This window comes from Molossus molossus, unplaced genomic scaffold, assembly GCF_014108415.1.
Source record: "Molossus molossus isolate mMolMol1 unplaced genomic scaffold, mMolMol1.p scaffold_m16_p_20, whole genome shotgun sequence".
NCBI classification, from domain to species: domain Eukaryota; kingdom Metazoa; phylum Chordata; class Mammalia; order Chiroptera; family Molossidae; genus Molossus; species Molossus molossus.
This window is the reverse complement of record NW_023425356.1, coordinates 22725600-23801433: the sequence shown is the minus strand read 5'-3', so window position 1 is coordinate 23801433 and position 1075834 is coordinate 22725600. Positions and strand designations below refer to the sequence as shown.

General features: G+C 44.9%; 36 protein-coding genes, 8 non-coding genes and 6 pseudogenes across 101 annotated transcripts; 27 read left to right on the top strand and 23 right to left on the bottom strand.

Moving 5' to 3' along the window:
- Window positions 1-88238: 88238 nt before the first annotated feature.
- ADAR (adenosine deaminase RNA specific) lies at window positions 88239-116378 on the top strand. 3 transcript variants are annotated; one of them, XM_036272093.1, is made up of 15 exons: window positions 88239-88445; window positions 95181-96604; window positions 98376-98559; window positions 99041-99117; window positions 99762-99903; window positions 100337-100527; window positions 106498-106723; window positions 106975-107146; window positions 107716-107809; window positions 108632-108754; window positions 109029-109162; window positions 110681-110863; window positions 111364-111476; window positions 111813-111940; window positions 112083-116378. In XM_036272093.1, the coding sequence occupies exons 1-15, from the start codon at window positions 88431-88433 to the stop codon at window positions 112318-112320; spliced, it is 3444 nt and encodes a 1147-aa protein (XP_036127986.1). In that variant the 5' UTR covers window positions 88239-88430; the 3' UTR covers window positions 112321-116378. The 3 variants fall into 3 exon arrangements, with proteins under 3 accessions (XP_036127986.1, XP_036127984.1, XP_036127987.1); XM_036272091.1 differs by having other exon boundaries at window positions 99041-99189; XM_036272094.1 differs by having other exon boundaries at window positions 99041-99189; window positions 106498-106645; window positions 112083-112456.
- A 3242-nt stretch (window positions 116379-119620) lies between these two features.
- CHRNB2 (cholinergic receptor nicotinic beta 2 subunit) lies at window positions 119621-127392 on the bottom strand. Its single transcript, XM_036272978.1, has 6 exons — window positions 127033-127392; window positions 125802-125947; window positions 125581-125625; window positions 125049-125158; window positions 123254-124226; window positions 119621-119884 (listed from the first exon to the last, which is right to left on the bottom strand). Exons 1-6 carry the CDS (start codon window positions 127094-127096, stop codon window positions 119714-119716), a joined length of 1509 nt encoding a protein of 502 aa, XP_036128871.1. The 5' UTR covers window positions 127097-127392; the 3' UTR covers window positions 119621-119713.
- Window positions 127393-127708: 316 nt separating this feature from the next.
- On the top strand, window positions 127709-129225 carry LOC118637698 (annotated as a pseudogene).
- Window positions 129226-131643: 2418 nt separating this feature from the next.
- LOC118638073 lies at window positions 131644-131748 on the bottom strand. The gene has a single exon (XR_004961038.1). It is a non-coding gene; the product is annotated as a small nucleolar RNA U13 (small nucleolar RNA).
- An 8212-nt stretch (window positions 131749-139960) lies between these two features.
- On the top strand, window positions 139961-149702 carry UBE2Q1 (ubiquitin conjugating enzyme E2 Q1). Its single transcript, XM_036272995.1, has 13 exons — window positions 139961-140387; window positions 142480-142584; window positions 142901-143005; window positions 143615-143665; window positions 145225-145365; window positions 145590-145674; window positions 145910-145970; window positions 146171-146261; window positions 146380-146438; window positions 146526-146574; window positions 146841-146936; window positions 147332-147398; window positions 147866-149702. The coding sequence occupies exons 1-13, from the start codon at window positions 140061-140063 to the stop codon at window positions 147895-147897; spliced, it is 1269 nt and encodes a 422-aa protein (XP_036128888.1). The 5' UTR covers window positions 139961-140060; the 3' UTR covers window positions 147898-149702.
- A 474-nt stretch (window positions 149703-150176) lies between these two features.
- On the bottom strand, window positions 150177-191328 carry TDRD10 (tudor domain containing 10). Its single transcript, XM_036273257.1, has 14 exons — window positions 191110-191328; window positions 190790-190977; window positions 186018-186097; window positions 185081-185139; window positions 173425-173495; window positions 172665-172821; window positions 170024-170116; window positions 154792-154834; window positions 154409-154499; window positions 153382-153529; window positions 152978-153123; window positions 152570-152724; window positions 150750-150820; window positions 150177-150566 (listed from the first exon to the last, which is right to left on the bottom strand). Exons 1-14 carry the CDS (start codon window positions 191326-191328, stop codon window positions 150534-150536), a joined length of 1554 nt encoding a protein of 517 aa, XP_036129150.1. The 3' UTR covers window positions 150177-150533.
- A 460-nt stretch (window positions 191329-191788) lies between these two features.
- Window positions 191789-208131, top strand: SHE (Src homology 2 domain containing E). Its single transcript, XM_036273085.1, has 6 exons — window positions 191789-192421; window positions 194839-194965; window positions 203721-204026; window positions 205896-206052; window positions 206504-206623; window positions 207912-208131. The coding sequence occupies exons 1-6, from the start codon at window positions 191807-191809 to the stop codon at window positions 208096-208098; spliced, it is 1512 nt and encodes a 503-aa protein (XP_036128978.1). The 5' UTR covers window positions 191789-191806; the 3' UTR covers window positions 208099-208131.
- Window positions 208132-227212: 19081 nt separating this feature from the next.
- On the bottom strand, window positions 227213-279408 carry IL6R (interleukin 6 receptor). 3 transcript variants are annotated; one of them, XM_036272186.1, is made up of 11 exons: window positions 279310-279408; window positions 259710-259958; window positions 258665-258788; window positions 256382-256563; window positions 255956-256122; window positions 254998-255139; window positions 244322-244374; window positions 243202-243271; window positions 239712-239802; window positions 237457-237504; window positions 232074-232119 (listed from the first exon to the last, which is right to left on the bottom strand). In XM_036272186.1, the coding sequence occupies exons 1-10, from the start codon at window positions 279392-279394 to the stop codon at window positions 237501-237503; spliced, it is 1167 nt and encodes a 388-aa protein (XP_036128079.1). In that variant the 5' UTR covers window positions 279395-279408; the 3' UTR covers window positions 232074-232119; window positions 237457-237500. The 3 variants fall into 3 exon arrangements, with proteins under 3 accessions (XP_036128076.1, XP_036128077.1, XP_036128079.1); XM_036272183.1 differs by lacking the exon at window positions 237457-237504 and having other exon boundaries at window positions 227213-232119; XM_036272184.1 differs by lacking the exons at window positions 232074-232119; window positions 237457-237504 and adding an exon at window positions 227213-231985.
- Window positions 279409-325533: 46125 nt separating this feature from the next.
- Window positions 325534-326445, top strand: LOC118637235 (annotated as a pseudogene).
- Window positions 326446-330830: 4385 nt separating this feature from the next.
- Window positions 330831-356528, bottom strand: ATP8B2 (ATPase phospholipid transporting 8B2). Of its 6 annotated transcripts, none has more exons than XM_036273083.1 (28): window positions 356350-356528; window positions 353883-353950; window positions 351642-351700; window positions 351174-351287; window positions 350948-351046; window positions 350679-350740; window positions 350506-350578; window positions 350156-350226; window positions 349829-349908; window positions 348247-348405; window positions 347675-347763; window positions 342697-342893; window positions 338907-339115; window positions 337996-338039; window positions 337546-337711; window positions 337205-337393; window positions 336940-337055; window positions 336684-336848; window positions 336488-336599; window positions 336242-336347; window positions 335968-336112; window positions 335622-335805; window positions 335234-335457; window positions 334893-334976; window positions 334340-334585; window positions 334048-334186; window positions 331600-331730; window positions 330831-331395 (listed from the first exon to the last, which is right to left on the bottom strand). In XM_036273083.1, exons 2-28 carry the CDS (start codon window positions 353911-353913, stop codon window positions 331120-331122), a joined length of 3570 nt encoding a protein of 1189 aa, XP_036128976.1. In that variant the 5' UTR covers window positions 353914-353950; window positions 356350-356528; the 3' UTR covers window positions 330831-331119. The 6 variants fall into 6 exon arrangements, with proteins under 6 accessions (XP_036128976.1, XP_036128974.1, XP_036128977.1 ...); XM_036273081.1 differs by having other exon boundaries at window positions 351642-351716; window positions 356350-356408; XM_036273084.1 differs by lacking the exon at window positions 356350-356528 and adding an exon at window positions 356041-356093.
- LOC118638102 lies at window positions 341011-341118 on the bottom strand. The gene has a single exon (XR_004961059.1). It is a non-coding gene; the product is annotated as a U6 spliceosomal RNA (small nuclear RNA).
- Window positions 356529-357600: 1072 nt separating the features above from the next.
- On the bottom strand, window positions 357601-361112 carry AQP10 (aquaporin 10). The gene is made up of 6 exons (XM_036273477.1): window positions 360951-361112; window positions 360437-360563; window positions 359370-359507; window positions 359147-359265; window positions 358680-358897; window positions 357601-357751 (listed from the first exon to the last, which is right to left on the bottom strand). Exons 1-6 carry the CDS (start codon window positions 361053-361055, stop codon window positions 357601-357603), a joined length of 858 nt encoding a protein of 285 aa, XP_036129370.1. The 5' UTR covers window positions 361056-361112.
- A 16911-nt stretch (window positions 361113-378023) lies between these two features.
- Window positions 378024-381471, bottom strand: HAX1 (HCLS1 associated protein X-1). Of its 3 annotated transcripts, none has more exons than XM_036272677.1 (7): window positions 381257-381471; window positions 380258-380517; window positions 379887-380074; window positions 378885-378936; window positions 378637-378743; window positions 378424-378514; window positions 378024-378277 (listed from the first exon to the last, which is right to left on the bottom strand). In XM_036272677.1, the coding sequence occupies exons 1-7, from the start codon at window positions 381307-381309 to the stop codon at window positions 378192-378194; spliced, it is 837 nt and encodes a 278-aa protein (XP_036128570.1). In that variant the 5' UTR covers window positions 381310-381471; the 3' UTR covers window positions 378024-378191. The 3 variants fall into 3 exon arrangements, with proteins under 3 accessions (XP_036128570.1, XP_036128571.1, XP_036128572.1); XM_036272678.1 differs by having other exon boundaries at window positions 380258-380494; window positions 381257-381369; XM_036272679.1 differs by lacking the exon at window positions 378424-378514 and having other exon boundaries at window positions 378032-378277; window positions 381257-381389.
- Window positions 381472-382658: 1187 nt separating this feature from the next.
- On the bottom strand, window positions 382659-433645 carry UBAP2L (ubiquitin associated protein 2 like). Of its 19 annotated transcripts, none has more exons than XM_036273664.1 (29): window positions 433604-433645; window positions 429632-429761; window positions 427313-427390; window positions 426431-426541; window positions 421862-422063; window positions 421413-421508; window positions 420965-421010; window positions 420190-420302; window positions 417907-417966; window positions 415954-416006; window positions 414262-414347; window positions 408780-408951; window positions 403027-403237; window positions 401927-402204; window positions 401545-401717; window positions 400142-400331; window positions 398947-399001; window positions 397926-398100; window positions 396574-396646; window positions 395288-395483; window positions 395107-395195; window positions 392896-392949; window positions 392193-392274; window positions 391044-391261; window positions 390490-390595; window positions 385697-385764; window positions 384578-384775; window positions 384107-384157; window positions 382665-383296 (listed from the first exon to the last, which is right to left on the bottom strand). In XM_036273664.1, exons 2-29 carry the CDS (start codon window positions 429719-429721, stop codon window positions 383201-383203), a joined length of 3420 nt encoding a protein of 1139 aa, XP_036129557.1. In that variant the 5' UTR covers window positions 429722-429761; window positions 433604-433645; the 3' UTR covers window positions 382665-383200. The 19 variants fall into 19 exon arrangements, with proteins under 19 accessions (XP_036129565.1, XP_036129566.1, XP_036129557.1 ...); XM_036273665.1 differs by lacking the exon at window positions 433604-433645 and adding an exon at window positions 433539-433560; XM_036273666.1 differs by lacking the exon at window positions 433604-433645 and adding an exon at window positions 431637-432422 and having other exon boundaries at window positions 403039-403237.
- LOC118638055 lies at window positions 392356-392491 on the bottom strand. Its single transcript, XR_004961022.1, has one exon. It is a non-coding gene; the product is annotated as a small nucleolar RNA SNORA58 (small nucleolar RNA).
- Window positions 433646-433971: 326 nt separating the features above from the next.
- Window positions 433972-450980, top strand: CUNH1orf43 (chromosome unknown C1orf43 homolog). 4 transcript variants are annotated; one of them, XM_036273577.1, is made up of 7 exons: window positions 433972-434220; window positions 434599-434700; window positions 445262-445379; window positions 445592-445645; window positions 446266-446432; window positions 446519-446577; window positions 450527-450972. In XM_036273577.1, the coding sequence occupies exons 1-7, from the start codon at window positions 434155-434157 to the stop codon at window positions 450720-450722; spliced, it is 762 nt and encodes a 253-aa protein (XP_036129470.1). In that variant the 5' UTR covers window positions 433972-434154; the 3' UTR covers window positions 450723-450972. The 4 variants fall into 4 exon arrangements, with proteins under 4 accessions (XP_036129470.1, XP_036129472.1, XP_036129469.1 ...); XM_036273576.1 differs by having other exon boundaries at window positions 433995-434220; window positions 445262-445409; window positions 450527-450980; XM_036273579.1 differs by lacking the exon at window positions 434599-434700 and having other exon boundaries at window positions 450527-450968.
- Window positions 450981-451602: 622 nt separating this feature from the next.
- On the top strand, window positions 451603-459157 carry CUNH1orf189 (chromosome unknown C1orf189 homolog). The gene is made up of 4 exons (XM_036272860.1): window positions 451603-451874; window positions 452312-452352; window positions 456369-456498; window positions 458976-459157. Exons 1-4 carry the CDS (start codon window positions 451620-451622, stop codon window positions 459075-459077), a joined length of 528 nt encoding a protein of 175 aa, XP_036128753.1. The 5' UTR covers window positions 451603-451619; the 3' UTR covers window positions 459078-459157.
- Window positions 454559-455383, top strand: LOC118637591 (annotated as a pseudogene).
- A 10434-nt stretch (window positions 459158-469591) lies between the features above and the next one.
- On the top strand, window positions 469592-504895 carry TPM3 (tropomyosin 3). Of its 13 annotated transcripts, none has more exons than XM_036272028.1 (10): window positions 469592-469793; window positions 470405-470530; window positions 487761-487894; window positions 489566-489683; window positions 489798-489868; window positions 491113-491188; window positions 491864-491926; window positions 492090-492159; window positions 493169-493247; window positions 493994-494183. In XM_036272028.1, exons 1-10 carry the CDS (start codon window positions 469677-469679, stop codon window positions 493995-493997), a joined length of 858 nt encoding a protein of 285 aa, XP_036127921.1. In that variant the 5' UTR covers window positions 469592-469676; the 3' UTR covers window positions 493998-494183. The 13 variants fall into 13 exon arrangements, with proteins under 13 accessions (XP_036127921.1, XP_036127919.1, XP_036127916.1 ...); XM_036272026.1 differs by lacking the exon at window positions 493994-494183 and adding an exon at window positions 503516-504895 and having other exon boundaries at window positions 469603-469793; XM_036272023.1 differs by lacking the exons at window positions 491113-491188; window positions 493994-494183 and adding exons at window positions 490516-490591; window positions 503516-504894 and having other exon boundaries at window positions 469603-469793.
- A 193-nt stretch (window positions 504896-505088) lies between these two features.
- NUP210L (nucleoporin 210 like) lies at window positions 505089-608195 on the top strand. Its single transcript, XM_036272454.1, has 40 exons — window positions 505089-505783; window positions 507948-508084; window positions 516112-516243; window positions 517379-517472; window positions 518048-518198; window positions 524137-524269; window positions 525075-525230; window positions 526975-527043; window positions 527540-527646; window positions 528674-528814; window positions 538109-538246; window positions 539101-539256; window positions 546205-546403; window positions 549437-549582; window positions 554150-554371; window positions 556563-556736; window positions 558003-558195; window positions 560225-560313; window positions 561514-561618; window positions 562411-562512; window positions 566335-566463; window positions 567022-567149; window positions 568083-568215; window positions 569168-569230; window positions 569584-569763; window positions 570131-570211; window positions 570576-570707; window positions 578522-578680; window positions 579603-579694; window positions 582242-582416; window positions 585440-585615; window positions 586363-586580; window positions 588438-588574; window positions 595216-595342; window positions 597896-598045; window positions 599531-599781; window positions 600181-600382; window positions 607346-607447; window positions 607844-607918; window positions 608002-608195. Exons 1-40 carry the CDS (start codon window positions 505584-505586, stop codon window positions 608100-608102), a joined length of 5655 nt encoding a protein of 1884 aa, XP_036128347.1. The 5' UTR covers window positions 505089-505583; the 3' UTR covers window positions 608103-608195.
- LOC118637590 lies at window positions 577211-578506 on the bottom strand (annotated as a pseudogene).
- Window positions 608196-609394: 1199 nt separating the features above from the next.
- On the bottom strand, window positions 609395-611256 carry RPS27 (ribosomal protein S27). Its single transcript, XM_036272686.1, has 4 exons — window positions 611203-611256; window positions 610777-610885; window positions 609849-609959; window positions 609395-609478 (listed from the first exon to the last, which is right to left on the bottom strand). The coding sequence occupies exons 1-4, from the start codon at window positions 611206-611208 to the stop codon at window positions 609450-609452; spliced, it is 255 nt and encodes an 84-aa protein (XP_036128579.1). The 5' UTR covers window positions 611209-611256; the 3' UTR covers window positions 609395-609449.
- Window positions 611257-617193: 5937 nt separating this feature from the next.
- RAB13 (RAB13, member RAS oncogene family) lies at window positions 617194-622080 on the top strand. Its single transcript, XM_036273009.1, has 8 exons — window positions 617194-617425; window positions 618735-618795; window positions 619989-620049; window positions 620274-620351; window positions 620461-620550; window positions 620673-620738; window positions 620840-620893; window positions 621305-622080. Exons 1-8 carry the CDS (start codon window positions 617302-617304, stop codon window positions 621377-621379), a joined length of 609 nt encoding a protein of 202 aa, XP_036128902.1. The 5' UTR covers window positions 617194-617301; the 3' UTR covers window positions 621380-622080.
- Window positions 622081-630374: 8294 nt separating this feature from the next.
- On the top strand, window positions 630375-634917 carry JTB (jumping translocation breakpoint). The gene is made up of 6 exons (XM_036273010.1): window positions 630375-630472; window positions 630689-630790; window positions 630957-630994; window positions 631196-631278; window positions 634079-634158; window positions 634593-634917. Exons 2-6 carry the CDS (start codon window positions 630708-630710, stop codon window positions 634747-634749), a joined length of 441 nt encoding a protein of 146 aa, XP_036128903.1. The 5' UTR covers window positions 630375-630472; window positions 630689-630707; the 3' UTR covers window positions 634750-634917.
- CREB3L4 (cAMP responsive element binding protein 3 like 4) lies at window positions 631461-643196 on the bottom strand. Of its 2 annotated transcripts, XM_036273007.1 has the most exons (10): window positions 642988-643196; window positions 642367-642538; window positions 641607-641853; window positions 641149-641270; window positions 636548-636640; window positions 636320-636426; window positions 636126-636194; window positions 635936-636020; window positions 635665-635761; window positions 635093-635513 (listed from the first exon to the last, which is right to left on the bottom strand). In XM_036273007.1, exons 2-10 carry the CDS (start codon window positions 642535-642537, stop codon window positions 635323-635325), a joined length of 1182 nt encoding a protein of 393 aa, XP_036128900.1. In that variant the 5' UTR covers window position 642538; window positions 642988-643196; the 3' UTR covers window positions 635093-635322. The 2 variants fall into 2 exon arrangements, with proteins under 2 accessions (XP_036128901.1, XP_036128900.1); XM_036273008.1 differs by lacking the exon at window positions 635093-635513 and adding an exon at window positions 631461-631499 and having other exon boundaries at window positions 642367-643196.
- A 436-nt stretch (window positions 643197-643632) lies between these two features.
- On the bottom strand, window positions 643633-648080 carry LOC118637696 (annotated as a pseudogene).
- A 1984-nt stretch (window positions 648081-650064) lies between these two features.
- On the top strand, window positions 650065-654525 carry SLC39A1 (solute carrier family 39 member 1). The gene is made up of 4 exons (XM_036273385.1): window positions 650065-650142; window positions 650841-651059; window positions 651232-651362; window positions 652507-654525. The coding sequence occupies exons 2-4, from the start codon at window positions 650873-650875 to the stop codon at window positions 653161-653163; spliced, it is 975 nt and encodes a 324-aa protein (XP_036129278.1). The 5' UTR covers window positions 650065-650142; window positions 650841-650872; the 3' UTR covers window positions 653164-654525.
- Window positions 654526-654640: 115 nt separating this feature from the next.
- On the top strand, window positions 654641-665663 carry CRTC2 (CREB regulated transcription coactivator 2). 2 transcript variants are annotated; one of them, XM_036273312.1, is made up of 15 exons: window positions 654641-654866; window positions 657596-657697; window positions 657774-657890; window positions 658447-658508; window positions 660744-660812; window positions 660980-661083; window positions 661184-661213; window positions 661386-661450; window positions 661549-661598; window positions 661729-661973; window positions 662319-662725; window positions 664023-664292; window positions 664491-664571; window positions 664785-664971; window positions 665073-665663. In XM_036273312.1, exons 1-15 carry the CDS (start codon window positions 654714-654716, stop codon window positions 665285-665287), a joined length of 2157 nt encoding a protein of 718 aa, XP_036129205.1. In that variant the 5' UTR covers window positions 654641-654713; the 3' UTR covers window positions 665288-665663. The 2 variants fall into 2 exon arrangements, with proteins under 2 accessions (XP_036129205.1, XP_036129206.1); XM_036273313.1 differs by lacking the exon at window positions 664491-664571.
- Window positions 665664-667612: 1949 nt separating this feature from the next.
- On the top strand, window positions 667613-682474 carry DENND4B (DENN domain containing 4B). 2 transcript variants are annotated; one of them, XM_036272590.1, is made up of 28 exons: window positions 667613-668319; window positions 669075-669414; window positions 670019-670271; window positions 670508-670577; window positions 670773-670942; window positions 671014-671258; window positions 671689-671755; window positions 671851-671909; window positions 672085-672229; window positions 672485-672660; window positions 673063-673163; window positions 673544-673759; window positions 674251-674396; window positions 674721-674860; window positions 674950-675076; window positions 675490-675696; window positions 676011-676139; window positions 677401-677647; window positions 677890-678057; window positions 678418-678806; window positions 678974-679096; window positions 679288-679457; window positions 679542-679683; window positions 679874-680110; window positions 680598-680715; window positions 680807-680972; window positions 681070-681134; window positions 681234-682474. In XM_036272590.1, exons 1-28 carry the CDS (start codon window positions 668310-668312, stop codon window positions 681377-681379), a joined length of 4572 nt encoding a protein of 1523 aa, XP_036128483.1. In that variant the 5' UTR covers window positions 667613-668309; the 3' UTR covers window positions 681380-682474. The 2 variants fall into 2 exon arrangements, with proteins under 2 accessions (XP_036128483.1, XP_036128482.1); XM_036272589.1 differs by having other exon boundaries at window positions 669000-669414.
- Window positions 682475-687020: 4546 nt separating this feature from the next.
- Window positions 687021-791849, top strand: GATAD2B (GATA zinc finger domain containing 2B). Of its 3 annotated transcripts, none has more exons than XM_036272118.1 (11): window positions 687021-687264; window positions 772712-773047; window positions 779809-779938; window positions 782107-782238; window positions 782568-782699; window positions 783068-783238; window positions 784006-784321; window positions 785779-785981; window positions 786922-787032; window positions 787193-787310; window positions 787983-791849. In XM_036272118.1, exons 2-11 carry the CDS (start codon window positions 772713-772715, stop codon window positions 788114-788116), a joined length of 1782 nt encoding a protein of 593 aa, XP_036128011.1. In that variant the 5' UTR covers window positions 687021-687264; window position 772712; the 3' UTR covers window positions 788117-791849. The 3 variants fall into 3 exon arrangements, with proteins under 3 accessions (XP_036128011.1, XP_036128010.1, XP_036128012.1); XM_036272117.1 differs by lacking the exon at window positions 687021-687264 and adding an exon at window positions 768596-768695; XM_036272119.1 differs by lacking the exon at window positions 687021-687264 and adding an exon at window positions 772297-772374.
- Window positions 791850-797563: 5714 nt separating this feature from the next.
- On the top strand, window positions 797564-803421 carry LOC118637694 (annotated as a pseudogene).
- A 17794-nt stretch (window positions 803422-821215) lies between these two features.
- SLC27A3 (solute carrier family 27 member 3) lies at window positions 821216-825578 on the bottom strand. 2 transcript variants are annotated; one of them, XM_036272916.1, is made up of 10 exons: window positions 824897-825578; window positions 824324-824533; window positions 823854-824012; window positions 823225-823349; window positions 822766-822960; window positions 822572-822662; window positions 822265-822463; window positions 821979-822076; window positions 821745-821875; window positions 821216-821448 (listed from the first exon to the last, which is right to left on the bottom strand). In XM_036272916.1, exons 1-10 carry the CDS (start codon window positions 825504-825506, stop codon window positions 821272-821274), a joined length of 1995 nt encoding a protein of 664 aa, XP_036128809.1. In that variant the 5' UTR covers window positions 825507-825578; the 3' UTR covers window positions 821216-821271. The 2 variants fall into 2 exon arrangements, with proteins under 2 accessions (XP_036128809.1, XP_036128810.1); XM_036272917.1 differs by having other exon boundaries at window positions 821351-821448; window positions 822007-822076.
- Window positions 825579-827374: 1796 nt separating this feature from the next.
- INTS3 (integrator complex subunit 3) lies at window positions 827375-873351 on the bottom strand. Its single transcript, XM_036272422.1, has 30 exons — window positions 872632-873351; window positions 862555-862638; window positions 861664-861747; window positions 855667-855780; window positions 855416-855500; window positions 853746-853812; window positions 850549-850693; window positions 848244-848373; window positions 845331-845428; window positions 843589-843780; window positions 842581-842668; window positions 842000-842079; window positions 841415-841506; window positions 840962-841068; window positions 839452-839571; window positions 838967-839096; window positions 838464-838518; window positions 838142-838245; window positions 837006-837050; window positions 836683-836802; window positions 834703-834856; window positions 832025-832093; window positions 831101-831176; window positions 830435-830548; window positions 830042-830090; window positions 828826-828993; window positions 828395-828495; window positions 828149-828221; window positions 827806-827962; window positions 827375-827698 (listed from the first exon to the last, which is right to left on the bottom strand). The coding sequence occupies exons 1-30, from the start codon at window positions 872779-872781 to the stop codon at window positions 827621-827623; spliced, it is 3129 nt and encodes a 1042-aa protein (XP_036128315.1). The 5' UTR covers window positions 872782-873351; the 3' UTR covers window positions 827375-827620.
- Window positions 841564-841667, bottom strand: LOC118638116. The gene has a single exon (XR_004961071.1). It is a non-coding gene; the product is annotated as a U6 spliceosomal RNA (small nuclear RNA).
- Window positions 873352-887744: 14393 nt separating the features above from the next.
- Window positions 887745-887854, top strand: LOC118638111. The gene has a single exon (XR_004961067.1). It is a non-coding gene; the product is annotated as a U6 spliceosomal RNA (small nuclear RNA).
- A 1394-nt stretch (window positions 887855-889248) lies between these two features.
- LOC118638103 lies at window positions 889249-889352 on the bottom strand. The gene has a single exon (XR_004961060.1). It is a non-coding gene; the product is annotated as a U6 spliceosomal RNA (small nuclear RNA).
- An 11136-nt stretch (window positions 889353-900488) lies between these two features.
- Window positions 900489-914550, bottom strand: NPR1 (natriuretic peptide receptor 1). The gene is made up of 22 exons (XM_036272688.1): window positions 913803-914550; window positions 912869-913068; window positions 912381-912494; window positions 911819-911954; window positions 911374-911465; window positions 910486-910621; window positions 910179-910263; window positions 909009-909129; window positions 908533-908607; window positions 908312-908389; window positions 907789-907893; window positions 907460-907531; window positions 907201-907357; window positions 906771-906926; window positions 906332-906500; window positions 905311-905457; window positions 905110-905233; window positions 904890-904958; window positions 904432-904606; window positions 904135-904233; window positions 901283-901374; window positions 900489-901127 (listed from the first exon to the last, which is right to left on the bottom strand). The coding sequence occupies exons 1-22, from the start codon at window positions 914512-914514 to the stop codon at window positions 901071-901073; spliced, it is 3171 nt and encodes a 1056-aa protein (XP_036128581.1). The 5' UTR covers window positions 914515-914550; the 3' UTR covers window positions 900489-901070.
- A 6941-nt stretch (window positions 914551-921491) lies between these two features.
- On the bottom strand, window positions 921492-921563 carry TRNAM-CAU. The gene has a single exon. It is a non-coding gene; the product is annotated as a tRNA-Met (tRNA).
- A 281-nt stretch (window positions 921564-921844) lies between these two features.
- On the top strand, window positions 921845-930026 carry ILF2 (interleukin enhancer binding factor 2). The gene is made up of 14 exons (XM_036273063.1): window positions 921845-921916; window positions 922550-922609; window positions 922818-922860; window positions 923490-923594; window positions 924581-924658; window positions 925010-925112; window positions 926643-926708; window positions 927279-927395; window positions 928025-928103; window positions 928342-928429; window positions 928823-928884; window positions 928961-929075; window positions 929290-929380; window positions 929526-930026. Exons 1-14 carry the CDS (start codon window positions 921912-921914, stop codon window positions 929684-929686), a joined length of 1173 nt encoding a protein of 390 aa, XP_036128956.1. The 5' UTR covers window positions 921845-921911; the 3' UTR covers window positions 929687-930026.
- Window positions 930027-930572: 546 nt separating this feature from the next.
- Window positions 930573-932366, bottom strand: SNAPIN (SNAP associated protein). Its single transcript, XM_036272992.1, has 4 exons — window positions 932201-932366; window positions 931888-931934; window positions 931524-931642; window positions 930573-931191 (listed from the first exon to the last, which is right to left on the bottom strand). Exons 1-4 carry the CDS (start codon window positions 932344-932346, stop codon window positions 931090-931092), a joined length of 414 nt encoding a protein of 137 aa, XP_036128885.1. The 5' UTR covers window positions 932347-932366; the 3' UTR covers window positions 930573-931089.
- An 8151-nt stretch (window positions 932367-940517) lies between these two features.
- LOC118637251 (chromatin target of PRMT1) lies at window positions 940518-949425 on the bottom strand. Of its 3 annotated transcripts, none has more exons than XM_036272508.1 (6): window positions 949133-949425; window positions 948155-948236; window positions 946679-946832; window positions 943977-944160; window positions 943021-943158; window positions 940518-940932 (listed from the first exon to the last, which is right to left on the bottom strand). In XM_036272508.1, exons 2-6 carry the CDS (start codon window positions 948217-948219, stop codon window positions 940727-940729), a joined length of 747 nt encoding a protein of 248 aa, XP_036128401.1. In that variant the 5' UTR covers window positions 948220-948236; window positions 949133-949425; the 3' UTR covers window positions 940518-940726. The 3 variants fall into 3 exon arrangements, with proteins under 3 accessions (XP_036128401.1, XP_036128400.1, XP_036128402.1); XM_036272507.1 differs by having other exon boundaries at window positions 943977-944163; window positions 949133-949416; XM_036272509.1 differs by lacking the exons at window positions 940518-940932; window positions 943021-943158; window positions 943977-944160 and adding an exon at window positions 946084-946489 and having other exon boundaries at window positions 949133-949416.
- A 1186-nt stretch (window positions 949426-950611) lies between these two features.
- S100A1 (S100 calcium binding protein A1) lies at window positions 950612-954354 on the bottom strand. Its single transcript, XM_036273142.1, has 3 exons — window positions 954255-954354; window positions 952082-952234; window positions 950612-950941 (listed from the first exon to the last, which is right to left on the bottom strand). Exons 2-3 carry the CDS (start codon window positions 952220-952222, stop codon window positions 950798-950800), a joined length of 285 nt encoding a protein of 94 aa, XP_036129035.1. The 5' UTR covers window positions 952223-952234; window positions 954255-954354; the 3' UTR covers window positions 950612-950797.
- Window positions 954355-955055: 701 nt separating this feature from the next.
- Window positions 955056-971547, top strand: S100A13 (S100 calcium binding protein A13). 3 transcript variants are annotated; one of them, XM_036273106.1, is made up of 3 exons: window positions 955056-955236; window positions 956092-956288; window positions 971334-971547. In XM_036273106.1, the coding sequence occupies exons 2-3, from the start codon at window positions 956136-956138 to the stop codon at window positions 971475-971477; spliced, it is 297 nt and encodes a 98-aa protein (XP_036128999.1). In that variant the 5' UTR covers window positions 955056-955236; window positions 956092-956135; the 3' UTR covers window positions 971478-971547. The 3 variants fall into 3 exon arrangements, with proteins under 3 accessions (XP_036128999.1, XP_036128998.1, XP_036129000.1); XM_036273105.1 differs by having other exon boundaries at window positions 955057-955236; window positions 956095-956288; XM_036273107.1 differs by lacking the exon at window positions 955056-955236 and adding an exon at window positions 955780-955798 and having other exon boundaries at window positions 956095-956288.
- Window positions 971548-973609: 2062 nt separating this feature from the next.
- On the top strand, window positions 973610-973716 carry LOC118638095. The gene has a single exon (XR_004961052.1). It is a non-coding gene; the product is annotated as a U6 spliceosomal RNA (small nuclear RNA).
- Window positions 973717-974989: 1273 nt separating this feature from the next.
- On the top strand, window positions 974990-976538 carry S100A14 (S100 calcium binding protein A14). Its single transcript, XM_036273191.1, has 4 exons — window positions 974990-975036; window positions 975389-975493; window positions 975956-976102; window positions 976310-976538. Exons 2-4 carry the CDS (start codon window positions 975464-975466, stop codon window positions 976445-976447), a joined length of 315 nt encoding a protein of 104 aa, XP_036129084.1. The 5' UTR covers window positions 974990-975036; window positions 975389-975463; the 3' UTR covers window positions 976448-976538.
- Window positions 976539-978356: 1818 nt separating this feature from the next.
- S100A16 (S100 calcium binding protein A16) lies at window positions 978357-984610 on the top strand. 3 transcript variants are annotated; one of them, XM_036273070.1, is made up of 3 exons: window positions 978357-978539; window positions 983453-983630; window positions 983914-984610. In XM_036273070.1, exons 2-3 carry the CDS (start codon window positions 983478-983480, stop codon window positions 984070-984072), a joined length of 312 nt encoding a protein of 103 aa, XP_036128963.1. In that variant the 5' UTR covers window positions 978357-978539; window positions 983453-983477; the 3' UTR covers window positions 984073-984610. The 3 variants fall into 3 exon arrangements, with proteins under 3 accessions (XP_036128963.1, XP_036128965.1, XP_036128964.1); XM_036273072.1 differs by lacking the exon at window positions 978357-978539 and adding an exon at window positions 982614-982649; XM_036273071.1 differs by lacking the exon at window positions 978357-978539 and adding an exon at window positions 982684-982750.
- A 37776-nt stretch (window positions 984611-1022386) lies between these two features.
- Window positions 1022387-1025676, top strand: S100A2 (S100 calcium binding protein A2). Its single transcript, XM_036273006.1, has 3 exons — window positions 1022387-1022482; window positions 1023832-1023979; window positions 1025424-1025676. Exons 2-3 carry the CDS (start codon window positions 1023839-1023841, stop codon window positions 1025574-1025576), a joined length of 294 nt encoding a protein of 97 aa, XP_036128899.1. The 5' UTR covers window positions 1022387-1022482; window positions 1023832-1023838; the 3' UTR covers window positions 1025577-1025676.
- Window positions 1025677-1038275: 12599 nt separating this feature from the next.
- S100A3 (S100 calcium binding protein A3) lies at window positions 1038276-1038987 on the top strand. Its single transcript, XM_036273552.1, has 2 exons — window positions 1038276-1038421; window positions 1038811-1038987. Exons 1-2 carry the CDS (start codon window positions 1038281-1038283, stop codon window positions 1038973-1038975), a joined length of 306 nt encoding a protein of 101 aa, XP_036129445.1. The 5' UTR covers window positions 1038276-1038280; the 3' UTR covers window positions 1038976-1038987.
- A 1682-nt stretch (window positions 1038988-1040669) lies between these two features.
- S100A4 (S100 calcium binding protein A4) lies at window positions 1040670-1043115 on the top strand. Its single transcript, XM_036272775.1, has 3 exons — window positions 1040670-1040776; window positions 1041636-1041791; window positions 1042821-1043115. The coding sequence occupies exons 2-3, from the start codon at window positions 1041651-1041653 to the stop codon at window positions 1042983-1042985; spliced, it is 306 nt and encodes a 101-aa protein (XP_036128668.1). The 5' UTR covers window positions 1040670-1040776; window positions 1041636-1041650; the 3' UTR covers window positions 1042986-1043115.
- Window positions 1043116-1045243: 2128 nt separating this feature from the next.
- S100A5 (S100 calcium binding protein A5) lies at window positions 1045244-1069458 on the top strand. 2 transcript variants are annotated; one of them, XM_036272994.1, is made up of 3 exons: window positions 1045244-1045258; window positions 1046719-1046870; window positions 1048810-1048953. In XM_036272994.1, exons 2-3 carry the CDS (start codon window positions 1046733-1046735, stop codon window positions 1048951-1048953), a joined length of 282 nt encoding a protein of 93 aa, XP_036128887.1. In that variant the 5' UTR covers window positions 1045244-1045258; window positions 1046719-1046732. The 2 variants fall into 2 exon arrangements, 1 of the variants encoding a protein (XP_036128887.1); XR_004960947.1 differs by lacking the exons at window positions 1045244-1045258; window positions 1046719-1046870; window positions 1048810-1048953 and adding exons at window positions 1050196-1050815; window positions 1051191-1051250; window positions 1069426-1069458.
- Window positions 1069459-1075834: the final 6376 nt, after the last annotated feature.

Sequence of the window (1075834 nt, the reverse complement as noted above, 5' to 3'; positions counted from 1 at the left end):
TCAGGCGGTTTGCTGGTGTTGGCCACATTCTGAGCTTCCTGGAAGATGCTGGTCCCTTTGGACATAATGCAGGTTGCTACATCCTGGATGTGCACCAGGTTTGCTTGGTTTGAGAAGAGGCCAAACTAAAGTTGTTGGCATTCTGGAGGGATGAGCAGCCTTCCAAAACTAGCAGCTTTGCAGAGTTTTCTTCTTATTCCAAACAAGTAATGTTCCTGTAGAGCACATGACCAGGTGTGTGTGTGAGGGACAGGGGACAGGTGCGACCCGATGACACCTGAGTGAATAGACATTGTCTGGGGATTTGCTCAGCTAGATTTATCCAGCAACAGGTTTCCAGGTCCAGATGTTAGGAGTAACAAAGGGGTCAAGTGCCTCATGTGGTCCCTTGAACCTGACCTGACATCACCTCAAAATGAAATGTTACGAGAACAAAGGGAGCCCTTAGGGAACCTTGTGGGTCAAATAAGATGACATAGACTTGTCAGTAACCTGTTCCTACTGCGTCAGGTTAACCTTGGTGCAAACACTATTATAATATCTCTCAAACTCCAAGAGACTGCAGAAACATTAAGATACAGTCTAGTGACAGGCATTGTGAGGAGGGGGCCCATGGAAGCAAAACATTTTCATTGCTCTGTAACCTAACCAAACATAACCTTCATGATGAGAAAGCCATCGTGTTATTCATTACTTTCTCATTCTGAAGTCTTTGACCTCTGCTTGTGGGGAATGGAATAATACTGCATGGAATATTTTATCTGTTTAGGGTAAAACAAAAGGGTGTTATGTGTGCAGTTGCCCTGCTGGGTGTCACTTGTGCAGGACACCATTGTCATTCCGAAGGCACTGTCTAGCTATACGACTTTCTTCTGCAGAACTGGGCCTGGTCTTTTACCAATCAGTAAAAGGTAGATGACCCTAGAACTAAGGCCACTCTTTTTTTTTTTTTTTAAATCCTCACCTGAGGATATGTTTTCATTGATTTTTAGAGAGGAAAGGAAAGAGAGAGAGAGAGAAACATTGATAGCGAAGCATCAATTGGTTGCCTCCCATATGTGCCATGACTAGGGGTCGAACCCACAACCTAGGTTTGTGCCCTGACTGGGAATTAAACCTGCAACCTTTTTGGTGTATGGGACAGTGCTCCAACCAACTGAGCCACCAGGTCAGGGCAAACTAAGGCCACTGTTGCTAAACTTCTTCTTTTATCTTTTTATTGCTATTGCAGTTCCTTTAATGGTCTCATGTTTACTTTGATAATGCCTTTGAACATTTTCATTGGTTGTTTTGCATATCACAGATGCCACACTTGCTATTGGCTTTTTATTTTTTTAACATGTCCTTTTAACTATTGACTATCTGAGAGATCCCTCTCCTTTTTCTTGTCCCAAGAATGCTGCTCCTATTGTCAGTGACAGTTCAGCTGGACAGATAAACAAATGTGTAAATAGATGAAATAACCATGCAGTTTCTTTGAAGTATCAGTTCCATTTGACAAAGTGAAGACCACTGACAGGTCAAGATGAGTGTGCCAATTCTGATCATTTAACTACAGACCTCAACTCTTAATTCCTATTTGCCCTTTCCATTTGGCTGCAACCCTGTGATGTGTGTATGTGCACACATACAGCAATTTATTCTTCATTTCAAATAAATGACATGCAAATTCCACTGCCACTCCCCACTGCCCCACAGTGTGCACAGACTATTATTGATTCATCCCAGTCTGTGGATAATTCTTCTTTGATACACCATGAATGTTGTACACTTAGTTAAACCCGGAAGACCAAGCTAGCAGTACTAGTAAAGGGTGCAGTTGGAGCTATTTCCAGTAGCAGTAGCTAGAAACACATGGGCATTTGGAGCGTGACTTGACCTATTGGTAGTGCAATAGCTATGTATGGATTTTACTGTTGACAAAAGAATACTTAATCTTTCCCTCCAAAAAGTGATCAAATTTGCATGTTGTTCCTGCAAGTGGTAAATAGAAGGCTGCTTCTTTGTACTAGAAATTCAGCTTTATGTGGGAAGTTACCTATTCTCCTGAAAGTACAATCAACCCTTGATGACTTAGGTATCGATTTTCCAGGGTGTAGCTCACCCAGGTGTTCCTCCTACATTCAGTATTTTGGTTAATTCCACTGCACTTCAGCATCACAGTCAGATGGGGAAAGGGGGCAGGTGGATTCTCATACCATGCCTTCTTGTTCCTTATTTTCAAGTTTCATGGTGGAGGAGGTTTAATTATCTACTCAAGAACTGGCTATATGTAAAAACTGAATTACGATAACCTCACTCCAATACTGAAATGGTTGAGTTATGTCCACTCCTAGAAGGCTGACCCAGTGGCAGAGCCTCTACTAGAACCTTTCTGATAACTTGATGATAGGTTAAATTACCCCAATGTTCCCTAAAATATCTAGACACTTGAATTAAAAATACAGGGCCATGCCCTCATTGCTTAAGCCATATAATAGCTTCATGTACTGTAAAGTCAGGGATGTACTGTGATACTTTAAGACCACTAATCTCAGTGGAATTTCAGGACATAGCATCAGATGGTAAATCATACCAGACTAGGGGCTCATTTCTTTTTAGATTGAAGTCCAAATAAAAATTACCTTTGGCTCAAAGGCCGCCTATGTGTGATCATAATGAATAAATTGTCATCAAGTATCTATGGACTGCTCTTGCCATCATCATAACATGTAACATCATGAATTCAAAGCTCCAGAAATGCTTAATATAATCCAAATGAGCAAGAGGTGTAAGGGCCCGAGTCACCACTGCCTACTGACCTCAGCAGGAATCAGTGGTGTAACAATCTCATGACTTAGGAAGTGGAGGAAATGTATGTGCAAGTAATTCTAAAGTGCCGAGCAAGTGCAGGCTATTGTTTATTTAAGGATGAGGAGTAACAGCATGGAAGAAATAATCCCTTTCATATATTAGAGGATTTCCCCCTTAGATTTTTAATAATTTCCTTGTTAATGAGTAACCATGGAAAAGAGTAAAACTAGAAATTCAGAATCAGAATAAATAAAATTCTAACCCTGGATCCACATCTTTGGCCAATTAATATAACCACCTCATACCTCAGTTTACCTGTACTTAAAATGAAGATAATAGTTAATATTAAGTACAAAGTATTCAATATATTTTAAGACATGGAATCACTATTGTCATCAACTACAAGCCAGTCCGATTCTGTCTAGTCCACACTTTGATATTACCTCTGAAGACAATCAGTAGTTTCCAGAAAGTAATTATTATATAGCAGCTAAGTAATAAGATGAACAGTGAGAAATATAGGAGGAACACACAGTTCCAGGAACTGTCTCCTCTTCAGGGGTTATCTCAACAAACAGTGCACCCCAAATTAAGACTCAGTGTTTCAACCCAGAGCAAATGGTGTTACTGCCATCACAGTCCATAGTTGGGACACTATGAAAGCATTGCACTACCAGTAGGTTACTACCCTGGTTAAATCCTAAAACAGGTCCCCAGTTCTATACAGTCATTCTACTTCCCTGGAAGTTGATGAGAAGCAGATTAAGGATCCGTTAGTGGCCGCTTTGCTGTCCCTGTTAACTCCGCTGCGTTCAGTTTCAGCACCTTAGACAGCTATCTGGTGGTTTTCTGGTAGGCGCAGAACAGCCCCCTCCTGCAGTCAGCTGGATGACACTCTGGACAGTATCTCTTCCTTCTCTACTCCCACTAAACTAACCATTCTGGGAATGGGACTGTTGATACCACTAAGAAAGGAGTGTGACAGGGATAGCCATATTAACTGTCTGCCTCTGGCATAGAATATAGGTTAGTGCTCTTTATCCTGAAAGCTTGCGCCAGGCTGCACAAATAGAAATTAACATTAAACTCTGGTTAGACAAGTAATATGTAGATTTTTACTGAAATAGACTGAAGCTTATTAGAAAGTACTCAGTGCAATGGTATAAAATATATATAGACTAGGGAAAAAAATAACTGTGATCTTTTCTTTTCTTCCACCATTACTGGAAGCATCCAAATATGAACTGGAGTCCCCTCTGAACAAAACCATTATCAAATCTTCAACATATGACCTCCAACCAAGGTGCCAAGTGCCCTGCGACACTTACTTATACACCTGAGAAATGTATCCTGGAAGCTGTAATCTTGGACCTGGACCATGTGTTGAAACAAATAAAAGAGACGTTGTGACCAACCAAGCCGATGGAGGAAAAGCACAAAATTTAATATCAACCTGAAGTTAGGATCCCAAAGAGATGCTGAATTTATAGCCAAAAAAAAATCAATGACAAATCAAATATGAATCTGATTGGAACAGCTAACATCCAGATTCACAGAAGGACAGGGAATAAATGACATTCTCCAGCCGTGTCATGTTATTTCAGTTTCTGAATCTCAACCAGGACTGATCCACCTTCATCGGACACAGTTTTTAATGACACAGCAACTCAGTTTTGGTCCCAGACTCTCATTCTGCACTGACCAGAAGCAAACAACAAGAGAGAATGACAGGATGTTAATGGAGGAAACATTTTCATGGCAAACTCAGAAACCACAGTGTTTATATTCAGAATCAGATGAGCTTCAATATGAATTTGCATCTTGCCTCTGTACTGCTTGCTATTTTTTAATGATAGGAGAAAGCATATCAGTTTATTTTAAATATGAAATATATTGCTATATTACAAAATATATTGTAACTTTCCATTAACATTTTGTATCAAACTAGTCTTTTGCAGGTCAAGTGTCGGCCTGTACTCCCAATGACTGTTTCTGAGTACACATCACTGCTAGGGATTGCCTGACACCCCCGAACAAGGGTCCTCAGCCTATCGAACTGCCATATTCTAATTCTCCAAGATCTGACTATTAGAGACAAAAGAACATTATTCCAAGCTTAGAAGAATAATTCTACCCTAAATTCTATCAAGCCATTCCAGAAGAGATTTTTAAAAGCCATTACTCCTTTAGTAGCTGTGCAAAGCCAGTTTAATAAAAATGCAGGCTCTTTCTAAGTCGATTCAAAGGCCCCGTTCCATGAATTATATGTCTCAGACTCAGCCAACCAGTTTTTCCTTTGGCAGGGTCAGAATTGGGCATAAGGACGAGTTTTTGTTCTGTGACACAAAAGACTCAAAATTCTAGGTGTTATGAGTTGCTCTCTGTCAGAGTAAAAGCTGGGCTGGAATTCCACTTGCACTGGGCCCAATGTGAGCCCAGTGTGCAGATGTGCTTTTCTGAGTCGGCAGCACCTTGGAGGGGGCGAGCTTCCTACTGTTTATCCACAGCGTGGGGCACAGCTCCTAAGGGAATGAGGGCAGGGGCAGGACAGGCACAGCAAGATCCAGCAAAGAACCAGGCTTCCTTTTCCACCAGTTTAATCTAGCTGGGAGGAGAGAAAGAGTTCAATGCAGATATTTTCCTTTCTTGGCAAAATTGGGGGAAATTCTCTACTCAAGCATTGATGAAGCCCATCGCCCCACTTCTCCGAGATAGCAGTCGAGACACACAGAGAATCACTCCCTTCCTTCCTTCGAATGACAGAGGGACTCGATAACAAGAGGTGTTGGTTATAGAACAAAGGTCTCCTGGCAGCAATGGGCCTCCCCCCAAGGAGGACTCACTTGTTATCGTCACTTTGGGATAACATGGTAGAGGGACAAACCAAGTAGCATCAGGGCAGAATGGACTGAGTGTGCTTATCTCTTCCTTTCACAAATTCTGAAAATCCACACAGATATACTTATAGGGCACAGCAGCAGGTTTTCTCCTGGGAAAAAAGGCTGGAATCCTCTCAAACTTCCATTTATTTGAGCTTAAATGTAGTCACAGCTTGGGCCTCAATGATATAAGTTATTCATATCATCTGAAGGACGAACATCTAAATGCCCAGCTTCAACCTGCCTGTGCAGCTGAGCCCTAACTTGTACACACATTTTATTCTGATCGAACTGCGTTCTCTCCGTGTCTGTACTGCTTCTCGGTTACTCGTTGGGCTGAGCTCCATCAAAGCCATCAGAACTCCAGGGCACCTTTTTAGCAAGTTCCTCACTCCCTGGGTAATGAAAATTAGTTTATTCTCAGTTTTATAATTGACTGATGAATGTACTAGGGGTAATTGATTTGTCTCTTTATATTTTTCTGCTACTAAATAGAACTGAACTGTCTTTTTTGCTGTTCCTTTTAGTGCTTCTCAGACTAAGAGTTTTACATTTATAGAAAGTGAATATATTCTGATCTTTACCCTCAACATTATTATTCAGTCTAGATCAAGGAAACCAGAACAAATTTCTGATTTGGGGGAGGCAGACCTCTGGCAGTGATTCAAGTACACAGCTGTAACCATTGCCACTGAAAGTAGAACTTGTTAGTCCTGCAAGATCTCGGGCCTCACATCGGACCCATTTCATCAAATTCAGTATTTTAACAGGACCCCCAGCTGACCTCTATACACATTAAACGTCAAGAAGCACTGGCCTTACCACACCCCAGTGGTAACCAGCATCATTAATAATCAGAAAATTAAACCCTGTCTCCCTTTCGCAGAATGATTTGATGAAGTAACGGTCATGTGTGATCATAAGGCTAAAAACAAATGCACCTTAAAGTTTCACTTGAGGCCACACAGCTTGGGTGGAGTGCAAAAAGTAAGTCTTTCTCCGGTCTAATTTTTAAAACACTCACTCCAAAGCCTTGAGCCACCTCAAAGCCCCTTTTCAGGTTCTTCATTTTAGTCAGTGCTGGCAGGGCCATCGAAATACCAGGGGCCCCTCAGGACAGGTCTCCCAGAAGGTCTGCTCAGCATAGTGCAGAAATAGTGTTCCTTGCTTGGGAACCCAGCATCCCAGCAGCCGGGACTTTCCTCCCTGGGAGAAACCAGCAAGAGGAGATAGTCTAACCATCTAGAAACATTCCTAGTCTCTTCTTAAACCAATTATCTTACTCTTTACACCAACCAGAAACACTCTGAGGTGAGCAAGGAATGATGTGAATTGTGATATTGGCGCCATAAATTGATATGTACCCAGAAACAGTTATGTTATAAGTTAATGGCTTTAACCTGTTCATTGTAAAAAGTGCCTTGGACTTCAATCTAAAGAGGTCAGTATAAATATATGTGTGTGTGTGTGACGTATGTAGGCAAATATTTACATATGTGTACATACATAGGTGCACACACATATACCCGCACATTCATGTATAACATATACATACATATATAAACGCTTCATAATATATTATATTGCTATTCGCAGTACCATTTCTTTTGTCTGGTTCAATGTTATCTGTTTAGTGAGACCTTTACATAGAGGGGTTCTATTCAGGACATCGATGTATTTTTTTGTTTGTTTTTTACTTTTTATTAAAAAGGTAAAGGACATTAAAAAAAAAAAAAAAAAAAGTCAAGTGCCTGAAGGTTTTGAATGGAGTGTGGTAAACTTTCTCAGGTCACCAAAGAGGAAACTGTTTTTCCCTTTGGGAAACATTTTTCTGTTTTAGCAACTTTCTTTTCCCTTGGCGGGAGGGCGTAAATAAGAGTGGTTAAAGGGATTTGATCATTTCATTTTAATCCATTCTTGTGGTCCCCATAATGCAGCAGCAGAAACTTTGTTCAGTCTAGTGATGATTCTGTTCACACAGCATCAGAGGGGCCTTCCTTTTGCATGCATGGCAGACTACATTCGAGAGAATGGGTTTAGATTAGCTCTAAGTACTGCTTCCTTCCGGTGGTGAGCACAAAAGGCCAAGTGGGGAGTTCCTTCCCTGAACCAGGTGGGAACCAGTCTTAGCAGACTGGCAGGGGGCCCCCGGGCACTTTCTAGGGCTCCTGCACCCTGCCTTTCTACAGCAATACGACCACCTGTATCAGTCAGGCTCTCTGTTAGCCAGAGGTCCTCCTTTCCGTGGTGTGACAGCTTGTAAGGGACCAGCCTCTCCAGGTGGGAGCCCTCAGAACTCCAGGGAGTCACCAGGCTTTTATTGCCTTCTCATGAGCTCAAGGAGGCATGTTTTTCTTTAAACCAACTAGATCTTCTCTCTAGCTCCCTGCCCATGGGCGACAATGCCCATTCACAGTGTCAACCAGAAGAGACACCGCAACATGTCAGAGGGGACCTGTGACATGACAGGTCTCTCCAGCTGTCCCCACCGCTACAGTCACATTCCCAGACAGGGGAAGGGAAATCAAGTCCCCTGAATTAAAACCCCCATACCCTCGCTTTTCCCAAATAATTTTTCTATAGATCCAGACAAAATATAATATGAAGAAGAATGCAATAGATGCTTTCAGAAACAATGTCCAATATTTGGGACTTGTTTGAAGTTAGTAGACCCAAAAATATTTTCAAAAATATATCCAGTTATATTTCTGCTGCTGTTCATTCCTCAAAGGTCTCTTCCCAAAAGTCCTCCTGAATGGATACCTTACCAACGCAGTGACCGCTAACTAATAATACTTAGTATTTATAAACAATACCTTTCATCCAAGGACCTCAACTATCAGTAAGTTAGTTGTTGCCCTGGCCTGTGTGGCTCAGTGATTAGAGTGTTAGCCCGTGGACCTAAGAGTCTTGGGTTCAGTTCCTGGTCAAGGGCACGTACCTGGGTTGCAGGTTTCATCCCCGGCCTCAGTCAGGCATGAGCAGGAAGCAACCACATCAATGTCTCTCTCTCTTTCTGCTTCTCCCTCCCCCCCTCCCTCCCACTCTCTCTAAAAACAAACTAACAAATCAATGGAAAAAGTGTCCTCGGGTGAGGATTTAAAAAAAAAAATTAGTTGTCGCCCTGTGAGGTGAATGACAATATTATTCCCATTTTTCACATGGGAGAATTGCGCTAGAGAAAACCAGGCAGGAAATGTCACCTATGTCCTCAGCACATTTGGGGAGTGGACGGAAACTTGGTGGTTCGAATCCTCTTGCTGGCCCATTTGGATGAAGACTGAGACTGTGTGTTGACCACGTGTGGTCGAGACCCAGACTTGGGGTGTTTGGAATGTGGGTGGCGGGCTGGCTTTCGGGTTCTGCGTTCCGGGTGGGGGCCCGCATCTTCTCTGTGCCAAGTGTGGGAGCCGCCAGGGAGGGCAGGCTGAGCTAAGGCCTTCACCACTTCTTGAACTGCAGCTGGACAGAAAGGGCATTCAAACGTGTTCTAGCAAATGCTGATACGATGGCACTGAATGAAGACAAGAAGGGAACTGACTCAAACCAAAACCAAAAGTGCAAGCGGCTGATCTCCTTCAGTTTGATCTTTCTTCCCTGTGTTAAGCAATAGAAAATTTTAAAGGAGGAAATCTCAGTTGAGACTGGAAACAGTCACCTCTTTAGCAAGGCCAGGACTGCCCTGTGTGGACGGTCCCTGTCAACGGGCAGATGCATGAACAGCTAATACCGAACTTGTTTGTAACAACCTAGAGAGGAAGTGAGAACCGTTCCTAAGATGAGCAGCTGTTTATCAGCAAGAATATATAGACACGCAGGTGTGTGATAAGGCAAACTGGCAGCCGTTTCAAATAAAGGATCGGGCAGTTAAACATTAGTCGTTTCATTGATCTGAGCAGAGGTTCTCAACCTTTGCTTCACACTAGTATCATCTCAGAAGCTTCTGAAAACACCCCAGCCAGTGCCCTCAACCCCTGGAGGTTCGGAAAGCAGAGTCTGGGAGGCTCCTGGCATTTTCCTGAGCCCCCCCGGTAGTTCTAGGGGCAGCCAGAGCTGAGCACTGATCTAGAACTTGCTGAGGTGAGACCCCCCATCAGCTCCCAGCCTGGCACGCGCTCCCCAAAGTGTCTACCCTCCCCTGAGTTGGCAAGGAGTGGTGAGGGAGGAGGAATCAAGGTGAGGGGGGAGATTTGTATAATGATGGCAATTTGCTGAAGCTCCATTCCTTTTCATCCTCGTTTCTTTTCAATTCCGGACCCATGGACCTGTGCTAATTTGCATTCAGGCTCCACACTATTGGAAAACAATGCTGCCAGGTTATTATTCATTCATTATTTCTCTGCCTCGCGGCCGCAGTGTCCTGCTTTCTCCTGGCACAAAGCTGTCAGGGCGTAGTGTCTTGCTCTGGCCTCTGCTCTGGGCAAGGATCGGGAAGGGCCACCTGACTTTTTTCATCCGGTAAAAAAAGTTAAGATTAGAAATGTCCTTGCTAGCAGGTGTCTCACTGAAGCTAACACAAAAATAGTTAGGGTAACCTCCCAGGCTACAAGCATTGATTCTTCCCCACTGTATTTAACCATTGAATAAAATGTAGCCTTTAGTCTTAAAGAAAAGTCGATCTGTTACTGCATTATGCATGGCTGTGAAAGCTGGAAAAGCAGGATATGAGACCTCCAAGGCGCTTCCAGTCCTCTGAACTGAACAGTTCTGCTAAGTTCAGGGCCCTCTGAGTAAGACCACCCCCTGCGTTCGGCCACTCACGGCACCTGGAAATTCCTCCAGCATCTGGGGAAAAGCCCTTGTGTATGTCACGTCCCTTACCGTACACTAGGAGATGGAAGGCCAAGAGAAGTGATTTGCCCCAAACCAAACAGTGAATCAGGGCAGAAACGACGGAGCATTGCCGTGCTGAGTTAAGAAGCCTTCTGTGCTGGTGTGGAAGGGCTGAGGCCTGCCCAGGGCCGCGCCGTGTTCTTCCCGGAGTCATAGATTTTGCAAATGTTAGATCAAAATAAAAAGCCCCTACTTCCCCCCAACACACACATGTTTACATGCACACACACAGACACCCTCACACCACATGATCAGTCTCTCACTGAAAACACAGATACGCATATTGTACCAGCTAAATTAATTCATCGTGTATTTTATATTCCAGAGGCATTAATCATTTTCAAATTTATCTGCCTTTAGTTTAAAGAATTTAGAGCTAATACTTGAAAATCTACCAAAAAAACCAACAACACTGGTTAGGGAACATTAAATTAGATTATTAAAATAATGCAGTTTTACACCTAGCATTACAGTGGATTATGCTAATGGTGGTCAAGGTTATGAATCTTTATTTCAGTCATTACTGCAAATAGTACCTGAAGATTGCCAAAATTAGTTTAATCTTTTTTTTTTTTTTTTTTTTTTTTTTTTTTTTTTTAGGTAGCATTAATTTGAAGTGTTCATTTCATTTTTTTCTGGGGGCAAGTCACACTTAATAGCATCTCTTAAGATGAAATCCTGTCCCCTGGAAAACCAAAGGTAGAAAACACAAATGTTACCGCTGCCTACAGGCAATTTCCTCTTTACTTAGGTAAAGCTTCTTTCCAAATCTGTTCTGCCTCCTACTTCCAGCAGTGGGGTATCACTTAAAGCAATCAAGTATTTCTCCAGAAAGAACATGCACAGCAATGGGGCACCCACACCCCAGTCACTCATCAGGGGAAATGTCAGGTCTTCTGTGAGCTCCTGTGCACCGTGATTCAATTGCCCTTTCTTTGAACACTCTCTTCACCTCCTACCTCTTGGAATGAGAAGGTAGATGCATAGCTCAGTCAGAGCTTCAGAATTTAGGAGTCCTCATTATACTTAGGATTTCCTAAAGAATTTTTTCTAAGAATGACAATGCAATGTTTACTTGACTCACAAATTTGGGAACCTAGGACCCTGTTTAGTTCAGTTTCAGTGAGAAAGTGATCAGCTAGCTTTGTCTGAACATCAACAAGAGAAGCTGACATCCTTAGTTCTCGCTTCGAGAGGATAGTGAGAGAAAGCTGCAGAGGACCCTTTCTCATTACCTTCACGGCATCCATTCCTCCGATTCCCAGCCAACAGTACACGGATTCTAATTTGGTGAATTCCCACTCCCTCTATCTCCACTGTTTGGGTGGAATTAATCCTAGTTACAGATCCATGGTGGGCCGTGCAGACTTAAGCCAATTAGAGAACCTCATCACTCTCAACAAATGGTGGACACATGGCCCAAATCAGGCTAACATAAGCAAATGAACCCCAGAACCCAGAGTTTGGGCAGCAGCCACCAGAAAAGACGGTCTTTCCCAGGAAGGTATGGTGTAAGGATTTTGTCAGAAACTGATGTGACCCTTTTGTGGTCACAGAGGGTGGAGTTTGCAGGGGCCACCATGCAGAACATGAGGATGAAGCTAAGACCACAGAAAACAGAGGGGAGAGGAAGAAAGAATTGGGGACCTTGGTGACATCATTGCAGCCACTGAATCTTCTAATTACCTGAGCCAGTAACTTTGCTTTATAGTGGTTCTCAACCTTCCTAATGCCGCGACCCTTTAATACAGTTCCTCATATGGTGGTGACCCCCAACCATAAAATTATTTTTGTTGCTACTTCATAACTGTAATTTTGCTACTGTTATGTCTTAGGCGACCCCTGTGAAAGGGTCGTTCGACCCCAAAGGGGCCACAATCCACAGGGTGAGAACCGCTGTGCCATTTGGAGGAGGATTTTCTGCCACATTCAACAGTCCTGATGGAGAAGAACCACACTTCTGTGCGCACATGTGATTTCCTAGAGGAGCAGCCAGAGTGAAATTAAATACCTGTCCAGTAGTTCTCACATTTAAAAGTTTAAAACACAAAACATTTATGGAACTACAACAAAGCACAGACAAACCCACAATCATAGTAGGAAATTTTAACACATCTCTCTGATTCACATCAAGCAGACAATAAAAAATAAAAAAAGAAAGGACAAAAATTTGAATGACAATAATCATAAAATTTATAGTACACACTTTTTCCAAGTACACAGAACATTAATAAAAATCGACCACTTAATGGGCCATAAAGCCAGTTCAGCAAATTTTAAAGAACTAGTACCATACAAACAACAATCTCTGACAACAACGCAATATATACTAAAAAGCAATAAAACAAAAAATTCCTTTGGAAATTAAGAAACAAATAACTCATGAATAAAAGAATAAATACTAATGGAAAATTTTAAATATATAAAACAGAACTTGAATGAAAATACATTTCAAAATGAGTTGAATGCAATTTTAAGGAAAGCAGAAGGGACAAATGGAGATAAGAACAGAAATTAATTAAATAGAATATAAACATACTCTAGATAAGATTTTATAAAAAGTCAAAAGTTGAGCCTCTGAAAATATTAATAAAATTGATAAGCTTCTAGCAGTATTAAACACAAAGAGACAGAGAAAAAAAAGAGGGAGAGGGAGAGGCTGAGAAAACAAAATAATATTAGAAATGGTGTTTCAATCACTAAAAATATAATAGGAGAATGTTAGGAAATAAAAGAAAAAGGCAGATTCCTAGAAAAAGATTACTTACCAAAACGGACTGAAAAATGCATAAAAGTATATAACAGTCCTAAAATCGTTAAAAGTACATAAGTAAACAAACATTTTTCCACAAAGAAAATGCCTGGCCAAGATTTTACCAGCAAAGTGTAGCAAATATTCAAGAAGCAAAACAATTCCAACCTTACACATTTTTCCCCAAAGCATAAGAAAAACTGAGGGTAACTCTAAATTCATTTTATGAAGCAGAACCTGACAAGGACAGTACAAGAAAGGAAAATATAGATCAGTTTTACCTATGACTGTAGATGCAAACATCCTGAACAAACTATTATGAAACCAAATCTAGAAATAGATGGTGGAAAAAATACATCATAATTAAATTAGGTTTAGGCCACAAAATACATTTGTCTAATATTAGAAAAATAATGAAATTTATCATATTAACAGATCAAAGGAGAAAATCATTTAATAATAATCGATTTTTAAAAGATTAATTAATTCAACATTGGCTAATTTTTTTTTTTAAACTGAGCAATCTAGGCATAGAAGGTAGGACAGAATCACCCAAAGATGTAGCCTTTGTATACCTTGAGTGTGGGCAGGATCTGTGACTTGATTCTAGCCAATAGAATATGACAAAGGTGATGGGATGTTATTCCCATCATTAGGTTTTATTATAGAAGATTCTATCTTAGTGGACTAGAGAGCATCTTCTGCTGACTTTGAGGAAGCAAACAGATATGTTGTGAACTGCCTGTGGAGAGGGTCATGTGGTAGGGAATTGTGGGTGGCCTCTAGGAACTGAGGGCAGCCAGTAAGAAGTCAGAGCCCTCAGTCATATAGCTGTAAGGAAATGAATTCTGTCAACAATTGAATGAGCTTGGGGAAAAGATCTTTCCCTAGTTGAGCTTCCACATGAGACCACAGCCTGGCCGATACAATGATCACATCCTTGTAAGACTGAGCAAATGACTCAGCTAAGCTGTGCCCCCATTTCTGATCCATGGAAATCAAGATAACAGATGTGTGTTGTTTTGCACCATTAAATTTGTGGTAATTTGTTATGCAGTAATAGAAAATTAATGCAAAAGAGAATGTCCTTAACCTAATAAATGGTATCTACAAAATATCTTCCTAAGGCATACATCATACTTAATGGTGAATTCAAGACGCCTGCTATAACCACCTCTAGTAGTGGAGGTCCTAGCAGTGCAATATGGGTAGAAAAACAGGAAGAAAAGGATAAAAAAGGAAGAAAATTTTGTCATTATTTTCAACTGATATCATTGTTTGCTTGTTTACCCAAAACCATCTAAAAATAAATAATTAGAATTAATGAGACTATAGTTACTGGGTAGAAATTCAATAGATAAAAATTAATTGTATTTTTATACTCTATCAATAAAAGCTAGAAAATAAAAATGTTTTAATGAAACCATTTACAATAGCATACAAAAATATTAAAATCTAGTAATAAAATAACAAAAAACATATTAGACCTTTACAAACAAAATTATAAAATATTATTAAATGACAATAAATAAAACATAAATAAATGGGGAAATATTCATGTTCAGAATTGTAAATCTGTTTATTCTCCCTCAGATTAACCTATAAATTTAATGAATGCCAATCAAAATCCAAATAGGCTTTTTTGTGGAACATGACACACTGACTGTAAAATTGATAAAAAAGAAACAAAAGAGGCCTTGACATTTCTGAAGCAGAAAAAGGTGGAAGGACTTACCATAAATCAAAAATATTTGTCAGAAAACTAGTAATTAAGACAATGTGCTCTTGTGTAGGGAAAAGTAGAAAATGAACAATGGAACACAACAGAGAGTTGACAGATTCATACATTTATAGAAAATTGATTTATTATAGAGCTGGCCTTGCAAATCATTTGGAAAAAATGAACTATTCAATGAATAGATTAAAACAATGATTATTTAAATTAGTACACAAAATTAATTCTGATTGAATTCAAAACATAACTGTAAAGAAAAATTGTGACACTTTCAGAAGACAATAGCAAACATTTCCCTGGTTGGTGTTGCTCAGTGGTTAGAACATCAGCCCATGCACCAAAGGGTCATTGGTTTGATTCCCACTCAAGAATACATAGCTGGGTTGCAGGTTTGATTCCTAGGACCGGTCTAGGGTGCATGCAGGAGGCAACCAGTTGATGTCTCTCTTACATCGATGTTTCTCTCTCTCCTCCTCCTCCCTCCCTCCCTTCCATTCTCTCTAAAAATCAATTTTAAAAAATATCCTCAAGTGAGGATTAAGAACAACAACAACAAAGACTCCAAAAACTCCAACCATGATCGACAAATTTGACTATATTAAAATTAATATATTTTATTCTGTATTTTTTGAAAGTAGAAAGTGAGTTACAACTCTTATACTTACAAAGTCAAGCAAGCCATGGGAAGAGAGGAACAGGTAAAAAACAGGAACAGTAATTTTACAGAAAAAGAAGCACATGTGTGAGGAGATTCCAAGATGGTGGCAGATTAAGTGGACGCTACACTGACCTTCTCCCAGGACCAAACTGGAATTTCAACTAAAATATGTATAGGAAAACCATTCTGAATAACCAACTGAAGTCTAGCTGGAGAGAACCCTTGTAACCAAAGATGTAAAGAGGAGCCCACATTGAGACTGGTAGAAAGTGTGGAGGTGCAAGAGGGCTGGGCTCCCACAGGCAGCAGCTGACATGATAGGGGGATATTTCAGCTGAGGGCAGTTCCCCCTGAGAAGTCCGAGGTCTAAACTCTAAGCTGGGCTCCCCAGTCCAGAGTAACAGAACCAGGAAGGGTGCCCAGTTAACACCTGGTGGTGAAAAGCACCAGAGGTTCTGTCTGGCAGGAAGAGATGTCAAGAAACACAGGCACCCTCTTAAAGGGCCAATGCACTAAATTTCATTTGCAGCCACTCACTTTGGGCTCCAGCAGAGGGAGGGAAGAGTGGACTAGAGTTGCATAAGAGTCTGGGATTGGTGGCTCTGGGGAGAGAGCTGAGATGACAGCTGCCAGGATCCCTGTGCTGAGTCATTCTTCCATGCTGATGAAGCCATCTTTCTCAAGCAGACCTTTACCATCCAGGCAGCTTTAGCTTGGGATGGTGGACAGAAGCAATAGCCCCACCCATTGGAAACCCTCTCACCCCACCCTATGGAGTTTATGCCCTGCTAAGACTACAGCCTGAGGCTCGTTAAGTATCTGAGACTAATAATCAGTATGCAGGCAGAGATGGGTCTCTGAGTGCTTTGAGTCTTGGTCTGACCTGCTCCTGGGCCCAGGGCAGACCTTGGTGCACAACTTGGTCCTTTCTACACAATTCCAGCCCCAGTAGAGGGAGCCACAAGCTGTGGATTGCTGATAGCTCCAAACAGAGTACTCAGGGCCAGTTGCAAATAGCATCTAACATTGGCCTGTACCAGTGACCTTCTGAAGAGGCCCAAAATGAATAAACCCAGTGGCCAACTTCAGACAACAACAGAGCAAGATCCAATAAGCTTCACAAGCAGTATATCCAAAGGGAGATATTGGCAGGTTCCAAACCCTGCTGAGGCAAATTCTGCTTCGTGTAATAAGTATGTGCACAGCAGCCTGCATGCTATGTTAGAGGTTGAGCCTCATTGTCAGCCAGGCTGAGGGTTGAGCCCACACACAAATGGGCCAATAGCAATCAAGTCTCCATTACAACATGAGGACCCACACAATACATACAAGGGACATTATTAGAGTATCCAGGTCTGGTGATCAGGAAGACTGTGCCACTGGGTCCCACAGGTCACCTACTACATAAAGATACCCTACCAAGACTGGGAGTCAGAGCAGATTTACCTAATACATAGAAACAAATCCAAACAGGCAGCCAAAGTGGGGAAACAAAGAAACAAGCCCTACCCTGGCTGGCTTGGCTCAGTGTTTGGAGTGTTGGCCTGCTGACCAGAAAGTCCCGGGTTTGGTTCCCGCTAGGAGCACATACCAAAAAGAAAAGAAACAAGCCCCAAATGAAAGAACAAGAGAATTCTCCAGAAAAAAAAGGAGATAAATGAAATGGAGATAAGCAATTTATCAGATATAGAATTCAGAATGATTATAATAATGCTCAGAGCATGAAAAAAGATATGGAAACTATAAAACAACCAGTCAGAAATGAAGAATGACAAGACAAGGTAGAAAAAAAAAATCACTCAATCAGACAACCAAAAAGCAAAAACAAAAACAGAACAGCCCTGGCCAGTTTTGCTCAGTGGTTAGAGCATTGGCCTGCAGACCAAAGAGTAACAGGTTCAATTCCTGGTCAATGGCACATACCTCAGTTGTGAGTTCTATCCCTGGCCCCAGTGGGGGTTGTGCAGGAGGCAACCAATCAATATGTCTCTCTCAAATCAATGTTTCTCTCTCTCTTTCTTTCTCCCTCCCTCCCTCCCACTCTACCTAAGAAAATTAATAGAAAAATATCCTCAGGTGAGGATTAAAAAAAAAACAAAACAATAACAAAACAGAAGAATGGTTTAAGGGAGCTGTGGAACAATATAAAACCTAACAACATCCACATCATAAGAGTACCAGAAGGAGAAGAAAGCGAGCATGGGCTAGAGATCCTGTTTGGAAAAGTAATGGCAGAAAATTTCCCTAACTTGGTGAAGAAAACAGTCACACAAGTTCAGGAAACACAGAAAGTCCCAAGCAAAAAGAACCCAAAGAGGCCCACTCCAAGACACATCATAATTAACATGCCAAAATTTAAAGACAAAGATGGAATATTAAAGGCAGCAAGAGAAAAGCAATTTGTTACAAAGGAGATCTTATAAGGCTATGAGCTGAGATCTCGACAGAAGCACTACAGGCCAGAATGGAGTGGCATGAAGTATTCAGGTAATGAAAAGGAAGAATCTGAAACCAATGCTACTCTATCCAGCAAGGCTATCATTCATAATAGAAGGTGAAATAAAGAGCTTCCCAGACCCCCAAAAAAGGAGGCTAAAAAAATTTATTACCACCAAACCAGCATTGTAAGAAATGTTAAAGGGACTGCTGTCATAAGAAGAGAAAATATATAGAGAGAAACATAGGCATGAAAAATTACAATGGTGCCCTGGTCAGTTTTGGCTCAGAGGTTGGAGCGTCAGCCCATGGACCAGAGAGTACTGGGTCCAGTTCCTGATAAGGGCATGTACCTTGGTTGCAGTTTGTCCCTGGCCCTGGTTGGGGTCTTGTGGGTGGCAGCCATTAGATGTATCTCTCTCACATTGATGTTTCTCTCTCTCTCTTCCTCCCTCTCTCCCTTCTGCTCTATCTGAAGATAAATGCAAAAAAAAAAAAAAAAAAAGTCCTTGGGTGAGGATAAAAAAAAAAGAATTAAAATGGCAATAAATAAGTACCTAACAATAATAACCTTAAATGTAAATAGATTAAATGCTCCAATCAAAAGACATAGGGTAGCTGAATGGATAACAAAACGTGACCCATATATATGCTATCCACAAGAGACCCGCTTCAGAATAAAAGACTCACATAGGATGAAAGTGAAGGGATAGAAAATTTTTTTTCCATGCAAATGGAAACAAACAAAAAAAGGCTAGGGTAGCAATACTCATATCTGACAAAATAGACTTTAAAATGAAGGCCATAACAGGAGACAAAAAAAGTCACTACATAATACTAAAGGAATCAATCCAACAAGAGAAAATAACTCCATTAATATATATGTACCCAATATACGAGCACCAAAATATATTTTTAAACTTCTGGAGGACATTAAGGGAGAGATTGACAGCAGCAATACAATCATAGTAGGAGATTTTAACACTCCACTGACATCACTGAATTGATCTTCTAGACCAAAAAATTAACAAAGAAACAACAACCCTAAATAACACACTAGATCAGATGGATTTAATTGACATTTACAGAATATTTCACCCAAAGTTGCAGAATATAAATTCTTCTCAAGTGCACATGGGACATTCTCAAAGATAGACCACATGTTAGGACACAAACTAAGTTTCTACAAGTTCAAGAAGATGGAAATCATATCAAGCATCTTCTTAGATCACAATGGCATTAAAACAGAAATCAACTACAATAAAAACACTCAAAAACATTTAAACACATGGAAGCTAAACAGCATGTTATTAAACAATGAGTGGGTTAACAATGAGATCAAGGAAGAAATTTAAAACTTCCTTGAAATAAATGAAAATGAACACACAACAACCCCAAATCTATGGGACACAGCAAAAGCAGTCCTGAGAGGGAAGTTCATAGCACTGCAAGCCTACCTCAAGAAACAAGAAAAATCTCTAATAAACTATCTAACTCTAAAATTAAAAGAATTAGAAAAGTAACAACAATTGCCCTGGCTGGTTTGCTCATCAGTTAGCGCGTCAGCCTGCAGTCCAGAGAGACCCGGGTTTGGTTTCCGCTAAGGGTGCGTACCTTGGCTGCAGTTTGTCTCCGGCTCTCTTTGGTTGTGCAGGTGGCAGCCACTCAATGTGTCCCTTTTACGTCGATGTCTCTCTCTCTCTCTCTCTCTCTCCTTCTCTCTCTCTCTCCTTCCCTATCTCTCTCTCTCCCTCCCACTCTATCTGAACAAAAAATAGAAAAATGTCCTCGGGTGAGGATAAAAAAAAGAAAAGTAACAACAATAAAAATTCCAGAATAAGTAGAAGAAGGAAAATAATAAAGATCAGAGCAAAAATAAATGACATAGAGTCTTTTTTTTTTTTTTTTTTTATCCTCATCGGAGGACATTTTTCCATTTTTTGTTCAGACAGAGTGGGAGGGAGAGAGGGGAAGAGAGAGAGAGGGAAACATCGATGTGAAAGGGACACATCGAGTGGCTGCCACCCGCACAACCAACCAGGGCCGGGGACAAACTGCAACCGAGGTACACGCCCTTAGCGGGAACCGAACCCGGGTCTCTCAGGACCACAGGCCGAGGCTCTAACCGCTGAGCCAAACCAGCCAGGGCATGACATAGAGTCTTAAAAAATAATACAAAAGATCAACAAAACTAAGAACTGGTTTTTTGAAAAGATAAACAAGATCAATGAACCTCTGGCCAGACTCATCAAAGAGAGAGAGAGAGAAAGAGACAGAGAACCCAAACAAATGAAATCAGAAACAAAAGAGGTGAAGTGACAACTAACACCACAGAAATACAAAGGATTGTAAGAAAATGTTACAAACAACTATATGCCACCAAACTGGACAACCTGGAAGAAATGGACAAATTCCTAGAAACACACAATCTACATCAGGAAGAATCGGAAAACCTGAATAGACTAATAACAACTAATAAAATTGAGTAAGTAATAAAAATTTAAAAAACCTCCCAGCAAACAACAGTCCTGGACTGACCAATTTCACAAGGGAGTTTTACCAAACATTCAAAGAACTAACACCTATCATCCTCAAACTATTCCAAAAATTTCAAGAGGAAGGAAGACTTTCAAACTCTTTTTATGAGGCCAGAATTATCCTAATTCCAAAACCAGATAAAGACACTACTAAGAAAGAAAATTACAGCCCAATATCCATGATGAACATAGATGTCAAAATTCTCAACAAAATATTAGCAAATCAGATCCAGCAATATATTTAAAAGATTATTCACAGTGACCAAGTGGGATTTATCCCAGGGATGCAAGGCTGGTAAAATATTCACAAATCAATAAATGTGATACATCATATAAACAAAATGAGAGATAAAAGTCATATGATCATATTAACAGATGCAGAAAAAGCATTTGACAAAATCCAGCACCAATTTTTAAATAAAAACTCTCAGCAAAATGGGAACAGAAGGATCATACCTCAACATAATAAAGGTCATATATGACAAACCTACAGCCAACATCATAGTCCATGGGCAAAAACTAAAATTATTTCCCTTAAGAACAGGAGCAAAACAGGAATGTCTGCTTTCACCACTCTTATTCAACATAGTACTGGAAGTTTTAGCCACAACATCCAGACAAAATAAAAGAGAAGAAATAAAAGGCACCCAAATTGGAAAGGAGGAAGTAAAACTCATTATTTGCAGATGACATGATATTGTATGTAGAAAACCCTAAAGACTCCACCAAAAACTACTAGATTTAATAAATGAATTCAGCAAAATAGCAGGTTACAAAATTAACATCCAGAAATCAATAGGGTTTTTATACATGAATAATAAGCTCTCAGAAAAAGAAACTAAAAGACAATCTTATTTACCACTGCAAAAAAAAAATATGATACCTCGAAATAAACTTAACCAAGGAAGTAAAATATCAGTTCTCAGAAAACTACAAGACATTGAAAAAAGAGATATTGAAAGATATAAACAAGTGGAAACATATACCATGTTCATGGATTAGAAGAATTAACATCATTAAAATGTCCATACTACCCAAAGCAATCTATAGATTCAATGCAATTCCTATTAAAATACCAATGACATATTTCACAGTTCTAGAAAAAATACTCCAAAAATTTATATGGAACAAAAAAAGACTCCGAATAGCTGCAGTAATCTTGAGAAAGAAGAATAAAGTAGGAGGGATCACAATACAATATCAAATTATACTACAAAGCCATTGCAATCAAAACAACCTGGTACTGGCACAAGAACAGGCATATTAATCAATGGAACAGAACAGAGAACCCAGAAATTGACCCAAACCTATGCTCAATTAATATTTGACAAAGGAGACAAGAGCATACAATGGCGTAAAGACAATTTCTTCAATAAATGGTGTTGGGAAAATTGGACAGGTACATGCAAAAAAATTGAAACTAGACCACCACTTACACTATACACAAGAATAAACTCAAGTCCTGGCTGGTTTTGCTCAGTGGTTAGAGCGTTGGCCTGCAGACCGAAGGGTCACCGGTCTATTCCCAGTCAAGGGCATGTGCCTGGGTTGAAGGTTTGATCTTTGGGCCTGGTCGGGGTCATGTGGAAGGCAACCAATCAATATGTCTCTCTCACATCAATGTTTCTCTCCCCCCACCCCTTCCACTCTATCTAAAAATCAATGGAAAATATCCTCAGGTGAGGATTAACAAAAATAAATAAATAAATAAATTTTAAAAAAGAATAAAATCAAAATGGATATAAGACTTAAATGTAAGTCATGAAACTATAATAATCCTAGAAGACACCATAGGCAGCAAAATCTCAGACATCTCATGCAGCAGAATTTTCACTGATACACTGCCTAGGGCAAGAGAAACAAAGGAAAACATAAACAAATGGCGCTACATCAAAATAAAAGCCTTCTGCACAGCAAAGAAACCATCAACAAAATGAAAAGGGATCCCACTGCCTGGGAGAACATATTTGCCAATAATACATCTGATAAGGGTTAATTTCCAAAATATATAAAGAACTCATACAACTTAACAAAGGGAAGATAACCTATCCAATTAACAAATGAGCAAAGAACCTAAATAGACACTTCTTCAAAGAGGACATACAGATGGCCAAGAGACATAAAAAAAATGCTCAAAGTGATTAATCATCAGAGAGATGCAAATTAAAATGACAATGAGGTATCATCTCACACCTACCAGAATGGCTGCCATCAACAAATCAACATACAATTGTTGGCAAGGATCTGGACAAATGGGAACCCTAGTACACTGCTGGTGGGAATGCAGACTGGTGCACCCACTGTGAAAAACAGTGTGGAGTTTCCTCAAAAAATTAACAATTGAACTGCCATTTGACCCAGTGATCCCACTTTTAGGAATATATTCTAAGAAGCCTGAAACACCCATCAGAATGAATATACGCACCCCTATGTTCATAGCAGCACTATTTACAATAGCTAAGATCTGGAAATAGCCCAAGTGCCCATCAGTAGATGAGTGGATAAAAAAGCTGTGGCACATTTACACAATGGAGTACTATACAGCTGTAAAAGAGAAGGATCTCTTACCCTTGAGACAGCATGGAGGGACCTAGAGAGTATTATGATAAGCAAAATAAGCCAGCCAGAGAAAGACAAGTATCACATGATGTCACTTATATGTTGAATCTAATGAACAAAATAAACTGACGAACAAAATAGATCCAGAGACATGACACATGGAACAGACTGATGAATCTCGGAGGGAGGGGGGAAGGGGACAGGAAGAGATTAACCAAAGAATTTATATGCATATATGCACAACCCATGGATACAGACAATATTGTGGTGAAGGCATGGGGGTGTGGGAACAGGGTGGAGGGGGGTCAGTGGGGAAAAAGGGGGGACATCTGTAATACTTTCAACAGTAAAGATAAATTTTAAAAGCAAAGGAACCACAAATATCCATACACATGAAAAGGTGTTCAGCTTCATTAATGATCAAGGAAATGCAAACAAATCACAAATTACTATTTCACACCCACTAGAGTGACAGAAAAAATCTGAAAATCAAATAATACCAAGTATGGCGAGTATGTAGAACTATTGGAACTCTCACCCACTGCTAGGGGATGTGTAAATTAGTACAACCACTTTGGAAAACATTTGGCATTATTTAGAAAAGTTCAGCATGTGCATATCCAATGACCCATATCCAATATTATTTGTGAAACAAAGAAACAAACAAAATGCCACTAGAATCAACCCAAATCAAGAATAGAATGATTAGATAAATTATGGATAGTCACGTAATAAAATATATGTAGCAGTGAAAATGAAACCCATGAAGCCAGCCACGTGCATCAGCAGGAATGGCTCGAAGTCATATAACACTGAGGGAAGAAGCAAGTCAAGGAAGAATCTACATCATATGTGACTGTGATATGATGTTCAGAACCAGGCAGAACTAAATAATATCCTGCTTAAAGATACAGACATTTGTTCCAGCCAGTGCGGCTCCGTGGTTGAGCGTCGACCCCATGCATCAAGAGATCGCCGGTTCAATTTCCGGTCAGGGCCATGCTGGGCATGCAGGAGGCAGCCAATTGATGTTCTCTCTTATCAATGTTTCTATCTCTCTCTCAAAGATCAATAAAGAAAAATAAATAAATAAATAAATAAAAATATACAGACATTGGTGAGTCATGGGGAAGGAAGGGGGATGGGATTGATAGGGGTATTGGGACTTCTAAGCTCCTGAACATTTTCTATATTTCAATCTGGGTAGATAAGACACAGACATTTATTTTATTATTCTTCTTTAGCCTGTAGAAAGATGTATTTATACACTCTTTTGTATATCTGTTATACTTCATAGTTTTTAAAAAGTTGTTAAGAAAGCAGCACCCACATTGTGCAAAGTTGGCATAAAGAGCAGCAGGGGCACCCAAGGTGAGTAGGGGGGACGACCCGACATCCCGGAAAGCAGAGCGAAGCTGCAGGTGCACCACTGGAGGCCTTCTATGTGGTTTTGGACTTTAGAAAACAAAAGAGATGCCATAAATGACATCGATACATTTCGACTTTTTTTTATTGATTGATTTTAGAGAGAGAGGAAGGGAATGAGAGTGAAAGAGAGGGGAACATTGATTTGGTGTTCCCCTTATCGATGCATTCACTGGTTGCTTCTTGTATGTGCCCTGACTGGGGATTGAACCTGCAACCTTGGTGTCAGGACGATGTTCTAACCAACTGAGCTACCCAGCAACATCCGTACATCTTCAGTTAGGAGCAGAGCTTTTACTTCCACAGAACTTTCACCTCGAGCATCTGGCAGAACCTCCTGACAACGAGAAGGGAAAAGAAAAGAGAATCCTTGCAGGGGTTTTTTGTTATTATTAATCCTCACCTGAGGATATTTTTTTTCATTGATTTTCAGAGAGTGGAAGGGAGGGAGGGGGAGAGAGAGAGAGAGAGACATCACATCACGTGCCCCACAGCCCCCGCCCCGACCTGCAACCCAGGTATGTGCCCTTGACCATGAATCAAACCTGAAAGCCTTTGGTGCCCGGACTGATGTTCTAACCACTGAGCAACACTGGCCAGGGCCTTGCAGGTTTTCACAGAGGACAAGGAGCCCCACCAAGGATGTCTTATTTAATTAAGAACGACTTGAGTACCCAACACCTGGATTTAGTCAGTTAACCAGGGCTCTTATGCTGACTTAGGTTCTTACGAGCTGATTACCTTCTCTGAGAAAGAAGATCTCTGAGCCTCAGTTTCCCCATCTGTAAGATGGGAATACTAATAGTACTCCTGCTGAAGGATGCTGTGAATGCTAAATGCAGTGACACAGGAGGTCACCTCCCACAGAACTAGAGGTGGTGGCTCTGCTGCTGGTGCAGTGGCTTATTTCCAAGCTTTGTGTTTTACAGAGGGAGCTGACTCATTCAACCATTGCTTATTTTCATCTAATGACAGTGCTTTCTAGTCTCTGGCATGCCTAGCTTCAACTCACTCTGTCGGCATAAAATCAAGAGGGCTGGAAATCCCAACGTGGTGTCCCAGGGGCTGCAAATCAAGAATGCAGCTCACGTGGCTCATCTCACACCCGGGTCTAAAGCACATCATGCAATGTGATTAAAGAGAGGCTTTACTGCCTCAAAAGCACATTCGTGACAATCCTCCCAATCATCAAGAAATGAGAATTGACAAATATCTCCTCCTAATCTAATTTTACAGCGGTCTGCATTTCTTAAGAACATTCAAAGGGAGGCACAGAACATTCAGGAAAACCAGGGGTCCCCTGGGAGGCAGCAGCCCCTGGTTTCTGCTGCATCTCATTCCCCATCACCCTGTGGAGCCACCACACACTTGTGTCCCCAGGAGGCAGCACTGAGCTCCTGCTTCGCTGGGCTCTTGGGCTGTCCCCTTAGTTAGGGCCCCTTTGCCAACTTCTGCAGGGTTAGGCCAGGCACAGAAATTGATTCCCCCCACTTGTGCCTCCATATCCTGTGCTGTAAAAATACTCCCTCCTTCCTCCTTTTTCCTCCAGAAATCAGTGAAATAATAGCCTCTTCACAGCGCATTCAATTTTCAACAATCTACTCTCTTCTCTCACCAAAACACTATGATGCTTCTAGCTAAATGAATTATAAATCGCAATCTTCCTTTTCCTGCTTATGTTCACTTTCTTCAATATGTTGACATTCTTGGAATCAAAAAAACCAGCTTTCGCCCTGGCCAGTTTGGCTCAGCGGTTGGAGCGTCGGCTTGCGGTCCAGAGAGACCCGGGTTCAGTTCCCGCTAAGGGCATGTGCCTCGGTTGCAGTTTGTCCCCGGCCCTGGTCGGGCCGTGTGGGTGGTGACCACTCGATGTGTCCCTTTCACACCGATGTTTCTCTCCCTCTCTCTCCCTCCCACTCCATCTGAACAAAAAATGGAAAAATGTCCTCAGGTGAGGATTAAAAAAAAAAAAAAGACGAGTTTTGAAATAAAGACCATCTAGAGATCCAATTCGGGTTGTCCCTGCATGAAAATGCAGGCGTGCTCCCTGTACGTAGGATAAAGTCCATACCCCTCAGCACAACTTCTAACCCTGTCACAGCGTGGTCCCGACCCACCGTCCCAGCCTCCTCCTCCTCTCTAATAACTACCCTTCTTTCCTCAGCCCTCCCTCCCTTCCTCTTCAGCTCCCTGGCTCACACTCACACACACACCTGGGCTTCATGCACTTGTATTGCCCGTGGGTTTGCAGGTGCTCCTCCTCCTGCCTGGAGAACCCTCACCTACATTTCGAGCACATTCTTCAAGACCCACCTCTCTAAAGCCCTCTCCATCTCCCTTACTCTGCGGGTAATAGCTACCATTTATCTAAACATCACTGGCTCTCAACCTGCACCTCAGGATCACCGGAGAACTCTCTAAAAATACACATTCCTGGACGTCGTCCCAGACCCGCCGTGATGAAATCTCCCAGGGTAGGAACAAAACGCTCATCTGTTCCGAAGCCCCCCGGGCGGTGCCAGTGCACAGCCGTGGCTGAGAAGTGGGCCCAGCAGCAGTGGTCAAGGGCTCAACACCAAAGACTCTGCTGCTAACTGGCTGCCTGAACCTCCTCAACAAAGTAGCCCGATGATGCTTATAGCATCTACCTCATGGGGTTGTTGTGAGTTGTGAGTTAATGCAAGAGAAGTGCCTGGCGCAGAGGAAGTGTTCGATAAATATGAACTATTATCATGTCTCTCTGGCACACATTTCAAGTAATCTTCACAATGATCCTGAAAGATAGTTACTATTAGTCATGGTTTACAAAGAGGGATCTGAGCTCAGAGAGAGAAAGCACAGGTCCGGACAGTCAACCACATTGTGCTGTATGTGATGGATATTACATGGAGATGGCCTTTCCCCTTGGGTGGGCCACTTGACAGTGGATGTCAAGTTCCTTTTTAAGTAGGATCCATGGCCCAGCCGGGGTGACTCAGTGGTTGAGCATCGACCCATGCATTGAGAGGTCACTGGTTCAATTCCTGGTCAGGGCACATGCCCAGCTTGTGGGCCAAATCCCCAGTGGGGGGCATGCAGGAGGCGGCCAATCGATGTTCTCTCTCATTGATGTTTCTATATCTCTCTCCCTCTCAAATCAATAAAGGAAAAAAAATTAAGTAGGATCCATGTATTGGGCATCTTTGTACCCCAACACCTAGCACAATAAATGCCATCTAATAGGCCCTCAATAAATAGTGGTTGAAATATTAATTAATAAAGAAAAGAAGAAAGGGAGAGAATCACTGCAGCAACAGTGGTCTGAGTCCTTGAGCCGCCCTGAGGCTGGAATCGTGCCATGCATCACCCTTCCGAGAATGTCTCTGCAAATGTTATCTCCTTCACACCCCATTGGAATCCTGAGACAGAGACTGTATTACTCCTATTGTAAAGATAAGAAAATGGACGCAGCCCTGGCCAGGTGGTTCAGTTGGTTGGAGTGACGTCCCGTACAACGAAAGGTGGTGGGTTCGATTCCCAGTCAGAACACACACCTGAGTTTCAGTTTCAGTCCCCAGTCGGGGCCAGTGCAGAAGGCAACTCATCAAAGTTTCTCTCTCACACTGATCTTTCTTTCTTTCTTTCTTTCTTTCTTTCTTTCTTTCTTTCTTTCTTTCTTTCCTTTCTTTCTTTCTTTTCTTTCTTTCTTTCTTTCTTTCTTTCTTTCTTTCTTTCTTTCTTTCTTTCTCTCTCTCTAAAATTAATTTTTAAAAATAGCATATCTTTGGGTGAGGAGGACAAAAGAAAATGAAGACAGAATAGTTATGGTCCGTGAATCACTTTGATTTCTTTATATTATATATTTTATTACATGTATATTTTTTATTTTTGTGTTGAGGTATAACTGACATATAACATTGTATTAGTTTCAGCTGTACAACATAATAATTTGATATTTGTCTATATTGTGAAATGATCACCACAATAAGTCTAGTTCAACTTCATCACCGTATATAGCTACAAAATCTTTTTTCTTATGACGAGAACTTTTCAATACAGTATTATTAACTATAGTCACCGCTCTGTACATTATATCCCCAAGACTTATTTATTTTATAACTGAAAGTTTGTACTTTTTGACTCCCTTCATTCATTCTTCCCACTGTCCCAACCTCTGGCAACCACCAGTCTAGTCTGTTCTCTGTATCTATGAGCTTGTTTTTTGTTTTTGTATTTGTTTTAGATTCCACATGTAAGTGAGGTCACACAGTATTTGTCTGTCTCTGTCTGACTTATTTCACTTAACATAATGCCCTTGAGGTCCATTCATGTTGTTGAAAATAGCTTCTTTTTATGGCTGAATACTATTCCATTGTATATATGTACCACATTTTCCTTATCCACTTATCCATCAATGGACACTTAGGTTGTTTCCATATCTTGGCTATTATAAATAATGCTGCAATATACATGAGGGTACATATATCTTTTTAAGGTAGTGTTTTTTGTTTTCTTTGGATTAAATGCCCAGAGGTGGAATTGCTGAATTATATAATAGTTTAACTTTTTAAATTTTTTGAGGAACCTCCATACTGTTCTCTATAATGATTGCACTGATTTATGATCTCACCAGCAGTGAATGAGGGTTCCTTCCCCTCCACATCCTCACCAACACTTGTTATCTCTTACCTTTTTATAATAGCCATTAGAACAGGTGTGATGTGATATCTCATTGTGGTGTTCTATGTGTATTTTAATATAGTAAGCCACTTCCAAATCATCTTTGAAAACAGATAGTATATAAATCAATTAACAAAGTTTTGTTGTTGATGTTGTTTTTACCCAAATTTACCTCCTTGAGAAAAGAAGTGGAATTCTGACATTCCTATTTGTTAATTCTCTAATGAATAGAAATGCAAATATTTGTGCGGCTTTGGTCATGGGGGGGGGGGTCTATCTTTCAGGAGGCAAGCACATGTGTGAAATGGAGGAGGCCTGTGGGTGAGTTGTAGGGACTTCACTCACCCAGGGACCTGGAGGAGCAGCAGCAAAAACCGAATTGAATGAAGAGGAATCCTTCTCTGGCGGTGGAAGTCATGTGACTGCGGAGAGAGGCAGCGGCCCACAGCTGAACCTGGAAATAGCCCAGCCTCCGGGCAGGGCACCTCTCTGTGCCCCCGGAACCTGTCAGAGCTCAGCTGATAGAAATGAATGAGGACCAGGCACCAAAACCGCAGGAGTCAGAGCCCCACCAAGTAATATTTTTTTCTTTTTTTATCCTCGCCCGAGGATATGTTTATTGCTTTGAGAGAGAGAGAAACATCAATGTGGAGAAGCATCGATCAGTTGCCTCCTGTTCGCACCCTGACCAGGCATCAAGCCCACAACCTAGGTACGTGTCCTGACCGGGAATCAAACTCACAACCTTTTAGTATCAAGTAATATTTTTGCTTTGGTATAAGCGTTTCAGTTTATAGTCTTTCTTTGATAGCATTCTGTTCCTCTAAAGCTTCTACTTTCCCCTGTGAGCTCAGATTCCCGGGGAAGCGCTTTGTGTGAGGGCGAAGGGACTGAATCCCGGCCCTTGACCGGGACCCTGCGGGGGCAGCTGGCGCAGACTGGGAGGGTGAGCGGTGCCAGGGGGCACACTGGCTCTCTCCTCACTCCCTAGTCCCAGTGCCCTGCCAGGTGACCTCACTTCTCAGAGAACCACCCTGTCCCCAGAGGCATTTCTCTTTTTCAAGTGTTTGGTTAGTAGGAGGAAGCATTCAGGAACCCTCGAGTCTGGGGCAGGCTCCAGAAGTTCAGATCAAACAGGTTATAATGAACAAGCTTCTCTTGGGAGACAGCTACTCCAGGTAGCAGGTGATGCTCACCTGGAGGTGGCTGCAAGCGGGCAGCGTGGTGGTGTCCTAAGTATAAAGGCCCTCAGCTTGCCCACCTCTGCCCCTCCGCAAACTACTACTGCGTCCTCTTTGGCTGTATTTGAAAGCCCAGCGTGAGCGTACCTGGTCACTTTGGACCAGAAGGGTGAGACCTGACTACAGAGGAGAAACAGGAGCCATCAAAGGGAGGGGACCATTTTGTTCAGCCAGACTGGAAGTCTCAGCTTTAGCCGAAATCATCTTTCTTTATATCCACTTCCTCCGTGTCCCACCCCTTCTCCACAAATATTTAGAATAAAACCCATCCCTGCTTTTTTTAATCCTCACCCGAGGACATTTTTCCATTTTTTGTTCAGGTAGAGTGGGAAGGAGAGAGAGAACCAGAGAGAGAGAGAGAGAGAGAAACATCGATGTGAAAGGAACACATCGAGTGGCTGCCACCCGCACAACTGACCAGAGCCGGGGACAAACTGCAACCGAGGTACATGCCCTTAGCGGGAACCGAACCTGGGTCTCTCAGGACCGCAGGCCGATGCTTTAACCACTGAGCCAAACTGGCCAGGGCCCATCCCTGCTTCTGAGATATCAGATTTGATTTTTATATATAACATTGAGGGAAGACAGTTAGAGGCAAGTTGTGCCCAAGTAATAAATGCAGAACAGATTCTCAATACATCCTAGGCCGACACATCAGGGACTCAGCAACGGCTGGAACCTGTAGCCGACTCATTCATCTGCTGATTCGCTTCCAGAGAAAGCCCACCAGCTTTGCTTTCCTCATTTCTTCCATCGACAAACTGTGCTCTTCCTCTCCATGGGCAACTAATGGATTTTATAATTACTTACCTCTGCCTTAATTTCACATCCTATTCTAGTCTCAGAATTGGAGTCTGGTGATTAAAATACCTATAACATCAATATTTTGTTTCCAAATACATTTTAATTTTAAATGAATGGTGCAAAGCATCATGTCCCTTCATACACAAATGCACCTGTTTGTTCCAGTTTGGCAGTTTTCATCACTTTTATACCAGAGGAATGGAAAGATTGATTGTTATTGCTATACTCTCAAATGTGAAAAGCATCACACAGGCATTGGGCATTGTTTCATATTTTTTGGAGCATTATGATTTACAGAATACCCCAATAGTACAGATTCATTCCCTTTCTCTTATTAAATGATGCAGAAGAAAGAGCCATGGTTTGGAGTCAGACTGACCAGGGTTCACATTACAGTCTTCCACTTACTAGGTGCATCATTGGGCAAGTTATTTAAGCTTCTGAATCTCAGTTTTCTCATCTGCAAAATGTAGACAATACGTATGTGAAAGGGTTGCTGAGGATTCAGCCTGATTTTTGTTGTTGTTGTTGTTTTCCTTTATTGATTTTTTACACAGAGAGGAAGTGAGAGGGAGAGAGAGACATAAACATCAATTGGCCACCTCCTGCATGCCCCCCACTGGGGATCGGGCCCACAACCTGGACATTTGTCCTGACCGGGAATCGAACCGGTGACCTCTTGGTGCATGGGTCGATGCTCAACCACTGAGCCACACCAGCAGGACTCAGTGTGATTGTTTTAAAGCAGTGATTCCCTGGACCAGCATCAGTAGCACCTGGGAACTTGTTAAATACAAAACCTCAGGCCTGGTTCCTGGGCCCAGCACTCTGTTTTAACCAGTCCTCCAGGTGATTCTGATGCCCACTCACATATGACAGTGCCTGGTTTAGTGAACGTAGCATACAGCAAGTGCTCAATAATTTCGTTTTCCTCCTTTCTCTTTAAATAGCAACAACAGTTCTTTGCGCCTAATAACTCATAGGTGAAATGAGCTGGTGATTCCAGCCTCCCTGGTCGGTTTCAGCTAACACAAACTCTAACCCAAACTCTAACCTAGATAGTCCTTACGAGATGGATGCCCCCAGTCCCAAAACATCATGCAATTCACCTCAAGGAAGGCATCTTCCAGGCAGCACACTGAAGAGAGAGTGGGCAGATAACACGGTGCGTTATTTTATGTGGTTCCCTCATAAGAGGAGGTTTCATTTCAGGAAGAAACCAGGTACTTTCCAATTCCCAAACAACCGGGCCACTGGTGGGGCTGAAGCCTTGGCTAAATGCTGCCATCCTGTGGGCAGAAGCAAGACATAGTGCATGACCACCGGGTCATCCAACCAGCAGTGCTGGGCATCTGTCATATACCAGGCCCCAAGCTGGGTCCAGGCAGGTTCAGAGATTAGCCACTGAAGCCCCTGGCCTGAGGAGATTGTGGACAGACACGTATGTGCCCAGTGCAGGCCCGCAGAAGGAGAAACTCACTCTCAAGTGCCTGAAAAGACTATTTAAATAGACAATCTGTTCCCTACGGGCAGCAGAGAATTTGCAGAACCATTAATAACTTTTCACAGAACCCATAAATACACAGATTTTTAAAATGAGAACCTGAAAACTGAGTCACTAAAACAAATACTATTGAAAGGCTTTTCGAATTGTAGTCTCCTAATGGAGAAAACATGGACCAGATTCATTTCTCCCAATATAACAGACGCTCTGTGAGCTCTCACTGATAAATTGGGGGTCTCATTTGTATCTGTTCACACCACATGATTTAAAATTCTGGGAGGATATTTCATTTTACCTCAAAATGCTATTCTTTAAGCAGATGTAACTAACTTGAATTCTATGTATACCTAATTCAGTCTTTGAGAAGAATAAAAAATACTTATCTGTCTACCAGAACAAGAAATTGACTAAAAGAAGGGTGGAGCATGTCAAAAAGATTTGGAAGGCATGCCTGGCTGGTGTGGCTCAGTGGTTGAGCGGCGACCCATGCACCAAGAGGTTGCCGGTTCGATTCCCAGACAGGGCACATGCCCAGCTTGGGGGCCTGATCCCCAGTGGGGGGCATGTAGGAGGTGGCCCATTGATGTTCTCTCTCATTGATGTTTCTATCTCTTTCTCCCTCTCCCTTCTTCTCTCTCTAATAATCAATAAAGAAAAAAATATAAAAAAAAAAAAGATTTGGAAGGCAGCTTGAAGGCACTCCCAATGGCCAAATCTAAAAAAAATAAGGCACCACTTCCGGTCAAGATGGCGGCGTAGGTAAACGCGGTATCACGTCCTCCCACAACCACATCAAAGTTACAACTAAACTGCAGAACAACCATCATTCAAAACTGCCTGAAATCAAGCTGAATGGAAGTCCGACAACTACGGAATTAAAGCAGCAGCCACATCGAGACTGGTAGGAGGGGCGGAGGCGGACGGGCTGGTCCCACACCCACGTGTGGCGGATAAAAATCAGGAGGACACCTCGGCTGGGAAGGTCCTCCCTGAGGACTGAGGGGTCCCTGTCCCACACCAGGTGTCCCGCTCAGGGTTCCAGTGCCAGGAAGAGAATCCCCATAACTTCTGGCTGGAAAAACCAGCAGGAACTGAGGCTCAGGGAGGCTGAAGCGGCTGGAGCCCCAGGCAGCTCCTTAAAGGGCCCGTGCACGGACTTATCGGACTCTCTCCCTCTAAGCGTGGAGGGGAGGCAGCTCGAGGGGCGCCAGAGACTTACAGGGAAGAACTGAGATGTTTGACATTGGAGCGAGGGCTGGAAAGGGGGCTTTCTCCGGGACAAACGTGCTGTCAGATGCCTTTGTTCCTTTGATGAGCCCTTCCCTGGGGCGGCAGACAGCCACCATATCTGAGACTCTAGCAACTTGGCTCACACTGGTTGCCCCGCCCTGGTGACTCCCTGAGGCCCCACCCCACCCAACTTTCAGACCCACCCAAGCTGTTGCCAGTTGCTTAACCATAGGATTGGCCTGTCTTGGATCCTGCTTCAGGTTTTCCTAAATTCTTTCAAACAAGCAGCATCTGGTCTTAGCGAGCCCCATACCTCTCGTTAAGTAATACACAGAAACAAACACAGGGAGGCAGCCAAAATGAGGAGACAAAGAAACAGGTCCCAAATGAAAGAACAGAACAAAACCCCAGGAAAAGAACTAAGCGAAATGGAGATAAGCAACCTAACAGATGCTGAGTTCAAAATACTGCTTATAAGGATGCTCAATGAACATAGTGAGAACTTTGTGAACTTAGTGAAGGCCTCAAGAACATAAAAAAGGACCAGTCAGAAATGAAGGAGGCACAGTCAGAAATGAAGGAGGCATTAACTGAAATAAAGAAGAATTTACACAGATTCAATAGTAGAGTATGTAAATCCAAGAAGCAAACCATTGATTTGGAATATAAGGAAGCAAAAAACGTCCAATCAGAACAGCGAAAAGAAAAAAGAATCCAAAAAAAATGAGGATAGTGTAAGGAGCCTTTGGGACAATTTCAAGCATGCCAACATTCGCATCTTGGGGGTGCCAGAAGGAGAAGAGAGAGAACAAGAAATTGAAAACCTGTTTGATACAATAATGGCAGAAAACTTTCCTAACTTGGTGAAGGAAACAGACATACAAGTCCAGGAAGCACAGAGAGTCCCAAACAAGATGAACCCCAAGAGGCCCACACCAAGACACATCATCATCAAAATGCAAAAGGTTCAAGACAAAGAGAGAATCTTAAAAGCAGCAAGAGAAAAGCAGTTAGTTACCTACAAGGGAGTTCCCATAAGGCTGTCAGCTGATTTCTCAAAAGAAACTTTGCAGGCCAGAAAGGAGTGGCAAGAAATAGTCAGAGTGATGAAAAGCAAGAACCTACAACCAAGATTACTCTATCCTGCAAAGCTGTCATTTAGAATTGATGGCCATATAGTTTCCCAGACAAGAAAAAGTTAAAGGAGTTCATCACCATCAAACCATTATTATATGAAATGATGAAGTGTCTTTCTGAAGAAAAAGATAAAATATATGAACAAACAAAGTGGCAATGAATACATATCTATCGATAATGGAATCTACAAACAAAATGAACGGGCAGAACAGAAACATTCTCATAGATACAGAGAACATTTTGTTGGTTGCCAGTTGGGAGAGGGGTTGGGTGAATGGGTGAAAAAGGTGAAGGGATTAAGAAGTACAAATGGGTTGCTAGACTGACAAACCTCAAAGGGAAAGGGGTTGGGGGGTTGGAAGAAATAAACTAAAGAACTTATATGCATAACCAATGGACACAGACAATTGTGTGGGAAAAGGCGGGAGCAGGGCGGGAGTGGGGAGGAGGGGGTCAATGGGGGAAAAATGAGCAACATCTGTAATACATTCAACAATAAAGATTTTTTAAATAAATAAAATAAATAAGACACCAAAATAAGGATTACACTCATTGAATAAAACAGGAAATGTGAGTCTATATACTGATCTAAATAAATTAAATAAATAGAAAGTTTGATGAAAAATAGGATATTTTTAATGAATTTATTTTTATTGAGGTATAATTGACACACAACATTATATTAGTTTTGGGTGTACAAGATTATGATTTAGTACTTGTATGTACTGCCAAATGATCATCATACATACTTATAGAATTTTTTTTGTGATGAGAACTTTAAAGATTTACTCTCTTAGCAACCATCAAATATGCAACACAGTATTATTGACAATAGTTGCTATACTGTACATTACATCCCCATGGCTTATTTATTTTATAACTACAAGTTTGTACCTTTTGATTCCCTTAACCCATTTTGCCTCCCACCCCCACCCCACCTCTCACAATTACCAATCTGTTCTCTTTATCTATCAGCTTGGTATTTTGGTTTTGGATGTTTTATTTTAATTCCACATAAACAAAATTATATGGTATTTTTCTTCCTGTCTAACTTATTTCACTTAGCATAGTACCCTCAGGGTTCATCCCTATTGTCACAAATGCCAAGATTTCATTCTTTTTTGTGGTTGAATAATATTCCAATATATACACACCACATTTTTTTTTTTATCCGCTCATCAATTGGTCTGTGGACATTTAGGTTGTTTCCACATCTTGGCTATTGTAGATAGTGCTGCAGTTTTCATTTTCTTGTTAATCCTCACCTGAGATTATTTTTCTATTGATTTTTTTTTTTTTAATCCTCACCCCAGGATATTTTTCCATTTGTCTTCAGACAGAATGGGAGACACAAAGAGAGAGAGAAACATCGACGTGAGAGAGACATATTGACTGGTTGCCTCCTGAACGACCCTGACCAGGGCTGGGGACCTAACCGCAACCAAGGTACGTACCCTTGACCAGAATTGAACCTGTGGCTCTTTGGCTCACAGCCAATGCTCTAACCACTGAGCAAGACCCTCCAGGGCTTTTTCATTGATTTTTAGAGAGAGTGGAAAGGAGCAGAGAGAGAAAGACAGAGAGGGGGTTTGGAGAGAGAGAATCACATTAATTGGTTGCCTCTCACATGTGCCCCAGCTGGGGCCAGAGGGCCAAACCTGAAACTTAGGTTATGTGCCTTTAACCAGGAATTGAACCCACGAACCCTTCAGTGCATGGGTTGGTGCTCTAACCACTTAGCACACTGGCCAGGGCAGTGTTTTCTTTTTTTTTTTTTTTTGGTTAAATACCCCAAATTGGAATTGCTGGGTCATATGGTGGCTCTACTTTTAACTTTTGGGGGAAACTCCATACTGTTTTTCCACACAGTTTTGAAATACCACCACACAGAACATAAATTTGTACAGACATTACAGAAAATACAGGGTAGGGCAAAAGTAGGTCTACAGTTGTGAGTATGTGAAACAGTTTATTCTTGTATCATTTTGTTTCTTTATCGATGTGAGAGAGGGAGGAAGGGAGAGAGAGATAGAAACATCGATGAGATTAGCTGCCTCCTGCATAACCCCCACTGGGGATCGGGCCCACAACCTGGGCATGTCTCCTGACCAGGAATCGAATCAGTGACCTCTTGGTGCTTGGGTCGATGCTCAACCACTGAGCCACACTGGCCGGGCTATTATTATTTATTAATTGTCATATTATTTTTCACACAACTGTAAACCTACTTTTGCTATGCCCTATAGATGGGAGTTCCTAAATAATTAAACAGAACTACCATCTTATCCAGCAATCACACTTCTAGGTATACGCTATATCCAGACAAACTGAAATCAATATCTTGAAGAGATATCTGCACTCCCATGTTTATTACAGCATTACTTACAATAGTCAGGCTATGGAAATTACCTAAGTGTCTGCCGACAAATGAATGGATAAATAAAAGGTGATGCACAGACATTCACAAACACAACAGAATATTATTTAGCACTAAGAAAGAAGGAAATCCTGTCATTTGTGATAACATCAATGAACCTGGAGGACATTATGGTAAGTGAAATAAGCCAGACATAGAAAGACAAACACTTTATGATCTCACTTCTATGTGGAATCTAAAAAACAGAACTTGTAGAAGCAGAGAGTAGAATGGTGGTTGCCAGGGGCAGGGGTTGGGGACATGAGACACTCGAAGGGCATGAAGTTTCAGTTATGCAGGATGAATAAGTTCTAGAGAGGTAAGTGCAGCATGGTGGCCATTAGGAAGGGCAGGCAGCTCCTTGAGCCTTGGCAAATCAAGGAAAACTTCCCAGAGGAGCTTAGAGTCAAGTGAAGCTCATCAGGTGACAAAGGGAAGAGAGGGCGAGATGGGGGGCAGGAAGAAGTATGCCCAACAAAAGGAGCTGGGCCTCCTAGGGAAGCAGCAGCTCAGCCAGGAAAGCTGGAGTGGGAGGGGGAGGAACCCTGGGATGCCTGGCTATACAGAATGGGCTCTGTTCTTAGGGTAACGTCGAGTTCCTGAAGGGTGGTGAGCAGGAATGACATGCTTAGACAATCATTTTCTTTTTATTCTAGTTAAATAGAATACATATTCTATTTATTTGTTGACAGTATTACAGAAGTCCCCCATTTTTCCCCCTTTGCCCCCCTCCACCCAACACTGGCCTCACCCCAGGCCTTCACTTTTTTTTTTCTGTGTCCATGGGCAATGCATATATGCATATAAATTCTTTGGTTAATCTCTTCCTGCCCCCTCCCCTTTTCCCTCTAAGATCTGTCAGTCTGGTCCATGCATCCATGCCTCTGGACCTGTTTTCTTCATCAGTTTATTTTGTTCACTAGATTCCACATATAAGTGAGATCGTGGGATATTTGTCTTTCTCTAACTGGCTTGTTTCACTTACCGTAATAATCTCCAGGTCCATCCATGCTGTCACAAAAGATAAGATTCCTTCCTTTTCACACCTGCATAGTATTCCATTGTGTAAATGTGCCACAGCTTTTTTATCTACTCGTCTACTGCTGGGCACTTGGGCTGTTCCCAGATCTTAGCTATTGTAAATAATGCTGCTATGAACATAGGGGCATATATATTTTTTCTGATTGGTGTTTTGGGATTCTTAGGATATATTCCCAGAACTGGGATTGCTGGGTCAAATGGCAGTTCTATTTTTTGAGGGAACTCAATATTCTTTTCCACAGTGGCTGTACCAGTCTGCATTCCCACCAGCAGTGTACTAAGGTTCTCTTTTCTCTACATCCTCTCCAATACTTGTTGTTTGTTGAATTATTGATGGTACCCATTCTGGCAGGTAAAGTTTTAATTGGCATCTCTCTGATGATTAATGATATTGAGCATTGTTTCATATGTCTATTGGCCACCAAAGAGGTTTGGAGAAGTGTCTATTCAGGTCCTTTTGCCCACTTTTGTTGTTGTTGTTGTTGTTGTTGTTAATCTTCACCCGAGGATATTTTCCCATTGATTCTTAGAGAGAGTGGAATGGAGGGAGGGGAGGAGAGAGAGAGAAATGTCGATGTGAGAGAGGCATGTCAATTGGTTGCCTCCCACATGTGCCCCAACTGGTGCCAGGAATCAAACTGAAACGGAGGCATGTGCCCTTGACTAGGAATCAAGCCTGTGACCCTTCGGTGCTCAGGTCGACACTCTAACCACAGAGCCACACCGGACAGGGCTATTGATGGTTTCTTTTGCTGTGCCGAAGCTTTTTAGTTTAATGTAGTCCCATTTGTTGTTGTTGTTTCTTCCTTTCTTTCTCTTGACCTAGGAGGTGTGTTGGTGAAACTACTGTTGCGTGAGATGTCTGAGATTTTACTGCCTATGTTTTCTTCTAGGATTTTTATGGTTTCACGACTTACATTTAAATCTTTTATTCATTTTGAGTTTATTCTTACGTGTGGTGTAAGGTGGTAGTCTAGTTTCTAGTTTCTTTCTTTTTCTTTTTTTTACATGTACCTGTCCAATTTTCCCAACACCATTTATTGAAGAGAATGTCTTTACTCCATTGTATGCTCTGACCTCCTGTGTCAAATATTAATTAACCATGACGGCATGGGTTGATTTCTGGAGTTTCTGTTCTGATCTATATGCCTGTTCTTGTGCCAGTACCATTGATTACAATGGCTTTATAGTATAGGTTCATATCCAGTATTGTCATTCCCTCAAACTTTGTTCTTCTCTCTCAAGATTGCTGAGGCTATTCAGGGTCTCTTTTGGTTCCATATAAATTTTTGGAATATTTGTTCTAGATCTGTGAAATATGCCATTGGTATTGTAATAGGAATTGCACTGAATCTATAGTTTGTGTTGGGTAGTATGGACATTTTAATTATGTTAATTCCTCCAATCCATGAACACAGTATATGTTTCCACTTGTTTGTATCTCCCTCTGTTTCTATTTTCAGACAAGCATTTTAGAAAGTTAAACTTAGCTGCAGTTGTGGAAAGATGTTTTGAAAAGAAGCAACAGTTAAGAGGCTGTTTCAGTAATTTAGGAGAGAAATAACGAGAACTTGGAATAAATTAGAATCGGTGAGAGAAAGAGAGAAGTGGGCCCTGGCTGGTTTGCTAAGTGGTTAGAGCGTCAGCCCGCGGACCAGTGAATCACCGGTTCAATTCTGGTCAAGGGCATGTATCTTGGTTGCGGTGTCATGGGGGAGGCAGCAAGTAGATGTGCCTCTCTCACATCGATCTCCCCGCCCCCCATTCTATCTGAAGATAAATGGAAAAATATCCTCTGGTGAGGATTAAAAAAGAGAGAGAGCAAGAAGTGGGCAGATGGAAGAGAGAGAAGCAGAATCCACAGGACTCAGTGTTTTGAGTAGCCAAGGAGAGAGAAATTGATTGGAATTGCAATTGACATAATAGTGAGTCATCCTATCCATAAATGTTTTCTTTTTTCTTTTTAATTGTCAATCAGTAAATTTTATAATTTTCTTCATAGAGGGCTTACATTTCTTTCATTTATTCCTATATATAACTAATATTGTCTTGCTATTTTATTAAATATGTTTTTATTGATTTTTTAGAGCTAGGAAAGGAGAGAGAGAAAAACATCGATGTGAGAGAGAAATCTCCATCAGCGGCCTCCTGCATGCCCCCTACTGGGGACTGAGCCTGCAACCCAGGGGGGGAATTGAACTTGAACCTCTCAGTCCATGGAGGATGCTCAATCCACCGAGTTACATCAGCCGGGCGGGCTGTCTTCCTCTTTTAAATGGTATCTTAAAGCCTCAATTCTTTTTCCCAAGTTGATCGGCTAAAAGGCAGCTATTAGCAAAATGATCTTTTTTATCGTTGGACCAAATACTCAGCCACTTTGGGATGCTAGCATTTAAAGAAAGAACTGCATGCTAAGGGAGGTAGCTTAGGGGCCAAATAGCAAATGGAGTGGTTCCCTGGCTCCTGTCCTCAGAGACAGCCAGCCAGACCACAGCCACAGACCCTCAGTGGGTGCCAGAGCTGCAATCAACTGCAGGGGGAGCTCTGATCAAAACTTCCAAGGTGGGTGAGAAAAACTGCCAACACCTGGAAAGGAGCAGATTCCTGAAAGATTTCTCTCCAGGAAGGAGGGCTGTTTAACATGTAGCTTATTAGCATCAGACAATGAGGAAGGCCTTTGGTTTACAATTAGTTCCAAATGCATAAGAGAAACACATTGGCTGCCTAACACTGTGCGTTTTTACATCCCACGAACTAGGTTTGTTGTAGTGGTGGTTTACTTAGAAACTAAGGAAGTCGCTCTGTTGAATTTTTTTTTCTTCAGATAGAGCAGGAGGGGGAGAGGGAGGAAGAGAGAGAGAAACATCAACATGAGAGAGCCACATCGACTGGCTGCCACCCACACGACCCCAACGGGGGCCGGGGACAAACTGCAACCGAGGTACGTGCCCTTAGCGGGACTGAACCCAGGACTCTTCGGTCCGCGGGCCGACGCTCTAACCGCTGAGCCAAACCGGCCAGATGCTCTGTTGAATTTTAATAGAAGTGACAGCTTTGTGCAAATGGTACATACTTTGGTTATTAGGTGTGTAAGTTCTAACAAATGAAGGAATGTTTCAGAAACAGTTCATAATGTTATGTGGGTAAAGGGCAGCATTTTTATCTAGCCCCTTTTCATTTCCAAAGCCCTTTCCTATCCATTATTATATTGTTTTCCCAGTTTCATAGAGGTAAAAACGGAGGCTCTGGCCATTGCAGGACTGTCATAGCACTGGCACCCAGGACAGCAGGACTCAAAGGCCTGATCTTAGGCCACCAGACCCTTGAGAGCACCACACAGCCCTTTCGCTTTACCTGTCACCATATAGAAATCTATTAGCCAGCTGAAAACATGTATTTGCTAGGGTAGAGGACAAGGAATAAAGTCAAAGAGAGTTATAACTACAATTTTTGTGCTAACCGAATGAAGTGTTTTACCCCATGTATTATGAAGTCATGGGAAAGCTCACTGTAAAAAAGATTCTCAGAATAGCTAACTCCCACAAGAGATATGAGCATGAGAGAATTTTCCCTCACCTGGCATTGTTGATCAATAGCATTCACTGAGCTGGGACCCTCAGCTGGACACTCTAAACAGGTCAAGCCACATACACCTGCTCAGGCTGGGATTGATCCCTTCGAAGTTGATGGAACCATGAACAGGTCACACTTCTACTATAGAGCATCCTTCATTCTCCAGATGGGAAGACACTCATGTAAAGCATGTTTTACTTATATTAAATATGCTATCACACAAGGTAGGTTCTTCCTTCTGATAACCACATTACTTTCAGTTAGAATATAGACTACATGGTTCTTCTTGGAATAAAACGCACTGGAGAGTATTTGGTGCCAGCAGCCAAATTAGCTTAAATCTTTTCCCAACATTTCTGAAGCTTCTCTAAAAGAATTGTCTTCTTAACCCTTGGGACATTAAAAGAAATTGGTTGCCATGAACACAGTAACAATAGGCTTTAATCTACACGGGCTAAATGCAAGAGAGTGAGGAGGAGATCATTTGAATGATGCATTGGAACCATTTGGATTGAGTAAGTTCACCTCACAACTATTATAGGCAATAGCTATCATTACTTCTCCTCTTTGGGGGGTTTGTATTTTTCCTGGAAAGTGTTTTTTCACATAAAATAATATTTTTCTTATAGATCAGTCACTTCCTTATTATTTTCTTCTCCTACTACTTTAAAGAATGATCCTAAATGTAAGCTTAAGGCTTACATTTTATTTTATTTTTTAATTAATTTATTTATTTTTGTTACACATGTTTCTCCTTTTTCCCCCCGTGATTGTCCCCTTCTACTCCCTCCCCGCCCTGTCCCCAGCTTTGTTGTCCATTTCCATTGTTCATGCATATATGCATATAAGTTCTGTGGTTATCTCTCCTCTACCACCCCCTCTTCTGGGGATTGTCAGTCTGTACCCCACTTCCACGTCTCTGGGACTACCCCATTTCTCAGACTGTTATGTTCATTATATTCCACAAATAAGTGAGATCATATGATACTTGTCTTTCTCTGTTTGGCTTGTTTTGCTTAGGATAATATTTTCCAGGCCCCCCCATGTCGTCTCAAAGGATAAGAGATCTTTCTTTCTTTCTTACAGCTGCATAGTACTCCATTGTGTATATGTACCACAGCTTTTTTATCCATTCGTCTACTGATGGACATTTGGGCTGTTTCCAGATCTTAGCTATTGAAAATACTGCTGCTACGAACATGGGGGAACATATATTCTTTCTGATTGGCATTTCAGGCTTCTTAGGGTATATTTTTAGAAGTGGGATCACTTTGTCAAATGGTAGTTCAATTTTTAATTTTTTGAGGTAATACCATATTGTTTTCCATAGTGGCTGCACCAGTCTGCATTCCCAGCAGCAGTGTACTAGAGTCCCCTTTTCTCCACACCCTCACCAATACTTGTTGTTTGATGATTTGTTGATGGTGGCCATTTTGACAGGTGTGAGGTGATACCTTGTTGGTGGTTTAATTTGCATCTCTCTGATGATTAGTGATGTTGAGCATTTCTTCATATGTCTCTTAGCCATTTGTATGTCCTGTTTGGAGAGGTGTCTATTTAGTTCCTCTGCCCATTTTTTAATTGGATTATATGTCTTCCTTTTGTTGAGCTGTATGAGCACTCTCTATATATTGGAAATTAACCCCTTGTCTGATATATCATTGGCAGTTATGCTCTCCCATACAGTGGGTTGCCTTTCCATTTTGTTGTTTGTATTTTTTGCTGTGCAGAAGCTTTTGAGTTTGAAGTAGTCCCATGTGTTCATTTTCTCCTTTGTTTCTCCTTTGATGTATCAGTGAAAATTCTGCTGCGTATGATGTCTGAAATTTTGTTGCCTACATTTTCCTCTAGGATTTTTATGGATTCATGAGTCACATTTAAGTCTTTTAACCATTTTGAGTTTATTCTTGTGTATGGTGTAAGTTGATGGTCTAGTTTCATTTTTTTGCATGTAGCTGTCCAATTTTCCCAACACCATTTATTAAAGGGGCTGTCTTTACTCCATTGTATGCTCTTGCCTTCTTTGTTAAATATTAATTGAGCATATTGCCTTGGGTTCTCTGTTCTGTTCCACTGGTCTATATGCCTGTTCTTGTGCCAGTGCCAGGCTGTTTTGATTACAGTGGCTTTGTAGTATAACCTGAAACCTGGTAATGTGATCCCTCCAACTTTGTTCTTCTTTTTCAAGATTGCTGTGGCTATTCGAGGTCTTATTTGGTTCCATATGAACTTTTGAAGTATTTGTCCTAGTTCTGTGAAGTGTGTCGTTGGTATTTTGATGAGGATTGCATTGAATTTATAGATAGCTTTGGGTAGTATGGACAAGAAAGAAAACTACAAGCCAATATCCCTGATGAACATAGATGCCAAAATCCTGAACAAAATACTAGCAAATCGAATCCAGCAATACATCAAAAAAATTATTCACCATGACCAAGTGGGATTCATCCCAGGGATGCAAGGCTGGTACAATATTCGCAAATCAATAAATGTGATACACCACATAAACAAAATGAAAGATAAAAATCATATGATCATGCCCTGGCTGGTTTGGTTCAACGGTTAGAGCGTTGGCCTGCGGTCCTGAGAGACCCGGGTTCAGTTCCCGCTAAGGGCGCGTGCCTCGGTTGCAGTTTGTCCCCGGCCCTGGTCGGTTGTGCGGGTGGCAGCCACTCGATGTGTTCCTTTCACATCGATGTTTCTCTCTCTCTCTGTTCCTCTCTCTCCCTCCCACTCTACCTGAACAAAAAATGGAAAAATGTCCTCGGGTGAGGATAAGAAAAAAAAAAAAATCATATGATCATATCAATAGACGCTGAAAAAGCATTCTACAAAATCCAGCACCCATTTCTGATAAAAACGCTCAGCAATCTGGGAATAGAGGGATCATACCTCAACATACTAAAGGCCATATATGAAAGACCTACAGCCAACATCATACTCGATGGGCAAAAACTAAAAGCATTTCCCTTCAGAACAGGAACAAGACAAGGATGCCCACTAACGCCACTCTTATTTAACATAGTATGGGAAGTCTTAGCCACAGCAATCAGACAGGAAGAAAAAATAAAAGGGATCCAAATTGGAGAGGAGGAAGTGAAACTGTCATTATTCGCAGATGACATGATACTATACGTAGAAAATCCCAAAGACTCCATCAAAAATGTACTAGACTTAATAAATGAATTTGGCAAAGTAGCAGGATACAAAATTAACGTCAAGAAATCGACGGCATTCTTATATACCAATGATGAACTCACAGAAAGAGAAACTGAAAAAACAATCTCATTTACCATTGTGGCAAAAAAATTAAGATACCTAGGAATAAACTTAACCAAAGAAATAAAGGACCGATTCGCAGAAAACTATAGGTCATTGAAAAAAGAAATAGAGGAAGATATAAAAAAGTGGAAGCACATACCTTGTTCATGGATTGGAAGAATTAACATCATTAAAGGCTTACATTTTAAAATAGGTATGTTCTGCTTTAAAATAAAATATAAGGTTAAAGAGGTATGTTTGGTCAGTTGGTTGACTGGTTAGATATCAGAGGTGTCTTTTCATTTTTGAGACAATTGGCTAAGTTGTTCTAGAAACTTAAACTTATGTTTATTAAGAAACCTCAAGTTAAACTATAAAACACAATTACCTCAACCTTAAAACATTTTCATAATGTTTTGTTTAACTTTCAAACACCTTTTAGAAATTAACTGTTTCCCCAAAAAGTTTTATCTTTCACTTCATTTCATTTCAGTTTTGCTTTGTTGCTATTAAATTCAGATAAAAGTCAATATAATACTTGTATTCGATAAGGTTATTTTGGATATAGATGGCAGAAACTTAAGCAGTGAAAGGGAATTTGCTGACTCCCAAAATTGAAAAGGCCAAGGATACCTTTGTATGCTGATGGATCTAAGTGGGGATCAGAGACGTCCTTGGGGTTCTGCTCACTTCATCTTTCAGTTTTATTTATCCCTCTTTGACTTCATTATCCATACAGCCGTTCCCCAAATGGTGATGAGATTGCCTTCTCTCATACCATCCTAATTTAATAACCTGGAAGAAAAAGCTATCTTCCTCATTGGCTCTCCCTGCAAAACCTAGGAAAGACTCTGAGTGGTACCCTCTATGTGGAGTTGCAAGTCCAGCCATCAACTAATCTGTGTGGCAGAAGAATAGAAGAGGATTCTGATTGGCTAGACCTAGGTCGTTGGACCACCTCTGAAGAGGTGGGGGCAGCCCAAACGGACCAATCAGATAGGTTCTTCACAAGAAAGAGTGGGTTCTGCTACAAGAAGAACAGAAGGGACATGGGGCAAACCAAAGCAGGCATTCAGTTCCACGCTTCTAAACCTTATCTCTGGATGGTAAGGGTAGAAGCAAATTAATTTTTAATGTTTTTCTCTGTATGTTAAATTTTCAACTAAAACCATATTTGTTTTTATAAACAGAAGAAAGCAAAGAATATTATACATTTATAAAAGTGTTATAGATCTATGTGGAAAGATGGATTGTTAAGTCCAAAAAGATAGGTTGTAGGACAATATTTCTAGTATAATGCTATTTGTGTTAAAACACGTCTGAAGGGATTATAAATGGTAATGTCTACCCTAGAGGGTGACAGGAACAGGTTAAGGGAAGCCTTTTACTTTTCACTTTATACCATTTGTACTGTTTGAGGGTTTTTTCACCACACATACGTATGTCTTCTAAAATAAATAACAACAGTATGGATAATAAGTACTTTGAGTTCAAAGGAAGGAAAATCAATACATGTTTGTATATTAGTTATCTATTGCTATGTAACAAATTGTCTTACACTTAGTGGCTAAAAGCAATACATTTATTTTCTCATAGTTTCTATGGGTCAGGAAGTTAGGCATGGCTTAACTGGGTCTTCTGCTTCAGAGAAATTTAAGAAAAAACAGAATAAACATGAAGAAAGTAAAGGAAGAAAATAATAATGAGAAGTAGAGAAAATAATGAAATTTAAAAAGAGTATCAACAAAACTGAAGTTGGTAGTTTGAAAATTGACAAATCTCTGGCAAAATTAAGTTTAAGATAGACAGGGATAGACCTAGACTGGAGGGGAGGAGAGAGAGAGAGAGAAGAGAGAAGAGAGAACACAACATTGCCTTTTATGTCATAGCATGGGAAAAACACATTTGTTCTGCCAAATTTTATTTATTTTTATTTTTTATTTAATGTTTTTATTGATTCTTTTAGAAAGAGAGGAAGGGAGAGAGAGAGAAACATTGATGTGAGAGAGAAACATCAATTGGCTACCTCCTGCACGCCCCCCACCGGGGATCAAGCCTGCAACCTGGGCATGTGCCCTGACCAGGAATCGAACCAGGACAGCTCGGTCCATGGGAAGACGCTCAGTCCATTGAGTCACACCAGCTGGGCCAAATTTTATTTATTAGAAGCAAGTTACTATGACAACCCATATTCTCCCTTTTGTGGAAGAAGTGTCACAGAATTTTCAGACATGTTTTAAAACCACTACTTGCTATATTACAGTTTCTACCCAGAACAGTAGGACACCAAAAAAGTGAATGAATAAAATGTATACAGACTACAGAGGAATCTGTTATTATTCAGAGGACAAATTATTTAATGGAAAACACAAAAGACTAAGTAGACAAATTATTAGAATTAAAAAGAAGCTGAATGTAAGATAAATATACAAAAGTCATTTGTATTGTTACATGTAATTAATAAGTGGCTAGAAAATAAACTTTTAGAAAGATATCATTAAGAATTGCAGCAATGAATAGAAGATACAGTAAAACCTCACAAATACAGGCACCTCCTGCTAATGTCAGTAATCCAATCCTGCAAATCAGGCATTCTGCACATAAATACTAATTGGGGACTTATTTCCCATTATTTAAAAAAAAATTATAAAGCATTACATTTTGAACCAAACACCTTTATCCCTTATCAATTCCCTTAAACTAAACTAAACACAGTAAAATGACTATAAGTAGCAAATGATCATGTTAAGATATAAAATGCTAGGGAGAAAAACCTCTATAACCAATAGAATCATTAACAAACAGTTGCTTTGCATGCAGTAGCATAACTTCTTTTAAAACCAATAATATTCCCTATATGTATCCGCTTTGTTGACACTGGACTTACTTCTCAAAACATCTCAGCAATAAAAAGGTTGGGGCTATTGATGCATGTAACAACTTGAATAGATCTCAAAAGAATTGTGCTAAACGGGGCAGGGGGCGGGGCAGAAGCCAATCTCAGAGGCTTCCTACTGTATCATTTTATGTATTTAACTTCCTTTAAAAAACAGAATTATGGAGATAGAGGCTGCCAGGGGTTAGGGATGAAGCAAGAGATGAGCCTGTGTGGCTAAAAAGAAATAGCAGGAGGCACCCTGTGGTGATGGAACAACTGTATCATGACTGTGGTAGTGGTTACACAAATCTACACATGTGATAAAACTGCATAGAACTATACACACATGCACGTACTCAGGTGTGAGCATGTAAACATTGATAAAATCTAAATAAGCACTGTGGATTGTACCTGTGCAAATTTCCCGGTGTTGGTATTATACTATAGTTATGCAAGACGTTAGCATAAAGAAGTCAGAATAATTTCTTTAGACTCTAAAGAAAGGTTCTCAACCTTCCTAATGCCGCAACCCTTTAATACAGTTCCTCATGTTGTGGTGACCCCCAGCCATAAAATTATTTGTGTTGCTACTCATAACTGTAATTTTGCTACTGTTATGTCTTAGGCAACCCCTGTGAAAGGGTCGTTCAACCCTCAAAGAGGTCGCGACCCACAGGTTGAGAACCGCTGCTTTAGAGGGAACTGGGTGGAGGGTACACCAGGATCTCGTGTAAAAAATTTTAATTCCTATAAATCTAAAATTATTTTAAAATAAAAAGTGTTTTAAAAGAGTTAGTTATAAAATACAATGACATACTTCACAGAACTAGAACAAATCTTCAAAAGTTCATATGGAACCAAATAAGACCTCGAATAGCCACAGCAATCTTGAAAAAGAAGAACAAAGTTGGAGGGATCACATTACCAGGTTTCAGGTTATACTACAAAGCCACTGTAATCAAAACAGCCTGGCACTGGCACAAGAACAGGCATATAGACCAGTGGAACAGAACAGAGAACCCAGAAATGGACCCAAGGCAATATGCTCAATTAATATTTAACAAAGAAGGCAAGAGCATACAGTGGAGTAAAGACAGCCTCTTTAATAAATGGTGTTGGGAAAATTGGACAGCTACATGCAAAAAAATGAAACTAGACCATCAACTTACACCATACACAAGAATAAACTCAAAATGGATAAAAGACTTAAATGTGACTGATAAATCCATAAAAATCCTAGAGGAAAATGTAGGCAACAAAATTTCAGACATCATACGCAGCAGAATTTTCACTGATACATCAAAGGAGAAACAAAGGAGAAAATGAACACATGGGACTACATCAAACTCAAAAGCTTCTGTACAGCAAAAAATACAAACAACAAAATGGAAAGGCAACCCACTGTATGGGAGAGCATAACTGCCAATGATATATCAGACAAGGGGTTAATTTCCAATACATATACAGTGCTCATACAGCTCAACAAAAGGAAGACAAGGAACCCAATGAAAAAATGGGCAGAGGAACTAAATAGACACCTCTCCAAACAGGACATACGAATGGCTAAGAGACATATGAAGAAATGCTCAACATCACTAATCGTCAGAGAGATGCAAATTAAACCACCAATAAGGTATCACCTCACACCTGTCAAAATGGCCACCATCAACAAATCATCAAACAACAAGTGTTGGTGAGGGTGTGGAGAAAAGCGGACTCTAGTACACTGCTGGTGGGAATGCAGACTGGTGCAGCCACTATGGAAAACAATATGGTATTACCTCAAAAATTAAAAATTGAACTACCATTTGACCCAGTGATCCCACTTCTAAATATATACCCTAAGAAGCCTGAAACACCAATCAGAAAGAATATATGTACCCCCATGTTCGTAGCAGCACTATTTTTAATAGCTAAGATCTGGAAACAGCCCAAATGTCCATCAGTAGACGAATGGATAAAAAAGCTGTGGTACATATACACAATGGAGTACTATGCAGCTGTAAGAAAAAAAGATCGCTTATCTTTTGATACGACATGGAGGGACCTGGAAAGTATTATCCTAAGTGAAACAAGCCAAACAGAGAAAGACAAGTATCATATGATCTCACTTATTTGTGGAATATAATGAACATAACAGTCTGAGGAATGGGGTAGTCCCAGAGATGTGGAAGTGGGGTACAGACTGACAATCCCAAGAAGAGGAGGTGGTGGGGGAGAGATAACCACAGAACTTATATGCATATATGCATGAACAATGGACATGGACAATAACGCTGGAGACTGGGCGGGGAGGGAGGGAAAGGGAAGTATCAGTGGGGGGAAAAGGAGAAACATCTGTAACAAAAATAAATAAATTAATTAAAATAATTAATTAATTAATTTAAAAAAAGAGTTATAACTATTAAAAAATAGAAGGGCCCAGCCAGTGTGGCTCACTGGTTGAGCATTGACCCATGCACAAGAGGTCACCAGTTCGCTTGACCCATGAACCAAGAGGTCACTAGTTCGATTCCTGGTCAGGACACATGCCCAAGTTGTGGGTCCAGTTCCCAGCAGGGGCATACAGGAGGTGGCCAACTTGATGTTCTCTCTCACCAATGATTTTCTCTCTCTTTCTCCCCCTTTCTCTCCTTTCCTCTCTCTAAAATCAATGAAGAAAAAATATATTTTTTTAAATGGAACTGAGAGGATTAGAACAACCATATAGAATTAGAGGATTCTATAACAAGAATCAAGACACATTTTAAAGCTATAATATTTAAGATAAATTATGGTATTTCACTACAGGGTAAGATCCATGAGGGCAGAGATTTTTATCTGTTTGTCACTGATGTTGTCTAAGTGTTTAGTATAGTACCTGCACGTTGTAGGTGCTCAATAAATATTTAATGAATGAATACTGTTGGCTCAAGGATAAATATATAGACCAATGGAATGGATTTGAGAATCCAGAAACAGAACAATTCATACAGAAACTTGACATATAACAGAAGTAACATTGCAGTTCAAGGGGAAAATATTAGCCCTGAGACAAACATTCAGTCCATTGCAACATCTTCTAATAATAATTGCAAACATTTTTAATCCTTACCAAGTGCCATGTGTCTTGCTAAATGCTTTATGAGGATTGTTTAATATTTTGAGAGAGGTGCTATTATCATTTCCCTCAGTTTTACAGATTAGGAAACTGCATCTTAGGGTGCCTGAGTTTATGTAATTTAGCAAGTGATAGAGACAGGATTTGAACATAGGCAGTCTGAACCAGGCCCCTATGTTCCTCAATGGCAAGACTCACTGTTGTAAATCTATTGATTCTCCCCAAATTAATATATAAGATCAATGCATCCCAGCAATATTTGTTATGGAATTTGACAAGCTGATTCTAAAGTTCACATTAAATAAAAACAGCAATCGTACCAGAAATTCCTTGTTAAAAAAAACAAACAAACAAACAAATACTGGGGTAAGGGGGTTCTTGACAAGCCAAATATTGAAAAATATTATAAATAACCTTGGCCAGTGTGGCTCAGTTGGTTGAGCATCACTCCATGTACCATGAGGTCACAGGTTTGATTCCCATTCAGGGCATGTGCCGGGTTGTGGGCTTGATCCCCAGTCTGGGGTCATGCAGGAGGCAGATCAATGTTTCTCTCTCACGTGGATGTTTCTCTCTCTTTCCCTCTCCCTCTCCCTTCCTCTCTCTCTAAAATTAATAAAGACATAAAGAATATTATAAATATATAGTAGTGAAAACAGTATGGTATTTGCACAGAAATCTGCAAAAATTAATGGAATTTAATGGAGTCCAGAAAGAAAACCATGTATACATGGATATTTATTTTATGGTAGTCTATGACATGTGAATATGCCTATTCCAATCAGCGAGGAAAGGAACAAATTGCAATTGGAACACAACAAAAGGAAAAAGAAAAGGGAAGATTGACAGATCTGACCTCATTGTAATGAAAAACTTCTAAATAGTGAATGACTCTGTTGGCAAAGTCAAAAGATACTTGACAGCCCCGTGAGAAGGAACCTGACGTGCAGCAGAAGCCCTTAGAGCTCAGCAGTTCATGGCACCACAGGATTAGCAGTGAAGGTAAAAATGGGGCAAAATTTATGAAGGTTGAAAGTCTGTTTAAGAAACTGCTAACCCATCAGGCCTCCTCATTCACTGCCATGGGCCTGCCCCCTCCCACTCCGCGGAAGACTTGGGCCCATTCTGACGAGAGAAGAACTTAGGGCGTCTAGTTTGGAGTTACCAGATCCAGTTGACGATAAGGGCTACTGTTCTGGAAACAAGGGTACAAGGACAGCTTGGTTATTCCCTGTTGAGACCCCTCAGTCCTCTCCCTCTGCTCAATGTTCAGAAAGCTGTCAACCAGGCGTGCATCCTCCCGACAGGAAACGCGAGGATTCTCCACTAGCAGTTATGAAGAGCTTAGGGGGGAAAAAAAAGATACTGACACCGGGGCTTCTCCAGCAATGTCCCAGCCAGATCACCTCATAACCTAAGTTCTCACCCTTAGCAACACATTCGATCTCCAGGGACCTTTTGAAAATCTATAGCTAGGTTTCCTTTCCTGCCTGGCCATTTGTGTCTCCTCTATTTTATTCTTGATATCTTACCAAGGTGTTTTGGTTTTTCTATTTTATCAGTCATTTCAAAGAACTAGCTTGTGCCTGTATTGAGTCTCTTATATACCTGAGGTCTATTTCATTGGTTTCCACTCTTTTTTTTTTTCCCCCTCACCTGAGGACATTTTTTTTTTTTTTTTTTGCATTTATCTTCAGATAGAGTTGGAAGGAGAGAGGGAGGAAGAGAGAGAGAGAAACATCAATGTGTCTCTCACATAGAGTGGTTGCCACCCACACGACCCCAACCAGGGCCGGGGACAAACTGCAACGGAGGCACATGCCCTTAGTGGGAACTGAACCCAAGACTCTCTGGTCCACAGGCCGATGCTTTAACCGCTGAGCCAAACAGGCCAGGGCTGTTTCCACTCTTATCTTTACTATTTTCTTTCTTCTACTTTCTGTGTTTAATTTGTGTGTCTTTTTCTAACTTCTTGAAATAGATGCTTACATCATTGATTTTCAGCCTTTCTTTTTCTCTATATTATATACTGCTATTTCTCTATATATTCTATATTCTAATTGACATATTATAAATTTTAAGGTTGTAAATTTTCCTCTAAGCACAACTTTTTTTTATATCCTATAAGCTTAGATACTTTTAACATATTTTGTTCAAAATATCTTTTCCTTTCCACTGTGATTTCATTAATCCATTAGGTGTTTAGAATCCATTAGGTGCTTAATTTCAAAACATTTTGGGGATATTACAAGTATTTTTTTTTGTTATCCAGTTCTAAATTACTTTTACTGTGGCCAGAAAACATGTTTAATTTCAATCATTTTTAAATTGTTGAGTTGCTTTATTGCCTAATAAATAGTTAATTTTGGTAAATGTTCCATGTGCACTTGAAAAAATGTATATTCCATAATTGTTACAGAAAAACATATACCTAATTTTAGGTAAATTTTAATTCATTGTTCAAATATTTTACATTTCTACTGAATTTTTTTGTCTGCGTAGTCTTCTATGCAGATAAAAGAAAGGTATGTTGAAATCTATAACAATTGAGGATTTTTCTATTTATTTTAATTATACCATTTTCTTGTCCTCTATATTCTGAGGTTTTGTTATTTTATTATTATATCTTCTTGGTGAATTTACCCTATTGTCATTATGAAATATTCCTCTATCTTGCTTCTTACATTAAAGTCTTCTTTATGTAGTGTTAATATTACTATATCTGCTTTCTTTTGTTTTGTATTTGCTAATCAGCTGTTAAACCATCTACTGAGTTATTAATTTTAGTTATGGCATTTCTTAGTCCTAAAAAATCCATTTGGTTCCTATTTTATAGTCTCCTGTTCTCTCCTGAAATTGTTCATTTTGTAATTTAATTTCTGAAATACACTAGTCACAGTTATATAAAAAATTTTTTTGTAATTGTTGGAAAAGAGAGAGAGAAACACCGATTTTGTTGTTCCAGTTGTTCATGCACTCCTTGGTTGCTTCTTGTATGTGCCCTGACCAGAGATCGAACCCGCAACCTTGGTGAATCAGGACAATGCTCCAGGTCACTGAGCTACCCAACCAGGGCCTAATCATAGTTATCATTTTTTTTTTTTTACTTCATGTTTATTGTTGACACTATTACAGACCTTCCTATTTCCCCCCACATTGCCCACCTCTACCCAGCCCTGCCCCCACCTTCCCTCTGGCCATCATATTGTCTGTGTCTGTGGGCTATGCATACATGTCCTTTGGCTAATCCCTTCACTATTTTTCATCCAGCACCTCCCCCCTTCTACACTCACCTCTGACAGCTGTCAGTCTGTTCCATGTATCCATGCCTCTGTTTCTATTTTGTTCATCAGTTTATTTTGTTTATTAGATTCCATATAAGTGAGATCATGTGGCATTTGTCTTTGTCTGACTGGCTTGTTTCACTTAGCATAATACTCTCCAGGTCCGTTCATGCTGTCTCAAAGGATGATAGATCCTTCTCTTTTTTTAAAAAAAAATTGTCTTTATTGCTTTTAGAGAGAGAGAAGAAGTGAGAGGGAGAGAGAGAGAAACATCAATCAGAGAGAACATCGATTGGATGCCTCCTGCATGCCCCCACTGGGGATCAGGCCCACAACCTGGGCATATGTCCTGACAGGGAATCAAACCGGTAACCTCTTGGTGCATGAGTCAATGCTCAATCACTGAGCCACACCAGCTGGACAAACCTTCTCTTTTATAGCTGTATAGTAATATATTGTGTAAATATACTACTCATCTACTGCTGGGCACTTGGGCTATTTCTAGATCTTAGCTATTGTAAATAATGCTGCTATGAACATAGGGGGTGCATATATGCCTTCTGATTGGTGTTTTGGGATTCTTAGGATATATTCCCAGAACTGGGATCACTGGATCAAATGGCAGTTTCATTTTTAATTTTTTGAGGTAACTCCATACTTCTTTCCACAGTGGTTTCACCAGTCTGCATTCCCACCAGCAATGTATTAGGGTTCCCTTTTCTCCACATCCTCACCAGCACTTGTTGTTTGTTGAATTATTGATGGTACCCATTCTGGCAGGTGTGAGGAGATATCTCATTGTGGTTTTAATAGGCATCTCTCTGATGATTATTGATGTTGAGCATTTTTTCATGTCTATTGGCCATCTGTATGTCTCGTTTGGAGAAGTGTCTGCTTAGGTTCTTTGCCCACTCTTTAATTGAATTGTTTATCTTCCTAGGGTTGAGTTGTATAAGTTCTTTATACAACACCAGTCAGAAAGAATACATACACCCCTATGTTCATAGCAATATTATTTACAATAGCTAAGATCTGGAAACAGCCCAAGTGCCCATCAGTAGGTGAATGAATATAAAAGCTGTGGTACAGCCCTGGCTGGTTTGTCTCAGTGGTTAGAGCATCTGCCTGTGAACCAAAGGGTCATGGGTTCAATTCCAAGTCAAGGGCATGTATCTGGGTTGGAGGTTCGATACCCGACCCCAATTGGGGTTGTGCGGGAGGCAACCAATCAATGTGTCTCTCTCACACTAATGTGTCTCTCTCGCTCTTCTTCCTCCCCTTCCACTCTCTCTAAAAATCAACAGAAAGCCCTGGCTAGTTTGGCTCAGCAGTTAGAGCATCAGCCTGCGGTCCAGAGAGACCCGGGTTCGGTTCCCGCTAAGGGCGCGTACCTCGGTTGCAGCTTGCTCCTGGCCCTGGTTGGTCATGTGGGTGGCAGCCACTTGATGTGTCCCTTTCACGTCGATGTTTCTCTCTCTCTCTCTCTCTCTCTCTCTCTCTCTCTCTCTCTCTCTCTCTCTCTTCCTCTCTCTCCCTCCCACTCTATCGGAACAAAAAAATGGAAAAAAATGTCCACGGGTGAGGATAAAAAAAATAAATCAATGGAAAAATATCCTTGGTTGAGGATTAACAACAACAAAAAAGCTGTGGTACATTTGTACAATAGAATACTACACAGTCATAAAAAAAGAAGGAACAGCATGGATAAACCTGGAGATTATTATGCTAAGTGAAATAAGCCAGCCAGAGAAAAACAAATACCATATGACCTCACTTCTATGTGGAGTTTAACCCCTTATGAGATGTATCATTAGTGAATATGTTCTCCCATACAGTGCATTCTCTTTTCATTTTGTTGATGGTTTCTTTTGCTGTGCAGAAGCTTTTTAGTTTGATATAGTCCCATTCGTTCTTTTTTTCCCTTCGTTTCCCTTGCCCTAGGAGATTGGCAAAAATATTGCTCTGAGAGATGTCTAAGATTTTATTGCCTGTTTTCTTCTAGGGTTTTTATGTTTTCATGATTTAAATTTAAATATTTTATTCATTTTGAGTTTATTCTTGTGTGTGGTGTAAGTCTTTTTTGCATGTACCTGTCCAATTTTACAAACACTATTTACTGAAGAGATTGTCTTTACTCCACCATATGTTCTTGCCTCCTTTATCAAATATTAATTGATCATATAGGTGTGGGTTGATTTCTGGGTTCTCTTCTGTTCTATTGATCCATATACCTGTTTTTATGCCACTATTGGGCTATTTTGATTACGGTGGCCTTGTAGTATAGTTTGATATCAGGTACTGTGATCCCTCCAATTTTGTTCTTGCTTCTCAAAATTCCTGAGGTTATTTGGGGTATTTTTGGTTTTATATATATTTTGGAATATTTATTCTAGTTCTGTGAAATATGTCATTGGTATTTTAATAAGAATTGTGTTGAATCTATAGATTACTTTTGGTAGTATGGACATTTTAATGATGTTAATTCTTTTAATCCATGATCATGGTATATACTTCCACCTATTTGTATATTCCCCAATTTATTTCTTCAATGTCCTATAGGTTTCTGAGTACAGGTCTTTTACCTCCTTTGTTAAATTTATTACTAGGTACCTTATTTTTGTTGTTGTTGCAACAGTAAATGGGATTGTTTCTTAGTTTCTCTTTCTGATAGCTTGTTGTTAGTGTGTAAATTCTGATATCTTGTTTTTGGTGTGTAAAAATGCCACCAATTTGCCCTGGCCAGTTTGGGTCAGCGGTTAGAGCATCAGCCTGCGGACCAGAGAGTCCTGGGTTCAGTTCCCACTAAGGGCACGTACCTCGGTTGCAGTTTGTCCCTGGCCCCGGTTGGGGTTGTGTAGGTGGCAACCACTCGATGTGTCTCTCTCACATCGATGTTTCTCTCTCTCTCTCTCTCTCTCTCTCTCTCTCTCTCTCTCTCTTCCTCCCTCTCTCCCTCCTGCTCTAGCTGAAGATAAATGCAAAAAATGTCCTCAGGTGAGGATAATAAATAAATAAATAAAATAAATAAATAAAATGCCACCGATTTCTGGATATTAACATATCCTGCTACTTTGCTGAATTCATTTACTAGTTCTAGTTGCTTTTTGATGGCATCTTTAGAGTTTTCTATTTACAATATCATGTCATCTATGAATAATGACAGTTTTACTTCCTCCTTTCCAATTTGGATGCCTTTTATTTCTTCTTCTTGTCTATTGCTGTGGCTAGGATTTCCAGTACTATGTTGAATAAGAGTGGTGAAAGTAGACATTCCTGTCTTGTTTCTGATCTTAAGGGAAACACTTTTCATTTTTGCCCATTGAGGGCTATGCGTTTGTCATATATGGCTTTTATTGTGTTAAGGTATGTCCCCTCTATTCCCACTTTGCTGAAAGTTTTTTTTTTTATCATATTCACTGTTATCTTTATTTTTTTAATCCTCAAATGAGGACATTTTTCCATCTTTGTTCAGATAGAGTGGGAGGGAGGGAGGGAAGGAGGGAGGGAGAGAGAGAGAGAGAGAGAGAGAGAGAGAGAGAGAGAGAGAGAGAGATGAGAGGGACACATCCATTGGTTGCTTCGTGCACAACCCTGACCAGGGCTGGGGCAAACCACAACCGAGGTACATACCCTTGACTGGAATCAAACCCACGACTCATCAGTCTGCAGGCCGATGATCTAACTGCTGAGCCAAACCAGCCATGGCTCACTGTTATCTTAAAGTCTTTGCATGATAACTCTAACATCTAGATGTCCTGTAAGTCTCTTTCTACTATCTATCTTGCTTCTAAATTTTTGGTAAAGTCTTATCTTTTTGCATGCCTTATTTTTTATTAAATTCTAGACATGTGTATGAAAAAGTATACAGATAATTTAAGGTACTGGAAAATATTATCTTCACTCAGAGAGGATTTTTTTGTTTATAGAGGAGGCTAGTGTAGATGCAAACCGCCCAGAATAAATATAAGATTGAGTTGATTCGAGCTGGATTTCTGTCTTGGTGAGAACTGGGGTGTTTCGGTTCATCCTTATTCCTAGGACACAGCCCTCTTGGGATCCCAGCTGTAAGCCTGGAGTGTTTACCAGGACTCTTTTCATTGGTGACCCCTGAACTCCAGTTATTGTCTCCCCTGAGAAACTTCCAAAAGTTCTGCTCAGTTTCTCATCCTCCCACATTCAACTTTAGAACTGGCAAATACCTAAAGGCCAAGTGTTGTTTTTACCTCTGTGAGATTCCGTTTTCCCCAGTATCTTGACCCCTAAGTCCTTTCCTGTCTCATCAGTTCTCCGTGCTTTCAGACAACTTTTAAACATTTTATCCAGCTTTTCTAATTGTTTTTAATGGCAGGTTTGGTCTGATACAATCTTGTTTGAACTGTCTTCAGGTGATTATTATTTGTTCTGCCTTGCTTAGTCTGAAAAGGGAAGCCTTTCCTAGCACCCAGAGGTACTGCTCAAACTTTTTCTCAAATGTAAAATTCCGCCCATAATAACTTCCAGAACCTACCTGAACAAAGCAGGATACTCTGATCTGGCTCTCTTGGATATCCTCACACGGTCCAGCCCCATTCCTGGCAGGGATGCTGAGACAGACCATTCCAAAGATGTTTCTTTGCCTTGGCAAACTCTCACAGCAAAAGCATCTATACCCACAAACTTCCTTTTCCTCTTCCCACCAGCCTGTTCCCTCTATTGTTAATTACTCTCAATGTTAGGAATTCAAAATCATGTACATCCAACCTGAAATTCCTGAGATTACAGAAAAGGCTCATAGAAGTAAAAATACATTTATAAGAGTTCATATAGCCCTGGCCGGTTTGGCTCAGCGGTTAGAGCGTCGGCCTGCAGTACAGAAAGAGTTCATATAAAGGGAATCTTCAGTTCAAGAGAAAGTGCTATTCTTACATCTCCCTAAGGAATGATGCTTTCTTCCATATCTGTGCCTCTAACATGCAGTTTCTTCTTTTGAGAACACTCTCCAACTTTATTTCTCATCATATGCTCCACTTCAGATTCTCTGGGCCTCACCTGTCTCCAGGAACTTTAATTCCAGCTCTAGCCACCACTGTTGGGACCAACTCTGCATAGACTCCAACTACGTTCACGCAGGCCCACACTAACAGGCCTCCCCACCACTACAACACCACATCCCCTTTCCTCCTGTCCTGGGGTTACCCAGTTGATGCTTAGTCATCAGACACCAGAGGACACATATGCACAACACAGAAGGGCAGGGGAGTTAGCCCTCATAACAAAGGGAAAGCAAGAGTCAGAAGAGATGTTCCTCTCTTCTTTCCCCAAGACAATTTATTGAATGATTGAAGATATCTTTAAAATATTTCTCTAGGCAGGCTTTCCTGAGACACTTTATATGGCTTGTTGGAGACTAGTCCCATAATATTGAGTTATTCCATTTGCATTTAGCAGCAGCTAGTTTGCACATGCATTCTCATATTGGCTCTCCTTTTTTCTCTGTCTATGGACCCAAACAAACATTGTCTGTGCAAAATTAAATTACAATAACTAATTTATGGAGTTAAAAAGATAGGACTTAAAAATTAGATAACAGCCCAGCCAGTGTGGCCCAGTGGTTGAGTGTCAACCCATGCACCAAGAGGTCACCGGTTCAATTCCCGGTCAGGGCACATGCCCAGGTTGTGGGCCCAATCCCCAGTGGGGGGCATGCAGGAGAAAGCCAATCAATGTTCTCCCTCATCAATGTTTCTAACTATCTCGCTCTCCCCCTTCCTTTTTCTCTAAAATCAATAAAGAAAAAAAAAATGTTTAAATTAGACAACAGTAACTATTATAGTTAGAAAGGGTAAGAAAAGAGCTATAATATTCTAAAGCTCTTATACTGTCTAGAAGAGGATGTCAACATTGTATGTAAACTTTAGACCTTATTAAATTAAAATATCTGATAAATTTTGAGGGTAACCACTAAAAACAGAAAGCATAATTCCAAATCTTTAGAAAGAAAAATATGAATTAAAAAAAGGTTAAAAAATAACTCAGTTAATCTATCAAAAGAAAGAAAGAAAAGAAACTAAAAGGAAAGAATGTATGAAAGAAAAAAAGCAGAAACAGAAAATGGACCAAATAGAAATCAGAAAGTAATATAGAATCAAAGTCCAAATATATCAAGAATTATAATAAATATATGTGGACCCAAATTGACAGTTTCAAGACAGAAAATGTCAGGATTTTTTTTTAATCCAGCTATCTACATGAGTACATCTAAAGCAGAGAATTTTAAAAAACAAAAGAAAGGTTGAAAGTAAAAGGACTGAAAATTATATTTCAAGAAAATATTCATTAAAAGAAAGCTGATTTGGCTATATAAGTATCAGACAATAAAAAGCATTATAGGGATAGAAAGAGAAACTGTGTAATGATTTAAGATTTAATTCACCAAAAAATGACATAGTTCTAAAAATATAAGCACCTAGTGAAATATGCTCAAAATATATAAAGCATAACTTTATAAAAACTAAAGGGAGAAATTAACAAATATGTCATCATTGTGGAGATTTATGTCTGGTGATTCAAGCAGACAAAAAAAAATCAGCAAAGATATATGATATTTGAACAACAAAATCAAGAAGTTTGCACTAATGAATATATATCAAATTTGTACCCAACAGTGGGAGAATATAAATTCTTCTCAAATACATGTGGAACATTTACAAGATTAGATCATGAATTAGGCTATAAAGTAAATATCAACAAAATGTCAAAGGAAACTATCACAAACACTATGTTCTGATCACAATGCAAACCTGTTAGGAGTTAATTTAAAATATCCATAGATTTTGAAATGAAAGAACATGCTTTTTAAATAACTCAAGTCAAAGAATAAACCATAATAAAAATTTAAATACATTTTATAACTTAATGATAATGAAAACAGTATATACCAAAACTCGTGGGATATGACAAGTAGTACTTCATGGAAATTTATTACCTTAAATTATTATTTTTTTTTTTTATCCTCACCCGAGGACATTTTTTCTATTTTTTGTTCAGAGAGAGTGTGGGAGGGAGAGAGAGAGAGAGAGAAACATCGACGTGAAAGGGACACGTTGAGTGGTTGCCACCCACACAACCCAACCAGGGCTGGGGACAAACTACAACCGAGGTACGTGCCCTTAGCGGGAACCGAACCCGGGTCTCTCAGGACCACAGGCCGACGCTCTAACCGCTGAGCCAAACCGGCCAGGGCTTAAATGATTTTTTGTAGACGAGGAAAATTAATGAACCAGGCACACAACTTAGAAGTAGAAAACAAACAACATAAACTCAAAGTGGAGGGATGGAGATCATAATTATCATAAGGGTAGAAATAGAAATAGGAAATTAAATAGAATACAAAGATACAATAGAATCAATAAGGCCAAAAGTTGGTTCACTGAAAAGACCAACAAAATAAACAGACTGCTGCAATGATTTATCTAAGAAAAAAAAGAGAGAGAATGCATCAATAATTTATCAGTCAGTTTTCACTATAATATGCTATGGTAACTAACAAACTGCCAAATCTCAGTGTTTATTTTTTGTTTGCTATACATGTTGACTATAGGTTCAATGCTATGCCTTCCTCGACATGTCTTCTTCATTCTAGGATCTCCAATCGAAGACATGCCATTCTCATGGAAGAGAGAAAAAGAAAGAGGGCTAGTGGAAACATACAATATCTTTTAAAGTTCCTGCTCAGATATGATGTCATTGTGACCAAACCCACTGTCAGTTGGGTAGATATGTATATTCCTCACACAAGAGGCATTTCAAGTCACACAGCAATAGGTGGAATGTATAGTCCTCTTACAAGAAGGGAAACAAATATTTGGGAAACAATAATGCAGTCTACTATAAGATATATTAAAAATGAAAAAGGAGGAATAACAACAAACCCAGCAGAAATTAAGAAGATAAGATCCCTGGCTGGGTGGCTAAGTTGATTGGAGTGTCATCCCTTACACCCAAAGGTTGTGGGTTTGATTCCTGGTCAGGGCACATACATAGGTTGTGGGTTCAATCCCCTGTCAGGGCAGGTAAGAGGCAACCGATTGATGTTTCTCTTTCTCTTTCCCTTTCTCTCTCTCTAAAATCAATTTTAAAAACATATCTTCAGGTTAGGATTAACAAAAAATGATAGTCCTGGCCAGTGTGGCTCAGTTGGTTGGGCATTGTCCAGTGCACTGAAAGGTTGCCGGTTGGATTCGTTGCTGGTTTGATTGCCGGTCAGGGCACATGCCTACATTGTGGGCTTGATACCAGCCAGGGGCCATGTAGGAGGCAGACAATCAATGTTTTTCTCTCACATTGATGTTTCTCTCTCTCTCTCCCTCTCCCTACCTCTCTCTCTAAAAACCAATAAAATCTTTTTAAAAAGATAAGAGAATACTATCAACAACTTGATGCCAATAAATTTAAAATCTTAAATAAAATGGAAAAATTCATAGAAACATATTACTTCCTTAACTGATTCAAGGAGAAGTTACCTGAATAGACCCATAAATATTAAAGAAACAAAAGCAGTATTTAAAGATCTTCCCCCAAAGAAAATACCCAGTTTTATAGGTGAATCCTACTGCAACTTAAAGGGAAAGATCATTTCAATCTTATTTAAATTCTTCCAGAGGATATATAAATAGAGGGAATGTGCCTTATATCATTCTATGAGGTTTTAAATCCAAACAGATGGCCTGGCTGGTGTGGCTTAGTAGTTCAGTGTTGACCCATGCACTAAGAAGTTGCCGGTTCGATTCCCAGTCAGGGCACATGCCCAGGTTGTGGGCCCAGTCCCCAGTAGAGGCATGCAGAAGGTGGACAATCAATGTCCTCTCTCATCAATGTCTCTATCTCTCTCTCCCTCTCCCTTCCTCTCTCTTTAAAAATCAATAAAGAAAAAAAATTAACGCACTGGCCGGTCTGGCTCAGCGGTTGGAGCGTTGGCCTGCGGACCAGAGAGTCCCAGGTTAGGTTCCCACTAAGGGCACATACAAAAAAAAAAAAAACAACAACAGATGAAGACAGAATGAGAAAGGAAAATCACAAGCCCATGTTGCTCATTAATACAAATGTAAAAATCCCACACAAAATATAAGCTGGGTCCAATAGCATATACCAATAATACTTTATGGTCAAGTTGTTTACCTGAGAACACAAGGACAATTTAATATCAGAGAATCTATAAATGTCATTTATCATATTAACTATTAAAGGGAGAAAAAATATATGATCATCTCAATAGGTATAGAAAAACTCTGATTAAATTCAATACTCATTCAAGATTTCCAAATCTTCAGTAAACTAGGAATAAAAGGAATTATCTTTTAACTGACAAAGAGAATTTACAAAAAGCCTACCAACGTATCATTCTAAATTTATTTACCAAAAAATCTACAAAAATAATTCTAAATTTTCTTTTCAAAAAATCAGGATCAAGTCAAGAGTACCCAAGTCAAGAAAGTCAAGAATGTATCACATTTTTATTAACATTGTAGTAGAAGTCCTAACCAGTATAATACTTAAAAATAAAAAGCAATATTCGCCAGTGTTGCTCAGTGGTTGAAGCCCATGCACTGAAAGGTCTAGGGTTTGATTCCTGGGCAAGGGCATGTACCTAGGTTGCAGGTTTGATTCCCGGCTCTGCTCAGGGAGCATGCGGGAGGCAACCAATCGATGTGTCTCTCTCACATCAATGTTGCTCTCTCTCCTCCTCTTCCTCTTCCTCCTCCTCCCTTCCACATCTCTAAAGATCAATGGAAAAAATATCCGCTACTGAAAATTTTAAAATAAAGAAGAATAAAAAAGGCAATAGGGCTGGACAGAAGAGGAAAAAAAAAACTGGTATTATTTTCAGAGGATTGTTTACATAGAAAATTCAAAAGAATCAATAAACAAACTATTAGAAAGAATAGGTAATTTAATAGAATCAAAGACAAATCATTGTATCCAACAAGTTGGCTAGATAAAATATCAATATTCAGAAGTCCAACTCAGCCCTGGCTGGTTTGGCTTAGGGATTGGAGCATCGGCCCGCAGTCCAGAGAGACCCAGGTCCGGTTCCCGCTAAGGGCATGTACCTCGGTCACAGTTTGTCCCTGGCCCCTGTTGGGGTCATGTGGGTGGCAGCCACTCACTGTGTCTCTCTCACATTGATGTTTCTCTCTCTCTCTTCCTCCCTCTCTCCCTCCCGTTCTATATGAAGATAAATGAAAAAAAAAAAAATGTCCTTGGGTGAGGATAAAAAAAAAGTCCAATTTATTTCTACAGCAACAAATAACTACAAAGTATAATTTACATTAGCAACAAAAACAAAAAGTATCTAGGAATAAATTCAGCAAAAGATGTGTAAGATTCAGACACAGAAAGTAATAAGCCTTTACTGAAAGACATTAATAAAAACCTAACAAAAAGAGAGCTATCCTTTGTTCATGATTTGGAAGACTCAGAATCAGAAAAATGTTAATCCTCTTCAAATTGATCTATATAGTCATGCAAAGCCAATTAAAATCCCAACAAGTTGTGTGTGTGTGTGCATGCGCTCTCGCACACAACTTGAGAAGCTTGTTCTAAAACAGGTATGGAAAAACAAAGGACCCGGAATAGCCAAGACAGAAGATGAATTAGAAAAATAAGGAAGACTTGCCCTATTAAATAATCAAGACTTTTATAAAGCTATGGTAATTAAACAGTATGGTATTAACACTAAGCTAGACAAATTGTCCAGTGGAACAGATAGACAGCTCATAAATAGGCCAATACATAAATGAATGCTGATATATGACCAAGTTGGCATGATGGATTAGTTGGGAAAGGTGAGACTGGTCAACAAACAAATCTGGAAAAAAGTCATTTTTATGTAAAAAGTAAAATTGGATCCCTACCTCACCCATAAACAAAAGTAAATTCTAGAGAGAATAAGGATTTAAATGTCAAACGCAAAACTAAATATGTTTAGAAGCCTAAGTTAATATATATTATGGTAGAAAGAAAAAAACAGAATAAATATTTATAAATTCAAAGTTAAGAACTATTTATCAAAATAGAAAAGACAAGCTACATATGAGAGAAGAAATTTGCAACACATGTAAATGTTCAGAGTATGTAAAGAATTTGACAAGCCATTTAAAAAATGAGCAAAAGACATGAATTGACAATTATAAAAATAAGACAGGGACAGCCTCTATATATTGGCCCATAGGTTGTATATTTCTTCACAGCAGGCTGGGAGCTATAAGTTCAAAACCCTTCCGATTCCAAACTCAAATTTTTACACATCCAGTTGTTTTATTTATTTTTTATGTTTTCTTCCTTTATTATAAGTTTACAGTAGTAATATATCAAGGATATCAAGGAATTCACAAATATATTATCTGCTGCCTTGTCTATAAATATCTTATCCATTTGCAATATATATGTACATATATATAAAAGTTGTACTTAGAATATTCTAACTAAAAAGCTGCTCTAAAAGATACAGACATTGGCCCAGCTGATGTGGTTCAGTGGTTGAGTGTTGACTCATGCACCAAGAAGTCACAGGTTCGATTCCCAGCCAGGGCATATGTCCAGATTGTGGGCCAAATCCCCAGTGGGGGGCATGCAGGAGGTGGCGAATCTATGTTCTCTCTCATCGATGTTTCTATTTCTCTCTCCCTCTCCCTTCCTCTCTCTCTAAAATCAATAAAGAAAAAAAAATTTTTTAAAGATACAGACACTGTTTTCCCATTAAGCTAATTTGTTACTCCATTTCACCTCAACCTGTAACTGCAAGCCAAAGAAAATAAAAAGATTCACTCTTGTTTGATTCCATGAGAAAATACCACTTAAAATTAATTTGTTAATGTTAAATAAGTCTTATACTTCTCCAGTTCTTTTTTAGTAACTCCTGAAAAGTTATTGAGGATAAAGAGAAGTGCTGAGAGAGTCTGGAAGCTACCCAGGGAGGAAATCTCACTGTCACAGTGCTGCTTGGTGGTTCAGTGTAGGAGAGTTAGAGGTAGAAACATGCACACACATACATGTGCACATGCACAAGCACACATGTACAAACACACATACACAGATTATACCATCAAGAAGATTCCTCTAGTGTTATTTGGAATTTCTTTAGCAGATACCTTGCCACACCAAAATGTGGCCAAATCAGATGTGTTCAGAAAAAAAGCAAAAAGAAAGGCCGATGTCTTTCCTGAGGGAAATTAATTGTCTGAAGTCTGTTGCAGTTCTGGTATCAGATCAATGAAAGATCTCTTGCCCACTCCTCCCAAGAATGTATGTCCACTATTCCTTCTCAAAATGAGGCTAATAATAGTCCCAAGCTTTCACTTTAGTTTTACCCAGTACCTATTGTATTGTGACTAAATGCTTTAGAGTTGCCTGAGAAGGACGAAATAATATGGGCTATTATTAGTGGCATTAAAAGCTCAGAAAATCAGTGGACAGAGAACAGATCAGTCAGTAGCTTACTCAATGCAATCTTGATTTCTTGATCAATGCTATAAATATATGAAATGCTTAACCTCAGGGATATGCCAACAAGGCCAGGATGAAACACCATTTAGCTCCCATTTCATTGCCCCAAAAAATCAAGAAGTCTGTAGTGTTATAGAAGATGTGAATAATACCCGAGAAATTTTCATTCGGAAGCGCCAAAAGGCAATGCTGATGGAAATAGCAAAAAAACTAGAAATTGCATAAATATTCAGCTGCTGAAGAATAGATAAATAAATTACGGTACAATTACATAATAGATTGTTATGTAGCAGTGAAAATGAATGAAACTCAACTTCACTCAAAAAGAAAGATGAATCTTAGTGCTATGGTCTGAATGCTTATGTCCCCTCAGAATTCATATGTTGAAATCCCAGTGACCAATGTGATGGTCTTAAGAGTTGGGGCCTTTGGGAGGTGCTTAAGTCATGAGAGTGGAGCCATCATGAACCAGCTTGGTGTTCTCATAAGAGGTCCCCACAGAAATCCCTAGTTCTTTCTACCATACAAGGAGAAGTGGGCCATCTGGAGGAAGGCCATCACCCACCATTTTTTTATTATCCTCACCCAAGGATATTTTTCTATTTTTTTGTTTTCTATTTTTTTGTGGAAGGGAGAGAGAGAAACATCAATGTGAAAGGGACACATGGAGTGGCTGCCACCCACACGACCCAGCCAGGGCTGGGGACAAACTGCAACCGAGGTACATGCCCTTAGCGGGAACAGAACCTGGGTCCCTCTAGACCACAGGCCAACGCTCTAACCGCTGAGCCAAACCGACCAGGGCTCACCCACCATTTTTGCACTCTTTCAGCCTCCAGAAACAGCTAGTAAATTTCTGTTGTTTATAAATCTGGTTTTGTTGGAGGGCTTGGATGGACTAAGACAGTAACATGTTTGTGAAAATAAAAGTCCAGAACACTAAAGTTTCAAAACACACACAAAAAACGAATAAAAATATATTGCTTAATGCACATAAATGTGAAACGAAATTAAAGCCATGTAAGAGTTGTGTAAACACAAATCATGGAGGTTACTTCTGAGGGGGACGTAGTAAAGGATGGGGACCACTTATAGTAGATACGTAGATGAAGGTTATTGGTAATATTTTAGTTCTTGGGTAACAGAAGAGTTAAGTGGGTGTTCATTGCATACTTTTAAAAAATTAATTTAATTTAATATAAACGGGCTTCCAAGGACTGATTACGGTGCATTATTAACTAATTCGGTGTACTTGATATATATACATATATATGTATATATATGTGTGTATATATGTATATGTGTGTGTGTGTATAATGTTTATGGTACCCACATACCTCTCAGGCCTTCTGACCCAACTACGTTATAAATGACAGGAGTTTAATCAAGGCTGTAAAAGCATCCCACACCCAAATACCTACTCCGCATCGTGCCTGTCACAATGCCATTAACAGATCGTAAAAATCCAACGAAGACAGAGCAACAAAACCCTAGCTTAACTAGGACGCAAACAAAAGAGGGAGGCATCACGTGGTGCTCCCTCCCACGCGCGGCGCGCCAATGATGTCACCAAGCCGCGCCCGGGCCATTGATTCCCGTCTGAAGGTAGAGAGAGCTACGTGGTGGGGGCGGGCGGGGGGAGGGTCCGGCGTCAGTGGCAGCCTCCGCCGTGGGCTGCGTCCCCGAGAATTACAAGATCGGGTAAGAGGCTATTTTTCTTCTTCGCCATCACCTCCCCGGGCCGAGTGCCCGGCTCGCGCCGCCTCTCCAGGCTCGGACACTGATGGATGGGGTCGCGCGGAGGCTCCCGGGTGGGCTCCGAGAGCGGTCGCGTGGCCGGGTAGGGATGCGAAGTCTGAGCGGGCGGCTGGGCGCGCAGCCTGGCGGGGAGGCGGGCGCCTGGGCCCGGGTGCTGGTGTGCGTGTGTGCGCGCCCGTGTGTGTGCGCGGCTGTGGGCAGCGGAGGCTGCGCACGGATGCTCCGGCGCTTGTGCCAGCCAGAGACAAACAAGCAGCTGGGTACCAAAGGCCCTCGTTTCCTCTCGCCGCGGGGAGTGACTGGATTGCGAGGCGCCTGGGACTGGTCCTGGTGCGCGCCTTCCTGCGCCGTGCGTCCTAAACTGCAGAGGCCCGCGCCGCATCCCTGGGATAACATCCGCCGCCCTTGGCGTGCCTTGCACAGGGATGGCGTAGGCGGCCGCCGTGGAGAGCCCACTGCGGGGTCACGACTGCCGCGCTCGCCCCGGTCTGGCCCAGATGCAGGAGGCCTAGTTGCGTCACCTCCCATTCCTTCATCTGTTTGGCTTGATTCTTGCGTCCCATGAGAAGGTAAGCCTGCCTCAGGTGTGCCGTGTTGGTGTCAGAGTTTGGGAAACTTGCCTTTCAAAAAGAGACACCTGTCGTTGGATTTTAAATGCGGTGTCGGGGGAGTCCCAGCGTGTGGTTAGCTAAGGGAGCAGAGTCTAAGCAGCTAACGGAGGATACAGGCCTGCACAGTGGCTGTGGACTGCGAGGGAGGCCAGATTTGCTAGAACAGGTCAATGGGAGCAGAGAATACAGGAGCATTAAATTGTCAAACAGATATGAGTGGTGATGCCAACTTCTTTCTTTACCAAAGGCCTGTTCCCATCGTTTCAAAGGTCCTGAAATATCTTTTTCATTATTTGGCAAACTGTTGAATGCTTGCTGTGTGGGGGGCCGGGAAACAGTGGAAGGGGGCATGCACTTTGAGTCAGGTCTGCCGTTTACCAGCTGTGTGACATTGAGTGAGTTATTTAGCCTCTCTACTTCTACTTGGTCTTATCTACAAAATGAGGATAATTATATCTACCTTGCTGAGTTGTTGTCAGAATTTGAAGTGTCTAGCTATTATTAGTAAGGGCACAGCCCCCAGGCACTTGAACTTGCCCCCTCCCTCTTGAAGGTTTCCCATTGGTACAACTGCTTAAGAAACAGGGGAACTTTTTGCTATTTTTGACGTTTGCTCTTCTGCCAGATGATAAACCAGACTTGGAGAGTAAGGACGTAGGTGGGAGGGTGAATTTCAAAACCCATAATCTCTCTACTATAGACCTCAGCATTTTAGAACTGGAAAGAGGTTAAGGCCTCACTTTGTTCTTATTAATTATAGCTTCTTTTTATTGAGCACTTGTTAGGTGCCTTACACTGTACCAGGCACTTTACATATGCTAATGTATTTAATCCCAACAGCATTCCAAAGCAATAATTAAGTATTATCTCCAGTTTACAGATGCAGAAGGTGAGTCTTGACCAAGATCTTGATACTAGCTAATGGGAGAACTGGAACTTGAATCCAGGCCCTCAGTCTTGTAGTTTGGGTCTTGTTATTTCTCCGTGGCCAGAGTCCTGGAAATGTGAACCTGTATAGTGAGGGAAGGGAGGCGTAAGCAGAGTTGAGAGGGCCTGTATTTGCTGCAAGAATAACATCTCAGTTTGTCCAGTGATAGCCATGACCGGTGTGGGCAGTGGTTAGAGCGTCAGCCTGCACATCAAAAGGTCTGGTTCGATTCCCGGGTAAAGGCCTGTACCTGGGTTACAGGGTGTTTAGGAGGCAACTAATCTATGTGTCTCTTTGACATCACTGTTTCTCTCTCTCCCCCCACCCCCACCTCCCTTCCTCTCTTCCACTCTCTAAAAATCAATGGAAAAATATCCTCGGGTGAGGATTAACAACAACAAAAAATTGTCCGGTGATAAATTATTTTTTATTTTGCCCAGCATTGTCCAGATGTGAAACAAGATGTGGCCTTTTCACCCAGAGCAAAAGGAAAGGCTCATGGGCACACACTGCCGGGATCATGGGCACACAATAGGTATTTGGTAAATGACCGTGAAAAGAAGAAAAAATCCTAAAGTATTGTTATTTCTGCCAGGAGACCCATTGCTTATTAATATATGAAGGCTCCCTTAAGCCTAGCTATATGTAATGTGAGCATCTTTCTGATTCATGGATTTAAAGATCTGAAGCTGTGTTGCAGACCAAGATTGGTATTATTATCTGTGACCAACTGATTAGAGTTTGCAGATGTGTGAACAACAGGATCTAAGCTTTTGGACTTCTGTAGTGATCTCTTGAGATACAGCAGTTTATTTTTGCTATAACATCTGTTAGACTTGGATCATAATGGGTACAGCTGCTTGAGTTAAGTTTGCTGGAGAACACTGGATGATTGTTTGGTATCAGGGATAGAAAGTTCAAAATACTCATATGTTGCAAAGTTAAATATTTGGGAAAGATCTGTGCCTGAGGTGCGTTAATGTGGGAATAGCAAAGTGGGTTTAAACAGATTATATTCTTCGTGTTTTTGTTGAGTTCTTCTGAGTTGGCTCTGTTTGGAGATGACTGAGGGCTGTGTAGAGAGGTATATAGGAACTCACAAGGTTTATATAACCCATCCACATAGACTGTGACTCACACACACACCCTCACCCCGAGGAGCTTGTACTGCTGCTTCTATACCCTCCAGATACCGTGAAGGCACCGATTTCACCATCTTTATCAGACTTAATGGGAGAACCCTCTGACACGATCTATCCTCCTTGTTCCTCTGTACCCCACCACTACCACACACACAGCGAAGCTCTGTCCCCGAAAGGTGGTATATTAACCTAGTTGCAAATGGCAGAAACCCAATGTAAACTAACTTAAGCAAAAAAGGAGGTTTCCTCTCTTTGAGCATTTAACTAGGAAGTCCAAAGATGATCTTTGGGCATGGCTGGATCATGAGGCTGAAATGAAATCATGAGGACTCTCTTGGCCCTGCCTTTCTCTGTTTCTTTTAGGTTATTGGCCTCAGTCTCTCCTGCTGTTTTCTCTACACATACTGAAAAGGCTGACTGCTGGCAGCCCCAAGCCTATCACTGAGGTCAAGGGGAGAGGGATACCGTGATGGGACAGGTCTGTGTCACAGGCCCACTCCTGGGATGGAGGCGTAAACTGCCCCTCTATAACCACATGGGGTGGGAAGTACAGAGGTACTCAGCAGGCAAAAACAGTAGATGACTACACTAAGTGTATGTGTCTGCACCCACACGTGTTAGTGTGTGTGCTAATATCCCACTTCTCTGAGGCCCTTCCAGAGTTTTCCAACTGAAATGAATCCAGCCGGTTTTGTTTGTCCATCTATCACACACGAACTCTGTTGTGGCATCGATCATGTGTTCTCTGTCCCTTCCATGCTTTGCATCTGCCCTCTGGGTTCATCCCTGCTGCCTCATCTGCTGATTTCCTTGTGGAGTCAGGTCAGGCCTCTCCCCCCAGAAGCCTTCCTTGGCCTCCATCAATGAATTAGGCACCCCTTCTCTGTGCTCCCATAAACACCTCAGCACAACCCAATCACGGATTTGATTTCTGTTTAGTTGTCTCAGCTGCTTTGTTCTCTAGACTGGGAGCCCTTGAGAACAGAGGTGCTCTTTGCTTTGTCTTTCTCACCTCCCATGCTTGCTTCTTTTCTTCATAGCATGCACAGCCAATTGACATCATATATTTATTTGTTTATTGCCTGTCTTCTCACTAGAACATCAGCTTCATGAAAATAATAGGAAAATAATTTTTGTTTTGTTTACTGCTGTGTCTCTAGGGCCTAGGACAGTGCCAGGCACATAGTATGTGCTTAATAAATGTTTATTAAACAAATGAATGAAAATCTGCCCACAGGGAGAAAATGCCGGCATCGAGTTGATGAGGATTCCGATCTACATGATAGATACAGTTCTCACTGTAAATGTCTGTAAACTCGAGTACCACGAGGTCCATCCTGGAAGGGCAGAACCTCTCTTCCCAGGTGCGTCTGTCTGAACATGCAGAGGCCAAGGGTCAGGCCCCAAGGAGAAGCCACCTGGAGAGCCCACCCCGTGAGATACTGTACTCCCTCAACCCTTTTCAAACTATGATAGGATGTATATTAAGACTTTTTCTATAGTTTGAGTCTTTTTTCTTATTTATTATTAAAACATTTCCTTGAACACTCTACAATATGCCAGGCACTGTTCTAAACCCTTAATAAATAACTCATTCTTTGATCAGAGTTTTGGGAATCAAAACTTGTGAGCCTCAAAACATTTTTCTTTTTAAGTATCAGAACACTCAAGAAAGGCTAAAAAAAAAAAAAAAAAAATCCAGATTAGAAAGTTAGAAAAGAAATGAGACCTCTCTCTGTCTAGCATCTCACCCTCCAGAGGTGCAGCTCCTAATAATAGCTTGATGTGCATCTCCTTCCTGACCTTTTCTTAGGATTTTACAGCGATAGCTACTAACAAAATAAAACATACTATGTGGATCTTTTTGTTATTGCTTGGTTTCTAAGTGCAGCCATGTTCTATGTGCTGATCTGCACCTCACCTTCTCCATGGCTGTCTTCAAGGTGCTTCTGTTGCTCCCACCACCGCTTCCTGGGCAAAGCCTCCAGGCCTCGGCGTGTGGCAGAGCTGGATGGGGAACCAGTGGCCCCAAGTCAACTCTGTCCTTCAGCATTCTCCCGGGGAGAGCCCAGACCTTATCTCCCACCCACCCTCATCTTCCTGGTTATTGTGGTACCTTAGGGAATGTTATCCATGTCACACTCACTTCAACAACAACAAAAAAGGGATTTGTGGAATTCCCATTTGTTTCTTTGAACACAAAAGAATAGTTCTCATGAAAATACTGTAGAGACTTGAGGTGAGATGCTATTGTTTAACCCCAAACATTGGGCCCCACCCTCTTGTAAATGCTTAATCTGATTTGCTCCCTGAAAAAGTGGGTACCAGTTCACACTACAATGCCCAACCGTTCTGCTGTGTCTCTGTCTCACCCTGCCCTTTCCAGAACTGGGTATTTAACTAAAAAAGGAAAAATCTTAGCTACATTGAAAAATGGCATTTCATTTTAATTTGCATTTTTGTTATGATTCAGTTTGAACTCTTGGCATATGCCTATTAACTATTTTTATTATTTCTATGTTTAAAATTCTCAATTAATATTTTGTCTGGTCACTTGTTGTTATTTTTATAAATTATATAAATTTTCTAAAACATATGAGTATATTGTATACTCATTATAAAAAACAAACAGGAAACTTTATTTGCTGTGAATAGTTTTCCAATTTGGTGTTTGCCATATAATTTTGGCTTTATCATTAAACATACATATTTTTTATTTTTCTGTAGACAAATTTTGTGGGGTTTTCAAAATTTCTTCCTTTGCTTATAAGCTTTAAAGTGCTTTTTTCTTCATTCTGTATTCTAGTATTTTATGGTTTGCTTTTTGACATATTACTTTAAAAAGCTAATATTGTTTTATTTCAGATTATGACAAGGTATTTGATGAAAATATTGTGTAACATTTTAAATAAAATCTGTTTGAATTAGATAAAGGTCTGTGTTTCATTTTAAAGATTTTTGCATTAGTGTATATATTTTTTTCTTTTTAAAATAATTGATCAGAATATCAAAGCTTGCTCCATAAAACTGAGATTCAGATACATGTATACTTCTCGTGATTTTATTGTTCTTAGCATTTCCATAAATTGCTGCATGACAGTGTTGATCTGTGTGTGTTGATCTGATATAAAGAAGCAGGCTTGCCCAGCCAATGTGGCTCAGTGGTTGAGCGTCAACCCATGCACCAAGAGGTCGCTGTTCAATTCCCAGTCAGGGCACATGCGCAGGTTGTGGGCCCGATCCCCAGTGGAGGGCATGCAGGAGGTGACCAATCGATATTCTCTCTCATCAATGTTTCTATCTCTCTCTCTCTTTCCTCTTCTCTCTCTCTAAAATCAATAAAGGAAAAAAAAAACATTTAAAAAAAAAAATTTTTTTTTTTAATCCTCACCCGAGGACATGTTTCCATTTTTTGTTCAGATAGAGTGGGAGGAAGAGAGAGAGAGAGAAACATCAAGTGGCTGCCACCCACGCAACCCAACCAGGGCCGGGGACAAACTGTAACCAAGGCACGTGCCCTTAGTGGGAACCGAACCCGGGTCTCTCTGGACCGCAGGCCAATGCTCTAACCAATGAGCCAAACTGGCCAGGGCAAAAACTTTTTTTAATTAATAAAAAAGAAGCACTCTTATCCACTAACAGCTTCTGAGTGTGGAGCCAAAAATTTAGCCCCTGCCGGTGGGTGCCCTTTTTCCACTGTTTCTCTTTTTGCAATAAACAGCACATAATTTATGTGTACCATTCAGTGAATTTTGACAAATATATAGTATATCCATTTAATCACCATTCAATCAAGAGAATAAAACTTTATCACCCCAGAAAGTTTCCTTATGCTCCTTTCTAGTCACCGCCATCCCCAAAGGCCACCACTGTTCTAATGTCTTATCGTCGTAGATTAGTTTTGCCTGCTCTAAAGTTTTGTGTAAGTGGAATTGTACTTTTGTGCGTGGCTTCTTTCAGTGAGGTTAAACCATGATGCATGTGCCAGAATCTTCTGTATGATATACCTCGATTGTTCATTCAGTCATCAGTTAGTTGGTGAACATTTGGTTTGTTTCCAGTTTGAGGCTATTAAGAATGAAGCTCTGTTAACATTCTCTTTTATTATTGTGGTAAAACAATAACATGAAATTTACCATCTTCACTATTTTTAAGGGATAGTTCAGTAGTGTTACATATATTCACATTGGGAAACACCTCCAGAAGTTTTTCATCTTGCAGATCTGAGACTCTACCTATTAAACAGCAATTCCCCTTCCCCTTCTACCACTGGTTGGTTCTATGACCATTCTTGTATGTCTTTTATGGCCATTTCTTTTCATTTTTCTGTATCAGGTATACAGTTGCTGGGTCGTAGGGTAGTTACGTATTTAACTCAGAAGAAATTGCCAGTTTTCCAGATGGTTGTACCATTTTACATTCCCACCAGCGGTGTATGAGAGTTCTAGTTGCTCCATATCCTGATATTGTGAGTTTTTCCTTTTAGCCATTCTGATAGCTGTGAAGTGGTATCTCATGGTTTTATCACATCATATTTTAATTTATTTATGTGGCTATTTCTATTACTATACTGAGCTACTTAAGGGCAAGTTTCATGCAATATATATTTATCTTTTTGTTCTTATTAACTTTTTTCCTATTGAGGGGGTGAGAGATGCTTTATTATAGAAAACTTGAAAATTGCAGAAAACCATTAAAATGAATGAAATCACGGGTAACCCCACCTCTTAGGCATCACCATGAACAGTTCGATGTCTTTCATGCAATGGTGGGTTGGTCATGCCACAGATAAGACAGTTCCAGGGCTGGCTGATTGGGCAGCTCAACAGTGCCTCAGCCCTCCATGCTGTCATCCTCAGGCATCACTTATTCACAACTAGGAACGTTTGTTACAGAAAGCTCCTGACAGACTTGTTTTTGTGTTGTGTTGACCAGAGTTGTATCACCTGTATTATGGCAGAGACATGGACTTGCCATTATTGGACTAATCACATTCCTCCCTCTCCGTCTGGGGAGTGAGCCTGGCCTTCTCAGAGGAAGGGGGCAGAATTGGGGCTCTCGCAGAAAGGAAGGCAGAGTTCTAGGATAGGAGGCAGCACTCTCTGCCATTTAGGCATTGTTTTCCAAGCTAAAATTGTTCTTTTTACAGTTTTATGTTCTTTCCACTTACTATGAACTAAACATCTAAAATGGCTCACTCTGTAAATATCACTTTTATGTGTTGTATAATTTATGACTGTACCTGAATCTACTTGCTCATGTCTCCAGTTCTGGACATTAAAGCTGTTTTCTGTTTTTGCTAGTATAAGTTATACTGTAGCAAACATAAGTTTATGTGCTAGATTTCAAATCATCTATCTAAAGGTAGATTTTTTTTTTATGTGCCCCTAGCGGGAACCGAACCCAGGACTCTCTGGTCCGCGGGCCAACGCTCCAACCTCTGAGCCAAACCGGCCAGGGCTCAAGGTAGATTTTTATGATTATATTAATTACATTTATTAATAATAACTATTTAGTAATAGGATTACATTATTAATGATGATTGCTGGTTATTAACTAAGGTTATGAACATATTTAAGACTTTGATAAAAACTGTGCAATTGCTATGTAAAAAAGTTGAACTCATCAATTTAGTCTTACCACCAGTATAGTAGAGTGTTTGTTTTTCCTCATTTCTTCCTTTTCTGTCTTTCATTTAATTATGACATGTATATTTAATTTAATTAATTATATTCATTTAATTAATGTATATTCATCTGACAACTATATGTTGAGTTCTTCCTATAGCCAAAGCACTGTGCTGGGTCATGGGGTTACAAGACTTGTTCTGCTCAGGAAAGACGGACATTACAATTTAAATGATTATACAAATGTGTAACTACAACTAGTGATAAGGATTATGAAGAAAGCTTTCTTGGGTTATGCATACTGGAAACTTTATATGCCCTCTACCCTCTGACAAAGGGACAGGAGCAGAGGAGAAAACTGTGACTTGGCTTCTTTCAAGGCTGCAAGAGAGCTCTGTGGCTATTGGGCAAAAAGGGTGGAAACTGCCTTTTGTGAAGTCTGGTTAGGGGAGGCGTGGCCATGGAGGGGGCACCCTGCAGACCTTGTTATGGACTTAGGTCTTTATCCACAGAGCAGTGGGTAGCCACTAAAGGGTTTTAAGAAAGGAGATGGCGGTGACCTAATCATATGTGAGAACATTTTGGAGGGGGCCAGAGTGGATTCCGAGAGTGCAAGGTCAGATTGTGATGGTCGCCATGGAATCCCCAACCAGCACTGGGTCATCTCATTTTTTAATTGTTAATTTTTTAAAATAAAACATCATATCACATTTTCATGTCTTTAATTATTAGTGTGATGGATGGTTCACCAAATGTTTGATGGACATTTGTGCTTCCTTTTTTGTGGATTGCCTTTTATTGACAGCAGTTTTAGCAAGGGAGCTTAGTGCAACGGCCAAGAGCACCCACGTTGGAGCCAAAGCGGCGATTGTTGCCTTGAACAACCTCTATAGCTTTGTTCTGCCTCAGTTTCCTCTTCTGTAACATGGGGACAGTAATGGTGTGCATCTTTCATAAGGTGGTTATGAGGATTAGAAGATAAACTGCAGTGCTGACCTATATGAGCCCCGTTTGTGTGTGTGCTGTGTTGTCTAAGTATGTGGGCTTTATACATATTAACCCTGGCCTGCAGTATGTGTTTTAACTTGATTCAGTGTCTGTTTTCATTTTTTATTAATATGTTTTTTTAACTATTATGAACATATTCAAACACATAACTCTTTTGACGTACAAAAATTTTTAAATCTTTAATTAATTGATTTTAAAGAGAGAGGGAGAGACAGAAATTTTGTTGTTCCACTTATCTATGCATTCATTGGTTCCTTCTTGTATGTGCACTGACCAAGAATCGAACCCACAACCTTGGTGTATTGGGATGACGCCCTAATCAACTGAGCTTCCTGGCCGTTATCTTCAGTGAACAGATGTCAGTCTTCACTTTTGTGATGTCTCCCATTGCTGTGAAATAGGTCAAATTATATACACTGACTTTGTTTATTAGTGTTTTTTAGTTCAGGTACTTTGCAATAATTCTTCCATCCATTATAATTTATATAGGTTTATTAATATAAGGCAAGGCTCTATTTTATTTTCCCCTAAAAGCCAACCAATTAACTCTCTCTATTGACTAACCTTTCTTCCCCTGCTGCTGCTTTTGGCTCCTGTTAGGCATTGGATCCTTACACACTAGGGTCTGTTTTGGGGACTGTGTTTCTGCTCTGTTAGTCTATAGCTCCATTATTGTATTATGTCAGTACTGCCTTGACTTAATCAGTATAGCTGTCCTCTTTTTAAAAAATACTTTGGCCATTCTTGCCTGTTTGTTTTTGCTCTTGAACTTTAATCATTTTGTTAGGTATCCACTCCTTCCTTTACCCTTATTAGAATTTGCAACAAACTGTTATTTAATTTGGCACTAGTTGGCATTTATAAACTATTTGGTTGTCATATTTGGGGCTGCTGTATCCTATTTAAGACATATTCCTCAGCAGAGTTTCATACTTTTCCACATGTAGGCTCTTCACATTTCTTAAGATTATTCATAAATGTTTCTCTCTTTTTAAAATGTTTTATTTGCTATTAAGAATATGGTATTTTTCACCCTTGCCGGTTTGGCTCAGCAGTAGAGCGTCAACCTGCAGACCAATGAGTCGCAGGTTCGATTCCGGCCAAGGGCATGTAACTCGGTTGCAATTCATCCCCGGTCCTGATCCGGGTCATGCAGGAGACAATCAGTCGATGTGTCCCTCTCATGTTGATGGTCCTCTCTCTCTTCCTCCCACTCTATCTGAAGATAAAGAGAAAAATATCCTTGGGTGAGGATTTAAAAAAAAGAAGATATTTTTCATATAAGGAAGTTGTTTTGTATATTTCTCATATCCAGCCATATTCCTTAACTGATGTTGGTTCTAAGAGTTTTTTAGGTAATCTTGTATCAACTAGGGTTATGATATTATCTGCAAATAATTTGGATTTGGGTTTTGTTTTTTGGTGGTTTTTTTTGTTTGTTTTTTTAATAGTTTATCTTTTATTTTTTTACTGTTACAGAGTATACTATAATTTCCAAAACAGTGTTAAATACTATATTTCTTTGATTTTAAGACCATTGAGCATAAGAATAATCAATTTAATAATAGCTTTTGGGGGCTACTATATGAAATGTACACATATTATAATTCACATCCCATTATAAGAACTGTTTGGAGTACATCTCAGAATTAAGGAAATAATATAATAGTGGTAATGGTGGCCCTCTTTTTATTTCTTATTTTAGTGTAAATGCCTAACTATTCTATTTTAAATATGGCATTGGCTGTTGCTTTATGATAGTCTTTGTTGTAATAAAGAATATTCCGGTTTTTTTGTGTGTGTGTTTTTTTTTTTCAAATAAAAGCTCTGATTCTGCTGGACAGTGATAAGAAGGTGGTACTATTTGGCTTAACTAAAAAGTGGAGATGTAGCTGTGCTTACACCAGCTAGGACAGCTGGTCTGTTTCAGCTCTTTCCCTCTGATAGCCTCAAACGCAGAACTAACTCCCCGGCTGCAGAACAAGGTCTATGCTAGTCCTGCCCTCAGAGCTCCCTGGTTGCACTGCTCGGTGTATTAGTTTCATATAGCGGCAGTGACAAATTTGGTGGCTTAAAACAACAGAAAAAAAATATTTTTTTTTAATTCTCACCCGAGGACATTTTTCCACTTTTTGTTCAGATAGAGAGGGAGAGAGAGAGAGGAAGAAAGAGAGAGAAACATCGACGTGAAAGGGTCACATCAAGTGTCTGCCACCCGCACAACCCAACCAGGGCGGAGGACAAACTGCAACCGAGGTACATGCCCTTAGCAGGAACCGAACCCGGGTCTCTCTTGACCATAGACTGACACTCTAACCGCTGAGCCAAACTGGCCAGGGCAAAACAACAGAAATTTATTATCTCATGTTCTGAAGGGCAGAAGTCAGAAATCAATATTACTGGGCCGAAATTGAGGTGTCGCAGGGCTGCACTCCTTCCAGAGGCTCTGTCTAGGGCAGAACCCATTCCTTGCCTCTTCTAGCTTCTGGTGGCTGCCTGCATTACTTGGCTTGTGGCCACATCACTCCAGTCTTCAAGGCCAGCATCTTCAAATCTCTCTGTGCCGTCTTCACACACCTTCTCCTCTGTGTGTGTAGATGGACGTTTTTGTGAACCTGTCAAAGCTGAAGGTAATGCTTTTAAAGATCTGTGTTAGCAATAGCAAAGCCTTGTTCATTCCCGTTGGAAAGAAGACTGTAGACACCTGGAAGTGGCTCTAGATCAGTTCCCAGAAAATCAGTCTATTAAATATCAGTTCTACAAAAGGCCCTCAACCTCACCCCCTCCTGCTGTCCCCTGGTCTCTTCCCCAGTTTCCAGCTCTATAGAAACAGGGAGATGAGCAGAGTACATTTTCTCTAATACTATTAAAAAGACAAAATAAAAACTGGTCAATTAAGATGAGAGCTTAAAGAAAAAAGTCAATTCAGCATATTGATTGCTTAGTATTCAGAGAATTGGCTATTTGGCAAATTAGCTTTTAGCAGTTGGCTATTGATAAAATCAGCCTGCTTTCCTAGAAAACGCTGCAGAACTCAGGCAGAGGCTGCCTGTAAGCCTGCTACAATAGGACTACACTTGTCCCTTCTGCTTCCTACAAGCCATGGACATGGGAACATTGCCCTTGAGGAAGGTAGGACTCAGCCCAGCCACTCACAGTCTGGGTCATAGAGAAGAGGAGGAAAAGAAGGCAAGAGTAAGTGACAAGTCCCCCACTTTGAACCCTGACTCAGCAGAATCCAGATGTGGCCCAGTAGCTGAACCTCTTTGTGCTGGTCAAAGCCAAACTGGAGGGCAGTCAGGTGGTATGTGCCAGACCAACCGAGCATAAGGGGGCAGTTTAAGGGTGTCAGGACTTAATGCATAAAACTGTAAGTTGATTAGGGTCACTTTGTGGGGTTGTTATGAGACTAAATGTACATTAACTGTTTAAACTCACATGTAAAATACTCACCACAGGCCTGTTAGCCATTGTTAGTAGTATTGTTTTGACACTATTATTATTTTGTTGTTGTTGTTGTTAATCCTCACCCAATGATACTTTTTCCATTGATTTTTTTAGAGAGAGTGAGAGGGAGGGACAGAGGTGCAGAAAGAGAGAAACATCGATGTGAGAGAGACACATTGATTGATTGCCTCCCACATGGACCCCGACCAGGAGTAGGAATCGAACTTGCAACCCAAGTATATGCCCTTGATTGGGAATCAACCCCGAGACCCTTTGGTGTGTGGGCCAATGTTCCAACCACTGAACCATACTGGCTAGGGCTGTTCTGACATTATTATTAATATGATAGCCTTAATATATGATATACCTACTATCACAATGCCTGGTGCCTATAGATAGTTATAAATACCACTTTTCTTTTTTCATTTACTGGGTACTTAACCACTTTTGGAGACCTGTTTCTTCCTGGGATACCTAAGGCATCTTTTGTTTCTTGTAACTTCAAAAGCCAGTCTAGTCATTAACATCAACAGAATGTATACAGCAGCGTAAATATAGCTGTGGAGCACTACTCAGCCAATTGGGCAACTCACTATTCTGTCTACAGAAAGCCTGACCGATCAAAACAAATGGGGTTACTGTGACTGTGGGAAGACCCTGGGAATTTTGAAATTATGTTGATGTAGCAGTAACTGTTACAGTGGAATAAAAACCCAATGGTAAATGAAAGGAAACAACAACAACAAAAAAGGAGGACAATAAATGTGTGCCTAGCAACTCTACAAATTGCTTATTATGTATTTCCTAATACTAAAAATGACATGAGTTATGTGCATATCATTTCTAAAACAATGACCTAGTAATTAAAAGTAACTCAGTTATTTATTACTTTTTAGATAATATGTTGCAAATTTAGTAGCACACATTCACAGGCAACACATCTCTGTTGCAGTATCACTGTATGAGCAAATGTTGAAGGAATTTGCAGACATCTGCTTTACCATAGGGAGATAGATGATCCAATTGGATGCAGCCCATATGTGCAGTAGTCTGGTTGTAAGAAAGTGTAGACTAAAAAGATTTGTAAATCCACATCCCTGCATAGAGTGAGGTTAAACAGACGATCCACAACAAGCCAGACTAACAGTTATTTATAGTAAAAAAGCAAGAATAGCAGGGATTGGAAACGAAAACCAGCTCAGTAGCCAAATGATAACGTCCTTCTCCAAAACAGCGAAGTCCAGGTCCCTGAAGGCACCTACGGAGCCGGAGCTTGGCAGTGTTGTGTGAAAGCAGGCGGCTGAGTGAGGGGCTTTCTTATGCACACCTTGTTTTAGATGGTAACTCTTAATCATTTAGGTGGTTGTTAGTAAATAGCCCTCGGTTACTTCACAGTGGGGCAGTGGGTACTCATAGGATCCCTGCCCGCCCCCCCAGGTGAGCACCCTGCATCAGGAGAGGAGCACTCGCATGTTCCTGGTGCCTTTATGCACAGGGAAAACACAGGAAGGGAAGGCCCTGGGGACGAGACAAGGGAGGAATAGGGATCATTTTGACTGTTTGCTGGTCTATATTTTCTGAAATTTTCTCTAATCAACCTGTTACTTTTTATTAATTTTTTAAAGAGCTTCATCCAACTCATCAAGTTCCTACAGTAGAATAGCACAAAGATTTATGTCACCACATCACAACCCTGTGGGAGCTGAAACAATTACTGGGGGATGAAATGTTTATGAATAAGACTGGCTACAGTTACTTGAGCTGCTGAGATTAAATGACAGGAGTAGTTGTTCTTTCAAGGCACAGACTGACCCTCTGCTTAGGAAACAAATTTTCTTCTGCTTAAAAGGGATGAGGAAGGACAGCAGCAGTACTTTCCCCTGCACAATAGCTGTGATTAAGACTTCTGGAATATTCCCATAGAAGGATTAAGGGCTGTGGGATTGTTTCGCCTGAAAGCAAGAAAGCGGAGGTAAGACATAACTCATTTGACTTAAATGGAAAATAGAATGTGAGAATATAGGCTGGAATTGTTATAGCAAGAGTTCTTCTTTTTCGCCTTATAAAATTGTGACATATAGCATAAAGAGTAAATGTATAACTTTAATAAACTATTGGAAAGCAACCATATATGTAACCACCACCCAAGTCAAGGGCTAGAACATCACCAGCACCCAGAACATTCCTTTCCAGTCAAACCCCTTGCCCCCTTCCTCCCTAGAGGTAACCACCATCCTATCTTTTATACAGTGCAAACTATAGTTTAGTTTTACCTGATTTGGGACTTTATGTAAGTGGAACCATGTATTTGGTATCTCTCAATATCATATTTAGATAATTGCCCACCTTGTTGCATGTGGTTCTAGTTCTTCCATTTTTGTTGCTATATAATATTCCATCATGGGCATATGCCACCATTTATGCATTTTATTTTTAAAATATGTTTTTATTGATTTTAGGGAGAGAGAGAGAAACATCATCAGCTGCCTCCTGCACACTGCCTACTGGGGATTGAGCCCAAAACCTGGGCATGTGCCCTGACCAGGAATTGAACCGGGACCTCTCAGGCAATAAAACAACACTCAATCCACTGAGCCAAACCAGCCAGGCTGCATTTTATTTCTGATAGACATTTTGGTTGTTTGTCAGTGGTAAAATGGCACCAGAATGTTACCATACCTCAGTTCAGCAACTGAGTACTTGATTTCTTGGGGGGGGGGGGGGGGGGGCGGGGAAGGATTCAGAGCCAAGGAACTCAAATTATAAGAGAAAGTTTATATTTAAGAAGTCACAGAGGTAGCCATTTGATCCCACTTCTAGGAATATACCCTAAGAAACCTGAAACACCAATCAGAAAGAATATGTGTACCCCTATGTTCATAGCAGCATTATTTACAATAGCTAAGATCTGGAAACAACCCAAGTGTTCATCGGTAAATGAGTGGATTAAAAAGCTGTGGTACATGTACACAATGGAATACTGTGCAGCTGTAAGAAAGAAAGATCTCTTATCCTTTGAGATGGCATGGAAAGACCTGAAAAGTATGATGCTAAGCGAAACAAGCCAAGCAGAGAAAGACAAATATCACATGATCTCACTTAATTTGTGGAATATAATGAAATAAACTGCTGAACAAAATTAACCCAGAGACAAGGAGGTGGGGTACAGGTGACAAGCCTCAGAGGAGAGGGGTGTTTGCGGGGAAAGAGATAAACCACAGAACTTACATGCATGTATGCATGACCAATGAACATAGACAACAAAGTTGGGGATGGGGCAAGGGGGACGGGGAGGAGGGTGTCAATGGGGGAAAAATGAGAAACATCTGTAACAAAAACAAATTAATAAATAAAAAAATTTTCAAAAATTAAAGACATTAAAGGAATACCTTAAAAAAAAAAAAAAAAAAAGAGTCACAGAGGTAGTGCCTGGCTGGTGTGGTTCAGTGGATTGAGCATCGTCTCATGGACTGAGAAGTCCGGGTTCAATTCCTGGTCAGGGCACATGCCCAGGTTACGGGCTCAATCCCCAGTGAGGTGCATGCAGGAAGCAGCCAGTCGATGTCTCTATCACACATCAATGTTTCTTTCTGTCTCTCTCTAAAAAATCATTAAAAAAAAAAACAAAAAAAAAACGTCACAGAGGTAGAAAAGGTGAGCCAGCTGGTATGTTTGGGCTCAGGAACCAATTACAGAGGCAAAAGAAGGGCCCTTGGAGCTTAGGAAAAAGAAAGGCAGAAAGAACAGACCTGGGGGAAGGAGTGCGGGAAAGGTTTGGGGAGCTCCAAAGAGAGAGCGTGAGCCCCTGGGAAAGAACTGGATGAGGAAAGGCATGAGCGTTCAAAAGAGAGAAAGAGGGGACTGGGTCTTTCATCTTGAGAGTTTTTGTCTGGAGGTCTCAGGAGGATCTCAGTAGAATACTCATCAGCTTTCCAGGTGCGTCTCCTCAGGGTCATGGTCTCCACTGATTGATTGGTCAGCACCAGATCATAAGTCATCAAAACTGGTCAACCATGGCATTGGCCGGCCTGCCCTTGCTGCTTTTCTGGGCCTTGAGCTTCTGAAACACAACTAAGGCTTAGATGTTATCTCAAGTTTGACCAAAACACTATCTCTGTGGTCAACAGACCCTAGACTTTGGTCTTAAGATTATTTGACGTGGGCCAGAATTGCATTGTCCTGATTTAATACTTAAGGGAGTGATCTTGCAAGCGCTTGAATGGAAATCCTATGAGGCTATTTTCCAGCCCCCTTTTTCCTCCTCTAAGGGGGTCTACCACCTGACTAGGGACATGTCAGGAAGGAAAGGTCAGCGGAGGGTCTGAACTGCATGACCAGCAATGTGAAAGGTTAGGGGGTCTAAACTGCATGACGAGTGCATGATGTGCTAAGGGAGGAAAAGTCACCCTGTGGGGAGGTCCCATATTACAATTACCCATTGCTAGGCCCTGGGGCTTTCTGTCCTGGTGACCTTCCACGCCTGGCCTATTGTTCCTACTCTGCTTATGTCTATCTAACTGCCTACTATATCAGTTTCCAGTTTGGGAGCCAGTTTGACTAAAGCAACAATGAACTTCTTGTGCACTATCCAGGTCTAGGAGTGGAGTTGCTGAATTGTAGGGTGTGAATATTCACACCTTTCCTAAATAATGGTAAACTGGTTTCCTTTGATGATTAGAAGCTGCTCTTCATCCTTGCTCCTAGCCGACCTGATCAGACAGTTAATGTTGCCTCTCCGGTGGGTGGGCAGGGACTCTCTGTGGCTTTGTGCACGCCCTGCTCAGGATGAGACTGAACACTGTTTCATATGCTTATTGATATTTTTAATTGAATTTATTGGGGTGACATTGGTTAATAAAAGTATATAGGCTTCAGCTGTACAATTCTATAATACATCATCTTTGTATTGTGTTCACCACCCCAAGTCAAGTCTCCTTTCTTCACCATTTATCCCTCCATACCCTCATCTACCTCCCCCACTTATTGATATTTTTAATTTCCTTGTGTGAAGTTTCTGTGCCACTGTTTTGCCTCGTTTTTCCTACTGTGGTGTATTATCCACTCAACTAACCAACCCTCTGAAGGTCATCATGCAGGGGATATAGGGATGTATAACACACGTTCCCTGCCCGGAGGAGAAGACTTTACAGCTCTAAAGGCAGATATGTAAACAAGTAATTCATAAGATTGTGATGAATGTTAAAGATCAGTCTTCCCCATCAGACTGACTGTTAGCTGGAGGATGGGGGCTGTTATACATGACATGTCCTCAGTATTTAACAGATATCTGGCACATGTTAGGTGCTTAGTAAAGTGTCAAATGATTGAATGGCACATTTTCTGAGGATGGTGAAAGTGTTCCAGTTGGGTAAGTGCAGAGTGACAGAGAAACACAAAATGAGGAACCACAAATTGCACCCATTCCTCCAACCCAGAGTAGGGAAAGGCTCCCTAGGAGGCAATATTTGAAGCAGATCTTGAAATACCCACCGGAAGCAGTGAAGGAAGTACATTCTAAGCCAAGGAATAGAATGTGTAAAGACACAGAAGTGAGAACACAGCCTATGCAAAATGTGAAATCTGGGGTGACTGACAGTGGAGAAAGGGCATATGTAGAGGAACTGCCTTGTAAATCTCAAACGCAGAGGGAATAAAATTAAACACAGAAAAAGAAAATTTTCACAGGTGAGGGTTTGTTGAGCACTAGAATTGATCTATAGAATCTTGAACAAAATAGAGCAGATACATAAGCATGATGGTGAAATCAACTGAATTTTTTTCCCTCCAGATAACACAAGTGATCTTTTGGAAAGTCATGATGTAACTTGAGCAAGTGTAATGATGATGAGTTTTCCACAGTCAGACCTGGAAAGCCTCATTTTCCACCTCTGTCATTTGGGAATCATGCCTACCTGGTAAAGCTGTTGTGAAGATTAAGGGGATTTGCATATAGAGGACTCTGGCTTGGATAAATAAATAAATAAATGGTGGCTGCTGGAAGGTATTATGATGTAGAACCTAAATTGTTCAGTTGTCCAGCATTTTAGTGGCCATTATGGGTTCATGTCTGTTTATAATATTAAAGGAATGTTAGTAAATAGTGCAGAGTGGGGACGTGAACCATTTCAAGAGACACCCCCACCCCCACCGCTTTCCACATTAGAGACTCGAGGTCGTTAGTGCCGTTAGTGCCGAACCTGGGTGACCGAGGTTAGAGCTAAGGCCATTTCTCCAGTGCTGGGCTTCCTGGTGTGTCTTAGTTTTCCTTTGCTTTATCCCTTGTATTCCTGAGAGGGCTGGTTAGGGGCATTATGAGCTCAGTATTTACAGCTGTTTTCCTAAAGAAAGAGCATCCTGCCCAGCTCTCCTGCAAAGAGATACTAGAGCTGTAATTAGCATGAAGCCAGGAAGCTCTTGTAAGCTGTGCTCAAGCCCCACCCCTCGACCAAACTTTCCAAAGGGGCCGTCCTTCCTGAGAAACGAAAGTGAAATTGAACGGAGCCTTCACAGCCCCGCAAGCGCAGCCTGGGCCTGGAGTGTTTCCTGTGGGGACTCCACCGACGCCCCCTGTGTCTGCGAAGCCGGGAGCAGCGGCCTGGCCCCTGGAAGTCAACAGCCACCTCGGGGAGGGTCTCACCAGGGAGAGGGTAATGTGAATGTCGAGCTGCCTGGACATGCCTTCGGGGGCGTGATGGACCCGAGGCAGGTAAGCGTAGGCCACCGGAACTCGCGTGCCTCGACCCACCTCACATGCGCTCCTGTTTCAGTCCGTGACATGGTGCGCTTGTGTGTGTGTGTGTGTGTGTGTGTTTCCTTAACAAGCAGAGTTGCTGTTCTAGTACTTCGTATTATACTAATTCTGTAGCCTTGAACAATACCGGTAAGGGCTTGTGGAGGGAATGGACCCCCATGTGAGGAGCAAGGCCTGAGCCCAGGTTAAGGCAAAGCCCTCTCTCCCTTTATGCTTGGACTCCGATACTCGCCCCCACCCCTCCTTTAGCCCCACTTGGACAACGTGCATTGTGTCCCCTCTGTGCACCCTATGCACTTCCTGAGGGCATTTGGGAAATGAAAAATCACCCTTCTCAACCCGTAGGAGAATGTTTATCGCAGCTTTATTCATGATAGCTAAAAACTGGAAAAACCCAAATGTTCTTACACAGGTGACGAGATAAACAAAAGGAGACATCCGTGTGATGGACTGCTGTTTGGTGGAACAGTATGGGTGAATCTCCAGTGGATTATGCTAAGCAAAAGACTGCATACTCCGCGTCCCTTTAGCTTTATTCTGAAAAAACAATAAAGATAAAAGGACAGAAAAAAGAGGTGGTTGCCAGGGCTGGATGTGGGTGGAAAGAGTTGACTGCAAAGTACATGAAAATGTTTTTGGGAAATGGAAATATTCTATATCTTGATCGTAGTTGTAGTTTTAAGGTTATATGTGCTTTGACTCTACGTAGTCAAAACTCAGAATTATACACCAAAAACGGTAAGTTTTACTGAATGTAAATTTACCTCCATTTAAAAATATATGTGTGTGTGTGTGTATGTATTATATATATATACACATATATATACACATGTATATACATTCTTTTAAAGAAGGGAGAGAGATATACAGGGGTGGGCAAAAGTAGGTTTGTACAGTTGTGAGTATATGAAACAGTTTATTTTTTTTCCCTTTCAGAGTTTATTCTTGTATTACTATTTATTAATTATATTATGTATTTGTACTATAACTGTAAACCTATTTTTGCCCACCTCGTAGTATGTATGTGTTTATATACATTCACATACAGGCATATATATCTCCTTTAAAAGAATATATATGTACATGTACATATATATTTATGTATTTTATAGAGAAAGTCAAAGCACATAGCCTTATAACTACAACCATGATCATGTATATACACACATACACATATATTTTTCCTTCTCTTTTTTTTGTTTTTGTTTTATTGTTTGTTTATATCTCTCTTCTTTAAAAGAATTAGGGGGCCCTGGCCAGTTTGGCTCAGTGGTTGGAGCATCGGCCTGCGGACCAGAGAGTCCCTGGTTCGGTTCCCCCTAGGGACAAGTACCAAAAATAAAATAAAATAAAATAAAATAAAATAAAATAAAATAAAATAAAATAATTCGGGGCACCTGACTTAAAGGGAAAGCAATTTTTCACCTATGTCAATATATTACTCTTTGGAGCCTATGTGGTAAAAGTGGGGGCTCATCTCTTGATCCTAATATATTGAGACTAGATTGAAGTGCAGTTTTGTAGGGCAGTGAATGTCCAATGGCTTGTTACAGAGTTTTCATCATAAATAAACATGAGTTGGGCGAGTGGAGATGTGGAGGGATTTAGGAATGATTGCCATGAGTTGGTTTCCCACTTTCTTGCTCTCACGTCCATTCATTGGTTCTTCAAATTGCTATTTTCAAGTGGTGTTTTGGCTTTGGCTTTCAGGGGACTTTGGCGGTGGGGGGGGTGGGGGGGTAATAGTTTCTTTCTAATCTTTTCCTAAAATAACAATTGTTAACAAATTTATGTATCCTTTCCTTCTTTCCTCTGTGTTCATTCTAGTGTGTATACACACACACACACACACACACACACATTCATGGGGTTTTTCTTTTGTTTACAAAAAGGGGAATTATCACATACATGTGCCTCTACAGCTTTCTTTTTTGTTTAATAATTGGTTTTCTTTTTATCGATTTTAGAGAGAGCGGAAGTGAGAAGGGGAGAGAGAGATGGAAACATCGATGAGAGAGATCATCGATTGGCTGCCTCTTGCATGCTCTCCACTGGGGATCAGGCCCACACCTGGGCATGTGTTCTGACCAGGAATCGTATCGGTGACCTCTTGGGGCATGGGTTGACGCTCAACCAGGAGTCACACCTGCCAGACTGCAGCTTTCTTTTTTAAAAATAATTTTTCCTTATTGATTTTAGAGAGGAAGGAAGAGGGAGAGAGATAGAGACATCAATTGGCCACCTCTTGTGTGCCCCCCTCTGGAGATTGGACCCACAACCTGGGCATGTATCCCAACAGGGAATCGAACTGGCGATCTCTTGGTGCGTGGGTTGCTGTTCAACCACTAAGCCACACTGGCCAGGCTGCAACTTGCTTTTTGTTTTGTTTTTTTTCTCTTTTTATTTTTTATTCATTTATTTTTGTTACAGATGTTTCTCCTTTTTCCCCCATTGACACCCTCCTCCCAATCCCCCACCCCCACCCATGGCATTATTGTCTATGTCCATTGATTATGCATACATGCATATAAGTTCTTTGGTTTATGTCCTCTGAGGTTTGTCAGTCTGTACCCCACTTCCATATCTCTGGGTTTATTTTGTTCATCAGCTTATTTTGTTCATTATATTCCGTAAATAAGTGAGATCATGTGGTATTTGTCTTTCTCTGATTGGCTTATTTCGCTTAGCATAATACTCTCCAGGTCCCTCCATGTCATCTCAAAGGACAAGAGATCTTTCTTACAGTGCAACTAGCTTTTTGTGTTGTTTAATTTAACATTATGTCATTCCTAAATTTTCTCCAGGTGAATACAGATTGTTCACAACACTTTTTTTTTTAACTGTTAGTACTCTTCCATAGCATGAATGTGTCGTGATTTATTCTACTCTTCTTATGTAGATGGACATTCAAATGTTTTGTGGGTTTTGGCCAAGTAGAAGCTTTTTTTTATATATACAGTGATACCTCGGTTCTCGAACATAATTCGTTCCAGGAGGACGGTCGAGAACCGAATTGTTCGAGAACCGAAGCAATGAAACCAATAGGAAAGCATGACTCCACAAAGCGTGACTCTCTCTCTGCACTCACACTGATGACGCAAGCAAGGCGTGCTGGGCCGAATGAACGCCATTCGGCTCAACTCGGCTCATCTCGGAAGTTCGAGTTCCAAATATTTGTTCGGATTCCGAGACAAAAGTTTCTCGAATCCCGATTTGGTCGAAAACCGAGGCGTTCGAGAACCGAGGTATCACTGTATATATTTGTTTATTGATTTTTAGACAGAGAGGAAGGGAGAGGGAGAGACAGAAATATTGATGAGAGAGACACATCAGTTGGCTCCCTCCTGCACACCCCCAATGGGGATTGATCCCACAAACCAGACATGTGCCCTGACTGAGAATCAAACCAGCAACCTCTTGGTCCATGAGTCCACGCTCAACCACTGAGCCACACCGGCTGGACCAAGGAGAAGCAGTTTAAATCTGGAAAGCATTTAGCTGGGAACTGACTTTAGCCACTTTGAAACAATTCTTTACCAAGGTCACTCGAACTAAACAGAAAAGCGCTGAAATTCCCATAATTCAGCTTCATGAGCCAAACTCCCACTCTGTACGCACAGCGCGGCCCCCAGCAGTGTGGTGGGGGAAGGGGTTAGGTGCAGCAGGAGGAGTAGAAGGGATTGTGTGTCTAGGGATGTCTTGTTTATGCAGTCATTTGTTCCACAAGTGTTTCGGAATCAACTTTGTGCCAGGTGTTGTCTTAGACACAGAGATCAGAAATAACAGAAGCACAGTTCTTGTCCCCCAGGAGCTTACCATGGAGTCGACTGCAGACCCCCAGCAGTACTAATGGGCAATATCGGAAGTGGAGAGTTAAGTATAATTTCTAGGATACCTCATATTGTTACTCACCTTTCAGATACCCTACAATCTGTGTGTGCCATTACAAAAACCACTAGCTATGATCAAAGGTAAAGCAAGTAGTGTAACAGGTGCCGAGAGGGAATTCAAAGACTAGGGAGGTGGGAGTTGGAAGAAGACTCCTGGAGAATGGCATTTAAGGAGCTCTGTAAGGAGCCCCGGCCGGTTTTCCCAGTGGTTAGAGTGTCCGCCCAAGAACTGGAGAGTCCCAGGTGCGGTTTCCCCTGAGGGCACATACCTTGGTTGCAGTTTGTCTGGGGCCCCGGTTGGGGTTATGTGGTTGGCAACCAGTCAATGTATCTCTCTCACATCGATGTTTCTCTCTCTGTCTTCCCCCCCCCTCCTTCCTGCTCTATCTGAAGATAAATGCAAAATGTCCTTGGGTGAGGATAAAAATAATAATAATAATAAGGAGATCTGTAAGGAAAGGTTGGACTTGTAATAGGTGGCACTAGAGGGAGAAGCAGGCCCATTGGATTGGGATGTAGAGGGATGGAAAGATTAGAGGCTCTTGTCTTATGTAGCCCAGGTAAGAGGTAAGGGGCTGAAACCGTAAATGACATGTTTCTGTTGAGGGAGTGGATGAAATCAACCTGGGAAAGGAAGAAAAGACCCTTAAACAAAACCTTGGGGACTAATTCTGTGTAAGGGATAGAAGAAAGGGACAGGAACAGACAGACGGAAAGAGGTGAGAGGAGACCTTTGGTGCTGTGTCACCAAACCGTGGGAGGAGACTTTTTAAAGAACAGCACTCAGTCCACAGTGAACCAATGTCGAACTGAACTGATAACCAGACAGCAGTGAAAACCCAACTGAAGTTTGAGAGGAGGAATGTATATGGCCCCATTAATTAGCAAGAGTCATACCCTTCTCCAGTACGATGCGGAGCCTTTGGAACAGAAAAAGGGGACAGGGGCCTTGGGTGGAGAAGGGAACAGACCGTGACATCCAGGCTGAATGAGGAGGTGTGTGAAACCAGAATGGCTGACTCACTACAGTGGGGTCAGATAAGGAGGTAGAGGAAGTTGTACAAACAAGGAAGTTGCTGTCAGGAAAAAGCAGGGTTCAGCAAGTGTAGCCTATTTTGTAAATGTTTTGTTCCCCAACTCAAGGGGTTGACTGTTTGAAGCAGTCTCTTTAGAAGTGGTTGTCACAAGGTAGTTACTTGCAGCAGGTAGAGGAGACCAGATTCGTATCCAAAGCTCTGCCTCCCCAAAGGGAGACTTAGCCATTGCTGATAGACACTGTTTGGTCAATTACATGTTAAGTTTTTCTTTGCAGTTGGCTGCTTTCATCCCAGTTGAGTTCCTGTCAACTCCTCCTGTTTACAGTTGTAGCTGAAAAATACTATCCTACATTTTAACATTTAGCAAGAAATAACTTTGAGAACTTCCTGGACCTTGAGACCCTTGTTCTACCTAACAGTTTTCATATTGTGTGTGGCTGCCTTTGTGCTACAATTGAAGACTCGTCTGGCCCTTTCCAGAAAAAGTCTCCTGTCCTCTGGAAAAGAGTTTCCGGGTTTGAGGTTTGGTGGTGGCCCCAGCCACAGTAACAGTGAAAATGAGTGGGAAGCTAGACAACCCACTCATGTGGCTGACAGGTCGAAGTGGTGGTGGTCATTCAGGAACTCCGCAGCCAGTGTACCATGAGCAGGATTAGCAAGAGTGCCAAATCCCCTAATTGTATCAGGAGATGTGGGGAGGTAGAAGGCTGAAGTCATTGAAAATGGGTGCAGCTGCCTGCAGGTCCCTGGAGCCTTCAGGAGCATCAGACAAGGGGGACAAGCATGAGGAAACTGATCCTAGCTGTTGCGCGCGCATGCGTACGTCTGCAAGCCCCAGAAGACGGTAGCAGAGTATTTTCTGGCAGCCCCACCCTGAGTCTCCTAAGTACCTCCTGCCTCTACCCCCACCAGGGAGAGTGGATGAGCACTGGCCTGTTGGGTGTTCTGATAAATGTATGGCACTTTCTGAGGACATGGTGTAGCTGTGCCCTGTAGGACTGGGTTCTGAAGGACCCAGGAGGGAAGCATCTGTGGGAACGGAGCTAAGGGAGTGTGGGTAGGTTGGGCTGAAGTGTTCAGGAATAGATCCACTCATCCAGGTGAGCCCGAGTGGTTTGTCAGAAGTGCCCAGTGACCCTTCCAACCCTGACCACCACACTGAGTAGGAGAACAATGTGTCTTTTTTCTAAGGAATCTTCCAGCTGCCCTGAAACCAAATTCTGGCAGTGACAAGCAGATAAACCTGTGTGTTTCCTGCTGCCACTGGTGGATGGGGAGCTTCCGCAGTCACAGCCTCGGAGCACTGGGCCTTCACTTATTTTTTGTAATATTCCAGTGAATAGATTTTAGTGACAAGGGGTCTGTGCTGCAGTCCATTCCCTGGGCCCCTGGCTCCCTTTGCATATTGTCTGTTTTAGTTTCTTTTTAAAAGAAAATACTTGTTTGTTTTTATTTTAAAAGATTAATTGTTTTTGCTGAGTGGGAAGATTCATTCTCAGCTCCCTAAAATTCTGCCAAAGGGTAGAGAATGCGTTAGGTTGCTGGAGAGGCCCTGCTGCTCCTGGGAGTTGGTGTGTTTCACCTCCTGCTCCTCTCTCACCTTTGGTGGGTCAACAGGCAGTGCTTACAAGGTGGGCAAGCCACCCTCGCTGGGTCCCCTTAGGTATCCGGTGCAGCACCCCCGCCCCCTCCCCCCAGCAGGGGGAAGGGCCAGGCTCAGCACTGCAGTCCTAATTTACATCCTTTTCCTTCTTGTTCCACAGGGGTGTTCCCTCAGCAGATACTACCCCAGTCCGTTCCGAGGCTATGAGCAGAGCAAGGTCAGACACCAGCAGCCAAGGCCAGCATCTTATCCTAATAGTTTCCAGCTTCAGCAAATCGAGTTTCTCAAGGGACAGCTCTCAGAAATACCCCTAATTGGAAAGCAGATACCATCACTGCCACCTGGATTCCTCCCTGGATTCTGGCCAAGGTTTCCCGGCCCACCTGTCAGAGACAGGCAACAGGAGATCTGGAGTTTCCCGAGGGGTGTGCCTCTCAGAAGTCAGGTGCTCCCGAGAAGGTTCCAGCCTCCGTCCCCACGTGGCAGGGTCCTGCCATGGAAAGGTGTGGATAGGCTTTCCTCGAGTTTCCAGGAACTGAGTATCAGCCAGGATCGGGAGCACAGGCAAAGGATCTTAGAGTTCTTGCAGGAGCTTGGCGAAGGGAAGGCCACCACAGCACATGATCTGGCTGGGAAGCTCCGCGCCCCAAAGAAGGAAATCAATCGCATTTTATACTCTCTGGAAAAGGAGGGTACGCTGCAGCGGGAGGCAGGGACGCCCCCTTGGTGGAGACTTGCAGTCTCAGCTCAGGCTTCGTACCAGCACAGCCAAGTAGCAGGGGCAGACAGCTGCAACCAGGACGCTCCAGACTCAGACCCCCGATTTGAAGCTGAAGGCAGAAACCCCACATCTGACTTGGAACATCCTCCTGAGCCTCTTGACATGGCTGAGATCAAGGAGGAAATCTGCAACTACCTGTTCAATGTGCCCAAGTCCTCGGCCCTGAATTTGGCTAAAAATATTGGACTCACGAGAGCCCGGGATGTCAATGCAGTGCTGATTGACTTGGAAAGGCAGGGGGACGTCTGCAAGCAAGGGCCAGCCCCTTCCGTGTGGTGTTTGACAGAGAAGAAGCGGGAGAGGATGCAGCTCAAGAACAGTGCCCTGGACACCACGCGAGCTGCTACCCCGGAGGCCAGAAGAAACGAGCTGCCCACCTGCGACTTACCCATGCCAGACGCCTCGAACAGCGTGACCACGGGGAAAGTGGAGAATGGGCAGGAACCGGTCATAAAATTAGAAAGTGGGCAAGACGTAACACCCAAACCAGTAAAACCAAAACCACCTGTTCTTGACAATGGCCCCTCAAAAACAGGGTATGTTGACTTTGAAAATGGCCAGTGGGCCACGGATGACATCCCAGATGACTTGAATAGTATCCATGCAGCCCCAGGTGAGTTTCGAGCCATCATGGAGATGCCCTCCTTCTACAGTCATGGCTTGCCACGGTGTTCACCCTACAAGAAACTGACCGAGTGCCAGCTGAAGAACCCCATCAGCGGGCTGTTAGAATACGCTCAGTTCGCTAGTCAGACCTGTGAGTTCAACCTCGTAGAGCAGAGTGGACCACCCCATGAACCTCGGTAAGAGACCCCAGGAACTGCACCTAGGGTTGGGGTCAGGCGCTCTCGCTCCTGACAGTCTCTGCTGACTCGTGAGCAGTGTGGTGTGGTGGCCCCTGTCTTTTCCCTCTTCCTTTCTGCCTTCTGGCTAAAGCACCCTTGTTGGCCCTTCCTCTGGCTCTTGAGCAGGGAATGTAGACCTCAGACCAGCCAGAATCTTGGCTGAGCAAGGGGGAGGTTGACTCTGTTGGCTAAAATGAAGCTTCTTTGGAGATGATTGGCTTTCATGCCAATGTCATGTCCACCTCCTAAGGCCAGAGGTCATGGAGACTTGACTCTCTTCCCACCCCTCTCACGTGCCGTTCCCCCTTTCCCTACACAGAGTTCCCCGGAGGGCACAGGAACAGGGGGTGGGGCAGGCCGCACCCACGGCCAGGGCCAGGGCGGGTTGTGCTGCAGCAGCAGTGGGTTCGAACCCACCCCCAGCCCTGTAGGGAAAGGACAGTGCAGAGCATGCGCGGCTGCCTGCCTCCCCAAGGTGGTGGTGCTAATTTTACACACCTCCTCTGCACAGACGGGTGGGCTAGCACTTGCTGCTGCTCCTAAGCTGTGAGATCGGCAATTACCTCACTCAGACAGCTGGCCAGGCGCCTGCAGCCAGCGGACAGGTTGAGGAAGGCAGGTGGGCCCAGAAGGAGCTGCGGAAGGGCCTAGCAGAGAGCTGAACCCCTAAACCTGAGTGGCTGTACACCCCAGCTAGTGAGGGTGGGAGAGATTAGCCTAGGCTGTTTTCTGAGGGTGAGCATTCCCAGCTTGACCTTTCCCCTTACCGAGACCGTCTTAACGACACGGAGATGGCACTGTGGGAGAGCTGCAAAGTGCAGGGCGTGAGTCTGTCCGGAAGCCGGCGGCCTACACCGGTTTGTTTCTGTTTGGAGTGGAGACTGGGTGGCTGTCCTCTCTCCTCCTCCTCCCTCCCCAGCGTGGGGGAAGCAGTGGGTCTTGTGGCTAACCTTTCTTTGGACTCCAGCTATAAGAAACATTGATGCCATGTTCAAATATTTCAGAAGACCTAGGAAATAAGAAATATGACCTACTTTTCTAAATGAAATCCCAGATTGAACAAAGAGCTGAACAAATTTGAAAGCTTGAACAAAGGAAGTCTAAGCTCAGTCCAGAGGCCTAGAACAAATGCTTTTTGGTTTTCTACATAACGGGGAAATTTCTTCCATCACAGGCTTCAGACAAATAGAGCTTTAGAGTGACTTAAATAAAAGAAACCATAAGAGTGGTGTGTCTCTGTGGATAGACTGGGGACAAAAACAGGCCCCGAGGAGTGACAGGTGTTCTGATCCCTGTAGGTGTCTGGGGAGTGGGAGACGGCACGAAGAGCCCTCACTTGCTCTAGAAACTGCCCCTGAGGTGGCCAGTCTAGCACAGTTGCTTTAGGGTGAAGGCTTTTTGGTTGCTAACAAGACTGTAATGGTGATATTTTTATACGGACTTTATCTCAGTTCATTGCTGGGAGATAGTGGGTTTCCCCTGAGCTAGTTTCATATCACCTGTGGCTATGTTTGCTCTAATGAGCTGCTTTAGAGTCATTGGCTGCTTTGTTTCCAAAAAGCAGGGACAGGCTGAGCCTCCAAGGGGACAAGAGTCCCCTACCCTCCATTTCCTCCGCAAGTCAAAAAGCTCCTTTAGTGTAGCAGGAATTCCAGGGTGAAGATCTCTTTGGAGAGGGCAGAAGGGAGGCCTAGACTAGTGTTCACACATCTAATCACTTTCCATCAAGATTTAAATTCCAAGTTGTCATCAGTGGCCGAGAGTTTCCCCCAGCTGAAGCTGGCAGCAAGAAAGTGGCCAAGCAGGATGCAGCTATGAAAGCCATGACAATTCTGCTTGAGGAAGCTAAAGCCAAGGACAGTGGAAGACCAGAAGAAGCATACTACTGTTCCCTAGAGAAAGAATCCGAGAAGGTAGGTGCCCTGCCCTCTGGGAGGGTCTCGGCTACTTTCCATGTCAGTGAAGGATCAGGACTCGAACTGGCCCTCTAGAAATACTCTCGGCCTAACAGCTGATTCTGTGTCTCAGAGTCAGCTGCCTGCCGTTCCCCCCACCCCCTCACCCCACCACCACCACCACCTACCTTACTTTCTCATACCCAGCTCCCCTTCGAGCCCCTCCCACCAAGTAGGATTACGGATTTCAGAGTTGAAAGAGACATTAAAGATGATCAAATCCAGAACATTTGAATAACTCACCCTTTCCTGTAATGCTTAGGAAATCCCCACAACCCTCTTCTTTTGGAAAGCCGCCAGCCTTTACTGTGTAGTTGACCAAAAGAAGTTCCCCAGCCCCGTTTCCTCTGCTACGATGGACTAGCCAATGTTTTCTTACTATTTTTGGTGTGTGTGTTTTTTTTGTTTTTTGTTTTGCCTTGTCTCTCATTTTCTGCAGACTGCAGAGTCCCAGTCCACCACCCCTTCAGCAACTTCCTTCTTTTCTGGAAAGAACCCCGTCACTACATTGCTTGAGTGTGTGCACAAGTTGGGGAGCTCCTGTGAATTCCGCCTCCTATCCAGAGAAGGCCCTGCCCATGACCCCAAGTACATCTCTTGTATCATGTATCTCTGCTGAGGTTTTCTCAAAAAAGAGAGAGATACAGTTCCTCCTTGCCTCCTCAGAGATGGCAGATTATTTCACAGAGCAATCACTCCTGTTTTCAGTGTGGAAGATGGGGGGCCTTGAGGGCATGGTTGCTGCTTGTGGAGCAGAGAATCTGGGACTAGGAATTCAAAGGGCGAAGCAGGGACCAAGCACTAGGGAGCTACACGGCTAGGAGGTTACTGGTGGTGGGACAAAACGGTACAAGACCTGGGCGTACCCGGCAAGCTCTGCTCTGAGACTCTGCAGACTTACCTGTCAAGAGAGGGTCCCTGGAGGAGGTGAAACTAGGCTGATGCTTAAATGTTGAGCAGGGGCAGCCAGGCCGAGAGAGCCCAGGGGCAGGAGGAGGGAGAAAGGCACCAGCTCTTCAAGGCAGAAGTGACTGCAGGGTCCGAGGCGCAGAGGTGATGTGTGCCAGGAAAGCCCGAGCCCTAAGGGGTGACGACCTGACAAAGGCTAGGTAAGTCTCTCCAGTCAGAACCAGTTTAATTCTCCTTTCATCTCCTGCCAGGTTCCAGTACTGTGTTGCAATGGGACCCCATACTTTCCCCACTGTAAGTGCCCCCAGCAAGAAAGTGGCAAAGCAGATGGCAGCCGAGGAAGCCATGAAGGCCCTGCACGGGGAGGCGACTAACTCGACACCCGATAACCAGGTGGGGTCATTTCCTACTCAGAAGATACAGGTCAGGCCTGGCCAGTGTGGCTCAGTGGATGGAGCATCGGCCCGCACACTGAAGGGTCAGGGGTTCAGTTACTAGTCAGGAGCACATACCTGGGCTGTAGGTTCAATCCCAGCCCCAGTCTGGGCATGTGGAGGAGGACACCAACCAATGTGTCTCACATTGATGTCTGTCCCCGCCTCCCCCATCTTTCCCTCACCCTCCCATCCTCTTCCTCCCTCTCTCCCTCCCTCGCTCTCCCTCCCTTCCTCCTTCCCTCCCTCACACTCTCCCTCAGGTGAAGATTAACAACAACAAAAAAAGATACAGATCATTTCTAGCAGCAGGATGGCTGAGGACTGCCCGTGAGTCCCTCAGAGTTTCCTTAAGTGTTTATGGTTCCCCTTTGTGGCTACTTCTCTTTCAGCCTGGAAGTACCCACACAGAATCATTCGATACCTTGGAATCTGTGATGCCCAACAAGGTCAGGAGGATTGGCGAGCTCGTCAGATATCTGAACACCAACCCGGTGGGCGGCCTGTTAGAGTACGCCCGCTCCCACGGCTTTGCTGCGGAGTTCAAGCTGGTTGACCAGTCCGGACCTCCTCACGAGCCCAAGTGAGTGTTCCCGGCCTGACCGCAGCTGTTGTCACAGTTGGGGACAGCCTCTAACCCAGGGGGAATAGGGGTGTGCATTGGCCGTGAAGGACAGGACGGGGGGCGAGTTGAAGGAAACAAGTCCAGCCCTGTCCCTTTGGCCCCCTAAAAGATAGCCATCTTGAGAACATAGTCACCTTTTCAGTGAGCATGACCCTTCTTAACTCTTTAACTAGTTTTAATTTTAAGGAAAGTCATTCAAGCTGATTCAAAAGTATGCAATGAAATGTCTCATTTCTATCTCAGACTTCTAGTTTCCCTCCCCAGACGCTCCTTACACTATTACCAATTTCAAGTCCTTCTAGAAATTTCCATGCATATATTATTAGCACATTTTCCTTTTTGTTTTAAACAAAAGTAAGTATTAACATATTCTGTGCCATGCCTTGACTCCTTTACCTACCAGCATGGCTTAGAGATCAGTACAAATCGACATGTGTAGGTCTGTCAAACTCTTGCACAGCTACATATTTCACTGGGTGGATGCTGTTATTAAACCAGATATGAAAGGTCTCTTCTAAAACAGGTACCCATGTGCCCTGGCCAGTTTGGCTCAGCGGTTGGAGCATTGGCCTGCGGTCCAGAGAGACCCAGGTTCGGTTCCCACTAAGGGCATGTACCTTGGTTGCAGTTTGTCCCCGGCCTTGGTTGGGTCGTGTGGGTGGCAACCACTCGATGTGTCCCTTTCACGTTGATGTTTCTCTCTCTCTCTCTCTTCCTCCCATTCTATCTGAACAAAGTATCAAAAAATGTCCTTGGGTGAGGATAAAAACAAATAAAAAAAAATTTAAATAAATAAATAAAACAGGTACCCATGTGTCTACCTAGTTTAAGAAAGAGAGTGTTGTTACTGTTGAAGCTCTCACCCTTACATAATGTATTTAACCAACTTTCAATGACATTTAGGTTGGTTTTGGTCTTACTGTTAAAAACACTTCTGCAGTAACTGCCCTGGTACTGTCTGTCTGTTTCTGTGTGCAGACATGTCTGTGGTATACATTTTCAGGAGTGGAATTTCTGGGCCATGGGTCATGTACCTTTTTTTTTTTCATCCTCACCCGAGGACATTTTTCTAATTTTTGTTCAGATAGAGTAGGAGGGGGAGAGAGAGAGACAAACATCGACGTGAAGGGGACACATGGAGTGGTCACCACCCGCACGACCCAACCAGGGCCGGGGACAAACTGCAACCGAGGTACGTGCCCTTAGCGGGAACCGAACCCGGGTCTCTCTGGACTGCAGGCCGACGCTCTAACCGCTGAGCCAAACCGGCCCAGGGCTCATGTACCTTTTTTTATATATGTAAGTAATAGACAATCCAAAATAAAATTATTCAAAAATAAAAAATATAAAAATGCACTTTCACACATTCTCCCTTTGGCCCAGCTCTCACCTCCACGCATACACACACCCCAGCACACCAACATGTAACTTTGTTATTATGTATCCTTTCATAGTATCTTTATGTAAATACAAGGAAGTATATTTCTTTTTTGTTACACAGAAGTGTGTATATATGCGCACACACACACACACACACACTGATCTCCAGTTGGCTTTTTACACCTAACAGTATTATCTTGGAGAGTTTCCATGTTACTTTGTATTCTTTGTATATAACTACAAAGTCCAGTGTTCCCGTGTAGCAGGTTTATCATGATTTTATTTAACCAGCCCCTATTGATAACTACTTGGATTGTTTCTAGACTTTTGCTATTATAAACAATGCTGCAATGAATAACATGTTTATGTACATTTAAAATGTTGAGAATATTGTCAAACTTTCCTTTATTGAGAATTATACCAGTTTATGCTTCCACCAATAATACAGAGTGGGGCAAAGTAGGTTTACAGTTGTGAGTACACAAAACAGAGTTTATTCTTGTATTATTACTTATTAATGAGTGTATTATTTCCATATGAACAACTGTAAATCTACTCTTGCTACACCCTATATAGAAGAATGGCTTTTCCCCTACACCATGACCAATGTGGTATTATTAACATTTTTATCTTTGCCATTTTAAAATGTGAAAAATGGCATGTCAGTGCAGTAAGAAGATTAGCTTACATTCAGATATTTATTATAATTTACCATATTAATAGATCATAGAAGAAAACCACATGTTCATCTCTAGAGATTCCAAAAAGGCATTTAGTAAAATTCAACATTTATGTAGATTTTCTTTAAAAATCTGTTAATAAACTAGGAATTATTGATTCCCTCCTTAACATAATAAAAATGCATGTTTGAAATCAAAAGCCAGCAGCTTACTTAATGTCGAACCTGGAACTGTTCCCTCTAAGGTCAGAAGGAGATGTGGATGCCAGTGTCATCATTATTTACTATTCTGCAATTACTAGCTGATGCAATTATTAGAGAAAATTAAGTATAAAGAGAGGAAAGGGGATGTAAAGTTTACATTGTGTAGAGATGATAGGATTGTGTCCTGACGGGAAATCGAACTGGTGACCTCTTGGTGCATGGGTTGATGCTCAGCCACTGAGCCACACCGGCCGGGCTGCATACCCCAGTTTATAACAGTTAACCTGGAGGGGCCAGAGGAGGCCCCTGGTCCTGTGTGACAGGATGCACTCAGCATGTGTTAGACCAGGGGGATGCTGCCCTTCATTTAGAACCGTCTCAGAGAGGAGAGGTGCACCGTCCCTCCAGCTGCTGGTTCACACCCTCCCCACTCCGTCTTTAACCTCACTCTTCGCGTGATAGGTTTAGTCCATTTTCTCTTTCTGTTCTGTAAAATCTATAAAGTCCTTTCTAGGACTTCAAATCAGTCGCTCATTCAGAACTTAAGAACCTACTGAGAACTAGAGTGAAGGCAGGAAGAGCGCCTGCCCCCGAGTGGACCGCAGGCACGGAATCGCGGCCAGTTGTGATGCAGGGAACGCAGGTGCTGTGGGGACACTGCACGCGTGACCAGTGTCTCCGGGGGTCGAGGAAGGCTGCGCAAGACGAAGGGAAATACTAACTTAGAAGCTGCATTTATTGAACATCTAATACAAAAACACACATTACTTTTTTCTTAATGTGAATCATGCTGAGTCCTCTTTTTTTTTCTTTCTCTCTACTCTTCTTGGCAACCTTCACTAATTATATGACTTTTAATATCAGAATGCTGGAGACCTTCTCAGAGCTCCAGACTCCTCTGTCCAGCTGCTTACTTACCACTTCCTGGATGGACATCTCTAATAGGACATGTCAGAAACAGAACTCTTGATTTTTGGTCCCTTAACCTCTTCTGCCCTGGGTCTTTCCTATCTCAGTAAATGACACCACTGTCCACCCTTAAATTCTGTTTATTATATTTGCAATTTCTACCCCAAAAGCCTCCCCTCTCTCCACCTCCTCTGTTACCCTCTAGGCTAAGCCAGTGTGTTCTCTCACATACCCATGGCAGTAGTCACCTGATCGCCCCACTTTATTTATTCATTCAACAAATACTTACCGAGCACATTTTATTTGTTAGTACAGGAGCCAGATAGTAATCAGTCACATAAAGAAATGTAAGAGCTCATGTGTGACATGTATTACAGAAGGCTCGCGTTGCATGATGCAGTGAGAATCTCCATGGCATGACTTGACTCCGCACGGAGAGGGGGGAGGGCTTCCCCGAGGTCTGAGGAAGATGAAGAGAGGGAGGTGGAGGGTTCTGGCTAAGGAGATGGTCACCTCCGGTGCTGTGGAGGAGAGCAGGCTGCTCGGGCTGCAGAAGGCCGTGTGGGTGGCACCAGGTGAGACCGGAGGGGTGGGGAGGCCCACAGGACCGTGGAAGCCCGTTATGTTTTTACCCGACAAGCAACGGAAAGCCAGAGAGGTTTGCAGGGAGGGACTGCCACTTGCCTCCACCCCCACTTTTGCTCTCTTCCCAGCATTTCTCCTACTATATTTTTGTACTAAATTTTCTTTCCTACTCTGAGAAAACCATTTCAGACCTTTGCCTCTCTCTTCAGATGTCCACCAAACTCCCTCTTTCTCACTCTACCCTGGTGACCTTCATTCACACTTAATTGAGAAAATAGCAATAATCACATGCCAGATACTTGACCTTGCCATCAGCAGATGCACCTCCCAGCCTGCCCTGTCCTCTGCGTCGCGTGCAGGAGGCCCCTCCCTCGCCCTGTACCTGGGCCCCCTCTCATCACCAGGCACTCCCTCTGTTGGGTCATTGCTGTCCTCCTGTAGACATGCCCATGCCCTCTTAGGGACCTTTTCTTGACCCCAGCATCTCTCTGCTGTCCTCACAGCCAAACCTTTCAAAAGAATTTATAGTCTTTGTCTTCACTTCCCTAATTCATTCCAGTGGAGCTTTTGTCTCCAGAATTCCACTGAAGAGGCTAACCACCAGCCATACGTGTTACTGAGTGTTTGAAATATGACTAGCGTGACTGAGGCACTGAATTATTCGTTGTATTGAATTTTAATTAAAATTAATAGCCTCTTGTGGCTAGTGGCCACTATATTGGACAGTGCAGCTCTAAAGGGTTCTAATTACATAGTCCACAAATTTTATCATAGATACATATATGATATATGTTCAAACACATGGAACAGTCATGAAATTCTCCAGGATCCATCTGTCAGACCCTACATGGTTAGCCCCACCCCCTCTCCAGTGTCTTTCAGTCCACTGTCCCTGTCCTTCACTGAACTTCAGCCCACTGCCCTGCACCCACCTGCCGGCATCAGCAAAATAAGGAGTGACAGAGGCATTCAGCGCTTAGGGTAAGCAAGGAGTAGCGACAGCTCCTTGTGGTTGCACGAGATCGATTCCTGTTACCACCTGCAGCTGGATGAGCCAAAGCAGGGTCCCCAACCAGAAGATTAGGATTGCCCCACTGGTGTGGCTCAGTGGATTGAGCATGGTCCCGTGCACTGAGAGGTCCCAGTTCGACTCCTAGTCGGGGCACATGCCTGTGCTGTGGGCTCGATCCCCACTAGGCAGTGTGCAGGAGGAAGCCAGTCGATGTTTCTCTCATCCGATGTTTCTCTCATCCGATGTTTCTCTCACATCAATGTTTCTCTCTCTCTGTCCCTTCCTCCCTCTGTCTAAAAAAATCAATAAAAAATATATTTAAAAAAAAATTAGAATCTGGTTGAAAGCTAGGATTCTTGAACCCTGATCTGGGAGATGCCCCGACCGTTTTGCTCCATCCTGCTCTTCCCTGTGTGTGTGTGAGATCCCCACCAGGAAGGGAGGGGCCCCCAGGCCCCCTGCAGTGCTGCCCACTCCCTGCTCTACTCAAGCCCCTTACAGTCAGCAGAGCTCACGTGCCCAAGTTACTCCCCAGTCCCCCATAGCCCTCCCAAGGTTTCCAGGAATCAAAAAATAACTCCTCATAGAAGTTTGGTTCTCTGGTCTAAGGCAGACCTTGACTTTCTGACGTCTCCAGGTTAAGTCCTCTTGAACTAATAAGGAAATGGTATCAGGTACTGAAAAAAATCAAGGCATTGTCTGGCCAATGTAGCTCAGTGGTTGAGCATCAACCCATGCACCAAGAGGTCACCTGTTCGATTCCCTGTAAGACACATGCCCAGGTTGTGGGCCCAGTCCCCAGTGGGGCCATGCAGGAGGCCACCAGTCGATGTTCTCTCTTATCAATGTTTCTCTCTCTCTCTCCCTCTCTCTCTAAAGTCAATACAGAAAAAATTTTTTTAAACAAATGTGTTTACATTTTAAATTAGTCCATTTAAAGAAAGATGTTACATAAGTAATAGTCCAGGTGATATCTGAGTCTAGCAAAACTCACGCCGTGGTCCGAGCACATCCGAGTCTGGGCATGCTACCCCAGGAGAGCTGTGAGAGCGACGGCTTATGCTGGCAGGACGGGCTGCTTCGCAGCAAAACTTGCCCTTTTCTGCAACTGCCACCAAGCTCAGGTGCTTGTCTTCATCCCCTGCTTTTCATCCCAAAGGTTTGTTTATCAAGCAAAAGTTGGGGGTCGCTGGTTCCCAGCCGTCTGCGCGCACAGCAAGAAGCAAGGCAAACAGGAGGCAGCGGACGCCGCTCTCCGCGTCCTGATTGGGGAGAACGAGAAGGCAGAGCGCATGGGTTTCACAGAGGTAACCCCAGTGACAGGGGCCAGTCTCAGAAGAACTATGCTCCTCCTCTCAAGGTCCCCAGAAGCACAGCCAAAGACAGTTAAGACGTCTACTTTTGTGCTATCTTTTTTTGGGGTCCAGCTAGCTCCTTTCTGGGTGGAGTTAGCTTTTAAGTTGCTATCATGTGAATTATTCCTGGGCTTTAATATTAGCCTCATAGAACATGGAACGGGGACACTAGGAGTGAGGGGAGAGGACAGTTCACAGCCGCGTGAACGCAGTCTCCCCGCCCACTCGGCACGGTGCCGCAGCCCAGCGCTGTGGCCCTGACACGGCCGCCTGTCCCGCAGCTCCCTCTCACCGGCAGCACCTTCCACGACCAGATAGCCATGCTGAGCCACCGGTGCTTCAACGCGCTCACCAACAGCTTCCAGCCCTCCTTGCTTGGCCGCAAGATCCTGGCTGCCATCATCATGAAGAAAGACTCTGATGACCTGGGGGTCGTGGTCAGCTTGGGGACAGGTCAGTGAGGTTCTGAGGCATGCTCCCCCACTCTTCCCCCACCACAGTGCCGGGAAGCATGTCCTTATCATTCTCTTCTGGAATTCCATGCGGGCGAGTTGAAGGTGGGGAAAAAAGATGCTGCTTGTATTTCAATCTAGCTAGTGAATTCAGAGTGGGGAGTGAAGTCTCATTTGCTAGGGAGGAGAGGAGGGAGTCAGGATCTGACCAACTGAGGCCATTTCTGCCTTCAAGCCTTAAGAACAAACAGCCTCGCCCTGGCCGGTTGCTCAGCGGTTAGCGTGTCAGCCTGAGGTTCAGAGAGACCTGGGTTCGGTTCCCGCTAAGGGCATGTACCTCGGTTGCAGTTTGTCCCCGGCCCTGGTTGGGTCGTGCGGGTGGCAACCACTCGATGTGTCCCTTTCACGTTAATGTTTCTGTCTCTCTCTCTCCCTCCCACTCTATCTGAACAAAATATGGAAAAATGTCTTCGGGTGAGGATTAAAAAAAAGAAAAGAACAAACAGCCTCTACCCTCTTCATCGTCACTTTCCTCTGGAAATTTCACATCGACTTTCGATGCCCTCCTAGGGAACCGCTGTGTGAAAGGAGACTCTCTGAGCCTAAAGGGAGAGACGGTCAATGACTGCCACGCGGAGATCATCTCCCGCAGGGGCTTCATCAGGTGAGCGGGGTCTGCGGGGGACAGCCGCCTCCACCCCACCAACCCCACCCGGCCCCCACCAGACTGCGGCTTGCTCACCGCAGCGTCAGCCGTTTAACCTCCGTGACCCAGGCTGCACCCACTTCTCAGCCTGCTGTTCGCTGCTCTCCCTTCTCTGCTAACTGCTTCGTGCCTTTTTAAAAAGCACAAATGACCTCTTGGTCCTCAGGGCTTTAGGGATGAGGAAGCCTTCCATCTGCCTTTGAGGATCCTTTTTTTTTTTTTTTCTTTATTGATTTTAGAGAGGAAGAGAGAGATCGAAACATCGATGAGAGAGAATATCGATTGGTTGCCTCCTGCACGCCCCCCACTGGGGATCGGGTCCACAACCTGGGCATGTGCCCTGACTGGGAATTCAGTTGGCGACCTCTTGGTGCAGGGTCGACGCTCACCCACTGAGCCACACCAGCCAGGCTGCCTTTGAGGATCTTTAAACAAGCCCCCTGGCCTGCCAGCTTTCTCTTCCAGTTCCTTACCTTAAACTGATGGAGAGACCCAGGGTGAAGCCACAGCCTCCTGTAGTCCCCGAATCCGTTTACCCTGCCCTAGAACTCCTGTAGCTGCCAGAGCAGGGAGCTCTTGGCAGAAATGAAATGGGCCCGAAAGGCTGACTTGGCTTGAAGAAATGCCGAGGCCCCCCATGGAGTTTCCCAGCGCCTCTCACCTGAGAAACCAGGAAAGGTCTGCAACATCAAGGCTTTTCCTTACCTGAGGTCCAATTGCAGAAGCCGCTGCTCTTCCCGGAATCAAAGCTGTCGTCTTAACCAGACTTTCGTCTTGTAGATTTCTCTACAGTGAGTTAATGAAGTACAACCCCCAGACTGCAAAGGATAGTATATTTGAGCCTGCTAAGGGAGGAGAAAAGCTCCAAATAAAGAAGACTGTGTCTTTCCACCTTTACATCAGGTCTGTACGGCCTCAGTTGCCACCTCGCTGGCCCTGCCAGGCTTCCCGGGCGGGTGTCTAATTGCTCTCCTAGTCCATAAATGAGCTTATTCGATGGGCCCCACTCAGCTCTGTACGCACCTGGCACGAGGCGACTCCCACGTACTCCTCTGCCCACCCCATGACAGGCTTGAAAGAAGTCCCTTGTTTTCCCCACATGGGACAGTGCCTGGGTCCAGGGAATGGGAGAGAAACATCTGCACAGGCGAGTTTAACAGCTGCCCCTGTTCTGCAGCACGGCCCCGTGTGGGGACGGGGCTCTCTTTGACAAGTCCTGCAGCGACCGTGCAGTGGAGAGCACAGACTCCCGCCACTACCCTGTGTTTGAGAATCCCAAACAAGGCAAGCTCCGCACCAAAGTAGAAAACGGTGAGTGACCCGGCCTCCCTCCCCCACAGGGCCAGGTTCCTCACAGGGACAAGGCACAGCTGCCAGGGTTTGCCGTTAGTTGCTGGGGTACAGGGGTCTTGTTTACAGGGAGAGGGAAAGTCTGGGTAGGGGAAATGTCTCTAGGAAGATCAAGATCGAATAGGAGGCAGAGGTAACCATCTAGAGCCCAGAGGCGAGAGCCTGGCTGGAAACAACAATGTGGGAGCCATCCTCCTATAGGTAATCCTTATAGCCATGGGAGTGGGCAGGGTCGCCTCGGGGAGGGTGGAGAAAATTAAGTGGTACAGAACCCAGCCCTGCGGAAGAGGCAGGAGGATGCCAAATGCCCTGTCCCTGTCGTCGGCTGCTGGTCCCACACGGTGTCTGCCAGCTCCCACCTCTGCTGGCCTCTGATGTCCTCACTGTCTCCCCACGACCACTCCTGTTCCCTCAGACACGACTCAGATCGTGTCACTTCCCAGCTCCAAACCCTCAGGTGGGAACCAGAGCTGCTCTTAGGTCGTTCTCGCCAAGAGCCTGGAGAACCGATGTCCACACACAACGTGCACAGAATTCACAGCGGCATTATGTGTTAGCGAAAAGTGGGACCAACCCAAATGCCCATCACCTGATAAATGGATAAACAAAAGGAGATAGATCCACATGATGGAATATTATTTGGCCATGAAAAGAAATGAAGTCCCGGTACATGCTACAACATGGGTGGGCCTTGAAAACGTATATAAATAAAAGAAACCAGTCATAAAAGATTACGTATGATACGATTCCATTATATGAAATGTCCAGAATAGGTAAATCTGTATAAATAGGAAGTAAAGTAATGGCTGCCTGGGGGCGGGAGGGTTGGGTGGGAAGGGGCAGGACTGCCAGGGTGGGAAGTTTCCTTTGAGGAGATGAAAGGCTTTCGAGTGGATCGGGATGACGTTCGCACAACTGTGGATACACTTTAAAAGTCATTGGGTTGTATGCTTTAAGTGGGCGAGTTCTCTCGGTAAAGCTGTTATTCAGAAAAAGGAAGAGCCGCCGCCCTGTGATGGTTTTCCGACACACCACAGAAAAGCCAAGCTCACATGCTTCATCGGCTCCCCGGACAGCCGGCCTGTCGCTGCGCCAGGGCCTCTGCTTCCACTGTTCTGTGTGAAATGCTCTTACAGCTGTTCCCTCTCCTTCCTGCCTCAGCTGCCCTGGCGGTTCTGTCTCAGAGGTTCCCTTCAGAGCCCTGTTACCACTGAGAACCCTTCGTGTGTGTTGCTTGATTGGTGCCCGTCCCGTTCCCCTTCTAGCCTCGCGCCTTCATAAATGTTCTAGGAGGATAAGGATCGTATTTGGTTTTGCTCCCCATGATTTCCCAGCACAAGCGTAGTGCCCAGCACATAGTAGATGGTGTGAAATACACGAAGAACAAGAGTGAGTAGCCAGTGGCCCAAGTCTGAGGTACAAACACCATGCCAGGGAGTGCTTGGCCCAGGGTGGGTCTGATGTGAGTCTCTCACACAGGGGAAGGCACAATCCCGGTGGAGTCCAGTGACATTGTGCCCACGTGGGATGGCATTCGGCTCGGGGAGAGACTCCGTACCATGTCCTGTAGTGACAAAATCCTACGCTGGAATGTGCTCGGCCTGCAAGGAGCGCTGTTGACCCACTTCCTGCAGCCCGTGTACCTCAAATCCGTCACGCTGGGTAAGGGACCTGTCTTGGGAGCCGAACCAGTCTGTCATTCTAGTGCCCAAATCTCAGCAAACTGCATGCTTCGTTGCCAGGTGTGAGCATGATGTCTCCACCTCGCAAAGAGTGTTTGGTTCAGTCAGTAATTGACTCTGAGCATCCAGTCTGTCATGACGGGAAGACGGTTTAGGCAGCAAGCCCAAGTAAAGGGCACGCCAGGCAGGTCTCCTCAAGATGAGTTAACGAAACACAGCAGCTTCAAACTGCAGTGTCTGCGTTTCCCCATCTCCACGGCCCTTCGCCTTATCTGGAACCTTAGACATTCTGCCTAAATGTTTGATGATCCCGTGTACATCCTAGGTAGCCGCAGTCAGAATGTTTCCTAATAAGGGAGCTGCTTCTCTGTCTTGAAAACTGTTTTGTATCCTGAGACATCCCTTCCCACCCACATGCCTCTGCCTCTTAACAGCATTTGGTGCAAACACAGGTGTGTACTTTTTTTTTTTCATACTCAGGTTACCTTTTCAGCCAAGGGCATCTGACTCGTGCCATTTGCTGCCGTGTGACAAGAGATGGGAGTGCATTTGAGGATGGACTACGACATCCCTTTATTGTCAACCACCCCAAGGTGCTATAACCCACCCATGTTTCCCTTGACATTTTTCTCCCTTTCAAGCAATCTGTTCACAGAGCAGAAAAGTACAGTGTGGTCAAGGGGAGCCTTAGTTGGGTCCCAAGAACTTACCCTTTTCTCCTTTTGGATGCCAACATCTTTTCTCCTTTTAGTCTGGAATTAATCTCGATGGAAGTGGGGTTGGTATGCCTAGTCTCCGCCAGACAGAACCCTGCCTGTGGGGGAGGTCACGAGCCCTCGCTTCCCTTTCCCTGTGACAGTCGAGTCCCTGCTTCAGAACCTTTTACCTGAGAAGTTTCCATTGTCTCCTGGTGCTCCTGGGACTCCTAGGTTGGCCGAGTCAGCGTATATGATTCCAAAAGGCAGTCCGGGAAGACGAAGGAGACGAGCGTCAACTGGTGTTTGGCCGACGGCTATGACCTGGAGATCCTGGATGGGACCAGGGGCACCGTGGACGGGTAAGGGGGAGACAGCAAGGACTCACCGACATCATGTTTGCCCATCTCCAGAACCTAAGGGCTACCCCCCTGCTGGTGTCCTCACCAGGGGCTCCCACCTTCTCTGGTCCTGGGTGAGTAATGAGTTCTTTTGTTTCTCCAGGCCACGGAATGAATTGTCCAGGGTCTCCAAAAAGAACATTTTTCTTCTGTTTAAGAAGCTGTGTTCCTTCCGGTACCGCAGGGATCTACTTAAACTCTCCTATGGTGAGGCCAAGAAAGCTGCCCGCGACTACGAGATAGCCAAGAACTACTTCAAAAAAAGCCTGAAAGACATGGGCTATGGGAACTGGATAAGCAAACCTCAGGAGGAAAAGAATTTTTACCTCTGCCCAGTATAGTGTGATCCAGTGGCTGGGGGTTGGGGTGTTTTACACTGGGGTGAGAGAGGGGTAGTCATAGCATTCCTCCGGTCCCGGGCTCTTTTTTCCCTTTTCTTTTCTTCTCTCTTCTTTTTAACGGAACCACAGTTGGTGACACTGAGACCTTGGGGTTCCTGTTTATCCTGCTCTCTGGGAATACCCGACCTCACCAGGCCCCTTCTCTCTTCTCAAGCAAAGAGGTCGAGACAGGGGAGTGGAGGGTTCTGCTCTCCACCAGTGCGGAGCCGCACCTGCACACCCGCCGTCCATCTCGAGATCTCTCTGCTCGGGGTGTCCGTTCCCTTCCCCTGTCGGCCACTCTGGCCTCCTGTGGTCGTGATTAGGTTCTAATCAACTCTGTGAATCATGTCAGGGACCGATGAAGATTTCATGTGTGGATTCTGCAAGCCCTTCTGCTTACCCTCTGCCCCTTCTGAGAGTCCTTCCTATAATCAAGTTTCTCATTTTCCTCCAAGAGGGTAAAGAGGTGAACGTAGAGAATTTGGAGAGAGACTTATAAGAGCAGGAGTTTGAAATGCAGTCAGTTGATGACTGGCGCCCAGTGTGATTGGAATCTGCAGATAGTGCTCAGTGATCTCAGATCTTGCACTTCAGCCAACTCAGGAGGAGCCAAGAGGCCCGGAAAGCTGCCTCCCTTCCCCAAGTGGCAGGGAAGGAGACAACCAGCCAGACACGGAGGGAATTGCAGCTGTGGTGCCCCCTGCAGGGGTGACGCGAGCCGTTCCTGGGGAGCACAGACATGCCCTGGACGGTGGCCAGCTCCCAGCTGCCCCCTCCTGACGCAGTCCTAGGAATGTGTCCTCCCAGTAGGGGTTAGGGCCTGGAGGGTGAAACGCCTCTGCTTAGATAAACAGGACTTAGCAGGAATCAGGCAAAAAGTGATGTTGGGTCAGATCACTGTTCTACCGGCATGTTTCTGACAGTTGATCAAGACATGGGTAAATTAGGAGTATTTGAAAGAATGCCATAAATGTTGAGTCTTAAATGCTCCAGATAACCTGTAATTGCCCAGATTTAAATTCAGACATAATTTTTCATTTACCCAAGTGCTTCTGCTTTGTCAGGTGACTTCTGAAGGTCATTCTTGGGTGGGTCACAGACCTGAGCTCTGCCTGCCTGTATGGAATCCACAGGGCTGATGTATGACAGCAGTTATAGGTGAAAGGGCAGGTTGTCCTCAAAGTCTATGAGGTGGAGCCCTTGGTCTGCACCTCAAGCTCACGAAGCTCGCGGTGAGAGCCATCAGCCTCTCTGAGGAGTCTGGCTCTGGGCCAACATCAGGCAGCCATGCTCCAGAGAAGCACAGAGGCCCCGCCACCCTGAGACCGGAGCTGGCCTCTCTAGAGAATCCCTCTATCTTGATCTGTTAACACGCTGAGCCGGCACCTCAAATGATTCCCCGCCTCTCCCAGCCTCGCACACAACTGACCCGTAAACTCTCATCTGTCCCACCTCTTCAACAATAGATACCCACAGTCACACTTTTATTCTTGTGGCTACTATTCCCCAAAATTGGCCAAATGAGAAAACCGAAGTTTTATTAATACACCAAGGATGTCGGCGGAACACCAGTGTCCCAAGGAGCTGCTGGGAAACCGCGCTGTCTTCCAGAGGGAGGTGCGTGCCTCACCCCGCCCTGTGAACCTCGGAGGCGGCTGACCTCCTGGTCCTTCAGGCTGGAGGTGTCATCCCTGGTTCCTCAGGACATCAGCCCCTCTGGTTCATCGCGGGCGCTGGAACCTCCTGCAGAGCTCAGACTTAGCGCTCGAACCAGGAGGACGGGGCTCTCAAAAGACCAGAGCCCCTGCTCACCCCAATCTTGTCTAGCAACCTGGTAGTGTTTGGTTTCTGCTGTAGGAAGAGGGCAAGGCACCCCTGAACCCCGCGTCTGCTGGAAACGAGCCTGTGTCAGGCCCTGTACGGCCGCACCCCCCATACCCCTGGGAGTCACACAGGACAGAGGAGGCAGAGCCCCCGCCTAGAGTATTCTCTTCACTTTCTTGTCCGATCTTTGTTTTTAATAAGCAGGACCCCCCCCCCTTTTTTTAAACAATCTTTGTAGTTGATTTGTCTGAACTGTGGCTATTGTGCATTCTTTGAATAATCACTTGTAAAAATTGTCGCCGCTTGAAGCTATTTCCTTTACTCACTTTGAAGGGACTGTGTTGGTTTTGGGGTCTTGGCAGTGACTCCAAGAGCAGAGTGAGGAAGAGCCCAAGCACGGACTTGGTGCCATGATGGCTGCAGTCAGTCTTTGATTCCGCTTTTATGTGTCGCTTGGTAACAGTGACTAACCTTATACATTCCTCCTAAATAAAAAAAGAAAGAAAGAGAGAGAATCTGAATTGGTAGAAAGCTTCAAGTCTTGGTTCTTGGTGGGGGAGAAGTGGGGACAGTTTCCGGCAGCAGCACCAGCTGCATCTGACACCTGGGGACAGGCCACCCCACCTGCAGAAAGGCGCCATTTCAATGCGCCTGCCCGGGAGGTGAGCTTGCGTCGGGCAGAGAGGTACATCAGGTACCCCCATCAGAGCTCGGCCTTAAATGTCTCGTTCCTAGGACTTGATAGGCAAGATTGCAAGGCCCAGGGTAGGAAAAGATTCCATGAGACAGTACCAGAGGACGCACAGAATTCCACCTCTCCTTGAGAGTGGTTTTACAGCTCCCTCCGCTCAACATCCCCCCCCCCCCCCAGGTGCTTTGCCTGCAGGGACGTGCATGTTTGGAGTCAAGTCGCCGACTGAATAGGACTGGCTCAGCTGCAGTCTCAGGAGACAGGACATTTGCTTTTTACTTTCTAGATGGCATCCAGAATATTTCTTCGTCTTGAATTTCAAAGAGAACGCACCACTTTGCACGTTGTAATTTAGTCCAGAATTTCTATAAAATTCATCCTTGACCTTTTAAAAATTATATACCAGAGGACACAAGGGCAAGGCTGTAAATCACAACGAAGCTGCCTTCCTCACCCATTGTGCAGACGCAAGAGCTGGGCCAGGAGGGCCGGTGACATGCCTGGGGCACGCTAAGGGCCAGAAGAACTGAGTCATTCAGCCTGTTGAAATGGTGCTGCTGGGTGAGCTGGACAGTTTTAAAGACAGGAAAGGACGGTGTGTCTGTTGCCATGATGTACCGGGAACCTGGAGCGCCTCTGTCCTGTCTGCAGGCAGCTCCTGTTCCACCGGGAGGGAGACGTACCCAGGTCTTTGAGGAAGTGGGTAGTTTCTTTCATGACTAAGGCTGGTGCCAGATGTGTCTGCAGAGGGAACAGGCTGTCCTCCCCCCCACCCCTGACGGGGCCAGGGGTACACTGCGTGCAGGACCACAGGAGTGTCTTCGTTGCTGTTCACCCTGCGTTTCACCTAGGAGGCCCACAACTGAATGCCATTCCCTGGATTTGGGCCCGTTTCACACCAGTGTCTGGGAGAAGCTCGCCTCCGCGCAGGCCACAGCTTCGGCTTCCCAGAGCTGAGCTGTGAGGGGCCCGCCACCCCTGCCTCCAGGAGATGGGTCCTCCCCGGAGTTGTTTCTGGGCTCTGTCTACTGCAGGCCCAGCCATTTGGTCATTTCATTTCCATCTAATGAAGGGACTTGTAACACATCACAATAATTGAACTGTTACCACTGACCTTTTCTCTTCAGGTTCTTCTAATGTCTTCGATGTCTAGTTTTCCCAGCATTCTGTGTTTCCCATATTTGCCAACCCGGCCCATGAGGGTCCTCCCCACCCCCCAGTATGAGACAAGACATATTTGGAAACAACTTGTCTTTACAAGCGTCTTGAGTTCCTAATGAGTCTGGCCTGGAGTGGGCTAGACCAGTGCAAATAGTCCAGGAACACAGACAAGGGAGGCCAACCAGGCCAGTGTAGGGGAGATGGACCCCAAGGGTGGATGAGTGAGGTGCCCTAACGGTCCCTAGACCTGCAGTCCCTTAGGGCCCATGTGGCTGTCACACTGACCTCTTGGACCTGTTGGGATGAATGATGGGGGGAAAGGAGGGACATCTATAATACTTCCAACAATAAAGATAAATATTTTTTAAAAGTTAAAAATAAAAAGGTGGCTGCTTGTCCTCTGTCTAGTCCGGTGGGTGAGCGGGAGGCTGGCCGGCAGCAGCTGGGCTGGGAGGGAGGCTGTGACGACCTCACTGCCTAGAAGCAGAGGGAGCCGCCGGACCCAGCCCACCTGGCCCGGGGAATGAGTTCCGACAAGGGCCGGAATGCCCCTCGCCTCCCTTCCCCCGGCTCCAGGCCCAGCACTGCTCGCCAGCCGCCACCTGGCCTCCCTGGGCCTGGTGTCTGTCAGCGGGCCCGTCCCGCAGGGTGGTTGTGAGGAATAGACGGTGAATGAAGCCCCCGACACAGAGCAGGCCCCCAGTAAACAGTAGCCAACACTGGAATCCGGAGGAGACCATGGGAGCCAGAGCTCCCCAAACCCCACAGAGCATCCCTGTCTCCTTGGAGGGAACCGGCTGCCTTCCCGGCCCCACAGACAGCCTTCCTCTGCAGAGAATGCCGGCTGGGGCTGCCCATGTCTTGTTTGCTCTCAAAGATTTCAGTAACTTGGTACCAGCTGTTCCGGAATCAGCTCCCTGGGGCCGGGAAGCCGCCTCCCTCCTGCTGCAGTGCCAGCTCTCCAAGGCAAGCGTCTCGCAGACGCTCTTTTCAGACGAAATGGCCATCCTGTCGCCTGTGGTCTTGCGGAGACCGTCCCAACTCATTTCCTCACTGCCCCTCCCAAGCCCCTCCCGCAGGTGCATCCAGTGTCTCCGCTTCCCTCTTCAGATCTGGGGCCTCCGGTCCTTGCCCAGTGCTGAGCTGGGTACCCAGTTCTTCCCAGAAACAGTCTCACCAAGGAAGGTGCAAGGTGCTGCCCAGACAACACCAAGGGGAGGACAGAGGACCTGAGAATGGAACATGCTGGTTCTCCAAAGCTTCCCAGGGCCCTGGAGGTTTCAAGCCCTGTACTGACATGTAGACCTGGCCCGTGCAGCGGTGCCCTTCTCCCTCCAGCTCCGCCCTCCCCTCCCTATGGGGGTGGTCCCCAAAGGGCTGAAGCCAGAGACGGAAGGAATGGCACTGCCCCAGGCACCCTGCCCTGTTCCCTTCATGTACATCGATGTGCAGCCCCCAGCCCACTCTGTCACCCCCATTTACAGGTGAGGATGAACAAATGCAGAGGAAGTTCTTGTGCAAGGACAGGCAGCACACAATCTCCAGGCCTCGGTTTTCTATGTGTCAGGTTGCGGAGAGGATTCAGAGAAGCCGCTCTCTAGGTCCCTGATCGCCCTCTGCTGACTGACTTGGACAACAGCCCCTGGGGACGTACTCAAAGCAAGTACAGCCAACAATAGTAGCTGATGGGGCCAGGAGCCCGGGAGAGCCAGCAGGGTGGGCCCCGGGCCAGCACCCTACCCTTCAGAGGGAGACACCAACTCTCCAGAGAGAGAGTTCCTTTCCAATTGCTGTTTCAGGTTCCAGAATGTTTCCTAAGAGATATGAGTCTGAGGTGGATCCAGGCATAATACTGGCAACTCTCAATTTGCTGTTCTGGGAAAAGGGAGTTTCCACGGAGCTAAGACACTACCCCCTCAGAAGAGAGGTCCGGAGCCCATTCCGGCGGGTGGGAGAAAGCGGGGACATCGCGCAGCTCCAGCACAGGCCTCCGTCAGCTTGAGGGCCTGAGCACACACCTACATCCGGTGGGGGGGGGGGGCTGGCCCAGAAGGGAGGTCAGGGCCAAGGCCAGTTTCATCCCAGGAATGAGACGAGACTCTGCTGAAGATGCTCCCGAGAGACCTGCCCCCTAGACTCACCAAGCACTCCCTCCACCTCTCAATTCCCCCAGGTCCAGGAGCTGTTCGGAGGGACTGGGTTTGTTCAAGAAAGAGAAGGGGAAACTGACATGACAGGTGACCCCATTCCCAGCAGCTCTTACTGCTCTGACTCCACGTTAACAGAGCATCTACTCTGTGCCAGTGAGGGCCCTTGGCTTTTTCACAAATATCACTTCATCCTCATAGCAACCCCACAAAGAGGGCATCACTGTCCCCATTTTATAGATAAGGAAGCAGAGACCCAGCAAGGCAGAGACTTGTTCAAGGTGGTTAAGTGGTAGAGCTGGGACTAGAATCCAGGATGTGGTCCCTGTCCAGTCTGCACATGCCCCGTCTCTCCTCTCTCCCATCAGTACCCCACCCCCACCTCAACCTGTACTGCGCCTGGAGAAGCAGGAGTCCAGCTGGGCTTGAGACCAGCACGATCTGTGTGGGGCAGGCCCCTCAATGCACTTGGCCCCTCTGCGACTGGCCACCTGCTGGCCCAGCACTGAGCACAGGCTGGGACCATAAATCAGGGCCAGGCACGTGGCAGAGATGGGGACAAAAGATCCCATAAGAGGTCTGTTTTCTACGCTAACAGGACAGGTGGCCTCCAGCTGTCCCCTCCAGGAGCTCACAGGATGGGATGCTTCCTGGCAGCCTGCTCTGCTGTAGGCAAAGGCTGGGTCTGCTTACAGCTAACATCCTTCATCTACTTCAACTGGAGTTAAAACAGCCTGTGAACTTGCCCTTCTCACAAAGTCTGTGTACTCAGACCTCAGGCTCCAAGCAGGTCATGCAAAGACTCAAATCTCAGAGGTTCCCCAATACCCAACCTTGCCCTCCACATCCTGGCAGAGCAAGAAAGGACGGAGAGGAAAGTCCAGGGGGTGCAGAGAATTCTTCACGGGGATCAGGGGAACTGGGGCTAGGCTCTGGACCCTAGGAGCTGTGGGACGGGACTGGAAGCTTCCCCCAGGAGTCTAACCTCAGCACCAGACTAACCCTCTGGGCAGGAACCTCTGCCCATGGTGAGGCCCACGCAGCCCAACCGCTGTTCACTGGAGCAGAGACAAGCGTCAGGTCACACCCAGGCCTCTCTCCTCTTGCTCCTCTCTTCTGAGCTGCCATTGTATCTGGCCAGCCCAGCACAGTTAGCGCCCCTGTCCCTCCCCCTGCCTCCACACCCCTCCCCATGACTTGAAGGCAATGGATGATTCTGTCCCCTTCTCGGCCCCTTCCCCTTCACACTTTCCTCAGGCTGGAAGTCTGCGGCATCTTCGTCCTCCTTTTCTCAGCCTTCATCCTCGAGCAGCAACACTGTTGCCTGGGTGATGCAAGCAGAGAAGGAGAGCGGCTGGTCCAGCCTCCAGTGGACCTGACTGTGTGGGGAGAGGGGCTCCAGGTGAAGTGAAAGGATGGCTCTTTGTGGGCAGCGCCCCTCTTCCTGGTAGCTCATCCTCCTCCACCCAAAAGTATTGTACAACAAAGGATAAAGGGGTGAAGGAGCGTGGAGCCAGAGGGTGGGAGCTCACTTGGAGCTGGGAGCCGAATGGTCTGCATGGAGGAAGGTGGTAGAGGTGTAGTTTTGGAAGAGAGGCTGTAGGAACATCCCGATGGTACCAAAGACACACACGAAGACAAAGATCCAGAGGAACAGGCGATCGATCACCATGGCCACATACTTCCAGTCCTCACTCACCTAGACAGAGGAGAAAAACGATGCCCAGGTATATCAGTCACATGATGCAGGATAGGAGTGGAATGAGTATAAGCATGTCCCACCTTACACACGCACGCACACACACACACACTGCTCCTCTCCCTCCATGTCCCAGAGTGACCTTTCCAAAGCACGGTTTTAATCCTGCCTGTTTAAAAGCCTCCAGTAGCCCCACTGCCTTCAGGACCTATTCAAACCCCCAAATCTGGAATCTCCCACGAATGACAATAGGAGCCTACCCCCTATCCTCTTCCATGCTATAACTCAGATTTACCAAACCCCACATGTCCTTTCAGTTCTCTGTGCCTTTGGGCTTTCTTTCTGTCTAGAATTCCAGTCCTCCCTGGTGAACTCCTATACATCCTTCAAAGCCCAAATCAAATGTCACCTATTCTATGAAGGCTTTCCTGATCCCCTGATCAGAATGAACCATATCTTCTGGGTTCCTTCAACACTGCATACACATTTCTAGCACAGTATTTTTACTGAACTGTGTTATCACTCTAATTTGCATATCTGCCCCCCAACCCCCTTCCTTCAGCTCCTAAACTATAGCAACACATCAAATTCATCTTCGTAATGCTAGCACCTGGAACACAGAGTGCTGGTAAGCGGATGTTGAATTAGTGAATGAACAGTTTCTACTGCTCCTTCTATGACTACATGGAGAGCCCCGTCCAACAGCACCATCTTGAGCATGTAGGCCCCAGACGGTGAGGACTAGGTCCCAGATGTGAACAAATTAGTCAAAAAGACAATGAGCTATGGGGATCTGAGGGGAAGCACTAGCTGCTCCACTCCAGCCTGAGTCCGGGTCCTAGTACACATGTTCACCTGAAGCCCAGCCAGCTGGGGGGATGAGAAGGAGGCAACCTCGCACCTTCATTTAGTCAGCAGCTGCATAATGACTCATTTGTGTCATGTGTGCCTACTATGTACCTGGCCCTATGCCGGCACTGAGGACATAATGAGAGCAAGACAAACACATCTTACGGTTTACAGTCTACTGAGGGAGATGGACACAAAATAAGTAAAAATGAAAGAATTACAGCCTGGCCGGGTAGCTCAGTTGACTGGAGCATTGTCCCGCACACCAAAAGGTCGTGTGTTCAATTCCCAGTCAAGGGCACATACTTAGGTTGCAGGTTCAATCCCCGGCAGTCCGGGCGCATGAGGGAGGCAACCAATAGATGTGCCTCTCTCACATCAATGTCTCTCTCTCTCTCTCTCCCCCCCCTCTCTCTCTCTCTTCCCCTCCCCCTTCCACTCTCTCTAAAAATCAATGGAAAAAATATCCTCCAGTGAGGATTAACAGAAAAGAAAATGTTTATACCATGAAAGACAAAGCTGAGGAACTGGTCCAGATTGCAAAAAACTAAAGAAGCAGGATAATTAAATCAATTCAAGATCATGAATTGGGGTGGGGTGGGGGTCATGCTACAAAGAACATCACTGAGAAAATTGAAAAAAAAAATGTAATATGGACTTTAGATATTACATTAATGCTAAATTTCCTGAATTTGATCATTGAACCTGGGCTATGCAAAGCAATATCCCTATTCTCAGGAGAGATACACTGAAGTATTTGGGATAAAGTATCACAATGTCTACAACTGACTCTCAAACAGTATATCAAAAATTATTACTACTACTAATAATAATTTTTCAAAGGAAAAAAGGGCATTCCAGGCAGAGAGGTCAATACATGCAAAAGTCCTGAGGCAGGAAAGAGCTTAGCTTGCTTAAAACAGTCAACCAGATAAGCCAGTGAGCTGAGCAAGGGGCAGAAGGCACAGGTGAGGGGGGGACACTGTCTATTTGGCTGGAGGAGCACAGGAGCTGAATCAGGGAGACCATTTGGAGTCTCTGCCCTGGTTTGGGCAAGAGCTGATGGAGGCCTACAGCCAGGAGCATAGCATGGAGATGGTGAAGAAAGGGTGAAGCTGAGGATTATGTTGGAGGTTGTGTTCATAGGTCAGGACTTCTGAAGATTTGGATGGTGGGGAGGTAAGAGAGAACGTGAGAAGTTAAGAATCACTCCCAGTTTTTAGTCTAAACCATCAGATAGAAGGTGATGCCATTTACTACAAGATAGGAGATCAGAAAGAGGAGTGGATGGGGATGTAGATCAAGCACTCAATTTGGGGCATGTTAAGTTTGAGATGCTTGTGAAGCATCCAAGTAGGTCACTGCATCCTCAGCACCCAGCTCAGGAGATGCACGTGACAGGAGTGGACTGCACTGCAGCAGGGGAGGCGGAGGCTGTGAGGAAGCTAGCTGAGTCCCTGCGCCTCCACCCCCACCCATGCACCCGCCCCCCTCCTTGGCCTCTGCTGGCTCTCAGGCTTCCACCCCATCACCTCCAGCCTGGGCAACACTTCTTCCTCCATCAGGACCTGCTCAAATGCCAGGCTCTTAAATCCCCCCCCCCCCCCCGCCCAAACAGTAGTGCAGGAGCTCACCCTTCTTCACCCTCAAACCTGAATGGCACCGACCCAGCAGAAACCTTGCTAGTCACCATGGCAACAGCTGAGCAGTAGCCTGGAACTAGCCAGCCACAGCCCAAAGTGGGGACATGTCAACTCTTCATACTTGGGTCTCAGATTCAGAAACCATGGGAGTCCCCTTTCTGGGAAGCTGCTCTAGAAAAAGCCAGTTGTGCAGACAGCCGGGTTGGGGGGGAGGGAAGAAGGGGTGTCCCCGAAGCCCGAGCTTCCACCTGCCCCCACCTTCATAAATATTTCACGAGGCCATTACCCTGGACACAGGAGAGCAGAAACAATATATTGATTTGGGACTGTCCTCTTCTCCACCAGCAGGCTCTTGGAACCTCTTAACACCCACACACACACACACACACACACACGCATGCACACACACTTCTTCCACTGCCTTCAATTTTGCCCCCCACTCCCACCCCACCCCACCCCACACACACAAAGGAACCAGTCTCAGTTTGTGCTAAGAGCTGAAAATTAATAACTTGAACTTGGGAATGCAAGCGGCGGGTAGGGACTCTCAAGGACACGGCCACAGCCAACTACAAACCTTTCCTGGCCACCCTCCTGACACTAATGATGCCCCAGATGGGGCATTTTCGCCCCGGATGCTGGTCCTCAGGAAGCCGCAAGATCATCCTGTACGACCCCAACTTAGGCGGCGCCTCCTCCCGAAAGCCCGCCAAGAACCCTGTTAGCGCCCAGCACACAGCCTCAAGTGGACTCACATTTCCCGCATCCAGCCCCATTAGTGTTGCTTGTTTACACCGTGCAGCTTGTTTCCAGATACTGCAGCGCTCACGTCGCGAGTCCCCACACCCCTTAGTGCCCGCCCCCGGGTCGCACTCACGCTCTGGTCGTCGTCCTCGCTGCGCATGTGGTCCGCGATGAAGCGCACGCCATCCACTGCTTCCCGGAGGCCACAGCCACAGGGCTCCCCCGAGCGCCCCGGGACGGCTGCAGGCGCGGGCTCCTCCCCGAAGGCCCCAGCCAAGCCCTGGACGGACGCGCGGTTGACGAAGCATGTGCAGGAGTTGGACCCCAAGGTTTCGCGGAAAAAAAGTGCTCCAGCGCCCTCTCGCTCGCGCTGCCGTCGCCTGTGGCGCAGGCGTTGGCGGGCGCAGTGGTGGCGTGGCTGCTGCATGAAGAGGAGCGTGGGCAGCTTCTCCAGAAAGACGACCTTGACCCAGGGCGCCATGGTGTGCGTGGTGGGCGAGCGGTGGTGCACGTTGAGCACACACACGCTGGTGACGATGGAGAAGGTGACGAGAACCATGGTGAACATGAGGTACTTGCCAACAAGCGGCACATCGAGGGACGTGGGTGGCACGATCTTAGAGATGAGCAGCAGGAAGACGGTGAGCGCCAGCAGCACGGAGATGCACAGCGTCATCTTCTCACCGCAGTCGGACGGCAGGTAGAAGACAAGGATGGCTAGTGAGGTGATGAGCACACAGGGGATGATGAGATTGATGGTGTAGAAGAGTGGCTTGCGGCGGATGATGAAATCATAGGTGATGTCCACGTAAGTGGAGTCCTCGGGGTTCTCGTTGCGCCGCCCCGGCAGCGCGACGATGTCCCACTCGCCACTGGGTGTGAAGTCGTCCAGGCTGGCCACGTCACTCTTGAGCACCAGGTCGATCTCCGTGCGGTCGTAGGTCCACGAGCGGAACTTCATGGTACAGTTCTGCTGGTCAAATGGGAAGTGCTTTACTTCGATCTTGCAAGCACTCTTGTAGATGGCAGGCGGCAGCCAGAAGATGCTGCCATCATAGGAGACCACAGCATTGGAATAGAAGGACACCTCGTACATTCCGTCAGCACTGCCAAGGGATGAGAACAGTCAGCCCTACTTCAGCATTCCTCCACCCCCACCCATCAATCCAGCCCAGTACAAGACGAGAGGAAAGTCAAAGGAAGATGTCAGAGGGGAAACCCAATCTGCGAGTGACCAGCCAGAGTTTAGGGAGGTGGAGCAGGAATTGAGCAAGAATGGTATCTGGGTGGGTTTGTGAGGAGAAGAGGTGTTCTCTCAGGAGACCTGTGAGGTCCCTCGGAGATGAAGAACTGGATGAAGGGGGTGAGGGACACATCTGCTACTTGTCATGCATTGTGTACATTGTTTGCTTCATATGAGGGTAGAGAAGTCGGGAGAACCAAGGAGGCCAGAGTGAGGCACCCCAGGCAATGGAAGAGGACAGAGGCAGGTGGGAGCAGGAGATCATCCCACTAGTGGTTTTGGATCTTGGAGGTAAGAGGGATTAATTCAGGAGAGAGAATGGGACCAGGAGGAGAAACTGAGACCTCCAGGTTCTCTGATCCTGCCCAAGACCCCAGGACAGCCTATCTTGAATCAGTTTAGGCATTGGGGGCTGTCGATCCTTATTTGTAACTCACTGCAGCTCCAAACACTGGGACTTCTAATTGGCTGAGAGGGGGCTGACCATGGGCCAAGTCACCTTGGTTGTCCATATTATACCTCACTGGTCTGAGTCTATCTATCTGGGTATTGACTGCATCTATACCAAAGAAAAATTTTCTTCTCTATACCTAGGGGGAACTGATTTACGTTCCCCAAGACCCCTTCCTTCCCTGAGCACTCCCATGATCTCCCCCAGCCTTCCCATTGCTCCGAGGTCACCTACTTGTTGTATAGGACCACATCTGGGAGCCATATGTGTTTGGAAGGGAGTCGAACTTTCTTCATATTGTCAAACTCCTCGGGCTTCCAAGTGAGGCGATAATCCTCCCATTCCTGGGAAAGGGAGAGAAGGAAGCAGCAACAACCTCTGCCCTAGGAAGGGCTCAAGGTTAATGACAGGGGCCAGAGGGTGCCCATCTGGCTTGAGGAAGCTTTTCAAGCAATCACCTTCTCACAATGACTTCTCAGCCCAGCAAATGTTACTCATAAAATACGTTCTCATCTTGCACAGCTAAGCCAAGATATTAGAATCTACAGTCTACAAACAAGAAAATGAATCTTGCAGAGTTTAACGTGTTCAAGTCACAGAGCTGGTGAGTGGAAGAACCAAGACTCAAATCCAGTTATTTAAGACTCCAAAGTTGATACCTTTCTGCCTGTCTTCAGGAGATTAAGAGAAGGGAAAGCACATTTTTTAAAAAGAAAAGAAAAAGGAGGAAAAGAAGACCAGGGGTATGAGTGACAAGAACACTAACCTGGGTCAGCCAGACATTGGTGGTCATGATCTGCTCCCGCTCATGCTGCAGGAAAAAAGAGATGCTGCTGAGAATCCAGCCAGTGGGCCCACTACAACCATCCATGGTCCCTCCCACCCCTTGCAAGCCTTGGGAACTCCAGAGAAGTAAGCACAAACATGAACACACTCTGGCTATGTTGACTTCAGCAGCTGGGCAGAGAGTTTGGAACCCACACTCACCACACTGATGAGCTGGGCCAGTGATACCATGAGCTGTACTGTCACTAGCTCAGAGCCATTGGTGGCTGGGCGAATAAGCTTGTTGTAGCGGGAAGGATCCAGGAGATGCTCCACCAGCCGCTCCTCTGTGTCCGTACCCCAGACTCCTGGGCAGGGTGTTGAGGGGCAGAAGGTAAGTAAGTAGGCAAGAAAGGCCCACCCAGGATCCCACTCACTCTAGGCAAATGAGGCAACCCAGGCCCAAACAGGAGGCTGTAGCTTCCCAATGCTCCATCCCTAAGGATACATCAAACTGTTTAGGTTACCCCATGGAGGCCCCCGTTGAGAAACTCCTCCCTGAGATCACTGACCAAGTTTCCCAGACAGCCCTACACAGATGCCTCTAGACTAAGAAAGCATTCTGCAGGGATTAGTGAAGACCTGCTCTTCCTGCAAGGTCTCAGAGGATGGTTTAAAGAAAAATCCATGTTTCCATGGCTTCCCCTAGAAGATACCTTCAAGTCAGGAAAGGTTTTGGAGGATGGTAAAAGGAGAACGGTTACTCATGTCCCACCACACATCCCTTCCCCTCAGTCAGTGCTCAACTATGTGTGTAAGTCACATGATGTGCCTCCACACGTGGAAGTCTCATTAGGTTGTGCATACCCTTTGCACCTGCCCTTCATACACTCTATCACCTTCTGTACCTCTGCACAAACACACCCCACCCCCTCAGAGTGCTCCTCCCTGGCCCCCAGCCCGGCAGAGTTTATTCCCTTCCAAAGTCGTCTGTCCCACCCTACGAGACAGTTGAAGTCAGTTCTCTCTCCCTCCTGCCTTGCCCCTGTGGAGTGACCAAAATCAGGAGCCCGATGTGGTGGACAGGAAATGATGGAGAGCCAAAGAAGGTTGCTGAACCAGGTAGACTTCTTGATATAATGTTTCACAAGAAGGCAAATGGCATCTCAGTTGCAGAGATTACCCTCCTGCTACCCTAGAAAGCCAGGGGAGATTCCCTCCCTCCTTCCTTTGTGTGTCTACACCCTCCCCACCACCACTGCCCAGGTTTCTATCTCTTCCTTGCATCACTTCCTCCTTAGGGTATGTCCTCCCACCAGTTCAGTCTCCCACACTCCCTGCAGGCCCGAAGGTCCCTCCCGTGACCCCCAGCAGACTCCCCACCTCTAGGAATCTCTTCCTTCCACCTTTGAGCTTGACTGGGGTGAGACAGAGCGCAGGGACCTGTGATTACCTGAGCACAGCCGGAGGAGGCCAAAGCCGAGGAGCAGCGCCATGGGCCCCGAGCGCCAGGCCATGCTGCGGGCATAGCTCGCGCCTCACTCACACCCTCCGGAACGCGCTGCGAGCGGGCGGGCCGCTGGCGGGTGCTGTCCGTGGTGCTGAAGCCGCGTCCGCGCCCGCGCCGCCCGCGCCCGGCCCGGAGCTGGGCCCAGGTGGTGCTCGTGGCCTTCGGCCGGATGCCGTGACGATCCTGGGGCGCAAGGAGTGGGCTGCGAGAAGGAACCGGCTTCTCGCTTCCCCCGGCGTCAGCGGCGGAGGCTTTTCCTGCTGCTCTTCCTGGGAATACAACTGGGACGGGGAGGGGGAGGAGTCTGCGCCTCAGGCGGAAGCGCCAGAACCCAGAAAAGAAAAGGGTCTCCGGGTGGGATATTCTTTTGTTGGTCCTGCTTATTTAGGGTGTGCGTCAAGCAAAAGAAGAGAAGCTCACGGGACAGGGGAGGAGTTGTGAAGCCCCGAAGTTGGGGCAGGACGTGGAGGTTGACTAAGAAGGGGCGAGAGAAACAGTGCGAGCCACACAAATAGGTCAGGACCCGCTTAGTACAGGGGTACGGAGGGCCAGAATGAGGGGGCAGAAGTCAGGAGGAGGTTCTGGGGCCCGACCTCCTTTTTTCTCTTACCAAACCCAGATGATCCTGCTCCAGGTAAGGCTGAGAATGCAGCAGAGAAAGTGCCCTAAGGGGAAGAGACGAGGGGCTGTGGGTTTGCTATTTTTAAAAAACAAACAGCTTTGGAGTCTAGGAACAGAGTCCTCTCACCTGTCCCATTCCTACCTCCTTCCATAAATTCTCTAAAAGACCAAGCTTTCTGTCCTCCCCCAAGGGGTCTAAGGTGGGGGCTTCTGGACATAGCCTGAAGAGAAGGTAACCTTGAAGGCCTTGAAGAGTGAAAGAAAGATCAGTGGTTCTTATCAATTAGCCTTTCTCACCCCCATTCCCTTCCATTCCAGTCTGTGGCTTTTGTGTGACCAGGAGGATCAGAAGACCATTTCACAGAGGCCAGCCCAAGAATGAAGCTAACACAAAGGAAAGCAAAGATGAGACAGAGAGAGAGGTGTCAAAATTCAATCACATCTTTGATCTTGAAAGCCCTGAACTTTTAGCTTCTGAGCCAATGAAAGCTTCCCTTTTTCCTTAGGTAGAGTTTTATCACTTTCAACCAAAAGATTCTTGACTAAAGCAGCCTTATCATACATCAAGGCCCTGTCTTATTCCATCTTTGCCTACTTCTTCAACCTCATCTAGACTCCTACCCCTAGCTCTACACTTCAAATATTAGCAATGTCTTTAAGATCCTTGAACATTCTGTCCCTTCCATCCTCCACACTCAGGGTTCTTTAAACATGTAGCTCTCTTGGCTCCTTTGCTACCCATTTCCCTTCAACCACCATGTACTTAACTTTGAACATCTGGCAGAAATGTCAGTTCCTTAAGGAAACTATGCCTGACCAAGGACTAGATCAGGTGACTTGCTATGTTTTCAGCAGTGTCCAATGAATAAATGAATCAGTCTAAGGTTGTGGCTGTCTCTCCTGCTAGATCATGAATCGGCACAGTGCCTGGCATATTGTGATGGCTCAACAAATAAGGAAAAGGCCTAGTACAGGACTGACACCTTTTAACGTGTAGAGTTATATCCCTCTCTGAAAGCTCAGTTCCTGCGCTCCGGCTCCGGCACAGCTGCCGGGCCAGCCCGCTTCTGGACCACGGCCAACACAGAGCACACCTTCATCACTATCAAGCCTGACGGCAGTGTGCAGATGGTGGGCGACATCATCCAGTGCTTTGAGCAGAAGGGGTTCTGCCTCCTGGCCATGAAGTACCTTCAGGCCTCTGAGGAACTCCTGAAGCAGCACTACATTGACCTGAAAGAACACTGATTCTGCCCTGGGCTGGTAAAGTACATGAATTCAAGGCCTGTGGTGGCCATGGTCTGGGAAGGGCTAAATGTGGTGAAGACAGGGAGACCCTGTTCAGCAGATTCTAAGCTTGGCACTGTTCAAAGAGACTTTTTCATTCAAGTTGGGAGGAACATCATTCACAGCAGTGATTCAGTAAAAAAGTGCTGAGAGAGAAATCAGCCTATGGTTTAAGCTGAAGAATTGATTGACTGCAAGTCTTGTGCTTTTGACTGGATTCATGAATAAGAGGTGGGCAAAGCATCAGTCCCGTTGGCTCCTTGGATGTGTCCCTGGACACAGCTCTTCATTCCATTGACTTGGAAGCAATAGGATCTATCTTTCTTTTCTAAAGCATATTTACCAATAAAGCCTTTGGAAACTGGAAAAATAAATAAATAAAAGCTCAGTTCCTGGAATTGTGAAGGAAGAGCAAGACAAGTACCAGAGAGAGAAGGATTAGAGAGAAGTGGGATGGCTACAGGCCTTGTACTGCACATGGAAATGAGCCATAAATCTGCACCACAAGCTTCAAGGTAAGGGCATATGTAAACATGTAATAATATCTGAAGAATTAAAGAAATCTTGGAACCAAGGAAAGGACTGAAGAATAAAAGCCTATGGAAAAGGGAAGGAATGTATGCTGTCACACCACTTGGGGAAAGGGTCAAGGGCAGGAAGAAGACCCACCTTCAACAATCAGATCAACATTTATTGAGTATCTGCTGCACAGGTTTTGAGGATGCAGTGATCAAAAAGACCTAGTCCCAGCTATTAAGGAGATCACAGTTTGGCAACAAAGACTTATTACACTATATGGTGGCTGCTTGGTAAAGATATAAACGAGTTGCTATGGAAGGACAGAGGAAGGAGAGGTTAATAGTGCCTGAGTGCCTAGAGGGAATGAAGATAAAAATTGAGATTTGAAAGATGAGAAAGCCAGTAAGACAAGATGAGAAAGCCAGTAAGACTTAAAGGCATTTCAAATTCTTGAAATAGTTTGACAGGGAGCTCTACATGTAGATAGTACTTAGTGCTTTCCTTTTTTGGTGAATGCTGGGTGATTGAAGAAGGCTTCCTTTATGCAAATCTCTTTCTGGAGTGCTTGCTTGTCTCTGGTTTGACAGACTAGCGGGTTATTTGCTTTCTTGAAGCCTTTGGTTGCTACCTGATTTTCCTTCAGTCTTCTCACCTTGGCCTCTACCCTCTCTTTTCAAATTCCCCAGCTTTTACATCAAGATTAATTCCAGCCCAGCAGGGAGTAAGTCCTCTCAGCACAACCACCCAGAGGCCAAGGAGAGCTGGAGCATGCTCTCTCCCTCACATCTGCCACACGCACTCCTTCCATACCCACCAGGAAGAAAGGCAGCCAGAGAGAGAGGCCAGGCCCAGGACCATGCAGGGTGATGGACAGATACAGACGTATCAGCCCTGAGGCAAAACAGAAACCAGGCAAAGTTTGGTGAGTCACTCCCTTTGCCTCTAATGGTAAGGAACAGTTTCTTTGGAAAGGCATTGCAATCCATTTATCCACATATTTATGTGTACTTAGATATTACATACAAAAAGCATATAAATTATGTGTACAGCTAGATAAATTTTCACAACATGAACCCAGCCATATAATTCCCACCCAGATTTTAAAAAATAGAACATTAGTAATATCTAGAAGACACCCCCGCCCCCTCCCAGTCATTATTCTCTCCTCTTCAAAAGTAACCTCATGGGGGCAAGGAGGAATGGGGAGTGAGCGTTCAAGGGGCACTGCTTAAAGTTCTGGAACGAGATAGAGGAAATGGTTACACAACACTGTGACTATAATGAATGCCACTGAATTGTACACTTTAAAATGGTTAAAATGGTAACTTTTATGTTATGTATATTTTCCCACAATTAAAAAAAAAAGACTAAAAAAAGTAACCACTATTCTGATTTCAAAGAGCACAGATCGACTTTGCCTGCCGAATTTCATATAAATGGTATTAAGAGTTACACAGGCAATATAATTCCTAATGACCACTTTGCAAGCCTCCCCACCCCAGGAGAACAAAGACCAAACTTCCCGTCACAGGAGAACTGGCCAGACAAGAAATGCAACTGGATATCAGGAAGCAAAGAAGCATCTAATCGCACATCCGCATTCCTGTAGATCCAACTCCACTGCCCAAACCCACCAACCAAGACCCCAAAACCCACTGACTGACGAAAGCTTCCCACCAGTGGATGCATATAAGGATGAAACTCCAGCTCCTAGGGGCTACCATCATCCACCCAATACCCCATGGCTTGGTGATGTGTAGCCCTTCCCATTGGATATCCCTATCCCCCATCTCCTTTTCTTTTCTTTTTGAAAATTTTATTTTATTTCTTAAACCCTTACCCGAGGATATTTTTTCACTTATTTTCAGATAGAGTGGGAGGGAAAGAGAGGGAGGTGGTCGGGGCGGGGAGGGGGGGGGAACATCGATGTGAAAGAGACACATAGACTGGTACGAACGGCAACGAGGTACCCTTGACTGGAATCGAACTCACAACTCATTGGTCTGCAAGCCGACGCTCTAACTGCTGAGCCAAACTGGCCAAGGCCCCCATCCCCTTTTCTTTAAATAAACCCAATTTTTTTTATTTACCATCTGAGATTGCTATTTGTTCATTTCTTTATTTATACATCAGATGGATAATGTGCCAAAGTTGTGACAAGGTTTAGTGGGAGGCACATCTCATACAAAAGTATGAAAACCCAATCATCATACTTATGGACTACAAACGGATCTGAGATTGCTATTTAGTATGCCTGCACATCTCGAACTACTGACTTTCACCTTTCAAACAGAATCATGATCTTTCATATATTTTTAACATTATGCTAATGAGAATTATTGACATTGTTTAATGTAGTTGTAGTTTATTTATCTTAATTGCTGTAGAATATCCCATTGTATGACTATAACATCATTTATTAAGGCTATTTACTATTTTGTTTTGTTTTTTATTTTTTATTGATTGATTTTTAGAGAGAGAGAGAGACACACACACACACACACACATTCATTTGTTTTTCCACTTATTAATGCATTCATTGGTTGATTCTTGTATGTGCCCTGACTGCGTATTAAACCCACAACCTTGGCATATCGGGACAATGCGCTAACCAACTGAGAACCCAGCCAGGTCAGTTGTTTCCTATTATGGATGATTAAAAATATTTCTATCGCCCTGGCCGGTTTGGCTCAGCGGTTAGAGCGTCAGCCTGCGGTCCTGAGAGACCCGGGTTCGGTTCCCGCTAAGGGCACGTACCTTGGTTGCAGTTTGTCCCCGGCCCTGGTCGGTTGTGCGGGTGGCAGCCACTCGATGTGTCCCTTTCACATCGATGTTTCTCTCTCTCTCTCTCTTCCTCTCTCTCCCTCCCACTCTACCTGAACAAAAAATGTCCTCGGGTGAGGATAAAAAACAAAATAAAATAAAATAAAATAAAATAAAAATAAAAATATTTCTATGAACATTCTTGTTCATGTTCTTGGTGTACAAATATATGCATTTCTGCTAGGCACATAGCTAAATTGTGTACTTTTTTAAAAGTACACTATAATATAATTTTATAACCTTTTTTCATTTACTATTTCTCAAACATCTCTTTAGACAAATAAGTATTTTTGATAACTTTTTAAACAGTTGTATAGTATTCCACTGTGGGTACATTTTTTAACATATCTTTAATAATTTCCAAGTTAAATTTCTGGGTCAAAGGTTTTCAAGTTTTTTTATTATTTATTTATTGCTAAATAATTATTTTATTCTACCTCCAGAAGAATCAATACTATCAGGTTTACACTTGAGGCCTCAGGCTAAAGCACCAATGACCAACATCTCCACAATCTTGCGTATGCTGACCCTCTTCCTCGTCTTCCTCCTCTTTTCTCCCAAGTTATTCCTACTTTGTCTTAGGGCCTTTCTTCCCAACCTCCTTCTACTTTAAGGCCCAGTTCTTTTAGAATGTCTCTCCATTTCCACCTAAGTAATTTCTACTGTCCTATTCTTTCTTAGGAGATAATCCCAAATAATATCACCCTTCAAGGCCCTTACCTTTCTTGATCCCTATTATTGTGTTTGCCACATTGAATTATAGATGGTTATATCTGGCCCCAGTTCATCCATCACCATGTGCTCCTGAGGGCAGGAGTAAGAAATACAACAAAATTGATGAGAAGCAGCTGTCACGTAAGGAGCCCCTCCTCTGTGCCAGGAATGAAGCCAAGCACTACCCGCAGGGACTGTATCTTATTTGTCTCTGCATCCCCAGCGCCCACTATAGTTCCTGGAAAAGCACAAATGCTCAGGACACATTTGTTGAGCCAGTGACAGAGTGCTATGCTTCTAGAGCAAGTCAAAGGAGAAGATGCTCACTCTGCCCCCAATAAGAGCATCTGCTTATTCTGATAACACATGACCTTTGGGAGGAAAAAAAAAATCTCTACCATCCATTTTACATACAGCAGCCAGAATGACCTTTTAATTTTTTAAATCTGATCATGTCACTCACAGCTTAAAATCTTCTGATGGTTTCCCACCGTACTTTGACTAAATCCCAAACAATGAACTGTGGTCTCTACAACTGAGCCCTCGTTTTTTTCACTGGCCTCATTTCTTACCACCACCCCTTCTTCCACTAGATCCAAGGTGTGCTGCACCCTCTCTCTTTCTGAAAAACCGAGCTCTTACTTTGTGCACTATTCTAAGCACTTTTCATGTATCTCTCTTAATCTTCCCACCAGCCTCATGAGGTAGGTACTATGATGATCTCCACGTTACGGATGTGGAAACTGAAGTACATATAGGCTAAGTCACACCATTAACAGCTGACGCAGCTGGGGTTCAAAGCCCATGCTCTCGGCCAGTATATCATTAGTTCCTACTTCTAGACCATGCCATCTTTGTTCTCACTCAGGGTCTCTGAGACTGTTGTTCTCCTTGCTGGAATGCTCTTCCCCATCCCTGCCCTGCCTGCCCTCTCTTCTTCAGATCTCAGCTCAAATACTGCCTCCCTAGGGAGACCACCCCTGAGTACTGGACTTAAAGTGACCCCAGCCATTTTCTCCTACATGACCCTGCTCTAATTCCTTGCATCTGCATACCAGTCAGTCTTCTGGTCATTCATTCGTCTGGTTTCTGATTCTTTGCACTAGAAAATAAGCACCATGAGATCAGGGATCTTGTCTGTCTACTGCTGTATGTTCATACCTAGACCAGTGTTTGACCCATGGCAAAGCCCCATAAATGTTTACTGAATGGCGAGTACCTTTTGACTTTGTAGCAGTAACAATAATCTTAGTAACAGTAGTCTTTAACATTTGCTGAGCAATGTACAATGTGCTCATCAGTGTTAATCATTTTACATATCTCATTTAATCTAAACTGACACAATGATCCACCCTGCAAGGCAGAAAGAGTATAATGCCCACTTTACAGATAAGGAAACTGACTTTCACAGAAATTAAATAACTCGCCCAAGGTCACACAGCTAGCAAAGCAGATGAACTCAATCCAAACCCAGTTCTGTCTGACTCCCCAGTCCATACTCCTTTCACTCAGCTGTGGAAGGGGCATGGACTCCTTTGTGGTCTAATTCAAAAGACAGCTGTAGCCAACTCTCTAATTAACACCTATGGCTCTGCCTCTCTCCTGAGCTCAGAACACACATCCTACTGGATGTCTCCAGGAGAATATCCTACATCACTCCCTCCCTCCACAAACTCAGTATATTTATAACCCAACTCTCCACCCTCCCCACAAAACTCAGCTCTCATTCTCTATTAGTGCTACTACCTTTCTTTTCCCAGGCTTGCAGAGCTTCTCAAAATTCTAGTGATCCTTTTTTTTTTTTTTTTTTTTTTTGGTACGTGCCCCTAATGGGAACCAAACCCTGGACACTCTGGTCCGCAGGCCGATGCTCCAACTGCTGAGCCAAACTGGTCAGGGCTCTAGTGATCTTTTAATCTTCCTTGATTTTAAAATAAAGCCGCACTTCCCAAACATGGTTTTGAATGTCTGCCATGATTTGGCCCTTGCCTGCCTTACCTGTATCTCACTCCCTTGTTGTAGACACAGGCCTTCTTTCCATTCCTCCAACTTGCCATGGTCCTACATCAAAACTATTGTGTATGGCCCTGGCCGGTTTGGCTCAGCGGTTAGAGCGTCGGCCTGCGGTCCGGAGAGACCCGGGTTCGGTTTCCGCTAAGGGCACGTACCTCGGTTGTGGTTTGTCCCTGGCCCTGGTTGGGTAGTGCAGGTGGCAGCCACTCGGTGTGTCCTTTTCACGTTGATGTTTCTCCCTCTCTTCCTCTCTCTCTCTCCCACTCTATCTGAACAAGAAAATGGAAAAATGTCCTCAGGTGAGGATAAAAACAAAACTATTGTGTATGCTGTCCCTTCTGCCTACGTCAGTGTCCAGCCCTTCCTCCCCTCATAGGTAATTGCACTTATCCTTCAGAATTTAGCATGTCACTTGTTCAAGGACACCTTCCCAGATCGCCAGTCTTGTTCTTCTTTGAGGCACCTACTATAACTCCAATTAAGTGACTGGATGTGTAACAATTCAAGAAGTGTCTTTCTACCAGGCTGAATGCACAGAAAAGGTGAGGACTGGTTCTGTCTCTCTTTTTTTTTATCCTCACCCGAGGACATTTTTTGATATTTTGTTCAGATAGAGTGGGAGGGAGAGAGAGAGAAACATCGACGTAAAAGAGACACATCGAGTGGTTGCCACCCACACGACACAACCAGGGCCGGGGACAAACTGCAACCGAGGTATGTGCCCTTAGTGGGAACTGAACCTGGGTCTCTCCGGACCGCAGGCCGACGCTCTAACTGCTGAGCCAAACCGGCCAGGGCTGGTTCTGTCTCATTTAATGCTGCATCCCCAGTGCCTCACATGTAGTAGGTGCTCAGTAAATACTTCCTCATCTTCTCTTACATCTAGGGAGTCAGCTGGCTTTGTAGACTCCACCTTTATCATGTGTTTCTCCCTGCAGAATGTAAGCTCCATGAGGGCAGTCATTTTTGTTTTATTCACTCCTGTTTCCCTAGCACCTGAGAATTCATTAAATGAATATATTCACCACTTCCATTCCATTTATAATGCTAATTCACATTTTAGCAGAACACCAGCTATGACTCCATGCTAGGCTTCTGTCAGAGGAATCTCTCAGCGAGAGAGCTGAGATACTGAACAGATTAGCAGAGAGGAAGAGACAGACCTCATCCCAGTAACCATGACTTTTGAGATTCTTCACTGGGGGACTTGGAGTCTATGCAACATTGTGGGACTACCTCATCACCTTGTTTTATTCTAATTAAAGTCCTTTATAAATATATAGAATTCAGGATCTTCCAAATGGCTACATTTGTGGGTTCTTTGGGTAAGGGCTGGAGTCAGGTGGCATATGAAGACCTCTTAAGAAAGCATCAGAGAGAGAGAGAAACGCTGTAGCTTGACCACTTCTGCTAAGAAATGCCATCAGCTTTAAACACCTCTTTGGCAGAGGGAGGTTTCCAGATGTCTTGGGCTCTTATTTATTAATTGGCTCCCACCATGAGTCAGGCACTGTGATAGGAAGTCTAAGGAATACAAATATGGGTGATGCACAGATGTCAAGTCCTGCAGATAACTGGATGATTAAGAGACTATAAATAAAAGAAAAGCCTATCAAAAAATGACTACAATATCCCCTTTCTGAGTGGGAGAACCAGCCATATTTTCACTTTTCACAGTCTGCATAAGCCTGGAAAAACATAGCTGCCTGAAGTTCAGGAAAAAGTTAAACGCAGAGAGAGCTGTGCTTTCGGAAGGCCAATTTAGAGTGGGGATAAAAAGGAAGGGCAGACAGAAATGAGCCAGCACAGTTCATGCCCCTAAGAAGTTCACAGGTTGGTGGGAACAACAGACAAGTATATAAGGACTCCAGTATAGTGTGACAAATACTTTGATAGGGTAGGGCCATAGGACCACTCTGGAAGCAGTGTTTGTAATGAACTCTATGTAGGAAAATTAGGAAACTTTCACTGAGGGGTTGACAAGGAATTAGGTCCTTGTTTCCAAGAATCCCACGTTTGTGAAATTTTTGGCCAAAAGATGAATGAGTAACCAGCCAAATTTAACATGAGGTTCTCGCCCTGGCCGGTTTGGCTCAGCGGTTGGAGCGTCGGCCTGCGGTACAGAGAGACCCGGGTTTGGTTCCCGCTAAGGGCACGTACCTTGGTTGCAGTTTGTCTCCGGCCCTGGTTGGTCGTGCAGGTGGCAGCCACTTGATGTGTCCCTTCACATCGATGTTTCTCTCTCTCTCTCTCTCTCTCTCTCTCTCCCCCTCCCGCTCTATCTGAACAAAAAAAAAAAAAAAAAAAAGGAAAAATGTCCTCGGGTCAGGATAAAAAAATAATAATAATAAAATTAACATGAGGTTCTCCTTTAGGGAAAAGTGAAGATTGGGATGATAAATCACTCTGGGCCCTTTCTGGGAATGGCACAGGGTTGAAGTAAAAGCCATCACTGTGTGTGTGGTGGTGGTGAGGTTATCCAATCCTTTTCTCCAGTGGTGAGACCATCAACAACAATGACAGCAATCACAATAGTAGTGATGACTAACAACTTCATAGACCTTATTATGTGCCAGGCTCTGTTTTAAGTGCTTTTCATGGGTAAACTCTCATAGACAAAAAATAGGTGGTGGTGAGATGGGGCCCAGATGAGGGTTCATGCATTCAGGCAGGTGCATATCTGGCTGCATCTCCCATTGATGCCAAAGAAAGAAGGCACCCAGATTTTATTCTCCACTTGCCCAGGTGTGGGGCACAGGAATAAAGGTAAGAAAGCATCAGAGGCCCCAGCCAGGTGGCTCAGTCCATTGGAGCATCCAGCACACCAAAAAGGTTGCAGGTTCGATTCTGGGTCAGGGCACATACCTTGGTTGCAGTTCAATCCCCAGTGGGAGTGTGGGCGGGACATGCCCCAATCATCTTTACCCAGAGCCCAACTTAATGTTTTTCTCTCACATCCATGTTTATCTCTCTCCATTCCTCTCTCTCTAAAATCAATAAACAGATTCTAGAATGATAATTTTGTTTTAAGCATCAGAGGCCCTGGTCAGTTTGGCTCAGCAGTTACAGCGTCAGCCTGCAGAGCAAAGAGTCGCAGGTTCGATTCCGGTCTAGGGCACGTACCTCAGTGGTGGTTTGGTCCCCAGCCCTGATCAGGGTTGTGCAGGAGGCAACCAGTCTATGTGTCTCTCACATAGCTCTTTTTTTTCTCTCTCTCCCTCCCTCCCATTTACCTTCTATTGGGTGAGGATTTAAAAAAAAAAAAAAAAAGCATCAGAGGAAGGCAGAGCAGTCAAGGATTTTGGAGACACGCCCAGAAACTCTGCTTATCAGCTGCATATCCTTGGGCAGTCATTCCTTAACCCCGCTTGTAAAACAGGGATAGAAAATGTTTACTTTGTGATGGGGGGGGGGGGTAGTATTTGCAAGATACCCTGGTTTAGGAAGTGCTCAATAAATGGGAATTTTTACCACAGCTAATTGTTCAGGCTCCCCAAAGGAGGCATGTTCCTGGCCTACCAGGAACATGCCCCAATCATCTTTAAATACCCAGAGCCCAACTTAACCCAAGAAGACCCTTATTAACACCCACTGACTAGATAAATGAGTAGCCCAGCACCAAACACCAAGGTGCTCAGTCAACTTCCAACAAAGGCTAACTAATTTGGGCCATATGGGAGGGAGGAAGGTGGCAATGTGCCAGTGGCCCAAACGCTAAGTTAGCCCAGCAGAATTCACCCGGTCCTATGACACGGCAGGCTAACCACCTGCCTTTGGCAGAGGAACGCCGGCTCCGGGTCTAATGGAACCTCAGCCCGCTTTGTCCTTTGTGACAGTGCCACCTAGCGAGAGCCTGGAGGCACTGCCGCCTACTCCAGGCAACTGCCAGGGCCACTGCGACAAGGTGTTCGTGGTTTAGGCTTGGGACCGAGAATGTGGTCCGCCAGGCCCTGCTCCTTCCATTCTACTTCCAAGCTAATGGTTTGGAATACTGATGCACTCCTTCCATGACGCTGCAGAGGAAGCCCATGCTATCCCTCCCCCAACCTCGTCCAGTCCCCTGGATCTGATAAGCGCGACGGGTCAGCTATCCACTAGCCCTCATACATAATTGACAAGCGATCTATCTATCCCACACTTCACGGTCTCCTGGCATCGAATCTTTGGCGGTAGCCAGAGCAGGCGTTACCCTCCTCAGAGTCATTGTACAGATGAGAAAACTGTGGGCAGGTGGTTAACCCAAGGTCACACAACAAACTAGCGGCAGGGCTGGGTCGGGAATCCACGGCTCTTGTTCCTGGGTCCCTGGCTCCTTCCCCAACCACAGGCCCCTCATTCGGTGTGGCGACAGAGCATGCCCACGTGGCCCCACGAGGGCAGGGGCTCGGGAGCCTGCGCCGAGGACCAGCGTGGAGGGGTGGGATTCAAGCGGCAGAGCGGCAACCGCAGCCCCCACGCTCTCTTCTCTGCCCACGGAGTGCCTGGCACGCCGGCCGCAAAGCGGCGAGGCTGGGAAAGGGGCCCAAAGCAGGAAACAGGGTCCCGCGCGGGCAGCCCCTGGGAGCACGCGGCGCCAGGTCATGTGAGAGGGGAGAGCAGACCAGGGTCGTCGCACGCACGCACGCACGCACGCCGTACGTCAGCACGCACTGAGGCGCTGAAATCGTCAAGCCCAAAGTCCGGGTCACATGTGTAGGGTGGCAGTCGAGAACAAGGGGGCGGGAAAGAAAGAGAGGTCACGTGAGGGAGGCCGGAGGCGGGGCTGCCGAAGAGGAGGAGGAGGGGCGCGCGGCTTCCGGCGGCCTGTGGTGGGGGGGAGCGGCGAGCGGAGGTGGGGGGGCCCCTGTCCCGGAGGTGGCGGCGGCGCCATCTTGGCGAAGGGGGGATCAGGAAGTGCGGACCGCGGCGGCGGCGGCGGCGGCGGCGGCGGCGGAGCCCGGAGCGGAGGCCGGAGGCTCCCGGCCCGCCGGCCCCGGAACGGAGCGGAGCGGAGGATGCAGCAGCCGCAGCCGCAGGGGCAGCAGCAGCCGGGGCCGGGGCAGCAGCTGGGGGGCCAGGGGGCGGCGCCGGGGGCCGGGGGCGGCCCAGGGGGGGGCCCGGGGCCGGGGCCCTGCCTGAGGCGGGAGCTGAAGCTGCTCGAGTCCATCTTCCACCGCGGCCACGAGCGCTTCCGCATTGCCAGCGCCTGCCTGGACGAGCTGAGCTGCGAGTTCCTGCTGGCTGGGGCTGGAGGGGCCGGGGCGGGGGCCGCGCCCGGACCGCATCTCCCCGCACGGGGGTCGGTGCCTGGGGATCCCGTCCGCATCCACTGCAACATCACGGTGAGGACCCCCTTGCGTGCGCCTCTCTGGGAGCCTTTTCTGAGGGACTCTGGACCACCCCACACAGCTTTTTTTTTTATCTCGAAAGACCTGGGAGGCCGAATCCCCTCTTGGGGCTCGCCCCTTCTCTCCAGGTTGCACTTGGTTCTGGTGAGCACCCGGAATCTCTACCATTGACCCTTCATAGTGAGGGACGCCCCGACATATGGCGCCTCCACTACCCTTTTCCACTAACCCACTCACATTCCAAGGTTCATGATTTTGGGTGCTCCACGACTTTACCTTACCACCTAGGAATGTCCCCCCCTCCCCACTCGCATCTCAAGGCTCCAGGCCTTGCACTGACCTCAGCTGGAAGGACTTGGCTGGGAACTGTGCACATTTCAGTGATGCCCCCGTCTCAGTAGTACCTTTAACTTAGGACGTGGCCACCTGTGAGATCCCTGCCCAGGCATCTGTCATGCAGCCCCTTTTGCTCTCTGAATTTTACCAAGTGATAGTTTGCTGTACCCTGACTCTTCTTTCTCTTTCTTGGATTCCCTTTTATTCTGGTGTAACCTCTAACTCTCCTTTTGCCCCAGCTGATAGCAGATCTGCCACTCCCCCCCCTTCCCCGTGGATCTCTCCAATTGTCGTGGGTTGTTTGTTGCCTTTCCTGGTAATGGTGGTAATGTTTGAGGGCTATCCCATTCTGAACAGTAACAGTTCCTTTTCTCCCCAGTGAACTTCATTCCATCCTAGTCATACTGGACTCCTGCCTAGTCCACCTCACATATCCCTTGAAGAGGGTTGGCCTCTGGGAATGCCTGACACTGTATGGTATAGCACGTACAGTGGTTGATACTATCTGCTCTGGTAATGTTCTCCCAGCCCCAGCATTAGTTAAGGAATCAGGGACAGTACTTTATCCAGGCAGGCAGACTGCAAATGGGAGTAGTCTGGGGAAAGACAGACTTGTGAATTGTGTAGTACTTTGGGGCCTGATTCAATTTACATGGTTCCTGTTTTCTGACCCTTTCCTCCAAACCAGGTCAGGGTTTGGTGAGGCAAGCCTCAGCTCAGATTGGATGGTGCCCCACCAAAACTCGTGTGTACCACATCTTTCTTCTTCCATCCTCACCACCTTTTTTTTTTCCTACCAAAGTAGAAAGTTAAGATTGAAGGACTAGGTGTGGCTTAGGTGAACACCTGAGCATCTTTAATAATTTGTTTCCCCCTGGCATTGAGGATTGGAGGCATAGCAGAGCTAAAACCCCCAGTAAACGCGGATATGGTTTCCTTGGCATGTATGGAAACCTCAGGAGTTAATTTTGTTCCTGTAATTGCTTAAGGGTAGGTTTGCCCCCTCCTAGCTGTCCTTCCAGTTGCCAGAGGCCATCTACTATCTTTGTTCCTGAAAGGAAGTTAGTTTAGAAGGTTCTCAGACTCTCTGGCCCATGTAAAGGAGACTTGGCCTGAACTCGCCCCTTGGTTTAGGCAGAGGGGGAGTCTGGTCAGGCTGCATTTGGCCCTGTGGCTCAGGAATGCTGGGAATGTTAGCAGCGTAGGCCTCTTTCTTCCAGCCTGCCATGTGGAGCCCTACATCCTATGCCTGGATGAAGAGGGTGGCAGGTTCCCAAGGGAGAGGTGGAGAGAATTGGCTTTTGGGATGTCCTGTTGGGAGTGGGGTATGGAAATTCTTCTGCTACCCTTTCACTTTCAGGTTCCCAAGATACAATCTAGTTTTTAATCCCTCCTTCCCCAGCTAAAACAAAAGTCTGCTTTTTTCACATCTGTGTGATTGTGGTGAGGGATCCATTTCTCAGCTGAATATGGAGTTTGAAAATCAAAAGAGGTCTTGGTGCTAGGTGTGGGAGAACTTCAAGTCCGGAACTTGGATAGGAAGCCTTCCTCCCTGTTCGCAGAGTTTGACTGTGCTGCTTTCTCTTCTCATGATCTAGGATCTGTGGGAAAGCTCTTGGTTAGATAGTGACCTGCTGAGCTGGGGGAAGAGCAAAGGGACTAGAAGTTTTGGGGAGCGGAGAACAGGCAACATCTAGCTTTTCCCAGAGCTGCCCATCTTGACTGTTCTCCCTGCTCTTTTTCCTCCCAGGAGTCATACCCTGCTGTGCCCCCCATCTGGTCGGTGGAGTCTGATGACCCAAACTTGGCTGCTGTCTTGGAGAGGCTGGTGGACATAAAGAAAGGGAATACTCTGGTGAGGGGGCCAGGGTGTTGAGGTGGGGCCGATGTCTTGAAGATGAACTGAGAAAAGGAGATATATCTGGAAAATGGATGGTACAGTAGGCTGAACTTTGGGGCAAACTTCTTAGGGGAATTGCTTACTGAAGACTGGTGCAATCCTGCACCACCCTCAGGATTAGTCCAGTAAACTCTTTTGAACAACTACATGGACCATAAGGTTTAGGGAATTAGGTATCAATTTGGGGTCTGAACTAAGAGCTCATCCACATACCTGTCCAGATTGGGGTGGGGAAGAAGTATTTGACGTCACTCTGGTACCCTATCCCCAGCTATTGCAGCATCTGAAGAGGATCATCTCCGACCTGTGTAAACTCTACAACCTCCCTCAGCATCCAGATGTGGAGATGCTGGATCAGCCCTTGCCAGCAGAGCAGGTGAGCAGCTGAGGAGCTTTGAGCCTTGTGCAGAGTTTAGCCCCCAGACAGCACTTACATGGATTGAGACAAATCTGCAGTAGTTTCTGTCCACCCCTACACACTCAAAACACATACATATATTGTGACCCTTGACCTCCTCTTTTCCCAGATGGGAATCTAGCTAAATGGGACACTAATAGCTTCACCATAAGAGTTCCTATCAAAACTCACTCTCGTGGGCAGTATCCCTCATGTTGGGGGCAGGGGGATTTTTACCAGTAGCCACTGGTATCCATTGGGGGTCTCAGGGCCCTTGTTAAGAACCAGCCAAGCAATATAAGTCTGAAGACGGTTGAGTAAAGAAGGAATTCTTAGGGAAAATAAACTGGGATTTGTGAGGTGGGTTGTTTCTCTTTCATTCTGTGGCATATAGTAAGAGAGTAATGGGATGGTAGTGAAGTCATTCCCTAGGCTGTTGCTTCCTCTCAGATCTGGCTGGTGGAGAGGCTAGCAGCATTATGGACAGGCACACAGCTCCCAGACCTGGAGGCTTGGGAGTAGGTGAGACGTTGCATTCTAGGAAGCCACTGGGGCTCTGATCTCCCACCTTGCCTCTCCCCACTGCAGTGCACACAGGAAGACGTGTCCTCGGAAGATGAAGATGAGGAGATGCCTGAGGTAGGTTTGCCACCCGAGGCAGCACTGGCAGGAAACTCTTTCAGTCAGTAGCTTTGAGCAAGCACAACACACAGATCTCCAATCTAGAACTGGGGAGAGAAAAATGCCAAAGAAGTAAAGACAGATTTACTGACCTGGAGGAATGGCCAGTGTAATAGAGGAGACAGGGCACCCACATCCAGCCACTGAAGACAGTTAAGTGCAAATCTGTTTACACCAAATAGTGACAAGTTAATTTCAGATGGCTTTGGAGTCTGACCTGGAGTTTGCTTCCTGATCTCCGAGCTTATCTTAACTAGGGAATTTTACCTAATTTCACTAAGCTGCAGTTTCCTTATTTATAAAAGAGGATTATGGTATCTACTACTATGACCATCTTGAAGATTAAATGAGACATTGCACGTAAAATGCTTCATGCAGTACATGATAAGTGCTAAACAGCTTACCTGATGTATTCTCTAAAAACAGATACTTTTGCAGAATATTACAGTTAAGAACTTGAGCTTCAGAGACAGAATTTGATTCACATTTTAGCTCTGCTAAGAGCTGTATGACTTTGGACATGAGAATTAACCTCAACTAGACCTCAGCTTTCTCATCTGTAAAATGGGGGATAATGATAATATAATGGCATGGTGGTTGTAAAAACTGAACTAGTGTGTATAGCATCTGGTACAGTACTTGACATAATAAACATTCAGTGGATGTCGGCAGCTAATGTAATAATTAGGAGGTCAGTATTGCCATGTCCTGGTAGAGTCAGACCACTTTGATCTCTTTGTTTCCAAGCATTGCATTAATGTCCAAGGTTCTGTAACTCTGTTAGGGTCTTAAGACACACAAAAGACTGGTGATACATGAAACTTCCTCGTATCACACAGTAGAGAGCCTTCTGTGCCATCCCTCTAGCATCTAACAGGGTTCGAATCATGGGTATGGGCACAGTGAACTGCTTGCTCACTTAGAGCAGAATGAACGTGGGGCTAATTTTATTCTTGACCTCTACCATCTCACTCTCTGGACCTCGTTCCTCATTTCCCTCTTGTCAGTGGGTGACTGCATACCTTGAATCAGGTCGTGCACCTGGGAGGGCCTGAGATTTCTGATCCAGGTTTCTCCTTTAGGCCTGGAGTCCTCAGAACTCCTGGATACAATAGTCACCTGGTAGAAACATGATCTTTGAGTCAGTGTCAGGCCAAAGTCATTCTAGGAACTAAGAGCTTCTGTTGCCAAGGGAGAGTTTTAGGGACAGTTGGAGCAGGGTCAGTCTGGGAAACGAGGACTGAGTCTCTGCTTGCTTTCCCTAGGTCCTTAGCATAGTTCTGCTGGAGCACTGAATGGGAGGGGAGATTTGCCTTGTCCTTTAGATTGTGGAGGTAATGGGGCTGGGAATTGTTGCAGAAACAGAAGGGGTGCTGTGTTCCTTAGCCTGCTAGAGAGACCACTGTTCCTTAACTTTCAGCTCTAGATCAAATAGGACTGGGAATGCAATGGCCCCTCTCCACAAGCTGTGTTGTTTCTTTTGTCCTGTATCCCACTCCTACCCACACCTCCCCCAGGACACAGAAGACCTAGATCATTATGAAATGAAAGAGGAAGAGCCAGCTGAGGGCAAGAAATCTGAAGATGATGGCATTGGAAAAGAAAACTTGGCTATACTAGAGAAAATTAAAAAGAACCAGAGGCAAGATTACTTAAATGTACGTACCTTCTAGGGAGAGGCTGGGCCAAGTGGTTGGTGGGTACTAGCTAGAAGGTGGTAACATTGTATATCAGTCTGGACAGTGGATTCTTTTTCGGGGGTGAGTTGTGTGCCTAATCCTTGCCTAAATCCTGAGCAAGCTGCCAGACTGCCTTTATGATCTACTTTGTGTGTTTGCAAAGCACATGACTGTAAGATGTTTCTTTCTTCCCTTCCTTACAGGGGGCAGTGTCTGGCTCGGTGCAGGCCACTGACCGGCTGATGAAGGAGCTCAGGGATATATACCGATCACAGAGTTTCAAAGGTGGTGAGTTTGCCTCAGGGAGCAGCCTGAACAGGAGCTTCTCATAAAGGATATGAGGTTTGGGATACACGAATGCTTATGAACTTCTCAGGCCAGAATGGAGCTCCTCAAGCCAGTGGCTTCGATTGGCTGCATGTCCATGGGATGAACCTGGAGCTTTTGATATTTTTCCTCTCAGCCTGGACAGATCTGCAACCTGGACCATCCTAGTAACACCTGTCTTCTTCCCACCTTCCAGGAAACTATGCAGTCGAACTCGTGAATGACAGTCTGTATGATTGGAATGTCAAACTCCTCAAGTGAGTTGGGGACTCTGGGATTGGAAAGGAAGTTAAGGCATAGTATGTGTGGAGCCACTGTGCTGGGAGTCTCTAGGGCAGTCCCAGGAGCAGGTGTGGGCATTGGTTTTTCCCTCCGCTGCTAGCCTGGGGAAGTGGGAGCTATCATGAGGCTCCTGAGCTGGGACAAGGAGTCTGAGCCCAGACTCATTGCTTCATAGGGTTGACCAGGACAGCGCTTTGCACAACGATCTCCAGATCCTCAAAGAGAAAGAAGGCGCAGACTTCATCCTACTTAACTTTTCCTTTAAAGTAAGACTGTTTCCCTTCCAGCCCCTCCCTCCTTGGCCTGCGCCTCCTCCTTTACCTTACAGTCCCATGGCAGATACTGGCCTCTCCTCTCTGATCATTGCCTTTGTCTCTCTCACAGGATAATTTTCCATTTGACCCACCGTTTGTCAGGGTTGTGTCTCCAGTCCTCTCCGGAGGGTGAGTGGCTGAGAGCAGCTCCTGTTACAGGTGAGAAAGGGGTGTGGAGCTTTTGCCAGGCCCGACTGACTAACCTTTCTTCCACAGGTATGTCCTGGGAGGAGGTGCCATCTGCATGGAACTTCTCACCAAACAGGTGAGCCTGTCCCTTGCTCTTGGTCAAGCTGGCCAGAGCAGGGCTCAGCTGAACTTTATCACACACCCCTGTGGGTTGGGTGATGGGCTTAATGTGGCCCTTTCATTCTGCCAGGCAGAGCCTGAACCCACTGACCTAGGCAAACAGGCGAAGGCTGCTGCAGGAGTGAAGGACAGGGGCCCATGCATAGGCACAGCTCCTTGCTGGAGAAAAGTGTAAGGTTTCTGGAACTCTCTTGACTTGTTGGCTTTGTCTCCGTTTCCCAGGGCTGGAGCAGTGCCTACTCAATAGAGTCCGTGATCATGCAGATCAGTGCCACACTGGTGAAGGGAAAAGCTCGTGTGCAGTTTGGAGCCAACAAAGTAAGGAGCTGGGGCCTGGGGCTGCTGCGACTGTTTAGAGCCAGGTACAGTTTGAGCCACTAGCAAGCCAAGGCTGCCTTCTCTGAGGGGCCAAGAGGATAAAGCCCTCTGGAGGGGTGGGCTTGGATGAGTGGGCCTGGAACACCCACAGTGGGAACAGGAGCAGGGCCTTGGCCGGAGGGGCTTCCTAAGACTTGGGGGAGGATGCAGTTCTGGACAGGGAAGGCTGGAGGATTACACTCCAAAGGGACCTCTGGGTGGTGGGTATTTAGTATGTTAACAGAGCACAAGTTTGGGAGCTGGGACTCCTAGGTCTCTGGGTGGCAGCCTATGGAAGGTGGTGGCAGTAAAGCCACAGCTGGCCATGGCCTGATTTGGTGACTTCCTCTCCTCAGTCTCAATACAGTCTGACAAGAGCACAGCAGTCCTACAAGTCCTTGGTGCAGATCCACGAAAAAAATGGTGAGGCTGGATCCAGGACTCGAGATTCGGACACTTGGAAGGCCTGAGGTTTTCACTTCCGGCCAAATAGCAAGAACCCCTTCTTTTGGTTTCTGAGCCTTACCACCTATTAACACAGCACCTGCCCCTGTTCTCCAGAGAAGGGCTGGAGGTGGCTACCTCCACAACCTCTTCTCCCAGAAAAGCACCAATGGTCACACCACCTGTGGACTTGGTGCTGCCCCTCTTCCTGAGCACCCTTTGAGAAAGCTCATCTCACTCTTCTGTCATCTCAGGTTGGGCACATCCTTCTCCCCTTCCTTATGAGCTCCAGGTAGGCAGTGCCTCAGTTTCCCAGACCTCTCCCCCTGCACTGGAAGCCCTTCCTGGGATCTGTTCACCTATAATCCTGGAGGTGTCTTCAGTGATCAGGGCTGGGAGCAAGGACTTTGGCCTCCACCTCACTGTTTTGTTGGGTTTCTTTTCAGGCTGGTACACACCCCCAAAGGAAGATGGCTAACCCCGGAGTGTCGTCCCCTTCCTCCTTCCCCAGGCACCACTGGACCAATTACCTTTGAATGCTGTATTTGGATCTTACGCTGCCTCTGTGGTTCCCTCCCTCATTTTTCCTGGACGTGATAGCTCTGCCTATTGCAGGACAATGATGGCTATTCTAAACGCTAAGGAAAAAAACCAAACACTGAACTGTTTCAAGTACTCAAGACTGACTTACAGACCAACCAACCACCTGGCCGGAACCCTTGCTAGCAGGCATTCTTATAAAAGAAACTTTCGAGCCTCCTTATATTGCTGGAAACTCAGCTGTGCTCCAGACTAGAGTCTCCTTACCTATGCTATGGATTTTTAATTTATTTTCTCTTATTTCATGTACACTGCTTTTTTTGGTTACAGTGTATGATGGATGTGTATGAAAAAATGTATCTTTGGGAAAACAATTACAGTTTGTTAATTTGAAGATGCTGGTCTTGACTCATCTTTATTTTTATTCCCACATCCCACCCCACCCCCATCCCCTGAACTACTTGGGTAGTGGGGGAGGGGTGGAGATGAGAGGCCACACTTCACTGCTAAAGCCAGAGAGCAGTGGAGCTGAAGCATTTGCCTGGCCCTCAGGTTTCTTCTGAAGGCCTCTGGAGTGACCAGCACTCGCCCCCTTGGCACGCAGAGCCTGGTCAGCTGAACCACGGTGTAGCAGGCTGAAATGATCACCTTAATTTGTAGGACTTTTCTAGTCACATGTTTTCAAATTTCCACGAAAAAGAAAAATGGGAAAGGAGGCATAAGAGGCTTTTTCCAATTCAGAATTGCTTTTGAATGAATTGATTGGGGATGGGGGCCCAGTCTCAAGTGTGTACGTGGTCTCTGGTCTCAACAGTACACTATGTATGCTACAATTCCACTGCTTGTTGATCCCTCCCTGAAAATGGCTTCTAGCTAGCACTGAAGGGTGTTCACTGGTGGCTTCTTTGCTCACCCTCCCCATCTCTTCACTTGGTCTCATGAGAGAAAACAGGCATAGCTCTGAAGTTGTTGGACTTGAAGAACTGTGGATTCTTTCAAGCTACCCCCACAAGATGGGTCCTCTGGGAAGGTTAGCTTTAAGGGGTATTTGTGTACACCTGTGTCCTCACCCCAGGCTCTGGGAACTGCTGGGGAGGGGAGAGTGAGGCAGGAGGTCTGCTGAGCTAGAACTGTCAGTGTTGTCTGTACATGCTGTTTAGAAGTATGAGCACGATGTCTGCGTGTGACACGTGCTGCCAGCCACCCCGGTCAGTGAGCTTGCTCTGGGGTTGAGACAGGCTCTTAGGGACAGACTGCCTACAGACTGGATGATGGCTGCAGTGACAAGCCAGGGATGGCTAAGTGAAGACACTAGTCTTAGAAAGCCCAGAACAGACAGCTGCCTGGAAACCTGTAGGATGTCAGTTCTGTAATTCTTTGTTTTGACATTGGCCGTTTCCCCACCATTTTCCTTCAAGGGATTAATGCCTTGCTGCTTCAGGTGGATGAAGAGTTCAACAGTCCCCCTCAGTGCTGCTCTAACTACCCACACCCACCTGATAGGGGTGCTAAAAAAGGCTGAAGTTTAGATAAAGTGGGGGCCCCAGGGGAAAACTCATTCCATAGAGCTGAAATCCGGTTTTCAAGGCTAATCTGGCTTTCTTCTGAACTTATCACCAGCCCTGGCTGAAATGTAGATTGTGTTTTTAGTATTGTGTACTGTGAGCTGTCCTCTGTATAATGTATTTTGTAATGTATTTTTCTCATCTACCAAAGGATGAAACAAATAAAATTATTTAAATAGTTTGGCTCTAATCAAATTTTTTAAAGAAATAATGGGGTCCCCTGCCATAAGGGTTAAGTGCCAGCTCCTGTGAGTTGTACACCAACTCAGAGAACCCTCCACTTTTCTTGTCAAACCTAGCATTCCCTTTTATGACCTTAAGTTTAGGGTTCTAATGAAGTTACAAATTGTAAAAGAATCAAAGCCATATCATCCTCAGTCAATTTCCTTCTAAGAAGGCAAGGAGAAATGAAAAGCCCTTTCAGGTCTGGTACCCTACACCTCAAGTGTGACCGAGTCTATGTCCCGGGCAGGGTTTGCTCAGTGAGCCCACGCGGGCGCTGAGGCCGAGGCACATGGCAGCTTCTCGCTGCCTCGGTAGGAGAGGGCAGGCTGGGGAGGGGCGGCTAGATAGAAATCAATCACCCCAAACTCGTGAAGCATGCCAACATTTATTCACCATGGTGATGGCTCACTGGTTAAATGCTCCCCACCTGATTCTACAACGGAATGCCAAGAAAATTCTCCAGAATCTGTTAGGGCAATTTATATCATGTTCTGGGGGCACAAAAAAGAGACAGGAAAAAATACATGGCCACCTGAAGCTTTCAATGTAAGCTTCCTATGCTTGGGTCAAATGTCCATGCTGAGTGGGGAACTGAAGACACATGACAAATTGAGACTTCACTTTTCTGAGAGGCAAGCTGAGGGTAAAGGCAAATGGGAATCAAATCCATCCTGGGCACCAGTGTGGCCTTTTTCACCCACAAAGCCTCTAGAATGGAAGGGGGACGACAGGTCAGGGCAGGCAGAATCTGAACAGGAGAGGGAACGAACTGATGCTAGCCACGTTATTTACACTCATCAAACTTCAGGATGTGTGACTGCAAGAGAAAGACAAAGTCTCAGTGGGAAGGACCACCCCTAGCCAGTCCACCCAACCCCTGGGATAACCAGTTTATTTTGTGAGGGAATGGCCAGATCCAGGTCTCAGCAGTGGCCTGCAGCTGAGACCCCTAGGGTGGTAGGGGAGGGAGAAGGGCTGAGTTAGATTCAGGGGCAGTTACCTCCAAGTTCAAAGCACCAGTGATTTTCCCTTTGAGGATGTGATGGATCACCTGATATGAACTCAGAATGCCTATAAAACAAAACACAACAACAAAACCTTGGTGGCACTGGGTCAGGCAGGAGGAGCGAGGGAGGGAAGGGAGAGGCAGGGGCTGCAGGAAACAGCTCGGCTGCAGAGCAGCTCCTCCAAGTCTCTACCGGTTAGTGCTGACTCTCTGCTGCCAGGATAAAATGAGACAGACGCTTGAAAGGCGGGCGTGGGGAGGGTGCACTGAGAACATACAAAAGGAGGGGACAGTATTATTGTTACTAGAATAATTACATGAATCTGGGATTTTACATTCTCTAATGGGAAAGTCTGGGGACAGAAAACCTATCCACTCTGCTCTGAGCACCTGGGCTGGAGAGAGAGGTGAGAAGCAGATGCTTTCACTGTGATGAGTGGCATTCTTACACGCTGCAACAAGGCAGGGCAGGCCGCTGGTCAGAATGTCTTGCCTTACTCAGCTCCTGCCGTCCTGCCAACCTCCAAATTCTGGGACGGTGTGTATGCATGAAACTGGCCATATTAAAAGTCAGGCTTCAGTCTGGCCAGTGTGGCTCAGTGGTTGAGCATTGACTCATGCACCAAGAGGTTGCCAGTTCAATTCCCGGTCAGGACACATGCCCAGATTGTGGGCCCGATCCCCAGTGGGGGGATGCAGGAGGCAGCCAATCGATGTTCTCTCTCATCAATATTTCTCTCTCTCTCTCTCACTTCCTCTCTCTCTAAAATAAAAAAAAGGCTGAAAGGCCTGACTTTTAAAAAATAATAGTAATCATAAAAGTCAGACTTCACTGCCATCCCCAGCTATGCCATTTTCTTGCTATGAGAGATAAGGAAGTTCCTTTCACTTTTCTGAGCCTTACTTTCCTCATCCATATAGGGAGGGTTGTACACCCAGCCTGCCTGACCTCTCAGGGACACTCTAAGTCTACAAGGAAGCTCAGCACACCCCCGTGTCTGGGTTGGGCACTCTGGCCCCTGTGACAGGCTGGGAGCTGCTCTTTGGAGCAGGTGGAGCCTCTACTCTACGCCACCCCCTAACACCTAAGCAGTCAGGTGTAGCCTGCCTCAAACTCCAGAGCCCTGGACATGGATCTGTCACCCTCCAGGCTGGGCAGCAAGGGCCTTCTTCATGCAATGACCCAAGACAACCTGTGGGTGGTGTCCCTGACCACTGGACACCATGCCCATCAGCATCCCAGGGAGCCTTGGGCCTGCACTTTAAGGGGTGTGTTTGTGTGTCTGTCTGTCTTCACCTCTGCTTCTCTTCCTGATTCCCCAAAGCATTCCTTCATTCTTCGTCCTTCCACAGAGCCCCTCAGCTTTCATCTGTTTTACGTACCCTGAGTTTGGCTTAAGATTTCATTGGGAAAGAATTCTCTTATAGAAGAAAACTAGAATTTGAAACCAAATGGTAGGGTTTAGAGCACTGGACTCGGGTTCCTTTACATGCGCTGTTCCTTTAGACACCAAGCAGCTCTGGCAGAAGCAGGGGTGCAAAGCCTGCCCTCCCTTTCCCGGCACCCAGAGAGCTCAGTCTTTGGACAGTCAGTACCTGTTGGGGCCAACAGAGCCCAGGTGTGAAAACGAATACTCAAGAGGCAGCTTTGTAAGAGGTGGATGCCAAAAACTGGGGTGAGATCAAATGACTAGAGGCTTAAGGGTATCCTGAGGGCCTTAGCTGTCCCCACGCCATCCCCCACTGAGATCCTGAAGTCGGGCACAGCATGGCTCATCCCTGACCCTCAGGAGGCAGGTCGGATGACATCTTACCTTTCTCCAGCATGAATGGCTGAGTCAGAGGGGGGATGGTCCAGAAGTCATCACTATCCAGGCTGCGCAGGGACTGTACCGGGATGGTGGCCGACTGGCCAAAATCGATGAACATGACCACAGCCCAGGTATCCACCCTGTCCACTACCCAGCACCTGGCCGGAGGGAGAGAGAGTGGTTCCACCTGGTGTCATGCACAGTGGTCCTCGACAAAGGGGGCTTAAAGGTCAAAGCTAACAGGAGCAGAGTTTCCTTTGCTTTTCCCCTTCCTTGGGCATGGAAGTGATAATAATCAGAGATCCCAAGAGAGGAAGCAGCAGGAAAGAAACCAGAGTCCAAAGGAGAGAGAAAGGAAGGAGTGGCTCTGTCTGTGGCCTCTTATTCCATCCAGCCTGACCCCGAACACACCTGTTCCAGGCCTTCCCGTACTCGCCCAGGTGGTACTGTGCCAGACAGCGAGTCCCACGCCGCACGGCCGAGTCCTGCAGGTAGGGCTGCTGCTCCTCAGCCTCGGCCAGGGAGCTGAACAGCAGCTGCATGTTCTGGTGCAGAGTCTGAAAGGGGCACACACGCAACGGGCCTCACTGCCTGCATCACCTCACACATCTGTCCCTGCAGATGTCACCTGTTACACCAGCACCACTAATCTGCCCCGAGGACCAGCGGCATGAAGCACAACAAAGAAAGACACAGAACCTAGGGATCAGACTGCAGTCGTCTGGATCCCACCCGACTGGCCCATCACCACGTGCACCCCAGGAAGGCTCTGTGAGAAGGCATCAAGCCCAAGAGGCCCACCAACAAGCCCATACCTCCGTGATGTGCATGGCCCAGAAGAAGGGCGTCTGGGGGACAATACTGGTCACCAGCAGCCCCACCTCCCCGCCAGCGTTGCAGATGGTGGCCAGCCAGCTCAGGTCTCGGAAGCATTCCCTCAGAAGCAGCACCAGAAAGGATCCTCTGGGGAAGAGCAGTGGGAAGAAAGTGAATGAGTGAACAATTATTTTTTTATTTTTTTGTGGTACGTGCCCCTAGCAGGAACCAAACCAGGGACTCTGGTCCGCAGGCCAACACTCAACCGCTGAGCCAAACTGGCCAGGGCATGAGTGAACAACGTGACTGACACTTGTGCTAGATGATGCTGGGCAGGTTCAGGCAAGAGTCACCCTGAGCAGGAGGATTAGGCCCACCTCCTCCAGGGAGGGGATGGGAACATAATGCAGAGCAAAGGCAGCACCATGCCAGGGGGCGGGCCGGGAGTTTGGGAAGGGGATCCTAGAGGGACACAAAAACACACTAGGACTCCACAGACCGAGAGGGCCAGAGCCCTCACTGGACTGACTCTGAGGCCACCAGCCACTTCAGGAACCTCTACATGATGCAAGCGTGAGCTGTCCAAAACCCAGGACACAGTTTCAATCCCCAAATCACTCCTCCATGTTTAATATATGCCAAACTTTCTCCTCCCACTCCACTCACTTGATCACCTAAGTCACACATGCTCAGCAAGTCACACGTGCTCAGCAACCCAAACCACCATCCTATAGCATTTCCAGTCAGAAAGATTATTTGGCATCTTTGACACTAAGAATAATGCCCTCTATTAAAGCAGAAGGTGTGGTAGACACAATGATCTCATGGTATCCAGGGTGGGGGAGAGTCACAGGCCTTCAATGTCTAAAAATGGAAACAGATTTTCTTAGGTCACTGTGGGTCTGGTGCAGGAGTTCCTGAGAACTTTTTGCCCACTCTGGTACCACCCCTACCTGCACCCTCCAGGGAATGAATGATATTCGCAGTCGCCATTGGCTCTGGTGGGCCCTGTACACCTCCACTAACCTCATTTCCATGGGAACTGCAAAGAAGGTTGTCCTCGGTTTCTCTGTCTCTTGGGAGTCACCAGCAGCTTTAGGAATGAGCTGTGTACAAGCTGGGAAGCAGAAGATTGAGTCTTGGAGGCACCAGAGCTACCCCTGCTCCCCCAGATGCCCTGGCCCCACCCTCAGAGGCAGGACAGGATGGGCCATCCTTCCATGTCTCAGCCTCTAGATCTTCAGCTGGGTGGGGAGGGTGTGCTGCCCGATATAATCAAGAAAGCATCCTAGGGGAATAAAAAGGGTATTTCCTACACTGAGAGGTCAACAGGGGACAAAGCTGAAAGGAAGGCTGGAAGAATTAAGTCAGGAGTCGCGAAGACACGTCCTGGGAATGCAGGATCTCACCAGTGATTTTGGCAAATCCTTGACGAGAAGGCCTCTCCAAAACCTAGGGAGAAAAAGAAACGTTATCACTCAGGCATGGCAAGTATTTACTGTACTGATTTATATGTTGAGAGGACTTGGAGACAGTGTCAACAGCCCCTGCACTGCCACAGGCTTTAGCTGAGTTTTGAGACACCCGCTCACTGTCTCCTTTCACGCTGGGATCCTGAGGGAACCATGAAAAGACCTTCAGAAACAGGAGAGGGAGGGAGGGAGGTGCTCCAGCAGGACTTACAGTCCCAGAAGTCCAGACTGCATAGCCTGGGAGGTCCCTGCTGACCTTCTTGGGGGGAGGAAGAAATGAGGTAGAGATGGTTATGCTGGAAGCCGGGTTATGTGGAGGCAGAAAGGTCTGGGTGCCCTGAGCCTCACTACAACCCTGCAGCTCCCCAACTCATGCTGCTCCCCTCACCACTGTTCTCACCTGGAAAACACTCAACCCTGGTTAAAGCCATGTCTCTGCCTGCCCAGCTTCTGGCCACTGACTGCTGCCAGAGTACACCTATAGCCATTACCTACCTAGTGGCTCAGGCCAAATTCATCTCTCTCCCTAGCTCCCTACATCAAACTCATTAGCAAGCCAAGCCAGCTCTACCTCCAAAACACGCCAGAACCATGTACTGCTCCCTATATAAATCTGCCACCCGATGCAAGCTGTCGCCACCTCTTACCAGGACCATAGCAACAGTGTCCAAAGACTTCCTGTTGCTACACTGGCCCCCATAATCCAATTGCCGCACAGCAGATATGATTTTACAAATATCTAATCACATTACTCCTCTGATTAAAACCTTCCAACATCTTCCCATTGTTCCTGAAAATAAAATCCAGTCTCTACTTTGGCTCACAGAGGCTCCCATGATATGAGCTGCAGGTTTGTCCCCCCCCCCCCCACCCGGTCGGGGTCATGCAGGGGGCAGCCAATCAACGTGTCTCTCTCACATCAATATTTTTCTCTCTCCCTCTTTCCCTCCCTCCCTTCCACTTTACCTAAAATCAATGGGAAAATATCCTCAGGTAAGGATTAACAACAACAAAAATGGGCAAAAGATCTCAATAGATACTTCTCCAAAGAGGACATACAGATAGCTAATAGACATATGAAAAGATGCTCATCATCACTAATCATCAGAGAAATGCAAATTAAAACCACAAAGAAAATGAGATAAACCAAAGAACTTATATGCATGTATGTGTAACCAATGGACAGAGACAACAATGCTTGGTGAGGGGCATGATAGGGAGGAAGGTGTCTGGGGGAGGGGGAAAGGAGAAACATCTGTAACAAAAATAAATTACTAAAAAAAATAAGATAAAATGAAGGGAGTAGACCAAAAAAACAAAAACAAAAACCACAAAGAGAGCCCTGGCCGGTTTGGCTCAGCGGTTGGAGCGTCAGCCCGCGGTCCAGAGAGTCACGGGTTCTGTTTCTGCTAAGGGTACGTATATCGGTTGCAGTTTGTCCCCGGCCCTGGTTGGGGTCATGTGGGTGGCAACCACTCGATGTGTCTCTCTCACAATGATATTTCTCTCTCTCTATTTCTCCCTCTCTCCCTCTTGCTGTGTCTGAAGATGAAGGCAAAAATGTCCTCAATTGAGGGGAACACACACACACACACACACACACGGAGCTATCACCTCACACCTGCCAGAAAGACTATCATCAATAAATCAACAAACAAGTGTTGGCAAGGACATGGAGAAAAGGGAACCGTCTTTTATTGGTGAGAATGCAGACTGGTACAGCCACTGGGGGAAACAGTATGGAGTTTACTCAAAAAATGAAAAATGAAAGTGCCTTATGACCCAGCGATTCCACTTCTGGGAATATATCCAAAGAAACCCAAAACACTGATTCGAAAGAATATATGCACCCCTATGTTCATTGCAGCATTATTTATAATAGCCAAGATTTGGAAGCAACCCAAGTGCCCATCAGTAGATGAGTGGATAAAAAAGCTGTGGAACATTTATACAATGGAATACTACTCGGCCATAATAAATAAGGAAATCTTACCATATGAGACAGCGTGAATGGACCTGGACAGTATTATGCTAAGTGAAATAAGCCAGTCAAGAAAGACAAATACCATATGATTTCACATACACATGGGAACTATAGAACAAAATAAGTGAACAAACGAAACAGAAACAGACTCATAGATACAGAGAACAGACTGATGGTTGCCAGAGAGGAGGGGTATTGAGGGCTGGGTGAAATCGGTGAAGGGATTAAGCAATAAAACAAACCATAGACACAACAACAATATGGTGATTATGAGAGTGAAAGGGGGGTGGGGTAAGTAGAAGAGGGTAATGGGATAAATGGTGACTGAAGGAGACATACTTGACTTTGGGTGATGAATACACAATACAGTATAAAGATGACGTAGTCTAGACTTGTACACTTGAAACCTATATAATTTTACTAACCAATGTTAACCCAATATACTCAATAAAAATTTCTTTAAAAAAGAGAAAGAATGGATTTGTGGTTGGACATCATCTTCCTGCAGAATTCAATGACACTACCCTATTCCATACCCTTCAACGTGGATTCTTATTCTGGAGCTTTACCCCAGAATTCTAAAATAATTCTATAATATCCTTGGTGTCAGTTTTCATTTTTCCATTCAATATTGTGGGCACTCGTTGGCTGCTTTCAATCTGAAAATTCATATCCTTTCCTCCTGGGAGAGTTTGTTACACCATTTGATACCTTCTCCTGCATGTTGACCTGAACTCTTCATGGATGTATATGTTGCACCACTGAAGCTGATTCTCTAATTTTACCTTTTCTCCTCTTGAAAAAAAACTTACAACAAAATATTCCAAATGATAAATCCTCTCCCCAAAAAGCAATGATAAAACTTGACACAATTGTGAAAAACAACCTTTCAGGCCCTGGCCAGGTGGCTCAGTTCATTAGAGCATCATCCCGTACACAGAAAGGTTGTGTGTTCGATTCCTGGTCTGGGCACATACCTAGGCTGTGGGAATTTCTGAACTGAAAAATGCAGTAACTGAAGTAAAAAGCCCCTTAGATAAATTCAACAACAGAATTGAAGGAGAAAAGAAATAATCAATGACTGGAAGAGAGAACAATAGAAATTAGACAATTTGAAAAACAGAAAATAGATTTTAAAAAAAACCAACAGATTATAAAAGCTGAGTGAACCCAGAACAGAATAAATTCAAAGAAATCCCTGGCAAGACACTTCATAATTAAACTACTGAAAACTAAGGACCAAGAAGAAGTTTCTAAAACAGCCAGAGAAAAGCAACACCTTTTACCTATAAAGGAAAATTTGAATGACAGGATTTCTCATCAGAAACTATAAAGGGCAGAAAGAAATGGCACAATTATTTTTCAATTACTAAAAGAAAATAACCTTATTGCTAATGAAAATATCCTTTGGGAATGAAGGGAAAATAAGATATTTTCAAATGAAGGAAGGCTAAGAATTTGTCACCAGCAGACCTACCCTAAAAAAAAAAAAAAAAAAAAAATAGCCAAAGGAAGTTCTCTAAATAAAAAGAAAATGATTAAAAAACAAAAACCCTGAAACATCAAGGAGAACACAGTAAGAAAAAGTATGGGTAAATACAATAGGCTTTCCTCCTCCTCTTGAGTTTTCTAAATTATGTTTGACAGTTGAAACAAAAATTCTAACACCATCTGATGTGGTTCCAAATGAACACAGAGGAAATATTTAATTTTTTTTCCTTATTGATTTTAGAGATGGGAAAGAAGAGGGACACAGTAATATTGATGAGCGAGAACATCAACTGGCCGCCTCCTGCAGGCCCCTCACTGGGGATTTGGCCCACAACCTGGGAATGTGCCCTGACTGGGAATTGAACTGGCAACCTCTTGGTGCATGGGTCAACACTCAACCACTGAGCCACACCAGCCGGGCATCACAGAGGAAATATTTAAGACAATTACATTATAAACAGGAAAGGGTAAAAGGAGGAAAGATTTCTATACTTCACTCAAACTAGTAAAATTGACAGGTGTAGATTATATATATACAACATAACATCTAGAGCAACCACTTAAAAAGGTATACAAAGAGAGACACTTAAAATATTACAGAAAAACTGAAGTAAACTATAGGAAAACAGAGGAACAAAAAAACAGAACGGAAAACAAAAAATAAGATGGCAAACTTGAGCCCTAACAAACCAATAATTATATTAAATATAAACATGCCAAATTAAAGACACAGATTTGTCATTAAAAAACATGACCATGGTGGGGGGGCAGAGATTAACCAAAGAACTTATATGCATATATGCATAACCCATGGACACAGACAATAATAGTGCAGTGAAGGCCTGAGGCAGGGAGAGGGGAGGCAGGAGAGGGGTAGAGGTAGGTTACTGTGGGGGTGGGGGTGGGGGGGACATCTGTAATGGTTTCAACAATAAAGATAAATTTAAAAAAAAAAAAAGAATTGATCACGTACCAAAACAAAAAAGTGATCACGAACCAAAGAACAAAAACAAAAACATGACCCGCCCTCACTAGTTTAGCTCAGCAATTAGAGCATAGGCCTGCAGACCAAAGAGTTGCAGGTTCGGTTCTGGTCAAGGGCACATACTTCTGTTGCAGTTTGGTCCCCAGCCCTGACTGGGTTGTGTGAGAAGCAACCAGTTGATGTGTCTCTCTCACATCAATGTTTCTCTCTCTCTCTCTCTCTCTCTCTCTCTCTCTCTCTCTCTCCCTCCCTCCCTCCCTCCCTCCCTTCCTCCCTCCTTCCCTCCCTTCCTTCCACTCTATCTGAAGACAAATGAAAAAACATCCTTGGGTGAGGATTAAAAAGGAAACATGACCCAACTATATATGCTGTCTACAAAAAGCTCACTTCAAATATAATGATATAGGCAGGTTTAAAGTAGAAAGATATATCATGGAAACATTAATAAAAGGAAAGCAGAAGTGACTACATTAATATCAGATAAAACAGACCTCAGACCAAAGAAAAAAGGGATATTATATAATTATAAAAGTCACTCCACCAAGAATACATAGCAATCCTAAATGGGTATGTACCAAACAACACTGAAAAATATGTAACACAAACACTAGTTGATCTGAAAGGAGAAATCCATAATTATAACTGGATACTTCAACAGCCCTCTCTCAACTATTCAAAGAATAACTAGAAAGAAACTCAGCAAGGATATAGAATATTCAACATTATCAACCAACCAGATGTAATCAACATGTATAAGGACTCTCCACCAAACATTAGCAGAATACAAATCTTTTCAAGTACCCTGGAATATACACCAAGATAGACTATATCTTGGGCCATGAAATAAGTCTCAATGGAAAAGGATTCAAGTCATATTAGGCATGCTCTCTAACCACAATAGAATTAAATCAGAAATCACTAATAGAAAATATGTGGAAATTTCGAAATACTTTGAAATTAAATAGCACAATTCAAAATAACCCACAGGATGAAGAAATCAAAAGGAAAGTTAGAAAATATTTTTAACTGAATGAAAATGAAAAACAATATCAAAACTGGTAAAATGCAAGCAAAGAATCGCCTAAGGAGAAATGTATAGTACTAAAAGCTTATATTAAAAAATAAGAAAGATCACAAATTAATGACCCCAGCTTTGACATTAAAGAAAAACAGAAGAAAATTAAATCCAAAGAAAATAGAACAAAACAAGTAATAAAGATTAGAGCAGAAATCAATGAAAGTGAAAAACACTTTTAAAAATCAATAAAACTAATGTCTGATTCTCTGAAAGGATCAATAAAACTGACAAACATCCTGCATGACTGACAAAGAAAAAGAAAGAAAAGACAAAAATTACCGGTATCAGGAATAAAATGGGATATCACTACTGACCCTGAAGACAGCAAAAAGATAATAAGGGAATATTAAGAACAACTCTAGCCTGGTCAGTGTGGCTCAGTGGATTGAGCATCGCCCCATGGACTGAGAGGTCCCAGTTCGATTCTCAGTCAGGGCACATGCCCGGGTTGCAAGTAGGGGGCATGTAGGAGGCAGCTGATTGATGTTTCTCTCTCACACTGATGTTTCTCTCTCTCTCTCCCCCTTCCTCTCTCTAAAAAATCAATTAAAATTTTTTTAAAAGAACTCTACACATTTATATACAAATACAATACATAGAAAAAAATTCCTCAAAAAAAAATACAAACTATCACAACTCACCCAATCTGAAATAGCTCATTTGAATAGCCCCACAACTATTGTAGAAATTGAATTAATAAGTAAAAGCCTTCCAAAAGAGAAATATCCAAGCCTAGATGGTTTCATTGTAAAATTCTACCAAACATTTAAGGGAGAATTAACATCAATTCTACCCAGTCTCTTCCATGAGGAGGGAACACTTCCCAATTCATTTTATATAGCTAGTCTATTATCACGTTACTAAAACCAGACAAAGTACAAAACAAGAAAACCACAAACCAATGTCCTTCATGAAAATAGATGCAAAACCCTTAAAAAAGTATTAGCAAATAGAATTTAGTAATACATAAAAATAATTATACACCATGAACAAGGGGGGTTTATTCCAGGAATGCAAAACTAGTTCAATATTTGTAAAGTCCATCAATGTGATCTACCACATTAACAGGCTAAAGAAGAAAAATCTCATGATTATATCATTCAATACCAAAAAAAAAAACCATTTGACAAAATTTAACATGTGTTATATAGGCTGCATTATATCCCCCTAAGAAGGATATGATGAAGTCCTAACCCCAGTACCTCAGAATGTGACCTTGTTGGGAAATAAAGTTTTTATAGAGGTAATCAAGTTAAAATGAGGTCACTAAGGTGTATCTTAAGCCAGTATGAATGACTTCCCTTATGAAAAGAGGAAATTTGAACACAAAGACAGCCACAGAAGGAAGACAATGTGAAGACACACAAGGAGAATGCCATGTGCAGACAGAACACTGGAGCGATGCATCTATAAGCCAAAGGATGCCAAAGATTGCTGGCAAACCATCAGAAGCTAGGAAGAGGGAAAAAATGACCCCCCACCACCACCCAGTTTTCAGAAGAAGCTTTGTCCTATGGACACCTTGATTTTTGGACTTCCAGCCTCCAGAACTGTGAGACAATAAAATTCCGTTGTTCTAAGTCACCCAGTTGGTGGTATTTGTTACAGAAGTCCTAGAAAATTAGTACAACACCCATTCATGACAAAAACTCTCAGAAATATAGAAATAGAAGAGAACTTCCTCAACTTGATAAAGAGCATCTACAAAAAAACCCCTACAGATGACATTATACTTTATAGTGAAAGACTAAATGCTTTCCACCATAAAAGAATAAGGCAAGCCTGGCCCGTGTGGCTCAGTGATTGAGCGTCGACCCATGCACCAAGAGGTCACCAGTTCAATTCCTGGTCTGGGCACATGCCCAGGTTGTGGGCCAAATCCCCAGGGTGGGGCATGCAGGAGGCGGCCAACTGATGTTCTCTCTCATCGATGTTTCTCTCTCTCTCTCCCTCTCCCTTCCTCTCTCTCTAAAATCAATAAAATTAAAAAAAAAAATTTTAAGAATAAGGCAAGATGTCCATTCTCACTACTCTAATTCAACATAGTAGTGGAAATTCTAGCCAGTGCTAAGGCAAGAAAAAGAAACAGAAGGCTTATAGATCAGAAAGGAAAAAATAAAAATGGCCCTATTTACAAATGACATGATTGTCTACATAGAAAATTCCAAGGAATCTACCAAAAAAAAAAAACTAATAGGTGAACTCAACAAAGTCACAGGACATAAGATAAACATACAAAGATCAATTATATTTTTATATACTACCAATGAACAAGTGAACACAGAAATAAAAAAATATTACGCCATTTATAATCACTCAAATAAAATGAAATAAGTGTAAATCTAACAGAACATGCTAGGACTTATATGCTGAAAACTACACAATGCTGAAGAAAGAAATCAAAAAAGATCTGAATAAATGGAAATACATACTGTGTTCATAGACTGGAATACTCAACATATAATAAAGATGTCAATTCTCCTTAAACTAACATATAGGTTTAACACATGTCCTATCAAAATCCCAGCACATTTTTTTGCAGGTATAGACAAGATTATTCTAAAACCTATATACAAAGTCAAAGGTAGTAGAACAGCTAAAACAATCTGGAAAAGAATAATAAAGTAGGAGGAATCAGTCTACTCAATTTCAAAACTTCTTATAGCTACAGTAACTAAGACTATGGTATTGGCAAAGACACATAAATCAATGGAAAAAACTGAGAACCCAGAAATAAATTCACACAAATATGATCAACTGATTTTTGATAAAGCTGAAAAAGCAATATAATGGTGGAAATATAGCCTTCTCAAAAAGTGTGTTGGGCCCTGGCCGGTTTGGCTCAGCGGTTAGAGCGTCGGCCTGCAGTCCTGAGAGACCCGGGTTCGGTTCCCGCTAAGGGCATGTACCTCGGTTGCAGTTTGTCCCCGGCCCTGGTTGGTTGTGCGGGTGGCAGCCACTCGATGTGTTCCTTTCACGTCGATGTTTCTCTCTCTCTCTGTTCCTCTCTCTCCCTCCCACTCTACCTGAACAAAACAAACAAAAAAAAAAGTGTGCTGGAACAACTGGACATCTACAGGCAAATAAAAAAATGAAACTCAAGTTTCACAGCTTTTACAAAAATTAACTCAGAACAGATTACAAACTTAAAAATAAAACATTTTTAATAAAAAGATAGGAGAAAATCTGCGGGATCTAGGGCTGGCTAAAAATTTCTTAGACTTGGCAAAGAAAAAAAAAGCACCATTCATAAAAGAAAAAATAGGATAAATTAGACTCCATCAAAATGTAAAACTTTCGCTCTGCAACCCAAAAAAAACCTGATAAAAGGATGAAAAATGAGTTATACAGTAGGAGAAAATATCTGCAAACCATATATCCAACAAAAGACTAGTATCTATAATTTATAAAGAACTCTCAAAACTCGGCAGCAAGAAAACAATCCAATTGGAACGTGGGCAAAAGAAATGAAGAGACAGTTCATCAAAGAGGTTATACAGATGGCACAGTACATGAAAAGATGCTCAACATCATTAGCATTAGGAAAATGCAAATTAAAACCACAATAAGACATCACTACAGTAACCTGTCAGAATGGCTAAAATAGAAAAACAGTGACATCAAATGCTGGAGCGGAGGCAGAGAACCCCTCAGACATTCCTAGCAGGAATATAAAATTGTACAGCTGCTCTGAAAATAGTTTGGTTGTTTCTTTAAAAAGTAAATATGTAACAAATATACCACTCAGCAAGTAAAATTTTGGGCATTTATCCCAAAGAAACATGCCAATTGTATATACATGAATGTTTAGTAACTTTATTTATAATTGGCCAAAAACTGAAAACAATCTAGATGTCCTTCAGCAGGTGAATGGTTAAGCAAATTGGTACATCCATACCATGGACTACTACTCAGCCTTAAAAAGGAGTAAACTATTGATATATATGTAACAACCTGGGTGAATCTCCAAAAAATCATGCTGAGTGAAAAGAGCCATTCCCAAAAGGTTCCATACTGTATATTTCTATTTATATAACATTCTTAAAATTATAGAAATGGAGAACAGATTAGTTGTAGGCAGGGGTTGAGTTGGGGATGGGGTTGGTTATAAAAAGGCAACATAAGGAATCCTTGTAGCAACGGAAATGCTTTGTATCTTGACTGTATCAGTGTCAATATCCTGGTGGTGATATTGTTTGCAAGGTGTTACCAATGGCAGGGGAAGTGGGAAAAGAGTACAAGGGATCTCTCTGTATTGTTTCTTACAACTGCATGTGAATCAACAATAATCTCAAAACATAATGTTTAATTGGGGAGGGAGGAGCATTCTTAGCTTGCCAGCAGCATAAAAACAGGCAGTGGACAGGATTTGAACCACTGGCCAAAGTTTGCCAATCCCTTTCCTGACCCTTTGGTTGGTTGTATTGGTGCAAATATTTTCTCCCAGTTTTTGGCTTGAATTTATCTTCCTTTATATTATCTTTCAAAAAAGAGAAAGTCTTAATTTTAATTTTTTTTTTATCCTCACCCGAGGACATTTTTTTTCCCATTTTTTGTTCAGATAGAGTGGGAGGGAGAGAGAGGAAGAGAGAGAGAGAGAGAGAGAGAGAGAGAGAGAGAGAGAGAAACATCGACGTGAAAGGGACACATCTAGTGGCTGCCACCCTCACGACCAACCAGGGCCGGGGACAAACTGCAACCGAGGTACATGCTCCTAGTGGGAACCGAACCCGGGTCTCTCTGGACCTCAGGTCGACGCTCTAACCGCTGAGCCAAACTGGCCAGGGAGAGAAAGTCTTCATTTTAAATCATCCATTAATCCAAATGCAAATGATTTTGGTATACCTGATCTTATATATTCAGCTACCTTGTTAAACTGCCATTTCTAATAATTTATATATTAAAGTTTTTCTACATATAGCAACATAATCTGTAAATAATGACATTTTTGTTTCTCCTGTTCCAAAATGTATGCCTTTAATTAATTTTTCTTTTCTTCCTGGACAAACTAGAACCTTAACTATATGCTGAACAGAAGGGGTGATCACGGTGGGCATCCTTGTCTTGTTCTGGGTTTGTTTTTAATCCTCACCCAAGGATATTTTTCTATTTATCTTCAGACAGAATGGGAGGGAGGAGGGGAGAGAGAGAAAGAAACATCAACATCAACAGGTTGCTTCCAACACAATCCTGACCAGGGTCTGGGACAAACCACAACCAAGGTACGCGCCCTTGGCCAGAATCAAACCTGCTACTCAATGGTCCATGGGCCGATGCTCTAACCAATGACAAAAATCAGCCAGGGCTATTCTGGGTTTTAAAGAGAATGCTGATGGTGTTTCCCCATTAAAATATTTTTTTTCTGTAGGATTTTGGTAAGTCTTTATCATATTAAGAATATTAAGAATCATATTAAGAAATAAGCTATTTCTCTAGCTGCTAAGAATCTTTATTTTTTAAATCATAAATTAGTGGAGAGTTTTATTGAATGCTTTTGCTGTGTCTATTCAAGATTATCATATGGTTTTCATTCTTTACTCTGTTAACATAGTGAAAGACATTTATAGTTTTTCTGGTATTCAACTACTTTTGGCCCTGGCCAGTTTGGCTCAGCAGTTGGAGCATCAGCCCAGGGACCAGAGAGTCCCAGGTTTGGTTCCTGCAAAGGGCACGTACCTTGGTTGCAGTTTGTCCCTGGCCCTGGTTGGAGTCATGTGGGCAGCAACCATTCAATGTGTCTCTCTCATATTGATGTTTCTCTCTCTCTTCCTCCTTCTCTCCCTCCCACTCTATCTGAAGATAAATGCAAAAATGTCCTTGGGTGAGGATTAAAAATAATAATAATAATAATAATAATAAACTACTTTTGTATTTTGTGTAAAAAACTGTCATCATATACTACCTTCATTAGCCAATATTGACTTCATTTTCACAATATTTTATTTAGAAATGTCGCAGGTATATTCACGACTAAAATCGGCTTGTAATTTTTCTTTCTTATGCTATCCTGTCTGGTTTGATATCAAGGTTATACTGGCCTCACAGAATGAACTCTTTGGAAGAATTTATGTAATGTTAGGATTTTTCTGTTCCATGAAAATTTGGTAAAACCTACCTAAAAAACAATCTGGGCTGGTGTTTTGTTTGTGAGATTATAAAGTATGATTCAACTACTTTGTGGTCATAGGACAATCAGGGTTATTGGTTGTTTTTTTTAATGTTTTTTTTCTTTATTAATTTGAGAGAAAGAAAGAAATGGAGTGGGAGAGAGAGATACAAACATCGATGAGAGAGAACATCGAGTGGCTGCCTCCTGCATGCCCCACACTGGGGATTTGGTCCACAACCTGGTCAGGGCACATGCCCAGGTTGTGGGGCCGATTCCAGGAGGTGGCCAATTGATGTTTCTATCTCTCCTTCTCCCTTCTCCTCTGTCTAATCAATAAACAATTTAATAAATAAATTATATACTTTAAGAAATGTCAACTTCTTCAAATTTTATATTTCCATATTATAGTTATGATATCCTTTTCACTACTAATTTAATTTATGCCCGATTTTCCTTTTTTCTTGATTAATCTTGCTAAAGATTTTTATATTTCACTAATCTCTTTAAAGAATAAAATTTTGGCCTTATTGATACTTTCTATTGTAGCTTTGTTTTTTATGTTTCCCCTCCCCCGGCATTAACATAAAATTGACATATAACTGTAGCTTTGTGTATACATTTTACATTTTAAAAAACCTTCATTTTTAAAGTTTTCTGTCTGCTCTCTATTTGGGTTTATTTTTACTCTTTTTTTTTTTTAATCTTTATTGTTGAATGTAGACTGTATTACAGATGTTCCTCATTTTTCCCCCATTGACCCCACTCCCCACCCCCACCCCCTTCCCGCCTTTCCCCACACTGTCTGTGTCCATTGGCTATGCATATAAGTTCTTTGGTTTATTTCTTCCCACCCCCCAACCCCTTTTCCTTTGAGATTTTTCAGTCTAGCAACCAATTTGTACTTCTTAATCCCTTCACCCTTTTCACCCATTCCCCCAACCCCCCTCCCATCTGGCAATCAACAAAATGTTCTCTGTATCTATGAGAATGTTTCTGTTCTACCTGTTCATTTTGTTTGTAGATTCCATTGTCGATAGATATGTATTCATTGCCATTTTGTTTGTTCATATATTTTATCTTTTTCTTCAAAAAGACCCTTCATCATTTCATATAATAATGGTTTGGTGGTGATGAACTCCTTTAACTTTTTCTTGTCTGGGAAAGTCTTTATATGGCCATTGATTCTAAATGACAGCTTTGCAGGATAGAGTAATTTGGCTGTAGGTTCTTGCTTTTCATTACTGTGAATATTTCTTGCCACTCCCTTCTAGCCTGCAAAGTTTCTTTTGAGAAATCAGCTGACAGTCTTATGGGAACTCCCTTGTAGGTAACTAACTGCTTTCCTCTTGCTGCTTGTTAGATTGTCTCGGTCTTGAACCTTTTGCATTCTGATGATGATGTGTCTTGGTGTGGGCCTCTTGGGGTTCATCTTATTTGGGACTCTTTGTGCTTCCTGGACTTGTATGTCTGTTTCCTTCACCAAGTTAGGAAAGTTTTCTGCCATTATTGTTTCAAACAGGTTTTCAATTTCTTGTTCTCGCTCTTCCCCTTCTGGCACCCCCAACATGCGAATGTTGGCACTCCTGAAGTTGTCCCAGAGGCTCCTTACACTATCCTCATTTTTTTGGATTCTCTTTTATTTATGCTGTTCTGAAGCGTTTTTTGCTTCCTTATATTCCAAATTGAATTTTTTGCTTCTTGGATTTACGTACTCTACTACTGAATCTGTGTAAAATATTCTTTATTTCAATTAATGCCTCCTTCATTTCTGATTGTGCATTCATCATTTCTGACTGGTTCTTTTTTATGCTCTTGAGGCCCTCACTAAGTTCACTGAGGTTCTCACTGAGTTCATTGAGTATCCTTATAAGCAGTATTTTGAACTCAGCATCTGTTAGGTTGCTTATCTCCATTTCGCTTAGTTCTTTTCTTGGGGTTTTGTTCTGTTCTTTCATTTGGCTCCTGTTTCTTTGTCTCCTCATTTTGGCTGCCTCCCTGTGTTTGTTTCAGTGTATTACTTAACGAGCGGTATGGGGCTAGCTCAGACCAGATGCTGCTTGTTTGAAAGAATTTAGGAAAACCTGAAGCAGGATCCAAGACAGGCCAATCCTATGGATAAACAACTGGCATCAGCTTGGGTGGGCCTGAAAGTTGGATGGGGCGGGGTCTCAGGGAGTCACCAGGGCGGGGCTACCAGTGTGAGCCAGGTTGCTGGAGTCCCAGATATGGCCGCTGTCTGCCGCCCAGGGAAGGGCTCACCGAAGGAACAAAGGCCTCCGACAACACGTTTGTCCCAGAGAAAACCCCCGCTCCAGCCTTTGCTCCAGTGCCAAACAGCTCAGTTCTTCCCTGTATGTCTCTGGTGCCCCTCGAGCTGCCTCCCCTCCATGCTTAGAGGGAGAGAGTCCGATAAGTCTGTGCGCGGGCCCTTTAAGGAGCTGCCTGGGGCTCCAGCCGCTTCAGCTTCCCTGAGCCTCAGTTCCCGCTGGTTTTTCCAGGCAGAAGTTATGGGGACTTCTCTTCCTGGCACTGGAACCCTGAGCGGGGCACCTGGTGTGGGAAGGGGACCCCCTCAGTCCTCAAGAAGGACCTTCCCAGCTGAGGTGTCCCTCCTGATTTTTATCTGCCACATGTGGGTGTGGGACCAGCCCGTCTGCCTCCGCCCCTCCTACCAGTCTCTATGTGGCTGCTTCTTTAATTCTGTAGTTGTAGGACTTCCATTCAGCTTGGTTTCAGGCAGTTTTTAATGATGGTTGTTCAGTAGTTTAGCTGTAACTTTGATGTGGTTGTGGGAGGACACAATACCGCTTTACCTACCCCGCCATCTTGACCGGAAGTCTATTTTTACTTAGTTCTTTGATCAACTCCTAGCTCACTAGTCTTGCACCTGTCTTCCCTGCTCATTCAAGCATTCAACACCATCCACGTCCCCGAGAGCACTGTTTGCACTGCATCCCACACCTTTCGATGGGAAGTTATTTTCCGTATTGCTCAGTTCTATGTATTTTTACATTTCTGTTATGATTTCTTTTTTGACCTACATGTTGCTTGCTTTGAAATGTGTTTTTAAATTTTCAAATGTATGGAGACTTGTGTTCATCTTTTGGTAACTTATTCCTAATGTAAAAGTATTGGAAATGTTCCCAGGAAAACGTGTCCATCAGAAAAGCAAGGCAAGCCCCATCATACCCTTTTCTAGTATCGGGTTCTGCCATGACAGAACTTAATTCTCCCACCCCCCAAACAACTCTAAAACTGGACACAATACATGAACTACCCGTTTCAGGCACAGGGCCATTTGCCTGAGGAGAAGGAAGGCACAGGAGGTGAGTGGCGCACTCTCTCTGGCCTTTTCCTGGAGCACTTTACCAACCACAGCACAAGGAAGCAGACCTGAAGCAGTCGCTGGCAGTCTCTCTGGCCAGAAGAAATACAGATAAATGTTTGGGTGACAGGAATTTGTGGGACAGGGTACCAGAGAAGAAGGAGCCACAGAAAAGTTCCAAAACACTAGGGGCTCACCTGGGGTCCTTGGCTGAATCCTAACCGCCCGTGTGCAGGGTAAGTTCTGGGAAGCCTTGGAAAGAAGACCTCTGTAGGGGTGAGGGACAGGAGCTGAGAGAAGAACACAGATACCCGAGGTCTCACAGTGCTGGGTAGACAATGGAGTCCCCCACCCAGCCTGAGTGGTGAGACCTTGGTAAGGTGCACCCTGAGACCCTCACCTGAGACCCTGGAAAGCCAAGCCTTAGGGAAAGGGCTATGCCCAAGAACTAAGGCTCAAACTGACATAGAACAATCCCAAAAAAGAAAATCAACTTAAATAAGATTAAAAAATCGGCCAATAATTTGATTTTTGCTAGAAAAAAAATTAACACTATTTAAATACCATAATATAAAAAGTCTCTACAATATAACATTCACGCTATCCAACATACAATAAAAATTACTGTATTTGTAAAGAAGCCTTGACCCATAATCAAGGAGGTAAATGTCAATAGAAGCAGAGCCACAAATAACCCAGATGTTGAAATTAGCAGAAAATTATTTTATAACTATCATAAATATTTTAAAGAACCTAGAAGAAAAGACAGGCACAATGTGTGAAAAGAAGAAAGATTTTAGCAGAGAACTGGGAAAAAAGAACTACATGGAACTTGAAAAATACACTAAAATGAAAAATACATTCAATGGGCTTAATAACAGATTGAGCAGAGATGAAAAGACTAGAGAATTCCAAAACAGGTCAGTTTGGGAGAGTGGAAACACTATGACTGAACACACACTGAGACCAGTTAACACGGTGGCGTGGGTGTCTCCAGTGGCTCAGGGGACACCTGCAGATCAGGTAGAGGGCTGGGTTCAAGTGGAAGGTGAATTTTGCAAGATATGACCTATATAGTGGGTTAAGGGAGTTACGGGTGTTTGAACTAAGGTAGTTATAACTGTGGAATCTAAGATAAGAAGGGAAGTTAGGAGTAAAGAGAGTGTTGAATAGTGAAGAAATGGTGGGGGCAGTGAATTTATGGTCCCGATGTGTCTAATCATCGGACTGGGGGCTTTAGTACCTTGCTACTCAAAATATGGTCCTAGGACCTGTAGTTCCAGCACCTGGTAACTGTGCAAACTCTCGGGCCCCAGCCTAGATGCAGTCTATCAGCATCTCTGTGGGCAGGCCTCAAGCTGTTAACAAGGTGGTCAAGTCTATGCTGCTAAAATGTGAGAACCACTCTTTTAGAGTAAGAGAGCTGCACAGATGGGTGGAGGGGCAGAGCAAGATGCTTGAAATGGGTATTTTAGAGCCATTATGAGCAATGACAAGGTCTGAAATATAGCTAGGAGACTGAGAAACTGACCAAATTTTAGAAAAGATCATTAAAAATACAATGGTCTAGAAAATAAGGGGCCGGACTCTCAGACGAATCATCCGCACGGACACCGAATTTGAGGAGAGAAAGGCAGTGAGCCAGAAGCTGAAGTTATCCAGGAGTCAGGGGGCATGACAGAGAGGATGGTAGATGGCTGCTCCAGGAAGGTCAGTAAGCAGCATAAGCTGGCAGTCTGCCCTCCCAAAGAGCTAGGGTTTACAGAGAAAGGAAGAAAATAGTATGGAACTAGCAAGGGGGCCACCTCTGTCAACCTACTGTGGTGATTCCAATCCACCTCTCAACTCTCATCTCCCACTTCTCCAGCTTGGCCGACCTTGTTAACGGCCTATCAACGGCCTGTCAGTATGCCTTCTCTCCTTCCTCACTGACAAGTTTAACAACAATGTGCCGTTTTCAAAAACTACATTTTCCACCCTCCTTTGCATTTAAGGCCACAAGCTGCAGTTTTCTACAAGAAAACCTAAGCAGGACTGTGGTCAGGCATCTGAGAATGTGCCTTTTATGAGGACATAGGCCCTCGACCCTTTGCCTCTCCCCTTCTTCCTGCCTGGAAACTTGATAACATCATGGAGTTTCCATACAACCTTGGACTCCCTACCTCCTGAATTCCTCTACAGGAAAGAAAAAAAAACAGCTAACTTGTTTAAGTCACCATGGTTCAGATTTCCTCATGTATGCCGCCAAGTCCGTCTCTAACAAGTCAGGCTCCAAAGTGGAGTCCTTTGTTCCTGGTTCACCTCTGCCTGCCTAGAACGGGCCTGCCTCACCTGAGGGAAGCTCTGGGGGTGAGTTAGGGGCCTTCCCTTCTCTGTCCATAAAGGCAGCCCCCACCATGCACCAGCAGCATTAACTGCCTCCTTCCCCTACCTCACATCTTGACATTGAGTCTTCCTGCCAAGAAGGACCAGATTTTGTTCCCTTTTGTCTTAACCTCACAGCCGCAGCCAGAACAAGGCTGTGCAAGCAACAGATACTCAATATTTGCTACATTGAATGATTAAACATCTCAAATCAATATCCAAGGTCAAAAAAGCCCTGACTGAATTGCCTAGTATCCATTTTTGTCCTTGCCCAGAACACAGCCTCCCCTTTATTTAAAGATTCCAACTACTTTTCTGTACCTGACCTTGCCTCTGACTGTTAAAGGTCATGAAGTTTCTCTAATTTCATCCAAGCCCCCGCCTTCTCCACAGTAAGACAGGCTGAAGGAGGAGGTCTGCAGCCCCCTGCAGAGTGAGTGCAAAGCCACCAGAGCGTGGACCTGGAGCAGGTACCTGCAGCTCCTGAGGCCTCGCGGCCACACCAGGGGTCCTCTTGGGAGAGCTTCTGTTGGAATTCACGTACAGTTTTTTATTGTGGAAAGGCTTTCCATTCAGCTCCTGGATCACAAGCGCCACTTTCTGCACAGAGCCCAGATCCACAAATGCAAAGCTGCAAAGGAAGGAGACAGGGCAGCTCTGAGCACGTCACAGGCCAGAGCTGCAGGAGGGTGCCAAGCCTGAACGCAGGTATTCTCTTCTCCCCTTCCACAGACACACAGACACACACTTGTTTGTGTCCAGATACACAAACAAGTCACTGAGGCCCAGACTTGGGCTGGGCTGGGTGGCAGGGATCAGAAGACATGGGATCATTCTAACGCTAAACACCATCTGGCTACATAGGGCTTTGGGCTTCTTTTATACTACTCCCCCCAAAAGTTCAAAGCACGTTTACTGCCTTGAAAATATGAGTTGGTCCACTTTCCCAGGGCAACCAAGGCTAAGGAAGGTTCGGTCACTTACCTCAAGTCACAATACAGAGCAAAGACGTTACCAAAAATAGACTCAGGTCTCCGGACTTCTAAACCAGGTTGTGTGGACAAGACAGCATTAGCTGCCAAGTCAAAGGGGACTTCCAAATGTCACTTTGCCAAGTCAAGTGGGTGTGGATTTGGGAGCTCAACAGCTAGTCTGCAATGTCAGTGCATCAGCAAAATGGACCAAAAGGAAAGGAGTTGCTTCCCAAAGAAAACAAAGGAAGTACAGTCATTACCATTTGCAGCCACTCTGGACTTTGTGGACATGGAGCGGGCTGAAGTCCTTCAGAAGGTACCGAATTTCTTCCTACAGTGGCAGGGTTTGAAAGAGAGAGAGACCTGGAGAGAAAACTTACAACTAGTTCTCAAGGTTTTAAATATTTTTTTAATATGTTTTTATTGATTTTTTAGAAAGAGAGAGATAGAAACATCAATGTCAGAGAGAAGTACTTACAGATCAGCTGCCTCCTACACGCCCCTTACTAAGGATTAAGCCCTCAACCTGGACACATGCCCTGACTGGAAATTGAACCAGGACCTCTCAATCCATGGGATGATGCTCAATCCACTGAACCACACTGGCAGAGAATGTTCTGGAGGTTTTGGATCCCCAACCAGCCAATTTGTAATCAACTGAACACATACTTAATGAGAGTCCATTATCTGTTAAGTGATGCAAATACAGAGACAAGAAAGATATCAGCCCTGCCTCCAACTGAAGCTCAGCAGTCCAAGGGGGATAGAGACAAGACAATCAAGTAAAAAGACCATCTCACCCACGGTGATCAATTCCATGATGAGGAAGGGCAGACAGCTGAGAGAGCACACACATGAGTAATGCAAATGTGGAAAAAGAGGTAGGCTCCCAGGAGGGAGTGGCTTTCAATTTATTAGGAATCTAGGCTCTCTCACTTTCATCCCTACCTAGGCAGGAGGCTTGTTTTACCTAACCCTACTGTGCAAGGTCAGCTCAGTCTCGTGTTCACAGAAACCTTCCCTCATTTCTTTCTTCGTGCATCCAGCAGGCATGCAGCAACCATGTGCTCTGTGCAAGCCTGATGCTGAGTGTTCCAGCAGATATCAATGTGAATTCGACATAAGCCTTGCACTCAGGGAGCTTCTAGTTTAGCAGGAACACAGGTGCTCGCCTGTCCAATCCCTGGGCAGGGTGCAGTCTGAGTAAGAGAGGGGGAGAAAAGGGGGAGGCAGTGTGCTGAGGGAGAGTACATATCTCTGGTCAGCCTCCCATTAAGCTGCTCAGACCCACCACACCTTCTTTACAAGTCTCCCTGCCCACTTTTCTCCCTGGAGCCTGACCTCCACTGCCCAGGGCTAGGGTCACCTTCCCCCTCCCTGGACATTTCTCCACACCCACTCTCAACTTGTCCTCCTCATCTGCCCTCAGGCTGTCTCCCTCCCCTGTGGCTCCTGGTCCTACTCCTTCCCACTGGGCTAGCTAGGGCCCCTCAGTCTCCATAAACAGCCCCCCTTTCTTTGAGCTAACAACTTCAGGACCCTGAGACCCTTTTGAGCTACACCCTATTTTTTCTCTCTTCTGCCAAACCTGTAGAAAGAGCCCATCTACTTCTAAAGCCTCTGTTTCCTCTGTCCACTCGCTCCTAACGGCCTACAGTCCAGCCTCCCTGTCCCTGCCCCACTGAAAATGCTTTAAGGTCACAGGGCCCCCCTGCATTTCTGCAGGCCTCCACCCGACTTCTACCCTGACCTCTCCACATAGCTCCTTCCTGCGTCCTCTCCAACGTCCTGCACTTGTCAATTCCGACCGCGATAAAAACCAATTTTTACCTAGAAAATTTTTGTACCTAGAATATTTTGGAAAAAATATGTACCATTTATACAATCTTCTTTTAAAAGCAGCTTTTACCAATCTAAAGTCACTTTGTTGGGTGAGAAAATTAGAAATGCATTATATATAATTCATTTTTCTCAGTCTTCATGTTTATATTACATTTAAATTCAAATTTCCTAATTTGCTTTACTTTTAAATATTTAATATTTATTACACATGAATCTACAAGATGCTGAGCAACAAGCAATTTATAAGTACAAGCAATATATGTTTAGCATTTCCAGTTTATAAAGCACTTTCACCTACCTTATTCCATTTGATCTTTAAAATCACCCTGTGAAGTGCACATTATTATTGTCCTCATTCTCAGAAGGACAAAATAATATTGGATCAAAAGGACTAAGTGACTTCCCTAAGACTATACAGCCAATGTAGAGCCAGGATTTGAACACAGGGATTCTAATGTCAAATCCTAAACTCTTTTCATAATATCATGCAAAACCTCAGCTGTCTTCTCTTCAGGTTTTACCATTATTAAAATAAAACAGGAAACTATTTAATATTTTTGTATCTGCTATAGGAGGTGTTGGGAAACCACAGTCTCGAGCCAAATCTAACCCACCACCATTTTATCAATAAAGTTTTATTGGAACACAACCACACACATTTGTTTACTTATTATCTAGGCTGCTTTCAGGCTACAATCCCAGAGTAGAGTATTTGCGACAGAGGCATATGATCTGCAAAGCATAAAATATTTACTATCTAACCCTTTGCGGGAAAAGTTCGCCAACCCTTGTTCCATAGCAATGGTTCTCAATGTTAACTGCAAATGAGATTCTGCTGGACAGTTACTTTTTCTCTGGGATTGGGATTAAACATTTTTTAAAAGATCCCCAGATGATTTTAATATGCAGCCAAGGTCAAAAACTACTGCAATGTATTGAGCAGATTCAGGAAGTACTCATTTTCAGAAAATGTGGCTTGGAGGTGAGAGGAGAGAAAAACCACCACCACCACCCACAAATACAAAAACAAATAAAATCCTGCCAACGTCTTTACATCTATGGGATTTCAATGTTATCAGTGAGGTCATCCCATCAGCAAATGCTGTTACTACTAACAGTTATCATCAGGAACTCCTAAAATCTGAAGACATGCCCTAACTACGACTTTTCTTCCTGCCCCTTCATACAGTAGTTGTCCCCCCTTATCCATGAGATATACATTCCAAGACCCCCGGGGGATGCCTGAAACTGTGGACAGTACCAAACCCTACATATTTTTTCTATTCATATGTATCTATAATAAAATTTAATTTATAATTAGGCACAATAGAGATGAACAAATATAATGATAAAATAGGACAATTATAACAATATACTGTAATAAAAGTTATGTGAATGTGGTCTCTCTCAAAATATCTTATTGTACTGTACGTACAACATGGATACAATGGACAAAGGGATGATTCCTGTCCCAAGTGGGATAGCACAAAATTTCATCATGCTACTCAGATCAGTGCATAATTTGAAACTTGTTTTTCAAGACTTAATTTTTTTTTATTACTTTATTTTTGTTACAGATGTTTCTCCTTTTCCCCTCATTGTCACCCTCCTCCTGAACCCAACCCTCAAACACACTCAATTTAAAACATATTAATTGTCTATTTCTGGAATTTTTTTTTATTTCTGGAATTTTCTATTTAGTATTTTCAGACTGCAGTTGACTACAGGTAAATGAAACTGTGGAAAGCAAACCTGCAGATAAGCGGAGGCTACTGTAATTTAATATATTTATTCAAAAGTTTTTTGATCCCACATATGAGTGAAATCATATGATACGACACTTGTCTTTCTCTGACTGGCTTATTTCACTTAGAATAATATTCTCCAGGTCCATCCATGCTGTCAAAGGGTAAAATTTCCTTCTTTTTTACAGCCGAGTAGTATTCACTGTGTAAATGTACCACAGCTTTGTTATCCACGCACCTACCGATGGACACCTGGGCTGCTTCCAAATCTTGGCTACGGAATCCAATGAACAAAATGAACTAACAAGAAAAACAGAGACAGACTCAGAGAGAGCAGGCTGGCAGCTCTAGCGGGGAGCACTCAGTGGGGGAGGTGGAGGGACTGAGCAAAAACAGAAAAAAGAGAGGAAGAACTCAAGGTGATGGCGGGGCGTGGGAAGGATAAATGGTGATGGATGGAGACCTGATGGGGTGGTGAACACACAGTACAGTGCACAGATAATGTGCTGCACCTGAAACCTGTAAAATTTTGCTAACCACTGTCACCCCAATAAGTATAATAAATATAATAAAAAGGAAAAAATATAAACAAAATTCATTGCTATGAGATTCTTCTAAAATAAAAAAAAAAATTTTTTAATAAAAGTTTTTGATTGACTATAGATTTAACAGGAGGCTTGGTACATTAAGCTAAAATTGCCTCATGCCCTTTAGGGAATCTTTTACATCTGATTTTAAATAATGAAATTAACTTATTAGAATTTTTTAATTACAAAAGCATTAAATGTTTATTATAGAAAAGTTTTAAAATATGGATAGAGCCCTGGCCAGTTTGCTCAGTGGTTAGAGCGTCAGCCTGCAGTTCAGAGAGACGCGGGTTCGGTTCCCGCTAAGGGCATATACCGCAGTTGCAGTTTGTCCCCAACCCTGGTTGGGTCGTGCGAGTGGCAGCCACTCGATGTGTCCCTTTCACATCGATGTTTCTCTCTCTCTCTCTTCCTCTCTCTCCCTCCCGCTCTATCTGAGTAAAAAATGGAAAAATGGCCCTGGTCAGTTTGACTCAGTGGTTAGAGCATCAGCCTGCAGTCCAGAGAGACCCAGGTTCAGTTCCCGCTAAGGGCGCGTAACTCAGTTGCAGTTGTGCGGGTGGCAGCCACTCGATGTGTCCCTTTCACGTCGATGTTTCTGTCTCTCTCTCTCTCTCTCTCTCTCTCTCTCTTCCTCCCTCCCTCCCTCCCTCCCACTCTATCTGAACAAAAAATGGAAAAATGTCCTCAGGTGAGGATAAAAAAAAAATGTAAAATATGGATAGAGCCCTGGCTGGTGTGCTCAGTGGTTAGAGCATCGGTTGTACACTGAAGGGTCATGGGTTCGATTCCCAGTCAAGGGCATGTACCTGGTTTCCAGTCAAGTGATGTATCTGGTTGCTCCCCAGCCCAGGTTGGGGTTGTGCGGAAAGCAACCAATCCATGTGTCTCTCTTACATAGATGTCTCTCTCTCTTTTTCTCTCTCCACCTCCCTCCTTTCCACTCTCTCTCAATGAAAAAAAATATCCTCAGGTGAAGATTAACAAAAAAATAATAACAAAATAAAATATGGATAGGAAAATAGAAGTAATGCCTATAACCCTACCACCAAAACTGAGCACTGCACATCTATGAAAAGATTATGGGATCAGCCTGGCCAGTGTGGCTCAGTGGAATGAGCATCATCCCATGGACTGAGAGGTCCAGGTTTGATTCCCGGACAGGGCACATGCCTGGGGTGTGGTCAGGAGGAAGCCGATCGATGTTTCTCCCTCACATCGATGTTTCTATCTCTCTCTCCCTTCCTCTTTCTCTAAAAAAAAAATCAATAAAAACATACTTTAAAAAAAGGTTATGGGTCATGCTGTACCTTATACTTTGTAACCTATTTCCCTTAACTGTATATCCCTTTCAACCAATCATTACCTGTACATCTATAGCCTAACAATTATGGCACCAGCACTTATGGACTGCTGACTTTGTGCTAGACAGGTAGTTTATGTGGTTAACTACATGCTAAATAATGCCACACCCATCAGACTGGCAGCAATTTAGCAGCTGGACAACACCAAGCTTTGGCGAGGATGGAGGAGTCCGGGCCACTGCTGGTGTGGGTACGGTCTGTCTCTCCTCCTAGTCAAGCTGTGTGTGTCTCCTGATCCCACACCCAGGTACAGGTCCTAGACACACTCACACATGTGCACACAGACATGCATACAAACTCCTTCACTGAAGCTCTGTTTAAAGTAGCAAAAACTGGGAAGATATTAGTTTGAACCACATGAAACTGACATTTTTGCAGATAAAAACTGGTTGAACAGCAATTTTATATGACACAACCGAAGCATCTGAATGTTGATCGGTTTACATGTGCCAACACGAATACATTTTTTAAAAATATACAAAATGATAAAAGTAGGTCACAAACACAGAGAGAAGAGAAAGGATCCAACAGCTGCCTCTCCATCACCTGAGCTCCCTTCTTCCTAAGGTAACCCGGGGGACTCGGTCATCACCAATCATTGTGACTACCTCCAAGTGGCACATTCAAGCCCTGCGTTCTCTAACCATCGCTCCCACTCTAGTTCTCCAGCTCCACTCTCTGGTAGTGTGATCCTTCAAACCTGCCACTTTCCCACCATCCTGCAAACTACACTCTATCCTGACTCTCCTGGTATCTGTTCTGCCCCACCCCCATCGCACCATGTTCTTGTTTTCCTCTTAGCCAGCTTAGACACCCTGGTTCCTCACTGCATCATGCTCCTTGGGTATACTTCCTGTGTAGAGCACTTCATGACATTCTTACTACATATTGTGTGTGTGTGTGTGTGTGTGTGTGTTAATCTCACTTGAGGATATTTTTCCATTGATTTCTTTTTTAGAGAGGAAGGAAGGGAGGGAGGGAGAGAGAAACATTGATATGAGAGAGACACATTGACTGGTTGCCTCCCACATGACCCTGGCCGGGGCCAGGAATCAAACCTGCAACCCAGGTATGTACCCTTGACTGGGAATCGAACCCGAGACCCTTTGGTCTGAGGACCAATGCTCTAACTATTGAGCCAAAGCAGCCAGGGCCCTACTACATATTCTTAATCCTCAGATTCCCATGCAAAACTACGGCATGTCTGTTTCTCTACTCAAACCTTTCAGACCCTCTATTCAGCTGATAACACTGAGAAGCAATCAAAAGGGGACATCCACACCTTGCATCCCTGTGTGCACCCCTCTATTTGAAAGACCTGTCCTTGCTCTAGATCCTCCACCTCCTGCCTTCTTGAGGCCTCTAAGGCTAAATTACCTCCCTCTCTGCTGCATCAATCCCCCTCTCCACCACACAAGCATACAAGTGAGCTCTCATATTTGCTATCTTAATACAACACATAACACCTTTGACCCCACATCCTCTTCCAGCTACCACCCCATTTTCCCTACTTTTATTACAAAAATCCTTGAAAATTTTGTCCATACTCACTGTCTTCATGCCTCTCATACATTCAATAAATATTTATTTTGTGCCTACTCTGTGTTACAAAATGTTTCAGGTGCAGTGAACAGAGTAAGCAAAAACCTCCTTCCCTCCTGGGGCCTATCTTCTTTGAAGAAGACGGATCATCAGTAAGGTGAATAGGTCCATGGTAAGTTTGACAGCAATAACCGTTAAGAGACATATAAAGTAAGAGAGGGGATAGGAGTGAGGGGCTGCAGTCTAGGGAGAACGGACAGGGAGGGTCCTCTGAGAAGGTGATATCGAGCAAAGGGGCTGACACCTGGGAGAAGAGCATGTGAAGTAGAGGGAACAGCAAGTGCAAAGGCCCTAGAGTGGGGTCAAAGTCTAGAGGGAAGTCCAGTGAGGCTGATGTGGAATAAGCAAGAGAAAGAACATAGGAGATACGGCATAGGCCTGCAGGTTGATCCCCAGCCCCGGTATGGGCACTAATCAATGTGTCTCTCTCACACCCATGTCTGTCTGTCTCTCTCCTCCCCTCCCTCTCTCTCTTCCACCTTCTCTTGAAAACACACACACATACACACCTTTTCAGATTTGTACTGTCCAAATTAGGATCAAAAACAATGTCAACTCATTATATATGGTTTTCATTTCTCTTAAGTCTCTTTTAAATCTCTTTAAATCTGTATCAGATCCCCTACTTTAATTTCTCCCTGACTTTGACTTGTTCCAGAAACCAGGTCAACTGTCCTACAAGAGTACCTCTTCTTTTTTTTTTTTAATCCTCACCCAAGGATATTTTTCTATTTATCTTCAGATAGAGTGGGAGAGAAGGAGAAAGAGGGAGAGAGAGAGAAACATCGACATGAGAGGGACACATGGACTGGTTGCCTCCCACAAGACCCCAACCAGGGCCAGGGACAAACCACAATCTAGGTGCATGCCCTTGACCAGAATCGAACCCAAGACTCTTTGGTCCACGGGCCAATGCTCTAACCACTAAGCCAAACCGGCCAGGGCAAAGAGTACCTCTTCTTTATGGTAGCATTTAACTTAACCTTCTATCCCCATGTTCTTCAAACTAGAAATTCACCATTGAGCTTTTAGATATGTTATTACTTACAATTTTTGGCTAGAATACTTTATAGATGGTGTGCTCTCCTTCAATAACATTGTGTCATTTTAGGGGGCTTCTATCTGGTTATCTCACTTTTAGTGATAAATTAGCAAGTTCCAACAGTGACAGCCTGATCCCACCACTGTAAAACTACCCATCAATACTTGACCTAATGAAGTTACCATGTTCTAATTAACTACCATCTAAAACGGGTTTTTTTTTTACTATGGTTTGCCTAATGATGATTTTATAATTCTATTTCTTCTGTATTAATGAGTTGGAGTTCCTTTGTAAAGAAAAACTTTCCCTCATCCACTAAGGGCCATTTGCCCTGAAATAGCATTTATGTGGAAAAGCAAGATTAACACTTATTCTTTCCCTTTAATTATCAAGTTTTATGTTAACAAACTATTGTCTTTCTACTTTCAATTGTGCCCAGTGAGACATTCACTCATCACACCTCAATGAAGACCCTACTTACAGGATACAGGACCAAGGCAAGACGGTCTTTGGGGTCCTTATACTCAATGGAATCTGTCAGGCCTTCCTTTAAATTATTCAGAATTTTATAGTAAATTTTATCTTGTTATTCCAACAGAGTCAATTCATAACCATAAAAAAATGTGTCCAGTTTTGTTTTCTTTTTTCCATTAGGTATCATTATAAATTATTGCTTTTTTATCATTGAGGAATTTTAATCAAACGTAGTCATTAGTATATTTTATGCACAAATTGTCCCATCTTTGGCTGTGGGACCTCCTTTTCGCTCGTTCTTGTCTTTTTATTTTTCACTGAGCACAGCACCCACACCAGGAAAATGTATAGGAGAGCATTTGCTCTCCTCCTGTCCCGCTTACTCTTCTTTAGAACAGTAAAGTTATTCATGGACTTTTCTGCTTCAAATAAATTCTAAAATGAGCTTGTCAAGTTCTTTCTAAAAATCTTTGTGTGTTTTGATCAAAATGACATTCAATCAGTACATCATCAATTTAAGAATCATAGCCCTGGCCGGTTTGGCTCAACGGTTAGCACGTTGGCCTGCGGTCCAGAGAGACCCGGGTTTGGTTCCTGCTAAGGGCACGTACCTTGGTTGCAGTTTGTCCCCGGCCCTGGTTGGGTCGTGCGGGTGGCAACCACTCGATGTGTCCCTTTCACGTCGATGTTTCTCTCTCTCTCTCCCCCTCCCACTCTATCTGAACAAAATATCGAAAAATGTCCTCGGGTGAGGATTAAAAAAAAAAGAATCATAAAACTGAGTCTTCTTATCCATAACATGTTATTTCTGTTTACTTAGGTCTTCTTTAATGTCTTTCCATAAAGTCTTATAATTTTCTGTACATACATCTTACAGACCTTTTATTACAATTATTTCTACTTCTTTATATTTTGGTTTCTGTTGTATAGAAATAAAGTTGACGTCTGTATATTTATCTTTTATTCAACCACGCTGCTAAATCTCAATAATTCTAGCATCTAAGATTTTTTTAGGCTTTCAACTTAGGTAATGACCTACAAATAATGACAGTTTTGTATTTTCCTCTCTCTCATACCATTCATTTTTTATTTCCTCACTGTTCTAAGACCTCCCATAAAATATTAAACAGAGCCCTAGCCAGTTTGGCTCAGCGGTTAGAGCGTCAGCCTGTGGTCCGGAGAGACCCGGGTTCGGTTCCTGCTAAGGGCACGTACTTCGGTTGCAGTTTGTCCCCGGCCCTGGTTGGTCGTGCGGGTGGCAGCCACTCGATGTGTCCCTTCACATCGATGTTTCTCTCTCTCTCTCCCTTCCTCTCTCTCCCTCCCACTCTATCTGTACAAAAAATGGAAAAATATCCTCTGGTGAGGATAAAAAAATATATATATATATTAAACAGAAAAGGTGATACAGGTATTCATGTCTTGTTCTTGAGTTTTAAATATTTCTGTTCCCCAAATAATAATAATGTTTTCTGTATATTTTTTCTTGATACACTTAATCAGACTTAGGAAGTTTCCTTGCATTCACAGTTTAAGTGTTTCCTCATGAATTTGGTTTTTAACTTTAAAAAGGCTAGTTTTTGGCTTAAGGTTCCCAGACCACGCAGGTAATATGAATTTAAACCCTAATTCACATAAAACCAGGCCTACTGTTAGGAGACTGCTAGCCCCATGAGCCTCAGACCCAGGCCAAGACAGAACAGCTGCCTCAACACCATTCTGGGCCAGCGAGCAAAGGTTCTGTGGTACACCCTTTCACTGACAGTCCAGCCCTTTAAGGATCCTACTTTTGCAGAGGCATCAGTTAACACTCCCTTCCTTACGGAGGCCCAAGGTGTCATCTCCTATCCTGACATGGCCATTATAATCCAAGTCTTTTGTTTTTTGAGGCAGGTACAGACCCTGGGGCATCAACCAGACTCTTCTGGTTTTCAGTTACCTGCTTATTTGGGGCCCTCTAATTTTTCTTACTTTCTTAGGTCTTGGACATGCATTTAAAAGTGGTGTTTCTTAAAACAGATTGCCAGAGGAGGTTAGGGGAGTGGGGGGATTAAGAAGTACAAATTTAGCCCAGCCGGTGTTGCTCAGTGGATTGAGCTCCTGCCATGGACTGAGAGGTCCCAGTTCAATTCCAGGTCAAGGCACATGCCCAGGTTGTGGGCTCAATCCCCAGTAGGGGGCGTGCAGGAGGCAGCTGATTGATGTTTCTGTCTCACATGGATGTTTCTATCTCTCCCTTCCACTCTCTCTAAAAAATCAATAAAAATATATTTTTTAATAAAAGTACAAATTTATAGTTACAGAATAGTTATGGTAAAGTACATGACAGGGAATATAGTCAATAATATTGTAATAACTATGTATGGTGCCGGATGGCTACTGGAAATATTGGGGGAAACACTTTGTAAAGTATATGATTGTCTAGCCAATCATGCTGCACACCTGAAACTAATACAAAATAATATTGAATGTAAGCTGTAATTGAAAATAAAATTTTAAAATAAATAAATAAAAGTGGTGTTTCTTATATTTTAACCTCTATTTCAAGTATTTTATTGTGAGAGGGTTTTCAGGTTATCCATTCTATCATAATTATGGAAACAGAAGGCATTTGAAAGTTTTTAATCCATCTGGCATTGTGTAATTACTAGTATATTCAGCAAAAACAGTTTTAGAAGACTGTTGAACTAGTAGGTTTAAGAGTAAATGGATGGCAGCCCCGGCTGCTTTGGCTCAGCAGTAGAGTGTCAGCCCCTGGATCAAAGTTGGCCTCCCCAAACAGACACTAAAATTCCTGGGGTCAAAAATACTGCTGTTTACATTCTACTCTCTAATACACAGCCACAGGCTCAACTGGTTCATGTCAAAGTGTAAGGGGTGCAGTTTTTTGGCTGATACCCAAAGCTCCCTGTGACCAAAAGATGTGCAGTTGAACCCTAGTAAGGCTCCTTCCTAAAAACAAGCTGCCTCGCTACAGCCCCTCCATCTATCCAAAGCAGTAAGCAGGGTGCCCAACCATCCAGGTCTACATGAGAGGAGAGGGGACTAACCGTGCCAGAGGCTAAAACCAGAAAAGTCCAAGGCAAACTGTGATGAGTTGGTCAGTCTAGTCACCAATTGTGACCGCTTGCACACTCATAGCTCTAAAGTATCTTTAAAAACTGGTAAAATTCCATTATTGGCAAATTAATGTCATATGGGGGAGACCAAAAAAAAAAAAAAAAGGAAGCAGCTGCTCACACACAAAGAGTGAAGAATACCTCAGAGATGCCCAGAGGAAGATTGCCCACAAACACCTCGGTCTCCCTCTTCTTGAGTCCTAAGAAGAAAAATCACATTAAAAAGGCAGACGTAAGGTTAGAAGATTCAAAGGTGGTAAGTGACACATTTTCTTCAATGTGGAAACACACACATCCCTACAAGCATTCCTTGTGAACAATGATTGGCTACACCGCACTCAATCATTCAGGAAGTACTTGTCAATGTTATGGAGGAGGTCCAGTGATAAGTGCTGGCCTTGGACATCACTACCTTCAAGGCAGGAGCTCACTCTCTGGGGGACAGAGAGGCAGTCACCAGCATATCAGGAATCCAGTGGTGTTGATGAGACATTATAAAGTGTCTGGACCAACAGGGTTGTGTTTCAGAGTTAGCATTAGGCTGGAGGAGGGAAGGAAGGAGTGTGCACAGTGCAGGAGGGAAGTGGAATGGAACCCAGGCAGAGGGACCAGCACGTGCAAAGGCAGGGAGATGAAAAGGCTTGGCACATGGAGGAAGCTGCACGCAGTCGGGAATAGCTACAGTGCACGTGGCATGAGGGTGAGTGGTGAGAGGAGAAGAGGCCACCTGATGAAATCCACTGCCTGTGAGAAGAGGGTAGAAGGTTTTAACCAGAAAGGTGATATCAACACAGCTGGGTTTTAGAAAGGTCACTTTGGAGATAGTGGAGGGTGAAATGAAAGAAGGTAAGAATTAAAGAGAAGCATGGCATTAGAAGCAACAAATGCAACAGGAACTGAGGGCCTGCACTGTGGCAGTGGCAGGGGGATGCATCTGCCAGGTGTATGGAAATGTGGTGGCTGACTGAACCAAGGACAGAATCTGGGTGGACAAAAGTTTCATGCAGAAACTGAGTGGATTAAGATCCACATATAAATGGCAGGTCCCAGCACCAACCAACGCGCCAGGCTAACTCACTCAGAGACCTCTGCTCCTCCAACACTCCATTCTTCCCCAGCAGCTCGGCAGAGGGTCGGAAGTCACTGCTGGTCCAGGACCTGTGAAACACAGGTCTCAGAATCTTTCCACCCAAGCCCAAACTCCAACAAAAGGAGTTTGGGCATAAGAAGCTCCCATCCCCTTTTCTGACAAATGGTTTCCCTTCCTCCTCCCAGATTCAGGTTCCAAACCAGGAAGCCCTCCACCGGACCTTTGTCATTGTTAATCAACAGGCAAGAAATCCTGGAGGTGACTCTTAAGCTCTGAGCCCCGTGAGGCAGGAAGAGAAGGAAGAGAAGGCTCCTTGGTGGAGGGAGGCTTATCACAAAAGGAAGTGACTTACATGCTGCAGTTTCTTCCCAACAGGATCTCCTGAAAGCCAACCAGCCACAGTTAGAGGAGTGCCAGGATACCTCACCAGCACGTAACTACTGAGCAGGTACTGTGGCAGGCAGAATAATGAATGGCCCCCAAAGTGGTCCACATCCTAATCCCCAGAACCTATTAAGGATTCTAGCCACCAATTCCAATGTGGAGTTTCCACACCACCTAGCAATGCTCTGGACATCAGCTGATGTCCAACAATTCTACTCAACTCTAACACTATCTACCTGGAGAGAGTGTCAGATTCCATAGGTTAAGAGCCCAGTCCTACAGGACTGCCCCCCACTTCAGAGGTCAGTCACTTGCAAGCCCAGGTTACCACATGTGCTTCTGACTGGAGGTTCCATAGACCTCCTCTTGGGTTCAATCAATTTGCTAGAGTGGCTCACAGATTTGAGTAGCCAAATGGAAGAGATGCATAAGGCAAGATCTAGAGAAAGGGTACAGAGCTTCCAGGCCCTGCAGGTGAAACACTCTCTCCAAATCTCCACATGTTCACCCACTGAGAAGCCCTCCAAACCCCATCCTTTGGGTTTTTATGGAGGCCTCATTACATAGGCAAGATTGATTAAATTGTTGGCCATTGGCAATTGATTCAACTTCCAGCCTCTCCCCAGAAAGAGGGATGGACCAAGGGAAAATGTCAACCCTCTAATTATCTGGTTGGGTCCCCTGCCAAACAGCCCCTTCCTTAGGGGCTTTCCAAAGTCAGCTCATTAACAAAGTCAGCTCTCCTCACTTAGGCAATTCCAAAGGTTTTAGAAGCCTTGTGTCAGGAACTGGACAAAGCCCAAATACTGTACCTATTTCTTATTATAATTCACAATATCACACCCATGAATATGTTAGTTTCATGGTAAGGAGGAATTAAGGTTGCAGATGGAATTAAGGTTGCTAATGAGCTGACCTTAAAATAGATTATCCAGCCCTGGTCGGTTGTTCAGTGGTTAGAGTGACAGCCCGTGGACCGAAGAGTTTTGAGTTTTATTCCTGGTCAAGGGCACATACCTGGGCTACAGGCTCAATCCCTGGCCCCAATCAGGGTATGTGTGAGAGACAACCAACTGGTGTGTCTCTCTCACATCAATGTTTCTCTCTCTCTCTCTCTCTCTCTTTTCCCCTACCTCCCTCTCTTCCATGCTCTAAAAATCAAAGCAAAAAATATCCTTGGATAAGGATTAACAACAACAAAATAAATATATTATCCAGCCCTGGCCAGGTGGCTCAGTTGGTTGGAGCATCATCCCATACACAAAAGGTTGAGGGTTCGATTCCCAGTTGAGGCACCAATGAATGATTTTCTCTTTCTCTCAAATCAATAAACATATATCCTCAAGTGAGGATTAAAAATAAATAGATTATCCAGATGGGCCTGATGTAGTAATCATAGGAGTCCTTCAAAGTGAAAAGGGGAAACAGAGAGGGTCGATAAAGAGATGTGCAACCGAAGCAAGATTAAATCAATGCGATATGACAAGAACTCCACCACTGTTGCTGGCCTGAGCACAGAGGAAGGAGGCCACAAACCAGGGGATGCAGGCAGTCTCTACAGGCTGGAAAAGGCAAGGAAACAGTTCTCCCCTTAAGCCTCCAGAAGGAACAAAGCCCTGCTGACACCTGGATTTTAGCCCAGTGAGACATGTCAGACTTCTGACCTATAGAACTGGAGGTTTGTTTTGTTAAACCACTAAACAAGTGGTAATTTGTCATAACAGCAAATAGAAAATAGTTGCCATGAGCAGCTTTAAAACCACAGCCGCCTCTGCACAGTGGCCAGCCTGGAGTTGGAGAGATGTGGTTTGGAGTCCAGCACAGAGACCTTGGACACATTTTACCTGTCGAATGAGAAACAAAACATCTATGCCCTAGATTATGAGAGTGAAGTGCAGTACTGTGCTTAAAGCACTTGTCCCGTATTAAGAGCTCAATAAATGGTGGCCACTGGATTTCATTTTACGCATTTCACCAGTCCTCTCCTACAATCCTGTGGAGTATATCTTCTCAATTTACAGATGGGAAAGGCAAAGATCAAGGACACCAGATGATTTGCTTAAGATTATAAAAGGTAGTGAGGTAACACAGGTTTGTGACTCCAAAGCCTTGGTTCTTTCCCTACAGATACGAGGGCTGTCAAAGTCACTTTAAAGGGTTGGGTTTGTTTTTTGTTTTTCCTTACTTAAAACATTTAATTAAAACATTAAATTTTAAAAGAAAATGGTAACTCTTCGCCTAAATTGTTCCCAGCTGCAGGGGGAAACAACAACTTTAGCTACAACTAAATTTAAATAGAACTAAAAGTGGTTAAGATGATTTAAAGACTTAGATATGGATAAATACAAACAGAGAGGTTTATAGGCAGAATCTGGGTTGTGGGTGTTTGTCTCAATTTCCTGGTAACCCCCAGAAAAGTCTATGGGCTTCTGGAACAGGGCAGGCACCAACCACCTCCCAAGCAAAGGCCCAGTACAAATCTTTCCAAGATGCCTTTAAGGGCCTGCCAGGTGCTAACAGCTAATGTACATTGTCTCATTTAATCCTCACTAGAAACCCTAAGAGCTAGACCCCATTGTACAGATAAAGTCCTGGAGGTGCACAGATAATAATCTGGTCATTTGTCCCAAGACAACAATCTATGCTCATTAATGGAAAAGCCTGTTTTTAGAATCCAGACCACACCATTCCAAAGTCAGAAATTTTCACTCTACTGCTCGGTCTGGAGAACTATCTTATTTATGTTTTTAAAAGACAAAGAATATACAAAGAACCAGTAAAACTCAATAACAATATAAAGTAACCAATTAGAGTTCTGGCCAGTATGGGTCAGTGGTTAGAGCTGCTGGCCTAGCACCAAAGGGTCTCAAGTTCAATTCCTGGTCAAGGGCACGTAACTTGGTTACAGGCACGTGCAGCAGGCAACTAGTTAATGTGTCTCTCTCACACTGATGTTTCTCCCCTCACCCTCCCCTTCCACCCTCTCTAAAAAAAAAAAATCAATGGAAAAAATATCCTCTGGTGGTGATTTTAAAAAAGAAAGAAAGAAACCAATTAGAAAGTGGATAAATGATCTGATAAACATTTCTCCAAAGATATACAAACAGCCAGTAAGCACATGAAAAAGATGCTCAACATCATTAGTCATTAGGGAAATGCAAATCAAAACCACAATGACACCACCTCACACCCACTATGATGGTTGTAATATCAAGGACAGACAATAATAATGTGTTGAGGATGTGGAGAAACAGGAATCCTCATATCGCTGGTGGGAATGTAAAATGGTGCAGCCAGTTTGGAAAACAGTTTGGCAGTTTCTCAAAAAGTTCAACACAGAATTCCATATGACCCAGCAATTCCACTCTTGGGTATCTACTTAAGGGGAATTAAAACCTATGTCCATACAAAGACTTGTTCACAAATATTCATAACAGCATTGGTGGGAACATAGCCACAAAGTGAAAACAACCCAAATGTCCAACAACTGATGTACAAATGGATAAAGTGAGGTATATCCATACAGTGGAATCTAATTTGGCAATATAAGAGGAATGAAGTATTGCTAAATGCTACAACATAAATGAATCTCAAAAACATGATGTTAAAGGAAAGAAACCAGACACAAAGACCACATATTGTATGATTCCATTTACATGAAAAGTCCAAAACAGACAAATCTGTAGAGACAGAAAGTAAATTAGTGGCTGCGTGGGGTGGCAAGGAGGAGATGGGAATGAGTTGTAATAGCTAAGGGGCACGTTTCCTTCTGAGGTGATGGAAATGTTCTAAAATTAGGTTGTGGTGGTGGTGCTACTGTAAATATAATAACTAATTTTTAATTGCACACTTAAAACCTGAACTTTATGGTGTGCAAATTATATCTCAATAAAGCTTTTTTTTTTAAGTTGGTGTAAGAAAGCGTTTCTTTTGCCATTCCAGCTCACAAAGCACCACTCACAAATGAAGCCGATGGGCAAGATCACTCAGCCCCAGTGGCTTGTAGAGAAGATTTAGAACGTATTATGTGAGCCTCTGTGGCACGTTTAGTTTTTTTAAGCTATAAGGTTTTAATATTGCTTCAGAAAGGAGGAGGATGGCAGACGCTTCTTTTAACGTAGAGTGGCCCACAGTTCCCCACAAAATGCTCCCCACCTGCACAGCGCCAGTCACCGCTGTCGGTTCCCACTCACCACCCCCACCATCCCACCACCCCCACCAAACAATTCTGCAGACGCCTCTGGCGCAAGCAAGCGACCAGCTCCTCCATAACAGCGCGCCCTGCCAACCTGGAGTGGTAACGGGGTGCGAGTTCCACACCTGCGTCCCCCCGCCCCTGTCCCCACCACTCCTCACCCTGCAGCCCAGGGCCGTACCTCTCCCGAACCAGGTGCGTCCACCCCGCAGCCCCAACGCCAGTCTGGCCGCCTTTTCGCTCCGCACCCCGCCTCCTCTGAGACCCGCGAGGCGCGGGGCGGGCCGCTCCCCGCAACCAATCCCGGAGCCGCGGCGGCTGGGCGGCGGGAAGATCCTCGAGGCGCCGGGCGGCGCTCCAGGAGAGTGACTGCGTTGTCCCCGGGGCCGGAGCGAGCGAGGGCTGACTCCGCGCCCACTCTTATTAGACACCCCCCTCCCTCCACACACCCCCCCCCAAAATAACGTTTACAGAGAGGGTGCAGGGGGCGGGCCGGCTCGCCTGGCTCTCTGGGGAGGTGGGGCTGCTTCCGGGGTGGGGGAGAAGCACGTGGCGCACGCTGGGCGCATTTGAAGGCAGCTCCCGGCGGAGACGCGCTCCGTGCAGAAGTGGGGGGACTCTGAACACCGAGGCGCGGACGGCCAGCACGTGCAGCTGCTGCCACTTTCTCCGGAACGTACACGCCTGGATCTGCTCCTGCAGAAGCTTCGACCCCACCATCCTCGGATCTGGGTTGGAGGTGGCGGGGCTGGGAGGCGCCACCGCCGAGGGGTGGGGCGCGCGGAGGGGGTGGGCGGCCCGCCGTCGGTCCCCCGTCTGTCGCGACGCCCGGACACTCCCGCCACCTCCTCCCGTGCCCTCTCGTCCCTGGGAGTGTGGGCAGGGCTGTCCCGGGGCTTCCGTGGGCCGGACCTCTCCCACTCCGGGAGGAAAACTCAGGGGAAGCCCCCGGCGCCCGCCGCCTCCGGAGAGCCGCGGAGTCCCCGGGCCGTGCAGGCGCTAAAGACGAGCCCGGGCGGGGCCCCCGTGCGTCGTGCCTGTCGCCGTCCGTGTCCGGAGCAGCGGCCCGCGCCCGCCCGCTCGGCGCCCGGGGCCGGAGGGGCCCCACCCTGCCGGGCGTGGGCGAACGCCCGCTGGGGACGCGCGGAGCAGCTGTCGCAGGGCCTCGCCGCGGCCTCCAGCGCCTCAGCCCCGGGGAATGCAGTGGCCCCCGGCCCCTGGAGCCTCTCCGTGTCTGCGCTGGGCCTCCTCGCTCACCTGCTCCGCGGCCACGACGCTCCTGAGCCGCGCCGGCCGGGCCCCCCTCATGGCGGCCAAGTGGTTCAAGGAGTTCCCCCTGAACCTGAAGACCGTGTCGGAGCGGGCCAAGCCCGGCGGCGGTGGAAGCGGCAAACTGCGCAAGAACTCAGAGGCGGGCGGTGCGGTTCCCACCCCGGGCAAGGGCCGCAAGAACTCGGTGGCCGAGCTAGGGGGTGGCAGGGCCGGCATCGCCCCCACCAAGGACAGCCGGCTGTCTCGCGACAGCCTGCAGGGACTCATTCAGGCCGCCGCGGGCAAGAGCCGCAAGAACTCCAGGGCCACTGAAGAGGAGCCCCACCGGGCCGCGGCCAAGAGCTCAGGCTGCAGCACCTACATCAACAGGCTCATCAAGGTGGACACTCAGGAGAAGAATGGGAAGAGCAGCTACCCTAGCAGCAGTAGCAGCAGCAGCAGCAGCAGCAGCAGTAGCAGCAGCTCTTCCTCCGCGTCCTCTTCCCCTTCCTCCCTGGGGCCAGAACTGGACAAGGGCAAGATTATTAAGCAGCAGGACACGGTAAGAATAAAGCCTCCCCTGGACCACCTGTCCCCTACTGAAGTGAAACAGTGGGAAAGAGCATAGCGAACCTGCTAACCCCCTCTAACATTTGGTGACTCCTAAGTGACCATTCAAAATCTTTAGTTTTTTTGTGTGTTTTTTAATCTTGAAAAATCCTCATTCCAGGAGTGAACTTTGCAGAAATGTAACATCCATTTAATTTTGTTAGCAGTTTAGAAGAGTAATTGAATGAAACGTTCCATCTTTGTTCAATTTGGCCCCCTTATAGATGGGGGTTTATTTTAATTTTTTTTTCTTTATTGATTTTAGAGACAGAGGAAGGGAGAGGGGGAGAGAGAGAAATATCAATGAGAGAGAACATGGGTTGGCCACCTCCTGCACTCCCCCCACTGGGGATTTGTCCCACAACCTGGGCATGTGCCCTGACTGGGAATCGAACTTGCGACCTCTTGGTGCATGGGTGGATGCTCAACCACTGAGCCATACCGGGCAGATGGGAGTTTATTTTAATTTCGACATCCAATGGTGTGCAAAGCTAGACTTTGTATCAATTTAATTCTTCTTGAGCATAAGGAATTGTAACCTCCAAACTGTGTGAGTGTGGGTTTCAAAGCTCCAGAGAATGGGTTGGCCAGTCCACCCCACCCCACCCCTAGTTCAGAAACTCCACCTAGTAAAGGGCTTCTCGAAGCTTCACTAGCACCCCAAGGTTACAACCCTTTCATTCATCCCATAACCATTTGCTGTGCAGCAGCCAAAGAGAATAAGGGGCACAGGGCTCTGCAGGGGGTTACAGATGGAACAAAGAAACACTCTCAAGGAAATTACAGATGGGGAGAGAACTGCTTTGGGCACATCAGAGGTTTTCTGGGTGCTGTGAGCATGTGAAGAGACTCTAATTTACAGAGATGAGTTGGATGTTTGTTTTAAATCCACTCTTCTATGTGAAAAGAGGAGAGAGAAGAGCTCAACTGAGCTTTCAGACTCCAACCCGAATGATCACTTTCTATTTCTCTTACCCAAACTTAAAGCATTCCGGCTACCTGAATGGAGTCAGGAGCCAGTAGCACAGACCACGTGTGTCTGTATTGGGCACTTTTGTTCATTCCTCCATTCATTCTTTCCACAAATATTTACAGCATACCTACCTTGTGCCCAGGCACTGGGGGAGAGCTGTGGAGAGATTGCCAAGGTCCCAGCTGGTCCAAATATCAGTGGTCTACCTGACTGACTAGATCATAAGCCAGGGCTGCATATCACACTTTCCATTCCTCACTACGTTGGGAATGTAGTACACGTGGTGGACAGTCAGAAGAAAGGAGTGAGGGAGTGAGTGGTTAATCACAGACCTCAGCAGTGGTTGCCTGCTTATTTTCATGGTCACCTCTGGATGTCTGAGTTTTTTAAGCCATCTCCTCACAAGCGGAGGGCTCTTACCCAGGTGTTCCCTCTTCCTCACTTCTTGTTTATCTAAATTCTTCCTGCCAGCTCCAGTGGTCCTTCTCCATGAACTCTTCTGAGAATGTAATCAGAGACTATAGAGCAGGCTTCTTTCCAGAGAAGGGGCTTCTTACCTGACACCACGTTGTCACACAGCTGCTGCAGAACAGCACTCCTGCCTACACACCACCTTTCCAGGCCTCTGTGTATTTTTGGAAGAATAGGTGCTTTCTGACACAAATACTAATCAAAACTCTATCTGATTATAGCCTATGAGAATAAGTCTGCCTATGAATTATTGAACCTAGAATTCCCACAATACTGTTTAGTACTGACCTATTTCTTATTAGGAAGCCTGTTTCCTTAAGCTGTTAAAAATTCCTTGAGGACAAGAAGCAGGTCTTGGTCTTATTTTGATTCCCTAGTCAGTGCTAGTAGACGTTCAGCAGCGCCTGGATGATTGACTGACTTACCATGACTTGCTCATCTAGCTGGTATTAAAAAGACCAAGATCATGGGGAAGGTGGTAGACCAGTTCATTTTTTTATGCTATATAGCTATAGACATCCCCCACTCCTCATCACCACCCCTGCCATAACCCAGCAAATGCTTTATTGTTTAGGGAAAGAAAAGGTGAAAATAGCCTTAGGGATCAGCAGAGTTTAGATGAACTACTGACAATCAATTATACTACAAAAAAAAATCAGATGGTCCTGGCCGGTATGGCTCAGCGGAGTGTCGGCCTGCGGACCAGAGTCCCAGGTTCAGTTCCACTAGGGGCACATACCAAAAAAAAAAAAATCAGATGTTTGTGCACCTGGGTGAATAACATGGTCAAGTGCAAAAGCTATCCAGAACTGGTTGGAGATTTTGATGTCTTTTCAGATCAGCAGATTGTCAGTAGCCATTTTGCGACCACTGCCATTCGGGCATATGATCATCCTTATCAACTCTTCTCTCTGGTTCTTTTACAGGTCATCATTTTAGAAGACTATGCTGACCCGTATGATGCCAAACGGACAAAAGGTCAAAGGGATGCAGAGAGAGTAGGAGAGAATGATGGCTACATGGAACCCTATGATGCACAGCAAATGATAACAGGTTTGTAACCAGGAGCTGCTTAATAGGGGCAGAAATCTCACGCTCACTTAGAGTGTGTAAAATAGTAACCACTGTACGTTTAGGGAAGGGGGATCAAGCAATTTAACCAGATCCTGCTGTCTAGAAGAAAGAGAAATTTGACCCAAAACCGAAGTCAAGTATCTAGCTAACTTTCTGTATCTTTCAGTTTTAGAATTTACAGGGGTCTTTAAAGTGTTTCTAATCCTGAATAAAATGGCACTCTTTCATAATGAGTTTGCAGATCTGCTCAGAATGTAATCTTCAGTTTTAAGATACTTATATACATTTCTTGGCCACTTTCAATGCTTTGACATCCATCATGGAAGTCATAAATCTGTACTAATACAAGGGACTAATACATACTTAAAGGATTTTAAGTTGTTAAAAGATGCAAAATGACATAGTCCTCAGTATTCTAGTAGAAGATTGATTTCTCAACAAGCTCTACAACATTGGAGCAAAATATTTAATAACTAAGGAATGATTACTAATCACTGGCATGAGCCAAGCCGTTCAAGGCAAACCTCCTAAAACAATTTGACAGTCTTGTAACTTTTCAAGTTGGGATAATTCCATCTTGTGAGCTAAGCAATCACCCTGTCATTTTTGGTATCAAACTTTTCCCTTTTACTCATAATTCTCTTAAGTTGATGTCAACAATACTTTAAAATGATATATTTAGTAGTTATTTAGTTTTATTTGTCAATTTTAGGGTAAGTTATTTATTTGCCTAATTTCCCTTAAACATTCTTTAATTCACAATGAGAAATAAAGTATCCGAGTGCTAATGCAAAGGAGCCTTGTTTGAGCGCCATGGATTTCGTACCTGGGAAAGGAATAATCGGTTACACATTGAAGACTGTCTCTTCTGTTTAAAACCAGATTGAAAAGCTGTCAAGCTTAGGCTCCATAAGCAGTCTCAGAAGAGTTGAGCCGAAGGGTAACGGCAGCACCCTGGAAGGGTCAAGACAGGCTTCCAAATGAAAACGAACTGCCACAGGAAAGCCCTGCTCCGTTTCCTGCGCTCTGCTTGCAGAGATAAGGCTGGGGTTTGGGGAGGGTGTACCCTGGCCAGGCTGTGACCCTGAAGGTCACTGGACTGTGACCTCTAATGAAGTCTGTGAATGAAAGGAAGTGAAAATGAAGTTAGAATTTTAAAAAATATCGGAGGCTTGAAAAAAATAGGGGAAAAGATTTCTTTTCACATAAAATTGAGGAAAAAGATATTCTAAATAAGTGCTTCCTTTTGATTCACCTTTCTTTGTCTTGGTTTTTATTCCTCTTTCTCTTTGGCTGGAATAAGTAGTTTATCTATACTAGCCCAGCTGTTTATTTGTGGAGCCACACTGATAATAGGGAAAGTGCTGTGCTTTTCAAAAATGAATATATCTTTTCCCCCACTTATAATCCCCACAAAACTCTGTAAACTAGGGGACTCCAATACTGTCCCCTTGTTATAGAATCACAGAAATTCTGACTTACCGATGCTCACAAGACTTTGTAAGAGCAGCAATTAGAACCCAGATCTTCCCACTCCAGATGGGGTGGTATGCGTCCTACACCAAGTTGCCCCAAAACATATGAAATGATGCATGCAATAGCACTTTAAACTTTACTCATAAGTAAGGTATCTTTCTACTCAGACTCACAAAGAGGGTTATAGTCAGAGTTACCCACCATGAAGTAACTGTAATAATAATAATAATAGCTAGCATCTAATATTCAAGCATTTATTAAGTTCCAGGCTCTGTTTTAAGTTGTTTACATGAATAAATTTATTTAGGAATACAAAATTAATATATTCAATTGGAGAATAAATTCAAATTTATTAAAAATTTAAATTGCTTTTTAAAATTACTAGATTTTTACATTTTTTAAAATATTGGTGCATTTTACAATATATATCAAAAAGCACTTTCTCAATCAATGTAGAGAATATACTTCTTATTCTACCCATAGGTTACACAGCTGGACAGAATAACAGGAAGTGAGTTTATCGGAAGCTGGGAATAAAAGATTTGCTGCTGGGTTTTGTTTTTTTTATAAAACCTTTTACCCTTTTTGTCCAGTTTACTCCTTGTGTGATTTGTTGTCAAGTCCAACTTCAGAAATGTCCCATATTTCTTGAGAAATGTTAGGGATTTCTTTTTAGTTTTTTTCAGCATTTCTGTAGGAGGAAGAGATAGCACTAATGAATGATTTAACTGTGGAGCACCCAATCTCTGTCCTCCCTTTTTAATACCTGTGAAGTGGGAACAACATATCTGATTTTAACAGTATCTTGGGTATATAGAAAACTGTTCATGATGTTATATTATAACATCCAACAAATATTTCTTTACCATGTACCAGGCCCTGTGCTGGGATCTGAGCATACAGGGAACAAGACCCACATGACCTATGTCCTTATGGACCTCACAGTCAAAGAGGCTAACAGACTAACAGCAATACAGAAGAAAATATGTCATTGAAAAGTGTGGTAAGTGCCATGAGGTAGAGAACAGAATAATCATCTGCCTCAAGAGACAGAGGAAGAAATAGAAATTAAGAGTCATTTAGTACTTTCCTGTGGCCAGATAACTTGGACTCAGGCTTCCTGGATGTCTTCTAAGACTTTGCTCTTAACTTTTAAAAGCGAAGAATGTATAAATTAATGAATAAATTCTTGCTTAGATTTATTCAGAGGATTGTTCGTAAAAAGATATGACTATGGATATAAGGCACTAATATTAGATACTGTTGTTCTGCTAAATTAGCAGGATCACTGTAGCTAAGTAATTAGTAGAAATATTTTATATAGTTTAGCATTATGGGTTTTAGCCACCAGATTAAAACTTAAGCATTAAAGGGGTCTTTAGAAGCTCCCTAAAACAGCCATCATTCAACATCAAAATTCCTGCCCTGGTCAGTTTTGCTTCATGGTTAGAGCATTGGCCTGTGGACCCAAGAGTCCCAGGTTTGGTTCCCACTAAGGGCATGTACCTCGGTTGCAGTTTGCCCCCAGCTCCGGTTGGGGCCGTGTGGGTGGCAGCCAGTCGATGTGTCTCTCTCACATTGATGTTTCTCTCTCTCTCTCTCTCTCCCTCCCTCACTCCCACTCTACTAGAAGATAAATGCAAAAATATCCTCAGGTGAGGATAAAAAATAAATCCTTCCATAGCTGGTATCTCACAAGTTGAGCACTTGCTAGGTGCCAAGCTTGACAAATTGCCTCACTAACTTCTACAACCCTGAGAAGTAGGTGTTAGAAGTCTCTGTGTTATAGTTGAGGAAACCAAGGTTCAGAAAGATTTAATAACTTGTCCAAATTATGCAGCATCAGAGTCGAGATACCAGGTCATTTTACAACCTTTGATTTTAGTTACGGAGCTCCATCGCAGGTGGTTTTAAATTTTTTATTTTTTTGCCCTGGCTGGTTTGGCTCAGCGGTTAGAGCGTTGGCACATGGACCAGAGAGTCCTGGGTTCGGTTCCCACTAAAGGCACATACCTCAGTTGCAGTTTATCCCCGGCCCTCGTTGGAGTCATGTATGTGGCAACCACTCAATGTGTCTGTCTCACATCGATGTTTCTCTCTCTCTCTTCCTCCCTCTCTCCCGCCCACTCTATCTAAAGATAAAAGCAAAAATGTCCTCAAGTGAGGATTAAAAAAAATTTTTTTTTGGCCTCCAAATTTTTTTTGTTGGTTTAAATGGTGATCTCTAGCCCTGGTCAGTTTTGCTCAGTGGTTAGAGCATCAGCCCGGAGACCAAAGAGTCCCAGGTTTGATTCCAGCCAAGGGCACATACCTTGGTTACGGTTTGTCCCTGGCCCTGGTTGGGGTCGTGCAGGAGGCAACCAGTCGGTGTGTGTCTCTCACATTGATGTTTCTCTCTCTCTGTCTTCCTGCCTTACTCATTTATCTGAAGATAAATGAAAAAATATCCTTGGGTGAGGATTAAAAAGTAATAATAATAAAAATGGTGAAGTCTAAAGGAGCATCTCATTGTTCAGGTCTCCATTTAAAAATTTAACCATAATGAAATATATATAAATAGAAGTCTATTTTTTATTTAATTTGTTAATAAAAAATTCCCTTGTTAGGATTAAATTTCAGGGCTTCTGAATTATATCTCCTTTGGCTCAGAAAATATTAAAGTAATTTTAAATTAAAAGCTTGAGCACTGATAAAAGACGTGAGTAAAAAGTTACCTAACAGCCTTGGCCCACGTAGTTCAGTTGGTCAGAGCATCGTTCAGTGCACCAAAAGGTGGCAGGTTGGGTTCTGGGCAAGAGGCAACCCTTTTTCTGATTCTATGAAGATAAAAGACCCTATGAGGTTCTAAGTTTTAAGTTGGGCATAGACTAAATTATGAAATGAATCAGGGGAAAAGGTGCATTATAGAAATTGTAATTAACGTTTTACCTGAGGTCTTTGGGGCATAAAGTAAGGAATGATAGAGAAAGCCCTAGAGTCAGTGTTAAACAGCCCCCCCACTGATTGCTGCACAGCCTCAGTTTATTCACCTGTGAAAATGGGATAACACTACTCTCGCCCCATTATGAGGCCTCACTGAAAAACTGGGTATAACACACTAGTCCATGCCTCCCAATGCATACAGCCATTATTTAGACACTCCAGAGAGGGAATTCCATTTTCAAAGAGAATTCTGGACAGGTAGAGGATTAACAAGTGCTAACTGCAATTAATTTAGTAAAAGGAAGTCTTAGTTTTCTGCTATGTTTTTTGGTATAAGTGGCATAACTATGTACAGCCAGAGCTGGGAATTGGGAAGGGAAGATTTCAGCCCATATTCTGTTTCACACCACCATGTCAGCTGGTGCAGGTCAGGCCTGGGTTTTAGCTGCAGATGGGTGTTTATCTGCAGACTGTTGGCCGCATTCTGTTGTCTGCCATGTAAATGGCCTCTATCGGCAAAGCCAGGGCGTAGCTTCCTCTCGCCATTTCCTCCTTCTCAGGCCCGTTTCCTCTCAGAGCCAGCTCTGCACGTCAGGGGCTATTCTCCCTGCAGGAAGGGTCGGCTTGCAGCCCCATGATTGTTTCTGTTTCTATGGCGCCTCTGATTGGGGGCAGCCAGGTGTTGGAATGGACTGAAAGGTTACTCCCCTTGAAGGGGCAGAAGGGCCCTGTGCTTAAGCCCTTTTTTTCCCCTAATTAAACATTGTTTGAAAAGATGATAATACTTTGCAGATTTTGCCCAATCCCAGGATCATCTCAGGAAGGAAAATTCTCAGTTATATGCTTTCCAGTGTTTTTCCCAGAGCTCTGTGTGCAGACTGCCTAAAATAGAAGTGCAAGGACCTCATCTCAAAAGTAAAAACTCAAACATACGTGTAATAAGAACTCTGGATTCTAATCACTGTGCATCATTTTAACACAAATTTATTGAAATTTTCTTGTATGACTTCTATCTTAAGGTTGGAATCAACTCTTTTTCTTAGTTCAACTGGGACAGAATTGAGACAAAGACCTTGCGAAAGGTTTCCCCAACCCATGCTAGACTAAACTGAGGGCAAACTTGGGTTTCGATCAGAAACTTAAAAATTCTAAATCCATCCTATGAATTCCTTTGTGTTTTCTTTTTCCTTTTAAAAAACTCCAGCCTTATCTTAATTGAACCAAGAGCAGAGTATGTTTTTGTTTCTTATTTTCCATAACTCAGTCTGGAATAAGCAATGAAGAAAAAAAAACAACTTGCATTGAAAGTCAAGAGGCTTGGACCAGAGATGCAGGAGACCTCAGACAACCCCAAGTACCTTTTCTGGCCTGGGGGAGGGGACAGTCTTTCTAGCGCTCCCACTCCCATTCTGATGTGGAAGCTCTAGATACAGGAGAACCCTTCTCTTCGGGTTGGAGCTAGCAATGACAGGATGAGCTCTAGGGAGCAGGAAGAACTGGGAGGGGAACCATGGAGACCCAGGAGGTGTGGAAGTGCTTCTCATTAGAATCACCTGGGGGAGCTTTTGCAACTAACTCCCAGGTCATACCCCAGACCGATTAAATTAGGACCTCTGGTGATAGGACCCAGACATCAGTGGGTGTCAAAGCTCCCCAGGTGATTCCAATGAACTGCAGTCAGGGACCCCTATCCAGCAGAATTAAACCTCACTCTATCAATACATTTTGTTCTTTCTAATTTAGTGTCCTGATTTTAATAACTTTTCCCTGAATCTTTCATGTGTTGTCCTTTCCTTGTTTAAGAGGTCTTTCCTTGCTATAGAAGAATCTGATCCTTCTCCACAGAGTGTCACCCTGCCTGTTTTACCTACAGAAAGTCTCACTTTCTTTTGTTTCTATGGCACGGCAATCTTGTGATCCTCTTCCTCCTTACCTGACTACTCCTTCTCAGTCTTCTTTGCTAGCACCTCTTCCATTCACCCTTAACAGAAGTCCCAGATTCCACCTTTGATCCACTTTTCAATCAGTCTCCTTTCCTCTGGTGATTGCTTTCATTCTCACAGTACTAACAACCCATTTGTGAATAACTCCTTGGTGCATAACTCTGACCTTCATCTCTCCAGATCCATATTGTCACATGCCTGAAGTTCTAAAGCTCCTTCCTCTCTCTCTCTCCTCCCATCCATCCAGTTATTATTTAGCACAACTGTGTGTCCTACAAAGGTAAACAAGAACTGGCAGTCCCCACCAAATTGGAAATACAGACACAGAAACAAGTTCCTACAGTGGGAGAAGTGCAAGGTGAGAGTGGGTTGGCAGAGTGGTGGCACTAGGAGAGGTGGGGAGTTGGAAGGGGAGATGCCAGGTTAGATTTCAAAGGATGGAAGATCACTCGGACACTAGTAGGCATAAGGCAGTGTAGTACTCAGGGAATTTCTTTGTACCATTTGGTTGGAACAAAGAATTAGATTGCGGAGGGACGGGGCAGGATTGTATTGAGAAGAAATTGGAGAAGGAGACGGTGAACTGGTCATAGAAGGTTTCCCATGCCATGCTGAGCAGTTTGTACCTTATAAGTAGACAGGTGTGACCTTATGGGGTGATAAATGATGTGATGTTTGTGTTTAGAAAGGTCCTCCTTTCCCTGGCCGGTTTGGCTCAGCGGTTGGAGTGTCAGCCTGCGGTACAGAGAGACCCGGGTCCGGTTCCCGCTAAGGGCACGTGCCTCGGTTGCAGTTTGTCCCCGGCCCTGGTTGGTCATGTGGGTGGCAGCTACTTGATGTGTCCCTTTCATATCGATGTTTCTCTCTCTCTCTCTCTCTTCCTCTCTCTCCCTCCCACTCCATCTGAACAAAAAATGGAAAAATGTCCTCGGGTGAGGATAAAAAAAAAAATAGAAAGGTCCTCCTTGACCGTGACCAAGTGAACAGATTAAAGGCTTCCTGATGGGCATCCAGAAGAACCACATAATGTTTCTGCTGGTCTAAATCACCAGCTCTGGTTGTCCTGACTCTAGACATCTTTAACTCTACCTGCCAAGGCCTCTGGGCTCCAAGCTGGTCAGTCCCATAGATACTGCTGATTTTTTTCCCACTGTGGCTGGCTGGTTAGCTAGCAGTTGGTTGATTTGCATCAGGTTTTCTGCATCCATTTCTTACCTGATCACTTCTTCTCAGTCTTCTTTGTCCAAGTCCAGACCATACCATTCCGGTTTATTCCATTCTGTACACTGTCGGAATTATCTCCCAACAAAACACAAATGTAACTGTTATTACTCGTTTAAAAAATATAATCATTTTTCATTGCATCCTTGCCTTTACAGCTTCTGCACTCTGGTGCCCTGGCCTCCTACTCTTCTGGCTTCTTCTCCCACTACCTCTCTCCTCTCCTGGCTTCTGTCCTTTGAACTTATCTCTCAATTCCCCCTTCTGGGAACAAGCCCTTTATGGTTCCCACCTCCATATCTTCACTGATGCAGCTTCCTCCACTGGAAATGACCTTCTCTATCAAAGTCAACTCATCTTCCATTTCTCTTCCACTTGGAGTCAATCCAAATGTAGTGGTGAAGAGTATGGCTTCTGGAGCCCAACTTCCTGCTTCAGAATCCAGGCTTTGCCACTTAATGGATTGGGCAATTTCCTTATTAAACTCTGTGCTTCTCTTCTGTGATATTGGGGAACTAATAGTATCCATCTCATTGGGTGGCTATGAAAATTACAATGCACTTTGAATAGTGCTTAATGCATAGTACACCATTGATAAATGTCAGCTGTTGTTATCATTAGTGTCTTTGTTTTCCCCATGACACCTCTTTTAGTTTTATTTATCCTGGAATTATTAGTCTGTTGTTATGTGTTATTTGTGAATGTGTTTGGCTTCCCCCACTATATTGAAACGACCTAGAAGTCAAGAAGACTCTGTCTGGTGCCCGTGCTTCAAATATAATAAACACTCCATCGATTTTTATTAAAATACTTTGATCTCAGCTTCCTAACAAGTAATAACTCTGCAGGTAAACCATACTCAGAGCCAACACAGGACCAGGAACCGTGGAACAGGTGGCCCCAAGGCCACTTCTCACAAACTGCAGGTGGCCCAGGCGCACACCTGTCTCCAGATGCGATCCCAATCCTGGGCTGGGATCCGCTGTCTGGCTGGAGGGAGGTTGTAGGCTCCCTCCTACAGCTGGGAAGCAAGCAGCCCTTACGGATCAATGTTGGCGGTCTCTGCCACCACCTGCCGCACAGACAGACCGAGGGGAAAGGTAACTCCGTTCACTGCCAGGCTTCCCTGGCACTTTTCTTTCAAGGTGTTCTGTGTGGTGCGTGTTTTTCAGAAATTAGACGCCGAGGTTCCAAAGATCCCCTGGTGAAGGCCCTGCAGCTGCTCGACAGCCCCGGGGAGCCGGGGGAGCCAGGCGCGAAGCCCGAGGCGCCGGCCCGGAGGCGCAGCTCCAAGGACCTGCTGGGGAAGCCGCCGCAGCTGTACGACACGCCCTACGAGCCGGCCGACGCGGGCCCCGAGCGCAAGGCGCGGCCCCCCGACGCCCACGGTCGGCTGCCGCAGGACGACGAGAGGCCGGCGGCCGAGTACGAGCAGCCCTGGGAATGGAAGAAGGAGCAGATCGTGCGGGCGCTGTCAGGTGAGGGGCGCTGCCGGGTGAGGGGCGCTGTCAGGTGAGGGGCTCTGCCGGGTGAGGGGCGGTGTCACGTGGGGGCGCTGTCGGGTGAGGGGCGCTGTCAGGTGAGGGGCGGTGTCAGGTGGGGGCGCTGCCAGGTGAGGGGCGGTGTCGGGTGGGGGCGGTGTCAGGTGAGGGGCTCAGGTGAGGGGCGCTGCCAGGTGAGGGGCGGTGTCACGTAGGGGCGGTGTCAGGTGAGGGCGGCGTCGGGTGGGGGCGGTGTCAGGTGAGGGGCGCTGCCAGGTGAGGGGCGGCACCAGGTGAGAGGCGCTGCCAGGTGAGGGGCGGCGTCACGTGGGGGCGCTGTCAGGTGAGAGGCGCTGCCAGGTGAGGGGCGGTGTCACGTAGGGGCGGTGTCAGGTGAGGGCGGCGTCGGGTGGGGGCGCTGCCAGGTGAGGGGCGCTGCCAGGTGAGGGGCGGCACCAGGTGAGAGGCGCTGCCAGGTGAGGGGCGGCGTCACGTGGGGGCGCTGTCAGGTGAGAGGCGCTGCCAGGTGGGGGCGGTGTCAGATGAGGGGCGCTGCCAGGTGAGGGGCGCTGCCAGGTGGGGGCGCTGCCCGGTGGGGCGGCCTCAGGTGGGGGTGCTGGGTTCCTGAGCCCTCTGCTGCCCTGCTGGGAAAGCTGCCCCCTCCCTTTTGCTTCCTCAACTGCAAATCTCTTCCCTAGGAACTGGGTAGGGAAACAGGAATTGGGCCTGGTAGGAAGAGCCCTTAATACTGCATTTCTCTCTTATCCTTCTGGGCATTTAGTTTTCTCTCTTTTCCCCGTGCATGACCGTTTGGGAAGTGCCTTAAATGGTTATTGAAAAACTATCTCATCACCACTGAAGCTTTCTAATTGGGAGCAGCTTTCTAACTCTTGTTAAAATCTAACTCAAACCTGTTAAAATCCCTGTTTATAAAATGGCAGTACCGGATGGATCCAATGGGTTACAGACAGAGGTGGTCAGAAAGCTGGGTGAGGCTAGCTTTATTTGTTCATTTGTTTTGTCGGAATTCCTCCTAAAGGAATCAGTTCTTTAAATACGACTTTTAAAACCAGCTTACGAGGAAAGGGATAGGTTGTCAGTAGTTATTAAAGGTGATTTGCCCTCCTGCTTCTCTCAGGACATAGTTTTTCTACTTGGCTGACAACATAATTTCTTTTGCCTTTGATTTTTAAAGTTAGGGATGTCTTTCCCTCCAGTAGTAAGGCCAAGTTTGCAACTAAAAGTATAGTTAATGTAAAGGGTGAACAGAGAAGGATAGCAAACACCCAAGTCAGTTTGAGTTTTCCTTTAGTCTTTCCACAAATCTCTGTTGGGCACCTGCTATTGTGCTAGGTGCTGCTCATTTTCTCTCTCTCTCTTCTATCCAGCCTACATGGCGTGGTATCTGTGAGGCACTACGCAGTAGTTACTTTCTGTTTCACAGTTGATTTTTCTTTTTGTTTTATTATTTCATAGTAAAATCTGTTCACTTTATTTCATAGGATGATACACACGCTTGCAAGGAATCATCACCTTATAACTATGTTTAGTCTTTTAATCTAAATATACTACAGTTTGGAGTTTTTTAAAAGTATGTGCTGAAATATATTAAATTGGTTTCCTTTCATATTCTAAAACTGTTTTACACTGATGAATATCTTAGAGAAAAAGTAGCTGTCTGTGGATGCTCAGTGTGATCAGATATCAAAGCTAGCGGGAGCTCAGCTATCCCAGGGTATTTGCAGAATATCTTAGCTCACATTGAAGGAAGGGGAACCGCTTCTTTCCTAAGCTGAGGCAGACAAGGAGGTTTTCTTCTTTGACGTTTACATGGGTCACCTCAGTTAAATGGAGCCTTCCTTCCAGTTCAGTTTGAAGGCTCTGAGAGACCTTCCGTGAAGGAGGAAACAGTGAGGCAACACCACCGACAGAAGAGCTGGACCCAGAAGATCTTGAAGCCAGCCCTCTCTGACCACAGTGAGGGGGAAAGAGTGGACCCAGCCCTGCCACTGGAGAAGCAGCCGTGAGTCTCCTGCACAGCCATGTAACAAACAGTAGCTGGTAGCTCATCTGTAGCCTGGGGGTGGAGGGAGCACACTGGCCCATTTTACATGATTATTATTGCTCATGAATACTTTTCTGGGTGGGGCTTATTAATGAAAACCCACTTTCAAAGCCCAGTGCACTTGTACAGACTGGAAAGTGTACTGCATCCCAAGAGCCTGATACAAAATTTTATTCTCCTGTATAGAGTGATAACACTAGCCCCGGTCGCTCCCTCTTGTATGATTGATGGGTTTTGTGATCCAGGATTACCCAAAGCTGCATTCTGTCTGTTCTAAATGTGAAGCAGGATCTAGTTTGGGCTGTTGAGCTCCTGCCAGAAATGCATTTCAAATAATGCTTTATGGAATGAGGCCCTGTCTAGATTTCTGTTTTGATGTTCATGGTGTCTCCCCCAACCCATTTTTCAGTTGGTATCATGGTGCCATCACCCGTGCTGAGGCTGAGAGTCGACTACAATCCTGCAAAGAAGCGGGTTACCTGGTTCGAAATAGCGAGTCAGGGACCAGTAGGTACTCCATTGCACTAAAGTGAGTGTGGCAGCCGGTGCCCAGCGGGGGGGGATGGAGGGGGGGGCATGACAGTCTTTTCTATCATGGGTAGATGACCAGTCAAAAAAAGATACCATTTCAAGGTAGATCACAGAAGCATATATTGCCAGAAAGTAAGATTTGCTTGGACAATGAAATATGAAATGCTCTAATTAGGATGGAAAAGTGGTTTTGGGTGAATGCCCCAGTCTCTCTTATGATAATGAGGATCCTATGTCATTGTCATTGTACATTAGTCAATTTCTACCTTACATTATCCAATCTAAAGTAGGTCCTCTCACCAGAGAAATAACTCCTGGTAAAAAGAATAATTTCTGACAGGATAATTCAGTCGTTCTTCTTTTCGTTCTCTAGTGTTTTGGGATTTTAATAAATCAGATCCCTTGATTGTTCAAATGCCAAGTGCAATTTTGATACCAGCTTCTTCTAGTGGAGAAGGAAATGCTGACTTGCTATTACTCCCCTGTCTGACTATACATGGAACATTCGTTTTTGCCTGGTAGGCCTGGTGGAGCTTGAATCATGGAAATTCTCATTGCTCCGAGAGTTCAGTGGTGCTATATTGGAGGATCATTGTCAAGCGCCCTAACAGCATTTCCTTCCTGAGGAAGCTGAGCCCCTGCAGCTGAAACAATCAGACTGGAGGGGAAAAGAGGTTGGGGCGGGAGGGTGTTTGAGCAATATGGCTCAGAAAATGGGATAGGCCACCAGATATACAATACCAGGAATAGCTTTGCTGGGTTCCTGAAACTGGTGCTCATGGATTAGATCTTTGAGCCTTCAGTGCCAGCTGTCATTATATACAACCAGGAACAGTCTTTCCAGATTGAGAGGGACAGGCAGGGGGAGGAGGAAGAAACATTATTATTATTATTATTATTATTATTATTATTATTAATGTATTCTTTGAGGAGGAAAGCTTATGTATGTCCTTTTAGCCATAATGAAGAACATGAGTTTAAACTTCACCTTAGTGATCTCTCATACTTGGGCTTAAGCACTAGTTTGGCAATTTGAAGGCCAGGAGGTACTGGACTATTTGGGGGGGGTGTTGGTTTGTTTGGGGTTTTTTCAGTCTGGTACCTGATAACTTGTGTGTACTAACGATGAACAGCTGAAGGACACACATTTGTTGGGGTCTGCGTTTGTTTATAACAATTCCAGGAATGAACCTGTCCACCCGTGAGTCTGACTGGGGTTGTTTTCAGTGAGGAAGGATCCCCGTGCTTGCTCATTTGTGTCTCCTCTTTGATTTGTTTTGTTACAGGACTAGTCAAGGATGTGTCCACATCATAGTGGCTCAGACCAAAGACAACAAGTACACACTGAACCAAACAAGTGCAGTCTTTGACAGCATCCCCGAAGTGGTACACTATTATTCCAATGAGAAGTTGCCTTTCAAGGGGGCAGAACACATGACTTTACTCTACCCTGTGCACAACAAGCTGCACTAAAGTTCAGCCACCAAAAGCCCTGGCTGCGCCTCTCACCTAAGAGGGCATCAGCACCCAACCAGCACCTCAGGGGACAAGGCTGGACTGCACCATAATAATTGGTAGGACGTGGGGGTCTTCACTGAGAAGTCAAAAAGTCTTTTGGCTTGAATTCATTCCGTGACACTTGGTTACTAACCTGTCCCCTTTCTCCCTAAGTAGTTCTATAATAGGAAATGATAATCTATCAGTTGCCTTCATTCTCTGGAGTAGGGTGTTCTATTTGGGGTGTGACCTTTAGCAAAGGTAAGTCAGGAGTCCAGAAATATTAAAGTTCTCCAGAAGTGTGCTCATTGTTACCTGGAATACCTGGTCTTCAAACAAACCAACAAAAATGCACTTGGCTTTGACAGAGGACAGCAAAAAATGATCAGGTGGACCAGAAGAGCACATAATGTCAGACTGTTTGGGGGCAAAAGGCTGAACAAAAAGAATAAGTGAATAGTGGACCTTAAAGAAAGCTATCTTTCTCAAGTGTCCTAGTTCAGCTTTGAAGTTCATGAAAATTCACAACTTTAGGGTGTGGCAAAAGGATTATTTTGTTGATCAACATTCTAAGAAAGTTTGTGTTTTCTCAATTTCTGAACTTTTTAGTCATTTCAGCAAATTAGTAATATAAGCATAAGTAGGAAGAATGATTTAAGAATCACCAGGACAGGCATCTGGTCAAGGTGGTGGCATAGGTAAACGTGGTACTTGCGTCCTCCCACATCAAAATTACAGCTAAACTACAGAACAACAGACCTGCTTGAAATCTAGCTGAATGGAAGTTTTACAACTAAGGATATATAGAAGATGCCACATTGAGACTGGTAGGAGGCACAGAGATGGAACAGGTTGCTCCCACACCCACATGTGACAGATAAAAATTGGGAGGGATATCTTGACTGCGGAAGTCCCCTTTGAAAAGCAAGGGGTCTTGGCCCCACACCAGGTCCCCAGCCCAGGGTTCCAGTGCCAGGAAAAGAAGTGCCCATAACTTCTGGCTGTAAAAACCAGTAGGGATTTCAGCTGAGTGAGATGAAGGGCTTCTAGAGTCCCAGGAAGTTCCCTTAAAGGGACTGTGCACAGACTTACTCAAACTACTCCCTCTGAGCTCCAACTCTGGGGCAGCAGCTCAAAGGGTACTAGGAACATACAGGGAGGAACTGAATGATCTGGCATCAGGGCAAGGTCTGAAGGGGCAGCTTTCTCCCAGACAGAGTGCTGACAGAGGCCACTGCTCCTTTGCTGAGAGTCTTCCCCACACAGAGCCAGCAGGCAGTACCATAGCTGAATCTCCATCAACCTGTCTATCACTTTTTGCCCCACCCTAGTGTTTCCCTAAGACCCCACCCCACCCAACTTGCAGACCCACCCAAGTTGTTTCCAGTGGCTTTTCCATACAAACAGCCTGTGTTGGCTCATGCTTCAGACTTTCCTAAAATCTCTCAAACAAGCAGCATTTAGCCTCTGCATACCCTGTACCTTTCACTAAATGGCCCCAGGCCTGACACTAGCAGCAGCTGGCCTTGGTTCACAGCTTGGCCTCTCCTGGGCCCTCTAAGCCCAGCACAAGTAGCAGTCATCTGGAGATTGATTTGTAACTCATGCCCATGCCAGGGGGCCCCAGGCAGAACATAGGTAGCAGCTGACCTTGGCCTGTACCTCCCTGGAGGCCCCAGAGCCATTGCACATGGTAGACGGCTTCACACCATGTCAAAGTACCACCCAACGACATCCACAAGCAACACACTCAAGAAGTGAACTCAGTGGGCACCAGAGCTTTGCTGAAGTAAGTCGTACTTTGTGGGGTGGGTTCCTGCACAGCTTATCCTCTACCATGGTCACAGCCAGTCTTTGTAGCTGATTGGCCTAGGGATAAATTCCTCCCCTTGACATATGAACAGCAATACAGGCTCAACTACAACAGGAGAGTGTACACCGCCCACAGTTGGAGTGGAGTGTACCTGGAGTGCCCAGCTTGGGTGAATAGGGAGACTGTACCACTGAACCCTACAGGACACCTACATTAGGCCACTCTACCAAGCTCAGGATATGTAGCAGCTCTACCTAATACACAGAAACAAACATACGGAGGGTGCCAAAATCAGGAGACAAAGAAGCATGGCTGAAATGAAAGAATAAAACAAAACTCCAGAAAAAGAAAAAATGGAGATAAGCAATCTACTAGTTGCATAGTTCAAAACAGTAATTATAAGGATACTTAATGAACTTAGTGAGAACTTCAGCAGCATAAAAAAGGACATGGAAACCATAAAAAAGAACCAATCACAAATGAAGGGTACACTAACTGAAATGAAGACTACAGGGAATCAAGAGTAGAGTAGATGAAGCCAAGAAGCAGGTCAGCAATTTGGAATATAAGGAAGTAAAAAACACTCAATTAGAACAACAATAAGAAAAAAGAATCCAAAATAATGAGGACAATATAAAGAGCCTCTGGGACAAATAATTAAAGTGTACCAACATTTGCATCATGGGGGTGCCAGAAGAAGAGAGAGAGGAAGAAATTGAAAACCTGTTTTTAAATAATGACAGAATACTCCCCTAACCTGGTAAAGAAAATAGAAATACAAATCCAGGAAGCACAGAGTGCCCCAAACAAGATGAACCCAAAGAGGCCCACACCGAAACACGTTATAATTAAAATGAAAAAGGTTAAAGACAGAATCTTAAAAGCAGCAAGAAAAAAGCAGTTAGTTACCTACAAAGAAGCTCCCATAAGACTGTCAGCTGATTTCTCAACAGAAACTTTGCAGACCAGAAGGGACTGGCAAGAAATATTCAAAGTGATTAAAAGCAAGGACCTACAACCAAGATTACTCTACCTAGCAAAGCTATCACTTAAAATTGAAGGACATATATAGATCTTCCCAGACAAGAAAAAGCTAAAGGAGTTCATCACCACCAAAATAATATTACATGAAATGTTAAAGTATCTTCTTCAAGAAGAAGAAAAGGATAAAAAATATAAACAATAGCAATAAATACATATCTACCAAGAATTTAATCTAAAAAACAAAATGAACAAGCAGAACAGAAAGACTCATAGATAAAGAGAACATTTTAATGGTTGCCAGATGGGAGGGCTTTTGGGGGAATGGGTGAAAATGGTGAAAGGATTAAGAAATACAAATTGGTTGCTACAGAATAGTCATAAGGATGTGAAGTACAGCATAGGGAATATAATCAATATTCTAATAACTATGGTGTTAGATGGGTACGAGATATATCAGGATGATCACTTAGTAAGTTATATAATGTCTAATCACTGGGGTATACACCTGAAACTAATATATGTATATATATATATTTTATAACTGTAGTTGCAAAATAAATGATTTTTTAAAATAAAGAATCACCAGAATAATTAAGCATTGGCATTATTATTATTCTGAATTATAAACTAAAACATGACAAAGATTTTATTTGATTTTTTTTAATCTGAAAATTTACAAAGCTTTACAACTTTTTTTATCGGATAATTATACAGAACTTAAGATACCTTTGGTTTCATCTTTGTGCATTATGGTTGTTATGAAACTTTTTAATTTTTGTCCCTAAAATTAGATTTGCTTTGTATTTTTGAGTAAATTAAAAATATATGTATAACTAGGATCTGTTGTATGAACTGGGTCTCTAAAGCAAAGTCTCTCTCATGCTGTACAAAGCAGACTGGTTCACACTGTATAAAAATATTTTAAAAGACAGATTTTTCTCTAACTGCTTAAATTAACACTCATAGTATTATCTTTATGATTTATTGTAAACTTATATCACCAATTTACTTACTGTGAATAAAACCACAAACATGGCAGTGGTGTACTGTGAGAGGACAGCTGCGGTGAGTGGCTCTATAATTCCAACTGAGCACATGTTTCTGTGTTCCAGGACTTATAACTGGGTTCTCAAAACTGGTCCAGATGCAAAGGTGTTTACTGTCACCAATGAAAAGTTAACTTTTGTCGTGTCTTTGAAATACACAAAAAATATTGATTTGGTAAATTTTTGGGAAATCTATCTTTCTAGTTATTAGTCATCATTTTACAATTATGATTTAGAAGTTAGTAAATATTTGCTTCCTTGTTTCGTTAAGCTTGTAACCCAAGGGTTTTGTGCTCTTTGATTTAAAAAATTTGAAAGGAGCTTTTTCTCTCTGGATCCCAATGATTTTATTAATAAAGAGTGTTCTGTGTTTTAACTACTGATAGAATTTTTTAAATATGTATTGGTTCATGTACTCTATATTTAGTACAAGATTTTGTTTAATTTTTAGCAATCATAGTTCCAGTTCCATTCAACAAATATTTATTGTCTTGCATATACAAATAATTCATTGTGTTAAACTTATTTTTAGTTCAGTATTCTAGAAATGAAACCTTTTTACTTAAATTTATTCTACAAAGCAAATACAGCAGTTATCCTAATTTTAATAAATACTAAAATATTTGCAAAATTTTTTCTTTGTGTCCTAAATGATTTTTGGCCCATACCCAGCAACTGTGATGAATATATAATGAAATAACATTTTGAAAGTTGACCTGATACATTAAGTATTTATTTAGCTTCTAGCAAATGCTCAGTATTGTGCTTTTTCTATATTGTTTTTCTGTGACAGTCATACTGTTTTCTTTATATAATTAAGAGTGGAGATGTGGAGTTTATTTATAGACCAGTTCCTTCACAATTGTACAGGAGGTTATAAGAAGAAGAAATATAGTAAATTAGTAGCAGGGGGGTTAAGCTACTATTTTCTTCAGGTTATGACATTAGTCGACAAAGCCAGGGAATTCACAGCTGGGTGGTGGCACAAAGTACCATTCCTTCTCAAAACAATTAGGCCCAGCAGGGTGTCTCTAATGGCTTCCTTGTTAAGCCTCCCAGACCAGCTGATCTGAAGCCCTCTGACTTGTTTCCCCTCTGAACGCTGAATGCTAGGGCTCTTTGTCAGTTTGTCTTGATACAGGTGTTTTCCTGTACTCTTTATTCTTTTGAGTTAATTCTGTCTCCCAGACAGATTTTTTCTGGAGAGACTAATGTCTTTGAACAAGTTTGTGGTCATTTGCCTTGAATTTTGCATCCATAGGGCTTCCTGCATCTGTGTTCTTTCTCCTCTATCACACCTCTGTTTTAAAAAATTATCTGGTCCAGGTTAATGGAGCTTATTTAGTTGGTTTGTTTCAGGCCTATAAGAACAGAGGGTAAAAGGACTTTTCTGTTTACATTGCTACTATAGCTATTTCCATCAGGTTGGATTTCAGCCTTTGGAGTTGTGTGTATTTAAATAAGCAGGAATAAAATAAGAGAAATGTTCATATGTGTACAAAAAGGTAAATATTGATATGCCTACACTCTATTGGGGAGAGATGTGCCCTTTGAAGTTATCCAAAGTGCTTTCTTTTTTTTTTTTTTATTATCCTCACCCGAGGACATTTTTCCATTTTTTGTTCAGATGGAGCGGGAGGGAGAGAGAGGAAGAGAGAGAGGGAGAAACATCGACGTGAAGGGACACATCGAGTGGCTGCCACCCGCACGACCAACCAGGGCCGGGGACAAACTGCAACCGAGGTACGTGCCCTTAGCGGGAACCGAACCCGGGTCTCTCTGTACCGCAGGCCGACGCTCCAACCACTGAGCCAAACCCGCCAGGGCCCAAAGTGCTTTCTTAATAAGCATATATAAAAAGAGCCTTTATTTTTTTGCTGTTTAAAGTCTCCATACTTGGCTGAATAGTTATTCATTTATTGGCCTGCGCCACAGAATGGGGAGGTGGGCAGATAATCTCGGGACAGCCAGAAATTTTGGGCACAGGTGAGAAAATAGTCCTAACCAGTTGCTTTTTAAATCAGGGTGGCCTTTCTGTTCTATTAAAATGCACTTTTTATAGTCAAAGGTTAAAGCCTCACTTCTTCAGTCTGGATGGGGTGGGACTAAGATGTCTAGATTTCATTTCCCTTCTCATCTTTTTAATATTTAGAATTTCTTTAATACCTTTCTCATAGATGTCTTTTATTCATTAGATGTCTCTCTTATTTTCCATAACCAGCCCTATTTTGGCCTTATGAACTCTTTAGAATCACTCTTCTCCATTCTCCTCTCCAATTTTTACAACCCCATTAACTTGTACTTAGAGAAACTTGGCCCTTAGTCACCTTCTCCTACCTCCTTAATTTCTGAGCCTATAGAAAGAAAGCAATGGTGTGTTGCTGCCATCTGATGGAAAGAGAGCAAACTGCAGTCAGAAAACAAGCAGCACATTTAGGGTGTTTTCTAAAGGATTTCTAATACTGTCCATGGCATGAAAAATGATGACACAGCAGTTGCCATCTTGAAATCCGTTTTTTCCTGTGGAAAGGGTGATTTACATCCTAATACAACTCTCATCACGAGGCCCCTGGACTATGGCTGGATCGTGTCGTTTAGAATCTTACACTGTATTTTAGTGAACATGCTGGCAACAGATAATTGAGACAGCCACCTCATTTGTCAGGTTCTGAACCATTTAGTTATTTACCAGTGAGCTTTAACATTTAAAAAATCAACTAATACAGTGTTAACTTTTGAAAATATTTGAAAATTATATGTAAAATAAGTTCCTATCTGTAGAACTTTAGTAATGTATATTATATCAGAAATATTTTATAAAATTTCTGGATGTATTGCAGTAGCCAGTATAGGCTGCGTGCCCTCCTGAAAATGGTTTACTATGAAATGTAACTTTAAATAAACATTATTCCAAGAAAACCACGTTTTTGCCTGATTTAATTAGTTTTGAGAATCACCACCCTTCATAAAACAAAACACAAAAACTTCCTGGGGTAACAGCTATAGCAGAAAGGGTCAAAAACATCATTTGTGCCCAGCTGGTGTGGCTCAGTGGTTGAGCATTGTCCCATTCACCAAGAGGTTGTCATGGGTTCGATTCCCATGCCTGGGTTGTGGGCTCAATCCCCAGTAGGGGCTTGCAGGAGGTGGCCAATTGATATTTTCCTCTCATTGACGTTTTTCTCCCTCTCCCTTTCTCTCTCTTCTAAAAATCAATAAAAACATTTAAAATATTTCATTTGTAATCATTGTTCATGAAATGTATAAACAAACCATGATTGAACATAAACAGACTTGATATTAATTTTTTCTGTTCATTTTTAGAACCCTCCTATTATGTTTTAATTCCCAAATAAAACAGAAACAGTGAAGTTGTACTCTGTCTCCTTGGCCATCTTCTTCCCAAGTAGACAGTTGTTGCATTTGCCACCATCCCTGATGAGGCAGTAGAGTTGTGGCTTTGTTTTTGTTTTTATTGTTGTTCATATAGATGCCCTCATCGCATGCATGGGATTTGACGCTGTAGTCAGTTGTGAAGCTTGAAATCTATATATTTTGTTGTTGAAATCTATTTTCTTTAACCTCCTCTACATGATTTTGATGGTTATGGCTAAAAATCACCATTGGAAACTACTATTTAGAAACTCACAAAGTCCTGGCCGGTTTAGCTCAGCAATTAGAGCATTGGCCCTTGGACCCAAAAGTCTTGGGTTCGATTTTGATCAATGACCTTGGTTGCGGTTCAGTCCCCGGCCCTGCCTGGTCAGGGTTATGCAGGAGGCAGCCAATCAACATGTCCCTCTCATGTCAATGTTTCTCTCGCTCTCTCCACACCCCCTTTCCACTCTATCTTTTTTTAAATTATTTTTGTTACAGATGTTTCTCCTTTTTCCCCCATTGATTCCCCCTTTCACACACTGTCCCCAGCTTTGTTGTCCATGTCCATTGTTCATGCATACATGCATATACGTTCTGTGGTTTATCTCTCCCCCATCATTCCCTCTTTTGGGGATTGTCAGTCTGTACCCCACTTCCACATCTCTGGGACTACCCCATTCCTCAGACTGTTATGTTCATTATATTCCACAAATAAGTGAGATCATATGATACTTGTCTTTCTCTGTTTGGCTTGTTTCACTTAGGATAATACTTTCAAGGTCCCCCATGTCGTCTCAAAGGATAAAAGATCTTTCTTTCTTACAGCTACATAGTACTCTGTTGTGTATATGTACCACAGCTTTTTTATCTATTCATCTACTGATGGACAATTGGGCTGTTTCCAGATCTTAGCTATTGTAAATAGTGCTGCTACAAACATAGGGGTACATATATTCTTTCTGATTGGTGTTTCAGGCTTCTTAGAGTATATTCCTAGAAGTGGGATCACTGGGTCAAATGGCAGTTCAATTGTTAGTTTTTTGAGGTAACACCATATTGTTTTCCATAGTGGCTGCATCAGTCTGCATTCCCAGCAGCAGTGTACTAGAGTCCCCTTTTCTCCACACCCTCACCAACACTTGTGGTTTGATGATTTGTTGATGGTGGCCATTCTGACAGATGTGAGGTGATACCTCATTGTTGTTTTAATTTGCATCTCTCTGATGATTAGTGATGTTGAGCATTTCTTTATATGTCTCTTAGCCATTTGTATGTCCTGTTTGGAGAGGTGTCTATTTAGTTCCTCTGCCCATTTTTTAATTGGGTTCTTTGTCTTCCTTTTGTTGAGTTGTATGAGCACTCTGTGTATATTGGAAATTAACCCCTTATCTGATATATCATTGGCAATTATGCTCTTCCATACAGTGTGTTGCCTTTCCATTTTGATGATTGTATCTTTTGCTGTGTAGAAGCTTTTGAGTTTGATGTAGTCCCATGTGTTCATTTTCTTTTTTGTTTCTGTTGCCTTAGATGATGTATCAGTGAAAATTCTGCTGCGTATGATGTCTGAAATTTTGTTCCCTACATTTTCTTCTAGGATTTTTATGGATTCATGAGTCACATTTAAGTCTTTTATCCATTTTGAGTTTATTCTTGTGTATGGTGTAAGTTGATCGTCTTGTTTCATTTTTTAGCTGTCCAATTTTCCCAACACCATTTATTGAAGAGGCTGTCTTTACTCCACTGTATGCTCTTGCCTCGTTTGTCAAATATTAATTGAGCATATTGCCTTGGGTCCATTTCTGGGTTCTCTATTCTGTTCCATTGATCTATCTGCCTGTTCTTGTGCCAGTACCAGGATATTTTGATTACAGTAGCTTTGTAGTATAACCTAAAATCTTGTAAAACTTTGTTCTTCTTTTTCAAGATTGCTGTGGCTATTCGAGGTCTTTTTTGGTTGGTTCCATATGAACTTTTTTTTTTATCCTCACCCAAAGACAATTTTTGATATTTTGTTCAGATAGAGTGGGAGGGAGAAAGAGAGAAAAACATCGACGTAAAAGGGACACATTGAGTGGTTGCCACCCACACAACCCAACCAGGGCGGGGACAAACTGCAACCAAGGTACATGCCCTTAGCGGGAACCGAACCTGGCTCTCTGGACTGGAGGCTGATGCTCTAACGGCGGCACCAAACTGGCCAAGGCCCTTTTATTTTTTTCTTACTGTTTGATTGCTGTGGCTAAGACTTCCAGTACTGTGTTAAATAAGAGTGGTGAAAGTGGGCATCCCTGTCTTGTTCCTGTTCTTAAGGGAAATGCATTTAGCTTTTGCCCATTGAGTATGATGTTGGCTGTAGGTCTTTCATATATGGCCTTTATTATGTTGAGATATGATCCCTCTATTCCCAGATACTGAGCTTTTTTATCAGAAATGGGTGCTGGATTTTGTCGAATGCTTTTTTAGCATCTATTGATATGATCATGTGGTTTTTATTCTTCATTTTGTTTATGTAGTGTATCACATTTATTGATTTGCGAATATTGTACCAGCCTTGCATCCCTGGGATGAATCCACCTTGGTCATGGTGAATAGTTTTTTTGATGTATTGCTGAATTCAATTTACTAGTATTTTGTTCAGGATTTTGGCGTCTATGTTCATCAGGGATATTGGTCTGTAGTTTTCTTTCTTTGTAGTGTCTTTTTCTGGTTTTGGAATTAGAATTATGCTGGCCTCATAAGATGAGTTTGGAAGTCTTCCTTCTTCTTGAATTTTTTGAAATAGATTGAGGAGAATGGGTATTAGTTCTTCTTTGAATGTTCAGTAAAATTCCCCTGTGAAACCATCTGGGCCTGGGCTTTTGTTTGCTGGGAGAGTCTTGATTACATCTTCAATTTCTTTTGTCGTTATTGGTCTGTACAAGTTTTCTATCTCTTCCCAGTCCACTTTTGGGAGACTGTGTTTCTAGAAATTTTTCCATTTCGCTTAGATTGTTGAATTTGTTGCCGTACAATTGTTCATAATATTTAACAATTTTTTGTATTTCTGTGATGTCAGTTATTATTTCTCCTCTTTCATTTCTGATTTTGTGTATTTGGGTTCTCTCTCTTTGTTTCTTGGTGAGTCTAGCTAAGGGTCCATCAATCTTGTTTATCTTTACAAAGAACCAGCTCTTTGTTTCATTGATCCTTTGAATTGTTTTTTTTGTTATTGTTTTTGTTTTTGTTTTTAATCTCCATGTAATTTATTTCTGCTCTGATCTTTACTATTTCCTTCCTTCTAGTTGCTCTGGGGTTTTCTTTTTGTTCACTTTCTAGTTCTTTAAGTTGTGAGGTTAGATAGCCTATTAGAAATTTGTTTTGCTTCTTGAGGTAGGCCTGTAGTGCTATGAACTTCCCTCTCAGAACTGCTTTTGCTGCATCCCAAAGATTTTGTGTTGTTGTGTGTTCATTTTCATTGGTTTCCAAAAATTTTTTAATTTCTTCCTTGATCTCCATGGTAACCCATTCATTGTTCAATAACATGATATTTTGTCTCCATGTTTTCAAATGTCTTTGCATGTTCTTGTTGCAATTGATTTCCAGTTTTATGCCATTGTGATCTGAGAAGATGCTTGAGATGATTTCAATGTTCTTGAGCTTGTAGAGACTTAGTTGGTGCCCTAACATGTGGTCTATCTTTGAGAATGTCCCATGTGCACTTGAGAAGAATGTGAATTCTGCAGTATTGGGGTGTAATTCTCTGTAGATATCTATTAAATCCATTTGATCTAGCGTTTCATTTAGAGTCTGTGTTTCCTTGTTAATTTTTTTGTCCAGATGTCAAATTTTTTGTCAGTGATGTCAGTGGGGTGTTGAAGTCCCCTGCTATAATTGTATTGCTATTGATTTCTCCTTTAAAGTCCTCCAGAGGATTTTTAATATATGTTGGTGCTCCTTTATTGGGTACATATATGTTTACCAAGGTTATATCTTCCTGTTGGATAGATGCTTTCAATATTATGTAGTGGCCTTCTTTGTCTCTGGTTATGGCCTTCATTTTGAAATCTACTTTATCAGATGTGAGTATTGCTACTCCAGCTTTTTTTCTTTCTGTTTGCTTGAAAGATTTTTTTCCATCCCTTCACTTTCAACCTATGTGAGTCTTTTGTTGTGAGGTGGGTCTCTTGTAAAAACATATATGTGAGTCATACTTTCTTATCCAGTCAGCTACTCTGTTTCTTTTAATCAGAGCATTCAAACCAATCACATTTAAGGTGATAATTGATATGTACTTATTTATTGCCATTTTTATTTAGTGTGGTTCTATTTTTCTTCCTATTTCTTCTACTAATTACAGCAGTCCTTTTAGCATATCTTGCAGTGCTGGTTTGGTGTTAATATATTCCCTTAGCTTTTTTTTTTTTTTTTTGGTCTGGAAAGCTCTTTATTCGACCTTCTATTTTGAATGATAGCCTTGCTGGATAGAGTAGTCTTGGATTCAGATCATTGTTTTTCATGACCTTGATTACTTCATGCCACTCCCTTCTGGCCTGTACTGTTTCTGTTGAGAAGTCAGCTGAGAGCCTTATGGGATCTCCTTTGTAGGTAACCTGTTGCTTATCTCTTGCTGCCTTTAGGATTCTGTCTTTGTCTTTAATTTTTGGCATTTTAATTACTATGTGTCTTGGTGTGGGCTTATTGGGGTTCTTCTTACTTGGGGCTCTCTGTGCTTCCTGAACTTGAATGCCTTCTTCCTTCACCAAGTTAGGAAAGTTTTCTGTCACTATTTCTTCAAATATATTCTCTAACCCTTGCCCATTTTCTTCCTCTTCGGGAACTACTATGATGCTAATATTATTACATTTCCAGTTGTCCCACAGTTCTCTTAGCTGTCTTCCTGTTTTTTAATTGTTTTTTCCTTTTGGTTTTCTCATTGGTTGATTTTTCTCTACCCTGTCTTCTAATTCACTGATCCAGTCCTTAGCTTCCTCTACTCTGCTGGTTAGTCCTTCCAATGTGTTCTTAATTTCTGCTATGTCATTCTTCATTTCCACCTGGTTGGTTTTCAATGTTTCTATATCTTTACTCATGGTGCTGATGTCCTTACTCATGTTGTTGAGCTTCCTCAAGATCATGGCTCTGAACTCTACCTCTGATAATTTGCTTAGCTGCATTTCATTTATCACATCTTCGATAGAGTTCTCTTGTTCTTTCATTTATGATTTGTTTCTTTGTTTCACCATTTTGGCTATCTCAGTGGGTTTTGGAGCCTGCCAAATTGTCCCTGTGGGTGTTGGTGTTCTGCTGTTTGAGGCTCCCTCTACAAGGTTTGGATAAGCCTGGGTGGGCCCATGTTAAACACCACTGTCAAGTCTTACTTTCCTGGGTAGATTTGTAAGCCCAGGAAAGGTTCCATTATCCTCTATCTTTTTTCTGGTGGCTAGTAGTCTCTGTTACTCAGTGCTTTGAAATGTAGCCCTGGTGTTCTGCATAAGAGGATTTCCAGAGGGTGGGATAGATGCTGGTTGTTAATAAGCCTCAATTTGCATTTCTTGGCCTCACCTGGGAAAAGCTGAATCTTGGGGGGGGGGGGGATGCTGCTGCTTTTCCCCACAGCTCTGGGAAGGAGCACACTGGCCACCGTCCTTTGTGGACACAACTCAGCAAAAACTCTGAGTGCCCTCCAAATCCCAGATGTCCCCACAGAGTTCCAGCCCAGTCTATCCTCCCTCTGCCATAGCCCCAGGTGAGTGGCTGTGGCTATTTTAGCACTCTGTCCCTGCTCTGTGTGCTGTGGACCAGGCTTGGTCTTTATTTCCCAAGTGTGCTGCTCACAGCTGCTGTCCTTGGGCTTCCAGCCTGCCACCCTCTTGCGCCTCCACAAATCCTACCAGTGTCCCTGGTTATATGGTCTGTCCTGCTGCTTTTCTGTTGTTTTTTTCCCAAGGATTTGTCTTTATTTTAGTTGTAATTCCCATTTGGTCCTGGGAAATCGTCTGTGTAGCTTCCATTCACTCTGCCTCCATTTTCAGATCTTCTATGCCTATCTTGTGCGCAGCTGGGTCGCACAGGCCTTTCTGATGCCCCTGCAACCTGCAGGTCCTGCAGGTAACTGGATCGCACAGTCCCTTTGGGGACCTGGCTCTATGCCTATGTTATGGGCTGCTGGGTGGCACAGGCCTCTCTGGTGCCCCTGCACCCTGCAGTTCCCGTGGGCGGGTAGCTGGATCGCACCAGTCTCTCTGGGGCTCAGGCTTCCCACTGCACTTGTGAGCTGCTGGACCCCACAGGCCTCTGTGGAGCCCCAGGTCCCGCTGCTGGTGGCTGGGGAGTGCTGCTGCCCCGTGGGGCTCAACTCCTGCTCCGCTTTTACTGTAGTTTTTGGGGATGGGTCTCAGCTGCTGGTCTGTGCTGCTGTTGCCTGGGGATGGATGTCTGCTCCCCAGCCTTTGTTGCTGGGGGTATATCTCGACTCTGATGGAGCTGCTACTGTGGGGGATGGTGCTGGGCTCCTGGCTGTCCTCGGCTTCCGAGACCCGCACCTTGGGAGCTCCACTGCTGTGCACTGGTCTGTGTTGACACAGGGTATTCACTGGTCCGATGGTGCCAGGTGCCCTGGTGGCTCAGGTTGCTGGGCCCTAGCCGCTCCCACTGCTTCCTCCCAGGGAAGACCCGGGATCTTCCAAAATGGTGGGACCTCCCCACGGTGCAGGGAGAAGCGCCCTGAAGGGCCGCTCACCGCGGTAGCCGGCTGCTCCGTCCACAGCACAGGCACCTTCTGCTCCGCGGCTCTGCACTGCAGGGGTTTGGTCGTCCACCTTCACGTCCACTCACACTCTCACACACTCACTCTCCCTCCGGTCCTGCCCCCCACCATCTTCCTCTTTCCTTCTCCCCACTCTGTCTTAAGATAAATGGAAAAATATCCTCGGGTGAGGATTTTTTTTAAAAAAAGAAAGAAACTCACAAATAAATTATTTGAGATTCTAGAAGAAGGCTATAGTGCTGAGTCTTTTGGTATCAAATTTTAAATTTCCTTTGAACACTTATATAAATTGCCACCAGGTGGTACAAGTGCCTATTGTTTTACCCTGTCTGTGTTAACAGAAGAGGAAGTTTGCATTGAGAAATGTTCCCCTCACCACCCCCATGTAATTGATAATGGTTTGCCGAATTCAAGTTGAATACATGTTTTTAAGAACCCGGGGTTTGGGGTGTTGAGTGTTGGATTCAGACCTTGTGACAGGCCAAGATGTAAGTAATGGACTAGGTTCATGTTGCATACCAGGTGTGTTGTTAAACAATGCCTTTCATACTGTATTATCTAGTTTTATCTTCCACCACTTGGTGAGCCAGGAGGCAGCCTCATTTTTTTTAGGTAAGGACACTGGTACCAGGAGCAATCAAATAACTTGTCCTGGGTCAGTCGCACGGTAAGTGGTAGAGCCCAGATAGCAGCCTGGTCTAATTCTAGAGTAACTCTAAATTTCCTATACCTATACTTTCCCTTTGAGAGCATGTGACTGGCCTGTGGAATTCTTCATTTCAAATGTGAATAGGCCAACTTGGGTGAGGAGTAATAAACTAGCCACCTTGTTTTAGCTAGCAAGTGAAAAATAGTTTAAAAAAGAAAGCATTCACAATAGCCAAGAAGTTCAAGCAACCCACATGACGGGTGAATAGATAAAACAAAATGTATATATAGGGGTGGGCAAAAACAGATTATTCTCCATATGAACTATAAACCTACTTTTGCCCATCCCTGTACATACAATGGAATATTATTCAGCCTTAAAAAGGAATGAATCCCTGGCCAGTTTGGCTCAGTAGTTAGGCATGGGCCTGCTGACTGAAGAGTTGCATGTTTGATTCCTGGTCAAGGGCATGTACCTCGTTGCAGGTTCAGTCCCTGGCCCTGGGTGAGGTGGTGTGGGAGGCAACCAATCAATGTGTCTCTCTTCACATCGATGTTTCTCTCTTTCCCTCCTTCCTTCCAACTCTATCTAAAAATCAATGAGAAAATATCCTCAGGTGAAGATTTAAAAAAAGGAATGAAATTCTGACACATGCTGCAACATGAATGAATCTTGAGGATATTTTGCCAAGTGAAATGACTCAGTTCCAAAATGACAAATACTGTACAATTCCACTTATAGGAGGTACCTAGATACTCAGATTCATAGACACGGAATGGAGGATGGTGGTTGCCATCCTGGGAGGAGAGGGAAATAGAGAATGTAGCAGAGGTTCAGCTTTGCAAGATGAAAATGTTTTTGATGTTGTTTACACAACAATGTGAATATACGTAACACTATTGAACTGTGTACTTAGAAATCATTAAGATGGTAAATATTATGTTATGTGTCTTTTACCATAGTTAAGAAACAAAACAAGCCCTGGCCGGTTTGGCTCAGCGGTTAGAGCGTCGGCCTGCGGTCCAGAGAGACCTGGGTTCGGTTCCTGCTAAAGGCACATACCTCAGTTGCAGTTTGTCCCCGGCCCTGGTTGGTTCGTGCGGGTGGCAACCACTCGATGTGTTCCTTTCATGTCGATGTTTCTCTCTCTCTCTCCCTCCCACTCTATCTGAACAAAAAATGGAAAAATGTCCTCGGGTGAGGATAAAAAAAAAGAAAGAAAACAAGACAGAATGCCAATCTGTTCTCTTCCAGTGAGAAGGTACCTAGCAGACTGCACACCCAGGTTGCCGAGCATGACCAGTGTGCTCTCGCCCGAAGATAAGCCTTGCAGACTCGAGGCAGGGGATAGGAATTGGGTTTAGGGATCCATGTCCACTGCCAGGACGCCCCTGTGCGAGGTCTGGCAGGTCATGTCCGTGGGCCTAGGTACACTTTCTCCTGCTTGGGAGAGGATCCTCCTATGGATCTGGGAAGTCTGAAGTCCTATGAGACAAGTTAAGCTCTGATCATCGACATGGGATTATATATTAAGGAGATTCACTTTGAGACATGCAGATTATCATTTCCAAAGTCTGCACGTAGTACCAGAATTATTTCTCCCACCTTGTGAATCATATAGTACGAATCACTGTATCATCTTGATTCAAATGTAAACTACGTGACATTTTTTAATGATTCAGACTGCCTTCTGATTTATGTGCATAAAAAAATAGGACTACTAGTTTGTAATAGCTGAGAAGATATATTACTTGTACACATAAAAGCCAATTTGTTCACCAAGGTATCAGTTTGTTGTTGATAAGGGGGAATCATGGTTTACATTAAAGGATAGTTAAGAAAGGTGTGTTTATATTAATTTTTTATTTTGTTTTGATTTGTTTGGGTTTTTTTTTGCATTTTGGATTATTTTAAACAGTATGTGCGCAAGTAAAACATTCCCCTAAAATCCTTGCACTTTTTAAACTGGAGAATGTCAAGGATTTTAAAGATCAGTATAATTCTGTACCCAGCTTCAACGATTACTGTCTCATAGCCAGTTTCATCTATGATCCCCACCTACTTCTTACACTTTTTAATAAAAAAAATTGTATAGGCCAAACAACAAGGTTGAACTATTTCAAAATAGGATTATAATTGTTTAATAAAAGCTAGCCTGGCCAGTGTGGCTCACTGGTTAAGTATCAACCTGTGCACCAAGAGGTCACTGGTTCGATTCCCGGTCAGGGCACATGCCCAGGTTGTGGGCCCGATCCCCAGTGGTGGGCATGCAGGAAGCCGCCAATCTATGTTCTCTCTCATCGATGTTTCTATCTCTCTCTCCCTCTCCCTTCCTCTCTCTCTCAAATTAATAAAGAAAAAATATTTTTAAAAGCTTTAATTGTAAAAACATACATGCTCATAGAAAATATAAATATGTGTAAAAGAAAAAAAAGCAAATCTGGTTTTCAGTGACTTCCTAATGCTCTTATCTTAGAATACTGGAAAAATGCTCAACATGGTCCATGTCCAAGGCAAGCCTCCCAGTGGCGGAGGGGCCACAGGGCAGGGCAAAGCACACTGGCTTTGGAGTCAGGCAGACCCAGGGTTAGGGTCCAGTTCAGCCTCGTAAGTAGCTCAGGCTTCTCGCACCACTGTCTTTACCAATGTGAGCCTCATCTGCAAACAGGTGAAAACATCTTGCGCATCATTAGGATGAAAAAGAGTATCCTGTTTGTAAAGCACCTGGTGGAGGGACCACAAATGGTAGCCATTATTCTTAGCTAATTTTCCAGGACCACTTCTACCAAAAAGGGTTCTGTGGACTTCTGGGTAACCAGCCGCACCAGTGGTGTAGCTCTTCGCTGCCCACCGATTTGGTTTTCCAGTTCATCTTCACAGTCACATGTTGCTGTAGACTCTTACCTCCAGCCCTTGGGTCCAGCACAGACAGCAGGATAACCTGTGAAACCTACACCCCTGCAGACAGACACCCCACTTGTGATTCGGAGGGACCTGTCCACAGAAATGATCCACTGAAGTACACCAAGACCTGAAGGAAGAGGTCCTCCCTGCACCCACCTCATCATAGAAACCGGCATGGTTCTCAGAAGCATCTGGGAGCTTATTTAATTTTCTGGGGTCCACATTGAACTGAACTGGAATCCCTGCTGATGTGATGGTTGCATTGTACACTAGTGTGCGTTGTATCTGTGCCCTGCCGGGTACATGTGCTGCCCACGTGAAGACGGTCTCCCACTCTGGCACGTCCCACTTACATAGCTCATCACTTAAAAACCCTTACTGTGCAGTACATACATTTAAAAACCAGGATTGGGTGGGCGAAATGGGTGAAGAGATCAAAAGGTACACATTTCCAGTTATAAAATAATAAATCACAGGGTGTAGTGGACAGCATGGCAACTATAATAAATGATGCTGTGTTGCACATCTGTAAGCAGCCCTGGGAGGGCAGTCTGAAAGTTCTCATCACAAGGAAAACTTATCTACCTATGAGGTACGGTGACGGATGTTAACCGGACTTCCTGTGGTGATCACCAGTATACACAAATATAGAACCATTATGTTGTACACCTGAAACTAATATAATGTCTCTTATACCTCAATAAAATAAAAACCTAAGTAAAACACGATTGTCCTCTAAATAAATTCCATTCTTTAAAAAAATCGTGATGAGCCCTAGCCAGTTTGGCTCAGCGGTTAGAGTGTCAGCCTGTGCACTGAGGGGTCATGGGTTTGGTTCCCGGTCACGGGCACATGCCTGGGTTGCATGTTTGGTCCCCAGTCCTGGTCGGGATCATACAGGAGGCAGCCAATCAATGTGTCTCTCTCACATCAATGTTTCTCTCTCTCTCCCTCCACTCTATCTAAAAATCAACGGAAAAACATTCTAAGGTAAGGATTAACAATAAAAAAAAAATCACAATAAAATATGAAAATGCATCATCCCATTCCTCAATATACTTTTTTCCTATGGACATTGGGTAGTTATACTAAGCAATTTAAAGTTATCTTGGATGAAACACTCTTGATTAAACATTACATACACCTATAGTAGGAGTATTCCATGATTTTACTGAAAAACTGGATTTTATTCATGTTTTGGATTGTCACCTAAAACTGTTGGTATGAAATAGGACAAGACAGGTTGCTGTTCTTTTGTTTTTTTAAGTGACATACATCTGCAAAAGACAGGAACTTTCATAAAGAATCTAGGTATTGGTCAGTATTTGAAGGTTGGTGCAGGGCTCGCTGTCACTGTCCATGATTCTTTGAGCAACAGGTCGCAGCCAGCCCACCTGGCCACCTGAGAGGCTGCGAGTCCCAGCCCAGCCCCTGCACGCAGCAGCTTAAAGCCTTTCCGCAGCACACATCTGCGCCGCAGAATGGCATTTTCCTGCCTCTAGTCCGTCCTTCTCACAGATCCGGAAAAAGGTTTGGTCTCCTGTGCCTCAATGAATAAGGAGAATGCTTTCCTAAGCGGCTCCAATAACTGAGTGTTCCTTACCATCCTCTACAATAATCACCATCTGCTCTCCCAAATTCCTCTGGAAACAGCACTGTAACCATGTCACCCTGACAGTGATGCTGTAGGGAAGAGGGAGGCTCCTCCTTCCATTTCCTGCTCCCTGTGCCCACTCCTGCAACCCGGTGCATGGCCCACGCAGCCTGGCCACCACGGGGGACATCTGTTTCCTGTTCCCTTTCTGCAAGACAGAGACCAACCTCAAAAAAGATCCCCAAAGAGACAGCATGTAGGTTCAGCCCTACAGCTTTCCTCTCCCCGAGATGGGGTTGGGAGGCGCACAGTGGGGCCTCACACTTCAACTTTCAGTCTGAGTTACACAATTTCCAGGCTTCCCTGCAGTGTCCTCCTCCTGAGCCCCGAGCTGTTTACACAGTTACTCTTATCCACAGAGCAGCCTCACGATGGCTTTCCTCTGTCTAGAACATGTAGGATGGCTGTGGTCCAAGTTTGTGCTACCAAGACCCTTCACCACAGGGGGCTGATATAGGCTATCTGATGATCAAGAGTGCAGGGTTGCCTTTGTGATCTGTTAACACCCCCCAGTCCAATAAACAGTCTCCTGGTGAATAACGGCCCTTCCTTTTCCTTCCCCACAGGTCCGTCAGCCGGTGGTGCTGGTAAACATGGCAGAGACACCCACACCCCTTCCAGAAACCCCAGGGCTCACTTTGGGAAATACTTTCATAACTAGTGTCTTTTGAGAAACTGCTACTTATTTCTTAAACTAATCTGATTTTATCCAAAGGTAATAGCATCCTGCATTAAGGGGAGGTCCACTCCAAAATGGTCCCACTTAACTTTAAACCCATCTTTCCTCCCTCTTTTCCCCTCACTAATCAGGCAAATATTTCCTTTAAATGACCCAGGTGCCCAAAGCATAATTACATCTCAAGCGTAGTTTTAGAAATTATTTATTTCACTTACAAATTTCACTTTAAATGCAAAATAGCTGATAAAAAGAAAGAAAGAAAAAAACATTGAACAACACATTATACTGACCCTTTGCCCCATATACAGACATCAGCATTTGGTATTTGCTTATAGGTAATTAGGTAAAAAAATAAAAACAAACTTAAAGCTATTATTTCTCTCCAAAAGAAAAAGTTGAGGTATTTATTTAACAGATGTGTGCTCTCCACCTAAAAATGGTTTCTCTCTGAATTAACACTCTTGCTGTATGCTGTCCCAAGCCTTTCCTTTAAAGCAGACCTTCGTTTGAGCCTACATTCATAAAACTGACAATGTTCCTTAATAATTATTAAGGTGGCAAAATAATATTGAATGTCAACCATAATGGAAAAAAATAAAATAAAAATTAGCAAATTAAAAAAAATCAGTAAGGATGCCATAGAAATGCACCGGGCCACACAGAGGCTATGATGCTGGAAGGACCTTTAGGGGGCGCTCAGGAGTGCCCGGCGCAGAACCCGAGCCAGCTGGCCTCCCAGCCACAGCCCCACCGCCCACATGGGAAAGCCGAGTCCCGTGCTCGTGGTCTGAAGACCAACAGTTGCCCCTGCTTCTCCAGATTAAGATAAATTTCTCACCAGCTCCACCTGGAGCTGGATGCCAGACTCCTCCCCAGCTGAGTCAACCTTAGAGGAGGCACTATAGCTCAGCACCAAAGCAGCAGGGCAAGACATTCCTGAACATTCTACAGGAAACCCACAAACCATGACCACTCTTCCATGCTCCACTGGGCTCTGCTCACCACCAGGTGAGCTCCCAGCCCCGTCCCAGCAGCAGATTCCACGTCTTGGAATGGTGCTTTCTCCCCACAACCCCTCTCCCCAGGAGAGCAGGAAATGAAGAGGACAGAGTGACCCAGTGCCTGGCAGAAACCACAGGGGGGCTCAGGCTCCATCGGAGCAAAGGGCTCTCTTGAGTTACCAGTGGCTTCGTAGACACAGCCACTGCTACCCCCTTGACATTTGAAAACATAGTTTATTAATGCTACAAGAATTAATGACCACTTTAGTTTAGACCTTTAACCAGCATATTTTTTTAACTTCTCCAACCCAGCAGGATAGGTTGTCATGTTAAATATAAACTGTCACCATCCCAACATTTCACATCTGGCTCTGTGGCAGACTGATACACGTATGAGGTGAGTACATCATTGTTGAGGATAAAAGGCAGCATGAGCTGCAGAAACACAGGTAAGAATGACCTGTGGGTAGAAACACAGGTAAGAATGACCTGTGGGTTGAAACACAGGGTCACTGACCATAGATTCAAGGACAGAGAAAGCTTAGGGTGTATACCTGTGTACAACGAGCAAAGCCCACTACCCAGAGAAGACAAATATTTTCCTTCATTTACACTAGCTTATAAAAATGTAAAGGGGAAAAAAAACCCTCTTCAATACAAAAAAAAAAAAAAAAGCAGTTCCGTTACAATAATAATGAAAGCAATAACAATTTGGAGATCAAAGCTGCCTAGCTGTCAGGGATCATGAGCTATCTGGATTTCACATCTTCCACTAGCACGTCTCCTCCGGGCGCTGGTAATACCACATGTGGTTAAAACCTCATAAAGAGTTAAGAACCGTGGGCAGAATCACCCTTTCTCATGCAGAGTCTCATTTTTTATATTTCCCTGTCACAGCATTTTTGCTGTTCTCAAAGAAACTATAGAAGAAGAAGAAGAAGAAAAAAAAAAAAAAAATACCACCACCTGCCTGGCTTCTGTCAACTTAAGAGAGTTGCCTAAAGCAGCAACAGGGCCTGAAACTTGACAAAGCCAGCAATGAAAATCACTACTTGCCCAAGATAGTAACAGTGTGAACCCAGCAAAGAGTAAGTAAAACACGGTCATCTTCATTCACCCTTTGCCACCTGTCTGGTGCTAGTGGTTGTTTTTCTAAAAGGTAGACTACTAGAAAAGCTTGTGGTCTGGTAAATTTCTAGACCATGGTTACACAACTGATTTTAATCACAGCTTCATTTTGGGACACCCCATGATAACTTGAGAGTACTTGTCTGGCTAACCACTCTCATCACTGAATTTTCAAAGCCCAGACAGAAAAGTGAGCTGAAGTGGGTTCATCTCCAAGTCACAGCTAGAGGGTTATCTGGAGCTTCAATACTAGCTGAACTGAATCAAATTCAAGGAACTAAATAAAAAGAGGAAGGCACTAAGGGGATTTTTTTTCTGAATCTCCCTCCCTCTGATAACCGGGCTTCATGGCTATCAGGGGTGGCATTTTCACCTGACCCTGCTTGGTAGTCTTGGGAGGCCAGCTTCCCAGCATCACCACCAAAAGCAGGACACTGTCCTTCACAGCCGCTAGGGGGAGCAGTAACAAGCTGTTTTTTCCCCTAAATTAGAGAAGCAGGCTTTTTTTTTTTTTTTCACTTTTTAAGACAAAAACAAAATTTAGAATGAAACCAGAGTGTCTTCTCTAATCGGGGAAAATAATGTTTTCTCCTCCTCCTTTTTCACTTGACTCAGTTTTGTGCCAAACAAAATGATTGTGCTTCTCCCCCAAGTTCTTTATATACTGAACCTCAGCTAATACGGGCTCTTCCCCCCTCTCAAGAAAAAAGTCAGCAGTTCTTTAAAAAACAAATTAAAATACATTCTTGCCGTCTTTTCTTCTGTCTTTTCACATAAATGTTGTCTTCCCTCCTTATTCAGGCTCAGGTGAAAACAAAGTAAACAAGGCTGGAGTCAAACATTTCGATCTCACCAATGACAGGAGCCCTCCCCCATGCCAGTTCTCCTTTTGGGGGGGCGGGGGACAGGAGGAAGGAGAAGATGGGTTTCCAGAGGCTCCGTGTCACTCGGCTCCGTTATTATGAGTAGAGAGCCTGTCCCCACATTCCTACTTCTTCTGCTTCTCTCCTCCCGAGTCCTGGGATCCAGAGAGGGAAACTAAGTCCCAGCAGGTGCTTCTGGATTCAGCAGGTGCCTAGGGTTAAGCTTTCACATTTAGCAAAATGCTAATGAGGAACTAATTGCAACTCCGCTTCAAAGCACCTGGTCCTGAGACAGCATCTACCTTCGCCGTCAGTCAGCTGTCTTCCCAGCGTGGGGAGAAAGGCAGTGGACAGCCTCCCCAGCCTGGGAGACTGAGGACAAGCCTTCCTCACGCCTAGGAAAATTGAATTTTGAAGGCACTTGGGTTTCAAGAGCTTGAGCTAGAAGATGAAACGGTGCAGTGGGCCAGGAGACAGGCGGCGGGGCGGGCTCTTTGGCTGGAAATCCACCCCACGTCCTGAGGGTGCAGCTTGCGGAGCTGTGTCAGGTGTGCAAGCAGCCGGCAGCTTGTCCACACGAAGTCCAGGGTCCGAGGCCTCTGCAGCACCCGGCTTTGCCCACCTGAGTGTCCAGTGGACTCTTGACACCGCTCTCTGCCCAGGGCCGTTAAGCAAGGCTTCAGGGAAGAGTGGTTCAAAAACGCGCCCACCTCCTCCTTCTGAGCAGGCGCAGCAAACCCGTGTGCACCCAGACTGGCCTCCTGAGAGGCCCCTCTGTAACAGTGAAGCCCGAGGCCCCACGTACCTGAGATGAGCTGAGATGATGGCCAGAAGCCAGCTGTGCTTTGTCATCCACACAGGGCGGCAGGTCTGCCACTCCAGCCTGCCAGGACCACCAGCCAGCTACTGGGGGAAGAAGTAGTCTCTGTTGCTGATGTCATAAGGGCTCTGTGGTCCTCCGGCATCTGGTCGGCTGTGCCTCGAGGTATTGTCCGATCCAAAGCTGCTGGGGGACGCTGGTGGGGAGATGAGGGGAACAAGCACGGGGGTGGGCTTGGGCCTCTCAGGGACAAGCTGTCCCAAAGAATAGGGTGGGTGCATGCTCGCCTTGCCTTCTTTCAGAGCCTGCAGCTTCCACGTTTTCTTTAACCTTCACAGACACACAAAGACAAACCACACAGATGCTTAGTTCCCTCTGTGATGCACCAGAGTGAAAAACACCCACAGCTGACCACGCTGAGGGCCTGGCAGTCCCGCCTTTCAGCTCAAAAGAGTAATAACTATTTATTCCATCACCTGTTGTTTTTGTTTTGTTTGTTTGTCCTCACCCAAGGACATTTTTGCATTTATCTTCAGATAGAGCAGGAGGGAGAGAGGGAGGTAGAGAGAGAGAAACATCGATGTGAGAGAGACACATCGACTGGCTGCCACCCACACTACCCTGGCTGGGGCCGGGGATGGGGACAAACTGCAACTGAGGTACGTGCCCTTAGCAGGAACCAAACCCGGGACTCTCCAGTCCGCGGGTTGACGCTCTAACCGCTGAGCCAAACCTGCCAGGGCCCATCGCCTGTTTTTTATCACCAGGAATTACACAATAATCTGAGAAGTTGGGAGTGTAAAAAACATCCCAAGAGAATACATATGTATTGTTTACAAATTTACAAATGGAGAGCCTGAGGCACACATGGCCGTGAGTGTCCCGTTATAGCACTGAGAACTTTGTTCTCTTACAGAGGCTGGCCATAGGTACACATCATCAGCCCCAAATCCATTTACTTAAATGAGACATAGTATGGCTGGTGTGGCTCTGTGGATTGAACGTCGTCCCAAGCACCAAGAGGTCGCTGGTTCGATTTCTAGTCAGGGCACATGCCTGGGTTGCAGACTCAATTCCCAGTAGCAGGCATGCGGGAGGCAGCCAATCGATGTTTCTCTCTCTCTCCCTCTCCCTTCCTCTCTCTCTAAAAGCAATAAAAACATTTTTGAGAGGGAAGGATGGAGGGGGAGAGAAAGAGGGAGAGGGATAGAGCCCTGGCCTGTTTTGCTCAGTGGTTAGAGCATTAGCCCTCAGACCAAAGGGTCTCAGGATCAATTCCTGGTCAAGGGCACATACCTGAGTTACAGGTTTGATCCCTAGCCCAGGTCAGGGCCATGCAGGGGGCAACCAATCAATCTGTCTCTCTCACATCAATGTTTTTCTCTCTCACTCTATCTTCCTTCCACACTATCTAAAAATCAATGGAAAAAAATATCCTCCGATGAAGGTTAATAAAGACAGAGTATTCTTTCAGTGGGGAAGGAAAATGGGCCTCTCGGGAAATTAAGGCTGGCAGGAGGCAAATCATTTGCAACTGCCATTTAACAGCAGGAAAAGGGCCACACTGCTCCCTGAACAGCCTTCTGTTCCTCCTGCTTCCGACATCCCCATCCTCCTCAATTGTCCCTACGCCTCTCGGTCCACGCCCACCACTCTGGTGAGTTCTCAGAGCCTCAGCCGTGGGCACCACTTGGGCACAAGTGACTCATCTGACAGGAAAGTGGATGTTAAACAGGAAGGAGAGATAGACATCTCTCTGATCACAGCTTCGTTCACCCTGCACTGCTCTGGGCCCAGGGCCATGGCTCAGTAACTGAGAAAAGTCACCTGACAGCCCAAGAAAGATGAAGTGGTGATAGCAATCTTCAAAGGCGCAGCCAGGTCTCCTTCCTGCAGGGGCTCTTTGACTGTGAGACTGTGCAGGGCAACTCTCCTCCCTCCTGCTCCCACGGTGTCAGCTACTGACATACTGCTGACCAGCCCAGTGGGAGCGAGGGGGTCTCCCTTAGTCCCACCATGTCAGCCACTCCGGGAAGGGCTGGGAGGCAGGAGGGGAAATCAAATCAAAAACAAGGCTTGGGGATTTTCCTTAGGTTTCTTTTATATCGACAGGCTATTCCTGTCCTTCTTACGATCAATAATTGATAGTTGGCTCCAAATCTTCTACTGGCACTTAGCGTGTCACCCAAAGGGGATAAACAACCTATAGAATATTGCCGAGGACTTCACCAGGCAGGCGGGAGACAGGAAGGGCGCACAGCTAGATCTCACTGGAGCTATGCTGGGTCCTTGGCTGGAATTATCTGCCTGCCTGAGAAGACGGAAGACAAAGTCATTACACTCTGGATTCCAAAATATTCAGTCGCTCTGGCCCAGGAATTCCATTTCTGGGAATATGCCCTAAGGAAAAAACCTAGCTGTGAAAAAAACTTTATGCACAAAGATGTTTAACACTGTTTTTGTTTTGTTTTTCAATCCTCACCCGAGGACATTTTTGCATTTATCTTCGGATAGAGCGGGAGGGAGAAAAGGAGGAAGAGAGAGAGAGAGAAACATGGATGTGAGAGAGACACATTGAGTGGCTGCCACCCACATGACCCCAAGGCCAGGGACAAACTGCAACCAAGGTGCATGCCCTTAGCAGGGACGGAACCTGGGACTCTCCGGTCCCCGGGCCGACGCTCTGATTGCTGAGCAAAACCGGCCAGGGCAACACTGCTTTTAATAGAAGCAAAACAACAACCCAAATGCCCAATAATAGGCTGGTTCAGTGAACTTGCGGACATTTGCCTAATGAAAGAATCCTCAGCTAAAGAAAGCGAGGCTTACAAAGAATTTGTGATAATGTGGAAAATGCTTATGTTATAATTAATACTAAAAAGGCAGGAACCAGAGTTATAGATACACAATGATCATGGCTACATAAAAGCAAACAAGAAACTATGCAGAGGAAAGAGACTCAGGAAATTCATTAACTATAAAGTGTTCTTGATCTGGGTACTGACTGCATGGGTGTGTTCACCTTGTGAAAATTCATGTACACTTACAACGCGTAAACTTTTCTGTATGTTTCTTAGACTTCAATCACATTTATATTTTAAAAATTAATAGTGGCAAATGGATAAACACATTGTATTTCTATATGAGTATGTTTCCAATAAAAAGGAAGGAACTAAAAAAAATTAACAGTGGTTGTCTTTGCATAATGTAGATTTTTCTTCTTTCGGGTTGTGTGTTAACATTTAGCAAATTGCCAGTATTTAGCAAATAATTATTTATCACAATTTTTCAAAGTCTCTATTGATAGTCCTGGCCGGTTTGGCTCAGCGGTTGGAGCATCGACCTGCGGACCGGAGAGTCCCGGGTTTGATTCCCGCTAAGGGCACGTGACTCGGTTGCAGTTTGTCCCTGGCCCCGATTGGGGTTGTGTGGGAGGCAACCACTCAATGTGTCTCTCTCACATCGATGTTTCTCTCTCTTCTCCCCTCTCTTCCTCCTGCTCTATCTGAAGCTAAATGCAAAAAAAAAATGTCCTCAGGTGAGGATAAAAATTGATGTTATTTAACCAAAATGGAAAGCAATATCTATATTCAGCTTTTTTTAAAGCAACGGCATAGGTAACTGAGAAAAATAGGCTTTCCTTCTTTTGAAATATTTTGAGAAGTAAGTGAAACACTTTCTAAAAATCACTAAGCTCAAGGAAGCTCTGAGGGCGTGGGGCAGACAGACAAGGGCTGTACTGTCAGACCTCACGCATCGCAGCCTCTCCTTTTATCTAGTTTACATATTTGGGCTTCAGAATATTTGTTTAAAGAAAAGGTTGTAGCCTGGCCAGTGTGGCTCAGTGTCTGAGGACCGTCTCATGGACTGAGAGGTCCCAGTTCAATTCCTTGTCAGGGTACATGCCCAGGTTGCAGGCTCGATCCCCAGTAGGGGGAATGCAGGAAGCAGCCGATCAATGTTTCTCTCTCTCCCTTCCTCTCTCTCAAAAATCAATAAAAACATATATTTTTTAAGTTGTTTAAATAGCCCTGGCCAGTTTGGCTCAGCGGTTAGAGTGTCAGCCTGCGGTCCGGAGAGACCTGGGTTCAGTTCCCGCTAAGGGCACGTACCTCGGTTGCAGTTTGTCCCCAGTCCTGGTTGGTCGTGCGGGTGGCAGCCACTCGATGTGTCCCTTTCACGTCAATGTCTGTCTGTCTCTCTCTCTCTCTCTCCCTCCCTCCCTCCCTCCCTCCCGCTCTGTCTGAACCAAAAATGGAAAAATGTCCTCGGGTGAGGATATAAAAAAAAAGTTGTTTAAATAAAGAAAAGGTTATATAGCTGAAAAAAAGTTGTTTTTGTTTTGTTTTCTTTTTATTGGTTTTAAAGAGAGAGGAAGGGAGAGGGAGAGAGAGAAACATTGATGAGAGAGAACATCGATTGGTGGCCTCCTGCATGTCCCCCACTGGGGATTTGGCCCACAACCTGGGCATGTGCCCTGACTGGGAATCGAACTGGTGACCTCTTGGTGCATGGGTCGATGCTCAACCACTGAGCCACACTGCCTGGGCTGAAAGAAAGTTTTGAAAACATTCATCATAACTCTCACTTTTTAGAAAATAAGATATAAAACCTAGGTAGAGGAAGTGACCCCACCCCAAGGCCACAGGGTCACCCACTGCACCCGGCCCCTTCCATGGCCCAGGGTGCCACGAGGGTTCCTCTGGCCCCACCATGAAGGTGGGAGAGTCTGCAATTTTTAAATATTGAAATGAGACAACATTCAATACCAAAGCCTCTAAATCACAGGCATGTACACATAGGAAGTCCTCACCTAATAGTGTCAGTCCATTCTAATAAATGCACAGAAAATAATTCTCTGCTCTGAGAATCCTATTTTCCCAGTTCAGCATAATATGAAGAGAGAAAAGTGGTGGGACCAGGGGAGTGGGGTGGGAGAACCAGCTCCTGGAAGTCATAACATCCACTTAAGGAGATGGCCCACCTTTCTGAACGGCACACTTACACTTTCATAAATTATCACTGATATTAGTGGAAAATACTACACTTTACTTGAAACACCAAATAATGTATTAAAAAGAAAAGTATGGTATCATGGACTGTGAGGATGGACTTTAACCGCCTCTCACATTCTGCCTATTGTAACATGGCCATCCAAACAGTCACTGTGGTTCAACCATTTTGGAACCTCGGACTCTTGACATAGGGACTTCAGGAATAGAGGGGATTTTTATCACTTAAAATAAATTTGCCTTATGGCCCTAGCTGGTATGGCTCAGTGGGTTGGGTGTCATATGGTACACCAAAAGGTTGCCTGTTCAATTCCCAGTCAGGGCACATGCCCAGGTTGCAAGTTCAATCCCCAGTAGGGGGTGTGATTAACCGCCCACCAGGAAGGTGTTACTTGTAAATGGTGCCATTGGCCCATGGTGGGCTGATAGGACCAACCGCGTCCACCTCTTAGCTGACAGCAGGCTAGCGTGATTGGCTGAGACTCTCAGGACGTGGGTTCTAGTCCTGGCTCTGCTAATAACAAACTGTGTCCTTAGGCAAGTCACCTTACCTCTTGCGGCTGTTTCCTCATTTGTAAAATTAAAGAATTTGACTAAATGACTTCAAATGCCCTATCCAAAGAGCATGAATTTTGGATTTCAATCTTGGCCTTACCATTACTAGCTGTAATCACTCCACCTCTTTCAGCTTTAGCCTCTTCATCTGTCAAGTGAAAATCATGATATTTACTCTACGGGGTCTGTGGCAGGTTATGAAAAAGGCCTGTTGAAGCCCTAATAAGGTAAAAATATAAATAGAATACAAAAGTGTGTGCCTGGGGCAAGGAATCCCTTAGAAGGCAGCAGCAGAAGATCCCTGAATGCTGGCATTGCCCCTCTCTGGCCCCAAGGCATAAAAGACAGTGTGCCCTGGCCAGTTTGGCTCAATGGTTAGGGGGTCAGCCCATGGACCAAAGGGTCGTGGGTTTGATTCCCAATCAAGGGCACATACCTGAGTTGCAGGTTCGATCCCCGGCCTCGGTCAAGATCATTTGGGAGGCAACCAATCAATGTGTCTCTCTCATATCGATGTTTCTCTCTCTCCCTTTCCCCCTCCTTCCCTTCCATTCTATCTAAAAATCAATGGAAAAATATCTTCAGGTGAGGATTAACAAAAAAATAATAATATAACTTAAAAAAAAAAAAAGACAGTGAATTCTCAGCTTCTCCAAGGAGCTACCTCCACTCATCAGGAACTTTATCTTCTGCACACCCTTTGGACAATTTGCTCACCACTTCATTGTGAATCAAAGTGAAAACACTGAGTTGTCATCTTGTTCATCTTTTAGCTCAGACCACCTTGTGGTCAAGCAATTTCAGGATCACTGTGAGGACCCAATGAGCTAACATGTGGAAATCTCTCTGCCAAGGCTTTACCCTTTCTTCCCTTTAAACACCTTCCAACACCACCTCCCAAAATCACCAACTAAAGTCTTCTGAAAGTTACACACGAGGTAAGAGAAAGGAAGGACACAGAAGTTTCTCCTCCATTCCACTATCATTATAATTAACCACCACCCAAAGTCAGGGCACAGCCTGACTTCTTGTAGGGCTTAAGCATGTGCAAAAGAGCAACTTGCTGCAGTAAAATCATGCACATTGGAAGTTTTCTTCATTGCCCGTTCATTGGGAGCACTGTTAGTTGATTTCTGCAAGCTTGAAAGTGAATGACAAAACCACACAGAGGGAGATTGGGATGAAATGGGTATGGTGCCATAGCGGCCAGGGTGCCAGCTCAGCCTGTTTCCTAACCATGGCCAGAGCATTCAAAGGTGACCCTCCAGCCCGGCCGGTTTTGGCTTAGTGTCGGCCCGCGGTCCCGAGAGACCCAGGTTCGGTTCCCGCTAAGGGCACGTACCTCGGTTGCAGTTTGTCCCTGGCCCTGGTTGAGTCGTGCGGGTGGCAGGCACTCGATGTGTCCCTTTCATGTCGATGTTTCTCTCTCTCTCTCTCTCCCTCCCACTCTATCTGAACAAAAAAATGGGAAAATGTCCTCGAGTGAGAATAAAAAAAAAAGGTGACCCTCTAGGTTTGCTTGTTTTGAGACATGGAATATTCCCAAGGAGGTCTGAGCAGGCACCTGAGATTTATTTACCTGTGTATATACTGGTGTTTCTCACATGGTACTTTAATTATTTTCGTATGTGGCTTTTGGAAAAGAAAGGTCATATTCATCTTGCTATCCCAGAACCTAGGTTTTTCTTCAGTGCCTAACACTCTCCTGCTGGTTTCCACAACCAGGTGTTCCTGGCGCTTCTCCTACTAGCCCCTCCTCAGCCCCTCCCAGCCCCTCCTCAGCCCCTCCTCCCAGCCCCTCCTCCGCCCCTCCTAGCCCCTCCTCAGCCCCTCCTCCACCCCTCCCAGCCCCTCCTCAGCCCCTCCCAGCTCCTCCTCCCAGCCCCTCCTCCTCTCCATAGCCGTCAATGTCAGACCCCTGGAATTCCACAGGGTACTGTCACTGGCCTTGTTCCATCCTCTGCCATGGCTCCAACTACCATCTGCAAGCAGCAATGACCAGAACTGTCTTCCAAATATGTCCACCTGGGATTTCCACAGGCACCTCAAACTCAGTGGTCCCAAACTAGAATCATCATTTTTCACTCAAATGTCCTTCCTCCAGTATTTCCTAATGTAGTGCATGACCCCACCATCTGCCCAATCGCCAAAGCCAGACACTTGAGGGTCAGACTGGACTCCTCCCTCTCCTTCCTTCTCCTCATCTAAGGTCACCTAACCTTGTCAGTCCGACCTCTGAAATACATCTTGAATTATTCGGGGCTCTCCAATTCATTGCCACCATGCCAGCACGGGCAGCGCTAGCTAGATAAGAAATATGAGAACACCCGAGGGCCACCCCAGGACCCATCTCACCTCAGGACAATGCAAATGCAGAGGAGCGATGCGAAGGCCAGGCTTCCTCCAGCCACCAGGAAGGTGTACAGAGGTACTGGAGAAACTTGATCTAGAGGGGAAAAAAGAAGAGGAACAGACGGAAGAGAAAAAAATAAACCACTCAGTGGGTGCTATCAAAAGTCTCAAAGGAACCTCACCCTGGAGGAGGAACCAGCTCTGCTAACCAGCAGGCCACCTGCCAACTTTCTGGCCAAAGCCAGTCTAGAAGAATCACTCCCAGCAGAGTGTGACAGACCAGGATTCTGCCACTTGGCAGAACATGATAGAGATACACCCCAAACTCAGAGCTTCCGAGCACTGTGGCCAGCCACAGACTCCCACTCCCTTTCAGAGTGGCTTTTCTAGTGGTATGCAGCCTGCCCCCATAGGCACAGGTGGGGGCAAGAAACAGAAAGTTTTGGGGACCTCAATGATGACAGCTCCATTGAGGATGATGCCAGGAAGACTTAGGTGCTTTAAATCAAGTATTTGGGTGCAGTGTTCTCCATGGGGCATCGTCTCTTGCCTGTCTCCCCACTTGGTACTCAAGCCCCAGCCATAGGGTCTTGATTCGCTCTTCCACATGCCAAGTTCTCTCCCATCCCAGGGCTCTCTGCATGTTCTCACATCTCTCCCAGAAAGCTCTTCCCCCCTCCGCTGCACCCCTTTTCTGTCCAGTCCCTACTTGGCCTTTGAGACCCAGATGAGATGAGGACATGTCCTCTGAGCCATGACCCCACTCCAAGCTGGGTAAGTGCCCCCCCTGGTTACTTCTCCAGCTCCACCTTCCGTCTGAGCCCCCTGAAAGTGGGGACCACGTGTCCTTTTCACTGTTCCTCCCAGCTGCTCACACGGTGCCTGGCACAGAGCACGCTTACCAGAATATTTCTTTAAATGAATGAAAGAACAAGCTTCACAGGCAACCATGTTCTGCCAGAGAGAGACCTGGTCTGGACAACAGTACCTCTGAGGAAAACCATCCTTCTCTCCCACTGAGCATCCAGACACTGGCAGCTGTGTGGACTCAGAATTAGGGCTTTTCTGCCCCAAATGGCACCCACTGCTGAAGAAAATGTTGCCTGCCAGTCATCACTTCAAGTGCCCACTGGATGCAAGCTTTTCTATGAGTGGTAGTGGGCACTGACTATAAAGACAGGTCTCTCCAAGTATGTCCTGCATCTCTGGGCAGAGACATGTTTAATGGAAGCAGTACGCTTGGCTTACTCACTTACTAGTCAGCTCATCACCTTTTGCATTTGTTCCTGCCTTCGTTCAACAAATACAGGATGTGGCAAAAGGAGGTTTGCAGTTCAAGTATGCACAACACAGAATTTATTCTTGTATTATTATTAATGGTGGTATTATTTGCATTACAACTGTAAACCTACTGTTTTTTGAGTGCCTATCATGTGCCGGGCTTTGTTCTAGGCCGCAGGGAGACACAGAAAGGGATGACAGAAAAGCTCCTGCCTTCCCAGATCTCACCTGCTAATCAAGGGAAACAGACAAACAAATAAGTATGTAATATGGGCAATGATGAAAAATAAAGCACAGAAAGGGGAGAGAGTGTCAGTGGGGTTGCGGGGGGGGGGGGGGCGCTCGGTCAGACGAGTGGTCAGAAAAGGCCTCCCTGAGAAGGCAGGCTTTGAACAGACACCTGGATGTATAAAGGAGCTGTCCAAGTGGAGGTCGGGGAAAGAGTATCCAGGCAGAGTAAGTAGCAGATGCAAACATCCTGAGGTAGATCGTGTATGGAAGAGCAAGGAGGGTGGAGTAAGTGAGAGGAAGAATGGAAGAGGCAAGGTCTAAAGATGAGGCCTGACCCCATAGAGACTTGGGCCTTCGATAAGACTTTGGCTTTTACTCTAGGGGAGGTGCTATGAGCCAGGGAGAGCTTGGGTTTTTGTTGTAAGAGTTGTTCTGGTTGCTGGTTGGAAGAGTCTGTTGCAGACCAACAGGCAGCTCCTAAGGTCCTGCAGGATGAAGGACAGCAGGGGCTGGACCAGGTGCTGGCAGTGGAGATAGTGAGAAGTGGTCAGCCTCTGGACATCTCTCATGGGTCAACTGACAGGACTTGCTGGGAGACTGGACATGGGATAAGGGGTAGAAGAGGCCTGATCCCCAGAGCCCAAGCAACCCAAAGAATGTAGTGCCCATTACTGAGATGAGGAGGTTGGAGAAGAAAAGATTTGGGTTGGAGAAGTAGAGAGGCATCGAGCATTTCGGACATGAGTGTGCAGTTTCTAGTAGGTATCCAAGTAGACATGTCAGCTAGGCAATGGACACGTGAACCTGAGTCGTGGTGGAAAGGTAAGGGATGGAGATATAAATTTGGGAGTCATCAGCTCATAGATAGTCTTTAGAGACATGGGGCTAAATGAGATCACTGGTAAGAGTAGATAGAGGGTCCCTTCTCCACAGTAACCCTTGAACTGCTGCCCCAACCTCCTGCCATCCCACCTATATTATTCAAGGTTCCTTAAAAATGGCACCTCCTCCTTCAACTTTCTGTGATTCCCCCAATGGCACATGTTCTCTCGAGTCTCTAAATTCCACTTACTTTACCTATGCTTCCCTTCTGCCCGGCATCACACTCTGCTCTGTTACAGTTACTACTTGACTTCGTCAGAGCCTGGCCAGTGGACCGCAGACTCCTGGAGAGCAGGGGTGAGTTCCGTTCCCTCTGTGTCCCAAGCCAGGCTGAGCTTAGCCCCAGGTCCGCCCTAGATGCACCGCATGGGGTAGGGCTTTGCAACCAAGATGACACAGCTCAGGCAGCCAGCATCAGGTGCGGGCAGGACAGTGAAGCCAAGGGCTTCTTCAGAAAGCCTGACGGCCATCAGATGGACTTGTTCAACTACTGAATCTTCAGAGTCCAGACTCCAAGAGTCCCATACAAATAGTAAAACAAACATAGTGCCTGTGACCTATACAAATATAATAAGCCTTTTTTTTTTTTTTTTTTTTTTTTTAGAGGGAGAGAGAGAGAAATATCTGAAACCTAGGTATGTGCCCTGACTGGGAATCAAACCCAAGCCCGTCCAGTGCACTGGACACGCTCCAGCTAACTGAGCCACACCAGCCACACTATGCCAATGTTGTAAGTTCCTGGTCTTATGGGTGTAGGAAAACAAGAAACACTGAAATCAAGGGCTCTCCAAAGATTTCCCTCCCCATGTGTTCCATTTCAGACTCGTCATTTTGTTTGTAACACATTCATTTGTATTCCGGGCCAATTGTGAAATAGTTCGCTGATTTGTCTCATTCTTCTTGTAGTCCCCTCATAATATCTTAGCTAACAATATCTAACTTGGACAGATAAGGTAATAAAAGAATATTTCTGCCATTGGTCCTTTTCATTAAGCAGGTTGATCCCCTGTCAACATTTCCAAATAAGAAAGGATTTTCTGTAGAGATAAGCCTTTTTTGCCCCTTAGACCATAAGAATACAAAAGTATCCAGTGCTTACCTGGGAAGCTTGTTGTATTTGCAGAATAATCGGGGAGAGTATATTCATTGTCTTCATTAGTAGTATGTGCCTAAAAAAGACATTCCTCACTAAGCCTGTTTCTGCAAATTCCGTCATCATTCAGGACCCAGATCAAGCACCACATCCTCAACCCCCTGCCTGCCCCCCACCAAGCCATTCCTTTCTCTATCTCATGAACCTCTCCAATTCTGCATTATTTGCATCCACACCATGCCTGTTCAAAGTGAGGATTTCTTCCCATCTGTCTCTCCACCAAGAGCTCAAGTTGCCCTTTGGGTCTGGTGCCAGGGCATAGGTACTACCACTTACTAGGAAAATCACAGGCTGGAATCCTGGATCCACCACTTACTAGCTATGTGACCTTGGGCAGATTTCTTAACGCCATGTGGGCGTCAGTTGTCCTTCCTGAATCTCAGTTAATGTAAGGATCAAATGAGATAGCAAATGCAAAGCTCTGAGCCTGGTGCCTTGGCAGGTTCTGAGTGTCAGTTCCCCTACACCTTGTGTTGGGAGCTCTCTGGCCCCAAGGGCCTGGACTTCACCCTGGAGTTGTTTCTGCTGGTCCTGGACAGTCCAGCATTGATGATGGGTAAGGTGCAGGACCCCGGGCTCCTCCTCTGTGCTGCCGGGCTCCAGAGGCACTGAGCCTCCCAGCTTTGCATGTAGGAATTGAGGACCATGGAAGAGAGACAGCTGGGTGGGAAATTGGATTACTCAGGATTTATTTAAGCAGCTCCAGAGGTAATCCTCTTTCCAAATCATTATGACACCAGGAGTCCACAGGGAAGAGCTCGGAGGAACTGAATCAGAGTCTCTGCTAAGCCATTAGGGGTGTCCAAAAGCAGCACCCACTAGACAGAGCAGTTTTGCGAGCCAAGGCCCACACTTCTCCACGCTCCACAGGGCCACAAAAGCCCCAGGAAGAGAGAACCCCTATTATGTCATCTTACAGAGGCTTCAAAACAACACAGAACTTGCCCATGGCCACATTGCTAGTAAGTGGAAGAGCTGGGATTTAAACCAAATTCTGTCTGGTGCCAGACACAATGCTAACCAATAGGCGCTCTTGCCCTGACCCTTTTACAGAACATGAGCTCACCTGCACGGAGGGGGACACCTCCCCCTTGGTCTCAGTTGAAACACTCATGGATTCTGTGGATAGAAGAAGTATCATTACTAATGATTCATGGACCCTGAAGTCCTCTGTCTCATGGGCTGCAGAAGCAGAATCAGGTTCATCACAATGTTATTTAAGAGCATAATGTTGGGCCCTGGCCGGTTTGGCTCAGCGGTTAGAGCATTGGCCTGTGGTCCGGAGAGACCCGGGTTTGGTTCCCACTAAGGGTATGTATCTTGGTTGCAGTTTGTCCCCGGCCCTGGTTGGTCGTGCGGGTGGCAGCTACTCGATGTGTCCCTTTCACGTCGATGTTTCTCTCTCTCTCTCTTCCTCTCCCTCCCACTCTATCTGTACAAAAAATGGAAAAGTGTCCTCGGGTGAGGATAAAATAAATAAATAAATAAAAATAACCAAATATCTAACCATAGCTACCTAAATTATGATATCGCCATATATTGCAATAGTTTCTTTTTTTTAATTGATCTTAGATAGAGGAAGGGAGGGAGAAAGAGAGAGAGAGAGAGAGAAACATTGATGTGAGAGAGAAACATCAATCAGTTGCCTCCCACATGTGCCCTGACTGGGGATTGAACCCCTCAACCTGAGTATGTGCCCTGACTGAGAATGGAGCCCATCACCTTCTGGTGCAGGGGACGACACTCCAACCAACTGAGCCACTCCAGCCAGGGCTACTACAATAGCTTCTTAAACTATTTTAGAAAAATATTGAGGACATGCTATAATGTCATATGAAAAATGCAAGGCAAGAAAAAAATCATATAGTTTGATCCAAAATTCCTAAAGAAACATATTTATATCATTATTCATTGTATATCACATTATATACCATAATATATATTCACACACAGGAAGTAAAAAATTGAAAGGATACACATCATCACGTGTAAACACTATTAACACTTTAATTATGATGACGATAACACTACTGTTAAGAAATTAAATCCTAAGAGTTCTTATCACAAGGGGAAATGTTTTCCTATTTTCTTTTCTCCTTTCTTTTTGTTGTATCTGCATAGGAAGAAGGATGTTAGCTAAACCTATTTCACAAAGTGTGTAAGTCAAACCATTATGCTGTATTCCTTAAACATATATAGTGATGGATGTTCATTATTTCGCAGTTAAACTGGAAAAAATAAATAAAAAATAAGTCTGACCAGTGTGGCTCCGTGGTTGACCATCGACCCATGCACCAAGAGGTTGCTGGTTCGATTCCTGGTCAGGACACATGCCCAGGTTGTGGGCCAAATCCCCAGTGGGGGCATGCAGGAGGCAGCCAATCGGTGTTCTTTCTCATTGATGTTTCTATCTCTCTCTCCCTCTCCCTTTCTCTCTCTAAACTCAATAAAGAAAAAAAAAGTTTAATTTCCTTTTATGCACCTTTTGCAATAGAAAATATTTAACATAAACAACAAGTTCTCATCTGCCTAGGTGGATTTAGTACACTTAGCTCAAGAAGGGACAGGGACCCAGGCACCTCACAAGCTCCCTCCCCCTCCCTGGGAACAGTGTTTCTGCAGAAACCTCCAAGGCAGCACAAGGCCAGGAATCAAAGCAAGAGTGTGACCTGAGGCCAGACTCAGCAGCAAACATGGGCCCAAGGGACCAGGAACTGGCAGTGGGTAGGATGTTCTGAAATTTAAAGTATTTTCTTTCTTTCTTTTTTTTTGAATCCTCACTCGAGGGTATTTTTCCCATTGATTTTTAGAGAGTGGAGGAGGGGGAGAGGAGAGAGGAAAACATCGGTGTGAGAGTGACACATGGATTGGTTGCCTCCCGAACAAGCACCGACCAGGGTCGGGGATCAACCTGCAACCCAGGTGCGTGCCCTTGACTGGGAATCAAACCCGAGACCCTTCAGTCTGCAGGGTGACACTCTAACCACTGAGCCACATCGGCCAGAGTTTAAAGTATTTTCTTTTTGGTTTATCATTTCTGTCAAGAAGTTTAAAATACCACAGAAATGGTTTACACAAAGATGTCAAGCCTCCCTGCACCAGGAGTAAAATAACTAGCAAGGGGGTGGAGGAGAGGGTGACCCTGCTTTCTGCTTGGGAGAGAATTTCCAGCAGTCATGTGACCACACGTTACATGACAGGAAACAAACGGAGGCCCAGGGAGGAACAGCAACTGGTCCAAGGCCACACAAGTGAGCCCCAAATCAACCGAGAATAAATGGGAGGGACCTTATTCTTATTCCTTTGTGTCTCCTCCGGCTGAGCCCAGCAGAACATAGTTAGACTCAGAGCAGAGAGTGACTGAAGAATGAATGGAGGGTATGGGGGTGCCAGAATGAAAGCTAAACCCAGGAGATGGGGCAGCGCTACATAGAAAGTATGGCTGACCATGGATGCTCATTCAGTCCACTGGTTCCCAAACCCAGCCATGCTCAGCATCATCTGTAGCCTTTTAGGCTCTACCCTTGACCTATGGCCTCAGGATCTTGGGGATGGGATTCAAATATCAGTATTTTTTAAATGCTCCCCAAACCCAGAGAGATGTTTTAGGAAGAAAGGGAGACTTGTATAGTTTCTGCCCTCAGCTCTGACCCACCCGCAACATGGTCCAGAGAAGGATGTTTTACCTTTGGTGACTCGGTTTTTCAGGGGTAAAGTGGGAATTTTATTTTGGTATTATTTCAAATAACCCAGGAATGTTACCAGAACAAATACAAGTTTTCTAATGCAGAATAAAATTAAGTCTTACATAACAAGACTTTAAAAAATCTCCCTAGATGACCACGGGGAACCCTAATTCAGATCATTCTGTCCCCTGAGATGGAAAGTGGAACAACTTTTACATCATTATCAGTAATGATTTTCATTTTCCAGATGGAGAAACTGGGGCTCAATGGAAATAAGATTAATAACGCTAATAGCATACCAATTCATATATTACCAGTATTTCTAACACCAACATTTTGAGGCTTACTATACACCAGATCCAAATGGTTTGTCTGCCTGTATTGTCATCTCATTCACCCTCACAGCATCATACAAGGCAGGCACTGTTACCCCAGTTTTACGGACACCGAGACTCACAAAGGCTGTGGGAAGGTATTAACATTGAGAGGTACATTCTTTTTCTGTTTAGGCAGAAGTATTTTATATTTCTCCTCGTGTATTTTATATTTCCTAATGCCTCACTTCACTAGCATGTTGTGTGAGGGGAAGGAACTGCCATTCACTGTCCCCTGTGTGCTACTTTTATATTTATAATAAAATGAATGACCACACTCTAATAAATGAGATTAGTAGAAGACCAGATGTGAGTTGAGGGGAGTTTTCATACAAGATTCTAAAACAAGAAACTTATCTCCATTAATTTGCTCATTGGTTTGGGTTTGCTTGCTTGAGTTTTGTAATACGGAAATCCTTTGCAGAAGATGGCACAGGCCTTCTTCATACCAGATGTCTAACCTTGGTCAAGGCATGTAGCCTCTTTTTAGACCGTGTTTCTTCATTTCTAAGCAAGGGGGTGACTTCCTCTTACACAGATTACCCGAGATCACACACTAAAAAGACCTAACACTGGCCTGGTACACAATAATGTTTACAAACTGAGCCAACTTGCCCTGGCCTGTTTGGCTCAGCAGTTAGAGCGCCAGCCTGCAGACCAAGGGTCACGGATTCAATTCACAGTCAGAGGTACCGTGCCTGGGTTGCAAGTTTGATCCCCAACCCCAGTAGGGATCATGCGGGAGGCAACCATCAATGTGTCTCTCCCACATCAATGTTTCTCTCTCTCTTCCCCTCCCTCCCTTCTACTCTATCTAAAAATAATAATACTAATAAATGTTTAAATAATGACATCAATATTCTTTTTAAAAAATGGACCCATCTTTCCAAATTAGGAACGAAGAACACAGTAACTTCTGGGATGTAATGTACAGCATGGTGACTATAGTTAATAATACTGTATTTATATTTGAGAGTTGCTAAGAAAAAAAATTTGTAACCACTTGTGGTGATGGATTAAGTTGAGTAAATTTATTGTGCTGATCATTTCACAATATATACATATATCAAATCATCATGTTGTACACCCCAAACTACTACAATATTATAGGTCAATTATATTTCAATAACACTAGTGGGGAAAGAACAGAGAACATAAAACATTTTTAAAAAATTTTTTTTCTTTATTGATTTTTGGGGTTTTGGGGGTTTTTTGTTTTTTTTTTTTATCTTCACCCAAGGACATTTTTCCATTTTTTGTTCAGATAGAGTGGGAGGGGGAGAGAGAGAGAGAGAGAGAGAAACATCAATGTGAAAGAGATACATCGAGTGGCTGCCACCTACATGACGCAACCAAGGCTGGGGACAAATTGCAACCAAGGTACGTGCCCTTAGTGGGAACCAAACCCAGGTCTCTCTGGACCACAGGCCGATACTCTAACTGCTGAGCCAGGCCGATCTATGGCAGGCCAAACATGTTTAAATAGTATATTATAAAAACTAAAAATATGGGAGGAAAAAAAATGGTGGCAGATTGAATGGCAGCTACACAGACCGTCTCCCAGAACCAAATTGGAATTACAATTAAAATAAAGACAAATTATCAGGAAAATGTGATACACCACATAAACAAAGTAAAAGATATAAACCATATGATCATATCAACAGATGCTGAAAAAGCATTCAACAAAATCCAGCACCCATTTCTGATTTAAAAAAAACAACACTTAGCAATGTGGGAATAGAGGGATCATATTTTGACATAATGAAGGCCATATATGAAAGACCTACAGCCAACATCATACTCAATGGGCAAAAACTAAAAGCATTTCCCTTAAGAACAGGAACAAGTCAGGGATGCCCACTTTTGCCACTCTTATTTAACATAGTACTGGAAGTCTTAGCCACAGCAATTAGACAAGAAGGAAAAATAAAAGGGATACAAATTGTAAAGGGGGAAGTGAAACTGTCATTATTTGCAGATGACATGATATTGTACATAGAAAACTCTGAAGACTCCATCAAAAATCACTAGATTTAATTAACGAATTTGGCAAAGTAGAAGGATACTAAATTAACATCAAGAAATCGACGGCATTCTCATATACCACTAATGAACTCACAGAAAAAGAAACTAAAAAAAAATCCTATTTACCACTGCAGCAAAAAAATTAAGATACCTAGGAATAAACTTAACGAAAGAAGTAAAGGACCTGTTCACAGAAAACTACAGGACATTGAAAAAAGAAATAGAAGGAAATATAAAAAAAGTGGAAGCATATACCTTGTTCATGGATTGGAAGAATTAACATCATTAAAATGTCCATACTACCCAAAGCAATCTATAGATTCAATGCAATCCTCATTAAAATACCAATGACATATTTCACAGAACTAGAACAAATACTCCAAAAGTCTATAATAACCAAAAAAAGACCCAAATAGCCCTGGCTCGTTTGGTTCAGCGGTTAGAGCATCAGCCTGTGGACAAAAGAGTCACGGGTTCTGTTCTGGTCAAGGGCATGTAACTCAGTTGCGGTTTGTCCCTCATGCAGGAGGCAACCAGTCAATGTGGCTCTATCACATGGATGTTTCTCTCTGTCTCTCTCCCTCCCTCGCACTCTATCTGATAATAAGTAGAAAAATATCCTCAGGTGAGGAATTAAAAAAAAATTTTTTAAAGACCCCCAAATAGCCAAGCAATCTTGAAAAAGAAGAACCAAGTAGGAGGGATCACAGTACCAGATATCAGGTTATATTACAAAGCCATTGTAATCAAAACAGCCTGGTACTGGCACAAGAACAGGCATATAGACCAGTGGAACAGAACAGAGAACCTAGAAATTGACCTAAGACATTATGCTCAATTAATATTTGACAAAGGTCGCAAGAGCATACAATGGAGTAAAGACAGCCTCTTTAATAAATGGTACTGGGAAAATTGGACAGCTACATGCAAAAAAATGAAACTAGACCACCAACTGACACCATACACAAGGATAAACTCAAAATGTATAAAAGACTTAAATGTAACTAGTGAATCCATAAAAATCCTAGAAGAAAATGTAGGCAATATCAGACATCACACACAGCAGAATTTTCACTGATAGAATGCCTAAGGCAAGAGAAACAAAGGAAAATATTAATAAATGGGACTACATCAAACTAAAAAGCTTCTGCAAAGCAAAAGAAACAAGCATCAAAATGAAAAGGGAACCCACTATATTGGACAGCAGAACTGCCAATGATACATCAGATAAGGGGTTAATTTTCAAAATATATAGAGTACTCATACAACTCAACAAAACAAAGACAAAGAACCCAATTAAAAAATAGGCAGACGATCTAAATAGACACCTCTCCAAACAGGACATACAAATGGCCAAGAGACACATGAAAAAATGCTCGATGTCACTAATCATCAGAGAGATGTAAATTAAAACACCTCACACCTATCAGAATGGCTGCCATCAACAAATCATCCAATAACAAGTGCTGGGGAGGGTGTGGAGAAAAGGGGACTCTAGTACATTGTTGGTGGAATGCAGACTGGTGCAGCCACTATGGAAAACAATATGGTGTTTCCTTGAAAAACTGAAAATTGAACTGCCATTTGACCTAGTGATCCCACTTCTAGGAATATACCCTAAGAAGCCTGAAACACCAATCAGAAAGAATACATGTATCCCCATGTTCATAGCAGCACTATTTACAATAGCTAAGATCTGGAAACAGCCCCAGTGTCCATCAATAGATGAGTGGATAAAAAAGCTGTGGTACATATACACAATGGAGTACTATGCAGCTGTAAGAGAGATCTCTTATCCTTTGAGATGACATGGAGGGACCTGGAGAGCATCATGCTAAGCAAAATAATTCAATCAGAGAAAGACAAATATCACATGATCTCACTTATTTGTGGAATATAATGAACAAAATAAACGGAAGAATAAAATAGACCCAGAGACATATAAGTAGAGTTCAGACTGACAAACCTCAGAGGAGGTGGGGGAGTGGGGGAGGAGTAGAATAAACCAAAGAACTTATATGCATAACCAATGGACACAGACAACAATGCTGTGAGGTAGGGGCGGGATCGGGAGGAGGGTGTCAATGGGGGCAGAGAAACATCTGTAACAAAAAAAAGGAGGCCATAAGGTGGCAGAGAGATGAGGGAATAGGAGAGAGGGATGAACCACAAAGCCAGACACTCACAGGAGAGGCAGGGTGAGGGCGAGACAAGGACACAGCCTGAGCACCAGGCAACACCTTCCACTCTGCACACGCTCACTCCCTCCCTCCCTCCGCCTCACACCTCCTTCACAACCTGCAAACCACCAACCAGAAAGTTAATCATTGCTCCAGCATTTGAGGAAAAAAAAAAAAAAAGACTCACCAGGGCCCTGATCTGTTTGCCTCAGCAGTTAGAGCGCTGGCCTGCACACTGAAGGGTCAAGGGTTCGATTCCCAGTCAAGGGCACATACCTGGATTGCAGGTTCAAACCCCCACCCAAGTTTGGGGCTCGTTCGGGAGGCAATTAATGGATGTGTCTCTCTCACATCAGTGTTTCTCTCTCTCTCTCCCTCCCTCCCTCTTTTCCTGTCCCTCCCTTCCACTCTACCTAAAAAAAAAAAAAAAATCAATGGAAAAATATCCTTGGGTGAAGATTAACAAAAATAAAAAATGAAGAAGAAAAGTGTCCAGTAGAAAGCTGCCTCCACTCTTGATGGTCAGGAGATGGGGAAGGCACCAAAGATATGAGCTGCACTTGACATTATGTGTACATCCAATAAGGAGGACATCCTAAGCCCCAAACCCACTCCTCTGGCTCTCCCAGGACAAGAAAGACAAGGACACCTGAACTGTGAAGCCATGTCCGAGGAAACACCATCACCTCACAGCGTCCATCCTGGGGGAAGAATGTGCAGCCTCTACATAGGTCTCCCTGGGGCCTGGGCCAGGGGTGGGAAAAGTGGCAGGGGTAGGGATAGGCTTGGGCAATGGCTATCATTTCTATCTTTTCCTTTTTATCCATACACACTCAATAAATGAGTATTTTTTTTCTTTTAAAATTACCTAGTATTTAAGAACGACTAATTTGGTTCAATTACACTAATAGGCTAAAGAGATCTGACACCGAAACAAGCCTGGAAGTCACTCTGCAATAAGAACACTGGGAACAGTGGAATGAACTGCTACAAGGGGTAGTAAGCTCTCCATCTCTGGAAGCATTTAAGCAGAAGCGAGGTGACCACTCTCCGGGTTATAGTTAGATTCCTGCACTGGGTCTAGGTCTACTAAACCTTAAGCTTTCATAGGAAAAAGTCAAAAGATAATGTCTCAGATTGTTTTCTCAGAATATAAAAAGTTATATTAGATTGTTGTTCAGAGTTAAGGAGGGTACCTACAGAAGAAATAGAAACCGAAAGTCAAGCAGCTCCTTCTAAAAAGCAGGACTGGAAATGGGAAGGGGCGGGGCAAGGGACACTGGTTGTTATAAGCCCTTCTTTGCTTCTTTGCCTTGGGCATGTATTAATCTGACGAAAAAAAATTTGTTTTTGTAAATCCTCACCTGAGGATTTTTTTTTAAGAACATTTTATTTATTTATTTATTTTTCTTTATTGACTTTAGAGAGAGAGGAAGGGAGAAGGAGAGATAGAAACATTGATGAGAGAGAACATCAATTGGCCGCCTCCTGCATGTCCCCTACTGGGGACTGGGCCCACAACCTGGGCATGTGCCCTGACCAGGAATCGAACCAGCAACCTCTTGGTGCATGGGTTGACGCTCAACCACTGAGCCACACCGGCCGGGCCTGAGGATATTTTTTTCATTGACTTTTAGATAGAGTGAAAGGAAGGAAGGGAGAGAGAAACATCGATGTGAGAGAGACACATTCATTGGTTGCCTCCTGCACAACCAGGACCAGGGCCAGGGATTGAACCCGCAACCCAGGTACGTGACCTTGCCAGGAATCAAACCTGCCACCCTTCAATCCACAGGCTGACGCTCTAACTGCAGAGCCAAACCAGCCGAGGCTGATGAAAATTTTAACGTTAAAAAAAATTTCTATGGGTGCCCTGGCCAGGTGGCTCAGTTAATTAGAGCATGGTCCTGTACACCAAAAGGTTGCGGGTTTGACTCCTGGCCAGGGCACATACCTAGATTTCAGTTCAATCCCCAGTTGGGGCACGTAGGAGAGGCAACTGATCAATGTTTCTCTTTCATTGATGTTTCTTTCCCTCTCTCTCTAAAATCAATAAAAACATTTTAAAAATTCCAATGGGTTAAAAAGAAAATATTAATTTGCCCTGGACAGTTTGGCTCAGCAGTTAGAGTGTCGGCCCGCAGACCAGAAAGACCCCGGTTTGGTTCCCACTAAGGGCACGTACCTCGGTTGCAGTTTGTCCCCAGCCCCGGTTGGGGTCGTGTGGGTGGCAGCCAGTCAATGTGTCTCTTTCACATCGATGTTTCTCTCTCTCTTCCTCCCTCTCTCCCTCCTGCTCTATCTGAAGATAAATGCAAAAATGTCCTAGGGCGAGGATGAAAAAATAAAAAAAATTAATTCTGCAATTAGTAAACAATACATTTCCAAAAATATTTAGTAACATTTAATAACATGGAAATGCTGATAATATATATATTAAATATATATATTATATGTATATGTGTATAACATATAAAAATACACAAACACAAATACACCTAGAAAAAAATAAAGATATATACTAAAATGTTCTCACTGATTTTCTCTAGCTGGTAAAGAATACCACTGATAATTATTCTTCATATTTTTGTGGAATTTTTCATGTTCTATAACAAACATACTTATTTCAATAATTCCTCAAAGGCAATTATTACTAATTTTAACATCTGGTTTTTTTTTATATATTTTTATTGACTTCTAGAGAAAGAGGGAGGGAAAGGAAGAGAGAGAGAGAAACATTGATGTGAGAACAGGGATCGAGCCTGCAACCCAGGCATGTGCCCTGACCTGTAATCAAACCAGCAACCTTTTTGGTGCATGGGATGAAGCCCAACCAACTAAGCCACACTGACCAGGGCCTTTAACATATATATATATATATTTTTTTTATCCTCACCTGAGACACATTGAGTGGCTGCCACCCACACGACCCCACCCGGGGCTGGGGACAAACTGCAACCGAGGTACATGCCCCCAGCAGGAAATGAACCCAGGACTTTCTGGTCCGTGGGCCGACGCTCTAACCGCTGAGCCAAATCAGCCAGGGCTAACATATTTTTTAAAATAAAAAGCATTAGTAACCATGGTTGATTAAATATAGCTACAAATTCTTTGCAGCTCCTGCCAGCAAGTTGTAAAATAATTTTTACCCCTTGAGTCTGGACTGGCCTTCTGGAAGGCGACAGGCTTGGGGGAGCACCAAGGGCCCCAGCCACCTGCCAGCACCTACTGTCAGACATTTAATAACATGGAAATGCTGATATGTGAGTACACCTTGGATTATGCAGGCCTGATGCAACTGCATTTACTGTCTCAGGCAAGACCAGCCCAGAGCTGCCTAGCTGACTCATTTTCAGTATTGTGAGCAGATAAATGGTTTCTGTCTCACCCTGAGTTTGGGGGTAACTTGTTACATAGCAATAAGTAACTGATACAGTAGCAAAGTTGAAACATCCCTTCTGTGCCCACCAGTACCTGTCCAAGGGGTGCCCATGACCTCCTGGCTCCACTCGCTCCACAGGCCATTCCCAAACTCCTCCTGGGCTCGCAGCTGCACCACGTGCTTCATGCCACTCCAGGCATCACGAATGATGCAGTGATGCTGGGGCTCCTTGACCTGAGAACAGAGGCACAGTTACTTGGGCAGAGCCTGGGTGGCTCTGGTTAGGCAGCTCCACAAAGACATGGATGCCCTTGGCTGCCCCTGCCCTTCAGCTGCTCCCTCCCTGAGGTATAGTGGGTGACTCAGCTGGGCAGAGATTCTCCATAAGGCTGACATCACCTAGCAGCTCAGAAATATGGATGCCCTCTGGGCCAACACAGGCGGAAGCTGGAAGTCATTGCCCAGGTCCCGCCCCTCCCCGGCCAGGTACTGTGGAGTCCTGTAGGCCACATCCTTGGCATGCTCATAGCCCTACTCACTCCCAGCTCATTCTCACTCACAAATAGACCTATAAAGGGGAGATTAGCCTGGCATTAGTATTTCCATTCTATAAATGATGACACCAAGGTTCAGAAAGGCTGAGACTTATCCAGAGCCATTCAGGTAGTGAGTGCAGAACAGGACTCAGAGCCCATCTTTTTTTTTCCTCGTATCCTTTCTACTACCCCTGAGTATCTAGGGGCACTTCTCTATCTATAAGTGAAAGAAGAGCCCTGGCTGGTTTGGCTCAGCAGCTAGAGCATCAGCCCATGGACCAAAAGGTCCAAGTTCGATTCCGGGTTAAGGGCACGTACCTGGGTTGCAGGTTCGATCCCCAGCCCTGGTCAGGGTTGTAAGGGAGGCAACCAATCGATATGTCTCTCTTGCATCAATGTTTCTCTCTCTCTCCCTCCCTCCTTCCCTCCCTGCCTCTCTTCCACTAGATCTAAAATCAATGGAAAAATATCCCCAGATGAGGATTAACAACAACAACAAAGAACAAGAAGTTACCATCCACGTTGTGAATGTCTCTGACCGTTCAGCCCGGTATCGGAGCTCAAACTGGAGTCTATAGAAATATGAATTCCAGGAGGGGGGGTCTTGCCAGGTGACACTGAGCCAGCGGGGATTTCTGTCTACAGCGGTGACTGTGATGTTGACAGGTGGGTCAGGCTGCACTGTGGGAAAAGGGTGCATGGCTCTTATGTGGTGGCAATTGTGGTGCCGAAGAAAGACCACGGAGGCTGTGAAAATCCCCCACAACAGGATGCCACCCAGCCCGAGCACTTCCTCTGCGCTTTTTGCCGGGGCCCTGGTCAGCCAGTCAGACCTCTGTCAAGGAAAGCCCCAAAGGCCCCAGCTCCCCAGCCTCCCCCGCCCCCCAAGCCCATGAGGAAAACAGGCGGAAGGTGCAGAGGGAGTCCTGGAGGAGCTTACAGATTCCGTAGCCGTTAAACGTTTGGGTCCTGCTGGACTTGCTCCCAGCACTGCTGGCGACGCACAGGGCCACTGCGTAGAAAGAGCTGTCTCCCTCTGGGACTGCCAGCTGGCAGGAGAACTTCTGGGACTCCTGAGAATACTGGCACGGCTCCTGGGAGTCTTCCATGGGGCCGTGCTGACTGCCGGACACAAAACAAGAGCGCCCGCTCAGTCTCCGCACTTCGGGGCGGGCAGAGGACTCTGCAGTCCGCCCCGGGTCTGCATCCCGGCTACACATTTGGTAGTTCTGGTGACTTGGAGTACATTATCCTCCCCAAGCCTTTGTTTGCTCATTTGAAAATGGGAATATTAACAGTACCTGCCTCATAGGGAGTTGTTAGGGTTCATTGAAAAATGAGTGTCAAACATCTAGCTTGGCACCTGGTGAGTCAAAGGTGCTGAAGGAGAGACGCTGAACTCGGTCACCAAGGCACTGGAGTGGTGGTTCCTTGGCTTCCTGCCAGGGCCTGTGCTCTTGGCAAGGAGGGGGCAGCAGAAATGAATGGAGAGGCCCCACCCTGACCTCAAGGCCTGCTAGCAGAGAGCCACTAGAAATGCCATTCCAGACGCACAAAGTGCTAGGGATTTGCAAGGAAGTGGGAGCATTTCTGGTAGGTGAGCCCAGAAAAGAAGTCTGGGTGGCTGGAGATACTCGAGGTGAGTCAGGCACCGCCCTACCTGGCCTGGAAGCCTGAGACTTCACCACTTATGACATGCGTGGGCATATGAGGCCACGGCAGCCACTCACCCTGCCGCTGGGGTGATGAATCACCACCCACCAACCTCCTGCTATGGGTTTGAACCCCAGGCCTAGAACAAACTTCTAGGAAACCTACCCCAATCTTTCCAGTCTGAGTTAGAGCCTCCCTCCCTTCCCCCTCCCATCCCACCTAACCCTGGGAAGGTGGGATCCTCAACCAGCTTCCAGATCTGTTCCCCTGTGGGGCTGGATGGCAGGACCACAGACTTGTTTGCCTAGTGTCTCCCTCAGCCTAGTACCGCACCTGGCCCACCGCAGATGCTGAACTCACTGAACACAGACATTCCTGGAACGAATGGGTGAGTAAGCACAGTTGGGCAAGGGCGTAAATGCGTATACAAAGTAGAATACACAAAATTTCCCAGGGGCCGTTCACCTCCAGCAGTCTCAGGGTCCGAGTAGAGTTGGGGTGGGTTCTAGCATCCCCAAGGCCCTCACAGTTGCTCCCTACCCTCCGTCCTCATTCAAGGCAGAGACTCCCAGACAAGCAGTTGCATGGAAGTGCCTGAGGTTGCTGACAGGAGGAGGGTGTGAACTAACATGCCCCTCTCTCTCTCTCTCTCTCTCTCTCTCTCTCTTTCTCACTGTCAAAATGCCGAAAACAAACGCACCAAGTATTCCACTTAAAGTATCAGTTGAATAAACTTGCTATGGGCTGGTCTAGGCAGCTGTCGCTGGCAAGCAAACCACCCTGTTGAACTCACTGTTCAGATTTTTGGATGCTGATGACTGATAGCCCAAACTCAAACAGAAACACCTGGACTGAGGGGCCCTTGGCTGCGGGATGGAGACTGACCAAACTGCAGAGAGGTCAGTGTCAGCTTCGCACCCTCCTCTGCATCCCCGCCTGAACTCACCCCAGGTCCCACACCCTACACCATCTCCTGGTGCAAAGGGACCCCCAGGCGGGTGTGACTGTCACCCACCACCTCCGCTCCCTCTCTGCCCAGTCACCGCTTCCTCTCTGCCATTAAAATGGAAAGAGCTGGATAAGCTCACTGGGTGGGTCAGGACACCTGGACACAACAATGAGCGGGCTCCCCTTCCCCTCCCAGACATTTGCATCTTTTTCAGAACAACGCCCAAAACCTTTGTTTTTTTGAATAAAATCAGATAGACTGGGTTTGATTTCCTAGCAGAGCTACAAGCAAGATGACCTTAAACAGTTAATCAGTTTCTAACCCTAACCGAAACTTCAGTTCTCTGTTAAAGGAGAAAAATAACACCCACTTCCCATGCCTACGTAACAGTCACTAGGACAAATATCCCAGCACAGTGGCCAGCACAGGTGAGCCCTTGAATCTGTCCTAGTTTCATCTGTCATTCCCTCCTCTTCATCCCAAAGGAATGATTTTCTAATGATAAAATTTTGGACTCACTGGCTGGCCAGTCCTACGTGGCTCCTTCGAGAGCACCCACTCGCCAGGGCCTCAGCTGAGGACAAATAGACACAAACATACAGCCCAGCCCAGGATACTTACAACTTCTTCACCAACAGCGTAGCCTTGGTCCTGGCCGAGGTGAGGCTCTGAGGGCTCCACTCACAGCAGACGGTGCTGATGGGGCTCTTCCGGAAGCAGGAGAGCTGAGGCTCCTCCGGAGGAACTGAAAGGCAGCACCCGGGGCCTGGGCTGAGCTCACCTCACCTCCCACCCCAGGTGAGCACCTGGCCCTCCTCACCTCTCCATCCCCTGCTCTGGAGCCAGCTGTGACCCGGACACCATGCCAAACAGCCACACACACAGTTGTAGCTGGGAAATTACAGGGCCTTACGACAGTAATGGGAGACACCCAGGGGCTAACTTGTCTAAAGGGGAGAGAGAACAATAAAAAAACATAGAGGCTTTGGAGTCACACGGGCCTGCTGTGTGGCCTTGGGCAAGGCCCAACCTGTTTTCGGTTTTCGATTATAAAATTAAATGATGACAAATAAGCATAATGCTGCTTGCCCTCACAGGGTCACTGGACCCAGAGAAGAAAGTGCCTCAGCACAGGGCCTGGCACACAGGGCATCCGGCTCAGGACGTCTTTATCTAGATGTGAGGGAGCTCAGAACCTGCTCGTTCTAAAAATAAAAATAGTTCATTTGAGACTATGCCGAGAGTTCAACATCATATGTACATGTGTGAGTAGCCACACATTAACCCATTTAATCTTTGCACTAACTCTGAGGTAAGTGCAAATAAAATTAACTTATTGTACCAAAGAGTAGACTGAGGAGCAGAGAAGTTAAGCTGTGAAGGAGGAGGATTTGAACCCAGGCCACCTTGCTCCCAGCCCCATGCTATTAACCAGTCCACCTCAAGCCCTAACTGTGCAGCAAGGCCAGCTGATGGTGTCCCCAGCAGCCAGTTGCACCCACCCAACAGGAATTTCTGCGAGTTTCACTGGCAGACATCAGTGGGCCTTTCCCCAGAACCACGGGCCGAGGACACAGTGGGATGTAAAGGATCAGGCAGGGACTCGGGGGAGCACAGAGCTGCTGCACAGGGAGCCGTCTTCAAGAGCGCTGCGGACACAACTCACCGTCCACCAACAGGCGCACAGTTCCGACGAGGTGGCCATCCTGGTAGCACGAATAGTTTCCAGAGTCACTGAGCTGCACGGACCTCAGGAGCAGCCGCCTTCCCAAACCAGCCCGCCTGGCGTGGTTGGAGCCTGCAGCCTGGTTCCAGAGCACCCAGTGAACCGTAGCATTGTCTCCCGGTTCCGCACCTGGACAGGTCAGGGTAACACTGGCTCCAGGCTGGCTGGTCAGCACATCGCTCTCCACCTCTGGGGAGAGAGCAGACACTCAGCAGTCCACCACAAACTGCAGAAGGGACTTCATTTCTCATTTGGGGAAGCCACAAGAGGCTGCAGTACTAAACATCTCCCAAGTCCATCCGGAGGTCCAGGCCTCTGCCTGATTGGCAATAGCCTTCCAGTCGTCCTCATGCCCCAGCCTTGGTCCTCTCCACCCAGCTGCCCAAGTGAGCCTTTGGAAGCCTCAATCTGGCCACCCCACTCCTTTGATTAGAAAACTCTTTAAGGGCCTGTCACTGTTTACAGCATGGAGTCCAAAATTCAAGGAACAAGTAAACTTTTCTTTTAGTGTCGGTTTTATATTCATAGACTCTAAGATATAAATTCGTCCAATCTATTAAAGTAGTCTCACCAGTTGAGGGCACTGAGGCCAGGGAATATGGCCAGTTCCACATTAAGCACACTTGGTCCTTCAAACCAAACGTATAATCACTTCTTAGCAAGCAGCAGCAATACGTCTGGCCCAGGATTTTGTAGCGGCCCAGCAGCTGCCTGAGCACCTGACCTCACCTTCCACCCCTGCTCCTGGGCCTGGAGGACGAGCACCAGTATCCTTGACCTGCAAAGCCTTCTTGCTTGGGATGAGAGTTTTTATCTCACACTTGGCAGACTGTCCTTCCTCCCACCCATCTGAGGTGCCCGTCAGAGAGGAGGGGCTAAGGATCGTGACTTCCAGGAGGTTAACACGCTCAAAGCCAGAAGCTGGTTATGAAAACTGACCACAGCCACAGTCCAGGGACCAGGGACAAGGGCATCAAAGGGCAGAGATGGCTTCTGCCTGGCATTGGGCCCTGCCTGGTAACACAGACTGCCTTTAAGCTTCCTCCTCTGCCCTGAGGCTGCAAGTAAGGAACAGATGCCAGGCTAGCAGCAGGTTTTCCTGTTCACTGTTGGAGCCTCGGACTTTGGGTGAGAGAACGGACTGTGTAGCGGGTGAGTTTGGGCAGGTTCTTTAGGCCTTACTTTCGCCCACTGTGGGACAGAAAGGCCCTCCCTCCTATCCCACATTCAACGAACACTCAAGGAGGCCCCAGAGTCAGGCACCGGTGAGGAGGACACAGTGAGGCAGCAGGGAGACCCTGCCCTCAAAGACAGGAGAAGGACACATTCACTGCCACAGAGGTGGGGCACCAGACACAGGGCTCCCTGGACATCAGAAAAATCTACTCTAGAAGACGGAGTCCGCTGAGAATGCATCCATGCCCAGAGGGCATAAAAGAGTTCTCAAAAGCCCTAATCATCTTCCCTCCCCCACCCCCGTTTTATTGATATATGATTGACATATAGTGTAAGTTTAATGTGTGCAGCATAAACTTGACTTGACTTACATATATTGTGAAATGATCACCACAATAAGTTTAGTTATCCATCATCTCATATAGTTATAAAAAAGAGGAAAAAAAGTTTTCTTTTTTTCTTGTGATGAGAACACTTAGGATCTACTCTCAACTTTCAAATACACAACAAAGTACTGTTAACTATAGTCATGTACATTACATGCCTAGTATTCATTTATCTTATACCTGGAAACACGTTCCTCTAACCCCTTTCATGGCATTCTCTACAAACACACCTCTGGTAACCACAAATCTCCTCTTTTTCTATGGGTTTGGTTTTGTTGTTGTTGTTTTTTATTTATTAATTTATTTTAGATTCTACATATCAGCCCTGGCCAGTTTTGCGCAGTGGTTAGAGCATCAGCCTGCGGACCAGTGAGTCGTGGGCGCGATTCCAGCCAAGGGCACATACCTCGGTTGCGGTTCATCCATAGCCCTGGTCGGGGCTGTGAGGGAGGCGACAAGTCAATGTGTCTCTCTCATATTGATATTTCTCTCTCCCTTTTTTGCCTTCTCTCTCCCTCCCACTCTGTCTAAAGATAAATAGAAAAATATCCTCAGGTGAGGGTTAAAAAAAAAAAGATTCCTCATATCAGTGAGATCATACAGTGTTTGTCTTTCTCTGTCTGACTTATTTCACTTAGCATAATGCCCTCGAGGTCCATCTATGTTGTCACAAATGACAGGATTTCTTTTTTTTATGGCTAAATATCCGAGTGTGAATGTGTGTGTGTGTGTGTGTGTGTGTGCATATGTGTGCTACAACTTTTTTATTTATTTATTTTTAATTTTTCTTTATTGATTTTAGAGAGAGAAGGGAGAGGGCGAGAGATAGAAACATCGATGAGAGAGAACATTGATTGGTTGCCTCCTGCATGCCCCCCACTGGGGATAGGGCCCACAACCTGGGCATGTGCCCTGACCAGGAATCGAACCAGCAACCTCTTGGTGCATGGGTCAATGCTCAACCACTGAGCCACACCAACCGGGCAACCACAACTTCTTTATCCATTCACCAGGCAAGAGACACTTAAGTTGTTTCCATATTTTGGCTATTGTAGATAATACAGCACACCTTTCATACATAATCTTCAATAATATATTTCAAGCATTTCAAACATTGTTTTTAAATATATTATATTGAATGCATGCAAATTAATATATGTAATGTACATGAAAATAACAAAACATAAAACATCCTGAGCTCCTACCAATCTAACTACTAGCACAATCATTGTCTCTGAAGCTCCCTTTCTGCTTCTGCATCCTCCAGCCTCCCCACCGACACACTGTTACGTATGGGGTAATAACTCCCTTACTTTTCAAAACAGGTTCACTACTCATCTACTCATAGATCCTTAAATTTGTCTTAATTTTGCTTGATTTTTAAGCTTTATATAAGTGGTTTGTATATAGTCTTCTATGGCCTATTTTTGTCATTCCGTATGTTTCTATTATTTATTTACATGTAGCTATAGTTTGTTCATTTTTGCCGCTGTGTAATATTCCATTGTGCAACTACAGTAGATCATCTCCCACTAAGGGAGATTTGAGTCATACATCAAAGAGTGTGAAGAGTGTGGCTATCAACTTTCTCACATGTGGCTTTTGGTGCATTTTCCCAAGAGTGTCCCTGAGTAGAACTGCTGGTCCCAGTGTGTATGTATGTCACACATGTCCTTTTCCTTCATAACTGAATACACGGTCCAATGAATTTAAGTCCCAAGAGCACCTGGTGCAGGCTACAGCTTGCGACTATCAGTCCACATATTGATTTCCATCTGGCCTGATGAGGTTAAGTTTAGAAGACATACTGACATACTTTTAATCACTATATCGATATTTTCACTTTTTAATTTTCCACTTGATAAAGTTGCTGTAAGGATAAAACCCAACAGGGACATCAAGCTCATGCACAAATTACCACCACTGTAGGAACAAAGATGGAGACACTGCCAAAATAGGGGTGGCCCCGCGACGCAGTGCTTATATCGTCCCTCTACCACCAATGAGCAGACGTCAGAGTTCACAAGGCAGTTTAGGAGTACCAGTACGAAACAGACACAAGGCAGGTGCATGAAGGTCCCGAGTCCGGCCCAAGGACCATGAATGGCTCATCCTTTCGCTGGCACTTTCCACATGGCTCTGTCTTGGACTATATAGAGCTCCCTATCCCCAACCATGACTATGAGACTGTGAGCTCCTGCTAGCACTCATCAAAGAGTTCAGTAGGTGTTTAATAAGTGTTTGTTTAATGTAGGGCACCTAAATGGTGTCCACAGGGACAGGGCTTCCACACTGAAAACTCCCAGAAGCACCACTCACAGCTGACACAGTTGTCTAAAGAGGTGCCCCTTCCTGTTATACAAAGGACAAGCCCAATACTGAGACCAGAGCAGCCAGCTTGTCCCAACCAGGAGATCTGGGGAAAGAACTCCTGCCTATGAGTCCGGAGCCAAGGGAGGTCTCTTTTCTGCTTCTGCTTTTGCCAGTTCCAGGAAATATGTCTCTCTGGTCACTTCCCTTACCCCAATTCAGATGGAAGCTCTTGCCATGTTTAGTGACCGGCCTGAACAATGGCAGGGGCTGTTCTGTTCCTGCTCTCACTAACAATGGCCAAACTATTTGGGCAACTCAGAGAAATAGCAAATAAAAAGACTATTTTTCTCTTCCACAAAAGCAGAGCTGCGGGAGAAACATAATGGCCACTTCCTCTGCCAAGAAACTTGAGTAATGGTTTTCTTTAAAACTGAGTCACTATTTTTTTTTTTTTTTAATGAGGGATGATTAATTATAAACCAGCCATTGGCAAGTGTGGGCTGTCCTGGCCCTTCTTCCTGATATATTTCTTCTAGAGCTTGAACAGCACGGTGTTGACTATGCTTTTTAAAGCACCGTATACAGGATGATCACAAATACTCAGAGGAAAGACCACAGGAAAACAAACTTGCTGAAGTCAGAGTGGGCAGTGCTGCCCCCTCCTCACTCACCTACTCACCCTCTGCCCCCTGACCTGAATCTCTGAGTCAGATCCCTGCCACCGGTGGCCATGTGGGAAGCCCCATGGGCATTGCTGTGAGGAGAACGAAGTGATGTTCACAGAACGCCCTCCTGGTATCTCTGCCCACATCTCCAAATGATGAGACTGGAGGTGATTTCTTTCTCTTCATCTTTCAGTAGTTTTTGGATTTTCTACAAGTTGCTGTATTACTCTTATAATGAAGAGATATATTTAAAACATAAAAGCTACGTAGCCAGGGCTGCCCAGGTCCGCCCCAGTAATTCTGTCTAGGGCGGAGGGTCGGGGTGGGGCAAAGCACCACAGGCACCAGGGAATAGGGGTGGGGTGAGGGTAGAGTTTTCAAGACAAACAGCTTCTGAGAGCACCTTCTGGGCCAGAAAGTGTCACACACACACCCTTTGCAGCTCTGTGTTCTGTCACTGTCTCTGCACTCTACACCCTTAGCTCTCAGCTCTGCTGGCCTGGTCCTCCGGTGGACATAAGGTCACCATTTCTCCCCATCTGCTGCTGTTTGTTCCCTGAAATCTCCCAAAATAGGCCCTACGAACAGAGTAAAACAGGTGGGAACAGGCGAGGAGAGTGCTCCCGACAGCACCCCTTCAGGCTCCTCGCAGAGGTGCGCCCCAGCCCGGCTCACCCCACCCTCCCTGCTGGGGTGATGGGGTGCGGCAAGGAGTGGCTGGTCCTGCCACACTGACGTTTAGCAGAGCACATAATTTAGCATTTGTGCTTGAGCAATTGCTCAGCCATTTAAGGCCAGGGTTGCAAGCCTGTGCCTGTCTCCTCCAGAATTCAAGCATTTTTTTGCACACCATTATGTGCGAGGCCAAAAATTCCTAATCCAGGAGAGAGAACTGATAGTTATTGAACATCTACTATGCACCGACACACCTCTCCACCGTTTCCATATCACAGTCTTGTTTAACCCCCACAAAACTCCATGGAGAACTTAAAACTACCTGTAATAAAGGCCACCCTGAGATAAATGCCCCCGACATGTTGAGGGAGTCATAAGGGTGAAATCATTCAAAAGGGGCATGGGGGGTGCGGTCAGGATCCAAGGGAAGAGAGTTGAACGAGTGGGCGTTTGATGAATGGAGCCACGCGGAATGGCCACGGAAAGGAAACAGTAGACAGTGGGAACGCCAGGGAGGCAGGTACCTGGTATTCTCCACGGGATAATATTCTCCACCAGTGCACAGCCTCGTGCTATTTAATATAAAGTACATCTCTGAGAGTGGGAGGCAGACTGGCATAGAGGAAACAGCTCTGCGTTGTCAGAAGACTTGAGTTCTATTCCTGGTCTTGTCAATGACGGGCAGCCCTGGGCACGTCACAGTCCCTGGCACAGCCCCATTCGCCTGCTCTGGAAGACAGTGATCGGAGCTCCCAGCTGCCTCCCTTCCTGCAGTCTAGTGTCTTACCGCACACATCATTAGCTCTCAGAGGGCAGGAAGCACATGTGTGTCTGTTTATCTCAGACAATATAATATCCCTGCCTGAAAACACATAATTAGTCTATGGATTTACCATCCTAATAGTTGATTACTTTTGGAGAGGAATGACAGCCAGGTCACCCCAGTGCCCTCAGACAACTGCTTCTCCTATCCCTGGAGAGCTCTAGGAGAGAGAAATTCCCACAACCTCCCTTGTCTCCCATTCTTTTTCGTCGTTGTTAATCCTTACAAATTCCCCATTTACTTTTAGATAAAGTGGGAGGGAGGGAGGGAGAGAGAGAGAGAGAGAGAGAGAGAGAGAGAGAGAGAGAGAAACATCGATTGGATGCCTCCTAAAGGACCCCTACTGGGGCCTCCAGGCAGGGGATCAAACCTGAAACCCAGGTACGTGCCCTTGACCAGGAATCAAACCCTTGACCCTTGGGTCCATGGGCTGCTGAGCCAAACCAGCCAGGGCTCTCTCCCATTATTTAAGGGGAAGAGAGTTTAGGTCCTCATCACCCCTGACAACCTATCCCACACCCCAGCCTAATGCTCATATAATTCCACTCCCTGGGGCACGGGGCCCCCACCACTGACACCTCCCAAGCAGGACTTTGCACCCAGCCTTGAGATGGGATTTTTCCCCATTCTGGACCTAAGTAAGGTTGGGTGCCAGAAACCCAAGCAGCTTTGTTGTTTTTCTACTTTTTCCCTCTTCAAGTAAACTTGCAATGTCAATAACCAGGGAAAAACATGCACACAGAGACATATTTCTCAACTCTCTCGCAGCTTGCTGTTGCTCCTGCCAGCAAAAACAAGTCCAGCTACCCGGCCCAATTATGCAAGCAGTGAACCAGCTGCCCAGCACACCACTGGGGACTCAGGCTTAGCACAGGCCTGCTAATCCCACCGCCCTGGTTTCTGAGCAGAGACACAAGTCCTGCTGGCCAGCTGGCAGCACAGAGGGCCTCCTGCCTCTCGGGTTGCAGGGACACAGGTTTGCAGACGACGTCACAAGGAATTAAAGGTCCCGTCTCAGTGATAAAGGAGACGGATGGCTGTTGAGAAGGCTCCGGGAAACATGCAGAATTTGGTCCTACAGGGCAAGTCCATGTCCTGTCTCTGCCTTCTCCACCTAAGGGCTAACACCAGCCTCCTGGCTTGCCATGTAATAATAATCAAAGCAATCATTACCACTCATTAGCACTTGTTACCAGGTGCCCGTGCTTTACCTAAGAGCTCCCCATCCCTTACAACAACCCTGCTTAGGGGGGCTTGGACCCATTTCACTGTTGAGTCGAGGAAGTTCAGAGCAGTTAAGAACTCGCCCACAATCACACCCCTAGTGAGGGAGGGAGTCTAGGGAGTCTACAAGGGCTCCAGGTGAGCCTGGCCCAAGCCTCTCTCTCTAGGGGCCAGGTGTCCCGCTATGCTCCACCCTCGGGTACCCCCATGCTCTATTTTCAGGTCCCCCTTTCTGGCCCGCCCACATCCCTGCATCTCTCCCTGTCTCTTCATCCCCTCTCCTGTGCCCTGCTCTTCTCACGCCTGTCCACCCTCCACAGAGGCCTGGGGAAGGAGTCTGGGTTGAGGGCTATGTGTACAGGGCAGGGGTGGGGAATCGGACCTCAGAGGGGCCTCTTCCTAGCACCCTTGACTGTGCCCCCCCGACCCTACAGCAGGGGCACTAAGATGACTAGTTATAGTTTCCAAGTCCCCCACCTCTGACTCTCACCGGGACACCCATGCACTTCCCCCACATCCCCAGAATGCCCTTCTTTGCCTTTAGGGAGAGGCCAAGCATCAGGCTCCAAGCCATGGCCCCTGCCATGTTCAATAACTGTGCTCCCAGCCCCGCCCCTTCCACTTCTCAGACCCGCTCCCGCTGGCAGCCCTGCCCTCTGCCTCCGGTGTGTTCGTGCTGCTGTGCTGCTTGTATTTGCCTTGAATCTGGAGGTGTCAGTGTTTACCTTGGTTGCAGCCTTCCTCTCCTTCCACACCACGGCCTGTGAGCTCCTTGGAGAGAAGGGCGCCTTGGAGGTGCTTTTGGACCCATAAAAAGGTAATGCTGGCTGCTGACTCAGACCAGCGTGTGACCAACTCCTCAAAAGAAAAACATTGAATCCACCTCAGGCAATGTCAGAGATAATCAGCTGGCCCGGGCCCAGAAAGTCTGGCCTGGATCACCTCTCAGAGATTATAAACTAATTAGAGGAAAAGAAATCTAAGGAGGGTAAACAATCTAACTCCACCACCACCACCAAACACCAGGAAGCACATTGAGAAATGAAAACATTAAGGCAGGAGTGAGCAGGGTGGGCAGAAGGGCACAGGTGGCACTGGCTGGGTGGCTCGGTTTGTCTGGGCATCGTCCCATGCACCAAAATGCTGTGGTTTGATTCCCCAGTCAGAGCACACACCTGGGTTCCGGGTTTGATCCATGGTCCTCGTAGGGGAGGCAACTGATTGATGTTCCTCTCTCACACTGATGTTTCTCCCCCACCCCCTTCTCTCTCTAAAATCAATAAAAATTAAAAAAGAAGAAGGGCACAGATGCCCACACACAACACACACAGGACAGGGGCTGAGTTGGGGCTGAAGTCACAGAGTGGGAGCTGAGCTAAGGGTCACTCTTCTAAGGCTGTAAGGGGACTTCAGAATGATTCAAGGCCCTGGTTGGGTGGCTCAGTTGGTTAGAGAATTGTCCAGATATACCAAGGGTTGTGGGTTCAACCCCAGTCAAGGCACATACAAGAATCAACCAATGGCCCTGGCCCATTTGGCTCAGCAGTTAGAGTATCGGCCTGCAGACCAGAGAGTCCTGGGTTTGGTTCCCACTAAGGGCACGTACCTCAGTTGCTTTTTGTCCCTGACACCCCTGTTGGGGTCATGTGGGTGGCAACCAGTCGATGTGTCTCTCTCACATCAATGTTTCTCTCTCTTTCTTCCTCCTTCTCTCCCTCCTGCTCTATCTGAAGATAAATGCAAAAATGTCCTCGGGTAAGAATTAAAAAATAGAATCAGCCCTGGCCGGTTTTGCTCAGTGGTTAGAGCATAGGTCTGCGGTCCCGAGAGACCCGGGTTCGGTTCCCGCTAAGGGCGCGTACCTCGGTTGCAATTTGTCCCCAGCCCTGGTTGGGCTGTGCGGGTGGCAGCTACTCGATGTGTTCCTTTCACATTGATGTTTCTCTCTCTCTCTCTCTCTCTCTCCCCCTCCCACTCTATCTGAACAAAATATAAAAAAAAAAAGAAAAGAAAAGAAAAAATAGAATCAATCAATCAATGCATAAATAAATAGAACAACAAATCAGTGTTTCTCTCTCTCTTCCTCTGGCTCTAAAAATCAATCAATAAGGCCTGGCTGGTTTGGTTCAGCGGTTAGAGCATCGGCCCATGGTCCAGAGAGACCCAGGTTTGGTTCCCACTAAGGGCATGTACCTCGGTTGCAGTTTGTCCCTGGCCCCACTTGGGGTTGTGCAGGTGGCAGCCACTTGATGTGTCCCTTTCACGTCAATGTTTCTCTCTCTCTCTCCCCCCCTTCTTCTCTAAAATCAATAAAAATTTAAAAAAGGAGAAGGGCACAGCACAACACACACAGGACAGGGGCTAAGTTGGGGCTGAAGTCACAGAGTGGGAGCTGAGCTAAGGGTCACTCTTCTAAGGCTGTAAGGGGCCTTCAGAATGATTCAAGGCCCTGGTTGGGTGGCTCAGTTGGTTAGAGACTTGTCCAGATATACCAAGGGTTATGGGTTCAACCCCAGTCAAGGCACATACAAGAATCAACCAATGGCCCTGGCCCATTTGGCTCAGTGGTTAGAGCGTCGGCCTGCGGTCCAGAGAGACCTGGGTTTGGTTCCCACTAAGGGGCACGTACCTCGGTTGCAGTTTGTCCCTGGCCCCACTTGGGGTTGTGCAGGTGGCAGCCACTTGATGTGTCCCTTTCACGTCAATGTTTCTCTCTCTCTCCCCCCCTTCTTCTCTAAAATCAATAAAAATTTAAAAAAGGAGAAGGGCACAGCACAACACACACAGGACAGGGGCTAAGTTGGGGCTGAAGTCACAGAGTGGGAGCTGAGCTAAGGGTCACTCTTCTAAGGCTGTAAGGGGCCTTCAGAATGATTCAAGGCCCTGGTTGGGTGGCTCAGTTGGTTAGAGACTTGTCCAGATATACCAAGGGTTATGGGTTCAACCCCAGTCAAGGCACATACAAGAACCAACCAATGGCCCTGGCCCATTTGGCTCAGTGGTTAGAGCGTCGGCCTGCGGTCCAGAGAGACCTGGGTTTGGTTCCCACTAAGGGGCATGTACCTCGGTTGCAGTTTGTCCCCGGCCCTGGTTGGGTTGTGCAGGTGGCAGCCACTCGATGTGTCCCTTTCACGTCAATCTCTCTCTCTCTCTCTCTCTCACTTCCTCTCTCTTCCTCCCACTCAATCTGAACAAAAATGAAAAAAAAAATGTCCTCGGGTGAGCTTAAAAAAAAAATCAATCTATATATATATATAATATATATATATATAATATATATATATTATATATATATATATATTATAAAGTCCTTAAAGAAAAGAATGATTCAGGTCAACCTGCCCATTTTTATAGATGAGAAGAACCAGGGCTCAGTCACACAGCCAGTGTGTCCTGTACTGGGACTGAAACCTTGGGCCCTGGGACTCAGTCATGTCTGTCCCATGGCGCAGGACCTTCGCAGGAGAAGGGCACAATGGAACCTGTCTTCCAATCTCTGAATTCGGCCTCAAAGTCTAAGCAGGAGCCTGACCCACATCAGGTTTTTTTTATGTGTTTATGGAGGGAGGTTAGCAAGGAGGGGCAGGAAGAAGGGACCTGATCTATGCCCCCCCATCCCATCCTCTCCCAAAGCTCATCCACCATCTTCTCCCGTGCCTTTCATATGAAGAAGCAAAGCTAAAGACTTAGGCACAAAGTGGAGGTGTGGGAGAGAGCGACTGGAGAACACAGGGGAGGCTCTGGGGCTGGTCACGTTCTGTTCTGTTCTCTGTTCTTTATCTCAGTGGTGTTTACATGGGTGTGCTCAGTTTGCAACATTTCATCAAGCTGTCAGAATTATGCTGAGTGCACTCCTCTCTACGGATGTTGCACCGCAATACACATCTTCACAAAGGACCCGAAGTCCCCGTCATGCATTCTCACAACTGCCTGAGCTCAAGCCTATGTGCCTCTGCCCACCCCACCCCCCACCCCCGCGCCATGAGCTCTGTACAAGCTTCACCTTGAAGGAAACAGTTCAGGGACAGGCACATCTGCCCTCAGTGAAGCTGTGAACCTCAGCTTTCCCTGTAGGTTTTTTTTTTTTTCTTTATTGATTTGAGAGAGAGATAGGAAGGAAGAGGGAGGGAGAGATAGAAACATCGATGACACAGAACATCGATTGGCTGCCTCCTGCATGCCCCCCACTGGGAATCCAGCCCACAGCCTAGGCATGTGCCCTGACCGGGAATCAAACTGGCGACCTTTTGGTGCATAGGTCAACACTCAACCACTGAGCCACTCTGGCCAGGCTTCCCTGCAGGTTTATAATATGCTTTAAAGATTGGTAGAGCTAATTCCCCTCTCATTTCTCCGCTCTTTCAGAACTCTCCTGGCTATCACTGCTTATTTCCTTTTCCATTTGAACTTTAGAATCAGCTTGCCTAGTTTTTAAAAAGTCCTGTTGGGCCCTGGCCAGTTTGGCTCAGCAGTTGGAGCATCGGCCTGCGGACCAGAGAGTCCCGGGTGCGGTTCCCACTAGGGGCGCATACAAAAATAAATCAATAAAACTAAGCGACATTTTTATTAAAAAAATTATTTAAAAATAAATAAATAAATAAAAAGTCCTGTTGGTATTTTTATTAGGATCAAGAAAATGTAGAGAGACTACCTTAGGGAGCATGAGCATATTTATAACGCTGAGTCTTCCTACCTCCAGAACGTGGTAGGCCAGTGCAGGGAATTATTACAACAGTGTGCAACTAGCCCACACAGAGACAAACAATGCTATGGAAGACACTAGAACTAATAGCAACCAAAAATAGCCTAGTCTGCACTATTGAACTATGCACTTTAAAATGGCTAAGATGACAAATTGTATGCTCTGTGTATTTTACCACAGGCTTCAGAATGTGTGCCTTTAACTACTCGCTATGCTGAGAAGCAGTATAAAATCAAGTAAATGCAGTAATTTGGTAGATTTTTAAACTGACTTATATTCCATAAACTTTAAAGGGACATCAGGTTATAACTGGGGGGAAAGAGCCATACCTCATACCTCACTTTTGATAAATCAAAATGGATCAAACATTTAAATGTAAAAAACTTTTAAAGGTACCAGAAAAAGTAGAATCTTTTAAAATAATACTGGCATAAGGAAGATTTTAAGTGTGATACAAAACCTAGAAGTCATTAAAAAAAAAAAAAAGACTGATAAATCCAACTACTTTTTTTATATATGGAAAGAGAGGAAGGGAGAGAGAGATAGAAGCATCAATGTGAGAGAGAGAAACATGATCGGCGGCCTCCTGCACGCCCCCTACTTGGGATCAAGCCTGCAACCTGGGCATGTGCCTTGACCAGAAATTGAACCAAGACTTCTCAATCCATGGGATGACGCTCAATCCAGTGAGCCACACCAGCCTGGCCAACTACTTTTTTCTTTTTTTTTAATCCTCATCTGAGGACATGCTTAGAGAGAGGAAGGGAGAGAAAGAGAGAGAGAAACATGGATCAGTTGCCTTCGGACACGCCTCGACCGAGATCAAACCTGAAACCCAGGTATGTGCCCTGACAGGAGTCAAACTGGCAACCCTTCGGTGCATAGAATGATGCTCCAAACAACTGAGCCCCTCCAGCCGGGCTAAATTGAACTACCTTTTTTTAAAAAAAAAAAAAAAAAACCTGCATGGCAAAAACCATCCCCTACCCCCAAAAAAAGTCAAAAGACAAATGACAAACTGGAGAAAAATATTCACAACTCGTATCATAGATGAAGGACTAAGTTCTTTAATATATTAAGAGCTCCTGTAAACAATAAGAAAGACCAACAACCTAATTTTTTTAAATGAGCAATGAATATAAATTAGAGGTTCATAGAAGTGAACTATGCAAATGTCTCTTAAAAATGGAAAAATCGTTGCCCTGGCCAGTGTTGCTCAGTGGTTAGGTGTCGACCTTCACACTGAAGATGTCATGGGTTCAATTCCCAGTCAAGGGCATGTACCTGGGTTGCAGATTTGATCCCAGCCCAGGTCCAGGAGCCTGCAGGAGGCAACCAACAGATATCTCTCTCTCCCTCTTCCCTTCCACTCTCTCTAAAAAAAAAAAAAAAGAAATCAATGGCAAAATACCCTGAGGTGAGGATTAACAAAATGAAAACACTTATACAATCTCACTCAGATAAGATAAATGCAAATTAATTCCACACAGATACCATTTTCTGTACAGACAGCAGTTTAATGACACTTTTGGCAAAGATGTGGGACACAGGCATTCCCCCATTACTGCTGGGAGTACGAATTGGTACAATTTCTATCCGCTGTCAAAATTACAAATGCACATCGCCTTCAACCCTTGGATTCCCCTTGGAGGAATTTATCCGAAGATGTTCTCACACTCATGCAACATGAGGAATATGCAAAGTTATTCCCCAAGCACTGTCTGTAATGGCAAGACAGGAAACAACCAGATGTCCATCAAAAGGAGACTGGATAAACAAAACTAGGTGTGTTCATACATGAGATATCCAAAAAAATGAAACAGGAAGTTCTTTATTTAATAGAAATAAATGAACTCTTTCCTTAGTCCATTGAGTGCAGTGGTCAAGAGTTCAAGCCCAGGATTCAGACATACCAAATTCCAACCCTAGATGAGTCACTTACTGGCTGTGTGACCTTGGGCTAGTTTCTCAGCTCTTTAGACCTCATTTTTCCCATCCATAAAATGGAACTAATACTAATACCTACTTCAAAATGTTGTTGTGAGATTTACATTAGAAAATTAATGTTAAAACCTCACCACTATTTTTAGGACATACTTAATCTCTCAAAAGGTATGAGCAAACTGTAATTATTCCCACCGCGTTAACACATCTTTCCCCTTTTCTGTGAGAAAGTCTTCATTCCATAGCCTCCCCTTCCCCACATCAAAACAGGCTCTTAGGATCAATTACAACTATCAAGCACCCACTTTTGTTTGTTACAGTCTCAAGAACCATTGTTCTTGCCTAGGCTTGAAGTGATTCACCCCAAGCCCAGCTGGCCCATGAAGTGGGCAGGCCTGGGTGCTCTGACCTCTGAGCTGTTTTCACTCTGCTACACCAGCTGCCTCTCTCAGAGAGAGAGAAAACTCACTTATAGTGACATGTGTTTGCAGAATATTCTCCTGACCCAAAGTGATGTGAAAGGGTATGGGGGGTTACAGTGCATTGGCTGAAACATACACTGTGGAGTCAGTACTCTTCAATTCTTTTTTTTATCCTCACCCAAGGATACTTTTTTGCATTTATCTTCAGATAGAGTGGGAGGGAGAGAAGAAGGAAGAGAGAGAGAAACATTGACGTGAGAGAGACACATCGAGTGGTTGTCACCCGCACGACCCCAACCAGGGCCGGGGACAAACTGCAACCGAGGTACGCTTGCCCTTAGCAGGAACTAAACCCGGAACTCTCTGGTCCGCGGGCCAACGCTCTAACCGCTGAGCCAAACCGGCCAGGGCAGTACTCTTCAATTCTTAAGAGAGGGCAGTGGACACTTCCTGGGGCAAGAGCAAGTCTGTCTCTGCCACACCAATAGGCATGGTGTCGGAGAGGGTTACCCTGCAGAGAGGATGACCTTGATGTCCCTGTGCTTCGGGAAGGGTGGGAGTTGTTAGTGACACAGTGATATAGTGGAACTGAATTGACTTTCAGGTGGCTGTTTCCACCATTATCTCAAGAAAACAGCCCGGCACCACTGACCACCAGGCGACTCTCTTCTTGCTTTTGCATGAACTTTCCAGATTGTTGCCTACCACCAATCCAAAGGAGCAGACACTTCCTAAGAACTCTGCACCCATCTCAGAACCAGCCCTGCTTCACCCTCCCCGACCCACTTTATCTATAGCCAGTGTAAATTCTTTCAAAACGACTTACATCTTTTTCTTTCTTCCCCACCAACATAACCAATGGAAGTGCCGTGGACTCCGGGACAGCAGACACTGCTCCACCCAGCCCCGCTGCGGGTGCGCTGGGCTCCGCGCCCAGGACCTGGTCCTTTTCTGGTTAGCATTTGGCTCAATAAACACTTTCTTTCCGAAAAGATTTTGGCTATGAAAGATTTTTGTTTGACAAGAATATAAGGATTCACTAATTTTTTTCTTTTTTAGAGAGAAAAGAAGGGAGGAAGGAAGGGAGAGGAAGAGAGAAACATTGATGTGAGAGAGACACATCGATTGGTTGCCTTCCGCATGTGCCCCAACCAGGACCAGGTACTAGCCCTTGACCAATAATCGAAACAGCGACCCTTTGCTGCACTGGCTGCGGCTCTAACCACTAAGCTACACTGGCCAGGGCATCCCTAAAATTTTTTTTATCCTTACCCGAGGACATTTTTGCATTTATCTTCAGATAGAGCGGGAGGGGGGGGGAGAGAGAAACATTGATGTGAGAGAGACACATCGACTGGTTGCCTCCCACACAACCCCAACAGGGGCTGGGGATGAACTACAACCGAGGTTATGTGCCCTTAGCGGCACTGAACCCAGGACTCTCTGGTCCGTGGGCTGACGCTCTAACCACTGAGCAAAACCAGCCAGGGCCTAAATATTTTTATATTTCCTTCAGGTCTTTATTCAAATATCACCTTGGTGAGAACTTCCCTGGCCTCCCCTCAAAGAGATCAATTCAACATGCCCCCTTCTCAACATACGCACACAGTTCCTGTCTCTCTCCCCTGCTTTACTTCTCTTCCTTAGCACTAGTCACAATCATTCTACATATTTAACTTACATTCCCACCAAAGTGAAGCTCCAATGAGCCAGGAATGTTTGTTTGTTTTGCTTGTTGCTGTATCTATAGCTCTTAGAATAATACCTGGAACACATGAGGAGCTGAAACTATTTTTTTCAAATGAATGAATTATTAGCTACACTTACTTAAGCACTTGCTCTACACTAAGGACTTGTTTATCAATCTAACTCATTTATATCTTCATAACCACCCTGTAAGGCAGTGTAATTATGCATGTTTTCTAGATGAGGACAGGGAGTCTCTGAGCAGTAAGATCACTCACCCAAGCTCATATCACTTGTACCTGGCAGGGCTGGGCAGAGATCTGTCGAGCTCCAAAGCCTTAGCATTACCTATACAAGATGAGCTGTGTTCAGGTGGAGAAGGACCAGAAAGGGATAAAGGAAGAAGCAACAGAAAATCTCTGGGAGTTCCACTGGACCAGTGCTGCCCAATAGAACTTCCTGCAGTAATAAAAGTGCTCTCCATCTGTTCTGCCCAGTTTGGAGGCCACTAGTCACATGTGCTATTGAGCACTTGAAATGTGGCTAACGCAGCTAAGGAACTGCACTTTTAGTAGGATTTCATTTTAATTCATTTAAATGTACACGGGCACTCTTAGTAAGTGGCTACCGTATTAGAGAGCGGAGTTGTAGCCTTTAAGACTGACCTGGAAAAGCCCAGATTTGTGACAGGAATGCTCTCACTCATGGGGTTGGTGGCCTGCAGGCCTAGTGAGACAGGGGAGGGGAGAGGGGCACATATTTACAGCTGTGAGAACCCAGGCCACTTTGTGTAATCCTTACAAACACGCTGTGAGGGGAGGATTTGTTTGCCGAGTTCCAGGATGAGGTAACACTGTGAGGGTCAATGTGCCTGCTGCCCTGGGGTTTAGTCCTCAATCAGAGGAGCCTCCCCACCCCCCAGACAATTTGTCTTTGGGTAGTTGGTACTGAGCAGGATGGGTCAAAGAACTGGGTTTCCTCAGTCCCTTTCAGGGATTTATACCTAACCATTTTCAAGCTCCTTTAGGGTGGCGTCTGGGTGGCTAACCTCACACAGGCCCAATAAGGCTTTACATGGACTCAATAAATGTTTGCTGCAATGAATAAACAAGGTCAGAGCCAAAGCAGGAAAAGATTTCTGGCAACTAGAAGCCCATTGGGGGAGGGCCTCAGTTCAGTTCTTCAATCACACTATGTGTCCAGCATTCCTCAAACTTACCAATCACAAGAGACATTTGTTGACAAGGACATTTCCCAAGACTCACTCCCAGATATTCATCTTGGGTAAATCTGAAGCCAAGAACCAGCATTTTTGTCAAGCCCCCACCCCTACCCTTCACACACACACACACACACACACACACACCCCAATTCTGTTGCAACTAGGCCCAGAATGACCCTTTTGTAAGGCTAGGAAAGTAGGCATTTGGGGCAGGAAGAAATTGCCCTAAAGGAAAGTTCAGAAGTTGAGACAAGATTTTCATTGACAAAGGAGTATGTGCTTGTTTTGGGTGCTATCAAACTGCAGAAGACCAAAGGAGTCACCTGTGTCCAGGTCTTCCACACCCAACACTTCAGTCCCAGCTGGCCCCGGCCCCAACAAGGCAAGTCTACCTGAGCTCCAGGACATGCGGGCAGCTGCTAATCCCAAGGAAAACAGGCCTCCTGGTTATAAAAACCCACAGCCCAGAGAGCCAGTGGAGTTCCCCTCTAAACCAATTCCAGCCACTGCTACCCCTCGGCCCCTCACTTCTCCAAAGTGAGACATCTCACAGTCATTTGCTCCATGCTTCCTGTACAATGTCTTTATTTTTACTCTGAGTCTGTGTGGGTGTAGGAGGGGAACTGGGTATTTTCTACATCTCTGTATTTTCCTTCTGAACTGGGAGGGCTTTCACTTCCTCCCCAAACTCTCGGTTCTGCCTTGAATTCACAAGCTGTCCAGGCCTTGAGACCACCTTACCCGTCCCTCCTGAGGGAACGGAGCACAGACGGCAGCTGCCGGGCTCCCAGTGCCTTGCAATCACGTAGTGGTGAAAGGAAGCCACAGCTGCAGCAGTAAACTCCCTGGGGCAGGTGCCCTGGTTATGGTGTGAGTAGCAACAGAGGCAGGCAGAAGAGCCTTGTTCCTTCCTGACACCTGCCTCAACCCTGCTCTATATCCCTGATACCATGGTGGGCAAGCCCAGGCCTCCACTTCCCTTCCCAAGGCTGCTTCTGCCCCAGCGCTGCCAACTGGGATTTACTCTCAGCCCTCCCAGCACACCTCCCAGCTCTTCCTGCTGGGCTAGTTCTACGTTTGGGAGGCTTGGGGATCTACCACACTGGAGCTCAGGGACATGGAGGGTGGGGACCACCAACAAGGCCTGACAACCTCCCATCCCAACCTCTCTGAACCTCAGTCTCCTCTTTGGATCCAAGTGTATTTAGATCCAGTGGAGGATTCGAGAACATGACTAAAGCACAGGAAGCCTCAATAAACAGTGACCACCTGTGCTGTAGGGATGAGATGTAAATGTGTGCTGAGCAAAGGAATCCTTTTACTTTGCACCTCCAAGCATGAGGAACACAACCATCCAGAACACAGAGCTGCAAGCACACTAGTCTCCAGCTCCAGGGCATTATCTCCCAGCAGGAGAGATCAGCCTGCCCCCTTGGTTTTCCACTGTGTCTTCGAAGAAGACCTCAGACCCTAAAATAAACCTCTGGAGGAGCAGTTGCCTATTTGCACTAGAGAGATTAGACACGTAGTTGGGCACACTGCCAGGGGCAGATTACGGTCAATAGGAGCAAAAGTGCGCCCTGCCCTCTGCCTCACCCTCCTTCTCCCCTCTGGAAGTGGAGTCCAGTGTGTGCCAGCGCCAAGATATCCCAATCCCTGGCCATCCTCCCCACTTAGATCAAAAGCCCAGGGCTGGGCACACAGCTTGTAGAGCTGGTGTTGGCTGAGCCTGTACAAGCATCTAGACGGTTGTGACTCAGCTCCCATGAAGTCAGTCCCTTTATAGTCAGGGCACTGTCATCCACACATACAGCCTGGGGCTGAGAGGAGAACCAGAGGGGGTGCCCCCCACAACTATCTCAAAGCTGAGCCTAGAGAGGCGCCTTAGGTGGGAATTCCACCAGGCTGGTGTATCTGCCCTCAGAGCCACCTGGACGCAGTTGTGTGAAGTCTCCTGGGGATACTGTAAGGAGACCCGAGAATCAGATTTCTGAAAACACACCAAGTCCTGTGCTCACACAGCGAAGAGCTTCCCGGCCACAGAGCAATGACTAGGAGAGTGCACCTCCCAAGGCGCAGGACGCAGCGAGGAGCACATGAGCCTCCGCCCGCGACGAAACAGCCGGATCACCCGGAGCCCGCACCTTATGCTCGCGGGGACCTAAGCTAGCCACGGAAACGGGAGCCGTCACCCCTCCGTTTCCCCCCCCCCCCCGCCCGCCAACCCCCATCTGCGGTGGCCACAGTGGTTTCCACCACCTGCCAGCTGGCTCAGCCCTCCAGGTGTGCGAGAAGCCCTTACCCAGCGTGGGGCAGCCCCCTAGGGCCAGTGCAGCGCCAGGCGCGGCCAGCAAGGCGGTGAGCAGCGCACAGCGGACGGCCAGCATGCTTCCTCCTCCACTAGTGGCCCATCGTCCCAAAGAAGCGGGCGGGTCGGAACCGGGCGGGCGGGGCGGCGGCGGCGGCGGGGCGGCGGGCGGGCTCAGGCCCCGAGGGCAGCCCCCATCCTCGGGGGGCCTGCGCTCTGCACTCTAGGCGAGTCCACGAGCCCCGCGCCGTGCTGGGCTTAGCTCCTACTTGCCCGGCTCCGTGTCACTGCGACTTCCCACTTGCACGTGACTCAGAGCCGCTGACAGTCCTGGCAACGCAGGAAAACATTTGAGGAACTCGCGCTCGGGCGTCTCTGGGCCGCCCCAGGGTGCTGTTACGAAAGCCGGAGCGGATGGTGCAACAGCCCCACGCACCGGCTGACCGCAGGCTTCCTGCCCGGGCGCCACACCTGAGCCCCGGGGCAAGAGACCCCGAGCTCGGCAGGGACGATCCCCGCCCCCCTCGTTCTATTGACTAAGTCACCACTCCTCGGTTTTGATTTTTGGTTTCGTGAACTGGATTACGCAGTGAAGGCAGCACCTGGAGAGCCCTGGAACAGGCGATGTGCCTCTCCCCGTTACTGTCAAGCAGCGCTCCAGCCCAGGTTGCCCCTGGAATCATCTGGATAGCCCCAACAGCCACCAGTGTCTGGGTCCCAACCCCAGAGTTTCTGGTTTAATCGATCTGGCTTGAGGCATGGACACCAAAAGACTCACTGCTGGAAAGGCGCATTTATTCTCTGGGCCTGCCTGTGCCCCAAAGGCTGCAGCGCCAGCAAGGAGAGGTCGGGGCTCTGGAGGCAGGCAGAGACCTTGCTCCTTCCAGACCTCCACCTACTGTCTGTGACTGCTCTTCAAAGTCTCTGAGTTTTAGTTTCTTCATCTGTCAGAAAGAAATGTTATGCTCAGGAGATGGCATGGATACACCTGACATAGGGTCTGGGTCACAGATGCCCAATAAATGTCAAAATCTGCATATTCCACCTTCCTGATTTTATAGATAGAAACTGGTACTTGGCTTTCAGAAGTGACCATGAAGACCTCTTGAAAGGGCCCACAAAGGTTCCCCAGGGACCCTGAATCTGATAGAGTGGCCTCAGAGCTCAATTTGAAGGGAAATAAAAGTACTGAAATAAGGTCTAGGCTGAGAAGCTTCTGGACCAGCAACTGCTCATTAGAATGTGCTTTTTCCACTTTGGACTTCAAGCTGACCCTAACCAGGATCAAAGTTCCTGGGGCAGCTGGAATGGGCATGGCCTGGAGGAGCCCCCAAGTGGATAGGACCTAGCATAAAGGGACAGAGCTCCTGAAATGCAGCTCTCATACCCTGTGCATCTGGGGCTCTCTGTGGGAACCACCCATCAGCAGTGCCAGGCAGAACCAGGTACATGCCCTGACCCACCCTTGATGGAGTCTGGTTGGGGTGGATTTACATCAGCCACACCTGCAGAGAGGGAAAGAAAGGCATGTTGGAGGGCAGATCTTTCGGCCACTAGCCCTCTGCGCTGGAAGGTGGTTCCCACTATGGTAGCCCCTGAACTTTGTGGAAGATGCAGACCTAAAAATAATCGAAGGGGGACTACAAGCTGCCTGCCTGAAACCAGAAGGCTGCAGAAAGCCTTGTGCTCAGATAGGAGCGTTCGAAAGAGGGATGCTGAAGCTCAAGAACAAGTGTCTTAGACCCCACCTGGCTGACCCCACAAAAGTGGGCCTCCCCCTCTAAAACCCGCAGGTGGAGTAACTGTTCTGGAGTCAAACAGACCAAGTTCCCATCCCAGCTCTGCCACTTGCTGGCTATGTGACTTGGGCAAGTTACTTAAACTCTCTGAGCCTCTGTTGCCCGATTTTTTAATATAAGAGCAACAATATGCAAATTATTAATACTATAGTTCCAATTAAAAGCTCTGGTCCATCTTTTTTTCTCATATTCTGCATCTCCATGCTTTGAATATAATTATGTTTCTACAGTATTATTTATGACTTCTCACCTGAGCAAGGTCTCCTTGTCCTGGGTCATAGCCCACTTGAACTCTGCGCTAAATGGAATTTCAAAATTCATGAGGCAACATTCCAGTGTTTTATTATGGAAAACACTAATAAAGAAGAGAAGAAAACATACCTGTACAGTGCAGCCTGATCTGACTACATCCATGGGGTCACCAGGTCTCTTGCCTGGCTTCTCAACCCAGGACGGGGAGAAGATTCAGGCCTATCTAGATTTGCCTAGAGTGGTAACGGGGATATTGAATCACCAGCGAACAGCTGAGAACCAGACAGGGTAGGGGTAGGGATTTTAGTCAAGCAGCAGAAGGAACAATGAGGGCTTCCATCGGGGCACCTCTCTCGGGAACTGTGCTGCTTGCAAAGCGCTTTCAGACACAATCTCCTTTAAACATCTTAACCTTGAGGACTAGGAGATATCGATGAGTGCACTGGAGTTCAGAGAAGTAAAGTGACTTGTTCCAGATTGCACAACTGGTCAGTGGTAGCGAGTAAGGTCTGGCTCCTGGCCCAGAACTTGCACTGAGGGAGGGTGCAGCGGAACAGGACCAAGGACACTGCATGACAGCTGTCTGCCCCATTACAACAGACACTCGTGGGTGGGTTGGGGGGAATAGGTATGCCAGGAGGGGAGAGTAGAGAGGAGCAGAACCTGGCATTTGAGAGGCCCCCTTCCTGGGCCTCTTCTCAAACCCGGGTGTGTTCCTGCAGTTGCCCTCGGTCGCCCCTAGAGGGGGAAGTTCTGGGTGGCTCAGCTCCTTTCAGACTCCTTGGCAAGCAAGTCCTCTCTCACCTTTGACCTGAAGAGATTAAGCTTCTTAAAGTTTGCCACAGTCAGGGGTCTACTGGAGGCCCCACAGAATAAATTCATAGATTGTTTGAATCCAAAAGGCACTTATTTATCATCTGCTCCTCCTCTCTCCAGCCTCAAAAGGTGAAGTGATTTGGCAAAGGTGACATCGGCAATTAACGAAAGCAGGTCAAGATCCAGATATCCTGACTCAAAAGAGTAATTTCTTTTTAATTCCCTTCCTTCCCCCAACCCTTGGGCTTGGGTTGATGTATTAGGGCTATTCTCAACTGGGAGATTTTAAAACAATACCCTTTGTTCTCTATTCACCTTTTAAGGGCAATGATAATCCTAAAAGTGCAAGGGATGGGTCGGCCATGCAGACCCCACCCCTGGCCTCTGGCCCAGACTAATCAATAATTACTGGAAGGTGCTCTTTATTTCCTGAAACCTTCCCCTCTCCTTTCTCACCAGCCCAAGAAGAGGTTGAAAGTCTGTGGCCCAGCTGAGGTATAAGGAGGCCCCTTTGATTAATAGAAATCAGTGTCCTAGGTCACTGACACCCCCACCTTCAAGACCCAGCCAGCACCTCCACCTGCCTGGAAAGACTTCTCCACTGTCACGGGGAGGGTGCAGCACGACCAGCTCACCCCATTCACCAGCTGCAGTGGGGTTCAGTGTGCTTTCTGCTCCTTTTCCCCATCACATCACTAGCAGAGTTTACCCCCAGAGAAGAGATTTTAGCACCATTCTCAGGAAGGGGTTATAAAATATCTCCCCTTCTTGTAATATTTAGAGTGTTATGATTTCATAACTGTTTAAAAGCACAATTAAAATTAAATATAGAGGCCTGGCCAGTTTGACTCAGTGGTTAGAGCATCGGCCCACAGACCAGAAAGTCCGGAGTTTGGTTCCCACTAAGGGCATGTACCTCAGTTGCAGTTCTTCCTGGCCCTAGTTGGGGTCCTGCAGGTGGCAACCAGTCGATGTGTCTCTCTCACAGCGATGTTTCTTTCTCTCTCTCCCTCCCACTCTATCTGAAGATAATTGAAAAAAAAAAAAGTCCTCGGGTGAGGATAAAAAATAAATTTAAAAAAATTAAGTTAAATTAAATATAGAAATACCATATGATCTAACAATTCCTTTTCTGGGTATATATACAAAAGAATTGAAAGCAGAAACTCAAACCAATATTTGTACACCCTATATTTGTGCACCCATGCTTATAGCGTATTATACATAATAGCCAAAAGGTGGAAGCAACCCAAGTTTCCATCTCTGGATGAATGAATAAACATAACATGGTGTGTGTGTGTGTGTGTGTGTGAAACCAGACACAATGGGTCCGAGGCCGCCTGTTACTACTTGAGCCAAATTAAGCAGACAGGGTTGATTTATATATATGAGCATTTATTCCAATAATGCTGGCAGTATGGGAAGAGCAATTGGTCATCCTATAAATTCTGCTCTAACATCTCCTATTAGTTGGTTGATTATATAGAGATAAGTAAGAAAGGGGCTGCGTGCAAGGCAGGGGTTAGGGGGGCAGGGTAAGGGTTGTAGGGTTGGTGGTTCTTGTGTCTCTTTCTAGGATCTTGAAGTCTAGGATCTTGAAGGTAGTTAATGTTCTATGATGTTAAAACAGCTCCACCCACTCCGGAGCTGACCAGAGAATGGTCAGCATTCCTGAATCAAACTCCTGAGAGGGGTCAGAGTCCAGGCAACCAAGACAGTGTGTCCTGTCCTTTGTTCTCAAAATGTATTTTCTTTTCTGAGTAATGGACCCATCCGGGCTTTGAGGCATCTTATCTTCTCACAGCCCTGTTTTCCTTCTTGCAGCACATCCTCCAGTGCCCCAGGGTCTGTAAGAAAACCTCTTATCTATAGTCAGTAAGGTGAATAATCATTAAACAACGGGGGTTCTATTCCTATTACCTACCTTTCCCCCTATCATATACAGTGGAATATGATTCAGCCTTAAAAAGGGAGGCAATTCTGACTCATGCTACAACATGAATGAACCTTGAAGACATTATGCTAAGTGAGATAGCCAGATACAAAAGGTCAAATATTGTATGATTCCACTTATATGAAAAACCTGGAGTAGACAAAACTCATAGAGACAGATAGTAGAATAGTGGTTGCCAGAGGCTAGGGAAAGACCAAAATGGGTGTTGTTGTGTAATGAGTATGAGGTTTCAGTTTTGCAAGATGAAAAGAGTTCAGGAGATGGATACAGTGTGATGGTTGCAATGGAGCACAACAATGTGAAAAGTTGAATATACTTCTCACTGCTGAACTGTACACTCATAAATGGTTACAGTGGTAAATTTTATTATATTTTTTCTTTATTGATTTGAGAGAGAGAGGACCGGAGAGGGAGAGATAGAAACATCGATGAGAGAGAACATCGACTGGCTGCCTCCTGCATGCCCCACACTGGGGGTTGGGCCCACAATGTGGGCATGTGCCCAGACCAGGAATCTAACCAGTGACCTCTGGGTGCATGGGTCAACATTCAACCACTGAGCCACAAGGGCCGGGCTCTTTTACCACTTTTTTATTTTTTATTTTTTTGCATTTATCTTCAGATAGAGCGGGAGAGAGTGAGGGAAGAAGAGAGAGAGAGACACATCGGTGTGAGAGAGACACATCGAGTGGCTGCCACTATTGGGGGCCGGGGACACTATTAGGGCCGGGGACAAACTGCAACCAAGGTATGTGCCCCTAGTGGGAACTGAACCCAGGACTCTCTGGTCCGCGTGCCGTCACTCTAACCTCTGAGCCAAACCGGCCAGGGCACCACTTTTTTTAAAAAGCATCACAATTATATGATTAAACAAGCTAAGAGCATGAAAATTATGATACGCAAAATAGATGCATTATTGAGTAGGTGGGGACAGGGAGACAACTCGTATTATTAAAAGGTATAACATGAAATTCTTTTAGAGAGTGGACTTTTTAAAATGCAATATATAATATAATTCTATGTGCACAGACTCTGGTCAGACTGCCTGGGTTCAAGTTGCAGCTCTATCACTTATTTAACATCACTGTACTTCATCTGGAAAATAGTGAAAATAAAAGTCCTTTCATGGAATTCTTATGAGAATTAAATTTGTTAACATATGTAAATATTTATAACAATACCCAACACACGGCAAGTCCTATATGGGGGTTTGTTAAACAAATATAAGTAAGTAAAATTTCCCAAAACACCTCCTTTCCAGACAGAGGAGTCCATCTGAATATGTTGTTTAATTATAGCTCATTATATCACCCGTGAAATGAATAAGTTGAAGTAGAATTTGGTATTAGCTACTCTTTGAGGTCCCTTCTAGCTCTCTGGTTTGACTATGTTCTGATTAAAGAACAATTTGCCAGCTGACTTAACAGTTTCAGCCAGGTTTGCTTCTGCTGTCAACAGTAATCTCCTTTTTATTTATTTATTTTATCCTCACCCAAGGACATTTTTTCATTTTTTGTTCAGATAGAGTGAGATAGAGTGGGAGGGAGGGAAGGACAGAGAGAGAGAGAGAGAGAGAGAGAGAGAGAGAGAAACATCGACGTGAAAGGGACACATCGAATGGTTGCCACCCGCCCAACCCATCCAAGGCCAGGGACAAACTGTAACCCAGGTAATGCCCTTAGCAGGAACCGAACTCAGTCTCTCCAGACCGCAGGATAACGCTCCAGCTGCTGAGCCAAACCAGCCAGGGATTTCAACAGTAATCTCTTGTCCCATCTGGGACCTCTGCAACTACTACCCCGATTTATCTTTCCTGGAAAATAGTCTAACCTTGGACTTAATGAGTTTGTCATTGCACTTCCCAGCAGAGGCTGCATTACACCCTGAATGTTCGCAGAATGAGGATTGGGTAGTAATTACCCTTCATACCGCTGATTACTTGCTCCATTTGTATCCATTAGCTGGCTCTTTAGCAAGCATTCCTGTGTGTATATCTATATAAGGACAGACATACATGTAAAAGCAAATTGCTGAGCCAAACTGCCTGAGTCCAAATCCAATTCTGTCGTTGATAAGCTGGGGACCTTGGACAATTTCTAAACCCTGTTTCTTTGAACATTATTTTCCTTATCTGTAAAATGGGAATAGTAAGCATTTCTACTGCACACGGTTATTGTGAGGATCACCTGAGAAAACTATCTGAAGTACTGAGCGTCATCCTGGCACCCAGTACGTGCTCAGTAAACGTCAGCTAGATAATGATAATAATCTGTGTATGTGGGAACCTCACTCAATCCATGGAGTAGAGAAGATAGATGTTACTGATCATCTTTTGTTTCTGTTAACCAACATTTTACTCTAAGGAAAAAAACTTATTTATGTTGACCATTTTCATGAGTCTCTTTCCTAAATATAATATACACATTTCTGGCCCATAAAATGGATCATGTTAAACATAATTTTATTAAATTTGAAGCCATATAGCATAGAGTTTTAAAGCTTTTGAGTGTGCTATAATTTAAAAGTCAGATAATAAGTATTGGCAAGGATGTGAGGAAATCAAAACCCTCATATACTGCTGGTGATCACACAGATGTGTGTAGCCACTTTGGAAAATATTCTGGAAGTTTCTCAAACTATTTAACATAGTTACCATATGACCCAGCAATTTCACTCCCAAACATATACTCAAGAGAAAGAAAATATATGTCCACACAGACACTTGTACACAAATGTTTAAAGCAGTATCATTCACAATAGCCAAAAGGCAGAAATAGCCCAAAGGTCCATCAACAGATGAATGGATAAACAAAATGTGATCTCCATACAATAGAATATAATTGAGATATGAAAAGGAATAAAGGAGTGATACATACTACAACATCGATGAACCACAAAACATTGTGCTCATGAAAGAAGCCAGTTACAAAAATCAGCATATCATAGGATTCCATTCATGTGCAAGTCCAGAAGAGGGAAATCTACAGAAATAGAAAGTAGATTCACGGTTGTCTAGGTCTAGGGGTGTGGGGATGGATGAGGGAGCAGGGGTGAAAGTTAAAGATTATGGTGTTTCTTTCTGAGGTGTTGAAAATGTTCTAAAACTGACTGGTGATGGCTGCACATATTTATGAACGTACTAAAAACCATTGAATCACCCAGCCATTGTGGTCAGTGGTTGAGCGTCGACTCATGCACCAGGAGGTCGCTGGTTCTATTCCCCATCAGGGCACATGCCCAGGTTGTGGGCCCAATCCCCAGTGGGGGGCATGCAGGAGGCAACCAATCGATGTTCTCTCTCATGGATGTTTCTCTCTCTCCCTCTCCCTTCCTCTATCTCTAAAATCAATAAAGAAAATAAATTTTTTTTAATATATAAAAAAAAATAGCCCTGGCCGGTTTGGCTCAGCCGTTAGAGCATCGGCCTGCAGACCAGAGAGTCCCGGGTTCGGTTCCCGCTAAGGGCACCTACCTCAGATGCAGTTTGTCCCTGGCCCCGGTTGGGGTCGTGCAGGTGGCAGCCACTCAATGTGTCTCTCTCATATCGATGTTTCTCTCTCTCTCTCTCCCCCCTCCCACTCTATCTGAAGATGAATGAAAAAAAAAAAAAGTAAAAACCATTGAATCATACAGTTTAAATAGGAGGATTATGTTATGTGAATTATATCTCAATAATGCTCTTTAAAAGAAAAAATATCCCTAGCCAGTTTGGCTCAGCAGTTAGAGCGTCAGTCTGCGAACTAAAGGGTCACTTGGTCTATCCTGATCCCTGGCCCGGGTCAGGACCCTGCGGGAAGCAACCAATCGATGTTCTCTTTCACATCAATGTTTCTCTCTCTCCATCCCCCTCTTCCACTCTATCTAAAATAATCAATGGAAAAATATCCAGGGGTGAAGATTAACAAAAAAATTAAAATGTTAAGCTTCAGGAAGGCTCAGATTGAAATCCTTGTATTAGTTAATTAATCTTTCCCAGATTTGATTTCCTTATCAATAAAGTAGGACCAATATTAGGCCTCAAATCATAGGGTGAGCATGAGGCTTACATGAGATAATGTAAATGAGCACAGTGCCAGACACGTATCAACTCAGCATATTGCTAGGAAATATCATTATATTTTTAACAAATATTTATTGGACGTCAGCCACGTTTCTAACTCTGAACTTGGCAGCACAATAAATCCAAAGATAAATAAGACACAGATTGTGCTTCTCTCATCTTAGGCAACTATCTCCAAGGATCCCACCCCTCCTGGCCTCTCTTCTCCTATGTGGTCAACCTCTCCCTCCCCCATGGATCCTTCCCCAGTGGATCCTTCCCATGGGTATTTAACATGCTCTAGTCTCTCCCAGCTTGAGAAACAACTTTCCCCATGCTCCACGCTTTTTTCCAGCTACTTCCCTGTCTCTTATCTACTCACAGCCAAGCTTCTCCCCCCAGTAATTGAAAGTGTGGACTTCACTCACTGTCTCTGCTTCCTTACCTCCATTCCCTTCTCACCCAGCCCCTCCCTTGAACTTGTCCTCTCTAAAGGCACCGTTCACTCTACAGCCCTGTCTATCCTAGGTGCAAGTGACCAAGACCAAGCCCTGCCCTCATGGAGATGGTATTTGAATGAGATAATTAACACTCACAAAAGAACAAAGAAAAAAGATCATCACAGATGGTGACAAGAGCTATGAAAAGTAACCTCCAAGCCACTTAATTCAATGGACACCTTATTTTCTTTCAAATATTTAAATATTTATTTTTAACCCTCCTTTTTGATGTTTCTAGGGCTTTTTAATCCTGATTTTCTTTTTTTATTTTCAGTTCTTAAAATATGAAAATTAATATATCAACTCTACATATTATTATATTAGTATTGATATATTTATAATTATTAATATTAATTATATCTATAACCATTGATTTTATATAATTCTTAATGTATTAACTTTTATATATGCATATGTGTGTATATATACATAAAGGTTTAAAGAATTATACAATGAGCCCTAGCCGGTTTGGCTCAGCAGTTAGAGTGTCAGCCCGCAGACCAAAGAGTCCCAGGTTCGATTCCGACCAAGGGCATGTACCTCAGTTCCGGTTCATCCATTTTTTGTTCAGATAGAGCAGGAGGGAGAGAGAGAGAGAAAGAAAAACAGAAACATCGACATGAAAGGGACACATAGAGTGGCTGCCACCCGCATGACCAACCAGGGCCGGGGACAAACTGCAACCGAGGTACGTGCCCTTAGCAGGAACTGAACCCGGGTTTCTCTGGACCACAGGCCGACGCTCTAACCAGCCAGGGCCCTTCCCGATCTCTTTAATATATATTTTCCTTTCAACCTGATGTTTTAATGTTGTAATTGCTCCCTAGGCCACCTTCTCCTCCAAAACATTCTTAGTGAATTTTATCACTTCCACTGACTCTCAAATATTTATCTTCAGCCCAAATATTTCTTTTGCATTTGTGACCAGCACATACAACTGCCTACTTGACATCTCCAAGTTCAGGTCTCATGTGCATCTCACACTAGATATGTCCACAACTGAATCATCACTTTCCTTTCACTACATGATCTGCCTCCTTTGTCCTCTCTCTCAGGGACTTGCTCCACCATTTACCCATGTCAGAAATCTAGAGGTCATCTTTAATGATTCCTTCTCCCCTCCTTTGACATTCAGTTCATTACAGTGTCACTTCAGCCTCAGAATAGATCTCAGATCCATCTGCCTATTCACATTTACTGCTACCACACTAGCTCAATTCTCTCGTCTCTCTCTTGGACTTATAAAATCGTATCTAGCCCTGGCCAGTTTGCTCAGTGGTTAGAGCATTGACCTGCGGTCCGGAGAGACCTGGGTTCGGTTCACACTAAGGGCACGTACCTCGGTTGCAGTTTGTCCCCGGCCCTGGTTGGTCGTGCGGGTGGCAGCCACTCGATGTGTCCCTTTCACGTCAATGTTTCTGTCTCTCTCTCTTCCTCTCTCTTTCTCCCACTCTATCTGAACAAAAAATGGGAAAAAAATGTCCTTGGGTGAGGATTAAAATATAATAATAATAAAAATAAAATAGTGTCTAAATTGATTCCCCTCATCCACTATTGCCCCTTCAATCTATTATCCACACATATGCCAGAATGCTTTTTTTAAATGCAAATTAAGCCCAAAGGGTCGTGGGTTTGATTCCCAGTCCAGGGCACAATTCCCAGTCAAGGGCTCAAAACCTCAGTCAGATTTGATCCCTGACCCTGGTGGAGGTCATGTGGGAGACAGCCAGTCGATGTGTCTCTCTCACATCGATGTTTCTCTCTCTAAAAATCAATGAGAAAATATCAGGTGAGGATTAACAACAACAACAAAAAAAGCAAATTAAATCAGTTATATCATATTTCTGCCTAAAATCCCTAATGCCTTCTTGTAGGCACAGTGTCTATCCAGTTATCACTGCATCTTCAGTGCATAAAACAAGTTCCTGGCACAGAGTAGACACTCAATAAATATTTATGCATGAATAAACAAATGAATGTTCATGACCTTGTTCAAGGAATCTTTGTTTTAATCAAAGTGGAAGAGGGAATGAAGGCCATAAATGAAAAGTCCAAAGCTAACATACTTAATGGTGAAAGTATTTACCCCTAAGATCAAGAACAAAACAAGGGTGCTCACTTTTGCCACTTCTATTTAATACAGTACCACAAGTTTTAGCCAGAGCAATTAGGCAAGGAAAAGAGGTTAAATCTCTGTTCACAGATTGCATGATCAGATTTTTTAGAAAATTTAAAAAATTTTACCAAAAACCTTTCAGAGCTAATAAATTAATGCAGCAAGCCTGGCTGGTGTGGTTCAGTGGTTGAGTGTCAACCCATGCACCAAGAGGTCACCGGTTCGATTCCCAGTTAGGGTACATGCCCAGGTTGTGGGCCAAATCCCCAGTGGGGGGCATGCAGGAAGTGGCCAATTGATGTTCTCTCTCATCGATGTTTCTATTTCTCCCTCTCTTTTCCTTTCTCTCTCTAAAATCAATAAAGAAAAAAACATATTTAAGTTAAAAAAAATTAATGCAGCAAAATTGCAAGATACAAAATCAACACACAAAAATCTGTTGCATTTCTATAGTCTAGCAATGAACAATCAGAAAAAGAAATTAAGAAAAAAATCTCATTTATAATAACATCAAAAAAGTAAAATTCTTAAAAAAATAAATTTAACCAACAAAGCAAAATACTGAAAACTACAAAACATTGCTGAAAAAAAATATTAGACCTAAATAAATTAAAAGACATCCTATGTTCATGAATTGGAAGACAATATTGTTAAAATGATAATACTACCCAAAGTGATCTTTAAAGTCAATGTAATCCCTATTAAAATCCCAAGGTCATTTTTGGAAAAAATAGAAAAACCCATTCTAATATTCATATAAAATCTCAAAGGATCCTAAATACTCAAAGCAATCTTGAAAAAATAAAACAAAGTTGGAGGACTTTCACATTTTTATTTCAAAACTTGCCACACTGCCCTGGCCGGTTTGGCTCAGCGGATGAGCATTGGCCTGTGGACCAGAGAGTCTCGGGTTCGGTTCCCTCTAGGGGCATATACAAAAAAAAAAAAAAAAAAAAAAAAAATTGCCACAAAGCTACAATTTTTTTTAAAAGTGTGGTATCAACATAAGAATAGACATATAGACCAATTGTATAGACCAGAGAGCCCAGAAATAAATCCTTATATATATGGCCAATTGATTTTTTTCTTACTTTATTGAGGTATAATTGACATTACTAATTGATTTTTTAAATCCTCACCAGAGGATATGCTTATTGATTTTAGAGAGATGGAAAGGGAAAGAGAGAGAGAGAAACATCGATGTGAGAGAGAACAATGATTGGTTGCCTTCTGTATGTGCCCTGACTGGGGATTGAACCCTCAGCCTAGGTATGTGTCCTGACTGGGAATTGAACCCACAACATTTTTGGTGTACTGGACGACACTCCAACCAACTGAACCACACTGGCCAGGGCCATCACTAATTGATTTTTCATAAGGATAGTCATTTCAACAAATGGTGCTGGATAAACTGTATATTGGCATACAAATGAAAGAAGTCAGGTCTTACACCATATACAAAAATTAACTGAAAATGGATTAAAGGCCTAAACGTATGAGATAAAACTATAAAATTCTTTGCAGAAACATATGCAAAAATCTCCATGACATTAGGATTGGCAGTGATATCTTGGACTTGACACAAAAGTATAAGCCAACAAAAGAAAAAAATAGATAAATTGGATTTCATCACAGTAAAGAGTTTTGTGCATCAAAGGGCATTATCAAAAGAATAAAAGGACAGCCCATACAATGGGAAAAAAATATTTGTAAATCATATATCTGATATTCTGAATATTCAGAATATACTATATGAAGAATTCCTACAACCCAACTGATGTGGCTCAGAGGTTGCTGGTTTGATTCCTGGTCAGGGCACATGCCCAGATTTCAGGCTTGATCCCCAATAATGGGGTGTGCAGGAGGCAGCCGGTCAATGTTTCTCTCTCATTGATGTTTTTATCTCTCTCTCCTCTCCCTTCCTCTCTGTCTAAAAAAATCAATAAAAATATATTTTAAAAAAATTCTACAACTCAACAACAAAAAGAAAGAACCCAATTAAAAAACTCAAAAAGGACTTGAATAGACATTTCTCCAAAAAATATGTACAAATGGCCAACAAGCACATGAAAAGATGTTCAGCATCATTAGTCATTAGGTAAATGCAAATCAAAACCACTTTACACCCATTGGGGTGGCTGTTAATAAAAAATAGAAAATAAGTGTTGGTGATGATATGGAGAAATTGAAACCTGCATGCATTGCTGATGGGAATGTAAAATGGTACAGCCTCTGTGGATTACTGAGGGGGTTCCTCAAAAATTAAACATAGAGCCCTGGCCAGTTTGGCTCAGCAGTTGAGCATCAGCCTGCAGACCAGAGAGTCCAGGGTTTGGTTCCTGGTAGGGGCACGTACCACAAAAAAAAAAAAAAATTAAACATAGAGAATTGAAAGATGGCAGTGGGCAGGACCAGAGGGAGGTGTGTGAGAGAGTGTGAGTGGACGTGAAGGTGGACGACCAAACCCCTGCAGTGCAGAGCCGTGGAGCAGAAGGTTCCTGTGCTGTGGACGGAGCAGCCGGCTACCGTGGTGAGTGGCCCTTCAGGGCACTTCTCCCTGCACCGTGGGGAGGTCCCACCATTTTGGAAGATCCCGGGTCTTCCCTGGGAGGAAGCAGTGGGAGCGGCTAGGGCCCAGCAACCTGAGCCCACCAGCGCACCTGGCACCATCGGACCAGTGGACACTCTGTGTCAACACAGACCAGTGCACAGTAGTGGAGCTGCCAAGGTGCTGGTCACAGAAGCCGCGGACAGCCAGGAGCCCAGCACCATTTCCCACAATAGCAACCCTATCAGAGTCGAGATATACCCTCAGCCACAGAGGCTGGGGAGCAGACATCCATCCCTAGGCAACAGCAGCACAGACCAGCAGCTGAAACCCATCCCCAAAAATTACAGCAAAAGCTGAGCAGGAGTTGAGCCCCACAGGGCAGCAGCACTCCCTAGCCACCAGCAGCGAGACCTGTGGCTCCACAGAGGCCTGTTCCATTCAGTAGCTCACAAGTGCAGAGGGAAGCCAGAGCCTGAGAGAGACTAGTGCAATCCACCTGCCCACCCACGGGAACTGCAGGGTGCGGGGGCACCAGAGAGGCCTGTGCCACCCAGTTACCAGTGGGACCTGCGGGGTACTGAAGCACCAGAGAGGCCCCTGCGATCCAGCAGGGACTGTGCCATCCAGTTACCCATGAAACCTGTGGGGTGCTGAAGCACTAAAGAGGCCTGTGCGACCCAGCAAAGACTGTGCCATCCAGTTACCTATGGGACCTGAGGGGTGCTGAAGCACCAGAGAGGCCGGTGCGACCCAGCAGGGACTGTGGCATCCAATTACCCGCAGGACCTGCCGGGTACTGCAGCACCAGAGAGGCCTGTGCAACCCAGTAGTGACTGCACGATCCAGTTACCCACGGGGCCTGTGGGGTGCTGAAGCACCAGAGAGGCTGGTGCGACCCAACAGCCCATAGCATAGGCATAGAGCCAGGTCCCCAAAGGGACTGTGCGAAGGAGTTACCCGCGGGACCTGCAAGGTGTGGGGGCACCAGAAAGGCCTGTGTGACCCAGCTGCACACAAGATATGCTTAGAGGATCTGAAAATGGAGGTGGAGTGAATAGAAGCTACACAGACTATCTCCCAGGACCAAACGGGAATTACAACTAAAATAAAGACAAATCCTTGGAAAAAAGCAACAGAAAAGCAGCAGGACAGGACCATATAACTAGAGACACTGGTAGGATCTGTGGAGGCACAAGACGGTGGCGAGCTGGGAGCCCAAGGACAGCAGCAGTCTTAGCTGTGAGCAGCGCCCTTGGGGAATAAAGACCAAGCCCGCTCAACAGCGCAGAGAGCCGGGACAGAGCACTAAAATAGCCACAGCCACTCACCTGGAGGCTACAGCAGAGGGAGGGCAGACTGGGCTGGAACTCTGTGGGGAAACCTGGGATTTGGAGGGCACTCGGTTTTTGCTGAGTTGGAGCCACAAAGAACGGTGGCCAGTGTGCTCCTTCCCCGAGCTGTGGGGAAAAGCAGTAGGCTCAGAGATTCAGCCTTTCCCAGATGAGGCAAACTAATGAATTGAGGCTCATTAACAACTAGCATCTATCCCACCCTCTGGAAATCCTCTTAGGCAGAACACCAAGGCACTGAGTAACTGAGACTACTAGCCACCAGGAAAAAGCTAGAGGATAACTGAACCTTTCCTGGGCTTGAAAATCTACCCAGGAAAGTAAGACTTGACAATGGTGTTTAACATGGGCCCACCCAGGTTCGTCCAAACCCAGTAGAGGGAGCCACAAACAGCAGAACACCAACACCCACAGGGACAATTTGGCAGGCTCCAAAAACCACTGAGATAGCCAAAATGGTGAGACAAAGAAACAAATCACAAATGAAAGAACAAGAGAACTCTATCGAAGATGAGATCAATGAAATGCAGCTAAGCAAATTATCAGAGGTAGAGGTCAGAGCCATGATCTTGAGGAAGCTCAACAGCATATGTAAGGACATCAGCACCATGAGTAAAGATATAGAAACATTGAAAACCAACCAGGTGGAAATGAAGAATGACATAGCAGAAATTAAGAACACATTGGAAGGACTAACCAGCAGAGTAGAGGAAGCCGAGGACCGGATCAGTGAATTAGAAGACAGGGTAGAGAAAAATCAACCAATGAGAAAACCAAAAGGAAAAAACAATTAAAAAACAGGAAGATAGCTAAGAGAACTGTGGGACAACTGGAAACTACTATTAGCATCATAGTAGTCCCCGAAGAGGAAGAAAATGGGCAAGGGTTAGAGAATATATTTGAAGAAATAGTGACAGAAAACTTTCCTAACTTGGTGAAGGAAGAAGGCATTCAAGTTCAGGAAGCACAGAGAGCCCCAAGTAAGAAGAACCCCAACAAGCCCACACCAAGACACATACTAATTAAAACGCCAAAAATTAAAGACAAAGACAGAATCCTAAAGGCAGCAAGAGATAAGCAACAGGCTACCTACAAAGGAAATCCCATAAGGCTCTCAGCTGACTTCTCAACAGAAACAGTACAGGCCAGAAGGGAGTGGCAAGAAGTAATCAAGGTCATGAAAAACAAGAATCTGAATCCAAGACTACTCTATCCAGCAAGGCTATCATTCAAAATAGAAGGTCAAATAAAGAGTTTTCCAGACCAAAAAAAAAAAAGCTAAGGGAATATATTAACACCAAACCAGCACTGCAAGATATGCTAAAAGGACTGCTGTAATTAGCAGAAGAAATAGGAAGAAAAATAGAACCACACTAAACAAAAAATGGCAATAATTAAGTACATATCAATTATCACCTTAAGTGTGAATGGTTTGAATGCTCCAATAAAAAGACACAGAGTAGCTGACTGGATAAGAAAGCATGACTCACATATATGTTATTTACAAGTGACCCACCTCACAACAAAAGATTCACATAGGTTGAAAGAGAAGGGATAGAAAAAAATCTTTCAAGCAAACAGTAAGGAAAAAAAAGCTGGGGTAGCAATACTCATATCTGATATAGTAGATTTCAAAATGAAGACCATAACTAGAGACAAAGAAAGCCACTACATAATATTGAAAGGATCTATCCAACAGGAAGATATAACCTTGGTAAACATATATGTACCCAATATAGGAGCACCAACATATATTAAAAATCCTCTGGAGGACTTTAAAGGTGAAATCAACAGCAATACAGTCATAGCAGGGGACCTTAACACCCTGCTGACATCACTGGATTGATCTTCCAGACAAAAAATTAATGAGGAAACACAGACTCTAAATGAAGCGCTAGATCAAATGGATTTAATAGATATCTACAGAGAATTACACCCCAATACTGCAGAATTCACATTCTTTTCTGATGCACATGGGACATTCTCAAAGATAGACCACATGTTAGGACACAAACTAAGTCTCTGCAAGTTCAAGAAGATTGAAATCATCTCAAGCATCTTCTCAGATCACAATGGCATGAAACTAGAAATCAATTGCAACAAGAACATACAAAGACATTTGAAAACATGGAGGCTAAATAGTATGTTATTGAACAATGAATGGGTTACCATGGAGGTCAAGGAAGAAATTAAAACTTCCTGAAAACCAATGAAAATGAATACAAAACAACACAAAATCTATGGGATGCAGCAAAAGCAGTTCTGAGAGGGGAGTTCATAGCACTACAGGCATACCTCAAGAAGCAAGAAAAATTTCTAATAGATTATCTAATCTCACACCTTAAGGAACTAGAAAGCAAACAAAAAGAAAACCCCAGAGCAAGTAGAAGGAAGGAAATAGTAAAGATCAGAGCAGAAATAAATGACATGGAGACCAAAAAAACAATTCAAAGGATCAATGAAATAAAGAGCTGGTTTTTTAAAAAGGTAATCAAGATTGATGGACCCTTAGCGAGACTCACCAAGAAACAAAGAGAGAGAACCCAAATACACAAAATCAGAAATGAAAAAGGAGAAATAATAACTGACACCACAGAAATACAAAGGATTGTTAACACATATTATGAACGGCAACAAATTCGACAATCTAAGCGAAATGGACAAATTTCTAGAAACAAACAGTCTCCAAAACTGAACCAGGAAGAGATAGAAAATTGAACAGACCAATAACAACAAAAGAAATTGAAGATGTAATCAAGACTCTCCCAGCAAACAAAAGCCCAGGCCCGATGGCTTCATGGGGGAATTTTACCAAACATTCAAAGAAGAACTAATTCCCATTCTCCTCAAACTATTTTTTTAAATTGAAGAAGAAGGAAGATTTCCAAACTCATTTTATGAGGCCAGCATAATTCTAATTCCAAAACCAGAAAAAGACACTACAAAGAAAGAAAACTACAGACCAGTATCCCTGATGAACATACATGCCAAAATCCTGAACAAAATACTAGCAAATCGAATCCAGCAATACATCAAAAAAATTATTCACCATGACCAAGGTGGATTCATCCCAGGGATGCAAGGCTGGTACAATATTCGCAAATCAATAAATGTGATACACCACATAAACAAAACGAAAGATAAAAATTATATGATTATATCAATAGATGCTGAAAAAGCATTCGACAAAATCCAGCACCCATTTCTGATAAAAAAAAGTTCAGCAATCTGGGAATAGAGGGATCATATCTCAACATAATAAAGGCCATATATGAAAGACCTACAGCCAACATCATACTCAATAGGCAAAAATTAAAAGCATTTCCCTTAAGAACAGGAACAAGACAAGGATGCCCACTTTCGCTACTCTTATTTAAGATAGCATTGGAAGTCTTAGCCACAGCAATCAGACGGAAAGAATAAATAAAAGGGACCTAAATTGGAAAGGAGGAAGTGAAACTGTCATTATTCTCATATGACATGATACTATACATAGAAAACCCCAAAGACTCCATAAAAAATTTACTAGACTTAATAAATGAATTTGGCAAAGTAGCAGGATATAAAATTAATGTCAAGAAATTGATGGCATTCTTATACACCAATGATGAACTCACAGAAAGAGAAACTAAAAAAAACAATCCGATTTACCATTGCGGCAAAAAAAATTAGGATACCTTGGAATAAACTTAACCAAAGAAATAAAGGACCTACTCGCAGAAAACTACAGGTCATTGAAAAAAGAAATAGAGAAAGATATAAAAAAGTGGAAGCACATACCTTGTTCATGGATTGGAAGAATTAACATCATTAAAATGTCCATACTACCCAAAGCAATCTATAGATTCAATGCAATCCCCATCAAAATACCAATGACACACTTCACAGACCTAGAAAAAATAATTCAAAAGTTCATATGGAACCAAAAAAGACCGAGAATAACCACAGCAATCTTGAAAAAGAAGAACAAAGTTGGAGGGATCACATTACCAGATTTCAGGTTATACTACAAAGCCACTGTCATCAAAACAGCCTGGCACTGGCACAAGAACAGGCATATAGACCAGTGGAACAGAACAGAGACCCCAGAAATGGACCCAAGGCAATATATGACAAAGGTGGCAAGAGCATACAGTGGAGTAAATACAGCCTCTTTAATAAATGGTGTTGGGAAAATTGGACAGCTACATGCAAAAAAATGAAAGTAGACCATCAACTTACACCATACACAAGAATAAGCTCAAAATGGATTAAAGACTTAAATGTGAATCCATAAAAATCTTAGAAGAAAATATAGGCAACAAAATTTCAGACATCATACACAGCAGAATTTTCACTGAGACATCACCTAAGGCAACAGAAACAAAGGAGAAAATGAACACATGGGACTACATCAAACTCAAAAGCTTCTACACAGCAAAAGATACAATCATCAAAATGGATAGGCAACCCACTGTATGGGTGAGCATAATTGCCAATGATATATCAGATAAGGGGTTATTTTCCAATATATATAGAGTGCTCATACAACTCAATAAAAGGAAGACAAAGAACCCAATTAAAAAATGGACAGAGGAACTAAATATACACCTCTCCAAACAGGACATACAAATGGCTAAGAGGCATATGAAGAAATGCTCAACATCACTAATCATCAGAGAGATGAAAATTAAAACAACAATGAGATATCACCTCACACCTGTCAGAATGGCCACCATCAACAAATAATCAAACAATTGTTGGCGAGGGTGTGGAGAAAAGGGGACTCTAGTACTCTGCTGGTGGGAATGCAGACTGGTGCAGCCACTATGGAAAACAATATGGTGTTACCTCAAAAAATTAAAAATTGAACTTCCATTTGACCCAGTGATCCCACTTCTAGGAATATACCTTAAGAAACCTGAAACACCAATCAGAAAGAATATATGTACCCCCATGTTCATAGCAGCACTATTTACAGTAGCTAAGATCTGGAAACAGCCCAAGTGTCCATCAGTAGTCGAATGGATAAAAAAGCAGTGGTACATATACACAATGGAGTACTATGCAGCTGTAAGAAAGAAAGATCTCTTATCCTTTGAGACTACATGGAGGGACCTGAAAAGTATTATCCTAAGCGAAACAAGCCAAACAGAGAAAGACAAGTATTATATGATCTCACTTATTTGTGGAATATAATGAACATAACAGTCTGAGGAATGGGGTAGTCCCACAGATGTGGAAGTGGGGTACAGACTGACAATCCCCACAAGAGGGGGTGGTGGGGGAGAGATAAACCACAGAATTTATATGCAGGTATGCATGAACAATGGACATGGACAACAAAGCTGGGGACAGGTTGGGGAGGAAGAGGGAGGGGGGAAAAGGAGAAACATCTGTTACAAAAATAAATTAATTAAAAAAAATTAAACATAGAATGATTCAGCCATTTCACTCCTACTATATACCCAAAAGAATTGAAAGTAAGCCCTGGCTGGTGTGGCTCAGTTGGTTGGGCATCAGCCTGTGCACAGAAATATTGCTCGTTTGATTTCAGGTAGGGGCCATGCAGGAGGCAGCCAATTAATGTTCTGCTCTCACAGGAATGTTTCTCTCTCTCTCCCTCTCCCTTCTTCTCTCTCTAAAAATCAATTTTTAAAAATTGAAAGCAGGGACTGACAGATATTTATATACCCATGTTCATAGCCACATTATTAATAATACTAAGTGAGTTGCCTGATGGCCTTCTAAGTGGACTTTTTCCTGCCTTTCGACTTGAACTGAAACATCAGTTCTTCCTGTGTCTCCAGTCTGCTGGTCTTCAGACTGGAACTCTACCATTGGTTCTGCTGGTTCTCAAGACTTCAGATTTGGGCAGAATTATACCATTAACTCTGCTGGATCTCCAGCTTGCCAACTCACCCTGCAGATCTTGGAATTTGACAGCCTCCATTATCACATGAGACAATTCCTTCTAATGAGTCTCTAATATATATTATAATAAATATATATAAAGAGATTTATTATATACATGTATAGGATATATACATCCATTCATATAAATAGACCTATTTGGGATATATATTTATCCTATTGGTTCTGTTTCTCTAGAGAACCTTGACTAATACAGGCAGGAGATGAGAAAAAAATGACCATCCTTAAGGGTTTGAGAGTTTGGGAATTCCTATTCAGTTTGAGGGCAGCAGGTTAGAGTGGAGTTGACACTGAGTTGGGCCTTAAAGGTACCATTTCTGTAGGTAGGAATGGAAGGGTTGGAGCAGTGAGGGAGAAGATAGAAAAAAGTCCAAGCAGAAGCAACAGCATGAGCAAAGACATAAAAACGGGAACATTCTGGCTGCATTTGAAAAATACCACATCACAGCATAACACTTTACAGCTTATGGCTTGCTTCCACACACTCTATCGAGCCACCATATAGGAAGCAAGAGAAAACTGGGACCCAAATGGATAATAAACTTGCCAAACATCCCATACAGCTAGACCTGAGTTGTTAGCTCCCACCCCAAAGCCATGGCCTCTAGGGCTAAGTATAATCCATTCAAGACACTTCACAGCCTGGCCAGAATGCCTTTCCTTTGTCTTTCCCATAAGCCCTCTCCAAATATTCCTAAAGAACAGAGCCCAGGGACCTGGGTGTAGGTGGCAACTGATTTAGCCAACTCGAAAAGGCCTAATCCTAACCTGCCAGCAGGAAAAGCTGAGAAGCAACCCAATTTAGTCCACAAAATCCTCACAAATTGGCAGTTCCAAGGACCTCTGGAACTGAAGGGTGTGTGTGTGTGTGTGTGTGTGTGTGTGTAAATAAGGAGGGGGAGTTGAAAGCTATCTGAGAAGATCTCCAGAACTCTTCACTCCACTCTCTATTACTGGGTAACTGTCTGTCCCTCATCCCCACACATATCCGCAGGTTTATCCTCCGGAAAGGGCAAAACAGAGGGTCTGCGAACTGGAGGACACCCTGCCCATTTGAGAGCATAGGTGTGGTTTCTTAAATAAAGGACTGGCTGTGTGCGTGCTTAGTGATACCCACTGAGGCCCACAGCCAGAACACCAGCGGCCAGATCTCTTTCCTCCTGGAAGGAGATTGGTAGATTCTTTGTTGTTGTTGTTGTTGTTAATCCTCACCCGAGGACATTTTTCCCATTTATTTATTTTTAGATAGAGTGGAAGAGAGGGAAGGAGAGAGGGAGGGAGGGAGAGAGAGAAACATCAATGTGAGAGAGACACATAGATTGGTTGCCTCCCACATGACCCTGACCGGGGCCAGAGATCAAATACAAGACCCTTCCGCCCACAGGCTGATGCTCTAACCACTGAGAAAAGCAGCCAGGGCAGAGATTGATAGATTTTTCTCTGGGAAATCTGACTAGCCCAAGAGGAGAAACCTAAAGATCCAGACATATGGGAATTCTCCCAGCAAATGGCCCCATCCAAAGACAAAACTTCCAGTTAGCATGTTGGTTCCCATGTCAGATATTTCCCCTCTGCTCCTCCATAGCCCCTCTCCACCTTGCCCTCTGCCCTGAGAAGTCCCCAGGTATGGATGGCAGGAGCCAGATGTGGAAACCAGGAAGAAGACAGGAGGAAGGGAGGAAGGTGGGCTGAGGCATTTGTTTTTCTGTTCCTCTATGAAGGATCACCTCAGGCTGCCTGTGTGTCTCAGCCAAAGTTTCAGATCTCCTCCCTGTACTCAGTCATTCGTAAAATAAATTCTCTTGAAATTCTTTTTTTGTTGTGGTTAATTCTCACCTAGGGACATTTTTTTCCATTGATTTTTTTTTTTTTTTTAGAGAGAGTGGAAAGGAGGGAGGGATGGAGAGATAGAGAGAAAGATCCATGTGAGAGAGACACATCAGTTGGTTGCCTCCCGCACGCATCCCAACCAGGGCCAGGGATCGAACCTGCAACCCAGGTATGCGCCCTTTGGTGCATGGACCGATTCTCTAACCACTGAGCCACACCGGCCAGGGTTTAAAATTATCTTAACTCAAATGAACCATAGGTTTGTTTACTGTTGGGACATAACTGACATTGTACCCCTCTCATAAATGGTCAGATAGTCAAGGTCTACCAGACAGCTGAGAAAAGCCTCAAGCACAGAAGAGAAACAAACACAAAGAATTGAAAGTGACTGGCAAAGCCCTGGCTGGTTTGGTTCAGTGGTTACAGTGTCGGCCTGTGGACCAAAGAGTTATAGGTTCAATTCCAGTCAAGGAATTGAACCTCAGTTGTGGTTTGTCCCCAGCCCTGGTCGGGGTTGTGCAGAAGGTAACCAGTTGATGTGTCCCTCTCACATGGATGTTTCTCTCTCTCTCCTTTCTCTCTCCCTCCCACTCTATCAGAAGATAAATAGAAAAATATCCTCTGGTGAGGATTAAAAAAAAACCCAACTTGAAGAAACAGTCTGTGTAGGAAGAAAACTTAAAATAAGGATCACTGCCCAGGCGGAGTGGCTCAGTTGGTTGAGCATTGCCCTATGCACTGAAAGGTTGGCACCAAAAGGTTGCGGGTTCAATTCCCAGTCAGCACAGACTTGGGTTTCAAGTTTGATCCTCAGTCAGGGCACATACAGAAGGCACCCGAATGATGTTTCTCTTTTATCTATGTTCTCTCTCTCTCCCTTCCTCTCTCTAAGCATGTCCTTGAGTGAGGATTTGAAAAAAAGTATCACTAATATCTTCAGAGAGACACTAAAAGAAATTGCATTCATGAAACAAAAATTGATGTTATTCAAAAAGAGGAAGAACATTTAGAGACCACTAAAGAGCTCTTGGAAATTAAAAACATGACACCAGAAATTAAACACTCAGTGGAAGAGTTAAAAGATAAAATTAAATGTCCCAAAAGGTAGAGCAAAATAACGAAGAAATAGAATACAAAAGGAAAAGATAAGAAAATTAGAGACAGTCCAAGAAGTACACTATGTGCATAATAAGAGAGAAAATAGAGAGGAAGAAATAATTAAAATAACTTAAGTTTTCTCAGAACCAAAGAATATGAGTTTCTGGACTGAAAGAGCTAGCTGAGTGCCTAACATAGGGATGGAACTAGGTCCACTGAAGACAAAGAATGACCTCACAGACTTGCAAAGAGAGACAAAAATAATAATCAATTTATTGCTTCCCGGCTCCAAATTCACCTTTTAATACCCTCTCAGTGATGCTGGATGTGATTCTTTTAAGCATTTCTCTTTTGCAGTGAGCACACGTTAAGCTTTCTATGTAGAAGGTGCTGAAAGGCCATTGCAGAAGGAAGGGACTTATCCTGCCAGTTCCAGCAGCGGCTCTACAGATCAGAGATGTATGCGGAAGGACATTTTGGGGTGCTTTGCCCCAGGAATGCCACCTCCCAATGTCCTCACACCGCTGCAACCCTTCAGACAAGAACACTGTGCCTTCTGGGCCTACTCCGCCAGTGCCCCCACCTGCTCTGCGTGCCCAACCACCAGCTGTGGCTCACCTGTGCCCACAGGTGAGGGCTGCTTCCTGCTCTGGCCCAGCAAACCAGCGAACTTCTCTGCCTTCCACTGGGCTACAACGACACCTTCTACAGTGAGGTCTGAACCCGTCTTGGGCATGGATCCCTCTCAAAGTTATTCTTCCTTGGATATCTCTCTCAGCTCCCAGCTACCAGAGTTCTCTTACATTTTGTAATGACTCTTTTGTCATAGTTTAATACTTCTTTAGAATAAACTTCCCTGTTTACTTAAATTTTTTTTTCTTTATTGATTTGAGAGAGAGAGGAAGAGAGAGGGAGAGAGAGATAGAAACATCGATGAGAGAGAACATCGATTGGTCGCCTCCTGCATGCCCCTCACTGGGGATCAGACCCACAATCTGGACATGTGCCCTGACTAGGAATTGAACCCATGACCTCTTGGTGCATGGGTTGATGATCAACCACTGAGCTACACTGGCCAGGTGAACTTCCTTGTTTTGTTTAGTTTTTTTTGCAATTTTTATTAATTTATTTTTGTTACAGACATTTCTCCTTTTTCCTCCCTAGACACCCTCCTCCCAACCCCAGCATTGTTGTCTATGTCCATTGTTACACATACATACATATAAGTTCTTTGGTTCATCTCAACCGTCCCCCTGCCCCTCCTCTGAGGTTTGTCAGTCTGATCCATACTCCTTTCTATGTCTCTGGGCCTATTTTGTTCATCAGCTTATTTTGTTCATTATATTTCACGATAAGCGAGATCATGTGGTACTGTATTTGTCTTTCTCTGATTGACTTATTTCGTTTAGGATAAACTCTCAGGTCCCTCCATGTAATCTCAAAGGATAAGAGACCTTTCTTTCGCCCTGGCCGGTTTGGCTCAGCGGTTAGAGCGTTGGCCTGCGGTCCTGAGAGACCCGGGTTCGGTTCCCGCTAAGGGCATGTACCTCGGTTGCAGTTTGTCCCCGGCCCTGGTTGGGTCGTGTGGGTGGCAACCACTCGACGTGTCCCTTTCACGTCGATGTTTCTCTCTCTCTCTCTCCCTCCCACACTCTATCTGAACAAAAAATAGAAAAAATGTCCTCGGGAGAGGATAAAAAAAAAAAAAAAAAAAGAGACCTTTCTTTCTTACAGTTGCATAGTGTTCCACTGTGTATATGTACCACAGATATTTTATCCACTCATCTATTGGGCTGTTTCTAGATCTTAGCAATTGTAGATAGTGCTGCTATGAACATAGGGGTACATATATTCTTTCTGATTGATGGTTCAGGCTTCTTAGGATATATTCCTAGAAGTGGGGTCACTGGGTCAAATGGCAGTTCAATTTTTAATTTTTTGAGGTAACACCATATTGTTTTCCATAGTGGCTGCACCAGTCTACATTCCCACCAACGGTGTACTAGAGTCCCCTTTTCTCCACACCTTCTCCAGCATTTGTTGTTTGATGATTTGTTGATGGTGGCCATTTTGGAAGGTGTGAGATGATACCTCATAGTTGTTTTAATTTTCATCTCTCTGATGATTAGTGACGTTGAGCATTTCTTTATATGTCTCTTGGCCATTTGTATGTCCTTTTTGGAGAGGTGTCTATTTAGGTCCTCTGCCTATTTTTTAATTGGGTTCTTTGTCTTCCTTTTGTTGAGTTGTATGAGTACTCTATATATTTTGGAAATTAACCCCTTATCTGATGTATCATTGGCAATTATGCTGTCCAATATAGTGGGTTCCCTTTCCATTTTGATGCTTGTTTCTTTTGCTGTGTAGAAAATTTTGAGTTTGATGTAGTCTCATGTGTTCATTTTTTCCTTTCAAACTTCCCTGTTTAAATCACTCTGTAGTTCTGTTTCCTGATTGAACCCAGAGAGATAGAACCAGGAATCAAAATGGTTTCGTCTCAATAGCAAAACTAGAAGAAAGAAGGCAATGGAACATGCTTTCAAAATTGTGATGGGAAAGTATTTGCAACCTAGAATTCTATACCCAGTCAAAATATGAATCATATATGAAGGTAGAATAAGGACATTTGAAATCAACCCCTGAGAGTTTGGAGCTCCACACAAAAATGTGGCCAGTAACAGAACAGGCCCGTGGATCTGAATGAGGGAGAAACCCTCAGCAGAGATGCTCAGGCCTACTCGGGCATGGGGCGGTGACGAACTCAGTCAGGAAGAAGCAGCGTGCGCCTTCCTGTGTAAAGATGTGCCTGCAGGTCTGTAGCTACAGACAACCTGCTGTGGAGCAGCCAACCTTCTCCTCCTTGCTTTCCAAACCAGGCTCTGTCCTCCAGGCACATTTAGGTGTGGTTTATGAGCGGACAGGTTCATGGGGATTTTCCAGTGCCCATACCCTCTGCTCTCAGGGTCCCCAAGTTAAACAATCAAGATGGCCCTGGCCAGTTTGCTCAGTGTCGGCACACGGACCAAAGAGACCTGGGTTCAGTTCCCGCTAGGGGCACGTGTTTCGGTTGTGGTTTGTCTCCAGCCCCAGTTGGGGTCATGTGGGTGGCAACTACTCGATGTGTCTCTCTCACATCGATGTTTCTCTCTCTCTTCCTCCCTCTCTCCCTCCCACTCTACCTGAAGATGAAGGCAGGGATGTCTGTCTTCGGGTGAGAATACCAAAAATAAATAAATAAATAAATAAATAAATAAATAAATAAATAAATAAACAATCAAGATGCACACTTTCACTTCCAGGCATCATACCCTGTTTCCTTCCTGCATCTGACTGAGGAGAGGGGAGTAGAAGGGAAAAACTCTAGATTCACTGAATAACTTGAGAGATGAATACAATCATTCACCACTTCTATCATATATAACAGTGGTCCCATAAGATTACAATGGATTATAAATAAAAGTTGGTCTGCAATGTTGAGAGAAAGGCTGGACCAACTAGATGTTGAATTTACTGCTGGCATGGGGTGGTTTAAACAGACGATGCCATGCACCTTCCCGCAGCTGGGGCCCAAAGTTATGGAGGGAGCTAGGGGAGTGGGCCACGGAGGAGAGGAGCCTAGGGACCCCTCCACCTACCACCACCCACCTTTACACACACACAGCACACACATGCACACACACGCACACACAGGACACACATGTGCGTGCACACACACACAGGACACAGCACTTCCCTGGTCAAAGTGCTTGGTAAGGGGGAGGGCACGTGGTTCAGTCTGAGGATAGACATGATGGATGGCACAGCAGACACCTCTCTTTTGCTCTGGATCATGCTGAGGAGGGGCATGAGGCCTGGAAATGATATAGCCATGTTGCTGGTCTGGGAGGAGCCGGCCTTGGAACATTGCCCCCTGGCACCCTATCACCCACAGGACAACTGGAGAAAGCTGAGTTAAAGCCCACTCACCGCCGTGCAGACTTGTCTGATCCTTCAATTCAGGGCCAACAAACCCTGGCCCTCATGCCACATCGGGCCCACTGACGTTTTGTTCCACACATTGTGGATGAACCTCGCGAATATGAAAGATGCCGGACACAAAATCATGCAGATTACATGATTCAATTGATATAAAGTGCAAAACTGATCCGTGGTGGGTGGTCAGGACAGAGGTCATCTTTGGGGACGTAGGGGATAGATAGTGTCTGGAGCAGGGCACGTGGGAGGTCTCCTGTGCTGGTTAATGGATAGTTCATGAAAGCACAGAAAACGGGCCTCTTCTTTTCTTTGTTGTGGCTGTTCCACAATTTATGAGAAGCACCTGGTAATTAAACCCTGAGACTGCTGGCTCCGCTGATTCAAACAGCTCCTCTATTCAAACAGCCGGATGAGATAAGGCTGCCCTCAAGGCTATACTCTTCCTCCCCCTCCTCCCAGCTGTTTTATCAGCTTCAGGATGATTTGTACTGAGTAGTCTCTAGTTATCAAGAGGATTCCCCCTCCTTGTCTCCCCTCCATTCCCCTCCCCTTCAAACAGGCCTCCCCTTTGAACTCTTTTTTTTTAAGCTTTTATTTATTTTTTATTCTCATCCGAGGATATTTTTCCATTTATTTTTAGACAGAGTAGGAGGGAGGGAGAGAGGAGAGAGACAGAGAAACATTGATGCGAGAGAGACACATCAACTGGTTGCTTCCTGCACAACCCCGACCTGGGCCAGGGATGAATCGCAACTGAGGTACGTGCCCTTGGCCGCAATCAAACCCGGGTCTCATTGGTCCAGGGGCCAATGCTCCAACCGCTGAGCCAAATCGGCCAGGGCCCCTTTGAACTCTTTATAACGTTTGTTCTAAGCCTGTTTTACAGGCTTGGGAAAATGCTGGTACTGCATGTCCTCAGTACATGCCTCATCACCTCCTCAAAAGCAAACAAACTGTAACTTTTTTTTTTATCCTCACCCAAGGACATTTTTAAATTTTTTGTTCAGATAGAGAGGCAGGGAGAGAGAGGAAGAAACATTGGCGTGAAAGGTACACATCGAGTGGCTGCCACCCACACAACCCAACCAGGGCCGGGGACAAACTGCAACCGAGGTACATGCCCTTAGTGGGAACTGAACCCGGGTCTCTCAGGACCACAGGCCGACGCTCTAACCGCTGAGCCAAACCAGCCAGGGCCAAACTATAACTTTTCAAGATAACTCCCAGCATCTGGTCACAGCTGAACTGCTAACTTAACACCCCCTTCCTTCCTGGTCAATTAGCAACAGCAACTGCTTGCTCTTTAAAAGCCAAGCCACTCTTTCTTGGGGCAGTATTGCTCTATCAGTGCCTGGCCTTTCCTCCTAGGAAAGTAAAATAAATTTCCTCACTGCATTTCTTCTTTGTGAATTCTTTCTCAACCTGTGTCACCGACTACCCTAACAGTTCACTAAATGGAGTTATAGCTAGATATTTGTTTTTTAAACTTGTCATAAATAGTATTTTTCTTTATTTCTTGTTTCTTTATTGATTTTTAGAGAGAGAGGAAGGAAGAGAGAGAGAGAAAAATCAATGAGAGAGAACACTGACTGACCACCTCCTGCATGCCCCTCACTGGGAATTGGGCCCACAACCTGGGCATGTGCCCTGACCAGGAATCGAACTGATGACTTCTTGGTGCATGGGTTGATGCTCAGCCACTGAACCACACTGGCCAGGCTTTTATTTCTTTTTGTTTGAAGTATTTTTCTTTTTAATATATTTTTATTGAAATATATTACTTATGGCCATGAATTGTATTAACCTTAAATGTTTAAATTATTCTTTGCATAGGTATACATCCATGAAAACTCCACCCAGATCAAGATATAGAATATTTCTAGCATCCCAGAAGGTTCTTCCCCATCTCCACCCCACAAAAGAGTGACCACTACTCTGAGAATGGCTATTGTTGGTTCTGCCTCTTTCTTTTTTCTTTTTTAAATGTTTTTATTGGTTTTAGAGAGAGGGGAAGGGCGCGCGAGAGAGAAACACCAATGTGAGAAAGAAACATCGACCGGTTGCCTCCTGCATGCACCCTGACTGGAACTGGAACCCACAACCTGGGCATGTGCCCTAACTAGGAATAGAACCAGCAACCTTTTGGTGCACGGGATGATGCCCAACCAACTGAGCCACATTGGCCAGGGCAGTTCTACCTGTTCTTAATTTGGGCAGAAATTAAGTCATACAGAATATTGCCTTTTGTGTATGGCTTATTTTGTTCAACATAATGTCTGTGAGATTAATCCATATTATTGTGTAGATCCATGGTCTATTCTTTCTAGGGCCATATAGTCTCTCATTGTATGAATGCACAATTTGTGTTTCTATTCTGTTGGAAGACACTTGGACTATTTTGACTTTTTGGCTTTTGTGAATAAAGTTGCTGTGAATGTTCTTATACATGTCTTTTGGAGATATGCACATATTTATCTCGCCTGGAAATCAATATTCTGATCATAAGATAGGCATACTTTTAACTTTAGTAGCTAGCTAGTGGTAGATACCGCCAGTCAGTTTTCCAGAATACATAAACCAATTTATAATCCTACCAGCAAGAGTTACAGTTGCTTCACATCATTGCTGACACGTGGTATTGCCAGTCTATTTTATTCTAGCTTTTAATTCTAACTTGTAAGTATGCAGTAGTATTGAGTTGTAGTGGGGTTTTTTGTTCTGTTTTGTTTTAAGATATATATATATATTTTTTAACCCTCTCCCGAGCATATTTTTTCATTTATCTTCAGATAGAGTGAGGGAGAGAAAGAGATAGACGTCTATTGGTTGCCTCCTACACAAACTCAACTAGGGCCCAGGACCAAGCTGCAACCAAGGTATGTGCCCTTGACCGGAACCAAACCCGTGACTCTTTGCTCTAACCACTGAGCAAACTGGTCAGGGCTGTTTTAAGATATTTTTTTTAATTCCTCACCTGAGGATATTTTTCTATTTACCATTTGATAGGACGGGAGGGAGGGAGGGTGAAAGAGAGAGAGAAAGACATCGACCTGATAGAACAACGTCAGCTGGTTGCCTCCTGCACGACCTACCCAGTGCCGGGGACAAACTGCAACCCAGGTACATGCCCTTGACTGGAATTGAGCCTGCAACTCATTGGTCTGTGAGCCAACACTCTAACTGCTGAGCCAAACCGGCCAGGGCTGTTTTAAGATATTTTAAATTGATATTTAGAGAGAGTGAGGAAGGGAGAGAGAGAGAGAAACATCAATGTGAGAGTGAAACATCAATCTGCCTCTTCCTGCGTGTTCCCTACTGGGGATAGAGCCCGAAACCCAGGCATGTGCCCTTGACCGGGAATGGAACCAGCAACCTTCCAGTGCACAGGAGGAAGCTCCAAACAATTGAGCTACACCAATCAGGGCTTGAGTGGCAGCTTTAATTAACATTTCTCTATTGTTAAACATCTTTCACAGGTTTACTGATCTTTTTTGAAATGTCCACTCAAGTCTTGTGCTCATTATTTAATTGAATTGTTTGTTTTCTTATTTACTTGTAGTTCTTTATTTTTGTTTATTTATTTTTCATCTTTATTGTTGACTGTATTACAGATGTTCGTCATTTTTCCCCCATGACCCCCTCCTCCCCACTTCTTCCTCCCTCCCCTGCCCCCTCCTACCTTTTCCCACACTGTTGTCTGTGTCCATTGGTTATGCATATAAATTCTTTGGTTTATTACTTCCCACCCCCAACCACCCTTCCCTTTGAGATTTGTCAGTCTAGCAACCAATTTGTGCTTCTTAATCCCTTCACCTTTTTCACCCATTCCCCCAACCCCCCTCCCATCTGGCAACCAACAAAATGTTCTCTATATCTATGAGAATGTTTCTGTTCTGCTTGTTCATTTTGTTTGTAGATTCAATTGTTGATAGATATGTATTCATTGCCATTTTGTTTGTTCATATTTTTTATCTTTTTCTTCAAAAAGATCCTTCAGCCCTGGCCAGTTTGGTTCAGCGGTTAGAGCGTCGGCCTGCTGTCCAGAGAGACCCAGGTTCGGTTCCCACTAAGGGCACGTACCTCGGTTGCAGTTTGCCCCCAGCCCTGGTTGGGTCATGCGGGTGGCAACCACTCGATGTGTCCCTTTCATGTCGATGTTTCTCTCTCTGTCTCTTCCTCTCTCTCCCTCCCACTCTATCTGAACAAAAAATGGAAAAATGTCCTTGGGTGAGGATAAAAAAAATAAACAAATAAAAAATAAATAAAAGATCATTTAATTATAGATTGTATATAGAAATACAATATTTTTCTTATTTGACCTTGTATTCATTACCTTACCATTTCGTTTATTAATACTAATAGTTTATCTTTAGATTCCTTTGAGTTTTCTATGTATATAATCATGTTGTCTGCAACACAATTGCTTTATTTCGTTCTTTCCAATACTTAGAACTGTTATTTCTTTTTCTTGCCTTTATTGCATTGGCTAGAGCCTCCAAAACAATAATATTGATGAGAAGTTATGATAATGGACAACCTTGTCTTATTTTCAATCTCAGAAAGAAAGCTATCAATATTTTCCTGTTAAGTAATGATGTATGATGTAGGGGTTTTTGTTTGGTTGGTTGGTTTTTATTTATTTATTTATTTATTTACCTCACCTGAGGACATTTTTGCATTTATCTTCAGATAGAGTGGGAGGGAGAGAGGGAGGAAGAGAGAGAGAAACATCTGTGTGAGAGAGAGACATCAACTGGCTGCCACCCACACGACCCCAACTGGAGCCAGAGACAAACTGCAACCAAGGTACATGCCCTTAGCGGGAATCGAACCCGGACTCTGGTCTGCAGGCCAATGCTCTAACCACTGAGCAACCAGTCAGGGCTAGGGTTTCTTTTTTTAAATCATACTCTTTATGAGAAAAAGAAAGTTTCCTTCTATTCCTAGTTTTCTAAGAGATTTTACTATAAATGTTCTTGTCAGTTTTTGTTATCAAGGTTAAGCTGGTCTCAAAATGAATTAGAATAATTTAAGTAAAAATGATTTTCCTGCCCTGGCCAGTTTGGCTCAACGGTTAGAGCGTCAGCCTGAGGTCCCAAGAGACCTGGGTTCGGTTCCCACTAAGGGCAAGTACCTCGGTTGCTGTTTGTCCCCAGCCCTGGTTGGGTTGTGCAGGTGGCAGCCACTCAATGTGTCCCTTTTACATCGATGTTTCTCTCTCTCTCTCTCTCTCCCTCCCACTCTATCTTAACAAAAAATAGAGAAATGTCCTCAGGTGAGGATAAAAAAAACCTGTTTTCCTCTTTCTTTTTCTCCTTTTAATTTTATTTATTTTTTATGGGACATATTTTCTTTCTTATTTTGTGTTAATCCTTACTGGAAGATATTTTTCCATTGAGTTTTAAATAGAGTGGAAAGGAGCGAGGGAGAGAGAGAGAGAAAAACATCGACGTGAGAGAGACACATCGATCTGATCAGTTGCCTCCTGCACCACCCCAACTGAGGCTGGGGATCCAACCTGCAACCCAGACATGTGCCTTTGACTGAGAATCGAACCCAAGACCCTTTGGTTCACAGTCATATGTTCTAACTGCTGAGCCAAACCAGCCAGGACTTTTTATCTTTTTTTAATTATTATTGTTTTTTTTTTTCGAGAGAGGAACATAGATGTGAGAGAGAAACATGGATTGGTTGCCTCCCATATGCACCCTAAATGGGGATCAAACCAGCAACCTGCAGTCCAGAGAGACCCAGGTTCGGTTCCCGCTAAGGGTGTGTACTTAGGTTGCAGTTTCAACCCGGCCCTGGTTGGTTATGTGGGTGGCAGCCACTCAATGTGTCCCTTTCACGTGGATCTTTCTCTCTCTCTCTCTTCCTCTCTCTCCCTCCTACTCTATCTGAACAAAAAAATGGAAAAATGTCCTCGAGTGAGGATAAAAAAAACCCTAGCAGATTCGTGGTTGCCAAGGGCTGGGGAGTGGGGGAAATGGGAGAGACTGCTGAATGGTACAAGGTTTCCATTTGGGGTAATGAATAGGTTCTGGAACGAGATCTCAGAATGTTTGAACAACAATGAATGTACTCAATGCCACTGAATTGCACATTTTGTTGTTGTTGTTAATCTTCACCTGAGGATATTTTTCCATTGATTTTTAGATAGAGTGGAAGAGAGAGAAAAATGTGAGAGAGACACATTGATTGGTTGCCTCCCACACAACCTTGACTGGGGCTGGGGATTGAACCTGCAACCCAGGTACGCGTCCTTGACCGGAAATCGAACCTGTAACCCTTCAGATCTCGGGCTGATGCTCTAACAGCTGAGCCAAACCAGCCATGGCTGCATTGTACATTTTTTAATGGTTACAATGGTAAATTTTTAAAAATATATTTTTATTGATTTTTTTTTGAGAGAGAGAGAAACACTGATGTGAGAGAAACATCAATCGGCTGCCTCCTGCATGCCCCCTCCCCTACTGGGGATCGAACTCGAAACCTGGGCATGTGCCCTGGTCAGGAGTGGAACTGGGACCTCTCAGTCCATGGGACAGTGCTCAATCCACACTAGCCTGGCAATTGTAACTTTTATGTTAGTCTATTTTAGTACAATTTAAAAAGCGTTTCTTTGTGTGGATTATATTTAACAATATTTGCCATATTAAAAATTAAAAACGAGCCCTGGCCGGTTTGGCTCAGCGGTTAGAGCGTCGGCCTGCGGTCCGGAGAGACCCGGGTTCGGTTCCCGCTAAGGGCATGTACCTCGGTTGCAGTTTGTCCCCGGCCCTGGTTGGTCGTGCGGGTGGCAGCCACTCGATGTGTCCCTTTCACATCGATGTTTCTCTCTCTCTCTCTCCCTCCTGCTCTATCTGAACAAAGAATGAAAAAGTGTCCTCGGGTGAGGATAAAAAAAAAAAAAAAAATTAAAAACGAGAATTTAAAAATATGTGTGATTTCAAGCAAGTTTCTTAATTCTTTTGTGCTTCATTCCCCTACCTATAAAGTGGGGATAACAATACTCTCACCTACCTACTTCACAGGTACGTTGTGAGGATTCACGGGATCCCACTTGGTACTTTAAACCTCTTGGAAGAGGTGTGGCATAAACACAACATTTTATTCTTTACTGTGCTTCATGCATTTGCACATTTGAGGGCAAAGGAATTCCACATCCAGACAACAGCCACCACAGTCCCGCGAAAAAGCCGAGCAAATGAAACACAAAAAGGCACAGTCAGGACTCTGTCATCATTCCTCTTTGTGACCTTGCTTGAATTGAAATCTTTTGTTGAAAAATCCTTGGAAGTATTTTTACAAATAAAAAAAATTATATATATATGTGTATATATATATACACACACACACACACATATATTTATATATGTATGTATGTATACATACACACACACATACAAACATACATTAATTCATTCTAAAGTAATAATAAATAGACCATTATAAATAACATATGTTGGGGGGAGTTGTTTATTTAAAAATAACATAAATAAGAGAGGCATTGTTTTACATATTTTACTTTAATGTCTGGCTTATAAAAGACAGCTTGAATTTCATATAAACTGCTATATTTAACCTATTGAGATATGATGTTTTAGTTGAAGTATATGAAGAAAGTTTTGCATTTACAGATATGTAATTGGAAAATGGAAGAGTTTTATAATAGCTTTTTCAGATCATTGTGGATATTCTTTTTATATAAAACTTTAACAAGTGAATAGTTTCATCAAGGCAATGTCAAATCTGATACCATATAATAAAATGTTCATTATTTTTTACATTAAAGTACATTAGTCTATCTTGCACTTTATATGGACTTTGTATCATGCAAAATTTTATAACATTGTCCGTTGGTCATGATGTATGACCTTTTTAATGTGCTATTGAATTCAAAGAATTGAATTGAATTCACAACTCAATGAGAATTTTTGCATCTGTATTCTCAGGGATATTGGCCTATAGATTTTTTTGTGGTGTCCTTATCTGGCTTTGGTATCAGGGTAATGCTGACCTCAAAAATGAATGTGAGTGTTTCCTTCTCTTCAATTTTTTGGAAGTTTGAGAAGAATTGGCATTAATTTCTCTTTAAATGGTTGGTAGAATTTGTCAGTGAAACCAATGTGGGCTTTTCTTTGTTGGGAGGTTATTTTACAACTGACTCAATGTCCTTTTTTATTATTGGTCTGTTTAGATTTTCTGTTCCTCCATGATTCAGTCTTGGTAGCTTGTATATTTCTAGGAATTTATCCATTGCTTTTATGTGTCCAATTTGTTGGCATATAATTATTCATAGTAGTCTCTTATGATCCTTTGTAATTCTGTAGTATCAGTATTGTAATGTATCTTCTTTCATTTATAATTTTATTTATTTCAGTCCTCTCTTTTTTTATGTGCTAACCTGACATCAGATAGGGATACAGATTGAAATAGGATTAGGATTAGTTTGAATTTTTCACTTCTAATCTTGTAATCTAGCATCCAGCCATTCGTTTAATTCAAGGCTAAACATTTAATTCAAACCTTTAGCAAATGACTAAAATTTTCTTAAAGGGTAAGAACATTAAAAACAATTTATTTCTACTCTAGGAATTCTTGAGCGCCATTATTTTCTGATTTATAGAAATGCTTACTAGTTGCTATAGGACAGACATAATAGAGGCTTCTCTCTCTTTTTTTAATCCTCGTCTGAGGATATGTTTTTCACTGATTCTAGAGAGAGAGAGATGGAGAGAAATATCAAGTCCCGACCACAGGATTGAACCCACAACCCAGGTATGTGCCCTGACTAGAAACTGAACTGGAGACCCTTTTGGTGCACAGGATGACACTCTGACCACTGAGTCACACCGGCCAGGGCTAGAAGCTTTTCTTAATTTGAGAAACGTATATTTTCCTCATGTGCGAGGCTGTAAGAATGGCTGTTTGCTCCAAAAGAAAATAACCCATGTGTCTGCAAGCCAATCTCCATCTTCTTGCAATGCCTTTTCTTCCCAGTGGGCATGTCTACTAATGAATCTTGATCTGCCCACGGTGAAGGTATTTTTATCCCTTTCACTCTGCAATGCACACAATAGCTGCTTTAGCTGGGTGATCCCACTGGTAACAATGCAGACTCTTGTGGGCAGGGAAAAGCTGCAGTTACGGGAAACTTCTTCTCAGCTTTCCTCTTACTGTCTCTCTGGAAGCCCTGCATGCGTCAATCATGGCTCTGGCTAGTCCATGGGGAAGTCTCAGTCATTCATGATGGTGGCCATTTCACCTCACAGCTCATCCCACCAGCCTTTGCTGCCCTCCCCTCTTCACTCTGGTTCTCTTTATGTCATTGTGCTATGATTTCAGTAGATCAAAGTAAAAATTTTATTACACAAAAAGTAAAGCTAGGAAGAAAGAAGGAAGAAAATCAGCACATGGTAATTAGAGCCCACACTCACACAACCAAAGCATCAAGAGATGATGGATACAGTCCGGCCAGTGTGGCTCAGTGGTTGAGCGTCGACCCATGCACCAAGAGGTCACTGGTTCGATTCCCAGTCAGCACACATGTCCAGGTTGTGGGCCTGATCCCCAGTGGGGGGAGGGGGGCATGCAGGAGGCAGGCAATCGATGTTGTCTCTCATCGAAGTTTCTATCTCTTCCTCTCACTTCCTCTCTCTAAAATCAATAAAGGGGGGGAAAAAGAGAGATGATGGATACAGAATGAGTAGTCAGCTGCAGCTGTCATGTGACCCCACGGCAACTCCAGCTGGGACAAGGCAAAAAACATCAGCAAACCCTTCATAGGAGCTGGGTGTCTTACATTCTAGAGAACCCATACTTCATTGTATAAATAACTATTTAACAGTCCATCTCTTCTGTTATATATAGACTTTCTCATTTATGAATATGTATTCTGTCTTTTATTCACTTGTCTGTCCTTGGCCACTGGCCCAGTGGAGGTCTAGTGCCATGATAATGCATAAGCAACTTTGGACTTCCTGATAAATTATGCTAGAATTCCACACAGTTTGAGGGTTTATATCCCAAAGTCTTTTACCACTCTTAGATTCAGGCAAGAAACACTACTGTTCTGGGCCCATCTAGAGTATCCACATCACCACCACCACTATGGGCCCTCTTCCGGCCTCTGTTCCCAGAAACGACAAGTTAGAGGAGCCTAGGGACTTACCAACCGGGAGACCACAGAGCTTCCTTCTAGACTAGTGCTACTCCAAGTGTGGTCCTGTACTGCTGCCAGTCAGCAAACTGCTTGTTACTGGTCCACAACTCACAGAGTATAGAAATTGAAAGCAAGCGCCCTGGCCAGTTTGGCTCAGCGGTTAGAGCATCGGCCCATGGACTGGAGAGTCCAGGGTTCAGTTCCCACTAAGGGCACGTACCTCGGTTGCAGTTTGTCCCCATTCAGTTGGGGATCATGTGGATGGCAACCACTCCATGTGTCACTCTCATGTGGATGTTTCTCTCTCTCTCTCTCCCCCTCCCTCTCCCCCTCCCGCTCTATCTGAAGATAAATGCAAAAAAAAAGGAAAGAAATTGAAAGCAAGCATTGAGACACTTTATCACAATTGGACTTTGCTGCAACCATCCAAGCTCCTGATCATACTCCACTTTCCAGTAATGCTAGCGTACTAGATTGTATTGTTAGTGCTAATGCTACTAAAATACATTGTATTTTACAGAAGTATCAGTCTATGCTAGTTGGAAACTTAAAAAGCTGGTCATTCATCAGAAGCACTGTTTTATACTCTGGCATTTTCTGCCCAGATAGCCCCAAGCCCACTTCCAGGGTCTTTGCAGCCTCTGCCTCAGGTGTCCTCAGGTGAGCAGACCCCTCTGCAACTGTGCATACATGGTCCCAATAGGTGGCCAGGAACTACCATTCACAGTGGTGTGGATGGAGCTTGGACTTGTGAGCTGTGTGTCCACTCGCGTTGCACGCCTGGCCCCTCACAGTGCCGAATAAGGAGAGGGGAGAAAATGGGGAGAAGAAGAGGGCAAGCTGAGGGTTGGGGAGCCATGGGTGGCAAGTTCTAAATCCAAATTTGGCCTTCCAAGTTATGCAGATATATCCGTCAGGTATGGGGACAGAATATACTTTCACAGTGTTAACCTGATCTAGGGCGCCTGCCTCAGTACTAGACAAGTGGCATGCTCACCTCCACTGTTTGCGGACTTGCGCTGGGACCCACCCGGAGGCATCCCTGCGTGCACAGCTGAAGCACCCTTTAAACTGCCTGCACTTTGTCAGTGCACATGACATTTTACTGCAGAGCTTTCAAGGGGACCTTGAGCCAACATGGCTAAGAACCATTAGCTGAGATTTTGCAGAAAATCTGATGACACAAGTTGGCCTGTTCCACCACGCTAGTTCCAGAGGCAGGCGCAAGGGCTGTCCCTCTTCTTGGTGTGGGGTTAGACCTGGAGAGGGCCGTCAACAGTGGCTGAGGTCTCCCATGTTCTTTCCATATCCTGTCTGTCTCCACAGAATAGACTTTCTGCGTTTGGAGAAGCCCTCCTTTCCCCTCCAGTAATGCCCGTCCCCCACCTCTGCATTTGCCCGCACCCCTGTCCTAAGGTTCTAGAAGCTGCTTCCCTGCGTGGGCAGCCACCCGCCTTCATCCCAGCGGGGCGGAGCGGTAGGGAGCCTGGGCCCGCGTTGGCTGCCCTCCCGGAGGGCACTCCAGCGCTGGGCATGGGCGGCAGGCGATGCGGAAATCAGAGCCTTGGGATCTCTACGTGCCAGGTTGCCTAACCCTAACCCTGGCACGACAGCCCTGAGCCCCGGGGCTCCCTGCAGAAACGCCATAGCCCAGGCAGCGTGGAACCAGAAGATGGGGCACCGGGGGCACTGGGGGCACGGGGAGCTGCCAAGGAGGAAGAGAGTGGGATAGAAAGGGAGTGGGGAGAGGGACATGGTTCTTCCCTTCCACCTGTGCTCACCCGTCCTCCCGGCCTTCAGGTAACCTGGCGTCGTCCTCTCTGCATCCTGCCCACACGCTCCTGCTTGGCCCTGGGAGACAGGAGAGGGCCCTTCCCACGGTGGCTTGAGCCTCAGTCTTGCAGTCACAGCAAAGGGGAAGACTTCTGCAGACCCCCAGGCTGTCTTACCTAGGGGAACTCTCATGTTCTCTGTCCAGAAACATTAGCTTCTTAAAGAGAAACACCCCATTACTGGGTTTTTGTTTTTGTTTTTGTTTTTAATCCTCATCCAAGGACATTTTTCCATTTTTTGTACAGACAGAGTGGGAGGGAGAGAGAGGAAGAGAGAGAGGGAAACATCGACATGAAGGGACATATCGAGTGGCTGCCATCCGCACGACCAACCAGGGCCGGGGACAAACTGCAACCGAGGTACGTGCCCTTAGCGGGAACCGAACCCGGGTCTCTCCGGACTGCAGGCGGACGCTCTAACCGCTGAGCCAAACCGGCCAGGGCGTATTACTGGGTTTTTGTTTGTGAGGTGTGTGTGTGTGTGTGTGTGTGTGTGTGTGTGTGTTTTATTTGTTTTTATAGGCTCTAGGCTCAAGAAATGTTTTGGAAAGATGTCCTTTTCTCACCCCAAGATGAAGGCCCTGGCCTGGTAGCTCAGTTGGTTAGAGCGCCGTCCAGATACACTAAGGTTTCTAGTTCCATCTCCAGTCAGGGCACACATAGGAAACAACCAATGAATGCATAAATAAGTAGAACAACAAATTGATCTCTCTCTCAAAAGTCAAGAAATAAAAAAAAATTTAAAGATGAAGGCTACACCACACCCTCCCCAGCTGTCTACCAAATGTTCTGCAGGGCGGCTGCCAACAGCTCACTGAGCATGAAATCTTCCCATGGAGTGTTGGGAGAGTCGGACAGGAGGTCATTGTCTCCCACTAGGGTCAAAACACAGTCCTTCAAGACAAGACACTGAAGCCCCAGAGAAGAATCTGCTGGAGCCTAGAACAGGCAGCCTTTTCTTTCACTGGACATAGAGCTACCCTGCCTCCACCATCCCTTACCTTGGGCTGTATCTCTCCAAACCCAAATTCTCCCCCACACAATGGGAAAAACATGGGTGCCGCCTTCCCGACTTTGTTCTGAGAACAAAGATAAGAGAGAATTCAGCTCCTCCCTTCAGCTGTTACTGCAGGGAACCTCATAGTAGCTGATCCCTCCAAGTGCAGACCACAGTCCATAGTCCTGAGTTCTAGCAGGTGATGACTGCATGAGGCTGCGGCTACCTGTCTGTCTGACTGAGTACCTTGGTCTCTCCCATTTTCTCCTGCAGGGCCAGGGAATGTGGTATTATCGAGCCTTTCTGGCAGAAGAACTTCTTTGTGTCTTGAGTTCCAATCTAAATGGCTCCTCCTCAGGGCAGAAATATGTCTATTATGACACTGCCTGGGTCACAATCACTGAAAAATAGTTGTTCAGGACATTGCCATTTAATTCATTTCATGTTCAACATCAAGGAGGATGAAGTATATGCTATGGAGCGTGGTAGCACCAGAGCGCGTCTGGCTTTGGTGACTGGGAAGACAGTGTGACATCACTGAAATAGAGGATGCAGGCAGAGGAGCAGGTGTTGGGAAAATAATGTTCAATTTTGGGCACATCGAATGTGAGGTGCTGGGAGATAATGCAAGTGGAGAGGTCCAGTGGATAGTTGAATACAAGGGTCTAGAGTTTGGGGGTTAGGCGGCAGTATTCCAACTAGGGGGTGAACAATGGTGACTGTCCCAAAACTCACTTAAACCTTGGGTTTGTATGGGGCCATTCAAGGGCCTTGCACAGACCAGAAGAGCCCGACAGAAAAGCAGAGGAAGGTACTCCAGGAAAGAAGGCTGAGGAGAACAGCCAGAGAGGCAGTGTTGATACCAAAAGAAGGGCTTTTTAAAAAGCCAGCAGAGGAGACTGTGGTCAAGATGGCAAAGTAGTAAATGTAGTGCTTGGCTCTTCTCATGACATCAAAATTACAAGTAGGACCTCCTGAAGTCTAGCTGAATAGAAGTTGTATAACAAAGAATATAAACAGAAGCCAGGCCCAGCCTGTATGGTTCAGTGGATTAAGCATTGTCCCATGGAGTGAGAGGTTCTGGTTCGATTCTCAGTCAGGGCACACACCCGGGTTTGGGGCTCAATCCCCAATGTGGGACTTGCAGGAGGCAGCCGATCGATATTTCTCTCTCACATCGATGTTTCTCTCTCTTCCTCCCTCCCTCCCACCCATTCTATCTGAAAATAAATGAAAAAAATATTCTCAGATGAGGATTTAAAAAAAAAAAAGAATCAGGAGGGAGCCCTTCCTTGCCTGTGTGGCTCAGTTGGTTGAGCGTCATCCTGTGCACCAAAGGTTCACCAATTTGATTTCCTGTCAGGGCACATACCCAGGTTCGGGTTCATTCCCCAGTCAGGACCTGAGAGGCAGCTGATCAATGTTTCTCTCTCACATTGATGTCTCTCTGTCTCTGTCTTTCTCTCTCTTTCCCTTTAAAATCAATAAAAACATCCCTGATCTGTTTGACTCAGCAGTTAGAGCGTTGGCCTGCGGACCGGAAAGTCCCTGGTTCGGTTCCTGCTAAGGGCATGTACCTCGGTTGCAGTTTGTCCCTGGCCCCAGTTGGAGTCGTGTGGGTGGCAACTGGTCGATGCGTCTCTCTTTTATTTTTTCGTACATGCCCTAGCAGGAACCGAACCCGGGACTCTCTGGTCCGCAGTCTAATGCTCCAACCACTGAGCCAAACCAGCCAGGACAACGATGTGTCTCTCTTACATTGATGTTTCTCTCTCTCTCTTCCCCCTCTCTCCCTCCCACTCTATCTGAAGATAAACGCAAAAATGTCCTCAGGTGAGGATAAAAAATGAATGAATGAATGAATGAATGAATGAATGAATGAATAAAACATATTAAAAAAAACGAATTGGGAGGGATACCTCAGCTGTGTAGGTTCCCCCTGAGGAGTGAGGGTCTTAGCTCCACAGCCTAAAGCACCAGTGCCAGGAAGAGGAGTCCTCACAACATCTGATTGAAAATCAGCAGGGACCCAGTCTGGGTGAGATAGATGACTGCTGTAGATCCAAGCATCCTCTTTTTTTTTTTTTTTTTCTAATAGTTTTAATTTTTTTTCTTCATTAATTGTTAGAGAGAAAGGAAGGGAGAGGGAGAGAGAGATAGAAACATCAATGAGAGGGAACATCGACTGGCTGCCTCCTGCATGCCCCTCACTGGGGATTGGACCCACAACCTGGGCATGTGCCCTGACCGGGAATTGAACTGGTGACCTCTTGGTGCATGGGTCGATGCTCAACCACTGAGCCACAACGGCCGGACTCCCAGGCATCCTCTTAAAGGACCCAAGTACAGACTCACTCGCTCACACTCACCCTAAGCTCCAACAGCTTGAAAAGCACCAGGGTCATACAGGAGGAACTGAATTGTTTGGCTTCAGAGAGAGGGCCAGAGGGGCAGCTCTCTCTTTGACTAAAATGCCAGCAGGTGCCATTGTTCCTTTGTTAAGTCCTCCACCAACTAGCAGGTGCAGGTAGGCACCAAATCTGAGTCTCCATCAACCTGGCTAACAAGGTTCTTATGTCTGGTGATTCTTGAGACCTCTGCCCCACCCAATTTGCAGAATCTCTTTCAGAGGCTAATCCATACAAGAGGCCTGGACCTGTGCTATGGACTTTCCTAAAATCTCTCAAAGGTCCACAAACACCAAACAAGTAGTGGCTGGCCTCCGAGTGCCCTGTACCTCTTGCTAAGTGGCCCCAAACCCAGCTCTAGTGGCAGTCAGCCTCAGTTCACAACATAACCACTCCCAGGTGCCTCCAAGCCCAGCACAGGCAGCTGCCAACCAAACATCACCCCCAAGAAACCCTTCCCAAGAAGTCCAGCACCAATATGGCTGATGGCTGGCTTCAGACCCTACCAGATCACCAGCCAATTAGCCGCACAAATGATACACCCGAAAGGGGGACTTGGCCCCACTAAAGTAAATCCCGCTCTGTGGGGTCAGCCCTTGCAAAATAGCTGGTCTGCTGTGGTCAGAGCCAGTCTTCACAGCCAGTCAGCCTGAGGGCCAATCCCACCCACTGATCTGCCAACAGCAATCAACACTCAACTACAACAGAGGGACACACACAACCCACACAAAGTACACCTTTGGAGCACCATTGGACCCCACAGGACACTGGGTGAACAGGGACACTGCACCATTGGACCCCACAGGACACCTATGACATAAGGCCATTCCACCAAGATTGGAAAACATAGCAGATCTACCTAACACATAGAAGCAAACACAGGGAGGCAGCCAACAAGAGGAGATAAGGAAACATGTCCCAAATAAAAGCAAAGAACAAAACTCCAGAAGAAGAACTAAAAATTATGGAGGCAAGCAATCTACCAGATGCAGAATTGGAACACTGGTTCTAAGGATGCTCAACGTACTTAGGGGATAATAGATGATCTCAGTGAGAACTTCAACAAAGAGATAGGAAACATAAAAAAGGAAATAGAGCCCTGGCCAGTTTGGCTCAGCCATTACAGCATCGGCCTGCAGACCAATGAGTTGCGGATTTGATTCCAGTCCAGGGCACGTACCTCGGTTGTGGTTCATCCCAACCTTGGTCAGGTCATGAGGGAGGCAACCAGTCGATGTGTCTCTCTCACATCAATGTTTTTTCTCTCTCCTTCCCTTCCACTCTGTCTGATAATAAATGGGAAAATGTCCTTGGGTGAGGTCAGCTGGAAGTACCAGGCAGTCACATCCACTCTGGAGGAGAAGAGGAAGGAGAAGGCCAAGATCCACTACCGGAAGAAAAAGCAGCTCACGAGGCTACGGAAACAGGCTGAAAAGAATGTGGAGAAGACTGGCACATATACAGAGGTCCTCAAGACTCATGGACTCCTGGTCTGAGCCAATAAAATTGACTGTTAATTCCTCAAAAAAAAAAAAAAAAAAAAACTACAATCAAAAAACAATTTTTATTTTTGTTGTTGTTGTTGTTTTCTTGTTTTCCTCACCCAGGGACATTTTTCCATTCTTTGTTCAGATAGAGTGGGAGGGGGAGAGAGAGAGACACACACACATTGACGTGAAAGGGACACATCGAGTGGTTGCCACCCGCACGACCCAACCAGGGCCGGGGACAAACTGCAACCGAGGCACGTGCCCTTAGCGGGAACCGAACCCGGTCTCTCTGTTCCATAGGCCGATGCTCCAACCGCTGAGCCAAACCGGCCAGGGCCAGAAAACAATTTTTAAAATGGCAACAATTACATATCTATGAAATGTAAATGAATTAAATGCTCCAATCAAGACACAAATGGATAAAGAGGACATGTACATATATGTGATGAAATATTAGTAGGCAATTAAATAAGATTGAAATCTTAGCATTTGCAACAGCATGAATGGACCTAGAGGGTATTATGTCGAGTGAAATAAGTCAGAGAAAAAGACGTACTATATGATTTCACTTATTTTTGGAATCGAAAAAAACAAAATAAACTAAGAGAGAGAAACTCATAGATAAAGAGAACAAACTAATGGTTGCCAGATGGGAGGTAGGTGCTGAGTGAAAAAAGTAAAGGAACTCAGAATTACAAATTGGCCTGGCTGGTGTGGCTAAGTGGTTGGGCTTCCACCTGTGCACCGAGAGGTCACTGGTTCGATTCCCAGTCAGGGCACATGTCCAGGTTGCAGGCTCCAGTGGGGGGTGTGCAGGAGGCAGCCTCACGTTGATGTTTCTCTCTCCCTTCCTCACTCTCTAAAAAATCAATACAAATGTATTGTTTAAAAAATACAAACTGGCAGTTACAACACAGTCACAGGATGTAAAGTACAGCATAGGGAATGTAGTCAATAATATTATAATAATTGTATCATGCTAGGTGGGTGCAAGACTTATGGGAGGGACCACTTCGTAAATTATGTAAATGTCTAACATCATGCTGTTCACCTGAAACTAATATAATATTGAATGCTAACTGTAATTGAAAAAAATGTTTAATTAAAAAAAAAATGCCAGCTTCTTTCCCGAGGAGACACCAAATGGTGAATGACGCCAGTGCTGCGGGAGGGCCCGGGGGCCCCGGGGGCCCTGGAATGGGAGGCCGCGGAGGCTTCCGTGGAGGATTTGGCAGCGGCATCCGGGGCCGAGGTCGTGGCCGGGGTTGGGGCCGGGGTCGCGGCCGCGGAGCTCCCGGAGTCAAGGCAGAGGACAAGGAGTGGATCCCCATCACCAAACTGGGCCGCCTGGTCAAGGACATGAAGATCAAGTCCCTGGAGAATATCTATCTTTTCTCCCTGCCAATCAAGGAATCCGAGATCATTGACTTTTTCTTGGGGGTATCCCTCAAGGATGAGGTTTTGAAGATTATGCCCGTGCAAAAGCAGACGCGTGCTGGCCAGAGGACCCGGTTCAAGGCATTTGTCGCCATTGGGGACTACAATGCACATGTTGGTCTGGGTGTTAAGTGCTCGAAGGAAGTAGCCACTGCCATCCGTGGGGCCACCATCCTAGCCAAGCTCTCTATTGTCCCTGTGCGGCGAGGCTACTGGGGGAACAAGACTGGCAAGCCCCATACTGTCCCTTGCAAGGTGACTGGCCGCTGTGGCCCTGTACTGGTGTGCCTCATCCCCGCCCCAGGGGCACTGGCATAGTCTCAGCCCCTGTACCAAGAAGTTGCTGATGATGGCTGGTATTGACCACTGCTACACCTCAGCCAGGGGCTGCACTGCCACCCTGGGCAACTTTGCCAAGGCCACCTTTGATGCCATCTCTAAGACCTACAGTTATCTCACCCCCGATCTCTGGAAAGAGACTGTGTTCACCAAGTCTCCCTATCAGGAATTCACCAACCATCTTGTAAAGACCCACACCAGTTTCTGTGCAGAGGACCCAGGCTCCAGCTGTGGCCACCACATAATTTTATACAAGAAAAAGTGAATAAAGCCTGTTAAATTAAAAAATAATAATAAATAAGTAAATAAAAAATGCCAGCCGGAAGTACAGCGTTTCTAGGAAAAAGTGGTCAACAAAGTCAAATGACTAAGGGATTGCAAGATCAGACCTGCATGTCTGCTGGGCATGGCCACATAGAGATAAAGGGTGATTTCAGTGAAAGCATTTCTGGGGTGGGTAAAGGAGAAGCCAGACTACGGGAGTGGAATGCGGAAGAGGGTGAGGACGTGGACACAGATCAAAAAGCAGTTTATAGGGTTGAGGAAGGGGCTAGGGAAGAAGACACCTGAGCTTACTTATTTCATGAAGGGAAGAATCGGCAGAGGGAGATGACGGGAGGAGAGGACAGTGGATGGAGGCTGGCGGAAAGCACTGAGGTGGAGGGAATAGAGGAGCCAGAGCACAAACAGCAGGGGCCCAGGCTTTGCTCTGCCCAGTGAAACTTGTGACCGGAAGCTAAAGAAGCGATTTTCCTATGTGACCTAAGAGACAGAACTAGCCGCTGAGGGCAGGGTAGGAGGTGGTGGGAGGAGCTGAGGAAAGGTGAACGTTAGGAGTCAAGTCAGTGAGGGACAGAGAATGGAAGTGCTGGGCTGCTCCTGGGCAGTGGGTAATGTCAGACCTCAGGCTCTGCTGGGAAGCAAGTGAGGGCCCACGTGAAGGAGCTGGGTGACCAGAAGGCAAGGCAGGAGGTCGTAATGTGTTGGGCACACAGGTGAAAGGTGGAAGGACTAAAGGACAGCCCTGGCCAGTTTGGCTCAGCGGTTAGAGCGTAGTCCCACAGACCAGAGACCTGGGTTTGATTCCAGCCAAGGGCACGTACCTCAGTTGCAGTTCATCCTCAGTCCTGGTCGGGGTCACATGGGAGGCAACCAGTCCATGTGTGTCTTTCACATCGATGTTTCTCTCTCTCTTTCTCTCTCTCTCCCTCCCTTCTTCCCTCCCTCCTACTATGTCTAAAGATAAATTTTTTTTAAATCCTCTGGTGAGGGTTAAAAAAAAGGACTAAAGTATGTGGAGGGCCAAATACTGGATTGTGGCATTTCGGAGGTGGAGCTGCCCCCGGGGACAGTGAATGTCCGTGGGAGTGTGCTGCTTTGGGTGGGGAGGAAGAGCAAAGCCAGGGCATCCGCCAGACTTTTCACCCACACTGTCAGAGAAGGCACTGGGGTGATGGTGCAGTGGGGACCAAAAGACAGGCAAGTGCCCAAGTCCTCAGTGAAGGAAGTAGGAGATCAAGAGAAGAAAACGGGGAATCTGAGTGGCAGGAAACTCAGAGGAAGCATTTATACAGATAGAAGAAAAAATATCCAGAAGTGACAATGGGCATAAAAGTAATGCTGGCCCTGCCCCCAGATCTGTGTAATGGGATCTTGGGTAAAGGCAGAGCCTCAGCTCATTTGAGGGGCAAGGGAGAATGTTCTCTTCTTGGTTGAATATAACATTTCATCTGTTCTCCAAAACCTCTCTTGCAGGTCGGCACTGAGGGCAAAGTGGGGACAAAGGCATAGGCAGTGTTGAATGACAGCACTGAGGGTCTGCCATGGGATGAGGTGGGTGTCAGCCTTTTGGTCGGGGAGGAAGATGGCAAGGACAAAAATGTCGGAAGCCTTATCTACCTCAAGGGATTAAGGCCTATTTCTGTGTCCTGGGGGTGAGGGGACTGATGCCAGGTGCCACTTGCTGCCTGAAGTCAGGCTTCCAGAAAGACCCAGGCAAGAGGCTAGTTTGTCCCAGGGGTCTATGTTGTCCCTGCCCTGGATTATTTCTCCTTAAGGAAAACTGGTCTTGCCCTGGCTGGTTTGGCTCAGCGGTTGGAGTGTCGGCCCTTGGACCAAAGGGTCTTGGGTTCGATTCCCAGTCAAGAGCATGTACTCCAGTTGCAGGTTTGATCCTCAGCCCCAGTTAGGGTCTCGCATCCATGTTTCTCCTTCTCTCTCTCTCAGCCCCCACTTCCTCCCTTCCATTCTATCTAAAAAAAAAAAAAAAAAAACAATGGGAAATTTCCTCCCGGTGAGGATTAACAACAAAAAATGGTCTTATCTCCATGTCTTCCATCCAAGCTTAACACCTACTTGAAACTATATATTCCTGAGAAAGAAGAGAAAGGGGTGTCACTGTGACAGAAGAGACTGGTTAAGTCTGAGTAGGCCCTGGCCGGTTTGGCTCAGCGGTTGGAGCATCAGCCTGCGGTACAGAGAGACCCGGGTTCGGTTCCCGCTAAGGGCACGTACCTCGGTTGCAGTTTGTCCCCGGCCCTGGCTGGTCATGCGGGTGGCAGCCACTCGATGTGTCCCTTCACATCGATGTTTCTCTCTCTCTCTCTTCCTCTCTCTCCCTCCTGCTCTATCTGAACAAAAAATGGAAAAATGTCCTCGGGTGAGGATAAAAAAAAAAAAAAGTCTGAGTAGGAAACCAGATGGAGGGGGGAGGTGGATGGACATCAGAAGGAGCCCCTAGTCCCAGGCTCTCCTGTGACACAGGTCCTCACCCTACTCTCCCTTCCCTAGAGGGGAGCTCACCTTATTTACTAACCTTAAATTCCTGCAGTCTTGTCTGTAACATTTAGTCCTTTTGATATTTACTTCTATGAAAAACCAGGAAGATGTGAGTCTGTGAGGTTGGTACCAATGGAAAAGATGTGGGGTGAAAGCAAAAAACAACAAAAATGTAAAATATTTACCTGGTGCTTCCCCTGCACTTACCCACCCATTTGGCATGTGTTACAAAGGAAAAGTTAGCTTGTTTGGAAAGGGGACCAGTTCGAGGTCCTAAGCACCCATCAGCTGAACACAAAGTCCCTCTCCGTCCCACCCACTCCCCCACCTTCCCGTTGAAACTGGGTCTGGGGGGTGTGCAGAGGGGCTGCACCCCACCAGTCAGACCATCTTCTCCACTCGGCCCAGATCTACCCTCCCATTCTATTCAAGAAAGAGGTTCTCTTTACTTTGACCACCAGTCTTGGTTAAACATCAGAAAAGAAACAAATTACACACTTCTCAGAAACTGAAATTTTATAAAAAGGTATTTTTCTCTTATATTCATAAAATGATATAATTTTTGCAAGTATAGAAATGTGTCATAAATTATACAGAATGTTCCTTAATTACAGCTCAATGCAACTTGGTACTTTCTTCCCTCCCTAAAAAACGAGAGAGAACCAAAAAAATAATATATAACTGTATATATATATATATATATATTTATATTTATATAATAGACAAACCAAATATGAAAAAAATCATTTCCTCTTTGGTATAAAAATCAGACTCTCACCTTAAGAGACACACAAACAGACATGATGTTGGGTTTGTAAACTGTGTGGCCAAAAGGGATTTCCCTGTCAAGCGTTCCCCTCCCCCTATCTGAGGAAAGACCTAAATTGGGGCGGATCTCCCTAAGTGTAGACAATGGAGAAGGATAGGAGTGCCAAAGCTCCAAGAGTCCTGCCCAGACCACGCCAGGCAGCGAGAAACACCTCAACCACCCCATACGTGGGCTCTACCACCTCTAACCGATGCGGGGCCCAGAGGGGTAGGACCGCTTGTCTACCAGAAGGGAGAAGCAGAGGCCAGCTTCCCCTCTCAGGCCCCCTCAGGGTGCTCAGTTTTCCCTCCAGGCCCACCTCAGGCCCTGGGGTATAGGTGCAAGAAAATACCAGAGGAGGGAGAAGGGAAATCAGAAGGGACTCTGCTAAAGGACTCGAGTCTAAATTTAAAATTAAAACAAAATCTGTCTTTAGGACTAAACTTCACACCCAGCTTTTGGCCAGACAATGACAGGGCCACTTTCCCAGGCTCCAGCCCAATACCAGCAGGACTTACGGAATCCAGAAGTTGATATGTGTGTGTTGGGGGAAGGGGTAACTCTTCACTCTCAAGGTGAGGAAGGAGACAGGACCAAACCCTCCTTTATACTCTCCCAACACCCTCTGGCTGACAGGCACCTCCTCTCTGGTCAGCCTCACTGTCCCTCAGGGGCACCAGCCAATGGCGGGCCAATTATGAACTGTGGTTCCTCCCAACCCACTCCACATACAGCCAGGTGTAAGCACTCCACTCGTGTGCCAGCCTCCTCTTCCCCAGGAGAGTTAAGACACCAATCATAATATGAAAGTCACTTAGAAGCCTCCTCCACTTGCCAAATAAAAAAAGACAAAACCAAACTAGACACAAACACGAATCAAGGAGAGACATATACGATGAGAGGGGCCCAGAGGCCCCAACAGGTCTCTGGCTTCCCGGCATGATACATTCTTATGTAATTCAGGAACAGGGGCTCCAGGGCCCCTCTGGGGAACGGGAGTAAAAAAATAGAGACTATAGTCTCCCTGTGGGTTCCCAGGCAAGGCAGGGGCAGACCCAATCTCTCACAGTTTTTTCTTGTTTTTGGTTCCACATCTGGTCCCACACTGGGGCTGGTTCCAGATGGCCCAGCCCCCACTCTGCCCTGAGGCCTGCCCCCTCCACCCTCCTAGCTGGTGGGAGCGTCCTGGGCTGGGAAGGCCCCGGCGCTTCTGGTGGGACCAGCAGGACAGAGTCTGCCAGGGTAGATATCTGGGAGAGGCGAGGAAGGAGGACCAGCAGCTCTCAGACATGGTCCTCCCGGTGGCCGGCCTGCCCTGTGTGCTCTGGTCACGGGCACAGGCACAGAGGTCCTAGCCGTCAGCCCTTGAGGGGCTTGTCAGCAGAGCTGGGGCTGCTGGCGCTGTCGCTCTTCTTCCTTCGCAGGCTCTCAATCCAGCTGGAGCTGGAGCGGGTGGTAAAGCTGGAGAGCGCCAGGGAGCTGAGCCGCATGTTTTTGCCAGACATTATGAGCTCCCCAAAGCCTTCCTGGTGGGAGAAGGCATAGCCAGAGCGCCGGGATCCTGTGCGACCCACCCGCCGCATGCAGCGGTGCTGGGCCTTCTGTTTCTTCCTCACCAGCTGGGTGTAGCGGACCTGGAGGGGGCACAAGGAAGCAGCAGCATCAGTGTGGCTGTGTCAGATACCACCAACAAGAAGGGACCCAGGGCCCCCGGGACAGGACAGCTTGGGGTGTCTGTCCTGAGGAGCACCACCAACACATAAGAGTCATGAAGCCCAAAAACTGCAGCCACGTGAGTATTTAAACCAGAGGGCTTTCAGACACACCCGGCTTCTCACCGTGTCAGAGAGGTCGGGCTTCAGGTTCAGCTTGAGGAATCGAAAAGCGACCACAGGCATGATGCAGATGACCGTGGTAAGCATGATGGTCAGCCACACCGTGGGCTGGGCCAGGGTGTTCTGTGCATTACCTGAGAACGCAGAGGAGTCAGACAGCTTGGGAGTCACAAAGTGGACAATCCCCATTTCTCTGCTGGCAGCCCCACTTCCCCAGTCTCACCATCTAAGTCATTCAGGCTTCCAGCTCCTCCCTGCTCCCCTAAGAGAGCTCCAAATTTGACTCTAACTCCAAACTCTCCTCAAAACTTCAGACCTATTTCTTTTTCTTTTGGTTAATCCTCACTGGAGGATTTTTTTTTTTCCATTGATTTTTTAGAGACAGTGGAAGGGAGTAGGGAGGAAAGAGAGAGAGAGAGAGAGATACATTGATTGGTTGCGTCCTACCCGGGGCTGGTATCAAACCTGCAACCCAAATACATGCCCTTGACTGGGATCAAACCCATCAATGCATGGGTTGATGCTCTAACTACTGAGCAACGATGGCTAAGGCCAAACCTATTTCTTTTCTTTTCTTTTTAAAATTTTTGTTCTTTATTGATTTTATTTATTTTTTTTAAACATATTTTACATATTTTTTTTCCTTTATTGATTTTAGAGAGAGAAGTGAGAGGGAGAGAGAGAGAAACGTCGAGGAGAGAGAACATTGATTGGCTGCCTCCTGCATGTCCCCCCACTGGGGATTGGGCCCACAACCTGGGCATGTGCCCTGAATCAAACCGGTGACCTCTTGGTGCATGGGTCAACACTCAACCACTGAGCCACACCCACCTATTTCTTTAACTGCCTTATTTGACACCTCTGTTGAACATCTAACAGGCATCTCAATTTCAAATGGCCAAAAGTGAACTGTTTCTTCCACCACAACCTGCTATCTTCCCAAGCTCCAGAAATGCACCTCACACTTGGTTGCTACCACTAAAAGCAACTTTGACTTCTAACTCTCATCCAGTCTGCTGGCTCCACTTCCAAACTTCCTATGGGATCCCACCGCTCTTCACTGTACTGCAAGCCACCAGTGTGCCCACCTGGACTACTACTATCACCTCCTTTCCCTCTATACTTCATTATCCACAAAACAGGAAGAGTGATCTTTTAAAAACAAATCAGTTTGTGATGTTTCCCTGCTCAAAGCCCTCATGGCTTCCTCTCACATTTAGGTTAAAATTCAGTTTTTACTCTGACCTATATGGGCTTAAATGATCTGGACCAATTCTCATCTCCCCCCAACCCACACACACATGCACACACACACACACGCTCCTCCACTGCCGAAGACCTCCCTGCAAGCCCCCACCTATGGCTTCTGTATCCTTGTTTCTTCCTGAATCATTCCTTCCATTTATTTAGATTTCTCTGTGCTAATGGTCCCTCCTCAAGAGGTCTTTATTAACTACTCTTATCTCTCTCTACCCTATTTGATGTATTTTATAGGATTTATTAGTTCCAGACATTATATGGATTAACTTATTGAAATATGAAACCCAGGAGGACAAGGATTTTGCCTATTGCTGCATCCCCAGAAACCAGAATAGTGGGTGACCTATAGTAGGAGCTGACTGAAGGCACACTGGATAAATAAATGAAAAGATCCAAAGAAAATGCCAAAACTACAAATGCATCTTTCATCTCATGTCTCCCAACCAGCCCCTCTTTGCCATCCACCACGGCCACCCTGTCACCAGTTCTGAACAGCCTTGTGTTCAGTCACCACAGTAGTTTCCTCACTGGCCATCAATGCCAGATTCATCTTTCTAAAGTAGTCCTTTGATGCCATTCCCCACTCTCTCCTCTTGGCAAACCTGACAGCCTGGCACCCTGATACTTTAAATGTCCTACCTTCCGTGACCTCTCTCCCACTGCTTGTGGGTATTCCTGCCCCACCCTGGGTAGTTCTCTCCGTGCCCTAGAAACAAGTGGACCGTTCACACTTTCAGCTCTCCAACTTGGAACCTAACTCTCCAGTCCTGGCACCGCTCACAGCAGCCTCCTGTGTGGAACCATCCCTGACCACCCCAAATGCAATCACTTTGCTGACCATGACACCTGCCACCCCTATATGGGCTTAAATGACCTGGACCAATTCTCATCTCCCCCTAACCATCCCCCCCCACACACACACACACTATTTTCCCAAGCTCCAGAAATCCACCTCCTTTGGGCCCTGACCTCGTACAGCAGGGCTATTCTTCGCTTTCATGGGTATGGAAGCTCTTTGAGGGTAGCGCCTGGGTTAGATACACCCAGCTATCCCCTCAACACCTTGCAGAACACCCAGCACATAAAGAGTATCGAATAAATGCTCAGGGAGTACAGACTGGCTACCTACCCTGTTAGTCCCAGAACAGGAGTGATTCCTCAGTGATTCAAGAGGAAGCCACAGAGACTCACCCACAAACCGGAACTGGTTGGGAAACATGTCGAAGAGGCCATTGCTATGCATGGCAAAGAGAATGGCAAAGTAAACAGCCAGGCTGCCCCAGATGAAGAAGTGGTTGATGGCTGTCCAGTAGCCTGTATCCAGCCCTATCTGCAAAAAGGAGAAGTTGTCACAGGCAAAAGGAGCCATCACCCCAAAACACTGTCCCCTTCCCAGAAACAGAACTGTAGTGCCCAGGGCAGCCCCAGGGACAGGAGGCTCACTCCTTCCAGAGGTGAGGGCAGTTCTCAAACTGCCTCATACCTGCACACTGACTACAATAACCAGTGAAGTAGCCACAGTGACCGCAAAGGACTGGTAGTCAGCCAGCTGGGTGCCATCATCCCGGGTGGCCTCGGCGAACACCCCGTAGGGGATGAAGAACATGAGAACAGAGGTATAGATGCCCTGGGCAATACAGATGAAGAATTCCCGCTTGTTGAAAAGGAGGTTCAGCTGGCCTGGCTCATACAGCTTAGGATACTCCATGCTCCGCTGCTCGGGGACGTCCTGTGTGAGGAGGATCAGGTCACACAGGAGGCTTTAGAAGCTGCCATTCTGACTTGGGCAGACGCTCCTCCTCTCTAAACTCTTTGACAGCTAGATCCAACCTCCAGCCAATTGCCCCTAATCAGTCTTTGCTCAGCAACCCAGTGGAGTTACAGGTCAGCTGTGGCTGAGAGGTAGAACTAGCCACATCATGCCCAGCTAGGAAACTGCCTTCCCAGGGACCAGAGGCAGCAGACATGCCCACCACTATCAGTGTGACTCCTTCACAGCAATGATCCCCATACCTGATCATCAAACTCCCCCATACCTGATCGAAGACCCCCATAGCCAGAACTGGGAGGGAGGTATATACAATGTTATAAAGGGTGATGAAATACTGGTCATAGACGGTCTGGAAAGAAAATGGGGAGAGAGAGGAATAAATATGTAGTCTTCACTACAAATCAGGTGGAGGAAGACAGCAATGTAGCAAATATGGAGCCCCAAGGAATTTTCTGGCACTGTCTCTCTACTCCTTCAACAAGCATTTTTTAAATGCATGAATCGGACAAAAGCTAGGCCCTAAGGGACTGAGTACTGAACACAGACACAATCTCTGCCCTTAAGAAACTTTCTGACAGGCAAGCCAGTGGACTATGAGCTCACTACCTGGGCTGAGAAGCCGCAGAAGAAGCCAAACCAGAAGTGGACCATGGTGAAAGCAAAATTCTTGTAGAAAAAATAGCAGAGGAACTTGCACATGCGCAGGTAGGACCAGCGCCCATGCACCAGCAGGAGGCGCTGCAGAAACTTGAACTGGGAGAAGGAGTAATCTGAGGCCAGGACAGCCTGGATCCCTTCTTGCCCGCTGATGCCCACACCAATGTGAGCCGCTGCAGAGACAATAGGGGACAAGAGGGTGAAGATGGCCACACACCTGAGAATCCCACCAACTTACAGCCTCCCTTCCCCATTAGTCTTCCCTGGTCCCAAGACCTCATGGGCCCCTCTCTCTGTCCTCCCACCTAGTCTACACACCTACACAGACCACACTCACTTTTGATCATGCTGACATCATTGGCTCCATCCCCAATGGCAAGTGTCACAGCCTTCTTGTACTTCTTAACCAGTTCCACCACCTGTGCCTTCTGCAAGGGGGTCACCCGGCAGCAGATGACAGCTTTGCAGGCACAGGCCGTCTCCAGAAACTCCAGCTCCATGTCTGCCTCTAAAGCATGGGCCTGCAACAGAAAGCCCTAAGACAGGCCCAGTCTTCCCCTTAAAGACCACAGCCCCTCTCCTCTGAAGTCGAGGGAAATGAGAACAAGGTAAGACATAAAAGCCATACGAAGAAAAGTGTTCTCTGGAAAGATACTGCCCAAGCTAAGGATGGCAACACTTACCAGGCTGTGTCCATTGATGACCAGGGCATACTCCCCAGCTACAGCTTCAAGGACAGAAGTAAGCTTGGAAGAAGAAAGTTTCTCATGGTAAGTAAATCCATTGCCTACAGTGCGGGATGGGTCCATCATCTTCTCCCGGGCCTTCCTGTGAAGCAGAAATGAAACTGTGGTCTCCTAGGCCAGGAGCTGGGACTCAAGCCCAATCAGGTCCCAGGAAGTCCTGTCTGACCCAGGTTCACAATGTAGAGCGCCTGCTGGCCTCGGGCCTAGTTACCTGAGCTCCTCCCGCACTTCCAGGACGGTGTGGCCAGTCACCACAAACACCTCTGACATGTCATCCGTCAGCATCTTGCAGGAATAGCCAATGTTTACAGCCGTCTCTACCAAGAGAGAACGCAGGAGCTACGAGCAGGCCCCCAACAAAGTCAGCGCACTCTCCTGCCTGACATCCAAGACTCATGCAAGGACCCAACGGGGATGCTGTCTAAATGCAATTTCCTCTGCCCTGCTGGACTCTCACCTTGTTTGTCTCCAGTTAGCACCCAAATCTTGATGTTGGCCAGTGTCAGGAGTGCTATGGTCTCTGGAACCCCTTGCTGAAGCTTGTCCTCGATGGCCGTTGCACCCAGCAGCTGAAATACCACAAGTGTCCCTGGCACAAGAGTCCCAGACACAAACCTTCCTTGCTCACTCTTGGCACATTCTGCAGCCCATACCATCATGTCACTTTCGATCTCCTCGTAGACGCTGGCCAGCCTGTCGTCCCGGCTGTCCTGGGCCAGGCTGGCTTGGAGTCGTCTATCAGCCCACTCCTCATAGTACTCTTCATCCAGATCCTTGTAGGCCAGTACCAGGGTCCTCAGCCCCTCCCCAGCATATTCCTAGAGGCAGAGTCAAGAAAGTCACTCCTCACCCCGTCCCACAACACTGAGAACAACAGAACCACAAGGTCCCTTCTCTCCTCACACCTACATTCAGGTGGTCAGTGGTGGTATTGAGCAGCTCTTGGGTGGAGTGGTGGAGTCTGTCCAGCAGGATAGTGTCAGCCCCTTTGCAATAGAGTCGGATCTTCCCCTCTGGATTTCGCACTGAGTGAGGCAGGGGAGAAAGTCCCAGAAAAATTCAGGCAGATGAAGACCCCAATGTCAACATATCAACAGGGGTCACCCAGTGCACCACACCCAATCCTAGGCCTATATGCTGCCCTGAATCCTCCAGCTCCTGGTCCTGGCCTCACCTATAACTGACATCCGCTTTCGGATATTGTTGAAATCGAGGATGGCCAGCAGCTGGTAGGTGACGGCTGTGCCCATCTCATGGACAGTGATGGTCTTGGGGGTACGAGAGCGAAACACAAAACCAAAGTTCCTGGCTGCAGTGACCAGGGCCCCCTCGTCCGGGGACTGGGCTTTGTAGTACAGCTCCCCTGGGTAAGAGGAAGAACACGCGTGACATAAGTGTCCACCCTCTCAGCCACTTGTCCCACCCAGGAAGCCCCAGGCCAGCCACAGTGCAGAGCAGTACCCAAGCTTGAAGGCAGAGTCAGGTCAGAGAATGCAAACCAGCTCTGCATCTCACCTTCATTCTTTTCTTCCGACATAACAGTGTGACACAGGGAGAGGAGGCGAAAGAACTCATGCATGTGGGGGTCCCCCATCTTAACAGCCTCCAAGAGGGTGGAGTCCCAAAATAAGAACTTCTTGTCAGCCAGAGGATTGAAGGAGAAGTCAACAGGTTCAGGCCTCTGTGGCAGATAAAGGACAGTCAGGAAAGCGTGGGTTGCCAGGTGGTGCTGTCCCCCACCCTACTGTTCCTTGCTCTTCCAACTCTCAGTAGGAGAACCTAAGATCCTGTCCACTGTGGACCTCAAAACTACCACTCTACCAATTCTTCCTTAAAATACCTATTTCTCCAAATGGTTTCCACTTCTTGACCAGATATACGTCACTCCTAACTATCCCAACTGTCACTGGTCAGGTATACTATGTTCAACAGGCATACAGAATAACTGTAGGGGCTGGACCTTACCTCTCCCAATTCAGCTTTGTGTCCCAGGACATCAAACACATCACCTACACACCGCCAGGACAGAGGAGAAGCAATGTCAGACCTAGAGTTCCCTCAGAGCAAGGAGAGAAACCTGCAGCACAGAACCCCACAGGCACCTGAAACCAGAACCCTAATTGTTGAGCAAATGTCACACAGATTCACACTATTGACTCAAGGGACAGGCAGCAATAGGCACACTGGATCCTCAGAACCCCAGGACTAAAAGTTGTGGCACCCACTGCTCCCTATCCCTGTCCCTGTGAGCCCACCCCTACCTGCTTGCTTCCCAGGGCAGCTTCTATTTTACAGCCCTCCCCCAAGGGCTCCCAGGTCTCTTGGGGTGCCTTTTACCCTTCAGTCCTATACAACGAGGCCTCACATACTTGCTGTAAGGCCTGGGTTAGTAAAGAAAGCAGTTATGAAAACGACTACCTCTGCATAAAAGTCAGACATCACATACCCTGCCCCAAGCCATCCCAGCAGCTCAGCCACAAGGCCCCTGCCACAGGGCCACACTAGAAAGACCACAGTCACATTCCAGAGACTCACAGGGCCCCTGATCAGCAACAAAGGGTGAGTCTAGCACTCCACCGGGGCAGCCAAGATCCGATCTGGCCGGGACGCCCAGAGGCCAGTGTCTCAGGCTTCACTTCAAACGCCAAAGTGCTCCCCTACTGCCTGGAGCTGAGACCAGGGTGAGAGTCAGCAGAGAGGGAAGCACTGTCACTGTCTGCTTCCTGACATGGGACACAGAGTGGACCCTTTCAAGGCCCCACAGACTCCAGTAGGAAAGAAGTAAAATCCCAACACCAAGACAACTATAGGAGCCCCAGGACCACTCTCTTTCCAGGTAAGAGGCAAGCCCCCCCCAGCCCGATGGCACCACCTACCGTAGCTGCGGCCGTTGACAGAGCACTTGTTGAAGACCATGATGTTCTGGGTAAGGGTGCCCGTCTTGTCGGAGAAGATGTACTCCACCTGGCCCAGCTCCTCGTTCAGGGTGGTGGTGCGGGCCTCAGCAGGTGTCCGCTTCTTCATGCAGAACATCTTTTTGTCCCAGTTGATGAAGTAGCTGTGACCCAGGCGAATGACCTCCACACTGCACAGGAGACAGAAGGTAAGGCTGGGCGGGAAGGGAAGAAGGTGCCCCACCCACACGGGTCTTCACGCAGGTGCTCCGGCTGGGGAGAAATGAGAACAGAGTGACACCTGGGCACGGGAACCTGGGTGGGAAAGGGCAAGGAGAGCCTGAAGGTAGAGCCAGCCACAAACAGCGGCACAGGAACTCCCTAACCCCAACCCTCTGATGCACTCCAGATTAAAAGGTACAAAGGGTCTGGGCAGACGGGACAGACAGCAGGTAGAGGAGGAAGAGGGACTGGAGACAAGGCATTCAACCAGTTCTTACCTCAGGACTAATGATACAGAAACCATGCAGAGAAAATGTGAAAAGGAAGAGAGAAAAATAATGAGGGTGCTTCGCATGCCACAGCAACACAGGTGCCACCTCAGGGGGCCATGGAGGGGAAAGGAAACCAAGAAGGCTCTGCGCCCACTCCTCACTGCCCAAATAAGCTGACGCTCCCTGCCACCCGGCCAGGGCTGCACGAGCCCGACTCTCTTTCAGAAAGAACATGAGGTCAACTAAGGAACTGACTGAAAGGGAGCAGGGCCCCAAAAATCTGGGAAATAATACCAATGTACAGTGGCATGGTGCTTTAAACATTCCCAGGTCTGTTCACGCCCTCTTCTTTTCTGGGTGTTTCCTTTGGGATATGGACTGTCAGTGTTTCAGAAAGGGCCTGGTGGTTAGATCCTATAGAGCCAAGCAATGGGGCCACATCTGGAACCCTGCTTCCGACCTGAGGCTACTATGAGGATCCAGTTAACTGGCAAAAACTGAGCTGGCTGGAAATGTCTTCAGGGCCTTTCCCCTACTCAGCTATTCAAGCACCACCCCTAGCCCTGTCTCCCCCAAACATACACACTGTTAACCTGATGAGACTTAGAAAAAACATTTCTTAGGTAGCTACTGCGGGTTTGAATACAAAACACGAACAGTAAAGCCCAAAGATGGAAAAAAAATTAGGTTGGAAGCCAGAAAACATTTATATAGTACTGAAGAATCAGAGTTACAATGATAATGGTGGATGCGCTACCACCCAATAGTAGTAGAGTAATTTAATTTTTAAGCTGTTTTCTAATCTAGTATCTTTTTTTTAATCCTCACCCGAGGATATTTTTCCATGGATTTTTAGATAGAGTGGAAGTAAGGGAGAAAAGGAGGGAGGGAGGGAGAGAGGGAGATGCGTCAATTGGTTGCCTCCCACATGACCCCAACCGGGGCTGGGGATCAAACCTGCAACCAAGGCACATGCCCTTGAACGAAAATCAAGTCAACAACCCTTCTGTCTGTGGGCCGACGCTCTAACTGCTGAGCCAAACTAGCCAGGGCCCAATCTAGTATCTTATATCGAGATGTCCCTATGAATAAAGTAGGCCAGATATTATTATCCCCATTTTACATGAAAAAACAGGCCTTGAGTGGCTGTGGATTTACCGAAGGTCCAGTAACTAATGAGAAGGCAAGAGCAAACCACAAACCTCTAAGCCTCCTCTTATTGTTCTAGGAAAGCCCTCAGCTCTATCTATCCCTGCCATGGGTACCAGGATGCGGGGACCAGTGGGGAGATTTGAGGACTATCTGGGGAATCTGTATAAACAAAGAAATGGCACATAGGAAGAGTTCTCAGACTCCATAAAGCATTTCCTTAAAAAGTTACAGGTTCACTTATCTCAAGTGCAAGACACTAAATACAAAAGAAAATGTCTTCAGCCACTCTTCCTCCTCTTGCATCCCTCTCTGCCTGTTCATTCTCATTGCTCCAGTCGGTTAGCATCTCTTTGCCTCAGGAACCTTGGATGTCTCCTTGATCTTATTTATGCACATTACTGCCTGCCAACACTTCTTAAAGTAGTCTTTAGATTTTTTTTTTTAATATGGAACGCTTCACAAATTTGCGTGTCATCCTTGCGCGGGGGGCCATGCTAATCTTCTCTGTAACGTTCCAATTTTAGTATATGTGCTGCCCAAGCGAGCACTAGATTTTTTTTAAAGAACCCCTCAATGGTTTACTAAGTACAAAGGCCAAAGGCAAAAATTCAAGATCCTGCCCTGGCCGGTTTGGCTCAGCGGTTAAAGCGTCGGCCTGCGGTACAGAGAGACCCGGGTTCAGTTCCCGCTAAGGGCACATACCTCGGTTGCAGTTTGTCCCCGGCCCTGGTTGGTCGTGCGGGTGGCAACCACTTGATGTGTCCCTTCACATCGGTGTTTCTCTCTCTCTCTCTTCCTCTCTCTCCCTCCCACTCTGTCTGAACAAAAAATGCAAAAATGTCCTCGGGTGAGGATAAAAAAAAAAAAAAAAAAAAAAATTCAAGATCCTCCAAAATCAGGAACAAACTTGTTTCCAGACTTCCCGCCCCACAGTCAAACTGTTCTGTAATCATCCCTAGGTTCCCATTTCTGAGCCTGTGTTTCTAGCCCTCTTCCCCAGGTTGTACTTTCACTCACCCCAGCCCCCACTCAAGGTCCAGTTCAACAACTACCTCTTCAGAAATGTCCTCCCTGATTAACTGCATGGGGAACAATGCTCTTCCATGTCTCGTGGCACTTGGTGCTTCCCACGTGGTGTCACAGTGTCTTATACTGTGTGTATCTCCCCTCCCCTACCAGTCTGCTGCTTTTGGAGGTAGAGGCCATGTTCCACATCTGTGTCCCCTTGCCGTACACATAAGACTGTAGGTAGGCCCTGGCCAGTTTGGTTCAGCGGTTAGATCGTCAGCCCGAGGACCAAAGGGTCACGGGTTCTATTCCCAGTCAAGGGCACATACCTGGGTTGCAGGTTTAATCCCTGCCCTGGTTAGGGTCATGCAGGAGGCAACCAATCAATGTGTCTCTCAAATCGATGTTCCTCTTTGTCCCTTCCCTCCCTTCCACTCTTTCTCTAAAAAAACTAATGGAAGCCTGGCCAGTGTGGCTTAGGGGATTGATCATCGTCCCATGGACTGAGAGTCCTGATAGAGTCCTGGTCAGGGCATGTGCCTGGGTTGCAGGCTCCATCCCCAGTAGAGGACGTGCAGGAGGCAGCCTCTCACATCAATGTTACTCTCTCTCTTTCCCTTCCTCTCTGTCTGGAAAAAAAAAAAATCAATAAAAACATTTTTAAAAAGTCAATGGAAAAAATATCCTCAGTTGAGGATTAACAACGACAAAAAGACTATAGGTAGAATGACTTCTAGAACACTTGTTTCCATTTTCTTTTATTACATGTTTAGATCTTTCTTCCTCTCTAGACTGAAGTGCCGAGAGGGAAGTAGATCCATTCCTAACACATTTTGTATGTGCCACGAACCTAACATGCTTCTTTGCACAAAGTCAACACGCAACAAACATGTGCCAAGTAAATCAGTACGGTTTTCATTCTATACAGTCCGAAGCGCCAGGAAACTATAATGACGTTAGCTCTGTACACAAAGATAAACAAATAACATAAAATGTTCACAGCACAGGAAGAAGACACCACATTGCCTTCTCAAGGATTTCACCTTCATAGACAAGAGAAGTCTGCCAAGGGACAACCCACGCTCCCTAGAAAGACCCCAGGCACAGAAAGCACATACCTGACGTAGAGTGATATGGGCACAACGGTGTTGAGGATGATGATATAGGACCAGAAGGAGAGGAAGCCAGAAAAAAAGGCACTGTCTACCGCCTCATCCCAGGGCAGGTAGACCTGGAAGCGCATCCCAACCTCATGCTCCCAAATGGAATTGCCAATGGCCAGGATCACCCCCATGCAGATCAGGAATCCAAAAATCTGGGGAGGAATGAGAAGCAGACATGAGGCTGCCACTAGGAAAACCCTCAAAACAAAGTGCATCCCTGAAGGTCATCACTCATACCTGAACCCTCAAAAGCTCAGGCATTTTTAAGAAATAAATTTTTAAAAATTTTTACTTTTTCCTTTTTTCGATTTTTAAAAAATCTTTATTGTTGAATGTGTTACAGATGTTCCTCATTTTTCCATTGACCCCCTCCTCCCAACTCCCACCCCCCCTTCTCCCACATTATTGTCTGTGTCCATTGGTTATGCACATATGCATGTAAGTTCTTTGGTTTATTTCTTCCCACCCCCCGACTCCCCTTCCCTTTCATGTTTGTCAGTCTAGCAACCAATTTGTACTTCTTGTCTTTTCTTTTTTTTTTAATCCTCACCCAAGGACATTTTTCCATTTTTTATTCAGATAGAGCAGGAGGAAGAGAGAGAAACATCAACGTGAAAGAGACACATTGAGTGGCCGCCACTTGCACGAGCGGTCGGGGACAAACTGCAACCGAGGTACATGCCCTTAGAGGGAACCAAACCCAGGTCTCTGTGGACCGCAGGTCAACGCTCTACCTGCTGACCCAAACCGGCCAGGGCCCAATTTGTACTTCTTAATCCGTTCACCTTTTTCACCCATTCCCCCAATCCCCCTCCCATCTGGCAACCAACAAAATGTTCTCTATATCTATGAGAATGTTTCTGTTCTTGTTCATTTGTAGATTCAACTGTTAATAGATATGATTTATTGCCATTTTGTTTGTTCATATTTTTTATCTTTTTCTTCAAGAAGACCCTTCAACATTTCATATAATAATGGTTTGGTGGTGATGAGCTCCTTTAGCTTTTCCTTGTCTGGGAAAGTCTTTATATGGCCACCGATTCTAAATGACAGCTTTGCAGGATAGAGTAATCTTCGTTGTAGGTTCTTGCTTTTTAACACTCTGAATATTTCTTGCCACTCCCTTCTGGCCTGCAAAGTTTCTTTTGAGAAATCAGCTGACAGTCTTATGGGAACTCCCTTGTAGGTAACTAACTGCTTTTCTCTTGCTGCTTGTAAGATTCTCTCTTTGTCTTGAACCTTTTGCATTTTGATGATGATGTGTCTTGGTGTGGGCCTCTTGGGGTTCATCTTATTTGGGACACTCTGTGCTTCCTGGATGAGTATGTCTGTTTCCTTCACCAAGTTAGGGAAGTTTTCTGCCATTATTGTTTCAAATAGGTTTTCGATTTCTTGTTCTCTCTCTTCTCCTTCTGGCACCCCCAAGATGCGAATGTTGGCACGCCTGAAGTTGTCCCAGAGGCTCCTTACACTATCTTCATTTTTTTGGATTCTTTTTTCTTTTTGCTGTCCTGATTGGGTGTTTTTTACTTCCTTATATTCCAAATTGACGGTTTGCTTCTTGGCTTTACCTACTCTGCTATTGAATCTGTGTAAATTATTCTTTATTTCAGTTAGTGCCTCCTTCATTTCTGACTGTGCATCCTTCATTTATGACTGGTCCTTTTTTATGCTCTTGAGGCCCTCACTGAGTTCGCGGAGGTTCTCACTAAGTCCATTGAGCATCCTTATAAGCAGTATTTTGAACTCAGCATCTGTTAGGTTGTTCATCACCATTTCGCTTAGTTCTTTTCCTGGGGTTTTGTTCTGTTCTTTCATTTGGGACCTGTTTCTTTGTCTCCTCATTTTGGCTGCCTCCCTGTGTTTGTTTCTATGTATTGCTTAACGAGAAGTATGAAGCTAGCTAAGACCAGATGCTGCTTGTTTGAAAGAATTTAGGAAAACCTGAAGCAGGATCCAAGACAGGCCAATCCTATGGTTAAGCAACTGGCAACATCTTGGGTGGGCCTGAAAGTTGGGTGGGGCAGGGCTTCAGGGAATCATCACAGTGGGGCAACCAGTGTGAGCCAGGTTGCTGGAGTCCCAGATATGGCGGCTGTCTGCTGCCCCAGGGAAGGGCTCACCAAAGGCACAAAGGCCTCTAATAGCATGTTTATCCTGGAGAAAGCCCCCTCTCCAGCCATCGCTCCAGTGCCACACAGCTCAGTTCTTCCCTGTATGTCTCTGGTGCCCCTCGAGCTGCTTCCCCTCCAAGCTTAGAGGGAGTGAGTCCGATAAGTCCGTGCACGGGCCCTTTAAGAGGAGCTGCCTGGGCCCTGGCCAGTTTGGCTCAGCAGTTAAAGCATCGGCCTGTGGTCCAGAGAGACCCGGGTTAGGTTCCCGCTAAGGGTGTGTACCTCGGTTGCAGTTTGTTCCCGGCCCTGGTTGGGGAGTGCGGGTGGTGACCACTTGATGTGTCCCTTTCACTTTGATGTTTCTCTCTCTCTCTCCCTCCCACTCTAACTGAACAAAAAATGGAAAAATGTCGTCGGGTGATGATAAAAAATAATAATAATAATAAGAGGAGCTGCCTGGGGCTCCAGCCACCTCAGCCTCCCTCAGCCTCAGTTCCCGCTGGTTTTTCCAGCCAGAAGTTATGGGGACTTTCTTCCTGGCACTGGAACCCTGAACGGGGCACCTGGTGTGGGACGGGGACCCCCTCAGTCCTCAGGGAGGACCTTCCCAGCCGAGGTGTCCTCCTGATTTTTATCCGCCACACGTGGGTGTGGGGCCAGCCCCTTCATCTCCGCCCCTCCTACCAGTCTCGATGAGGCTTCTTCTTTAATTTCGTAGTTGTAGGACTTCCATTCAGCTTGATTTCAGGCAGTTTTGAATGATGGTTGTTCTGTAGTTTAGTTGTAACTTTGATGTGGTTGTGGGAGGACACGATACCACGTTTACCTACGCCGCCATCTTGACCGGAAGTCCACTCAGGCATTTTTAAAGTGGTGGCATGCTCTAGTGGGAAGTGCCCAGAAGTGGTGATGGGGCTAGTCTGCCACCCGCCATCACATGGCCTTCTCTCTGAACATTTTTCCCATCTGTATGATGAGGAAGCTGAAATAGTTATGTAGCTCCCCTTCTGACATCCTAGAACCCTTACAAGGCCAAGGATGGTAAAAGTGGGGGAATTTTCAACATTTCAAAGAAGCTTACTGGAAATCACCCATTTTCTTGAGCTAAGCCTCCATAAGCCAACAATGCCAAATTTCTGTCATGTTCATTATCTCACACAGATTGCCCCCACATTTTTTTTTATCCTCACCCAAGGACATTTTTCCATTTTTTGTTCAGATAAAGTAGGAGGGAGAGAGAGGTAGAGAGAGAGAGAGAAAGAAACATCGACGTGAAAGGGACGCATCGAGTGTCTGCTATCCACACAACCCTACCAGGGCTGGGGACAAACTGCAACCGAGGTACATGCCCTTAGTGGGAACTGAACCCGGGTCTCTCTGGACAGCAGGTCGATGCTCTAACTGCTGAGCCAAACCGGCCAGGGCCACTTTTTGTTTTTTAATTCCTCACTCAAGAATATTTTTCGATTTATCATCATACAGAGTGGGAGAGACAGAGAGCAACACTGACATGATAGAGCCACATCGATTGGTTGCCTCCTGCACCACCCGACCAGGACCGGGGACAAACTGCAACCAAAGTACATGCCCTTGACCAGAATCAAACCCACGACTCATTGGTCTGCGGGCTGATGCTCTAACCGTTGAACCAAACTGGCCAGGGTGCCCCCACTTTTTTTTAAACCAGGAAACAAACTGCATTTTCATAAATTTCTTGATAGCCAAAAATCTTATAAAGCTTGTAGTCCTTGAAGAAGGATCCTAAGAAAAGTTCAGACTTTCAAAGAAAAAAACTGAGCCTCTGTCCAATTTCAGCCATCTATTTGCCAAGCTGCCTTCACTCTTGATACTTTGGAACAGGAACAATCCTGGGCCCAAGGACCACCAGGGGGCGATGCAAGCCTCTCTGTGTGATAAGATTTAACCACTCTTCCTCAGACTGGGTTTCTACAAGACCTTTAAGGCCAGAGCGGAGACTCTCTCATCAGAGGCTGGCCGCAGCCTTCTCAAGCTGGCATATGAGGGGCAGGCAGCAGGAAGTAGAGGCACAAGAAGGGGAGGAGAGAAGGGGAGAAGAACCTGACACGGAGCTCAAATTTCTAGTCAAACAAGAGAAGGATTCAGGAATCGCCAAAACTAAAACAGAAACGTTTCCTTTGGGATCCTTCACTCTCAGAAGTCAGGGGAAAAGACCCAGTCAGACCCCGTTCTCCATCTTCCAAATGGAAATTTTTCTTTTAATTTCTTCTCCATCCCCATGAAGGCCTCCTTGTCCCAAGCAAAAGCAAACAGGAGGTCACATGCTACACTAAGTCACCATCATAACTGGAATCTAGAGAAAGAAAGACTTGTTTAGCTTTAAGTTGTTGACACGTTCCAAAGGTTTTTTAAAAATAATATCTTCCAGCCCTGGCCAGTTTGGCTCAGTGGTTAGAGCATTGACCTGCGGTTCAGAGAGACCCGGGTTCGGTTCCCGCTAAGGGCATCTACCACAGTTGCAGTTTGTCCCAGGCCCTGGCTGGGTTATGTGGGTGGCAGCCACTCGATGTGTCCCTTTCACATCGATGTTTCTCTCTCTCTCTCTTCCTCTCTCCCTCCCGCTCTGTCTGAATAAAAAAATGGAAAAATGTCCTCAGGAGAGGATAGAAAAAATAATTATCTTCCAAGTCTAAAAGGAGTCTGAATTAAACACCTGCCAGTGGCTTTAAAGCCAAAACCTGAAACTTGGCTACTGATCACAAAGGAGAGATGGGAGCAAAGGGAACTGCCCAGGGAGAACCAGAAGGGAAGGGCAGGGAACCATATGTGGGAAGCCTTACCCAAAGCACCAGTGTATTCATTAGGCGATCAATACTTGTTCTCTTGAATTTTGTCCTGCCACTGTTCTGCATCAGCTTAGTGTCAGGACCTACAAAGGAAAAGGAAGGGCTAGGAAAGCCAAATAAGGAAACTGGCTCTGGGCTTCTGCCCCAATCCCCAGACTACAGGACATCAGAGTGGAAGAGAGACACAGGCTGGATGGACATGAGGCTGTATTCAGGGCTGGAGGATTTTTACCTTATATATAGTGCCAGTACACTCAGCCTCCTTCCACATCTCTGAGGAAGGGCTGAAGAAGCAACTCTTACCCTTCTTTTTTATATGTTATTTACTTATTTATTTTTAGAGAGAGAAGAAGCAAAAGGGAGACAGAAACATCAATGACTGAGAAACATTGATTGGCTGCCTCCTGCATGCCCCCTATTGGGGATCGAGCCCGAAACTGGGACATGTGCTCTGACCTGGGAATCAAACCCGGGACCTCTTGGTCCAGGGGTCAACACTCAACCACTGAGCCACACCAGCTGGGCTTAACTCTTCCCCTTTTTTCTTTGGATCCTAGGAGGCTCACCTGCAAATATAACCAGCCCGAAGCACCACTCGGTGTTTCGCAGCACGCAGCCCCGCAGCAGCATGTTCTGGTTGCTCAGGGGGAACTTGTTCTCTTTCCAGTAGAGCGTTCCACTGAATTTGTCCAGCTTGTTGTTGGGAGGTTCACAGATCACTTCACCTGAATGAAGACAATAGTGCCACTGCTCAAAGTGCAGTCTGTAGCTTGACCATAAGACAACAAAATAGAAAAGCAGCTAAGAGAAGATGTTAGAACATGAGCCCATCCAAACTCTGCTAGTGGGACTGTGAGCTGATGGGAAAGGAATATAACCAGCTACACATGCCACCCTGGCTGATGTGACTCAATGATTAGAGCGTTGGTCTACACACTAAAGGGTCACAGGTTCAATTCCTGGTCAAGGGCATGTACCTGGGTTACAGGTTGAATCCCCAGCATCAATTGGGGTGCCTGCAGGAGACAACCAATTGTGTCTCTCTCATATCAATGTCTCTCTCTCTCTCTCTTTCTGTACACCCCCTTTCCTTTCACTCTACCTAAAAATCAGTGGAAAAAATATCCTCAGGTGAGGATTAAAAAAAAAAGAGTACACATACCCTTGGACCCAGTAATCCCACTTTGGGGACTCTAGTCTACAGAAATAATAGCACAGGTCACAATTCACAATTTTTTTTTTATCCTCACCTGAGGACATCTTTTGATTTTTTGTTCAGATAGAGTAGGAGGGAGAGAGAGGGAGAGAGAGGAAAAGAGAGAGAGAGAGAGAGAAACATCGATGTGAAATGGACACATCGAGTGGCTGCTACCGGCACAACCCAACCAGGGCCAGGGACAAACTGCAACCATGGTACATGCCCTTAGCGAGAACCGAACCTGGGTCTGCAGGCCAACGCTCTAACCGCTGAGCCAAACTGGCCAGGGCCACAATTCACAATTTTTATTGAAGCATTATTTGACTTAGAAAGACTGGAAACAACTGAACAGTCAGGGAATAGTGGAATAAATTATGATAGATTAATTCTATGAAAGAGTATGCAATTATTAAAAAGAATGAGATAAATTTATATGGTGATATGATAAGATAGTGATGATAAATTTCATAAAGGTAGGTTGCACAGATTTTGGTACAGTATGAACCCACTTATTTATGTTTGTATAAACATAGAAAAAAATGTATGAATAAAAACACATTCAATTACCAGTTAACCTGACTACCTAAGTGGGGTAGTATTGGAGGACAGGAGAGCTTTTTCCTGTACATGCTGCAGTTTGTCTTGTTAAAAGGAGAATATATCACACTATTTTGAAGTGAATCAGAATAAGACATAAGAATAAGCTGAAATTCTCTCAATATGCACAGCAAGAAGTGAGTTATCACCCATGAAAATCTCTTGAAATGACCATTAATTCTAAAGTAAGTGGTAGAGACCAGGTATTCCTGACACCCCCACCCCCACCCCCACAAAAGAGTCCAGGAGCTGCTTAATCACAGCAATAAGAAGCCAAAAGGAGAAAGTACAATTTAAACCCCAAAACCCAACCATCTCACCTTCCTGAAAGTTCTTTTTCCAAAATTACTCACCATCAAACTTGGCAAGCTTACTGATGTCTCCCAATTCCGAGGTGACCGGAATCGCCTGACGTACTTTCATGTTGGTCTCTCTGAAAGGACAATGTCCCTGAGTCATGGCTCCCTTCCCTTTCCTTCCTCTAGATTCTAACTGGGAGCACTTGACCATGGAGCATCACTGCCCCAGGCATTACTGGGTTGGTAATACTTCTACACACCCAAAGTCTTGCTTAGCAAAGTTTCCCAAAAGGTACACATCCCAGACCTGAGAACTTTTCAAAAACAAGCTTTTTACCCCTACGGAAGCAGGAGAGGTGTGACACTAGGCATGCAACTCACCCATCGAGTTCTGCTGTCTCTATGTAACACAGCCCATGAGGCTCACTGCTAGAAAGGAGGAGGAGATCCGCCTAAAGAGAAAACCTAATGAGAATCCACAAAACCCAATCCTCCACCCCCAATGGACTCTGATGTTCGCTCCTTCCACCAAGCATTCTTGGCTTGCTTAGTCCCAAGCATGTGAATGGCCAGAAAGGAGCCAGACTCAATAATACTAATATGACATAGAAGTTTCTCATTCAAGAAAGTTTCCTTCCAAGGGCGTTTAAGAGGCAGCAGTAAGTCAGGAAAGACTCATCCTTTCTGCCAAAGGAGAGGAAACACACTGCAGGCCTAGAGGGGCACCTTACCGCCACAAACTGGTTATTTTCTAGCTTGATGATATCACCAACACAGACATTCATCCACTGCTCCTGCTGGAGGCTGAGACAATGAGAAGCCAGAGAAGAGGCTGTCAGTAAACAGAAAAGTTCCCAGGACACCCCTTTCCTCCCAAGGCCTTCAGTTTCCAACAGGCACTCACATTCCATTGATCAGCACCTGAGACTGACGGTTATTCACCTGGTTATCACTCTTGTGGCGGAACTGAAAAGAGGGAAACTAAGAAAGGTAAGACACTTTCTCCTGCTCCAAGGGATTCAGATGATCATGGAAAGCAGAGCATGCTAGGTACCACCTATACATACCTGTTCACAGATCTACTCTCTCTTTCTGCCTGCCCCTCCCTACTCTTGGCCAATATATCATGAATCTAGCTGGACCAGGTAAGGAATGGCAATAAAAACAACTCACATAGTCATCAGTGGCATCTTTAACAGCTGTGATGGTGAGGACAAGAACCAAAGGCACGATGGTGGTGAACCAGGACAAGGACGAGATCTGTGGGATCAACTGAAAAGAGGAAAGAGAAGGCATGCCTCTGAGACCCCATTCTATGCCTTCTTTTCCCTTTGATCTTTCTCTTCCTTGACTGTATTTGGCTTTGTGAGTTGCAAAGGGTCTCCCACAGGTCACTTACCTGCAAAATGAGAAGAAACAGGAAGTAGGTATTGGCGACTTCCTGGAATTGCTCAAAGAGGTTGACAGGCAGGAAGGTGAGAATATTGTACTTGGAGGTCTTGATGCAGTTACTCTATGGCAGTGGGAGAGAAGACAATGAGGCAGCCTCCAACCCCAACCTAGAATCAGACTGAGGCTGCCTCCTCCATCTACACTGCCCCAAACCTCAGCCCCAAAATGTCATCAATCATAGGTGTGGGAGGGGAAAAGAACAGGAGATAAGGGAGTCTGTGGGGGTCAATGTAATGGCATCTCTGACAGGGGAAGGCATGAAAAATTCAGCACAGTAGCAGACGGAGTGTGGTGAGGAGGCTGCCTTCCCCTCCCCCAGGCACTCTCCCTGTCAGCCCCAATCTAGGGTGTTCCTGCACCTTTCCCCTTTCCAGCTCAGGAGAAGGGTTTGAACAGGTGGTCTAGAACCACTCACCGCATACTGGAATTTCTCATTGTATTCTCGGTCATTGGCTCGCGCCCTCCTTTCTTCTTCTGCAACAGAATGGTACTGCAGTCAGGAGGAGCAGGCTAAGGCCTGGCCCAACAACTTGTCAGGCCCACCCCACTTTGTGGGGTTTCCACTGAGGACCCTTGATTCTTTCCACAGTATACAGTTTTAAGGAATTAGTGCCATACCTGAGGTGTCACTAAATTCTTCCCTCTAGTCTGTCCCCACTAACCTGACTGCTAGGCTCTGCAGGCATTACATTCACAAACAGGGTACCTTCTCCTTTCCTCACCAACAACCATCAGAGTCTTCCACTTGGGGGCACTCAATTCCTCTCCCCATTCCGTTAATTAATGCCTTAGGCATTAATGGTCTTGGGAATTCCCAGAGGAATAGCAACTGGAGACAAAGCTTCCTTCCTGTGGGAACCCCTACAGATCTAGCCATGGTACTGTCCTCTCCTAACCTGGGAGTAGCAAGATGGAGGGTCACAGTGCCCTGGAACTGCTCTGCGGCAGTATCCCAGCCCCACATGCAGTACCCCCTACAGGAGCCTCTGCTCGTCACATGTCACCAGCAGTGGTTTCTGACTGGCCCACAATGACATCACCTTATTTTAAAGCTCATCTTCAAGGGGGAGTCAGAGATATGGGTCATGCAGACTGAGACAGACATGAAAGAGAGAGGAATGGGATGTACTTGAAACAGTTGCTTTCTAACTATAATCTTTCTTGTGCCATCTGCACACATTTCCCCTAATAACACATTTACCACTGAGTGACAAATGACCTACACCTATCCTGAACCTCCACAGATCTGGGGCTGTAGGCACCAAGTTCAGGTACAGAACATGGGGTGTTTTATGAAGGGTGCTCCAGCCCATCTTCCAGGGTCACCACTACCACAGGCTGAAAAAGGGAGCATCCTGGTCTGGCAGTAAACATATGCCTACAACTACCCTGGAGCCAAAATCAGCATTCCAGAACTCCCCCCCCCGCCTCCCGCCCGCCCGCCCAAGACCCCTGCAGAGCACACTGCAGTAACAAAACCTCAGACCACAACATCCTCTGCCTACCCAGAGCGCTCCCTCCCTGTCATCACTTTACTCCAGAAACTTCCCCAGAGACCCTCCGGCTGGGACCTCTGCTAAATTACCAAAGGCCATGCAAAGGGAGAATTAGGGGCTGGGCCCTTCGGAGCCAGGACCTCTGGGTCTGGAAAGGAGAGGGGCGGGGGAAGGTTGGGGGAGGCTGAGGACAAGCGAATGTGAGGGTGGGAGAAGGAAAAAGTATGGGCTCGGGAGAGCTGCCAGTCGCTGCCTCCCGTTACCTGTGCCCCAAGAGGGCTTCTTTCGGCTCCAGGAGGGGGGCGCCCCGGCCCGGGCCCACTTCTCTGGCATCTCCTTGGGGACTGTCATGATCCCGGTTTGAGCGGGGGAGGGCAGCCTGGTTGTCGGTCGGTCCTTGGGCTCAGCGGCGCCGATGGGGCGGCCCCCCTGGGAGGCGCAGGAGCTGCGGCCGCTCAGAGGGGAGCCCGGGCCGCTGGGCGCGCGCCCCAACTGCAACCCCAGCCATTCTCTCGGCCTCTCTCACCCGGGGACGCCACGCGCTCAATTACGCCGGCCCGGATGCCCCGGCCGAAACCGAGAGCTGAGTGGTCCCCAGCCGGAGCGCACGTCCCGGGCTCCGCCCCCACCCGCTCCCACCCGCTCCCCACTGCAGGGCAGCTGTCTGCCAGTGCCGCGTCGGCGAAAGCCCGAGCCCAGCCCCGCCTCCCTGCCCGGCCAATGCGGGTGAGGGGACTACCAATGTTGTCGGGGGCAACCGCTTTCGTCCCACCCCCACCCCGCCCGCCCGCCCGCCCGCCGAGAAACTGGAAGGACCCGGTGGATGGAAAAAGGAGAGCGAGAGGTGTGAGGACGGAAGGGAGAAAATGGAAACAGCCCCCCAGGCTCTCCAGGCCAGAGAATAGGAGCTCCAGGTGCCCCAAGATAAGAGCGTAGGTGTTTAGGGGTGAGGGCCAGATACTCAACCCCCTCCCAGAGAACCCAGCTCAGGGATCAAGGGGAAGAATTTGGTTTCCTAGGCTCCCCCCAGGATGGGTAGGAGTTCCAATCTACCCTCCTTCAGACTCATTACCAGTTGTCCCTCTTCCCTTTGCTCCCTGAGCCATAACACCCACTCTTGATAGTCTGGGGGTCACCCCCCAAACTCCTGCCTGTCTTACCTGGGGGGCGCTTTTTTGCACACAGTGCCATCTCACCCAGCAAGGTCCCAGCAATCCCATGGGAGACCCTGCAGGAAGGTGATATGTGGGTGAGGTCAAGAACCTGAGGGTAACCCTTCATTATCCTCTTCAGACTCCTCCTGAAGGTTCTTTTCCCCAGTTCTAACCTTGCCCCTCTGTCCCTAGCTTTATCCACCAACTCCCCACCAACACTCTGCTCTTAACTGCCCTGATGGGTCCCTGAAAAAGGAGACTTCCCCACCCTCTCCCCATGCCTCTGCCTTGGATAACATGGTGGGACTGACAGTTCACAAAAACCAAGACCTGCAGGAAAAGGAAAGGGGCAGAGAGAGGAGGCCAGACATTGACTGGAGGGGCACAGCTCTCAAGGTACCCATCCCAGGGACAATGGATGCCCCCATGTACCTTCCTAGTGGCAATGAGTAGTGCCTGTGTTTACTGGAAAGCATAATTTCCACCAAAGGGTGGGGTTGAGGGAACACCAGCCAGGAAACACCTGGCAGAGCATCAGGAAATAGGGTGGGCAGGCTCTACCCTTCTCAAAAAGTTTATAACCCTCCAATCCCTGCACCACCACCACCACCACCACCACCACCATTACTGGGGCTTTCATTATCACCTCCCTCAGAGGAGTTCATATTAGAAGCATGGCCTTCACTTCCTGCACAGAGTACCCAAAACAATCCTTTAAGACTGGGTCAGCCACCTTTTTGGACAAGCAAAGGGATCTTCCCAACCTCAAAGGGAATTATCCCTCTCTCTCTCCCACCCCAAGCCTAGTCCAGTCAGTATGGCACTGGGTGCAGGCTCAGGGAGCATCAGTCAGATGGACCTCTGCTTCCTTCCATCTTCCCATGTCCTTTCTTTCACCTAAAAAGGTAAAAGTGCTGGTTTACAAGACAGGGTCACAGAGCCTCACCCCTATTCCCCAGCCTGGTCCAAAGGGAACTGCCAGCCAGGTCCTGGGTCCTCTTGTCACCTCCTCTTTCTTTGTCTGGGTGGAAAGCCTTCCTCCTCCTCAGTTCCCCTGTCTCCAGTCTACTGGGCACACCCCGCCAGCCTGTCAGCCTGTCTGCCCAACCTCTATAATTACAGACTGGCCACAGTCTTGTCACCCACACCAGTCCTCTCTTCATAAATTCAGACTCCCTTCCTGAACCCCAGATCAGGCAACACTGAAAGCCAGAAATCCTTTTCCACCCTGACCCTCCCCAACCCTGGCAGCCAAGGGTGCCTGGCTCAAGACAAAACCTCATCCACATTTTAGAGATGTGAAGCCCTCCCCTAGGGCCCCCAGCCAGGGTCTCCACCCTGTCTAGAGTGTGAGTCATGGGAGGGTGGGGTGTGGAGGAAAAAGTCAAAGGAGAGGATGCAAGGGTGGGCATCACTAATCCCATAGCCAGCACCACCCTTCCAAGGAGGCAAGCAAGAAACTATCAGGCCACAGATCTGGGTTTGAGTCCTATCAAAGAGTTAATGAAGGAGCTGCACAGCTTTTAGGAGTCAGGAATCTGGACATTGACCAGGAAAGTTGGTTTACCTCCAGGACCCTGGGGAGACTGAAAGCTGGCTTGGTGCCGGACCTCGTCCCCTCTGGGGGGGCTGTTCTAGGAAGGGAAAGGGAGGGGGAGACCTGGGAACAGGGACTCCTCTCACCGCTGCTTCTCAGTCTCACAGTCAGGGCCATTAGCCACGTAGCCCTGCCCCCCTCACCCTGCCCCAGTCCCAGCCCCCTCTGCAGCCACATTTGGAATAAAAATAGCCAGCTCTGGGAAGAAGGCACTGCTCCATAGAGGAAAACGGCTCTTCCTCTAGGCCTGGCCCCTGTTCCCTTCCAGCCCAAACTCGGGAAGACTGACCTTTTTCTTCAGAGGAAGCGGGCAGGGGTATTTGTGGGCAGTCAGGGAAACAGCAGGAAATGGGATCTAAGACCCCAGGCTCACTTGCCACCAACACCATTCCTGGCTACCTTTCATCTCCAAGGACAGAACCCAGAACTCACCCCCCAGCTTTGAGCCCTCACAGCTACCACTTCTCCCCGCACCCTTGCTTTTCCTCACGTACAGAGATAAAGACTACGAGTCCCCAAATCCCTTCTCTAGGCACCAAATCCTGGGACCCCAATTTCTCCTCTCACCCCCACAACTCTCAGGGAGGTGCTCCTCTCTCCAGTGCTCCATTAGCTTCTTCTTGGCACTCCAAGCCCCTTGCCTGGTCTCCACGCGCTTCTCAGCACCCCATCCTCCCGTCCTACAGACAGCCTTCCAGTCTCCCCATCCTCAGGCACCCGGCACCCTCTTCTCCCTAGTCATCCTCTCCTCGGTCTCACTGGTTCCCGACTCCCCGTCCCGTCCTCCCACACCCTCGCTGGCCCCGAGTCCGCAGCCTCCTCTGCCTCTGCCCTTCGCCCCGTGCTCTGGGGCTGCCCCGCCTCGCCCGGCCTCACCTCAGCGCTCAGCGCTCGGAGCCCGCCCCGGCGGCCCCGTCCTGCCCATGCCGGGGGCTGGGGCGGGGGGCGCTCGGCTCGGCTCCCCGCGAGCTCCCGCCCCCCAGCTGCAGCCCCGCTACCCCCCCGGGCCTCGGCCCGCTACTTTGTGTCAGTTTCGGCCACAGCGGGGCGGAAGTGACGGAGGTGGCGGGAGAGGGCGGGGGCGGGAGTGGGTTTTGGGGAGAGGGAGGAGAGGCGGGAGCCGCCATCATTGTGCAGGGCAGGGGGAGGGTCTTAACCCTTTAGAGGCCCAGCAAGAAGAGGCCGGGTCCCCGCCCACTGCCATCTCCGTCCGGCCTCTAAAGATCAATGAAACAGTCTGGAGGCGATACAGTTCTAAGATTTGTTTTATATGGAGGAAAGGGAACGGGAGAAAGCTCTCTTCTCTGCTAGAAGGCCTCTCCTTCGGGGAGGGGCACGAGGGCCGGGGAAGCAGTGGACAACCGAGTGTTTTCTTCAGCGCCAGTCTTCCCTTAACCTTACGTTCATTCCCCTCGCAGCCCTCTATGCCTTCGCCTTCTCTCCTCCCTCGCTCCAGCTCATCTCTTTGTATTGCACCCTGCCCTTGAATGACACAGCCCGGAATGTCTACGTATTGGATTGTGTCTCCGTTTCTCCCCCGAGCTCTCCCGGCCTCTAGGTGCTTGAATGGCGGTGTTGCACTCCCAGCCCTCTTCTCGTTCTTCCCCCTACAACCACACCCCCTTGGTAGAGGCTCTTTCCCCAAGGGGACCTACTATGGGGGTAGGGGCGGGCGCGGGTGGGGGAATGTTAGGGGAGTAGCTGAACCTAGGGGCAGAAGCGCTGAGGTTATGAGAATGGGGAGTCAAGCAGTGGAGATCAAGCTTTGGAGAAAGTCCCTTGACAGCAGGCCCCTACCACCCTCCAGATTCCTGCAGCTTTCCCAGTTCGGCTTCCAGGGAGCCTACCCCCTGGCGGCCACGTTGAGGAACTACGTTCCTGGAAGCCCGTAGGGTCCCCAAACCGGCTTAGGGGAGGAGAGGATGAAGACTGGACCTTATCCTCCTTTGGCATCCCTCTCCAGGAATCGCCAGTTTAGGAGGAAGTGATGTTTAGATGAGTAAACAGAGAAGCTGCTCCGGGCCTGGTGTCTTAATAAAGAGAAAGAATGTCTTGTCATCAGGTCTGGATGTCTGGCTCTCTTCCTCACTGTTGTGCCATCTAAGTTGAGGCAGGAATTTCCAAGTTTTAGGCTTTGCGTTGGGCAAACTCTAGATCCTGAGCTGGCTCTGAATCCTCAGGGTGGTGCAGAGCCACCAGAAGCTGGTATGTGGCTGTGCCAAGGGTGGCCCCCACCATCGGGGCCACCACAGGCACCCACCACCAGCCATTACCAGCGCTGCAAGAGAAGGACGAAAGGAAGATATCAGGGGTGACTCCCCTAGTTTTCCCCAGAAGAAATGGAGGCAGTTACAAGAGAACACCCTTAAGCCAGTGGTTCTCAACCTGTGGGTCGCGACCCCTTTGGGGTCGCTTAAGACATTACAGTAGCAAAATTACAGTTAAGAAGTAGCAACAAAAATAAATCTATGACCCTGGCCGGTTTGGCTCAGCAGTTAGAGCATCAGCCTGCAGTCCAGAGACCCGGGTTCGGTTCCCACTGAGGGCACGTACCTCGGTTGCATTTTGTCCCGGGCCCTGGTTGGGTCGTGTGGGTGGCAGCCTTTCACATCGATGTGTACCTTTCACGTCAATGTTTCTCTCTCTCTTCCTCTCTCTCCCTCCCACTCTATCTGAACAAAAAATGAAAAAATGTCCTCGGGTGAGGATAAATAAATAAATAAATAAAAATTAAAAAATAAATCTATGGTTGGGGGTCACCACAACATGAGGAACTGTATTAAAGGGTCGCGGCATTAGGAAGGTTGAGAACCACTGCCTTAAGCAGTTCCTGGGGTGATGGGCATCAGGAAAATGGTGTCTTGGCACCAAAGCATAGCACTTAGAGGGGAGGAATCCCCAGAAGAGCTTAGTCCAACCTCTTGCCTTAGGTAATTATCTGAATATACTCGTTTTGCTGATGAGGTCACTAATGCGAAAAGAGGTACTATATATCTATCCCAGAACACAACCTCTAAACCTTACTGTTTCAGTGAAAGGGGTTGTGGAGAAGGGCCAGAGAGAAAGGGAGAACTGGGACTTAGAGGAGGGACACTGTCCCAAGAGGCAAGAGAACTATTTAAGAGGAAAGAGCCGGGATCCAGGGACAGAGCCTTTAGCAGAGGGAAGTGAGTAGAGAGGCAGCACCAGAGGAGCCCTTCTTGCACCTGAAGACTTCAGGGCCCCAGCCAGCCACATAGGTGAAAAGCCGTGGGCCCAGGTCCCGGGCGGGGTTGAGTGGGAATCCACAGTTGACACCCATGGACAGCCCAATGGTCAGAATCAGCAGCCCCACTGCCACGGGCTCCAGACCTGCAGGCACTCCCTTATTCCGTGTGTCCAGGATGGCCAAGATCCCCACAATCAGCATCCAGGTGCCCAGAACCTTAGAGGGGACAGATGCAAAGGGGTTCACATCAGCTGCCAGATATTCCATTGGTCCTCTCTTGCACAAACAGTCCAGGCCACCCAACCTATGTCATCTGAGTTTGTCCAATATAGGCGGGGGGGGGGGGTAGTACAAAGATAGATTTATCCTCACATGCCATCCAACCCAGAGACTTAACAATAGGCTAGGGTCCCGGAGGGCAGAGGCAAAGGTCAGGGCTCTCCTAGGTCTTCCCCTCACACCAACCTGATCCAGGAAGCCATTATTCAGGGACAGATAAGGAGCAGGGTAGGTGGCAAAGATGGAAGCTGTCTCCTTGGGGCCCGTCACTGTCAGGTTCCCACCTGTATAGTTCTGTAGGGCATCTGTTGGGGAGGGGAACTTCTAGGATTTCCAACTTTCTCATTCAAAACCATTCCAAGGCACCCCTGCCCACACACAGTTGCCCCAATTCCATTCCCTCTGTTACCATAATAGAGAGCATAGGTAGTTCCGGAGGCACAGAAAGCAGACAGTATCTGCACAAAGGAGTAAATGGGGAGCTTGCTCCAGGGAAGGCGTCCCAGGAGGCACATGGCCAGGGAGAAGGCTGGATTCAGGTGAGCCCCTTCAAAGATCAAGAAAAGAAAACCAACAACCATCAAGTGTCACTGCCAGGCATTCACCAGGTAATATTGCTAGTCCTCCCCACAACTCTTAAGGCACTTGAGTGAGGATTAACAAAAAAAGAAAGGAAGCCCTGGCCAGTTTGGTTCAGTGGTTGGAGCATTGGCCTGCAGACCAGAGAGTCCCGGGTTTGGTTCCCGCTAGGGGCACCTACCAAAAAAAAAAAAAAAAAACAGAAAGAAAGAAATTGAGGCTCAAGGTTAAACAACTAGGTCACAGAGTGAAGTCAAGGTTTGAACCTGGGACTGTCTGCTCTTTCCCTATAGTGCCTGTGTCTCAAGGCTCCAACCAGGCACACTTATGTTGTGTGTTCTGGGGGACAGCAGATGAGGTCTTTTTTTTTTTTTAATCCTCACTCGAGGTCATTTTTTTCCATTTTTTGTTCAGATAGAGTGGGAGGGGGAGAGAGAGAGAGAGGAAGAAACATCAACATGAAAGGGACACACAGAGTGGTTGCCACCCGCACGACCAACCAGGGCCGGGACAAACTGCAACCAAGGTACGTGCCCTTAGCGGGAACCGAACCTGGGTCTCTCTGGACTGCAGGCCAACGCTCTAACCGCTGAGCGGAACTGGCCAGGGTGCAGGTGAGGTCTTGAGCAAGGATGAACCCCAGAGGGCTTCAGGTGGGGGACACAAAAGGATAGCACTTACCCTTAATACCTTGTCATGGATCTCTACCTAGGTGAGGAAAGGGGATGGAGATACAGAAAGGGGAGGGGCTGGACTGAAACAACAGCATATCTCAGTCCAGGGCACTGATTAAGCTCAAGAAGATAATATCCATGCGTCACCTCTTCACCATCACCATATACCCCCACTCACATGCATATCCTACCATGTCTAATGACCAGACTCCTCCCTCCTCACCTGAGACATTACCACCCACATAGATGGCTACTGTAACAGCCAAAGAGCCAGCCAGAAACATGGTGAAGAAGTTGCCTTTGGTTTCTCCACTGGTGACAGCCTGGGCCACAGCCCCCTGGGTGAGGAGCTGGTGGGGAGAGGGAAAATGAGGAGCAGGGTACCAGGAATAGGGAGCCACCTGGTGGACCTACAGAGGGGAGAGACTGGGAAGGTGAGAGGAGCAGCCAAGAGAGGTGAATGATGAACAAATGTGAGGAATCAGCAAGGAAGGAAGGGAAAAGAAATGGGAGAAGTGAAAAAATGTAAAGGGAAGGAGGGTGAGAGATGAAAAGGAACAGGAATAAAAATCGGAAAGTAGGAGAGGAATACAAGAGACGGGGCCGGGGGGACGCAGAAAGAGAAATGATGGATAGTTGAAAGGAAGCAGGACACCAGGAGAAAGAGGTAAGAACATCAGGGGATGCCAAAAGTTTCTGCCCACCTCCCATTACCTTCCCCGAATTACCCTGCTTACCATGAGCACAAACACACCCAGAAACTCTGCCAGGCACTGTCGGGCCAGGAGGCTTCGGATCCTAAGTCGGCCCTTGAGTTTTGCCAGGGGCCAAATATGGGCCATGGTGAGGACACCCTGTCTTTGGTCACTGCTGCCTCTGTCTGCATAAGCACACTGCTGCTTCACAGATATGCCTGCCAGGGCAAATGATAAAGAAAGGACTTTAAACCAATTAGTTCAGCTCAAGAACAGCTGCTAGTGTATATGTACGTGCATAGAGAGAATAGAGATAAGGAGAGAATATCCTCATGTGGGCAGGGTCGTGCATGACCAGAGCCTGGAGTTTGCCCAGGCGTCGTCTTCTCTGTCTTTCATCCCTTTTCTTCCCAGGAGTAGACTTTTGCTATGCTGACAGATTGGGGGGAAATACCGCTGCCCCCAGTATTATGGTGCCATGACTCAGATTGTGTGACAGGATTCCAGAGAAGCCCACCCAGGACCACCTTGTAGACCCAGACCCATACTGGGTACCAGCAGGGGTCCATTGTGCCCCACCAGCTTCTTGCTTTGCATCAGGTGGACTTGGGTGAGTTTCTTGGAATTCTGGACCTCCTTGTTTTAAGGTAAGAGGCTGAGCCCTGGCCTGTGTTGCTCAGTGGTTAGAGCATCAGCCTGCACATCAAAGGGTCATGGGTTCAATTCCCAGTCAAGGGCACGTACCTGGGTTGCAGGTTACATCCCCCAGCCCCAGTTGGGACACATGAGGGAGGCAACCAATCGATGTGTCTCTCTCACATCAGTGTTTCTCTCTCTTTCTCTGCTGCCCTTTCTTCCTCCCTTCCACTTTCTCTAAAATCAATGGGAAAATATCCTCAAGTGAAGATTAACAAAAAAAATTTAATGAAAAAAATTTATTAACTAAGGTAAGAGGCTGACTCTTTGAGCTGCTTTTTTGCCCCTCCAAGTGGAACTAAAGGTTAAGCATTGAGAAACCCTAGGGTAAAGATAAGATTTGAGATAACTAAGGACTGGAGGGAAAAAAAATGGATGGCTGCTTTTTTAACTTTGGCTTTTCAATTGGATTTGCGTTCTGAGGATCTGAACAAAACCTTTTGCTGGATAAATGAAAACCTAAACTTGTTTGGCTTTGAAGATAAGGGGCAGCTTCCCTCTCCCTACTTTGCCTCTTAAAGTACCACGGTACTTGCCTGGTTGGTGTGGCTCAGTGGTTGAACATCGACCCACCCACCAAGAGGTCGCTGGTTTGATTCCCAGTCAGGCCACATGCCCGGGTTGTGGGCCCGATCCCCAGTGGAGGCATGCAGGAGGTGGCCAATTGATGTTCTCTCTCAACAATGTTTCCATCTCTTTCTCCCTCTCCCTTCCTCTCTAAAATCTATTAATAAAGAAAAAAAATTTAAAAAAAAAAAAAGGACTAGGGCTCTTGGGAATATAAAAGTCAAGGCAACAGGTCACTAGCTCAACTGGAGACCAAAGTAGTAGGTCAAATTTTCCATCCAAGATGATGGAAATATATTAGGCACCCCTTGTACAGATAGACACGATAGAGAGGACCTCTGGTAAAGCTAGCTAAGTCCGGAGGCTGACAAGCAGGAACGCCTCACTTGGGATTGGCTTCGTGTAGATGGAGTCCACCTATCTGAGCGGAGTAAGTCTATCCTCCCCATGACTGGTCATCATTGAGGCTGTTAGTAAATCTGTCCTCAGAGCACAGTGTGTGTACTCCACACCCTGGGTATTTCTCAGGTGATAGGGAACCTGCCCTACTGTGGATCTCAGACCACAGGACAGCCCAAAGACTAGCAGGGATGCCTCTCTCAGCTCTGAATTTATCTGTCTCCACAGTACCTCGAGATACCTCTTTTGGGATGTATATTTGCTAACTGGGAGAAATTTGACCTTGAGTCCCTCAAGCTTCTTTTGCAACATAGCCTGGCCCCACTATAAAGTGGGCAATGGAGAGGTTTGGTCATTTAATGGCACCATTAAGTTTAATACTATCCTGCAGCTAGACCTGTTTTTGCTGTTCCCAAGGGAAGTGGGTGGAGGATGAGGCCTTCTTACATCAATGTGTCTTTTCCATACCACCAAGCCTTTATGGCTCTCTAAAATGACCCTCAGCTATGTACTACCAGTAAGCTAGATCTCTCTGTAATTGCTACAGAGCCTGAAAGAAAAATTTACCCAAATGGAAAGATATATTCCAAAAGTGGATGAATGAATTTGTCAGTTCTTTGCCAACATTTGCCAATCCTTATGGTATTAAAACTGACTGTCCTTGTTTTACAAATAAAATATTTACAGGGCCAGAGGTGTGGCTCCAGAACCTTCCAAAAACCTCCCCTATTCGGCTCAAAACGCTTACAGATAATTGGCTTTATAAAACTAATGTCCTTGCCCTGCCGGTTTGGCTCAGTGGTTAGAATGTTGGCCCAAAGAATCTAGGGTTCGATTCCGGTCGAGGGTACGTACCTTGGTTGCAATTCAGTCCCCAGCCCTGGTCAGGGTCATGAGGGAGGCAACCAATCGATGTGTCTCTCTCACATCTGTTTTTCTTTCTCTCTCTCTCTCCCATTCTACCTGAAGATAAATGGAAAAATACCCTCAGATGAGGATTAAAATAATAAATAAATAAAACAAAACCAATCTCCTTCTAGGGGAGCTTACATTTCTTTCCCTGTACCTTTGAGAGGCAAAAATAACAGGTCTTCTTCAAGAGATCTTATCTGAGCCATCTCTTAAAATGTAAGTTTCCGGGAGATAATCCCCATTGAAAGAAAAAAAAAACTAAGCCATCTGAGCAGATCAAATTAATTTGTTTCAGCCCTGGCTAGTTTGGCTAAGTGGTTAGAGCGTTGGCCTGCGGTCTGGAGAGACCTGGGTTCAGTTCCCGCTAAGGGCACATACCTCGGTTGCAGTTTGTCCCCGGCCCTCATTGGGTCGTGTGGGTGTCAGCCACTCGATATGTCCCTTTCACGTCGATGTTTCTCTCTCTCTCCCCCTCCCACTCTATCTGAACAAAAAATGGAAAAATGTCCTCGGGTGAGGATATAAAAAAAAAATTAACTTGTTTCAGCTGTTAAACACTGATTGCTAAACAGTATTAATTTCACCTACTTTTGTCTTTTTATTACAAAAAAGCTAGAAAATAGATTTGGAGCTGTTAATAAATCTTATACTTTATTAGAAATATGTTTTTTTCTTTTTTTTTAAATCCTCACCCAAGGATACTTTTCCATTTATCCTCAGATATTTATTTTTTTGGTACATGCCCCTAGCAGGAACCGAACCCAGGACTCTCTGGTCCGCAGGCCGATGCTCCAAACACTGAGCCAAACCGGCCAGGGCCAGATATTTATTATTTATTTATTTATTTATTTATTTATTTATTTATTTATTTTTTATCCGCACCCGAGGACATTTTTCTATTTTTTGTTCAGATAGAGCGGAAAGGAGAGAGAGGAAGAGAGAGAGAGAGAGAGAGAAACATCGATGTGAAGGGACACATCGAGTGGCTGCCACCCGCACGACCAACCAGGGCCGGGGACAAACTGCAACCAAGGTACGTGCCCTTAGCGGGAACCGAACCCAGGTCTCTCTGTACCACAGGCCGACGCTCCAACTGCTGAGCCAAACCGGCCAGGGCTATTTTTTATTTTTTTATCCTCATCCAAAGACATTTTTGCATTTATCTTCAGACAGAGCGGGAGAGAGAGAGGGAAAGAGAGTGAGAAAGAGAAAGAAACATCAATGTGAGAGAGACACATTGACTGATTGCCTCCTGCATGATCCCAACCAGGACGGGGGGACCAAACTGCAGTTGAGGTACGTGCCCTTGACTGGAATTGAACCCATGACTCATTGGTCCACGGACCATCGCTCCAACCACTGAGCCAAACCAGTAGGGCAAGTGCTCCCCCACACCCCCCCCCCTTTATTGATGTTAAAGAGAGAGAGAGACGCCCGGCTGGTGTGGCTCACCGGTTGAGCGTCGACCCATGCACTAAGAGGTCGTGGGTACAATTCCCAGTCAGGGCACACGCCCAGGTTGTAGGCCTGATCCCCAGTTGGGGGCATGCAGGAGGTGGCCAATTGATGTTCTCTCTCATCGATGTTTCTATCTCTCTCTCTTTTCCTCTCAAAGACCTAAAGTAACCATAAAAGGTGGTCTGAAATTAAACTAAAAGCAGTTTATGTTGGGTAGTAATGTCCTAGGCTAGAAATCTTTCCTGACAAAGGTCAATTTTCACCTTAACTAAGCTTGTCTGTTGTCTTTTTGCATTTATGACAACACACCTTTGAAATGTCAGAGTAAGCCCTGGCCAGTTTGGCTCAGCAGTAGAGCGTCGGCCTGTGGTCCAGAGAGACCTGGGTTTGGTTCCCACTAAGGGTACGTACCTCGGTTGCAGTTTGTCCCCGGCACTGGTTGGGTCGTGCGGGTGGCAACCACTCGATGTAGCCCTTTCACATCGATGTTTCTCTCTCTCTCTCTCCCTCCCTACTCTATCTGAATAAAAAATGGAAAAATGTCCTCGGGTGAGGATAGAAAAATAAAAAGAAACGTCAGAGTAATTTCCCTTTTTTGGACCCCTCAAAGCACAGGCACCGCACCAGAACAGAGATCCCAAATCCCCCCCATTGTTATTGAGTTAATTGTTGACTGTTAACTATCCTATACCCACCTGTGTAAAAGAAGTATGTGTCTATCACTTTACTTTTTACCCAATCTCAGAAGTTCCTCCCTTTGCTTTCTCCTGCTTCCCTCATCTATCACCAACAGATTTCATGTAACCCACTACGTCTTCTCTACTTTTTTTTAAATCCTCCCTGAGGATATTTTTTCTTTTTCTTTTTTTAAAACATATTTTTGTTGATATTTTAGAGAGAGAAGGGTGAGGGAGAGATAAAAACATCAATGGCTGCCCCCTGCATGTTCCCTACTGGAAATTGAGCCGGAAACCTGAAACCTGGCATGTGCCCTGACCAGGAATTGAACCAGTGACCTCTTGGTGCATGGGATGATACTCAATCCACTGAGTCACACTGGCTGGGTCAGAGGATATTCTTTCCATTGATTTTTAGAAGCAGAGTGGGGGTGGAAGAGAGAGATGCATCTATGGGTTGCCTCCCGCACCTCCCCCCACCCTTAACCAGGCCCAGGGATCAAACCTGCAACTCAGGTATGTGCCCTTGACCTTGACTAGGAATCAAGCCTGAGACCCTTTGGTCCTTGAGCTGATGCTCTAAACATTGAACCACAACATCCAGGGTATATATTCTCTTTTGATTGCAATATATAAAATAAGATGCAAAATTGCCATTCTCTGGAGCATTTTCTTAATCCATTGAGATTTTGCTTCCCAGCAATTGTCATCAGTTTGGCTCAAATAAACTCACAAAAATTGTCTACGAGTTTGAATGTTTCTTATGTTGACAGTGGACATGGATAGTCTTTAGCTTGCTGAAGTAATGCAGTTATTAAAATTGTCAGCAATGGTCAACTGGAAGGGGTTACTGGTTGAAAGGATATGCACTAGTGCAATATCTCTGGCACTTGAAAGGTGTGAGGGAGCCCTGGCTGGTTTGGCTCAGTGGTTAGAGCGTCTGCCTGCAGTCCGTAGAGACCCAGGTTCAGTTCCCGTTAAGGGCACATACCTCGGTTGCAGTTTGGCCCTGGCCCTGGTTGGGTCATGCAGGTGGCAACCACTCGATGTGTCCCTCTCATGTCGATGTTTCTCTCTCTCTCTATCTCCCTTCCACTCTGAGCAAAAAATGGAAAAATGTCCTTGGGTGAGGATTAAAAATAAAATAAAATAAAATAAAATAAAAAGAAAGGTGTGAGGGATATGGTAACTGTAATCTCCATAGAATAGATCATCAAGACAGATTTTGAAAGTCATCGGACCTCTAAAGCATTTAAGGAAAGTGTAATCTATGGCATTTAGTAGGTGTCAGAGTGAAGGACCAGCTCAAATCCTAATTGTATGAGTAGCAGGGCTTTAGAGAAGGTTGACTTGTTGGCACCAGTAGGTTTCCTATGCCCAGGTTAGCGTTCTTTAAAAAAAAGGGAGGTAGTCTGGCCAGTGTGGCTCAGTGGTTGAGCATCGACCCATGCACCAAGAGGTCATCAGTTCAATTCCCAGTCAAGGCAGGTTGTGGGCCAAATCCCCAGTGGGGGCATGCAGAAGGCGGCCAATCAATGTTTTCTCTCATCGATGTTTTTCTCTCTCTCTCTCTCTTCCCCTCTCTAAAATCAATAAAGAAAAAGGGGGGGTAATCCTGACACTTCAGATAGGGACATCTGGATAGATGCAACTGAAAATCTTGTACCTTCAGATTTCTCTGAGCCTACAGAATTGGCCCATTCCTGACTTACCACACTTAAAACCACGCAAAGTCTTCAAAGGAAGCAGGTGCTTTACAAGACAGTGTTCATCTCCTAAAGAATCTATTTCCACCTGCTTTCCTGGCAATAAGACCAAAAACAAGAATCAAGTTCTAGCAAAGCTCCAAAGAGGATGTCTGACCCACTAAGAAGGAATATACTCTAAAGGAGTTTCAAGATTTGGCTAATATGTATGTACCTGCAGAATTTGGTAACATTATACATGGCACTGGATACTCAGAGTGCTGAAACAAGCAAAGGAGGAGGGACATAAAGTTAGATATGGAAGAATTTATTGATATAGGAGCACTCTCCTGTGATGTAGGATTTAAACCCTGGCAAGATCCCTGCAAAACAGGGTGATTACACTTCTAGGATGGTCCTAGGAGGCTTAGAGAAAATGATGGCCCACACTTAAAAAGGTAAAAATGTCAGCACAAGTCATTGATATTGATGACCATATTGAAAATAGGGAGAATACTCAGACTTTTTGAGAATTTTTGGACAAAGGATCTGAATTAACATTGATAGTTGACAACTCAAAGTTATACCATGGGGTTCAGATAATAAATGGAGTCCCAGCTCAGTTCTGGTTCACATCAAGTGGCTGCCACCCACACGACCAACTGTTATACCACCAGTTTGGCTCCTACAAAAACTGAATAGATCATGGTAGGGGCAGTGATCCACCATAAACTTAAACAAACAGTATATCCAATTGCAGTTGCTGTGTCTTATATGGTAACTTTGTAGAGCAGTTGACTGTTTTTTTGAAAGAGTTTTTTTTTTTTTTTATCCTCACCCAAGGACATTTTTCCATTTTTTGTTCAGATAGAGTGGGAGGGAGAGAGGAGAGAGAGAGAAACATCGACATGAAAGGGATACATCAAGTGGCTGCCACCCACACAACCCAACCAGGTCTGGGGACAAACTGCAACCAAGGTACGTGCCCTTAGCAGGAACTGAACCTGGGTCTCTCTGGACTGCAGGCCAATGCTCTAACCACTGAGCAAACCAGCCAAGGCTTTTAAAAGAGTTTTTAATTGATTTTTTTAGAGAGAGGAGGGGGAGAGAAAAAAAGAGAGAAACATCCATCAGCTGCCTCTTGCACACCTCCTACCAGGGATAGAGCCCAAAACCCAAGGCATGCTCACTGCCCAGGGATCGAACTGGCAACAGGACCTATCAACAGTGTTAAAGTGTTAAGTGAGGACTTACTGTACAGTTACACCTTGGAGATATTGCAGGTTCAGTTCAAGACCACTGCAACAAAGTGAGTCATAATCTTTTTGTTAGTGGAGTCTTACCTTCAATTTGTAAAAAACTCAACATCTGTGAAGTGCAATACAGCGAGGTGCAATAAAACAAGTATGCCTGTATCGGTAGCACCATGTTAATCAGATCAGAAGAGCAAGAAGTGGTAAGTACTTTGGAGACCCTGGAAAAATACATGTATTCAGAGAGCAGAAAATAACCCTACAAAGATTCAGGAAACTGCTGCATTTGGTGAAGTTTGTTTTATATTTATTTTTATCCTCATCCAAGGACATTTTTCCATTTTTTGTTCAGGTAGAATGGGAGGGAGAGAAAGGAACAGAGAGAGGGAGAGAAACATCGACATGAAAGGGACACATCGAGTGGCTGCCACCCACACGACCAACCAGGGCCAGAGACAAACCGTAACTGAGGTACGTGCCCTTAGCGAGAACCAAACCCGGGTCTCACGGGACCACAGGCCAATGCTCTAACCGCTGAGCCAAACCAGCCAGGGCTGGTGAAGTTTTAAGAGGTCCAGTGGTCTGGAGCAGGCTAGGATATCCTCTTCAAGGTAAAGAATCAATTATTAGCTCTGGCTGGGTGGCTCAGTTGGTTGGAGCATTGTCCCATACACCAAAAAGGTTGCAGATTCAATCACCAGTTGAGGCATGTATGGGAGGCAAACCAATCAGTATTTCTCTCTCTCTAAAAATCAATAAAAACATGTCCTCGGGTGAGGATTAAAAAAAAAAATAGCCCAGTCAGTGTGGTTGAGCGTCAACCTATGCACCAAGAGGATGCCGGTTTGATTCCTGGTCAGGTCACATGCCCAGGTTGTGGGCCAAATCTCTAGTGGGGGATATGCAGGAGGCAGCCAATCGATGTTCTCTCATCGATGTTTCTATCTCTCTCTCTTCCTCTCCCTTCCTCTCTCTCTAAAAATCAATAAAGAAAAAAAAGTAAAAAAAAAAAAAGAACCAATTATTGTCTCTTACACCTTGCACAACTAAGAAGTACAATACCAATTTCTTACGATTCTGGCGCAATATAGTTCACACTTGAGAATACAACTCTGACCAATTTACTAGCTGGCACTAAAGGTTGTCAACTTTGAGTAGGACCAAAAGCAGAAAAGGCCTCTGCAGTCATATGGACCCAGCAGAACCTGAGACCATGATATCTGTGAAAGGAAAAGATGCTGTGTGTGGTTTGGCAAGCTGTAGTAGAAGACTCACAATGTAGACCCCTAGAGCTCTGGAGCAAAGCCATACCATCTATCGCAGGGGAACACATACCATTTGAAAAACAACTCTTGGAGTACTATTGGGCTCTAATAGTGACAGAACTGCCTACAGTTCATCACGTGGCCAAGTTGCCAGAATTGCCCATCCCAAACTGAACCTGGTCAGATCCTCTGTGTCATTAGGAGAACTAGGCCCAGAAAAAAACACATTCTGATAGGGAAGTGGCATCTTTGGGATCTGGCATAAGCAGGGTCAGAGGGCACAAGCTGTAAAGCAAGTGGCCCAGACTCTCACCTCTTACACTGGCAATTCTTCCTCTGCTCACACCTATGACCCTTTGGGGGACTGTCTTAGTCCATTCAGGCTGCTATACCAGAATACCATAAAAATAGAAATTGAGCCCTGGCTGGTTTGGTCGGCCTGTGGTCCAGAGACCTGGGTTTGGTTCCCACTAAGGGCACGTACCTCAGTTGCAGTTTGTCCCCAGGCCTGGTTGGTCGTGTGGGTGGCAGCCACTCGCTGTGTCCCTTTCACGCCGACGTTTCTCTCTCTCTCTTCCTCTCTCTCCCTCTCACTATATCTGAACAAAAAATGGAAAAATGTCCTCGGGTGAGGATAAGAAAAGAAGAAGAAACTGATCTTTCACAGCTCTACAGTCCAGGAAGTCCAAGGAGATTTAGGTGGCAGGAGATTTAATGACTAGTGAGGCCCCACTTCCTGGTTTTCAGCCAGCCATCTTCTCACTGTGTCCTCACATGGCAAAAGGGGCAAGAGAGCTCTCTTGGATCTCTCTTATCAGGGAACTAATCTGATTCACGAGTATTATATCCTCATGACCTAATCACCTCTCAGAGGCCCCATCTCAAAATACCATTCATATTGGGGACTAAGTTTGAACATATGAATTTGGGGGGGCAGACATTCAGTCTATGGCAAGGATCCCTTGTGAGGAGAAATCAGAGAAAGAAAAAGTCTATGCTTGGTTCACAGATGAATTGGCATGGTATGTGGGTAAAAGCCAAATATTACTGCCACATTGCGACCCCAGTCAGGAATGGCCCTGAAAGATAGCGGCAAAGGGAAATTCTCACAGTGAAGAGATTTGGACCTTACATTTGGTCATCCACTTTGTGTAGAAAGAGAAGGTGAGAATATATAGTCATGAGAGCAGTGACAAATGTCCTGGTTGGTTGGTCAGGAGCCTGAAAATACAGAGTGAGCCCTAACTGGTGTGCTCAGTGGATAGAGCATCGGCCAGCCCATCAAAGGGTCACAAGTTTGATTCCTGGTCAAGGGTACATACCTGGGTTGCAGGTTCGATCCCTGGCCCTGGGAGAGAGGCAACCAATGTGCGAGAGGCAACCAATCAATATGTCTCTCATATCGCTATTTTTCTCTATCTCTCACCCCTTCCCTCCCTTCCACTATTTCTAAAAATCAATGGAAAAATATCCTTGGGTGAGGATTAACAAACAAACAAAACAAAATTAAAAAAAAAAAAAAAAGCAGCTGTAGTAATAAAGGCTGTAGACTTTCCAACTGAAGCTTCTCTTGCAGTGGTTCTCAACCTTCCTAATGCCACAGCCCTTTAATACAGTTCCTCATGTTTTGGTGACCCCCCAACCATAAAATTATTTTCGTTGCTACTTTATAACTGTAATTTTGCTACTATTATGTCTTAGGTGACCCCTATGAAAGGGTTGCTTGACCCCCAAAAGGGCCGCAACCCACAGGTTGAGAATCGCTGTGACTTAATTTCCCCAAGAAATAAAAACCAAACAGAATCCTATAGAAGTTTTTCCCCGCCGGGTAAACCAACCAGCAGAAGTATGGATCTGAGCAGTGCAGTGGTGAACTGTAGTACACATCACAGTGCTTCACCCAGATCCTTTCTTTTGGGTCCTGAGCCTGTTTCCCAGCTGTTAGGAAGATCAGTTGCTGATGGCTCACAGCTGCCTTTCTAACTCAGTTACTCTGAACTGTCTTGCTTTCTCTCAGTAGGTTTCCCCTCAATGATTGACTGGTTCAGGGATACAATGTCCTGGCCCCTTTGTCTTAATTTGGGACAACTCAGAATTATCTCCTTTCCAGAACTCCTTGGAGAACTGTAGGATCAGCTGAGGACTTAGTCGCAACCACATTGTGTCAGCTACTCCCTCTATTCAATCCTGTTTCCTTGACTTCCCTATAGTTAGATCTCCCAAGCACTCCCAAATAAATCTGCACGAAACTTTCCAAATCAGAGTTGATTTCCTGGGGCACCCAACCCCACACACCTCCTCCCATTAGCCACCCTCCTTGAGCCTTTCAGGCTGAAGATAATAGTCACCATATCCCTCTTATCCCTAACCCTTCATTTTTATTTTTAAATGTTTTTATTTTTTAGTAGAGAGGGAGAGAGAAACATCAATTTGAGAGAGAAACATTGATCAGCTGCCTTCTGCACACTCCCCACTGGGGATTGAGCCGGAAACTCGGGCATGTACCCTGACAGGGAATCAAACTGGGATCCCTCAGTCCATGGGGCAATGCTCAGTCAACTGAGCTCACACTTTATTTATTTTTTATCCTCACCCGAGGACATTTTCTCATTTTTTGTTCAGATAGAGCAGGAGGGAGAGAGAGGAATAGAGAGAAACATCGACGTGAAAGGTACACATCAAGTGGCTGTCACCCACACGACCCAACCAGAGCTGGGGACAAACTGCAACCAAAGTACATGCCCCTACTGGGAACTGAACCCGGGTCTCTCTGGACCGCAAGCCAACGCTCTAACCACTGAGAAAAACCGGCCAGGGCTTGCTAACACTTTAAAGATTAGTTTTGCCTAGGCCAGGTGGCTCAGTTGGTTGGAGTGTCATCCTGTACAACAAGAGGTTGTGGGTTTGATCCCCAGTCAGGGCACATATATAGGTTGCAGGTTCGATCCCCAGTCGGGGTGTATATGGAAGACAACCGATTGATCGCTCTCTTACATGGGTATTTCTCTCCTTCTCCCCATTCCTCTCTCTCTAAAAATCAATGAAAACATATTCTCAGGTGAGGATTAAAAATAAATAAATAGCCTGGCTGGTTTGGCTCAGAGGTTAGAGCGTCAGTCCATGGACTACAGAGTCACAGGTTCGATTCCAGTCAAGGGCATGTACCTCGGTGGCGGTTCAGTCCCCAGCCCTGGTCGGGGTAGTGTGGGAGGCAACCAATCGATGTGTCTCTCTCACATCCATATTTCTCTCTCCTTCCCTCCCACTCTGGCTAAAAATAAATGGAAAAACACCTTCAAGTGAAGATTAAAATCAAACAAACAAATAATAAATTAGTTTTATTTCTGTAGTTTCTAAAGTAACATTGCTCATTATCTTTATACCACACACTCATATTTCCATGTGGAAGAACTTCTATTAGACCAGAGGTTCTCAATCAGGAATACTAGCCCCTAGCAAGAATTTTGAAAATTTGTGGGGGCAAGATTTTTGTTATTTTACAGTGATGGTGGGGGGAGTTCCTAATATTTAATGGTCAAAGGTAAGATATGCTAAACACCCTCAAGACATACAACAAAAACTTGTTCTATGTTCAACATAACTTTAGAATGTCCTACCAGACATACATACATATTGGTGACAAGCTTGTTTATAATGATAGGAGCTTAGACTTTGTTTTATATACAAACACAAAGGTTTTAAGGGGTTTTGGGGGCAGTTTTAATGTCTACTGAGTCTTTTAAGCATGCAAATGAAGACAGTTTGAAAATTTGTTTGAAACTTTAGCAAGGGCCAATCACCATTTCAGAAAAACATGTTGACTAAGACGACATTTTCATGGCATTTGGGTGGCTACGTGACATATCTATATTGGTCTGTATATTTCACTATGGATTCTAGTTGTGCCTGAGCATTTACATATTGAAAAATGTACTATTTTTCAAATAAATTACTTTCCTTTTAATTCTTTATAGAAAATTTAAGAGTATATAAACAACCCTTGCTGGTGTGGCTCAGTTAGTTACAGCATTGTCCTGTGTACTGAAAGGTGGCAGGCTCATTCCTGGTCCTGCCATACACCCAGGTTGTAGGCTTGATCCCTGGTTGGGACACGTGTGACATTTCTCTCTGCTTCCCTTTCTCTCTCTAAAAATCAATAAAATTTAAGAAATAAAAATTATAAGTATATACATATATATGTAATTATGTGTCTGAATAATATTATCTATAAATTTCATTTCAGGATACTAAATAGTGTTACAAGTTTTTTTGTGTAAAAAAAGGAAATGGGCCCTGGCCAGTTTTGCTCAGCAGTTAGAGCATCGGCCTGCAGTCCAGAGAGACCCGGGTTCGGTTCCCGCTAAGGGCATGTACCTCGGTTGCAGTTTGTCCCCGGCACTGACTGGGTCGTGCGGGTGGCAGCCACTTGATGTGTCCCTTTCACGTTGATGTTTCTCTCTCTCTCTTTTCCTCCCACTCTATCTGAACAAAAAATGAGAAAAATGTCCTTGGGTGAGGATAAAAAAAAAAAAAAAAAGAAGGAAATGGTACCCTGGCTAGTTTGGTTCAGCGGTTAGAGTATAGACCCACGGACCAAAGAGTCCTGGGTTCGATTCCAGCCAAGAGCACGTACCTTGGTTGCAGTTCGTCCCCAGCCCCGGTTGGGGTTGTGCGGGGTTGTGTGATGTGTCTCTCTCACATCGATGTCTCTCTCTCTTTCTCTCTCTCTTCCTCCCTTTCTCTTTCCTGTTCTATCTGAAGATAAATGTAAAAAAAAAAAATTCTCAGCTGAGAATTGAAAAAAAAAAAAAGGCAATGGTGGGAATCCTGGAAAGATAATAGGTGCAATGAAAACCTAGTTTTTGAGCCCTGGCCATGTGGTTTGGCTGGTTGAATGTGGTCCCATGTACCAAAAGGTTGCTGGTTCGATTCCTGGCCAGGGTATATGCCCAGGTTGCAGGCTCAATCCCCAATAGGGGATGTGCAGGAGGTAGCCAATTGATGTTTCTTTCTCTCTCCCTCTCTCGTCCTCTTTCTCTAAAAAAAAAAAAAAATCAATAAAACATTTAAAATTAAAAAAAGAAAACCTAGTGTTTGGATTTTCTTTAATCTGCACATAAAAAGATAGAACAAATAGCAAAATCAAAGACCAATTAAAAACATTTACAATGATACTAGGTGACAAAGTATACTTTTAAACCCTCTAGTACAAGTGGGTAGGGACAACATTACCAGCTATCAGACCTGTATGGTATGTGTCTGTGGGAGAAGCAAAGAAAAGCAACAGGGTATCTGATAGGCCCAAGAACAGGAGAACCCCAATATGTCCCTCAGTTATTCCCTGGAAAATTCTGCAGGTCAATTTCAGAACAGCTGAAATTGGCCTGGATTTTATTCCTCCACAGTGGGTGATTTCAAGAGGCCTACAGAAGATGGTCTGAAGGTGACATAGCAATCAGGTTCCTATGAACTTTTATTTATTTATTTTTAAACAGAAAAACATTTTATTTATCTTTTTGTTAATCCTTACCTGAAGATATTTTTCCATTGATTTTTTTTTATTTTATATATAGAGAGAGGAAGGGAGGGAAGGAGAGGAAGAGAAAGAGAGAGAAACATCAATGTGAGAGAGATACATTAATTGGTTGCCTCCTCCATAACCCCAACCGGGGCCAGGGATCAAACCTGCAACACAGGTACTTGCCCTTCACTGGGAATCGAACCCACTGGTCTGCAGGCCCATGCTCTAACCACTGAGTCAAATTGGCCAGGGCCCTATGAACTTTTAAAACCAACCCACCTGTCCTGACAGGTTGCTCAGTGGTTAGAGCGTCAGCCCGTGAATCAAGGGGTTGCTGGTTTGACTCCTGGTCAGGGCACATGCCCAGGTTGTGGGCCTGATCCCCAGTGGGGGGAATGCAAGAGGTGGCCAATCAATGTTTCTATCTCTCTGCCTCTCCCTTCCTTGCTCTAATATCAATAAAAAAAAAAAAAGAAAGTAGGAGCACTTGCCCTGGCCAGTTTGGCTCAGTGGTTGGAGTCCGTGGACCAATGAATCGCGGGTTTGATTTCAGTCAAGGGCATGTATTTTGGTTGCAGTTTGGTCCCCTGCCCTGGTTGGGGTCATGCAGGAGGCAAACAGTCGATGTGTCTATCTCTCTCTCCCTCCCTATCTAAAAAATCAATAAAAACATTAAAATAAAAAGCAAATAATAAAAGTGTGATATGGGGTCCTGGCCGAGTAGCTCAGCTGGTTAAGAGCATCATCCCAATATGCCAAGTTTACATGTTCTATCTCCGGTCAGGGCACATACAAGAATCAACCAATGAATGCATAAATAAGTGAAACAACAAATCAATGCTTCTCCCCCACTTTCTAAAAATCAATAAAATAAAAATAAATCAATGAATAAAATTAATCAATAAAACAGTGTTAAGCCCTGGCTGGTTTGGCTCAGCAGCTGGAGTATCGGCCTGCGGTTCAGTTCAGTTCCCACTAAGGGCGTATACCTCGGTTGCAGTTTGTCCCCGGCCCTGGTGGGTCATGGGGGTGGCAGCCACTTGATGTGTCCCTTTCATGTCAATGTTTCTCTCTCTCTCTCTCCCTCCCACTCTATCTGAACAAAAAGTGGAAAAGTGTCCTCAGGTGAGGATTAAAAAAAAAAAAAACATTGTTAAGTGTGATACAGCCCTGGCCAGTGTGCTCAGTGGTTAGGGCAGTGGCCCATGCATCAAAGGGTCATGGGTTCAATTCCTAATCAAGGGCACCTACCTGGGTTGCAGGTTCGATCCCCTGGCCCTACTTGGGGCATGAATAAGAGGCAACCAATCAATGTGTCTCTCTCACATCAATCTCTCTCTCTCTCTCTCTCCCCCTTCCCTCTCTCCCTTCCACTCTCTCTAAATATCAATGGAAAAATATCCTCAGGTGAGAATTTAAATAAATAAATAAATAAAAAGTGTGATATGGGCACAAAGATAGAAATAGATTAATAAAAGAGACTAGAAAAACCAGCACAAAAATATATATGTTACCTGTGTGTGTATTTGCAATATTTGTACATATATATGAATATATATTTTCCCAGGTGGTAATAAAATTGGTCCCTATATCCATACCATATAGGAAGATAAATTCCAAGTAGATTTAAAAAATCTAAAAGTAAAAGGCGCCCTGGCCGGTTTGGCTCAGCGGTTAGAGCGTCGGCCTGCGGTCCTGAGAGACCCGGGTTCGGTTCCCGCTAAGGGCGGGTACCTCGGTTGCAGTTTGTCCCCGGCCCTGGTCGGTTGTGTAGGTGGCAGCCACTCGATGTGTTCCTTTCACATCGATGTTTCTCTCTCTCTCTCTCTGTTCCTCTCTCTCCCTCCCACTCTACCTGAACAAAAAAAATGGAAAAATGTCCTCGGGTGAGGATAAAAAAAAATAAATAAATAAATAAAAGTAAAAGGCAAAACTGTAGAACTTGTAGAAGATAATAAAGGAGAGTATCCTTTTAACCTTTGGTTAAAATAGATTTCTAAAAAATACAGAATAGTAAACATAAGTGAAAAGATAAATTTGGTTACAGTAAATCAATTCCCCTTCACCAAAAGACAACAAGGAGAATGAAAAGACTCAATTCCATAACTCTATCTCCCCTCTTTTGTTCTTGTTATATACTTCTTTAGAAAAATCCTTTTATTTTCATTTTAATGGGATTTCCAGAGGAAACGGAGGTAAATAAATCCGGACGATCTGCTACTCTAAGCAATAGTGCTAAAAACTTTTTGAATGAGAAAAAGATCCAGTAATGTTTGTGCTTGGTTACAGTTTATCTAACATATATAAAAAATAAGAGCATAGTAAAGGAACAAATATTTGCCTATGTACTTCCTTAAATTATCTCATGGACTATTCAATCACAGTGATCCCACACAAAGGGAAGCAGTTAGCCCCTACACTTCCAAACACACTTCCTTTTTGGGGGAATCTGATGTGATACATTCCTGTGTAGAAATTCTCTTGGGATTATGTTTACTTATCCTAGCTCCTCCCCCAAAAAAATTATGTTCTACTGGTACCTGACCCTTACTTATCAAATCAGGTTTTGGAAGTAGAACAAAAACTTAAGAAACAAGGAGAAGATTTGGGGCCAAGACAACTTAGGAAACCCTGGATGGTACTAGGAAGTGGAACAGGCTTGACAAAACCAAGACCAAGAAATTAGCATAAATAAAGGTTTTTATTGGTCAGTTTGGGTGAATGACATACTGACATACTCCCAATTCACTGTTCCAAAGCCCTGAGGTGGCAGGAGGAGAAGCTAAGACCACTGATGATGAGAAGAGTGGGAGGTGGGAAGAACCTGAAAGCTTCTGAGGATTAACAAGGCTACCGGGATCGGGACCAACGGCCTAGGAATAAATCCAGGATGGAAAACGCATCATCCAGAGCTGGAGGTGTTGGTGATTCTTGATCTAAGGAAGAAAGTGATACACATAGACACACTAAATGAAAGAGACTGGGCAAAGTTTAGGAATAATATTAAAAGGTAGAAGAGTAATAATTTCCCTTTCCCAAGGAATTAAAAGATGGATCACTTTGTTTTACACTCTTCACTTACCATTTCTGGGACTACCATCTGCTTCTTGATGGGTCACTGTGGTCTCTGTTCGGCCCTCACTGTCCACCACTGTCCGGTGCTCCTCTACTGTCTATAAGAAGCCCCCACCATATCCTAACGTCACTAAAGGTGAGTTCACTGGTTCTTTACGAAGATCCCTCTGTCCAGGGCTTCTGCTGGCCACACTTCCCTTTAACCCTCTCCCCAACTCACCCCATCTGGCCTAGTAATCTTGGTCACAGAGATGCTCTTGAAATAGGATTTGGGCTGGGGCTGCAGAACTGGGCCAAGGCCCTCCTGGGAAACCTGGGAATCAAGATCTAGAAGGGCAGAGAGAGAAAACGGGAAAGAATGAGTCTAAGGGAACGAAGGGGACAAGTGTGTCAGGAAGAAACTTTAGGGAAGAACAGAGAACTTTTGAAGAACAATAGAGGGCTGGTAAAAGTTCTCTCCAGACTCACCCTTGTCCTCTTTGGCTCTAGAATGGGGGGTCACAGGCCACAAATCATCAAACTGCAGAAGAAGCCAAAGTTGATGAAATGACATCTTTCAATCTGAAACTTGAGGAGTCACAGAACCCAAACTATTCCCAAATTCCAAAACTACCTTTCCCCAGGAGAGATAATCCAATTCAAGTTAGCTTTATTTAGTCATTCCTCCTCCTTCCTAGCTGTTTTATGCATCCTTCTACAGAAAAAGCCTTCCTGCCCTGGCTGATGTGGCTCAGTTGGAGCACGATCCCATGCACCAAAGGGTTGCAGGTTCAATCCCCAGTTGGGGTGCGTAGAGGAGTCAACCGATCGGTGTTTCTCTTTCACATTAATGTTTCTCTCTCTCTCTCTCCCTTCTCTCTTTAAAATCAATAAAAACATATCCTTGGGTGAGGATTTTTTTTTATCCTCAAGTGAGGACATTTTTCCATTTTTGTTCAGATTGAATGAGAGGGAGAGAGAGTAAGAAAGAGAGAATATCGACGTGAAAGGGACACATCGAGTGGCTGCCTCCCGGTTGGGCCGGGGACAAACTGCAACCAAGGTACATGCTCTTAGTGGGGACCGAATCCAGGTCTCTCTGGACCGCGGGCTGATGGTCTAACCACTGAGCAAAACCGGCCAGGACTTGGGTGAGGATTTTTTAAAAATAAAGTAAAAATAGAAGTGGTGATAATGCTAAATTTAAAAAAATAATAAGATAAGCCTTCATGAACTGATACTTTTCTGTTCTCCCCCAATAATCCTGACTTGTCCAAAAATCAATATAGACCAGTTTTGTTTTTTGTTTTGAGAAAAAGTAGAACTCCCATTTCCCCCCAAAGAAAATCCTACAAGAAGTTTAATAGAAAAAACAGATAAATACACTAAGTGGAGGGCCCAGGATTTCAACCCAAGTCTGTTGGATTCCAGTATTTGCACTCTTATTAGTTGTCTCCCACAGGTTCTCATTTGAGGCTCAGATGTACTCACCCTATGAAAAGGTCTCTGGGAGCCCCAGTCTGGTGTTGATTTTGGAGAGTCAGTTCTTGAATCACTCTCCAAGATCCCCCCAAAGATCCTGGGTTGGTGACTATCTGGATACTTAAGCATTGAGTCTCGAAGCGTCTGTCCCTCCTGCAGTCTCTCACCAGGTGTCTCTGACTCAGGACCTGGAAGTTCTGCAGAAAGGGCAGGTGTATGGATGCTGGGGGGGTGGAAAAGGACTTGGGATCGTTTAGTCCCCCTTCAAATCATGTCTTCTCACACTTCCCACCCCCCAACTACTTTCTGCAGGTAGGCTCCTGATTTTACCCACCACCCCAGTAGAAACCATAGGTTCTCCCTCAGGGGCAGCCACACACCAGGAGGACGGGAAGGCAAGGTCCAGGCCCCCATCTCGCTGAAGATGTTATTAAAATCCCGTACTAGGTCATCAAAGCCGAAGTTATCATGGAAGTGCATCCCTCCTCCAGGGCTGAAGCTGAAGCCGAAGCCAAATTCCTCAGGGGGCTGGGCACCTTCAAACCTGGAGCTCCCATGGCCCCAGGTGGCTCCTTCGTCTTCTTCCTCATCATCCTCATCTTCATCTCGAGTCATCCCTCCAAAAAAGGGATCTCTGTGGCTGGGGTGGAGGCAGATTGGCCACCAAAATTTCAGCACTCACTACTTTAACCATAAAATCAACTTATGGGTGGCAAAGTAGTACAAGAATAGGTGTCTGGGAAGCTGAGGTGAGGGTTTGGTTGGCCATTGGTTTTTCTTTTTAATGTGTTTTTATTGATTTGAGAGAGAGAGGAAGGGAGGAGGAGAGACAGAAACATCAGTGAGAGCAACACATCAATGGGCTATCTCCTGCATGCCTCCCACTGGGGATTGAGCCTAATAAATACCCAGGCATGTGCCCTGACCAGGAATTCAAGGGGTGACCTCTTGGTGCGCCAGACCACGCTCAACCAACTGAGCCACAGCGGCCAGGCCAGAGTTTTGTTTTTAATCAGTCGGTCCTCACCTCTGGGCTCCCCCCAAACAGCTAGCCGCTTTCCTTCAGTGTCCTCCAGCCCCTCCCCTCTCTCAAGATCCTGCTCACTTGCTCATTGTCCTCTACCTCAGGGCCCCACTGTCTTCCCTGTCCCAGCCCTGTTGCATCACCCCAGATTGGAGAAAGGCTTGGGTGGTTGTTTTTCCTGCTCTTAACGACCACCTTGGTTACTGTCGCGGGGTGATTGCTCAATGTTGTGACTTTTGTCCTCTCCACGGGAGTTGAAGGAGTGAGGATAGAGGATGTTTTTCCAAAAATAGAGTGTCATAAGTCAAGCTCCCCTCAGAGGCTACCCCCCCGTCCGACCCGAACCCATTCTCACCTCCGAGGTCCAGGAAAGCCGAAAAAACCCCGGAAAAGGTCAAAGAGGCTCATTCCCGTATTGGGATTCGAACCTCCGAACCCCACCTGAGGCCCCCTCACTCCTAGGGTTAGCCTGCGCTACGCTGCCGGAAATTGAGCGAAGCGTCAGCAAACGCTGCCATAAAGCAAACCTGCAACCCCGACACTCTGTCGTAAAACGACCAAAAGCAGGACGTGGACACAGACGGGGGCGGTGCTTAGGGTCCTCTCAAATTCGACACTTTTACAACCCGTTTTTTTTTCTTCTGGCAGTGGGCGTTTTGAATTTTCATTTTCCGATCACCACCTGCCTTCTAAGCCGGTTCTCATTCTTGCCGAACAGTCGGGTCCAATATAGTATTTCGAAGGTTTTATGATAAATGGTGCTGCATAAAGCCGCCAGACGGCAGCCCATCCGCACAAATGAACCGGTCCCAGGCCCGTCCTCACCGCTGGCTCTCCACACCGTGGACTATCAGTCTTCCATCGGAAGCCTTCTCACCCACACTTCCTCGGCTGTTTGTTTGACTGACTTCAGTTAAGTCTAAGTAAGTGGGATGGGCAAAATATTTTATCAAGTTCCTTCTAGTACTGAATTCCCGAGTTGAGTCGAGTTAGATATGGGGACGCATGTTAAGATCATCTTTCCAGCTACTAAGGAGTTGGTCATAACCATAAACGATTCTTCTAATTCTTCTATGCAGGCTTTACAACCAGCAGAATAGAGACCAAAGGAAATCTAGTGAAGAGCCTTGGAAGGGAAGAAATAATTTGGGGCTCCAAGTATTCCTTTTCCTATCATTCATTGGCTTTCAAAGCCTCTCTCCCTGCACCCCTACTCCAACCCCAACCCTGACCTTCTTCTAGACTCCTTTTCAAGGGGTTGGGTATAGCTATGGGAAATTAAAGCACTCAAGCAGCAAGAACTACTGTAGTCTACTCCTAGGAGAATTGGGCCCCAAACTTCAGTTTGCCAGCACACGGTGGATGTTGCCCTCCTTTCCAGTTCACTTGCCTGGAACCAGCTAAATTATACTTGGACTTCTCAAAGCAGTATCTTTCAGCTCCTCCTTAATCCTCTCCTTTTCCACCCCATACCCACTCACTACCCTTTACTGCCTGAAACCTGCTGTAGATGTAGCAGTTTTTGAAGGAAATGAAGATTCGTGGTAGTTCTTTCTAGGCAACAGGCTGTGAAATTCTTAGGGGAGAAGGGAAGGGAATCTCTTCAAGGGCACAATACTAAATCATTAAGGTCAGAGGTGTTCTCAAAGGGCGAAGATTTCATTTTATTCCACTGCCTTCGGGGCCTGCTAGAGGAGGCCCAGCTGGTCATCCATGAGACTGAGGATGTCCTAGACGGAGCAAGAATGGGCAGAGGCTGAAGGTAGAGGTTTTCTTTTTATATATACAAGACACATTAATCCATTAAATTTGAAGACACAGTACAAAAAAAAAAAAAAAACACTTCAACTAATCCATCTGACAATGCTGTTCATATTCATGACGCCATTTTTTGTTGTTGTTTTGCTTCCTAATAATAAAGAAGGAGACATAGGGCTGTTGGGCTGATATATATTTGGGGGTCCTCCCTCCCCACCTCTCCCATACACCACCAGGGCGAACAGGAGAAGGAAGGGCAGGGCCCACAGCAAAGTTTCATAATCTTGAATGCAAGGGGGAAAGAGGTAAGGAAAGGAAGGAAAAAAAAAAGGAGAAAATACAAATCCTATAATACATACAACAAAGTGGGGATGGTATGGGAATGGACAGACATGAAGCTGAGGCATGGGGTGGGCCACTGGGGGTGGGGGAAGGCAGCAGAAACCCCCACACACATTCCTCTCTCTTTGATGCTGTTTCCATAGTTGCCAGGCTGAGAAGCCCTCTCAGAAGATGGGACCAGGAAGAGAGGGTCAGGGCCTCAGTTGGCCCCCCAGCTGTAGCTGTTGTAGGCAGACTTGTTGGTCTGGGGCTTCTGCGGGATGGAGCTGGTCTGGCTACGTTGCCCGCTGCCCGTCTGCAGGGGAATGGGAGGATGATGGGGAGGAAAAAGGTGTCTAGTTAGTGTAACAAATTTGTGACATCTTCAGGTGGAGATTTGGAAATCATCTTGCTCTCCCATTCCCCTTGCTTAGAAACTACTCTGAAGCTTCTCAACTACAGAAAATTTGGTTTATATAGCTGCTAGAGCACCTCTGACAAAAAAGCCTTTAAATAGGAGAAAGATGAAAAGAGGGCAAGATACCATTAGAAATGAGATAGTGAATCAGTTCTATGCATTTTCAATTCACCTTTTCCTCCCCCCATACTCCCTGCTCTGAGAAAAGGCACCTCTCTAGAGAGAATCATGGCCTCTTGGAGATGAGTGATCACAGGTAATTCATTTTCATTGATCCCCAGGAAGGTCTCAATTTGGAAAGCTGTCTTTAAGAGCAAAGCCCTTATTCCAGCTCCCCAGCCACCTATGGTGGAGAGGTCCCTTGTACCACCCCATGGCTCCCCACCCCTACCACGTATATACATCTGTGAGCCCATTTCAGGCAAGGTAGGGGAGGGAATCTGAGACCCCAGGCTCCAGATGCTGTCCCAAGAATCCTTTCCATTCCAGTAACCAAGTGTTTCCAGAGTCAGGGAAGGGCAGAAAGAAAGAGGGTATTGAGGAGGGGAGGACAAGAAAGGAATGGGAGGCCAGAGAGCTCAGCAAGGTGTTTGTGTTTGTGTATCCCGATTTGTGATCGTGCAATCTTTTCTCAAGTTCCCTAAGGCTGTGGAGGTGAAATGGGGACTGAAAAGGAGTGGGTTCAAGCATATCATTCAGTTTCATTACCTGCTCCTCCTGCTGGCGCTGGCAACAGAGAATCATCTGCAAATATGGTAGCTGAAGCAGAACCAGGATATATGGAAAATAAAGGGACAAACTTTGACAATAGAACTCCACCATTATTAGAAGGGAAAGCTATAATGTGAGGGAAAGGGGAGGGCTGGGAGAGGTAAGAGGGGAGGTGCGACCCAGGTCTGATGGGATGAGGACAACTGTGCTATGGTAGGAGGTGGAGGAGAAAGGCACCAAAGGAATTGGGCAAAATTAGGTTTCAATCTGGCCCCTTCTCTGACATGTCCTTTGCCGGCCACTCGTGTTATGTACGCTTGTGTCTGTAATGTGCTGTGTTGCCCATGGCTGGCGCTGGGGAGGATTGGGTGGAGGTGGTGGTGAGGAAGGGTAAGAAAAGGAAAAGGGGAGGCAGTTTTAAGGGATAGGAAGGAAGAGGAAGAGAAAGGAGAGAGGGAGGGCTATTACCTGGCCATCCTGCTGCAGGTGATGGTGGAGGATCTGGGAGTGTGGCTGTTGATGGGGGGTCAGAATGTGCATAAAGGGGGCAGGTGGGTAGGCAGCAGCTGTGGCCGGATTGATGGGCCCCCCACTTCCTAGGGCTGAAGGCAAGTTGAAGGAGGCAGCAGGAGTACCGGAATGAAAACCTTGTTTCTCAAAGGACTGCTATCCAGGAGGATGGGAGGAGAGAGAGTAAAAGGGGATCAGCAAATGAATCCTTGGGATTTGAGCCCAAGCTCTCCCACCCTCAAAAGTAGCATGGTATCACAGAGGGAACACTGCACCTGAAGTCAGATATTCAGGTCTCAGTCTCAGCTCTGTGTGATCCTAAGAAAAGTACTCTCTACTCAGTTTTCTCATATATATAACAGGGATGTTACTGACCTCTCAGTTGTAAGGACCAAATGAGAGGATGGATGTGAAAGCACTTTGTAAAATCTGTCATATGCAAACATAGTGAAATCTGCTGACTACTCATAGCACCCCACCTCTGAAGTTGAGTAGAAATAGGAACTCCTTGGATTTTTTCAAAAGAAATGAATACACACTTAAGTATCTTAAGTGTTAAGGGTCTTGGCCATGAAGCACTCCACTATATAACTCCTGAAATTGTATATTAAACTTTAATTTTTTATGATGGTAGGAGGAAAAAATAACAATACAAATCTGTGGATAATTCAAATGCTTCACTTCACTAAGTTGGGCTTTGCTCAGTCCTTTCCCACTGTTATAAATATACTTACAAAGAATGGAATGAACTAGTTTTCTTTCATTCCAAACTCATCCTCTTGTAAAGTTATGAAAAGGTTGGGAATGAGTAAGTAAAAGACCAAGAGAGTTACACAATAAATCATGAACATTACAATTTTCCAACCTTCCTATGACATTTTTCATTTGTTGCCCCATAACTCAGGGCTAAATTTAAGCTTCCTCAAGAAACTGAAGTCTAAGGACGAGTCATTTTCGAGTAGAATGGGTTTACTGACACCTCTCTTAAGGTTGTTCCTGCTCACTTCTATCATTGCAACTTCACCTTCTCTATGTCCATCTCTCTTTTTCCACTTCTATCCAGAGCCAGGTACCTACCTGGGTTTTGGAGTACACAGAACCCGAGATATCTGGCACGCCCGTGTTACTGGAAGTGACTGATACACCTGGGGGAGGAGGAAACAGATAGGAGGATTAGCTCAGCTAGCTGCCTGACCCCTCTACCTGGGAGGTGACATGTGCAGTCTTTTTACCTATAGCACTGCAAGGGAATTTTGGTCTGTTTTTCCAGCTTCAGGTCAGTCCTGAGGGATAAGAGCTCACAACACAAAGGCTACCTAAAGGTTCTCTTGTCCTTTCCAGGTGTGTACTGAGTATATGTGTGCGAGTGAGGTGAGTTGGGGGGGGGGGGGGGGAGGATATAGCCAAAACTCACTAGCATATAGTTTTCAAAACACCTCTGTGGCAAAGCCCAACAGGAATGTATTAAACTTTTAATGTCCATTTCAAATCAATCCACCCTAACTTCACTCAGTCCTGCCCCAGAAGACAGGTAATCTGGCTCTATCTGTTCACGAAGAGACACTCCTGGGCTCAAAATCCGTGCTTTCACAGCATAAAGTAAGTACTAGAGGAGCAGTCCAATTCTACCCTCAAGAACACTTTTATTCTCAGTTTCAGCTCACTTAGTCTAGCGTCTCCAGTCTTGGAGCTTCTAGGCTATATACTTATGATCTGGTATAAAGATGAATTCCCATTTACGCATTTTAAGGGAGTGGGGTAAGGAAGGTATATAGGAATAAGCTATCCTACAGTCTAGGTGGAACACAAAATCTAAATGTTGTTCTAGTTTACAACTTTAGCTTTTCCATGAGATAAAGGCTTTAATCCATACTCTAACAACTTGCATGTTTTCTTTTGAAAAACTTCCTATCACTACTACAACTTTAAAGAAACCAAAGTAATACAATTCCTCATTTTAATTTGTACTCCTTAATCTGCAATACACATACTACACCTCATGGGGTAAAAGGTCAAGAAGATAGGAAAAAGCTGTCAGGTAAACTAATCCATCATTTTTCTAGAGAAACTTTATGTAGAGATTTGAGGTAAAGTAACTAAAATTTAACTAGGAATTTAAAGCATGCTTTTAAAAGATTCATTAGTTCTCATGAAATGAGATAAAATGAAACTTAAGAAAAACTTTGTATTTTAGTCTATGTCTTTGGAGCCTTCTACTCTGCTGTTAGGAGCACTTTGACAGAAGTTTTTTAGACGCACTAAAGTAACCAAATCGCAAATGAGGAATCCTCTATTCACCCAGAATTCGGCAGCAATTCCCCTTCTAACTCCAGAACCCAAATCCTCCCAATTCCTAGGACAAAGGCAGCTGTCAAAAGTTAAGCCCACCTTAGACAGCCACTTTAGAATCTTCCCAATAGTAGTGGCATCTTAACCTGGAAACCCCTCCCACATCACAAGTCCAGATAGTTCCAGGAAGGAGCAAACACCAACTAGGAAAAAGAACAGAACTACAGAAAGCAAGCATGAGAAAATACTTCCCCATGTCCAAAGTATCAACTCTATACTTTCAATGCACTGAAGTAAAAGACAGGGACAATATACGGGCTGATAAAAGTATTTTTTCCCCTTCTTTTCAAACCCCAGGTGCCCATCTGGCAAATCACTGATAACAGGCCTAATTTGAAAAACAAGCTCATTTGTGGAAAAGGCTAAGCTGATGAGGTTTATATGGAAGGTTTGAGAATAGGGTAAATAGAACATTTTTTAGGGAAACTAGATCATGACTGATCTTTATGATACCCTTAGTCATCCCACACAAATAGGAGAAATGGCTAACTTGACTCTCAAGCTGGGTGGTAAGGAGCAATTTAGTTTCAACGTGCCCTACCTGGTCTAATTCTTTCAGAGGCTGGACTAGCTAAAAACCAGCTTATATCCAGAGGCCTTAACTTGGATATTGGCTAAAGGGACTGGAAATGCAGGGGAAAAAGAGAATTCTCTATGTAGTAGCCATAATAGCCTTAGTGTAAGCATTAGTCACTAAAAAATAATGGGTATTGGTTTCCCTACCTACCCATTACCAGTTATTAGAAAGCTCCTCAGACTAGTTTTCTTGCTTTCCTTCCAAGAGTCAAAATCCCCCCCCTCCCAAACAGTGATGATCATACTAACACCATGTGGACAGTAGGGAGGAGAAAGTTGGTCACACCCTCAGGACAAAATTACTCCAGAGGGCTAGGGAAAAAACAAAGTAGAATACCTGGGTTCCCAATTAACCAAAAATGGTGTTCTTGCTGTGCAAGTTAATTCTGTAAACAAAGGGCTGGTGGTGTAATAGTTGGATTGAGTGGGGATGAAAATTTCCAGTCAAGGAGATGTCTGACCAAACCTCTCCCACACATCCTTAGCTACACCAAGTGCAAAACGACTAATAATCCACAATCCCTGAAGGGACTAAGAACAATGTTCCAGGCTAGCAGTTTCCACGGTCGGAGTCATCAACTAGCTGGTCCTCAAGACTTTATCAGATCTCAACCAGCCACTTGGCCTTAGGGAACCAAATGTGGAATTAAGCCTTGAAGATACTTCCCCAACAACAGCTCTTAACACCATCTCTTCTACTTTTTCACCATGACATAACACTAAACTTTCTTTCCTTTCCCCCTTGCTTATGTCAGAGGCAAGGGGAAGATCTAAATGGAAAATGAAGAGCTACAATAAACACGGAGAATCAGGGATTTTCTACAAATAGCTTTCTTTACCAACCAATCAACAGGTTGGAAACTGAGACTATTTCCCCTCCCCACTTTCATAAAATCACCATACTGAAAAGTTACCAGTTCTTCAGCTATGCTGGAGTTTGATTGAAAAGGCCACCCTCCACCCGTCATCCACTGCACAACAATGGATCCTAGTGTCCAGAAAGACACGCATGGAAAGAACGCCAGAGTTAGCTAAAGAAATACCACAGTTTATTGAAGACTACAAATATTTTTGTTACAAGTTGGAACTACATGCCTTCCAGAAAACAAAAGCAACAGCAGGTGTGTGCATTGATGCTTCGGAGGTGCTGCACCGCTTGAACTCGAAATGGGTAAGACAGGGTCAGACACATGGGGGAGAGGGAAATGGGGGTAGGGCAAGTTCAAAAGCCCAGAAGGTATCCACCAACTCATTTCCCCAAGCCACGCAGGCCATGGCCTCAGCTCAGCAGGCTCTCCTCAGTGGTCTGGTTTCTGAAACAAGACTTCAGTGCAAATTTATACACACACACAAAACATAGCCCCCAGCCTTGGGCCAAATTAGCTCTCTGCCGTCCAGAAATGCTTGTAAGGGGGTGGATATTTTCTTCCTAAAAGGAATCAAATACATAAAAATAAATGAATTTAGAGGTTGATGAGGAATGGGATGACAAGAACCTTCTGTGGGATTGGGAACTGGGGCTTTTCAAAAGGGTAGTTACAGAAAATTCTGAAATCTTAAGGGAAGTAAAAAGCTAAGATTTCCAGAATCAGTTATGCTAGTCTCTTACCAGTCACCTACCTCTTAAAATTCTTGAACCTGGTCCAGCTAAGACTTAAATCTAATATTCCAGGAAAAGGGGCCACTCCAAATCAAAAGCTTATAATCATTCCCACCAAGGGTGGATCTTGTGGAGACTAGGTATTAAATCTTAATGGGTATCTCAGATTTCTTTAGTTTAAACCTTGACTTAAGTCATACAACACAGTTCAAAGCTCCACTTGGATGTTAGTTCCCAGACCAACTGCCCTCTGTGCTCAGTTCAGAGTTTCCCAATTATTAAAAACCTTGGGCAATTTATCCACTTGGGGCCCACATGAGGTTTAAGAACACAGATGCAGCTCCACCCAAATCATGAAACTATAACTGAGCAAAGATTTTTTTAAGTACAACCCTCAATCCCTTTCTCCTAACCGCCCCTCATATTCATCTACAAATCACTGAATAAAGTAGATGGAACTGTTTTATTCAAAGAATCCTTTTCTTTACTCTCTGTCCTCCAAAAGTGGAGTGTAGGTGTCAGGTATAGGAGCAAGGGGATGGGCTAAAAATCTTTCAGGTCAGTACCCATTCAGAAGATTCCAACATTTCCCTCCCTGCCATCAGATGTGCAAATGAATTTGGCAAAGAGACCAGCCATACAAATGAAGGAACCTAAAGGTCCAACTCTCCCAGTCCAACTCTCACCTTTACTAAGTATAGGCATACCTCATTTTATTGCACCTCACAGGTATTGTGTTTTTCTAGAAAGTGAAGGCAAGACCCTCCACCATCAAAGACCACATCTCATTTTATTACGGTGGTCTGGAAGCAAACTCACAATATCTGAGGCATGCCTATAATCATGCCCTAATCCTTTCCATATCTTCAGTCTCTTAGCTGGGGAATAAAAAGGGGGGCACATGAGAAAAGTAGTACTACAAACAAATTTAAGCTATACTATAGCATGCTAGCAAAGACCCCATTTAACCCTCCTATTCAGTAAATATATCCCCTTTTGTACTACCAATACTATACGTATTAACACTTGCCTCCACTGACATCTCAGTAAAATCTTTGGGCCCCTTGCCCTGCTTCCTACCCAAATATTAGGCTAGTCAGCATGCTAATAGCCAATATGTGCCCTGGGCATCCTATTATGAATAGTGAATATATGGTCTAGTATCAAGCTCCTCTGTTGGTGCTGCTCAGGCAGACACAGAAGCAGTCAAATATTAATAATCATATATAGAGCAGCAGCACACCCTCACCGACACTATTTTCTCAAGCAGTGAGTCCTCCTCCCAGAAACTAATTTAGTAACATCCCATAGACACCACTGACAGCTGGGGTCAAGGTAAGCTTACCAGTGTTGTATCCATGAGACCCATATCCACTTGGCTGTTGGAAAGGGGTGGCCGATGCATTCACACTGACATTCACACCATGCTGCTTGGAAGAGGTAGGAGCCACCTAAAGAGCAGAAAGGCCAGAACTGCAGTGAAATGGCAGCAGAATACCATTCATTCCACCTGTCTTCCTCCAGGGACTGATCATTCAGATAACTACCCATAGTGATGTAGGCTGACCAGTTTGCTTAGTGAAATGGGCTCCCTTGAGCTTACTAAAATCAAACAATGAAGTCAAGAAATGGTAGTTTGAAAGAAGGGAAAGGGGCAGTGGTAACAGGGAATGACAGTCTGTGGAAGCAAAGCTGTATACTATTACATTCCTCCTTTAGCTAATTAGAACAGGCAATCCCTATCCCAATACCCCCCAATTCCAGTCACACTTCCTCTCATAGGCCAGAAACAGAAACTGTTCCTCTTCACCCATTACTAAGAAGTCCTTGAAAGCAGCTAGGATAGTGTCCAGGACTAGGATGTTTTAACACAAGGAAAGACCAAAACCAGGTACTCACAGGGAACACAGCAGGCCCATACTGGAAGGTGCTGGGGAGGCCCGGAACCCCTGTGTAGTATGGCAGGCTGGTGTAACTGTAGCCAGGAGGCAGCGCCGGGTTCAGGAATGTCTGCTGCGTGGTGTGGTGAGTCTGCGTCTGGTTCTGTTGGGGTTGGGCCAAGGTAGTGGCCGGGGCTGGGGAGGAGGCATCCCCACGGCCGAATTTTGTGAGGTCACCTGTGACAGGAGAGGCTAAATGTACCTGCCTCTTTCACTCCCACACCAATGCAAAATCATGATTCCAGAAAATCCTGTTAAAGGACTGTTAAAGTTCAGTTCTTTGAATTACTTTTCTTTGCAGCTCCATTTAGCATTGCTCAGCACACAGCAAGCACAGCGCTAGTCAAGGACTAATTTGAATGACTGGGCAATGCTGTGGCAGACAGGCTACCAGAATAAAGTCCCTGCCTACAAGACTTCTTTCATCTCCCCCTCCATAGGGAACACTCCATGCTGGATTCAAAAAACAATGATTAGGTCAGGAAAATGATAGATCAGTGAGGACGGTAAATCAGGCAAAAAAAGGAAGGCCCATGGCCAAGAAAGGCAATGAGACTGTTACTGTGAGTGGGGAGAGTAGAGGGGCAGAGGTAAGTAGAGGAAGACCAGTTAACCCACTGCATTTCCTGGAAAAAGCTGGAGAATGGATGAAGAAAACCAAGTCAAAGTGTCACATGGGCCCTAGCTGGTTTGGCTCAGCGGTTGGACCATCGGCCTGCAGACCAGAGTCCAAGGATCGATTCCCGCTAGGGGCATGCACCTCGGCCCCAGCCCTGGTGGGCAATGCAGGTGGCAACCAATTGATCTCTCTCTCTCTCTTCCTCCCTCTCTCCTTCCCACTCTATCTAAAGATAAATGCAAGAATGTCCTTGGGTGATAAAAAAAAAAGTCAGCTGGAACCACAGGGAGAACAAAAAGTGAGATAAGGAAACAGCTGCCACATGAACATCTTTAGCAGGATTGTGAATCTATCAATACTGATTCATCACATCCATTCTATATTTCTGCCAAAGATCTTAACCAAACTCGGTCCCTTCCTCCTACTAATCAGATTTCTGCCACCAATCTCAACAAAATCTCCCTTTATTTAGCCCTATCCCAGTCCTACCAGAATAAGGGTTGCTGGCCAGGCTACCATCCCTCCCAGTCAGCGGCGTGGTGGGTGTGGGAAATGGGATGCTGTAGTAATCCTAGAAGAGAAAATTAAAAGAGCAGAGACTCAGTGTCACTCATTCTCTAGCATGAGTAACTCCACAGGCTGAGAGGCAGGAAAATGTTGAAGTAATGCAACTTATTCAGCCACCAAGTAAGCTGGCTAGAGCTGACACAAACTCCAAATTACTCTTGCATACACTGTCCCCCCTGCCTGACCACGAGCAGAGTCAGGCAAGGTCTACGGGTATGCCCACTGTAAAACATACCAAGTCTATTAGGGCCAGTAATATTGTCAAACCTCTAGAAAATTATCCCTAATAGTGTACTACTGTGAAAATACATCCTTCTAGAATTTGAAGTGTCTGAAACATACAGAAGGCATCCTGAGAGTTCCAGGGTACTCTGAGCTATACACATCATTAAAATTTATTTACTTCAAAAATGCCATAACTCTGATTTAAAAAAAAAAAAGTTACCTTCTGTTAGAACCATTCCCTGAGACCCCATATTCTCATATCATAAATCAAAGTGTGTGTATGAAGGTATAGTTTGGCAAAGAACTGTCTATGACTTATCAACTGAACATTTGAAAACAATACCCCCAATACTAATTTTAAGATTGTTTTCTTTTCCTAAGCTCTACACCACATACTCACCAATGGAAATCTTGTCTGAAGCATCTGCAAGTCATCATAACCATATACTTGTGGCTGAAAGATACAAGCATGTAACAATACTAATGTAAACTGCTCATGATGCTAGCTAATTAATCAAGGAGCTAAGAGACAAGCTAAAACAACAGAACTTTAATCCTCACTTTTAGGAAGAACAGGAGATAGTTATTTCCTTCAGTTTTCTTTAAGAGGAAGGAAGTGAAGTACAAAGAGATTAAGTGATTCATGAAAGATCTTGAGTCATGTACTAGTGATTCAACGAGACTGGCTCTGGGCAGCAGTAAGGTAAACACAAGTCATACTCAAATAGTGTGCTCTTACTTTCTGTTCCACCAATCTCTCTTTTACAGCCTTTAAAATAAGGCTTAGCCCTGGGCCGCTTAGGCCCAGTTGGTTGGGCGTCATCCTGTGCACCAAAAGGCCACCGGTTCGATTCCTGGTCTGGTACATGCCTGGGTTGTGGGCTCAATCCCCAGTAGGGGGGCAAGCAGGAGGCAGCCAACTGATATTTTGTTCTCACAGTGATGTTTCTCTCTCTCTCTCTAAAAATCAATAATTAAAAAAAAATCTAAAAAAACAAAACCCATGGCTTAAAATTAATCATCTTCAGAAAGGATTTGTATTTTACTCATTTGCTCTAATGCCTGGGTACTAAGGTAGTGTGCTGTTATTAAGAAACCTATAAATTATTTCTGAATGTTTCATCTGTATGATATTTAGACCAGTGGTTCTCAACCTTCCTAATGCCGCGACCCTTTAATACAGTTTCTCATATTGTATGTGGGTGTATCTGCATGTGGGCAGACCAGCCTGGAGACGGATAGAGGAACCGTGTCTTGGTTCCTAAGACCATCAGAAAAATATGTTTTCCGATGGTCTTAGGCGACCCCTGTGAAAGGGTTGTTCAACCCCCAAAGGGGTTGTGACCCACAGATTGAGAACCGCTGATTTTGACTCTCCTGAGACAAGAACAGTTGTCTTTATAAAAATCAATAAATACTCTTCATCTTAACAGGCATTGAATACATGAAGCTGACAGAAGATATACCAGGGTGAAAAGCTATTACTGTCACCCTGGCCAGTGTTTTCAGTGGTTAGATCATCAGCGCATGCACTAAAGGGTCTCATGTTTGATTTCCAGTCAAGGGCTTGGGCAAGAGGCAACCAATTGATGTGTCTATCTCACATTGACATTTCTCTCTCCCTCTTCCATTCTCTAAAAAGCAATGGAGTCCAGCCAGTGTGGCTCAGTAGTTGAACATCTACCCATGCACCAAGAAGTCACCAGTTCAATTCCTGGTCAGGGCACATACTCATGTTGTGGGCCAGATCCCGTGGGGGGGGGGGGGGGGGGCACACAGGAGGCAGCCAATCGATGTTCTCTCTCTCTCTTTTTATCCTCACCCGAGGACATTTTCCCATTTTTTTGTTCAGATAGAGTGGGAAGGAGGGAGGGGGGGGGGGAGAGAGAGAGAGAGAAACATCAATGTGAAAGGGACACATCGAGTGGCTGCTACCCACACAACCCAACCAGGGCCGGGGACAAACTGCAACCGAGGTATATGCCCTTAGCAGGAACCAAACCCGGATCTCTCTGGACCACAGGCCAACGCTCTAACTGCTGAGCCAAACTGGCCAGGGCCAATGTTCTCTTTCGTCGATGTTTCTGTCTTCCTCTCCCTTCCTCTCTTTCTGAGATCAATGAAGAAAAAATATTATTTTTTAAAAAAGCATTGGAAAAAATATCCTCGGATTAGGATTAATAAGAAACAAACACAAAAAAGCTACTACTGTCAGCCACCTATTCTCAGGTAGTCTCAAGAGTTAGGGAACTGCTCTGACTAGGTTAGAGCAAACAAAAACCCTGATAGGGAGATCAGCTCAACTACAGAAAATAATTCTCTAACAAACTGAAAGGGATACCAGGTGGACAGTCTCAGCCTCTGGCTTCTGAGGCCCAGACTACGTACGTGTTTCACAGAGGAAATACACAATAGAGGGCCTGGCCTCAGTTTAGTCCTTCCTCTCTAAAAACTTATTTCTCAACACTACAAAGAGTAAAGCCTTGTTTTCATATAACAACCACACATCTATTCTATATTTTAATTATAGTCTTCCACCTGAAGCCAGAGCTACATAAAGAATGGCCACACCATCTCCATCTTTTGGAGAAGATCCTTCAGTCTCACTTACCGGGTAGGCATGTAACAGCCCTGGAGCCATAATATACGGATTAGGCAACAATGGCGGGACCCCAGGAGGAAGATTAGGAGGAGCTTTTCCTAAAAGAGAAATTGTATTTTTATCTTGTCACACAATTAGTTTTCTCCTTCATCCCAAAGGAATGCCACCCACGTTCTCTTAGCAGGGCTACCTGAAGTTGTAGCAACTGAGCTTCGAGTCGAGGCTGTGACAGTGGAGTTGCTGCCTAGGCTAAGGCCCAGGCTACTGCCACTATTGAGACTGGAGGAGACATTGACCACTGGCGGAGGTGCAGAGACTGTGCTGGACGAGGTGGAGAAAGTGCTTGAGGAAGAATGAAGATTCACCTCACTCTCCACACTTGTGTGCTTCAAAAAGAGGGAACGGTAATAGAAGGAGGAAACAACAATTAGCATAATAGGTTAGAAAAGATAAATACTCTCTGCTGATTATATCATCACGTCAACTTCCCAATTAAAAAGGCTAATGGAGGGTACCAGTGTGCCCCCTGCCAAAGTAGTTAGAAATTACTGCCTAGCGGTGTGGCTCAGTGGTTGAGCACCTACCCATGCACCAAGAGATCGCCGGTTCGATTCCCAGACAGGGCATATGCCCAGGTTGTGGGCCAAATCCCCAGTGGGGAGCATGCAGGAGGCAGCTAATCGATGTTCTCTCTCATCAATGTTTCTCTCTCTCTCCCTCTCCCTTCCTCTCTCTCTAAAATCAATAAAGAAAATCAAATTTAAAAAAAGAAAAAGAAAGAAAGAAAGAAAAATAAATTACTGAATACAGGTACACATTCCCCAGGAGTCATCTGGCAAGAAGGGTAACAACAGACCCACTGCACACCATCACCCTGTTCAGAAAGGCAGCAGAGAGAGTAGGGACAAACTCCCCAGAAACCAATGATACTTGGCCAGCAAGAAGACAGAGAAACCTTTGCACTAAATGGGTCCTTTTTAAGTTAGCCGTCCTCCTTACCATCTCAGCTTAACTAAACAAATAGCTGTTATAAATCACAACAGTGAAATTAATTATTTGACACAAAGCTCTTTACTGGTCTCTACTTTCATTGGATGCTCAGACTCACGCTGATTATTTTCAGGACTCAGGTTCAGCATATCCCACACCAAGAAATAAAAATGGATGTACCGATTAGAAAGGATATCCTTACAAAATTTATTACAGGATATAAAATCACACTAAGTTTCAGTGTTTAAAAAAAAATTCGCATAAAGATTCAGGAAAGTCACTAATAAAGCTTTGAGAATTGGCCCAAAGCTCTACAATACTTCTGGATTTTTCTGCCCCTCTTGACTTCAAACATCCTTTTACTCCTTTCCTACAACCTCAGATCAATGATCATTTTGCCACCTCAGAATCCCTTCTTAGAAGAAACATATGATTGGACAGTTCTAGTGTAAAAAAACCACACTTCTTTTATAGCACCATGCTTACCAAAAGAGTGGATGTCGAAGTGCGCCCAGAAGATGTTGATGATGAGAGGGTATTCTGCTGAGTAGATAACGTGCTGTCAACAAAAAAGAGGTTGCCAAGAGTTAAAGTGCTATGGTCACCTGACCTGAAGCTTTAGTCAAGAATACAGCAAGAGCCCTGGGCAGTGTTGTTCAGTGGTTAGAGTTGGCTAGAGCAGCGAAAGGATCTCCGGTTTAATTCTCAGTCAAGGGCATGTACCTGGGTTGCAGGTTTGATCCTCGGCCCTAGTCCGAGCACATGCAGGAGGCAACCAATCCATATTTCTTTCCCTCTTTCTGATGCCCTGGCCCATGTGGCTCAATGGTTAGTGTGTCAGCCTGCACATCAAAGGGTCTCAGGTTCAATTTCTAGTCTAGAGCACGTACTTGGGTTGTAGTTTCAATCCCTGGCCCCAGTTAGGCCACATTCAGGAGGCAACTGACTGATGTGAGAGAGATACATCGATGTTTCTCTCTTTCTCCCTTTCCCCACCTCCCTCCCTCCCATTCTCTAAGGGAAAAAAAAAAATCAATGAAAAAAATATCCTTGGGAGATTAACAACAAAAACACACACACAATAAAAAATACAGCAGGATCCCAGCCAGTATGGCTCAGTGGATTGGGCATTGTCCTATGGACTGAGAGAGGTAAGGGCACATGCCTGGGTTGTGGGCCCAATCGCCAGTGGGGGGGCATACAGGAGGCAGCCAATCGATGTTTCTCTCACATCATCGATGTTTCCATCTCTCCCTAAAATATCAATAAAAACACACTTTAAAAAAAAGTACAGCAGGCCCTGGCCAGTTTGGTTCAGCGGTTGGAGCATTGGCCCATGGACTAGAGAGAACTGGGTTCAGTTCCCGCTAAGGGCACATTCCTTGGTTGCAGTTTGTCCCCGGCCCTGGTTGGGGTCATGTGGGTGGCAGCTGGCTGATGTGTCTCTCACATCGATGTTTCTCTCTCTCTCTCTCTCTCTCTCTTCCTCCCTTTCTCCCTCCCGCTCTACCTGAAGACAAGTGCAAAAAGAAAAAAAAAGTCCTCGGGTAAGGATAAAAAAAAAAAGTACAGCAAGAAAATAAGGCAGAATATAGGACCAAGAAAATCTGAGACAATATGGTCAGCACAATAGCCAGCCAGGGGCAGTGAGCAGTCAAAGGTAGAATGAATGCTGAAAAAAGAAAAGAATCTTCCCTTGTCTTCACTTCCCGTAATAACTTTTAGGTCATCTACTTAGCTAATGTGATCTTCACCAGTAGAGGGAATAAGATAGAATCAGAGAGCTCTCACCAACTGCTACATTACCACCCCAACTTCCAATCCTCACCCCAAATCACCTGCTGTGTTGTGTGGTAGTAGTATTTGGAATCTCCTCACTGTGGCTCAAGCCACCCAAGGAGGATGAGTGCTGATTGGTTGTAGTCAATAAAGAAGCTGCAGATACCGTTTCACTGAGAGGGGGGATACTAGAAGTGGAAGGTGAGTCAGATTTCACTGCAGAGCCTGTAGCACCTGGAAATGAAGAAAGGAAGGAAGGGGAGTGTCTATAAGAAATGAGAGGTGATGCTCTGGGCCAGGGTGGATCAGTTGGTAGAGCATCGTCCCATGCATCAAAAGGTCACCAGCTGGATTCCCAGTCAGGGTACATGCCCAGGTTGGGGGCTCGATCCCCAGTAACAGAAACGCAGGAGACAGCCAACGGATGTTTTGTTCTCACATTGATGTTTCTTTCTCTCTCAAATCAGTAAAAACATATTAAAAACAAACAAAAAAAGCCCAATACCCTCTGTTAAAAAGAAGAGGTGGCCCTAGCCGGTTTGGCTCAGCGGTTAGACCATCGGCCTGAGGTCCGGAGAGACCCGGGTTCGGTTCCCGCTAAGGGCATGTACCTCGGTTGCAGTTTGTCCCCGGCCCTGGTTGGTCGTGCGGGTGGCAGCCACTCGATGTGTCCCTTTCACGTCGATGTTTCTCTCTCTCTTCCTCCCACTCTATCTGTGCAAAAAATGGGAAAAAAATGTCCTCGGGTGAGGATAAAAAAAAAAAAAAGAAGAGGTGACTACAGTCCTAGGCTGCCCGAAGACAAGAGTGTCAGTTATTTAATAATGGATCATTTGTGTTTAGGTAGAATGCTATGCTGTTTTCAGTTTCAGGCAGTGAAGGGAACCAAGGGGATTATCACCATTTTAAGGCAGACAATCTAAAACTTAGGTTGGTTTGAAGTTAAATAATAAGATATAATCAAGCTAAGACTATAACCAGATGTTTTGACCATTTTACTACAATCTAGGAAATGCAAAAATATTGAAAAGGACAGGAATAACACTACAACTGGGAGGAAAAAGTCTGGAGAACACTCACCTTCAACAGATTGCGTGGTCTGTAACTGCGTGGCCTGCACAGAACTGAATCCATTCTGATACAAAAAACAGGAGAAACAGACAAACAAGTGAACAGATCAAGTTAGCACTGACTGATTCAGCTTAATTTCTAGGGAAACTGTGTTAAGTTAACCAAAGGATTAACATCATCTAGACTATCCCAACAAAATAAAAACAAAAATTAAAAATAAAACCAAAAAGGCTGGTGTGGCTCAGTTGACTGAGTATCATCCCATGGACTGAGCACGCCTGGATTGTAGGCTCCATCGTCCCCAGAGGGGGTGTGCAGGAAGCAGCTAATCAACGTTTCTCTCTCACATCGATGTATCCATCTCTCCCTTCCTCTCTTTATAAAACATCAATAAAAACTATTTTAAAAAAAGATATACCAACCCTGTGTGACCCAAAGCTACAGAAAGCAAACCCCACATTACTGAATAGATCCCAAACCCAAAATGGATATAGGAAAAGGCCCAAATCCAGTGATCTCTAAGGGATGATGTGGGAGTAAGGCAGTTCAGCCAAGTCACCTATTTTTCTGGCTGCATCTGACAATCACTCCAAATCACCTGGCATATGCTATCCCCCTCACCAAGTCAAGGCATAGCAAGGTGAGCTCTACTGATATGCACCCAGAACACTAACAATCAGATATTCTAAGAAAACAGGTACTTGAGACTGATCCTACTGAACAGAATGACTCTTTAGTGCAAAAAGAATTGTTTTCTGGTTCTGAGTCTCCAGACTTGCTAAAAAGATTTTTTATTTCACTGACCACAGAAATGTGCTTTTATCAGCTTCTTAATCAGCACTTCTGAGGTGTGTTAGCACTATCTGTTAAGAAACAAAACGCTAATATTAAAAGGCCTCGCCCTGGCCGGTTAGGCTCAGCGGTTGGAGCGTCGGCCTGCGGTCCAGAGATACCGGGTTTGGTTCCCGCTAAGGGCGCGTACCTCGGTTGCAGTCTGTCCCCAGCCCTGGTTGGTCGTGCGGGTGGCAGCTATTCGATGTGTCCCTTTCGCATTGATGTTTCTCTTTCTCTCTCTTTTCCTGTCTCTCCCTCCCACTCTACCTAAACAAAAAATGGAAAAATGTCCTCGGGATTGGGGGGGGAAATAAAAGGCCTCTTTCCACTATTCTCCTAACCAATGCCCAGGGGCTCATAAAGCCACTACCTTTGCCTGAGTCAGGTCCTTTTGGGGTGATGAAGAGATGGAGCTGGGGTACCGCCGAGTCTGTGTGGATCTCTGTTCATATAGAGGGCCCTGAGCATTGTTTTGGGAGGTATAGGTTGTCGACTGAATTGGGCCACTCTGATAACCGGACTCCTGACTCTGGTTAGATGAAATTGTGGATGAAGATTCACTGTGGGCATGAAGAAGGAAAATCTCAGAGAAATTAAATAAAGCAGATCAACTGATAATAAAGAAACGGTAGCAATCTACTACTAAAGTTGATTACAATCAAAACGAAAATTTCCAGCAACAAATAAAACCACGACCATTTTCTCCTGAAGACTGAAGGCATTTCCACATCCTACAGAGTCAGGCATTTGAATTAAGAATGGAGTTTAAAATTGTTCTTGTCCCCCCACACTCTGCTGTTGTAAGAGGCTAAAGGTCAACAGAAAGATATCTTGGTCCCTTCATCATAACATGAACTCTAAGCATGAGAAAGTCATCTTTTGCTCATATGCATTTTAAGGAATTTGGCTCTCTCAAAAAACCCATTAAATATAAGGTTATTGTAGTCTGGCCTGTGTGGCTCAGTGGTTGAGTGTCAAACCCTGCACAAGGAGGTCGCTGGTTCGATTCCTGGTCGGGATATATGCCCAGGTTGTGGGCCAGATCCCAAATGTGGAGCATGCAGGAGGCAGCCAATCGATGGTTCTCTCATTGATGTTTCTCTCTCTCTCTCCAAAATCAATAAAGGAAATAAAAATTAAAAAGAAAAATATATAAGGTTACTATAGAACTCTCTGAGTGGAACTTTTAAAATATTCTCATGCAATAATGGCGTAAGATTCAATAGATCTAGGCTAGGACCAAACATTCATTCATTCATTTTAATTCTAAGGATTGAGAGAAACAGCCCAGTCCCCTAAAATTCCTCCAGAATTTTCTATTGCTTAAGATGGCCCTCCCTGAAGCTATCAGAGGAGGTAGAAAAATTTCTACTAGAAAGGTTCCTTTTAATCTGTATAATATATCAAGGCTACCTCCTTCTTAGGAGTTCAAAGTTACACCCTTCATAGGCCTAAGTCCCAAACCAAAGGGCTCAAAGTGTCAAAAGCATTTCTACCTGTGGCAAAAGCCAAAGTATTACTTTCCATTAGAGGTGCTGCACACATCTGTAAGAACTGTGCTTGGCCATTCTAGAAGTACTCAAGGGGTATACGTGTATCTGTTTAGAGTTACAGGTAATCCTAGTAATGATATTTTTAGGTGCTACTTTTAAAGTGGCTACTTTTTTCTCAGTCAGAGACTTGGCATCCCCAGAGTTTGAAGAATCAGCAAGAGACTTAGAAAAAGTGGTAAAAACTTAATAAAAGAAGTCTTATGACTGAGGTTTCCTTTACCTGGCCGTGCTGGTATAGAGGCTACTGGGAGCCTGGCTTGAAGAGGCGCTCGTGGTGGGAGTGGACTCATAATCAGAAAGGACAGGCTCTGACCCAAACTGCAATGCCCCGAACTGTAGGTTTAGCCCTGAGATATCTGCTGAGCCAGGCATCTCCACAGCCAGAGCAGGAATCTGTAGAGGAGAGAAAATAATGATTTATTGCAACATTACTATAACAATAATAAAAAATTCTTGCTTCAATTTTCCAAACTATACCCTTATAATCTCAATTCCCAAATCATACATCCTCAAGACACTGGTGATATAGTAGTGAGCATAGTTTACTTCCAAATCACACAATCTCTTGCTCTAAGATAGTATCTATCTAAAAGTTCAAGTACCTTAGAAGTCAAGGAGGCTTTTTTCTTCTGCTGTTTCAGTTTTTGCTGAGCCGGCTGAGGGCTAGAGGATTGGTTGTCTGAAGACCCAGGAGACATTTGTGGAGCCGAGGTGGATTTGCTTGGTAGAGGAGAAGAGGGGGGTGGAGGTGCAGCTGTGGAGGTAGCCACTGCGGATGGCTTCTCCTGAAGGAACACCTCCATCATGGTTGAAGATGGGGTAAAAGCCTGGCGCTTTGTAAAGGGGCTGTGCACTGTTGAATCATTTGGGTTCTTCAAATCTGCATGAATAAACCCAGTATGTATAAGGCCAGAGATACTGATGAACCTTAAGAAAATGCTATTAGCCTGCTCTAGAGCCATGAAGTAGGCCCTCAGGATCAGAACCTCACATAAACAGGTCCTCTTTTAAGACATAATCTCGCACTGGCCAGTTTGGCTCAGCGGTAGAGCGTCAGCCTGTGGTCCAGAGAGACCCGGGTTTGGTCCCCGCTAAGGGAATGTACCTCAGTTGCAGTTTGTCCCTGGCCCTGGTTGGGTTGTGCAGGTGGCAACTACTTGATGTGTCCCTTTCACGTCAATGTTTCTCTCTTTCCCTCCCTCCACTCTATCTGAACAAAAAATGGAAAAATGTCCTCGGGTGAGGATTAAAAAAAAAAAAAAAAAAAAAAAAAGACAATCTCATTTCTGTAGGCGACAATCATTGGTTCATTTATGTTCTTAAGTAGAGCCTAGGAGCCTAAATGAATCAACACTAGTACCCTGCCTGTGTAAGACAGGAATCTAGGACCTATCCATATTTAGATTATAAAGCCCTAAAATGATGCTGTTTTCGAACACTAAAGATAAATCTAGGGAAATCCAAAAAATCCCCAGGTCAAGAGACTACAGGTATATATAGCTAAATTTAATTAAAGAATTTACAGCCTCAACTTTTTATTATTCCCCAGCTTTCTGAAGTCAGCCCAAGTGACTAGGGGTAATTAGTATAGAAAACCAGCCAGTTAGCAGTCCTTCTTACTTCAGGACATATTCTCCACCTCCTACTCCTGCCAGCCTCTTGACAGTAATGCTCCAATGCTTAAAGAATTCAATTCACTTTCCATTTTTCTCACCATACTGCACCAGCGATGGGGATTGTGTGGTGGAGCCCATGTCCCAAGAGGAGGTGGTGGTGGTTCCAGATTGAGAATGCTGAGCTGCCAACTGAGCCAGGGCCTGAGCAGTCTTGAATTGCTCCAAGAACTGGGAGCCTGTGGTGCTGCCACCTTTAGCTTCACTGACATCACCAAATCCTTTCCCTAACATGCTCACCTGTAAATCAACACAGAGATTAGAGAAATCTACAGTCAACAACCTTGCTAACTACTCAAAAAGACACTTATCCAGCCCAGCTGGTGTAGCTCAGTGGCTGAACTTCAACCCATGCACCAAAAGGTCACCAGTTCGACTCCCAGTTAGGGCACATGCCCAGGTTGCCAGGTTGTGGGTCAAATCCCCAGCCGGGGGGGGGGGGGCATGCTGGACGTGACCAACTGATGTTCTTTCTCGATGTTTCTCTCTCTCTCTCCCTTTCCCTTCCTTTCTCTCTAAAGAGCAATAAAACAAGAAGAAAAAAAGACACTTATCCACAGTGAGAGCCCGTATAAACGAGACAAGTAAAGATTGTCACCAGACTGAATACATACCATAGTCCGTTTAGAGTATAAGCTATGGAATCAGACTATCTAGATTCAAATCCCAGCTATGTAACCACAGAAAAGTAATTTTTTCTGTATCTCATTTTTACCTGAAAATAGAAATAAAGGTAGTACCTAATAAAATTGTAGGAGAATTAAACAAATAATGTTATGTAAATCATTTAAAATGTGCATGGAACACACAGACTCAGTAGAAATGAGAACTATTAAAATGCATTTATTTTTTATTTTGTTTTTCTTTATTGAGTTTAGAGAGAGGATGAGAGCGACAGAAACATCAGAGAGACAGAACATCGACTGCCCACCTCCTACGTGCCCCCTACTGGGGACTGGGCCCAAAACCTGGGCATGTGCCCTGACTGGGAATCGAACCTGCGACCTTTTGGTGCATGGGCCCAGCAATCAACCACTGAGCCACACCAATAACAAAAGCTATTTAAATTTATACTTGCGCCCTGCCCTGGCCGGTTTGGCTCAGCGATTTGAGCATCAGTTCCGGTTCCTGCTAAGGGCACACACCTCAGCTGCAATATGGCCCCGGCCCCACCTAGGGTCCTGTGGGAGGCAGCCACTCGATGTCTCTCTCTTACATCGATGTTTCTCTCTCTCTCTCTTCCTCCCTCTCTCCCTCTTGCTCTATCTCAAGATAAAAAAAAAAAAAAAAGCAAAAATGTCCCCAAGTGAGGATAAAAAAAAATTTATACCTGTATCAGCACTTCCTCCTCCCTCCACCTCAGGGATAAAGCTCTAGTGACTAGGGGATTTTCCCCCCTTTTAAAGTCTAAAATCAAGCAATACTTGATTATTAAATTAATGTGAAGTTAATATAACATTTTACTTCAGCCATCAAGGTCTTTGCCCGTTCCACTACACAGTTCAGAAGGAACAAAAACAACCTGGCTGGAGTGGCTCAGTTGGTTGAACATCATACTGTGCACTGAAAAAGCTTGCCAGTTTGATTCCGGGTCAGGGTACACACCTGGGTTTTGGGTTCAATCCCTAGTTGGGAAGTGTACAAATCCAACAGATATCTCTCTTTCTTTCTCCCTCCTTCTCTCCTCTCCCTAAGTATGTCCTAGGGTGAGGATTAGAAAAAAGGGAACAAACACAACTAACTGGGTGCCTCATCTCAACGATGCTAACAACTAGCATATAAGCGAACACAACTTTAGGGGCCATCCCACCTTCTACATTAGACAAACAAATGAGTCAGTACGATGTGATTCTTTTCTCTGTGTGTATCCAAGTTCTATAGGGTAATCATGGTAACAAAGCACAATTTATTCTTAATGCTGTTGGGAGATTCTCTCTATTGCCTGCTATCAAGTACAACTATCAGCCCAGCTCAGAAGATGAACCATGTGACCTTGACTACTCTAAGAAACCACCTAGATTTCATCTCCTTTTCCTTAAGTTCTTTTTTTAAATCCTCACCTGAGGACACTTTTTCCATTGATTTTTCAGAGATTGGAAGGAGGGGCAATGACAGAGGAAGAGGGGAAGGGGAGGGGTGGGAGGAGCAGGGGAGAGAGAGAGAGAGAGAGATGTGAGAGACACATCGAATGGCTGCCTCCCAAACCCACTGGGGATCGAACCTGCAACCCAGGTATGTGCCCTCAACTGGGAATCAAACCGACAAACCTTTCCACACTCCAACCACTGAGCTACACTGGTCAGGGCCTTAAGTTCTTTTTTTGTTTTAATTTTTTTTTAGAGGGTAAGGGAAAGGGAGAGAAAGACAGAAACATTGATGAGAACATCGACTGGCTGCCTCCTGCATGCCCCCACTGGGGATTTAGTCCACAACCTGGGCATGTGCCCTGACGGGAAATCGAACCGGTGACCTCTTGGTGCACGGAACGATCGATGCTCAACCACTGAGCCACACCAGCCAGGCTTAAGTTCTTATTTAACCGTACCATCATCATCATCATCATCATCATCATCATCATGATTGAGCAATGCAACCCGTCTGTCCAACTCACAGTAGGACATTTTCTCCCACTTCAGCCTATATCCCAAGATTATATAAAAACAAACAAACAAAAAAATCAGAAGTCTAGTTGAAAGTATGGGATTGTGGCAGAGATAATTTCACACAGCAATGATTAGCAAATATTCTGCAAGTGCAAAGCATTACATTAAAGGCATAAAAAAAATTACTTAACAATCCTGTCCAGTTTGGCTCAGCGGATAGAGCATCAAGCCTACGGTCCAGAGAGACCAGGGTTCAGTTCCCGCTAAGGGCATGTACCTTGGTTGCAGTTTGTCCCCGGACCTGGTTGGGTCATGCGGGTGGCAGCCACTCGATGTGTCCCTTTCACATCGATGTTTCTCTCTCTCTCTCTCCCTCCCTCCCACCCTCCCACTCTATCCGAACAAAAACTGGAAAAAATGTCCTTGGGTGAGGATTAAAAAAAAAAAATTACTTAACCATCACATATAATGATAATTATTAGGGAGCTCCTGTATTATTCACATCTATTAAATTTTAAGGAAAATCAATCCTCTAGCATTTATTCTCAATGGAAAGGAAACATTAAATAGCACAGCAATTAATACAGGTAATGAGAAGAAACAATAACATTTATACGTATTTTCACATATCATATGACACACATTAAATAAAATGTTGGGGTAAGTGAAAGTAATTTGAAAACTTTAAAAAGTCAATTTAAAGAGATATAAAGCCCTTAACGACATTTTCCAGTCATATCTCTTAGAGGCTATTTCCTGATCTCTGTTTCACCTTCTTACAACCTTTGTCCCATTTTGTTTCTCTCTTCTTTCTCTTTTTATTTTATTTTTTATTTCTTTATCCTCACCCGAGGACATTTTTCCATATTTTGTTCAGACAGAGTGGGAGGGAGGGAGAGAGAGAGAGAGAGAGAGAAACACGATGTGAAAGGGACACATCGAGTGGTTGCCACCCACATGACCCAACCAGGGCCGGGGACAAACTGCAACCAAGGTATGTGCTCGTAGCGGAAACCGAACCCGGGTCTCTCCAGACCGCAGGCCGACGCTCTAACCACTGAGCCCAACCGGCCAGGGCTTCTTTCTCTTTTTAATCCCTCATTCCTTTCCCTTTCAACCTCTTCTACTTTTTCTCACCTGTCACCTTTCATTTATGGCAGAACATCAACCACCAAATAATTAACACAAAAAAAATTTTAAGACAACAGTTAAAAACTGATAGAATTCTGGATTAAAGGCTACCTTAGTAGTTTTCTAGTTAAAATAATTACTATAACCCTACTCCTAGAAAAATTAAATTATATGCACACACATAGTCCTGTACCTCTTAAAACAAGAGTATCCCTCCACCAAAAAATAAAGAGAAAAGAAAGGAAAAAGCAAAGAGAAAAAGCAAAGAAAAAGAGAAAAAGCAGTACTTGTTAAGATTTACTGACTATAAGAAAATTGATCTTGCCCTGGCCGGTTTGGCTCAGCGGTTAGAGCGTCGGCCTGCGGTCCAGAGAGACCCGGGTTCGGTTCCCGCTAAGGGCATGTACCTCGGTTGCAGTTTGTCCCCGGCCCTGGTTGGTCGTGCGGGTGGCAGCCACTCGATGTGTCCCTTTCACATCGATGTTTCTCTCTCTCTCTCTCTCTCTCTCTCTCCCCCTCCTGCTTTACCTGAACAAAGAATGAAAAAGTGTCCTCGGGTGAGGATAAAAAAAAAAAAAGAAAAAAAAAGAAAATTGATCTTTGCATCATCTGTTTAGCTGAAATTATTCCTTTGCCACAACTAATAATCTTGAATTAAAAAAAAAAGAGAAATGTTCTGAATGAAGTCACATGACATAAGCGTTCTACGTTATTAATAAGTAACAGCACTACTGCCACCATATTTGTATTGCCCTTATCCATTATCTTCCTAAAGCCCTATAAGATAGGCACAGCAAGCACTTAAAAGAGGCAACCAATCCTTGTGAGACATGCATGTTTCTCTCTTCCACCCCTGCCCGCCCCTTTACTCTAAAAAGCAATGGAGCCTGGCTGGTGTGACTCAGTGGACTGAGCATTGTTCCATGGACTGAGAGGTCCTAGTTCGATTCCCGGTCAGGGCACATGCCTGGGTTGTGAGCTCAATCCCCAGAGGGGACCAGCCTGCAGGAGGCAGCCCATCAATATTTCTCTTTCATATTGATGTGTCTATTTCTTTCTCCCTTCCTCTAAAAAAATAAATAAAAACATATTTATAAAAAAAAATTAAGTGCTTTAAAAAATAAAAAGCAATGAAAAAATATCCTCAGGTGAGGATTAACAACAAAACAAAAAAAACTGGGGGGAGGGGGCGCGCAGGGTGAATGGGGGAAATGAGGACATCTGTAATAGCGTCAACAAGAAAAATAAAGTTAAAAAATTATTTTAATTAAATTTATTGGGGTGATATTGGTTAATAAAATTATATAGGTTTCAAGTATACAATTCTGTAATACATCATATGTACAGCAAGCATAATTATCACCACTTAAGAGAAAAAGGGAAAAACAACTAGTAAGAGGAAGTTTTAGGAAGACTCTAAGTTTCTGGAAACCTAGTCCAGAAATGTCTGGTTTAAATAAATATATATGGCAATTCTGCTCCTATCAATAAATAGAGAACAACTATAACTTCCTATTGTTAAAAGGATTGGAAATTGTTGATGCCATTGATTTTTCTCTCTTCAAGCCCTGGCCAGTTTGGTTCAGTGGGTAGAGTGTCGGCCTGCAGCCCCTGGGTTTGATTCTGCCCAAAGGCATGTACCTCAGTTGCAGTTCATCCCTGGCCCCAAGGGTCATGCAACTAGCAACCAATCAATGTGTCTCTCACATCGATGTTTCTCTCTTCCTCCCTCCCTCCCTCCCTCCCTCCCACTTTCTCTAAAGATAAATGTAAAAATCTCCTGGGGTGAGGACTTAAAGAAAAAAGAATAGCATACAAAGTTCAGCACAATGAGTATTCATTTTCATAAGATTCAGTATGTCTGAAGTTAAGTTCTCTTCAATAGCTATCCCTAACTATCCAACTCAACATCTCTACACCCTGGGCTGCTTAGGACAGAAAAGGATGCTTTACCCTGCCCCAAACTTATGATTCTCACTAGAATGAATTACTGTCTGTAAGAGTTTGGCAGGCAAGTTTGGTTAGGATACACCATGTTTCCTACTTACCATACTATGATGAGAAAATGTGTTCCCAGAAGCAGGCTGTGATATGGTACTCTGCTTCGAGTTACTGAACACCAGAGGCTGGGCAAGCGAAGGAGCCTGAGATGGATCCAGATTAGATGAATCATTCTCCATTGAAGATGGTGTCTTCCCCAACAGAACAGCAAGGTCAATTCTAATGGATAGGAAGAGGAGGATCTTATGAGTAATGCTTAACATTCCAGCATTCCCCAACACTCAACTCAAACATTTGTGTCACCCTCCAGAAACACAAAGTCCTGACTGAAATGCTTAATTTACCAAAAGTAACTGATATACAAGAGCCACTGTAGTTATCTAGCTATGTTCTAATAATGTTGTCAACCACGTTAAATATTTTATTTAGTAGTTAATTTAATGAAATATCAAATATTAGTTTTAATACAGCAGCTTGATAATTGGGCCCAAATGTACTAATTTTGTATTTATTATTTTTTAAATCCTCACCCAAGGGTATTTTTTCCATTTATCTTCAGATAAAGTAGGAGGAAGGGGGAGGGAGGGAGGGAGAAAGAGAGAGAGAGAGGGGGAGGGAGAGAGAGAGAGGGGGAGGGAGGGAGGGAGGGAGGTAAACATTAATGCGAGAGGGACACATTGACTGGTTGCCTCCCATATGACCCTGACCAGGGCAGGGAGGAATAGCAACGGAGATACACGCCATTGACCGGAATTGAATCTGCGACTCATTGGTCCTTGGGGTGATGCTCCAACCGCTGAGCCAAACTGGCCAGGGCTGTACTAATTTTTAAAAATAGACTTTTAGACAGCCGGTCAAGATGGCAGCGTAGGTAAACGTGGTATCGCATCCTCCCACAACCACATCAAAGTTACAACTAAACTACAGAACAACCATCATTCTTTTTTTTTTTTATCCTCACTCGAGGACATTTTTCCATTTTTTTTGCTCAGATAGAAGGGAGAGAGAGGAAGAGAGAATGAGAGAAACATTGATGGGAAAGGGACACATCAAGCGGCTGCCACCCGCACGACCAACCAGGGCCAGGAACAAACTGCAACCGAGTTACACGCCCTTAGCGGGAACCGAACCCAGGTCTCTCTAGACCGCAGGCCGATGCTCTAACCGCTGAGCCAAACTGGCCAGGGCCAGAACAACCATCATTCAAAACCGCCTGAAATCGAGCTGAATGGAAGTCCTACAACTACGAAATTAAAGCAACAGCCACATCCAGACTGGTAGCAGAGGCGGAGGTGTGAGGGGCGGCAGCGCAACAGGCTGGTCCCACACCCAAGTGTTGTGGATAAAACTCAGGAGGCTCCCGCGGCTGGGTAGGTCCTTCCTGAGGACTGAGGGGTCCCCGTCCCACACCAGGTGCCCCGCTCAGGGTTCCAGTGCCAGGAAGAGAAGTCCCCATAACTTCTGGCTGGAAAAACCAATGGGAACTGAGGCTCAGGGAAGCTGAAGCGGCTGGAGCCCAGGCAGCTCCTTAAAGGGCCCGCCCACAAACTTATCAGACTCTCTCCCTCTAAGCTTGGAGGGGAGGCAGTTCCAGGGACGCCAGAGACATACAGGGAAGAACTGAGCTGTTTGGCACTGGAGCGAGGGCTGGAGAGGGGGCTTTCTCGGGGACAAATGTGCTGTTAAGAGGCCTTTGTTCCTTTGGTGAGCCCTTCCCGGGGGGGCGGCAGACAGTCGCCATATCTGGGACTCCAGCAACCTGGCTCACACTGGTAGCCCCGCCCTGGTGACTCCCTGAGGCCCCGCCCCACCCAACTTTCAAGCCCACCCAAGCTGTTGCCACTTGCTTAACCATAGGATTGGCCTGTCTTGGATCCTGCTTCAGGTTTTTCCTAAATTCTTTCAAACAAGCAGCGAGCCCCATGCCTCTCATTAAGTAATACACTGAAACAAACACAGGGAGGCAGCCAAAATGAGGAGACAAAGAAACAGGTCCCAAATTAAAGAACAGAACAAAACCCCAATAAAATAACTAAGCAAAATGGAGATAAGCATCCTAACAGATACTGAGTTCAAAATACTGCTTATAAGTATGCTCAATGAACTTAGTGAGAACCTCAGTGAACTTGGGGAGGGCCTCAAGAGCATAAAAAAGGACCAGTTAGAAATCATGGATACACAGTTAGAATTGAAGGAGAAATTAACTGAAATAAAGAATAATTCACACAGCTTCAATAATAGAGTAGGTAAATCCAAGGAGCAAACCATCAATTTGGAATATAAGGAAGCAAAAAATGCCCAATCAGGACAGCAAAAAGAAAAAAGAATCCAAAAAAATGAGGATAGTGTAAGGAGCATCTGGGACAACTTCAGGAGTGCCAACATTCGCATCTTGGGTGTGCCAGAAGAAGAAGAGAGAGAACAAGAAATCTAAAATCTGTTTGAAACAATAATGGCAGAAAACTTTCCTAACTTGGTGAAGGAAACAGACATACAATTCCAGGAAGCACAGAGAGAGTCCCAAACAAGATGAACCCCAAGAGGCCCACACCAAGACGCATCATCATCAAAACGCAAAAGGTTCAAGACAAAGAGAGAATCTTAAAAGTAGCAAGAGAGAGCCCTGGCCGGTTTGGCTCAGCGGTTAGAGCGTCCGCCTGCGGTCCGGAGAGACCCGGGTTCGGTTCCCGCTAAGGGCACGTACTTCGGTTGCAGTTTGTCCCCGGCCCTGGTTGGTTGTGCGGGTGGCGACCACTCGATGTGTCCCTTTCACATCGATGTTTCCCTCTCTCTCCCTCCCACTCTGTCTGTACAAAAAATGGAAAAATGTCCTCGGATGAGGATTAAAAAAAAAAAAAAAAAAAAGTAGCAAGAGAAAGGCAGCTAGTTACCTATAAGGGAGTTCCCATTAGGCTGTCAGCTGATTTCTCAAAAGAAACTTTGCAGGCCAGAAGGGAGTGGCAAGAAATATTCAGAGTGATGAAAACCAAGAATCTACGACCAAGATTACTCTATCCTGCAAAGCTGTCATTTAGAATCGATGGACATATAAAAACTTTCCCAGACAAGAAAAAGTTAAAGGAGTTCATCACTACCAAACCATTATTATATGAAATGATGAAGGGTCTTTTTGAAGAAAAAGATAAAATGTATGAACAAACAAAATGGCAATGAATACATATCTATCGACAATGGAATCTACAAACAAAATGAACAAGTAGAACAGAAACATTCTCATAGATACAGAGAACATTTTGTTGGTTGCCAGTTGGGAGGGGGGTTGGGGGAGTGGGTGAAAAAGGTGAAGGGATTAAGAAGTACAAATTCATTGCTAGACTGACAAACCTCTAAGGGAAAGGGGTTAGGGGGGGTGGGAAGAAATAAACCAAAGAACCTATATGCATAACCAATGGACACAGACAGTAGTGTGGGAAAAGGTGGGAGGGGGGCGGGAGTGGGGAGGAGGGGGTCAATGGGGGAAAAATGTGGAACATCTGTAATACATTTTACACCCAACAATAAAGATTTAAAAAAATAAATAAATAAAATAAAATACAAATAAAAAAATAAAAATAAAAACAGACTTTTACAGAGAGAGGAAGAGATGTGAGAGTGAAACGTTAATTGGCTGCCTTCTATATGCAGCCTGACTGGGAATAAAACCAGTGACCTTTCGGTGCATGGGATCACTCTCAACCAACTGAGCCACACCAGCCAGGGCAAAATTTACCCGCAATTTTTTAATACCGAAAACCTGCCATTACCAATACATAAAACCATACACTATAATACTAGTTTCAAGTGGCTTTGGAACAAAAAAGATTTTGGAAAATTTCCCCCAACTTTTATAAAATTTCAAGTTATCTATGGCATAATAAAAATATGTATTTGTGCTTTGCCCCTAGTTTTTGTCACAGAACTACTAAAACCCTTCAAATGTCCTGATAGAGGGATCTTTTGTTACTAATGACCTCCTTCCAATCATGAGGTTACTTTGGGTGGGACCTCCCACAGACCTTCAAAATCAGATCTGGTGAACAGAAACCCCAATGTGATTAGAGTGTTAGAACTTTCAGCCCTACTATACTCCACCCATTTCTAGGGAGGGAGGATAGCTGTACATTAAACTCAATCACTAATGACTTAATCATTATAAAAAACTGATTAAAAAAAAAAACCTCTTGCCCTGGCTGGTTTGACTCAGTGGATAGAGCGTCAGCCTGTGGACGGATGAAACTCGGGTTCAATTCCCATCAATGGCACGTACCTCGATTGCAATTAATCCCCAGCCCTGGTTGGGGTCATGTGGGAGGCAGCCACTGGATGTGTCCCTTTCACGTCAATGTTTCTCTCTCTCTTCCTCTCCCTCCCACACTCTATCTGAAGAAAAGTAGAAAAATGTCCTCAGGTGAGGATAAAAAAACAAAATTTCTTGAACAATGAGATACAATGACCTCTAGGTAGGTGAACACCTCAATGTGCTGGTGGGAGGGCAACATAACCAGAGAGGACATGGAAGCTCTGTACCCCATCCCTCATACTTGACCCTATGCATCTCTTCCATTTGGCTGTTCCTGAGCACTAGTTGAAATAAACCAGTAACGGCAAGAAAACCCCTTTTCTAGCCCAGCTGGTGCGGCTCACTGGTTGAGCGTCAACCCACGCACCAAGAGGCTGCTGGTTCGATTTCCAGTCAGAGCACATGCCCAGGTTGTGGGACCCATCTCCAGTGGGGTGCATGCAGGAGACAGCTGTCTTTCATCTATGTCTACCTCTCTCTCCCTCTTCCTCTCTCTAAATCAATGAACAAAAAATATTTTTTAAAAAAATCTCTTTCCTGAGTACTGTGAGTCATTCTAGCAAATTAGTGAACCTGAAGAAAAAAATCCCCCCAAATTTGTAGTCAGCAGAGAAGGAGTGTGGTAGCCTGGGTACCCATTTGCTGCTGACCTCTGACACAACGGCCATCCTGTGGGACTAAGCTATTATGCTAAGTTTTAATCAACGCCTGTGAGGCTTACCTATGTAATTAAATGACTATTTGGGGGTGTGAATCAATTTTATTTTTATTTCTTTTTACTTTTTGAAAATTTATTTTTAATTTTTTTTCTTTGTTGATTTTAGAGAGAGAGGAAAAGAGAGGGAGAGAGAAACATCAATGATAGAGAACATCGACTAGCCGCCTCCTACATGCCCCCCACTGGGGATTTGGCCCACAACCTGGGCATGTGCCCTGACCGGGAATCGATCTGGCAACCTCTTGATGCATGGGTCCACGCTCAATCACCAGGCCACACCAATCAGGTGGAAGAATCAATTTTAAAACTGTAACATATAGAACTCACATCCAATAAATTAATTATTGCCAACTCTTATAAATCTACCAGTCAACTAAAGAGATCTAATCTGACTTGGTTATCATTACTACCAACACCTTGGGAGCTTGTAAAGGTCCAATGCCACTCTTCTTTATAGCTATCTCAGAAAATAACCTTTGAGAAAAGATACTGAATTTTACCACACACTTGCCTCTGACCAGCAGTGATTGTCACATTCTCTGCAGGCAGAGGAACTGAAGAGACATTGGAGGCAGTGAAGATCTTGGTCTCAGAAAGCTGGAAAACAGAGAAATTAGTCACTTCTGGTGTTAGGTACGTTATAGTCAGAATCCTGGCATAAGTAAGGGGAATTCATTTCATCAAGAAAAAAGGAAAACCCTTTGAAGAAGAAACTACTCTGAAGAATCTTGAATGGATAGGCTTTAAAACCCCTTCTATATATGCTCAATGATTTTATCAAAAGAGAAATCGAATCAAAAAACCCAAAAATATACAGTCGAGTCACATAATATGCACACTAAACTTACAGGAAGGCGAACCTACTTGCTAGACAGAAAAACAGAAAACCCCTTTATATTTTCTCATTATAGTTCCCCACTCCCAACCTCTACCAAACTATAATTTATCTTCTACTCCTCTCAAAGAAAGGAAAACGACAGCCAAGATGTAGACAGAAATAAAAAAGTTAATTCTTGGCTTTTGAGTAGTAAGGGCCCAAGTGCTGGTGAGTTAAAGTCTTTCCAGGAATAATTATAACCATATGCAATCGCTGCCTTAAGACTGACTTTATTACACCTAACTTCTCCACTATAAGACACTAAAATCAGGTCAGCAATTATTGGGAATAATTCTTCGTACTATTCAAACACTGATTTGGTTTTGTTTTGACATTTTGATTAAAATCTCTCCTCTACAAAGAGGGGATTCACTTCCCCAAATATATTATTCTCTGAAAGTTGCTTAAGCAGACAAGCCAAATCTTAGAAAATATTCACAACACAGTCTAACTCAATTATAATAGAAAACAATCACCCTGCTGCTGATGTACCTGAAAAATTTAAAACTCAGGCCTAGCTACCAAAACAGTTTGATATCACTTCCTCTTACCATAAAAGCTGTCTTGCCTGAACATATGAGTATAAGTAGATTAAAAATGTTAAAATGGAAATTCATCCATGATCACTGAAAACTGTAATTCACAGCAAAAGTTTGAGGTGACCAGGAACCAGCAAGATTCTTTTACTGGGGTACTATACTATTCCAGTGAATTCACAGAGCTTGTTTATGTGCCTTATGCCACCCATCTATGAGATTTCCAAGTTGAGTAAAGCTGGAAGATAGCCAATTCTACATATTTATCTCAATTACATTCATAAAGTTGGGCTTCAAGTAAATTAAAAGGGTTCCAGAGCCAACCAGATTATAGACTTGAGGACTTGGCACTTTAACTCTCCCTTTGTACCCACCTCCAAGCCAATTACAGGACCATACACCAATGCTTCAATTTGAACTAAATAGTGAATTGTTCCAAGTAGAGTCATGGGCCACCAGCAGCTGCTAATGCACTACCTGCCTAACTCCATTTCCAGTGCCCTACCCAACCACCATCTCTTCCTGGGATAAATCCGACAATCAGATATATGGACTTACACAAGTGCACTTGCCCTTTCCATAGTCTGGTTCCACAGAGTCCTGTTCATGCCCAGTCTCCTTCATATAACATATGTGAAATGTTCTGGCTCAGAACACTATTTTGGATGTAAAAGTTTTGGGTCAGAATCTTAAGGATGAATTTTGAGGGGTAGAAACATACCCATTTTCTATCCCTAAACACCACTTAGGGATAGAAGACACTAAAGAAAAATGACCTGGAAATACCTACATCTTCATTCCAATCTTCAGTTCCCCACTCCTCTGTTGCAGTCCTCCATGCACCTGAGAATAAAAGAAAAACAGTGATTTTAAGTGCCGGTATACAGTATGTGCAGAAAACACTAATGCAGTAACAATTTTGGCAGCCAAAAGTATAACCATATTTAGTAATCAGAAGGGATTCTTGGGCTTCAGAGGGAAGAAAAGACTACTTAGAAAGGCATACCTCAGGACACCAGGGTTTTATTAAGATTACGACTTCACAGCTACTTTCAGTTTTTGTTACATGGCTGTACAGCAAATAGCAAGAGTGAGAAAATGCAAGAGTGTGCAAGACCCCAATGAACCCAATGCTCCAGGCAATCTCTTAAGACACGCAATCTCTGACTTAGTGGTCAATTCAATGAAATCGCAACAGCCAATATAAACCAGAACAAAACTCCACATATTTATCTGATGTAAGACAGCACTGTGGCCAATCTGAAGAAAGACGGCAGCAGTGATAGAAGAACACAAATGGTTGCCCACATAACAGTGAAAGGGTAGTGAAGAAGGAAAGGTGAAATCCATACTGAGAACCCTGACAACTATCTGCTATTGGGAATGTATATAAAAATTAATTCTTAGCAAAGCAAAGTTCATAAATCTTACTGGCTTAACTATAAGAAATCACTACAAGATCTGCTCTTTTCACAAGATATTGGATGAGACCAAAAATCAAGTATGAGTGAGTTATTCTCCTAATCCTCATCATATGCAATGTGAAATCTGACCTGCCAAGGGCAAAGCACAGACAATGCACACTCCTCATGTTGTTAATAATTAAGTTTGGATAGATTTTACAGGAGAGATCCACAGCATTCAGACCACCTTCTACGTTTCCCTTATTTTGCTTCACGTGCACATATATCCTTAGTAAGGGGAACAGCACTTTCTTAAGGAATATGGGTGCAAGTTTCAATGAGAACCAGGATTCTTCCCTTCAAACAAAGGACTACGGTTAAGAAATAAAAATCTCAATGGGGGAAAAAGGAGAAACATCTGTAACAAAAAATAAAAATCTCTCTGTAGAAGGAACAAGAACACTTTCTATTTTCTGTTCTAGAATAGTATATATTGATATAAAATAACTTGAGAGATTTCTCTGCAAATGGAAAAAGATTCTTACAAGTATCACTCAGATATTTCATTGTCACTGAAGAGAAATATTCTAACACCTACAAAACGCATCTGAAGTTCTTCTAAACATTTAATAATGAAAAATGCTATTTCCTAGAGAAAAATATGTTCATCATAATGCCTTCCCCAGGACAATGTTAAAATTGTACCAGGGAAATCCCAAATCACTTACTAATGACAATGTTCTCCAAATCAAACTGAAGTCCAATCTGTATCAGGTTAGACAAGTTACAAACCACATTTTCCTCTTGCTCTCTACTGATACAACTCTTCCTGCCCATTGACATCCATCCCCCTTCACTAAATGGAACCCAAGATCTGGGTTAATGCATACACACAATCCTAGAGCTGAAATTGACCGGAGAACTTATCTACTATTGAGAGGCAATCTCTCAATGCAAGTATTTTATTTTCTGCCCTCTGGCAACTACATCTGGGATAGAAAATAATACAGATTTCTCATTATTTTCTTATATAGGATATATGAAAAAGACTGAGGAAGAGGACTAAATTGAGGAAGCATTAAAGAACAGAGAGAGTGCAAATGCTCTTAACAGTAGATTAGGGATTCCATTCCATCAGCAGAAAGCAAATCGATGTAAATGTTAAATAGTAATTAAATGAACCAAATTTTTAAAAAGCAAATATGGGTATAGAATATTGCAGAAAAAGGCAGAAAGAGAAAAAGCAGGAAGACAGAAAAATGACATATCCACAGATATTTCAGTTCATAAAAATCTATATAAAAATATCCGGGGCAGTTAGGCGCCTGGATGTATCATACCAGGAGCAGTCTCAAATTTTCGGGGATAATTTGACCCCTCAACCCCAATGAAATCAAGTCCTGAAACAAAAAAGAAAAGAAAAGAAAAAAACAACCAGTGAAATTTTGCTTGTGAATGAGAACATTTGCCCCCAATACACAATTCCCAGTGTACCTGTGGATATTTTATGGGTAGGTTTGAATTTCTTTTTAAATTAAAAAGGGAGTTTGGGTTTGCTATCATGAAAACACAAAAAGAGATCATGCATGAAGGTGAGCTTGTATTGTGAAATTAATGAGAATGCATGAAGCTATACCCAACACTTTCACATTAACAAGATAGCATCACGTAATTTTTCATTCAGACACAAACCACAGATTTCTGATTCTATCTTCTCAAATCTGCTATTCTTCACTCAGTAGAAATAAACATACACCTCAACCTTCTGTTTTTTTCCAACCAGAACCTTGCTGAAAATAGCTAAGGTTTGCAATCCAGGACTGGGACTCCATGCCTGATTTTCTACCCACAACTGAAAATAAATCCCTTCAGTTCTAGCTTTACTGCCAATGATAAAAATCCAAATACCCAAGAACAAATTCAAGCTCAAAAAACAGTAACTTTTGTTATTCAGACTATTACCACTGCCTCTACAAAGCCATCAAGAGATAAAAAGCAGTTCTAATGCTTACAAAGTTAAAACAAAAAAGGACATTTCCTAGTCAAACAGTCAAGGTAATTCAAAGATATCTATCCTGCCAATAACTCAACTTTAGTCTCCACCAATTGGAAAGTTGTATTCCAAATGAACTTATAAGACAACTTGGTAAACAAAACACAAGTAACATTCAGGACCTGAGGTATATGTAACATCTTATGGACAGTAGATGATAAACTGTGCCAAAGACCCTACTAAAGACACAGAGATAAAGATCACTTATCTTTAAAAAGGGGCAAGGTGCCCTGGCTGGTTTGGCTCAGCAGTTAGAGCATCAACCCGTGGACCAAAGAGTCTCGGGTTCAATTCCTGGTCAAGGGCATGTACCTAGATTTTGGGTTTGATCCTCAACCGCAGTCGGAGTTGCGCACAGGCAACCTGTCTCTCTCACATTGATGCCCCCTACCCCTTCTCTCTCTCTCTCTCCACTCCCTATCTGAAAATTGGTGGGAAAGTATCCTCAAGTGAGGATTAAACAAAATAATAAAAAATAAGGGCAGGAGGTGTGGCTCAGTGGTTGAGCATTGACCCATGGACCAAGAGGTTCAATTCCTGGTTGGGGCACATGCCCAGATTGTGGACTCCATCCCCAGTAGGGAATGTGCAGGAGGCAGCCAATCAATGTTTCTCTCTCATTGATGTATCTCTCTCTCTCTCTCTCTCTAAAAATCAATAAAAACATATTAAATAAAAATAAATAAAATAAAAAGGGAAAAGGCAAATTTAAATTGCTAAGGAGTCAAAAAGCCTATTTTGTGTTCTACTATTAACTCATTCCTCCCTTTATAAGAGGAAAACAGTCTCAGGTTCTGTATATGCTGGCTCAGCCAGGAGGTAGCTGATCTCATAAGAATAAAGTCCTCTGGAGCCCAGAGACTACACTTATTTAAAGCAGTAAAAGTATGTTACTCCCAAACATATCTTGGTGTATCCCACAAGCCTAACATATCCTTAAATATACACACCCTACCCAGACAGAGGAACCAAAGTCAGCTAACAAACAAAGCAATTTTATTAAAATCCCCTAACACTTGACTATCCAATAAAGAGAGCTAGAAAGTCTCAAGATTTCCTTCTTGCCCAGATATTGAGATTTACCAGATTTTCAGTACCAGAAAACTGACAGTGGTCTTTGATTCTAGATCCTCTTCATCTCTACAAGTAGTGGCTTAATTAATTCTGGTATCTTTTCAAAAAGCAAAGCTAGCTACCCTAACAGAAACACTAGAAAATATACTGGAGCTAACAGTAGCCACATGGTATAATGGAAAGAGCATGGGCTTACCGAGTCAAACAATCTGAGTTCAAATACTAGCCACTGCTCTTTCAGTTTAAGTTTTGTCATCTAAAAAATGATGATAAATGTCTAGGTCATAAAATAGTGATGATCAGGTGAAATAGTTCATATAATGTGCCCACAGACAAATAGTAAGTAAAGACAATACACAGTAATTCAATTGCAATTTTCTCCTTTTCTCTCCCATCTCTGCACCCAAAAACTATTCCTCCACTTTACATAACTGTAACCCAAAAAAATTATTTCTTTAGGTTCTTAAGAGACAAGAAAGAAATAATAGTCACTCACTCGTCCCATCATCTGGCTCAAAGTGGCCAGTGTTGTTCCACGTACTGCCGCTATTATTGCCATAGTTATCATCAGTATTGGCTGGCTCTGCGTAATCAGCTGGGTTAAAGGTTCTGGAAGTGGGATAAGGGGTGAACAACAACAAGAAAATCTTAGAAGAGTCTCTGACATCTAAGTAATACCAAGAAAAAACTAACTCAAAGAGGAGGGGAATCAGAATCTTCAGTCCCTTTTCCTAGTACAAATCAATCACGGCCCCTTTCTATAATCCATGATGTCAACTTTTCCTCACCTATCAGCCTACCTAAAATTTCATGGCATAATCTCAATTTATATCTACTATTCATTTTGGGTTAGGACACCAATAATAATCAAAATAGCCACATGAAGATTTTGGGAAGATAGTAGGTATATGCATTCAAATGAAGCTATGAGATAGAGATAATGACCCAGCTGATAAATGCTTATTCCTAAAAAATAAGCCCTAAGCACACACCTTTCTGATTAAATAGTCTAGATATTTTTTTAATTATCTTTATTTTTCAGAGTATTACAGATGTCCCCCTTTTTATCCCCTTCTGACCCCCTCTATCCTGCTCCCACCCCCCTCCCACCCAGGCCTTCACTGCACAGTCTAGACATCTTTTTGATTACATGTTAGTTAAAGCTGCCTACTATTATCCTCAGGATATCAGGATATTAGCCACTCTAAAATATTATGGTGATACTTAGGGGAAAAAATTAAAGACCTTGACATTGGATCAATGAAACTTACCCCATTCCTTGAGCAGAAAACCTTCCTCCTCGCCTACCAGAACCACCTAAGGAAAGAGAGAAAGAGAAATGTTTTAGAAGTTGATACAAAACTAATCTGCCAATGGAGGCAGCTCTGGAATGTTAAACGGTATTATCAGATGTTCTTTTTCTCACTCTGTAGTACATCAGTTAATGTAACGAAGTAGACAATCACTACTACTGACAGACTGTTCCTTTGCTGATCACACTGCTCGGTCCTCAAACAAATACAGTAATATCAACAATAAAGACTAGAGAAAATGACATCCATCTTCTCACTGCCCATTTAGCAATCTCCAAAATTTGCATGACACCTCAACAATTAAAGTAACTAGACTCCATGTGAATTTGCTTTTAAACAGTGTAGACCCCTACAAAACTAATAAGAATCCCTCAATATCCAGTCCCCACCACACCAAACTGATCACCTCTGCCTCGTCCACGACCTCTTCTGCCTCTTTCTGTACCTCTTCCAGAAGGCCCACCACTCTTGGTGCCATCTAATCCATTTTCCTGACCCCGAACTGGGGGAAACAAAACAAAAATGACCAGAGCAGAGTCAACAGAATATATATAAATGGTATGTATATATGCTGGTGGGAAGACAAAAATGAGAGAAAATGAGCTGAAAGGATGGAACATGACAGTTACTAGGGAAATGGTGAAGACCTACAACAGAGAGTTATAAGTCAAAACTTTACAAATGACTACATGATAATTTCACACCAAACTCGTGGTTGCTGCTAGACAAGGATAATGTAAGAGACACCAAGGTCTCAGAAGAGATAGTAACAAGAAAAACCAAAAAGGTAATATAGTGGTTACTAGCTTCAGCCTAGCAGGGCCTTGACACCCCTGAAATCTGGACATTACTGACCCACAGCTGGTTTTGTTAAAGCCCCATGCATACACTCTCGTCCACGGCTGGCACCACGTCCGCGTCTTGGTGGCCCACCACGTCGCCGACTATAATCTCTGTCCCGGTCTCGATTTTCTTTGCCTTCCTCGTTGGATTCCATTTGGCCACCATCCTTCTGTCCTGAGACTCCCTTCTTCTTCCCGACCATCTCCCAGGAATGCTAAAGAAGGACAGAGCATTCATGTCTAATCAACATATATTGCTACCAGAAAACTAGAGCTAAAAGCTGAGACAACTGTTAATCATTCTCTTCTCAGCATCCAAGTCTAAGATACTTCTAACTAATTTACTTCTATTTGAAACATATAGAAAGAATTGGAAAATACAAAAAGAATCTCAAGCCCTGGCAGTGGTTAGAGCATCAGCCCGCGAACCAGAGTCCTGGGTTCACTAAGGGCACGTACCTCGGTTGCAGTTTGTCCCTGGCCCCAGTTGGGGTCATGTGGGTGGCAATCACTCGATATGTCTCTCTCACATCATGTTTCTCTGTCTCTTCCTCCCTCTCTCCCTCCCACTCTATCTGAAGTCCTCAGGTGAGGATAAAAACAAAACAAAACACTGAAGTCCTTTTAGTAAGGGAGGTGCTAATGGATTTTAGGGATCATTTCCAAAAGGATCACCAAGATCAATCGCATGGCATATTAGTCAAAGGATCTAATTACTGGTGCCTTGCTTTCAAGTATGTTTCCTGAGCTGAAACTAATTTCCTGTGGATTCAGTGACTCTCAACTTTTAATAGTCATATTTATGTCAAATAAAGCAAAAAATGAAAAACTCAAAGTTTCTCTGAGTTAACTTTGAAATTCAGAATGAGTAAGTAGCATTCGACTCTTTGGGCACTCTCTCTAATCAAGCAATTCAGAATTTAGGAGGAAAACAACAACTATACCTACTTTCCCACCCAACACCCCAATTTCCTTTACTTTAAAGACTAAATAGAAGTCAGAAAAGCACAGCCCTGGCCCTGAGTGAGACATACTGACTACAGGAAGCCTTCCGTTCCAAGTTTTATGCACTGTGTTTTCTTTCCCCTATACTTTCTAAACTGATATAATCCAATTCTGCTTTCCCCAGAAGTAAATACTCTATGATTCATTCTAGAAAGAAAATATGTGGTAAGAAAAATAAGCTACAGACCTTTTTTTAAAAAAATTTAAATGTAATTCTTTAAAAAAAAATTTTTTTTCTTTATTCATTTTTAGAGAGAGGAAAGGAGAGGGACAGATAGAAACATCGATGAGAGAGAACATCGACTGGCCACCTCCTGCATGGCCCTCACTGGAGTTTTGGCCCACAACCTGGGCATGTGCCCTGACCGGGAATGAAATCAGCAACCTCTTGGTGCATGGGTCGATGTTCAGTGGTTAGAGCACTGGTCCCCTGAACAAAGAGTCATGGGATCGATTCCAGTCAAGGGCACGTCGTACCACAGTTGTGGTTTGGTCCCCAGCCCTGGTCGGGGTCATGCAGGAGGCAACCAATTGATGTCTCTCACAATGATGTTTCTCTCTCTCTCTCTCTCTCTCTCTCTCACTCTCCCTGCCAACCTCCCACTTTATCTGAAGATAAATGGAAAAGTATCCTCAGGTGAAGACTTAGAAAATAAATAAATCACTCATTCCTGCCCTGGCCTGTTTTGTCAGTGGTTAGATCATCAGCCTGCAGACCACTAAACCAAAGGTTGAGGGTTTGATTCCCAGTCAAGGCACACACCTGAGTTGCAGGTTCCATCCCTGACCCCAGCTGGGATCATGCAGGAGGCAACCAATTGATGTCTCTCTCTCACATCAATGTTTCTCTCTCTCCCTCCCTCCCACTGTATCTGAAGATAAAATAGAAAAATATCCTCAGGTGAGGATTAAAACATAATAATAATAATAAAAATGAAAATTAGCCCTGGCCGGTTTGGTTCAGCGGTTAGAGCATCAGCCTGTAGTCCAGAAAGACCTGGGTTCGGTTTCCGGTAAGGGCACGTACCTTGGTTGCAGTTTGTCCCCGGCCCTGGTTGGGTCATGTGGGTGGCAACCACTCAATGTGTCCCTTTGACATCGATGTCTGTCTCTCTCTCTCTCTCTCTCTCTCTCTCTCTCTCGCTCACTCGCTCCCACTCTATCTGAACAAAATGTCGAAAAATGTCCTCGGGTAAGAATTAAAATAAATTAATAAATAATTAAAATAAAGTTTTTAAATTTAAAATTATAGTAAAAATATATCTCCACATTTTAAATACTACAATTGAAAAAATATATATGTATCGCACCCTGGCCGGTTTGGCTCAGCATTTTGGGCGTCGGCCCACAGACCAATGAGTCTCGAGTTTGTTTCCGGCCAAGGGCATGTACCCAGGTTGTGCTTCAACTCCAGCCCTGGTCAGGGTTGTGGGGGAGGAAACCAATCGATGTGTCCCTCACATCATTGTTTCTCTGTCTCTCCTTCCCTCCCACTCTGTCTGCAGATAAATAGAGAAATATTCTCAGGTCAGGATTAAAATAATTTTTTAAATATATATATATATATATATATATATATATATATATCTCCCAGGTGGGGTATATATATATATATATATATATATATCTCCCAGGTGGTGTGGCTCAGTTGCTGAGCATCGACCCATGCACCAAGGGGTTGCCAGTTCGATTCCTAGTCGGGGCACATGCCCAGGTGTGGGCCCGATCCCAAGGGGGGGACATGCAGGAGGAGGTCAATCAATGATCTCTCTCATCAGTATTTCTCTCTCCCCCCCCCCTTCCTTCCTCTCTCTCCAAAAAATCAATAAAGAAAAAAAAATACATTATATATCAAGTGTCCACCTAGGACTCGGCAGCTCCTTGTTGCCTACTCTTCCAAACCAAGCTGATTCCACATTACAGCTGGTGGGTTATTTTACGCTCACAGTGCCTTCAATTCATAAGATATCCTAACCCTATAGCTAAATCTACGTCAGAAATTGTAGAAATCAGACTCAAGAGAATTACTATGATCTTCCCAAAGATACTGCCAGTTGTCTGATATGATCACATCCACCCAAACACATCCAACATTCCTGGCAGCTGACTGTGCTTCCATTGGTTTCACTAGTAACTGGTTTCTTTGTAGCATGAGCCCACATTTTCCAGTTTATTTTTCTTTTTTGATACTGTGGAAGGTCAAACTTGAAGATGCTAGAATGTGAAACATAATTTGACTTGTGCAAAACTAGACTTTAAAAGATTAAGTAGTTAGTCCTACCTCTTCCCCTCCAAAAAAATCTTGAGACAATTATTCTAGAGTAACCTTAAAATAATCAAAGGCAGTGTTATATGATTGTCCAGGCAATAATTTTCAAGTAAAGTCAATGTAAAATGTAACCTGTGACCACACTTTTAAAGAGAATAAGCCACAAATTTAAATTCAATGATTTAAAAAAGTTTTCCACTATGGTTTCCCATTGTCTCAAGGAAACTAACAAACCTCCAACATTCAGCTAAAGTGACATCATCAGTTAAGTTGATCACTCAAAGGATGAACTCTGGCTCTCTATCCCAACCAAAAGTCCCCAGTGTAAGACCAAGTAAATGAAAATGACTTTAAAATAATACACTGCTCGTTAAAAGAAAGCAAAAATAAAGTTCTCTACAAAAACAGTACAGAAACATCCCAAATCAGTAAGGCATCTCTCTGTTGTTGAAGAACTTATAATTTGGCACAATGATAAGACAAGCACAAAACCACAAAATTCTCATTAAGTAGGAAGGAGAGGAAGGGGTAAAAGCAATTCTAAATTCTAGACCAAGAGGTCCTACTGGAGGGGGAGGGGAGAGATATATGTAATACTTTCAAAAATTAAGAGAGAAAAAAAAGCCTTGGCCAGTGTGGGTCAGTGGTTAAAGCGTTGGTCAGCCCAAGGACCAAAGGGTCTTGGGTACGATTCCCAGCCAAAGCTACGTTGCAGAAGGCAACCAATCAACGTCTCTCTCACACCTTGATGTTTCTCTCTCCTCGACCTCTCTCCACCCCTTCCATGCTCTCTAAAATCCAAGATATCCCCTTAATCATCCCTAGGGATGGTCAGCAGGCTGTAACATTTATTTCCAATACCTCAACAGAAATAAGTTTACACGATGAAAAGGTATTAGAAAATGCGAAGCTGATATTGATGGGAGTGTGCTAAAACCAGAACCCAGTAGTTTATGACTTCACTCAATAGCAAAACAGGTGAGTAGAAATCTTCCATGATTAGCACCTAAGGCTATGAAATAGCACCTCTAATTCAGACTAATCCCGTCCTGAAAACAGTCACTAACCTAGAATGAATAATTTATTCTAGGTCAATGAGAAGAGCCTGATTTTATCTGTTTTCTCCTCTTTATTGTACATTAATTTTAAGTATCTGCAACCTGTAGCAAATAATCTCCAAGAAAGTTCCCAGTTCTATTTGGGGAATAAGGTACTTTGCTTTAAATTGTTACCCCATTTCTATTTTTAGAATATTACTAGCCTCTCAGCCAAGGACCCACTTTCTAGAACACTTTATTAGCACTGTACCGTATCTGGGTTTCCTTCCAGCAGTACATTGATGGCTCTGTTGACATCTCCATTGCAGTCATGTAAAGCAATGACACATTCATCCTGGTTCTTGCCTGTGATATCAATCAACTGAAAAAGAAAAATCAGCAGTGATCATGAACAAGCTTATACTCCCCCCACAACACACACAAAAAACTAGGTGAAGAAAAAACACCAGCTGAGTTCGAAAGAACCAGGCTTAAAAAAGCAAAGCAGAATTTTGGTGTTCTAGTTCCAAAAGCAAAAAATATCTGTGACCAAAAATGGGGTAAAAAGGATTTACATACAAAGCAATCAAACAATAAAGCATCTAATAGAGAATCAAACCCAGAAACGCATAGGCTTTAGCATACCATGTATTTCCACACTTCCTAGATGCTACAACTGTTCAAAGTTGCTATAAAAGGGCATCAACAAAGTCATTCATTAAACAAGAGGTTCAAATTAAGACAAAACCTCTAAATAAGGTATCCTGTCCAAAGGAGTATGATAAATTATATAATAAAAGTACTTACTTATTGGCTTTTCATATTTCAGGTCAAAACTCTTTTAATATCTATAATAGAAAGTACCCTGTGCCTAGCCAGTGTGGCTCTGGAATTGAGCATCGACTCATGCACCAAGAGGTTTGATTCCCAATCAGAGCACATGCCGAGGTTGTGGACCAAATCCCCAGTGCAGGGCATGCAGGAGGCAGCCAACCAAAGTTCTCTTTCGTCAGTGTTTCTCTCTCTCTCCCTCTCCTTTCCCTTCTCTCTAAAAATCAATCAATAAATAAAAGAAAGTACCCTGGTAGTCCTCTACGCATTAACCCTGATGTTTTTTTCCCCGTAGCTCACAGCAAATTAGTAATACACTCACTTGTTTCACCTTTTCCTCAAAGTCAGCATCATTATGGTCTGAAATCATCTGTGCAAGTCGAATTTGTTCCGCAGTGGCCTAAGAATTCAGACAAGTTTTTTAAAAGCATGATCAATAGACAACAGTTAAAAGAAGTAAGAATGACCTATGTAGTCAATATCCACAGTACCTCCCACCTCAACTTCCTTTCCCTTGTTACAAATGACCAAGTAATAGAACACTACAGCCCTGGCCAATGTAGCTCAGTTGGTTAGAGTGTCATTCAGTGCACTAAAAGTTGGTAGGTTTGATTCCCAGTCAGGGCATGTGTGGGAGGCAGACAATCGATGATTCTCTCTTAACATCGATGTTTCTTGCTCCCTCTTCTCCCTTCTTCTCTCTAAAATAATCCCCCCAACCCCCAAAACCACTAACAGCATTTAAGATGCTTAAATCAGCACAAGGACAAAAAAACAAAGAATAAAGTTGGTACTATTTCAATCTACAATTCCTAAAAAAGCAGGAAGTTTTTCCACAAATGTTCACCATTAAAAAGGCTTTCATATTGGGATCACAGCACCATTTTGAAACATCTGCACCTTAATTCACATTAATGTATTTGCAAAGTCATGTGTAAACAAACCCTGTTCCTGTTTCTGCAACAACCAATGCCACACTCCTAATTCCTAGGACTGACATAAGGTTTAGCTGAAAAATAGACTCAGCATATCATCTAAGTATCCAGTGAATGTTTATAAAATATCAGAAAGTTCCAATTGAGATATTAAACTATTTAAGTACTAAAATCCTGCTAGAAATTCACTTGGAAGGAAAAAGCACAGAAAAATGAGTAAGAGGAAAATTCTAGTCTTGCATATTTAATTTATCTGACCATAACCAAGTGAGAAGTTAATTCATTCATATTACATACCAACCAACACCAAACTGGTTACTATAGAAAAAGATCATACCTAAATCAAACTTTAAAAAAAACGGACAAAAACCCATAAACCTCAGTACCCAGGAGGATAATTTACTCCTTAAAACAGCGATCCTCACCCTGACCAGTTTGGCTCAGCAGTTAGAGTACCAGCCTTCAGACGAAAGGGTCTTAGGTTCGATTTCTGGTCAAGGGTACATACTGTGATGCAGGTTTGATCCCCTGCCCCAGTTGGGGCCATGCAGGAGGCAACCAATCAATGTGTCTCTCTCACATAGATGTTTCGTTCTCTCCCGATTGCCCCCTCCACTCTCTCTAAAAATCAATGAAAAAATATCCTCAGGTGAGTGCATTAACAACAACAACAACAACAACCAAAAACACCTCCAGTACTCTAGGGTGTCTCATTTGTTAATTTTAAAGGAACACAGCAAAGATGTTAACTCCTCATGGAAAAGGAAATATCAAATTAGGCCTCAATGAAAGCAGAAAGGAAAATAACAGATACTTTAGAAAAAAGAACAAAGGATAGCCCAGCTGATGTAGCTCAGCAGTTAAGCATTGACCCGTGCACCAAGAGGTCGCAGGTTCGATTCCCGGTCAGGGCACATGCCCACGTTGTAGACCAAATCCCCAGTGGGGGACATGCAGGAGGTGGCCAATCAATGTTCTCTCTCATTGATGTTTCTAGCTCCTTCTCCCTTCCGCTCCCTCTAAAATCAATAAAGAGAAAAAAAGAACAAAGAATAGGTGACAGATGGGAAGACAAATGTGAGCTAGAAAGGTATCAAGGTGGATGGTCCAGAAAATAAGAAATGTACTGCTAAAACAACCTAATGAAATAAAAGAAATGCGCCCTGGCTGGTTTGGCTCGGCGGTTGGAGCATTGGCCTGCGGACCAGAGAGTCTCAGGTTCGGTTCCTGCTAGGGGCACATATCAAAAAAAGAAATAAAAGAAATGCTATCTTAGAGATACAAAGTACAAGAGCCATTCTTTACAAGCCTCATAATTCAGTAATAAAGAACAAAAAGCAAGCATTTAACATCACAGCACATTAACAGTTATCAGGTCCCAAGTAAAAAGAAGTACGGACTTGAAAATAAGAATGAAGAACCCACCCTGGCTGGTGTGGCTCAGTTGGTTGAGCATCATCCCAGGTACCAAAGGGTCACTAGTTCAACTCCCAGTCAGGTCATATGCCCAGGTTTTGGGCTTGATCCCCAGTAGGAGGCATGCAAGAAGCAGCTGATTAATGTTTCTCTCTCCCCTTCTCCCTCTTTCTAAAAATCAATAAAAACATATTTTTAAAAATCCAAAGCACAGAATGATGCTGCACTGGACAGACACCAGAATCAACCAGCAAGGCTATCCATGGATCCATAACCCTTGAGTTCTTTACCTGTGGCCGCTGCTTGTGCTGTGTCTGGTTTTGGTTTTGAGGTTGTTCCCAGTTTCCCCGGGCTCGGTTAGTGCCCACCGATGTCATCATTTACAGTATATACAAATAACAGTATTTACAAGGTAGAATACTGGAAGATTAAAAAGAAAGTTTAGATGTTAGAAGTGGTCAAAATATGTTTTCAACCTATCTTTCATCAGCACCTTCACTAAACACTTGCATTTCTTCAAAGAAACAAACCAAGAGGATTCACCTGTTCTTCAGACATATTTAGTTCAATAAATTCCTTATGGAACTCTGGATGTTAACCAGATGTTTAACTCTGGATGTTTATTTTGTATAATAATAAACGTATAAGTATGTGTTAAATAATTTTTTTAAGTTACGGGTACAGTTTGGTTATTAGCAGGTTCCATGAAGTTTTGCTATCTTGACAGTGAGCAAAACAGTATCTAAAGTCCCTTTGACACAAGGAAAAATAATCAAAGCCTGAAAATGAAAGTCTCCCAGGAAGGGAATTAGTCTACACACCACATAAAAAAAATTTTAAATACTGTTCTCAATCCACCTATGAAAAAAGCCTTACCTGCCTTACAACACTTTAACTTGAGTTGCATGTGACTGCCATCATTTGAAAAAGCACAAGCTCAAGTCTAGCCTTTCTCCCTTAAGTTTCTCTCTCTCAGCATGTTGTGGGGGCTTCCACAGCCTTCAACAAGGCATTAACCCAAGTGACTCTGCCCAGAATCTGTTCCCTGGAGAATTCCAACTCATTGCTTTTGCAGCTGATTCTGTTGGTCCCTTAAAATCCACAGTCCAAGAAACCAGAATTATAATAACCCTCCACCACTCACCTTAATATACAGAGAATCTCAAATCTGTCCCAAACCCAAATCATCTAGCACAAAGTTTTATTTGGAAGAAAGGGCTTCTGGGAGATAATTTTAAACTTGAGACATTATTGGGGGGCAAGATGATTTAGTAAACAAAGAAAACATTCATCAGATGATGGAGTGCTCAAAATAAGAGGTTATTCTGCATTGCTTTATTCCCTTCCAAGGAGTACAAGTTTATACTTTTGTGCTTATTTATTGGTTAATACTTTATACAGGGTAATTCTAGACTACTCAGAAAACACTGTTTGGATTTGAAGGAGAGGTAGAGTGGGTTCCTAAAGAAATATGCAAGGATTAACTATTTGGGAAGTAAAATTCACCTGTTTCTTGGGTCACAAAGAAAGTTTACTTTCTTATGAATAAATTCTTCACCAAGTTGAGTCAATAGGTTGCATAGGTCTTTGTTTTGTAATGTAGTCATTAAGAATTAAGAATTCTACATCCTCTATCACTAACAAAGAGTTTTAAGGGACTAATTTTTAACCATTACCTCTCCCCACACACACCTGCAGGAAAAGCCTATAAATATTTCTAGTTAGTACAGGATTACAGCAGCCCAGTTTCTCAGGCTGGCATTATAGTCAAGTTTCAACAATTTACCAAAAAACAACAACAGTGTTGTTTAATCAAGTGCCCCTGGGTTTAAATCAATCAAATCAAAGCGAAAAAATAAAATGAGAAAAACCGTTAAGCTTAATTGCCTCTAAGATGTCATTTCTAATATAGGGGTAGCCATTCCTGTAACTTACAACTATTGACTGCTTTCTACTCCACATATGATTTTAATTTGTGAGCATAATTTATTCTACAGCTATGGATTGCATGACTAGCTAGCCTACGTGTTTGAGTGTATATGCCGTAACAATCAATGTAAATATATCAAAAGTCATCTTGGAAGCCACATAATCATTCAAAAAACGGGGGAAAAAAATCCTTCGGATCACTCTTGCTATTAATTTCTATTTTTCTCTTACAAGTGCTTTGGAAAGTGTGACTAAGAAAATTTTAACTCCTAGGTAGTAACAACACTGAGCAACAGGTAAGTGATCTGGGATGGATCACTGGAGGTCACAGAATTAGTAGCCTTTTAGTAGCAAGCAGACACGTACCCAGAGTTATCACAGTGGAGGCGAGGAATCTTGTTAAATACTCTTTCTTAAAAAATAAAAATGTTTAAGGGAAATAAGTGAGAAGTATTGGAGACCAAGGGACTAATATGGGAACAAATACAGGTTTCAACATAGGCCTGCCCTTGACCATTTTTGAAAACCAGCTACTTTAAAAAATAGCCAGAGAAATTTTACAGAAAAAAATAAATAACAAGTATTTATTGAGCATCTACTGTGTCCAGTACTTTAGAAATACAAAAGCAGTATGACTTGGTTGCTGCCCTCAGGGAGCTTACAATCTAATCTGAAAAACAATTCAGAAACTCTGAGGACGGATTGGTGTCAGTAAGGTTTACTACCTCCAACAGAGCAACTAATTCCCTGAGATGCTTTGTGGTAATGACCCCTTCATCCCCTTCCCATGAACCTGAATCTAATTTTTACAAAGAATACTTCTCAGTTAGAACATATTTAATAGGGAGGGGACTTTAAAAATTAAAAAAAAAAACAAAAAACACAGTACATTTCAAGGCCTTTCATCACTAGTTTACATGCCAGAAATACTTCCTGTTCATAACAGAAATATTCACTGACATACAGTCTAATCTTTAAAGACAATACTGTAGGATCTCAAAGCAGTTTTATAAGCCCATACACAACCAAAACGTTTCGGCTCTCTATTAATGCTGGTTGTCACTGACCCTCATCACCTCCCAGCAAGTTACATCAAATATCCCCAAAGCAAGATATGGGCAGTGGGAGATGGATGGGGAGAAACCAAAAAAAAAAAAAAAAAAAAAAGGATTTCTCCATCTAATAATCAGGGACAGTCAAAGGCAAAACGATAACAACAAAACAAAACAAAAAAAAACCCGCCTATTACTGTGATGTTTTTCTTTCCACAACATCCTACCACCAGAGGTGGCTACATTTCAAGAATGGTGGAAAAAGAGCAGTCTCCTGTTTGTGACATCAGTTTGCAAAGCAAATTTAGGGACTGCCCACACGGTGAAGGGTCTGAAGAAATTTGGAATTACTGTCTCATTATGAGAAGAGTGAACAAATACCCCAGTGCTCTAGTGATGTCCCTTAGGCGTAATGCACTCAATAGGGGCCTCTATGTCCAGCTTCCCAAATAACATCGTAATTTGGGGGGATACCCCAAACTACAGTATGAACAGAAAGCTAAAGACAGCAGCAAAAAATATATTCCAAGAGCTGGGGCGGTGAGAAAAAAGGAAGGGTAATAAGAGCTGACAAAGAAGCTGGAAACGGAGAGGGGACGCAAGCCCACGCGTTAAGGATGAAAGGCTCACCCCGCTCAGCGGCGCCACATCTCCTTACCTCCCACCCGGAACAATTTAATCCCCCGCACTCCTAACTGAGGACCACATGGGGGAGTTTGGGGCAGCTCCACCCCATCGCCCTCCCTCCCCTCCGCCACCCCCAAACCAGGCCGGATCCGGATCAGAAGAGGCCCACAGAGGGTTGGAAAGGGAGGAGGCCCCCTCGTCCTCTCCACAGGCACCGGCCGGGGTAGAGAAGATCGTACCTGAGGCGGGGCCCAGGCCTCGCTCGCTCGCGCTCTTTCTCGCTCTCCCCCACCTCAGCCTCTAGCCGCATGCCCCCCCTCCGGCTGCCCCAAGCCCCGCCCCGGCCACGCTCCCAAATCGAGGCCCCGGCTCTGGTGAGGCCCACTAGGCCGCGAACCCAACCATAAACAAAACCTGCAGCGGCCGACTTCAGGGGGGGTAGCCAGGGCTCGCACGACTGCGGGGGGTGTACACTGGGGGAACACACGGTGCGGGGGGGCTACCAAGAGAGGGGAACACGGCGGGGGTAGAAGAGAAAGAAGGGAGGGTAAAAGGGGGATCGCGGATTTAAAGGGGCCGCGGACAATACCCGGCCCCGCCGCGCTGCCGCTGCCGCCGCCGCCGCCGCCAACGCCGCTGCGCTCCCAACTTTACCTCAGTCTCCTCCACACTGACACCCCCGGGCCGCGCCGCCCCTGTCACGTGATATAAGGTTCCCTCCTCCCCGCCCCCATCCGTCCTTTTCCCTCTCGCGCTCGCTCTCGCGCCTTCCCCCTCCCACTTGCCTTCCTGCGTCCCCCAGCACGTGACGCGAAAGGGACGCGCACGCAAGCGTGCGCGTGCCGACTCGCCACGAGACACCTCGCCCTCATCTCTTCCACGGCGGCCACGCCCCCCGCCACGTGACGCAGGGGTGGCCTTCGCTTCCTCTTACTGGCGTAGTTCCGCGTCTCGGCATTCGCTGCTCCCGAGTGCCATTGCGTGCCTGAGTCACGTGTTGGGGGAAGCGGGAAGGTGTCGTTCTTCTTTCCCAGCCCCCCCCCCAGTCCGCCATGTTTTCTGTCCGGGTCAGCTTTGGTCTTTTCCCGTAAGGAAATGGCCGGGGGGCTTCAGAGAACCCAGGTGCCGTTGCTTCGGAGGAGCCCGGGCTGACGAGGCAAGGCAGCGGGATAAACCGGAGCACTTCTGCGCGGGGTATAGAGGCCATGGCATCCGGCAGTAACTGGCTGTCGGGGGTGAATGTGGTGCTGGTGATGGCCTACGGAAGCCTGGTGAGGAGATTCCCCGACCCCCTTCCTGCTGTTGTGTGTGACCCAGTAGAGCCCCTCCTAGAGAGCAGTTCCCTGTCCTCATTCTCCACCCACTCACCTGCACTTTTTCTGGGTTTTGATTCCTATCCCAGGAGTACCTGGGAGCGTGTCACCGACTCGTACTGCCCCGCCCCTGGCCGAGAACCCTCCCTCTGAACCATAAGACAGACCCCCGCCTCCGCTCTGCCGGCTTCCTTTCATCCACCCTATCTCTGATGGCCTTGCTGCGCCAAGTTATACCCCCCCCACAAAGTTTCCCTGAGAGTCTGAATCTGGGGATTTGAAATGAAGGCATGCCTTTTATTTTTATTGAAGTTTCTTCTCATATCTTTTGGACAGGTGTTTGTACTGCTATTTATTTTTGTGAAGAGGCAAATCATGCGCTTTGCAATGAAATCCCGAAGGGGACCTCACGTCCCTGTGGGACACAATGCCCCCAAGGTAGGTCCTTACGGTACTAGATAGACCTAGTTTTCCAGATCTGTTAGGGCCCAGAATGAGATTTCCTTTGCCTTTAGACACGACTTTAAGTCCCCCGTTTTCTTGTCCAGTTACCCACGTGCTTATCTTAATAGATTGAGCAATAACGGTCAGCATGAGGCCTGGTTACCTGCTCAGTGCTGTGGCATAATGGTATATAGCTCACCCAGGAACTTCAGTTTTTGTATCTGCGGAATGTGTGTTCTGTTTGTTTTTATTTTGTTTTAGGATGGAATTTAGGTGGTTAAAATTAGTCCCAACTCCGTGAGAACAGTTGGCTCTGCATAACATTAGATTTATAAGGGCTCCATAAATCTAGTTCCAACATTCACATTAGAAATTGCAATCTAAGAAAATGAAGACGTTTACCCGAAAGACATTTTGGAAAGTGAATAACCAAGTGGTCTCTGTCTACATTCTTTTCTCAGGTGATTGTCTTCCTTGGCCTAGTTATTTATCTACTGATGAAATTCAATCTCTATCCCAAACCTCTTTCCTGAGTTCCATACTTGTGTATCCAACTGCCCACCTTACACTTAGATGTCTTATAGACAGGTCACACTTAACATGTCTAATTCAGAAATCTTGATAAACTACCACCATCCCCATCCTGTTGTTTCTGTCTTCCACTTCTGGGTAAAAGGCACCTGTTGCCCTTACCTCCTTTTGTATGGTTCTCCCTTGATTAGTGGAACCCAGCTATAATGGTTGAATTTCCCACTTTTACATCCTGTAACTGTAATCTAGAATGATCTGGTCTTCACTTGACTAGCTCATTTGTTCTTTAGTTCTTAGATTAAATATTATTTCTCCCAAAGAGGAGTGCTTGTTACCTATTTAAAATAGGTCCTTCTCTTTGTTTTTTGTAGTACCCTGATTTTTTTCCTACGTAGGATTTTACCACAAATTTTCTTTTATGTTTAATTTTCTATTTGTTTAATGCCTATCTCTTCCACTAACCTGGATGCTTCGAGAATACGGACACCATACCAGTTTTGTTTACCACTGTAAAGCCAAGGCCTACACATAGTAGGTACTCAACTCGTTTTAAGTGAAAAATAGGTTAATGGGAAAGCTAGAGCTACCACACTACTTTCTCAACTCCTAGACCAATGTTCTTTCATTAACCAGTGCTATTAACCTTCCCCCTCCTTGTTCTTTGCTAATATATTTCATGGAAAACCTCTAGGACAGCGGTTCTCAACCTGTGGGTTGTGACGTCGTTGGGTCGAACGACCCTTTCACAGGGGTTGCCTAAGACCATCGGAAAACACATATTTCTGATGGTCTTAGGAACCCAGACACCGCTCCTCTATCCGTCTGCAAGCGGTCCGTCCACATGCAGATACGCCCACATACAACATGAGGAACTATATTAAAGGGTAGCAGCATTAGGAAGGTTGAGAACCACTGCTCTAGGAAGATGTCTTGGCCTGAAATATCAACAGTGCTCCTTTCACATTCCTTCAGTTCAAATGCCTGTTTTCCTCCATATGAGGGATATGGTGTTGGTTTCTAGTACATCATGAGCCAATCAAAACTTTGATTATCTAGAAGCACCCTGGATTAGAAGAGATCAAGTTAGAGCTTCAGCCCACACACCGAAGAGTCATGGGTTCAATTCCTGGCCATGGGCATGTACCTGGGTAGCAGGTTTAATCCCTGGCCCTGGTTGGGGTTCGTGCAGGAGGCAACCAGTCGATGTCTCTTTCTCTCTCTGTCTTTCTCTCCCCCTCTCCCTCCCTTCCACTCTCTAAAAATCAATGGATGCCTGGCTGGTGTGGCTCAGTGGTTGGGTGTCAACCCATGCATCAAGAGGTCGCCGGTTTGATTCCCGATCAGGTTATGGGCCTGATCCCCAGTGGGGGGCATGCAGGAAGTGGTCAGTTGATGTTCTCTCTCATTGGTGTTTCTGTCTTTCCCTCTCCCTTCCTCTCACTCTAAAAATCAATAAGGAAAAAAAAATTTTTTTTTTAATCAATGGAAAAAATATCCTCAGGTGAGCATTAAAAATAACAAAAATTGGCCCTGGCCGGTTTGGCTCAGCGGTTAGAGTGTCCGCCTGCGGTCCGGAGAGACCCGGGTTCAGTTCCCGCTAAGGGCACATACCTCGGTTGCAGTTTGTCCCCGGCCCTGGTTGGTAGTGCGGGTGGCAGCCACTCGATGTGTCCCTTTCGCATCGATGTTTCCCTCTCTCTCTCTCTTCCTCTCTCTCCCTCCCACTCTGTCTGTACAAAAAGTGGAAAAATGTCCTCGGGTGAGGATAAAAAAAATAAAAATAAAAATAATAACAAAAATTGGTTAATCAGCCCTGGCCGGTTTGGCTCAGCGGTTGGAGCGTCGGCCTGCGGTCTAGAGAGACCCGGGTTCAGTTCCCGCTAGGGGCGCGTGCCTCGGTTGCAGTTTGTCCCCGGCCCTGGTTGGTCGTGCGGGTGGCAGCCACTCGATGTGTCCCTTTCGCGTCGATGTTTCTCTCTCTCCCTTTCTCTTCCTCTCTCTCCCTCCCAGTCTATCTGTACAAAGGATGGAAAAGTGTCCTCGGGTGAGGATTTAAAAAAAAAAAAAAAAAAAAATTGGTTAATCAAAATGTCTACTTGAGAATGGCTATGTAATTACATATTTGTATTCTAGAATACTGTAAAAAATGAAAGTAAACTGAAGGTAAATATATGAACACAAATGAATCTACGAAGTATATGTAACTGTAAGTCACAAACAGAAATGAATCTTGAAAATATCCTGATTGAAAAAAAGCCATTCACAAAAGAATATGTACCATATGATTCCATTCCATTTATATAAAATTCTAAAACAGGCAAAGCTATATTGATAGAAAGCATATCAATGTCGGGCAGGGGAGGTTGTCTGCAGATGAGTATGAAGAACATTTTGGGGTGATGAAAATGTTCTGAGTTTTTTTTTAATCCTCATCTAAGGATATATTTTTTTTCATTGAGTCTAAATAGGAAGTTAGATGGAGAGAAACATCTATGTGAGAGAAAAATCGATTGGTTGCCTCCAATACACGCCCCAACCGGGGATTTAACTCACAACCTGGGTATTTGTCCTGACCCGGAATCTAACCCACAACCCTTCTGTGTACCAACTGAACCACACCACACCAGGCAGGGTATGTTTTGTATCTTGATTAGAATGGTAGTTGGGTATATTCATTTGTCAGATCTCATCAATCTACACACTGAACATGGTTGCATTTTACTGCACAAAAAGCACTCTCAATACAGGCTATTTAAAATGTTTAAAGAGCCCTGGCCGGTTTGGTTCAGCCGTTAGAACGTCGGCCTGCGGTCCTGAGAGACCCGGGTTCGGTTCCCGCTAGGGGCGCGTACCTCGGTTGCAGTTTATCCCCGGCCCTGGTCGGTTGTGCGGGTGGCAGCTGCTCGATGCGTTCCTTTTGCGTCAATGTTTCTCTCTCTCTCTCTGTTCCTCTCTCTCCCTCCCACTCTACCTGAACAAAAAATGGAAAAATGTCCTCGGGTGAGGATTAAAAAAAAAAAAAAACAATTAAAATGTTTAAAGATAGTTTGCAAAGGAATTCAAAAAGTGTTTTTCCATTTGTATAATGTTCAAAACCAGGCACAGCTAAACATCTTGCTTAGGGTGACATGATAAAACTGAAGAAAATTAAGACTGGACAAATTAAGATTGGGAGGTTTGTATTCAGTCAGGGAAGGGCACACAAGGCTTCAAAGTTATTGGTAATGTTCTAGTTCATAAACTAGCTGGTGGATGCAGGTGTTCAATTAATGATTTTACAGCTCAGGGCACTGTGGCTCAATTGATTAGATCATTGTCCTGTGTACCAAAGGGTTGCCAGTTCAATTCATAGCCACACCACATACCCAGGTTGCAGGTTCGATTCCCGGTCAGAGTACATATGGAAGGCAGCCGATCAATATTCTTCATTTTCTGTCTCTCCCTTTACCTTCCTCTCTCTCTGTAGAATCAATGAAAAACATATCCTCAGGTGAGGATTAAAAAAGAAAGTAATGCCCAGCTGGTGTGGCCAGTAGTTGAGCTTTGACCCATGCACCAAGAGGTCATCGGTTTGATTCCTGGTCAGGGCACATGCCCAGGTTGTGGGCCTGATCCCCAGTGGGGGCATGCAGGAGGTAGCCAGTTAATGTTTCTTTCTCTCCTTCTCCCTTCCTCTCTCAAAATCCATAAAGAAAAAAAAATTTGCCTTGGCCGATTTGGTTCAGCTGTTGGAGCGTCAGCCTGCGGAACAGAAAGTCCCGCGTTTGGTTCCCCCTAAGGGCACGTATCTTGGTTGCAGTTTGTCCTTGGCCCCAGTTGGGGTTGTGTGGGTGGTGACCGCTGGATGTGTTTCTCTCACATGGATGTTTCTCTCGCTTCCTCCCTCTCTCCCTTATGCTCTATCTGAAGATAAATGCAAAGGTGTCCTCGGGTGAGGATAAAAAAGAAAGAAAAAAGAAAAAACTTTTTTAAAGAAAATAGTTAAAATGTACATATATGGCCCTGGCTAGTTTGGCTCAGTGGTTAGAGCGTTGGCCTGCAGTCTGGAGAGACCCAGGTTCAGTTCCCACTAAGAGCACGTACCTCGGTTGTAGTTTATCCCCGGCCCTGGTTGGGTCGTGTTGGTTGGCAACCACTCGATGTGTCCCTTTCATATTGATGTTTCTCTCTCTCTCCCTCCCACTCTATCTGAACAAAATATCGAAAAAATGTCCTCGGGTGAGGATAAAAAAAAAAAGTACATAGCCCTGGCCAGTTTGGCTCAGCGGTTAGAGCGTCGGCCTGCGGTCCGGAGAGACCCGGATTCGGTTCCTGCTAAGGGCACGTACCTCGGTTGCAGTTTGTCCCCGGCCCTGGTTGGTCGTGCGGGTGGCAGCCACTCGATGTGTCCCTTTCACGTCAATGTTTCTCTCTCTCTCTCTCTCCCTCCCACTCTATCTATACAAAAAAAAAATTTGGAAAAATGTCCTCGGGTGAGGATAAAAAAAAAAGTACATATATGTAGTCTGTATGATATATTTCACAATGGAAATTTATAAAAAGTTACAAGGAAAAAACTTGCTGGGCCTCTGGCAACCCTCTTAAGAGAGATGAATATGAAACTTAACTTGTTGCTTCTGGATAAGTGAGGAGTGACACTTTTAGTACCTTTTTAAATGTTATGCTATATATATGAATTACCTAATTAAAAAATTAAGTATGCTCTAGAATAAGTCCTCTAGAAGTCCTGTGGTCCACCAGGTAGGATAGTCCTCAAATTATAAGCCATATAAGGCCTCCTTATAGATTTTTAGAATAGATTATGACTTCTAGTTGCTGCCAATTTTTTTTTTTTGAGAGAGAGAGAAAGAGGAAAAGAGAGAGAGGAAATCATCGATTTGTTGTTCCACTTATTCATGCATTCATGATATACCCTGACCAGGGATCAAACCCACAATCTTGGTGTATCAGGAAGACACTCCAACCAACATGAACTACAGTCGTCCCTCGTCGCTTTGTGCTTCTACTTGCATGGCTTCACTCTGTTGCAGTTTTTTCAAATATATTCATTAAAAAGTTGATCAAGACAGTGAAAATGATACAGCGTGCGATCAGTTGTCTGAGTCTATTATACACCACTGTATTACAATTAAAATTACATATGGACTGTAGGCCTATGTATTCAAGCACCCCTGCAAATCCTTCAGTGCTAGGTGCAACCACTCGACCATTCCTTGTGTGTGGGCAATAACTTTTTTCCAAAAAATCGGGTGTGGTGAAACCAAGCCAATCAGTGTGCTGTTCACTGATTGGCTATTCTATCCTCTTCTATTCTGGCCACTGATCGGCTCAGCCTCCTGCAAGTTCGTTTCTCTCAAATGTGCTTCTACATCGCTACGCATTGGAAGCATCTTTGCTCTTTTAAGTGTCTGTGGTTTTTGAGAACTTTTATCTAAGCACCACAATAGCTCCTAAATGGCTGCTTATTCTAAGCCTTCTGACAATGAAACTAAGTACTGGAGGAAGATGCTTACCATCCAGGAGAAGAAACTCTTGGATATGATCCAAGATGGCAAGAAAATCAAGGAGGTTACCCGCCATTACAACTTGAATGAGTCTACCATTCACTCCATCTGTAAAGATGAAAAGAACATCCGTGCAACGGCTACTGTCTCAACAAGGAAGCAAAGTACATTGTGACAAGTTGTAATAAGTTCATAGTGAAAACAGTCTTTCCTAGCCATTTGGATCAGTGACAGCCACAAGAAAAACATTCTGCTGGATTCGCTGGTCATCAAGGAGAAGGGAGGCAGCTCTGTCAGCGCTTTACGGCGGAGAAACCTCAACCAGGACCCTCTTCTGCAACATTCATGGATTTCATGGCGAGCAAGGGTTGATTAGAGAAGTTCCAGAAGAGGTATCATTTGAAGAGTGGAGTTCTCCATGGAGAAGCTGCCTCTGCTGACCAGCCTGCAGCAAAGAATGTGAACAATACATTCTAGAAGATTCTTGAGGAGGGTGAGTATCATCCAGAACAGGTGTTCAATATGGACGAAACAGGACTATTCTGGGAAAGAATGCCTTCCCGGACATTCATTTTCAAGGATGAGGCCAAGGTCCGTGTGAGTGAGGAGGAGGAAGAGCAGCCAGAGGTTCCTGGGGATCAGGAGGAGGAAGTTGGCCTTACACTTGAGCGTCTCTCGCAAGTCGTGACAACTATTAAGGTAGTTACAGGACATGATTGACAAATGGGACCCACAAATGATGCATGCATTGTGGTTCCGGAATGCACTTGATGGAGCGAGCAAGAGAACCCTATTAAAGCCTCCTCATGCATATGAAAAGACAGCACCAGCAACTGCCTATCATGACGTTCTTCAGCTGCGCACCCAGACACCCACTGCCTACTCCTAGTACTCCTTCAGTGGAAGAAGATGACGACGCACCTGCTGAAGATAATGCACCACCTGAAGACTCCTACTGTGTCATGCCTTCAAAGGAGCAATAACCTTGCTCTTCTTTGCTGTGCAGTATATCTTTTCATCTTCATTGCTTCATCATCAGACAAGTTGCACTATTTTCATAGGTTAGTTGTGTGTAAGAACTGTGTGTTTGTGTAATTAAATGTACAATAATGTAATTTGTAACATCTAATGTCTTATTTTCTCTAATATATTGGGTAATACGGATGTAATGGTGACTAAAGGGTGTTATTTCATGTCTAGAGGGCTATAATAATGTTAAAAAACGTATTTAGAATGTCGTAAACAGGTTTTCTATGCTCTGTGAAAATATTCAATTTATAAATAAAGAATCCTACTTCGCAGAAATTTATATATTGCGGTAGAGTCTGGAACTGATTAACCACGATAAACGAGGGCCGACTGTACCTGGCTGGGGCCAGGAAGTTCTTTAGAACACCTAACCAAGGGTCCTCTAAATCCAACTGAAAGTCAAATAATGTTGATGCTGTAGAGCTCAAAGGAATTCCAGCAGGTTAAAAGATCTACTTTAGAGACATGTTTTGGAGAGGTTCTTGGACAACCTAATCCCATTCTTAAATCGTTTTTTTCTCAGCAAAATAATTTTATTTCCTAATACATGGTAAACAATATATTTAAGATTTTGCATATTTATTCACAAATGACTTCAAATTTAAAAAAAAAAAAAAGTTTTTTTCTTTATTGATTTTAAAGAGAGAGATAGAAACATCGATGAGAGCGAACATCAATTGGCCACCTCCTTCATGCCCCGCACTGGGGATTTGGCCCACAACCTGGGCATGTGCCCTGACCAGGAATCGAACTGGTGACATCTTGGTGCATGGGTCAAGGCTCAACCACTGAGCCACACCGGCAGAGCTGACTTCCAAATTTTAATAACTGTTTTTGATGTTTAAGCATGTACTAAAAGTTACCTTAGCTGAGTTATGAAAAATGCTTCTATGGATAACACATTAAATATTTTAGATTGGTCATAGCAGAATTTGCTTTGTTAGTTAGATTAATTCTATAAATTTAAAGCTTTGAAAAGCCCTTACTGTTGATCTGGCTGGGTAGCTCAGTTGGTTGAACCATTATCATGATACGCCAAGGTTGCAGTTTCAATCCCTGTTCAGGGAACGTATCAGAGTCAACCAATGAATGCATGAATAAGTGGAGCAACAAATCAATGTTTCTCCTTTCTTTTCCTCTAAAATCAATAATTTTCTTTTTTTTTTAAAGAGAAGCCACTGCCTTTGCATTTGATACTTCTAGATGAATAAGATGCAGCAATATCAGCTTGCGTTCCAGAGAAATTTTCTTGTCTGGGAAACTCTTTACATAGCCATCGATTCTAATGACAGCTTTGTAGGATAGAATAATCTTGGTTGTAGGTTCTTGCTTTTCATTACTCTGAATATTTCTTGCCACTCCCTTCTGGCCTGCAAAGTTTCTTTTGAGAAATCAGCTGAAAGTCCTGTGGGAACTCCCTTGTAGGTAACTAACTGTTTTTCTCTTGCTGCTTGTAAGATTCTCTCTTAGTCTTGAAATTTTTGCATTTTGATGATGATGTGTCTTGGTGTGGGCCTCTTGGGGTTCATCTTATTTGGGACTCTCTGTGCTTCCTGGATGTGTATGTCTGTTTCCTTCACTAAGTTAGGAAAGTTTTCTGCCATTATTGTTTCAAATAGGTTTTCGATTTCTTGTTCTCTCTCTTCTCCTTCTGGCACCTCCAAGATGCAAATGTTGGCACGCCTGAAGTTGTCCCAGAGGCTCCTTACATTATACTCATTTTTTTGTATTCTTTTTTCTTTTTGCTGTTCTGATTGGGTGTTTTTTGCTTCCTTATATTCCAAATCGATTGTTTGATTCTTGGCTTTACCTACTCTACTATTGAGTCTGTGTAAATTATTCTTTACTTTAGTTAGTGTCTCCTTCATTTCTGACTGTGCATCCTTCATTTCTGACTGGTCCTTTTTTATGCTCTTGAGGCCCTCCCTAAGTTCACTGAGGTTCTCACTAAGTTCATTGAGCATCCTTATAAGCAGTATTTTGAACTCAGCATCTGTTAGTTTGCTTATCTCCATTTTGTTTAGTTCTTTTCCTGGGGTTTTGTTCTGTTCTTTCATTTGGGACCTGTTTCTTTGTCTCCTCATTTTGGCCGCCTCCCTGTGTTTGTTTCTATGTATTGCTTAACAAGAGGTATGGGGCTAGCTGAGATCAGATGCTGCTTGTTTGAAAGAATTTAGGAAAACCTGAAGCAGGATCTAAGACAGGCCAATCCTATGGTTAAGCAACTGGCAACAGCTTGGGTGGGCCTGAAAGTTGGGTGGGGTAGGGCCTCAGGGAATCACCAGGGCAGGGCAACCAGTGTGAGCCAGGTTGCTGAAGTCCTAGATATGGTGGCTGTCTGCCATCCCAGGGAAGGGCTCACCAAAGACACAAAGGCCTCTGACAGCATGTTTATCCTGAAGAAAGCCCCCTCTCCAGCCATTGCTCCAATGCTAAACAGCTCAGTTCTTCCCTGTATGTCTCTGGCACCCCTCAAGCTGCCTCCCCTTCAAGCTTAGAGGAAGTGAGTTTGATAAGTCCATGCACAGGCCCTTTAAGAGGAGCTGCCTGGGGCTCCAGCCGCCTCAGCCTCCCTCTGCCTCAGTTCCTGCTGGTTTTACGGCCAGAAGTTATGGGGACTTCTCTTTCTGGCATTGGAACCCTGAGCAGGGTGCCTAGTGTGGGACGGGGACCTCTCAGTCCTCAGGGAGGACCTTCCCAGCCAAGGTATCCTCCTGATTTTTATCCACCACACAGGGGTGTAGGACCAGCCCATTGCGCCTCTGCCTCTCCTACCAGTCTCAATGTGGCTGCTGCTTTAATTCTGTAGTTGTCGGACTTCCATTCAGCTTGATTTCAGGCGGTTTCGAATGATGGTCTGTACTTTAGTTGTAACTTTGATGTGGTTGTGGGTGGACGTGATACCACGTTTACCTATGCCGCTATCTTAACCGGAAGCCGATATGTTATTTTTAGAGAGAAAGGAATAGGGAGAGAGAGAGAAACATCAATGTGAAATAGCTATCAGTTGCCTCCCATATATGCCCTAACTGGAATATAACCCTTGACCTTTCAATGTATGGAACAATGCTCCAAACAACTAAGGCACAATGGCCAGGGCAAGGAGAAACCATTCTTAATTTTTTTTTTTAAATACGTTTTCATTGTTTTTTTTTAAAGGGAGAGAGAAAAACATCAAAGTGAGAGAGAAACATTGATCAGCTCCTTCCTGCATGCCCCCTACTGGGGATCAAGCCCGCAACCTGGGCATGTACCCTGACCAGGAATTGAACCAGGACCTCTCAGTCCATGGGATGATGCTCAGTCCACTGAGCCACACTGGCTGGGCCCATTCTTAAATTCTTAAGTATTGTTTTGCCATTTTGTTAGCCAAATGAACATTTTCTCAGCTTCTTTTGTCTTAGTTGCTCGTGTGCTCTGCTCCATTTCCAGATTGATGGAAAGCAGAGTACAGTGTTAGTGATTGTGTATTCTTTTCTCTTTGTGAACAGGACTTAAAAGAGGAGATTGATATTCGACTATCCAGGGTTCAGGATATCAAGTATGAGCCTCAGCTCCTTGGAGATGATGATGCAAGACTGCTACAGCTGGACACCCAAGGAAATCAGAGTGTGTGGCATGCTCTTGGAGAATACTTCAGTGAGGAGTCCCACAAGTTCAGAATTTCTTTGTTCTCAGAATTGTAACATGGCTGCTGTCAAAAACAGCAGCTCTGGTCCTCTGTTACTGGATATATGACATGTGGGAGGCAGTTTATTAGCTGGTTGGAATTTAGAGACCTTTTTGAGGGTTATGTCTGAGACCACTGTCTTTCTCAACAGATTGCTACAACTATTTATACAGGATGAAAGCTCTGGATGCCATCCGTGCCTCTGGTAAGAGATACGTGAAGGGCCATTCAGGATTGTGAAAGTTCATTTAGGGAAGAAAGGGAAGAACCTACTTTATGTAAAAATTTGTCCTTTCTGCACTATCCCTGGCTAGTAGAAATTTCCTAAAGTTTTGAGAGTACTGGGTGACTCTTTTGCATAAGAAAATGATGTAGACAAATTATTTCTCCTCCAAAGAGTCTAGATTTGTTTTGTTCTTTAGACCTTTAGTTTCATGAACTAGATGATGGTAATTTGCTTGTTTTCCGCAAAAGACAAGTCACGTATGCTTTTTTGCTAAGCCCGGATAGATAGTCTTGAATTTTTCATTTTCTGTAACCATTGTCATATACTCAGTCTCTACCAAAACATAGTTTATATCTTAAAGCCAGAGTGGGCTATAGGAGGGTAAATAGGACGATGACACTATTGTGTATCATTGGTATAACTTACAGTTGTGTTGCCACCACCAAATGACAACACAGACACAGCTCTATTCCTCTGGTCTTCTTAATTCTTTAGAATTTCCCTCCAACTCATTCATTGGATCTATTTCTAAGTTTAGGAAATTAACTAGAAAGTAACTGATGAGAGAAGGGGTATCATTGTGTTATTTATCTCCTTAGAGATTCCATTTCATGCTGAAGGCCGGCATCCCCATTCCTTAATGGGCAAGAATTTTCGCTCCTACCTGCTAGATCTTCGAAACACTAGTACTCCTTTCAAGGGTGTGCGCAAGGCCCTCATTGATACCCTGTTGGATGGCTATGAGACAGCCCGCTATGGGACAGGGGTAAGCAAGGTGGCCATGATTTTTTTTCAGGGGACTAAAGGGATCCCAAACTGAGAGATTCTCACTCTTCCTTCCTTTCTCATCAGGTCTTTGGCCAGAGAGAATACCTGCGCTATCAGGAGGCCCTGAGTGAGCTGGCCACAGTGTAAGTTAAAGGGACTGGTTAGAGAATATAGTAGAGCTCGACTGTTCCTCCAAGTGAGATGGCCTTCATAAAGCAATATGAACAAAATTCATGTTAACATGAGAGTTGTCAGTTCTAGAGTATTAGAACTGCCTCTCACTCACATTGGAAAGCAGATGCTCTGCTTTTGTACACCTCATTTTTTTGGGTTCAGCGCAGTAAAATGTCAGAATTGGTGCAAAAAGGAATAGAGTTTTTAGCACACAGAGATTTCTTCTCTTCCAGGGTCCCAGTGTCCTTCAGTGTCTTGTTCTGATAAAAAGAATTAAATGCCACCCATTTTTATTATCACTTTAAGCATTAGTAATGAAACAAAGGATATCACTATAGTCAGCCAATGAGTATTTGTATTAAAGGAGAGGAATCATGACTTGGAATGTTTTAAATATGTACTAACATAGCTTCATCATGTTGTTTATGCAAATGTTAAAATAAAAGTAAAGAAGGTAAGCCAATCTAGAATAAAAAGTTGAGCCCAGCCCAGCTGGTGTGGTTCAGTGGTTGAATGTCAACCCATGCACCAAGAGGTCGCAGGTTCAATTTCCCGTCAGGGCACATGCCCAGGTTGTGAGCCTGATCCCCAGAGGGAGCATGCAGGAGGCAGCCAATCGATGTTCTCTGTCATCGATGTCTCTCATCTCTCTCCCTCTCCCTTTCTCTCTAAAACCAATAAAAGAAATTTTAAAAGTTAAGCCCGGCCAGTGTGGTTCAATGGATTGAGTATCATCCTGTGGACTGAGAGGTCCCAGTTCAATTTCTGGTCAAGGCACATGCCCGGGTTTTGGGCTCGATCCCCCAGTAGAGTCATGCAGGAGGCAGCCAATTGATGTTTCTATCTCTCCCTATCTCTCTATAAAAATAATCAATTTAAAAAAAAAAGTTGTCCTGGCCGATTTGGCTCAGCGGTTAGAGCGTCAGTCCGTGGTCCAGAGAGACCTGGGTTCAGTTCCTGCTGGGGGCATGTACCTCGATTGCAGTTTGTCCCCGGCCCTGACTTGGTCGTGCGGGTGGCAACCACTCGATGTGTCCCTTTCACGTTGATGTTTCTCTCTTTCTCTCTCCCTCCCACTCTATCTGAACAAAAAATGGAGGAATGTCCTCAGGTGAGGATAAAAAAAAGTTAACAGCCATGAACAGAAAAAATACATGTTTTCTTCTGTGTTGAATATGGATCTTTCTGAAACGATAAGGGACATGGTCTGTCCTGTCTTTTCTCTATCCCTAAAAATAAACTACCTTGTTCCTAGTAAAAACTACTTACAATGGTAATGAAAATGAACATATGGAAAAGGACATTGGTCTAGAAGTCAGGCAGAAGGCCTGTTCAAAATTGTTTTTTGAAAAATAAATATTATATGGTTTCATTTATTTGAGATGCCTAGAGTAGTCAAATTCATAGAGCTAGAAAGTAGAGTAGTGGTTGCCAGGGCCTGGAGGGAAGGGGGAATAGGGAGTTCATAGGTAGAGGGTTTGTTTTGCAAGATGAAAATAATTCTGAAGATTGGTTGCACAACAGTGTAATGTACTTAACACTACTAACCTGGAAACATTTAAAAATGGTTAAGATGGGTATTGGCTGGTGTTGCTCAGTTGGTTGGAATAGTGACCCATGCACCAGAAGGTCTTGGAGAGGCAACCAATTAATTTTTCTCTCTCATATTGATGTTTCTCTCTCTCTTTCTCCCTCCCTACTTTTCTAAAAAAATCAATAAAGTTTTTTTTAAATAGTTAAGGTGATAAATTTTATGTTTATTTGACTACAATTTTTTAATTTTTTTTTTGTTTGTTTGTTTGTTTTATCCTCACCCGAGGATATTTTTCCATTTTTTTGTACAGATAGAATGGGAGGGAGAGAGAGGAAGAGAGAGAGAGTGAGAAACATCGATGTGAAGGGACACATCGAGTGGCTGCCACCCGCACGACCAACCAGGGCCGGGGACAAACTGCAACGAAGTACGTGCCCTTAGCGGGAACCGAACCCGGGTCTCTTGGGACCGCAGGCCGACGCTCTAACCGCTGAGCCAAACTGGCCAGGGCCAATTTTTTTATTTTTTAATCCTTACCCAAGAACATTTTTTCCATTTATCTTAAGATAGAGTGGGAGGGAGAGAGAGAAATATCAACACGAGAGAGCTGCGCCCCCCACATGACCCCAACCAGGGCCAGGGATGAACTGCAACCAAGGTATGTGCCCTTGACTGGAATCAAATCTGTGACCCATTGGTCCGCAGGCCAACGCTCTAACTACTGAGGCAAACAGGCCAGGCTACTACAATTAAAAAGAAATTTTTTGTCTCTTTGGCCCTGGCTGGTGTAGGTCATGATTAGAGCATCAGCCCCCACACTGAAGGGTCTCAGGTGTAATTCCTGGTCAAGGACACATATCTGGGATGCAGGTTCAGTCCCTGGCCCTAGTTGGGGCATGTGGAAGAGGCAACCAATTGATGTGTCTCTCTCCTGTCAGTGATTCTCTCTCCCTTTCTCTCTTGCACTCCCCTGTCCCCCACTTTCTCTAAAAACAAAACAAAACAGTGGAACCTGGCTGGTGTGTCTCAGTAGTTGAGCCGTCAACCCATGCACGAAGAGGTTGCTGGTTCGATTCCTGATCAGGGCACATGCCCCGGTGGTGGGCCCAATCCTCGGTGGGGGGCATGCAGGAGGCAACCAGTCGATGTTCTCTCTTGTTGGTGTTTCTTTCTCTCTCTCTCTCTTCCTCTTATCTCTAAAGTCAATGAAGAAAAAAAATGTTTTTTTATTTTTTAAATCAATGGAAAAAGTATCTTTAGTGAGGATTTTAAAATCAAATGTAGCCTTGGCCAGTTTGGCTCAGTGGTTAGAGCGTTGGCCCACAGACCAGAGAGTCCTGGGTTCAGTTCCACTAAGGGCACGTTCCTTGGTTGCATTTGTCCCCGGTCCTGGTCAGGGTCGTGTGGGAGGCAACCAGTCGTGTGTATGTGTGTGTGTCTCTCTCTCTTTCTCTTTCTCTTTCTCTCTCTCTCTCTCTCCATCCCTCTCTCCCTCCCTCATCCTTCCATTCTATCTGAAGATAATTGGAAAAATATCCTCAGGTAAGGGTTATTTTTTTTTAAAAATTTTTTAGACTCTCATTTCTAGTTTCTGGAAAGGTTCAGTGTATATAGTAAAAATAGTATAGGCTCTGAAATCTGACAAACTTAGGTTTGAATCCCAGCTCTCTGTCACTTACTAGCTTTGTGACCTCAAGCAAGTTACTTAATGGACCTTCAGTTTCCTAACCTGCAAAACAGGATGATACCACCACATAGAGATATTGGGATGTTGGTAAAGCACCAAGTTTAATGTCCTAACATGTGATAAGTATTCAATAGTTACTTACATTCTTATTACTCGATGTTCTGTTTTCAAGGGACTCTCTCTGGACTGGGAGTATATTTTTAATTTTTTTTCTTTATTGATTTTAGAGAGATGAAGGGAGAGGGAGAGAGATAGAAACATCGATGAGAAAGAACATAGATTGGCTACCTCCTGCATGCCCCCACCTGGAGATTTGGCCCACAACATGGGCTTGTGCCCTGACCAGAAATTGAACCAGCGACCTCTTGGTGCATGGGTTGAGGCTCAACCACTGAGCCACACCAGCCAGGTGCAGACTGAGAGTATATTGGTGACATACACACAGTGGGTGACTCAGCAGAATTAAAAGTTTTCTTTAAGCATAGTGAGATGAAAAGGTTGGGCCAGAAGCATGGACTCAGTGGGAAAATTGGTTTCTCTGCTATTTCTAAGCTACCAGGTAGGATTTTAGTAACTAGTTATAAGAGAGGGCAGAGATTATTTGTGCTATAGCTGCATTTATGGGATGGATAAGCCTTGACTTGTATTCTTCCATTAGTCCTCATTCTGTCCATGACCTGCCCTCTTTATTCTTCAGGGTCAAAGCACGAAGTGGGAGCTCCCAGCGACAACATCAGTCAGCAGCCAAAGACCTAACCCAGTCTCCTGAAGTTTCCCCAACAACCATCCAGGTGACATACCTCCCCTCCAGTCAGAAGAGTAAACGTGCCAAGCACTTCCTTGAATTGAAGAGCTTTAAGGACAACTATAACACACTAGAGAGTACTCTGTGATGGTGCTGAAGGACTTGCTGTTGATGGAACCAGAGAGACTGCATGTGCTTGCCAGGTGCCCCTCAGGTCATCTGAATCAGCAGGCCCAGACTGGATCAGCCGAAGCTCCTGGTCATGTCCAGAGCTCTTAGAGCTCATGCCCAGAGAATCATTCTCCAAACCTTTCTTATGGCCAGTTTCAAAACATCAGTTAAGACTTTATTTTCCTTTGGTAGCACTGTTGTTGTTGTTTTTTTGGAGTTGAATTCTGATGTTTTTCTTAATGTTTCTGTCAAAGCTTCCTTTTAAAATCCTCACTTGGGCCCTGGCTGGTTTGGCTCAGCAGTTAGAGCGTCAGCCTGCAGACCAAGGAGTCCCGGGTTTGATTCCGGCCAAGGCATGTACCTACATTGAGGTTTGTCCCCTGCCCCGGTTGGGGTTGTGCGGGTGGCAACCAGTCCTGTGTCTCTCTCACATCAATATTTCTCTCTCTCTCTCCTTCGCTCCCAATCTGTCTGAAGATAAATGTAAAAATATCCTTGGGTGAAGATTAAAAAATAAATAAAATAAATTTTTTAAAAAATCCTCACTTGGTATTGATCATAGTTTATCTTCCCTTTTCCAGACTATAAATAATCCCAAGAGTGAGAGAGTTGGGGTGACGGAGCAAGAATGGTCAGACCAATGCACTGGTCTGATTTTGTAAATTAATAAAATGAGCAATTAAACAATAAAGCATACGACTCATTTATTTACAGTTGCCTTTTAGTAAAACAGGCATATGGTATGTCCTCTGTACCTGCCTAACAGTATGGCATAAGGGTTTCCTTTCAAAATTGGTAGGACTGGGGACCCTGGATTTGGAACCATACAGATACTCCTTGGGCACCCAACAGAAGAAATTCTAGAGTCAGTACTATGGTCCTTGCTCATAAAATTGCCTGTGTCACTAATAGAATATTGGAGAATCAGGATTTCCTTTCAGGTCTCTGGGGCAACAGGCCAGATGACCAATCAACTAGGTGTAGGGTCATTGTTGGAGGTGGAAATGTTGCTATGACTACTGAAACCTTGGTGATTGTACCAAACAGAAAGAGCCTGTTCAGTCTCCCAGGACCATATCGAACCAAGTCTGTAGATATGTCTATGGAAAGCATGGCAAAGATAGAAGAGGTATGCAGAGTTAGAAGGAGCTGGGTTGGAGGGGATTTCTCTTGAGGTTTCCAGATAAGTTGACCAGAAGTGGACCTTCTGAGAGAGGCCCTTGATGTAACAGAAGGATAGTAACAAAAGTGGGAGACTATGGCACATAGTAGGTAGTATTCTAGTATATATGCCATACCAACTCCTACTTGTTCTCTTTGATCTATTCTAAAAGAAATAGACCTTCCCACCTCCCCTAGGAAATTGGCCCCTGTCAAAAGAGGAAGATCTATGTGTCTTCTATTAGAATAGGATACCAGGGGTGATAAGGCAGATCAACAGAACTCCCTTTTTTTTTTTTTGTGGTACGTGCCCTTGGCGGGAACCAAACCTAGGACTCTGGTCCACAGGCCGACGCTCAGCCGCTGAGCCAAACTGGCCATGGCATGAACTCCCTTTTCTTACAGAGTTTTCAAAGAGCCTTGGAACTTAAGAAGATGGTTGACAGGTAATCTCTGCTTCTATTTCTTCCCTTACCCTTCAGCTTGACCTTTTACCCTCCTGTACTCCCTGAGCCACCTCTCAGCTCCACTTCATCTTGCCTAGGGGCTCATCAAGAAGGAAAATGGGCCCTGGCCTGTTTGGCTCCGTGGTTAGAGCATCGGTCCGTGCACCAATGAGTCTGGATTTGATTCCTGTCAAGGGCACATACCTCAGTTGCAATTCATCCCTGGCCCTGGTTGGGGCCCTACCGGAGGCAGCTACTCAATGTGTCCCTTTCATGTGTGATGTTTTTCTCTTATTCTCTCTCCCTCCCACTCTATCTGAACAAAAATGGAAAAATGTCCTCGGTAAGGATAAAAAAAAAAAAAAGGAAGGAATATGGGTATGAAGAGGGCCAGAAGCAGATCTGTTCTCAGCAGAGGTCAGCCTCCCAATACCCACTAGGTTAGGCTATACAGACAATGGTGGTGGTTTTCGTTTTTGTTTTATTCCTCACCCAAGGATATTTTTCTATTTATCTTCAGATAGAGTGGGAGGGAGAGAGAGGAAGAGAGAGAGAAACATCAACATGAGAGGAACACATCGACTGGTTGCCTCCCACACAACCCCAACCAGGGCCGGGGACGAACCACAACCAAGGTATGTGCACTTGGCTATGATCAAACCCACGACTCATTGGTCCACAGGCTGACGCTCTACTGTTGAGCCAAACTGGTCAGGGCCAATAGTGGTTATTTTATAAACCGGTCTAGGATTGCTCGACTGGTGTGGCTCAGTGGTTGAGCAGCAACCCATGCACCAAGAGGTCACCAGTCCAATTCCCAGTCAGAGCACATGCCAGGTTGTGGGCCCAATCCCCGGTGGAGGGTATGCAGGAGGTGGCCAATTGATGTTTTCTCTCATTTATGTTTCTATCTCTCCCTCTCCCTTCCTCTCTCTCTAAAAGCAATAAAGAAAATAAATTAATAAAATTTTTTAAAAATCGGTCTGGGATTGAATAGGATAAGACTTTTTTTTTTAATCCTCACCCGAGGACACTTTTCCATTTATCTTCAGATAGAGTGAGAGGGGGAAAGAGAGAGAGAGAGGGAAACATTGAGGCAAGACAGACACATTGATTGGCTGTCTCTCGCACAACCCCAACTGAAGCCGGAACCAAGCAACAACCCAGGTACATGCCCTTGACCAGAATCAAAATCACGACTCTTCTGTCCTTGGGCTAAGGCTCTAACCACTGAGCAACTGGCCAGGGCTAGCATAAGACTTTTTTAAGATTTCACAGGTTATACCTAGAGCTAGCAAGGATTTGAGGCAACAAGGATGCATATAATTTTAGTGGGATACCAGCTTTTTTTAAGAGATTTTTTTAAAATTAATTTTTAGAGCCCTGGCTGGTTTGAATCAGCAGTTAGAGCATCAGCCTGCGGTCCAGAGAGACCCAGGTTCGGTTCCCTCTAAGGGCATGTACCTCGGTTGCAGTTTGTCCCCAGCCCTAGTTGAGTTGTGCGGGAGGCAGCCACTTGATGTGTCCCTTTCATGTCTATGTTTCTCTCTCTCTCTCTCTTCCTCTCTCTCCCTCCCACTCTATCTGAACAAAGAATGGAAAAATGTCCTCGGGTGAGGATAAAAAATAATAATTATTAATTTTTAGAGAGGAAGGGAAAGAATAACATTGATTTGAGAGCAAAACATCCATTGGCTGCATCCTGTACTAGGGGATCAATCCCACAACCTGGGCATGTGCCCTGACCGGGAATTCAACCAGAAACATTTCAGTGCATGGGGTGACATGCCCAACAAACTGAGCCACACCTGCCAGGGTGAAACTCCTAAGAATTTACTATATATATATATATATACCTTCAAAAGTACTAGAATGTACATACCGAAGAGCATTCATGACAGTATTGTTTATAAAAGAGAAAAGCTAGCCTGCACAGTGTGGCTCTGTGGATTGAGCATGTCCCATGGACTGAGAGGCCCTGTTTTGATTTCTGGTCAGGGCACATGCCCAGGTTGCGGGTTCAAGCCCCAGAAGGAGTCATGCAGGAAGCAGCTGATCGATGTATCTCACATCGAGATTTCTCTTTCTCCCTCTCTCTAAAAAAAAAATCAACAAAAACATATTTAAGCGTCTTTTCATGAGGAAACACCAAATGGTAGGTGACACAAGTGCTACAGGAGGGTCTAGAGGCCGCAGGGTCCCTGGAATGGGAGGCTGCAGAGGCTTCCGTGGAGGATTTGGCACCAGCATCCAGGGCCAAGGTCTGAGGTCTCGGCTGAGGTCGAGGTCAGGGCCTCGGAGCCTATGGAGTCAAGGCAGAGGACAAAGAGTGGATCCCTGTCACCAAGCTAGGCCGCCTGGTCAAGGACATGAAGATCAAGTCCCTGGAGAATATCTATCTTTTCTCCTTGCTCATCAAGGAATCTGAGATCATTGAATTTTTCTTGAGGGCATTTCTCAAGGATGAGGTTTTGAAGATTATGTCTGTGCAAAAGCAGACACACGCTGGCCAGAGGACTCAGTTCAAGGTATTTGTCCTCATTCGTGACTACAATGGACATGTTGGTCTGGGTGTTAAGTGCTCGAAGGAAGTAGCCAGTGTCATGTGTGGGGCCATCATCCTAGCCAAGCTCTCTATTGTCCCTGTGTGGTGAGGCTACTGGGGAACAAGATTGGCAAGCCCCATACCATCACTTGTAAGGTGACCAACTGCAGTGGCTCTACTGGTGCGCCTCCTCCCTGCCCACAGGAACATTGGCATAGTCTCAGCTCCTGTGCCCAAAAAGTTGCTGATGATGGCTGGTATCGACAACTGCTATACCTCGGCCAGGGGCTACACTGCCACCCTGGGCAACTTCGTCAAGGCCACTTTTGATGCCATCTCTAAGATCTACAGTTATCTCACCCCCATTTCTGGAAGGAGACTATGTTCACCAAGTCTCCCTATCAGGAATTCACTGACCATCTTGTACAGACACACACCAGGGTTTCCATGCATAGGACCCAGGCTCCAGCTGTGGCCACCATGTAATTTTATATAAGAAAAATAAAGTGAATAAAGCCTGTTAATGAAATTAATAAAAATTTTAAAATTTAATTAAATAAAAACATTTTTAAAAAATATCAGTGGGGTTATCTGGGGAATATACATATGTATATTCATTTTATGTATTAAAATCCCTTAACAAGTTATTCCAAAACCTATGTAGCTAGGGTTGAGAATCACTGGTATGATTAATCCTTAAATTAGATTTGATACCCAGGTCTGCCATTAAGTGACCTTGGGTAACTCCCTGAAATCTTAATTTCTTTGTATAATGCAAAAAGTATTATCTATGACACATGCTTATTATGATTAAGTGACATAATGAACTTTATACTAGGTTCTAAGTTAGTTCTAGTTACGCTTTCAAGGAGTTTGCAGTCTCTGACACGGAGATTTTGGTGAAGAAGCAGCTTCAGCCCTGGCCAGTTTGGCTCAGCTGTTAGAGTGTCAGCCTGAAGACCAAAGTGTTGCAGGTTTGACCTCCGTCAAGGTTCGGTCCAGAGCCCTGGTCTGGGTCGTGTGGGAGGCAACCAGTCAGTGTGTCTCTTACATCCATGTTTCTCTCTTTCTCCCCTCTCCCCTCTCCCCTCTCCTTCCCTCCCACTCTATCTGAAGATAAATGAAAAAATATCCTCAGGTGAGGATTTAAAAAAAAGAAGCAGCAGCCTCACTGATGAGGTTTTTGTCTTTACGCCTAACTCTAACCCAGCGGTTCTCAACCTGTGGGTCGCGACCCCTTTGGGGGTCGAATGACCCTTTCACAGGGGTCGCCTAAGAACATCGGAAAACACATATTTCCGATGGCGATTCATAACAGTAGCAAAATTACAGTTATGAAGTAGCAACAAAAATAATTTTATGGTTGGGAGGTCACCACAACATGAGGAACTGTATTAAAGGGTCGCGGCATTAGGAAGGTTGAGAACCACTGCTCTAACCCATTCAACCCATACCTCTATACCTGGGGCAGGTGGCGAAATTCACACATTCACTGTCTGTGGCAGATGACATTGAGCCAGAGGCGAAACCCTTATGCCACCCTAAGGATGCAGGATTTCATGGTACAGGAGTTGGCACTGGCCAATAAGCAACTACTGATGGTGAGTTCTAGCAAGGGTGACCTGAGGTCTCATCCACTACTGCTCTATGCCTATGCCCACTGGGATTCCCAAGCTCTTAATCTCTGTCATTACTCACCCATTTTATTTGCCTCTGAGGTTTTCACTCTTACACCAGAGCAATAACTTTTAACTCTAAATGCCTAAGCTCCTTTTCATTAAGTGATTCTTTGCATGCAGCTGCAGATAGAACATTACAAAGTTCCAAAGTACAGTCTAGCCCTTGCTCCTTTCATCTTGGTGATACTAAAACTGCTTTATTGCCCAGCACCCACCTTTCAAAACCTCTCTACCTAGAGTCCTCAATTGTTGTCATGTCACCATCTTTGTAAACCAGGTGCCTAGCAGAGTTCCTGGTTCATGGTATGTTCTCAGCAAATATTTGCTGAACATGGGGCTTCACCCTGGAGAAGAAATTGGGTAGGCTTCTCTTCCAATAGTTTAGCCTCTATGCTACTGCCTAGCTTTATGTCACAGCTAAGTCCAGATCCAAGAGAATATGATAAAATAATGAGAAAGCAACTTGGGAGAGAGAATGAAAAAGGGGAGTAAACAAAGAGCAAACATCATACTGTGAATGAAAAGGGGCCGCATATTGCCCTGGCCGGTTTGGCTCAGTGGTTAGAGCGTCGGCCTGTGGTTCAGAGAGACTCGGGTTCGGTTTTCCCTGAGGGCATGTATCTCAGTTGCAGTTTTTCCCCAGGTCTGGTTGGGTCATGTGGGAGGCAGCCACTTCAGGTGACCTTTCACATCTATGTTTCTCTCTCTCTCTCTCTTCCTCTCTCTCCTGCCCACTCTATCTGAACAAAAAAGTGGCCTAGGGTGAGGATAAAAAGGGGGGGGGGCACATACTAAACCTGACACGCTCAGGGAAGTCTTGCACGGTGGATATACAAACTCAGAGGTTGAGCGTCGACCCATACACCAAGAGGTCGCCAGTTCGATTCCCATTCAATTCCCGGCCAGGGCACATGCCCAGGTTGTGGGCCAATCTCCAGTGGGGGCATGCAGGAGGTGGTCAAACGATGTTTTCTTTCATCGGTGCTTCTATTTCTCTCTCCTTCCCTTCCTCTCTCTCTAAAAATTAATAAAGAAAAAAAATTAAAAACAAACTCAGAGACCTAAAATAACCACAAAGGATGATTTGAAATTAAATCTTTTTTAAATCTTCACTCGAGGATGTTCTTCTTTCTTTTTAATCCTCACCTGAGGATATTTTTCTATGTATGATCAGATAGAGTGGGAGAGAGGGAGAGAGAGAGAGAGAGAGAGAGAGAGAGAGAGAGAGAGAGACATGGATGTGAGAGAGACACATTGACTGGCTGCCTTCCACACAACCCAACCAGGGCCGGGTATGAACCACAACTGAAGTACGTGCCCTTGACTGGAATCGAACCCACGACTCATTGGTCCATGGGTCAACGCTCTAACTGCTGAGCCAAACCGGCCAGGGCAAGGATGTTTTTTATTGGTTTCTAGATAGATAGAATGAAAGGGAAGGAGGGAGGGGAAGAGAGAGAGAAACATCAATGTGAGAGAAACACATCAATTGGTTGCCTCCTGCACGACCCCATCTGGGGCGAGGGACATGTCCTTGACCAGGAATCAAACCCTCGACTCTTTGGTCCTCGAACTGATGCTCTAACTGCTGTGCCAAACCAGCCAGGGCTGAAATGACAACTTTTGAACTATCCCAGCTGGAGTGACTCAATTGGTTGAGTGTCTTACTGTACACTAAGAGGTTGCCAGTTCAATTCCTGGTCAGGGCACATACCTGGGTTTTGGGTTTGATCTAGGTTGAGGCACATATGGAAGGCAACTGATAGATATTTCTCACTCACATCAATGTTTCTCTCTCTCTAAGCATGTCCTCTAAGGTGAGAATTTAAAAAAAAATTTTTAATTTAAAGCAGTTGTGTTCTAGGCTAGAATCTTCCCTAACAAAGATCAATTTTCTCCTTAATTAAGCCCGTCTATTGTTTTTTGCATCTACAATAACACACCTTTGGAATATCAAAGTAATTTACATTTTCAGGACCCTTCAAAGCACAGGTACCAAACCAGAGCAGAGTCTACAAATCCCTTCATTGTTACTGAGTTAATTGTTGACTGTTAACTATCCTGTACCCACCTATATAAAAGAAATATGTCTATCATTTTACTTTTTATCCAATCTCAAAGGTTCCCCCACTCTGCACCCTGCCACCCCCACTCTGCTTTCTCCTGCTTCCCTAACCTATCACCAATGGATTGCATGTAACCCACTTATACATTCTCTTTTGATTGTAATGTATAAAGTAAGGTGCAAAACTGCCATTCTCTGGAGCATTTTCTCAGTCCATTGAGATTTCACTTCCTGGCAATTATTGACAGTTTGGCTCAAATGAACTCACAAAAAATTATCTACAGGTTTGAATGTTTCTTACATTGACAATATTCTATTCTGCCCTCCCCACCAGGTCCGTCAAGCTGCCCTGCACCAACTGTTTGAAAAGGAGCATCAGCAATACCAGCAGGAACTAAATCAGATGGGCAAAGCTTTTTATATAGAGAGACTCTGATGCCATAGGAAACACTGTTCTTCCATTTTCATCGTGCCCACTAACCTGGCCTTCTTTAGCCCCTACCACCTTCATCTTCCTTCCCAAAACACACCTAGATCTAGTCATCTGCCCAGGACTTAAGAAGATGCTTAAGTCTCACCTCTCAACCCCTTGGTGCTATTTGAGGAATAATCTATGAAACAGCTATTAAAACAAGAGTGACACCTTGTGGTGAGAATGAGATATGCAGTGTTGCTGTAAGGGGAGGAGGGGAGGTGGAAAGATGGACAAAGTAAGAGAATCCTGATTTGGTTTAAGAAATAAAGCTAGCTCTTAAAATTCAAATTTAGCCCTGGCTGGTGTGGCTCAGTTGGTTGGAGTGTTGTGCTGTACGCTGAAAGGTTGTGAGATCTATACCTGATCAGGGCACATACCCAGGTTGCAGGTTTGATAAGAGGCAACGGATCAATGTTTCTCTCTCTCTCTCCCTTTTTCTCTCTCTATAAAAATGTCATATTAGCCCTGGCCAGTTTGGCTCAGCAGTTAGAGTATCAGCCCGCAGACCAAGGAGTCACAGGTTCGATTCCGATCAAGGGCACGTACCTCGGATTTATTCGTTCCTGGCCCTGGTTGGGTTTATGCAGGAGGCAGCCACATGATGTGTCCCTTTCACGTCGATGTTTCTCTCTCTCTCTCCCCCTCCCACTCTATCTAAACAAAAATGGAAAATTGTCCTCGAGTGAGGATAAAAAAAAAAGTCAGTAAAAATAATAAAAATAAAAAATCAATTGCCCTGGCCGGTTTGGCTCAGCAATTAGAGCGACGGCCCAGGGACCAGAAAGACCCGGGTTCAGTTCCCGCTAAAGACACGTGCCTTGGTGGCAGTTTGTCCCCAGACCCAGTTGGGGTTGTGTGGGTGGCAACCACTCGATGTGTCTCTCTCACGTCGATGTTTCTCTCTCTCTTCCTCCCTCTCTCCCTCTCATTTTGTCTCAAGATTAAAAAATAAATAAATAAATAATGTTCTTGGGTGAGGACAAAAAAAAATCAATTAAAAAAAAAAAGTTCATGCCCGGCTGGTGTGGCTCAGTGGTTGAGCGTTGACCCATGCACCAAGAGGTCATCAGTTTGATTCCCAGTCAGGGCACATGCCCAGGTTGTGGGCCAAATCCCTAGTGAGGGGCATGCAGGAGGAAGCCAATTGATGTTCTCTCTCATCTATCTTCTCTCTCATCAATGTTTCTATCTCTGTCCCACTCTCCCTTCCTCTCTCTCTAAAAATCAATAAAGAAAAAACAATTTTAAAAAAAGTTCAAACTTAGACCATTTGACTCATTCTTTCAGCCCTAAATTTTGATTTATTTCAAAAGTGCTTATTCACAGCTGCCATAATCTTATTTTTTTCCTTTATTGATTTTAGAGAGAGAGAGAGAAACATGGATGAGGGAGAACATGGATTGGCCGCCTCCTGCATGCCCCTCACTGGGGATTGGGTCCACAACCTGGGCATGTGCGCGGACCAGGAATCGAACCAGCCACCGCTTGGTGCATGGGTCGATGCTCAACCACTGAGCCACACATGCTGGGCTACAATTGCCATAATCTTAATATAGCTTTCTGAATTTTGCTCATCACCTCTCAGATCTCACCTCCACTGATTTTTTCTGTACACTTGGACAAATAACTCTGAATGTAGCTATTAATCCACAGACACTGTGGTGCTTGAGTTTCAGGAGGCCTGGGTTTTAGGTTTGGAGTCAGCTAGTTATTGTGAGACCTTGGAAATAAGTCTCTTTTTTCTGGGTCTGAATTTCCACCTCTGTAAATGACAGGGTTCCCATCTCAAATGCTTTCACGGATGGGGCAGGTAATAGAACAGATGTAAGGAAATAAGTAGTTGTAGAATTTGTAGGGAACTAGAAAGAGCATTAAATCTAAAGACATTCAGAATTTGAAAAATACTGTAGAGTACTGTTTAATCTTATGCATCTATAGGCCACAAAAAAACATTACATACAAATGTATGTAAAGACCCACTTTACAATCAAATGACATCCCAAACCAGGGAGATCCCTGTTTAAGAAAAATTCTGCCCCCCAAATTCCCATCTCCCACTCTCTTCCCTTTGAGAACCATTAGTTCGTTCCTTATATTTATGGAGAGACCCCTATTTTGCAGGCAGTAACAGTTGCCAGAACACACCATCACTCTCTGATGTAATCATCATCATATACACTTTCTCCTCTTCTCTCACTTTGCCATCTGCATCCAAATTGGTCACTCATCCTTCTGTGTTGATTTTTTTCCTGCCTTCATCTTCATATGGCTATGTCTTCATTGCAAAACGCACATCTTTTTTGTTGGGGTGGAGGGTCAATCCTCTCCTGAGGCTATTTTTCCATTGCTTTTTTTTTAATCCTCATCCAAGGACATTTTGCATTTATCTTCAGATAGAGCGGGAGGGAGAGAGGGAGAGAGAGAGAAACATCCATGTGAGAGAGACACATCGAGTGGTTGCCACCCACACGACCCCAACCGGAGCCGAGGACAAACTGCAACCAAGGTATGTGCCCTTAGCAGGAACCGAACCCGGGTCTCTCTGGTCCACAGGCCGACGCTTTAACTGCGAGCCAAACTGGCCAAGGCTCCATTGCTTTTTTAGATAGAGTTGAAGGGAGGGAAGGGGAGAGAGAGAGAAAGAGAGAGAGAGAGAGAGAGAGAGAGAGAGAGAGAGAGAGAGCGCGCGCCAATCCGTCCAGAGACAACTCATACCTTTTTATTCCCCTTTCCTGCAAGTCTGTCTTATCCCCCAATATACATTTTTCATCTCAACCTCAGAGCTTCTCCTTCCTTCTCTTCCTACACACCCTACTGATAAGGAGCACAGAACAGCAGGATACAGAGAGAAGAGCACAGGCTTTGGAGATGGGTGTGGGTTCAATGTCTGGCTTCTAATTGCTGTCACTATGTAAGCTAATTATCTGAGCCCCTGAAATGGGGACAATAATACCCATCTCAGGGGATCATTAAGAGGATTAAATAAGCCCTGGTTGGTTTGGCTCAGTGGTTGAGAGTCGGCCTGCGGGCCAGAGAGACCGGGTTTGGTTCCCGCTAAGGGCATGTACCTCGGTTGCAGTTTGTCCCTGGCCCTGGTTGGGTCATGTAGGTGGCAACCACTCGATATGTCCCTTTCACGTCGATGTTTTTCTCTCTCCCTCCCACTCTATCTGAACGAAAAATGGAAAAATGTCCTTGGGTGAGGATAAAAAAAGGATTAAATATGATAAAGTATGTAGACAGCAAGCCCAGTGCAGTGAAGATTTTTGCCAGTTTATTTGAATCAAACTGTCGACAATTTCCAGGAAGCAAAATCTCAATTGATTGAGATAGTGCTCCAGAGAATGGCATTAAGTTACATGAAATCCATTGGTAATAGATTAGGGAGGTGGGAGAAAGCAAATGGGAAAACCTCTGGGGTTGGATGAAAAGTGAAATGATAGCTCGGCTGGTGTGGCTCAGTGGTTGAACGTTGACCCATGCACCAAGAGGTCACCAGTTTGATTCCAGGTCAGGGCACATGCCCAGGTTTCAGGCCAAATTCCCAGTAAGGGGCATGCAGGAGGTGGCCAATTGATGTTCTCTCTCATCCATGTTTCTATCTCTCTCTCCCTGTCTCTTCCTCTCTATCTAAAATCAATAATAATAAATAAAAAGTAAAGTAAAATGATAGACACATCCATCTTTTAGGTGGATACAGTATAGTTAACAGTCAACAATTAATAACAATGAGAGGATTTGTGGTCTCCCCAGAGTAGTGCCTGTGCTTTGAGGGGTCCGGTAAAAGGAAAATTACTTTGACATTACAAAGATATGTTATCATAGTTGCAAAAAAACGACAGGCTCAGTTAAGGTAAAGATTGACCTTTGTCAGGGAAGATGCTGTCCTTGGACATGGCTGCCTGCCATAAACTGCTTTTAGTTAAAAAGTTTTAATTTCATAGAAAAAAAACTAAATAGTAAAAACCAAAAACAAAAAAAAAGTTTTAATTTCAGACCATCCTTTGTGATTATTTTAGGTCTTTGAGTTTGCAAGGCCACCACGCAGGCCTCCCCTGTGAGCTTGTCAGGTTAGCACATGGCCCCTTTCCGTCCACGCACACGGTAGGTATGCTTCCTTTTCCCTCCCAGGAGATTTTCCTGTGACCCAGGCCTTTCACAGTTCCCATGTTGGCCGCCTTATGCCGCCCAAATGTCATTCTCCATCCTACACCTGTCCCCCTCTCTGTTTTATATATCCATTTGTTGATGGCAAACACAACACCAGGTGTGAGACCAGTGGAGTCAGACTGAACCTTGGTTCAGCAGCCTCAGCACTCAGTTCTAGCGAAGGAAGAATTCAGAGCAAAACTCAAACTATAAAAGAAAGTTTATTTAGAAAAGTCACAGAGGTAGAAGATGTGAGCAGTAGAAGAAATGGGCTCAGGAAACAAGTTACAGAGGCAAAAGAAGTGGCCCTTGGCGCTCAGGAGAGAGAAGGGTAAAGGTATCAGGCCTGGGAGAAGAAGACAGGGGCAGGAAGGGTGCTGGCAAACAGCACTAAGGGCTTTTAAGGGAGGAGATTTCAGGGGCCATCCCAGGGGAGGTTCTCAATAGAATATTCATCAACTTTCCAGGTGTCAACTTTCAGGGCATAATCTTCACTGATTGGTCGATGCCAAGGGCAGAGGGTCATTAGTCAATGCAGCTGGGCCTGATGTCAACCTGTCATCGCTTGTCTGGTTTTGGTGCTTTTCTAGGCCTGGAGCTGAAACACAGCTGAGGCCTAGGTGTTATCTCTAGAGGTTAATGCTTAAGGGAATGGTCATGCAAGAGCTTGTATGGGGGTCATCATATGAGACTATTCTCCTGCCCCTTGTTCCTCTTCTGAGGGGGTCTTCCACATGACTAGCAACAGGCCAGGGAAGGGTCTGAACTGCATGACCAGTGATATGCTAGGGGAGAAGAAGTTACCCTGGGGCAAGGTCCTTGTTATTCCAGTTTTGCCCACTGCTGGACACCCCAGGCTTTCCACCCTGGTGACCTTCTGTACCTGGTCTATTGTCCTTGCTCTGTTCATGTTTGTCTAACTGCCTACCACACATTCATCCTCCAGCCCCCATCAGTCTTGCTTCCCAAACCCTCTTTAGTCAATAACTGCTCATGAGTTCTTACACCAAACATGACATGGCCCTCACAGGCTGGTGGGGAGGCAGGTGTTGAACAGGTAATGATAGGTATGATGAGTTTTATAGGAGTGGAACCACATGCACGAGTCCTGGATTTGACCCACAAACCTAAGACCTGGCCTCCAATTTCTTCTGCCTGTTGCCTGGCTCTTGGTTCCCAGCAGGTCTATCTCGCCTTCACTTCTTTCATCTTCCCTGGTATCTGTCTCCCAGCCTCCCTCTGCCTCTTAAATATGTGCAATACAGCCTGGTGTTAGAAGAACAGGCTCTGCCTGGCCAATGTGGCTCAGTAGCTGAGTGCTGACCCATGAACCAAGAAGAGGCTGCCAGTTTGATTTCTGGTCAGGGCACATGCCCAGGCTGTGGGCCAAATCCCCAGTTGGGGGATGTGCTGGAGGCGACCAATCGATGTTCTCTCTCATCGATGTTTCTATTTCTCTCTCCCTCTCTGTTCCTCTATCTCTAAAAAAATTAATAAAGAAAAAAAGATAAATAAATAAAAATAGAAGAACAGGCTTTAACATGACAGATCTGGGTTTGAATCTTGGTTCTGTCACTTACTGCCTGTGTGGCCTTGAGCAAGTGGCTTTAACTTTCTGGGTCACAGTTTATTTGTAAAATGGACATGATGCCTACTTTGTTGGGTTGTTGTGGAGATTTTTTAAATTATTTAGCAGAAGAGTGGTACATACTGTCCAAAAAATGTTAACCCATAATGACATTTTCCTGTTGAAGGGGACCAAAGTTTTGCCACCCAAAATGAGACATTTGGGATATTGATTTTAAGCTGATTATTATAAAACAAAAGACTCAGAAAGAAACTTTGACCCTCCCTCTTTCCTGACTAAGATATTCAGATGGAAAGTCTGCTCCTAGAAGAAAATCTTAGTATATGCACCCTAGAATTAGGTAGGAATGATTCAAGCAGGGACCTGTTAACTAGATTCCTGTGTCCCATTGTTTCTGGTTGCCTAGCAGGTATTTGTTTGCCACATGTGTCCATGTGTTACACTCTTTTTTTAAAATTCTCACCTGAGGACATACTTAGAGAGGGGAAGAGAGAGACGGAGACACAGAGAGAGAGAGACATCGATGAGTTGCCTTCCATACATGTCCTGACCTCGGATCTGACCACAGTCTGGGCACATGCCCTGACCAGGAATCTGACTGGCAACATTTCAGTTCACAGGATGACACTCAACCAACTGAGCCATTCTGTCCGGGCTGTTCTCCTCTTTTCATCTACCTGTAAATTGCCTATTTTCCCAGAGGAAATCCCAGACCCCTGCTCCCTTTTCTACTTTGTGCATAATGACATATAAGCCTCAACTGCCCAATGTGTTTCTGGTCTCATTCTTATGGCAGTTCCCCCACCCCAATGAGTATTTATATAATAAACTTTGGATATTTTCTCCTGTTAACCTGTCTCTTTCAACTTAGCTTAGCTAGAAGAACTTAGAAGGTGGGAGGAAAGTTATTTTTTTAACTCCCAATCTACCCTATAATAGGTTTTCCTTTCTTGTTTTTTCTTTTTAAAAAAATATGTATTGATTTTTAGAGAGAGAGAGAGAGAGAGAAACATCAGTCTGTTGATTTGTTGTTTCATTTATTTATGCATTCATTGGTTGCTCCTTGTATGTGCCCTGACCGAGGATTAAACCTGCAATCTTGGTGTATTGAGACAATGCTCTAATTAACTGAGCTACCCAGCCAGGGCCTGTTTTCCTTTTTATTTCCTCTCCATTAATGACTGCCCCCCACCTCCCACCACACTTCCTCACCAACCCCTTGTATTTCTCTTTCCTCTGTTCATTTGGCCCCACGGAATACTCCACCCCCTCTGCTTTGATCCCTGACCTTGGCCTCTCTCCCCAGGGCTTGTCAGTGCCAGGCTGGCTCCAGTATTGGCAGGCTAGCCCCCTACACAGTCCATCACCTCTGATTCTCTCTGCCTACTCTGTCTGCTCTCATCACATCAGCTGAGTAGTTCACCCATCATACCCATCCAGTCCCTTTTTCCTCTGTGGCTGGTACCCCACTCAGCTCCTCTGGTTCAGAAGGGCTCAGTCTTGTTTGATATGACTGCACAGAATGTACTTCCAGGAGAGCTAGGAAGCGTTCATCAGAGGCCATCTGATGTTTCTGCCTGATTATACCATCCAGAGTCTCCTTTTAAGAGAACTGTTCCTCTCCTACATCAATATTCCTGTCTCTGCCTCTGTTCCCCTAATGTCCAAACGCTGGAGTCCTTTCAATTCCTGTTAGTCCCTTTCCCAGCCTCTCTCCCAGTCTCTGGTTCTCCAGGGTAGTCAACTTTCTCAAAGAAGAGAAGTATGACTTGAGGAGTAAGGGTAAAAAAAGGAAGGCCAAGAAAGTGAAAATTACAGACAACCCTTCACTGAGGGCCATAAAGGAACAAGGACATAAGGCAACAGCACAGGTGCCTAACTTGGGGCTTATATACCCATTTGTTAGTCTTCCCCTGAAAGGCAAGAGACACACAACAGGAGTGGATTGGGGCCTGGGACAAGCTATTGATCTAGATCAAGGGCACTGTGGGGTTGGTATATGTGTGTGTGAGTGTGTGTGGGGTGTCCAGACTAATGGGAACAAGGACACATGGAACAGGCCTGGGGGCTAAAGCAGAGCATCCTCCTCCCATCCCCAGACTCCACCCAAGACCCCTACTCCCCCCCCCCCTCGTATAGTTATAACTTGGGCTCCTTTCTGCACAGTAGAGAGAAGCATCTGCCTGCCACATGACATTCAACAGATCTGATTCTCTTCAGAAGAAAAATCTCCCAGAAAGTAAGCAGGCTGGATTCCAGTGAGGGAAGACCTTTCAAGAAGCCAGCCTAGGAATTGTAAAAAGGCTCAGAAGAGGAGGAGAGTCCTGAGGACTACAGGTTGCTTCCTGGCAGAGGGAGTTTCATCCCTTACCCTTGATCTCCTCAAGTCTTAGTTTCAATTAGCCAGGCAGGGAGACCATAAATCTTCTTTGGAGCCCAGGCTGAAGGCTAACAGTAAGATAGGTCACTTTTCTCTTCTGGACATCCCACGGTGACTATAAGAAGAATGCCTGGAGGACGTGGAGAGAAGGTGAGATGGGACAAGACAGTGGGAAGAAGCAGCCAAGCATTCTAGAAGTGTCTCACTCTCACAGCTACTCCCGTGTAGTACTTAGGAGCAGAAAGGTTCCAGGATGGTGTCTGCTCGAAGGCCCTCAGCTGTCTTGTGGAGGTGATATAGAAAGGTTAGGAGTTCTGTTGGAAGGGTAAAGCAGAATGTGCAAACCCCCACCCCCACAGCCTCAGGGCAGCTGGAAGGGAGTTGAGAGCAGGTGGCAAGGCTGACAAGGAGCTGCTGACATTACTGATCCTCTGGGCACTAGGGCCGTGACATCAGGGGGAAAAGCTCTGGGTGGGAGCTTCTGGGAAGGATGGGTGCCCGGATGTGGAGCCCTGCCAGATATCCTTTCTGGTTTAGGCCAACGTGATTCAGCAAAGACCAGGCGCTGGTTAAGACAGGAGCTGAGACAGGGATGTCACGAAGGGCTGATGAGTAAGAACTGGCTGTCTTGGGAGGCAAAGAGGCAGTAGTCAGTGCCCTTCCCCAAGGAGATGGCCCTCCATCTAGCCATGCTTGGTGACTGGTGTATCTGCTCTGTCCTTTCTTTGCAGTGGGGAAGAGGCAGATGACCACCAAAGCTCTTCTGCCTGCTTCTGTGTGATATGTTTGATATTGGGTTGCTTAATTAGGAACCAACTAAATGTCAAACATATTCTTACAGCAGTGGGCAATTTGGCATCACACCCTTTCCTACATCTGGGGCTCTGGGGCTCCTATCTTTGTTACTGAACCTCTTCCCTCCAGGACCCCTTTGGAAAAACTGCCTACACAGATTTCAGTTTTAAGTTGACGGGCTAGTATGAGAGCAGGAGAGAGCTGGCATTTATTTGAGAATCTAATCTTCCTATATCTTTCCCTTGTACCAAAAGCCATATATCTCTGATCTTCTCCTGTTCCTGTATTTTTTTCCTCCTCTTTATTCAATGTCCACCCCCCCACACTCTATTATCTACTGCTTCCTGACCCTGGTACTGTCTTGTTCCCTAGTCCCACAGTAGGAGTCTCTGGTTTTTCTTCTTTCCTTCAAGAGCCAGCTGATGGTCTATCTGCCTGTCTACCTCTAGTGACTGGAAGCTCTCAAGAGTGGACTCAGTTTTTGCCCTCTGTCTCAGTTTCCCCATTGCTGGGGCTTAGTATTAACATGACCCATCTATCCTTGATATAATGACTACTTAGAAAATTTATATTCTTCCCTGATTGCTCTGGTCACCTTGACCAGTGTCCCCCTCTCCCTTGGCATATTCTCAGATTGAATGGTGCAAGAGTACTGGGATCAATTGCCACCTGTTTATAACAAGGCTCAAAGTGGAAGAATGATCATGGCCTGGAACTAAGCTGGGGAGAATAAAGCTGGTAATGATGATTACCAGGGTGTGTGCAGGGTCGGGGTGAAGGATATTAAGGGAGCAGAGGATGAGAAGAGGAGAGAGCAAAATAGACCTTGGTCTGTGTGGGTATCAAAGTTCTATTTAAAGATCACTATGGGGAAACAGAGGGCATGATTCTATCTGGATTACTCTGACCCTGCCCTGATTCTCTCTCCCACTTGAAGCTCAGGGACAGCCTTCCAGATCTCCACCCTACCCTCTTACTCCATCCCTGTGACTCTTAAGGGGAGGAATATGTCTCCCTGCCAATTAAAGTCTCTCAAAATAACGCAGTAATTTGATCTGGGGATCGGGGGAATTGTCAGGATCATGAATGACCCCTCCTTTTCACTATTGCTCAAACTTCCTGAATACTAGGAATCAAAAGGTAAAACTCAACCAGTGGAGTTTGATCAGCATCCAACACAGTCCAGGTGAGAGTAAGGGGAAACTGAAGAGCAACTGGGACTCTCAAGTTCTACCACTCTAGAATTGCCAAAGTACCCTTCTCTATTTCACTGTTCCCCTCTCCCCTCTCCCTGCTCTTTAAAAAAACCCATACAGCTGCCCAGAGTGAGTGGAAAGTTTCAGGGTCAGGAAGAGCGTCTCCCCTCCCCAACTTTCCATTGTCTAAAATCAGCCTCAGCTGTTCCTAAATTTTTTCTTTGCCTGTGATGTCAGTCTACCAAAGTGTCTCACCCTGTGTTCTTCCAGGAGAACAATGATGGGCTGGAGGGAGCTGGAAGGACCATATTAGGAACAAGAGGTGGAGCCATAAACAGAGATAAGGGCTCAAGTCTGGGGGACTCTAGTCACTCCGCCAGCAGTACCTCCTTTCTTTCCCTAGTCTCCAGTTCTCCAGTGTTCACAGGTGAGCTCACCAACAGCCACTGCTCATGATGGAGGCCATCAAGAAAAAGATGCAGATGCTAAAGCTGGACAAGGAGAATGCTCTGGACAGGGCAGAACAAGCTGAAGCTGAGCAGAAGCAGGCAGAAGAAAGAAGTAAACAGGTAGGCACTGGCACTGGTGTCTCTCACCTACTAGTGAGCAAGACTGTGCAATGGAAGAGAGTTTTCATGAAAAAGGCAGTGACTACTGGTACCAACTCCTTCTTTGAGTAGGAGAAACTCGTCTGCTTCCCCAGCCTGACTGGATAGGCAAAGGACAAATAGGGTAACTGACCCAGACTGTCTGCATAACCTTGGGAAAGTCAGTGGTCCTTTCTGAGCTCATTGTGTCTCCTTGATTTAAGTAGGAGTAGGTCCCATTTTGGAAGAGCCCCTGATTTCTAGAGGAAAAGGTGGGAGCTTCGCATACAGCATCTCTTTTCCCTTAGATGGAGTTATAGGCACCTACACCCTAATATATTTACTATCCCAGAGTCTTAAATGAAAACTCAGCATGGCTTGATCATCTTAGGATCCAAGATCATAGGGTCACAGGCCAAGGCCAGTATAACTCCTGGGGCAGTTGGCTGGAAGCGATGGGAGAGAAAGTGTGTCATTCTGGTGATGATAAAATAGAGCTCAGCTCAGGGATCTGTCAGGGCTTAAGATCCCAGGATCTGAGCCTGCACTGCTGTGTATGTATGTCTTGTGTGTGACTCTTGGGGCTCCTACAGCTGGAAGATGAGCTGGCAGCAATGCAGAAGAAGCTGAAAGGGACAGAAGATGAGCTGGACAAGTATTCTGAAGCTTTGAAGGATGCCCAGGAGAAGCTGGAGCTGGCAGAGAAGAAGGCAGCTGATGTGAGTATTAGAGAGATGGGGGTGGGTTTCATCTACACATATAAGATCTTCATGTTAATAGGACTAAATTCCAAACACACTTGGACATATACCTACTTGTGGATTCACAGAACATAGACATAGATTCCCCATACGTTATAGCATATAACCACATGCTGGCATATCCTTGTAATGGCATATTCTTCCTTCCTTCCTTTCTTTATTTTTTTATTTAAGTCCTCAACCAAGGAACCAAGGATATTTTTCCATTTTTCATTTTCAGAAAGAGTGGGAGGGAGAGAGAGATAGAGAAGGGGACGGAGAGAGAGAGAAACATCGTCGTGAAAGAGACACCAATTGGTTGCCTCCCGCACAACCCTGATGAGGGCCGGGGACCAAACCGAACCACAACCAAGGTATGTGCCCTTGACCGGAATTGAACCTTTGACTCTTTGGTCTATGGGCCAATGCTCTAAACGCTGAGCCAAATCAGCCAGGGCAATTTATCCTTTCTTAAAGACACATAGAAGTCTTTAAGGTCTCACCTCAATCCAGGAATTTAATTATCTTTCCCAGGGCTTGGACAAAGGGTGGGGACTCTAAGTCCAGACTGCTATCACTTATCCCACCTCCTCCCCTATGCCACATTCTTAGCTTTTGTGTCCAAGATTTGGCATGTAGATATGTATATTAATAGGGAGACTCTCATCTCTTAACTGTCCAGCAAAGGCAGCTCATATTTCATAATGGGACAAAAGAGGTCACGTTGACCCTAGCCTTATCTGGGTTTGTTTATCTTGGCCATTGTAGATATCTGCCCTTATGCTAGAGATGCCATAGGAAACATTGTTCATGGGGCAGCAGAGAGGACCTTAGAATGATAGAAGAAACTGAAAGGGACAGAAGAAATAAGATGGAAATCTTAGATGCTGGATAATCTCAGAGGGGAAAGGTATCACCATCAGACCTTACTCTGTGAAGTTGACTAAATTACTCAGCTTCTCTAGGGCTAAATTTTCCCTAGAACATTTTTATATTTGAAAATAAAATGAATTATCTTTTCCACTTTATTTTATCCCATAACCACCTACTTTCCTTCACCTTCAACCTTGAAGCTTACCATGAAGATAAATGAGAGATTACATAGAAAAGTACCATAGGAGTCTTTTTCCCCCCTTTATTGCTTTTAGAGAGAGAGGAAGGGAAAGAGAGAGAGAGATAGAAACATCAATGAGAGAGAACATCGATTGGCTGCCTCCTACATGTTCCCATTGGGGATTGGGCCCACAACCTGGGCATGTACCCTGACTGAGAATGGAACCTGCGACCTCTTGGTGCATGGGCTGATGCTCTACAATGGACCACACCAGGTCCGTAGGAATCTTTTCTTTTAAAAAAATTTTTTTTTATCCTCACTGGGGGACATTTTTTCCATTTTTTGTTCAGATAGAGTGGGAGGGAGAGAGAGGAAGAGAGAGAGAAAAACATCGATGTGAAAGGGACACATCGAGTGGCTGCCACCCACACAACCCAACCAGGGCCGGGGACAAACTGCAATCGTGGTATGCGCCCTTAGCAGGAACCGAACCCGGGTCTCTCTGGACCGCAGGCCGACGCTCTAACCGCTGAGCCAAACCGGCCAGGGCCCATAGGAATCTTAATAGCAACAAAAGAATGTCCTCGTATTGATGGAAATAGTAAATTCTCAGCACTGAATTAATAGGAAATGACAAGCATGTGTTTTTAAAAATTACATTTGTTTTTGGAAAATAGCTAGAAAGAGAGTAGGCCATTCACAAATGATTTTGAGCCCGGCCAGTGTGGTTCAGTGGATTGAGCATTGTTCCATGCACCAAGAGGTCATTGGTTGGATTCCTGGTCAGGGCACATGTGTGTGTTGTGGGTTCCACCCCCACTAGGTAGTGTGCAGGAGGCAGCTGATTGATGTTCTGTTATCAGTGTTTCTCTCTCTCTCTCCCTTTCCCTTTATCTCTCTCTAAAATATCAATAAAAATATATTTAAAAAACAAAAGAAACAAAACAAGTGTTTTGTTTTTTAATTATGTTTATTTTTTTATACTCACCCAAGGACATTTTTACATTCACCTTCAGATAGAGTGGGAGGGATGGAGAGAGGGAGAAGCATCGATGTGAAAGAGACACATCGAGTGGTTGCCACCCAAACGACCCTAACCGGGTCCGGGGATGAACTGCAACCGAGGCACGTGCCCTCAGCAGGAACCAAACTCGGGACTCTCCGGCCCACGAGCTGACGCTCTAACCACTGAGCAAAGCCGGCCAGGGCAAAACAAATGTTTTTCTCTGTACCGCAGGCCGACTCTCCAACTGCTGAGCCAAACCGGCCAGGGCAAAACAAATGTTTCTGAATCTTCATATTTAGCTCTTTGCTCTTAGGTTTCTGATCTCCTTTGTGGCTCTCCACCACTTTCAGTGGCCTGGGAAAGTGATGAGTGTTGTTAAATATACCATGCCAGAGGTCAGAGACACAAAGTGGATCATATACATTATGTATATATTCATAGTTTCCAAAAGTTTATGCCACTGCAAACTATTAACTCACCCTTCTTGTAAGATTTCGAAACATGCAGGTTCCCCGTAGGGCTCTGGGCAAGTGCGTGATGGCCTGCTGGAATTGCTTAACCTTCGTTCCAGGTATAAATGGATAGATGTCTCTGGTTCTAATAAGCAGACATGGGGATAGTTTTTGCAAAGTGTCACAATGTCACATTGATAGCAGTTTTGTGAGATGTTGGGTAACAAATTTCGGGGTTAAATCTTTAGGCTGAAACAGTATGTGGGCTTGAGCAGATGTTTCCAGGAGCAATGAAGAGAACAAACAAGTTGAACCTGAGATCTTGGGAGAGTGTGATCTAGAGGCTCTAGACAATATATAAATATCACTGGAAAGATACAGGAATTTCGTGGGGATGAATTCTGTCCAGTTTTATATACCGTTGTCCCTCCCAACTTCGCGCTTCGACTTTCACAGCTTCATTCTATTGTGGTTTTTTCAAATAGATTCATTAAAAAGTTGATTGAGACAGTGAAAATGATATAGCGTGTGCTCGGTTGTCTGAGTCAATTATACACCTCTGTATTACAATTAAAATTACTGTACGTATGGACTGTTGGCCTATGTATTCGAGCACCTCAGAAATCCTTCAATGCCTGGTGCAACCGCTAGAGTCTGGAACGGATTAACTTGATAAACGAGGGACGACTGTACACACACACATACATCACCCCCCACCCAGGCATACTCAGTATATTCATTTGAAAACACTTCTCATATTTATATAGGAATCTACCAAAAACATCCAAATATATAAACCATGGATTAATAAAAACAAACTCACTGGCTGATTTGGCTCAGCAGTTAGAGCTTTGGCCCACGAACTGAAGGGTCAAGGGTTCAATTCCTGGTCAAGGGCAAGCACCTAGGTTGCAGGGGTTTTTTTTGTTTGTTTGTTTTATCCTCACCCGAGGACATTTTTCCATTTTTTGTACAAAGTGGGAGGGAGAGAGAGGAAGAGAGAGAGAGAGAAACATCGATGTGAAAGGGACACATCGAGTGGCTGCCACCCACACGACCAACCAGGGCCGGGGACAAACTGCAACCAAGGTACATGCCCTTAGCGGGAACCGAACCCGGGTCTCTCCAGACCGCAGGCGGGCGCTCTAACCGCTGAGCCAAACCGGCCAGGGCTAGGTTGCAGGTTTGATCCCAGGCCACAGCTGGGGTCGTGCAGGAGACAGGCAACCAATCTGTGTCTCTCTCACAACAATGTTTCTCTCTCTCTCTTCTTCCTTCCCTTCTACTCGCTCTAAAAATTGATGGAAAAATATCCTCAGGTAAGGATTAACAAAAACAAACAAATTTATTCAACTTCTCTCACCTTTGTTAGCTTTCCCCTTACAGTCAGTAAGTACCCTCAGAGATATGAGATATGAAAAGCAAGAAACAGAAGAGGAAGGCTGAGGGCAGGAGGCAAAAACCTGTTAGATCTGGTGAAGATACAGGAAGAAAGATTTCTCTTCTCAAAGCTGGGGTCAGCAAACTACCACCTGTAGGGTAAATCCTGCCCCAGCATGTGTGTGTGTGTGTGTGTGTGTGTTTCTTCTTCTTCTTTTTTTTTTTAAGCAATAATTGTGCTTCAGATAAACCTCATTGGCCACGATACTTCCACTGTGCAAAGCTAGCCCAGTCTGGTTTTTGTAGAGTTTTATTGGAACATTGTCATGCCCATTCACTTACATAGCGTCTATTGGCTTTCTCCCTATGATCTACAAAGCCAGAAATATTTACTATCAGGCCCTTTACAGAAAAATTGTCTGACTCCTACCTCAAAGGGTCAAAGAAGGAAAGTGAGGTGTTGATAAAAATTGGGAAAAGCTTTGAATAAGGAGGAGACAACAAGGTTTAAAGTAGACAGCAAGGGTCAATCATTAGCAACATAATATATGCATTTTTGTGGGGAGGGTGCTCTGTCCAATATAAAGGAAGTTCACAGATCACTTTCTGCCCTTGAGATTAATAAACAAGTAAACAGAGCATATTACTTTGATGTAGATAAGGGGAAGAAAGAGAGGAGAGAGTCAATAGCTGCATGTTTACACAGGGAATTCTGATTATCCAAGAAAATTTGCTGGAAAGTGTAGGATTTGCTAGGACTGCTTGAACAAAGAAAGGTCAAGGGTATGACAAGGTTAGTCCAAACTTTTTTTTTCCTCCCTGAGTTCATCTAAGATCTTTTTTTATTACTATTATTAATTTTACTTTATTGATTTTAGAGAGAGAGGAAGGGAGAGGGAGAGAGATAGAGACATCAATGAGAGAGAATAGAGACTGGCCCACCTCCTGCATGCCTCCCACTGAGGATCCAGCCCACAACCTGTGCATGTGCCCTGATCTGGAATAAAACTGGCAACCTCTTGGTGCATGGGTCAACACTTAACCACTGAGCCACACCTGCTGGGCTTCTTTTTTATTTTTAACTGTGGAAAAATATACAAAACATAAAATTGGCCATTTTAGCCCTGGCTGAGTAGCTCAGTTGATTAGAGCGTTGTCTTGATATGCTAAGGTTGCGAGTTCATTTCTCCGTCAGGGCATATACAAGAAGTAACCAACGAATGCATAAATAAGTGGAACAAATTGATGTTTCTTTCTCTCTCCCTTCCGCTCTCTCTCTCTCTAAAAATCAATAAATAAAAAAATTTAAAAATTGGCCATTTTAACCATCTAAAAATGTACAGTTCAGTAGTAGTAAGAACATTCACATTGTTTTGTTGTACAACCATGTCTAAGGTTCTTTCAATATGAGATGAAATCAGAAACCAATTAGGGTAAAACAAGGAAAGAGAGGAGTGCAATGGTTAGGACATAGAGTCATTACACCCTATTTTAAGTACAGGAGGTGGGAGAGATGGGAAGAGGAGGGACAGGGATAGAAAGACCTGTTGATATATTGTATTGTTGGTCACCAGGAAAACAATAGCACTGGACCTCATTCTGCCCATCCATCATACTTTTAAAGGCTATCAGAGTCAATCCACCTGTTTCCCTGGATCAAGAGAGGATTATCTGTTCAAATCTAACAGCTTCAGGAATGCATGGTGCTCTCAACACCCCTTTGTTTTGTCTAAGATGAGGTCTGCTTTTTCACTAGGGCAAAGGGAAGTACAACAGTGCCCCCTGCTGACCAGCACCCAGATGACAAAGTTTCATTTCTGCTTCTGTAGACTCTCTGATCAGACTTCTCCAGAGAGATGGAAAAATTCTTAGCCATCAGGGTAGAGTTTACTGAGGCTAAGAACTCTACTCTTTCTTCTCAATTCTTGGGGGGGGGGGAGGAGCAAAGTGTATAGGTTATTCTACCAAGCAAATTATTCTTTTTTTTCATAATTTTATATTTTGTTATTATATTATTATGTCTGAGTCATTTCCTCTGAATAGTCTCATTGCTCAGTATTTCTAAAAGGAAATAGGAAGATAAAGCTTCCAGGAGTTTCCTCAGAACCAGGCATCAAGGGTAGCAACTGTCTTACCTACCAATCCTTTCAGGGGGTAGGATTCTTAATTCTAAGTCCTGTTCTACACCTTAATTCTCTAGGGCAGAAGAGAGCTGCATCACAGGAGAGATTTATTACTATTAGTAAATGGGAAGGTGGGAGAAATACAAAGAAAAAAGAGGAAGATGATAACATTTTGAAGTCTTTACTATTGTGCTTCCAAAATTCCTGCATGGCAGTGCCTGTAGGGATAGTTTCTAACTCGATGTACATGGAAGCAGAAGTTGCAGTGAAATTGGTGAAGGTTATAATACAGAATGGAGGCTCAGTTCCTCAGTACAGTTTTCCAGGCACTCACATCTTGCTGTTGCACAAAAGATCTGTTAACAGTGTTACCGGAAAGGGGACTTGATCCTTGGTGGGTCTGCCTAGGGCCGGCCAATAGCGTGCAGGAAAAATTTCATAAGTCCAGGTGAATTTTAGAGGACATTTATTAAAGCTAGGGACAGTGAAACAACAACAGTCTGGGGAAATGAGCCTAGGCTGATCTGCTTTGGTTAAGAAGTCAGAGAAAAGGGGGCCTTGGGGACAGGTTCATGAGGTTTGCTGGGGATGAGCTGCCACTGCCCATTGCTGCCCTGGTTGCAAGCCTCATGGGATGCTTTAGAGTTTAGGAGATGAATGTTTGTAGGGAAAGAAGGTGGTGGTAGTGGTGGGAGGAAGGCACAAGTGTGTTTCTGGGAGGGAGAACAAAAGCTGGGACCTTTGGTTTGAGGGGTTTTAAAGGCTGGGCATTTACGGGAGTCTTAGGGGTGGATCGCAATAGAATATTCATTGAGATTTATTCTCTTAACTTTATGGGTTCTTGGGTGTGGTTGGCAAATGGCACAAATTGGATTTCTGCTATGTGTCTCCTTAAGTAAGGTGATTTGAGATATTTACCCTCTGGTTGGGGAGGAGAAATGCAAACCATTTACTCTTAAGTATCCCTGGTTTAGGGAAGGTAGGATTTACTAGATGGCTGCAAACTGCTTGGCACCTAGATTTTCTAGATGGCTGCAAATTGTTGTTTAATTATCTCTCTCAGTTTCCCTATTCACTTATCCTGGTTTACTGGCCTGTCTCAACAGTGATCCATAATAGAGGATCCCTTCCTGATGAAATAGTGGCATAAGACCTTCCTTGCCTACAAAAGGAATTGTAAGCAATGATTAATTACCAAGTCTTAAGGTATAGAGGGGCTGGTAAATTGCTGGTGCATATTGACTTTCTAAGGCAGCGGTTCTCAACCTGTGGGTCGTGACCCCTTTGGGGGTCGAACGAACCTTTCGCAGGGTTCGCCTAAGACCATCGGCAAACACATCTTTCCAATGGTGATTCATAACAGTAGCAAAATTACAGTTGTGAAGTAGCAACAAAAATAATTTTGTGGTTGGGGGTCACCACAACACGAGGTACTGTATTAAAAGGTCGTGGCATTAGGAAGGTTCAGAACCACTGCAAAGGAACAGGGGAAAGACTAGTATTCTAAATAGGACATGTTAGTTCATAACTGATGCCAAACAGAATAAATTTACCATCCTGCCTGTCCCTTCCATACCCATACTTTCCTTCATTGACTTTCAGGAGATGGGAGAGAACCTACCTGAGCCAGGTTTGAAAGGAGGTTGCAGAGTGGGTTTTTTTTTTTTTTTTCCATTTTTTTGTTCAGATAGAGTGGGATGGAGAGAGAGGAAGAGAGAGAGAAACATCGATGTAAAAGGGACACATCGAGTGGTCGTCACCCGCACAACCAACCAGGGCCGGGGACAAACTGCAACCGAGGTACGCACACTTAGCAGGAACCAAACCCGGGTCTCTCTGGACCGCAGGCGACGCTCCAACCGCTGAGCCAAACTGACCAGGGCTGCAATTTTTATTAATTTATTTTTGTTACAGTTGTTTCTCCTTTTTCCCTCATTGACAATCCTCCTGATCCCGCTCCCCCCCTTGTTATCTAAGTTCTGTGGTTTATACCCCCCTTCCTGTCCTCTGAGGTTTGTCAGTCTGCACCCTACTTCCATGTCCTGGGTCTATTATGTTCATCAGCTTGTATTGTTCATTATATTCCACAAATAAGTGAGATCATGCAATACCTGTCCTTCTCTGATTGGCTTAGTTTGCTTAGCATAATACTCTCCGGGTCCCTCCATGTCATCTCAAAGGATAAGAGATCGCTCTTTCTTACAGCTGCATAGCATTCCATCGTGTATATGTACCACAGCTTTTTTATCCACTCATCCATTGATGGACACTTGGGCTGTTTCCAGATCTTAGCAATTGTAAATAGTGCTGCTATGAACATAGGGGTACAGCTATTCTTTCTGATTGGTGTCAGAGTGGGGTTCTTTTGAAGATGAGACTCAAAAAGTCTAAGCTTTTCCTAGCACCTGGTTCTGAAGCCAGTGTGGGATGGGGAGAAGAGGCTTGTAGGATATTTATATTATAGAGCTACAGGATGCTCTCGTGGGTAGATGGTGGTGGGTCAGCATTGGGGGAGTGAGGGGCCAATGGTGGGAGCGTAAGGACAGCCCACTAGTAGGCCAACCACGGGGGGCAGCCTGCCTGGGCAGAGGGGCTAGACCCCCACACGCCTTCACGTTACCATGGTAGCCTTCCTTCTTCCCAACCCTGCCCCTCTTTACAGGCCCAAGGGCCAGACCGGGAGCAGTCGGGAAGGCACCGCCCCTCGCTCCCCGCCTCGGGGCTCCTCCAGCAGCCAGCCTTCCCGCCTGCCTGGCGGTGGGAGGGCACAGCGGCTGTGGCGTCACATCCGCGCGGGCGGGGGAGTTCCGGTATTTCAGGGCGGAGCAGGCGGAACTAGGGTGAGAAGCGGTTGCAGCGCGGAGCGGAGGAGGCAGGAAACCGAACGCGAGCCGCAGCTGGGTGGGCACCATGGCCGGGATCACCACCATTGAGGCGGTGAAACGCAAGATCCAAGTTCTGCAGCAGCAGGCGGATGATGCAGAAGAGAGGGCCGAGCGCCTCCAGCGGGAAGTGGAGGGAGAAAGGCGGGCCCGGGAACAGGTACCGAGAGGGCGAGGCGCGTGAGGGAGGGGCAGGCCCGGGAACAGCTGGGACCCGGAACTGGGTCCCTTTATTTGTGGTGGAGCACGGCCCTCCGGGGGCTGGTAGATTCGGAGATGAAGTTGGAGTCTGCAGGATGGGTGGGGCTTGGCTTCAGTTGGACCTCAGGTGGGTGGGTGGGGGCTGGGTGCTCCAGCGAGCAGGCTTGACTTCCAAAGGAATTGAGCCTCCCGGGGCCTGGGAAGTGGTTTCCCTCCTACTTTTCCAGCTCATTCATTCAGTTCCTCGAAGTCGGGTGCGGCCGGGGGGAGGGGCTCAGCGGCCTCTCCCTCCCCCACTCCCCGTGAAGGGGCGTCACTTGGCTCTTGTTTGAGGTTTCCGGCCCACAGGGTGAGAGATGGGTGCTTCTCCGGTCGTGGGATGGGCAGGGTCTAACATACTGTTAAAGGGTGGGGCTCGGGAGTAGGAACCACCGGAAAGCCCCCGGCTTGGCCTGCTGGCAGCTTTTCCGTTCCCTCCTCCTGCTCAGGAAATGAGGCAGCAGTCGGCCGAGAGGAAGCGCGGTGCCCTCCCTGGAGGAGGTTGAGGCCACAGCACCGCCTCCCATCCTCCCGCCTGGGGCCCTTTCCCCTTACGGGGAGCCCTTGCATCTGCTAAATCCACTCTCTAAGTCGACAAGAAACGAGAGGGGAGGAAGTGGTACTTCACTCCCTACGTCTTAGTGCAAATGTAGGAACCGAAAAAAATGTGTCTGGCCCTACCCAAGAGGACCTGGAAGACAGGAACAGCAGCCACATTCAGGTCTTTATTGCTGAAGTGTGATTGATCAGTGCAAGCTGAACCGGAACTTCTTCCAAGCAGAGCTGATAAGGCGAGTGTATGTGGCAGAGAATCAGATGGAGTGCCAACTTCTGTCAAAGTTTCTGAATGACCAAGCACTGTGGTTGATGGAGACAGTGTACTGAGTTCTAGGTTCTAGTAATATTACTGTGTTACTATCCCAATTATCCACCGGTGTCTTTTTTTTTTTTTTTAATTCAGTAATATTTGTTCAATGGAAAGTTGGAACATAAAATGTTGATGGAATGAATGGTGATTCTTGAAACCGCTTTCTGTTTAGAAGTGGTAAAGTAGTTTTAATGAGCCATAAAAATTTCCAAGTTCTAGGGTGCAGTCTAGTGGGTGGAGCTGATCCCCTGAGTTGAGGCTTTGGTTTGGGAGGATTGTGAGGCTAGAGAGGAAAGTAACTTGCTAAAATTTGAAGAACCAGTGAAAGAACTCATAGGGTTTTATTGATAGATTTTCCCCCTTGGTAAGTTTTTCTTTTTGGCTGCTCCTCTGGGGAGTGACTGAGAATTAACATTTTGAGGGGTAAAGGGGGTGGGGGCAGCTGCCCTCCAGATTAACACTTGAAGATTGTTAGAATATTCATATCTTTTTATAACTGGGCATGAAAATGCTGGGAACTTGTCTTAGTCACTTTTTTCTCAGTGGATTTTTCCTCTGTACATTATGCCAGTAACTTCTAATTATCAATTCAAGTGAGATGGACTGGCTGGGTAACTCTTTATGTCTAGCTACACTATTTCGTCTCCTTTGTTCTGGAGACCATATCCCCTTAAAGGGGAAGCGAAAGGGTGGCGGAAGGAGCTAGCCACATGTTGAGTTGCAGAGCCTTAGGCTCAACATTTTAAGATTAGGCATTCTAGGAATAGTCTAGGATGGATTGATGTCACACACCCCACCCTCACCCATGCCTCCCAGGGTTTGGTAATTTTCCTTGTAGGAAAATCTGGCTCCCTTTTTTCCACTCTTGGTGACTTTGGGGTGATAGGCAGGCAGAGTGAGCAGCTTCAGATATTTCTTCAGCTGCTCCCTTGCTCAGAGCCTGCCACATTTGCTTACTGAGCTGAGGTCTAGGGAGGAAGTCCTCAGATGGGGAAGTAGGGTGATAGTTAAATATTGATGGAAACTAATATCTTCTCCCCAACTTGAGGAAGCCTAATCTTTTGGTTTTCTACACTAGTGAACTTTGAACCCCTCCTGAGGAGGAGACACCTGTGGGAAGGGGGTGGTGGTGGTGGTGGTGCTTGGGCTACCTGTTATCCTCTTAGGGCATTCTGGGATGTGGGTTTTGCAGGCACCTCCCTCAGGCACTGGAAGCTCAGCACTTCCTGATGGTGAGATTGTCACTTAGTGATTTTTCTGGTTGCTTTGTGTGAACATCCAACCCTTGTTGAGAAGCTGGCTGGCTCCAGAGCTGAGACTCTGGAGTTTGTGGAATCCATTTTTCCTTCCTGCTTTGGCCTGGAGAGTGATCTTTTATAATGTAGCACCTTGTCAAATCCACTTTTGATTTTGAGTCTCCTTTGCACTTCTTGCTGAATTTAAACAGTTGGCAACATAATACTTAAATGTAGGGTTTTTTTTAATCCTCACTTGAGGATATTTTTGTATTTTTTTTAAGATAGAGAAGGGGAGAGAGAGTGAGAGAGAAACAAACATCAATGTGAGAGACACACAAAGATTGGTTGCCTCCTACATGACCCGGACCGGGGCCTGGAACCAGACTGGAACTGAACCTGTGACTCATTGGTCCTGGAACTGACACTCTAACCACTGAGCAAAACCAGCCTGGGTCTTAAATGTAGTCTTTATCCTTATCCTTTTTTTGCTGTGATGGTGGTGGTAAAAATATACATAACAAAATTTATCATTTTAACTACTTTTATTTATTTTTTAAATCCTCACCTGAGATTTTTTTCATTGATTTTTAGAGAGAGGAAAAGAGAGAGAGAAGCATCGATCAGTTGCCCCCCGAATGCACCCCAACCAGGGACTGAACCTGCAACCTGGGTATGTGCCCTGACTCGGAATCGAACCCACCACTTTTCGGTGTATGGGATGATGCTCCGACCAACTGAGCCACACTGGCCAGGGCTATTTTTATTTTAAACGTGGTGTGTGTGTGTGTGTGTGTGTGTGTGTTTAAGAGAGAGAGCATCAATTGGTCACCTCCCATACCTGCCCCAACTGGGAATTGAACCCACCACCTTTTGGTGTACAGACGACGCTCCAACCAACTGAGCCACACTGGCCAGGACACCATTTTAACCACTTTTAATTGTATAGTTCACCTTACTTCTTTTCTAACTTCTGGTACTTGTCTCTTCTTTTTGTGGTCTAAAAATTTTTTAGGAATACTGTTGAGGGAGTCAGTGGGTTCGGACAGAAGTTTCAATTCTGACCTTATTCCCAAATTCCTACTCTCTGGAGGGGGTTAGAATGTCTGACTATTGTGTGTCTCTCTCCTATATCAATCTGGAGGACTAAGCAACAGGCTTTATCACCTTTCTTTGGTTCAGATTTGCTTTCCTGCTGATTACCTCACTTTCCCTTAACACTAGAGCACGCACTCATAGGGGAGAGGCAAATAGCCCTTTGCTCTGAGTGCCTCCCTTTAGACTCCACCTTTGTTTACTCTGGGGCTGATAGCTCTACTCCCTTCCAACTTGCCTTCCCCTTGGTGAAATTGAAGTCCCCAAGGACACAGTATCTCCCAGGGTAGATACATTTGTGAACACAGTGAACTGGAGCAGTCCTTTACTCTCAGGGCTTAAGCTTAACTTCCATTACTCATTTCCTTTTAATTTCATCTGTGGCTTTTGTCTAAAAACAGAAACCCCAGAGTGGCAGAATGCTAGATTTAGGCTAATCCCCTTCTGTCCTTGGCCCTGATCTACCTCCCAGCACCAGTGCCCTGTCAGTTTCTTGCCTTGAGGTGGTTGGTGTGCTTGGGGAACCTCTTTAGCATGGAGGATGGTAATATTCAAACCAAACTCATTTCACAACTGAAGCTGTTGCAGCCATCTTCTCATGTGTCAGAATTGCTGCTGTTTTCCCTCCCTTTCTCCTTGGGATCTTTGCTTCCTGGACAGTGGAGAATTCTGTTATTAATTGAAGGAAGGATTTCAAAGAGTGTATCCTCCAAGCTGGGCAGAGGTGGGTGGGCTGAAAGATCAGAGCCACATCTGGGCATGTTACACCTAGGATGATTAGAATACCGCAAAACAGTGATTCTCAACCTTCCTAATGCCGTGACCTTTTAATACAGTTCCTCATGTTGTGGTGACCCCCAACCATAAAATTATTTTCGTTGCTACTTCATAACTGTAATTTTGCTACTGCTATGAATTGCCATCGGAAATATGTGCTTTCCGATGGTCTTAGGTGACCCCTGTGAAAGGGTTGTTCAACCCCCAAAAGGGTGTCAACTCACAGTTTAAGAACTGCTGGCATAAAGCAGTGTTTCCCAGGGCCATGTTTCCCATTCTGGTTTGTAGAAGCTAGATCCACTCAATCTCTTGGCAGGACTGATTGACAGGCATTTTGCATAGGTTCTGATTTGAAGGAAAGTCAGGTGTGTTTCCTTTTCCCTGTAAATGTAACAGCTTGATTCAGCAAAGCTTTTGTTTCATTTTAAAGAGAGCTGATCCTCTGAGGGGAGGAGGGAAAAAAACCCCAACAGAACAGCCACTGCACCCCAGTGCGGGGTGGGAGGGGGGTGGTCCTGAAAGCTTTTGCTGGAACTCCTATCTGGGGTTCTGCTTTTGTTTTGTTGTGTTTTTTTGTTTGTTTGTTTTTTAATTTTTTTATCTTCACCCGAGGACATTTTTGCATGTTTCTTCAGATAGAGCGGGAGGGAGAGAGGGAGGAAGAGAGAGAAACATTGATGTGAGAGACACATCGTGTGGTTGCCACCCACACGACCCCAACTGGGGCCGGGGACAAACTGCAACCGATGTACATACCCTTAGCGGGAACCGAACCCAGGACTCTCTGGTGCGCGGCCGACACTCTAACAGCTGAGCCAAACCGGCAGGGGCTGGGGTTCTGCTTTTGATACAGCCTTGTTTAATGTGGGAATGTTCTTATGAGGGCAACAGAGATGTGTTTTCTCCTCCTCCCTTTTCAGCCTTGGGGAAAGTTCTGTTGTAAATGCTGATGTGTGGGAGAAACTGCCCGATCCAGCTTGTTGTCATGGAAACAGTGCACCCCACCCCCATAGCCTGTTATCTTCTCCTTTGGGGTAACTACTGGTGAGCTGGAAGGGGACTGAGATTAAATGAGTGTTCTCCAAATCTGGTTCCATTCTTGTGGGGTTTTTTTAGTTCTAGGCATCTGGTGTGAGATAAATTATACTGGCAATGTTTCATAGTTCTTGCCTGATAGCCTGACTTGTTCTTGTAGTCTTGACTTTCTGAATTTGTGGGGGAAATGTATGTTGTCCTAGGAGACATCTGTTTTCCTGGAAGAGACAAAACCAGAGAGAATACTTGTCTTTATGGTATTTTGAATAGTATAGTTAGAGACCCAAGTGGTTTCTTAGTAAATTCAGCTAATGTAGATTTCTAAGTTTTCTTTTCCTGTGGGTTGGTGGTTATATACCACCCCCCAAACTCAGTCCTGTTCCTTGAATACCTCCAATGTTTGTATTTGGAAATTTTTGTGTCTTTAAAAAACAAATTTGTTTATTGATTATACCCTGGCTGGTTTGGCTCAGTGGTAGAGCATCAGCCCATAGACCGAAGAGCTGCAGGTTCGATTCTGGATTCTGGTCAAGGGCACTTACCTCCCTTTCGGTTCAATCCCCAGCCCTGGTTGGCATCATGGGTCGTGTGGGAGGCAACCAATCGATGTCTCTGTCCCTCTCTCTCCCTCCTACTCTATCTGAAAATCAATGGAAAAATATCCTCGGGTGAGGATTAAAAGAAAATTTATCACCCGGCCGGTGTGGGTCAGTGGTTGAGCATTCACCCATGCACCAAGAGGTCACTGGTTCGATTCCTGGTCAGGGTATGTGCCCAGGTTGTGGGCCTGATCCCCAGTGGGGGGCATGCAGGAGGCAGCCAATCGATGTTCTCTCTCATCAATATTTCTATCTCTCTTCTTTCCTCTCCAAAATCAATAAAGAAAACATTTTTTAAAAAATGTATTGATTTTAGAAAGAGAGGAAGAGAGAAACATCAATTTGTACTACTTATTTATGCATTCATTGGTTGTTTCTTGTATGTGCCCTGATTGGGGATCGAATCGACAACCTTGGTGTATCAGGATGATGCTCTAACCAGCTGAACTACCTGGCCAGGGCTCAAATAATCTGATTCTTAACAGGAGTCTTTGGGTTATATCCCTCCCCATAGGCGCTAATGGCACAGATTATTTCTATAGCTACCCCCACCCCAGACTGCCAGGAGGAAATCAGGGTAATTGAATTCAGGTACAATCTGGGCTGTAGAAGAGAGATCGTGTTTACCAAGCACTTGGATAAGCATCTAAACTGGGTAGCATGCAGGGCAGATTAAATTCTTCTATGGTTGTGGTAGTCAGCATACTTGGGGAAGGGAAAAGCAGTCATAGGAAGAAGGCTTTTCTACCAATAGAATTTATCCACATGCAGCTGCCTCTTTTCCTTGTTTCTCATTCCATTACCGAGGAGGCATGGGATTTCTTGGACTCTAGCCTTGCTTGATTATGGGGTGGAAGTCAGGGAGAGGATTGTCCTAAACTGCACTTGGAGGATGAGGCCATGGGACTAAGGGGAATAGAAGAGAGTCACAATTCAGAAGTTTAGAGGAGTGGTATGGAGAAGACATTTTCTTCTGCCCCCAGTTCTTTTTGTAATGTCATAAAAGCAGGTAATTTTAGCTAGAAGAAGCTCCTTGTTAACTTTGAAAAGGTTGGGGGGTGGGTATCCCAGTGGACCAATCTTTCACTTTCTGATTTGGAAATCTTTCACTTTCTGATTTGGAAGGTTATTCAGGTGTGTCAAGGTAGGATAATCAGAGGGTTAACAACTTGACTTAAACAGCAAATTAATTTAGAATCTGTCTGGCTGGGTGGCTCAGTTTATTGGAATGCCAACCTATACACCAAAAGGTCATGGGTTTGATCCCTAGTTGGGGCATGTATGGGATGCAACCAATTGATGTTTCTCTCTCTTTCTCTTTCCCTTCCTCGCTAAAAAAAATTGAATAAAAACATCCTCAGGTGAGGATGAAAAAAAAAAAAAAGTAATCCGCCCTGACCAGTTTCGCTCAGTGGTTAGAGCGTCAGCCACAGACCAAAGGGGCTTGGGTTTGATTCCAGTCAATTACATGTACCTGGGTTGTAGGTTGTGCAGGAGGCAACCAATAGATGTGTCTATCTCACATCGGTGTTTCTCTCTCTCTTTCCCCCCTCCCTCCCTCCCTCCCTTCCTTCCCACTCTCTAAAAATCAATGGAAAATATCCTCGGGTGAAGGTTAACAAAAATAAAATAAAAAATAAGTAACCCAAGGTTCTCTGTTAGAGAAGCCTTGCTTATTTATTCCCCTTTACTTATAAGAGTAAGAACACCTCTAAGCCAGAGCTCAGGCAGAAGGAACCGTTCACTGGCTACCTTTTCTGACACTCAGGAGTTTGAACTGAGTCCAGAAAGGGGGTGATACTAACTGACGCTGGGCTGGGCTGTGCTGGTCAAGGAACCCAGTTTTAAAACACTTTTCTTGCCCTGGCTGGTTTGGCTCAACAGTTGGAGTGTCAGCCTGCAGACTAAAGAGTCCCAGGTTCGATTCCGGCCAAGGGCACGTACCTCGATTGCGGTTAGTCCCCGGCCCCAGTTGGGGTTGTGCGAGTGGCAACCAATCAATGTGTCTTTCTCACATCTATGTTTCTCTCTCTCTCTCTCTCTCTCTCTCTCCCTCCCACTCTATCTGAAAATAAATGTAAAAATATCCTTGGGTGAGGATTAAAAATAAATAAAACACTCTTCTTATGGAACATACAGTAGTTCATTAATGGAAAAAGATAGGAAACATGTATATTATATATATATATATATATATATACACACACACACAAATACATTCATACACATATATTTTTTATTTATATATGTGTGTGGTGTGTGTGTGTGTGTGTATACATATATACATATACATAAAATCCCAGTGATCTCCACCTAGATCTTACATGTATCTGAGCTAAGGCAGGTTCTACTCTGCTAGATTTTAGCTTCTTTTATGGTAGTCAACCCAAATCTTACTATTATAGTTGTATTCCTTTTCACCAAGCCTCTGCTTCCTTTTTCCATTCTTGTATTCAAACGCAGGCTGAGGCTGAGGTGGCCTCCTTGAATCGTAGGATCCAGCTGGTTGAAGAGGAGCTGGACCGTGCTCAGGAGCGCCTGGCCACTGCCCTGCAAAAGCTGGAGGAAGCTGAGAAAGCTGCCGATGAGAGCGAGAGGTGTGTAGAGGGGCCCGATGACGCGTGTATTTCAAAAGAAATCTGTAATGGCTAGTCTCTAATCAAGATTTCCTTATAGACCTGTTTTTTAAAATAATTGTCTTACAGGATCCTCATTCCTTCTGTTCTGCATATTCTCTCCACTTGAAGACAGAGTAAAGGTTACCTGAACCCTGTAACCCTTTTGTAATTGGTTTCTTTATAAATTGATCCTTAAGTGAGTAACAAACTTATTTGTGAGATTAGTTCCTCTAAAGCAGTGGTACTCAAAGTGAAATTCCAGACCAGCAGCACCTGGGAACTTGGTAGAAATTCAGATTCTCAGTCCCTACCGTGATCTATGAATCAGAAACCCTGAAGGTAGAGCCCAGCAATCAGTGTTTTAAAAATCTCTCTCAGCCCTGGCTTCACTGTTAGAATCATGGGAGTAAGGGGTGGGGATCATTGGGAAGTTTTAAAATATCAGAATGCCTAGATCCCACCCCACTTCAATTAGAATCCATTGCAAGAGAGACTTGGACATTGATGTTTTTAAAGTTCCTCTGATAATTTTCATGTGTGCTCTAAGTTGAGAACTGTAGTCCTTGAACCAAATCACAACTCATTTTTGTTGAAAACAGCCAGCTGACTCCTTGCCATATGTAAGTTAAACTAGAACAGAAGTGTGTGATGATTTGCATGGGATCAAACTGAGGCTTTTCAGAATTAGAAATGCCCTTATTGGGAATGCATTAACAGTGTAGCTGTGAAAATGAATAAGACAGGCAGCTGTGTGTATACTACTATAGAGTAGTGTCCAGATTATTGAAAGTGAGGATAACAAGTTGCAGAACAGCATAGTATGTGATTTCTTTAGGATGTGAGAAAGTGGAGATGAGATTTTTTGCGTTTTATCTATAGAAAACATTCTGGAAGGATTATGAAGTAAGCAACTACCTCTGACTAGCAGGACTAGAAGTAGAGAGTTATTTTTCACTTTATGCTCTTAGACTGTACACTTAAATATTTAATTTCTTTTTTAAATATTAATTTCTTAATAAGTATTGTTTTTATAAAACAAAATGAACTAAAGTTGGAGGTGCTATGTAAATTCTGTTTTTTTTTCCTTCGTTGATTTTTTTTTTTTTTTTATCCTCACCCGAGGATATTTTTCCATTTTTTGTACAGATAGAATGGGAGGGAGAGAGAGGAAGGGAGAAAAAGAGAGAAACATCGACATGAAGGGACACATCGAGTGGCTGCCACCCGCACGACCAACCAGGGCCGGGGACAAACTGCAACCGAAGTACGTGCCCTTAGCGGGAACCGAACCCGGGTCTCTCCGGACCGCAGGCCGACACTCTAACCGCTGAGCCAAACTGGCCAGGGCTCCTTTGTTGATTCTAAAAAGAGGGAGAGAGAGATAGAAACATCAATGAGAGAGAACATTGACTGGCCGCCTCCTGCATGTTCCCCATTGGAGATTGGGCCCACGGCCTGGGCATGTGTCCTGACCGGGAATTGAACTGATGACCTCTTGGTGCATGGGTTGACGCTCAACCACTGAGCCACATTGGCTAGACTATGTGAATTCTTTTTGAGTGGCAAGCACAGAGGAATGGTCTTTTAATATGTGCAATTCTGGGTCCCTTGGAATGGCAATGCCACATTTGTCCTTATTTTTTCTGACAGAGGTATGAAGGTTATTGAAAACCGAGCTTTAAAAGATGAAGAAAAGATGGAACTCCAGGAAATCCAACTCAAAGAAGCTAAGCACATTGCAGAAGAGGCAGATAGGAAGTATGAAGAGGTAAGGCGCCTTTTGTTTGTCCCTTTCATCAGTGGCACTGAGGTTCTGAAAAGAACCATGAGAGGGAAATAGCTCCTTGTTTGCTTCACTGAGCTATACTCTGGTCTTCTGTAGGTGGCTCGTAAGTTGGTGATTATTGAGGGAGACTTGGAACGCACAGAGGAACGAGCTGAGCTGGCAGAGTCGTGAGTGTCTTGCTTCCCAAATCTTTGCCCTACATTCTGTTCCTTCTCCCTTGGCTTGGGCACTAATGTGAATAAACTAGCATTCATTCAACCTTGTTAAACAGGGCCTAGAGAGGCCATTATCTATAGTGCTTTTTTAGACCCTATGAATGACTTTGGATTTTCTTCCTCTTTTGACTAGTGACAGGTGACAAATTGAGGCTTTCTTATTTTTTGTAGGGAGGGTTTATAAGTAGGGGTAAGATAAAGACTAATGGTGGACTGTTAACTGGAAGGGTTCTTCCACCTGGTCTGTTTCTCCATGAGGCCTTGAAGTGGCTATACTGACTTCAGGTCTGTCTCTGTTTTTACCACTTTGCCAATTGGCTGGGGAACTTTAGGGCAAGGGCAGGCATGAATGGCCTTCCTGTTGGCACCTTCTGGGCCTTGCATAACAAAGTTATTGCTGGTGCATATATGTATTTGTGCTTCCCTTGCATTCCCCTCTCCCTATACATGACATATCATGAGTTTGGTGGTGTTTTCTTCCCATTTTTTGAAAAATTTTTTTTTTCCATTTTGCTGCTTGTTTTCTTGCTGTGTTTCCTTTTGACCTTTCTCCCTCCCCACAACCTGGCTTGTGCGACCCCCGTGACTATCACTAACAGCCGTTGCCGAGAGATGGATGAGCAGATCAGACTGATGGACCAGAACCTGAAGTGTCTGAGTGCTGCTGAAGAAAAGGTACTAACCATTAAACCCACAGAGAGGTTATATGTATGGTGTGGTTTTGTTTTTGTTTTGCAGCTGCCTTCCCTCCACTGGTTGATTTGTTGAGTGCTTTCTCATCTCTTCATGGAATGCTCCATTCTTTTCTATTTCTTGTCATCTTTCATCTTTTCTTTCCTAGTTGCTTCACTGCCTCCACAGGGTCTTTCCTTCCCTTGGGCGATTTAGGGGACTGTTGGGTTGGGCATCTGTTCCCACCTCCACCCCAGGTAGCAGTTATGACTTGTTTCCTGGTGTTTTCTTTATTGGTATCCAAACATTCTGAGTCCTAGCCCATGAGGGTCTAGCTCCTGACGGTCTATGGTAGAGGGAGGAGGGTTGTTGCTTGCTCAGATTACCTGGGACCTTCTCTTTTTCCTGGTATGCCTTCCAACTCTCTACATATAGGTTCAATTCATGTCTATGTCTCTCTCTCCCTTTTTTTTTTTATTCTCTTCTTCCCCTTTCTTTTCCTGCGGTATGTAAAATATTCACAGTAAGTGTTCTGAGCTGGAGGAGGAGCTGAAGAATGTCACCAACAACCTCAAGTCTCTTGAGGCTCAGGCGGAGAAGGTAGGGGCTGGTTTGTGAAAGTGACAGGCTTTGGGGGCCTGGGCCCAGCCCTACCCTTAATGACTCATTCCTTATATAATTCAGTGAGAAGTATCCTCTTTCTACCCACCTACCCTCTATCTGGATTCTGGGTTTAATGCTAATTTTTGTGCACTTTGATTGTTTTAGTTAAAATAACTTCATGGTTTCGGGTGCCTGGGGTCATGTTCTTAAGCTGATACTGCTATGCTAAATGACAGTGATCGTGGGTCCTAACAGGTTTTCTAGCAGACACATGGGGGCAACAGATAGGATCAGATTGAGACCTACTAAGCAATCAAAACAGAAGACTTATCTTTATTGTCATGTGAGACTGTTTCAGCCATGTGGGCTTGGGGTGTCACTGTACCTACTCATTAGGTAGGAGAAAGGAAAAGTACCCCCTGGGTTGATCTGAATAAGGTCAAAGCTTAGGTCCTTTAAAAAAATAAGGGTGTCATGGCTCTTATGACATTGATTTATGGATTTTAAGGTTTTATTGTCCAGAAACAGAACTTGCTCTTTGTTACGGACCAACCATTGAGCATATTATATCCAAGATGATATTTAATGTAAGAGTAAATGTGGAGCCAGGGGTGAGGTGTTATCTGTGTAAGTAATTTCTACTCTGAAATTTTTATTCTATTTCTCTTACAGTACTCTCAAAAAGAAGACAAATATGAGGAAGAGATAAAGATTCTTACTGATAAACTCAAGGAGGTGAGCTGAGGGAAAGGACCCAAATATTTAGAGGTATAAGGCATAATGTAGACTGGCTGGTTTTGGTGCTAAAGGGTGTAGAAGTAGAAGGTGAAGATATAGAGATTCTTCTTTTATTTGTCTTGTTCATCTCTGATTCTGATGGGTTTCATATTTCCCCTAGGCAGAGACCCGTGCTGAATTTGCTGAGAGATCGGTAGCCAAGCTGGAAAAGACAATTGACGACTTGGAAGGTATGGAGCCCAGGAGAGGAATTAAAATACAGAAATATAGAGGAAGACCTTGCCCATTGACCATTATCCCCTTTCCCTGGATACCAAAGGGAATTAGTAGTGACTTGACAAGCATCCTGTGCCCTACCACAACTAGAATAGAATTGGCTGTCTACATTTAATCTTTGCCTTTAGTAAGACTTTACCTAATATTCTGGAATTTGCATCCTTCCCTTGGAGACTGGTAATGGCTGCATTTATTACCAATTTAGTAGTCTTAAATCTTTAGTTTCTGGATTGAAATGGTAGCCATACTTTGAGAAGGCAACAAGAACATGTGTCACTCCATGGCTACTTTTGGCAATCCTGTTCACTGCTCAAGTGGTGGGGAACCTCTGCAAGAGACACAGCTGTGGAATAACCACGTCTGAGAGCTGACCAATGCCATGGGCTTTCTAAATACTTCCTGTCTCCACAATTTGGCAACAGGGTCCACTATAACAAGGATAAATGTACTTTGCTCTGAGAGCTCTGAAATATGCTCCTTTGGTATACTATGGGTAGCAGGATATTCTTATTTTGGGAGAGTTTGGGGCAACAAACCTGTAGAGCAAAGGGGACAAGAATATTGGTTATGTGTGGCAGCTAGTGAAGTGTCTGATATTAATGTGTACTTTCTCTATTATTTTTGTTAAATTAACCGTTATCACTGCTAGAAATTGGGTTAACGATAACGGCATTGGGAACCTTCTTGAGTGCCTTTAGTAATAGGAACTTCTGGTCATGACTGTGCCCAGCTTCTCAACCCTTGCAGCAGTTCATTAGAGGTATCAACAAGTCCAGTTTGTCCTGGGGGACAGTGGATCTGAAAATGGCCAGTTATGACTGCCAGTATAGAAGTGCTCTTAACTGTGGTATTAGACCCATGGTCACACTTTCCCTAATTTCTAATGATTCCCTCTCTTCATCTGCTTTTGATACCTTTCACTCTGTCCCCTTGTTCCTCCCTGTGGTTCCTGTGCCTGTCCAGATGAGCTCTATGCCCAGAAACTGAAGTACAAGGCCATTAGCGAGGAGCTGGACCACGCCCTCAATGACATGACCTCTATGTAACTATCTGACAGCAGATGGGGGTGGGACCTTGGCTTGTGGGTGAGCGGGGGTTATAGACTGCATAATATGCTTTGGTTTTATCCTCTGGACATGAGAATCTCCACCCTTATCTCTAAAACATTGGTGCTGGTTACTTGTTGGCAAGAGCTGGGGAGGCATTTAATCTTGGATCAGTGGTAGAACCCTGATCTACATGTAATTTTATTCATAGTCCCTTCATTACAATATTATTTTTCTATTTGTTTCTCAAATTTAGTTTTTTCAGAAGGGATACTGCTGAAGGTAGAATATGTCATCATACGACTAAGGAAATAGGTCCCAGAGATCCAGTGACTGGGGCTCTAACATTACATAACAAAACTCACATCTCCTGGGTATATTTGATTTGTGCCTTGATAATTAAAATTCAGGGGAAACACCCATAATTGGAAAAAATTAAGTTTACCGCAAATTGAATTTGATTCCCAAATTTTAGTCCCAGAGCAAGCCAGGTAGTAAAAAGCACCAAAAGAGTTGTTGGGGACTTCACCTGTTTGCTGTGGATCCCAGGTCCTGATGCTAATCTGCCTCTTAATATCTTGCCCACTAACCTTGAAAAGAAGCCAAATGACTCAGCCTATAGTGTCTGGCTGTCTTTTATCATTCCACTGCCACCTGTTCCTTTTTCTCTGCTTCCTTTCTCCCAAGTTGTTGTGTAGATTGATGATAGTCCTTCTCACCTAGAGTCTCCTTTTTCATACAGATAACTTACCACCGTTTCTGCTCTGTTCTGGATCTGCCCCCTTTTCTTGGGGACCCAACGCCCCACTCTCACTCTGGATTCCATTTGGGTCGGCCTGGCTGGTCCCCAAGGCATTAGGATGGGTGGAGGGGCCACAAAGCAACTTATGTATTCTCTTCCACCCCCACCCCAAATTAAAATGTTAAGATGCTGGAAGCCTCATGCCACCCTGCATTTGTGTCGTTGACAAAGCTGCTGCTGTCCCTAAGAAGGAGCCAACTATTGTAGGCTCTCCCTCCTCTGACTTATATAATCAAAGCCACTTTTGTGTGTGTCTTTTTTTTCCTTGACATTTAAACTCTACTGATCTCTGAGTCTATCAGAATGGTGGACTAGTTAGTAGAGGAGCTCTAGTCTTGTTCAAGCTGAATGAGATTATCTAAGTCCTTTACTTCCTGTTCTTAAGTCATCCTGTATCCATCCTCTCTTCAGGTTCTCCTTTAATAGAGTAAGGTCGAAAGACCATTGAAGTGCCAACAAATACACATTTTCTACCCTTTTGCCAGTGGTTCAAATGGTGTGTCCTCAGAACATCCAGTGGACTGAAATATATTACCATTAACACTGATCATCCCAAATCACAGAAAAATACATGATGGATAGAATTTTCAACAGTTTTATGTTTTCTTCTTGAAACCTTTATTGCATATTTGAGGCCTACTACCATTTGCCTCCTACTATGTGTTAGTGGAATGTGAGACAAGTGATAAATGATTACTGGAAAAACTAAAACAACCAAGCATGCCTGTTTCAAATAATGTTCACGGGGTGGTAATAGTTTATTACATGCATTAATATGATAAATTTCTGCTAGTAAAACTTTTCCTGGTTTATATTATGGAATCAAATATCAGCATTTTGGAAACTCCTGTTCCAGTTCACACAGCAGAGGTGATTCAATCTGGATGGCATATTGTTCAGTTGTGCTTATCTAAGCACCTAAGTGTTGTTCACTTAGTACTTTAGTTTCTCAGCAGGGTATATATTTAAATTTTTCTTTTTTTTTAATTTTTAAAGAGAGGAAGGGGGAAAAAGAGAGAAAAAAAAAAAACATTTATGTGAGAGGGAAACCGATTGGTTGCCTCTCTCGCATGCCCCTCAACTGGGGATTGAACCCACAATCTGGGTATGTGCCTGGACTGGGAATCAAACCCCCCACCTTTTGGTATATGGGACGTTGTTCCAACCAACTGAGCTACACCAGCCACGGCAAATTTTGCTTTTCTTTTAAACAGATACAGGCAGGTAGAGAGGTTTTCTCTGATATAAAACTTGAATTCAGGTTTGTTCGTTTTTTTTTCTGTCCATACCATTTCTTCCTGCCACACAGCCTTTGAGATTAAGATACAGATCATTTATTCAGCTGACACTTTGCTGGTATTTTCTAGGCACCGGGTATTAAAATAGGGACAGAAATAATCAAAGACAGAGACAGCATTCCTACTTGCAGGTTGCTCAGAATCTATTAGGAGAGAGTATACCTATGTCTATATCTAGAGATGATGTGTGAAAAGTGCCACAAATAATAAAGTGCTTCAGTGGGGGGATGATTCCTGTGGGTATGTTTAGGAAAGATGGAGGGAGGCATGTAATAGGTACTTAATAAACATATTAAAACTCGCCTCTTTGTTTTTATTAGGTTTGAAAAGATTGGATTTTTGACAAGCAGACCTTGGTTAAGGCGTAGTGGACATTGAACATTTCAGTCAAAAAGATGCGAAAGAATAAAGGCATAGATAAAGATGGGAAGGACACAATATCTATAAAGGTAGATTTAGACAGTATAGGGACAGGTGTGTGCTGAAATCAGGCTGGAGGGGTTTAATTTTGTAGGTGATGGGGATGCCACTGGAGATTTTGAAAAAGGATGTGTTTTGGTCTGCATAGCATATGAGAAGAGTTAATTTGCCAGCTGAGTTAATATATTGGAAGAGAAGCCCTGGCCAGTTTGGCTCAGCAGTTAGAGTGTCGGCCTGTGGTCCAGAGAGACCTGGGTTTCGTTCCCCCTAAGGGCGTGTACTTCAGTTGCAGTTTGTCCCCGGCCCTGGTTGGTCGTGCAGGTGGCAGCCACTCGATGTGTCCCTTTCACACCGATCTTTCTTTCTCTCTCTTCCTCTCTCTCCCTCCCACTCTATCTGAACAAAAAATGGAAAAATGTCCTTGGGTGAGGATAAAAAAAATGTGTGTGTATATATATATATGAAGAAAAGCAGGTAATCAGAGTGATCCATTAAGACAGTGATTCCCAAATTTCAGTCGTTTGCATACCACCTGGGGACACTTGCTGCCTACATCATTGTTTCCTTCAAATTTACTCTTGTTTTCAAATTTGTTTTATTCTTATTCTACACAGTTATAATTTGAAATTAAAGGTTTGGTGTGTGCTAGTGTTTTTCCTAATGCACATTAAAGTAATACAGATAATAAATTTTTTTTTAATTTACAAATGCATACTGCTTGACATCTCACCTGCCACTAGCAGTGACTATGCCATACTTTAGGAAATGCTGGGTTAGTTTATTGCCATTTTCCCAGGGATATTCTGAACTAGAGTAATGGTGATAAAGAGATGGCATGAGGATGGGTATTTTGAAGGAACTAGTCACTAAATGTGAGGAGGAAAAGTCAAGGAGGACAGGTTTTGAGCCTAGGAAAATGGTGATGTTAAAGGTGTAGGGAGGCCCAGCCAGTGTGGCTCAGTTGACCTCTGCACCAAGAGGTCGCCAGTTCGGTTTCTAGTCAGGGCACATGCCCAGGTTGTGGGCCCGATCCCCAGTGGGGGGCATGCAAGAGACGGCCAATCAATGTTCTCTCTCATTGATCTTTCTATCTCTCCCTTTTTCTCTCTAAAATCAATAAAGAAAACAAATTTTAAAGATAAAGGTGTAGGGAGGTCATGTGGTCCTAGTTTGGGGATACAGGGAAAGGTAGAAAAGAATATCTGAAAAACTGGAAAGTATCCAGGTGAAAAAAACCGGGGGCTTGGCATTGGCCTGTTAGTTCAGTGGTTAGAGCGTAGGCCCACGGACCAAAGAATCCTGGGTTCAATTCCAGCCAAGGTCACGTACCTCGGTTGCAGTCCGTACCTGGCCCTGGGTGGGGTCTTGCGGGTGGCGGGTGGTAGCCAGTCGATGTGTCTCACATCGATGTTTCTCTCTCCTTCCCACTCTGTCTGAAAATACTTGTAAAAATATCCTCGGGTGGAGATTTTTAAAAATGAAAAACCTGGGGCTTGAGGCAGGGAGAGGTTCATGGAAGATTTGAGAATTCGTAAGGGTCGTAGGCAGTTTAGGCCATGGAAGTAAATTAGAGCCCTAATGTAAAAAGAATTAAGCTAAGAGAAAAATCGCTAGAGGAAGAAGCCAAATGGAATTGGTTGGAGGGATAGAGGATAATGAGTAGCTTTGATACTTGAAGTTCAGGGCTAATGATTTCCAGTGATTCTCAACTTCGATACGTTAGGACGGAAGATAACTGAAGATGGGATGTTGTCATTGATACTTTATTCATTTGAAGGTTATCTTTTGAGCCATAAGATCAAGGGGAAGAGCCATATTTCACAGAGCAAAAAAAAGTGACTCGGTGGAAAGTATAGTAGACATTAGCTACATATGGCTGTTGAGCCCTCAAAATATGGCTAATATTACTGAGGGGCTAGATTTCAAATCCTATCACTTTTAGTTCATCTAAATTTTCTAAGCCATATGTGGCTAGTGGCTACTGCATTATATAGTACAATCCTAGATGTTTTGGTATTTGAGCAGGAGTTGACTTTGGCACAGAGAAAGGCTTCTTAGAAAGGAAAGAAGAGAGAATGGAGATAAGGCAAAAAGTGGAGTGTTATTCTGGTAGCTGCCATCTTTCTCCATGGCCATGACTGATGTGAGCAAAGATCGAGATACCAGCAGGCCAGGGGAGCTGAGTAAATTTGAAATTCTGTGTCATGTTAAATTCATTCTTTTCTTTCCTTTATTGGTTTTTAGAGGAAGAGGAAGAGATAGAAACATCAATGAGAGAGAACATGGATTGGCTGCCTCCTGCACACCCCCATTGGGGATTGGGCCCACAACCTGGGCATGTGTCCTGACTGGGAATTGAACCAGCGATCTCTTGATGCATGAGTTGATGCTCAACCACTGAGCCACACTGACTGGGCATCATTCTTTCATTTAATACTCTGTATCCTTGCAGAAACCATCCTATAATACTTAAGTCTGGACCATCTATGGGAATGGGGTCAGGCATCACTGGTAATCTCAGGGTAAAGTGCTTGACCTCTTAAGAAAGAACCATAGCCCTGGCCGGTTTGGCTCAGCGGTTAGAGTGTCGGCCGTGGTTCAGAGAGACCCAGGTTCAGTTCCCACTAAGGGCACATACCTCAGTTGCAGTTTGTCCCCGGCCCTGATTGGGGTGGTGTGGGTGGCAGCCAGTCAATGTGTCTCTCTCGCATTGATGTTTCTCTCCTTCCCTCTCTCCCTCTCGCTCTATCTGAAGATGAATGCAAAAAAAAAAAGTCCTTGGATGAGGATTAAAAAAACAAAAACAAAACACAGTTTGATAATGTGTATTTTTTACTTCTTCATTACCATTGTTGGAATAAAGAACAAAACATGGCCCCAAATTACCTGATGGGTGAAACTGACTTGTTATTTTAGGCAGTCTTATCTTAGCTTCTCTTCCTTTTTGGGTAGCATTGTTTGAATACTCCCCGGCTTTAACTTTGGCGGGGGGGGGCAGAGGGACAGAAGCAAAATCTGTTTGTTCTTCCTCGTTCCTTGAACTTTGAAGCTTTAAAGTTGATATAGTTCCCTTTACTCTGAGCCCCTGGTCCCTTTCCTGTTACAGAATGAAACGGACCTAATTCAGACTTTGAATCCTAAGGATGTCCAGCATACATGAGATTGTTCTCTAATTAATTAGGCACAGCAGACCAAATGGATTCTCTGAGTTGCCCTTTTTGTTTTATTTTGTGTTATCAGGGAACCAAGAACTTTGATAAGCTGATATCTAATCCTGAGTTTTCAGTCACCAGAGATAGCAGAGTTAGAAACTTGACTTATTCATTTCACTGTGAGAGAACAACCACATTTATCTTTCTGACCTCATGCAATTATTAGAGAACTGTGTGTTCTGGGAATTAATCAGGCAATAAAATGCTCCCACTTCTCTGTCACTATTTCTCTTCTAAATGGAACAAAACCGTCATTGACTAGACTGTTTTGAGGGATAAGATTCTGATTACACCTTCTTTCCAAGACAGGAGTGGGGGTCACACTAACTAACTTGGATATGGTTGCTTCAGAGGGGTCAGGCTGCACATGAAATCTATGTAAGGGGTGTCCAAGTGAATAGGACAGGTCCAATCCCAGGCCTCATGGAGTTCATAAACTAGTATAGTGTTTCTCAATGGTGGACTTTTGTTATTTAGTCCAGTGTAATCCTGGTGTGTACAGAACAATTCTTATTGCTGTCCCCTGCCCAGTAAATATCTGTATGGCCCTCTAGTTAAAAGTTCACTCTAGCCTGGCCTGTGTGGTTCAGTGGATTGAGCATCATCCCATGCACAGAGGTCCCAGTTCAATTCCTGGTCAGAGTACATGCCCAGGCTGCAGGCTCGATCCACAGTAGGGGCCATGCAGGAGGCAGTCGATCCATGTTTCTTTCTCACATCGCTGTTTCTTTCTCCCTCTCTAAAAATCCAATGAAAACATTTTTTTAAAAGTTCACTATAATTTCTGCTCCTTAAAATGCAGCTATTAATTTTTGGGTATTTTCTCCCAGGATCTTTTCATACACATATGCTTTCTTTTTTAAAAAAAAAAAACCCTCATCTAGCCCTGGCCGGTTTGGCTCAGCGGTTGGAGCGTTGGCCTGTGGTCCATAGAGACCCAGGTTCAGTTCCCACTAAGGGCACGTACCTCGGTTGCAGTTTGTCCCTGGCCCTGGTTGGGTTGTGCGGGTGGCAGCCACTCGATGTGTCCTTTCACATCGATGTTTCTCTCTCTTCCTCTCTCTCCCTCCCACTCTATCTGAACAAAAAATGGAAAAAATGTCCTCAGGTGAGGATTAAAAAAAAGGGGGAAAGGAAAAATGTCCTCCGGTGAGAATAAAAAATAATAATAATAAAAACTCTTATCCAAGGATATGTTTTTATTGATTTTAGAGAGAGAGGAAGAGTTGGGGGATGGGGGGAAGAAACATCAATTGGTTGCCTGCCTCCCTTATGCACTTTGACTGGGAATTAAATCTGCAATTTTTTGGTTTACAGGATGATGCTCCAACCAGCTGAGCCACTTGGCCAGGGTTAGGCTTTCTGTTTTGATAGTGTATATAAAGTGGAAAGCATTATTGGGACCATACTACCTCAGCTTCCAGGTGAAGCTGGGGAAAACCTCAGCCCAGAAGGCAAGGTGCCTGAACAAAGCCTACAGTCAGCCTCCAAATCCAATTGATTTTTCTGGCAGAAAACTATCTTTTTTCATATTGACATCTTGAGACAATTTTGAAACAGGAAGAAACTTGTTTGTGAACTAAAGAGGCTGATACAAATTTCCATTACCCCTGTGCTGGTCAGATGGATTTGGGTTTTCTGTACCCTCTCTTTTAGGTGTGCTCCAAGTAGAAAACCCAGACAAAGCCAAGAGACTTGAGCACTTAACTACTTATATTAGGAATGCTTTGGTTGTAAGAAACAGCTTAACAGTAGCTAAAATAAGTATGGGATTTATTTTTATTGCCTAATAAAAGTTTGGACTTGAGCAACTATGGCCTGATGTAGCTGAATCTTCTGTGATTCTTTTGGTCTTTTAAGGTTGAAATACATAACTAGTCGTCACATCCATCCATGTTCAAAGGCAAGAAGGAAGGCTAAAATTTTCCCAGAAACTCCCAGCAGGTTATTCCCTATATCTCATTGGCCGGAACTGGATCACATGACCACCCCTAGCTGCAAGGGAGTCTGAAAAAAACAGTAGGATGGGGTTTTTTGTTTTTATTTTTTTTATCCTCACCTGAGGACATTTTTCCATTTTTTGTTCAGATAGAGTGGGAGGGAGGAAGAGAGAGAAACATCGACGTGAAAAGGACACAGGGATAAACTGCAACCAAGGTATATGCCCCTAGTGGGAACCAAACTCGGGTCTCTCTGGACCGCAGGCCAACCAACGCTCTAACCGCTGAGCCAAACTGGCCAGGGCAGAATAGGATGGTTTTGATTGGCTTGTACCAGTAACTCACCTTCCATGGGGTTGGGCACACTGTTAACCCTAACAGATTTTTTTTTTTTTTTTAAGAAAAGGGGAAGTTGGGCCCTGGCCAGTTTGGCTCAGCGGTTAGAGCGTTGGCCTGCGGTCTAGAGAGACCCGGGTTCGGTTCCCACTAAGGGCACGTACCTCGGTTGCAGTTTGTTCCCGGTCCTGGTTGATCGTGCAGGTGGCAGCCACTCGTGTCCCTTTCACGTCGATGTTTCTCTCTCTCTCTCTCTCTTCCTCTCTCTCCTTCCCATTCTATCTGTACAAAGAATGGTAAAATGTCCTCGAGTGAGGAAAAAAAAAAAAGAAAAGAAAAGGGGAAGTTGGGTTTAATTGAATAAACCACTATGAGAGGTCTATTCCATAGCCTACAAGAAGAAGTATTAGAAAGTGTAGGATTGAGTGGGTATAGGGATGTTTGTCCCAGTCTGCCATTCATAATGCTGTTTTAAATACTTCTACAGGAAAATGTTCAACTGTTCACTTTGGTCCTTTCAAATCCTTATTATAAATATATTTCTTATACTTCAGCTGTATTCCTTTCTTTGCCCTTGTTTTTTTTCAGCCCAGGAAGTATAATATTGTGTATGTGTTTTTTCTCCCTCAGTGTTGTCCTTTCAATTTGTCAGTCTGAGTTTTTTATTTTAGTCCTCTGTTGGTCTTTTCATCAACTAACTTGACTCTTATTGCCCTCTGTCTGAATCGTTTTTGTAATCATTCTACCTTATAGATGCATGTTACCTATGCCAGCTAGTTGAAAGTCTCAAATTTACATTTGGTACTCTACTAACCTTCCCCTTTTCTCTTTCTCCTCCTCTTTGTTCTCTCTTGTTTTCTCTCCTTCCTGTTGCTGCTGCAGAGCGTCTCTACAGCCAACTTGAACGAAACCACCTGCTTTCTAATGAACTGAAGCTAACGCTGCATGATCTGTGTGACTGATGTCAGGGCTCCCTGGTGCCCATTAATACGAGCTTATTGCTCACATCACTGACCTGGACCCCAGAAAAAACCTGATTGTCATTTTTAAAGTTACTAAGTTGCCCTAAGCAAATTGCTTTTTAATAGGAGCAGTTAGAATATTGTTGACTTCCTAAGAATACTGTAAAGTAGGAATGTTTAATATTTCATTTCTACCCTTTTTCAAGAGATTGTGGGTGATGAAGGGATGGGCCTGAGAGATTATAGTGAGAAAACCTGGGAGAGTTTTCTGCTTTATACCTTTATTTGCTGCTCTTTCACTTGTGCACTGGCTGTAGGATACATTCCCTTGCTTGCATGGATGTTTTCTAACAATAAAAGGAATGATTTGACAAGATGTTGTAACTGCTTCATCTGCAGGCCCAGTGATGGGCCCTTCTGACAGTGCAAAAGAGGAAGGAAAAGAAAAGGGCATTGGGATATTAATAGGTCTGTGTTCCATCACCTTCTCTGTGTTGAAGATTTGAGTTTTTCCCCCCACCCTAGAGCTGTCAAAGAGGTTTACTTTCTGAGTAGATTAGATTCTCTTTGATGTCCCGCTGCTGGTTTTCTTCCTGCCATTTTCCCTCTTGCTTTTTCTAGTTTTATGGGGGTTTTTTGTTTGTTTTATGTTTAATTTTAAATAACTGTGTCACAGGCTAGTTCTGGATAAAAACTGCAAAAATCTCAAGGTTTTGCTTACACATATATGTTTGGTAGTATTCTTGGCTTTGTTTTCTTTAAAAGAGATTCTTTAACTATATGGGTTCTTCTATTTATCCCACCAATTATTCCTTTCCTGTTTACTTTTTGGGGAAAGCTTATAGTTCATGAGAATCCCCCTGTATTCTTTTCAAGTTGAGATCCTGATGTTTCTACTAGTAGAAATATACATACACATTCTTATTCTCTATGGTCAAACCCCAGTGAGCCATTTCAAGTAGGTATTGTTCTCTGGGCAAAATCTAAAGGAGTGGATGGCTATTTAAGGCTGCCTCCTTTGGGGAGTGAAAGCTATAAGGCTTGGCTGGGTATGGGAGGTAGAGGAAATGACTGATAAGGCTCTCAACTCCCCCAGAAGTACAGCAGCGCTTGCAACTTCAATAGGCAAGCCAGAGGCCCTGCAAAACCAAGTGATGCAATAGCTCACTTGTGTGGCTGAGAAAGCAACTGCTTTATTGGTCTGCAGCTTCCCTGCAACAGGAGCAATTCTCAAAGTGGGTAGACCTTGAAATTTACTTCTGGTTTTGTAATGTCTCTCCTTTGCCCCCATCAGATAAACTGAAATGCACCAAAGAGGAACACCTCTGTACACAAAGGATGCTGGACCAGACTCTGCTTGACCTGAATGAGATGTAGAGCCACCCCAGTCCCGCCCTGCCGCTGCTCCTCCCTCTGACCCTGACTCCGCCTGAGGCCAGCCTGCTTGAAGCTGACCTTTAAACTGAGGGCTGATCTTTAAACTGGAAGGCTGCTTTCTCCTTTCACTGCCTCCCATCCCCCACCCATGTCTTTTTCGCCAAATTGTCTCTGCCTCTCCTCAGATTCTGGTTGGGCTAGAGGCTGAGCACCTTTGGGAACAACATTTAAGGGAATGTGAGCACAATGCCAAGTGTCTTTAAAAGCATGTTGTGATTTACACACTTTGTAATTACCTTTTTTGTTGTTGATGTGGCAAACATTTGTAAAACATTCCAAACAATTCAGCAGTTGTCAAGAAGTGGTCTAATCTCTTTCTCACTTTTAGGAGGTAATTTCATCTTAATCCATGTTGTCTTCTCCATAGAGGAGGAAAAGAAGTATGGGCCTGCCTTACTGAGAGCCAAACAGGGCCCAGAGAAAGACTCTACTATGGGGAATCATTGCTTTGTGCAGAGTACCAGCCAAATCAAAGGTGATTCCAGGAGAAGTTAGCACCCCCCCTTCACCCCCCTGAAAAAAACAGAGATGTTCAGGTTTCAGCTTTTAAGGTATCTTTGGGCAGTCCCCGTCCCCCCCGTCAGAAGTGACCAAATACATTAAAATGATGAGACCTCTGTCTGAGACCAAATCCTTGTCCCATTTCTACACTTTTCCCAGTGGTTCACAGAATGGATCATGTGCCCCTTATGTTGAAGTGACCAATTATTTGCTCTCCTGCCTCCTTGAAAGAAAGAAAATTATGTTTTTGCCACTGATTTAGCCATATGAAACTCATCTCATCACCCTTCTCTGGGTCTGAAGCTGCTGTCTCTAAAAGTGCCATCTCATTGTGCTTTGTATCAGTTAGTGCTGGAGAAATCTTGAATAGTTTATGTACAAAACTTTTTAAATTTTGTATTATTTTGAAACTTTGCTTCTTTGGGGTTGGGGTACACTGGCCACCCCATCTGGCTGTGAAGTTCGCTACAGTCTGGGCTGGCAGTGTGCTGATCTTTAAAAGTTTCTTTCCCTGCCCAATAACCCATTTTTGGTGAGGTTTCCATGAGGTCTGTTAGGTGCGCATCCTGCAGCTTATTGACTTAAAATGTACTCTCCTTTGGTGTGGTCTCTTTGGGGGCCAGTTGGGAGAAAGAAAACCAATAGTGCAACTGTTTTGATACTGAAAATTGATAAGTATCTTTTTAAAATAAAGAACCAGTCCCTCCAACCCTCAGCTCTACTTGACTTTTTATTTACTAATCCAAGTGTGCTTTCTCCACAGGAACTGAGGTTTGGGTTAAAAATCAGATTTTTGTAGGTGGTAGTGACAGGACTTTCGAGTACAGCAGACCAAAACTGATTTCAAAACTTGGCTCTGAGATTCCTAGTTTTGTCCTGATAACACTGAGTTTCATCTTCTGTAAAATAAAGGTAACATGTATTATCAGGTGAATGTGAAGATTTGAAATAATAATCATCTACCAGCCCTTTTTAGAGACACCAAGTGGCTGGCAGGTCCTGCACCCTGGCCATGAGGCTGGACATGAATCTGACAACGACCAGCTAGCTGTTCATACTCAAAACTGGAAATTTTTACGTTAACAGGCAAGGACCAGTGCTGAACGGAAATTACTGCCTCCCAATAATTGGGGTGGGGTGGGGCTAGGTGAAAAATAAGGCAGGCAACAGAAGAAATTAAACTGGGAGAAAAAATTTTTTAGACTTTTCTAATTGATTTTGACTTTTCTAAAAGATCTGCCATACAATATTTAAGTGATTCGTGCCCAAAGTTTCCACGTTTTGCTGGAGCTTTTAATAAAGGTATTCCCACAATTCTGAGGCAGGAGGAAGCCCCACCTCCTGCTGGCGTTACGCCTGAGGATTGGCTAATGAGGCGGAGGGCGTGGCTGTAGTGGAGCGGGAACCTGAACCCAGTAGTCGCCATGACTGGCCCTGGGGCACCAGGGTCCCGAGGCTTGGGACTGTTTTACTGCTTGCCTCTACATCGCCTCCTGTTACTGCTTTTGGTTTTGCTTGAGACCCCGGCCAACAAGCTTAATGTGCCGCAGGTGTTGCTACCTTTCGGTCGGGAGTCCAGCCGAGTGCCCTTCCTGCTGGTGGCGCAGCGGGGCTGCTACACTTGGTGAGGGGTTGTGGGTCACAAGAGGATACATCCCCACACCACCCAATAAGGATAGGAGGGGCCACCGGACTGCTGTGTTCATTTGGCGACTTTTCTTCAGGGAGGAGGGTGGGGTGTTGGTGGGGTGGAATGGCCAGATTCTGGATATGGCCTGCCCTTGTGTGGGAGATCTTAAGGTCATGTGTGAGACCTTAAGAGAAATGCCGAGGCTGGCCTCTCTGTGTGGCTTCGCTGTGGGAGTGGTTCCAGGGGTCAGGGAAGCCCCTGTAGGAGGCCTCTGGTATTGGGACTACCCAATGTGAATAACTTCCAATGTAAACAACTAGAGTGAGGACTTGGGGTGTAAGGGTCCCAAATAACTCAATAAGGTGGGATTTTCAGTGTGAAGACGTCTCAAAACTATTGTGTACTTGACTAAGCATTTTACATGTATAAACTCACTCAATTTTTGTAGTCTTGTGAAGTAAGTACTATTACTCCTATTTTACGGAGGAGGGAACTGAGGCCCAGAGATCATGAAGTATAAACTTCTTGTAATATGAAAAGATTCATTTTGGGTGAAGTTGAGATCTGCCTGTAATATATTTACCTCCTTAAACAAGAGTAAAATCTTAAAAAAAATATTTTTTTTTTTTCTTTATTGATGTTAGAGAGAGAGACAGGAAGGGAGAGGGAGAGATGGAAACATCCATGAGAGAGAACATTGATTGGCTGCCTCCTGCATGCCCCCCACTGGGAATCGGGCCCACAACCTGGGCATGTGCCCTGACTGGGAATCAAACCAGAAACCTCTTGGTACATGGGTTGACGCTCAATCACTGAGCCACAATGGCCAGGGGAGTACCCTCTTGAACTGTGAGGACAAGGGGGACTCAACTCCAGGGGGCTGACTGTCTGACGGAGGATGGAAAGACATGATTTTGTGTGGGAGGACCCAATGATAAGTTGTGTGGTTACTTAAGATGTGAGGCAGCCTAACTGAATTGGGCTCCAAGGTATCAGAGGGTTAACCCTAAAAGAAGTAAATTTCCTTTTACCATCTCCTAAGAGAAGCACCAGGGTTTGTTCAGAGGGTAGGAAGTTCACATCCCATTTTTTGAGGGAGTATAAGGGAAGTATAATTGTAAGATGACCCAGTGTGATGTATTTCCTTATTGAGAGGATGATGCAAGGAATCTTTCCAGGATGAAAATCATTCCATCCATCCAAAAATATTAGTGAGCCCTGGCTGGTTTGGCTCAGCGGTTAGTGCGTTGGCCTGCGGTCCAGAGAGCCCCCAGTTCAGTTCCCGCTAAGGGCATGTACCTTGGTTGCAGTTTGTCCGCGGCCCTGGTTGGGTCGTGCGGGTGGCAGCCACTCGATGTGTCCCTTTCACATGGATGTTTCTCTCTTCCTCTCTCTCCCTCCCACTCTGTCTGAACAAAAAAATGTAAAGATGTCCTCGGGTAAGGATAAAAAAATATATATTAGTGATTTTTTTAGGTGGATGCACCTCATAATTTCTCCAACTTTTCCATTTTAGATATCAGCAGCCATTTCTAGAATTGAAGGAAATTCATTCGTCAGAGTGTGAGAAACCCACTTCTCTCATTATTGGAAACACATCAATCCTATTTTTACATATGGAGGGAAGAATGTAGTAATCTAATTTTAAACATTGAGGAAGGAATGTAATTTTGCACTTGGGATCATTGGGGAAAGGTTCTATCAGTCTGTCCCACTTAAATATTTTTTTAATGTACTTTTTAAAAATCTTCTCCCGAGGATTTTTTTTTTTTCCATTTATCTTCAGACAGAGTGGGAGGAAAGGAGAGAGAGAGAGACACACACACATGGATGCAAGAGAGACACATCTACTTGCTGCCTCCCACATGACCTGGACCAAGGCTGGGGACTGAACTGCAATCCAGGTATGTGCCCTTGAGTGGAATCAAACCCGTGACTCTTTGGTCTGCGGGCCGATGCTCTAACTGCTAAGCCAAACCAGCTAGGGCACCCACACTTAAATCTTGCTTCCTAAGATATGTTTCTATTTTGAAGAGTGTCATTTAAATACACCTGGTAGTGTGTAATATAGACAAACTAAAAGAATCTGTGTTCCACCAAAAGTTCATTTTAACCCACTTATTCTTATTTCATACTCTTAAGCATTTTGTTCTGGCAGGCATTCCACCCATCATGATGCAGTAACTGTTGAGCCTTTATATGAAAAAGGTACATTATGTTCCCAGAAAGCTGTACTCGTTGCCGAAGCTACCCAACCAATACGCCTCAGCAGTATCATTCTTGCTCGAGAGATAGGTATGTTGAGAGAAAACACTCTATGTAATAGTAAAATAATTGTAGCATCCTATTCTGCATACACCACATCCCCCTGTATATTCAGCACCTGGTATGGAGCCTGATACAAAGTGGAAACTGGTTGTTTGAATTGGTGAAGAGGAGAAGGAATTATCTGAACTATCTTAGGTGTTAAGGTCTGAGACTGATCTTGAGTGAGACAAAAGGCAATAGTAGAAAGACGAGTATGTTCGTGAAGTGTGGTCAGTGAACCTATATCATTAGTATCACCTGGGAGCTTGTCAGAGATGTAAATTATTTTTTAGTGAGTTTTTTTGTTTTGTTTTTAAGAGAGGGAGTAAGGGAGAGAGAGAGATGAGAAACAGAGGGACATCAACTGGTTGCCACACGCCCATGCCCCTACTGGGGATAAAACCAGCAACCTAGGTATGTGCCCTGACCAGGAATGGAACCTGTGACCTTCTGGCCAACCAACCTAGCCACACTGGCCAGGGCAGAAATGTAAATTCTTAGGCCCCATATCAGTTCTGCTATGTCAGAATCTCTGGGGTGGGTCCAAAACAAACTTTCTGAGTGATTCTCATACATACTCAAGTTTGGCAAGTACTGCACTAGTCTGTTGTGGACCAGATCAGTTAAAAAAATACTATTTGTATCCAAAATCAGAGCAGGGCTCTTTGTATAGCTGAGTTTCTGGTACTTCATTACCATATTGATAGGCTAGAGATGTCTGTATGGCTTTTAAATGTTTTGATAAATGACATATCTATACTGTGTTATTAAAGAGAAGTTTAAGATGCTTGGTATATCATATTTCATGTAATTGAAGATGCCATCTATTTTATTTTTATTTTTATTTTTTAATCCTCACCCGAGGACTTTTTTCCATATTTTGTTCAGATAGAGTCAGAGGGAAAGAGAGAGAGAGAAACATCGACGTGAAAGGGACACATCGAGTGGTTGCCACCCACATGACCCAACCAGGGCCAGGGACAAACTGCAACTGAGGTACATGCCCTTAGCGGGAACCGAACCCGGGTCTCTCTGGACCGCAGGCCGACACTCTAACCGCGGAGCCAAACCGGCCAGGGCACCATCTATTTTAAAGCTATTTTTATGTACCACTGTTATTTTATGTACCACTAAGAAAGAAAAATACTGACAAACTATGATTTTCTTCATTTGGAATTTATACTTTATACCTATTGAAGAACTCTTTGACTTAATTAGATAGTTTTTTTTATTATATATCACTCTCATGGCTAATAAAAAGGAAAGTATAAATAAAATAAACTGGTTAAGAGATTCCTAAAACTAACTTAACATTTTTACCTTATCTAAATTATGCCCTGGCCAGTTTGGCTCAGCAGTTGGAACATCGGCCTGCAGACCAGAGAGTCCTGGGATCGGTTCCCGCTAGGAACATGTACCAAAAAAATAAATAAATAAATTACTTTTTGACTAGGAATCATCAATATCTATGTTCATTCCCACAACATCTTCCTTGCCACCAAGACTGTTCATGATGTGGCATTTCTTAAAATAATTAATTAAAAAAAAAAAACACACCTGAAAGCTCTAAGTATTGGACTCTTAACTTGCCTTTGCAAATTATATAGAGCTAATCTGTTTTTGTCTCCAGCCTTGGAAAGGCTCCTAGCACATGAGTCACCACCTTTCTCACTCCATCTCCTTAACCATTTGGTTTCTAGGGGATAAAATAGTGTTCCGCTATTTATTTATTTATTTATTTTAATTTTTTTTTCTTTATTGATTTTTAGGGAGAGAGAAATAGAAACATCCATGAGAAAGAACATCGATTGGCCACCTCCTGCATTCCCCCCACTGGGGATCAGGCCCACAACCTGTGCATGTGCCCTGACTGGGAATCAAACTGGCAACGTCTTAGTGCATGGGTTGATGCTCAACCAGAGAGCCACACCGACCAGGCTGTTCCGCTATTTTTTTTTATCCTCACTCGAGGACATTTTTCCATTTTTTATTCAGATAGAGTGGGAGGGAGAGAGAAGAAGAGAGAGAGAAACATCAACGTGAAAGGGACACATCGAGTGGCTGCCACCCGCACAACCCAACAGAGCCGGGGACAAACTGCAACCGAAGTACATGCCCTTAGCGGGAACCGAACCCGGGTCTTTCTGATCCGCAGGCTGACGCTCTAACCGCTGAGCCAAACAGGCCAGGACTGTTCTGCTATTTTTTAAAAATATGTTTTTATTGATTTTTTAGAGAGAGAAGAAGAGAGAAAGAGAGAGTAACATCGATGTAAGAGAGAAACATTGATTAGCTGCCTCCTGCATGCCTCCTACTGGGGATCAAACCCCCATCCAGGGCATGTGCCCTGACCGGGAATCAAACCAGGACCTCCCAATCCATAGGAGGACTCTCAATCCACTGAGCCACACCGGCCAGGCAATAGTGTTCTACTATTATCCACCAAATTTTCTTCCAGCTAATAATACCCATTCCACACATCTGATGCTGGCCCTTTTAATGTTCAGTCAATTACAACTATGTCATGACTACTGCCTGGCTGACAACAATTGTGAGATGTCATCAGTTATAAGATAAAATCTCAGTTTCAGAGGTAGTAAAATGTCTAAAAAATGAGTGTCTTGGAATCAATGAAATATTATATGAAATTCTCAAAGATGAGACTCTTTGAGGACCATGTCATGCAGGGCAGCTATGAAGGCTAGAGGAGAATACCAAGGTCAGAAAAGAAGCATTGCTTTGGTCACGTGTGCTATTTTTAATGTAATTACTCTTAACTATATGAATTCATTCTGATATCAAAAGATTCATTCACACAATTGCTAGGAAAAATGTCAAATCAGGCTCTCAGCCTAATTCCATTTGACTTACAAATATTCCAAAGTTAAGTATTTTTTAAATCAACTTTCCCAAAATTAATATATATTTTTAAAATTATGTTTTTATTGATTTTAGAGAGAGAGGAAGGTAGAGCGAGAGAGAGAGGAAGGTAGAGGGAGAGAAAGAGAAACATGGATCAGCAGCCTCCTGCACACCCCCTACTGGGATCAAACCCAAAACCTGGGCATGTGCCCTGAGCTGGGATCAAACCAGTGACCTCTTGGTGCATGAGATGTCGCTCAACCAATTGAGCCAGGGCCCAAATTAATATTTTTCTCTAAATACAATTGTATACATAGATGATGGAAACTCCCAAAGATCAGTGCCAGTCTCAGTGTCCTACCAGGTGCATTTTCACCTGACTAGAAACTGGCACTCTGAAGTAGGAAAGGGTGGAGGTGGAGAGGGAGGGGACATTTTGAAAGCGAAGAAAATGCCTAAAAAAAATTGTTCAGCCCAGCCAGTGTGTCTCAGTGGATTGAGCATCATCCCATGGACTGAGAGATCCTGGTTCCATTCCCAGTCAGGGCACCTGCCTGGGTTGTGGGCTCCATCCCCTGTAGGGAGTGTGCAGGAGGCAGCTGATCAATGTATCTCTCTCACATCAATGTTTCTATCTCCCTTCCTCTCTTTCTACAAAGTCAATAAAAACGTGTTTTTAGAAATAATTGTCCATTCATTTGGCAAATATTTTTTGAATTGTCTATTAATTATAAGGCATCTGTAAAGGTAAAAAGGTTGAAGCACTTTATTGGTCTTGAGGTACTTAGAATTTTGGTTACATTTTTAGTGATAGTGTAGTAAAGAAAATTAGTGGCTATGACAGAGATGATGGGTAGAGGTGAGAGACAAGGTGGGCATACTCAATTTGGTAAGATGCTGGATCTTTTGATTTTCTTTTTTTATCTTTATTGTTGAAAGTATTACAGATGCCCCCCCCCCCCCCCATTGACCCTCTCTTCCCTCTTTTGATTTTTTTTGTTTTGTTTTGTTTTGTTTTGTTTTGACTGGCCATTACCTTGATTTGGATAAAACCTTCAAAGAATATAAAAGGTTATATAGCCCTGGCCGGTTTGGCTCAGCGGTTAGAGCGTCCGCCTGCGGTCCGGAGAGGCCCGGGTTCAGTTCCCGCTAAGGGCATGTACCTGGGTTGCAGTTTGTCCCCGGCCCTGGTTGGTCGTGTGGATAGCAGCCACTCGATGTGTCTCTTTCACATCGATGTTTCCCTCTCTCTCTCTTCCTCTCTCTCCCTCCCACTCTGTCTGTACAAAAAATGGAAAAATGTCCTCAGATGAGGATTAAAAAAAAAAAAAAAAAAGGTTATATAGTGAAAAGTCAGTTTTTCTCTAATTTCATATCTCTAAGAGGCAACCACTTCTCTGTATCCATCCAGATGTAGTCAGTAAATATATTAATATGCCTTTTTGCAGTAGAAAATCTAGACTTTTAACTTTAGATTCAGGATAGTAGAGGAGTTTGGAGATAACCTTAGGCGAAAAAGCTCACATCGAGGATGAAGAAAGGGTTTGGACAACTGGATGTCTGTACTTTAAAAAAAATTATTTTTCTTGATTGAGTTTAGAGAGAGAGGAAGGGAGAGGGAGAGATATAAACATCGATGAGAGAGAACGTAGATTGGCTGCCTCCTGCATGCCCCCCACTGGGGATTTGGCCCGCAACCTGGGCACCTGTGCCCTGACCGGGAATCGAACTGGTGACCTCTTGGTGCATGAGTCAACCACGAAGCCACATTGGCCCGGCTGGATGTCAGTACTTTTTGCACTGTGCTCAGCAAGTGATTGATGTTTAATAAGTACTTATTGATTGATTAGTTACTGCACTGGATTATAATCATATTATCCAAAGGAGTTTATTGGGCCCTGGCCAGTTTGGCTCAGTGGTTAGAGTGTTGGCCCGAGGACCAAAGAGTTGCGGGTTTAATTCCAGTCAAGGGCATGTACCTTGGTTGCAGTTTGGTCCCTGGTTGGGGTCCTGGGGGAGACAACCAGTCCATGTGTCTCTCACACATCGATGTTTCTCTCTCTCTCTCTCCCTCCTACTCTATCTGAAAACAAATTGAAAGGTATTCTCCAGTGAGGATTTTTTTATCCTCACCCGAGGACATTTTTGCATTCATCTTCAGATAGAGGGGGAGGGAGAGAGGGAGAAAGAGAGGGAGAGAAACATTGATGTGAGAGAGACAATCGACTGGTTGCCACCCACACGACCCCAACCGGGGCCAGGGACAAACTGCAAGCAAGGTACACGCCCTTAGTGGGAACTGAACCCCGGTCTCTCTGGTCCACAGGCCGATGCTCTAACTGCTGAGCCAAACAGCCCAGGGTTCCAGTGAGGATTTAAAAAAAGAAAAAAAAAAGAGTAGTCTATTGGAAGCTAGAATAAATGAGAGGGCAGCAGGAAATACAGTATCTGTCATTTCTGCTCCCTCTGTTTTGTCTTGGCTCTGCATTTCTATGGTTCTCTCATCCTGGCTTCATTATATTTTTTTTCTTTCTCATAATAAATTTTGTTACTCCAGTTTTTCTAGCTTTGGCTATTGGAAGCTCTTTCAGGTTGGCCCCTGTGCCCTTTGGTCTTGCCACCATCTTAACTAACAGATTAATTCATTCATTTTAGTACTTTCTTTTTAGCACTACAAAATGAGCTGGGACCATCTTGTATTTCCCTGCCCATTCTTTTCCTCAAGGAGTCCTGGTTCTTTTTGTTAGAGAACTATATTTAGAAACCAAGATCTGTGTGGTAGTGTGCTTGTTGCAACTGGAGTGTCATTGCTTCAAGGCCCTCTCAGCAGAGAGTGCTAGGAAATATATGTATGTATACTAACCCATGTATATACATACATATTTATATTTCTGTATCTATCTATCTACATATATATTAAAATAAACATGAGCTCATACTGATTTATTTCGTTCTTATCCTTTGGTGACTTCTTTCTCTGACAATGAGAAACTTGACATTCATTTCCTGCAATATATTTGTTGAACCCTAGTGTAAATACAAAGTAGTTTCAGGATTATTAATTCAATGTTTATGTTTCTTGTGAAACAAAGTATAGCTTTTACTGAAATAACATTTAAGCCCTGGCCAGAAGACCAAAGGGTCGCGGGTTCGATTCCTGGTCAAGGGCGAGTACCTGGCTTGACTCCCCTGGTTCATCACCCCCTCAGTTGGGGTCGTGCAGGGTGGGGCATCCAATTGGTGTTTCTCTCTCACATTGATGTTTCTCTCTCTCTCCCTCCCTTCCACTCTATCTAAAAAATCAATGGAAATATATCCTCCAGTGAGGATTGACCAAAAAAAAGGAAATAACATTTCTATGCTTTTTAGCCTTTTTTGAGGAATATTTACTTGTATTACAGCGAGGAACAGAGTTTACCCCTGATGTCCATTAGTAATTTGAGGTATTGCAATGGTAGTTACTTTGCTTTTTGTTTCTTGAAGATGAAGCTAAACCTAAAAATGTGTAGTTACAACAGCAGAATGGGTTGACTTTGTAGATCTCTAACACATGGTAAATGTGATAGAAGGGAGTATTGTTCTTTTTTTTTTAAATCCTCACCCAAGGATACTTTTTTTTCTATTTATCTTCAGATAAAGAGAGAGAGAAATCGACATCTGTGTGAGAGAGACACGTTGATTGGTTGCCTTCCGCATGACCCCAACCAGGGCTGGGGACCTAACCACAACTGAGGTACATGCCCTTGACCGGAATTGAACCTGAGACCCTTTGACCCACGGACTAATGCTCTAACCGCTGAGCCAAACCAGCCAGGACTAGGAGGGCGTATTGTTAAAAGATAGTACCAAACAATTTTTATTTCATCTTGTTTCAACTTGTGTTTATGAATTTCATTATGGCTATCTGGACTGGAACTCTGGTTAGACTGGAACTCTGGTTGTATCTAACTCATGGTTCCCAGGCTTTTTAATCTCATGGTCCAGAAAGGGGGAAATACTTGAAAAAATAAAGAGAGAAATATTTTGGTAGGATTGACATATGGTTGCTACCATTTCAATTAACTAAATACATTTTTAAAAATCTATTACCATAATTTCATGAAAGGAAAAACATTTTAACACTTCAAAGGTAAGATAGAATGTAAGAATAAAGTATGGTCCTTTAAAGTGAACACATTTAATTATTTGCTATTTTAAAATTACTTTTCTCTGCCTGGCTGGTGTGGCTCAGTGGATTGAGCATCCTCCCATAGACTGAGAGGTCCTGGTTTGATTCCCGGTCAGGGCACATGCCTGGGTTGCAGCTCGATCCCTAGTAGGGGGTGTGCAGGAGGTAGCTGATCGATGTTTCTTTTCTTTTTATTTTAATATTAATTTCTTTATTAATTTGAGAGAGACAGAAAGGGAGAGGGAGAGAGAGATAGAAACATCGATGAGAGAGAACATCGATTGTCTGCCTCCTGCATGCCCCCCACTGGGGATCTGGCCCACAACCTGGGCATGTGCCCTGACTGGGAATTGAACCAGCGATCTCTTGGTGCACTGGTCAACCCTCAGCCACTGAGCCACACTGGCTGGGCCTGATCGATATTTCTATCTCTCCCTTCCCATCTCTCTAAAAAATAAATAAATAGAAAGCATATTAAAATTACTTTTCTCCTTTTTCCATGGATAATTAAAAACATCATTGTTTGGGAGTCACTGGTCTAGTGTCTCTTATTATAAACAGAAGTTTTCTGTTTTGTTTTTTATCCTCACCCCAGGACATTTTTTTGCATTTATCTTCAGATAGAGCGGGAGGGAGGAAGAGAGAGAGAAAAACATCAACGTGAGAGAGACACATCGACTGGTTGCCATCCACACAACCCCAACTGGGGCCAGGGACAAACTGCAACCGAGGTTTGTGCCCTTAGCAGGAACCGAACCTGGGTCTCTTTAGACCACAGGCTGACGCTCTAACCGCTGAACCAAACCAGCCAGGGCTAAACAGAAGTTTTTATATTTTGTCATTATGCTGTTTTCTTCCTCAGGTTGAAAGCAACTGTTACAGCCTTTCTTTTTTATAATATTTAGAATAAGCTTCTGAGCGTTTAAGACATTTAATAGATTCATGACCTGTTGAATTAAATTCTCAGTTTTTGGGTTCATTGTAGTGACTGACCATGAGCTGCGCTGTGATGTCAAGGTTGATGTGATAAATAGAATTGAAATTATATCTCGAACTCGGGAACTTTATGTAGATGATTCACCACTGGAACTGATGGTGAGGGCATTGGATGCTGAAGGTAAAGAAATTAGAAAATTCAACAAAATTACTTTAATAGTCCTTTGTGTTTAGTAGTTGGAAACAGAAACTTGAGAGATAAAAGTAGATTGGAAATAATATTTATTTTCTCTTATGAAGCTCATGTACATGAGGAATTAATAATTCTTAGTATGGTTCAGTGCATTAGCTAACACTTTCATAAAATTTCCTTGCTATATTGAATGGTTGGTTATATCAGAAGCTTTCCATATTCTGCTTCTTACCTTCTGTTGATTGTTGATTCCTAGATCAGCAATGAAGAACATTTTTTTTAGAATTTATTGGTAGCTGTTTTGATCTATCCACTTTCTATAGGCTAGGAAAAGTCAATGTAAACCTGTGAAAAAGTTTTATAATTTTAAATTTGTCTTTCTTGAACCTGATTTTATATTGTTTTTAGTGTACTATGCTAATGTAATATGATATTTAAAGTTATTGCCTCTTTCTAAACTATTCAGTAAATAATACTTTTTTAAATTTGAAGAATGAATATATTAAAATATTCTAGAATCTTATTTTTATAAAATTTTTGTTGAAGGGACCAGGATTTAGGGATTCCTGTCAAGACTGAAGTAGATTATAAGGTGGCCTTTATGTGAGGAGAAACAGAAAAAGTGGCATAATTTTTGTCAACCAGAAATTAATCATCTTGAGTCTTTTTTTGTTGTGGTTAATCCTCACCTGAGGTCATTTTTCCATTGATTTCTAAATAGAGTGGAAGGGAAGAAGAGAGAGAAACATTGATGTTACCTCCCACAGGAGCCCCACCAGGGCCAGGGATCAAACTCTCATCCGAGGTATGTGCCCCTGACTGGGAATCGAACCTGACACGCCCTGGTCTGCAGGCCGACGCTCTAACTGCTGAGCCAAACTGGCCAGGGCATCTTGAGGTTTTTTTTTACATTTAGAAAGCTTATGCAGCAATAGCACTTACACTGTTTATGTGGGAATCTTCCTGGTATATGTGCTTTAATTCATTAACGCTAAGTGTTTCTGTTTGTTAATGAAAGAGGCCTAAAAATAATTTTTTAGTTAAGTTTCCCTTTTTAGTTAAAGATACCTGAATGTTTTTGAGTATGTGATTCTGTCTTGTCTGCTTTTGACTTGCTCTACAGGAAATACTTTTAGTAGTTTGGCAGGGATGATGTTTGAATGGAGTATTGCCCAGGATAATGAATCATCAAGAGAAGAACTGTCTAGCAAAATTAGGTAACCTTGAAACCTAACACAAACCATCTGATTCTGAAGGAGACATCTGCCCTTGTGAAACACTGAACATCAACCATTTGTGAGGGCTTTAATCCTGCTGTCTGGACTTTTTTGGGACAGATAAATTTACCAGGGAGGGAATAGCTTTGATATAGTAGGATATAGTATAGTATAGACATAGGTATCATTATGATAGTTTCATTTGAAGTACTGCAAAGGAGTCCATGCACTCAGGACTATACACTTATTTGAATCAGGTATCTCTTCTGGCCATTTTGTTATTCAAGCTATCTGCACACGCTGGAATACAGTACTGTAGGTGGAAAACAGTATGAAATTTTGTCTTCAGTACCAAGAAATAGCTCTCAGACCATCCAGGTTTTAGTCCAACAACAGTTTAATTAGCCACTGGCACATTAAATACTTTTCTTCTGTCTAGTCTTTGTTGAAAACATATTTTAAAACTTTTTATACTATATAGATATTGAAAAGACTATGTTTAAAGTTACTTAGTGCCTTTTGGAAGGAGACTGTTTGGTTGTATTAGAAACAACCCCTATTTTAAATCTCTTTAGGATTCTAAAATACTCTGAAGCAGAATATTCTCCCCCAGTGTATATAGCTGAGATGGAAAAAGAAGAGAAACAAGGAGATATAATTTTGGTGTCTGGGATTAGAACTGGTGCTGCTGTTGTAAAAGTTCGAATTTATGAACCATTTTATAAGGTAAAAAGTTCATGCTATATACTTTTATTTACTAGTCCTGCCTACATAATATATAGTTTCTTATGTTTATCTGTAATAGAAGCTTTCTAACCTGATATAATTTGTACCAATAGTTGTTTAGTTGAAAAAGCCATTTGAAGTGGGTGAATATAAAAAATAGACAAACACTTGTCTTTCTTTTTATTACCTAATTACCTAGTTAAAACATATAACTGCATTTTATTCACCAATCATTTGGTGTAGGTCCAATCTTTCTTTGACCATGAGTTCACTGGTTAGTAATATACATACTCTTTCTTGCATAAATTACAGTTTCTAGTTTCTCACTCTTTTCATTATAGTCAAGTGAAAAGTTAGACATGTATGAAGCAATTTGAGTACATAATTCCATATTTTTTAAGTATTTTTACATTTCTAACCTACACCTAATTTGATAACTGCACATTTTAGCAGCTTGCTTTTACTTTTCAAAATGTTTAAATTTTTTGCCCTGGCCTGGTAGTTTGGTTGGTTAGAGTGTCGTCCTGATTCACCAAGGTTGTGGATTTGATCCCCCATCAGGACACAAATAAGAAACAACCAATGAATGCATAAATGAGTAGAACAAAGAATCGATGTTTCTCTCTCTCTTTAAAATGATTTTTTTTTTTTTTTTTTTTTTTGCCCGGCTGGTGTGGCTCAGTGGATTGAGCATCATCCCATGGACTGAGAGTCCCTGTTTAATTCCTGGTCAGGGCACATGCCTGGGTTGTGGGCTCAGTCCCCAGTGAGGGGTGTGTAGGAGGCAGCCAATTGATGTTTCTCTCTCACATCGATGTTTCTGTCTCCCTCTCCCTTCCTCTCTCGCTAAAAAATCAATAAAACCATATTTATTTATTTATTTTTGCCTGTGTTTATTTATTTTTTATTTTTTAAACTCATCTTTATTGTTGAATGTATTACAAATATCCCCCCATTTTTTCCCCATTGACCCCCTTCTCCCCAATCCCGTCCCCCTCCCGCCTTCCCCACACTATTGTCAATGTCCATTGGTTATGCATATGTGCATAGAAGTTCTTTGGTTTATCTCAACCCGCCCTACCTGCCCCCTTCCCTTTGAGGTTCATCAGTCTAACAGCCAATTTGTACTTTTTTTTTTATCCTCACCGAGGACATTTTTTGTTCAGATACAGTGGGAGGGAGACAGAGGGAGAGAGAGAAACATCGACATGAAAGGGACACATTGAGTGGCCGCCACCCGCACGACCAACCAGGGCCGGAGACAAACTGCAACCCAGGTACGCGCCCTTGGTGGGAACTGAACCCTGGTCTCTCTGTACTGCAGGCTGACGCTCTAACCGCTGAACCAAACCAGCCAGGGCCAATTTGTACTTCTTAATTCCTTCATCTTTTTCACCAATTCCCCCATCTCCCACCCCACCCCCCATCTGGCAAGCAACAAAAAGTTCTCTGTATCTATGAGTCTGTTTCTGTTCTGCTTGCTCATTTTGTTTGTAGATTCAATTGTTGATAGATATGTATTAATTGCCATTTTATTGTTCATATTTTTGTTCTTCTCCTTTAAGAAGACCCTTCAACATTTCATATAATACTGATTTGGTGGTGATGAACCCCTTTAGCTTTTTCTTGTCTGGGAAACTCTTGATATGTCCATCGATTCTAAATGATAGCTTTGCAGGAAAAAGTAATCTTTGTTTTAGGTTGTTGCTTTTCATCACCTTGAATATCTCTTGCCACTCCTTTCTGGCCTGCAAAGTTTCTCTTTTTATAATTAATTAATTAATTGATTGATTCCTCACCCGAGGACATTTTTGCATTTATCTTCAGATACAGCGGGAAGGAGAGAGGGAGGAAGAAAGAGAGAGAAACATCAACGTAAGAGAGACACATCGACTGGTTGCCACCCATACGACCCCAACTGGGGCAGGGGACGAACTGCAACCGAGGTACCCTTAGCGGGAACCGAAACTGGGACTCTCTGGTCTGCGGGCCAACACTCTAATCGCTGAGCCAAACCAGCCAGGGCTGCAAAGTTTTTTTGTTTTTTTTGGTTTTTTATCCTCACCCGAGGACATTTTTCCATTTTTTTGTTCAGATAGAGTGGGAGGGAGAGAGAGGAAGAGAGAGAGAGAGAAACATCGACGTGAAAGGGACACATCGAGTGGCTGCCACCCGCACGACCAACCAGGGCCGGGGACAAACTGCAACCGAGGTACGTGCCCTTAGCGGGAACCGAACCCGGGTCTCTCTGGACCGCAGGCCGACGCTCTAACCGCTGAACCAAACCAGCCAGGGCTGCAAAGTTTCTTTTGAGAAATCATCTGACAGTCTTATGGGAGCTCCTTTGTAGGTTATAAACTGCTTTTCTCTTACTGCTTTTAAGATTCTCTCTTTGGCCCTGGCCAGTTTGGCTCAGCGGTTAGAGCGTCGGCCTGCGGTCCGGAGAGACCCGGGTTCGGTTCCGGCTAAGGGCACGTACTTCGGTTGCAGTTTGTCCCCGGCCCTGGTTGGTCGTGCGGGTGGCAGCCACTCGATGTGTCCCTTCACGTCGATGTTTCTCTCTCTCTCTCCCTTCCTCCCACTCTATCTGTACAAAAAATGGAAAAATATCCTCGGGTGAGGATAAAAAAAAAAAAAGATTCTCTCTTTGTATTTAACCTTTGGCATTTTGATGATGATGTATCTTGGTGTGGACTTCTTTGGGTTCATCTTGTTTGGGACTCTCTCTGCTTCCTGGACTTGTATGTCTGTTTCCTTCACCAAGTTAAATGTTTCAAATAGGTTTGAAACATCCACGTGAGAGAGACACATTGAGTGGCTGCCACCTACACGACCCCAGCTGGGGCCAGGCATAAACTGCAACCTAGGTACATGCCCTTAGCAGGAACCGAACCCAGAACTCTCCGGTCTCTGGGCCAATGCTCTAACTGCTGAGAAAAACTGGCCAGGGGGGTGGGTGACTGGTCTTTTTTTATGTTGTTGATGTTCTCACTAAGTTCCTTGGAGGTCTCCTTAAGTTCCCTGAATGTCTTACAAAGTTCCTTGAGCACCTGTGTTTTGAACTCTGCATCTGATTGGTTGCTTATCTCCATTTTGTTTAATTTTTTTCCTGGAGTTTTGTTATTTTTTTTCATTTGGGACATGTTTCTTTCTCTCCTCATTTTGGCTGCTTCCCTAAGATTGTTTCTATATATTAGGTAGAGTTGCTATGTCTCCTAGGCTTCGCAGGGTGGGACAGGGACCCCTCACACCTTAGGGAGGACCTTCCCAGCTGAGGTGTCCCTCCTGATTTTTATCCACCACAGGTGGGTGTGGGACCAGCCTGTCTGCGCCTCTGCCCCTCCTACCAGTCTTGATGTGGCTGCTTCTTTAATTTCATTATTGTAGGTGTCCTGTAGGATCCAGTGGCACAGCCTCCCTGATCACCTCAGCTGGGCCCTCGAGGTGCACCCCTAGCATGAACTGTACACCCTTCTGTTGTAATTGAGTCTTGATTGCTGTTGGCACGACAATGGGAGGGATTTACTCAGGCTGATCAGCTGCAAGGACTGGCTGTGCCCTCTGACCACTGGCCTCTGAGTACCTTGGAGGATCAGCTCTATAGGGGCCCACCACACAGAGCAAGACTTCATCAGGGCTCTGATACCCACTGAGTCTACTCATTGAGTGTGTCACTTGTGGAGGTGGTTGGGTCGTGGTGTTTCGATGTGGTCTGAAGCTGTCCACTGGGTGTGCTGGCTCTGGGCAAGGTCAGCCACTGCCTGTGTTCTATCCAGGGCCACCCACCATAAGCTACAAAATAATCTGCAGATAGTTGCTTCTTGTGCTGGGCTTGGGGGTGCCCAGGAAAAGTCAAGTTGTGATCCAAGGCTGGCTGCTTCTAATGCCAGGCCTGGGGCCACTTAACGAGAGATATGGGGCTCACTGAGACCAGATGCTGCTTGTTTGAGAGATTTTAGGAAACTCTGAAGCAGGATCCAAGACAGGCCAATCCTATGGTAAAGCCATTGGAAACAGCTTGGGTGGGCCCGAAAGTTGGGTGGGGCAGGGCCTCAGGGAATCACCAGGGCAGGGCAAACAGTGTGAGCCAGGTTGCTAGAATCCCAGATATGGCAGCTGTCTGCCGCCCCAGGGAAGGGTTCACCAAAGGAACATCAGCCTCCACCAGCACCTCTGTCCAGGAGAAAGCTGCATCTCTAGCCCTTGTCCCAAGGCCAAACAGCTCAGTTCTTCCCTGTATGTCTCTGGCGTCCCTTAAGCTACCTCCCCTCCAAGCTGAGAGGGAGCAAGTCTGAGTAAGTCTGTGCGCGGGCCTTTTAAGAGGAACTGCGTGGGGCTCCAGCAGCGGCAGCCTCCCTCAGCCTCAGTTCCCGCTGGTTTTTCCAGCCAGAAGTTATGGGTACTTCTCTTCCTGGCACTGGAACCCTGAGCTGGGCTCCTGGTGTGGGACAGGGACCCCTCACGCCTTAGGGAGGACCTTCCCAGCTGAGGTGTCCTCCTGATTTTTATCCACCACAGGTGGGTGTGGGACCAGCCTGTCTGCGCCTCCGCCCCTCCTACAAGTCTCGATGTGGCTGCTTCTTTAATTTCATAGTTGTAAGACTTCCATTCAGCTTGATTTCAGGTGGTTGTGAATGATGGTTGTGTTGTAGTTTAGTTGTAATTTTGATGTGGTTGTGGGAGGAGGCTAGTGCCATGTTTACCTTACACTACCATCTTGACCAGATTGCCAATAAAAACATATTTAAAAAATAATGATAAGCCCTGGCCGGTTTGGCTCAGCGGTTGGAGTGTCGGCCTGCGGTACAGAGAGACCCGGGTTCGGTTCCCGCTAAGGGCATGTACCTCGGTTGCAGTTTGTCCCCAGCCCTGGGTGGTCGTGCGGGTGGCAGCCACTCGATGTGTCCCTTTCATGTCGATGTTTCTCTCTCTCTCTCTTCCTCTCTCTCCCTCCCACTCTACCTGAACAAAAAATGGAAAAATGTCCTCGCGTGAGGATAAAAAAAAAAAATAATAATGATAAAATAAATTATTTATGTATGTATGTATGTATGTATTTTTTATCCTCACCTGAGGACATTTTTGCATTTATCTTCAGATAGAGCAGGAGGGAAAGAAGGGGGAAGAGAGAGAGAGAAACATCAATGTGAGAAACACATTGACTGGTTGCCACCCACATGACCCCAACCAGGGTGGGGACAAGCGGGGACAAATTGCAACCTAGGTATGTGCCCTTAGCGGAAACCGAACCCGGGACTCTCTGGTCAGCGAGCCGAAGCTCTAACCGCTGAGCCAAACCGGCCAGGGCAAAAATCAGTTTTTAAAAGTTTAAATTTTTTTGTGGAAACAACTGCTCTATTTTTGCATTCATAATTTATTTTTTAAGTGTAATTATAATTAAAAGTGCAACTGGCATAAATCGGTTTGGGGAAAAACAAATGTCTTGTGGTTAGCATTTAATGCAAGTGGCAGGAACACAAGTGTGTAGATATCTTAGAAAGCAGCCTACTAACCTTGTGTTGGGAAAGACTTCCAAGAACCAATATGTTCAACAGGGGACAGAGAGTAACTTAATCTGGAAAGTCAGTTGGAGGTTGGTTGAAAGGATTTCCTTGGCATAACAGTCAAGTCTTACCTTTTCTCATTTCAGCACACTTGCCTTTTTATTTACCTACTCTTTTCTTTTAGAAGGCTCATCATTTTTTTTTTCTTAGTTTGAGTGATTTAGAAAGTAAGTGACTTAGAAAGTTAATATAGTATTAAGATTCATGATCTCATTTTAAAGCTAACTGAACTTTTGATTTCTGATTAGGAAAGCATTTTTTAAGTCTTTACAAAATATTTTAAAAGAAACTTATAAGAAGTAAACTTTTAACAAGGAAGATGGCCTAGAGGATTTTGCTTCAAGTTTGGAAATTTTTATTTTTTCCTGTTTTAGAAAGTGGCAGCAGCATTGATACGTCTGCTGGTTTTGGAGAATGTATTTCTTGTACCATCCCATGATATTTATCTCTTAGTAGGAGCATATATCAAATACCAAGTTGCAAAAATGATTCGGGGAAGAGTGACAGGTAAGGTGATTTATCTTTTCCTAAGACTAACATATCCCAAATCCTTACTCTGACAGCAAGAGAAGCAACTCCACCTTATTGTATACAAATGTTTGTAGATTTTGTGATAAATATTCCTTAATTGCTATACTAGAGCTTATATTGGACAGAGATAGTCCTCATATCTTAAACAGATTAAATACTATAATCTGTTGGCTACTTAGTTTCAGTGACCATATGAATTATCTATTAAAACAACAACCAAAAACTTAACTAGCTGCGCCCTGGCAGGTTTGGCTCAGCTGTTGGAGCATCGGTGTGTGGACCAGAGTCCCGGGTTCGGTTCCCGCTAAGGGCACGTACCAAAAAACAAAACAAACAAACAAAAAACTTACTAACTGCTGTAGGGCAAATGAAGAAACTTTACCAAAAGGGACTTGAATAATCTTTGCAAAAGGTTCTTGAGAAACTCACTTTATTAACCAAAAACAATACTCTGCTGACCCCAAAAGTCCCATTGTGTTTATAAAGTATGCATTGACTCCATTAACATTAATCCTTTCCTAACTTACCTAGTGGGAATTCCTTCTGCAATTCTCAGTTCACTGGTTTGTAAGAATACAAGCAATACCAACAATAAACTAATATATTACCCTCCCCAAATGGCTACATGTGGAAATTCATCATAGTGGGAAGGAAATTAGAAGCAGATCATATGTACTCTTATGTATGCCTGTTTCCTGATTTTCCTTTTATAATACAACAATATATTGTCTGTTGGAATAGCTGCTCTTATTATATTTATGTATCTTTTAATGTCTTACAGAGATGGAATTTCCCCTGGAACATTATATGCTGGAATTGCAAGACCATAGAGTTGTATGTAATGAGTCTTCTGAGAAAGTGGCTTTACTGGATGAGAAAACAGCTATGGTGACTGCCATCCAACTGGGCCAAACTAATCTTATCTTTGTCCATAAAAGTATCCTTTTGTTCAAGTTTTAGCTGCCAATCTACCTTTTCCTGAGCATGTTAGACTTAACATGTTCATTTGTTAAGTGACTGTAATACTACTACACTTATTTTCTGTAGGTTTTAGTTTTCATTTAAAAAAAAATTTTTTTTTAATCCTTACCCAAGGACACTTTTCCATTTTTTGTTCCGGTAGAGTGGGAGGAAGAGAGAGGAACAGAGAGAGAGAGAGAAACATTGACATGAAAGGGACACATTGAGTGGCTGCCACCCACATGACCAACCAGGGCTGGGGACAAACTGCAAACGAGGTACATGCCCTTAGCAGGAACCGAACCCAGATCTCTCTGGACCGCAGGCCAATGCTCTAACCACTGAGCAAAACCAGCCAGCGCTTTTCTTTATTGATTTTAGAGAGAGAGGAAGGGAGGGAGGGGGAGAGAGAGAGAGAGAGAGAACTATCGATGAGAGAGAACATCAGTTGGCTGCCTCCTGCATGCCCCCCACTGGGGATTTGGCCCACAACCTGGGTATGTGCCTTGACCGGGAATTGAACCAGCCACCTGTTGGTGCATGGGTCAGTGCTCCACCACTGAGTCACACCAGCTGGGCTGTAAGTTTTATTTTTAACAAAGAACTATAAATTATTATTATTATAATTTATAACAACAGGTAGGTAGAGAAAAAGTACTTGGAACTTAGGAACTGTTGACTGTAGTGCTTATTTGCAACCTCAATCAAATTATGAGACTGTGGAAAACAAGAGTTTAGAGGAACTTGAGTGAATTTTATTAATTTGTTCTTTACTATTTCCACATGAATAATTGAGAAAAGATGATTCATTATTATTTGTTGAGTTGAGCCTGGCCGGTGTGGCTCAGTGGATTGAGCATTGGTCCCATGGACTGAGGTCCCGGTTTGATTCCTGGTCAGGGCACATGCCCAGGTTGTGGGCTCGATCTCCAGTGGGGGCCATGCAGGAGGTAGCCAATTGATGTTTCTCTCTTTCTCTCTGAAAAATTCAATAAAAACATACATTTAAATTATCAGAAAATAGCCCGGCCGTTGTGGCTCACTGGTTGAGCATCAACTCATGCACCAAGAGGTCGCCGGTCCGATTCTTGGTCAGGGCATATGCCCAGGTTGTGGGCCCAATCCCCAGTGGGGGGCATGTAGGAGGCAGCTAGTCGATGTTCTCTCATCAATGTTTCTGTCTCTCCCTCTTCCTCTCTCTCTAAAATCAATAAAGGAAAGAAAAAAAGGAATTTAGGAGGTACATGTCTGAGAGAGAAAAAAGGCATAGGTGTGCTCCCAAGATGGAAAGTGCCTCAATTAGTGATTTTAAAAACATTCTGCAGAGCCCAAGGCTGAATGGCAAGTCATGCCTCTTCCTATTGCTCCATCACCACTATTTATTCCTTCAACCAGAGCCACACCCCTTTGTGCTGCTTTCCATAATGGGCTCCTATGTAAGAATTTACTTGGAGAATGGGTTCTGCAGCTAAATTAATATTAAAAGCATGGAGCATTCTTTCATTCTATCTTCCTCAGATTTGAAATTCAAGAATACCTGATTCCTGTGATTACTGAGTCCCTCAGACTTCTCTCAGAAGTATACACATATAAGTTTTTGCTTTTCAAAGGATGGTAAAAGATAGAATTTTTGTTTGTGGGTTCATTTTTTTTCTTTGATAGCTGACCTTTCGGTTTTCACCCAACTCTGGCTCATATGATTTCCTTAAGCAAATATTAAGATGTCCATATGCGCTCTGTGTCTGGACTTCCAAACTGCACCATATGTGTTGTGGAGCCTGGATATTTAGGTATTTTTAGAAAATGATTTTCTGAAAGCTAAAATGAATGCATTAAACACTACAGCACTTCTTTGACCTTCATTCTGAGACCTAATTAACTTCAAATTCAACCTTACTTTGACATGTTTTCACACATTGTTCTGGTTATATACTGTCTATAAGAGTGAAGCATCTTGAAACAGATTGTGGAAAAATATATAGATACAGGTAATATAGTGTTGGGTTAGGAAAATAGACTTTATGCAAGAAAAAAGAATCCGACCTTTAGACTATTTGAAACAATGATGAATCTACTGAAAAAAACTAAAATCTTGCCTGACTTTATGAATGAGCATAATTGTGGTATGTTTTTAAGTATAGACATAACAGAGTATTTCTTTATACCTGAACTCAGTTAAGCCAGGATCTTTGGAACCCAATATTATTATACAAGTTGATAGAGTGGATTATAGGATCTACTTGGGAAACTCTCCTAATATTTTTGTTTCTTGACTTGTATATATAGGTTTTACAGTCCAACCTGGAGGCCGATGGAGTCTAGAGGTGGGACAGGTGTATGTCATTACAGTAGAAGTGTTTGATAAAAGCAGCACAAAGGTCTTTGTTTCAGATGTGAGTCTTTCTTGTATTTTTCTAGCCCTGTGTATGGATAACTCTTTCAGTGATCTTTTTGTTTGGCTAAGACGCTTTTCTTTTTTTTTGCTTCTAGATTTTACTTTTGGAAATGCAAGTTTCTACTTTATTATTATTTTTTTTATTATTAAATAGTTCTATCCTTGAGAAATGATAAGTCAGAAGTAAAAGGTATAATTTGATCAGAATTATAGAATAGAACTGAAGAGAGAGCACCAGTGATAATACTTTGGAGGGGAGCCTGGTTCTACAGCTTCACTTTGGAGATAGTTATCAGTTTTATAGTGGTGAGAGCAGTAGTATGAACATCGGATGTGAAGTGGTCTACCCACTCTCCAGTATCCTTTTTCCCCCCCACTGAGAACTGTCAATTTATGGAATGGCACAAATCACACTAAAATTTACCTGAGCTTGGCCCTGGCTGGTTTAACTCAACGGTTGGAGCATCGGCCTGCAGACCAGAGAGTCCTGGGTTCGGTTCCTGCTAGGGGCACATACCAAAAAAAAAAAAAAATTTACCTGAGCTTGGAATCTCTATTTCTGATTACTTGCCATTAATGGATGTTTCAAAAATTCGCACCATTTTATTTTTATTTTATTTATTTAAATATTTGTATTGGTTTTTTTTTTTTTGGAGGGGGGGAGAGAGAAAGAGAGAAACATCATCGATCAGCTGCCTCCTGCACGACCCTACTGGGGATAGAGCCTGCAACCTGGGCATGTGCCCTGATCAGGAATTCGAACCCATGCCCTCTTGATGCATGGGATGATGCTCAATCCACTGAGCCACACTGGCCAGGCAAAAAAACTAATACCACTTTAAAATTACATCTTTCCAACTTAGAATTTTCATGAGGGAGAGCAGAAATTTTGTTTTTATTTCTTTATCCCCAGAATACATAGCCACACTCCCCCCCCCCCCCGCCCCTTTAATGCTTTGGGATTAAGATGGCTTTAGGGAAAAAACATTTCTTCAGATTTGTGTTGCTGTTGGGCTGATTTTCAGAATATCAGGATTATGTACCAGTTCCAAAGGGAGTACTTTGAAGAGCAGCTAACTACTGTGAATGGATCTTACCACGTAGTGAAAGCCCTGAAAGATGGAGTCGTGGTGATAAATGCATCCTTGACTTCCATCATTCACCAGGTAGGAACTAAAAGGACAGTCTTTGAATTCTGAGAACACTGACGAGGCTTGGTAACTTCTTGGTTTGCAAGCAGATATATGGCATATTCCCACCTTTATCTTTCACAAAAATAAAAGCTGCTAAACATCCCTGGCCGAGTGACTCAGTTGATTGGAGTGTGTTTCTATACACCAAAAGGTGCGGGTTGGATTTTCGGTCAGGGCATATACCTAGGTTTTGGATTGATCCCTGGTTGGGGCACATGCAGGAGGCAACCATGGATGTTTCTCTCCCACACCGATGTTTCTCTCTCTCCCTCTCCCTTCTTAAAATCAATAAACATATCTTCAGGTGAGGATAAAAAACAAAACAAAAAAACCTGATTAAAATACACTCAGTAATTTATATCTCTATAAATTTTCTGTTCTGCCCAGTTGGTGTGGCTCAATGGATTGAGCATCATCCCATGCACCAAGAGGTCACTTGTTCGATTCCCAGTCAGGGCACTTGCCCAGGTTTTGGGCACAATCCCTGGTAGGGGGTATGTAGGAGGCAGTTGATTGATGTTTCGCTCTTTCTCTCCCTCTCCCTTCTTCTCTTTCTAAAAATCAATAAAAATGTATTTTTTAAATATGTTTTTATTGATTTCAGAGAGAGGCAGGGAGAGGAAGAGAGAGAGATGGAAACATTAATGAGAGAAACATTGATCGGCTGCCTCCCACAGGCCCCCCCCCCACCAGGAATTGAGCCCCAAATCTGGGCATGTGCCCCAACCTGAAATTGACCTGGCAACTTCCTGTTGCATGGAATGATGCTCAACCAACTGAGCCACATAGGCCAGACCATAAGTTTCTTTTTAATTGGTCACTGGTTCGATTCCCAGTTAGGGGATTTCAAATAAAACCCAAGATTTCTGATTCTCTAGAGTGTATGAAAATCTGACAGTGATGATCTGGAATAGATAGTGGCTATGCCATTTAGACTACACTTTTCAGCCTTCTGCATTTCCTGCCATTTCCTGTTATTTTATATTTAGCTTAATAAATCTATTTATGTTATCCACTTGGTACCTATAGGCATTTCAGTTTGTGACTATACCTAAATGATTGGCTCCTGACACTTCTCCAGCCTCAAGTCTGGCACTTTTCCTTTCTTAAGTTTTAGCCATACTGAACTTTCAGTTTCCAGAAAGTTTTTTGTTTCTTTTTACCTCTAAGTTTTAGTTTCATTTTTATAAACAAATATAATTCCTTTTGTCTACAGCACTTTCTCCCTACTTGTTCTACAAGTTCAGCTTAAACATCAGGCATGTTTTCCCCTTTCATATGTTTGCAGAGCTCCCTGAACTTCCAAAATTATAATTACACTTTATTGTTATTATTTCCTTCTTTTATCTAATTATAAACTTTGAGGGCAATGATTATGCCTATTTTGTTCGCAACTGTTGCCCTTACATCCAACAGAGTGACTGACATAGAGTTGTTACAAATAACTATTTGTTAAATGAATGAATGAATGGTGTTTGGGTTAGTTATGGTCTGGTGTGGGTCTACATTCATTATTGAAATATCCCATTTTTTCGACACTATTTATGTATTTATTTTTTAATTTAATTTAATTTTTTATTTATTAATTTGTTTTTGTTACAGATGTTTCTCATTTTTCCCCCATTGACACCCTCCTCCCCTTCCCCCCAACCCCATCCCCAGCTTTGTTGCCTATGTTCATTGGTCATGCATACATGCATGTAAGTTCTGTGGTTTATCTCTTCCCCCATGAACCCCCCCTCCTCTGAGGCTTGTCAGTCTGTACCCCATCTCTGTGTCTCTGGGTTAATTTTGTTCAGCAGTTTGTTTACTTCATTATATTCCACAAATAAGTGAGATCATGTGATATTTGTCTTTCTCTGCTTGGCTTGTTTCACTTAGCATAATACTCTCCAGGTCCTTCCATGCCATCTCAAAGGATAAGAGATCTTTCTTTCTTACAGCTGCATAGTATTCCATTGTGTACATGTACCACCGCTTTTTAAACCATTCATCTACTGATGGACAATTAATATTTGACAAAGGTAGCAAGAGCATACAGTGGAGTCAAGACAGTCTCTTCAATAAATGGTGTTGGGAAAATTGGACAGCTACTTGCAAAAAAATGAAGCTAGAATACCAACTTACACCATACACGAGAATAAACTCAAAATGGATAAAAGACTTAAATGTAACTCGTGAATCCATAAAAATTCTAGAAGAAAATGTAGGCAACAAAATCTCAGACATAATACACAGCAGAATTTTCACTGATACATCACTTAAGGCAACAGAAACAAAGGAAAAAATGAACTCATGGGACTACATCAGACTTAAAAGTTTCTGCACAGCAAAAGAAACAACCATCAAAACGGAAAGGAATCCCACTATATGAGAGAACATAATCGCCAATGATGCATCAGATAAGGGGTTAATTTCCAAAATATATAGTGTTCATACAACTCAACAAAAGGAAGAAAATGAACCCAATTTAAAAATGGGCAGAGAAGCCCTGGCCAGTTTGGCTCAGCGGTTAGAGCGTCGGTCTGCGGTCCGGAGAGACCCGGGTTCGGTTCCCGCTAAGGGCACATACTTCGGTTGCAGTTTGTCCCCGGCCCTGGTTGGTCGTGCGGGTGGCAGCCACTCGATGTGGCCCTTCACGTCGATGTTTCTCTCTCTCTCTCCCTTCCTCTCTCTCCCTCCCACTCTATCTGTACAAAAAATGGAAAAATATCCTCGGGTGAGGATAAAAAAAATTAAAAAAAAAAAAAAAAATGGGCAGAGAAGCCCTGGCTGGTTTGGCTCAGCAGTTAGAGCATCGGCCTGCAGTCCAGAGAGACCCAGGTTTGGTTCCCACTAAAGGCATATACTTTGGTTGCAGTTTGTCCTCGGCCCTGGTTGGGTCGTGCGGGTGGCAACCACTCGATGTCTCCCTTTCACATCGATGTTTCTCTCTCTTTCTCTCTCTCCCTCCCACTCTATCTGAACAACAACAAAAAAATGGGCAAAGGACCTAAATAGACACCTCTCCAAAAAGGACATAGAGATGGCCAAGAAACATATGAAGAAATGCTCAACATCAGTAATCATCAGAGAGATGCAAATTAAAACAACAATGAGGTATCACCTCACACCTGTCAGATTGGCCACTGTCAATAAATCATCAAACAACAAGTGTTGGCGAGGGTGTGGAGAAAAGGGGACTCTAGTACACTGCTAGTGGGAATGCAGATTGGTGCAGCCACTGTGGAAAACACTATGGTGTTACCTCAAAAAGTTAAAAATTGAACTGCTATTTGACCCAGTGAGCCCACTTTTAGGAATACACCCTAAGAAACCTGAAACACCAATCAGAAAGAATATATGTACCCCTATGTTCATAACAGCACTATTTACAATAGCTAAGATCTGGAGACGGTATTTATTTTATAGTGATTTTTTTATTCATTGTTATATTTCTGGCAGTTTGACCCTATTCTGGAATTACCCTTAAATCCCACAAATCTTGCTTTTTTTTTTTTTTTTTAATTTTTAAAAAATCCACACCTGAGCCCTGGCCAGCTTGGCTAGCGGTTAGAGCATTGGCATGTCGACCAGAGAGACACGGGTTCAGTTCCTGCTAAGGGCACATACCTCGGTTGCAGTTTGTCCCTGACCCTGGTTGGGGTCATGTGGGTGGCAGCACTCGATGTGTCTCTCTCACATAGATGTTTTTCTCTCTCTCTTCCCCCTCTGTCCCTCCCGCTCTATCTGAAGATAAAATGCAAAAATGTCCTCGGGTGAGGATTTAGAAAAAAAAGAAAAATCCTCACTTGAAGATAAACTTTTACATTTATCTTCAGACAGAGTGGAAGGGAGGGAAGAGAGAGAGAGAGAAACATTGATGCGAGAGAGCCACATCAATTGGTTGCCACCCACACGATCCCAACCAGGGCTGGGGACAAACCAAAACTGAAGTCTGTGCCCTTGACCAGAATCGAACCCGGGACTCCCTGGTTCGCAGGCCAACACTCTAACTGCTGATCCAAACTGACCAGGGCAGCACCAACATTCTTTTGTTTGTTTGTTTTTAATTAATTAATTTATTTTTTAATTTTATTTTTGTTATAGATGTTTCTCCTTTTTTACCCCATTGACACCCTCCTCTCCATCCCCCCCACCCCATCCCCGGCTTTGTTGTCCATGTCCATTGGTTATACGTACATGCATATAAGTGCTGTGGTTTATCTCTTCTCTCCCCCCACCACCCCCTCTTCTGGGGGTTGTCAGTCTGTACACTACTTCCAAGTCTCTGGGTCTACCCAATTCCTCAGACTGTTATGTTCATTATATTCCACAAATAAGTGAGATCATGTGGTATTTGTCCTTTTCTGCTTGGCTTGTTTTGCTTAGGATAATACTTTTCAGGTCCCTCCATGTTGTCTCAAAGGATAAGAGATGTTTCTTTCTTACAGCTGCATAGTACTCCATTGTGTATATGTACCACTGCTTTTTTATCCATTCGTCAGCTGATGGATACTTGGGCTGTTTCCAGATCTTAGCCGAGCCAAACCAGCCAGGGCTCTTATTTATTTATTTATTTATTTATTTATTTATTTATTTATTTATTGTTGAATGTATTACAGATGTTCCTCATTTTTCCCCTATTGACCCCCTCCTCTTCACTCTCGCCCCCCTCCTACCTATTCCCACACTGTTGTCTGTGTCCATTGGTTATGCATATAAGTTCTTTGGTTTATTTCTTCCCACCCCCAACCACCTTCCCTTTGAGGTTTGTCAGTCTAGCAACCAGTTTGTTCTTAATCCCTTTACTTTTTTCACCCATTTCCCCAACCCTCCTCCCATCTGGCAACCAACAAAATGTTCTCTGTATCTATGAGAATGTTTCTGTTCTGCCTGTTCATTTTGTTTGTAGATTTCATTGTCAATAGATATATATTCATTGCCATTTTGTTTGTTTACATATTTTATCTTTTTCTTCAAAAAGACCCTTCAACATTTTATATAATAATGGTTTGGTGGTGATGAATGCCTTTTTTTTTTTTTTTTGTACGTGCTCCTAGTGGGAACCGAACCCAGGACTCTCTGGTCTGCAGGCCAACGCACCAACCACTGAGCCAAACTGGCCAGGGTGAACTCCTTTAACTTTTTCTTCTCTGGGAATCTCTTTATATGGCCATCGATTCTAAATGACAGCTTTGCAGGATAGAATAATCTTGGTTGTAGGTTCTTGCTTTTTATCACTCTGAATATTTCTTGCCACTCCCTTCTGGTCTGCAAAGTTTCTTTTGAGAAATCAGCTGACAGTCTTATGGGAACTCCCTTGTAGGTAACTATCTGCTTTTCTCTTGCTGCTTTTAAGATTCTCTCTTTGTCTTGAACCTTTTGCATTTTGATGATGATGTGTCTTGGTGTGGGCCTCTTGGGGTTCATCTTGTTTGGGACTCTTTGTGCTTCCTGGACTTGTATGTCTGTTTCCTTCACCAAGTTAGGGAAGTTTTCTCCCATTATTGTTTCAAATAGGTTTTCGATTTCTTGTTCTCTCTCTTCTCCTTCTGGCACCCCTAAGATGCGAATGTTGGCATGCTTGAAGTTGTCCCAGAGGCTCCTTACATTATCCTCATTTTTTTGGATTCTTTTTCTTTTGCTGTTCTGATTGGGTGTTTTTTGCTTTCTTATATTCCAAATTGATGGTTTGATTCTTGGCTTTACCTACTCTACTATTGAGTCTGTGTAAATTATTCTTTATTTTAGTTAGTGTTTCCTTCATTTCTGGCTGTGCATCCTTCATTTCTGACTGGTCCTTTTTTATGCTCTTGAGGCCCTCACTAAGTTCACTGAAGTTCTCAGAGCATTGTTATAAGCAGTATTTTGAACTCAGCATCTGTTAGTTTGCTTATCTCCATTTCACTTAGTTCTTTTCCTGGGGTTTTGTTCTGTTCTTTCATTTGGGACCTGTTTATTTGTCTCCTCATTTTGGCCGCCTCCCTGTGTTTGTTTCTATGTATTGCTTAACGAGAGGTATGGGGCTAGCTGAGATCAGATGCTGCTTGTTTGAGAGATTTTAGGAAACTCTGAAGCAGGATCCAAGACAGGCCAATCCTATGGTTAAGCAACTGGCAACAGCTTGGGTGGGCCTGAAAGTTGGGTGGGGTGGGGCCTCAGGGAATCACCAGGGTGGGGCAACCAGTGTGAGCCAGGTTGCTGGAGTCCTAGATATGGCTGTCTGCCATCCCAGGGAAGGGCTCACCAAAGGCACAAAGGCCTCTGACAGCATGTTTGTCCTGGAGAAAGCCCCCTCTCCAGCCCTCGCTCCAATGCAAACAGCTCAGCTCTTCATTGTATGTCTCTGGCACCCCTTGAGCTGCCTCCCCTCCAAGCTTAGAGGGAGTGAGTCTGATAAGTCTGTGCGCAGGCCCTTTAAGGAGCTGCCTGGGGCTCCAGCTGCCTCAGCCTCCCTGAGCCTCAGTTCCCGCTAGTTTTACAGCCAGAAGTTATGGGGACTTCTCTTCCTGACACTGGAACCCTGAGCGGAGCACCTGGTGTGGGACGGGGACCCCTCAGTCCTCAAGGAGGACCTTCCCAGCCGAGGTGTCCTCCTGATTTTTATCTGCCACATGTAGGTGTGGGGCCAGCCTGTCGAGCTTCTGCCCTCCTACCAGTCTCAATGCAGCTGCTTCTTTAATTCCGTAGTTGTCAGACTTCCATTCAGTTTGATTTCAGGTAGTTTTGAATGATGGTTGATCTGTAGTTTAGTTGTAACTTTGATGTGGTTGTGGGAGGATACGATATGCATTTACCTACGCCACCATCTTGACCAGAAGTCCATTTTTTCTTATTTTTTAAAAATTTATCTTTATTGTTGCAAGTATTACAGGTGTCCTCCCTTCTCTCCTGTCCCCTATTTTTTTCTTATTTTGTCTAGCTCAATTTAAGTTTCATTCTGCATTCAGCCATGTCCCTCTTTATTCCAGTTTGTTGTCTTAGCTCTGCTTTTACCTCTTATTTCATGTGCATATTTTCTAATGTATCAGAGCAGACACTGTTGAAAATTTATGTTCCCTGCAGTAAAAAATTTTCAAGAGCATATCATACTATGTTCTGTCTTCTTTTCTATATGTTATAAAATGTCTTCCGAGGATCAACCCGGTTTGTACCATTACCTTCTTCTTAAATTATGTGTTCTGTCCAAGCCTAGCATATGCTTCCTACTCCAAATAGATTTCTTCTTGTTTTTCTCAGTGGTCACCTAAATATCATCAGAATAATTCCCTCTTCCTCCCTCCCTCTCTTTTTTTCATCTTAAGACAACACAAATTTATTATAGTTTTGAAAGTCAGAAGTCCAAAATCAGCCCTGGATGGTGTGGTTCAGTGTTTAGAGAGTCAGCCCTTGCACTGAAGGGTCTCAGGTATGGTTCTGGTCAAGAGCATGTACCCACATTTCAGGTTTGATCCCTGCCCCAGTTGGGGCACTTGTGGGAGGCAACCAATGTGTCTCTCTCACATGGATATCTCTCTCTCTCTCTCTCTCTCTCTCTCTCTCTCTCTCTCTCTCTCTCTCTCTCTCTTCTACTGTCTAAAAATCAATGGAGAAAATATCCTTAGGTGAGAATTAACAACAACAAAACTTCTTTTTAAAGCCCGTAATCAGCCGGGGCTGATCTGGCTCAGCAGTTAGAGCCTCAGCCCACTAAGGGCACGTACCTTGGTTGCAGTTTGTCCGGAGCCCCGGTTGGGGTCGTGTGAGTGGCATCCAGTAGATGTGTCTCTCTCACATCGATGTTTCTCTGTCTCTCTTCACCCCTCTCTCTCTCCTGCTCCATCTGAAGATAAATGAAAAAAAAAAAAATGTCCTCGGGTGAGGATAAAAAAAAAAAGCCCACAATCAGTTTCAGTAGACTAAGATAGAATAATGTTCTTTTAAATGGGAAGACTTATTTTCAGTTTATGACTCAGCTACCTTAAGAGAGTGAGGAGAGCGCCCTGGGCATTTTGGTTCAGTGGTTAGAGCACTGGCCCTCAGACCAAAGAGTCTCAGGTTTGATTTCGGTTAAGGGCAGGTACCTCGATTGCAGTTTGAGCCCTGGCCCTGATTGGGGTCGTGTGGGGGGCAACCAATCGATGTGTCTCTCTCGTATCAGTGTTTCTCTCTCTTTCTCCCTCCCTCTCTCCAATTCTGTCTGAAAATAAATGGAAAAAAAATACCCTTGGGTGAAGTTTAGAAAAAAAAAAAAGAAACTAAGGAGAAAATCAGAGCCATTATTGCACAGGTGAGACTAGTGATAAATATTTTAGAGGTTCTGTGTACTGAAAGGTTGCCAGTACGCTTCCTGGTCAGGGCACATATCAGGGTTGTAGGTTCAATCTCCAGTTGGAACACATTCGGGAAGCAACCATTCAACGTTTCTCTCTCACATCGATGTCTCTCTCTCTCTCTACCCTCCCTTCCTCTCTCTCTTAAATTAATAAAAACAAAAACAATTATAAAGAAATAGATAGCGCCCTGGCCAGTTTGGCTCAGCGGTTAGAGCGTCGGCCTGTGGTCCGGAGAGACCCGGGTTCGGTTCCCACTAAGGGCACGTACTTCGGTTGCAGTTTGTCCCCGGCCCTGGTTGGTCGTGCGGGTGGCAGCCACTCGATGTGTCCCTTCACGTCGATGTTTCTCTCTCTCTCCCTTCCTCTCTCTTCCTCCCACTCTATCTGTACAAAAAAGAAAAAATTTCCTCGGGTGAGGATAAAAAAAAAAAAAAAAAGAAATAGATAGCAGTTTTGCCTTCAAAGAGAAAATACCCACATAGTTGAGTGTGAGAATTCCATTTTACCTGTATAGATTCTCCTCCTCCCCAAACCTTGCTTTGTTTTTAAGCAAGAGGGGAATGTCTTACCCCAGCATCTTTAGATATTCTCTTTCTTTTCTTATGAATAGCTTGTAATATCCGTTTGCCTTTACAGTTATGTACTTAACTGATAGATGTCCAAGGGTCTTTCTGAAACTATGATTCCCTTCCCTATGTTGATAAAACTCTTTTATTGCAGGAAATTTTAACTGCTTTCCCTGAATGTAATACTTATTTTGGGTCTAGCAAAATTCCTTTCATTATTAATGAACCATAGTAATTATGCTTCTTTAATGAATAGGAACCCTTATTTCTTTATTTCTTTTACAGCTAGAAATTGGTTGAGTAATTCATTAGCACATGATTTTGCTGGTGATTTGAATATGAAAATGTATTGTAAGAAGAGTCCTCATAAAATCTATTTTGCCCCCTTTTTTCTGCTCTTCTAGAATAAAGATATTCAGCCTATAAAATTTCCAGTTATACATCAGCAAGAAGTGAAGATTTATTTTCCCATCAAACTTACACCCAACTTTCTGGCATTTCCTTATCATCCTATGAGAATGTTATATCGTTATAAAGTACAGGTATGTTGTCTTATAATATGAGGTTTCACAAATAGATAAGTCAGTTTCTCTGATAGCTTAATTTATTGAAATTTAGCTAATGTTAACTTTTATCTCCCCCTAATCCTAATAGTATAACTCAGTTTTTGGTGACAACCAAATCATATTCTTGAATACTGTCATCCTAACAAGACTCAGTATACTTTCTGTCTGTCTTCCATTTATCCTTTCCTTGTGAGTTTCATAACGTTTTGTCAAACTTCCTGTGCCCCTTTGTGATACTTTGTGACAATGCCATTAATAACCTCCTTTTAGCCTTTCCCTTCCCCTTTTTACTCTAACATCACAGTTTCTTCATGTGTCCAGATATAATTTATTATATTTTTAGTATTTCTTAAACTTTATTTTATCAGATTTTATATCTACATTTATATTACATTTTTCTTCTACAGTAATTAAATCTAAAGTTGTAGCCTGGCTGGTGTGGCTCAGTGGTTGAGCACCCACCCATGCACCAAGAGGTCGCTGGTTTGATTCCCGGTCAGGGCACATGCCCAGGTTGTGGGCCAAATCCCCAGTGGAGGGCATGCAGGAGGCGGCCAATCGACGTTCTCTTGATGCAAGAGAGAGACACATTGAGTGTTTGCCACCCACACGACCCCAACCGGGATCGTGGACAAACTGCAACCGAGGTATGTGCCCTTAGCGAGAACTGAACCCGGGTCTCTGGTCCGCAGGCCAACACTCCATGCGCTGAGCCAAACCGGCCAGGGCTCTCATCGATGATTTATCTCTCTCTCCTTCTCCCTTCCTCTCGCTCTAAAATCAATAAAGGAAAAACAATTAAATAAATATAAGGTTGTATTTTTTCACAGGTGGAAGGTGGCAGTGGCAACTTCACCTGGACCTCTTCTAATGAAACAGTGGCCATGGTAACCACTAAAGGGGTGGTGACTGCTGGTCAGGCCAGGGGCAACAGTACTGTTTTGGCCCGAGATGTGCAAAATCCTTTTCGATATGGAGAAATGAAGGTAAACAACTATCCGAAGAACCTTATCACTCCTGAGACTCTCTTTCTTCCTTCCTTCCTTCCTTCCTTCCTTCCTTCCTTCCTTCCTTCCTTCCTTCCTTCCTTCCTTCCTTCCTTCCTTCCTTTCTTTCTTTCCTTTTACTGCTGTCTAAATTTAAGTACAGTAACAGGTTTAAAATTTATTCTAGGCTAAATTGGCTATTTAAAAAATGATGCTCTGCCCTGGCCGGTTTGGCTCAGCGGTTGGAGCGTCGGCCTGCGGTACAGAGAGACCCGGGTTCGGTTCCCGCTAAGGGTACGTACCTCGGTTGCAGTTTGTCCCCGGCCCTGGTTGGTTGTGTGGGTGGCAACCACTCGATGTGTCCCGTCACATCGATGTTTCTCTCTCTCTCTCTTCCTCTCTCTCCCTCCCGCTCTATCTGAACAAAAAATGGAAAAATGTCCTCGGGTGAGGATAAAAAAAAAAAATGATGCTCAAATTCAATCTGGAAGTACATATTCCCTAAATATTCCTAGACCTGGGTTGAATCCTACTTTACTTAATAGCCAGTTATTTAGTGTCTATATTTGTTTTCTCATCTCTAAAAGAGGGATAATGACAGTATCACATCAAAAGATTATTTTCAGAATTGAGTGAGATGATGTTTACCCCAAGGCTTGGAATATACTCAATGCTTAATTATCTATTTTTATTGTTGTATTTTGTTATTATTTTCATATATTGAGTTTTACAATAACTTTATTTCTAGTTTCATATTTTTATTTGTCAGTCTTGTTTCTAAAAGATTGAAAACTCTTTTTTACTATGATATATAAACATTTTCCTGGTTTTCTCCCACATTTATTTTTTATTTTAAAAATGATTGATTAGCCCGGGCCGGTTTGGCTCAGCGGTTAGAGCGTTGGCCTGCGGTCTGGAGAGACCCGGGTTCGGTTCCCGCTAAGGGCATGTACCTCGGTTGCAGTTTGTCCCCGGCCCTGGTTGGGTCGTGTGGGTGGCGACCACTTGATGTGTCCCTTTCACATCGATGTTTCTCTCTTCTCTCTCTCTCCCTCCCACTCTATCTGAACAAAATATTGAAAAATGTCCTTGGGTGAGGATAAAAAAAAAAAAAAAGATTGATTGATTGATTTGAGAGAGAGAGAGAGAAACATAGATTGTTGTTCCACTTATTTATGCACTCATTGGTTGCTTCTTGTATGTGCCCTGATCAGGGATCGAACCCCAACCCTGGCATTTTGAAATGATGCTTTAACCAACTGAGCTACCCAACCAGGATTCTCCTACTTTTTTCTTTTGTAATTCTCACCCAAGGATATGTTTTTATTGATTTGAGAGAAAAAGGAGGGGAGAGAGACACACACACACATTATTGTGAGAGAGAAACTGATCGGTTGCCTCCTATACTTGCCCCAACTGAGGTATGTGCTCTGACCAGGAATTGAACCCACAGCCTTTTGGTGTATGAGACAATGCTCAACCAACTGAGCCACCTGTCCAGGGCAAGGGCTTTCCCACTTTTATATATGTTAGTGTATGTTGTTCTGTATAGGACTTAGCATTTTGGTATCATTCAGTGAATATTTATTGAATATTCCCAGGCACTTAACACCATTCTAAAAATCATAGGACCTTCAAAGAAACATAGTATCCCTACTTCAAAGAATCTAAAGTCTAGCCCAGCCAGTGTGGCTCAGTGGTAGAGCATCAACTCATACACCAAGAGGTCGCTGGTTCGATTCCCAATCAGGGCACATGCCCAGGCTGTGGGCCAAACCCCCAGTGGGGGGCATGCAGGAGGTGGCTAATTGATGTTTTCTCTCATTGATGTTTCAATCTCTCCCTCTTCCTTCCTCTCTCTCTAAATGCAATAAAGAAAAAAATTTTTTAAAGAAAGAATTTAAAGTCTAACTAAGAAGATATATTTACATGGAAAGTTAAATAACATTTTAAGGAAATTTTATTTGAGGTATTTTATTTTTTTAAATTTATTTTTATTTTTATTTTTATTTTCTAATCCTCACCCGAGGACATTTTTTTCCATTTTTTGTTCAGATAGAGTGGGAGGGAGAGAGAGGAAGAGAGAAACATCAATGTGAAAGGGACACATCGAGTGGCTGCCACCCACATGACCAACCAGGGCTGGAGACAAACTGCAACTGAGGTATGCACCCTTAGTAGGAACCGAACCTGGGTCTCTCTGAACCACAGGTTGACGCTCTAACTGCTGAGCCAGACCGGCCAGGGCTATTTGAGGTATTTTTAAAGCAGTATATGATTGCTAGGTAGTTAACTTGAATTGTAAAGTAAAAGTATTATTAGTTTATAAAAGAAAAATCCTTGCCCTGGCCAGTTTGAAGCGTCAGCCCGTGGACCAAAGAGTCGTGGGTTTGATTCCAGTCAAGGACACGTACCTCGGTTGTGGTTTGGTCCCTGGACCTGATTGGGGTCCTGCAGGAGGCAACCAATCAATGTGTATCTCTCACATGGATGTTTCTTTCTCTCTCTCTCTCTCTCTCTCTCTCTCTCTCTCTCTCTCTCTCTCTCCCTCCTTCCTTCCCTCCCTCAAACTCTGTTTGAAAATAAATGGAAAAATATCCTCGGGTGAGAATTTCAAAAGAAAATCCTTGTAGCCCTGGCCAGTTTTGCTCAGTGGTTAGAGTGTTAGCCCTCAGACCAAATGGTCTCCGGTTTGATTCCTGGTCAAGGGCACGTACATGGATTGTAGATTCGATCCCCGGCCCAGGTCAGGGCGCATATAGGAGGCAACCAATTGATGTGTCTCACACTGATGTTTCTCTCTCTCTCTCTCTCTCTCTCTCTCTCTCTCTCTCTCTCTCCCCCTCCCTCCCTCCCAACTTTCTCTAAAAAATGCAATGGAAAAAATATCCTCAGGTGAGGATTAACAAAAAGAAAAAAATTCTTATAGATGTGACTAGAGACTATCATGAAGAGGTGGGAACTTGAAGAAGACTTTGATCAATGGATCTAAAAACTAAGGCCTAATGGTCAAACTCAACCTGCTGCCTTTTGGTAAATAAAGTTTGATCAGAACACAGCCACTTTCATTCATTTACATGTTGCCTATAGCTGCTTTCAGGCCACAACTACAGAGTGGGTAGTTGCCACAGAGACCGTGTGGCCCACAGAGTCTAAAATATTTGCTGTCTAGCCCTTTGCAAAAAAACATTTGCTGATCCCTGATATAGACAGTGGGAAGCCAACACAGGTTTTTGATAAGGCCAATAGTATGGTAAAGCCTATGTTTAGAAAGATACCTAATTATTTTTATAGTCAGACAATAACAGATATATATATATATATATGTGTGTATATATAGTAAATATATATATATATATACTTTTTTTTTTATCCTCATCCGAGGACATTTTGCCATGTTTTGTTCAGATAGAGTGGGAAGGAGAGAGAGGAAGAGAGAGAGAAACATTGATGTGAAAGGGACACATCGAGTGGTCACCACCCACACGACCCAACCAGGGCCGGGGACAAACCGCAACCGAGGTAGGTGCCCTTAGCGGGAACCGAACCCGAGTCTCTCTGGACTGCAGGCTGATGCTCTAACCGCTGAGCAAAACCGGCCAGGGCAACAACTATATTTTTAAAAGGAACAAAAAATAAGTGCTGGTGCTATATACTAGTAGAGTAGAATGGACTGAAGGGAGAAAGTGAAGGCAAAGTGTCCAGTTAAGCCCAAGCTAGTGAAATGGAATTGAGAATACTGGGAAGGGGACAAATGGAGGATTATTTTAGATGTAGCTTTAGTCAGATTTGATGCCCAGTGTGGTGAGGAAAAGTGAAAGATTTAAAGACATAGAAGTTTTGCCTGGCCGGTGTGGCTCAGTGGTTGAGTGTCAACCCATGCACCAAGAGGTCGCCAGTTCCATTCCCGGTCAGGGCACATGCCCAGGTTGTGGGCCTGATCCCCAGTGGGCGGCATGCAGGAGGCAGCCAATCGATGTTTTCTCTCATTGATGTATCTATCTCTCTCTCCCTCTCCCTTCCTCTCTCTCTCAAATCAATAAAGAAAAAAAAATAAAAATAATAAAGACACAGAGGTTTCTAGCTTTGGCAACTGAGTGGATAAAAACACAAGAAAAGGGAAAAAAATAAGAGGAAAGTGATGAATTCAGTTTTGGATACATTAGTGTGATTCTATGGAGCATCCGGGTCAACGTTTATCATTGAAAATAGGGGACTAAAGTACAACTGAAAGATTAGGGCTAAAGATAAATATTTGGAGTTTTCAGCATTCGGTTGGTTACTGAAGCTCAGGCACTGGGTAAGAGTTCCCAGGAAAGAGTCAGAATGTGTGTTACTTTAAGGGGCATAGGCAGAATAAAAGGAACTAGCAGAAGAAACAGAGAAAGTGTTGACAAAAAAACAAGATTGTCTTAATCTGTTTGGGCTGCTATGACAAAATACAATAAGCTGGTTAGCTTGTAACCAACAGAAATTTATTTCTCACAGTTTTGGAGTCTGAAAAGTCCAATATCAAGGCACCAGTGGATATAGTGTCTGGTGAGGGAAAGCTTTTTGGTTCAGAGAAGGCTATCTTAGCTGTAGACTCACATGATGGAAGGGACTAGGGAGTTCTGTGGGGTATCTTAATATAAGGGTACCAGTCCCATTTATAAGGGCTACACCCCTCTAACCTAATCACCTCCCAAAGGCTTCATTCCTAATACCATCACTTAAGGTTGGGATTTCAACATATGAAATGCAGGGGGTGCAATCTATAGCAAAGACAAAATAAAAGATAAAGCCCTGGCCAGGTAGCTCAGTTGGTTAGAGCATCATCCCAATAAGCCAAGGTTATGAGTTTAATCCCTAGTCAGGGCACATGTAAGAATCAACCAGAGAATGCATAAATAAGAGGAACAGCAAATCGATGTTTTTGTCCCTCTCTCTCCCCCTTCCTCTCTCTCTCAAAATCAATAAATAAAAAAAAATTAAAAACAAAAGATATAAAGAAAGAGGAATTGCCTGGCCAGTGTGGCTCAATGGTTGAGGGTCGACCTGTGCATCAAGAGGTAGCAGGTTCGATTCCCACTCAGGGCATATGCCTAGGTTGTGGGCCCAATCCCCAGTGGGCAGCATGTGGGAGGCGGCCAATCAATGTTTCTATAGCTCCCTCTCCCTTCCTCTCTCTAAAATCATTAAAGAAAAAAAAATTTTTTTAAAGAAAAAGGAATTGATCTATATCAGAAGTCAGCAAACTTTTTCTGTAAAGGGCCATATATAGTAAATATGTTACTGTTTGTAGGCCACCTACAGACTCTTATCTTATATTCTTCTTTGTTGTTGTTGTTGTTTACAGTGCTTTAAAATGTAAAAACTCGCCCTGGCCGGTTTGGCTCAGCGGTTGGAGCGTCGCCTGCGGTCCTGAGAGACCCGGGTTCCCTTCCCGCTAAGGGCACGTACCTCGGTTGCAGTTTGTCCCCGGCCCTGGTCGGTTGTGCAGGTGGCAGCCACTCGATGTGTTCCTTTCACATCGATGTTTTTCTCTCTCTCTCTGTTCCTCTCTCTCCCTCCCACTCTACCTGAACAAAAAAAAAAAATGGAAAAATGTCCTCGGGTGAGGATAAAATAAAATAAAATAAAATAAATAAAATAAAATAAAATATAAAATAAAATAAAATAAAATAATAAAATAAAATAAAATAAAATAAAATAAAATATAAAATAAAATATAATAAAATAAAATAAAATAATAAAATAAAATAAAATAAAATAAAATAAAATATAAAATAAAATAAAATAAAATAAAATAAAATAAAATAAAAAAATAAAATAAATATAAAATAAAATAAAATAAAATATAAAATAAAATAAAATAATAAAATAAAATAAAATAAAATAAAATAAAATAAAAAATAAAATAAAATAAATAAAAATAAAATAAAATAAAATAAAATAAATAAAATAATAAAATAAAATAAAATAAAATAAAATAAAATAAAATAAAATAAAATAAAATAAAATAAATAAAATAAAATAAAATGTAAAAACTGCCCTGGCCAGTTTGGCTCAGCGGTTGAGCATCGGCCTGTAGACCAGAGAGTCCCAGGTTTGGTTTCTGCTAGGGGCACATACCACAACAAAAATAAATAAATAAAATAAAATGTAAAAACTGCCCAGCTGGTGTGGCTCAGTAGTTGAGCTTCAACCCATGCGCCAAGAGGTTGCCAGTTCTATTCCTGGTCAGGGCACATGCCTAGATTGTGGGCTCAGTCCCCATTGGGGAGCCTGCAGGAGGCATCTGATAGATGTTTCTCTTTCATCAATGTTTCTATTCTCTCCTTCTCCCTTCTTCGTTCTCGAAAAATCAAAGAAAACATATATAAATAGCCCTGGCTGGTTTGGCTCAGCAGTTAGAGAGTCGGCCTGCGGTCCAGAGAGACGTGGGTTTGGTTCCTGCTAAGTGTGTGGGCCTTGGTTGCAGTTTGTCCCCGGCCCTGGTTGGTTGTGCGGGTGGCAACCACTCGATGTGTCCCTTTCACATTAATGTTTCTTTCTCTCTCACTCTCTTCCTTTCTCTCCTTCCCACTCTGTATGAACAAAAAATGGAAAAATGTCCTCGGGTGAGGATAAAAAATATATATATGTAAATAAATAAAATGTAAAAAGCATTTTTAGCTTAAAAACCTAAGAAAATTGTACACTGGACATAATTTGTCAGAACCTGCTTGCTGTGTGGTGTTAGATGCTTTAGAGAGACCTAATCAACTGATCAAGGAATGAACTGAGTGACATGTTCAGTGCCTACTGCACACACACATACACACACACATGAATATATATATAGTATTTTTTGTATAGAAAACATACATATATGTTCATGTGTGTCTGTATTTAAATATTGAAGGAATACTTTGATCTAAGACTTTTCTAACATAACTTTATTGAAAGATGGATTTTTTCCTCTAGATATATGTCCTGAAACTGAACAAAATGGAACTGTTACCATTTCATGCTGATGTGGAGATTGGCCAGCTTATAGAAATCCCCATTGCTATGTATCACATAAATAAGGAGACCAAGGAGGCCATCGCGTTCACAGACTGCTCTCATTTATCTTTGAATCTAAACATGGATAAGCAAGGAGTCTTTACTCTTCTCAAAGAAGGTAAGAATAGACTTATTTTCTCTTTTCTTTCTTTGTCTTTGAATTAAAGGACAAATCATCGTTAAGAAACTACAAATTATATTGTAAATTCACATATTACCTTTTCTTTACAGTACTTTTATTTATGCTGTCAACTGCCTTGTAGTAAGTGTTATAATTAATATAGAAAGAACAGCCCAGCCGGTGTGGCTCAGTGGATTGAGCGTCGTCCCCTGGACTGAGAGGTCCTGGTTTGATTCTCAGTCAGGGCACATGCCTAGGTTTTGGGCTCAGCGTGCAGGAGGCAGCTGATGGATGTTTCTCTCTCACATTGATGTTTCTCTCTCTCCCTTCCTCTCTCTCTAAAAAATAAATAAATAAATAAAAACATATTTTTTAAAAAAAGAAACAAAGGCACAGAAATTGAATAACCTGTCCAGGGTTCATTGTGGCTAGACAATATTAGTTTTTAATTCATATTCAGGTCTTCTGTTTCTAGTCTCAAGCTCTTTTCCTCTTTCTTTCTTTAATATGTATACCATACTGCCCTGGTCAGTTTGGCTCAGTGGTAGAGCATCGGCTCAGGGACCAATGAGTCGTGGGTTCGATTCCCGGCAAGGATATGTACTTCAGTTGCGGTTTGTCCCCAGCCCTGGTTGGGTCGTGTGGAAGACAGCCAGTTGATGTGGCTCTATCACATTGATGTTTCTCTCTGTCTGTCTCTCTCCCTCCCTCCCAGTCTATCTAATGATAAATGGTAAATATCCTGAGGTGAGGAGGAAAAAAATATATAATATATGTGTGTGTGTATATATGTGTGTGTGTATACACACACATACACACATACATGTACACCATACCTCTTCTAAGAGAAATGTAGTACCATTTAATATGTATACAATTTATTTAAAAAAGAGAAAAAATATTTTTAATAAACAAAGAATATGAGTAAGTTATTTATGAAGATCAACATCATTTTCTGTTACTAAACGTAATGTTTAATCCTGATCACCATTGTTTTTTATCATTATTAATGACAGTAGTAGCATCTAGTATTTACTGTTTGCTAGGCTCTTTTCTGAATACTTTTTATATATTAACTCATTTTATTCTCACGGTACATCTATATGATTGCCATCAACTTGGCCTTCTCCCTTGCCCTTGCTAATTATACTATATGGTATCTCTCACATCTCTCTCCTGTCCTTTAATCTCAGGGTCTCTCTTCTAATTTTTAGGCCCTCATTATCTCTCACCTAGAATACAACAACATCCTCCTAACTGTTCTTGCCTTTTATAATTGTGGCTGTCAGATGGATCTTTGTGAAACTTAAATTTGATATTAGTTTTCTGCTCAAATATTTTGCCAGTGGAATAGAGCCAAAATCCTTTTAGTTTCGTATTCAAGGTCCTCTTCAATATAAACCAATCTACTTTTCTTAACTTTATACATTGGCTTCATATATAGCTCTAGCTAAACCAACCACTTTAGTTTAAATTTCCCATATACCACCCTGGCCAGTTTGGCTCAGCGGTTAGAGCATCTACCCACGGACCAAAAGAGTCGCGGGTTCGATTCAGGTCAAGGGCTCATGCTTCGGTTGAGGTTTGATCCCCGGCCCTGGTCGGGGTTGTGCAGGAGGTAGCCAGTCAGTGTGTCTCTCTCACATTGATGTTTTTTTCTCTCTCTCTCTCTCCCCCTCCCTCCCACTCTATCTGAAGATAAATAGAAAAATATCCTCAGGTGAGGATAAAAAAATAAATAAATTTTCCATATACTGTACCTCCCTCATGTATTCATTTTTATCACATTTATATTTCTATCTTTGTTTATTCATTTGTAAGCTTGAGAAACTCTCTTCTACATATCTTCCTTGAGTTCTCCAGCTAGAAGTAATCTTTCTGTTTTCTAAACTTCTATAATGCTTATAATTTTCTACTAATATATATATATATTTTTTTATCCTCACCCGAGGACATTTTTCCATTTTTTGTTCAGATAGAGCGGGAGGGAGAGAGAGGAAGAGAGAGAGAGAGAAAAACATCGACGTGAAGGGACACATCGAGTGGCCGCCACCCGCACGACCAACCAGGGCCGGGGACAAACTGCAACCGAGGCACGCGCCCCCAGCGGGAACCGAACCCGGGTCTCTCTGTACCGCAGACCGACGCTCCAACCGCTGAGCCAAACCGGCCAGGGCTCTACTAATATTTTAATTTATGCAAATGTTCATTTTATTCTAAACTATATATGCCTTGAGGTTAGGATCTTTGTTCAAATTTGTATTCTCACTATACACAGAATTGTGGCTTACATGATATATATCTGTTAACAGAAGGAACAGATTTTTATATCAACTTGGTATAAACAATTGGGGCCTAGTAGTTAATATGGGATATCAATATTTTTTAAATGTATTAAGATTCTTTTATTTTGCCCTGGCCAGTTTGGCTCAGCGGTTAGAACGTTGGCCTGCGTACCAGAGAGTCCCGAGTTCGGTTCCTGCTAGGGACATGTACCAAAAAAAAAAAAAAAGATTCTTTTATTTCTTAAAATTCTTTTTTAAAAATATGTTTTCATTGATTTTTTAGAGAGAGAGGAAGGGAGAGAGATAGAAACATCGATGTTACAGAGAAACATCAACTGGCTGCCTCCTGCACGCCCCCTACTGGGCACTGAGCCAGTAACCCAGGCATGTGCCCTGACTGGGAATTGAACTGGGACCTCTCAGTAGATGGAACAATGTTCAATTCACTTAGCCACCCAGCCTGGCTAAAATTCTTTTTTTTAAATATGTTTTTATTGATTCTAGAGAGAGAGGAAGGGAGAGGAAGAAAGAGAAAAACATCCATCGGCTGCTTCCTACACACACCCTGCTGGGGATTGAGCCCACAACTTGGGCATGTGCCCTGACGGGCAACCCTTTGGTGCATAGGACAGCTCTCAACCAACTGAGCCACACTGACCAGGGTGATCCTTTTATTTCTATAGACTAATTTCCTTGAGAACTGACTGCTTATTTCCCTACTGAAGTCATGCTATTTGATTTGCAGGTATTCAAAGACCAGGACCAAAGCACTGTTCCAGTACACATATAGCAGCCAGATCTCTGGGGCATACTGTGTTAACAGTGAGTATAAATGAATATGAAGAATACTTGGAAAGCAGTGCCACATTTGCTGCTTATGAACCCCTAAAGGTGAGATGTTTCATGGTAAGGAACTGGCATATCTTTTCATGGACCCCACTATGTCAACTTAGGGGCTTCCTAGTTACTTGTGATTTCTATTCAAGATCAGTGATATTTGTATTCTCTTTACTTACCACTGTCTTGTTTTTAGAGCTACAGCTCTCTCATCACACCTGAGTATCTGGGAGTTTGCTCCCTCATTTTCTGCCACAGGAATATCTTTAAGTTGTATCAGCAAATTTTAGATGTTCCCCTTTCTTCTTTTTTATGAGATATAAAATATGTATAATAAAGTACATAAAGCGCACTAATAAGGTACTATTTAAAATTTTACATATGCACATATCTCTATAATCACCACCCTGAATAAGATATAAAATGTTAGCATACTCTCTTTTGAAGAATTCTGAAAGAGCCTGGCCAGTGTGGCTCAGTGGATTGAGCATCATCTCATGGACTGAGAGATCCTGGTTCTATCCCTGGTCAGGACATGTGCCAGGGTTATAGGCTCAGTCCCCAGGATGGGGCATGCAGGAGGCAGCCAGTTGATGTTTCTCTGTCACATTGATGTTTGTATCTCTCTCTCTAAAAAAATCAATAAAAACATATTTTTTAAAAAAGAATTCTGAAAGAAAACATTTTATCCTAGTGAGGGAAGTCAATCATCTTTTACCCTTTGTACTTATGGATTTTAATACAACAGTTTTTATTTTGGGCCCTTAGGATTGGTCCCTTATAATTGGGACATTATGACAGGTGGTGGTTCAGAATAAAAGTAGATAGAGCCTGGTATACTTTCTACACACTTCAGTAGCTAAAATTGATGTCTATAAGTTCATGCTGATAGATAATGACAAACCCTAACTTAATGCTCTTGGCATAAGGAGACACCCATAAGGGAAAAGTTAACTCTAATGAAAGAAGCAAGATAAGTTAGTAATTCTTTTTATTTAAGAGTATATTTATTAAAGCTGGGGACAGTGATACAAGGAAGGGCCTAGGATAGAAGAAACAATAGGAGAGAGCCTAGGCAGGGCTGCTGTCGGCTCACTGGAAAGTCATAGAAAAGGGGGCCTCAGAGACAGCTCCAAAGGTTAAGCCCAGGATAAGCTGCTGCTGCCCATTGCTTCCTAGTTGCAAGTCTCATGGGGACCCTTAGAGTTTAGGAAATGCACACCTGAGAGGGAAGAAAGGCATAGGTGTGCTCCCAGGAAGTAGAGCACCTAAGTTATCAATTTTAAAAAGATAACATCATTAAAATTAACATTTTAAGTTGGCCTCATTATACACTGTGCATAAGTATTAAACATATGATTTGGGCATATTTCATTCATTTTCTTAATTGCCTAATTAAGCGAAAGTGCTTAGCTGTGACTCACTGTCATTTCATTAGGTTTTTTTTCTTGCGTTTATTATTATCCATAGCCTTATTTTATATTTATTGAGTGTCTACAAATTGGATTTCCCCTGAATAAAAACTAACTTTAAAGGAAAGGAAGTTGCCAGTTCGATTCCCGGTCAGGGCACATGCCCAGGTTGTGGGCCCAATCCCCAGTGGGGGGCATGCAGGAGGCAGCCAATCGATGTTGTCTCTCATCAGTGTTTCCATCTCTCTCTCTCTCTCTCTAATATCAATAAAGAAGAAAAATAAAATAAATAAATAAATACAAAGGAAAGGAAGTAAGATGATTTTCTTTTTCTACCCAGTGCTTTGTTTACACATACTTCCCTTTACTTGCTGAAAAAAATAAGTGTTCTACCTTTCTTATCAATATTATGTTTCAGTACATGATATAGTTTCTAATTTGTCCAATTCAGTCAATCTGATTAGTTTTGGACTATATTAGGAAAAAAGGAATACTTTTTGTTTTGCTTTCTCAGGGAGGCCTTTAGTGAAGTCTATCAGAGGCTTGTATGGCACTCTGTATTTTGCTTTTTGTAACACTTTTTACCTACTTCAAATCTGTCTTTACCAGACTATGAGTTTGGCTGTGAGACAGGACCTAATTTTTTAAATTTATTTTTAAATTATAGCCCTGGCCGGTTTGGTTCAGCGGTTAGAGCGTCGGCCTGCGGTCCTGAGAGACCCGGGTTCAGTTCCCGCTATGGGAGCGTACCTCGGTTGCAGTTCGTCCCCGGCCCTGGTCGGTTGTGTGGGTGGCAGCCACTTGATGTGTTCCTTTCACATCGATGTTTCTCTCTCTCTCTCTGTTCCTCTCTCTCCCTCCCACTCTACCTGAACAAAAAATGGAAAAATGTCCTCAGGTGAGGATAAAAATAAATAAATAAATAAAAATAAATTATCGTTAACATACAATATTATATTGGTTTCAGGTGTGCAACGTAGTGATTAGACACTTACATGCAGGACCTTATTTGGGTTTCTGTTACTATATTCTAGTGGGCCATCAATAAATACATGGTGAATTGAATTTTATCTACATTATTTAAGAGAATATTTCCATTAGACATAGGAATGTTTAATTTTAGTAGTATTTGATAATAAATATGACTGACTAGTTCAGGAAAGAAATACAACAGCATGGTTTGCTTACATTTTTATTTTTTTAAATATTTTTTCTTTATTGATTTTAGAGAGAAGAAGGGAGAGGGAGAGAGATAGAAACACCAGTGAGAGAGAACATCGATTGGCCGTCTCCTGCATGACCCCCACTGGGGCTCGGGCCCACAACCTGGGCATCTGCCCTGACTGGTAATTGAACCAGTGACCACCTGGGCCGATGCTCAACCACTGAGCCACACCAGCTGGGCACATTTTTAGAGTGATTGCTTCAACTCTGTACTTTATTTTGTGACTTAGTCACTCTTGTAGACACTGTGTCATACAAAAATAACCTACACTTTGAGAATACTTTATTCTCCTAAAACTCGTTTCCTCAACTGTAAATGGGATATAATTCCTCTGTATACTTGAATGAGGTGAGAAGTCTTTGAGAAATAAGATGAATGTATAGATGTATTATTTTTATACTTTAGGGAATAATTTCTTTGATACTCTAGTAAAATATCAATTTTAAATGCTTATTCAGTATTTATGCAATACCTTTTATGTGCACAACATTATACTAAATATCAGTGAGGAATAGAAATTCTTTATTTTTTATTTTATTTTTTAAAATATGTTTTTATTGATTTTTTAGAGAGAGAGGAAGGGAGAGATAAATAGAAAGATCAATGGGAGAGAGAAACTAATTAGCTGCCTCCTGCACACCTCCTACTGGGCATGTGCCCTGACTGGAAATCCAACAGGGACCTCTCAGTCCATAGGATGATACTCAATCCACTGAACCACACCAGCTGGGTATAGAAATTCTTTTTTTTAATTTGGACATAAGATATTTTTTCTCTGAAGAAGTTTACATAATTAGAGAACATAACTAAAATTATTAGACTTATACATATGAAGCACTTGGCACGTTTAAATAGCATTAGGAGATGAGTAAGTATAAAAATGAATGGTAGCCCAGCTGGTATGGCTCAATGGATTGAGCATCGTCCCATGGACTGAGAGGTCCCAGTTTGATTCCTGGCCAGGGCGCATGCCCAGGTTGCCGGCTCAATCCCCAGTAGGGAGTGTGCAGGACGCAGCCGATCGATTTCTCTCTCACATTGATCTTTCTATTTCTCTCTTCCTCTCTCTCTAAAAAAAAAATCAATAAAAACATATATATATATTTTAAATAAATGGTAGAGATAAATACTATAAGAGCTTAAAGGATGCAGAAATGGGCGTGGTCTGGAATAAGTAAACAAATTAATGGATAAGGTGACATGATTTAGGCTTGAGTGACAAGTAGGATCAAAATTAATACAGAGAAAAAAGAAAGAAAGAAAAATTTAAATAAAAATAAATTAGGCCCTGGCCGATTTGGCTCAGCGGTTAGAGTGTCAGCCTGCGGTCCACAGAGACCCGGGTTTGGTTCCCGCTAAGGGCATGTACCTTGGCTGCAGTTTGTCCCCGGCCCTGGTTGGGTTGTGTGGGTGGCAGCCACTCGATGTGTCCCTTTCACATCGATGTTTCTCTCTCTCTCTCTCTCCCCCTTCCACTCTATCTGAATAAAAAATGGAAAAATGTCCTCTGGTGAGGATAAAAAAATAAATAAAATAAAATAAATTGGTACAGCCCTGGCCGGTTTTGCTCAGTGGTTAGAGCGTCGGCCTGAGGACCAGAGAGTCCCGAGTTTGGTTCCTGCTAAGGGCATGTACTTCCGTTGCAGTTTGTCCCCGGCTCTGGGTGGGGTTGTGTGGGTGGCAACCAGTTGATGAGTTCCTCTCATATCGATGTTTCTCTCTCTCTCTTCCCTCCTCTTTCCCTCCTGCTCTATCTGAAGATAAATGCAAAAATGTCCTCAGGTGAGGATAAAATAGATAAAAAATAAATAAATAAATTAGTACAGAGGTTGAGAAGCATCCCAAATGAGAGGTATTATGTATCTTTTTCTTAGTTTGGGAATGAAGTCTAATGTCATTTTCAGCAGAGTAAGATAACCAGTTTTTTACTTTAGAAAACTGTTGAATTCCCTAATCAAGGATTAATTTCTTTAAATGTCATCAGGCTGTAAACCCTGTGGAAGTGGCATTGGTGACATGGAAGTCTGTGAAAGAAATGGTATTTGAAGGGGGCCCTTGTCCATGGATCTTGGAGCCTTCCCAGTTCTTTTTGGAGTTGAGCATGGAGAAGACAGAGAAAATTGGAATAACACAAGTCTGGCTACCAGCTAAGAGAAAACAGAACCAGTATATCTACCGGGTCCTGTGCCTGGATTTAGGAGAACAGGTAGGAAAATCATCTTTTACTAACATTTCTTTTAGCAATATTACTCCAAATCTTTTGTACGTCTAGCCATTCTTTTTCAGATTCTAATGAATTTAGTTTATAAACCAGATAGGAAAATTCTAATTATTGATTAAAAGATCTTTTTTTTTTTTTAAACCTTACTGTCCTTTAAATATACCCAAAGGTTTTGGTTTGCTCATCTGAGAATTCTAACAGTTCACTAACTAAAAGGTTAAAGATCTTTTTGTAGTAGTAAGCTTATTTCAACTACTTTATCGCTGTAATTTATTTCCTTGTTGTCTAGAGTAGAGAACATATGGTTTTCCACCTCCAAAGAATGTGAGGAAGGAAAATTTAGTGTCATCTGTGGTTAGCAATTTTGAAGAAACAGATCTGTGCTGATAAGTACGTTGCATTAGTTTAATTAGTTTTGATTATTTTTAGAGGTAGTGATGGATCCATCCACAGCTGTGCCCTGCTTCTATCAAAATCATTAATAAGCCGGGCCAGTGTGTGGGCCTGATTCCCAGTGGGGGGCATGCAGGAGGCAACCAATTGATGTTCTCTCTTATCTATGTTTCAATCTCTCTCTCCCTTTCTCTCCAAAAACCAATAAAGAAAAAAAAAAAAAATCAGTAACAAAGGTTTGCAGTTTGACTAGTGTTGAGAATGCAGTATTTGGCTATGAAACACAGCCAGACTAGCCAGGCTAACAGGTCTATCAATGTAGGAGTTTAACTTCAAAACTGTGCTATGATCAGTTGAGCTTCTTTTTAGTATCTCTAGTGAATGCTATTGTATATGTGGCCAGCTGTTAGTAATTTCAGGCCTAATTACCCCCTTTTGAAGCTCTCTAACTTCTTTTTATTTCCACATTCTGTTATTCATTAGTACTGCTACCAAAGACAAGTTGAAACAAAAATTAAATTTTTTCACTGTTTACCAACTGGTAACAAAAGATTTGGTGGGCCCTGGCCAGTTTGGCTCAGCGGTTAGAGCGTTGGTCTGCAGACTAGAGTCCTGGGTTCAGTTCCCGCTAAGGGCTCGTACCTCAGTTGCAGTTTGTCCCCGGCCCCGGTTGGGGTCGTGTGGGTGGCAGCCAGTCAATGTGTCTCTCATGTCGATGTTTCTCTCTCTTTCTTCCTCCCTCTCTCCCTCCTGATCTATCTGAAGATAAATGCAAAAATGTCCTTGGGTGAGGATAAAAAATAAAAAAGATTTGGTGGAAGAAAAAACTGAATTGTTCAGTTATATGTACATATATATATATATATATATATATTTTTTTTTTTAATCCTCATCCGAGGACATTTTTCTATTTTTTGTACAGACAGAGTGGGAAGGAGAGAGAGGAAGAGAGAGAGAGGGAAACATCGATGTGAAAGGGACACATCGAGTGGCTGCCACCCGCACGACCAACCAGGGCTGGGGACAAACTGCAACCGAGGTACGTGCCCTTAGCGGGAACCGAACCCGGGCCTCTCCGGACCGCAGGCGGACACTCTAACCGCTGAGCCAAACCGGCCAGGGCCATATATATTTTTAAATATGTTTTTATTGATTTTTTAGAGAGAGAAAAGGAGAGAGATAGAAACATTGATGTGAGAGAGAAACATCAATCGGCTGCCTCCTGCATGACCCCTATTGGGGATCAAGCCTGCAACCCGGGCATGTGTCCTGACTGGAACTGAACCGGGACCTCTCAGTTCATGAGATGACGCTCAGTCCACTGTGTTACACAAGCTGGGAATCAGTTATATTTTCTTTTAAAAAAATGTTTTTCCCTTTATTGATTTTGGAGAGAGAGAAAGGGAGAGGGAGAGAGAAACATCAACTGGCTACCTCCTGCATGCACTTCACAGGGATTGGGCCCACAACCTGGGCATGTGTCCTGACCAGGATTTGAATCAGCGACCTCTTGGTGCATGGTTCGATGCTCAACCACTGAGCCACACCGGACAGACCAGTTATATTTTCTTAATGCTCTTTTTCTCTCTTCAAATTTCCGTAAGTCGCTTGTTTCTCTTAGCACTGATAATTAAGAACTATCATGTCTTTAGGGAATTTGCTTGATTGTAATGTCCAAAGGGACTCTATACCAGAATTTGAATAATTCTAACACATTAAGAGTGACACAACTGACATCAAATGTGTACACACAATTATCTCTTGCTCTGGTGTTTCCTTAAAGGTTCTGACATTTCGCATTGGAAATCACCCAGGTATCCTGAACCCTAGTCCAGCTGTAGAGGTTGTGCAGGTACGCTTCATATGTGCCCACCCTGTCAGCATGTCAGTAACCCCAGTATATAAGGTGCCAGCTGGTGCCCAGCCATGTCCTCTGCCACAGCACAACAAACAACTGGTAAGTACAGTGTTTCAAACTAACTTGGCACTTTTGGCACTTTTGTCTTACGTGCTATAGAGATTAAATGGTCTGAAATAATCTTTTCTCATATTAAAGTCAAGGAAATTGGTCTGGCTAGTGTCGCTCAGTGGTTGAGCATTGACCCATGCACCAAGACGTCACCAGTTCGATTCCCGGTCAGGGCACATGCCCAGGTTGTGGGCCCGATCCCCAGTGGGGGGCATGCAGGAGGCAGCCAATTGATGTTCTCTCTCATGGATGTTTCTTGCTCTCTTTCTCCCTTCCTCTCTGTCAAAAATTCATAAAGAAAAAGTTTTTTAAATAATTTAAAAATAAATAAAACCAAGGAAACTTTTATTTTGTTATTCATTTTCTGATAGTGTCTGCGAAGTTATTGAACTAGGTTAGAATTGGCTACACTGAGTGACACCTAGGGCCTTAGTGACTTTGCTTACAGTACCTAGCTGGCTTTTAATTATTGGCAATAGATAATTGAGATCTCTAAATAACTTCCAAATAGTTTTGCTAATTTTCTTCCCTACAAATCTTTTATTAGCATTATCAGTAAGTAATAGAATTTACCTCTACTCCAAACCCATCATGAAGAATAATGATAAGCAATAACATAGTTGGTAGTGGAAATATTTAGGAATAAAGTGCAATGATGCCTATGTAATTTCACCAAAAAAAGGAGGGTATAGGGGGTATAAATGGTGATGGAAATAAATAAATAAATAAATAAATAAATAAATAAATAAATAAATAAATAAATTGCTATTTAAAAAAAGATACCCAGAGGGTGAGAAAGTAGAGGGAAAGAGAGAAAGAAAATAGTGACTCCCACATGAAGTATGTATAGGTATTCATTATACTATTCTTTTTTTTTTTTATCCTCACCTGAGGACATTTTCTGATATTTTGTTCAGATAGAGTGGGAGGGGGAGAGAGAGAGCGAGAGAGAAACATCTCGATGTGAAAGGGACACATCGAGTGGTTGCCACCCACAGGACCCAACCAGGGCCGGGGACAAACTGCAACCGAGATACGTGCCCTTAGCCGGAACCGAACCCGGGTCTCTCCAGACTGCAGGCCAATGCTCCAACCTCTGAGCCAAACTGGCCAGGGCTCATTATACTATTCTTTCAACGTATCTGGGGGTTTGAAAATTGTCAAAGAATAAAATTGGAAGAAAACATGATCCCTAGCTTCAGGGTTATCTTACCAAGCCTCTTAAGATTTTTTTTTCTGTTTATTTTAATGCAGATTCCTGTATCAAGCCTAAGGGACACAGTCCTGGAACTGGCAGTGTTTGATGAACACAGGAGAAAGTTTGATAATTTCAGTTCACTAATGCTAGAATGGAAATCCTCAAATGCAACACTAGCTCATTTCGAAAATTATAATTCAGTGGAGATGGTAGCAAAGGATGATGGCAGTGGGCAGACCCGATTACATGGTATTGTGAAAATTTATTAATGCTTTCATATATCTGCTAAATGGTTCTTCATTCAGTTTCTCCTTATGGGTAATGGTTTATTTCAAATTTTATCATATCTCAACTTTCATCCTTGACTTTTTGCATTTTTTAAAAAACCTAAAGGGCCCTGGCCGGTTTGGCTCAGCGGTTAGAGCGTCGGCCTGCGGTCCGGAGAGACCCGGGTTCGGTTCCCGCTAAGGGCGCGTACCTCGGTTGCAGTTTGTCCCCGGCCCTGGTTGGGTTGTGCGGGTGGCAGCCACTCGATGTGTCCCTTTCACGTCGGTGTTTCTCTCTCTCTCTCTCCCCCTCTCTTTCCCTCCCACTCTATCTGAACAACAACAACAACAAAAAAATGGAAACATGTCCTCGGGTGAGGATTAAAAAAAAATAAAAATAAAAAACCTAAAGGTAGTCCGGCCGATGTGGCTCAGTGGCTGAACATCGACCCATGCACCAAGAGGTATGTGCCCTTGACTGGGAATTGAACCCGTGACCCTGTGGTGCATCAGCTGACACTCTAACCACTGAGCCATGTATAGGCTCACCCTCGCACCGGCCAGAGCGAGCCTATGCTCTTGACCACCGACTATACTGTCACCACTCTGTCTTCAGGGACTTTCACGTCTTTCAGGATAAAATTCATATGTTGCTGCTTAACATACTGACTCCTGCCTACTTTGGCTTCACCTCTTATTACCACCCACATATACCCTACATTTTTCTTTTTTTAATCCTCACCCGAAGACATTTTTCTCTTTTTCTTCAGATAGAGTGGGAGGGAGGGAGGGAGGAATGGAGAGAGAGGGAAAGAGAGAAAGAGAGAAACATCAATGTGAGAGAGACACATTGACTGGTTGCCTCTCGCACGACCCCAACCAAGGCCGGGGATGAACTGCAACCGAGGTGCATGTGCCTTTGGCCAGAATCAAACCCGCAACTCTTTGATCCACAGGCCAATGCTCTAACCACTGAGCCAAAATAGTCAGGGCTACATTTTTCTCATATTCAATAACTTTAGATTCTTAACCATGACAAGGCTTTCCTTTGCATATGTTGTATGTTCTCTTTTCTTGCATCTTCACTAGACTAAAACTTCCTCAAGTGACCTAGGAGTTTTCTGTCCCTCTATATTCCTAACCTAAAGAAAATAGTCCTTTTTTGTGCTGTTATATACTCTATATATGTGCTCTGTTCATACTTCTACAATAGCACTTACCACACTGGATTGCGGTGGTTGGTTTCCCCCTTAGATGCCCAACTAAGTTGTGAGTTTCTTTAAAGGCAAGGATTGTGTTGTTTTCTTCTTCATCTCTGTATCCTAATTACCTCTCAGTTAGCAGGCCCTCAGTAAATCTTTGTTGAATAAATGAATGATTGAATGGATGTAGCATCATGAGAAAGGGCTTTACAGATTTAAGCATGATTATCATGCATTGAGGATAAAATAAATGACCTACATAAAGTAGCAGATTCATATTAGTGAAATTTTTTAAAAAAGAAAAACAAAGTAAAGCAGGGTCAGATTATGGAAGGCTTCAAAACTAGTTTAAGGAGTTTGAATTGTTCTAATAAGAAATAGCCATTTAAAATTTTTGAGTAAGGAATTGACATGACATTTACATTTATAAAAACTGTTTAGAAGAGTAAAAGGTCCCACTTTATTTTTCACTTTCATTTTTAAATCAAAAGTGACCTCATACATCATTGTCAGCCTAGTTACAGACTATTAGAGCTGGAAAGAATTTTAGATTTTGCTTGGCCTAATTCCTCATTTGATAAAGGAACTGAGAAATTAAGTGGCTTCCCAGGGTCACATAGGAATATAGTAGCAGAGTCAACAGAAACACCCAGTTTTCTGATTCTTGTGTGTTTCCCTGTTCAGTGTTTTTATTTTCTCCCTGCAACAAAACACTGTTTGAAATAAATTAGGGTAGAATTTGGTTTTCTGGAGACACTTTTGTATTCTACATGTTACTGTTTCATGGGGTATTTTTCTGTGTGTCTCCAGGTCATCAGGTCCTTAAAGTACATCAGATAAAAGGGACTGTACTCATTGGAGTCAATTTTGTGGGCTATTCAGAGAAGAAAAGTCCAAAGGTAAGTGGAGATTTTTATATAAGAAATATAAATTAAATAACTAAAATTTCACGATCTTTATTTTGGTTTCTTTTTTCCTATTTTATTTATTTTTTGTTAATCCTTATCTGAGGATATTTTTCCATCGATTTTTAGAGAGAGTGGGAGGGAGAGAGAGAGAGAGAGAGGAAAAATCATCAATGTGAAAGAGATACATTGATTAGTTGCCTCCTGCATGCTCAGGTTCTTCTTTAAAAGTTGTTTATGACTGCCCTGACTGGTTTGGCTCAGCGGTTAGAGCATTGGCCTTCAGACTGAAGGGTCTCAGGCTCAATTCTGTGTCAAGGACACTTACCTGTGTTGCAGGTTTGATCCCTGGTCCTGGTCGGGGTTGTTTGGGAGGCAACCCAATCGATGTGTCTCTCTCACATCAATGTCTCTCTCTCTCTCCCTTCCTCCCTCCTTCTCTCTCACCCTCCCTTTCTCCCTCCCTTTCACTCTATCTAAAAATCAATGGAGCCCTGGCCGGTTTGGCTCAGCGGTTAGAGCGTCAGCCTGTGGTCCAGAGAGACCCAGGTTTGGTTCCTGCTAAGGGCACGTATCTCGGTTGCAGTTTGTCCCGGCCCTGGTTGGTCATGCGGGTGGCAACCACTCAATGTGTCCCTTTCACGTCGAAGTCCCTCTCTCTCTCCCCCTCCCACTCTATCTGAACAAAATACCGAAAAATGTCCTTGGGTGAGGATAAAAAAAAAGTAATAAAAAAATAAAAATAAAAATAAATGGAAAAATATCCTCAGGTGAGGATTAACCAAATGAAATAAAAATGTTAAAAAATTGTTTATAGCCCTAGCTTGTTTGGCTCAGCGGTTAGAGCGTTGGCCTGTGGTCCAGAGAGACCCACGTTCGGTTTCCTCTAAGGGTTGCAGTTTGTCCCCTGCCCTGGTTGGGTCATGCAGGTGGCAACCACTCGATGTGTCTCTTTCACGTTGATGTTTCTCTCTCTCTCTTCCTCTCTCTCCCTCCCACTCTATCTGAACAAAAAACAAAAAAATGTCCTCGGGTAAGGATAAAAAAAAAAGTTGTTTATAGATGTAAATCTGGGAACTGTGCATCTCTATCTTCTGTTATCTTTGGCACTGGAAAGAGTACTGGAATCTTCTTTCACTGAGTTCAAGAATTAAAAGTTAATATTCACCTTTGTGGTTCTTATTACGTTTCTAGAAACTTTCCAGCTTGCCCACATCTGCAGCTGTGGAGCTGCTCCTGGTGGATGATGTAACTGTGCTGCCCAAGAATGCCACTATCTATAACCACCCTGATGTGAAGGTAGAAGCTGTATGGGTGTAGTTAAATAGAATTATTTTGATCCTGGCCAGTTTGGCTCAGCAGTTGGAGTGTTGGCCTGCAGACCAGAGAGTCCTGAGTTCAGTTCCTGCTAAGGGCACACGTACCTTGGTTGTGGTTGGTCCCTGGCCTCAGTTGGGATCGTGCGAGTGCAACCAATCAATGTGTCTCTCTCACACTGATGTTTCTCTCTGTCTCTGTCTCTTCTCTCTCCCACTCTGTCTGAAAATAAATGTGAAAATATCCTTGAGTGAGCATTAAAATGAATAAATAAATAGAATCATATTGGATGGGAGAGTACTAGGTTATTAAGATTAACAGTATAAAAATTTTAAAAGCTCACTTAGGCCCGGCCAGTGTAGCTTAGTAGTTGAGCGTTAACCCATGCACCAAGAGGTCACTGGTTCGATTCCTGGTCAGGGCACATGCCCAGGTTGTGGGCCCAATCCCCAATGGGGGGCATGCAGGAGGTAGCTAATCGATATTCTCTCTCGTCAATGTTTCTCTCTGTCTCTCCCTAAAATCAATAAAGAAAAATAAAAAATTTTTTTAAAAAAGCTCATTTAGGTGTTTAAAATCATGATATATAGATGCATATATTGTAATTAGCTACAATATCCTTAGGAGTTATACTTTAATAATCATATTTTGGTTTTGGTCCATTGACCTTAATCTTTAAATCACATACTCTTTCTTAGGTAGATAGAAGTTATTTTCTTTGAATTATTTATAAACAGAAAGGAATGGAATATTGTTTGTCTGGTTTTTCCATAGGAAATATTTAACCTCGTGGAAGGGTCTGGTTATTTTTTAGTCAACAGTAGTGAGCAGGACATTGTCACCATCACTTACATGGAAGCAGAAAGCTCTGTGCAGGTGAGTGCTAGAGACATTCCCAGATTGGTGCCCTTAGATCAAAGCCACTCTTAGGAGAATGATTGGAAAAATTCCATTGTGTATTCCAAAATAGTTACAAAAGTAACATTTCTTTCTTTTTCTTTTTCTAACCTATATAGATTCTTCAAAAATGAGGGGTGTTTGTTTGTTTGTTTTAATAGCTGTATTTCTGGGCAATTGTTGGTTCTGCTTGAGCTGAGACATTATAGAGACATCTAATTATAAGATTTACAATAAAAGAAGGTTCATTTGGCCCTGGCTTTATTACTTTAGTCATAATGTTTATTGTTAAAGGGGAGATTGAGGCAAAATGTACAAGCAGAGGATGTGAAAACATGCTGTTGTGCAGAAGCTATAGTAAAGACCGAAAATCAAAGTATCAGTCTGCCCTGTGCTTTCTCCCTCATTGGCAACTGCAACATAAATGGACTTGACCTTCATGAAGTCCTTTTCCTGTTTATAATTAAGAAGCTGGACATGGCCCTGGCCGGTTTGGCTCAGAAGTTACAGCGTCGGCCTGCGGTCCAGAGAGACCCAGGTTCGGTTCCCACTAAGGGCACATACTTCGGTTGCAGTTTGTCCCCGGCCCTGGTTGGGTCATGTGGGTGGCAACTACTCGATGTGTCCCTTTCACGTCAATGTTTCTCTCTTTCTCTCTCTCTCTCTCCCTCCCACTCTATCTGAACAAAATATGGAAAAATATCCCCGGGTGAGGATAAAAAAAAAAAAAGCTAGACATGTATGCTAGAGTCTGCTTGAATTCAAATAATTTAAATTCTGCTTTTTGGCTCAGCCAGTGTGGCTCAGTGGTTGAGTGTCGACCCATGTACCAAGAGGTTGCCAGTTCAATTCCCAGTCAGAGCACATGCCCAGGATGTGGGCCTGATCCCCAGTGGGAGGCATGCAGGAGGCGACCAATCAATGTTCTCTCTCACTGATGTTTGTATCTCTCTCTCCCTCTTCCTTCCTCTCTCTCTAAAATCAATAAAGAAAAAATATTTTTAAAAAAATTCTGCTCGTTATCAGTTAATAATTGTTACAGTTAATAATAAGAGTACACATTTTGCCATTAACTGAAATAATCACATTAAGTGTATATGTTGTACTATGCCTGAGACATGTAATGTGACCTCTCAAAGTTCCCATCACAAAGGAAGTAAGATATTATATTTTCTGCTTTGAATGGAAATAGTTTCCATGACTTCTTGATAAATTTATGGATCATTTGAGATGTTGAGTTACTGTAGTTTTTTTTGTTTTTTTTTTATTCTCATCCGAGGACATTTTTTTTGCATTTATCTTCAGATAGAGCAGGAGGGAGAGAAGAGGAAAGAGAGAGAGAGAAACATCGATGTGAGAGAGACACATCGAGTGGTTGCCACCCACACGACCCAACCGGGGCCGGGGACAAACTACAACCAAGGTACATGCCCTTAGCAGGAACCAAACCCGGGACTCTCTGGTCTGTGGGCCGATGCTCTAACCGCTGAGCCAAACTGGCCAGGGCTGTAGTTTTTCTTTTTAAATAAGTAAATAATATTCATGTAAAAAACTGGAGAAAGGAAGAAAAATGAAATGTGCTTTTTGATAGCGATAGTTTTGTTTTGTTTTGTTTTTAAAGATTTTAAGCCCTGGCCGGTTTGGCTCAGCAGTTAGAGTGTCAGCCCACAGACCAGAGAGGCCCGGGTACGGTTCCCGCTAAGGGCATGTACCTCGGTTGTAGTTTGTCCCCAGCCCCAATTGGGGTCGTGAGGGTCGTGAGGGTGGAAACCAGTTGATGTTTCTCTCTCTCTTCCTCCCTCCCATCTATCTGAAGATAGATGCAGGAATGTCCTCGGGTGAGGATAAAAAAAATAAAAAGATTTTAAAAGGTCTGTGACCTGTAGCATTAATTATTAGAGTGCCCTCTCTTCCCTTCTCTCCTCCCTGTCTCTTCTTCCTGACTCCTTTGTCTTTTTTGTTTGTTTGTTTGGCATTTGAATGCAGTATTGTCCCTTCCGGCATGCCAAGAGCCACATAAAAGAGAAAAATCTATGGTTTGGTTCTGGAACATGTGAATGTTCCCACCATTCTCCTACTTAACTTCATACCTACTTGCCATCCTGTAATAGTACAAGTCATAAATAAAAACCATTTTCATGTTTTGGAGTACATTAGGGGGAACTAATATAGTTTTATTTCCTATTATTCCTATCATGTGTATAAGATATAGGTATAAAGATAGAAATGGCTGATTTTTAATCAATAACACAGGAAGGTTTTCACAAAAGTGATAAAATAGTTCATGAAACTTATCTAGAGCACTTAATGTTCTCTGTTTTGATTTGATTCTTGATTTCATGTTTCTCTGAATTATATTGGCCTTCTATAGCTATTACTAAATTACAGAAACAAGCCGGTTTACTTCTGGTGGAAAGCTACATTGCTTCTTTGAACTCCAAATTTGAACATTTTTTGTAAATAGTCTGGATGGATTATGATAAAGAAGATGCTACCAGTGAAAACCAACTAGGTGATCAGACTATAATCATCATGACCACTCTAGACGGCACTTCCATATATGTCATAAAGACCATATTCATTGAATACAGTGCCAATGCCCCATTTTTATATGACTCAACAAAGGTCTTTCCCCTTTATAGAAGCAGTTTGGGATTTGTATTTACAACTTTTGATGGTTACCTGCATGTCCATTGCTGGCAACGGACTTTGTCGTTAAAACCTGACTCCTAGGTTAAGGGAGCTACACTGTAGTTTATTTTTTACTTACTTGGATAAACTAACTTGGAATAGAAATATACTTTGGTAATTCTGAAATGTGTCATTTTTAAACAAAATAATCTTAAAAGCAATACAGAATTATGATTGATTAGTTAATTTTAAATTAAAATGTTTAGATCTTGTTGAAAGAAAAATTATATCTGAATCAAGATTCATGTTTTCTAAAAACCTGCCTTTTGTATTCACCCTTTTTGTCATCACTTTAGAATGAAAATTCCTATTGAAATCTAAAAAAAAAAAAAAAAAATAGTTGTCATGATGCCCTGACCAGTGTGACTCAGTGGGTTGGGCATTGTCCCATGCTCCAAAAGCTTGTCAGTTCGATTCCTAGTCAAGGCACATTCCCAGGTTGCAGGCGTGATCTCTGGTAGGGGGTGTGCAGGAGGCAGCCAATCAATGTTTTGCTATGACATCAATGTTTCTTATTTTTTTTTATGTTTATTTTTGTTGCAGATGTTTCTCCTTTTTCCCCCATTGACACCCTCTTCCCAATCCTGCCCCACCCCCACCCCCCCCTTGCTGGCATTGTTGTCTGTGTCCATTGGTTATGCATTTATGTATAAGTTCTTTGGTTTATCTCTTCCCTCCGCCCTGCCCCCCTCTTCTGAGGTTTATCAGTCTGTACCCTACATCTATGTCTCTGGGTCTATTTTGTTCATCAACTTCTTTTGTTCATTATACTCCACAAATAAGTGAGATCATGTGATATTTGTCTTTCTCTGATTCGCTTGTTTCACTTAGCGTCGTAATACTCTCCAGGTCCCTCCATGTCATCTCAAAGGGTAAGAGATCTTTCTTTCTTATAGCTGCATAGTATTCCATTGTGTAAATGTTCCACAACTTTTTTATCCACTGATCTATTGAGGCACACTTGGGCTGTTTCCAACATCAATGTTGCTCTTTCTCTCCCTTCTTCTCTCTCTAAAATTCAGTTTAAAAATCTTAAAAAGAAAATAATTTCCATGATTATGCTTGGACCATATTTGCTTCTTTACTCAGCTACTATCTTCTTCCTTCTAGTTAATTCCAGTACATCCTGGATTTCTCACCTTGGAGGTTTATGATCTGTGCTTGGCTTTCTTGGGTCCAGCAATGGCCCACCTCAGCGTGTCAGACATACAAGACCTAGAGCTTGATCTGATTGATAAGGTGAGAAATATGTACTTTATCTCATAAATGAAACAGATCTCATTTTCACTCTCTAGCATCACTTAATATAGTCTCTGCTCAACTGCTGTGTGTGTATACCAGGAACTTTGGTAAATGTTATTGGAAATACCTGCCCTTAAAGAACACATTCCAACATTAAACATGGTGAAGATAGGCCTTGGGCAGGTGGCTCAGTTAGTTGGAGCATTGTCCTGTACACCAAAAGGTTGAAAGTTTGACTCCCAGTCAGGGCACATACCCTTGGGTTCGATCCCTGGTCTGGGTGCATATGAGAGGCAGCCAATCTCACATCAGTGTTTCTTTCTCTCTCACCCTTTTTCTCTCTCTAAAAATCATTAAAAAAACAACAACAACATATCCTCTGGTGAGGATTACAAAATAAACATGGTGAAGATACAATACATATAGATTAGTCTTGTTTGAACAAAGGCTGACCAGGAACATTTAGCATGAAAAGTGTGCCACCCTCTAAAAGTTGGACTATCTTTGGTAAATGAGACACCTCTACTAAAATTACCTTTCATTTTTAACTACTAGGTTGAAATAGGTAAAACTGTGTTAGTAACTGTGAGGGTTCTTGGTTCTTCCAAACGCCCGTTCCAAAATAAATACTTCAGAAATATGGAGCTCAAACTGCAGTTGGCTTCTGCCATTGTTACCCTGACGTGAGTACCATTTCAATACTTCTTTCTCCCTGTGCTTAATATCATGAGATTCTCTCTCCTGGTAACCTGGTCAGCTTTCCCTTGGGTTATTTTAGATTTTCCTTCCTTTTTTTTTAAACCTCATCCAAGGATATTTTCCCATTGAGATAGATAGATAGATAGATAGATAGATAGATAGATAGATAGATAGATAGATTTAGATAGAGTTGGAGGGAGGGAGGGGGGGAGGGAGGGAGGGAGGGAAAGAGGGAGAGAGAAACATCGATGTGAGAGAGACACATCAGTTGGTTGCTTCCTGCTGGACCCTGACCGGTGCTGGGGATCAAACCTGAAACTGAGGTACGTGCCCTTAACTGGGAAACCCGAAGCTCTTTGGTCCATGTGCTGATGCTCTAACCACTCAGACAAACTGGCCAGGGCCCTCTGTCCTTTTTTGTTACAGTACCTTTTGGCCCTTACTCTATTTCCATATTCAGCTCTCTACAAAATACCCCTTCCAAATCATCATATGTCTTGTTTTGGAGCTAAAATCATGAGTCTTCTTAATTTTTCCATTTTATGAAACTTCTCCCTGGATTATATTCTTTGGAGGGTACATCTAGCTAGAGGACCTTCAAAACTCTATTTACAAGCAGAGGCACTGCTTGTGAAAGGAGAATTACAGGGATTCTAAGGCAGTTTAGTATTGGCAGTTTTGCCAGTCTGTTTATATTGCCCTTATTCCTTTGGTGCCTTAGAAAAAGTTATTTTGCCCTTCAGGAGATTTCTGCCATTGCTATGAACTGTGTCTTGACTTTAGAAATTTATTTTTTGGCAGTTCTCTCTAACCAAAGTTAAAATTAGCAGAAAATGTTAAGTATCTTTAGAAAGATGTATTACTGACCACTCTTAAAATCAAATTATTCTCACCCCAAAATACCTGGGTCTTTGCAGGCGAATCGAGGAACAGGACAAATACTCTGAAAATTATATCCTTCGAGCTGTCACAGTTGGGCAAACCACACTTGTAGCTATTGCTAGGGACAAGATGGGAAGAAAATTCACATCAGCTCCTCGGCAAATTGAAGTAAGAAAATGATCTCATCCAGAGTTGATACTTCATCTTATGTAGCATTATTTATCTTTCTGTTTAGTTTGTACAAGTTGAAAATCATTTGACTAAAAAAAAATTATAGTTGTCTAAATTTTGCAACAATATGTGGTTTGTTTGGGGTTTTGTTTTGTATAAAAATAATACATGTGTAGAAATTGGAAAGCACAAAAAGTATTAAGATGCAGAATGGAAATCACCTATATTTCACTACATAGAGTCTATCATTTTAAAGATTTCAGTGTATTTCCTTCACTTTTTTTTAAATACTTATTTTAGCATGGATGAATCATATACTTTTTTCATCTATTTTTTAAAATATGTTTTTATTGATTTTTTAGGGGGAGAGAGAGAGAGAGAGAGAAACATTGATGTGAGAGAGAAATGCCAGTTGGTTGCCTCCTGTACTCCCCTATCTGGGATCAAGCCCGCAATCCAGGCACATGCCCTGACTGGGAATTGAACCTCCTAGTCCATGGGATGACACTCAATCCACTGATCCACACTGGCCTGGCTGCTTTTTTCGTCTTAATCTATCATCAAAAGTATTTTTTTATGTGCTTAAAAGTTAATTGTTGGCCATGTGTTGATAATTGTTGAAGCTGGGATTTAGATACCTGAGAATTATACTATTCTCTCTACTTTTATATATGTTTTTAAAAAAAGAAAGATAATTGTAAACATAATTTTAATGATCACTTTTTTCCAATGAGTGGATATGTTAATAACGTATTTAGCAATCTCATTTAAGTAATTTATAACTTTTGTTATTATAAATAAAAGTTGTATTTATAAATAAAATACATGTCTTTGTATATAACTTTATTATACATAATTAGGATTTTCCCCTTAGAATAAGCTGCATGATCATTTATTATGAAATTAATTCTAGTTAGTCACTATAATTCTTTTGGTTTTCTCCTTCAAGGTGTTTACTCCATTCAAACTTGTTCCAGAGAAAATGACACTGATTCCAACTAACATGATGCAGGTAATTTTAAAGACAGAAAAATAAGATTTACCTTTTCTCATCATCCCACCTCTGCCATCCCAACACGCGTGCGCACACACACACACACCTCTCTTCCTATTGAACTTCTCTTGTCTACTCCCAGCCAAATACAATAAAGAAGAGCATTAGTATTTTTCCTGTTCCATAATGAACTACCTCTTAGAATCCCATGGATCATTTGTAGCACTTCCATTTATTCTGCATTTGAGTTGATGTGGGATATTGGGCAGTGGGAGAAGATGAGGCGGTCCAGTTGTTTGGACAAAATGTTGAGAACAGAGATGTGACTTCCCCCTATGCTTCAGGCATTCACTGCTGTGTTTAAATTCCAGGTAATGTCTGAAGGTGGCCCCCAGCCCCAATCTATCATTCACTTCTCCATCAGTAATCAGACTGTGGCTGTTGTTAATAGGAGGGGGCAAGTTACAGGGAAGGTGGTTGGCACAGCTGTGGTCCATGGCACCATCCAGACAGTGAATGAAGATACTGGCAAAGTCATTGTGTTTTCCCAGGTATTGGTTCTTTGTTCTGTTCTGCTTCTACTCTTCCATCTGGAAATCATATTGGGAGATGAGGGAGGGAGTAATGATGAGGAGGGTGTCATCAGCCCAAGAAAACATTTTGAATCCCCTCATCTAGCATGCTTTTAGTCAGGCATGGGAAATATGTGATCTTTAGTGAAAAACCCAGAGTACATGACATTGTTATAAGATGTAGTCTCTATCCTTAAGGTATTGTATAAAGAGCAAACACAAACACACTATGGCATGTTTTCTTTTGCCGTTGAATGCTCCAAACAACTAGTTATCATAAGCAATTTCTGTCCAACCCACAGACATGCTCTCTTAGCCTAAACTTGTTGTCCACCCTGTTGAGCAGGATGAAGTACAAATTGAAGTTGTTCAGCTAAGGTCTGTTAGGATCCTTGCAGCTGCAACTCGACTCATCACAGCTACTGAGGTCAGTATGATGACTCTGTACTGAATTCATTATTATTATTTTTTTTTATCCTCACCAGAGGACATTTTTTTTTTTTTCCATTTTTTGTTCAGGTAGAGTGGGAGGGAGAGAGAGGAACAGAGAGAGAGAGAGAGAAACATCGACGTGAAAGGGACACATCGAGTGGCTGCCACCCGCACAACCAACCAGGGCTGGGGACAAACTGCAACCGAGGTACATGCCCTTAGCAGGAACCGAACCCGGGTCTCTCAGGACCGCAGGCCGACGCTCTAACCACTGAGCCAAACCGGCCAGGGCTGAATTCATTATTTTGATAATGCCAGCTGGGCAGGATATATGACACAAAACCACTTTTTCTTTTCAGATGCCAGTTTATGTCATGGGAGTGACCAGTACCCAGACCCCTTTCTCCTTTAGCAATGCCAACCCTGGGCTCACATTCCACTGGTCCATGAGCAAAAGGGAGGTATTGGATCTAGTGCCCAGGCATTCAGAGGTATGAATATATCTGTTAATTATATTACCTTAGGGATCTTGATATTAAGTTTATTTCATCATAAGTTTTAGACTGACTCTCTTCCTAAACTACATACTATTATTACTTATCTCCTTTTCCTACTGTTCCATGAATGCTGTAAACCTGCAACTCATATGAAAAATACAAATTTGAGTGCATATATAATGGTTGTTGTTTTTTTGTCTTTAACTTTTTTTTAAATTAATTTATTTTTGTTACAGATGTTTCTTCTTTTTCCCCCATTACATAATGATTTTTTTTTTTTTTTGGTACGTGCCCCTAGCAGGAACCAAACCCCAGACTCTCTGGTCCTCAGGCCGACACTCCAATTGCTGAGCCAAACCGGCCAGGGCTACATAATGATTTTTACATATTTTGCTGGGAAGGGCTCTTGAAAGCAGTGTTTCCTTTAATATTGTATTTGTTGTAGCATTTGTAAGCAGATGACTATGAGTAACACATGAATATAAAGAATATATATACATAGAGTCTAAATATTAATATAATCTTTTAACATGTTCAGACACAATTATATTAATAATTATGTTTGTGCTATATTATGGGCAGTTAACATTAACAGTACACTAAGTGGGTGCTGAGCACATTCCTGGGTACATGCTACTGGGAACAGTGGATTCCCACTGTGAACATGTGGAGTGCTAGGGTACCATGAGGCTGGTGTGGACCACTAACTGGCAGCTGATTCCAGAGTGAATGCTTTAGATCAATAGCAAATGTAAGAAGGACGATTAATTAAACCACTCTTCGGTGGTTCCATTTGGTGGTGCCAGCTCCTCCCAGTTCTGTGCCTCCTGCATTGGAATGGCTGAAGCCCTCAAGATGGACATGGAGGAAATCCACAATGCAACCTAAGTCTGTATGTTTTAATATTCAGCATTAAACCTATTCTGATACCTGAAAAAGAAAAGAAAGGTGGATGCTGCAGACAAACTTTACAACATTGTTACCTAATCATCAGTTTGATGGAACCCACCCAAGGTGGTCTTGGAACACTGGTAGCCACCTAGGTCTGGGCTTTACCTTAGCAAGAAGGAACCTGGGGCCAAAGTACCCAGAAGGTCACAATTCAGTGCCCGTTAGTACAAAGAAGTAGACTTAGACCTGGGAAGAGAATGGAGCAGTTACAGGAGCTAGAATTAGGGTGTTTCTGGAGCCAGCTAAAAGGAAAAGAGGTTCTAGAAAAAGTAAAAAATGTATCTGCAATCTTTCTAAAAATATCCTAGATCTATATAATTTAGGGAAGTTTTGGTGGTTGGGTCTATCTGTCATGGGCTTCCCAGAGACTGGTTATACTTGAAATTGAGGAGAGATGGAATTATACTTGGTTTGGTAGAGTTCTGCAAAGGGATTTGCTTTTTTCTTTTTCTTTTATTTTTTTTATCCTCACCTGAGGAAATTTTTTCATTTTTTTGGTTCAGATAGAGTGAGGAGGAAGAGACAGAGAGAGAAACATCGATGTGAAGGGGACCATCAAGTGGTTGCCACCCACACGACCCAAACAGGGCCGGGGACAAACCGCAACCAAGGTATGTGCCCTTAGCGGGAACCGAACCCGGGTCTCTCCAGACTGCAGGCCAATGCTCTAACCACTGAGCAAATCCGGCCAGGGCCTCTGCCCATTTTTTAGTTGGATTCTTTGTGTTTGTTTTGTTGAGTTGTCTGAGTACTCTATATATTTTGGAAATTAACCCCTTATCTGATGTATCATTGGCAGTTATACTGTCCAAAATAGTGGGTTCCCTTTTCATTTTGATGGTTATTTCTTTTGCTGTGCAGAAGCTTTTTAGTTTGATGTAGTCCCATGTGTTCATTTTTTCTTTGTTTCTCTTGCCTTAGGCATTGTATCAATGAAAATTCTGCTGTGTGTGATATCTGAAATTTTGTTGCCTACATTTTTTTCTAGGATTTTTATGGATTCACGAGTCACATTTAAGTCTTTTATCCATTTTGAGTTTATTCTTGTGTATGGTGTAAGTTGGTGGTCTAGCTTCATTTTTTTGCATGTAGCTGTCCAATTTTCCCAACACCATTTATTGAAGAGGCTGTCTTTACTCTACCATATGCTTCTGCCATCTTTGTCAAATATTAATTGAGCATAATGACTTGGGTCATTTTCTGGGATCTCTGTTCTGTTCCACTGATCTATATGCCTGTTCTTGTGCCAGTACCAGGCTGTTTTGATTACAGTGGCTTTGTTGTATAACTTGATATCCGGTATTGTGATCCCTCTTACTTTGTTCTTCTTTTTCAAGATTGCTGTGGCTATTCAGGGTCTTTTTTGGTTCCATATAAACTTTTGGAGTATTTGTTCTAGTTCTGTGAAATATGTTGTTGGTATTTTGATGGGGATTGCATTAAATCTATAGATTGCTTTGGGTAGTATGGACATTTTAATGATGTTAATTCTTCTAATCCATGAACAAGGTATATGCTTCCACTTTTTTTTTTTTTTTTTTTATCCTCACCCGAGGACATTTTTCCATTTTTTGTACAGACAGAGTGGGAGGGAGAGAGAGGAAGAGAGAGAGAGAGAAACATCGATGTGAAGGGACACATCCAGTGGCTGCCACCCGCACGACCAACCAGGGCCGGGGACAAACTGCAACCAAGGTACATGCCCTTAGCGGGAACCGAACCCGGGTCTCTCCGGACCGCAGGCCGACGCTCTAACCGCTGAGCCAAACCGGCCAGGGCTATGCTTCCACTTTTTTTATTTCTTCCTCTATTTCTTATTTCAGTGACCTGTAGTTTTCTGAGAAGAGGTCTTTTACTTCTTTGGTTAAGTTTATTCCTAGGTATCTTAATTTTGCCACAATGTTAAATGAGATTGTTTTTTCAGTTTCTCTTTCTGTGAGTTCATTGTTGGTGTATAAGAATGTCATTGAGCCCTGGCCAGTTTGGCTCAGTGGTTAGAGCGTTGGCCTGCGGTCCAGAGAGACCCGGGTTCGGTTCCCGCTAAGGGCACGTACCTCAGTTGCAGTTTGTCCCCGGCCCTGGTTGGGTTGTGTGGGTGGCAACCACTCGATGTGTCCCTTTCATGTCGATGTTTCTTTCTCTCTCTCTCCCTCCCACTCTATCTGAACAAAATATCAAAAAATGTCCTCGGGTGAGGACTAAAAAACAAAACAAAACAAAACAAAACAAAAATGCCCAAAAATGCCATTGAGCCTGGCTGGTGTGGCTCAGTGGTTGATCATTGACCCATGCATCAAGAGGTTGCCAGTTCGATTCCCGGTCAGGGCACATGCCCAGGTTGTGGGCCCAATCCCCAGTGGGGGGCATGCAGGAGGCAGCCATTCGATGTTTTCACTCATCAATGTTTCTATCTCTCTCTCCCCCTCTCCCTTCCTCTCTCACTAAGAGCAATAAAGGAAGATAAAAAACAAACAAACAAAAAGAATACCATCAATTTGTTGACATTAATTTTGTATCCTGCTACTTTGCCAAATTCGTTTATTAAATCTAGTAGATTTTTGATGAAGTCTTTAGGGTTTTTAATGTACAATGTCATATCATCTGCAAAAATGACAGTTTTAGTTTCTCCTTTCCAATTTGGATCCCTTTTATTCTTTCTTCATGTCTAATTGCTATGGCTAAGACTTCCAGTACTATGTTAAATAAGAGTGGCGAAAGTGGGCATCCCTGTCTTGTTCCTGCTCTTTTTTTTTTTTTAATCTTTATTGTTGAATGTATTACAGATGTTCCTCATTTTTCCCCCATTGACCCTCTCCTCCCCACTCCCACTCCCTTCCTGCCTTTTCCCACACTGTTGTCTGTGTCCATTGGTTATGCATATATGCATATAAGTTCTTTGGTTTATTTTTTCCCACCCCCCAGAACCCTTTCCCTTTGAGGTTTGTCAGTCTATCAACCAATTTGTACTTCTTTTTTTGTTTGTTTTTTCCTGTACGTGCCCCTAGTGGGAACCAAACCTGGGATTCTCTGGTCCACAGGCCGATGCTCCAACTGCTGAGCCAAACTGGCCAGGGCCTAATTTGTACTTCTTAATCCCTTCACCTTTCTCACCCATCCCCCCTCCCATCTATGTTTCTGCTCATGAGGGAAATGCTTTTAGTTTTTGCCCATTGAGTATGATGTTGGCTGTAGGTTTTTCATATATGGCCTTTATTATGTCAAGATATGATCCCTGTATTCCCACATTGCTGAGTGTTTTTGTGAGAAATGGGTGCGGATTTTGTCAGATACTTTTTCAGCATCTATTGATAAGATCATATGATTTTTATCTTTCATGTTGTTTATGCGGTGTATCACATTTATTGATTTGCGAATATTGTACCATCCTTGCATCCCTGTGGTGAATCCCACTTGGTCATGATGAATAATTTTTATTTTTTATCTTCACCCGAAGACACTTTTTCCATTTTATGTTCAGATAGAGTGGGAGGGAGAGAGAGGAAGAGAGAAAGAGAGAGAGAAACATTGATGTGAAAGGGACACATCGAGGTGGCTGCCACCTGCACGACCCAACCAGGGCCCTGGACAAACTGCAACCGAGGTACATGCCCTTAGCGGGAACTGAACCCGGGTCTCTCTGGACCGCAGGCCGACACGCTAACTGCTGAGCCAAACCGGTCAGGGTGATGAATAATTTTTTTTATGTAGAGAGCCATACAAAGATTTCTTCTGGCACTAGTCGTCATGGCTCAGCGGTAGAGCGTCGGCCCGCGAAGCAAAGAGTCCAGTGTTCAATTCCAGCTAAGGGCACATACCTAGGTTGTGGTTTGTCCTCAGCCCTGGTTGGAATTGTACAGGTGGCAACCAGTTGTTGTGTCTGTCTCACATTAATGTTTCTCTCTTTCTCTCTTCCTTCTTCTCTCCCTCCCGTTCTACCTGAAGATAAATATAAAAATATCCTTAGGTGAACATTATTAAAAAAACAACAAATCAAAACAAAACAAATTTTTTCTGCTTCAGACCTGTATAGGCAGACTATTTATGAAATAGGCAAGAGAAAGGTCTCCAATGCCCCATAAGGTTGATTTCCTGTGCTGTGGTATCACCATTTAGAGATTCACTTGAATTAAATAATTGTAAACCTCCTTCTTTATCATAGACTGTCTTTCAGACAACTAACTGAGATCTGTTGGGATTCCACAAAGGAAATGGGAATTTTGATGTAGGGGACAAGGGAAAGGTGATTTTGGAATTTAGGGCTCTATGTGAGTCAAGAGAGCTAAAAGGAAGATCTTGAAGGTTCTGTGCACCAAGAAGGCAGGGGAGGTAGGAAATAAAATGCACACCAAAATGGTAGGCAGGTGCCTATTTCAGCATTTGTGTTAGTGTTGGCCCTGCCTTCTCTATTCCAGAAATCTGTCAAGATCTAGTCTAGAATTTCTTCAGTCTAGTCTAGGATATCAGTGAAACAAATGGGGAGATGGTCAGACAGTTTTAACATAACCCTAAAATAGGAGCTTCCCTTTCTTGTCCTCTTTCTTTCTTGCTACCACTCTGAACTCCAGGAGCAGATTGCTTCACTTCTCTCTCAAGCTCTGTCTGAACCCATTTTACAAACCCCTTTCTTCATTTCCATTATTCTTCTGTTAGTGAACTGACTTTGAGATAATTTAATAATCTTACAGAAGTGTGCCAACAGAGGTTTTTTGGGGGGTGACTATGTTGCTAAGAATATGAAAGGAGCCCTGGCCAATTTGACTCTGTGGTTAGAGCGTTGGCCCAAGGGCCAAAGAGTCCTGGGTTTGATTCCGGTCAAGGGCACATACCTTGGTTGTAGTTCAGTCCCCTGTCCTGATCAGGAGGCAACCAATCTATGTGTCTTTCTCATATCAATATTTCTCTCTCTCCCTCCCTCCCACTCTGACTGAAGATAAATGGAAAAATATCCTCGAGTAAGGATTAAAAAAAAAAAAGAATATGAAAGGAAGTTAACTATGAAAATAAGCCCAATTACTCTAGTTCTTCTAAATAGCTACTTCCAATATACATTTTCCTTATTGTTATAACAAAGAGAGGAGCACAGTATTTAATTCATGAATAACTCTTTTTTTGTTGTTGTTATTAGCATAAACGGATTTATTTACTAACCAAAAGGTTGATCCTAATTAAGCCAACACTCAGAAATAGTTGCATGTAAAATGTTTGTGATAAAGATAATACAGTAATTAAACACACACACACACAACCAGATTCGCTCATTGAACTGAGTTTGTTTGTCCTCACAGCTAATTTCTGTCTGGAAAGATGATGGAATTTTTTTTAAATTGATTTTTAGAGAGAGAGGAACGGAGAGGGAGAGAGAGCATGAAACATCCACGTGAGAGTGACCCATCCATCGGCTGCCACCTGCACCCCCCACCTCAGCAGGGATAGAGCCCACAACCTGGGCATGTGCCCTGACTGGGAATCAAACCAGCCACCCTCTGGTACACAGGACGACACCCAACCAATTGAGCCACACCAGCCAGGGCAGGATGATGAAATTTTTACTCCACTTTTTCCTAGCTCCGAGCTTAGCTCACACTGTTCATGATGCATTCCACCACTAACTTCCTGCCTTGCGATCTTGTTATGGTGCTTTCATCCCTGTCCCATTCCTGATGTTGGACCAATGCACCATTTACAAAGTTGCAGACGGTCTGAGTTCTTCTGCCATCAGCTGTAGTCTCTTCAAACTTCTCTCCCAGGTTGCATGAGGACTATGTCGTCGACGAGGTGCTTTCAGTTTTTCGGTGAGGTTTTTGCTGTTAGAAGTGACCACGCGCCCTGGACAGTTTGGCCCAGTGGTTGGAGCATTCGCCCACAGTCTAGAGAGAACGGGGTTCCGTTCCCGCTAAGGGCACATACATCGGTTGCAGTTTGTCCCCGACCCAGTTGGGGTCGTGTGGATGGCAACTACTCGATGTGCCTTTCTCACGTCGATGTTGCTTTTTTTTTTTTTTTTTTTATCCTCACCCGAGGACATTTGTCCATTTTTTGTTCAGATAGAGGGGGAGGGAGGGAGAGAGAGAGAGAGAGAGAGAGAGAGAGAGGGAGAGAGAGAGAAATATCAATGTGAAAGGGACACATCGAGTGGCTGCCACCCGCACAACCAACCAGGGCCGGGGACAAGTGCAACCGAGGTATGTGCCCTTAGCGGGAACCAAACTTGGGTCTCTCTGGACTGCAGGCCGATGCTCCAACCGCTGAGCCAAACTGGCCAGGGCTCATGTTGATGTGTTGATCTCTCTCTCCCTCCCTCCCTCTCTCCCTCTCTCCCTCTCTCCCTCTTGCTGCATCTGAACATGAATGCAAAAGTGTCCTTGCGCCCTGGCCAGTTTGGCTCAGCGATTAGAGCGTCGGCCTGCGGTCCGGAGAGACCTGAATTCAGTTCCCGCTAAGGGCATGTACCTCGGTTGCAGTTTGTCCCCGGCCCTGGTTGGGTCATGTGGGTGGCAACCACTCAATGTGTCCCTTTCACACCTATGCTTCTCTCTCTCTCTCTTCCTCCCACTCTATCTGAACAAAATATCGAAAAGTGTCCTCTGGTGAGGATAAAAAAAAAGTCCTTGGGTGAGGGTAAAAAAAAAGTGATGATACAGTCCAGCCTGGCCCTGGCGCCGATTCTCCGCAGAGCCATTCTCACACCTAGTTCCTTCATGTACTTGTGAAACCTTTGCTTTCTACTAAGCACCATCTTCCTTCCAGCTGCTGAGTGGTGGGTGCGGGAGGCCTGCAGGCAACCTGAGCGGCGCTGAGTGCTGTGCTAATGCGTGGCAGCTCATGAATGTTTCTTTATCCATACCCTCACTGTCTAGGTTTTTCTACAACTCCCAGTAGAGAATAACTTTGCCATGGATGTCCACACAAAAGCAGCTGGTCGGACCAGTATCAAAGTCACTGTCCGCTGTATGAACAGTTCCTCTGGGCAGTTTGAGGGGAATTTGTTGGAACTGTCAGATGAAGTTCAGATCCTGGTAAGGGCCCAAACCTAAATCTTGTTTTGTATATTAAGAAGAAAAGGGTTATATTCGCTTTATCATCCATGAAGAGCTTAGTCTAAATAAAGGTAGAGAAATGATTAGAGGGATCCCCTAGGACAGGTTTATAGTTTCTAGATCTTTATCATTTCTGCCTCCTTATAAGTATTGACATTAGAAACAATAGTACATGTACTTCTTCCCAACTCCTCACACAATGAACAAAGGATATGAACACCATAATAACTAAAGAGGGGTTAATTTCTGAGCCATTCTGCCTAACATAGATTCTATGATACAGTCCACTTAGCTATATTCATAGGTAGAATTATATCGAATCCTAACGTTTGGTAAGGTGTAGAGTATGAATTGTTTCTACAGATGTTCTCAAGCTGAAAGCTAAATCACCCTGTTGTTTTTAGAATGCAAAAGAAAAAATTATCATTAGTGTGGGGCAAATAAATTCCTCTCCCTCTGAATATGGTACTGATTTTTTTTTTTTCTCTTTTATTTTGGCTTTTGTTCTCTGATTCAGTGAGACATAGAGGAAAGAGCATTTTATTAGGTGGAAGACTTGAATAATGTCACTTACTAATTTAATATTATAGATTCTTTGTTCTCAAATCTCTTTTCAGGTTATAGGAGCTAAAATTAGAAATTTCAAAATTATTTTATATCTTATATCTAAGTAATACAGACAACGTAATATGGGTAAACTTGAAGCAGGGTTAATATTAGGTTATATATTCTAGAATACCTAGATACATTTAAGTGCCTGACTCATTTTGGAAAGGAGTATTGTGGAACATTAGGCTAAATTGAATTTAGGCAGACCATTGATTTGTAGTTGTCTATACGTGAGTAAAGGTCATCATTTATCTTTTCCAGAAATGAGGAAAAAATTATTTTCTCATTATAGGTGTTTGAAAAACTCCAACTTTTCTATCCAGAGTGCCAACCTGAGCAAATTCTAATGCCCATGAATTCTCAACTCAAACTTCATACCAACAGGTAAGGATAATGGAGAAGGACAGGCCAGGTTCTAACTTCACCTTCAGTAAAACATTGCAGATGAAAAGAAGTACTGTCGCCCTGGCCGGTTTGGCTCAGCGGTTAGAGTGTCAGCCTGCGGTCCAGAGAGACCCGGGTTCGGTTCCCGCTGAGGGCATGTGCCTCAGTTGCAGTTTGTCCCCGGCCCTGGTTGGGTGGTGTGGGTGGCGACCACTCGATGTGTCCCTTTCACGTCGATGTTTCTCTCTCTCTCTCTCTCTCTTCCTCTCTCTCCCTCCTTCTCTATCTGAACAAAAAATGGAAAAATGTCCTCAGGTGAGGATTTAAAAGAAAAAAAAAAGAAGAAGAAGCATTGTCTTCTAGGTGATTTTTCTAACCCACAAATCTTTTTATTTATTTATTTTTCTTTATTGGTTTGAGAGAGAGAGGAAGGGAAAGAGAGACAGAAACATCAATTAAAGAGAACATCGATTGGCCGCCTCCTGCCTGCCCCCTCACTGGGGATTTGGCCTACAACCTGGGCATGTGCCCTGACCAGGAATCGAACCAGCCACCTCTTGGTGCATGGGTCAACGCTCAACCACTGAGCCACAGCAGCCTGGCTTTAACCCACAAATAAATTTTTTTTGGTTGAGGTGAAATTGACATAACATAAAATTAACCATTTTAAAGTGTACAATTCAGTGGCATTCAGTACATTCACAAAACTGTGTAGCCATCACCTCTGTCTAGTTCCAAAACATTTTATTACCACAAAAGGACACCATACCCATTACGTAGTCACTCCCCATTTTCCCTCATCTCAGCCCCTGGCAACCACTAATCAGTTGTCTCTATGAATTTAACTATTCTATGTATTTCATACAAATAGAATCATACAATATGTGACCTGTTTGTGTTGGCTGCTTTCAATTAACATAATGTTTTCAGGGTTCCTCCATGTTATAGCATGTATCAGTACTTCATTCTTTTTATGGAATAATATTATATCCATACAATGGAGTAAATAATATTCCATTGTATGGATATAATATTTTTTTTATCCATTCATCTATTGATAGACATTTTGGTTGTGTTCACCTTTTGGCTATTGTGAATAATGCTGCTATGAACATTCATGTACAAGTATTTGTTTGAATACCTGTTTCAATTCATTTTTTTTTTTACCCTCCCCCGAGGACATTTTTCCATTTTTTGTTCGATAGAGTGGGCGGAAGAGAGAGAGAGAGAAACATCCACGTGAAAGGGACACATTGAGTGGCTGCCTCCTGCACGACCCAACCAGGGCCGGGGACAAACTGAAACCAAGGTATGTGCCCTTAGCGGAAACCATACCCGGGTCTCTCTGGACCGCAGGCTCTAACCACTGAGCAAAACTGGCCAGAGCTGTTTCAATTCTTTTGGCTGAATAATTTTTTTTAAATAATTTTTCTTTATTGACTTTATTTTTATTTTTAATATATTTTTATTTATTATTTTTAGGCAGAGAGGAAGGCAGAGAGAGATAAAAACACTGATGTGAGAGAGATACATCGATCAGCTGCCTCCTGCATGCCCCCTACTGGGGGTCGAGTCCACAACCCGGGCATGTGCCCTGGCTGGGAATCAAACCAGGACCTCTCAGTCCATGGGATGATGTTCAGTCCAATGAGTCACACCAGCCGGGCTCTTTATTGATTTTAGAAAGAGAGGAAGGAAGAGGGAGAGAGATAGAGACATTGATGAGAGAGAACATTGATTGGCCGCCTCCTGCATGCTCCCCACTGGGGATTAGGCCCACAACCTGGGGATATGCCCTGACCAGGAATCAAACTGGCGACCTCTTAGTGCATGGGTCGACACTCCACCACTGAGCCACACCAGCCAGACTGGCCAAATAATTTTTAATGATAAACATATAATAAAATTTGATTTTTAAAAAGATAAGCATAGCCCTGGCCTGTATGCTTCAGTTGGTTGGAGCATCATCCCATGCACCAAAGGGTTGTGGGTTTGATTCCTACTCAGGGCACAAACCAAGTTGTGGACTTGATCCCCAGTCTGATGCCTACAGGAAGCAACTGATCTCCCGATTGATGTTTCTCATATTGATGTTTCTCTCTCTCTTAAAATCAATAAAAACACATCCTTGGGTGACGATTTTTTTTTAAAGCCCAGCTGGTATGGCTCAGTGGTTGAGCATCAACCCATGCACCAAGAGGTTGCCGGTTCGATTCCCAGTCAGAGCACGTGTCCAGGTTGTGGGCCAAATCCCCAGTAGGGAGGCATATAGGAGGTAGATGATCAATATTCTCTCTCATTGATGTTTCTCTCTCTCCCTCTCCCTTTCTCTCTCTCTAAAATCAATAAAGGAAAAAAAATTTTTTTAAAGATAAGCATAATCCAAAGGCAGATTTTTACCTGAGGAACAAATAAGCACACAATATGGAGAATGGCGAGCAGTTTCCTCAGAGTATAGCCTTTAACAGTGATCCTGGCAATCTCTACTTCTTTCTTGTGGTCAAGCAGAGTCCCCAAGAGATGCCACTTGCTCTGTTTGTTCCCTAGGGAAGGGGCCGCCTTTGTGAGTTCCCGTGTTCTCAAGTGTTTCCCTAATTCATCCATCATTGAGGAGAATGGTGAAGGGCTCCTGAAAGCTGGTTCCATTGCAGGTACTGCCGTGTTGGAAGTCACGTCTATAGAACCTTTTGGAGTCAACCAAACAACCATAACTACAGTTCAGGTGAGTTCAGGGACTTTAAATACATACATACATACATACATACATAAAAGGCCTTAAGAAGCAGATTTCTTTTTTTTTTTTTTCTCATATGTTTTTAGTGATATTTTTAGAGAGGAAGGAAGAGAGAGAGAGAAAAACATCGATGTGAAAGAGAAACATCAATTGGCTGCCCCCCACTAGGGATCAAGCCTGAAACCTGGGCATGTGTCCTGACCAGGAATCGAACCAGGACCTCTCAGTTCACTGAGCCACACCAGCTGGGCCAGATTTTCTTTTTTCTTTTTCTTTTTTTTTTTTGTGTGGTACATGCCCCTAGCAGGAACCGAACGCGGGACTCCCTGGTCCGCAGGCTGATGCTCAACCGCTGAGCTGGATTTTCTTTTTTTAAGAACTAGGAACTTCTCCGGAGGTCAGAAATGAACTATAAGACGAGACAATCTTGACATGATTCTAAACCATCAAATTAAAGTGAACTTTAGAGTCCTTGTTATAAAAGGGATTAGCCTCAAATTGGTATGATTGTCTTCTGAACAGCTTAGGAAAGAGGGTTTATGTGGGAGAAGTGTAGAACTGTTGCTATCAAAATTAGGCTTTGTTTTCAGAATTTAAAAATTAGAATTAGAAGATTCCTCAGAGGTAAGTTAGTCTGACACACACATGAGAACCACCACCATGACTGTGGACAAGAGCAGCAAGATGCTGCAGCACATCAACTACAGGATGAGGTCATCCTGCAAGATAGCCGTATCTTCATTGGCACCTGCAAGGCTTTCAACAAGCGTATGAATTTGATCCTATGTGATTGTGATGAAGTCAAGATCAAGCCAATAGTAGGCATACATGTTATTAAACTTCTCTTTGTTTTTCTCCTATTAAAAAAAAAGATCAAGCCATAAAACTCTAAACAAGCAGAAAGAGAAGAGAAGTGAGTCATCGGTCTGATGCCGTTTTGAGGGGAGAACTGGTCTCAATGACAGTAGAGGCATCTCCTCCTAAAGATACTGGCATTGCTTAAATGTCACTTGCTGGAGCTGCTGGGGGCCTAGGGATCGGCAAGGCTGCTGGCAGAGAAATCACGGCTGGTGTTTCCATGCCCCAAGCCCCCTGCAGGACTTGCTGGGCCAGGTCATAGGGTTGGTGGGCCATCTCGACAGGGCTCCCTCCTCTGGGCATGTGCCCACCAAGGCTCTAGACTCATCTTGGCCCTCCTCATCTCCCTATCTGTTTCCCAAAAGACTGTACATAGTCCTTTTATTTCCTTGTGGCCTGTGAAACAAATTTATAATAAACTCTTTTTTTTTTAATCCTCACCCAAGGACATTTTTTCCATTTTTTGTTCAGATAGAGTGGGAGAGAGAGAGAGAGAAACATCGATGTGAAAGGGACACATCGAGTGGCTGCCACCCGCACGACCAACCAGGGCCAGGAACAAACTGCAACCGAGGTACATGCCCTTAGCAGGAACCGAACCTGATCTCTCTGGACTGCAGACCGACGCTCTAACCGCTGAGCCAAACTGGCCAGGGCTATAATAAACTCTTAAAAGGATATTCTTTTTCAAAATTTTAGGCATTATACATCAATATTCCACCCACGATGTTGGTCCTTTTTTATATTATCTCTTTTAACTGCCACAGAAACCCTGTGAGGAGGGCATTATTATCTGTATTAAACTCCTAAGAAATCTGAGACCTAGAATAATTAATGAAGCTACGAAACGATGAAGTTAGGATTCAAAGCTGGACTTTTCTTACTGTTATCATGGCTTATCTCTTACAGTGTAAAAACAAAACCTATAATATTCTTGATAGATAATCAAGTTATTTAACAATATTGAGCACTCTGCACAAAATAGATGAATTGCACTTCTTTCCTCAAAAAGCTCCAGCTTCTTGCCCTGGCCGGTTTGACTCAACAGTTAGAGCTTCGGCCTGCAGACCAGAGAGTCCAGTGTCTGGTTCCTGCTAAGGGCACATACCTTGGTTGCGGTTTGTCCCTGGCCCCAGTTGGGGTCGCGTGGGTGGCAACCAGTTCATGTGTCTCTCTCACATTGATGTTTCTCTCTCTCTCTTCCTCCTGCTCTATCTGAAGATAAATGCAAAAAAAAAAAAGTGTCCTCAGGTGAGGATTAAAAAAAAAAGCTATAGCTTCTCTTTACATTTCCACAGCTTTAATAATTAAAAGCCGCCCGGCTGGTGTGGCTCAGTGGTTGAGCATCAACCCCATGCACCAAGAGGTCACCAGTTTGATTCCCGGTCAAGGTTGTGGGTCCAATCTCCAATGAGGAGCATGCAGGGGGCAGCCAATTGATGTTCTTTCTCATCGATACTTCTGTCTATCTCTCCCTTCCTTCCTCTCTAAAAATTAATAAGGAAAAATATAATAGTAATAATTAAAAGACATTTCCTGTACTGTCATATTTTATTTTCCTTTATTGATTGATTTTAGAGGAAGAGGAAGAGAGAGGAAGAGAGAGATAGAAACATTGATAAGAGAGAACATTGACTGGCCACCTCCTGCATGTCCCCCACTGGGGATCAGGCCCACAACCTAGGCATGTGTTCTGATCAGGAATCAAACCAGTGACCTCTTGGTACATGGGTTGATGCTCAACCACTGAGCCACACCGGCTAGACCCACAGTGATATTTTATTTTACTTAAAATTTTTTTTCTTTATTGATTTGAGAGAGGGAGGGAGAGAGAGATAGAAACATCGATGAGAGAGAACATTGATTGGCCACCTCCTGCATGCCCCCCACTGGGGATCTGGCCCACAACCCGGGCATGTGCCCTGACCAGGAATGGAATCAGCAACCTCCTAGTGCATGGGTCGTTGCTGAACCGCTGAGCCACACCAGCTGAACTGTCATATTTTCGCTCTGATTTAAGTAATCTCAAATCAAGAGCTATTTCATATGAAAGAGGAGCACCGATTTTTATTATTGATTATAAATTTCAGAATATGGTCACAGTTCCTCTTCAGTGTATGCTTCTTTGTACCAGTAGGTTTTGTCTCCCACAGGTGGCACCAGTAACATACCTGCGAATGAGCAGCCAACCCAAGCTATACACAGCCCAAGGAAGGACCCTGTCGGCCTTTCCCTTGGGCATGTCTCTCACCTTCATTGTTCAGTTTTATAATGGCATCGGAGAGAAATTTCACACACACAATACCCAGCTTTATCTGGCTCTGAACAGGTATGGAAGTTGATGATACTGTGGTAGAAATTCTTGCAGATTAGACTAGTATTATATATAGCAGTTCTAGTAAATTACTCTTATGTTCTGCACTTGGAATCTAATCTTTGTTTCTTTCATTAAGATGGCAAAATAGCCCTGGCCGGTTTGGCTCAGCGGTTAGAGCATCGGCCTGCGGTCCGGAGAGACCCGGGTTCGGTTCCCGCTAAGGGCACATACCTCAGTTGCAGTTTGTCCCCGGCCCTGGTTGGTCGTGCGGGTGGCAGCCACTCAATGTGTCCCTTTCACATCGATGTTTCTCTCTCTCTCTCTCTTCCTCTCTCTCCCTCCCACTGTATCTGTGCAAAAAATGGAAAAAAAAAATGTCCTCGGGTGAGGATAAAAAAAAAAAAAAGATGGCAAAATACCAGAATGGTATTAGTTGTTCAATGAAGAAAAAGTTCAGGATATTAAGAATCTGTCAAGTTCACAGAAAGTTTCCATAGGGAACTAATTGGAGTAATAGTATCAAAAAGTCATACTGAAAAAAAATTTTTTAATTAAAAAAAAAAAACAGCCTTACTGGGCCCTATATATATGAAGGTAAATAGACCACTCTGTGGCCCCTACTTGCATGCTCTCCTTTGTAGAACTCCTTCTGAACTTTTGATCTGTTGAATATAAAACTTTATAATAGTGTCTGCCCCAGAATTGTTTCCTAACTATTATCTCTTTTCAGAGATTTCTACCTTTCATGTCTGTTTTCAGAGATGACCTACTGCTTATTGGACCAGGGAATAAGAACTATACTTACGTGGCCCAGGCTGTGAACAGAGGGGTGACACTCGTGGGGCTCTGGGATCGGAGACATCCAGGCATAGCAGATTATATTCCTGTTGCCGTAGAGCATGCCATTGAGCCAGACATCAAGCTCACCTTTGTTGGAGATGTCATCTGCTTCAGTACTCACCTCCTCAACCAAAATGGTCTGAATACCTTCCTTTAAATAAATTTTTTTAAATTGATTTTTAGAGAGAGAAGAAGGGAGAGGGAGAGAGAGAGAAACATCAATGTGAGATTGAAACATCAATCAGCTGCCTCCTGCACATCCCCTTCTGGGGATGGAGCCCGCAACCTGGGCATGTGCCCTGACTGGGAATCAAACCTGCAACCTCTTGGTGCATGGGATGATGCTCAACCAACTGAGCCACACAGGCCAGGGCTACCTTCCCTTTTTTAACCTCATAGCTAACAGGGTTACAAAGCAACTCATTCCTTAGGGGACTTTTTTTTCCCCAAATTATCTAAAATCTGAGGGCCTCTCTTAAAAAGAAAATATTTTTATGTATTTCATTATTTTTTATGTTAACTGATAATTCTCAATTTAATGCCCATTTCTCTCAATAGCCAGCCATTAGAAGTCAGCCAGTCATATTTATCAAATGCCTATTGAATGCATAGCTTTATGTAATAATGTATTACATAGACAGTGTAGGGTACTATGCCTTCTCCTCCATTTCCAGCTTCTGAAGGAGGGTTCATGCTAAGTTGAAGAGCAGGAAAGGAAGAAATAAAAGGAAGAAAAGGACAATAAGGCTTTAGTTCTAAGAACTAATTTTGTGTATACTGTTTTGTGAGGTCCATTGAAGGCCTATATCCTACATATATCATCACTGAAGAAAGGTTTGGTCTTGCTATTCTCTTGATCAGCAAAGCATTTCTGTTCTAAGATGTACTATTGAGTTAAAGAAAATCAGTCTTTGATAAGCAAATGAGTATTAATTCTTTGGGTTTACAGATAGTATATTCCAAAGTGGTATACATTGACTGGGTATATGCATCCAAATAATCCATCCAAGTAAGACTGGCTTTGGGTAAAGTGATGTAATGTTGGACCTGACTTTAACATTAACTATATATTTTGGACCTTATACAAAAGTAGCTCTATTAAGACTAGGTTCAATCCTCCAATCCTGTAACAACTGACTTGCAAGCAATCACTTCTAACATGTAATCCAGGGCTGGTGAGCTAACGCTGCTTTAAGGTTGACAGAAATATAATGCCATGATTGTTAATCTCTTTTCAATGAAGCAGAGGCTCTTTTATTCTCTATTGCTAGGTTTTGTCAGGAATGTCCCTCTGTCTCCACTCTGCAACATTTTGGGCATCCCAAATCCATACCACTTTGGATGGGTAAACAAAAGGGCTACATGCCAAGGTCAGGAATCTAACCTAATCTTTGTCATTCCTCTACCACCTTGAGATTTAAGCCAGAACAAATCCTCTCTCCTGCCAGTTGTCACTTTCTTGCAGTCTTCCTGCTCTAAGCAAATTTGTCCTTAGCAGAATCTAGACAAAGTTTAATCAGAGAGTTATCCTTGTGTGTAAAATGAGTTTTTTCTTTCCTTTCTTTTTTTAATTGATTTTTTTTTTTTTTAGAGAGAGAGAGAAACATTGATGGGTTGCCTCCTGCACACCCTCCACCAGGATCGAGCCCTCAACCTGGGCATGTGCCCTGACCAGGAATCAAACCAAGACTTCAGTCCATGGGGCAACGCTCAGTCCACTGAGCCACACTGGCTGGGCTAAAATGAGTTTTTCTTTAAGGAGAACTTTAATGATTCTGAAGATCAGTAGTTCTTATTTTATTTCGCTGGCATGATATATGAAGGGGAACCTGCCATTGAGAAAACAAAGTTATCCTCAAAGCCGGGTGTTCCTCCTGGGGAGAGAGATCTCTGTGCTTGAATGGTCTACTGATCTGGAGTCTAAGTAAGGTTAAAATGACCATCAATTTATATCAAAAGGGTGCAGCCAAGTGCTTTCTCTTGTCTTTTCCTAGGTGAACCTGGGATTTGGATGATTTCCACTGACAGTATTCTACAAATAGACATTGTCACTGGGGTAGGAGTGGCCAGGAGTCCAGGAATAGCAACAATCTTTCATGACATCCCAGGACTGGTGAAAACATACCGAGAGGTAAACCTAACAGTACCAGGATTAAAGCAAGGCTCAGTGGTTAGAGCGTCAGCCTGTGGTCCAGAGAGACCCAGGGTTCAGGTTCTGCTAAGGGCACGTACCACGGCTGCAGTTTGTCCCCGGCCCCGATTGGGTTGTGCGGAAGGTAGCCGCTTAATATGTCCCTTTCACATCGATTATTTCTCTCTCTTTCTCTCTCTTCCTCTCTCTCCCTCCCACTCTATCTGAACAAAAGATGGAAATATATCCTCAGGATAAGGAAAAAAAGAGAGAGAGAGACAAGGGCAACTATTTCTGTATATAGTAATGTGCATATAGAAAAGAAATACACTCACATATCAAATATAAAAAAAGCCAAAAAGCTTTATTGAAACATAAAGGGAAACAGTACTGGAATTCTTTTTTTTTTTTTTTTCTTTTTTTTTTTTATCCTCACCCGAGGATATTTTTCCATTTTTTGTACAGATAGAGTGGGAGGGAGAGAGAGGAAGGGAGAGAGAGAGAAACATCGATGTGAAGGGACACACCGAGTGGCTGCCACCCGCACGACCAACCAGGGCCGGGGACAAACCGCAACCGAAGTACGTGCCCTTAGCGGGAACCGAACCCGGGTCTCTCCGGATCGCAGGCCGACGCTCTAACCGCTGAGCCAAACTGGCCAGGGCAGTACTGGAATTCTTAACCAGAAGAATGCCTAGTCTGACTTATATTTTAAAATATCACTATGGCCCAGCTGGTGTGACTCAGTGGTTGAGTGTCGACCCATGCACCAAGAGGTCAGGGCACATGCCCAGGTTGTGAGCCTGTTCCCCAGTGGGAGGCATACAGGAGGTGGCCAATCAATGTTCTCTCTCATCAATGTTTCTATCTCTCTCTCTCTCCCTCCCTCTCTCAAATCAATAAAGAAAAAAAAAAGTTAAATAAAATATCACTGTGGGTCTAGCCGGTGTGGCTCAGTGGTTGAGCATCAACCTATGCACCAAGAGGTCACTGGTTTGATTCCTGATCAGAACACATGCCTAGGTTGTGGGCCTGATCCCCAGTGGGGGGCATGCAGGAGGTGGCCAGTCGATGTTCTCTCTTATCAATGTTTCTATCTCTCCCTCTTACATCCTCTCTCTCGAAAATCAATAAAGGAAAGAAAAATTGTTTTTAATCCAAAAAAAACAAAATCACTGTGGCTCTGGCCAGTTTTGCTTAGTGGCTGGAGCTACTGGACCAGTGAACTGAGGGTTTGATTTCGGTCAAGGGCACATACCTCGGTTGTGGTTAGTCCATGGCCCTGGTTGGGGTCATGCGGGAGGCAACCAGTTGATGTATCTCTCTCGCATTGATGTTTCTCTCTCTCTCTTGCTCTCTCCTTCTCTCTCCCTCCTTCCCACTCTATCTGATGATAAATAGAAAAATGTCTTTAGGTGAGGATTTAAAAAATAATAAAGTTTTTTAAAAAAATCAAATATCACTGTGACTACTGGTTGGTACTAAACTGGAGGGGCTAGGGTAGAAGCTGAGAGACCAGTCGGGAGACTGTTATTGCAGTAACCCAGGTGAGAGATGATGGTGGATCAGGGTAGTAATAGAGGAGGTAATAAGAAGTTGATCAGATTCTAATTATATATTATAGATAGAGCCAATAGAATTTTCTGACAGATTGCATTTAGAGTGTGAGACTGTCAAGAATGACTTAAGGTCCTGGCTGGTATGGCTCAGTTGGTTGGAGCATGTTCCTGAACACCAAAACGTTGCTGGTTTGATTCCTGGTCTGGGCACATGCCTGGGTTGTGGGCTTGATCCCTGGTAGCCGGTATGCAGCAGGCAACCTATCAATGTTGGGCTTTCACATCAGTGTTTCTCTCTTCTCCCTTCCTTTCTCTCTAAAAATCAAACTATTCTTTAGGAAAAAAAGAATGACTTAAGCTTTTTGATTGAACAACTAAAAGGTCAAAGTTGCCATCAATTGAAATAGGGAAACTGTGAGTGGAATAACTCTGGAGAAAAGATCAGTCCGTTTTGGACATGTAAAGTTGGATATGAGGTAGCTGGATATAAAAGCCTGGGAGTCATTGGCTTAGAGATGATATTTAAAGCCATTAGATCACCAACAGAATGGGTATAAACAGCGTAAAGGTACAAGGACAAGCTCTGGGTATACTTCAATATTAAGAGCTCTGAGAGAAGAAGAGGAACCAATAAGAGACTTATAAGAAATAGCCCTGGCTGGTTTGGCTCAGCGGTTAGAGTGTTGGCCTGCGGTCCAGAGAGACTTGGGTTCGGTTCCCGCTAAGGGCATGTACCTCGGTTGTAGTTTGTCCCCGGCCCTGGTTGGGACATGCGGGTGGCAACCACTCAACGTGTCCCTTTCACATCGATGTTTTTCTCTCTCTCTTCCTCTCTCTCCCTCCCACTCTATCTGAACAAAAAACAAAACAAAAAAAATGTCCTTGGGTGAGGATAAAAAAAAGAAAAAAAGAAATGACAAGTGAAATGGGAAGAAAACCCAGAGATTTGGTGTCCTGGAAGTCAAGTGAAGAAAGTTATTTCAAGAGGGGAGGAGTGATCAATCATGTCAAATGCTATGAATAGGTTAAGTAAGCTGAAAACTGAGACATAACTGACGGTTTTTACAATATAAAAACTGGAGACTGATGAGCAGTTTCAGTGGAAGTGATGGGAGTAAAAGTTTGACTGGAGAATTGGAAAAGAGCCTGGCTAGTGTGGCTCAGTGGATTGAGCATTGTCCCATGGACCTAGAGGTCCAGGTTTGATTCCCAGTCAGGGCACACGCGGGTTGTGGGCTAGATCCCCAGTGGGGGGCATGCAGAAGGCAGCCACATTGATGTTTATCTCTCTCACATCGATGTTTCTGTCTTTCTCTCCCTTCCTCTCTCTCTAAAAAATCAATAAAACATATTTTTTAAAAAAAGAGAGAGAGAGATTGGAAAAGCGGCCTGAGAGCCTGGCCAGTGTGGCTCAGTGGTTGATGTCGACTCATGCACCAAGAGGTCGCCAGTTTGATTCCTGATCAGGGCACATGCCCAGGTTGTGGGCTAAATCCCCAATGGCAGGGCATGCAGGTGGCCATTCAATATTCTCTCTTACCAATGTTTTCATCTTTCTTTCCCTCTCCCTTCCTCTTTCTAAAAATCAATAAAGAAAAAAAAATTTTTTTAAGTTCTCTATATCTATGAGTCTGTTTCTGCTCTGCTTATTCATTTTGTTTATTGATTCAAATGTTGATAGATATGTACTGCCATTTTATTGATCATATTTTTTATCTTCTTCTTCAAGAAGACCCTTCAGCCTTTCATATAATACTGGTTCAATGGTGATTAACTCCTTTAGCTTTTTCTTGTCTGGGAAACTTTATATGGTCATCAATTCTAAATGATTGCTTTGCAGGATAGAGTAATCTTGGTTGTAGGTCCTTGCATTTCATCACTTTGAATATTTCTTGCCACTTTCTTCTGGTGTGCAAAGTTTCCTTTGAGATATCAGCTGACAGTCTTATGGGAGCACCCTTATAGGTAACTAACTGCTTTTCTCTTGCTGCTTTTAAGATTCCTTCTTTGACTTTAACTTTTTGCATTTTATTGTATTGTATTGTATTATTTTATTTTATTTATTTTTATTATTTTTTTATCCTCACCCGAGGACATTTTTCCATTTTTTGTTCAGATAGAGTGGGAGGGAGAGAGGGAGGAAGAGAGAGAGAGAAACATCAATGTGAAAGGAACTCATTGAGTGGCTGCCACCCACATGACCCAACCAGGGCCGGGAACAAGCTGCAACCAAGGTACGTGCCCTTCGCAGGAACCGAACCCGGGTCTCTCTGGACCATAGGCCGACACTCTAACTGCTAAGCCAAACTGGCCAGGGCTTTTGCATTTTATTTTATTAATTTATTTTTTATCCTCAGCTGAGGACATTTTTGCATTTATCTTCAGATAGAGCGGAGGGAGAGATGGAGGAAGAGAGTAAGAAACATCAATGTGAGAGACACATCAACTGGTTGCCACCCACATGACCCCAACAGGGGTCGGGGACAAACTGCAACTGAGGCGCATGCCGTTAGCGGGAACCAAACCCGGGTCTCTCTGGATCATGGGATGATGCTCTAACCGCTGAGCAAAACAAGCCAGGGCTAACTTTTTGCATTTTAATTATGATGTGTCTTGGTGTGGGCCTCTTTGGGTTCATCTTGTTTGGGACTTTCTGTGTTTCCTTCAACAAGTAGGGGAAGTTTGTCTTTTTTTTTTCAAATAGGTTTTCAGTTTCTTGCTCTCTCTCTTCTCCTTCCAGCACCCCCATGATGTGAATGTTGGCACGCTTGAAGTTGTCCCAGAGGCTCCTTACACTGTCCTCATTTTTTTGGATTCTTTTTTTTTTTTTTTGCTGTTCTGATTGGGTGTTTTTGCTACCTTATATTCCAAATCTATGGTTTCATTCTTGGCTTCACTTACTCTACCCTGTAAATTATTTCTTATTTATTTATTTATTTATTTATTTATTTATTTATTTATTTATTTTGTTGTTGTTGATCCTCACCTGAGGATATTTTTCCATTGATATTTTAGAGAGAGTGGAAGGAAGGGAGGGAGGGAGGAAGAGGGAGAAAGAGAAAAACATTGATGTGAGAGAGAGACACATCAATTGGTTGCCTCCCACATGACCCTGACCAGGGCCAGAGATCAAACCTGCAACCAAGGTAAGTACCCTGACTGGAATCGAACCCAAGACCCTTCAGTCCTCAGGTCAACCTTCAAACCACTGAGCCAAATTGGGCAGGGCCAATTATCATTTTTATTCTGCACAATACGCAAAGTATTGTCCAATTTTATAGATGAATAAATTGCCTAATAAGTGATTTCTTTTTTTTATATATATATATATTTATTGATTTTAGAGAGAGAGGAAGGGAGAAGGAGAGCTAGAAACATCGATGAGAGAACATTGATTGGCCACCTCCTGCATGCCCCCCACCAGGGACCGGGTCCACAACCTGGGCATGGGCCCTGATGGTGCATTGAACTGGCGACCTCCTAGTGCATGGGTCGACGCTCAATCATTGAGCCACATCAGCCGAGCTGGTGTGTTCTTTTAAGGAGTTCACAGTCTAGTGGTGACATAAATAATTACATATAGGTAGCATAAATAATTAAAACATAATTGATCATTGCTTTATTAGCAGTATGTCAGAAATTCTCTTAGAATAAAGAAGAAAGTCACTAATTCTGCCTAGATGTTAAGACTAAATTTTTCAGAGGTAACACTTAAACTGAGTCTTGAGAATGAGGAATTTGTTTGGCAGGAAAAAAGGGAGAAGGCATTGTAGACTAAGAGCATAGATTAGACTGAAAAGGCAAATAAAAGTATATGTTGTGTTTGAAGACCAACAAATAAATCAGGGTAAAGAGAGGAAAAGTGGATAACTTCCAAAAAGAGAACTTGTATCAAGAGCAGATAAGAGGGTTGAGGACAGAGATCACCTGAGAGGACAACTGGAAAAAGAGATTGAGAAGGGTCTAGGTACTAGGAGCAAGGAGAAATGAGTGTCACAAAATGCAAGAGCAGGAATGGTTATGGTGTCAGAAGCTACAGAGTAGTCAAAAGATCATTTATATTCCAGTTTGTGTACTTTGTAAAATCCTCACTTAATTATTCACTAACTAGCAGACACTCACTCGTTGAGGCCTGCTATATGCCAGCAATTGTGCTAGACTCTAGAAATACAAAGATAAGAAAGATAAAACTCCTTATCTTACTGAGCTCTTAATGTAACTATCTTGGTTTTAAGGTCCTTGAATATTAAAATAAAATAAAAAAACTGTGGTAGGACTGAGACTGGACAGTATATTGCATTTAAATTGAAGATATTTGGAGGGGGGAAAGAAGATCATTATCATCATCTTCTCTCTCTGTAACCATTAAGCACTAGCTTTATATACAAGGCATAGTACAGGATGCACAGGGATCAATTAGGGTTCTAAGCTAAAGAACTTAGAGCCTAACAGGAGGGATTTTAACAAGTGTAAAAATACCTACAATATAAAGCAGAACATTACAAGTGTATTGAGAAAAGTCAAAGTACTCTGAAATTTCAGAAAAGGTTGAGATTATGTGCAACTAAAGAGAGAGAAAACTTTCTAAAGTTACAGTTGTCTTCAAAGGCATTTTAATAGGGAGTCATACAAAAGGAAGATATATCAGAAAGAATAATGGACAAAGACCTCCTTTCAGAAAAAAAGTGTTTTAACCTGGCCAGTGTGGCTCAGTGGTTGAGCATTGACCCATGCACCAAGAGGTCGCTGGTTCGATTCCCTGTCAGGGCACATGCCCAAATTGTGACCCAAATCCCCTGTGGGGGGCATGCAGGAGGCAACCAGTCGATATCCTATCTCATCGATGTTTCTATCTCTCTCTCTCCCTCTCCCTTCCTCTCTCTCTAAAATCAATAAAGGAAAAAAAATTTTTAAATAAAAAAAATGTTTTATTCCCATAAGATTTTGTGAACTATATGATCACTAGAAGGGCAGTTTGTGTGAAACAGATGCTTTTGGTTAAATAAGTAATGAGAGGTGGAGAAGGAGGGAACCAGATTCTCTAAGAACTTAGGTACAGATTTTCCTTTGGTTTCTTGACAGGTGGTTGTCAATGCATCATCAAGATTAACACTCAGTTACGACCTCAAGACTTATCTCACCAATGCCCCCAATTCAACTGTGTTCAAGTTCTTCATCACCACTGGCAGAAATGGTGTCAATCTTAAAGGTCAGGAATCTCTTTTTAGGTTTGGGTGATTGTTCCCAACTTTCTCATCTTCCTGCAATTTATTTACCCCTTTGGATCAGCAATACAAATTTCCTTTAATTTCAAAATTGACTCCACCTTAACAAATAAATCATTGAGAGGTATGAGACCTCAGAAATTATGACTGGATTAGGGATTTTATATATGCTCAACCTAGTCCCTATTGTCTTTCTAGTTATATAACCCTGCCTGAGAACAGGAGGTGGCCTAGATAAGGGATCTCCAAACATGGCTGATTTTCTTTCTTTCTTTTTTTTTTTTCTAATTTTTTTTTCTTTATTGATTTTAGAGAGAGAGGAAAGGAGAGGGAGAGAGAGATAGAAACATCAATGAGAGAGAACATCAACTGGCCACCTCCTGCATGCACCCCACAGGGGATTAGGCCCACAACGTGGGCATTTGTCCTGACTGGGAATTGAACCGGCGACCTTTTGGTGCATGGGTTGATGCTCAACCACTGAGCCACACTGGCTGGGCTCTTTTTTTTAATTCTCACCCGAAGATATCTTTCAATTTATCTTTAGACAGAGTGGGAGGGAGAGAGAGAGAGAAACATCAATGTGAGATAGACACATCAATTGGTTGCCTCCCGCAAACCCCCGATCAGGGCCAGAAACCAAACCGCAACCAAGGTACATGCCCTTGACCAGAATCAAACCTAAGACTCTTTGGTCTGCAGGCCAACGCTCTAATCGCCTGGGACGCAACCAGTGTATGTGGCTCTATCACATCGATATTTCTCTCTGTCTTTCTCTTTCTCCTTCCCTCCCAGTCTATTTGATGATAAATAGAAAAATATCCTCAGGTGAGGAATAAGAAAATAAATAAAATAAAGATGAGAAAACTGAGTCTAAGAGCAAGTAACTTATACAACGTAACAACCAGTTAGTGGCAAAAGTGGTAGATAAGCCCTGGCCAGTGTAACTCAGTGGTTGAGCCTCTTCCCATGCACTGAGAGGTCACTGGTTTGATTCCTAATCAAGGCACATGCCTGGGTTGCAGGCTCAATTCCCAGTAGGGGGCATGCAGGAGGCAGCCAATAGATGTTGCTCTCTCTCATTGATGTTTCTCTCTCTCCCTCTCCCTTCTTCTCTCTCTAAAATCAATAAAAAACATTAAAAAAAAAAAAAAAAAGATGTGGTACAGCCCTGGCCAGTTTTGCTCAGCGGTTAGAGCGTCAGCCTGTGGACCAGAGACTTCTGGGTTCAGTTCCCACTAAAAGCACATACCTTGGTTGCAATTTGACCCTGGCCCTAGTTGGGGTCGTGTGGGTGGCAACCAGTCGATGTGTCTCTCTCACGTTGATGTCTCTCTCTCTCTCTTCCTCCCTCTCTCCCTCCCACTTCATCTTAAGATAAATGCAGAAATGTCCTCAGGTGAGGATAAAGAAAAAAAAAAAACAGGAAATTTGGAGCTCCAGTGAAAGAATGGCATATTCTGCATCCAATTTGTAATTAAATTGTAAAAAAAAAAAGATGTGCTACATATATACTATGGAATACTATTCAGCCATAAGAAAAGATGCAGTACTGCCATTTGTAACAACATGGATGGACCTTGAGAATATTATGCTAAGCGAAATAAGTCAGAAAAAAATAAGAACCATATGATTTCGCTCATATGTGGGATATAAAACTGAAACTCAAACACAGACAACAGTGCTTGCCAGAGGAAAGGGGGTGAGGAGTAGTAAAGGGTAAAGGGCCAAATATATGGTAAAGGAAGATGATTTGACTTTGGGTAGTGGGCACACAATATAATATACAGATCATGTATCATAGAAATGTACACTTGACACCTATATGATCTTACTAACCAATGCCATCCTAATACATTTTATAAAAAATAAATACATAAATAATTTTAAATAGGAAAAAAGAGACTCAGAGAAAGCATTTGGGATAAATAAATACATGCATACATACATACATACAAACACAGAACTGTGCAGGTGAAGAATCTTAACAGGACACCAGTTTCTATTTAGGTAGAATGCTATCCATTGCAGCTGACCCAACCATGGTGCCAGCCCGTTTCTTTCTGGGTTTGTGGCTCCTGTTTAAGTCATCACTTGTAATGAAGTTCTAGAGATTTTTGACTCGAGTTATATTTCAACAGTTGTGGAAAAGAAACCTTCCAGACTTAAAAAAGCTACTTCCCAGCTGCAGTGCTGTATTTCTAATAGCTGTTCAATTTCCCTGTAATCTGTCTTATTCCCACTGACAAATTCCAAACACCTTTGAAAGGGGACACCACCTGTCATATTGATAATGGAAGCCCTACTATAATCATTCACAGGCTAGCAGAGGCAAGGAACTTTTACTATTCTTCCACCTAATTGTAGCAGGAGCCAACAAAAGCTGCCAAGTAGACAGCTATAGCAACAGCAGAACTGATACACACCATCACCCCCCACTTTTTTTATATATATACCAAACTGCTTCTATATAATGGCCTCCCCTTTTACAAATTTGTATTTTTAATAAAACTATTTACCTGTTTTCTGCTTATTAGGATCCTGCACCCCAAGTCAAGCCTTGGCCATTACAACAATACTTCTTCCAGAAACCCTCATACTGTGCCATATACAGTTCAGTAATACTTTGCTAGACATTCTAGCAAGTAAAGTCTTTCATGTGCATTCAGATTTCAACATGAAGAAAGGTGGGTTCCACCAGTTGAATCCGGTTTCCCCCTTGTTTTCATATTTGTGCAATTGTCACTTTCTTATCGGATTACATTTATACTACCCAGTTTCATTTGTTATATAACTATGGACTCTTGCTCAATCAGCATTTTTGTTCAATCCATTCAAACTTGTTAAATGTATCTCTATAACACCTTTTTGTTGTTTATAACACAATAGAAAATGCTTTTATAATTTACTGTTTTCTTTGTTAGTCCCTGTTATCTCTGTGAGGGCTTGGTTTACATCTCATTCATCTTTTATCCCCAGTAAGTAGCATAGTGTTTGAATGTAAAATTCAAACATATTTCAAGCAGAATACCATTAACAAGCAGAAAGTAGAACTAGGCATAGCATTAGGATGACTTTATATAAATCAACTGATCTAAAAGGAGAAGATTCATGTCAAATGTAAATAAGATAGTGCTACATCATGGGAGAATTTCTACTCCAAGGCCAGGCAATATGAATGGTAATGAGCAACTAGTGAAGGAAGGTTCACTCAGCAAAATGTTGAGCACCTAATAGAATGCCTAGTACCAGGACACGCACTGGAGGTACAAAGAGGAGTAAGACAAGGATTTTCACTCTTACGAGTACTATCCAGGGTGATTAGTTATAGAATAAAGATACACATGGGGCACTAGGGCAGCAGAAAGGAGTATCTACATCAAACATGGGTGTTAAAGTCAGGTTTTACAGAGTAAATGACATTTTAAAAGATGACTAAGAGTGAGCTAGCTGTGATGAAAACAGGAAATTTCAGGCAATATAGAGAGCCCCGGAGAAGTTTACAAAAATAGGATGAAAGTAGTTTTAAAGTATTTACTGGAAGTATGTAGAATGGACAAGACATAATGAATAATGGGAGTCAAGGAGACAAGTAAGTGGGGCCATTGCAATTATCCAAACATCAACTGCTAAGTGTCTAAACTTGAGTAACAAAGAAATACTAACAGGAGAGACAGACGTCAGAGGCATTTCAAAGTATGAGTTAGCAAGATTTGAAGAATGATTGGATATAAGAATGAAATAAAGGTTGTCAAAAGACAGCTGAGGTTTTAGCATAGGTAACTAGAAAAATACTATTGACAGAAATAAAACCGTCAAGTGGTGGTTTGATAGAGAAGTGATTAAACCACACCCAAAGATTGCCTTTCTTTCACAAACCCTCTCCTCATCTTACCAACTGACTACTTCATTCGATATCCCTGTAATTTCTGTTTGCACTGTATTATTTAATACTCCCAGACATGTTAATGTACTATTTAAGCAGCAAGTTCAGTTGTGGATCCCCTGGAACTGTTTTCTTTGGGTGGCCCATAGTGTGATAGTACTGAATTCCAAAACTTAGTTCACTTTTTGTTTTTAATTTACATGTCACCATTTTTACTTCCTATCCTAATTCATTTGGTTCAGTGGAGCCTCTGAACATTCCTGCTCATGTTTCCTCTTTTCTTCAGGGGTTTATGTCTGCCTAATCAAGGTTCAACCCCAGTCAGAGGAGCTGCTCCAGGCCCTCAGCATGGCTGACACCTCAGTCTATGGGTGGGCCACACTCCGCAGTGAACAGAGCAAGAATGGAATGCAAAGAATCCTCATTCCTTTCATCCCAGCCTTTTACATCAATCAGTCAGAATTGGTTCTTAGCCACAAACAAGACATTGGGGAGCTAAGAATACTGGGAGTGGACAAAGTTCTTCAGAAGCTAGAGGTATGTTGAGAAGTGACCCAAAACAGAACAGATCAGAGTTTTGAAAAAGATTTTTGTGATTAGCTAAAACTCACCATAGGAAATTCTTAAACAGGATGAAGAAAATCGGTCCTTTTTTACCAGAGTCCAAAATCTAGGTCATTAGCTGGAAGATAACACCAATGCTATCTTAATTAAAAACAATCTTTAGAATTCTAGTTTAAAACTTTTTTGAAGCCTATTTTATTCTCATAGATCACGTTTTCCCCTTATTCAACACATCTAAGAGTGAAAAAATAAATGACTCATTGTCAGTTAGCTAGAACTAGAAATCCAGGTTTCTTAACTATGTATGTTTAAGTTTCGAATGTATGAAACTGACTATTCTTTGAAACAGTGACATTTTATCTTTTCTCCAAGGTTTTTCCCAGCTCCCCAGTTCTACTGGTCTCTGGCCATACTCACTCTTCCCTCACACCTGGCCTTGCTATCTACCTTATAAGAGTAGTCAACTTCACTTCCCTTCAGCAGATGACATCACCTGTTTTCGTCAATATTTCCTGTGTGCTCACCAGTCAAAGTGAGGCTGTGCTAGTGAGAGCTATTAAGAAGTCTGGTGCAGGTGAGCAATGAGGGCTCCTACTTTTCACCTAGACAAGGAAAGAAAACAATGTGTTACAATTTCGGTTAATGGAAAACATTCAGCCACTTGACCATGATTACTCAAATGTAGCTGGGGTGTGGATCAGTTTTCTAAGCCCACCAAAGACACAATCTTCAGATAGCTTTTTGTTGTTGTTGTTAATCCTCTCCCGAGGATATTTTTCCATTGATTTTTAGATAGAGTAGAAGAGGAGAGAGAGAAACATTGATGTGAGAGAGACACATCAATTGGTTGCCTCCTGAACGACTCCAGCTGTGGCTGGGGATGGAACTTGCAACCCTTCAGGTCTGAGGGCTGATGCTCTAACCGCTGAGTCATACCAGCCAGGGCCAGATAGCTTTTTTGTTACTAGCTAGATGTGATATGTAACATATAATTAAGAATAGTCATGTCAGTTTAACAAATCTGTCGGCTTCATAAGTGTACTACTTTCCTTTTTTTCTTTCTTTCTTTCTTTTTTTTTTTAATCCTCACCCAAGGATATTTTTTCATTGATTTTTAGAGAGGGAGATGGGTGGGGGGCATTGATGTGAGAGAGCCGTATCAGTTGGTTGCCCCCTACTCACACCCTGACCAGGGCTGTGGATCAAACCTGCAACCTGGGTACTACTTTCCATTTTAAACCTCTTGATAAATGTTTTCATTTTCCTCAAAAGTATTTAGCAGATCTTTTTGCATAAAGCAAAGGGCAAATAGCGAACCCTAGAAACAAGACTTAGCTTCCCCAAATCCTAGCCATCATCCAGTTTCATAATGATTCCAAGTTTGGGTGGGATGGGAACAGTTATGAAGATATGTTAAGAAAGCCAGAGAAACATCCTCCTTATAGGTTTCCACTTGCCCACTCCTCAAAGGAAACAGTACTTCTCTTAATATTGGGAATGAATTAGGCTGAACCCTAGTACATCTCCTAATGGGAGAAAGGTTTGTTTATATGAGCATTTGATAGGTACCGGTCAATAAATATCCTAAGTATATTTATATGCATTTTTTTTCTCATAACTCAAAAGGGCAGATGTTTTTTCCCTTTCAGAATTGAGGAATTGAAGTATTCAAGGTGCCACTACTAGAAAGTGCTCTACTCCAGTCTGTGCTCTATTAGAGCAGTTTTTAAATCTAGAATTGATTCTAATCAACTCATTGATTATGAATACAGACAACAAATCACAGCACTATCAACAGTATGTGACTTTATTACCAATGGAATCCAGACATTTTCACGTTCCAGTTGTTACATCTCAAAATATTTTTCAAAATTACAGTTACTTTTCAGACCTAAAGCTAGACTTTTGTTGTTACTAAAGCACACATGTATTACTATATCACAAATTAGGGCTTTTTTAAATTCCTTACCCGAGGATAGTTTTCTATTTATCTTCAGATAGAGTGGGAGGGAGAGAGAGACGGAGACAGAAACATCAATGTCATAGAGCCACATTGACTGGTTGCCTCCTGCACAACCAGACCAGGGCCGGGAACGAACTGTAACTGAGATACATGCCCTTGACTGGAATCAAACCTGTGACTCATTGGTCCGTGGGCCAACACTCCAACCACTGAGCCAAACCAGCCTGGGCACAAATTAGAGTTTTTAACATTTTGCGCCCTGGCTGGTTTGGCTCAGCAGTTGGAGCGTGGGCCTGCAAACTAGAGAGTCCCGGGTTTGGTTTCCGCTAGGGGCACGTACCAAAATAACAAAACAAAAACCTTTTGCTAACTGTATATTTGTCACAAATTAGGTTTTTTCTATTTTGGTTAACTTTTGATACAATTGGTTTCCTTTATTCTTATGTAATTTTTGCACTTAAAAACATTCCAAGAAGAGATCCATAGACTTCACCAGACTGCCAAAGTTGTCCATGGCAAAATTAAAAAATTTTAAAAATTGGTAAGAATTCATGCACTTCTAGATGAGGGACCAGCCCTGGCCGGTTTGGCTCAGCAGTTAAAGCGTCGACCTGCAGTCCGGAGAGACCCGGGTTCAGTTCCCGCTAAGGGCATGTACCTCGGTTGCAGTTTGTCCCCGGCCCTGGTTGCGTCGTGTGGGTGGCAACCACTTGATGTGTCCCTTTCATGTCGATGTCTCTCTCTCTCTCTCTCTCTCCCTCCCACTCTATCTGAACAAAATATCAAAAAATGTCCTCGGGAGAGGATTAAAAAAAAAAAATAGATGAGGGACCAGTAGGAACAGTACAACCATAGTGGGTGGGAGTGGTTAGCTACAAATATCTAATCCAACCTTCAGCTCATTCACACAAGTGTGTGAGTGCCTACTGGTATATACCAGACATGGCACCTGCAGAAATCATGTAAGACAAGCTGGGGACATAGGAATTAGAGTCAAACCTTGGTTCTCAAACATCTCCCATCTTGAACAATTCAGTTCTCGACCAAGTTGTTCATAGAAAAAATGTCTCTTTTGTCGAACAAATCTTCAGTTCTCAACCTCACAACTTTTTCATGCTAATACCTATAGGATCAGTCACAGGTCTCTCAGGTGACAAAGGAGAGAATGTGCGAGTCTGAGTCAGTTTACCACTAAACCTTGAGTTATTAACATCTCAGGAATTTGTGCTGTGAATATTTTCATGATTTTTTTGCTTTTGTTGCTGCTTATTATTGTTAAATAGTAAGTCACAATGGTTCCTATGGAGGTTGGTGTAAAGGCAAGTTGTGAGAACAGTGATAGAGCTTTATTTTATTTTTTATCCTCACCCAAGGACATTTTTCCATTTTTTGTTCAGATAGAGTGGGAGGGAGGGTGGGAGGGAGAGAGAGAGAGAAAGAGAAACATCGACGTGAAAGGGATACATCGAGTGGCTGCCACCCGCACAACCCAACCAACGCCAGGGACAAACTGCAACTGAGGTACGTGCCCTTAGTGGGAACTGAACCCGCGTCTCTCTGAACTGCAGGCCGACGCTCTAACTGCTGAGCCAAACTGGCCAGGGCAATGATAGAGCTTTAAAAAAGAAATTATTGCCAAGTATGATAGAGGTGTTCAGGTGTTTGATCTGGTTACCAAATGTGACGTGGCAAAATTGACAGTTAGCATGTGCAGGAGGCAAGCAATCAATCTGTTTCTCACACATTGATCTCTCTTTCTCTCTATCCCTTCTACTCTCTATTTAAAAAAGAGAGAGAGTGCTAAGGGCATTTAAGTGCTCATGAAACAACAATCACAGGCAATTGAGAAAGGTTAAAAGGGAATCATTTAGGGGTCTGGAACAGATTAATTCAATTTACATTATTTCTAATAGGAAAAAATGACTTGGTTTTCAAACAAATTGCTTCTTGAACAGTCTTCCAGAATGAATCAAGTTCAAGAACAGAGGTTCCACTGTAGTTCAGTGTAGACAGAACAGTGGGATGCTAGGAAAGTTCATAATACACCTCCTGCCCTGGCCAGTGTGGTTCAGTGGGGTTAGAGTGTTGCAGTGCACAGAAGGATCAGGGGTTTGATTCCTGGTCAAGTGTACCTGGGTTGCAGATTCAATCCCCAGCCCTAGTTGAGACATGTTCAGGAAGCAACAATCAGTATCTCTCTCCCACTCCTTCCCTCCCTCCCTACCACTCTCTCTAAAAAGCAATGAAAAAAATATCCTTGGGTGAGGATAATAATAAAATAATAATACACCTCCTGTTTTATTTGGACTTTCAGCAATGGGACCTGATCAGGGTTGCAGTTGGAGTGTTGGCCTGTGGACCAAAGGGTCGTGGGTTTGATTTCCAGTCAAGGGCATGTACCTGGGTTGCAGGTTTGATCCCTGGCGCTGGTCGGAGTCCTGCAGGAGGCAACTAGTCAATGTGTCTCTCTCACATCAATGTTTCTCTCTCTTTCTCTCCCTCCCTTCCTTTCTTCGACTCTATCTCTATCTAAAAATCAATGGAAAAATATTCTCTGGTGAGGATTAACAACAACAACAACAAGTCATTGGGAATCCAAAGAAATATTTCATATTAAAAAGAAAAAAATGGCCCTGGCTGGTTTAGCTCAGTGGTTGGAGCGTCAGCCTGCGGTACAGAGAGACCCGGGTTCGGTTCCCGCTAAGGGCACGTACCTCGGTTGCAGTTTGTCCCCAGCCCTGGTTGGTCGTGCGGGTGGCAGCCACTCGATGTGTCCCTTCACATCGATGTTTCTCTCTCTCTTCCTCTCTCTCCCTCCCTCCCGCTCTATCTGAACAAAAAAAAATGGAAAAATGTCCTCGGGTGAGGATTAAAAAAAATAATAATAATAAGTTTCACCCTGGCCGGTTTGGCTCAGCGGTAGAGCATCGGCCTGTGGTCCAGAAAGACCCGGGTTCGGTTTCCGCTAAGGGCATGTACCTCAGTTGCAGTTTGTCCCCGGCCCTGGTTGGGTCGTGTAGGTGGCAACCATTCAATGTGTCCCTTTCACGTCGATGTTTCTATCTCTCCCCACTCTATCTGAACAAAGAGTGGAAAAATGTCCTCGGGTGAGGATAAAAAAAAAAAAAAAAGCTTTATATTATAGGGATTAGAATTAGAAATCGAATCACACCCTGGCCAGGTAGCTCAGTTGGTTAGGTTTTGAGTTTGATATTCCGATCAGGAAACATACAAGAATCAAACAATGAATGTCTGAATAAGTGGACAACAAATCAATGTTTCTCCCTTCCTCTGTAAAATCAATTAAAAAAAATTGAATCACCATAGATTGCAACAAATTTAGTTTAAGTGCACAGGAAAGGTAACGGCCATTTTTTTAAAAAATGTTTTTTTCCTTTATTGATTTTATTTATTTAATATTTATTTATTTTTGGTATGTGCCCCTAGTGGGAACCAAACCCGGGACTCTCTGGTCCACAGGCCAATGCTCCAACCATTGAGCCAAACCAGCCAGGGCTCCTTTATTGATTTTAGAGAGAAAGGAAGAGGGAGAGAGAGAGAGAGAAACAGCGATGTGAGAGAGACACATCGAGTGGTTGCAATCCACACTACCCCAACTGGGGCCGGGGACAAACTGCAACCAATGTACGCAGGCACCGAACCTGGGTCTCTCTGGTCTGCAGGCCAACGCTCTAACCACTGAGAAAAACAGGCCAGGGCAGTAACAGCCATTTTCAAGTGATAGAAGTTTTAAACATTGTTTTGTAAGCTGAGAGGAAGAAATAAGAGGCTGAAGAACTGCAGTTTAGCCCTGGCCAGTTTGGCTCAGCGGTTGAGTGTCGGCCTGCAGACCATAGAGTCCTGGTTTGGTTCCTGCTAGTGGCCCGTACCACAAAAAAAGTTAAAATAAAAAAAGAATTGCAGTTTAGCCTGGCTGGTGTGGCTTAGTTGTTGAATGTCATCCTGTGCACCAAGAGGTCACAGTTTCAATTTCTGGTCAGGGCACATGCCTGGGCTGGCTGATTCAATCCCTAGTGGGTGTGTGGCATGCAGGAGGCAGCCAATCAATTATTCTCTCTCCCTTCCTCTCTCAGAATCAGTAAAAACATGTTTTAAAAAGAAATTGAAGTTTATTACTTTGGAAATAAGAAAAACCAAAAAGATGGAGCCAAGTCTAGTTCACCTCTTTACTCTAGTAAGAAGCAAAACAATATCCTAGAGCAGTGATTTTTAATCTTTTTCATTCTGTGACATACCAAAAAACATTTTTGCCTATCTGACAAGAAAAAAAAAGGGTATGATTTTGATTCATTCACACCAGAAGGCTATCGTTGTGTTGGCTCTTTTTAAAATCCTCACAGGAAGATGTGTTTACTGATTTTAAAGAGGGGCAGGTGGGGAGAGGAGAAACATTGATATGAAAGTGATCAGGCCTGGCCACTGTGGCTCAGTGACTGAACATCAACCCATGCACCAAGAAGTCTCCAGTTCAATTCCATCAGGGCACATGCCCAGGTTGTGGGCCAAATCCCCAATGGGGGGCATGCAGGAGGCAGCCAATTGATGTTCTCATTGATGTTTTTATCTCTCCCTCTCCCTTCCTCTCTCTAAAATCAATAAAGAAGCCCTGGCCAGTTTGGCTCAGCGGTTAGAGCATCGGCCTGCAGACCAGAGAGTCCCAGGTTTGGTGCCCGCTAAGGGCATGTACCTCGGTTGCAGTATGTCTCCAGCCCTGGTTGGGTTGTGGGGATGGCAGCCACTCGATGTGTCCCTTTCACGTCGATGTTTCTCTCTCTCTCCCTCTCTTCCTCTCTCTCCCTCCCACTCTATCTGAACAAAAAAATAATGTCCTCGGGTGAGGATAAAAAATTAAAAATAAATCAATAAAGAAAAAAATTCTTGCAGCACATCAGCTGAAAATCAGTGCTAGAGGGCTGGGGTTTTTTTGTTTTTGTTTTTTTAATCTTCACCCGAGGACATTTTTCCATTTTTTTTGTTCAGATAGAGTGGGAGGGAGAGAGAGGAAGAAAGAGAAACATCAAAGTGAAAGGAACACATCAAGTGGCTGCCTCCCGCAGGACACCAACCAGGGCGAGGGACAAACTGCAACCAAGGTACGTGCCCTTAGCTGGAACCAAACCCGGGTCTCTCTGGACCACAGGCCAAAGCTCTAACCGCTGAGCCAAATGGCCAAAGCGAGGGCTGGGTTTTTATTGCTTTTGCTAGATACTTATAACCACACAATGTTTTATTTTCTTATCCTCACCCAAGGACATGTTTCCATTTTTTGTTCAGATAGAGTGGGAGGGAAAGAGAGGAAGAGAGAGAAACATCAACATGAAAGGGACACATCAAGTGGCTGCCCCCCACAGGACCCAACCAGGGCCAGGGACAAACTGCACCGATGCATGTGCCCTTAGCGAGAACAAAACCCAGGTCTCTCTGGACTGCAGGCCGGCATTCCAACTGCTAAACCAGACCGGCCAGGGCTACGCACAAGGTTTTAAATGCAACATCTGCCCTGGATATGCTATTAAATAACTCCTCTCTTCTTTTGTTCTGGCCAATGCATAGATCAATGTGAAAATTCAGGTGTCCTCCAGAAGTTCATGGGTTCTTACCAGATCCTCTTTACCCTCTTTGCAGTGTTGGCATCAACAGCTTTCGTCTTTCTAGGTAAGGAGTCCTTATATATTTTATTTCAAAAACTGAATGATGAAAATTAGATGTTTTTGCAGTTGAAACCGATTTAGCCTCCTAACCCTAGTCACTTAGTGGATTAAAGGTCCTGCTTAGGTTACTACTAGCATGGACAAGGCAAATACCATTCAGAAGTGGTTATCACTGCTAAACCTTAAGATAATGGCTAGTTTTTTGCTAAAACTCGGCTAGAAATGTTTTGAGCAACACAACACACACTAGTTTGGCCAGAAGTTAAAAGAAAATACCTCTAAAAATAAAAATGTCCAAATTTCTATGAAGTTATTTAATTTGAAATAGTACTAAGGCCTTCCTCCAAGGAAGACAGGAATATCTGCCTCTTTACTGACATCTCCCTTGTTCTTATTCCAGCATACAATGCCTTCCTAAACAAAATGCAGACTGTTCCAGTTGTTTATGTACCAACTCTAGGAACACCACTGACAGGTAAAGAATCACAACCCTCATTTCTTCAAATCTCAGATACTTGTATTTTATTCACCTTTCATCTATTTTCCTTCTGTTTCTAGGTTCTTATATCTCCACACATTCTACCCCTCCCTTCATGAGTCCACAACCCCCACCAGCTCAGAGTCGGCTACAACACTGGCTATGGAGCATAAGGCACTAACCTGTACTTGGACAAGTCGCCTTAACTGTAGGAAACTGGATTTCTAACCCTCGGCCACCTGGAGCCACCTAGCAACAAACCTCTAAATTCAAAAGCCTCCAAATAAGGTTTCTGAGAACTGTAAATAAAGGATCCTGAGCTGTTTTGTGTTAAAGTGGTGTGCTGCACTGTGAAGATCTTAATTCTAAGAAAACAGTGAAGGTAAATATTTATATGGTATACAGTTGTCCCTCGTTTATCACGGTTAATCCATTTGAGACTCTAGTGGTTGCACCAGGCGTTGAAGGATTCCTGAGGTGCTCAAATACATAGGCCTACAGTCCATACGTACAGTAATTTTAATATAGGGGTGTATAATTGACTCAGACAACTGAGAGCATGCTGTATCATTTTCACTATCTCAACTTTTTTTAATCCTCACCCGAAGACATTCTCCCATTTTTTGTTCAGATAGAGTGGGAGGGAGACGAAGAGAGAAACAGAGTGACTGCCTCTCGCATAAACCAACCAGGGCCAAGGACAAACTGCAACTGAGGCACGTGCCCTCAGCGGGAACCAAACCCAGGTCTCTCTGGACTGCAGGCTGACGCTCTAACTGCTGAGCCAAACCGGCCAGGGCTGGATCAACTTTTTAATGAATATATTTGAAAAAACTGCAAGAGTGAAGCTGCAAAAGTCAGAGCAAAGTGGTGAGGAACGACTGTAGTACACTTTAAAATCAACCTGATTTACTCAGTGAGCCTAGGCAGATACAAATGTCTCAAATGAACTTAATCATTAATACTCACCTGAGGATAATTTACCATTGATTTGAGTGGACCAAGGGGGTTGTGGAGAGAAACACTGCTGTGAGACACATACATTGGTTGCCTCCGGCTCAACCCCCACCTGCAGGGCCAGAAATGGAACCTGAAACCCTTGACTGGGAATCAACCCTGAGACCCTTTGGTTCACAGGCTGACACTAACTGCTCAGCAAAACCAGCCAGGGCCCAAATGGGCACCCCACCCCCCTTCTTTTCATCCACTGGTTGCCTCCCACCCGACCCTGATTAGGGCCGAGGACCAAATCACAACTAAGGTACATGCCCTTGACCAGAATCGAACCTGCAACTCTTTGGTCCACAGGCCAACGATTTAACCACTGAGCAAAACCGGCCAGGGTCCAAATGGACTTTTTAAGTACTTGGCTGCATACCTGCCCAAATGACTCTAGCAGTCCATTCTTCTGGTTGCCCCTGAATCCTTGAGGTAAAAATATCCTACTAGTAAAACAAGACAATAAACAGGATGTATCCAAAATGTGTTTATTGGGATGGTTCCCCACTCATCTTGATTCGAGGTGTGTTTAGTGCTGCTTCCTTCTGAAGGAGCATCCTGGAAGGAAAATGTTCAAAAGTTAACTGACAGCATCCTACTTATCCTGCGCCACTCACACAACTGATGCCTGATGGTCCACCCACAGGAAAACTACATCTTTTCCTTAACCCCTTTAGCTAATACCTAGCCACTGACACTTAAGGACCTTCCTTATCAGCTTCAGTTCATATAAAGCCACTTTTACTATCTACCCACCCTAGCTTTAGACAATATGTTGATATTAAGAAACAAGTTGTTTCTGGTAATACTTTTGGGTAAAAGGCTATCAAACCCAACCCTCTTTACAAGTCTGATAATTTACATTACATATGATCCTTTCTCTCACTGTAAGATTCAAAGCCCGAATCCCATTTATTACACCATTTACCTTCTGTAAGCCTTGCTTTTCCTCCTGTTGGCTGACAGAGAACAGTGGAACAACCAACACACAAAACTACTGTTTGTGCATGGCTAAAGACGGTGGTGATTTTATAGCACCCTGGAAAAAAACATCAAGAAGGGGTTCTATTTTTTTCCCATGACTTTCTTCACTTACACAAATACCACGTATTAACTGCTAAGACATACAAGTTATGTAAACTTTTGAAAGTTACTATTCTATTGGAAACTTGATTTTTTTTAATTTTTATTTCTCATCGGAGGACATTTTCCCATTTTTTGTTCAGATAGTAGGAGGGAGAGAGAGAAACATAGACATGAAAGGTACACATGCAGGGGCTACCACCCGCACAACCCAACCAGGGCAGGGGACAAACTGGAACCGAGATAGTGCCCTTAGCGGAACCGAACCCGGGTGTCTCTGGACTACAGGCCACACTCTAACGGTTGAGCAAAACCGGCCAGGGCTGGAAAGATGAATACTTAACTCTAGGTTTACATTAAAGCCAACTCAGAAGCAATATGGACTATCCCCACCTATGAATTTTTGGTTAATGTGTGACTACCAACCTAGAGTTTGAAAGGGAAAGCAATGGAACCGACGATTATTCATTATCAAAAAATACACACTCCTCCAGCTGGGAGGAAAGGATGGGCAGCACCCACCAGATACAAGTACATAAGTGACCAAGGCAGATGCACAATACATCACCCCAGTTCCTTAACACAACGAAATGTTAGAGCTGGCGAATGGAGTTTTGATGGGAAGTCACTCCCACAGTACAAAAGTTTACCCATGTTGTATATTCGAATTTTAAGAAATAGGGGCTGCTTCAAGATTCCAGTACAGCTCACACTACACCTTTTCCCAATTCCTGATCCAGCGCTTTCCCGACTACTACAAGCTATCTCCTCACCTGGGCATTTTACATCCATGAAGTAGGAATTGGGGCTCTGCACCAGACGCTTCTTCTTGTGTTTCCTCTTCTCCTCTTCTGGAGAGGGATGAAGGAGATCCTTAGCGAGCTGAGAGAGGCACAAATGTAGAAATTTAGAAACCTACGGCGAAAATGGGATGACCGAAAACAGCCCCCACTGCCACACACCGGGGAGAGCTCGCCCCTCGCCGCCCCTGGTGCCTGCGCAGCTGGGCCGCCATCTTATCTCCTCTCCGCTCCCGTCTATGCAGGGGGCCCCGCGGGCCTCTGCGCTCCCTGTAGTTAATGTCCTAGCAGATGCGGAGGGCAAATGGGGGCCCTCTACGGTCCGAAACCAGCGCGCGGGGTGCGTGCGGACAGAAGAGCGAGCGAGATCTCCGCCGAAACCTGTACCAAGGAACTCACAGGCATATTGTCGTGGGGAGGTCGTCACCGCCGGAAAGGAGCGAAAGCGGAAATCCTGCGCCTTATATCCGGCATTCCGCAGGAAGTGACGTCTGGACATTCGGTCGCCATGTTGGGAAGGTCTGTCGCAGCCGTGTCTGCGGAGGGGCGAGAAGGGGGCTTCCATTTTCGGAGGTCTCGATAGGGTAGCCTGACATGGATGTGTCTCGGTGTGGAGATAGTTAGCTTGATGTCTTAGAAAGGTGAGCCTTTGCCCTGGTCGGTGTAGCTCAGTTGGTTGATTGTACGAAAAGGTCGCCAGTCCCATTCCTGGCCCTGGCACTTGCCTGGGTTGCGGGCTCAGATCCCCAGCGTGGGGTGAGCAGGAGGCAGACAATCCATGTCTCTCTCTCGCATCCATGTTCTCCCTCTCCAATATCAATATCAGTAAAATAAAGAATATCAATAAAAAGACATTTTTAAATATATATTTTTAAGGTGAGCGTTTGATCTGTATCAAGGGATAAGTGGACACTTAAAATTTTGCTACACTTTGACAGTTGGAGCCTAGTAAATAGGAACTTATGAGAAAAACCAGACTGAGCCATGTCTAGACTTCTTAAATTTCTTCTTGTTTTTTAAAATTCTAAGTTGCTTTTTTAAAATTTATTTTTATTTATTTATTTATTTTTAATTTATTTATTTTTGTTACAGATGTTTCTCCTTTTCCCCCCACTGATTCCCCTCTACCCATCCCTCCCCACCCTGTCCCCAGCTTTGTTGTCCATGTCCATTGTTCATGCATACATGCATTTAAGTTCTGTGGTTTATCTCTCCCCCACCATTTCCTCTTCTGGGGATTGTCAGTTTGTACCCTACTTCCATGTCTCTGGGATTACTCAGACTGTTATGTTCATTATATTCCACAAATAAGTGAGATCATATGATACTTGTCTTTCTCTGTTTGGCTTGTTTCACTTAGGATGATACTTTCCAGGTCCCTTCATGTAGTCTCAAAGGATAAGAGATCTTTCTTTCTTACCGCTGCATAGTACTCCATTGTGTATATGTACCACAGCTTTTTTATCTATTTGTCTACTGATGGACATTTGGGCTGTTTCCAGATCTTAGCTATTGTAAATAGTGCTGCTATGAACATGGGGGTACATATATTCTTTCTGATTGGTGTTTCAGGCTTCCTAGGGTATATTCCTAGAAGTGGGATCACTGGGTCAAATGGCAATTCAGATTTATTTATTTTATTTTTTATCCTCACCCGAGGACATTTTTCCACTTTTTATTCAGATAGAGTGGGAGGGAGAGAGAAGAAGAGAGAGAGGAACATCGACATGAAAGGGACACATCAAGTGGCTGCCATCCGCACAACCATCCAGGGCCGGTGACAAACCTCAACCGAGGCACACGCCCTTAGCGGGAACCGAACCTGGATCTCTCTGGAATGCAGGCCAACGTGCTAACCGCTGAGCCAAACCGGCCAGGGCCAATTTTTAATTTTTTGAGGTACCACCATATTGTTTTCCATAGTGGCTGCACCAGTCTGCAGTCTCACCAGCAGTGTACTAGAGTCCCCTTTTCTCCACACCTTCTCCAGCGTTTGTTGTTTGATGATTTGTTGATGGCGGCCATTCTAGCAGGTGTGAGATGATGCCTCATAGTTGTTTTAATTTTCATCTCTCTGATGATTAGTGATGTTGAGCATTTTTTCATATGTCTCTTGGCCATTTGTACGTCCTTTTTGGAGAGGTGTCTATTTAGGTCCTCTGCCTATTTTTTAATTGGGTTCTTTGTCTTCCTTTTGTTGAGTTGTATGAGTACTCTATATATTTTGGAAATTAACCCCTTATCTGATGTATCATTGGCAATTATGCTGTCCAATATAGTGGGTTCCCTTTCCATTTTGATGCTTGTTTCTTTTGCAACATTTTTTTTTTATCCTCACCCGAGGACATTTTTGCATTTATCTTCAGATAGAGCAGGAGGGAGAGAGGGAGGAAGAGAGAGAGAAACATTGATGTGTGTCTCTCACATCGACTGGTTGCCACCCACACAACCCCAGCTAGGGCCAGGGACAAACCACAACCGAGGTACGTGCCCTTAGTGGGAACCGAACCCGGGACTCTCTGGTCCATGGGCCGACGCTGTAACCGCTGAGCCAAACTGGCCAGGGCTTAAATTTCTTTTTTTTTCAATTGGTTTAGTTTGCCCATTTTAAACAATTCACAAATGTAAATATTAAAAATTAAAGCTATTTGACTCAGTGGTTAGAGTGTGGGCAGAGGACCAAGGAGTCTCTGGTTCAATTCTGATAAAAGACACATACCTTGGGTTCAATCCCCTGGCCTCTGTTTTGTCATGTGGGAGGCCACCAATAGATGTTTCTTTTTCTACTCCCCCCCCCCCCCAATCTAAAAATCAATGAAAAAATATCCTTTGGTGAGGATTTTTTTTTAAATCATGCCCTGGCCAGTTTGGCTCAGTGGGTAGAGCGTCGGCCCACAGGTTCAGTTCCCACTAAGGGCACGTACCTCAGTTATGGTTTGTCCCTGGCCCTGGTTGGGGTCGTGTGGGTGGCAACAAGTCGATGTGTCTCTCTCACATTGACACCCCCCCTCCCCCACCGCCCGCCGCTCTATCTGAAGATAAATGCAAAAAAATGTCCTCAGGTGAGGATTAAAAAAAATCATATTTCCCCCATCCCCAACCTACTCCTAGGGTTTTTAATTTTATTGTCAACTTCCCTTCCTTCCCTCTAGTAATAATTACATCAAACACATAGTGCTTACTAGGTGCATTGTTCTGACTGCTTTACATGTTAATCTTCACAACAACTATTATCAGCTTGATACTATTATTATCCACATTTTACAGATTAGGAAAGTGATGCACAGAGAAATTGTCCAAAGTACTACTCAGCTGCCTTCCAAAAAGGTTGTGCCAATTTGCAACCCTACATCCTTTTCCCCACATTTTCACCAGCAGTGCCTTTCCAAGGTTTCTAATCTTGGCATCACTGACACCCAAAATAGGAAAGGAGAAATAAGGAAAAATGAAGACTTGAAACATCATCTTCTACAATAATAATCAAAGGTTTAACATGTCCATTTGTCATAAAGGAGGAAGGAAGATGACACAAATGGCATTTAGGGATCTGGTTAACTCCAAAGGAAAGGAATAGAGCAAGGCATGTGAGTTTCAGTCAGAGGCAGATGGTAAAAGTTTCACAACCTGCTCTGTGGAGGAGAGCCCTGAGTTGTTGCCTTTGCTAATTTCAGTAGTGACATCATTAAACAGGGAGTTGATGGACATATGCACAGTCTGTTCTGGTGAGCCTGTAAGAACTGGTTCCAGTATGTCAACTGTAATTGAAAAAAATTTAAGTTATTAAAAAAAGAAAGAAATGTTTCTAGCACCTTACTAAGGCACCGGTAAAACCTCTAAGGCAGCTGAAATCTTAAGAACAAAGAGTCAACCATGCAACAATCTAGGAAGAAAGCATTCTAGGGCGAGGGAAGAGTTTGTGAATACAAAACCCAAGGCCAGAGTGAACATGCCACAAGTGAAGGGGGGAAGTGATTGTTACCAAAGCTTTGAGAGCTAGGGGGAGAATACTAGAGAGATGAGGTTCCAATGAAAGCAGGTATACACCAGGATAAGCACATTTTATTTTTTTATTATTTTTTTTATCCTCACCCGAGGACATTTTTTGATATTTTGTTCAGATAGAGTGGGAGGGAGAGAGAGAGAGAAAAACATCATCGACCTGAAAGGGATACATCAAGTGCTGCCTCCCTCACAATCCCAACCAGGCCCGGGGACAAACTGCAACTGAGGTACGTGCCCTTAGCCGGAACCGAACCTGGGTTTCTCTGGTCCACAGTCCAGTGCTCTAACCGCTGAGCCAAACCAGCCAGGGCAGGTTAAGCACATTTTAGAGAGGTGAGCAAGAATAATAAATTGCATGAGATGAACAGTCCAGATCCAGGCAAAGTAAGATGAAAAGAAAAGGAACTGGTGGGGTTTGATTCTGTCAAGGGCACGTACCTCAGTTAAGGTTCATTACCAGCCCTAGTCAGGGTCGTGTGGGAGGCAACCAATCAACATTTCTCTCTCTCTCTCTCTCTCACTCACACACACACACACACACACACACACACACACACTTTATCTGAAGATAAATGGAAAAAATATCCTCGGGTGAGGATTTAAAAAAAACAACAAACAAAAAGGAACTGATGGACTTTTATCAGAACAATCTAAGAAAATGGAACAGTAATTTAAAAGACTGGTGAGAGATGGTTTGGCCAGTGAGGAGACAGAAAGAAGACTCAAGATTTGTGACATACAGGAGGTAAGAGAAGGGACAAAAAGGGAACTGAATAGAGAAGGGACAAACAAGGGCACAGGTCCTGGCTGGTGTGGTTCAGTGGTTAGAGTGTCAGCCCTCCAAACGAAGGGTCAAGGGTTCAATCCCTGGTCAGGGGCATGTACCTGGGTTGTGGGTGCGATCCCCAGCCCCAGTTGTCTCTTTCACATGGATCCTTTTCTCTCTCTCTCCCCCTCCCCCTTCTTCCCTCCCTTCCACTCTCGAAAAATCAATGGAAAAAATATCCTCTCTGTTGCAGTTCAATCCCGGCCCTGGTTCGGGTCATTCAGGAGGCAACCAGTTGGTGTTTCTTTCTCTCTCTCTCCCTCCCTCCCACTGCAGCGGGGGGAAAAAAAACCAATGGAAAAATATCTTCAGGTGAGGATTAAAAAACAAAAACAGCCCTGGCCAGTTTGGCTCAGTGGTTGGAGCGTTGGCCTGCGGTCCAGAGAGACCCGAGTTCGGTTTCCGCTAAGGGTACGTACCTCTATTGCAGTTTGTCCTCGGCCCTGGTTGGGTCGTGTGGGTGGCAGCCACTCGATGTGTCCCTTTCACGTCGATGTTTCTCTCTCTCTCTCTCTCTCTCTCTCTCTCTCTTCTTCTCCCTCCCTCCTGCTCTATCTGAACAAAAAATGAAAAAATGTCCACGGGTGAGGATAAAAAAATCAACAACAACAACAAGGGGCACAGAAGGTAACCAAGATAAGTGAAATGACAAAAGATGCCTTCTCACAACCTGTACACTGTGTTTATAAAAGGACGATTCTACTGACCCATGGTTAGAAAAGCAGATATTCTGAATAATTTTTTTCCAAAGTCAAAGATAAACTTGTTTCTTTATAGCCATGTTCTCCATACTTAAGCTTCCTGGTTGCCAAGGCTACCCATTCACAGCTGTGGGGTATCTGCTTCAGGACTGTGTTAAAAGATCCATATCTTATCCGAAAAATGAGACCTGACACTTGTTCCAATCTCTGTCTTTCTAAACTGGGTTATCAGAGAAATCGCAGAGTGCCAGAAGGAAGACTTCCAACTGAAGCCTCAGAACCTGTCCAAATGAAGTGTTGGGGCCTGGTGGGGCTGATTTTGTGGTAAAATTAATGCTAATTTTCACTCTTCTCCACCAGGGGGCAGACTGACTCAACAAGTAACCTACTCCACGGTAATCCCGCTTTTTTCAAAGAAATTGGGATTCTAGAACTAAGGGCTTGTAACTATAACACCAGAATTCTAAAACTGCCCCAGAAGGATTCGACCTTCTTTGACCAGCCCTTCCAAAAATAAGCCTCCGATTTTTGTCAGCTCCCAGCACCATCCCTGCCTTCACCTTCATTTCCCCCAAATTTCTCCTAATTCCTCAAAAATTCCTCTGTCCCCTGGTCATCCCTTTTAAACTTCTCCTTCCCTTTACCCCAGCCTGTCTGGCCTCCTACTGGAAGAATGAGGTCCAGAGATAAAAAGGAGTCAGAGTAAGCCGTGAGAAATGGGGGAGACGGCTGGCCTGGGCCGTGCGGGGGAAGCCCAGGGAACAGAAGCCAGGCTCGCCTGGTCGAAGAGGGTGGGCGGGCAGGGGGTGGGGCCCGGAGGGGTGCCGCCTCTCTTTCCCGGAGCCTGGGCGGAGAGGGAGGAAAACTTCCTGGCCTGGGCTACCGGCGGCTGTGTCTACCAACTCTTCAGTCCCGCCTACCGGTGCCCAGCGCTTACCCTCCTCTCCCCCGGCTCCCTCCGGGTCCGCCATGGCCAAAGCCTACGACCACCTCTTCAAGTTGCTGCTGATCGGGGACTCGGGGGTGGGCAAGACTTGTCTGATCATTCGCTTTGCAGAGGACAACTTCAACAGCACTTACATCTCCACCATCGGTGAGCCCACTGGCCGTATCCCAGACCCCCGACTCCCCTGCCCTCATCCCCAGGCTCCCGCGTTACTAGTAGCCCCACCTTTCAGTCCCCTTAGAGTGAGGCTTCTAAACTCCGGTTCCTCAACCTCTGTTTCAGACCCATCCCCCATACATGGCTCTGGGTGGTACCCAAAATTCTAACTTCTCTGGAGCCTCCAGGTAACTCCTCCGTTGTGCCAGTCCCTCATTTTCTTGGTACCATTCTTCTTATCTCCCCAGATCCACATGAACCCTTCTCTGTTTCCCTCCTAGCTCCTCTTCACCCCTATCCACCTAGAACTCTTGATCCACTCTCCACATTTCCTGTATTCCCTCTCCCTGAACATCTGTCTCCCAACTCTGCTAGCCTCTTTCTGTCCCACTGAGTTTCAGACTCTCCATTGCATCTCCACCTTATCACCTACTTCTCAGTTTCCTTGCTTCTTAACTTAATAGGTGGTTGGGGAGAGGGAAACAGAGTGGCTGGGTGTGCTAGAGGGGGTGGCCCAAGGACTGTGATCCTGAAGATGCAGTCAGCCTGGTGAAGAAGGTGGGAATGAGGGGACTTTTGGGGTCTCTGAGTCAGCCTGGTGACTCAGCCTCCTCCCAAGTGTTCCCAACAGGCTTGGGGTAGGTGCCCAAGTTTCCACTAAGAACAGTGTTTCCCTTCCTCCCCTCTCATCTCTCTTAATCTACGCTGGTCTGGGAAATAAGACAAGGAGAGTCTCAAGACAATTCTGGTTAGAAAGGGGAAGGGAAAATGCCCCTTTTTCCTAGTTAAGTCTCAGGAGGAATCTTGTTTAGCCTCAAACTTTCTTGGTTCTAAGCCTGGCCTACTAATTAATTCACAAAATGGCATCAGCCACCTTTTTTCTCACTCTTTACCCTACAGGCCCAGGAGGGTGGGGGAGGGGTACAGAGAGTAGAGGATTCCGGGAAAACAGAAGGGAAAAGGAATCTGAAGATAATATTTTGGGTCAGACAGACTGAATGGAGAGAGTTGTCAGCTGGCATGGCTGAGTGGACCCAAGAAGTGCCTTCATGGCCTTAAGTCTCCCTACAGAATTTTCATCACCTTCTGTACCACAAAATTTATAAAATCTAAGTAAAAACAACGTGCTTGCTATACAAATACAGTTTAGAGGAAATTCTCCTAGTTTTACACTTCTGACAAGGCTGCTTTCCATGTGCCTCCCCTGCAGACTTGCTGGCACGGCCACTGTCTCTCCCCCAACACTTTTACCTGCACACACCTGTGTGTCTCAACTTCAATGTACTCTCTCCACTCCTAGGGATTGATTTCAAGATCCGCACTGTGGATATAGAGGGGAAGAAGATCAAACTGCAAGTCTGGTGAGTGAATGCCCTAGGACTCCTAACCCGCTCCTTCCAGCACTTCTAATCATTTATGTCACCTCACTCAGATGTACTTCCAGCTCTTCCATCTTGCTCATCTATTTTCAGCTTTTTCATAACTCTCTTGCCTCTCCTGGCTCCAGAGCTTGACAATAAATGTTTGTTGAGCTATAATGTAGAAACAGACTCTAAGCAGTTAAATAGCAAGTAGCAGAATTAAGACTTGACTCTAGCCCTGGCCAGCTTGGCTCAGCAGTTAGAGCATCGGCGTGTGGACCAAAGAGTCCCGGATTCAGTTCCAGTCAAGGGCACGTTCCTCAGTTGCATTTGGGTCCCTAGCCCTAGTCAGGGCTGTGCGGGAGGCAACTAGTCAATGTGCCTCTCTCACATCGATGTTTCTCTCTCTCTCCTCCTCCCACTCTGTCTGAAAATAAATGGGAACATATTCTTGGGTGAGGATTTAAAAGAAAAAAAGACTTGACTCTAAGTCTAGTGCTTTCTCTAAATTATGGAGAGCTCAGGCCCTGGCCAGATAGCTCAGTTGGTTAGAGCATAGTCCCGATATGCCGAGATTGCAGGTTAGATCCCTGGCTGGAGTACACCCAATGAATGCTTAAATAAGTGGAACAATATATAGATCTTTCTCTCTCTCTCTCTCTCTCTCAAAATAAATAAATAAATAAGTAAATAATGGAGAGCCCAGAAAGCCTAGTATAGAGGTTTGACATGACTGTCAACAAGGAAGCTGGAGACCTTGAGGGTACGAGGCTTAATGGAGGCATTATGATACAATAAATAAGAGCAAACTGGTTAAAATTCTAGATCTGTTACAGAATGACCTTCATTAATTGTTATTGTTTTTTGTATAATAAAGAACAATAAAACATGTCTCATAAGAATAAAATGAAGATTAGGCAAATGACACATGCATATAAAATGATACATACACAGTGCTTGGCACAGACTAAGTATCCAGTGAATAAACCAGAGAGATCTTGTTTCTTAGGCCTCTCCATCTTAATATCAGCCCAACTGCCTTTCATCCCTTCCCCCTTTTACTGTTTCCTGATTCTGTTCCTTTCAACCCCATCATGTGAAAGCTAAATTTTTAGCTGGTGGGGAATAGGGAGAGTCTCTCTTTGGAGAGCCCTTCCCTCTATCCTATCCAATGTAATATTCTACCTCCTCAGGGACACAGCTGGCCAAGAGCGATTCAAGACGATAACTACTGCCTATTACCGTGGAGCCATGGTACAAAGTGTGGGTCTGGACAAGGGATGAGGGCATGAGGCAATGAAATGTAGGTTTATGAGTACAGAGAAGCCAGGGAAAATGGGGGTTTACACAGAGTGGATTGCAGAGGGTCCCACATGGCTTAGTGATTTGACTCATGGATAAAACTTATAGGGTCAGTGGGAAGCCTAAACAGGGGAGTATGGTCCAAGCCTCCATTTTGAACTCTTGCCATCTTCCAGGGCATTATTCTAGTATACGACATCACTGATGAGAAATCCTTTGAGAATATTCAGAACTGGATGAAGAGCATCAAAGAGGTGAGCATCCTCCCAGAGAGACGGGGGAATTGGGTAGAACATAGAGGATGAAGGGGATTGTGAAGATGAGCAGAACCCAATTTTTCTTGTCTTACCCTTTTGCTCCCAGAATGCCTCAGCTGGGGTGGAGCGCCTCCTGCTGGGAAACAAGTGTGACATGGAGGCCAAGAGGAAGGTACAGAAGGAGCAGGCAGATAAGGTAAGGACCAGGTTGGGCAATGTTTTAGAATTGGGCTTGGAGGGCCAAGATGAGGTCGGATTGCGGAGGACTTGGCTGCTGCCCTTTATTCAACTCTTTTCTTCCCACTTCACCCCCTACAGTTGGCTCGGGAGCACGGAATCCGATTTTTTGAGACTAGTGCCAAGTCCAGTATGAATGTGGACGAGGTGAGACACACCCCATCCCCACCCCACAAAGAGATGGAGTGCTGGTAGATACACTTATCCTTTTCTCCACTCTGTACTGACCAATCTCTTTTCCCTGGTAGGCTTTCAGTTCCCTGGCCCGGGATATCTTGCTGAAGTCAAGAAGCCGGAGATCGGTGAGTTGTTTCTGCTGGGCTAAATACAACTGTGGGGGGTAGTAAAAACTGAGGAGGGGAGCCACGCTAAGACCTCTTATGAGGGTGGGTCCTCTGCAAACAGTTTATAGCCTTGCACGGCTGGTGTGGCTCAGTGGATTGAGCATCGTCCCATGGACTGAAAGGTCCCAGCTCAATGCCCAGTCAGGGCACATGCCTGGGTCTCGGGCTTGATCCCCAGTAGAAGGCATGCAGGAGGCAGCCAGTTGGGCTGTTTCTCTTTCACATTGATGTTTCTATTTCTCTCTCTCCCTTCCTCTCTCTCTCTCTAAAAAAAAAAAAAGTCAATAATAACATATTTAAAAAAAATTTTACGGCCTCAGACCCCAGCCAGCCATCCTCACCCTAACCTCTGTGCCTTTCTGCCTCTAGGAAAACAGCAGCAAGCCCTCCAACACTGACCTGAAAACTTGCGACAAAAAGAACACCAAGTGCTCCCTGGGCTGAGGACCCCTTTCTGCCTCCCTACCCTAAGCCTGGAGGTTGAACCTGAGGGAAGCAGGGCTCAGGGCTGAATGGGGGAGAGATAGCAGGTGGGGCTTGGAGAGATAAAGATGGGTGGATGGTGAAAGAATGGGGAGAAAATGGAGAAGAAAAAAAGGAAAGTGAGAGAGGAAAGAGGAAAAGAAGAAAAGGAGGTAGAATAGAGAGGGAAGAAGCAATAAGGGAAAGATTGAGGAAGTAAAAAAAGGTAAGAAGGAGTAGGAAAAGAGGGAGGAGAAAAGGAAGGATAGATAACCCTGGGCCTCAGACCTTCCCTGGGTTTCCAGGGCAAACATAAATGTAAATAAATAATTGATTTATTTTGTTACTGGATCAGGTTTTAGGGTCCTGTGAGAGACTGGCTCAGCACCATCCCCTGAAAGTGTGGCCCTATTCTGTCACTCTGCATGGTCTTTCTCACTATTAAAGACCTCCATTTGCACAAATGTCCCTAGTTTGGGTAACTCATCATTGTCGGAATTGCTTTTTACTCCTAAACCTAATTCCTACCTCTGAGGTAGTTCGGCTGCCTGAACCTGGCTGGGTTCCTGTGATGGCAGGACTACTCCTACCGCTTTCTCCCTTCTCCAGCTGTTTCACTGACTAGGAAAACAGCAAGGAGCAGAGGTTCTCTGAACTTGAATGTGTGGACGGACATAGTTTGGATGGGGAACCTTTTTTCTGACAAGGGCCATTTGGATATTTATAATATCTTTTGCGAACCATACAAAATTATCAATTTAAAAATTAGCCTGCTAGCCTGGCTTATGTGGCTTAGTAGATTAAGCATCGTGTCCAGTGGACTGAGAGGTCGCGGTTCCATTCCCATTCAGGGCACATGACCGGGTTTCAGGCTCGATCCCCAGTGGGGGTTGTGCAGGAGGCAGCCGATTGATGTATCTCTTACATCGATGTGTCTATCTTTCTCTCTAAAATCAATAAAGAAAAAAAAATTAGCCTGCTACATTTGGTCATCCTAATTTGGTGAGGTGTGGATGTTAGCTGGTATTGATTTCCCAGGGTTTATACAGCCTTCGGGCCGGATTTCCCCACCCCTGGTCACAGGATCCTTGTGGGCAGAACCTTCTCCTAGAGAGTGCAGGGTTTTTGTTTTTTGGGTTTTTTTTATCCTCACCCGAGGACATTTTTGCATTTATCTTTAGATAGAGTGGGAGGGAGAGAGGGAGGATGAGAGAGAGAAACATCAAGAGGTCGCCACCCACGCAACCCAACTGGGTCCGGGGACAAACTGCAACTGAGGTATGTGCCCTTAGTGGGAACCGAACCTGGATCTCTCTAGACTGTGGGCCGACACTCTAACCATTGAGCAAAACCGGCCAGGGCTTTTTTTTTTTCTTTTCTTTTTTTAATGAATTTTTTATTTATTTTTTTGTTACAGATATTTTATCTTTTTACCCCATTGGCACCCCCCACCCCACCCCACCTCCGCCCCATCCCCGGCTTAGTTGTCCATGTCCATTGGTCATGCATACATGCATATAAGTTCTGTGGTTTATCTCTTCCCACTCCCCCACCCCCTCTTCTGAGGGATGTCAGTCTGTGTCCTACTTCCATGTTTCTGGGTCTACTGTATTCCTCAGACTGTTATGTTCATTATATTCCGTATATAAGTGAGATCATGTGGTATTTGTCTTTTTCTGCTTGGCTTCTTTCACTTAGGATAATACTTTCCAGGTCCCTCCATGTTGTCTCAAAGGATAAGAGATCTTTCTTTCTTACCGCTGCATAGTACTCCATTGTATATATGTACCACTGCTTTTTTATCCATTCGTCTACTGATGGACACTTGGGCTGTTTCCAGATCTTAGCTATTGTAAATAGTGCTGCTATGAACATGGGGGTACATATATTCTTCCTGATTGATGTTTCAGGCTTCTTAGGGTATATTCCCAGCAGTGGGATCACTGGGTCAAATGGAAGTTCAATTTTTAATTTTTTGAGGTAGCACCATATTGTTTTCCATAGCGGCTTTTTTTTTTTTCTTAAGAAGGACTTTTTTGGGCCTCCCCAGGGATTGACAGCCCCACCCTCAGGGAAATAACAGGACCTAGTATTGTTATCCAAGCAAGTATCTGATTCTGCCAGCAATTCCTTTAGGTAGCTGGTAGGCATTTTATCTGCTCTTATAGATGAGGAAAATGAGACACAGAAGAGGTTCATTAAAAAAAATAAATAAATAAGAGCCCGGCTGGTGTGGCTTAGTGGTTGAGCATCAACCCTGCACCAAAAGGTCCCTAGTTTGATTCCCAGTCAGGGCACATGCCCAGGTTGTGTGGCCTGAATCCCCAGTGGGGGGCATTCAGGAGGCAGCCAATGGATGTTCTCTCTCTTCGATGTTTCTTTCTATCCCTCCCTTCCTCTCTATCTAAAATCAATAAAGAAAAAATAAATTAAGAAAAAGAAGAGCCCTGGCTGGTTGCACAATGGTTAGAGCGTCGGCCTGCGGTCCAGAGAGGCCCGGGTTCGGTTCCTGCTAAGGGCATGTACCTCGGTTACAGTTTATCTCGGTTACATGGTTGGGTTGTGCGGGAGACAGCCACTCAATGTGTCCCCCTTTCACGTCGATGTTTCTCTCTCTCTTCCTCTCTCTCCCACTCTGAACAAAAGTTGGAAAAATGTCCTTGGGTGAGGATAAAAGAAGGAAGGAGGGAAGGAAGGAAGAAGGGAGGGAGGGAAGATGGAAGGAAGGAAGGGAAGAAGAGATTCATTTATTTATAAATATTGAGCATCTACTATGAGCCAAATACAGTAGTAAAGTTAACATAACCTTTGGGTGTATAAGCAAATTTTAATAGAAACATCCCCTAACTACTGAATACAAAGGCCAAAAGTTTGTTCAGATAGAGTGGGAGGGAGAGAGAGAGAAACATCGATGTGAAAGGGACACATTGAGTGGCTGCCACCCGCATGACCAACCAGGGCCGGGGACAAACTGCAACCGAGGTATGTGCCCTTAGCGGGAACCGAACCCGGGTCTCTCCGGACCGCAGGCAGACACTCTAACCACTGAACCAAACCGGCCAGGGCTCTCTTCCTCTCTTTATAAAAATCAATAAAAACAGCCCTGGCCGGTTTGGCTCAGCGGTTAGAGCGTTGGTTTGCGGTCCAGAGAGACCTGGGTTCTGCTCCCGCTAGGGGCACATACTTCGGTTGCAGTTTGTCCCCGGCCCTGGTTGGATCGTGTGGGTGGCAACCTCTCGATGTGTCCCTTTCACATCGATGTTTCTCTCTCTCTCTCCCCCTCCCACTCTATCTGAATAAAATATCAAAAAAAAAAAATCAATAAAAACATATTTTTAAAAAAAGAGTCAACCAATGAATGCATAAACAAAGTGGAACAACAAATCAAAGTTTCTTTCTCTTTCATTCTCAAAAAAAACACAAAAACCGCAGGCTTGATACACAGCCTTCTTAGTATATATAACCCCCTTTTACTATTACACTATAGATTTATATATATATATATTTTTTTAATCCTCATCTGAGGATATCCTATTTATCTTCAGGTAGAGTGGGAGGGAGGGAGAGAGAGAGAGATAAACATTGATGTGATAGAGAGAGACTTCGAATGGCTGCCTCCCACACAACCCTGACCGGGGCCGGGGATTAAATGCAACCAAGTTATATGCCCTTGCCTGGAATCGAACCCACAACTCATTGGCCATGGGCCAATGCTCCAATCGCTGAGCCAAACTGGCCAGGGCACACAATATTTTTTTAAACAGTGAAATTATCTCACAGACTTGATTTTTTTTTTTTTTTAATCCTCACCCGAGGACTTTTTTGCATTTATCTTCCGATAGAGTGGGAGGGAGAGAGGGAGGAAGAGAGAGAAAGAAACATCAACGTGAGAGAGACACATCGAGTGGTTGCCACCCACATGATCCCAACGGGCTGGGGACAAACTGCAACCGAGGTACGTGCCCTTAGCAGAAACCAAACCTGGGACTCTCCGGTCTGCAGGCCGATGCTCTAACCGCGGAGCCAAACTGGCCAGGGCCAGACTTGATCTTTTATCAGGATAATGAAAATATCAGATTTGGTTTAGATAAAATACTGTTAGAAGTTTTTTTGTTGTTGTTTTTTTTTATTCATGATGTCCAAGGCATTTAAGAAGCCCCCAAGGCACGTGGGCTAGTGTGGCTCGGTTGAGCCACCAATGTCCCATGCACCAAGTGGTCCCTGGTTCAATTCCCAGTCAGGGCGCATGCCTGGGTTGTAGATGCCCAGTAGGAGTCGTGCAGGAGGCAGCTGATAGATGTTCTCTCTCTCCCTCTCTAAAATCAATAAAAACATTAAAAAAGAAAGAAAGAAAATCCCCAAGCCTTCAGTGTAGAAGTGAACACACAAACCTGGAGTCAGAGCAATTTTTTTTGTGCTGCTGTTTCTGTTGGTAAAAGACAACACTCAGAAAAAAGTCAAACAGTGCTGGGAGAAGAACTTGGAAATTAATTTGATAAATGTGGACAATAATTTGATAAATGTATTAAGTATGCAAACTTTGATGGGATAATGTCCTCTGAGTCTTATGTTTGAGCTCTGTAGTCAAGTGCCAGCTAGTTTAATTTGCCCAAAATGAGCCCTAGCCTGTTTGGCTCAGCAATTAGAGCATCAGCACTCAGGCTAAGGGGCCGCAGGTTTGATTTCTGGTCAAGAGTGGGTACCTGGGTTGCAGGTTAGATCCCCTGCCCCAGTGGGGGTTGTGCAGGAGGTAACCATGATGTGTCTCTCACACATAAATGTTTCTCTGTCTCTCTCTCCGTCTCACTCTATCTAAAAGAAACGTAATGGAAAAAATAATCCTTGGGTGAGAATATAATACTACCACTACTAATAATAATAATAATTATAATTTGCCCAAGATAAGGAAAGGCTTGGCATTTTGTGAACCCCAAGAAGATTGATATCGTCATACCCCAGAGCAGGTATTTTCTTTTTTTTGATACATGCCCCTAGCGGGAACTGAACCCGAGACTCTCTGGTCCATAGGTCGACACTCCAACCGCTGAGCCAAACCAGCCAGGGCTACAGCAGGAATTTTTAAAATTCAGTTTCAGTGTAGAGACCTTATTCAGTTGCTTAGTATGACTATTGGAAGTGAAATGTTACAAGATCTCACAGCTTGTCATGAGACATGGTAGAAGTGAGTAAGGAGTAACAGAATACTAGATTACAGCATAAACCCTTTTTTTTTTTTTTTAGCCTCACCCGAGGACATTTTCCCATTTTTTGTTCAGATAGAATGGGAGGGAGAGAGAGGAAGAGAAATATCGATGTGAAAGAGAAACATCGAGTGGTCACCACCCGCACGACCCAACCAGGGCCGGGGGCAACCGAGGTATGTGCTTTTAGCAGGAACTGAACCCGTGTCTCTCTGGACCGCAGGCTGACGCTCTAACCGCTGAGCCAAACCGGCCAGGGCTAAACTTTTATTTTAGCTAAAAACTACTGGAAAAAACCCACACTCTACTTTCTGTAACATACAACTATTGACACATACAAATAACTTAAAGGAAAAGTAGTCACAAGCAAATTGAAAGCTCAGCCCTCACCAGGTTTTATTTTAATTTTTTCCAACTCTCACCCAGTGATCTTTCCATAGTCTGATAGTTCCTGTTCCTGAGAATCCAGCTTTAAGTATGATAGAAAGACAGAGTTTATGGGATGTAGCATCAGATATACTGTTAATTCCAAAATAAAGTGTATTAGCCTTTAAGGCTGTGGGTAAGGGGAACAGCTATGGTCACTAGGCTAGAAAGACTTGTTGGGAGAAGAGAATATAGAGCAGAGTTAACAAGAAAAAAAAAAAGTGTGGTGACAAGCCTTCAAAAAAAATTTAAAGCAAGTTTTAGAGAGACGGGGAGGGGGAGAGAGAGAGACGTTGATGTGAGAGTGAAACATGCATCAAAAAACATCAACATTGGCTGCCTCCGAACGCCCCCTACCAGAGATGGAGCAGACTAGAACCTGCAACATTTTGGTGCACACGCCAATGCCCAACCAACCAACTGAGCAATACTGGCCAGGGCTGGGGACAAGCCTTTTAACAAGAAAAAAGTATGGAGACATAAGATCACAAGGCCTTTCCCCATACTTTATTCTTGTTAACTCTGTTCCACATTCTCCTCTCTCAACAAATCTTTCTAGCCAAGAGATTATAAAATTATTATTATTAACAGTGCATATAATCATATCAAGTTTAACTACCTCTTATCTTCTGAGGAATTTAAAAAACTCACACGGCCCCTGATCAGTTTGCTAAGTGGTTAGAGCGTCGGCCCTTGGACCAAAGAGTCACGGGTTCCATTCCCTGTCAAGGGCATGTACCTGGGTTGCAGGTTCGATCCCAAGCCCTGGTCAGGGTCTTGTGGGAGGCAACCAGTTGATATGTCTCTCTCGCATCAATGTTTCTGTTTCTCTCTCTCTCTCTACCTCCCTTCTTCCCATTAAAAAAAATTTTTTTTCCTTTATTGATTTCAGAAAGAGAGGAAGTGAGAGGGAGAGAGAGAGAGACAGAAATATTGATGAGAGAGAACATCGATTGGCCACCTCTTGCATGCCCCTCACTGGGGATCAGGCCCACTACCTGGGCATGTGTCCTGACTGGGAATTGAACCAGCAACCTCTTGGTGCGTGGATCGACACTCAACACTGAGCCATACTGGCTGGACTTTCCCATTCTATCTGAAAATCAATGGAAAAATATCCTCAGATTGCCCAGCTGGTGTGGCTCAGTGGACTGAGGGTCATTTCATGGACTGAGAGGTCCCGGTTGGATTCCCAGTCAGGGCACTTACCCAGGTTTCTTTGGGCTCTATCCCTGGAGGGGTGTGCAAGAGGCAGCCAATCCATGTTTCTCCCTCACATCAATGTTTCTCTCTCTCTCTCTCCCTTAAAATAAAAATCAATAAAATGTATTTTTTTTAAGGAAAATATCTTTGGGTGTGGATTAAAAAGAAAGGCAACTCACATTGTCCAGTTGTATGGGAGGCTGCAGACATACATATATGCAAAACTAGGGGGGAAATTCCAGCAGAATAAAAGAGTCACTATTACCAGACAGTAAAGGATGAACCCAGCCTCACCAGTGTGGCTCAGTGGTTGAGCGTCGACCCATGCTCCAAGAGGTGGCCAGTTCCATTCCCAGTCAGGGCACATACCCAGATAGTGGGCCTGATCTCCAGCGGGGGGCATGCAGGGGGTGGCCAATCAATGTTCTCCCTCATTGATGTTTCTATCTCTCCCTCTCCCTTCCTCTCTCTCTCAAATCGGTAAAGAAAAAGAAAAGGAAAAAAAAAAAGATGAGCCCTGGCTGGTTTGGCTCAGCGGTTAGAGCGTTGACCTGTGGTCCAGAGAGATCCGGGTTCGGTTCCTGCTAAGGGCACGTACCTCGGTTGCAGTTTGTCCCCGGCCCTGGTTGGGTCATGTGGGTGGCAACCACTAGATGTGTCCCTTTCACACTGATGTTTCTCTCTCTCTCTCCTTCCCACTCTATCTGAACAAAAAATGGAAAAATGTCCTTGGGTGAGGATTAAAAAAAAACAACACAAAACAAACAAAAGGATAAACCCAAAGTATGGATCAAGTCACAGCAGTCTGGAGTTCTCGATATGTATCAAGGTTAAACTCCATTGAGATGGATAGCAGGCGCCCTGGCCGGTTTGGCTCAGCGGTTAGAGCGTCAGCCTGCGGTCCTGAGAGACCCAGGTTCGGTTCCCGCTAAGGGCACGTACCTCGGTTGCAGTTTGTCCCCGGCCCTGGTTGGGTCATGCAGGTGGCAGCCACTCGATGTGTTCCTTTCACATGATGTTTCTCTCTCTCTCTGTTCCTCTCTCTCCCTCCCACTCTACCTGAACAAAAAATGGAAAAATGTCCTCGGATGAGGATAAAAAAAAAACATGAGATGGATAGCAGGCCAAAATCTTTGGCTTTGGCCTGGTGGTTGAAAGTCTGGGCTCAATCAAGCCTTAGCTCTCCCACCCCTAGCTGGGTGACCTTGGACAAGTCACTTATATACTTTGAGTTTACACACAATATAGGATTCTAACTCCTCTTGCTCATCAGATAAAGATAATACCTACTCTGACACCTCAGGATTATGGAGGAGGATCAAATGAACTAAATGTTGGATTTAAAAAGTATGACAGAAATGTGAGGCAATATAATTAGAAAATAAGTATTTGCACATTTAATTGGCATCTCGACATAAAAACCCTAAGAAAATGCACGTTAGCATTTCCATTTAACCCAGAACACTGAGGGCCAGATGCCATCTTAAAGTCATGTAGCTAATCTAGTTGGACTGAACACTTGTTGGAACTTCAAATCTCATGCTCTTCTTATTTCGCTAATGATTATTCCATTATGTAGGAGCAAGGGAGAGCTGAAAACATTTCAGGCGGTTATTCAAGGACCAGTTCTGGGGCTCAATCAAAATGAGAGAAGGTGTCATCTGAGGAGAGCTGAGTGGGAGCCCAGAGACAGGGCAAGGCTCCATGTTCACCGTGGGTTTTGGTAATTCCTGCTTCCGGAGGGAGAAGAAAGTTCCTGGACTGCCAACCCAGCTTCTCCCCTTGACCATTCAGGGCAGGAAGAAGGAGACGGGTAAGAGCGTAGGAAAGACTCAATCTTAATGGTAAATCCCAGGATTTTAAGGAAAGTGCAAAGTCCTGAGAGGGCGACGTATGGTTCTTTTTTACGTGTCGCAGCTCATCCAGCCCAGATGGGTAAACAAGCGACGGGTCAGGGAGCATCGAGAGCACAGTTTCGCCGCCATTTCCTCCATTCCCACAAAGGACTACCAGGACCACAATGCCACGGTGCGCCGAGCCAATGAGCCGCACTTCTTCCCCGGGAGCGGCGCCGGCGCCGGCGCCACCAACCCCGGGAGACTACAAGGCCCAGCAGGCACCGCGCGCGCCCCCGCCGACCCGCCTACCTCTGGAAAACCCAGCCCAGCAGTCAGGCCCCACGGTCGGGTTCCGCACTTAGGAGCCTTAGCAGGGCAAGATGGCAGCGCCGGGAGCCCAAGTGGAGGTGAGGGGGTCCTAGGGCCGTAGGGCCCTACCCAATAAGCGTATTGGCTTTTCTCGTCGTGGCCATGGGGACCTCCCATTAGAGCCTTTGACTTGAGGCAACCCCAGCATTTCGTAGTTTTGACCTGGACCCTTCCGGAGGGCTGTAGAGTAAGCGCCTCTTCTGCCCTCCGACGGAGACACGAGACCTGTCCAGGAGGCCCGTCTGTCCCGACAGGTGCGACACTGAGCACTCCATGCCTGCGGGCGCGGGGAGGCGTGGCCTCCCCCAGGGCCGCCACCTCTACTGGTTGCTCTGCGCGTTCACCTTAAAGCTCTGGTAAGGAGGGGCTGAGGGCAGGGGAAAAGGAGGGAGTGGACGGAAGATCGGAGAGTCCCTGACCCCGGAGATGGGGAAGGTCGTGTCCTTCCACCGTGGGGGTGCAGGGCTTCTCCGTTTTCTGGCTTCTGACTTTTGCCCCTCCCCCTCCCCCTCAACACTGCAGTCAAGCAGAGGCTCCGGTGCGGGAGGAGAAACTGTCAGGTGGGTGATGGTCTTGGAACCCGATGGCCCTATAGTTTTTGTTTTGACATATATCAGGAGCACAAGTGGAAAAGGGTGGCACCACGTGAAATGAGCGCATTGAAAGTTGCTGGGAATGTGCTGGGAAGTTGGATGGGCAGAACCTTTGGGAGAAATATTTTCTGAATGAGGTTTGGGGCTGGCATTTCTCTCCCCTTTTAGTGAGCACCTCAAATTTGCCATGCTGGCTGATGGAAGAGTTTGTGGTGGCAGAAGAGTGTGCTCCATGTTCTAATTTCCAGGCTGTGAGTATGTTTTCTCCCCATTTTTCTCCCCACATTTAATCAGTCCCTATGTCTTTTTGTTTCTTGACCAATACGAAAGGTTTATTTAACAAAAGTTCATTATGAAAATATACACTACTCAATTTTTATATTGTGGAAAACAGGTGCTGTGGAGAGGGTGAACACAGCCATTCTTCATACTTGTCCCAAGGCTGTTAATCTTCATCGGAGGATAATTTTTCCTTTGATTTTTAGAGAGTGGAAGGGAAAAAAATAGGGGGAGAGAGAGAAACATAGAAGTGAGAGAGACACACCAACTGGTTGCCTCCTGCACCAGCAGTTCCAACAAGATACTATTTCCTCCTATTACCACCACCGTTCCAATATTGTTTTGGTTGACATCTCCACACATTTATCTATTACAATCATAAAAGCATCAAATCCTCACAGTATTCCTTGGACATGTCTGTCACCATTTATTTTTGTATTTTTTAAGTTTCTTTTTTAAATTAATTTATTTTTGTTACAGATGTTTCTCCTTTTTTCCCCATTGACACCCTCCTCCCCATCCCCCCCACCCCATCCCCAGCTTTGTTGTCCATGTCCATGGGTTATGTGGACATGCATATAAGTTCTGTGATTTATCTCTTCCCTCCCCCCTCCCCCTCTTCTGAGGGTTGTCAGTCTGTACCCTACTTCCATGTCTCTGGATCTACCCTGTTCCTCAGACTGTTATGTTCATTATATTTCACAAATAAGTGAGATCATGTTATATTTGTCTTTCTTTGCTTGACTTGTTTCACTTAGGATAATACTCTCCAGTTCCCTTCATGTCGTCTCAAAGGATAAGAGATGTTTCTTTCTTACAGCTGCATAGTACTCCATTGTGTATATGTATCACAGCTTTTTTATCCATTCGTCTACTGATGGACACTTGGGCTGTTTCCAGATCTTAGCTATTGTAAATAGTGCTGCTATGAACATGGGGGTATATATATTCTTTCTGATTGGTGTTTCAGGCTTCTTAGGGTATATTCCTAGAAGTGGGATCACTGGGTCAAATGGCAATTCAATTTTTAAGTTTTTGAGATAACACCATAGTGTTTTCCATAGTGGCTGCACCAGTCTGCATTCCCACCAGTAGTGTACTAGAGTCCCCTTTCCTCTTTTAAATCCTCACCCAGGGACATGCTTTTATTGATTTCGGAGAGAGAAACATTTGATTGGAGCAAAGTATCAGTCAGTTGCCTTCCACATGTGCCCTGACTGGGCATCGAACCTGCAATCTGGGTCTGTGTCCTGACTGTAAATCAAACCTGTAACTTTTCACTGTATGGAATGACACTTCAGCCATCTGCGCTACACCAGCCAAGCAGCCACCATTTAATTTTAGTGATAACTTTTTGTTCATAAATTTTATTAACTCAGAGGGTGAACTTTGCTTCTGATGTCTACTGAGTCAGCTGAAAGATACCTCCAAATGAAACTTGTTGCCTCTTGCCTGGCTGATATGGCTCAGTGGATTGAATGTCGTCCCATAGACTGAGAGGTCCCAGTTTGATTCCCAGTCAGGGTACATGCCCAGTTTGCCAGCTCCATCCCTGGTGGGAGGCATGCAGGAGGCAGCCCATTGATGTTTCTTCTCACATTTATGATTCTATCTCTCTATCCCTAAAAAATATTAAAACAAATTTTTTTTAAAAAAAGAAAGAGCCCTGGCCAGTTTTGCTCAGTGGTTAGCGCGTTGGTCTGCGGTCCAGAGAGACCCGGGTTCGGTTCCCGCTAAAGGCGCGTACCTCGGTTGCAGTTTGTCCCCAGACCTGGTTGGTCATGTGGATAGCAGCCACTCAATGTGTCCCTTTCACGCCGATGTTTCTCTCTCTCTCCCTCCCACTCTATCTGAACAAAAACTGGAAAAAAATGTCCTCAGGTGAGGATAAAAAAAAAAAGAAAGAAACTTGGTTCCTCTCCTGCTCTCACCACAGTCCCTAAGCCTAACTATGCCTTGTCTTTGCATTGTCTTTTGTCTTTTTCCTTGTGTAGTCCAAATGAATTTGTCTTCCCTCTGAAAATGTGCCCCTTCTTTCCAAGTTAGTGGTAACATTCAGCTAATAACCATGTCTTGTTCATTTTATTATATTTTTTTGGTTAATCCTCACCTGAGAATATTTTTCATTGATTTTTTTAGTGAGAGTGGGAGGGAGCGGGAGAGACAGAGACAAACATCGATGTGAGAGAGACACATTGATTGTTGGCCTTCCACATGTGCCTTAATGAGGGCCAGGGATTGAACCTGCAACTCAAGTACATGCCGACCTATTCGTTTTTTTTGTTTTTTTTTTTTTAATCCTCCCCCAAGGATATTTTTCCATTTATCTTCAGACAGAGTGGGAGGGGGGGAGAGAGAGTAACACTGATGTCAGACACATCGACTGGTTGCCTCCTGCATAACCTCAACCAGGGCTGGGGACGAACTATAACCGAGGTACATGCCCTTGACTGAAATCAAACCCAATAATCTGGTCTGCAGACTGGCGCACTAACCACGGAGCAAAACCAGCTAGGCACTGACCTATTCATTTTTAATCCACTAGGCTCTGGAACCTGTCCCCACCTCTCCTAGAATATTGCCTTTGAAGTTTTCTAACACATTCCTAATCATGCAGCCACCACCTCTGCCATCTCCATTAGAACGCTTCATTAGTTCTCTGTTGCCTGCCAGCTGAGCCATAGCTCTTGGGCACTTGCCCATTCTGAATGGCAGCCTTTCTCCTTCTCTTGCCCCTTCCTAACATGTGCTTTGGTCCTTTTCTCCTGGCAGAAAACCACCCCTGAATGTGGTTCCACAGGGTATGTGGAGAAAATCACATGCAGCTCATCTAAGAGGAATGAGTTCAAAAGGCAAGTGCTGTTTCTCTTCTTGAAACCTCCTAGATCACCTCCTTTGCTCCTGTGACCTTAGATAGATAGTCCCACCTCTTCCTCTTGGTCTTAAGTAGTATGGCGTATTGGAAAGTGGAAGGGATTTGGAACCAAATTACTTCAACCCAAGTCCCACCTTTACTTCTCAGCAAGTCCCACCTCTACTTCTCAGCACTATATTAATGGCCATATTTTCTCATTAGTAAAATTGGTTAATACTTGCTCTGCTTATCTCACCAGAAAATAAGTTACATGATATATTTGAGTGGGATATATGCACTGTGAACATAATAGACTCTAGTTTTCTCTTTTTCTCTCAGGTGTGGTATCTTGGTTAGGCTGAAGTAGAAGGGAGATTAGAGGGAGAGACTGTTTGGCCTTCCCTGAGAATAACTGTTTCTTCCTACCCTCAGCTGCCGCTCAGCTCTGATGGAACAACACTTATTCTGGAAATTTGAAGGGGCTGTCGTGGGTGTGGCCTTGGTCTTCGCTTGCCTTGTCATAGTTCGTCAGCGACAGCTGGACAGAAAGGCTCTGGAAAAGGTCCGGAAGCAAATCGAATCCATATAGCTACCGTCTACCCTTTTATGTGGGTCTTAAAGACCCTGCCTCAGATAAAGAAAGTGGAATGGACTGACTTGTATCCCTGGTATACTGGAGAGTGGGGAAACAAACAAAAAAAACATTCTTCCATCTTGACTAGATCATTAATGAGCAGAATAAAAAGAGTAAAATAGTTTCCTTCTCTGTTGTGATTTGACTTGGGGCAGGAAGTCATGAAGGCAGAGAGGGAAAGAGGTAGCAACTTTAGGCCCCAGTTTATCAAGCATCTATCTCCCTCTCTTCTATTTATTTAAAACTCTAGAATAAAATTTCAGCAAAAAAAAGTTTATTTTTAATTTGTGTTTCCCCTCAACCCTATCTCCAAAGAAGAAATAAAATCACAGAACATAACAAAAGTATTTGAGGCACCACCTCACATAGGCAGACTGGACCTCAGGGTATAGACATCTAGGGCATCCTGATGTGATTCAGACCCCTGAGGCCAAAGAACCCTGAGTGGGAATCCCAGGGGGAGGCAGAGCCATAGGGGAGCCCTGGCTTCCTTATGTGATTGAGTGGTGGACTAGAAAGTATTCCAGCTCACATCTCATCTGCATGCAGCCCAGTTCTGACATGCCCACTGGGGCCTGTCTTCCCTCCTATATTCTCAAGTGGTGTCCTTGTTGAGTCATTTGCATTCTTGACCCCTGGCGGCTCCCCCAGTCTGGGCTTTACCTCTGGGGTCTCCCAATTTTGTATGTCCTTCTGAGTCAGGATATTTCTGGAAATCACTGGGGTGAAGGAAAAAGGGCATAGTTGAATGCTCCTTGGGTCAGAAATCCTAGACAGGACATGCCCTCCCTCCCACCTCTTGACTACCCAGGAGAACACCCCCACTTGCTCACCAGGTAAAAAGAGTCCTTCCCTGCCCTTGACTCTCACCTCCATGGGGCTGGTAATCCTCAGACCCAGCTTCTGGTAGACCTTGAAAGGGGCTGAAACTGGGCAGGATGATGAGAGCCAGGGAAAAAAGAAGGATCTGAAAGAAAGCAAAAAGATACTTGGGCTGTGGGGACAATAAAGGAAGGGGTAGAGAGCAGTTGGAATCATCAGGGATGGGAAGATTCATATGGCTTGGGAGTAGGGGTATCAAGATGGAAGTGTGGCAGAATTTGGTGGAAGTGGGAGGTGATGGGAAGTAGACTAATGGTACCAGAACACAAGTGCTGGTCTGGGCAGCTTTGTTGGAAGTTTGAGTAATGAGCATCTGCAGCTGGTGGAGTTGAGTCACCAGGGAGCTGGGAAAGGAGGAAGGATGAGTTAGATCTGGGAACCAGGGCCCAAGAATGGTGCCCTTGTGTGTAGCATACTTCCCCCAATGTGCACACTATGATATCACTCACGTGTTGTGCCTCTCCAGCTCCTGAATTTTTTTCAGTAGTTCCTGGTTCTGTGTAGAACAGGCAGCCACCCTGAGGAGTGTGGAAAGAAAGGACAAGGTTCTTGCATTATATGAGTCCCTGACCTTACCTGCCTTGGTAAGGAAGGGGACCCAGATCTGGCCCACAGGAAGCCAGAAATGAGAGTTCAAACATACTTGCTCTCTAGTCCCTCGATGTACTCTTTCTTCCGCCGCCGACTGTCCTGAGCTGACTGCTTGTTACAGATTTTCCTCCTGACCTTCTTGAGGACCCTCTCCTCTGTCTGAGGCCCCAAGGTGTTTCAGTCCTGGGCCCTTAACGCCCCAACTCTCCCCTGTGATCCTGGCTCTTCAGAGCTATGGCAGGGCTACTGGGTTGGGATACCCTTTGGGGAAGCATGTTACCTTGGTGAGGGGCAGGTGAGAGGGCAAGGAAATCCCTTCCTGCCCCAGCAGATGCTTCTCCTCATCTGTCAGGAACAAGGTTTGACAGGGGAGCTGGTGGGGAACAGAAGATGAGAATGGGAGAGTCATCCCATTTCTGGTGCCCAGGCCACTCCCCCTCCATGCTCTCTAGAGAGTTTCCCATTTGCACTGAGGAATAACTATGAAATGAAGGGAGGGGACCTTACTTCAGACAGGCTTCGGATCATACCCAAAGGGACCTCCTGAGACTGAGAAGGGAGAGGGGTGATTTTGTCATATCCTTTGACCACAGACTCTGGTCCACATCTCCCCAAACCTTAGAGATATTTGAAGAGAATGTGGACTAATTCACTGAGGTAGGGTTTCTCAATCTTCCAGCAGGCAAATGATTCACTTTAGCTATTAACTTCCCGTTTGGTAGTGTGTTATCCAGTCACCTGTCAATCATAGTGAGCTCCCTGAGGCAGTAGCCCATTCTCCCCTAGGGTCTGATCTCTACTTTTCAGACTAAAGCTCTGTCCCTCAGACAAAGAACTCCCTAAGGGCAACCAGACTGAACAACTTCTCATAACAAAGTAAGTGGGGAGGGGAAGCATTTTCTCAGTCTGTTGATAGCTTGCTTCCAGGCATATCTTCAATTTGGCTCAATAAATTACTATAACAGTTCTCAAAATAAGCCCTGGCCAGTTTGGCTCAGCGATTGAGCGTTGGCCTACAGACCAAGAGTCCTGGGTTTGGTTCCTGCTAGGGACATGTACCACAAAAAAAAAAAAAAGCCCTGGCCAGTTTTCTCAGTGGTTAGAACATCAGCCTGCAGACCAAAGGGTTGCAGGTTTGATCCCCATTCCCGGTTAGGGTTGTGCAGGAGGCAACTAATCAATGTCTCTCTCTCACATCAATGTTTCTTTTTCTCTCCCTCCCTTCCACTCTCTCTAAAAATCAATGGAAAAATATCCTCGATGAAGGTTGATAACAATTTTAAAAATTAATGTAAAAAAAATTCTCCAAAAAATGTATGTGGGGAGGGTAGTGTCTGCTTAATGTGAGCTCATTAACTGAGTGACTTGTCTAATTTCTTTTGATTTATGCTTCACTTCATGAATTAGGAATTTGATTTTGCTTTTGCTTCCTGATAGTCTTTGACTTTTTTTTTTATCCTCACCAGAGGATATTTTTTCTCCTTTATCTTCAGAATAGAATAGGAGGAAGAGAGAGAGAAACATCGATGTGAGACACACATTGACTGGCTGCCACCCACAGGACCCCAACCAACCGGGGCCAGGGACAAACTGCAACCGAGTTATGTGCCCTTAGTGGGAACCGAACCCAGAGACTCTCCGGTCCACGCGCTGATGCTCTAACTGGTAAGCCAAACTGGCCAGGGCACTTCCTGATAGTCTTTGGCTTTTAGCTAAGCCATTTCTTCTATCTCTGCCTTTTCCTTTTTTTTTTTGGTACGTGCTCCTAGCGGGAACCGAACCCAGGACTCTCTGGTCTGCAGGTCAATGCTCCAGCTGCTCCAGCCAGGGCTCTCTGCCTTTTTCTGATGCTCCCTTCTTGCTCCTTTGACTATTTGGTAGAACCATATTAGAGGGGTGTCCCTTGCTATGCACCTAATCAAAATCTGTGAGAATGATCTCTAGAAGGTTTTATTTATAAAACAAAACAAAACATGCCCTGGCCAGTTTGGCTCAACGGTTAGAGCGTTGGCCCTCGGACCAGAGAGTCCCAGGTTCGGTTCCCACTAAGAGCACCTACCTCGACGTTTCTCTCTCTCTTCCCCCTTCTCTCCCTCCCGCTCTACCTGAAGATAAATGCAAAAATGTCCTTGGGTGAGGATAAAAAAACAAACAAACAAAACACCACACTAAATCCATGGGGAGACACTCATCAGCAAGAGACAATAGGAAAGTTTGTATCTATTTGGCCTTGAGAGAAGAATTAAGGGACTGAGAATTCACCATCATAGCTTTAAAAAAAAGAAGGAAAAAAAAAAATGGCCCTGGCTGGTCTGGCTCAACGGTTAGAGCGTCGGTCTGTGGTCCAGAGAGACCAGGGTTCAGTTCCCGCTAAGGGCATGTATCTTGGTTGCAGTTTGTCCCTGGCCCTGGTTGGGTCGTGTGGGTGGCAGCCACTCGATGTGTCCCTTTCACGTCGATGTTTCTCTCTCTCTCTCTCCCCCTCCCTCCCTCCCACTCTAGCTGATCAAAAAATGGAAAAATGTCCTCAGGTGAGGATAAAAAAAATAAATTAATTAAAAAAAAAAAATTGCCCGGCGAGTGTGGCTCAGTGGTTGAGTGTCGACCCATGCACCAAGAGATTGCTGGTTTGATGTTGCTGGTTCGATTCCTGGTCAGGACACATGCCAGGTTATGGGCCCAATCCCTAGTGGGGGGCATGCAGGAGGCAGCCAATCGATGTTCTCTTTCATCGATGTTTCTCGCTCTCCCTCTACCTCTCCCTTTCTCTCTAAAATCAATAAAGAAAAAAAAAATTAACAAAAACATGGCCCTGGCTGGTTTGGCTCAGTGGTTAGAGTGTCAGCCCTCCAACTGAAGAGTCTCCAGTTCGTTTCCGGGTCAAAAGTGTTTACCTTGGTTGCAGTTTTGACTCCCAGCCCCAGGGGCCATGCAGGTGGAAGTTTCTCTCTCTCACTCCCTCCCCGCTTTCCTCCCTCTCTTTTACTCTCTCTAAAAATCAATGGAAAAATATTCTCAGGTGAGGATTAAAAAAAAAACAAACATGCCCTGGCCAGTGTTGCCTGGTATTGCTCAGTGGTTTCAGTGGTTAGACCATCGGCCCATGCACTGAAGGGTCTCTGGTTTGATCCCCAGCCCTAGTCAGGGCATGTGCAGGAGGCAACCAGTCACCGTGTCTCTGTCACATTGATGTTTCTCTCTCCCTCTCCCTCCCTCCCTTCCACTCTCTCTACACGTCAATGGAAAAAATATCCTTGGGAGAGGATTAACAACAATAACAAACACAAATTCCCCAGTGTTTTGATGCACAGTCAAATTTAGAAGTATCAAACTTTTTAAGGTCCCTCATCCCAAGATTTTAATATGCTTGGCTTGGCTACTGGTCCAGCTTCAACCATGGATTTGCAGGGAGGCTAGAACCTGTTCCCTGCCTTTTACACACAATAACTTGTTTCCAGGATAAAGGCAGGGTCTCCCTCCTCACGGTATTGGAGGAACCAGACCAGACAGCCCTGGGACGTTATCTGATGTGTTATTCTCCCCACCCCAGGTAGTTCCAAGCAGGGTGCCTGCTGGACAATGGTTCCAGTGGAAACATAGATGCAGTTGTTTCTCACCCTGTGCCCAGTAACCAGTTCAGTGTTCCCAGGTGGCCGGTCCCATTTCTGCATCCTGACCTAAGACTGAGACAATAGCTGAGCAAACAATGAACACAAGGTTTGGGCTTTCTCCTGAGCCCCATTCCTGGGTTCCTTATCCCATTCTTAATCGAGTCACCATCACCGTACCCCTAAATATGTCTTCTCCCTTATCCCTTCCTGCTTTTATTTTTCCTTTATTGATTTTAGAGCGAGAGGAAGAACAAGGGAGAGAGAGATAGAAATATCAATGAGAGAGAACATCAACTGGCCGCCTGCTGCATGCCCTCCACTGGGGATTGGCCCGTTGGGCATGTGTCCCAACCGGAAATCGAACCAGTGACCTCTTGGTTCATGAGTCGACACTCAACCACTGAGCCACACTGGCCAGACTCCCTGCTTTTATTTTTTTTTATCCTCACCTGAGGACATTTTTCCATTTTTTGTTCATGTAGAGTGGGAGGGAGAGAGAGGAACAGAGAGAGAGAGAGAAACATCGATGCGAAAGGAACACATCGAGTGGCTGCCACCCACACGACCGACCAGGGCCGGGGACAAACTGCAACCGAGGTATGTGCCCCTAGCGGAAACCGAACCCTGGTCTCTCTGGACCGCAGGCCGACACTCTAACCGCAGAGCCAAACCGGCCAGGGCCCTTCCTGCTTTTAAACTGCCCATGTCTGCCTCGCCGGGTAGCTCAGTTGGTTAGAGCTTCATCCCAATACACCAAGGTTGTGGGTTCAGTCCCTGGCCAGGGCACATTACATACAAGAATCAACCACCAGCCTGGTGTGTCTCAGTAGACTGACTGTCGTCCCATGTACCAAGAGGTTACAGGTTCAATTCCCCAGTCAGGGCATATGCCTGGGTGGTGGGCTTAATCTCCATTAGGGGATGTGCAGGAGGCAGCCGATTGATATTTCTCTCTCATTGCTGTTTCTATCTCTCCTTCTCTAAAATCAATAAAAACATATTTAAAAAGAAACAACAAATCAATGTTTCTTTCTCTTCCCCTCCTTTCTCTAAAATCAATAACAATAAATAATAAATAAATAAATAAATAAATAAATAAATAAATAAATAAAATAAATTGCCAATGTTTCCCTTGCCTTCAGGCCTGATGCCATAAAAATTAGGGCAAAGATAGAGTTCAGCATCAGTATCCCTCTCCCTACCCCTATCCATGTAGGTACATATGTGTGTGCATCAGGAAGGACCGAGTCAGGCCAACCCCAAGACTCACCAGGGTTGCAGGAAGCATTGGGTGTACAGTGCCTACTCTGGGCAGGATGTGGGCATTAGCATCAAGGGGCTGCTCGCTGACCATGCAGGTATCAGGCACCATAAAAGGTAGGCTCCACTGATCTGAGGGAAACATAGGTGGCTAGGAGAAAGGAGATGGAAGGTACACCCTGCTGGCAGCAGGGCCTGGGTCAGTGGCTCTCAACCTGTAGGTTGTGACCCCTTTTTCTGATGGTCTTAGAAACCGAGACACTGCTCCTCTATTTGTCTCCACGTGGGTCCACCCACATGCAGATACACCCACATACAATATGAGGAACTGTATTAAAGGGTCTTGGCATTAGGAAGGTTGAGAACCACTGGCCTGGGTAGTGGCACAGATTAGGGAAACCCTCTTAACCCCAGAGCTAGGGCTGAATCTGAAGGGCCATTATCCCCTTCCCACAGCACACTACTGACCTAGCTGAATGGAGATGAACCCTACAGCTGGCCCAGCTTCTTCCTGCATCTTCTCCAGGGCTCCTGCCTCATAAACAACCTCATAGAGGGCAGGGGAACTGGGTGTCTTGGGAACAGGGGGGCTGTCTGAACGACCAGGGTCCTCAGAGATTCCACTGTCACTGCCAGGAGATGCTTCTGAGCAGTACACTTCATTGGGATCAATGAAAAACTTCGGGAAATCTTCAGGTTCACTCTCTTGAAGGCCCTACATTAGAAGAGAGCATATATGTATACAGATAAGAATTCTGAAAGTCATTCCTGACATCAAACCTAGATACTTCAGTTTCAGTCCTTTCTGTCTTTGGACATGGGGATAATTACAGTTTATGTCTATTTTTTATCCTCACCCGAGGACATTTTTACATTTTTTTGTTCAGATAGAGCAGGAGGGAGAGAGAGGAAGAGAGAAAGAGAGAGAGAGAGAGAGAGAGAGAGAAACATCGACGTGAAAGGGACACATCGAGTGGCTGCCACCCCCATGACCCAACCAGGGCCCAGGGCAAACTGCAACCGGGGTATATGCCCTTAGCGGGAACCGAACCCGGGTCTCTCTGGACCACAGGTGGATGCTCTAACCGCTGAGCCAAACCGGCCAGGGCAGTTTATGTCTATTTTAGGGGTACTGTCTCAGACCACTTTCCAAGTGTAGGCTGAAGCCTTTGGGCTTCTTATCAGAGTTGTGTTTCAACCCACTCCCACTTCCATTCATCATACTTACACAGGCATGGGCCCTACTGGACTTCCAGCCTTGCAGCCCCTGTTCTTGTAGCATAGTCACTGAGACCTCGGGAGGTGGACAGTGCAGTCCCAGCTCCAGGAAGGACCCTGTTAAGACATCGTCTGGGGGCTCCAACCACACATCCAGCAGGTCAGGGGTTCTGAAATCCATCCTGCAGGGAGGCACGTGGGGTGGGAGAGTTGCAGGAGGGTGATGGCTGCCCCCCACTCACACACATAACACACACACACACACACACACACACACACACAGCTTCTGGATTCCTCTTGTTCCCTCTTCCATTATGCCCCTTCCTCACCTGTGCAGCCCCCTCACCCGGCACCTGGAGATCTCTCCTCGTCCTTATCTCTGTGGTTCGAACGAACAGGCCCGGGTTATTACCTGTTCTGAAGAGCCCTGCCCTGCCAAGCCAGCCTAGCCCGGTAAAGCCCTAAACAGTACACCTTTTCTTCCCTCCAGGATCTCGCATCCTGGACAAGCCCAGCCAAACCCCGCCCTCAGCGTTTACGAGGAAAGTGGGTTGCACCTAGTCGGGAGCCACGGTAGGAGCGCTGAATCTGGGAGCAGAGGGTGAAGAGGCTGAGCATCCACAAATCTGACCTGAGAAAAACATGGGCAGCCGCGCCCTTTCTGCCTCGGTGGTTTCTCAGGGCAAGGCAGAAACGGCTGTGACTGGAGCACAGGATGCTCGAGTCCCTGTTCTCCGGCCAAAAATTTCAGAATAAGGTGAACAAGGCAGGGTTGAAAACAAAGGAGTCGTCAACTGAATTGCCAAGATTTAAGGATGATCCCCTCCCCCACCCTGTGGCGCTCATCCCACACTTGAGTCTGATTGAAAGCGGAACACGCAGCTTTTGACAGGCAGAGCATTGAGCCAATGGAATTAACGTCTCAACGCCGGCTCCGCCGTAATTGGTCAGAATTGGTTGTCCGAGAGGAAGTAAGGCCAGTGGGGCCGGAGCATTTATTTGTCCCGCAGGGATTGGGTTCCGCAGGCCCGAAGGGAGAGCCAGAAGACGGACTGTAGGGAAGGGGAAAATTTACGAGAATGTGGGTAGCGGCTCAGTTTGGTTTCGCTTGTCACGTGACTCGTAAACCCAAGTTATTACCGAGGCAAGGAGAAAATATCCTGTTAGCCCAAGCTAAGTGACAGAGCTTTGACTCACTCAGCCGGCGGAAAGTCGCTCAATCGCGAGGTGTCAAAATCCATAATCCTTGCATTATGCTACTGATGAAGAACAGCAGTTATACATCCTCAGGACTGTTAACGAACGAAGGGACGAGAATCTGGAAAACAACAAAACGTTAAAAATCATTAGGGTTTGGTGAGGGAATCTGTCTTCCGGCTTGGGTATAATTACCAATAACAGTATGTGTCCTGCATTTGTATAGTTTACAGAATATTTTCACCTTGGCCGGGTTCTCAGTTGGTTAGAGCATCCTCCCATAAGACAAGGTTTCACGTTCCATCTCCAGTCAGGGCACATACAAGAATCAACCAGTAAATGCATAAATAAATGGAACAAATGGATGTCTCTCTCTAAAAAAAAAAAATCAATTAAAAAATATTTTCAGCCCTGGCTAGTTTGGCTCAGCAGTTAGAGCGTTGGCCTGCGGTCCGGAGAGACCCGGGTTCGGTTCCCGCTAAGGGCATGTACCTTGGTTGCAGTTTGTCCCCAGCCCTGGTTGGGTGGTGCGGGTGGCAGCCACTCGATGTGTCGCTTTCACGTCGATGTTTCTCTCTCTCTCTCTCTTCCTCCCACTCTATCTAAACAAAATATAAAAAAAAAAATAAATAAAATAAAGTAAAAAAATAAAAATAAATAAATAAAAAATATTTTCAGCCTGGCCAGTGTGGCTCAGTGGATTGAGCGCTATCCCATGGACTGAGAAGTCCTCATAGAATTCTTAGTCAGGGCACATGCCCTGGTTTTGGGTTTGATCCCCGGTGGGATGCAGCTGATCAATGTTTCTCTCTCACATCCTCTCTCTAAAAAAAAAAAATCAGTAAAAAATATTTCTTCATTATTTCATTCACATCTAATCCTCAACAGCTTTGAGGTAGACAGGCCAGGAAATATTTTACTAACTTTACAGATGAGGAGACAAAGGTTCATGACTAGAATGTAGAAATACCAAAACTCGGGATGACCTAGGAGTTCACTTTAATTAATGTTGTTGTTTTTTTTTAATCTTTACCAGAGGACATTTTTCCATTTTTTGTTCAGATAGAGTGGGAGGGAGAGAGGAAGCGAGAGAAACAAACATCGACGTGAAAGGGACACATCAAGTGGCTGCCACCTGCACGACCCAACCAGAGCCGGGGACAAACTGCAACCAAGGTACATGCCCTTAGTGGGAACCAAACCCAGGTCTCTCTGGACCACAGGCAAATGCTCTAACTGCTGAGCCAAACCGGCCAGGGCTAGGAGTTCACTTTACATTTATTTTTGTTAATTATTGATTTGAGAGAGAGAGGAAGGGGGAGAGAGAGAGAGAGAAATCGATTTGATGTTCCTCTTATTTATGCATTCATTGGTTGATTCTTTTTTTTTATTATGTCACTTATGAAACTGAGGGAAAAAGATGGAACATTCTGTTTTTACTTAAAAAGAGATTTAATTCAGTACTTTGATTCCTCCGTATTTGAAAACCACATTTTCTTTCTCAGAATGGACAGCACTAAGATGACTTCCCTTTTTAAAGGAAAGTATGATGGAATTTTAGCAGTGAGCATTATCCAGTTCCTACTCAAACCCCACTCAAAAAGAAAATGTGAGAGAAAAATGTAAGAAGTTTTGTTTGAGGCAAAAGGACTCCAATCTCATTGCAACAATATTTCATTCCAACAAACTGAGTTATGCCAGTTCTTCCATTAGTGACTAGTAAATGACCACTGAAAACAAATAGCAATACCCTCATCATATAATTTTACATAGATTGGCTTAAATCCAAATATATGCATATAGAACACGTATACAGATAAATCGGTGTTGAAAATTTTATTTACTTATTTATTTAAATCCTTACTCGAGGATATTTTTCCATTTATCTTCAGATAGAGTGGGAGGGAAGGAAGAGGGGGAGAGAGAGAGAGAAACACCGATGTGAGAGAGACACATTGATTGGTTGCCTCCTGCACAACCCCATCGGGGCCAAGGACGATTTGAAACCGAAGTATGTGCCCTTGGCCGGAATCGAACCCGTGACTTTTAGATCCAATGGCCGACGCTCTAACCACTGACCAAAATTGGCCAGGGCTGTGTTAAGAATTTTAATTTTAGCCCTGGCTGGTTTGGCTCAGCAGTTAGAGCATTGTCCCGCGAACTAGAGAGTCCCAGGTCCTGGGTTTGATTCCCGCTAAGGACACATATCTCAGTTGCAGTTTGTCCCTGGCGGTTGGGGTTGTGTGGGTGGCAACCAGTCGATGTCTCTCTCTCTCTCTCTCTCTTGCATCGATGTTTCTCTCCTTCTTCCTTCCTTTCTCCCTCCCGCTCTATCTGAAGATAAATGCAAAAATGTCTTCAAAAATGTCCTCAGGTGAGGATAAAAAAAAAAGAAACATGGATGAGAGGGAACATTGATTGGCCGCCTCCTGCATGCCTCCCACTGGGGATCAAGCCTGCAACCCAGGCATGTGCCCTGACCAGGAATTGAACTGGGACCTCTCAGTCCATGCGTCGACGCTCAGTCCACTGAGCCACACGAGCCACACAAGCCGGGCTAAACGTTATTTTTTAAATATGGTTTTATTGATTTCAGAGAGTGAAAGGGAGAAATAGAAACATTGATGAATCAATCGGCTGCCTCCTGAACACCCCCTACTGGGGATTGAGCCAGAAACCAGAGTATGTGTCCCTACCAGGAATCAAAACAGTGACCTCCTGGTGCATGGGACAATGTTCAACCAACTTAAATTTTTTTTTAAATCTTCACCCAAGGATTTCCATTGTTTTTTTTTTTAGTATTTATTTATTTATTTCCTCACGCAAGGACATTTTTCCATTTTTTATTCAGACAGAGTGGGAGGGAGAGAGAGGAAGAGAGAGAGAGAAGCATTGACGTGAGAGGGACACATCGAGTGGCTGCCACCCACACAACCAACCAGGGCCGGGAACAAACTGCAACCGAGGTATGCACCCTTAGCGGGAACCACACCCGAGTCTCTCTGGACCGCAGGCCAATGCTCTAACCGCTGAGCCAAACCAGCCAGGGCTTTAGTATTTTTTAAAATCCTCACTAGAGGATAATTTTCCATTTATTTTCAGACAGAGTGGGAGGGAGAGGGAGAGAGAGAAACATTTATGTGAGAGAAATAAATCAATTGGTTGCCTTCTGCAAGACCCTGGCCAGGGCTGGGGACCGAACCACAACTGAGGTTTGTGCCTTGACTGGAATCAAACCTGCAACTCTTTGGTTCATGGGCCAACACTCTAATTGCTCAGCCAAACCGGTCAGGGCAATTTTTTTTTTTTTTTAAATAGAGTGGGAGGGAGGGAGAGAGAGAGAAACATCGATGTGAGAAGACACATTGACTGTTTGCCTCCTACATGATCCCCACAGGGCCAGGGGTTGAACTGGCAACGGTGGTAAGTGCTTTGACCAGGAATCGAACCGGGGACTCTTTGGTCTTCAGGCCAATGCTCTAATCCAGGGTGGGCTGAAACATTTTCGGTTAACGCCTTCACTTTTCCTATAGACTTCAACATGTGTGGCCCAAACAACACTGTTTCTGAAGTGGCCTCTAATGCAGACTTTGAAATTCCTTTTTCAGCCTTACCTTGGCTGTCACTTTGATACCGGTAAACAAATTTCTTTTTCAGAGCCTCTGTTATGAGGGCAGGCAGGGTTAGTAGCATCCACAGGTTTAGGCTTTGCATCTTGTTTTGACCTTTTTACTGACTGACGTTTTACACTGGTCATATCTTTAAGGATCTCTAGCGTGTTGGGCATATCCAGTTTCTTTGGGCTGTGCTTATCCAACACCAGCCTGCCTGTCTCTCTCTCTCTCTCTCTCTCTCTCTCTCTCTCTCTCTCCTTCTCTTTCTCTCTCTCAGATCTCTGATCAAATCAGCAGCAGATGTATTTTGGTGAAGAGCTAATGGAGGGAGGGATGGAGAGGGGATGGGGGTGGGAGAGAGGGTAGTGCTGTGGTAGCTGAAGTGCTAAAATCTAAATCATCTGCAGTAAGATTTTGCTGTTCTTGCAGGGTCACACTTTTGGCAATCTGAGCTCTGAGAGCAGCAAGTTCATTTTCAAGAGCACAGATCTTCTGCAGTGCTTACTAATTCACCCATAGCATCTTCAGATGAGGTCCTTCTAGAGAAAGATTTGGTAAGGAAAACTGCCTGCTTAGAGGTTTCTCAAAGAAAGGGAGGTCATCCTGAAGTGTTTTCCTTGACCTGACCTCTCCTTCATCTTGTTGAGCATTTTCCTCCTTCTTTGGCTACCCATCCAACATCAGCAAAAGATGCCACTGCATCCTCTCCTGGGTGACTGGGGCTCCATTCGATTATAGGGCTGGTAAGCTCAAACTGAACGCTTGGACATTGGATCAGAGATAAATTGGTACCAATTTTCATTATGATACTTCGAGATGAACCATATGGCTTCCCAGATCAAAGTACCAATTACATGCTTACTCCAACCTGTTGAAAAACCATCTTAATTAGGCACTTAATCCAGCTAAGCATTTAGATGGCAAAGTCTCTCCAAATTCGCATTTCAAGCACTTCAAGCACATAAAGCAGTTCATGGTCCATAAAACTCACACTCAGTCGCAAGGCAGCAGTAAGGCGTCTTCCTCAGCTGTGTCTCGCTCAGCTACTCAAGCTTCCAGCTTGACGGTCCCAGGGCGATGATGCCAACCATCCAATCTCCTCCCCAAGCCTCAGCCAGACACAGTGGTTCTCAACCTTCCTTATGCCACGACCCTTTAATACAGTTCCTCGTGTTGTCTGTAGGCGTATCTGCATGTGGGCGGACCTGCCTGGAGACAAATAGAGGAACGGTGTCTCGGTTCCTAAGACCACCGGAAATATGTGTTTTCCAATGGTCTTAGGCTACCCCTGTGAAAGGGTCCTTCGACCCCCAAAGGGGTCGCGACCCAACGGTTGAGAACCTCTGCCTATTGGAGACTGAACCCACAACTTTGGCATGTGGGGACAATGCTCTAACCAACTGAGCTACCTGTCCAGAGCAGGAATACACTTTAAATAAAATAATGAGGCTATACTAATATAGGTATTTTCATCTGCCTGCCGCCCCAATAATACTTCAGATAAAGGGTAGCTGGGTGAATAAAGCAGAAAAGTTTGGGGTGTGGATCTGGGATTCAAACTGATATTCTTATGAAAATCTGAATGGGCTGAAGGGTAAAGACAGGAACAGGATCTAATATTTACTGGGCAACTATTATATGTTCAGGCATTTTCATGTTACTTATATAATTCTCATAGCTACTCACAGCTGTCAGAGAGAAGTTAGGTAACTTTCTCAAAATTACTCTATAAGTAGTTTAAACAAAATTTAGATGCCTGAGCCCATATTCTTTGCACTATACTAAGCTACCCTGCTAGGGCTTTCTCAAATTTCTCAGCTGTCTTTCCTTCTACATCCTGCATCTTGCTCAAGTAGTGAAAATACAAAGCATGTTCCTAGACTGATGCAGAGCTCTAAGGAAAACAAAAATGTCCTTGCTTAGATTTTTTCCCAGAGCAAGAAAGGTTTCAAAGGGCTTCCTTCTGGCTGCAGAGATGATTAAGTGGAAAATATAGCCCTGGCCAGTTTGGCTCAGCAGTTGAGCATCGGCCTGTAGACCAGAGAGTCCAGGTTTTGGTTCCCGCACGTACCATAAAAAAACAAAACAACAAAAAAAGAAAATATAGTCAGCTTCCATTAATGTTAGAACTGGAAGGAACCTCCGGCATCATCTGCTAGTCTACCTTCTCTCTTCCATCAGATTTATCAAGCTCCTGAGAGGGAAAATTACTTGCCTACAGTCACACGCCAAATTAAGGTAGAGCTGGGTGGGACTAGTACCCAGATGTCCTGACTCCCAGTCCATGGTTCCTTCTTAATGTTACTAATTATCAATAATCTTTTTAGAAAATAAGTTTTTGTTAGAGAGAGAAGGGAGAGAGAGAAACATGATGAGAGAGAACACTGATCAGCTATTTCCCGCATGCCCCGTACTTCGGATCAGGCCTGCAACCCAGGCATGTGCCCTGACTGGGAATCAAACCCGTGACCTCTTGGTGCAGGGGAGGATGCTCAACCACCTGAGCACCTCACCAACCCAGGCATGTGCCCTGACCAGAATCCAACTGGGGACCTCTTGGTGCATGGGTCCACGCTCAACCACTGAGCCACACCGGCCTCTCTCTAATATCAATTTAAAAAAAGAAAGAAAGAAGTGTCCAAAAGATCAGGGCCTCTGTTGAGCAGCCAGCTCCTGTCCACCAGAAGGGTGCCTCAGCAGCCTAGGCCCTCTTCCTAGGTCCTCTCTCTAGCCCCTTCCTTGGCTCTTGTGCATTTTCTCCTCGTCTCCGCATCCACCTAGCTCCTGCTTCCCATCTCTGATTGGCCCTAGGTCACGTCACTCCTAGTTTGGACCCGCCCACCAGGAGCTGTCATTGGCAGCGGAAGCGTACGCGACGGCTGTGGGGGAGGGGGTAGGAGGAGCTCTGGGAAGGAGGCGGGAATTCCCGACTGGAGGCCGGAACCGAGCGGGTCCCATGTAGAGACCGTCGCGAGGTGAGTGCGGGTTTCCTGGGAGTGGGGTTCAAGTTGTCCACCCAGTTCTCCCGGGGGGGCCTAGCCGGGGCCCAGGAGCTGGAGTTCCGGTTCCCACATTTTTTTGCTTCCTGGAGTGCTGGCGGCCTCGGACCCCGCCTCCTGAAGCCTGGACTTCCAGACACCACCCTCAGTTGTGTCAGCCTGTCCCGGGACCCCATGCCCCTAGGGCCTGTTGCCTGAAGTGGCCGCTTTCTGCTTTTTGGGGGATGGCGTTCGGGGAACGGAAGCAGGAGAGTGATCCAGCACCCAGACTCGCCCTGTTCAGGTGGCCCACGAAGCTACCCCGCGACATCTCAGCACAGCCCCAAACCCCGCTTAGACTCATCCATTCCTTTCAAGAAGGGGCCTGGCCTCCACCTTTCTTACAAGACCCCAGCTCCCTAGTTCTCTGGGAACTCCAGGTGACAGAGTAATGAGATATCTACACAGTCCTCGTGCCTCTGTTTCCCCCTTGCTGGGCCCCTGAACAAGTCACTTGGAAGGAATCAAGTCTGAGGGGAAAGAGGAATGTTCCTAGTACAGGAGTGGATGAGTCATATTAGGAAGGTCAAAAAGTGGCTGGGGTGAGGGAACTGCAGTCTGCTGACCAGTCTTTCCCTTTCCTGGGCCCTATCCTTCCTTACATGACCATTACCCCACTCACTCTCTCTTCCTAGGTCTGAGAGTTAGTGGAGCAATCACAGCCACCATGGGGCCCTGGGGAGAGCCAGAGCTCCTGGTGTGGCGCCCAGAGGCAGTAGCCTCAGAGCCCCCAGTGCCCGTGGGACTGGAGGTGAAGTTAGGGGCCCTGGTGCTGCTGCTGGTGCTCACTCTCATCTGCAGTCTGGTGCCCATCTGTGTGCTACGCCGGCCTGGAGCTAACCTGGAGGCTTCAGGTAAGGCTCTCCTTTTCCCTGCTGCCATGGATGCTTGGGGTAGGGAAGGCTCTGGGGCTGAGAAAGGTCACCTTGGTAGGAGGAGGCAAGAGTGACCATTGCTTGGGTTGGGGTAGTGGGACCTGGAGGGGGTTCATTTGCTCATTCTCCTCTGTGCTTCACTCCTGCCCAGCCTTCCGCCATAAAGCCCTGAGTCTAGTAAGCTGCTTTGCAGCGGGTGTCTTTCTGGCCACCTGTCTCCTGGACCTGCTCCCTGACTACCTGTCTGCCATAGATGAAGCCCTGGCAGCCCTGCACGTGACGGTGAGCACTGGCTGGCTGCATGTGACCCTGTGTATGTGAATATTCGGGTGCATAGCCCTAGGAGAGGTGGTTTGTATGGATCTGTTTCTGTGTCACTCCATGACTGTGTGGAAGGCTCTTGGATGTAAACCTATGAATTGTGATTTTTAATTATAGGGTACAACTTTTTGGGGGCCCCTCCCAGTCTCTATGTAACCCTTATGTACCCTTTGAGACAGTGTGAGGAACCTTATTACCAGGTGCATGATGTACTCTATGGGTTTCTCAGTTGCAGCCTCTAGGAAGTTAACAGCACTCCAAGCATCATCTTTACCCTCTCACCACTTTCCTGAAGGATTAGAGAAAGGCCTACAGGCCTGGGAAGGGTAGGAGACAATCCCAGAGGCTTGGTGTTGCTAACCAAAAGGGCCCAAATAAGTAGGATATGGGGAAGATTAAGTCCAAAGCATAGGAAAGTCTCATAGGAAAAGCTGAGACAATTGGGTAGTGGTGCAAGGACAGTACCCCAGGCTCTTCCTCTATTTACTGAGACTGAGGAAGTAACACTGGATATAACCTGTGTGTCTGTGACTGAATGACCTGTTTTTCTGTGTGACTGTATATCTAAATGTCCCTGCAGCAGTTTGTGGCTCTGTGTGTGAGCATTTGGGAAGATAGGCCAATGTGTGACTCCTTTGTGTGCCTACATGTGGCACTTTGTGTGCATCTACATCAGTGACTCTGAACTGGGGGTGTTTTTGTCCTTTCCCCAAAATATTTGGTAATGTCCAGAGACATTTTTGGTTGTTACAGCTTAGGGAGGGAGGGCATTTTGCTGCTACTGACATCTAATGTGTAGAGGCTATGGAGGCTGTGCAAAGGACTACCTTCCACAACAAAGAATTATCTAGCTCCAAATGTTAATAGTGCCAAAGTTGAGAAATCTTGGTCTACATATAACACTGTGACACCAGAATCTGTGTGATTGTGTTTCGCTCTGTGTCTGTGTGACCAAGTGACTGTGTATCTATGTGACCAAGCATGGTCCTGTTCTGTGTGGGACCCCATGTCTGTATAACTGGGACTCCATTGGACTCTGCATCTGACTCTTCTTCCCCATACTTGGTCTGTCTCTTGAACTTTTTGCTGCCTCCTCTGCCTACAGCTCCAGTTCCCCCTCCAAGAATTCATCCTGGCCATGGGCTTCTTCCTGGTCCTAGTGATGGAGCAGATCACACTGGCTTACAAGGAGCAGTCAGTGCCACCACCTCGAGAAGAGACAAGGGCACTGCTGGGAACAGTGAATGGTGGGCCGCAGCACTGGCATGATGGGCCAGGCGTCCCACAGGCAAGCGGAGCTCTAGCAGCCCCTTCAGCCCTGCGTGCCTGTGTACTGGTCTTCTCTCTGGCTCTGCACTCAGTGTTCGAGGGGCTCGCGGTGGGGCTGCAGCGAGACCGGGCTCGGGCCATGGAACTGTGCCTGGCTTTGCTGCTCCATAAGGGTATTCTGGCAGTCAGCTTGTCCCTGAGGCTGCTACAGAGCCACCTGCGAGCAAAGGTGGTAGCTGGCTGTGGCATTCTCTTCTCATGCATGACACCTCTGGGCATTGGGCTGGGTGCAGCTCTGGCAGAGTCAGCTGGTCCATTGCACCAGCTGGCCCAGTCTGTGCTGGAGGGCATGGCAGCTGGCACCTTTCTCTATATCACCTTCCTGGAAATCCTGCCCCAGGAGCTGGCCACTTCTGACCAGAGGATCCTCAAGGTCATTCTGCTCCTATCAGGCTTTGCCCTACTTACTGGCCTGCTCTTCATCCAAGTCTAGGGGCTCCAAAAAGGGCAGCGGAGATTGGGTACCAAGTGCTCTTGACCCACCTCCCCTCCTCAGGAATGGGGAAGGAAAGTATTGAGGACCAAAGAGTTCTCTGAGAGGTGGGGATGGAGCCTTTGGGACTGTCTGACCAATGAGAAAGAAATGGGTAGACAAGAGCCTGGCCCCCAGGCCCAATGGACAAGGCATGGTCAAGTCACTAGATACATGATCAAGAGACATTAGTATTAGGAAGACAATGAGTGCTGGAATCGGGCAGACACTACACAGGGACAAACTGACACTGAGGAGGCTGAAGAGTACCCAGATGCTATGGGATAGAAGTAGAGAGGACATAGCCCCAGTCAGCAGTTCTCTTGTTCTAGCCCATTTCAGTCCTCTGTCATTTGGAGTGGGCCTCTCCTACTTTTCTTAGATCCTACTCTCACATCTATCTCCCTCCTCCTTTCTCCCAAGACATTAGTGCCAAGTGGCCTCTCCCTGCCAGTTTTGGTACCTTCTCTGGCTTTTCTAGACCTGCTCACTCTATTTTTAAAGTGCCAAATAAAATGCCCTCCCTCTTTCTCAAAGCACAGTGATGCACTGAGCCCTGCCCAGCACCTCAGTGAAGGGAGCCCTCTTGCTCCTTATTTTAGTCCCAGATTCTGGGGTGGGGCAGAAATGTTTGCTAAGTTGGGGTGAAGGGAGGGTTGGCAGATTGGGCCCCTACATTTGCTGCACCCTGGGAATACTGAATGTTCATATGGTGCCCCATACCCAGATGATAAACATTGAGCTGCCAAACCTTTTTATACCATAGGAGCCCAAGGGGGAAGGGGAATGTTCACCCCCAGGGTTATTTTTAGGGGAGGGAGTAGGGCTGTGCACAGTGCCATATTCTCTAGAATCTATTTTACTTACTGATCTGTTTTGGTACATGTTACCCAAATAAAAGATGTTTCTCTACATCTGTACAGAATCTGATTCATTTGTCTTGGGAAAAGCAAGGGCATGTGGCCAGCCTTAGGGCCTGAATCTCAGATGTTTACAGTTGTTTTTTTAGTAGTCTCCTTGGTCTCACTGTTTTCATTCAGGCCCTTCTACCCTTCCCTGAAGATGACATTTTTCCTTCTTCTGTCTCTTCCTTCTTCCTTCCCTGTCTCCACCCCTTCCTTTTCCTCTCCTTTTCCTCCTCTTCGTACTCCCTCTCCTCTTCGCATTCCTAGACTCCGAACTAATTTAGAACTACTTTTCCCAGCTTGCTGCGCGCAGGGAGGAGCCGACTGGGAGGAGCAAAATCCCCAGTTACCCCAGTCAGCAGGGCTGCTGGGAATTGGTGTCCGTTTCCTTTCCGTCGTGCGTGGTTGAGACTGTGAGCGAGTCACGTAAACAAACTACAATTCCCGGAAGCCTCCGCGTGCCACAGGTCAGGGCTAGGCTGGGGCCGGGTTCGCGGTGCTCGCTGAGACGGCGGCTGCGGCTACGGCTGGAAGACCCGGGCGGGAGCCCGCGGCAGAGGCCGTGGCTTGTGCTGGGAGGGTGGCGGGGAGGGACGGAGGAGGAAGATGGCGACGTCGGGGGCGAACGGGCCCGGCTCGGCCACAGCCTCAGCTTCCAATCCACGCAAGTTTAGTGAGAAGATCGCGCTGCAGAAGCAGCGTCAGGCCGAAGAGACGGCGGCCTTCGAGGAGGTGATGATGGACATCGGCTCCACCCGGGTGAGGGGCCGCGCCGGGGAGCGGAACGAAGCAATTGCGGAGCGGGGAGCCGAGAGGCGGGGCGGGGGCGGGGGCGGGAGCCGCAGCGCAAGAGGCGGAACGGGACAGCGGACGCCGCTGTCTGGGATGCGCGGGTTGAGGGCCGAGGGGCAGGAAGACGGGTTTTGCCGGGGGAGGCCGAAACTTCAGAGAGGTTGGGAGTTTGGGAATGACTGAGGGCTAAGTGAGTAGGGAGTGGGCGGAAAGAGGAGATATTTCTCTGGAACCCGGCAGAGGTCGGAGGTGGGTGGTCATTTGCATCTCTGATTGAGTGCTCTCGGGGATTCGACTGAAGCATCCACGATGTTGGGTTATGGGTTTGCGGGTTTGGTCCGCTTGCCCTACTCTGTCTTCTTTGAGTTGGTCAACTTCAATCTAGTCCCTCTGCCCTCCTGGCCACTCGTGGCACTTCAGTTCCTCTGGGAAAGGGCCCCTTGAGTGGTTTAAACAGCAGCGCTGGGTATAGTGGGGCAGGAAGTCCCCTCCTGCGTCCCGTACCTTTGCTTCCTTTTTCAAACACTTCTTGTGGTTTCCTGACGTGAATGAAGGTGAGGTCCATAGCTCACAGACTGGTGCTTGGAGTTTTGCCGTGGTGGCCGCCTTGGAGTAGAGGTAGGGCTTTGAATCTTGAAAGCGGGAACCAGCGGCTATAGGTTGTGTGGAATCCGATGGTTTGCTGAGCTGTCTGGGAGATGGTTGCTGCTTTGTGGGTCAGTTGGGTTGGCTTGGAAGGTCTTCTACCTGTGGAGAATTATTAATTCCCAGGAAGCGTCAGAAAGAAGGCATCCTGGCAGAGTTGCCTCTGAAACCCCTCTGGCCTTGAGTTCTTGTTACCAGGACTGGATGTCCAAGGAAGTGAGGGGTGGGAGTTTGCCCAGCTGGTATGCAGTCCTAATTTAGGGAGGCATTGTTCTCAAAACAGCAGGTGAGGAGGATATTGCAGTATCCCTCATGGCAGTGAGCTAGAAGGAATTTAAGGGGAGATGGTAGAACATAAATACATTTCAGAGCTCTTTCTCCTGGTTTGACTGTGATTGCATCTGTCTATGACTGACTTTGGTTTTATTTTTGTGTGTGTCTCCCTTGACTTTGTTAGTTTTTTTTTTCATGTTTGTTTTCCCTTTGGGTCTCTAGAGACCATGTGCCCTAGTTTGTGGGAGACAGAACAGAGAGAATTAGGTGGGGAAGTAAATCTGTGAGGGGGTGGGGGGTGCACGCCTATACCCTGCTAACTGCCATGAGAATCATACTCTGTTGACTGCTCCCTGTTAGTAGCTTTTTGATCATGGTGGGGCAGAGGCAAGAAGGTGGGTGAGAGGCTGATCTCCAGCTGACTGCTTGAGGCCCTGCTCTCTGGACTGTGACTCCAGCAGAGGCATGATGGGTTCTTAGGGCTTGTGTGTGGAAACAAAGAAGGGCTGTGAGAAACTCAAAGCTGGGCCATCTATCTTTGTAGTGTGTTGGTCTGTCAAAAGGCCCCCTTAGCCCACCTTGCCCCTACTGGATCACTTCTCTGCTGCACATAAAATCTAAGGGGCATACTAGATTTTCTGGGGCTTAAGCCTGTTATTTGGCTAGTTGGGAGGGCTCTTTTGAGGCAGATATGGCCATGGGGGCCTATACTACTATGAGACTGGGGTTGTCATATATATTAGCAGCCCCGAAGTGGTCCACAGTTCAGCACAGTGCTCATTAAACTCGCTGGACCTCTTGGAACAGAACGTTAGTTCTGAGGTTAGCCTATGTACAGTAGTATGTCTCAGAAGTTTTTGGAAGTTACCCCTCATCAGTTGCCCTCGGTCTATTTATTTGGCTGGTGATAGTGGCTGAGTCTGAGAAGTAGGTAATCACCTCTCACAGAGGGACAGAACTGTAGACAGACTAAAACCATGCCAGGCTGAGGGATGTGCTGTCTCACTCCAGTGTCAGACTTACCGCCCCAAAGCAGGGATGAGACTAGGGAGATGGCTCTGGCCCAGACTGGAGTGGGCTACTTGTTCTCTCTCCTACTCCCATTCTTTAGGTTTTTCTGCCCATTAGGGGCCTTACAAGTAAGTAGAAGAATGTGCCTCAGTTTGGCCCTGTTTTTACAGTTATGAGAGCCATCATTTCTTAGATGTTCTAGTTTGGGAGGTGCAGGCTCTGTGTAGCCTTTTTGAGGCTGGGCAAGTAGCAGAGCCCAGAAGCCTATGCCCCTTTCCTTACCTGTGGAAGGAACAGGGCTGACAGTAGTGTCTCTGTGGCATCCACCTGTGACATTTCCCTCATTGTCCATTCACTCGGGGACACATCTGGAAGGGAAAGCAGAGGTGCCTAATAGGCACCTTTTCCCAGGAGTTAAATCATGTGACTAGCCTGGGGGCTCCTGGCAGCCCTTCAGGGACTCTGTTTAGACTGATGACAACTGAGCAGAGTGTCAGGCTCCATGCCTGGCAGGGTAATGCCAGGCATTAGTGATATCATTGATGAGGGTAGCCTGCAGAAGAGCTAGGGCAGATTGTTTGCATCAGGTCTCAGTGGAGCTTTCCTCCAGCACTGTTTTTTGTTTTTTGGTTTTTTTTCCTGGCAAATCTCTTAAAAGCCGTACCAATAGCAGCATCTGCTGGAGACAGAGATAGCAAGGGTAGCTAAAGAACAGGAACAGTACTCAGGCCCCTCCTTGACATTCCCATTTGCCCTTCATGTTTCAGTTACAGGCCCAAAAATTGCGACTGGCATACACAAGGAACTCCCATTACGGTGGTTCTCTGCCAAATGTGAACCAGATTGGCTGTGGCTTGGCTGAGTTCCAGGTGAGTGGACAGCAGCCTTGGGAGAGTGCAGGCTCTTTGGCAGCTCCCCCATTGACTCACCTGTGTGTTTTGGCAGAGCCCCCTCCACTCACCTTTGGATTCATCACGGAGTACTCGGCACCATGGACTGGTGGAACGGGTGCAGCGAGATCCCCGAAGAATGGTGTCCCCACTCCGCCGCTACCCTCGCCATATATCCTTCAATTCACAGAGGGTTTGGGGAGTTGGGAGGGTGGTGGGTTGGGGTCCCTTAGGAACTCATGGTGGGAAGGGACTTTAAGTGTCATCTAGTCCCATCCTTCTCCAGGAGCTCTCCTTTACCCAGCCTCCCAGAAAAGTGACCATTTGGCCCATGTGTCAGTGCTGGCTCCTGTGCAAGGGAGTGGCAGCTCCTGAGGTTGTGCCCTCCATCTCTTGCTGGCTTTGACTGTCCTTATTCAGCTTACTCTTTGCTCTCTCCTGCTAAACAGGGCTTGTTTCCCTTCTCACATTTCTGTCCGTAGCTTTCAATCTCAGAGACCTCCATAGATCTGCCTCCCCAAATCCTGTCTAGATATTCTCCTATATTTTTCCAACTTTGCTGGGTGTCACCCTTTTCTCTTCCATTCTCTGACCTGATTGTTGTTCCTTGTCCAGGAGGAGAAAGGTTGTTTCTTGAAACAATTCATCTGCTGCCTCTGTTATTCTCTCATCTGATCTCTAGCCCATCCAGCCTCTCCTCACTTTTTACCTTAACTGGTGCTGTTCACATTGACAGCTCTCCCTACAGTCCTGCCTACTTATCTCCTCCCCCGGAGTCCAGCTGGCGGAGGTCAGTGTCCAGGGCAGGCAGGATCTTCTGCCCACTCTCTGACATGTCTCTGGAGGGAGCTTGTGTTTGGGTTGGGCTTGCTGGGCTAGGCTTTCAACAGTACCTCCTCTCCTAGGGGCAGGGCTGGGAGGGGTGGGGGCAGGTGGAGTAGGTGGGTCAGAGTCCAGCCTTGGCCGTATTGACACGGGTGGCCAAGCCTCCCAGGCCAAGCAGGGCAGGACCAATGATAACTGGGGCTAGCTGGGGTGTGTATGTAAGGGGGAAGGGAGAACAGCTGCCTCCTGTTAAGAGTGGTTGCCAGATGTAGTGCTCTGGCACTCAGATTCCTGAACCCTTTCCTGTCCACCTCATTACTAATACTCATACATAGCAGAGTTGCTGGGCTCCATTTCAGCTTGTCGTGACAGATAGAAGCTGAGATTTTCCAGATCTCCTAGATCAGTGATTTTCAAGCTTTTTTCATCTGATGGCACACATAACCTAATTACTAAAGTAGTGTGACACACCAAAAATATATTAAATTTTTTGCTGCTCTGACAAAAAAAATCAGTATAATTTTTATTGATTTATAAAATAATAATAATAATATTAATTACCTATCCTTTTTGCTCCTGAGTGACTTTTTTATTTTGGTTAATCCTCAACCGAGGATATTTTTCCATTGATTTTTGGAGAGAGTGGAAGAGAGGGAGGGAGGGGGGAGGGAGAGAGAGAGAGAGAGAGAGAGAGAGAGAGAAATAAAAACTTCAATTTGTTGCCTCCATATGTGCCCCGACCAGCCGGGGATCAAACCTGCAACCCAGGTATGTGCCCATGACCAGAAATTGAACCTGCAACCCTTTGGTTTGGGGGCTGACACTGTAACCACTGAGCCACATCAGCCAGGGCACTCCTAAGTGACTTTTTAATGAATCAGTTATTGCCCAGACCGGGTAGCACAGTTGGTTAGAGCATCCTCCTGATACACCAAGGTTGTAGGTTCCATCCCTGGTCCGGGCACATGCAGAAGTCAACCAGTAAATGTATAAATAAATGGAACAACAAATTGATATTCCTCTCTCTCTCTCTCTCTCTCCTGCTCGCTTTGCCTCCCTTGCCCCCCTTCCTTTCTCTCTAAAAATCAATCAATAAAAATAGAAAATCAGCCCTGGCCGGTTTGGCTCAGCGGTTAGAGTGTCTGCCTGCGGTCTGGAGAGACCCAGGTTCGGTTCCCGCTAAGGGCATGTACCTCAGTTGCAGTTTGTCCCCGGCCCTGGTTGGTCGTGCGGGTGGCGGCCACTCGATGTGTCCCTTTCACATCGATGTTTCTCTCTCTCTCTCTCTCTCTCTCTCTCTTCCTCTCTCTCCCTCTCACTCTATCTGTACAAAAAATGGAAAAATGTCCTCAGGTGAGGATGAAAAAAAAAAAAAATAGAAAATCAGGTGCCAGTACTTATATTTAAGGATTTGGGGGGTGGTATGTGCCCCTAGTGGGAGCTGAACCCAGAACTCTCTGATCCGCAGGCTGACACTCCAACCGCTGAGCCAAACCGGCCAGGGCTTTTTTTTTTTTTTCAGATAGAGTGGGAGGGAGAGAGGGAGGAAGAGAGAGAGAGAAACATTGATGTGAGAGAGACACATCGAGTGGTTGCCACCCACACGACCCCAACCAGGGCCGGGGACAAACTGCAACCGAAGTATGTGCTCTTAGCGGGAACCGAACCCGGGTCTCTCTGGACCACAGGCGGATGCTCTAACCGCTGAGCCAAACCAGCCAGGGCTTATTTAAGGATTTTTGATACCAAGAATTAACCAATCAAACCCAACCTTACTATGCAATGTGACCAATAAGATGCAACTCTGTTATATGATCGATATATTTAGGGTTCAAGACAGGGCATTCACATCGGACAGCTATAGTGTTTTGACTATTATCATTTTTTTTATTTTTATTTGACAATCTAAGGGAAAAGAGGTCAGTGCCCCTGACTAAATAGTCAGGTATTGTATATTTTAAAAATTCTTGTGGCACACCAGCATGCCATGCTACACTGGTTGAAAATGGCTGTTTTGGATTGATTCGGGGAGAGGGTTCATGGGTCACAGATATTAGAAGAACCAGAAAGAAAAGAGGCATGGTCCTGGGTGCCTAGCCCTCTCTACCTTTACCTTGGCTGCCCCACATTTTTCATTCCCCCTACCTGCCTTCTTGACCATTGCTGACCTTCCTTCTTGTGACTTTGTTTTTTATCCCAGGACAATGCCCTGGGGCAATTTCCCTGCAGAGAAGGGGCAGTTGTTTCGACTACCATCTGCACTTAACAGGTGATGGCTCTTGCCTTCTTTAGTCCACATTTCCTCTGATTTAGTTTCTGGGCCCTACTCCCTCACACATACCCTGTTTCAGCCCAGCTAGTGTTTTCCCCTGCTCAGGATAGCATGGGGGCCAGGAAGACTGTCATTGGTGCCAGCTGATCTCTATTTCCCTGCAGGACAAGTTCTGATTCTGCCCTTCATACAAGTGTAATGAACCCCAGTCCTCAGGACACTTATCCAGGCCCTACACTTCCCAGTGTCCTGCCCAGCCGCCGTGGAGGTAAGTGGCGTATCCCAGGGTAGGGAGGTAACGATGGACCTTTGGTTTAAAGCAGGTAGGCAAGTGGGCACTGCAGCCAACTCCACTGCATCCTTTGCAGGTTATCTGGATGGTGAAATGGACTCCAAAGGTATATGTTTCTCACCACCTGTGGGTACCAAATACCTAAGAATTTCTGGGCTGGTGTTGAGGCTTTGCACAGAGCCAGGGAGTGGGACTCCCTCCTGTCTGTCTGTGTTTCCTATCCTGCCTTGCTAGCTCCTTCTGCAAGCTCCTCTTCTTACCAGTCTTTCTCTTTCAAGTCCCTGCTATTGAGGAGAATTTACTAGATGACAAGCATTTGCTAAAGCCCTGGGATGCTAAGAAGGTAGGTGTGGCCAACTATCCCTCTTTCCATGGGCAGGTCTTCCAGAGGTCTCCATTGAGCACTGTTCTCGTTCTTCACATTGTTCCTTCTCTCCTCAGCTGTCCTCATCCTCCTCCCGACCTCGGTCCTGTGAAGTCCCTGGAATTAAGTAAGTATCTCTGTGATGTTGGCTGAGGGGATGGAAAGGGAAATAAAGAAATGTGGGAGACTGGTCTCTGCTCTTCCCTGACTACTGCCCCCCCCCCCATTATGTCTTTCTTTTCTTCTCCTTCCCCCAGCATCTTTCCATCTCCTGACCAGCCTGCCAATGTGCCTGTCCTCCCACCTGCCATGAACACAGGAGGCTCCCTACCTGACCTCACCAATCTGCACTTTCCCCCCCCGCTGCCCACCCCCCTGGACCCAGAGGAGACAGCCTACCCCAGCCTGAGTGGGGGCAACAGTACCTCCAATTTGACTCATACCATGACCCACCTGGGCATCAGTGGGGGCCTGGCCCTAGGCCCAGGCTACGATGTGCCAGGTGAGTGGCTGTCCTCACTGTGTCCATGGGGTGCTGCCTGGCTGGAGGGCCTAAGGGGTGGGAGACTCGAGGACCAGTGATTGCCCACATCAACCCATCACCTGTCCATACCAGGTTTTCCTCACTGTGCTTTTCTGCCAGTGAGAACTGGTGGGTGTGATTTTTCCTAGAAAGAAGGAGAGCAGCCCACAAGTGGGCAAGGCCAACCTCACTGCCAGGGACAGTGTAGAGAGGACATTGTGTTGCCACTTCCATAGTCTGGTCACTGTTACCCATTCTGGGCATAAAGGGACCTAGTTCCCATCAGTAATGTTGGCATCTCTGGTTTTTTGTCTGTGCCTGCAGGATTTCATTCACCTCTCAGCCATCCATCTTTGCAGTCTTCCCTAAGCAATCCCAACCTCCAGGCTTCCCTGAGCAGTCCTCAGCCCCAGCTCCAGGGCTCCCACAGTCACCCCTCACTGCCCGCCTCCTCCTTGGCCCGCCATGCACTGCCCACCACCTCCCTGGGTCACCCCTCACTCAGTGCCCCAGCCCTTTCCTCCTCATCTTCCTCCTCCTCTGCTTCATCTCCTGTGCTGGGTGCCCCCCCTTACCCAGCTTCTACCCCTGGGGCCTCCCCACGCCATCGCCGTGTACCCCTCAGCCCCTTGAGTTTGCCTGCGGGCCCAGCCGACGCCAGAAGGTCCCAACAGCAGCTGCCCAAACAGTTTTCGCCAACAATGTCACCCACCTTGTCTTCCATCACTCAGGTATGCGTGGCTACCTTCCCTACATGTCTGTCTTCCTTCCCCTTCTCTTTTCCTCCTAAGTTCTTTCCCTCCCATCCTCGTTTCCTCTAATCCCTCTTCTCCTTACTTTCCGTACTCCTTGTCTCATCCATCCTCTTCAGTTCCTCTGTCTCCTTCCTGCCCCATCTGTTATCCATCTCGTCTCTTCTTGGCTTAAGAGTGCAAACCTTTGGGTTAAGCTTTCTGATTCAAAACCTGGTGCCACCTTTTACTAATAGTCTCCTTGGACAATTTAACTTCTGTGAGTCTCAGCATCGTCATCTAGAAAACGTAGATGGGAATGTAAGAATCAAAGGAAATCGTATATGTAAAGTGCATAGCACTACGCCTAGCCCAGGTGCAGGCTTGACACATGGTGGCATATCCTTTTCCTTTTCGGTTCCTGTCCTTTTCTTGTCTGTCTTTTTCCTCATGCCTTCATCCTGTCCTGTCCCTTCTCTCAACTCCCTTCCTTCTTTTCTAGATTCTATAGACTGAGAGATGTTCAGATCATGGAGCTTACTTCCCTCAATTTATGGATGTGGAGACTGGGGCCCAGAGGGACTTTCCCAAGTTTACACAGCATGTTAGAAAGAGTTGGGACCAGAACTAAAAACTTAGTTTAGGGCTTTTCCCAAATGCTAAAATTCTTAGCTCTTCCCTCCCTCCTTCTCTTTTTTTACTCTCTCTCTGTATCCCTTGTTCTTTCACCCTAATGCTCTTGTTTCCCTCTCCTCTGCCCTACTTTCTCCTCCTCCTCCATTACCCTTCCCTGGAATGTGTGTTCTGTGTTCCATCTGACGCAGGTCTCCTTTTCTGTAGGAAAGGCTGAGATCTAGGCCAGCAAGGGCTGTGTTCTCTTGGAGCCTAGAGTGAACCTAACTTTCTTGCCTCCTTTTCTCTTTTCTTCCTGTCTCATTCCCTCTGGCTTTTTCAGTACATTAGAATAGCAGTTCTCAAGTTCACTGTTGTGCTGTCAAGCACTGGTTAGGTGTGTCGCAAGTACTTGATTACTACTAATTGTTGTAACACCAAGGTTTAGGAATAGTTTACTTCTGGACTGGATTCAAAATTATTCTTATATTAGCCTCATTTAATGGCTTTCATTCCGATAAGCAATTTTGAGTAATTGCACCTAATCTCAGGGATATCCATGGGAACGTTGTCAGGTTTGTGTTCAGGATGGTTGCAGTGTCCAGGGGTGGGAAGCGCTGACTAAGTTCCTCTTGGGGACACACTGAAAGGTAAGCTTCCCACCCTTTTTCTTGCTTCTATTTAGGGCGTCCCCCTGGACACCAGTAAACTGCCCACTGACCAGCGGCTGCCTTCATACCCATACAGCCACCCAAGTCTGGTTCTGCCCACCCAGCCACCCACCCCAAAGCCTCTACAGCCAGGGCTGCCCTCTCAGGCCTGCTCCGTGCAGCCCTCAGGTGGGCAGTCCACAGGCAGGCAGCTGCACTATGGCACACTGTACCCACCCAGCTCCACTGGGCATGGGCAGCAGTCTTATCACCACCGGCCAGTGAGTGATTTCAGCCTGGGGAATGTGAGTACCCAGGTCCCTAGTTCTGAAGCAGGGGAGGGGCTGGGAGTGGGTCAGCGGGGCCTGAGTGTTATCATTGGTGTAGTCTGAGTTGGGAAATCGAGGTGGGGGAGATCTTTCTTTCCCCCAGGGAACATGGCACTCCAATTTGGGGCTCCTCCATCCTGCATTTGACCCCTTTTCCTGTCCCTCTCCCCCTAGCTATCTCTGCTCTGCTTGCTCTTTGATGACTACTGCTTTGACCCGTTCTCTTCCTGGCACGCACAAGCTGTGTCCCAGCAGGTACGGTGCCCATACCTACTTTGGGGCCCGTGCTCGTCTCTGTTGCTCTGCTTGCTGCCATTTCCTTCTGTCTCTGCTTTTGTTCTGGGGCTGGGGGTGGGGGTGGGGTGGGGATTGTTGGGCAAAGGGGATGTGTTAGCAGGGCTAGGCAGTGGCAGGCAGGCACCCCTGTTCTAAGGCCCACTTCCTCAAGGTTTGTCTGTGTGTCTATAGCTGGAGCAGTTCAGCATGGAGAGTTCATCAACCAGCCTGGCACTGGATCCCACTGGCTTTTCTGAAGGGTCTGGATTTTTAGCAGGTGAGGGATCAATGAGTGGCTTCCAGGACCCTCATGCCCTCAACCACCAGAACTTGACCCATTGTTCCCGCCATGGCTCAGGGCCTAACATCATCCTCACAGGTGAGAAGTGTGGGTGTCATAGAGGATGGAGGGAGGGGTTGGTACATTTGCTGCATAGTAGGATATTGAGGGGTCCTCACCCATTTCTTCTGCCCACACAGGAGATTCCTCCCCAGGTTTCTCTAAGGAGATTGCAGCGGCCCTTGCTGGAGTGCCTGGGTTTGAGGTTTCAGCAGCTGGGTTGGAGTTAGGGCTGGAGGAGGAGCTGCGCATGGAACCACTGGGCCTGGAAGGGCTCAACATGCTGAGCGACCCCTGTGCCCTGCTGCCTGATCCCGCTGTGGAGGATTCATTCCGCAGTGACAGGCTACAGTGAGGGGGCTCATCAACACCCCTCTTACTGACCCTGTTCCCCATCACTGTCCCTTTTCTCCCTTCCCCCTGGCCAGTAGAGACTCTACTTTCTGCCCCCAGATCCTCTTTCTAACATGAATAAGGGATCCCAAGAATGAGGAAAAGCAAGGGGTTTATCCAGGTGGCCCCTGAATTCTGCACAAGGTGTGGGCCTGGGGGAGCTCAAGGGAGGGTCTAAAGCACTTGTAACTTTGAACCGTCTGTCTGGAGGTCAGAGCCTGTTGGAAAGCAGGGGGTAGAGGGGAGCCCTGGAGGCAGGGCTAGTTCCAGATGCCCAGGGGTGGGCAGTGCCAGCCCCTCCTCACCACTCTTCCCCTTGCAATGGAGGAGAGAGCCAGAGTGGATATTATTTTTTATTAAATATATTATATGTTAATAAAAAAATATCAAACTCTTGATGTGTTTGACTACTGTTTGGGATGTGGCTGGGGAACTCTAGGGGGTCCTTGAGGTACAGGCCCTTTCATCTGTAATGCTTTTTGCATCTTCTGAGCACCATTGTTTGTGGAGCCCCCCACCTAGCCTCAGAATTTGTACCCAGCATTGGACATGGGGGTCCAGGCCAAATTTAGGCTCCCATGGCAACACAGGTGCCCTCCCATCTGTCCAGGGCCCTGCTGCAGCATCAGGGGACAGGCTCTTGACTGGCTAGGTGAGATACTGCTCTTCCTCAACCCTGTGGCCTGGCAGTGAGTTGAAGTGAGGAGGCAACTGCTGGCTGAACTCATAGGTCTGATGTTTCTGATTGAATGACCCCAGCTTTCTCCAGGGGTAGCTGGCCTCGCTGCTAAGGCTCCCTTGGAGAGAGGATTTAACAAATCCTGACACCATATAGGTTTTGGGTTGGCTACCCCTTCTTTATGGTACTTTAAGCCTGGAAGACCTAGAAATTAGACAAGTGGTACTTGGCCAGCCTCTGATCCCATGCTTCTAGGTCTCGGGGAAACTCTGAGGCCTCATTCCTAACCCCCTCACTAATCATGAATTCACCCTCTCCACTCTTCATTCATTCATTCACCCTGTAGATGCTTGAGTGCTAACCATGTTCCAAAGAGATTTTCTCTCTCTGGCTTGGGTTGCTGCTAGCCCTCTAACCATCCTAGCCTCTCCCCTCTTCTCTTCCATTCCCAGCATAGTCAGAAGGGTCATGTCCCTCCTCAGTTACCCACACCTCTACCACAATTTTCATACCCTAACAGTCCTGGCCTTTCCTCTTCCTCTTTCCAAAGCTTTTGTCATTTTCAGAAAAGAGAACTGAAGGTGCCCTAAATGTGAAAGTAGGGGCAGCCACCTGGGTGTTCACTGCCTAGGCCTTCAGGGCCTTCTCCCAGGCCTGCATGTCTGACTAGGAGCACGCCTTGGACTTCAGAGGCTGCCCTGGCAGTGTCCTGCAGTGTAAGAAGCTGCTTGGGTGCAAGGGGCCCTCCTAGCCTCCAGGGGTCGCGCTGCAGGCCGCTGGGCTCTGGCCGGGCGCTGGCCCGGCGCTGGGCAGGCGCCGCTAGGGTCACGGCCGCCGGCCCAGGAGGGCGTGGGGGGGAGCTTCTCTGCCCACAGTCCCTGAGTGGGGGTGGTGGGGGGAGCGGAGAAAGCGAGGCACGCGGAGGAGCACCCCACCTCCAGCCCAGCGGGAGCCCGAAGGAGCGGGAGCCGGGAGGAGCGCGCGCCCAAGTAGGCTGCACGGCAGCACAGTCCTCTGCGTGGCGCAGCGCGGGATCGCCGGGATCTCCCTCCACCGCGTCCCGGCGCCCTCGCCTGCCTCTCCTTCCTTCCCTGGCCGCCTGGGAAGGAGTGGTGCCCAAGTCGGGTGCGCCATGTCCGGGGCTGGGTAGCCCGCCGTCCGCCGCCCGTCGGCCGCCCGCCAGCCCACCCTCCGAGCCGCCCGCAGCGGGCAGGCCAGGGAGTCGCAGGGCAGGCAGGTAGGGGCTGGACAGGGCGGGGCGGCGGGCGGGGAAGGAAGGGAGAGGGTGCGGGCTGGGGGAGGTCCCCCAGCTGCTCTCCGGCGTGGCACATCTGGTTCCGGTTCCTCTCTCCTGGGGAAGTGAAAGTGGAGGGGAGTTCGCTAGCTGCGCCCGGCGCCTGTACCCTCTTGCTCCTGCGGGTCAGGAGCAAGAGCACTCCTCCCTCCTGCTCTGGTCACGAGGTGGCCGGGGCTGCTGCTGTCATCCCCTCCCCCCTCCCGCGTTGCCGCTCCTGTCCCCTGAGCTCTTGCCCCTTCCTCAGCAGTCTCCTGCTCCACGCGCCCTCTGCCCCAGCCTGAACTTCCCGTCGCCTAGCGTGTGGGCATTGGGACCCGGAGTGGCGCCCGTGCCCCTTGCCTTTACTTATGCAGGGTTTTCCCCGGGTTGGGTGAGGGAAGCTCTAGTGCGCAGGTCCTGCGGATCGGGGCCACCCACTTGCCCCTCAACTCGGCCCACCTAAGGGCTCCTGCCTGCTGCCTGGGGCATAGGGCGCCCATTCGCCTGCAGTGGGTGAGGGATATCCTTGTGTCCCAGAGCTAAATTAGGAGGCTGATGCTGACTCCTGGCTTTTCACCTTCCAGACCCAAGGCTAAATTTAGCTGGAGGTGGAGGGGTGTGTGTGTGTGTGTGTATCCAGAGGCCATGTTGAGGAGAAAGCCAACCTGACTCTATGAGATTCCCTTGCTCCCTGAAGTCCTCTGAGGTTAAGTAGGACTGTACATCCTGGAGCCATTCTGAACCTCCTCTGCTTTGCTGGGGATCCTTTAGTATGAGGTTCCACTTGACATGATGCTGTGTTGGCACCTTCAACAGTAAGCCCCCCCCACACACCCATAGGCTGACTTCCGCTGAGCTGAGCTGAGCTACAGCTTCCCCTCCACTGTTCCAGGAAGTCACCTCCCTTCCCCTCTGAAGCACCCCCTCTCCTTCTGCCCTCTGCTGCAAGCCACCCACCAAGCTCTTTCCTAGCTTCTGCACGTTGGGGCTCCCCAGGACCCTTGGGCTCCTACTCTCTGGGGTTGGGCCATGGAAGCAGGTGAGAACTCAGTTACTGACCTGTTGCGGGCGTTTCTGGGCATCATGGAGGAGGGCATGTGAATGGCCGGGGCTGTCTCCCACAGTGGCTTTTGTCCTCACTGGGGATAACCCAAGGATCCTGGAGGTGGGTGGGCACTTTTTTGGTGGGGGATGCCGGTTAGTGGAATTAAGTGAGGAAAAAGGACACTTTAGTCTGGTGAGAGGACACTAAAGCTTGGGTTTTGTGGGCTTTCTGGACACTTGTGGGGTCCTCACAAAAACCCAGATGTGGGTTCTTTAAGAACATTAACTGGCCGATGCATTTCTTAGGATGTCATAACCAGATTAAGATGGTCAGAAACCATTAAAAAGACTGTAAGATTGTCATGATGTCATGGCCAAAATTAATGATGTCATTGCTGGCCACTACAGAAAAGATTGATCTGTTATAACTCTGTATGGGTAGGGGGTGAGGAGGGGTGGGGGTCTTTGAAAGGGATACAGGAACAAAGTGATGTCAGAGCCTAGGTTAGCTGTGTGTAGTGGAGTAGAGTTTGGTTCCCTTTGGCAGAGGGCTAGTACCACTAAGAGAGGGTCCTGGTCTCTTTAAGGAGCTGTAGTGGGGCGCTGAGGGCCTGGTGATGTCATAGGCGGGAGAGTTCAGGATTGGCTGACCACTGATCCTGTCTTTCCTTAAAGGGACTAGGAAGAGGAGGGGAGCAACAGGGAGCACCCTAGTTGTCATAGCAACACCAGCCTTCTTGACCATTCCAGATGCAGTGAGTGAGGGGGGGGCCATGGCGGAGGAGCGGCCCCCCCGGCTGGTGGATTACTTCGTGATAGCTGGGCTTGCAGGAAACGGAGCACCCATCCCTGAAGAAACATGGGTTCCTGAACCCAGTGGGTCCCTGTGCCCTCCCCGGCCAGCTGAGCCCATCACAGATGTGGCAGTCATCGCTAGGGCGCTGGGCGAGGAGGTGCCCCAGGGCTATACATGCATCCTGACCTCTGCAGAGGGTCACCCCTTGGAACTCAGTGCTGGGCTTCTGGGTGGAACTCAACCTGTCATCTGCTACCGCAGGGGCCGTGACAAGCCCCCCCTCGTGGAGCTAGGGTGTGTGCCCCTACCCATGCTGGCACCAGGGGAGACTGGGAGGGACTGTGGGGTGAGGTACAGGTATGGGATGAGGGATGGGCAATGGGAATGGGAAAACAGTGGGCTGGCTAGCGGCCAAGGAGAAGGGATTGAAGTTGTATCCATTTAATCCTCATACTGATTTGGGTTCCTGTACTAGTGTTGCTACTTGCTAGCTGTGTGATCTTGAGTGGGGTTTGAGTCCCTCTGGATCTGTTTCCTCATCTATGAAGTGGGGAAAACTATACCTCCTCATAAGGTGATTGAGAAGATTAAATGAGATCATCCATGGAAGGGACTTAGCATGGACTCAGTAAATGGTTACTTTTTTCTTAACATTTATTAATGACTAAGCCATCGAAGGCCTGAGGGGTTGTTACTGATCAAGAAGTAGAGACAAAGGCAGAAGAGGGGCACAGGATTTTGGAGGGCAGAGTTCAGCAATAAGTGAGCTCTGGAGTCAGGGTTAGAAGAGGCTGAGGGTACAAGACTGGTAGGTAGGACTGAGTAGACAGATCTGGCAGGACTGGGGTCTTTCTCCTCTGCCCCGAATTCGACATCTCTCTCTGCTCTCTGTGCCAAGGGTGTTGTATGAGGGGAAGGAACGTCCCAAGCCTGGCTTCCAAGTATTAGACACGACACCCTACAGCCACTCTGCCAACCTGGCCCCTCCAGGACCTGGGCACCCCCGCACCTACCTCACTTACCGGCGGGCAGCAGAGGGGGCAGGGCTGCATGCCTTGGGCATCACTGACCTCTGCCTGGTGCTGCCCAGCAAGGGAGAGGGCACTCCTCATACTTACTGCCGACTGCCTCGCAACCTCAACCCTGGCATGGTGAGTGGGGCTGGGACCGAGAGCTGAGACCTTCACCATCTTGGCGTGAGGGTGTGGACACTGGATATCCTAGGCCCAAGGGCTCTAGTGACAGGTGTGGGCCCAGAGGGATGACTGCTCTTGGGGGACTGGAATTAGTGGGAATTCTACAGACCACTTAGGCGTGGTGGAGAAAGTGGGCCCCAGAAACCTTTGTTAGTTGTGTATTTGCTTGTCTCTTGCCATTTCTGCGGCAGTGGGGCCCAGCAGTGTACCTGTGCTACAAGGTGGGCCTGGCCAAGGCCAACACACTTGTGTATGAGGCAGGTGAGTTGCTCTTTTGTCCCTCTAACCCCTTGGCCCTCCATGTCCCTCTGCCCTGGTGCCTCTTGACTGGCACCTTCCTTGTCCCCAGAATTCCCCTTTGCCACTTGGCCCTTCTCTGGGATCCCCCAGTTCTTTCCCTTGGAGCCTGATGTGCCCTCCTCCTTTTGGGTGCCCCCCACTCTGCTGGGGGTGCAGAGCTGCTGGGTCGCTACCCAGAGGAGGACAATGAGACATTTCCGCTGCCTGAGTCAGTGCCCGTCTTCTGCCTACCCATGGGGGCCACTATTGAGTGCTGGCCTGCTCAGACCAAGTACCCGGTGCCTGTTTTCTCCACCTTTGTGCTGACGGGTGCAGCTGGTAATAAGGTGGGTATGTGGAGTGTGGGAAGGGGTCCGGGCTGTGCAGGCCCACCTGACTACCCCTCTGTCCCCAACAGGTGTATGGCGCTGCCCTGCAGTTCTACGAGGCGTTCCCAAGGGCCAGGCTTTCAGAGCGACAGTCACGAGCCCTGGGCCTGCTGAGCGCTGTGGAACGAGGCCGGGTGCTGGGGGGCCGAGCGGTGCGCAGCCGGCGTGCCATTGCTGTGCTGTCCCGCTGGCCTGCCTTCCCTGCCTTCCGTGCCTTCCTTACCTTCCTCTATCGCTACTCCGTCTCAGGCCCCCATCGCCTGCCCTTGGAAGCGTGAGCACTGCTCCCCTGACACTGGGACGGAGTCTGAGGGGATCAGGAGGCCAGGAGAGATGGAAGAGATTAGGATGGAGCAGATGGGGGTGTGTGTGGGGGAGGTGCGCAGAGGAGTGGGGGACAGGGCTGTAGTATGTGGTTGTACTACATTACAAAAGTGCCACTGACTGAGGGGGAGAGGGGCCTGAAATCCAGTCCACACTTGCTAGCTAAGTCCTGGCAAGGGCCTGTGCATGCTCAGAGGGGATCTCTTTTCTGTTTTGCATGAATTCTGTATGTAATGGTTGCTCTGATGGCTGATGCAGGCTCAAGGCAGAGGTCAGAGAGGAATAAAGTTCTTGGGGACAGGTGACTGAGAGTGAATGTGAAGGTAGGATAGAGATAGATTGGGGAATCTGCCCCTGACCGGTATACCTCTCTCCCCCAGGCATATCTCCCACTTCATTCACAACGTCCCCTTCCCTTCCCCACAGAGACCCCGCATCCTGGTGCAGGTGAGGGCTGAGGCCAGGCTGGGATTGGGTGGGAGGAGGGCAGTTGGTAGGGATTAGCCTCCATTATCCTGACCCATGCCTCTACTGCCTCCCAGATGTCTCCCTATGACAATCTGCTCCTCTGCCAGCCTGTATCCTCACCCTTGCCCCTCAGGTATGTGCCCAAGTTGGGAGGGGGTTGATGACCAAGGACATGGAAGGTGCCAGGCTGGTGGGCACAGCTGTGAGGTCTGTGCAGGCTGGCCCCAGGTGGTGTCTGTGCCCAGTGACCAGGAAAAGGTCTCCGGGGTCTCCTGGTAACTTTTCCTCTACCTTGGTGTTACCCACAGTGGTGCCAGCTTCTTGCAGCTGCTGCAGAGCCTAGGCCCTGAGCTGGCCATCACATTACTGCTGGCTGTGCTCACAGAGCACAAGCTGCTCGTCCATTCGCTGCGGCCAGACCTGCTCACCAGCGTCTGTGAGGCCCTCGTCTCTGTGAGTGCCCCCTTGCCCAGTCTGCCTTCCCCAGAATGTCCTTTCAGGTGACCCATCTCTCTTTATCAGGGAGGGTTCCTCAGCCTCCTCCTTGGGCACAGCCTACAGGGACATACAGCTTCCATCAGGGGCTCTTCATTGGAGCCCACCTCCAACAGTTTCTCTCAGCAGACACCACCCACTCAAAGCCAATGACCCCTTCTCTCGTGCTCCCCCAACCTTCTGCTCACTGCTCCTCACTCCCTGGTGCTTCAGATGATCTTCCCGCTGCAGTGGCAGTGCCCCTACATCCCCCTGTGCCCGCTGGTGCTGGCTGATGTGCTGAGCGCCCCCGTGCCCTTCATTGTGGGTATCCACTCCAGCTACTTCGATTTGCACGACCCACCTTCTGATGTCATCTGTGTTGATCTTGATACCAACACGCTCTTCCAGTAAGATGGCTGTTCTCATTCAAGGGGCTGCAGGGAGGAAGCATGAGGGCGGGTGTATGGGGTACTAGCTGTTTAAAAGGAGCCTTAGGCCCTGGCCAGTTTGGCTCAGCGGTTAGAGCATCGGCCTGCGGTCCAGAGAGACCCGGGTTGGTTCCCGCTAAGGGCATGTACCTCAGTTGCAGTTTGTCCCCGGCCCTGGTTGGTTGTGCCGGTGGCAGCCACTCGATGTGTCCCTTTCACGTCGATGTTTCTCCCCCCCCCCACTCTATCTGAACAAAAAATTGAAAAAATGTCCTCTGGTGAGGATAAAAAAATAAAATAAATAAAAGGAGCCTTAGGCAAAAAGTGGGGGAGGCTGGTGAGGAGCCCCATAGCCTTTTCTTCCTTCTGCTTCTCTCATAGGACAGAGGAAAAGAAGCCCCTCACTCCTCGGACATTGCCCCGCAGACCCTACAAGGTTCTGCTAGCTACACTGACAAACCTGTACCAGCAGCTGGATCAGAGTGAGAAGCTTGGGAGGGAGGCTGGACACTGTCATTGACCTTAAATCCCCAGTTTTGGGAGGCCTGTGGAGAGCTAGATCTTATTTGAGGAGGTTAGAGGAGTTAGGATTTCATTTGGTGGAAGTGAGGGAAATTCAAATTCCAATTTAAGCAAGAGGGAGGGACATACACTATTAATATTCCTTAATATATTGGGAAGAACAGACTTGACACTGGGGAGACTTGAAACTTACCTCAGGGTAGCTTTTCAGTCAATATTAGTGCAAAGTCAGTCAGCAGCTAGAGGTGGCCAGACAGTGGTGGAGACTCGTGTGCAGAGCAGGGTTGGGGCTAGCCCTTCAGTGGCTGGCTCTGAGTCTCAGGGCTGCCCTGGTCCCTAGCATACACTGGGCCTGAGGAGGAGGCATCCCTGGAGTTCCTACTGACAGACTACGAGGCAGTGTGTGGCCGCCGGACGAGGCTGGAGCGCGAAGTCCAGGGGGCCTTCCTTCGCTTCATGGCCTGCCTGCTCAAGGGTTACCGGGACTTTCTGCGTCCACTCACCAAGGCCCCCTTTGAAGGGGTTCGTGATGTTGACAACCTCTTCTTCCTGCAGGGTAAAGTGGGCCTGTCTCAGCTTGGGAAGGGTGTCTCGGGAAAGGTGGCCAGGAGGACTGGAGACCATTCAGTTGCTTATTCCTTCACTCAGCAGATTTTTAAGGGCACCCACTTTGAGCCATACACTCTTCTGGGCTTGGAGGGAATAAGGGTACAAAGAGGAACCAGCTGTGGTCCTGCTCTCTGGGGCGTCGGGGTGGGCACAGGAAGGCTTCTGGTGAGCCACCCGCATGAAGCTCTCTTCAGGGACTCTGGTTTTGGAGAAACCCCAGTTTGAGGGAGTAGGTACAGACAGACAAAAGGCATTCCATTGGAGCATGGTGCTGGGGGAGATGAACCAGTGGCTTGGAGTATGGGGCAGTTGTGCCAGAGGGGCCAAAGAAATGATAGCTTGGATGGGCAGGGGGCCAGGAAAAGGGTTCAGGACGGGTATGACTGTGGTAGGGAAGCCTGGTAACCTTCCTCCCCTGCCCCATTCTCATCCCCTCAGGCTTCCTTAAGTCCCGGGAACGCTCCAGCCACAAGTTGTACTCTCAGCTGCTGCGCACGCAGATGTTCTCGCAGTTCATCGAGGAATGCTCGTTTGGCTCTGCTCGGCATGCTGCCCTTGAATTCTTTGACTCTTGCGTTGATAAGGTTTTGAAAATTGTCCCTTCTTTTCATGCTCCTTGTTCTCTGCTCTCCTCTTGGCTGTCTCTGTTACCCCACCACCATTATAAACACGACTCTGTACGGGGATGGTGTCCCTGGAGTTATTCAGTACATAGCCTGTGTAGCCACACATGGCTGGCTTATATGTACCCCATCTTTCCATTCCTGACCTCCAGGACCTGGTGGAGTCTTAGTGCACTTGCTCCTTCCCCGTGGATGTGCTTTCTGGGGAGCTGCCACCTTCTGGACACCCTGACCATGCTCCACGCCCACAATCTTGATACTCACTCTCTTACTGTCCTGCCGCAGGTCCACCCAGAGCAGGAGAAGCCGGAGTCGACACCCTTGGTGGAGCTGGAGGAGCTGTCAGGAAGTGAGCTCACTGTTTTTATCACGCCTCCTGAGGAGCCTCCGGTGCCAGAGGGCAGTGAACCCATTCCCCAGTACTGGTGAGAGCCTCTTGTGCCCTTCTTTGTTTCAGAGCCACACAGGCTAGCTTAGCGCTGACTGCTCCTGACGTTGTTCTCTGCCCCTCCAGCTACGATGGGTTTCCAGAGCTACGGGCTGAGCTGTTTGAGTCTCCCCAAGAGCAAACTGGGGCTCTGCCTGTGCCAGGCCCGTCCCGTAGTGCCCCTAGCAGTCCTGCCCCTCGCCGAACCAAACAGGTAACCAGCAGGTGCCCCTCAGAGGCATCTGGCTCAGCCAAGGGCTGCTGCTTCAGCTTCTTCATCTGTGAAATGCCTATACTAGTATCTACCCCATAAGGTTGTTAGGAGGTTTACGTATGCCTGGCACAGAAAACATTTGCTGTTGTTACCATTGTCATCATCATCATCTTCATCTTCTGAGCACTCTGGGAATCCAGTGGTGTGCTACCTCTTCTAGGGCATCTGCCCATGCCCAGGGGCTTGGACTCTCTGCCTAGGGTTCTGGGGCTGAGGCTTGTGTGTGCAGCAACCCTCCTGCCTCCTCCAAGCACAGCCCTTTCTTCAGGAAGGGGGCTGCTTCTCCCACATCATTTCAAGACTGCCCTGCCCTGGCATTGTATTCACCCAGATGTGTCCCCTGCCCCACCTAGGAGATGAAGGTTGCTCAGCGGATGGCGCAGAAGTCTGCGGCAGTGCCTGAGCTGTGGGCCCGGTGCCTGCTGGGTCACTGCTATGGGCTGTGGTTCCTGTGTCTGCCTGCCTATGTGCGGTCATCACCCTCCCGGGTGCAAGCACTGCACACTGCTTACCACGTGCTGCGCCAGATGGAGAGCCACAAGGTGGTGCTGCCTGATGAGGTGGGTACCCACTGGGCTTGTGCAGTCATGGGTGCTGTGAAAAGGAGATTCACTGGAGACCTGGGAAGGCAGATGCCTTGGAGTTGCCAGATGCACCATAAGATTCACTGAATGAATGAGCATGACGGGCGGACAGCAGCAAGGACTGGAGGGTAGTGGGGTCAGCTGAAACTGTGGGGCTCTGAAGCAGCTCTAGGAGCTGCCAGGGGCCAATGAAGTCTGTGAGAACTGGAGAGGTAGGAAGAGGTGCTTGCTGAGACTTGAGGGTTTGGGTTGGGAGGGAGTCCCCTCATCCTGTACCTCTCCTGGCCCAGGTGTGTTACCGGGTGCTGATGCAGCTCTGCTCGCACTATGGGCAGCCTGTGCTGTCTGTGCGGGTCATGCTGGAGATGCGGCAGGCAGGCATCGTGCCCAACACCATCACCTATGGCTACTACAATAAGGTACCAAATTTGGGGCTAAGGTGGGACGGTAGCATGTGCCAGGTGTGTGTATGGGGAGGATGCTGCTCCCTGACACCTGGTGCTCTCCCCTCTCCTTGGAGATTGGGCCTGTACAATCCAACTAGGTCCCATAAGCATTTCCATCTATGTGCTTCTGTAGTGTCTTAGCACCTACTTTGGATTTTCTCATGCCTGGCTGCTTTGATATTCATAAGAGCCCTGACAAGGTGGGCAAGTACTGCTACCTCCCAGCCATAGCTAACAGTGCTAGCCAGTGTGCCAGGATACATTTGACATCATTTTATCTTCACTGTAGCCCCAAGAGGTGGAAGAATAATAATAATTATTATTATTATTGTTATTTTTAAATGTTTTTTTTGGTTTGTTTTTAACTTTTCTTTATTGATCTTAGAGAGAGAGGAAGGGAGAGGGATAGAAATAGAGACATTGATGAGAGAGAACATTGATTGGCCGCCTCCTGCATGCCCCCAGCTGGGGATCGGGCCCACAACCTGGGCAGGCATGTGCCCTGACTGGGAATTGAACTGGTGACCTCTCGGTGCATGGGTCGACACTCAACTATTGAGCACACCAGCTGGGCTTAAATATGTTTTTATTGATTTTTTTAGAGAGAGAGATAGAAACATCATTGTGAGTGAGAAACATCGATCAGCTGCTTTGTGCACGCCCCCTACTGGGGATCAAGCCCGCAACCTGGGTATGTGCCCTGACTGGGACTTCTCAGTCCCTGGGACTATGTTTAATCCATTAAGCCACACCAGCCAGGCTGGAAGCATTATTCTCCTCCTTTTACAGATGAAGCAATGAGGTTGTAGAGTTAGTATCTTGTCCAATGTCCCACAGCGAGTAAGTTAGGAAAGTAAGATAGGAACACAGGAATATTGATGTCTCCTGAATTTGGGCCCTTATCCATGACACCAAACTGCCTCCTGTTTTTCAAATGAGGAAACTAGTGACCAAAAAAGTGAAATGGTTTCTTCAAAGCCATATAGTTTATAAGTAGCAGAGTCTGGAAATAAATTGTCTCCCTGCTTCTAGCTTCCTCTGCACCCCTCCCAGTGGTGGCTGCTGCCAACTGCCTCTTCTGGGATTTTGTTTCTGACTGAGCCAATGGCAGGACAGTCCTAGGCAGCAGGTCTAGAGGGGAAGGTGGTCCCTGGGGCTCCAGGACAGACAATAAGTGTCAGGCTGGGGTCAGAGTGTGAAAGTAGGCCATCTTGATGGGTGTTGTGCTTGGCAGGCTGTGCTGGAAAGCAAATGGCCATCTGGTACACCGGGTGGGCGCCTGCGCTGGGCCAAGCTTCGGAACATTGTCCTGGGGGCTGCTCAGTTCCGCCAGCCCTTGAGAGAACGGTGGCAGCAGCAGCAGCAGCAGCAGCAGCAGCAGCAGCAGCAGCAGAAACAGCAGCAGCAGCAGCAGCAGCAGCCGCAGAAACAGCAGCAGCAGCAGCAGGCAGCAGCACAGGAGGCAGGCACCTCCCAGACAGGTAGGCAGGGATTGGTGACACAGGCTTGGGGCTCAGGCAGGGAGAGGCATGGAGAGCTGGGGCTGGCCTAGTGTTTGGCACTGGGTATTCTGGGGATGGGTAAACTACACTTGGCTGGTAACAAAATAGATGGAATTCTACAAGGAACCTTACAACGCCAGGTCCATGCAAGGAGTTCTGTTTTGGAACAGAGGGCTGGGTTTCCAGCCAGCTGCCTTTCAGCCCCTCCTTGTCTTTTACAGAGCCCTATCTGGAGTGCCCCTCCCCTTCCCGCCCCCTTCAGCGCCAGACTACTTGGGCTGGGCGAAGCCTTCGGGACCTGGCCTCACCCAAGGGGCGCCTGGTGAAGAGTGGCAGCCTGGGCAGTGCCCAAGGGGCACAACCCACTGTGGAGGCTGGCGTGGCCCACAGTGAGTGCCCTTGACTGACCAACACCCCAGCCAGCTTTCCTAACTACTTGCAAGTGAGAGAGGAAGACTCGAGGCAGGATGGAGGGGTGCCTCTCTGTGGTGGGGACTACAGGCTTTGAGGGAATCTTGCCCAGAATGCTGTCATGAGCCCTGGCCAGTTTGGCTCAGCGGTTGAGCATCAGCCTGCAGACCAGAGAGTCCCGGGTTTGGTTCCCACTAGGGGCATGTACCACACACACAAAAAAATGCTGTTATGATAGGGGTTGTGGTGCCTGAGTTTGTGCAGCCAGGAACTGTGTTTACTGAATCTTTGGAGGAAGGGCCAGGCTTCATTTTCCCTGATCCTTCTCTGTCCTGCAGTGATAGAGGCCTTGGGGGTACTGGAGCCCCGGGGATCACCTGTGCCCTGGCACGATGGAAGCCTCTCAGATCTGAGCCTGACTGGAGAGGAGCTGGTAGCTGGAGGCAGCCCAGGAGACTCAGGCTCAGCCCTGAGTACCCAGTCCACTGAAGCCATGGAAGGACTAAGTGAGCTTGTACCCAAGGCTATTGGGCATCAGGATGAGGCCAGCATCCCCAGACGAGGGCTGGGTGCCCGCCTCCAGCAGCTGCTCACTCCTTCCCGCCGCTCCTCTGCCTCTCGCATTCCCCCAATTGAGCTGCCCCCTGACCAGCCTCCCCCAGCCCGCCGCAGCCCTATGGATAGTCTTCTGCATCCCTGGGAGCGCCCTGGATCCACTGCCTCCGAGGTAGCCAGCAAGGGGGTGGTCCAGACACTTAAGTACTGGGAGGATTGGGTGGGGAGGGGCTGCTAACTGGAGAGTGCCAAAGAGGGCCCTGAGGGGTGGTTGAAATCACCATCCTGGGTGAAGAGAAGCATGGGTTTTGGCTGACCCTGCTTTCTCATGTATGGTAGAGCTCAGCTTCTCTGGGCAGTGAGTGGGACCTCTCAGAATCTTCTGTCAGCAGCCTGAGCCTTCGCCGTTCCTCAGAGCGCCTCACTGAAACCCCTGGATCCTTCCAGCCACCTTCCCTGGAAGTGAGGATAACCTCCTACACAGATGTGCTTGAACACATATACATACCACACCCATCCACTCTGTCAAAGGCGGGAGGAGGTGGAAGGGGGCTGGGCTGGGATTTGGAGGTGGGAGGGGCTGGGGAAGGAGCCTGGGCTCCTGAGCCTAGAGGCTAAGCAGGGCTTGCTTCCTGGGGTCTTCTTGCCTCCAGATTCTGCTGTCTAGCTGCTCCTTGTGCCGTGCCTGTGACTCGCTGGTATATGATGAGGAGATTATGGCTGGCTGGGCACCTGATGACTCCAACCTCAACACAACCTGCCCCTTCTGCGCCTGCCCCTTTGTGCCCCTTCTCAGTGTCCAGACTGTTGATTCTCGACCCAGGTGCCCAGAGCAGGGCGGGTGTTTTGGGTGGGACAAGGAGGTAGTAGAGGTCCAAGTGCTGAACTCTCCTGTATCCCCCTGCAGTGCCTCCAGCCCCAAGTCTGCCCCTGCTGGTGCCAGTGGCAGCAAAGACGCTCCTGTCCCTGGGGGCCCAGGCCCCGTGCTCAGTGACCGCAGGCTCTGTCTTGCCCTGGATGAGCCCCAGCTCTGCAATGGGCACATGGGGGTAAGGGTTGGGCCAGAGGGCCATGAGGAATGGTGTGTGTTGCCCTGTGGGGGGCCCTCAGTGGTGCTGGGCAAAGATGGGCGTTGAGAGCAAGGGGCATCTCAGAAGCTGCTGGACATGTGGAAGCATGGCTCTGAGGATGGGGCCATGGCACATGCCCTCCACTGCCCTCCCCATTTGTGCTCAACAGGGTGCCACGAGGCGGGTTGAGGGTGGGGCATGGGCATACCTGAGCCCCCTGGTGCTGCGGAAGGAGCTGGAGTCGCTGGTAGAGAATGAGGGCAGTGAAGTGCTGGCGTTGCCTGAGCTGCCTGCTGCTCACCCCATCATCTTCTGGAACCTTCTGTGGTATTTCCAACGGCTGCGCCTGCCCAGTATTCTGCCATGCCTGGTGCTGGCCTCTTGCAATGGGTCCCCAACCCCCCAGGTCAGTGCCCTCATGTGGTTCCCTGCTTGCTGAGTGCTTCCTTCCTCATCTCCTGCTCTCAGTCCTCTGTGTCCTCAGTACTGTAGAAGGAGCACACTTTGGAGTTGAGTGTACTTGGTCTTACTCCTCGCCCCTTCACTTCACTACTGAGCCTTGATTTTCTCATCTATAAAATGGCATGAGTGTTCTCCTCACAGGGCTATTGTTAGACACTGTGTAATAACTTACACAGAGATTTGTTAATGTTTGTCTACTCATTTTTAGCAACATTTATTGAGCACAGGCACAGTTTTTAGGCACTAGGAATGTAGCAGTTTACAGAACAAAGTCCTTGCTCTCGGAGCTTGCGTTCTCATGGTGGGTGACAGTTTCTTGTCCTCTTCTTTTTGGCTATGTCCTGTAATGTCCCTGTGTGTCTTGGAACATCATCTGTCCATGTCCTATTTTCCATGAGCCTCACTGTCTCTTTTTTCTTGGCCTCCCACAGGGCCCATCTCCTTGGCTAATGCCTGACCCAGCAACTGTGCAGGTGAGGCTGCTGTGGGATGTTCTGACTCCTGACCCCAACAGCTGCCCACCTCTCTATGTGCTCTGGAGGGTCCACAGTGAGTCTGGTACTTGGCCTTGGGTGGGAAGGGATGGGTCCCACATCCAGAGGGGTTAATAATCCTAGCTACCTGCCTTTCTTTCACCCAGGCCAGATCCCCCAGCGGGTGGCATGGCCAGGCCCAGTACCTGCATCCCTTAGCCTGGATTTGCTGGAGTCAGTGCTGCGTCATGTTGGTCTCAGTGAGGTGCACAAGGCTATAGGGCTCCTGCTAGAAACTCTAGGGCCCCCTCCCACAGGCCTGCACCTACAGAGGTATGGAGTGGGGGGGAGTCCCATCTGGGAGTTTGCTAGCCTGTACCGTACTCTGCGTCCTCTTTCTCTCACTCATACCCTTCTGTCTCCACTCCAGGGGTATCTACCGTGAGATCTTATTCCTGACAATGGCTGCTATGGGCAAGGACCACGTGAACATAGGTGAGGGTGCAGGCGGGGGTTGAGGAATTTAGGGATCTGGGGCCAGGTTTGGGAGATTGGAATCCTTATTTTTAACCTCCATTCCGCCTTCCTCCCTAGTGTCCTTCGACAAGAAGTACAAGTCTGCCTTTAACAAGCTGGCCGGCAGCATGGGCAAAGAAGAGCTGAGGCAGCGGCGGGCACAGATGCCCACCCCAAAGGCCATTGATTGCCGAAAATATTTTGGAGCACCTTTGGAATGCTAGGGACCCTTAAGCTCCCCCCTCCAGCCTGGAGTGGGGAGGTAAGGGAGAAAGGATTCTAGAAATAATATGCTTCCCCGTTCCTTTCATAGAGGAGTCGGGAGTGGGCTGGGAGATATGCCCAGCCATAGGCCCCAAGTGGGGGCAGCAGGAAGAGGGACCCACTATTACCAAAAGTCACAATTCCCTGTCTCCAGCCTGCCCAGTATACTCATGCTGACATTGGAGGAGGCCTGGGGGCAGTTGGCACAGCTCTGTTTCTCCCCATCCTATACTAGGAACTCCATTCCAGGGTACCCACAGATCTTCACTGCCCTGGTCATTCAGAAGTTTTTGTTTTAAAAAACAACTGGAAAGATACAGAGCTGAGCCTTTGCCTTGAAAGGGAGGGAGGGCTATCATTCCCCATCCAGGATGGTCCCTCTTTGCTAGAATTACTGAAGGAGTCCAAGGCTCTCCATGCCTTTCTACCTTAGAATTTGTATTTTATTTTAAGTTATTCTAGAGCCACAGCCCCCTTGCTTATGAAGTTATTATGGATGGTGAAAAAGAGAAGGGAAATGGGGCACCATGGTTCAATGGTTTGTAGCACCTTAAAAGTCAAGAGGTGGGAACTAGAGGAGTCCCAAACTCCTCTTAGAGAATTGGTGCCCCCTCTGAGTCCTAATCCTTCTTGTCCATTCCACCTGGGGAATACATCACCCACCCAGGGCCCTGACTGTGCAATAAGGACTGTTCCTTGCGAATTTTGTTGGATGTAAATATAGTAAAAGCTGCTTCTGTCTTTTTTCTTCTGCCTCCTGTTTCCTGGGTCTGGGATAATGGTGGGGGTACTTTTCTTTTCTCCCGTGGCTCTAAACCCTCCCTCTCACGTTTCTATCCCTTGCAGCCTTCAGGTACACCTTGCTTTCCCTCACCAGGTCTGCTACTGGTCCCTTGAGGCACAGGGAGTGCTCAGAGCAGGAGAAGGGTGAATCCGGTGCTGGCTATGGTGGTGCCAGTCTTTGCGGCACTTCCGGCCCTCCCACACAATCACCCCCTTGTCCCTCATCTGTACCCCACACAAAGGCTTCATTCTCTGGAGGCCCTGAGCTCATCTCTGCCTTCTTTCCTCTCCCCCAGCTTCCTTCCCCCTCCCAACTTCTCCAGTACTTCCACAGGGATGTCAATGCTCTCCCCAATAGTTGGTGTTGGTGGCCATTATTCATCCTGGGAGCCCTGGCAGTCATCCTAGATCTTCTTGGTTGCTCAGGCTGGAAGAAGTATTTTTCCAACCAGGGTCTCAGCCTGGGGACAGTGCCAGGAAGATAGAGACAATGATTAAGGGGCTCACTGCATCTGGGTATCAGGGAGACAGGTATCATTTTTCTAATCCTTTTGGCTTACTCAGAGTTCTCCTTTTCTAATAGATACAGAAACAACTCCAAACAGAGCTACAAAACCAACTACCAAAGGGGATTAGCCAATAAAATAGAAATGTCTTGGGGGAGGGGGAGGGTGTCAATGGAGAAAATAACTTACCTGAGCTTTTAGTGCAATTCCTGGGGGTAAGATCAGTGGATGAAAAGAAAATTACTACTTCTGAGTTCTGGGACCTTCAAACTAGAGGACTCTTCACCATCCTTACTTGAGCATAGTAAAGAAGCTGCACAGGAGGCAGGCAGGGGCTTAGGAAATGCCATTTGTTTTGCCAGGGACTAGGAGATGCTTTCTTCAGAGGGAACCCTCATGTCACCCCAGGTTCTGATCAGACCTCATTCCCCAGGGTCAACCTCTCCATGTATCGACCTCAAGGACCTTCTGCAAGGGAGCCACTGCCTTCCTGAAATCATAAGTTTCTGTTGCGTATAATGTACCCAGCAATATGCTAAACCATCTGGCATTGGAAAGAATTCTAGGGCTCAGTCTCTACCTTAATAGATCATATAGTCTTATGGGTCTAGAACAGCGGTTCTCAACCTATGGGTCGTGACCCCTATGGGTCGTGATGCCTAAGACCATCAGAAAACAAAATTACAGTTATGAAATAGCAACAAAAATGATTTTATGGTTGGGGGTCACCACAATGCGAGGAACTGTATTAAAGGGTCACGGTATTAGGAAGGTCGAAAACCACTGGTCTAGTGGGTCTTTTGGTTCACGGACAATAATGATAATCAACCCTGCCTTCAGCTTATGTTTCTCATTTTGGGGCTTTCTTCTAGAGGTCTACAGTCAGATGTGCAGAACTACAGAATTCTTTACCCACAAGAATATAGGAGAATTCCAGTAATGAAGTACTCACCATGGCATCTGATGTCTCTCTGTCTTGTGGCTTAGGGAGCTGTATGAGGGAAGGATATACACATACTACCTGGCCCAATTTCTCTTCCCAGACTTTAAAGTGTAGAGGCTTGAATACGGAAAATTTTAGTTAAATTTTGTTTCTTGCCACTTACTAATTGTTTTCATTAATTTTTTTTTTTTTTTTTTTAGAGAGAGAGGCAAGGGAGAGATAGAAACATTGATGAGAGAGAGAGAAACATTGTCAAGAGCGAAACATCAAATGACTGCGTCCTGCATGCCCCCAGTAGGGATCGAACCTGGAACCCGAGTATGTGTCCTGACTAGGAACTGAACCAGCGACCTTTTGGTGCATGGGTCAATGCTCAATTACTGAGCCACACCAGCCAGGCACTAGTTACTAATTTTATTATTATATCTGACAAATTACTTAACTGCTATGCCTCAGTTTTTCCTCATCTACAAACTGGGGTGGGAGGGGGTTGTTTAAAGATTAATTATGTGAGCCATATAAAATACTAAGCATACTTAATAAATGTTAGCTTCAAAAAGAAAATGAACAGAGACTGCATAGGGCAAGGGTCATGTCAACTACAACAGTGGCCTCATTTACTTGTCTTCCTTGGAACTTGATTACTCCAGATTGAAAGTCCCCCTCCATGGCCTGATTTTAATTTTGTTAGAAGGCATTTTCTCAGGCCTTACTAGTATCTTCTTTGGGCTGGTATCTTCCACCAAAATGTCTCCTCACAGCCCTTGAAGAGTGGTCCTTCAGACAGCAGAGAATGCATTGGACTGATCATGGGTAAAGCAGCAAGTTAGGGAAAGAGCACTATACTTTCCATGAGGACGATGACTGTCTCATTTACTGTTATAACCCCAGCACATAGAAGAGTGCCTGATGACATAATAGCTCTTCTATCTTGTATATTAAATAACAGTCAGTGAAAGCATTAAAATTAGGGGGCCAGAAGAGAAATAATTTTCAGTTAAGAACAAGACAACTACTACAACTAATTCTGTTGGTAGAATACCAACAGAAGCTGAATTTTGAACTAAGAGGGTGAAATTGTTGGAAAAGTGAGGAAACCCTTAACAATTACTATTTATTTTGTTTATCGAGCACTTATTGGCACCGTTCTGAGCATTTTAAATAGACTGGTTTTTGATCCTCACAATTACCCTATGAGCTAGATATTCTTATTAGTCACTCACATTTTACAGACAGGGAAACTAAGGCATAGAGAATAAAGATTAAGTAACTTGCACCCAAGTCACACAACTGCTAAGAGGTAGAGCAAAGATCCAAATCCAGGTAGTCTGACTCCAGAGACTGTGTTCTTTACCTGGACACTATGCTAGAGTGAAACAAGTTTTTTTTTTTTTTTTATCCTCACCCGAGGACATTTTTCCATTTTTTGTTCAGGTAGAGTGGGAGGGAGAGAGAGGAACAGAGAGAAAGAGAGAAACATCAATGTGAAAGGAACACATCGAGTGGCTGCCACCCGCACAACCGACCAGGGCCGGGGATAAACTGCAACCGAGGTACACGCCCTTAGCGGGAACCGAACCTGGGTCTCTCAGGACCGCAGGCTGACGCTCTAACCGCTGAGCCAAACCGGCCAGGAAGAAACAAGTTTTTTCATTTTTTTTTTTTTATCCTCACCCAAGGACATTTTTCCATATTTTGTTCAGATAGAGTGGGAGGGAGAGAAACATCGATGTGAAAGGGATACATCGAGTGGTTGCCACCTGCACGACCCAACGAGGGCAGCGGACAAACTGCAACCAAGGTACATGCCCTTAGTGGGAACCGAACCCGGGTCTCTCTGGACCACAGGCCGATGCTCTAACTGCTGAGCCAAACCAGCCAGGGCGAAACAAGTTTTTTTACCCACTTGAAATAAGAATTGGGGCATGCGTGTGTGTGTGTGTGTGCGCGCGCGCGCGCGCGTGTGTGTGTGTGTTCAGGGTCCTTTATTAGTGTGTGGCCATGTCCTTTATTAGTTTAATTTCCATTGCAGAGCCTAACTTCTAAATGAAAAACATGTCCTAGTGCTTTTGGAACCAGTAGTTTCAGGGTTCAAACCACTGCTTAGTCACTAATTAGCTGTCTGACCGTTGTAGGTTACTTAACCTCTCTGAGTCTGTTTCTTCTTTTATTTTTTTGGTTTGGTATGTGTCCTTAGTGGGAACCGAACCCGGTGTCTCTGGACCACAGACCGATGCTCTAACCGCTGAGCCAAACTGGCTAGGGCTGAATCTGTTTCTTGATCTACCTGAATTCAGATTTCAGCTCTGCCACTTAGCATGTGTAACTTTGGGCACGTCATTTGCTCTGTACCTCATTTTCCTCATCTGTAAAACGAGGATAACAGTAATTACTCCACAGTTATGAGAAATAAAATAATCCATGTAAAGTTCTTAAAAGAATAAATAAGGTAATGCATGTATATATAGCATGGTGCCTTGCTCAGTCTCTTTCCCCAAACATTAGCTATTAGAAGTCCTTCAACACACTCTGATACTTGTTCCCTATCCTAGAGGAGCTCAAGAAATGCTAAGAAAGTTTAGGCTGAACAGCTTCTGGGAAGTAGGGAGCCTAGCAAGAGGAGTGGGCCTTGAGTTAACTTGGTGGAGTGGCGTAGGAGGCTGTTTCCTTCACTGTGAACCTAACCAGACTAGATCCCGAGAGGAGCTAGGAGGGCTTTGCACACCATAATTTCTCAGCAATTTGGCTAAGCTGTCTTTTTTCTGCTGCCGTGGTATAGTCACGAGAGGACCGTGCAGAGGTTCGATGAAGACCAGGAAGCTCAAGGCCTTTGGCAGACGGAGACTGGCCAAGGCCCAAGCACCTAAAGCTACTTCTATAGTGAAATTCCTGGATTTTGTCGGGATGAAACACCACCTAACACAGAGCCCAACCCGATTCGCCAGTCTCCATCTTTAGAATTGTAAGAATGAGAACTGGCCAAAGGGGAATCCCGGTTTTGGAATACTGGGGTACGGCGGCTGTCTGGGGACCAAAACGTCTCCAAGGTAAAGTTGCAGCCTGAAGCGATTTTTTGACCCCCGACACTTAATCGACTGCTGAAGACCCGGATGTGTCTGGGACTGGCCGAGGTACCCATTAACGCGCCCCCGCTAGACCATCCCCCTCCTCCGTTTAGGATTGAGCCTCAGGGACGCCAATCATCACTTCGCCAGCCACTCACTCTTCAAGGGTGGGGTGTAGTCCCGTCATCTCCTCTCCTATTGGTAAGGCTTAGAAGAAGAGGGCGGGGAGGCCGGCTTAGGTCGCCCAATGGGCGTCGTGGCGTGCGGGGAAGGCGGAGCCCAGGCGCTTGGCAGCTGCCCAATCAGCGTCCTTGTTTGTGTGGTGCCGCCGCCGCCGGTGCAGCCGCCGCCGCCGCCGCTGCCCGCGTCTGTACCGCAGTGTCTGCTCCGCCCGCCCGCCCCGGTCCGGCCCGCCCCCCTCTCCCACCCCCGCCCCTGGTCCCGTCAGCGGGGTCCGGAACCCACTGTGCTGTCGCCTCTTCCTTTTTCGACGCCTCCGCCGCCGCCTGAGGAGGCGAGCTAGCCGGGAGTTACACCGCCACCGCCAGGTGAGGAGCTCTGGCCTAGGCCCGCCAGGCCGCCCGCCCGCCCGGGGGCGGTGAGGAGCGAGGAAGGGAGGGAGGCTGGGAGGAGGCGGTGGTGGCGGAGGTGGGGGAAGGGAAAGGTGGAGGGGCGGGGGAGGGGAAGCGCCCGCGAGCCGACGCCCGCCCGCGCGCCCCCGCCTTGCGTCCCCCTCCCCCCACTCCGGCACCGCGCGCCCCCGCATCACGCTCCCCCTTCACCTCATCCCCTCCCCCCCCGCTCCGTGCGCGCGCCCCGGTCTTTCACTTCGGCCTCGCGCGCCCCCAGCTCATGTCCCTTCATTCCTTCTCCTTTTACTCTTTCTCCCCGCCCTCGCGCCCCGTTTCCCTCGCCATCCCCGCTTTCACTCACTGCCTCATGCCCGCCATGCTCCCCTCCTTTTAACTCTCCACCCCCAGTAGTGCCCTCAGGGTGCGGGGGCCGCTCCCTGCTTTCAGTCTGGTGTTTGGCGGCGGTTGGGACGAATGGGGGATCCTAAAGGGTAAAGGAAGCACGAGATAATTATCTTTATTTAGGTAAAGGGATCAGGACCGCCGAACCTGACCCCTTTATTTCGTCGTCCGCGGTTCCCTTGCCCTCCCTTAGGAAAAGGGAATTGTCTTCGTCTGTGTGGATACTTATCTTCTGTAGCAACTAAACCACCCCTCTCCTCAGCTGAGCTGGGACACACAGAATCTGCATCCCAGTTCAGTGCCCGAGGGTTTGTGGAACCAGAATTTACCTTCCCTAACCAATCCGGGACGTAGTGTACTTTTTGCTTCCTTGCTCTTAGTTAAGCTAGGGAGGTAGCCACTCCTGTGAGTGCAGAGGTTTGGGTGCCATTCGCTGGCCCGGGACCTTTCCCCCTTCATAAAGGTATGGTAGCCTCTTTGCATTCTTTCTCAGCATCGACTTTCCTCCAAACATAAGATGTTAGCTCATAGGGCTGGCACTGAACTGGAGATGGAGGCATTGTGGTAGGTGGGTGGCAAACTATCAAGCTTGCTTCTACTTCTGTCCTCTGGAGGATCAAGTAGCCTCTCAAGAACCAGTTTTCTTATTTCTGATCAATGATTATTTGAATGCCTTTTGTGCGAAAGAGCTGGAAGATACTTAATAAATTTAAGCAAAGCAAGAGAGAGATTTGGACTTGCAGTGTTCAACACTGCAACAGAGAGATTTGGACTTGCAGCAGCTGGAGTAAAGGCAGAATTAACATCTGTGCTGGAGAAGAGCTGAAGTTTTTGAAACACGTTTCTCTCTAAAAATTTATTTTTTGAATAGATTGCATACATGTGATACAAAATGAAAAGAAATGGTCCTCCAGCCATCCAGTCCCCCTTTCAGTACAGATGACTTCTGATTGTTTTCTGGCAGCAACATGGTGTCGATATGTTGTCTATATGTTGGAGAGTGACCTATTTGGGAGTTTAGTGGTAACTTTATTGCCTTTTCTTAGATACACTGACTCTTCCTAAAAGCCTGATAACCACTTGGATTCATATTTTTGGTGCTGGAGCAGTCTTGATAAGAGTATTGTCCTAGAGTAGCATTTCTTTTGGTACTTGATTGGCAAGGAGGCTACTTCTGCAGCTGCTAAAGGTGGTACTAAGGAGGAGCTCAGTGTATTTTGAGGGAAGGTTCACACCTGTTGGAAATGGTGCTGCTTTTTTTGTGACTGATGTGCAATCTCTGATTGTTTTGGGATGGGCTGGGTTAAGGATAATTTTTCCTTGAGCTTCTTGAGCAAATAGGTTGTATGAATAATGAGTTAATTAATGGGAGTACTGATAAGTATCAGCAGGAATCAGAAGGCTGGACCTATGGGCTGAGTGACCCAGTTTGAGGAGAGATGAAGCTTATGGACTTTTGTCCTGCCTATTCCTTCCTTGAGAACACTTTCCATGAGGTGAGAGTGATTTGTAGCTGACAGCAGCATCCATCTTTGTTTTATGACACTGTGGTTTGCTTCTCCTGTGTGTGATGTCTGTTAACTTCCTGTTTAGAGGCCGTCTGAATAGGATCTGAATGAAGGCTGCATTGAAATAGTTATGTAGGAACAATGTTAACCAGGTTCCCTGATCAGCCTAAGTTCTGGTGGTAACTTTTATTGCTGTGTTTAGCATAAGGCCACAGGGAGATGGGGAAGGGAAATGTGAGAAATTTGTTCTGAACCTCATAGTCTTAAAGTATATTCAAAAGTTTTGATTAGAGAACTGTGTGGAAAGAAGGGTCAGTGTATCAACAATAGCATCCTAATCATATTCTGGGACCTCTAGATTCATACTAGCTTTGAACAGTATCTTGTATGTAAACCAGGCCTCTTGTTATAGTTTACTGATTTCTTTTTCTTCTTTGTATCCCACACCCACCAAACTAGAGGTTCACGTATAGGGGAACAGCATCTGTGTTTTCCGGGTTTCTAGACTCTGGAGCATATTCCATATTAGCCACCCCATTGGGAGTCATGCTGACAAGCAGCCCCTCTGCATTCAGCTCAGAATGCTCATTTTTGGCTTATTAAGAGGAACCAAACTAGCTTTGGTTAATTAAAACAGATGCTATAGAAATCATAAGATTTGAACCATAACTGGGACCGAGGGACTTTCTTTTCCAGATCCTTTGCAGTACTTAAAGCCCTGCATCATTACATATATCAAGGCACAATACCCAGGTATTTTCTGAGGCATTTTGGAGGGAAGGGAAAAAAAAAGATACACACCCAGATTGACTATAAATCTAGTCCTGGTTAAAGCTGTTTACCTCTTGCTCAGAAAAAAATGCAACCTGTGAGACAGTGCCACACAAAGTTGCAGTTCTCCTGCATTGGCTAAGCCTGGGAAAAGATAACATAAGGAAATTCAATCTCTGTTGAAAGGACTGACTTTGCAGGGGAAAGCTTGTGTTAGCCATATTATTTGGTTTATTCTTAGTAATCCCTGTGATGCTTTTTCTATAGGTTACCGGTTGGGGATTTTGGTTGCTCCAGGATCTATGGAGCAGAGAGACTCCTATATTTGTATAGTAATGATGAAAACCTCTGAAGATCTGATTTGAAATGCTCCCTTCTCATATTTCATCTTTTACCTTCTCTCTTGTGGATATGTGAAATATTCCTATTCAGTTTGAGTTCATCCAGTGGGAAAGGACTGACCCAGGGCCACTAAGGGCTTACCTAGTCTCATATACTTCATAGATGGTGTCTCCCTCAAAATCCTCTAATCTTTGCCAGTGCCTTAAATTGCCATCAACCAGCAAAAACTATCAAGAGTTTTGGGTTGTAGTACCAAAAGCAACAGATGAATAAGAGTTTATATTTTGTTACTTTTGAGGTATGAAGTGGTCAAATTCCAGACCTCAAAGAGTCATTAGTGATTGCAAAAGCTTCTTTGACAACATAATCGTTAATAATACTAACCAGTGAACTATTAAGGGAAATGACAGTACTTCCTGAGCCATTCACTGGTTGCTTTTCACATTTGGCTAGTATACATTTTTAAAATAATTCAGGTTACTGTTACTTGAACCTGCAGGTCATATGTTAAGCCTTTTTTTTTTTTTTTTTTTATCCTCGCCCGAGGACATTTTTCCATTTTTTGTTCAGGTAGAGTGGGAGGGAGAGAGAGGAACAGAGAGAGAGAGAAACATCGACGTGAAAAAAACACATCGAGTGGCTGCCACCCGCACGACTGACCAGGGCCGGGGACAAACTGCAACCGAGGTACATGCCCTTAGTGGGAACCAAACCCGGGTCTCTCTGGACCGCAGGCTGACGCTCTAACCGCTGAGCCAAACCGGCCAGGGCTTATTTTAAGCCTTTTGATCAAAGCTCTCTTGATTTTGTCACAGTTGGGGGGAGGTGGGATTTGTAATATCCTAAAATATAGGCTGTAATGTTAGTAGGATTTAGATTAGACATTAGGATTTATAAATTCCCATTATGGTTTTGAGGGACCAGAAATGTTAACTGGAGAGCTTGTGCATCACTTTCTTATCTAGAAAGTATTTATAAAATTAGCTTTTTGAGAGTATTTAAACTTAGACTTCCTGCGAGGGAGGTTGTGAGCTAATAAGTGGCAAATTGGAATAGTAGAACACAGGTGTAGAGAGTCTAGAAATCCTGCTTCAAATCCTAGCTGCTTTTCCATTTAATTAGCTATATGACTTTGAGAAGGCTCATACTTTTTGAATTCTCATTTCTCTTACAGTGGCCTGGTCTTACATGATCTGCCTGCCCCTCCCCACCCCTTCTCTTTTTGATTGCCTATCATCCTCCTTTGCTCACTCCTGCTCACTCCATTCCAGCCACATTGACTTGTTCATTAAATATTTATACCAGTCACACTTTTTATTTATTTACTTATTTAATCCTCATCCAAGGACATTTTTCCATTTTTTGTTCAGATAGAGTGGGAGGGAGATAGAGGAAGAGAGAGAGAGAAACAACGATGTGAACGGGACACATCGATCGAGTGGCTGCCTCTCGCACGATCCAGACTGCAACCGAGGTATGTGCCCTTAGTGGGAACCGAACCCCGGTCTCTCTGGACCACAGACGGACGCTCTAACCGCTGAGCCAAACTGGCCAGGGCTCAGCCATACTTTTTTTTTTTTTTTTTAATCCTCCCCCGAGGACATTTTTCCATTTTTTTGTTCAGATAGAGTGGGAGGGAGAGAGAGAGAGAAACATCGATGAACACATCGAGTGGCTGCCACCCGCTCGACCAACCAGGGCCGGGGACAAACTGCAACCGAGGTATATGCCCTTAGCGGGAAGCGAACCCGGGTCTCTCTGGACCGCAGGCTGACTCTCTAACCTCTGAGCCAAACCTGCCAGGGCTCAGCCATACTTTAAAAAAAATCCTCACCTGAGGATATGATTTTTTTTTTTTTTTTTTAATAGAGAGGAAGGGGGAGAGAGAGAGAAGCATCAATTGTTTGCCTCTTCTATGTGCCCTGACCAGGGACTGAATCCACAACCTGAGTATGTGCCCTGACTGGGAAGCACACCTGAGACCCTTTGGTTCATGGGATGATGCTCTAATTAACTGAGCCACACTGGCCAGAGGTCAGCCACATTCTTTATCTTAGGACCTTTGCCCTAGTTGCTCCCTCCAGTGGGAAATAGTTTTTCCCACAGAAGTAAAACAAATGAATAATTTTCTACCTTCCTTCATCTTTGCTTAAATGTCACCATTTCAATGAGACCTTATCCTACCCCTATTTAAAATTAAACCTTCAACTACTACCTCTCTCTCCTGATTTTTCCCTACTCTGTTTTCTTTTTCATAGCACTTATAACTTTATAACATACTGCTTTGTACATTTATTGCTTCTTGGTGCCTTTCCTACTATAAAGTCTATGAAGACAAGGATTTATTTTGTGTTGTGTTTAATGCCTAGTACAGTACCTGACATATTGTTAATACTCAAATATATGTTGATCAGATAGGAATAACTTTTCCTAACTTCATGGTTTTTTTTTTTTTGTTTGTTTGTTTTTTTTAATCCTCACCCGAGGATATTTTTTATTTTTTGTTCAGATAGAGTGGGAGGAAGAGAGAGAGAGAGAGAGAAAAACATTGACGTGAAAGGGACACATTGAGTGGTTGCCACCCGCACGACCCAACCAGGGTTGGGGACAAACCACAACTGAGGCACATGCCCCTAGCAGAACCGAACTCGGGTCTCTCTGGACTGCAGGCCGATGCTCTAACCGCTGAGCCAAACTAGCCAGGGCTCATGTTTGTTTTTAACGAAAGAATGAAATGTGAGAAGCATAATAACGAGATCTTAAAATGTTCGTGAACGTTGAAGCATCATACAAATAATGATTATAAAATAATTGCCTTCCCATTGTTGATTCCTGAAAAAAATCTTCATATATATAAATATTATGACATCTCTCCTAAACTTCAGTCCTTTGTTTCCAGATGTGTGCTGGACATATCTGCCTCTAGTCTATTGGTACCTCAAATTCAACATTTTTATCATCTGTTTCCCTTATGTGATTTATTGAGTCACCTAAGCCAAAAATATGAGCATTGTTGTCAGTTCTTTTTCTCTTTATCCATTACTTTGTAAATATTTCTGAATCTATTATCTTTTCCTGTATTCCCATTGTTAATTGAGGCCCACAACACCTATTTGGATTGTTGCCATAATCTCTTATATTTCTCTCTGCTTTTAGTCTGGTTCCCTTTTATTTAAAAAAATTTTTTTTTTTTAAATGTAAGCAATTTTATTTTATTTTTTTTAATCCTCACCTGAGGACATTTTTCCATTTTTTTGTTCGGATAGAGTGGGAGGGAGAGAAAGAGAGAGAAACATGGAGTGAAAGGGACACATGGAGTGGTTGCCACCTGCACGACCCAACCAGGGCTGGGGACAAACTGCAACCAAGGTACGTGCCCTTAGCGGGAACCGAACCTGGGTATCCTCTGCACCGCAGGCTGATGCTCTAACCACTGACCCAAACCGGCCAGGGCTAAAAAATTTTTTAATTCGCATTCGAGGGTATGTTTTTATTGATTTCAGAGAGAGAGAAAGTAACATCAATTTGAAAGAGAAACACCAATTGGTTGCCTCCTGTGCACACCCGGATCAGGACTGAACCTGCTATGTAGGTAGGTGCCCTGATGGGGAATCAAACCTGCAATCTTTGGTGTATGAGACCATGCTCCAATCAATTCAGCCACCTGGCCAGGACATTCTTGTTCGCTTTTAAACTCTCAATGGTATTGTTTTCAAAATGGTTTAACATAAAGATCTGATTATTCTACTTCCCCTTCTCAAAAGTATTCAATAGTTTCCAATAATTTAAAAGTAAAATTTAAACCTTACATAGTATTCAAGGCCATTTATAATTTTGGCCTTTGCCTTAGCCTTACTTTTCTCCCTTACAGTTTACACATTTGCAAATAACAGTTCTTTTAGTTCCCAGATCAGCTTCCAAATTTCATTTCAAATGCTGCTTTCTCTGGGAAACCTTCCATGAATTGCCCAAAGAGACTTAGAAATGCTTGCTTCTTTGATCTCACTTTAATTTATAAATATTGTTTGTCTCCCCTCAGTGGTCTATAAACATTTGGAAAGAAAAAGATAGCTTTTTTTTTTTTATGTCTCTAATGCCTAGCATGGTGCCTAACACCTAAAAGATACTTTAAAATATGAAAAATCCGCCCTGGCCTGTTTGGCTCAGCAGTTAGAGCGTCAGCCTGCGGACCAGTGAGTCGTGGGTTTGATTCCAGTCAAGGGCACGTACCTCGGTTGCGATTCGACCCTGGCCCTGGTTGGGGTCCTGCGGGAGGCAGCCACTTGATGTGTTCCTTTCACATCAATGTTTCTCTCTCTCTCTCTCTCTCCCCCCCCCCTCCCTCCCTCCCTCCTTCCCACTCCATCTGAACAAAAATGGGAAAATGTCCTTGGGTGAAGATAAAAATAAATAAAGTAATAAAATAAAATAAGAATAATCCACCCTGGTTGGTTTGGCTTAGCAGTTAGAACATTGGCCTGCAAACCAAAGGGGTTCGTGGGATCGATTCCAGTCAAGGGCCCATACTTGGCTTCCAGGTTTGATCCTCAGCCTGGTCAGGGTCATGTAGGAGGCAGCCAATTGATGTGTCTCTCTCATATCGCTCTTTCTCTCTCTTCCCCTCCCTTCCTTTCACTCTCTCTAAAAAAAAAAAAAAAAAAAAAAATCAATGGAGAAATATCCTCAAGTGAAGAATAAAAAAAAAAAGAGAAAAAATATGAATAATCCTATGGGTTGAAAAAGTGCTGCATATATTTAGAAGATGCTACTTTTGTTATGTTCTGGAGGCAAAAGAGCAAAGCTGGAGTTTTAGTTCTGCTATTTATCATCTGTGTGACCTTGGTTGAGTCGCTTTGAAGTCTCCAGGCCATGTTTTTTTTCAGATTAGAAGAGGATCAGTAGCTGCTTTATCTATTTCACTAGGTTTCTGTGTCAGTCAAAGGAGATTATACATTAAAAATTTTTTTTTCTTTATTGATATTAGAGGGAGAGAGAGAGACATTGATGAGAGAGAACATCCATTGGCCACTTCCTGCAGCCCCCCCACTGGGGATCAGGCCCACAACTTGGGGATGTGCCCTCACCTGGAATCGAACTGGCAACTTCTTGATGCATAGGTCGATGCTCAACCGCTGAGCCACTCCAGCTGGGCAGGAGCTTATACATTTAAGAGTGCTTTATAAACTAAAGCACTGTACAATTATTAATTATTATAAGCTGATAGAAGCTGAGCTTTTCTCACAACTCATTTTTCCTCATATTGATATGAGGCCCTTTCTATTATTGAAGCCATAAGTACTCTTCTACAACATGGTCTCTTCATGTTCATTTTCTTTTTAAAAATTTTTTATTATTGATTTTAGAGAGAAACATTGACTTGTTACTCCACTTATGCATTAATTTGTTGTTCCTTGTATGTGCCCTGACTGGGGTTCAAACCCACAACCTTGGAATATCAGGACAGTGCTCTAACCAACTGAGCTACCCAGCCAGGGCCTCTTCATATTCATTTTCATGAGTAGGTGTAGTATACTCCTCCTATATATCATCTTAAATGTGGCGAATTTAAAGGCTTTCCCAATATCCTAGGGGATAAAAAGGTTGCAAAATCCTGAGAAGTTACACTTCTCATGGAGCCTGTCATGAATTCTATATGTTTTTTCTCAGATTTAAAAGAAATCTGCATTTTTTCAACTTTTAGAACTTGAAAGGAATTTAAAAAATGTAAATGTAAACTCATTTGTTCAGCACTTTTTTGGTATAAGGCTTTTTACTATTTTAATTCTTACAGGAACTCTGTGAATGAGATCTTTTATAGATGAGAAATCTCAGTCCAGGGAAGTTGTCATTTTGCTGAAATCTCACTGATTAATAAAAGTGGTGAATCTAATATTTGTACAATTCTGACTCCAAAAGTTGTAATCCCACCATACTCCTTACAGAGTTTTGTTTTGCCTTTTTAAAAAAACAAGAACAAAACCCATGGTACTTCTCAGTATTAATAGGTTTTATGTGGAATAAAAAGTTATGTGATGAACCCTGGCCAGTTTGGCTTTAGCGGTTAGAGCGTTGGCCTGCAGTCTGGAGGACGACCCGGACCCGGGTTCCGTTCCCGCTAAGGGCACGTACCTCAGTTGCAGTTTGTCCCCGCCCCGGTTGGGTCGTGTGGGTGGCAACCACTTGATGTGTCCCTTTCATTCTCTCTCCCACTCTATCTGAACAAAAATATCAAGAAAAAAAATGTCCTCGGATGAGGATAAAAAAAAAAAAGTTATGTGATCAAATGGGATTTTGAAAATATTCTAGGTTAAGGCAGATTTTTTATTTCTTTATTTTTTTTGTTTGTTAATCCTCTCCTGAGGATATTTTTCCATAGATTTTTAGATAGAGCGGAAGGGAAGGATGGGGAGAGAGAGAAAAATCGATGCGAGAGAGACAAAGGAATTGGTTGCCTCCCAAATGACCCTGACCAAGGTTCGAACCTGCAACCCATGTACGTGCCCTTGACTGGGAACTGAACCCAAGACTCTTTGGTACATAGGCCGACGCTCTAACTGCTGAGCTAAACTGGCCAGGGCTCTTTTTTTATTTTTTCAATTTTTAAAAATTGATATTAGAGGGAGGGAGAAAGAGACATCCATTTGTTATTCCACTTATTTATGCATTTATTCATTGGTTCAATTTTTAAAAATTTATTTTTGTTACAGATGTTTCTCCTTTTTCTCCCACTGATTCCCCCCTCCCCCTTCTTCTCTGCCCTGTCCCCAGCTTTGTTGTCCATGTCCATTGTTCATGCATACATGCATATAAGTTCTGTGGTTTATCTCCCCTCCCCCACCCCCTCTTCTGGGGATTGTCAGTCTGTACTCCATTTCCATGTCTCTGGAACTACCCCATTCCTCAGACTGTTACGTTCATTATTCCACAAATAAATGAGATCATATGACACTTGTCTTTCTGTTTGGCTTGTTTCACTTAGGATAATACTTTTCAGGTCCCTCCATGTCATCTCAAAGGATAAGAGATCTTTTTTTCTTACAGCTGCATAGTACTCCATTGTGTAATATGTACCATAGCTTTTTTTATTCATTGGTTCATTTTTTAAAAAATTTATTTTATGCCCTGGCTGGTTTGGGTCAGTGGTTAGAGCGTCAGCCTGTGGTCCCGAGAGACCCAGGTTTGGTTCCCGCTAAGGGCATATACCTCAGTTGCAGTTTGTCCCCAACTCTATCTGAACAGAAAATGGAAGAATGTCCTCTGGTGAGGATTAAAAAAAAAAAAATTATTTTATTATTGAGAGTATTACAGATGTCCCCTATTTTTCTTCCTTTGCCCCCCTCCATCCTTCTCTCACCCCACCCCAGGCCTTCACCTATCTATTGTCTGTGACCATGAACTGTGCATATATGCATATAAGTTCTTTGATTAATCTCTTCCTGCCCTCCTTTCCACCTTTCCTCTGAGATTTGTCAGACTGTTTCATGTTTCCATGTCTGTGGTCCTATTTTGTTCATCAGTTTATTTTGTTCCTTAGATTCCATGTATAAGTGAAATCATGTGATACTTGTCTTTCTCTAACTGGCTTATTTTGCTTAGCATAATAATCTCCAGGTCCATACATGCTGTTTCAGATGATAAGAGCATCTTCTTTTTTACAGCCAAATAGTGTTTTATTGTATAAATGTACATCTTTTAAAAAATATGTTTTTATTGTTTTTTTGGGGGGGGAAGGGAGAGAGAGGGAAACATTGATGTGAGACAGAAGCATTCATCGGCTGCCTCCTGCAAGCCCCCCACTGGGGATTGAACCCGAAACTTGGGCATGTGACCGGACTGGTTATCAAACTGGGACCTCACAGTCCATGGGAAGACGTTCAGTCTAATGAGTCACACCGGCTGGGCTATACCACATCTTTTTTCTTTAATTAAAAAAATTTTTTTGTTATACCAGATCTTTTTATCCACTCATCTACTGATTCTGGTATATGCCCTAACCAGGGATTGAACCCAAAACCTTGGTATATCAAGACAACACTCTAACCTACCTGGCCAGGGCTCAGTTTTCTTTACTGCATGACTTCCCATAGCCTTTCATGTCTAAATGTACATTGTAGCCCGGCCTGTGTGTCTCAGTGGTTGAGTGTTGACCCATGCGCCAAGAGGTTACCAATTTGATTTCTGGTCAGGACACATGCCCAGGTTGTGGGCCCAATCCCCAGAGGGGGGCATATAGGAGGTGGCTAGTTGATGTTCTCTCTCATCGATGTTTCTGTTTTTTCCTCTCCCTTCTTCTCTCTCTCAAAATCAATAAAGACAATAAATATACATTGCACATTGGGAGTGGTAAGGAATGGCTAAAGGATACAGAGCTTCTCAAAATTACTTGATCATGAAATAGCATCTTAGAGTACCAGTGATCTCACTACATGCTTTGAGAGTACTGCACATTGCTATTCTGCTTCCTTCTAGTTCCTCTGTGGGTTGAATTAAAAGTTGTAACCCTGGAGTAAGGAAATTGACTGCTTTTGTGTGCTGGTTTTCCAGAGTACTAGTATGGTGGCATTAGGCCAGATATTTTTTAGAAACTTCACTCCTATGGAGGCTGCATTCCAGCCCTCCCCCCCCCCCCCCCATGAATCTTCTAAGGCAAGTGGCACAGTTCTTCTAACTTGGCCCTATTTTCATTGAGTTCCCAGGTGGATAACTGTAACTGAGCGCTGCCCCTACCTTCTTTCATCTAATGTGCTAGAAGCAGGAGGGTAAGATTTCAACTTTGTGAGTGAGCAGAAACCTTTGAACTAGGAGTAAGAAACCCTTTCTTTCTGTAAAAATGGTCGTATCGCAGTACAAAATCTGAAAAGCCCATCATTCTTTCTCTTCTGTGAAACATGCAGACAGACCTGGGGACCAGAGGAGAGAAAGTCAGTACCTTTAATTTTTCAGTTTTTTAAAGGCGATATGTTGGTCTTTAAATTAAAACAAAATAAAACTTTGAGAAATTTGTCCTGTATTATTTAAATGCATAAAAGTTAAATACTTTCACCCCTGCATTCCAAACTTTTATAGTTTGTGCTACCAGTGAAAAATATAGCAAATATTTTCTCAATAGGATAACATTGTTTGGAGGGAGGGGTAGTTTTCTAATCACTCTTTAACATTTATATGGCCAGATTGATGTGTTGCTATAAAAGAGATCAAAGCAACTGGTCATGTGTATTGCTACTGCACAGGACAGGTTGGCTAGAAGAGCCTATATTAAGTTCTATGGAAATTTGATGTGAATATTATCACATTCTTCCTGTGTACTACAGTTTGGCTTACAATAAATGTCCACGAACAAATTAATGTCACTCTGATGCTATTCTTCTCTCATTTTGTAATTCAGGTAGTAAAGAATGCTCAGTTTATGCCTGGCCGGTGTGGCTCAGTGGTTGAGTGTCTACCCATGCACCATGAGGTCACCAGTTCGATTACTGGTCAGGGCATATGCCCAGGTTGTAGGCCCAATCCCCAGTGTGGGGCATGCAGGAGGTGGCCAATCGATGATCTCTTTCATTGATGTTTCTGTCTGTCTCTCCCTCTTCCTCTCTCTTTCAAATCAATAATATATATATATATATATATATATGAAACCTTGAGAATTCAAAGGAATAAGATGTTTTAAACCTAAGTAATGGTGAAAAATTTCTTTCATATCTAATGGGTTACTATGTATACATAGATACCACCTTTTATGAGTTGCTTTGATTGTTGCATGACTGTTTTTTTTTTTTTTTTTAATTCTCACCTGAGGATATTTTTACATTTATTTCAGACAGAGTGGGCGGGGGAGGGGGAAGAGAAACATCGATGTGAGAGAGACACATTAATGGGTTGACCCCAACTGGGGCCGGGGACTAACCACAACCAAGGTACGTGCCCTTGGCCGGAATCGAACCTGGGACTCTCTGGTCCACAGGCTGATGCTCTAATTGCTGAGCCAAACCGGCCAGGGCATATTGTATGACTTTGTACTACTAAGGCCTTGATGTCTATCTGGTATTAAATTGGAGCTTCCCAGTTTTGTCAAATGCAGAGTGGTAGATGTATACAGAAGTATATAACTAAGGTTAGAATCTGGGCAGTCTTCATTTCCAAATAAAACCTCCTATTGTGGCTGGCTGAATACCTGATAATATTCACAGAGACAAACTACAATGTCATAAAGTTGTACCAAAAAAATAAAAACATAAAAGTGTCTAGTTATGGGTGACTTTTGTGCATTCAGTTGGGTTGAGGGTGTGAAAAGGGGGAACTGTTAGTGCAGAGAGTTAGAAGACAGTGAGATTTTTACTCATTGTTTTATAGCTTTATAAATTAACTGAAGAAACCTTTGGAAATTAGCATTTTAATTGTTGTTAATGGGGCTGTTTAGCACATCTTCCATGTGCTGCCTGGACTGCCACATTAGTTTTTGATATTCTTTTTTTAAAAGGATTCTGAAAGAATATACTTATTCTTTTTTTTTTTTTAGAGGGGGAGAGAGAGGGAGAGGGGAAGAGAGTGAAACATTGATGTGAGAAACATTGGTTGGTTGCCTCCCACAGGTGCCCTGACAGGGTCCAGGGATTGTATCTACAACCCAAGTATGTACCCTTGACCAGAAATCAAACCCACGACCCTTTGGTGCATGGGCCGATGACACTCTAACCACTGAGCAGTAGTGGCCAGGGCTTTAAAAAAAATTATTAAATTAATTAATTTTTTGTTGCAGGTGTGTCTTCTTTTTTCCCCATTGACACCCTCCTCCAGTTCCCACCCCACCCTCAGCATTGTTGTCTATGTCCATTGATTATGCTTATATGCATAAGTTCTTTGGTTTATCTCTTCCCTCCCTACCACCCCCTCCTCTGAAGTTTGTCAGTCTGAACCCTACTTCCATGTCTCCGGGTCTGTTTTGTTCATCACCTTATTTTTTTGTTATATTCCACAAATAGTGAGATCATGTGATACTTGTCTTTGACTGGCTTATTTCGCTTAGCATAATACTCTCTAGGTCCCTCCATGTCATCTCAAAGGATAAGAGCTCTTTCTTTCTTACAACTGTATAGTATTCCATCGTGTATATGTACCACAGCTTTTTTTATCCACTCATCCATTGATGGACACTTGGGCTGTTTCCAGATCTTAGCAATTGTAAATAGTGCTGCTATGAACATAGGGGTACATGTATTCTTTCTGATTGGTGTTTCAGGCTTCTTAGGATATATTCCTAGAAGTGGGATCACTGGGTCAAATGGCAATTCAATTTTAATTTTTTGAGGAAACACCATATTGTTTTCCATAGTGGTTGCATCAGTCTGCATTCCCACCAGCAGTGTACTAGAGTCTCCTTTTCTCCATATCCTCTCCAGCACTTGTTGTTTGATTTTGTTGTTGTTAATCATCACCTGAGGATATTTTTTCTTTTGGTCCCCCACCCCCCTTTTTTTTTGCCTGTAGGGGAAGGAGAGAGGGAAGGGGAAGAGGAAAGGAAGGGGATAGCACAGGTGTGCTCCTCAGAGGGCGAGCACTCCGTATTGATTTTTAGAGAGAGTGAAATGGAGGGAGCAGGGGGAGAGAGACAAAGAAGTATCTGAGAGAGACACATTGGCTGGTTGGCTCCCTCATGCACCACCACTGGGACCAGGGATCAAACCTGCTACCCAGGTACATGTCCTTGATGGGTAATCGAACCTGAGACCTCTGGTGTGCAGGCTGACACTCTATCCACGGAGCCACAGTGGCCAGAGTACTACTCTTAGTGGATATTTTTCATTTAATTACTTGAAAGCTTTCCTTTTTTGGTTAAACTAGAATAACTTCTGGTCACTGTAATTAAAAGTATAGCTCTTCATTCAGAAAGTCCTGGGTTCAAATTTCTCCACCAATTACTCGTAAGACTTTTTACTTCTCTATACCTGGCAGATAGTAACTATTCAGTAAATGTTAGACATTCTTATAAAGACAGTGGTAAATTTAGCACAGTTTGTGTGTGTGTGTGTGTGTGTGTTAAGATATACATAACTTAAATTTACCATTTTAACTTAAATTTTTTTTTTTTTTAATCCTCACCAGAGGACATTCTCCCATTTTTTTGTTCAGGTAGAGTGGGAGGGAGAGAGGAACAGAGAGAGAGAGAGAAACATCGACGTGAAAGGAACACATCGAGTGGCTGCCACCCTCACGACTGACCAGGGCCAGGGACAAACTGCAACCAAGGTACGCGCCCTTAGCGGGAACCGAACCCGGGTCTCTCAGGACCACAGGTCGACGCTCTAACTGCTGAGCCAAACCGGCCAGGGCTTAACTTAAAATTTTAAAAAAAAATTTTATTTTTTTATTCTCACCCAAGGATTCTTTTCCACTTTTTGTTCAGATAGAGTGGGAGGGAGAGAGAGGAAGAGAGAGAGAGAGAAACATTGGTGTGAAAGGGACACATCGAGTGGTTGCCACTCGCACGACCAGCCAAGGCCGGGGACAAACTGCAGCCGAGGTACGTGCCCTTAGCAGGAACTGAACCCGGGTCTCTCTGGACCGCAACCCGATGCTTTAACCGCTGAGCCAAACTGGCCAGGGCTTAACTTAAAATTTTTTACTTAAACAAAAATCTTGTTGAGAGTATTACAGATATCCCCATTCCCTCCCCCACCTTTTTTAAAATCTTCACTTGAGGATATGTTTTTTATTGATTTTTAGAGAGCGGAAAGGAGAAAGAGAGAAACATCAATATGAGAGAGAAACATTGATCGGTTGCTTCCCATACATGCCCTGGGGATCGAACCCGCAACCTAGTTATGTGCCCTGACTGGAAATTGAACATCCTACCTTTTGGTGTATGAGATGACGCTTCAACCAACTGAGCCACACTGTCCAGGGCCCATTTTAACCATTTTTAAATGTACAGTTTATTGGCATTAAGTACATGCACATTTTGTGCGATCATCACCTTATCAACTACAAAACTTTCTCATCTTCTCCAGTCTGAAACTGGACCGACTGAAAAAGAACTCCCCATTATCCCTCCTGCTAGCCCCTGGCAACCACCATTCTACTTTGTTTCTGTGCATTTGACTAGGAACCTCGTGTAAATGGAATATATAATAGTTGTCCTTTTGTGTCTGCCTCATTTCACTTAGCATAATGTTTTCAGGGTTCATCTGTGTTGTAGCATGAGTCAGAATTTCTTTTCTTTTTAAGGCTGAATAATATTCCATTTTATGGTTATACCACATTTGTTTATCTGTTTATCAGCCAATGGACACCTAGGTTGTCTACCTTTTGGCTATTGTGAATAATCCTGCTATGAACATGAGTATACAGATAATCTGTTTTGAGTCCCTGATTTCAACTCATTTGGGTAGATATCCAGAATTGGAATTGCTGGATTATATGGCGATTTTATGTTTAATTTTTTGAGCAGTTGCAATGTTGTTCCTACAGTGATTGTACCATTTACATTCCCATCAGCAATGTGCAAGTATTTCAGTTTCTCTACATTCTTATGCAACACTTGTTATTTTCTGTTTTTTATTTTTACTTTTTATTTTTTTTATTCCTGACCCGAGGATATTTTTTCATTTATCATTAGATAGAGTGAGAGGGAGGGAGGGAGGGAAGGAGCGGGGGACAGAGAGAGAGAGAGAGAGAGAGAGAGAGAGAGAGAGAAATATTGATGTGATAGAGCCACATCAACTGGTTGCCTCCCACACGACCTGATCAGGGCTGGGGATGAACTGCAACCAAGGATCGTGTCCTTGACAGGAATTGAACCCGCAACTCATGGGTCTGCTCTAACCGCTGAGCTAAACTGGCCAGGGCTATTTTTACTTTTTATTTAATTTTTTTTTTCAGTTGATCCTCACCTGAGGATTAATTTTCCATTGATTTTTATTTTTTAATTTTTTTTAGAGAGAGTGGGAGGGAGGGAGGGGAGATAGAAAGAAAGAAACAGTGTGAGAGAGACACATTGATCAGTTGCCTCCTACATGACCCCGATAGCGGCCAGGTATCGAACCTACAACCCAGATACATGCCCTTGCTGGAATTGAACCTGCGACTCTGTTCTGTGGGCTGATGCTGCAACTGCTGCGCCAAACTGGCCAGGGCAGGATTTTTGTTTTATAAAAGCCATCCTAATTGGTGTGAAGTGGTATCTCATTTTTGTTTTTATTTGTATTTCTCTAATGATTAGTGATGTTGAGCATCTTTTCATATACTTCTTGGTCATTTGTGTGTCTTCTTTGGAGAAATGTCTATTTAAGTCCTTGTCTATTTTTTAATTGGGTTGTTTTTGTTATTGAGTTCTTTATATTTATTGGGTATTAGTCCTTTATCACATATGGATTTGCAAATATTTCTCCCATTTTGTGGATTGCCTTTTTATTCCATCGAGAGTGTTCTTTGACGCACAAAAGTTTTTAATTTTGATAATATCGGGTTTAGTTTTTCTTTTGCTGCTTGTGTTTTTTAGTGTCATTCTAGAAATAGTTGTTAAATCCATTGTCATGAAGCTTTTATAGTTTAGTTACCATATTTAGGTCTTTGATCCATCTTGAGTTAATTTTGTATATGATATAAGGTAAGGGTCCATCTTCATTCCTTTATGTGTAGATATCCAGCTTTTTAAGCACCATTTATTGAAAAGACATTCCTGCCCTGGCCGGTTTGGCTCAGCGGTTATAGCGTTGGCCTGCAGTCTGGAGAGACCCAGGTTCGGTTCCGGTAAGGGCACGTACCTCAGTTGCAGTTTGTCCCCGCCCCTGGTTGGGTCGTGTGGGTGGCAACCACTCGATGTGTCCCTTTCATGTCAATGTTTTTCTCTCTCTCTCTCTTCCTCCCACTCTATCTGAACAAAATAATGAAAAAATGTCCTTGGGTGAGGATTTAAAAAAAAAGACATTCCTTTCTCCATTGAGTGGTCTTGGTGCCCTTGTCGAAAATCATTTGATCATATATGCAAGGGTCTATTTCTGGGCACTCTATTCTGCTTCTTTGACCGATATGTCTGTCTTTATGCTATTACCATATTGTTTTGATTACTGTAGCTTTTTTGTAAGTTTGGAAATCAGGAATTAGGAGTCCTCTGACTGTTCTTTTTTTAAGATTGTATTGGCTATTTGGATGCCGTATGAGTTTTAGGCTGAGTTTTTCAATACTTTTTAAATATTGGGTCAACAATATAAAAACTAAACTGAGTGTGATTACATTATTGCAGCTGACTCCTGTCAAGAGTTTTTATTTCACTTGGCTTCTTGGATCACAGTATTTTCTTTATAGCATTAGAGGGAAGGTTACACCAGATATCTTTGCTTTTATATTGTTAGGATTGGGAAGTTATTAAGTTGAAATTTGTTTATTATTTATTTATTTATTATCCTTACCTGAGGACATTTTTCCATTTATCCTTAGACAGATTAGGAGATTAGGAGGGAGGGAGGGAGGGAGAGGGGGAGAAGGGGAGAGAGAGAGAGAGAGAGAGAAAGAGAGAGAGAGGGAGACTTCGATGTGAGAGAGACACATCAACTGGTTGCCTCCCATCAATGCGACCCTGACCAGTGCCTGGAAAGAACTGCAACTGACGTACGTGCCCTTGGCCCGAATCAAACCCGGGTCTCATTGGTCCACGGGTTGATACTCTAACTGCTGAGCCAAACCAGATAGGGCAAGTTTGGTTCAAATTTAAATATGAAGCAAGGTATACATCAAAAAGTTCCTCATCATTGCCTGGCTGGTGTGGCTTAATGGATCTGTGCACCAAGAGGTCAGCGCACATGTCTGGATTCCAGGCTTGATTCCTGTTGAGAGGATTACAGGAGGTCACCAGTCGATGTTTCTGTCTCATCCATGTTTCTTTTTTTTTTTTCTTTTTTTATCCTCACCTGAGGACATTTTTCCATTTTTTGCTTAGATAGAGTGGGAGGGAAAGAGAGGGAGAGAGAGAGAGAAACATCGACGTGAAAGGGACACATCGAGTGGCCGCCTCCCACACAACCCAACCAGGGCCAGGGACAAACTATAACCAAGGCACATGCCCTTAGTGGGAACTGAACCCGGGTCTCTCTGGACCGCAGGCCGACGCTCTAACCGCTGAGCCAAACCGGCCAGAGCTCATCCATGTTTCTCTCTCTCTCCCTGTCCCTTTCTCTCTATCTAAAAATCAGTAAACATACATTTTATTTATTTTTTTATCCTCTCCCAAAGACATTTTTCCTTTTTTTGTTCAAACAGAGTGGGAGTAAGAGAGAGAGAGAAACATCGACATGAAAGGGACACATCGAGTGGCTGCCTCCCGCATGACCCAACCAGGGCTGGGTACAAACTGCAACTGAGGTATGTGCCCTCAGCGGGAACCGAACCCGGGCCTCTCTGGATCGCAGGCCGACGCTCTTACCACTGAGCCAAACCGGCCAGGGCCATATATTTTTTTTAAAGCTTCTCGTTTCTTACCTGCCTAGTTTTATTTATTAAAAATTTGTTTTCTTCATTGATTTTAGAGAGAGGGTGAGAGAGAGAAACATCGATGAGAGAGAACATCCATTGGCTGCCTCCTGCATGCCCCCCACTGGGAATTTGGCCCACAACCTAGGCATGTGCCCTGACTGGGAATCAAACCAGCAATCTCTTGGTGCATGGATTGATGCTCAAACACTGAACCACATCGGCCAGGCAACCTGCCTAGTTTTGAACATGGTCACTGTTTCTTTATTATTTGAATTTCTGTGTGTGTGTGTGTGTGTGTGTGTATGCAAATATGGATTATATTTAGTCTTATTTTTACACAAAAGCGAGCATAGTTTTCCACATCATGCTTTTTTCCACTTAATAATATAGGAGATTTTTTTTCAAATCTGTACATAGAGAATTTACTTGTCCTTTAAATGAAAATTTTAAGGGTAAAAATTTTTTATGGCCATAAGAATTTCATTGAGAAATACATATTTGGGTTTATGGCTGTGTACCTTTCCTATTGCCTACTAGTCTTGTTCTTTAATGACTTTCACATCTGTTATTCTCTTAGTCAACATTGAATAACATAATTTGAGTATTACTAGATTATTGAACTTAATTTAGGAATGCTGATTACCTAGTTCATCAAGTCTGTCTTGTAATTTTATCTGTAGTTCTAAATCCCAAATTATATCAGAAAACCCAAGACTCTGATCAGTGATATGGGGTTATTTTTCTAATTCCTGGAATAAAGAGCTCAGGTGGTTTTCTCTATCCTAGAAAGGTTCAGTCTAGGAAAATGATAATTAATTATTCTGACAATGAGAAAATTAGGGTCCCACCTGTCAGAGCTCTGTTTACTTTATAACCATTTAAGTCCACTAGCTTTGGGGAACTGAAAAGGCCTGACCATTCATATAGTCACAAAATGTTCGTTGTACACCTACTGTGTAAAAAAATGTATACATAGGGGCCTGGCATGTGTGGCTCAGTTGGTTGGGTGTAGTGCCATGCACCAAAAGGTTACTGGTTGGACTCTGGGTTGGGGCGCAAGCCCAGGTTGTGGCCTCGATCCCTAGTAGGGGGCATGCAGGAGGCAGCCAGTCAATGTTTTGCTCTCACATCGTTGTTTCTTTCTCACTCTCCCTCTCCTTTACTCTCTCTTTCTCTTAAAAATATACGTACATACACACACACGTGTTGTAGAGTATATGATGATAAATAACATTACCTCAGTCATCAAGGAGATACGTAGTTCAGAAGAGGAGAGAATACATACATGCTGCCCAGCCAGTGTGGCTCAGTGGTTGAGCATCGACACATGCACCAAGAGGTTGCTGGTTCGATTCCCAGTTAGGGCCCAATCCCCAGTGCAGGGCGTGCAGGAGGAGGCCAATGGATGTTCTCTCTCATCGATGTTTCTATCTATCTCTCCCTCTCCCTTCCTCTTTCTAAAATCAAGAAAGAAAAAAAAAAGAAAGATAACTATAATGCTAAATTCAGTGTGTTCATAAATTAAGTAGTCAGCATATTAGGAATAAGTGCCTGTTAAGTAGATACTGTACCTTTATTCATCACTTTTTGCAGCTTGGGTCCAAGTGTAAGACAGGCTTAACAGATTCTGAAAATTCTACTTTCAAAATTTCTCTCTATCCTATTTGTGTCTATCCTAATTTCTTTTGCTCTAATGTTAGCCATTGTGATTGCTTGCCCATATCTATTTAGTGCCTTGCATATATTTTTAATAACTAAAACTTAATTGGGCTTTTCTATGTGATAGGCACTGTTCTAAGCACTTCACATTAATTAGATTGTTTGATCCTCACAATACTCCACAGGTTCATCCTGCTTTCATTCCCATTTTACAAATGAAAAAAATTGAGGTGCAGAGAGTTGTTAAGTGATTTGCTTAAGGTTACATATCTAGTTAAGTAAGAGCTTGGATACAGAATCAGGAAGTCGGACTTTTTTTTTTTTTTTTTTTTTTTATGGTTAACAAGATTATGTGCTCTCTTTGGATTGGTTCTTTTTTTTTTTTTAATCTTTATTGTTGTATGTATTACAGATGTTCCTCATTTTTCCCCCAATCACCCCCTCCTCCCCTGTCCTGCCCCCCTCCCACCTTTTCTCATGCTATTGTCTGTGTCCATTGGTTATCCATGTAAGTTCTTTGGTTTATTTCTTTCCACCCCCCAACCCTTTTCTTTTTGAGGTTTGTCATTCTAGCAATGAATTTGTACTTCTTAATCCTTTCACCTTTTTCACCTATTCCCCCAACCCCTCTCCCTTCTGGCAACCAACAAAATGTTCTCTGTATCGATGAGAATGTTTCTGTTCTGCCTGTTCATTTTGTTTGTAGATTCCATTGTCGATAGATATGTATTCATTGCCATTTTGTTTGTTCATATATTTTATCTTTTTCTTCAAAAAGACCCTTCATCATTTCATATAATAACGGTTTAGTGGTGATGAACTCCTTTAACTTTTTCTTTTTGGGAAACTCTTTATATAGCCATCGATTCTAAATGGCAGCTTTGCAGGATAGAGTAATCTTGGTTATAGGTTCTTGCTTTTCATCACTCTGAATATTTCTTGCCACTCCTTTCTGGCCTGCAAAGTTTCTTTTGAGAAATCAGCTGACAGTCTTATGGGAACTCCCTTGTAGGTAACTAACTGCTTTTCTATTGCTGCTTTTAAGATTCTCTCATTGTCTTGAACCTTTTGCATTTTGATGATGATGTGTCTTGGTGTGGACATCTTGGGGTTCATCTTGTTTGGGACTCTCTGTGTTTCCTGGACTTGTATGTCTATTTCCTTCACCAAATTAGGAAAGTTTTCTGCCATTATTGTTTCAAACAGGTTTTCAATTTCTTGTTCTCTCTCTTCTACTTCCGGCACCCCCAAGATGCGAATGTTGGCACTCTTGGAGTTGTCCCAGAGGCTCCTTACACTATCCTCATTTTTTTGGATTCCTTTTTCTTTTTGCTGTTCTGATTGGGTGTTTTTTGCTTCCTTATATTCCCAATCAATGGTTTGCTTCTTGGATTTACGTACTCTACTATTGAATCTGTGTAAATTATTCTTTATTTCAGTTAAAGCCTCCTTCGTTTCTAACTGTGCATCCATCATTTCTGAGTGGTCCTTTTTTATGTTCTTGAGGCCCTCACTAAGTTCACTGAGAATCCTTATAAGCAGTATTTTGAACTCAGCATCTGTTAGGTTGCTTATCTCCATTTTGCTTAGTTCTTTTCCTGGGGTTTTGTTCTGTTCTTTCATTTGGGACCTGTTTCTTTGTCTCCTCATTTGGCTGCCTCTCTGTGTTTATTTCTGTGTATTACTTAACGAGAGGTATGGGGCTATCTGAGACCAGATGCTGCTTGTTTGAAAGAATTTAGGAAAAACCTGAAGCACCATCCAGGACAGGCCAATCCTATGGTGAAGCAACTGGCAACAGCTTGGGTGGGCCTGAAAGTTGGGTGGGGCTGGGCCTCAGGGAATCACCAGGGCAGAGCTACCAGTGTGAGCCAGGTTGCTAGAATCCCAGATATGGCAGCTGTCTGCCACCCCAGGGAAGGGCTCACCAAAGGAACATCAGCCTCCGCCAGCACCTCTGTCCAGGAGAAAGCTGCATCTCTAGCCCTTGTCCCAAGGTCAGACAGCTCAGTTCTTCCCTGTATGTCTCTGCATCCCTTAAGCTGCCTCCCCTCCAAGCTGAGAGGGAGCAAGTCTGAGTAAGTCCGTGCGCGGGCCTTTTAAGAGGAACTGCGTGGGGCTCCAGCAGCGGCAGCCTCCCTCAGCCTCAGTTCCCGCTGGTTTTTCTAGCCAGAAGTTATGGGGACTTCTCTTCCTGGCACTGGAACCCTGAGCAGGGTGCCTGGTGTGGGACGGGGACCCCTCAGTGCTCAGGGAGGACCTTCCCAGCTGAGGTGTCCTCCTGATTTTTATCCGCCACACGTGGGTGTAGGACCAGCCCATCTGCCTCTACCCCTCCTACCAGTCTCGATGTGGCTACTGCTTTAATTAATTCCGTAGTTGTAGGACTTCCATTCAGCTCGATTTCTGGCAGTTTTGAATAATGGTTGTTCTGTAGGTTAGTTGTAACTTTGATGTGGTTGTGGGAGGACGCAATACCGCGTTTACCTATGCCGCCATCTTGACAGGAAGTTTCAGGAAGTCGGACTTTTAATAAAAAAGAGAGAGAAACTTCGATGTGAGAGAGATACATCGATTGGCTGCCTCCTGCAAGCCCCCTACTGGGGATTGAGCCTACAACCTGGGCATGTGCCCTGACCAGGAACTGAACCAGGACCTCTAAGTACATAGAACGATGCTCAATCCATTGGGCCACACAATCTGGGAAGGGCGTCTAATTTTTTTTTGTTTAAGTATTTTTTCTTTATTGAGAGAGAGGAAGGGAGAAGGAGATGCCTCCTGCATGCCCCCCACTGGGTGGGGATTGGGTCCACAACCTGGGCATGTGCTCTGACCCGGAATTGAACCTGCGACCTCTTGGTGCATAGGTTGACATTCAACCACTGAGGCATACTGGCTGGGCAGGAAGTCTTACTCTTAGGCTCAAATTCTTGAGTATTATTCTGTACACTTATCTGTGTGTGTATCTGTGCTATATATGTATGAGACACATGTATGTCATTGTTTTGTTTTTTTTTATCCTCACCTGAGGACATTTTTCCATTTTTTGTTCAGATAGAGTGGGAGGGAGGGAGGGAGAGAGAGAGAGAGATAGAAACATTGACGTGAAAGGGACACATCGAGTGGCTGCCACCCGCACAACCCAACCAGGGCTGGGGACAAACTGCAACCGAGGTATGCGCCCTTAGCAGGAACGGAACCCGGGCCTCTCTGGACCATAGGCCGATGCTCTAACTGGTGAGCCTAACAGGCCAGGGCGTATGTCATTGTTGTAATAGCTGTGTAAGATTTTATTCTATGAATATAATTTAACTTGCTTAATATGTTCCCTCTGAGGAACATTTAGGATGTTCCCTGTGTGTGTGTGTGTATTTTCATAACCAGGGTTCCAATGAAATATCTCCCATCTTTTTGACATCAAAAACATCCAGATCTATAGACAATGAGACAATGTTTATAAGTTTATTTGAACCAAAACTGACAATTGCTAGGAAGCAAGATCTCTAATTCTCCTGAGAACAACAGTTTTACATTTTCTTTTATTCATTTGAAATTAGGGAATCTAAGGAAGATTACATGAAGGTAGGAGAAAGCAAGGCAGGGATTGGATTACAGGGCAGTTAACAAGATTATGTACTCTTGAGGGTGGTTATTTTAAAGGTGTGTTAACCATAATATACAAGTATAACGGACAGGGATTGTTTAAGGCAAAGATAAATCTTTGTTTTTTAAATCCTCACCTGAGGATATTTTTCTATTTATCTTTAGAACTTTGGATAGACTACGAGGGGAAGAGATACATGTGAGAGAGATACATCGATTCATTGCCTCCTGCACAAACCTGACCACGTCCAGTGACTGAACTGCAACTGACTGAACATACCCTTGACTGGAATCGAACCCGCGATTCTTTGGTCTGAGGGCCAATGTTCTAATGGTTGAGCCAAACCTGCCAGGACGCAAATGCAAATCTTTTACTAAAGAAGTTAACATTCCTCGGGGGTGACTACCCACAATGATCTGCCCAGTTAGGAATTTATGATCAGATAACCTTGTGAGGTTACTTTCCATAAAACCCCCTTTTCATCCAGTCTTAAAAAAAAAATCTGTATTGTTTTACGTATTACAGATTCCCCCCTCCCCCCATTAATCAACCTCCTCCCTGCTCCCATCCCCCTTACCTTCACCATACTGTTGTCTGTGACCATTGGTTATTCATATATGCTTATAAGTTCTTTGGTTTATCTCTTCCTCTTTCCCGCTGAGTTTGTGAGTCTGTTCCCTTCTTTCATGTCTCTGTCATCCACAGCCTTTACACATTTTAGTATATCTGTAGGTAAAATTAGAGAGAGAGGAGGGGAGAGAAACTTTGATGTGAGAGAGATACATCGATTACCTGCCTCCTGCAGTTATATTATAGAAATATAATTACTGGACCAAAAGGCTTGCACATTTAAAATGTTGTTAGGTAGTATTAAATTATCTTCCAACTTTGTACCCATTTACATTCATACCAGCAGGCTATGAGAGTTTCTAACACAACTCAATTTAAATCTAAATTTGAGGGAAGTAGTGTGGCTGGACAGTGATGAGAACTGTTTTCAAATGTCTCTAGGAACACTAATGTACCTTATCAGCATTTCCTCTTTTTTTTTTACCTTCCCCAGAGGAAAGTTTTGTATTTATCTTCAGATAGAGTAGGAGGGAGAGAGGCAGGGGGAAGAGAGAGAGAGAAACATCGATGTGAGAGAGACACTGAATGGTTGCCGCCCACACAACCCCAACCAGGGCCAGGGACAAACTGCAACCGAGGTACATGCCCTTAGTGGGAACTGATCCCGGGACTCTCTGGTCTGCAAGCCAATGCTCTAACCGCTGAGCCAAACTGGCCAGGGCAGCATTTTCTTTTTTAAAAGCAAATGTCTTTGGACTTTGATTATTGGCCATGTGACTGTCGCCAGTTGTTGAAAAGAGGAGTAGGCATTTTATTTATTTATTTAAAAAATTATTAATTGATTACTTTTATTTGTTTGTTTATTTGATAATCCTCATCTGAGGATATTTTTTTATTTTTTGATAAAGTAGGAGGGAGGGAGGGAGAGAGGGAGGAAGAGAAACATCAGTGTGAGAGAAGCACATTGATTGGTTGCCTCCTGCACAACCCTAACAGCGGCCAGGGATCAAACTTATAACCCAGGTACGTGCCCTTGACTGGGAATCGAACCCAAGACAATTTGATCTGTAGGCTGACACTCGAACCGCTGAGCCAGACTGGCTAGGGTTATTGATTAATTTTAGAGCGAGGAAGGGAAAGAGAGAGAAACATCGATTTGTTGTTCCACTTATTTATGCCTTTACTGATTGATTTCTTTTATGTGCCCTGAACAGGGAGTCAGCCTGAAACCTTGGTATACGTGGATGATGCTTTAACAACTGAGCTACCCGGCCAGGGCGAGGAGTAAGCATTTAAAAAGTGTTTTGTTCTGCCTGGCCGGTGTGGCTCAGTGGAGTGAGCATTGTTCCATGGACTGAGAGGTCCTGGTTCGATTCTCTGTCAGGGCCCATGCCTGGGTTGTGGGCTCGATTCCCAGTAGGGGGCATGCAGGAGGCAGCCGATCAATGTTTCTCTCTCTCCCTTCTCTTTCTAAAATAAAAGAAAAAAATTAAGAAACATATTTAAAAATTTTTTCTTCTTCTTTAAAACGTCCCTCAAACTTCTCAATTGTCGATCTAAATGTAAAAGTTTTGATACATTGATTTCTTGTCACCATAGTCTTTTTAAACCAGAACAACTTCAGTAGTAAGGAACATGTACAGTTCCCATGTGCCTGCTTACAGAGAAACTCCTTCCTAGAGTTCTTGTTGAACTCCCAATAGTCAGAGGCAGAGAGCCAACACAGCTATATCTGCAGGGTCATACCGTTTTCTGGGAATGGGGATGTTAAGATGAATAAATGTCTTATATAACTTAGATTTCCTTTCTGATTAGTTTTCCTTCTCAGTGGGTCACTTACTTGTCTTCCTCTTATCCTATTTCTCTACTTTTTTGGTGGAGGTGATTTGTTTTATTCAGTAGATTTAAATTTGGTTTAGTGAACTTAGAATTTACTTAGTAGGATTTTACCTGACCAGTGTGTGTGTGGGGGGTACTTTTGGTGGTACCAAGGCCCTGCATACATTCTTTTATCCCATATTAAGGGCCAACTGGCAGGAGTGAAATGAAACAGACTTAGTTTGTTATAAACATTCTTTTTTAAAAAATATGTTTTTATTGATTTTAAAGAGAAAGGGAGAGAAACATTCATAGACTGCCTCCTACACACCCTCTACTGGGGATGGAACCCTGACCAGCAATCAAACTGGCAACCTCTTGGTGCATGGGACAGTGCTCAACCAACTGAGCCACATTGGGCTCATAAGCATTCTTAAGGAGTGACAGGAAATTTGACTAATTAAAGGGCATGAAATGTATTACTATCTTCTTTGAGATTAAAAGAGTATTGGAGACTGTTTCATTAATTTATTATTCTTGGTGGCTTGATCAATTTTTATTTTGGAAGTCTCATTTTACTTCCAACAGCAAAGCTTATCTTCTGCGCCTGTTAATATCAGTTCTCTTAAGTTTTGGATTACCTAAGATATTTCCTTCTGTTGATTGATGAAAAGATTTAGATCCACTGCTGATCTTTATTTTTCTTACTGCTTGATGTTGGTTTTTGGAACTGAAGAGGAAAAAAAACTGTAAGCTTTAGTTGTCTTATCATCACTACTGACCTGTTTATAGTTTAAGCCTGAGTGAAGGCAACTGTGAAGGAGGTTCTAATTTTAAAATGTTGAAAGCTTATTGATTCTGATATTTGGGGTGAAAGTTAATCTTGGAATTTTCCTTTATATCTTGGCTTAAGAAATATCTTATTATTTTATTTTATTTTTTTTTTTGTTTGTTTGTTTTTATCCTCACCCGAGGCTATTTTTCCATTTTTTGTACAGATAGAGTGGGAGGGAGAGAGAGGAAGAGAGAGAGAGAGGGAAACATCAATGTGAAAGGGACACATCGAGTGGCTGCCACCCGCACGACCAACCAGGGCCGGGGACAAACTGCAACCGAGGTACGTGCCCTTAGCGGGAACCGAACCCGGGTCTCTCTGTACCGCAGGCCGACGCTCTAACCGCTGAGCCAAACCGGCCAGGGCTATTTTATTTTTTAAAATACGTTTTTATTGATTTTAGAGAGAGGAAAGGAGAGGGAGATAGAAAAATCCATGTGAGAGAGATATATCACTCTGCTGCTTCCTGCATGCCCCCTATTAGGGATGGAACCTGCAACCCAGGTTCCATCCTGATTGGGAATAGAACTGGGACCTCTCAGTTCATGGGGTGATGCTCACTCCATTGAGCCACACTGGCTGGGCAGAAATATCTTTTTTTTTTTTACCCCATCCCCCAGCCTATGGTCTGATTCAGCCTCATCTGTAACACAGAGCTGGGGCAGCCCCGATAGTCACTAGCATTCTTGGTGCATCGTCACAACTCCAAGAAATAGGCATTTTGTGACACCCTTTTTATAGATGAGGAAACAGATGTAGAGTCATAATATAACTAAGGTCACAAGGGAACAAATCCTAGTCACTCCACTGCTTGGTCCTACAGCCTGGATATTCTGAAGGACAAGATGATTCTCCCAGGAGAGAGGAGCAGGGAGCTCCAGATCCTAAGAGTCTGACTTGGTCCCAACCCTGAGTACTTCCAGTTCTAGGGTAACTACAAGGCAGAAACTTGTTAAAAGACCCCAAAAAACCCAGAATGTACTTTATATATTCATCACAGGGGTTCAACCAGAGACTTAATTTAAAAAACAAACAAAATAGCCCTGGCTGGCTCAGCTGTTAGAGGGTCAGCCTGTGGTCCAGAGAGACCCGGGTTCAGTTCCCGCTAAGGGCACATACCTCGGTTGCAGTTTGTCCCCGGCCCTGGTTTAGTTGTGCAGGTGGCAACCACTTGATGTGTCCCTTTCACATCGATGTTTCTCTTTCTCTCTCTTCCTCTCTCTCCCTCCCACTCTATCTGAACAAAATATTGAAAAATGTCCTCAGATGAGGATTAAAAACAAAACAAAACAAACAAAAAAATAAAACAAATATAACACCACAGCTGAAGATACAGAGTCCCATACAGAAATCAAGGTGAAGACAGACCATCTAAGGAAGAAATAAAGAGACATCACATGGAGAGAGGCTGGACAGCCTGGGTCAGGGCTCTTGGCCGGAGACCTGCTTTTCATAGGTTTTTTTGTATATACTTAAGGGTTGTAGAGTTTTTCCAGAGCTCCATAGCATGTGTGTTCAATGGGCTATCAATGGTGGGTTTTCCTAGCAGGCTCTGGATGGAGAGCAGGATGGTCCTGAATCATATAAGGCAGACCACTTGTCCTTTAGGATGTCCAGGCAGATGTTACTGTGGGTGTCTATGTTGGAGTGGTAAAAGGGTGTGAGGAATTTCACCATGGGTGCATTGTATGGGTAGCCACTGGGGAACTCGAAGGAGAGCTTATACTTCAGGTCTTTGTATACTGTGCCAACTGCTCCATGAATGGGTTGTGGTTCTGGGAGACCATCCGGGCTGCGCTTGCAGGGAAGGAATCAGAAATATCTTTTTTTAAATTTTATTATTTTTTTCTTTAGTGATTTTAGAGGGAGGAAAGGAGAGGGAGAGAGAGATAGAAACATCGATGAGAGAGAACACTGGCTGGGCAGAAATAATATCTTTAAGCTTCAATGAAGGGGAAAGGATTTCTCTTTAGTTTATTTAAGTTGATGGCTTTTTTCTCTTTACATTCTTCATTTTTTGGATAAAATTAGATTAGGGCCAGTTTTGAGACCTCATTAGGGAAGGAGGTAGTATCAATAAAAATAAGTTGCTAGTGTCCATCAGAGTAAACCATGGAGAGAAGAATTTTGCCTCATTCATTGTTGTAGCACTATACCTAGAAGAGCCCTGCCATATAATATGTGATTAATTTGTTGAGGAAACAGGAAATAGAAAACTTAATTGCAGTATACTCCTACTTGGCATTCTGTATAACATGTAAGATGAATGTATCAACATGGATAAAATTCAAAGGTGTAATGTTAAAGAAGTGAGTTGCAAAGGTATAATGTTAAAGAAGTGAGTCTGGGAGACCAGCCCAGATGGTCTCCCAGAACCACAACCCATTCATGGAGCAGTTGGCACAGTATACAAAGACCTGAGGTATAAGCTCTCCTTCGAGGCTATCCATATATACAATAAAAATAAATGAGACTTTAGATCACGGGTCAGTAAACTAAGGACTGGTAGGCCAAATTTTGCTTGCTGTATCCAGCTGATGAGCTGTGAATTATGAATGACTTTTACAGTTTTTTTTATCCTCACCTAAGGACATTTTTTTTTGTTTGTTTTTTGTTCAGATAGAGTGGGAGGAAGAGAGAGAGAGAAACATCCACATGAAAGGGACACATCCGGTGGTTGCCACCCGTGTGGCCCAACCAGGACAGGGACAAGCTGCAACTGAGGTACATGCCCTTATCAGGAACCAACCTGGGTCTATCTGGACCACAGGCTGACGTTCTAACCGCTGAGCCAAACCGGCCAGGGCACAATTTTATTTTTTTAATTAAAAAATTTTTTTCTTTATTGATTTTAGAGAGAAAGGGAGAGGAAGAGAGAGAGAAACATCTCCGAGAGGGAACATCGATTGGCTGCCTCCTACATGCCTCCCATTGGGGATTTGGCCCACACCGTGGGCATGTGCCCTGACCAGGAATCAAACCAGTGACCTCATGGTGCATTGGGTCAATGCACAACCACTGAGCCACACTGACCAGGCAACCACACTTATTCTTTACATATTATCTATAGCTGCTTTCCCACTGTTACAGTGTCAGAGTAGTTACAAAGGTAAGACCCACAAAGCCTGAAATATTTACTATCTGGTCCTTTACAGAAAAAGGCCAGTCTGTGGTGTAGATTAATTTTGATCCTAGAGTAATAGTGATATAACTGGGCAAATGAGCTGTTATTTGATGTATATTTGTAGTAAGTTAGAGGTAGTTATTCCCAGATTGTATTTTTTTAAAAATATATTTTTATTGATTTGTTTAGAGAGGAAGAGAGATAAGCATCAATCAGCTGCCTCCTGCACGCCCCCTACTGGGGATTGAGCCCACAACCCAGGCATGTGCCACAAGCTAGAATCAAAACTGACCTGGTGCGTGGGACAGTGCTCAACCAATGAGTCACACCAGCCAGGGCCCAGATTGTGTTTTCTGAAAGAATATTGTTTTAATCCTCACCCTAGGACATTTTTGCATTTATCTTCAGATAGAGTGGGAGGGAGAGAGGGAGGAAGAGAGAGAGAGAAACATCGATGTGAGAGAGACACATCAAGTGGTTGCCACCCACATGACCCCAACCGCGGCCAGGGACAAACTGCAAATGAGGTGCGTGCCCTTAGCGGGAACAGAACCCAGGAGACTCTGGTCTGGGGGCCGACACTCAAACCACTGAGCCAAACCAGCCAGGGCTTGAAAGAACATTTTAATCAGGAGGAAATCAGTCAGCCAGATACTGACTTCCATGGCAGTTTCAAAATGGTTTCCAGTTAGTCTCATCTTATTGAAGAAGTCTAAATCTTTAACTTGCTTGTTATTAAAGTTCCTGATTGTAATTTAACCTTGGGTATTTGACAGTTTTAAATACCTGCCAGAGCTGTGTAATTGGAGGTTGGTATTTTAGTAGCTTATTATTTCTCATTTCCAACAATTTTTAGCAAGACAGCAGCATTTTAGAAAACTAATATTTGTGCAAACATTCAAGTGACTGAGTAATAACATCTTTCTCAGCAATCTTCCTTTTAGTTTTAAGTTGTATTGAACTTTGGCCAAGTGTTTAGATTTGGGAACTTAATATATACAGCAGGAGTGGTAATTAGAATCCATTACAATACAGTTGGCTTTTTTTTTTTTAACCCTCATCCAAGGATATTTTTCCATTGATTTTTAGATAGAGTGGAAGGGAGGAAGAGGGAGGGAGGGAGAGTGAGAGAGAAAGAGAGAGACATCGAGACATCGATTGGTTGCCTCGCACACAACCCCGATAGGGGCCAGAGATACATGCCCTTGACCAGAATTGAACCCTCGACCTTTTTGGTCCATGGGCTGATGCTCTAACCACTGAGAAAACCAGCCAGGGCAATATAGAAGAAATTTTTCTTAAGCAGATACTTCCACTTCAGAGCAACATGATATAATTTTAATTATTTGTAGGAAAATACTGACTTACTTAGTAATTAGTATTTCCCTGAGAAGCACTAATCTTTTCCTTGCACTCTATTAGGTAGTCTGAGACTCTTGGCACCAAAAGTCAAGTAATCTTATTTGAGGTAGCTCTCTCTTACTCACATTCTCCCCAGTTTGCATAAGATTATTCTGTTCTCATCATATTAGAAGAAACAGAAGAGGCAAAAAATCAGATGATTTGAGTGTTCTTTATCTTATGAAGTGTTTTAAGAGATATTGATTTAGTTTTCAAAGCCATAGACACAGTATTTTTTAATTAACTGGAAGTGTTTGCTTAACTAGTTCTCTTTTTAAAAGACCCTTCAAAAAAGTATCTTAATGAAGTTGCCCTGGATATAAAAAGCAATGAAACATAAAATATCTAGTCTGATGACATTTTTTTTTCTCTCTCTAGAAATTTATGGATGTGTAAGAAGCATATAGGAAGATCTTCTAATATCCTCTACAGTTAATTTTTTTTATGTAAATCCTCAGCTGATATTTTTTCATGATCTTTAGATTGAATGGGAGTGAGTGAGGGAGGGAAGGGCAGAGAGAGAGGGGAAGGGGGGGAGAGAGAGAGAGAGAGAGGGAGGGAGGGACGGATGTGAGAAAGATACATTGATCGTCTCCCACATGACCCCAACCAGGGTTGGGGATCAAACCTGCAACCCAGGCATGTGCCCCTCACTGGGAATCGAAACCATGGCCCTTTGGTGCGAGGGCTGATGTTCTAATCACTGAGTCACACCGGCCAGGACCATTAGAGGGTTTTCGAAGGGCCTTTTTAAACTTCTGAAGTCAAAGGTATGAAAGTCTCAGTGAACAGGATACATCGACCCTGACCTTAGATATGATTATCAATCTTAGAAAGTTTTATAGGTAAAAGAATGGGTAGGTAATTGGAACTGCATGGCTAAAGGAAGCACCTGAATACTGTCACGTATCTTGAATTAAAGGGTAAATCATTGCATTATCCAGAAATATTTGGGGACTTGTCTTCCTGCCCCTCAGATGTCTGTGTTGTGTAGTTCTAGCAGCATTGAGGCAAGGAATACCATCTGTTGCTTATCAGTTTTTGTTGTATTTTTTGGTACACTTATTTTATTTTACTGAGGTATGATATACATACAGGAAAAGTGTTATAAGGGATCTAGATAGTCATATGGAAGATACCTCCACCCAGAAGCTTTTTCATGCTCCCTCCTAGTCATTATCCTTCCTCACCTTCCTAACCACTATTCTGACTTCCTCTGGTAGTGGTTGTTTGTGTTCTAGGGTTGAAATTGTTGGTGATAATAGCCAAAGATGACCTTGTTGGTAAAATTATAGTTTTTAAATATAAAGATTCTCACGTCGGAGAATTTTGTCCCCCTAAAGGACATTTGGCTGTATATGGGGAGATTTTTAGTATTCAAAACTGGGGGGATGAGGTGCTACTGGCATCTAGTGTGTAGAGGCCAGAGGTGCTGCTAAACAAACTGTATAGGACAGTTTCCTGCAACAAAAAGTTATCTGGCCCAAAGTATCTGAGGTTGAGAAACCCTGTTCTAATAACTAGGGCCTATTGAAGTAATTATGGCCATAAATGATATATTAAATTGTTGCAAACCTGTTCTGCTTTTGAAACTTTTTAGAGAAATCATCAAAAGTCATCTAAAAGTTCTTTAACATGGAACTTTTTTTTTTATCCTCACTCGAGGACATTTTTCCATTTTTTGTACAGATAGAGTGGGAGGGAGGGAGAGGAAGAGAGAGAGAGAAACATCGATGTGGAAGGGACACATCGAGTGGCTGCCACCCGCACGACCAACCAGGGCCGGGGACAAACTGCATCCAAGGTATACATGCCCTTAGCGGGAACTGAACCCAGGTCTCTCTAGACCGCAGGCCGACGCTCTAACCGCTGAGCCAAACCAGCCAGGGCTAACATGGAACTTTTAAGGGTTAACTTCTTAAGGTGAATATTTACTGCCTGGTTAAATGATAAACTTCTGGCTAGTATACTGGATCCTACCAACAGTCCCAGATCTTTGTTCCCAAATTGAGGAAAAGTGACATCTTTTGTCATATGGGCTCCATGTGCTTTTTAATGTTGATAGGCAGAAGCTCCCCCTAGGTGAAATCCAGACCAGGCAAGTTTTCCCCTTTTGAACTGTGTTTAGGTATAATTTCAGAGGACTTTCCCCACTTTTATATGAATATGTTCTCCCCTCATTTCAATAAGGAAGGTTCTTTGCAAGTTACTGGGTGAAATATACATCTAATCCTGGGCCTATTTTGATGCACAACTATACAAGAATGATAGATGTTTAAAATGCTCCATTGGAATGTTTCATCCATCAATTCTGATCTTAAACAACTTCTTTCTTCCTTTCTTTTTTTCTTTATTGATTTTATGGAGAGAGGAAGGGAGAGAGAGATATGGAAACATTGATTGGCTGCCTCCTGTGTGCCCCCCACTGGGGATTTGGCCCACAACCTGGGCATGTGCCCTGACCAGGAATTTAACCAGCAACCTCTTGGTGCATGGGTCAGTGCTCAACCACTGAGCTACACTGGCTGGGCTGATCTTATATTTCTTAACCATTTAGAAGTTAATTGTCTGAGCAGATATCTATTAGTGTAATCCTGTGCTGTATTGACAGTTCTAGGTGAATAGTGCTGCCTCTTTTTTTTTTGGTTAATCTTTACCATAGGGTACTTTTCCCATTGATTTTTAGGGTGAGTGGAAGGGAGGGAGGGAGGAAGAAAAGGAGGGAGAAAAAGAGAGAAAAATTGGTGTCTCACAAGGATTCATTGCCTCCTGCATATGCCCCAACAGGAGCTGGGGATCGAACCTGCAGCCTAGGTATGTGCCCTTGACTGAGAATCAGACTTGCAGCCCTTGGGTGCACGGGCCGATGCTCTAACCACTGAACCATACCAGCCAGGGCAGTAGTGCTGCTTTGACTTTGAAAAACCCCTGTAACTTATCAGTGTATTTAATATTTGATCAGCTAGATCTTTTCTCCTAGATCTCTGATCTTATTAAAGGTTAAAGATACCTCTCTTTACTATTGTTGCTCATACTGCTGTAATAGTCTTGTTACCTGTCTTGCTGTTGAGTTTTGCTAGTGGCTTATTCCCCTTGTTGCTAGGCCTGGGATCCCTGATCCTTCTTTTTGTTGTGCATATGTCTTTTAAAATTATGTTAAGTTCAACTGCTATTTTTATTTTAATCCTGTCCAGGTAGCTCAGTTGGTTAGAGTGTTGTCCTGATATGCCAATGTTGTGGGTTTGATTCCCCCATCAGGACACATACAGGAAGCAGCCAGTGGCCCTGGCCAGTATGGCTTAGTTGGTTGGAGTGTCGACCTGTGCATGGAAGGTTCACAGGTTTGATTTCCAGTCAGGTACCTACCCAGGTTGTGGGTTTGATCTTCAGTCGGGGTGCATGCAGCAGACCACAGATTGATGTTTCTCTCCTTCTCTCCCTCCCTTTCTCTCTCTAAAATCAGTAAGAACATGACCAACTGGTATGGTACAGTTGCTTGAGCATCGTTCCATGCACCAAAAGGCTACTGGTTTGGTTCCTGGTCAGCGTACATGCCCAGGTTGCAAGCTCGATCCCCAGTAGGGGACCTGCAGGAGGCAGCTGATAGATGTGTCACGCATCAGTGTTTTTATCTCTCCCTTCCTCTCTAAAATCATAAAAACATATCCTCTGGTGAGGATTAAAAAAAAAAAAGTGCACTGACTGGTTTTGCTCAGTGGTGAGAGCATCAACCTGTGGATCAAAGAGTCATGGATTCGATTCCTGTCAAGGACATGTACCTTGGTTACGGTTCGATCCCAGGCCCTGGTCAGGGTTTTACAATAGGCAACCAGTCGGTGTGTCTCTATAACATTGATGTTTTTTTCTCCCTCCCTCCCGTGCTATCTGAAGATTAATGGAAAAATATCCACAGGTGAGAATTGAAAAAAAAAAAGCAACCAATGAATGCATAAATAAGTGGAACAAGAAATTGATGTTTCTCTCCTTTCCTTTGTCTTTAAAATCAATCAATAAAAAAAGAACTTACCTGTCTTTTTTTTTTTAATCCTCACTGGAGGACATTTTTTGTTCAGATAGAGTGAGGGGGGGAGACAGAGAGAGAGAAAAAAAAACAAAACATCGACATGAAAGGGACACATCGAGTGGCTGCCACCCACACGACCAACCAGGGCCGGGGACAAACTGCAACCGAGATACGCGGCCTTAGCGGGAACCGAACCCGAGTCTCTCTGGACTGCAGGCCGACGCTCTAACCACTGAGCCAAACCGGCCAGGGTTCAAATGACTTCTTTTTAAAGGAAAGCATATTGGGAGGAATTTTAAAAAATGTTTCTATTGATTTTTAGAGAGAAGAGAAGAAGGGAGAGGGAGGGAGAAACATCGATGAGAGAGAAACACCAGTTGGCCTCCTCCTGCACACCCCATACAGGGGATTAGACCCACAGCCTGGCCATGGGCTCTGACTGGGAATAAAACTCATGACCTCTCAGTACATGGGACAGCATTCAACCAACTAAGCCACACCAGCCAGGGCGGGAGGAATGTGTTTTTTATTTGAGAGAGAGAGAGCGAGCGAGCGAGGAAGGGAGGGAGAGAGAGAAACATTGATTTGTTGTTCCACTTATTGATGCATTTGGTTGTTTCTTGTGTGTCCTGACTGGGAATCAAACCAGAAACCTTGGGGTATGGGGATGATGCTCTAACCAGCTGAACCATCTGGCCAGGGCTTCTTCCTTTTTTAAAGTTTTATTCTGAAGAATTTAAAATGCACACCAAATAGAGAGTATAGAATAATAAACTTTCATGTACTCACCACCAAACTTCAAAAATATCAACATATTGTCATTCTTTACAGTTAATTTTAATGTTGAAAATACAAAGAACATATTTTAAAGACACATAAAATTTAGTAGTATAAAAGTTTATTTTAAATTTTACAATCACACATGTACCACTTTTCCCTTTCCAGAACTTTCCTTTTATATTGGTCTTCATTTTTCTCAGTGTACTATGAGGAGAAAATGGTGGGGTTGTCCTGAAATTCTGGTAACTGGGTGTCTCACGAGTCTACCAAGATTGTCACACAAGTCTGAGTGAAGTGAATACTGAACTTGCCCAGTCAGAATAGTAGGCTAGATTCCAGAGTGATTTCTCCATCCGTAATCAGTAGATATATCTAGTTCTAGCATAGTTTGTTGATCATAACATCCAGTGTGATAATTATTAAAGTGGAGAATAGATGAAAAAATTTATGGAAGTCATTGACTGTGTAGGTGTGATAATTTTCTTTCTTTTCTATTTACTTATTTTAAATTTTTTTCCCGCCCTGGCTGGTTTGGCTCAGCAGTTAGAGCGTCAGCCCGCGGACTGGAGAGTCCTGGGTTCAGTTTCTGCTAGGGGCACATACCTCAGTTGCAGTTTGTCCCTGTCCCTGATTGGGGTCGTATGGATGGTGACCACTCGATGTGTCTCTTGCACGTTGATGTTTCTCTTCCTCCTGCTCTATCTGGGGAATAATGCAAAAATATCCTCGGGTGAGGATTAAAAAAAATTTTTTTTCTTTATTGATTTTTTTTTTAGAGAGAGAAGGAAGAGGGAGAGAGAGCTGGAAACATTGATGAGAGAGAACATCGATTGACCTCCTCTTGCATGCCCCGCACTGGGGATTTGGCCCACAACCTGGGCATGTGCACTGACCGGGAATTGAACCCTAGGCCCTTTGGTCTGAGGGCTGACACTCTGACCACTGAGCCAAATTGGCCAGGGCAAATGTGATAATTTTCTTATCTTAGATTCTCTCTTTCCTGGTTGGAGGCTCTTTTTAAAAGTCAGAGATTAAATGGGAACATTAGCATACACAGGGTAGCTGTACTTTTTTTTTGGCATTGTTTTTGACTTTAGAGAACTATGAAAATAAGAGCAGTCTTCACAACAGATGTCAGTTAAGCTTAATGTAAATATCTGAATCTCTGAGTGAAGCTGTTCATAGACTGGGAACTGTCATTGGGAAGCTAGAGAGTGAGAAACAGAAAAATAGCCAGGTCAAAAGTAGAATACAAGTGCTTAGAAAAGCTGTGACAGAACATTAATATGACTATGAAAACACAACTTTTCTCTTATTTCCTCTGTGCACATAGTTGATGACTGGTGTTAGTACATCGAGATGTTTGAGTTGAATTGTTTTCTTTTTTTAAGTTTTTTTATTTTTTAGAGAGAGAGAAAGGGCGGGAAAGATAGAAACATCTATGTGAGAGAGACACATCAATTGGTTGCCTCCCCAAGATGCCCTGACCAGGCCTGGGGATCGAACCTGCAACTCAGGCACATGCCCTTGACCAGGAATTGAACCCTGCACCCCCCCCTGGTGCGCAGGCCAGTGCTCTGAACATGGAGCTGCACCTGTCAGGGCATGACAGTAATTTTTTGTTTGTTTGTTTTTGTGGTATGTGCCCCTAGTGGGAACCGAACCCGGGACTCTCTGGTCCACAGGCCTATGCTCAACTTTTATTTTTTGTTCAGATAGAGCGGGAGGGGGAGAGAGGAAGAGAGAGAGAGAGAAACATCGATGTGAAGGGACACATCGAGTGGCTGCCACCCGCACGACCAACCAGGGCCGGGGACAAACTGCAACCGAGGTACGTGCCCTTAGCGGGAACCGAACCTGGGTCTATCTGGACCGCAGGCCGACGCTCCAACCACTGAGCCAAACCGGCCAGGGCATGACAGTAATTTTTAATGCTTATTTGCAGTACTTGAGTCAGTAGAGGTCTTTATGGCCTCTACAACAGTCTTACTTCCTGTAAACCCAGAAGTAGTGAACACATTAAGGAATGCTACTTTGAGAAAAACAGTACATACTCCCTAATTCAAATACTATCTCAAGACAGGGAAACTTGCTTTCATTTCCTTTTGTACCTTTGTAAAACCCAATTCATATTCTGCTTTATAAGGCAGTATACTTAGCTTTTATTTTGCCTTAACTAAAACTTTAGTAAAATTTACCAGTTAGTGATAGATGCTTTAGTATCAATCAATCGCAATAACTCCCAAGTACTTGAAGATTGACCCCCCCCATTAAAATAGAAATTATTCCCCCCCATTAAAATAGAAATTATTCTATTTTAGCTAATGAGCACATATTACTTACTTCTAGAAACTAAACCAGTGCATGATTTTGGAAGTAATTTCCAGCTTGTTTATTGTGCACTAGTAAAGCAAAATGGTTTTCTTTGTAGTACTGCTTGATTGCATGGTGTACCATTTGTAAATTTGTGGAGAGGAATGCCCATCCATCTCCTAAAATTAACTTCTCCTTTTAACTAGTTGAGCTTTTCTACACTTAATGAAAAAGTTGAAGCTTATTGATCATTTGAATGGGGTTCTGCTGTCGATGACCGGATTTGTTATTGTAATAATAGCAAATTTGAGATATAATGAGCTGATTTCTCCAAAACTATAGAGTTTTCAGGAGAGAACTAACAGCTAGATAAACTTGAGCTTGTTTTTTTTTTTTGAGAGGAGACACCAATAAATTGCTTGTTAATTGTATATGAAGTAATGTAAACATAGGTTAAAATTTTTAAGTTGTCTTTTAACAAAGTAGATTTTGGCCCTGGCTGGTTTGGCTCCACAGTTAGAGTGTCACCTGCGGACCAAAGAGTCATGGGTTCAATTCTGGTCAAGGGCATGTGTACCTCAGTTGCGGTTTGATCCCTGGCCCTGGTTAGGGTAATGCGAGAGGCAGCTAATCAATGTATCTCTCTCACATCGATGTCTCTCCCCCCGCCAATCTTAAAATCAATGGAAAAGTATGCTTGAGTGAGGATTAAAAAATAAAAATAAAAATAAGTGTTAGAGTTTATAAAGTTCAAGTTTTTTTTGTTAGAGTACCTTTAAGCTTTAATTACAATTAAATTGAACTCTGTTTCCTGAACCCAGCTAGATAATTACCTCATTCCTTATGGTTGTTACCCTTTATGATTTGACCTTCCCAGATATGTATCTTATTGGAGCATGTATTAGCCACTTCCTGCATACCCCCTACTAGGGATCAGGGACTGAACCCGAAACCTGGGCATGTGCCCTGACCACTAATCTAACCGGCAACCTCTTGGTGTACGGGATGACACCCAACCAAATCAGTCGCACTGGCCAGGCCAAATTTATTTCAATTGTATTTGGCACATCTTTTCTTTTCTTTTTTTTTTAACCTTTTTTTTTTTTAATCCTCACATTTTTTCATTTTTTTGTTCAGATAGAGTGTGAGGGAGAGAGAGAAGAGAGAGAGAGAGAAACATCGCCGTGAAAGGGACACATCGAGTGGCTGCCACCCGCACAATCCATCCAGGGCCAGGGACAAACTGCAACCGAGGCACGTGCCCTTAGTGGGAACCAAACCCGGGTCTCTCTGGACCGCAGGCCAACGCTCCAACCCGCTGAGCCAAACCGGCCAGGGTGGCACATATTTTTTTTAATTCAGTGGTTTTAAGTGGAGATTGGCAAGGCAAGCATGGTAAACTGGGCTCTTGAGTTTTGGCCAAGAAATGTTAAAGTCATTATGGTATAGTGGACCAAGTATGGCCTTTTCGATCAGCATCTATTGTTAGCTGACCATGTGACTAATTCAAATTTCTTTAAAAAAAAAAAAATTTTTTTTTTCTTAATTGGTTTTAGATAGAGAGGAAGGGAGAGGGAGAGATAGAAACATTGGTGAGAGAGAATATCGATTGGCTACCTCCTGCATGCCCCCCCACTGGGGATTTGGCCCATAACCTGGGCATGTGCCCTGACCAGTAATCGAAGCAGGGACCTCTTGGTGTATGGGTCGACGCTCAACCACTGAGCCGCACTGGCTGGGCTGATTTCAGATATCTTAATTTTACCAAGTTAATATCCATATCTGTAAAATAGGAAAAGGACCCTGCCTTTCTGGTTTATTGTGTGAATTAAATAAATATTTAGTGCATTAAATGCTCAGTGAATGTCAAGTATATTCTTTTCCTTAATGAATTTTATAGTTTTCAGAGCATCACAACTTGGATAACATTTACCAAGAAGTATTTTTAAGTTTATAGTTTTTGGTTCAAACAATTAAGTACCTTTGGTTTTGGGTGATTACGGTTTAGCTGAGCAAGGTTGCTGGCTACCCGTATAGCTTGTTTTTAAAAAAAAATTTTCCCTTTATTGATTTTAGAGAGAGAGGAAAGGAAAGTGAGAGAGAGAGAGAGAGAGAGAGAGAGAAACACCAGTGAGAGAGAACATTGATTGGCCGCCTCCTGCATGTCTCTCACTGGGTATTTGGCTCACAACCTGGACATGTGCTCTGACCGGGAATCAAACTGGTGACCTCTTGGTGCATGGGTCGTTGCTCAATCATTGAGCCATATAATGGCCAGGCTATTATATAATTCTTAATTTTATAGGATTCTGAAGAAAAATACCTGTTGGTTTGAGAACATCTCTGTTCCTCTGGACTACTAATCAATTTAATATATGGAAGCAGATATTGTAGTAAATACAGTGTACTGCTGTAACCTATGTAATTGTTGGAGAATTAACTCAGAACTAATGGTAATCACTACTGACAACATAATTATATCTAAGCCTTTTATATTATCTTAAAGACTGATAAAAATTGACCACTGTTTTAATACAGTCAAGTTAAATGGGCATGATATGTGAATGATTGTTAAAAGATAAATGGTCTTGCTCTGGCCAGTTTGACTCAGCAGTTGGAGCATCGGCCTGTGGAACCAGAGCGTCACAGGTTCAATTCTGGTCAAGGGCACGTACCTTGGTTGTGTTTCGGTCCCTGGCCCTGGTCAGGGACATGCGGGAGGCAGCCAATCGATGTGTCTCTCTCACGTTGATGTTTCTCTCTCTCTCCCTCCCTCCTACTCTATGTGAAGATAAATGGAAAAATATCTTTGGGTAAGGATTTTTTTTTTAATGCTCACCCGAGGACATTTTTTCTATTTTTTTTTTTTTTTTTTAATCCTCACCCGAGGACATTTTTCCATTTTTTGTTCAGGTAGAGTGGGAGGGAGAGAGAGGAACAGAGAGAGAGAAACATCGATGTGAAAGGGACACATCGAGTGGCTGCCACCCGCACGACCAACCAGGGCCAGGGCCGGGGACAAACTGCAACCGAGGTACATGCCCTTAGCGGGAACCGAACCCGGGTCTCTCCAGACCGCAGGCCGACGCTCTAACCGCTGAGCCAAACCGGCCAGGGCCGAGGACATTTTTTCTATATTTTGTTCAAATAGAGTGGGAGGGGGAGAGAGAGAAACATCGATGTGAAAGGGACACATTGAGTGGCTGGCACCCACACAACCCAACCAGGGCTGGGGACAAACTGCAACCGAGGTACGTGCCCTTAGCGAGAACCGAACCCGGGTCTCTCAGGACGGCAGGCTGACGCTCTAACTGCTGAGCCAAACCAGCCAGGGCTTTGGGTGAGGATTTAAAAAAAAAGATAAACAGTGTTGCCCTGGATTTTTTTGGCTCAGCGGTTAGAGTGTTGGCCCATGGACTGAAGGATCTTGGGTTTGATTTTCAGCCAAGGGCTTGTACCTGGGTTGTAAGTTCGATCCCTGGCCCAGTCGGGATTGTGCGGGAGGCAACAAGTTGATGTCTGTCTCTCTCATGGATGTTTCTCACTCCCTTCCTTACACTTCATCTAAATATTAATGGGAAAATATCCTCAGATGAGGGTTAACAACAACAAAAAAGATAAACAGTCTTCTCTACCTGATCAAACATAGAACCTAGTGAGCTTCAGTGTGAAATTTAGTTTGTCTCTTGTGGAAATGTTTTGAGTAAGAGGAAAATGAATTTTCTTTTTCCCATTTATCATAGACATAATTTTTTCCTTTATCTCCTAAAATGAGAATAGTACCTAGATCTAAAGACCTCTGATTGGCTCCTATTAGGTACACCTTACTGTGACTGAGATGGTACATCAACAATTTGAAGCTTAGCTTGGTATAGGAATAGGGTTTTCCATTGTAGTTTGTAAATTATTGAATGCCTTATGCCAGTGGTCAATACCATCTATTTCAGATTTAGCTCAGTATTTGTTTTCTGAAAATTGAAGTTAATATTAAATTGTTTAAGAAAACTTTTATTTACAAATTAATATCTTTGGATAGGCTGTTGACCCCCTCCCCCCCCCCCCCCCCCCCCCATATCCTGTAGACTCTAGAAGATTTACTATTTGGGGAAAGCAAAGGTTTCTGAGAGATTCTGATGTAGTCAGTACAATTATGATTTGAATTTCGGAGGCCCAAATGAGGCAGGCATTTGGGTGGTATGTTGATAGGAGATACCAATTGATAGGTAAGGAAATCTCCCCTGCCCCCTTATTATTCCTCGTTACTATTTAGAAATAACTTATTACCTCAAACAAAGATCCTAGAGTTAAAAGTCCTCAGCCAGTAGATCTCCAAAACAATTACTACTGCCTTGTCTTTGGTTTGCTTGAATTTTCTCCCCACCAGTTTCAGACCCCATAGAAGTTTACCTTTGGAAAAGGAAAATATCTTATAAAGTGTTTGGAGACAGTTGCTTTAAAACAGAAAAAGGAAAGTTTGCCCAGCCATTGTGGCTCAGTGTTTGACTGTCGACCTGTGGACCAAGAGGTCACTGGTTTGGTTCCCGGTCAGAGCATATGCCCGGGTTGAGAGCTTGATCCCCATTGGGGGGTGTGCAAGAGGCAGCCCGATGTTTCTCTCATGGACGTTTCTCTCTCTCACCCCCTCTCCCTTCCTATCTCTCTAAAAATCAATAAAAACATATTTTAGTTTAAACCGAAGAACTTAATATGCATGTATGTGTAACCAGTGGACATAGACAACAATGCTGGAGGGGGGGGTAGGGAGGAGGGTGTGTGTGGGGGGAGAAACATCTGTAACAAAAATAAATTAATTATCCCTGGCCAGTTTGGCTCAGCAGTTGGAGCATTGGCCTGCGGACCAGAGAGTCCTGGGTTCGGTTCCTGCTAGGGGCACATACCAAAATAAATAACTAAATAATTAATTTAAAAAATGTTTGAAGGAAAGTTAAGAGACTAGGCTCAGCTATGTCTAGACTCTTGATCTGTCTATAGATTGACATAGGATGTGTGTGGTAAATGGTACAGTGGTGGGTAAGGAGTTTGCAGGACAATGAAGAGGAAAGCGGTTCTAGATGGGACACAGAAAAATAAAATAATATTGTAACCATGTTATGGCTGGGCCTAAGCCATTTAAAATTTATTATTGTTTTTTAAGTTATGGTAAATACATAATAGGAACCTAAGCCATTTTTATGGTGTGCATATATTGTCATGACTACTTTTCTGTGAAAGCTTGCTATAATTTGTATTAGATGTGGATTCAACTGCCCTGAGCAGTGTGTGACTTGATCGGGCTAAATCAGATATCTACCTGTGGGACAACTTCAGGAAAAAAATCTTTAATGAACACATCTACTGTCATATCAGTGTCTATTCTCTAGCACTAGCAATAAGGGATAAAGAAAAGGAGATTGGTTGGCAACATGCCCTTTTTTATTTTTTTAATTTGAGGTATGTTTTGGTATTGATGCAGTGATTTCCTGTCTTGGATGTTGGCTTTGGAAACTAAATAGTTAAAGCATCATGATTTGAGAGGAAACTAGCTCTCATGAATGAAGGCAAAGTTTGGCACTAGGCCAGAATAATTGGGGGTGGGTAGTTAGGGAGGGGAGACTGACTGACTTTTTGTACCACAAATGACTTTAAAAAATTAAGAGATAATTCTATGTCCTGAGGTTATAAACCGGCTGCAACTGGTTTTTCTCCCCCCTCCCTGCCCCCGCTAGGCATCATGGGTAAAAGTAAGCATCCCCTTGTTTCTTTTGTTTAATATAACAGTACGCCATGTGATTGGCAGGGCAGTGCCCGCTTGGAGAGACTGGGTTTGTGCAGGTCTCTCAAGGGGGCTGGCATGTATGGGGCCACCCTGTGCCGTAGAAAGAGCTTCTCTTACAATAGAAAAGAAAAAGGGAACCTTCCCTCTCCTTCTCCACCCAAAACCAAAACCTAAACCCATCTCTTATTCCTTCCTTTCCTCCTTTTTTCTGCTTCCCCCCTTTTCTTGTCTCCAGCTTTCCTGGCAGCTAGAGGAGGGAGCAGTAAATGTATACCTGTAAGTACTTTTAACTGTCTTGCCCCTCCTTCTTTTTCTAAAAGCAGAAACTCAAAATTGCTCTGAGTTCTCACAGCCTTTTCCTGTGTGTAGAGGTGATATGCTGAGGTTTCTGATGAGATTGAATAAATACTGTTGCTTTTTAAAATATGTTGAAGAGTAATTGTTTCTCATACAAAGCTCCTTTCGGTTTGGATCCTAAGCCCTTCTGCTTCATCCTTTTACAGTAATGGTCTCTGGCTTCTAGTTTTCTTTGAGCTGAAGCTGTAGGAGGAATGTTATGTCAAGGTTTACTTTTTATTTTTTTAAAGAAATTTCTTTTGTCTGTAGCAATGATGGTTCTAGTTCCCCCTTACCCTCCCTATCCACCCCTCCCTTTTCCATGTCAGCTCCAACCCTGCTCTGTGAATGGAATCAACCAGCTGACTGAGTGCTGGCATCATGCCAGGGGCTGCAAAGCAATGAGAATGTGTGCGGGCTCGTGTGTGTAAGTGTATACAGAACACAAAGGGAAAGGCCTGCAGTCTAGGAAATCACAGGCTATTATATAAGGAAGTCTGCGTCATCTTTGCTTACTTGGGCTGATGGACAAGGAAAAGGGGAAGGCTTAGGGCCAGAAAAATATTCTTTTCACGCACACATACATCACACACATACATACACACACACATTTTTCTTGTTGTCTTTAAAAAGAACATAAACATTTGTTGTGGCAATATGAGGGAGAAATCTGTTCCAGTGGTAGTTAGTGACCATGTTTCTAGTGGAAGTAGTAACTCTTTTGGGAGGTAAAGCGGTTTGTTTTGAGTCTCTTCTTCCTGCCCCCATTCAGAGGTATGTTTACTTAAAGAAGAGGGGTGACTAGAAGAGAAATGCTTCTTGGATTTAACAGCTTTAATTTGTTAAGATACTTTTTTTTCCCCCTTCCCAAACTGTTTCTAATCATTCAGGGTTGCCGAGGGTACAGGGGTGGGTAGACAGGAGAATGCTCTTAAGGAGAAACAAAAGCCAGATAATAGTGCAAAAAATATTTATTAGCTTCCTTTGAATTTCCCCCTTTTTTCTCTTTCTTTTTTCTTTTTGTTTTGTTGTTATTTATGTCTTTTCACCCCCCCCCTTTCTTTGTAAAAAAAGTTTTGATTTTTTTGTTTTCCTTTTATTCATTTTAGAGAGCGAGGAAGGGAGAGGGAGAGATAGAAACATCGATGAGAGAGAACATTGATTGGCTGCCTCCTGTTTGCCCCCCACCGGGGGTCAGGCCCACAACCCAGGCGTGTGCTGTGACCGGTTATCGAACTGGTGACCTGTTGGTGCATGGGTCTACATTCAGCCACTGAGCCACATCGGCAGGGCTTATTGATTGATTTTTTTTTTATTCTCACCCGAGGACATTTTTCCATTTTTTTATTCAGATAGAGTGGGAGGGAGAGAGAGGAAGAGAGAGAGAGAGAAACATTGATATGAAAGGGACACATCGAGTGGCTGCCACCCACATGACCCAACCAGGGCCAGGGACAAACTGCAACCAAAGTACATGCCTTTAGCGGGAACTGAACCTGGGTCTCTCTGGACCACGGGCTGATGCTCTAACCGCTGAACCAAACTGGCCAGGGCTATTGATTGATTTTTAGAGAGAGAGAGAGAGAGAGAGAGAGAGAGAGAGAGAGAGAGAGAGAAAGAAAGAAATAGATATGGTGTCCCACCAACTTAGGCATTTATTGGTTGAATCTCCTATGTACTCTGACTAGGGATTGAACCCACAACCTTGGTTGTATCTGAACAACGCTCTAACCAACTGAGCTATCTGGCCCGGGCTTCTCTTTCATTTCTTTTTTATTAAATCTATTGAGGTTACATTGGTTAATAAAATTATATAGGTTTAAGGTATATGATTCTAGAATACATTATCTGTATCTTGTATTGTGTGTTCACCACCCCTAGTCATATCTCTCTTCATTACCATTTATCCTCCCCTACACCCTCTTCTGCCTTCCCCACCCTATTCCCTTCTTTTAAAAAATTTTTTATTTTCATTATTGATTTTAGAGAAGAAGGAAAAGGGAGGAAGAGATAGAAACATTGATGAGAGAGAACATCAACTGGCCATCTCTTGCATGCCCCCCACTGGGGATTTGGCCCACAATCTGATCATGTGCCCTGACTGGGAATCAAACAGGAGACCTCTTAGTACATGGGTTGATGCTCAACCACTGAGCCACACCAGCGGGCTCTTTTATTTCTTGTTGTTCTATTTAGTATATCATTAAAATGCTGGTATCCCCCCCACCCCATCTGCTGCAGAGCCACAGTTGTACAAAAGTAAAGAAGAAAAAGTAATTAGAGATCTAAGCTTCCAGATATTGCAAGTGTCATAATTTTGGTTTTCAGTTGAAATAATTGTATCTTTCATTGGTTATTAGGAATTTAATGTTCATTTAGAAATGACATTTCAGCTTACCACCAATTTATCATGGTGCCTTTTTTCTTAATTTCTTTTTATGTGCTTCCTAGGTGTGGTTCATGTATGCAGTGGCTCTCGTGTAAAGTGGAAATGTGAAGTAAAGCATATGAATAAAAGAGGGTCATACTGTAACAGTTGCTTTATGAGAGTGTATTTTTGCCCCTATGTGACCATTAAGAATAATGGCACTGCCCCAGCCAGTTTGGCTCAGCAGTTAGAGCGTCAGTCTGCGGACCAAAGGATCTGGGGTTCGATTCCAGTCAAGGGCACTTACCGGGGTTGCAGGTTCCATTCTGGTTGTGTGGGAGGCAGTCAATCTGTGTGTCTCTCGCATATAGCTTGTTTCTCTCTCTCTTTCTCTCCCTCTCTCCCTCCCTCCCACTCTCTCGAAAAATCAATGGAAAAATATCCTCAGGTGAGGATTAACAAGAACAACTAAAAAGAATAATGGGGCTGATATGGGATAATTAGGTATGGAGACTTTGGTGTGTGAAGGAACTTTTGAACTAGTTTATTGTATTATAAGGTTTGTCAGGTTGTAGTCTAGAGGTAGCTCCTTAATGTAATGATTTTGTTATACTTATGAGTTTTGTGTTCTAGCCACATTTTCATAAGCAGTAATCTTTGAATATATGTATATTTTTCAGTTTTGGTTAGGAGGTACATATGAGGTTATGCTTTCTGTAAGGATTGTTGGATGGGATTTACCAGAGTGGCTGGACTGCTCATTCCCTAGATTGCCCCCAATTATTTCCCCACCCCAAGTAGCTGGAGCCCACTCTTTCAAGTTTCCTTTATAAATGAATTAAGGGAGATCATTTTGCAGTCAGTTGAATACTAGAAGCCCGAACAGCAACAGTCCACCCTAGCTCAAACCTATAGGCTATAAAATGCATCCAGAGTTGTGAGATTTCCTAGTTCTTAGAGGTTATAATTACCTTTTTGAGTTGATACTATCTTTTTATACTATTATTTAGTAATGCAATGGCAACCAGCAATTTTACATGTGTTGTGTTGTCATGTTTTACCTTTTATACTAGTTTACATTAAATTTAAAGGGAAAGGAAGATATAAGGATTATTTCATTCCTTACCATACTCTCTAATTTAAGATTCTGCCTATATGATGTTTGCTTATTGAATTGCTAGGTTTCAAAGAAGATTTTTTGCATTTTTCAGCCTTTGACTTTTAAAAAAAATTTTTTTTCTTTATTGATTTTAGAGAGAAAAGGAGAGGTAGAGAGAGATGGAAACATCAGTGAGAGAGAACATCGATTGGCCACCTCCTGCATGCCCCCTACAGGGGATTAGGCCCACAAGCTGGGCGTGTGCCCTGACTGGGAATTGAACGGGTGACCTCTTGGTGTGTAGGTTGACGCTCAACCACTGAGCCACACCAGCTGGGCTGCAGCCTTTTACTTCTAAATTTTCTCTTGGTGCCTGGAAGCAGATTTGAAGCAGATTCTTTTGGTTAGGTAGTTATCATCAGTGAGGCATAAGTTAGCACATTCTATTAGTAAACAGACCCTCCCCCCTTTTTTGCTTAATTCTCATAGGCCCTTTTTAATGTTTAGGGATATCTGAAGAGTCATTTTGAAGGATGTGTGAAAATCTGCCCTTTGACCACCTGTGTCCCCTTTATTCTATTATCACCTGTTTTATTTATTTTTGGTATGTGTCCCTAGCAGAAATTGAACCCGGGACTCTCTGGTTCACAGGTCGACGCTCAACCGCTGAGCCAAACTGGCCAGGACTTATCACCTGTTTTAAATGATGTCAGGCAGATTTCCTTTGGTATATGTCAGAATTTTTGTGCTGACTTTTATTATAACATATTAGTATAATAATAATATATTTGTAGTGACAGTGGGAAAGGGCTGCTTGCCTCCTAATTCATTAGTTTCTTAGGCAGCATATTTGAATTTGTCACATTTAAGCATATGATTCTTGGTGCATATTATTCAACAGTATGTCACCTAAAGCAAGATCACCTAGGCTCTTCCATTCAGGATGCGAGCCAAGGTTTGTGTAGTAAACTGAATGATATAAAAAAAAAAAAGCACTGTAAGAGCAGGCAAACAACACTGGTCTGTCCGTTTTAATTTAGTATTACTGTCTTACCAGTTTGAATAAAAAAAACCAAAATGACAGTACATGTAGATAGATAACAGAATGATTAAGAACATGGACCTTGCAGTAAGAAAGACGTTTTTGAATCGGGTTTAGCTATTTATAGGCTTTGATCTTGGAAAGTTACTTATTGTATCTGTTCTGTGTTATGTAGAAGGAGAAGTATTTACATTATTAAAGCCCTTTTTATTTTATTTATTTTATAATATTTTTATTGATTTTTAGAGAAGAAGGGAGAGGGAGAGAAAAAGAGAAACATCAATGTGAAAGCCGAACATCTTTTGGCTGCCTCCTGCATGCCCCACCCCCACCAGGGATTGAGCCCACAATCTGGACATGTGCCCAGACCAGGAGTTGAACCAGCAGCCTTTTGGTGCATGGGACGATGCCCATCTCACTGAGCCACACTGGCCAGGGCATAAAGCCCGTTTTAAAGGGGCTTAAATGAGATAATGCATTGTAGAGCACTTGAGTACAGTGACTAGCAAATAAGAGCTCAGTGAATGTTAGCTGCTATTAGTAATATTCCTTACTCTTGGGTTTGTTTACTACTGTTTTCAATGTTCTTATTAGGTTTTTTTTGCCAGTCTTTGGCCAGCTCCTTTTTTTGTTGTTTTGTTTTTTGTTTTACTTTTGGTAGATCTTTTGAGTTAAACTGGATTGATCAATGTATATGTAGAACGAGTCTAGATCCAGAATGAGCAAACTATAGCCACTGCCTGTTTTGTAAATAAAGTTTTACTGGAAAATAGCCATACTCATTTACTTACAACAGCAGAGTTGAGTAGTTGGCACACAAAATCTGAAATATTTACTGTAAAGGTGTGTACCTTTGTAGAAAAAGTTTCCAGATCCATGGTGTAGATCAAGAGTCTTTTTTTCCTAGAAGAGTGAGCCAAGAAGTAAATTATAGAAATAAAAAGGGAAATAATTAAAATAGACTAGGAGTAAATGGACCAGAAGTAATAAATCATTTCAGATTTGTAGCAATGGGATTTTGTAGTTTGGGGAATAGTAGGAAGAGGGCCCATTGACATAGCTGATATTAGTTAGGTGAAGGAAAGTTATGTATCATTTGGAGTTGGTTAGGCAATAATAGTACTTACCATAGTCTATTAAGGACATTTCATAATAGTGGGTATGTATTAAAGAGAAATACAAAGAAGAAAGGTTTTCTGCCAAGTAGTTTGCATTAAACCTGGAAAATAATATTAATTGGTGGGTTACCTATTAAACAAGTATATTAATTAGAGTATGGAAGTGGTTTTCAAAGTGGTGACTCCTGGGGATCCCCTAGACCCTTTCAGACTCATGAGATCAAGACTATTTCATAATAATACAAAGGTATTATTTGCCATTTTCACTGTGTTGACATTTACACTGATGATTCAAAAGCAATAGTGAGTAAAACTGCTCATGCCTTAGCAGGAATCAAAGCAGTAGCACCAAACTGTACAAGTAGTTACTATATTTTTCATTGCCAAACAGTTTAAACTTCAGTAAAACATGATCTAGTTTCACTAAGAATGTTCGTGATGAAGCAGTAAAGATGAATTTTATATAATCTTGACCTTTTAGAACATGGCTTTTGAATATTTTGTGTGATAAAATGGGAAATACATACTCATTATGCACTTTAGTTACATATTGAAATACAATGGTGTCTCAAGGAAGAATACGATTAAGTTGCAAGCTAACTAGCTGCTGTCCTCATACAACACTGTTTTTACTTGATGAAAGAATAATCAGCCCTGGTCGGTTTGGCTCAGCGATTAGAGTGTCCGTCTGCAGTCCGGAGAGACCTGGGTTCGGTTCCTGCTAGGGTCCCGTGCCTCGGTTGCTGTTTGTCCCCGGCCCTGGTTGGTCGTGTGGGTGGCGGCCACTCGATGTGTCCCTTTTGTGTCGATGTTTCTCTCCCCCCCCCCCCCCAATCTGGACAAAAAAAAGAAGAAGAAGAAGAATCAATGAACCAGGGTCTTTAGATTTGGGTGTTTGGCAGACATAGTCTTGAAAATTTTTAAGGAAAACAATTGACTGTATTTATGCCCAGTGATAAACTTTAAATAAAAATTAAACCATGAGTTTGACAGCTTCCCAGAACTGAAATACTTTATTTTTATCCTCACCTGAGGACATTTTTGCATTTATCTTCAGGTAGAGGGGGAGGGAGAGGTGGGGGGGGGGAAACCATCGAAGTGAGAGAGACACATCGACTGGTTGCCATCCACATGACCTCAACCTGGGCGGAGACAAACTGCAACCAAGGTATATGCCCTTAGTGGGAACCGAACCTGGGACTCTCTGGTCTGCAGGCCAACGCTCTAACCGCTGAGCCAAACCATCCAGAGCTGAAATATTTTCTTGATAAGATTAATGGTGATGTTAAAAAATGTGATTTTTAAAAATATTGTATAATGAAATGTGTCAATATTAAAATCTACATGACACAGTGGACCAGAATTTTCCAGATAACCAATGCTTGAGATGTAACAAAATCATTTTTGGGTAAAAGATCCATTCAAAGTGTATAGACCAATGGATTTTAATGTAACAGTTATGATAAGGTATCCGATTTCACATTGCAACTAACCTTTAGAAACTACTGTGTCTTTTTTTTTTTAATGCGGTAAAATTCACATAACATGTAATTACCCATTTTAAGTTGTACAATCTGTTGGCATTTAGTACGTTTCACAGGGTTGTGCAACCAACACCTAAATCACATTGCAAAACATTTTCATCTCCCCTAAAGGGAACCTGTACATTTGAAGCAGTTGTTCCCCTTTCCCAGCATCTGGCATCTACTAACTAAACTGCTTTCTGGTTTTGTTGTTAATCATCACACGAGGACATTTTTTTCAGAGGACATTTTTTTCATTGAGTTTCAATTTTTTAAAATTTTTTAGAGAGAATGGAAGGGAGGAGTATATATATATAGAGAGAGAGAGAGAAACATCAAGGTGAGAGTCACATTGATTGGTTGCCTCCTGCACATGCCCCTACCAGGGCTGGTGATGGAACCTGCAATCCAGGCACATGCCCTTGGCCAGGAATTGAACCCATGACCTTTGGTGCATGGGCCAATGCTCTAACCACTAAGCAATACTGGCCAGGCCAGCTGCTTTCTGCCTTGATGGATTTATCCATTCTGGATATTTCATGTAAATGGAATTATACAATGTGTGACCTTTTATATCTGGCTACTTTCACTTAGCATGTTTTTGAGATTCATCCACGTTTAGCATGCATATACTAGTACTTTACTCCTTTTTATGCCCGAATAATTTTCTGCTGTAGGAATACAGCAGCCCTCAAATAATGCTGTGTTGTCATTACATTGGGATAAGAAAAAAAAAGATTTATGACCAGGACCACTGTGTGGAGTTTGCATGTTCTGCATGCATTTCTCTATGTATTCTGGTTTCTTTCCACACCCCAAATATGTGCGTGTTAGGTTAATTGGTGTGTCCAAATTATCTCAGTCTGGCCCTGGCCATTTTGCTCCGTGGTTAGAGCGTGAGCCTTTGGATCAAAGAGTGGAGGGTTTGATTCCGGTCAAGGGCACATACCTCGGTTGTGGTTTGATCCCTGGCCCTGGTCAGGGTTGTGCGGGAGGCAACCAATCAATGTGTCTCTCTCACATTAGTGCCCCCCCCCCCCTCCTGTCTGTCTGAAAATCAATGTAAGAATATCCTCAGGTGAGGATTACAAGATTTTTAAAAAATTTTTCTCAGTCTGAGTGAGTGTGGGTGTGAATACCTGCTGCAACAGAAGAAGGGTGGTCTGTCTCGGGTTGGCTCCTGCCTTGTGCCCTGAGCTTTGGGGATAGGCTCTGGCCACTCCAAATCTTGAACTAGCAAAAATGAATTGGAAAATAATCATCTTATTTGTTTTTATTAATCTTTCTTCAATATGTGTAGTTCATTTCAGTGTTTAATATTAGAAGTGTTTTGCATCTTTTTAATTTAGAAGTTTGGTAATGTTTTTGTGATCAGAAGTATGTCATAGAAACTTAACTCAAAAAAAAAAACACACCAAAAAACTGTTGTTTATATCAATTAGCCTGTGGCAAAATTGGTTTCATTATAAAGTTGCCATTTCCTGCCCTGGCCGGATAGCTCAGTTGGTTAGAATGCCATCCCAATATGCCAAGGTTGTACATTGGATCCCTGGTCAGGGCACATACAAGAACCAACCAATGAATGCATAAATAAGTGGAACAACAAATCAAAGTTTCTCTCACCTCCCCTTCCTCTCTCTCAAATTAAAAAAAATAAAATAAAAAGTCAGTTTCCAAGAACCTATTGATGTTGTTAAGTGAGGATTTACTGTATATCAACATTTTGCTTATCCATTTATCAGTTGATGGACATTAGGTTGTTTACACCTTTTTGGTTATTGTGAATAGTGCTACTATGAACATTTATATACAAGTTTTTATTTGAATACCTGTTTTCAGTTGTTTTGGATATTTATCTATCATGGAATTCCTGGGTCATAGATAATTCTCTGTTTTTGATTATTCTAACTTTTTGAGGAACCGCCAAACCATTTTCAAAGCAGCTGTACCATTTTACACTCCCACTAGCAATATATTAGGGTTCTACTTTTTCCACATTCTTGTCAACACTTGTTATTTTCTGTCTTTTTAATTATAGCCATCCTAGTGTGCGTGAGTTGCTCTCTCATTGTGGTTTTGATTTGCGTTCTCTGATGACTGTGATGTTGAGCATCTTTTCATATGCTTTTTGGCCATTAGTATACCTTCTTTGGATAAACTTCTATCAGTGTCCTTTGCCCACATGTATTGAGTTTGAGTATATCAAAGACAACATCCACAAAACTGATCATCTGAAAACACTGTTAGAATATCCCTGTCTGGCCCGGCTGGTGTGGCTCAGTGGTTGAGTATTGACCCATGCACCAAGAGGTCACCAGTTCGATGCCTGGTCAGGGCACATGGCCAGGTTGTGGGCCAAATCCCCAGTAGGATTGGCATGCGGGAGGTGGCCAATCGATGTTCTCTCTCTCATCCATGTTTCTATCTCTCTCTCCCTCTCCTTTCCTCTCTCTCTGTAATCAATAAAGAAGAAAATAGAATATCCCTCTCTGATATCAGTATGAACTCATGAGTTTTATTGATTTTTTAAAAATTTTTTTTAGAGAGGAAGCGAGAGAGAGAAATACTGATCCGCTGCCTCCTACACGCCCCTTTCTGGAGATCAAGCCTGAAACCTGGGCATGTGCCTCAACCGGGAATCAAACTGGGACCTCTAAGTCCAAGGGACGACGCTCAGTCCACTGAGCCACACCAGCCAGGCTGAACTCATGAGTTTTAATATATTCATATATTCAGCCCTGGCCGGTTTGGCTCAGCGGTTAGAGCATCCGCCTGCGGTCCGGAGAGACCCGGGTTCGGTTTCCGCTAAGGGCATGTACCTCGGTTGCAGTTTGTCCCCGGCCCTGGTTGGTCGTGCGGGTGGCAGCCACTCGATGTGTCCCTTTCACATCGATGTTTCCCTCTCTCTCTCTTCCTCTCTCTCCCTCCCACTCTGTACAAAAAATGGAAAAGTGTCCTCAGATGAGGATTAAAATATATTCATATATTCATGCACATGCACACACATACATATAGAAATATGGATGTATGTACATACATATATTTCCTTGTTCTGAGTGTATGCATACATATATTTCCTTGTTCTGAGAGGACTTGGAAGCAATGACACCACTGTAACCAAGAGCACATTTGATACCAGAACTTGATTTCTAAATGCCATTCTCCAGTAAAAGGAATAAGAGCTCCTTGAAGAAATGACTAGGGCAGAGAAAAAAATCATATGGTTCCAGAAAGTAATAAAATGCTAAAGAAAAAAATGATGGGGCCCTGGCTGGTTTGGCTCAGCAGTTAGAGCGTTGGCCCGTGGACTGGAGAGTCCTGGGTTCAGTTTCTGCTAAGGGCATGTACCTCAGTTGCAGTTTGTCCCCGGCCGGGGTTGTGTGGGTGACAGCCACTCGATGTATCTCTCTCATGTCAATGTTTCTCTCTCTCCCTTTCTCTCTCTCTGCCTCCCGCTCTATCTGAAGATAAATGCAAAAATGTCCTCGGTGAGGATTAAAAGATAAAATAAAATTAAAAATATATATATATGTTGATAAAAAAAGAAAAAGAAAAAAATGATGGGGAGCCAACTTGGAGCTCCCAATGACAAGATCTGGGACAATTTGAAAAACAAAAATAAGTAATGATGGTTATGGATTATATATAACCCATGGGATAAAATATTCACAAGTCCATACTGCTATAAATAAACATTTGACTAAATAAGTAAGTGGAGGAGAGAGAACAGCTGTTTATTACAGTAAAATTAAAATTAATAAATATGGAAAGAGTGATGGAAACATTAGGCAAATACTATAGTAATAATTGTTGCAGGCAAGAATTACCTATGGATGCTAAAATTATTCAGTGAAAGTTTAATGTAAAATGGGGTTTTCTGTAGCCTCATAGTAGCTCCTCATAATAACTTTTCAGTGGAGAAATCTGGCAGACCACCACCAGCTCAGTCAACTGATGAAAGTGAACATTACCCATAGTGCAAGATATTGACATCATGTGCTTCCTTATATGATACACTGATATGGGCACAATGTTGCTTTTGTGTTATTCTTGCGAAAAACACACGCACTCATTCTAATCTTGGAAAAACATCAGGCCCATCTAAATTAAGTGGCATTTTATAAAACAGCTGGCCAGTACTTTTAAAAAATGTGAAGGTGAAGAAAGACTAAGAAGCTGTCAGATAAGAGGAGAGCAAGTAGACATGACAACTAAATGTAATGTGGGATGGTAGATTTTACCCTGGATCTAAAAGGGATATCAGTAGGAAAAGTGGTGAAATTTGAATAATGCCTGTAGAGTAGTTAATAGTATTGTATCATTGTTATTTATTTCCTGGTTTCAGTAATATATATAAGATGCTAATATTAAGGGGAGCAGAATGAAGAGTATGTGGGACTTTTCTGAACTGTTTTTGCACCTTTTCTGTAAGTTTAAATTTATTTAAAAGCTGAAAAGGTTTTTTAATGTAATGAGTTCATTAAAGACTTTAAATCTAAGTTAAAAAAAATACTCTCTTCTTTTCTAACTACAGTACATATAGTGTTAAGACAGCCCCCCCCCATATACTTCAACTGAAACATTGTAGCAGATTGAAGGCAAAACACTATGGGAGTCCCGCTGTCTTTTATTAAGCCAGGCATTAATGAGATTTGCAAAAATGTAAAATAATGCCACTCTTTACTAAACTGTTCTCTGGAAAATAGTTACTTTTTATAAAGGGTATGTTATTTATGTTAACATTTTAAACATATTTTTAAAGTTCTGTTTTAATTTCTGATATGGTGACTATAAAGCTATAGCCCTCAAGCAAAATCTCTTTGGAGTCCTTGATTGTTTTTGGTTTTTTTTTATGTTTTTGATTTTTTTTTTTTTAAGTGAGAGAGAAACATAGATGTGAAAAACATCTATCGGCTACCTCCCAAACTCCCTCTACTGGGGACTGAACCCACAACCCAGACATGTGCCCTTAATCAGGAATTGAACCTGGGCCTCTCAATCCATGGGATGATGCTGAATCCACTGAACCACACCAGCTGGGCATGGAGTCCTTGGTTTTTAGGCGTGTTCTCTTAAAGAGATCCTGAGATCAAAATGTTTTGAGAACCAGGACCGTGTCTGGTTCAAAAATCCAAAAATGCAATGATTCAAACAAGATAGAAAGTGTTTCTGCCATGTAATTGCCCAAGGTGAGTGATTCCTGGTTTGTTGTTCCATGTGGTGATTCAGGGACTCGGGTTCTTTTACACTAATTTTGCTACTGATCCCTAGTGCAGTGGTTCTTAAACTTTAGTGTGCATCAGTCTCTTGCAGTGCTTGTTTTTTTTTTGTTGTTGTTGTTGTTTGCTTGTTCTTGCTTTTGTTAATCCTCACCCGAGGACATTTTTCCGTCAAATTTTAGATAGAATGGAAGAGCGGACAGAGGTGGGGGCAGGGGACACTGATGTGAGAGAGACACAGTCATTGCTTCCCACATGACCCTAATAGGGCCTGGAGGTTGAACCTGCAACTCAGTTATGTGCCCTTGACTGGGAATTGAACCCTCAACCCTTCAGTCCATGGATCGAAGCTCTAACTGCTGAGCCAAACTAGGGCTGCAGTGCTTGTTAAACACAGTTCCTAGTCCCCATCCCCAGAATTTATGATTCATAGGTTTGGGGGATGGGGCTCAAAAGCTTGTACAGACAGGATGGGCAAAGTAGGTTTACAGTTGTTTGTATGGAAAATAATGTAATAATAAATAATTATACAAGAATAAACTCTGGTGTTTAGTGTACTCACAACTGTAAACCCATTTTTTTCCTACCCTGTATGTCCAACAAATTCCCAAGAGATGCTGATGCTACTATCACGGGACTCACCTTCTAGGGTATTATTCTTCTCTGCAGTATTGAAACTGGGTTGCAGCCAGTACAAAGGGGGAAAGATTGTGGTAGAGTTTGCCTACCTTCTTAGCCTGGAAGTGGCATAACATCACTTGTTCTTTATTCCATAGGCAAGAATTTAGCCTAACAGTCAGCAAGGGATGCTAGTAAAGGTAGTGTACAAAGCTGCAAAACTAAATGGCCGGATTACTATGGAAGAAGGGGAGAACTAATTTTAATGGGCAGTGAGCAAAAATATCATCAAGACATTGGAAGAATACATACTTGGATAGTATTAATTCAATAGGGAATATGTTTTATCAGATAAAGAACAGAATTTACTTAGAAGTGTGGCAAAGGAAGGTCTTAAGAGGGTGGTTTGTGCAAATATAGAAGTGAGACTGTCTTTTGGAAGATAGGGACAGAGTAACTTGGTTAGGAGGGCAGAGAAGAGGAAGTCAGGCAGTAAATAAATAGTAATGGAAGGTATTGTAATATATTGTAAGAGGGCTTATCAGATTTGTGTGATAAATTGAAGCAGCAAGAAGGCAACTGCTAAGCTGTTCTCTCCTGTTGTGAGGGTCTTGAGGTTCTTTTCTGCTGGTGATGCTCTGGGTTATTTTCCCACTCTAAGTCATGGTCATAAAAACCATTTTAGGGGCTCTTGGTGCTGGTGCCCTGGTGTTAATTACCCAAATATGTGTATCTGATCCATAACTTTCCCTAGTGGGGGTGGTAGTGACATTTGGACCACAAATCCAAATGAAAAATGGGAAGCCAAAACTTAGCTGACTGCCTGGGATAGGTATTAAAAAAAAAAATTGTTTTTATTGATGTTAGAGAAAGAGGAAGGGAGAAGGGGAGAGAGACACACACGTTGATCAGTTGCTTCTCCATATGCACCCTGACTGGGTTCTGAACCCACAATCTGGGCATGTGCACTAACTGCAAATTGAACCAGTGACCTTTTGGTGCGCAGGTTGACACTCAGCCAACTGAGCCACACCTTATAGGGGTTGAGGCTTCTTGCTTTAGAAATGGGAACATGTTTATATACCAAATTACCATCAGACAACTCCATCTGGTAAGAAGGCTGAATGATCCTGAAGTATTATAAATTAATCAGTTCTGTTTGTCCTTGAAATTAAACTTCTATAGCATTTGCTCAGTTTTATGCTCCCCCCTTGTCTCCTACCAAAATAGCATGCAGATGAAGGGTCCAGTGCATTTAACAAATAATTATTGAATGATTTTTTTTTGGGGGGGGGGTTCAATCCTCATCCAAGGAGATATATATATATATATATATATATATATATATATTTTTTATATTTTATCTTTATTTTTATATATTATATATTTATTTTATCTTTATTTTTATATATTATATATATATTTTATATATATATATATTTTTTTATCCTCACCCGAGGACATTTTTGCATTTATCTTCAGATAGAGAGGGAGGAAGAAAGAGAGAAACATCATTGTGAGAGAGGCACATCGACTGGCTGCCATCCACACAACCCCATGGGGCCGGGGACAAACTGCAAGCGAGGTACATGCCCTTAGTGGGAACCGAACCCGGAACTCTCTGGTCCACGGGCCAACGCTCTAACCTCTGAGCCAAACTGGCCAGGGCCCCAAGGATATATTTCCATTGGTTTTTGAGTTAGAGTGGAAGAGAGGGAAGGAGGGGGGTGGGGAGAGGGAGAGGGAAAGAAACATCAATGTGAGAGAGGCACATCGATTGGTGGCCTCCCAACCGGGGCCAGGGTATGAACCTGCAACCCAGGTACTAGCCCTTGACGGGGAATCGTACCTGAGACCCTTTGGTCCACGGACCAGGGCTCTAACTGCTGAGCCAAGCTGGCCAGGGCTTGAATGATTTATAGTTCTTCCTTGCTACTTCGTGCTTCGACTTACACAGCTTCACTCTATCGCGTTTTTTTAAAATACTGTGTATAAATAAAGAATCCTACTTCGCAGAAATTCATTTATCGTGGTAGAGTCTGGAACTGATTAACTGCGATAAACAAGCGCCAACTGTGTTGTTTTAAATCCTCACTGGAGGATATTTTTCTATTTATCTTTAGATAGAGTCTGAGGGAGGGAGAGCGAGCAAGAAACATTAATGTGAGAGAGACACATCGACTGGTTGCCTACTGCGCGATCCTGCCCAGGGCCGGGGACGAACTGCAACCAAGGTACTTGACCTTGGCCAGAATTGAACTTGAGACTCATTGGTCTGAGGGAGGATGCTCTACTGCTAAACCAAACTAGCCAGAACTTGAGTGAGTGATTTTTGTAATAATTTTTTTTTTATCCTCACTTGAGGACATTTTTCCATTTGTTGTTGTTGTTCAGATAGAGCAGGCGGGAAAGAGGAAGAGAGAGAGAGGAGAGAAACATCAATGTGAAAGGGACACATTGAGTGGCTGCCTCCTGCTCGGCCCAGTCAGGGCTGGGGACAAACTGCAAGCGAGGTACATGCCCTTAGTGGAAACCAAACCCAGGTCTCTCTGGACTGCAGGCCAGTACTCTAACCGCTTAGCCAAACTGGCCAGGGCTTGAGTGATTTTTTTAAGTGCCAGAAACTTAACTGAGAATTGTGGATATGTCACTGAATAAAGTAGACAAGTTCTCACTACATAGAGTTTAAAATCTAGTGGAGGAAGGAGACAGACAATAAGCAAATATATAAATACTGTGTCAGAAAAATAGAATGGTGTTTAGGTGAAAGGGTTAACATGCCTTTGTTTTCAGTGTAGGAGATCAGTTTAAGTAGAATCCATGATATCCTTCCTAAGAAGGGCTTGAGACAAATTCTAATTCAGTGTCATGTGTAATTTTTAAAGCTTTAATTTGAAGAAGTAAGTTTTGGCTCAGCAGGGAGTTGATAAATGTGAATTGTACTTGTCCATGGGACAAATTGTTCTTTCTTTACAGGCTTGATGCTTTGTAACCACTTTAGTGATATTCGTAGTAAACTAGCCAGTGTCTTCTATAATTGTCAGGTTATTTTCTGTGATTTGCCTGATTTCTTTTTTTTCTTCATCTATGATCAGTTGCCTCCTGAGCTGGCAACAACCTGTTGGCAATCTGTGCATGTGCCCTGACTGGGAATCGGAACTGGTGATCTTTTAGTGTATGGGACAATGCTCAACCAACTGAGCCATACCAGCCAGGGCTGCCAGATTTATTTCTAACTTCTGGGTCATAATTTTGCCAAATGTACTATAATGTAATAAGCACTCACTTTAGGTCTATATGTCCTGCATGTTTCTATCCTATGCATAGATCAGAGTGGTTTCTTTTGGGTCCATGTTATCTAAATCTCTTAATGAGAAATGCTTAATAGAGTTTAGATAGCCACATTGCTGCATATTCTTTTCAAGCCCTTATCCATACCCTTTTCTATTCTACTAGTTGCTGAATTCCAGAGATTGCTACCTCTAGAACTATGCGGAAGCAACCTCTAAGATGATCCAATAAAATGGTATATTTTGAGATAATTCACTCTTACAGCGTTTAAGATAAAACCTGTTCTATAACCATTTTGTTTCCCTTAGGGGCTTTTACCCCCATTTGAGGAATTTGTTTTGCAGTTTGGTGTGTATGTGTTGGTGTGTGTATGTGTGTGTGAAAGTTTCTTTGGGGGATTGAAACAGAAGTTGCTGGAAATGATTGGCAGTAGGAAGCATTAGGTAGCTTGGAAGGAGCTCAGCTATCTGGTTTGCTCAGCTATCTGTTGTGGAGAACAGGGCCATTGTTCTATGATCTTTGACAGGACCTGGAAGTGCAGTTTGCTTCATTTTGGTGGGAGACAAATGGCCATTTATTCAGCCGCACATTACAAGTAGAGGGCATAAGCCTACTCATCTCTGAAACACTGCTGAGATAGAATTTATTTGCATGATTATGTTTGTCCCTTTAAAGTACATGAATTGGCATTAGAAAACTTTATTAGGTCTACTCTTTGTGGAATAAATACCTAGCTCGACTGTTGTTTATAATATTCTTCATCTCTGTTATGACTAATTTAGTACTATACAGAACTATGAATATTCTTGAGGGACATTTTGGAGAAATTTTTGTGAGGCCAAAGACAAGATTTTCCTAAGGTTTTTGGATTATTGCCCTTTCCCTGTCGTGTCCACCTCCCAGCTCTTGTTTCCTCAAAGTACAAAAATGTGGTTACCCTCGCAGGCCACTAAATTCAGATGCCTCTGGTCCAGCTGGTGTGATTTAGTGGATTGAGCATCCTCCCATGGACTGAGAGGTTCTGGTTCAGTTCCCAGTCAAGGTACATGCCCAGGTTGCCAGCTCAATCCCCAGTAGGGGGCATGCAGGAGGTGGCTGATCAATGTTTCTCTCTCACATCGATGTTTCTGTCTCTCTCTCCCTTCTTCTCTCTCACAAAAAAATCAATAAAAACATTTTTTAAAAAATTCAGATGCCTCTGGCTTTATTAGTCTGATAATGATAGTATGGATATGGTAAGTACTTGGTTTATATGTGTACTGCTGTTTTAATATATGGTACCTTTGGCAGACAATAATTGAATAAGTCTATTGATGGAACAATGTTATAGGTGACCGCCATCAATAGAATGAAGTTGGCATGAGAGTTGAAACCTACTTAACTATCTTTGGTGTGGTGGAAAGGGAGTGTCGTAGGCGTTTGAATTAAACCTAGGTTTTAATCATGACTCGCCTGTTTACTTTGTGATCTTGGGCAGATTTATTTAGTCTTTCTGAGTCTCAGTTACTTCTTTCTGATAGGATGGGGATAATGTGCACTTCATAGGAATGTTCTGAGAATTAAGTGAAATATTTCTATGGTTCTTAGCTCACAGTTTTGGTATTTAGCCATCATTCAAATGCTGTCTCCTTTCTCCTATTTCCCCTGCCCCTTTGCTTCCAATACACAACTTATTACTTTTCTTCCTATTGAAGTGTACTTTCCCCCATGGTTTTCAGATTTGTGTGATAAATGTATCCCTTGAAAAATGGTTTATCTGAGAAGAGGCTCTTCTGGGTATATGTGTGTATGAAGTGTACTTAGGAGAGCATGTTTTTCAGAGCAGTTTGAAGAATCACAACCATGTAAATCTCTTCTCAGCCCCACCCTACGAAATTCCAGTTTATTACTTTGAAATATGCATTTTTAAATACATATCTGTAGTAATTCTGATGTAGGTGATAAAATGAAACTTAGAGAAGTATTTATTTAAAGTGAATAAGAAGCCCTGGCCAGTTTGGCTCAGCGGTTAGAGCGTCCGCCTGCGGTCCGGAGAGACCCGGGTTCGATTTCCGCTAAGGGCACGTACTTCGGTTGCAGTTTGTCCCCGGCCCTGGTTGGTCGTGTGGGTGGCAGCCACTCGATGTGTCCCTTCACGTCGATGTTTCTCTCTCTCTCCCTTCCTCTCTCTCCCTCCCACTCTATCTGTACAAAAAAATGGAAAAATATCCTCGGGTGAGGATTAAAAAAAAAAAAATAAAAAAAATAAAGTGAATAAGAAAATGACTAAACTAAATTTATTGGGTTCCATCCATGGGTCATACCTTGGTTGATAACGTCCCCTCTTGTGATACTTCTCCAAATCTTCTATGGTAAAGGATCAATTTTTTGTTTTGTTTCTAATATAGCATGGACCAATACTTTTGTAAATACAATGAAATGAATTGCTTGGAAAAGGGGGATAAAAAAAGATACACAATAATTTTATTTTTTTAATCCTCACACAAGGATATTTTCCCATTGATTTTCAGATAGAGTGAGGGGGAAGGGGAGGAAGAGAGAAAGAGAGAGAGACATCGATGTGAGAGAGAGAAACAATTGGTTGCCTCCTGCACGACCCCAACCAGGACTGGAGATCGAACTGCAACCAAGGTATGTGCCCTTGACAGGAATTGAACCCATAACTCTTCGGTTCCCAGACCGACACTCTAACCTCTGTGCCAAACTTGCCAGGGTCAAGCCCAGTATTTTTTTTTTTTTTTCAATCTTCACCTGAGGACATTTTTCGATATTTTGTTCAGACAGAATGGGAGGGAGAGAGAGGAAGAGAGAGAGAGAGAGAAAGAGAGAGAGAGGAGAGAGAAACATCGATGTGTAAGGGACACATCGAGTGGTTGCCACCCACATGACCCGACCAGGGCCGGGGACAAACTGCAACTGAGATATGTGCCCTTAGTAGGAGCTGAACCCGCGTCTTTCCGGACTGCAGGCTGACGCTCTAACTGCTGAGCCAAACCAGCCAGGGCCAAGCCCAGTATTTTTTATTGTCAGATTCAACAGGCATAAAATTACCTTGTCAAATTAAAAGAAAAGTTTCTAAATGCTTCTTCTCAACTTCTATTTTTATCACATTGCAGAGTGCCAAAAAACAGTTCATGGACCAGCATTAGTTCGTGGACCACACTTTCTTTGAGTAACATTGTTTTTTGCTCTTCAGAAAATGAAAATGCTTTTGTGTTGAAACTGGCAAGCTGGAAACCTAGTACTGTAGTCTCTTCTACAAAGCCCAGGAAGCCTGATTTCTTCATCAATAAACTTGAGACAGTTTGACTACTTTGACTATCTTATAGGGATGTTATGAGGATCATATAAAATAAAAATACATTGCAAACTAAAAAAACTAATGTAATTTATATTAATCATCACAAACATTTATTGAACATATTATTGAGCAGGGACTTTGTCAGCTGCTAGGATTATAGAGAGATGATATGGCAAAGAGCTTACTATTCAGTGATATATTTGCCGCATCAGGTTGGCAATATGCAGAGCTGATTAAATTCCAACTTCATAGAAATTTTCCTAGATTTGTACAGTCTTTGAACTCCAGTAGCGTGTTTATATTTTTAAATATGTAATTTTGTGATCTTTCTTTGTAATGTCCGAAATAAGAACCTTTTGAACATTTATAACATGTTTCTCTAATAGATTGGGAGCATTTTGGAGGCATGCACCCTTTTGAGTTGAAGTTTCTGGTACTTGTGTATGGGTCCTTCCCAGTTAATCCTGGAGCCGATTACCCCTTCTCCCAACTGGCTCCAAGTCTCAGGCTTGCTATCCAACTCCAGATCCTTTCTCTCCTTTGCCTAGCTCCTCTTCTTAGAGTGTTTGCAGGAGACAGAGATTCTTAAAGCCAGAAGTTCATTCAACAAAAACATTTTGAATGCCAGTTATGTACAGATTAGGTGTAAGAGATTAAGAAAATAAATAATACATGTGGTTCCTGACCTCTGGGAGCTCACAATTTTTTAAAGAAAATGGACAAGTAATTCAGTGATGAGACAGGTACTGACATGTTCAAAATGCTTTGAGAATACAAAGGAGGGAAAAACTGCCTAGGGAAATGGAGTTTTCATAGATAGACCATTTAATTTACCCTTAAATCAGACACTGTTAAAGGCTAAAGGAATGCTGTTAATCATCATGTGGGGATAACAATTATAAACTGGGACTATCCCATGCAAACTAGGACATATTGTCACCCTATTCATAAAAGAAATGTCTTTATATAATCTTAAAGTAAGAGTTGGAAGATTTACTAGGTAAAGAAAATAGCACATAGAAAAGTGTGGAAGCATGAAAGAATATGTTGGTGTGCCTAGCCCATAAAATACTTAGGGACAAGAGAAGCAGAAGATAAGGCTGCAAAGGTAAATGGGAACCAGATGATGTAGGAACCTCTGTGCTATTGTTGTAGTTAATAGAAAGTCTTTCTTCTTTTTTTTTTAATCCTCACCCCAGGATACGTTTTTTATTGATTTTAGGGAGAGAGAGAGAAACATCGATCAGTGGCCTCCTGTACGTGCCCCGACTGGGGATTGAACCCGCATCCCAAGCACATGCCTCAACATGGAATGGAACCGGAGACTCTTCAGTGCATGGGATGATGCTCCAAAACGACTGAGTGACATGATATGATTAGATTGTTTTTAAAGATCATTGTATTGACTCTGTGGAAGATAAGTGGGGGTGGGGTGGACCTTAGATACTGAGACCAACAGGATCATTTAAAGTATTTGCTGTAGATTGGAGAGAGATGATATCTTGAACTGAGGAATGGCAGGAAAGTTGGAAAGAATGGAGACCAGAGATATTTACATCTTTAGAGATAATTTAGTTTTGTGATAGAGAAGGCACTTGGTACTTCTAGCACACCACACAGTCCTGGTTTTCTTTCTAACTCATAGACCACTCCTCAATCTTACTTGCTAGGTGTTCTCTTCAATTTATAAAATGTTGACATACACCTGAAGCTCTGTCCTTAGGTCTCTTCTCTGTTTGCATTCACTTCTTAAATGATTTTTGTCTACCCTCACGACTTTAAATTTTATCTATATGTTTATGACTCCTGCTTTTGTATATTCATCCCAAATATCTCCTCCTAACTTAGACTCTGTCTAATAGGCATTTCAGACTTAACATTTTAACTCTACTTGTCATTTTTACCCCAACCATGCCAGATTTTCTTAAAAGGCATCATCATTCACTCAGTTGTGTAGATAAAAGCCCTGGAGTCATTCATACTTTCTTGACTACTCTTTTTCTCCTATTTTACATCTAGTACATCAATATTTTTATTGGCCCTACTTTTAAGGTATGTGCTGATACTTGTGATTCAAAACCAGGTATGATTTGGCCCTGAATGATCTCTTCTACCTCATTTTCTACCACTTTCCCTGATGGTACTTCATCATCACCTTTTTACTGTTTCTTATAAATACTAAGTACATACTCACACAACGTTCTCTCTTTTTTTGTTTGTTTATTGATTTTAGAGAAGCGAAGATGGGAGAGGGAGAGAGAGATAGAAACATTGATGAGAGAACATTGATTGTCTGCCTCCTGCATGCCCCTCACTGGGGATTTGGCCCACAACCTGGGCATGTGCCCTCACCAGGAATCGAACCAGTGACCTCTTGGTGCATGGGTCGATGCTCAACCACTGAGCCACACCAGCTGGGCAGCATTCTCTCTTTTATTCTTTTGTTTAATATATTTTTATTGATTTTAGAGAGAGAAGGGGGAGAGAGAGAAACATAAATTGCCTCCCACATGCATGGGGACTGGGGATTGAGCCCACAACCTGGATATGTGCCGTGACTGGAAATTGAACTAGTGACTTTTTGGTGCACTGGATGATGCTCAACCAGGGCAGTATTCTTTTTTTATTTTTTAAATCCTCACCTGAGGAGTTTTTTTTTAAAGAGAGAGTAGAAGGAGGGAGAGAAACAAACAGATGTCCATGTAAGAGAGACACATTGATTGGTTGCCTCCCACACGCAACCCTACCGGGGCTTGGAATGTAACCTGCAAGCCCTCAGTGCAAGGGCTGACGCTTTAACCACTGAGCAACACCGACCAGGGAGGCAGTGTTTTGTTTTTTCTTGATTGATTTTAGAGAAGGAGTAAGGGAGAAGGAGAGAGAGATGAAAACATTGATGAGAGAGAACATCAATTGGCCACCTCCTTCATGTCCTGCTCTGGGGATAGGACCCACAACCTGGGCATGTGCCCTGACTGGGAATTGAACTGGCAACCGCATGGTGCATATGTCAAGGTTCAACCACTGAGGCACACCAGGAGAGCATCAGTGTTCTTTTTTAATTAATTGATTTTATTGATTGATTTGTTTTTGAGAGAGAGGGAGGAGAGAAATATTTGTTGTCCCACTTACTTATGCATTCATTGGTTGCTTCTTGTATGTGCCCTCAGGGATTGAACCTGCAACGTTGGCATGTTGGGATGACAGTCTAACTGAGCTACCCAGCCAGAGCCTCAAGCAGCATTCTTGTTGTTGCCTCTACTTGTTCTCTCCCAAATACATGCATAGCTCCCTTTCTCACTTAATTCAGGACTTAGCTCAAGTATTCTCTTTAGACAGGACTTAACCAACTGTACGTTTAAGAATAGGCTTTTTCGTCCTGGCTGGTGTGACTGAGTTGGTTGGGTGTTGTTCCATGCACCAAAAGATTGCTGGTTTGATTCCTACTCAGGGCACATGCCCAGGTTGCAGGCTCCATCCCTGGTTGGGGCCCTAAAGGAGGTAGCTGATTGATGTTCTCCTCTCACATCCTCTCTCACTCTAAAAATAAAGAATAGGCTTTTTTCACATCTCACACTCTATTCCCTTTTTATGCTTAACTTTTTTCAAGGTACTTAACACTACTTTTATGTATGTATTATTTGTTTCTTGTTCTTTTTCTCACTAGAATAGTAAGTCCTTGAGGATAGAGACTGTTCAATATTGCATCCTCAGTGCCTAGAATAATGCTAATAATAAATAGCAGGCATTTCATAAATACCAAGTGGGGCAAAAGTAGGTTTACAGTTGTTCATGTGGAAAATAATACAATATTTAATAAAGAATAATACAAGAATACCCTGCCCAGTTTGGCTCAGCTGTTAGAGCGTTGGCCTGTGGTCCAGAGAGACCTGGGTTCGGTTCATGCTAAGAGCACGTACCTTGGTTGCAGTTTGTCCCCGGCCCTGGTTGTGTCGTGTGGGTGACAACTATTCAATGTGTCCCTTTCACGTTGATGTTTCTCCCTCCCTCCCTCCATCTCTCTCCCTCTCTCCCTCCCTCTCACTTTATCTGAACAAAATATTGAAAAATGTCCTTGGGGGAGGAAGGGAGGGAGGAAGGGAGGAAGGGAGGAAGGGAGGAAGGGAGGAAGGGAGGAAGGGAGGAAGGAAGGAAGGAAGGAAGGAAGGAAGGAAGGAAGGAAGGAAGGAATAATACAGGAATAAATTCTGTTTTGCATACTCAAAATTGTAAACCTACTTTGGCCCACCTGTGTGGTATTTCATGGAATCAGAGATGCCACTGATTTCAAGATATATCTGTATTTTATGAACCAGTAAGAAATAAAGGATGCTGTCAAATGTTAAATTGCATTAACTATAGGATACACCTGATGTGAGAGGTTAAAATTGAGAAAAATATATTAGAATCTAAAAAATTATTTGTTGAATGAATGAAGTAGAAAGGAGTCATCTCATATGACTTCGGGTTTTCTAGCTTGATCAAAGGTAATGATGGTATCTCTTATAAATATAGAATACAGAAAAGGAATAAGAGGAAAGGATGCCTCCTTATCTTAGTACAACTCACAAGGCAGAAACAAGAATCATGTAGGAAGAGGAAAGAAATAGAAATCAAAACTATTTAATCTGAGACTAGATTATTATTATTATTATTTTTTAAACACTTTACACCTATTTTATTTACTCAGTTGAAAGCCTTCTCATGGTACGTTTTTGTTGGTGGTGGTTTTTGTTTTTTTTATCCTTACCCGAGGACATTTTTCCATTTTTTGTTCAGATAGAGTGGGAGGGAGAGAGAGAAGGAGAGAGAGAAACATCGATGTGAAAGGGACACATCGGGTGGCTGCCTCCCGCATAACCCAACCAGGGCCAGGGACAAACTGCAACCGAGGTACGCACCCCTAGCGGGAACCGAACCCAGGTCTCTCTGTCTGAACTGCAGGCCAACGCTCAAACCACTGAGCAACCGACCAGGGCACATACAGTGTTTTACATAGTTGATCTCAACTTTGTTCACAGTGGCTTCAGTGTGCTGAATTTGGGTTTTCTATGCTCGAGACTGCTCAATTGCTACTGTTGCCATTGTTTTTTTGTTTGTTTTCGGGATCAAGGTGGGTATTTTCATATAAAACCTTATTTTTAATCTCTTCTCTGGTAGTTCTTTCCTGGATTCTTAGCTATGTATAATTATTCCTACAATGGAACTGGCATCCTAAAGTCACCAAGATAAATCCTACTCTAACATCACATGATCCTATAATTCCACTAGTTAACAAAAATGTCCAAGGCCAGCCACAACATACCCTAATGAACCATATAATATCGAATCCCATGCACAAGCATTGTTTTCCACATCTAAAAGTCCTAGGAGCTTAAAGGGCTAGGATAAAATAAAAAACCTTTCACTTCCAGGGCTTATGTGTCCTGGCGTGGCTGCCATGAGGACAAGTCAGCACTTAGATTCTATTCTTGAGGTCCTCTACATTTTAACATTCTTATTACTAGAAAAATATCCTCAGGTGGGGATTAAAAAAAGAAGAAGAGCCCTGGCCGGTTTGGTTCAGCGGTTGGAGCGTCGGCCTGCGGTCCTGAGAGACCCGGGTTCGGTTCCCGCTAGGGGCGTGTACCTCGGTTGTAGTTTGTCCCCGGCCCTGGTCGGTTGTGCGGGTGGCAGCCACTCGATGTGTTTCTTTCACGTCGATGTATCTCTCTCTCTCTCTGTTCCTCTCTCTCCCTCCCACTCTACCTGAGCAAAAAATGGAAAAATGTCCTCGGGTGAGGATAAAAAAAAAAGAAGAAGAAGAAGAATGCAGCGGCCCTGGCCAGTTTGGCTCAACAGTTAGTGTGTCGGCCCTGGGACAGAAGGGTCTTGGATTCTATTTCCAGTCAAGGGCAGGTACCTGGGTTGCAGGTTCGATCCCTAGCCCCAGTCGGTGCTTGTGAGGAAGGCAGCCAGTTGCTGTGTCTCTCTCACATTGATGTTTCCCTCCCACGTTATCTAAAAATCAATGTTAATCAAAGGATTAACAACAACAAAAAGAATGAACATTTATGTAACTATCATCTTGAATCTTCAATGGATGTTTTGCCATATTGCTTCATTTATATGTAGCATATAAATATTTTTTCTGAATTATTTCAAAGTGAGTTATATTTTACCTCTAAATACATAAGATTTCTGTATTAGGCAGAATAATACCTCCTCTCCCAAGATGTTCACATATTAATTCTCAGAATCTCTATGTTAGTTTCATGGCCAAAGGGGTACTAATAGCAGGTGGAATAAAGGTTGCTAATCAGTTTACCTTAAAATATGGATCTTATTCTAGATTACCCCGGTGAGCCCAGTGTAATCACAAAGGGTCCCTAAAATGGAAAAAGGCAAAATAGAGAAAGATGGCAGCATGAGGAGGAGGAGTGGGCCCAGCATTGATGATTTTGCTTTGAAGATGGAGACATGGCCAAGAGCCAAGGAAAGCAGGTGATCTCTAGCTAGAAAAGGCAAGAAAATGCATTCTCCTCTAAAAACTCTAGAAGGGCCCCTGCCGGGTGGCTCAAATGGTCGGAGCATCTGCCTGTACACCAAAAAAGGTGTGGGTTCTATCCCCTGTCAGCATGCGTATGAGAGGCAAGCAATCAGTGTTCCTTACATCAATGTCCCCCCCGCCCCTCAAAAAATCAATTTAAACAAACATATCCTTGGGTGAGGATTTAAAAAAGAAGGAATGTAGAAGCCCTGCCGATGCCCTGAATTTAGCCCATTTCAGACTTCTGACTTCCAGACTGTAGAATAATAAATTTATATTATTTAAGCCACCAAATTTGTGGTAATTTGTTAAAACAGCCATAGAAAATTAATACAGTTGCTTCTCTAAGAAATAAAGACATTCTCTTTGACCACAGTATCATTATCACACCTAACAAAATTCACAGTAATACCCTAATAATATCTAATACACCGAGTCCATTTGAAATTTCCCCATAGTTTTTCTTTTTGTTGTTGTTGTTAATCCCCACTTGATATTTTTTCCATTGATTTTTAGAATGGAAGGGAGGGAGGGACAGAGAAAGAGAGAAACATCGATGTGAGAGAGAGAGATTAATTGGTTGTCTCCTCTACATGCCCTGGTAATTGAACCTGCAACTCAGGTCTGTGCCCTTGACCGGGAATCGAACCCAACCCTTCGGTGTATGTGCCGACACTTTAACCACTGGGCCATACCAACCAGGGTTGTAGCTCTCATTTTAAACCAAGATCCAGTCAGACATACATTGTCTATAAGTGTCTCTTAATCTAGCACACATAATCTATCTCTTCCTCCTTTTTATATATCAACGTTTGAAGAGACCAGGCTCATTGATTTGCAATATGTTCTACATTGCAGATTGCTTCTGTATGGTCTTACTTAGCTTGTTCTCTGATTTCTCTGTATTTTCTATAAACTGGACTTTAGTGGAAAGGTTACATTCTTTTTTTTTTTTTAAATCCTCACCCAAGGACATTTTTCCATATTTTGTTCAGATAGAGTGGGAGGGATAGCGAGAGAGAAACATTGACATGAAAGGGACACATCAAGTGTCCACACGACCCACACGACCCAACCAGGGCCGGGGACAAACTGCAACCGTGGTACATGCCCTTAGCGGGAACCAAACCCGGGTCTCTCTGGACCGCAGGCCAACGCTCTAACCGCTGAGCCAAACCGGCCAGGGCAAAAGGTTACATTCTTGACAAACACTTTATGGGAGATACTGCATCACATCAGGAGGCACATAATATTTGTTTTTCTCACTGTTTGCACTGCCAGGTTTAATTCCAGGCTTGAGGTGTTGGCAAGATCTCTCCATTGTTATGGTATGTTTTTCCCTTGCAGTTAGAAGTTTGTGGAGTTACTTTGTTTATTTGAAGCTAGGAGACCTATCTGCTATGAAAGGATACTATGAAAATCAATTTTAAACTTCTAGGAAACCATTTTTTATTCTGGAGTATGACAGACCATATAACCTTAAAAACGTTTGCAATTCCATTACAAAACACCTAGTAACGCTCTATAAAATATACAAAAAAATTTTTTTAAACAAATTTTATTTTAAATACATATCTTGAGTCTCCCTGCCGGTGTGGCTCAGTGGTTGAGCGTCGACCCATGCACCAGGAAGTCGCCTGTTCGATTCCCAGTCAGGGTATATGCCCAGGTTGTGGGCCCAATCCTCAGTAGGGGGCAAGCAGGAAGCAGCCAGTTGATGTTCTCTCTCATCAATGTTTCCATCTCTCCCTCTACATTCCTCTTTCTAAAAAAAATCAGTAAAAGAAAAAAAAATGTTTAAATACATATCTGAGCCTAAAGTAAGGAAAATATCCTCAAGCTATAAATGAAAGAGCAACTGAAAATGAGCAGTGTGCATGTGACTTAGTGCTGTGGCAGTTCTGGGGGCTCTTCTAGTTTCAGTAACCAGAAGACTTGATTTTCATGCTCACTAGGGGCCCAAATACAAAGTATTAGGCCTGTATGGCGTAGAATTAGAGATGAGAATCCCCATGTAAAGCCTGGAGCCTTAAAGACTCATGCTCAGGGAGAGGAGGTGACCATAAAAAATTCCATCCCCTCGTTCAAGGAAACTTCTGTCTCAGCCTGGGCTTTGATTATGTCGGGCCTTAATAGACTAAAGACTTGGAATGCTATTCTGGTGTAATACGTTACCTAGGGGTAGGGGAGAATATCCCCTGGGAATTTAATTAGGGGCCTACTCACATACGGATTTAAGTTGTTTTCATCTGAAATTCCTCAAGCTGAGAAGTAAATATAAAAAATTATTCAGAATGCTTTATACCCTTGGGTAACTGGCAGAAGCCTATGAAAAACTATTCTAAAGGAATAGGTCCACAATCTAAGCCACACCGGATTCCTACAGATAAAGTCCCAATGAAGACAAGGCTCACAATTAAAAAGGGACAAAAAGCACAAGAAAATTAATTTACCATGAAGAATAGTCAGAAATAAGCAACAGGAAATGAGAACTTTAGATATTCAATCTATTGACAATAGTTCATAAAATAAGTTTGTTTATTATTTATTTATTTTTATTATTATTTTTTGGTTCGTGCCCCCTAGCGGGAACCGAACCTGGGACTCTCTGGTCCACAGGCCGACGCCCCAACTGCTGAGCCAAACCTGCCAGGGCAAAATAAGTGTATTTAAACTATTAAATACAGTGATGTGAAAAGATCAGAAAAAAATACTTGGGGGGAGACAGATTTGAAAAGGAACTGAATAGAATGTCTAAAAATTCAGAATATGGTCCTCTGTTCAGGTATTTCTCGAGTACATATCATGAGGCCAAGCATTGAGTAAAATAGGGAAAAAAAAGCAAACAACAAAACCCTGTCTCAAGAAGCTTACATTTTAGTAGGTGGGAAACAGACCAACAAATAGAAACATAATATGCCTGGTAGTAATGACATGAAGAAGAATAAAGCATTTTAAGAGGGTGACAGAGTAATGATGGAACGTACTATGTATTTTTTTTTTTTTTAATATTTTTTCTTTATTGATTTTAGAGAGGGGGGGAGAGAGATAGAAACATCAACGAGAACATCAATTGGCCGTCTCCTACACGCCCCACACTGGGGAGCAGGCCCACAACCTGGGCATGTGCCCTGACTAGGAATCGAACTGGGAACCTCTTGGTGCATGGGTCGATGGTCAACCACTGAGTCACACTGGCCGGGTTTTTGTCTTTTCTTTTTTCTTTCTTGAGGAAGGGACACAGAGAGAGAAATATTGATTTGTTGTTTCACTTATTTATACATTCATTCATTGATTCGTATATGTGCCCTGATCAAAGATCAAATCCACAACCTCAGTGTATCAGGACCATGTTCTAACCAACTGAGCTCCCCAGCCAATTCGTTTTTATTTTTCTTAATAGTTTCATTAGGGAAAGGCTCTTTTGAGTTCTGAAGTGAGGAAGGGAGCAAGCGTTGTGGCTTTTGGGGGAACAAGGAGGCTAACATGACTGGAAAGTGAGTGATGAGGGTAACGGGAGAGAAAAGGCAAGTTATAGTGCAGCAGATTATGTAGGGCCTTATAGTCTATGATAATGACTTGGAATGATAACCTGATGTAACAAATTATGCCAAAATTTAGTAATTTACAACTATTTTATTATGTTCTTGAATTTTGTTAGGAATTAATTTATACTGAGCACAGCAGTGATGGCTTTCTGCTTCACAATGTCTGGGGCTGCAGTTGAGACAATGCAAGAGCTTGGAAGACATGTTGGGGGTGGTGCTGGATGCATCTGAGGACTCATTCACTTACATGTCTTGTGCCTGGGCTGCAAAAACGCAAGAGCACGACTATCTGAAGTGTTTCACATATGACATCCCCCTGAAACTTTGCTTCTTCACAACATGGTGGCCTCAGGGAAGTTGTACTTCTCAGAAAGCATTTCAGACTCCAGACTCAGTGTTCCAGTGGTTAAAGCAGAAGCTGCATTGCTTTTTATTCCCTAGTGGCAGGAGTCACTCTGCACTAGTTCTGCTATACTCTGCTGGTTGAAGCAGTCACAAACTCACCTAGCTTCAAGAGAAAGGGAACTAGACCACTCCCCACTTTTTTTTTAAATGTTTTTATTGATTTTTCCGAGAGAGAGGAAGGGAGAACATGCCTCCTGCACGTCCCCTACTGGGGATCAAGCCCGCAACCTGGACATGTGTCCTGACCAGGAATTGAACTGGGACCTCTCAGTCCAGGGGCGATGCTCAGTCCACTGAGCCACACCTGCCGGGCAAAACCCCCAACTCTTAATGTGAGGAGTTTCAAATAATTTGGGGGGACAGTGTTTATAAATCACCACAGATGCCATTAAAGCATTTTGAGCAAAGGAGTTGATGTGATCTCACTTAAATTTTAGAAAGATCACTCTGGTTTCTCTGTGGAACATAGTAGACTGGAGAGGAATAAGAGTAGAAGCAGAGTTAAAAAGAATTGCAGTTGCCCTGGCCAGTTTGATTCAGTGGTTAGAGCGATGGCCTGCTCACCAGAGTTTGGGATGTGGTTTGGTGGCTGGGGGAAAAGGATAGATAATGATTTTAAAAGGGCAACATGAAGGATCCTTGAGGTAATGGAACTGTTCTGCATCTTGACTGTGGTGGATATATGAATATACAAATATGATGCAATTATACAGAACTGAATACACACAAATGAATACAAGTAAAACTGAGGAAATCTGAATAATATCTGTACATTATATCAATGTTGATACCCTGGTCATGACATCATATGATAGTTTTTAAGATGGTACCATTGAAGAAAACTAGGTAAAGGGTACATGGAATCTTTCTATCTTTCTGTATAGTTGTTTTTTGTTTTTGTTTTTTATCCTCACCCGAGGACATTTTTTCCATTTTTTGTTCAGGTAGAGTGGTAAGGAGAGAGGGGAACAGAGAGAGAGAGAGAGAACAACCGAGGTACGCGCCCTTAGCGGGAACTGAACCCAGGTCTCTCAGGACCACAGGCCAATGCTCTAACCGCTGAGCCAAACCGGCCAGGGCTCTGTATTAGTTTTTTAAACTTCATATGCATGTATAATTATCTGAAAGTAAAAAATTGAATTAAAAAATAAAATAGGGCCCTGGTTGGTGTTGCTCGGTGATTAGATCATTGGCCCATAGACCAAAGTGTCGTGGATTCGATTCCCAGTCAGGAGCTCATACCTGGGTTGCAGGTTCAATCTCTGGCCCTAGTTGGGGCACATGCAGGAGGCAACCAATCACTGTGCCTCTCTCACATGGATGTTTTTCTCTCTCTCTCTCCCCACTCCCTCTCTCCCTTTCACTCACTCTAAAAATCAATGGAAAAAATATCCTCGGGTGAGGATTAGAAAAAAAATAGGGACAAAATATTAAGATTTGACCTTTGTTTATTATCATCTTCTATACTTATTTCCATGTTGGAACATTTCATAATAAAGAGAACATGAAGTCTCTTCAGTGTGGACAGCGATAGAAGTCTCTTCAGCTTTATATTGCAACCATTTGGAAGGTGGATTAGAGGGAGAGAAATCAGTAAGAAAAATAGTATAAACATAAGAAATGAAAATGTTTTTGCTTATTTATGAGCAAGGTGTATATATATTTTTAAAGGTGCTTTCATTTCTACTTAGATTTTGAAACCAAAATACTGTTTTAAAACTTGTTTTGTATTGGTAAAGAAATACTATTTTGCTTTTAAGGACTATTATGTTGCCCGACCAGTGTGGCTAAGTGGTTGAACGTCAACCCATGCACCAAGAGGTCACTGGTTCGGTTCCCAGTTCAGGGCACAGGCCCGGGTTGTGGGCCCAATCTCTGGTGGGGGACATGCAGGAGGCAACCAATCGATGTTCTCTCATTGATGTTTCTATCTCTCTCTCCTTTCTTATCTCTCTAAAAAATCAATAAAGAAAATAAAATTTTTTTAAAGGTCTATTTTGTCTTGTTCAATATAAATACTGAGATCTTTATGAAGTAACATGGTCTTCTAGACTGTTGCTACTTTAAACTTTTAAAGTATTGTTATTATAGAATTAAATTTCATCACTTTTGAGAATTGGAGGCTTTTTGACTTAGCTGACAATTTAAATTTTTTTATTAATCCTCTGGTATAAATGAGAGAACAAAAATATAAAGGACCTTGTGCTTTGCCTAATAAATAGCGGGCACTCTTAGATGCTAATTTATTTTGCTTTCCCTTCATTCTCTTCCCTCTCAGGATCCTCCAAGTCTTTTTTGCAGACTTGGATTTTGGTTTGGGGTTAACAGTGAGTTGAGTCAGAAACCTAACAATCATGGATCTAGAACTGTGTTACCATCTGGCCATTCTTGTTTTTTGTTTTGTTTTTTTGTTGTTGTTGTTTTACAACAATTATGTTAAATCTGGGTATTTTTCTGTTGTAATTGTTGGACACAATTAACTGTTCTTTTCTTGAAACTCTCCTTTAATTTGTTGTACCATGCTTTCCTAGTTTTCCCATAGCTCTCTGACCAAGACAGCCCTTAAATGTAGGTATTGCTTTGTCCATAGTTCTATCCTTGACCCTTTCCCTCTAACTATATATTCTTTTTTTTTTTCTTGGGGTTTCACTCATCCCCATACATTACTTGAATCACCTCCTTTACCCATTCAAATATTTATCTCCAGCTCTGGTCTGATTTTTGGTGCTATTGTTTATGTGCCATGTATCCACCTATTTATTGGCTATCTTTTTTTTTCTTACTAAGGCCGCTGGATATTTTTATTTATTATTACTTTTTTATTTCTTACAGATGTTTCTCCTTTTCTCCCCATTGACACCCTCCTCCGGATCCCATTACACTCCTCTCCCCCATTGGCTATCTTAACTTTGATTTCATATGGGCACTTCTGGCAGTTTTCTGTTAGAATATGTTCAGTTTAAGTAACAAAAAAAACCTTGCTCATACTGGCTTAAACATTAAGGGGATTTATTGGCCTATATAACAGGAATCCAGGTCTAGTTTTAGGGTAGTTTGATCTGGTGGCACAGCTGTATAATTAGCTTTCATCTCAGTGCTCTATTGTGCAGTGTCTGCTTTATCTGCAAGCTGTCTTCCTTCATGGTCACAAGGCTAGGGCTACATATTTTCTCATTTATATTCAGAGGAAGAGAATAGAATTGATTGGACTTGGTGACTTAGATTTAAGAGTCAAGAAAAGTCAAATGATTCCCAGGGTTCCAGCTTTTGCCTCTGAATAAATTGAATTTTCTTCACTGAAATATGGGAAAGAAAAGCAGAATATAGGAAGGCAGAAAAAATTAGTTCATGTAAACAAGTACTTATTTTAGTTATATGCACATTTGTCTCCTATCAGAATAAAATTGTTAAAAATAATTACCTAATCTTCTTTCACCATTATTCCTAGCACCTAACCCTGAACTGGCACATAATACATATTTAATATTTGGGGTGAAGAGGAATGAATATAAGTGTAAATACAATACTGCTTCTTAAGATTATCTAGCTCTGCCCTGAGCAGACGCCAAAATACTGAACTTACAAATGTTCCTCATTTAAAAATTATGTGGATACTGTCACTAATGGCAATTATAATGACAGTAAGGCAGTATTTACACAAAACCCCAAGAAGACTAGGCTTATCTGAGTTTTTGGTGGCTTTGTGTTCAGAATTCTTTGTAAGTAAAGTTATGTAGAATCCAAACTCATATTTCTTTTATTTTTTTATTTTTTTTAGAGAGAGAGGAGGGGAGAAAGAGATGCATCAATTGGTTGCCTCCTGCACACCCCCTACTGGGGATCGAGATTGAAACCCGGGCATGTGCCTTGACTGGGAATTGAACTGGAACCTCTCCGTCCATGGGATGAAGCTCAATCCACTGAGCCACACTGGCTGGGCCAAACTCATATTTCTAATGTATGTGTTCATAGTTTAAACAGACAAATGTCTTGACAGTACCAACTATTGAATTATTTAAATCACTTGGCATTTAGGGTGTTTTTTGTGAAGTTATGATGTTTGAATATTAGTTCTAACACATTTTACAGTGTAGACTCTACACAGTATACAGTGTAGAAGTTAAATGGCGGGGGTATAGATATTAGTTGGCCATAAATTCTTCCTCTGCCTCATACAGCTGTTTGCAGGGAGATGTACTGTATAATAGATTTTTGAAGTGAGCTAGGCCAGTGTTGGAATTTCAGAGTTACTAAATCTTTGCAATCTTGGGCTACTTGCTTTGACACTTTTCCCACCTGTAAAGTAGGGATATTACTTCTTACTTATTAAATAAGAACACGTGATAAAGTGCCTAGTAGCATATTTAGCTTTTTTTAAAATTTCCTTTATTGATTTTAGAGAGAGAAGATGGGAGAGGGAGAGAAAGATAGAAACATTGATTGGCCGCCTCCTACACACCATACCCCTTACTGGAGATGTGCCCTGGCTGGGAATCAAACTGGCAACCTCTTGGTGCATGGGTTGATGCTCAACCATGGAGCCATACCAGCCGGGCACATGTTTAGCTTTTAAGCAGCTATGTGAGAATATGTTATTATTAGTTATTATTAGTAGCCCATATGAAACAAAAAAGGTTGGTTAGGCTCTAATAGGCAACATACAACATTCATTTTACAGAATATTTGTTTTGCTCTTTGGAGAGGAACTTTTGTGTGACGTTTATGTCGAATGTTATTTGTACAGCTTTATTGGAGTATAAGTGTACGATTCAGTCATTTTTTTTCCTAGTAAATTTACAGAATTGTGCACATTCCAAATTTAGAACATTTTCATCACCCCAAAAAGATCACTTGTGCCTTTTTGTTGTTGTTGTTAATCCTCACCTGAGGATAATTTTTCCATCTTTTTTTTTTTTTAAGAGAGAGAGAAGGGAGGGAGGAAGTTGGGAGGAGAGAGAGAAAAATCGGTGTGAGAGAAAGACATCAATTGGTTACCTCATGAACGACCCAACTGGGGATTGAACCTGCAACTGGAGTACGTGCCCTTGACCGTGAATTGAATCCACAACTCTTTGGGCCACAGGCCTGTGCTCTAACTGCTGAACCAAATCGGCCAGGGCATTTGTGCCATTTTATTCAGTCTGTTACATTGGATTTAAAAAAATTTTCTATTGTGACAAAATATACATAACATAACATTTACCATTTTAACCATTTTTACGTGTACAAAATTCAACAGCTTTAAGTACACTCACAGTATTGTACAATCATAACCACTGTCTTTTTGAAGAACTTTTTTTCATCCCGGAGACTCTATTTTCATTAAATAATAACTCCTCACTCCCTTTTCTCCACCTCCAGCTACTGGTAATCTCTCTTCTACTTTCTGTCTGTGAATTTACCTATTCTAGATACTTCAAATAAGTAGAACTATAAAATATTTGTCCTTCTATGTCCTTTACTTAGCATAATGTTTTTAAGATTCATTCATGTTTCTTTGGATTTTAGGCAGGCATGGTTGTGATATATAAAGTTGGAGCTTACGGATCAGTAAAGTCGAGTGGGCAAGGAGCCTTGGCTGATGCAACTGAATTGGTTGAGCATCATCCTGTGCACCAAAAGGTTTCTGGTTCTATTCCCGGTCAGGGCACATGCCTGGGTTACGGGTTCAACCTCTGGTAGGGTGTGTGCAGGAGGCAGCTGATCAATGTTCAATCTCATTCTCTCCCTTTCCCTTCTCTCTCTCAAAATCAATTTTTAAAACCTTTTTTTAAAAAAGTGGGCAAGGAGTCCTCAACAGTGTGGCTTGGTTGGTTGGTTGTCCTCCTTTGAACCGAGAGGTCACCAATTCAATTCCCTGCCAAGGCACATGCCCAGGTTGTGGGCTCCATCCCCAGTAGGGGGCGTGCAGGAGGCAGCCAATCAGTGTTTCTCTCTCTCCCTTCCTCTCTCAAAAAAAAAAAATAAAAAAAAAGCAGCCCTGGCCGGTTTGGTTCAGCGGTTAGAGTGTTGGCCTGTGGTCCAGAGAGACCTGGGTTTGGTTCCCGCTAAGGGCATGTACCTCGGTTGCAGTTTGTCCCCAGCCCTGGTTGGATCGTGCAGGTGGCAACCACTCTGTGTGTCCCTTTCACGTCGATGTTTCTCTCTCTCTCTCTCTCTCTCTCTCTCTCTGTTCCTCTCTCTCCCTCCCACTCTTCCTGAACAAGAAATGGAAAAATGTCCTCGGTTAAGGATTAAAAAAAAAAAATCAATAAAAACATTTAGAAAAAAGAGTGGGCAAGGAATTTGGGACAACATGGATGGACCTTGAGCGTATTATGCTAAGTGAGAGAGACGGAGAAAGACAAATACCATAAGATCTCACTCATATGAAATATTAATAAATAAACAAAACTCATAGATGCAGACAACAGGTTAGTGGTTATCAGAGAGGAAGAGGTTGGGAGGAGGGTGAAATAGGTAAAGGGGGTCAGTCAGTTGCATGGGTATAGGTGAAAATTAGACATTTGGTGGTGAGCACAGTGACATCTATAACATGTCAAATTATAATATTGTATACTTGAAACTTACTATAAACAAATGTTACCTCTATTTTAAAAGAGACAGAAGGTGGACAAGGAAAATTTGGTCAGAGTTCTCAAGCCATCTATTGGGAAAGATTACCTTAGACATTCAGATATTTGGTTCTGCTTTCTCCCAATTTCCAATGTATCTGTTTGTTTCCTTGGAGTATAATAAGGGGGACTTATTTGAACTGCTTTCACCTGTTTGTATAACTCTGCGTTGAAGAAGCCAGGATAATGATGGCATCCCAGACTCCATTCAGCTCTAGGTTATTGAGTTTTGTCATATACTTTCACTGCTTGTGAATATAATTTATCTCAAAACTTAAAACACTATACTGTATTAAATTTGTATGTCTTTCTGTATACTTTTCTGAAGTTCTTTTTGCGTCTAGGTGTATAATCATTTGAGTGACAGACTATTCGCACCCTCTGCAATTGCTGGTATTTCCATTTATACTCTCAACATGAGGTGTTGATCAAGTTACCTGAGACATTGTTACTGCTGAGTTGGGGCTTAATTTTTGATGTTCTGTATAACATTCAACCTTCCAGTCAATCCATCAGGGGCTATTTTACAATGTAAACTACTTCAGAATTAACACATGTCAAAATAACAAATGTTTTGGGGACCTGTAGCTAAATAATCTTTATATATGCTATAATATCTCATATCTGAAATTGTTAAGAGAGGACTAAGAGAATATGGAGAAATTGGAACCCTCATACACTGCTGGTGGTAATTTAAAATGGTGTAGCTACTTTGGAAAATAGTCCTTCAAAATGTTAAAACAAAGAGTTACCATAGGACCCAGCAATTCTGCTTCTAGGTATATACCCAGAGAATTGAAAACATATGTCTACATAAAAACTGTACACAAAAGTTCATAGTAGCATTATTCATTATAGCAAAAGAGAAGAAAAAACAAATGTCCATCAGTTGATAAATGAATAAACAGAATATGATATATCCATACAAGGGAATACTATTCAGCCTTAAAAAGATGTGAAGTCATGATATATACTACAACATGAATGCACCTTTAAAAACAATACTAAGTGTCCTGGCCGGTTTGGCTCAGCAGTTAGGGTGTCGGTCTGTGGTCCAGAGAGACCTGGGCTCAGTTCCCGCTAAGGGCGTGTACCTCAGTTGCAGTTTGTTCCCGGCCCTGGTTGGTCGTCCGGGTGGCAGCCACTCGATGTGTCCCTTTCACGTCAATGTTTCTCTCTCTCTCTTCCTCTCTCTCCCTCCCACTCTGAACAAAAAGTAGAAAAACATCCTCGGGTGAGGATTTAAAAAAAAAAAAACCTCAGTGAAAGAAGCCAGTCACTAATGACCACTTGTGATTTCATTTATATAAAAAGTTTAAAATAGGCAAATTAAGAGACAAAGTAAATTAGTGGGGAACAAAGATGGGGATGGGAGGGAAGGAGAATGACTGCTAATGGGAATGGGTTTTTTAGGGGGAAGATGATGAAATGTTCTAAATATTGATTGTGGTGATGCTTGCACAGCTCTGTGAATATACTAAAAACTTTAAATTGGCCCTGGCCAGTTTGGCTCAGCAGTTAGATTGTCAGCCCACGTACCAGAGAGTCCTTGGTTCGGTTCCCACTAAGGGCACGTACCTCGGTTGCAGTTTGTACCCGGTCCCAGTTGGGGTTATGTGGGTGGTAACCACTCGATGTGTCTCTCTCACATCAATGTTTCTCTTTCTCTCTCTTCCTCCTGCTACATCTGAAGATAAATGCAAAAGTGTCCTCAAGTGAGGATTTAAAAAAACCTTTAAATTGGATTGGTGAATTGTATGATATGTGAACTGTATCTCAATAAAGCTATTCTTTGAAAAAGAGAATTAAGAAACACTAAAAAAAGTCAGAGCTCTGGGTTCTGACTTTTCTCTGGTCTCCAAAAGATCTTTTTCCTCTTATTGGAAATTTTTTTGTTGGTTACTCTTTTTCCTTATTATAACCAGCAAATAATTGAATAGCAATTATTTTACTGTGCACTATAAGAAGGAAGATGCCACAAGCACATACTTTTTTTTTTGCGAGAGTACCAATTAACGTTGGTAGTCTTTTCCATCCTACTACTTGAGTTTGTGAATTATTGGGCCTAATCTCATATTTTAGGTATGGAAGTCATAGCCCAAGGGTATAAAAATTAAATTTTGTTTAGCACCTTCTAAGTTTCCACTTTTACAGATGAAGTTGAGACTTGGGGGGAGATAAAATAACTTATTAACATTTTTATCTTGTAAAAGTAAGTAGCAGTTTGAACCTGTTTCTATGACTCAAAAAAACTTTTTATCCAGTGCCTCAGCTATTTCCTACTATGAAAACAGCCCTGGATTTAAAAGTGTTGGAGAAATTCTGCATTTAGATTTTGTTGCTATGAAAGTCAAAATGAGAAGGGAAAATGATAGCTTGTCTTTAATCATTTTGCTGTATTAGTAGAGAAAATATTACCTCTTAGCAGCTTTAGCACTTGAGTTCTTCATTAAGCAAAGCCAAGTATTTTAAGATATTGCATCTGTATCTTTAGAACTGAGGACAAATAACAATGGGCCCCTCTGATCCTTGCTATATTCAGACAACTGAGGCTTCCTGTTAGATGCTCTTTGTCTAATTCATCTTTCTTATATTTCTGTCTTTATAAGATAGGCCAATTCAAGATAATGTCTGTGTGACCTGAAGAGCTTCCAATTCATAAGAGTCTTCTCCAGGAGACAAATTTGGTATGAGAGTTAAAACCAAAGCATCAGACTTTGAGCATGCATGCATGCACAAAAAGCCAGTCACAAAGGAATGTTTCTTTTTGAGATATGTAGGCTCTTAGTAGAGCATCCAGGTGAGGGTAGTGTTAGGTGTCAGGCCTCTCTACAGTAAGGATCTAATTGGAGAGTATTTGTAAGTTTCTTTAGTTTCTAGGAAGATACAGGGGAGGTTAGCTGAGTTAACTTTGAGTCTTCATGTATATATTTATGATTCTCCTTAATACCTTTACCACCCACCTTCTTTTTTTATAGACTAAGGGACTTTATTCTGATATCACTTGTATTTTTCTTTCCACAGGATGGATAGAATGACAGAAGATGCTCTTCATCTGAATCTGTTGAAGCGGAGCTTGGACCCAGCAGATGAGCGAGATGATGTCCTGGCCAAGCGACTCAAAATGGAGGGGCATGAGGCTATGGAACGTCTGAAAATGTTGGCACTGCTCAAACGGAAAGATTTAGCAAATCTTGAGGTGCCTCATGAGTTACCCACCAAACAGGATGGCAGTGGTGTCAAGGGCTATGAAGAGAAACTCAATGGGAATCTCAGGCCTCATGGAGACAGCAGGACTGCTGGAAGGCCAGGCAAAGAAAACATCAATGATGAGCCTGTGGATATGAGTGCTAGACGGAGGTATGGCTTGGTTCAGCTGCCTCCAGGGACAAGGTCTCATAAATTAAGCCTCTGAAAATGGAATGAATTCCAATGGGTGGAGGTTTTTTTCATCCTAAAGTTTGAAAGAAGACAGTCTATTCCATAAGGCTTGACCCTGAATTCCTCTCATTTCCAAACTAGATGCCTCAAAAATTTGCTTAGCATACAGAGAATCAGAGTTTTTACCCTTTAAGTAGTTGCACTGGTCAGGTAGCTCAGCTGGTTAGAGCATTGTCCCAATGCTCCAATCCCCGCTCAGGGCACATGCAAGAGGCAGCCAATGAATGCATAAAAATGAGTAGAACAGCAAATTGATGTCTCTCTCTTTTTCTAAAATCAGTTTTTTAAAATTTATATTAAAAAAAAGATAAAATAGTCCTGGCCGGTTTGGCTCAGCGGTTGGAGCGTCGACCTGCAGTCCAGAGAGACCTGGGTTCAGTTCCCGCTAAGGGCACGTACCTCAGTTGCACTTTTTCCCTGGCCCTGGTTGGGTTGTGCGGGTGGCGGCCACTCGGTGTGTCCCTTTCACATCAATGTTTCTCTCTCTCTCTTTTTCTCTCTCTCCCTCCCACTCTATCTGAACAAAAAATGGAAAAAGTGTCCTCAGGTGAGGATGAAAAAAAAAAAAAAAATAGTCATTTCTGGATAACGGAGGCACTGTAGTGCTGGTACCCCAATTAAAAGAGTTCATAGCCCTGGCTGGTTTGGCTCAGCAGTAGAGCATTGGCCCGTAGACCAATGAGTCCCAGGTTCAATTCCAGCCAAGAGCACGTACCTCGGTTGTGGTTCATCCCCGGCCCTTGTCAGGGTGTGAGAGGCAACCAGTCAATGTACCCCTCTCATGTCAGTGTTTTTCTCTCTCTTGCCCTGTCCATCTCCCTGAAGATAAATAGAAAAATATCCTTGGGTGAGGATGAAAATAAAGATAAAAATAAGCCCTGGCTGGTTTTGCTCAGTGGTTAGAGCATTGGCCCACAGACCAGAGAGTCCTGGGTTCAGTTTCCACTAAGGGCATGTACCTTGGTTGCAGTTTGTCCCCAGTCCTGGTTGGGGTCATGTGGGTGGCAACCACTCGATGTGTCTCTGTCACATTGATGTTTCTCTCTCTTCCTCCCTCTTCCCCTCCCGCTCTATCTGAAGATAAATGCAAAAATGTCCTCGGGTGAGGATAAAAAAATAAAAAATAAATTAAAAAATAAAAGTGAGTTCATATAGCCCGGCTGGTGTGGCTCAGTGGACTGAGCATCATCTCATGGACTGAGAGGTCCTGGTTCAGTGCCCAGTCAGGGCACATGCTCTGGTTGCAGGCTCCATCCCTAGTAGGGGGCATGCAGGAGGCAGCCGATAGATGTTTCTCTTTCATATCGATGTTTCTTTCTCTCTCTAAAAAATAAATAAAAACATTAAAAAATAATAAAAATAAAAGTGAGTTAATTTATACTTTCACTATAACCTTATGGCTATTTTAGGAGGAAAAAACAGCCTTTTCTTCAGATCATCATGGGAGTTTTAGGATCTGTTTATTATGGAGTCCCAGCTTTTATTACATCAAAAAACATGGGCCCAGCTTTTCTTGTGCAAACAAGGAAATTATCTTCGTGTGGTAATTCTCTGCATTCTTGCTTCATTTGTGCCACTTTCCCCAACATAAGCATACACATTCTCTTGTGCATATACACTCATGCTTGTGCTCTATTTCTCTCGTACATATGTAGCACAAGCACACATTTTCACGGGCTTTTTTTTTCTGGTGTCTGTATTTAAAACTGGAGCACACACTAAGAAAAGGTTCCTAGAACTGGCTTAAGGCCCTATCTTGACAGTGAATCACGGAATAGACAAACCCTAGTTTTAAGAACATTCAGTTTATTATGGTTCAAAAACAGCTGATAGATATGAGAATTAGACTTACTCTTCAGTGTCCAGTTGCCTTCCAGCTGACCTTCTAACTTTGTCCTAGAATTTATCTAAAGCTGCTGGATTGATGGAGAAAGAAGAAAGGAGGAGGGCCCTGGCCTGTTTGGCTCAGTGGTTAGTCGGCCCATGGACCGAAGGGTCTCGGTTCAATTTCCAGTCAAGGGCACATACTTGGGTTGCAGGTTCAATCCCTGGCCCTTGTTGGGGTCAAGTAGAGGAGGCAGCCAATCTGTCTCTCACATTGATGTTTCTCTCTCTCTCTTCCTTTCCCTCTCTCTTCTCCCACCCCTTCTCTCTCTCCCTCCCTTCCGCTCTTCTAAAGAAACAAACAAACAAAAAACAATGGAAAAATATCTTTCAGTGTGGTTTAACCAAAAAAAAAAAAAAAGAAGGAGGAATGATTATAACCTTAGCTGGGTTTCTTTCTCTTCTTTTTAATATTTACTTACTAGTATTGTCCTAGGATTATCTTGTTAAACTCCCAATGAGGGAACATTATTGGTATAGCATTAAAAACACTTAGCGCCATGGCTGGTGTGGCTCAATTGGTTGAGTGTTATCCCATGCCCTGAAAGGTCACCTGTTCGATTCCTGGTCAGGGCACATACCCAGTTTTTGGGTTCAATCCTGGTTTGGGTGCATGCAGAAGGCAACCAACCAATTGAGGTTTCTTGCTCACATTGGTCTTTTTCTCTCTTTCTTTATCCTTCTCCCTTCCTCTCTCTCGCAAAAAAAATCAAAAACATATTAAAAAAAAAAACTTTAGGAAATTTCAGATAAATTTCCTAGTGATCCTGGAAGAGGAAAAAAATCTTGGGATCTATAGGTAGTGTCAGCAGAATATGTGAAAATATGTTAATCTTTTGACCCTTTGGGGGAAAAAAGTGGATGAATGAGATCATGTACTTGAGCAGTCCACTTGCCCCATAATCACTTACCATTCTGGAGCCAGTGACTAACCATTTCACTGGGAAGGAAGAAGAGGAAAAATTGTCCGGCTGGTGTGGCTCAGTGGTTGAGCATCAACTCATGCACCAAAAGGTCGCCAGTTTGATTCCCGGTCAGGACACTTGCCCAGGTTGTGGGCCCGATCCCCAGTGGGGAGCGTGCAGGAAGCAGCCACTCGATATTCTCTCTCATTGATGTTTCTATCTCTCCGTATCCCTTCCTCTCTCTCTAAAATCAATAAAAGGGGAAAAAAATTTTTTAAAAGAGTAAAAATGTTATATTTCTCACATTCCAAATTGGAACTGAAAATGCATTTTTCATAGGAACATTGTTATACATTTTGGTAAGATCTCAGTGCTATTAGAATTATACAATATCACAGATAAATTTTGTGTTAAAAAGTGAGACTATCCTGAAAACCCTACCATTGCTTTCAATTTTATTTTAGAGGGATGACCTTTTAAAACTTGATCTTCTAGACACTGGGTGGTGGTTTTGGTTTTGGTTTGTTTTTTAATATGTTTTTATTGATTTATTTTTTTTTAGAGAGAAAGGAAGAGAAACATATATGTGAGAGAAACATGGATTGGTTGCCTCCTGCCTCCTACTGGGGATTGAGCCCACGACCTAGGCATGTGTCCTGATTGGGCATCGAGCCAGGACCTCTCAATCCACTGAGCCACACTGACCAGGCGGGAATTTTTATAAAAATCTCCAGGGAAAGAAACTTGATGTAAACCATCTAGAACCCTATTCTACATGGAAAAGTAGACCCTATTGGCCCACGTCTCTCCTCTTCCCGTTCACCAGATATACAGACAGCTATTTCCACTTAGCGACCAAGTTTTTATAAGAGTAAGTAAAATTAAAAGCAGAAAGAAGGAAGTGCACTTGACATCATAGCCATATCATAATTCCCTAAGTATCTTTTTTTTTTTTTTAAATCATTTGGGCAAGTTGTATCTACTATGAAATAAGTAGTAGCAGAATGAAACCAGTACTGCTTATATTTTGTAATGCTAGAGAGACATGGCAGTTTTTTTTTATTATTATTTTTTTTATCTTTCCTATTGTTTTAACTGTAGGGTTAACGATTTGGTATTTTATAGCTTCTGGGAATTTGCCAGTCTTAGTCACAAGTGATACCAGCAGCAAGTCTGGCTTTTAATATCTTTGTAACCGATAGTGTTTTGTACTTAAGAATGTAAAGCGTAAATCATATATGCTGGGGAAAGTAGCCATTTTTATCCCTGGAAAGTTTAATAAATGAGGCCAGAATCCCATGTCAAAAGTTAATTTAAAATTTGAGGAATTAAAATTTTTTTTAATCTTTTTATCCTCACCCGAGGATATTTTTCTGTTTATCTTCCTATTGAGTGGGAGGGAGGGTGAGGGTGGGGGAGAGGAGAAACATCGATGTGAGAGGGACACAACGACTGGTTGCCTCCTTCATGACCTGACCAGGGCTGAGGACAAACTGCAACTGAGGTACATGCCCTTGACTGGAATTGAACCCATGACTCTGGTCTGTGGGCCGACGCTCTAACCGCTGAGCCAAACCGGCCGGGGCGAGAAATGAAATTTGACTTGAGCTTTGTCTTACCTGTGCTATCTAGCTATTATGGGTCTGGTTATATCTGGGAATAAAATATCATTTAGGGTTGTTCTCAGGTACAACTTTCCGACAGATGCCACTCAATTGCAAAATCTCCATCCAGGAATGTCTCTGACTGACTGACTGCTGGGCAATCCATAGTAGGTAGTAGGACCTATTTGAACAAGGAAAAATTTCTTAACTTGAAATGTGTGATGTATGTATCTAGCAGGGACCAGAATGGAAAGAGTTTCTGATTGTTGATGCAATAAACATTACTCTATCCTCTTATTCTATTTTCTCAGCTTAATGTGGTTGATTTTTACAACTTGGTTTTATCCTGTAGAGAAATTGAATGCCTTTCCCAATCATCCAGGGTGCCTACTTTAAAAAGCACATGTCACCCTGGCTGGTTTGGCTTAGTGGTTAGAGCATTGGCCTGCAGACCAATGAGTCATGGGTTCGATTCCAGTCAAGAGCACGTGCCTCGGTTGCAGTCCGTCTCTGGCTGTGGTCGGGGTCATGTGGGAGACAACCAGTTGATGTGTCCCTCTCATGTCGATATTTCTCTCCCTCCCTCCCACTCTATTTGAAGATAAATAGAATAATATTCCCAGGTGAGGATTAAAAAAAACGCAAAAAACATGTCAAGCCCTGAAGAGAGGCTCTTGGGACTAAATACCTGTGTGGGTTTTGAGTTATGTGTTTAAGTAGGACCTAAACATATTGGACAAGACCTAAAACATACTCCCAGCTACAGTGAAGAAAGGAAATAGGGTCTAGGAAGATGTCTTTGAAGATGTCTTTGAGTTGAGAAGATAGAGAAGAAAGTAGAATTTCCAGGATTCTTGTATCCAGGTTTTAAGTAGTGAGTACCATTTTTCATCATCTTAGAGAAACAAGTATGATTCTTTTAAGGCTAGCCCTGAAAATACCAAAATGTGTTGTTTAATAAATAAGCTCCAGAGGAACCAATATAGAAGATTTAGATATCAAATTCATTTCTTTTTTTTTTTTTTAATCCTCACTTGAGGATACTTTTTCCATTTATCTTCAGTCGGAGGGAGAGAAAGAAAGAGAGAAACCAGTGTGAGAGAGACATATTGACTGGCCGTCTCCCCGCATGACCGTGACCAGGGCTGGGGACCAAACCACAACTGAGGTACATGCCCTTGGCAGGAATTGAACCCAGGACTCTTTCGCTCTAACCGCTGAGCCAAACCAGTCAGGGTTCAAATTCATTTCTATACAGTTTCTTTCTGAGGAAAGATGCTAAGTAGAACTGTGGCAAGTAGAAGCAAATTTCATATGTACTTACATCTGGAGTATCGGTTCTCCAGAAAACTATAGACATTATACTTGGCATTGTCCATTCCCTCAAGCCAATAAGAACTGTACTTTCTTTTGCCTTAACTCTATTATTTATTTATTTTTTTTGGTACGTGCCCCTAGCAGGAACCAAACCTGGGACTCTCTGGTCTACAGGCCTACATTCCAACCGCTGAGCCAAACCGGCCAGGGCATCTTTTTTTTAATAATTTATTGGTTTTCAGAGAGAAAGAATGTGAGGAGGAGAGAGAGAAACATTGATGTGAAAGCCGAGCATCGATCTGCTGCCTCCTGCATGCCCCTCGCTGGGTGTTGAACCTGCAACCTAGGCTTGTGCCCTGACCGAGAATTGAACTGGAAACCTCCTGGTGTATGTATGGGCTGACACCCAACCACCTGAGCCACACCGGCCAGGCTACCTTAACTCTTGACAAGATAGACTGTCATACCATTGTTATATAACCTTTTTTCTTGTAAATCCTCAGATATCCAGGACCATGTTGTTGGTGGTGTAATGAGCTACCTCCTTAGTAATGTATCAGCTGTACCTGACTGCCTTTTCCCTTCTTCCCCTGTCAAGCTAGTCATTTTCTTCTTGCCCCTATGTAACTAATGAAACAACCCACCAGAGAGTGAGGTATAGGAAGAACATTTAGAATTTTGATTTAATCAGTATAATAAGAACACTCTTTATTTCTAAAGCCTGTGTCTATGTCTCTGCATCCTCTGTGAAGGATTTAGACAGGAAAAGTACCTCTGCTGAGGTTTTATTATCACTTAAATGTTAGTGTCTTCTTTATCCTAGGATTTGAGTTCTCAGTCTTCTCTTGGGTGAATGGGGACAGACCTAAGTTCCTTGGATTTCTTTGTTTAATGTAGAAAAGATGTTTTAAAAACATTTGTATGAACTTTCACTGTTGAACATACCTTAATTTGTTTCTTTTCTTTTTAGTGAGCCAGACCGAGGAAGGCTAACTCCCTCCCCAGACATCATTGTTTTGTCTGATAATGAGGCTTCCAGTCCCCGTTCCAGCTCCCGAATGGAAGAAAGACTCAAAGCAGCCAATCTAGAGATGTTTAAGGTAAAAAAAAAAGAGAGAGAGAGGAAGAGAAATGTTTTTCTTATTCCTCCTATTTCTTTAATTCTGTAAGAATCCCAGTTCTGTTTTTTTACGGTTTACTTTTTAGATCTAAATAACTACCCATTGATGACACTATAAATGATTCTCAACTTTAAGGGAACTTTTAGAGGAAATTATTAGAATCAAGTACAGAAAATAGTTTGAAAAAGTATATTCAATATAATTTATCTTTGGAAAATGAATACAAAACATAATTCAAGTCATACAAAGTAAACTGTTAGTTGCAAGGATACCTTCTACTCATTATTCTGGGTTTCAGAATATGGAGAGATTCCTAAATTTGTATCTATATCTACAGCAAACAGGCTTAAGGAGATTTAGAAACATTGTTTTAAAGGAAAGCATTGTCTCCATTTGGCCATGCTTATATTTTGCCAGGAACTGATTGATTAGCATTTATATGTGGTCTCTCCTTTCACTCTGTATTTTTTGAGTACAGCAAGTCTTTGAATAATGTTATTTCATTCAATGTCATTTTCTTACAGTGTTGATGAGAAGGAAAAAAAAAAAGAATTCCCAGTCCTGGGTGGTGATGCTCAGTGTTTAGAGTGTCAGGTCACTCACTGAAGGGTCTCAGGTTCAATTCTGGGGCAAGGACACATATCTGGGTTGCAGGTTCGATCCCAGCCCCCTTCGGGACACGTTTGGGAGGCAACCAATTAATGTATCTCTCTCACATTGTGCGCTCGCTCTCTCTCTCTCTCTCTCGCTCTCTCTCTCTCTCTCCACCCCCCTCCCTTCTACTCTCTAAAAATCAATGGAGCCTGGCTGGTGTGGCTCAGTGGTTGAGCGTTGCCCCATGCACCGAGAGGTCGGCCGATTTGCTTCCCAGTCTGATTCCTGGTCAAGGCACATGCCCAGGTTGTGGGCCCAATCCCCAGTTGGGGGCATGCAGGAGGTGGCCAGTCAGTGTTCTCTCTCATTGATGTTTCTCTCTCTCTCTCTCTCTCCCTCTCCTTTCCTCTCTCTCTCAAGTCAATAAAGAAAAAAAATTTTTTTTTAATCAATGGAAAAATGTCCCCAGGTGAGGATTAACAAAAAAAAATAAGTTAAAAAAAAGAATTCCCAGACTGGGCTAAAATCTGTGTGGAGTTTGCTTGTCCCGCTGCATGTCTGTGTGTGTTTTCTCTGGGTACTCTGGTTTCCTCCTGTATCCCAAAGATGTGTATATTAGGTTAAATGGTGTTGCTCAGTTGTCAGTCTGAGTGGGGTGTGAGGGTGGGTTTGAGTGTGCCCTCCAATGGGAGGGCATCCTGTGCAGGGTCAGCTCCCTCCTTGCGTCCTGAGCTGCCAGGATAGGCTCCAGCCACTTGTAACCCTGAACTGGAATAAGTGAGTTGGAAAATAATTACCTTACTTGGTTTTTTTTTTTCTTGTTAATCCTCACTTGATTCCCCCATCGATTTTTTATTATTATTATTATTATTTATTTTTATATTCATTATTACTTCTTGTTAATCCTCACCCGAGGATATTTTTTCCGTTGATTTTTTTAGATAGAATGGAAGGGAGGGAAGGAGAGAGAAAAAACATTGGTGTAAGAGAGACACATCTTGGTTGCCCTCCTGCATGTGCCTCTATGAGGGCAGGAATCCAACCTGCAACTCAGGTACATGTCATTGTCTGGGAATTGAACCTGTGATCCCTTTGGTGAACAGGCCGGCACTGAGCCACAATAGCCGGGCACCTTACTTGTTTTTATTAATCTTTCTTAAATATATGTATGGCTTACATTTATTTTAGTGTTTAATATTAGAGGTGTTTTGGTGTTTATTTAAAAGTTTGGTTATGCTTTTGTGACTAGAAACATGTCATAAGAATTTAACTCTTATTTATATTAGCTTATGGCAAAATTGGTTAGTTATGCATCATTTTGCTTAAAGTCAGTTTCCAAGACCCTACCCCATTGATGACATTAAATTAGAACTTACTGTAGCTACTTAATATCAGGCACTGTGCCAGACCCCAAGAATACAAAGATGATAATCTCATCACCACTTCTGCTGCCTGTGAAAGATGAAGGTTTCAGACCTAAAAGAAGGGATCATTTTGTAGGAAGGGACTTCGGGCACCTGCTACCATAACTGACAGTCTGCATGTTTTCTTAGGGTAAAGGCATTGAGGAACGACAGCAGCTTATCAAGCAGCTGAGGGATGAGCTGCGATTGGAAGAAGCTCGGCTGGTGCTGTTAAAAAAACTGAGACAGAGTCAGCTACAGAAAGAGAACGTGGTACAGAAGGTAACATGTCCTAGAAACAAAGGACTAGGTGGGGAAAGGAAAGAAAAACTGGTTTTAGAATGGGCTGCCCCAGGTACATTCAGCTTAGTGGCTTCTTATTCAGTTTTCCCAAGTTTTTTAGTCTTTAGGAACAGTGATTTATTTACTTACTTTTTTTTTTATGTTAGGCCTTAATCAAGAAAAACCATGATTCTTTCTTTTTTTTCCATTTTCATTTTTTCCTCCTGGTCAATGGGAGCTTCACACTGACAAAAATTTTTTAAAGTTTAGAAGTATACCAAATTTCTACCTCTTAGGTTCATTGTCTCATTTCCTGTTCTCTCTCCCAGACTCCAGTTGTACAGAATGCAGCATCTATTGTTCAGCCATCTCCTGCACATGTGGGACAGCAGGGCCTTTCCAAGCTTCCTTCCCGGCCTGGGGCCCAAGGGGTTGAACCTCAGAATTTGAGAACATTACAGGTATGTCGTGACCCATAGTGGGATCTTACTGTCAAGAGGGCCATGAAAGAGATATTACCGCAGACCCATTGGTCCTTTATGGCTTGATTTAGTCTGCAGTAGAAGGATGAATAACCCTCATCTTTTCAATGTAGTTTTTCTTCTCTAGAGAAGGTTTTTAATTTAGCCCTTTCCCATACAGGGTTAGCTTATACCAAAAACAAAAAACAAAACACGGAATTTCCAGCCACTAATAAGGGTTTACAGTGGTGGTACACTTATTCTGCATTTCTACTCAGCTATGTATTATAAGCAGTGTTTTCCCTTTCCCATTTTTGTGGGGCATTTTACCACCTATGACTAGTTCTTTTCCTCTTCTTTCCTTTCAGGGTCATAGTGTCATTCGTTCAGCAACCAATACCACCCTCCCACACATGTTGATGTCTCAGCGTGTTATTGCACCAAACCCAGCCCAGCTACAGGGTCAACGGGGCCCGCCTAAGCCTGGTCTTGTGCGTACCACAACACCCAATATAAATCCCACCATCAATTACCAACCGGTAAGAGAGAGCCCTAATATGGAAATACAGAAATCTTTTATTTACTTTCCCTGTTGAAATAACTGTAGATTTTATTTTTTTGGACATAGAGAGACTAGGACAACAATAATTTTGGTAGAATTTGGACAACTGTCCCAAAAGTGAAAGCGTTGAGGAATTTATATGAAAATAGAGGTGGAGCCCTGGCCGGTTTGGCTCAGCGGTTAGAGCGTCCGCCTGCGGTCCGGAGAGACCCGGGTTTGGTTCCCACTAAGGGCATGTACCTCGGTTGCAGTTTGTCCCCGGCCCTGGTTGGTCGTGCGGGTGGCAGCCACTCGATGTGTCCCTTTCACGTCGATGTTTCCCTTTCTCTCTCTCTTCCTCTCTCTCCCTCCCACTATATCTGTACAAAAAATGGAAAAATGTCCTCGGGTGAGGATTAAAAAAAAAAAAGAAAAGAAAAGAAAATAGAGGTGGAAAAAAGAAGTTATACAGTAGAGCATCAATAAACTAAAATCGGCCTAAAAGAAAGATAGCGGGATCTAGGGAATATTTTTATTTTTTATTTTTCCCTTAGCAGTTTTAGCTCATAGTCACTATCATTCTCCTTTCCTATGTGCTGTGGTTCTTTTTCAATGAAGAAGTTGGACATCTTCTGTCTTCTTCTGAGTTTGGGGGGAAGCCAAGTAGTCTATACTAAGATCAAATAATGTTCTCTGCCACAAAAGCAAGAATTGGTCCTTTTCTCCCACATATCATCACTGACCCCTGTACTCAATCTGTTTCAGCAGTCAAGTTCTTCTGTTCCCTGTCAGCGTACAACATCCTCTGCCATCTATATGAACCTTGCCTCCCATATCCAGCCAGGGACCGTGAACAGAGTGTCCTCACCACTTCCTAGCCCCAGCGCCATGACTGATGCTGCCAACTCGCAGGCTGCAGCCAAATTGGCTCTTCGCAAACAGCTGGAAAAGACACTCCTGGAGATTCCACCTCCTAAACCTCCTGCTCCTTTGCTTCACTTTCTGCCTAGTGCAGCCAACAGCGAGTTCATCTACATGGTAGGCTTGGAAGAAGTCGTACAGAGTGTTATCGACAGCCAAGGTAAGACTTTTTTTCTGGTCAGTCATTTTCTCTAAGCAAGAGGTTGCCAAACCTGATTGACATAAGTAGAGTATCACAGGGTATTATGTAATATTAAATAACCTCCTCTTATTATATATTGTATGTTTTGCCGTATATTGTTTAGTTCTTTTAACATGATTCATACATAATACGACAACTAGAACACTTATTTTTATTTATTAAAAAAATTTTTTTTGTTGTTAATCCTCACCCAAGGATATTTTCTCATTGGTTTTTAATAGAATAGAAGGGAGAGAGAGAGAGACAGAGAGAGAGACAGAGAGAGAGAGAGAGAGAAACATTGATGTGAGGGAGATACATCTATTGGCTGCCTCACACATGACCCTGACCGAGGCTGGGGATCGAACCTGCAACCCAGGTACATGCCCTTGACTGGGAATCAAACCCTCAACCCTTTGCTCTGATTGCCAATGCTCTAACCACTGAGCAAACTGGCCAGGGCTAGAACACTTATTTTTTTTTTTTTATCCTCACCCGAGGATATTTTTCCATTTTTTGTACAGATAGAATGGGAGGGAGAGAGAGAGAGAGAAACATCGACGTGAAGGGACACATCGAGTGGCTGCCACCCGCACGACCAACCAGGGCCGGGGACAAACTGCAACCGAAGTACGTGCCCTTAGCGGGAACTGAACCCGGGTCTCTCCGGACCGCAGGCCGACGCTCTAACCGCTGAGCCAAACTGGCCAGGGCTAGAACACTTATTTTTAATGTCAGTATTTATGGGGCAATGTGCTACATTATTATATTCAGTCCCTGCCATTTGCATGCTTATAGTTGACAAAATAGACATAGTGATGTAGATAACTATGACCACATAAACTTGTAAACTAAGCTAAATAAGACCATACAGTCTATACAGACAGAAGCTATTAAGCCTGAATTTCCCAATGGACTTAGGGGAATACCTGACAGTAATGTGCAGAAAGGGTTCAGTATTAGCTAGAAACAGATCATAAAGTAAATAATTTAGACACTGATAACTAATTGAAGTTATAAACATATGTAACAAGGATAAATGCAGTCTGAGGTAAAGAGGTACTAAGAAGCAAATGTATTGGCTGAGTTAGCTGGAGTCCTTTGAGTCTGAATTGACATTTTTTTTTATCATTGTAATATAATAGGAAATCAGAAGACTTGGGTTCTTGTGCCAGCTTTGTCATTTAGGAGCTGTGTTTCTTAGATTTCGTTTCCTCCTTTGTAAATGGGAATGGTACTATCTGAATTTACTAAAGTAATGTTGTTACAATTAAAGGAAATAAAAGTATTTTATAAACTATAGCGTATTCTTTTTGTAGAGTCTCTTTCTTAATTCAGCAGAATAAACTCCTGGAAAAAAGATTCATTTGAAGAAGAGAAACAGGAGATAGGGAGGAAATGTGAATCCACTGATTATTCCTCTTGTTGGCATCTAGGCAAAAGCTGTGCCTCACTTCTGCGGGTCGAACCCTTTGTTTGTGCCCAGTGCCGCACAGATTTCACCCCTCATTGGAAGCAAGAGAAGAATGGTAAGATTCTATGTGAGCAATGTATGACCTCCAACCAGAAGAAGGCTTTAAAAGCTGAACACACCAACCGGCTGAAAAACGCTTTTGTTAAAGCCCTACAGCAGGAACAGGTAAGAAGCCTGACTTCTCACCAGCTACCTGCCCAGGTTGGGTTTTCCCAAAAGATAGTTACTTCTAATTTAGAGGAGTTGTCTATGTGATTCCCACAGTCCTGGTGATCTGGGTTTCTGGATCTAGATTCCTAGAACCTGGAGGCCTGGGTTCCCTTTTTTCCTTCTTACCATTCTGTCTTTCCCATTTCCATTTGATTATTTCTAATTGGGTAAGAGCTCTGTGAGTGATATATGACTGAGGTTAAGGGAAAGGGACAGAAAGCTTGAGACTCTTGGCTTTCCCTAATAGCACTAAAGAAATGCCTTTATTCTCGACTTCATTTCCTCCTCTAATAAATGGATTTTGATGGAAGGGATTTGTATTTGCATTAGAAATCTCTTTGAGAGGTAATTATTTGCACTCCATACTTGACAAAAAAAAAGACGAAAGAGTAGATTATAAAGTAATCCAGTGAAGATTAGTGGTGCTAGAGTGTGTGAACACCACCTATAATATTAATATGATGAGTCTGTCTTAAAGAGAGGAGGATGTATTGGGAAACTCAGATTCTTTTCCTCTCTACCATTTTCTACCTCACCACCTTTTGGGTAGCATCAGTAGCAACATGGGTCTTCTGGAAAATGGGTAGACAGGAGTGAAAAATAAAACCTCAGTAACTCATCAGCCTTAATTACACTGGTCAGTCATCACCACTACCCAGGTCTCTCTAGCCAACTTCTGAGAGCCAGCTTTCCTGGCGAGAGGGACCTCTTAATTAGTGAAGCATGTTGGCTTCTTGTACCCAGAGATTTTAGTGCACCTTACCCCACCAAATTCTTATACCTTTTCCACATCCCTCCAGCTAGCTAGCAGCATTAGAGATAAGAAGACCTCTAGGTTTTCTGGTTAGATAATTGGGTGCTGCCTTGCCCAACTTGATCTGGTGACTCCCAACAGGAAATTGAACAGCGATTACAGCAACAGGCAGCCCTCTCCCCCACTACGGCTCCGGCTGTGTCCAGTGTCAGTAAACAAGAGACCATAATGAGACATCATACACTTCGGCAGGTGAGGATTTCTTTCATGGTTGCTCAGCCATTTATTCCAACTTGTTTTTATTTCTGTGGGAAATCACACTACAATCCTGCACTCCCATATCCTTATCTCTCCCACAAACCTTCCATATGGCAGAGTTATGATGAACTGGCTTATCTCCTCATTGTTGCAGGCTCCACAGCCTCAAAGCAGCCTCCAGCGCGGCATACCCACATCTGCCCGTTCCATGCTTTCCAACTTTGCACAGGCACCCCAGCTGTCTGTGCCAGGTGGCCTCCTTGGTATGCCAGGTAAGAAGTGTTGATCTGAGAACTTTCCTCAGGGATTGACAAGTTAGTACACAGTTCTTCAGCAGCCCCTTTAAGTGAATTGTTCCTTCTTTTGTTTTCTGCTCTTTCTTTAGGTCCTACTCCCTTCACTCTTGTTATTTGGCAGATGTTTGCTAAATTTGTATTACAAGCTAAGCACAGTGCATTAGGGTTTTGATGGTGAAAATGACAAAAGTCCCTGCCATTAGAAAGTTAATGTCTAATATGCCCACTTGGTGGCATAAGGTTATTAACCTCTTTTGGCCAGAAAAGCAGGATCAACTGTCCTAATCCTGTTTGAATGATCCAGGGATATCTCTCCATGGTCAGCAACCCCAAAACCAAAGCAGATTCAATGATTTCACCTCTTTGACTTGGTTATTTTCTTCTTACCACCTTTTTCTTTGACTCTCCCATATTATCAAGACACCATGTTTATTATTCCTGATAGGATTGAAGTTTCAGGAAAACCTTTCCCTAAAACTTGAGAGCAAAGGGGTAGTTGTTACTGAAATAAAGCTTAACTGGGTTTGGACAGAAGTACACAATTTCTAGTGTTTTCTCCCCATCTTCAACTCTGCAGCCCCAAGTAACAGAAGAAAGCATCATTTCCTCTTTTAATACCTGCCCTCCACTTTTGTCTCCGGGGTCTAGGTGTCAACATTGCATACTTGAACACTGGCATCGGAGGACACAAAGCCCCCAGTTTGGCAGACCGACAGCGGGAATACCTTTTAGACATGATCCCTCCCCGGTCTATATCGCAATCCATCAGTGGACAGAAATAACGCCTGTTCCACTTGTACTACCCCAACCTTGAATCTTTTACCCCTCTCCTCTCCCTTTGGCCCCAACTTCCGTCGCATGCAGTGCCTGTACTGGTGCCTACCATACACGGAAAACAAAACAGAAACAGAAGACAAAAAATAGAAATCAACAAGAAAACACACGCCCTGCCCTACCACCTCCCCTTTATTTCATACTGCTGCGATCTGGTCTTCTGTCGCTCTCTCTTCTCTCTTCAGTTTTCTTTAACAGTGAGATAAATCTTTGCCTCTAATAGAGGGGAGAATGAGGTCCTGGGGAGAAATCTAAGCCCTCTGACGTGTGTTTCTAAAGTTTGTTTTTATGCTATAATGATTGTTATTATTTTTAATGATGTTGTGTGTCCTCCCTTTGTTCAGTGGACGGTTAAACCTTTTTATTTTCCCTCAGTATTTTTCTTTTTCTAATTTCTTTTGTCCTTTTTTATTTCTCTCTCTCTCTCTTTTTTTAATTAACACAAATGATATTCAGTTAAATAATAGGAGCATTGCAGTAGGGTCTCAGCTGCCAGGTAGAACATCATGACTAGGAGTGTTAGGACAGAGTTCGTATGCACTTAACCAGGGGAGGTGGTGGCATCAACGAAGGAGGAACAGCATACCCACTGTGCAGACTCTGGGCTGGACAGTTCAGGAGGCAATGTTTAGTACTGAAGATGGGCTTTGCGAATGAGGGGAGAGAGCCTGGAGGGAGAAGCTTTAAAACTTAACCACCCTGGAATTGACTCAGAGAGAAAGGGGAGACAGGGGCATAATGATGAGCCAAGGAGGACTGAGATCAGGTCCTGGCTTTCTGGATGCTGGAGGGATAATAAGATTGGTCTCCTAACCCCAGTGGAGACATGAAAATCTATTCCAGGCCAACTAGCCCAAAATAATTATTTCATCTTATTTTCTTCATAAAATTATTCCCTACCCCCACCTTTTTTTTTTAATCCTAATTTGACTCTCATAACCACAGCCCCATTTGTACTATAGAGGAATAACTGTTCCCAGCCTGAGTTTTCTGGGTATTTCTAGAGTTGGAATGGGCATGCATGAGTGAAATGACGAAGGGAGGACACAGAGTTAGAGGAAGGAAGAAGGGCTTTCTCCCCCAACAGTTGAGGCTCACATTTGTCTCTGTCTTTACTCTCTGAGTGCCAGAAGGTGAGGGTGAGGGCACCTAATGTTGGAGTCCTACCCTGACCCTACTGCACTGACTGCAGAGCCAACTGCTCAGAACCAAATCTCTCATGTCCAAACCAACTTTGGATCTCTGCTAGAAAAGTAGTTGTTGCCACCCATCCCTCACCACCCCCTCGAATTCTATTAATTTAGCTTTTTTTCCCCCCTTAAGCGCTATTAATGTAGAGAATGAATTGAATTGTGCAATGTTGCTGTTCTGGGGATTGGGGAGATTAGCATCCCATTTGCCCATACTATGGAGGAGGTGGAGGGGACCAAGCAGGCTGTTTTTGAGGTAAAGGAAGTCCTGTAAAGGTGGGGTTTCTGTTCTCATAGTGTACACCCACCTGCCTCTCCAACTCTAGAAGCTACTCAGAGCAAGGAAGGGATACTCTTAGCAGAGAGGAGTTTAACATTTTGCCCTTGAAAGCCACCTGGGGAAGTTTCCCCACTTTTATTTTTTTAAATTAAATACTTTTTTTTAACGTAAGAAGGCACTTTTAAAATTAACACACAAAAACTGCACATCTTCCCCATAAAGTTTGGGGATGGGATGGGAGAAGGAGCTAGAATCAGGCTCAGTTCTCCCCACTCTGGCCTCTATTCCCCATACCCCAGAGCCACTGTGGGTGATTATACTGACCCTACAGGCCTTCCTGGCTTTTTTCTATCCTCCCTCCCCCCAGATTTATTGAGCACTTAATAAAGGAGCATAGCTACAGCCTATGTCTGGGCTCCCCCACTGGTGAAAGGATCTGGAAGCTAGACACTAGTAACAGGTAGTGATGGGGTCATTTTGAGTATTTTTCTGGGGAATGTGGTACCCCTGACTGTAAGTGGTGGGAGGGGGGAAGTTAATGGAACTGGGTGTGGGATTATTTTAAAATTATATATATATATATATATAAAGATATATTCTTACATCTTTTCTTTGCCCTCTGTGCTTTGAAAGCACTGGATAAATCGTTTGGTTTTGCTTTTTTCTCTTCCATGAAATTGGAAGCTTTTTTTAAAAAAAAAAAATATTTTCCCTACAAGTCATCTTGCCTTGTGGCATGTCAGTCTAGCCTCTTCCCCCCCCAATGATGAAGTGCCATTTCTGTTATGTCTCCCCTCCCCCAGCTCAGAGGTGCTCAGAGGTACGAGGTGCCCAAGTTTGTCAGTTGAGATTAAAAGTGAGGAACAGAGAATGTGCAATACCGTTTGGCTGGGGCTGTCCCTGCCCTGAGCTGAGCCCCTTCCCTGGGACCCAGGCCATCTTTGAATGGTGTTTGGAAGTAAGATGTATAGAGAAGGGGGAATGATGGGGAAGGAAAACCTATAGTTGAGTGCCTGCCAAGGTGCTGAGGCAATGGGGGAGAGGGTGGAGTCTTCCCTGTTTTTATCCCCTCAGGGTCAATTACATAGAGGCTGCTTATTCACTAGTATAGCTCCATGACCCTTTGCTCAATCGCTGAGGTTTGATTTCTTACCCTCTCCTTCCCATTTCCATACCCTTCCCAGGGATTAGTGATGGGGGTAAGGTTTCCCTAATCATGATAAAAGTATTAGCCTTCCACCTCCTTCCTTCCCTCCCTCTCCCCTGTCCTTGTCTTCTTCATTTCTCTACTTTTTCATCACTGACTGCCTTGTGTCCCTCCAAGCCTATTGTTGCTGTCCATTCCCAGGCCCCATAGACACTAAACCTCATGCTCTAAAGATAGGAAGAAAGACTCTGTTCAGAGTTATCCTTTACCCTTAGAGCTCTGAAGCTCAGGGTAATATAGTGAGGATCCCACTAGTTATGCCTGGCTTTCTCCATCCCCAAAGGTTCTATAAGTAGTAGTTTATGGACAGTGTCTTACTCCCTAGAACTCTGAATGGGTGGATGAGTGGTAAGGCTTGGTAAAGCCAAGGGACAGAGGTCCTTATTTCTCTCTCTCTCTCTCTCTCTCTCTCTCTCTCTCTCTCTCTCTCTGTCTCTCTCTCTCTCTTTTATTTTTTATTTTTTTCCTTTTTGTCACTTGACCACAGCATCTGGACTTCCTCCATCCCTGGAATAAGTATTTTTTTCCACATTTTTGTATGTATGTATGGTAGACATATTTTTTTTTAAAGACAGAGATAAATGTGTTCCTGTTTTGGTTACCTTTCCTTTCCCCTTTAAAAAGAATTAGCTATAGAACTGCTTTGTAAAGATGCTTCTTGATATTTTACTTTTGTTCCTTTTCCCCATCCACTTCCTTTTCTCCCCACTCCTCCAGAAGGCATAACCCTTCTCTCCACCCCACCCCCATCCCAGTCCTAGGCTTCCTTCCCCTCCAACAAGACCTTCATTAGCTTATGATATTTGCTGCCGAGATGTTATAACAAGGACTCATTCGTGTATATAAGCTATTTCTTGATCCATTTAAAAGGAATTGTACATTGTGTAGAAAAAAAAAAAAAAACTGAAAAAGAGAAAAAAATGCCCTAGCCATGGATATTGTGAAACTGTGTTATGTCATTTTGTAATGTGCCCGTTTGTGTATGATCCGTGCAAAAGGGTTTCTGGGGAAGGGGAGGGGGTAGGGAGGCAGGGCTGTGGAGGGTGGGTAGGGGAGTGGGCCGGGCCCAGCACACTGAGACTGGCAGCTGCTCCAACCCCATCCCTCCTTAGAGATGCCACCTCCCCCACCACCCACCCCTCATTTGTGCCTTGCCTCCCCACCCTGGAGTATTCTCTCCAGGTCACCAGCACTGCCTTGGCAGAGCCCACTCCCTACCCTAACCTGCCCACCCTCCCTACCCCCCAGCATTAGGGTGATTCTGTGGGGAAGTGCTGGGGGTTGGGAGGTAGCCGAGGAATGGGGCAGTTCCCGGGGGCATTGAAACCAAGTATTATTATGAATTGTAATTGTATTTGCACTGTTTTTTTTTTTTTTTCCTCTTATTGCATCAGCATATATACAATATAGCTATATAACAAAATTTAGTGTCAAGCTTTCTTATGCAAGGGATTTCCCCTACCTCACCCACCTTCCCCCCAAAAAAGAACCTAGTTTCATGGACCTTTGAGGGGGGATTGTCAGGGGATGACAAAAGAAAGGACTTTAACAAGTCATCCTAAGAAAGTCTCACCCAGGGAGAGCCACATCCATCTGCACAAAGTGTTAGGCTTTGATAATTGGGGTGAGGCTGACCTACTATGAAAGCTAAGGCTCCTATTCCAGACTGAAGGGTAAAGAGAACCACAACACATAGCGGGGTGGGGTGATGGCACAGTCTGGAGACCTGGGGTCTAGTCCCAAACTTTCTTACTAACTTGCTATGGTAGAGTTAATTTTCTGGGTCTCAGTTTTCTTATTGGGAAATGACAGTGGAAATCATCTTGCCACCAAGTTAATTCTATGCTTTCTTCCCCAACCTACAAAACAACTTGAGGTGAGAATGTTGGGCTGAAAAGCCAGGGAGAAAACCAGAGCAACTAGTGCTGAAGTGGTTATATGTGTGACAATGCCCTTGGAGAGCTGCTAGGCCTCTGCTGTTTTGTTTGGGAAAGGCAGCAGAATGATGTCTAAGACATCAATAGACCTGTGACATCTTTGCCTTTATGCCTCTAGTCATTTGAGGGTAGAGACCAGGCCTCAAGCCCCACTTCACAAGCAGCCGTGGAGCCCTTAAGGGTAGTTGATCAGTGAATGCCCCAGGTTAGTGGTCTAGTAAGTTATACCATTTGGAGCCTCGGGTTCTGAAACTTCCCCTATCATCTTGGTGACACAGTAGGAGAGCTCAGATACAGTCTCCATCTTGTCTCCTTCCCTTATATCCCATCTGAACCCCCTAAAGGCAGCTGTCTCACACACAGTTGTCTCCTTCAGGGGCCCAATTTTCCCACAGCCTGGGCTGAGTACTCCCATACATGTTAGATTCTTGGCTGGTAAAGCCTGGAGAGGATACAGGATGATGGGAGAGGCCCTGGTGAAGGTGGAAGGATAGACTGGGGTGGGGGGTGGGGAGCAGGGAGGTGGGATGGGGAATGGCCTTCTCTGAATGGGGTGGGTGGGAGGGGAACAAGACCCTTTTGCACAACTCTTTTAAGTTTCCTTTTTTTTTTTTTTTTTTTAAACTCATTCTAATTTTCTGCATTGTGTTTGGGAATTAAAATGAAAAAACTAAGACCAATAGAAACTGGGTTTCAAAAAGGCAAATACACTCCCATCTGTTTCAGATGCTGCTGAGCATTTCAGCAGTGACAGATTCAAATAATAAGCTAATTTTTGGAGAAAGGATTAAAAGAAAAAAAACTTTGTAATATTTATCACTTGCAAGCTATGTTTAATAAAGAAAGGAATGGTTTCTAAACTTTCCTGTGGCTTGTGCTTTAGTCATGGTGGGCAATTTGGTGGGAGAATTTTAAGGGTAATTGGGAGATGAGCTATGAGTTGTACTCCCTACAGTCATGGTGTACCTTTGTTTTGTACCCTCCAACTGTGATGATGATTTAAAGCTCTTACCTACTTCTGTATTCATGTTCCCCTCCACCTTTATGTGGAGCCAGTGTTTTGGAAGCCACTGACGCCACTTTAGTTACCTGATGGCTTAAGATCTAAAGGTATCTGAAAGGAGGTAGCATTTAACCCAGAGTCTGAGTCTCTATTCTGTCCTAGGGAGAGGTGTTTCCTAGCCATCCTCAGCCCTTCCCACCGCACTGCTGTAGGCTCTAGTGACTGAATCCTTTGTAACTGCTGGTTTCTTCTGGTGGGAATCTTGTAACAACAGCTCACACTGCTCTTTTCTTAAACTGTAGAGTAGGTCCTTAATCTATATCCACCGTCCCCTGAAAGACCTGGAATGCTCTCTTACCACCTCATCAACCCACTCCCTCAAGTTTTCCTTTCAACCCAGAGCACTAACCAGATCCTGATTTATTTTTCCATTTTGGTTTTTTATTTCCAGCAAAGCACTTAGACCAGGCCCACAGAGAGGAGAGGATGTCATTTCCCCAAGGACTTGAAGTTTGGGGCTATTAACCCCTTCCTTGGTCCCCTGCCACATGCTTCCTCTCACATAGAGGAGTGGGTGGGGGGTGGGCAGAGCCCAGCCTTGCTGGAGTCTTGCCATTGGTACTAGCATCACTTTATAAGAGCACAGGGGAGAGAATGTTTGGGGTTCCCTAAGCCCTGGGTTTTCCTTCCTCCAAGACTCACTTCACTTCTTGGCATAATACTGGGCTGCCTTGAAGGGAGAGGCTGATTGAGGGAGAGCCTGTGGCTTTAGCGGTTCTCAACCTGTGAGTTGCGACCCCTTTGAGGGTCGAACAATCCTTTCACGGGGGTCACTTAGGACTATCAGAAAACATATTTCCGATGGTTCTTAGGAACCGAGACACCGCTCCTCTATCCGTCTCCAGGCGGGTCCGCCCACATGCAGATACACCCACACACAGCATGAGGAACTGTATTAAAGAGTCGCGGCATTAGAGAACCACTGCTTTAGGGGAAGGTAGAGCTAAGTGTGGAGGGACAGTGGAGCCCTGGGTACCATAGATTTTCAGAGGGAGGAGTGGGAAAGAGGTGTTATCTGGACACCTAGAATTGAGAGGAATAGATAGGTGGGGTCCTTCACAGCCTCTACAAGAAATTCAAGACTACCAAAAACCCAGTTCAAACTATATCTTTCAAAAATAGAAATAAAATGGGAAGGGGTGCCTCCTGAAGAGGGGCCAGTTATTTGGATCTGGAAAGGGAGAGATGTGTACTTGGTTGCTCAGAAAAGCAGCTTATGTGAGCTCGGATGTTCAGGGCTCTTACAGTGTTGGGACAAGGGGCTAAGGAACTCAGCACCCCCTTTTGCCCACCTGCCCACTCAGATCACAAGAAATGTAGGTGTTGCCTGTCTGTGGGCATGAGTAGACAGAAACAGATTTCAGACTAGGGATTCTGGTTGTGAGATGGAGGTAATGACAGAGCCCCTGGCCCCGCCTTCCCCCTTTGCGGGGAGCCCTTAAAGCCCTACATCTTTGGGTACATTCATATATTTGGATCAAGAAGATGTACTGGATGGGATTATAAGGCTGGAGTGGTGGGGATAACTCCCAGCTGAGTTGGTTTAGTTTGAGGTTATTTGGTATATTAGGGAGGACACCGATTCTTCAATTTCTTGAGGAGGGAGGAACAGAGAAATCACACCCTCTTTCTCCGTATGGTCAGGCCTGCCCCTCTCTGGTGGGCTGAGGGACCTTTGGTTCTTTCCTGACTCTGGGATGGCAGGAACAGAGGAGGTAGATTGTTTGGTGGGGCTGGTGTTACTCGCATCTAGGAGGAAGCAAACTTGGAGGGCCCTAAGGCTAAGGGCGACTGTTCCACGGTCACCTGAAGAGGAAGGAAGTGGTCAGGTCTTGGCTCCAGGGCTTCAAGCACACCACTTTCCCCTAATCGCTCCCCCTCACTTGAATCCCCTCACCTGGGTGATGAGTTCAATCTCCCCTGGCTCCCCTCTACTCAGCCTGGCCTCAATGGCCCCCAGCTCTGTTCGAGGCAGTTTGAGGCACTACCCAACACTCTTGGGACCCCTATCTGCAGAATAGGTTGCCCAAATAAGAAGGGTCAGCACCATGACCTGTCTGAGGCCTCCCTCTGGCTTAGCATCTCCTGGGCTCCCGCCCTTCATCCTGTTCCATACTCTTCAGGGATGGAGAGGCTGTTCCCCTGTGAAGGAGGGCAGGGATTTGGATCTGACCTACTTCTGCCATCTGTCCTCTGCCTTGGGAGCCCCAGTGCCCTCTGCCCTGCTTCTTATAGCCCACCAGGCCTCCGCCCACTCCTGATACTACACAGCTCTGAGACCTGGTTCTCTCTCTCAGCCTCGGTGTCCTCATAAAATGGACTACTAATGGATGAGGGCTCTTTCCTGCTCTTTGGCCCTAAGCCACAGTCATGCAGGCTGTCTTCCTAGCATTTTTCCAAACTTGCCATCTTGGCCCTTACCTATGTCTCCAGCCCAGGAGGAGGCAGGTGGTGAGCTGCTTTCATCCTGGCTGCACGAGCACCCAGCTGTGGACTCTGTGGACAGAGTGCCATCTGTCAGAGACCCGGAAGGAGGCAAAGCCCAGCCCCTCCTCCTCCCTGAAGACTGACAGCCATGGTCTTAATGGGAGGGGCCTTCTCTGACCCCAGGCCTACTACCCTCTTACTGGACCCAACTTACCAGCAGTGGCCAGGGGCACATCACGCAAAGAGACAAAGCAAGCGCTGCTGTCACCATCCCCACTGCTGCTGAATGCCGGGAGCTTGATCTCACAGAGGGCACCTGGCTCTGCGGCGAGCAGGAGATTGTGAAGGGAACAGGCCTTTCTGGGCAGGAAACTCAGTGCCTGGGGCAAGACCACACTGGGAAGGGGGTCCAGGGGGTGCACAAGAAGGTTCAGGGCCTCACCCAGATCTGTGTAGAGGAAGGAGCTGACACTGCTAGCCAAGAGCAGGGGCCCTGGCCGGTTTGGCTCAGCGGTTAGAGCGTCGGCCTGCGGTCCAGAGAGACCCTGGTTCGGTTCCTGCTAAGGGCACGTACCTCAGTTGCAGTTTGTCCCCGGCCCTGGTTGGGTCGTGTGGGTGGCAACCACTCGATGTGTCCCTTTCACGTCAATGTTTCTCTCTCTCTCCCTCCCTCCCACTCTATCTGAACAAAATATCGAAAAATGTCCTCAGGTGAGGATAAAAAAAAAAAAGAGCAGGGGTCCCTGAAAATGGGCAGCTGGCAGCTTGCGGTGAATGAGTTTGAAGCCCTGGATGGGCCCCCACAGGGGTGGCAGCTCCCAGGAGGCCTGCACTGAGCTAGCATTGAGCACTTTGGTGGAGAAGCCCAGGGTGGCAGGGGCTGCAGAGGAAACCGGGTGAGCCCTTTGGCAGCCCCTTTCTGCCCAAGGCCAGGAGCCCTACAGTGCTGCAGGGCTGTCACTCACTGCTGCCCATGGTGGAGGAGTGGATGGAGGCAGAATCCTGGCTGCCCCCTCCCCCCCCCCACCCCCGAGTAGGCCCACAGGTGGATGGAATAGACTGGCAGGCTCCAGGTTGGAGAAGATGTGCTCAAAGGTGCCTCTGCCCACGGCCTCTTGGAGCCCCGGGCCAGCTGGGTCTGAGGAACAGGGCAGCTTGGCAACTCAGCACTCCATTCCCTCACTATAGACATCTTCCACCCCACACAGTGGCCATGAAGCCCCTCCTGGTGCCTGGCTGGAGAGCAAGGAAAGGGCTGCAGAAGTTGGAGTTAGGTTGAGAAAGGCTGAGGATGAGAAGGGGCCAAGAAGCACAAGGAAGCACCAGAGGTCCACAGACCCAGAGGCCGGGCAAGAGTCCAGACAGGCCTGGGGTTGTGAAGAGTGAGAAGGACTTGCCCAGGTACACACCAGTCACAGGTAGAGGTGAGCTGGAACCAGGGACCCCTGTTTATCCACCCATACCCACCTCCCGCAGGCCGGAGATTCAGCACATAGCAAATGACATCCCTCTCAGAGGGGGGTGACTCCCAGGACACTCGAATGGCAGAGATGGAGAGAGCCATTACCCGCAGGCCCCCGGGGGCAGGGGTTGTCTGGGTCCCCTGTCCCAGCCAGGCGGGCACTGGCCTGGTTGGAACCTGAATTCTCTACTACACATTGGTAGATGGCTTTGCCCTCAGCTGAGACCCTGCCAGCATCAGTGTGCTAGAGAAGGGCGAGAGCTGCTGGGGGCTCCTTCCCACTAAGCCCTCTGCCCAGTGGGGTGGCTGCTATCGCAGAGACCCATAGACCTGTCCAGGGACAGAGGAACACCACCTGTGTGTAGGCGTTCCTTATAGTGGATCAAGTGGGCCAGAGCCTCCTGTGGGTGGGGGCACTTGTTCGGGGTTTATGTGGATTTTAGAGAGTAGATTTAGGTAGGTGGGGAAGGGGGTAGGTGAGGGTACCTATTTGACAGGCAGGGGAAGGAGGTGAGACACCAATACCTATTGTTGTGGGTCAGCTGAATGTTTTCCCCAGGACTCAGCACCGTCCCATTCTTCAACCAGACCAGACGGGGCTCAGGGACACCCTGGGCCATGCAGGTGAAGATGGCACTGCTGCCCGGAGGCTTGGACAAGGGCTGTGACCACTGGACAAACTCGGGGGACGCTGGGCAGGCAACAGTGAGAGGGAAGGTGCCATGAGGCCCATCCCCTTGTCCCCTTCCTGCCCTTCCCCACCCCTCATCCAGGTTCCCATAGGGAGATGGGGCGCCCCAGGATCCTCTACTCCAGGCCCTGGGGCTCACCCTGTACAAGCAGGATGCCCTGTGCTGTGCACTGAACACGGGTGCCTGGCCCGTTGGCCACGCAGACGCAGATGCCTGAGTGCTGGACCGACACGTCAGAGATCATGAGGTTCCTGGTGCCCAAGACTTGGATGCCCTCCACGCCGAAGGAGCGGCCGTCTGCAGGGAAGGAAAGGGTCAGCACTGGCAAGGAGCAAGGGGCTGGGGGCTCTGGGAAGCGAGGCAGAGCAGCTGCACACCCGGGTGGCTCCAGGAGACCAGTGGTCTCAGGTGGCCAGTGGCGATGCACTCCAGCACCACTGTTTGATGCACTGGGAGCGTCAGGCTCTGAGGCCTGGACAGGATCTGAGGCTCCTGTAGCAGCCGTGGGGATCCCACTGTGAGGTGGAAACAGCAAATTGAGAGATCAAGCCACAGAACCTGCCCTGACCGATTTGGCTCAGCAGTTAGAGCGTCGGCCTGCGGTCCAGAGAGACCTGGGTTTGGTTCCTGCTAAGGGCATGTACCTCAGTTGCAGTTTGTCCCCGGCCCTGATTGGTCGTGCGGGTGGCAGCCACTCGATATGTCCCTTTCACGGCGATGTTTCTCTCTCTCTCTCTCTCTCCCTCTCTCTCCCTCCCACTCTATCTGAACAAAAAATGGAAAAATGTCCTCAGGTGAGGATAAAAAAACCCCAAAAAAACAGAACCTCCCCAACACCCAGTCCATATGGCTCCTCCCAGAGCCCCTTCTCGTCCTCAAATCACCAGACCTCAGAGGGCACTGAGCAGCTGCTATTTTATTCCCAGTTTACAAATAAAGACAATGCCTTGCCCAAGGCCCCATGGCAGCCTGCATCAGGGAAGAAGCACTGGCGTGCTGAGCAGGCTCCAAGTTAAACCCGTGATGGGGTGGGCAGTGTAAGTGTGCCCACCCTCGTGGACCCTGGGATGGCCTGCAGCAGTGTCAGAACATGAACTGCCCTCCCCTCCCTGGGAGCCTTTTGTGGGGGAGTAGGGGCAGGGCCTAGTCCCCTTCCCTAAATCACCCACAAAGCTGGCAGGAAGCCCCTCCCTCAGAAAGCAAGCCAGGCCTCCTAAGACTCAGCATGTCTCAACTGCTCAGAAGTGATGTTTTTGAAATACACTATTTGGGTCTAAACTGCATCCTTGTTTTAAGCCACCCTCTCCCATTATATTAGGTTATTTAACAAGTTATCACTGGGGGTACCGTGGCCAGGGGCTGTCTCACACTGGAGTGGGCTGTGACAACAGAGGGACAAACAGGCCTTTGTTTTCCTTTATCCTGTCACCTTCATTTTTGTTTTTCCACTTTGTATTTTATGAGACTTTGTAACATTTTTTTTATCCTCACTCGAGGACATTTTTTCTCATTTTCTGTTCAAATAGAGTGGGGGAGAGAGAGAGAGAGAGAGAGAGAGAGAGAGAGAAACATCGACGTGAAAGGGACACATCGAGTGGCTGCCACCCGCACGTCCCAACCAGGGCCGGGGACAAACTGCAACCGAAGTACGTGCCCTTAGCGGGAACCGAACCCGGGTCTCTCTGGACCGCAGGCCGACGCTCTAACCACTGAGCCAAACTGGCCAGGGCTGTAATATCTTTTTAACCCTTTCATACATGTCCTTTATTAAGAACTTCTAGTACAAAATTGTGTCTCTAAAATGAAAGTTTCTCTGCCCTGGCCAGTTTGGCTCAGCGGTTAGAGCGTCAGCCTGCGGTCCGGAGAGACCCGGGTTCGGTTCCCGCTAAGGGCACGTACTTCGGTTGCAGTTTGTCCCCGGCCCTGGTTGGTCGTGCAGGTGGCGGCCACTCGATGTGTCCCTTCACGTCGATGTTTCTCTCTCTCTCTCCCTTCCTCTCTCTCCCTCCCACTCTATCTGTACAAAAAATGGAAAAATAACCTCGGGTGAAGGATTAAAAAAAAAAAAAAAAAAAAAAACACACAAAAGTTTCTCAAAGATTCATAAAGTCTTACAAATCTTTAAATATTCCTAGGGGTGGGGGGTGCCAATGGGGTAAAAAGGTAAAATATCTATAACAAAAAAATAAATAAAAATTCATAAAAAAAAAAAAAATAAATAAATAAATATTCCTCAAGGCCATCCACCCATCCATCCATCCATCCATTCATCCATCCATTCCTTCACCATATTAAGGACCTACTTGGGGCCAGGCCATCCCCAATTTGCCTCTTTTAAGCTCTAGTTCAGCTGTGGGCTGCCCTGAAATGTCTTGGCCTTGACCAAGGAGGTTGTGTCCCGCCTGGTGAGACCCCAGTGGGGTAGAACCCAGACCATATGACACTTTGTCTACCACTGGCTGAACCGTCCTCATTCCCGCATTGTACAGTGAGCCTGCACACCTGGTCTCACTTCATCCTCACTAAAGCCTGTGAGGCACGTGCTTTAATTGCTCCAGTTTACAGATGAGAAAACCACATGTCAGAGAGGTTGAGTAACTTGTTCAGTGTCAGTGGGACTAACAGAGATGGGACTCAAACCTGCGTCTTGGAAGCACTGCCCAGCTGACAGCACACCCCTCCTGCCACTGTTAGCACCTTGAGAGTCTGGGAAATCCCGTCTCCCTGGTGCCTCCCAGGGTGAGGCCCACCCCAGGGGAGTGCTTTAGAAGTGAATGGTTTAGGACCCTGGTCCCCAACTCCCGTCCCTCGGAAAGAGCCTGTACTGACCCCAGCTCATTTCTCAACATGTAGGAAACCTGTGAACTTCTGTTACTGGTTGATCCTCTGCTCCCAGCAGAGCCCGCTCCTTCTCCTGACCTGACCTGCTTGAAACTCTGGCCATTCATTTCCCTGCCTTTGTGGGCAGCAGGATGGAGGACCATGTCTGCCCCATACCCTGTCATTTGACCAGGAGCACCAAGCATCATGAAAGCATGGCATCAGGCCCTGCCCTCCAGCCGCAGGTGGTTGATGGGAATGGGAAGTGGGAAGCCAGAAGAACCCCACCCAGACTTCTCTCCACTCTTAGGGAGGAGCCCCTGAGCCCCACTCTGATTTCAGTTTCTAAGTTGCTTCCAGATCATAGACACAACAGGTCCCTCCCTTCCCCTTTCAGTCTTCAATTTAAAATTTATCAGCCCGGCTGGTGTGGGTCACTGGTTGAGCATTGACCCATGCACCAAAAGGTCACCAGTTCGATTCCTGGTCAGGGCACATGCCCAGGTTGTGGGCCTAGTGGGGGGCATACAGGAGGCAGCTGATCAATGTTTCTCTCTCACATTGATGTTTCTCTCTCCCTCTCCCTTCCTCTACTCTCAAAAAATCAATAAAGAAAAAAATATTAAAAAAAAAAAAAAAAAAGAAAGAAGTTACGCCCTGGCCAGTTTGGCTCAGCGGTTAGAGCTTCGGCCTGCGGTCCTGAGAGACCCGGGTTCGGTTCCCGCTAAGGGCGCGCACCTCGGTTGCAGTTTGTCCCCGGCCCTGGTGGGTCGTGCGGGTGGCAACCACTCGATGTGTCCCTTCACGTCGATGTTTCTCTCTCTCTGTTCCTCTCTCTCTCTCTCCCACTCTACCTGAACAAAAAATGGAAAAATGTCCTCGGGTGAGGATTAAAAAAAAAAAAAAAAAAAGTTATGCAGCCTTTGGCCCTGGCCTGTGTGGCCCAGTTGGTTGAGCGTCGACCCATGCACCAAGAGGAGGCAGTTTGATTCCCAGTCAGGACACATGTCCAGGTTGCGGGCCCAATCCCCAGTAGGGGGAGGCAGCCTACTGATGTTTCTCTCTCCTCCCTTCCTCCCTTTAAAATCTATCTATCTATCTATATATTTTTTGGTTAATCCTCACTTCAGGATATTTTTTCATTGATTTTTAGATAAAGTGGAAGGGAGGGAGAGAGAAAGAGGTAGAGGGAGAGGAAAACATTGATGTGAGAGATTGGCTGCCTCCCACACGACCCTGACCAGAGCTGGGGATCAAACCTGCAACCCAGGTATGTGCCCTTGATTGGAAATCAAACCCACAGGCCAACGCTCTAACTGCTGAGCCAAACTGGCCAAGGGCATTAAAACATTTCAAAAAGAACAACAACAACCTGAGACAGAGCTTCCAGTTGAGCTCAGCCTGGCGCATACCAGTCACTGCAGTGTGGCCTCCACACACAAGTATCTGGCTCGAGTGGCAGACCCACGTTCACCCGTGCCGGTGTCCTGCACTCCCATCCAGGTGGGCAGCTCTCCACAGCCAAGCCTAGCAGCAGGGAACCGCTGGAGGATCCGCATCAGCCCAGGACTCACATCCCTGCTCTCCTACCCTTGGCATGGCATGGACACCTATGAAGACCAGCAGTGGAGAGCTCACGACCCCACTGGAGAAATAGCTGAGTGAAGTATTTGAGACGGAAGCCCCCAAATCAGTCTTCCCCCAGAGCCTGTTCTGCCCCTAGAGGCACCCCTTCATCTTCTGAATTGGACTTGCTTCTGGGCACCCAGTTTTCCCTTGAGGACCAGATGCCACATGGCAGTCAGACTGAGCTCTCCTCAAAGCAGGTGTTTTCTGAGGAAGAGACAGGACACCCCTCAGAAACATGGCCAGCCAGGGCGCAGACAAGCCCATGAGAGACCCTGAGATGCCCAGATCTTCAGGTTCTAAGCACAATAGACAGAAACGAAACAGCAAGGTACTAGGGAGATCTCTCCTCACCGGCCTGCAGATGACAACTCCCCTGGGACTCTGCCACCACGCCAAGAGGCCTTCTCCCCTGAGTGAAAATGTTAGGGAACGAAAGGAAGGAGCCACTCTGGGTCTGGACGACTTCTGAGAACTGGAGGACAAACGTGGGAGCAAGGCTAGGACTATGATGAGGAAAACCAGCGCCCTGCCTTGGTGGAGAACTAAGCCATGCATGGCCCAGCCCTGGGCTCACTAGGGGTCGTGATATTCCGAGTCCTCTCGCCCCTTCTTTCCCTGGGAGACTGGAAAGCTCATTTTCTTCAACTTCCCCTAAACTACCAACTCTGGAACTGAGAGCTTTCTTGGTGTGTTATATGTTTCTGGTACATTAAAGGAAGTGATTTAAAAAAAACACACAACTGAGACGGATGTGTTATTTCTGAGAGGTCTCACAATAACTGTAAAAAAATAAAATAAGCCCAGCCAGTGTGGCTTAGTGGATTGAGTGTCATCCTATGGACTGAGAGGTCCCAGTTTGATTCCTGGTCAGGGCACATGCCCGGGTTGGGGGTTTGAACCCCAGTTGGGGGTCGTGCAGGAGGCAGCCAATCGATGTCTCTCTCTCTCACATCAATGTGTCTATCTCCCTCTCCCTTCCTCTCTCTCTAAGAAAATCAATAAAAACATTTTAAAAAATAATAAAGAGTTATACATCCTTTGGTAAAATTTTGTCAGAAATGTTTTGGAAGTCTATGCCAGCCAAGTTTCCTGATACTTTCCCAAGGTTCACTTGTTATTTCTTCTATGGAGCCCCCTAGTGGAAGGTTTGGGTGCGCCTCCCCCTCAGACACCTGTGGCTTCCCCGCTTCAGGCTGAGGGGTCTGTCTCACCCCAGTCTCCTAATAGGTCAGCTCCTCAGAGGCTCTGCTTGGAGCCTCTCTTTGGGCACAAAACTCCCCCACCCACCTAGGCCTGCATTTGGGGTCATCATGGGCGTTTCACTCAGGTAAAAGCTATTGTTATCCTAACCCCAAGGAGGAAACATGCAAACACACACAGGTACAAATAGGCACACCCTCACATGTACATACAAACACAGAATTTCACACAGGCATCCACTCCCAGCCAAGTCACAGGCTGATGGAGCCCTCAATTCTACACCCATCAAGGGTCCCCACTACCCACTGGATCAAGTCGCAACTCCCTTCCACAGTGGCCTAGCCTACATCAACTCTGTTACTCGGGATTCGGCCCACTCTAGTCTTACCCTGTGCTTTCGCACAAGGACATGTCAGGAATGCCACTCTCTCCACCTTCCTGACCTTGGCTGCCTCTCTCCTCTCACCCTTTCACACCCACATTGGTAGAGCTGCTGCTAAAGCCCCTGACCATCTTCGGTCTACAGCCCACAGCTGAGTGCCAGGCCCCTACCCCGGGCTCCCACAGCCCCTCCGCCTGTACTAAGATGTTCCGCCTGCTCACTGCTGCACCCACAGCCTGCTGCGCCGTGTAGATAGCAGGTGCTCCAAATGTCTTTACAAAGTTTCTGTTCCACCTACAACCACATCGGCCACACCTACTCCCAGTGGCACCAAATCCCCATGCCCTCCTCTCTGCCCAGTGCCTACTCTGATTCCCTTGGTCCTTGCTTACCACTCAGGGTCAGCTGGGCATCCTGGCTGTGCCGGGTATTGGCCACATTGCGTGCCATACAACGGTAGGTGCCCACATCAGCCTGGCTCACACTGGTGATGTGGAGGATGCCACCAGGCAGCAGTGTGACCCTGAGGATGCTGTGCCCTAGCCCCTAGCCTGCACCCCCTCCACATTCCTGGCTCATGCTTACGACAGTCAGCAGCACTCAGGGCTGTGCCATTGTGTTCCCGGGAAATGGAAGGCTCAGGCACCCCCCCCCCCCATCAGGCACTGGAAACAGGCAACTCCACCCTGATGGACTCTGGGTGTTGGTGGAAGGGTGACAGACCTAGGGCACAGGGGACCACCTGGGCACCCCAGAGCTGGCCCTGAGCTTTGCGCCCAGCAACTATGTCCCAGGGCCCTGGCTCCCACCTCTGTGCCCACATCTGTCACTTCCTGCTGCCCGCTTCACTGTGCGACCCTGTAATCTGGTGTCTTGTGACCTTTGTGGGCCATAAGCCGTTGCCTTCCTCCATTACAAAACATTAAAAAATTAAATTTGCATTGGTAAGAGACAAATATAATCCAGGCTAGGGCCATTATTTATATATATATATTTTTTCCTTCTGGTTTTAAAGAAGCCAGAATTAAAACAGTTTTGTGGGCCCCTAGGCCCTGTGCGTACTGTGTGTAGTGGCTAAATGAGCATTGCCCAGGCCCACTCTGGGCAACCTGTGCCCCAGGGGTGTCCTTCATGGGTGCTCCTGTGCACTCTTGTCCCACCCCAAGAAGCAGCCTGGTCACTTACTTGCCAGGTGTACTCAGGCCGCCGGCTCACCAGCCGCCGTAGCGGTCTGGGCCACGCAGTGCTACTCATGGGCACCAGAAGGGAGGCTTCGGTGGGTGGCCAGGGTGGCCAGGTGCAGGGAGCCATCTGACATCAGGGTGGCACCGCTGTCATTGGCCAGAGCCAGTCCATTCCGCCGCCAGGAAATGGACACCGGTGACTCGCCCTCCACCTGACAGGGCAGCACCAGCGGGTGCTCCCACACGGCCACCACGTCTCCCGGCTCAGAGCCTGCAGCATGGCCTGTGGGGACAGCCAGCACGGCCTGGACAACACAGCCTCCTGTGCCCGCTGCCTCCCCTCAGTTTTGATCCCCTTCCAGCCTGGGTAAGGTGTGAGAAAGCAGGACTTTACTTTGGGGAGACCTTGGGTCAGCAAGGGAGGAGCAAGGAGGGGAGCAGGGCTAACAGTCTGAGGAGCGGGCCCTGGCGGCCACGTCCAGCTGGGCTGGAGACGCAGGCCGGGCCTGGCGGGCCATCAAGATTGATGGTCTCTTTCAGCCAGGCCCTGGCAATCAAGAGGGGGTGGGAAGGGCACAATGGTGAGGTCAGGGGCCCAGGCATGAGCACTGTGCTCCTAGGGGACAAGGGGGTTTTCCCCCCTCCCTCCCTCGCCAGCCCATCTGTCTGTCTGCCTGCAGGGTCAGCTTCCCAGGACTCCTGGCTCTCCTATTACCCCCCTCAGGACCCCAGCCTCTAAAAGGGAAGGGACACTCTTACACCCCAGCCTCTAAAAGGGAAGGGGCACACTCATTCACAGACACACACATCTAACTAAAAATTCCAGCCTCACAGATTGCCCCACCTTCAAACACAGACAGTTGCATCCCAGACACACACAGATCACACACAGTCCCAAGCGCCTGTCCCCTCCCTCTGTCCTGCAGGGTTTCTGTGCCTCTGCTTCTACTCTCCTGTTCCTCTACGTCTCTCGCCCACTTTGCTCTCAACTCTCCCACCCCTAGATCCCCTTATTCCTCCATCTACCTCTCCCGCCTCATCTCCCCGCCCGCCACTCCTTGCCCGTTGCCCTGTCTTCCTTCTCCCGCTGCACCCTGCAGGCCCCGTCCCTTACCCAGTCGTGGAGCAGCAACAGCAGCAGCAGCCTCGGCCCCATGTCCCCACAGGCCTGGCCCCTCCAGCCCGGGTTCCTTCCCAAGCCTTGGTCTTCTGCCTTCAGCCTGGGGGGCCCTGAGGTGTGAGCATCCCACCCCATTCTGGAGAGATGCAGTGTGGGGGCTCTGGTCTTATTTTGGGGAGCTCAGAATCTGGGGAGGCCAAGGTCTGGGGTCAAGGCTGGAGGCTGCTGTCCTTTACTCTGTCCTCCCTGGATTGAATCTTTCTCTGCTTTCAGCCTGAGCCCCCTCTCCACCCCATCCCCACTGTCCTCTCTTCCCAGGACCCAGACACCAAGACAGTTGGGAAAGGGAGGGGGGAGAGGGCAATAAGAACAGGGTAGAGTTGTGGGGGGTCAAGCCCACCCCGCCCCTTTCCCAGACTCTAGGATCCTTTCCCAGCCCATTGCACCCACCCCTTACTCCCTCTCAAACTTTGATTGAATAAGAGTAAAGTTCTAAGGGGGGTTGGGGCATCTGCTTCCCTAAGCTTATCTCTGGGGATTCAGGCCCTGGACAGGGATGCCTTAGAGTCTGATTTAGGGGTCCCACAGAGGGGCCCAGAGCCCCCACCCTCCTAGCAGGGGTGCTGTCCCAGGTGCTGAGCCAGGGCCCATGGGGGAGCTCATCCCATTAGTTTGGTCATAGTCCTGGCAGCCCTCTCACCATTCATAGTGTCACTTTCGAAAGCTGTTCTCCCTATTCTTGTTGGGACAATGGATTGGGGCCATCAGGGGCAGGAGGCAGCCAGCTGGGAGGTGGGAACCCAGCCTCCACTGCCCCACCCCACAAAGAAGAGGCCCAGATCCCTCCCCATACCTGGCTGACCATCTGAAACATGCAAAAATGCCCTGGCTGGTGTGGCTCAGTTGTTTGGGGCATTGTCTGGTATACCCAAGGATTGCAGGTTTGATTCCTGCTCAGGTCACATATCCAGGTTGTAGGTTTGATCCCAGTCAGGGTGCATACAGGAGGCAACTGATCAATGTTTCTCTCTCTCTCTTTCTCTCAAGAAATCAATAAAAACATATCCTTGGGTGAGGATTAAAACATTGCAAAAGATGCCTAGCCAGTGTGGCTCAGTGGTTGACCGTCGACCCATACACCAAGAGGTCGCTTGTTCAATTCCCAGTCAGGACACAAGCCCAGGTTGTGGACCAAATCCCCAGTAGGGGGCATGCAGTATGCAGCTAATCGATGTTCTCTCTCCTTGATGTTTCTATCTCCCTCTCCACCTCCCTTCCTCTCTCTTTAAAATCAATAAAGAAAAAAATTCACTGGTTTTAGTATATTTACAGAGTTGCACAACCATCACCATAATCTATTTTAGAACATTTTTATCACCCCCAAAATAAAGATTGTATCCATTAACATTCACTTCCCACTGCCTCCTGCCCCACACAACAACCACTAATCTTTCTGTCTTTGCTTATTCTGGACATCGCCTATAATGTGGTCTTCTGTGTCTGGCTTCTTTCAAGTAGCATAATGTTTTCAAGGTTCATTCACATGGTACCATGTATTAGTACCTCATTCCTTTTTATGGCTGAATACTATTCCATTGTATGACTATACCACAATGTGTTTATCCATTCATCAGATGAGGGGCACTTGAGTTGTTACCACTTATTTATTTATTTATTTTAGAGGGAGGGAGAGAGAGAGAAACATCAATGTGAGAGAGAAACATCAACTGGCTGCCTCCTGCACATCCCCTATGGGGATGGAGCCCGCAACCCAGGCATGTGCCCTGATGGGAAAACAAACCAGGATCTCTCAGTCCTGGGACGATGCTCAATCCATTGAGCCACACCAGCCGGCTGTTACCACTTTTTAAATAATTATGTATAATGCTGCTATGAACATTTGTGTACAGGTTGTTGTGTGGAGATATGTTTTCAGTTCTCTTAGGTATATACACAGTGGAACCTTGGTTTTTGAACTTAATTCGTTCCGGAAAGCCGTTCAAGAAGCTACTTTTTCTGAAAACTAAATACGTTTTTCTAAGTAGAAATGATGTAAATTGAATTAATCCATTCCAGACCCACAAATGATTCTCTATTTTAATCTGTCTTGTCTACAGTACATGTCTAATGCACTGTTTAATCTATTAACAAACACTTCTGAAATGATCGAACCACCCCCTACTGGCCGTAACTGAATCCCTGTCAGCGCCCGTCCGGGGAGTCTTTCAGAGGTCGGCGTGCAGCATCTTTGCTTTTTCATATAACTCTGCCTCCGGCTCACTGCTTTTCATTTATTCAAATCAACACCAATTTTTTTTTTACCTCTGTGATTGTTGTTCCATAAGCACTTTGCACCCTTAGCAGCATCAGCATTCTTGGTGGCCTCTTTCTGTTTTAAAATTGTGCTAATCAGTCAATGCGACCTGCAACAAAAGCAACCCCTCCTTTGTTGCCTGAGAGACGCTTTTTGTCATGCTGAGGTATCAGCATAAAAGGGTTGTCAGGTTGAAACCTTGAACAACTTGGTTGAGAACTGAATTGTTCGAGATAGGAGACATTCGAGAACAGAGGTTTTCAACCAGACACAACGGGTTTGAGGCCGCCTGTTACTACTTGAGCCAAATTAAACAGAGACAGGGTTGGATCATATATGAGCATTTATTCCAGTAATGCCGGCAGTATGGGGAGAGCAGTGGGTCATCCCCAAATTCAGCTCTCTGCCATTTAATTTCAAACAAACTCTTATATAGGGTTAGTGGATGGGAAAAAAATCTAAAGTTCCTGAGTTCCCAGGGTCTGCCCTCTTTCGTTGTCCTTGCAAAGATTAGCCCCGGATGGCTGCCTCCCCTCGGATAGGCTCTGTCCTTGACCTGGCTCCAGGCTGCCCTGTCTTCAGGGCCTGTTCTCTTCTTGTAAATGTCCTTCAGTTTCCCGGGGCCCGTAAGGAAATCTCTTCTTTATAGTGAGTAGCATTAAACAACTGTGATTTTACTCTGGTCAGGGGCATGTACCTGGGTTGAGGATTTCATCCCAACCTTGGTCAGGGTTGTATAGGAGGCAACCAATAGATGTGTCTCTCTCACATCAATGTTTCTCTCTCTCCCTCCCTTCTACTCTCTCTAAAAATCAATGGAAAAATATCCTCCAGTGAGGATTAAAAACAAACAAACAAAAAAGGAACCAAGTTTAGAATCACCTGTTTTTTTAAAAATCCTCACCTGAGGATATTTTTTTCCATTATCTTCAGATAGAGTGGGGAGGAGGGAGAGAGGAAAGAGAGAGAAACATCGATGTGAGAGAGACACATCAACTGGTTGCCTCCTGCATGACCCCAACCAGGGCCGGGGACTGAACCGCAACCGAGGTATGTGCCCTTGACCGGAATTGAACCCTTGACTCTTTGGTCCACAGGCCGACGCTCTAACCGCTGAGCCAAACTGGCCAGGGTTCCATTGATTTTTAAATTTTTTCTTTATTGATTTTATATATTTTTAATCCTCACCCGAGGATATTTTTCTATTTATCTTCAGATAAAGTGGGAGGAGAGAGAGGAAGAGAAAGGGAGAGAGAGAGTGAAACATTGACATGAGAGGGACACATTGACTGGTTGCCTTCCACACGACCCTGACCAAGGCAGGGGATGAACCGCAACTGAGGTACATGCCCTTAGCCGGAATTGAACCTGCAACTCATTGGTTCGCGGGCCAACGCTCTACCACTGAGCTAAACTGGCCAGGGCTCTTTATTGATTTTAGAGAGGGAGGAAGGGAGAGGGAGAAAGAGAACATCGATTGGTCACCTCCTGCGTGCCCCCCACTGGGGACGGGGCCCACAACCTGGGCATGTGCCCTGACCAGGAATCAAATGGGTGACCTCTTGGTGCATGGGTCTATGCTCAACCAGTGAACCACACCAGCTAGGCTCCACTGAATTTTTTTAGATAGAGTGGGAGGGAGGGAGAGAGAGAAACATCAAATAGGGCAGAGATGGAACCTGAAACCAAGGTACGTGCCCTTGACCAGAATGGGCTGACACTCTAACTGCTGAGAGAGAGATAGAAACATTGAGAGAGAACATTGATTGGCCGCCTCCTGCATGTTCCCCACGGGGATTGGGCCCACAACCTGGGCATGTGCCCTGACTGGGAATTGAACCCGTGACCTCTTGGTGCATGAGTCGACGCTCAACCACTAAGCCACACCGTAAACCCCCTTATTTATTTTTATTATTATTATTTTTTTTGGCTATTCATTTTTTTATTAATTTATTTTTATATTTTTTAAATGATACCACTACTTTATTTATCAGTTGCGTTGTTAGAATGATGACTACTTCACTCAGTCCACCGTGTTCTATCCTCTTTGTCCATGTACTGTTTTTATTTATTTATTTTATTAATTAATTTTTGTTACAGATGTTTCTCCTTTTTACCCCACTGATTCCCCCCTCCTCCTCCCTCCCCGCCCTGTCCCCAGCTTTGGTGTCCATGTCCACTGTTCATGCATACATGCATATAAGTTCTGTGGTTTATCTCTCTCCCACCACCCCCTCTTCTGGGGATTGTCAGTCTGTACCCCACTTCCACGTCTCTGGGACTACCCCATTCCTCAGACTGTTATGTTCATTATATTCCACAAATAAGTGAGATCATATGATACTTTTCTTTCTCTGTTTGGCTTGTTTCACTTAGGATGATACTTTCCAGGTCCCCCCTTATTTTTTTTAAATGTGTTTTTATTGCTTTTCTAGAGAAGGGTACAGAGAGATAGAAACATGGATGTGAGAGAGAAACTCAGTTGGCCACCTCCCACCTCCCACCTCCTACTGGGGAGCCTGCAACCCAGGCACGTGCCCTGAGCAGGAACTGAATGCAGACCACTCAGTTCATGGAATAACGCTCAGTCCACTGAGCCACATTGGCCGTACTATTTTTTCATGAACAAATACATTCACATTTTTATGAGATAAATTTTGGAAAACCAAATTTAGGTATATATAATTATTACAGAAAAGCTTTATCAGCCCTGACCGGTTTGGCTCAGCGGTTGGAGCATCGGCCTGCGGACCATTCGGTTCCCGTTAGGGGCATGTACAAAAAAAAAAAAAAAAAAGCTTTATCAAAGCTTTAACAACTCTATGAGATTTTAAAGTCAATTGTTACCCAAGGCATTTTCTTGGCAAGTTTTTGTAACAGGGATAACAAGGACCTTGACAACTTTAGAAGGCTGGAGAAAAGGCAGGGGGAGAAGGAGCTGTCAGGCCCCGCAGCTGTCCCAGGACTGCAGCAGCTCCAGGCCTCCAGAGGCTTTGGTGTAAAAGCACCATGTTTCCCTTTACAAGGGGGAGTGTGGCCCCTGCGCCGCTTCTGCAGCCTGCCCGAGGGCACTTGTACAGCTCCAGCTTCTAGCAGAAGGACTTGGAGTGTTTGGAAGGTTTATTTCCAGGGCACGTACCACAAAAAATAAAAAATAAATAAAAGAAAAAAATGAAAGGTTTCTTTCCCATATTTTTCTGAGTAGAATCCTTATGATGTATCGACAAGAAATCTTGCATATAGAAAGAGATCTTATCCCATTTTAAAACAGAAACAAAAACAACATCTAGCCCTGGCTGGTTTGGCTCAGCAGTTAGAGCGTCGGCCTGCGGTCCAGAGAGACCAGGGTTTGGTTCCCACTAAGGGCACGTACCTCGGTTGCAGTTTGTCCCCCCGGCCCTGGTTGGTCGTGCAGGTTGTGGCCACTCAATGTGTCCCTTTCACATCGATGTCTCTCTCTCTCTCTCCCTCCCCCTCTATCTGAACAAAAAATGGAAAAATGTCCTCGAGTGAGGAAAACAAAAAAAACAACATCTAAAATAAATGCATGAGTGCTCTCAAAAGGAGGGATAGGATACTAACCTTAGAATCTTATCTCACACCAACCAGCACAGCAAATGCCCTTCACGAGGGCTGAGTGGCACAAAGCCCAAACAGTAGAGACAGAGAGTTCCCTGTGTTCATAAAACAGAGAAGAGCAAACCAAGTTCCCAAAAGATAAGAAAGCAAGCAAGGACATCTTTAGCCAAAGTTACAGACAGACAGACAGAAGCTTCAGAGAGCCCTCTAACAGAACAGAACACACAAACAAATGAGAGCTCTCATACCTGTTTTCTCTCACTAGCTAAGCATTTTGGGTGGCTGCTGCCTTGAGGGGGAGCGGGGAGGGTCCCGAAGATGAAGAACCCTCAGCAGCGGATGGGAAGTTCCTGCAATCCCTGCCATGCGGTCAACGTGCCGCAAGCATCTGGGGCCCCCAGCTAAGTGGGATATGCCCCCATCTTTAAACAAATTAAACCAAGCAACAAAGAGACACAAAACAACAACCATCAGAGACACTCTTATGTACAATATTTACAGGTGCACACAGCCCTTTACACTGTGCTCCTTATCTGTCCAGCCACAGAAACCTCAGAATGTCCTGCTTGTAAAAAAATAAAACACTGAAGCAGAGCAATGTCTCATCCCAGGGTGAACCAGCCTAAGTGTTTAGAGACAAAGCAAGGACCTAGCATGAGAGATTTTTTTTTTTTCGATATGATAGCTATAATTTATTAAATGATGAAAACTTAGTCCAGAACATGCCCGTAGTGATCAGCACTCTCAATTAACAAACGTGGAAAGGGAAACACTGAAAAATGATGTCTTCATCTGAGTCACCCAGGGAATCCCTGAAGGAGCCAGGACCAGGTGCTGAGTCTCCTGCTGCAGGCCGAGGCTCCTTCGCATGAGAGATCTTTTGCCACCCGGTGCTGATCAGGTTCAACCAAACCACAGGCGGTACATGCTTTCCATGCCCTGCACACCCAGAGGAGAGGCAGCAAATGCTTCTCATGTCATACAAAGAAACGCTTGGTTCAGCTTAAGTGAAATGACAGGGGTTCCGCTCTCAGTATGATTCTGAACTGCTAAATATTGAATATTCAATGTTTCAAGTGCATTCATTAATTTTTTTGACATTCAGATTGCCCTATTTCATTTATTTTTAAAATTTTAAGTGTAACTTTATTTTGTTAATCCTCACCCAAGGATTTTTTTTCTGTTGATTTTTAGAGAGAGTGGAAGAAATGGAGGGAGGGAGGGAGGGAGAGAAAGAAAGAGAAACATCAATGTGAGAGAGACACATCGATTGGATGCCTCCCACACGGGACCTGAACCTGCCAGCTAGGTACATGTCCTTAACCAGGACTAGAACCTGAGACTCTTCCATGCATGGACCAACAGTAACCACTGAGCCAGAGATTTTTTTTTTAAAGAGACAGAGAGTGCTTCCCACACATGCCGGACTGGGGATTGAACCTGAAACCTCGGTGTGTGCCCTGACCAGAAATCAAACCCATCACCTTTTGTTGTACAGGACCACGGTCCAACCAATTGAGCCACACTGGCCAGGGCTAGATTGCCCTATTTTAGGCAGTGGGAGCTGTATCCTTTTGCTGTTACCCAATTCTTTGATATTTCTGCTTTCTGGTACAATATGCCTCAAGGTTTCCTGCCGCAGATCTGGAATCTACCCTTTCTCCAGGGAGCTGGGCACCAGGAGCTCTCATTGCTGTCGGATTGTTCACTGCTTCTAGGCTTTTTCAGTGAAATACAAAAGTTTTACTTTACTAATTTTATTTTATACTTAAATCTTTTGTTCTCTTGCTCTGGAAACAGTAACTTCTCATGTGTGTGTTAATATACAATATGTCATGAAATAGTTTCAAACAATAACACCAATTCTACTAACAGGTACACTCCCCAATAAAATGTAACATATTTTTATTTGTCCTTAGGGAAAAACTAACTCTTGCGCCCTGGCTGGTTTGGCTCAGCCATTAGAGCGGTCAGCCAGCGCCACAAAGAGTCCAGGTTGATTTCGGCCTAGGGCACTTACCTGGGTTTGCCCCGCCCCTGTTGGGATCCGGTGGGAGGCAGCCCATCCATGTCTCTCTCACATCAATTTCTCTTTCTCTTCCTCCCTTCTGCTCTATCTGAAGATTAAAAAAAAAAAAGGAAGAATATCCTTGGGTGAGGATTAAAAAATAATAACTCTTGCAATATTCTCCCTGTACAAAGAATAGATAAACTGTAATTTAAAACTGTTGTTTTTCAAAGAACACTATCAAGTAAGTGAAAAAACAACCCACAGAATGAGAGAAAATATTTGCAAACTATATATCTGATAGGGAACTTGAGTCCAGAATACATTCAAACAAACAAACAAAAACACCCCTCTCACAACTAAACAGTAAAAAAGCAAATAACCCGCCCTGGCTGGTTTGGCTCAGTGCTTGAGCATTGGCCTGCATACCAGAGAGTCCTGATTCGGTTCCCACTAGGGGCACGTACCACAAAAAAAAAAAAAAAAAAAAAGCAAATAACCCAATTAGAAAACAAAAATGAAAAACAAGGAAATAATTTGAATAGACCCTTCTCCAAAGAAAATATAACATCACTAACCATCAGGGAAATGCAAATCAAAACCACAATTAGGCCCTGGCTGGTTTGGCTCAGCAGTTAGATTGTTGGCCTGAGGTCCAGAGAGACCTGGGTTCAGTTCCCGCTAAGGGCATGTACCTCGGTTGCAGTTTGTCCCTGGCCCTGGTTGGGTTGGGTCATGCGGGTGGCAGCCACTCGATGTGCCCCTTTCACGTCCATGTTTCTGTCTCTCTCTCTCCCTCCCACTCTATCTGTACAAAAAACGAAAAAATGTCCTCGAGTGAGGATTTAAAAAAAAACCAAAAAACCCACCACAGTTAGAAACCACATCACACCTACTAGAATTGTTATAATCAAAAGACAAATAATAAGTGTTAGTGAGGAGGAAGAAAAATTGGAACTCTCATACATTGCTGGTGGGAATGTAAAATGATGCAGCCACTGTGGAAAATAGTTCGGCAATTCCTCACACAACTAAACGAGTTTCTATAAGACCCAGCAATTCTACTCCTAGCCATACACCCAAGAGAACTGAAAATATATGTCCACACAACAATTTGTACACAAACATTTACAGCAGCATTATTCAAATAGCCCAAAATTAGAAATAGCCCAAATTCCATCAACCGAAATATTGTGGTATGTACATCTAATAGAATATTATTCGGCCATAAAAAGGAATGAAGTACCAATACATGCTACAAGTGGGATGAACCTCGAAAACATTATGATAAGTGGAAGTCACCATACACAAAAGTTCACATATTGTATGATTCCATTCCTGTGAAATATCCAGAATAGATAAATCCATGGAGACACAATGTAGATTAGTGGTTGCCAAGAGAGAATTTTATAGTATGTAAATTATACCTAAAATAAAAAAAATAATTGTCCTCCGCAGGTGCCCCCTAGAGGTCCAAAGAAAACTCCAGGTACTTTGGCCCCGCCCCTCAATTTTTCTTTTACTTTTGGCGACAGCTTGGAGCCCAGGTGTCCAAGTGCGCAGGCGCCTGTCTGGGTGGAAAGGCCTCCAGGGCTCCTGCAACGCGTTAGGTGGCTCCTCCCAGTCCCCCGGGCCTCCCCCGCCTTCCTCTCGGCGGGACGTGGCCGCCTTGGGCTCCTGCAGGCGGGTGGTAACGCGGAGACGAGTATGGCTGCGGGCAGGTTAATGCCTCTTCCACCCCGTGGTCTCAAGTAGCGCCGGAGGCCGGGAACTTTTGGCCACGCCCTCGGGGAGCAGCCACCCAGCCGGCGACGCAGGCTGACCCCTGCGCGGGAAGCTGCTGCGGCGGCGCGGAGGGCCGACGCCCTGGAGCGCAGTGTTTCTCTTAGTAAATAGTTCATGCTTTGCAGGCCGTGCAGTCTTTGTCACCACTCATTTCTGCTTTTGTAGCACAGAAGCAGCCACAGACAGCATATGAAGGAATGAGCGTGGCCTGTCCCAATAACCTACTTATGAACACAAATCTGAATTCCATATAATTTTTACATGTCATGAGATATTCTTCTTTTGATTTCTTTAACCATATGAAAATATAAAACCATTCTTAGCCCGCTGGTTGAAACAAAACAAACAGGCAGTGTTTTTCTGACCCCAATGCCCCTTTTCTGGCTCCTCTGTTTGTCAAGGTAAGGACCCTGGGATCTACAGACACAAAGCTGGGAACCGTGCCATGATCTGAGGACTGGGGACAAGTTCTCTGGCTCCACCAGCATCCCAAAGTGGTTGACCAGCCTCCGGAGAAAGGGAACTAACCACCAAGGACCAACCTATTTAATCTTCCCAAACTCTCTAATAATTCCAGTTTATTCTACTTAAATGTTGGTTTGTTTTTAAGCAGGAAAACCTCTTTTAAATTTTTTATTTTATTTTTAATTGTGATAAATGGAAAACCTAATTATTTCAGATCAAAAGTGTGCCTTCTTGCCCTGGCCAGCGTGGCTCAGTGGTTAGAGTGTCGGCCCATGCACCAAAAGGTCACAGGTTTGACTCCAGTCAAGGGCACATACCTGTGTTGCAGGTTTGACCCCCTAGCCCTGGTTGGGGTGTATGCTGGAGGCAACCAATTCTTGTGTCTTTCTCACATGATGTTTCTTTCTCCCTCTCCTCTCTCCTCCCTTCCACTTCCATTCTCTCTAAAAAAAAAGAAGAAGAAAGCCCTGGCCAGTTTGGCTCAGCAGTTAGAGCTTCGATCTGCAGACCAAAGAGTTGTGGGTTCGATTCTGGCCAAGGGCATGTATCTTGGTTGCAGTTTGTCCCCAGCCCTGGTTGGGTAGTGTGGGAGGCAACTAATAGATGTGTCTTTCTCACATGGATGTTTCTCTCTCTCCCTATCTCCCTCCCTCCTCCCTTCCACTCTATCTGAAGATAAATGGAAAAATATCCTTGGGTGAGGATTTAAAAAATAATAAATAAAATAATCAATGGAAAAAATATCCTCCAGTGAGGATTAACAATAACAAAAAAAGTGTGCCTTCTTGTCCTGGCTGGTGTGGCTCAGTTGGTTAAGCATCGTCTTGTGCACCAAAAGGTCATTGGTAGGATTCCTGATCAGGGCATACACCCAGGTTTCAGGTTAGATCCCAGGTTGGAGTGCATACAGGAGGCAACCAGTTGATGTTTCTCTCTCACATAGATGTTTAACCTCTCTCCCTCCCTCTCTCTAAAAAAAAAATCAGTAAAAAATTAATATATTTTTTAAGAAGTGTGCCTGTCCAGCTGGTGTGGCTCACTGGTTGAGCTTCAACCCATGCACCAAGAGGTCGCCAGTTAGATTCCCAATCAGGGCACATGCCCAGGTTGTGGGCCCGATCCCCAGTGGGGGGCATGCAGGAAGCAGCCAGTCGATGTTCTCTCTCATTGATGTTTCTATCTCTCTCCCCCTCTCACTTCCTCTCTCTCTAAAATCAATAAAGGGAAAAAAAATTAAAATAAGAATAAAAAAAGTGTGCCTTCTTGCAGTTCTCAATTTCTACCACTAATTATAGCCTCTGTGACAACGCTGGTGCAGAGCTGAAGCTCTGTCTGGAGGACAGAATGCCAGCTCCAACCACCTGGCTCCACCCACTGGAACAGACAGCCCTCCTCCCAGCTGTCCTTGCTCAAGTGCAGATGCTCAAGAGCAGGCATTATATAGGTACAACTGACATGTTACATCTGGTATTTTCGGGTTTTGAGAGTGAAGTGCAAGGAGATTTAGGCCAGCACTGTTCAGCAGAAATACAATGTGGTTCATATGTTATTCTAAATTTTCTAGTAATCATGCTTATAAAGTAAAACCAATGTTTCAGTGAAATTTATTTTATGCTCGGCAGGTGTGGCTCAGTGGATTGAGCGACATCCCATGGACTGAGAGGTCCTGGTTGGATTCCAGGTCAGGGCACATGCCCAGGTTGCAGGCTTGATTCCCCAATAGGGGGCATGCAAGAGGCAGCCGATCCATGTGTCTCTCTCACATTAATGTTTCTATCTCCCTCTCCCTTCCCCTCTCTCTAAAAAAAATCAATAAAAACAAAAACAAATTCACTGGTAAACACAGAAATGTAAATTTAATAGTATAATGAGACTTCAAAATTATCAATAAAGAAAATTTAAAATGACAAGAAAAAAAGTGAAATTCAATAATCCAAAATAGATTTTCAACATGTAAATAATATTAAAGAATTATTAAACTCTTTTAATTCTCCTGTTGGTACTAAGTCTGAAGCACATCGCACTCAGACTAGCAACATTTAAAGTACTTAATAGGAGTGTGTGGCTAGCAGCTACCATATTGGACAGTACAGGTTTATTGATTTTTTTTTATCTTCACCTGAGGACATTTTTACATTTATCTCCAGATAGGGCAGGAGGGAGAGAGGGAGGAAGAGGGAGAGAAACATCAATGTGAGAGAGACACCTGGACTGGTTGCTACCCACACGACCCCAATCAGGGCTGGGGATGAACCACAACTGAGGTGTGTGCCCTTAGCGGGAACTGAACCTGGGACTCTCTGGTCCGTGGGCCAACGCTCTAACTGCTGAGCCAAACTGGCCAGGGCTTGATTATTTTATTTTTTTTAGAGAGAGGAAAGGAGAGGGAGAGAGAGAGAAATGTCGATGAGAGAGAACATCAATTGGCCACCTCCTGCTTGCCCCCACTGGGGACTGGCCCACAACCTGGGCATGTGTCCTGACCAGGAATCGAACTGGCTACCTCTTGGTGCAGGGGTCGATGCTCAACCAGTGAGCCACACCAGCCGGGCAACAGTGCAGGCTTAGACCGACTGAAATAGGAATTGTGGGGAGAACTTGGTGTGTGATTCCACAAGGGAGAAGGCTGCTCAGCTCAGAGTCCTGGAAAACCTGAGCTGAGTAAGGTTGTAAGGGGGCAGCTGCAGGATGTGCCCCCTGCCAGCCAAGTGAAGCAGCTACCAAGCCCATCTCATGCCACCTCCCCCCTCCCCCCAGGTAGACCCTAGGCAGATTAGAGAGGTGAAAAGAATAAGCTAAATTCCTCGTTTATTGGTCAGTGTGAGGTGTAACCTATACCCCAGTGTGTGCCTCAACTAATCGGTTGGTGACACTGAATTGGGCTTGTTGGTGGAGGGTGGGGCAAGGTGTGCATTTTGGAACAGAAGCCACCCCAAGCTGGTGGTAGGGTGCTTCCTCTGACCTCTCATGTTGAGGAGAGGGGCTGGAAGAGGAAAGATAACCCAAGGGAAACTAGCAATGCCGAGGACCTACAACTTGAAACAGAGGAGACTTTAGTTCTAGAAGCAGGAGTTTTTTCATTTCAAGATTTTAAATGATTAACTTTTTGTTTGTTTGTTTTTATCCTCACTCAAGGACATTTTTTCCATTTTTTGTTCAGATAGAGTGGGTGGGAGAGGAAGAGAGAGAGAGACAGAAACATCGATGTGAAAGGGACACATCGCACAACCCAACTGGGGCCGGGGACAAACTGCAACCAAGATACATGTCCTAAGCCGGAACCAAACCCAGGTCTGTCCAGACCACAGGCCGACGCTCTAACTGCTGAGCCAAACGATTAACTTTTTGACACCTCATTTCTGGGCCAAAGAGAGGCCTTTTTCCTTTTAAAAGAAATATATATATATATATTTATTTTATTTTATTTTTTCTTTATTGATTTTAGAGAGGAAGGGAGAAAAACATCGATGAGAGAGAACATTGATTGGCTGCCTCCTGCATGCCCCCCACTAGGAATTTGGCATGTGCCCTGACTGGGAATCAAACCAGTGACCTTTTGGTGCATGGGTCGATGCTCAACTATTGAGCCACACTGGTCGGGCCCTTTTTCCTTTTGATCCCTCCATCCCTCCTACTACCACAGGCATACACGCACTGAGCCCTGCTCCAAGGAAGGTCTTCAGTCAAACTCTCCCTAGAACCTGCAGGGCCCCAACCTAGCCTGCTACTTTAGGGGACATCTGACTAAGATTGGGCAAAATTGGTAACATCCGAGTTGGGGAGGCTGCGTGACCCTACCCTTCCTCCTCACTGAGACAGCTGTGAGGGGAGAGGGGCGCCTAGAGTATCCTTTCCCCCAAAATCAAACCTTTGTTTCGCCTGGTGGAGACGATTCCCCAGGCGCCGCCACCTGCGAGTCTGTGGAGACAGCTCGGAGCAGTGCTTCCGACCACCTCTGCCTTTGAGTCAACCCTGGGGGCCCGCAGTTCATGGGAGAAAGCAGGGAGGGCCTGGAACTCGGGAGTGAAACTGGGACCAGAACAGATGAGAACAGACAGACATTAGTCACCAGGGTTCTCTGAGGACAAGGATCATCTGGGGTCACCTGAGAGGAAAAACACTGAGGCCCACGTGAAGTCGGGGCAGGAGGCCCGGGCCCTGTGCCAGGAGCCAACATCAGAGGGAAAGCAGTTCCATAGCACACAGGGAAGACGTACCAGAGACGAGAAAGAAAGCCACACTGGTTCTGGCCACATTTATTATAAAATAATGATTACAAATCTGATATAGAAAAGATCCCTGACAGCCACTGGTGCACCTGTAATGCCCCCACCCCACCTCAGCTGGGCCTGGAGGGTCTCAGATTCGAAGGTCCCCAGCCAGCAGGGCTGTGTACCGGGCGGGCGTGAGGGGCAGGTAGGTGCCCCCGGCCTGGTCCAGGATGTAGAGTGGGTCAGACAGTGCACTCGGGTCAAAGCCCTCCTTTGCCATCCGAACCTTCTGCTGCTTGAAGGTCTCTGTGGTGGCCAGAGACTCCTGGGGAGGGGCGTCAAAGGGAGCTGAAGGGAGGAGTGCTCTGCCTGGGTAGCTTAGGTGAGTTGCCTGAGTTTTATTAAGGGGCAGGTTTGGGGAAAGGGGTAACGAGGTCAGAGTTTAGCGGTGACAGGGAAGAGGAGCCAAGTCTAGATAATGAAGGGGTGAGCAGCAGGTCAGGGAAGGAGCTTTTCTTTCTTTTCAGAGTATATTATGTGGGAGTCCATTTGTGGGGTTTGGGAGCCACCGACTGTTGCACATATATGGGGTGAGAGGTCACAGCAGGGGTGGATGGTTACCTGGAGCCTCAGAAACCGGGGCCAGGCGTACGGCGGCAAGTTCTCAGAAACACAGGCGTAGAGCTGCACAAGGTCCAACGAGTGGGGGGGACGCAGAACCAAGGCTGCCATTCCAGCCCTTCCTTCGTGCCCTGAGAGTGTGGGGGGAAGGCTCAGCCTCATGTTCCCTGGGCCCAAGTCACAGCAATTCAGGGAGGTGGGCCGGGTGCCTCCCCACCTCCCATGCTTGGGCACCTGGCACGGTGACGCCATAGACGTTCACCTCCTGGAGGAAATCCAGGGCCTCCAAGGCCTCTGCCACCTCCGTTGTGGCCACGTTCTCCCCCTTCCACCTGCCAGAGAGCAGAGATTCAAAACTAGAAGTCAGGAGTCAGGGCCTGAAGAGCTGGGTGAGCAGAGAATGTCAGAGATGACAGGTTAGAGGAGCTGGGTGACGCGGCATTAGGAAGCTGAGGTTTAGGGGGCCTGGGTCCCAGCGATCAGATGCCCAGGAAGGAATCGGAAAGTTATGGACAGATACCTGAAAGTGTCTCCAGTACGATCGTGGAAGTAAAGAAAGCCTTGGTCATCGCAGACCAACAGGTCCCCAGTGTTGAAGAAAACATCCCCGGGCCGGAAGACATTCTTGAGCAGCTTTCCCTGCGCTAGCTCTGGCTCCCCAGCGTAGCCCAGGAACGGGGACTGCTGGCTCACTGGGGCCACCAGCAGCCCTGGCTCACCTGGCAGAGTAACTGGGGTCAGGGGTAGCTGCCCGCCTCCCGACCCTCTCCCATGCCAATCCTCCTTTGCCAGCTTCATCACCCCACCCACCCAAGCTGAGCACAAACCTGGAGATGTGGCCACACAGTGCCCTCGGGTGTCCCGAAATGGCTCCCCTGTGGTGACATCATATCGAATCAAAGAGAAGGGGAAGACATGCTGGGGGAAGGGAGACCCAGGCACTGGGTCATTTCCATTGCATAAGCCCCTTCCAGCCAACCTCCGCTGTCCCATGGGGTCTGGTTTCCTTCCTACCCCTCACCTTGTAAAGCCAGGAAGCTCGGCCCACAGCACCCCGCCGTCCTGTGTAGTTGAAAGTGGCCACGTTGCCCTCTGTCAGTCCATATGTCTCCAGCACCTGCAGGGGTCCGAAGCGACGTACAAAACGCTCCCAGGTGTCTGGGCGCAGCCCACTGCCCACTGCCAACCGGACCTTATGTCCACGTTCTGCCTGGTTCTGAGAGGAGTGCAAAGAGGGGCAGGAGCTTCAACACCAAGATGCCCGCTCCCCAAAGTCCTGTTCACCATTCCCCAGAAACCTTTTCCACTGCGATGCTGGTTCCCTAAGCATCAGATGTCCCACCGTTCCAGGCTTCCTACTCCACCCTGCCATTTTCCTCCTGCCACCTCTCCCTCCAACTCCCACACAGGTCTCCGTGTCTCCTGTCAACTGCCCATCTCCCTGCCTTGGCGGCTCTGCCCAGCATCTGTGCCCACGCACCGGGGGCTGGTTGACAAGATATCGGCATAATTCCCCGATGTACTGGAACACTGTCACCCTGTGCTTCTGGCAGTCCTCCCAGAACTGACCAGCTGAGAACTTGGACTTCAGAACCACTGTGGCCCCTGCCAGAGTGTGGAGGGAGGAAAGAGGTGAGGTTAAGGGCTGTAGGGCGAGCCCCGCCTCCCTTCTTCCCAGACACTAGTCTCCACTGTAGTGCAGCTCCCCTGTGGCATTCCCACTGTGGGCTGGCCAAGGTGGGCCTCTTCCTTTCCATCTCTGCCCCAGAGAGGTTAATGCTGTTTTCCTCTCCCCCTCCCCAAACAGTCCATCTCCATACCCTGCCCCAAGCCTCAACCCTCTTCTCCATTTGCCTCCTCCTGGGCTGGCACTCTCAGGCCTTCCACCCCCTTGCCCCTGGAATCTGGAGTTCTGTGAACTGCATGGCCTCCCAAACTGCTCAGTCTGCAGGTCTGTGCAGGTTATTTCCCCATTGTGCCAGCCCTGCCTCCTCTGTGCTCTGGATTCCCTACCTGAAGGACTCGGGGGCACCCTAGGTAAACACCACAGAAGGTGCTTGCTAAATGTGTGCCAGAGGGCTGAATGGGGGTTGGGTGGGGGAGACTGACCGATGCCCAAGCAACCCACAATGCCCAACAGGGAGCCGGACATGTGGTAGAGTGGGAGAGCCAGGTAGATCACATCCTCCTGGTGGGCACCACACAGCTGGTAGAACCCCTGGCACTGCAGGACCTTCAGGTGACTGATCCGGGCAGCCTTGGGGAGGCCTGGAGGATGGGGAGAGACCAGGGGAAGGGGCTCAGCTCCAAGAGCTGCCTCCTTCTTTGCCCCTGCTGGGTTTCCCACAGAAAGAGGCAGAGAGGCAAGACTGAAGCTGAGGAGGGAGGCCAGGCTGTCTTGGAAATGTGGAAAGTCCGAGGAGGTAAAAAAATGAGCAGGAGTAAGAGAGGACATCAGCATCCCCTCTGAGGGGTATGGAAGAGTGGCCTGGAGCTGAGGAGGTCCCAGTTCCTGTTCCCAGACCCTTGCCTCCCTGTGCCTTAGTTTCTGGGAGGTAAGCATGGTGACCAGCGCTCACCGGTAGTACCAGAGGTGAAGATGTACAGGCACGTGTCCGTTACGCTCTGGGGGGCAGATAAGTACCCGGGAACAGGCCCATCCACTTCGGCCGAGACCTCAGCCAGCAAATCGTTGATTCCAGCAGAATGGGTTTCAGGGCCTGCAGCCCACAGGTGGAGCCCCATGGCTCTCAGGGCCGGCAGGTCAGGCTCCAGGGACTCCAGGAACTCTGGATGCGGTAGGAAAGCACAGCTCCGCGGCTCTACCTACCGACACCCTGAAGTCTTCCCCACCTGTTAGCTTATTTGCCAGGCCACTCTCTCCCCTTCCCCCACCTTGCACTGCTCTTGGGTGAGTGTAAAAAGTATGGATGTCTCATCACGGGCCTGGGACATGGTGTCCAACTCTTCGGGAATCCTTGAGGAGTCAAAGACCCAGCTCCATTCCTTCGCAAATCCCAGGAAAACTTCTTTGGTCCCCACCCTTTGCAAATCCCAGGAAAACTTCTTTGGTCCCATCCGAGCCCACCCCTTCTGGACTCCGACACGCCCCCTTTCCTGCGGCCCCGCCCCGCGGGGTGCTCTAGCCTTACCTGGCGCCAGTACCAGCGCGCTCGCACCGCAGCTGCGGAGGCAATGCAGTAGGGGTCCCCGGCGCAGGGCGGTGGGCACAAAGGCCGTGCGCAGGCCAGCCTTGGCCAGCCCGAACCAGAGCCACAAGAACTCCGGGCAGGCAGGGAGGAGCAGCGCCACGGTGGCCCCAGGTGCCAGAGGGGCTGCGCCATCCCCTTCCCTCGTGGCCCGTGCCTCACCGCTTCCGGCTGTCCCCTCGCCCTCCCGGGCGCCCCTCGAATCGTCGCCGCTGTCCCCTTCCCAGCCTCGCGCGCGCAAGAAGGCGCGCGCTGCCCGGTTGCTCTGGCGCTCCGCCTCGGCGTAACTGAAGCGCCGCGCGCCGTGGATGAGGAAGGTGTGCGCTGGCCGCTGGTAAGCCAGTTGCGCGAGGCGCCAGGCCAGGCTGCAGCCCGCTTCGGGAGATTGCGGGTCGTTTGCGGCCGCAGCCAGGGCGCGTGCTCGAAGCGCGCGTTTGCATCGCAGGGCGCGCACCGTGAAGGCCAAGTCTGCCGCCAACCAGCGCCACTGCGGCCAGAGGCGCAGAAGCAGTGGCAGCAGCAGCAGCAGGGGCAGCAGCAGGAGGGTAGCCATGGTGCCCTCTTTCTCGGCTCGGCGCCCTCTGGCCCCAGCCACTCGCAGCCAGCCCCGATACTTGCTTCCGAAAAACTGGGGCCTCTCGTTCTGGCTCTGAGACCGCTCCTTCCCTAGAGCGCGCGTGCGCTGGCACACGCCCCTTCCCCCCCAGGAGAAGAGTGGGGGCAGACAGCGAGGGGGGCGGCCCGCGCACTCCGGGCCTCCCCACCCTATGCTCCGCCCTGGGCGCGCTCCCTCGCTCCCTCCCGGCTACTCGCCCGCACCTCATCAGGTCCTGGGCGGTGCTCACGCCTTCCCTCAATCTCAGGGTCATCTCATTTTAGGTCCCTTTTCCTCAAGGGCGGTTTAGGCATCTGCCTGGACTTTGGCGTCCAGATCTGAGAACCAGGACGTTTGGATAAACGTTCGTTTCCCTCTTCTATCTCATTAGCACCCGTGACGGGAGGGTGGCACTGCTCCCTTCTAGAAGACTGAAGAACTCGGCACCTTGCCTGTTTGGTGCTGCAAGTCGCGGCATGGTAGCCAGACCCATGCCCTCCCTCCCGCAGCCAGCAGCAGCAACCCCAGGGGATGGGTGGGGGCTGAGAGTTAAGTAGGGGAAAGGTGGAGGCCCATCCAGCCAGATTTCCGGAGGGGCCATGGCGGAGGCCCCTCCCTTTGGGCACGGATACAATAATTGGGGCCAGTCGACGAATGCTTTCCATCCTGGTTTTAATTGGGGCAGAGAAAACTGGGGAAGGAGAGAGAGAGGAAAAGAGGCCTCTGGTGGTTTAGACTTTCAAAGGCAGGAGTAGCAGCTTTGAGGGAGGGGAGAACTAGATTCTGAGACAAGTTTTCAGGCTGAATAGGAGCTGTCTGCAGTCAATCTGAACTTCACCCCCCTCTCTTTACCTGGCCACCCAACCTCCCTAGACAGCAGGGGAACAAAGCATAGCCAAGGAGCTTTCTCCTGGTATAGACGGGGAAGAGAGGGCCTTCTTGGTAACTGAACTCTCTTCATGTGTCCTTCAGGATTTGAGTTGGGAGCATTCCTTATAGTTGGCATTCGGCCTCACTAAAAGTAATATGACAAATACTAACTTTTGGAAGTCTCTAATTACTTGAGGGATGGTTAAGGACAGACCCTGGGCCTACGGGGAGTTGGTGCATCATTTCTGCCTGGACAGGTCAGTGCCTGGCTTTCGCTGCCAGTGGCAGCCAGAGTGAAGCCCCTCTGTTTCAGACAAGAAAAGGGGACGACAGGAAGGGAAAAGGGGGAAATTGTGAAGCCACAAGGGGTGCCAATTGAATGAGACTACCTGTACTAGCACAGAGCTAACGGGGCAGCAACTCTATCACAAAAGAGGTTTTGGCTTGTTTTATTGTCATTTAAAAACAACTTTTAAAACACGATTATCTCTGCCAAAAAACAAAAAACAAACAAACAAAAACCCAAAGAAGACAACCAAGGAAATGGAACCACTTGAAAGTTCTGTGGAACATGTCTCAGACTTCCTAGGGCTCTGGCCCAGCTTGAGGTGCCAACCTCAGGCCAACATAAGCCTCCAGGGCACACCAGATGGGCTGTGGTCTCCCTCTCAGGTTCCTTCTGAACACTTGTGGCATTTGCCCCATGGGAAAAAACAGGCGGCTCAACATTGTGACAGATTAAATGCCCGGTGAGAGCAACTATAAAATACCTGTTCAGGGCAAATCAAGACCTAAAAAGGGACATAAGAAGGGACACCCGCACACTTGAGTCTTTCCTCTTATCCTGGGCTCTCTGGCCAGCTGCTCCTTTGCCATTTCTCTTGGTTTAAATAGCTCTTTGGGAGACTGGGGGAGGGGGCAGGGGCTGGAGGACTTCCACCACAGTCCAGGTTTTGCACATCCTCTGGTTTCAGTGGAAACCCAAGTATTTGTGGGAGCAGCAGTGTGCTGGGGCTGGAGGCCCCAGAGAGGGGCAAGGAGGGGCTGGGGGCTGCATGGCAGCTTATCAGGCTTCCCACCAGGTGAGTTTTGGAATGGGGAGAGAGGGGTTTCTCCTACTATCTCCCCAGCCCCTATTAAACCTTTGATTCACCAAGGAGGGGTGGGTAGTCCAGCTAGGGATAGGATGGGGAACACAGGCCTCAGTCACTGTCAGACCCCACTGCAGAGGACCCCTTCCGCTTCCTCTTGGTGGGCTTCGGTTTTGTGTCTTCTTCCTCCTGGAAGAGATTAAGGGGGTGGGGGGGGACCATCAGCCTGATAGCTGCTGCCCCAAGTCCATCTGCACCCCATGCTCCTTTCGCTGTGCCCTGGCTAGGGCTCTCACCGAGGCACTGCTAGAGCCAGACTCTTCTTCAGCATTGGGGGGCTGTGTGGCATTCTTTCGACTCCGGGGGCTGGAGAGAGCTGCTTTTCGCCGGCTCTTGGGTGGCTTGGTGGAAGAGTCCTCGTATTCTTCGGCCAGGGAGAAGAGGTCGCTGAACCTGAGGGAAGGAGAACGAGCTCTCAGAGTCGGGGCCTCTGGTCCTCTGACCTCTTCCCATCTTCTTCTCTGTCCCTGGCCTGGTTTTGATTTCTTTTCAACCCCATGGTCGACTGGTCATTAAGTTTGTGTCCCCAGCAGGCCCCCTCCCCTAGGCCTTCTCCCACTACTCCCCAAGGAGCCTCACTTCATCTTGTGGGCTTCGTCACAGCTCGCCTGGACATGCTGCAGAGCCTGGAGAATTGGGGTCTGGCTAAAAACTAGAAGGGGAAGGAAGGGACAGCAGGGAAGGAAGAATTGTCAGATGTCCGGGAGCTTAACAGGTGGTACCCAGGGGTTATTTTCTCCTGCCCTTGTTGCCCCCACCCCGCTCTAAGGGTGGTCTGAGCTAGGGCGGCACCATGCTAGACTCAGGGAGGGCTGGCAAGCATACAGTTCTGCTTGGTGTTGGTCAGGTTGAGACGCAGGTTGTCCAAGTGCTCCAGGATCTGCTCCAGAGTCAGCTGGGCCAGCTTGCTACTGGAGCTCCTCAGGCTGCAGGGATGTCATGAGAACACATTCTGAGCTCCAAGTGAGGTCTCCAGGAGTGCAAGACACTCTCTCCCACCCAGGTCCCTCCTGGAGACAAAGGCAGCTCATACAGGAAGGGGACAGAAAGCTGCAATCAGAGAGGTGAGCTAGAAGAGGGACCAGCCACAGGGCACTAGGGAAAGGGGAAGGGGCCACAGTGGTCCCGCATGCCAGGTAGCTTCTGACCACTAGGTGTCACCCACAAGCCAGGCAGGAAGAGCATGGGCCACCCTGGGAATGGCCTGTAGACGGCTGGCAGCCAGGCCTGTAGGGTCCCACAGGGCCCACCCCCACCTCTGTCTCTTGCGTGGGAGGCTGTTGTTCTTGATGAGCAGGGACTTGATGTGCTCCGCCAGCAGCTCGTCGTGCTTCATGCACCAGTGCCGCAGGATGCTGGTGGTGAACTGGTCATCGGGGTGGCAGGGCCGGCTCAGGACCATCTTTACCATCTCCTCGCTGGGCCTGGGGTTGTGGGAGGGGCGATGGGCGCCCGGCTCACACGGCTGGCCTCAGGAACCTCTAGGTCTCTCCCATGTACTTATTTCCCAAACCTCGGCCTTCCCTAGCCCTGCCCCACCCAAGTCCTGTTATAGCTTCCTACTCTCACATTCCTCTCCCTCTTCTTTTTGGGCCAAGGAATACCTCGTTTCATCCTTTGCAGAAGCCAGGAGACAAGAAGTGAGATTCTTTAGTTTCTGTGGTAGTAGAAGGTGTGTGGGTATGTGTGTGGGTGGAGCAGGGGGAAGGAAGCCCTCAAATCTCTTCCACTTTGCCCCAAACAGTCAGGAAATGGGATAGGGAGGCAAAAGTACAGCCTGTGGTATGTGAATACTGCCCCACCCCTGCCCACCAGACCTGTGAGCCACCCTAGTACCCACATCCAGCCCAGGGAAGCCACAGTCCCCCCACAGTCCTCCAACCTTTCCACCTCCTTTAGCATGCTCTGTACCATTTCTAGTCTCTCAGACAAGAGAGGGGAAAAGGTGAAAGACAAGAAGGTAGGAACGAACAGACAGCTGCTGCCCCATTTATGTGAGGCTGTTGCAAAAGTGCTTGTGATGGAGGGAGGGGCCTTTCTGCCTTCTCTCCCTCAGCCCTACCCCACCCAACAGGGACACAGCACGTTGAGGAAGGGGATGGTGTGTGACCCCTCTGCTCTGACCCTTCCTCCTCTTGGATTAGCTACTGGTGGCCTCAAGAGCCTGGGGGAGGGGAGCAGAAGCCACCGGGATTAGAACTGCTGTGGCAGCAGGAAACAGGGATGTCCGGTCCCCACCTCCCAGGACAGCTCCTGGTGGGCAGGGGGGTAAAGTCAAGAGGAAGCCCAGATCCCAGGGGAGCTGCTTATTTGTAAATCACTTTGGGGGAAGGTCAGAATAAGCCCATGTCAACAATAGGAAAAAACATGACCAAAGGGGCAGGACCAAAACCCCTGATTTAGTAGCATCTCTTGGTATGTTGGGCTGGGGGTGGGGTGGGGTGGCTCTTTGGTTTACGGGGTGGAACTCACTTCTCTCTCCGGAGCTGAAGCAGAAGGCAGGACAAGGCCTCTGGGTGCTCTGTGGGGGGAGGGGAGAGGCCATTCAGAGGAATGTCTAATTCCAGGAAGACATCATGGCACCTTTCCCATCCCCCAACCAACAGCCACTGGGAGGAGCAAAAACGATGTTCAGGAGCCAGGAAGCATATTCATGTAAAACCTGAGCCCCAGCCCAGCACCTGGCTCAGAATGTGCCTGCAGGACTCAACTAAGAGCAGAAGGGAGCCTGCTCTTCCACGAGGCGCTCCGGTGGGAAGGGGGGCAGTGGGTCTGGGCTCATCTAGAAGTCTAGAGGCCTCAGCCTTGCCCCAGCCAGACTAGAAATGTCCCATCACCATGCTCACTACCCAAAACTCTACTCACCCTTGTATTTGAGGTGCTGCAAGATGGGGATGATGGTCTCTAGGGGTATGTTGTGGGCCAGGAAGAGCTGCCAGGCACAGTACTGCTCAAAGGTTTCCCAGTCTAGGCTCTGGACTTCAAGAGACAGTGAAGAGACCTATATTTTTTCTTCCTATCTTCCCGCCCCCTCTTCCCCTAACAACCACCATCCTAATCTTAAACCTACAGATATTTTCCCTTTCCACAAAAAGCTATTTCCAAAACCTTCAGACAGCATCTGCAGCCCCATCAGCCCTGAGGCTGGAGGGTATCTTTCCATTTTACAGAGCAAGAAACAGATCCAGCCCGGCTGGTGTGGCTCAGTGGATTGAGCGTCAACCCATGGACTGAGAGGTCCCAGTTCAATTCCTGGTCAGGGCACAAGCCTGGGTTGCAGGTTAGATTCCCAGTAGGGGGCGTGTAGGAGGCAGCAGATGGATGTTTCTCACATTGATGTTTCTATCTCTCTAAAAAATCAATAAAAACATTAAAAAAAAGAAAAGAAACAGATCCAGAGACATGAGCCAAGACCACACAGCAGGGCAGGGTGCCATCCTATCCCATTCAGCCCCAGAAACAGCTCTTCTGTTACTACACAGGCTGCCACCCCCTCTTCTCCCAGAGTTCCCAAAGGGTCTGCTCACTTACTGAGTATGTTGAGGACTGAGTCTTTTCGAAACATGACCAGGTTCCCCATCATCACATGGCAGACCAGCTCCTGGAGCTAAGGAGGAAGAGAAGAAGGAAGAAGGCATAACCCATTGGTTCTAACAGAGGCCGGGAAGCTAGTATGGAAGAAACAGGAGGGTTCATATGGGGAAAGTCAGGGGAAGTGAAAACTTACTTTTTAAAGGGATAGGGAGGAAATAGTATATAATGAATGCTGGGGTCTCTGAAGGATAAAGGGGTCTGGGAAAGAAGTAATAGGCCTGAGTGGTAACCACAGACCTATTTGGGACAAAAACAGTTAAGTAAAACCTCCTCTCGCACCCTGAGGCAAGAGAATGGGCAACTTCTCTACCTGGTCATAGTCAGGCCTCTGACCCAGCACAGCCTGAGCCTGAGGAGCAAAGGGCACGGGAAGTGGTGCTCTTGAAGACAGGTGGTGGGGAAAAGCAAAGCAAAGGGAGGACTCATGAATATTACGCTTCCTCCTTGATAGACGAGGCAACTGCATGGAGAGGGGGAAGAGAATGGGACCCCAGTTCAGGCCAGAGAATGGACATAAGCAAAGCTATATCCTCTTGAGGATCTATGCATGGGGGAAAGGTCAAACAGAAATGGTGTGACCATTTTCATCCTGACTCAAGGGGAAGGCCATGTGAGAAGAAAATCAATTCCTTTGCTTTCCCTGTAGAACAGAAGTGCCCAAAGAATATGGAGAAGGGGAACCCCTGAGGGCCTCCTTCAACCTGCCTCCCTGGGGCCCTGCTTTCCTTCCCAGCCCCACGGGGTCAAGTGCACACAACGGCAGCCAGCAGCACAGGCTCTCTGTAGGCCTGGAGGGGAGGCAGACGCCCCTATTTCTAGCCCTGCCTCCCACACCTCTGAGGATGACAACTCAATGTGCACCTGTGCAGAGTCAATAACGGCCACGATCATGTTCAGCAGCTCCCCACTCCGCAAGGTCTCATCTGGAAACTGGAGAGAAAAGAGGGATACTAGGGCAGATGTCCAAGGCATACCCCTTGGCTTTCATCTCATAACCCATTCCCCTGCCTTACCACATGCTCAGGGGGTGGCTGGGTTAGCCAGACACAGGGTCCTAAAATAAATCCCTAAATAGACTCAACAGCTATGAAGCTGGGGACCTAACCACTGAGAACTGGGTTGCGTTATGTGCACGGTACTGTGTGTGTGTGTAAGGAAAGGAATGAGAGCTATGTAGAGACAAAGCTAGAGCCAAAAGGGACTGGACATGATGGCTCATTCTGTGTGGTGACAGAATACACATTTGCATCTCTGGAAGCAAAGAAATCCAATCCATTCTGCCCCCTGGCCAGAGAAGGTGTAGAGAGTGTGGGTGTTAAGGGTGTGGGGGTGGGCAGGAAACTGCCATGTGCTGGGCATCTGCCCCACCCCCCATTTTGGCTGAGATCACAGTCCCTCCTATAATGCCCACACCCTGTGCCCTGATTCCCAGTTCCTGTGAGCTTTTACAAGAAGAGGAAGAACTGATACCTCCTCTGACCCAATTCCTAGAGAAGACTGCTAGTAAGCTGGGGAAGTGAAAGCGGAGTCTCCACCACAGGCCCTGGTCTTTGGGAACCATTAGAAAGAAACTGAGGGTGAGCCATCAGCCAGCAAGAGGGCTGAGACCTGTGCACGTGAGTCTGGCTGGGGTACCTGTCCTGGGTCCAGAGGAGGGGGCCAAAGCCAAGTATATAGGCTCATATTCCAACTCACACAATAAGGCACAGGATAAAAACTTGGGAGCTTTTAGACATTTAAAAGTCTTTTTTTTTTTTAAATCTTCACCCGAGGACATTTTCACACCTATCCCGAGACAGCTGGAGGGAGAGAAGAGAGAGAAGGTGGAGGAGAGAGAGAGAGAGAGAAACACTGATGTGAGAGAGACAAATCAACTGGTTGCCACCCTCATGACCCTAACCGGGGCCGGGGACAAACTGCAACCGAGGTACGTGTCCCTAGGAGGAACCGAACCCAGGCCGGTTACCCAGTGGTTAGAGCATCGGCCCATGGACCAGACAGGCCTAGCTTCAGTTCCCACTAAGGGCATACCTTGGTTGCAGTTTGTCCCTGGCCTGGTTGGGGTTGTGTGGGTGGCAACCACTCGATGTGTCTCTCTCATGTTGATGTTTCTCTCTCCCTCCCTCCTGCTTTGTCTGAAGATGAATGTAAAAATGTCCTCGGGTGAGGATTTAAAAAAAAGTTTTCATTTTTATTTATTTATTTACTTTATATGTTTTTGAATTTTTAGAGAGAGAGAGAGAGAGAGAAACATCAATATGAGAGAGAAACATTGATCAGCTGTCTCTTGCCCCCCACTGGTGGGGATCGAGCCCACAACCCAGGCATGTGCCCTGACCAGGAATCGAACTGGGGCCTCTTAGCCCATGAGTTGATGCTCAATCCACTGAGCCACACCGGCCAGGTGACATTTTAAAATTTTTACCAAAGAGGTAGAAGGAGGAGACAGCTGTGGTGTGGGACTGAGAGGCCAGTGAGCCAGGGAAACTGAGACGGACAGCTGAACAAACTGGCCGAACAATTTACAGCAGATACAGAAGGTCACCTTCCTAGAAATAACATCTAGGCCTCAGTTGTATTTCAGCTCCAGGCCCAGAAAAGCAGCGACACCAGGCGGGTGTCACCAGGACCAGTGCAATGACTAACGACCCCCTGCCCTGACACTGACCAATCAGTTAAGGACCACGACCCTGAAGGAGCACATCTAGAATGATCAATAGTCTGTTGAAACCCTCCTCTGAGAACTCCCCTAAGATTCCCGCCCTGCAAGAGAGAAATAAAAGTCCCAGGACAGAGGACCCAGCGAGCAGGCCTGAGCTGTACCCCCTTTATCCCCCAGAGGCATGCACCTCCTAAACTCTAAAGGACCCCACGAGGCTTGCAACCAGGGCAGCAATGGGCAATGGCAGCTCATCCCCAGGCAAACCCCCTGAACCTGTCTCCAAGGCCCCCTTATTTCTGACTTCTTAGGAAGCTGAAGCAGACCAGCCTAGGCTCATTTCCCCAGGTCTTTCCTGTTTCACTGTCCCCAACTTTATTTATTTATTTATTTTTATCCTCATCCTAGGACATTTTTCGATATTTTGTTCAGATAGAGTGAGAGGGAGAGAGAGAGAAACATCGACGTGAAAGCGACACATCGAGTGGTTGCCACCCACACGACCCAACCAGGGCTGGGGACAAACTGCAACCAAGGTACATGCCCTTAGCGGGAACTGAACCCGGGTCTCTCCGGACCGCAGTCCGACGCTCTAACCGCTGAGCCAAACCGGCCAGGGCTCACTGTCCCCAACTTTAATAAATGTCCTCTAAAATTCACTTGGACTCGTGTTGTGAAACTTTTCCTGAATGAAGTCAAGAACCCACACACTACCGGCTGGCCCTAGGCAGACCCACTTAGGGCCAGGTCCCCTTTCCGGGTAACAGGAAGAAAGGGCTCACCAAGGCTAGCACGGGTGGTTAGAGAAGGGTCAGGGTTGCATGCAATGTGATGGGACCACTGCTACCCCATCTCCATGCACACAAGGAGAGTCACTGACCTCTGTGTAGATGGAGGGTGTGAGGTGGCAGAGCAGCCGCACGTCGTCCTCCTGGCAGGCCTTCATGTCCATCATTAAGCAGGTGTGCAGGTCACCCAGCTGGGTGGCCTGGGCAAATGACTCGTACAGGTTCATCTTCCCTGCAGCGGCTTTGCTGCAAGACCAGTTGAGCCTAAGCCAGCAGCCTGGCCCCAGTACCCAACCTCAAACATCCCTCAAGTAAGTTCCCACTAGAAGCCCTTTGCTGTCCCAGATGCCTGGGGCTGATCTATTTCATGGCTCTCCTCTGCCTTCCCAAGGGTTTGGTAACTTAGGGGAACCAGGAGCTACTCTTCTTTCTCTCCGTTCTTCCCAGTGTCTAGACAAGCCTCTGACCACAGTTAGTAAGTTACTAAGTGGTAAGAGTAAAGAACAGGAGAAAAAGTCTCAGGTTAGGCTACAAAATCTTTCTTTCCTGCTTCCTGAGCTGTGAGCAACGAGGACAATAACACATGGAGACCCCCGCCTCGCAACATATACAAAACTTAACTCAAAATGTTACAGGCCTAAATGTAAAAACTAAAACTACATCCTTCTTTTTTTTTTAACCCTCACCCGACGACTTTTTTTTTTCTTTCATTTTTTGTTCAGATAGAGCGGGAGGGAGAGAGAGGAGAGAAAGAAACATTGACGTGAAAGGTACACATCAAGTGGCTGCCACCCACACGACCCAACCAGGGAGGGGGACAAACTGCAACCAAGATACATGCCCTTAGCAGGAACCGAAGCTGGGTCTCTCTGGACCACAGGCCAACGCTCTAACCACTGAGCCAAACCGGCCAGGGCAAAGCTACATCCTTCTTAGAATATATAAACATAAATCTTCATGACACCAGAAGCACAAGTGACAAAAGAAAAAATAAACGGGACTCATCAATATTTAAAACTTTTGTGTTTCAAAGGATGCCATAAAGAAGGTGAAAAGACAACCCACAGAATGGGAGAAAATATATGCAAACCAGATATTTGATAAGGAACTTGTAGTCAGAAAATATAAAAAACCTTAAAACACAATAAAGAGGGCCAATAACCCAATTAAAAAATAGGAACAAATTTAAACAGACATTTCTCCAAAGAAAATATGCAAATGGCCAATAAGCACATGAAAAGATGCTCAGTATCATTAGTCATAAGGGAAATGCAAATCAAAACCACAATGAGATACCACTGCACACCCATTAGGATGGCCATAATCAAAAAGCCAAACAATAAGAAGTGTTGGTGGGGCATGTGAAAAATCTAGAATTCTCACAATGTAAAATAGTTGCAGTCACTTTGGAAGATAGTTTGGCAGGTCCCTACAAGTGTAAAAATAGAGTTACCATCTGACCCAGCAATTCCATTCCTAGGTACATACCTAGGAAAAATGGAACCATATGTCCACCCACAAATTTGTACATGAATGTTCACAACAGCTCTATTCACAACAGACAAAGAAATGGAAACAACTGATATGTCCATCACCGAGTGAATGGATAACACAAAATGTGGAGTATTATTCAGCCATAAAAAAGAAATGAAGCATTGATACATGCTGCAGCAAGGATACACCTCGAAAACAGTATGCTAAGTGAAAAAAGCCAGGCACGAAAAGTCATACATTGTATAATTTCATTTATATGAAATATCCATAGACAGAAAACAAATCAGTGGTTGACAGGGCTGGGTAAAACGAATGGGAAAGTGACTGCCAAAGGGTATGGGTTTCTTTTTTAGGGGGATAAAAATGTTCTGAATTAGACTGTAGTAATAGTTGTACAGCTTTGTGAATATGCTAAAAAACCAGAATTGTACACTTTAAAGCTATTATTTAAAAAAAAAAGAGAGAACACATAGAAGGTTCTGGTGATGACAGACAAGGGTGGGAGAATCAGCATATGGTAGGAGAGAGGCTTTCCAGGATACTTCCTGATCCCTCTTAAATGTGGGGACCATACCTACCTGGCCCTTAGGTAGTAGAGCAGGTGATAGCCAATCTTGGGCTGCTTCTGATATAGCTCGGAGAGAAGGTCCAGAAGCAGAGAGAAGCTGCTGTTGTCTTCCTGCATCTGGCATAGGTTCCTGACGGTGGGAGGTGGGAGGAAGGGAACAGAGCTTTACCTAGGGCAGACTCTCCTACGGAGCTTCTGGGAGGCATGGTCTGTTTGAGCCCACTGCAACCTTTCCTTCCTGGAAAGGGGGTCCCATTACCCCAGGACAGAAGCATATGTGTGCTGCAGGGAAGATGGAGGGCAGAGCTGTGTCTCCTACAGCTGGATGCTTACCTAAATATCAGGTAGAGGGGCTTCCCCACAGATTCCTCCAGGGACCTACAAGAGGAAGATGATGTCTGAGTCCATGAAGTGGAGAGGGCGGGCAGCAGGCAGATACTGTAGAAGACCAGCTTGAGGCAAGATGCCAGGCTGCTCCTATCCTAACTGAAAGTAATGTCCTGCTGCTCCAGAGGCTTGGTCACAGAGAAAACAGTTTCCTAACATGGAACCACATTTGGGTTGTCATCGTCACCGAAAGATTCCTGCCCTGACCGGTTTGGCTCAGTGATTACAGTGTTGCCCCACGGACTGAAGGGTCTCTGGTTCGATTTCTAGTCAAGGGCATGTGACTGGGGTGCAGGTTCGATCCCTGGCCCTGGTTGGGGTCACATAAGAGGCAACCAATTGATTCATCTCTCTCGCAACTATGTTTCCCTGCCCCTCTCTCTCTGCCTCCCTCCCTTTCACTCTTATCTAAAAATCAATGGAAAAATATCCTAGGGTCAGGATTAACAAAAAAAGGGGGGGGGGGGGAGTGAGATTCTTGCCCTTCAGGGAGGATCCAGGCAAGAGTCCAATCCCACCTAGAGCAGCAATGGCTGGGGCTGCTGGGTACAGCAGCAAAGGCAGAGCACACAGGGTGGGATGCTAGTCCACAGCGCAGTATACTTGGCTTTCAGCAGAGAAAAGTAAATTCTTGTTTATTTTTTATTTTATTTTTAATCTTCACCTGAAGAGATTTTTCTCTTTATCATCAGACAGAGTGGGAGGGACGAAGGGGGGGGGGAGAGAGAGAGAGAGAGAGAGAGAGAGACATCGACGATGTGAGAGAGACATATCAACCAGCTGCATCCCCCCACACACCCCGCCCCAAGACCCGACCAGGGCCGGGGACAAACAGAAACCGAGGTATGTGCTCTTGACCAGAACCAAACTCACAACTCATTGGTCTGCAGGCAGACGCTCTAACTGCTGAGGCAAATCGGCCAGGGTTAAATCCTTGTTTAAATGAATCAGTACATGTGAGAATAAAATCAATTGAACAGATTATTTTTGTCAAGTCCTCAGTGAGGTGTTTCTTGGACTCAGGCTATAAGAGCACATTTCTGGCTCCTAAAGGCCCAGGGGGTAAGAAAGATAAGCCTTACTCTTCCGTAACCTCCTCAGGCAGCACCTCCCCTCGGAAGTGGGCCTTAAAGAGCTCTTGTAGGCAGGATGCGAGGACAGACAGCTGTTCCGAGTCAAAGTCTTCCTGGGTGGTGAGAAAAGGGACAGGGTATCACCACCAGACCTAAGCCTTACTGCCCCCACTACCCATACTCATCAGCTTCCACCTCCAGGATTAACCAACCCCTCTCCCCAGCAGAAGGAACCCATTGGGCAAGGGGAAGGACGGAGTCAGCTGCCAGTGGGGCTTGAAGCTGGACAGGCTGGGCTGCTTCCTCTCTAAGATGATGGGTTCCTTCTTACCTCCAGGACCTGGTCCACAATTTCCTGCATGACCTCACACTGGGCCTCTGTATCACTACAGTGCAGAAGTGAGAGGAAATCTCAGGGACGGAAATGATAGCAGAGTGCAGGACACACACCCATAATAGCAAGCACACTCACACGCACAGAGACAAAACAAAGGAGCTCTGTGTGAATCCGGGCTTGTGTGGGGAGGATTGGGATAGAATTTGCTGCTCTCCAGGCAGAGGCCCATACAGAAGCAAAATCCCTACAATCCTGCTTTGAAACTCAGAGGCTCAGAACATATGGAGTGAGAACCCAGGATGCTGGGGAACAAGGCTGTCCCACTCCCAGTCCATACCCCTCAACATAAATTACAGAAGGTGCCTCTCATGCAGCTTCAACTACCTCTCTATATACCTACCATGTCCCCTCCAACCATACCATCCTGCCACCCCACTAAGCACCTGGTAAAGAGCCCAGGGCTGTATGTATGGGGGCTGAGGAAAGGGTACACCTACCTGCCCTTCTGTAGCTGGAGCACTTTGTCCCTTAGAGACTCATCCAACTGGTCCAGGTAAGGGGTGATATCAACTGGCTCCTCCACAACTGTCTCCTTGATAGGGTGGAAGCGAAACTCTCTCTTCTTTCCTGAAGGGAGTGATTTGGGAAAGAAGTCATTTTGCCCAGACATCAGCAACAGAGCTCCCCTGAACAACCTGTCCCTCCCCACATGCGCACCCAATGCTGTGTGAGTGCCGAACGTTTCCCTGCATGTGTGCATGCCCTAGCCCTGAGGAGCAAACAAGGCCAGGGACCACCTCTCTTTTCCCTCCTGCTTCAGTGCCAAGTGCAGGGCTCTGCACCCTAGAGACTCAGCTAATACCCCTGTTAACAAAACTAACTCACAGAGGCAAAGGTGACAGAGAAGCCATGGAGAGGCTGCTCCTACCAATGGACCCTCTGGAGCTGACACACCCTGAACTACTTTTGCTTCTAGCCTCACCTTTGCTGTTGAGATCCTCCTCATCATCACTGAAGGCTGCCTCTGCATTGTCATAGCAACTCTCATCCTTGTCTGACATATGGTTGTCCATCTCCATGGAAACTGGCTCCTCAATTTTGACTTGGGAAAAAAAGACAAGGCATTTGATGACCTCCTGTGTCCTCTAACACACCCCACACTTAGAAAATGGGAGACTGAAGGGCAAGTGAGAAAATAAGGAGTTCATGACCTAAATGGAATATGAACCCTAGAAGGATAAAGGTCTTTACCCTCCCAACCTTCCAGGACTTGCAAGAGTATTCTGCCAGGAATAAAACAGCACAGGCCATGACTCCTCTATGCTCATCTCAGGATCAGCAAGTAGATAAGACCAAGGACAGTCCTAAGTACTCATTAATTTAAAACCAAATTTGGAAGTTTTGCTTGGCTTAACCCCTCCCCCTAAACAAAAAGTGTTTGTGTGTCTGAATTGGGAGCAAAACTTGAGACCCAACATGACAACCTTTCAACAAGGCCAGGGCCCTGGCCTGGGAGAAAAAAGGTGGACAAGGTTAAAGTAAACACATTCCATAAACATCTCTACATACAGAAGATGGGTTGATAAGAGAAAAATAGAGGTTAAGAGAGCAAGAGAGATTACCACAAGTCAAATAAAATGAGATGTAGAGGCCCTGGCCAGGTAGCTCAGAGGTTAAAGTATTGTCTTGATACTCCAAGGTCGTGGGTTCGATCCCTGGGCAGGGCACATGCAAGAATCAACTAATAAATGCATAAATAAGTGAAACAACCTATTGATGTTTATCTCTCCTCCCTTTCCTCTCTCTAAAGATCAACAAAAATATTAAAGAAAAAAAATTTTTTTTTTTATTGATTTGAGAGAGGAAGGGAGAGGGACATAGACAGAAACATGGATGACAGAGAACATCGACTGGCCACCTCCTGCATGCCCCGCACTGGGGATCTGGCCCACCACCTGGGCATGTGCCCTGACCGGCAATCAAACCGGCGACTTCTTGGTGCATGGGTCGATGCTCAACCACTGAGCCACACTGGCTGGGCTAAAAAGATTTTTTTTTATCCTCACCTGAGGACATTTTTCCATGTTTTTGTTCAGATAGAGTGGGAGGGAGAGAGAGAGAGAAACATCAACGTGAAAGGGACACATCGAGTGGCTGCCACCCGCACAACCCAACCAGGGCCGCGGACAAACTGCAACTGAGGTACATGCCCTTAGTGGGAACTGAACCTAGGTCTCTCTGGACCGCAAGCCGATGCTCTAACCGCTGAGCCAAACTGTCCAGAGCTAAAAATATTTTTTTAATGAGAAGAAGAGGGAGAGCTTAGGAAGACATGAAAATGAATAAGAGAAGTGGGGGAGGAAAAACAAATGGACAGTGTTAGAAAGGTAGAAAGCTGCACAGGTATGACATCTAAGCAGGGGCTAGTCTGAGAGTCCTGAATGTCTCCATCCCTCTTTTGAAGCAGGTGACGGAATGAGAGGGTTCCATACCTTCCACAGGTGGGCTGGGTGAACTGCAGAACTCAGGAAACTTCTCCCTCAGCATTGCCCGCAGTTCCTTATCCAATTTAGGGTTGTCAAACAGGGGAGCCAAATGCCTAACAGGGAACACAAATGAAGATCAACATCAGAGCTCCTCACTTCTAACTCAACACGAGGAAAAGGAATAAGTCTAAGAGCAACCAGGATAACTGGGCTATAGTCAGATCCTTGAAAGGATCAGGAGACAGGAAAGGCATGTGAAGTCCTTTGTGATATGATGGCAGGAGAGACATTTCTCTGAGTCAAGAGAACATATGCCTCGCTGGCTGAGGTGGAGCCAGTAGTTTTTATACCTCTCAAGGTAAAGGGTCTACAGTTGTATGGCAGCATCTGGATGTGCTTGTCCTAGTGAAAAATGGGAAAACAACCCTTCCCTCTCCCACAGACACAGAAAGTCCTTACGCCAAGACCCGTTTCTCCACAATGTGATTGAGGGAGGAAAAGACACCCTGCCGCACATGGCCCTCCAGTGGTGGATAGAAGTTGGGAATGATCTGGAAAGGAAGAAGGGAGGAGAAAATGAGCACAAGATCTAAAGGGCTGCTTTACAAAAATAAAAGGAACATTTCACAAATCTGCCTGTCATTCTTGCACTGGGGCCATGCTAATCTCTGCATCATTCCAGTTTCAGTGCATGTGCTGCCAATGTGAACACAGGTTGCTTTGGTTTTGATTGAGGGACACTAGAAGTATGGCTGCATAAAGGGCTGGAATGTTCCTGGACCTGGCTGTTCCTCAAGGAGACTAGATTCTATGTTAAGTCATCATCCCTGAGGTTGAAAAACCTCATCGGGACATGGAAAGACCAAACTGGATACAGCAGGAGTAAGAGAAGCACTCATTAACTTGGGGGATGGGACCTAACCACTTCTGCTCCCACAATCAAGGGGCACTGGGAAGACCTCTTCACTGACCTAGAAGGTTAGAGGGAACACAGACAACTTTGCTGGGCCAGGAAAGAGGAGAAAAAACGGTGACAGAACTTACACGGCACATGAAGTCCAGGAGTGTGGCAGTGATGGCTGGGTGGGGCTTCATGGAGTGATGCATGACCAGGATGGCTGGCTCTGGAGAATGTGGAATTAAAGGGACCCCCATATCAGAGAGTCTGTTCCCAGCTCCATAAACTGAGCGATCAATATATATGAATGGTTCCAGAGAGCTGTCTATCCCTGCCCCCTGTTCCCACTTAGCAGGTCCAAAAGCAGACAACTCCCCACAACAGCTGGTAGGCCTCATCATCCCTCTTGTCCCTAGTACTCAGCTTAGAGGAGGGAGGTAGCAGGAGAGGAGAAACAGGATGTGGTACAACTTTTTCCTCTGCAGGGAACCCCACCCCCACACTGAAGTCTAAGCATCAGGCTACGGGGAAAAGAAAGGGTAGCACTGCTTGGTCTCATCAAAGCAACTTTCCTTCTAGGTCAAGGGAGCACTGATGAGGAACAACGGAACTGCTCCCAGATGAGCTGCCTCCACTCCGTGCTGCCCTGTGATTTATGACTGCTATCACTGAGAGCTGGGGTGGGGAGTGGGGTGGAAAGTGGCATTGCCTGGTCTCAGTCACATACCTATGTTCATAATGCTATCCTTGTCTGGGCTAAAGAACAGCCAGTCGTAAAACAAAGCCAGCTTGGCATTAGAGGCAGCGACATTTGACTAGAAGAGAGGGGGGAAAAAGAAGGCTAGTTTCATCATCCCTTCCCTTTAAAAGTCCAAGACAAATTCCAGGGCCCACAATAATGTTCCATGTATAAAATTCAGTGCCTAGTGAGACAGAATGGAACCCCCATAGGGGTTAAGGACTCTCAGGTCTGTACATGAATGTGAGTTTGTTGTGGTCTCACCAACCCAGGGACTGAGGCTCGGCCTGGGGTCTCACACCTCCAGTAGAACACACCTTGGTCCCGTAAGGGAAGACACCAGAGCCTGGGAGTCCCTGGTCGCTGCTGAGCTCAGACAGCACTAATCTGAGCCCTTGCCAGACTCGCCAGGCACATTCCCAAAGGAAAGACCCTAGAAACAGCTTGCTGTTATATCTGAATCAGCACATTCCAAGGACCCAGTCAGATGGGGGAGCAGGAGCCCTGTCAAAAGGTCAGAGGGCAACTAGATGCCAGGGAACATAGTTTCCCACCCCAGGAATGGGAAGAAAGTGCTGGGAAGGAGATGGCTCCATTGTGAATACATTACTTTTGGAGAAGAGAAGTATCCAAAGCTGATACCGAAAGCATGGAAGTGAGGGTCTAAGGAGCACAAGCTCTGGATCTGAGAAAGGGACAGCCACATGTGGTTTCTGGAAGAAGGGATGCCTAGAAACCCAGGCTTGGGGACTGGCAGTAAAGGCATAGATGAACCTATTTAACTTCAAACCCAGATGGGAAATGAGGAGTGCAAGTAAATCTCTAGAGACAGGGACAGAGAGAGGCAAAGGCTGAGACATTCAGGAGGCAGAGAGTGAGAGAAGGCCCTTAGGGATCAGGGGGCTTGGACAGTCAGAAAGAAGTATGGAAGTATGAAGAACTCAAGGGAAGAGGGACCCACTACCACCCAATAGCCTCCATGGTACAGCCTCTCACCGTGCATGTCGTCAGCAGCCAACCAATGATGGCCCATCGGGGCAAGATATCTGAACTCAGCACTTCATTAGAAGGATGGACAACCCCACAGATGTAGCGAATGAGGTCACAGCGCAAAGACTGACTGTCTGGGGTTGACAGGTACTGGCGTTGGAACCAATCCTGGTATCGCTTTTGTTGACCAAACCGCACCTGGGGGGAAGGGGACGTTGTAAAAGAAACTTGGAAGGGAAGGTGAGGTCTCTGGGCAGAGGAAAATGAGCACCACTGAACTCTAGGATTGACCCCAGACCTCAATTTCTTCCCACAATTTATTAATTAACTAATATTGTCTCTTAAGTCTCCCCTCCTTGATTTTAAAAACATGCTCAAAGTCACATGCCAGTGGCGCATTCATTCTTGCCAGTGACCTGATGTCACATCACCCACAACTGCACACCACTTTTGACTCTTACTCCTGTTACTGGTTCCTGATTCTCCAGTCCTAAGCATAATTTTTTATTTTCTTGAGCTACTTGTGAACAGCAAGCAATGTTCCTTGTGAACAAGAGCTGAGCCTGTTCACTGCTCAGCAATGATTGAAAGCTTTCTGATACTAAATGACTTAATGGGATGCTTATCCAAGGTACATGCAACCTCCAAACCTTCTTGCAGTCAGACAGTGTGGTTACAAATAGCAACACTAATTAAGGAGAAAGATCTGGCCCAGCTGCATGGCTCAGTGGAATGAGCGTCATCCCCTGGACTGAGAGGTACCAGTTGGATTCCTGGTCAGGGAGCATGCCCAGGTAGCTGGCTCAATTCCCAGTAAAGGGCTTGCAAGAGGCAGCTGATTGATGTTTCTCTCTCATTGATATTTCTATCTGTCTTTCCCTTCCGCTTTTTCTCTAAAAAAATCAATAAACATATTAAAAACAGAAAGATCTGGTTTTCCTCTTCTATTCCCCAAATTCAACCAAAACAGAGAGCAAAGGGTTAAAAACAAAAACAAAAACAACACACACACCAAAAAACATCTAGACCAACATTGTCTAATAGGACTTTCTGCAATGATGGTGGCTTTTGAACACTTAAAATGTAGCTACTGCAACTGGGGTACTGACTTTTAACTTTTACTTTGTTTCAACTATTTAAATTGCAACACATAGCTTAGTGGCTGCCACATGGGACAGCACAGATCAGGACAGTTCTCCTGGATGATTTGGGAAGCTAGAGCAGTTGTCCCCTAACGCAAGACTGGCTGCAGAGGAGCTGTTGCCTGGAAAGGCTATTAGAAATACAGATTCTTCAGATTCTCTGGAATAATGGGATCCAGGAAGATATATTTTTCAGGTGCCCCTCAAACACTTCTGCCGTAAGTTAACCATGTTTAGAAACCAAAAGACCAGAGCTCTCTTCCTGAGAGCTCATGGTTTACCCAGAGGAACAGTGAGTTTTCCAGAACGAACATCCTCACTTTACCCTTTTATAGCACACTTCACACTTGTTAATTATATAATTTGTTTACCATTATTAGTTTAATGACTGCTTTAGATAGATTGGAAGCTTCACAAGAGCTGGAATTCTCTCTCTTACTCAACAATGTACCCTAGTTCTTAGTACCAGCCCAATGCCAGGTAGATCAGAGGCACCCACCTGACCAGCATTCCACCAGTCAGTACTCAACGATGATAGACCGGCAGGATGAAGGAAGAAGCCCAGCTAGTGCCTGCAACTTCTCCTGCTGCAATAGGTGAGCTTACCCTGGAGGTCATGAAGAGGAGCTTACTCTCCATGTCTGGAGTTAGGCGACATGCTAGGAATTTTCGGGATGTCCTTGACTGAAGAAGCTGCAGGATACCTGAACCAAGTGGAGAAGGGAAGAGAAATGAGAGAAGCTTGAGGACTAGAAAGAATGGAAGGCAAGCCCTGGCCGGTTTGGCTCAGTGGTTAGAGCGTCGGCCTGCGGTCCTGAGAGACCCGGGTTTGGTTCCCACTAAGGGCACGTACCTCAGTTGCAGTTTGTCCCTGGCCCTGGTCGGTCGTGCGGGTGGCAGCCACTCGATGTGTTCCTTTCACATCGATGTTTCTCTCTCCCTCTCTGTTCCTCTCTCTCCCTCCCACTCTATCTGAACAAAAAATGGAAAAATGTCCTCGGGTGAGGATAAAAAAAAAGAATGGAAGGCAAGTGGGGAACCTGGGTCAAGTACTGATGGCCAGTAATCTTGCTCATGGGGAAATTTTAAAACCAAGAAAGGTCAAGATTAGGTTCAAGTGGGGGTTCTAACCAGTATTTTTATGTTCTGCTCCAATGAACCAGTCAGTATCTTCAGGATCCAGATATATTAATCTTACTGGCTATCCAGAAACCCCTACTCACATTATTCCAGTTGGCAACATGTGGGAAAGTTAGGGGGGAAATATATTATATTTTTCCTCTCTTCTTGCTCCTGATGGTCCCATCACTGGGTCCTGGGATCAATGTGGTGTTGTGGCATAAGCATAAGTCCTGGAGTCAGATGACCTGGATACAAATCTTGCCTCTGACACTTACTAGCTGTGGGGCCTTGGACAAATTACTTAATCTCTTTGAACCTAATTTTCTTTTTAAATTTTCTTTTCTTTACTGATAGAGAGAGAGAGGAAGGGAGGGGGAGATATAGAATCATTGATGAGACAGAACATCAATTGGCCACCTCCTGCATGCCCCCTACTGGGGATTTAGCCCACAACCTGGGCATGTGCCCAGGCTGGGAATCAAACCTGCAACCTCTTCGTGCATGGGTCGATGCTCAACCAGTGTCACACTGCCGGGTGAACCTAATTTTTTTCTTTTTAAATCCTCACCCGAGGATATTTTTCCACTTATCTTCAGATAGAGTGGGAGGGAGGGAGGGAGAGAGGGGGAGAGGGAGGAAGAGAGAGAGAGAGAAACACCAATGTGAGAAAGACACATCGAATGGATGCCTCCTGCAGGACCCTGGTGACGAACTGCAACTGAGGTACATGCCCTTGACCGGAATTGAACCTGAGACTCTTTGGTCCACGGGTCAACACTCTAACTGCTGAGCCAAACAGGCCACGGCCAATTTTTTAAATCTGTAAACATGGAAACTAAAATATCCATCTTACAGGGATGTCCTTTTTTTATTTTTGGTTAATCCTCACCAGAGGATTTTTCCATTGATTTCTAGATAGAATGGAAGGGAGGGAGGGAAGGAGAGAAAGAGAGAGAGAGAGAAACATCAATGTGAAAGAGACACATTGAGTGGTTTACTAATGCCAATCCCAACCTGGGCATGTATAACCCAGGTATGTGCCCTTGACTGGGAATCAAACCTGATACCCCTTGTTCCGTAGGCCAATGCTCTAACTGCTGAGCCAAACCTGCCAGGGCAATATAGGGATGTATTAAAAGATTAAATATACACATGTGTAGCACACAGTAGGCACTCAAAACAACTCAATACATGTTCGGTATAAGAGCTGTACAATATAAGGTAGAACCAGGACTTTCTTCTCTTTTTTCCTGACTTTCCAGATCCTAGCCTACTGCTTTCATGTTATGTGTGTACCCATACATACATGCACCCACACACAGAGGCATGTTAGAGGTGGGGTGGGGAACAAAGCTGTACAGTTATAGTTCAGACCATAAGTCAGAACCTGAGAAGGAGAAAGGATATGGAAAGGACCTTGTCAGAGGAGGCACACAGAGAGAGCCTCTTTCCCTCCCCCAAAGAGGATTTTGACCAAGCTGGATCCTTGGAATTCAGAGACAAGATTGTTCCTGGGAGGTGCCTTCTCTTACAGGACTAATTCCAGTGCCTATGCTGACTCAGTCTCATGAGCTGACCTCTTGACTCCTCTGCTGGACTCAGTGAAGCTGGAAACTGGTCATCAGCTCACCTCCTGAGCCAAACAGCTGCTGGGAGAGGGGGAGGAGAAGGGTCCCAGTTCTGTGTCTCACTTTTTCTTAGGAGCAACGACAGCTGGAACCTGCAGAGTAGGGGCTGTCTGGGAACTACACAGATTGTTCTGTAGCTCTGCCATTCCCTTATCCAGCTGTATTTGGCAGAGCATACTTGGTCCCAAGCTTCCTATATCTGACTGCCAAACACACACTAAACCTCTCCTATACACTAAACTCTGCCCCTTTTTATTTTTATTTTTTATTTTTTTACCCTCACCTGGACATTTTTGCATTTATCTTGAGATAAAGCAAGAGGGAGAGAAAGAGAGAAACATCGATGTATGAAAGAGACACATCCAGTGGTTGTCACCCACACGACCCCAACTGGGGCTGGTGACAAACTGCAACAAAGGTACGTGCCCTTAGCGGGAATTGAATCTGGGACTCTCTGGTCCGAGGCCGATGCTCTAACAGCTGAGCCAAACAGGCCAGGGCTCTTTATTGATTTTTAGAGAGAGAGAAAGGGAGAGGGAGAGGGAGAAACATTGATGAGCGAGAACATCGAGTGGCCGCCTCCTGCATGCCCCCTACTGGGGATTGGGCCCACAACCTGGGCATGTGCCCTGACCAGGAATCAAACCAGCGACCTCTTGGTACATGGGTCGATGCTCAAGCTCTGAGCCACATGGGCCGGGCTAAACTCTGCCCTCTTGATTCAAGCAGTACATATATACTGACATCTCACCTCTCAGTCCTTACTTACCTGTGAACTGAGGACTCAAGGCCTGAGGGTTATGGATAATATCTTTCCAAAGCAGTTCAAATTCTGGTATCCTGGCAACATTCTGAAGTAGTCTTACGAGGTCCCGGCCAATCATCAAACATTCCATAAACTTGATGGGGGTGGGGTGATTACAGATAGGGAAGAGAATAAAAACATGAATTGTTTACCTGCTACAGGGAGGACAAAAAAAATGACATGTTCTAGGGAGGGAAGGAAAGAAGGTTGAAGGGATTATATGATTTCTTCTGGAACCAAGGGATTGGCTCCTCACTGTTCAGGGAAAGAGAAAAAGTTGGGGACTGATATCAAGGACGAGAGGTTACTAGAAACTGCTGAAACCCTGTTGGCTTTCACATTAATCTCTTTCCTTCTCCTCCCAGAATTGTTTCAATCCAGGTCAAGACAGACTAAGATTCTAAAAGGATAGGATTGGCAAATTGAACCCCAGACACCTTATCCCAAAACTCACTTGGTCCAACAGAACATTCTGTGGTAATAGAAATGATCTATATCTGCACTGTCCAAAAGGATACCCATTAGCCATGTGTAGCTAATGAGCACTTGAAATGTGACTAATTCATCCAGCCGCTGTGGCTCAGTGGTTGAGCGTCAACCTATGTATCAAGAGGTCACCGGTTTGATTCCTGGTCAGGGCACATGCCCAGGTTGTGGGGCATGCAGGAGGTGGCCAATCGATGTTCTCTCTCATCAATACTTCTTTTTTTTTTAAACCCTCACCCAAAGATATTTTTACATTTATCTTGAGACAGAGTTGGGGGGTGGGAAATACTGATGTGAGAGAGATACATGATTGGTTGCCACCTGCACTACCCCCACTGGGGCTGGTACATGCCCTTGGCCGGAATCAAACCCAGAATTCCTTGGTCCACAGGCCGATGCTTTAACTGCTAAGCCAAACTGGCCAGGGCACTCTCATCGATATTTCTATCTCTCCCTCTCCCTTACTCTCTCTCTAAAAATCAATAAAGAAAAAAAAATGTGGCCAATTCAACCAAGGAACTAAATTTTAAAAACTCATCTAATTTTTTAAAATATGTTTTTATTGATTTTTTAGAAAGAGAAGGGAGAGATAGAAACACTGATGTGCCCTGGCCGGTTTGGCTCAGCGGTTGGAGCGTCGGCCTGCGGTCCAGAGAGACCCGGGTTCGGTTCCCGCTAAGGGCACGTACCTCGGTTGCAGTTTGTCCCCGGCCCTGGTTGGTCATGCGGGTGGCAGCCACTCAATGTGTCCCTTCACATCGATGTTTCTCTCTCTCTCTCTTCCTCTCTCTCCCTCCCGCTCTATCTGAACAAAAAATGGAAAAATGTCCTCGGGGAGGATAAAAAAAAAAAAAAAGAAAAGAAACACTGATGTGAGGCTCTGGACTCTGAAACACTAATGTGAGAAAGAAACAGCGATTGGCTGCCTTCTGCATACCCCTACTGAGGATCAAACCTGCAATCCAGACATGTGCCCTGACCGGGAATCAAACCAAGACCTCCAGTCCGTAAGATGATGCTCAATCCACTGAGCCACAAGCCAGGCAAAGTTTTATCTAATTTTTTTTTTTAATCCTCACCTTAGGACATTTTCCCATTTTTTGATCAGATAGAGTGGGAGGGAGAGAGAGGAAGAGAGAGAGAGAGAGAGAGAGAGAGAGAGAGAGAGAGAGAGAAACATCGATGTGAAAGGGAAACATCGAGTGGCTACCTCCCCGCACGACCAAGCCAGGGCCGGGGACAAACTGCAACAGAGGTACGTGCCCTTAGTGGGAACCAAACCCCGGTCTCTCTGGACCGCAGGTCGACACTCTAACCGCTGAGCCAAACCAGCCAGGGCAAATTTTATCTAATTTTAATTTAAACTCCCACATATGGCTAGAAGCTATTACATTAAAGAGCATAGCCCTAGAATCATTCATTCTTAGAGATCTGATAGTAGACAATTCACAATCCCACCTGACCAGGCAATTGCCCAGTTAGGTAGGTGTGGTGGATAACAGTAAGCATACAAGAACAGTTTGTATCTGTGGTTTACAAGTGTGAAGCTGACCAGGAAATGTGATAGAATGCCAAAGTAACAGGTGGCATTTCTAGGAACTAGGGCAATCCCACGCTGATTCCCCTACCCTTTTACCCTCATCTGTCTGAGAACGACAAATAAACACCAGAGTTTGAACCACATCCTTCACTCCAACATGACACCTCTGGCCCAGGACACTGTACGAAACTCAAAGAGGTGTCCTGTCCTGAGTTTCACTTCCCCATACTGTATTGTCCTCACCCGTTCCCGAAGCAGTGAGATGCAGAAGTCCACCTCCTTCTGCCGCAGGGCCTGAAGCTGGGCAGTCCCGTGGTGGTCGACAATGAGGCGGAGATATGTGTAAAGGGCCATAGCAATGAGAATGCTGCTCTTCAACACCCACTCCCTGCAGGGAGGAGAAACAATGACACCTGCACACTGTCTGAACCTGTCCCCCCTCCCAATTCAACCCATACTTGGCTCCAGAACCTTAGAAATGTTTTATGATTAGTACTGGAAGCAGGTTCTTTGGTTCCTTGATTGCTCGCTCATGCTGTCATTTTCTAGGACTATCAGTTGGCAAAGGCGGGGACAACTTCCTACTACTCCGCTGGGTGCCCAATAAAGATAAATGCTGATGAAAGCAATTTCTCTTTACCACATAACTACCACAATAAAATAATTGTGTTTGTTGACTCACTCCTTCAAACATTTACTAAGTGCCTCTCATGTGCCAAGCATGTGTGAGATACTAGTGACAGAGATAAGCCATAGCTTCTACTCAACTCAGATATGAGAAAAAAACATTTGTAAGTGTCCCTAAGTCAACAGTTCTTTTTTAAAATATGTTTTTATTGATTTTTAGAGAGAGGAATGGAGAGGGAGAGAGAGAGAAACATCGCTCAGCTGCCCCTGCATGCCCCACACCAGGGATCAAGCCTGAAACCTGGCCATGTGCCCAGACCAGGAATCAAACTGGGATCTCTTGGTGCATGGGACAACACTCAACCAACCAAACCACTCTGGCTGGGCAAGTCAGCAGTTCTTAAAGTGGACCTCTGGGGATTACCAAGACCCTTTGAGCCCTGGCTGGTTTGGCTCAGTGGTTAGAGGGTCGGCCTGAGGACCAAAGAGTCACGGGGTCGATTCCAGTCAAGGGCATGTACCTCAACTGCAGTTCGATCCCTAGCCCTGGTCAGGGTCATGGGGGAGGCAACCAATTGATGTGTTTCTCTCACATCGATGCTTCTCTCTCATCGATGCTTCTCTCTCTCTCTCCTTCCCTCACACTCTATCTGAAAAAAAAAAAAAAATCAATAGAAAAATATCCTCAGGTGAGGTTTAAAAAAAAAGACCCCTGTACGGCTGGTATAGCTCAGTGGTTGAGCGTCAACCCATGCACCAAGAGGTTGTAGGTTCGATTCCCGGTCAGGACACATGCCCAGGTTGTTGGCCCGATCCCATTGGGGGCATGCAGGAGGTGGCCAATTGATGTTCTCTCATCAATGTTTCTATTTCTTTCTCCCTCCCTCTCTCTCTAAAATCAATAAAGAGAAAAAAATTAAAAAAAAAAAAAAAAAAGACCCTTTGAGGACCCTGGAGGTTTCAAAACACACTGTTTGAGCTCTTCCATCATGGTCCATTAGCAGCCCACCATGCCACAAACCTTTCCCTGGCTCGATAGCTACTGACTCCATTCCCAAATAATGAGTCAGCCCTAAATCACAATCTGAAAAGAACTTGATTTTGGATGGCAAAGCCCATTTTCCTAGGTATTTTAGAATTTCTTTGGGAAAAGGGGAGTAATGAAGGAATTGTGTGCCCTACTGCTTTAAAAGGGGTAGAAAGACACAATGGAGAGACTCCAAAAACTCCACTGCTATCTCAAAGTGCCAAAATCGGAGAGCTGTCTTCCCCAAGCAACTAGTTTGTAACAGCTTTAGCACCCCTGCTGGAAGGAGGAAACCAGAGGAAAGCAGGGAGTTTAATTAATCCAACCAGGCAACATCCTGATTCCGGAAAAGTGCTCCAGCCACCTAATTAAGAGACTCTGGCCTTTTCCTTGCACAGAATGAAAGCAGCAGCCAAGGACACTGGGGAGGCTCCCCCTCCCCATCTTCTACCTTTTAATTCCAGAGCCCTAGAAACACTTGGGAGGGACGGAGAAGAAGGGTGTGGAAGAGAACAGTTTTAAACTTCTAGGGACTCGCACCAAAGGATGTCAGAGTTTTGAAGGACAGGAGAAAAGGCAGGATATTTATTTGACACTTGTACACTGAGACTGCACTCTAACTGCCCAAATAAGGAAATGGGAGGTATCTGGCATCAGGAAAAAATCAGAAAAATCACTTTTTTGGATGCTTGCTAACAGAGGTGATGAATGCATATGAATCCTGGGATGGAGTAATGAAAAGAGAGAAGAAAGGGAGTTCCTTCTGCTCAAGACACAGATCCTGGGCACAGAGTCCTAAGAGAAGCAGAGGCCTGGTAAGAAATGGCTAGGATCTCATGTCTTGTGTGATGGTACCAATAATGAGGGACTCCAGCCTCAGCTGCCACTGCAATGCATGCCCAGGGCACTAGGTGGCACTGCACAGCAGACCTGGCACTGCTCTCAAGCTTGGGCAGAGCACAGAACACAGCCTTCCCTTTCAGAAGTGTGAATAAGGGAGGAAAGGCCCATTATTCTAAAGTTAGGAAATATGGATACTATTAGCTCTCTCAATTACTTGAGAGGTGTTCTCAAGTAATGGTGTTCTCACCCAGAAACAGACCCTGAAATCAAGCAATAGGAATGCTGAGGCCACAGGACCAAAAGAAACACCTCATTCCCAAACAAGTTCAGCTATGGAACAACCTTCATAAAATTTCGGGTCCTTTACTTTGATGGGGAAGGGAAAGAATCAGCAAGAAAACTCAATATGCCACGCTTATGCCCTCCCTATCACTGGAGTCTCCAAGCCCTATATACATACTCTAGCAGGTCTCGATTACCTCCTTACTCCTACCTCTCCCATGTCACTTCAACAAAAAAAGAACATGGATTGGATGGAAAGTTTGCGAAAAAAAGAAAAGGGGTACCTGCCAGGCCTGGGTACTTGGCTGGCCCCATTCTGCTGAGCTCATTCTCCCCCGCTCCCCACAAAGATAAACATTCCAAGGAGGTCTGGATCAAAAATAAACCCTTATCAGATGAAACTCGTTTTTCCTGGGCTCTGAGATATTTTAGCAAAGACCTTCTTTCCCACTCCTTCATCCCTTTGGTCAGTCATATCATGGCATTAATTCCTTCACTTGCCACCAATATAATTGCCTCTTCCTCCCCCACCTTAGTCTCTCTAATCTAAGGTGTTTGGGGCTACCTACAGTCTTCATATAATCCTTTCACCCCATTTCCCATGCTCCCAACCAACAAGGCCATCTCTGGCTCTCTCCCCACCCTTCATGGTAGACTCTACCTCTGTTCCGTCAGGATATCCAGAACACTTTCTGCCAACCAGATATTTTTTGCCGTAACATCCCCACCTGATCAAAGGGGGAGAAAAGAGAGAATCAGATCGGCTCTAATTAGCTACGTAGATACACAATACATTTCTTCACACATCCTGCTGGTCTATCCCTAACTGTTACCTCATCACTGATGTTCTCAGAGTTGGAAAACTGCCTTTTGTTCTGGCAGGCTTTAGAGTTTCCTCCTTTGCCTCCAGAGAGAAGGGACGGGAAGGTTCTGGATTTTTCCAAAAACTAGAGCTGCAACTTTTCCATAGATTGGAGTTTCGAGTGGGAACACTTTGACCCTTGAAAGGGAATGTTTGGGAAGGAGACATGAAAACCCAATGGTTGGAAAGAAAAGATGACATCTCAGTCAGGTAGGGCCTGAGAGGTGAAGGTGGCTGGTAACAGTGGCAGTCCAACATTTGGATGTCCCAAATCTTGTGTCAGGCTCAAAGAAGGTCAAGGGTTTCTTGTTTCTGGGTACCACAGTCTTTGGGGCTTGCTAAGGAACTTCTTGGGGCAGAATTAACCTGCAGCAATGCCAGACCAAAGTCTAAGGATGAGCAGTGCGGACTGGGAGTGCCAAACAAGGAAGAAAATGCCAGGAGAGTGGATAAAAATATCTAGCACAACGCTATGTCTTGCCCCAGGTCCTAATTTAAAAATTCAATGTTCACTCCTTGGCCGGTTTTGCTCAGTGGTTAGAGCATTGGCCTGTGGTCCAGAGAGACCCGGGTTCAGTTCTCACTAAGGGCATGTACCTCAGTTGCAGTTTGTCCCCGGCCCTGTTTGTTCGTGTGGGTGGCAACCACTCGATGTGTCCCTTTCACATCGATGTTTCTCTTTCTCTCTCTCCATCCCACTCTATCTGGACAAAAAATAAAAAATGTCCTCAGGTGAGGATAAAAAAAAAAAAAATTCAATGTTCACAAAGTCACATCACATAAATTAAGGTTTACACACATCAAAACAGTAGCATCAGTGTTATATAAAATCCTAAAGAAGAAGCGAAGAACCAATGGGCAATGGTGAAAGAGAGGCAGGGTCATTTTTAAACAAACATACGTGATCTTGGGTACAGAAGAGGTAGCACAGGCAGGCCTCTTGGATATTCAGTGGCTTAGGCAGATATCACCAATGCCAAGAAGATAATAAAACCTAAATGTCAGGGTCTGTTCTATGACATAGTTCGTCCCTCAAACTGACCCTAATCAGATGTCATAATTATTAGGGAGCAAGTACTCAGAACATGGGGGTGGAGCCAAGGAAGACGTCTGTGTTTCTGAAAGCATAATATGATGGGAACAAATTATTGGCCCTCACTTCTCTCCCCATTCCTTCCAGATCCAATACACCATGAAACCCCAGAGACCACTGGCTAACACAGGCCAACTATTCTACATCAGGCCCTGAGTTTGGCAGGAAGGAAAATGAGGCAAGACTTATTGCTTCAAAAGGCTCCCTGGGATTTTTCAATTTCTTCATCAGTGTATGTGGTCAGAAGATGCCTACATCAGGAGAGTCTAAATGACCCAAGAATCGAGTCCCTTAGGCACTCAATCATTCTCCATTGCCTGGATTTAGTCTCTGGGCTCCTCTCCTTTCTTCTTTACGCTCTTGCTATCACACTCACCGGCAATCTGCTTCATGAATGTCATGCAAACACCATCAGCTCCCAGAACCCCACTCTTCACTAGTTCCCGTACCAACCATACCAACTAAAGGAGAGAGCAAAAAACAGATACAGAGAGAAGGGCGTTTGAATTTAAGAAACGGGTTAATCCAACGACATTACAACTTAGGTGTACAAAGGTGGGGGTATGTATCCTGATTCCTCCTCAGTTATGTCTTTGAGCTGGATCACTTTTTCCTTTCTGGTCTTACCTGAGTACGACAGGTGTCCTGCAACTTCACGTACTTCTCCATAAGTATCTGGTTGATTTTATTCAGGACAATATTCATGCCGTCACGACTCACCAGAGCCAAGTCCCGGTAACACTGAGAAGAGAGGTTTATGAGCAGCCAGCAAGCTGAGGATCTGCTCCTGACCCCACCCACAGGGGGCCCCCTGGCCTATTCAACTTAACACAAATACGGGTAGCAATGAACGATTTTTCCATTCTGGATGCTACTATTTTAGGGCTCCTCCATCCCAAACCTATCCCTTGCTCCATCACATTGTATGTGTAAGGGGGGTATGGGGGGCCATCTGAGCTATTCTCTAAATAAGGCAGAAAAGCCTGCTAAGAAAGGCTCCCTGTCCCCCCTACCTCCCTTCTCTTAGGAAATGTCACACTCTTTGATGCCACAAGCTGAGCAAAGCCAGGTGGAGGCCATCTGCTTTTCATCTGCCAGTAAAAGGTCACCACAGAATGGGTTTGGTTGAATAGGCCAGAAAGGATCACAAAGAAGTTTTTAAACCTGTATGTACTGACCCAATCAGATGAAGCAAAGATCTAGGAGTATTACAGGAAGAGGATCCAGGGACCTGGGCCCCAGAAAGAAAAGACAGAACCAAAATAAATTTCCTTAACTAAATGTCTTTTTTTTCTTTTTTTCTGGGCTGCCCTTTGCTTCTGCTCCTTTTGAAAAAGGAGGGGTCCTTATGCATACCTACCCCTGGGGGAGGTGAGGGAGGGCATTCCAATTTTGAGGAGAGTTCTTGCTTCCCTTCCCCATAGAGCTTTTCTCACCCACTCACTAGAGACCTACCCCATTAGCAACCTCCTTAGCCTACTGAGTTCTATGCTGTCAGGATCGGAGCATAAAGGGTAAAATTAAAATTAGATAGGCAGCATTCCACGACCTTGGAAGGCTGGCAGAAGGGTGGCATCAACCATAATAGCAACCATAATTATAACAACAATTATAATGCACTGGCATTATACACAAACTTTGTATTATACATATTACTGCACTTGAATTGCATAACAACCCTTTGAAATAGGAACTATTTCTTATCTCTATGTTTACGGATGAGGAAACAGGCATAAAGAGTTAAAATAATTTGACCCATGTCACAAAGAGATAAGAGGAAGAACCAGGATTCAAGTCCGACAGTCTAGTTCTAGATTCCATGCTCTTAACCGTGCCTATACCGCTGTTAGAAATAACTAAAAGAGGAGGCTGCTGGGGATGGGAATAAGTTGATGGTGTCTTTGAGACTGTTATATTTCTAAACTCTTTCATCCTAAGTGGTCAAAAGAGAAGTACCCCTCAAGATCAGCTACTCTCTGGCCTTGGCCGTGACTAGGGATCCCTAAGAGATCAGTTACTGTCACTTCCTTGTCTCTAGAGTCCTTAAGTCAAAACAATTAATATAATGAAAATACCAACACTTAGGGAATCCCACCATGTGCCACAAACTTTTCATAGCCAAAAGAAAATCTGATAATCTTCTGACTCCATCTGGGGGAGGGCAGGGAGAGCAAAAGTATAAGCAGGGGAGTCCTGGATGGTGTAGCTCAGTGGTTAGAGCATTGGCCCATGCACCAAAAGGTCTCAGGTTTGATTCCCGATCAAGGGCACGTACCTGGGTTGCAGGCTCGACCTCCAGCTCTGATTGGGGCGTTTGCGGGAGGCAATCAATTGATGTCTCTCTCTCTCTCTCTGTTTTTCTCTCACTTTTACCTTCCCTTCCCTTCTCTCTAAAAAAAAAAAAAAAAAAATCAATGGAAAAAATATCCTCAGGGGAAGATTAACAAACTAACAAACAAAAAAAGTATAAGCGCCCTGGCCGGTTTGGCTCAGCGGTTAGAGCGTCGGCCTGCGGTCTGGAGAGACCAGGGTTCGGTTCCCGCTAAGGGCACGTACTTCGGTTGCAGTTTGTCCCCGGCCCTGGTTGGTCGTGCGGGTGGCAGCCACTCGATGTGTCCCTTCACGTCGATGTTTCTCTCTCTCTCTCTCCCTCCCACTCTATCTGTACAAAAAAAATGGAAAAATATCCTCGGGTGAGGATAAAAAAAAAAAAAGCATAAGCAAGGGAAGAAGGAAGAAATAAAAGGATCCAGTGAAATACTGCCAACTTATGGTCAGTAAATGGGAGTTTAGCTCTGGAGCCTTCCTAAGAGGTGTGAGCCACAGAATGGGCAGAGAGGATCAGGGAAGCAGAAAAAAAATCTATGTCAGACCAAAGACAGAGTCTAAAACAATGCATTAGGATCAGTCCTCATTAGTAAGTCCCACCTAATCAGAGAAGAACCCTGTCTATTCAAAGGAAAGCAGAAATCCCAGAAATGTAAAATAGACTCAGAAGAGGGAAGGAAGACAAGTCTCTCAGGAGACATAGGGTCTGATGAAGGAAGCAGACACTGTCTGCCTAATTTCATGCTTCAGTTGGGACCTTATCAACCACAACTGCTGGTAACACATAGCAGCTGGGTACCAGGAGTATCATATTCCTGATGTTGCCAGTTTTGTGACTAGTTTGGAAAATAAATGGGGTGGGAGGTGTATTCAGTAGGGAGCAGAGACAAGAAGGAGAGTCTCAAAAGAAAGGTGACAGGTGCTGTGGTAGTACATCTGTCCTGACTATTGAAAGTAGATATTCCAGCCTTGGTCCCTACAGCCCCCAACTTTCTGGAGCTGCCTGCTTAAAGAACTGTATTTGGACCAAGAACTGCAAGGGCCTGAGTCCTTGATGAAGACAGACCTTGACATTGATGTTAGGCCCTCTTCTGTATCTACTGATTGTTAGAGCCTACACAGAAGGTAAGGCCTCCAGCTTAGCTTCTCTTCTCACCACAGTCCTTCAGCCAGGCCTGCTCCCAGCAATTCAGTTTTGACATCAAATAGGAAATAAATAAACTCAAAGAATATAAACATTCCTAAGGGTTGCCAAGAGGGCAGATGTAAGTCAAAAAGGTACAACTGGAACAATGGAACAAAATCCACCCAGTGCATATTCCACTCTACACCAATACCTGATCTGTCTTCTCCTTAACTGAGTTCTCTTGTTCAATCCACCCTAGTTCCATCCTCTTAGAAGTCTTAGAGAGCTGGCCCTAACTCTTTGCACCTGTCTGCCAGCAATGACCCAGTCTCCTCATCTCACTTTCCCAGAGCAAATTTCTCATGTGCTCTAGACTTAGTTTCTACTACCAGCTTCTCTGTTATCCACTGTGAAGATGCAGGAACAAATGAATCTCCAATCTATCCTGAGGTTGCTATCCCAGAGACAGAATTAACTCCAAATAAAACCTTAGAAAACACTCTTCTTGTTTTTGTTGTTGTTAATCCTCACCTGAAGATATTTTTTCCATTGATTCTTAGAGAGTGTGGGGGGAGGGGAAGAGGATGTGGGAGAGACAGAGAGAGAACCATCAATGTGAGGGAGATAACTTTGATTGGCTGCTTCCTGCATGTGCCCTTGACTGGGAATCAAACCTGCACACCTTCAGTCTTCAAGCTGACACTAACCACTGAACCAAACCGGACAGGGCAACACTACCACCCCACCCCCTTCCTGTTGTTTTAAGCTAAAGCCTAAAACAATGCATTAGGATCAGTCCTCATCAGTAACTCCCACCTAAAACTTCTGCAGGACAAAAGTATTTCACAACATAATCACCCTTTTAGGGAGAAGGATCAAAGCAAGATGGGAGATAACATCACTAATTCTTCCACCATAATCTGACCTGGCTCAAGGTCTCTGAATGAGTCACTGACAGTTCCTCGCTTGCCTAAAACTGTGTCCTTCTATTTCCCATCTTCACCCCTTTGTCTGAAGAGTCCTGACCTGGGGGCCTGTCTGCCTAGGAGGACCCCAGGTAGAGGATTTACTCAGAAACCTTTAGCATGTGAAAATAATCCTGATGTAGCTGGTAACCATCAATGAGACCCAAGGTGAGGGCCTGGGCCACCCTCCCAGGGCTGTCATAGGGCAAAAAGAAGACAAGGTACTCTAGTCCCTTGCTGTGTCTGGACAGCCAAATTCACAACATAAGGCATTCATAATACAGAGCCCTGGGGCCTTTCACTGCCAGGTCAGGCAAAGAACTAGAAATACCTCACACACTCTGCTCCCTTGACTGAGGTTTACTGAATTACCCTTGCTGATTCAGATCCCACCTGAAACAAACAAACAAACAAACACACACACAAAAACCAATGGGCAAGATGACTTTGCATTAAGATGACTAAACAAGATTTTAATTGTATTTATGAAACCCACGCAACAGAAAATTAAACTTTAATCCCAACCCCTTCACTACCATCTCTGCCAACAATTTACTTAAAATAGAGGGGTTCGCCCTGGCCGGTTTGGCTCAGTGGCTGGAGCACTGGCCTGTGGAACAGAGTGTCCCGGGTTCGGTTCCTGCTAGGGGCACGTACCAAAAAAAAAAAAAAAAAAGAGGGGCTTCCCTGCCCAGGTAGCTCAGTTGGTTGGTTAGAGCGTCATCTCTATATGCCAAGGTTGTGGGTTCAATGCTCAGTCAGGACACATACAGGAACCAATCAATTAATGCATAAATAAGCAGAACAACAAATCAACGTTTCTCACTTTCTGTCTCTCTCCCTTCCTCTCTCTCTAAAATCAATAAATCAATAATAAAATAAAACAGAGGGGCTAGACTGGATCAGATCACTGTTTAACACCACCAAATTGGAAATATTCATTTGTCTTCCAGGATCTTGATGGTAAACTTAGTAAGAAAATAAAATGCCAATTTAACTCAACAAGGTCCCAGCCCAGAAATGGCCTGTGAAACCAATGACTTGTGAATACTTGCTGCCCCATCCACCCAACATGCATACCAGACCCTACTCCAGCTGGCATCAGAGTACAAATACACCTGGTTACCATGCCCATAAATCCTTCCACTGAGTTTAATTGAAGCAACTATGCTAGGAGACCTGGGCATCTTGTCCTTGTACCTAGGAATGATTTTTCAACAAAGACAATGTCTCTAACCTCCAGTTATTTTACAAGTAAACTGGGAGTAATGTGGGGAGAGGGGACAAAGCCACCAACCCCATATAGCTCTTTGGGAGGATTAAATGAGATCCTGTCTGGATACAACCTAACATAACGCTGAGCACAAACCATGTTTGTTTCTTTCCACACTCCCCTTGCTCAGGGAAGGGCCAGTGAGAATATTAAATTCTCCTACTCCAAGTTCTTCTGTTAGTGCCAGATAGTGCCAGATATCAGACATACACTTCTGAACCAACGTGCCAAGACTCAAAGGACACAGAACTGCTGGAAAAAGGAAATGTGAAGAGGTAAAAGACAGAATTTTGCTACTTTATTATAGAAAGAACAGAATCCAAAGAGATCATTCTGCCCAGTCCCTCCTCAAGGAAGGACCCCACTTAAACCATTCCATATAAAGAAAACTGTGAAGAACCCCAGACTAGTTTTCGTCAAGAAGTCTAATTCCAGTTCCTCCATAAGTGTTCTCTTACTCACTACATTATTACTGTATCAATTATCTAAAATTAAGCTGTCTAATTTAAATCCTACTTGCTGCAACCTTAAGCCTGCTTTCTATTCACTTGTCAGTGATAGAACCTAAAAACTACAGATTACACTCAACTGGGTAAGAAGTTTTTTGGTGACTGTTGTTCTCTTCTGTTATCTAGATTACATCCCAAGTCTTTTAGTCTTGATTAGTAAACCTAAAATGTGAAACTCTTAATCTGCTTTTTCACTCTCACAACTGCCTTTTCTTGCCTTTTAGCTTCAGAATCTAGAGATAGAAAAAGGACTTTAGTAAGAAAATGACAAATTCACTGAGAGTAAAAAACTATATTTAGAGAACGAGGTGATCCAACTCTAGTCAGGGGGTCTGGTACTATGCCAATGAAGCCACAATTATGTTCCACCATATTCTCAGGTCATATCTGAGAAGTCTGTGGATCCAAAGCAGGTTGTCTTACCTTCTGGGCTTGAGCAGGTTCAGTGAGGACAAGGGTGAAGAGACCCAGGCAGACTTCCTCATGCTGGGGGGGGCCTTTACATACCTGGGATAAGAGGAAGAAAAAAAAACTAGTTGTCACAGGAGGAAAGTTCTTGAGCAGAGTTACTCCCAGAAAACTTGAGACTCCTAAGTAACCTGCAAAGGAGAATCATCAACTCTTAAATCTGATGATTTCCTTCTCTAAAAGTGATGAAGTATCTGTTCTAGGGGAAAGGTGGAGGGAAAGGATGGACCCTATTGCTTTCTCCAAGGCTTGATGCAGACCATGGGCAGAAAACAAAGTGTTTAAAATGGAACAAAGAAAAATCCTCCTCTACTTTCTTCACCAGAACTTAACAGCTTTCAAGTAGTGTAAGACTGCAAAGAGTCGGTCATGGAGTAACAAGCACAAATACCAAGGCAAGACCTTGGGCAAATCATTGAACCTCTAACATTTGTAAGGTGAGGGCATAATAATAATAATAAGAAGAAGAAAATAATAGTAAGTAGATAATACTTATGGAACATTCACCATGTGCCATTATTCTAAATCCTTTATACATACTATTTAAAATCCTTTCAACCCCATAGACTAGGATATGTAAAAGATCACATGTGTAAGAATGGTTTACAAAGAAAAAAGTCACTATAGATCTATGAGTTATCATTTAAAGTTGTTATTTAAAAATGCCTAAGGCTCCAAGAGATAAATTCCCACAGTGAGAGAGAGGAGTTGGAAGTCTTGCTCGGGGAGCCAAGACACTGACTTCAATTCCCTAATTCCTAGCCATGTGAGTCTTTTCATCTTTCTGATCACGTCCCAGAGCTTTCAAAGAAGCAAAAATGGATGTGGGGAGAGCATTATACTCACGTAGGCATTAAGGGCATCATTGGCCTCTCTCTCTGAGACACCAGTAGTCATAGATGTCACAATGCTCATACATCTTTCCAACCTCTGTGAATGAGTAAAAAAAAATTAAGAGTTTTTCACACCACCACCTATGAAACATTTCTGACCCCAAATATGTTTTAGAAATTCCAATCTCATCATGTCTCTAGAGCTACCCACCAGTTTAAAATAACATCACCATGGGGATATAATCTGCAAAATCCAAAATGTAGAAAACATGACAGGTGACCTGGTTCTTTAACACATAAATTGCAAAGAAAAAGCCCTGGCCAGGTGGCTCAGATGGCTGGGTCATCCTCCCATACACCAAAAGAGTCAAAAACAAAAACTACAGGTTCCATTCCCAGTCAGGGCACATACCTAGGTTGTGGGTAGGATCCTCAGTCGGAGTGCATAAGGGAGGCAACTGATAGATGTTTCTCTCTCTCTTCCTTTCTAAAAATCATTAAAAACATATCCTCAGCCCTGGCCGGTTTGGCTCAGCGGTTAGAGCGTCGGCCTGCGGTCTAGAGAGACCCAGGTTCGGTTCCCACCAAGGGCATGTACCTCGGTTGCAGTTTGTCCCCAGCCCTGGTTGGTCGTGCGGGTGGCAGCCACTCAATGTGTCCCTTTCACGTCAATGTTTCTCTCTCTCTCTCTTCCTCTCTCTCCCTCCCGCTCTGTCTGAATAAAAAAAATGGAAAAATGTCCTTGGGTGAAGATTAAAAAAAATAACCAAAAACCAAACCAAACCAAACCAAACCAAAAAAAGCATATCCTCGGATGAGGACAAAAAAAAAAAAAACATTAAAAAAATTGCAAGGAAGAAAAGCAGGAAGAAGAAAACCCATATATTAAAGGAGACTTAAAATTATAACCCACTGAATAAAATAGGAATCCATGAGTCCAGCCCTGGCCAGTGTGGCTCAGTTGGTTGGGCATCGTTCTGTGTACTGAAAGGCTGCTGGTTTGATTCCTAGTCAGGGCACATGCCCAGGTTGCAGGCAACTGATGTTCTGCTCTCACATCAATGTTTCTCTCTCACTCTACAAAAAAAACCTAAAAAAAAGAATCCATGAGCCCATGCTGACAGATACATACATAATAAAGAAGGGAAAGCTTGTCTGTACAGTGGAATGCCAACTAAAAAATGCAGAAGGAATGATGGGAGTAAAAATTAATCCTGGCAAATATCATCAATGAATGCTAAAAGCAAAAGTAAAATTTTCACAAGAAAGAGGATATTTACATAGGTTCAAAATACTTATTAGAAAGAAAAAATAATAACTGGAGGATACCACCTTAAACAAGTGACCAAAGCTAATATCGCCAATGAGTATGTACTATAAACTGATACCTGATACTACATGCCTCTGATATGATATACTGAAACGCCTATAACTTTTGGTTTTCTTGCCAAAAGTGAATAATCTCAGTCTAATCAATGAAGAAACTTCAGACAATCCAAATTAAAAGGTAGTAGAAACTTCAGACAATCCAAATTAAAAGATAGTCTACAAAATAACTGCCTGCCAAGGTATTTAAGGTCATGAAAGACAAAATTAGATGAAGTACCTATTTCAGATTTAAGAATTAAAGAGACTGTACACCGAAATACAATGTGTGATCCTGGACTGTTATAATGGACATTACTGGGACAACTGGTAAAATTTGAATATGTACTATAAATTAGGTAGGAGTTACATATCAGTGTTAGATGTTCTGATCTTGGTAGTAGAACAGTGGTTATGTAACAGAAGATCCTTGTTCTTAGGAAATATACACTGAAGTATTTAAATTTAAAGTGACATCATAGTCCAGCCAGTGTGGCTCAGAGGTTGAGCATCAACCCATGCACCAAGAGGTCACTGGGTCAATTCCCAGTCAGGGTACATGCCCAGGTTGCGGGCCAAGTTCCCAGTAGAGGGCATGCAGGAGGCATCCAATCAATGTTCTCTCTCATTGATGTTTCTATCTCTTTTTCCATCTCTCTCTCCCTCTGCTCCCCTCCCCCACCAATATCAATAAAGGGGAAAAAAATTAAGTGGCATCATGGCTGCAATTTACTCTCAAAAGGCTAAGATAATACATAGAGAGATAATGACAAAGCAAATGTGGCAAATGTTTATTGGTGAATCTGGGTGAACAATATATGAGAGCTGTATGTATTATAATTTTTCCCTAAGCTTAAAATTACTTTAAAATAGTTATTAAAAAATTAAAACGACACAGCAAGAGAATGCAACATGTGGTCCTTGTCTGATTACTGATATGAACAAACCAATTATAAAAAGAATTTATGAGGCAAGAGAAATATGAGCACTGAATATTTTATTATATTAAGGAATTATTGTTAATATTTTTAGATACTTGTGGCTATTTTGTTAAAGTCTTTCTCTCATAGGCATATATATAAAGTAACTACAGATGAAATGATGTACCTTGGATTTGCTTCAAAATAATCCTGATGACTAAGGGAGATAAAATAAGATTGCCATGTGCTAATATGTACTTAAGCAGAATGATGGCTACATGGAAATACTAGTCTCTCTACTTTTTGTTTGAAATGTCCCCCAAAAAAGGTGAAAACAAACTTAAAAAAATGAGTGTAAGGAAGAAAAGGACTAATGGAGAACAAAAGGCCAAACTAAAACCTGCCAGCTTCTCTAGTCAAACAAAGGTGGGGATGGCCGCATTAAAGCCCATTCAGGAGCCACTCTGGTTTCAGAGGTCAACTCTAACAGGGCATGTGCTCAACATTCTAAGGAGATCTTAGTTACTGGTCCCTGTTCCAAAGAAGTATTTAATACTAACTACTGAGAACATATTGACAAAATATATCCATGTTAAGTCAGTAGGCCTCTTCGTCATTACCACCTAAACTACTGCCTGAGTCTTTTATCTTGAGGATTAACCCACAAACTTTTATTATTATTATTATTATTTTTTATCCTCACCCGAAGACATTTTTCCATTTTTTGTTCAGATAGAGAGGGAGAGAGAGGAAGAGAGAGAGAAAGAGAAACATCGACGTGAAAGGGACACATCAAGTGGCTGCCACCCGCATGACCAACCAGGGCCGGGGACAAACTGCAACCTAGGTACGCGCCCCTAGCGGGAACTGAACCCAGGTCTCTCTGGACTGCAGGCTGATGCTCTAACCACTGAGCCAAACCGGCAAGGGCAACCCAAAAACTTTTTTTTTTTTAATGAATTTTTATTTATTTTTGTTACAGATATTTTACCTTTTTACCCCATTGCCACCCCCACCCCCCAAAAACTTTTTAAGGAAAATCACTTCTCAATTCCCAGTGATGCTGCTGCTGGGAAAACAGGGACAAAGGCAGGCAATTTACTTCCTCTGATCTTAGAGGTCATCACAAAATATCTTGTCGAGAACTGGTTGTACTGCAGCATTGTCAGGAATTGACAAATAATTAGGATAATGGGAGAGAGGCCTAGGAATGAAATACAATCATCCTTCGACCATCATCTTGAAGACTGTAGGGTGGCACAGGGTAGAATAGAGGGTTAAGGCAAGGAGCTTCCGCAGCCACAAAACTTCAACCTAAAATAGGCTCGAAGCCACTTGGGTTTGAAGGTTTTACAACTTCACTATCCCAAATCAGGTCTATCCCTCAAATTAGGTCAGAGCACTGTGCTCAGCCTTAATCAACAGCACCTGCATACCTGTGAAAAGGAGCTGTTAGATCACATGAAAGCTGAGCTGTGACTCTCACAACCCACCTCACCCACAAGCTATGAGATTCATCACTACCCAGTCTAGCTCCTTTATAAGGGGAAGGAAGGAAAAACTTCAGGTTGGATTTTCGCTTTGTAAATTTTATCCCTCTCTACCCAAGATAGTTACCAGTGACAGCAGCATCAGTGCCTCCAGCGGCTAGGCCCAGAATATTTTTACTGGCAGCTCTGGGGGGACCTGCTTACCCAGCCTAGGTTAACAACCAGTATCGGAGTGGAGGGAGATGGGGAACAAGCAGCAACATAGCATCCTAGAATTCTAGATACTGCTTCCCCTTCAAAGGAAGAAATCTGTTAAGTCAACAGAGATGCAAGTCAAATAGCAGCAGCAAACTAGTAAGGAAACTGACAAGCAGAAACTCTCCATCACTTGCTAGCCTTGGGCTAATCTGGAGTGAATTATTTAGCCTCTCTAAATCCTGGTTTTCTCATCTGACAATAGAGACAAAGCCTATTATTGTGAGGTTGCTCTGAGGAGTAAATGAGGTAACATGACATGAAAGCGCCTAGCATATAGTCTCAGTTGAATTAGAATTTATTCCCTTTGTGAGGAAGCTCAGCAACTGCACAACTAAATCTATGAGGACCAGACTTACCCCTACAGCCCCTTGCCACTACAGCTAATGGCTCATCATTAAAGATTCCTGAAAACTGAAACCTGCTACCACAGAGCATGGGTTAAGTCCCTGGCCAGGCTGAAAAGCTTCCTCTCCTACTTACCTTCTGTAAACTTTTGCCTTCTAGGAGAGAAGAAAAAAGCATAGGGTAGAGGGGAGGAAACCTGACAGATGGACCTTGCACCAAGATCCTAGGGCAAAGCCAGATACACAGCCCTACAACTGTCCAAGTCTCGGCTGTGACAAACAGAGACCTTGGCCTGAACCAGGTCTCTCTAGGCCCTTCCTTAATATTCTTTTTTTTAAATCCTCACCCGAAGACATTCTTGCATTTATCTTCATATAGAGTGGGAGGGAGAGAGGGAGGAAGAGAGAGAGAAAAACATCGATGTGAGAGAGACACACTGAATGGTTGCCACCCACACAACCCCAACTGGGGCAAGGGACAACCGAGGTACCCTTAGCGGAAACTGAACCTGGGACTCTCTGGTCCACGGGCCGATGCTATAACCATGGAGCAAAAGCGGCCAGGGCCCCTCCTCAATATTCTAAGCACCACTCAGAGGTCTGTGACAATTCTATGGGTCAATGACCATTCAAAAAGAAGAAATGGCCTCTTGGAACAGGGAGGTCCAGCTAAGGATGTACAAAGTGGGAGAGACCAGAATTTGGATGTGTAGATAAAAGCAACGAGGAAAGAAATGTGAGGGCCAGTCCTTCCAGGCAACAGAAGTATAAAAGATGCTACTATTCCTGAACTACAGAAATTACTTTTCCATACAGGGATGGGAGAACTAATTACAAATTATTCAGTGACAGAAGGACCACATTGCCGCAAAGAGGGCTACAGGAGGCCAAATCTCGATAATCAAGTAATAGTACCCCTCTCCCCCGTCTCCAGAGGCTCTTAGTAAAGATGGAGTCATACATGCAATTGCCAACTGCTGGCAGAACAGCTCTGTTCAGAGCAAGCCCTCTCCAATAGCAATGCAGAGAGCTGAGTAATTATTTACCATCTCTAGGAGCTTCTGAATTAATTTTTCTAGTACTAAGAGTACCTGAACATGGTTTCCATGATAGCAGCAGAGGGGCAGAGGGAGTGGAAGGTGACCTTTCAGTTTGCCAGTATTTATCTGAAGCTAGAGATTGCAGTCAGAAGTATCCCTCTAACCCCTCAGTTTCCCCTCCTTCAGCCAGGTGAATATACAGTCTGGTAAAAAGTGTATATTAACTACTACTCCATAATGGAAGTCAGTGAGTGGCCTAAATTCCACCATCTTCAGAAAAAGAATATATGATCCAACCTGCAAAATCCCCAAAACCCACAGTACTATTTATTGAACAAGCTGGATTCCAAGTATTCCATAACCAAGACTCACCTGCCTATGAAATGAGGGTTTAACGGGGGTGGGGGTGGGGTGGGGGGGGATCGGGGGGATCAGAGATGACTCAAAGCCCATTCCCTAGAGATTCCTCACAGACAAGATATGAATTATTCCTTGGAGAAAACCTGGAAGGGATATACCTCTACCAAAGGCAACCCTGAAACCTGTTCATAGCTTAAGAGGAAGTTCTGACTTGTTTAGGCCACAGCTTTCAGCCTGACTTCCAAGTGGACAGGGTCCTTCTCAGCAGAGGAAAGACCAGGGTCTGAGAATGCTTATGAGACTAGGAGCTAAATGTTCTAATCTATTTTTATTTCATTCCCCAAATAGGGATGGGGATGGGCAAGAATTCCCTCTTCAAAGAGGGAAACAAGGCCAAGGAGAAGAAAGGATACAACAAATGGTCCCTGGGGTAGAAGAGTCACAGTCCCTGCCTGGGATGCTCCTCACCAGTGCTTCATACTCCAGACCCCTTAAGGGCCTCTCCTCATCATGCCAACTATAATGACCCCAGTCTCTTCACTAGCATAACTAGTTTTTTTGTTGTTGTTAACCTTCCTATGGGTGTTAACTCAGTCTTTAGATGACAAGTTCTGGAAAGCATACCTTGGTCTCCCTCATCCTACTTTCCTATCAGACTCAGCATACAGTAAGCATACACGGTCAGTAAGCTGTGTTCATGAGCAATAGGTGGGCCTGTCTTAGAAAATAACCAAACAAGAACAAGCAGAGATCAGTCTACATCAGGTTGTAACAACTTCTGTGTGCAGTGATCTGTGGGGAGACCCAGGGGAAGAAGACAGTAAATCTTGCCATTAGAGACACTCAGGTCTAATGGGAACCGCACACATGGTGTTAAAAACAGAGTGGCAAGGCTTGCTGGAAAGTTCAGATGCAAAGGACAAAGGGCAAAGAAAAGGGGGAGCCCAAGACATGCTGGGAAACATTTACACCATGAAGGATTTCAGGAAAAAATAAAAAAGGAGAGACCTTCTCTCCCACTCTCCCTGTAAACAGTTGAAAGTTCACTTTCAGTCAGTTTAAAAAAGCAAGAAAATAAATGCTTCCTCTCTTTTGTGTTCCCTCCTGCCATACCACTTCGTTTACTAGCAAACATGTCACTGCTCAGAACAGGATGCTGGTTGCTCTGTGGCACAAATTAGAGCAGAGGCAGAATGATCCCTCTAGCAATCGGTGGGAAATAAACAGATTTTCATCCAGCCTTTGGGGACTTTTCCCCTTCCCTCAAACTGGTGGAGGGATCAAAGGCAGTCAGTTATTTTCTTTCTACAATCCTAGAGCTCCAGTACTAAAACAAAGTGCTCAATAAATACTTTGTCGCCCTGGCCGGTTTGGCTCAGCGGTTAGAGCGTCTGCCTGCAGTCCGGAGAGACCCAGGTTCGGTTCCTGCTAAGGGCATGTACCTCGGTTGCAGTTTTTCCCCTGCCCTGGTTGGTCATGCGGGTGGCAGCCACTCGATGTGTCCCTTTCACATAGATGTTTCCCTCTCTCTCTCTTTCTCTCTCTCCCTCCCACTCTGTCTGTACAAAAAATGGAAAAATGTCCTTGGGTGAAGATAATAAATAAATAAATAAATAAATAAATAAATAAATAAATACTTTGTCAATGACAGCAGCCATTTCTTTTTCTTTTTCTCCTCACCCGAGGACATTTTTAAATTTATCTTCAGATAGAGCAGGAGGGAGAGAGGGAGGAGGAGAGCGAGAGAAACATCAATGTGAGAGAGACACACTGACTGGTTGCCACCCACACAACCCCAACAGGGGTTGAGGACAAATTGCAACCAAGGTACATGCCGTTAGCGGAAACTGAACCTTCTCTCTCTTGTCTGAGGGCTGAGCTCTAACCACTGAGCAAAACCGGCCAGGGCGACAGTAGCCACTTCTAACAACAACAAAAAAAAGTGGATAATTCAAACTGCCAAGCAATCCTAAAGTCATCATTTGTTTGGGAATACATTATTATTATTATCTTTTTTTTATCCTCACCCGAGGACATTTTTCCATTTTTTGTTCAGATAGAGTGGGAGGGAGAGAGAGGAAGAGAGAGAGAGAGAGAGAGAGAAAACATCGATGTGAAGGGACACATCGAGTGGCTGCCACCCGCACGACCAGCCAGGGCCAGGGACAAACTGCAACCGAGGTACGTGCCCCTAGCGGGAACCGAGTCTCTCCGGACCGCAGGCCGACGCTTTAACCGCTGAGCCAAACTGGCCAGGGCGGGAATACATTATTTTTAGAAGCTTTGTTTATGTTCCTAATTATATCTACCTTAGCTGATTAAAAACATCAGAAAACAAACTTTGATGTATTTAAAAGCACAAAGAATTATGGGAGAGAAGCATGCTAGGAAGCCAGTCTATGAGTAGACATTTGTTGATGGATAATCAGCAAAGTTGCTATCCAGCCACCTCTTGATTTACAAAGTTCACTTTTGCATATATATTCCACCATCAGTATCTCAACCAACATTTCTTCACATCTAAATTAAGAATTCCACCTATCTGCCTGCCCACCTTCTAATATCTGATAAAGGGCAGTAACAGAAGCAGGGAAATGGCCAGTGAAAAGCCAGAGTCTAACTTATTCATCCTGTCCCTGGATAATCACCAAGCTGAGTGTATTAGATCTTATAAACAGTTCAACAATTGTGTCCCAGTTGTGGGTCTCATATTCCTAAGTATGTCACTTGGCATGTGGCAGTGGAAAGAGATGCATGATCAACTCTGGGGGGGCAGGGGCAGAGGAACAAGTTAGGTAAGGGAGGGGAGGGCCAACTATCCCTAGTCTAAAATCCCCATTAAGGTCCACTCCATCACCTCACCCCACCCTCTTTCTCAGCATCTTTGTGTTATCTAGTTTTGAAGGTGTCCCCTCACCCCACTGCTGTAGTTGATGCTAACTAAATACTGCTCACTTTTCCTCAAGTCTTCACTTATTCTAAATGCCCAGTTAAGCCCTGGCCTGTTTGGCTCAGTGGTTAGAGAGTCAGCCTACAGACCAATGAGTCTCGAGTTCGATTCCGGTCAAGGGCACATACCTGGGTTTCGGCTTGTCACTGGCCCTGGTAGGGTCGTGCGGGAGGCAACTAGTCGATGTGGCTCTCTCACATCAATGTTTCTCTCGGTCTCTCTCCCTCCTTCCCTCTCACTCTATCTAATAATAAATGAAAAAATATCCTCGGATGAGGAATAAAAAAGAAAAGAAACTGATCAGTAGTATAAATCTACACAAAAAAATATAAAAATTAAAAATGAGCCCTGGCCAGTTTGGCTCAGCGGTTAGAGCGTCGGCCTGCGGTCTGGAGAGACCCGGGTTCGGTTCCCGCTAAGGGCACGTACTTCGGTTGCAGTTTGTCCCCGGCCCTGGTTGGTCGTGCGGGTGGCAGCCACTCGATGTGTCCCTTCACGTCGATGTTTCTGTCTGTCTCTCTCTCTCTCTCTCCCTCCCACTCTATCTGTACAAAAAATGGAAAAATATCCTCAGGTGAGGATTAAAAAAAAAAAAAAAAAAAAGAAACATACCCAGTTGGTTTTTATGGGCAAGTTTACAAAATCGGGGGGGGGGGGGGGAGGCAGTGGAATCTTATACATATTTCCAGAAAATAAAATAGGAGGAAATACTCTGTCTCTCTCCCTTACTCCCTCCCACTCTGATAATAAGTAGAAAAATATCCTTGGGTGCAGAATAAAAATAAATAAATAAATGCCCAGTTAAGGAGTATCTGAGATCTTGCTCCCTGGCATATGTCATCAGTTTGACTCAAGTAAATGATTACAAAAATTCATAAATAAATAAATAAATCCAGTTAACATCACTGGCAATTGATTCTGTCTACATGAAGTCAGTACTATCTAACAAAAGGGTTGAAGATCTGCTGCAAGTTCCTATCAAACCCGACACCTACACACACATACATTACTTCTCAACTCAATATATGACCTAAGTTTGAAACAGGGTAAACATTAAGAATAGCTGTGGCCTATATGTGGAAAGGAATGTAAAAAATAAATTCGGCAGATCTGGATTCTGTATCCCTTCGTCATCATCACCCCCCACCCATTTTCATACTAGTGGCTTCTGTTGCTATGACAACCTGTCCAGGAAGTTGGCCCACACTTCTTCCTTCAGGAGCAGGAAGTCTGGAACAGTGTTTGTGTTGCCTTAGAAAAAACTTGGAGGCCTCCTCCCCCACCCCCACCCCCACCCCGTATCCGCTCCAGTATCCCTCCTCAACCCGATTTCTTAACTCCCTTCCCCACCCCCCACACCTACCTCCTCTAACTCATCCTTGGCATCCAAACTGGTTGAAAGTAGCAGCCTCCCCCCTCCTGGGGCTCCTGCTCCTGCTCCCGCTCCTCCTCCACCTCCCGCTGCTCCCGAAGCAGCAGCTGCTGCTGCTCCCTTTCCCTTCTGTAACTCCATGGCTGCAGCCAGGAGATGGGAAGAGGCCAGGGAGTAGATGGGTGGGAAGTCCTAGAAATGAGGAACCAGGGACTGGGAGCAAAAGGGACTAGGGGAGGGGAGGGGAAGGGTCCCTGTCCTCTCCACTCCTCCCTCCTCTCCTAAAGGCCGCTCCGTGGAGGAGGCGAAGGCGGACGGCCCTCTAGGTCCTGCCTCTGGAGTGGCAGCGCTGAGGAAAAGCCGTTAGCTCCCAAGTATGCTCAGGGGTCTGCGCCCCTATGGGTAGGGGAGGAAAGGCTTCCGGCCCTGAAGAAGTGGAAGATAAGCCTCTTCTGGCTTCTAACCCTAAGAGAAATAGGGCAAACCCTAAGTTTCTGCCTCAGGAGGTGGCTGAAAGAGGAGTCCTGCCCCAAAGCAGGGGGTCAGAAACCTTCCTGGCTGGTGCCCCAAGGGTTGGAGAGCGAGGTTCCTTTGGATCCGTCCCCTAGGGGTGAGGGTGAGGCAATAAGCGCTACAGGAGGGCACCGAGAGTCAGCTTCTCCCTATACCACACACAGGCAGCCATGGTGGAAGGGCGGGGGGTGGGAAGGCTGAGGGCGACGGCGGGGGATGGGAGGAATCGTGGAGGCCCGCGCCGGAAGTGAGCAGTCGCGGTCCCCGGCCTCCACCAATAGCGGCTTCCGCGGTGGCGTTGAGTCTCGAAGGAGTAGGCGGACGACAGCCGGCCTGTCTTTTCCCCGGCTGCCAATGATATTAAAGAGAAGAGAGAACTGTCTGATGGACAACTAGAACGCCCAATCACATTCTTTCTTTGCTCTTGCAGGGCGGTTCGGACCGACTTCCGGAGGTGGGGTAGGAATGCAAGGTAATCAGGAAGGAGCAAGGTTGCGCCTGCGCGCACTGATGCGCACGCGCGGCACCAACCTTCACCCTCCTTTCCTTGCTTCTGGAGTGTGGGAAGGTACAGGAACCGGGAAACTGTGGTTGGGACACCCCAATCCTAGCTACGAATCGGCAGTACAGGGCGAGGGAGCGGAGCTGTAACCCTAAGCAGTCCCGGAGTAAATGCCGTCAGATGGTGTGCAGCCAGCTGCCCGGGCTGACAGTGCATCACACAGCAAGTGTATGCGTTCACGCAAGTGCAATTAGCCAGACGTTGCTAATGCTAAAAAAAAAAAAAAATGCATGTAGCGACTTGTGCAAATCATAGTCACGCCAGCACTAGATCTCGCAAAATTTTACTAAATGATGGAGTCCTTTTCTTTTTAAATATATCTTAATCCTTACCTGAGGACATGCTTTTTAGAGAGAGAGGAAGGGAGAGAGATAAACATTGATGTGAGAGTGAAATGTGGATGGATTGCCTCTTGCACCAACCACCCCATGGTTCAAATTGCAACCCAGGCAAGTGTCCCAGCTGGGAACCCAACCGGGACCTTTCTGTTTACCAGCCAACTGTCAGTGCTTTTTACTTTTTTGTTTTGGGTATCTGGAACTGACTCATGTCACTGAAGTCTTACTTTCGCCCATAACCCTGAGGAATGGTAGGATCTATTGTGAGCACAGTGTAGCCTTGATTACATAGGAGTCCAATTCTACATCCTGGTTCCCCATCTGTGTATCTCAATAGCATTTTCCATTTTTTCAGGAACACTTTATCCAGAGATCAAATTTCACTATTTTTTTTTTTTATCCTCACCTGAGGACATTTTTCTATTTTTTGTTCAGGTAGAGTGGGAGGGGGAGAGAGGAAGAGAGAGAGAAACATCCATGTGAAAGGGACACATTGAGTGGCTGCCACCCGCACGACCTACCAGGGCCGGGGACAAACTGCAATCGAGGTACATGCCCTTAGCGGGAATGGAACCCGGGTCTCTCGGGACCGCAGGCCGATGCTCTAACCGCTGAGCCAAACCGGCCAGGGCAAATTTCACTATTTTTAATACCTACTTTTAAAAGGTCCTTATCACTTTTTTTTTTTGGCTTTTAATTTTTATTTATTTATTTTATCCTCACCAGAGGACATTTTCCCATGTTTGTTCAGACAGAGTGGGAGGGAGAGAGAGGAAGAGAGAGAGAGACATCGACATGAAAGGGACACATCAAGTGGCTGCCAGCCCCACGACCAACCAGGGCCAGGAACAAACTGCAACTGAGGTACGTGCCCTTAGCGGGAACCGAACCTGGGTCTCTCTGGACCGTAGGCCAACGCTCTAACCGCTGAGCCAAACTGACCAGGGCTAGCTTTTTATTTTTAAAATTAATTTATTTTTGTTATTTTCCCCCCATTGACACCCTGTTCCCCACTCCCGTCCCCCCGTCACAGTATTGTCTATGTCCATTGGTTATGCATATATGCATATAAGTTCTTTGGTTTATCTCTTCCCGCCCTCTCCCCCTCTTCCTCTGAGGTTTGTCAGTCTGATCCCTACTTCCATGTCTCTGGAGCTATTTGTTCATCAGCTTATTTTGTTTATTATATTCCACAAATAAGTGAGATCATGTGATATTTCTTTCTCTGATTGGCTAATTTCACTTAGCGTAATACTCTCCAGGTCTCTCCATGTCATCTCAAAGGGTAAGAGATCTTTTTTTCTTACAGCTGCATAGTATTTCATTGTGTATATGTACCACAGCTTTTTTATCCACTTGTCTATTGATGACACTTGGGCTGTTTCCAAAAGTTCTTATCTCTTGTCATATGTTTTATAAAGAGAAAAAGGTCCTTCAGTGGACAATGGATTATATGGACTAATTGGTGTGAGCTCACTTTTTTTTTTTTTGGTTAATCCTCACCCAACGATATTTTTCCATTATTGATTTTAGAGAGGAAAGGAGAGGGAGAAATAGAAACATCGATGAGAGAGAACATTGATTGGCCTCCTCTTGCATGCCCCCCCCCACACACTGGGGATTGAGTTCACAATCTGGGCATGTGCCTTGACCAGGAGTCGAACCGGCGACCTCTTGGTGCATTGGTCAACACTCAACCACTGAACCATACCGGCCAGGCAATTTTTCCATTAATTTTTAGATAGAGTGGAAGAGAGGGAGAGAGAGAGAGAGAAAGAGGGTGAAAGATCGAGAGCTCAATTGGTTGCCTCCCGAATGGCCCTCATTGAGGTAGGGAATCAAACTTGCAACCCAGGCATGTGCCCTTGACTAACTGTTGGGGTTGGTCACTCTCACATTGATCCCCCTCCTTCCCATTCTCTCTAAAGAATACATATATCCTCTGGTGAGGATTAACAAACAAACAAACAAATATATTGTGTCTCTGTACATCAGCAATGAATAATCTGAAAAGGAAATTAAGATGGAAATTTTATTCATAATATCTAAAAGAATAAAATACCTAGTAATAAATTTAAACAAGGATGTGAAAGACTTTGTTTGACAGTGGGGCAAAGGTGTAATGGCCACCACAAGAAGAAGGTATGTTCATACTGAAAAATGATGCAGGCAACTCCATAGGATATAACAGAATTTAATATAGGGTAATTTACTTACAAAGATCTGGTGTCAGAGAGGGCAGACAACCCAGCAATTCTGTGCAGATTACAGTACTCACTGCTAACACTCCTGTTACAATCATTTTTAAATAATAACTCAGGTACTAATGACTAACGAGGCAAAGGGACAAGAAACAGTACAAACCAGAAGTCTTGGTACTCTTGGTAGTCTTGTGATAGATTATTGTTTATAATCGATACTTTCACCAGTTTGAGATTTATCTCAGTTTTCATGTTATTTCTGATGTTACTAACAAAGATTTTATGGCTACATTTTAAGGATCACAGATGATCATCAACAGAAGGCTTATGAATGCTTGCTAAAGACAGTGAGTTTGGTCAAATGTCACAGCATGGAAACTTAAAGATGAAAGAAAACCTGGGACATAGAGATAGAGCTGTTTTTGTTTGCATCTACATCTATACAGACTTGTACACTAAAAACTACAAACAATGCAGAAAAAAAAAATCAAAGACCTAAACAGATGAAAAATGTTTATAGTTAGGAAGACTTAATATTGTTAAGTAGTCAGTACTATCCAAAGCAATCTACAGATTTAATGCAATTCCTATAAAAATTCCAACAGCATTTTTTTTTAGAAATGGAAAAAGCAGACAACAAAAAACAACCCACAAATTCACATGGAATTGCAAGGGGCTCTGAATAGCCAAAATAATCTTGAAAAGGAACAAAGTCTAAGGACTCACACTTCCCAATTCAAAACTTACTGCAGTAATAAAAACATCTTTATACTGGCATAAGAATAGATACATAGCCCTGGCCAAGTAGCTTGGTTGGAGCATCATCCTGATGCAGTAAGGATGCAGGTTTGATCCCTGGTTGGGGCCCATACAAGAGTCAACCAAAGAATGCATGGATGGATCGAACAAGAGGTAGATGTTTCTGTCTCCCTTCTCCGTTCCTCTCTCTCTCTCTAAAAATCAATTTAAAAATAAAATAAATAGCCCTGGCGGGTTTGGCTCAGTGGTTGGAGCATCGGCCTGCAGACCAGAGGGTCCTGGGTTCAGTTCCCACTAGGGGCACATACCAAAAATAAACAAACAAACAAATAAATAAATGGAGGGTGTGTGTGTATAGATAGACCAATAGATCAATGGGATAGAATTGAGAGTCCAGAAATAATAAATCTATGGCAATCAGTTTTTGACAAGGGTACTGAAAGGGTTAGTAACATTTTAAAGGGTAAATGTAAAAGCTTGCAAAAGACGGAAACTGTGAAAAAATGTGTTGCTTGCATGACCTTTGCTCAGCCTTCTGTTGACTACGTTAGGGATGGATTATTGGATTATTCGGATTATTCGAAAGGCAATGAATCACCCAGCAGATGCAGGATGAGATACCAGACCAGTCCAACTGTAAAGTGGACAATGGGCCAGGCAGAGTATGTCAGCAGGAACTGCTGTAAGCTACAAGTAGAGTATATAACCTACACCCCAATTGTTATTCTAGGCTGACTCCATTTCAGCTCACCCCGCCTGCCCCCAGGTGCATGTAATAAAGTCATTTTGCTGTACATAAACCTTGTGTTTTGGATATGATTTCCCGCTGGCTCAGACCTTTTATTTGGTGCCAAAACTCCGGGAGTCTGTAAGGATCCCACATAGGGGGTAACTGCGGGCCCCCCGGAGTCCTCTAAGTCTCCTTTCGGACCAGGATCGATCACACCCTTAGCCAGATACCAGATCTCCATGCTTTCCTGCCGATCGAGCATCAACACCAGGCACTAATTCGCTGGTGAGTGTTTTTGCCTACCTGTCTGATTTTCCGGGCTGTCCTATTATCCCCTGCCTGGGAGACATAAGAGAGCCAGGTCTTTCAGTCACGCCTGTGTGATCATCCCTTTTGAAATCCAGCGCTGGTCGGACACACTCGTTGGGAACCAGGTTCCCTCAGCTCACCATATATATAGGAACATCTGATATAGGTGAGTTGCACGTCTCTCAACTCTAGGGGAGAAGTGGGGATGCCTTCTTTTCCCACTAGTGTATCCGTCAGACCACTAGGCCGAGACATCTCACACCACAACATGGGGCAACACTCTTAGGATGTCTCCTAAAAAATCTACAGACCCTAGGGCTTGCTTAGGACTTGGGTCCCAAGCGACTCATTTTTTACTGTAACACTGCATGGCCTCAATTCGAATTAGACAATGGGTCACAATAGCCTGAGAACAGCACCTTCGACATTCTTACCAACCTAGACAATTTCTATCGAAGGCAAGGAAAATGGTCTGAGGTTCCTTACATCCAGGCCTTTTTTGCACTCAGAGCATGCCCCTCTTTATGTGATTCTTGCTCTCCCTCCCAAATCTTCCTACTCCACTCTGATCCTCCCAAACCTCCTTCTGAAGACAACGCGCTAACTTCTCGTTTCCTCCTTTGACACAGCAGATCCTGCTCCACCACCTTCTCCCTCAGCCCCTCTGGCAGGGCCTCCTCCTCGAGCCCCTTCTGTGAGCCTTCGTCTCTGGCTCAGATTCCTCTACCACTGCAAACGACTCCTTCACACACACACACACACACACACACACACACACACACACGATCCGGAACCATCTTTAGTCCCTATCCATCCCCTATCAGCCTGTTTTAGAATGCTCCCTGAGGGCAGCGGGAGCTGAAGAGATTGTCAGAGTTCATGTTCTCTTCTCTCTCTCAGATTTGTCCAAAATAAATAAAAGACTAGGCTCCTTTACTGAGGATTCCACCAATTATACTCAGGAATTCGAGTACCTTACCCAGTCCTATGATCTAACTTGGAATGATATTCATGTTATTCTCTCTTCCATATTAATCCGGAAAATAAAAATCAAATCTGGGTTAATGCCCAGGGCCATGCCGATAATCTGAGATGACAGGCCCCCACTAACCCAGTAGGGGCCTCAGCAGTCCCTAGCCAGGACCCTAGGTGGAAATATCAGGACAATGGGGCAAGTAGGAAAGTTAGGAACCATATGATAATGTGTCTCACTGAGGGACTTAAAAAAGCCTCACACATGCCCAGCTGGCTCAGTAGTTGAGCCATGCTTCAAGAGGTCATCGATTTGATTCCTGGTCAGGGCACATGCTCAGGTTGTGGGCCTCATCCCCAGTGGGGTGCATGCAGGAGGTGGCCAGTCAATGTTCTCTCTCCTCGATGTTTCTATCTCTCTCTCCCTCTCCCTTTCTCTCTAAAAATTAATCAAGAAAAAAAAGTTTTAAAAAAGCCTCACACAAACCTTGAAAAACTGTCTGAAATAATCCAGGAAAGGAATAAAAACCCTGCAACCTTTCTATCCTGCCTTACACAGGCTATGAGAAGACATACTAACTTAAATCCCACTAGCCCAGAAGGGACTGTCATTTTATTTTATTTTTTTAATCCTCACCCGAGGACATTTTTCCATTTTTTGTACAGACAGAGTGGGAGGGAGAGAGAGGAAGAGAGAGAGAGAGAGAAACATTGATGTGAAAGGAACACATCGAGTGGCTGCCACCCGCACGACCAACCAGGCCCGGGGACAAACTGCAACCGAGGTACATGCCCTTAGCGGGAACCGAACCCGGGTCTCTCCGGACCGCAGGCGGATGCTCTAACCGCTGAGCCAAACCGGCCAGGGCGGGACTGTCATTTTAAACCTAAGATTTAGCCCGGCTAGCTCAATGGATTGAGCATCGTCCCATGGACTGAGAGGTCCTGGTTCGATTCCTGGTCAGGGCACATGCCCAGGTTCTGGGGCTGGATCCCCAGTAGGGGGTGTGCAGGAGGCAGCTGATCAATGATGCTTCCCTCATACATCAATGTTGCTATCTTTCTCTAAAAAAAAAATCAATAAAAAAATCATTTAAAAAACAAAACAAAAACACCCCTGAGATTTATCTCTCAATTGGCCCCAGACATTAGGAGAAAGTTACAAAAACTTGGAGATGGTTCTCAAGCCCCTGAATGGGAACTTCTAAATCTAGCCTTTAAGGTTTTTAATAATCGTGAGGAAGCCAAACAGCAAAGAATAGCAGAATTCCAAATGCTTGCCTCTGCCATCAGAAGCCCCATTAGTCAAAGGGGTCAGCAAACCCCCTTCAGGGGACAGAAGGATGCCCACCAGAATCAGCAGAGTGGACCCTCAGGTCCCTGCTTTAAATGCAGTCAGACTTGCCATTGGGTGAAGCAATGCCCCAGTTCTCGACCACTGCCTAAGCCATGTCCTCAATGTGGAGGGCCCCACTGGAAGTCGGACTGTGGACAGATTGCTCAGAGTCGGTCCTCATTTCTTCCTCGGGCTGGCAGAATGGGCAATCCAGGCAATCTGATTGGCCTGGCGGCTGAAGACTGAAGGTGCCCAGGAACAGACACCCCGACTGGCATCTCAAACTCTGAACCTCGGGTAACTCTGATTGCAGCAGGTAGGCCAGTTTCATTTTTAATTGATACCAGGGCAACCTACTCTGCCCTCCCTGAGTTCAGGGGACCTCTTCCACACTCTGGGGTTTCAGCTGTGGGAATTGATGGCCAAATATTGCAACCCAGGACAACCAGACTCACTTGTTCTTTAGGCCTTTATATCTTTCTCCACTCTTTTTAGTGTTTCCAGCCTGTCCACTCCCTTGTTAGGGTGGGACATTCTATCTAAACTCCATGCTACTTTAACCTTTGCTCCTACCCTCCCCACCAACCCCTCTCATTCTTTACTTTGTGTCCTCCAAGAATCTCTTCCACTCTTAACATACTCCCCACCCCTGCACTCCTCCATCCCCTTGAGGGGGCGGGGCAGGGTCCACCAGCTCTGTGGGCCACAGGTGAAATACTACTACTCTTATCACTTTTTCACTGGGGGGGGGGGGGGCGAGCCCCTAGGGGCTCTTGCTTCTGGTGTCAAGTGCTGGGCCACGCAGAGGGGGGAGGGTGCGACCTGCTCCAGGGGCAGTGCCAGGTAGGGAGTTTGACTGGGTGGTACACCTGTCAATCGATAACACAGGTGTCTTAAGGTGATCTCAGGGAGGACAGAAACCTCCCAGAAGGGCAAAAGCTCCCTTGATCTTGATTCTCAGTACAAATATAGACCGTGAAAGCAGGCACCACATATAATATCTCTCATTATAACCTTACAAGGGATACCTGTGATGTAACTATTCTTGATGTGTCTAACCCCTGCAATGGGAGTTTATATGTGCAAGCTCAGAGGGACTTGACGTAATACCAAAAAAATCACCAGGGAAATTAATCACTATCCAGGGTGCAGTTCTGCCGGTGGCACTAGCCCTCTCCTCCCTCTATCGTGGTTTAATCATTTGAGCCTGCTATGAGTCTATCAAACACCTCCCTAGGCCCAAATATGACTGGACTACTTTGCTTACCAGCGGGAATGATGTTTGTAGGTGCACTAAACATTTCTGCCCCCAGGAGAGGAATTGCTATTCAATGCCTAAACCCATACTGCTTATGGGCAGTAGGATATGTCACCCCAGCCAATACCTTAATCCATTCCTTCATCCTGAATTCAGCTTCATCAAGCCCTGAGCCCAGAAGCCATCATAGGGCAAAAAGGGGAGTTGGACTCCTCATAGCAGGAGTCATAGCTGCAATCACCTCTGTGGGCCACATGGGAGGAATTACTTATAATCCCATAACAACAAAAACCATAACCGCCACCATGGCAAATATAGGTAGAAATACTACAGGTGAAAATGTCAAACTTCTTTCAAAAATCCCTTGACTCTCTTGTCTTCATGGTAATAGACAACCACATTACACTGGACTATTTACTAGCCAAAGAAGGAGGTGTATGCATGATAGCAAATACATCTTGTTGCTCCTATGTTAACTCAACCAGCCAGATTGAGGAGAGGAGAGGACACAATGAATTCTAAATAATGCCCAGTGGCTAAAATAATTCAGTCAGGATCACCTAGCCCAATCTATCTGGACAAGTAGAGAAGCAGCCTTGCCTAAACTAACCTGGCTACTCCCCTTTACAGGGCCCCTAGTATTACCCTCCTTATTATTGCTTTTCAGACCCTGCTTCTTGTGCCTGATTACTAGGTTTGTATAAAATCAATTGCAAATCTTAGTCAACCAAACAGCTGGACAATTTGTTCTAGCCCAGGTAAAAGGACCCTATTGCCTCATTCCCCAAAAAGTTATCTAACAAATTCTTTTTAGGAGTCAATGATGACACCACACCTGCATGAAGTAGACAAAGAGAAACTTCACCCATTTTTCCTTTTTATCATCATTACAAGATGGGAATGAAAGGGTTAGTAACATTTTAAAGGGTAAAGGTAAAAGCTTGCAAAAGGCGGAAACTGTGAAAAAATGTGTTGATTGCATGACCTTTGCTCAGCCTTCTGTTGACTATGGATTATTGGATTATCCGCAAGACAATGAATCACCCAGCAGATGCAGGATGAGATACCACACCAGTCCAACTGCAAAATGGACAATGGGCCAGGCAGAGTACGTCAGCAGGAACTGCCGGAAACTACAAGTAGAGTATATAACCTACACCCCAACTGTTATTTGAGGCTGACCCCTTTTTGGTTCAGCCCACCTGCACTCAGGCACATGCAATAAAATCATTTTGCTCTACATTGGCCTTGTGTTGTGGATGTGATCTCCTGCCGGCTGAGACCTTATAGGTACCAAGTTCATTCAGTGAGGGAAAGAATAGTTTGTTCAATGAATGGTGCTGGGGCAACTGAATTTCTACATGCAATAGTATGAAATTGGGGGTGGGGTGGGTGGAGGTGGAAGAAAGTATAAAGGTGATAAATGGTGATGGAAAAAATAAAATGCCAATGGACAGACAACAATACTGAGGAGTGGAGCAGGATTGAAAGGAGGGTGTCAATGGGGGGAAAAGGAGAAACTTCTGTATCAAAAATAAATTAATTAATAAAAAAATAAAATAAAATTTTAAGTATGAAATTGGACCCCTACCTTAAAATAGATCAACAACCTAAATATAAGAGATAAAATCATAAAACTTTTAGAAGAAAACATAGGGGTAAATCTTCATGATTTGGATTTAGCAATGAATTCTTAGATATAACACCAAAAGCATGAGCAACAAAAGAAAAAATAGGTATACTGGACTTCATTAAAAGTAAAAACTTGAGTACTAGCCTCCTCCCACAACCGCATCAAAATTACAACTAAACTACAACAAACATCCTTCAGAATTGTCTGAAATCAAGCTGAATGGAAGTCCTACAACTAGAAAATTAAAGAAGTAGCCACATCGAGACTGGTAGGAGGGGCAGAGGCACGGACTGGCTGGTCCCACACCCACGTGTGGTGGATAAAAATCAGGAGGGGCACCTGGCTGTGAAGGTCCTCCCTGAGGACTGAGGGGTCCCCGTCCCACACCAGGCACCCAGCTCAGGGTTCCAGTCCCAGAAAGAGAAGTCCCATAACTTCTGGCTGGAGAAACCAGTGGGAACTGAGGCTGAGGGAGGCTGAGACTTCTGGAGCCCCAGACAGCTCCTCTTATAGGGCCCAAGCACGGACTTACGGGGACCCGTTCCCTCTGAGCTCCAGCATGGAGGAGAGGCAGCTTGAAAGGCATCAGAGACATCAGGGGAAGAACTGAGTTGTTTGGCATTGGGGCAAGGACTGGAGAGGCAGCTTTCTCCTGGACAGACTTGCTGTTGAAGGCCATTGTTCCTTTGGTGAGCCCTTCCCCTATAAGGCCGGCAGATGGGTGCCATATCTGGGACTCCAGCAACCTGGCTCACACTGTTTGCCCCACCCTGGTGATTCCCTGAGGCCCTACCCCACCCAACTTTCAGGCCCACCCAAGCTATTTCCAGTGGCTTTACCATAGGATTGGCCTGTTTGGGCTCCTGCTTCAGAGATTTTCCTAAATTCTCTCAAACAAGCAGCATCTGGCCACAGTAGGCCACGTACCTCTCCCTAAGTGACCCCAAGCCTGGCACTAGAAGCAGCCAGCGTTGGTTCACAGCTTGGCTTTGCCTGGGCACCTCCAAGCCCAGCACAAGAAGCAGCCATCTGCAGACTGTTTTGTAACTTATGCCTGGTGGTCGTGGGTAGAACACAGGCAGTGGCTGACCTTGCCCCAGAGCTGGCACACCCAGTGGACAGCTTCAGACGATATTGAAGCACCACCACCCACCCACCTCCGCAAGTGACACACTCAAGGAATAGACTCGGGGTACTAGAGCACTGCTGAAGTAAGTCTTGCTCTGTGTGGTGGGCCCCTGCACAGCTGATCCTCTAAGGTAGTCAGAGGTCAGTGGTCAGTGGGCACAGCCAGTCCTTGCAGCTGATCAACCTGAGTAAAACCCTCCCATTGATGTGCCAAAACAATCAAGACTCAATTACAACAAAAGGGTGTAAAGTCCACACTAGGGGTGCACCTTGAGGGCCCAGCTGGGTGATCAGGGAGGCTGTGCCAGTGGACCCTACAGGGCACCTACTACAATAGGCCACCCTAGGAAGCCTAGGAGACATAGCAACTCTACCTAATACAAAGAAACAAACACAGGGACAAAGAAACATGTCCCAAATGAAAAGACAGAACAAAACTCCAGGAAAAGAACTAAATAAAATGGAGATAAGCAATCTAACAGGTGCAGAGTTTAAAACACCGCTTTTAAGGATGCTCAATGAACTTAGTGAGGGCCTAAAGAGCATAATAAAGGACCAGTCAGAAATGAAGGATGCACTAACTGAAATAAAGAATAATTTACAGGGAATCAATAGTAGAGTAAGTGAAGCCAAGAAGCAAACCACCAATTTGAACTATAAGGAAGGAAAAAACACCCAATCAGAGAACAGCAAAAAAAAAAAAAAAAAGAATCCAAAAAAATGACGATAATACGATAATATAAGGAGCCTGTGGGACAACTTTAAGTGTACCAACATTCACATCATGGGAGTACCAGAAGAGGAAGAGAGAGGGCAAGAAATTGAAAACCTATTTGAAAAATAACTTGGTGAAGGAAACAGATATTAAGTCCAGGTAGCACAGAGAGTCCCAAACAAGATGAACCAAAAGAGGTCCACACCAAGACACATCATCATCAAAATGCCAAAGGTTAAAGAGAGAATCTCAAAAACAGCAAGAGAAAAGCAGTTTGTTACCCACAACAGAGCTCCCATAAGGCTGTCAGTCAATTTCTCAAAAGAAACTTTGCAGGCCAGGAGGGAGTGGCAAGAAATATTTAAAGTGATGAAAAGCAAGGACCTATAACCAAGATTACTCTATCCTGCAAAGCTATCATTTAGAATCAATGGCCATATAAAGAGTTTCCCAGACAAGAAAAAGCTAAAGGAGTTCCTCACCACCAAACCAGTATTATATGAAATGTTGAGGGTATTTTTGAGGAAGATACAAAAATATGAACAATAAAATGGCAATAAATACATGTCTATCAACAACTGGATCTCCAAACAAAATGAGCAAGCAGAACAGAAACAGATTCATATATCCAGAGAACTTCTTGTTGATTGCTAGATGGGAGGGGAGTTGGGTGAAAAAGAAGAGTACAAAGAACTTCTGTATACCCTTTAACCATATTTGCCAATTAACATTTTCTTTCTGTCTCTCTCTTTATAAATATAAAACATAATACATAACATATAATATCTAATATATAATATAAAGGGTTAGGGTTATGGGTCAGGGTTTTATATATATGTATTATATATTTATATATGTATAAATTCTTTTTTTAAACATTTAAAAAATATTTCATTGATTTTTTAGAGAGAGAGGAAGGGAGAGGGAGAAAGAGATAGAAACATTGATTGGCTGCCTCCTGAACACCAGCCACTGGGGATTGAGTCCACAACTCGGGCATGTGCCCTGACCCAGAATTGAACCAGTGACCCCTTGGTGCATGGGTTGATGCTCAACCTATGAGCCACACTGGTTGGGCAGTACATATAAATTTCTAAAGAACAAGGACATTCTCTTACATAACCACTATTAATTTTACAAAATCAGGAAATTTACTGCTATCTAATCTATAGTATATATTCAATTTTTTTCAGTTTCCAGGTGTCCCAGTAATGGACATTATAGCAAACATTTTTTTTTTTAGTTCATGATCCATTGGATGATCACATATTGTATTAGTTGTCATATCTCTTTGGCATTTTTAAAAAAATTCTTACTTGAGGATGTGAGGGAGAGAGCGAGAGAAACATTGATGTGAGAGAGACTCATCAATTGGTTGCCTTCCAAACAACCCCAACCAAGGCTGGGGTTGGAACCAAAACTGAGTTCTGTACCCTTGACCGGAATCGAACCCGCTACTCTTTGGTCCATGGGCCAGTGCTCTAACCGCTGAGCCAAACCAAAGCTAAACAATTGCCTATGCCATGACACATCAGTTCTACTCTAAGTATATTGCCAGGAGAAATGAGTGCATGTGTCCACTAAAAGATATGTATAAGAATGGTCATAGTAGCATTATTTATTAAAGTCAAAAACTACAAATAATTGTGAACCTAAAATGCTCTTTAAAAAGAAATTTTTTTTTTTATCCTCACTCAAAGACATTTTTCCATTTTTTTAAAATTCAGATAGAGCGGGAGGGAGAGAGAGAGAGAAACATCAATGTGAAAGGGTCACATCGAGTGGTTGCCACCCACATGACCCAACCAGGGCCGGGTACAAACTGCAACCGAGGTACATGCCCTTAGCGGAAACTGAACCCAGGCCTCTCCGGACCACAGGTCATCGCTCTAACCACTGAACCAAACCAGCCAGGGCGGAAATTTTTTTTTTTTTTTTTTTAAGTCACAATCCAGCCCTGGCCAGTTTTGCTCAGCAGTTAGAGTGTCGGCCTGCGGACCAGTGGCTGCAGGTTCGATTCTGGTCAAGGGCACGTACCTCAGTTGCGGTTCCTGCCTGGCCTTGGTGGGCCCTGGTGGGGGTCTTGTGAGAGGTAACCAGTCAATGTGGCTCTATCATATCGATATTTCTCTGTCTCTCTCCCTCCCTCCCTCCCACTCTATCTAATAAGTGGAAAAATGTCCTCTCTGGTGAGGAATAAAAAAAAAACCAACAAAAACAAAACAACCCGAGCCCTGGCCGGTTTGGCTCAGCAGTTAGAGCATTGGCCTGCAATCCAGAGAGACCTGGGTTCGGTTCCCGCTAAGGGCATGTACCTTGGTTGCAGTTTGTCCCTGGCCCTGGTTGGGGTCGTTGGGGAGGCGGCCACTCGATGTGTCCCTTTCACGTTGATGTTTCTCTCTCTCTCTCTCTCTCTCTCCCTCCCACTTTATCTGAACAAAAACTTTTTTAAAAATCGAAATAAATAAATAAAAGTCACAATCCAAAGGTTCATCAATAGTAGAAAGGGTAATAATTATCAATATATTCATACAATGAAATGGTATATAGCACTAAAAAAGAACAGACTCCTTTACTCTCATAACATTGTGTTCATCTTACAGACATAACGTTAACTGAAAAAATCCAGACAGCACTAAAAAGAATTAGCATGCTCACTTCAGCAGTATGTACACTAAAATTGGAACCAAAACTGAGAAGATTAGCATGACCCTTGCACAAGGATGACAGGCAAATTCACCTGAGGATATTTTTCCATTTACCTTCAGATAGAGTGGGCAAGAGAGAGAGAGAGAAACATTGATGTGAGAGAGACATATCAATTGGTTGCCTCCTGCACAACCCCAACCAGGGCCAGGGACTGAACCCGCAACCTAAGCATGTGTCCTTGACTAGAATTGAACCCGCAACTCTGGTCCACAGACCAACACTCCAACTGCTGAGTCACACCGGCCAGGGTATGTTCCAGATTTTTTTTAAAAAGAAGAAATTAGCTATCAAGCCATGAAAAGACATGGAGGAAACTTAAGTGCATATTATTAAGTGAAGAAAACCAAAATGAAAAGACTTCATACTGTATGAAGGTTATAACATTCTGGAAAAGGCAAAATGTGAAGACAATACAAGAAATCATTAATTGCCAGGGGTACAGGTAGGGTGAAGGGATAAATATGTGGAGCACAGAGGATTTTTAAGACAGTAAAAATTCTCTGTATGATTTTATAATGATGGATACATGTCATAAAACATCATACAAACCCATGGAATATACAACACCAAGGATGAACCATAATGCAAACTATAAACTTGAGGACATTATGATATGTCAATGTAGGTTCATCAGTTGTAAGAAATCTACTACTCTTGTGAAAGATATTGATAATGTGGGAGTCTATGCATGTGTCAGAGCAGAGAATATATGGAAAATATCTATACTTTTCCATGAATTTTGTTGGGAGCCTTAAAATTATTATTATTATTTTTAATTCTCACCCGAGGACATTTTTCCATTTATTTTCAGATAGAGTGGGAGGGAGAAAGAAGGAGAGAAAGGGAGAGAGAAAGAGAGAAACATCAACATGAGAGGAACACAATGACTGGTTGCCTCCTGCACGACCCTGACCAGGGCCGGGGATGAACCACAACTGAGGTACATGACCTTGGTCGGAATCGAACTCAAGACTCATTGGTCCGTGGGCCGATACTCTACCGTTGAGCCAAATCGGCCAGGGCTTAAAGTTATTTTTTAAAAATAGTCTTAAAAGCAAACACACAAAAAAAGAATCCAGACAACCCTGGCCTGTTTGGCTCAGCGGTTGGAGTGTCAGCCTACGGACCAGAGAGTCCTGGGTTCGGTTCCCACTAGGGGCACATACCAAAAAAAAAAAAAAAAAAAAAGAATCCAGAAACACTAAGTATATATTGTGTCATTTCATATATATGAAGTTCAAGAACACTAAAAGTTATCTATGTCAATAGAAGTAAGAAGAATGGTTAGCTCGGAGGGGTGAGGGTTGGGGGAAGTATTGATTGAGAAGGGACATTATGGAGACTTCTGAGGTGCTGGGAATCATTACATTTTTATTTGGGTGATGATTGTACAGTTTATTTGGGTAACTGCATTAATATGTTTTTTGTTTGTTTGTTTTTCCAAAAAAAAAAAGGAACACTTCATGAATTTGCATGTCATCCTTGTGCAGGGGCCATGCGAATCTTCTCTGTGTCTTCCAATTTAGTATATGTGTGCCAAAGTGAACACAGCATATATGTGTTAAAATTTATTGAGCTGTTCATTTTACTGTATGTATATGTTACCTCAATTTTTAAAAAATGGAACAAACACAACTAAACTGAGATACCACTTTTCATCTGTCAGGTTGGCAAAAAATCCCAAAATTTGAAAACAGTTGTCAAAGTTTTAGGGAATTAGTTACCCTCATGCATTGCTGGTGGGTGTGCAAGTTGGTAAATATAGAGGGGCATTTTAGAATGGATATAGAAAGTACAAATACATATAGCCTTTGACTGGGCAACCCCACTCCTAGAAGAGTTTATCTTGTAGATATTCTGCTTGAAACATGACATTAGGTGCGGATATGAAATTAAACATGGCAGCATTGTATACGATAGCAAGAGATTGAAAACAGGTAAATGTCCATCAACTAGGTTAATAGATTATGTTACATGCACAAAATTAATACTATGCAGCTGCAAAAAGAATAAGAAAGCTCTTTCTAAATAGATATGGAAAGAGTTCAAGATATTGAGCTAAGCAAGATGCTACCTTTTGTATAAGAAAGAGGAAAACAATATATATTTGTATATGCTCATATTCACACAAAGAAGCCCAGGAGAGACCCAAAAAAAGGTTTTTTAAAAGTGCTTACTGATATGTTTGTAGCTATAGATGACAATGGGGCAGATGCAAGAGAAACTTCTCATTGTGTGTATATATATATATATATTTTTTTTTTCAACTGTGTAATTGCTAATTAAAATTAGATTAATTTAAAAAATTTTTCTTTCCTTTATTGAGTTTAGAGAGAAAGGAAGTGCGAGGGAGAGAGAGATAGAAACATTGATGAGAGAGAACATTGATTGGCCGCCTCCTGCATGCCTCCCACTGGGGATCGGGCCCACAACCTGGGCATGTGCACTGACCAGGAATCAAACCAGTGACCTCTTGGTGCATGGGTCAATGCTCAACCACTGAGCCACACCAGCCAGACTATTTTATTTTATCCTCACCTGAGGACATTTTTCCATTTTTTTGTTCAGATAGAGTGGGAGGAAGAGAGAGAGAGAAACATCGATGTGAAAGGGACACATTGGATGGCTGCCTCCTGCATGAACAACCAGGGCCGGGGACAAACTGCAACCGAGGTATGTGCCCTTAGTGGGAACCGAACCCGGGTCTCTCTGGACCGCAGGCCGACACTCTAACCGCTGAGCCAAACCGGCCAGGGCAAGCCAGACTGTTTTAAAAGAGAGATAAACTAACATATGATCCAGCAATTCCACTTCTGAAAACTCGATATCTACATCCTCATTAGTTACAATACACTGCAGCAGTAGTTACAATAGCCAAGACATGCAAGCAACTTGTGTTCATGGATGGATGAATGGATCATCAAAATGTGAAAGAATATTATTTTTCTAGGTTTTGATATGTTTGGATATTTGTCAGCTTTTTTTTTATCCTCACCTGAGGACATTTTTCCGTTTTTGTTCAGATAGAGTGGGAGGGAGAGAGAGAGAGAAACATTGACATGAAAGGGACACATCGAGTTGTTGCCACCTGCACGACCCAACCAGGGCCGGGGACAAACTGCAACCGAGGTACATGCCCTTAGTGGAAACCGAACCCGGGTCTCTCTGGACCGCAGGCCAATGCTCTAACCACTGAGCCAAACCGGCCAGGGCAGCTCCCTTCCCTTCCCTTCCCTTCCCTTCCCTTCCCTTCCCTTCCCTTCCCTTCCCTTCCCTTCCCTTCCCTTCCCTTCCCTTCCCTTCCCTTCCCTTCCCTTCCCTTCCCTTCCCTTCCCTTCCCTTCCTTCCCTTCCCTTCCCTTCCCTTCCCTTCCCTTCCCTTCCCTTCCCTTCCCTTCCCTTCCCTTCCCTTCCCTTCCCTTCCCTTCCCTTCCCTTCCCTTCCCTTCCCTCTCCTCACTGGAGGACACTTTTCCATTTTTGTTCAGATAGAGTGGGAGGGAGAGAGAGGGAGAGAGAGAAACATAGACTTGAAAGGGACACATCTAGTGGCTGTTTGTGTCCTTGACCGGAATTGAATCCGCCACTCATTGGTCCGCGGGCCGACGCTCTAACCACTGAGTCAAACTGGCCAGTGCAGCTTTTTTTTTTTTTTTTTTTTAAATGTTTTTATTGAGTTTTTAGAGAGAGAGGAAGCGGGAGAGAAAGAAACATTGATGGGCTGCCTCCTGCACACCTCCTACAGGGGATCAAGCCCGAAACCCAGGCATGCGCCCTGACCAGGAATTGGACTGGGACCTCTCAGTCCATGGGATGATGCTCAATCCACTGAGCCACACCCGCTGAGTTATTTGTCAGCTTAAAAAAATTTTTTTTAAGATTTAAAATTTTTAATTTTTATTAATTTTATATATAGAGAGAAACACTTACTTGTTGTTCTACTTGTTTATGCATCATTGGTTGATTCTTGTATGTGCCCTTATCTGGGGATTAAACCTGCAACCTGAGCTACCCAACTGAACTATTTGGCTAGGGTTGAAATTTTTCTTTTTAAATATGTTTGTATTGCTTTTTTAGAGAGAGAGGAAGGGAGAGAGAGATAGAAACATTGTTGTGAGAGAGAAACACCAATCCCCTGCCTCCTGCACACCCACACTGGGTATTGAGCCCAAAACCCAGACATGTGCCTAAACCGGGAATTGAACCAATCCATGGGATGATGCTCAATCCACTGAGCCATACCGGCTAGGCAGAATTGAAGTTTTTTTTTAAATCCTCACCTGAGGATACTTTTCTTCTCATTTATCTTCAGATAGAGTGCGAGGGAGAGAGAAAGAGAGAGAAACATTGATGTGAGAGAGACACAACAACTGGTTGCCTCCCGCATGAGCCCAACCAGGGCCGAGACCAAACTTCAACCAAGGTACATGCCCTTAATCGGAATCAAACCCACGACTCTTTGGTCTGCAGGCTGACATTCTAACCACTGAGCCAAACAGGCTTGGCAAGGGCCAGGGTTGAAAATTTTAATCTGTAACTTGTGATTTATTCTCACCTTCTAATTAAATATTTATTTCATACCCAATTTTGTACTATTTTTCTTTCTCTTTTAAAAAATTATTATTTTTTAAATCCTCTCCTGAGGATATTTTTACATATATCTTCAGACAGAGTGGGAGGGAGAGAAAGAGAAACATCAATGTGAGAGAGACATATCGATTGGTTGCCACCTGCACGACCCCAACGGGGGCCAGGATGAACCGCAACTGAGGTATGTGCCCTTGGCTGTAATCGAACCCAGGACTCTTTGGTCCGCAGGCCGATGCTCTAACTGCTGAGCCAAACTGGCCAGGGTCTTTCTTTTATTTTTTTCAGTCCTCCTAAGGACATGCATAAAAGGAGGAGAGAGAGAGCGCGCGCGCAAGAGAGAAACATCAATGTGAGAGAGAAATGCCCTGCCTGGGAGTTGAACATGGGACAACGCTCAACAACCACCTGAGCCACTTTGGCCAACCAACTGAGCCACTGTGGCCAGGCTGTATTCTTTTTCTTAAAGAGGACCCACAAAGGTATATAAGCTTCAGGCCTCACAAAACCTGGATCCACTCTGGCTGGAGGCCAGCTGGAGATGGAGATGGATTTTGAGGAGACAGTAAACCTGTCTCATGCAGTTTTTAGATAGAAATGCTGTGCTTTGTGTGACATAGCTCTTCTCTTCCCCATCTCCTATATGAAATCTTTAGGAAATGCAGGATTTTTTATTTAAAATTTTAACAGAAAACAGGGTGGGAAAGACTTGGATTAATAGCAGCAATGTGAGAAAAAATGGTGTGAGGGTGCAGGGAGGAGTTGCGTATGTGTGGTCACAAGTTCCATAATAGCCCATTGTGTGACAGGCACAGAGAGGTGACAGTTGTCTGCTCTTTCCACTCCCCAGACTGCATCTGGACAGATTCTGCTCCAGACAGGGAGGCAGGTGGTTATCAAAGGGATATTGACACACCAGGGCGAACCTACAGGAGCTCATCCAGAATGAATGGTAAAGAGTTTGGAGCCCTGGCCGGTTTGGCTCAGCGGTTAGAGCGTCGGCCTGCGGTACAGAGAGACCCGGGTTCGGTTCCTGCTAAGGGCACGTACCTCGGTTGCAGTTTGTCCCCAGCCCTGGTTGGTCGTGCGGGTGGCAACCACTCGATGTGTCCCTTCACATCGATGTTTCTCTCTCTCTCTCTTCCTCTCTCTCCCTCCCGCTCTGTCTGAACAAAAAATGCAAAAATGTCCTCGGGTGAGGATTAAAAAAAAAAAAAAAGAGTTTGGAGTCAGATCTTGGAGAAATCTCTAAAGAAACTAGTGATGTTATGTTGCTGGAACTCCAATATGGGGGTGGGGGGTGGTGAGGCAGCAGGCACTATTGGGAGAGAGAGGAGACTTGTGTGTAGCTAGGAAGGGCAGTGCTAGGACCAGTGGAACCATTGTAAAGGCAGATTGGCTTTTCAATAAATATAAAGGGAATTTATATAAAATACCCAATATCAAACAATTTATAAATCACATTGGAAATATGTCCATCAAATGTTAACAATAACTATTTCATTGGTAAAATTTTAGGTGACTTTAATTTCTCCTCTGTGCCTCTTTATATAAGTGTGTGTCATTTCTAGAACACATCAAAGACATTAGTCTTTTTTTTTTTTTTTTTTTTTAAGTCTCTATTAGATATATCTGATCTCCAAAGCCCCAATTTGGTTACTGAAATACTTCTTTCCTTTCTTCTTCTCTCAACTATCCAGAAGTGGATTTAGTTTATTCTGAGCTTCACAATTTCTAGAAAAACTCAGTTCCAGGCCCTGGCCAGGTAGGTCAGTTGGTTACAGCATCCTTCCGATACGCCAAAGTTGTGGGTTTGATCCCCGGATTAGGGCACATACAAGAAGCAACCAATGAATGCATAAATAAGTGGAACAACAAATCGATGTTTCTCTCTCTCTCTCTCTAATCAATTAAAAAACAAAAACAAAAAACCAACAACTCAGTTCCAAGTTCAGCAAAACAAAGATGTACCTTCCTTAGATGGCAGTTGAAGGGGCAAGCCCCCTTATCCATAAACAAAATGATCCCCTCAGAAGGAATTCTAATGATTGAAATATCTCCATCTTCTTTTATCAGGAAGAATATTCTAGTTACTGCTGTTTAAAAATAGGATGATTTGAGTTCCAAGTTCCTGTAAGTTTTCCAATAGATCATGGAAGAATACACAGATATTTTTAAAAAGATGTTGGGCCTGGATAGGCAGCTTGACTGCACCACCTCTTATTTTTTCTTCTAAGATTTTTAGATCTTACCAGTACCTCTCACTGAGGGTGCTAATCATTGGCTGCATTTCTTTTTGTTTGTTTGTTTTCTTTTTTGTTAATTCTCACCCGAGGATATTTTTCCATTGAATTTTAGATAGAGTGAAAGGGGAGGAGGGAGAGAGAGAGAAACATCGATTTGAGGTTGACCCTGACCAGGGCTGGGAATCAAATCTGCAACCCAGGTACGTGCCCTTGATCTGGAATCAAATCCACAACCCTTTGGACACTCTACCACTGAGCAAACTGGCCAGGGCCATTTGCTGCATTTCACTTACAGCTCTTCTTTAGACAGCAGGAATTTCTTACATGTAGCATTGTGGTTTGCATGATGTGGACTCTTAATAACACTAGTTCTCATCACTTGCCAGTCGGCATTCTAAGCACGTAACGGGGAGAATTAACTCATGTAATCCTCAAAGCGATCCTCTGAGACCGATCTTCTGATCATTCCCGTGTTACAGAGCAGTAAAGTGAGGTTTAGAAGAGCTGAGGAATTTGCCCAAGATTACATGGATTATGAGGAGCAAAGCTGGGATTTGAATCCAGGCAGGCTGTCTCCGGAGTTAGCCTCTCCTTTTTAGCCTCTTCTTTTTTTGTTAATCCTCACATGAGGATATTTTTCCATTGATTTTTAGATAGAGTGGAAGAGGGAGAGGGAGGGGGAGAGAGAGAGAGAGAGAGAGAGAGAGAGAGAGGAAGAGATATTGATGCGAGAGAGACAGTTGGTTGCCTTCCACTGGCACCCTGAGGGCTGGGGATGGAACCAAAACCGGCAATCAAAACCATGACTCTTTGGTCCATGGGCCGACATTCTAACTGCTGAGCCAAATGGGAGAGTTAACCTCTTCTTCTTTTTTTTTTTATCCTCACCCAAGGACATTTTTCCATTCAGATAGAGTGGGAAGGAGAGAGAGAGAGGGAGAGAGAGAGAGAAACATTAATGTGAAAGGGACACATCAAGTGGCTACCACCCGCAAGAACAACCAGGGCCGGGGACAAACTGCAACCGAGGTACATGCCCTTAGCAGGAACCGAACCTGGGTCTCTCAGGAGCGCAGGTCAACACTCTAACCACTGAGCAAAACCGGCCAGGGTGTGTTAGCCTCTTCTTAACTAACACCACACTGCTTCTTACTTGATAGAGATTAGAAATTGCTCCAGTTCTGAACACTGAGATCTATATGGTATTTTGGCCTGGTTCTGGTCTGCTGAGAGTTTGGTGAGCTAATCTGATCACGGGACATATCAACAGCCAAGATATGCCATGTGTAGTCCACATTTGAAAGCCAGAAGCAGAGAATAATAGTGGGATAGTTGCATCAAGTTTAGAAAGGGTGCCACAGTGATTAACAGATGTACTTGATTGTGGAATCTTTGCTATAGAAAGGTTGTTGTTGTGGTTCTCCTCCTCCTCCTCCTCCTCCTCCTCCTCCTCCTCCTCCTCCTCCTCCTCCTTCTTCTTCTTCTTCTTTTGTGGTACGTGCCCCTAGTGGGAACCAAACCTGGGACTCTCTGGTCTACGGGCCAACGCTCAACTGCTGAGACAAATTGGCCAGGGCTATAGAAAGGTTCTTAACCCGCAAACAGCCCAGCCACTCACTTGATGATACAATGATAGTAATAGGGAACTGAGTGAATGGGTTTTTTCCTATCTGGACCCCCTCACTAAACCTGGGCTTAACACTGCAGTCAAGCAGGTTCCTGCCCTTCCATCTCCTCTCTTCCTTGGTTTCTTCCTCCTCCTCAGCATCCTTGCCTCCACTTTGTGCACCACCAAATTCATCAGCATCCTAACTCCTTTATCTTGGTAGTAAACACCTTGCCTATAACCCTGCTTGCCTTCCAACTCAATGAGATTAAGTTTCCGTGGTCAGCATTAGGTATTTTTTTAATGGTTAATTTATTTATTTTTATATTTTTCCAGCTTTTGCAATTTAATAAAAATTTCAGGCTGTAAAACTGCTATTTAGATCCCATGGATCTGTCCCAAAAGGTATAAATCATTTAAAAAAATTATTACTGCCCTGGCTGGTTTGGCTCAGTGGTTGGAGCATCAGTCCACACTCCCAGAGGGGTCATGGGTTTGATTTCAAGACAAGGGAATGTGCCTGGGTTGTAGGTTAGATCCCAGTGTGGGAGGCAACCAATTGAAGTTTCTCTCACATCAGTGTTTCTCTCTCCCTCTCTGCCTCCCTCCCTTCTTCTCTGCCTAAAAAAAATAATTATTACTTGCCCTGGCTGGTGTGGCTCAGTTGGTTGAGCATCATCCCTTGCACCAAAAGGTCACCAATTGGATTCCTGGTCAGGGCACATACCTAAGTTTGTGGGTTCCAGCCCCAGTTGGGGTGCATAGGAGAGGCAACAAATCCGATCGAAGTTTCTCTCTCACATGGATTTCTCTCTCTTCCTCTCTCTTTCTTTATCTCTCTAAAACCAATAAAAAACATTTTTAAAAAGTATTACTGCCCAGCAAGTGTGGCTCAGTGGATTGAGCTGGTCCCCTGGACTGAGAGGTCCCTGTTCATTCCTGGTCAGGGCACATGCCTGGATTGTGGGCACGATCCCCAGTAGGGGGCGTGCAGGAGGCAGCGGATCTCTCCAATGTTTCTATCTCTCTCTTCCTTTCTCTCTCAAGTCAATAAAAACATAATTTTTTAAAAAAATTATTACTTAATGTACTGCTGTAATAAATTACCCAAGCTCTTTGACATAGAGAAAGAAGGGGTGAGGAAGAGGACATTTGTCTTGTCAACTTTCCTTTTTTCAAGGCCCCAGCCTGGTGTAGGGCTGATTGGGCTGGAGTTCCCTTTGCACAGTCTACAGTGGGCCCTCCTACCCGCAGCTGCGCGGCCTGTGCCCTCCCCTTCCAAGGGTGTCACATGGACTGATGAGCTAATGTATGTGAAAGCCTGTGTCAACTGCAAGGCACAACTAACTCAATGCCAGTGATTACTGTTGTTATTATTCTTATCATACTCCAGGGAAACCCTGTTGCCCTCTCACCCCTCCCAGACACACTCAGCAGGACAGTCGGGGAAACTGGGAGGCCAGACTGCCCCTCCCACGTGGGCGGTGGTTCCTGGCGCAAATCTGCCACCCGGACTTGGAGGAGAGAGGCTATCGTTACCCTCTGACCCCCCCACCCCTCGGTAATGGCTTTCCCAGTTCTTCCTGGCTTCAGGGACCTTCCTCCGGAAGGAAATCTCCTCAATTCCAGTGAAAGTTCTGGAGCTGCTGAAATCATCCACTCCTAGGGCCTCTCCTGACACCCACCCCCAGCGCCCTCCCCTCGAGCGCCAGCAGCGGAGCCAGGCTGCCCCGGAAGGATCTGGCCGGCAATTTCCTAGAATTGTCTTACTGGAGCTCCTCAGTCATTCGGCCCCGCCCCCCTTCCCCACAGCACCTCTTCCAGTCTCCCTTCCCCAAAGCCCTATTTCTTCAGATACCCAGCCCCACGCCCAACTTCTGGAGCCCCAGTTTTCTTTGGCATACCCACTCTATTCTGGTGACTACCTTTGGGAGGAGGAACTGGGGCATGGGAGTCAAGGTGGACCCCAGGGCCCACCACGAAGTTGAGTATGCTGGGGTTACCAGGGCAACCATTTTTCTGTTAAGCCTTCTCAGTGCTATTCATCCCCAGCTGAGGAGGGTGAGGACTTGACCATGCAAGCTCACTCTCCCAATAAGTCAAATCTGACTAAGGCCAAAAAGGGTGGGTAGGGAGCACAGAACATCAAAAAGCTCACTGGACAAGAGAGAGAACAATTTATCCTTTCTTCAGCCCAGACCACCACTTGTGTATCAGGGAGCACTGCCCTGAAGGCAGACCTCCAAGTTGCCCACCCCTACCTCCAGGCCCCACTGGGTGTGGACTCCAGGAAGAGAGGCTTGGGGAGGTGGGAGGTGGAGCCTGTCTGCACTTGATGGATGGTACTGAAGAAATGTCTGGCACTTTCTTTCCCTGGGGGGAGGTGAAGCTGTAGCCACCTCTCCCCCTCATCTGCATTCCTGCCTGCCTGCCTGCTCAGGAAGGCATGGGGTGAGCTGCTGGAGCTGGGACATGGGGTGGGGTGGGGTGGTAGGCATTAGCCCAGCTGAAAGTCATTTTGCAAACTATCACTCACATTTGTCTACACTGGCATGGGAATGGAGGGACATGTGGACAAGCCGGAAATCTCAACTGAGTTAAAAAGGAATCCATATGTTCCCACCCCCATTGCTCCTTCTTGGCTCCCAGGCTTCCTAGGGCAAGAGATGCCAGAGCTCTCCAGTCAGTCCATAGTTCTTTTCCTGCTCCTGATTTTCATGCTCCTACCAGTACATGCCTTATTGACTGTGTTATTTGCACCAAGGGTGTGAAAGTAACAGGTGTGTGCTCACGCACGCGTGTGTGAAACTGCTGATGTCTTAGCATAATCAAAGCAGTAGCACCAAACTAGTTACTAAAGTCTTCATTACCACGTATTAGCAGTAAAAAAAAAAAAAAAAGGCCAGTTTCTCTTAAGAATGTTCTTGAGCCCTGGCCAGTTTGGCTCAGCAGTTAGAGTGTCAGCTTTCGGACAAGAGAGTCCCAGGTTTGGTTCCTGCTAAGGGCACGTACCTCGGTTGCAGTTTGTCCCCAGTCCCGGTTGGGGTTGTATGGGTGGCAACCACTCGATGTGTTTCTCTCACATCCATGTTTCTCTCTCTCTCTTCCCCCCTCTCTCCCTCCTGCTCTATCTGGAACAAAAAAAAAGAGAGAATGTTCTGGAGCCCTGGCCGGTTTGGCTCAGCAGTTAGAGCCTTGGCCTTCGGACCAAAGAGTCCTGGGTTTGATTCTGGCCAGGGACACGTACCTCAGTTGAGGTTCGTCCCCGGCCCTGGTTGAGGTCATGCGGGTGGCAACCTGTCGATGTGTCTCTCTCCCATTGATGTTTCCCTCTCTCTCCCTCCCACTCTGTCTGAAGATAAATGTAAAAATATCCTCGGGTGAGGATTAAAAAAAAAAAAAGAATGTTCTTTTTTTTTTTCTTTTTATCCTCACCCGAGGACATTTTTTCATTTTTTGTTCAGATAGAGTGGGAGGGAGAGAGAGGAAGGGAGAGAGAGAAACATTGACATGAAAGGGACACATTGAGTGGTTGCCACCTGCACAACCCAACCGGGGCCGGGGATAAACTGCCCTTAGTGGGAACTGAACCCGGGTCTCTCTGAACTGTAGGCTAATGCTCTAACCACTAAACCAAACCGGCCAGGGCGAATATTCTTGATAAAGCAGTAAAACGTTACTAGCATGTGATGGGTTTATTATAGTTATTTTAAAAGAGTTAATAGGGCATTTTAATTTCTAATACGGTATATATTGGTAGATATAGCCCACATAAACAAAAGCTCTACGGGGCCCTCAATAATTTTTTTTTTTTTTATCCTCATCCGAGGACATTTTTCCACTTTTTTGTTAAGATAGAGTAGAAGGGAGAAAGAGGAAGAGAGAGAGAAACATCGATGTGAAAGGGACACATCAAGTGGCTGCCACCCGCACGACCAGCCAGGGCCGGGGACAAACTGCAACCGAGGTACGTGCCCTTAGCGGGAACCGAACCCGGGTCTCTCTGGACCGCAGGCCGGCGCTCTAACCGCTGAGCAAACCGGTCAGGGCAATAATTCTTAAGAATGTAAGTGGTTCCTTGGATCAAAAGTGTTGGCTCTGCTTGGGTAATTCCTAGGCTGTTCCCACCTTCAGAAACACGTCTTATCTGACAGAGAGGGTGGAGAACACGGCTATGTTTTCTGGCAACCCTCTCTCCCCCTCAAGAAGACACACTGCCACTAGAATAAAGATTTTAATGGTCTCCAATCACAGGAGAAGCAAGGCATACAGACCTTCAGCCCCTCCATCCCACACCTCTTCCCTGCACACTGAATCAATATTGGGTGGTGGGAGATAGGGGGGTATTTGTGGTACATGTGGGCTAGGCCCAGATACGGACCACCCTCTACCCCTTAGATTCACCTGTAGCCCCTTTTCCTATTCCCCCAAAGGTGGCTCTTCCCCTTCACCATAAAAATCACAGTGTAGCAAGGCTGGGGGAGGAGGGCACAGAGAGGGACAGGTGGATCCAGGAATCCACACCCCAGCCTGTCCTGAGTCAGGGTGGATAGTGGGTGTGTGTGCCTATGTGTGTGCCACTGGGCACGACTGTGAGCTTTGGTCTGGTCATGTAAGCTCCGAGTTCTCTCTCCCCCCACACCAGTCCTCTTTCAGAGGTGATATGTGGTGTCTCCACTGGACTGAGCACACCTGAGCTGTTCAAACCACTTCTCTGATCCTTTGGCAATGGTGGGGCTGCTGTGGGCAAGGGTGAGGCCTGGCACCTCTCTGTCACTTCTGGCACAGGGAAGGGAGGTGTGGAAGTCCAGGAGGAGAGGCAGGTCATCCTCAGGTGCTATTCCCCTGCTCCCCCAGGAGCCAGTAGGTCCGAACTTTGCCTTTGCCCTGGAGGGAAAAAGAAGAGGAAGTTGGGATGGGGAGTGGCAAGCCCACTTTCCCAATTGATGGGAGTTGGAGTGGCTGCTTGAGAAGGGGCCTGGGGGAGGATAGTCCCCTCTGGGACCCCAAGGGATGGTGAGGATAGGGGCTTCCTTCTTTACCTTCATTTCTACATCCCCTCGAAGCTCCAGCTCGAAACCACCAAACTCCTCCAGGACAGCCTTGGTCTCAGAAGACAAGTGGATCTTCAGGGCTGAGTAGAATAGAGAGAAGAAGGGAAGGTGAGGGATGCAAGAGAAGAGAGCAGAGGAAATCAGGGGATATGCAGGTAGAAAGATGCTCTCTCCTTTTTTGGTCCAGGAAGCTTCCAAGTCCCACCCTCTCCATGTGGTGTCTGACTATACTGGCCTCCCCCCTAGAACTTGAGAGCTGTATTATCCATTCTGGTATCAAAGAGTCACATGTAGCTACTTAAATTTAAATTAATTAAAACTAAATACTGGCCTTGGCTGGTGTGGTTCATCAGGTCATGGGTTCGATTCCTGGTCAAGGACAGATACCTGGGTTGCAGGTTCAATCCCTGCCCTGGTCGAGTGGGATGCGTGTGGGAGGCAACCAATCAATGTTTCTCCTTCTCTCTGTCTCTCCCTCCCACTCTAAAATTCAATGGAAAAAATATCCTTGGATGAGGATTAACAAAAAAACAACAAAGAGCCCTGGCTGGTTTGGCTCAGGGGTTAGAGCGTTGGCCTGCGGTCCAGAGAGACCAGGGTTCAGTTCCCGCTAAGGGTATGTACCTTGGTTGCAGCCTAAGGGTATGTACCTTGGTTGCAGTTTGTCCCCGGCCCTGGTTGGGTGGTGCGGGTGGCAGCCACTTTATGTGTCCCTTTCATGTTGATGTTTCTCTCTCTCTCTCTCCCTCCCACTCTATCTGAACAAAAAAATGGAAAAATGTCCTCGGATGAGGAGGATAAAAAACAAAAGAAAACTAAATATAGTAAAGTTTGGTACCTCAGTTGCAAGACCACCTTTTATATGATCAATAGCCTCCTGTGACAAAGGCTACCATATTGAACAGCAGATTAGAGAGCAGTTTCGTCACTGCAGACAGTTCTTTTGGGCAACACTTTAGAGCATCACCAGGCTCTAGACAGAGTTTACAGTACAGTAGTCAGGAGCTCAGACTTTGGGTCCTGCTCTGCCTAGTATGAATGCCAATGTGAATGCTTGCTTGGGAGGTAACATGAACTCTCTGGGTCTCATTTTCCTAGTCTGTAAAGTGCTGACAGTGACAGTACCCATCTCAGAGCATTGTTGTGAGAATTAAATTTAACATTCAAAAAGTAAACAGAGCCCTGGCCGGTTTTCTCAGTGGGTAGAGCATCAGCTCACGAACCAATGAGTCGCAGGTTCTATTCTGGCCAAGGGTATGTACCTCGGTTGCAGTTTATTCCTGGCCCTGGTTGGGGTTGTGTGGGAGGCGGTCGATGTATCCCTCTCATATCGATATTTCTCTCTCTCTCTCTCTCTCCCTTTCTTCCACTCTATCTGAAGATAAATAGAAAGAAAGAAAAAATATCCTCGGGTGAGGATCGAAAAAAACAAAACAAAAAAAAGTAAACAGAATCTGGCACATAGGAAGTGCTATATCATTGGTTGCTATCAGTTATTTAATCTCACCACCCTCATTTTCTAACTGAGGTAACTGAGGCCCAGGAGAGATCTTCCCAGGCTGCTAAGGTCAGGCTGCTAGGCCTCCTGACGGCTGATCAGGTATCCCCACACCCCTTCTCTCTCTGAACTCACTCCCACCACTCCTGGGGTCTGCATCACAGGGGCCCTGTTCTGCTGTTTAACCATTTCTGAGAATGGACCTTGAGGACTGGACCTTGGTGAGAGGCTTTCTCCTACCCAGACAGCCCCGAACACAGTGCCCAGGGAATATCTACTAAACCAGAGCTCCTCTTGGCTCTAAGTAGCCCTTCTTCTGCCATAAGGCTTGGATGGGGTCCACATGGACTATCCAGCTAGCTGTGGGTCTGGGTTGTCTCAGTATTCCAGTCCCAGGGCCTGGAACTCACAAGTTGCTCAATAAATTTTTACCTATTTGAATTGTGTTGAATGCAGCAGGAAGGCAGAAGATCAACAGGAAGTAGGACCAAACAAAGAGGTGGGAACAAGCATTTAGTAGGTACCTACTGTATGTCAGGGGCTGTGCTAGGTTTTTTTTTATTTTTTATCCTTACCTGAGGACATTTTTCCATTTTTTGGACAGATAGCATGGAAGGGAGAGAGAGAGAGAGAGAGAGAGAGAGAGAGAGAGAGAGAGAGAGAGAGATATCAACGTGAAAGGGACTCATAGAGTAGCTGCCTCCTGCACGACCCAACCAGAGCCAGGGACAAACTCCAACCGAGGTACATGCCCTTAGCGGGAACCGAAACCCGGGACTCTGGTCTTCCGGCCGATGCTCTAACTGCTGAGCCAAACCGGCCAGGGCTGTACTATGTTTTTTTACAACCTGAGACAGACATCATTTTACAGATAAACAGCTGAAGCTCAGAAAAGTTGAATGACAATTATGTGCTCCTCATGTTACATGGCTTCCTCATATAACTCTAATGAGGCAGATATTTTATTCTCATTTTTACAGGTGAGGAAAACTGAGACTCAGAGTGCTGTAGCTAATCGACACCCAGCTGGGTTAGATATAGAGCTGAGATTCACACCCAGATGGGCAGCTCTTGAGTCTTCTTTGCCACACCCAAGGGAAGCAGAGGGACTCTAAAGGTGGGACTCCTGCTGGGAACTGTGAACACTGGCCTGGAAAGACAGGACTGCTAGGATCTGAGTCTCTGATTTTATTCAAGATGATCTGCTCCCCTTATCAGAGGGAGCTTGGAAGGAGAGAGGGTTAGGAGCTGGGCCAGGAACTGGACAGGCACAAGCTGTCCAGAGGACTTTCCTTGGCTCTAGCTACCCTGCCCTCCCATCCCGTTTAGGGGGCCACTGTACCTTCCCCGTTAGACTCCATTCTTGAGGCCGTGTTGACTGTGTCCCCAAAGAGACAGTAACGGGGCATCTTCAACCCTACCACACCGGCACACACAGGTCCTGGAGGGAGCGGGAGCCCGTCAGCGAGGGGGCAGGAGGGTGTTAAGAGAGGTACTTAGGGGGGCGGAGGAGGGGCAACAGGGCGGATCTAGCGCCCTCCTGGAGAGTCGGGAGCTGCGATGTGAGGCCGGAGGGAACAAGCCTGTTTCAGCAGCTCAGCCTTCGGGAGCCCCCTCCCCGCGCCTTTGGCGGCCTCACCCGTGTGGATGCCGATGCGCAAGCGCAGCTGCTCCTGGGGCCGGTGGCGGATGTGGAAAGAGCGCACAGCGTCCAGCAGCGCCAGGGCCATGCGGGCCACCTCGCGTGCGTGTAACCGCCCATTCCGCACCGGGAGTCCAGACACCACCATGTAGGCGTCGCCGATCGTCTCCACCTGTGAGGGTGGGGAGAGAGTGCAGAACATGAGGGCTGAAACTTTGTTTTCCTTATGCCGCCCCCACAGCCTCGTGCACTGTCATTCTGAACCCTCATCCGCCAGTCACTGGCTCTCCTCATCCTCCATCCCCCATACCCGGCGTGGCTTCTCTGCCTGTTCCTGGGTCTCCTTGTGACAGTGTCTCCCCATGCGCCTTGGTCTCCTCTTAAATAATTCTATTTCATTCTTCCTTTCACCTTTCTCTGACCCTGCCCCTTCCCGCCCATACTACCACTCTCACCTTGTACACATCGAAGTTATCTATCACCGCATCAAAGCAAGTGTACAGGTCATTGAGCAGGGTCACCACCTGGAAAGGAAGAGAGGCAAAGGGGGCGGGGAGTAGGGACTCCACCTAAGCTTGGGTGGAAAAAGCGAAACCAGAAGGCAGGCCTATGGGGTGGAGATGCTAAGCCCAGCATACCTACCTGGTCTTCATTTGTGGCAGCTCCCTGACTCACCTGCATGGGCGTGCTCTCAGCTGACAGGGCTGTGAAACCCACAATGTCACTGAAGTAGATAGTAACGCTGTCAAAGGCTTCCGCCTGGACTGTCTCCCCGCGCTTCAGCTGCTCAGCCACTGAGCTGAGGGGTCAGGGATCAGAGGGTGAGATGGGGCCGGAACAGGAGGGGCAGGGCGTGTCACCAGACTGGGCACTCACTGAGGCAGGATCTGGTAGAGCAGGGCCTCAGCCTTCCGCTTCTCCTCCAGGTAGGCCTGGGTGCGCTCCTCCACCAGCTCCTCCAGGTTGTTGGCGTACTGCTCCATGCGGGACAGCAGGTTGTCCAGGATGTTGCTGCTGTTCTCTCTGAGGGCCAGGGGACAGCAGGCAGGGGTGAGACAGTGCCCACCCCAGACCTTCACCTTACCCAGGCTTAATGTCAATCCACTTCCCAACTGCACTGGGGACCCTGGAGAGGGTCCGGGTTAAGGGGCACGGCAAGATGGGGTGGCAGGGGAAAAGGGTAGGAGGAAAATCCAGTTCATCTTTGAGACATCAGGGTCAAGTATGAAGCTTTAGGCATACTGGCTATTTTGTTCAACTTTGATGAACAGTGTGTTAGAAGGAGGCAGAGGAGGTGGAAAGGGACAGGGATTGACTGAGAACAGCAGGAGGGCACACAGGCTCAGTGGTGTGTCTGGAGGCACTGGACCCCAGGGAGGCACAGGGGGAAAGGGAGTTCACAGGGTGGGGTGGGAGCTCCTGTGGAGGGCGGAGAAGCCCCATTTACTCTGCACACCAGTGAAGACTAGGGACCCTGGGGGCTGGGCAGGAAGGGTGTGGGGTGGCTGTATTGCTGGAGGAGAAGGGTATGAGAGGTAGGGGACGGTGGGAACAGCTGGGTCATACAGTATTCACATTGCGGACTGTAAGGCTGTGGTGGCTGCAGTAGGCTATTTAAAGAGTGGCTCCCTCTGCCACTGGAGAGATGAGATTTTTAAAAAAAATTTTAAATAGAGAGAGAAAAGGAGGGAGGGGGCGAGAGGGGGAGAGAGAGAGAGAGAGAGGGAGAGAATTTGTTGTTCCACTTATTTATGCATTCATGGGTTGATTCTTGTATGTGCCTTGACCAGGGATTGAACCCGCAACTTGGCATATTGGGATGAGACTTAAGTGTGGGCTTTATGGCAGTGGAGGGGCCAGGGAAGGCTGGGGGGTGCTCCATGACTAAGGCCAGCACCTGTTGAACTTGCGCAGCATCAGGCGGATCTGCTGGAAAGGCGGCCGCTCTTGCGGGTCTTCAGCCCAACACCTCTGCATCAGGTGCCCCAGTTCCTCCAGGTGACTCTGCAGGGCCAAGGAGGGCCGGAAGGGGGGCTGCTCACCCCTAGTCACACGTTCAATGATCTCTGTGTGGTGGGGGGAAAGGGGTTCAGTGGCTTGGTCAGCCAAGGGCCTGTTCAGAGATGGGGTGGAGAAGGTCAGGACCAGGGCATGGGGCAGGCGAGCCCTGTAGGGAACTTGGCCAGTCATGCATCAGGGTCACTGGCAACAAAGGAGCACCAGGAGGTGGCTGAGCTTTGCAGAAGGAAAATGTGGTGGTATTTCCAGATGTCTCTCTCTGGGGCTGAGGTTAGTTGAGACTGAGACAGGGCTAGGGGACAGCATGGTCCTCTCACCTTTGGGGCTGAGGTCCAAACCTTCCACGTGGAATACGCCACTCCTCAGGGCAATTTCCTGAAGGATGATCCCAAAGCTATAGACATCACCAGACTGGGAGCCCCGGGCAGGGGGCGAGGCCATTCGCAGGAGCTCAGGGGCTGTCCACAACTTTTCTGTGGGTCAGAGTCAGAGTCACAGGGTGAAGGGCCCCAAAGCTAAAGGGAAACAAAGATGTAGCTAGATTTGGCTGGGACTGATCTGGGGACACCAAACCCAGTGCTAGAGCTAGAAGAGGCCTGGAGACCACTTCATCTGACTCCTCTTTCAACTGGTGGATGAACTGAGCAAGAGTCAGGAAAGGTGTACCCACGCCCATCAGAGACCAGGCATCGGTCTCCCTGGGCTGGGCTTCGGTCAGGGTTGGGGACAGAGTGGGTCTGAGCTCACTGGCATAGAGGGTGTGTCCTTGGTCTGGCTCTGGGTCCCTGAAGCTCTCCAGCCCATAGTCAGTGATCTTGAGCACAAATCGACCATCTACCACACAGTTGGATGACTTGAGGTTCCCATGGGAGCAAATGGCCCCATTATGCAGGAACAGCATCCCCTGGAGAATATGGGAGGCAGGAGTCTTGAGTATGAGTGGGACTTACAATCACAGCCAGAGAAGTATGACTCCCCCTCATCCAATGGGCTCTCCTGGACCTACCTTGACGATGTCATTGGTGAGAGAGTATCGGAACATCCAGTCCAGGGTGATACTCTCGTTTTCCAGAATATCCTGCTGGGCAGTGAGAGTCAGACCTGTGCCCTGTAGACTGCCACCCAGAGAGGAGTGCAGGGGTCCTACTGCCATAAAGTGGCAGAACAGGACAAAGCTTTGCATTTACTCTAGTGCCACTGCCCTCCCAGACTCCCATTTTACAGATGGGCAAATAAAGGTCAGAAAGAGGGAGAGGCTTGCCTAGGGTCAGATGGCCAGTCAGGATCACAGCTAGGGCTAGACTCAGGTTTCCTGATACCCCCTTTTCCCCTCACCTGCAGGCTCCCACGGGGACAGTATTCTGTGAGGATACAGATGTTGGGGGGGTCGGTGCAGGCGCCCACAAACCTGGTCAGGTGTTCATTCTGTATGTCCCGCATCTGCAGGTGGGAGCCAGCATCAGGAGCCTGACAGAGACTTCTCTCCTCTAGCTATCCCCCACTCTCAATGACCCCTCACACTTCTTAACTCTTATTCATTCTCCAGACATTCTAGGACCTTCCCTGGTGATTCCTACCCTTGTTCTTCAGCCCACCCACCTTCCCCCCAAATCTGCTCCCTACTCCCTCTGCCCCCTAGAGCCGTCCACCACCCAGAGGCATCAAGTATACCCCCTGGGGATCTCTCCAGTTGTCCTTTCCCCATCTATGACCCCCTCCTTTCACACATAATATGCTAAGGTTCATCCCAGGTCTGCAGATAACCCTGATGTCCCTCCATAACCAGTGCTGTCGGCCAACCTCCCCTGTGTCCCCCTGGGACCCTTCCCCAGGACACTGCCTCAGTCCCCCACATTACATGCTTCAGTTCAAACAGGACTTTTCGGGTCAGTTCAATGCGTTTACGGTTCACACGTTTCACAGCCACAAGGTTGCCCTGAGCAAGGAATGGAGACTGTTACTGTGAGGAGATGGCCCAATGCCCTGGGAACTCCAACTGCTCCTGACAGTCCATCCATGACTCCAGGACCCTCCCTAGTCCTCTGTCAGAGAGCACACTACCCCAGTCCCCAGGCCCACCTTATAATACGCTGTCTTGGCAAAGACTTGGAACTGGCCCTCTGTGGTGAGCAGGGAGCCATAATTGGAGCCTTTCTGAAGGGATGGAGAACAGGAGGGATGGTCAGCCCATGGGTCCAACCATGGACCCAGGTCTCCCTGCTGGTGGCTTGAGCTCTGGTCTTTACTACCCTGCTTTATTTGTGTCACCCTGCTTCTCATTCCACATCATGAGATCCTCTCCTCATTTACTTTTAATGTATTTTTCACATATACGATCTTGGACCTTTGGAAGGGTCCTCTGAGGGAGGTTCTGTACATGGAATCATTATTTGAGATGGTCTCAGAGAGGGACTGACTTGCCCAAGGTCACACAGCAAGTGAAGACAGATGGGATTAGAACCCTGCTCCCTGCTCTCTCTCCTACCTATCAGGCACTGCCCTCCCCCACCCTGTACCCAGCTGTCCACCCAACCCCCCAATATCAGTGTTCTTACCCCACTCAAGGTCAGCCGGCTGCCTGCACTCCGCAGGTGCCTCTCAAGGCTACTGGGCTGCAAGTCTTCCCAACGCACCCGCCACAGCTCCGAGGCCAGTTCCTTTTCCAGCTGCATCTTCCTGGGGCATGAAACTTGCACCTGAGCCCCTGACCCAGGGCGAGGGTGCTCTGTCCCACAGCCCCTTTTCAGAGCCCTGGGACCACTGCATGTGCTGACAGAGCCCCACTGCTATGCTATGTGCTGAGACAGATTTCAGGATTGTCCTCTGGGATGAAAGTCAGGAGACTTGGGTAAAATTCTGCCTCACTGGGAGCTTGGGGTAGTCACTTCATTTCTTTGAGTCTCATGTCTTCATGTCCAAATGTCCTCATTTGGAAACTGGGAACCTCAATATGTATTTCAAAAGCATTGTTATAAGAATGAAAAGAAATATTGTGTGGAAGTGTCTGCACATAGCATATGATCGACCAGCATTGATTTGCTTCCCTCTCTCCTTGCTACCCTCTATCCTCAACTTCTCCTGAACTTTTGTTCAGCTCCTCAGGAAGGCAGGAACAGCGCTCCTTTATCTCTCTTGGGGCACATAGGGCTCATCATCCCTGTCCTGATAATAGGGGCCCAATCCCAAAGGGTCTGAACCATTGCTTCTCATCCCGTCTGCAAGAGTAGGGAGGACAAACCAGCCCCTGGGCCAAAATCCAGGCCTTTATGATGCCACTCCCCCAACTGCTCTTCTCCTCTGGGATCACCACACTCTCCTTGGCCACTCCTATCCCTGTCTCCTCCTCCTCCTTTCTTTCTTGGGTCCTAAGGCTTTTATTTATTTTATTATTTTATTTTTGTGCATTTTTATCTTCAGATAGAGTGGGAGGGAGAGAGGTAAGAAGAGAGAGAGAGAAACATCGATGCAACCGAGGTACATGCCCTTAGCAGGAACCGAACCCAGGTCTTTCTGGTCCACAGGCTGATGCTCTAACCACTGAGCTAACTAGCCAGGGAGGATCCTAGGCTTTTAAATCTCTTTTCTTCCCTATATCCATCGGCCTTCTCATGCTGTGCCCTCACCTCTTCCCCCTTCCCCTTTCCTCTGGGTCCCTGCCACCTTCCCTGAGATTGGTTCTCTCCGGGTCTTCCAGCCTCACTCATCACCCTCATCCCAAGGCTCACCTGTATATGAAGATGGAGACGATCAGAATGCTGAGCAGAGAGAGGCTGCCCACCAAAGCCAGCACCTCCAGGGTGGAAAAGTGGGCTGTAGAAGAGAGTCCGAGTTGCAGCAAGAAAGATTTTGGTTAGACAGCAGGAGGAAGAATCTTCTAATAGTTAACCAGTGAACTAGGATGATAGATGAAGGGAAGAAAACGGCAAGAGTCTCTCCAGAAAACTCTCAGTGTGGGAGAGGAGCATTTATTTGACTCCATGTGAGGGAAGCAGCATCTCCAGAATGGAGGCCTGGATTGCAAGGGGCAGGCACCTTGGTTGCAGATGGGGTCCTCGTTGTCAAAACCGCATTTGGGGATGTCAGGAGGTGGGTATCCTAGGGGCCAGTGCAGTGTGCGCCCTGACACTGCCACCAGCTCCTGGGAAGTCCCATTGTAGTTCAGAACGACCTGTGGGAGGGAGGGCAGGAGTGGTGGGTGGGCAAGGCCTCCTGTCCTGTGGAACAGTCCTGCCTCCCACCTACCCCATCTCTGCTTCCAGGCTGTCAACTATGTAACAGACCCCTACTCTGAGTGGATACAGAGAGACCTCATACCCGTGCCTCATGTTATTAGAGTAGAATAACTTGAAAACACTTCAAGGGAAAACAAAAACAAAACACTCCATTTAGGAAAAACTCCACACAAAGAAAATTCCACATAGAACCCTAGCCCTATACTCAGGGAGTTTATAGGTTGAAGCACCTAGAAAACAGGAAAAAGCAGTATTCTCAGTCCACATTCCAGGACTAATCCATGTACCCTTCCTCCAGGAAGCCTTCCCTGGGTGATCTGCTCCTTGAAGCCTGTGCTCAATCCCTTCCTGTTTGTGACTGCACTTAGAGCTGTGCAATGTGTATTCATCTTGGCTGTCTGTCTATGTGGGAGGGGTTCTGCTGACCTTAGGAGACACTGGACTTCCTGAGGGAAGGGCTGCGCTCCCTCCTCAGACATGGGGTTCCCCAAGGATAATGCCCATGAGTCCCTATCATTCTGGTCACTCCCCCAGACTAGAGCAGATCCCTCTAATCCAGGGCTCCCCATAAGTGATCAAGCATAGTAGGTAACTACAGAGTAGACAGATGCCCTGGCAGGGTGGGGGGAAGACAGAAGGGCAAGATGTCTTTCTCAGTTGGCACCATCTTCTCTAGGCACAGCCTTACCCTAAAGGCACTAGTCTCAGGATCCATATCCCAGAGGGAGAAGTCAGTCTCTCGATCTCCATTGCTGTCTATTTTCAGGTATCCTGTCACACCTGGGGGCATGGAGAAAGATGGCTATGTTTTGAAGAAAGTAAGGAAGTTCAGGGACACCTCTTACCTCATCTGCATCCCTTGATTTTTTTCTGCCTTACCCTCCAAACACTCACACACACACACACACACACACACACACACACACACAAGGGGCAGACACTCCAGCAGCAGGAATGACTAGGGATTGCGGCTGGACACTTAGAAGGACTTCTTGATGGAGCTAGGGAAATGGGGCAGGAGAGCCTACAGGAAGCAGCAGAAGATTGGCATGGGAGAGTGACTACAGGCTTCTCATGGCCTGCTGCTTGGTGCACCCCAGGTCAGCCCATTTTTGCCACCTCCAGGCCCTGACCTTGGAAACTTCGGTTCCACATCCGCTGAGTGATGCCCTCCCCATCGGTGACAGTTCCCCCATGTGCCAGAGTCTCTGTCACTGCCTGGACAAAGAGCAGGAGCCCGTCGTGGAAGGATGCTGGGATGGTGTTCACCTGCAGGGACCAGCACAGCCAAGCTGGGGTAGGATACGTGAAGGGTACAGACTGGGGTGCTGTGGGGAGGACATGGGAGGTGCTGGGAGCTTGAAAGAGGATGGAAGAAAGCAGCCCCATGTGACAGAGAGATTTTGCTACTGATAAGATGCCTCTGCATATTCCACCACTTCAAATTCTGATAGCCAAATAGGGGAGGACAAATAGTCCGCATTTGACTGTGAGAACCTGAGATTCAGAGGTTGAACAACTTGTCAATGCCATACCCCACCCCCCTCACCAGGAGAGATACAGAAACAGTGGGAAGGGAAAGAAGGGGAGATCTGGGGCTACTGGGATGGCTGAGAGAACAAGGTGGAGACAGGCAGAGGGCCATGGAGTGGGGGCTGGAAGTCCACAGTGGAGGGTCCCAGGACCCTCTCTTACCAGGCCATCCTCCATGGTTAAGTTGAACTGCTCATGGGCCAAGGGTTTTAGTTGCTGCAGGAATTCCAAGTACTCAGGATTATCTGGCTCTTTATATGTAATGATTTTGGCAGCCTGAGGAAGGGGTCAGCGGAGAGGGGTGAGCTGGAGTCCACCCCTCAGAGCTGCATCTCTGGTTAGCTTAAGGTCAAACTGGACCCCGTGTCCTGGGTGAGGTGCTGTCTGCTCCAAAGCAGGGGATCCAAAGGGATGGCTTCTCCAAATCCAGTTAGTCTACGCGACTTGAACATCCTTCTACCTCAAGCCCATTCTCAAATCTTTTTATCCTCCTGGCTCTGAGTTCCCTGGCCCTCCATATACTCCTTGACCCAGACCTCTACCTTTTATCACCTAACTCCCTGTGAGCATCAAGAACCTCTTTTCTAGAATCCTTTCAGACACTGCAGGACCCACTGCCCAGAGCCTGGGCTTCTCATCTGGACACTCACCTGAAAGGCTCGGGAGGCACTGACATCCTGCCCATCTCCTCTCTTCCAGGGCCTGTGGGAAGCAGAGCCATGAGCTTCTTGCAGGCTTTGCCCAAAGAGATCCAGGTGGAAGAAAACATAGTCCTCTCCACTCAGGCCAGCTTCCAGGGCCAGAAGCATCAGGGTTCTGAAGGCATCTGGGGAACTGCAGATGTAGATAACTGGGGAGGAAGAGTGGGGGAGTCAGAGAGAAAAGCCTACGTCTTGGAGGAGGGAGGAAATCTTCAGGTAGGGAAGCTGGGGCACCTATGCGCGACGTTCAGAGAATCTGTGAAAGTTAAGTGGAACTCCTGTCTCACTCAGTCCAGGCTGTGGCAGGAGAAAGATGGAGAAGATGTGGGAGGAGGAGGTGGGAGGGGAAAAGGAGCTGAGGTAGGGGGAGTAGGAACAGCCCAGCTGAAGGTGGGGAAGGTGGGGTCAGGAGGTCAGGAGGGGAGGCTGGAGGGAGAGGAGGGCCAGTTATAGAGGGGACTGGAAAAGAGCTGGTGTGTGGGAGCAATGAGAGAAGATGGAGGAGGGAACAAAGCTGTTGAGAAGAGACAGAAAATGGGTGAGAAAAGAATGGAAACTAGGCCAGGGACCTACTAAGTAACAGGGTGGCAGCAGGCATCCCTTCTCTCCCGTTAACTTCCTAGTAGGCAGGAAGGAGATGGAGGAGTTAGTGAGGTGAGAAGGGAGAGGAGCAAAGAAACGGGGAGAGACGGGGATGGAGAAAGAGAAGGAAATAGAAACTCAGAAATGGAGACAGCCAAAGAGGCTGAGACAAGAATGAGGAGCCGCGAGGAGGAGGAGGAGAAAGACTGGCCCGAGATAATAGAGGACATCCCGAAACCTGAAACCTCCGAAGGGTTACAGAAGCTCAGGGGCAAAGCGGCGGACCCGTGTGCCCGCTCACCTCGGCCTTTGCGCTGCACGGTCCGCAGCAGCTGGGAGTAGTAGTTGAGGTCGCCCTCGGCGAACGCCAGGTCGTCCACCGTGATATTGAGATGGTCGGAGACCCGCATGTACAGTCCCTCCACTACGAAGAAGCAGCGCTTGTCGTCAGGATGCTGTTGGGCGTAGAGCACGAGCGCCCGGCGCTCCCAGCCCAGCCGTCGGTGCAGCGCCGCCACGAAGTCACCCAGCTTGGCGTAGCTGGGCCCGGCGCGCGTGGTCAGTGCGTACTCGTCCTTAGCCCCGAAGCCATGCGCCGGGGCGCCGGCCGTCAGCAGCGGCACACGCCAGTGAGCGGTGAAGCGCCCCACCGGGGCCGCGGCGTACACGCAGCCGGGGCCCAGGAACACGGCCGGCTCGTGCTCCCACTTGAGGTCCACCGCGGCCAGAGGTGCGGCGGTGTCGGAACAGACGCCCCGCGCGTCCTCGCTGCTGCCCAGCACCATGCGGACCGTCCAGCCTGGCAGCAAGTCGGGCCGCGCCTTCACCCTGGCCAGGGCCAGTTCCACGGCCGGACCCACGCGCGCCCACGACCACGGGTATGAGGTGTTGGTTAGCGGCAGCACCACGGCCACCGTCAGGTTGCCCGCATGGCTGCTCCGGAGCAGTAGCAGCGGCGGCAGGAGCAGCAGGAGGCGCAAGCGGGCGCCGGTGGGGCACCCGGGGCGCGGCATGGCCTCAGAGGGCACCGCGGTGGGCAAGGACTCCCACCATGGCCTCCGCGGTCCCCTCGGGCTCAGGGCGCTCCCGGGTGGGAGTGAGGCGGAGCGGGGCGGGGGCGCTCACCCCGGGGCACTCAGTCCCCTCTAGCTGCGACGGTCACGGTCAGGAGCACCACGGGTGCGCGGCGGGCGGGAGGGCGGGTGGACTCCCGGCTGGCCGTGGGACGGCGAGGTGCGTGGAGGGCGCTGCGGAGCAGGTGGGCGCGAGCAGGGGAGCGCCGGAGCGGAGGGGACCCGAGGGAGCTAGAGAGAGAGTGTGTGTGCGTGTGTGTGCGTGTGTGTGCGTGTGTGTGTGTGTGTGTGTGTGTGTGTGTTAGGAGAGAGAAAAAGAGTGCTTGCTGGGGCTCCGGACAGAAGGTGGGAGATGGTACTAGGGAGGGGAAAGGGGGGTGAGTGCTGTGTGCGTGCGGGAGCGCGGCCCCAGAGTCTGCCAGAAGAGGCGTCCGGCCGGCCCAAGTCTCTGACTGCCGGCGGGTGGGGGGTGGGGAGGACCCGAGCCAAGCTCCAAACCCTCCCCGTTAGACGCTTCCCCTCCCAGACTCAGTGACAGCTGAGCCAATCCTGGATCTTTAACTCTTTCCTCCCCGCCCCCAAGTCGCGGGCTTTCCCGAACCCCCTTCGGAGCGTGTCTCCTTAGACCCTCTTCCCGCTTCTCAGCTGCCCAACGTCCCCCTCAGGAAGGCGGCCCCCTCGGAAGGGGCTCCCTCTCGGGGATGGGAAGGGGGACTGAACAGAGAAGTGTGTGGGAGCAGCCGGAAGCCTCTTGCGCTCTTACCTTTTCCCTCCCCTTCTCCTGGGTTCCTTCTGGGGAGGAAAGACGTGCTGGGTCGGGACCTCGGCAGGAAAATGTGTGAGTGTGTGGATGTGTGTGTCTGGGAGTGACGGGTTTCTGGAAAAGACGCTAAAGTAGGTGAACCCCAGAGCCCCAGTGACCCAGTCCATCTAGGACGCCCCTCAACCCCCATTACCTCCATTAAGGGAATCAGCGGAGAAAAAGAACCAGGTGGAAGGGCGGAGTTAACTCTTTAGTTCTCAAAGGTTTGTAGGTAGTGGAGGGAGAGCGTTTGGGTGGCTGGAGAGAAAAGAGGAATGTAACTGTGTGTGTGTGTGTGTGTGTTGTGTTGAGAAGGGTTGTTAAAATGGGGTTTGAGGTGGGGGTGAGAAATAGTGTTGGAAATGACCAGCGGAGGAGCTAGTTTGGGGGCACTTGACCGCTGGGCATCTGGTCCCGACCGCTGTGGAATCAGTCTGCCCTCTACTGGTCAGCAGGCGTCATTGACGGTTTGTGCCACCAACCTCTCCAACCCGCGCCTAGGCCAGGACCCAAGGTCAGTAAACCTGTTCTGTTCAAACAGTTTCAGGGCACCTAGTACGCATTAAGCACCGGCTAGGTGCCGAGGGCAAAAAGAGAAATATATATATGCAGTCTGTACCTCAAGAGCTCTATTTGGGATATACAGTCATAACGTAATGTCATTAATCACTACAATATAGAGATGGATAAATTAATAAGAGTTCCAGATGAAAAATATTCTGCCTGCCTTGGGACCAGGAAAAACTCAAAAGAGAAATAATTCAACAAAGATAGAAGGATGAGGAAGGTATTCTGTGTAGAAAGAGCACAAAACTGAAGTATGTTTCCTATATATAGAATTTTAGGAGAATTTTGAATATTTTTATGTTTGGAGTAAACAGTAGCCTAGGGACCACCTTCAGATGGCAGGCACGTTTTGCTTGGCTGGCATTTTCTCTTTATATATTTAATTTAATAGCCCAAACTTAAAATTCAGCAGATAGGCCTTGACAGGTGTGGCTCAGTTGGAGCGTCCTCCTGTGCACTGAAGGGTCACCAGGTTCAATTCTGGTCAGGGCACATACCTGGATTTTGGATTTGATCCCTGTCTGTGTTTCTCACACTGATGCTTCTCTCTTACTTTCTCTCCCTGTCCCTTCTTTAAAATAAAATAAAATAAAATAAAATAAAATAAAATAAAATAAAATAAAATATAAAACAATCAGCAGTTGGCACATGAGTATTTGGCATTCTGACTTGTTTTGAAATACTGGAGAGCTGATAACACAGGTCCTGCATCTATCCATAGTCAGTCAACTGGAACCAGCATCCATTACCTCCTTGAGATGTTTAGTTCATCTCAGTTCTTCCACCCTGTTCATCCTGGCATCACAGTAGGAGTTATTTTGTGTACATGTTGGAATGGCTGAGGAGGAGAGGCAAGAAAGGGCAGCAGAGGACAGCTTATGCAAGCTTTTGTGTGACAGGCATGTCTGTCCTTTAAGGGGAGCTCCAGAGGCCATAGAAGTGGATAGGAGATTAGGAGATTTTGTAAAAAAAAAAATTTAATTTATATGTTTTGATTGATTTTAGAGAGAGAGGAACATCGATGTGAGAGAGAAACATTGATGGGCTGCCTCCCACAGGCACCAACTGGGGATTGAATCCACAACCTGGGCATGTGCCCTGACTGGAATTCAACTGGCAACCTTTCTATGCACAAAGGAAGCTCAACCAATTGAGCCACACCAGCCAGGGTGATGATGATGATGATTTTATCCTCACCCAAGGATATTTTCGTTATTGATTTCTAGAGAGAGTGGAATGGAGAGAGAGAGAAACAGTTGGTTGCCTCCCATCTGTATCTGGACCAGGGCTAGGGATCAAACATGCAGCCAGGTATGTGCCCAAGACTCAAACCCAAGACTCTTCAGTGTGCAGGCTGGCGCTCTAACCACTAAACAACACTGGCCAGGGCCTATTTATTATACTTATTTATTTTTTCATCTTCACCCAAGGCCTTCTCTCCATTTATCTTCAGACAGAGTGGGAGGCAGAGAGAGGGAGAGAAAGGGGGAGAGAGAGAGAAACATGGATGTGAGAGGGACACATCAACTGGTTGCCTCCCAGGTGACCTGACCAGGGCCAGGGACTGAACTGCAATCTAGGTACGTTACCTTGGCTGGAATGGAACCTATGACTCATTGGTCCACTGGCCGATACTCCACCGCTGAGCCTAACCGGCCAGGGCATGATTTATTATTATTATTATTATATATTTTTTATTATCCTCACCCAAGGACTTTTGCATTTATCCTCAGATAGAGCGGGAGAGATAGGGAGGGAGAGAGGGAGGAAGAGAGTGAGAAAGACACACACACACATCCAGTAGTTGCCACCCACATGACCCCAACTGGGGCGGGGACAAACTGCAACAGAGGTATGTGCCCTTAGCGGAACCGAACCGGGGACTCTGGTCCGCCAGTCAGTGGTCTAACCGCTGAGCCCAACCGGCCAGGGCTTATTTTTTTTGATGTGTCAATTTTTTATTGATATGCAGCAAGCCACTTAAAATTTTATTTAAAAATTTTTGTAGAGTGCCCTGGTGGTTTTGCTCAGCGGTTAGAGCGTCAGCCCGCAGACCAGAGAGTCTTGGATTGGGTTCCCACTAAGGGCATGTACCTCCGTTGCAGTTTGTCCCCGCCCCAGTGGGGTCGTGTGGGTAGCAACCAATCAATCGATGTGTTTCTTTCTCTCTCTTCCTCCGGCTCTATCTGAAGATAAAAGAAAAAAAAAATTTTAGAGAATGTGGAAAGTTTCCTTGATGAAATGTTAGCCTGCATGTACACTACTAGGCAACCTGTTGGAGAGATCACAGAATAGAAAGCTCATAGACAATATAAAATTGCTTGAAGGATATAGCTTATCAAATCTTAAAATTCCTTCAACATTTTTACTAGAGAGATTTAAAAAGCTTTATTGAGGTATACTTGATACACTGTAAACTACATATTTAAAGTATAAAATTTGATACGTTTGGACATATGTATATACCCATGAAACCATCACTGCAATATCTAGGTAATAAACATATCACTTTCAAAAGCTCCCTTGTGCCTTTTTAAAAAAAAATCCTCACCCAAGGATATGATTGCTTATTTTTTAATTAGAGAGAGAGAGAGAGAGAAAGAGTGAGAAAGAGAGTGAGAGAGAGAGAGAGAGAGAGAGAGAGAGAGAAACATTGATTGGTTACCTCTTCACCAGAGATTGAACCCAAAACCTAGTTTGTGCCCTAACTAGGAATCAAACCCGTGATCCTTCAGTGCATGGGAGGATGCTCCAACCAATTGAGCCACACCAGCCAGGGCCCCTGTGTCTTTGTGTGTGTGTGTGTATGTGTTAAGAACACTAACATGAGCTCTACCCTCTTAAAGTTTTAAATGCATAAATTGACTATAGGGAGATGTTTTGTAAGTAGAATTCATTGGTCTTCAGGAAGAGAAGACAATGTACAAATAACTGAAGTCTAGGTGACATTGACCCATTCGTTGAGAATGGACAATGCTCTAACCATTGAGCAAAATCGCCCAGAGCCTAGAAATCTAATTTAATAATTCAGCTCCTCCATCAATAAATTTGTCTAATGTCCAACCTGAAGACAAGTAAAAACGTTGGATGAAATACTTTTAAAAATCAAGAACTAGTACAATGGTGATGAATTATTGGTGTTAGAGCATGAAAGAACAGGAAAACAGAGTTGAGACCAGCAATAGGACTGTTTTACCCTGGGGTCATTTGCTGATCCAGAATTGGTGGAAGAAAATAGGCTGTGTATGGTCAATGAGACAAAAATTAGACTTGAAGCCCTGGCTGGTTGCTCAGTGGTTAGAGCATCGGCCCAGGGACCAATGAGTCGCGAGTTCAATTCCAGCCACGGTCATGTACCTCGGTTGTGGTTCATCCCTGGCCCTGGTCGGGGTCATGCAAGAGGCAATTAGTTGATGTGTCCCTCTCACGTAGATGTTTCTCCCTATCTCTTTCTTTCTCTCCCTCTCACTCTGAAGATAAATAGAAAAATATCCTCGGGTGAGGATTAAAAAAAATTGGAATCCAAATGTCAGTGAGAATCCTGGTAAACCACCTTCCTTTTTTGGGTTAGGATCCTGAAAGGCTGCACTCCTAGGGAAAAGTAGGGTAAACCAGAAGTAGAAAATCCAGAACTCAAAATATTCAAAAACCAAAATTAAGAACCAATTTATGGGCATAACAGCAAATTAGACTTGACTGAGATAGAATAAATGATTAGAAAGAAAGAACAGAAGAAAGCGCTGGCTGGATAGCTCAATTGGTTAGAGTGCCTTCCTCTTATGCCAAGGTTGTGGCAGGTTGTGGGTTCAGCCACTGGGTAAGGCACATAAAAGAAATCAGCAAATGAATGCATAAATAAATGGAACAAGAAATCGATGTCTCTCTCTCTCTCTTCCCCTTTCTCTCTAAAATCAATGAAGAAGGAAAATTAGTCAACAATAAAAATAAAGTTAAAAAATGGTAAATCTAAATGACCACTAATTTAATTAATAAGCATCAGTGTCTTGTGGGATTGAAAATATATAGAGAATTGAATTCTATGCACATATACACCTACACCTACCCAAGAGAAGTGAATGCATCTGACCACAAGAATCTTGTACAAAAATGTTCACAGCAATTTTATTTATAATGGCCCCAAACTCGAAATAACCCAAGTGTGTTTGCCTATGTCTCAGCTGGTTAGAGGTCCTGAATTCATCAAAAAGAAGAAAGGACAAACTGTGGTATAATTATTCAATGGAATGCTACTCATAAATAAAAAGGGACAAATTGCTGATAAATGCAAAAACATGGCAGAATCTTGAAACTTGCCAAGCAAAAGAAAGTAGGCAAAATAAATAAATAAATAAATACATACATACAGTGTGAGTCCATTTATACGAAATTCAAGAACAGACAAAACTAATCTCTGAGTTCCGCCAGTGTGGTTCAGTGGCTGACCCCTGCACCAGGAGGTCGACGGTTCGATTCCCCGTCCTCACACATGCCGGGGTTGTGGGCCAGAGCTGCAGGAGGCGGCCAATTAATGTTCTCTCATGGATATTTCTCTCTCTCTCTCTCCCTCTTACTTCCTCTCTCAAAAATCAATAAAGGAAACACACAAACACACACTTACATAAATTAATCTATGAGAATAGAAATAAAATTAGAGATTACCTCTAGGGGCAGGGCAAAGGGGTATGAGTGAACTTTCTGAGGTGATAAAAAATGTCTTAATCTTAATCTGGGTGTTGGTTATATAGACGGAGTATATTACTCAAAAATAATCTTGCTGTGGGCTTAAAATCTGTGCATTTTGTTGTAATACATCATATATCAATAGAATATTTAAAGTAATTACACAACAGTAGTAGCATATAATTTCGGAAGGAGTGATGGTAGTTAACGGAATTAAACTATTCTTGCATTTTTTCACGAGAAGTGTAAAAGTATTACGTAAAATTAGACCTTGCTAAATCAAGGATGCATGTTGTAATTTTTAGGGAAAATAAGAGAAAAACAATGCGTAACTTTCGATTAATAAAGGTGGGGAAGGAATAATAAACATTAATCAGTGCAAAAGAAGGCAAGCAGGGGAGAAAAAGTATTACAGGAGGGACAAAGCACATAGTAATTTAATGTAAATGCAAATACAGCATATCCGTAAATGTGGCTGGTGAAACCTCACGTAAGGGTGAAATCCGCCAGCTCGTAGAGTGAGGAAAGAGAAATGGGGGAAACTGGGGAACGGGTCCTTCTCTCCTTGCTACTTCCCTTGCCCTCTTTCTCTTTCCAAAGCTGCCTCAGTTTCCCTTCTAGTCCCTCACCATCACCGCTTTCTGATTCAATAAATACACTTCTTCCTTTTCTCAAAGCCGCTTCTTCTGCGTGGTGTTCATTGTTGCCTGAAGTCTCTTCCTATTCCCCCATTTCACTTGCTGGTGGCCAAACCAGCTTCTAAAGGTTGGGGGAAGAAAAAGTAGAGAGATGGCATTAATTTTTACTGAAAAAATTAAGAGTAAATGTTCTGTTCTAGGGGGAAAACAAAAAATAAAAGTGAAGCTGATAGCAGAGGATGGTTTCGATCCATCGACCTCTGGGTTATGGGCCCAGCACGCTTCCGCTGCGCCACTCTGCTATTGCTGGTAAAGCCCTTTCATCACTCCTATAGAAAGGTTTCTGAATGGTGGCTGTTCTGATTTTTTTTACACAGCGCCATCTAATGTCTGGTAAAAAAAACACACCACCAATTTCATTACTGTCTGATATATTCTTATTGGCTAGTTCCTGACAGAGCAGGGATTTTTTTTATTGGTTCACAAGCCTGATTTCTATGGGAAACCAATAGGCATAAGCGGAGGAGTAAGGCGGGAGCCAATCGCACCGGAGTTTGTTGGGATACGCCTGCGGCCACCTCTCTGGTTTTCGGCTCCGCAGAGGAGAGGGGCGGTTGGTGTGGCTTCCATTGTTCGGGGTTTCGGACGCCATGAGGTAAGGGCACTGAGATGCTCTGGAAAGGTTTGGGGTATTCGGCTGAAGACTTGGGGAAGATGGGCCGGACGGAGTCAGAGGACCTTAAAGAACCATGGGTCTGGGCTAGTGGGGGAGATCGGAGGCCGTGAAGGCGGGGAAACCTGGGCCTGGGATGGCGGGTTCAACTCGGTTTCTGAGGGGTTAAGGGGGGCGGCGTATTCAGGTCCCAGGAGGAACACCCCTCGTGCCCCCATTCAAGCCTAAGAAGATTTGATCGTGCCTCATTCATCCTCCAAGTGCTTGACCAGATATGCCTGATAAGTGTTTTACTACGTTAATGAATAAATGAGCAATCGCTTTACCCCCCGAAGTGTTAAGAGTTGGCATGTCCGAGGGATTATGGGGGATTTCTGGTAGGTGTTCAGTGTTTGAGACCCGTCAGTATTTGGTGTGGGTTGCGATTAAATTATGCAGAACCGGGAGGTCATGGGGTGAGGCTGGGCTTTTGGAATGGGGAGAAGTGTAAGTGGGAATGGGGATTCGTGATTTCCAAAGGAACGTTCAGAGCGATGGAAGTAGGCAGAGTTGAAATGATAGGGTCAGTATGGTGGAGAGATATCTTTAACAATGTCTATTTATATATATTTCTAGGGGTGACAGAGGCCGAGGTCGTGGCGGGCGATTTGGTTCCAGGGGAGGCCCAGGAGGAGGGTAAGTGCCAGTTATTAGCTTCTCTGCACTGGTTTGTTTCCATTTCAGTTATCCAAATAGAGTTTGGACTGGACTAATGTTACATGATTTTGTGAGATCCAGCTGTGTTTTAGAAACCACATGCTCTCCTGCCAAATGAGTTTGGCCCCGTTATGCTAGGTCACTTGATTTCTGTGATTAATAATTTGGGTTGTTTCTCTTGTTTTAGGTTCAGGCCCTTTGTGCCACATATCCCATTTGATTTCTATTTGGTGAGTACCGTGGAGCCTGACCACTTTTCACTTGTAGTTTCTTGGAGCCCAGCATCACCCTGTTAAAATGGTGTTTAGGCCCTGCTGGTGTGGCTCAGGGTTGAGTCGATTCAGTTCAGGGCACATGCCCAGGTTGTGGGCCAAATCCCCAGTTGGGGGGCATGCAGGAGGCGCCAATCAATGTTCTCTCTCATTGATGTTTCTCTTTCCCTCTCCCTTCCTCTCTCTAAAATCAATAAAGAAAAAAAAAATTAAAAATGGTGGTTGCAGTAGGAAAAGGGATTAGTGAAGAGTTGGGGTTTTGAATCAGCTGTGTTTTGCTTTACATACAAAAACAGTATAAGCAGGGTGAGTAAGCTAATTCCTTGGCTACTGTTGGCAGTAACATGATTGTATTCATTGTTCTGAATAGTTAATTGTATCACTGGCCTATTTGTTAATGTAAAGGTAGTGAGAGCTTAAATTATGGCTGTTTCTTCCAAATTGTATCCTTGTTTGAACATCTTAAGGGGTAAAAAGAAGTGTTGTAAAATTTTCTGTTTTCAATTTTTTCTGTTGTAGCAACAGAAAAAACATTCTCCCCTGTATATTGTGTTTGATAAATAAGTAGTTGTTTATTTCTGGTTTAGTGTGAAATGGCTTTCCCCCGAGTCAAACCAGCACCTGATGAAACTTCCTTCAGTGAGGCCTTGCTGAAGAGGAATCAGGACCTTGCTCCTAATTCTGCTGAACAGGTATACTCTTTTGGCTTTCTTCCTGTGATTTCTCTAAGAAATCCAGAGAAGTGAATAACTACTGGTGAGGTTACTGTTATCAGGTTACTTCACAAGATTATATTAGTCACATACATACACACATGCCCATACATGGGGGTATGTGCCAAGACCCCCACTGAATGCCTGAAACTGTGGACAGTACTGAACCTTACATATACTTACTGTCTTTTTTCTTGTATGTACATACCTGTGGTAAAGTTCAATTTATAAATTAGACACCGTATGAGCTTAACAGCAATAACTATAACTTATAAAGTAGAACAATTATAACATTATACTATAAGAAAAGTTATGTGAATGTCTCTCAAAAGCTTACTGTACTGTACTTACTCTTGTGATAATGTAAGATGACACAGTGCCTGCATGATGAAATGAAGTGAGTTGAATGACATAGGCACTATGACATAGCCTTAGGCTACTTATTGTAAAGGTTACTTGAACACAAGCACTATGACACCTCGACAGTTGTTCTGATAACGAGAGGGCTATGGGCAAGTATTGTATACAGAGTGGATATACTGGACAAAGGGATGATTCATGTCCTGAGGGGGATGGTGCAAAATTTAAAACATATGAATTGTTTATTTCTGTGATTTTCCATGTAATATTTTCTGACTGCAATTGACTGTAGGTAATGGGAACCATGGAAAGCAAAACTGTAGCAAAGAGGGGACTACTCTAGTTGTTCTCTTTATTTCTCACTGTGAGTGGAGGAAGAGTGCCAGATTACACCTATGTTCATATTTTTATTGGGAGACCTATCTTTGAGATAAAAAAGTTGTTTTCTTCTGGCATATTCAAGACCAGACAGGTCAGAGTGTTTTCAAAGCACTATGTCGGTATTGATTCAGCTTGAATGGAAGGGACTAGGGGAAAATATTCAAACTGAGTAGTTGCTTATAATTTTTCACCTTATGTTGTTTTTGGCTCTTGCTGTTTTTCAGGCTTCTATCCTTTCACTGGTGACAAAAATAAACAATGTGATTGACAATTTGATTGTGGCTCCAGGGACATTTGAAGTGGTGAGTTTTTGATGATTTAGTCCTAGAAAAGGGCAGCTTTAGTAGTGTGGAAATTGCATTGGCTCCTGTTTCTTAATTCTTCCATTACCTATTATCCAAAGCCAAGCCTAAAATGGGAAAGTATAGTGGAATTCCTTTGTGGTACTGATTTTGGGGACAAGACTTGTATCATTGTTATCAGCTAGCCATGATGTATCAGGCTTTTCATGTAATTTTTTGGGATATGATTTGACTGCTGCAACTTCCAAATCCGGGTAAGAAGAAGCTGTGTTCTAAGCAAGCTCTGAGAGGAACTAGGCAATCTTTTCACTTTTTTTTGTTTTGTTTTGTTTGAAATCCTTTTTCCAATAGCAAATTGAAGAAGTCCGACAGGTTGGGTCATATAAAAAGGGAACGATGACTACAGGACACAATGTGGCTGACCTGGTGGTAATCCTAAAGATTCTGCCAACATGTGAGTGTACCTCTTTCTGGCCTTGGAAACAGAACATAGCAGTTGGATTTGAGGCATAGGGATTTTTAAAAAATATGTTTTACTGATTTTTTAGAGAGAGAGAGGAAGGGAGAGAGATAGAAACATGGATGTGATAGAGACACATGGATCGGCTGCCTCCTGCATGCTCCCTAGTGATCGAGCCTACAACCTGGGCATGTGCCATGACTGGTAATCCAACCACGAATCCAACCAGGACCTCTCAGTCCATGGGACGACCCTCATTCCACTGAGCCACACTGGCCATGCTGGCACTGGGATCTTTAAAATCCAAATTTCTTGTGAGAAAGGCAGTTTGGAAGACAAATCGGAAAATTTATTTATTTGTAAAAGTTCTTAGTTTATTAATCTTCTCATGAAAAATCTGTATAATCACCACAGATTAAAGTCACTGCAGAATCTACTTCTGTTGTCCAGTCTCCAGCTCACTTTTGTCAGCACCAACATTGGCCTTTGCAGCCCCTCTTTCTTTTATTTTAAAAATATTTTTCCTTTATTATTATTTTTTTCAGTATGTGTTTATTGATTTTAGAGAGGGAGAAAGAAACATCGATTGGCTGCTTCCTGCAGGCCCTCTAGTAGGGATCAAGCCCGCAGTCTGGGCATGTGCCTCAGTTTGTAATTGGACCAGACTTCTGGGTGCACGGGACGGCATTCAACCAACTGAGCCACACCACGCAGGATCTCTCTTACTTTCTTCATTCTGTTCTTGCATTCCTTGCCCTGTTTTCTTGAGGTCTTCTTGTCTAGACTATGTCTTCCAAGTCTATGTTTGGGTTCATTTTTCTTTGAGTAGTTCAAGGAATCATATAAATCATGCCAAAGCCAGTTGTCTTGTCACCACCAAAGTGGGTTCTGAATCCAAACACAAAGATGACATCTGGTGTAGTCTTATACATTTTGGCTAGTTTTTCCCAAATTTCTGTCTTGGATACTGTTGTCTTCCCAGGATAAAGGATGTTAATGACCACTTGTTTCTGCTGAAATAGTCTGTAGGTAATGAACTTCCTGGTCCGGATAGTTAGTGTGTTGTTCATGATGGCAGCAGATCTTCAAGCAGCCAGGGAGGGAAAAAGTGGAAAATTAATATTTTAATTGTGTGGGGGTAATAAGGGACAAACTCAGGAGTGTGTCTGAAAGAATATATGCCAGTTACTGTAAGGAAGTGTTTCTCAACTAGGGGTGATTTTTGTCTCCCAGGGGACATTTGACAGTGTCTAGAGACGTTTTGGGCTACTGGCATCAAGGGAGTAGAGGCCAGGAATGGACTCTACCCCTCACCTCCCAAAGAATTACAGCCCAAAATGGCATTAGTGCATGTGGACATAGAAGATGTCCTGTGCCTTGAGTCTCTCTGTCCAGGCATTAGCTTCTCTTTGTAAAAATGTTTTTTCTATTGCTTGCCCTTGATCCAGCCTTGAACATGGGGCAGAAATCATAGTGCAGAGTAGATAATTATAATGTTCATTAATTCCTTTTCTCTCCTTCTAGTGGAAGCTGTTGCTGCCCTAGGGAACAAAGTTGTGGAAAGCCTCAGAGAACAGGAAACTTTTGAAGGTTTGTTGCTGAACACATATTTATTTAGTGGTCATAGGAACCAGGTCTGTAATTCTAAGTACAGAGTTAACCAAATCTGGTCAGGCTAGAAGAAGAGTGAATGCAGTTTTATGTTGGAGAACTTTTGGTGGGATCTTCAGTGTTCAAAATGCTATTGATCTCCTTTTCTTTTTTTCCTTAATTATATTGACATGATCTTTACTTTTATTTATTTAAAAAAAATTTTTTTTCTTTATTGATATTAGAGAGAGAGGGGATGAGATAGAAACATAGATGAGAGAGAACATCAGTTGACTGCTTCCTGCATGTCCCCCACTGGGGATCAGCCCACAACCTGGGCATGTGCCCTGATTGGGAATTGAACCAGTGACTTCTTGATTCATAGATTGACGCTCAACCACTGAGTCACACCAGCTAGGTGACGTGATCTTTTAAAACTGTTTTCTAAATCTTCATTCTGGAGTCTTGCTGCTTTTGAAAACCTGTATTAGTCCCTGACCATAGACTTACCTTTGGTTACCTAATGGAAATGTGCAAGTTAGAGCTTTTGAATTTTTTCTTTTCTTTCAGTTTTGACCATGCTGACCAATGAAACTGGCTTTGAGATCAGTTCTTCTGATGCTACAGTGAAGATTCTCATTACAACAGTACCACCCAATCTCCGAAAACTGGATCCAGAACTCCATTGTTAGTCTTTTTTCTCCATTGCTGGGAGGAAATTCAAAACATGGTATTCTGGGACCTAAGTTTACTCCCAAACTTGGCTACCTCCATCTGTAAGTTGGAGACAGGTTTACCAACTTGTTAGTGCCATTGTCAAAGACAGGATGGCCAGAAAAACAGTTTGAGGACAAAGAACTGAGGAAATATTTATGGATGTGGAGTTAGGCCTTTGGAGAAAGTCTTGGATCTTGTATGCTTCTAGATTTGGTCGAGGGGAAAAGTAGAGTTTGGGAGAAGTGATTTGCTGATATAAGGAACACTGAGTGGGTTATTGATTTATTTAAATCCTCACCTGAGGATATGTTTAATTGACTTTTAGAAACAGAGAGAAACATTGATTGGTTGCTTCTCATACGTGCCCCAACCAGGGATTGAACCTACAACCTAGGTAGGTGCCCTGACAGGAATTGAACCTGCAGCCTTTTGGTGCATGGGACGATGCTCCAATCAGCTGAGCCACCCGACCTGGGCAAACATGGAGTGTTTAAGAATTACGTTGTCCTGTCCACCATCCAAGTTACTGACCTATGGCAGTGGATTGAATTGCTTGCTTAATAATAGGAATGTTTCATCTTGGCCTGTCATGCTTCTAGTGGATATCAAGGTGTTGCAGAGTGCCTTAGCAGCCATCCGACATGCCCGCTGGTTTGAAGAAAATGCTTCTCAGTCCACGTGAGTTCCTCCCTCACTTTGAGCTAAGATAACCTAACCCTTCTAACTATAGCACAGGGTGCCCCTGTACTTCCTCTGATAGAACTTTTTTGCTCCAGCCTTCTGTCTGGATTTTGAATTTTGCCTTAAACAAATTTAAGTGGAGAAAAAGAAAAGAATGTGTAGTTCTGGATATAGCTTCAGGCGTGGAAGTACATGATCATATTACGTTTAATCCCTGGTTCCCTCTTACCTTCAGAGTTAAAGTTCTCATCAGACTTCTGAAGGACCTGAGGATTCGTTTTCCTGGCTTTGAGCCCCTCACACCCTGGATCCTTGACCTACTTGTAAGTAAAGAAGGGCAATTGGGAGCTCCTAATCATCCCTATTTAACAGTAGTTACTCTGACATCTACCAGAATCTGAAATTTGGTGAAGCTTTAAAAAATCTCATTGGTGGACAAGTAATTAAATAAAGATTCGGTGTTTATTACTTTATTTGGTTTTTAGAGTATTAAATTAGTAGTTATTACTACTCCCTTTGTCTTTTTTATTACTGCTGTCATTTCATTAATGCGATAATGAAGAGAACCTATTAAATGATCAGTCACTTCAGAATTGCTTCCGAACGTGAAGTTTGACAAGGCCTTAATAACCAGTTTTCCTCATGATAGCTTAAGGTCTTAGTTTGAAGACAGATTGCTATTTTTATGGCACACCTCCAGATTTATTATTTTCCAGGGGCACTATGCTGTGATGAACAACCCCACCAGGCAGCCTTTGGCCCTAAATGTGGCATACAGGTATAACATACTTCTCTGGGTTTGGGACCGGATGTAAACTGTCTTGTATGCTCTTCTAATACCTCCTGTGTTTCAGGCGATGCTTGCAGATTCTGGCTGCAGGACTGTTCCTGCCAGGGTCAATGGGTATCACAGACCCCTGTGAGAGCGGCAACTTCAGAGTACACACAGTCATGACTCTGGAACAGCAGGTATTGGGACAGCTCTGAAATGGTCTGTTGTGCACCCCTCAAATACTCCTGGGTCAGAAAGCAACGGGAATGTGATCTTTAGAGATAAGGGATTTGGGGGTTCTCACATACTTTGGTCTGGAAAGCTGTCTTCATCTGTATTTTCATAGAATGTTAGTCAAATAAGGTATTTCCATTCTCTTTGCTTATTTATCCTCACTTTGCTCTCTTTCAGGACATGGTTTGCTACACAGCTCAGACTCTGGTTCGAATCCTCTCACATGGTGGCTTTAGGAAGATCCTTGGCCAGGAGGGTGATGCCAGTTGTGAGTGACCACTGGGTCAGAGGTTTTTGAGGGTCTTTTATGGTCTACAAAGAAGATCTGTACTACTTAGATGTCTTTAGTATTTCTGTGTAGATCATGGGTTTTAAGTTGGCTACTTGTCTGTAATCACTTTTTTCTCTTCTAGATCTTGCTTCTGAAATATCTACCTGGGATGGAGTGATAGTGACACCTTCAGAAAAGGCTTATGAGAAGCCACCAGAGAAGAAGGAAGGAGAGGAAGAGGAGGAGAATACAGAAGAACCACCTCAAGGAGAGGAGGAGGAAAGCATGGAGACTCAGGAGTGACCTTCCCTTCTCTTCACCCTTTCTTAACCGAGGGGAAGATTAGAGCCTAAGCTAACTACTACTGCTCTGTATATGGTGGCATTTCTGAGGGATAAGGGAAGACAGGAAAATAAAAATAAACTCTATGGAAGGAAGCATCATCCCACTGAGTTCTTATATTGACTTAGTAGCCAGAGTCTCCCATCTATAGTGAAGCAGGATACCAATTTCATAATACTGTAGAGTCCCCAGCTCCTGGAAACTTCTCAACCAGTACTTTGTCGTTGAAATGTTGTCAACTGTTCATGCCTAGAAATTTTTTTTTCTAAGAAAAATGATTAAAGTACTTCCTAGTAGGGCTCTTGGTCTTGTTTTTCCTTGGTCTCTGGCCACCATTTTTGCTTCCTACCCTCTTCATTGAAACTGCTACTTGAGTCTTTTCACTGTGAACACTAGATCACAATTTGAAGCTGTATTTGAATTAGGGTACAAAAATTCTTAGAACCTTTCTGTATACCAGAGTAAACTAGAATACTGTTTAAGCGTTTAATGAAGTAAATTATTCTAGCAAGACTGGTACTGCATTCAAGCCAGTGAGATCCACAAAAGGGTAGATGGGTCAGTCACATTTTTGCCTGCCCTCTCAAAATCCTCAGTATAAACAGGAAAATAAGAAGTCACAGGTCGACGACATGCCACCTAGGCCCCAACAACCAGGCATATAACAGGAAGCCCCTTCCTGGTTAACTAGGTTTGAAAGTAGAGGTAGGCCTAGAGTATGTACCTTAAAAAAAAAAGCAGCCCTGGCTGGGTTTGCTCAGTGGTTAGAGCATCAGTCCTCAGACCAGAGTCTCAGGTTCGTTTCCCAGTCAAGGGCACGTACCTCAGTTGCAGGTTTGATCCCTGGCCCCAGTTGGGGTCATGCAGGAGGCAACCAATTGATGTCATTGATATTTCTCTGTCTCCCTCCCACTCTACCTAAAACTCAGTGGAAAAGTATCATTACGTAGGATTAACAAGAAATACAATGTAGAAGTCTCAGCTCATTCTGGGAAGAAAGCAAGAGCTGGAATAAATCCTTTGGGATTCTGAGTTCTGCTGAACCTAGGTTTCTTTGGACCCCCACATAAGAGGGTAAGGTATTTTTTAAATATGTTTTTGATTTTTTTAGAGAGGAAGGGAGAAGGAGAGAGAAACATCAGTTGCCTCCTGTATGCACCTAACTGAGAAACTGGCAACCTTTTGGTGCCTAGGACAACACTCAACCAACTGAGCCACACCAGTCAGGGCTGGGTAGAACTTAAGTGCTTTGAACACAATCCATAGGACTGCCTTCATGTCCCAAGGTTTACAGGGTGTCCTGGAGGAAATGAGGCAGCTGGAAAATAGTACTTGTGCTATTCTGAAGCCCATCTTCTATCCTGTTACTTGCTTGGGGAGCCAGGGGGGTAAACTCCTGAATCCAGCATTGCCCTCCTTCGGACTGTTTCCTTGGCAACACTGTGGTTTAGCCGCCTCAGCCGTTCCTGCAAAACAAGATTTGGAATCTTAATAACTGCTCTGTGAAAGGTTTTAGAGCTTACTGTCACTCAGGTGCTGGAAAATATCTTTGGCTTGCTCCATCTCAATTTAAGTCTAAGGTATACAAGAATGTAAATGACAGCAACTGGGTGTTGAGAATAAACAGTTCTAGTATGACAGGCACTAATTTAATTGACAAATCCCTTTACCCAAAGACTTGAAAAATTATGACTTTCATTGTGTTGGAGTCATTGAGACATCCCTTGAAAACAGGAGATATACCCTGAGAACTTAGAAAGCAGAGCAAAGAATCACTGTTGGTAGGAAATTCTTTTACCTGGGCGTTCTGTAGAATATTGTTGACCAAGACAACTCGTCGCCGGGCATTCAGAAGCTTCTTCACATAGGGGTCGAGATCCAAGGCCACTTTCTGATCCTCATTGATACGGCACAATTCTGTGGGTGGGTAAGGTGCAACCAATACCTACTGGGCTCATTTCTTGTTCTTGGACGAAGTAGACTAGTAAATAACATGGGAAACACTCTTGCATCCACCCATATGAGCCACAGTCACTAGAAACTTAAATACGTCACAGCATTGCTGTGCTCCAAGGAAGTGACAGAAACCCGGCCCAGAGGACAGCAAAGCAAGGTTCTGAAAGTGAGCTGGGGGATCCGGATACATAGGGAAGCATACTCACCAGTAGCTAGGTTGTCAATTTGTTCCCGCAGCTCTACCTGGCTCTCTCTGCAAAGAAGTACAAGGCCTCCAGGGTCAATCAATGGAACTCAAGAAACCTGATCCTCTACGTGTTTCGCAAATGCTGAGGAAGGCAGCCTCACGTCCCCCGTCGCCCCCCACCCTGGGGCCATTCTGCCCTGCCTCCAGTTTCCCAAATTTATTCTTAGCCCCATCAGAACCCTGGAAGGAATCCATCTTGGCTCCGCCCTTCTTGGAGCCGCTCCTACAAAGCCAAACGGAGAGGCCCCGCCCCAACTTTCCCTCTCGGGCACCTGACTGCATGGACGTGAGAATCGAGCTGCTGCACAGCCGGCCGCAGAAACTCGAGGAGCCCCTCGGCGAAGAGGTCGCGGCCTGCAGGCCCCGCCACCGGGGTCCCTGCCCCGGACACAGCAGCGGAACCAGCCCCCGCCATCATGAATTACCCTTACTCCCGGAACCTGGCGCGAGGGCCGCCGGGAACTGAAGTGCGCCGCAAGGGGGCGCTGGGGAATGCCGGTCCCTCTCAGCCTGGGGGTTTCTGGGAAAGGGAGTCTCTGGAGCCGGCCGGGCGGGGGAGAAAGTGTGAGAGAGATAGAAACACTGGTGTGAGAGAGAAACACGCGCGGGCTGCCTCCTCGCGCCCCCCGCCCCGCACTGCGGACCCAGCCCGCAACCTCGGGCCTGAGCCTTGACCAGGCATCGAACTGGTCCTTCTCGGTCCATGGGCCGACGCTCAGTCCACCCACCACGCAGGGTGGGCGAGTTGTAGTTCTTTATAGACATTGAAGGGGTAGATTTTTTAAAATCTCCAGACTTTAGGAGCTCTGGGAAGGAATACTTTTTTTGGGGGGTGGAGTGGGGGTAGGTACTTTTTATTTTCTCTAAAGGTGAAAAATAAATTCTTATATACCTAGTTATCCATAGCCTTCCTATGCTAATTTATGAGAAAACCAGATGACATTCATAGTATAGTTTTATGTTCCTAAATTTACAAGTGTATTTTTTTTCTTTTTTTTTAATCCTCACCTGAGGATTTTTTTGTTTGTTTGTTTGTTTATAAATATCTTCAGATAGAGTGGGAGGGAGAGAGAAACAGAAAGGGAGAGAGAGAGAGCCCTGGCAGTTAGAGCGTGGGCCTGCGGACCAGTGAGTCCAAAGGTTCGATTCTGGTCAAGGGCAGGTTCCTTGGTTGTATTTGTCCCCGCCTGGTCGGGTGGTGCGGGAAGCAACCAGTAGATGTGGCTCTATCATGTCGATGTTTCTGTCTCTCTGTCTCTCCCTCCCTCCCACTCTATCTGATAATAAGTAGAAAAATATCCTCAGATGAATAAAAAAGAAAGGGAGAGAGAGAAAAACATAGATGTGAGAGAGACACATGGACCGGTTGCCTCCCGCATGACCCCGACCAGGTTCGGAAACCAATGGAAACTGAGTTATGTGCCCTTGGCTGGAATTGAACCATGACTTATTGGTCCGAAGGCTGATGCTGAGCGGCTGAGCCAAACTGCATAAGTGAAACAATAAAGTGTTTCTCTCTCTCAAATCAATAAAAAAAAGAAAAATTTTAACTTGCACATGGTTTCCATATTTTCATTTTTCTTTCTTCCAAAAGATCCAGAAAGTTTACATCTCTTGTTGATTTTTCAACAAGAGGCACAGCCCTCTGTCCCTTAAGCTCTATTGTGTTCCAGTGGCTCACAATTCTGTGGGCCATGGGGGAAGATGTGCCTGTAGAAATGCTCCTAGAGAGCAAAGGGGTCCATAGAGATAAATGGGCACCAGACTGTTCAGCCTTGAGCTTCATTCTCAGGAATAAAAGAGATGTTTAAAGCACTGTGGGAGAGTGCTAATCAGCAGCTGTAAACCTGAGAACCCAAATGTGATAACTGTTAAAGCCTTGTACACTTTTTGTTTATTGTGTTTGTCTCCCATTTCCCTGTATCTTTCTCTTTAGTGATTAGAGGTAAAACTCTCATGAGAGGCTGGGGACTTATTTTGGAAGAAAGCAGTAAGGAAGCGCGTATCTAGGGCAACTGCAGCCTGCTTCAGTCAGGCCTTCAGAAGAGGAAGCCCAGGAGGTAGAGAGAGTGGTGATACCGTTGAAGAGGAAAGGAAAAGGGACCAAGTCCTTTAGGCCTGGGAGAGAACAGGGCTGGCCGGGCTGAGAAAGGAAGTTAATGGCCCAGTATCTAGACACAAAGCACCTGCATTAGGCCACAGTCCTTTCTTTCAGGTACTTCTTTGAAGTAGGGTTGCCAGATTTAGAAAACAGAACAAAAACTCTGGGGCAGAAGGTAAATTTTAATTTTAGATAAACAACAAGTAATTTTTTAGTATAAGTATTTTATCTCTGGTAATCTTACTTCAAAGGCTGGTTCTCTGAGGAAAATAACTTTATGCTTTCTTTTCCACTCCTTATCACCTTAGGTTAGCTCTTATCTCTCAGGAAGGCATTGCAACAGCCTCCTGACTGATGGTGCCTCTAGTGTTTCTACTCTCCAGGTCATTCTGCATTCTAAAATACCAGTCAGATGAAAGGGACTTTTAGAATCCTTCTTTCCTTGGTTCCTTGGACACCTCTGTGAGGAAGACTGGGTAAAGGTCTTACAGAAACTCCGAAGTTTGATAACAGGTTGAAGGCCAGTGCTGGTTCAATTATTCATTCTCTAAACATCAAATTCCAGGCATCATGACACAAGGTATTCAGCACAAAATCCCCTCCTCCTGGCTTGCACCCCTATCACATTGTAGTGGCCTTCTGATTGATCCTTGGCTCTTCCACAGAGGCTGAAGGAGAGGTAGGTCCTACGAACTCCCCTTCTTCTGTCTCCTATCTCTTCACCCCCTGGGTAGTGTTTAGGTTGACTTGCCCCTCCTTGCTGGGGACTTTAAGGTGGGTCCTGGGGTCGGTACTTGAGGAAATGTAGGAACAGCTGTTCTGGCTCAAGCAGTACAGCTACACAGTACCCTCTGCCTGGCAGGTTAGCTGCACCCTACACCCAATGTGGGCCCTGGATGGGGCAGAGGGGGTGGTCAGGGTTATCTTAGGGCCCTTCTTGTGGTAGTGGTGATAGTGGGCACAGAATGGTATCTGGTGATGGCTTTAACTGGGGAGGGAGACCTGAGAGTTAGACTTGTTAGGTCCGTAAGGGACAAATATTTCTTGGCCCACCCTGCTTTCTGGGAGGTCAGAACTTTGGGGAGCTCTATCAAGCTTCAGTGGAAGAAATGAAGGGGGAAGCAGTTGTGGTGGGAGTGACGAAGGGGTAGTGCTGTCAGGAGGCCTGAGATTCCAGCTGTTTTATCAACTGATGCTCCTGGAGAGCTGCCATCCCACCTCCCCCATGGGTGAGCACTCTGGTCAGACCAATATCAGGTCAGACTCTAGGACTCTTGCTTATCACAAAGGAGTCAGAGGATGAGGGTGGGGTCCTGGCACTGGCAGCACCTGAAAGTGTAAGGTGGCTGAGGAGGCCTGTCTTCTTCTTTTATCTTACTTATCTAGCTTTCCTCCATCTCCTCTCTTCTCTATTTGCTGACCTGGCTTTCCCCCTGAAATGAAATTCCTTTTGAAGGTATGCTTTTGGTTAAAATCCAAATGGCGGGGTGCCAATGGGGTAAAAAGGTAAAATATCTGTAACAAAAAAATAAAAAAAAAATTCATAAAAAAAAAAAAAAAAAAAGAGTAAAAAGCCTCTACAACTGCCCCCTCCCCAACACCAACAAAAAAATAAGTAAAAAATAAAGACATTTTTAAAAAAGTCTTGGTTGTTTATATTTTGGTTAAATAAACTTTCTTGATTTAAAAAAAAAAAAAAAAAAAAATCCAAATGGCAAAGCTTTAGGAATTTTGGGAGCCCTCTTTTCACCCAAGACTCTTACAGATAGCTTTTTCACTGTGTGTGTCTCCCACACTTGTGTCTTTGGTTTTCTGGACCCAATTCCAATGTGTATGTGTGTGTTCCCCCACACCTCTATTAAAGAGCAAAACTCAGCCCTGGCTGGTTTGGCTCAGCAACTAGAGCTCTGGCCTGTGGACTGAAGGGTCTCAGGTTCGATTTCCGGTCAAAGGCACATACCTGGGTTGCAGGTTCAATCCCCTGCCCCGGTCGGGGTCATGAGGGAGGCAACCAATCATGTCTCTCTCATACCGACGTTTCTCTCTCTCTCTCTTCCTCCCTCCGTCCCTTCCACTCTAAAAATTGACTGAGTCCGGTTAGTGTGGCTCATTGGTTGAGTGTCGACCCATGTACCAAAAGGTCGCCGGTTCGATTCCCAGTCACGGCACATGCCCAGGTTGTTGGCTCAATCACCAGTGGGGGGCATGCTGGAGGTGACCAATTGATGTTCTCTCTCATCGATGTTTCTATCTCTCCCTTCCTCTCTATCTAAAATCAATAGAGGAGCCCTGGCCAGTTTGGCTCAGCGGTTAGAGCATCAGCCTGCGGTCCAGAGAGACCCGGGTTCGGTTCCCGCTAAGGGCGCATGCCTCGGTTGCAGTTTGTCCCGACCCTAGTTGGTCGTGTGGGTGGCAGCCACTCGATGTGTCCCTTTCACGTCGATGTTTCTCTCTCTCTCTCCTCCTCCCTCCCACTCTATCTGAACAATAAAATGGAAAAATGTCCTTGGGTGAGGATAAAGAAAAAAATAAAAATAAAAATAAATAAAAATAAAATAAAATAAAATCAATAGAGGAAAAAAATAAAAAAATTGATGGAAAAATATCCTCGAGTGAGGATTAACAACAACAACAACAAAAGAGCAAAACTCAGCCCTGGTCAAGTAGCTCAGTTGTTGTCCTGATACACCAAAGTTAGGGGTTCAGTCCCTGGTCAGGGCACACACACAAAAATCAACCAATGAATGCATAAATAAGTGGATCAACAAATTGATGTTTCTCTCTCTTTTAAATCAATTAAAACACACACACACACACACACACACACACACACAGCCTGGGCAGTGTGGCTCGGTTGGGTGTCATCCCATGCACCAAAAAAAGGTTGTCAGTTCGATTGTGCCATCAGGGCTCATGCCCAGGTTGTGGGTTTGATCACCAGTAGGGGACATGCAGGAGGCAGTCAATAGATGTTTCCTTCTCACATCAGTGTTCCTCTCTCTCTCTCTTTAAAAGTCAATAAAAAATCTAAAAGAAAAAAAAGATGGGATCTTGGACCCATCAGCTATAAAATAAAATGCGGCTCCTATAAAATAAATAAATAAATAAATAAATAAATAAAAAAAAAATCAATAAAAATAAAGAAAGAGGACTCTAGCCCTACAAGGTAAGAAGCCCATGAAGGCTGCTGCCATCAGTTCCCAGAGACTTCTTGAGCCTCTCTCCACTTACACACACACTTACTTTCTTTGGCATACAACATGCTCTTTTAGGTTTGGATACCTTTGTATTTGTCATTCCCTCTACTTGGAATATTTGTCTTCCTTGTCTGTTCAACTTTCCTATGACTTTCAAGATTCAGTTTATCTCTTTCTGTGCTCCCTGTGCCCTTTTAACAATGCCTTGTTCATGTCTGTATGGCAAGCCCTCTACAGAAGGCTGAGCTAGGAGCCAGGCTGACTCTTCTTGTCCCACTCTACCCAGGGACAGAGGATGGCAGAAATGGGGCACAAGCCTCAGGAGACGCAGGAACTAGTGAACAGCAGGTGGGGTTAGAGAGCCAATGACTGTAGGGGAGTTCCTTATACCCAAGGTTGGAAACGGAGAAAGAATAGAGGCAGAAAGGGAAGAAGACTTATGCTCCAGTCCTCACCTCATTTCCTGTCTCCACTGAGACCCTTAAAGCACCTACCCTCCACCCCATTAGGATGCTTCAGGGTGCCCTGACCACCAGGCTATGCCTTGACATTAAAAAAAAATCCTCACCTGAGGATATTTTTCCATTTACCTTCAGATAGAGTGAGAGGGAGGGAGGGAGGGAGGGAGGGAGAGAGAGAGAGAGAGAGAGAGAGAGAGACACACACAGAGACATTGACTGGTTGCCTCCCGCAGGACTCCCGACCAGGGCCAGGTACCACACCAGAACCGAGGCATATGCCTTTGACTAGAATCAAACCCGTGACTCTTTGGTCCGTGGGCCAATGCTGGTCAGGGCTATGCCTTGACATTTTCACAGTAATAAGGATTTCAGATTCTAGAAACATGAGCTCCAAACTGGTCTTAGCTCCCTACACTGCCAAGTGGAGCCAGTGCAAGAGAAGGGTGTAGAGGACATGGGCAAGTCCTTTTGCACAGCCACTGAGTCAGCAGAATGTGGTGGGACTGAAAGCACCCTGGGCAGGGGGAGCCTGAGTTAGAAGAGGCTGACCTAGGAGAGAGCCACTAAGGTACACCCAGCACCTTAGGGAAGTTCCCCTTTCTCAAAGGACCCACCTTCTCTTTCTTAGCCCAAGGGGTTGAGGCAGCCAGGGACTGTCCTGAAATACACCTTCTCCCTAAGGAATTCCATTAGTAGATGAAGGTGGTGGTGGTGGGAGGGAGACACTTGCTGCCATCCTGTGCCCCTTTCCCCACTTCTGTACTCCTTCCATAGTTTTTATCCTGGAAGTCTTGCCAAGTGTGGGGAGAACTCCAAATAAAGAAGATGGGCCTAAGCAGAGGTGTGAGCTGCATGGAGTTGTAATGGGGCGCTGTAGGAACTGGAGGACTGCTGCTGCTGAAGGGCCCCACTGTAGCCCTACCCTCTCTATCCCCACTAGGTTCTCCTTTACTCATATTGCTCCAGAACCCTTTGTGTTGTTCACTTCTTAGAGGAAGGATTCTGATGTATTATTGGAGGTGGCTCAAAAGCCACCAGATAAAAAATATCCTGAGATAAAGTTCTAGGTAAAAAGAAGTAATTTTAGGGGAACATACTTGTTAACTACCTTGGGGGAGGGGCCAAGTATTTGGAAACGGGGAAAATCCCAGCAGGTCACTCCAGGTTGTATTAAGAGGGTAAGGAATCCACTCACCTTGCAGCTCCCCCTTCCTTTCTCTTCCCAAAGGTTTCCTAGAGGCCCTAGGAGGTGCCTGATGCAAGGCAATGAGGGGATATGAAGTTTGCAAGGTAGCCTGCCCACTGATCAGTACCTCCCTCACAGAAACCTTGGGGGCTGCCAAAAGAGATCTTACAACGAGCCATACCCACACAAAAATACTTATTCCTTCTAATTAAAGGTTATGAATACCTGTCTGGGTTGAAGACTTCCAGTCTCAGTACATTCTTAAGAGAATTATAGTACACTTAGAATCCAGGTCAGGCTGGTTATGTCAGCACGGGTAAGTCCTCTATCCCCACGTGATCTTCCAAGCTCTCCGCTTCTATGGGGCTAACTAAACCACTTGCTGCACAGAGGGTTTAAGTAAAGTAGCCTAGGTCAGACAGGATTCAAGTTCAGGATGTCCCAACCAAAATTTCCTTCCCAGCATGCAATAAACACAACCTCCCAACAGTTTAGGGTACCAGGCAGCTCAATGGTAATTGGTTTGGTTGGAGTCGGTTATTTTCCTTCAACAGCACAGGGAAAAAGGAAAACCAGGTGGAGGTCCAGGATACTGCCCAAGACCACCTTGTTTGAGCTTTCTATGGACCAAACGGGTCAGTACATCACTTTGTGTGGTCAATCTCTCTGCAAGGCTTACCCAAAGGTGGACAGATTCTACACTTTCTGTCCCAAAGCCACAACACCCCTTTCCCCAGATTTTTAATACAACTTTGAAGGGCTCAGCTCCACAAAGGGTATATCAAGATATTGTTATAGTAGCCATAGCATTTCAGAGCACAACAAATAAAGAGAAAGTCCTGGCTGGATTTGAGAGAACAATTTCTTGTTATAATAAACCAGAAATACAAGATTCCACTGAAACTGGAACAGTTGACAGAATATGGCTGAACTTACAAACCTTCAAGGAAAATAAGTGGGTCAAACAGAGCCAATGTATGGAAAAGCCCAAGATTGGTTTGGGATAAACATAATAATTACATTCAACATGGGTATCTTCCCATGCAGTTATCTGCCATAGTTCTCCCACCCCTTCTGAAGCATTTGCTTAACCAACGGGGTTTCTCTCACTATTGCAGATGTAAACTAACCCAACAGTACCCCTTTGGACACGATGCAAAGCTGAGAGGAAAGTTTATAAATATTATTCCAGGGTAGAAAGTATGCATACTCCCAAACCACCTCACATCATGTGGTGTCAATACACATGGTAGCAACTTTAACCAAATCTGAGCTGCTAACACATATATAACCTGTTATGTGACACTAGAGTTAGGCCAATGTTCCTGTATTATACTAAAATATCAAAGTGGCAGAATGCATTTTTGAATTCCAGATTTTCTAATCACTTCTAAGAGGCTATTAAAGTGATATAGAACAGAACTGTATCCCAGAAACCTAGGCATTAAGGAGGAACACCGAATGGATTTTTTCTAGGACTTTTTCAGGGGGTACAGAGGAAATGTTAGAGCATATATGGCAGGTAACGGGAGGCAGAGGTGGGAAGACGGCCAACACATTCATGAAACGTCTGGGAGAAGGAAAAAAACAAACAAACAAAAATCCCACAAAAAACCAAAACAACAAAATGAAACCAAACCCAAGTCAGAGGAAAAACAGGTTTCATACAATACAGTATCAAAAAAGTAAAAGGAACACACTAAATGCACAAACTGGTGGCAAGTAAGTCCATAGTCTATTGTGATAGGTCCTTCCAGCATCAATCAGGTAGGTTTCTTCTCATCTGTTATTTCAAAATTATTTACAGACGTGATAACTTTAACAAGAGTCTCTCAAAGGAGGGTAGGCAGGCTTCAATCATTGGTTTCAGGATCTGTCTGTGCCATGTAGGCATCCAACTCGGCATCCAGGTGTCCTTTTGTTTTCGACATGTATGCATCCAATTGGTTGTCCAGCTGCTCCTTGGTCAGTACAGGGCGAGTAAGGGCACCTCTCCCTCGTCCACGGCCTCGGCCTCTGCCTCCAAAGCCCCCTCTTCCCCGACCTATCATACCCCGACCTGGCCCAAGGGAAAAAAAGACAGTTACAAGTAGTTTTAGCGGGTGCTACAGTAAATGCCCCTTAGAGTAGTGGGGCCTAGCTGAGAGGCTGAAGGGCAGGGTAAAGAGGAGAAATCTGGAAAAATAGGAAACACACTGGGTAGCAAGCAACACATGGAAAGCACACATAATGAATCCCTTATTATATGTTCATCTCTAAAGGCTATTTACAATTTTTATTCTATAAACAAAGAGAAACTGGTAATTCGAAAAATCTTAATCTTTCCTAAAACAAATTATCTAAAGCTCGAGACCTACTATAAATTCATAATTAAAATACATTACACATAAACTCATTAATTAAGATAGGGAGAAAGTAATCAGGGCACAGAGCAACAGGGGTGAGAAGCTAGATATCATTTTCAAAGTAAGTTTTACTGGAGATCCTTCTGGAAAATTAGCCCATCTCTTCTCAAACTTATCAAACCTAAAGATCTTATGAGCTGACTGAGGAGTTATTTTTACATAAGAATAATGTGGAGAGATGGGAAAAAACATCTTGAGTAGTCTCAGCCATTTCTATCTCCTATTCTAGATACCTTTAACAATCATGGTTATCTGAGAGGTGGTTTCGATTCACTTAAAATATACCCAGCTAAGACTTTAGACTCCCCCACCCCTGTGTTGTTCAGAAACCAAGTCAAGATAATTTGGAAACATGCTATTTCACCCTGAAACCCAAACTAGCTTGCACTTCACTTTAGCCAAGCAACATTTAATAGAAGAGAAGAAAACACGCCCTCAGTTATCAAATTTCCTTTCCCAACAGTTATTATCCCTTGGCAACTTCAAGGTCATAAATTATGGAAGACCCATCACACACTTTAAAAGGACCAAAGTCAATATACACAGGGCTAAGATAATAAAAATTTTCTTTTTCTTAGACAGGTGTTGTTGGGAGTTTTCCACTAAATTCTAAGCCAGAAAATTCCCATGAGATTTGGCATTTTAACAGCAACACCATTAAGCTCTCCCAATCTGGGTCAAGAGGTCACAAGACAAATATCACTAAGTCTCAAAGGTAAGATTATTATCAACACGAGTCAGTTAACTGACAAAATACCATGCTTGCTTTCTACCTTCATCAAAATAAGTAATCTCTGGGCACCCTCTCCCTCATGGGAGCAATCCCGTGCCCTCCCTTCTCCCCTCTACTTCCCCACAGGCGTGCATTTCCTAAACTTTAAGGGATTCCTCAAGAGACTTGCAACCAGGGGAACAATGGGCAATGTGCACCTGGTTCTAGGCTAACCCCCTGAACCTGTCTCCAAGGTCCCCTTTTGTTGCTTCTTCTATTCTAGGCCCTTCCTTGTTTCACTGTCCCTAGCTTTTATAAATGTACTCTCAAAAAGAGTCATCGCTGCCCTGGCTGGTTTGGCTCAGCGGTTAGTGTCGGCCCGTGGACCATAGAGTCCTGGGTTTGGTTTCCACTAAGGGCACGTACCTCGGTTGCAGTTTGTCCCCGGCCCTGGTGGGGTCCTGTGGGTGGCAACCACTTGATGTGTCTCTCTCTTTTCCTCCCTCCTGCTCTATCTGAAGACAAATGCAAGAAAAAAAAAAAGTCCGAGTCATTGCTGGTTTCCCACAGACACAAACTTTACCTTGACTTTACTTGGTTTCAGAGTCAATATCCAGCTCTTTAAATCTGCTTCATTTTTGTACATCTTCCTCTTCTAGATTCTTAGACTCAAAAGTGGGGTTTTGAATTATGGGGTGGGTTGTGTGTGGTGGTGGGGCAGGGATAGAGAAAGGTAAAAGCCCAAACCAACCACTATGTCATTTTAGTAATACAATTTAAATTCACAAGAGTCTAGAAGACTGCATATAATCTGACTCTGTAACATGCAACTTACTAGTTCTAGGAAAACCCATGAAAGACTTTTGCACTATCACCATGTGCATTTAGAAAAATAAGCCAGTTTCAAAAAACAAAACAAGACAAACAAATAAGCCTGCCTATGACTTGAAGCTGTGCAGAAAGGCGGCTCTGAGTTTTGAAGGGAGAGAAATAAGAGGGAGCTATTCTCTGAAGTTGGTAGCTGACTAACCTCTACCACCGATTCCGCCACGACCCATAGCTCCACGCCCTAGGCCCCCTCTCCCAGGACCTCCACGACCTCGAACACCACCTCTTCTTAAGCCCATTCGGGGAGCTACGGCTCGTCCACCTCGGAGCAGGTTTTGACCTTGGAGAGGAGGCATACAATGTATATGCAGGTAAATCCAAGAGAAACAAAGTAGATTCTAACCAAAGGAAGGCGTGAGGGTTAAATGAGTTAATTCAGGTAATTTTTAGGTTGGGTGGGGCAAGCTGCATACTGAGTGTGAACAGATTAAGATGTTCTTTATTCAATCAATTCAACAAGTCTGACCAAAAATCCACTTTTGGAAGAAACTGGGAGGAGTTAAGTTAGTTAGTAAGTATGTACATTTAATTAAGTATTTATTGAATAATCAGATAGGTGCCTAACATTCCAATAAATTTACAAATAAATGATACGGTTCCTGCTCTCAAAACATTGTTGTAGGGGACAAGAACTGTATAGGGAACAGTATAACAGTGCCTCAAATGTAATATATAGCTAAGTGCTACGGGTCAACTTGTCTTCTCTTTTTTACAGATACAACAGTATTTCACTAGCAACAGGAAAAGAGATGATTGGTTAAGTTATAGGTCAACAGACCCATACATTTCTTAGACTTGACTTACTTCTAGAACTTAAATGTGCTTTGATTCAAGCAGCAGCAGGGTGTTTTAAAATGGAATGGAGATGACATGGATTACCTGTTGTTACGCAGGCCATAGCCTCTCACCATTGTACATTATCAGAAAAGGAATGGCATCGATAAAAGAACATGCAGCACTATTAAAAATGTGACTTCAAGTTACTGATTATATTAATACAAATTCAGGCTTAAAGATGTTAAAAAATGTGTCCATAAGCAGCCCAAGAGAAAAGGAAAGGGGGTGGGGCTTGACAATTATCAGGTACATAGCACTGACCTCGGAGCGACATCCCGCCCCTAAGTAGGGTTCTCGTGGCACGTCCCCCACGTAGTCCTCCTCTGGGCAAGCCTCTCTGGATTATGGGCAGGCCTCGTCCTCCAATCGCTCCCCTGGCCAGGGCCCCTATGGGCCGGCCTAACCGTGCCTGGATGTTACTCTTACCCAGACGCTGCTTTAAGCTCTTCTGGAAAAAAAGGTGTTGGGGGATTGAGATCAAAAAAACAACCCAGTGGGATTTCGTAACTCAAAGTGCAGAGAAAAAGAAGCAAGTGAGATGTCTGTGTGGAGGCAGATAAACCTGCTGTGGGTGTCATAAGGATGTTAAACCAGAAGCAAGCCTCAGAACATGGTGCAAAAGCAAAATTCTAATCCTGAGCTGCTAAGAATCTTGAGTTTGGTCCCATGAAATTGGCATCACCACAAACTACCTTGCTAGTTTGGCTACAAAAGTTACACACAACTACATGAAACTTAAGTTTTAGTAAGAACACTCTATATTTCAAATCCTGATTCTGCTGTTTTTGAACCACAGGTTGACAATGATGACTTGATTCATACAAGGACTACCACTGTCTTCAAAGGTTTATTCAAACTTCATAGGAAGTTCATCACACTCTGTGCAAAATTTAAATTAAAAGTTCATCTGAATTCTTGTGACTTAAGAACAACATTTGATTTCTCAAAGAGGCCAACGTGTTCTTTTTCCTGTGTACATATCTCCAGATGATCCACTTTTTACCTTAAAATGTACATAAACACAAAAAAGTCAAACCTCCTTTTCTTACATTTCTTAAACAGCCATAATTCCATGTCTACCCTTGCAAACAACTCTAGTAAACCAGTATCATGACCACATAAAACTCAAATGTATCTCCACAGGGAGCCAGCCAAATTTGCATTGGAATAAAGACACAAAACTCAGGCCCACACTTGAGGACAAAGACATACCAGAGATGAAGATTTTCAATAAGCTGTTCCTCAAAGAAAAACTATGAAGACCACATCCCAAAGAATTAAATTCCTTCAAAGAAAAAGTTGACTATGTAACCTTGAACACAACTAAAGCCTTAGAAAACTTGTTTTCCTATAAAGCCATCAGTGAACATATACGAAAATAAATTCTATGTATCCCTAGGCTTCACCCATAAGCGACTACCAATGACTTCTTTTGCAACCATATGTTCTGAGTTATTATTAGCTTTCTAGCACAAGATCATAAACTACTCCTAAACAGAGGGGCAGGCTCTGAACATTACGCACCTAGTGTGAGCAAGTGTAACCAATCATAAAAGCCTGTTACATTTCTCCCGACAGCATGCTATCATGAGATCAGGACTTCATCCTATGTCATTTGTGTTTAGTCATCCCGAAAATCTGTGTTTTAAGGGGAGAATGTACAGTGCTTAGAAGTTCTTCTCCCTTCGCAAGCCTTACTTGCCACCAATGCTGGTCTCTAACATTGAGCTTAAGAATGTCCATTATATCATCTAGTTTCTACTCCAGAACTGTGCTGTATGCTAAGGTAGCCACTAGCCACACATGGCTATTCAAATGACAATAAAAGACCCCTCCCCAGTCTTCACCAAGCAAGCTCTTCAATTGCACTAACCACATCTGAGTGCTCAAAAGTCCCATATGGCTAGCAGCTATGTACTGGAGAGTATTAACATAGAACATTTCTACTACGGTAGAAAGTCTATTGGACTGTGTTGCTCTAGAGGCTATTTATGCACAGCTTATACTTAATGCTTCTTGTTGGAAGATCCTTTGGAATGATCTGTCGGAGACTTGTCTTCAGCAATTTTTATATTTACTCTTGGAAAACGGTGGTGCCTTTACTGCTTTCCTGAGTCAGGGATGAATGCAGTCACTCCAAGGCTTAAGGAAGCTGAAGCAGAAGGCCTTGTTTATTTTTGGTCAGTGAGCCCAATGGTTCTGGGTGGGGGTGGGTGTTATATTTAACTGCTGAATTTATGCACAGCCATGCAGTGCTACCAGTTAAAGTCCTTACAGTTGCATGGCACCGCCCTCCAGACGCCCAGCCACAGCTTGGACATATCCTTCCACAGCCACTGTCCGGACTTGCATATAAAGTCTATGAATAATAAAGAGCAGGCTTTATTTCAGGTCTGAACAGGATTCTCTCTCACTGGAAATTTGAAAGTGAATTCATTAACTTTTAAATTACTCAGTGCTAGCTCTATTTTACCGACAAAAGTTAAGGTGCTGTGGAGATGAGGGTCACCCTACTATTTCTATATTTTAGCACTGAAAGCCACTGACTGAGGTCATTCAGACTACCTGGACTAGAGGAGAAATGATACAATGATTACCCTAATTTTTAAATTATTTAACAAAATAAAGGACTTTTTGAAGGTAATCTAAAACAGAAACCAAAATTTCTTTGTGTAAAAAAGCAGTGTGAATTTACTTTAAGGGCAAAGGATCAGGAAACAAGAGATTAGCACTCATTGATAACAGAGAAACAGGCCACATTGATGGCATACTCCCTAAAAGAGAAAGACAACAAAAAGTTACTTATTGGTACCTGTCAAAATGGGAATTCTCTGAATCTCTCTTTCTTCCAAAGAAGTTTCAGCTTTTGCCCTGAGCCACCTTGTATCACTCCTGACAGTCTTAGTGGACTGCCTGACAGAGACCACCAGCTGCTTCTGGAACATTAAGACTCATTCTCTCACCTGCTTAAGTTTTAATGCTGCCTGGACAGAGGGTCTATTCTCCATCTGCTGGGCCAGTCTTCTGTTTCTGGCACTGGCTAGCTGCTGTTGTTGCTGCATCGAAGCCCGAATATTCACTGGCATCGGCTGTTTGTTCTTCAGCATATTAGTAAAGCTTCAAGGTCGAACAAAATGGATGTTTAAATAAAAGCTTTATTATAAAACATTTATTGGCATTTTCATGGCTTGCTAGACCAGGAACTCCAGATCCCACGAACTTTTAAGTAAAGCGGTACACTTAGATCAAGGCTGATGTGGGTTAAAGACTCCTCTGCTTCCATAAACTTGCAAGAATCAGAAACTTAGAAATGCAGCTAAGTGCAGCACACTCAATCAAAAGTGATAACAAGGGCTCAAGTAACGGCTTTTAGAGAGGTGGAAGGTATGAAAAACACGCAATAAGCAGATATGATGACAACACAAGACAAAAGATGTAGTTTCAAAGACAAACAAAGGAAGTCAAAACCTTGGGAGAACTGAGGGTGCATTTAAGGGCAAATATAAGAAGGACTGGAGCACCTTCAAAGCCCAGGGAAATAATGCACCCATGTAAGTCATAGGAATGCATCACATTTTCTTATATATTTGGTCACTTAGTTACATGAATATGAATTAATATATCATACCCTAAGAGGAGAGGAGCACATATGCTTCAGAAAAGGCAAAAATATACAGTGGTCTGATTTATCAACTTACTGAAATTACTGGTCAAAGGCACTCAATGAATAGAGCTCTCATGGATAGAAACTTCCTTTTAATATCTTCGCTTTTCTTAGTCTCAAATGATTAAGTTTTTCTACTTCAACTGACTACTTCTGAAGTTAGGTTAGTTCAACTGTTTAAGAGTTTGTGAAGACACTCTTCTATTATTCCTGTAAAGGTAAGTTTAATGGAATGGAAGAGAAGAACACGTAACTGTAAAGAATCCAAAACAAAACAAACTAAAAGCAGAATGGAAAGAAAGTGAAATGGAGCAAAAGCAAGTGCCTCTTACAAGGCCCAAGAATGGCATTCAAGGGCCTCTGGACATATTCAAAGCTTGCTACCTGCCTCTTACAGGCCAGACACAACACTGCTGGCCTTGGACTGGGCAGCAAGCCTACTGCAGCCAGGATACTGTGCTACCGAGCTGCACCATCCCTGTTATCAATGTTAAAAACATGTGAAGAAAAGGGAGGGTGTGAGGAGTCTTTTTTAAAATACATCCCACCAAATAAATATTTCAGACAGCTTAACATAAAAATCTACTGATAAGGGGTTTTGAAACAACCGCCCAATTTGCTCTGTGTACCACATAAGTAAGATGCAACTATGAACAGAGGTCTGTAGCCTTCTGTTGGTATTTAGTTTAAAACCGGTTTTTGTGCATTGGACCCCAGGGCCAATTTAAGTAACGTTTTCTTATGAATGAGCTGAAGTTGCTGTTCGCTGCCTCACCGCTCATTTAGAGACATCTTGGTGGTGCTTTTTAGCACAACTTTCGGTGCTGACTGTGCAGCCATCTTCAAATCCCGAGGATCTACAGAGGACAATAGACAAAATGAGCAAATCAGAATAACAACGACCTCATTTCTATAAGGGGCAAAAGGCCCAAACCAACAGTGAATAAGTCAGGACACTAAAATTCGTGCTTAAATGTATAGTTATGTCAAACTAAAACACTTCAAGGCCAATGGACAGAAAGCATCTGCCAAAGCCTCTAAAATGGCAGACCTAGACCTAGCTAAAGTTCAAGAGTTTGGCTTTTCATCTAGCACAGTACTCAACAACCTTGGCTACAAGGAACTTTAAAAGGAAATGCAGAAGCTTGGGCCCAAACCGATTAAACCACAATATCTGGTGGTGAAGTCTGGGGGGGTCAGCAACTGGAGAAGGGAAAAAAGGGTACTCAGTGCTTTTCATGTGCAGCCAAAATAGAGAATCACTGATCCAGAGAGATGACAGGCATACCGAGTTTCAAAATTGGCATTCGACTCCAAAAAAGTAGGGGCCTGAGCAAGGGTCTGGGGACCTGGCGAAGGCGGCAGGCAAGGTTTCCTAATCGGGCATTCACCTGGGAGTTAGCTCCCAGGTGCTCCACAAAATTTAACCCTAAAGCCGCCATTACTTTCCAATGTTCCCCCCAAATCCCGTAGTCCTCATTTCATCTCCCTACCACCTCAAAGTCCTGTCAAGACTGCAAACTGTGCACTACTAGCCAAACAATTTTCCTTTTTATCCATATCAAATGCTAACCTTTTCCAGCAATCCCGCCACCAGTTCCAATTCGGCCCGCCCCGTCTTCCTCCCCGGGGCTCCGCCCCCTCCCCGGGGCTTCCACACTCCAGCACCTTGTGTGCTTCCACATCCCAACGCTGTCCGGTCCGCCGGCCCCTTCCGCTCCCCAACACTTTCCTTCTCACCAAGGAAACCTACCGAAGGAAAAGGACGCCAGTGCTCCTCCCGGGGCTGCCACGACGGCTGCGGAAGGCGGGCCGGGGGCCGGCCGAACCTGAGTTGATGGTGGAGAGGTTGGGGTTAACTTGTTTGGTTGGCTAGATGCGTAAGTAGTAGACTGCTAGGTTAGTTCGTTGTTGTTAGCTGGCTGTCTGGTTGGCCGGTCCACCTGCTCACTCGGCCTGCCTCCCCTGCCTTTCGTCTGTGCCACCACAGCCGCTGCCGCCAACTCCCGCTCGGTGTCCAAACAAAATGGCCGCCACGCCCAGTGCGGAGTGGGACCGGCTAAAATGGCGTCGACGCGATTACGTCATACGTCAGATCCGCGCACAACTAGGGGGCGGGAAGGTTTGTGCTACGCCTGCGCGGGAATAGGGGCGGACCCGTAGGGAGAAGGCGGGACTTTAGCAAAGATCCCTTCTGAGTACACGCAGTCCTTTGCCCGCGGAGGGCCATGGCCCGGGCTTCGCGTTTGGGTCTTGGAGGAACTTTTCCCTCCTGGCAGTGTTGTTAGTAGAAAATCTGGGTTGCCCAGAGTGGATTTGATCCCGTGAGAAACATGTTTGTTCGTATTTCCTCGCGCTCCTGCTCGCCGCCCCCAAGCTAAGGCAGACCGTCTAAAATTCTTTACGCTTGACTTGTGTTGGTCTGTCTTTCGGACCACGGCCTGGGTGATTTGCGCTGATTCTCCCTTCATCATTCGCTCTGTTCAGAAAGTTGTGGAGTGCCACAAGCGCCCCAGCCAAGGCCTTAGGACCAGTGCTGGGAACACACCTACTGGATCCTGTTTCAGTCACCACCACCTGTACATATTATTCTCTTCACTTTCTCCCCGCCCCAACTTGGCCTGAATATAGTTAAATTGTTAAATCCTTATTTGAGTGGGATCTTTGAGTCCCTGTACCCCCTTCCAGGTTCTCCCTCCCCATTTACCATCCTTATGGATTTTGATACAGACATACTCAGGGTACAGGGTTTTTCTAATGCCTGGGTACACAGAATGCCCAAATGTTTGGTGAATAAATAAACACATCTTCAACTCCCTCCTCCCCCATATATGCCCATCCTTTCGCTTTCCTTCCTAGCATTTATATTTGTATGTTTAATGGTCTGGTGACCTTACTGGACTTTATCTGTGTGAAGGTAAGAGTCGTGTTTGTTTTGTTCACTGCTGTACCCCAGTTCCTACACAATGTCTAGCACATGGAAGATCCTCCAAATAGTCTTTGAAGGTTGAAGGAAAAGTCTTTTTCTGGCTTTATAGCTGAGAAGTTAACGTCTCATTCATTTCTAGCTGGAACCTTGAACCCCTGCCTTCCTGAGCCTTGAGCATTCCTCAGTAGGAAGATGTCCCCTGACCTCTTTCCAAATATGATCCCATCTCAAATAAGGCAAGTTTGGAAGTGAGCCACCTTCACTTCCCCACCCACTTCCAGAGCCCAAAGGAGACAGACAACAGCTGGTGAGAGAGGACCATTTAATGAAAGATGAGTTGCAGGCCTGGCCCACTACTCTTGCGCCCTTGCTGGAGGGTGGGCAAAAGTGGGACTATGAGGAGGGAAAAGTAGGGTGAAAGGAAAGCAGGGTGTAGGGGCAGGTATGGCAGTGCAGAGGGGAAGGGCGCTGCCCACTGGGGCTGTCTGCTCAACTGTTCTCCCAGAAGAAGTTGTTACAGGCCACTGTGAGGGCAGCCACCAGCACCACATACTCCTGGAAGTCCACCTCCCCATCTCCATTCTCATCTAGCTCCTTCATCACCTTGTCCACAGCATCCGCATCCTTCTGGACCTGTGAAGTGAAGAGATAGAGAGACAGTTGTATAGAGATGTATATAGCACTGAGTCAGAGGCAAGGGTGGGGTGGGGTGACTGACTGGGAAGAAGGAGGTATAGATGAACAAAAGGGAGAACTACATCTAATTTTGGGACTCTTCTACTGCCTTCTCAAAACTAACACTTGTGGCCTCTTGTTTCCTACAGAATAAGCTCCTCAATGAGGCTGAATAATAATAACATCAGCTATATGTTGAGTGCCTACAGTGGGATAAGTACTACACCTGGAGTTTACAAGCATTATCTTATTTAATTCTAACACAAATAGTATAAAGTAGATTTCATTATTCCCATTCTAGAGAAGAAACAAATTGACAGTTGGTGGTTAAATAATGTGTCCAAAGTCACACAGCTAGAAAGTGTCAGTGTCAGAATTTGAACTCAGGTCTAATAAAACCTCAGGTCTAATAAAAGCTGGTGCACTTTCTGCTTCCCCTTTAGCCTACTTTATAAAAAAAAAAATGATTTGAGAGAGAGAGAGAAAGAGAGAAACATTGATTTGTTGTTCCTCTTATTTATACATTCATTGGTTGCTTTCCCTACCTGCCCTGACCAGAGATCGAACCTGCAACCTTGGCATATGGGAACGATGCTCTAACCAATTGAGCTACCCGGCCAGAGCTAGTCTACTTTTCTGCATCCTTCACTCCAGTCAAAACTACTGAGTATGCTGCATATTCTTCTTTCTGCCATACTTTTATTCATGCAGATACATCCTCCTAAGGTGTCTACATTTACCCTAATAATCTTCCGCTGGAAGTCTATGGCTCAAGTGCCATTTCTTTGGAGAAACCATCCCACTTCAGCCAGGTTAATATTCTCCCATAATTTTTCCTGCCACTTCTGTTAAGGCTCTGTGCGCTTCTGGTGTTCAAGGTTTACTTTCAAGTGTCAGTCTTTCCCTTCTAGACTGTGAGACTTGTTATTGATGCATTTACACAGGACCTGACACAGGTGGTCAATAAATCAGGGCATTCTTACTTGAACCAGGAGATAGATAAGATGGGCTAGGATGGATTGGGGAGATGGCAGGGAGATGCCCGCTCTGTTCCCTACCCTTCACCCATTCCACCCTGTACCCCTGCCATGTGCTCACGTCCAGGAAGCCGGAGAGCTCAGTCTGCAGCAGCTCTTTCAACTCCTTCTTGCTCAGCTTGTACTTGTCCCCTTCCTTGCCCGAGTGGGCATGGAACACATTGATGAGAGTTTCCATCGCCGTCTCCAGCTCAGAACCCATTGCGCAGTTCACCTACCCGCCCCCACCATGGAAGTGAGCTGAGAACCGTGCTCAGGATATCTGGGGTCAGGGTGAGGGAAGCCCTCAGACCTGGCCCTGGTTCCACAGCCCAAATAGACATCAGATTGGAGCCCCATCACAATTTACCTCTCACTGAGATTTTATGAGGTAGGGGAACACAAACAGATCTAAGTCCCGAGCCATTCTTTGTGTCCCTCAATTCATACCCCAGCCAGAGGGAGTCAGGGTTTAGGGCATGGAGGTAGAACAACAGCTGGAGCAGGGCTCGCTCCGGAAGCCTGCAGTGGGCTTTGCAATGTCTCCTGGCTGCCTGGGCAGACACTGAGGAGGGTGTGGCAAGCATGCAGGCAGGCAGGCAGGCAGGGGTGGTCACAGGACCCAGCCAGGCTTCCTCTGGCTCTATTTTTACCCTGGACTTTGCCTGCCTAGCATAGCCTCTGTTGGGGGTGGTGGGCTGGACTCTTCTCTACAGATTTGAGTCTACTGCCCACCCCTGGCAAGGAGTCAATCTGGTGCCCTTGGAGACCTGATGGAGAGGGTGCCAGTCTGAGTGGATGACCCAATGTTCATGGGGAGAGGGTCTCATTGCCTCTGAGCTTCCTGTCAGCAGACAGGGAGCCTTGTTGGGTCCTTCCACTCTTCTGTCCTGAACATGGCACTTTGGCTCCCTGAGGTATGCCTCCATTACCTCTAGTTTGGTTCCTCTTACTCTGCAGAATCAGCCCTTCCATTGGGTAGTGGTGGGAAGGGAGAGAGGAGTGTCTGAGCCTTTGCCCTGGAGCCAGAGCTTCCAGGGGAGAGGAGAAGAGACCTGTGTGATCTTGTCCCTGCTGCTGGCCACTCCCACCCAAGGCCCAGTCTGGTAGATGCCGGGACAGTAGCAGCAGAGAGAAGGGGGCTGGTATGTATTGGGAGTATTGGGGGAGATAAAGGGCTGAGTGAATGAGGTCCTCTGAGTTCAAGGGGCTGGGAGGGGGAGGAGAAAAATGGAGGGGTCTGTTGAAGAGAGGGGACTGCCAAGCCAGGGGTCTCTTTCCCTTGGTTTTGGGGCAGTCAGTCCCTCCACAGCCCCAGGGGGCAGCTCAGGTATATTGGATCAGGTATCCCCATCCTGCCCCAGGCCTGAAGGGCTGGACAATGGGCCCTGATCGAATGACATCCTAGCTCTTCAATGGGGCCCTTGTGAGTGTCACCTGAACTCCGGACATGAGAAGCGGTTGTCACAGAGACTTGGGGGAGATGGAACCCAAGCCTGGCTGATGGAGGGGATAAGAGGCATGTGAAGGAGGGGTGCTGGTGGCTCAGTTACTGGCCCCATCCAGGAGGGGCACCTAGAGGTTGCCTGGAGCTCTTGAGCAGTCAGGCATTTTATGTAGGGGCAGTTCTGAGAGGCTCTTGGCAGGGAGGGGGCAGATGGGAAAACAAAGGGAAAAGAATTAGGGGAAGAGGAGGCTGGAGGTCTGGAGACTCCAGAAGAGTAGGAGACAGGGGAGGTTATATGAAGGGAGAATTGGGAGTGGGTATAATACCCCAGTGCCCCCTCTTCCTGATATCTCATGGTCCATACTCTACCACCTCCAGACTTCCCGGGCCCTGAGCTCTTGTCAAGGCTGGGTGGGGGTGGCAGAGGCTGAGGCTGCAGGGATTGGGCAGAAGCAGCTGTTCCATCTGCTCTCTTATTCTTCCCTCACTGGAAGTGAGCCAAGGGTAGGGTCCCATCCCCAGCACCTGGGAGATGGAGGGAGCCTTGGGAGGGCACGTAAGGGCTCCCTGGCAGCTAGCTTCCCCACTGGCTTCCTCACTCACGTAGTTCCTGAATTTTCCTCTGACCTTCATTTGCCTTCCCTGACGACCCTCCAAACCCTGTCTCCCCCAAATCCCAAACTGCTGTCATCTAAACTCCTCCCAGGGCAAGGGGAAACCACAGTACCATAGTCCCCAAACTCTTGGAGCCCAGCTTCAGTCCCCTTTCCCTCAAGCTGGCCAGGGCTGGATGGGGCAGGATACTCACTGTCAGCCTGGGCCTGAGTTGGGAGCAGGTTCTGGACAGAGAGACAAGGCTGCAAATGTGGCTATTGGAGCCGTGTGAGGAGACCTGTCTCCAGTCCTTCCCCCCCTGACCCCCCTCCACTGGCTCCACCCCTTCGCAGACACCCAGTGGGGCCAGGGGCCAGGAGTGGACAGAGGCGCCCTCTGTCTCCTGGGCTGGAACAAGCTGCCCTATGTCTTCTTTTCCAAGCTTGGTTGCCTGGATCCCAACAGGCAGGGCCTAGGAGGGAGGGAGGTGGGAAAGATCCTGGGAAGGACACTGAGCCCTCCCCCCAGACCCCCTCCCAAACCCCCGGTACCCAGCTGTGGCCAGCTAGGCAAGGAAGGGGAGAAGCCCACTGAATAATTTAGTCTTGGAAGATTCCCTCAGGGGTTTCAGGGTGAGACTCCACTGAGGATTTCAATCTGGGGTCTCCTCTATGGGGTCTCAGTCTAGGACCTCTTGAGGGGATCTTGAGTTGCAGGGTCCTTTGAGAGACCTCATTCTGAGATGGGGGTTTCTTAGATTGGGCCTGTCAGTGCTGACATCCCACACTTGGTTCTTTCAATCTGCAGATGTCCTCGCCCCGCCCCCGTGCCCCCTGATTAGACTTGGGAGTGTGGTGGGGCACAGGCTGCTGTATTGGGAGGGACAGGACCCTAGGCTCTAGGCTGAGCGGGATCTGGCCAAGCAGTTCCAGGCAGGTGCCCCCCCACCCCAAGGGGGTGTGCGCGTGGGCTGGGCTAGCGTTGGGGCGTGTCGGGGAACCCGGAATCCAGGGCCGATTGCTTGGCGCTGGGCGGGAGAGGGGCGCCAGGCGTCATTGGGCGTCCCCTCTCATCAGAATCAACCAGGAAACTTGACACCTCCGGGCTCGGGAGCGGCCCGCCTCGCAGCCTGGGCGCATGTAAACCGCAGCCGCGAGGCTCCCAAGCGCTGCACCCCATCTCCGCGACTTGCCCCGGTGAGTTGCGTCCCCCTTAACTCTGGAGGGAGCCTGGGGAGCCTTTTTCCTCCTTGGGCTCCCAGGAACCTGCCCCGGAGCCCACTCGGACTGGAATTTAGGAAGTGGCTTGGAGAAATCAACCACAGTTTTTGTTAGGGGAGGAGGAGGGAGAGCTGAAAAAAGAGGATTCCTCCAGCCCGTCCCCGGTCCCTGGGGCTGTGAGTGTGAGGACGAAGCCCTTCCTGGGCGGCGGCAGTCAGAGAGGCCCATCCAGGACCCCTGTCACTCGGAAAGAGGGCTAGAGGCGGAGGCCTGGGGGTTCTGCGCTCTGCCCAGCTGGCCCTGCTGGGAGGCAGGGAGGGGCCCCGGGAGGCCGGGTCTGGCCTGAAGGAGCCAGCCTTGACTGCAGCTGGGCATTTGCCAGACGGGGCTGCTCTACTGGGAGGGGCAGACAGAGTGCCTGCGGGTGATGACCCAGGTCCCCACACAAACAAACAAGCTTTGGAGACAAACAACCTCCTGACCCCTTGAGGCTGGGCGACATTCCAAGAAAGGGCCCTTGTGACAACCCCACAGAGGGGTAAGGAAACTAAGAGGGCTCCAAAGGCGCCCCTCAGACTGAAAGCCTCCTCCCTGACAGGGGTCTTCAGGCAGAGGGAAGGACCACAGAAGGGTCCTTAAGAGGTAGGCACTTCAAGAGGACCCCCCAGACTGAGATCTAGAGAGGAAGGGGTTTCTGGAAATAAATACCCACCCACACGAAACTATTCCCCTGCCCCAAGCTCCATCCTCCTTTCTTCCCCATAATGTCTAGTCCAGGAGAGGGGCACTCTGGCCTATCCTGACTCTCCCTTTCGTTCCTTCCCCGCCCAGCAGGTCAGCCCCCTGAGGACATCAGCCATAGCCCCAGGGCCCTAATGGCAGCAGAACCACTGACTGAGCTGGAGGCAGCCATTGAGACAGTGGTCACCACCTTCTTCACCTTTGCGGGTCAAGAGGGCCGGAAGGGCAGCCTCAGTGTCAATGAATTTAAGGAACTAGCCACTCAGCAGTTACCTCACCTGCTCAAGGTAGGTGGGGGTTTCTGGGCCTGAGATTTTGGGTGACAGTGGCTTTGGGACACTATATGTGACATGACATTGCTGGGCAGGATAATTGACCACTGAGAAGGGTGCTGTGGAGAAGGGTGCAGGTGATTGCTTGTGTAAGTAATTCTGGTTTTTCTTGGCTGGTGTGTGTGTGTAACTAGGTAGCGATGTGTCTGTGAAGGGAAATGTGTTATTGGGTTTATGCTTCCATCTGTTAGGTTCTTGTGTCTGCTCTGTGCCTCTCTGGTTTCCCTTCCCTCACACAGGACTGGACCCAGAGCTGCTTCCAGGAGGTCCATAAACCATCAGAGCTAGGCAGCCAACAGAAAACAAGATTCACTCTCCTCACTTAACAATTATGGAAACTGAGACCCAGATGTGGGACACGATTTGTTAAAAACAAAGAAACAACAACAAAAAACCCCCAAGAAAATAAAAACAAAAAATTACCACCACCACCACCACCACCACCAAACAGCCTAATTCTTGTAGTCATAGAATCTCAGTGACCTGTGGTTACTTCCTACCCTCTGGAAATCCCCTCAATAATGTGCCTGACAAGCTTGTTCCTTCTTTCCTCACTGGTCAGATTAAGGATTTAAATTTCATCCACACTGGGTTGGTACATCATCCCCAGGCTGCTAACAATTTCTTTTACATCCTTTCTGAAAATTCACAGAAACATAAACGTGGGTGAAGATGGATTTAAAGAAACAAAGAAACTGGTCTTTGAAACTCATAGTCTATCATTTGCAAAATCCCCTACATCCTTAGGCTTCCCAGACTTTCCCCTTCCTCTTCTCAGAGGAAACTTCAGGCTCTCTCCTGAAAGTACAGCATTTCCTGTAGCCTTGTCAAATAGTGATTGGTTTTTCTTCTAAATCCAACTTCCTCTGGGATTGGAAATGCCGGAGTGACCTCTTTGCTTTTTCATTGCTGCTTCTAGATCTTAGTGTTTTGTTTTGTTTTTTCCCTAAAATGCTCAGCTCCTTGTAAGCTCAGATACCACCTGCCTTTCTTATAGCTCTTTAGCTCCTAGTTTGTTTTTTCCCCCCTCATCACCGGTACTGTCATTATCCTCAGTGTCCACAGAGACAGCTCATTTAGCAGCTGGGCATTTCCATTTCTTGAACTCCTCACTTCCAAAGATTCTGTCTTCTTGAATCACAGCATTCCCCTCCTCTGTTCACGCTTGAGATTTTGTCATTACCAAAATAAAGCACCACTTCCAAAATCTCAATTTTAAGCCTCCCTTTCTCTGTCTTCTACCTCCTGTGATTCCAATTCTGTTCCTCTCTAAGGGAGTAGAAATGAATTTTCCTCCTACCTTTCTATGTTCTTAGGGCTAGCATAATAATCAAATTAGCATGAGATAGATTAAGAGGAGAAAATAACCACATTTAACACATATGTGCACAAGGGGTTTCCATAGAGGCTTATATTGCCATTCTGGAGCTAAGGAGAAGGGGGAGGGGATTGTGATTTGGGACTTGAAAGGGTGGGAGGGCAATTTATATTGAGACTGAAGAGCAAATGTTTGGTCAAGAAATGTCTGCTGGCCCTGGCCAATTTGGCTCAGCAGTTAGAGCGTCGACCTGCGGTCCAGAGAGACCCAGGTTCGGTTCCCGCTAAGGGCATGTACCTCGGTTGCAGTTTGTCCCCAGCCCTGGTTGGGTTGTGCAGGAGGCAGCCACTCGATGTGTCCCTTTCACGTCGATGTTTCTCTCTTCCTCTCTCTCTCTCTTTCTCTCTCTCTCCCTCCCTCCCATTCTATCTGAACAAAAAATGGAAAAATGTCCTCGGATGAGGATTAAAAAAAAAAAAAAATGTTTGCTGGACCATCTTTAACAATGGGACACAGAAAGGACTTTGAGAAACCGGGGTCTTGCTAGGTACCTATTACACCTAATTTGTATTAAATTATAGTTTTCTATAATGATAGCTCCCTTCATGGAGCAGGTTCTCTGTCTAAATATTTTAGGCATTTAGGGGGAACGTCAATGCCTTTTTTTAAAATCCTTACCTGAGGGCATTTTTGCATTTGTCTTCAGATAGAGTGGGGGGGGGAGGGGAAGAGAAAGAAACATTGATGTGTGACACATTGAGTGGTTGCCACCCACATGCCCCCAACCTGGGCGGGTACAAACTGCAACTGGGGTACATGCCCTTAGCGGGAACTGAATCCGGGACTTTCTGGTCCACAGGCCGACACTCTAACCATTGAGCCAAACTGGCCAGGGTCCTGAGTCTTTTTTTTTGAACCTCACCTGAGGATACGTTTATTGATTTTAGAGAGGGAGGAAGAGGGAAAAAGAGAGAGAGAGAGAGAAACATCCATGTGAGAGAGAAACATCGATCAGTTGCCTCCCTTACATACCCCAACTGGGGATTGAACCTGTAACCTTTTTGGTGTATGGGACAATGCCCCAAAGAACTGAGCCACCTGGCTGGGGGCTGAGTCTAGTTTCTTGAAAATAACCAGCTTAAAGTAGTCCGTTTCCATCCCAAAAGGCATATTTTGTGGTGGCAAACTCTGCTTCCTCTCAGCTCTATTTAGTTCCTCCACTCCAGCATTTCCTTGACTCCCTATCACATTTTCATCTTCCATCCTTATCCCTTGTGTCCTGATTGCCCTTCTTACTCAGCTGGGTTCTAAGGCTCATCATTATAACCACTCCCTCAACCCTTGAGTTTGTCTCTCTGTCCTTGTTTGGCAAAATCCCAACTTAGGTTAAATCCAACATTTCATCTTCATTAACCTGCTGATTAAATCCACCATTCTGACCCTGGCTGGGTAGGTCAGTTGGTTAGAGCATTGTTCAAATAGGCCAAGGTTTGGGGCTCATTTCCTGCTCAGGGCACATATAAGAATCAACCAATGAAAGTCAACAAATCAGTGTTTCTCTCTCTCTCAAATAAAAACAAAAATCCGCCATTCTGCACCTGTATTTATATAGCAGAATGTGGCTGGAAAAACCCCCACCATGTTGACTTGTCTTACTTTAAATCTATAACCATAACCCCAAGGGAACCCTTAGCAATGCCTACCAATTCTAGTATATTTCCCTGGTTCATTCATTTACCAGCTCTTTCAGATGATTATTTCACTTTTCCTTTTTCCTTAAACTCTACTACCTCCTTTCACATTCTCCCTCTCACTGAGAAAATAAGAGCAATTAGGAACCTCTATGTGCTCCTTGCCCCAAATCTACCAATGATCAGCACATACCCTGCCTTCCTTCCAGTTTTCATGAATGATCCTCTGTGCCCCCAAGGCTAGACCCTCTACTGGTGCCCTGGATCTCATCCCTTCTCCCCTGCTTAAAGACTTGACCCTTTCAATTCTCCCTCCCTGTTTTGTATCATCAAAATTTTCTCTCTACTAGGTTGTTCTGATCAGTTTCCAAATATGCTGCAATATCTCCCATCTTTTAAAAAAAGGAAAACAAAAGAAAACCTCTCTTGACCCTATAACTCCCTTTGGTTATGCCTTATGTCTCTACGTCCCTTTTGTAGCAAAACTCAAAAGCAGTGAGAGTTATTTATACATACTGTCTCCACTTTTCCTCTCCTGGTCCAGAATGTTCATCCCTCAGGTATTTGCTAGGCTTATTCCTTATTTAACTCAGATTTCTGCTCAAATGGCAAATCCTCGACATGGCCTTCCTTTACCTCTGAATACAAAGATCACCTCCCTTGTGCTCTATTACTTTACCCTGCTTTCTTTTCTTCTTATAAAATTTTTTTTCTTGATTGATTTTAGAGAGAGAAGAAGAGAGGAAGAGAGAGAGAGAAACATCGGTGAGAGAGAATATCGATTGTATGCCCCGCACTGGGGATTTGGCCCACAACCTGGGCATGTGCCCTGACCAGGAATCAAACTGGTGACCTCTTGGTGCATGGGTCAATGCTCAACCACTGAACCACACTGGCTGGGCTGTTTTATTTTCTTTTAGAACATTTCCATCACAACTTGACCTTTACTATATACATATATATTACCAAGAATATGTCTTATGAGGAAAGGAGCAGTGTCTAACTCCCAGTAGGTGCTCAATAAAATATTGAGTGAAATAGTAAAGAAAAAAAAAAAAGTAAAAATTGTTGAGTAAGTGAATGAATAGATACATCTTACCTACTGTTCTACAAATAGCTTTTAAAAAATGTAACAGTTGTGGGGAGAAGATTTCCCCCTTCCCCCCTTTTAGTTCTTCTGGCTGGTATAATAATCACACTGATGTGAGAAATTAACAGGAGGAACTGACCAAATTTAATTATGTATGTACATAGGGGGTTCATTAGAATATGGGACCTTAGGACCAATCGGGCATTTAAGGCTCACATGCCATATTTTAAAAAAATTTCTTTTAAAAATCTTTCTTTGGGGGGGGGTTCAGATTTTATTTTATTTTATTTTATTTTTTTTATCCTCACCTGAGGACATTTTTGCACTTATCTTTAGATAGAGCAGGAGGGAGAGAGGAGGAAGAGAGAGAGAGAAACATCGACATGAGAGACACATCGACTGGTTGCCACTGCACGACCCCAAGCAGGGCCGAGGACAAACCACAACCAAAGCACGCGCCCTCAGCTGGAACCGAACCCGGGTCTCTCTGGTCCACGGGCCAACGCTCTAACCACTGAACAACCGGCCAGGGCTCTTTTAAAAATCTTTATTGTTGAAAGTGTTGCAGATGTTCCCCCTTTTTCCTCCATTGACCCCTCCTCCGCCGCTCCCACCACTCATGAGCCATCTTGAACTAAGGAAAAAGTGGGTGTTGCAGTTTGGAATTTCAAAGTGGAGGAAGGCAATTCACATGGAGATAAAAAAATCAAACGTTTGCCTTAGCTGGTGTGGCTCAGTTGGTTGGGGCATCATCCTATTCACCGAAGGCTCATGGGCTCGATTTCTGGTGTGGTCACACACTCCCAGGTTGTGGGTTTGATCTCCGGTTGGGACAACCAATCAATGTTTCTCTCTCACATTGATGTTTCTTTCTCCCCCTGCCCCATCCCTTCCTCTCTAAAGAAAAAAGGAAAAAGAAAAAAGAAAAGAAAAGCAAATATTTGGTAAATAGATATTTGCTGTGCCATCATTAACAATGGGACACTGAGAGGGCTTTGACACTGAGAGGGCTTTGAGAAACTGGGGCCTTGCTAGGTTCCTTCTTGTCTATCACACCTATTCATATTAAACTGTAGTAATCTGTGATGATAGTGCCCTTCCTGGAGCAGGTCCTCTATCTAAATTATTTTAGGAATTTAGGGGAAGGTCAAAGAGTTTTCTTGAGTCATTTCTTTCTTTCTTTCTATTTAAATCCTCACCCAAGGATGTTTTTCCATTGATCTGAAGTTAGAGTGGGTGGAAGGGAGGGAGGTAGGTAGGGAGGGAGAGGGAGAGATGGAGAGGGAGAGGGGGGGAGAGAGAGAGAAACATCGATGTGAATTGGTTGCCTCCTGCAGGACCCCAACCAGGGCTGGGGACTGAACCACAACCGAGATATATGCCCTTGACTGGAATCGAACTGGTGATTCTTTGGTCCGCTGGCCAATGCTCTAACCGCCAAGCCAAACTGGCCAGGGCCTGAGTCATTTGTTTCTTTAAAGTAGCCAGCTTAAATATACAATATCTCCCAAAAGGGATATTTTGGGGTGGCAAATTCTGCTCCCCCTTCTAGTGCATATATGATATTTTCCCATTTTTAAAAAACGATGCACTGTATTCCAATATAGGTGAACACAAATTTATGTAGCCACTTTTTCACCGATGGAATTTTCTCTTATGTCCATTCCTCCCACCCTCTTTCGCAAACATCCTTGTTTACATATCTTTGCATACTTGAGGGAAAGGTCTGGCAATAGAAATACCAGATCGAGCCCTGGCTGGTTTGGCTCAGCGGTTAGAGCATCGGCCCACGGACCAGAGAGTCCCAGTTTGGTTCCTGCTAAGGGCACGTACCTCAGTCCCCAGCCCCGGTTGGGGTTGTGTGGGTGGCAACCAGTTGATGTGTCTCGCTCACATTGATGTTTCTCTCTCTCTGTTCCTCCCTCTCTTCCTCCTGCTCTCTCTGAGGATAAATGCAAAAACGTCCTTGGGTGAGGATTAAAAAAAAAAAAAAAAGAAATACCAGGTTGAAAGACATGTATGTTCTTATTTTTTTTTAATCCTCACCCAAGAACATTTTTTTGCATTTAGCTGTATTTTTTTATTTTATCCTCACCCGAGGACATTATTCCATTTTTTGTTCGGATAGAGTGGGAGGGTGGGAGAGAGAGAGAGAGAGAGAAACATTGACATGAAGGGGACACATCGAGTGGCTGCCACCCGACCCGCACAACCCAACCAGGGCTGGGGACAAACTGCAACTGAGGTACATGCCCTTAGCGGGAACAGAACCCGGGTCTCTCTGGACCGCAGGTCAATGCACTAATTGCTGAGCCAAACCAGCCAAGGCATGCATTTAACTGTAGATAGAGCGGAAGGGAGAGAGGGAGGAAGAGAGAGAGAGAAACATCGATGTGAGAAAGACACATTGACTGGTTCCCACATGACCCCAACAGGGGCTGGGGACAAACTACAAATGAGGTATGTGCCCTTAGTGGGAACTGAACCCGGGACTCTCTGGTCCGCAGGCCAACACTCTAACCGCTGAGCCAAACCGGCCAGGGCGTATGCTCTTAATTTTTATAGATATTACCAATTTGCCTTCCAACAAGTGTGTACCAGATTTCATGGCCACCAAGAATGCATGTGAATGCCTATTTCCTATGTCCTTGCCCAAACAGAGTTTTTTCCCCTCTAAACTATTTTAATTTTAGTGATGAAGAGAGAAAGATTAATTTCTTTTAGATGCACAATTAAAGCCCCAAAGTCTTAACAAGCTTTTTTTTAAATGTCTGATCTCATTTATTTGTTACTCTTAGAAAATCTCATTTTTATTTATTTTTTAAATTCATTTTATTTTATTTTTGTTACAGATGTTTCTTCTTTTTTACCCCATTGCCACCCTCCTCCCCATCCCCCCCACCCCGTTCCCAGCTTTGTTGTCCATGTCCATTGGTATTGCATACATGCATGTAAGTTCTGTGGTTTATCTCTTCCCTCCCCCTCCACCCCCTTTTCTGAGGGTTGTCAGTCTGTACCCTACTTTCACGTCTCTGGGTCTACCCTATTCCTCAGACTGTTATGATCATTATATTCCACAAATAAGTGAGATCATGTGGTATTTGTCTTTTTCTGCTTGGCTCATTTTGCTTAGGATAATACTTTCCAGGTCCCTCCATGTCGTCTCAAAGGATAAGAGAGCCTTCTTTCTTATAGCTGCATAGTACTCCATTGTGTATATGGACCAAAGCTTTTTTATTCATTCGTCTACTGATGGACACTTGGGCTGTTTCTAGATCTTAGCTATTGTAAATAGTGCTGCTATGAACATGGGGGTACATATATTTTTCCTGATTGGTGTTTCAGGCTTCTTAGGGTATATTCCTAGAAGTGGGATCACTGGTTCAAATGGCAATTCAATTTTTAATTTTTTGAGGTAACACCATAGTGTTTTCCATAGTGGCTGCACCAGTCTGCATTCCCACCAGCAGTGCACTAGAGTCCCCTTTTCTCCACACCCTCACCAACACTTGTTTGATGATTTGTTGATGGTGGCCATTCTGACAGGTGTGAGGTGATACCTCATTGTTGTTTTAATTTGCATCTCTCTGATAATTATTGATGTTGAGCATTTCTTATGTCTCTTGGCCATTTGTATGTCCTGTTTGGAGAGATGTCTATTCAGCTCCTCTGCCCATTTTAATTGGATTATTTGTCTTCCTTTTGTTGAGTTGTATGAGCATTCTATATATTTTGGAAATTAATCCCTTATCTGATGTATCATTGGCAATGATGTTCTCCCATATAGTGGGTTGCCTTTCCATTTTGATGGTTGTTTCTTTTGCTGCGCAGGAGCTTTTTAGTTTGATGTAGTCCCATGTGTTCATTTTCTCCTTTGTTGCTGTTGCCTTAGGTGATGTATCAGTGAAAAGTCTGCTGCGTATGATGTCTGAAATTTTGTTGCCTACATTTTCTTCTAGGATTTTTATGGATTCGCATGTCACATTTAAGTCTTTTATCCATTTTGAGTTTATTTTTGTGTATGGTGTAAGTTGATGGTCTAGTTTCATTTTTTGCATGTAGCTGTCCAGTTTTCCCATCACCATTTATTAAAGAGGCTGTCTTTACTCCATTGTATGTTCTTGCCTCCTTTGTCAAATATTAATTGAGCATAATGTCTTGGGTCCATTTCTGGGTTCTCTGTTCTGTTCCACTTGTCTATATGCCTGTTCTTGTGCCAGTACCAGGTTCTTTTGATTACAGTAGCTTTGTAGTACAACCTGATATCCGGTATTGTGATCCCACCTACTTTGTCCTTCTTTTTCAAGATTGCTGTGGCTATTTGGGGTCTTTTTTGGTTCCATATGAACTTCTGAAGTATTTGTTCTAGTTCTGTGAAATGTGTCGTTGGTATTTTGATGGGGATTGCATTGAATTTATAGATTCCTTTGGGTAATACGTATAGACATTTTATTTTTTTATCCTTACCCGAGGACATTTTTCCATTTTTTATTCAGACAGAGCAGGAGGGAGAGAGAGGAAGAGAGAGAGAGAGAAACATCAACGTGAAAGAGACACATCGAGTGGCTGCCACCCGCACGACCCAACCAGGGCCAGGGACAAACTGCAACCGAAGTACATGCCTTTAGAGGGAACCGAACCCGGGTCTCTCTGGACTGCAGGCCGACCGACGCTCTAACCGCTGAGCCAAACCGGCCGGGGCTAATATGGACATTTTAATATGGAATCACATACCTTCCAATTCATGAATAAGGTATGTGATTCCACTTTTTTTATAGCTTCCTCTATTTCTTTTTTCAATGTCCTGTAGTTTTCTGCAAATAGGTCCTTTACTTCTTTGGTTAAGTTTATTCCTAGGTATCTTAATTTCTTTGTTGCGATGGTAAATGGGATTGTTTTTTCAGTTTCTCTTTTTGTGAGTTCATCATTGGTGTATAACAATGCTGAAAATCTCATTTAAAAAATATTTTTTCTTTATTGATTTTAGAGAGAGAGGAAGGGAGAGGGAGAGAGAGATAGAAACATCAGTGAGAGAGAACATCTATTGGCCGCCTACTGCATGCCCCTTCTGGAGATCAGGCCTACAATCTGGGTATGTGTCCTGACTGGGAATCAAACCGGTGACCTCTTGGTGTATATGGGTCGCTGCTCAATCAGTGAGCCACACCGGCTGGGCTAGAAAATTTCATTTTTGACTGGACTCAGGGGTAGAAGCTATTAGAGAAGACAGCTTATGTCTCTTAGCAGTTTGTTCCTGGTGTTTTTCTTTTTATTAAAAAATATTTAAATGTTTATTTTATGTTATTTTTTTCCATCACCATTTATCCCCTCTATGACCTCTTCCACCTCCTGGTGTTTTTCTTTGGCCTCCTTCCTTCTCTTAGTCAAAAGTTTAGCGTATTCTGCAGCTTTTTCCTTATTTTTCTTAGTTTGCTTATGTTGTTTCTTTAGAGCAATCTGCTGACATTTGTATTGTAGGACTTGTGGAATAAGAAGACGCTGAATCTTGGGTGCTTTGGTCCTAGGTTTCTTACCTTCTTTGTTTAGGGGCTTTCTCACAACATATTGGCGGACATCATTTTCTTCAGAGATTGAAAAGTTTACAGATTCTCTGGCCGGTTTGGCTTCGCGGTTGGAGCATCGGCCTGCGGACCAGAGAGTCCTGGGTTCGGTTCCCGCTAGAGACACGTACCAAAAAAAAAGTTTGCAGATTCTGCTAACTCTTTTGGGGCCCAATCAATGAGGCACAGTAGTATCAATGAAATCAGGGATATCTTTCTCCCCTTTGTTACAGTGACCAAGTTGAGAACTCTGAGTTTGGTATCCACCATGCAACCCCCAACAGATTTGTGCTTTTTCCAGTTCTCCTTTGTCTATGGCAAGAATTCCCCTCACTCAGCAGCAGGCAAACAAGGCCATGCAAGACCCTCTGCTTCCTGGAGAAACCTTGTTTGTTGTTCTCACCACTGATTCCAACCACATAACCCTTCCATTCTTTTTTTTTTTTTTTTATCCTCACCGGAGGACATTTTTCCATTTTTTGTTCAGGTAGAGTGGGAGGGAGAGAGAGGAAGGGGGAGAGAGAGAGAAACATCGATGTGAAGGGACACATCGAGTGGTTGCCACCCGCACGACCGACCAGGGTCGGGGACAAACTGCAACCGAGGTACGTGCCCTTAGCGGGAACCGAACCCGGGTCTCTCAGGACCGCAGGTCGACGCTCTAACCGCTGAGCCAAACCGGCCAGGGCAACCCTTCCATTCTTCCCCCAGAGCATCAGCTGCAACTTCTGTGGCCATACGCTTCTCATAAAAGGTACCAAGTTTGCGTTCATCATATACGTCAGTGAGTTTCTGGCAGCCAGTGGCTGGGAAAGAGATGTTCAGCTTCATCCTGAAGCAACTGGCTGCTTTTGAGGTGCCATGAGAGAGTTACCAAGCTTTTAATTTTTGCCAGTCTAATATGTGAAAATGGTACTTGTTCTGATTTATTCTATTTCTTTAATTCTGAGTGAAGTAGAACATTAAAAAATATTTTTATGGACATATATATTGCTTTTTTTCTCTGAACTGCTTATTTCTTTTATCAAGGAATTTTTCTTTTTCATATTTAAAAAATTTTTTTTCTTTATTGATTTTAGAGAGAGAAGGAGAGAGAGAGAGAGAGAGAAACATCAATGAGAGAGAAGAACATCAATTGGCCACCTCCTCCATGTCCCCACTGGGGATTTGGCCCACAACCTGGGCATGTGTCCTGACCGGGAATTGAACCAGGACCTCTCAGTCCATGGGATAACACACAATCCACTGAGCCACACCGGCTGGGCTCCTATTGATTTATTATAGTTCTTTATAGAATGAAGAAATGAGCTTTTGTCTATAAGGTGTGTTGCAAATATTTTCCCCCAATTTTCCCTTTGTTCTTTGACTTTATTTTGGGTAGTTTTTGCCATACAAAATATAAAAACTTTTTATGTAGTCAAATTATCAAACTTTCCCTGAATGGCTTCTGTGTTTTATGTCACCCTTAGAACATTCTTCACCAATTTAACATATTAAATAACCCCAGACTTAATTTTATTATTAAAATTTCCCTACTGATGTGAAATATCACCTTTATTATTTATTCAATTTCCATGTGTATTTTGGGTCTCTTTATTCTGTTTCATTCATCTGTTTATTATTTATTTAGTAACAATATTGTTTACTGTATTTTTTTAAAATTCTTACTTCGGAATATGTTATTGATTTTAGAGAGTGAGGAAAGGAGAGGGGGAGAGAGAGAGAGAGAGAGAGAGAGAGAGAGAGAGAGAGAAACATCAGTGTGAGAGAGACATTGGTCTGTTGCCTCCCGTATGCACCTCAACCAGGGATTAGTCGAACCTGCAACCTTTCAGTATATGGGACAATGCTCCAACCAACTGAGCCACATGGGCCAGGGTTGTTTATTGTAATTTTATAATATGCTTTAATAACTTAATAGTTGATTCTCTCTCTTTCTAAATCCTCACTTGAGGATTTTGTTTGTTTGTTTTTTTGGTTAATCCTCACCCAGGGATATTTTTTCCATTGATTTTTAGAGAGAGTGGAAGGAAGGGAGGGAGAGGGAGAGAGAGAGAGAGAGAAACATTGATGTGAGAGAAACACATCGATTGGTTGCTTTCTGCATGTGCCTGGACCTGGGCCATGGATTGAACCTGTAACCCAGGTAAGTGCTCTTGACCAGAAATAGAACCGGAAACCCTTTGGTCTGTGGGCCGACACTCTGACCACTGAGACACACTGGCCAGGGCAGATACGTTTTTTATTGATATTTTTTAGAGCAGGGGTGGGGAACATTCGGCCTGGGAGCCACATAAGGGCCACGAAATCAATACCAGCTAACATCACACACCTCACCAAATTAGCCTGACCAAATATAGCAGGCTAATTTAAAAAAAAAGTTTTATTGATTTTTTTTTTTTTTTAGAGAGAGAGAGAGCGAGGAAGGGAGAGATAGAAATATTCATGAGAGAGACACATCAATCGGCTGCCTCCTGCATGCCCTCTACTGGGGATCAAGCCTGCAACCTGGGCATATGCCCTGACCAGGAATTGAACTGGGACCTCACAGTCCATGCGTCAACGCTCAATCCACTGAGCCACACCCATGAGGCTAGCAGGCTAAATTTTAAGTTGATAATTTTGTATGGCCTGTGAATGAGGTTATAAATATCCAAATGACCCTTGGCAGAAAAGAGTTTCCCCATATCTGTTTTAGAGAGAGGAAAAGAGAGAGAGAGAATTGGTTCTCATTATTCAGATTTTTACAAATCTCACATGTTTCTTTTTCAAGAAGAATTTTAGTAACGTTAGCCATGTTAAAAAGAATCCTGTACCCCTGGCCGGTGTGGCTCAGTTGATTGGAGCTTTGTTCTGCATGCTGAAAGGTAGCAGGTTTGATTCCAAGACAGGGCACATACCTAGGTTTTGGGTTCGATCCCCAAATGAGGCGCATACAAGAGGCAACCGATTGATTGATGTTTTTCTCTCCCTTCCTCTTTCTCTAAAAAAATCAGTAAACATATCCTTGGGTCAGGATTTTAAAAAAAGAAAGAAAAAAAAAGAATCTTGTAGATTGTTAATTAGTATTATGTAAATACATTCTAGGGAAAATTGACATCTTTGCACTATTGAGCCTTTCTCTCTAAAGAAAGGTATGGTTTTATATTTATTCAAGGTTTTTAAAAAATTTTTATATTAAATACATGTTCTGAGACTCAATTTCCGATATCGTGGAACATACCTCATTAACATAACAAGTACACTTTTGTCACTCTCAACACTTAGGAAATTTCATAGGTTTTAGGATTTGTGAGTCAGGAACTGGGGAGGGAGACCACATATGTATATATGAGAATTATATATGGTCAGTCATCTGAATGACCAAATATATATTTTTTATAAATCACAATATCGCATATATCCTTTAGTTCAGTTTTCTTCACAAAAGCTAGATAGATTTCTACATTTATGTTAAGTGCTTTATTTTATTCTTTACTCTTTTAAATGGGATCTTCTTTTTTATAGTTTGTAACTGGTTAACATTTATATACCTAAAAGGTATTGGCTTTTGAGTATTTATATTATAATCAGATACTTTATCATTTCTAATAGTTTTTTTAGGGGGGTGGGGAGAGACATACAGAATAGTGAATAAGGGTATAAGCTCTGAGTCAGACAATCTAGGTTCAAATGCAGGTTCTTGCATGTCATCCTTGGTTAGTTATTTAATCTTTCAGAGCCTTAATTTCTCATCTGTGAAATGGACTCATAAAAATGTTTTGTTTGGTTTTTTGTTGGATTGGTCTGGCATTTATTTAATCAATACTCTGTCCTGTCCTGATGCTGTTCTAGACTTTGGGTTACAGTGGTGAACAGGCATCTGCCATGTGCCAGACATTCTCCCAGGCACTGGCATTACAGTGGTGAACAATGTGGATGATGTCCCTGTGCTCATGGAACCTTTCATTCCAGCAGATTATGAAGATTAAATGAAGTCAACTCATGTAATGTGTTTATCATAATGCTTGGAACAGTCAGCACTATTAAGTGCTTATACTTGTAGAAATGTTAGCCATTATCATTCTCTTTTTTTTTTCTAGGTGTGCAATACATTTTATTTCTTTCTCTTGACTAATCTTTTTTTTTTTTTTTTTTTTATCCTCACCCGAGGATATTTTTTTCCATTTTTTGTACAGATAGAGTGGGAGGGAGAGAAAGGAAGGGAGAGAGAGAGAGAAACATCGACGTGAAGGGACACATCGAGTGGCTGCCACCCGCGCGACCAACCAGGGCCGGGGACAAACTGCAACCGAAGTACGTGCCCTTAGCGGGAACCGAACCCGGGTCTCTCAGGACCGCAGGCCGACGCTCTAACCGCTGAGCCAAACTGGCCAGGGCTCTCTTGACTAATCTTATGTTTCTATTCCTCCCAATGTACTGTTATACTGAGCATCTTTGCCTTCCACTGGCAGTGCTGATAGTATTCTACAATTAAGCATGATTATAGCTTTATAAAAGGTTTGTGTAGCTCTTATATGGATTAGCGTTGTGCCATCTATAGAATAGGCAAGTCTTCTCTACCTTCATCCAAATGCTGGTTCAGATGCTTAGCATCGAGCTGTCCCTGAGGCACCCTTCTCTGGTTTGACAGGGATGCATTGTTCAACCATCCACTTTATAGTTGTGATTATTTATCTGGCAACAAATCCTTTGATCATGATGGTCTAGCTTACAGTCTCCTTTGATTTCACAGGCTTGTCATGAGAGACTTTGTTAAGGGCCCCCGAGAAAAACAAATACCTTGTGTCTTTGCCATTCCCCCTATCTACCAGGATAGAGAATAAAATGGGAAAATGAGAAGTCATCAGGTTTATGCAAATGAGCAGCCAGGAGCTGTGAACTTCTTCAGCTTTCTGTGAAGGAGGAGGGTGGCCTGAGAAGTCTCTGAAGGTGGGCAGAGTGGGTCCATGCCTACAAGGGCTCCCTGAGTGTCCTTGGACAAAGCCCAGGGCTGGAGCAGTGGTGTGCAGGAACCCACCTGCACCTGCAGGTGAGGGTCCATTGTGTGCATCTCTTCCCAGCTGTGTTCATTGACATGTCTGTGGTTCATAATCTGCTGTGGTGGGAGTAGTTACACCCCAGCAAACACTATGAATCAAGTCTCCCACCTCCCTGTGCTGCTGCCCCTTGGAGTTGGGCACGATGGCAGCACTGACTTGGGGCTGCAGCCCTGTCTCAAAAGTATGGGCGGTCCTCGTGCTCCCTGAGGGAAGGGAATGGCAACTAGCGGTTCTTCCTTCTCTCCCTGCCTTGAGAGCCTTCGTATCTAACCCACCCTTCCCTTCGGTGTCTCCTCAGGATGTGGGCTCCTTGGATGAGAAGATGAAGAACTTGGATGTGAATCAGGACTCAGAGCTCAAGTTCAATGAGTACTGGAGATTGATTGGGGAGCTGGCCAAGGAGATCAGAAAGGAGAAGGCCCTGGAGATTAAGAAGAAGTAAAATAAAGTCGGTTGGCCAGGATGGGGCGGGCAGGGCAGGGCCAGGCAGAACTCCACTACCCCCAAATAAAACCAGCCTCCTCCTTGAAACATGAATGGTTTTTATTCACACCCATCCCGGTTTCTTCTCCTGAGCCGGGGTGGGAAAGCTCTGCTCTGACCTGAGGGCGGGTCCAAAATTTCTGAGCTTGAGGACCAGGAAATATTTATCTTCAAATATTCAAATATTCTTCAACATTTAGCTCCTAGTCTTGTGCTCAGGGTAGGTTGTGCAACAAATAAATGGTTGGTGAATATATATATATATATATATATATATATATATATATATATAAATATAATATATGTACACACACACACACACACACTAAGGTAGAGGCAGATTTCTGGGGGCAGGGGAGGTGACTCATATCCTACCAGGGTCTCAGGGTAATGGTCGTGGCTCCCATTTTTCTTATTCCTGGGATTTGTGTTATTGGATGATGATAGCAGTGAACCTGTTCTGTGGGCTTGCTATGTGCCAGGCATAGTGCTAAACATTTTCTTGCATTATCTTAGTTAAATTCTCACAACCCTTTGAAGTAGGTTCTATTTTAAATCCTATATTAAAGAGGAAGAAATAGATATTAGAGAGGTTAAGAAGACATGAAAAGGTGGAACTGGGTTGAAATTCCAGAGCGTCTGATGAACTGACATCCTCTCCGGATGGGGGCTTGGAAACACTGGACCCTCCTTCCTCCCCCCGATCCTCCAGAGCAGGGGTGAAGCAGAAGATGGACACAAGGTTCTGGTTTGAGGACTGTGGTAAGGGTGGTGGAGGTGCTGCAGGAAGCAGAACATTAGAGCACCATGGTGCCCCCCTCCCTGTCTTTGGCTTGAGGGGCATGCTGCTTGCACTGCTCACCACCAGAGGGAGCAGGGGTGGGGCAGCCCAGTGGGTAAAGACTTCCAGGGGCTGTTACTGCATATCATCAGCTGTCCATTTGTGGCAGCTATTGGTCCTGAGGAATATATAACTTCCTGCCTCACACTATGAAAGAGTCCCAGATTGAGACCTTCTAAGTGCCCCCAGACTGAGAGACCTCAGAGGGAGCCCCAGACTGGGACTCCCAGGGATCATTCAGGGCTGTTCAGAGTAAGAGACCCTAGGAAGGATCCCCAGACTGAGATTCCTCAGAGGGACCCCAGTCTGAGGCACTTTTGGAGAAGCCCTTAGACTGAGGCTTTCAGAGAGTCCTCAGTATGATACCTCTCAGAGGAACTCTCAGAAGGAGACACTCTTGGAAGGGCGTCATTGAGACACTTAACAGAAGCCTTTCTTTTTTCCTTTTTTTTTAAATCTCACCCGAGGACATTTTTCCATTCTTTGCTCAGGTAGAGTGGGAGGGAGAGAGAGGAACAGAGAGAGAGAGAGAGAAACATCGACGTGAAAGGAACACATCGAGTGGCTGCCACCCGCACGACCTGCAACCGAGCTACATGCCCTTAGCAGGAACTGAACCCGGGTCTCTCAGGACCGCAGGCCAACGCTCTAACCGCTGAGCCAAACTGGCCAGGGCCAGAAGCCCTTTCACTGAAGCCACAAGTACAGGGGAGTACTAGAAGGGGCCTAGAGGGGCAGTGGGAGTGGTCACCTAAAAATAAAAGGACAGGGTGAGGCAACAAGCTTTTATTTGAGATCCAAAAGAATAACTTCTGGAAGCGCTGATTTAGGCAGGCAAAGGCAGCGGGTATTTATGAGAAAGGGAAGGGGAATAATTACAGGTGGAGAGAATGAAGGAATTATTTATTTTTATTGATTTTAAAGAGAACAGGAGAGAAACAATCCATTTGTTGTTTGATTTATTTATGCATTCATTGGTTGATTCTTGTATGTGCCCTGATGGGGGATAGAACCCACAACCTCGTGTATTAGGAGGATACTCTAACCTACTGAGCTACCTAGCCAAGATGATGAAGGAATTTTTAATGATGTTAATAAGCTAAGGAAGGAATTTCGATAGGTGCAGATAAGCTAACATAGTGATGCTAATTCTAAGGAATGTCTTCAATTCTCAGTCTGCTTTCTTGGGGATATAATGCTGTTAGACCCAGTCCGAAGGTTATTTTGCCCAGTTTTAAAAGGTTTGAAGAGTGCTCGCTTCGGCAGCACATATACTAAAATTGGAACGATACAGAGAAGATTAGCAGGGCCCCTGCGCAAGGATGACACGCAAATTCGTGAAGCGTTCCATGAAAAAAAAAAAGGTTTGAGCCCTGGCCGATTTGGCTCAGCGGTTAGAGCATCGGCCTGTGGTCCGGAGAGACCTGGGTTCGGTTCCCGCTAAGGGCATGTACCTCGGTTGCAGTTTGTCCCCGGCCCTGATAGGTTCGTGTGGGTGGCAGCCACTCGATGTGTCCCTTTCACGTCGATGTTTCTCTCTCTCTCTCTCTCTCTCCCTCCCACTCTATCTGTACAAAAAAATGGAAAAAGAGGATAAAAAAAAAAAAAAAAGGTTTGAAGAGTGAGAAAAACAAGGCAGTTTCTCTGGGATGGCACCCTGGACTCCATTTTAAAGTGGCTCCATTTACGTCATTATTATTTTTTAACAGGAGGTATGTATACTTTGATCTCAGAGTTTAGGAAAGGAGCTCAGGAGATTTGACCGCACCCCATCCTTGCCCTGACTTTGTGCCCTTCTCCCTTCCTCCTGCCCCTCAGGTGAGGAGAGCCACAGGGGTTGGGCTGAGTCCCTGGATCTGCTCTCTGGGATGTCATCCTGGGTACTAGAGTGTGTGTCTGGGGGGGTTGCTGTGGAGCGGCTGGGTTAGGGAAGGCATGAGGAAGGGAGGAGCAGGCAGCCCAACCAGTTTGGAGAGGTCATCAGCTGCCAGATAACTCATTTGGGCCTTGCACATGTGCACACTGGTTGAAGGGAGCTGAAGGGAAGTCAGGAGAGCACCCAGTCTGGCCCCTTTACCAGGCTGCCCCTCTCTGGCTCTTTCTTCCTGATCCAGTCCTCATTCATCTCTCTGCCATCAGGACTGAGGAAGGCTGGGGTCTCCAAATTGGCCCGTGTGTGTGTGACATCAAAGTACAGAGAGGTCCCTGAAGACCTCTCTCAGTCCATGTGTTCCTCATTCCCTTTGTGCCACAAACCCTGCTTTGAACAGCCTCTGCTTCTCCTGGTTATTAACTCAGGGCCCTTCACTTCCCCCCTACAATTCTTCCAGGCCTTTCCTCCCAAGCTTAACCCTACAGTTTCCAAATCCTCCTTCTCTTCCTTTCCTATTTCTTCTCCTCTATCTTTCCCCTGGATTCTGCCTCCTGGTCTGGGGGCAGGGGCATCTCAGACCCAGCCCTCCATGGCTCCCCCCTCTTGGCAGAGATGGGGGCAGGCTCTGGAGCTCTGGCCAACGGAGGGTGGGGCCCACACAGCTGGCTCACAGCCCAGACTACTGCAATAGCAGGGTGGCTTAGGGATGAGGCCCAGCCCCTGCCTCCCCTCCCTTCCCCCAGGTATAAGAGCTGAGCTCAGGTGAGCTGGCTCATCCTGTCCTGTCTCAGAGGCTGTCAGCAGGTAAGGAGACCCAAGGCTTTTCACTCAAAATGGGCTACCCTCTGTCCAGAAGGCATGCTTAGCCTATCCTACTCTAGTCTGCCAGGGAAAGGGCTGGGTAGCCAGGCCCTGGAGGCTGGTGTGTGTGTCTGGAACAGAAATGGGTGGTTGGAGGAAGAGGAAGGAGTGAAGCTAAAATAGGGCCCGAGGGATTCCCTCTAAATGGGTTGGCCTGGGGGTTATCTTGGAGCCTGGGTGGGGATGGGGCCTTGGGTGGAATTGACCCTGACCCCCTAGATGAAGCCAGAATATCTGGGGTTGAGCCAAAGGGGGTAGTTCAAAAAGGAACTCTGGGATCTCCTCTCACCTCTAGGCGGATCATGAGCCATTGGCTCCTCCGGGGCAGGCTGTAGAACACTCTCACCAAAGGACAAGCACACCAGGCACTATGGGACAGTGTCGGTCAGCCAATGCCGAGGTGGGCCCATTTATTCCTAGCCTGTCTTTCTGTTCCCACATGCCTCTCCTTTACCCTGAGGGTCTGTGTTCCCCCACTGACTTCTGCCCCTTCACCTTTGCCTTGGCCTACCCTCCAGACCAGGCTATGAGACCTGAACCCCTTTCTGGTGCCCACACAAGGTGATATAGATGGAGTTCTCCCAAGAAGAAGATGTCTGGGCCACGTGCTGAGACCTGCCCTGCGTGGGGCGGGGGGGGGGGGGGCGACTGTAGGTGGTGGGGAAGAAGCCTTGTCCAACCTGTGGTTCAGGGCAGAGGCCAGTGGGGCCGAGGGCTGGATGCTGGGCTCTGGAGTGGGCGGGAGTCTGTGTGCCTTCCAGCTGTCTTCTGCCCTGTTGGCCTGGCTAGGTTCCTGGGGAAAGCAGGGTGTTGTAGGGTGGGGTGGAGCCTCCCTGATGTGGGTGATGTCCCTTGCCCTCAGGATGCCCAGGAGTTCAGTGATGTGGAGAGGGCCATTGAGACCCTCATCAAGAACTTCCACCAGTACTCAGTGGAAGGTGGGAAGGAGACGCTGACCCCCTCTGAACTACAGGACCTGGTGACCCAGCAGCTGCCTCACCTTATGCCGGTACTGACGGGGTGACCCCACACCAGGCAGAACACTGCTTCTCAAGCAAATGCTCCAAAGGTGTCACCCACACAAAAGCCCCTGGCACTAGCAACCCCTAGCCCTTCCCCCTTGCCAGTGCTAGGGTCCTGCTTTGGGCCCCGGGCCGGGCGGGTGGGAAGATTGGAAGGTGCTTCCTTGCTGAGCTGTTGTCTTTCCTCCTCTCAGAGCAACTGTGGGCTGGAAGAGAGAATCGCCAATCTGGGCAGCTGTAACAACTCTAAACTGGAGTTTGGGAGTTTCTGGGAACTGATTGGAGAAGCAGCCAAGAGCGTGAAGCTGGAGAGCCCTGTCCAGGGGAGCTGAGAACTTTCCCCTGGGATTCTTGGGGGGATATTGGGCAAAGGGGGCCTTAGAGACTGTTGGCCTGGAAATAAAACTGCTCTCTTTACCATCACCTTACTGTCCCCCAGCCCACACCTGTCTCACCTCTGCAGGGTTCCGGTGGTTCATAATGGCACTTACCTTGCGAGGGTGAGGGGTGGGTGTCCCCGCACTTCATCCTCGGGAGGGAGCTCCAAGGAACTAATGGGTCCAGGAATCGCCATCAGAGGGAGGTTCAGGGGGCGGGTTGGGGCCAGGGATGTATGTGGAGGAGTAGTGGCGGTGTAAGGGCCACACCATTTGGTAGTGGGTGCAGGGCAGAGAGGAGCTGGACTACGGGAATGATTTGAAAGGGGCTGGGAATAGGGCTGGATATTTGGTATTGAAAATGGTCTCTAAGAACCTACCCTTCCTAATCTCTTCCCCAACCAAACTAGCTGTCTGTCCAATGTTATACCTTCCTGCTTCCAGCTCCTCCCCAGCCTCCTCCCGAGACTGCCTTTGGGCTAGGGCAAGGGAAGTAAGAGAGCAGGGTGGGGGACAGGGTAAGGAGGGTGTGACCTTGGGGTGAGAGAACCAGCTGGGTGCTTGGGCATTTAAAGAATGATGATTGTTTTGTATCATTTGAAAATAAAAAAATGAAAAAAGTGAAAGATGTCTTTTCCTTTTTTTAAATCCTTATCCGAGGATATTTTTTTCCATTGATCTTTAGATAGAGTGGGAGAGAGAGAAACATCATGTGAAAGACATACCTATTGGTTGCCTCCCAGGTGACCCCGACTGGGGCTGGGGATTGAACATGCAACCCAGGTAGGTGCCTTTGACCTGGAATCAAACCCATGACTCTCTAGTTTGTGGGCCAATGCTCTAACCACTGAGCAACAGCCAGGGTGAAAGATGTCTTGATTGGACACCCTCCTCGAAGGTCCACGGGAGGGGGGTGGTTGGGGCGAGTGGCAGCATCGGGTGGCATGGCACATGTGGGGCTGCAGTGGTTATCAGGAGAAGTGAATGGGGACCCACTTTATTCCATGGATTTGGGTTGAGGATGGTACCAGGCCCCAAAGGAGGAAGACCTGGTCCCTGTGAGGGAGGAGCTCCTCCTGGCCCGTGCGCTGGTCCTCTGACGAGAGGAAGGCTTGTGCACGCCTGGAGCCTGGCTAACGAGCCTGGGAAATGTGAGGCCTGCATGTGAATCTTTGGAAATATAAGCATGCTCTCAGTATCAGTTTCCTCATCTGTAAAATGGAGATATTAATAGTACTTCCCTCACAGGATTGTTAGGATAATTAGAAGCATCATGTAAAGTACTTAGCCGAGAGCCTCGCACAGTGAGTGCTGGTGAGCTGAAGTCACAACTGTTGGGCTGGTGAATGGGTCCCCTCTGGCTTCAGGTGCTGCCTCCTCATAGGGTTGTGGAACTGGCCGGTTTCCCTGGGTACCTTGGGGAAGGGCGAGAGGGTGTTTCCATAGGAATTCTCTGCTGCTCATGAGCTGTCCCAGGGATGGGGGTCCGGAGAGCTCCTGGTGGGCTGACCTAGAGATGGAAGCCCAGGGGGCCAGAGTCTGGTCCCTAGTGTCCGCTTTCCGACTTGAGCACACGGAAATCAGACACTACTCCTGAAATCCCAAGGGCAAAGTGGCTAGCCAAGCTGGCCTGCAATGCTAACTGAACTTGTCTGTTTGGAGCCCCTGAAACTAAGGTCCCAGTGACCCAGGTGAGAAGGGCAGGTGACAGTCCTTCCCTTCCTTTCTTCACCTGGTAGGTTCAGGCCTTGTGGGGCTGGGAGGGTGGGGTTGGGAGAGTGGCAGCTTCCACCACTCCTTCTGGGGTGGGGCAGAGGGTGTTAAAAAAGGTGTGTATCCCTTTAACAAGGGCCCAACCCCAGGGCCAAGTCGAGAGGGAGCTCAGTCACTACCTCCCCTCTGAGCCAGCTCAACCAGGCAGGGAAGGAGGGAGTGGGACACACTCTGGAAGTGCAGCGGGGAGGAGTCCTGGCTGGGCTAAGCGAGGGTTGCTGCTTGGCAGTGCCAGAGCCCAGGCCCCAGAGCCTTGCTGGAGAGGAGGAGGCAGGTGAGCACCCCAGGCCGTCCTGGGAGGTCTGGGACTGCCGGAGAGGCCCCACAGGCTTGTGAGGCCAGGAGAAGGGGCAATAAAGGGGGCCTGGGGAGACGGGTCCTGTCAGAGACGGAGCAGGGAGATTTTAACACTTTTAACTTTCCCAAAAGGCTAGTTTGTGAATGCAGAAGTCTGGTGGGGTTGGGAACTGGAGAGGCCTTCAGAGAGGAATGGGGTGCTGAGACCCCTGTCCCCAGTCCAGCAGCTGCCTGGGCCCCTCTCCAGGGCCTGGGCCACTGGGCAGGGTGTTTGGGAGCTTTGCCCACAGCTGATCCGATCCTCTCCTAACAGATAAAGGGCAAATGCGTGCTGGTGGGGGTTGGGGTGGACAGACCCTGGAAATAGGCCTCACTAATCTCTGGGAGCTATATCCTGGGAGAGGTAATGGGGTCCAGGAAGAACCAGGGAAGGCCCAGGGAGCCTGAGAGTCCGAGGGGAGGAGATAGGTGCTGTGAGGAGGCTTCTTTCCACCTCGGGACTCGGGACTCGGGAAGGTCCCTGGATGCAGGCCCCATTGTTCTCTGAGAGCTGTTCTTTGGGAGGGCAGATGGGACCTGGAGGAACCTGGGTGACATCCAGGGGGAGCCTGGGAACTCTGGGAGAGGGGCCAGGAGTCTGGGCAGCTTCTTCTCCACCTCAGGACCGAGGCAGGTTCTGGCTTGACTGGCTTTGTTTGTTGAGCCACCTGTACTATGGGAGCATTCCCCTGCCCAGCCCTGTCCGGGTGGGGGTGAGGGCAGGGGTGCCGGGGGAGGGAGCACTGGAGCTGCTGACGAGTGGGGCTCAGCTTTTCCCCACACAAGAGTAGAACTCTCTGGGTGTTGATGAAGCCTGGGGCAGCAGCGTGTGTGTGTGTGTGTGTGTGTGTGTGTGTGTGTGTCCATGCACACTGAACTCCTCCAACTTTACTTGTCTGGAAAAAATTTTAGAGGAGCAGGCTTCTTCTTTCAGCTGGATTCTCTGAAAACACAAGTGGGTGGAAGGTAGACAGGTTACCCAAGACGCGGGGTCAGGAACGACAGAATTCCTCACTCTGTAATGTGTGTGTGAATTAGATGCCCTGAGTCCTGTGGCGGTGGAGAGGGGTGAGGCAGGGGCACTTGGGTGAGAAGGTAGCCTCCGAAACTGGGAAAAGTCTGAGAAGACAGAACACGGAATTGGGGCTATGAGGCTGAAGAGATTAGTCTGAAATGAACTTGTAAACTGAGTGAAGCATTACCAGCCCCCTTCAGATCTCACCTTTCCTGTATATTGAAGTGAATTAAGGAAATGCATGAGTGAATGAGTGAGAATGAATGAGTCAGTGAAAGAATAAGCAAATGAATGATGAATAAATGAGTGAATAAATGTCAGGTGTGTGGAACGGACACAGAGCACGCTGAATTTAGGCTTGAGAGTGGGTTAGGCTCTAGAGACGATGGTAACTAGGAGTCCAGGGATATATCCCAACATCTGGGAATAATTTAAGAAGTGTGTGTGGAGATGGGAGGGGAAGGTGAATTTTGGAGAGTATGATGGATGTTCAGGGCTCCAAATTGGAGGAGGTTAGAGAGTTGAAGAGATGGGAGATGGTTAGTAGACACTCGGAGGAGTGAGGCCCAGAACCTGGGGGTAGGAGGGTGGGACTGGAGTGTCTGAGACCCAGGGGCATAATGTATGGCAATTTGGGCTTTTGGAGAAGTCATCAAGCTTGGCTGAGGTGAGCGGGGTGGGGATGGGGGTTTCTTGGTTGCTTGGTGATAAATCAGCCAAGGAAAAGACAATGAGAACAATGGGGGGAGGGGGTTGAGGGCCCCAGGTGAGGGGGCCCTTTGGAGAACCAGTGGTTTCTCCATTCACAGTATTTGGGAAGGCTCCAGTGCACATGTCTACCTCCCCACAACTATCAGGCCAGGATCTACCTGTAACAAAGTGAATGCAAAGTCCTCCTGACCGGATAACAGGTTGCCCTTCCCCACCCACCCCAATCCTGCGCCTGGGACCATCCAGCCTCCTTAGTGAGAGGATGGGCAGGCAGGAGAAGCAGGTGGCTGTGACATGGGTATAGTGGCAGAGCCTGCCTCCTGGCCCCCAGGGGAGGGAGGGACACCTGTCTATCGCACTCTGACATTCTTCCTTCAGAAAGGCACTTATTCAGATGTTTCTCCAGGGGTGTCCATTTGACTAAAAGAAGGTGTGGGTGGGGTGGTGGTGATGGCAGGCAGAGACTACTGGGAGGTCTGGGAACTGAAACCCAGAGCTGCTAAAGCTACTTCTCTGGGGAGATCGCACACCTGACAGCAGGTGGCTGATTGTTACCCAGTAGGGACTGGGGCATGGTATCAAAGAAGGGCAGGAGGTTCCTCTGGCCAGAGAAACAAGACCCAAGAGGACAGGTGGTAGGTGGGCTTTGGGAAAAGGGTCAAGATACCACCCCCCCCCCCCAAATGTATTTTTTTCTCATTCTTCTTCCTATTTCCCACAAAATTCCTCACTCAGTGAACAAGGTCTGGGATGGCTAAGGGTGGGGGTGTTCTCTGAATGCTCACAAAGCTTGGTTGGGAGTAGACTTGGCACAGTTCTTGCTGAAATGGGTACAGCTTTAGAATCCTGCACTGCTGGTTCCATACTTCATCCTTTTGGCCACATACCAGGGTAGAGAAGGGAAGGATTCTTGGTCAGAAATGCCCCAGCCTGACTCCTCTCCCTCTCAACTTTTCTTCCATCTTGCATCCTGGCCTAGTCTCATTCTTCCAAAAAAGCTTTGCAAAAAAAAAGCCCTGGCTGGTTTTGCTCAGTGGTTAGATCATCGGCCCACAGACCAATGAGTTGTGGGTTCTATTCCGGTCAAGGGCACGTACCTTGGTTTTGGTTCAGTCCCTGGCCCTGGTTGGGGTCATGTGGGAGGCAACCAGTTGATGTCTCTTTCACATTTATATTTCTCTCTCTTCCTCCCTACCACCCTCCCTCCCTCCCTCTCTATCTGAAGATAAATAAAAAAAATATTCTCGGGTGAGGGTTAAAAAAAATAATAAACCAAAAAACAACAAACTAGAAGAGTGGTCAGGGGCTTTGCCCACCTGTTATCAAGGCTAGAAGGAAGCAGGACATTTATAGAACATCTTCCTTTTTTTTGTTTATATTCCACAAGTTGCTGCAACTGATATAATGTACTTTTTTTTTTTTTTTTATCCTTACCCGAGGACATTTTTCCATTTTTTGTTCAGATAGAGTGGTAGGGGGAGAGAGAGAGAGAGAAACATTGACATAAAAGGGACACATTGAGTGGTTGCCACCCACAGGACCCAACCAGGGCCGGGGACAAACTGCAACCGAGGTACGTGCCCTTAGTGGGAACCGAACCCGGGTCTTTCCGGACCACAGGCCGACACTCCAACCGCTGAGCCAAAGCAGCCAGGGCTAGAACATCTTCCTTGAACAAAGCACTGGGCCCTGCAATACAGGCTAGGAGAGATGCAGAGATTTAAAAAGCAGCAAGTTTGTCTACCCAGGATTTAAAAAAAAAATGGTCCCAAAGCCTCATTGTATTCTGTGTGGTTCAGAATACACAATGGCGGCATGTTAGAAACACTGTCCTTGTTTCCAGGAATGTCTGGTGTCTGAGGAGATAAAACCCAGTAAAAGGCTGCAGCCACACCAGTTAGTGGGCCCTGGCCAATGCTGACTGAGAGTCTGTGGGAGCCGGGGAGGAGGGCACGGAGGGCAGGGGTCAGGACAGGCGTCAGGGCAGGCTTCCCGTGGGAGGTGCAGTTCTGGCAGGCTTTAGCTAGGCAGAGAGGGCAGGGCAGTGGGCACAGAGGAGGATGGCCCCAGGGGGGTTAGAGAGCAGGTAGCAGGGGCAGGGACTCGAACTGTGCATGCCCAGGCCCTTATGGTGGCTGTGTTTACCTTTGCTGTCCAGGACCTCGTGGGCACCGCGGCTGCAGCTCATTCCTGGGGGGGTGAAGGGAGGCTCATTTGCCCGGGTGCACTTGGGGGGGCACTGGGCATGGGCGGCGACTCACAGAGTAGATCCGCCTGTTCCCTTCATATCCTGTTATTCAGAAGCCTGTATCCGCTGGAAATGTGAGTGTCTTTTGTCCTGGGGCGAGGGGGTGACTGTGTGGCCTCTGGCTGGCTATGGCTCTGTCATTAGCTGGAGCAGACCCGGCCTGGCTCTTCTTTAGGTAACGGGGTGAAGGGTCCTTGGGTCCTGCTGTATATTTTGGGTGGGTATGAGGGAGGCTAGGGTACTAGGGTATGGCTGGGAGTCTGCAGAATGTCTGACTCAATGAATCAGGACATTGTCCTTTCCCAGAGCAGCCATGGTCAGAGACGCTGGACGCACTCTCCTGGAACCTGGCTGAAGGGACTGGGGAGGGCCTGGGTCTCTGCCTCCAGCTTTGTTGCCTGGGGCTGGGGTCTCAGCTGATCTTGGTGTCTTGGTAGGGGACCATGGCTGCTGCCCCCCAGCCCCCCAGCCCTCTTGGCTCATCCTAGCAGTTCCTAGCTGTGTTTGTCCCCAGAACAAGGGACCTGGGTGAGCCAGGTGTGCAGAGGGTGGAGGGATGGGCACTTCTCTCCACTCTTCCCACGGGAGCCTTCTCTTGCTCTCACTGGGACTCTGACAAGCCCAGTGCCTGGGGCTGGGGAAGGGCCTGGAGAACCTGTTAAGGCAGTTGAGCTGGGGAACACCTGGATTAGAAGAGCCACATAGTACTCATTCCAGGGATATCCCCCTTCCCCCACCTACCCTGTGGCCCGCATTTCCTGCCTCCTCCTCCAGCAGGACCTGTCAGCCTGGAGGACAGGACCAGGGCCCAGGGAGGGTGTGTCGGGGGAGGTTTGGCCGGTGGGGTCTCTTCTCATCTGTGTTCTCCTGTGCCCAGACCCCTCGAGGAGTGAAGCAGAGAGATGGCAGACTGCTATACAGAGCTGGAGAAGGCGGTTGTAGTTCTGGTGGAAAACTTCTACAAATACGTGTCTAAGCACAGCCTGGTCAAGAACAAGATCAGCAAGAGCAGCTTCCGAAAGATGCTTCAGAAAGAGCTCAACCACATGCTGACAGTAAGGCTCCCACCTAAGGGCCTTGTCTCTCCCCAGCCCCCAAAGCCCTGTCCTCTCAGGGTGTCCTTCCCCCCTGCAGCTTATGTTTTTTTCAGAGTTACCCCCCAAACCAGGGTCTTGACCCCACACAGGGCTCTGTCCTCTTTGAGCCAGTGAGGACTCTGTTCCTATTTGCCAAGGGCAGCAGCTGCCCAGGCCAGATCCTGGGCCTCTGCCTAGGCTCCTGCCTGGGGGCACTGTGGGGCTGGTACTCACAACATTGCTGACCCGGGTTCCTCCCCAGGACACAGGAAACCGAAAAGCTGCTGACAAGCTCATCCAGAACCTGGATGCTAACCACGATGGACGTATCAGCTTCGACGAGTACTGGACCTTGATAGGAGGCATCACCAGTCCCATCGCCAACCTTATCCGCCAGCAGGAGCAGCAGAGCAGTAGCTAAAGTACCCCCACTGTCCCCCCATGGCACTGCCCCAATGCCCAGCCCCTCACGCTCTTCTCAGCCTCCTGCCCACTCAGGCCCTGTCCTTACTTCTCCCTCCAGACCTTCTGCTGACCCTTGCTGAACAGGGGAGGGGGAGGGGGCCTCTTTGTGAGCATTTCAGTCTGGGGGTGCCTCCCTCAGGGTCTCAGTCCCTGGAGCCAGCAGCCCCTGAGGGTCCAGGCCCTCTGTGAGATCTTAGTGCTGTTTGGGGATCCAAGAGTTTCCTTAGTCCACCTACCCTTTCACAACATCTGATGTTCCTGCCTAATTCTGAGTCTCTCTTGACCTCTGGAGGTCAGTTCGCTGCTCCAGGTCTTCCTGCCCCTGGCATCAGCAGCAGAAACCTCTCCCCTTCCCCTCAGCCCCTCTGCTGGGAATAGAATTCCAGGGACTGCCCTCCAGCTGCCTCTGGGTCTGGGAGAGATAAGCAGGGTTGAGCCTTCTCCCTCCTCCTTAGCTCCTGAAGCATGGCAATAAAGGCTGGATTTGAAACTTGTGTCCCCCTCATCCAGTCCCTTTGTGATGCTCATTAAAACCTTTCCACTCTTAGGAATTTCCTCAAGCTTGATGGTCTTTACCCTGGGCCCCTGGCAGAGCAAGAAAGAAGTAGAACTGGATCCCAGCAGGTGCTGTCAGCCCTGGGCCAGCAGCTCCTTTCCTCCAGCTCCATGAAGGGCCAAAGGCCACATATCACCATCTGGGCCCTCCTAGCCCAGACTCAACTTCCAGCCACATGGTGTGTCCCGTGTAGTCCTTACTGCAATTCTGTGAGTCAGGAGCCATGACCCTCAGTTTTGAGCCATGATGTGCACTGAGGCCCTGAATGCTCAACAGAGTATTCTAATACACAGAGAATTTGGTGGGATGGGAAAGTAGGGGTGCAAGGAGACAGGAGTGTGGGAGGCCAGAGGAACTGGGAGGGGGATAGAAAATTACAGCTTGTAGCTGCCAGAGGGACCATGCCAGCTTCTCTGTTTCTCTCCTGCTCTTGCACTGATGAAGCCCCTGCCATGGAGCGGTGGCCTGTGCTCTGTGGGAAGGCAGAGCAATGGTGGAAATTCAGCCTGCAGGGCCTTGCACCCGTGGCTTTCAAGCCGGGGCAGTATACGCCAAGGTTTAAGATTTTTCTAAAGATTCACAGGCACAGGCAATTTTACTAGAATCCATTTGTAAATCCTTAACCTTCTAAAATGGACCTGCTGCCCTGGCCGGTTTGGCTCAGCGGTTAGAGCCTCGGCCTGCGGTCCAGAGAGACCAGGGTTCGGTTCCTGCTAAGGGGCATGTACCTCGGTTGCAGTTTGTCCCTGGCCCTGGTTGGGTCGTGTGGGTGGCAACCACTCGATGTGTCCCTTTCACGTCGATGTTTCTCTCTCTCTCTCCCCCTCCCACTCTATCTGAACAAAATATCAAAAAATATCCTCGGGTGAGGATAAAAATAAATAAATAAATAAAATGGACCTGCCTCAGAACAGGCCTGCAGGCAAAGTGGCAGGCTGGTGTCTCCCACCCCCTCACAGAACCCTTTCCCCAGGTGAAGATGGAAGGGGTTACTATGCTGCCTCGACTGAATGGTGAAGAAGAACTCGTTTACATTTTTGGAGGGAGATTATATATACATATACATATACATACACATATATATATGTGTGTGTGTGTATACATACTTACATGTATATGTATATGTATATATGTGGTAAAAAAACACATCACTTACCTGGCCAGTGTGGCTCTGTGGTTGAGCATTGATCCATGTACCAAGAGGTCACCGGTTTGATTCCTGGTCAGGGCACGTGCTCAGGTTGTGGGCCCGATCCCCAGTGAGGGCCATGCAGGAGGCGGCCAGTCGATGTTCTCTCTCATCGATGTTTCCATCTCTCTTTCTCCTTTCCTCTCTCTAAAATCAATAAAAAAAAATTAAAAACAAAAAAACCCAAAACACATCACAAATTTACACTCAACACATTTTAAGTGTACATTACAGTTTTAACTGTATGCACAGTATTGTACAGCTGATCTCTAGAACTTTTTCATCTTGCATGACTGAAACTACCTATTGAACAACAACTCCCCATTTCTCCTCCCACTAGTCCCTGGTAATCACCATCCTACTTTCTGCTTCTGTGAATTTAATTACTTTAGATACTTTATGTAAGTGGAATCATGCTGTATGTGTCCTGTGACTGGCTTATTTCACTTAGCTTAATCTCAGGATTTGTCAATATTGTGGCATATGACAGATTTTCTTTTTACTTTTTTTTTTGGTACGTGCCCCTAGCGGGAACCAAACCCAGGACTCTGGTCTGCAGGCCGACGCTCCAACCGCTGAGCCAAACCGGCCAGGGCTAGATTTTTTTTAAAAGGCTGAATAATATTCCATTCTATGTGTATACATTTTCTTAATCCATTAATCTGTCCACGGACATTTCGGTTGTTTCTACATCTTGGCTGCAACAAACATGGGAGTGTTAATATCTCTTTGAGATCCTGTTTTCATTTGTATATGTACCCAGAAGTGGAATTGCATGGTCATATGGTAGTTATATTTTTAAATTTTTGAAGTACTTCTATACTGTTTTTTTATAGTGGCTGCATCATTTTACATTGCTAACAACAGTGCACAAGGGTTTCAACTCCTCCACATTCTTGCCAACACTTCTTAATTTCTGTTTTTTTTTTTTTTTATGGTGGCCATCCTAATGAGTGAGATGCTACCTTGTGGTGTTTTGTGTTTTTCTGATAATTAGTAACATTGAGCATTTTTTCATGTGCTTGTTGACCATTTGTATATGTACTTTGGAGAAATGTTTATTCAAGTTCTTTGTCCATTTTTCTCTGGGTTACTGGGTTATTTTTTGTTTTTGTTTTTATTTTGTTATTGATTTGTAGGAGTTATCTGCATATTTTTGATATTAACCCTTTATCTGATATATGGTTTGCACATATTTTCTCTCATTCTATAGGTTACCATTTCACTCTGTTGTTTTCTTTGCTCCACAAAAGTTTGATGTAGTCCCATTTGTCTATTTTTGCTTTAGTTTGATGTAGTCCCATTTATCTATTTAAGTAATCCGCTTGCCAATTACAATGTCATAAAGATTTCTCCCTGTTTTCTTATAGAAATTTTGTAGTTTCAGGTCATGTTTAGATTTTAATCTATTTTGAGTTAATATTTGTATATGGTATAAGGTAAAGGCCTAACTTCATTCTTTTGCATGTGGAAATTCAGTTTTCCAAAACCACTTCTTTTCTTTTTTTTTCCCAATTAAAAAATGTTATTATTGATTTTAGAGAGAGAGAAAAGGAGAAGAGAGAGAGAGAGAAACATCAACTGGTTACCTCCCATATGCAACTGTACCCGGGATCAAATTCCAGGAATCAAACCAGTGACCTTTCAGTGCATGGTATGGTGGTCAACCAACTGAGTCACACTAGCCAGGGCAGAAACCATTTCTTTTTTTTTTTTTAAACTTATCTTTATTGCTCTGGCCGGTTTGGCTCAGTGGTTGGAGCGTCGGCCTGCAGACCGGAGTCCTGGGTTCGGTTCCTGCTAGGGGCACGTACCTCGGTTGCAGTTTGTCCTGGCCTGGTTAGGGTTGTGTGGGTGGCGATCACTCGATGTGTCTCTTTGCATCGATGTTTCTTTCTCTCTTCCCCCCTCTCTGTCTGAAGATAAATGCAAAGATGTCTTCAGGTAAGGATAAAAAAAAAAGAAAAAAATGTAAAAAAGAACAAAAACAAAAAAACATCTTTATTGTTGAATGTATTACAGATGTCCCTCTTTTTTTCCCCCTTGACCCTCTCCTCCCCAATTCCCCCACACCCCACTTTCCCCACACTATCGTCTGTGTCTATGGTTATGCATATATGCATATAAGTTCTTTAGTTTCTCTCTTCCTGCCCCACCTCCCCCCTTCCCTTTGAGGTTCATCTGTGTAACAATCAATTTGTACTTCATAATCCCTTCGTCTTTTTCACCCAACTCCCCTCCCATCTGGCAACCAATAAAAAGTTCTCTGTGTCTATGAGTCTGTTTCTGTTCTGCTTGCTCATTTTGTTAGTAGATTCAATCGTTGAATAGATATGCATTTATTGCCATTTTATTGTTCATATATTTTTTTTTATCGTCTTCAAGAAGACCCATCAACATTTCATATAATACAGGTTTGGTGGTGATGAACTCCTTTAGCTTTTTCTTGTCTGGGACACTCTTTATATGGCCATTGATTCTAAATGACAGCTTTGCAGGATAGAGTAATCTTGGTTGTAGGTCCTTGCTTTTCATCACTTTAAATATTTTTTGCCACTCCTTCCTGGCCTGCAAAGTTTCTTTTAAGAAATCGGCTGACAGCCTTATGGGAGCTCCGTTGTAGGTAACTAACTGCTTTTCTCTTGCTGCATTTAAGATTCTCTCTTTGTCTTTAACCTTTGGCATTTTGATGATGATATGTCTTGGTGTGGATCTCTTTGGGTTCATCTTGTTCGGGACTCTCTGTGCTACCTGGACTTGTATATCTATTTTCTTCACCAAGTTAGGAAAGTTTTCTGTCATTATTTTTTCAAATAGGTTTTCAATTTCTTGCCCTCTCTCTTCTTCTGGCACTCCCATGATGTGAATGTTGGTATCCTAGAAGTTGTCCCACAAGCTCCGTATACTATCTTCATTTTTTTGAATTCTTTTCTCTTTTTGCTGTTCTGATTGGATGTTTTTTGCTTCCTTATATTCCAAATCGATGCTTTGCTTCTTGGCTTCACCTACTCTACTATTGATTCCCTGTAAATTATTCTTTATTTCAGTTAGTGCATCCTTCATTTCTGACTGGTCCTTTATTATGCTCTTGAGACCCTCACAAGTTCATTGAGCATCCTTATAAGCAGTGTTTTGAACTCTGCATCTGTTAGATTGCTCATCTCCATTTCATTTAGTTCTTTTCCTGGAGTTTTGTTCTGTTCTTTCATTTGGGACCTGTTTCTTTGTCTCCTCATTTTGGCTGCTTCCCTGTGTTTGTTTCCATGTATTGAGTAGAATTACTATGTCTCCTAGGCTTCTTAGGCTGGCCTGTAAGGTCCAAAAGCAAGCCTTCCTGATCACCCAGCTAGGCCCTTGAGGTGCACCCCTCGTGTGGACTTTACACCCTTCCATTGTAATTGAGTCTTAATTGTTGTTGGCACATCAATGGGAAGGTTTTACTCAGGCTGATCAGCTGCAAGGACTGGCTATGCCCACTGACCATCAACCTCTGACTACCTTGGATGATCTGCTGTGCAGGGGTCCACCACAGAGAGCAAGACTTACTTCAGCAGGGCTCTGGTACCCCCTGAGTCCACTCCTTGAGTTTCTCACTTGTGGAGGTGGTTTGGTGGTGGTGCTTCAACGTGGTCTGAAGCTGTCCACTGGGTGCGCTGGCTCTGAGGCAACATCATCCACTGTCTGTGTTCTACCTGGGGCCACCAGGAATAAGCTACAAAGTGATGTGCAGATGACCACTTCTTGTAGTGGGCTTGGAAGTGCCCAGGCAAAGCCAAGCTGTGAACCAAGGCTGGCTGCTCCTAGTATTGATCCTGGGGCCACTTAGTAAGAGGTATGGGGCTCATTGTGGCCAGATGCTGCTTGTTTGAGAGAATTTAGGGACATCTGAAGCAGGAGCCAAAACAGGTCAATGCTATGGTAAAGCCACTGGAAACAGCTTGGGTGGGCCTGAAAGTCGGGTGGGCAGTGCCTCAGGGAATCATCAGGGTGGGGCAAACACTATGAGCCAGGTTGCTGGAGTCCCAGATATGGCGGGTATCTGCCTGCCCTGTTTGGGAAGGGCTCACCAAAGGAACAACGGCCTCTACCGGCATGTCTGTCCAGGAGAAAGCTGCCTCTCCAGTTCTCGCCCTAATGCTGAACAACTCAATTCTTCCCTGTATGTCTCTGGTGCCTTTCAAGCTGCCTCCCCTCCATGCTGGAGCTCAGAGAAAGCGGGTCCGAGTAAGTCCCTTCGTGGGCCCTTTAAGAGGAGCTCCCTGGAGTTTCAGAAGCCTCAGCCTCCCTCAGCCTCAGTTCCTGCTGGTTTTTCCAGCCAGAAGTTATGGGAATTCTCTTCCTGGCACTGGGACCCTGAGCTGGGAGCCTGGTGTGAGGCAGGGACCCCTCAGTCCTCAGGGAGGACCTTCCCAGCCGAGGTGTCCTCCTGATTTTTATTTGCCACACGTGGGTGTGGGACTAGCCCGTCTGCCTCCGCCCCTCCTACCAGTCTGGATGTGGCTGCTGCTTTAATTCCGTAGTTGTAGGACTTCCATTCAGCTTGATTTCAGGCAGTTCTGAAGGATGTTTTTTCTGTAGTTTAGTTGTAATTTTGATGTAGTTGTGGGAGGAGGTGAGTACTGCATTTACCTAAGCCGCCATCTTGACCGGAAGCCCTATTCTTTTTATTATTATTATTATTTTTCATTTATTACTTTATTTATTCAACAAATCTTCTCTAACATATAGGCAGGGATAGAAAAATTGACAAGACACAGATCTTATCAAGAATTTCACAGTCTCGTGAGGGAAACAGGTGAGGTCGCAGACCAGTTCAGTAGTTGTCGTTTTGGGATGCAGTGGGTATCTTTTTATTTTTTCTTTATTGATTTTAGAGAGAGCAAGGGAGAGGGAGAGCGATAGAAACATCACAGAACATCGACTGGCTGCCTCCTGCATGCCCCCCACAGGGGATTGGGCCTATAACCTGGGCATGTGCCCTGACCGGGAATGGAACCGATGACCTCTTGGTGCATGGGTCGATGCTCAACCACTGAGCCACACCAGCCGGGCTCATCAAGGACATATTTAAAACAGTCTTAATGGTCTTATTTAAAAAGTCACAATATTTAAAGCATTCCAGAAATTATACACTCTGCAACTATTTAAACTTGTGACAATAAATTTTAGCTATCAACTTAAAATACATGTGAGGCAGTACATAAACCCCCCCACCCCCAAATTCCTTTACGGAGCCCAGAAGCCCATGAAAATAGACCATTGCTTTAGGGAGCAGCAAGGTCATTGGGGATATGGGGGGGGGGCTACCTAGGAAAGCTGTGGAGAAGGGATGAGCTGAGCTAGAATGGAAGCAGGAGACAGGCAGAACAAGTGGACAAGAAAAAGAGGCCTTGGAGAATAGGACAGAGATGACAATCAGGTACCAAGGCCTTGGTGCGGTGGAGGAGGCGGCTTCTCAAAGCCAAAGTGTGGGGGATGCCATGGGAAATACCAGAGGTCCTTCCTTCCTGCTTCCTCCTTTCTGATGACCAGCTCCTCATTTTTCAATCCTATCCATTGAATTTGTCTTAGAGGAGGGTGATGGTGGTGGGGGAGTGTCGGGTGGGCCAACCCCAGCCCTGTTCCTTAGGACCCAGCTCTTGCTTCCTTGCGAGAAGGGGCTACGTGCCCTTCGGTGCTCCGGCGCGTGCCTGGAGCTCAGCACTTCCAGCCTTCCAGGACTTTAGAACAGTAGGCAGGAAATGAAACCCCAGTTAGAGGCCTGTTTCTAGGAGATTTAAACTCAAACCTAAGGTGCTGGGGAGGACACTGAATTTTAGTGGAGGTCAAGAAAATATTAACAGCAGTCAGGGCTTGGGCTTAAGGGCCCAGAGCCAGAAAGTTCCCCAGAGGAATGAAAGCTGTTATTGTAGGATCAGGCAGCTCAGCCTGAGACCTCCCTGGGGAGTGATGGGGCGAGAGAAGGGCAAGCCTTCTCCCCTCGCCCAGGAGTCCAGGGACCAGACAGCCTGAGCAAAGCCTGAGCAGAGTAGGGGAGAGAGGCCCAGAAGCAAGTCCCACTGTAGCATTGAGAAGGATCCCTCTGTCTGGGGTCTCACACTGGCCTGGCTTAGTATTTAATTTTGTGTCTTTGTTAATACTCACCTGAGGATATTTTTCCATTGATTTTTAGATAGAGTAGAAGGGAGGGATAGAGAGAAAGAGAGAGAAACATCGATGTGAAAGAGACACATGAATTGGTTGCCTCCTGCAAGACTCCTACTAGGACTGGGGACCAAATCTGCAACCCAGGCACGTGCCCTTCACCGGAACTAGAACCTGCGACTCTTCAGTCCGAGGCTGATGTGCTAACTGCTGAGTGAAACCAGCCAGGGCTTTAAAAAAATGTATGGTTAAAATTGATTTTAGGGAGAGAGGGAGGGAGAGGGAGAAACATCGATGGGCTGCCTCCTGCCCACCCCCTACTGGGGATTGAGCCTGCAACCCAGGCATGTGCCCTGACCGGAAATCGAACCCGTGATCTCTCAGTGCATGGGATGATGCTCAACCAACTGAGCCACACTGACCAGAACTTGGCCTAGTATTTAAACTACTTGGGTCTGAGGTGGTGGGTGCCTAAAAAATTGTGCCTGTCAAACCCATCTGTAGCCAGACTTGTCATTCTACAGGGTGAGAACCTGGCTTATTTTGTCACATTAGGGTAGGAAAACAAAAACTACCTGCAGCTTTTGTACTTTGTGTACATTTTTTTTTTCCCATTTAGATGTCTAGTAATTCATTTTGAAAAAATAAACACTCCTTTCTACTTGTCCAATGTTAAAAGTTTTAAAAACACTTTCTCACTCAAGTCTCATTTGGTCCTTCTGACAACCCTGTGAAACAGGAATCATGATCCCCCTTTTACAGATGAAGATATCAGAGGTGATGTAACTTAGCCAAAGACACACTGCTGGTGACCAGTAGATCTGTGACTCAGATCCACCTTTTACTAACTCTGTGTGGACTATCCGCAGGGCAGAGGCTTTTGTCTGTGTCTTAGCCCCAGTAACTGCGAAGGGCCGAGAGTGCCCTTTACATGCCCTGCGTTGTGGCTGTGGTTGCTTCTGCTGCAGACTCATTCATTCATTCACAACAGTATTTTATAGGTGCTATTCACAGTAAATGCTGCAATAAAAAGAGTAGCAACAGATATATTTTCTGATTTTATGGGACTTTCAGTTTAGAGGTAGAGGAGTAGACAGCAAACAGACGTGTTCGTACAAACAAGTGGATGATTACAAACTAAGATAACTTCGAAGGGATCACATTTGTGGTAATTTTTTTTTTTTATCCTCACCCGAGATCATTTTTCCATTTTTTGTTCAGATAGAGTGGGAGGGAGAGAGAGAAACATCAACGTGAAAGGGACACATCGAATGGCTGCCACCTGCACGACCAACCAGGGCCAGGGACAAACTGCAACCGAGGTATGCGCCCTTAGTGGGAACTGAACCGGGGTCTCTCTGGACCGCAGGCTGATGCTCTAACCGCTGAGCCAAACCGACCAGGGCACATTTGTGGTAATTTTTAACAAAAAACCTGACTTAGCCTGGGAATGGAGCATATCCTCGTGGAAGTGATGCTTGAACTGCAATCTCAAGTTGGTGTGAGTGTGTATATGTGTGTGTGTGTGCACTTGTTCAAGTGACATGATCAGATTTGCATTTTGATCTCAGTCATCAATATGAAAAAGAGAGAGGGGCAGAGTAGATGCAGGGAGACTAAAGAGGAGGTAATTTTAAACAAATAATAGCTTTTTTTTTTTTTATTAAATACTTAATCTATACCAGGCACTGTTCTGAGTAGTTTGCCTATATTAATTTCCCATAACCCAGTGAAGGAAATGCTTCTGTTATCTCTATTTTGCAGATGGAGAAACCAAGGCACAGAGAAATTACAAAACTTGCTGGAGATAGAACTGGTAAGTGCTGGAACCCAGGGAGTCTGGTTTTAAGGTTCCTACTCTTAACTACAATCATCTCCTGAACTAGGGTGGTGGGAATGGACACTCATTCATTCAATCAACATGTACTTATTTAGTACTCACTATGTGCTACACACTGTTCTATCTCTGTCCTCATGGAATTTGTAGTCTAACCAGGAATTGAACCAGTGACCTCTTGGTGCATGGGCTGATGCTCAACTACTAAGCCACACTGACTGGGCACCCATGAGGGGTTTTGATGAGAATGAGGAGAGGGATTACATCAACGGAAAGAAGAAATTTCTATAGGTGCAGATTGGCTAAACACAGTGATGCTCATTCTAAAGAATGTCTTTAATCTTCAGTCAGGTAGCTATACTGTCTGCTTTCCTGTTATCTTTTTGCGAAGATAAGAGGAAAGTAGACATGTTGGTTGGGCCCAGTCCAAAGATTATTTTGGCCTGTTTTGACATTCCAAAGGTTTGAGGAGTAAGGCTGCAAGGCAGTTCCTGTGGGATGGCAGCTCTGACTCCATTTTAAAAGTGGCTCATTCATATTATTATTCTTTACAATTTTTTTTTTTTTTTTAATCCTCACCCGAGGACATTTTCCCTTTTTTTTTGTTCAGGTAGCGTGGGAGGGAGAGAGAGGAAGAGACAGAGAGAGAGAGAAACATCGACGTGAAAGGGACACATCGAGTGGCTGCCACCTGCACGACCAACCAGGGCCGGGGACAAACTGCAATCGAGGTACATGCCCTTAGTGGGAACCGAACCCGGGTCTCTCCGGACCGCAGGCTGACGCTCTAACCGCTGAGCCAAACCGGCCAGGGCACATTATTTACAGTTTTATTTCTTTCAGTGGGAGTTTTACATGTAAGGTTGAGGGCCAATTGAAATCTTTCCCACACTCATTTACATTCAAGAGGTTTGATCCAGTGAGTTCTTTTATGTCTCTGGAAGAAATAGGAATGAATGCAGATTTTCCCACATTATTCACATCTATATGGTTTCTCTGCAGTGTGCATTCTCATCTCAAATTTTTCAAAAATTTTGTTACAGATGAAGGTTTTCCACATTCCTTACATTCACAGGGTTTCCTTTCAATGTGGATTCTTTTGTGTTTTTTTAAGGAACTGTGTCCTGTATGGAATTCACCACAACGTTTACATTCATAGGTTTTCTTACCAGTGTGCATTCTTTCATGACAGTGGTAAAGAAATAAGGTAAATGAATTCTTTCCCACATCCTTACATCGATAAGGTGTATTTCAAGTATGCATTTTCATATGTCTTCAAATGCTTCTGCAAGAAATAAAGCCTTTACCACAATGTTTATATTCATGGGGTTTCTCTCCTATGTGAGTCCTTTCTTGTGTTTATAAGGAACTATAAGTTTGTTCTGAAGGCTTTTCCATATCCCTTACATTCATAGGGCTTCTCTCTACTTTGAGTTCTTGTATTTCAAGACTACTGGGATACCTGACTGTTTTACCACATTTTTTACATTTACAGGGTTTCTCTCCAGGGTAGATCCTTTTGTGTGTTTGTAACACACTGGAATATCCAAAGGTTTCCCCACACTCTTTACATTCATATGGTTTCTCTGCAATGTGCTGTTCTTTCATGTTTTTGAAAAAGACTGGGAACTCATGCGTTAACTAAATTTCTTTTACATTCATGGGGTTTCTTTCCAGTGTGACTCCTTTTATGTATTTGTAAGGAACTGGAATACCTGAAGGCCTTTCCACATTTCTTACATTCATAGGGTTTCTCTGCAGTGTGAGTTCTTTTATGTCTTCAAAGATGACTGGGATACCTGCTTACAGTGTAAAATGCTTTATTGCATTTTTACACAAATAGGGCTTCTGTTCAGTGTGGATTCTTTCATATTTGAAGTGAAGTTGAAGAACTAAAGATTTTTCCTTACATTTGTAAGGACCATCTGCAATGTAGCTGATGAACTTGGAGCCATGTGAAAGCTTCCCAACATTCCTTACATTCATAGGGTTTTCCTTTATTGTGATTTCTGTCCTGATTTCCGAAGCACTGGAGATGACTGAGGACTCTCCCACACATGTTCCATTTATATGACTTCGCTTCATATTTCTGATACTTAGATGGCTTGTGTCCAGTGTGGCAACTGGTGTGCATATTATGGAGTGAATGATGAATGAAACCTTTCCACACACTGTATTATGTATTCATTGGTTGATTATTGTATGTGCCTTGACTGGGGATCGAACCTGCCACCTTGGAGTATCTGGATGACCATCTAATTAACTGAGTTACCACCTGGCAGGGCCAGAGCCTATATTATTTTTTACAGTTTCTTTCTGTGTTTCACATCCCACATCTAGTCTGTCTTCAAATCCTATCGGTTCCACCTTCAGAATGCATCCAGGACCAATCGTTTCTCTCCCTTCCATGGCTGCCACATTGATCTGAATCCTGGTCATCTCTCACTTGGACTTTTGCAGTAGTTTTCTAATTACATCCCAGCTTCTCCCCTTGTCCCTTATAGGGGCTATATACTACATGCTCATCTTATATACTCATACAGCAATCAGCATGATTCTTTTTTTTTTTTTTTCCACATGATTCTTTAAAAATATAAATCAGCCCTGGCCGGTTTGGCTCAGCGGTTAGAGCGTCGGCCTGCGGTCCGGAGAGACCCGGGTTCGGTTCCCGCTAAGGGCACGTACTTCGGTTGCAGTTTGTCCCCGGCCCTGGTTGGTCGTGCGGGTGGCAGCCGCTCGATGTGTCCCTTCACATCGATGTTTCTCTCTCTCTCTCCCTTCCTCTCTCTCCCTCCCACTCTATCTGTACAAGAAATGGAAAAATATCCTCGGGTGAGGATAAAAAAAAAAAATAAAATAAAAAAAAAAATAAAAATATAAATCAGACCTCTTTCAACCATGTGAGGATACAGTGAGAAGTCAGCAGTCTGCAATATGGAAGAGAGCTCTCACCAGAGCCTGACCATACTGGCACCTGATCTTGGACTTCCAATTTCCAGAACCATGAGAAATAAATTTCTATTGTTTATCAGTAAAAAAAATTAATTAAAAAAAAAGTAAATTGGGTCATATCCCACCTCTGCTCAAAATCTCCCAGTGGCTCCCCATTTTCCTGAGTGAAAACCAAGTCCTTCCAAAGGCTCTGAGGCCCTTGTTAGCACTTTATCCTCCTCCTCTGCACCTGCCCATCACTCACTTCTCTCCAGCCATCCCGCCCTCTTTGTAAGGCCCTTCCACTTGTTCATGGTTCATTCTCCTGCAACCCCTTTCCCCAGATATTCATATGGTTCTTCCCTCATCTACTTCAGTCTTCGTTCAAATGTTGCTCTCAGTGGGATCTTCCTTGACCATGTTATTTAAAATTGAGCATCCCTGAAGGTCGGTATGCCCTATCCCCTTTTCTTGTTTTATTTCTCTACACAGCATTTATAACTTCTAAAATACTATGTGTTTTACTTGTTTAAAGTTTTTCCTCATTACAGCATAAGCTCCATGAGGGAAGATTTCATTGTCTGTCTTGGTCACAGTAGTGTCCCCTATGCCCTGCGCATAGTAAGTGCTCAGTATTTGTTGAATAAATGATCTTTTACCTGGATATGTCACAGTGTCTGAAACTGAACAAGTCCAAAAAAACCTCTTGGTTTTCCCCTCCAAATCCACACCCCCATATTAATGGTTTTCAGTTAATTTACTCATAATTATTGATTTACTCAGTTGTTTAAGTCACCTCCAGAAGTCTTCTTGAGTTCTTCCTTACCCCTTGCTCCCCATATCCAATTGATCAGCAAGTTCTATTTCAAACATAAATCTTGATAAATAATCTAACAGACGCAGAGTTCAAAACACTGCTTATAAGGATGCTCAATGAACTTAGTGAAGACCTTAAGAGTATAATAAAGGATCAGTCAGAAATGAAGGATGCACTAACTGAAATAAAGAATAAGGAAATCAGTAGTAGAGTAGGTGAAGCCAAGAAGCAAACCATCTATCTGGAATATAAGGAAGCAAAAAACACCCAATCAGAACAGCAAAAAGAAAAAAAAATCCCCCCTTCCCCCCCAAAATCAGGATAGTATAAGGAGCCTCTGGGACAACTTGAGCAAGAAATTGAAAACCTATTTGAAAAAAAAAAAAAAATAGAAAACTCTACTTGGTGAGGGAGACAGACATACAAGTCCAGGTAGCACCGAGAGTCCTGAATAAGATGAACCCAAAGAGATCCACACCAAGACACATCATCATCAAAATGCGAAAGGTTAAAGACAAAGAGAGAATCTTAAAAGCAACAAGAGAAAAACATTTAGTTACCTACAACAGAGCTCCCATAAGTCTGTCAGCTGATTTCTCAAAAGAAACTTTGCAGGCCAGAAGGGAGTGGCAAGAAATATTCAGAGTGATGAAAAGCAAGAACCTACAGCCAAGATTACTCTATCCTGCAAAGCTGTCATTTCAAATCGATGGCCATATAAAGAGTTTCTCAGACAAGAAAAAGCTAAAGGAGTTCATCACCACCAAACCAATATTATATGAAATGTTGAAGGGTCTTCTTTTGAAGAAGATAAAAAAAATATGGACAATAAAATGGCAATGAATACATATCTATCAACAATTGAATCAACAAACAAAATGAGCAAGCAGAACAGAAACAGACTCATAGATACAGAGAACTTTTTATTGGTTGCCAGACAGGAGGGGAGTTGGGTGAAAAAGGTGAAGGGATTAAGAAGTACAAATTGGTTGTTAGACTAATGAACCTCAAAGGTGGGGGGGGAGGGTATAGAGAAACCAAAGAACTTCTATGCATATATGCATAACCAATAGACACAAACAATAGTGAGTGTGGGGAAGGCAAGAGGGGGGTGGGAGTAGGGAGGAGGGGGTCAAGGGGGGGAAAATGGTAGGGACATCTGTAATGCATTCAACAATAAAGATATTTTTAAAAAGAAAAAGAAACACAAAACAAACAAAACAAATCTTGAATCTGTCTAATTATTTCCTTCTCTAATGTCCCTCCTATCATTTTAAATCCACCACCATCTCCCCTGCTACAAGAGCCAGTTTTCTGTGTTTTCCAAAAGTCCTGCTTCAATCTATTCTTAGAAATACCTGCCAAGGTAACCTTTTTTAGAATGCCCAGGACCCATATCCATTAGCAGCAGCACCACCAACAATAAATTAAGCAATGCAAAAAAGAACAGAAAAAAAATTTAATCAGTATCCCACCACCCAGAAATAAGCATTAACATCATTTGGATCTCTATCAGTATATACAACTAGAAACACTGAGAGACAGATGTACAGAAAAAAAGTTACAAAAATGGAACGATGATATGTGTTTTTTAAATAGTAAAAAGTACCATTAAGTTTTACTTATAGATAACAAAAGGAAAAAATATCAAAGGAAAAAATGAACCAATTACTGAACTTTAGATGCATATTTTTGTCATTATGAGAAATACTAATTTGTAAAATATTCTAAAGATAAAAAACTACTCACCACATGTTTTCATTTTAGACAGAATTGTTGGACTCTGCCAAAAAGACTGAGGAAAATAGTACATTTCTCCAGTCCCAATCTACTAATTTCTGATAGTTATGTTAATTAGTTTTAAAATGGTGACATGCACAGTATTTACATTCTGGGTTGTAACCACTATTTCCAATGCAAGTTTAGTCTTAGTTCTATGAATTCAGTGCTCACTAATAGATCTTTTAAACTGGCTTCTTCAATCGTGCGTCCTTTAATTTGATTCATCATTTGGTTGGTTGGATTTCAAAGGGCTCTTGGTTTATGTATTCCCTGAGTTCTTTCAGCTCGAGACTGTTGCTGTTTGGTAGGGCATACAATCCTCTGGTCTTGCGTTCTTTCGCTCTGAGCCCTGTAGACATGGCACCACTCTTTGCTGCCACTGTGAGTTCTGTGGGAAAGATCGGACTTTTCTGGTTGTTTGTTTGTTTGTTTTCCATTGGATAAAGCCAACTTTCTTCTTATATTTAAAAAGCTATACATGCGATACCCTGGCTGGCTGGCTGGTGTGGCTCAGTTGGATGGGCATCATCCCACGCACCAAAAAACGTTGCTGATTCTTCTTTTGTGTAAGTGTTCAACCAAAGGCTAGCTTTCATGTCCTTCACGTACTTTTCTTTATGCTGGTAATAAAATTCTGTGTCAAGATCTTTTTGCTTTCTGCTCATCTGCTGACAGAGTCCAGCTGTAAATACAATCTGCTTAGAATTTTGATGTTCTTAAATTTGCTGTTTGACTTTGATGTTCTTTTTTTTTTTTATCCTTACTGAGGACATTTTTGTATTTATCTTCAGATAGAATGGGAGGGAGAGAGGGAGAAAGAGAGAGAGAAACATTGACATGAGAGAAACACATTGACTGGTTGCTACCCACACAACCCCAACCAGGACCGGGGACAAACTGCAACCGAGGTAGTGCCCTTAGCAGGAACCAAACCCGGGTCTCTCTGGTCCGCGGGCCAACTCTCTAACCATTGAGCCAAACTAGCCAGAGTGACTGCTGTTCTTAAAAGTTAATATAGCCCTGGCCAGTTTGGCTCAGCGGTTAGAGCATCAGCCTGCGGTCTGGAGAGACCCGGGTTCGGTTCCCGCTAAAGGCATGTACCTCGGTTGCAGTTTGTCCCCGGCCCTGGTTGGTTGTGCGGGTGGCAGCCACTCGATGTGTCCCTTTCACGTCTATGTTTCTCTCTCTTTCTCTCTCTCTCTCCCTCCCACTCTATCTGTACAAAAAATGGAAAAATGTCCTCGGGTGAGGATAAAAAAAAAAAAAAAAAGTTAATATAGAGCTTGCTGGTGTGGCTCAGAGGATTGACCATTATCCCATGGACTGACAGCTCCTGGTCAAGGCACATGCCCAGGGCACATTCCTGCTCAGGAAACATGCCCAGGTTGCTGGCCCGATTCCCAGTGCGGGGCATGCCAGAGGCAGTCAATAGATGTTCTCTCTCGTGGATGTTTCTATCTCTCTCTCTCTCTAAAAAAAAAAAAAAAGAAAAAAAATTAATAAAAAAGCCCTGGCTGGTTTGGCTCAGCGGTTAGAGCATCCGCCTGTGGTCCAGAGACCCGGATTCAGTTCCTGCTAAGGACACGTACCTGGGTTGGAGTTTGTCCCTGGTCCTGGTTGGGTCAGGGCTGTAAGGGAGGCAGCCACTTGATGTGTCCCTTTCATGTCGATGTTTCTCTCTCTCTCTCTCTCTCCCCCACTCTATCTGAACAAAAAAATGGAAAAATGTCCTCGGGTGAGGATTGAAAAAAAAAATCAATAAAAACATATTGAAAAAAAGTCAATATAGTGAGTCTGGATGTGTTGTTCCTCCCTTTGTTACCCTATTTAGCACTCTCTGAGCCCTTTTACTCCGAGATCATTCACGTTTCTCTAATTCTCAGAAATTTATCACCATTATTTCTTCAACTATTTTCTCTTCTCTCTCTCTTTGGGGAATCTTCTTATCTTTATATCCACACTTCTCTCTACTTACCTTTTTTTTTTTTGCTGTTGTTGTGAATCCTCACCTGAGATTTTTTTCCCATTGATTTTTAGAGAGAATGGAAGGGAGGGAGGGAGAGAGGGAGAGAAACATGGATGTGAGAGAGACAGATTGATTGGTTGGCTCCTGAACACACCCTGACTGGGGCTGAGGATCAAACCTGAAACCCAGATATGTGCCCTTGACTGGGAATTGAACCCGAGAACTTTCAGTGTGAGTGCCATAGCTCTAACCACTGAATAACATCAGCCAGGGCTTATATATATATGTGTGTGTGTGTATATGTTTCTCTCTCTCTCTTCTCCCCATTCCCTCCCACTCTATTTGAAGATAAATGCAAACAAATGTATATGTATATATATACACACACACACACACATATATGTTTTAAGGGCTCCTTTATCTTTTTGAGGATATTTATTATCTTTTTTTTATTTTTTATCCTCACCCAAGGACATTCCTCCATATTTTGTTCAGATAGAGTGGGAGGGAGAGAGAGAAACATCGACGTGAAAGGGACACATCAAGTGTCTGCCACCCACACGACCCAGCCAGGGCTGGGGACAAACTGCAACCGAGGTACATGCCCTTAGCAGGAACCGAACCCTGGTCTCTCTGGACCGCAGATCAATGCTTTACCCGCTGAGCCAAATCGGCCAGGGCTATTATCTTGTTTTAACTTGGTCCAACAATTTTAATAATTCTGCTTCAAAGGGCTTATGTTGCTGCTTTTGGGCATATTACTGTAATAGCTATACACACCAGGTTCTGATTATTTAGGCTTGTGAGCACATGTTTTCTGGGCCTGGGTAGGGGTTGCTCTCAGATACTGTGTCTGGTAATGGGTGCTAAGGATAATCCTCAGTGTGGACAGCTAAAGACACCAGAAAACGTGTCTCCATTCTCTTTGTTGCCACTTCATTGAGCAACATCCTGGACAGAGATTGTCTTTAAGTTTACGGTCGGCCCTCGTTTGTCACGGTCAATCAGTTCCAGACTCTACGGATATAACTGAATTTCCTTGAAGTAGGATTCTTTATTGATATGCAGTCGTCCCTCGCCACTTGGCGCTTCGACTTTCTCACCTTCACTCCCCAGACAGAGTGAAGCCACGAAGCGCAAAGTGACGAGGGACCACTGGAAATTTAAAATGCAGTTCTGGGAAGAGGTAATCTCTTTAGATTGTAATCATCCAGCTCTGAGAATTTGCAGGGGAAGGAGTCTTGGCTGCCCCAGGTCAGTCCAAGCCTGTTTTCATCAGCTTCCATCCCTACAAGGCTTTGTGCTGCCCTGTTTGCAGGCATCTGTCAGGGTTCCTGTCTTTCCCATGGAGGCAATCATATCAGCTTATTTCCCCCCAATCCTTAGATCTTCTTCTTTTTTTTTTTTTTGGTACGTGCCCCTAGCGGGAACCGAACCCGGAACTCTCTGGTCCGCAGGCCAATGCTCCAACTGCTGAGCCAAACCGGCCAGGGCACCAATCCTTAGATCTTAAGAAAAACGTTTTTCTTACTGAAATGGCCATAATCTTCAATTTAATGCTGAGTAAAGTGATAATAATGAGAATCCTTTACTTGTTCTTGATTTTAGTAAGAATGCTTTGGCCCTGGCCAGTTTTGCTCAGTGGTTAGAGCACGGGCCAGTGGGATGAGAAAGTCCTGGGTTCGGTTCCTGCTAAGGGCACTTACCTCAATTACAGTTTGTCCCCGAACACCATGGTTTGGGGTCGTGTACTCTATGGTTTGGGGTCGTGTGGGTGGTGACCAGTGGATGTGTCTCTCTCATGTCGATGTTTCTCTCTCTCTCTTCTCCCCCCTCCCTCCCTCCCACTCTATCTGAAGATAAATGCAAACAAATGTCCTTAGGTGAGGATAAAAAAAAAAAGAATATTTCACTTACCATTTATTCATTTAGGGTTAAGCATGAAGTAGCAGCCCAGCAGGTGTGGCTCAGTGGTTGAGCCTTGACCTATGCACCAAGAGGTCGCAGGTTTGATTCCCTGTCAGGGCACACGCCCAGGTTGTGGGCCAAATCTCCAGTGGGGGGTCATGTAGGAGGCAGCCCATCAATGTTCTCTCTCATTGATGTTTCTATCTCTCTCTCCCTCTCCTTTCCTCTCTCTCTAAAAAAATCAATAAAGAAAAAGAAAGAAAGAAAGAAAGAAAGAAAGAAAGAAAGAAAGAAAGAAAGAAAGAAAGAAAGAAAGAAAGAAAAAGAATGAAGTAGCAGCCCTAGCCAGTTTGGCTCAGTGGTTGGAGCAAAAGACCAAGGGGTGCCTGGTTTGATTCCTGGTCAAGAGCATGTACCTCAGTTTCAGTTTGTCCCCATCCCGGTTGGGGTCATGTGCATGGCGACCAGTTGATGTTTCTCTCACATCGATATTTCTTTCTCTCTCTTTCCCCCCTCCCTCCCGCTCTATCTGAAGATAAATGCAAAAAATTGTCCTGGGGTGAGGATTAAAAAAAAAAAGTTTACTTTAAAGCACTTACCATTTATTCATTTAGTGTTAAGAAGTAGCAGTTTTATTTTTGTTAATCTTCACCTGAGGATATTTTTTCCATTCATATATTTTTTTATCCTCACCCGAGGACATTTTTTGACATTTTGTTCAGATGGAGTAGGGAGAGAGAGAAAAAGAGAAACATCAATGTGAAAGAGACACATCGGGTGGTTGCCACCCACACAACCCAACCAGGGCCAGGGATAAACTGCAACTGAGGTATGTGCCCTTAGCAGGAACTGAACCCGGGTCTCTCCGGACCGCAGGCCGATGCTCTAACCGCTGAGCCAAAATGGCCAGGGCAAGGTGCCCTTTCTTGATCAAGAAATTTCTTTCTATTCTTAGATTACTAAGAGTTTTTGTTATGAATTAGTGTTAAATTTATTCTGGCACCTATTTAAATGATCGTATAGTTTTAATTTTTAATCTGTTAATGTGGTGACTTACATTAATATGTTTTCTAATGTAAAAACCATCCCTGTATTCATGTCATAAACCCAACGTAGTCATGATGTATTTTTTTCTAATAAAAAAATGTTTTTATTGATTTTTGAGAGATAGGAAGAGAGAGAGAGAGAGAGAGAGAGAGAGAGAGAGAGAGAGATCCGAAACCCGGGCATGCGATTGGGAATTGGACCAGTGACCTCTTGGTCCATGGGATGACGCCCAACCAACTGAGCCACACTGACTGGGTGTCATGATGTATTTTTCAAGTATAATACCATTTATTTAGGATTTTGTTTCTATAATTATAATTGAGATGGGCTTCCAATTTTTCTTTCCGGTATGGTACACTCCTAGTGTTAATTGTGAAAAATAATATAAACAGAGCCACATTAAAATGGAGTCAGAGGTGCCATCCCACAGAAACTGCTTTGCAGCCCTTACTCCTCAAATATTTGGAGTGTTAAAACTGGGCAAAGACTGGGCCTAAAGCAGCATTGTATTCCAAATAAATATTTGAAAAGATAACAGGAAGCAGACTTTATGACTGCTGATTGAAAATTAAAAACATTCTTTAGGCCTTGGCCAGGTAGCTCAGTTGTTTAGAACATTGCCCTGATATACCACAGTTGCCGGTTGGATCCCGGTCAGGGCAATGAATGTATAAATAAGTGGAACAACGAATAGATGTCTCTCTCTCTTTCTAAAATCAATAATAAATAAATAAATAAATAAATAAAAACAGGAAAACTACATTAATAAATTATAATCCTTTCCAGAAAAATAAATAATACAACAATTAATAAGTAATGATACAAGAATAAACTGTGTTGCAAATACTCACAGCTGTAAACCTACTTTTACCCCACCTGGTATAGAGGGCTGTTGCTTTCCCCAGGGTGTTCCTGAATGCCCTCTGCTCATTTCGATATTTGAAATGCAGCAGGCAGACTGGGGCAGAGGTACCATGCCAGTCTTCAAAGGAATAAAATACAGGCCCTCATGTCCAATTTGGAAAGAAAAAATATATAAACATTCTTTAGAATTAACATCACTCTATTAGCTTATCTGCACGATTCTTCTGTTCATGTAATTTTTCCCTTCCTCTTTCTCATAAATACCCCTTGCCTCCAACTCCTAATCTAAACACCATTTGAGTTTCTGCCTGAATCAGTGATTCTTGAATAGCTATTCTTTTGAATCTCAAATAAATGCTAATTGCCTCTCACTTTGCCTTTTATTTTTAGGTTAACAGTATCTAAGGTGATGTATTTAGTACACAGATTTGGGTGTGTGTAACAGATACCAAAAATAGCAGAGGCTTGAATGAAGGAGTAGTTTATTTCTTTATCATATTCTATCTGGGAGTAAGTGGCTTAGGACTGGTTTGGTGGGTAGTTTTGCTCAGCCATCCCCAGCATGTATAGTCCAAATGTCTCATCCATTTTTCAAGCAGCAAGGTGAAGGAGTGGCATGTTATCTATCTGCCATTAAGGGCATGAATCAGAACTTGCATATATCATCTGTCTACTTCTTTTGGTCAGAGCTTAGTCATGTGGCTACACCTAGATGCAAGAAAGGCTGGGAGCACGGCCTTTAGTTGAACTTAAAAGGAAAAGTTCTGCTCTGAGAGACAAGGGGAGAAAAGGTAATGGGGCAACTAGCAGACTTTACTCCAAACGATATTTTATACCTGCCACAAAAAGTAAATTAGGAAGGATTTCCTCCTATTTTATTTTCTGGAAATGTGAAGAAGAACCCCGCCCGCCCCCTTGATTTTGTAAACTTGCTCATAAAAACCAACTGGGCCCTGGCCAGTTTGGCTCAGCGGTTAGAGCATCGGCCTGCAGTCCGGAGAGATCCGGGTTCGGTTCCCGCTAAGGGCACATACCTCGGTTGCAGTTTGTCCCCGGCCCTGGTTGGTCGTGCGGGTGGCAGCCACTCGATGTGTCCCTTCATGTCGATGTTTCTCACTCTCTCTCCCTGCCTCTCTCTCCCTCCCATTCTATCTGTACAAAAAATGGAAAAATATCCTCGGGTGAGGAAAAAAAAACAAAAAACCAACTGGGTATGTTTTATTTTTAATTTTTAGATTTATACTACTGATCAGTTTTTCTTTTTTTTTTTTATCCTCATCCGAGGACATTTTTGGATATTTTGTTCAGATAGAGTGGAAGGGAGAGAGAGAAACATCGACGTGAAAGGTACACATCGAGTGGCTGCCCCCCACATGACCCAACCACGGTTGGAGGACAAACTGCAACAGAGGTACATGCCCTTAGTGGGAACCGAACCCAGGTCTCTCTGGACCGCAGGCCAACACTCCAACCGCTGAGCCAAACCAGCCAGGGCTCGTTTTGTTTTTTTTAACTAAGAAAACGTTATATTATTTAAAAGCATTCAGAATATTAACAAAATAGCTGTAACTTTTATTTTTTTTCAATTTGAGAGTGGTATTCAGTCAACAGAAGAATGATTATTTTGTAAAAGCTGCATCAGAGACAACTGAAGATGAAAAAAACTACCATCCTGCCCTGGCCAGTTTGTCTTAGCGGTCAGAGCATTGGCCTGCGGACCAGAGAGTCCTGGGTTCAGTTCCCGCTAAGGGTATGTACCTTAGTTGCAGTTTGTCCCCACCCTGGTTGGGGTCGTGCGGGTGGCAATCAGTCAATGTATCTCTCTCACATCGATGTTTCTCTCTCTCTCTTTCCCCCTCTCTCCCTCCTGCTCTACTCTATCTGAAGATAAATGCAAAAATGTCCTCTGGTGAGGATAAAACAAAACAAAACAAAAATTAAAAAAAAAAAAAGAAAAAAAAACTGCGTCTTCATATATAACTAATTTGTGCTGTGCATCAACATGAACCTGCTTTACATGTTTACGTCCATTTACAAACCCCATACTGTACCAGCCAAGGTTAGTGGCTATTGAAAATACCACCAGGACAGGGCTATTTAAAGACACATTTGGGCCCTGGCCAGTGTGGCTCAGAGATTTCAATCAGGAGCGTCATCCCGTGCACCGAAGGGTGGTGGGTTCAATTCCCAGTCAGGGCACATACCCAGGTTGTGGATTTGATTTCCTGTCAATCCATGTTTCCCTCTCTAAAATCAATAAAAATATATCCTTGGGTGAGGACTATAAAACAAATAAAAAACATTAAAAAAAGAGCCCTGGCCGGTTTGGCTCAGAGGTTAGAGCGCCGGCCCATGGACTGTAGAGTCCCGGGTTCGGTTCCCACTAAGGGCACGTACCTTGGTTGTGGTTTGTCCTGGCCTTGGTTGGGTTTGTGTGGGTGGCAACCACTCGATGTGTCTCTCTCACATTGATGTTTCTCTCTCTCTTCCTCCCTCTCTCCTTCATGCTCTATCTGAAAATAAATGCAAAATGAGGATAAAAAAACAAAACAAAACAAACAAACAAAAAACATTAAAAAAAGAGACATAGCCCAGCTGGTATGGCTCAGTGGTTGAGTGTCGACCCATGCACCAAGAGGTTGCCGGTTCGATTCCCGGTCAGGGCACATGCCCAGGTTGTGGACCTGATCCCCAGTGTGGGGCATGCAGGAGGCGGCCAATCAGTGATCTCTCTCATCCATGTTTCTATCTATCTCTACCTCTCCCTTCTTCTCTCTCTAAAATCAATAATAAAAAAAAATTATTTAAAATAAATAAATAAATAAATAAATAAATAAATAAATAAAATAAGTGGTAACATTGTCATTTCCCAGAGCATTTTCTCAATCGTTGAGGTTCTGCTTCAGGGCAACTGTTGTCAATTTGGTTCAAATAAACTCATAAAAATACTCTACAGGTTTGAATGTTTCTTATGCTGACATTAGGATCTCCTGTGCCTATGTTTAATTACTTGTCCTCAGTGAGCACACAGTTGCCCAGTCTGGCTTGCACTTGCCCTCGTGCTCTCTACGGAGCTCAATGTACTGCCTGATCAGTTTCTTTAATGGTCATCAGTCTTCAGATTTTCTCTCTCTTCATCAATGTTGGCAAGTTATATATATATTTCTGCAAAATTGCCCAGTTTATGTAATTTTTCAAATTTCAATCTCAGTTTTATTTGGGGAATCTAGTTAACTTTTCCCAAGTGCCTCAGGGATACCAGACAAAGTGAGGGGTCCTTTTCACCACTAGGTGCTGCTGGGGGTGGACGTCTTACGATAAGGAGACCCCTAACGTTATCTGGTATCACCAGGGCTATTACCAATTTAGCACCAATATATTTTTTCAATCCTCACCTGAGGACATGCTTTCATTAATTTTAGAGAGAGAAGAAGGGGGGAGAGAGACAGAGAAACATTGATTGGCCGCCTCCTGTACTCACCACAACTGGGGATCGAACCAACAACCCAGACATGTGCCCTGACCACCAATTGAACATGCTGTCTCTCGGTGCACGGGAGGATGCTCAACCAACTGAGCCACACCGGCCAGGGTTATTGCAGATATTTCATTCTATTTTGCTTTGTTCTCTATTTCAGAAATACCAATTATATTTTCTGTTTTCCACATTTCTTATTCTTTTCATAATGCTATTTTTATTTTAGTGCTTTTCTGTTTCGTTTTTATGACTTTCTTAATCCTATTCATTATGTTCCTGATTTTGTTTTCCATTGTGTTTATTCTATTTCAATATGTTTTTATTGATTTAGAGAGAGAGGAAGGGAGAGAGAGGTAGAAACATCGATGTGAGAAAGAAACATTAATTGGCTGCCTCCTGCATGTACCCCCTACCGGGAATCGAGCCCTCGACCCCAGCATACTTGCCCTGACCAGGAATTGAATTGGGACCTCTTAGTCCATGGGACATGCTCAATCCACTGAGCCACACTGCCAGGCTATTCTATTTGAGAGCCTGTTTGGAGGTTTTAGCAGAGGAGCACAGCTATTTGTATACACTTGAGTGGAGACTGGTCCTCTCCTCTGGGGGGAAGGTTGTCCTCTTCCACCGAGCATGCAGTTTCAGGAGAGACACATATGGATCGGTGAGGGAGGAGGAGGACACCTGCTTAGCCAACCAGATCAGCCGAATCAACCCTGGTGATCAATGGGGTGACAGATATTGCAGCCAGATTGCCCTCACATCCCGGGCTATTCTATTTGAAAATATGGTCTTTAGTTCTGGCTGGATAGCTCAGTGGGATAGAGCATTGCCCTGATACACCAAGGTTGCAGGTTTGATCCCCGGTCAGGGAACATACAAGAATCAACCAATGAATGTATAAATGAGTGGAACAACAAATCAGTGTTTCTCTCTCTCCCTTCCTCTCTTTATGTGATGTTTTACTTTTTTGTTAATCCTCACTTGAGAATATTTTTTCCATTAACTTTTTTTTTAGAGAGAGTGGAAGAGAGAAGGGGAGAGAGAGAAAGAAACATCTTGTAAGAAAGACACATTGATTGGTTGCCTCATGCTTGCACCCCGACTGGGGCTGGCGATCTAACCTACAACCCAAGTACGTGCCCTTGACTGGGATTCGAACCTGAGACCCTTCGGGATGTGGGCTGATGCTCTATCTAGTGAGTCATGCTGACCAGGGCATGTTTTAATTTTTTGTGTTTTTTTTTTGGTGAAGTCTTCTAATTCTCTCTTCTTCGTTTTATTTTGCTATATAATCCTTTATTTGAATCATTGTTTCTCTTTTTAAAAATTGTTTTTAAAAAATGGGTTATGTTAATACTCTGGTTTCTTTTCAGATCACACAAATCTTTTGCCTTTTATTTTTATTTATTTATTTATTTTTAATTATTTTTATTAATTTATTTTTGTTACAGATGTTTCTTCTTTTTTCCTCATTGACACCCTCCTCCCCATCCCCCGCCCCACGCCCTGTCCCCAGCTTTGTTGTCTATGTCCATTGGTTATGCATACATGCATATCGTCCTGTGGTTTATCTTTTCCTGCCCTCTCCCCCCTCTTCCTCTGAGGTTTGTCAGTCTGATCCCTACTTCCATGTCTCTGGGTCTATTTTGTTCATCAGTTTGCTTAGTTCATTATATTCCACAAATAATTGAGATCATGTGATATTTGTCTTTCTCTGCTTGGCTTGTTTTGCTTAGCATAATACTCTCCAGATCCCTCCATGTTGTTTCAAAGGATAAGAGATCTTTCTTTCTTACAGCTGCATAGTACTCCATTGTGTATATGTACCACAACTTTTTTTGTTGTTGTTCAGATAGAGCTGGAGGAAGAGAGAGAGAGGGAGAGAAACATCAACGTGAAAGGTACACATTGAGTGGCAGCTACCCACACAACCCAACCTGGGCCGGGGACAAACTGCAATCGAGGTACATGCCGTTAGCGGAAACTGAACCTGGGTCTCTCTGGACCGCAGGCCCATGCTCTCACCGCTGAGCCAAACCGGCCAGGGCATGTACCACAGCTTTTTTATCCACTCATCTACTGATGGACACTGGGCTGTTTCCAGAGCTTAGCTATTGTAAATAGTGCTGCTATGAACATGGGGGTACACATATTTTTTCTTCTCATTGGTGTTTCAGGCTTCTTAGGGTATATTCCTAGAAGTGGGATCACTGGGTTAAATGGCAGTTCAGTTTTTAATATTTTGAGGTAACACCATAGTGTTTTCCATAGTGGCTGCACTCTTTCGTCTTTTATTAATGTTAATACATTTTGTTTGTTTTTTAGATTATATTTTTCTGAACGGAGCTAGTTATCACCTGAAGGATGATGTGCTGTAGCATGGGCTGGGAGGGTAGTGGGCTCGGGTGGTACCTGGGGAGGGGTGGAGGGACATATCTTCTCTTAGCTTTTGGCCTTTAGGAGATATGGTTGCATTATAGCATAACTTGGTGGCATGTGGTCTGACATTCTCTGCTTCATCCCAGTTTACTGTGGTGGCATCTTGAATAGGAGACCGTGTCACAAGGCAATAGGAATGTCATGTCAGCATTGCTTCTTCCTGATACCCCTTCCCTGCTGTCCTGAGGTGTCAGACTAGGTCTCCAGAAGGTGGTCTCTCCTCAGCTTGTTCTCGGCCTCAAATAGTATTGCTTTAAATGAGAAGCACATGGGAGAGCCATTTTGGGGCTGTTCTGCGCAAGGGTTTGGGCATCAAGCCTCTGCTATCACGTAATGCCCTTGCTTAGATCCACACGTAACAATATTTGGCAGATGTCTGTCATGATTTGTGCCTTAAAGTTATACCAGTTTCATTACACATGGTCTTTTTCTCCTCTCTTCATTTTGTTTCGTTTGATATTCTTAGTGAGGTTTCAGAGTGGAGAAACAAACAAAAAAAACCCCTCTACTCTGCCATCATTTTTGTTGTCAATCCTCACCCAAAGATGTCATATCCATTGATTTTTAGAGAGAGTGGGAGGGAGGGAGGGAGAGGGAGAGGGTAAGGGAGAGAGAAAGAAACATCAATGTGAGAGAGACACATTGCTTAGTTGCCTCCCACACATGCCCCAACCAGGGCCAGGGATTAAACCTGGGTATGTGCCCTTGACCGAGAATCAAACCCAAGACCCTTCTCTAGGACCGTTGCTCTAACCACTGAGCAACACAGGCCAGGGCTACTCTGCCATCTTTCACTGAGAGTTTTCAGAGTCATCTTTAAGACCTAATTAGATTATGTCATTCTGTTACTTAAAATCCTTCAATGACTTCCTGTAGTAAAATAGAATAAAACTCAGACTCCTTATACTGGCCTATAAGCTTCTGCATGATTTGATCTCTCCTGACCTCTCCAATTCATCTTATATCATTCTCTCTCTCAGCATTCATGCCCCACCCACACAGTTCTTCTTTTACTTCTTTAAAAAAAAAATAATTAAAAATAATTTTTTTCCTTTATTGATTTAAAAGAGAGAGAAAGGGAGAGGGAGAGAGAGATAGAAACATTGATGAGAGAGAGCACCGATGGGCCGCCTCCTACATGCTCCCCACTGAGGATCAGGCCCACAACCTGGGCATGTGTCCTGACCAGGAATTGAACTGGCGACCTTTTGGTACATGGGTCGACGCTCAACCACTGAGCCACACCGGCCAGACTTCTTTCACTTGTTTCACACTCCAAATGCCTTTCCATCTTTGTGCTCCTGCCTGAAGTGCTCATCCTCCACTCCCTGTGTGGGCAACTCCTCATCCTTCAGGTCGCAGAGGAAAGGCTCCTCCTTCGCAGGCCCTGTTTTGAGCACCCTTCCCAGGTGGTGATTCTCAATCATTGTGCCCATTTGTTTCCATTCACAGCACATACTACAACCTGTAATTATATGTTTACTTCCTGTCTTCCCCACCTGATTACATGCTCTACCAGGGCAAAGAATATGTTTGTTTTATTCACCAGTGTATCCCCAGGGCCTAGTGCCATGTCAATGCCTAATACACAGTTGCTGAGTATAAGAATGAAGAATGAATTGGAGAGTTGTATCCTTGAGAGCCACGTTAAAGAGTTTAATTGATGAGGTGGTCAGTAGAGAAATCCAGAAGGCTTTTGAGCAAGTGACTGAAAAAATGGACAGCTATGATCAGAATGGATGAGAAGGGGAGAGACTGGAGTCCAGCAGGAGACTGGTCAGGAGGTTACTGGGTCAGGACAACTGGGACGAGGCAGTAACTAACAGGCACAGAGAGGAAGGGTCCGTTTGGCTAGATGAAGCTGCAAGGAAAACTCAGCAGCGCTTGTGAGGACTTGTGGCTGGCAAGGCTGCTTGGTCAGATCTGGGATTCTACAGAGCAAGGCAGAGATGATGTGGATTGGGGCTTGGACGGCTTGGGGAGCAGTGAGAGCTTGGTGCTGGATGGATGGGGCTGGCTGGGTGCAGATTCAAACCCTTTGATTTTAAGAGTTTGCTATGAGACAGAGGGAGAGAGGGAAAGGAGCCAGAGAGAAGCAAGCAAGAGAGAAGAGGTACAAGACAGGCACACCAGCAGGGGTAGGGAGAGGAGGACGAACCAGGCAAGTGGCCAGAGAAGGAACTTTGGGTGATGGAGTAGCTGTCAGGGTGATTGAGTCACTGTCAGGGTGATTGAGGAGTGGTGCTCTGTAGCCAGGCCAACCTGAGTTCAAATCCTGACTTTATACTTAAATCCTTGAGCTTCTGTTTCCTGATCTATTATTCATAGACATATCCCACATTACAAGGTGGTTGGGAGGATTAAATTAGGCAATGTATATAGAGTACTTAGAACAATGTCTACTCAGAGTAAACATTCCGTAATCTTTAGTTTCTTCTCTCTTACCTGTCTGCTGCCCTTTTTCCTTCTCGGAAGATGTTTATTTGGCCAAAAGCTGGGCAGGTCCAGAAAGTTTTTTTTTTTTTTGGTACATGCTCCTAGCGGGAACCGAACCCGGGACTCTCTTGTCCACAGGCTGACGCTCCAACCGCTGAGCCAAACTGGCCAGGGCTAGAAAGTCATTTTTTATCACTGCAGTTAGGGATGATCTTGTTCTGAGAAACTAACTCTTGTTCATTCTTTTGGCTGCATGGTAAAACTAAACTCTCCAGAAATCAGCTCAATTTCTTGCCGGAAGGATAGTCTCTTTGAGAATTTAAATGCAGCCCTGGCCAGTATGGCTCAGTGGTTGGAGCATTGGCCTGCGGACCAGAGAGTCCCGGGTTTGGTTCCCACTAGGGGCATACACCAAAAAAAAAAAAGAGAATTTAAATTCAAACCAGAGCTGGTCGGTGAATAGAGAGCTGGGGTGACTAGAAGTGAAGGGTCTTAAGGGTTGGTTGCACAAGGAAACTGGGATGATCATATGTGTGTCTACACCATGTAGGGAGTTGATTTCCTTATTTACGAAATGGGGTATGGAGAGGCACTGAACTAGATCAGGCCAGGTTGTCACCAAACTCCACTCTTTTTGAAGCTGGACCTAGATGTTTTGCCAGTTACTATAATGGGGTAAAATATGATCATTTCCAAGCTAGGAGAAAGAAGGAAGCAAATGAACAAACTTTTCTCAATTCGAAGGTTTTCTTTATTATTGTTTTCTTAAACAGTTAACACAACATTGGCAGATGACAACACGAGGGCTCAAAGGACAAATAAATATTGACTAGGAAACCAGGAGTAGACTGTTGTTCTTGTGTTTTGGTGGATGTGGGTTTGATCATGGTTTAATGTTGCTGACGTGTCAGACTGTCTCATCTCGGCAGGATGTTGGTTCTCACTGTGTGTCATGGTTTCTTGTGCTGCTGCCGTAGCTAATAACATACATGGAGTGCTCACTATGTACTTTGCTGGTGTTATCTCATTTGATCTGTGAGGTGAGCGATAGCATCCTCGTTACAGAAGAGCAAACTGATGCTTAGAGGTAGGTTAAGTAATGCTTGTAAGGTCACTTGTCTATTGTAGTGACTGCGGTAACTTGCTTCTCTGGTAAGAGATTCTTGACGATAGGTCTGAATGCATGACCCACCCTGGTCAATCAGCACCCTGACTTCCTGGAAACAGAGACTGGTTCATGGCTGAGCACATGAACCAAGCAGGACCAATCAAGGCTCTTCCTGGGATATATGGACACTGGGTTTATGAAGCTGGAATAGTCTGCGACCATGTTTTTCATTTTATATAGAGGCCCTGCTACGGTAAGAGTAAAGCCCACATGCAAAGAGAGACAAATAGTGATGAGAGAAGAATGGATGGATGGATGGCGTTAAGTTCCCTGTTTTAGCCTCCAAGGTTGTGGTTCATTGATCCTGCAAGTTATCAAACTGACTTTACCAGTTACGTAACACAATACATTCTTTTTATTGCTTCAGTGGGCTTTCATTGAACTTCTGTGTCTTATAGCTGAAAGATCTTGATTAATAGAACTAGAACATGGGAGAGTCAAGATTCAAACTCAGAATCCAACATCTTAACTTATCTGCAATAACATTCTTAGGATTACACATTGATCCCTTAAAACATCACTTTAAATCACTTCCTCATGACCAACACCCTATAATTAAAAAAAAAAAAAAAAATCACTGCTCACTCTCCTGAGTCATCTTTCTTTTCCTGAAACTGGCCTTAGTCCCGTTCTGAGATTTTCGAAATTCCCTGGGACACATCAGAACATATCTTTTGAGTTGAGTGTTTCTGGGACGATGGCTAATCACGGTTTTATGTTGGTTCCTGTCAGCACCAGTTTTACCAAGTGACAGTTTTCATCCTTGGCCCTCCATTCTAACAAATGGCAGAGCCCAGCTTCAGACACAAGTCTGCCTGACACCCAGGCCTGAGTGTGTGCTGGGACAGTGTCTGGCCTCCAGGCTGTGGGAGGCTGTGAGGAGCCTGCAGGCTGGGGTGGAAGTGTCCCAGGCTCCTGGGTCAGGGGTCAGACCTCAGGAGCCACAAGCCTGTGTACATTGAGAGTCTGTGAGGAGTTGTGGGTCAAGGAGACAAGTCCCCAAACCCAAGGTCCAGCAGTGCAAGGGATGGCCCAGAGTGTTGTGCTCCTGTGAGCCTACTCTCATGAGGACACAAATGGTGTTGGGGGTGGCTGGATATTGGGGGCACAAGAAATGGTTTGTTCTCTACCAGATTCTCTGAGGAATGACCCTGGTGAATGGTGTAGATGGCGACAGAAAGGTCAAGAGGAGGAGGCTGACTATTTGGGTTTCTGAGGGTGTTGGTTGTTCACACTCCTCACTCTTTTGAGTTCTGATAAAATCTCCAAATCTCAGCCATGGACCAGAGAATGCAATTTGGAGCTGAAGCCAAAAAGATCTTTATATTCTAATCTTGCTTCTTCCTGAACTGACTTTCCCCACCTCATCACAGAAAGCAAATGCCTGCCTGAACCCTGCCCCTTGTGGTGGTGGGGTCACCTGGGAGGTAAGGGGGGGGGCGGCTGGTTGGAAAGGAGAAGGCTTGCAGCCAGAAGGGGCAGAGCCTCATTCCTCTTCCTTCAGAGGAGGGAGGGGTGATGGAGAGAGGAATGGGCTGGCTCCTCCCTCTGAAGAGCCCTTTTGAGGAGGGGTGTGTTAAATGGCCCTCTCCCTCAAACATGCCATTGGCAGGAAGGAAGCTTCTGCAGCCACTGGAGGGAGCTGGGTCCCTAGAGTATAGCAAGTGAGCTTTTTTTGTTGTTAATCCTCACCCAAGAATATTTTCCCCACTGATTTTTTAGAGAGAGTGGAAGGAAGGGAGGGAGTGAGAGAGATGTGAGAGAGACAACCCAGATATGTGCCCTCGACTGGGAATCAAACCTGTGACACTTTGGTTTGTGGGCCGACACTCTAACCACTGAGGCACTACTGCCAGGGCCCAAGAGAGCTTTTAGAAAGATCGGGGCTTGGGGTGGAGAATGTAGGGTCTGTGTCTGGAAATGTGGTATTGAAGGGAGGAGAGAGGATGGTGGCAGTCAGGACATCACTGGTGCCCCCCTCTGGCCATTCACCAAACACCTGCTCTGTGTCAGGCCCCAGGGACAGTGGAAACTAACTGTTTCCCAGCAGCCCAGTCTATTGAGGAGACACATAAATTGTCGCAATTAAAATTTTTAATGTTTCAATTACAGCCGTCAACATTATTTTATATTTCAGGTGTGCAGCACAGTGGCCAGACATCCATATAACTCACGAAGTGATCCCCCCGCATAACTCCAGCACCCACCATACACAGTTATTACAATACACAGTTATTACAATACCATAGACTACATTCCCTGTGCTCCACTCTACATCTCTGTGACCACCGTGCGACTGCCGATTTGTACCTCTCAACCCCCCCTGTCCACCCAGCGCCCCCCAATCTGGCAACCATCAGTCTGCTCTCTGTATTTATGAGTCTACAATTAAACTTGAAAGGCATTGTTATAGGGTGATAGGGAAGGGGCTGCATAAGTACATAGGAGACACACTTAACTGTGTGTGTGTGTGTGTGCGCACATGCGTATGCGTGCACATGCTTGTATGCACACTCGCGTGTTCTAGTATGTGGGAGGCTGGGAAGTAGATTCAGGGATGCTGTACAGAGGAGATGATATAAGAGCTGAGTGTAAAAGATGGTTAGGAGATTGACAGAGGGACAAACAAAGGAAGGGCTTTCCAAGAGAGCGAATGGTATAGGCAGGGCTTGGAGGCATAGAGGAAGGCTAAAGGAGATGGGAGATCTGAGGAAGGTTTCTTTTAAGCTTATTTTAAATCCAGGCCAGAGTGCATTTGGAAGCAAGAGGAAAGGGGACCCTTGAAGATGACAGACCAGAGCAGGCAGAGGAGATGGGCTCCTGAGCACCAGTGGGGATTGAGAAATGAGACCGAGTGGCTGGGTGGGGAGAAGATGGGCAGAGAGACCAAGGCTGGTCTGAAGAGGAATTGGAAAGTTAGGGATTCTCAAGGATTGGAGCAATAGAGGAGGTTTACCGTTGCGACCACTGTGTTTAAGTCATGCCTCATTAGTTCTGTGAACTTGGGAAAATTTCCCTGAGCCTCAGTTTCCTCCTCCTCCTCCTTCTGTAAAGTGGGATGAGTACCAACTTCCTGGGTTGGTTGTGTAAATTAAAGGGAAAATGCACAGAAATCACGCAGCACACAGTAGGTGCTCCACAATGCCACATGCATAAACCCATCCCATACAGCAAATCTCCAGATCCACTGTGAAAACACTCTCATGCTGATCATGCTATCAGCGGATAGTTACACACATTATTTAATGCGGTTTTTACTTTATTTTGTTATTAATCCTCACCTGAAGATATTTTTTCCATTGGTTTTTAGTGAGAGTGGAAGGGAGTGAGGGGGAGAGAAACACTGATGTGAGGGAGACACATCTATTGGTTGCCTCCTGCATGTGCCCAACTGGGGCTGGGGATTGAACCTGGAACCCAGGTACATGTCCTTGACTGAGAATCGAACCCATGACCTTTCGGTGCAAAAGCTGACAATCTAACCACTGAACCACACTGGCCAGGACTTAATGTAGTTTTTTAAGAGAAGATGTTTCAAAGCATATTTTTGAGGGCAGAAGACTAATCAAAGAGATCTTTGTGATGGAATGTTTAAGCTCAGAGGTGTGGTGCTACTCACCTAAGGTGGCATGGTGAGTCAGAGGGAACACCAGGACTTAAACCTGGGGCCCCAGTAGTGAGGTCATTCCCCTTTGCACCTTACTGCCCTGGAGAAAGGGGTGGGTGGGCAGTGTTCGGCCTCTGACTTCTGCCTGTAACCTAAGGCTTTTAAAATAGCTTCCAGGCATTTGGCTTACTTCCAGAAGTCCACCTGGGCTGCTCCGCAGGCGCTGGCCAGGAAACATCTTATATATGAGGCAGCTGTGAGGGGTGTGGGTGTGGGAAGGCTCCTTGGAGATGAATCAGCACTGCCTTTTCCAGTGTGAGTCAGGTGCAGGGCCTGGCGAGGGCTGGCCCACTGTAACACGAGGAAGGAAAAGAGTGAGCAGGGAGAGACCAGCCTGTAATGGCATGTCTCAACCACCAAGGGGCACGGATCAGCCGGGCAAAACCCGGCGGCTGCTGGTGGAAAAATCTCTGGTGTGAGTGTGCATGTGTGTTTGTGTGAGAAAAACTGGGATGTGTATGTGTGTGCGTGTGTGTATGAGAAAAACTGAGATGTGTATGTGTGTGCGTGTATGCGTGTGTGTGTGTGTATGAGAAAAACTGAGATGTGCATGTGTGTGTGATTGGAGGACGTGAGGACCCAGCTTCTTAGGCTGGGCATGGGCAGAGTCGCTGGCAAGAATGTGCCCACTGCCTGTGTCTCCGCTTCTCTGCCTTCATGGAGAAGTAAAAAATCAAGAAGGGGATTGGATTCTAGGGTTGGTTCTAGCCAACCCTCCTGTTCTGCCGAGGGGAAGGGAGTGGCTCAAGATCACACAGCAAGTTAATGGCAAATTAACGTGATTTTCAACAGTCTCAGTCACATGGCCACTTGACGGGCAACCTCAGGCCTCAGTTTCTAGGTTAGAGACAGGTCTCTAGGTGGGGCTTCTCTCTCTCTCATCTTATTTCCTTCTTCCTCATATTTTCTCTATTTCTGTGACTATTTTTCTTTTGATCTTTTCTACCAGTTTCCATCGGACTGCCTCTGTGTTTCTCCTTCCTGTCTCCATCTGTCCCGGACGGGGAGTTTGCTCATTGGGTCCCTGGAGTAAGATGTTTCCTGCAGTCATTCCTCAGGGATTTGTAGCTCTCTGAGCTCTGTTTTCCAACCCAGGGTCTCAGTTCCGCTCCTGGGATCCAGAAGAGAAGTTATGACTTGATAACATAACTCGGGGAGGTGAGAAGCCCTTTCGTCTCCTAAATATTACCCTGGTGCCCCCTCCCTCGTTGCCATTCGGTAACCATAAACATCGGTTGGCACCTGGTGTGGGAGAAACCCTTTGCTCAGGCAGAAATGAATAAGACCCAGTTCCCGCCCAGTGAGCTCACCATGTGGGGGTGAGGGCAAGAGAAGACAAGTGATTCAATCTAGACCAGAATGCTCTAAGTTCAAAGGACAAAAGGAATGCCTTATATGGGACAGAACAGGTAGAGGTGGAATCTGGTTGGGCCCGGGGAAGGCTCTGTGAAGTAGATGGCATATAACCGGCCTTTGGAGGCTAGGTGGGAGCTCAACAGGATCCCTCTGTACATTCTGAGCAGAGGGATGAGCATGAGTAAAGGATTTTGGCCACACCAAGTGCAGTATCCACACATTCAAGTCACAATGAGCAAGGCAGTTATGATATATGCAGGGGAGATTAGAAAGCAGGTGGGGACCAGAGCCTGAGCACCTCACTGCTGGGCTTCTTAGCAGAGCCAGGGGGACACCACTGCCATTTTTGAGCAGGAGTGGCATCTGCTGAAGTCCTCACTTAAAATGGAAGAACTTCTGAGAAAAACAATGCATTGCACCTGTTGATGAGCACAAAAGGGTCAGGAGGCCTGGACTAGAAATAAAGGACAAAGATTTAGTCTCGGATCGTAGAATTTGCAAATGGAAAACACAACTAGGCAATACCATGAGTATTCTGAAGAAGAAAGAAAAGCTGAGGGTTCTTACAGAAAAAAGTACATTTTTTCAAGCTGACAATGCAGAACAAGCAGTCCTGCATTCTTAGCCTCTGGATTGTTCTGTGACAATAATCTTCCAGATGTTCAGCAGTCTGGATAATGGATGTCAGGTGTTCCGGATGCATGGACATTCTTTCCTAAGTTTTTCATTCTTCTCTGAGTCCTTCAGAGGGATATCTGTAGGAATTTATATGTCTCTAGGCATTGATGCACAACTGGAACGTTTAAAAGTTTAAGTCCTCAGGCTAGTTAAAGTAAAATAAAATATATTCCTCATGCTTCGGCCCATTTGGTCTGAACCAGTTTTGACTATAAAGAATCTATTTTAAATCAGCTTAGCTGTACTGACTCCATGTTGCTTTCTTCACTCGATCCTTACCCTCCTCTGCTGGTCCTTACACTCAGGGTAAAGTATTTTTATTCTAAGCTCTATGTGAAATAAGTTTGGATGGGGAAGGGCAGTAGCATGGGATGTTTAAGTGTCCTAGGAGGAGGGGACACTGGGTGGTGTGCAAAGGTGTAGAAGAGGACACTTGGGCTCCAAGGCCTGACTCTGTCTGTGATACTGGGATGGCCCCCAAGTCCCAAGGTGACTCCCAGGAAGGGACCAGTCTGGCTTCACATCTGATCCTAGCCAGTTCAGTCTGAGCTCCTCTGTGGAGTGGTAATCCAGAGCTCCCAGAGTGGGCCGCGAAAGGGTCCCTGTATCAGAACTCTCCTCCCAGGCAGGGTTGCGGTTTCTGCCTGCTGCCCTGCCCTGGGGGAGGGGGGTGGTGAGGGTGCTTCTGAGTCACTGCCTGGGCATCTGGGCTTGCACCATGGTGAGTCACCCAGGACTGGGGGGTGGATTGGAGGAAGGGTGGGGCTCTGGGGAGGGCCAGAAGCTGCTGGACATCTGGAGGGAGGAGGAGAGCTGGGCCTGCAGGAAGGGCGGTGCCCAGACTGGGTTGGGGTTGAGGAGAGACCAAGAGCAGTCGGTGAAGTGGGACTGGGAGGGGGCAGCATGAATCTGGCTTAGAAAGCTGTCCCACCACTCCTCTTAACTCCAAACAGACTCCAATTCTAAGCAGAGACATCTCCCTTTGTGTCCCTGTCTCCTTCCAGATCTTTTCCTACCCAAGGTATTTTTAAGCATACCACTTTCCTTATTAACAGGCATTCTGGTGCTGGTTACTATTTATTTATATTTATTTATTTATTTATTTATTTATTTATTTATTTATTTATTTATTTATTTATGAGAGGGAGAGAGTTAGAGAAACATTGATTTGTTGTTCCACTTATTTATGCATTCATTGATTGCTTCTTGTACATGCCCTGACCAGGGATCAAACCCACAACCTTGGCGTATTGGAATGATGCTCTAACCAACTGAGCTACCTGGCGAGGGCTTCTGGTAGTGGCTATTTTTTTTTTCTTTTAGTCCTTAACTGAGGATGTTTTTCTATTGATTTTTTAGATAGAAAGGAAAGGAGGGAGAGAAAGAGAGGATCAAATCTGCAATCCAGGTACATGCCCTTGACCAGGAATTGAAACTTCGACCCCTCTGTCCGTGGGCTAATGCCCCTCCCCACACCTTTTCTGGCTCCCAGCTTTCTAACACACACACACATACACGCACGCACGCACACATGTACACACGCACACTGCTTCAAACACACACATATTCTCTCTCTCTCACATACACACACACACACACACACACACACTGCTTCAAACACACACATATTCTCTCTCTCTCACATACACACACACACACACACACACCACACACACACACAGAGGCCTGTGAAGTCCCATTGTGTGCCTGCAGCCTATGACAAATGAATGAGCTGTGACTCACAGGCCTGGCATGAGTCTCCAGGCCCCACAAACAACAGCTACCTCCCCTCACTCTGGGCCCAGGCTGCCCCTTCCCCCTGACACCTCCCACCCCCTCTGTGGCCTGGGTGGGCCCAGGGGTGCCCTTTGGGCCTAGAGCTCTCCTGCAGCTGGTGGCAGAGCTGGCAGTCAGTCTCTGAGAGGGAGGGGACCAGGTGGGGGTGGGGTGGGGGTGGCTGGAGGCCAGGCTTTGGCAGGATCGGGTTAGGGCAGGTTCTGTTTCCTGAAAATGCCAAGTTGGGGGCTGGGATATAAATCCCTACTCTGGGCACCTGGCCCTTTGCTTTCCTTCCTGAGTCTCTCTCTGCCATCTGGTGTGGTGAGTACCTCTGTCTTGCTGAGGGCTGGGTGGGGAGGACCTCCTACGGGCCTCTGCCTTTGTCCCTTTGTCGATGTTTTTCTCTATAATTTTCTCGTTCTGGCTTCCTTGGTAGTCAGCTTGGAGCCTCTCTGCATCTCTCCTATTTGGGGAGGATCTTCTATGAAGTGTCAGTTTGAGTTTTTTTTCCCTCAGCTCCTCTGTAAGGTCTTAGTTTAGGGGTTACTCTGAGGTTTTCTCTTGGGTCTTAGTCTGGGGGCTCCCTGTGGGTCTCTCAGTCTGGGCGTCTCGGTCTAGAGGCTCTTCTTGGGGGTCTAGGCCTAGGAGTACGAGGAGGTGTGTATGTAGGTGTTTTAACAAGATTCCTGAGTTTGTTTTTTGCAAAGTTCTGGATTCTAACAGGACTAAGGAGCAAGAGCCAGGGATCTCCAGGGCGTGGGCTGCTGGGGTCCACCCCGAATAGCAGCGTAGCTCTGCCCACTACAGCTTCCTGTCTCCCGCCCTGCTGCTGGCTGGGGTTTTTCTTGCCTCTGTCACCAGCTCCTCTGGCCGCATCTTGGGCTGGTTTGAGCATTTTCAGAAGCAGGATCTTGGGAAAGATGACCCTTGAGGTCTGTCCCTGTGTCCCCAGATTCCACCCTGATCTCAGGACAATGGATATTTAATTTCTTTCATTCCAAACCCAATAGTATCCTTCCTAGTGGGGAGGGTGTTCATGCTCCGTCTGTAAAGAGCCAGCACCCCAATATGAAGGGAGACATATTCCCTACCCTCTAAGAGCCCCTAGTCCTAGGGGGGAAACATCTCTGCCTGAGGGAGAGTCCATTTAGATGGGAGGGTGACACCCTTCGGTCTAAGGAGCCCGTTTGAGGATGAAACCAACTCAACTGACTCCTCAGGGAACCCTATACCCCTAGGCTGCAGCCATGGTTACTGCCCTAGCCCAGTGACTCCTCATTAACTAGCCCATGGCTATGCCTGTCACCCCAGTGTTGGCATAGAGCCCATTGGCCAGGGAAAGAACCAAATGGGACTCTGGTCACCCTGTCATTTCCCTTCCCACAGACACTCAAAAGGGGGAGCCCTGCCCTTGGAGTATGTGCCAAAGGTGATCAGAGGAGACATGAAGTCCTCCCTTGGTGACTTCCAAACACAGGGGAAGGTTTGGCATCGCCCTCAGTGCGAGGTGGAGGTGTGGCCCCAGGGAACCACCATCTGAGGGGGAGATGCAACTCCTGCCTTTCCATTCAGAGAGGGGTTTGGAGAGGCAGTTCAGGGCACGAGGGCAGAAGTGCATCCTGCATGCTGGGCTGAGGCGTCTCCATCACCTGTCACCTCTTTGGCTCCAGATCCAAGATGTCCAGTCCCCTGGAACAGGCGTTGGCTGTGATGGTTACTACCTTCCACAAGTACTCTGGCAAGGAGGGTGACAAGTTCAAGTTGAGTAAAGGGGAGATGAAGGAACTTCTGCACAAGGAGCTGCCCAGCTTTGTAGGGGTGAGTGGGGCTGGCCTAGGGCGGGAGGGTCTGGTGTGTGAGTGTAGGGGCACCAGTTAAATCTCTTCTCCCCTCCCCCAGGGTGCCTGCAGAAGCAGACACCAGGGTGTGGCCAGGCCCTTCATGATCTCACTGGAGCGGGTGTGAGGCCCATGTGTGAGAGCCCTCTTCTGGCCATTCCCTGCATCTTTCCAGAGAACGGATGTGCCTTCAGTGCCTTCAAGGTCTATCTGTTCAATCCCCTCATTGGAGATTTGAGCAAACCAGAGCCCAGAGAGGGGAAGTGCCTGGCCCAAGACCACACAGCTCTCTGTGTCTCTCTCTTTTTTTAAAAATATGTTTTTATTGATTTTTAGAGAGAGAGAGGAAGGCAGAAAGAGAGAAAGAGAGAGGAGAAAGAGATAGATAGAAACATTGATGAGAGAGACACATCTATTGGCTGTCTCTTGCATGCCCGTCACTGGGGATTGAGCCTACAACCCAGGAATGTGCCCTGACCGGGAATCGAACCGACATCCTCACAGTCCATGGGTCGATGCTCAACTACTGAGCTATACCAGCTGGGTTTTATTTCTCATTTTTTATATTTATCTGCCAAACTAAGGTGTGTTGGGGCAGAAAGGTCCAGCTAAGACACACACCCTGAGACATTTGCAGAAAAATGCAGTCAACTTTCTTTCTTTTTTTAATCCTCACGGGGGACGTTTTTGCATTTATCTTCAGATAGAGCAGGAGGGAGAAAGGGAGGAAGAGAGAGAGAGACACATGGAGTGGTTGCCACCCACACGACCCCAACCAAGGCCAGCGACAAACTGTAACCGAGATACGTGCCCTTAGCGGGAACCGAACCCGGGACTCTTTGGTCCGCAGGCTGACGCTCTAACCGCTGAGCCAAACCGACCAGGGCTATGCAGTCAACTTTCAGTTTTCCCCTCACCCTCCCTGTATCCCAAAGTCAGGTCTCAAGTTCTGAACATATGAAGCATGTCCTTCTTTCCTCTAAAAATACTTTTTGATCAAAATTTTAGAATTGGGTTTCATTTTGGCTGGTATTAAAAAGAGGCTGGTGATGGAGAGTGGCGGTGGCTCCAGAAAGCTTTTTTTTTAAAGTTAATATCCAGAAAGCTTTAGATTTTTCATCATCAAAATGGGGGTATGATGCCCACCTCACTGGGCCCCTGTGGAGAGTAGAGCTGATCATCTGCTTACGGGGCACCTGGCATGCCCGCTGCTCCCATCAGGGAGAGTTGGGGGCGCTCACCAATGAGCCTCCCTCTGTCCTCACTCATAGGGCCTCTCAGTAGCTCCCAGAGGCTCTCTGCCCCCTGCTCACCAGGCTGCCCAGTTCGAAGGGAGAGCTGGATTCTGACCAGTGGGTGTGTATTTGGGGTGGAGGTGGGGTAGGGAGCGGCCTGGTGATGACTCCACTCTCTCTTGCTTTCAGGAGAAGGTAGATGAGGAAGGTCTGAAGAAGCTGATAGGCAACCTGGATGAGAACAGTGACCAGGAAGTGGACTTCCAGGAGTATGCTGTTTTTCTGGCCCTTGTCACCATCATGTGCAACGACTTCTTCCAGGGCTTCCCAGACCGGCCCTGAAGAAGAGCTCTTGGCTCCCTGTCATGGGTCTCTTGGGCCCAGGAGGACTTTCTATCCTTTTCAGTTTTGTACCCAATAAACTTTTTTGTTTGTTGATAATATTGTAATTACTCAGTGATACCCTGTAACCTGGCTGACAACGTTGCAGTGCTGAAGACGGAGGGCCTCCTAGATCTGCTCCCTTTCTGGACCCTAACTCTTCATCTAGAAGTCTCTCCAAGGCCAGAGATGTGCCTTAGGTCCCACACTTTGGGGTTTCAAATACCAGTACAAATTGGGAAATTGGGATGGTTTGTTAATGTTTTTTAAAAAATTAATTTTAGAGATAGAGGAAGGGAGAAGGAGGGAAAGAGAAACAGAGAGAGAAACATCGATTGGTTGCCCCCTGTATTCACTCCAGCCAGGGATTGAACCTGCAATGTAGCTATGTGTCATGATTGGAAATTGAACCCAAGTTCAATTAGGACAATGCTCCAAATGAGACACCCAGCCAGGGCCCTTTGCTAATTTTTTTTTTTGCCAAATAAAGATATTAAAAAAAGGCAAATCCCATCTACCATCACTATCATTTCATTAAAAATTCCAACAAAGAAGGAAAGATATAATCTCAGAACAAAGGACAGACTTTGACATTCAATACTGTGAGCAGCCAGTTGTATTAGGATCTACTCAAGAGACAAAAGTTAGTTCAATCAACCAGCAAGCTTCATAAAAACTTTTTGTCCAATGACAGGCCATAGACAGTGTTCCTGGTTTCAGCAACGCTGTATTTCTTTTTATATCTGCTTTCAGATTGGCTAGCTCTGGCTAGAGTTCATTCCTCTCTTGTTGGTCTCTGCTGAAAACTACTAGCAGCTAGTTCACATCAACATTCTGATTGTTTTCCTACCATTTTCCCTAAAATTGTATCTTAAGTTACCATATATTATGTATTCTATGGTGCATTATCAGATATTAGTTTGACCAAATGTTTTGCCATCTCATAACAAGTTCACTAACTTTCCAGTTTGCAAAGCTTATGTCCTCACATTTTATTCTTGTCTCTCTTCACCTAATTCCACATTTTGGGTTCTTTTTGTTTTTAATTTATAGATCTCACATTCTAGTTACCAAATTCTCTACCAGTTAGGAATATATCCAGTTGTAAGTTACAGGAAACCTCACGAACAGTAGCTTAAATAAATTGGCATTTGAATGCCTCATACAGCCCTGGCCGGTTTGGCTCAGCAGTTAGAGCGTCGGCCTGCGGTCCAGAGAGATCTGGGTTCGGTTCCTGCTAAGGGCACATATCTCTGTTGCAGTTTGTTCCTGGCCCTCATTGGGTTGTGTGGGTGGCAACCACTCGATGTGTTCCTTTCACGTCGATGTTTCTCTTTTTCTCTCTCTCTCTCCCTCCCACTCTATCTGAACAAAAAATGGAAAAATGTCCTCGGGTAAGGATTAAAAAAATAAAAAAATAAATGCCTCATACAATAAAGAAGTCTGGTGTATGAAATTCAGATTTACTTCAGTGACTCAAAGATACTGTTCTGGTTACCTATTGCTGCATAACAAACTACCCTAGCACTTGGTGAATTAAAATGTAAATTTTTTATCTCTCAAGATTCTGCGAGAAGACTGGGATCAGTTGATGGGGTTTCCACTTGAGATCTCTCATTCGGTTGTGAATGGAAGTTGGGGCTGGAGTAATCTGAAAGTTCAAATGAGCCTGGCTGGAGTGGCTCAGTTGGCTGGGCTTCGTCCTGTGCACGGAGAGGATGATGGTTGATTCCAGGTCAGGGTACATACCTGGGTTGTAGGTGGTGCGATCCCTGGTGGGGATGCATATGGAAGGCAACCAATCAGTGCCCCCCACCCCCCCAGGAATGTCTTCAGGTGAGGATTAAAAACAACATTAAAAAAGAAAAAAAAAGTTCAAATGAACTTCCAGGGTCACTCACTCAATATACCTGGCAATTGATGCTGGTTGTCAGCTGGGAGCTCAGCCAGGGCTGGCATCTGGAATGCTTACCTATGACTTCTCTCTGTGGCTTAGGCTTCTCAGAACTTGGTTCTCAGAGGGACTGTCCCCAAAGTGAGCACCCCATGAATCCCAAATAGGAGCTTCAAGCCTTCTTAAGATTTATCTCAGAAATCCCAGAACATCAATTCTGCTGCATTCTATTGATCAAGCAAGTCATTTTGTCTGGCTCATATTCAAGGGGAGGACAATTAGGCTCCATCTCTTAAGGTGAAATAGACAGCAACTCTCTTCAGAGACTATCATCATCTTGTTGTCTAGTAACCACAGTTCATGGTTCATTCCATATGCAAAATGCCCTCACCTCCTTCCCAAGACCCACAACATCTCATCCCCTTAAGGCATCAATTTGAAGTCCAGGATTTTGTTGTCAGGTCAAGATGTGAATGAGACTTCTTAGGTGCAGTTCCTCCAGTATAGCTTTCAAGAATAACTTTTCTTGACCTGAAGATCTGTGAACAACCTGAAATTGAGTCAAACATGTCACCAGATTCTTGATTAGGGTTCAGCTCTTCTCTCTATAAATGGTTCTTAGCTCTACCCTCTAGGCTCTTGGTTTTATTTTCTGAATTAACTCTTTCTTTTCCATTAGAAATGTCTGTGTTTGCTTCTTGCCCATAGTACGTTAAAGACCCAAAGCTTCTTTTTGTTTTCAGATATCTCTGTCCCTTTCAGTCCAAGAAGATACAATTCTTTTAAAAGTGTTATTGGCTTCCTATGTATTAAGTTATAATTCAATTAATTAGACCAAAACCACACTTACACACCTCTTTGAGACTGGCCCTCCTCTACCTTAGACCGAGAGTCAGGGTGCTATGAGAAAATGCCCATTTTTTGTTTTATTTTAAATGTTTTTATTGATTTTAGAAAGAGAGTAAAGGAGAGGGAGAGAGAGGTAGAAACACCAACGAGTGAGAAACATTGATGGGCTGCCTCCTGCACGCCCTCCACTGGGGATATAGCCTGAAACACGAGGGCATGTGCCCCGACTGAGAACTGAATCAGAGACCTCCTGGTGCATGGAATGACACTCAACCAACTGAGCCATACTGGCTGGGCAACAGAAAATGCCCTTTTGATTCTTTAAAAAAAAATGTTTTTACTGATTTTTTTTGGTATATGCCCCTTGTGAGAACCGAACCCAGGACTCTCTGGTCCACAGGCCAACGCTCCAACCGCTGAGCCAAACTAGCCAGGGCTTTACTGATTTTTTTAAAAGAAAGAGCAAAGGAGAGGGAGAAAGAGAGTGAAAATCTTCTGCATGGCCCCTACTGGGGATTAAGCCCAGAACCCAGGCATGTGCTCTGATTGGGAATTGAACTGGAGACATCTTGGTGCATGGGATGACGCTCAACCCACTGAGCCACATTGGCCAGGGCACTGTTATAATTCTTAAAGCCCCTCTTGTCTGACAAGGTCTAGGAGGCACACTTCTAAAATTATTAGACGCCATATCATTTATCTGAGAAGATCTATGAGACTTGCCCTTAAATCTTTTTGAGGTTTTTATAAAGGGTTTTGCCTTATCTTTACCCTGAGACCCTTTTTATTGGCAGGGTCCTGCATTTGATCGTTGCCCTGTGGTCATTTATTACACTGAGAGCCATTTACTGGCTGGAAAGACAGTCCTGAATCCTCTATATTTCCTCTAAATTCTGCTAAAAAACCGAACTGTTTCTTCTTTAATTCATCTTTGTCTTCTCATATTTTATCATCAGCAGCGAGAAGAAACCAATCGGCAATATTCTGTCCAAAAATCTCCTTAGCAGAGCCATGAGTTAGTTCATTTGGTACCCTTTTCTATTTCCATTAGGTACCCTTTATATTTTTCTCATTATCACAGAAAGTAATATTTCCAGATATCCCACTGCTATATAATGGGGTTTGCCTTGTCTTCAAATTCTAGTAACAAATTTTCACTGTCCTTTAATGATTACTAATAACCTCTTTGAGGTAATTCTAGCTTTCATTCATTGACTGGTCCCAAAGCCATTAGGTTTTTGTAATAGCAGTATCTTACTCTTGCAGGTCTTTTTAAAAATGTTTTATTCTCACCTGAGGACATATTTGCATTTATCTTCAGATAGAGCCGGAGGGAGAGAGGGAGGAAGAGAGAGAGAGAAACATCGATGTACATCGACTGGTTGCTACCCACACAACCCAGCTGGGGCCAGGGACAAACTGCAACCGAGGTACGTGCCCTTAACTGGAACTGAACCTGAGACTCTGTGGTCCACGGGCCGACACTCTAACCGCTGAGCCAAACTGGCCAGGGCTTGTAGGTCTTTGATGAAAGATGCAAGGAGCCTACTTATGCTTTCTAAACTTTTCCTACCACTTCCTCTATCACTACACCACGGTTTCCATTTGGTCGGCACCCCAAGATATATCAGGGGGCAGTTTGACCAAATATTTTCTCATTTCATATCAAAGGTCTCAGACTTTCCAGCTTGCCTTGCTGGAGTCCCCATGCCTTGCTGCCTTCCTTCCTCCACTTAGCCAAGTCCACATTTCATTCTTCTACTTGAAGGTTTCAGATATAAAATTATTTTCTACTGGTTAGGGATTTATTCAACTATGAGTTGCGGAAAACTAATAATAGTGGCTTTAATTGTCCTACATAGCAACAAGTCTGGAGTAGGCAGTTCAGGATTGGTTCAGGGGCCCAGAGACGCTGTCTGACACCCAGCGTCTTCTCATTTTTTTTGCCCTGTAATCTATAGCATGTATACTTTTCTCCTTATGCTTGTTGCTTCATGATCACAACATGGTTGCTATACCTCCAGGTCTCACCGTCCATGTTCCAAGCTGAAAGACAGAGAAAAAGTTAGGTGCAAAACATTTACTCCTTTGCCTTATTTTTTTCTTCTTCTATATTGATTTTAGAGAGAGGAAGGGAGAGGGAGAGAGAGATAGAAACATGGATGAGAGAGAACATCAATTGGCCGCCTCCTGCAAGTCCCTCACTGAGTATTTGGCCCACAACCTGGGCATGTGTCCTGACTGGGAATCGAACCAGCGACTTCTTGGTGCATGGGTTGATGCTCAACCACCAGCCATACCAGCTGGGCATCTCCTTTGCCTTTTTATTGTGCAAGAAGTACTCTCCCTAGGTATTTCTACCTACATCTCTTTGGCCTTAACTATGTAATATGACTAGCCCTAGCTGTAACCAAGTATTTTTAGCTCAATATGTTGATATTTTGGAAAAAACACTTTTTTAGTAATAAGAAAAGAGGGGATGAATAGTTGACAAACAATAGACAATATTTTCCTGAATTGTTATCTTATTTCCCTGGAAAACTCTGAACCACTTACAGAGAAACTCAGACCAGCACTCCCCAGAGATGGAGAGGAGCTGAGTGAGAGGTGCTGGGACAACTTGCTTGTTCTCACTTACTGCTCTGCCTCAACTGCGTGTCTGGGGCTGGTGAGGCAAGGCCAGGCAGGCTCCAGCAATAAAAAGCAAGAAGCCCACTTTCCTAATATCCGGTAACAAAGGGATCCTGTGAATGTAGGTCAGGGAATCAGATAATGGTAATTATCATCTCCATAGCAGTTCTCAAAGCTCTGTTGGTGCACATTGTCATTTCAGCCTCTGGTAACCCTGGAAGAAGCTATCATTAGGCCCTTTTACAGATGAGGAAACCAAGAGGGAAGCGTACCTGCCAATCATGGAGTACTTCTTCTGGCCAAGCTGTCCTGGAACTTGACCCGGGTCTCTAAGAAAAGGTCTCATTTCTATGCCACATGGGGGTGGCAGTTTGGGCCTTCCTCCCCTTGCCCCAGCCATCTCCAAAGTCTTGGCTTTGTGTCAGGTGAAGGGTACCCTGGGTAAGCAGAGTCCGGATGCTCTGGATCAGCAGAGAACCAGGCCCACTTGCTGGCGGTGGCATTAGTACAGTCTGTTCACCATGGATCCCAGCCTCTGTAGGGACTCAATTCCAGGGTCTGGAGCTATTTTGGTTGGTGGAGACTGGCCTCAGCTGGCTGCCTCTGGAGCTGCCCCCATCTGGCTAGGGACTGAACAGAACCAATTTCTTCTCTTTCTGCACATTTGACAATCTAACAAACGCCAGGCTTTCTTAGCTGGTCTCAAGAATTATCCCTCCACATCTCTGGGCCGAGGCGGAGAGAGGAGGGTCTGGAAAATGGCACTGTTCACAGGACTGTTGGCCTGGTTCTCTCTCACTTCCCACTGTGATTGTGACCGGGAGGAGAGCCTCAGGAACACACATCTCACTTCACGTCAGGTCTCGCTGTCACATTGGCCTTTGGTCTTTGGGGTGAACCCCTGGCAGCCTATTGACCCTCCAAGAAAAGAGAGACTTAAGGCAAAGGTAGGTTCTGAGACAGGGGAATGACTGAAATAGGGCTTTCCAAACTTCTGTCTTTAGATCATTTGATCTCCCCACCAACTCACTGCTCCTATCTGGGAAATGGGTACATTTGGGCATTGACTTGGCAGTCAAAAGGGGTAGTAGGTCTAAGCCCCACAGCCTCTCTTTGATTCCATTTCAGATCCTCTCCCTACCCTTATCCACCAATTCTGGAGCAAAGGCCTCCCTTGTTCCAGCCCCAGGAATCAAATACCCCTTCCCACACTTTCTCTGCACTTGGCTCAGATGATGAGAAAGGAGATGGATCAGTTTGACAAGGTTCATCGGTCCCATGGGTCACTTTGTCCCTCGGGCCCAGATTCTTTTGACACAAACATGTGAACACCCAGGTGTTCTGGGACACTTCAACTTCTGAGGTGCAGAACTAGATCTGACCTTCAGGGGGCAAGGCAATTTCCTGGGGGGCCTTTGTAAGGAGATGGTGATGATAGTGGGGGACAGAGGCGGTGAGAGATTGGAAGAGGGAACATGTCAGTGCGGTAAGAAGTCCTGCCAGGCCAGCTAGCATCTGCTGTCACCCCTCACACTCTCGTGCTGCTCCTGTGGGGACAGACCCTCCCCTCCCCATGCGGTGTCCTTCTCAAGGCTCAGCTCCACATCTCACCCCAAGAGGTCTGTGGAGAAGCTAAGCGTAGGGCTCTCCCCAAGGGCAGAGAATCGAGTGGAAGGTGCACAGTGGGGGTGGGAAAGGGCCTTGGACAGGCAGTTAGTGTGGTGTGCATTTGGAACCACTGCAGAAAGTGGGATTTAGGGTGGACACAGGGCAGAACTTCCAGGAGGGCAGGAAGATTCCAGTCTCTGTGAGAACTTGGAAAGCAAGGAAAGAGAGGTTGCAGCTTTACCCTTTGCCTGCGTGGAGGCAAAAGGCTGGACAAAATGACCCGGTGAAGAGGGCCTGGCTCTCTCCCTCCACCTCCCTTCTCCCTGCTGCCTCCATCAAGGGAACAGTGTTCACCTGTTGGGTGAGACTCAGAAACCTCTGCCCTGACATCGTCTACAGTAACAGCAAATGATACAAAGCACTTTCATAGCAGAGTCTTGGCATAGGAATCTTCCCAACACATTTTGGAGAAAAGGAAATTCAGGCCCAGACCAGGTAAAGGGTGTGCTTAAAGGCAGTTGACAAGAGGATGGTGGAGCTATGAGTACGTGTCCAACCAAGGGTTCTTTCCACGATGGTCCTCCAACCCTAAAATACCTGTACTCAGACCCCACTCTGCATCCCCGACCTGCTCCTGTCCGCTCTGGAAGTCTCAGCCTCTCCCTGTGGGCAAACACAGGTGGGACCTCCAGGCTGAGAAGCATGAAAGGCGGGGGGATGAGCATGTAGCTTGGGAGCCAGGCGACCCAGCTGTGCTCTGACCACCCATACAGATTTCCCTGGGCCCCACCCCCATTTTCTTTCTCTCAGCCCTTCTTATTGTTCTCCCTGGCATTTAGTCTGTTTGTCTGGTTATTGTCTGTTTTCTTCACTCAATTGTCATATTCATAGAGTAGGGACTTTTTCTGTTTTGTTTATGGCTAGATCCTCAGTGCCTTGGACAGGTGTTTCTAAATATTTATGTGAATAACAAATGGCTGTTAGCCCTGCCACTGATTAGTTATGCCACCGTGGGCAAGTTACCTACCTCTCAGTTCACATTTATGTCCTCATCATGTGCCAGGCACTACTTATCTGTGAACTCTGTATATATTAACTCATTTAAGCCCCACATTAATCCTATGAAGTGGTTACCATTATCCTCAATCATTGACAGATGAGGAAAATGAGGCCAGGGGTAGGGGGTGGCGTGGGGTGAGGGAGGACCTGCTTCCAGGAGGTAGCCGGTGGTGAAGCTGGGATATCCTAGGTAGGAATAAGTGCTTGACCTAGAATTGAGTTAATTGCTGGTCCACTCTGGCCCCCACTTCTGTGCCCTACTCCCCATAATCTCTTGCCTATAAAACAGGGCTTCCCTGGCCAGTGTGGCTCAGCTGATTGGAGCGTTGTCCCATGCACCAAAGTGTCACCGGTTTGATTCCTGGTCAGGACACATACCAGGTTGTGGGTTCAGTCCCCGGTTGGGGTATGTATGGGAGATGGGAGGCAACCTATTAATGTTTCTCTTTTACATCAATGTTTCTCTCTCTCTCTCTCTCTCTCTCAAATTAATAAAAACATATCCTTAGGTAAGGATTAAAAAAAACACCCTCCCTCCCCCGCCAAACCCAGGGCTAATCACAACCCTCCTTTCCCTCCCTGTTGCTCACTCCCCTCACCCACAGGTGCTGAGTCTTCAAGGAGATGATGACACAGGTAAGGTTTGGGTGCTGGAGGCCTAGGGTGAGCTCAAGATATAATTTCTCTGTCTACCTTCGCAAGCACTAGGGCTTCTTCAAAGGCCTGGGACATGGTCTTTCCTCCCCATTATACTCTTCTGGGCCTTGCGTTCTCTTTCTGTGAAGTGGGAAAGGGTGTCTCAGGCTCAGGGATGAGGGAGAGGATGGAGATGGGATATGAAGTGTGGGGAGGGAGCCACTTTCTTCTACCCTTCTAGGTTCTTCCAGCTGGTCCAATAATTAATCCGACCTAGGCAGATTAACAACAACAACAACAACAACAAAGCCAAATTTAATTATATATGCATGTATGGAAACCCCACATACATGAGAAAGTTAGAAGCCCCACATACATGAAAGGTTGAGACAGAAAGTTAAAACGAGGTGTATAAGACATTCTGAGCTAAGGATGAGGTCAGGAGCCTGAGGCTTCAGAGGGGAGGGTTTATTGGTGGGATGATAGAAAGAGCAGGTAATTAGATGTTTGGACTGCCATATAGATAGGTCATAAAAGTTATTTCTGGTGATGACTCTTATTATGGACAAAGCTCTTAATTTAAATTCTTTAATCACGAGCCCAAAGGGTCTCGGTTGTCTTCAGCTCAAAATAATTCACATGCCCAAGTGGCACAGCTTGGGGAGGTCTGTTCAGAACCCCTTCAGAAGGGATTTCCATTTCATGCTCCAGTTTAAAACAATAAAAAATTCCGCATAGAATAAAAACAAAAATCTTTTTCAAGTATTTAAGTACTCATGAGGCAGTAAGGAATGAAGAAATCAACATCTAAGTGGAAGCAGACTCCGGGAGGCCAGCAGGGCACCAGGGCCCCTTGTGCCCTGAAGGCATTGGTCAAACTGTGCCAAAATGAATTTTGGTTTTGATGGCTTATGAAGTGAAAATGACAGAGGTGAAGCTCAGGGCTCACTTGAGGAGGAGGAGACAAGGGGGATAGCTCTCCATCATGTTGGGACCCTAAAGGGCAACATGATTAAGCTAAAAGCCAGAGGAAACCCACCTGACCTCATGAGAAGACAGGAAACAGGCTTAAGGAACTCTAGCCACAGGCAGCCCACGCAGGAGTCTGCAGCCCACATTCATGCACAGCACTTTGGGACTTTGGGGGTGCGCGCGCGTGCGCGTGTGTGTGTGTGTGTGTGTGTGTGTGTGTGTGTGAGAGAGAGAGAGAGAGAGAGAGAGAGAACTCTACCTAGACTGTTGCAAGTGCCCCTATGAGCAACACACCTTCCTCCTGTGCCTCAAAGACATCTGTAGGGGTTCAGAATGAGTACCCCCAGAATGTGCCACCCTGGCATGTGGGTTATTTGAGCTGAAGACAATTGAGGTTCAAAAGTCTCAGGAAGAACTTTTATGTTCCCCTTAGCTGCCTAAACACATTTAGATAAAGAGGCTGGCCAGGAAGCGCATTACCACCAGAAAGATCTGCAAAGAATGTGGCCTAGGTGTGGGCGAGGAGACTCAGCTTGGAGACAGAGTCCTCTCTGTGTCCCATTGTCTCCTTCTGACCTAGCAAATATTTGTTTTTCCATCTCCATGTGTATTGCCTTTCTCCCCTTTGAAGTCCCAGAACCTAACCCCTTGTCCTTAGTTCAGAACAGCGCATAAGCCTCACTTGCCTGGCCACCTGTGGGCCGCATATTCTTATGGATTGCCCTGTATGTACAAAATTGAATTTTTTTTCTCCTGTTTATCTGTCTTATGTTAATTTGATTATTAGACCAGCCAAAGAGCCTAGAAAGGTACAATAAAAATGTATCCTCCCCAATACATCCCATAGATGATCTCCCCGAAAGCAAAGCGATCTGGGGATCAGGCAGGGGGATGTCCCATTGTCTCACCTATAAGTGAAGGCCTTAACCAGTTCCTCCAGATCCCCTCCGGCACAGGGGCTCTCTGGGGATACAAACTTACTCCAGGTTAGAGTGTGTTCCCACGTTGTGTTCTGTGGTGCCTGTTCAGAGAGAACTATAGAGGATGGGTGTCATGGACTAGTCCAGCCTGTCTTCTCCAATGACAGAAGGAGATGGGCTGGAGGCTGTCACCCAGTTCCCAGTTCTGGGGGAGGTCAGAAGGGGAATGAAGGAGGATGGTGACTGAGGCCCAGACTGAGCCTTTGATGTGTGCATGGATAGGTGGGTGGGTAGGCCTATAATAGGGGCTTCCCCGGAAGGAGGCAGGAGAGGTGCCTGGGGGCACCCTCAGCTTGACCCACTTGGACTCCCCTGTAATTGCTCCCTTCCGTCCTTGGTAGACTACAAATAGGGGTGTGCTGCCTTTAGACTCCTACAGCTGAAACGCCAACACCAGTGGTAAGTGCCAGATGCTTGGGTCCTGCTCTGGATTGGGTGTTGGGCAGCTCAGGGTCTGTCTTCTGGCCCAGGATCTTGACATGGGCTGGAGGGATAACCACAGCAGGGTCTGATGAGGTGAGGAAAGTCAGACATGGTGGACTCAGGGTTTTCTTTGTACAGTGGGGGGCTGATGGGAAGTTTGGGTTAGAGGGTGTATAGAGTTGAGGTCTGGCTCTGGGGTGGGGGCGATAGGCTGGAAGCACGGGTGCTACCCTCAGCTAGCTCCCTCCTCTTCCCCCTTGCCTCCTTCCTTCTTTCCTGCCAATGGGTTGAAACAGGCCAGGAGGCATGGGGAAGAGAGGATTCCCTCCAGTTTCCAGGCACCAAGCTTCTGGAAAAACAACAGTGGTGGCGCCAGGCAGGCTGGCAGGAGCCCAGAAGGGCAGCCAAGCACCTCTGAGATTCCTTATTCCCTGGGATCACAGCCCTTTCCTCTCCTGGGAACCCAAACACCCTGCTTCAATCCTGGGCTGTTACAAAGAGTTAGACCCTTGGGAATGCTTGGCCCCATCACCCCTTTCTCCCCTTCCCCCACAGCCTCAACCATTTGCTGGTCATTTGCACCATAGGGCCCAGAAGAGGGGGAGTCACTAGGGGGAGAGGCTTGGCCCTGGCTCTCTTGTGTTGCAAGACTCCTGTCTCCTGGGGGAACCAAGAGTGAGTCACTGGACTCACTTGAAAACAACACTTGCCTTCCTGGCTGCCTTATGGTTTCACCAGGCTGGAGGTGTCCTCCCAGAAGGGCAGTGAAAGGGGCCATGGGATGGGGTGGGGGGAAATCCCAGGAAGGGCTCCCCCTCTAACAGAACAAGGTACCCCTATGCAGAGCCTTCTGTCTGAAGACCCCCAGAGGTCAGGGGGATGGCCTCAGATGGGGTAGATTAGAGATAGGTGAATTCGGTAAATACTGAGCTGGCTTCCTGTCTAGGCCTCTGAGGTAAGGTTGCCCCACTTTATAGAGATGGCACCAGAGACCCAGACAGGGTAAACAGCTCATCCAGGGTTGCACAGCTAGTGAGAGGCAGAGAAGATCCCAGAAGTATTTCCTTTGGGTGCAGCTTTCCTGAGTCAGGGGAGGAGGGATGGTGAGGGGTGGTGAGGGGGCGAGGTGGTGGGGGTCCCTCTTAGACCTGACCTTTCCTGAGAATGCCCAGCTTCTCCAAGGGCCCGAGGACAGGGAGCGTGGGACAAGGGTCTCTTTGAGCAAGTTCCTACAGAAACTCTGGGGTCTTGAAGGGGAGAAGACTTCCAGGGCCAAGGGCTGTATGTCCTGGGGTGGTGCAGAGTGGGACTGAGTCCTTCCTGGGTGTCTGGGATGAGAAAAGGTGGGGATAATCAGGGACTCCGTGGAGTTTGCAGAGATGGAGAAATGAGACCTGTCTAGGAAAATAACGATGGGGGTGGGATGGGGGCAGCAGAGAAATAAATTAGGTGGCACTGGTGTGATCTGGGAGGGCTGATCAGGAGGAGGGGCTTGTGGGGCCAGGAGCCTGGTGGAGGTTAGGACAGGTCTGGGAGCAGTCCCGGAAACCTGAAGGGCAGGCAGTGACCTGGGCCTCTGCTGTGGGTCACATCCTTATTCTGTGACAGTGAGGATGGTTAGGCCTCTGGAGCAGGCGGTGGCTACCATCGTGTGCACCTTCCGGGAATATGCGGGGCGCTGTGGGGACAAGCACAAGCTCTGCCAGGCAGAGCTCAAGGAGCTGCTACAGACGGAGCTGCCCAACTGGACCCCGGTGAGCACGTGGGGTGCCCACCCCTTGGGGAAGCATTGCTTGGACAAGCTCTGAGCATAGGACAGCAAGAGGTGGGAGGCTGGACCATGGGAAGGGAATGCTGGGAAGGGAACTGACAGGAAGCTCAGTTTCCTCATCACACCTGCTGAGAGCTCTGTGACGAATGTCTGACACAGAGAGGCACTCAGTAAATGATCTGAGAAAGCGGGTTTGGGAGGGGGATTGGCATGGTGAGTTATCAGGGCAGGTAGGCTGAGGTTGGCTCCCAGAAGGGGTGTGGGTAAGGGTGGGTGGGATCACCCAGGAGTGGGGGAAGGGAAGCAGCATGTATGTGAGGCATTTTGCCCTCTTCACCTGCCCCCCATCAACCTCACCCATCTCCCCCACAGACGGAGTTTCGGGATTGTGACTACAATAAACTCATGAGTGCTCTGGACACCAACAAGGACTGCGAGGTGGATTTTGTGGAGTACATGCGCTCACTTGCCTGCCTCTGCGTCTGCTGCCATGACCACTTCAAGGATTGTCCCCCAGAGCCCCCCTGCTCCCAGTAGCCTCTGCTCCAGCACTGTAGGCAGAGGTCTGCTCAGATCTGCTCCATCTCTGCCCTGAGGTGGTCCTGGGCGTGTTACCCACAGCCACCCTCCCCTCTCTCCTGCACCCACTCCATCGGGGGTCTCCCAGGTTTCCCCTGATATCTTAATCCATTTTGCCTATGGTGGGTGACACATGAGGGGACCTGTTCCCAGGATCACAAGCTAGTGGCTTGCAGATGGACGGAGGTGGGGGATCTGCTTTGAGGCTGTCCAGGCCCAGCAGAGTGTGTGCATGAACAAAACCACAGCAGGAACAGGCCTACTTAACTCCTAATAAAGAACTGGTGTCACTTGGCTTGGTGTGATTCTTCTAAAGGACAGCCAGAGCCTTGGGGCAGAGTCTGCTGACATCTTTGCTCCTCTGGCTTTTTCCACTGAACAGGAGGTGGAGGGCAGTTTCAGGTCCTGCAGAAACAAAATCATCTCAGCGGTCCAGCAGGAGGAGATGGGGTCCACACAAGGATGATGTCCAGGGGAGGCTCTCTCTCTCTCTCTCTCTCTCTCTCTCTCTCTCTCTCTCCAGGGGAGGCGCTCTCTCTCTCTCTCTCTGTCTCTCTCTGTCTCTCTCTCTCTCTCTCTCTTTCTCTCTCCCTCTCTCGTCTTTGAGGGAGAAGCTCCTTTGAGCTGTTGACGAGGGAGAGGGCAGCCTGAAGTTCTCTGGGGATGGAACTCAGTCCTCATGACAGGATGTTCTGAGTGAGGGTGGAGCTGTGGGGGTGGGGCTGGTTTGTTCCCTGCCCCAGGCGGTGGGAGCCCAGAGCGCAGCACTAATAGGATTAGAGGCCTGAGGTCTGAATAGGGTGTTGTCCTTGCATTGGAAGGGGAAAAGGAGAACTTGAGACTGACCCTATTCCTGAAGCCACAGCCACCTGAGGGTCTTAACCCCTGATTTGTGACCCTCACTCAATCCCTGAATTCATACCCCACCCTGAGGGGTTAAGTATGATCCCTAACTCCCTCCACTTTGTGCCATTTCACCTCTAACTTTGCAACCCATTCTTCATTCCTGACACCCACCAACTCTAAACTCCCGCTCCTGATGCCCTCCCCGCCCCACCTGCTCCTGGTACCTTCAATCCATCCCTGAACTCCCATGCCTGACTCCCACTTCCTACTCCATCACTACCTCACTGGGGTCCCTTCTCCACTGAATAGCCTGGGTCCCAGGGTCTCCTTGGGGTGTTAGCCAGTCCCTTCCCCCAGACCTGCAGCTCCTGCCCTGGGTCTCACTCAGCATGGCAGAGAGCCCTTTGGGAGGGAAGAAAGACAACATGAGCTGTCCTAAGCTCTGAGCCTGGGATCCTCTCCATTAGTTCCTGGATAGTCACATTTTCAGGGTAATTTCCTAGCCATCACCACCCCTGTGTCTCCTTTCCTAGCTGCTGGGTGTGGCCATTTGCTCCCTGTCCCCATGCCCCAGGCATAGACTGTCCCTTCCTCCAGCTCCCTAAAACTCATGCAGAGCTTTGTACATTCGTGGGGGTTGCCCACTTCATTGAGGTCCCTTTCCTGTGCCCACTGGGGTTTTTCCCGTTGTCTATCTTTGGCTCCTAGGGCAGAGAGCTGGGTTTCCAGGCTGGGATGGTGGAGAGGGCCCTGGCACGCACCACATTGGCCCAGGCAGGAGGGCTGTCTCCTACTTTCCCTCATCCTGCCATGGGCAGGGCCTGGCCGGGGTATAAATAGGTCAGACCGCTGGGCTTTCCCCACTCTTCCTGTCTCCCCAATCCTCTCTTCAGTGTTTCCTCTTCTAGAACTGGTGAGTTATGGTCATTTGACTGGTATGCAAGGGGTGTTAGGCTGAGGCTCGGGGTAGGGACCAGGGAGGCTGGTGGGGGCCAGATGTGCTAAATGGGGCCAGATGTGAAATTCTGATGTGGCGTTACTGGGTGGAATGTGAGTGTGCCCGTGCCTGTGCATGTGCAAGAGAGAAAACAAAAAGAAAGATGCGTGCAAGGGGCTGTATTTGAGCTGTAGTATGTCTAATTGCTGTAGTGTGTTTGGTGTGTGTGTGACCTGTGGGTGTGTACATTGGCTTGTGCTTGCTGGCTTGCACAAGGCTGTGCGTGCATACTCTGGTGTGGGAAGCAAAGGAGAAGGCAGAAGGGAACTGTGGGCTTTTGTCTGGTAGTGTCCCGTGAGCCTCTGCCCAGCACCCAGCAGCCCAGCCCAAGGGAGCTTGGCCTCCACTGCATCCCTGCCTCTGCCACCTCACCCTGCCCCTCCCTATGCTAGAGAGCTGGTGTTTTCCGCTACAAACTCCTGGGCAGGCCTCCAGCAGCCTCGCCCAACGCTGGGAGGGAGAAGAATGAGTTGGGCGGGCTGCTGTGGGCTGAGCTGTGGGACTGAATGGAAGGAATGAGGTCCTGGGAGCTTGCTGCCTGAAACCTAGAGCCTGTGCAGTGGCCCCTGCAAGTGTTTGCTGCTGAAGCTCACAGTTCTTAGTGTGCACACCCTCCCCACCAGGACCTGAGCCCCACCTTTTCGGGCTCTCCCTGTGGTGGGAGTAGAATGTCACCAAGTGCTCCTTGAGCAATGGGAGTGGGGTAGGGGGTTCTAATTACATAGCTGGGGTGGGGTGGGGAAGATAAGGGTGCCTCTGTGACCCCCACCCCCAGATCTCGACTGCCACCATGGCTTACCCCCTGGAGAAGGCCCTGGATGTGATGGTGTCCACTTTCCACAAGTACTCGGGCAAGGAAGGTGACAAGTTCAAGCTCAACAAATCTGAGCTAAAGGAGCTGCTGACCCGGGAGATGCCCAGCTTCTTGGGGGTGAGTGACTACTTCCTGGAAGTGAATTCTCCCCTGGGGTGTTTCCCCAGAGGAGGGGTTAGGGCCCTGAGAGGCACCAGTCTTTCTGCTGAGCAGTGGCTACAGCCGGCATCTATCACTGAGTTGGGGATGTGGGGGCAGAGACCTTGTTCTGGTTGTCTGGGTTGGAAAAGAGTGAGCACCCACCACTCACATCCAGGTGCCCAGAAGAAAGGTGGCTGAGAATGAACAGGTAGGTTACAGGCTAGACAATTGGCCAGGGGCTTTGCACAACTTAACTGGAGGACAACTAAAGCTCGGAGAGGCGAAGTAACTTCCCAAGATAGTCAGGATGCAAAGCTGAGATCTGCGAACCAGGATGGTCCACCATCACTCCAGCAAAAACAATTTTCGAGTTTCTATTAGGCTTTTAGATGTGAAGACACAGTTATGGAGACATTCACATGATTATTTGCCTGTATCAATCACAGCTTCCATCTGTATCAACTTTATATATTGTATATATATAAATATATTGTATATATTTATATACGTGTATCAACAATTTATATATTGCTTTCATGACCATTGTCTAATTGGATTCTTAAAAAGACTTTGCGGGAGCCTGACTGGTGTGGCTCAGTGGTTGAGCAGTGAGCCATACACCAGGAGGTCGCTAGTTCGATTCCCAGTCAGGGCACATGCCCAGGTTGTGGGCCCAATCCCCAGTGGGGACATGCAGGAGGTGGCCAATCGATGTTCTCTCTCATTGATGTTTCTATCTCTCTTTCCCTCTTCCTTCCTCTCTAAAATCAATAAAGAAAAAAAAAAAAAGACTTTGGAGGAAGATGTGGTCCCCTTTTCTAGTTGTATCCTGGTACCCAGAGTCCCTCACCCGCATATCATAGTGACGCAGGAGAGGAAGACACCTAGCCTGGCTGGCCCCCCAGAAGTGGCCTTCCTAAGCCCCACCTGCTGGTGGGAACCTAGTCTAGTCTCGGCTCTGTTCCCGGGGCTTCTTGTGTTTACCTGCAGCCTCTTCCCCTGCAGAAAAGGACAGATGAAGCAGCATTCCAGAAGCTGATGAGCAATTTGGACAGCAACAAGGACAATGAGGTGGATTTCCAGGAGTACTGTGTCTTCCTCTCCTGCATTGCCATGATGTGCAATGAGTTCTTTGAGGGCTTCCCCGATAAGCAGCCCCGGAAGAAATGAGGGCTCCTCAGATGCTGCGGGGCCTGCCAGCCAGGGTCTTCCCTGTGCGCAGTGGGCAAAAAGCCTCACCCTGGCTCCTTCAGACGTGTGCAGGATGCTGAGCAAATTCAATAAAGATTTTTGAAAACTATGTGGCTGATGGTCTGAAAGATGCTGGGGGCATGGGACGGGGGCTGAGGGATATGGCGGTGGGAGCGCCGGGAGTTGAGCTGCAGTTTTGTGGACAGAAGACTAGTGGAGGTGGGGGAGAGATGTGCTGTGACTCTGTGTGTGTGTGTGAGTGTGTGTGTGTGTGTGTGTGTGTGTGTGACAGAACTGATTCTGATGGGACCAAAGGCAGATAAAGGGGCCCCTAGAGGCTTGGGATGTGAGATCTTCGCTAGAGCACTCGCCCCTCCTGACTCTCCACTGGTGTCTCTGGCAGGACCTCTAACTGAGGCTGGGGTGGGTTGAAGGTCACATCTGCTCCCGATTGGTGTCTGGAATGGAGTTTGTGAACCCCAGTCCTGACACAGCCTAGGCCCCGTCCTGCTGCTGCTTTCCAGTGCATACCCCCAGGGGTGGATGAGTCCTTCCTGGACGTGGTTGGATCAGAGAGGCGTTGTGGAGGGAAACCAGGCCGTTAGCAATAGCCTGAGAATATCACCCTTTTCTAACCCCTGTCTCTGTCCCAAAGGTCCTGGAATGAGTGAAATCTGCTATTAGTTAGAAATCTGCTATTAGTTAGAAATCTGCTATTAGTTAGAAATCTGCTATTAGTTCCTTCAGAGGAGGACAAAGGACCTCGGAAGGAATAAGTGGAGGACAGTGGCTGGGGTGGGAGTGAGGGAGACAGTGGGAGGTGACCATAATTTTGAAGACAGAATTCCAGACATATGATCTGATAAGTAAAATTGAGATTTACCTTCCTCCCCCCGAAAATATCAGGCATGATGTTGCTTTGCTTTAGGTTAGAGGCCAGTGGTTACCGCCTGCAGTGGGGGGACTGAAGTTAGGTTTCCAGGCCACACCTAGGTGGTATGGGGACCTTTAAGGAAGAGCTGAGTAGAGGGCAGGTCCAGAAGCCCGGAGGATTTGGTCCCTTGACCTTTCAAGGTTTACCCTTTCTTCTCATCACAGTGGGTTTTTCTCTCAAGTTTCAGAAGAACGTTGTAGATGCCTCAGATATTCCCTCAGAATGTGACTACTGAGGCTTTGGTAGAACTTTGGTCCACAAAAACAGTTCACTTCTTCCCCCATCTCTCTCTGCCCTCTGCCCCGCCCAAGTCCACCCATCATCCTGGGGTGGGGGGGTCCTCCCCTGAGCCGCCTCCTGCTTTACTCTCCACTTTGGAAACTCCTGTTGCCAGCCAACCAGTCCCTGCTGCCTCTCTAGCCTTGCCAGTTGGGAGTGGGGCCAGCAGGGAGGGCCCAGGCAAGCTTGGGGGGGGGGGGGGCTGCAGTAGCCATAGGTGCTAAGCCCCTAACTCAGTTCTGTTCTCAGACTTGGACTGGTCAGTGGTAGAACAATGAGTCTCTCTCCGAGTAAGGCAACTCTCCCTGACCCCCTACTTCATTCATTACTGCCCCTGAAACCTGCTCCCACAACTGAAACCTCTACCTGATCACTAGGACCTACCCTTCCCGGGATCCCCTACCCGATCCCTGATTCTCAATCCTTTGTTCCAAGAGTCTCTGACAGTTCTTTCCCATGAAGTTGAGTGCTGTTTAGATGAAATCATTCATTTAAAAGCCCTTTAAAAACCTTAGGCTCTATACTAGCTAAACGACCTGGATCATGCCTTCGGCAAGAAACATCTTCTCCCACTAATTCCCATATCCAGGTGTGTCTGCTCTGCTCTTGGTGGGGTGGGAGGGCCCAAGTGGACAGTGGCCTAGGGCATGGGTGATACCCTGTGTTTGGCCCACATCTCTTAGGTCTTCTTTCTAAGACAGCCTGGCTTCTTCTCTTTTGCCCTGTTGACCCACTAGATTGTGAATTCTGGTTTTGGTTGGGAAAACAGAGTTTCTGGGGCCGAAGATGTGTATGCCACAGTGGGTTCAATGTGCCCAGTCTCCTCTGTTTGGAAATAGGAAGGTGAGATTGGCAAAAGGAATTTCTCCCAGGTCTGTCCCAGGAGGCTCTGACCTGGGTTCCTCATGTCCCTGGCCCCTTCTTATTGGCCCTGTCCCTCCCCTGATTTCCTGGGGATTGGAGAGAGAGAATAAAGGCAGAGAACAGTGAGAGGGAGCCTGTTTCTGCTGTGTGGGTTCTCTGGATTGCTCCTTCCTTGGTGAGTTCTTCCTTCTTATCTCCCAGCTCATGTATATGGTGGGCTAGCTGGGTGATGAGGCCAGAGAGTGACACATTGTGGTGACCTCCACCAAGGAAGGCCCAGCCCAATGAGTGGGCATATGTTCAGGACATTCGAACTGTGGTTTTCAACATTTCCTGAGAATGGGCTCTGAGGGTGGAGGTGGGGATTGAAACCAGCCCGGATATTGCTGCGGTTGCCCAGGGGCCCTTGCCTCCACTGCAGTCCTGCCTGAGTCTCTTGGAGGTGGAGAGAAGCTGAGGTTTTTGGAAGGTGGGAGGTGAATACAGGTCCAGTTCAAGATTCACTGGGTGGTCTTTGAGCTGAAGGTGAGAGCCAGCAGCTTCTTCCAGCTTGTTCTGGACTCTGCACAGATTTACCTGCACCCTCCAAGTTCCTCGCGTGTTGCCTCCTTCCTCCTGAAGGGGGAAGTGGTTTTCAAGACTGAGTCACAGGAGCTCCAGCTGCCTCCTGTTTCCTTGGGTGGGTTCCACTGTGCTGATGGACTAGAGGGCCCCATCCAACACAACCTCTGGATCTAGCTCTCAGACTGATTCTGGGGATTTTAAAATAAATATGTTTTTTATTGATTCTTTAGAGAGAGAGGAAGGGAGAGAGAGAGAAACATTGATCGGCTGCCTCCTGCATGGCCCCCTACTGGGGATCAAGCCTGCAACCCCGGGCATGTGCCCCAACCGAGAATCGAACTGGGAACCCTCAGTCCATTGGATGACGCTCAATCCACTGAGCCACACCAACCGGGTAATCCTGGAGATTTTAATAAGTCCATCCACCCTCCTCCCCCTATGCCTTGTGGATAATCAGTGTGTGCAGGTCTCGGGCCAGAGACTGAAGACCAGCTAGATAAGTCTAACCATTTCTGTTTCATTTCTTGTTGAGACCTTATCTTCCAGTTCCAGCCCTAGCCCCATCCAACCTCTGGAATCTCTCCTTGCTCTGTTCTCCACTCCTATAATGGGACACTTCCCAGTATCAGGAGATTCAGGTCGCCAGGCAAAGGATGGTGACTAGGGTGAGGACTGCCTCGGAAAATGAATGCCCAGGCTGGATAAGATAGGGAGAAAATCCTGACCCCTTATCTGCTCCATTATCTAGTACCAGTTCTTCTTTTGGGGAGGTCATCTTGTCATCCCTCTGCCCCTAGACGCCCTTTTTAGCACCCCCCCCCCCCAAGCAGGGCAATGTGCGAACTCCTTCGGGGGGTAGTCGGTCTCACTGCTCGGGCTGTTCCAAGTGAGCCTTGGGTCTCCCTAGAACCCGTCTTGACACGTTTGGGTCCATCTGTTGGTGGATTTTGGTCTTACCATAGATTCCAGTCTCTGGTCCTTGAGGGAGGGTCTAGGAACTTGGCTAGTGATGGGGGCAGCAGAAGGTCTGGCTTCAGGAAGTGTGTTCTGCCTCCTCCCTTCCCCCTCCAGAGTTGCACACCATCATGGAGACCCCTCTTGAGAAGGCCCTGACCACTATGGTCACTACTTTCCACAAATATTCGGGGAGAGAGGGCAGTAAACTGACCCTGAGTAAGAAGGAACTAAAGGAGCTGATCAAGAAGGAGCTGTGCCTTGGCGAGGTAGGTGGCTGTCCCCTCCCCCACTCTCCCCAAAGCTCGAGTGCTCCCAGTGGGCACCATAAGAGGGGAGGGCAGAAAGAGAAAGCACTGATATCACTGTCAGGAGGTCCCAGAGGAGGCGGGAGACCTGCCCTGCCTCCATAGAGACCCAGAGTGAGGGGACACACACCTACACTCAGGGTACTCTAGTCTCAGCCAGGAGCAGGATGGCCAAAAGGGACAGAGACCAAAGGAAGAGGGTGGGCATCTCGGGCCAACAGAACTCTAGACCTCTGTGCTGAGGGATGAGTCAGGTTTCACTGGGAAGAAGGAAGTTTATGTGAGGGTTTAGAGAACAAAGTCAAGGAACCTTTGAGATGGAGGCCAGGCCCACACAGTGGCGGCAGAGCTTATGTGAGGCGTCATAGGTGAGGAGGGGATCCAAGCATCATAGGTGAGGCGCACAGCTCAAGGGCAGACCCCCCTCCCCATACAGAGCTCTCAGCTGTGCTGACACAGGACCAGAAGGATTGCTCTCTAGTTTGTGAACACAGGGTTGGAACAAGATGGAGGTAGTTCTTACCAGATGCAGATGGTGGGAGGGAGTTGACAGAGGGGAAGGCCTATGAGGTAGTTATAATATTATTTTTACAGTAGAAAGACATCGAGGCTCAGGTACATTATGTGACTTGTCTAGGAATACCCTGCTCATGAGAGGCTGGGCTGGAATTCCAGGTCAGGCCTGTGGATCACCTTCTGCTTTTCCTTTAAAATTCAGCCTGGGTGCATCTCCTGTCATATCCTGAACCCCGGGGGGCCTCCGCGGAGAGAGGCTCCCCTGTGTGTGCCTCTAGGGGCAGGGGACTGAAGCAGATGTGGGAGTTCCCAGGCCTGCTCTCTGGCCTTCCTGCCAGGCTCTCTGCATCCTGGAGTTAATGAAGGCAGAGGGAGGGGACACAAGTCCAGTAGGGGCTAATTACAGGATGACAGAGGCCCTGGGGGAGGACCTGGTTATAACAGGAGCCCTGACTGGGGACAAGGATTGCATCACAGAGAGACCGTTTCCATCTCTCTATGTCCCAGTGTCATGTCTCCCGTGAAAAAGCGGAAACTGAGAGGTAGTGAGGGGAGGGCAGGATGTCCGTGTTTTCTTCCTATACACTGGAGGGCGCTGTCTCAATTCTCTGGTGAGCTAGGCTGGGAGGGCAGGGGATCAGACAGTGATTACAGGTGGGCACCTCCACACAGTTGTACTGTAAATTCTGCTAGCAGGGGAAGGATACTGTGGCTTCTCAGCTCTAACCCACTGCTGTCATGGAGAGATGTGTAGTCTGGGTCAATCCTCAACTGTCCTCTATAGGGACAGAAGTCAGAGACTAGGATCATGTTCAATGTCACACTGTCACCCACCTATTATCAGGTGTTTTATTAAAATTTTTTTTCCCTTTATTGATTTGAGAGAGAGAAGAAGGGAGAGGGAGAGAGAGATGGAAACATCATTGGGAGAGAACATCTATTGGCAGCCTCCTGCATGCCCCACACTGGGGATCAGGCCCACAACCTGGGCATCTGCCCTGAACGGGAATCAAACCAGCGACCTCTTGGTACATGGGTTGACACTCAACCACTGAGCCACACTGGTCGGGCATATTACCAGGTGTTTTATAATATCTAGATTATTATTTGTTTGGATGGTAGAAAGTGGTGAGAAAAAGGGAAGCTGGTCTTGCCTTCCTATTGTAATTTAAATTCAGGTGTCAGGTCCCCAGTGCCAGGCCCCAGGGCTAGGTGTGGGCTGGGGGGAGACTGGGAGGAGACTGGGGGTCAAGATGCTCAGAGTGTTGCTGACTCAGCTGGGGGTCACCCTGAGGCTCCCTTCCCAGGGGATGGGAGGCCCTGGGCAGTGGTGGGGCAGGGCTGAAAGGGGTGCTGACCTGTCCCTCTACCTGGGCCCTCCAAGAAGATGCAGGAGAGCGGCATTGATGACCTGATGAAGAACCTTGACAAAAACAGCGATCAGGAGATCGACTTTAAGGAGTACTCGGTGTTCCTGACCACACTGTGCATGGCCTACAATAACTTCTTCCTGGAGGACCACAAATGACCCGGCTCAGCCCCTGCCCAGCCCCTACTGCTCCTCTCACAGGTGCTCTGTGGCCCTGTGCCCTCCTCTCCCTCCCGGGCAGACCCTCCTTCCGCTTCCCTCCAGCAAAGGAAATAAACATTTTCCGTTCTAGGTGTCTGGAGGCTGTCTTTTTGTTTTTTGTTAATCCTCACTTGAGGATATATTTTACTTTGATATTTTTAGAGATAGTGGAAGAGAGGGAGGGGGGGTAGAGAGAGAGCGAGAGAAACACCGATGTGAGAGAGACACATCAATTGGTCGCCTCCCACACTTACCCTGATGGGGAGGGGAGCGAACCTGCAACCCTGGTATGTGCCTTGACTGGGAATCAAACCTGACCCTTTGGTACACAGGATGAGGCTCTAATCACTAAGCCATGCCAGCCAGGGCTGGTTTTGAAGATGTTTTGTCCACTTTGGCTGGGGGTGGGTTGGGGGCAAACAGAGCTTCTCTTTGAGTGGGTTGAGAGCCTCTGGGTGTTAGGGTCCGGGCTCCCACTCCACTCCGGTCTTCACTGTGGACATCACTGAGCTTACCCAGGCTTAGCTTTGGCCTTCTGGAAAGGGAAGCGGTGCCAGGCTTTCGCTCGCCTTCCAGTGATGCTGCTAACATGCAGAGAACACTAAGGGGGAAAGTGCTTTGAGAATGAAGACCCTGGCTGCGGTGTGGTTCCTGAGGGCTGGCTTGTCACCCGCTCACAGGAGGCCACCCTGACAACACTGACAAAAAGGGCAAACTTGGCAGCACCCCTCTCTCTCCTCCATTTCCGCGCTCTGGCAGCAAGCTCACTCAGTCATCACCTTTCCGTGAAGGGTAAATAATGAATGATGCTTACAGGCTGGGCTCATTAACTTGAAAACTCCAGGTGGAATTGAGGCAGGCGGGGAAGGGAGTTGAGTGGTAGGAATTTATTTTTGCTGGTGGATAGGTATTGCACAGTCCTTCACACTACTCTGGCTACTCACCTCCTTCTTCCTGGGTGTCGCAAGGGAGCAAACTGAGCAGTGGTCTCCACGAGGTCCTCCCATCTCGCCAGCCGGCCCCACCCGGAACAGCCCTGGGGCAGGAGGCACGAAGAGTTAAGTGGGCCGGGTGGGTGTTGCGCAAACCGTGCGGTGGGCGTGGCACCTCCTGGCGGGGCTGTTAGGCAGGTGAGCCAGCGGGTGGCTCCGTGCATGCCCTCCAGGGCTCCCTTGGGCCAGGTCAGCGGTCCCTCAGCTGCCCAGGGTTGGTGTGGCTGCGGCCACCCAGGCCCACCGTGTGGGCTCCACACTGGGCACGTCTGTGTAGATGTCGGGGGCGTGGGCTGGCCCTGGGCTACGGCTTCTGGGGCGGCTCTGCAGTAAGCTCTTGTGGGGTACGGGAGGGTGTGTCAGCCCGCCATGTGTGGTCCAGTGAGACCGCTCAGGCTCCTCTGTCCAACCCCCGCTTCCCTAATTCTTTTGGAACCCTTTAGAATCACCGAACCACCCTCCTTCTTAGCTCTGGTCCCCCTCAGGCCACTGATCTCTTGGCCCGAGAGTCTACTCCCTCCTCCCTCTTCAAGCCCTGGGTTGTCTCCGAATGTCGCCCGTGTGTGCCTGAGGCTGGGTGGTTCAAGCTGGCTAGGCAAAGGGAGTGGAGGGTGGTGGGGACAGAGCTCTCGGGGTGTGTGGGTGAATTAGAGGGCCCTGCGGCTCACGGCACTGACCAGCCCCTGTGCGCCAACTCTGAGTCCAGCCCTCAGCATGGCAGCTTCCTTGGATCAGGCCGCTGGCCTCCTCATGTCCATCTTCCACCAGTACTCTGGCAGAGAGGGTGACCAGAACTTCCTGAGCAAGAGGGAGCTGCTCATTGGTGAGGTGAGTGAGTGGCTCCCAGGCCTCCTCTTCTTATCTCTTGCCTTTTAGAAGCAGAATTAGGAGAGGTGGAGGGCCAAGTGCTCGGACTCATATTTGTCCACATTCTGGGGCCCTGGGTCACATGCCTTACTGAGCCCATTGGTCCACTTTCCTGAGCTGGTGGGGGATACTCTCAGCCTGGTATTCACCCTGAGTGAGAGGCAGGAGCAGAGGAGAGGCAAAGCCAAGTGAAGCCAAGGTGGACTCACATCTTTGGTGACAAGTGAGCACCCCCTGAGCCACTTATATGAGTGAGGGCTTCCTTGGAGGAGAAACAGGGGGAGAACCCAGGTTCTTATAACCACTGAGTCTGGATTTCTCATTCTAATTCATTAGAAACTGCAGAAGTCCGGAATTGGAACGCTGATGGCCGGCCTAGACCAGAGCAAAGACCAGGTAAACTTCCAGGAATATGTCACTTTCCTGAGGGTCTTGGCTATGCTCTACCATGAGGTTCTCAGTGGCTAAAAATAAATTGGGCAGGTGGAGGCACCTTCTAGTTGGCCTGTCTCAGTCAAATTCAGTGGTGGATAATTGTACCATATATAGTACAATCATACACACACACACACCTTTTTGGGGGTCAAATCTAATCCTGTGTCTGGCTTCCCAATGATATCTCTTTCCTCCTTTGCTTGGTGCTATACCAACTGGCAGAGGGTTTGTTCAGTCACCTCTGGGAGTGACTCAGTGACTCACCAGCCAGGGGAGCTGTGGGAAGGTCCATAAGATGATGGATCCGACTCTGACACGCCGCTGCTAGCTCATAAGGTGACTTTATGTGAATTAGAAAAGACATTCTCTCTGGATGAAGCCATCTTAAAGAAAGCTCAAGTGGTCCCCAGCAGAGAGAGTTCTAGAATTGGCTTAAGAAAGGAAATGGTGCTTGAGCCAGGCTGTGAGGGATCCAGAGTGGGGCAGAGATAGTCCTAACAGGGTTCCTGAAGACGTGTTTTGCTCTGGGTGTGGTGAGAGGAGAAGAGCCAGGAGGGTCCTGGGCTAGGGCCAGTCTACTTTATTTATTTATTTTTCTTCATTTTTTTTTTTTTATAATCCTTACCTGAGGACATTTTTCCATTTTTTGTTCAGATAGAGTGGGAGGGAGAGAGAGAAAGAGAGAGAGAGAAACATCAACATGAAAGGGACACATTGAGTGGCTGCCACCTGCACAACCTAACCAGGGCCGGGGACAAACTGCAACCGAGATACGTGCCCTTAGCAGGAACCAAACCCGGGTCTCTCTGGACCACAGGCGGATGCTCTAACTGCTGAGCCAAGCTGAGCCAAACTGGCCAGGGCTACTTTCTTTCTTTTTTTTTTTTTTTTTATAAAGGGTAAGATTTCCTTCTTTTAAAAAAGAAAAAAAATTTTCTTTATTAATTTTTAGAGAGAGAGGAAGGAAGAAGGAGAGAGAGAAAGAAACATCGACGAGAGAGAACATTGACTGGCCACCTCCTGCGCGCCCCCCACTGGGGATTGGGCCCACAACCTGGGCATGTGCCCTGACTGGGAATTGAACCGGCGACCTCTTAGTGCATGGGTTGATGCTCAACCACTGAGCCACACCGGCCTGCCACCAGTCCACTTTCTTTCCACAGTGAAGTGGAGGCCAACAGGGTACACCAGGCATACCCAATGCCTGGCCCAGGAGTATTCTGTCTGGACCACTGAGGATGGCTAAGTTCACTGTAGCTGCCCATGCCCGGGTCTAAGGTGGGAGGCATGCTTTAAGAGTCTGTCCCTGTATTCAGGGATAGGGTCCTTTGTGTTGGGGTGATGGTCTGAGGAGCTGGCAGTTGTACGAACACATGAATCATGGAGTACTCGTGCCCCATGGGTCAGGGTAGGGGTCCCTGGGGCTGGGCAAACTGCAGCTTCAAGCCTTTCTGTAATACTGTGCCCTGCCCAACCCTGCAGCCTCAGCAGAAAGGAATCACCCAGTTATTTCCTGGAGCCAGGACTGACTCTCAGGCCCCGTCAGGGAGGATGACTAATTATCCGAGTCTGTTGTTTGCATTAGAGTTTTCAGGCAGGGTTGGTAGGGGGGGACAAAGGGGTAAACTGTGTCTCAGGGCAGTGGAACACTTGTCACGTTCTGTCCCCTTCAGGTCTAGTCTGAACTAAGCAAGTTCCTCTGTAGGTTCTGGGGACCTGAGAGGAAGACCATGTCCTCCGCCCCCTCTTATTCACCTCCCCACTTTCCTGGGAGCGCAACTTTGTTGATGTAAGTCTTCTTCCTCCACGGGGTGAGGGTGAGTGAACAGTCCTGAGAAGGCAGGAAGCATCACCTTTTGGAGTCCCTCCTTCTCTAGTTGTCTCCTCTGCCCCACAGGGAGTAGAAACTTGCATGATTGATGACTGGACAACAGGAAGGGACCCAGGGCCTCAGCTCCTGGTCTGCTCAGCCATGTCCAAGCCTTGGCTCTATTCAACTCCCTTTGATTAAATTTTTTTTTTTTTAAATCCTCACCCGAGGATATTTTTTCATTTATTTTCAGACAGAGTGAGAGGGAGGAAGAGAGAGAGAGAGAGAAGCATTGATGTGAGAGTGGCTGCCTTCTGCAGGACCCCGACTAGGGCCAGGGACCAAACCGCAACCAAGGTATGTACCCTTGACTGGAATCGAACCCGTGACTCTTTGGTCCAAGGGCCAACTCTAACCGCTGAGCCAAACCGGCCAGGGCCCTTCAACTCCCTTTGGCAAAGTACCTCCTGGCCTGCAGTAGCTGGTTATTTGGGGTGTGGAGCAAGTGCCCTCATGTGAGAAGAGAGCAGGACACTGTGGGGAGAATTGGGGTGTTTTCTTGAACTCCTGGGGAAAGGTCAGTGGTAGTTGTAATAAGAGAAGGTAGTTATAATAAAAATAGAGTCACAATTGTTTAATAGCTACTCACTATAAAGAAAAGATTTCCTTACGGGCCCTGGGAGACTGAAGGACATGTTACAAGGAGAACAGGCCCTGAAGACAGGGCAGCCTGGAGCCAGGTCAAGGACAGAGCCTATCCGAAGGGAGGCAGTGTCTGGGGCTAATCCTTGCAAGGACAATGAAAGAGGGCAGACCCTGGGAACTCAGGAACTTTAGATTTTTCCCACCCACTAACCCTGTATAAGAGCTTGTTTGAAATGAAATGGTGGAGAGCAGAATGTTGAGGATGACCTACTGCTCTCTCCATACTGCTGGCATTGTTGGAATAAACGCTCATATATAATTCAGCCCCTTCTCTGCTTAATTTGGCTCAAGTAGTGACAGGTGGCATTGGACCCGTTTAGTGTCAGGTATCAGTGGCACCACAACCCTGGCCATCAGGGAGACCTTCCTGTGAAGAGGAAGACAGGACTTGGACGCTCAGAAAATGTCAACGGGGGGATCTTTTGGCTTCTAGCAGTCAACCCCCAAATACAGTAACTCAGCTACATCTAAGACACTTCTAAGATGAACAAGTCCACAAAGGGAAGGCGGTTTGCAAAGACAAATAAAAGCTGCATCCTGCCCCTCCCTGCTTTCAGAGCCAAGAAGAGCTTTGTACAAAAAGGGGGTAGGGGTTGTTTTTGTGGGCAAAGACCCACTGGGAGGGCTCAAGGAAGGCTATCAACTCTTCATTTGCACGGATCTGGTGGGTGAGCCAGCCAAGAGGTCAAAGAGAATCAACAAATGTGCACAGTCCCCTTCTAAACAACCAGGCATGTCTACAGTAGTGGGAGGGAACAGGAGCATGGATTTAAACAATAAAACAAAACCCCGAACAAATAACAAATTTTTTGTGCTTTAACGGTATGATTGTTAAGGGTATTTTTGGGTGGTTGGGGGATGGGAGGAAGCAACAGTTACAGTGGAATCTGGAGAGTGCAGCTGTCAAAGGGTGGGGTTGGGTGTGGAGAGGAGCATAGATTGGTCATTCTATTGCATTTGCCTCCAGCCATTGTGAAGTTGGAAGTGAATCTTCTAGGCTCACTCTGTGGAGCTGGATCTGGGCTTAGAGGACAGGAAGAGGTTCAGATGTGAGCTGGGGGAATCACATCCTGAGATTGGTCCAGGTAGTCCAATTCACCAGCTGGTGGGACAGTGGGAATGGCCCTGTCCCCCCCTCCTCCAGCTGAGGCTCCTTGTTCCCTTGTTGTATATAATTGACATTCTTCCTCCCTATAACCTAGTCACCTTGACACCCAGGAAGCTGAAACAGCTGCACCACAGCTCATTTCTGTAAGCTTGGGCGGGCCCCAGGAAGAGGGGTTTAGGACTGAGTCATAGGATGTAGCTTTTTCTCTGACGAGCAACTCTGAAATTGTCAAGAATAATGCCACTTGACATTTTCATGGCACTTTTATTTAAATTTTTTTTTCCTTTTATTGATTTTAGAGAGGAAGGGAGAGAGAGAGAGAGAGAGATAGAAACATCAGTGAGAGAACATTGCTTGGTCGCCTCCTGCATGCCCCCCACAGGGTATTTGGCCCACAACCTGGGCATGTGTCCTGACCCGGAATTGACCCAGGGACCTCTTGGTACATGGGTCAATGCTCAACCACTGAGCCATGCTAGCTGGGTGGCACTTTTACTTATTTATTTTTTATCTTCACCTGAGGATATTTTTCTATTTATTTTCAGATACAGAGAGAGGGAGAGAGAGAGAAACATTGATGTGAGAGGGACACATGAACTGGTTGCCTCCTACATGACCCCAACCAGAGCTGGGGATGAACCACAACTGAGTCAAATCTGCGACTGGCTGGAATTAAATCCGCGACTCTACCACTGAGCCAAACCAGCCAGGGTGGCACTTTTATTTTTATAAGGCACTTTTATCATCAGATTTATGTGTGGTATGCATTATTAACCTCATTCAAAATTGAAAAATGAAGTTACAAAAATGGAAGTGCCTCTATCCAGGGCAAACTGTAAGTTAGGAAGGAGCAGAGACCAGAACCGGGCATGTCCCATTCCCTTGTCAATTCACTGGTGCTTATCTTATCATGACTAACTTTGGCCATTTCTTCTTTATCTTTTTTTCTTATATGTTTTAATTACATATTGAGAGTATACAAAATGATTTATAGAACATGTGTAAGATATAAGAATAATGACACAATGACCCGTCCTGCAGGTCGAGCAATGAGGACTCTAGAGGGGGAGTGAGGATGAGGAGGGACAAGAGACACGAGAAATGGAGACAAGACAGGGTTCTGATCAAGTCTTGTTTATTTTGGGGAAATCCACACAATATATAGGGCAAAAAGTAGAAAAACAAGAACATTTGTTGCCAAGCGATAAGCTTGTGGTTAAACGGTTAATGAGTATCCCACCTGAAGCAAATTCCAGTAAATACCCCAGAAGGAACCAAAGATTAGCAAAGAATGACTGGCAGAGTAAATGACTATCTAGAGGACTGCAGAGACATTGTATGCAGAGAGACCCTGCCTTGGAGCAGGAGATGGCAGAGCAGATTTTAACAAAATGGATGCCATGCAAAAAGTCTCCCACAGGTCCCCCTTTCTTTAATTTTAAGGCCGAAATAATGCCTTGAGGGGACTGTGCCTGTTTTAGGTCAGGAAACTTGCACACGGAGCCAATCTGTCCGAACCAGTCATTGGAATAGCGAGGCAGCATAAGGCCTTGTTCCTGTCTTAGGTGGTGGTTGGCGATGCGTGTGAGTTTCAGTTGCCCGTCTCTGGCTATCCAGTCCCGCGCACCAAGGTAACAAGGTTTTTGAGACTCACTATTTGCCATCTCGGGCACAGTCATAGCTTATTGACTCACAGCTAGAGTGAGCTTCTCTGTCGGCCATTTCAAGTCTATGATAGTGGACCTGTATAGGTTGCATCTTAATGGCATCTATCTGCTGCTTGATGAAAGCCATCACCTTATTGAAGAGGAAAGGTCCTAGTGACACAATCAGTAAAAGGCCAAATAAGGGGCCCAACAGAGGGAGAAGATAAGGCAGCACCCCATTTAGTCCGCTCCAAAAGGGGTTATCGAAAAGCTCTTTTCTTCTTTTTATTAGGTCTTCCTGTAACCTGTTGATCTTGTCTCTGACGATACCAGACCTGTTAGCATAGAAGCAGCAGCGTTCCTGTAAGGCTAAGCATATCCCTCCCTGTTCTGCTGGATGGAGGTCTAATCCTCGTCTATTCTGGAGGACTACCTCCGCCAGGGAGTCTATCTGATCTTGGACGTCTTGGATGGTACTGGATAAGGTTTGAACATCATCAATCAGTTGGTTGGATAACTTGTTGTAAGAATGCACTGCAACCCCCAAACCTGCTGTTCCAGTAGCTAATGCCCCTGAGATGCCCAATCCCACTACCAGGGGGATTAATTGAACAGCTCTTTTGAGCGTCTGATAGCAATGTCAAATCTAGGAATAGGCACAGGGTCATCTCCGGAAACTACATCTATATCTGGTAGCAGAGTAGCTATAACACATAGTCCTGTTCAATTGGTGGCCAAAAATGTAAATGCAAATCGCCTCTGATCATCTGGATGCAGAGGAATCGTGAAAAAACAATCCTTTAAATCAACAATAACTTTGAAATAACCCAAAGGTATGGCAACAGGTGAGGGAAGTCCTAGTTGTAAGGCTCCCATTAGTACCATAGTCTTATTTACAGCTCTTAAGTCTTGCAATAGCCGCCATTTGCCAGATTTCTTTCTAACGACAAAAATGGGAGTGTTCCAAGGGGAGTTACTAGGGACAATGTGGCCAGCATCAAGCTGCTCCTGTACCAGCTGTTGTGCTGCCATCAGTTTTTCTGCTGTTAGAGGCCATTGATCAACCCACACCGGCTCCTCAGATAGCCATGTGATCTTTTCTGCATGGGTCACAGGAGTGTCAATGGCCCCTATGGAAAATGGCCTAATCCTGCTCTATCAGTCTTCGGGGAGGGCTCTATGGGTTCTATTATACCCGTATTATTTTTTCCCAGCCCTTGGCCTGGTAGATATCCGGTTTTCAACATTTGGGTAGTAATAACAGCATTCAGGTTTCCCATTATTAGTCCCAACTGTGACAAGAGATCCCTTCCCCAAAGATTTATAGGCAATCCAGCTATAACATATGGTTGTATGGTACCCTGGTTACCTTCCTGATCTTTCCAAGTTAATAGCTTTGAACTTCTCTCTGGGTTTTGACTTTGCCCTATTCCTTTTAGGTGAGTCAGAGTTGTGTCTAGGGGCCAGGCTGTAGGCCAGTCTTCCTTTTTAATTATTGTGACATCAGCCCCTGTATCTATAAGCCCTGAAAATTTCTTACCATCTAACTGGAGAGACTTAATGGGTTTTTGTGCTGATATGACCTCTGCCCAGTAAACATCTGATGACCCAAAGCCTTGATTACCTCTTTGTCCTGATACTGCCCTATTTGTGGTGGGCATCAAAGGCAGGAGCAGCAATTGAGCGAATCTTTGTCCTGTGATGACAGTACTAATATTTTTTGGGGATGATACCATAACCTTAATTTCTCCGGAGTAGTCATTGTCTATAACTCCCGGAAGGGCTTGTAGTCCATTCATTGTTGAACTGCTACGTCCTATTATTAGTCCAAATGTGTTTTCAGGCAGAGGGCCAAAAATTCCAGTAGGAAGGGCCTGAACTCCCATTTCAGGAGTTAATACTGTGTAGGTGGTGGAACTGAGGTCCAATCCTGAGCTTCCTGTGGTGGCTCTGAGGAGGTTTGAAATGGATTGTTGTTTGCTGGAACAAAACTGACTGCCCCAAAGATTTGTTTGGGTTTGGGGGCCTGGGGCTGGCCCCTGTGCCCGGTTCCCTGCATTGGGGGTAGTGCGTTACCCTGAACATCCTTTTTAGACCTACATTCATTAGCCCAATGTTTCCCCCTTTTACATCTAGGGCAAATTCCTGGAGTCTGAGTTTTTGAGTTAGTAGTGGGATTTCCTTTACAATTCCTTGTGAAGTGGCCAGTTTCCCCACAGTTAAAACATTTACTCTTGTTAGGATAAGAACTGTCTAACTGTATACCCTTGCAAGGTGGCAGCCATGGCAAGGCCCTGTTGGTAGGCAGCTGCCCAATATCAGAGCATAAGCGAATATAGCCAGTTAAATCAGTCTTTTTCTTATACGGTCTAATAGCGGCTTGACAGGCGGCATTAGTGTTTTCAAAAGCCAATTGTTTAACAAAATCCATGCCGGCATCTGCATTACCGAAAATTCTGCCTGCTGCAGTAATTAGGTGGTGAACAAAATCTGCAAAAGTCTCATCAGGTCCCTGTTTAATGTTAGTAAGGGAGGAGCTCATGTCTTCCTTGGTGGGCAGTTTCCTCCATGCTCTAGTGCCTGCAGCCTGAACTTGCGCAAAAAGACCTGCGTTATATTGCATTTGGGCATGTCGCTCTGGCTAACGTCTACCAATCCCCAGGCGTAAGCCAATTCTCGGCTACTGATTCTAAATTTGCCGTAGTATACGGGGCTGTGGCTCCGTATTGTGCTACAGCGGTTTTTAACTCCTTTATTAATTTGAAATCAAATCCGCTATGGTGACGCCAAGCCTATCCTTGTGCGTCCACTGTTTCTGTTACTGGAAAAGCCTCTATGTCATCCAGCTCCGGTGCAGGCTGCGTGCGGGGAGGGATCTTTGAGGCGGCTCTCCTCATGGGTGCTTTTTGATTCCCAAGGGGTTCTGGTTTTACTTCACTCTTCTTTTTAGATTTTCCTATTTTTAGTCCTTCTAATTGGGTTATGAGATCCTTGTGCTCTTTTTCCAGTTTTATTTGTTCTTTGAGGTGTTCAATTTTATCTCTAAGTTATTTTCTGGGGTCAAGAACCGGACATGCCAGCGGGGGGTCACTGGGGTTATTAATATAAGGCGGGGGGCCTTGAGAAACAGGCGGCCAATCAGAGTTACGATATCTGGCGGCTTCATCTGCCAATTCATCCCAATTAACCTCTCCTCCGTGGGGAACAGTCTCCAAATATTCTGATAGATCGGGATAAAATCTTTGTCTTGGATTTGATTATTTCCTCTGGGGCAACACTAGTTTTTGTTCTTTTGATTTTTCCACCCTCTGTGTTAGTTTTTCTTGTCTCCCTGTATGAGGGCTTTTAGGCATAATTTTATTCCAAGTGGGCTCGGTTTTTTCTTCCTCATTATCACTATTGAATGACATGAGGTCCTCACATTCTTTACTTTCATTTTCATTCCCCTTTTTTTCTTTTATTTCCCTTTCTGTAATATACCCTTGCCATTTTCTACTACATTGGCAACGAGAGGATCAGAATGTCTCTGAGATAAGATTTCATCTATCAAATTCCAATAAATATAATCAAAATACTGACACAAATATTTAGTTTTCACCTTTACTCCTCGTGCCTTGAGAGCCTTTCCTAGTTCTTCAACGAACATCTTATGTTGGCTCATTGCTTGAGCCATAATCGCCGTTCACTTACCCGAGGGGTGCAGATGCAGCAGGTTCCCACGTCGTTCCCTCTTTTCTTTTCCTTTCTGCCGGCCACTCGAACAGCAACGAGGACTCTAGAGGGGGAGTGAGGATGAGGAGGGACAAGAGACACGAGAAACGGAGACAACACAGGGTTCTGATCAAGTCTCGTTTATTTTGGGGAAATCCACACAATATATAGGGCAAAAAGTAGAAAAACAAGAACATTTGTTGCCAAGCGATAAGCTTGTGGTTAAACGGTTAATGAGTATCCCACCTGAAGCAAATTCCAGTAAATACCCCAGAAGGAACCAAAGATTAGCAAAGAATGACTGGCAGAGTAAATGATTATCTAGAGGAATGCAGAGACATTGTGTGCAGAGAGACCCTGCCTTGGAGCAGGAGATGGCAGAGCAGATTTTAACAAAATGGATGCCATGCAAAAAGTCTCCCACAACACAAGATGCATCAAGCTTAAGACATGAACATTATTGTTACTTTTCAAGCCCTTGGATTGTCTTCCTTGTTCCATCTTCCCTCTCAGTGGAACCAGTCATGTCATTGTGTTTCTCATTTCTTCTTTTTTAAAATTATTTTTACTATATATATTTTCATCTCTAAACAATAGGAGATTTTGCATTATTGTGAGCTTTATACAACTTGAATGACACTATATATATTTTTATAGTGTGATAAAGGAGTCAAATCTAATTTTTTCTCCTTTCTGTTCCAGCAATCGACTGATCTATTTCTATCCAATATAATGCCATCTTTAATTTTAATTTAATTTAATTTTATTATTATTATTTTTTATCCTCACTTGAGGACATTTTTCCATTTTTTGTTCAGATAGAGTGGGAAGGAGAGAGAGAGAGAGAGAAACATCAACGTGAAAGGGACACTTCGAATGGCTGCCTTCCGCACGACCCAACCAGGGCCAGGGAACACTGCAACCGAGGTACGTGCTCTTGGTGGGAACCAAACCTGGGTCTCTCTGGACTGCAGGCCGATGCTCTAACTGCTGAGCCAAACTGGCCAGGGAAATTTTTATTTTATTTTTATAAGAAGTTTTGATATCTGGTGAGACAAATCTCCCATCTTGCTCTTCATTTTTAGGGCTATCTTTGCTACTCTTGGCCCTCTAAATACAAACTTTAGAGTGAACTTGTTAAATTCCACAAAACAACTTGTTGGGATTTTGATTGACATTGCATTTATTCTATAGATCTCATTGTGGAGAATATTGAATCTTCCTATCCATGAACATGTTTTATTTGTCCATTTACTTATGTCTTCTTTAATGTCTTTGAATAGCATGTTATAATTTTCAACATGTAGATACTGTACTTCATCATACAACTTATTGATGTTGCAAATGGCATGTTTTTAAAAATATTTTTTGTTTGTTTTTGGTATAGACATTAAGTTTTTAAATCCTTAAAAATTCTTGCCCTGGCTGGTGTGGATCAGTGGCTAGAGCACTGGCCCGCAGACCAAAGGGTCACAGGTTTGATTCATATCTGGGTTTCAGGTTTGATCCCCGTTCCTGGTCTGGGTACATGCGAGAGGCAACCAATCAGCATGTCTCTCTCACATCAGTGTTTCTCTCTCTCTCTCTTTCCCTCCCTCCCTCCTTCCCACTCTGGGAAAATCAATGAAAAAAGTTGTAAGTTTAGATAGTTCATTAGAAAATTTTCTTGTTTTTTGATGTAGGACTATAGTGCTATGAACTTTCCTCTCAAGACTGCTTTCACTGTGTCCTGTAGATTTTGGGTTGTTGTGTGTTCATTTTCATTTGTTTCCAAGAAGTTTTTGATTTCTGCCTTGATCTCATTGGTAACCCATTCATTGTTTAATAACATGCTATTTAGCCTCTATGTGTTTGAATATTTTTGAGTGCTTTTATTTTAGTTGATTTCTAGTTTCATGTCACTGTGATCTGAGAAGATGCTTGATATGATTTCGATCTTCTTGAACTTGTAGAGACTTAGTTTGTGTCCTAACGTGGTCTATCTTTGAGAATGTCCCATGTGCATTAGAGAAGAATGTGTATTCTGCAGCTTTGGGGGGAAATGTTCTGTAAATGTGAATTAAATCCATCTGATCTAGTATGTCATTTAGGGTTGCTGTTTTCTTGTTTATTTTTTTGTCTAGGTCTATCCAGTGATGTCAGTGGGGTATTAAAGTCCCCTACTATGATTGATCTCTCCCTTAAAGTCCTCCAGAAGTTTTTTCTTTTTAATCCTCATCTGAGGAAATTTTTCCATTGATTGTTTTTAGATAGAATGGGAGGGAGGGAGGAAGGGAGAGAGAGAGAAACATCGATGTGAGAGAGACACATTAATTGGTTGCCTCCTGCATTACCCTGAACCAGGCTGGGGAAAGAAGTTTTTTTTTTTTAATTAAAATTTTTTTTTCTTTATTAATTTTTAGAGAGAGGGGAAGGATGAGAGAGAACATTGATGAGAGAGAACATGGATTGGCTGCCTCCTGCAGGCACCCCACTGGGGATTGGGCACACAACTTGGGCATGTACCCTGACTGGGAATTGAACTGGTGACCTCTTGGTGCATGATCGATGCTCAACCACAGAGCCATACTGGCCTGGTGAGGGCAAAGAAGTTTTAAAATATATTTTGGTGCTCCTATTTTGTGTGTATATATATTTACTAGTGTTATATCCTCTTGTTGTATCAATCCTTCTAGTATTATGCAGTGGCCTTCTTTGTCTCTTGTTATGGCCTTCATTTTGAAGTCTATTTTGTTAGATATGAGTATTGCTACTCCATCTTTTTTTTTTTTTTTCATTTCCATTTGCATGGAAAATTTTTTTCCATCCCTTCACTTTCATCCTGCATGAGTTTTTTGTTCTGACGTGGGTCTCTTGTATATAGCATATATATGGGTCATGTTTTCTTATCTACTCAGCTATCCTATTTTGTTGTTGTTGTTAATCCTCACCTGAGGATATCTTTCCATTAACTTTTAGATAGAGTGGAAGGGGGGGGGGGAGAGAGAGAGAGAGAGAAACATCAATGTGAGAGAGACACATTGATTGGTTGCTTCCCGCATGACCCTGGAGCCAGGGATTGAACCTGCAACCCAGTTACATGCCCTTGATCAGGAATTGAAACCATGACGCTTTGGCCTGTAGGTCGATGCTCTAACCTCTGGACCAAACTGGCCAGGGAGACTCTATGTCTTGATTGGAGTATGAAAGCCATTTACATTAAAAAAAATTATTTTCTTCATTGATTTTAGAGAGAGACGAAGGGAGAGGGAGAAAGAGATAGAAACATCAATGAGCGAGAACATTGATTGGCTGCCTCCTGCATGTCCCCACTGGGGACTGGGCCCACAACCTGGGCATGTTCCCTGACTGGGAATCAAACAGCAACCTCTTGCCCTGGCCAGTTTGGCTCAGCAGTTGGAACGTCAGCCTGCGGACCAGAGAGTCTCAGGTTCGGGTCCTGCTAGGGGCACGTACCAACAAAACAAAACAAAACAAAACAAAACAAAACAAAACAAAACAAAACAAAAAACAGCAACCTCTTGGTGCATGGGTCAACACTCAACCACTGAGCCACACCAGGTTATTATTGATAGGCACTTATTTATTGCCATTTTTATTCATATGCCTATGTTTCTCTCTCTATTTCTTCTTGTTACAGCAGTCCCTTTAACATTTCCTGCAATGCTGGCTTGGTGGGAGTAAACTCCTTTTTTTTTTTTTTTCAGTCTGGGAAGATATTTATTTCACATTCAATTTTGAATGATAGCCTTGCTAGATAGAGTAGTCTTGGGTTCAGTCCCTTACTTTTCTTTACTTTGTATACTTCATGCCAGTCCTTTCTGGCTTGCATTGTTTCTATTGAGAAATAAGTTGACAGCCTAATGGAAACTCTCTTGTAGGTAACTTTCTGTCTCTCTCTTGCTGCCTTTAAGATTCTTTCTTTGGCCTGGCTGGTGTGGCTCAGTGGATTAAGCATTGTCCAATGGACTGAGAGGTCCCTGTTTGATTCCTGGTCAGGGTACCTAACAGGGTTGCAGGCTTGATCCTCAGTAGGGGGCCTGTAGGAGGCAACCAAACAATGCTTCTCTCTCACATTGATGTTTCTATCTCTCTAAAAATATCAATAAAAACATATTTAAAAAAAGATTCTTTCTCTGTCTTTAATATTTGTCATTTAATTATGGTGTATCTTAGTGTGGGTCTCTTTGGGTTCATCCTGATTGGGACTCTCTGTGCTTCCTGAACTTGTGTGACTTTCTCCTTTTCCAAGTTAGTGAAGTTTTCTTTCTTTCTTTCTTTCTTTCTTTCTTTCTTTCTTTCTTTCTTTCTTTCTTTCTTTCTTTCTTCCTTCCTTCCTTCCTTCCTTCCTTCCTTCCTTCCTTCCTTCCTTCCTTCCTTCCTTCCTTCCTTCCTTCCTTCCTTCCTTCCTTCCTTTTTAATACTCACCTGAGGACATTTTTGCATTCATCTTCAGATAGGGAGAGAGGGAGGAAGAGACAGAGAGAAACATCAATGCGAGATAGACACACTGACCAGTTGCCACCCACACAACCCCAACTGGGGCCGGGAACAAACTGCAACTGAGGTATGTGCTCTAGTGGGAACTGAACCCCGGGTCACTCTGGTCCACAGACCAACGCTCTAACTGCTGGGTAAACTGGCCAGGGCTGTCATTATTTCTTTAGAGATATTCTCTATTTCTTGCTCTCTTTCTTCTCCTTCTGTTACCCCTACAATGCAGGTATTGTTACATTTCATATTGTCCCGAAGTTCTCAAACTATCCTTCTGGTTTGAAAATTTTTCTCTGCTCTAATTAATTGTTTTTTCTACCTTGTCTTCCAAATCACTGATTCAATCCTCTGCTTCATTCAATCTACTTTTAATTCTTTCCAGTGTATTCTTGATGTCAGATATAATATTCTTATTTCTGATTGGTTCTTGTTCATGGTTCTATTTCCTTTTTCATGCTGTTGTAGTTCCCACTAAGTTCCTTATAATTCTCACTAAGTTTTCTGAGCATCCTTATAACTATTACTTTGAACTCTGTACCTGATAAATTGTTTGCCTCCATTTCCTTTAGCTCTTTTTCTGGAGAGTCCTCCTTTTTTTTTTTTCATTTGGAGGTTGTTTCGTTGCCTCTCCATTTTATCTGTCTCTCTGTGTTTGTTTCAATGTATTAGAACTGCTATAACTCCTAGCCTTTATGGGCTAGCCTTATATAGTAAGTGGCCTCTGGGACTCAGTGGTGCAGTCTTTTGATCTCCTGAGCTAGATGCTCTAGGAATGTCCCTGTGTAGGTTATTTGAGCTCTTCTGTTGTTATTGAGTCTTTTAAAAAAAATGTTTTTATTGATTTTTTGGAAAGAGAGAAAGGGAGAGAGAGATAGAAACATAGATATGAGAGAGAAACACTAATTGGCTGCTTCCTGCACGCCCCCTACTGGGGATCAAATCTGCAACCCAGGCATGTGCCCTGACCATGAATTGAACCCAGAACTCTCAGTCCATGGGATGACAGTCAATCCACTGAGCTATACCGGCCAGACTGTAACTGGGTCTTGATTGTTATTGTCCCATTTGTGGGTGGGATCCCCCCTCAGGCTGGCTGGCTGTGAGGCTCAAACCTGACCACACCATGTGAGCTATTGTGCAGGTGCAATGTCGGGGTGTTTTCTGCCTTTCCTTATTAAAAGTATTCTTTTTGACAAGTTCAGTTGGTAATTCAGGGCGAATGTTCACTAATTTGGTTTTATTTCCAATTTGGTTCTGGAAGGAGGTGCAAGAAGGTTTCACCTATTCTGCCACTATCTTTTTAAAAAATATGTTTTTATTGATTTTAGAGAGAGAAGAAGGGAGATGGAGAGAGAAATAGAAACATTGATCAGCCGCCTCCTGCATGCACCCTATTGGGGATTGAGCCTGCAGCCTAGGCATGTACTCTGGGAATTGAACCATGACCTCTTGGTGTATGGGACATCATGCAACTAACTGAGCCATACTAGACTACTCTGCTGACATCTTGATAACTCAGTATTAAATTTTGGTTTGGTAACATGGCTTAGCAAGGGTGACTCCATTTTGGATATTTCTTTGAACACTTTCACCTCCCCTTGCCTGGAACAATAGCATGATTAATCTGTCATTTGTTTAGAGGATGGTATTTCTTTTTATGTCTCAGTAAGAGATATCATTCTGTACGCTATTGGCTTATGAAGTTCTAATTCCCACAGTGAACCTGTGCTAAATAAATTGCTGGCAAAGACAGAGTCAGCCTCTGAGGATAAGTTTGTCACCCCTAACAAAGTAAAAAAAAATAAAGATGAAAAGAGTTAATGTTTAGTAAACAAATGTTTGCTGGGCCAGCTGGAGACAGGGGCCATAGAGAGGACTTAGATCAAAAGGGCCGCACTAGATTCCTCCCTGTCCATCAAACCTCCTTCATATTAGACTGCGGTTATCTATAATGAAAGTTCTTGGAACAGTCCTTCTACTTTATATTCTTATAAGCAGTTTGGTGGAAAGTCAAAGGCACTCCCTGAGACTTCGGGGCCTTGCTTGTTTTAGTTTGAAATAATGCCCACTCCAGTCTGACATATCTTGGGGCAGACTGCCCTGAAACCATCAACATTAAATATGTGTTATTATTCTAATCTAAATTAGTAGATAAAGGTGATAAAATAGTATTCAAAAAGTAAACTAAACACTAGATAAAAATAAAGAAATTTTCATTAACTTTGAAAATGAAATGGTCTCTTAAAGAAAGTGAAATCTTAAAAGTCAGTCTTTATCAATGGTGCTGTTCATGAGTAGTGAATGCATTTTTGTGGATAGTTTCCCAGCTGCTGAAAACACTGCTTCTACACCCAGATGACGAGGGTGGAGCAGCCGATTCCATCTTCATATAACCCTATTTCTTGTTTTTGTTTTTTATCCTCACCCGAGGACATTTTTTGATATTTTGTTCAGATAGAGTTGGGGGGAGTGGTTGCCACCCGCATGACCCAACCAGGGCGGGGAAAAACTGCAACTGAGGTACGTGCCCTTAGCAGGAACCAAACCCGGGTCTCTCTGGACCGCAGGCCGACGCTCTAACCGCCAAGCCAAACCAACCAGGGCATATAACCCTATTTCTGATTTGATAACTTTGAGATACTTTTGGATATTTTTCGGGGCTTGTGGTCTTTGTTGTTAATTGTAAGCTATAGTTTCTGTTTGAAAGATTATCAATTGCTTCGTCTTCCTTAATTACTTTATTTGTGAATAGAGATTATTGTGCAGAGGAACTGGAATCAATTTCAGTGCTGAAATGTCTGCTTCACTTGCTCAGAGATGATAAGAGTAATTCTTGCAGAAGGGACGTGATTGGCATTCCTCCCCCCTCTTTTGAATTATGGATGTGTAGAAGAATGCTTTCTAGGCAGGTAAACTTTTATTTGATTGGAAAATTTATTTATTTACTTAAATCCTCACCCGAGGATATTTTTCCATTGATTTTTAGAGAGAGTGGAAGGGAGGGAAGGAGGGAGGGAGAGAGAGAGGGAGAGAGAGGGAGAGAGAGGGAGAGAGACATCAATTGGTTGCCTCCTGCATGACCCTGACAAGGGCCAGAGTTTGAACCTGTAACCCAGGTATGTGCCCTTGATCTGAATTAAACCAGAAACCCTTTGGTCTGCAGGCTGATGGTCTAACTGCTGAGCCAAACTGGCCAGGGCAGATTCGAAATTTAATGTAACCAATGGTTCTTAGGCACAGCACCATATATAAATAAATTTATATAAATAAATCTATAAATAGATTTATGTAAATAAATAAATAAATAAATATATAAATAGATTTTTAAAATATACAGAAGTAATGTTGTTGTACCAACAAAGATACTAATATTTTGGTACCTAAAACGTGACATATTATACCAGAATATGGGAATATAGAAAACAGGCATTGTAGTGGCATATTCTTTAAAAGAAGTGAGGAAACACTCAAATTCCCAACCAAGCCAAAAGCCCCTGTGTCTACTCTTGTCTCTCAGAGGGAAGGCAATGTCACAGTCTCCCCTTGGAGAACTGCCCCCCAGAAATGAGTCAAAACTCTTCTTATATTGCCCTGGCTGGTTTTGCTCAGTGGTTAGAGCATTGGCCCACGGACCAGAGAATCCTGGGTTTGGTTCCCCCTAAGCACATGTACCTCGGTTGCAGTTTGTCCCCTGCCCTGGTTGGGGTCATGTGGGTAGCAACCACTTGATGTGTCTCTCTCACATCGATGTTTCTCTCTCTCTTCCTCCCTCTCTCCCTCCCACTCTATCGGAAGATAAATGCAAAAAAAAAAAAAAAAAAGTGAGGATTAAAAAACAAAAAACAAACTCTTTGTATTTAAAACATTTTAAGTTTATTTATTGATTTGAGAGAGAGAGAGAGATTGATTGACTTGTTGTTCCACTTATTTATGCTTTCATTGGTTGTTTCCTGTTGTTTCCTGTAGAACCTGCAACCTTGGCGTACCAGGACAATGCTCTAACCACCTGAGCTATCTGGCCTGGGCAAAAGTCTTTTTAATGCACCTTCTTGTCCTTGTTCACAGCCTGGAGTCATGGTGTTAATTTAGAAACATACAGATGTATGATCCAAAACTTGATCAGGAAATTAATGAGTTTGGTAGTAAAAACCTCTCCAAGAAACTGAGAAGAAACTTAAAAAAAAAATGTGTATGTGTGTCTGTGTTTCCCCAGTCTTTGCCCCAAATTTGAGGTAAAAAATTTGTCCCCTTTCTTTTTTGCCTTCCCATTTGAAATCAAGGTACAGGGCTGGGAATGATGGAGCCCACGGTCAGGCAGCCCTTTGCATGCTCATAGGGCTTTTGACAGTCCAATTACTTGTCCTTTGGCTCCCCCTGCTGACCATTCAGTCCCCACTCAGTGTGGTCTTGCATATGGGAGTGGCCTGAGAAGTCTGCAGTGGTGGGTGGGATTGCCTGGAAGAAGCTGCAGAAAATAGCTTACTTGGTTGACATCTTTGCCACCTTGAATGAGTTAAATTTATCACTGCAAGGACCAAATGCAACATGCCTCGGTTTGTCTGAAAAGATCCAATCATTCCAAGTGAAACTTCAGCTTTGGCAAAAAAAAAATTGGATGAAAATAAAATTTACATGTTGCCTACCTTATCTGCTTTCTTTAAGGAACATGACATTGAACCAGACAAAAGGATTACGATGATACTTTCTGTGAAAGAACACTTGCACATGCTTGCAGACGAAATTTCATTGTACTTTCCAAATCTACCTGACACCCCATGTGCACTTGCCAGAAGCCCATTCACAGTCAAAGTTGAAGATGTTCCTGAGACAGCACAAGAGGAGTTCATTGAATTTATTAACAGCAATGCAGTGAGAACTGATTTCTCTACAATGCCAGTTACAAAGTTCTGGATCCAGTGTTTGCAGTCATAGCCTGTTCTGTCTGAGACTGTGTTGTGCCTTCTTCTTCCATTTCCAACAACATATCTTTGTGAAACAGGGTTTTCCAGCTTGTAGGGTATCAAGTCTAAATGCAGAAGCAGACTTGTGGAAGATGATCTTCGCTGTGCTCCTTCAAGGACTGCTCCGAGAATTTCTGATCTGGTGAGAAAGAAGCAATCTCACCCTTGGCACTGACGTTGGCTTTTTACTCATACTGTCGCAAAATGTAGCAATGTAGTTTACTGTTGTTATATTAAGACTGTTACCCATGCTACACCATGCTTCATGACAAAATTTCACTTATTTGTAATTAGAAATAAATATTTCACAATATATATTACATATTGTTTTTGTGATTAATCACTATGCTTTAATTTTGTTCAATTTGTAACAATGAAAATACCTCCTGCATATCAGATATTTACATTACGATTCATAAGAGTAGCAACATTACAGTTATGAAGTAGCAACAAAAGTAATTTTATGGTTGGGGTGTCACCACAACATGAGGAACTGTATTAAAGGGTCGCAGCATTAGGCAGGTTGAGAACCACTGCTCTAGGGAAATACACACATAAATCAGTATACAGTAGGTCTCTCCTTCACCAGTTTACATAAAACCAGATGCTAATTAATGATAAGCCATTATCCCTCTGAGAGGATAACGACTTCAGATGGGAAGAGAAGGCCTTCAGTCTCCCTCAGGGAAGACAGAGATAGCAGGAAATAAGGCTGATACTCTCTGGCAGTGCCATTTCAAAGACCACATCTCAAGTGTGACCATTCCTGCAGGTGGTGGCAGGAACTGCAGGTGAGGGGAAGGTGTACTCTCCCTTCTCCTGCTGTCTCTCAGGGCAGTGCAGAGGTGAAATCAAGTGTCTCTGGGCAACTGAATTCATGGATGCACATAAAAGTCCCTTGGGCCCCTTGGAAGAGCTCATGTACATGCCAAGGGCAGTCCATCCATTTATAAATTCTTGGGTGGAAGTGTAATGTGTATAGGGTCTTGTCTTATTTGCAGAGGATAGACCTTTGTGCTGAACTTGGGGGCAAGAAGAGTGGAATAGGGAAAACACTGGCTTTAGAAGCCTAGCAAAAGGGATTATTTCCCTCCCTGTTTGGTCCCTGACTGCTCAAGGTGCATGGACAGCCTGAGCTTTACAGTCAGGCAGGCTTGCGGTGAATGTTATCCCAAGCTGGGTTGTCTCTGGTCAGTTCCCTGACTTGACTGAGCCTCCATGTCCTCAGATGTGCTATAAAGTCAGGACATTAATAGCCACTTGAGAGGATCATTCTGCTGATTGAATGAGGCAGCATATGTGTAGTGGTCAATAATGTGAGCATAATAGGCGCTCAATAAATGTGTATTTTTTTTTTTTTTGGTCTTTCCTTGGCTGCTAGAATCCTGGGGTAAACACTACACTGCTTTGCTCCTCAGGGTAAAATGAGAAACAGGAATAGTACTAGGTCAAAATGCATTTTGGCTTGCCCTGGATGGCGTGGCTCACAGGTTAGAGGGTCGTGGGTTTGATTCCTGGTTAAGGGCATGTATCTGGGTTGCAGGTTTGATTCCTGGCCCTGGTCAGGGCGCATGCAGGAGGCAACCAATTGATGTGTCTTTCTTACGTTGATGTTTCTTTCTGTCTCCCCACCTCCCTCCCTTCTACTTTCTCTAAAAATCAATGGAAAAAAATATATCATCAGGTGAAGATTTAAAAAAAAAAAAAAAAAAAAAGGCATTATGGCTTATTTGCTGCCTAAAATAGTTCAGAAAAAAAAAAAAAAATCAGCCAGAAACTAAGGATGGTTTCTTGGTATTATTCACACCAGGATTTGACTCATACAGTTGCCTAAAAATTAAAATGCTTTTCTTCAAATGCTTTTCTCAGAAGGGAAATTAAATGTCTGATTTTACTTACTCTCCTCCTCCTGTCTCCACTGATGCTACCCAAGGGCCCTCTGGGGTGGGGCCTGATGGTGATAGATTCAGCTTGACCCTGAGATATGTTCCAGTTACTAACGGTTTAGAGGATATTATAGCCAAACTATTAGAATGATAAATAGGATCTGTAAACCCACAAATGATAAAGAATATTTAGTGATCAGTAGAAAATAGAAATTTGCCCTGGCCTGTTTGGTTCAGCGGTTAGAGCATCGGCCTGCGGACCATAGAGTCCTGGGTTCGGTTCCTGCTAAAGGCACGTATCTCGGTTGCAGTTTGTCCCCAGCCCGGTTGGGGTTGTGTGGGTCGCAGCCACTCGATATGTCTCTCTCACATCGATGTTTCTCTCTCTCTCTTCCCCCCTTTCTCCCTCCCGCTCTATCTGAAGATAAGTGTGGAAATGTCCTTGGGTGAAGATTTAAAAAAGAAAAAAAAGAAAATAGAAACTGTGGCTGTTTGCCCCAGGGATTCCAAGATGAAAGACAATGTTAGTAACGTTCGTGTCATGATGACATGAAAGATGACATGATTGTGTTGCAGTGGAGAGAACATGTGTCCCTCCCTTTTCCAACTTACAACTCTGTCCCTAGAGTCCAACATTACGTATGTGCAGGAGGGGTTCTGGTGGCTGATGACATGTGGGATTAGTCGTGGAGAAAAGCCTCCTGACATCTTTGGGACATGTGCTTGGCCTTGAGTCCCAAACCTGTGCTCAACTAGGTACATCACAGCGGATCTGAAGGGTTTGGCTACAAAGAAGCCTCCTCTTGGTCTAGACAAATGAGCGAACACCCAGAAAGTGGAGGGTATCTTGCTACTTACTGGCCATATTCACCATAGGGTGTGCTGACTGCTCATCAAGCAGTGGGGAGGTGCTGCTGGGGAGCAGTGGGCGCCGCCTGGGCACGGCTGCTGGAGTGGATCTGGAACTGAGTCTGGAGCTGGGCATTCTTCTTGGTCTCCAACACTTCTGTCACTCAGCCCATCTTACTCATCTTCCTTAAGATACTGGTGGGGGAAGAAAAACAAGAAAAAATGAAGGTCACCTGAATGCCACAGCTGTACTGATTTTGGGACTCACAGGAGAGGCCCCAGAAGTCAAGGAGACCATTCCTTTCAAGAAGAAGCCAAACAGTTCATTGCTGTGTGGGTAACGGAGGTGGGGTGGGAGGCCGGGAGTAGGGGGGGCAGAGAAAAACAACAGTTGTCTGGTGCCTTGGCCACAAACTCCTCAGGAAGAGAGGAGACCCATTGGCCCTTTAAATAATAGTCATGAGCCCTGGTCGGTTTGGCTCAATGGTTAGAGCGTCGGCCTGTGGTCCAGAGAGACCTGGGTTCAGTTCCCTCTAAGGGCATGTACCTCGGTTGCAGTTTGTCCCCGGCCCTGGTTGGGTTGTGCGGGAGGCAGCTACTCCATGTGTCCCTTTCACATCGATGTTTCTTTCTCTCTCCCTTCCACTCTATCTGAACAAAAAATGGAAAAATGTCCTCGAATGAGGATAAAAAAAAAAAAAGTAAATAATAGTCATGATTTTTCACAAGACACCCAGAAGCCCAAGAAAATTCAACACACTAAGTGAACATAATCCACTAAATAGTATTTGTGGAGGCCCATTTAAAACTGCTTTCTGTGGCAATGTAGCCTCCAGATGTAGTTTCTAGGCTTCCTCTCCTAAGTGGAGTCATACAGTATAAATATTTTTTTCTTTTGCAAGAGAAATTTGTAGCTATTTAACATCTGTCAGCACCCCTTGGGTCACTCTTGAAGAAATCAGATATAATGTCACTCTGGTCTCTAAAGATCTAGGGGAAATCAGACGTGGTACCAGAGACTCCTATGACTGTATAGATAGGTTCAGTAGCTCTAGATTACTAAATTGGTAAATTAATATGAGAATGAGAACCAAAATAATAATAAAGTTTAAAAAATATAGAAAATGAAACCAAGGATACTTAAGGGTTTGGTGGTACAATCAGCCTTTTGTTTTTTCTTTTAAGGGTTAGTAATGTTTTATTTTATTTATTTATTTATTTATTTATTTATTTATTTATTTATTTATTACGTGCCCCTAGCGGGAATCGAACCCGGAACTCTCTGGTCCGCAGGCCAACACTGCAACTGCTGAGCCAAACCTGCCAGGGCAGCCATTTGTTTTTATGAGGCGTGAGAGCTTCTGCTCCTTTGCTCTTCTGGCCTTTGCTTCTGGACCCTTCACCACATTATATCTTTCACAGACCCTGACAATATAGAGGTACCTGAAGGTCCGAAGCTTCTGTACACTGATTCTTCTTACTTATACGGTCATCTGAAAACCAAATCACAAAAGGATCAGTCATAATTTAAGCAGCTCTCATTTCCTGGACTGCAGACAAGCACCGAGTTCTCTCGGGACCAGAGAGCGGACTACTTGACACTCAAGTCTAGGATACTGTGCATTTTCTCAGGAGACCGGGGTTGAGTCCTTAGAGAACTTGCCTGACAGACTTTCCTGAGCCCGCCACAAAGATCATCATCCACTTGCTCTGCCCTGAGTCAGAGTAAAAACTTAAAAATGTCTCTTTTCCCCTAGATCATGGAACACTTGTCTAGCCAGCCTCTGAGCTGCTCCAGCCTCACAGTCCTGCCACGAGGCTGGCTCCATCTGCGTCCTACCACAGCCTTTGTGCAGATCCTGCTTCTGTCCTGTAGAGGTGACAGACATCCCTGTCCCACCTCTGAACTTACCACCAGGAGCCCACGCAGTGGCCTCAAGTCTGCTCTTACTAGGTACGCTTGGGGGTTCTAGGGAATGTTCTTTGTAAAAGGCTCATGAACATTATTAATCAATGTTCCTACCACCAGGTACCAGCACATACAGTGCCCAAACCACACCCAAATCAGCATGGTCTTTCTATCATTCTTTTGTAGTGCACCGACTGATATTGCTTATTTGATTCTTAGAACAATCCTGCAGCCTTCAGGGGCTGGTATTATTTGACTTAAGTTTTTTGGTTGAGGAAACAGAAATAAAAAGAAATATGAACCTGTCCGGAGCTGGTAATGACACATGTGGCGCATGTGGGTTAGAGTAAGGGATTCCTAGTTCAGGGCTCTTTTCACAACACCAGTTACCCTCCCTTTTCTTCCTTTCTTTATGCCAATTAGTTCAGAAAAATGCTATCGCCCCAGTGATGCTTCCTGCGCCAGTGACACATTCCACGAGAGATGGAGGAGCTGGTGATTATCACGGCATCTCCAACCCCGTGTGCTTCTCCCTGTTGCTCTTCACCAGCCAGTCCTGACTCTGCCAGGGTCCCAAGATGGTGATTACAGAGCAGGACACCAGACTGAAAAGTCCCTTGTGGATGGGTGTGGGTTTGTGTGAGCCTAGGTCCTTGGGAGGGACTGACGGTCTTCCCGGGCCCTGGGGCCAGCTGACCTGCGCTGAATTTGCTGACGAGGCTGTCTGCCAGCTCTCTCCCCTGGCCAGCTGCTCATGGAAGTGCTGCTCCATGGAGTGGTCAAGTTTACTGCTGAAGAAAAGCTCCTCAAAGGTCTTCACTGTGTTTCTGACCTGCTGGATGAGAAGGGAAGAGACAGCTCTCCCGAGCCTCATCTTCTGCCGCAGGTGAGTCAACTCTCAAGCCTGATCCTGGATCAAGGGATGATATTTCCTGAAATGGGAAAGAAACAGTAATGGTGGAAAGGGTGACTGATGGGTAATGGCACTTCAGCAGACTGCGCTTTGACAGTTTCACCAAAAGAGCCTCCACGCTGAATTCTAGCATGTGTTTAGTGACTGAATGAGGTAAAGGGCATAAAGGAAGGAAAACAAAGCCTTCTTCTGTGTGAAATACCCCTTCCAAGATTGTTTTCCCTTTGCCCCCTATTTCTGAGGCTTTTCTCTCTAATTCTGCTTTAAAATCTGCTTCCAGTCTCTGTATTCGGCATACAATCCATTTCAACACTGGAAACAAAGCCAGGTGTTAGTTAGAAAGTTGTAAGGAAAATCATGTGCGAGAAAAGACACCTTGTTCTAGGCAGCAGAATTTTTCTCTCACCAGGATGGACCTATCTATCTTTTCTTTAGATAGCTAAGATTCAAATGGCAAGACATCTTCAAGCTCCTTTAATTTAACCACTGTATACTATTGCTTCTATATCCTCAAGGGCAGCAAGCTAGCATGGCGCTTTGCCAATAGGCATTC

What these genes read in the sequence shown, in the direction of transcription:
- ADAR (XM_036272091.1), top strand. An exon ending in GGCCCTGCCCATGACCCCAA is followed by an intron (nt 99,190 to 99,761) that starts GTACATCTCTTG and finishes ATCTCCTGCCAG; the next exon opens with GTTCCAGTACTGTGTTGCAA. An exon ending in TTATTGTCAACCACCCCAAG is followed by an intron (nt 111,477 to 111,812) that starts GTGCTATAACCC and finishes TGGGACTCCTAG; the next exon opens with GTTGGCCGAGTCAGCGTATA.
- CHRNB2 (XM_036272978.1), bottom strand. Translation starts at nt 127,096, where the DNA reads ATGGCCTGGCGCTCGGGGCCCATGGCGCTGCTCCTCGGCTTTGGCCTC. An exon ending in CCTCCTCCGGCTGTGCTCAG is followed by an intron (nt 125,948 to 127,032) that starts GTAATCACAGGT and finishes CACCCTGCCCAG; the next exon opens with GAGTCTGGGGTACGGACACA. An exon ending in GATGTGGTCCTATACAACAA is followed by an intron (nt 124,227 to 125,048) that starts GTAGGTGACCTC and finishes ATCCCTTGGCAG; the next exon opens with TGCTGACGGAATGTACGAGG.
- UBE2Q1 (XM_036272995.1), top strand. Translation starts at nt 140,061, where the DNA reads ATGCAGCAGCCGCAGCCGCAGGGGCAGCAGCAGCCGGGGCCGGGGCAG. An exon ending in AGCCCTTGCCAGCAGAGCAG is followed by an intron (nt 143,006 to 143,614) that starts GTGAGCAGCTGA and finishes TCCCCACTGCAG; the next exon opens with TGCACACAGGAAGACGTGTC. An exon ending in TCTCCAGTCCTCTCCGGAGG is followed by an intron (nt 146,439 to 146,525) that starts GTGAGTGGCTGA and finishes TTTCTTCCACAG; the next exon opens with GTATGTCCTGGGAGGAGGTG.
- TDRD10 (XM_036273257.1), bottom strand. Translation starts at nt 191,328, where the DNA reads ATGGTGGGGTCGAAGCTTCTGCAGGAGCAGATCCAGGCGTGTACGTTC. An exon ending in GGAGGAGCAGAGGTCTCTGA is followed by an intron (nt 185,140 to 186,017) that starts GTGAGTTAGCCT and finishes TTTTCTTCTTAG; the next exon opens with GACTCAAGAAGAGGGAGACC. An exon ending in GTCCAGAGTGGCTGCAAATG is followed by an intron (nt 172,822 to 173,424) that starts GTAATGACTGTA and finishes CTTCCTTTGCAG; the next exon opens with CTTTGCATTTGTGGATCTGG.
- SHE (XM_036273085.1), top strand. Translation starts at nt 191,807, where the DNA reads ATGCAGTGGCCCCCGGCCCCTGGAGCCTCTCCGTGTCTGCGCTGGGCC. An exon ending in TGCACAGCAAATGATAACAG is followed by an intron (nt 194,966 to 203,720) that starts GTTTGTAACCAG and finishes CGTGTTTTTCAG; the next exon opens with AAATTAGACGCCGAGGTTCC. An exon ending in GATCGTGCGGGCGCTGTCAG is followed by an intron (nt 204,027 to 205,895) that starts GTGAGGGGCGCT and finishes CCTTCCTTCCAG; the next exon opens with TTCAGTTTGAAGGCTCTGAG.
- IL6R (XM_036272183.1), bottom strand. Translation starts at nt 279,394, where the DNA reads ATGCTGGCCGTCCGCTGTGCGCTGCTCACCGCCTTGCTGGCCGCGCCT. An exon ending in AGGGGGCTGCCCCACGCTGG is followed by an intron (nt 259,959 to 279,309) that starts GTAAGGGCTTCT and finishes CTCTCTCCCCAG; the next exon opens with AGGTGGAGAGCGATGTGCTG. An exon ending in TGTGCGCCTGTTGGTGGACG is followed by an intron (nt 258,789 to 259,709) that starts GTGAGTTGTGTC and finishes GCTGCCTTTCAG; the next exon opens with TTCCTCCGGAGGAGCCTCAG.
- ATP8B2 (XM_036273078.1), bottom strand. Translation starts at nt 356,083, where the DNA reads ATGGAGCACTGGAGAGAGGAGCACCTCCCTGAGAGTTGTGGGG. An exon ending in TGCAAAAAAGCGCCCCCCAG is followed by an intron (nt 351,717 to 353,882) that starts GTAAGACAGGCA and finishes TCCTGACTGCAG; the next exon opens with TACCATTCTGTTGCAGAAGA. An exon ending in ATGAGAAATTCCAGTATGCG is followed by an intron (nt 351,288 to 351,641) that starts GTGAGTGGTTCT and finishes CCACTGCCATAG; the next exon opens with AGTAACTGCATCAAGACCTC.
- AQP10 (XM_036273477.1), bottom strand. Translation starts at nt 361,055, where the DNA reads ATGGCCCATATTTGGCCCCTGGCAAAACTCAAGGGCCGACTTAGGATC. An exon ending in TGGGTGTGTTTGTGCTCATG is followed by an intron (nt 360,564 to 360,950) that starts GTAAGCAGGGTA and finishes TCTCCCCACCAG; the next exon opens with CTCCTCACCCAGGGGGCTGT. An exon ending in TGTGGGTGGTAATGTCTCAG is followed by an intron (nt 359,508 to 360,436) that starts GTGAGGAGGGAG and finishes TGATCTTTGAAG; the next exon opens with GGGCTCACCTGAATCCAGCC.
- HAX1 (XM_036272677.1), bottom strand. Translation starts at nt 381,309, where the DNA reads ATGAGCCTCTTTGACCTTTTCCGGGGTTTTTTCGGCTTTCCTGGACCT. An exon ending in GGCTTTCCTGGACCTCGGAG is followed by an intron (nt 380,518 to 381,256) that starts GTGAGAATGGGT and finishes CCTCCACCCCAG; the next exon opens with CCACAGAGATCCCTTTTTTG. An exon ending in TAGAGCCAAAGAGGACAAGG is followed by an intron (nt 378,744 to 378,884) that starts GTGAGTCTGGAG and finishes CTGCCCTTCTAG; the next exon opens with ATCTTGATTCCCAGGTTTCC.
- UBAP2L (XM_036273664.1), bottom strand. Translation starts at nt 429,721, where the DNA reads ATGATGACATCGGTGGGCACTAACCGAGCCCGGGGAAACTGGGAACAA. An exon ending in TTTTCTGCTCAAGGAATGGG is followed by an intron (nt 420,303 to 420,964) that starts GTAAGTTTCATT and finishes TCCCACTTCCAG; the next exon opens with AACCTTTAACCCAGCTGATT. An exon ending in AAAATTTGAGACTGCTCCTG is followed by an intron (nt 416,007 to 417,906) that starts GTATGATACATC and finishes TTTTATTCTCAG; the next exon opens with GTGCATGGAGGACTGCAACA.
- CUNH1orf43 (XM_036273576.1), top strand. Translation starts at nt 434,155, where the DNA reads ATGGCATCCGGCAGTAACTGGCTGTCGGGGGTGAATGTGGTGCTGGTG. An exon ending in TGATGGCCTACGGAAGCCTG is followed by an intron (nt 434,221 to 434,598) that starts GTGAGGAGATTC and finishes TCTTTTGGACAG; the next exon opens with GTGTTTGTACTGCTATTTAT. An exon ending in TGGGACACAATGCCCCCAAG is followed by an intron (nt 434,701 to 445,261) that starts GTAGGTCCTTAC and finishes CTTTGTGAACAG; the next exon opens with GACTTAAAAGAGGAGATTGA.
- CUNH1orf189 (XM_036272860.1), top strand. Translation starts at nt 451,620, where the DNA reads ATGGTCCTTGCTCATAAAATTGCCTGTGTCACTAATAGAATATTGGAG. An exon ending in CTTAAGAAGATGGTTGACAG is followed by an intron (nt 452,353 to 456,368) that starts GTAATCTCTGCT and finishes TACCTGGGGCAG; the next exon opens with GTGGCGAAATTCACACATTC. An exon ending in CCAATAAGCAACTACTGATG is followed by an intron (nt 456,499 to 458,975) that starts GTGAGTTCTAGC and finishes CCTCCCCACCAG; the next exon opens with GTCCGTCAAGCTGCCCTGCA.
- TPM3 (XM_036272026.1), top strand. Translation starts at nt 469,677, where the DNA reads ATGATGGAGGCCATCAAGAAAAAGATGCAGATGCTAAAGCTGGACAAG. An exon ending in GCTGCCGATGAGAGCGAGAG is followed by an intron (nt 487,895 to 489,565) that starts GTGTGTAGAGGG and finishes TTTTTCTGACAG; the next exon opens with AGGTATGAAGGTTATTGAAA. An exon ending in CGAGCTGAGCTGGCAGAGTC is followed by an intron (nt 489,869 to 491,112) that starts GTGAGTGTCTTG and finishes AAATATTCACAG; the next exon opens with TAAGTGTTCTGAGCTGGAGG.
- NUP210L (XM_036272454.1), top strand. Translation starts at nt 505,584, where the DNA reads ATGACTGGCCCTGGGGCACCAGGGTCCCGAGGCTTGGGACTGTTTTAC. An exon ending in CATTCTTGCTCGAGAGATAG is followed by an intron (nt 508,085 to 516,111) that starts GTATGTTGAGAG and finishes GGTTCATTGTAG; the next exon opens with TGACTGACCATGAGCTGCGC. An exon ending in CAGCTCCTCGGCAAATTGAA is followed by an intron (nt 568,216 to 569,167) that starts GTAAGAAAATGA and finishes TTCTCCTTCAAG; the next exon opens with GTGTTTACTCCATTCAAACT.
- RPS27 (XM_036272686.1), bottom strand. An exon ending in CATGGATGTAAAATGCCCAG is followed by an intron (nt 609,960 to 610,776) that starts GTGAGGAGATAG and finishes GTTTTTTTCCAG; the next exon opens with GGTGCTATAAAATCACCACC. An exon ending in AAAAGCAAGGCTTACAGAAG is followed by an intron (nt 609,479 to 609,848) that starts GTAAATGGTGTA and finishes TTTTCCTTCCAG; the next exon opens with GATGCTCCTTCAGAAGGAAG.
- RAB13 (XM_036273009.1), top strand. Translation starts at nt 617,302, where the DNA reads ATGGCCAAAGCCTACGACCACCTCTTCAAGTTGCTGCTGATCGGGGAC. An exon ending in GGATGAAGAGCATCAAAGAG is followed by an intron (nt 620,352 to 620,460) that starts GTGAGCATCCTC and finishes TTTTGCTCCCAG; the next exon opens with AATGCCTCAGCTGGGGTGGA. An exon ending in AGAAGGAGCAGGCAGATAAG is followed by an intron (nt 620,551 to 620,672) that starts GTAAGGACCAGG and finishes CACCCCCTACAG; the next exon opens with TTGGCTCGGGAGCACGGAAT.
- JTB (XM_036273010.1), top strand. Translation starts at nt 630,708, where the DNA reads ATGCCTGCGGGCGCGGGGAGGCGTGGCCTCCCCCAGGGCCGCCACCTC. An exon ending in GCGGGAGGAGAAACTGTCAG is followed by an intron (nt 630,995 to 631,195) that starts GTGGGTGATGGT and finishes CTCCCCTTTTAG; the next exon opens with TGAGCACCTCAAATTTGCCA. An exon ending in CATGTTCTAATTTCCAGGCT is followed by an intron (nt 631,279 to 634,078) that starts GTGAGTATGTTT and finishes TTCTCCTGGCAG; the next exon opens with AAAACCACCCCTGAATGTGG.
- CREB3L4 (XM_036273007.1), bottom strand. Translation starts at nt 642,537, where the DNA reads ATGGATTTCAGAACCCCTGACCTGCTGGATGTGTGGTTGGAGCCCCCA. An exon ending in GAGCTGGAGAGGCACAACAC is followed by an intron (nt 636,021 to 636,125) that starts GTGAGTGATATC and finishes CTCCTTTCCCAG; the next exon opens with CTCCCTGGTGACTCAACTCC. An exon ending in GGATTACCAGCCCCATGGAG is followed by an intron (nt 635,514 to 635,664) that starts GTGAGAGTCAAG and finishes CCTTCACCCCAG; the next exon opens with TGATTTCCAGAAATATCCTG.
- SLC39A1 (XM_036273385.1), top strand. Translation starts at nt 650,873, where the DNA reads ATGGGGCCCTGGGGAGAGCCAGAGCTCCTGGTGTGGCGCCCAGAGGCA. An exon ending in AGCTAACCTGGAGGCTTCAG is followed by an intron (nt 651,060 to 651,231) that starts GTAAGGCTCTCC and finishes ACTCCTGCCCAG; the next exon opens with CCTTCCGCCATAAAGCCCTG. An exon ending in TGGCAGCCCTGCACGTGACG is followed by an intron (nt 651,363 to 652,506) that starts GTGAGCACTGGC and finishes CTCTGCCTACAG; the next exon opens with CTCCAGTTCCCCCTCCAAGA.
- CRTC2 (XM_036273312.1), top strand. Translation starts at nt 654,714, where the DNA reads ATGGCGACGTCGGGGGCGAACGGGCCCGGCTCGGCCACAGCCTCAGCT. An exon ending in CCTGCCCAGCCGCCGTGGAG is followed by an intron (nt 661,084 to 661,183) that starts GTAAGTGGCGTA and finishes CATCCTTTGCAG; the next exon opens with GTTATCTGGATGGTGAAATG. An exon ending in CACAAGCTGTGTCCCAGCAG is followed by an intron (nt 664,572 to 664,784) that starts GTACGGTGCCCA and finishes GTGTGTCTATAG; the next exon opens with CTGGAGCAGTTCAGCATGGA.
- DENND4B (XM_036272589.1), top strand. An exon ending in CATCGCCTGCCCTTGGAAGC is followed by an intron (nt 671,259 to 671,688) that starts GTGAGCACTGCT and finishes TCTCTCCCCCAG; the next exon opens with GCATATCTCCCACTTCATTC. An exon ending in CTGGATCCACTGCCTCCGAG is followed by an intron (nt 678,807 to 678,973) that starts GTAGCCAGCAAG and finishes CATGTATGGTAG; the next exon opens with AGCTCAGCTTCTCTGGGCAG.
- GATAD2B (XM_036272117.1), top strand. Translation starts at nt 768,655, where the DNA reads ATGCAACTGAATTGGTTGAGCATCATCCTGTGCACCAAAAG. An exon ending in CCAATCTAGAGATGTTTAAG is followed by an intron (nt 779,939 to 782,106) that starts GTAAAAAAAAAA and finishes ATGTTTTCTTAG; the next exon opens with GGTAAAGGCATTGAGGAACG. An exon ending in CCACCATCAATTACCAACCG is followed by an intron (nt 783,239 to 784,005) that starts GTAAGAGAGAGC and finishes AATCTGTTTCAG; the next exon opens with CAGTCAAGTTCTTCTGTTCC.
- SLC27A3 (XM_036272916.1), bottom strand. Translation starts at nt 825,506, where the DNA reads ATGGCTACCCTCCTGCTGCTGCCCCTGCTGCTGCTGCTGCCACTGCTT. An exon ending in GAGCTTCCTGGCTTTACAAG is followed by an intron (nt 822,663 to 822,765) that starts GTGAGGGGTAGG and finishes CCCTTCCCCCAG; the next exon opens with CATGTCTTCCCCTTCTCTTT. An exon ending in CGTACTGGAGACACTTTCAG is followed by an intron (nt 822,077 to 822,264) that starts GTATCTGTCCAT and finishes GCTCTCTGGCAG; the next exon opens with GTGGAAGGGGGAGAACGTGG.
- INTS3 (XM_036272422.1), bottom strand. Translation starts at nt 872,781, where the DNA reads ATGGAGTTACAGAAGGGAAAGGGAGCAGCAGCAGCTGCTGCTTCGGGA. An exon ending in CCAAGGATGAGTTAGAGGAG is followed by an intron (nt 862,639 to 872,631) that starts GTAGGTGTGGGG and finishes ACTCATTCACAG; the next exon opens with AGGTTGGAAAGATGTATGAG. An exon ending in AACCTGCTCAAGCCCAGAAG is followed by an intron (nt 855,781 to 861,663) that starts GTAAGACAACCT and finishes CTCTCTTCTCAG; the next exon opens with TGTTACCGGGACTTGGCTCT.
- NPR1 (XM_036272688.1), bottom strand. Translation starts at nt 914,514, where the DNA reads ATGCCGCGCCCCGGGTGCCCCACCGGCGCCCGCTTGCGCCTCCTGCTG. An exon ending in GTGCCTCCCGAGCCTTTCAG is followed by an intron (nt 912,495 to 912,868) that starts GTGAGTGTCCAG and finishes CCCCTTCCTCAG; the next exon opens with GCTGCCAAAATCATTACATA. An exon ending in CTGAGACTAGTGCCTTTAGG is followed by an intron (nt 910,622 to 911,373) that starts GTAAGGCTGTGC and finishes TCCCTCCCACAG; the next exon opens with GTCGTTCTGAACTACAATGG.
- ILF2 (XM_036273063.1), top strand. An exon ending in CTCCTAATTCTGCTGAACAG is followed by an intron (nt 923,595 to 924,580) that starts GTATACTCTTTT and finishes GCTGTTTTTCAG; the next exon opens with GCTTCTATCCTTTCACTGGT. An exon ending in CCAGGAGGGTGATGCCAGTT is followed by an intron (nt 929,381 to 929,525) that starts GTGAGTGACCAC and finishes TTTCTCTTCTAG; the next exon opens with ATCTTGCTTCTGAAATATCT.
- SNAPIN (XM_036272992.1), bottom strand. Translation starts at nt 932,346, where the DNA reads ATGATGGCGGGGGCTGGTTCCGCTGCTGTGTCCGGGGCAGGGACCCCG. An exon ending in TCTCACGTCCATGCAGTCAG is followed by an intron (nt 931,935 to 932,200) that starts GTGCCCGAGAGG and finishes ACTTCTTTGCAG; the next exon opens with AGAGAGCCAGGTAGAGCTGC. An exon ending in AATTGACAACCTAGCTACTG is followed by an intron (nt 931,643 to 931,887) that starts GTGAGTATGCTT and finishes ACCCACCCACAG; the next exon opens with AATTGTGCCGTATCAATGAG.
- LOC118637251 (XM_036272507.1), bottom strand. Translation starts at nt 948,219, where the DNA reads ATGGCTGCACAGTCAGCACCGAAAGTTGTGCTAAAAAGCACCACCAAG. An exon ending in AAGATGTCTCTAAATGAGCG is followed by an intron (nt 946,833 to 948,154) that starts GTGAGGCAGCGA and finishes TCGACCTTGAAG; the next exon opens with CTTTACTAATATGCTGAAGA. An exon ending in CAGCATTAAAACTTAAGCAG is followed by an intron (nt 944,164 to 946,678) that starts GTGAGAGAATGA and finishes CTTTTTTTCCAG; the next exon opens with AAGAGCTTAAAGCAGCGTCT.
- S100A1 (XM_036273142.1), bottom strand. Translation starts at nt 952,222, where the DNA reads ATGGGTTCTGAGCTGGAGACGGCGATGGAAACTCTCATCAATGTGTTC. An exon ending in AGCTCTCCGGCTTCCTGGAC is followed by an intron (nt 950,942 to 952,081) that starts GTGAGCACATGG and finishes TTCACTTCACAG; the next exon opens with GTCCAGAAGGATGCGGATGC.
- S100A13 (XM_036273106.1), top strand. Translation starts at nt 956,136, where the DNA reads ATGGCAGCAGAACCACTGACTGAGCTGGAGGCAGCCATTGAGACAGTG. An exon ending in AGTTACCTCACCTGCTCAAG is followed by an intron (nt 956,289 to 971,333) that starts GTAGGTGGGGGT and finishes GTGTCTCCTCAG; the next exon opens with GATGTGGGCTCCTTGGATGA.
- S100A14 (XM_036273191.1), top strand. Translation starts at nt 975,464, where the DNA reads ATGGGACAGTGTCGGTCAGCCAATGCCGAG. An exon ending in GTCGGTCAGCCAATGCCGAG is followed by an intron (nt 975,494 to 975,955) that starts GTGGGCCCATTT and finishes CCTTGCCCTCAG; the next exon opens with GATGCCCAGGAGTTCAGTGA. An exon ending in AGCTGCCTCACCTTATGCCG is followed by an intron (nt 976,103 to 976,309) that starts GTACTGACGGGG and finishes TCCTCCTCTCAG; the next exon opens with AGCAACTGTGGGCTGGAAGA.
- S100A16 (XM_036273070.1), top strand. Translation starts at nt 983,478, where the DNA reads ATGGCAGACTGCTATACAGAGCTGGAGAAGGCGGTTGTAGTTCTGGTG. An exon ending in AGCTCAACCACATGCTGACA is followed by an intron (nt 983,631 to 983,913) that starts GTAAGGCTCCCA and finishes GTTCCTCCCCAG; the next exon opens with GACACAGGAAACCGAAAAGC.
- S100A2 (XM_036273006.1), top strand. Translation starts at nt 1,023,839, where the DNA reads ATGTCCAGTCCCCTGGAACAGGCGTTGGCTGTGATGGTTACTACCTTC. An exon ending in AGCTGCCCAGCTTTGTAGGG is followed by an intron (nt 1,023,980 to 1,025,423) that starts GTGAGTGGGGCT and finishes TCTTGCTTTCAG; the next exon opens with GAGAAGGTAGATGAGGAAGG.
- S100A3 (XM_036273552.1), top strand. Translation starts at nt 1,038,281, where the DNA reads ATGGTTAGGCCTCTGGAGCAGGCGGTGGCTACCATCGTGTGCACCTTC. An exon ending in AGCTGCCCAACTGGACCCCG is followed by an intron (nt 1,038,422 to 1,038,810) that starts GTGAGCACGTGG and finishes TCTCCCCCACAG; the next exon opens with ACGGAGTTTCGGGATTGTGA.
- S100A4 (XM_036272775.1), top strand. Translation starts at nt 1,041,651, where the DNA reads ATGGCTTACCCCCTGGAGAAGGCCCTGGATGTGATGGTGTCCACTTTC. An exon ending in AGATGCCCAGCTTCTTGGGG is followed by an intron (nt 1,041,792 to 1,042,820) that starts GTGAGTGACTAC and finishes CTTCCCCTGCAG; the next exon opens with AAAAGGACAGATGAAGCAGC.
- S100A5 (XM_036272994.1), top strand. Translation starts at nt 1,046,733, where the DNA reads ATGGAGACCCCTCTTGAGAAGGCCCTGACCACTATGGTCACTACTTTC. An exon ending in AGGAGCTGTGCCTTGGCGAG is followed by an intron (nt 1,046,871 to 1,048,809) that starts GTAGGTGGCTGT and finishes GGGCCCTCCAAG; the next exon opens with AAGATGCAGGAGAGCGGCAT.